At 46.0% G+C, this 1153433-nt stretch overlaps 1 protein-coding gene across 2 annotated transcripts; it reads right to left on the minus strand.

Annotated features, from left to right (window-relative positions):
• Positions 1–113217: 113217 nt before the first annotated feature.
• On the minus strand, positions 113218–905167 carry KIF26B (kinesin family member 26B). 2 transcript variants are annotated; one of them, XM_078648800.1, is made up of 15 exons: positions 904830–905167; positions 901437–901868; positions 711850–712386; positions 628196–628362; positions 457930–458113; positions 284310–284516; positions 272261–272354; positions 258599–258861; positions 250744–250927; positions 245894–246053; positions 180336–180498; positions 166875–170268; positions 120233–120435; positions 118868–119018; positions 113218–114593 (listed from the first exon to the last, which is right to left on the minus strand). In XM_078648800.1, the coding sequence occupies exons 1-15, from the start codon at positions 904890–904892 to the stop codon at positions 114445–114447; spliced, it is 6351 nt and encodes a 2116-aa protein (XP_078504926.1). In that variant the 5' UTR covers positions 904893–905167; the 3' UTR covers positions 113218–114444. The 2 variants fall into 2 exon arrangements, with proteins under 2 accessions (XP_078504926.1, XP_078504927.1); XM_078648801.1 differs by lacking the exons at positions 901437–901868; positions 904830–905167 and adding an exon at positions 747151–747183.
• Between the last annotated feature and the right edge of the window lie 248266 nt (positions 905168–1153433).

A 1153433-nucleotide genomic window follows, 5' to 3' on the forward strand; every position in this document is an offset into this window, starting at 1 on the left:
TAATAAGGCCACCATCCCCAAACCGCTTAAGTGGTACAATAATGACTGCAGGCGTGCTAGAACCGCACTAGGCACTGCTATTAGGAGGGGGGATTTAGATGCTGTCCGTCTAGCCAGACAAGAGTACAAAAAGTGCATATCTAAGGCCAAGAAGCAGTGGGATGAGCTTCATTGGCAGGACCTAAAGGAGGCAAGCGATAGCAAGGATTTTAGGCTCTTTTGGAACATTGTCAAGTGGGGGAGAGGGGGCCAGTCTGACCCGCCCGAAAACCATGTTACACAGGAAGGATGGGTAAATCACTTTAAGCCACAATATGCAAGTAATCCTTCAGATAATGCGATGGATGATTTTAGGTTTGTTTTACACAAACATGAACCTTTTAATAGTAATAATGCCTTAGTGGCTCTTAACGCAGTGGCAAGTGGTAGAGCGCCGGGACCAGATGGGGTCCCAGCGGATGTTTTTCTCCACGACAAAGTACGCTGGGGCAAGTACATTATATTATTGGCTAACGCCGTGGCCCGGGGTGCTCCGGTCCCGGTATCGTGGAAGGGAGCTATGATAATCCCAGTTTATAAGAAGGGTGACAAAATGCAGCCAGCAAATTACAGGCCTATCACCCTTATTGACACTATTCAAAAGGTAATCGGGAGGATGATCTTGAACAAGCTGCTTGATTGGGTCGAGGAAAATAATGTATTGTCCCTATTCCAAGCGGGATTCCGTAAACTCACAAGTACAACCGACCAGGTATTCCGCTTTACCTTACTTCATTGGAAGACTGTGGCACTGGGCAAGGGCTGCCTTTGTCGATTTACGTGATGCTTTCGACCTTGTCCCCCGATCTCAACAATGGACAGTTTAAAAAAAATTAGGTCTATCTGATGATATTTTAACTCTGGTTATGAGGCTGCATGCCGCCAATTTCGCCAAGATACAGTGGGGCGGACAGGGAAGAGTAACCCCTGACTTCCCGGTGGAGCGTGGTGTGCGCCAAGGCTGCTCAATGGCCCCCACGCTTTTTACATTGTATATCAACTGAGTAGTTTCCCGCATGTCATCAGTAAATACAGATGCTCCCACTTTAGCTGGCGTAAAGATCCCGATTTTAATGTTTGCTGATGACACGCTGATTTGATCTAAAACCCCAAGTGGCCTGCAGCATGCCTTAGCAATTTTTGAGGAGTTCTGCTCTGACCATGGTTTGGAAGTTAACGTGGCAAAAACCAAACTCTTGGCTTTTAATCCGCATTGTAGTTTTAGCGGGAAATTTTATATGAATGGGCAATCACTGGAAATGGTTAAGTCTTTTACTTACCTAGGGATCCACATAGCAAAAGACACTAAATGGGACCAACACATTGATATAGCTGCGCTTAGACACCAGCAATACGCGGGGGCTCTAAACTTGGAGCACAAAAAATCATTAACAAAGCTGATAAAGTCTGTACTCCAAGTCTATGAAGCCAAAGCTCTCAGTTTATGGCGCAGAGCTATGGGGGTTTGAGGAACTGAGGCCACTAATACTTTCTGAAAACAAATTCTTTCGCAGCATCACTGGCCTTCCCCAGAGCACACCGTTACAGCCACTTAGATATGATCTTGGTAGGAAGGCCATCGCGGATGTAGCAAAGCTCCGACCTATTCTAAACTGGCGTCGGCTTTGGACTACACCCGAGCTCTCCCATTTTGCTGAAGGGTTCATGGATGTTGTAAAATCAGATGTCTTCCACAAGATGAGGTGGCTAAGGGAACTTAGACATTGTCTGGTGGACCTGGGAATGAAAATGCTGTGGGAAAATCCTACGTCAGAATCTTTTCCATCCAAATGTGCCCTGAAGGAGATCTATTGGGAGCGGGTTGCATTCCGCATTTGGAGTGGTTCTGGTTCATCCACTATGGCTGGGAGATTTCTTGAGGCAAAGCTTATCCCCAGGTTTGAACCATATTGGGATACCATCACTAAACCTGGGGATAGGAAGCTCTACTTCCAGCTCAGAGTAGGATCCTTGCCCCTCAAGTCACTAGCTGGTAGGTGGGCAGGGGCAAGTAGTAGTAACATCTGTCCTTCCTGTGGGTCTGGCAAGGAAACCATTGCTCATTTTCTCTTTGTCTGTCCCGTTTATGCAATCCCAAGACGTGTGTGGTTAACCCCGATGTACAAGTTACTGGGTACAAACAGTAGTACTGAAGCACTAAGACTTATATGTACTAGTACTTTACCAGTCATCTCATTATCAACTGCTAAATACTTGGGATGGGCGTGGGTGCTTAGACACAAATCTTAGGCAGTGATTATCGAACATGTGTCTGTTTTGTTTTTAGGAAAAATTACTCAGCATGATTATGTAATAAGTAAATCTGCCACAATAGCTTTTTTCCATACAGCCTTTGAGATGAATTTTATTTTTTTAATAGTTTTTAATTGTTTTATGAGGATCACGTATATGTATATAATTGATAAACTTTCATTGTGCACATATTTGTAATACTGCGGAATGTCTATTTATGCTTTTATGAGTACATCTCGAATAAAGCTAATTTGAATTGAACTGGTATTAGTGGGTATTTTTGGGGGGATTGGTTAGGGCTCTCGGGAATGTGTTCTCAGCCACCCAAAGGATGGCCAGATTTGTGTTACCCAATATTTCGGCCCCTTACAGGGCAATGACTGTAACGACGTGGAGAAGCATGGCTCAATGGTTAGAGTGGCAGACCCTGATGCAGAGGTCTGGCCCGGGACCAGGGTTCAATTCCTGACTCGGCGGCTCTAGGACTCAATCTCCCCGGACCTGATAATTCTCGCCTCGGTGCCTAGTCTAATCATGGGTCCCACTCTGTGACTCTGGGCAATAGCTTGCTTAATCTCCACAACGGCCCCAGCAGCACTTGGATGCCTGGCTTCACCTTGGGGGTGCCCAGGAGTGGACATTTTACATGGAAAAGCCAGGAAGGGTTCCACAGCGGTATGAGTGCAGCGCCGGGACGCCCCGTCGCGTGGGCAGCCGTTCGCTTTACAAATACAACACATTTACATTTACATGACATCAGCCTTGACAATATAGACCTTAAGTGTATGTGAAATGCACTTGTTGCGGGAAGCCTTATAGTACCTTAGGATAGCAGCCGAGTGGTTAGTTAGGTTCAAGCTGCTCTTCTGAACCTGGGGCAGCCATGACACAGACTTACTTATATACAGGCTACCCCCGAGCGTTATTAAACTTTGGAAAGAATTGTGGGTACTGATAGCCATAAACTTTGTTTTGGAGTGATTTATTATGAGTCCCTGTTCAACACAGATGCTTCAAACTTATTCACCAAACAATGAAGGCCCCTGGGGGTCATCAAGACCAAAATGGTGAAGTCGGTGAAAAAGTAAAAGGGGAGTCTTGCAGCCACCCAAAAAAGAGGTATAGTTTAAGTCATCCTCCACGTAAGATACCACACCATTTAAATGTAGGGAGAAAAGTGAGGGGGGGAGGGCGTGCCCTTGCAAAACCGCTTTGGATGTTTATCTGTTCGGTCAGTTTCCCACCCCGACCCCCTCTCACTTGTACATACATATCCAAATGGAGGCGAACAAAAACATCCAGAAGATCGATCGGGACCCCACTGTTCCTTAGGACCACCCTCAATTTGCCTTGGGGCACAAAGTCAAATGCAGACCTTAGGGCTACAAAGAGCAGGTATAAGTGTGCCTTCTGAATAACTACTGTTTTCCAGTGATTTAAAAAGAACCTGAAGACCTGGTCAAATGTGCTAATCCCTCATCTAAACCCTGCCTGCAGGGAAGGGAGGGTCTCATGGTCATTAATCCAGGATTCAACCTTCCCCAGAATTTGCCTCCCAAAGACCTTTTAGGCAACATCTATAATGCTAATTGACCTGTAGTTTAAGGGGGAAGACCATCTGCCCTTTTTGAAAATGGGCACAATTTCTGCGGTCTTCCAACTAGCAGGAATACTTACCCCGCCCTTATTTTGTGTTTAAATCTGTTTTATTGTTTTTCAAAGTGAGTGTAGCATGAACATTCCTTCTACAGCTTTAGCAATATCAGCATGTATTACTTATGGTAGTTCGAGGCACACAATAACATCCTTTGTCAGCTTTTTACATATCATCTTTGAATGCAATAATACAAATCTGGTTTGGATGTATTAATTATAATTGATGAACAATAATTTCCCCCCTCCAGTATGTAATTTAATAGTTTGATAAAATACCAAGTTCAGCCCTCGATGGTGGCAAGAAAAGATCACCAGGGACGCCGTCAGGTCCAACATTCTTGCCCACTGCAATAGCTTTTCTCGCACTAACTAATTCCTTCAACTCTATTGTAGTTGACACAGTGAGGGGGGACCTGTCCCATTCAACTGTACAGTACCAGCCATAGCAGATGCCTGTGGTAGTATATAAAGGTTTGAAAAGTGAGCGTGCCACACCTCGGGTGTAACAGAATCGGCCAAGGGACTCTGGGCCCTCAGGCCTCCATTGACCACCAGCTTCCAAAATGTCCTGGTGTCTTTGACTGCAACTGCTTCATAGATATTTTCCCATACGGCAGACTCCTAGTCTGAGCGAGCTCTGGCTTGGGTCAATTCAGACTAATTTGTTTTAGTTCGCATCAGTGAGGTATCACCAATAATAAGCGCCTGGTGAAGCTCGTTCTTTTTGTGATTATAGGCCTTATAATACCAGGTTCGTTCGGTTTTGGGGGGGACCCTAGTAGCCTTACTATAGTGCCTGAAACACTCTGCCAAGGATTCAAACAAATTCTCATTTATCTTGGCAGTTTTGGTATCCCAATGCTGGCTCTTAATCTGAGATAGATTTAGAGTGTCTAACTCTAGGGTGGCATCTCTCAGGGCCAAATTCATTTGGTCTCTAATGAACATATTCTGGACTAGGTGATCCCACTTAAACTTGTGCACATCATTAGAGGGCACCAGATTTAAGCTTAGGTATGTAGGAACATTGGCCAGATGGTGGAATTGGCCTTTTAGGGAGCAGTTGATGGCATCGTGGTCGCTATCATCCCTGTTCAGTATCCGAAAATCAACCAGTTGCTCCATAGCTGAAGAGGGATTATAACATAATCAACTCTACTTGTGCGAACCCGGGTGATTAAAGGTGTGGAAGGCCTGAGGATCTGAGATTGTGCGGCCATTACATCCCCTCAAGCCACATAATAGGGAGAAGTAGAGAAGCTGGTATGCAGCATCAGCCCAACGCTTCGCTATTGGAGTGTTAAGTGTGGGAATCCCCCAATCCTCATCTTCTTCGTTGGCAGGGGAGGAACTTTCCAGATTCCAGGGCTCAACTATGGTATTAAAATCACCTGCAATATAGCGTCATGGGAATCGTAAGCCACCCTATGTGAACTAAGGTCCCTTATCACCAAGGTATCCCCTCCTCCCCCGGCCACTCGATTATAAACATTGTATAAACAGTAAAAGCGAGCATTGTCCCTGGTAATACATATGCCCAAGATGTTGTGTGAAATAAAAGGCAATAGGCTTATTTTAACACTAAGGGTTACTTTGGCCCAAATGAGAAGGCTACTGGAAGGGGGATCCTTTCCTGTGCCACAAACTGGTATATGGTATGCTACATAGCCCGATCTTGGAGCCGATCAAGGGTCCAAGTTCCTGTAGAATACACATATTAAATTGGTCAATGAAGGTCTCATAAGTTGGGTCACCCAACTTAGCCTTGATTCCAGCTATATTAAAAGAAAAGATATCAATGTTTGGGGAAGTACAAAGGTAGGGGTTGCTGATCACATTCACAGATGAAGGTTCACAGTTTAAGGGCGTGATTCTGGATCAGGTTGGAGGTCCCTTCTACTAGCTGGGGATATCATAATTGCACCATCCAGTCAATCTATCATAGATGTCCCCATAAGCTTATCTTGGTTACCATGGTTTTCCTTACTTTGGGTTTGTAGACCACAGGGGGATGGGGGGGTAAGTTTGAACCTGGTCACCTTGCCAACATGAAGAATGTCAGAGCAAATAACCGAGTTGCAATCCTACATAGATCCCATCCGAAATATACATTTATTTATGAGGGGCTCAATGTCTTTGTGCGTTGACTTGAGTATATTTTTCCCATCAAGGCCATCTTCGCTAGATTGGAATTACCCCTATCTTAACCCACCTATTGGTCGGAGGCATGATGGGCCCTCCCATTTTGTCTTTTATGGGGGGGAACAATCAAGTGTGGGGTGTTCGTTAGGATCAAAGGGATAGGCCTGGGGTGGAGGGGCATGGGGCTAAGGGGTGGTAGAGCAGGGGCATGCCCTGTCTCCTGGCGCCGATGGGTACAGGACGGGCCTGGGCTTTGCCCGCATGCGTCCACCGGCGTGGAACAGCGACGTGCTTTAAATGGGCTAACTGGTTGCAGTTGCGGTTAGAGGGTAGGATTATGGGACTTGTGGTACTCTCCAGCTGTACTCCCCGGCAGCACATCCCTCGCAGCAGTGTAAGTGACCAGGGGTGCCGACACAGTTGTCTCCTAGGCTGTGGATCAAGTGTAACTCTGAAACCGAAGGCACGCCAGCAGCAGGATGGTCCCAAATCAGTTCTGCACAGCCCCATTGTCAAAATGCTCTCCAACCACCTTCCACCCTGGACATGGTCGGCGATGTAGTGAAGTGAAGGGCTGAAGTAACTAATTTTCTGGACTGGCAATGAGACAGGGTCACCCCTAGACTTGCTCGGGTGTAAGAAGTGTTTTCTCTGTTCAGTAAAAAAAAAGAGTGTGCATTTGAACAGGATGCTTGGTGTTTCCCCTTTGCAGAGTTCTCTACTATGAAGAATTCACATATGAAAAATAGTAGCCTTTGGGCAAATTTACGTGACAATCCTAGAAGTAAGTAAGGTCAGCTGAAGATCTAAATCGCCAACCGTACTTTTACTTTTTAGTTTCAGGCCAGAGCTAAATTCCAAAATCCAATGCTCAAAATCTGTTTTTCAAACAAAACACTAGTCACTTATATCAGTTATGCTCTATATGACTAAGTGATCATTTTAGCGATTGACAATTACATACTGCATGTGTCTTAACGCTGCTACTCACCCCAAGTAGCCATAAGTGTTTCTTAACTGATAAGAACAGTTTGTAGTCGTCAGCTACAAAAAATACAGAATAACAAAACTAATCAGCCGAATTGTTATGTGTAGATACTTTTTTTGAAACCGCAATCTGCTTCAGAATTCCAGAAAATGAGTTACATGGACTCTTGTTAAGTGAGCATAAAATGCCCTTAGTAAGTGCTATCACTGATAGAGTGTGTTTTCACAGAGTGCTTAGAATAACTTGCTGTGGATGTAATAAAATATGTCTCATGCTGTCCGTGCTTGTTCCTTTGGGTTTGTTAATGTCCAGGTCTCACCCTTCATAGCTTACCGTGGGGGCTGGATGACAGGGGCCACCTCAAGGCTGTCCTTCAGAGTGTCTTGACTTGACTAAATCAAGTAAGGCTTCCTCAGTGGTATAGACTGTGCCTAGCTGATCATAGTTTAATAGCTCAGCATATTCGCCTAGAATGGGATCACTTTCTCTTACAAATTGAGCTGCCCAAGTCAAAGCATTCCCAGTTAGGTTACTTATTATAAATATATCCTTAGATGTATGTATTTACAACATCACTGAGAATTCCAGTTCCTGCATAAGCTCCTGTTTGCAGAGGGATGAAAATGTACCCTCGTTTCGTATTCAGAGATATGTCGGGGCAGATTTACAAGCCCCATGCGTCACATTTACGCCGCCATTGCGTCACTTCTGTGACGCAGCGGCGGCTTAAACCATGCACCACGTTACGCCTTATTTACAATGTGACGCATCTAGGGAGATGCGTCATGTTGTAAAGCCCTGCGCCACATGAAACCTGTGTTAGGTTTCATGTGAGCGTTCAGGCGCAAGGTGGGCGTTCCGTCGCAGCAACGCCTCATACAAGTGACACCGTGAAATCGACAAGATTTTACTGAGTCAAATTTACGTCCATGCTATGTCAAACCCTGAGCCTGCTTGAAGCAGGCGTAAGGAGTGATGCAGCATGTTAGGCATAGGGCACCCCTAAGCATTGCTGGAGCCGCGCCACGCTTGCGACACGACTACAGCAATGCGTCGCCCTTACACCACAGGATGCAACATGCATCGCCCTATCCTTGCGTGGTGCACCGCATTGTAAAGGCGACGCATTTGTGGTGGCGCAGGAAGGGAATTGCGTGTCGCATCTTTTCTGGCGCATCCCTGCTGATTTGCAGAGATGTGCCAGAACTCGTAAATCGTTTTTACTCAACAAGGCACATAGAATGCCATTGAAACTTGTCCAAAATGTTATATTTCTTTTTTTTCTTTTATACCTCCAACTAACGTGAAAAGAGAACCAAAACCCAGCACTTCAGTAAAGATAGAAACTTGAAAAGGACGATAACTAACTTTGAATTCTTAACCTTAATAGTTCTTGACACTTTGCATTTGGTGGTTGATACATTTGCTAAGCATGAATGTGAATGAGAATAACTGTCTTCTCGCAGTTTGCTTTTAACTTCCTTGATGTTTTCATCTTGAGGTCATAGGTCAAATTATTTGCTAGATCCCAATCGTCAAGGCAAAACTAGGCAGGTAACAGCATAACCATACAGGTAACAGCATAAAGCAGGGGGACGCCTGACTTCCCATGGGGTCAGTTGCAGCCCCTATGTTTCCTTGGCTGCATTACTTGCACACGCACTGGTGGTCTCTTCTATGCTAAACATCCACCATCTTCAAACAAAGTTTCCGCTGTTGTGGCTGCAGGCTATTTTTAAAATGGCCTCCCTTCCTCCAGCCCCTGCTACTTGTAGGGGGCCTAAAGAGCGTGTCATCTGCTAAGGTAAACAAAATGGAGGGGCTGAGTGAAGGATGGTGGGTCCCTTTGTGAGCATTGTAGAAGATCTGTTTGTGACTTCTAACAAAAATAAGGGCTCCTTGTTAAATTGCTGGCTAGACATGTTTTGCACTTTGCTTCATGCCTCACCTGATGTGACTTAAATAACCTTGATACTGCCTGTTCGCTTCCCATATTTGTTTTCGCTTTTGCATCTTGGTGCATTTTGAAAGCACTTCCTACTGCCACAGCCTCTGATGTGCAGTGATACATTTAGGGTCATTTTGTTCGGATTTCCCAGAAAGGCCCTACACAGCTTCCGAGCAAAGTGTTGTGTCATTTTCATGCTGCACACTCAGGTGAGGGTTTTGACAGCACTGGCGCCCGCTCGTTAACAATGTACGTGATGTAGGCTTTGGATCCACTCCTCTCAACCAGACTTTCTTTAACCCCTGTGCTGCTCTTTTCCCCACACTGTGCTAAGCCTTTTTTTTGGCTATTTGTGGTAGTCTGTACTTAGACCTCCAAAACATTTTGTCCACATAAGGAATTCATAGCAAATGTTCAACCTTTTCCCCAACATCCTGGGGATTCCAAGGTAACCAAGGTTTGTGGGTTCTCCTAAAAAAGACAGAGAAAATAGCCAAATCTAGAGAGTTTTTGGGGAAAGATAGGCAAAAAGTGCTCTGGATAAAAGTGAATGTTTTGTTACTAAAAATGGCATCATCTTCCCAGCTTTTTGGAACTTGCAGAACCAAATCAAAAGACCTACTTTTCTTCCACAGTTTTGCAATTTTTCAAAGCGTTAGCCTATTGATTCTATATTTGGGGCTTTCAAAATACTTCCAGTTTGTAGTGGAAAACAGTGTGAAACCCATGGGTGATCCAGGAAAGCTATATATTTCTGAAAAGCAGTCAAAATTCTGAATTCTGCAAGGGGGCATGCATATAGACCCCTCAATGATTTCCCAAAGAAACTAAGAGTTGAAATAAAGAAATATTGAAAATGAGAAGGAAATAACAGCCATTGTGACAATGTTTTCATGTGTAACTTTTGTCATAATGGCCAACTAACAAAAGCAATGTACCATTTCGTTTGCTAGACCATTTTGATTGTGGGGAAATGTAGGGTTTGTAGGTTCTCCAAGAACCCGAGTTAACCAGAGCCAACAACTGAGCTGCACCGTACATCATTGTGTACTGAGTATAGACCAATTCATAAGGTGTAATATGTAGAGTGAAAAATGGGTACCAAGGAAAACTGAGGGGCATAATCTCAAGAACGTGTGATAACCATCGCAAAAGTAACTTAACGCAACTTCCAACATCGCAGTGTATCGCAGGAAAATTACGCAGTGTTAACCAAGCATTCTCAACACGGCGGTACCATGCGATAGTCTCCAGATAACGCGTCAACTGACCGCGTTAAAATTAACGCCACGCCGCAAAAATGCGAAAAATGAATACAAAAAAAGCTGCGATGAGGCCAATCACCATACTAAAATCAGCGAAAACCAGCTACAGGCCTGCAATTCACACGTGTCATGCGGGAAAAATCACCATAAAAGTAGAAAAAACTGACAAACAACAGCGAAGCACAATGGATGTTGCCGGGGCAAGTACAGAGGAGAACCAGAACCCCACAAGCCCCCCCTGAGGACCTGCCTGGCACCTCGGGGTCAGGGAAGGCCAAGGAGCAGAAGAGTAGGAAGAAGTACTTCAGTCTGCAGGAAAACAAGATCCTGATAAAGGAGGTGATCGAACACCTTCAACAACTGTTTGTCACCTCCACTGTGTCATTGGCAACCAAAAATGGACTATGGCAGTCCATCGTGGACAAGGTGAATGCAGTGGGAGTGCTGAATAGGACAATGGAAGAGGTCAAGAGGCGCTGGAATGATGTCAAGCACAAAACCCAGATGAAACTCGCTAACAACCGCAAGGCAGCAATGCAGACTGGAGGTGGGAGTTCAGCACCACAAGAGGAGCTGGACGATATGGAGGAAATGGTGTCCACAGTCATCAGTGGGGAGACTGTGACTGGAGTCGGGGGACCGGAAACTGCTCAACATGACTAGACACAACAGCAACAGGGTGAGTAACGACCTGGAGACTGGGGGACTGGGGGGACATGGCCACAATGGCACACATGCACAATTGAGATGAGAACATCTGCGGACAAACCATGCCCCAGACCCCAACTCCCACCAAGAGACCAATGTACCCAAGTATGCAACATCTCAGCACTGTATAAGCACAGAAGGCAAAGGCACATCGCAGAAAAGGGATAAGGGGCAGCAAAACAGAGCAGCGGGTGCCACACCCCCGAAATGCATTATACACACATAACATGCAGAGCACAGCAACACTGACAACAATATGGCACTAACTGCAACATATCCACAACAGAACACAGCACACAACTGGTGCCGACTGGGTGTAGACACTGGCCAATCACAAGTGGCATTGCAGGGAAATGTGAGATGACAATGTACAAGTACAAACACACACACGTCTGTTGTCGAAATGTCCACTGTCCCAATTTATTTATAAATTGGCAGCTCCTCCCAAACAGCCACGATGTACACAGTCATGCAATCTGTATGTAAGCATGTACAATGTGACAACACACATGTGAACACATTGTTAAACTGCATCTCCCCTTCACATTGCAGGGGGACAATCAACACCTCCTGCAGAGCAGCCCGAACCTCTCTTCTCTGACGACGAAGAGGACTACCACAGCTTCGACTCTGACGCCTTCCAACAGCTCATGGAGAGCCTCCGCAGCACACCTCCAGGAGCAGGGTAGCCCAGCTGCTATAAGGAGACCCCACCCCCTGCACAGACCACACAGCAGGCAGCACCCACCATCACTGCTGCCTCCCAGGACCCCCACGAAGAACACATGGCCTTCCAACACCGTGTGTTGGGATGCCAGGAGCAACTGGCCGAACAGGTGCTGGTGGGCTTCGACTGCATGGCGGACAAACTAGATGCCATACGTGGGTGTCTAAGTCCCATCAGGGACCACTCACAGCCCCTAACGGACACCCAGAGTCTGCTCCATGCTCTCCAATGAACCATGGCTGACATCGCCAGAGTCGTGACTGAGATAAGAACGACTGACTAGTCAGAGTGGCTCCAGCGAGCTCGTCCGGGAGGTGTGAAACATGCGGACGCTCATGGAGACCATGGAGCGGGCCACTGCGGAAAAAGAGACTGCCACAGCTGCACACCAGCGAGTGATAGCTGGGTTACTCAATGACCTAAAAACCATCCTCATGGCATTGCTGCCACAAGGCCACTTCCGGCTCCTGAGGTTTCACTGCCACACAGTACTGGAGAAAGGCCAGCACCACCCACACGTGGAACAGCAGAGGACGAAGAGGCGGGTGAAAGCGCCATTGTGGTAAGAAGGACGCACTAGCATTCATCTCCGCCATCTGGCCGATTTCAGCTTGGTTCTGCCCTCTGCATCATCACCTTCCACTGTCCCCTGATGCACTCTGCGACACTCACCTTAAACCTCGCAATGGACTGCCATATTCTGTTTAATCGACAATGACACAGACTGTGGACTGAACTCTTCCTCTTCCTTTGGACTTGTCATTCCCTGAAGGAATCTGGCTGGCCCTCCATGGGCCAACATTGTAAAGGGGGGTTTGCATGGCCCTGTACTGCTCCAGATGCAACACTCCGCTGAATGTGTATTAAACATTCCAAATCACACAGATGTGTTGTGTCTATGGTCTTTCATGTGTGGTAGTATTGATGAATGTAGGGTCAGTGAATTCCCCCTACGTCCATGTGGCTGATGTTGTTGGACTTGGGTCACAGGGTGACACATTGCCAAATGTTGTCCGGGTGGCGCCGACGCAACAACAGCGACACATGCATTTGTTACTTCCTTGTCCAGCCCCGTACGGAACCACGCCCAGAGCCCTGGGGTCATTGTTCAAACCCTTACGCTGGGCTGGCATACGCCAAACCAGCCCACTACGCTTGCGCTCCATGTGCCAAGACTTCCCTGTAGTGATCTGCTGATCACAGGTCTAGTTGTCAGCATGCCACAGCCACTCCCTCATGGCTGGTATACATATATATGTTGTATGCTGTAGTGGACGGAAGCAAATGTGAAATTTGTGCATCATTATGTCTGTTGTTCTGTAAACTGCTGCATGTGTTGATCAGTAGCTATATGAGTAACTATATGGGTTATTGATTGGTTGCCCAAGTATTTGTATGGGAGACTGAGTGTGTGTGTGGGTGGCTGGGAATTGTATGACTCTGTGCATAGATGTGTGAGCAGTTGATTCACTAGATGTATGGGTTCAAAAGTGCATGTGGAAACAGCTGTATGGGCGGTTGACTGTGTGCATGAGTGTATTGGTGAGTGAATGGATATCTCAGTGCTACATGTCAAAGTAAGTACATATGTAAAACACAGTACATGTGAGAGTTGACATATATAAATAACTGTGCATAAGAGCCAGTGAATGTGTGAGTGGCTGTATGGATCATTGTGAACTTGTATCAGGGATTGTATAAGAGAGTAAATATGTGTTAGTATATGTTTGAATAAGTAAGGTGTGTATAACTGTATAGTTGAGGAAATGGAGGTGTGATTGATTCTTTGCATGACTGACTAGGTGTGTGAGTAACTCCATGGATGAGTGACAGTCTGTGAGTGTCTGTTTACACTGAGTGTATCTAAGGTTATATTAGAGTCTGAAGAGGTTCATCGTATTATCACATGAATGATGTCATCAGTGATGTGATCAGTAATGTCAAATGAGATGTCATCAGTGATGTCACCCGTGATGTCATTTGAGATGTCATCAGTGATGTCATCAGTGATGTCATTTGAGATGTCATCAGTGATGTCATCAGTGATGTCATTTGAGATGTCATCAGTGATGTCATCAGTGATGTCACTGACCATGTCATGAATGATGTAATATGTGACATGATCAGCAGTGGATTGCGGGTGCGCGATATATAGTTAGTGCAACTAACTATATATGCGAATTTCAATGGTTTTGTGTGAGTAAAATAAGGTTTTGTAAATGCTAATTCCTAACTATATATGGTCTATAACCTATGGTTTTTTCAGTGAATATATATATATATATATATATATATATATATATATATATATATATATATATATATATATATTATTTTTCATAAAAACAGAAGGTCTAGGCCAATGCCAGACCTAAAAATGAGAAACCACTCTCAATGTTCATGAATAGATAGAAGCTAAGTGAGCACGCAAGCCAGGAAAGGAAGAACTGATATGGATCCCATCAAATTGTGACTTGAAGAACATGGTACGTTGTAGAACTTTCTTTCAGGTACTACCCTGCGTTTCATTTGACAGCTGTTTTAATGTGAGGCCAATGCCCTGCCTCTATGAGTGAAAAGTCATTTTTTATGTACACTGTAATTTCATGTCTTTAAAACCTAATGAGAAATATAAATCTGCGTTCGTTGCCAGTGTCAGTAAATCTCTTCTTGGCTGTGTAGTTAATGAGCAAAGCTTCCTTTTACTGTTTTACTGTTTCAACGACCCGTATATATTGCTGATAATAACAACCTGGTATTAAATGGCTCGCCTTACTGTACTCTAAATACACGCATCAACTAAATGGATTCACATGACAATGTTTTTTTATTATTATTAGTTATTCATACAGCACCTCTCGAACCCGAAAGAGAAGTCAAAGCGCTTGATATGACATTAAGTTAAGACACAAATAAAACACCAAACTGTAAGATTTAGAGCTGGGGAAAATAAAATAAATGGACCTGTGAGGAGAGAGAACATCAACATTATTTGAGTGTGAGGTAAGAAAGAGACTGCAAGGAGTGATGACAGTTTGGGCCTCATTTATGAGGCCGTGCGTCACTTTTACACCGCCGGTGCGTCACTTTTTGTGACGCACCAGCAGCGTAAAAAATGTGCCTTGTTGCACCATATTTACAAAGTGACGCATCACTTTGTAAACCCCTGCGCTACATTATACCTGCGCGAGGTATAATGTATGCAGGGGGCGTTCTGACGCAAGAAAGGGTCATAGAAGTGGCGCAGTGAAATCTATAAGATTTCACTGCGCCACTTCTAGGACACAAATACGTCAATTTCTTACGCCTGCCTCACAGCATGCCTTCCACACATGTGAAAGGACACATTGCTGGAGTTGCGTCACTTTTGTGACACACTCCAGCAATGCGTCACTTTTGCGCCTACAGATACGTCAGAAATACTGACGTATCTGTAACTCCTTGCACCATGAAGAGTCATACTGTAAATATGACGCATCATTTGTGTCGCAAGGAGAGCGCAGTGAAAAGTGACGCATCGCTGTTTTCACGCAGCGGTGCGTCACTTTTCATAAATGAGGCCCTTTATTTTTAATGTGCCCGTGTGCCACGTGCTGAAGGGGCATCTCTGGACCCAAGACTAGGGAACGAACCGGAGAGAACTGCGATCATGAAAAGAGCAGCTGGGTTTCCACGATTATGTCTGCCCTGCTAGAACGCTTGCAGATGTGCGGGTATGTCCTAATGATATGATCTATCAGCCAATGAGAGCATCACAGCTCCCGGAAAAAAATACCCAATCATCATGGGTATCTTCAGTCGATACAATGACTAGGTCAAGTGCTTTGTATCAGTTAGGTGGTGTGTATTTTTTTTACTGCACCTAGTCTAGGGTTGCTGACTGCTTTACCATTTATAAATAAAGACAACATCTCTAAGTGAAATTAAATTATTACTCTGAAATGTACCCAGTTCCTTCAATGGCAATTTAAAGTGATTCCAGCCGTGTAAACCTTTAATTAGCATTACCGTGGGGAACGTTGCCCAAAGTCCCTGAGAGACACAAAGCAGTCACTCGTGTCCTCAGGAAAGCTTCAATGAATATGCATGAGAAGCATTTGCATACACCTGGGAGTACACTTTCACCAGATGAAAATAACTGTGTGGCTAGGGAAGACACAGTGAAAGTCAAGTACACGTCACTCAGACTACATTGAGGAAACCTATCAGGCAGCGTTGACCAGAGCAGGCAACCTCTGGGGCCAGTCAGTGAGATATGCAATACAGTAAATGCTTGGCGTCCGTAGTGATAGGCGCTCAATAAATTGTGGGCCTAATTTATGAAAAGTGGCTCATCGGCGGAGAAAAACATTGATGCTTTTCATTGCGCCATCCTTGTGAAACCATGGATGCACCGTATTTCCATTACGGAGCTCCATGCCGTAAGAATTGAACAGATGAATAGGCCACGTTATTATGCATGAGTTTACAACGAATGCCATTACAACGCGGTCATTATAACACAGCGTTGTTACATCGCATACCATTACAATGATTTGCTGTAGAGGGGGGCGCTGGATTTTGGAATAGTATAATTTACTATTCCAACTCCAGTCTGTGCAACAGTAGAGAAGGTGTTGGATTTAAGCCCTTGGACGCGGGCGCGATTCTGCGCCTGTGCGGCACATTCCGATCGCGGGTGCGGTCATGACGGCCGGGAGCCATCATCAGCACACGAGCACTGTGTGCCATGACGGCTCCCGGCCGTCATCAGCATGGAAGGAGTTAAAATCCAACATCTTCTGCCCCTTAAAGCAAGTTGCTGTCCCAACTTGCGTTGTAATGGCATGTGATGTAACAACGCGGTCGTTGTAATGATCACGTTGTAATGGCATTTGATGTGTAAACATCGTTGTAAACCATGTTTGCCTGAACAGATAAGTTAGGAATCCTGACGTATCTGGTTGCGCAGTAATGACGCATTGCTGGAGTGTGTCGGAAAACTGATGCAACTCCAGAAATATGTTATTACATATGGGTGAGTCCCATGTGAAAGGCCCTGCGTCACTCCTTGCACCTGCTTGATGTAGACGTAAGGATTGTGACGCCGTCAAGTCGTAGGAGTGGCGCAGTGAAATCTCATCGATTTCACTGTGCCACTTCTACAAGCCTTTTTTACGAGGGAACGCCCACCCTGCATACATACCTGACCCAAGTATAATGTAGCGAAGGCTTGACAGAGTGACGCATCTGCCTAAATGCATCACTTTGTATATAGGATGCACTGTGTACGCCACCACACCATCACAAAAAAGTGGCGCAACGACGGCGCAAGCCCTCATAAATAAGGCCCTTCGTCCTCAGCAGAAATGTGGGGTCACTTAAGTGTCCTTGGATCTCTGGGTAGATGTAGGGGAGTACTCTAAGTCGTAACTAAAGAGAGAGTGTGTGGGTTGTGTCTAGGTACAGTGTGGCACAGTTATCAAAACAACAATAAATAATATATCTCTGTCCAACTGTGGTTGTCTTACACATCTTGAACAAATTTGCACTGCAAACAGTTCAAATGAAGGAAAAACACAACCTCAATACTAAATACAATACATCAATGCAACATCCCAGGATGCTTGTTTCTGGTTCAGGGAAGACCTGGCTTGGCAGTTCGGGCTGGACTGTTCTCATGAGGCACAGGGTCATGACTGGTTTGCATACAGCTGGGTCTGAAATGAGGTAGCGAAGTGAGCTAAAGAATGATGATGGATTTAACCCAGATCTATGAATGGGGGTGAGTGTATGAAAAGTTTCAGCTCTCCGTCCATCATATCCTTATGTTTGCTTTGTTCGCTCTAAGTTGGCAGGGTATGCCCAGATATGGGTCCCTTGTTCACTTTGCCACTGGATTCAAGATAGCTTGGCTGATGAGGGGTGTTAGCCCAAAACTGGTCCTAGGATGCTTGTTTGCGGTTCAGGGAGAACAGGCTTGGCAATTCGGGTTGGACTGTTCCCATGAGGTACAGGGTCAAGACTGATTTGCATATAGCTGGGTCTGAACTGGGGTGGCGAAGTGAGCTAAAGTATTGATGGGAGTTTTAACATTCACTTACTCTAGTTCGAGGTCAATGACCAGTTGAGTATCACCTACATACAAGAGTATTTCATAGCCGAAGGGTTTGACTAACTAAGCCAGGGGAGAGACAAAGATATTAAAAAGGGTGGAGATAGAGCAGATCCCTGAGGCACTCCCCTTCCTAATGCCTGAGTCTTGGATTGAAAAGGCCTAAGCGTAATTTCTTGGGTGCTGTCCTTAAGAAAGTCATTCCATTGATTCATTATGATACTGCTTCATCGTTACAATCGGTTTCTTAAACAAATGGTAGCAGGTTTGTTTCTTCAGATAGCAAGTGTTTCGGTCTCTGTAGGATTATTATGTCCCTAGCGCTATTTTAAGGGTAGCAGGGTAACGTTTCATATATATGTGTGCCATCAGAAGTTTACACCTCTTTATGCCCCCCTTATTGTTGTATATTACCAGGCAGACGTTTTAAATATTCAAAATGCATTTTTTTAGGTTGACTTTCGTAATGTGGTCTGTGACAAACCCTGGGGCATATTCACAAGAAAATGGCACAATGCCTGCCTCCAGACGAACATGCTGTGTTTCCCCTAGCGCTGGTCCTAAAAAAGCTGCCTGGCGCCAGCGCAGGCACTGTATCGCCATGTTGCAAGGGTGCTTGCGCTGCAGGGACAATTGTTTATGTGCAGGAAGAGACACCTTACTGCAGACAAACAATCAATAATGGCGATTTGCACCTTCTATCTGTGCCGCAGAAAGCAATGTCCTTATTGCGCCATTCTAACGCCTGGTATTCCATGGCGTTCGTTTTGATGCTTCCTCAACCTTGTAAATCTGGGGCAGTGTCAAAAAGCAATGGGTGTTGCGGTGGAATGCCCACAGCAACACCCATTGCATGCCCCTTTGCCACAGAGGACTGGGGCGGAAAGGGGCATATTTACAAAGGTGGTGTTAAGCTACACAAAGTGGCTTAGCACCACCTTGTTAATATGAAAAATGGTTCTGCGCCAGCGGAGCATCAAAAAAAGTGACGCTCAGGTGGTGCTGAAGGTTTGTAAATATGCCCCTCTGTGTCTTAGAAGAGCAGATCACAGCTCTTCTGTGGTCTGTTATAGCGTTACACAGGTTTATAAAAGGGGCTAGAAATGTCACAAAAAGGGCTTATGTCCAGAGCATAAAGGGCAGCAGCCCGAGATCAAATGGGGCTCTGAACAGACCATAACCTTTAGTGGATACAACTAGCTCAGTAACCAACCTGGTGCTGGAGTGCTGCATATGGCAACGACAACAAGCAACAAAGGAAATGATAAAACTAGAAAGCGTTGGTGTAGAGAGGAGCTTGCTCACAAAATTGAATTACGCTGTCAGATCGTCACTTGCAGCAACGTGGGGTGTGAGGAGCTCAGTGGATATCTGCGAACATGTGATATCCTAAGGGTCGAACCTTCAGCAACTCACCTGCATCTCGTGGTGAGGGGTAACATAGACCAAGGCTGTCATGTGCATTGCAGGCTCAAGGGCCTCACAGGAGACAAAGTTAGGTCGGACCACCACAGGACCACTGCATCCACCACCACAGGACCACTGCATGACCGCCGCAGGATCCAGGATCCTGCGGCGGTCATGCAGTGGTCAGGAGCAGGAATATGCTGACAGTGCCACTGCACACCGCCGAGCATATTCTGGGTTGCCTGTCCATCGCCCTTTTCATGGCAGTTAGCCCACCATCGAAAGGTTGGCAGGGAGGCAACTAAGGGGCCCTTAACAAGGCACCTTTGCCGCTCCTGGGTCTGGGGGTGCATGAAGGGGGCACATGTTGTGCCCCCATGGAATTGCACCTCTGTTCCTGCACAGTGTGGCATGCACAACTCACTGTGTAGGAATGTACAGCAGGTGCTGTCACGACAGTAACTGCAGGTTAGGCTCTTCCATGAGCCTAACAGCCCACTTCCGTGAGACCGCCGCAGCACTGCCTGCCATGAATTACAGTCGTAATCCGGCGGGCGGACCACAGCTTTGGTGGTGGTCCTCCTGCAGACTGCTCAGTGACGGCGCCCCAGAAGGACCAGCAAATTCGTAATAAGGCCCTCAGTCATGTTTCTTTGCTCCGGGATGTGTTTGGGGCTGAAGTAAAACAAGTCTACCTGTAAGGTCTGCAAAGCCTTCATTTTACAACTCATACCAATAATTGACATTGTTTGTGCCAGAGATGGTTGCGCATTACGTTAGTGTACATTAAAAGTATAAAATAAATAAACCTAAAGGAGTTCCTATGGGCCCCAGTCTCTGGACTTCAGATTACAAAGGGAAGGGAGCAGGCAACTCCTATGGGTGCAGAGCTATCCGATAACACCCTGTTTTGGGCAACGGTAAACTCTGCCTTCCTAAAGGAGGATAATATACCCGAATTAACATCTAATGTTTCTAGTGAGGGCTGGGTTACCCATTTTTCTCAGATTTTTGGTTCTGTCAACTGTGATGCTAGCAGCATTTATGACTGGCCTGTCATTTCATTGGACATTACTGTTCAAGAGGTTGAATCTGGCATTGGAGCTAGTAAGGGGGGCAAGGCCCAGGGACCCGATGGGGTGCCGATCGATGTATATAAAGCCACCCCAAAGATATGGAACCCTGTGTTGACCAAAGTGTTTAATGCCGCTGTGTGTGCAGAGGCACCAAATACTTGGGGGGAATCCATCATAATCCCAATATTTAAAAAGGGCAGTCGGGCAGATGCAAAGAATTATCGCCCAATCTCTCTTCTTGACTCGTCAGTAAAGATCATGAGCCGAGTCATGTTGGTTAGATTAGAAGAGTGGGTTGAGCAAGAAGGCATCCTGGCAGACAGCCAGTATGGATTTAGGAAGGGTCGGGGTACACTTGACCAGTGTATTAACCTTGAACTACTGATTAGTAAATATACTGAAGCAAAGGAGGGTTCATTATATCTTTGCTTCGCGGATCTAAGTAGTGCATTCGATAGGGTGGACCATTCTATACTATGGCCAACATTGTTACAGCTTGGAGCGCCGGAGGGTATAATCTTTTTTCTTGCCAGGTTATACGGAAAGCTAGAAACCTGTGTGCGCTACGGCACTAAAGGTGAATGCACCCCTAAATTCAGTGTTAAGTGAGTGGTAAGGCAGGGGTGTGTACTAGCCCCCTTCTTTTTATACTGTTTATTAATGAAATAGATACTATTTTAAAAACCGTAAATGCAGATGCACCCAAGATCAAAGGTGTTTCTGTCCCAGTGTTATTGTATGCTGATGACGCTGTGTCTGATGGACAGATTTTCTACCTTTATTAGGGATAGGAAACTGTCCATTAACAAGGGGAAAACGCATACCATGGTCTATGGGCACAGAAATAGAGCCTCCAAGGCCTTTTTTATTGAGGGTAATAAGGTGCAAGATGTAGGTAAATTCTGCTATCTTGGTATAACTTTCTCAAAGGACAGGAAGTGGACTAACGAATTCATGAATATTAGTAATAAAATGGCTAAAAATGCACATGGTGTTTTTAGATTTGCGGCAAAAGTCGGGGATAGACGTACTAAGGACATGCTCCATATCTATCAAGCTAGATGTATCACTATTGCTATGTATTGAGCAGGAGTATGGGGACATATTTATGATCATAAGCTACAGGTGGAGGAAAATACATTCCTAAAAAAGCTTTTATGTCTACCGACCTCTGCTCCCACTGAGTTGATACACCGGGAACTGGATATTAACTATCTAGCTGATGTCTTATGCCTGAGGCCACTTATGATTTGGCGGTCAATTTGGCTACAGGATGAGAAGTTGTTTAATAGAACAGCTATTGAGGATTGTTTATCTTTGGATAAATATCGCAATATCCCTTGGTTAAGATATGTAGCTGATTGTTTCTTAGAAATATTTAATCTAAATGTACTGACTGACCCAGGTGCCGTTTCTATGATCCCAAAAGCCGAGCTGACAGCAACTTTTATGGCGCATCAGGCTGGGAAACGGGGGTCAACAAATGTATTCCTGTCCACAGTCATGTTCTTTAGTAAATGTAAAATCAATAAAGGTTTTCACAGATATTTAAGTTTGGTGACAAGACCATCCCATAAGTTTGTGCTAACAAGACTGAGGTTTGGAGTAGCACACCATTTAGTGGCCCAGCCGAGTATTAAGAAACATCCAACAGGGCCGTGCCAGTGTGACGGCATCACCAAACAAAGCACCTTGCACTTTTTATTGATCTGCAAATTGTATATGAATTTTAGGATAGCTTACCTGAAGCCCCTGTTTGTTAAACATGGTGTATGTACAGTGAACCAGGCTATGAGTCTATTATTCAATTTGGAAACTGCTGATATCTGTTTTTTTACTGCTACATTTTTAAATCAGTCTATTAGGGCACCTAAAAGTATGTTATTTTAAGAATCATGTGTTTTAATTCTTGATTGTAATCATGTTTTATCAGTTTTTATCATTTGTTGTTGTGCTTTTATGGTCATCTTGTATGTACCGAATAAAGCTTCATGAATTGAAATTGGGTGTCCCTAGGCACCCTCAAATACTGCCTCCAGCCAGGATGGGTCCATGGTTGCTAAGAGGGGCAACCCAGAGAGGACGCAAGGTGAGGACACAAAGAGACACCTCCATTCTTAGTGCTCACCCAAAGCGAGAGCAATTTGGGGGGGTGCCTAGAGATGAAGGGAACCTCAAACTGTATTCCAAAATGCATACATCACAGTGCAAACTTCACCAGCAAAGGAAAATTTGTCAGAGTGCCGGCTGGACAGGTTGTTTGCACTGATTTTTGTGATCATGCTCATTTCTGTCTAGGTAGCCCCTTTTTAAGATACACATGGGGCCAGATTTACAAGCCCCTTGTGCCACTTTTGCGTCACTTTTAACATGGCAAAAGTGACGCAAAAGTGGCGCAAGGGCCATGTAAATCTGCCCCATGGTATTTATATGGATACAAGTGACAAATATAGAATGCACACTGATAACTGTCATTATTTTTTGCAACGTAACGGTCACGTTTGCTCAAATATATTCACAATATTTAGATTGAATCGAATTCTCTGTTTCGTATAATTGTTTTTGATATGTGAACATGATTTCGTGGAAGCTGATAACTCCATTTCTCATTTATTGTTATCAATTTTGAAAGGGAACGTTTTTCACAGAATGGAAATAAGTAGAAGGGTGTCTGGCCTTATTTTTGCTGATTGTTTATTCTGTAAGATTCAACAATGACTATATAACTGTGTATAAGTGAACACAGAGAGTGAAGAGCTAGAGACGAACTTTGTGCTAGAAAATTGAGACGCGACCAGCTATTCAGAATCACTTCACCCCCTTCTTCTGGAGGCTAAAGGGAGGCACATTTAGGCTTCACTTCCCAGGCTTATCAGCCAGCCTTCTAGCAAATACTCGAGTAGCAAAATATGCTGTTATAGTGAATAGTAGCTTCAGTTTTCGAACCATTTATATAGATGTGAACCATCTTTGAAACTCGAAGTAGGCTTTCCTTTTAGTGTTGAGTGTAGTTCAGTAAGCCAAAGCTATGAGGATGGGATTGATATAAAGGTAAACAGACAATATGTTACACTATTTTCTGTTGTTCGTAATTGCATTTATATATAGCGCTTACTATCCCTGAGGAGGAGTTGAAGTGCTTTTCGGCGAGTAGCATGCTACTCCAGAACTCAAAGGATTCATGGTGGATTAGTATGGGGAAATATAAGTTGTTAATTTGAGTGGGGGACATGTGAGTCTGTTAGTTTGATTGAATGGGATAAATGAGGTATAGTGATGGGAAGAGTCTAGATAGTGTTATTTGGGAGCTCATATTAGATGAGGTTTGGGATGTGTCAAGGAGGGATAGAGGAGGGAAGAGTCTAGAAAGGGTTATTAGCGAGATCATAGTAGTAAAATAAGGTTTGAGATTAGACAAAGGAGGGATAGAGGAGAGAAGAGTCAAGAAAGGTTTTTAAGGAGATCATGGTAGTAGAATGAGATTTGGGATGAGTCAGAGAGTGGTGGTAAAGGATACATTGAGTGAGGTATAGTATGAGACATAGAGTAGTGCGTTGGAGGGAGTTGAAGGATTCTTTCTTTCTTTCTTTCTTTGGAGCAAAGCAATAAAATATATGGATGCATAATAATTACATAGAAAGGGTACATGTTTAAAGGAAAATGATAAAGAGATATAAAATTGTATTGCGCATAGTTCCATATGTGCAAGAATAGATAGTTAGAAATTCATACTTGCAGGTGTTGCTGTACATAAAAGCTAAGTTATTTGTGCGTTTTTTAATATATATATTGTTTTTTTAAAGTTTTTATTTTATCGTTCAATAGTGAAGCACTTATAGTTACAATTGTTAAGAGTTAGAAATTCATACTTTCAGGTATTGCTGTACATAAAAGCTAAGTTATTTGTGCGTTTTTAATATATATATATATATATATTGTTTGTTTTCAAGTTTTTATTTTATCGTTCAATAGGGAAGCACTTATAGTTACAATTGTTAAGATCATATTTATGTATTGTGGTAGTTAAATAAATAAACATAAACCCATAAGCATCTAATCAAATAACTTATACGAAAACTATGCAGTGACCTGTATGCATGCTAAGAATAATTTAATGTATATATATATATATATATATATATATATATATATATATATTTATCTATATTAAACTATGAGTAATATATACATTTGTTAAGCAGACCTAAAGAATATCTATATATTTTTAAAACATAAGTAGTATACATCTTGTAGAAAGAAATGCACATATCTAAATGCATGACTTACAATCAAACTATACATATTTATTTACATGCATAGGCAGTTGCAGTATATTGGTGTTTGAGTGTGGTGGTAATGTAGGAAAGAGCCTGCTTCTGAGCAGTCTACTGCAGATAATATAGTTATCTGTGGCTCTTATGTTTGAGGGTAATGAATTCTATAGTTTGGTTGCTTGAAAAGATAAAGATATAACACCCATAGGTTTTTTTCCTTGTATGCTGGGGTTTTGAATCAAAGTGCCAATCTTGAGTTAAGGTTCCTTTGTTGTATGTATGTGGCGATTTTATTTCTGAGAAAGAGTGGCCCTGTACCATGTACTGCTTTGGGGGTGCTACAAAGTAGGTGCAGAGTAGGCACCTGGACACCTAGCTTGCCACTTGGCTGGGGCCTCCAGTTTCTGCTTGTTGCAGACTGCCCGGGTTTCCCATGGAGGTTTCCCCACTGGGTTTTCCCACTCACCATTCTTCCCACCAAGGGACCCCACCCACCTGAGGACCTACTTAATGCAAGCTGCAGCACGCCTGCACCACTGGTGCATTGAAGGGACGCCAAAGACAAGCCCGTCTGTGCCCGTCAGTGCCTTGACCACGCCCAGCACTACGTCCATGGCCCTCCAGCCCACTGAAGACACACCATCGCCGAGCTCTATACCCTCAACCCCAGACATCACAACAACACTGCCACCGTGTGGGTCCGTTTTTGTTTTCTTTAATAGTGGGCGCGTGTATGCTCTTTTTAAGTCTTGTGGCAGCAGAGGTAATTAGAAGACTGTTCTTGAAGATTTGTGGTGGACAAGGGTCAGAAGGGCAGCCGGCTGGCCTGTTTGCTTTGACCAGATCCATACATTTTCTTTGTGCTACTTGGATGAAGCAATGTAGAGGCTGGGATAGCCTACTCTTGAAAGGGATTGTTGGAAATGGGTTGGTGCTGGTGGTTTTCCTTTGTTTTAAATAGGAGTCCAACATATCTGCTTTGGTTGTGTAATGATTTGTTAGTAAAATTTTGAGTCATGGGATGAGTTCATTTAGGGGCATATTTACAAGAAACTGGCAGAGCGCAAGTTAGCTCCAAAACTGCTAACGCCTCGCTCCGTCACTTTAGCAACACAGGGATGCACCGTATTTACAATAATACGGCACTTCCCTGCGTTTCTCGATGTGCTGGCACCAAATTCAGCTGCCTAGGTCCAACGCAGGCACCCTTGCACTATAGTGCACCTTCCTGCACATAAACAATCATTAATGGCAATTTGCTGTTTGTATGTATGCTGCACAATGCAGCACATATAGAAAGAGCAATAACGGGGAGAAATAAAGCATTTCTCCTCATTTCGCCATGTTAAGACCAGGTTTTTCCTGGTGTTAATCTTGGCGCTGCCTCCTATTTACGCCACCCTTGTAAATAGAGGGCAGCGTCAAAATCAATGGGTGTTGAGGCAGAATGCACACCGCAACACCCATTGCCACCCTTTTCCCGCTATGTCTAGCGTGAAAGGGGGCTTATTTACAAGGCAGCATTAAGCCACGCTAAGTGGCTTAACGCCACCTTGTAAATAAGGCAAAGCCCCTACCGCCACTGCAATGTCGCAAAAAGTGACGTTCCTGTGGTGATAGGGGCTTGTAAATATGCCCCTTATTTTGACGAAGTTCTGTGAGAATTTGATAAAATTCTTTATTTTAAATTTTCTCTGAATAATACCTTTTTGTTTTAGCTGTTTTGAGTGTATATTTGGCTAAGTTTGTGTCGTGGACGTTTGTCTTGATGACTATTTTTTTTTTGAGCCAGGTGCATTGCAGCTTTGAAATGTGTTATTTTGTCTTTTTCCGTTATGCATTCCCCCAAGGTGCTTGGTTTCTTTTGTCCCCTTTTGTTGTTCTTAGTGGTATTAGGTTATCAAAAGCTTCCTGGAGCCACTCATAAAATGTTTAAATTGAATGTATTGTGTCTAGTTCTGTGTTGGAGGTTAGTTGTGTTTTTTATTTTTTTTATTTCAGTAATTTTTTATTGAAAAAAGAGGTTTATATATATATATATATACAAAGTGTTCTAAATTGAGTTTGTTCTATTGTCAATAAGTGGATGCATGCAGCTAGGCTTTAGAGTGAGTTAGTAAATGTTTTATGTGTTTTTCAAGTCAATATACGTTAGTAGTGTTTTTTACCTGCACCTAATACTTAAAACTGAAGCAGCAAACCCTTCTTACTATTTGCACAATTTTTAGCAGCCCTTGCAATAATTGCTCATTGTTGAATGCCGGAATTATTAAATAGGAAAGCATCCAATCAGATGCTACTCGGGGGGCTCATTGCTAATAACGGGAAGGCATCGGTGCTCAGGGGCATTTTTCCAGAACAGTTTGACTACCTGGCCATATTCAGTGCTAGTCCTTCACCTACGTTTTACACAATCAGGCGCCATTTTGGGGTGGTAGTCTAGTCTTCCACCCAGGCCTCAACACTTAACGAGGGCCGCAGCACGGACAAGCTAGCTAGGCTTGAGAGTGAGTTAGTAAATGTTTTATGTGTTTTTTAAGTGGATATGTAGCGATAATGTTTTTTACTGGAACCTAATACTTAAAACTGAACCTGTGAGCCCATCTTGTTATTTACACAATTTTTAGCTGCTCTTGTGATAATTGCACATTGTTGTACATAGAAATTGTTACATAGGTAAGCACCCAATCAAATGTTGCTCAGAGGTCTCACTTCTAATAACTGCGATAACTTTGGTGCTGAGGGGCATTTTGGGGGGGTAGTTTAACTACCTGGCTGTGCTCAGTGCAAATCAGTCACCCGCGTTTAAACAAACAGACGCTATTTTGGGGTGCCAGACTAGTCTTCCGCCGTGGCCTCAGTATAAAATTAGGCCGGACATGCAGTGGATGCGTGCAGCGGGAGCACCTCTGGCACGCCAAAGGCAAGCCCGTCTGCATCCATCTGCATCGGACTACAACAGAACCAGGAGGGAGAGGGTCATAGGGAAAATTTTAAAGACCAGCCCAGGTTCACATCACCAAATATTAACTTGTAAACAACACAACAAACCGGGGGTCTAGAAGCTAGAACTCTGGCAAGAAAGCTGCATTTTACAAAAGTAAAGTGGTACCTAAGTTACAGAGCAGCCAAGAAGAGAAGAACTTGCAACAGGAAAGGAACGTTATGGTGATATGTGATAAAATCCAGCCCAGTTTGTCTGGATAGCCATCAACTTATCGTTGTGATCAGTATTATCATTAGGTTAGCCAGTTATTGAGATGGTATGTCTCTTGATCATAGAGACCACCATTCCATAAGTAGTGGGATGGATCCTGCCTCACAATCACTTTGGAAAACACAATGAGCAACTGAGTAGTTGATCGCCAAAGACAATGAGGTGCAGTGCAAAACACAGAAATAAGTGGTGAATTAAAATAGGGTGATGTGGCAAAAAATAAAGAACATTTTATTAAGGTGTAGTAACAACCCCTAGTTTAAAAACAGAACAGTGCAAAAAAGGCAGTTTAAACAAATAGCTGCCAAAAAAGGGCCAACATGTTTCAGCCAATCGGGCTTATAGTCCCAAGGCTTTCTTCAGGGCCTCTGCTCTCTAATATTGCTACTGCATATACAAGTGATAATCATGCACGGTGAGAATAAAGTGCTGATCAAAAATTGAGAAAGTATATGTAAGGTTGGAATAAATACAACCTGTAGTCTACAGATCCTCCGCACCAAGGAATGCAGATGGCATCTACAATAAATTAAATCAAAAAACATAAACGTTCATGTCCTTGTTGGGTTCACAGAATGAGATATATATAAATATTAGAAACTTTAAAGTGCTCACCCAGCTTGACCGGGGACTGGCCCCAACCTCACCTGGACCGTGCTCAGGATTATACGAGGCCCCGCTCTGTGGAAGGTAAGAAGGAAGAGGAAACTAGAGGGTTAAGAAAAGGAGTGCTGCACATCACCCCGTCTCTCCATTCTCTCAATACACTATGTCCCTCCACACTAACTCTTCCTCCACAGAGGGCAGTAGCTGGTGAATTCTCAAACACCCAGAAAGGCATAGCAAAAACACTCGATGCTTAAATGTCTAAATACAGTCATCATCTTTAAATAGAACAGCCCCTCTCATGGTGTATATAAATGAGGGTTTGTATAGCCATGCATTATAAGTGTCACATTGCAGCTATATCTTACTCATCTTATAAATTCTTACATTGGCTTGGTAAACTCCTGCCACCATGGAAAATTACTTGAATGCTAAGTCTCCTCTCAGCCAAACGGACAAACTAAGCCCCCACTCGACATGCATTGACTTAACCAACAAGCATTGGCATAGCCAATAGGTCTCGCTTGTGGGACCTTATAAGTATTTTGTTTTGCAGCACAATATCCTTGTAACTAAATACTTATAAGGTCCTACAAGCGAGACCTATTGGCTATGCCAATGCTTGTTTTTGTTAGTGGTTAAACTGAGAGAAGTGCACTTTTTCGAGGCAAGGCGAAGCTGAGACGAGGAAGTGCTGTCTGGGCGGCTCAAGTTTTGTCAACAGAAATGTTTGAGACAAAATCGTGTGCCATCAATGCCCTTTTTAAATCCATGACCATTGAATAAAATGCACTGACGGATTTACTGAATAATGTACTTGCATAATATTACAAACTGTTTATAGTGGGAGCGGTGGAACTTTGGTTCTTTCTAAAGGCACTCGGCATAACTTCTACCTCAGTCAAGAGGCAATAAGTAATGTCAGGATAAACCTGCACTTCTTTATCTGCGCACCGTTAAATTATGCAAATGAGAATGTAAAGAGTGCGTTGATAACCTGGGGAAATATAGGAGTCGATGTGATCAATGTGCTTTTAGTTGTACTAAATGTCATGTTAGTTAGTTTGTCGTGCCGGCAGAAAACAGACATGCGATGTTTGCAAACAGCAAATGGTGGGGGTCTGAAGGAGGAGGGGGTGCGAGGGATGGGGGAAGCTGGCTGGGGAGAGAATGCAGAGCGCACGCTGGGTGAAGCCCTTTGATGTGCTGTGAGCGGCCGGGAATGAATGATTAGGGGAGGAGAAGCGGGAAAGTGAAAGTACGGCCGGCCTGCGGCCGGCCATGAATAATTAGGGGAGGAGAATCCCTGGCCGTGAATGCGCGTGCATGTTGCTCACGTGGTTCACATGAACGGCAAGAAAACGCCATGAAAACGCCAGCAAAAAGCTGGTGGTTTCATGATGTTTTCACCGCTTGAATTCTCGCTCCGCTCGATGCGCATGCGCGCATCGATAGGTCGCGAGACCTAAAAATGCTCTCACATACTCAGAAGCAAAACAAGTTGTAAAGCGCCCAACTGTGCGTCGTTGCCTCGAAGACTAATCTGAGTCTAGGGGGAGGCACCGATAGGGATCGGAGGCTTGTTTAAGTAGGACGCTTACCTTGCTACCACGCCCACTGCATAAATATGCAAGGTACTCAGTGTTTCTTACTTGTAAATAGGTCTAGTTGAAAACCCAGCAATGTTGCGGCCTCGGTTATTAGAACTTGCAACGCGGAGCTGCTCGTTACACACTAGCGCGGTTGCTCCAGCAGTCTAGGACTGCAACATTACGTCATCAAGATGGCGCCAGTAGTTTGTTTTGTTCCGATCACGTGTGTAGTGTGTTTGAATAGAATAGTGTGAAGCTTTAATCATATGTGAGCCTGTCCATAATGGACAAATTAATTAGACACCTTCTCTATGCTTGTGACTTATAACATAAATTCCAACTATCTGCACACTATCATATTGGCTGCTGCATGTGCGTAATTACCACCCAAAAACTATGCTGGTCGGTTTATTAGCGATCGTCGTCAGTGAGCCTAACCACCGTGAGCGTCTGGATTGACCACTATCTTGATACTTATAACAGAGGCTCTAACCCGCTCTGCACTGCTGTGTTTGCTACTGCATCCGTGGATCCCGGACTAAATAGAGCCAGTGGTATGATGCTCTGATAGCGATGTATGAAACAGCAAGTTAAGAGGTATTAAGGGTCATATTTCTTACGTACATCTATCCTACATGTGTCTATAAATAGTATATACATGTGGCGATATTGAAATACAGTTTGCCACCGTATGCATAAAATAATGAACTACAAAAAGACGTCATACTGATGACGCCTGTAGTTCTAATTCAGGAATACTGTTAAAAAATGATTAATTGGAAATCTAACCGCCGGTGCATAGAAATGCCACAATCGTTCCATTATTGTATAATATCATGAGATGGAACTGATTGACGTGCACTAAGTATGTAATAGCCAGATATCAAGAAAAGGGCTAGTATGGACAGAAAAAATGTCTCTAGGTACAGTGGCATAGACGGTCCTAGAATAAATAGACCAACAGGTCATCTCGTCACTAAAATGCCATATGTCTTGCAGTGTACTATGGTGTAAGGTATACTGTATGTATCACGCATTACACTAAAATAGTGTGCAGACAGCCATGATCCCATAAGGTAACCACCTTGAATTTACAGTGCATGTGTATCTTGTGGTAGATGTTGCCCCCGCAGTGACTGGGTAGTGCATAGACCTCCATTGAGTCAACTAGATCAAGACACTGACATTTTAAAGAAGACCACGGTATCTAAAGATTTTACCATGGTAGATCGTCGCTGAGTCCAAGGGTATCGGTGCGAAGCTTAAATATCCATTTTTGTTCTTTGATAAACAGATACCTCGAAATGTTGCTTATGTGTGGCGGTATCAATGGTTTTTCCAATACTGTCCACTGGAAATCCTCCTCGTCGTGCTGTTTGTCTACAAAATGTTTCTTCAGACTAGTCATAGGTTTTTTTGCATCGAAACGAGCTCTTATGTTCGAGCATCCTGATGCGCACTTTGCGTGTCGTCATTCCCACATATCTGGTTGAACAGGGGCAGGTCAGGAGATAAATCAAATTGTCGCTGTTGCAGTTCGAAAAGTGGACTTGTTCCCAAGGGCGGTAAGTGCCTATGTCCACAGTGGTGGAGTGTTTCGTTTGCGGACATATTGAACGGTTTCCGCAAGGTTGATGTCCCACTATGGCTGGAAGGTCCCACAGGGTACCTATCATTCTCTCAGGCGCCTCTTTCGAACGCGTATGTACCAGCCTGTCACGTATACTACTTGCCCTCTTAAACGCAAAGAGGGGTTGAGCAGTCTTCTCACTACAATGATTGAGGACCCGCCAATGACGGCGAACTATCTTTTGGATATTGTTGGCTTTTGTACTGAAGGTACTCACAAATGTCAGCCGGTCCAATGGAGGTTTGGGTACAGGGGGCTCCAATAGGACCTCACGATGATTGTTTTTGGCTCGCTTCAGATTGTGGATAATGTCTTGCAGACAGCTGTTTGGACAAGCCCTTCGCATGGTTCAGAAAAGCCACTTCAGTCGAATAATTTCTCCGCAAGCGGAGAAATTGACCCTAAGGCAGGTTATCTCTGAGGGCCTTCGGATGTTGGATCTCATACTGTAATAATGAGTTCCTTGCCATTGGTTTGCGGTAAAGCTCACTCTGCAAACCTGCTGAAGTGGCATAGATGGATAAGTCAAGGAACGACAATCTTTCCTTATTAATCTCTACGGTAAAGTTGAGATATTAATTTCTGGTATTGAGCCATTGATGAAATGCCAGGATAGACTCATAGTTGCCTCGCCATACCACTAACACGTCATCAATGTATCGTTTCCACCAACGGATGGACGTGAAGAAAGGATTAGTGGGAGTGAGCACATGTTGTTCGAATCGATGTACATAGAGATTCGCCAAGCTCGGCGCGAAAACACTGCCCATACTGGCTGCAGATATCCATCTGCATCCAGCCAGGTGCCAGGTCTCCTGCCCTTTTCGGCAAAGATAGGAAAAGTTACTCCTCAGATGCTATGAAACTCCTCAACCGTTCAGCTAATGAAGCCTGCCATCACTCCTTGGTCCCTTCTAATTTACCAAGTGAGTTTCCGACCTGAAATTTTACTTTGAGTACTGCTGAATCAAAGGCGCTAGATATGCCATTCATATCTTAAAGTACTGGTGACCAGATTGAGCAAGGTAAGCCAGGATATCTGTAGCACATGTTACTAATCAACTGTTGGTGACTTTCAAAACACACATCAGAATGATTTATCTTTTTAAATGGCAATCAGCCAGAAGCCCTTTTCCTGACGGAAATATGGTTTAAAGACGATTGCTTGCCAGACATAGCAGTAGCACTTCCACCCAGCTACTCAATTTCCACGGAGCGACTGGGTTGATAAGACTGGGGACGTGGTCACTATAATTGTTTTTAAAAGACCTTGTGGCATATTATCAAGGGATTTATCTCCACTTTTTTGGCTTTATAAGCAAAGAAAGCGGAGATAAAATTATCTCCCTATTACCTAGCTGTCGCTAACACCAGTTAGCGACAGCTAGTAGGAGATTGCGACCATCTTGGGCCCCGCTTTGCATGTCAGAGAAATTTATCACTAATGACATGCAAAGTGGGCGTGCCAAGATGTTAGTGACTGGAAACAGTCGCTAACATCGCTATCTCCTATTACCAACTTTTGGAGATATTCGCGCTAAGCGTGAATATCTCCAAAAGCTAACACCTGCCCTGAGCAGTTCTTAGCCATGTTATCCAATGGGAGGTGGATAACATGGCTAAGAGCATTTGCTCGGTAATGCATGAATATTGCTGACTTTTCAGCGATATTCATGCATTTCGGCCAGTTTTTATCGCTTAGGTGATAAACCTTGATAATATCAAGGCTCCTAAGCGATAAAAATCGTCGCTACACGGCGATAAAATTATAGCCGCTAAGCCAACATAGCGATAATTATAGCTAGTTGTTGGTAATATGCCCCCTTGATTGTAAGTTTGCCCCAGTTATAACCTGAGACTGTGAAAGTCTTTAATTTTCGATTAAACTCTCACACACGTATGCATTCTCAGGGCTACTTGTCTATCACCTGCCAGGGTCTGCCTTTGAGTTCGTTGAGGCCATGCCAGACATTCTAGCCTCATACAGGGGTATATTTACAAGAACTGGCGCTCCGCTGTTTTGCTGCAGGGGAGCGCAAAACATTTTAGCGCCGCGGTACGACAGTTTCTAGCTCCATGTTATCATCGTATTTACAATACGGCGCTCCATGGCATTAGGAAGAGGATGGCATCTGAAAAACTGACTGTGATCATTTACCTGAAAGCAGCTACGGAGCAGCCAGGAGTGAGCACAGCACAGGACAACAACCCCACTACCCCACTACCAGCCAGGATGACCAGCCAGAGTCCCAGTGGAAGAGGGGGAGAAAGTGCAAGTTCAGTCAGGAAGAGAATGAGATCTTGATCGCGGAGGTGACGGACTACCAACACCAGTTCTTCGTCAGCTCCAAAGTGTCATTGGGGAGGGAAAAGACAATAAGGCAGACCACTGTAAACAGGTGAACAGCGTAGCTGAAGTCAAGAGGACAGTAAATGTAAATGTAAATTGATACTTGTATAGCGCACTACTCACCCGTAAGGGTCTCAAGGCGCTTGTACGAATACTGCTGTGGAACCCATCCTGGCTTTCCCTGTGAGGTGTCCACTCCTGGGCACCCCCAAGGTGGAGGCCAGGCATCCTTAGAGTTGTGGGGGCCGTTGTGTGGAGATTAAGCAAGCTATTGCCCAGAGTTGCAGAGTGGGACTCCATGATTGGAATAGGCACCGAGGCGAGAATTATCAGTTCCGTGGAATTTTTAGCCCAAGACCCACCGAGGCGGGGAATTGAACCCTGGTCCCGGGCTAGACCTCTGCATCAGGGTCTGCCGCTCTAACCATTGAGCCACACTTCTCCAGTGACGGACTGTAAGAAGTGCTGGTATGGTGGCAAGTGCAAAACGAAAGAGAAACTGGTAACAATTCTACAGGCAGCATTGCAGACTGGAGGTGGTACTCCAGCGCCCCAGGAGGAGCTGGATCCTTGGAGGAGCAGGTGCAGCACACATAGAAAAAAGAAAAAACTACAAGAAATAAACATAGTTCTTCTTGTTTCGCCTCACCTGGGGAAGAGTAGCAGTTTTGGTGCATTCCCAAGCCTACCACTTATGGTAAATCTGGGAATGCGGCAAAATCGATGAGTGTTGCGTTGGAAAACCCACGCAACACCCATGGAATGCCTCCCTGGGGCCAAGTAACGCAACACAGCGATTTGCACTGCGTTACGTTACTCTGGACTTATCAAGCCACTCGGGGCCACGTAAGGTGGCCTTGCATGGCTTGATAAATCACACTTAGGGGTAGCAGTGCGCATGCACCCCATTGCAAAGTGCAAAAGTGACACAACCATTGGATAAATATGGCCCTGAGGACTTTGTCACTATGCCAACACAACACAAAAAGCCATTTGGTCTGCAACCACCCTCCAACCTGTTGAGCACTACTTGAGTGAGATGTCTTTCACGTAGCAATAAATTCTATAAAATATCACACGGATAATTAGTGAAATCCAAACCCTCTTTCATATTGGAAAGGCCTAACCAAGAAAACTAGGAAACAATGGATATATTTTAAAAATGTGTTTTAAAATGAAAATCTTATGCGAGTACACAGAATATGTGTAGTAACTATTATTAAACAAAATAGTAACTACAAAATTTATTGATTTTTAAAACTGCTTTTTTCTTCTACCCGTGACGGTTTACATTTCTCTCCTGGTTTTCCCTTATACTGTGCAAAGGCCTCTAAAAGGCCCCTGAACCCGCGCCCCCTCCCTTCTTTACGAGCTAAAAAATACCAAATACACCCCAGAGACTGCTTAATCTGCTTTGCGGTTAAAATTATGTTTAGATAGTTTATTTAGCACTAATTTTTGGCTAGAAAAAATGACTTATTTAAGTGCACGAAAAGCAAGATTTTTAGTGGCTTTAGAATTGGGCTTTACCTGCAGGGTTGAACAGGAACTACAAAGTGTGGATTGAGCTTATCTGTATCCAAGGAGATTCTGACTTCAGGAGCACCTCCCCGCCCAACTGCACACCAGTCCGTGCTTTACTGATTGGCCCTTAAGCTTCCAACCAGGCGTAAGCCCTCCCCTCACACCTGCACAGGCCCTTAAGTTTGTGGTGGTAACCCCAAGATAGAGACCTCACTTTTGTTGCCACCGTTTCTCTGAGCACTAAACAGCCCAGTGAGCAAAGACAAAGAAGGTGGCAAGAACACAGACTCTGTTTCTGTGCAATTTGTACTTTTAAACCTGAAGTTTCTTCTACCCGTGACTGTTATAATTCCTCTCCTGGTTTTCCCCTATACTCTGCTAGAGCCTCTAGAAGGTCATCCACACCCCACCTCCTTCATTACAAGCTAAAAAAGGCAAAATACACCCCAGACACTAACCAGTGTGCTTTTAAGAGACTATTTAATCTGCTTTGTGGTTAAAATTGTGTTTAGAAAAGTATGTAGCACTCGTTTTTGGCTAGAAAAAGTGACTTGTTGAAGTTCTTGTGGTTTTAGATAAAGGCTTTATCTGCATGGTTGACCAGGAACTACGAAGTGTGGATCGAGCCTGTCTGTATCCAAGGAGATTCTGGCTTCAGGAGCACCTCCCTGCTCCCCTGCTCACCAGCCTGTGCTTAAGTTCACCTGCCCCTTATATAACTTCTTACTGGTTGTGCATCTGTGCTCTGACTGGCTCCTATGGCCAGGGTTTCTGTGGGACTTTAGGCTTAGAGTTAGAGCTCTGATTAGCCGATAGGGCGAGGGTTCTGGTTGCTTCCTAGGGCTAGTGTTTCCATTGGACCTAGGGTTTAGGGTTTGGCCTTTCATTGGTTGCTAGGGCTAGGGTTAGGGCTGTGATTGGTTGAATGGGCCAGGTTTCTCGTTGCTCCGAGGGATTAGGGCTAGGGTTCTGAGTGGTTTGGGTTAGGGCCAGGTTTCCCATTGGCCAAAAGGTCATAGCCTAGGGGTATTAAACCTTTGTGCTCAGGGCATCTCAGCCTTGGTGTTAAGGCTTACCGCTGAGAGGACAAGGTCTGTTTGGGCCTGTTCGAGCAGGGTTGGGCCTAGGGCCAGAAATGTTGCCCTCATTACCATTTACCAGCCACCACCATAACCCATCCACAGCCACAAACATATTAACACACTCCCAGCAAATGCACACTACTGGTTTACAATAAACAAACCCTACCTACACTTTCACCAGCCACTACAACACCCCACAAAGCACATATATACACCCTTCTACCCCAACTGCCACGCAATGGCACCTTCACTTCCACACAACCCGCCACCCTGTCCATACCACTATCAAATCTACACATCACCAATACAACACAAACCCAATTTATATTAACCTTAATCCCTACAAACACATACATCCTGTGCATACAAAACACCCGTTCTACCCTCTACTTACTCCTAACAGAATCCCTTTCCATCAACTCCAATCCAATACTCAATGCTCTCTCACCTCAACCACCAACACCCTCCTCTTCTTTTTACCCAAAACACACAAACAATCCTTACACTCCACTCCACCACACATATTACCTCTTCCTGCTATCAAATCTAGGAATACTTTACTCACAACAAAGACTCAGTGGACTCCCGCGGGATAGCACATAAATTCTTCAAAGTTCCAATTAGGAGCAAATATATGAGTTTTAACACATAGATCAAGGAAAACTCAAGTGGAGATATAACTCAACTAACCTAACCTAGCTTAACTAAAAAAAAGATCCAAAAATTGATAGTCGGATCACAGATGGAGTCAGGTACAATGACATAAGGAGACGGAGATGGGGGACCTGGAGGAAGCTCAAAGTAGATTTGGCAAAATGACTAAAGTACCTACTCAAAAACACAACATCAGATATAAGTTAGGACGCTTCATAGAATGACTAGTGAACAGTGAGGTTGGTGACAAGACTATAATGGCTATAAGGGCCCACTCTAGAAAGACACCGGAAGACTAAATAATAGATTTAGAGAATTTACACATTTACACAGGCTTCTACCATGGGTTGCCAGTGCCTCACACACAGGGGATAGATAGAACCCAAAAGAATTTACAATAAAATGACTGAGGCTTTCACCAATTCCCACACCTATCAATATTGCCTATAACTGTCAAGTTGTTCATATATCCTTCTCAGTGCACGAGTTAAGGGGAATCAGCCACCACAATCCCCTACTATAAGAAAACACAAGGTTGTACCACAAATGTGAATTCTAAACATCACCTCAGCTTTCTTCTTAATTATTCTTATACCCAAATGGGTGATTCTAAAGTCCACATATGGTGCACAATTTTTTATACCGGTTGAGAGGAAACAGGTGCAGGATGTTCCGATGTGGCTTTTAACAAAACCTTTAGTGATCATTCACTTTGTGGTACAATTTTCTGTAGCCAGCGAGTTTCATTCAGCTAGAACTTCTTAAGGGCTTAATCCGCTTTGCAAGGATTCTCTGTTTGATCCTTTTTCTTATAGAAGAGGTTGTTCAGTCAAATACTTCAATGGCATAGATAATCCACTGTTTCATATTAACCTGTTTGTTTATGAAAGGGACTTCACGCTTCTGGACCCCAAAGTTGTTCGGCAAATCATAGGGGAATACATCAGGAATTTCAGGGAACCTCCTTCCCATGATGCTTCCAGGCTGCATGTGACATTCCTCAAGTGTGGGGGGGGGGGATGGGGGACGCGGAATGCAATGAAAAAACCACCAGAGTCAAGACGGGCAAGCAAGTATCAAATGACTGGAATGTCTCTAGGGGTTCGAGACAGGGATGTCAACTCCCTGTTGACATTTGCTCTAGTGATCGAACCTAGGGCACAAGTAATTTGACATAGGCATGCAGAAGATGGGATTCCACGACAGAACGTTAGGCATGTTCTATCATTATATGCTGATGATATATTACATACTATGATTGTTACAAAGTTGAAATATCTAATTTAATGGGGTGGATAGCTATAATTAAAATGATAGTACTACCATGCATCCTTTATGTGGTACAACACATTCTGATGCCCATCCTTGAGACATGCTTTCGCAGGTTAGATGCCCTAGGGAGGATGTCATACTGGGATGGAGACAAGATTAGGGCATCACTAGAAACACTCAGACTTCCATGAGAAAGCAGAGCAATGCAGGTACCGGACTTCAGAGCCTTATACAAAGCAGCCCAACTTCAATTCGTACTGTTCTGGTTTAACCCCAACAGTGATAACCAGAGAACCAACTTGATACAGGCACTTGTGGACCAAGAGCTTTGACCTCTCTACTACTCTGACAAGGAAAACCCGAAGGTCTCTCCTGACATAAGAAGAATATGAGATTTACAATACAGAAAACTGTAGTACACTTGGGGGCAGATTTACGAGCCCCTTGCGACACTTTTACGCCGCCGTTGCGTCACTTTGTGACGCAGCAGCAGCGTAAACAATGCGCCATGTTGCGACTTATTTACAACGTGACGCATCTAGGCAGTTGCGCCACGTTGTAAAGCCCTGCGCCACATGAAACCTGCGTCAGGTTTCATGAGGGCGTTCTGTCGCAGGGTGGGCGTTACCTCGTAGGAAAGCCCCGTAAAACTGACGCAGTGAAATCTACAAGATTTCACTGAGTCAGTGTTACGACGCTGCTGCGTCAAATCCTTACGCCTGCTTGAAGCAGGTGTAAGGAGGGACGCACCACGTAATGTATGGGTGGCCCCCGTCGCATTGTAGGAGTTATGTCACGGTAGCGAGGCGACTCCAGCAATGCGCCGCCCGTACGCCACAAGATGCTTCACGCATCTGCCCCTCCTTGCACCATGGTGCGCCGCATTGTAAATGCGGCGCATCTGTGGTGGCGCAAGGAGGGAATTGCGTGACACATCAGTTCTGGCGCATCCCTGCTGATTTGCAGAGATGCGCCAGAACTTGTAAATATGCCTCTTGGAGAATTATATGTACATGTGTTCCTCCTGGGCTTTGTGGACTTCTGCACAAAATGGGGCATCAGTAACACCCATTTCCTCCCACAAGCTTGAATTTCCTCAGTGACTTGGGAAAGCTGGCCGGACTTTCCACAAGAGCCAGAAACACACACAATGAACCAGACACGAAACCTTAAGGGGAAGGGGTAAGAATTGATCTAGAGACCTTACCAAACATGCCTCTCATCAGAGAGCAAGAGGCTGATTGGTTAGAAGGATGCATGGAACACAGAAAATGGGGCCTGATTCACAGAACTAACTTAAGACAAAATCCTAAACTTACTACCATTTTGGTATTCACAGAAGGCACTTACTCCTTTTGTTATTCACAGAAGGCACTTACTCATTTTAGTATTCACAGAAGTTAGGAGTCCTAACTTTAGGACTCTTAAATGCCTTCTGTAAATACCGAAAGTCTTAAAGTTAGGATTTTTCTCAATTTAGTAGTAGTAAAGTTAGGACTCCTAACTTTAGGACTCCTAAATGCCTTTTGTGAATGCCAAAAGTCTTAAAATTAGGATTTTTCTCAATTTAGTAGTAGTAAAGTTAGGACTCCTAACTTTTGGACTCCTAAATGCCTTCTGTGAATACCGAAAGTCTTAAAATGTGGGTTTTTCTCAGTTTAGTAGTAGTAAAGTTAGGACCCCTTACTTTAGAACTCCTAAATGCCTGCTGTGAATACCGAAAGTCTTAAAATTAGAATTTTTCTCAATTTAGTAGTAGTAAAGTTAGGACTCCTAACTTTTGGACTCCTAAATGCCTTCTGTGAATACGGAAAGTCTTAACATTTGGGTTTTTCTCAGTTTAGTAGTAGTCAAGTTAGGACTCCTTACTTTAGAACTCCTAAATGCCTGCTGTGAATACCGAAAGTCTTAAAATTAGGATTTTTCTCAATTTAGTAGTAGTAACGTTAGGACTCCTAACTTTTGTGAATACCGAAATGAGTAAGTGCCTTCTGTGAATACGAAAATGGTAGTAAGTTTAGGATTTTGTCTTAAGTTAGTTCTGTGAATCGGGCCCATGGTGATTAAATAGTGGAATCAACATGGCATAGGATGCTAATAAACAAACAAAGGTCACTTGGAATGGTAAATTTAAACTGATGAACTATAAATGTGTGCACAGAACGTATATAATACCTCAGTTGATGCATAAGCTCGACATGGAGAACAACAGCAACTACCCTAAAACCACAATACACACGGGTACGTACATACACATGTGGGAATGTAGGGGAATTCAGAATTTGTGTCAGGAAGTAGTATGTAGACTAAAGCACCTAGCAATTATCCAAATACAGCCCCAACTATTGAACTCTTTCCCATAATAAGTCAACATGGGCAGTATCGGAGGGGGTTGAGCAGCATTTCATTACTTTGGAAGAGCAGAAAGGCACCTGAAAATAAAATGTGGGAAGCAGACATGATTGGATGAACGCGGAATGGAGAGTGATGAAGAGATTACAATACCAGAGCTGACTGAACTGGAATGCCATGATGAACCTGATCAAGAAGATCAAACAAATGCTGAAAGACTTTGTGTACATTTCACCTTTGTACATGAAACAAAATGTGATTTGATATGAATAAAGGATCGCGGGTGGGTGGCTGAGAATGCCGAGACAACGTGTAATGAGAAGGCATGGTATTGGGTTGCACAGGAAGGGGAATTAAGTAATGCTTGTTATTCTGTACTAGTTAAATGAAAAGCAATAAAAACATATTTTTTTAAAATACATATTACTTTTTCAATTTAAAATAAAAGCAGCTTTATTGTTTTAGCAAATTTATTAAAATAATTTCAAATAATTATAAACTTAAAACTTAGGTTTTTTTAATATACAATAAACTAATATGATTTTTATACTTTAGATGGGCCATTTTTTGTTTGATAAATCTTTAAATAAAGAAGTTACCTTCTGTAAAGCTCTTTCTGGTGTATACTCTATCTAACCACAGATTCCTCACCTTCGAATTTTCCCTAGGCACCAGACTAGATCTAGAGATTGTTCTTAATTGTGGTGCATGCGCTGCTAGGTGGTGCCATGCATCCTTGCTTTGGCTCCATGACACCCCAGAGGTTACATGGTGGAGCCTCATGTAAGCTCCACCTCTGCGCCCAGATGTCAGTTCCTTCAATTTTCCCTTTCCATGCCAACAAATGCAGATCGTGCACAATTGGTGGCATTAGTGTGCACAGAATTATCTTGGGACAATTTTAGATACTGAAGGTAATGACATTGTTTTTCTAATGAATATTTCTAATTGCAGATTCCTCAATTTAGAATAGATAACAAAACAGTACCGCCGCCAGATGGAGGGTCTGTGCTGTGGTCTCAGAGCAAAAAATCTTGCAGAACCAAGTAGGTGAAGTGTCCTGCTCACCGTACTAGTTTATTGAGAGAGTAGTGCTTTGTGAATGTATGAACTGACTTCCACATCGCAGCCTGGCAGATATCAAGGACAGATATGCATTGTGCCAATGCAGTGTTAGTCTTCTTAGCCCTTGGGTATTGGGCTCTCAGACCTTCAGATGCTTGCTTCTTAGCTAGTAAATAGAAGATCTTGATGCAGAGGACAATCCACTTTGGCAATGGCCTTTTTTGCAGTTTTCGCTTTCTATGCTCCAGAAAACCCCACAAAAAGTTAATCGTCCCCTCAAGGATCCTTGATCTATGTAAAAGCTTAAAACCCTTTTGGGAGCCAAATATTGGGGCTTCCCCTTCTCTTTTGAGGGATGAGAAGGAGGAAAGATTGCTGGTAGAATGATGGATTACCCAACTTGAAAGGACTTTTGGTAAGAAATTTGCATGAGTCCTCAGCATTAATTTGTTTGAAAAAAGGTACTGTGGGACGGTTACATTGAAAGAGCCTGTAGTTTGCTCATGTGATGAGCTGACTCAATCGCAGTGAGATAGACAGCCTTCAAGGCCAGAAGACTCACAAACAGCTATACATTGGTCAGAAGGCCTACACATGACAAATGTCATGGCTGAATTAAGGTCCCACGGTGGCATGACAAACTGCTTGGGGAAGGAACATGTGTCAAGCAAAACAGCCTTTACAACTCGGGCTCAGCCACGCGTGCCGTTTCAACGCAATCGCAACCATGCTTGCTTTATCCACACATATTCCTTAACCACACATATTAGTGGTTAAGGCAATGTGCAGTCTAGATGTCCAGAAGGGCAGTGAAACGAACAGGAAGCGTCAGGACAGAAGGTTCGATGCAGACAGGTAAGAGGGTCTGGGTCTTGGTCGTGGGGGAGTAGTTTTTGGGGGGGGTTGGTTTTAGGGCTCAGAGGTCAGGGTAGTTTTTAGGACTTAGGGTTGGAGTGGGCTAGGGTTCCCCGAGTTTAGGGCTCAGGGCCCGTTTCAGTATCATGCATATAGCAGTGGGCTAAGGTTCCCAGCGGCAGATTTACAAGCCCCTTGCGCCACTTTTGCGTCACTTTTCCCATGTTAAAAATGACGCAAGGGGCTTGTAAATCTGCCCCCAAGAGTTTAGGGCTCAGGGTCCGATTCAGTTTCGTGCATATAGAAGTGGCCTAATGGTCCCAGAGTTTGGGGCTCAGGGTCTGTTTCAGTTTCATATATATAATAGTTGGTGAGGTTTTATGTGTTTTTGAATAATGGCTGAATTTTACTTGTTTTTGAATGGGCATGGGTGGGGTGTCATCGGGTCAAAAGTTGTAAACGTTCGATCAGGAGGGGACTTTTGTCCCTCCAAGTTTGAAGATCGATGCAGTGGAAGGGGTCAAAACAGAATTGTTTGTGAGGTGCTGGTGTCAAACAAACACAAGTGGCTTCTGTACATTATCTTACTTAATACTCCAGCAGAGGAACATACTTAGCACAAAAGGTTGATTCCCTATATCTGGAAGAAATAGATTTGGGCGCCAAAACCAATATACAGTGACACAATGGACCCGAAGGCAAACACTGTATTAAGATCATACTCCACTCAGCTGGTTACTTCACTGGGTTGTCCATTCTGTGATATTTTGTTTAAAGTTTACCTCAACATTTTCAGAGAACCCCCAGCAGCCTCTACTGTCAGGACATGGCCTGTTGGTACACGGGTGGTGCACATAAACAATGTTCAATACTGGGTGGCTCACAAGAGATTGCATGGCTGTAGAGATTTGGGCCCCTCTCTAGCAGAAAGAGCTCTGGAAGATCTTCATGAGGAACCTGGCAGATAAATGGCAGAGAACCCCAGACGTACCTGAAAGTGATCTGGCAAGTAGACTGGGAACACAGGATGCAAATGCCCCACACCCACCCCAAGTACATTTCCAACAATTCTACAGTGTTACTGTAGATAACCTTCTGTCCCTTTTGCTGACCGTCTTCTAGAAGTGAGTGGTGTGAAGTTTTGCCCAGTGTGGGATCTTCCTTTGGTACAAAACAGGGGGGCATATTATCAAGGGGGTTTATCTCTGCTTTTTTGGCTTTAAAAGCCAAGAAAGCGGAGATAAAATTATCTCCCTATTACCTAGCTGTCGCTAACACCAGTTAGCGATAGCTAGTAGGAGATAGGGACCATCTTGGGCCCCGCTTTGCATGTCAGTGATATTTATCACTAATGACATGCAAAGTTGGCGTGCCAAGATGTTAGCGACTGGAAACAGTTGCTAACATCGCTATCTCCTATTACCAACTTTTGGAGATATTCGCGCTAAGCGCGAATATCTCCAAAAGCTAACACCTGATATATAATGTATAACACTTTGTATCAATCCAAACAACCCTTATTGATGATTGGTTGTAAGTCAACCTTATAGACCAGCTATCCTAGTAGCATGGATACGAGCAGTCTAAGGCTAAGACTCTAGAGGGCGTGTTAAGCCAGCTGTTTTACCATCACATTACCCCTTGAACACCAAGTGAAAGGACACCACACAAGTTGTTATGAAAATAAACAGATATTTATTTATAACAGGACTACCCTGAACTCTTTATGAGTCAGGGAGCTAAGCACATAACAAAACTCTTAAGAAAATACTTTAAGTCGCACAATTTACACAAATGCCCGAGGGGCACGAAAAACCATATACACAAGAAGTGGAATGCGAAGTTGCTAGCAGGTAAGTAATACTTTTCTAGACTGTAGAAACGCCTGGCCTACAATGCTGAACCCTTGGATTAGAAGCAGGAGGCCTAGGGACGCCGTGTGCAGAGTGGAAACTCTCACGCGTAATGTGGGAACAAGTCTATGGATACTAGCAATCACAAAGTTACTGTTCTCGGGCGAACCCGACTAGGTGGGTCGAAAACAAGAGCGGATCCGAACACTTAGGGTGTTGGACTATGCTGGAGCACCAGAGTACTCAGTTTACCTAGCCCAGGGGCTGCGGCTGCATAGGGTTCAAGTTGCGTCGGAAACCCTCGTTGAAGAACCAGGAGCCTGAAGAAAGAAGTTGCTGGCAGGCAGCCAGTGAAGAAGTTCGTGGTGATCCAAGCCTGGATCAGGGAAGAAGAGGACCTGAAAGCAGAGGGGACCAAGTTCTGAATCACTAGCCAGTGATTTAGGTGGGCACCAGGATGGCACCGGACTAAGTCACCTCGACCAGGTGAGTGGGCGCTGCTGGGCTCTGCAGTCTCTCGGACCAGGAGGCGTTGTCGGTGACCAGAATGGAGGTGCGAGCTGTCCCACGAAGGTATCTGCTTCTGACGTCGCTGGACCCAGGATTGGGGCAACAAGTCTTGGCAAATGCAAGCCCACGCAGTGGACTTAAAATGGAGTCTGGAGTGGACCAGGAGGGTCCAGGGTGCTCCTCTTTTGGAGGGGAGCAAGGGCTAGTCTGGAGCAACCAGACCAGCGGTGGTTGTCGTCGTGAAGCGTCGTAAGAGGGCCACTAGCCAACGGGCAAGTGACCTGGACAACGCGGTGAGCAGCAAAAAGCAGAAGGGCCCCACGCAGATCTCGTGGATGCAAGGGGGCTGAACTTCGGTGCTGGAGCTGCTCAGGGTCGGGGCTTCTCTTACCCCAAAGCACTCAGTCGAGGGTCACTCGGTGGTCGTGCTGGACAAGCGTTGTGCAGTCTTCAAAGATGGCCGGGCCCTCGAGGTCTCGTCACACCCACGGATCACAGCTGGGCTGATGATGCAGGTTGAGGTCAGAGGTGCCAGGGAAGCCGGTTCTCGTCTTGCTGGGCAGTCTTGATCCGGAGGAGAGACTTACAGCAGACCGCGATGCTTGGTTGGTGCCTGCTGCTGCAGGGTGACTACTCCTTAGTCACAAGGGAGAAATCTTAGGAAGAGTCTTGAGTTCCTCTCGTAGAAAGTCGGTTCAGGATTCAAAGATTGATCTAATTTGGAAGGGGGCCTGCTCCTACCTTTATCCTGCAAAAGGGGCTGGCACGCGACTAAGTCCTGCCCTATGGGTGGGACTAGGAGGGGGGTGGTTACACCCCTCTCCTTTGGCGGGCTTTCCCCAGATCAGGGGCTGGAGTGCCCCTGGAACTGGTTTAAGCCGGCCTATGCACAGTGAGCACCGGGGTGCCACTTGCAGTCACCTTCCTCTAAAGCCCTGCCTACCTAGGATACACAAAATCCTGTCTGGGACGGTGCTGGCACCGCCCCTGGCAGGAAACCCTTTGTCCTTGCCTCCTGTGCTGGGAGGACTCCCAGCAGCAGGAGGGCAGACTTGTGTCTCGGTGGCAGCATCCATCTTGTGGAGCTGAGGCTATGTCTGACTTTAACCGGGGTTACAGGTTACATACATGTCGTGTCCCTCTAGAAGGGTGGAATGCTAACCCTGTCGCCAGAATTGGCAAGGGGTTAGTATTCCAATTCGTATGACACCTTACTCGTCATGTTTTGATAAAGCGATACCAGAGTTGGCATATAACCGCGAGGATTATAATGCACTTAAGAGTATATGGTATGCGTTATCATGGAACAGCTATTAGGACTTGGTTCCGCAAGCTGCAAATGGGCTCAGCTCATGCCAGAGCACCATCTCATATGATTCCAAGCACTCTGCCTTCAGGATTGTTAAGGCCTGCCATAGGAGTGACTGATAGGAATACATGTGTCCATTTTAGGGTTAGATATAGGTATACTATATCTAAAGCAAAGGGTGATTACACCACCTTGCCCCAGCTCTCGTGCAGCCAGTTGTGTCAGATTTGGATGGCCAGCCAGGGGTGGCATAATACATGCTGCAGCCCCTGGTAGGCCCTGGGTACACCTATGCCCTGGGTACCTAAGGTACACTGTACAGGGACTGATAAGGTGACTCAGTATCCAATTAGATATGTACCTAAGGTACATGGAATCCATTTTACAGAGAGAGCAGTAGGCCTGGGGCCCTGAATAGCAGGGTCCCAGGTCAACTAAGTCAGAAAACCAGCAAAACACCAGGCAAAAAGTTGGGGGCAACCATAGTCAGGGATCTACCTTCCTACATAACCCCCCCCCCCAAACGAAAGGAGATAAGGCTATCCTTGACAGGTAAGCCTATATTGCCTAAGTGGCCATATAAGGAAGTACCAGCACTGGCATGGTTACCCCCTATGTCATGGTCCACTAAGCAATCCCTCACCCTAAGGGTATCGGAGGGACTCCACCATAGGGAATCTCTACCTGTGGTGTGTTTTGGCAAAGTAAAAGGCTGGTGCTGAAATGGAGTACTGAAGTGAGGCTCCACTAATTTTGGGCTCAGCTTCCTCCAATCATTTTCCACCATAGAGGCCTTTCTGTCCAAGACTGAGTTGTTTTAAGCTCTCAGGGTCAACCTCTGGCTACCTACAGCTGGAGGTTGGGTCCCTCTGTTTGGCTTACTGGAGGGACAGGTCAGGTTTGGGGCCCTTAGGTCCCAGGTTTGGCTGTGCCCAACAGTGTCCATCTGTGGGAGGTCCCTAACTAAATTTAAGGGGGATCCCTCAGGAGTTGGTTTTATTTTCACTTGGCTAGGACTACTAGCTTCAGTGCCCTTAATCTGCTGATAGGGGGTTTCTTTTGGACAGGGGGCCCTTTGGGGTCCAACACTGGCCTCCCTGACCTCTACAGCCCTGGGCTGACTGAGGCAGGGTAGAGAGGGGCAGGTTACCTGCTCCAGACTGGGTCCCACCTTGGAAGGGTCCACTGACATCAGGGGCTCTGCCAGGCTAGGCCTGACTACCTCTGGGGCAGTTCCTTCACAAGGGGTCAGATCAGTTCCCTGAGGAGGCTGATCCTTTCCCAGAGTCTGGTGGGAGGGAGATTTCTCTTCCTCCTCAATGCTCTCTGTCTGAGTGGAGTGATCCATAGTTTCAGGCTTCACAACACTATTATCTGCCTGAGTTTGAGCTGTGGCCATCACAACTCTACCAACCTTTTCAGGAAGGGACGCAGTTTGGTATGGGCTGTGACCATCACAGCCCTGCTAACCTTTTCTGGGAAGGAAGCTGTCTGAGATTGGGCTGTGACTGGCACAGCCCTCCTGACCTGTTCAGGGAGGACATCTAGGACTGGGGCTGTGGCTATCACTGCCCCACTAACCTTACCATGGAGGTTCGCCATTTTAAAATGGGTTTCTTGCTCTACCTCAGCCCAGGCTGAGAGCTCTAAATCATTCCCCAGTAGGCAATCTACAGGCAAGTTTGGTGACACTGCCACTCTCTTGTGGCCAGTGACACCTCCCCAGCTGAGATTTACCACTGCCATGGGATGATTTCTCTGTACTCCATCAATATTGGTCACCTGGTATGTGGCACCAGGTAAAAGTTGCCTTGAGGGGACTAGACTCTCAGTCACCATGGTGATGCTAGCCCCTGTGTCTCTATAGGCCTCAACTTTTATACCATTGATGAGGGGCTCCTGTCTGTACTTGCTCAAAGTGTTGGGACAAGTAGTGAAGTTGGCAAACCCCATGCCATTTTCACAGACAAGAGTATCTAAGTCAGGGGACCTGGTTAGGCCAGAGTCCCCAGGAACTCCCAAAGTAAATGCACCCAAATTCTTGGGGGCACTCCCACCACCTGGGGGATTATTACTAGTAGTAACAGGAGGTTTGGGAATGTTACTTGGGGCAACTGCTGTCAGTTTTCAAATGACCCACCTGTTTACAGGGATAACAATAAATGTAAATTGATATGTAAATTGATACTTGTATAGCGCACTACTCACCCGCAAGGGTCTCAAGGCGCTTGTATGAATACCGCTGTGGAACCCATCCTGGCTTTCCCTGTGAGGTGTCCACTCCTGGGCACCCCCAAGGTGGAGCCAGGCATCCTTAGCATTGTGGGGGCCGTTGTGGAGATTAAGCAAGCTATTGCCCAGAGTTGCAGAGTGGAACCCATGATTAGACTAGGCACCGAGGCGAGAATTATCAGGTCCGTGGAATTCTGAGCTCAAGACCCGCCGAGGCGGGAATTGAACCCTGGTCCCGGGCCAGACCTCTGCATCAGGGTCTGCCGCTCTAACCATTGAGCCACACTTCTCACACTTCTGGGCATTGGAAGGATTCTGGGACCCACCCCCCTCAGAGGATTTTTGGGGCCCTGATGTGGTTTGATCTGCAGATTTATTCCCACCCTTCTCTTGAGGCTTGGTTGATTCCTTTTCCTGGTCACCACCTTGGTTCTTAGGCCTAATCCTGGTTCTGACCCATTTGTCTGCCCTCTTTCCCAATTCTTGTGGAGAGGTCAGATCAGAGTCTACCAGGTGCTGGTGTAATAACTGGTTCTGACAATTATTTAAGACTTGCTCTCTCATAATAAGATTATACAATCCTGTGAAGTCAGTAACCTTGCTACCCAGTAGCCAGCCTTCCAAAGCCTTAGTGGCACAATCAACAAAGTCAGCCCAATCCTGATAGAGTTTTCTGGGTATCCCTGAACAGCAACCTGTACTGCTCAGTGGTTAAGCCAAACCCATCAACCAGTGTATTTTTCAGGACTTGGTAATTATTAGCATCCTCAACTCTAGTAGTGAGGAGCTTATCTCTACCTTTGCCATCAAAGGAGAGACACAGTATAGCTGCCCACTGACTCTGGGGAATGCACTGCACAGTGCAGGCCCTCTCCAAAGCAGCCATCCATTTCTGGATGTCATCCCCTTGTTTAAAGGGGGGCACTATCTTAGTCAGGTGTTTAGTATCTAAACTCCTTTCCTTATCTCTTGGGAGATTGCTGCCACCAGTGGGAACTGTCCCACTCATCTGCTGTTCTCTAGCAAAGGCAAGCTTTTCTTTGGCCAGGGCAAGTTCTTCCCTTTCAATCCTCAGATTAGCCTGCTTCATCCTTGCTTCATGCTCTCTTCTCTGAGGGGAAGTCAATCTCCTCTGGGGAGAAATCCTTCTCCTCTGAGAAGAGGCATTAGAGTGCAGAGATACACTGGAGTCCCTAGAAGGAGATCTACCTCTTCTAACTCCAAGGTTAGGCCTCATTAGGGTCAGTACTGGGGGTCCCCCAGATCCTTGCCCAAGTAGGTCTAAGTTGGCCCTAGTGAGTCTGCTGACTAACTCAGGACCCTTGTTTGCCTCACCCTCAGAGAGTTCCTCTAGATCCTCCTCCTCAACTCTGTCTTCAGTGTCAAGGAGGTCTGGATCTCCAATGGTACCCTCTAGGGCTGGCATATTCCCATCTAACTGAGAAATTTTTCTCGCATCATATGTCTCTAAGAGACCTATCAGAAAGGGAATGGTGGGGTTAGACCCCTGTTTCAGTTTCCTGGAGGTACACACTTGTCTCATCTCCTGAAAACTGAGAGCTGCATATCTTGATTTGACCTGTGGAGGGTCACTAGCCACAAGGGGAGTCTCAGTAGACTCTCCATGGGTAGACATGCTTTTCTAGTGAGGTGTAAGTGGTGCACTTACCTACACTATATGTTTACCTACTGATCCCTTGCTAGAGTTGTAGTTTAGGGTGTGCTAGGCCCTAGGAGCTACAACAGCTGGTTCAGTAGAACTCAGAGTATTCTAAGCTAAGTTATATGTACCTTAGTACTTATGTGATCTTTCAAATGATATTCTTAGGATATGTGTGGTAAAACAACAGCAAGCTCAAATCCCACCACTGCCACCAATGTGAGAAGTTGGCCTCTTATATAATGGTCACTATTCTAGTGAACACTTTGTATCAATCCAAACAACCCTTATTGATGATTGGTTGTAAGTCAACCTTATAGACCAGCTATCCTAGTAGCATGGATACGAGCAGTCTAAGGCTAAGACTCTAGAGGGCGTGTTAAGCCAGCTGTTTTACCATCACATTACCCCTTGAACACCAAGTGAAAGGACACCACACAAGTTGTTATGAAAATAAACAGATATGTATTTATAACAGGACTACCCTGAACTCTTTATGAGTCAGGGAGCTAAGCACATAACAAAACTCTTAAGAAAATACTTTAAGTCGCACAATTTACACAAATGCCCGAGGGGCACGAAAAACCATATACACAAGAAGTGGAATGCGAAGTTGCTATCAGGTAAGTAATACTTTTCTAGACTGTAGAAACGCTAGGCCTGCAATGCTGAACCCTTGGTTTAGAAGCAGGTGGAAACTCTCACGCGTAATGCGGGAACAAGTCTATGGATACTAGCAATCACAAAGTTACTGTTCTCGGGCGAACCCGACTAGGTGGGTCGAAAACAAGAGTGGATCCGAACACTTAGGGTGTTGGACTATGCTGGAGCACCGGAGTACTCAGTTTACCTAGCCCAGGGGCTGCGGCTGCATAGGGTTCAAGTTGCGTCGGAAACCCTCGTTGAAGAACCAGGAGCCTGAAGAAAGAAGTTGCTGGCAGGCGGCCAGTGAAGAAGTTCGTGGTGATCCAAGCCTGGATCAGGGAAGAAGAGGACCTGAAAGCAGAGGGGACCAAGTTCTGAATCACTAGCCAGTGATTTAGGTGGGCACCAGGGTGGCACCGGGCGAAGTCACCTCGACCAGGTGAGTGGGCGCTGCTGGGCTCTGCAGTCTCTCGGACCAGGAGGCGTTGTCGGCGACCAGGATGGAGGTGCGAGCTGTCCCACGAAGGTATCTGCTTCTGACGTCGCTGGACCCAGGATTGGGGCAACAAGTCTTGGCAAATGCAAGCCCACGCGGTGGACTTAAAATGGAGTCTGGAGTGGACCAGGAGGGTCCAGGGTGCTCCTCTTTTGGAGGGGAGCAAGGGCTAGTCTGGAGCAACCAGACCAGCGGTGGTTGTCGTCGTGAAGCGTCGTAAGAGGGCCACTAGCCAACGGGCAAGTGACCTGGACAACGCGGTGAGCAGCAAAAAGCAGAAGGGCCCCACGCAGATCTCGTGGATGCAAGGGGGCTGAACTTCGGTGCTGGAGCTGCTCAGGGTCGGGGCTTCTCTTACCCCAAAGCACTCAGTCGAGGGTCACTCGGTGGTCGTGCTGGACAAGCGTCGTGCAGTCTTCAAAGATGGCCGGGCCCTCGAGGTCTCGTCACACCCACGGATCACAGCTGGGCTGATGATGCAGGTTGAGGTCAGAGGTGCCAGGGAAGCCGGTTCTCGTCGTGCTGGGCAGTCTTGATCCGGAGGAGAGACTTACAGCAGACCGCGATGCTTGGTTGGTGCCTGCTGCTGCAGGGTGACTACTCCTTAGTCACAAGGGAGAAATCTTAGGAAGAGTCTTGAGTTCCTCTCGTAGAAAGTCAGTTCAGGATTCAAAGATTGATCTAATTTGGAAGGGGGCCTGCTCCTACCTTTATCCTGCAAAAGGGGGCTGGCACGCGACTAAGTCCTGCCCTATGGGTGGGACTAGGAGGGGGGTGGTTACACCCCTCTCCTTTGGCGGGCTTTCCCCAGATCAGGGGCTGGAGTGCCCCTGGAACTGGTTCAAGCCGGCCTATGCACAGTGAGCACCGGGGTGCCACTTGCAGTCACCTTCCTCTAAAGCCCTGCCTACCTAGGATACACAAAATCCTGTCTGGGACGGTGCTGGCACCGCCCCTGGCAGGAAACCCTTTGTCCTTGCCTCCTGTGCTGGGAGGACTCCCAGCAGCAGGAGGGCAGACTTGTGTCTCGGTGGCAGCATCCATCTTGTGGAGCTGAGGCTATGTCTGACTTTAACCGGGGTTACAGGTTACATACATGTCGTGTCCCTCTAGAAGGGTGGAATGCTAACCCCGTCGCCAGAATTGGCGAGGGGTTAGTATTCCAATTCGTATGACACCTTACTCGACATGTTTTGATAAAGCGATACCAGAGTTGGCATATAACCGCGAGGATTATAATGCACTTAAGAGTATATGGTATGCGTTATCATGGAACAGCTATTAGGACTTGGTTCCGCAAGCTGAAAACGGGCTCAGCTCATGCCAGAGCACCATCTCACATGATTCCAAGCACTCTGCCTTCAGGATTGTTAAGGCCTGCCATAGGAGTGACTGATAGGAATACATGTGTCCATTTTAGGGTTAGATATAGGTATACTATATCTAAAGCAAAGGGTGATTACACCACCTTGCCCCAGCTGTCGTGCAGCCAGTTGTGTCAGATTTGGATGGCCAGCCAGGGGTGGCATAATACATGTTGCAGCCCCTGGTAGGCCCTGGGTACACCTATGCCCTGGGTACCTAAGGTACACTGTACAGGGACTGATAAGGTGACTCAGTATCCAATTAGATATGTACCTAAGGTACATGGAATCCATTTTACAGAGAGAGCAGTAGGCCTGGGGCCCTGAATAGCAGGGTCCCAGGTAAACTAAGTCAGAAAACCAGCAAAACACCAGGCAAAAAGTTGGGGGCAACCATAGTCAGGGATCTACCTTCCTACACTGCCCCTGAGCAGTTCTTAGTCATGTTATCCAATGGTAGGTGGATAACATGGCTAAGAGCATTAGCTCGGTAATGCATGAATATCGCTGACTTTTCAGCGATATTCATGCATTTCGGTCGATTTTTATCGCTTAGGAGATAAACCTTGATAATAGCAAGGTTCCTAAGCGATAAATATCGCCGCATCTCGGTGATAAAAATATCGCCGCTAAACCAACATAGCGATAATTATCGCTAGTTGTTGGTAATATGCCCCAAGTTTCTCTCTGAGCTATGCTGTGGATTGATGGGGGAAATAATGAAAGACCTTAAGAGTTTTTTCTGAAAGCAGCAGCAAAGGTGAAGATGGAGGACAGGAGGTGCTGTCAGTGCACAATTTATATAGAGCTAGGTGGGCTGCTGGCTTCAGGCTGCAGTTAGTACAGAGGTAGGCAGACATCTGTAACCCAGGGTACTTCACCAGGTCAGACATATCTGGCAAGAGATATATTGCTGCAAGCCTACAAGAGAAGTCTGCAACCTACTCTTCCGCCAGAAGACCCCCTAATTACTGAGCATGACCATCTGGCATTAGATGTGTCCTGGCTCTAGACCGATTGACAGGGGAAACTGCTAATCTCAGGGAGCAGGACAGAGGGACCAATTAAAGTGTGCCAAGTATACCCTTGAGCTTCTTATTAACGACCCACCCCGTAAGACATGGATTCCTTGGCGTGCCTCATCTAACATCGACTTTATGCACAATAGTAAATAACGTTGATTTGATTAATGCCCAGAGCAGTCTAAAGTCTCCGATCCCTCAAAGATGAACTGCTCTTCCATTCGCAGTCGCAACATTGATTTATCTTGATGCCCCACTCCCGCTGGTGTTGCATGAGCCCCTTTCAGATAGCTGAGGGGACAGCTCTTGAGTTTAGGTTCGCAATCAGTTCCCGCACATTTTGCCTTCTAAAGCGCTCAGTGTCCCCAATAGCGTTAATGCTCTTTGCGCCATGTTCTGATGATGACCCTCTAGTAATTTGTGGGTGGAAATACAGTTGGTTGTTCCAACCTACACAACATATGGAACGTTTAGAAATTATTTGGCTGCTAAATGACTCTGAAAATATTTGTCAAAACATTTTTTGTCTGGTGCTGGTTGCTTCTTCTTGATACACATATGGATGTAACCCCACACCTCTCCCCTTTTACCCAGTGCTGCGAGATCACCTTTTGCACTGAACAATTGCTTCACATGTTTATTTATTTATTTTTTAACTTTTTATTGTATTTTAATACCAACCAAAGACCGGTACATACAAAATAAAATCACTGTAAGAAGTACCCCTTCCAGAACATACATGCATTATCTTAGCGTTGTTCACACCGTGGTGGGATGAGGCTCACATTGAGCAATACTCATTATACATTTCACCAGGTAGTAATAAGAGACCAAGGTATACATAAAATACAAATAGGTCACAACAGAAAGCGGTGGATGTAGAGATCAAAAGCACCACCTTCAAGGGGGAGAAGCCAGCACCTCCGCCGCCAAGTGGGCCATCAGCGTTCGCCTTTCTCACCGGAGTTTCACCGTCGGGGAGATGCAGATGTCCCCTCTGTATCTATTCCATTTCCCCCACTTCCGGTCCTATTTCTTGGGGCAACCTTGTCCTTTGAATACTGACTTTTCAGCCACCGTGGTGGTATCTATGTCTCTCGCCCAGTAGACCAGGCACGGGACCGTCGCCACCCCCCAGTGTCGTGCAATATTCCGCTTCGCTATAATGAAACCCATAGAGGCCCATGTCTGTTCAGCCTGTGTGAGATCGGACGCCCCCCAAATATTGAGTAAGCATAGTTGGGGAGATAGCTCCAGGGATTTGCCGCCCGCCCTCTCAAGTTGACGAGCGATTGTCACCCAGTAGTCCTGGATGTGTGGGCAATCTCATAAGATGTGAAAAAAGGTACCCCCCTGATTACAATGTCGGAGACAAAGTGGATCAGGGCGTCTGCCTAGCATGAACAGGAGTTTGGCATTAAAATATGCTTGGTGGAGGATCTTAAGTTGGAGAAATCGCATGCGCATGGGAAAGGCTATTTCTCGGGGTGAAGCTAGAGCATCCTGCCACATGTCATCCTCCATCTCTCGCAAATCTCTCTCCCACCCCTGTCGCAATTTCAGCATCGGGTCGGGCGGTAATTGACCAGCTTTTTGTAGGTGAGCGAGATGGCCTTACGGTCCATGGGATCCAACAACAGGCAGTCCTCCAGAGGGGACGAGTTGGGGAGAGGACAATCCCTGGGCAGGGCGGAGGACACTGCGTGATGGATTTGCAAGTACCTGAATGTCTCTGATGGAGCCAGTTGAGATTTAGCTTGGAGCTCCGGAAACAATGCTAGCCTCCCCTGGACCCAGATATCTCTAACCGTGGAGATTCCGATTAAATCCCACTTGTCAAACCCTGGACAGGCACTGAGATGACCTAGGATATCTGGCTCCCATAGGGGGGGTCGCCCGCGCCATCCTAATTTTCTGGTAACTTCATGCCAGATCTCGACGTCCTTCTCTCGGAGTGCCTTCTTTACTTCCCTGAAGCTTCGTCGTTGCAGTTGCACCTTGAGGGTGAAGTCCGGAAAAAAGGTGATGCAACTGTTCTGGAATAACACTGGCGGGGCAGGGCGGGCACATTGCAGGATGACATCCCAGTCGTGGAAGTAAAAGATTCGTGCAAGCAGCGGCCGTGGGGTGCTCCAGGTCTTAGTTGGCCACCAGGCACTCGGTGCGCCCGCTCCACCAAAAAGAAGTTGGAGAGCCCACGTGATTTGAGGTGGTTAGTGATCAAGTCTTCCACGAAGATGTCCACAGACGGCCCATCCACGCGTTCCGGCACCCCGATTATGCAGACGTTGTTGCGCCTGGAGCGCCCTTCGTAGTCGTCCAGCTGTGCCTCCAGCTTTGCAACATGTGTTTGCAGGTCCTCCACCTTCCTTTGCAGCTCGGACATATCTTCCACCAGGGAGGTCGCCTTGATTTCAACATCTTTTAATCGGGTGTTCATGGTGCGCGTATCCTCCCTGATGAGAGAAACCTCAGTGGAGACCGTGTCAATCCGCAACTCCAAGGACGTGCGGACAGTAGTAATGGCATCAAGAATGACCTGCAATGTCGGGTCCGTCTTCTTACCTCCAGTCTCAGGTTTGTCGGAAGCGACGGACCCTCCTTTAGAGCTCGAGCCGGGACCCCCGTCCCATGTGAATTTCATCAGTTTGGCCTAGAGAGCTTCTTTTGAGCTGCGACCCCCCCCCGCCATGTTGGATGCAGGTCTCTGCTACCGTACTCCCTTATGGTGGACGCGAAAACCAACACGTATTGGCTAGGAATGGAGTTGCCGGTACCCTCTATTCGCACCACATATTCTGCGAGGGACCAGGGCGTTGTCGCTAATGCCACATCACAATGACCTTCCAGCCCTAGAGCGTGCTCGGGCCAACGTCAGGCCGCCCAAGGTGTGTACTGCGGCAGTGCGATAGTGTAAGGGGACAAAAAGGTCCACACTACAGGAGTCAATCAGCGGTGCAGCAGTAATGGCAGCCAGCTGCGTGGGCCACAGCACGGTTTCACCAGGCAGGTTCGGGGGTCAGCACAGCCCCACAACTCAAGCTCCAGTCACGCAATATGACTCAAGCCCAAGAGAGTCATCCAACTCCAGCCACAGTGTTGTAATGCCCTCACCTCTTGTCTCGGGTCAGGTCTCCCGGAGACTCTACCACTCAGGGGCATGTGTGACCACGTGGGCGCCGTGGCCACTCTTAGCGCCGCACACCAAGCCTCGGCTTCAGGCCAGGCAGACAGTGGTCCGGTCGAAGTTTTTCATGGCCACAGTGGCGGCACAGTCCAGGTTCACAGCGAGGGTGCCAATTGCTTATATCTCCGTTATGGCGTCAGCAGTTCCGACTCCGCAATGTCCCAGTTACACGGGGCTGCATGAGGTCCCTCAGGAGTGTAGAGAGCCACCCGGACTCTCTACAACAATGTTTCAATGCTCACACGCATCCACACACCCCTCGGGCAGGCGCATCCCTAGGGCATAAATAAACGGGCTAAAGACCGCAGGTGGTCTTCTAGCCGAGAGCTAATTATCCGTCTCGTGTGGTCATTGCCACAGCCCTGCTGCGACCAAGACTGCCTAGGCCCCGCCGCGCTACATTGGCGATGAGGCCGGTCGCATCCCCCGTGTGCCCGCTCACCTCGTCATCTGGGAGTGCGCGGTGCCCACCCGTGACTGCCCTGCTCCTTGGCTGCCTTGTAGCGTCTGCGGAGCCCACCAGCACCACCTCTGGAGGCCGACGTCTGCTGCCTGGGGGCCGCGGTGCCCCGCGACCTCTGCCACTGCCTCCTCAGCCTGCAATTTACCCGCTCCGGCCTGCGCCCGCCCACGCGCCTCCCTGTCCATCAGGAGCACGTTCAGTTTGCGGCGCTGGGGTCGGCCTGGGGCGGCAGAGGTGAGTCCTGCTGCACGTGTGCCCTGCTGGCCTCGCTGCTGTTGGGTACTTGCTGCCTGCCCTGCGAGGGACCGCCTGGAAGTGTGCCTGCCCGCACCTCCCCCATTGAGCGCCTAATACAGAGGGCCTCCCGGTGACCCTGCCGCCTGCCTTATCTCTGCTGGCTGAGGCCCCGCGCGTAGACTGCCCCCTGTGCTGCCTGCCTCCCGTGTCCCAGCACCTAGACCTCAGGGTGAAGCCTGGATGTTGTGGAAAAGTAAATTTTGTCATGTTCTGTGTCTCTACGTGTCATCCATCATATGTTATGTGTGCATGACCAATATGCATATGCATTCCCCATGTCCGATTAATGACGTAATTATAGTTGTGTCCACCTCTGGTATGTTAGTTTCCAGTTCTCGTGAATACTACGAATACCAGGCCTATGTAAAGCTACGTTGCCACGTTTCTCAGTGTGCACGTTATTTCATTATAAAGTCCCCGTTTCTAGGCCTCAAAAGGGCCTGGACATCAGATTCAGCTCCTGTCTCCTGAAGCCTCGCTAAGGAGCGATGCAGCCCCCACCTGTATCCTCGACCTTTCACTTACTTCCTGCCTCGCAGTGCCCGGTGCAGCTTGGCTCTGCCTCTGAGTCTGCCAAAAGTATGTTATAGTTCCAGTTATCAGTTCAGTCCTCCTTCTCTGCATTCCTAAGCTACTGAACTGCATCAATAGTTTCCGTCATTGTCTAGCCTTCAGGGCTCCATGTTAGAGAATACTGCATTTAATGGTCATTTAATATTCTTCATCACGCACTACATGTAGAATAAATGCATGGTCCAGTCTTAGAATCAAGTTAGCTTTTCCCCTCATGACTTCTGGTTTATATCAACATGTTCCCTAAACATCAGATACTAGATAGGGTTTAGGTACATGTCGCTCCGACCCTCCAGACTTTAGTCTCTGCTCCTAGCACAGAGTTCATAGCCCCCAGCTTCTCCTCGTAACACGTCATTGCCAGTTTGCGCGCACCATCAGGTTAGAGGTCCCGGCTCCTTAGGTAGCCCCCTCCAATGTTTCCGCCCATTCATGACATATTCTGTTACGTCTGCACCACATGTCTATGTATACGCCCAGTTACACCTACTTTTACTGTTATCTTTCGCGACTGCTACGCGTCACGCCTTCTGCTCCACCCACTGCTACGCCTACTGCAATGTAATGCTATGTGTTTGCGTTATGTATATAAGTTCATGCATTGTTATTAGAAGTTAGCGCGCTCATCCCAGATCTAGCCCCGGCAGCTGCCGGGCCCCTGTCTATGCAGGTTATCCTGTTCCTGTCCTTATGCTGTAATAAACCTGCAAAACTCCTACTACCTCGAATCTTGACTCTTATTTATTGAGCTATCTGTTATGATATTTGTCTAGTCAAAAATAGGGTATTATTTATTTATTTACCACATAATGGCGCCCGAACAGGGACTTGCCCTTTCCCCACGCGTCGGTGAAGCCACGCCGACCCCCTGACCCTCTGCAGCCGTGACGGAACCATACCGGCCACGTGCAGATATTTCTGCTTCAAGTATCCCTCAGGCCCACGGAGGAGACGGAGGAGGCGGTCCAGCATCCAAACGAGACGGTGGAGGAACGCGGCGAGTCCCGACCAGAGCCCAAGCCAAGAGTCCAAGGTCCGAGGTATCCGGAGGCCCACCCGTAACTGAAGTCCGAAGTTCGTCGTCCGTCGTCGTAGCAGTCCAGTCCAGTCCGAAGCTTCCGTTCTTGCTGCCCGGTGAGTACCATTACTGGGGTAGTATCTAGACAGGGTCAATCTAAATTGACTCTGGTCCGTGGGTAGGTGGTACCCAGGCCCACAAACGAAGTGTTCACCTAGGTGGATACGGGTCTTGATGCGTCCCTTTATGGGACCGGTATGTTCCGTACTGTTTCAGCAGTGCATCCAGTAACTCTAGTCTGTTCCGTTCTCGAGAAATTCTTGTGTTTCTGTTCTCAGTATTCCAGGTAATATTCTGTCCGAACTGTAATGTTATGATGTTGTTCAATGTATTTCCAATGTCGTGGTATGCCTGAATTGTTCTCCCAATTGTTATTGTTCCTCGTCTATTGTATTGTGTTCCGATTCAAGTTTACAATGTCTCTCTTTTCAAGATTACGTCAGTTAAAAACTAGAAAGGGTTTGTTAGAAGAAGCAGTTCCTGTCCCGCCTAGGGACAGTCCAGGTCACTTTATGTATCAGAAACATGGCATAAGCGCCATATTATATCTAGATTTATGGGTAGATTATACCAAACAGTTAGAAGAAAAGTATAGATGGCCCGTATCGGGTACATGGGATGCCGAATGCATCATGCGAGTAGAAGAAGCATTATGGAAGAAGAAAGCCAGACAGTCACAGAAAGATGCCATCGAGTTATGGCGCAAAGAAGCCCATAAAAGAACCGAAAAAGAAATCAGAAAGTCAGAACTAAGTAGAGAATCCCAAGAACGAGCCCAAGAAAGAGAATTAATCGAGATAGGTGAACGAGTTAGAACTGAGCAATCAGACAGACAGAGGCATGCCCTTATTAAGGGTATGTATCCTCTTCTTGCCGAGGGCTTGCCAAAAGCAACCCCAGAGGCATCCAGTAATTTCCCGCCACCATTAGTTCCGACCAAGCTACGTCACAAACCGACCGCAGCTGATATTTTTATTTCGTCCTATCTGGACGACACAGTCCCCGAATATGCAAATCCTGTTCACGCTCCGCCAGTCCCTGTAAATCAGGTAATTCCTGCTCCTCCAGACACCGGGGTGCCCTTAACAGCCCCCCCGGGTCAGCCCGCCATACAAGTCCAGCCCACGTTACAATTACCGACCCTGCCAGGACGAAAAGCATCAGTTGATGATTCTAGTTTAGGGGCCGCAGGGGGAGGTCTTCCTCAAACCCCGCCGCCATACAAGCGTTTATCAGCACTCGAATTACATGCTCAAGCATCACAGCGTACTCCTAAAAGTAATAAGTCTGTTGCAGAAATCAGGCAAACCCTTGGCGAATGTGTCTATGACCCAGTTCCAGGCGAATTTAATATGGTTTTATATTCCGTACGCGTAAGGAGGGTGACCGAGTATCTAGTCACCTTGCCGAATATGAAAGAAGATCTAGACAGAATATATCGTTTCATCCGTACAGGGGATGATCCAGAAAGTATTAGTGATGCCATGTCTCAAAGGAAAGCCGAGATTCAGCGCATGATATTAAAGTTCTTAATTAATTGTCTAATAAGAGAACAAGATTACCCGTCTAAAGATCAGGCCGAAATGAAACTCCTGACAAAGTGGAGTGATAATATAGCCGAAGGAAAGCACAATACCATTGGTGCCATGGAAAGTATATACAAGAAAATCCGTAGAGAGATAATAAAGATACACGAACAGCGTAAAGCAGCACAAGTAAGCGAGAAAGAAAGTACCTCTGATCCTGAAGAGGAAGACGACGAGAATACCGCCAGAATAGCGTACGTAGGAAAACCCAGATTTCCAGATCGCCATTTACGTCTAGAACACAAGTCTATTTTCCATCATTCAGCACCAGAACAAGGTTCTCTAGAACAAGTATTTCAAGCTACCGATCACATTCTGAAATCACGAATCGGTTACAGTGAATTAAGTACTATGCATGAACAGGAACTAGCCCGATCAGCAGTCCGATGGATTACTGATTCTACCACTTTTCCAGACGAAATAGTGGCACAAATGTTTCTGAAATTGCCCCCAGCCGAGCAGCGACTGGTGGGTATGTATATGATTCAGCACCTCATTACTCTGTATGAGGGTCAACACTCTGATCCAGGTCCGTTACATGATATCCTGAACGAGTTACTCCAGTACAGATGGAGAGGTCTAGGTACCGATTTAATTAGTGTCATTCTAGAACAACGTCACAAATATAGAACGTTCTTGAACCCGCATTTTGTTCATGTCTCACCCCCAGAAAGTAAATCATTCTACATAGACAGACAGAATCCGTTACGAGAAGTCCACCCAGTTAAAGGAACGGGTGGCGAAATGCAACGAGTGTTTGTATACACTCCAATCACAAAGATGGAACTCCTTGAAATGAAGAAATTAATTCCCTGTCATGACAAAGATCCAGCAGGGTTCCATCGAGAATTAAAAGACATGCTCCGTATGGGAGAATACACTTACCCAGATATCATTAAAATGTTAAAAGTTCTGCTACCCGCAGGGGTGTATGAAAAGCTAAAGGAAAAAGAATGGGAGGTGGGAGAGAAAAAGATCGATTGGACAGCTCTAGAAGCTGAAGACAAGGCACGAGTACCAGGTACCGGTCTTGGAGATAAATGTAAAGAATTACCAGAATTATTGATTCAAGTTTTACCCAGATTATTGACAACCAGAAAAGAAGACTGGGATGCAATCTCAGCCTGTAAACAGAAGCAAGATGAAGATATTAGTGATTTTTATTCTAGATTTGAAAAATGTTTCAGTATCAACAGTGGTCTCAAGACAAGTAGTGAGTCATACCCTCACCTTTTCGTTACTAAATTAGTCGAGAATTCAAGCCCACAAATTAAAAATCGAGTTCTGAAAGTCGAAAGCACCTGGCAAGCTAATACTCCGTCCCAGATGCTCCAGATGCTCCAGTACCACCAGAATAGAATCAGGGAAGAGCAAGAACACGAAAGAAAACGTATGAAAGACACGAAAATGAAAGTACTAGTTGCACAATCTGTTCCTCAAGACAGTCAGAAGAGGGGTCCGAATCAAGCCAGTCATCCTGCAGCTCCCGTTAAAGGGAACTGCAATTACTGTAAACAGCCAGGTCATTTTATAAACGAGTGTGCAGTTCTGAAACACAACATAGCTACTGGTAAGACTAAAGAAAGACCACGTCCGCCTAGACAAGAACAAGTTTCACAGACTCCTCAGTCACAGAATGCACCACAGACAGTTACAGTACCGCAGCCTATTGCTGCAACACAGCACGTTACATCGCAGATGTACCAGTATGCACAGTCTGAGTATCCAGAGTATCAGCCATATTCATGAAACAGCCTAGAGAGGGAGGTAGGCTTGCCTCTCATCGAGATACCTGTAGATCAAGAAGGTCCCTATGTTCACAGTCAAGTATTAGGGAAAGACAGAAAGTTTTTGATTGATACAGGGGCAAGTAGGACCACAATTAGTCATGCCGAAGTTCCAGGGGCTCCGCTCTCAGGCTCAAGAAATGTTTCCCTTGGATTTTCAGGAAAACCCATTATAAATGAAATATCAAAGCCAGTTACTTTAGAAGTAGGCCCATTGTCCCGCACTACTGATCTGTTACTTACTAAGTCATGTCCAGAAAATCTATTAGGCATTAAAACACTGAAAGAGTTAGGTGCCGTTATATGCTGTTCCCCAGAGGGGATACGTCTGTTCCTACGTGACTTCAAGGGTCACTATGTATTACGAGATTTTGATCCGAGACTGTCTAAAGTTCCGCAGCATCTATGGGCGCAAGGTCCAACTGATGTAGGTTACATGCAAATCACACCCCATCGTGTGACTCTCAAACCAGGTGTAGTGTTACCACGAATCAGACAGTACAGATTGCCACCCGAGGCTGTAGCAGCCTTGTCCAGAATTATTGACGAGCTCATCGCTCAAGGAGTAGTTGTAGAAACTGACTCCAATGTATGTAATTCTCCGATCATTCCAGTCATGAAACGTACTGATCCAAATGCACCCCCAGTATATCGATTAGTGATTGATTTACGAGAGCTTAATAAATGTATTATTCCGCAGTACCCAGTTGTCCCAGACATCTCTTCCCTATTGACAGCTATTGATTCCGAAGCTACGTTCTTTACTGTCATAGACCTCAAGAACGCATTTTTTAGTGTTCCTATTCATCCAGACAGCCAGTTTCTTTTCGGATTTTGTTTAAATGGAAGGAGCTATATGTTCACACGCGCTCCTCAAGGTTTTACAGAAAGCCCTAGTATTTACAGTCAAGCACTTAAGAGACAACTAGATAATATTCACATGCCAACTGACACTGCCCTGCTCCAGTATGTCGATGATCTACTGATCACAGCCCGTTCTGAACGTGATTGCGAGCGAGCATCCCTTACAGTTTTGTATTTTCTAGCCGAGATGGGGCACAAGGTGTCCCCTTCGAAGCTTCAATTCTGTGTCCAGCAAGTGGTATACTTAGGACACTTGCTGTCCAAGAGGGGTAGGCAGTTGACACCAGACCGTATCCAGTTAATAGCGAGTCTTCCCCAGCCCAGAACCCAGAAGGAGGTACGTGCCTTTATCGGCCTCACTTCTTATTGTAGACAATGGATTCCCCAGTATGCATTTCTAGCCAAACCACTGATACAGTTAACGACACAGGAGGCAGCCGTATCGACTGTTCTCCCTTGGACATCTGAACATACACTTAGTTTCAACGAGTTAAAGAAAGCCCTATGTCAAGCTCCAGTTCTAGCTACACCGAACTACAGTAAGCCTTTTACACTTTTCGTTACTGAACGTGAAGGCACAGCATTATCTGTTCTCACACAAGATCAAGCAGGACAATACAAGCCCTGTGCTTATTTTTCGAGCACATTAGATCCAGTCGCCCAGGCGTTGCCTGCGTGCCTCAAGTCAGTTGCAGCCACAGCCCTAGCTATCAGACAAAGTGATTCCATAGTTTTAGGACACTCCCTGACAGTACAAGTTCCACATTCCGTGGAAGTTCTTCTAAACCGAACACAAACTCAGCACTTGACAATTGCACGTTTAACAGGTTATGAATTGACACTGTTCCAGCCACACATAGATATTAGACGCTGCAACAATCTGAATCCTGCTACACTGTTACCATCAGTTAGTTCAAATCCTGCCACACACGACTGTGTGGAAGTAGTTAACATTACGACAAAGCCAAGACAAGACCTGACAGACATTCCGTTACCAGATCCTGACCTGACAATTTATGTGGATGGTTCATGTATGAGAACTAGTACAGGAGATTTAGTTGCCGCGTATGCAGTAACTACTGACACTGAAGTTATTGAAACACACCGTATTGATACCCTGTCCGCTCAAGCAGCAGAGCTAGTTGCTCTGACACAAGCCTGTATACACGCCAAGAACCTGAAAGTCAATGTTTACACAGATTCACGTTACGCATTTGGAGTTGTACACGACTTCGGAGTGCTCTGGCAGGAGAGAGGTTTCATGACTTCTCATGGAACCAAGATTCAGCATGGTCTCCTTATTCAAGCTCTGTTAGATGCCATACATTTACCGACATCCATTGCTATCATGAAATGTAAAGCACATACGAAAGTTACTGACATTATTTCCCAAGGTAACGATCTAGCAGATCGCACAGCCAAGCTTACAGCACAGACTCTAAACATTCCAGTTAACCTGACACACACTCCAGATCCGACTACATGTATGACAGTTAAGGACCCTACTCAAGATGTCATAGATATCCAGTTACATGCTACTCCCGATGAAATCAAGAAATGGTCTGAACAAGGAGGGGTCCAGACAGATCAAGGATGGTTAACGAAGGGTAGAGCCGCATGGTTTCTCCCCGACTCTATGGTTCAAGTCATTATTAATACCGCACATAGTCCAGCACATTTAGGAGAAAAAGCTATGTTAGACAGTATCCAGAACATTTGGTTCAACAAGCATTTACGAGCTGCAGCCAAGCAGAAAGTCCGTACCTGTATGATATGTTGTCAGTTTAATCCAGGTAAAAGTGTCCCGGTGGAACAAGGTGGTTTCCAGCCCCCTGACCACCCTTTTGAGGTCCTCCAGATGGATTATATTCAGATGGAACGATGTCGAGGTTTCAAGTATGTCCTTGTAGTTGTATGCGCTTTGTCCAGATGGACAGAAGCATATCCAGTCCCAGATTACACAGCCGCGACCACTGCCAAACAGTTGGTTCGTGAGTTTTTCCCTAGATATGGACTCCCTAGAGTCGTATATTCTGATAACGGTCAGCCATTCTCATCCGAACTCATGAAGCACGTTTCCCTGTTGTTAGGGTACCAGTGGAAGTTCCATTGTGTACGCCATCCTGAAGCAGCCGGTCTCGTTGAGAGACATAATCAGACCCTGAAAATTCGAATTGCAAAAATATGTAAAGACAAGGGTGTGGACTGGCTAGTAGCTCTGCCAGTTGCTTTGTTTTATATGCGCATGGTCGCACATTCCAGATCAGGTCTGTCCCCGTATGAGGTCGTATTCGGCCGCCCCCCTAACATGTGGGGTACTCCTAGACCCCGAAGTATTACTGATGTTTCATGTAATATGCTGACAGATTACCTAGCTTCCTTGATGTCTGCCCTCAACTCATGTCGTTCACAGGTTGCTGCCGCATTTCCAGACAATACCGAGGTGGCACCGCATGAAATTGTTCCAGGTTCCATGGTGATGGTCCGAAACTTTGACAGATCAAGTCCGCTGGAGCCTCGATGGAAAGAGCCCCGTCAGGTCCTCCTCACCACCCGTACAGCCGTGAAATTGGAAGGCCGAAAAGGATGGATACACCTTTCTCACGTTAAACTTTTTAAAGGACTGAAACCCACCTTAAAGATTCCCAGGATTCGAAGGACTGCCAGAATATTGTTTTCAAGGACTGTCCCGCAAAAGACATTGCTACAACCCCTCCCCTGTTAGAGAAAACTCCGCAGCAGGAGTATAAGCAAAAGTTAAGGTCTAGTAAATTAAGTCAGTCAGTTTGATTGTATAAGTCCTCCCCTAGGTGAAACGGTTAGACTGTTTCTGACATGTATAAAATAGACCCCCATAGTGAGAGAGTTAGTCAAAACTCAATTCAATGTATCGTTTTTCTAAGTTTCATATTATTCATCAGCATAATGATTTCCTGCACCAGTTACGCATTTTTCCTGTATTTTCCAGTTCCTCATGTAAATAAGTCTGCTAATGTTACAGAAGAGCACACGTTTAGTGATCTGCCTCCTCACGAATATTCATACCGCCTCGCTATGCGTAATAACTCATTTATCCGCATGTTACATTATTCACACCAGACCAGCAATGCCACTAATTGTTGGGTGTGTGGTCGACTTCCCCCTTTCCAGACACCGAAGGGAGTTCTGCCACTTTTTCCTTATCCGTTCTCACATAATGGTTCGTGTGGAGCATGGTCCACGTTAACGTCATCCTCAACAGATATGTCTTTTCTTAACAGCACATGTTTCCCAGACAAACAAGGTTTCCCCCACAGAACAGGTTTAGATCTAGAAAATGAAGTGTATAATTTAGGTAATTATTCGTCGAATTTCATGGTCCTGAATGTTCAGTCTGATACTACTCCAGACTCACCTGCTATTTCAGTACTACCAGTCAAAGGCGAATTATGTGTCCGAAATAAGGGTTCCGTACATGTAGGACATAGTGAATGTACTACTATTGTCAAGTATAGTGACAGTGGGAAATCTATTTTTAAAGCTTCACGTCATTCTTATTTTATTTGTGGTCAAACCGCATATGTTCGTCTGCCCCTCGATTGGGAGGGAACCTGTTACATTGCTTTCCTACTGCCACCAGTTTTTCTAGCCCCACCTGACTACCATAGGAATTCCTTCCTAGTACATACTAGACACAAGAGAAATCTCCCGATTATCGATTATACTGAAACTGCTGCAGAGCAATTCATTGATATTGATAAAGGTGTTTTAGGTACAGTTGTAAACAGTAAGCTAATTCGTAGGTTAACAAGAACCCTTGAAGCAGTAGTAGATGAGACTGCCTCCGCTCTAGGTAACTTAACCGAAGAGCAATCCTTTATGAGAATTGTTGTGCTCCAGAATCGTCTCGTCCTTGACGTCATACTGGCCGATAGGGGCGGGGCCTGTAGACTCATCGGATCTAGTTGTTGCATTTTCATTCCAAATAACGCGCCGTCTGTTTATTCAGCTATAACCAGACTCCATAAAATTGCCCATCTGTTACACCAAGATCCAGGCACCTGGACATGGTCCGGTTGGTTCTGGAATATAATTTCCGCATGGGGATGGAAAGTCCTGTCCTTTCTAGGTATTGCAGTAGCGATCATATTTAGCTGCTGCCTCTGTATACAATGTGGCCCTGCGATTTGCGGCATTTGTGCTACCTCTTGTATTCCTAGTCCCAAGCCCCGTTCTAAATCTCGTTCCAAGACAATTCGAGATGAACAAATGGTACTGTATGAAATGATAGATGGTATCATGAATATTGATGTTTCCTGATGGAAACGTAGTGACAAGGAGGGAATGTGGAAAAGTAAATTTTGTCATGTTCTGTGTCTCTACGTGTCATCCATCATATGTTATGTGTGCATGACCAATATGCATATGCATTCCCCATGTCCGATTAATGACGTAATTATAGTTGTGTCCACCTCTGGTATGTTAGTTTCCAGTTCTCGTGAATACTACGAATACCAGGCCTATGTAAAGCTACGTTGCCACGTTTCTCAGTGTGCACGTTATTTCATTATAAAGTCCCCGTTTCTAGGCCTCAAAAGGGCCTGGACATCAGATTCAGCTCCTGTCTCCTGAAGCCTCGCTAAGGAGCGATGCAGCCCCCACCTGTATCCTCGACCTTTCACTTACTTCCTGCCTCGCAGTGCCCGGTGCAGCTTGGCTCTGCCTCTGAGTCTGCCAAAAGTATGTTATAGTTCCAGTTATCAGTTCAGTCCTCCTTCTCTGCATTCCTAAGCTACTGAACTGCATCAATAGTTTCCGTCATTGTCTAGCCTTCAGGGCTCCATGTTAGAGAATACTGCATTTAATGGTCATTTAATATTCTTCATCACGCACTACATGTAGAATAAATGCATGGTCCAGTCTTAGAATCAAGTTAGCTTTTCCCCTCATGACTTCTGGTTTATATCAACATGTTCCCTAAACATCAGATACTAGATAGGGTTTAGGTACATGTCGCTCCGACCCTCCAGACTTTAGTCTCTGCTCCTAGCACAGAGTTCATAGCCCCCAGCTTCTCCTCGTAACACGTCATTGCCAGTTTGCGCGCACCATCAGGTTAGAGGTCCCGGCTCCTTAGGTAGCCCCCTCCAATGTTTCCGCCCATTCATGACATATTCTGTTACGTCTGCACCACATGTCTATGTATACGCCCAGTTACACCTACTTTTACTGTTATCTTTCGCGACTGCTACGCGTCACGCCTTCTGCTCCACCCACTGCTACGCCTACTGCAATGTAATGCTATGTGTTTGCGTTATGTATATAAGTTCATGCATTGTTATTAGAAGTTAGCGCGCTCATCCCAGATCTAGCCCCGGCAGCTGCCGGGCCCCTGTCTATGCAGGTTATCCTGTTCCTGTCCTTATGCTGTAATAAACCTGCAAAACTCCTACTACCTCGAATCTTGACTCTTATTTATTGAGCTATCTGTTATGATATTTGTCTAGTCAAAAATAGGGTATTATTTATTTATTTACCACAATGTGGAGTGCCTCAGGGTGGTAAGCAAGGGTGAAGAAGGAGGAGGGCACTAAGAAAAGAAAATTTAAAGAAGGAAAAGGACAAAGCATTGGCAGCTGAAGATAGAAGGAAGCAGACAAGCATTGGCAGCTGCAAGCCAGAGTAAAGGGGGAGAGTGTGCAGTTTTTCTTCTTCTATGCCAAGGGATAGCAACCTGAATCCACGGGGTCACGCCGCTCGGGCTCATTCTGTGGGGGTGAAGAGACGTGCCACCGGGCACCTGAACCAGGGCAACTCACGCCCAGCGTGCTCACGCTCATCAGACTACGTGGAGCCGCCTCAAGAGCTACAGCGCCCCCACCTGCCTGTACACAGAGTCACTGCGCAGCCGGCCGCGCCCACGCATGTGCTGAAGCGCAAACCACTGAGCCGCACGTCAACACGCAAGCCGCGCCCTCGCTCTAACACACACATGCCCAATCACAATGAGCAACAACACCACACCAGCGGCAGGGGCTGCCGCCCAGCAGGACAGAGGGTGCAACCCAGCGGTCGCTGCCAATCCTCCGCCACCAGTGCACACCCACATGGCAGTCGCACCACTACCCCCCTTCAGTGAGACCGCGGACCCCGCAACGGCTGCGTCGAGATGGAAAGCCTGGGTCGGACGGCTCAACAACTACTTCAAGAGGACCCGCGAAACCGATGGGACTGTCAAGCAGTCACGCCTAATCTAATACGGTGGGGCAGAGATCTATGATCTGTCCGAGACGCTCCCCAATACTGGAACCGATGATGACTACGAGGCGGCGGTCGCCGCGCTCAACAGACACTTCGACCCACAGCTCAATCGAGAAGTTCAAGTTCAAGAGGGCGTGACAAACCGAGACGAATCCATGGATATGATCTATGCGCGACTACACCGGCTGGCCAGCACGTGCCCCTTCACGGACCAGAGGGAGGAAATCCGGGACCAGATCATCCTAGGATGCCGCTCAAAACTCCTGCGGAAGCTAATCCTCCGGCAACCTGGAATCTCGCTGGACGAGATTCTGATCCTAGCCCGCTCCCACGAACTGTCGGACGCCAAGGCAGAGGAGATGGAAGCCGCCCTGCACACCCCAGTCGCCGCATCACCGATGCCCAGGCACCCGCCAATCAAGGAGGAAAAGGTGGAGGCCATCCAGAGACGGCTCCCGACGCCTCGTCAGGCGCCTAGACCGCTACCAGGTGGACCATGTGGATACTGTGGCGAGGATCACCCTGCGACGGCCATCTGTGGGCCGAAAGGAAAAACATGCTCTCACTGTGGAAGGCTCAACCACTACGCCAGAGTGTCCCGAGGTGGGAAGTTCCGATCAACAGTGTCAAGGCCCAGAAGCATGTCCCAGCGCGTTCGCCAAATCTCCCTGGATGACCCACCGCCGGTGCTAGGAGCGACGCACCATGTATGAAGATGAGGACGACGACGAAGTGTTCGTGGTGTCATACGTCAGCCGGACGGGGATTCGTCGAAGGCCACCTCCCTTGTGCTCCGTCTCCATCGAAAGCATTGACGTAAGAGCCCTCATCGACACTGGGGCCTCCGTCAATGTGATGGACGCTGACCAATATGATCGCCTATCACCACGACCTCCTCTCGCATCATCCAAGGCACGGATCTACACGTATGGAGGGACGGACCCGCTTCCTTTTCCGGGCGTCATTCAGACCACGGTCGCATGTGGGAGCTACTCCACCAAAGCGAAATTCCACATCACGGAGGGTAAGAAGGGGACCCTGCTCAGCTGCCACATAGCCGAAGACCTCGGGCCTGTCTTCTTCGCCAATCAAGTTCATGAGTCCCATGCGGAGGCTATGTTAAAGGAGTTTCCGCCGCTCTTCGAAGGCCTGGGGAAACTCAAAGGCAAGAGTTTCAAGCTCCACATTGACCCTTCCGTGCGACCAGTGGCCCTCCGGCATCGTCGGGTGCCCTTCAACTTATGCCCGCAAGTAGAGGAGGAGCTAAGGAAGCTCGAAGAGCTAGGGGTGATCGAGAAGGTGTCGGGGCCTACCCCATGGGTGTCCCCGCTGGTCGTGGCACCCAAACACAAGCAACCAGTAGCCATTCGACTCTGTGTCGATATGAGACTACCGAATACAGCTGTGAAGAGGGAATGCCACATCACCCCCACAATGGATGACATTGTGGCTGACTTAAATGGAGCAAAGTGGTTCTCCAAACTAGACCTCAACCCCAGCTACCATCAGCTGGAACTGGAGCCGGAGAGCCGGTACATTACCACTTTTTCAATACATGTGGTCCTACGCAGGTACAAGAGACTCAGCTTAGGAGTGTCCTCAGCTGCCGATGTCTTCCAAAATGCCATCCGAGAAGCACTGTCTAGGCTGCAGGGAGTGATCAACCTTAGCGATGATATCCTCGTGTACTCGCTCCCTCTTCGGGGCGTCATTCAGACCACGGTCGCATGTGGGAGCTACTCCACCGAAGCAAAATTCCACATCACGGAGGGTAAGAAGGGGACCTTGCTCAGCTGCCACACAGCCAGAGACCTCGGGCTTGTCTTCTTCGCCAATCAAGTTCATGAGTCCCATGCGGAGGCTATGGTAAAGGAGTTTCCGACGCTCATCGAAGGCCTGGGGAAGCTCCAAGGCAAGAGGTTCAAGCTCCACATTGACCCTTCCATGCGACCAGTGGCCCTCCGGCACCGTCGGGTGCCCTTCAACTTACGCCCGCAAGTAGAGGAGGAGCTAAGGAAGCTCGAAGAGCTAGGAGTGATCGAGAACGTGTCGGGGCCTACCCCATGGGTGTCCCCGCTGGTCGTGGCACCCAAACCCAAGCAACCAGGAGCCATTCGACTCTGTGTGAGACTACCGAATACAGCTGTGAAGAGGGAACGCCACATCACCCCCACAATGAATGACATCGTGGCTGACTTAAATGGAGCAAAGTGGTTCTCCAAACTAGACCTCAATGCCGGCTACCATCAGCTGGAACTGGAGCCAGAAAGCCGGTACATTACCACTTTTTCAACACATGTGGTCCTACGCCGGTACAAGAGACTCAGCTTCGGAGTGTCCTCAGCCGCCGAAGTCTTCCAAAATGCCATCCGAGAAGCACTGTCTGGGTGATCAACCTTAGCGATGATATCCTCGTGTACTCCACCACGCTCGAGGAACATCACTCGCACCTCAGGGCCGCGCAGAAGAGGCTAGTGGATTGCGGGCTAACTCTGCACAAATTTAAGTGCTCGTTCTATCAGGAGAGCATTGACTTCTTTGGCTACACGTTCATCCGTGAGGGACTCCTGGTGGATCCGAAGAAAGCAGAAGCCATCCGAGCGACTAGTACCCCTCGCAACCCCACTGAGGTGAGGAGCTTTCTCGGCATGGCCACATACTGTGGACGGTTTATTCCCAATCTAGCAGCAATATCCGAGCCACTGCATGCGCTCACGTGTCAAGACCACAAGTGGGAATGGACGCTGGCGGCCAACAAGGCTTTCCAAGACATCAAGGTAGGACTGCTGGACAAGACCGTGATGGCCTACTTCCATCCACATCGCAGAACGGAGCTGGTCGTCGATGCCAGCCCTGTGGGCCTTGGTGCGGTTCTTCTCCAAGAACATGGCCCGGAAGTGTGGAAGCCAGTTGCCTACGCCAGCAAAGCACTCACCGACACCGTGATCAGATACGCCCAAATCTAGTAGGAGGCGTTGGCGATCAAGTGGGCGTGCCAGCATTTTCACTTGTATCTATGCGGCCAAGAATTCAGTGTCGTGACCGACCACAAGCCGTTACTCCCACTGTTTGCTGGCTCATCTCAATGAGTGCCCCCAAGGATCGAACAATGGGCCGTGCAGCTGCAAGGATACAACTTGAAGGTGATCTTCCACCCAGAGGCGCACAATACTGCCAATTACCTGTCTCGACACCCGGAATCGCTGACACCCGTCGACCAGTCCGCGGACGTGTAGAACCGGCTTTTTGGAGACCCCTCCCCGACTAGGAGAGTCAAAGCCACAAACCTGCCAGAGTGTCAGTGTTGCCATCTATGCCAACAACGCGATCTCTCCAGACAGACTGTACCTCCCTCATTGGAAAACCCTTATTTAACAGAACACCAGGTAAAGAGTCTCTGTAAGATACTAGCGTGATCAGATCGCATAATAGTGCTGGGCCCAGTATGTCCCCTGTTCAACCTTATGGCGAAGGTCAGACAGACCTAGGGGTGGATCTAAATCTACAAAATCCTCCCACATTCAGATCAGTATGTCACACATTTCACAAAAAATATCAATCTGTTGGATGCGTGTCCACTGATTCATCGTCATCCAAATGTCCTGAGCGATGTACATAGTGTTATTTTCCATCCACCTACGTGCTTGTTGACTCATAGCGAGTTGTTCCTGTGTATTACCTATCAGTCTGCGCAAAGTGCGTCGTCTGGGAGTGGGTGGTCTATGCGAAGTTACATAAGGGATATAATCACGGACCACTGACCAAGCATTCGCTAGTAGCCCGGCACTGGGGGAAGGTGTCAGACGACTGTCAACAAGGAATGTGTTAGTTGCAACGGGAGTTGAAGGCATATTAAGTTGGGCAGGCACGGGACCAGTGGAAGGTGCAACAAGGGGAAGGGAAGGGTGTACTTGCATTGGTACAGTGGCCTGAATAGTCGGGGCGTTGGGAACAAGTAGCTGAGGAATCAGACAAACCAGGGCATGGGCAGGGGCAACAACTGGAGCAGTAGCGGGAGCCAATTGTGCGGGATCAGGGGCCGGATACATGGCGGAGGTATAGGGTGGAGGGGTGCTCAACATAGAGGACATGAGAGGGTCATCCTCCTTGTCCCGGGCCTTTTCGGGAACTTCCTTTGTAATGTAACATCCATCTATCTGCATTCAATATAATCTGTCATGTATTACTATATCCTCTTCTATTCTCTGATTACCGTGATTCTGGGCTTTCGGAATCACACTCATACGTATTATTGGTGTGTATCACTTACAACGCAACTTTTACGTCGTAATGCTGTTACAACGCAGCTATTACAACGCAGGATCCATTACATCAGATGCCATTACAACGCATACCACTACATCGTAAGTATTGGTAAGTATATAATTTTTTTTAATTTTATTTAATATTATATAATTGATTTAATTATTATTAATTATAAATAAAAATAAATACAAATATTTATTTATGTTTTTAAATATTATAAATTAAATGTATTAATTTAAGTAATTTTTTAAATAAGTATGAGTATAGGAGTATATGTTTTGGTGTACTGAGGTATATGTTTTGGGGTGTTTGGGTATTTTTAGGTTTTAGGGCAGGGTTTGGGTTTTGGGGTACAGGGGTGTTTTTAGGTTTCAGGGTAGGGTTTGGGTTTTGGGGTACAGGGGTGTTTTTAGGTTTCAGGGCAGGGTTTGGGTTTTGGGTACAGGGGTGTTTTTAGGTTTCAGGGTAGGGTTTGGGTTTTGGGGTACAGGGGTGTTTTTAGGTTTCAGGGTAGGGTTTGGGTTATGGGGTACAGGGGTGTTTTTAGGTTTCAGGGTAGGGTTTGGGTTTTGGGGTACAGGGGTGTTTTTAGGTTTCAGGGCAGGGTTTGGGTTTTGGGGTACAGGGGTGTTTTTAGGTTTCAGGGCAGGGTTTGGGTTTTGGGGTACAGGGGTGTTTTTAGGTTTCAGGGCAGGGTTTGGGTTTTGGGGTACAGGGGTGTTTTTAGGTTTCAGGGCAGGGTTTGGGTTTTGGGGTACAGGGGTGTTTTTATTTTAATTACATTTCTTAATATAATTAAATTAAATACATTATTTTAAATAATTTAATTTAATTACAATTTAAAAAATATTTAAATTAAATTAATTTCATTATATTAATTAAATAAAATTAATTACAATTTTTATTCTAATTAATTTAAATAAATAGATTTAAATTTATTAAATAAAATTAATTAATATTTTAAAATGTATTTTAATTAAATTAATTAAATTAAATTAATTAAATTAACTTCATTACATTTTTAAAAAAAAGGTATACTTACCTATACTTACGATGTAATGCCATGCGTTGTAATAGCATCTGCTATGTAATGCCATGCGTTGTAATGGCATCCGATGTAATGGATCCTGCGTTGTAAAAATTCCGATGTAACGGAATGCGTTGTTATAAACCGCGTTGTAGTGACACCAATCCGTATTATTTTACCTTTGTTCTTTTTGAGTTTGATTTCTTTCTGTTTGGACTCCTTGCGACAAACCCGAAAGGAATCAAACATCGCAGGTCTAGCTTTTCTTTGAAACTAGCAAAACATAATTGGGCAGACGCCATCTTTAGCATAAACTTCATGATTAGGGATCCCCAAAGGAGGAACCGGACAAGATTCCTCCAATGCGGAGTCCTGTGTACAATAACAACAACACCAATTCCAAAACTTACTAAATCAAAGCATCTCTAGACGTGTATCCTGGTTCCAAACATCAAAGGGTGAAATCTATCGTTTACAGCATATAACTGTACTTACCCTTTGGTTTTCGGCTTTTGCAAAAGTCGAACAATACCAAAAACAAAGATACAAATCACCAAAGAAGTGGGCCACTCCCACTCTTACCTGACCATTAATCTTCCATCACACGGCAGGTGTCACAAAGGTCCCGATCTCCCCAAACTAGGAACCAGAACTGGGGCGTCAGTCGGGGCCACAGTCGGGTAGCCCACTGGAGGGAGGAATCACGCAATCGGAGACCTCGGGACCACAAAGACAATTTTCAGCCAGTGTAGTGGCGTGCCTCCCTTAGTGTTCGATCACGGACTCCTCACGACCACCAGGCTCGATGACGACCACCGAAGACGCCCAACGTTGGGCGCCAAATTGTAGAACCGGCTTTTTGGAGACCCCTCTCCAATTAGGAGAGTCAAAGCCAGAGGTGCAGGGGACACCTAGAATCTACGGGTTCTCCTCGCTTAAATCATACATTACCATAGAGACCAGGACAACCAGCCATGGAGGGAAGTAAGTTATTTATTAGCTCGAGCTAAGGACAGGGTCCCAGAATGGTACAAAGACAATTCTACGGAAACTGCTGCTTTACTCCGCAGCCTACACATATTTATAGCACTAGCCACACCCATTTGCACAGTACAAGTGTCTTATTCAGATACGTTCCTCATCTGACAAGTTCTTTGTCAGTCTTGTGTGGTGCAATCGTAGCCAGGGGACATCTGTCTCTGATTAGGGGCATGTCCCAGGACCATGACGCTCGAAGAAATCGGACAAGCCACCCAAGAAGACCCCACTCTCTCCCGAGTGCGAGGAGCCTTGGAAAACAACGGCTGGGCCCGATTCATGGACGGTGCCCGCATCCTCCGGCCGGAGGTCAGCCATGCACGTCAACAACTGTGACATGTTCGGAGCGAACTTAGTGTGCAGGAAGGAGGAGTCATCCTGAGGGGACATCTCATCGTGGTCCCTGAAAGCCTACAGAGGAGGATCCTCACGTTGGCCCATGTTGGTCACCAAGGAATGGCTAAGACCAAGGCAAGGTTGAGGGACAAGGTTTGTGTTGGACAGGCCTCGTAGCAGGGCCATCCCCCCTCCGCACAACGGGGCCCGGACCCGGCTCTCCCTGAATCCCCAGCAAGAACCACCCCGGCAACCCCCCGAGGCAACCCACAACCCGTCCATAACGGGACTCCAGCTCCTGAACCCTCCCGTACCGGCTGGCCCTGGTCCCCATCAGCACCATGGCCCCGGCCCAGCCGCCATCTTTGGACACTACAGCACGAGGCCGCGTGGCCTCAACTCGACCCTAACCCTGGGCCTGGCCAGGCCCCGACATCGAGGCACCAACCTCCACACAGGAGGTAAAGAGACCACTTGGCAGATCAATGGAAGAAGGAGTCGTCAACGGCTCTCCTCCGCCAGGTGTCGATCACCCCCGGCCTCCCTGGGCGCTGGCCCCACCCCCCTGCTGGGTGTCTGGACTCCCTCATTCCGGACCTCCCGACCTCCAGGCGCGAGGGTCCGGACATCAAAGGGGACCAGACCTATAACTGGGGCAGCTCCAGACCAGGAAGGCAGTTGTATCCTGGAGTCGAGAGACACCGAGAAGAACTCATCCTTGACGGACTGCTGGCGCTGCCGCAGCCCTGCCCTGTGAACCCTTCGTCTTGGCCTGCTGGCGCTGCCGCGGCCCACCCTCGTGAAACCATCATCTTGGCCTGCTGGCGCTGCCGCGGCCCTCTGCAACGTGAACTACCACCTTGGCCTGCTGGCGCTGCCGTGGCCCTCTGCAACGTGAACTACCACCTTGGCCTGCTGGCGCTGCCGCGGCCCTCTGCAACGTGAACTACCACCTTGGCCTGCTGGCGCTGCCGCGGCCCTCTGCAACGTGAACCATCGCCTTGGCCTGCTGGCGCTGCCGCGGCCCTCTGCCACTTGAACCATCGCCTTGGCCTGCTGGCGCTGCCGCGGCCCCCTTCGCTGTAGACCTTCGTCGTAGCCGGCTGGCGCTACCGCGGCCCGACCTTGCAGACTCCTAAGCTCGAGGATTGTGAGCTTCTCGCTTGCCACCCCCTGTACCGATCCGGTACCAAGACTGTCCCGCTACCCCTTTCCCTACAGAGACTAGAATTGAGGGGACCTTCGAGTCCTGAATCCCCTGTATCGCTGATAACCTTGCCTTACAAACCCTATATAAAGAGTGTTGATCTCATCCTTGTGTGGTGTCTATCTGTGGGGGGGAAGTGACTTGTCTGTACGATCGCTGGAGACGGCCCTCCTCGGAGGCCTCTCCCCCAGTACTCGGCCGACCCTCCGGGTCCCCGTCTAACATTGGTGGCCAGCGGCGCGATCCGAACCTACGCATAATCGTACAGAGGGTCACTCGCCCCACGACACACAACCACCATGACAACAAAAGAGAGCGGAACAACGGAAAAATTCCAGATGGAAAAGTTGGAAGAATACAACCACAGAGAACTGAAACAATTTTGCATAGAACTAGGCATTTCAACCACAGGACTAAGCACAAAAGAGGACTTCAAACGAGCCCTGGAATCTCGGAAGGAGACGGGTACGACCGTACCCCAAACACGAAACCCCGAGACACCCGAAACAAGCCCCACGCCGACGGAAGAAAGAAGATCGGGTCTCTCCCCGGAGGAGGTCCGGGAACAAGAAAAAAGCAGGCTCCATGAATTAGAACTGGCACGACTTCGCTTAGATGGAGAGCTCAAATTGGCGGAACAAAAAATAACGTTGGAACACTTACGGCTCCGAGAGGAGCGAGAGGAGAAACAAAGGCAGAGAGAGCTAGAAGAGAAGAAGCTAGCCTACGAACATGAGCGCAACCTCAAAGAACTAGAGCTTCGGAAGCAGAACAAGGAGCTCGGGACCCCCGAGCGCACGAACACTCCTGCCACTACAGACCCCAAGGTCCACATCCCCAAGGATGTCATCAGAGAGTACTACAAGAACGATGATATCCAGCAGTGGTTTAAAGCCTACGAGGTAGCCATGACCTCCCACCGGATTCCCAGGAGCGACTGGGGAGCCGGGTTATGGGGGAGGTTTGTCAACGAAGGGCGAGACGCCCTGCTGCAACTCCCGGACCATCTGATGACATCCTACGACCACATGAAGGCCGCCCTCCTTACCCGATACGGACTCACACCCGAGATGTACCGCCAGCGGTTCCGCGACTGCAAACGGATCCCGGGTACCACTTGGGTGGAGTACGTGAACTTCTTTAGCCGGGCCTTCGAGGGGTGGATCAAGGGCAGCAAAGTAACCACCTACGAGCAACTCTTTGACCTTATTGTGTGGGAGCACCTTTCTAACAACTGCTTCATCGAACTCAGGCAGCACCTCCTGGACAGTAAACTAACGGAACCTCGGCAACTCGCCGCCGAAGCTGACCGATGGGAAAGCACCCGAGTTGGCCGAAACGGGCCCAGCGAACCGAACAGAACTGCCCAAGGGCCCCATCGCCCCCGTGGGGGAGGAGGAGGCCAGGGTCGGGGTAGAGACACTGGCCCGGTGACTCCCGCAAGCAACCCCCCGCCCCCGGCCAGCAGGGGAAACCCCCCGATGCGACCAGGCTTCCGAGCCAACATTACTTGCCACCGGTGCCAGCGACCCGGCCACTACGCCAATGATCCCAACTGTCCAAAGAACCCAAACACTATACCCCGCCAGGTCGCTGCTGCCGCCCTGGGGGAAGAGCAAACCCCAGAAGACCAAGAGGAGTACGAGACCGACCAGCCTGAGTGGGAACCGGCCGCCATGTCCCTGGTTTGCTTAGCGGAACGAGACCTGATCCCTCGGGCCCCCCTTCCCGCCAACACGCAGAAGTACAGCCAGTGGGTCAACATTAATGGCCGCCGGGCGGAAGCTCTCCGCGACACCGGGGCCAGTGTGACCGCAGTCCGCTGTCATCTGGTGGCCCCGGACCAGATCTTGCCGAACATTCTTTGCCCTGTCCGGTCGGCCGACAACTCAGAAAGCCTATGTCAAATGGCCTACGTCCCCTTCGAATGGGGAGGAGTATCCGGGATGCTGAAAGTGACTGTCCGCGATGATGCCCCTGTGGATTGCCTCCTGGGGAACGATCTCGAAAGTTCTCCCTGGGCAGCAGTCGAACGGAGAGAGCACCTGGGGATGCTGGGCCTCCCCGAATGGGTCTGCGTCACGACCCGGTCCATGACCACCCGGGCCGTCCCCAGTCCAGAGGAACCCGAGTGGCCGGAGCCTCCTCCCGCGATTGTCCCAGAGGAGGCCACCCCCGAAGCAAGTCCCCCAGCCCAAACCGAAGAAGGACTCGGTCGGCTCCAGGACCTCCCCGATCTGGCCCAGTGGCGTCACGAGGGGGGTCCTACCCAGGAACAATTCCGGCAAGAACAAAGAACCTGTCCCTCCCTCGAGGGACTCCGGCAGCAAGCCCTTGCCCAGAGCGCAGGGGACACCTCGGGGGCCCACTGGATCTACTGGGACAACGACCTGCTCTACAGCGGGCAAAGGATTGCAGAACTAGGGGCCAGTCGGGTGCTGGTGGTGCCCCTTCGCTTCAGAGATTTCCTCCTGAACTTAGCCCACGATGTCCCCCTTGCCAGACACCTGGGACAGGACAAAACGTACGACCGCCTGGTGACCCACTTTTACTGGCCCCAAATGCGAAAGGATGTCACCAACCACTGCAGGGCCTGCCCCACCTGCCAGGCCAGCGGAAAAAGTGGCCGAAAAACCAAAGCACCCTTACAGCCTTTTCCCGTCGTCACCACCCCGTTCGAACGGGTGGGAATAGACATTGTGGGGCCCCTGGACCCCCGAACCGCCCAAGGACACCGGTTCATCCTGGTCCTGGTGGACCACGCCACCCGCTATCCCGAGGCCATCCCTCTTCGAACCGTGACGGCACCCGTGGTAGGCCGAGCCCTGATGGGGATCTTCTCCCGGGTGGGTTTCCCCCGGGAGGTCGTCAGCGACAGGGGCACGAACTTCATCTCAAAATACATGAAGTCTCTCTGGCAACAGTGCGGGGTCACCTACAAATTCACGACCCCCTATCACCCGCAAGGAAATGGATTGGTCGAGCGGTTTAACCGCACACTCAAAGGAATGATCATGGGCCTAGAAGAACCCCTCCGTCGCCAGTGGGACGTGCTACTCCCGTGCCTCCTGTTTGCCTATCGAGAAGTCCCTCAAAAATCCCTAGGCTTCAGCCCATTTGAACTCCTGTACGGACACCCCGTCCGGGGTCCCCTCAGCCTAGTCAAAGAAGGTTGGGAGAGGCCCCCCCAGAAAGCTCCCCCTGATATATACAAGTATCTCCTGGCCCTTCGCAACCAGACCCGGCGATTCAGGGAGATCGCCAAAGCAAACCTTGAAGCCAGTCAGGAGGACATGAAGAAATGGTATGATCAGCACGCCTCCTCCATTGAGTTCGAACCGGGACAGCAGGTCTGGGTGATGTCCCCGGTTGAACCCTGTGCCCTACAGGACAAATGGTCCGGGCCCTTCAAGGTGATCGAACGCAAGGGGCCCGTCACCTATTTAATCGACATGGAAACCGCACGGAACCCCCTACGGGTCCTCCACGCCAACAGACTCAAACCCCATTTTGTACGCTCAGAACTCAGCCTCCTGATGGCTACCGATAATGGGACGGAAGAAGACTCCGAGCCCCTTCCTGACCTGCTGAGGACCCTCGAGCAGGATGGCTCAGACTCTCCGAGGCCTTGTCCCCGGAGCAACGCCAAGACTGTCAAGCTCTCCTGACACGGTTCGCATCCTTGTTCTCTCTCACCCCCGGGGTCACCCCCTGGTGCCTTCACGATGTGGACACCGGGGACAGCCCCCCTATTCGACACAGGGCGTACCGCGTACCAGATCGGGTGCGCGCCTGCATCCAGGCCGAGGTATCCAAGATGCTGGCCATGGGAGTGATCGAACCCTCTGACAGCCCCTGGGCCAGCCCAGTCGTCCTGGTCCCCAAGGCTGCCGCCCCGGGCGTTGCCCCTGAGCTCCGGTTCTGTGTGGACTACCGGGGACTGAATGCCGTTACCAGGACCGACGCTCACCCTATCCCCCGGGCAGATGAGCTAATTGACCGTATGGGGGCCGCCCGCTACCTGAGCATCTTCGATTTAACAGCGGGCTACTGGCAAATCGGCCTCACCCCCAGGGCCCAAGAACGATCCGCCTTCTCTACCCCGAACAGTCACTACCACTTCAAGGTGATGCCATTCGGCATGAAAAACGCTCCGGCAACATTTCAACGACTCGTGAACCAGGTACTGGCGGGCCTCGAAGAATTCAGCGCCGCCTACCTGGACGACATCGCTGTGTACAGTCACCACTGGACCGACCACCTCCGCCACCTGCGGGAAGTTCTACACGCCCTCCGGCAGGCCGGGCTCACCATCAAGGCCAGCAAATGTCAGGTTGGCCAAGGGTCCGTGACCTACCTAGGACACCAAGTGGGAAGCGGGCTGGTGGCCCCCCTCCAGCTCAAGATCGCTGCCATCCAGGCCTGGCAGCCCCCTACGACCCAAACCGAGGTCCGGGCCTTCCTGGGACTCACCGGGTACTACCGGCGGTTTGTGAAGGACTATGGCAGCATCGTGGGGCCCCTCACGGAGCTCACATCCAAGAAGAACCCCAAAACAGTCAACTGGACTCCGGACTGCCAATCGGCCTTCGAGAAGCTGAAGGCCGCTATGTGCACGGCCCCCGTGCTCCAGGCTCCCGACTACGGCCGTGAATTCATTGTACAGACGGACGCCTCCGATCAGGGCGTGGGGGCCGTCCTCTCCCAACTCAACACCGAGGGAGTCGATCAGCCAGTGGCATTCATCAGCCGACGCCTGCTGGCCCGGGAACAGCGCTGGAGCACCATCGAGAGGGAGGCCTTCGCCGTAGTCTGGGCCCTCAAGAAGCTCCGGCCCTACCTCTTCGGCACCCACTTTCGGGTGCAGACAGACCACCGACCCCTGCAATGGCTGATGCAGATGCGGGGGGAAAATCCGAAACTGTTGCGCTGGTCCATCTCCCTGCAGGGGATGGACTTCACTGTGGAGCATCGTCCAGGCCAAGACCACGCCAACGCAGACGGCCTGTCACGCTTTTTCCGCCTCGGCGAGGAGAGTCCCCAAGAGGATGGCTGACTCTCCCTGCCTTCAGCTGGGGGGGACGCATGTTGGACAGGCCTCGTAGCTGGGCCATCCCCCCTCCGCACAACGGGGCCCGGACCCGGCTCTCCCTGAATCCCCAGCAAGAACCACCCCGGCAACCCCCCGAGGCAACCCACAACCCGTCCATAACGGGACTCCAGCTCCTGAACCCTCCCATACCGGCTGGCCCTGGTCCCCATCAGCACCATGGCCCCGGCCCAGCCGCCATCTTTGGACACTACAGCATGAGGCCGCGTGGCCTCAACTCGACCCTAACCCTGGGCCTGGCCAGGCCCAGACATCGAGGCACCAACCTCCACACAGGAGGTAAAGAGACCACTTGGCAGATCAATGGAAGAAGGAGTCGTCAACGGCTCTCCTCCGCCAGGTGTCGATCACCCCCGGCCTCCCTGGGCGCTGGCCCCACCCCCCTGCTGGGTGTCTGGACTCCCTCATTCCGGACCTCCCGACCTCCAGGCGCGAGGGTCCGGACATCAAAGGGGACCAGACCTATAACTGGGGCAGCTCCAGACCAGGAAGGCAGTTGTATCCTGGAGTCGAGAGACACCGAGAATAACTCATCCTTGACGGACTGCTGGCGCTGCCGCAGCCCTGCCCTGTGAACCCTTCGTCTTGGCCTGCTGGCGCTGCCGCGGCCCACCCTCGTGAAACCATCATCTTGGCCTGCTGGCGCTGCCGCGGCCCTCTGCAACGTGAACTACCACCTTGGCCTGCTGGCGCTGCCGCGGCCCTCTGCAATGTGAACTACCACCTTGGCCTGCTGGCGCTGCCGCGGCCCTCGGCAACGTGAACTACCACCTTGGCCTGCTGGCGCTGCCGCGGCCCTCTGCAACGTGAACCATCGCCTTGGCCTGCTGGCGCTGCCGCGGCCCTCTGCCACTTGAACCATCGCCTTGGCCTGCTGGCGCTGCCGCGGCCCCCTTCATTGTAGACCTTCGTCCTAGCCGGCTGGCGCTACCGCGGCCCGACCTTGCAGACTCCTAAGCTCGAGGATTGTGAGCTTCTCGCTTGCCACCCCCTGTACCGATCCGGTACCAAGACTGTCCCGCTACCCCTTTCCCTACAGAGACTAGAATTGAGGGGACCTTCGAGTCCTGAATCCCCTGTATCGCTGATAACCTTGCCTTACAAACCCTATATAAAGAGTGTTGATCTCATCCTTGTGTGGTGTCTATCTGTGGGGGGGGAAGTGACTTGTCTGTACGATCGCTGGAGACGGCCCTCCTCGGAGGCCTCTCCCCCAGTACTCGGCCGACCCTCCGGGTCCCCGTCTAACAGTTTGGTTCCCGGCCATGGACTCCATTGATTGATTGATTGAATGATTGTTTCTAAAGCGCTAGAATCGACTCCCGAAGGAGTATCTCTGCGCTGTAGACCACTGGGGAACCCATCCTGGCTTTCCCTGTGAGATGGTCCCTACTGGGTATCTCCAAGGTGAAACCAGGCATCCCCGGCGTATGTGGGGGGCCGTTGTGGAGATGAGGCAAGCTAATGCTCAGAGTTGCCGACTGTGATCCCTAGTTAGAGTAGGCACCGAGGCGAGAATTATCGAGTCCGTTGACCCTGGTCCAAGACCCTGCCGCGTCGGGAATTGAACCGTGGTCCCGGGCCGTCCTCTGCTCCCGGGTCTGCCGCCTCTAACCAGTGAGCCACACCACTCCATGGTAGAGTAGTGGTATGACAGTGCCATGCCTGCACGATCACCGGGGAAGACTCAGCGCCGGCACCGGTGATCACAGAAGAACCGTGCAGGACTCCGTGGACACATCTCAGTGTAGACTTTGGGAGCTTCCCAGACGGTCGTCACATGCTGGTCATGGTTGACTCATTCTCGAAGTTTCCCATCGTCGAAGTCATCGTGTCAACAGCCTTCCCCCCAGGTGAAGAAAGTCCTGGATCGAGCCTTCACAATGATGGGGCTGCCGGAAGAAGTCAAGTCTGACAACAGACCCCCCCTTCCAGGGGCGGGAGTTCCAGGAGTACCTTGGAAACCTAGCGGTGCGCCACAGGAAGATCACCCCGCTATGGCCCCAAGCAAATGGGGAAGTAGAAAGACTGATGAGGACAATTAACCATGCATTACGCATTGCAGAGGATAACGGGGAAGATCCTGAAGCAGCCCTCGACCAATTCTTAGGTGCGTACCGTCAGACTCCTCATAGCACCACTAAGTGTGCTCGCATCTCCTGTTCAAGCGAGCCCCGCAAGACAGTATCCCGTCTGACCCGATGTGGGGGCCCGTGGAGCGGGATGATGCAGCCATCCAGTCGACGAGAGAGACAACGAACTGGAAGGCGAGTGAGGCCCGAAGAGCTCAGGAACCACAGCTCCGAGTAGGAGACCGGGTGGTGATCAAAGACCGACACCCCGGGTGGAAGTTCCGGACACCCTACGAGCCTGAGGTGTAGGTCGTTGTAAGTGTCCAAGGGACCATGATAACCACTCAAAAAGGACAACAATCCGTCACGAGGAATGTGTCCAGTTTCAAGAAGACAACGGAGGCAGAAGTCGACCCCAAGGTCTCTAGGTATCCGGACTCTTTGACGAATTTATCTTCCCCCGTATTGCCAAATGTGAGGAACGCCTTGCCAGAGTTGCCGAGACAAGCCAGTCAAGGAAGTGATGGTGATGCCCGTTTGACCGGCCAGAATGCCGCAGCTGAGTCGGATGAGGGAACCCCGGCTGGGGCTGTGACATCTCCCTGTGTCCGGAGCCAGAAGTATGGTCTCCGGCCCAATCCGGTGCCGAGTCGACTTTGTATATACCTCACCCTGAACTGAGAGGACTTGATAGTCTTGAACCAGAACCAAAAGAAAGGAGGGATGTAGAGAGCCACCCGGACTCTCTACAACAATTTTTCAATGCTCACACGCATCCACACACCCCTCGGGGCGGGCGCGTCCCGAGGGCATAAATAAACGGGCTAAAGACTGCACGTGGTCTTCTAGCCAAGAGCTAATTACCCGCCTCGTGTGGTCATTGCCACAGCGCTGCTGCGCCCTAGACTGCCTAGGCCCCACCGCACTACAAGGAGACCCCGGGATCAGACTGAAAGCCGACTAACCCGGCACTACCCTGGCCCCGCCCGATTACGTAATTGTAAAGCGGCGAACCGCATCCTGACTCTGGGCTGCTGGTGTGAATACAGGCCAACTCTCCCTGTTGGTCTAGTACCAGTGCATTGTCCTGGTAACTAGAGGCTAAATAACGTTAAGGCAATTACTGTATGTCCTGATGATGGTCCCCATGATTTAATAGGGGGACCGAAACGCCGTCGACCTGTCTGGCACCTTATACAAAACTTGAATTCTATGTAATGTAATGGTGCCTTGTTTGACACTTCTGTATATTTGGATTTGAAACAGAAAACGTTTGTTTGCCTTGAAAAGCCCTTTTATGTTCTTAAATCTACCTTCTGTATCTGATCCGTTAGTGTTGGGCACAGGCTTGTGTACCACACTGGTGTATTGTGGAAGGTACTCTCTATGTATGGATTCATTGTGTATCGAGTAAACTTGAAAGACCTCTGTCCGGCTGGACATGTCGCTCCTAATATAGATTTGTTTCTGTCTATATTTATTGGTTTGTGTATTCCCGAATGCATGGGACCACTGTTGCTCTAAAAAGTATGTTCCCCGAGGTCCCTTGCTGACTGAATTGGGGTCCCTTGTTGTTGCTAATACAAGGAGATCAAGAGCGCAGCCCAATGCTGCGACACACTCCCAGCCAGCACGGGGCAGGGCACCCACCTTACTCCACTCGCTCCTCAGCCACGGCCTTCGGAGCTGAGGCCACCGTCGGCGCCTACGCCAATATTGCAAGGCTGCACTCACAGGTATCTCAGGTCTTCAGCCCACTGCAGCACCGGGGCTCCGGCGGCGCACACGCCTCCCAGCAAGAATCGCGGTGAGCAGCAACCGCAATCTGGGACCTCCCGCTCGTCGCAGTGGGTTGTCTCCACACAGAATCTGGCAAGTCTGCTACAATCTGGGGACAAATGAACGGATATTTGGATGGAGCTTCACATATTTTTTATATGTTGATATGTATGAAATTACTGTATGAATTCATAATATAGCATGGCCATTTAGATTACATCCTGTCTGAAAGTATGTTTTTATTTCCTACATATAATCTGTAAGTAATTAATTTTAACCAGCGGTTGAATGAACAATCAATCAATCAATCACACACCCATGGGGATTTCAAGGTGCGGGGGCAGCAGATCTGTTTAGCCGTAGAGGCAAGTCTTCAGAGCCATCCGGAAGGAGTTCAGGGAGGGGCGCGTTTGATGTTGATCGGGGGCTCATCTGCTATGTTCGCTTTGTGGGAGAAGGCTCCTTAAGTATGTTTGACCCATTACAAATGTATCTAAACTATCATTTTCACAAAACGCTGTTTCAGTACATTTAACAGCCCAGGTTTATAGAGGTCTACACGGTAACGCCTATTGGTCTTGCTCTCTACTCTGAGCTTACGTCAGGGAGCACCTCCCTTCCCTCTGATGTGTCATCACAATGTCTGGTGGTTTACTGGAAGAGGTGTGGCGCCGCGGCCAGGGCGACTGACGCTGGAAGCTGGGGACCACGGTTCGATCCCCGGCTACGGCGGCAGGTCAGCCCAGCACCATGTGACTCTGGGCAATAGCTCGCTTAATCTTCCCGACGGCCCCCCAGCGCCTAGAGACCCTTACGGGTGATTGTGCGCTTTACAAATGTGGACTTTACTTTACTTTACTTTTACCTGAGGTGGATCAATGCTAACCCGCCATATTGTTGAAACCCCTCATCATGGATTGGGACCAGCTATGGTTTGAGCCCTATACCATGACTGAAGAAGTGCACTGTTGTGTATGGAGAGACCTTAACGGTTCCTACAACCTATGTCTAGATATTGAAGGGGTGGGGTCATAACTCCTGGCCAGCTCACGGCCATACACTGGCTCTAGTCTAAACACTAGTATGGCATGGTTCCCCTGGTCCCCATCCTGCCCAGGAGCAGACCAGCTTAAAAGAGTGTTTCACTGCTCAAGGTTGATGGCTGAGAACCTGGTAAAACCTCCTTACCCATGCTTTGTCCTACATTCCACGTAGGAGTTAACAGGAAATTAGGCCTTTAGCCTACAGCCAACCTGACCTCATGGTAGCCTTTCCTGAGAAGGTGGGCCTTAATCGCAGACATGGCAGGAGCAGGCACCAGCTGACCCCTTTCATCTACCCTGGCAGGAGAAAGGTGTGCATGGAGACAGGGGACTGAACAGTCCTAGAGCTTTATTTATTTTGCCAGAAAGTATACTCTGACACAAACGTGGTGAATATCCCATCAGCTCTATTACAAGTGCCATAACTATAATGTACTTGTAGTGCGGCAGACGGGATATTCGCCACATTGGTGACAGAGCATCTAGTCCGCCAAACTTTAGATAAAACCTTTTGGGGCATTTTTATGACAATAGTAACTTGAATGGTTTTCCAATCGTGAGTTTTATTCACAGCCCCTTATTGCCCATGACTTTTTCTCCCTCCACTCTTTTAAGGATGTGCATCAGCTGGAGAGTTTTGTCTATGTGGGAAGATTGACCTATATACTTCAAACCTCAAAGGCTCAAAATATATTTCTGCTCTTTCTAAGAACTAAAAGTATGCTTATGTAATTAATAAGTTGAAAATGAGAACGGGGAATAAGACCAAAAACTTCTTTCGCTACCAGGATTTTAGGACTTCAAAACCTATGTCACTCACTTTTTTTTTTATTACACCAGAAATGTATGTAGCTCAATGTAGAAAGTGTTCAAACTCCATTTGTACCTGTCAAGACTAATTTTTCATTTTCAATATTACTCTTCCCCTTCATGGAGGAAAAATACCAAACATGCTATTATTTTGTCTAACTTTCTTTTATTTAATCAATTGCTTACTTTTCAGTCCACACTTGTACACATATTACACAAATCAGGGGTACCCCACTGGCTAAAACATGTTTAGTGTTATTTCAACTGTCCAGAAGGGACAGGAGAGAGGGAGAAATAAGGGAAATCAGAAGGATAAGACGGAAAAACAGGGCCCACTGGAGGGGTGTGATGGAGGGAAAGAGACAAATGGGAAGAGACGTTTCAAGTGAGAAAAGAGAAGAAAAAATGGAATAGAAAGATGGATGGGAGATGCAGAGAGAGGTAAATGTGTGCTTGGGAGTGGGAGATTGAGCTGGACAAGCGGGGGGAGCTGAGAGAAGAAGGGGTAGCTGTAAATAGGAATGGGGCAGGCAGGAGAGAGGTGAAAAGCAAGAGAGGGTAGGACAAAAGGATGAGGGAAGGGGCGTAAATCGAAGAGGGAAGAGAGACAGATAAAAGAAGAAGGGAGACATGGGAAGGGGGAAGAGACATAAAATGGGGGGATTCGTAGAGAGGGGTGTTAGAAAAAGGGAGTAAAAAGAGAAAATATAAAAGGATAACCCTTTTAGGGAGAAACAGTTTAGTTTTCAGCCATTCTAGATGTGGGTCCAAGTGGGGGGGTGTTTATTTGTTCTGGCTAATCCCCTTTGCAGAATGCAGCACACACAGAAAGAGGAAACATGAGGAGAAATAAACATATTTCTCCTCTTTACTCCTCACCTGAGGAGGCGTGTCTTTTTGGCAAATTCCCAGGTTTACCAGGTTTGGTAAATCAGGGCATGCGTCAAAAGCCATGGGATTTGCATGGGAACACCCACAGTAACGCCCATGGAATGCCTCCCTTGCGCAGAGTAAGGCCCTGCAGCAATTTACACTGTGTTGCCTTGCTCCTGTTTATGAAGCCATTCACACCCATGCAATATGGCTTTGCATGGCTACATAAATCTGACTTAGGAGCTTGCATCACCAATGTACCACTTTGTGTGGAGTAAATGTGATACAAGCCTCACATAAATATGCTCCTCAGTGTCTTATCCACATCGACGCTGATGACGAGCTCAGCTCGTCATGAGGTACACCTCTCATACGCTCATGACGAGCTCGTCATGAACCGCAGGATTCTGCAATCTTCAGCGCACAGCGGGAAAATGCGCAGCATCGATGCGGTTAAAGGGCGCCAGCCCACTCGAGGGAGAGTTGCTACAGGCACGGAACAGGGAACAGTAGAATCAGCAGGGGCATGTGGCTCGCCCCCAAATCGCATAATGCTACTAGTTCGATATACAGCCTTATAACAAGGAGCATAACTTACACATATTTTTAGAATTTCTCTATTGTTTCCTATTAAACAATATATGCCACTTTACATATATTACAGCCTTCCCATTTCCAAATGCAGAAAACAATTTGCTTTACACTTTATTATTTATGGTCTTTGGCATTGTATGTATCAATTTATGTCCTTATCACAAATAGGTGACCCTGACCATCTTGAGCTAGGGTATTATTTCAAAGAGTTCAACTGATTTCATTAACTCCTACGAGGCTTAATATAATAGCTTCTTTCAAATTACATAGATTTAATAAATTATATCTCTATCTCAGACATATTGAAACACATCATTTTGTGTGAAAAGTCAGTATACCTGAAGATACTGAAGAGTTCTTGGACTTCATGTTAGGTTTCACTGTAGCACCTGTATTGATAAATTCATTATTCAAACCACATTGTGTATTTATAAGATTATAATACTTGTGAGCCTGCAATACGTGTAAAAAAAGGTCTCTAATCTTCTTATTGCAGATGGCTTGTGCCAGCTCTAATCGCCTGTAGTAATAAAATTACAAAGCTCCTCAACTCTAACAAGTTATTACAATTGAGTTGTGATGTCAGAATGCCTCCTGCCAGCAGTCAAAGTGAAAGACAGGACATAAATATAGCTACAGATTAAACAATTAAATTGAAAACTGTTTTTTGGAATTACTCATTTCTTCTTCTAAAAAGAGCAGGGATCAGCAAAAAGGAACTATTTATGGCAACATGTTTAGCTTTAGGGCATTAGAGAAAAAATAGAATTGCTGCAAGTTCTGCATTCTGAGCTACAAGATTCTTATACCTGACTTATGTTAAATTAATATCTCTTTTGCAACAAATTACTTGAATGCTTTTTGATGTGCTGAATTTAATTGTGCACTAAAGTTTCTGCTTTTATTCTTCGTGACTACAGTCATACTTTCTCTTTTATAGGAGCATGCCAAACACTAAGGGGCAGATTTACAAGCCCCTTGCGCCCCTGTTACGCCGCCGTTGCGTCACTTTTGTGACGCAGCGGCAGCGCAAAAGAAGCATCATGGTGCAGGGTACTTACAACGTGACGCATCTGGGAGATGCGTCACGTTGTAAAGCGCTGCACCAGAAGGAGGCGTTCCTGCGCAGGGGGGGGGGGGGCGGTTCCGGCGCTGGAACGCCTCATAAAAGTGGCTGAGTGAAATCTACAAGATTTCACTCAGTCACTTTGGAGCCCATGCTGCGTCAAAACCCTGCGCCTGCTTGAAGCAACTCCAGCAATGTGCCGCTTTTACGGCATGTGCCGTTTTTGCCCATTGGTGCGCCGCATTGTAAATGTGGCGCACCAATGGTGGTGGAGGCATGGCGTACAATAAGTGGCGCATCCCTGCTGATATGCAGGGATGCGCCACTTATTGTAAATCTGCCCCCCAGGATCTCAAGTTTTCCGCAATAGGGTGAAGTATTTATCGCCATTGATCAATATCTTCAATTCTGAGTTTTCAACAACACCTACGAAGCATGCCCACAGTTTCGCATGTTCTGACTTATTTCCGGACCTTTTCCTTTGATAAGTTTAGGCAGGTTTAACCTGGGAATTATCAAGGGAAAATTCTGTGAGTGTCATAATTATCACACAGCTCATGATTCTGATCCCTCTATAAACACGAGTTTGCACAGGGATTAGAATTTAGCCCTGAACTTGTAATGTGGGCCCAAGAATTCAAGCGGTTTGTAAGATTGGTGATGGTGTGACCAAGTACTAAAATACTGCTTGCCATACAGTAAAACAATATAGGAAATACTTCAGACTTTCATGACTTTAAAAAAGACCTCTTCCTTCTGCTTCCTTCCGCTATATGGTGATGTTACTTCTCTATATTTGGATTATCCTTATTATGTACGGCAAGAGATACATTATCCCATATATCTAGTCCCTCCGGCAACCTTCCACAACCACTCTCCAAAAAGGTAAAGAAGGTGCACTCTAAGAAAAATCAGTATCCGAAGTTGCTTTTTTGTATAGATTCTTCTTTATTTTGGATTTCTTTCAAACATCGAAGTTTGCAAACCGAAGGCTGGCACTAATTGTAAACGGGTTCCCAATCTTCCTGCGTGAAACACAAGATCACCCCAGGAACCACAGGCTGACTTACGCTATCCTTATTTATGAGAACGCACTTCCGGCCTACACAGCGTAATATGTGGAACTATGTGGCAGTCCGAATTTCACTGCTTTGAAGTCCCAAGTTTATTGTCTATTGCCCTGACGAAGTTCCAAAAGGCAAAGAGTGGAACGAAACGCGTTGGCTGTGCCTTTGATGTTTGAAAGAAATCCAAAATAAAGAAGAATCTATACAAAAAAGCAACTTCGGATACTGATTTTTCTTAGAGTGCACCTTCTTTTTCTGTTTCAATATTCTTGTAAATTACGCATCCTACGGCAGCGGATGTTAGAAGTGTTTGCACCACCATTAATTGGGAAACAAATGAATTGTTGTGCATGACCAGGTCTGCTGCTTTGGTCCTTTTGTCTAACTCTCCAAAAAGGTGCATGCCATTTAATGTTGTAAGGGGCTTATTTACAAGCCCCTCGCGACACTTTTGCACTGCCGTTGCGTCACTTTTTGTGACGCAGCCGTGGCGTAAACAATGCGCCAGGTTGCGGTCTACTTACAACGTGAAGCATCTAGGCAGATGCGTCCCCTGCGCCACATTATACCTGCATCAGCTATAATGTATGCAGGGTGGGTGTACCACCACAAGAAAGCCTTGTAGAAGTGACGCAGTGAAATCTACAAGATTTCACTGTGCCACTTCTAGGACGCCACTGCATCAAAACCTTATGCCTGCTTGGAACAGGCATTATGAGTAACACAGTGTACTAGGTTTAGGCCTCCCCAAGCATTGCTGGAGTTGTTTCAGGCTTACAACACAACTCCAGCAATGTGTGATTTTTGCACCGACAGATGCATCAGGAATCTCAACGCATCTGTCAATCCTTACGACATGGTGCGCCGTTTTGTAAAAGAAACTGACGCATCTCTGCTCTAACGCAGAGATGTGTTAGTTACTTGTAAATAAGCCCCTAAGTTTTAGCAGTTCGATCTCTGAGAGTAAAGGAAGAGGTCAATGTTTTCTGAAGGTCTCTTGGCCACTGTATTATTGCTTAAAAGGCCTGTTTTATTTCAAATCATTTTTATTATAGTTTAGACTTGGTTGATTGTGCTTTACCAAAAGAGTTTTCAAGCCAATTAACCCACAGTTAATTAGCTGGGAAAAGACACACAGTTAAAGAAAGGAGACAAGAGGTCTGATGTGTGATTGTCAGTTGTCTTGTCCTGGTAGATATTAAAATCTCCTAATGCTACAACAGATTTATGTGCTAAGGTAAAAGCACTAAGGGGCATATTTACGAGCAAGAGTGACACAAATTCAAAATGAGAGTGATGAAGCCACGCAAGGACACCTTACGTAGCCATGAGTAGCTTCACAAATCTCGAGTAATGCAAAGCAGTGCAAATGGCTGCGTTGCATTACGCTGCATCCGGGAGGCGTTTCCATGGGCGTTGCGTGGGTATTTTAGCATTTGAGACCAAACCCCAAACCATCTCTTGTGAGGAAGCATTAACAGCACAACCACATTTATCAGTGCAGAGTGATGGACCCAGTCAAGCAAGGGTTCCCAATGTAGGTGCATGGGAGCTGGGCCAATGCCAGATTATATTACATTATATTACTTGCATGTCCATTTATTTTGTGTAGGTACCCTGAAATCCTGGCATGGATATCGCCCTCCTGGGCCTACATTGGATAACCCCTTTGGTAGGCTTTTGGTTAAGATTTGCATATAGCAGTATCCCCGGCCCTTGAGCAATGTAAAAAAATGAAAGTATCCCCTTCCAGCAAGACCTGGAGATTAGTATTGTAAGCAATGATTAATTAAATGAGGAAACCCCGTGCCTTTACTGAATTATTTTTAAAGTGTTCAATTCTGTAGTGAAAGGAAAAATAGATTTTCTCAGGAATCTCAATTATTTTCTGCAGTTTTATCAGGGGCGACTGGTGATCATGGGCAAAAGGGGTGTTGCCCTGACACCCTCAGGGAAGAGGCAAGAACTGGGGAAAAAACACAGAGCAGCTGAAAAGAAATTACGGCTCTGAGGTTGTGTGCTGAATCTCCTGAGTGAACTCTAGTGAACTATGAAGATGTCCTACTGCCAAGCGCCAGCCGGGGCGAGGTTTTCTTCCACCCACAGGCACAAGCTACAGCAGTGACATCACATGAGAGGGAGTACTGAATTAGAATGGCATGGATCCGGTTGCTTTTAGGGTGCATGAACAGTGACCCTGGGAGGAGTTACAATACTCCATGCACATAAATGGCTGGAGGTGGGGGCAGGCCGATAACGACAAGGAGGGAGTGGGTGGCAACAATTTGTTGATTATCACAGAGGGGCAGGCTGTAGGAGAGGTGCAGGGGGCTGCTCTCCTGGCAGTAACACATGTTTAGCACTGCATTTGGTTTCACTTTGGAAAAAACATTATGGAGCAGAGCACAAAGAGTGCTCCTTATCTCCACCATAAAGGCCCAAGAGAAGGAAGGAACCAGCTGCAGATAACAATTGCACTAGTGGACTAAAGGGTAAGTGTGCAATTAAGCCTCTGCATCAGGGGCATCGTCACCCACCCCACTCCCATCCTTAGCAGCTACAGAAGAAGTGGGGTTCTTGATGGGCCTCTTCTATATGCAACTTGGTAGACTAAGGCTCATAATGAACTTGGGAAAGTGAGCAAGTGAAAGGATGGATGGATGGGTGAAGGATGGATATAAGAATGGAAGAGTGAAAGGGAGAGAGGCTGTATGAGTGAAAGGGTGGATGGATGGATGGATGGAAGTGTGAATAGATGGACAAGTGAAAGGATGGATCAATGGATGATGAGAGAAAGGATGGAAGAATGAGTGAAAGAATGGATGGATGAGTGGAAGTGTAAAAGGATGGATGAGTTTATGAATGGATGGGGTGAAAATATGGATAGATGAGCGAAAGGATGGATGAGTGAAAGAATGTATGTAAAGATGGATGAGTAAATCAATGGATAGATAAGTGAAAGGCAGGGTATATTGATGTATGGATGAAAGAATGGATGGATGAGTGAAAAGGTAAATTGATGGCTGGATGGATGAAGATAGATAGATGGGTGAGTGAAAGGGTAAATGGAGGATGTATGAGTGGATGATGATGGAACAATGGATTAATGGATTGATGGGATGATGGGACGATGGGTGGATGGATGTGATGGCTGAGTGAAAGGGTGAATAGATGGATGAGCCATAGGGAGTGTGATAGATGGATGGAGGAAAAGGATGGATAGAGGGAGCGAAAGGGTGGTTGGATAAGCAAAAGGATTGATGGATGATTGGATGGATAAATGAAAGGGGGTGAATAAGTCAAAGGATGGATGATTGAGTGAATGGACTGGTTTGATGGGTGTTCCTGGACCAGTGGCAGCTCTCCATTATGGGCTTGACAGCTACACTATACCCTCCCTGTTTTGTGGGCCATTGTTTTTGTATCAGGAGTGAATAATAATTCACTCTTGGTACAATAAACATAAAAGGCAGACCCGCTTCAGGTCCAGCAACAAAATGAGGCAGCTAGTGACATGGTTTGATTGCTGACACGGGAAACAACCTTTACAATGCAGTCATTACATCGCACTACATTAACAACATAGTCATTACATCGCAACATACTTTACAACGCATGTCACTACAACGCATCCATTACATTACATGTCACTACAACGCATGTCACTACAATGCATCCATTACATTACATGTCACTACAATGCATACCATTACAGCGTATAGTACCCCTACACTATCCAACACTTACCCTACTGTTGCACCCCCTGGAGTTAGAATAGTAATTTTTACCCCTACACTATCCAACACTTACCCTACTGTTGCACCCCCTGGAGTTAGAATAGTACTTTTTACCCCTACACTATCCAACACTTACCCTACTGTTGCACCCCCTGGAGTTAGAATAGTCATTTTTACCCCTACACTATCCAAAACTTAACTTAAATGCAATGTAATGGTATGCGTTGTAATGGTATGGGTTGTAAAGGTATAATGTGATGTAATGGAATACGCTGTAAAAGTAGTTTTAAAAAATTTGTTGTAGTGGTATGCGATGTAAATGTATGCGGTGTAAAGGGTGTTGTGATGTAATAACTGCGTTGTAAAGGCATGTGTTGGAAATGTATGCGTTGTAATGTATTACATTCTGCTGACACAGTTGCATGAAGATGCCTGTGTCGTTCCAGCACTGTGAGCATGTCTGTGGGACTATATGTGTGAGTTAATGTGAAAGAGAGAAAGAGTCAGCGAAGGAGTAAGTTAGGGTGAGTAAGAATGAGTGACAGTAAGGCCGAATATGTGCGACAATGAATGTGAGCAAGTGAGGGAGAATGACAGTACGTGTAACTGTGTGTGAGGCAGAGTAAGACTGAGTAATTCAGAGTGAGTGAGAATGAGTAAGACTTAGTGAGACAAAGTAGAATGAGTGAGACTGTGTGAATTAGCGAGATTGAGTGAGTCAAAGTGAGACAGTAAGCTTAGGTGGTTATTTACAAGAGGCCTGCGCCGCAGAAGCATCACTTTTTTAGACGCTCATGTAGCGCAGGCCTCTCAATCATATCTATGAGGTGACGAAAAGCCATCCTCCATGGCATTGCATGGCCTCATATATATAGAGTAAGACAAGGCAGCGCAAAGAGCTGCATGCCTTACTCTGTGTCAAGTAGGCGTTCCATGGGCATTGCGGTTGGTGTTCCCACGCAACACTCATGGATTTTGGCACTGCCCCAGATTTAAAAAGTCACATAAACCTGGGGCAGAGACAAAACTTTATGCCTCCCCAGATCAGGCGTAACGAGGAGAAATGTTTTCATTTCTCCTAGTTTTTCCTCTTTCCATGTGGGCAGCATTCGGCAGCACACATAGAAAAGGGACAATGCCTCCATGGATTTTGTTTGTGCAGAAATGTGTCCCTTCCTGGTCAAAACCACTCCTGCCAACAACGCAGAGCAAGGGTGCCAGTGTGGGCACTAGGCACCAAATTGTGCACTGCCCTGGCTGAATTAACAGTAATGCACCGTATATTGTAGATATGGTGCATTTCAGCACTTTCCGTTTGGCATACGGCAGTGGCGCAAAGAGACTTGTAGTGCTGCCCTAAGCCAAATCTTTGTAAATGAGGCCCGTAGTGCAACAAAGTATGAGAGAACTCTTCAAGAAGAAGCTCATTGGAATTCGAACCAAGGATTACGCCCTATCACTTTTAAAGGTCACCTGCGCAAACTCGACCCAGTATTGGAGCGCATTTCATAAGTACCAGTCACATTACACAAGGTCACTATTCATTGTTTATAGGGATGGGGGAGATTTGCCCAGAATCACAGGATATTCGTCCAACACCAAGAATCTAGGCTGATTCCTGAGTTCCACAATCTGCAACTCTGGGCATTATGCCACATCCCCCTTGCAAAGTTCTCCAGCTGAGGAGGGCAGATGTGGGTGTTAGTTGTAAAACTGGGGGTGTTGCTCTGAAGTCACCTTGGGCTAGATGTAGGTAATTCGTATTTACCGATTCATAAATACCGAATTTTACCGATTCGGTATTTATGAATCGGTAAATATGAAGGTAGGAGATGTAGGTAATTTCAAAAATAGAAATACCGATTCGTTAAAATTCGGTATTTACCGATTCGGTAAATACCGAATCGGTATTTCCTATTGATTCCTATGGGCTGTGAAGCATAGGAATCAATGGGAAATACCGATTCGGTAATTACCGAATCGGTAAATACCGATTCCTGCAAGGGTGCAGGGGGTGTCACTTTAACACCCTCTAGCACCCCAAATACAGGCATGTGTGCCATGTGGCACACAGACATGCCCTAAGGGCATGTCTGTCTGTCACATGGCATAGGTGTGCATGCACAAATGTGCATGCACACCTGGATTCGGTATTTTACCACCCAATTGGATTGGGTGGTAAAATACCGAATCTGTAAGGCCTTTGGGACTCAGAAGAGTCCCACCTACATCAGGAAGTTACCGATTCGGTAAAAATACCGATTCGGTATTTTACCGATTCGGTAAATTTACCGAATCGGTAAAATAGGGCCCCTACATCACAAATACCATTTACCGGTCGGTAACGGCCGATATCGGCCGTTGCCGGTCAGTAAATGGCCACCTACATCTGGCCCCTTGTCTCTTCTTTAGAGAGCATTGTGCACCGGTTGAGTAGGTGACTGCTAATAGAAAGGTCTGCAATCTCTGCCTACAACACAATGAAATGAAATGAAATTAAAATTGGTATTTGTAAAGCGCAAACTGCCACTCCGAAAGGAGCATCCTGGCGCTGGTATGGAGCTGAGCGGCTGCTTAGGAATTCTTAGATGAGAGAGAGGCAAAGTTCATTCGGGGCTCCAAAAATCCAGGTCTTTAGTTCTTTCCTATATTGTGTTTCAGATTTATACGTTCTCAAATGCGGTGGCAGTAGATTCCAGGCCCTGGTGCCTAGGGCTGTTAGTGTTTTTCCTCCCCTAGTTTTGCATCTGAAACTGGGAAGCTTGAGTAGGTTGGCTGATGATGACCTGAGGGTTCTGGTTGTACTGTACTGTTGAATCTTGATGTGAGGTAATGTGGCCCCAGTTTGAGTGAGGCTCTGAAGGTGATAAGGAGAATCTTAAAGAGTATTCTCTTGTGTAGTGGGAGCCAGTGAAGAGTTTTCAGAGCTGTAGAAGCGGAGTATCTTCGTGGAAGTTTTAAAACCAGCTGCGCTGCTGCATGTTGGTCTAATTGGAGTCTTTTTAATGTTTGTTTGTTGGCTCCTGCCAGGAGACTGTTGCAGTAGTCTAGCCGAGCCAATATAAAGGTGACCCCTACTGATTTCCTTACGCAAATGGGAGTAAGTCAAAGAATTTTTTCAAAGATTTTATGAGGCTTAACCCCTTTACCGAGGTGTAGAATCCGCTGCAGTGCGGAGGTTTCCGTGCACGGGCGGGGCCGCGTCGGCCAACGGACGTGCGCTACCCTCCGAACGACGGCCGTTGGCCGACACCAGCACGCAAAGGGGTTAAACAGGTCCCTGCAACCTTTATTGCATGTGGTTTAAAACTGAGGGCGGAGTCAAACTGCACTCCTAAGTTTCTTGCCACCGTAACCATATCAGGGGGGTTGACGAATCCTCTGGCCACCACTCATCTGGCGAGAAAGAGACTTCTTTACCTTTTGGTAATATCTCTGTTTTTTCAGTGTTATTCGGCCTTGCACTTGAGGTGGTTGTCCTTCATCCACTGGAGGACCTTGGTGAAGCATCTTTTAAAGTTGAGTTTGGCCTCCTTAGAGTTATGATCTAGAGATAGGATCATTTGGGTATCGTCTTCGTAGGACGTGACTTTGATTCCAAATGATGTTACTAGTGAGATGAGTGGAGTCATGTAGACATTAAACGCTAGGGGGCTTAACGAAGAGCACTGTGGTACACCTGTTGTGATGGTGCGTTCCACCGATAAGAAGGTTCAGAGGGACACAGCTTGCCTGCGCATGAAAAGAAAGGATCTTAGCCATTCCAGGGCAGTGTGTGAGATACTGCATGATTTGAGCCTGGTAAGGAGGATGCTGTGTGATATGGTATCAAATGCGGCCGATAGGTAGAGTAGGATCAGCAATGCCTTCCTACTACTGTCAGCAATTCATTTTAAGGGAGTCTGTGCTTTCCAGGAGTGCAGACTCGGTGGAATCTTGTTAGCTCTTTATGCACAAATCTTTCAGAAATGTTTCCTAGTAGGGGAAGGAGTGATATGGGGAGTAGATTGGACCGATGGATCAACATTGGGCTTCTTTTTCAGGGGTTTCACTATTGCTAACTTCCAATCTTCTGGCACAGTCCCTGAATTTAAAGAGGAGTTGACAATCTGGTTTATAATTGGGTTGACTGCATCAATAATCTGGTGAAGAATTGAAGGGGGACAGGCATCTAAGGGAGATCCAGATTTGCATGTTATGATAGCTTCGTGAGTTTGGTCCAGTGACACTGGTTCGAATGAGCAGATATTATTTGGTGGTGTCGTATTCGTGCTCTGAATTGGCATGCGTCGGGGATCTAGTGTCTGTGGTAAAGTCTTTTTGAATGTTCATGATCTATTCTTCAAAGAAGCATGAGATTTGGTTGCATAGCCTTTGTGACGGGGGAAGTTCTTTTTGTAGAGCTTTAGGATTAGTGAAAGACATTACGACCGAAAAGATAATTTTTTGGTCTAGTTTGGCCTCCTGTATTTTGCTCGAGTAGTAATCTTTTTTGGCTAACTTAATCTGTTTGTGGTAAAGCATTCTGCTTATTTTAAATGCTTGCTTCTCTTTGGCTTTATAACATTTTCTCCATTTATGCTCTTGTTGGTTACATTGGTTATGTGCTGTTTTGAGCGTAGGTGCTTTCTTTCTATTTATGTTGGATCTATGTTGTGGGATAAGTTTGTTGCTAATTGCAGTCATCCAATTGTGAAAGAGGCGTGAGTCTGCAGCAGTGTTCCCCGTGAGAGTAGGTATCAGCGCCTGAGCGGTGGTGGCCAACTTAGGATGGCGTGCTAGTTGTGCCCAGTTTTGTCTGGTCTGGTGCACCTTTGCTTCTTTATCGAGGTGATTTGTCATAGGAATACTGAGTGTGAGGGGGACTAGGTTGTGGGGTGGGTGGGTCTACCGAGAGGAGGGTGAAGTTAGAGCAGACCCAATCCAGTGTGTGACCAGCTTGGTGTGTGGGAGTGTCCGCCATCTGGGTCAGTCCTAGTATTTCTATTATTTGGAGGAAGGTGCCTACTCCTGCTCCTTCTTGTCCTCTAGGTGCAAATTAAAATCTCCTAATAGGGTGAAGTTGGCATATCTCAGAAGGAAATGACTTGGGGTGTCTCCTAGTGATTCATTAAAAATGGCACTGTGACCCGGTGGGCGGTAAACTAAGGCTCCTGAAAATTACACGGAGGCCTTTAGTGAGATGCAGAAACTAAGACTTTCTGCTCCCTTGAGTGTATCTAATTCAAAGGTAGTGCAGTGTAGAGTGTTCCGAAGTATAATGAGCAGACCCCCTCCTCTGGTGTCCCCTTTGTCTTTCTTATGGATCATATAGAGAGGAGGTAGAGCTACTGCTATATCCGGGTTGCACCACTCTTTCAGCCAGGTCTCAGTGATAAATAGGAAGTCTAACTGTTGCTTCGTTATAAGATCTCTAATGTCTTGGCAGTGTTTGCTCAGTGAGTGTGGGTTAATTAGTCCCCCTTTTAGTTGGGCCGTGTTGATGGGTACGCTTGATTTGGGATTTCCAATTTACAGTGGAGGCATGAACGAGCCCCTTGTAACTTCTCGGGTGCTATCAAGCTCTTACACAGACCCCTAGTATTAAGCATTTGTAATGCAGCTGAGGAGTATTCAATATTTGGGCCATTTTGGGCAGCTTTTGCTGCCCTTGTCGTGGACATGGCACGGATGGGCGCAGACGGGCTTGCCTTTGGCACGACCTCTGCACGTCCGGTCCAGCATATGATTACGTAGCTGGCCGGGCCCGAGGGAATGCTGTGTTCCAGTTTCTCCACCGGAAGTCAGGCAGATCAGGTCTGAAGGAGTGTCCGCTTCCCCCAGTGAAATGGCGTTAGCCGCGTCGGACCGGAGAAGCGGAGACAGAGTTTGAAATGAAATGCCAGCCAGAAAACAGCAGCAAGGTAAATGTGCAAAATGCGCTTATATAAAAACTATTTTAAAAGTAAGATGTGCAAAGTGCTCGAGTAAAATTGTAAAAAAGCATTATGTTGTGTCCCAATAGCAGAAAGTAAGGCTAAAAACAAAACTGAATATCGTAGCAGAGCTCAATTGTTTGGTGCTCGGTGAGCGCTCGTCTCACCTCCAAGTTCCGCCACGGAATGTGTGAGGGTCCTAATAGTGGTACAAGAAAGGCAGAAGCGCACTCAGCCAACAACAGTGGATGCCAGGTGAGTGAGTGCTTTATGCAATGAGCGCTCCTCATTGACAGGCCGATGCAACATTTCTCAGATGCTTCTAAGCGCTGCATCAGCAGGGACTCTGGTCATCCAGGGAGCTCAAGTTTGCCCCAGGGAGGGAACGGCCTTCCTGTGCTGAGATTTAATTGTTACAGACGCACCGTGCAACTCTATTCTGGTTGCACACCACAGAGTTTTGAAGCTTGTTCTGCAGCAAGGCAGCCCCAAAATCTAGGCTTTCACCGGCCCCAGGTGGCTCAAGGAAACAGCAGAGAAGGTAGAGTGCTGGAGCACGCGAGGGCAGAGTGTGATGGGGGCAGGTGGGCGAGAGCGCTCCTCGTTGATGCAACATGCGTCAGATGCTTCTAAGCATTGCGTCAGCGGGTATTCTGGCATTGAAAGGGGTGGGGTGTAGTTTGAAAATGTCAAGGAGCGCAGGAGGAGGGTGGGAGTGGTTTGAAAAGGCAACGAAGAGTGGGAGGGAGGTGGAGGTTGAAAACACAAAGGAGAATAAGAGGGTGGTTGAAAACACAAAAGAGAGCGGGAGGAGGGTGGGTGAAAATACAATGCAGAGCGGGAGAGGGGCATTCAAATCACAACAGAGAGTGGGGGAAAAGAAGAGGGACTGCTGGCAAAAGCACTCACAAATGTAAATAAAAAAAGAGTACCTGCAGGAGCCTGTGGCCAGTGGAAGGACACTGGCCACAGGAAGCAGTACTTGGTCCAAGCCCTACGGCATGGACGAAGATGCAGAGGCCCTGGAGGAAGACGGAGGCAAGGAGAAAGCACTGACCAATAGGAAGCAAGCAAATGAAACCCACATGGGAGACAGCCAATGGGTGAGTATAGAGAAGTAGGTGCCACGTGGGAGCCAGTAAATGGTAAGTAAAGGTAAGTAATGGGCGGGCTCTAAGCCCCTTTTCAGTCTTTTTTTAGGTTTCGCCTGGCATCCGCTGCGCAGCAGCGTTCGCGCAGGCGAAATCTTTTGAAAAGCAATATGGGGCTTTGTCCCGCCTCTCTCTTCCATTGGCTCGCTCCATAAATTGAGGCTAGCCATTGGAAGAGATGGTTGTCAATCACTCTTTCCCCCTTCACGACGCGATTCGGGGGCGTTTCCGTGTCTTTTTTTAAGTTCCGCCCCTTTTTTCGTCACGGCATTCGGTGGGCGTTTTTAGGGATTGATTTCACGTCTTAGAGGTAAGACATTTTGACTCTGCTTTTAATGTGTGTGTTTAATAATTATTTTTTTATTAACTTCACTTTTTATGCTTATCCCGTGTCCTGTTGTGCATGGCTGTCGTGGCTAGTAGCGGGCCGCTGGGGACGCTGGGGCCTGGGGGTCAATAGCCGAGTCTCTGCCTGCGGGCCCGCAGAGGGCTGTACCGGCTGGGGACTGCGGGGCGGGCCCTGGCCTATCGCGAAGATAGCGGCTGGCATCACTCACTCTGCTCGCTCCCCCCTCCCTCCCCTTTTCAGGGGGACGGGGGTACTGGCTGACTTAGTTAATGCAAAGAATGGGTCGATTTAGTCAAGCAGGCGTGTACCCCCCTCCCCCCCGCCCCGCTGGTCTCAGCAGCGGCAGATCGGTTAGTAATGGAATGCTGATGGCTGCAGAGGCGGGTATGGTAGTAGACGGCACGCCGGCGCCCGGGTGGGCTACAATTCGCATTGTATTTCTAGGGGGTAAGAGCATATGGTGTACGCTGTTTGTTAACCCCCACAACCGCCTCCCTCACTGCCGCCATTGGAGGACAAGTCCGGAGTGCGGTCCAGCGTTACAGCCATGGGCACGAAAGGGGCGCGGGCTGGGACAGGGGGCGCTCGAGCAGCATGCTCGCCCGGTGCCCGGAGTGTGGAGGTTTGCTTACTGCGCCCTACGGAAGCCCCAGGTCGTCCCCTGTGTCGACCGCCCATCCTGACCACGTTTAGAGCCTTTGCGTGACAGCACAGCTGTCCGCCGCACCTCCCCAATCCCCCCACTCGTAAACCTAATGGCCCTCAGCAAGCATTGCCCTGTGAGAGACCTTGCAGAATCGGTCGCGGGAGCACATGGTTAGCTCGGTGAGGTGCCGCAGGTGAGAGCAGACCACTAGTGCCTAAGGGGCGGGGCTACATGTGTGGAGGTCTCCGGCTGCTACGATAGGAAATCCATGCCCGATGTCAGGCATTCCCGTTATATTTCAGCTGTATCTCAAGCCGGGGACAGTTGGCCACGTCAGGTTACGGCGGGGATCATTTGCACTTGCACGTGGTCTCCAGGGGTGAGGCGAGAGCCGTGGCGGCAGTGGGGCGGTAGAATGGTTTCTGCCTGCCTTAGTTTTGCGTCCCTGTCCGTCTCTTCGTTGTTCCCAATTAGTGCAAAGCGAACTTAAGCAACTTTGGCGCCAGGGCAAAGTCAGGCATGCCCCGGGTCACAGCGCAATCGTACCTGAGTGAGGCTGGGTCTACAGAAGGACAGAACTGGCACTTGGTACTGGTGCGCAAGATGAGGTAAAGGGCAACTGTCTCCATACAAAAGACGAGTAGAGAAGTGCACAGTGTTGGCAGCCGTGCCCGGCTGCGCGGCAGGGGGGCCCCTGGGGCTCGATCATTTCCTGACATACTTACAGGTGGAATACAAAAGGAGGTGTGCGCTTCGTTGGCACGGCTGCTTGGCATTTAGGGGCTCCGAGCTCGAGCCCCGCGTGACTGAGCCGCTCCTTTTGCCATCCAGTGCACTTCAATTGTGTGTGGGCACATGCGGCGCTGAACGGGGCCTGGCCGACCTGTGGCCTGGTCCGTGCGAGCTTCGCGCCAACCCCCCCCAATGTGAGAGAGGTGGGGGTCTCGGGCCGACTGTCGCAACTGGTCTTGGGTCCGATGCACGTGGTCGCGTCCCCAGGGTGGCGTTAGGATGTCGCCTACCCCTCCGTGCCTGGGTTGGATACTCCGACGGGCACGCACTACATTACTGTCGGTCGTGGTCATTGGCATCCTTTGCAGGCGCGCCCTTGGCTGCCTTGAGTAGTTTGGCGGGCTCCCAGTCTCCACATGGGAGATGGGCATGCATGCCGACACGGTCCACTTTCTGGGATGGTGGGGGGCGGTATAGCACGTGGCTCCTGCCACCTCCGCGCATTCCCCCCCTGCTGCCGCCGATGTCGTTACCTTTCAGGGAGCATAGCGCCAGTCTCCGGCAGCAGTACACACGAAAAGCCTCCTCATAGGCTCAGCCTCACCAGCCATACGGGTGCACTGAGCAGTGGCCTGGGAGTTTTAGAAGTGCGACTTGGGTCGAGAAAGTGTTTTGATAAGGGCAACGGGAAGGGCTCTCTCGTAATTTTGATTGCATGCGGGGTTGTCACCCGCTAGCATGAGAATGTTATGCTTTTGAATGATTCTAACACACGTTGCCAGGACTGCCAGGCCAGGAACCGTGAAATAATAGGTAAGGGAGTTACGAAAGTAACGACCTTTAGTAAACGTGCTCATAACAGCTGTACATATGCTCAAAGCGGTTCCGTAATACACACATGTTCATATAGGTGCCCTGATTTACCTGATTTAGCCTGCCCCTTATTTAGGAGAATGTTCTAGGCTCCTACAAACAATGCCAATAGCTCTAACTTTTACAAAGGCGAAACCGTTGCATTGTAAATGCTTGTTTTATTTGCAAGAGATTTTGCAGGCACAACACAAGCACTGTGCAGGCGAAACCTAAAAATTAAACTTCAACTGGTGAGTGTTGCTCCAGTGGTGTCAGCCTCCTGAAGCAAAACTTCTTACAACCAGTTCTACCTAGGACAAAAAAAGTCAAGGTACAATAATCATGTAAATGTTATAGACTTGCTGTTGCTTTAAACATTTTCACATTAACCGAGTTCTATGCTCAATTATTCCTTTTAGTGTGGAAGAGAAGCATGTAACTTACAGAAGGGGAACATATCTATTTTTTTCTCATTTACATGTGTGATTCTGTTTATGAGATTACTTTCATATAACGATCAAGCTGCCAAAAGTGGCTGTTTCAGTATGTTAATAAAAGATAAGATAAACACAGTTCTCATATACGATAACAGACTTGTTTTTGGTAAGTTTGAGATATAAATGATGGATGCAAGACTGAACAATGCATGGCTTTACCACACAAATATTTACCACACAGTCTATACAACGCAATACGTTTACCAGGCACTACCTTTACCACGCAAGTCTTTACCACGCATATGCCTTTACAACGAAATGGTATGTATATATCAGGTAAGTGCAACACACACATATATATATATATATAAATATATATAATATATATATATATATATATATATATATATATATATATATATATATATAAATAAATATATATATATATATATATATATATATATATATATATATATTCCTTTATAAACCCCAACCCCTAAACTCACCCGACCCTAAAAAAAATACCACCCAATACTCAAACCTAGACCCTAAAAAACACCCTTACCAGTGAATACCCTTAACCAACCATTAACCCTAAAAACACCCTTACTATCCAATACCCCTACCCACCCCGGCCTAAACCCTAAAAACACTCTTACCACCTAGTACCCTTAGCCACCCCAAACCTTAAAAACATCTTTACTACCCAATATCCTTTCTCACCCCAAAACCCTAAAAACATCCTTACCACCCAATATGTCTACCCAGCCCTAAACCCTAAAAACACCCTTACCACCCAATATCTTTACCCATCCCTAACCCCTAAAAACACCCTTACCCCAATACACTTAACTAGCCCTAAACCCTAAAACCACCCTTACCACCCAAATCCCTTACCCACCCCAAATGCTAAAATTGCCCTTATCATCCTATACCCTTACCCACCCTAAAACCAAAAAACACCATTACCACCTGATACCCATAACCACCTGTGAACCCTTAAAATGCCCTTACCACCCAATACCCTCACCCACCCTAAACCCTAAAAACGCCCTTACCCTAATCCCTAATATAAATTAAAGGCATATGCGTGGTAAAGAGCGGAGTGGTAAAGGCAAAGTGTGGTAAAGGCATTGCATGGTAGAGGATTCATGGTAACGGCACTGCATGGTAAATGACACGCTGCAAAGGTTAGTTTCCATAAATAATAACAATAAAAATGTGTATTTCCTTGTGGCAATTTTCTTCATTCATTAACTTGTGTGTCAAAAATGCCTGACAGGTATGGTCAAGGGCATGGGGTAGCTCTCTAAATACCTTGCTGGTTTACTCCTTTGTGTTGTGTGTGAACTTGTGCCAGTATGGGGGCAGTGACTGTGGGTATGTGGGCACTTTCACCCATGGCACCAAGATGTCTTACGATCGGGCTTGCCGGAGAACCTCAGTAAAACCTGCTGTCCAACCAGCGCTAGCAACCATAGACAGATGACACACATTGACGGCTTAGAGTTAAATCCAGTAATATTGAGTTCAGTACAACTGAACTCAATTTTACTGGGTGTAACTCAAAGCAGTCAATGTCTTTCATCTGTCAATCAATCAATCAATCACGGCATTTGTATAGCGCGCTACTCACCTGGAAGGGTCTCAAGGCGCTGGGGGAGAGGGGTACGTTACTGCTCGAACAGCCAGGTCTTGAGCTGCTTCCTGAAGGAGAGATGGTCTGGGGTCAGCCGAAGGTGGATGGGGAGGGAGTTCCAAGTCTTGGCTGCCAGGTAGGAGAAGGATCTTCCTCCGGCGGTGGCTCTGCGGATGCGTGGAGGGAAATGTGTGTTCAGGGTCAGAGAAGGAGAGAATTGCTAGCGTTGGTTGGAGAGCAGGTTAAACTAAAGGACTCCTGGCTGCTTCCTCTTGAATCGCCATGTTGTAACTACTCATGCTTTAGCTTAGCTAGGTGCACAATGAACATTTTGGTGCTCTTTTAAAGGTATATTACGTCTCACCCCAGGTACAAGTTGTTTGAAGGCGACCAGAAGCCTGAACTGATAACATAATCACAATAGTCAACAGAATAAGAGGATGGGCTATCCTTGCAAAGGCATCTTTCTGTTGCTCTCCTGAAAGTAAAACACCATTGGGCTACTTTGAGGAAACACTCTTGAAAAAAGAGAAGCATTTAAAAATATTAAAATAAGTGAGGGCAGGTATTTATAGAGTCTTGTTTGTTTTTTCGACCAAAAAGTGTGATTCCAAGCCACCTCGTGTTTATGGTGAGTATACAATAAATGGGGGAAGCATACACAGTAAAATGCTGGGGAAAAAAGTGTTCCTGAAAGTATCGTTCCACTCGACCCACCATCCTCTTACCACAGAAATTCACCAAAAAGGAAAGTAACGTCAGAAACCGTGAGTGTGCACAATTTCAGAGCCTACTTTATAAGGGCAGTGATTCCAAGCAAAACCTCAAAATAATCGCAAAATTGAATTATCAAACCAATATTTAAATTGGGCTATTATATCCACCATTTTCAGGTAAGGGTTCTCTTTGTTAACATTTCAAGGTAGCCTCCCAAAAGCTCAATCGCTTAGATACAATGCAAGGATGTCACTTGATGGTAGTAAAAGTTGGCATTAGAAGTTTTTGGCTCACTCTTTAGCATCACTAGCACTGTCCTTGCAATCCCTTGACTTGGGAGGCCATGAAAGTAGAAAAACTAAATTCGGTGGTGTCAGAAACGTGTTTACTTTCTGTAGTTTTCACTCCTGTAACTCTTCAGGGGCAAATCAGACGTGGTGTGGTGCTAGGGGTGGGGCAATGGGCCAACACTGTAATGAATCTGAGGTGTAATGTCAACTTTGCTACTTTTCAAAGGCCCTGATTATGCATGGCGTCACTATTTTCCGACCACTGCGTAAATGGTTATTTATGCAGGGGTCATATTTACAAGTTGGCTGATTTTTAATGTCCCCATTAATCACTGAGGGCTAGATGTAGGTAATTTCTATTTACCGATTCCTAAATACCAAATTTGACTGATTCGGTATTTAAGAATCGGTAAATAGAATGTAGGTAAAAAAATCGGTAAATGTTACAGATTCGGTAATATTTGTTTTTACTTATTCGGGGGCATATTTATGAGTTCTGGCACATCTCTGCAAATCAGCAGGGATGCGCCAGAACAAATGCGTCACGCAAAACTACCCTTGCGTCACGGCGTATGCGCCGCAATTACAATGCGGCGCGCCGTGGCGCAAGGGTAGGCAGATGCATGACGCATCTCGGACGTAAGGGCGGCGCATCGCTGGAGTCGCGTCGCAAGCGCAACGCGACTCCAGCAATGCTCGGGTGTGCCCTATCCTTAACGTGCTGCATCAATCCTTACGCCTGCTTCAAGCAAGTGCCTGCGTGAAATCTTGTAGATTTCACACAGGCACTTTTGCGAGGCGCACCTGCCCCGGAACGCCCACCCTGCGCCGGAACGCCCACATGTGGCGCAGGGTTTTACAATGTGACGCATCTGCCTAGATGCGTCAAGTTGTAAATGGGTCGCAGGGATGCGCCACGTTTACGCCGCCATTGCGTGACGCAACGGCGGCGTAAACATGGCGCAAGTGCCTTGTAAATCTGTCTCTCGGTATTTACCGAATCGGTAATAAGGAATACCTTCCCATTCATTCCTATGGGCCTAGAGGCCCATAGGAATGAATGGGAAGCCATTCACTATTACCGATTCGGTAAATACTGAATCGGTAATAGGGGTAGCATATTCAAGGATGGCAGGGTCACACATTGACACCCTGTTGCACCCCTGAATCGTTCATGTGTGCGCATGTGGTGCACATACATGCCCTAAGGGCATGTATGTCTGCCACATGGCACTTTTAAAAAAGCACAAAATTGCTTTTTTAAAGGTATTCGTTATTTACCACCAACTTGTAGTTGGTGGTAAATAACGAATCCTTAAACCACTCCCTTGAGTGCTCCCTACATAGGATTTACAAATTCGGTAATTTACCGATTCCTTAAATTAAGGAATCGGTATTTTACCGATTCCTTAAAATAAAATATCGGTAAATTACCGAATCCTTAAATCCTGCCTCCTACATCGCAAAGGGCTAAATACCAGTCAGTAACAGGAAATTTACAGATTTTCGACCGTTACCGACCGGTATTAGCTCACCTACATCTAGCCCTTAGTGTGCTAAATACTTCTTGGTTAAATTTCGGCAGGTCAAACCTGACAGAAATTGACTGGGGAAAAGTGTATGCAATTTTTGGTGCAGAAAGCACTAAAATCCACTTGTTATTCCCTAAAATATCATGATAAGTGTTATTAATTTGCATCCAATAAATAACAAAACTGCAGTATTGCTATTTATGGTGTGCGATAAATACCATATCTTAGATTTTATAGTAGGATCCTCCCCTACAGGTACCACCTGTGACATGCTTCATCACTGGATCCTCACCCACTACACCTAGTTTGAGTGGGAGGGCTCGATGCAGTTTGTAAGCAGAGCTTTTGACTAAGAATAATGGATATTACGTGTGAATTAAAATCGCCTTCCGAATCCTAACTCCGTTTTACTTTGAGGTCCTTCGGCAACTTGCTAAAAACAGAAAGATGTTCTTGGGTATAATGACCCATAACATCAGTGGGTCAATATGTTTCAGACTTCTGACTGCCACTCAGGGTAAGCAGGGTTTCTTCAGGACCAAAGTATATCTTTAATCACTACAGTTCATACTTGGCAGTACCAACTCCTTCACAGTTTTATTAAACATACAAAATGAAGCATGCACGCAACATACAGACCATCATGGGCCTCCTCCCTTTTCACCTACTTGGTTCCCTGCACGCCTTGAATGTACATGAGAGCCAAGTGGATGAGAAGGGAGGACAATGTCCCTTGATGAATGCGTGACTACAGGGATCACCCGCCCCATCGCCTTACGAAGCCTACCTAATATATGCTACATAGACTATGAAGAGAAAAAAGGTCCATGATTGTCTATATGTTGAGCATATGCTTCGTTTTGGATGTTTAATAACACTGTGAAGGAGTTGGTCCTGCTAACAATGAACTGGAGGGATTATACATAGGCTTTGGTCCTGAAGAAAGCCTGCTGACTCTGAGTGGTGAGAGAGCGCCATGTTATTTTGAAATCTGTAGGGGTGCACTATAGTCCCAAGTAGTCAGCATCCGCATATTTAGAGGACCTACTAATGTAGAATGGACATGTAACGTTAGGCTGAGAAACAGCATGATATATGTGTTTATTAATCAGAGAGTAATGGGGCTTTAATCGAAATGCAGTGTTGCCTAATGCAGAAATGTAACCACATGAGAAATGTCATATTACTAATGAAATGCTTTGAAATATATGTTAAATACTGAATGAATTAATACAGGCTTTTAAAATGGAAGCTAGTGCTCACATTGAAAGTAGAATTAACGTGCTATAATAGTAGAATGCAATGTTGTGCTGTGTTAGAAATGCATTTCAAAGGTGCAGAGGCCTGAGACCTGCTGAAGCCGTAGAGGCCTAACTATATTTCCTTTTTGTTAGCCTTAGTCGAGAAGCAATGATTTTCTCCTTGGGGAAAGCTGTCCTCAGTAAATATGAAAATGTAACTTCGAATGGTTGCAGAGATGTTCCCATGTATTTCGGCCTGCAAGTGCAAGGCCACAAGGCTTGTTAGGTAGAAGAGTCCATTGTTTAGGAGTTAGGATAGTTGGCGTGGATGGAGGAAAAGCTGCCAAGGAATTTGGGAGTGCAACATTTAGCGAGAAGGTGTCTGGGACCCAAGGACACACCAACGAATGCAGGATGGAAAGGTGCCATGCTGGAAAACTTCGAAGATCTTCACCTGCCAGAGGGGCGTACCTCTGGGTGTGTCGACTGATTTTGGGATATTGTATTAAGGACAGCACCCGAGGGTGGAGAGCAGATTTGAGAGGGGATTTACAGAGCAGGATGTAGTAAGCTGTAGAGAGAGTGTCTTGGGAACTTAGGTAGAGTGAGGTGTAGAAGGAGCATCTTAGAACGAGCTCAATGGTAGATTATCTGCTTAGCCAAAAGTGAAGGTACTTCTTTGGAAGTCTTCACTGCTGACACCTTACTCTTGTCTGATGGGAATGTTATGTAGGGATGCCACTTTAGGGTAGTGTAGGGAAAGACTAACCACGTCCTTTCCTTTATGTAAATGCAGTCCAAACCTTAAGCTGGGACTGTTCTTGGTTGCTTGATGTTGCTCGAATTAACTTTGCTTTTTATCCTGAGTCGTTTAAGGATCTTGCATAGGATTATGTTTGTATTAGTGGCAGTTTATTTTTGAACCTTTTATTGAGATGTTTGTATGTTCAACTATTTTTGGCTTTGTAATAAATCTTATAAAATGTTCAGTGGTAGTCAGTGGTCCTTGGAGTTCATTTGGATTTATTTGGAAGTGGTTTAAAGTTATCAATGCAAGATCTTTCTTTATACTTCTAGAACAGGGAAAAGGTTCAGTCGACCGGGTTTGGAATTCTAGAGATGGGTAAGAAAATCTAGATTAACATCCCAGCTTCCCCAGTGGCATACAGAAGGGTGAAACATGTTGACCCACTGATGTTACGGGTTCTTATACCCAAGAACAGCTTTCTGTTTTAAACGTGGCTGAAGGACAGCTAAGTAAAATGGAGTTAGGATATGGAAGGCAATTTCAATTCACACTTAATATCCCTCATTCTTAGTGAAGAGTTCCGCTTATAGACAGCGCCGCACCCACCCACTCACATTAGGTGTGGTGGGTGAGGATTAAGTGATGAAGCATGCTACAGGTGGGACTGTGGGGGAGGATTCTAGTATTATATTTAAGGTATGTCAGGATACCATTAATTTACCTGGATGCGGATACTACTATTATCTTAATATACGTTAGGACCCCACAATCGATCTTTCGGAATAGAGGGATCAGGACAGAAACGTTTTTTCCTCCTTTTAGTAGTTATTTGTCTAAATTTGGGAGGCTGAGGGTTCTCTTTCACAGCTTCTCACTCCCCTGAAATGTCATATTTTGCAATAAATAACACCTTCACTCTGACCAACTAAGAATTTGGGCCATGATATTAATAAAGACAACATTTCAGAAAAACGCCTGTCATGCAAAACACAGACACAATAAACAATGACAAACACTATTTATTTACAGCAGGCTCCTGTGGGGCTAGGTGATGTGTAATCTGCAATGGGTGACAAGATGAAATGACAAAATGACTGTACAATGCCTGGTGCAAATACCATGATCAGTGTGGTATAAACATGTCACAACCACCCTCCCCACATTCCTTCAGAATGAATAAACTGTACTGTGATTGGTTGCCATAACACTGAACTGAGCAATAGTTTATTACTATTGCAAAAATAATATCCAGATTGCTCTGGGACATTTGCTACAGTCACAATACCACCGTTTTGTTTCTATTTATTTTTATTTCATATGGTTGATGGTTTTGAGTTCGTTTGGCAGGTGAGATGCTACATGCATGGTTGTGACATAGTCGCGCACACAAGCTTTTGGCAGTTACTGCATTCACAGCAGGAAAAAACATGGCTCCCGCGTCAGGCACCGTCCTCTCACAGATACACAAAGGAGAGCGAACAATTCCGTCACGTGGATATAAACGTATACGTCAGAAAATAAGCCGCAGTACCAACGTCAGAACCAAAGTTTTTTCTTGAATGGACTTACTCTGTTCACAATAAAAGACAGTTAATATTTATATGTGCACCGATTAGGAAATATTTCTACAAACACAAGTTACTTATAAACAGCAAGTCAGAATAAAACACCAAGAAAAACAGGCTGTAAATACATTTAAAAAAAATCTGCGACCTTGAATTTCTTTCATGGTTCTTTTCTCAGCTAGCACCATCTGTACACAAGAAAGTACGGACATAAATGTTTGGAGAATAAAGATTTGCAAGGCACTTAAAACGTCTTTCTGTGTATCATTAGTTTTTTTTGACGTGTCAGTACAATCCAATGTCCAACCCTCGCGCCTCCATCCCTTCCTCGTGCCATGCCGGGTTGGCGGGAGGAAGTCTCTTTTTTTTTTGCAACTGTCCATATTTACAAACATATCCTTTAAAAATTCCTCAAAGTGCTCTTCAGTTTCGATGGAGAACCTCTTCATGTCCACACATTCTCTCGCTCTCACAATATATAATATATTCCTCTATTTAATGCTGTCCCTCGATAAATTAAAAGAAAAGCGTCCTCTCGTTCTCTCTCTCGCGCGCGCGTGCAGTCCAGAGTCACTTAACACCAGCCTTCGTCCTCGTTCCATTGTCTTTGGGTGTCTGTCACAAGGGAGGGTTTGGGTTGCGTCTTCGGGAGCTGAGCTGGGTTCACCGACGCCTGGAAGTGATGTCGAAGCACGTGATCATCATGAGGTGAGCCTTGCAGAAGTTGACGCGGTTCTCCAGGCGCTCCGTTGCACACTCCAGAGCCTCCAGGTACTCCAGGGAGTCTGTCTCATACACCTGCTCCAGGTCAACTAGATTGGAAGAGAAAAAATAGAACATAAGCCATGTCGCTCATACAACATAAAAGTGTACGCAAAGTCACCAAAAATCCACCAACAACAATGAAGCTAGTAGAAACTTTTTGGTTTCAGAATACTGCTCCAGGGATGGGGGCAGTCATAAATCCATACATCTATTTAGGATGAAGTTGCTGATCCCTGACTGAGGATTTCACTCTGTACCTAATTTGGGCACCTGGTTGCAGGTGGTGGGTACTGGCACTCATTACGTCTCGCCTAGGCAGCACGCATGCGCTGCTCTAGGAGGGCCTTTAGCCATCGGTCTTCACTTTTCAAGCACTCGCACTAGTGCTTGACAGCAGCGCGCCCAGCTTTATTACAACCATATGGCCGCAGCTCGCTCCCGCAAGGTGCATGCCACTACGAGTGCGAGTGCTTGAAAAGTGAAGACAGTGAAGACCGGTTGCTTACGTCGTGAAGCACTTCCACCCGTCACTGCCTCTCTTCCATCGCTGCTTTTTAAGGTTTATTAAACCAGCGCGACAGCTGCACTTGCTAAGCTGAATAGTGAACAATGGCAGCCGTACGTTTTTCTTTTCTTCAGCGCTTGTTTGTTTCTAATATTCGCCCTCTTTCTGCTCTTCCATGTGCCCCCTTTGAGATCCTCCTCTCCTTCCGCATTCTGCCAGCCCCCCTACCCAATAGTCGTCCACCACCACGTCCACCCTCACCACCACCACCACGTCCACCACTACCACATCCACCACCACCACGTCCACCACCACCACGTCCACCACCAGCTCGTCGACCACGACAGCCACCACCACTACATCAGCAACCACCACCACCACCACCACGTCCACCATCACCACGTCCACCACCACCACCACACCACGTCCACCACCACCATGTCCACCACCACCACGTCCACCACCGCCACGACGTCCACCACCACATCCACCATGTCTACCACCACGTCAACCACCACTACGTCCACCACCACCACATCCACCACCACCACGTCCACCACCACCACCACATCCACCAGCACCACATCCACCAGCACCACGTCCACCACCACCTCGTCGACCACGTCCACCACCACCACATCAACCACCACATCCACCACCACCACGTCCACCACCACCACGTCCATAACCACATCCACCAGCACCAAGTTCACCACCACCACGTCCACCACCACGTCCACCACCACCACCACGTCCACCACCACCACCACGTCCACCACCACCATGTCCACCACCACCACCACATCCACCACCACCACCACATCCACCACCACCACGTCCACCACCACCACATCCACCACCACATCCACCACCACCACCACATCCACCACCACCACGTCCACCACAACCACCACGTCCACCACAACCACCACGTCCACCACCATGCCCACCACCACCACCACATCCAACCCCACCCCGTCCACCACCACCATGTCCACCACCACCATGTCCACCACCACCACGTCCACCACCACCACCACGTCCACCGCCACCACCCGTCACGGGTAAAGTGTCACTGGAGGGCAGGGGTAATAGGAGTGTCAACCCTGGCTGTACATGGGACATTTAAGGATGCACATTGGAGGCGGGAATAGGGGCCAGACCCAAGATACATTTTGAAGAGGCGCAATGTCACAGGGGCGCCCTGTAAAAGCACACGGAGCATCTCTGCCTCACAGTGGCATACCTGCACGAGCCACTCACTCAAAACAAGCATTGGCATAGCCAATAGGTCTCGCCTTTGGGACCTTATAAGTATTTAGCCATGCAACACTTGATGTTGTTGCACCAAGGATATTGTGCTGGATAACTAAACACTTATAAGGTCCCAAAGACGAAACCTATTGGCTATGCCAATGCTTGTTTTTAGGTCTGGCTTGGCAGTGCAGCTGTGAAGGACCTACTGTTAACAATTATTTTTCATATGCATGGAGTGGGCTTTGTCTAAACCCTACAGGGGTATTAACTTCTCATCTCATGCTATTGGCTGTTTTATGTATTTTTGCGCCTCCTTGGCATGCTTGCAGACTGGGACTTATTTTTCATAATTAGACTTTAATCCAAGGAAGCGAGAGAAAGGCAGAAAAGACAATGGAGAAGGAAGAGAAAAACAGAGATAGGAGAGAGTAGGGATGAAAAAGAACCTGCAAGAGTGAGATGAAGAAATAGGAAGTGTAGGTTGGCGGAAGAAAGGGTATGAGTTGGAATCAAAACCAAGCAGCATTGGTTAACCCCAGGCATTCTGTAGCATTGGAGTAGGCTCCTAAGAACAAGGCTTTTCTTATCACAAATTAAGCACCAAATTCTTCTCTGATTTCAAAGTGCCTTCTAACTAATCGCCTTTCCCAGACAGTAGAAAACCTCATCTATTTAGTCTGCATTTCTCGAATGGTTTATTTAAGTGATTGGCAGATCTCTTTCGGTACGTTTCAGGCTCTGTGTTGTTTTTCTAATGACCTGTGCAATGAATAACTATTAACTGTATTCATTGTTTTAATGTCTCATTTGTACAGCACCACTTTACCTCTCTTCTTGCACATTTTGAAATACAAAAAGCACAATGGCACAGATTTCGGACATAATTCATAGTCATTGCTCACTCACATTCAAATGCTACACATGTAGGCAAAAAGTTAAGTCTGCTTATTATCATATCGCGTAGACGAACTTATGTGAAATCGGCTGACTTTGGTGCCGCTTCGGATCATCTGGTTCTCGTACTAGAATTAAAAGCAATGTCACAAATTGTATCTTGGGTGTAAAAGCAATCTCAGGACCGAGGCGTAGGAAGAATTTAGCATTGGAACTAAAAATTGCTATTAGTCTTAATAAGCCACTTTTCCAGAGCAGGTATAGGCCATGTTATATAGAAGTGGACGAGATGATGTGCTCCATCATTGGGTTGGTGGTACACATGTGGAGTTGTATGTGCTGTGAGTCATAAAAGACGAGCCAGAAGGTGGTGAGTTTAAAATCCTTGAGTATTAAAAGGATATTCAGAAAACAGGAAATCATGTCTCAATCACATCTGAATTAAGTCGCCAATGTTTGACAGTTCTACAGAAAAAAAATCTTAATACCCAGGTCATCCTTCAGTAACCCCTCACAGCACGTTAAAAAGGTAACACATGACACGGTTAAATAAGAATGAGTTGTAAGACAGTAACCTTAGGGTCAACTGGCTTAAATTTCGAGCTATGAGCGTCCCCTACCATATGGCAAAGTCGGTTCTGGATACAAGTTTCTTTTCTTATGGAAGAGTGAAAGGAACCAGATTATAACGGGAATGCGTTACAATGGCACCCAGGTGGTTTATTCCTTTTGGGCCAACCACAGTCCACAGTATCTGTTCAAAGCCTTGGATGCTCTGCTTCAATGCCTCCATGTAGTACTCTATCACAATAAAATCCTGCTGTGATGAGAAGCAGGAGCTTACTTCCAGCTCTTGGCAGTAAATAAAGTACTTCTTTGATCATTCTTCACTGGCTACCTATGAAGAAGAGGATTAACTTTAAAGCTCTCTGTATCGCATTTAGTGCCGTTCATTGGGCCTGCCCCGCTGATCTTAAATGCTGTTTTTTTCCTGGTACACCCCTGAAAGGACAGCTTCGATCCTCCTCAGCTAACCTGGTCAAAGTCCCAAAGCACCAGCTCGAGAGGTGGGGTGGCAGGAGTTTTGTCTGTGCCACCTTCAAACTTTGGAATGCCCTGCGTTCTCACCTGAAATCTGCCTCTGATCTGTTAGTTTTTAGGAAAGCACAAAAAACCTGGCTTTTCATTCAGGAAGACTGTGTAGTCTCAAACTACTGCCCTTTCCTTTCTTTATACTACCTAAATGGAGCATTACTTTACTTAGTGTGGGTAGCGCCTAGACACCCCCGGACATTCGTTCGTGTTCTACAAATATAAATCGAATAAAATCCTTCTAGTTAAATGACCGAATATAATGTTGACTGTGAAGAAGAACCGGAACATTGCTTCTTCTGCGAGTGTCACCACAGGGTAATCAGAACACAGCATTTTGATCAGGAATGCTATGACCGACTTCAATGTGTTGTCATTTAACAGTTACAAATCAACAACAACGAGAATATTTTATAAAATGAGGATTTTACTCAGTGTCTCACCTGTCGGGTCAAAGCAGTTTCCAAACTTTATACCAAAGACTTGTATTATTCAAAAGAACCCCCCAAGATACCTCGGCTGTGTGACTAGGGAGGACCTTCATCAAGGCAACCACTTGAAGAAATCACTTACATTCACTGAGCCACTTTTCTGGATCCAACATCAGGTACTGCTTGGTCACCTCCAGCTCTTTCATTAGCCACTCATACTTGGCCCGGACCTCCGCGATTCTCTGTTGACGATGCTCCAGAATTTTCAGTTTGGCACTGAAGCATACCACTTCCTAAAAACAACAGCATGGAAAAAGATAGAAGCATTAAAATGGTAGGGCACTACCACCTGCCTCCAAGTCTCTAATGCCCAGGGAAAGGTTTGTGTATAAATTCATCAAGATCTGATTTCTTAACTATGTATAGCCTCAAAAATTAGGATTTTTTTCTTTGCTTAGTGTAGAACCATATGGAGCAAAAATTATTCAGGGTATAAAAATTTTCATGGGGTTATACCATAGTGTCGTTTCTTAGGAATCAACCCATCGACTCCCATTTAGTAGTTAACAACACTGGAAATGTTTACAACATGTTTATAGCATTTTGCTTCAGGGCAACATAGACATGTCACATCCTTGCTGAACTACGCCAGGCCAAACTAAGGGGCATTCAATTCAAATTAGAGGGACATCTGTTCAGGTTGAAATGGTTTATCATTTCCTAGAAATAAAAGAAATCGGAATGTATTATGAGTCACCCGCAACACTTCACTTCAATGAATCACTTAAACTACATCTAGTTGCCATGGAGCCATACAGTAAATTACTCTCACAAATCGATGGAAACCTTTTTCTCTTTAAATTCAGCATTCTCATCAATATGTTCGCATCTCCTGACTTCTCCGAAAGGATTTCCCTTTGTTGGCTTGGGAGAGAGTCTATCTCTCACTTCAGATCTTTCAAGGATGCTTTGTCTTCTATGCCCTGCAACAAACTAAGCTGTGCTCTGCCATTTTGAGTTGCCTCAGGCACTTCTTGCAAGGAGATGGTCACCTGACAGATTCACATAGTCAGGAAAAGTTGCAGTAGGATACATTCGTTCTTCATTCTATCTCGCAAACAACAGCATCATGCTTGTACCCAGTCCATCTACTACATCCTCCCATTTCGTCACAGGGCCACAATCTACGCTAACTGTCCTAAGTCTGCCAAAATCGACTGATTCAATCATCTGTGTGGCAACCATTGCTAGTGCCAGCCAACAGAGACGCCTTTACATAACTACTGAAGAAATGTGAGGAATCCCACAATGTATAAATGCATCCACCCATCACTTGGCTTTTTTGTGGAATGAAGCAAATAAGAAGCCAGCTTCTCCATATCAAGAAGCCACTTCACCATATCAAGTACAGGCCAGTGTGCGAGCTTACAAACGTTCAGTGTTTCAAACAAAGTCATCTAGCTCCTGAAGACGGAGAATGGTATGTGAAGACGTATTGGAGTCTCACCTTGCAGTCCCCCAAGCGTCGCCTCTGAAGCCGCTCCACATCATCAATCTCATACACCTTGATCTCAAAGGGCTCGCCCATCCCTCGCTGTGTGTTTCGCAGAGGGCCGTCCACCCAGCGGACTCCAGGGCTATTGGCAGGTTTCCTCACGGGGGATGTGGCGTCAAGGGACAGTGCTGGAATAAGCCTTCGTCTCTGGGAACCTGTGCAACAGATGGATTTGTTAGCTTGGTCAGTCTGATTGGCCCAGCTCCACCAGTTCCCAAACCTATTCCTTAATATCCCTGATGTAGCCATCTGTATGACCTACTATTTTACTACATGGTTTTCTGCAGTAAAACTCCTCCCCCCATTTTGTTTCAAAGAACATGGAGAAAAATATTAAAGGACAGTAAACCTGTTTTTATTGTGTTTTTATTTATAACTTCATTCCTTCTTTGGTTGATTGGTTCTAAAAGCTGAAATCGTTTATGGCAGTAAACAAATGGTTGCTCTAATCCAGAAGGCAATGCTCAAGTAACAAGGCAAACCAATCCCTTCACTTCCACAAATACATAGCTACAATTTCTGTACTTATTATTAGGAAATAAAACTTTGCCGATCCAGCCATCTGGATAATTTGCATCAGGGACATAAAGGGATGCAGGGCACAGGGAATGGACATAAGGTGTAAAACAGGGTCAATCTCAGACCACATGACTTTTCAGACAATGGATGGACTATACAAGGAACGTGCCAACACTTCTTGGTCAAAACAAAAGAATACTTTTATAAGAGTACCTACTAGTCTAAAAAATGGAGTAGGGTGGAAAACAGCCCTTGCTGGTGTTTCTGTGAGCATTTTAGTACAATACAGGTAGTACACAGAGATGTAGTGTAAAGAAGAAAGAGTAAGGAAGCCTGAAATAGTGCCCAACTTTGAGAGCAACTGCATACACAAGATAATGATGAGGAAGTTTATACTGGAATCACACAAGTGGAACGTCGGAGGATGTAGGAGGCAGTGGCCAGTGGGCCATGGGTCCAATGATTGAGCAGGAGGCCAAGGTACCCTTAGGTATATAAATATCTTTTCTGGGTTCTTGGTTATTCAAACAATCGGACCACATCATGGGGTCATCATAATAATGTGGGTGGGCAGCTTAGCAGTGGCGTAAAGAAACTTGAGGTGGTCCCCCTGCAAAGTAAATGCAGTGGGGCCCACGCTATGGACACAGTCCAGAGCTCTCAGGCCAGGGACATGTCAGTGCCGATGTGGGCCTCCAGAGCCCCCGCCGCACCGCAGGGATTTTGTTATGCCGCTATAGTTTAGGCCATTCAGATTAGCATATTTCTGAGGTATAAACCGACGCCCTTCAAGATTTGCTGTGGAGGAGTAATAAAGTCCCCCACTTTGTCAGACGGAACTTGAAGTTTTTGAATATTTCAAGAGCCTGCAAGACCAATGGAAATATATTTGATAAATTGTGATGTTATACCAATAGTTTAACCTCATTATTAATTTTTTTTTTAAACCTGGGAGAACACCAGCACTTCCAAAAGAAATATCCTCCTGCAGAAGGCTGGATTCCCTTTCACTTTCTGTGTAAAACGGGCTGTTGTAAAAATGTTTTTCTTCCAGCCAAGCCAGTCCTACACACGAGAGGGCAGTTTATTAGGTCTAGCTACGCCACTGGGCTCCACCCATCTAACGCCTACCCAACACAAAGTAACAGGAAGCAGCGCTACATGCTGCCTTGCGCTACTTTGTATTTACTAAACCACGCAAAGTGGCTTTGACTGGCTTCATAAATACCAAAAGGGATTTTGCGTCAGGGCTGAACCACAAAAGTGACACAAACCTGACACAAAATCATAAGAAACCTGGGCTGAAGTATCTTATTATAGTTTTGATGTTTCTTTCTGTCATCATAAAGCCAAGATGGTGCAGTCACAATAGAAAACCACACCAGGGGCCTCATTTATGAGAAGTGACGCATCGCTGCGTGAAAGCAGCGATGCGTCACTTTTCATTTCGCCCTCCTTGCGACACCAATGATGTGTCATATTTACAGTATGACGCATCATGGCGCAAGGAGTTATAGATACGTCAGTATTTCTGACGTATCTGTATGGAGCAAAAGTGACGCATTGCTGGAGTGTGTTACAAAAGTGACGCAACTCCAGTAATGTGTTCTTTCACATGGGGCAAGACCCATGTGAAGAGGCCTGCGTCAGTCTTACGCCTTCTGTGAGGCAGGTGTAAGAAATTGACGCATTTGTGTCCTAGAAGTGGCGCAGTGAAATCTTATAGATTTCACTGCGTCATTTCCATGACCCTTTCTTGCGTCAAAACGCCCCCCCCCCCCCGGCGCAGGTATAATGTGGCGCAGGGGTTTACAAAGTAATCTTCCTAGATGCGTCACTTTGTAAATATGGCGCAACAAGGTGCATTTTTTACGCCATTGGTGCGTCACAAAAAGTGACGCACTGGTGGCGTAAATGTTACGCACAGCCTCATAAATGAGGCCCCAGGTCTGCCTATCCCGAACACTTTCCAAAGTCATGGCTTAGAATAGATTGCGTCACACAATACGCTCAACACCTCCCCTCCACAAAATGGCTGCTCCCAGCATTCCCCATTATGAAGGTCATTCTCCTTGCTCTCTCCAAGAGCACATGGAGCGAGGGCGGCTGGCACTGGGTAAACACATTTAATTCGATGCATTCTTATTTCTCCTTCAATCGTGTTATAGAACATTATTTACGTTAGTTGACATCACTCCCTCCTCGCCTTTTGCACTTGCATGGAGGGGGGGAAAAAACGAAATTACTCCAACATGTTTGAAGTGAAGCTGAATGGGACCTAATCTACTTTAAATGCGCATTGATTAATGCGCTCCCTATTAGCCGGAATAAAAAAGCGGGTGCCTCGCGCTGACACGCGCCTTCCGACTGTATTCATTCCTTTTGGGCTCTGCGGTTTATCTGATTCCTCTGTAAATGGCGCAGGTTAGGAAGACAAATTTGAAACAGCATTGCACGGGAAAATGTAATAGGGGACTCTGCTGCTTGTTCACCCACGATAACACAGCTCGGGGATTTAATTGCAATTCTAGCCAGGGAGGAGCGGGAGGAGCGAAAGGGGCGAGGGGTAGGTGGATGGGGAGCAAGAAATAAACATTTGTGTGCAGGCGCCAGGCGGCTGGCAGGCCATAAATCTCAGCGTGTAATTAATAAAGTGGGAATTAATTAAAAAAATGTTGCCCGAGCTCTTCATGCACCGCTGCAACCTCTTCCTGCCTGCACTTGTTAGGTCTCGTAAACACACAGCTTTAGCTGTTTTCCGAGAGCTTATGTCATCACACAACACACAGCACATTCAGCAGCACCTGCAGCTTGTCTGCTTTCTTTCTGTGCAGCAAGGTGCAGGTGAGGGAGGGGCTTATTAGATTCAGCTGGACCCATAACAAAGGCCATCAGGCCTCCTTTTGATGGAGTATCCAGGGTGGAGAGGGGTAGGGGGAGGGCATGTTCTCCAGGCAGGCTGTAATGCAGCCTGCATGGAGAACGGAACCGGAGAGTGCGCATGACTGTTTTGGGCGGCCGGCGAGGGCCGGCCGAACAGTCACTGCGCACAGGAGTGTCTACCACTCCTCCCCTGCAGTGCTGCAGCTCCGCCCTGCCCCCTCACGCATTGCCACAGTGGAGTAAAAATTAAAATGATACTAACATTCTGTTATCATGATTTAATTTTTTCCTTTCTTTGCTGCTCCTAGCAGTGGGGCGATGCTCCTCTACCTGAGCGGAGGAGCCGCCACTGAAAGCTGATCACCTTCAAAGGTATTTGATTGAGAGCCATGCTTTTGGCTTTGTTCAGTCCCTGTATATGAGAGATATGCATGCACTGTATGAATGTCAGATGTGTTGGCCTGTCCCAGTATTTACACAAATATAAATGTATCTCCCACCTCCCATTCGTCTGTTACTCTCAGTGAGCTACCCACTCCTTCACATTTTTTTGAAAAATGTGGGCCGCTTGCTGCAGAATTTGTGCATTCCACACACTTTTATTTATTACTTTACATTACTGTTGAAACTTTGGTTAGCCATGTGGGAACATCAATTTAAAAACAAAACAAATGGCTACTGTGCATCACAGCACGTGTGTGCATGTCTCCCAACATATACGTGTGCATACACCCATGACATGTATGACCACATGTTGCGACACATGCACATCAATGAAAGCCATTTTGGAATGCTTTTCTCACCATTCCAAAGTCAGCGCTCACACAGCATGGTATTGTGTGTGCACTAGTGCATGTGCTGCTTGTTTGTGTGTGCACCAATACAAGCAAACATTGGCAAAGGAAAAGGGTTGGCGTTCACCTTTTAAAAGTGAGACCTACTGGCCTTGCCAATGCTTATTGAAGCATATTTTCAGCAACCCAAGTGGTTCAGAATAAAGACAGTTTAAGGGGCCGGTCAAGGGTGCGTTCAATGTGAAGGACTCAAAGGGGCATATTATTAAGGACATGCGATAAATTATCGCCGCTTTTATCGGCAGGAAACTGCCGATAAAGCGGCGATAATGGCCTTGATAATATGCTCTATGAATTCCAATCGAAGCCCATGTTAGATGTGAACACATTTAACATGGGCTTCGATTGGAATTCATAGAGCATATTATCAAGGCCATTATCGCCGCTTTATCGGCAGTTTCCTGCCGATAAAAGCGGCGATAATGTATCGCCTGTCCTTGATAATATGCCCCAAAATCCCTAAAGAAAGCAAACTTTCCCCAGCATAAACCAAGAGAATCAGTTGTGAACAAGCAGCCAATAAGCAATTTCAATCAGTGGGGTAGAAAGGGCGACAAGGGCTCAGTGGCAAACAGGGAAAATGCGCCCCGACCCAGTGGCTTGATGGTAAAAGATATTCATAATTGGGGTGCAAAGGGCTGCGCACAAATCCGTTGCTGTTGCCACCAATGATACCTATACCTCTGCTGCAACCAGGTTACGATGAATTAAAGGCATAGACCAGCCAGGCCCAGTTGAATGCTTTACTGCTGGCTTTGCATAGGGTTCACAGCTTCAGAATGTCACTTATTGTTAAAGCATGATGTCGACAAAAACCTATCTCCGCTCCCAGCCACCAGGTTTCAATACCTAAAATGGTGGCTGGGGAAACGCGGCAGCCTCCTTTACAGTTGGGCTATGAAATCGGCAATTGGGCTGCCTTTGGGCTATTCCCAGGCAGCCCAAACGGCAAAATGGCCGCGCCCGTGTCAGCCTCCCTCCCCCTCCCAAAACTGCCCGGGGGGCAGACCTCGCGGCTCGGCTGCCCCCCCTAGTCCCCCTTGTTGTTGGGGGAGGTACTTTGCCAAAACAGACCCACGCTGTCCATGAATGCAGATTCATTAAAATGCCAGAGGTATTGCAAGAGATTTCATTGCTAAGAAAAAGTCCTGCACCTGTGTCCTGTCCTGGAAGATTAGGAAACTTCAGTCAGGCTTCAGTCTGTCAAGCCTTACTCTTGTTCCCCTGTTCAGTTGCCAGCTCCTCTCCCCAGTAAACCGTCCAGCTCTCCTTTCTTCCAGGGTAGGTCACCGAGCAGGGCTTCCTCCAGGATAGGAGGCATGCTCCAACCTTGGGAGGAAATCAGCTACAATGAGTCCTGTCAGATGTTCATCTGTGTGGGGGTGCAGCAGAAGCAAACACCCACAGAACTAGAACACGCCAACTCAGGGTGGACAGTATGAATTTCAAAATAGCAGGAAACCAGGGGCCATATGTATCAACATACCCTTTTGCGATTCCTTAATAGCGATTTTTAAGGAATCGCTATTTAGAAATCGCAAAATGGTATGTATGAAGAAATTCGCTATTTTTTAGCGATTCCTTAAAATTCCTTAATTGCGATGAGCAAATTGCTAATCGCAATTAAGGAAACATTTCCCATTCATTTCTATGGGCCAGGAGGCCCATAGGAATGAATGGGAAATTATTCTCAATTTGCGATTCGCAATTTGCTAATCGCAAATTGAGAATAATTTCAAGGGTGCAGGGGTGTCTCAAGAACGCCCTGCTGCACCCCTGAAAATGACATGTGTGCGCATATGGCGCACATACATGCCCTAAGGGCATGTATGAGCGTCACATGGCACCATTGGATTTTCAAAAAAATGCTTTTTTAAAAGAATTCGCAACTTACCACCAACTAGAAGTTGATGGTAATTTGCGATTCCTTAAGGGCATTTTGGATTTTTTTTTCCTTGATACATTGCATTTAAGAAATCGCAAAATTTGCGATTCCTTAAATGCAATCGCAAAATAAGGAATGGCAAATTTTGCGATTCCTTATTTTGCACCCAAATTGTTTGATACATACCATTTTGCGAAAATGGGTTCGCAAACGCCGAAATTCTGCGAATTTCGGCGTTTGCGAACCCATTTGGCCTTGATACATATGGCCCCAGGTCTCACCATAAGATGTGCCGTTGTCAAAGTCCATCTCTCTGCTTACCCAGAGCTGGATCGATCTTCATGTGCATCTTCTGTAAATGCATGTTTGGAGTAAGCTCCAACAGGACACACGAATGCATAGTCTGGAGGAGTGGTGTAGATTTCCCGAGTGGGGTCTCTGTACTTTCCAGACAGTTCATATTGCAGTAAGAATGAGGTGCAGCACACATGTCCACAGGCGGTGAAATTGAGAAGTGATGGGCCAGAAAGTCCAAGCACTGATAGGTCGTTGGTGGGCAAGTATGCAGGTAGAGCTGCCAAATGGCCAAAAGTGTTTGGTCATTCCTTTGTTTGCCAGCATGTCTGTGGATGCATGTTGATTCCCCACAAGCTCCTAACTGGTGTACAGAACACTAAAAAGAAATGTGACATCGACAAGATGCCGTGGTGGAGAACCATCATTAGCTGTGATTTTGGGGCAAACACCATCTGTGCCGCACACAAACACATCCCATGCTATAGACATGCACCTTATTCTGGCGTACCAAACACATGCAGAGGGCACTAAAGTAAGAACTTGGTTATAGGCAAACTGAGCAGTGGAGTGGTGTGGCTCACTGGTTAGAGGCGGCAGACCCAGAAGCAGAGGTCGTCCCGGGACCAGGGTTCGATTCCCGTCGCGGCAGGGTCTTGGGCCATGGTCAGCGGACTCGATAATTCTCGCCTTGGTGCCTACTCTAACCATGGGTCCCACTCAGCAACTCTGGGCAATAGCTTGCTTAATCTCTACTTACGCCCCCATCAGCGCCGGGGATGCTTGTCTTCACCTTGGAGATGCCCAGGAGGGACCATCTCACAGGGAAAGCCAGGATGGGTTCCCCAGCGGTATACAGCACCGGGACGCCCCTTTGCTGGGGCAGCTGTGCGCTTTACAAGTATACGACATTTAACATTTAACATCTTTCACAGAGAGGGTGGATGAACACCTCTGCTGAAGACACACGTAAAATGGATTGCAATGTGCCCCTCATTACAATCTCAGATGCCACCAACTGTCCCTACCTCCCACAGTCTGATGAAGTGGGAGTAGCCATCCTCAATTATGCCTGGGCGTATGTTTTGGGGCTGTGCTCTGCTACTGGAACAGAAATAAAAATGCACCTTCTGATAACTTGCTGGCAGTCGCAAGAAAAACATAGGGCATGCAAGAAAACCTCAACGGGGTGCATGGCACAGCTCACACTGACATGCAGGGACTTTATTTCCTGCGGTGATAGATGGGCTGAATCCATAAGGACAGGCCCAGGTTGTTCCGGAGGATGGAATACAGCGTCTTAAGGGTCCTTTCTCCATACTTCTTTGTCTGAATCTCTTCTGGTTGATTAGCGTGGCTCGTCTTCTAATGCCATTGATCACAAAAAACTGTTGAAATAGAACACTGAACAGACACAGAAGTATAACAACTACTACACCTTCAGAAGGTGTATCTTAAAATAAGACTGATGGCCCCTGCTTGATATGAATGTCAAACCATTCTTCTATTATGTTTTTTATCAGTAGGCTTTGCATTCCACTTGCTTCCTCTCGCACTCTTTCAGCATGGGTGGGGGATGGGGTGAATAAAGTCGGCTTTTATGATACAGGACAGGTTGATGTAACCAATAGAAAGCTTTGCTTTGATTGGTAAGCCAGCGAATGGAGGTTGCTGAGGCAGCAAAATGCATCCCATCATCTCCAAAGAGGGCAAGCGGCTGCATTCTTTCGGCTGGTTCCCTACAGGAGCAGTGAGCACATGTACATCAAGTCCAATAGTGTTCAACTGGCTTGTATATGTTTTTAAGAAGATTTTATATACCGCTATTCTGCCCTTTGACAATAAACAAAAAAAACACAAGACAATCGTGAAAACAGTCTTAGTTCTGTTCTGTCTTCAAACCACCCATGAGTGTACAGCTAGATGACCTCTGATGGTATTTGGAAATTAAGCGCCCGCTCCCTTTTTATTCACATTGGCTGCATGAAATGGCCTGCCTTTGACCTCGGAAAATCAATGTTGCGGTTTTAATGACCATAAGAAATGCCTACTTTCCCGCCACATAAGATATGCTTTGGAGTCAATGGTCGCATGATAAAAGGGGTCGATGGTGCAGAAAGATTTATCTCCCGCCATTATTCTGAGCATTACCTCACACAGATGATCGCACTATACGTGGTCCATCACTAGCCTCATTTGGTTACTCAGATCACACGACAGCCGCGTGACAAGGCAGACAGTAGCGGCTTCTACAACTCTGAATGTTTCGGACTCTGTTGCACCGCTGTCCCTACTCTTAAAAGCCACTCTATTTTCAATTGCAGACCACACTTAAGTTGGTAATTCTCTTTTCTCCATACATTCTTTAATTCCATACAATTAATTGATTGAAGATTTCAAATGTTCACTGTTCTAATTCAATAAAGAAAGCTTCCAGTTCAATTGAATTAACATTAACCCGCTTCTATTGTGTTTTGTGGCACATGGTAAGATTCTAGGCCCTAGGGAATGTAGTACTCAGTGGATGGGGCGGGATAATGTCGCATAGTTTGTGAAAATTCTGGAGCACGTCACGTCACGCTGGATCCAGATTAAAATGCAATGGATCCTACTTTGGCTCATTTATCGGGGAGATGCAGGGTACTTAGATTATAAAATAATTTGCCCACAATCGGGTGGTCTTTCGATTTTCTAACAAACGCCCTCTGAGTCATGTCACTTTTTACCTTAGAACAATAGGAAGATGTACAATTTTTATTTGCCAAGGTGCCTCTCTCTTTAGAACTTGATTTCAGTAAATATAAGACAAGAATCATATTTCATACGATGTAGCCTAACGGCTAGATCGGTCAACCTCGAAGCTGGAGAACCGGGTTTGAGCCTCGGCAGGAAAGCTCGACATCCTGTGATTCTGGGCAAATTACTAGGGGTGGGCGGAATTTGCGTAAACTCGTTACGCAAATCTCCGCGAAACGGTACAAAATCCCACGAACACGCGGAATTGCTTGTTCGCAATGCTTTTTTCCTGTTTGCAATTGCTGTTTGCGTGCTCGGGGGGGGAAATATCTCGCGAACACGGATTTTGAGAACGTGAACAAGCAAAGAATTTCGCCAAGCCGCGGAACGCAGAATTTTGGGCAATTTTGCGTTCTCCGCGGATCACGGAATTACCCAAATTCTGCAAATTCCACGAACGGAATTTACCGCCCAGGCCTACAAATAACTTAATCTCCCCATGCCTAACACAAAATTAACTTGTCTGTACCTTCGGGTCTATTTCGCCTTTATAAACTCCCAAAAAAATATATATGTTGGTCTGCTGAGAAAGAATATGTGGTTTTGAGGTTTATAAAAGATGAGAGAGCAACATTTGGAGAAACCTAAATGAAGAGAAAAGTTAATAAGAGAAAGGTATAAAGACAAACATCAGAGAGGCACATTTGGTCTTTAAAATTAATATTTTATGATGTAGTTACTGTCTAAAAGACATTCAGAAAAATAAATAATAGAAGCATATTCTAAGGTAACCTTTCAAAACCCAATATAAGATTTCACTTCGGACCTATTTTAAAATAGCTACACTCATGTTTGTTTACAACAGTATGCTAAGGTGACAAATAAGTATGCACCGGCCATGAAATGCCATGGTCCTTGGTTACTGGTCCGAAGATGGACGGAGCTGGACTTTAGTAATAATAATAATTCCTATTTGTAAAGCTCGACCATATCACCCCCCTTACGGGTTTTTAAGGGGCTGGCGGCCGTCGGGGAAATTAAGTGTGCTATTGTGCAGTCACATGATGCTTGCTGAGCTGCCGCCAGGGATCGAACTGTGAACCTCATGCTCCAGAGGCAGCAGCTCTGGCCGCTGCGCCAGACCTCTATTAACAGGCATAGACTGCTTTGGTGGGCTTTAAGCCTATTAGACCAATCCACCTGTAAAGTAGAATGTCCTAATAAGCAAATTGCAGGGGGTCACGTGTCCCAAACAGCCCACCGCTTTCGAAAGGTCCCCGCCCTTCCATGCCGCCTCTTGAGTCAATCAGTGACAATTACTACGGGGGCTACGCATGCACAGTTCCAGCAGCAAGTGCTATTCACAGGCAGCAGGAAGCATGGGCAGGCCAAGGACACTGCTCTTGCCTCCACGGTAGAGCGTGGGTTGCCATCGTCCGTGGTAACAGGGGCAGCCTTAGGCATGTGCAAGCTGTGCACCTGCACATGGCCACCAAACCCCAGGCGCCACCGCGCCAATATATTTCCTTAATATAACAATCCTCTGAGGATGGATACATATTTGCGTGGCGGCCCCTGGCAGGGATTTGGCGGCCTCCGGCTCTGTTCCACTTCCAAACACCCTGACCCCCCCCCTCTTCACTGGCCTCCGTGCCTGCGTTCCTCCTGGTTCATGATTGGCTTCTTTTTTTCCCTACCCACTGCTGGCCCGCTGGTACCTTCCTGAGCTCCAGGGGGCTCCGCCGCACCCGGACCCCTCTTCAGGGGCCCCCTACCTACGCTCCCTGCCCAGAGCTGCAATGAGCCTACAGCCGCCCCTGGTGGCAAGGCAAGTATTTTGGCCCCTAACCCATGAACTGTTAGAACTTCCGGAGTCCTTTATTGAGACCCTTACCCCCAAGCTTTGTTTCTTTTGAAATGTTGCGCCCCTAAGAATTGTGGGACCGGGGGGGGGAAGGAACAGCCCCTGTGGCCTTGCCCATGCTACGCCACTGCCTCTAACTCTGCTCTACTCTTGCAGCTTCACATGACAGAGGGAGAAGCAGGGGCTGCAGAGCTTTACATCTCTCAGCACTCAAATCTCCCACTATCACTGTGTTGCTGCGGAAGCCACCGGAGGGAGGACGGGGCAAGCTTCCTATCTATTCTCATGCCTACAATCTCTGCCTTTCACCCCATTAAAGGGAGATGCAAAAGACAAAGTAGGGCCCTATCTGATTTAAGTATACGATTTTAACTCCTTGGCATAGGTTCTGCAAGGCAAAGATAACTCATCACCATAGTATGTGCCACCATCAAGAGGCAAGGGTGTTTTCTTAAATTATGCTTGTCCTTAAATATGACGCTCCTGAAAAATTCTATCATGGAATCACAATAGCTATTTGAGGGGCATATTACCAACAACTAGCGATAATTATCGCTATGTTGGTTTAGCGGCGATATTTTTATCGCCGAGCTGCGGTGATTTTTATCGCTTAGGAACCTTGCTATTATCAAGGTTTATCTCCTAAGCGATAAAAATCGGCCGAAATGCATGAATATCGCTGAAAAGTCAGCGATATTCATGCATTACCGAGCTAATGCTCTTAGCCATGTTATCCACCTACCATTGGATAACATGGCTAAGAACTGCTCAGGGGCAGGTGTTAGCTTTTGGAGATATTCGCGCTTAGCGCGAATATCTCCAAAAGTTGGTAATAGGAGATAGCGATGTTAGCGACTGTTTCCAGTCGCTAACATCTTGGCACGCCCACTTTGCATGTCATTAGTGATATATTTCACTGACATGCAAAGCGGGGCCCAAGATGGTCGCTATCTCCTACTAGCTGTCGCTAACTGGTGTTAGCGACAGCTAGGTAATAGGGAGATCATTTTATCTCCGCTTTTTTGGCTTTTAAAGCCAAAAAAGCGAAGATAAACCCCCTTAATAATATGCCCCTGAGTTTTTCATTTGTTAGCCACAGTTGATGAATTCTGCTCCCCATACTTTGTAAAGGTTAAATAAAAAATACTGCAGCGTGATGACATTTCATTTATGATCAAAAGCTGTACTTGGACCAGAGACGCGCAAGTTAATGAAATACATATCTGTCACGTAGCAAAGTGACTTTGACGGGACCCTCGTGCAAGCATTTTTAGGTCAGTAATAATTTATTAAAAATGGAAATGATGATACTCCAATTTCCAAATCGCAAATTGCTATTTTATGACGGCGTGCTTGCAGACATGCAGTTGGGAAACGAGGTGACTGCAGGTTTAATTTTCATGCAAATTTGTATTGCTTCATCTCGTGCTAACAAGCTCAATGTCATGAATATTTAAGAGGTGGCCCATTGGATGGGGACATTCATCTCCAATGTTGGTAATGAAGGGTACTGGAATTAGTTATTTGTTCAGCCGACTCAGACTAACAGCCTGATTCATCATTCTCCCGTTTTGCGAGCCCCTAATAGCGATTCATAACGAATCGCTATTAAGGACTTGCAAAACGGGATTCATGTAGAAATTGCATAAAGAAATGCGATTCCTACACATTCCTTATTTGCGATTAGCAAATTGCTAATCGCAAATAAGGAATACTCCCCATTCATTCCTATGGGCCAAAAGGCCCATAGGAATGAATGGGGAGTATTCCTTATTTGCGATTAGCAATTTGCTAATCGCAAATTAGATAGCGATTTAAAGGGTGCCAGGGGTGTCCAACGGACACCCTGTAGCACCCCTCAAATGCAAATTGAAACAGGTGTTGCGCACACACATGTCCAAAGGACGTGTGTGTGCAACATGCAACTTAGACAAATGCTTTTAAAAGCATTTTCCTAAGTTTTCGCTATTTACCACGAGGTTTGACCTCGCGGTAAATAGCGGGCCGAAATTGCGAATTCGCAATTTTTAAATGGATGATGAATTGCATTTAAGGAATCTCAAATAGAGATTCCTTAAATGTAATTCCTCGCAAAATAGCGAAATCGCTATTACCGATTTTTGCATTTGGGATGATGAATCCCAAATGCAAAAATAGTGCTCGCAAAGGGCCAGATTCTCAGAATCTGGCCCTTTGCGAGCTGATTTCGGCTTGATGAATCAGGCTGTAAGAGCCGAAAAGGAATTCCTATTTACATGCTGACACCAGCACCTTTATGTGGGGCCCCTAATTCTAAATATATATATATTCACTGAAAAAACCATAGGTTATAGACCATATATAGTTAGGAATTAGCATTTACAAAACCTTGAAAATTCACTGAAAAAACCATAGGTTATAGACCATATATAGTTAGGAATTAGCATTTAAAAAACCTTATTTTACTCACACAAAACCATTGAAATTCCATATATAGTTAGTTGCACTAACTATATATCGCGCACCTGCAATCCACTGCTGATGATGTCACATATTACATCATTCATGACATGGTCAGTGACATCACTGATGACATCACTGATGACATCTCAAATGACATCACTGATGACATCACTGATGACATCTCATTTGACATCAATGACCACATCACTGATGATATCATTCATGTGACAATACAATGCATCTCCTCACATTTTAATATAACCTCTGTTTCACCCAGTGTTAAATACAGAATATAATTTTTGAAACCATTGACACACCAATACTAGTTACTACATACGCACTCACTGATTCCTACGTCTACACACACCTTCACTCATTCACCCATACTATCATTCATACATACAATCACTCATCTTTACAACACTATCATATGCACTCATACACCTATACAGACACTCACAGTCTGCCACTCATCCATGGAGTTACTCACACACCTAGTCAGTCCTGTAAAGAATCAATGACACTTCCATTTTCTTGTCTATACAGTTAAACATAGAGCACCTTACATTTTCAAACATATACTAACACATACTTACCTTGTTATACAATCATTGATACAAGTACACATTGATCTGCACAGAGTCACACACCTCCCAGCCAGCCACACACACACTCAGTCTCCCATACAAATACTTGGACAATCAATCAGTAACCCATATAGTTAATCATATAGCTACTGATCAAAACATGCAGCAGTTTACAGAACAACAGACATAATGATGCACAAATTAAGACACTTTAGTCACTAACCCATGCACTCAGTGAGACACATTTAATCACTCACTCATGCATTCAGTCATGCACCTACTAAATCCTTTGTCCAGACACTTATACTTCCACTCATTCTTCAATATGTAAGACACATTTTAACTTTACAGAAACATACAGTCACTGGATGTTGTCATCAGTGATGTCATCAGTGATGTCATTTGAGATGTCATCAGTGATGTCATCAGTGATGTCACTGACCATGTCATGAATGATGTAATATGTGACATCATCAGCAGTGGATTGCAGGTGCGCGATATATAGTTAGTGCAACTAACTATATATGGAATTTCAATGGTTTTGTGTGAGTAAAATAAGGTTTTTTAAATGCTAATTCCTAACTATATATGGTCTATAACCTATGGTTTTTTCAGTGAATTTTCAAGGTTTTGTAAATGCTAATTCCTAACTATATATGGTCTATAACCTATGGTTTTTTCAGTGAATTTCAATGGTTTTTTAATAGCAAATATCATAAGCTGTCGAATGTCAAGTACGTGGTAAGTGAAAACATTTTCGTGTTTATGCACACTGATCTGCTTTGAATGGTGCCCCCCCCCCTCATTTCTATTAGGAGTACTCTCTCTTTGCAGATAGTGAAAGGTAGTTAACGCAGGTCTTTGCCCCCATTGTAATCCGTCGTGCCTGCTTCTCTCTCCATTTGATTCATTGTTATCCAAGTATTTACTGTTTTAGAATTAGTTCTCTTTGGTTCATTCTCTATTTACAAACAAACACAGAGTCGCAATACTCTGTTTAGTCTTTGCAGATAACGAAAAATCGTGTAAAAAAAAAGAAAAGGAATCGAGCAAAATCAGTAGGCCACTAATGGGATCTCTTTTTGACCTCGCTAAAATAGAAACATTAGGAACAACCCCTCATGACAAATACAAAACTAGTGAGATGAACTGAACTCCACACAATGATGGCTGCAAAACAGCTCTGCTCCGCCACCCACCCCGCCCAAAATAACGATAAAGAACGGCTGCCATGATTGGTTGCGGAATGACCACGACGGAGCTACGAAATGGTGCTGCTCTCATGCTAACCCCAGCTTCAGTCTGAAACATCCAGAAACACTGTAGACTACCAATTCGATCAGTTCCGGTAGCGCCCCAATGTAACCCGGTAGAGAAGAACTAGCCCTCCCCTCTTTGACTGATGGTTCTTGTTGCCTGTCCCTTCTGTTGTCATTTAACAGAACTATTTAGCCTGCTGAAAGGGGTTGTGTTCCGACCGCTGGTTGGTGGAGACATTTTGACTATATTCTGTACCTGCGTTGTCGCGTAATGCGTCATATGACGCGCCGCGTTAGCGCATCCGGAAGTCATCCGGGGCGCGCAGCGCGTAACGTAAGCATAACAAGTCATGTGACTTGTTAATAAAACTTTTCATTGGTTCATTTTACTTTTCTTATTGTAATGATGAAAGGCTTGATCATATGACCTAAAAATTACGCTTTTCATTACTTCCGAACATTATTTTTTCTTAAATATATGTTATAATGTTCCAGGCTAATGTACTTTCCCGGAAATTTTACAACTGTCCTGCAAGTAAAATATATTCTTTTTTCGAGAAAAAGAGCGTTTCTTCGTCCCATGACGGAGCCGTTGAGCAAAAGAGGGTCGACCTGCTGTCTTAGTCGCCGATACGCCTGAATATGAGATTCTTATCGATCACTTTATGTTGCAGGAATAGAAAACACAACAGCCCTTGACCATTTATCTTTACTGCGTTCCTTCGTATTATACCTTTTACCCTTCATGTAATTGGTCTGCTTTATTTCACTTGCCTTTTAATGATTCTAAAACAGTGACTATTATTAAAAACTTTACCAATGTATATACTACTACCATGTTTTCTTTTAAAAACCTTTATTGTGAAAATTTCATTATACAAATACGAGCCTATAACCACGTGGGCCGGCCACGGAGCAAACTGTAATCGTATATGATAAATAGACATTTACACTGTAGAGGAACGTAACGGGCGGGCCATTAGGTTGCAAGAACTAAGGTGTCTAACAGTTACGGAATCGGTGGACGTACATTTTATAATTAAAATACGACAGGGCCAGTTACAATAAAATTATCTAGATATACATTTGCGGGCAAGTACCATGGGTGACGTTAATTCGAACTTTCAACAGTACAGTAATCAATAACACATCAGAACTTAATATCAATAGGGATGTCGAAATATTCAATCAATTCTCGTCCCCGCCCGCCATGTGCTTCAAAACTGCATACGTATCTCGTGATTTCAAGGTTCTGCAACCAGTACACAACAAGGAGTTACGAGTCCCATTTATTCTGGCGCCATTTTGGGCGAGGACGGGCAGGTCCAGGATATAGTCAAAATGTCTCTACCAACCATCGACTATGATGATGTTCATATGCTGTATTTATTAGAGTAACACTCAGATGTCCACATGAAATAAATTTGCCACAATCTAAACATGTCATTTTAATCTTTCCAAAGTTCTTCTAAATATTTGGGACCGTTTCCCTTGCCTCTGAAGCTCTCAGTGCCACTTCTTTGATGAATGTACTAGCAGGTCAGGGGTTCTCCTCCAAATCTCTCTTTTATGCAGCACTATAATTAATTGTTGCCACCTCTCCATATGACGATGCATGGTATAGTTACCACAACTATATTTTTTTTCGGTTCCTCTAGAGAGTTCATCGTGGCAGATGAAGCGTGTAACGTACCGGGCATTTACCTTTTTTTGCATGTACAGGAAAGGAAAAAAAAATCGAGCGTCCGAGTTCTAAGGTGTCCCAGGGCCATTTTAGTGGACCAGGCCCAAATCCAAAGAACAGGCCGCCATTTTGAGAGTCCTGTTGCAGCCGCCTGTCGCTGTAGCATCAAGAGCAGCCGAAACTCAGCTGAATGGCAACTGAAACGGTAAAGGGGCGCCCCACTACAGCAGACGAGCCAGGCCCAAATCCAAAGAACTGCTATCTCACAGGCTAATGGGGCGACCCACGCCGAGTTTCAGCATTGTAGGATGACCACACAAGTACAGCAACTTGCTAGACATCACCTCGGTGCCATCCGGATCTCGGCGCCCCACTGCAGATGAAGTGCCTCTCAACTATGAAACCACCACGGTGACATCCGGATCTTGGCGCGTTGTGCTGCCTTCGGCCTATTCGCACATCGGTCCGCTACTGACGCCATCTCACAGGCTAATGGGGTGACCCACGCCGAGTTTCAGCATTGTAGGATGACCACACCAACTTGCTAGACATCACCTCAGTGCCATCCGAATCTTGGCATCTCAACGCCTAGTGGTATCTTCCATACAAAAAATATTGTTACGCTGCCTTTGGCCCCATTCGCACACCAGTCCGCAACTTAGACATCACCTCGGTGCCATCCGGATCTTGGCATCTCAGCGCCTTGTGGTGTCAGTCAGAAAATATTGTTGTGCTGCCTTCGGCCTATTCGCACATCGGTCCGCTACTGACGCCATCTCACAGGCCAACGGGGCGCCCCACGCCGACTTTCAGCATTGTAGGATGGCCACACCAGTACCACAACTTGCAAGACACCACCTCGGTGCCATCCGGATCTTGGCATCTCAGCGCCTTGTGGTCTCTTCTACACCGGAAATATAGTAGAAAATATTGTTGCGCTGCCTTTGGCCCCATTCACACATCAGTCCGCTACTGACACCATCTCACAGGCCAACGGGGCGCCCCACGCCGACTTTCAACATTGTAGGATGGCCACAGAAGTGCGACAACTTACTAGACACCACCTCGGTGCCATCCGGATCTTGGCGCGTTGTGCTGCCTTCGGCCTATTCGCACATCGGTCCGCTACTGACGCAAACTCACAGGCCAACGGGGCGCCCCACGCCGACTTTCAGCATTGTAGGATGGCCACACCAGTGCGGCAACTTCCTACACACCACCTCGGTGCCATCCGGATCTTCGCGCGTAGTGAAGCTGCAGCAGCTGCAAATAAGCTTCAGACAGTGTTACAACCGCTGCTCAGAACTCTCAACTATGACACCACCTCGATGCCATCCGGATCTTGGCGCGTTGTATTGCCTTCGGCCTATTCGCACATCGGTCCGCTACTGACACCGCCTCACGTGCCAACGTATTTTCTCCGCATTTTATACCCTATGCCGCATAACAGGTCATGTGACTTGTTTATAAAACTTTTCATTGGTTCATTTTACTTTTGGTTTCCTAATGATGGAAGGCTTGATCATATGACCTAAAAACAACACTTTTCATTGGATGAAAACTTTTTTTTCCCCCCAAACTATGAAAGCCCCACCTTGTTTCTGGATGTTTCAGACTGAAGCTGGCGTCACCATGAGAGCACCACCATCTCGTAGCTCCGTCGTGGTCATTCCGCGAGCAATCATGGCAGCCGCTCCCCACCAGAAGCCTGCAGGAGTCGGGGCCCCCAAAACTTTTGATGAATTCTCAAGGCGGAGGGGACGCTTTCGAGAATGGGGTCCAAGACCTAGCAGACAAGCGTCCGATTTCCAAGGTGTCCCAGGGCCATTTCAGTGGACCAGGCCCAAAAAGGAAACAGCCTGCCGCCATTTTGAGAGTCCTGTGACAGCCGCCTATCGCTGCACCGCAAGAGTGGGCGCAACTCAGCTGAATGGCGGATTTTGACACAGTGGACCAAAAGCGGACGGAATGGCAACTGAAACGGTAAAGGGGCGCCCCACTACAACAGACGAGACTCCACCTGGAGAGGCCCGTTCACGCCGCCTCCCCCGGGGCGCTCCACGCCGTTATTCGGAGCAGCATTGTAGGATACCAAAACCAGTGCGGCAACTTACTGGACATCACCTTGGTGCCATCGTTCTGCTGCCTTGGAACTATTCGCACAACAGTTTGCTACTGATGACCCACCCCCCGCGACGCCCCACGCCGTTATTTGCTGGGTGGCAACTTACTAGACATCACTTTTGTGTCATCTAGATTTCGGCGCGTTCTGCTGCCTTGGAACTATTCGCACAACAGTTTGCTACTGATCACCCACCCCCCGCGACGCCCCACGCCGGAAATCTGGACGTTGTGCTGCGTTGGGACTATTCGCACAGCCGACCGCTACTTCGTTGTTTTTCTCTAAAAATGTTTATATGTTATTACTATTTTTGTTTTCTTGTATATATTTATAAATTATTAAAGTTTTATAATCTTACTACTTTGTCGGAGTGCTATATATTTTTAATGTGACACATAATTGTAAAAACTTTGATGTACAAAGAGTCATCCCTGGAATCTTCCGCTTCACGCTCGGTCCCCTCCCCAATCACAATACAGGATGGTTTTCAGATAATAGCAACGCTTCTGCTGTGACGGATCTCATCGAGTGTGGGCCTTGATCTACTATAACTCCTTTGAAGACGGGTGATTCTTTACAGCTGTGGCCATAAACTACATCTGCAGGGCTAGCTGATAGCCTAGGACCAGCCTGGACAATCGGACACAGAGGAAAAGGAGTGTCAGAGGGTGCGGTAGTGAATAGGGCGAAAGGGAGGTGTCGGGCGGGCACAGGGTGTGATTCTCAGGGAAGAACAGCGCAGATGGGGGGAGGTTTATTACCCATGCATAAAACAGAGAGCGGGGGTGACCACTGCCTGGGGGAGATGCTTGCGAGGGTGGGGAGCCATGGTAAGGATCGACAGCGTTCACAGAGTGGATCTGGTCAAGGCATCTAAAATGGCTGCCGTGCACGACAAAAGTGTGGCATTTGAAAAAAGACAAGATGGCGCAGACAATGTTTTTCAACACTTCCTGATTTCCTTCGAATCGAACGTTAACAGACGTTGGGGCATATTACCAAAGTTAAGCGATATTTATCCCTAACGATGCATTGCAAAGATTTTTTTACCGTCAGAAATTATCGCAGATAAACCTTGCTATTATCAAGGTTTATCGCAAATACGATAAAAAACGAGCGCAATGCATTAATGTCGCTGAAAACTCCGCGATATTCATGCATTACCGAGCTAATGCTCTTAGCCATGTTATCCACCTCCCATTGGATAACATGGCTAAGAACTGCTCAGGGCAGCTGTTACTTTTTGGAGATATTCGCGCTTATCTCGAATATTTCCAAAAGTTGATAATAGGAGATAGCGATGTTAGCGACTGTTTCCAGTCGCTAACATCTTGGCATGCCCACTTTGCATGTCATTAGTGATAAATATCACTCACATGCAAAGTGGGACCCAAGATGGTCGCTATCTCCTACTAGCCGTCGCTAACTGGTGTTAGCAACAGCTAGGTAATACACATATAATTTTATCTCCGCGAAGCGGAGCGCTGTTACAGATATATATCTTGTTTTTGAACGTTAATTTCTCAAAATGCACTGAAGCACATATATTGAGACATAGCAAAGGCACATCGGGCTACCAGTCCCTAATATTTTACCAAGTTTCGTGCAAATCCATTCAGCCGTTCGATTATTATTATTATTTTTTTTTTTTGCCCCGCGGGGCCCTTTTAAAACCTCCACATCAAACCTAGGGGGTCAGCGAGGATCTACTATGCCCCCTTATGGTCATCAGCCGTTCGATTATTATTATTATTTTTTTTTTTGCCCCGCGGGGCCCTTTTAAAACCTCCACATCAAGCCTAGGGGGTCAGCGAGGATCTACTATGCCCCCTTATGGTCATTTGCCCCTTCGCTTTGGCCTCCTCTTGTCTCTCGATCCTACCGAGAGACAAGATGGCGGCCGCTACGTACTGTTTGGAATGTTTACAGACACCGGAGAGCCAATCAGCTTCGCTTCGCAAAGCTCCGTAACGCGAAAAGTACGCGAAGCGGTGCGCTGTTACAGATATATATCTTTTTTTGAACGTTAATTTCTCAAAATCCACTGAAGCACATATATTGAGACCTAGCAAAGGCACATCGGGCTACCAGTCCCTACAATTTTGCCAAGTTTCGTGCAAATCCATTCAGCCGTTCGATTATTATTATTATTATTTTTTTTTGCCCCGCGGGGCCCTTTTAAAACCTCCACATCAAACCTAGGGGGTCAGCGAGGATCTACTATGCCCCCTTATAGTTATTTCCCCCTTTGTTTTGACCTCCTCTTGTCTCTCGATCCTACCGAGAGACAAGATGGCGGCCGCTACGGACTGTTTGGAATGTTGACAGACGCCGGAGAACCAATCAGCTTCGCTTCACAAAGCTCCGTTGCGCGAAAAGTACGCGTCCTGGGACGCTGCCCGGTCCGCTGTTACAGATATATATCTTTTTTTAAACGTTAATTTCTCAAAATCCACTGGAGCACATATATTGAGACCTACAAAAGGCACATCGGGCTACCAGTCCCTACAATTTTGCCAAGTTTCGTGCAAATCCATTCAGCCGTTCGGGCTAAAAGTGAGGCCAACCGCCCTATGGAAAACTCAATGTTAAAAACACGTTTTGGGACCCCCCTTTTTTCTCGACCCCCCCTGGACGAAACCCCCCCCAATTTTCAGGGGCTGCTCAGAAACAAAATGTGCCATTTTCCTGAAAATTTCAGCCAATTCCGTCCACAAACGCCAAAGTTATTAGACATAGAATTTTCAAAAATCCCATAGAGAAAAAATCCTAACTATATATACCTACTGGCGACCGCCAGTAGGTAATATATATATATATATTTTTTTTTTTTAAATAAAAAAATAAATCAATGTGCCGGCCGTTTAAAGATGTCAATAAAACGTTGCAAAGTTAACGTCAGGTAAACCTCACGGCAAAAAAACGATGGATTTAGGCCCAGATCCTTGTACTGGGGTGAATGTATGACATTGTTCTACATTCTGTCCATCAACTGTGTTTTTTGCAAACCTCACAGCTACAAAACAAAATTCTACAAATCAAAATTCAGATTCTTCCCCACTTTTTTTTTCAGTGTGTACATCTAAACAAGCATTGGCATAGCCAACAGGTCTTGTCTTTGGGACCTTATAAGTGTTTAAGCATGCAGCACATTATCTTGGGTGCATCTACTGTTACTTCACGTGAGTGCAGTGTAAGCCCACAGAGTGAATACGACATGCGCTGCCTAGTCTCTACCTATAAAAAATGACTGTGGGTGGAAAGGGACCAGTGTGGCCCACAATCTACTGCACGCAGTGAAGTGACGGAGGAAGAGGTGATCGGGAGTATCCCCGACAGTAGCACCTGCATTGTAGCAGCCGCAGGGAAGGTGGCAGAAGGTCGACATCTTTATCCACACAACCAATGTACAACAAATAAATACATTTATTACATGTCAATCAAACTGATGGTTTGCCCCTCCTGGCAGCCCAGGTGTACCTCGGCTTTTCTACTCCCCGCGCCTGTCACCCTCACTTTAGACTGTTAGTGACACCTCTGCGCCAGTTCGCGACAGAAGGGGGCTGTTACATCACTTCCCCTAAGTGCTCCTCGATATGGTTGCCTTCTACAGTATATGTGAGGACGCCGAAGCTGAGAAACAAAGTTAGACACTTGCAACCATCGATACAGAGGTAGGACTATTAAATTCAAAATGCTGTAGCTTGGAAACTGATATCAGAGTTTTACAATGGTCGCGCATTCTGTTCTTTCCAAGGAGAGTTGTGTCACTGACATTCTAAACTTTTAAAAACCATTATTTACTTTTTATATTTCTTTCAAATATATTTCTGAAAGTTCCTAAAACACTATAAGTAATTAAGTTACTCATAATACTAAGCTATAAATGATTTTCTTTTAGTGGCGTGCAATGAAGTGCTTTTTGCATTTAAGTTGTGTTACGACACACAACTACTGTAATTCCCATTAAAATAACTACAAGATGGCTGCCCAGCATGTGTTATTTTGCACAGTCCATCTGCCGTGTTTAGGGTGCAGAAGCGATGCCATCTTGGACAAGCTCCTCCTCTTCTTCGGGAAGCAGAGGAGAAAAATAAGGGGACGGGAGCCCAAAGTGCTGCAGTAGTTTGTGAGGAGTAGTGCGGAGGGGGGAGCCTCCCAAAATAGCCCCTTGCTGAAACATGAAGCATGGCATCTGTGAAGCGGGCACTGCGCTGATCAAGATAAACAGACAAACACTTGTGTGAACTGCTATTTCCAATTTAAAAAAATTGTTCTAGGGCAGTACCTAAAATCCTAAAAAGTGGAAGCATACAAGTCCTGGGGGTGTGCTCCATGGGAGGGAACAAATAAGGAAAAGGAAGGACAAATGGGAACAAATACCGAATTGGAAGCAAGGATTTTTAAAGGGCACTAAAACAAACAAATGAAAAGGAGTGGACTGGCTGTTAGCCCACAGAGGGAATACAGCATGTCTAGAAGAGACAGCGCATTTGCTTCCTAGACTCGATCTAAAAAAATGGAAACATGGGTTTATTTTTCCCCTGCCCTGCTTATCCTTTAAAATGCCATTTTATTCCAAGAAGTATGAACCCCCATGATTACATCAGAGACAAGAAGCTTCTTGCATTACAATTCACCCTACTTCCACATAATGTAATCAGGGATATTCCTCACTCCTAAGGGACATTACTTCAGGATGGTCTCATTTGTCTAAAGGCTTGAAAGGTTTGTTTGTTTCTTCTACTCAAGATCAAATTAAATAATAATGAAAGCAATGGTTAAGCAACTGATCTGACGTAGACTTCCATTATTTTGGCTTTATCAACGCTTGTTTAGTTTTGTCATGGTTTCTGTAATATTTCATTTTTGGAGGAGCTGAGAAGCCCGTGCAAAAATAAGTAGAAATCATGGCAGCAAGATACAAAAAAATGTATGATCTCAAAAAGCACAAATTGCTTTAGATGTGCCTATCATTGAAGGAAACTACTTTATGTGAGGATGTGTTCCTTGTAAAAGACTGCCATCACTTACAGTGAATTTTGCCAATGGCTGAAGTGGGCTAACCCACTGATCCATGCTCTGTGCTGTAGTGGGCTGACAACAACAAACACATGGAAGAGGAGAGTTGGATGAAAGCTTCTCTAAGTATTTCGGGGCATATTACCAACAAGTAGCGATATTTATCGCTAAATAGGCTTAGCGACGATTTTTTTATCGCTGCCTATCGCTGGATATGTTAGCGGAGAAAACATGCTATTAGCAACGTTTTTCTCCATTGTGCTAAAATATCCAGCGATAGCGGCGAAATGCGAGAATATCGCTGGGAATACAGCGATATTCATGCATTAGCGACGAAATGCTCTTAGCCATGTTATCCACCTCCCATTGGATAACATGGCTAAGAACTGGTCTGGGCAGGTGTAAGTATTTGGAAATATTGCAAATATTTCCAACGCTATGCCTGCCTTGCTAATAGCGATAGCGACGTTAGCGACTGCTTTCAGTCGCTAACTGGTTGGGTACGCCCACTTTTCATGTCATTAGCGATAAACATCGCTGACATGCAAAGCGGGCCCCAAACCGCTCGCTATCGCCTAAAAGCTGTCGCTAACATCAGTTAGCGACAGCTTGCTAATAGGGCGATAGAATTTTCACCGCTAAATCGGCGATAATTGCCTATCGCCCCCCCCTTGGTAACATGCCCCTTCATTTTATTAAAATTAAAGGGTCTTGGCTACCTCCAGACTGTTTTTACCCGCATACAGTGGAAGAGAGACCCTTCGGTCTATAATATAGGCAAGAAAATCTGAATGTGGAATGCCTAAAATAATCTTATAATAAGGCCTCTAGATCATGATAATATCTAGATAGATACTATCAATCTCCATGATCAGGAACACTAAACCTGGGCCTCCTCTAATCTTTTTTCGAAGAGCTGTTACAATGCATTGATTCAAGTCTTGCTTACTATGAACTATTAAACCTCCCCATCTCTTTCTCAACATCTCACCTGGAGTTTTCTAAGTTTCCTGCATTTGCTTACCAACCTATTGCCATGTTTCACGAATAATCAAAATCTGAAGTCCTTCAGCACCTGATTGCGAGGTTTCCACTAAACAAAGAGACAAATAAAATGATATATCCATATATTTGTAGGTAGCCCCTTCCTTTCTAATTACCAACAGAGTGAAGGTAGTCCTTCGGTTGGTTCGTTTGGTCCAATATCTGCCTGCAGATGCTGCATTCAGTAAGACATACAGCAGTAGTTGTGAGTGCTGATTTGTATAGTCAAAAGTATTGTCCTTTATTTAACAATACCTGATTTCATTTGTAAAACAAACCTCGTATTTGTAATTAGTAATAGGCCCCAATCGGGTAAGAAAAGAAAGGGAAGGGGGGGGGGGTGCTCAGGGCAGTGCAAAGTCGTAAAGAAATAGATACAATCAAAAAGGAGTGCATTTACTACAATACTACATAGATTTCGAAATGACTCTAAATAAAGCCGAAATGGTTAAGGCATCATTTGAAAACAGTCAATCTAAGAACATTCTACGGCTACATACATAGTTGAAAAAATAATGAGTTGGGTTCGAGCAAAAGCACACTGCAGCGACCACGAATAACCGGACATTTTTCCAACGAGGTCGGCATCCCGGAAAATGACTTATGGGAAGCAACGAGGCGGCTAGCAATCTGACGTCGGAGGACGCAGCAGCCGACTAACCCTCGCCCCTTCAAAACTTAGAGATCGAGCTTGCGAAATACAAGAACACATTTATAGTGGCGCAACTAAATAACGATTCATACATGGCCTGGAGCCTCGTTATTCCGCCAAGTTGATTCTCAATTTAAAAACTACGCTACCCAACCACTTCAGAATTAATACCCCCTGGGTAAAGGCTCACAGCGCTTTACTTCCTGTATGTAATATTCAAATGCCCCACTACCCCCCTACAACTGTCCTGATGAAGACCCCGTTATAGGATTAAAAGTAACCTACGGCTAGGGGTAGAAACGTCGACGCCTTCTTCTTTTTTGGACCTCCGGCACATGCCCATGATTTTATCAACTATGTATGTAGCCGTAGAATGTTCTTAGATTGACTGTTTTCAAATGATGCCTTAACCATTTCGGCTTTATTTAGAGTCAGTTCGAAATCTATGTAGTATTGTAGTAAATGCACTCCTTTTTGATTGTATCTATTTCTTTACGACTTTGTACTGCCCTGAGCACCCCCCCTTCCCTTTCTTTTCTTACCCGATTGGGGCCTATTACTAATTACAAATACGAGGTTTGTTTTACAAATGAAATCAGGTATTGTTAAATAAAGGACAATACTTTTGAATAAGTAATTTGGATTCAAGTTTTTTTAGTTTAATTGTCCTCCTTAGTGTGTGTCGTACACAACACTCTCTCCTTGCGGGGACCCCCCTTCTAGTATACCATATAGCGCCCAGGTCCCCGCGACTGCATGGGTTCAACCCCCCTTTTTGTACCGATTTGTATAGTCAGGCGAGTTTTCTGGACTTAATGATGCTAATTATTAGTAGAAAATCTTTGTTGGAATTGATCAGCAGAAATTCCCAGCCTCAGAGGGAGATGCCGTACACAGGAAACTGCAAGTGGCATGTCTTTTCTCACAATAGCACCTGACGCGTGGAAATGTTTCAGTTCGATGTGATCTTGCCTTGCAATGATCCTAAGTGAATCTTCTTTACGCCGATGACCTGGTTCTTTTTAGCCTTACTTGGGTTGGGCTCCAAAGGCTTTTGGACAGGCTACACAGTTACACATCTAAGAACCAACTTGAGGTAAACTTAAAGAAAACCCAAGTTGTGTCCTTTGGAAGGAAACGCAATGGAGGCGGCGCATGGTCATATAATAATAATAATTTAACAACAGGACGCTCATACAAATATTTAGGGGTCTACTTTGACTCCAGGGGTAATTTCCTCAAACAGCGTGATCCTAAGTGCACCTTTTTGGTGGCTGTGAAGTTCCCAGTGTAGCAATGCACCAGTCACCGATAAAGGAAGCTTTCCAGAGATGACTAAACCCTTCTATAGCATAGTACCACCACGGAGCAGATGTGTGCACAGCTGTTATGTCAGAACCTGGTGCTTGGAGAGTGTACCTGTCAATTTGCAATATCTACAATCATGTCCTTCACAACCTATTGCCAATGAAACCCTAAGATCAATGTCCTGTAAAGGATGTTGTGGGCTATAGGCAAGATATATTTTGAGGCCCCTGTATGGAATAGAGTTGAATTTTATTAAAATACATAATTTCTGCTAATTCAAGCCTGCCTGATGCCAAATAATAGAAGAAATATAATGAACTGTAACAGGTTTGCAAAAAACTGTTAAAATACATCTTGTCTGGGTCACTGGGAGAGAGTCGGATATAGCCCCAAGTAAGGTGGGAGGGAGGTTTAGGTCGAAAGATCGAATAGACACAGGTAAAATACAGAGGAAGTTCTCTTTCCCAAGGGCCTCTTGGACGTTGGGGGCCATATGCAATTGCGCACGTCTTAGAAAACATCTCTGCCTGTTATATATGATGACAGCAACCTGCAGCTAATAGGTTGCTCTCCTAATGACTAAATTCAAGAACAGTATGGCCAGTTCACCACTGGCCAGACTGACAAATGTTTTCAGGAATTACCGAGGCACCATTGAGAGTCAAGAACTTTCATTATAAATGAGGAGGTATCATCATGTCTGGCCTTTGCAACTGGGATGTCAGGAGATACTTTCCTACTCAGTGCTGGATACTGAATCCAACAAGAGATAATGTCTTCATAATTTTCAGACTAAGGAAGGGCTTTTTAAAGCTTTCAGTGATGTGGTGTTGCGAGGGGTATTTAGTTGAAGTGAGCTTAAACCGGAAACGGGCACACAAGGTCTGTATTTCATGTTATTATCTTATAGAAGCAGGTAATGACAACAAATGCATCTTGAAGGGTTGTCTAAAAGAGTAGAAGCACAATTTTAGCCACCCAGAACCCTCAACCCATAGCTGTTCACTAGAGTTGTGCCCAGAGATAACATGAATCACTGCCCACTCTGTGGCTTTAGTGATCTGGAACTGCCACTTCAAGTCAAGGCCTAGCTGTGTTTGCAGTACCAGAGAGGGTGACACCAAATAAAACGCAGGGGCTCACTGAGGCAGGTCGCATTTCGTTTGAGCCCGGGAACTCAGGCAACATGTATTTGTAGCCTGACGCCACACTTAACATCAAGGTGCGTGGATGTATGTTCGGGTCAAGTCATTATATCCCTCCCCAACGAGGATAATAAACAACATAAACAAAATGTCCTCCTCACCAAACCACAATTGAGGTTACCGAGCATAGCCACACAGTCTTTGTGACGGCTCTGGGTTCGACCAAAGATAGTGCTGACAATAGCCAGGCCAGAGGGCATGCTTAGTCTGATCCTTGGACATTCCTCGCCCTCTTCCACTGCTGGATTAGGTGAATTGCCTGTTTGTTATTCAGCATAGTTACATGGCTGTCTCCATTTCTTGAAGAAAAGCACATTCAATGTTACGACTTCATTTTTAGGTCTCGCTAGACGAAAGCAAAAGCGAAGCTTTTGCTGTCTATGCGAGACAACTAATGTAATCACTTTTAGGGGAATGTGGACAGCAGACTGTCACGAGCTTCTCCTGCCGGAGATTTGACCTCGTGAGCGCGCACGCCCAGCCCGGCGCCGTGCACGTCCCCTGCCACAGACACACACATGCACACGCAGGCAGGAAGGCCCACACACATAGACACGCGCGCGCACAGCGCCCCCCCCCCCACCGCCGCCGCCGCATACATAGAAGCGCCCCCGGCCGCCGCATACATGAGGCCTCACGCCCCTCCTCTCTATTCGGGACTCACCGGGTCGGCTGGCGCTCGGCGGCGGGCCGGTCTCTCCTTCTCCAGCGGGGGCTCCCTCTTGTGCACGGCCCCCCCCGCCATGGCTGGCACGGCATCTCCGGTCTCCCTCACAACTCGGGAGACCGGAGGACAACAGGCAAAGCTTCCGCAAGGCAGTCGGAGCGGACCCACCTCTTCCCTGCCCCGCCCAAACCAGGCGGTGGGCCGGACATCTGCTTCCGGTGTTTTCCTCCGGGCTGCGGCGGTGATTGTTTTTTTTAATTCGTGCCCGCCGTTTTTTTTTATTCGTGCCCGCCGCTTCCCCAACACAGGCGCAATTGAGAAGAGCCCCCTCCTCTATTAACGTAAGTATTGGTTCTTCCTCGGCCACGCGCACTAGGTCCTGGGACTTGCACAGAAGCAGCCTTCGCTGTGTACCTCGTCCTCGAGCTTACATAACCTAGTTGTAGGTTTGGGAGCGAGGGTTGGCATGTTTAATGTGGAGGATCAAGTAAGGGGATTGAGTGCATGTGTGTGGAGGAGACAGGACGATACAGTAGCAGAGTGTGGTCTGTACATGTGCAAGTTGTGAAAGGGTGTTTATAGGTGGGACAGCGGGTGTTAAAGGGATTAACTGAGGTGATTACTCTGTGTGCAAGAGTGATGCACACGTGGTGTGGGTATGCATGTCTGTATGTTTGTGGTAGTTTAAATAGCACTACTCCTCAAACGATGGGCATAATTTGCATAAAGTGTTTGTAGTTTAGGAAAAGCATTTTTTGTTATTGCCGAAAGGTATATTAAATGTTTTGAGAGAGATCTTTGCATTGCAGTCTAAACATTTTGTTGAAACAGTGTTTTAAAGTGCCCACTGCACTCTTTTGGAACTCAAGACGAAGAGCGAGATGGAGCAGAGATGCTAAATTCTCTGGTAACTAACCACAAACAAGCATTTGCAATGCAATAGGTCTCGCATTTGCGAGAGTTTAAGCTATTGACATTGTAAATGACAATGCCTTTCATTTATGTTTTAAAGACCAACACGTAAATAAAAGGCATTGCCATTTACAATGCCAATAGCTCAAACTCTCACAACTGCGAGACCTATTGCATTGCAAATGCTTGTTTGTCTGAGTCGTGATCATTGTGCCCTTCTTCTCAGTCGCAGTCCTTAACACACATTCAAAAAGTATCTTACATTTTCCAACCTAGCAGCATTTTCTAACTGGCATCATGTCAGTATTCCAATTTGTCTGGTTCTCCTTGCTCAACTGGCCACCTCATGGTTTTCCTTGCTCAACTGGCCAACTCATGGTTTTCTATCCAACTCTGTTGGTTGGGAATAGAGTCGGGGGAGCTGGGTACCAATGTGGTGGCACTGGTATGGTGTCAATTAGTGGGTTGCTGAAAGTCCGGGTTACCAGAGCATTGCGAGTTATACAGATTGGCGCGTTGGGATATATTCGCAGAACTTAATGAATTGATCAGTTCACTTCCCCATTTGCCTGTAGCCCCGTGGGAGTTAACTTCCTGTGGTGTATACCAAGGTAATGCAGTTTATTGTCCATTTTGCCAGCCCAAAAGTACCGAAGATCTTTTATATCTTTGTGTGTACATTTTCAATGCTGTTGTGGGCACAACTTACACAACGGGAAATTCTGTGCATGCATCTGTTTTAAACAGCAAGTCAGGAGTATCCCAAAGCCTATGGTGATTTACTGCCAGGGCTCTGTGCACCACCCTTTGGTGATGGTGGAGGCAAGGCATTCTGGGGCTTCTGCAGCTTGTCACCATCAGCACTCTCCCACCACCTGGCCAAGCAGGGAGTCCATGCCCAGGAATCAGACTTTTTCTCTGAGCGTGGCTTTGGTTTTCAATGTCCCTTTGTGCACTTAATGCTCCAGCTTGTCAGTTCGCTGAAAGGCAAGAGTGGGTTGGTGTTGCAGTCCACTTGGTGCACCAGGCAGGATTGCACTCTTGCCCCAAGGTACACTGGAAGTTGGACTGGTTGAGGGGCAAAAGTTTCTGAGTCCGCTTGTAACTGTCCCGGCAACCAGATTGCCCTGCTTCAAAATCTGAAGGGCATTAAGTCTTATTATCCCTTCAGGAAAGCCCTGAATACTGCTTTGTTTGAGTAATCTGCTTATGGGTGAAGGAATATATGTGCAGATAATATCTAGTGCCAGGGCAACCATTCGGGCAGCATTTTCTGCTCTGTAAGATAATGCAACGTAACATAACATAACTCATTGTTTGCTGCAAGGTACAAACTACCACCACTCGGTAGGCGGTTAACACCTGGCGACGGCTGTGGGGGGTGGTGGAGGTGAGACAATTTCCCCTTGTACTCATCGGATATTCAGTAGTGATGTCTAGGTGGAGGCCTTACACCCTTTATGTAGCTCACTAAAACAGGAGAACTGCCTGCAATGGCACTGTGTGGACTGAACATTCACTATGTCCAAATCCACAGCGGCCCTTTTCAGGTGAGGACTTCGAAGAGTCTCACCACTCACGTGCGCTGGATGGGATTCCTGCATGTAGGACAAGCTTTGTCCTTGTAGTGTTTTTTTTAATAGGCTGTGGGATGTCCTCTTGGCTGGATGGGGCATGGCAAGTAGGCCATCCAATTGCCACAGACAAGACCGCACTGCTTACGTGCTGTCAACTGCAAGCGCCACTACAAGCAGGAACAGGTTGATGCTGGTCCTAGGGGGCCAGGCGGGGCTATCTCCATGTTGATGTGGGGTTTACAACACAGGCGCATAGCAACACCAGAACGAGTATGCCCAGGTGTGGGCAAGCTTTTTCTGTGGGCGACAATGGGTGGTCAACACCTTCCTCGTCCCCAGCATGGTGAATGTCTAGGAGACACCAAATAAACTTAGGCATTCACTTTACAGGTCACACATCATCTAAGACCATGGGCTGATGGCACCTTCTTTGTAGCCTGATGCTGTGCCCGGCATCGTAGTGAGTGGATAAATGTCCAGTGTCACGCCTGAGCAAGGTGGCACACCTCAGTGTTGCTAATCATCTTGGGCACAGCAGCAGTTCTCGTTCAGTAAACACCACCTCACTCACATTGCGGCCTATGGATGTACTTGGTAAATGCAGGAAGTGGAAGAGGCGTCTTCTTATCTCTTAATACCAGGACCTGAAGTCTGCACCAAAGTATATTGATGGTCACAAATGGAGTTTTGCCAGAAATGGCAAACAATTTAGTGTACTTCAATTTCGCAAGCTGACAAATCCTAGCATGCGCTGTTTTGACAAGTAAGATGAATAGGAACATACATTTGATGGGCAAATAAATTGCTTCTCATTTCTATCCATTATTTTGTATTTCTACTTAGTTTACTTAGTGAATTACCTGTTGTCGATCATTTGAGCATGTTCTTATGTCTGCCCTCTGCTTGTGAGGCCAAGAACAGAAACATGATTGCTTTGGAGCATGGTGGGGGGGGCTTGAACATACAGGAAAGGTCCCATGGTTAGAACCCTCCAGCCTCTAATGATCAGGGATTGCCTAGATCAGTGATTCTTATCCTGTGTCCAAAAACCCCAGGGGTCAGCGAGGCCTACTCATGGGGTCCGACTGTTTTACAAAATTAAATAATATCAAAGTTAATCAATTAAAATTGATAAAGTAATCAATTTTTTTTTCAATTTCAAGGCTTTATTCGATTATTAAAAACAATCACAAAAGCATACAATAATAAAACACAGGCTACAGACATTTCAGTAGAAAAAAACAGCTCATCAATAATGGGATTAAAAGGATTAAAACACCAGACTTTTCCTAAGTGAAACAGCTTTGAGTAAGAAAGTAGCAGTAAAAAAACAGATATCCATGGTATCAAGTGCAAATAACAGTTTCAATGCTTGGGCTGTAGTATACACAGAATATTTCTTAAAAACAGGTCTGAGATAGTAACGACGAAGGTGCATATAAAGAGGGCAAATAAGCATAAAGTGCAAAGTGCTTTGCCTAGTTATGCCATCACAGGGGCAGGGGGATTGGCTATGAATTTTCATCTCTGGAAAAGCCACTAGATTATGTACAATACCAAGTCTCAGCCTCGTGAGAACAAACTGATGCGATTGCTTGGTAATAGTTTTAAGGTACATAGGCATGCCCCTGTCTTCCAACATATTAGAATAATAAAATACATGAGTTGACATGAGGCTGCATTTAGCCCTGCGTAATTTAGATTTGGTCCCTATAAAGACATGTTTGAGTTCCTTTTTTGGTACAGTAACGGCACTATGGGGGTCATTAACAATATCAAGGTTAAAGATTTCACTAAAGGAAGATGAAACATAATTTAGCCAGGGAATCTTCGGGGCGTTGTCCAAATGAAGACAATCTAAAATAATCCGCCTGGTAAAATCAGTCTCATCTTTAACCCAGATTGACCTCCAGACCATTAAAGGTCTCATACCCATTAGGTCTGTAAGATGGTTCATGCCCACCTCGCTGTGGCACAGTTCATTAGATGCCGAGGAGGGTAGACAAAGGAGTCTTTTGAGGAACCGATTCTCAGTGACTTGCAGTTCCCTGTGGTTACAATAGCCCCATATACCAGAACCATATAGAGCAATGGATACACATCTATGCCTATAGATATTTAACATGTCTGGTATGCGGCGACTACCTAGCTTAGATGCAAAGCGGAATACTCCAGAGGAGCTTTTGCCCATCCTAGCATTCACGTTTAAAATCTCAGGTGCCCAAGTCCCTCTGTTATTGAATGTTACTCCAAGGTAACAAAATCTGTCCACCACCTCAATTTTGTGATTATTAAAATGAAATGGCTTGGAAAGTTTCATCCGTTTGCCACAGGCCATAATGTAAGTCTTGGAGTTGTTAATTTTCAGTTTTCTCCCCTTGATGAAGTCATAAAAATAATTCATTAAATTTTGGAGCCCGTTTGGAGTACGCAAGAGTAGAACCGTATCGTCGGCATATAGCAGGACAGGCACAGGGTAACCACCAACCTGCGGAGAGTCAGCCTGTACCCTCTTCGATTCGGACTCCATAGAATTTATAAAAAGGGAAAAAAGCAGAGGGGCCAACACACAGCCTTGTCTTATGCCTGAGTTAACCCTAATTTTCCCAGTGCATTCACCTGCCTGGCCATAACGGATCTGAGCCGATAAGTTATTGTAGAGTCTGGCCAGGAAGTAAATAATTGCTGGGGGGGCTCCCATATCCAATAAAGTGGACCATAACAAAGTATGGTCCACTAAATCAAAGGCACTCGAGAGATCGGCGAAACAGAGAAATAAAGAGCCCTGTTTCGCTTTCGTGTACTTTCCAATGAGGAGGTCGAGATTGATACACTGCTCTGTTGTCCCAAGGCCTTTGCGGAAGCCATATTGGGACTCGGCCAGAATTTTATTTTCCTCCGCCCAGTCCTCCAAACGCATCAGGAGAACCCTACTCATAATTTTAAGGGAAGAATCCAGAAGGGAGATAGGGCGGTAGTTCTTGGCCTCTCCTCTATCTCCCTTCTTGTGGATGGGTAGAATTATGGATTCACTCCAAGTAGGTGGTGCACTCTCCATGACTGAGGCATTAAACACCTGTGTTAGGAGTGGACTCCAAAGTGTTGGGTTGGATTTATACAGGTCAACCGGGACCCCATCAGGTCCCGGTGCCTTTCCCCCTTTACTCTGTCTAATAGCAATTTCCACTTCTTGTAATGTAATTTCCAATGATAACTTCATTTCGAACATGGGGGGGGGGGAAACTGGCGCAATCCTCCCTATTCGGGTTAAAAATTCCAGAAAAGTGTGCAACCCAGTACGCTTCACTAACCTGAGCTGACAATATAGGGAAGTCTTCTTTTACAAGAAAGGGGCTATTAACCGTGGTCCAGAAGAGCCAACTATCATGCAATATAGCTTCTTTATTAAGAGCATCCCAAGCATGTTCCCTTAGCTCTTGTTTTCTGCGTATAAGATGAGTTTTGTATGACAGTCTAAGGGATATAATAGCCTCCCTGTCTCTGGGTTGTTTAGTGAGTGCCTGCTTGAGTTCCCGGAGAGATTTAGTGCGCATACTATCAAACCAACCAACATTTTCCTTCTTAATTTGGCCTTTGGTAATGGTAAGACATCTTTTTATAATTATGCCTAACTCCACAAAATCGACTATAATGCACTCAAGGGATGCCTCTGGATCCAAACATTTATATATTGCAGCAAACCCTGCTTCTATGATTTTAAGCTGCAGCTTCTCGGAGTTACCCATACACCACTTAATACGGATACCATTCTGCCTACAGGGGGTTACATCTTCAATCATCAAGCGTTGAGTGTTAACTGGTAGCCCCCAGACAGAGATCGACATGGTAATAGCATTATGATCGCTACTTCCAAGGTCGGCAACAATGGGAACCGTACAAAAAGGGACAAAATGTGTAGAAACCAATAAATGATCGATAACAGAGGCCGAATTCAATCCTACAAAGGTTGGGACAGAGTTACCATCAGCATCTGCAGCCGGAGGGTGAATCATAAGGTCCATATTTAACATAAGGGAATTAAGAGAATCACCATAGGGTGAGTGAATAAAATGTGCCCGGTTTTCCCCATTATCCCCATCATATCCACAAATTCTGGTAAATGAATGGGGACAGGTACGAATATTAAAATCCCCTCCCCAGATGATATCAAAGGATTTATGAATGCCCTTGCGAATGTTACTCACGGCTAAACCCAACTCCTCCACCACAGTAGTATTAGAAGCATCAAACAAATTGTTGTAGTGGTTAATCAACATAGTCACATGGCCATTTACATGTTCCAGAATTAAAATTTGTGAATGATGACCCACAGACTGGTGTAATTTCATACAAACAGGGAGATTCACAGAAAGTAAAATTACTAGCCCCCCCTTTAGCCCTGCCCATATTGGACCTTTGTGCCGGGTTGTTATATGACACAAATCCATCGAGGTTGATATCAGTGGTTGCCCAAGTCTCTTGTAGACATAAAACATCAAAATCAGAAAGGATTTCGCTCCAGCCCAAGGACGACATTTGCCGGCTCCAGCCTGCAACATTCCAACTGACAGATTTAAAACCAGGGAAACAGGGGGAAGGTTCAGTGGTCTCGGGTACATTGGAGATTGGGGGCTTGACAACTGGGGGAACCATCGTAGCAGGAGGATGGGCGGGGACAGGTGAATTAGCTCCCTGAGAGTGTATGTGCACCAGTGTAGAGATGGAGGGTGTTACGACTACTAGACATTGGCCCATGTCTGCAACTAAATTATTATCGAGGGTTTCTATTCCCTGGGAGGGTGAGTACACCGGGACAGCAGTAGGGGGCATTACAGGAGGGGGAATGAAGGAAGAACTGGTACCCGATGTTACAACTAGACCATTACCAGTAATGAGGGGGGTGAGAACTAGGGCTGGAGGCAGTCAGTCAACACCATCCAGCCCGTTAAGACAGTTGAATCGGTTATAATCACAGAAGGAGGACCCCGGGGGCCGAAAAACCGGTCTTGCTTCATACCCACGAAATGTACCCCTCCGTTCAACCCTCGTCCAATTACCTAGGGCTTGGTCATTGTACATGTGGGTAGGGGGGGGAAAAGAAAGACACTGGCAAAGTCTGAATGGTGGAATCGGGAGATCTATTAAACCCAGCACATATGTGTCGAACTGTCCTAGGGTCTCGAAAGCTCACCATAATACAGTCCCCAATTATAGATTTCCTGGTTTTACCCAGCCATGGTACTCTTCTCACCATGATAATTTCATTAATAAAATGGGCCGGGAGGGGTTTATTTCAGTTCAGCCATTTAATGACTTTACTTTTAAGTGAGTGAAAATTCTCACTTTCGCCCACCTCGAGAGGGGGGACCCCAGCCATAACTACCATGAGATGATTGGCCTCAGGGGGCAGGTCGGGTCTGCGTGGTCTAAGGGCAGGCTTTTCAGGGGGTGGGGGAGCTATATAGTCATTAGATATAGCCCCATTGGAAGCGGTCGCAGGGTGGACCGGTCCTACTGGTTGCAAAGGTGGAATAATAGGTTTGCTATTTTGTATCGGGGCTGGGTTGACCATAAGAGGTTGCGGAGGGGGGGCAGCAGTAATCACTACGGGGGGTCCTAAGTTAGTTGGAAGGATTTGAGAGTTAGGAGGAGGATTAGAGGGAGAGTTAGACTCGGAGTGTCTACCTAAAATAATAGCCGAGATTTTCATACTACTTATGGCAGTCTCCAAGATGGTGAGTCTAATCTCCACTTTCTTTATGCTCTCACTGATGGGCAGGAGCAATGACCTAAATAAAAATTCCAGGTTCCCTATAGAAGTAACGGGGGTAATACATTCGGTGGTGTATCCCCAGGAGCATTGTCATGGTCTGCGATGTTGGTACCCCTGGCAGATGGAGCTTCTGGCACCTCCACTATTGCCCTATCAGGGATGGGAGGGGGCTTTGAAGCTTTCCCGAAATCGGAGTGGGGGATTTTGGTTTTACCCTGCCCTCCCCTCAACTTCCTTCTTCTCTTATTTGGAGGTGGGCCATGCATCTCTACCACTACAACTTGCTTCGGCTTCGTATTCCTTGGCTTTACTGCAGTGGGGATCTGGGTAGTTAGATCAACAGCCGTACAACTGAGACTGGGTAGGGGGGAGGCACTTGGATCCTGGTCAGGAGGAAAACGGGGGTCGGGAATACAATCCCGCAATAAAAGAGGGACGCCATCCTGAGATAATAGGTCCTCACTAATATTTGGTGAGCCACCCTCCTGGGCGACAGGATGAAGAGTGGTGTCGGTAAGGGGCCTATTTTTCATGTTCTCAATAGAGCGACGACGCTCAACCCTACGCTCAGCCAGGGAGGTTTCCTTATCCCCATCACCCGGTGCCCTAGAAAAATAATTGTCCAAAGTCCCATTTCTGGCTCCCGCCACCTTCCCAGTGATTCCCTCCACAGCCGGCGATGCCATGTCCTTCACCTGTATCAAGGTCCACAGATCCAGTACAAAGCAGGCGAAAGTGAGTAGGCCCAGCCCAGCCTACACTGGCCTATGAGGGCCTCAGAGGGCCCGCCCTTTGCCCGGGCTTAGCCCGGCGCCCGCGCGCGTCCCGCGTTACCTTCCGTGTATTTATTCTCAGTGATTCAGATGTTATCCTGGGAGTAGGAGGCGGGGTCAGGGGGGAAGAGTCACACAGGTGCGGCCGATGACAGAGCCGCAGGCTTCCTGGGACTCGCAGTCCCGCTCTCCCACGCCGTCCAGTCAAGTCAATAGGGATCCCAGCAACACCAGGCACAGAACAACAGAGTCCTTCCAACAAGAGTCCTTCACGCTGCTTTGAGCGGCTCCCGCGAAGCGGGGGCCGCGAGGAGTGGATTTGAACTCCTGGGAGGAGGCGGGGTCAGGGGGGAAGAGTCACACAGGTGCGGCCGATGACAGAGCCGCAGGCTTCCTGGGACTCGCAGTCCCGCTCTCCCACGCCGTCCAGTCAAGTCAATAGGGATCCCAGCAACACCAGGCACAGAACAACAGAGTCCTTCCAACAAGAGTCCTTCACGCTGCTTCGAGCGGCTCCCGCGAAGCGGGGGCCGCGAGGAGTGGATTTGAACTCCTGGGAGGAGGCGGGGTCAGGGGGGAAGAGTCACACAGGTGCGGCCGATGACAGAGCCGCAGGCTTCCTGGGACTCGCAGTCCCGCTCTCCCACGCCGTCCAGTCAAGTCAATAGGGATCCCAGCAACACCAGGCACAGAACAACAGAGTCCTTCCAACAAGAGTCCTTCACGCTGCTTCGAGCGGCACCCGCTTAATCAATTTAAGAAGCAACATTGAACATTTGAAATCGTTTTCTATATTTGATTGAGAATGAAATAAAATATTTCAATATTTGAGCAATTGCCTCGGCCAATAATGATTCAGTGAGGGTCCACAGAAGGCAAAAGGTCAAGAACCACTGGACTGGATTCTTTGACACCACATGCGGCCAGGATGCAGAGCTCTGTAAGCAGCAATTGACATGATACCAGTTAGAAACAAAAAGAAATGTGAGTTATGCCGATACGGATTTTTTTTTTTTTTTTTTACTTGTACTGGTTTATTTAATATTTATTGCAGTAAGAGAAGTGGTTATTATCGTTGATGTCATTGAGTAGAAATTGACAGACAGAAAAGGTATGTATAACGCCAGACATTCGCATGGTATGTTAGCAGTGGCCATCACTTTGCCCAGGAACACAGAATAAGTCGCACTGCTTTAGGGAAGCATGACTACTGATGACTTTGTGTATAGTGAATCAAAATCTACAAGGACTGCAAAACACAGATTTTACTGCAGCTCAATACAGTGGTTCTATTTTAACAATCTTTGACCGGTGACAAGTTGAGCCAGCCGTGCTGGCAATATTTTATTTTGTGACTGTAACATGTGACCATAGACTCTATTGAACCATCATCAACTACCTAAATAAATCTATACAAAAACGTGCCCTGGGTTAGATCCAATAGACAAATACACTGCAGGTTTAGAAGCGGTATTTCCCCATTCATGGACTGATTAATGTATACACTGAATGTCAAGATTGTATTTCCACCTTGCAGGGACAATGTGAGAGCAAGAGCAATATCAAAATGAAACATAACATTTTCCTGCTTCTTTCAGCCATTCGTTCTTCTTTTCACATTATTTGGGTTCTTACTTTCTTCTTCCCAATCTTGTTCTACTTACGAAACTATCCAGCAATGAATGGCTTCTATAACAAGCACGCGCCTGGAATCGGTATCTCTAGACCGGCTGTGTGACAATCGTGATGCATTCAGTCCCCTGGACAGTTCAATTTCTTTGCACAGGAAATGGCCTTGTACCTCAGTGTTCCGCCTAGATCTGTAATACTACCACGGGCCAAGGCGGAGGGGCATTCAGAGCCTTACAATGTGTAATTGGATTCCTCTGAGAAAGAGAACTGGGACTTCAGAAATTGGTGGAACTGCTGCCTTACTGCTCACTCTTTCTACATCGACAGCAATCTGGACTAGCCATGAGAAATGCGAAGTCTGTGTCATTTCGTAGACCTCATCTCAAACATATTTATAGACAGACCAAATATTTCCATTTCTGTATTGATTTTTTACAGTCTCTTTAAGTCAATTTAAATATCTGTGGTGTGCTGTTTCAGAGGATTTTCATCAATGATACATCATGGCACTGCTACTACTTGGCGTGCACTCCATCTGTGTCTCAGATCAGTACCAAGTAGCTCTGCTAACCACACTCCACTGTTAAGTTTCTTCCTACACCTTAATGTTACTCAAGGTGATCAAGTTTAGAATTTTAGGTCCTGGAAAAGGACTGTATTCTCTAGATCAAGAAACCTACTTAAAGTTGCCACTCATGTTCATCAAGGAAGTCATTGGGTTCCCCACCAGAGGGGCCGAGTGCCTCTCTGGTGTGCTACGATGCCCGTGTACAGGGGAGCGGGTTTTTTGTGATTAATGTGAATGTGAGTGAAAAAGTGGTTTTAAAAATGCCTCAGTTTTATCCCAAAAAGTTGTATTTGTGGGAAAACCTGGCAAAGATAAAAGCAAGTGTAGCAGATGTTTCCAAACTAGTTAAATTTACCAGAGACATCCTAGTCTATAATAAAGAAGTGTACGGTCAACATGTTTCTGCCTCCTATTGCTGCTGCCGAGGAATTCTTCAGGACCAGAACACCACAGCAGTATGCGCACGCCAAGGCGCACCCTAACCAGTCGTGTGACAACACCGAATTAACTCACGGTTATGACTGTATCTTTAGAGTTTCTGAAGGACAAGTGGATCTGAAAAAGACAAAACAAGTCAACACATCCCACGAAAACGTGAATCCTTTGAGTGCTTGAATTCGTCTTCAGGTAATAGTGGTACTAAAGCTCATGCCAAAGCTGAGTGCCCTTCATCATGCAGTCGTAGGCTAATCGCTAGTAGATTGTGAGTAAATGTAAGTGAATAAATAACCTCTGATATTTTTGTGTAGAACCAAATGATCCGGTGAATTACCAGGCAGTCTTTAACACCATAAAACTCTTACCAAAAGTATGTGTTTTTACCAAAAACATGCGTTTTGCGACATACCAACTGGGAAATTGCCGGTAAATATGTGAATTACAATGGAGTTAACATGACTAAGAATTACGGGGGTATGAGCAGATATAAGGCTCCTATTTACAACCGTGTTTCAAAGTATTCCTTTTTTTGCTCCATATACTAAGTCTGCCTTCTTTGTACGGGTATTAGGAGCCGGAAACAGGAGGCAGGAGACCTAGACACTTAAAGAGGGACACAGGACACAAGTCTCCTTTGCAAATATAAATAAGTATTTTGCTGGGAGGAGCTGCTAATTAGTCTTCCTGTAGTCCTGCTGTTAGGTAGATGGAGGGGCGAAAGGTGAGACTGCAATAAGTTGCCAAAGAGAAAGGGACCCTTTTAGGTGAATCCAGACTTTTATCTGTTCCCTGATTACTGCTCATTGTGGGCATTGATCTCCAGGTGCAGAAAACGTACCTCTCTTTGTGCCACTGTTGTGGATATTTTAGACTATAGACTGCCCGCTGTGAGCACAATCACTCTACACAAAGTCTGAGTCTAGAATGCAACCTGAAAAGGACACTTGAAAGAAAGAACACCCCAAACCAGTTCTGAAAGTGCAGAGAGAAGACCCACATTCCTTCTCTGCTTTGACTGCACAAATGTGGAAGCCACTGTTCCACTTGTTCCAGGCTCTCCTTGGCCAAGGAAGGAAGTGCTCTGCAGAGTACTGCGGTGCAACCAATGCTGGTGTGTGCATGACAGCCAGCGTCATAGAGGTGAAGGGACATCATTTGAAGTCTTACCTCGGGGGTAACTGCTGTTCCTCTGACCTGAAGCGTCTAGACTTAAACTTGCCTGCTGAGAAAAGGAAGGGCCAGCTAAACCTGGAGGAGGTATAACTGCCCAGAGGCAGCCAAAAGCAGGTATGCATGGGTCTGCTAGAACAGAAATTCTGAGAAGCGCAATCTATTTGCGCTGTGAAGCATAAAGCACAGTCTCTCCCTACACATGGTTCCAGGTGGGAACTACGACATGAGATGTGACTGAGCGGATGGTGCTGCTGCATAGAAGAATCTGTGTCCCAGCAGACGGTGCTGCTGCATTGCAGAATTAGTGCCTGACCGTACTGTGCCACTGCGTCAAAGAAGTGTGTCTAAGAAGACTGTGCCACGGCACTGAGAAACTGTACCCGAGTCAGATTACACCACACCAGAGACTGTACCCGAGGCTGACCCTGCTCTGTGACCTCGGATCCTCTGCCATCTAATCCTGTATCTCGCCCGAGTTTGACAGGCAGAGGGCTGTGTCATCACTGGAGCCAGGGCCGGACTGGCCGTTGCGGGCACCCGGCGTTTCCCCGGGGGCTGCCAGGGTGAGGGCCAGTTGTGGGCCCCTGGAGGCCGTTTTTGTTACAAGGGGCTGCAATATCGGCCCCCTGTAACAAAATCGGCCCTAGCAAACAGCTCGGCCGCAACGGCACCCCATCCTTCGGGGGCCGGCCGAGCAGTTTGCCAGGGCCGGTTTCGGTTCCCTGTCCGGCCCTGACTGAAGCCACACACTCTTGAAAGGACTACCGGTGTGTATTTTATTTGAAAAGTTTTATAAAGCGCGAACAAGACCCAGACGGGTATCAGAGCACTGGACAATGTGGAAAATTAACGTTGAGGAGAAGAAACAATAAAAGTACAATACAAAAAGGCAACATAAGAGGAACCTGAGATATAAAATGAAATGTGGGTGCTAGGGGGAGACGAGGTAGCAAGTGATCAAACAGGTAAAAGCCCTACTAGATGGGGCCCTGCAGTTTTAGCAGCACACTACATCCAAAGAACGACAAAATACATTTCAGATCCAATGTAAAAATTATTGTCAAGTACATATTTCAAAACACAAAGAGAAAATGATTGTCAAGCATAAATTTCAACACACAAAGTAAAAATGATTGTCAAGCACTAGAGGGAAGTGTCTATCACATGACAAAGAAGCTATTGCTGCTGAAGTTCTTCCAAAAGTAGCTATTTGACCTGTTTCTTGAATAAAGCAGTTGAGGGGTTGGCTCTGATCGCCGTCGGTAGGGTATTCCAGATTTTTGGAGCCAGCCCTGAGAAGGTGCGATTGTAAGTTCTTTTTTTGTTGAATTTAGGTGGTTTCAGAAGTAGAATATTGGAGCTTCTTATGTTTCGACTGGAAGCAGAGAGCTCGGGTTTCTTTGCAAGGTTAACAGGGCTAATGAAGTGTATAGCTTTATGTGTCAGACAAGCTATCTTGAGGCGGATCCTTGCTTCAATGGAAAGCCAGATAAGTGGAATTAAGTCAGGTGTAATATGATCATGCTTTCTGGAGCCTGTAATTAGTATGGCAGAGGCATTCAGAGTAGCTCTTAGCGGAGCTAACCTAGATTTAGGGAGCCCAGCTAGGGTCACCAAGCCATATTCTACTTGCAGGATAACTAGGGATTGGACTGCTGACTGGATGTCCTCGTGTGGTAGGAAAGGTTTGATTTTCCTAAGAGTGTTGAGTTGATGATTGGCACTCTTAATGGTGGCACTGATGTGTCCTTGCATGTTTAGAAATGTGTCCAGGGTGTCACCTAAAGAACAAGCGGAGTCCACCATATGTGGGGTGTAGTTGAGTGCAGATATTGTTTTGATCTAGTTTTGTGTTGGGGTCTCAGTTGGGAATGCATCCTTAGGTCTGCGATGCCTATTCAGGGAGTCCGCTGCTGTTTATAAAATTAAATAACATTAGCAGATTCATTAAATATATATCTATATATATGTAAAAAAGCAACATTTTAAGTTTTAGAACATTCTGTAAATGTGAAGATACTTGAAATTGGAAACTAAAAATTAAATTGGTATCATTATCTTGATTTATGGGAGTGCTGCAAATACAGCAAATCTGGTATGGACTATTTGTGGCCTTAATTGAACCAGCAATTGTATGTGCTGACACAGAGCATGCCTTATAAGAAAAAAAAGAGAATGATGCGATGGAGTCTAGCATATTGTTTTGTATTTTAGCCATAAAACTAGATTTTGCAAAGCTTTAACTTTTCCATTCGGAGAGACAAAATGTGGGTTTTAGCTTATTTTTTTGCTTTTGAATTAAACAATTTCGATAATGTGTGCATCTGCTTTGATATATACACATTTTTGTGCAGAGTTTTAAGATTCAAATCATTGAAATTGGTTATGCAGCGTTTCCCAGTTTCCAGTTGTGATTCATTGGGGTCTAGAGAAATCAAAAGGTTAAGAACCACTGCAATAGGTCACTTCCTGATGCTCTAGTTGAAGTGAAACAACTCCCTTGTCTTGAGAACTGTAACACAGGGACTGGTGAAATAACTGAGCTCACAAGCTATTCAAAGGATAAACCACTGAGAGTCAAGTGTTGGAAGGGGTTTGCATGGCCCAGTTTTATAGAGCCACAGTAGGACAGACAACCCTGGGTAATAATAGGCAAACAATCCCTGCCCTAGGACTAAGGTTACGGGGTATTTCACTCTCATTTGTAATAGTAGCATTTGCATCTTGTGTGAGATTGTGTGAGTTCAACAGCAGTACACTGGCAAAAGTTATGGATGCATACATCTCCATAGCACGCACATTTCAATTGTTTTTAGGCTATGGAGTTTTATCTAGGTATCCTTTAAACTGAATAAAATACTTTATCAGAATTGTTGTGTTTTTTTAGAAATATTTTGCAACGTGAATAAACAACCATAACTGCCATCAACCAAATATTTCCAATTTTCTTTCTTTACTTGTATTTATGATCCACATGGGACCTCTGCAGGGTGGCCCGCAGAGTTTGGACCAACACCCACACCAACAGACCACGTACGCAACGTCAGTATCATCCTAAACAGACCATGAAACAACAAGTTAACACAATCGCCTCCACCTGCTTCCACGCACACTGTCAATGCACTGTCAATCCTAGGGGAGAGGAGTTGGCCTAACGGCTAGGGCGCTCGACCTGGGGATCTGGGTTCGAGTCTCGGTAACGACGCCAAAACCTCCTGTGATTCTGGGCAAATCACTTAATCTCCCCGTGCCTAAAATGAAAGTAACTGGAAACGTAAAAAAATGTAACGTAACTGGAAAATATGTAAAGCGCTCTGATACCTGATTCGGTTCGGGTCTAGTTCGCGCTATATAAAACTCTGCAAAAAAAAAATGCACCTCATAATCTTCAGATGGAGCCCAACCAACACCAGAAAGACCGCCACTCAAGCCCTCATCAACAGGCACTTCAACTACAGCACCATCCCCTACACCTCTATTCAGCTCCTCAGAAGACTCCAGACCATACAGAACGCTTCAGCAAGACTCACCCTGGACCTCCCCAAACGAACCCACATAGCCCCCCCACCTGAGAAGCCTATACTGGCTCTCCATTTGGAAAAGATGCCAGTTCAAGATCCTCACGCACGCCTACAAAGCCCTCCACAACCTAGGAACTGCCTACTTCAACCATCGAATGAACTTCCACCAACCCACTAGACACCTATGCTCCTGTTCATTCGCCCTCGCACACAACCCCCACATCTGATGCACCCACAGTGGCGGTCGCTCCTTCTCTTATATCACAGCCGAGACCTGGAAGGACCTCCCCCTCCATCTCTGTATGGCACCCTTGCTGTCAGACTTCAGAAAGAGACTCGAGACCTAGCTCTTCAAGGGAACAACAAGGCCCAGATACCCCTAGGGGTGACAGAGTTGTGCTTTACAAATGCTGATTGATTGATTGATGATCTAAGGATTTCTCTTGAAACCCCATTGTCAACATTATGTCGACCTCCACTATGATTTGTTTGCCCACATGTTCACCAACTCTTGTTTCCCAATTCCTAGAAGCCTTCCTGCTGTTGCTTCTGCAAGAAAAACTTCTTATCAACTTATTTTTTAAAACGCACATAAAAACATCTGTATCAACTTCTAAATCAGCGGGTATGGTTCAGTTGTTGCCATGAATGTAAAGAAGAGTGAGGAGTAAGTGGTCTCTCTCTACTCCACCTATGTTCTAGTTTCAGTTACATGTTTGGTCTAAATCATCGACAAATATCAGAAATCTTCAATATCAAGCTTTAGAAGTACAGAATATGTCTCCAGCGGACTTGAGATTCTTACTTGAGACCCTACATAACTTACAGTGCACCACAGAACCCCCACCCCCATGTATGTATACATTAGGAATAGGTATAATGTGAACCTCACAGAAGAGGAGCACTGTACATGGTTGAAAGCAAAGATACAGTCAACGAGTGATTGGAGGGCTAGCTGTAGTCTGAATGGGGAAGTAGACTGCTAGTCCATTTTTTATCCTTTTTTTACTCCCATGAGTATGTTTTTTAAAAATATAATAGTAATAATTATATTAATAAGTAATTTGCTTTTGCTAATAAGAGTCCACACTATGTACTACTTCAACAGTGTATGATTGGGAATTTTAAAATAGGCTGATACGGGCTGCATTTAACCAGTATGACAGAATAATTACAGCAATTGAGTGTGCAGTAGCATACCTGTATTGGACCGCTTCTTTGGGGTTTTGAGACTTCGGCACCTGCTACTGAGGGAACTGCTGTTTTCACTCATCGAGTCTTGTGCCGAAGAAGCACTCCCTGTTGCTTCACTGTCTCTCATCATGCTCTCATAGCCACTGCTTCCTCCACTGTGGTAGAAGAGAGCTGTTTTCCCCATGGCAGGTGGAAGTTCCCCACTTAAAACACTGCTATTGTCACTTCCATGTCCACTGCTACATCGGTGAGGTTTCCGGGGAGGGGTAATTTTGCTGTACGGTGAAGGCAGAGTATGAACAATTGGCTTCTCATCTCCGTGAATGGTGGCACGATCCTCTTTCTCGCCATTTCCTCGTACATGCAAACCCCGGGCAGATGTATTTCCTTGAAGCAATTCTGAAATACGTCCATTGACTGCTCGAAGAGGGAGTTTAGAAGCAATCCCAGAGCCCTTGTTTCTACTGAGAGACTGTGTTGAATAGGACATATTCTTTCCATTGGGAGGCAAGCTTGAGCTTCTTCCTACAGACTGCGGCAGTGATTTGGTAGAAAAACTGAGTGTTTTGGTGGTGGACGCTGAAAGACTACGAGCTTTAGGGCTCGCTAGTAGGAGCTTGCTCACTGCTGATATCTTTGATGGGCTGCCCTTCGGCGTAGTCCCCGCAGACTGGGAAAGGCCAGAGTGGGTTGGTGAGGACATTGCACTGCGGTTCAGGCTCCTCCCGGCTCTTGGCATGGTGCTATCTTTGTTAGGGCTCATTCTGGAAGTCACAGAAGACAGGCTTTCTGCTCTCTCCAAGGACAAACATTCATAGTGACTCCCTGTCGACCTTCCCAGCGAATTTGTTCTGCTTGCTAGTTGCTCGAGTTTGGCACTGAATAACTTGCTGCTGCTATTGCTTCTGGTGTCCATGCTTAAACCCTTCAGCTTACAGTTGAGTTCATCCGGAAAACTGGCTAGAGAAGACAAAGGATGGTGCGAAGGGCTTCCACCAAAAGCACTGTGTTGAGGACTAGCCCTGTTTCTTTGATCCAAACTGGACTTTCTCACGGGAGGCAGAGGTGGAGTTCCTTTTGGCCGTGCAAGAACGCAGTGTTTAGGTGAAGCAAATTTCCTCTCGAGGGAAGCTCTTGATGCCTGAGAATCAGCAAAATGGTATGCACCAGTGTTCTCACAGTTGAGAGGGCTATCATCCAGTTCTTCCTGTTCTGTGACTTTATGCATCACCCGTGGAAGGCTGCTGGTTCTGAAACAATCACTCGAATGGCTGGAGCTTCGACTGACAGAATCTGGTGAGACCATTTCACACCCATCAATGATCCTTTTCAGGTTATCTGAGATGGGAGAGAGAGATCCCTCACCACTGCTGCTGCTGAATCTGTCAGGCAGGCTCTTGCTGTCCATTTCAGCTTTGGGCAAACCACATGCAACGTCAGCCCTTGGACCATCGTTACAGTTACGGCTATCTTTTTTCGCATCATCATTCCTTTTCAACCAAGGATCATCAAATGTAATTTCCTTATGACTGTTTGACTCTACATTTGTCACTTTCCTTTGCATGTTGATTGCTAATGAATTCTCGTTAATCTCATCGGCATTATAAGGTCTCACAGCTATACAGGGGAAAACAGTTATATTGGTTTTCATAGGCAGAAAGCCTTCACAGCTAGCAAGGCCTGATGTGTTAGAGATTGTAACTGTGGTTTTGCCAAGGGCTGATATTTTGCAGCCCTTGTTGGGAGCAGGTTCACTTAAAGTATCTTCATCAGTTTCTGACAGAATGAATAATTCATCAGTGACTGGTTTCTGCTTGTCATTTGTGCGCATCACATTGGCATGCTGTAGGTTGCTAGTAAACTCAGATATTCCCGGATCTGCCATTGCTTCACCGTGGCCGTAACAAGTTTGCGCAATGAAACTGTGACATGACTGTTCTCCATCACTTCCAGTGCTCATTTCACTAAGCCAGGAACTTATAGATGACCGCCTACTTCCAGTATCCTGGCCTTTGTCATCTTGCCCTGAATTTGGCAGTGGCAAAAACTGTGTGATGCTGACCTCAGAGACAGGAGCAGCATTGGAATAGCACTCAAGATCTTCACTGATACTGCTGATGATACTCACTGGCCTAGATCCAGATGCCAGAGCTTGAACAGAGCAGTCACTGTTAAAGCTGATAATGCTGGTGGGGCGTCCGTTCTCAAGAACACCACTAATGGTCAATTCTTCAACTAGGGTAAACACCAATTCGTCTTCTCCGTTGAGTTCTAGGGGCTGCTGTACAGTAACCATGGTCGTGCTTAAAACCTCTTTCTTGGAGTTGGAGAAAATACTTGGCTTCTGCTCACTGAAACTGTCTGAGAAGTCTTCGCTGGTGGAGGAGAGGGACCTTCTCATAATTTGAGGGCTCATGCCTACTGGAGGTGTACGAATTTCTGCTTGGAACAGTGGGTCCCCTGACATTATGCCAAGATCCTTATTCGAAGATGCTGGTGGAGGTGGAGGATTTGGCAAGACCCCTTTCTGGGTATAGACCTTACATCTCTGGGAAGGTGAGCTTGGTGGCTTGTAGTCTGAAGTCTTGGAGAGGCTAGCGATTCCTAGCCTTGGTGATCCCATTGCTCTTGGCTTTCCTTCTACAAAGCCACAGGTGTTCAAACTTTCCCTGCTGCCCTGCAGACTTGTACTGTGGACCAGCTTAGGGGAGCCTTGCTGAGCGCTGCAGCTGCCTGTCACACTTCGGGGAGAGGGAGGAGTGGACATGTTACTCAAGGATCCTGAAGGGATAGGAGACTGATTCCTCAGCATTTTGTTACCATTTGCATTAATATGGTCCCTGGTGTCCACATCACTATGCTGACACTCCATAATGCTTTCAGTCTTACTCGACTCTGATATGAGCTTTGGTTCCGACACTTGGCTTGACATGGGACATTTGGCAGTCTGATCTGTAATAAATTGAGCAGGCAGTTCTTCGAAGGGAAATTTGCTGACTTCCTCGCTACCATCAATGCAGTCCAACCTCTCCTGCAACTCGGCAAAAGTGTTACACTTCAGACAATCCTTTTCAGGCTTGTTGGCTGCAGGCTCACTCAACTCCTCCATCTTTACATCGTTCTTTGTTTTCTGAAGCATAGGAACAATGGGGACAAACTCTGGGGGACCTTCATTATCCGTGAGCTCTTTGTCAGACAACGCTGTACCATTGGGACCAACGTAAATCACAGTGTCACAGGACTGTTCACTGCTCGAAGAGTAATCTGGATCACTCGATAGGTTCAGAAGTGGGAAGTCTGGATCCACCACATTTCTTGAATGGAATGGCCTCAGCTGTGTCGGCCGTCGCATCCTTCCTTCTTCGCATGAGCTTTCCCCGCCAGACGAGCTGGAGGTATACTGTGGACGAATGCAAAAAAGGTGATTCTATAACTCTTCAAACAAACAAACAGTAACTGCAGATTAAGCTAGACACTTTCTGATGAAAATAATCATCACTTAACTAAATAGAAATATCAAACAGGCATTTAGATCAAAATGAGCAGATAAAAAACACAAACGAATGCATCAAACAATTGTAAATAATATACTTTTTAAACCAAAAGATCTCTTCAATTCTATATTAAGATACTCTCCCAAATTCAAAATTAGGTTAAATTCAACAATCAGTAAAATATCAAGAGTGACATATCCCTGTCTCCACTGTAAATAATCACCACTTAACTAAATAGACATATCAAACAGGCATTTAGATCAAAATGAGCAGATAAAAAAAACACAAACTAATGCATCAAACAATTGTAAATAATATACGTTTTAAACCAAAAGATCTCTTCAATTCTATATTAAGGTACTCTCCAAAATTCAAAATTAGGTTAAATTCAACAATCAGTAAAATATCAAGAGTGACACATCCCTGTCTTCGCTGAACTGAGTGGTGCAGCTAGGAGCGTAACGCAGCCCTCTACAGACCCTGTGGTGCTTGGGGGCCCCCAACCCTCCAGGGGGCCCTCTATTCAACCGAAGATCAATGAATATCTATAGGATAAAGGAAACAGAGGGGCTCCTTATCCCATTCTGCAGGGTGGCCCCATCATTATGTGTTACGCTACTGAACGCTTCATTAGCGTAACTTCACATACAGAGTCTGTGATTGATCCCATAGTACCGCGAGGGCAAGCAGCAGGACGAAGGAGCCACACATTGACCTCTGACTTCTACATGGTATCAACCATACGTGAACGGTGCTCTATGTAGCTTACATTGTAAAGCATAGGAGGAATTGAAGACTCACTAGTCTGCGGCTGAATGAGTATAGCAAGGCATAGAAAACTAGAGAACCTTCACACGCGGACAGTTTGCCATGTCACCATCTTCAAGCTTTTACCCCTTTTTTTAGTGTCGCCAGCAATTATGTAATTAATGATGTCATTTGTAATCAGAGATCTTGCAAGGTGGTCCTTGAAGCTCTTCCAAAACTGCGACAAGACAGTCGCAAAATAAAAATGTACCGATCTCACAGGTCTGTCAGGAGGTGGACCATAATTGGGTGTCTTAAATAGCCCATGATCATGAAAGAATACCCAACTTCAGGGCAGTGGCGGCCACCACCCACCTAAAGTGGTAGGGCGGGCGAGAGTGGAGAGGGCAGTAGGTTGGGGGGGGGAGAAATAAAATGTAAGAATAAAAAAATGTAAAAAGACTTACCTGCTGCCCTCTGATGCCTGCATTGCTGTTCCTCTCTGCAGCCGATGACCAGAGGAGGATGGGAACCCAGGGCACAGGCTCCGCACCCAATCCTGGCGCTGCTCTCATAAGAGAGCAGCGCCAGGATTGGTCTGAGTGGCCTTGTTTGCAGCTCAGATAGTGCATTGGAGTCTGTGCTGTTTCTCCAGCCCAGCTGGGTAACACAGCCAGGTTGGAGAAACGTAAGTGCACGTGTGTTTGGCTGACCTTGGACGGCCGGCCAACACACATGCGCACTTATGAGTGCACTTTACTCCTCCCCGACATGCCCAGCCCTGCCCCGCCCTATACTTTTTGTATTGGGGGGCTGAGACAGGGCTGGACTGGCCGTAGTGAGCACAGGGAGGAACCGAGAGGTGGGGTCCGGTGTTGTGCCCGTGGGGGGCGCTTTTCTTACTGGGGGCCAGTTTTGCAGCTGTGCTGCAATATCGGCCCCTGTAAACAAGCATTGGAAATGCAATAGGTCTCGCATCATTAGAGTTAGTGCTTTTAGAATTGTTTATGGGTTTTTTTTAAAAATCTTTAGCATTTTTGTTTCCTGCAGCCAATGCTAAAGAATTACAAATAAAAAAAGCCATAAACATTTCTAAAAGCTCTAACTCAAATGCTGCGAGACCTATTGCACTGTCGGCTGGGGTTTTTTGATGGTGCTGTGCTGGGAGAGAGAGTGGGGAGGGGTTGGAGAAGGGAGGGGGCGAGACCTAAAAAGGCTTTTATAACCAGAAACGTGGATATAGCAGCATGCGTCCTCACCCAGAGTGGTTGGGAAGGGAAGTGCGAGTCTTAGCTCCTGACATACCTTATATTGGAGTGCTGCACAGTTACCACGAGGTGGCACTGTTTGCAGTGTTTGGGGGTGGAAGCTTTAAAAACTCCCCACCTGAAATGTGTAGTCATTCGAATTCATCAGAAGTTATAATCGTTACTGTTTAAAAAGCCTAATGCACGTCTGCCTTGCATGACTGTGACTACCTTCGCAAATAAGAGACCCCAAGAGATGCGTATGGTGCCAGACAAGAATCTCCTGCATTTAAAGTCCGAGAGTAAAGCGAAAGGCAGAACAGCTGCGAGGGGGTGGGGGTGGTGGAGGAGACTCGGGCAGCGACTGGGTTTTAAATAAACTCCCCAGTAGCTAGTGGTAAACTCTTTACGAGGCTTTTAGTTGCATCTAGGGGAGTCTTGGACTTACTGTCTTTTATATTTGTTACCATTTTTATTTGCTAGAATTCGAAGCATCCTAATAGGGCTTAACCTAAGACCGGATGTTCCCTCACATGCATTAATTTAGGTTGCATAGAGCAGTGCGTGCACTTTGCTTGACCCATTGAAGTGCCTGGCTAAATGCTCACGGGAGCTGTGTGCTGATGCACGCGATGAAAAACCAAAGCATGCACTTGCTTGATCCAAAACGCTGATGATGTCCCTGTGACAGTGCCACTTTGGCTGAATGCACACGTACTAGAGTTTCTCCTTTACCTGATGGGTAGAGACTAGTTAGTAACGAGACGCACGGAAAACGCGGTGTTCAAGGTACAACATTCACTCATGATCTTCTCTGTCATAATAAACCAGTGACTGCGCGTAAAGCGTGTCCTTGTAGTTCTGATCCAGAGTGGAGCTTTCACACGGAGTAGTTCGTTGTCGGTACAGAGATCACACTGTGTTTTTTGTCTTGCACCCCTGTCTGCCTGTTGTTGGTTGGTTTGGTACTCATAAGGAAAAGCAAAAACCCGCAGATTGCGTACCGGCTTCTTAGTTTGTGGTTACTTTGTGTGTTCAGAGTCGCCTCGACAGATCTTTAAACAAATATCCGCTAATGAAAAGCAGAATCCACGCGCTGCAGCTCATGACAAGACCTCAAAATAAGCGCATTAATGCTGCTTTATTATTAGCCTTGTATAACACAATAGCCCGAGTCACGGCAAATATTGGCAGAGCAGTGCTTCAACCCCATAAATGTACAATGTAGAAGGCAGGGTAAATACATTAATTTCAGTTTGTAAACCCGTGTGGGTGTCTCGTAAAGAGCTCGTTTTTTTCTGCTTTTGTAAACGCTCCTATGCGAGTAGGAGGAGGAGGGGGGAGGAGAGTAGGAGGAGGGGGGAGGAGAGTAGGGGAGGCACGGCCTAGCGGCCGTGCAACCAAGAAGTGAGGGGGCGGAGCTGGGGGAGGCTGTGAGAGAGAGAGTGGGGAGGAGAGTAGGAGGAGGAGGGGGGGGGAGGAGAGAAGGAGGAGGAGGGGGGCCAAAAGAGACAAGACGGAGGGAAGGCAGAGAAGGGGAGGGGGGAGGAGACGCACGGAAAACGCGGTGTTCAAGGTACAACATTCACTCATGATCTTCTCTGTCATAATAAACCAGTGACTGCGCGTAAACCGTGTCCTTGTAGTTGTGATCCAGAGTAGAGCTTTCACACAGAGTAGTTCGTTGTCGGTACAGAGATCACACTGTGTTTGTTGTCTTGCACCCCTGTCTGCGTATCCTCGCTGGCATGAACTAGCAAAGCGATAAATTGTTTTACCTGCAGGTGCGTATTGAACAGCTGTTTCTATTTAGCGGAGCAGAAATGGGTTGGAAGTTCAAAGCTCTCCGTACTGGATAGAGAAGAGTTAAATTGCCTGTAATCTAGGAACTAGGAAAAATGTGAGAGGTAGTGTTGGGCAGTGTTACAGGCTTCACTTTCATAGGCGTACAAAAGATGAAACCTCGTTTACCTTAAAGCGCACGTGAAACAGACTTCTACTTTTCACGGAGCAGGGAATGATTAATCAAGGTAAAAACTGTGACTCTCCGGGTCGCAATAAAAAGGAGTCAGATTACCGGATGTCTAAAAAATAAAGACAAGAAATGATGTTGAGCAGTGCTACAAGCTCATACATCAAAATGTTACAGGTTAGTGTAGAAAGGAAAGTGAACAATGAAGGAGACACGGCCGGCCGGCCGTGAATAATTAGGGAATGAGCACGCTGAAAAGCTTGTGGGAGGGGGGCTGGGCTACCTTTGATGTGGCAGGCGGCTGGGGGCATGTCACGGCCGGCCGGCCGTGAATAATTAGGGAATGAGCACGCTGATAAGCTTGTGGGAGGGGGGCTGGGCTACCTTTGATGTGGCAGGCGGCTGGGGGCATGTGCACGCGCTTTTAAGCTCAATGCGCATGCGCATTGAGCTTGAATTTCACGGGCACTGCAAGGAATCGCCACGATTCCTTGCAAGTTAGTTAAAGACTGTTTAAGCCCCAATAGTCTCGCAAGCTCGATGCGCATGCGCATCGACAGGCGAGACCTAAAAAGGCAGGAGCAGTGATGTTTGCTAGTACCCCCTACGCCCCGCTTCCAGGGCCGGTGGAGCAGCAATCTGCCAGGGCTGGTTGCTGTTCCCAGCCCGTCCCTGGGCTTAAACAGCATAAATAGAATTATAATAACATTGCATTATTATCATTTTATTTATTGTCTGCTGGCACGGGCTGTGGGGCAACACTCCTCCGCCATTACGGGGGAGCAGCCCCTGCCTCAGGGATAAAAGGAGGGCGGCAAGGACTCACTCACAGTTTAAGATCCGATATTGGATGTAAAATGTAATGCAGCTATGCAATAGAAATGCTAGGGTTTCATTTTTTCGATAAAGACATCGGGGCAGATTTATGAGTTCTGGCGCATCTCTGCAAATCAGCAGGGATGCGCCAGAACTGATGCGTCACGCAATTCCCTCCTGCGGCACCACAGATGCGCCGCATTTAGAAATGCGGCGCACCATGGTGCAAGGAAGGGCAGATGCGTGACGTATCTTGTGGTGTACGGGCGGCGCATTGCTGGAGTAGCGTTGCAAGTGCAACGCAACTCCTGCAATGTACAGAGGCCACCCATACATAACGTGGTGCGTCACTCCTTACGCCTGCTTCAAGCAGGCGTAAGGATTTGACCCAGCAGCGTCGTAAAACTGACTGCGTCAGTTTTACGGGGCTTTCCTACAAGGGAACGCCCATCCTGCGACAGAACGCCCACATGAAACCTGACGCAGGTTTCATGTGGCGCAGGGCTTTACAACGTGACGCATCTGCCTAGATGCGTCACGTTGTAAATAGGTCGCAGGGATGCGCCACGTTTCCGCGCCGTTGCGCGACGCAACGGCGGCGTAAACGTGGCGCAAGTCCGACATAAATCTGCCCCATGATCTCCGAGCGTGTATATAAGCAGGTAGAGTTTACATCAAAGAAGTAAAGTCACGTGGCATTTCGATTCCCATGCTTCACAAGTTTAATAGGGGACACCACAGCCTCGACAAGGTGGTAAACAGATGACCAGGAAGAAGATGCTGCTTGGTGCCTTGCCGCTTTGCAGCCGAGAATAGAGAGAGGTGGAAAATGTTCACATGGCTGTCTTGACTCTCAGCTAGGCCCAGATTAAATGTTCATTATGCTGGCATAGACTTTCATGATTTCTGCCATTTCACCTTACACGGTTTGTGTGAATTGCCCTAAATTTACACCATTATGTCATGTCACAATATTTCCTGTCTGTTCGGGGGGATATCCTATCAAGCAGGAACACGGGATCAAGGAGAAGGGACATGCGAGCGATGGCTTTCTGCGTGATTTAGTGCTATTTTTTAGAGCAAAATGCTTCCTTGCATGAACGCATTTCGTGCTAAAAATAGTGCAATAAAAAGGGCTAAATACTGGTTTTGCTATTCACGTAATTTTGCATAATTTTCTATAAATGTTGCGTTTTTAAGCTGGGAAATTAAGCAAATTTCACACACTCCTTCTCACAGCCAGCAAGCAACACATGGCTTGGGAAACAATTACACAACAAGCATTGGAAATGCAATAGGTCTCGCAGTAGTAAAGTTTGAGCTATAGGTGTTATTTTTTTATTTCTTTTTTATTTATGTGTTGTTTTTTCTAAATAGCTAAATTAATAGCTTTCTTCTTTACAAAGCCAATAGTTATAATTTTTGTAAATGTGACACCTCTAGCATTTGTAAAGCAACATGTTTTGTATTAACGGGACTTATATGTGACTTATATGTATTGATATAAAAAAAATCAATGGCTTAAAAAAAACAATTAATAATTAATACGTAAATAAAATGGATTTTATTTTATATTGCCAATAGCTTAAAGTTTATTAAATATATTTAGTGAAGATGCTGTGGTTGCGCTGAGTGAGGGTGAGTGAGGGTGAGGGTGAGTGAGGGTGAGGGTGAGGGAGGGGTTGAGGGTGAGTGAGGGTGAGGGGTTGAGGGTGAGTGAGGGTGGGTGAGGGGTTGAGGGTGAGTGAGGGTGAGTGAGGGTGAGTGAGGGTGAGTGAGGGTGAGTGAGGGTGAGTGAGGGTGAGGGTGAGTGAGGGTGAGGGGTTGAGGGTGAGTGAGGGTGAGGGTTGGTGAGGGTGAGGCTTTAATTGATGGAGCCCTTTGAAACCTTGTGATGACATAGATCTATGCTACTTGAGAGGCACTGTAAGGGTGTCAGCTGCTGAGCTGTGGAGTGCGTGATTGTAATGGACACGTATAAAAATGTTTGCACGAGTTACAGTCTGATGGTGTATTACAAAAAATCTATAATTTGAAAGCGCTTTTTTCTTAAACCTATTTTTTTTTTACACATTTTGTGACAGCCTACCGTATTCTGGTATAATGTGAGTTTAAAACAACTTCATTTTCACAATGCTTTCTGTCACATTCTGGGCCCTCAAAACACTAAAAATACACAAGTCATTCTTCCCCACAATTGCCTAAGAGGTACGTCCAAAGGAATGAGTGGTGTCAACAGAGATGCATTTATTTGTAACGAGCTGTAGTGTAAGTTCACATGCAGCTTGCAAAATGCATTATTTTTAAGGCATGGCGATCAGACTTTGAAAACCAAACACCGAGACATTGCTGAAACACAGAAGCAAGACCACAAGTTTGCATCAATTGAGGGCCACAGAACACCAATGTAGAAAACAAACATAAGGAGTAAATAAATGCAAACTTTTACACATCAGATCTTCTCAGTTAATTATTTTCCGTAGAGGGCTTCTAACTCATTCTGCACTGGAGCGCATGACAAATCACCTTTGTTCACTCGTTTGTCTACTTGCTAAATGTACTGGCTAGAATGATGTTGAAACCCGGGACAGTCCCTACACATTCGGGTCACCCGGATACCCTGTGGTGTGGATCCTAATTAAGGAAATGCACTGCAGTACATGCTAAACAGGTAGATTTCTGTATTATTTGCGCTTGCTTGCCAAGAAATAAAGTTGGGACGGTGTCATGATGTGTGTACATTCTGTCAAGAGGTGGGGCTGATAGAAGTATATCTCATTTCAACAGCGCAACTACCATAAATTAAAGATAAGAGCTTTATTTCACGATTTTTGCCGTGGGAAATTGTTTATTCAACTCGTCGGTGACACACCACAGCGCCCACTCGTTTGTTTACTTCTTTGCAGCCCTCGCACGCATCTGCGCTCTAGAACCACATGACCGGGCTTGGTAAGAGGCCAGAAAGGCAGACAAAATACACAATTCGCTCACTGATCCAGCGGCCACGTTAAAGTCAGGCAGGAAATTACATGTCCCATCCTTCAACAAAGGAAACAAGCATTTGCACCGGAGGCCAGTACTTACCAGCATAGTCCTAGGTCTGTACCGCATTGATGCTGGCTGCGGGTCGGCGGCTCTTTTGCCGAGGATGATCTTCAGAGCTGGGAAGAGAGCAGTGGGCTAACTCGGGAGGGGGCGGAGCGGGTAAAATAAACAAACGAGACGGAGGGAAGAGAGGGGAGGGGGGAGGAGAAATGCGACACGGCGGGAAGGGGAGGGGGCGGAGCGGGTTAAATTAAACAAACGAGACTGAGGGAAGAGAGGGGAGGGGGGAGGAGAAATGCGACACGGCGGGAAGGGGAGGGGGCGGAGCGGGTTAAATTAAACAAACAAGACGGACGGAGGAGAGGGGAGGGGGGAGGAGAAATGGTACACAGCGGGAAGGGGAGGGGGCGGAGCGGGTAAAACAAGACGGACGTGCACGCGCTTTTAAGCTCAATGCGCATGCGCATTGAGCTTAAAAGTCACGGGCACTGCAAGGAATCGCCACGATTCCTTGCAGTGGATCAAGAGTGGATAAGCCCCCATAGTCTCGCTTGCTCGATGCGCATGCGCATCGACAGGCGAGACCTAAAAACTCCTGGGGCTGGATAAGATAAGTTTTTGCAACCAATTGAACGCTCTAGGGGCATTGGGTATTACAAAATGAGTCACAGATGTTTGTCTGGGCCCCTTCGGTACTACTGATTGCCAGGGTATGTAATTTGTAGCCGCAGGCTATTGAAAGGTTGTCCTCACGCCTTCATCAGGTGCCAATAATCGTGCAACAGGTCCCAAAAATGAAACAACAAACATTTGCGATTTCAGCCTGCAGTTTTCGAATACTACCATATTGGAAATATTTCTTCTGAGTGGATGCAACACTCCAATAAAGATACCCTTGCAATCTCTGCCTGGTTAAAGCAGACTTGTACTGCCAGGCATGATGAGAATTGAAAGTGTAAGTTTTCTTTATCTTGTACTGACGGGCTACCATATAACGCAACATAACATAAGCGAACATAAAATATAACAAAACATAGCATAATATGTATTTGAAAGCACATTCACCCAGAAGGGTAGCTTGGCGCTGAATAACAGATGTTTTATTGTTACCCAACTCAATGGTACTCATTTTATCGACCTCATAAGGATGAAAGGCTGAGCAGATCAGTGGCATTTGAAACTGTGACCATGATGTCAAACACAAGCCACCAGACCCGGCTATCATATATGCCTTTGTATCAATAGGCAACCCTCTAGTTACACCTTTATGATTTCCTATTGGCTGAGAGGGTCAAATAGAGGGAATCTGGAATACCAAGAGCTAATAAAAACATTGGGGCAGATTTACAATAAATGGCGCATCCCTGCATATCAGCAGGGATGCGTCACTTATTGTGCGCCATGCCTCTGCCACCATTGATGCGCCGCATTTACAATTGCGGCGCACCAATGGGCAGAAACGGCACAGATGCGTGACGCATCTGTGCCGAAAAAGCAGCGCATTACTGGAGTTGCATCTGAAGCGCGACGCAGCTCCAGCAAGGCTCTGGGGGGCCCTATCTTGTTAACGCTGCGTCAATGCTTACGCCTGCTTGAAGCAGGCACAGGGTTTTAACGCAGCATTGGGCCCCAAAGTGACTTAGTGAAATCTTGTAGATTTCACTCAGCCACTTTTAGGAGGCGTTCCTGCACCGGAACGCCCATCCCTGCGCAGGAACGCCTCCTTCTGGCGCAGGGCTTTACAACGTGACGCATCTCCCAGATGCGTCACGTTGTAAGTACCCCACACCATGGCGCTTCTTTTGCGCCGCCGCTGTGTCACAAAAGTGACGCAACAGAGGCATAAAAGGGGCTTGTAAATCTGCCCCATAGTGACCACAAAACTTTACCTTTCGTTATTGGAATAGAACTGCGTTGCCCACCAGCTGGGCAGAGGGAGGAACAGGTGATTTTCTAGGTTTTCGCTCTTTTCAAATCTGAAAGATCTTATCCCACTTATGAAGTAAGCACTTTTAAATCTTACACACTTCATACAAATACTGATCATACATTTTGTTAACTATTTCTTGTACGTACCAAAATATCTTCAAAAGACCCCTCGCTCTCTGCGATCCCACTGTCTACACTCTTCAGTGCCCTGTCCTACCTTTGTTTTCTTTTTCTTCATCCTCAGGACCCTGGACGCAATCTGGATGGTGGACAGCGTCTCCGCGTAGCTGCCCGCGGCTGCCGAGATGTGTGCGATCATGGTGGTGCGGCAATTCATATTCCCCAGGGACTCCCGGAGCAACATGGTGAGCTTGCTGTCCCTGCAAAACAAAATGAATTAGCGCTGCATTAGGGAGCCATGTTTCACTCGGCCTGTCATGACGTGACTCCAGGTCTCGCGGGGCCTGCGTTCTTTAATGGAATACTAATGGCGGCCAGGCTGTAGGTCCGCGTTGTGTTGTGTCTGTAGATAAGCGGGCTGAAAGATGGGGCAGCTGCAGAAAAAACTTATTTCCAATTCACCACCACTGCTGCTCCTTTTAGAAAATTATCTTCCGGCTGAAAAGGCCAGACTGAGCGCAGCATCTGAAGAGTGCTGGCTCTGGCGTGCGTAATGCTAACCACCTATGACAAGTAACATGGAGCAAGATGCATTTTAGGCGCTGTGCATTGGCTTAATAGCACCTAATATGACACTCTTGGCCACCAGTCTATCTAATGGACTCGTAATGCACTTTTAGATCTAATTGCGCGTGCCATGTTTGCTCATTTGTGATCGGCCTCGTGATAGGCATCTCATAACAATAGTAGTCAGAGTCAACCATACTAGAGTTAGAACCTCAGCCCTGTGTCTGTACAGACGCTACAACAGTGGGTCTCCAACCTTTTGGTTAAGAGGAGCTACTTATGTTCAACAAAACTCATCATGAGCTACTAATATTATTAGTGTTGTCATTTATTTACAAAGTTTTATATAGCGCTAGCTAGACCTGGGGGTATCAGAGCGCTTTACATACACAAAGGAAAAGAAGAAGTTGCACTACATCGTAGGACATGAGGAAGCATAAAATATATAAGCAAAGACATCACACTTAAATATACATTGAAGGAGAGAAAAACGCAGGTGGTTGAAACAGTCAGATGACCCCCATCCTGGAAAAGTCAGAGTGAGAGGGGAGGCCATTAGTTTATTGATGCCTAGGTTGGTTGACTAGGTCAGAGAAGTACTGGTTGAGGAGCAGGAGTTTCAGGTCCTTTTTGAAGCAAGGGAAGGAGGGGTTGCATCTGAGGTCAGTAACCACATAAGACAAGATTACATTAAAGGACAACTTACGCAAGACTACCAGCCGCCATCACCTCGGTTCAATGGGAAGGGTTGCCAGAAGAAATGTATAAAAGGCTGTCAATTTGTAATGCTTCTACGTCAGTAATACATGCCAGTAACATCTGCAGTTCCCCCGGCACAAAAGTATGAATCTTAGTAATAATTTTCCCCACATGACTTATCACTCAAAAATCTGCTTTGAGTATATTTTCGAAATTCAGCAATTTTTCTCCTAACATCACCTAATGGGTTAGTTCCAAAAAGACACACATTTTCGTCTTGGAATGCAGAGTTTTGTCATAAATATATTAATTCAACCACACAAAAGATTCCAGTTTAATAGGTTTGGATGCACACAGGAGAGCTACTTACAGGAAGCTGGAGATCTATCAGCAGCACACAAGCTATTCGTTGGAGGAGCCTATACTACAGCCTCGAAGAGATTTCACGTAAGCATGGGACTCCGTAGCATAAGAGATGGGAAAGGTCAGTGAAGAGGCACTTACGACAATGGCTCACTCCAGTAGTTGTAGCTACTGGCCGAGGCAGCATGCTGACAACATTCCAGACAATGTAGATTATTCTAAACTGGAGATATTTTATATATATATATTATATATATATATATATATATATATAAAATATACATTTTGCCGCTGTTCAGATAAAGCGGGTCAAAGCATTGCTTATGGGAAGAGACCAGTACCAGGTAACCTCAAAACAAACAAAACACCTTTCAGATGATCCTCATACAGTTATCTGGGAGTTGGTGCTAACTACTCGGCTCCCAACGGGCTGAGTACTGTGGCCTGCCAGATGTAGGCATCAGATAGGAGTAGACAATGGTAGCATTTGAACCCCCTGGCAGTGCCCTAAAGGGAATTTATTACATTGGAATTTTGGAAGCTCCATTGAAGACAATTGAGTTGTGGTGGGCAATGTGGCTGATGGAGAACTTAACTAGCATTCCAATATTTGCCTTATTGTTTCATTATGTTTTATTGAGACAATCTCGCTCAGGGCCGGCTTTAGGGCAGTGCGACCGGTGCTGCTGCACTGGACACTGATTTGTGGAGGGGCGCTAAACCCAGGGGGAGGGCTGTGTTTAGCAATAACTTATGTTTGGAGAGATGAAGAGCATTTTAGCCCATGGTAGTGAGAGAATCTGAGGAGGCAGTCATGGGGTGTGAGGGGGCGCCAAAAATGATTGTCGCACCGGGCGCCACCAGCGCTACAGCCGTCCCTGATTCCGCGGGTCAGTGGGTGGCATGTTCTAATGGCTTTATAGTCCCCTGCCTTGCTTTAGCCAGGTCATTAAGGGCTCTCTCCTCGCTATTATTGGCCCTCACCTCAGGCGCGGTTCGTCCATTGGGGCGTGGGGGCGTAGCCCCCCTGCCCGACGCCGCCCGCAGCTCCCTCATGACAATCATGTCAATGAATCAACATGACGTCAGACCGCCGGGCGGGCGTCATGTTGATTCATTGACATGTTTTTACGGACGACAACTCAAGTACGCATGCGTGGGGACGGAGGGTGAATTTTTACCCGTGCCCACGCATGCGCAATTGTGTTTTGGCGGCGTTGCGCATGCCCATCAGGAGCCGTAATGGGCGTGCTGCGGGCGAGAGGGTACCTGTGCCCCTGGCGCCAGGATTGGCCAGGGGCGCTGTGAGCCTGTGACGTGTGCGGGACCGGCAGCAAGGTAAGAGTGTGTGTTTTTCGGTGTTCCAGTAAACTAGCTTGCACAAATGACTTGAGATAGTTCAGTGTGTTAATGATGTATGGATGCAGGATGGGTGGGTGGATGCATGAATGAATGATGTATGGATGCAGGGTGGGTGGATGGATGGGTGGATGCATGAATGATGTATGGATGTATGCATGGATGCATGCATGATGGGTGGATGCATGATGGATGGATGGGTGGATGGATGGATGGGTGGGTGCATGAATGAATGACGTATGGATGCAGGATGGGTGGGTGGATGTATGGGTGGATGTATGAATGATGTATGGATGCATGCATGATGGGTGGATGCATGATGGATGGATGGGTGGATCGATGGATGGGTGGGTGCATGAATGAATGATGTATGGATGCAGGATGGGTGGGTGGATGTATGGGTGGATGTATGAATGATGTATGGATGCATGCATGCATGATGGGTGGATGCATGATGGATGGGTGGATGCATGAATGAATGAAGTATGGATGCAGGGTGGGTGGGTGGAAGAATGGGTGGATGCATGAATGATGTATGGATGGATGCATGGATGGATGCATGAATGATGGATGCATGATGGATGGGTGGATGGATGGATTGGTGGGTGCATGAATGAATGATGTATGGATGCAGGATGGGTGGATGGATGGATGCATGCATGAATGATGTATGGATGGATGCAAGGTGGTTCGGGCTGCGCTCGATCGCTGCGGTGCAATATGCAAATTAGTTTACGCCCCTCCACTTTCAAATGTCACCAGCCGCCCCTGCCTCACCTGCTCCTTGGATCTACAGGTAGGGTAGAGAGCCTTTGATGACAAGGCAGCAGACGATAATGCTATATACAAGCATTTACATCACTTTTTACGCTTCCTCCTGCAGAGTACAACTGGCACGTCATATAAAGCTCCCTTCTGGTGTAAGGGATGCAACAGTATCCTTTACGCAGCTGTTTAGCGGTTTCAAAATCAAATTTGACATCCAGTGTGCATACATCCCCAGAAGCCCTTTGTGAGTTTATGGGCGCAGAGTAATTACATATGGCAACGAAGTCAAACAATCATATCAGAGAGCCTTACGCTGCAATTACTAGCTCTTGAAATATATTAACTGGATAATGTTGATCTGCCATGGATATACATCGGCCATTAAAGTCATTTGGGGGCTCTATATCAGGCTTTCATTAATTATGTTTATCAACATCTTTCCAGCAATTTGGAGTCTTAAGGCTACACTTAAAGTTGTTGTGCGTTATCTGAAATGCTGTCCCATTTATCAGGGCACCTCTGATGCATTTATTTGCCTGGCACCATTAATTAGTCACAGCGAGTAACGGGCACCGCTCTTATCTCTATCACCGCGGCATGAATAGTCCGTGACAGATTAATGGCGGCCGAGGAGGAGACGGGCATGTGGGAGCGTTTGCAGAGAGACTGCGGCGCTGGAGGGTTGCACAGGGCTGAGGAATGAATGAGCACGGACTTTATCGCCGGTGCTGCGCGTGCCAATCGAAACTGTGCAACGCTCTGTGGGGCATATTACCAAGCAATAGCGATAATTATCGCTATGCATGGTTAGCGGCTATAATTATATTGCCGCGCTCCGACTATTTTTACCGCTGAAATACCTTCATATTATCAAGGTTTATCTCAAAAGCGGTAAAAATCGGCCGAAATGCATGAATATCGCTGAAAAATCAGCGATATTCATGCATTACTGAGCAAATGCTCTTAGCCATGTTATCAACCTACCATTGGATAACATGGCTAAAAACTGCTCTGGGCAGGCGTTAGCTTTTGGAGATAATCGCGCTTAGCGCGATTATTTCCAAAAGTAGGTAATAGGTGATAGCGATGTTAGCGACTGTTTCCAGTCGCTAACATCTTGGCACGCCCACTTTGCATGTCATTAGCGATAAATATCGCTGACATGCAAAGTGGGCCCCAATATGATCGCTATCTCCTACTAGCTGTCGCTAACTGGTGTTAGCGACAGCTAGGAAATAGGGCGATAGGCGATAAAATTATCGCCGCTTTAGCGGGAAAAATTCCCGCTAAAGCGGCGATAAGGCCCTTGGTAATATGCCCCAGTGATGCCAGCCAGCTGAGCAGCTCCTGGGACGAACTTCACACCAAAAACACACTGGCACGCACTAAATGTGCACTGGCTTGTGCACATACAAGTACGTACAAATATGCCTTCCTCGTGAAAGTAAATGTGGTCCAATAGCGCACGTTTAAAGCAATTGTACTAATAAAAGCAGTCACACATGTATTACTACTGTGCAAAGGTAACATTCCATATTGTTACCACAGTACAGCGAACTGACATAAGAAAAACAATGTCTCCTGCCTCGCAGATTGAGTGCTACATTGACAATACAGAGAGAACAATTCTGTTAACTGTCACAAGGAAGTCCTGTGTATGTATGCATGTATATATATATATATAATTATTATGTTTTTACGGAGTTTTATATAGCGCAAACTTGACCCGTATCGGGTATCAGAGCGCCTTACATTGCACCAGTTGCGTTACATGAGGACACATTCATTTTTTGTTAAGCACGGGGAGATTAAGTGATTTGCCCAGAATCACAGGATGTTTAGCGTCATTGCCAAGACTCGAACCTGGTTCATTTCTACAGCCGCATACTGCCTAATCCTTGTCGGCTGCCACTCACACGAAATAATATTAAATAAAAGAAAACGTGTACATTTGCATAGCTGGGATAGCATTACAACGCATGCGATGTAACAACTTGCGTAGTAAAGGCTACGCGTTGTTACATCGCATGCATTGTAACGCTTGCGAAGTAATGGTATGCGGTGTAATTGCCGCGTACTAATGGCTGTTCATCGGTAGGGCCAACACTTCTCAGTAGGGCTAATATAATTTTCAAGGACACTGTCTCCACCGAATCACACACTATCCATGTACAGTACCAATACCTTGCATTGGAGTGGCCATTCTTTTTTTGGGCAATTCCAACACTTTCCATCAGGCCTGTTATATATTTATAAGTCTGTACCAGCACTTATCAGCAGGGATGCCGTAATGTTATTGGACAAAACCAATAGCCAAGTCTAGTAGCACAGTAGACTATTTTATCTGGTGCAGGCATCTGTGTTTGGCCGCATGATGACAGCTTTGAATTCAGACATTCAGCATTACTTCCTCCAAGTCTAGGAAACAGTTTCACTGTGCAAACTGAACTTGAGAATGAGGCATTTGCATAGCTTTAGCGCTTTGCAATTAAATCCAGTTTTTAGTTCAAGTAAAACGTGCAGTGTTTGTTAGATGAAACAGTTGACATTGATGTTGGTGAGGATGGCTGTTAAAGGACTGTGCTGTTATGCTGGGACCCTAGTTCTGTTTGGACTGAAGTCCATATCCACTTGCCCATGATGTTCCAATGTCAATGTGCACGTGCCCCTTTACTCAAATTCCTTCTTGTGCCAGTGTCTGAATGGCAGTGTCCCAATGCCACTGTCTCAGTCACAGTGTCCGCAAATGTTGCTGCGTCTATTTCCCCATGTCTTTGTGATTGTGCCAGAATTTACATATCAGTGTAAAATTTGCAGGGTCACTGTGCTGTGCCATAAGTTCATGTCGCTGTCCACAGTCTCAGAGCCCCGTTATAAAATCGGCGACTCCATGTAAATGTCAATGTTTCCATATCAGTACCTTTTCACTTTAGGTGTTATAGATCAAAGAACCAAGAATTTTTTAACACCATCTCATCCTAAAAGTCCATCTATTTACGCAATGCCAAAGATTCACAAAGACCTCATGAATCCGCCAATCCGCCCCATAGTGTCTACACGTGGAAGTTTTCATGAATCTGTGGGCCAGTACCTGGATCGCAAGTTACAACCTACTGTTCAATCTTTGACAAGCCACATTAAGGATACCACCGACTTTTTAGGCAAATTACAAGCTTTGGAAATACACCCTGATGAAAAGTTATGGTTGTGCACAGCGGACGTTAGTGCACTTTACACTTCTATCCCACACTCAGGAGGCATAGAGGCCATAGAACAAGCAATTTTGAATTTGGATTTAGATGAAAACGAAAAAATCTTTTTGATGGAATTAATGACTTTCACCCTTTATCACAGTTATTTTAAACATCAAAATGACTGGTATTTGCAACTCGTGGGCACCAGCATGGGCAATTGCGCAGCTCCAGTCTACGCCAACATTTACATGGGAGATTTCGAGCAAGCAAACATCTGGTCCAAGCCAGAATGGACTGACAATCTAATAATGTACGTACGATACATTGATGATCTGTTTATCCTTTGGAAAAACACCAGAGAAAATTTAGAAACAGCTCTCCAAACCTTAAATCACGTCAACGACAGAATCAAATTCACATGGAACATTCAAGCTCAGACTATCACGCTCTTGGATGTCCAAATAACACTCAAAGACAACCAGTTAACTACAGATATCTTCAGGAAACCCACAGACCGCAATAATACTCTCCACTACACCAGTTTTCATCCTCCATCCTTGAAAAACCACTTACCTAGGTCTCAATTACTTAGAGTCAAACGTATCACCTCAGACCCCAACATTACTGAAACTCGCATCAATGAAATGACCGAAAGATTCCTTACGAGAGGATATCCTAACAAAATTTTGGAATCCGCCAAAGAATATGTACAACCGATGAATCGTCAAGAGATTCTCACCAAATCTAGACAAAAACCCAAGATGGACCGTATGGTCGTATTTGCGAAATTCTCTAATGTCAGTACTATTTACAAGAACATTGTACTCAAACATTGGCCACTTTTACAACTAGAGCCTGACTTTAATGACATCTTCAAATCTCCACCATTGTTTGCTTACACCAGGGGGAGGAATTTAGGAGAAATTCTCAAACAATCCAAAAAACCGGTACATCAATACCGCGGCACGAGACCATGCAACAATTGCAATAATTGCAACAATGTTATATCAGTCACTGATATAACACATCCCATGAAAGGACACAAAATCCATCTACAAGTAACGGCTACATGTGACACCAGTAATTGTATTTACCTCTTAAAATGCCCGTGTGGAAAAACTTATGTAGGTAAAACCGAGAGAAAAATGAAAATTCGCCTAAATGAACATAAGTCTAACATCCGCACTGCCAATGAGAAGTCTACAGTAGCCACCCATTTCAATGAAATGAAACATACCATTTCTCAGCTGAAATATACCATTTTGGAAACTGTCGACAGAATTGAGGGAAGAGACAATAACAAACATCTACTTCAAAGGGAAAACTATTGGCTTTACAGATTACAGTCCATGAAACCTTTTGGTCTCAATGAACGAATTGAATTTTCGTGCTATCTTTAAAGATGATTTACTGACACACCCCCCGTGGGTTGACTAGTTCTGCACATTCTCCTTGTTGTCTTTTTTCAACTGCCTGTATACTTGTATATATATTTGTATATTTACTTTTATGTTTATTTAGGACCTACACTGTTTTGGCACTGTTTACATTTCACATTTCACAATTTCATTTTTACCCGTTTTTTTCTAATTCACCTCACCCATCCGTCCGCTTTCATTTAATTCATTTTATTTTATTTGATTCTTATTTTTTCCACCCAATTCACATCGTCATGCCCTCACGAGTCTTTTGTCTAACTCTATGTTCATCACGTGACCGCCCGAACAGTGTTTTTTAAACACTTCCGCGTTTACCGCGGTAACACACTACGGAGTATCTTAACCGTCGTGTATTCAACCCACCGCCACCGGTAAGCTCAACGAGCATTTTCTGCACAATTTTAATCGGGCGCTTTGAATGGGACAACACGAACGTTTTATTATTCGTCTTCTCACGCTTGTTTGTTATCCTTGGGACATGACTATTTATCCACAAAACTCACTCGGTCTTTCCGTTTTCTGATTAGCGCTCACCCTTAGCTTCTTTAGTTTCAAGAAATGGCACGTTTCGTTTTTCGTTTTATTTCATTTTCAAACTCCACTAATCACAACTTCAGCACCTTCCTACTGCATCACTTACCCATCTGAATTTTTATAGCTGGTTTATTACTTAGCATTAGCGTTTTTTCAGATATTTTATCTATTCACTATGCACATTAGCTTATACAGGCTTTGTATGTCGTTCTTTTTTAGGCGCTCCCCGATGAAGGACTATTGTCCGAAATGCATTGGAGCAATATGTGGGATAATATGTAAAAACAAGAATGGAATATATTTTCATTACGATCATGTGAATTAACATTATCGAAATTGAACACCTTGGAATAAAATAAGCTGTTTCAACCACGAACACCATGATGTTTCTTTGAAAGGTGAAGGCAAGAATCGCCCCATAGTGTGCCCTAAGGGATGCCATCAGTTTTCTGATCGCACTTCATTTCTTCATTAATTTAATCGTTCACAGGGCAGAGGACGACACCTGGGAGCACCTACCTGAATAGATGAACTTTTCAGACATTGTTTACCTTGATCTGTGCACGGGTCAAAAAAACATTACAAAAAAAAACATTACAATCCATATCAGTACCGCCATATCAGTGCCTTCATGTCCATGTCCATTTGTGGAGAAGCGTGGCTCAATGGTTAGAGCGGCAGACCCTGATGCAGAGGTCTGGCCCAGGACCAGGGTTCAATTCCCGCCTCGGCGGCTCTTGGACTCAATCTCCCCGGACCTGATAATTCTCGCCTCGGTGCCTGGTCTAATCATGGGTCCCACTCTGTGAATCTGGGCAATAGCTTGCTTAATCTCCACAATGGCCCCAGCAGCGCTTGGATGCATGGCTTCACCTTGGGGGTGCCAAGGAGTGGACATTTCACAGGGAAAAGCCAGGAAGGGTTCCACAGCAGTATGAGTGCAGCGCTGAGACGCCCCATCGCGTGGGCAGCCGTGCACTTTACAAATACAACACATTTACATTTTACATGTCACCCATCAGAACCTTAGTGTCTATATCCCACTCTCAAAGTCAGTATCCCAATGTCATGTCCCAGCGCGTTATGCCCTTGTCACTCTTTCTTTGTCAGTGTAGCATTCTCAAAGTCCCATTGTCAAGATCCCCTTGTCAGTCTTCCTACATCAGCATTCCTGTATAGCTTTCCCCAGGTTAGTGTTACCTTGTTAGTAGTGTTCCCATGTCGGTGTCTCAAGGTCATTACATCACTGTTACAAGTATCAGTGTTAGAGTCTCTAAGTCAGTATTGCTGTGTCAGTACAGTAATGTATTTGCCTGTTCTTCCTTGCCCCTCTCATGCATGAGAGCAGCTTCAGGATTGGCTTCAGCGCCCTCGTTTGAACTCCCAGGGAGACTGGTAGCCTGCGCTTGCTGTCTCCAACCCTGCAAAGCAGCTCAGGTTGCATACCGCTTCAGTGCGCATGTTGATTTGGCCAGCCTGGGCCGGCCAGCCAAACTGGCACGGGCCGTCCTAGCAGTGCATACCACTCCCCGTCCGTGCCTGTCACCCCTGACCACGCCCCCAAGACTCATCCGGGAAACAGAATAAAACGATAATAAACCCGGGTTTATTACTGTTTTATTCAGGTTGCATACCGCTTCAGTGCGCATGTTGATTTGGCCAGCCTGGGCCAGCCGGCCAAACTGGCACGGGCCGTCCTAGCAGTGCATACCACTCCCCGTACGTGCCTGTCACCCCTGACCACGCCCCCAAGACTCATCCGGGAAACAGAATAAAACAATAATAAACCCGGGTTTATTATCGTTTTAATTTTAGATATTTTTTACGCTGCTGGCGGGGGGGGGGGTGATGCTCCTCCGCCATAGCAGAAGAGCCGCCCTGCCTTTGTAATCGTTCCATGTTGTGTCCTTGGATGACGTGAACACCTGTCAGTGTCCCTGTGTGAGTGGATGCGAATTCATATGTGTAATCCAGGCTCTCCATGTCAGTGTCCATGTGTCAGTGTCATTGCTTCCGTATCCCGTTACAGTGAAAGTGTTGAATCGTCATTTGTTGATGCCTGTGTTTCAGTGTCCCTTTCTGAGTGTCACAGTCAATGCCCAAGGCCAGAGTCCAGACCCCAGTGTCCTTGCCTTCCTGTCAAAATATCAATATGCCATTGTCAGTGACCCTTGTCAGCGGTCCACAGAGATTCAGATACTCAGAGCTGACATGCTGTTTGCTTATATAGAGCCCGTATAAACCGAATGCCACTTCTGATGTATTGAAGGGGAGGTGGGAGGCATGCCCTGGTGGGAACTTGGAAGGGCCCTTAAGTGTTTGAAAGGAAGGGAAAGCACGTGGTGCCACAAATGGCAGATTAGGAATGAGGGATTTGTTAGAAAGCAAAAAATATGGGAAATGTTTCATCTTTGTTTAAAGAAGGGATAGATTCACTTGGAAAAACTAATGGTTGGACAAGTATGCTCATACATTTAACTGATGGCCTAAACCCTGGAACTCGTTCCCTCTGGAAATCCGGTCCTGTACCGACACTATGCAGTTCAGGAGACTCCTTAAGACATGGTTGTTTCGGCTAGCTTATAACCTTGGATGATCATCAGTCGCAGTCTGCTTGGTCCGCTCTCAGTGTTTATCTGTTTTCTGGTCAGCGCCATGAAGCCACCCGGTGTAAGTGCGCTTAACAAATAACCATTAACATTAACATTAACATATGGATACATCACTCTTTACAGCCTTTCTTTTCTTTACCTTGTTCAGTCTCATTTTTGTTCAGTAGAAACAACAGGTTTTCTGCTTTGGAAAGGACCTTTAGTACAGTTCAGGACCTGGGCTTTAACTTAAATGTTTTAATTAAAAATATTTTTTAACGAGATTACATTTTCATTTAATATCAGGGTCATGCATCCTATCTGCTGTGCCTGTTGCCAAGACAGTTTAGCGTGGGCAAAAAAGCAACAGCCCCTTGTGGCTACATTCTGCTTCAATAGCAAGTCCAGCAGCAATCAAAACATGCACAGGCAAAGCCAACAGGTTGCACCTTTGGGACGTATAGGTTTTGCCAGTAGTTCTAGCCATGTTACACAGCATCACACGCCAACAAAATGGCGCAACCACTTTGTTTTAAACTTTGTTTGCCTATACGAGTTGAATCGATTAAAACAAAGTAAACCAGCTGGCGAAGGGAAGCAACACAAACGGCCAGGAAAGCAAAACAGAGGTGCAGGCAAGCAGCACGTAAGGGCGGGGAAGCAACATAGTGGGCCTGGGAAGCAATACAGAGGGCATAGTCGGGGGCATCAACATGGAGGTTGTGGGGGGGCTAGAAAAACAGAGGGCGCAAGTGGGCCGGTAGAGCAAATGGAGGAGAGGGTGCAAAGTGGAACTGGGGGAGAGCACCACATGAGCGAATAAGCATCAAGGGGGTCGGCGGATACACACACAAGGGCAGGGAGAAGCACATGGCCAGGGCAACAGCAACATGAGTGCAGCAGAAGGGAAAGTGCACACGAGAGAGACTGCTGGAAAAGACAGGCGCTTTATTCAAGTGCTTAAACAAAAATGCAGAAGTGTAGCCTGCATGCGCTAATATATGTGAAGCTTTCTAATGACAGTGACACCAACAATTGTAAACAGTGGCTGGGCTCTAAGCCAGTGACGACCACTACTTAATGGGGGTTGTGGGGAGGGTAAATGAAAACGGAGGGCCCGATTCACAGAACTAACTTAAGACAAAATCCTAAACTTACTACCATTTTGGTATTCACAGAAGGCACTTACTCATTTCGGTATTCACAGAAGTTAGGAGTCCAAACTTTAGGACTCCTAAATGCCTTCTGTGAATACCTAAAGTCTTAAAGTTAGGATTTTTCTCAGTTTAGGAGTAGTAAAGTTAGGACTCCTAACTTTAGGACTCCTAAACTGAGAAAAATCCTAACTTTAAGACTTTCGGTATTCACAGAAGGCATTTAGGAGTTCTAAAGTTAGGAGTACTAACTTTACTACTTCTAAACTGAGAAAAATCGTAACTTTAAGACTTTCGGTATTCACAGAAAGCATTTAGGAGTCCTAAAGTTAGGACTCCTAACTTCTGTGAATACCGAAATGAGTAAGTGCCTTCTGTGAATACCAAAATAGTTGTAAGTTTAGGATTTTGCCTTAAGTTAGTTTTGTGAATCGGGCCCATATTTAAAAAAAAAAAAAACACTTTCCTGCTGGCCGGCCGCTGCCTCTCGGTCCTCTTAGGCTCCTCGGTTGACAGCAAGAACCAGGAAGCACACAGGCTCCCACACTCCCAAAGCCAATCACAACGCTGCTTTACAGCAGTGTTGTGATTGGTCTGAGCACGGTGGTTTGGCGCTCAGAGAGGGACTGGGGGGCTGTGCATGTTCTCCACCCAGCCTGTTCAATACAGCAGGTGGAGAATATGCAAAGTGCGCATGGCGGTTTGGCTATCCCAAGACAGCCGGCCAAACGTCATGCGCACTTACAGTGTGCTCAACAATCCTCTCCATGGCCCCTGCTCTGGCCAGTCCAGCCCTGCCAGCACCTAAGTAGGAACGGAAAACTAAAATGATAATAACACTGGTTATTATCATTTTAGACTTTCTTTTTAAACTGCTCGCAGATCAGTGGGGCGACGCTCCTCTGCTTTTAGGGAGGAGCCGCCGCTGCTCTAAACCCACTGTAAGTTAACAAAGTGTCTTGCAAGTGACAGCGTTTGTGCTGTCTCAGGCGAGATCTAAAAAGGCATTCTTCCTCCTACCTTACATCATCATTATGTGCTGATGTTCTTTTTTTTGTTGTTATAAAGGGTATGGTTCATGAAACATGTTTAGACATTAATAGTTGAAGGCATGGATTTATTAACATTTAACAGGGCAAAAAGCAGCCATCCAGAATCTATGTTTAGTTGTCAAGTGTGTCTATTCGAAAATGGCACACTGTATAATCTTTTCCATCATACATGCCTTTAGGACACCTTCATTTAGGGATTTTTGCTGTCTTAACAACCTTTTTTGAGGCCATGTGCTGTAACATGGTGCCTGCCCTCTTGAGGGCACTCATGGTGGAACGACTTGTCCGTTAAGGCAGAGGAGTGTCCCCCACTGCTCTCTGAGCAGTGCAAAAAGGAAAAATAAAATGTTATTAACATAATGTTATTATCATTTTATTTTGCAGTGCTGACGGACAGCAGCATTCATCAGCAGGGAGGACGTGTAGTGAGCACCATAAGTGTGCATGACACTTTGGAATGCAGTCTAAGGATGGGCAAACTGTCATGCACACTTAGCATTTCTCCAACCAGCTGTGCTGCACAGCAGGGTGGAGAACAGTCCAAGGCTCCCAGGCACAGTCTGAGCGACAAACCAGGCCGCTCAGACCAATCACGACACTGCTGTCATGGTAATACCAGCATGACAGCAGCGTCATGTTTGGCTTAGGGGAGTTTGGGAGCCTGTGTGCTGTTGGGAGTCAGGAACAGGAGAGGACAGAGGAGAAGCGGCGTCCGTACACAGGTAGGTGATCTTTTATTTTTAGTTTTCAACCCTGCCCGCACACCTGCAGCTTCACCACTGCCGGTTGCCAGCAGCCACCACTCGTGGAACCATGAGACATCTGCCAATAAATAATAATGCCTTACTCAGGGCACAAGTCCTAAAAAAAGAAGTGGGGGGACACTGTCACCGGAAGGGACGTCACGACAGGAAGTGACATCAAGAAAGGTGGCTTGCACCATCAGGCTCATTGCCTCCCCTCGCTCACCCCTTAGATGCGATTGCATCTGAGAAGCCAGCGCGTGAGCAGTGTGTTGTCAGCTCCGATCTCGTCCCAGAGAGGCCAAAGAGTGAAGTACAGCTGTTTGGCAGGGGGGACCCGGTAAAATAAGTGGGGGGACGCCGTCCACCCGCGTGGTACACCGACCCGAGCCCTGGCCTTACTGTTGTCTGGCTTTCACTGCCCTGACCTGGATATAGCATTGGTAGGACAGCCAGGGTTAGACACACTGGGTGTTTTTTTTCTTGATGATCCCATTTTTGGCACACGTGCACTGCCGAGTGAAAGCACGCCAAGTATTGATTGGCTCTCCCTTCATGAACTCGACAGACAAGATGTCCGTCGCCCAATTGTCTTTGCTGGATAGGTGGTGTCAGTCTTGCAGAGGACTGTGAAAAAGGGGCCACAGGGGTTAACGAGGCTAAAGGAGGCAAGAGAAAGGAAAAAGTCATCACGGAAAGGCGCGAGGTCAAAGGTCCAGCAATAAACAAGCATGAGTGATTTCAAGGGCTCCTTTAAAAGGCAAGGCTTGGAGATAAAACACACGCAAGTGACCAGATGACTAATTAACATTATCTGGAAGAAAACACATTAGTAAACCTGATGAAGGTGTGCAAGCATTTGTTGCATGGTAACACGCGTTGAGATTAAAGGCTTTTTTATTATTTATCTTTTTACTGTTGACAACAACTTAATCACCCAGCTTAGTGTTTTCGATTGGAAGAAAGGTTTGATTCGTATTGACCGCTCAGTTTTATTTTTTCTGTTCTATATAATGCAAGGACGTCGCCTTGAGGCCACTTCTCAGCACACAAGAACATTTACCTGCCAATACATTTCAAACGGTTGACAAGGTGATTACAGGAGGAAAAATAACACACCACAGCAAGACTAGGAATGCTATTAAAATCTTATAGGTTCATTATAATTTATAACTCGGCTCTCGTGGCAGGTGCAATGAGGATTCTGCTGCACTTTGTCAAATGTTCTGCAGTTATTACGGAAAGTAAATCACTGGTGAGTCCACCACTTCACTTTTTCTGGGATTAGCACCACTAGGCGTTTCTCTCATTATGTTATATAAACATTTGCCTGGGTATTGACCAAGATGAAATATTACGCACAGGGTCAAGTGCATGCCATCTGTGGTTCCAGGCTGAAGCTAAAGAAAACAAGCACATGAAATCCATCCGGCAGTACCCCGTCCGGACCTGGACATATTGTTTATTAGAACACTGGAATGTTGAGCGCTCCATTGCAGACAATGGAGAGCTCAGGGCTTCTAAAGGCTGGTAGAAGCCTGGAGCTCCAACATTCCAATGTTTGTTCACAGCTGTTGATGTGAACAAAAGGCCTCACGGAGCCCGGAGCCCGAGGGAATTTCAGTCCCCTCGGGCTCTGTTAGGCCTTTTGTTTACAAATTAGAACATTCTGCACACTAGGGGCGGAATATTCTCATAGCCTTAGAGCCCTCTGTAGCAGGCTCAACAGGCCTTTGAAGGTCCGCTCCCTTGTTAAAGGTCCTCGCCTTCGGTTTGGGCCTTTAAGGGCCGGTAGAGCCAACTATGGCTGGCGCTAAGCCCAGAACTAAAAACTGCAAGCTACACCTTTTCTTGCTTGGCATAAAAACAATGGCGCAGTCTACCAAATAAATCTGAAACACATCTGTTCTTCCAGTTCAATGTAAAAAAAAAAAACACAAGTGCAGCGTTTAGTGCCACTCTGGTGATGACTGCAGGGGAGGGTCCTTTCACTAACTGTGAACTGCTGAGTTGCAAGAATGCCAAAGAGTGGCAATTGGTCAGCCATGTAAACAAGCACTGGTAAAGGCATTAAGTCTTGCCTTTACAACTTTTGGCTTTGCCAATGCATTTCAAGTGTGTTTTTTGCTGATGCTGTGTAGCATCGGCATAAATATTTTTGGGGAATAAAGCGTGATGACTTGTACGCACATATGAATCATCATTCATGTGCGCATGGCATCCTGGCGCTATGGTGGTGCAGCCTGATGACAGGTGCACCTTCGTTATAATGCAGCCATCAGCTTTATTTAATTTACTGTTCCAAGATGTCAGACATTATTCGTGCAATGGTAAATAAAAAAAGTAATTTAAATATGCACAAAGGTACATTTTAAACAAGCACTGGGAAAAGCAATGGGGTTCTCCTTTATAGTGCAAGCACCAAGCTGTTGCTTTCGTCAATGTTGGTAAAGTATTGCTTTAAAAAAGAAAAAGTAAAAAATAAAAATACTGAGGGAAAATCAAACCCATCTAACAGTATCTCAAAACTGTACAATGAATTTAATAGTTTCAGTCTTTATAAATGTGTGGTTTATTTTTCAAATACTTTTCACTTAGGGAACTGAGCAGAATTTTAAAAGAATTAGTAGGTGTCAGAATTTAAGGAAAATGCTAGTCTGCAAAGGCCTATGTATGGGTCTCCTGGAAAAGTGTCATTGTAAATACACATTCTGCCTCAAACACTAGCTGAGTTGAGTGCAGCACATGGCCCTTCCACGGCGGCCGTAAAAGCCTTTATGTGACTTTCATGAAAAATGTGGAATGCAGGAGATAAAACAAAAACAGCTCTTAAAAGTCTGCTTTTTAGCCATAACCCAGGAAAACATTACTGCTGCTGTGGTTTTACAGACAACCTGGGAAAGCAAGGGAGGAACATAGTGCAGAAGTGCAGGAGGGAAGGGGTTGGGGAGGATGCCACTCAGGCAATCAAAGTGATTGTAAAGAGAATATGCTTCACTGGAGGGACAAACATAAGTAGAGGAAGTCAGGCCATCAAATAAGATGCAAGCAAATGGGAGTGACCATAAAACCAACCAACTGTAAGCAAAGAGAGCCTGTAAGTTCACAGCAGGTTTTCCCAGACAGCTTGCGCTTCTATTGAACATAAAAAAAATGTAAAAAATAAAATAAATAAATTTGTTTTTTCGAAAGACTGCAACAAGAATGGTAGATGAGCAGTTGTGGGAGAGTGCAGTGTGGGGGGGGGCAATGGGGAGAAGGTGGGGTGTTGTCGGGGAAGCAACGGACAAGTTAGGGGAGAAATTGAGATCAAAATGGAGCATACAGGTTATTTTTAGGGTACACAGTACATGAGTGAGAGAATCAAGAAACCATATGCACTATGAACATTGAGAGAAAAAGAAAAAAAAGTTGTTTCCCTTTTATGAGCAGTGGAAGGATACAAGTCATCCAATCAAAAGTAGGGTGGAGAACATTGATCCTCAAAGTACGCCCGGGGGTCGCATGCAGCCCTTTTGGCCTTTACATGCAGTGGTCTGGTCAACAGGAGCACTGGGCTGCTGTTTACTTGACTCAGCACTAACAATAAAAAAAGTTGCTTTATATAAACAGACAAGCATTTCTGGTTAATTGGTGTTAAAGAAAGGATGTAACTAGGAAGTCCTGCACAGTTTTACTTTAGAAACACCATCATTTCTAAACACATTTTGCAGCAAAAGTGTATAAATATGAGTCTCTTCAAAATTCAAAAAGTGCATTTAATTAGCATGCAGACCCTTTCATCTTAGTACAAGTAGTTATATCAGTTCATTTAGAAGTATTAATTTAAAAGTGAAAGGTTTCGAACATGAATTTAGAAACATTATTTCTTCCCCTGACCCTGACAACAATCTCACTAGTGAACTAAAGAGGTAAGTCAGTTGTAATGTGCACTCTTTGGGTGGCCTGGGTTCCTATTGCACGTGAACAGTATAGTTTATTAAATCGAACACAGGAGAAGGTTTTGTACAGTACACACCCCGTAGCCATGTATTTCGAGGTCCTCTTCTTTGTGATAAAGAAGAAAAAGGACGGGAAGTGAAATAAAATAATTGTCTAGGATCACACAATTTAGTAAAGTGTGGTAGCTGGGAATAATCCCAGGTTTTCTGTTTTCACATTCTTCATTTCGGCCACTAGATGTATATGCTTCACTTCCCCTACACCCATCTTTCTGCAAATACCCCCAAACCCCTCACCTGACCGCTACCCTGCAGGCATCAATGAGGCCCCCGGGCGCATCACACACCAAGCTATTGGGCCCCTGGGAAAACGTTTGTGAGTACACATGGTACAGAAGCTATGCAGACAGACTCAAGATGAAGAAAAGCCATTGAATAAGGAGCAAACAAATTAGACTTACAAGAAAGCAATGGGTTGGCAAAAGCCCACAGTAAGTTTTGAGACTGTGCACAATAGGTCTTTTTGACAACAGACAACAAAAAGAAGCCTGTTGGTGAGAACTAAAAAGTACAGATCATAGGCTCCTTGCTTGGCCATTTTGATTTGTTGCGGTATAGATCATGCTTTATTGTGGATTGGTTGCACACACACTCTAGATGTCAATCAGTGGGTGGGGGACTACAAAAGTAACTTAACTTCAGTTTCGTTTTTAGAGTCTTGCATAGTTCTCCAATGTGTCAATATTATATTGCCTTTGCCTGTAGGCCATCTTGAACTATTCATTGGAAAAACAACGCACAGTCCCTCGTTTAAAGCTGTCAGAACAGTGACAGTAGCTACAAAAACATCAGTTCTTCTTCTACTTCTAGAGGTCATGTAGCCCTGAAACATATACATACTGAAGCACTGCATATATCTTCTAAGTGTGAGGGATACTATTGTGCTCCGTAGAATAAAGTGAACAGTGAAGCGCTCAATTACTCATAAGACAACCTGTGTTGCAGGAAAGTATCATGGCTAGGGTAGGGCATTTACACCGATAGTGGAAATCTTCCTGCTTTATTTAAATTATGTGTTTGTAGTAGCGTATAACATTTCTTTTTTGAGTTGGAAATTTTTTATTAACATTTTCAAATGAAGTTACAAAGGTAACAATGATGTATAATGAAATAGTAATAAAGGAAAAGGGGCATAAATGAGAAGAGAAAAAGCATAAAATTGTACAAATAGCGGGAAGCAAAAATACCATGTATTCCAAAATCCTGAATGTAATGGTGATAAGAACCAGAAAAGAGGTTAATAAAGAAAAAGAGGAGAAAATAAGAAGAAGAAAAAAGGGGGGGGGGGGGGGGAAATCCCAGAGCAACAAAACAGATATGAAGAGAAGTGACGTCCATAAATGATAAAGAGAATCAGGAAGAAGTAGGGACAGATTCATCGGCCACAGTGGACTCCAAGAAAGGAGACCATACCTGAAGAAAAATGGAAGCCTGATCAAGTAGGTTATAAATTATACGTTCATGAGCGTGTAACATTTCGATCAGAAATGTTGTACAGTAGCACACATTGTCAAGCCGGTACATAGTACAGTGAACTGATTGGGTGGAACTACAAAAGCCGGTGTGACTAAGTGAGATGTGTTTAAAAAGCAAAGGCAACAGACACATAAATTCAATATGACAACGATAAGCATGCGCCCTATTTCCTGATCAATCATGCAGTCGATTACCTCATCCATTCACAATATTACTCATGTCTCATGACCATGTTAGTAAGTCAATTTACATACATTTTAACCTCATATAGGGTCAGTTCTGAAGTGAGTCAGAAATAGGCGTCGGGAAGGACAGAAAGATTTTATCGACTTCCAGCAGGTGATAAGGAGATAGTCATAGCTTGACAGACTCCATCCACATGCTCTGCTCATCCTGATATATAAATCAATGAACAAACACCTGTACATACTCAGTATTTATCTCGTGTAGATATTTTACGAGAAAATCCAAAGGACACAGATATACAGAAGAATACTTTTTATGCCGGTAGTTTATCAGCGAAATAAAGTTATGCGATTGATCGATTGATATACAGATCTATAGGATACAGATGCATGTTTTTATCACATGGACTAGATTTACAGAGGCAACAGGTTTCCTCTGTCTGTAAGGCTGAACGCCAGCCAGGCCCACCCATTCCTGCATTTCTGAACAACATTCAGGACCCCACGAAAAGCACATTCGAATCCCAATTTTAGCTGTTACATTTCTTTATGGGACAATGGTCTTCAAACAGTGGATAGGGCCTTCCCTCTGATGTGTGCAACGTGGTCTCAAGGAAGAGACAAGGCTATGGCAAAAAAGAGAACCGAAACCTTTTATGTAATTAAATATTGTCTCTGAAAACCAGCGTCGGAGTATGTAGGTACTCCGACTTAATGGTTATCTGCATGAACAAGTCTAGGGAGAAACAAACTTGAAGACAACTTTAATGCGTGAATCCGCAGTCTTTTTTAGAATACCCTTAGAATTCAATCTTTCCTCCTTCCTTACCAACAATGTACATGCCTTTGAAGTCCGTCGACTTGCCTGAATTTATTTTTGATATTTCTGTCTAATGTGGTATATAATTCGTTTGTGCTCAGTTTATTGCATCTTCACTCATACAGGTCCCAGCCACTCTGTCCTCTCGTACCTCAGACTTCAGTGGTGAGCGTGATCTACAAAGGAATACAGGCAGTGCTTTAAATGGGCAGGTACCATCAGGTACCCCGTACCTGCACTTCTTTAATTTGCAAGGCACTGCTACAAAGCTTTTGATGGGAGATCACTGGCAAACAGGTAGTCTGGGTTAAGGCGTACATGCACTTCTCTATTTCCACTTCAAGCACTGAACATAGGTGGCCTTAAAAGATGTCTGACTCTAGCATTTCTCTTTCGAGTACTCCACTTGTGCCACATATCTATACACAAATTCAACATCCACAGAAGATATCCGAAAAGCACTTGAGTCAAAGACGCTCTTCCCAAGAACCACCGATGTATTGGTGGCAGGAGACCCATCAAGCTGAGTGATGGAGCAAAAAGGCTTGATTTCATTTAGAAAACCTAATCCCGCTCTGTACTTGTCGCGGCTGGCAGCTTCAACTAAATATATTAATAAATGTGCAGCATCCAATGACTGATTAATCCCATATGAATTGACCATATCAGTGTTCCACCACAGTGGAGCTCGGCTGGCACGCGGCCAAGTGGCAGAGGCTCGTTGCAGCAGATAAGGAGGAGTGCGTTGCACTAGAGCAGCACCTGACACCGCACGTCTTTTTAGCTGTTTCAACAAACAAGCAGATACACAACCAGGCCTTCAACATGGAACTCACTAACATATATTGTTTGCCCGCTAAAACAGTTTCACCACTGCAAGGGGTGCTATATTGCGAAATATAAGCACTTTTTTACGCTGGGTGGAGTGGGTGATTGAAGAATAATGGGCAGTGCTTGCAGCTGCCCTGTGTGGCTTCCTGAGATTAATCTACTGTCGTCCCCTCATGGAGAATGCTCATCAGACACTGAGATTGCTTCCCCCGGCCTAGCTACAGCAGCCTCGGTTTCCACCGTCAGAGATTCGTTTTGTTCTTGAGAGGACGATTACGGTGTTCACTGCACTGCTGTGAAAGCACAGCCAGAGGAACAATAAGCTGAAAACATTGTTAAATCACGAAAAAGGTGAAGTCAGCAAGGGTTGTACAAGGATTTATGCCACTCTTGGCAAAGACTGAGCTGCATAGCTCACCAAGGAATGAGAACACATGTGTTGCTTGTAAGGTCAGTTTGGTGCCCAACCCCCCAATGCATAAAGATTCCATGCAACTGGGAAATACCATTTCCAGTTCTAGGCTTTCAATTAACAAATCAATGTATCCTGGGAGACGTAGTGTAGTTGTGTTCAGGAAAAGTAGAGTAGCAATGAATTGGTGCAATTTAGTCACTCTAGTCCTAAGCAGAGGCCTAGTCTTGCAATGCATTAGTACTGCATTAAGTTAGATCGGGCACAGTCTCAAGGAAATCAACTCAAAATCAACAGTGTCAATTCTGTTATTAGATGCAGAACAAAGAGAATGAAAGTAGGTAAAGGCACATTTTCAACATAAGAAAATGTCTGTGCTATTACCAAAAATTCCGAGATCCACAGAATTACAAGTACCTTGCTATTCATTTTTAGGTCACGGCCTACCACGCAGTGCAGCTGTCTGGTTCGCTAAACACACCTTGGGGACATTCAGAAAGTTGACCTAGGAATGCATTCCGCCAATTGCTTACCATTGGCATTGTGGCTCACATTTTCTGGCTTTCTATTCACTTGCTTTATTTCCTTTACGCTGTCCAGGTCAAGTTCGTCCCGCACATTGCCCAAACCTTGTTTACTGTAATCTTCCACAAACTCGCTTTCTGTAAACTCCTTGTTCTTAGCTTGTCACATTTGCTGTGTATTCGAAGACAGTAGTCAAATGACAGACTGTGTCTTTCAGGGAGCTTGGTGCTTATTTTTCTTTGACTTCAAAGTCAGAGGATTCACGTGACAATCATGCTGGCTAGTAGGGGTATGCTTCAGGAATTCTGCTCTGCACTGCACTGTACGCAACTATACTCTACTCTATACCACTCTACTCTACGCCACTGCACTCTATGTCACTTTACTCTGGACCACTGCACTCTACACCAAGGCCACTTCGCCACTCTACTATACACCACTGCACTCTATGACACTCTACTCTGCAGCACTGCGCTCTATGCAACTGAACTCTCTGCCACTGGGGGGGCGCTAGGTGGCGCCGGACCAAGATGGCCGCACTGCTGTGAGGCTCTTGCCCAGTCGAGCCACATTGCCATCCTTCACGCCATCCTGACCAGCTCTAGCTTCTCCTGCTCACCGGAATCTTGACCCCCTCACCGCGGGGACTGCTCCGGTGCCCGCAGCTTCCGTGCCGGGCTCCCGGAGCCGGTTCTACCCGGCTTGGAAAGTGACAGCGGCCCCTTGCACTCAGCCGACCCCTCGCCTACACGGGATACTTCAGCTGCGGCAGCCCGGGGCTTCGCGGCCTAGACGGGCTGGCCCCTCCCCCCTTCCTGTGCGTGGCCAGTTTCGCCTGCCTGCTGCTGACTGAGCGCCCGTCTACTGCCTTGGCGCTGGAGGTGCGCACGTTCATTACCCGGGTGGTGTGCCAGGTCCCTGCTGGATCCCCGTGCCTCCCGACGGACTGCTGCCTGCAATTGGAGCCACAAGCGAGGTATGGGGGGAAAATAGCTGTCTGTCCCTGCCTGCCCTGCGGGGTGAGACGTGACGCGCTCTGCGGAGCCGCTTACCTGAGGCGGCGACCTCTCGGCTGCTGAGCCTGTCCCCTGAGATCCTCCTCTGCGCGGCGTGGGACCCTCTTGATCAGCCTGCTCCCTGGTGTGCCGGTACTGGCTCTGCGGGCTTGCCTTCCTCACCCGCCATCTTCCCGCCTATCCATCCGAGCGCAGCCATCTTGGGCGAGCTTGTTTCTGGCGCGGGATCTTCACCCCTGAAGTACTGCTGTGCCTCTAGGGACCTGCTTCCCATCACCTGCGCTGGTCCTCGCAGTCCACTGGCGGCAATCTCCTTCACTCCCTCAGCTCCTGCTGTGCATCCACGTCGCCAACTGTGCCGGTTCTGGGGGGCTCAGCTCAGCCACATCTGCAACCCCTCTCCTTGTCTCCTCTCCTCGGAGGGCTGGCGGCCATTTCTGCTGCTGCGTCCCGGACGCCACTACGGACCATGGGTCGCAACGATACTAGGCAATCGAAAATCCCGTTTGAATCGAAAAAGACTCCCAAAGTGACGCCGGAGGGGGAGGGGAGCCCCTCTACATCGGCCCCCCCAGAGGAGGACTGGAAAACGCTCCTGCTGGGTATGAGGCAAAGCCTCTCATCCATTGACTCCAAGATTGATACCATCAATGCACGTATGGACAGCGTAGTTACGAAACTGGAACTCCATGATACCCGGCTGCAGGAGGCTGAGGAAAGGATCTCAGGATTGGAGGACAATGCCACTTCCTCGCATCGCCAACTCACGCACATGGACAAATTGCTCAAACTGATAGCGGACAAGAACGAGGACTTAGAAGCGAGATCGCGCCGGAACAACGTCCGAATTTTGGGTCTTGCGGAGTCCACCAACACAGGGAAGATGGAGTTATTTGTTGAAAACCTCGTCACAGAACTGTTTGGTAAGGAATCCTTCTCCCCTCATCTTATAGTAGAGCGTGCCCATCGCTCCCTGGCTGCCCCCCCTCCCCCGGGCCTCCCTCCCCGGCCCATAATAGCGCGTTTTCTCAACTACAGAGACCGGGATGCGGTCCTACGCCGGGCAAGGGAAATGAAATCTGTGCCTTATGAGAACACAACGCTCTCCTTCTTCCCGGATTTTACTCCTACTGTCCAGGAAGCCAGGCGCAAGTTTGCGGGGGTGAAAAAGAAACTGCAGTCCCAGGACATTTCTTACGCCATGCTGTACCCGGCGAAACTAAAAGTCTTCCATCAGGGTAAACACCACTTCTGGTAATATTTAGCTGTACACGGCTATACTTGGCAGCATGGGTGACGTGAGGCAACCGAACCCGATGGAGCAATTTTGCCTCATGACATGGAATGTTCGGGGGCTCAACGACACGCGCAAGAAGAGGCAAATCTTAGGCTACCTAGATCGTCACGGGGTATCCATCGCCATGCTTCAGGAAACGCATTTACGGCCAGACGGCTCCCCTATGTTTGCATCTAGGTGGGCCTCCTGTAGGGTTTTCTCCTCTTACTCTAACTATGCCAGAGGGGTTACTATCCTGGTTAGACGGGGGATTCGCTTCATACCTGCTGGCACCGAGTCGGACTCGGGTGGGCGATACTGCATGGTGTGGGGGATGCTTTACTCACATACAATCCTTCTTGCCTGTTATTACGGCCCTAACACAGATGATACCTCCTCGCTCCTTACCTTGTGGGGTAGAATTCAAACCCTAGGTATTAACCATGTCATATTAGGGGGGGACTTCAACACATCCTTGATGCCGAGCCTCGACAGGTCCCACCCCCAGGCTCTGCACTACATCCATTCCCAACGCACACTATCCGATCTTGTCCGGGACCATCACTATATAGACGCCTGGAGGCACCTCCACCCCACTCTCACTCAGGGTACCCACCACTCGGCGATACACTCTACATGGGCTCGTCTTGACTATGTGTTCCTCTCGGCTGGCCTTCTGCCTTGGCTAGCGGATGCGCTTCACCTGGCCAAGACTTTCTCTGACCACTCGCCAGTACTCCTTACCATGCGCATACCAGTCACTGTCTCCCCCTATCTGAGCTGGCGCCTTAATCCCGCCCATCTTACCGACTCTGCGTTCAGGATGGAATTAGAACAGGACATTCTCGACTTCTTCGAACGCAACGCGGAGTCTGTTGCGTCTTTCACTACCGTGTGGGAGGCCTTCAAGGTCACGATCAGGGGCTGGTGTATTGCGAAGGGTGGGGGCGTCCTCAAATCGCTTAGGGGTGACTTGCGTAAATTGGAAGCTGAACTCCAGTTACTCGAACGGGACATGGCTAGAGACCCACGTGATCCCCTAGCCAAAGCCCTTCTCCGAGACAAACTTAATGAATACGCCGAAGCGGCCGAAAAAGAATGCAAATTCCTAGGTAAGCCATACACGGCCCGTCTCTATGGAGAAGGTGACAGGCCCGGTAGGGCATTGGCCTCTGCGGTCAAACCTATTAAGTACCATAACTATATCTCGTCCCTCCTGGACGAACAGCAGACCCCTCAATGCGACCTAACGGAGCAAATGCGAATTCTCACGCAGCATTACTCTGCACTCTACACTTCACACCGGCAGTCTACCCTCGACTTGAAGTCATATCTTGAAGACACGGCAGTCGCGTGGCTTGGCCCCTCCCAGCAAAAGTTTCTCCATCACGAGCTCGAACTAGACGAAATCAAGGACGCCATCATGTCTATGAAATCTGGCAAATCGCCTGGTTCGGACGGGCTTCCAATAGACTTCTATAAGGCTTACATTCACGTACTTGCCCCTATTCTGAAGCGAGTCTACTACTCCGCCCTGGAAGAGGGCGAGTTGCCTCTCACTATGCGGGAAGCCCTCATAGCTTCCTTGTTGAAACCTGGGAAGCCACCAGAGCTCTGCGATTCCTACAGGCCTCTGTCGCTGCTCAATACGGACGTGAAAATTCTGGCTAAAGTGCTTGCGACACGCCTGAATTTACTGATGGAACGCCTGGTTCTACCGGACCAGGCCGGTTTCGTCCCCAACAGGGCGACATCCCATAATTTACGCACCCTGCAAGCGGTACTACAGGACATTAACCCTAGGTGTGAGGCGGCTGCTGTCTTCTTAGACGCAACGAAAGCTTTTGATTCCCTTGAGTGGGACTACCTGCTTGCCCTTCTGGAACGTATGGGGATACCTTTCTCCTTCCTGGGTTGGGTTAGGCTGCTTTATTCCAGACCCCAGGCCTCTGTGTTGTTGAATGGCTCTCGCTCTGCCCCATTTGTGATCCACAGGGGCACCAGACAGGGCTGCCCGCTCTCTCCGGTCCTTTTCGCGATTGCCATTGAACCACTAGCGGCCAAACTCCGGCAGCATCATAATCACCGTTCCCTGATCTATCCGGACCGGCAGTTGCTGATCGCCTTGTATGCTGACGATATGACCCTCTACATCGACAGACCAAGGGAGAACCTTAACCCTCTACTGCGAGAGAGAACTAGGTTTGGTGCCATATCAGGGATTCAGATCAATTGGTCTAAATCGGCCCTCTTTCCTCTGACGGACAAAACCGTCCCCTTCCCGCTGGATTACCCCCTAATGTGGGAGGCCGACGAAATAAAGTACCTGGGCATTGTTGTGACCAGGGATCGGGATGCCCTTATCAGAGCCAATTATGGCACTGCAATTGACAAGATAACTGACACCATCACTAGGTGGATTCACCTCCCTCTTTCGATGGCGGGACGCATCTCCCTTATAAAGATGGTCATTCTCCCCAAGCTTCTTTACCTCTTCACCAACATCCCATATTCTCCGGGAGCCAGCTTCTTTCGGGTGCTGAATTCCCAGCTGACCCGCCTAATTTGGGGTGGAAAGCAGGCTCGACTCGGTCTCAGGACACTGATGTTGCCATTCAACCAGGGCGGGTTTGATGTCCCGAATTTCCAACTCTACTACGATTGCGCCCAGGGGCACTTCGCCACCTACTGGCTACACCCCCCTCCCTTCATGGCTCACCTCGCAGTGGAAGACGGCTATATGAGGCCGGCTAAACCGTCGGGGTACCTCTACACTCCCGCCCGCGCTTGCGAGCGAGACCCTACCACGGTTGACTGTACTGTACGAGCCTGGAACCGTATTGCGGCCCGGATGGAGGTCGAATTCCTGTACTCGCCGAGCATGCTCTTAGCGCACAATCCCAGATTGAGCGTTGCATGCGAAGAAATTGGCCGTCAGCTTCTGAAGAAATACGCGATGCACACCTGGGGAGACCTGTATCTCGAGGGCCAATTTCGCACCTCGTCCCAACTGTTTGGAGACACAGCCCCCTCGGTTATGGACTCCTTCCTGTACACCCGCTTACGCCAGAATGTCCGGGCGGCCACACCCAATTTTCCTACAGAGCCGGACACGGTGTCCCCGTTACATGCTCTCCTACAGCCCGATCCCCCGAAACACGTGGTTTCTATGCTCTATAACTGCTCCCGGGCCCCCCCATCCCCCCCGACGCTCAGAGCGCGAAGAGACTGGGACAGAGACCTCGGAGAGCCACTGTCGGATGAGATGTGGGAAGAAAGCTGCTCGCACACTTCCGCGGTCACGGGCAACGCACGACTCAGACTAGCGCATTATAAATTTCTGCACCGACTCTACCATACCCCTGCAAATCTCTTTCGCTTTGGGTTACGCGACAACGATAGATGCCTGCGCTGTGGCTCCGAGGGAGCGGATTTTTTCCACCTGTCCTGGCTATGCCCTGCTGTAGCTTCGTATTGGACAGAAATATTTAAGGCACTATGTGACATGGCGGGAATTGACGACACGCCTTGCCCTAGGATCGCTTTACTAGGTCTCCTACCCCCATTAGTCAAGACACACCGTAAGTTCCTGGCATTGAGTTTTCTGCTGGCCAAACGACAAGTAGCATGTCGTTGGGGCAGGGGCCGAGCACCCAAATTTAAGACATGGCTTTCCACGATGACAACATGGCAGGAACACCTGCACGCATATGCTGATCTGCTCCCCCCGAAGTCGCGCCCTAAGGACCTATGGGCCCCTCTGACCTCGTATCTCCTTTCACTCCCAGAGGCGGACGACCCCCGAGTGGCTGGTGGCGACCCTGTTGACTAGGTGTACCCCCATCCCACGACCAGCCTTCCCCCCGCTGCCATGGCCTCTCCTTTCTCCTCCTCCCTCCTTCGCACCCCAGGGCACTGTCCTCGTCCACGCAAGTTGCTGAGCGTCTCACATGGGGTAAACTGACATCAAGGAACTGTACGCACACGTGCAGGACTCTACTTCAGCAGTAACACCCAGCCCCTCCCTGCCTCCCCATTCCCCACAACGCTGCCGCGCGGTAGTTAATTCCTCTCACAGCTGTAGCCATACCACACTACCCGCGTCGCGGGCGAAGCCACCTTGAGCATGACCTGTATATCCTTTGCCTGGCTCGGCTTGCTCCCTCCCCCCCCCCCCCTCCCTCTTACTCCGTCTTGCCGGCGGACCTACACCTCGATGCCCTTGCACCCTTCGAACTGTTTAGAGCATCACAGTTGGGACTGTTCTAATTTGTTAAAAGTTTGAATGCTTTACCTGCAAAATGAAAGCTCATACCATATTACTGTATTTGTGCATGGCCGTCTTATCAGCTTGTTGTACCACTGAGACATAGTTTGAATACTCCTCCCAGGGTGGCCGGCCCGCCGGGTTGGAGGAGACTTGCTGTGGTTATAATCTGCCTTGTTTCATCATTTCTGTCTCCACAACCCATTCGCCTCTGTGTCAACTTGCATATGTAATGCTGCCGGCCTGCAGGAGACAGGTTGTAGGCAATTGGCTGTGTACAATCTCCTGTTCACCAATAAAGGTTTTAAAAAAAAAAAAAAAAAAAACTCTCTGCCACTGAACCGTATGCAACTCTACTCTGCCCCACTCTACTCTGCACCACTCTATGCCGCTCTTCTGCACTCTACCCCAATGCACTCTATGCCACTCTAATCTACTGTGCACCACTGCACTCTACTTCACTCTATGCTTTTCTACTCCACTCTAAACCCCTCTACTCGACGCCAGTGCACTTTAGCCCACTCTACTATGCACCACTGCACTCTTTGCCATTGTACTCTACACCGCTACATGCAACTCCACTCTGCAACCCCGCACTCTACGCCACAACTCTATACCACTCCACTCTACCCTCCACTCTACACCATTTCACCCTACTCTATGCCCTGTACTTTAAGCCACTCTACTCCACTCTGCACCACTCACTCTACATTACTGGAATCAATGCTGTGCCACTCCACTCTACACCATTACTGTATACCACTGCACTCTACCCTGCACCACTATACCCTGCACCATTCCACTTCACCCTACTCTGAAACAATCTGCTCCATGCCACTGCACTCTATGCCACTCTGCACCTCTCCACTCTATGCCACTGCACTCTACGCTGCACCACTCTATGCCATTACACTCTACACTATGTCACTCTACTCTAAACCACTGCACTATGCAAATTCACTCTGCCCCACTTTACCCAAAACCAATGCACCCTACGCCACTCTACCTATGTCAACTACTTTGCACTTCTGCACTTTACGTCACTGTACTCTACAACATGCTACTCTATGCTACTGCACGCTACCTCTCTGAATGCTACGTCACTCTGCACCATTGTTCTCTCCATCACAGCACTCTACGCCACTCTATTCTACTCTACACCACTGATCTTGGCACCACTTTTCTCTAAGCCAATACTCTCTACACAACTCTGCTCTGTACCACTCTATTCTGCACCAGTCTACAACACTGAATTCAATGACACAGCACCCTACAACACTACTCTGCGTGACTGCACTCTACACCACTGCAATCTACGCCACTCTACTGCACTCTACGCCTCTACACCACTCTATTCTATGCCAATGCACTCTACTCTGCATCACTCCACTCTTATTTATTTATTTATTTAGTGTTTTATAGAGCGCAAACCAAGCCCGTGAGGGTAACAGAGCGCTTTACAGTAGTATCAGGTGGGATACAGAACAAAGGGGGAGGAGAGCCCAGGGATATGCCAATGCACTCTACCCTGCACCACTCCACTCTCTGCCACTTCACTCTACGTCAGTCTACTGTGCAAGACTGCTCTTTCTGCCACTCTACTATGCATCGCTCCACTCTATGCCACTGTACTCGGTCAATCCACCCTAGCCAACGCTGCACCATTGCACTCTATGACATTCTACTCTATGACACTGCACTCTACGACAGTTCACTCTTCTCTGAAACAATCTACTCGATGCTACTGCAGTCTGCACCACTCTATTCCACTCTGTAGCAATTCACTCTATGCCACTCTACACTACGCCACGCAAATTTATACTGATGCCTCTAAGCCACTGCATTCTACACCAATGCTCTCTGCACCACTTTACTCAAAACCAATACACTCTATGCCAATGCACTCTATACCAATCTACTCTGCACCACTGTATGCCACTATACACTGAGACACTGCACTCTACACCATTCCACTGTCACTTTGCCTTGCACCGTTCAAAACCACTGCACTCTACAACACTCTACCCTGCAGCACTACACTCCCTGCCACTCTAATCTGAGCTACTTTACTCTATGCCACTACACTCCACTCTGCGCCACTCTATGCCACTCTATTGCACTCCACACCATGCTAATCTACTGTTCACCTCTGCACTGAATGACACTGTAGTCTACACCACTCCACTCTGCACCACTCCACTCCATACCACTTCACTCTGCAAAACTGCACTCTACGCCACTACTTTATACCACTCCACTCTACCCTGCACCACTCCACTCTACACCACTTTACTCTACTCTGAAACAATCTACTCTACGCCACTGCACTCTACTCCAATTTACACCCCTGCCACCATTGCTAAGCCACTCTACTCTACACCACTCTACTCTCTGCCGACCCTGTACCACTATACTGTACCCTCTACTCTCTCTCCTCTGAAATAATCTACTCTATGCACCAGTGGTGGCTGGTATTATGGCAGAGTGGCAGGGAAGGGAGGACGACGAAAAAAAAACAACAACAAAAAAACACTTACCTGCCGCATCGCCGAATCAGGGGATTTGTGCTGCTGCACTGCACAGGCTCCCAGGCTCCACTGGGGCCAATCCTGATGCTGCTCTCATGTTTGGAAGCAGCGTCAGGATTGGCCTGAGCGCTATGAATTTGCACTCCCAGAGACTGGGATGCTCTGCTTTGCTGTCTCCAACCCAGCAACGCGGCTGGGTTGGAGACAGCTTCAGTGCATGTGTCGGTTTGGCCATTCTGAGGCAGAAGGCCAAACTCACAAGAGCACCGACAGCAGTGCTGCCCATGACTCCCCCTCCAGCCTGTCATCATCTGCCCCGCCCCCAAGACTCGTTCTGGCTAAAAATAAAACGAGGTGGGAGGGGGTTGACGGTCCTTCACCATAGTGGAAGAGCCGCAGCTGCTCTGCACTGTACACCACCCTACTCAATTGAACGCCATCCAACTGTACTCTAAACCACTGCACTCTATGCCAAAGCACTCTACATCACTTTACTCAAAACCAATGCACCCTACACCACTGCACCTACACCAACTACTTTGCACCACTGCACTTTACGCCACTATACTCTACAACATTCTACTCTTTGGCAATGCAGTCTATGCCACTGCACACTACGTCACTCTACACCATTGCACTCTATTCTACTCAGCATCACTGTACTCTAAATCACTGCTCTCGGCACCACTCTACTCTGTACCACTATATGACCCTGTACTACCCAGCACTCTGACACTCAGACACTCTAATCTGCATAACTGCACTCTATGCCACCGCACTCTACTCTACGTCACTCTACTGCACTCTACACCACTACACGCCACTTCACTCTATGCCACTGCATTCTATCCTGCACTACTCCACTCTCTGCCACTTCAATCTACTTCACTCTGCGCCACTCCACTCTACACCATTGCAATCTATTCTACAGTGCTCTGCTCTAAGCCACTGCACTCTACGCTACTCTGCATCACTGCACTCTAAGCAAATGCACTCTACACCACTTTACTCAAAACCAATGCACTCTATGCCAATCTACTGTGCACCACTGTACTTTATGCCATTTCACTCTCGGCCACACTACTGCACCCCACTCTATGATGCTCTTCTCCATTAAACTATGCTCAACTGACACTTAACTCCATTCTATGCCACTCTACTCTACAGCAGTCTACTCCACTCAACTGTATAACATTCAAACACTACTCTACGCCACTCCATGCCACTTTACTCTATGACAAAGTCATACGTCACTATGCTCTACAACACTATATGCAACACCCTCTATGCCACTCCACTCTGCTTTACATCACTCCATGACACTCTATGCCACTCAACTCTACGACCCTCTGCTCAACTCGGACACTGTGCTAAGCTCTACGCCACTCAACTCTATGCCCTTCTATGCTACGACACTCCACTCCCTTCACGGCACTTCGCAACACTTTAAGTTACTCTATGACACTCCTGTCCACGCCACTCATCTCTACTGTACACCACTCCACAACACTCCACTCCACTCTATTCCAGTTTACAGCCAGTCAAATTTGCTTTATTCGAGATAAAACTCATAAAAGTATAGTACATGGTTAAAAAAGAACAGATTTGTTCGATGTTAAAATATATTTACAAACTCCAATACTTATCATTTCATTTTGTTAATACAATTTAAAAAGAATGTTTTTTTACTAAAAATAGTCAGAAAAAAGCATTTTGACAGCAATACTTATAAAATACATCAATAAATCAATCAAAATACACATAATCGCGGGATGATTCCAGCAGGTACCCAAATTACGTAATCTAGGCATTCCGGTTAGCTGTGCAAATGGGAGCTAGGGAGCAAAAATAAAGTTTTTCACAGTAGAAATTTCTTTCTAATGGACCAAGACCACCCCAGAAATTTAGCAACCGCCACAGAGATGACCGGCAAAGTGCTAGTGCAAATTAATCTTAGAGCCACCTTACTATCCCTCGTGCCTAGCGATTTACACATCGTTCTTAGCCAAACACGTCCTGAAAAGATGGACTCCAGCCTACAAACCTGGACACAAGAGGCTCTTATGCTTAAAGGCGAACATTCAAAAACACACATCTGGGCCTCCTCGTGCTCCAGATAGTGGGTCACCTGACACTCATCATTCGGATTTTTTATTGACCAAAGCTGAATGGGAATACAACGTACCCTATGTAGCAGGTTAAACAGAAGAAAACATAACGCCGGTGAACCCATGTGAGATATAGACTTACCTCAACAGCTTTACACCTGTAACACAATTTTGGTCTCAATAATTTGAAGCACCAGGGCCACTAAAAAGGTTCACAAACAGAATAGAGCAACGATCATCTTCTGTTTGATGTTGGTGCCAGGTGAAGCAGTTATAAATGTCAGTGGTAGGGAGGAGGAGCTACGACAGCAAGCAAGATGGCCGCATAGTCTCCCGGCTCCGCTGACCTCCGTCTTGCGCTTCAAGATCCTGTCACTTATCCCGATTTCCTGTCCCGGATCTGCGTGTGTGAACTAATCCGCACTCCGATGGTGTGATCCCGGGGTTTTTCTGACATTGTGGAGCTGAGTAACGTCGAGGACCGATTTGTGGCCTAACCCAGTCTGGAAGCCTGGGTCTCGAGTGCTGGCTTAGCCGGGTCTGAGTTGAACAACAGCGGACTGTTGAGGGCGGCAGGGTCCGGTCTCTGGAACTTTCGGAAATTTTTGGATTGCTTTGCTATCATCTGCAGCCTGGTGTTGTGTTGGAGGTGAGGAGACGAGTGACGCACGGTGCGGTGTCGCTGTGGTCCCTGACCAGGAGGCCCGGCACTTGCATCGCCGGCGCACCTTGGGTTGGAGTCTCGTCGCGTACTAATGCATACTGACGGTTGGTCCCTCACCGCACAGTCCTGCTCCTACTGATCTCACCCCGGAGAAGGCGCCTCTCCGTGGGGACCATTATGCCTGAGGAAATATGGAACCAGGCGGAGCAGGCCCAAAGGGGCCCGTCATTGCGGGAGGTGCTGGCGGCCCTAGAGGCACTTCAGGCGACTGTGGCAGCTCAGACCTGCGGCCTCTTGTCGGCGGCAGATGGACTTAAAGGACTGAGACCGGATCCTGACTCGATGCCCGAGACCCGGCAGCCAGCTTGCCTCTTGATCGACGCCCCAGTCGCGCAATTAGACCCAGTGCTGGAAGCTGTGCCTGCCCCTACAGAAGTGGATCTCCTTGAATGGGCTGTGATCGGTGACTTAACTAATTTTTTGGAATCCCCGGTTTTGCAACTGTCGGAACATTCAACTGCTGTCCCTATCCTGGAACCTTTTAATTGGTACTGTGCACTGTTTTGGATTGTGTCGAACCCCCTCCCCAGTCGAGACATCAAGATGGCGGATGTGATTAGGCCTGGCTTCGTAGACGGGGAGGGACATCGTCGATACCAGCTGCTTACTTTGGGATCTACTGTTCTTCTTCCATCTACTGAACTATGTTCCGACCACTTCTATGTATCTTTTGACATTTTGATGATGGGGCTTTATTCGTCTGAGGGGCTCGGCAAATTCGATCGACGGGGCCAAGGCTGAGACTGTTGTTTGGGTTGTTCATTGTGGTCTTATCGGTAACGGGACTGCTTCATTAGCTTAACGGAGTCCGGGGCAGGGCTGGTGGTTCCCCCCGGGATGTTTTCTCAGTTTGGACTATTCAGATGTGACAGTTTGGGGGGGGCCCCTTTGTTAGGGCGGGGGGGGGAGAGACCGGGAGCACGTAGAAGATAGCCCTCCTCCATTTCCCCTCTTTGGGTGGGGTTTAATTTCTCTCTGTCTTTCTCTGGGTCTTTCTATATTTCGGGTCTCAGTTCTTGGGCGACGGGCACGCTGCTGGGGGGTAGGCCATAGTCATCTGCAGGGGTGCAGGGTGGGGGGTTGGGGGATGGGTGTTTTGTTTTCGTTTTATTTCTATGGCCTTTTTTTCTTCTTATCTTTCTTTGCTCTTTTCTTTTCTTCCTTTCCGGGTCAGTGTAATGGGTTCAATTATATGGCCATCTCTGCTGTTTCATATGTGCCTCAATTCCCGCGATGTTTCAGTGCTACTGGGCGGGCATTCAGCTGGCGTGAACTGTATTTGTACGCTCGCTTACCATTAATAATATGTTTTAACGCCGCTGACTTACACGAAGATGATTTAACTGTGGACATATGCTATTTCGCCCCCCCCCCATTTTTTTGCAACTTGAGATATTGTATGGCACCTGATCCTTCTATCTTATGTTATAAAATGGAACCTTTTTATCCTGTTACCAACTTGATATGTTTACAACCAGTACGTATATTGGACGTTGCGAATCTGCTCCCCGGGATGCTGAGTCTGGGTTTTGATTGTTTTATTGTGCTGCAACTGCTTAGCGGCCGGCCCTGGGGGTTGTAGGCCCGTGTTTGTATCTGGTTGAAATGTCAAATAAAGGTTTTCCCAAAAAAAAATAATAATAAATAAATAAATGTCAGTGGTAGATCTGTGGAGGTGTCACTAAAGTAGTGCAGTGTGGCCACAGAAGGCCTACAGAAGGTTTATTGCAAGAAAGTGTGTCATTAAGGGGCAGGGCTTCCACCTGAACCTAAACTTCAAGATGGATTCTCTGATCACATGGCCCTCACGAGTTTTATAGGGCCAGGTGACATCAAGGGGTGCAAGAAGCATCACTTGGTCAACAAGGCCAGGGGCCTCATTTATGAAAAGTGACGCATCGCTGCGTGAAAACAACGATGCGTCACTTTTCACTGCGCTCTCCTTGCGAGACCAATGATGCGTCATATTTACACTATGACGCATCATGGCGCAAGGAGTTACAGATACATCAGTATTTCTGACGTATCTGTAAGCGCAAAAGTCACGCATTATAGGAATGTGTCACAAAAGTGACGCAACTCCAGCAATGCGTCCTTTCACATGGGGAAAGCCCCATGTGAAAGTGCTTGTGTCAGTCTTACGCCTGCTGTGAGGCAGGCGCAAGATTTTGACGCAACAGTGTCCTAAAAGTGACGCAGTGAAATCTCATAGATTTCACTGCGTCACTATTACGAGGCTTTTTGCGGGAGAACGCCCCCTCTGCATACATTATACCTGACGCAGGTATAATGTAGCGCAGGGGTTTACAAAGTGACGCATCTGCTCAGATGCGTCACTTTGTAAATAGTGCGCAACAGGAGGCATGTTTTACGCCGCCGATGCGTCACAAAAAGTGACGCATCGGAAGCGCAAAACTGACGCAAGGCCTCATAAATGAGGCCCCATGTGCTTAAGTGATAAAGAGAAGGGAAAGAATTGATACCCATCATCTCAGATATTTAACTAGTAAAAAAAGCCCAAGAATTGTATCACATCCGTGCGCAACTACATTACAGATAATTCATCTAATTCTGTTTTCACCTAGGAGTAATCTAACAAACAAACCCACCGCCTGAAATAAATTGAAATGTAGTGCAAAAGCGTCTAATCTCCACAAAGGGAAAGAAATAACCTCCTCACTTTAGAGCCAACACAGTGTTTGGAATAAGGGGCAAGCAAGATTGACCGCCGAAGTACTAATCAATTTTTCATTTTGTTGAAAGTATAACAATAATAATTTATAACGCGCATAAATAGTACCACAATCTTAGCAGGATTTGAACAAATCTCATAAATATACGGTAAAAAAGATATATATATATATAAAACAATATTACTACTAAAATAACTCCCAGCCCAACACATAAATCAAAGGCATATTATAAAACCCAACAAATACAGATATTCCCATAGTGACCACACTCATAGTTCATTCATACAGACAGTATAGACCAAACGCTTAACAAGACTGGTCCACGAATGTAGACCACAAGACAATAACACATATACAATCAGAAAGAACAAGCATTGGAAATGCAATAGGTCTCGCATTAGGAAAGTTTGAGCGATTGTTATTGTAAATGACACTTTTTTATTTATGTGTTGGTTTTTAAAATAGCAAAATTAATAGCTTTGTCAGTTACAATGTCAATAGTTTTAACTTTTGCAAATGTGACACCTATAGCATTTGTAATGCAATGTGTGTTGTATTTACGTGACTTAGATGTATTGATATTACAAATCACAATGGCTTTTATTTTTGTAAATGATTAATACTTAATTAAAAGTTATTTTAATTTATAATGGCAATACCTTAAACGTTTGTAAATAAGTTTTGTGAAGATTATGTTCAGTGTATTTTATTGTGACGAAAATCCAAGCACATTTCATTTGCACCTACACACACACAGAGCCACACACACACACACACACACATATAGATGTGGTGGATCTGGGGGATATGGTGGTGGTGGATGTGTTGGTGGATGTGGTGGTGGATGCGGTGGTGGATGCGGTGGTGGTCATGGATGTGGTGTTGGTGGATGCAGTGGTGGTGGATGCGGTGGTGTTGGAAGTGTTGGTGGATGTGTTTGTGGATGTGTGGTGGATGTGGTGGTGGTGGGTGTGGTGGATGTGGTGGTGGTGGGTGTGGTGAAAGTGGTGGTGGTGTATGTGGTGGTGGATGTGGTGGTGGATGTGGTGGTGTATGTGGTGGTGGATGTGGTGGTGGATGTGGTGGTGGATGTGGTGGTGGATGTGGTGGTGGATGTGGTGGTGGATGTGGTGGTGGATGTGGTGGTGGTGGATGTGGTGGTGGTGGATGTGGTGGTGGTGGATGTGGTGGTGGTGGATGCGGTGGTGGTGGGTGTGGTGGTGGTGGGTGTGGTGGTGGTGGATGTGGATGTGGTGGTGGTGGATGCGGTGGATGTGGATGTGGTGGATGTGGTGGTGGTGCATGCGGTGGATGTGGTGGTGGATGTGGTGGTGGTGGTGGATGTGGTGGTGGATGTGGTGGTGGTGGTGGATGTGGTGGTGGATGTGGATGTGGTGGTGGATGTGGTGGTGGATGTGGTGGTGGTGGATGCGGTGGTGGTGGTGGTGGATGGGGTGGTGGATGTAGTGGTGGTGGGTGTGGTGGATCTGGTGGCGGTGGATGTGGCTGTGGCAGTGTATGTGGCAGTGGTTGTGGTGGTGCATGTGGAGGTGGATTTGGAGTTGATGGTGGATGTGGTGGTGGTGGATGTGGTGGTGGTGGATGTGGTGGTGGATGTGGTGGTGGTGGTGGATGGGGTGGTGGATGTAGTGGTGGTGGGTGTGGTGGATGTGGTGGTGGTGGGTGTGGTGGATGTGGCGGTGGATGTGGCGGTGGATGTGGCGGTGAATGTGATGGGGGATGTGGTGGTGGATGTGGTGGTGCATGTGGAGGTGGATTGGGAGTTGATGGTGGATGTGGTGGTGGTGGATGTTTAATGAGCAATTGCACAGCTGTGTTCCATTTACTCATGTGAAGTTGCACATCAGTTAAAGTTAGCACGTGGAAACGATTATTAGCAGGACTTAAAAAGAACTGGGTACTGTTGTAGTGCAGGCCAGCCAGCCAGAAAGAAATGACTGAACGAAAAGGACCCCATTTCCTATTTCCCCTTGTGACCTCATATTTATTAGGATTATTACTGTTCGTGATAACCTTTGAGAGTTTGTGAGCACTGTGCCTTTAGTGCATATGCGAAATTGAGACCCACTACTCCAAATCGAAAATGCGGTTCTTGTAGATTTGTTAAGCTGCTCGCATTAAATACAGCATTTGGATTGTGACTATAATTATACAAAATGAGATAATTCAGTCCGTGTTTTAATAGTCATTTGTTGGCCCATCAATTGGAGGTGGGAAGGTGAAATAGATCAGTTAGCCTAAAAAAAATTGATTATTACTGTTCGCGATAACCTTTGAGAGTTTGTGAGCACTGTGCCTTTAGTGCATATGCGAAATTGAGACCCACTACTCCAATTCGAAAATGCGGTTCTTGTAGATTTGTTAAGCTGCTCGCATTAAATCCAGCATTTGGATTGTGACTATAATTATACAAAATGAGATAATTCAGTCCGTGTTTTAATAGTCATTTGTTGGCCCATCAATTGGAGGTGGGAGGGTGAAATAGATCAGTTAGCCTAAAAAAAATTCCTACGTTTTAATTTTTATCATGCTCCTGCGGAAATTGTGCGTAAAACAATGAAAGTTACAAGTTTATCATTATTTATCACGTGAACTATATCAGCCATGCGTCAGCGCCATTATACATTATAAGCAAGCTCTTTTCAGATGTGACTTTGAAATGACATTTAGGTAAGAGATTGAACTCCACACGTCACACGTGCTGGAGCCTGGTGTAATATGCCGGTTAAGGTAATTGTTCAGGCAGGAAGGTTTGAGTGTTAGTAAGTACGCTTCATTTGTAGCTTAAAAGAAGGCAGCAGTCACGTGTGTGGGAAGGGTGGGGTGCTGAGCAGAGTGCCTGTTGAAGAAACTGAATTTCCTTCAAGGAGACCCTCTCATGCGTGTCGCGCTCACTGTCAAATAATCGACAGCCCCAAGCCAAGTAAAATAAGTCAAACTTCAAGTAAAGCATATGTTTGGTGACTTCCCATTCCCCCTTTCATGAATTGCAGACTTGCCACCGCGAAAGTGATGAGTAAATAATTTGGGCATAATTGTGTTTTATAAAATATGGTAGTTTTAAATAAGTTACAGGAACATGTCAATTGGTTGGTACTAAAATAAATCGACGAGCTGGTGGAGCCTGAATTTCGTGTTGTATGCTGGAGGGGGAGGTGTGCTGGGAGAGAGAGTGGGGAGGGGGCGGAGCGGGAGGAGCGTCGTGGGGGGAGTAAGTACGCTTCATTTGTAGCTTAAAAGAAGGCAGCAGTCACGTGTGGGGGAAGGGTGGGGTGCTGAGCAAAGTGCCTGTTGAAGAAACTGAATTTCCTTCAAGGAGACCCTTTCATGCGTGTCGCGCTCACTGTCAAATAATCGACAGCCCCAAGCTAAGTAAAATAAGTCAAACTTCAAGTAAAGCATATGTTTGGTGACTTCCCATTCCCCCTTTCATGAATTGCAGACTTGCCACCGCGAAAGTGATGAGTAAATAATTTGGGCGTAATTGTGTTTTATAAAATATGGTAGTTTTAAATAAGTTACAGGAACATGTCAATTGGTTGGTACTAAAATAAATCGACGAGCTGGCGGAGCCTGAATTCCGTGTTGTATGCTGGAGGGGGAGGTGTGCTGGGAGAGAGAGTGGGGAGGGGGCGGAGCGGGAGGAGCGTCGTGAGGGGAGAGAGAGTGGGGAGAGGGCGGAGCAGGAAGAGCTGCTCTAGGCAGGCTGGGGAACAGATGCTGCTGGGGAAGTGATGAGGGGAGGTGCCCTGAAGAAATGCGACACGGCAGGCAGGGGAGGGCGGGCGGAGCAGAGTGCCTTTTGAAGAAACTGAATTTCCTTCAAGGAGACCCTTTCATGCGTGTCGCGCTCACTGTCAAATAATCGTCAGCCCCAAGCTAAGTAAAATAATTCAAACTTCAAGTAAAGCATATGTTTGGCGACTTTTCAATTGGTTGGTACTAAAATAAATCGACGAGCTGGCGGAGCCTGAATTTCGTGTTGTATGCTGGAGGGGGAGGTGTGCTGGGAGAGAGAGTGGGGAGAGGGCGGAGCGGGAGGAGCGTCTTGAGGGGAGTAAGTACGCTTCATTTGTAGCTTAAAAGAAGGCAGCAGTCACGTGTGGGGGAAGGGTGGTGTGCTGAGCAGAGTGCCTGTTGAAGAAACTGAATTTCCTTCAAGGAGACCCTTTCATGCGTGTCGCGCTCACTGTCAAATAATCGACAGCCCCAAGCTAAGTAAAATAAGTCAAACTTCAAGTAAAGCATATGTTTGGTGACTTCCCATTCCCCCTTTCATGAATTGCAGACTTGCCACCGTGAAAATGATGAGTAAATAATTTGGGCGTAATTGTGTTTTATAAAATATGGTAGTTTTAAATAAGTTACAGGAACATGTCAATTGGTTTGTACTAAAATAAATCGACGAGCTGGCGGAGCCTGAATTGCAAATGCAAAAAACAGGGCAAAAACAATGAAAAGGGAGGAGAGAAGGAAAGGTGACAGAGAACTGCTGGAGGAGCAAAGAGGAGAAAAGAAATGCGACACGGCGGGCAGGGGAGGGGGCGGAGCGGGTAAAAAAAATAAGGGGAGGGGGGAGGAGAAATGCGACACGGCGGGGAGGGGGCGGAGCGGGGAGAGGGTGTGAAAGCAGCAGGGGCCTGGAGTGCGGCTGAGGGAACTGATGTGCACGCGCTTTTAAGCTCAATGCGCATGCGCATTGAGCTTAAAAGTCACGGGCACTGCAAGGAATCGCCACGATTCCTTGCAAGTTAGTTAAAGAGTGGTTAAGCCCCAATAGTCTCGCAAGCTCGATGCGCATGCGCATCGACAGGCGAGACCTAAAAATGAGAAATAACGAACATAAACTTGGTACAAAGCTATGAAAATGTCAATACAAGTAAAATCCTAATTCCCTAAGATTTTTTAAATACATTTTTTTTTAATATTCCAAAAAATACCTGCATTTCGTAGAGGAGTAGCACCAGTCGTGAAAGAAGGAGTGAAACTGCTTCTCACTAACTGATTATTTTGTAATGCTTTTATTTTATTAATAGGAAATGCAAGGCCTCAGGGGGGATTCCTTCTATATAATAGCAGAATCAATTATTTTTTTATGACATGTCCACAAGGCATTGCGTCAGATTGCTCCTTTTCACCTTCAAAACCTCTTCATCAATGTAACACCACTGCTACCTTCAGATCCGGCGCTGATATGCTGGTGTCCCCACCCTGTCTCAAGAAACACTGCTACAATGGTCTCAAGGAGATTTCAACTTGCATCTTCCCAGTTGGCAGCTATGTCAACATCTACTCGCTTGAAAATGGCTCAAAATCCACTTACCGCAACAATCGTTCTCTGTAGGGACTCCCTCTGCTTCACCGTTCACATTGTTTCATTCCACATAAACCAACACCCTTAGACCATGACACATCCCAAGCCAACATTACACATACTATGGAACATGGGCATTTTATAATCAAGCTCAGCAAATGGTATGATATCAGCACATGTAGACAACCAGGGGAAGACCCTTGGAAGTTTATTTCTACTCGTCCCTCTTTGTCCACACAATGTCCCACAGACCTTTTTCTTAATTATCCGTGAGCCTGGGAACAAGAAACTCGATTTGAAAGTTAGCAGCGATCAGATTGTGGTGACCCCTGCATTTATTCTGCCTCCTATTCAAGATCACAATAAATGAAGAAAAACACAACTGTAGAAGTGCATGCAATCTAAGCTCAGAGAATGAAAGAAAAATAATACAACCTGGAACATCACCCCTAGCTTTCCTTTTATATGTTGTTCAAAAATAGTGTTTCTGCTTTTTGTAATCTGATTTCATGAGTACATGGGTAACATGGGGCCCAGGCGTGGCTTGTTTCACTGATTTCTTGTAAATAACAAGCAGTGGCAAAGCCTACTGGACTGGCTTTCATATGTGAAAGTATATACAACTGTGTTGTTATATTAGAGTCGAATATTGACTTCGTCATTCATTGTTTATCAGGTACATGGAGAGCTCCAATATACAAAATGCAAGTCCTGACTAAAGCGTTAGCCCACTCAAAAATAAAACAAACAAGCATCTGCAAAGCCAATAAGTCGGACTCCATTCGGGGTCCTGAATAACACATTTTTAAAATGTCTGTTCTACCAAACAAAATCAAACAAAGAACTTCTACAACACTAATTGTATACAACGCATCTGAGATGAAGACGTTTATGTGTGATGGCTCAGAGTACTTTTGAGATGGTGAAATAGTCCCTCATGCGTTGCAATGGAAACACTCAAAAGGAGATGAAACGATACACTAATAATTCAATAATGCGCGGCAAGTGAGAAATACTCCTCCAACAAGCGCCAAAGCTCAGTCAATGTAAATTGCAAGGAATTGGTAAAAGTAGGTCATGAATATATCTGCACTGTCAAGCCAGACCTTAAAAGGTGTTTTTTTTCTACGTACAATGCATGCATGGGACAAATAACTGAATGTGTGATGATATTGTGTACTTCTGTAAGGTAAAATCGTGCCTCACACATTGCAATCCTGGCAACTATGGGGGTGGAATGATACACCAAACATCTAACAACATAAGGGGGAGAGAGAGAAATACTCCTCTAAGCAAAGCCAAAACCCACTCCACGTACATTTGAAGGAATTGCTGTCAAGCTAGACCTAAAGGGGATTGCGTCCTACTTACAATACAAGTATGGCGTAAATAACCCAATGGGTGATGATTCAGTGTACTTCTGCGATGTAAAATAGTCCCTCATGCATTGTAAAATAGTCCCTCATGCATTGCAATCCAAGCACTCCACTGAGGTGAAATGATACGCCAAGCACCCAATATCATGATCTGCTTCAGTAACAATAGGTCAGACATTGTACTTTTAAGCCAGGCCTAAGAAGCATTCGGGCTAACCACTGTGTTGTCAGTATTTTGGTGGTCTTTAGCATTGGCATAATGATGCACACTTACACTACATCCACAAGATTAAATTTGTGAGATATAAACAGGCTTCAACGGCACGCACTGAGAAAATAAGGCAAGGTTAAATTGGTTAATCCACCGTGTTACGCCACGGGCGACTGTACCATCTTACCATCACTATCGGGCAAATACTGTGCTTTAAAGCAGGATAGCATTATCTAGGCTGGGACTGCAAATGGAGCCCAGTAATGCAGGTCAGACTGCTGTTTGAAGAAGTCTTCATCAGCAAGCTAAATTAAATATTGTCCATTTGCAGAGAGCAAGCATTGCTGGCAGGGGACTCTGTTAACGCTCAAATGAGCTAGAACCACTTGAGATGCAGGTGAAAATTTACCGCTGTGCACACTAATCCCAGATTTGACACCGCTCCACATCACATTTTGATGACTTGAGCAGTAATTGAAATGTAAAAGCCCTACTAATAATTACTGGTGTCACCATCAAGGCTTATGTGACAGTGGCTGACTCGCTTGAGCATTTTCAAAACCTCCAACTTGCAAAGGGTCAAACTCCTACCCTTGTCCATGTTTTAAGACGTGAGCTAACTGTGCAGCACTCATACTGGAAAGATTTCATAGAGCCAAGATACCTGGCAGGCAGGGCTCGAGTTGTGGTACCAGGCGGGTGGACGGCATCCCCCCACTTATTTTACCGGGTGGACGCCGTCCCCCCTGCCAAACAGCTGGACTTCACTCTGGCATCTCTGGGACGAGGAGCTCGGAGCTCACAGCACACTGCTCACGGTCTGACTTCTCAGATGCAATCGCATCTAAGGGGTGAGCGAGGGGAGGCAATGAGCCCGATGGTGCAAGCCACCTTTTGTGACGTCACTTCCTGTTGTGACGCCACTTCCGGTGACAGATTCCCCCCACTTCTTTTTTTTTTTAGGACTTGTGACCTGCTGGCAGGTGAACGTCGCGCTTTATCATGTGTCCGTAACATAACATAACATTACAGACAGAGGCCTAGCTAACACACTAGTGCAGCAGGTGTAGTGATAGGAAGGCCGAGAGATGGGAGGGGGCAAAAGCAACACAATTAATACTGTGTTGTTTTAGAACACAATCTGTGACAAAGTGGGCCATTAATCATGCTTACGCGAGGGCCCTCGGTTTCCTTGCTACGCACCTGTACCGACATTATTCAGGTATATCTTTTTCATCCTGCGTCACCTCTTTTGGGGGCAGATTTACAAGCCCCTTGCGCCTCATTTACGCCGCCGTTGCGTCACTTTTGTGACGCAGCAGCGGTGCAAATCCTGCTCCATGCTGCAGGGGTACTTACAACGTGACACATCTGGGAGATGCGTCACGTTGTAATGCCCTGCGCCACATGTAGGCGTTCCTGTGCAGGGGGGGCGTTCCGGCGCAGGAGCGCCTCCTAAAAGTGGCTGAGTGAAATCTACAAGATTTCACTCAGTCACTTTTAGGCCCATGCAGCGTCAAAACCCTGCGCCTGCTTGAAGCAGCATTAACTAGATAGGGCCCCCAGAGCATTGCTGGAGCTGCGTCGCGCTTGCGACGCAACTCCAGCAATGCGTCACTTTTACGGCACAGATGCGTCACGCATCTGTGCCGTTTTTGCACCATGGTGCACAGCATTGTAAATGCGGCGCATCCATGATGGCGGAGCTGTGGCGCACAATAACTGGCGCATCCCTGCTGATTTGAAGGGATGCGCCAGTTATTGTAAATATGCCCCTCTGTACGCACGTGCATGCGTCACTGTTTAGTGTACGCTCAACCGGTCTTGGACAATGCATCACCTTCCTGCGCCAGCACGTTGCGCTGTGCCAGGATTCCACAGAGCGGCGGTTGGCTCAGAGCGAGACTGCCTAAAACCCTGGTAATGCAGAATCTAAAGCTTTAAGTGAAGCTTGCAGCGTAGCTAAGTCTTCGGCAAAATGAGCAATTTACAAATCCTGCTACTTTTCCGAGCACAGCATTTCAGCCTTCTCACGTTCATTAACATGCATTAAAAAATGATTACTTTGGAAAGAGCATTACTGTGAATTATCGCCATGGGCGTTGCCTAGCAACCGGGGACATTTTTTTTCCCGTGGAGCTCTGTGAGCTGATAGCTTTGGTCTCTGGGCATGCGGGTGTGTCTGCAGGGCTGAAACATGGCCTGAGAGGCAATATCAGCTTGAGCGTTTGGTTCTCTGTGGAGAGAACAATGTGTGGGATGCCAGGTGAGCTGCAACCACAAACCATGACACTAGAATGGCAAGTGGTTGCAAGATTATACTACTGAATGTCGACCTCTGGAATAGCGTGGTACAACGTACAAGTGATTCGGCAGACAACATTTTGAAAGGTAAGTGAATATTGGGAATTAGAGATTTACTATGGCTACCTCCACCTGCATTTATCTTTAAGATATATGTACTGAGTATGTACATATATGCGGAGTTAGGTATAGAAAATCTACACTTACTTGGGTGTCAATATTTTCCCGAATATTTTGTCCTCGATATTGTGGCCCATCAATATTCTGGGGCGATCGGCCCGCGCAGATAAGAGCGGTGGGGCAGGGTGGGAAGGGAGTGTGTTGGCAGACGACGAGGGAAAATTCAATTAAAAAAAAGAAAAACACTTACCTTGCATTCTTGTGCGAGACACCAGAGAAGGAAGAGCCCAATCAAAAATAAAATTAATTGCTAAAGGCAATGCTCCTTCACTACACTGGCTGGGAATGTCTGCAAAGATGTAGAGAGACCAACGGCATCCTTGCCAACTTAGTAAACCACTGATCTGTTCTCGGGGCACTATGGCAAGTCATGGATGCTCTCAAACCCCATGTGGTAGGCAATATCACCTTCTTTGAGACACCACTGAAATACTATGAGCACAGAGGGACACAGAAAATATCTGTGAGGCATATAAAGCATCTCACATTCCCCTTGCCTAAGCGGTCATCAGTTGAATACACCTGGCCATCAAAAATTGACAAAGATGCCCCTTTGTTTACCCACCTACACTACTCCAGTTACTCAGAGAGCTATACCTCTCCCAACCCGTAACTAAACCTATTGCAACATTTACTTAGGCTAGCTCTGTTAAGTTTGTGTTGCAAGTATATATTGTAGAGAAAAAAGATGGAGAAAACCGAGGATGTGACACCTCTCACACGTAAACACAGAGTCAAAGCAGAACCTTAAATGACAGAGACTCGACTGGCATGAGGCATGCTCATCTCCTCTGAATAGAATGCTGACTAATACCAATGTTCGTTGTCATCCCTAACAAGGACCTCCGTTTTTCATAAATTGAATTTTAGACAACTGCAGCTCAGCTCATCCATTGCTATTCTTCACGTGAGAATCTGGTGCAGTCAGGTTACTCCCGGACGCGAGGATGATCTGGGTGTCTCCGGCATGCATGTAAAAGACAGTACCATGGGCATTCATGAATGTGGATTATGGACACAGGCAAACATTAAACAAGAATTTGCAATGCGATAGGTCTCGTATTCCCACGATTTTGAGCTATCGGCATTGTAAATGACAATGCCTTCTATTTATGTTTTGGGTTTTAAAAAATAAATACAAGGCATTGTTATTTACATTACTAATAGCTGGAAAACTGCATATTCTAAGCTCTACTGCACAACACACGCTCTGCTGCCCTCGGCTCTGCAGTAAAGCTGGAAACCACTACCCTTCCCATAGCCATGAACAATCTAACATCAAAAGTGCACGGCTCAACATCTGCATTACACCTGAACAGCCCAATAACCCAGGCAGCTGGCTCGACACGCCTGTTCCCATGCATGGGCAGGAATGACACATATCTGTTCAAATGTACGGATCCCAGTGTGGTTACTTTTAGAAATATGAGTTTAAATACTAGGGATCGTGAGAACATCTCTGGGGTCGAGTATGCTTCGCCAGACGCCCCTAGTCCAATGCATGGCGCATGTTACAGACGGGTTGGTGCGAGTGATGCTCGGTTAGGCACTCTTCCCTTAATGCTTGTGGCAATCTAACCAGTAAAACCTGGCTTAAATGCAGAAAACATGTGAACATGACAGTTTGAAGGGTGAGTGACAGCAAACAGCACTGCTCCGACGCTGTGAGCATTTTCCCGGGGCGATAAGAGGAATGCATTCCTCTTGATGGGATTTATAGGGTAGATAGTTGCAACCCATTGCACAAGTCAAGTTATCCGAGTTACTGCTTGAAACCGGCCTGGCTTCCTGGAAAAAGAAAGCTTACCATAGTCGCCTATGCGTGCAACCAAACCCCTGCCTTGTGGATGCAACTGTCAGTGCTAAGAAGCCCAAGCAAGCAGCAGCTGGACTGCTGGTATTCAAAACATACGGGCAAACAAAGCGGCCCTATGGCTGGAAAGAGACGCGGAGGTAGGCATTCTTCCAAGCTAGGAATGTGGCGCTGCATGGCAGCCTCAGCATAGGATGTTACCAGCACATGCATGCCGTCTTCAAAGCCAATAACGCAGCTGCTGCACGCTTCCTACAGTTCACCATGTTATCAGGACATGCATGTGGACTTCTGGAATGAACGTTAACCCCCAGTGCATGTGCCCCTCCAGGCAGGACGTACCCCACATATGAGGCGCTGTCAGAAAACAAACCCACCACTATTGATGCTTCGTTAAAATAACGCTCTGGCTATGAAATGCCCTGCTGAATGTGGAACTCACTCGTTGGTAGAAGCCGCCGTCTCCTCGCTCATTTCCCACCCGGCCGAAAACCCATCGTGGGGCACAGAAAAATAATGCGAAAAAACAGCAGGCCAAGCCCTTGTGGGGGGAAACAGCAATCCCAATTCACAGGCTGCACGGCGGTCAGCGGTCGGCGGCAGGGCCCCTCCCGCACTCTCGGCCGGCACCCCCTGCGTCGCATCTCTCTAAGCACTGGGGAGGAAATACGCTTGAAGCAGAGATCCCGACAGAGCAGGGAGAGGCCCAAACACCAAGCCGAACACACTGAGCTGGAGCAGGAGGAGGGACAGAGCAGGCAGACTAGCCAGGCTGAGGGTACGCGTCACCACTTGAGCGGGGAGGGAGGGAGAGAGACCGAGAGAGAGGAAGATGGGAGGGGGAGAGGAAAGGGGAAGCGGGCGGAGGGGATGTGGGGCTGGTGGAGGAAAGAGCGCAACGAGAGGAGGAGACTGAGAGAAAGGAAAGGCGGAAGGAAGGAAACAGAGGAAGGATGACAAGAGGGGATGCTGAGATTACTAATGGTAGGAAAATCAGCATCAGGACAACGGAGGAAGAGAACAGGAGCAGTGGAAAGGAAAGAGAGAGGAGAGTGTGACATAAGAAAGGGAGTAGACATGAGAAGAGACAGGATGTAAAGGACCGTGAAAGGAAAAGGGACCAGAAGGAAAGATGATAATGAACAAACGCAATCGCTCGAGGCCACGCTAATTAGAAACAGATGACCCCCATAAAGATAAGACATTGCTTCATGACAGCCGTGGAGGAGACGACCCAGTCCAGATGGGCCGGACGAAAGGGCAAAAAGGCAGTGGCCAAAAAGCATCATTTTCAATAGGAAGCCAGCGTTTAGCATAAACGCTGACGCGACCCAATGAAAATGATGGGCGGGGCTTCAAGTCCCCTTCTGAAATCCCTCTCTCACAATATCTCTCGCCGAGCGAGCAGCGCATGTGCTGCAACGCTAGGCGAGACCTAAAAAGGTGGGTGACAAAATGTAGGCCTTTAAGATACCATGGTAATCTGAATATGCTTAGATGAAAATACAGAACTGAGATCTCTTGAGTTTAATTGATTACGAACAAATTGGTCCAATATAGTGCTAGCTCTGAAATAAGAGACTCGTCCAGGCACTCGATCAGAATGGCATGGTCAACAGCATCAAAATAAGTTTAAAGATCACACAAAGCCATATAACTGTTACAAAGAGTGATTCAGTGTCTCTATACAGTCTGAAATCATATTTATACTGGTCACGGAATTCACTAGACACTCAGAATTAACTTCAGAAGTTGATGGGCAATCATTTTTCCCAGAACTTTAGAAACCCCAAGCAGTAATGAAACTGGCAGATAGTCTGAATACTCTCCTAAATGTTTTCTATGTCTGGCGATGAACAAGACCTATTGGTTTTACTGATTCACATTTTCTTCCACCCACTACAGTATACAGCATGAGGCAATGGATCAGCTCACATCAGCCATGGGTATTTTTACTGTGAGTGATGGCATTCTGCCTAATCACAAGGCGCATGTCCCACACAAAGTCGTTCCATTAAGTATCAGGGGCTATTAAGGCAGTGTGGAGTTTTTGTGATCACAAAAATGTTTGATTTGACCAATGTTATTTAGATTTATGAGAGCTCAGCAGCTTCCCAACAATGCGGTCTTGACATGCAATTGACCCAGTCAACAGTGACCACTTGACCAGATCCCAAAGATATGTGGAGATGACTGAAATGATAATACCAGGGCGCTGGGTACTCTCAGATGAACGAACCTCTCCAACAATGGCGCTGTTCCTCTACAGTGGACACTGTGGAGAAAAGTTGTACTACATACTCATTCCAACATTTTTGTCATTGCTGAAGTAGACATTTTTAAGTACTCATGAATTAGGTCATAAAGACAGATTTCTCATGGGCAAGTGTAAGATAAAAGGGGCTCAAATCTTAAATACATTCAATACCAATATTGGAACTGGAAAATATCTAAACCATGAAGAAGCGGCGTGCGACTAGCTGGGAAACACATGTTGGGCAGCTGCACAAATCAAGAAAAGAAGTCCGAAATTATCTAAAATGACATTAAGGGAACAAGGAAATAATTAAAAGTGCGCAGTAGAACTTTTTGGTGCCATTCTGAGGTTCTTCTATGTGAAAAGCCCTATTCCATGGACTATTCCCCACAGCTCTAGGTAAATATTTCATTTGATGCTGTTTGTAAAAGTTTACATCTACTTTTCATGTCAATGTTATACTTTGAGCACGCTTACACAGGGTTCCCATTTCGGTCCACAGTACGGATACAAATAACTAAAGTGAGTCCGTGTGTTAACACATCAAATGTGGAGTAAAGACAAATGAAACCGACTACGGCAGGCGAAAGGCTCAGGGGGGATCTGGAAGATTGGACACTGATGGTCCAGTGAGTAACGGACCCTACAGACAGCAGACCACCATGAAAGACTAGTAAATAGCAACGTTTTTGGGCGAGGCTCACTCAAGGTATAAAGAGAAAGATACCTACAATGGAAGAACGACATGTTAAAGAGAAAAAAAGAGAGTATGGGGTACGCCATAGATGAGAGAGCATACGACCAGAAACTAGCAAGGGTGAATACAGCTGTAGATGCAAATAAAGTGGAGAGATCAAGAGAGTAAAAGGACTGGGCTGGGAAGGCAAAAGTGCCAAAGTGAACAGGAGTGCTGAGACATGCATGGGGTCCCCATGTAACTCATCTTGTTATTGTGACGTTCTGTGCTTTTAAGAGGTGAGTTTTTGATTCCATACTAAATTGGAAGAGCGTTTGGGTGGCTCTAATAGACTCGGGGACATTCTTCCAGACCCCACGTGCATAAATGGAAACGGGGCCAGCTCTAGGGCGGTGAGACCGCACCGGTGCTGACTTTGGGTGCGGGCGTCATGTTTGCAAGTACATTATGGGTTGAAAAGCACCTGGTGCCGCGTTCCTGGCCTCCAACAATTTTCAGGCAACAATAAAAATGTCAAGATAATTCCGGTGATTAATGTTCTTCCTAGAGCGAGATCAAAGGTTCCTCTTGTGGAAGTTTTGACTCATCGTAAGGTCAATATGCCTTAATATGCCTGCCGCAAAGAATGTGTGCCTTGCAGATCACAAAGTGCATATAATTTAAATAGTTCAGTGGGTTACTGCTTTAGTCTGAAAGATCCTTTTGTTACTTGCAACGTATAAATTAAAATCCTAACATAGAACAGTGAGCTATTAACTGTCATCAAACAGTTGCATGCAAACTACAAGGTATAGATTGGAGCTTTATGATTTTTTCCCCAGTCTTTCATTATCCTAATGTTGGGAAAAGGGTTCATTTGGCTATAAATAAATTCTTATTATTAAAGAGAACCCCAACCATGGTGTTACATTTTAAATTCTGAGTTTGTACCAGTATGGATGACATGTGACTCCTACACCGTGTAGTGTCTTATCGAACATTTCGTATACATTGATTTACACACCTTTGATTGATTGTCTCTACATAGTGTGTGTGATGTAAAGTGCTCTGATACCCTACACTGGTATAAGTGGCGCTATAAAACTAATTGAATGCATCTGAGAGAGTGGTTATGGAGACTTGAGGGACACTGTTAAAGGGTGGTAGTGAGGGAATTCATGGTGGAGGTGGTCACTGGGGGCACCAACAAACATTGTCGCACCGGGCGCCACCAGCGCTAAAGTCAGCCCTGGATGGAAATTGCCTTCTGCCTTTTCTCATAAAAACATTTTCGAAGTCTTCCTGCCTCAGAACAAACCTGCCATCTGAAATACAACATCGGAAGTTCCACAAGGGGTGGTTCTGTACTGCATGTAATACTGTCTGGTTATGAGTAATGCTATTGAGTGCCAAATTTGAAATATGAGTTGAATAATAATAAAAAATAAAGCACACACCACAATTTAAGGACCAAGGATTCCATTTGTTGAAATAGTCAGTATTTTAAACCTTTATCAAGCGCAGACATTATTTTGCCTGTAGCATGTTGACATGCATGTGTAATAAGTCTGTAGCTTTACTAGCAGTTGACATTTGGGCCTTACTGGAAGACACACTAGGCATTCTGATTACACGTGTGACGTACCTTCAAGAAATGCCACAATATCATTAGGCTAATTCCCCGTTTCAACAATTATTGTGATACGTCTAAACAATACCGACTCTGGCAGACATGACACACTTACTTCCCGCTAATAGCCATGCAGATATAGCTTAAGTGACAGCTGCATTCAGAGAAGTGACACTGCGTCATGCGGTGATGCAGGCGCCACGCGACAATTCATCTCACTCCATCTCAGCATAAGAGGGGCCATCTGCGCCTCACAGCGAGGAGTGAATAGCATTTGAGTAACTGGCTTTCACTTGCACGGTGGCGGCAAGGCCGGCAGCCTATCTCCTCATCCGCACGGCGGCCATACCATTGATCGAACGTCGAGGCCATATGGAAACATGTGTCAAATATCTACGTGCGCTACCTGAGGGGGTGTCTTCTGGTGGACATCCACCTGTGTACCTGCTGGATGTCATCTGTCGCGCGGCTACGCTCATTGGGAATTTAGAATGGCCACTGGAACTATGCTACGTGGTTGATTAACTCTTTCGATGCTGATGACGGACCCGCTCCGTCATCAGCTGCGGTGGCGGTGTGCTGATGACGGAGCGGTTCCATCATGGCCCGCTCGCCGCGCCTGCGCAGCGCAGATTCCGCGCCTGCGCTGGGCGTTCCATTGAGCGGGCGGGGCCATGACGGAACCGCTCCGTCATGAGCACAGCCCAACCGTGGCTGGTGACGGAGCGGTACCGTCACCAGCATGCGCCCGCCGCGCCCCCTTAGCGCTGCGGCGGAATACCCGCCGCAGCGATGTGGTTAAGAAATGCAGCAAAATAAGGCAAATTATGCGGCGTAATGAAGCACATTTTATGATAGTATTACTTATTTTGTCATTTTTACATACGGCAACATTGTATGGGCAAAGATTTCTCTTTATTAGCACCCAAACACAGAAACAAGCAACTGAAAAATGACCGGTTAACATTTAACATGTGTTGCCACGTTTTTAGTAATTTTTGATCCGTTTCGGCTAGAACCATTATTTTTTTTGTTAAAATCTGTAGATTATGCAGCAGATGTGCCAAATCCACAATTATGTGGCATAAACTGTGGCTGCAGAATTGGACAATTCCAGTGGCCCTTTATATTAGGAGTGAAAGCACCGCACCCCACTATCAAGAGAGAAGCGCTGTGCTGAGAACCTAGCAATGCAAACTTTAGAAATCGGATTTCCAACATTGGTACAGGATTTCCAATCCATGCCAGATTTTCAGGGTACCCACTTTATTCGTAAATTAGTTCCATTTAAATTCACGGTATATAAAATTTTCTTCAGCAGCTATCCTGATTTGTCAGTTTTTTTAGCATGTATTCAGCCCTCCTGCACTTACAGTGGAAACCCCTGCATTCAATGTTTTGCTTTCTTAGCCTACATCTTGACTGCTAGCTAGTTGGTGCTTTTAATAAACGCCCTCATCGAATAATTGATCCACAGGGCCACAAAACATGACTTTATTATTCACCAATGTCTTTCCCTCACCCCCAACCAAGGGCTCAGAGCTAAGTGCAATAATAATGCCAAATCAGGTTTAGCTATTTATTTTGCTGAAGTATTTTTCTGATACCAGGGGAGGCAACCTTTAACACTGTACCGGGCGTGGAGCCACAATAACAAAACACAAGTTTAGAGAGAATGAACATGTCTTCTTAATAAACACTGCCCTTCATAAATTCCTGACACCAGACTTCATAGTCAGCAATGGCTTGGACTTTCTCCATCACCTCTTGTTGTATGGCATACTGCACTTCCGACTCATTGGCCCAGCACAGTCCTGACAACAAATCACACACCTGCCCACCCTCGAGATTCAAATATTTTGCTCGGACGTGATATAACAAATAATATATGCATTTATAGACTGCAAACGTATATCCAATCGTCTCCTGGCGCTATCAGAAAGACAGAGTGCAAGCGCAGTGAAAGGAATGGGTTAGGTGGAAAACAGAAAAGTTTACAGCTGTTTCTAGAACAGGCAGTGAGAAGAAATTTTTTTAAAGCAGAAGGCAAATTGATCCTTTAAGGGCGAGACAGAGGCAGCTCCTTCACTATGGGAGAAGAGCGTTGCCCGACTGCTTTTAAGCAGGGCACTGTAAAGGAAACATAAAATGATAACTTTATTATCATTTTATGTTTCCTTTGCAGGCGGGTGGCCTGGGCTGCTCTGCTCTTGGAGCAGAGCAGAGGAGGAGTGGTTTGCCCTGAGAGGTAGGGGCCGTTCAAACCAGTCATGCGCACTTTCCCCGTTCTCCGTGCATGCCGAATCACAGCCTGCATGGAGAACATGCCCAGGCCCCCAGTTCCTGATTGAGCATCGAACAAGGTCGCTCTAAACCAATCACAACGCTGCATTGCAGAGTTTTGATTGGTTAGGGGAGCCTGGCTGTTTCCTGTTCCTCTGTCCTACGAGGAGAGCAGTAGCAGAGATGCTTGACCCGGCGCGGCAAGTTAAGTGTGTATTTTATTATGTATTTTTTTACCTTGTGTACCGTTTCCCCCCTCGTCGCACCCCAACCACGCACCTGCCCCGCCATCCGCGAACCATGCTGGCTGCCAATGGGGTGAGGTAAGGCAGAGCAAAGGCTTCCTACTCAAAGTAGGTTTCTTTACATGCAAAACTGTTACCAGGAAGAAAGAGGTTGAACAAAGAGACCGGAAGGGAATATATTTGGTCAATTTGGGCTTTAAAAAAAAAATCAGGGGAGGAGCCATTGAGGTATTTGTGAATAAGACATATGTTATTAAATTTCACTTTTTTGTGAATGGTTGGCCAGTGAAGTTTAGCCAGAGTCGGAGAGGCAATGGAGAAGCGTGGGGTAGTAGTTATAAACCTGGTGGTCACATTTTGGATATTCTGTAGTTGATGTAATTGTTTGCCAAGGATGGCTAAATAGAGAGCATTACAGTAATTGAACCTCAATCCAATAACGATGATCATCACAGATGTCTTCTCATCAGGGGAAAGAAGGAAGATAGGCTTCAACCTCCATGGATAAAAATAGCAAGCGGGGACAACAGCCAAGATTTCAGCGCCAATTTTAAGGTGGAGTCAAATTTGATGGCTAATCCTTTGATGCTGGCTTTGGATTGGGGCAGGGTCCTCCAAGGTCGGTCCTTGACGGCCGGATCCATGCCAGATTTTTAAGATAACTACATTTATCTAAATGGGGATTTGCTTAAAATCTGGAATGGATCCGGCACTCCAGGACAGACTTTGACGAACCTTTAGTTGGTGGAAAGTGCCAAGAATGGGTAGCCAAAGTGAAGCGGACAACATTAAACGATCACCACCTGCCACTAAAATCTCAGTTATATTCCTGTTTATCGTAAGCCAATTTGAGTCTATTAATTATTAATGGCACATCAGCAGTCAATCCTGGACTTGTGTTGGACAGAAAGACAATTAAACCAGAAGAATGGTTGTGAATCATCCGCATAGATATCAAACCACAGCTGGTGAAGGATGTTGATGACTAATGCTAAATGGGTAAGGTGAAAATATAGAACTTTTGGGAAGTCCAGTGCTTAAGAGGGATGGTGGAGGTATAAAAGATATCAGCCAGCCTAGTACACCTGCCTTTAAGCTGAGACGCTTTTCTTCCTCTCAGACTTCACTTTTCCTGCCTAGAACAGGGAGTCTAACATTGGCCCAGAACCAAGCAAGATAGTTCAGATTTCCAGATGTTACAATTAACAGTGTCTGGCAAGGGCATGAGTTATAGTTACCTTAGGGCACACGTTATAGCTACTTGAGATAACGAGAACTATGAATGCTGAATTTCTATGGTTTTGTGTGTGTCAAATCTGTGCCTAACTATAACGTTCCTGTAACCTTTGGTGTTTTCCTTGAATTTCTTATGTTAAAAAAATATATATTTCTTAACTATAACGTCCCTGTAACCTATTTTTTTTCCCAGTGAATTTCTGTTTTTTCAATGCTATTTCCTAACTATAATGTCCCTGCAACCTGGGTGTGTGAGTGGGTGGTGGGAGTGTGTGTGTGCGTGACTGCCTGTGTGGGTCTGTGAGTGGATGTGGGAGTGGATGTGTGAGGGGGTGTGTGGGTGGTTTTGAGGGTCTACGAGTGGCTGTATGGGTGTGTGAGTGGGAATGTGTGAGTGGTAGTGTGTGTGAGTGGGTGTGTGAAAGCTGTGTGGGTCTATAAGTGGGTGGGTGAGTGGTTTTGAGGGTCTGTGAGTGGGTATGCGAGTGGCTGCATGAGTGGGTATGTGAGTGGTTGTGTGAGTGGTTGTGTGAGTGAGTGTGCGAGTAGGTGTGTGGACCTATGAGTGAGGGTATGTTTTATAAAGAAATTGGGGTCTGGATCCACAAATGCACCCAAATCTGGGAGGATCAGCCGATCCTCGCGTGGTAAAAAAAGAAGTTGGGGGACAATTTCTTGCCCATGAGAAGTCCCTCACAGATTCCTCCATTAGTCCGAATGGGTCAGGGTACCTCTACCGTGAAGCCTTCTATCGCTTTTGTAACTTTATTTTCTCCGCTGGGAAACACGTTCCAATTAACAAATTTGCGTGAGCAACTTTCTTCTCAGGTTGCGGCCATGGCATTGCTGTGAACACGTGAATTCGAGAATCCAAGGAAGATCCGAGAAGGGTCCGCATCCCTAGACATTCAAATCTGGAATTCAGTTAATATCTCGAAAACTACTGAGCGGATTTACAGCAAATCACAAAAGGTTGTTTTCGGGACCAAGATCTACATTTCTACCAAATTTGGTGTAATTCCATTCGGCGGTTCGGGCTGTAGTCGTGTCTAAATCGCTATGGAAATAAACATGAGAAAGGCACTTTTTATAAAACACAGGTCCAGTATGGTTCAGTATTACCAGGAGGGGGGGGTGGGGGGGGGGGGGGGGGGTTGGTGACATCATACACCATGAGACCAAAGGTGATAAGGCAATATAGGACCATATTATAATGACACATTTCATGTATTTTATATATTACATGTTTCTTTCTGGGAAGATAGGTTTAAGAAACTATGTTCTTCAAAGTACAGCTAGCAATCGGTTTTAATTGGAATAAGAATGTAAGGCTTTGTTTACCTTTCTTGAATACGTTGTTAATAAAAACAATGGGCAATGGTGAGACACAATGGATTTCGGCGATTGTGTGGCTGCAGCATTTACAGCAGCGCTATGGGTTTACAGCATTTGCTAAATAATTTGCAAATTTCACCAAAATGTTCTTTCTATTTTAAATGTATAAAAATAATACTAATGGAGAGTGTACAGAATAATTTGTACAGTTTGCTCATAAGCTAGATAACCATGCCAGCGCTTAATTTGAGCTGGTGGTTTGCGGTGCTCGGCACTGAATTTTCAACACCGTCACTTATGGGAGTCTCACACATGGTGGCACTGTATGTTTAATTTAAGGATGAGCACAAGAACAGTTTTTTATTAATTCTATTTACATTAAAATGAATAATATCTGGCGCCCAAGCCATTGCTATGGCTTGAGGGGCCTGAGTTAGTCTGAACTGGCACATTTGTAGGAGTGTGATGGTTAGTAGTTGTGTTGGCACTGTGATTAGCTGCACTGGCAGGGGCAGTGGATGGTGCATGCTACAGTGGCACTCTGTCTAGGACCCTGGCACTTATTTTTTGTTTACAAATTAAGCACTGCCCATGCCACATAGTTTGTTCCTTCATACTGCACAATCCCTGTAATACTGACAATGTTAAAGCTCTGCAGAGTGGTTTTTGGGGGAGGGGGGTTGTCCTTATGGTGATGAAATCCATATTTCACAGCCACTCTTGAAATATTTCCCACATTTTTCGGTTCCCTGTGAAATATGTTTTTCATACCGCTACATTTCAACGTACAAAATGATGCTGAAAGGAAAAATGATGGATTTAGGCCCAGATCTCTGTCCTGGGGGTGAATCTTTGACATTGTTCAGCATTCCATCCATCAATTTTCCTTTTTACTAAAGGAACTAGCATCCCCTTTGAATCTCTCAGCAGCGACCTTAATTAGGAGCAGCGGCAGCCGGCACCGGTGAACGCAGTGGGCGGGGCAGGCGTGAGGCAGGGTGTGGTGGGGGGGGTCCGCAGACGATGGAATAGGTATAATTAAATAAATAAATAATACCTATTCTGATGTCCATCGGCTACCCCCCCCCCCCCACCCCCCCACCCCCCGCCCGCCTCACCGTGCTTACCTGAGCCGGCCTCTGCTGATTAGGAGTGAAAATGGCTTTGTGGATCTGGCATGCAGTATTTGTCCACAATCCCTCTCCTCCTACAAGGAATGGGTGATGCAGCCTGCAGCGCGCCCAATTGCATGCATTTATGTCCCACAAGACGCGCGAAGCGATGCTGAACAGCAATACTAGCATCTCCTTGGATGTCCTGGTAGCGGCCTGAAGTGTAGCATCAGCAACCGTCAGAGCTGTCACATATGATAAATGAAGGTCAATGTTTGCAACGTACAATATCGTACAAAAATCAGAAATTAATCCCATGGTGGAATCAGAGTGAACATAAAAGGGTTGCACACACTACCAGAATGCATACGACTGTAACGTGGCGTTATAGAAAAATATAAGCAACATTTTTTGCAGATGCATTTAAAAACCCTTTTTGATGGAGCATGAAGGTAGCCACCAATGACATTTAGTATTTCATCAGCATTCAGCTCACGCAGTAGCCTAGGCACTGAAAACAATACTGGGCACCTGACTATATTGCAGGCACATTCACTGGTGTTTACTGTCCAGGCAAACCTCCGCTGCCATTGTGTGGTAATTAGCAGGTGCACAATTTACACCCAAATCAAAGCTACACCCTTCATTATGGCGATTTACACACAAGTTGTACACATTATCTCTCAGTCCAGTGGTGCGTAATCTGGAACTGCATACAAATTGCAGGGGACAAACACAGCCGCGCTCAGTAGTAGGAGTTCCTGCAGGGCGGTGACGTGGGGAGGGGGAGGGGCAGGGTGGGGGTAGTAATGTATGGATTACGGAGTTTAACAGGTAAGTAAACATATAAATAAATAAAATGAATTTAATTGCGTGCACTGCATCCCCAAGTGCGATGCAGTGCGCGCAACAAAATTCGTTTTATTATTTATATGTTTACTTACCTGTTAAACTCCGTAATCCATACATTACTACCCCCCACCCTGCCCCTCCCCCCCCACCACATCACCGCCCTGCAGGAACTCCTACTACCGACCACAGCTGGACAAACAACTGTCCGGTGCTATTTACATCTATCCTATAATTTCTTTTTGTGTGCAAACAGCAGTTTACACCGGAAAATGGCTTAGCCCTGTAGTCATAATTAGGTGGTCGTTGCGCCAACTAACTTTACACTTAAGGATGGCCTGCAAATTTTTGAGATGTCACTATAATTCATCTAATGATGATGCCTTACAGAGATACAAGGGACTAGGGCTAAGTGGAACCTCCACCCTCAAGGTCGGGCGGGTCACTCCATCGCCGCCTGTGATGGGCCCATATTCAGCAGCGGCCGCTGCAGGTAAGAGTGGTCGGGCCGGGTGGGGGTATTTCGAGAGACGACCACGAGGGGAAAATCAAACAAATAATTAATTTCCCCTCGTGGTCGTCTCTTGAAATCCCCCCCCCCACCACTCTTACCTGCAGGGGACGCGGCTGCCCATATCATGTCCTTGTTTATACCATATGATTAGAAACTTCTTTAGATCCATGTAGTGTCTCATTTACTAATCCTCAAGATTCATTGGGGGGTCAGCTGGGCTGCCAGCCAACCCCTTTTTATCCAGACCACGCGGGTGAGGGAAAATGGCTGTATTGAGTAAGGTCTTGCTGTATTTAAATAATATAAACACATCAAACTCGAACCGTGGTTGTGAGGCAAAATGATAAATCAATGCACTCTGCACATTGCTAACAGCCAGCTAGTAACATACAAACTACAACAAGGCCAATGTATTTTTATCTATGAACAGTAAGATGGCGAAGGCCTGTTTCCTGTGAAATGCATTACCATCTACGGTACAGTGAATATTGATGATCAACCATGTCTACTACAACTGTCCACATAGTTGACATGAAGTTCACACCACCCAATTCGATTTGTTTCCTTCACAGAAGAAATAAGTGATTATGAGTGAATCATACAGCGCTGCGGGGTGTATAGACACTGAAAATGACGATCCTCATCTGTTCTGTTGCGAGTATTTATACGGCACAGTCCTACCAGGGCCGGACTGGAAACCAAAACCAGCCCTGGCAAAGTGCTGGGGGGGGTGGCGGGGCGGGGGGGGGCGGGGGAATGAGGGGTGGTGAAGGTTGGGGGTGCGACCGAGCTCTTTGCTGGGGCCGGTTTTCGGTCGATTTTGTTACAGGGCCGATTTTTCAGCCCTGTAACAAAAACGGCCCCCTCTCTTGCGGCGCACCGGGGTATTGCCCGGTGCCCGCAACGGCCAGTCCAGCCCTGATTCCTACCATCTGTATGGGTACATAACACTTTTGGAATTTGATGCCTTTTTCCCATTCTGAGGTACACATTGACTGGAATCAAAGTCGATGATGAATATTTATATGGGGAGGGAGGTTAGGTTGTTTATGTGAGGGTAGAATAGATTAATATATTTTTTTGTGATGTATTATGCTTTATAGTGCCTGACTGGATCTAGTTAAGTATCTGCCTAAAGTACTATGTGAAGGAAACATTGCCAAATGACATCGCCATTTGCTTTTGTTTTGCCAGGGGGTACAGTTGTCCGAAGAAGCCCAACAGGTTCCTTCATTAAATACATATAGGAATGTACTAATAATGGTCTCAAGCGCAGAAACAAACATTGTCAAAGTACAAATCCTGATAATTTTTTTTACTAATGTTCACCATGTTTTGTGTATGGGGAAAACTACACTGCTGGCAATTTTGCCTTGCCTGTGCTGTTGGAGTAGAGTAAGGCTTGTATTGCTAATGTATGTGCTTTGTGTGTGGTTGAAGCTGGCATTTGCTGTTCTCTGCTTTACCTGTACAGTGAATGTATACATCGTACGTATGATTGATGGTTGTATTTTCTTTATACCAAATGCTGATCTGACAGGGGTGAGGGCAGTTTCCGTTGCTCCTACCAGTGTTGAACCTTTACTGTGTGTCTGAATCTACTGTCATCTAAAGCAGAATGAAATAATTTGTGTTTTCTCCTTCTGTAATCTCATTTTAGGTTAAGTAATTCATCTTCTGTAATCTGGTTCAGGATACATTTTATGGTGTAATCCTTTTCTGTCATCTAATGCCGAGTAAAGCAGTGACGGTAATCTTCTTGCAATACAGAAAACGGTTGAATGATTACAGTAATTGTAAATGTATTTATTTCATTATTTGTCTGTGGCAGAAGCATTCCGACAGGAAACCAGTATGAAAAGAGCACATAAAATAGAAGCACTATGGGGTCGATTCCGATCCGGTAAAATAATCCGGCGTACGAATCGTATCCGGAGCCGTTTCCGTACGACTCGTACAGACGCCGTACGACCGGACGATTCCGATCCCGATCGGCCGACCCGTACGCGATTTGTACGGTACACGTCGATTCGTACGGAAAAGCGCACGATCACCTACACACCGTACGGCGCGTACCCCCCATGATCGCAGGGGTACGCGGCATACCCCTCTGGTCATGCGGGGTACGTGCCGTACACCCAGCGTACATGGGGTACGTGCCGTACACCCACTGTACATGGGGTACGGTGCGTACCCCATGTACGCTGGGTGTACGGCACGTACCCCGCATGACCAGAGGGGTACACCGCGTACCCCTGCGATCATGGGGGGTACGTGCCGTACCCGGGGGGGGCGTTCTGTACCTGTTTCGGCGCGAACTCTGCGTTTACGACTGTTTTCGGCTCCCGTAGGAAAAGGGTCGTACGGCACGTACCCGACACGAATCGTACTTGCTGGGTCGTAAAAACGTGCCGCGATGTCGCGTACAGCGGGTTCCGAGTGAGATTCGTATGGAGATTTGAGTCGTACGGAGTCCTGTACGACTCGTACGGAGTTCGGCACCTAGTACGGATCGTACTTCATCGTACGTACGGGACGTCTACGGATACGATTCGTACGGGGAAAAAACTCTCCGTACGACCATTCGGAGCGCATTTTACCGGATCGGAATCGACACCTATGTGTTGGTTCATGTATGTGGGATAAAGTACCCCCTGCTGTACATTATAAGGATATTACAAGTCACTGACGAGTTCCATGACCATATAGAGCAGTGATAATCAAAGCACAGCCCGTGGGCCGCTCGCAGCCCTATTGACCTTTACATGTGGCCCCCCCAGTCAACAGCACGGCTGCTGCTTACTTAATGACACTAATCACAAAAAAATGCTAAACGGGTAAGCAATTATTTGCAGGCTCACTGAAATTATGAAATAATTACGGTTGTGTCCTGCGCCACTTAACTTTAGGAACACCTTTATATTTAAAGACACCTTGCAACAAATGTGTAAAAATAGGATTATTTTTTACGTGATAGTTTTCAAACGAGAATTCAGAAACATTTGTGCTTCGCCACCCCACCCTGACAACAATGCCAATAGTGAACTAAGAGGCAAGGCAGTTGTCATGTGCACCCTCTGGGTAGCCTAGGTTGCTAATATATGTGGACAACATTATAAGCAAACACAGGAGAAGGTTTTGTACAGCGTATATTCTGAACTCATGTATTTCGAGGTCCTCTAAATGTCACAAGGAAGAAAAATGAAGCAAAGTGAAAAAACAAATTGCCTAGGATCACTCAGTTTGGTCAAGAGGAAAGCTAAGATTGATCCCAGGTTTTCTGGTTTCACATTGTGAAATTCAGCCACTAGATGTACATGCTTTACTTCCCCTATGACCACCTTACACAATTCTTGACCCACCCAGACACCCTACTGCCACCCTGCTTGCACCAGTGCGGCCCTGGTCACACCACAGACCACACTTTGTGCCCCTGGGCAAATGTTTGCGAGTACCAATGATATAGAGGAACAAAGCTGAAGGCCGAGTTGAGTTCCTTTATAAGGTTATGGAGCACCAAGGAGTTTAGCAGGAGATGTGCGAGTCAAGGATCAGAGTTTATTGGGCTAATGAAAAGGCAGATAAATAGTAGTTGGAGGAGGACTGCTGGAGAGTGTTTTAAATTATTTCTAAAAAAAAACCTCTTAGAAGAGAAATAAGAGACAAAGGGCCCCATAAGGATGGCGGGCAGATCGCCCCCAACGGGCTGGCGGTAGCCACCGCCAGCCCGGCGGGGGCGATCCGCCCGCCATCTGTGCAAAAATGACCCCCGCCATATTATAATGGCTGGGGGGGTGCACGGCAGACGGAAAGACCGTCCGCGGCGAACGGAAAGACCGACCGCCGCTTTTCTGCCCGGTCGACACGTCGACCGGGCGGAAAAGGGTTCTATATTGTGGCACTGCCAGCCATATTAGAATGTGGGTTTACAGATGCCTTGGCATGCGGAGTCTGCTTTGGGGGCCCGTTGCTGGCCCCAGGGACTCCGGGGGGAAGAGGGTGCACATGGGGAATAGCTATGGTAGCCCCCTGCAGTTCCATTCACAACATTGCAGGCACCGCACGGTCCCTGCCATGTTGTGCATGGAAGTGCACAACATGCCTCCCTGGCATTGTGGCGGACGGTGCTGAGTGCACTGCCCGCCACAATGTTAGGGATGCAGTGGCGGACACATCCTAATGGCACACACTGGACCCCCGCCCTCTTGGCGGGTGGTTCCTTTTTATGACGGGATGGTGGGCGGACAAAGTCCGCCCGCCATCCTAATGTGACCCAAAGACTTCTGCAGAGGGGGGTTGATTAGCAGGTGTGTAAGGAGAGGAAAAAAGAGTAAAGTGCAGGCAAGTTGGTGTTGGTTGGAGTACAGGGAATTGATTATCTTTTGATAGTAAGAGGATTTGGCAGTAGGAAGTGTAGAGGCTAGTGTACTCTCTTATTTGTAGTATTCAATGACTTCAATGGAAGATGTTTGAATCCACTTGCCAACAAGGGCATACATTTTCCTTACAAAGGTTTATATAATCAAACACATGGGAATGCGAACAGTGTAATCTCCCTTAACATAATGCACAGTAGTGTAATCAAAGCAATTCCTTTCTTTAACACAGTAGAGGAAGGTAATTGGCATAATCAATTTCCAAAATCTAATGCAGCATACACTAATGATCATAATCACCTTTTGTGAAATGAAGCATGGAAAAGGAGAGATATGCAATACAATGTAAACTATAATCCACTAAAGAATACAGACCTGAGTAATTTGCTTATGTAACATAGTAAGTTATTAAGCAATCTGAGTAGTCTCCCATAATCTATTACAGAATAAAATTTATTGCATACTAAAGTAGTTAGAACATGCTCTGCCTCTAATGTAATGCAGGCTATAGGCAGGCAGAGTAAAAAAGATAAGTCTGCTCCTTCCAATTATTTCCCTGTTCCATGCTTATTGCGATGTGTTGCTTTCCGTCACTTACTTGTATGGGATGTGCTTGCTGCCATTCACAAGGGCGAGAATGACATTGCCCAACGCAGACAGCGAGAGGCAAAGACCTGAACCACCGTCCCGGCTCTTGCTCAGCACCTTCACACAGCTTCCCAAGTCAATGAGGTGGAGGCGGCTGCGGCCTCCGGACACTGCATAGGAGGCAAAGGGATAGAGCACATCAGATTACACATCATCTGTGAATGATTTACCTGTATGAAAGATATCCTTGATGAAGCAAAATAACTAAATCCTGCTATTGTGTACAAAGGAGGCCATCGTTAGAAAACACGTTTGAAGTTTTAAGCTTTATAAATTAATTACAAATTGTAAAGTTTGGAAACACACACGTTGTAAAAGTATTTACTTGATATCTGTTGCCAGAGCAAACATACTAAATTTCAAAAGGCAGTGGTGGAGCGCAAATCTGTCTGTCCTTTACAAGTCACAACTATATCATAACTTCATAACAGATACATGACATGAATGTGCATTTGTCACTTGATTCTTCTATGGTCTAATTATATTAAAATAAGTGTTGCAGTTGACAATATTATTAAAGTGCATTTATTGTAGGATTAGTGAATGTATTCAATCTATGTGTTTAACGGAATTTCATGAGAAATTAATAAACCATGCATACTTAGTAGAAATGTACTTATTGTAAAGATGAAATTTGACTTTCAAAATGTGTGCTTTAATACACTAAATAACATTTGCTGTTTAAATAAATGGATAAGAACCATCCTCATATATGTAGAATGTGATTAAGCTAGAAATGATAAAAATCTTATGTAATGTTTGCAATAATATTTCATATACTGGATGTAAATGTCATTTTTAGCCATACTTACACATGATTACTTGAAGGATTTACTGTATGCTTTATGTAATGTGAAACTAATATACTAGTCATTCATATTTGTTGGTGTTTAAATGTGCACATGCATATTAAATGGGCACACTTGCTAATATTTTACGTTAACAATTTAGGCCGATAATTCTTCCTGCTGCATTAATGCTGGTTTTCATTTTCTGCTTACATGACATTTCTTACAGGTATTCACACGCATTTTAAGTTGTAGAATCGATACATTGCTGTACTAGTGAATGAGAAAGAGCCTGCGAAGAAGACCTTGATGAAAGAACTAGGGAACCAGTATTGACTGAAAGTCTCATTCAGTAATGTTTCAACCTGGTATGTACTTGAGAAGAGGATGTCGTTCCCATGTCTGGGACATTTGGAAATTGTTGCAGTCTACAACGTGAAAATTGGAGAAAGACAATAGACCCCTGATGATACTTGCAACGGGGGGGTTGCCTTGAAGATTATTGTGTGTTATCATTTAGTGTTCACACCAGTAGAAATGCAGATTCTTTCCCGAACCTTCGAGACCCTTTCAGAGACCTTCCCCTGAATGCTTAGATTATTTCCCCTGGACTTTGGGAGGGTTAGATCTCTATGCTTTCCTTTATTCTTTGCTGAGTGTGGCTTAGGCCAACACTTATTCACCTGACCCAAGAAGACTCTTGACTGAGCTTCTGAAATACTGACACCTTTCCTACTTATTTTCCCTTGCCTTGTTCTTATTTCCTTTAAGGATATGCCTGAATTCTGAGATTCTTTAGATTTTTAGAACCATTCCTTTTGCTGGAACTCTACATTAGGTGATTTGGATTTATCCATGTATGGACAACAAAACTTGCAACCCTTCTTTCAGCATCAAATACTCCTTTTGATATTTTGTATTGCTGTCACTGAATTGCTTGTTTGCCTAATATTAGTTCGCCTCAATTTCCTCTATAGGTTGGGCCTGCCTGTTGCTATTTTGAACTTTTATAGCATGGATTTAGGAGTTGTGTATCTTAATTTGATATGGAATGTAATAAACCTTGCCTTAGCTACCTATTCCTGGTCCTCATTGTGTAGTCAAATGGGTTGAACTGTTAATTGATATTGATTGATGAAACACTAACTTTCCCAACCCCTTAGTGGAGATAAGAAAGGTTCATTGGACGAAGATATACGGTAAGAGTGGGCCCAGAAAACGCTGGAGCAGCAGAATTAATTAACCTACCCAGTGCTGTCAATTTGCATTAATTTTCTAATTTGGCATCAAATCACACAACGCCTTTGTGTGCTAGTTGTCTGTGTTTCTATCTATGGTTGCTAGTGCTGTTTTGCACCACCAAAACCAAAAATACCAACAAAAATAAACAATCACTATTCATGGTACTGCTATGTAAACAAAATACAAACTTCGATTTTTGGTGGCCAGAAATAGCACTTATGCTGCAAAAAGAAACGCTGCAAAATGGAGCTGGTGCTGTTAAAAAATACAGCATACCAGAGAGGTGCAGTATTTTGATCTGCTCTGTTTTTTGCAGTGGTTAGCCTTGTTTAGTCGATGCAGTTAATGAATGAACAATAGCTTTTACAGTCACAAAACAGAAGAATGAGGCAAAAAGATAAGACACAAAATGACCCAAAACTACAAATATGTAATATTGTGCTAAAATGCATCTCAGGGCTATGAAGTGTACCACTTAATAGTTGTTCTGTCAGGGTGTGCTTTGCATGCTTTGGTTAAGTAAAAAGTATTTTTTTAAAGCACATCGAATTAACACAGCAGTGAATGTTTTGGGAACGAAGCACTTATATTAGTTAAAGGGCAACCACAACTTTTTCACTATTTGCAACAGTAATGACAGGCTTTCGAAAGGTTTAGTCTCAGCCGTGCATTGGACGGCCCCCAGACGTCTGACGTCACGGTGGGCATGTGCGTCGGACGGCTGGGGGCCGCCCGATTTGCGCACGCGTAGAATTCACCCGCACAGCGGGGAAATGTGTGCCGATTCGAAGCGGTTAGTAGATGAAAGATTTGGACACGTCATCCAGATGTTCCTTTCATCAGTACCACTGTCACAGTGTGAACATCATTAGGCCCAAAAGCCAGCCCTCTGCTCATTACCTTGTCTGTTCCAGTATGCCCACTCCTCCATAAAATGGATCAATGTACCAGTGCATGTAGCTGGCCCATAACAACATGTTTCGCCTTATAGAAAATGTGTCCTCCTAACAAAAGCACACAACCTGCTACTGAATATCAAAAATGCTATTAAGAATGCGTAGAATATAGCAATTTAAAGACCTAGGGGCAGATTTACAATAACTGGCGCATCCCCAGGGATGTGCCAGTTATTGTGCGCCGCAGCTCCGCCACCCATGGTGCGCCGCATTTACAATGCGGTGCACCATGGGGCAAAAACGGCACAGATGTGTGACGCATCTGTGCCGTAAAGGCGGCGCATTGCCGGAGTTGCGTCGCAAGCGTGACGCAGCTCCAGCTATGCTCGGGGTGCTCTATTCTTCCAATGCTGCGTCAAGCCTTACGCCTGCTTCAAGCAGGCGCAGGGTTTTGACGCAGCATTGGCCTAAAAGTGACTCAGTGAAATCTTGTAGATTTCACTCATCCACTTTTAGAAGGCGTTCCTGCGCAGGAACGCCCCCTGCGCCGGAACGCCTCCTTATGGCGCAGGGCTTTACAACGTGATGCATCTCCCAGATGCGTCACGTTGTAAATACCCCACACCATGGCGCATCTTTTGCGCCACCGCTGCATCACAAAAGTGACGCAACGGCGGCGTAAAAGAGGCGCAAGGGGCTTGTAAATCTGCCCCCAAGAATACAGTTTACATAGTCCGAAGGTAAGATCAATGCACAATTTTCAAATTCTCATGCTCTCAGAACCAGTATCTCATGATTCACTTTAGACTTAGGAGTCCTCCCTGTAAAAGATGTTCTCAAGCATCACAACAAGGACATCTACAGTGAAATTCTATAGTTCTCTTAACTATGGGTACCTTTTTTAATCAAGCATGTCCATTGCAAATTAGCATTTTTCTCATCCCTTGCGCACAATATTGTACCCAATGCCACAATATCCTGAGCTCTATGCAGTTTCTTACAAGTGCATAAAGCTCTGGATACATGTTCCTTAAGGTTTCACTGAGACAACCGTATCATGACATGGACACTGAACCTTGGCAGTCAGGTCCACCAAGGGTTTCCCAAAAAGTCATAACTCACTCAATTTGAGTGATTTGCCTACATATGAGCAAGTTATGTTTTACTAATTCAAAACCATCTCTGTCAGAATCTAATCTAAGTATGTGCAGTCTACACATTATGTAGACACCCACAGAAAAGATTTGGAGTTCAAAAAGATAGCTAGCTTACGATTATTTTTGTAATTACAGTCATTATTTAACCTACTTAAGCGTAGAACTAGAAAATTAAAAATATTTCCTTTCTGTTCCCTTCTACTTTTTTTCCCCAATTAAACATTTAACAATTTGTAAACAAGTATAAAGCACTTCGTCGTCAAAAATGTTTTGTGGATTGGGTCCAGTGTAGCAGACTCTGGCTGACATTTAGTGACCGTGTCATGTCAAGTCAAATAAGTGCCGCTCGTTGAGATAAAATTTGTAAAGCGCTACTTTGCCCGTAGGCGTCAAGGCGCTGGATAAGTTAGAGTGGATGCCATATAATCGGATGAGCACATTTAAGCACAAAAATACACCACATTAACTATTTCAGAAATTCTGTTTGCTATCAACTGAATTTATCTTTGGTTGGTGAAATTGTTATAACCTGCTTTCCTCCCTAGATTTTCATGGCAGCTGAAGGCTTTCAGTTCACATTCCCCAAGTCATATTCCATACTGTAGCTGTGCACCCTATAACTGAGTTTCCTCATAGGTAATTAAAGTATTCTTCCAATTTGACTGTGAGCCATTCAGCTACGTCTTGAATGAAGGCTGTAGAAAGTGAGGTACTCACTGCCACCTTTCCCGCTCTTCTCCATCCGGTACTGGTAAATGTGGAGTGTGAACAGCATGTGCGAGTTCCGATGGTCCTCCTCATCACAGTCCCGCTGACTGCCCTTGCGCGAGGCGATGGCGGCATCCAAAAAGAACGCAGCTTTCTCTGCTGTGGGGGCACGGAGTTCACTCTGGTTTTGAAGCTGAAGGAGGGAAGCACACAAGTGACAGGACCAGTTATACGTTAGAAATTAGGAGAAATGTGTCTTTTAAACCACGATTCAAAGAACATTGAGGTAGATTACGGGGAGAAGGAATCCTCAGTCAAGTATAATGTGGTGAACATCAAACTAATGAGCGGCAACTCACACACCTCAGTCATGATAGAGTGGTGTTCCTTAAAACAGCCTTTTCTATGTTTTTCTAGTATTATATGACGGCCTACAATGGATAAATGCAGTTAACATAACTGTATGCAGGGGAGTTAAAATATGTATATTATGAAATCATTCAGCACCTGAAAGAAGAGAGCTGACAGGAAAAAAGCTAAGAAATAGAGAAAGCTCAAAGGGTTGTTCAAAAGAAAAATGTATGTATATTACAGGATATTTGGGACTACATACCACTTTATATAATGTAAACGAGTCACACATGACAACTGATTTGAGCCTGAATCCTGTAGAGGCTTTTAATAACTGTGAATCTAGTCAACACTAAAATACCCACATTGAAGACCCAATACCTGTGATCCAGCACAGCAAATTCAATCTAACACAACAAAAGATAAATATTGCTGCATTAAAAAAATCAATGAGAATACAATGAAAAAAAGATCCTCAACACCACTTCCATAACAACCATAAATAATTTGTCTACTACATAATTAAATAACAAAATTAAAATATAAGTAGGTGATAAAGAATATAGCATACTTTACTATGCAGACCATAAAATGATTTTCCTTGCAAAACCCTTTCTGTTGAGACCTAAACTATTACAACAAATTAGAGTTCAACTAAAAGCTGGGATTGAAATAACTGAATGGATATCGTAAAGTGCTTCTCTCAAGAGGAGCTTCACAAAAATGTTTCCAAAGGAGAACTTACATAGAAAAGCAACTGCGTAACCAATTTAGAGCTAAAAATGAAATCGTTGACATTGTAACAAGGTATATGTGCACATTTGTTCCCAAAGTAAGAAACTATGTCTAATGATGGCAACATCTAAATATATGATTATGGGATCAAACACATTTGCTAAAAAATATATTATTGGACCCATAGTCCCTTGCCTCATCCTAAATTCATACCCTAAAAAACCCACTCCTAAAATATTTCTGGGAGGAAGAAAAGGGACAAATTGTATTCCTTAGGTAAGATCACAAAGGATCTGGATTTCCTGACCTTAATAAATATCAAAGTATAGAGGATATCAGTTAGTTCAAACAAGTAATGAAAGACAACTATGTACAAAATAAAAAAAGAACATTGGCACAATGATTTTGGTAATCTACAGTCAATCATTAATCAAATCACTATCCTTGTGTGTGCTATTATCACAAATAGAATGTGAAAATTCAACAGTAAAAAGGCAACTGATCTTCTTTATTGAAAATTACACTTTATTTTAAATGATGAAATAGTATGACAGACAAAATGTGTACACAGAGAACGTTTAAAGAAGAGGGCCTATGAAACCTAAAGAAAACGTATTTTCATTTTTCAAAGCCAGACATAGTGTGCTAAAGGAAAAAGTAATCATACGAAAATGTATGAACACATTGAAGAGGGGAGCATAATACCTATATAGAAATTTAAAGCAGTTGGCAATAGATTTAGAAACAAAAAAAATCAAAGAGCGAAACCCAGTGTAAGATTCACACGGAAAATCATTGATTTCTGCCTGAAAAACATGGAAACACTAAGGTCCATAGACGAAAATGGTGTAGAAGAGTTTATCCATACAATTATAGAATACTGCTTACACATTTCAATGACAGCAAACAGGAGACACATGAAGTAACCTTTGTATAAATTAGGTGCTTATAAATTAGGAAATCATACAATGTAAATGGAAACGCAGACTCAACTTAACAATTGGCTAAAACATGTACCATTCAAGTCAAATTCAAAACCAACTAAAAGATTTTCAACAAAGATGGAAAGCTGCCAATACAAACAGCAGCATTCTCAAACATCTGCGTCATACCATCATTCAAAGACTCCAAATCACAAGATATTCATAAAAATCCAAGACTTTGAAACTTCTCACTGACAATACTATCACTTTATCTTTAAAATGATATCACTGGCACACATTACAGACAGGAGATTCATTGGCAAAGTCAATAGCTCTCGCATTTGAGAGCTATTGGTTCTGCCAATGTCTTTTTTAGTCATGCCTTGCAGCATCAAAGCAGATGTTGTGCAGCATGACAGAAAGATAAAAAACAGGAATGGAAAAAGTAAGCATGATGATACGGCTGCTGGAGCCTGTCATTTTGTATGCGAATGCATGCGTTAAACATGTATGTGTGTGCCTCTAAAATGATGCAACTTGGAGAGGCTAAATAAGAAAGAGAATAATTGGTAGATAGAGAAGCTTAGATACAGTTTGAACACTTGGACTCATTCTATGCAATTGTTTTTAATCTCATCTGTGCCATTACAGAATAGTACTAACCGTGCTCAAAATTGCTATTGATCACGTCCCAAGAGGCACCTAATTGATGAAGACCAGCTGAGACAAGGAGTTTTTGAGCTTGCTTCGGGACGCACTGTCCTCTTTAAAATACAACTTGCTTGTTTAGAATAATTTTGTGCCATGATATGCTATCATGGACTATACTCGTTTTTAAAGACCACCGGAGCGGATTAAGCATATAATAAGGGAGTTGGCCTGTAACAATCTGTATAGCACAAGGAAGAATGACGATAAAGTTATTACAACAATCCTTCCTTTTCAGAGTAAAATGGTCACAGAGAAACATAAAGACACTGGAATGTTGATGAATAAGGCCTTTTTCAGTCATTAATTCCCACGCCAAGCTTTTGCCCTACAAAGAGTGCCCAACATTCCAATGTTCTAGATTTGGAGGTGTATCTCAGATGGGTGAGGTAGGTCTGAGTTACTTTAATGTTTCTAAGACATTAATAACTGGAGGATTGCAAAATATTAGTAATAATAGAGCGCTGGAGGCCACTAAAGTCAAGCCTACCCTCAGGCCAAATATATAGTCTGTATTCCTTATTCCACAGACTATGATCACACCCATCTATACCACACCAACACTCACAAAACAAATTTACATCTGCTAAACAGTTATTTCATCATTCTACCCAGTAAACATTCCTCTCCAAGAGATTCATAGTGCATGAACTCTGTTTGGTACACTGTCAGCTCACCAAAATGGGCTAGCTAACCCAATGTGCAAACAAGAAAAGCATTGGTGTTTCTAAATAGAGATAAATGAATAAATAACTACACAATTATCTCTTATTCCAACAACACACATTTATCATCTGGTCACGAGTCACACTGACCATTGTTCAAGCTTAGTGCAAATGGTGTAAACAAAAGAGCACACAAAGCTTCCCAGCTATTCTAAGCTCAAAGGATCTGATTAAGATTGTACTTCTGGCACAAAGACAATAACACATTTTAGCCCCCTTAACTAAGCACATTGTATCACTAAACGATTACCCAATACTAAAGTCCAGCGAGCCAAGCAATAGAAGGTCGGAAAAGTGTGAGGTATTGTCAAAACCATTTCTGAATTCTGCACCGATTCTTCACCCATGTGAAAAAGTTTACACCAGTTTTGAAAGTCGTTATTGGTGCTCAGTCAGCCTACATCCTCTCATTCTATCCAGTCCTTCTAAAATCTCACCTATCATGTTTGCAACCCATTCACAAAAGAGCAGCAAGTGGTTGGTGGAATCTAACCCAGTGATGTCATCCCACATAGTCTGAGGATGTGTGACTACCTACTGGTAACTTCTCTTGCACCCCTCAATGCCTTATCAATGTATTATCAATTATCAATTTATTATCTGTAAATGCATTTCTGAAAATTCCACAGTCTACACTTATCACATGAAGAACACTGTCCATTAGGCTACCCTTTAACGTCACATAGTAAAACGCATGTTGTATATCCCAGGCCACTCACCAACGGTAGCAATTGTACAAGACGCAACTGAAAGACCCATCACTGGTCCTCTATCAGACCTGACTTGTGGAAGACCCAGTCATAGCGCACAAACATCAATCAACCCGAATGACAAAACCAACAGCCGGGAAGGAGCCCGAAGGTCTATTTGACAGTTTTATGTTAAGGGGATATCTCAGAAACTACAAGTCCCACTCTTACCGAGTACAACCACCATATGTATGGGTCAGGACTACCACTCAGTCAAACCAGGCTGAATCTCAAAAGTGGTGAGGAAAGCTAGAAATTGAATTCTAGATTTAAGTGTGCTCAGATATCTACTGTGTACAGGGAAGTTCTTGACTCCTCCTCTAACTTCTTTGGCTGATGTGATGAGTCATTCTTGAGGAATTGGATTGGGTACATTTTTGAAGGGTTTAAAAGAATTTAGAAGGGATATTTCGAAGGAGGGGCACTGAGTTTTAAGTCGTCCTAAAGTTTTTATAAAATGTAAATTTTCCTTTTTATCCTTTTAGCGATTTTGAGACTTCTGTAAAAATAGGGTGTATTGTATGTTGTGTTTTTAACTTTTTAACAAATATTGAATTTTATCTATCTAAGATGTAGTAGAATTTTGTCTGTTCGTACTTTTTTGATCCGTATTGTGTGTGTTCTGTACTGTTTAAAAGACTATGGTCTAAATAAACAAGTTTCTTTCTCTCTCTCTCAGATGAGTCATTCTTGACATAGCACACCATTTCTCCACATTTTACAAACAATACGCTTTCCAGATTTCATCCATAAATCTGTGCTTATTATATATTTAGTGTTATTTAAATAAGACTTTGGGGGTTTTTCCTCATTTCACCTTTGCTTCGACATGCAAATTGGCTCACACTTCTAAGAATATGAAAATCTTGAGTGTTCTGCCTACACTCACTGTCTTTATCAGCTGGTCCTTCCTAATGGAATTACAACATCTTTTATATAAGACATCAAGATATTCAGCTAAGCGCTAATTTCTACTGATGGTTAAGGGGGTTTATGTATTCTTTCTAGTAGGAGCGTTTTTTCTGTAGGAATCTGATCTCTCACTGCTTATTGTGCACTATTTATTTATAAAGTTTTATATAGCGCGAACTTGATCACTCCAGTTGCCTGTTTAGCAATATGTGCTGATATCACTCTAAACACCTATTGCATTGGGAACCTTGTACATACTATTATGCATCCTCTAAATGTTATTTTTCAAGGTTGTAAGACGTGATGATTCAAGAAAAAGAATATAAATAAAATGATAAACATGTGGCGCAAAGCATCTGAATATGTATAAGCCACTTCACTTCCAAAGGCGTTACACCAGCTATCCAGTTAGAAAAAAAGGTTCAATTATGATTTTCAATTAAACAGCCACAAAAATCGTATCTCTTACTGTCACAACATCTGGTGACATTATCAATCTGCATGACCTTATAAAATTAACGCGTTAATGATCTCCCCAGACATCTCCCCAGACATCTCCCCGATCCTACTGCTGTCTAATTAATCAGGGTTAAAATCTAGCTTAGGGGACAGTGTTTCACAGTTCAAATATATTTTACTTAAATATGTTTTCCACAGGAAATCACAAGAGCTAACCTTGTTAATCAATACCACCTGATGACTGGAAAATAACTAAGAATTTCAGAAACTTGAGACTGCGATATAAGAGCACCTGCAGTGGTCTTGTATTGTACTGATATGTACATACAATTCCATTATTGTATACATTCACTGATGCTTTTCTCCACCTTAGTTACACCCAAATTTGAAGATGTGAGAACATTAGGGATCTCATCAGCAGAGCCGGCCTCTTCGATTGAACTATTTTTAGGCATTGATTGCGCAGATAAGGTTACCCGTCACATGTCTGTAGCATAGTGCCAAGATTGACTTAAAGAGCTGAGACTGTGGGAGCCTAAGAAACCCAAAGAGGCCTCCTTCCTGAGAATTGTAGTGAAAAAAGTGACTGCATAAAGAGCAGATTTTTCGATTTGTGTCATGAATGTGAATCCCACAGATGCCTTCATCAACTTGTCCATGTAGTACCTGCGGATACTGACTCAGAAGCAAAGCAGAGCTGAAACCCATGGACACTTCTCGTGACACAGAACTATCTTATGTAGCGAGAGACATTATATAGCTATAACTCCTCTGTGTCTAAGTAACTGGCGGACTTAGTTTCTTACCAGACACTAATGAAATGTGTCCGTTGTTGCAATGATCCCAAACGTTTGGTGGCAAGATAGTCACCTGAAAAACTATCTGTTGGTCCCGTCAAGGCAAGATGTGACACTCTAAACCCTTTCCGATGTCTCCAATCTCCCTCATTTTTAAATTAAATAATTAAATCTTTTCTTCAATTGGAGTAGAGACAAGTTTTTTTTTGTTTTTTTTAGATCGGACAAAGTGCAAGCCCCATCAGGGTTGTTGCCAAATTCTAACATTAGTGGGTCCTGAAGTTTATCGAGTGAAATTCTTGGTGGACTTGGGAAATGTGGGTCGGTTCATATATAAGACATAGAGAGTTGTCAGTTTAGGAGAACAGAAGATTGGTGAGAGTTTGATAAAGCCAACATCACACTGATTTTGACTTGCAGACTGTAAACTAAGCAGGATCATTTAGAAAGTATCATCAAGATGTCAAAAGCAATAATTTTGCATATTGAAGTCAAAGTACGAACATTTTCTTGGTGAACAAGGTGTAATATTTTATGATTGATGTTAGTGAAAATTATTTATTTTTAATAAAGACAGGAGATGGTTAACTGTATATTAGAATCAAAACCCTCAAAGATAAGCTGAAGAAAAATACTTCGTCATTTACATCATCATTTGAAAATAAGGGGCAGATTTACAAGCCCCTTGCGCCTCATTACGCTGCCGTTGCGTCACTTTTGTGACGCAGCAGCAGCACAAATCCTGCTCCATGGTGCGGGGATACTTACAACGTGACGCATCTGAGAGATGCGTCACGTTGTAATGCCCTGTGCCACATGTAGGCGTTCCTGTGCAAGGGGGGCGTTCTGGCACAGGAACGCCTCCTAAAAGTGGCTGAGTGAAATCTACAAGATTTCACTCAGTCACTTTTAGGCCCATGCTGCGTCAAAACCCTGCACCTGCCTGGAGGTAAGAATTGACACAGCATTAACTAGATAGGGCCCCCAGAGCATTGCTGAAGCTGCGTCGCGCTTGCGATGCAACTCCAGCAATGCGTCACTTTTTACAGCACAGATGCGTCACGCATCTGTGCCGTTTTTGCACCATGGTGCGCCGCATTGTAAATGCGGCGCATTCATGATGGCGGAGCTGTGGCGCACAATAACTGGCGCATCCCTGCTGATTTGCAGGGATGCGCCAGTTATTGTAAATATGCCCCTTAGTATTCATCACAACTCCAATTCCAGCGCTCCAAAATGATACGGTTAAATTTAAAATGGCTACTTATACTGACTGTGAGGAGTATCACATTCAGGGCCAAAAGAAAACGAACAAACCTACAATCATTTTTTCTTCCATTGTGCCTTTCCACTGCCATCTGTGTCAAACAACATACACATATTAACTACACTTGAGCAATAACTCTTTAAACAGATCAAAAAAGGAACCATCAAACTATGGAAATGCAAAACATGTAGAAAGTAGATTCAGTGAGAAAACATTATTAGGAAGTCTCTTAACATACCTGCATTCCACAGATGGGGTCCTCGCAAAGGTAGACCCCGGGAGATTGGCCGTCCTGCAGACTGCCTGTAGCGACCTCAGACAACAAATCCCTCAGGTTTTCTTCTTTCCCCCACACCTCAACCGCTGAGACGCGTACGGAGAAGCGGGCCCCCGTCTTCTCTTTCCGCTCATTGATCAACTTGAAGAGCCACGAGATCGCACAGGGGATGATGCCAAGGTTCTGCATAGTGTCGTCTCGTCCAATCATAGTGTAGGATTTTCCTGCGTTGGAGAGGAGAGCAGGCATGTGAGAAGTTTCCCTTTTACTGTGGGACCTTTTCCAACACAAAACACAGTTGTTTTTATTAATCATGGAAAGTAGTCAAAATAAGGGAAATTGAGAAGAAAGTATCAAATTTGGCCCATCATTTCTTAATTTTCAAGCATTCCCAATTCATGACTCAACTTTCCAGGTTCTCCATCTATCAATAATTTAATTAGGACCAAGTAAAAAGAGGCAGTGTTGAATGTGGACAGGGGAACCTGTGCTGCTCTTTAAAGGCCACCTTCCTCTTCTCAACTAACAGCATCCTGATGTTACATTTTAGCATCCCAAAAATATTTCCATCTAATATTAAGTGAACTGAGGCTTCAAATACTCGGTAGGGAGTGGAGACGCTTGTATAGAAATCAAACAAATCTCACAAAGCAGGGAATCCAAGCTCATATGAAGCATTTGTGAAATAGAGGCTGATCAACAAAGGCACAGCACGGTTGTTGTTATAGAGGTAGGTTCTTACAAAGTATGCTCTTTTTATTAAAAACAATGTTCTATGTTATAATTCTATGCATGCTTTGGATCTTTGTGATATTCCGCAGGTGGCTTTTGGTAGCTTGCAGGGTGTAGCAGGGCCGATTTTTAAGTACCTACTTAAAAAACACAGTCCTGCTGTCATCATTGTTTTCTATGTTGATTAGTGCAAGAGCACATAGTGAAGATATACATCAAAAGAAGACTTTATTGTCACTGTGGAGAGTTTTCTCATTCATCACTTGCAGTCTGGAGGGTGGAGAACGTTTGTGCAATCACACATAGGGCATTTGCTGAGGAGGTTTAGAAAGTAGAATTACAAGGTGATGAGAGGTAAAAGGAGGTATTGAGGTATATGGTTGGTAAATGTAAAGCTAAAAAATAGTGGAGAGAATTCAGGCGTTATTGTTGTGTAAAGCATAAGTTAGGCATCGATGGTAATTTATTTAGAGGCACTACGCAAGCTTCCCCCAGCAAAGTACAGTGGGTAGTTGATAGAATTGGTTCATGTTTGCCATTTAGGCATTGCCAAAACTAAGGGAAGGCTCAGAATAGGCTTCTGGTGGCCAGGTTTGAATAGTGATAAAAAATATAACTGGTAAAGAGATTGTGTGGAGTGACAGAGAAGCAACAAGATGTTTCTGACAAAAAATCCTCCAATGGTTTAGTGTAAACTGCTTTCAGGACCAAGGGAGGAGGTTTCATTGGACTTTGTGTGTCCATTAGCTAGTGAGTTGGTATCTCCATGTATCATTGAAGCTTTGTGATTGGCTTAGGGGAGCCTGGGTGCTTCCTGGTTCCGGGACATCGGAGAAGCGGAGGGGAGATGCGGCCGGCAGAAGAGGTAAGTCGTATTTCATCTATTTTTGTATTTTGTCTCCTCTCCCGCCTCTCCACCACCACACCCTGCTAGCCGCTACTGGATCCTATCACTTGAGTTGAGGATTAGCATTTACTATGTGCTGGTGGTAATCAATAGGAAGATGATATGGCTAGCAGTTATTTCATGTGGCCTAACAAATCCCTACCCATAGATCCTTGCAAGGTACTGATGAGAACACCAGTGGCATGTGCATTAATGAGAACTTCTCCCTAAACTAGCTTGTTCATCTGTGAGAGGTCCTGACTGGAGGCAGTGTGTTCAGTCTTTCAACCCAAGCACTCTGTTCTCTCTTCTCCGCTCAGTCCTAAAAAGGGATACAGCTTTGTTAGACCTGTCAGCCCTTTGGGTGGTCCCTCCTATTTATTTATTTATTTTTGTCCCCTTTTTGCCCCTCAATCCTTTCATTTTTATGTCCACTGGGAATTTTAGGTGTTGACCTGGGGGGGGGGGGGGTTAGGTACTCCTTGACCCCATGGTTCCTCATAGGCCTAGAAATCCCTCCTTTTCTGAGGGAAAGCTTAGTTACCTAAAATGGTGGCCAATAACTGCCATAACGGTCACTTCAGGAAAGGGACCCATAGGTTAACAAGGGGATACTCTAGAACCTTCTAGCTGGTTCTGGTAGCCTGAGGTCAGCCTATATAAGGTTCAGAACCGGGGCGGCCATTTTAGAAGTAGCCTCAGAAAACTGACCGGAGGGCAGTCTGTTGCGCTTGGGGAAGGGTGATCCTGTCTGCGTTGATGGTTCTAAGGGACTGCTGCCAGTGCAGTGAATCTGCCTCCCTACCTGTAGAACTGGCCCGCTAGCTAAGCTCCTTCAGGAACTGCCCCAGGAGACACTTCACTAATGGATGGAGTCCATGATATCTGTCCCTGAGCAGTAGGGGTGGGTCTGGCCAGGGAGAACTGTCTGGTGACAATTGATGAGAAGAGGCTGAGAAGACCCCCCCCCCGGCCCCTTTATCTAGCCAAACCTAGACTGATAGGGTTTTTATAAGGTTATAAACCCGTCCACCTGCCCAGAATCACGGGTGCGGGGAAGCGCTGGGAGGCCACCCTGTCGCTGAAGCCTGAGAACACCTCCGTGGGGGTCCTGCTGAGGGGAGTAGATAGTGCCTGTGACAGCGGGCGAGGGCATTCTCCTGAGGCCCTGAAACACCCGCCTGGCGTGAGGGAGGATTGGGAACCTAGCGATCTCCGCGCCGAAGAGAATCTCGCTGTGTCAGCGTTGCCGAGGGTAGCGTTCCTGTAACTGCGCAGGACAAGCGGAGGCAAGGTCTCTCTCTCTCTCGGAGTGGGCGGTCCTAGAGGCAGTGTTCCCCTCGCTGTGCAGGTCCCGTGAGGAGAGGGCTTGGCTTCGCCGAGAAGACGCCGTACAACAACGGAACCGCGTCTTGTGAACCGAGGAAGTTCCCCAGCCTCAACCGAAGCACCAAGGTGATAACTGGGGCGGCTCACTTCTGTGAGGAGCCAGTGTGAGGGCTGGTATTTCTGCTGGGAGTCTGGCGGCAAGAACGGAGACTCCCTGCGGCTGTAAGAGAACAAAGAACAATCCTCCGAATCACAAGTAAGCTGGGAATTGGGGCTCTTGCGGGACACAAACGTGGTGAGACTATTAACGAGTGGAGTGTCGATCCCTGGTGAAGAGGTAACGGGTGCCAAGGGTTCATTATTAATAAAAGGAACCATATTTCAGAGGCAAGAGACTGGCTAAGCATACAACAGCTGTTTAACCCTGGAAACAAGGAACAGCAGCCAGGGAAGTGTGGGTAAACTGCTCAAGTGACAGAGTACTGGACTGGCTGTGAATGATACATGTTCTGTTCCACAGGGATTAACTGAGGCTGATTTCGATTGTATTATTGCCTGTACCCATTCTACTGAAAGGAACGTGTGAGAAAATTGTAAGGCTGGGTAGAGGCACCAACCTGTTTCACTAGAAAGGGGGTGACTAAAGAGTATTGTGGAAATTACAAGGTGTCTTCCTAGGAACCCTAGTTCTAAATGAGAGTTACTGGGGTTCTTAACCTGAAGGAGGAAATGTAACCTCAAATGAAATGTAATGTCAAGTTTTCCTATTATTGATGCAAAGAGTCTGATGGTGGAATATTTAATGTGATTAGTGACGAAACTGACAGAAGAAAATAAGTGGAAGTATACAGAATTTATTTATAAAAGTGAACCGTATTTTCCTAAAATTGGTGTAGCGTTGTTTTTGAATGGATGGACGCTGAGTTATTACAGGGTGTGATGCGAGCTTTACACTTTGGCCTTTTGGTTTGACCTGCCTATACTGCGCCAGGCTACCCTATGTGATCTGGAGACTCCAGGTCCAACAAGCTTCCTTTGTAGTGTCTTTACTGTTTTTCATTGGTCACTGTATTGCTGACTAAAATACATTTATGTGAAAAATGTTAAACAGCCTTCACAGTTCAGTTTGGTATTTTCTGTATGAAGTCTTTGATCCTATTTTCATATTGAAAAGAGAGCAAATGTCTGATAAAACGTATTTCTGCACCACCAAACTAGCATCAAACTAGCTCATCCCAGCTTCACATTAGCTCTGGAGGCACCGGGCATTCCTCTAACTTTTTTTATTATTTGGATTTGATTTCACTCATAAGGCATGTAAATGGGCTATTTGAAGCAAGAGATTCTGGATTCCAATGAAGAAATTGAACTAAGTCAACCAAAGCTCCCAGAAGAGCCCTGTTAGAGCGTTTCATATCTGGCTTAATTTCAAAGAAAGAAACAGACACGACTTTGACTCTCGCCCACAGTATTTTAGGTCAGACACACTGCTGGAAGTTATAACAGGAAAAGCTTGTGGTTTCAAAGGCAATTCCAAGCATTCTGACAACATGGGCTCTGTTTTCAAGAGAATATCACTTGTTGTGGGCCTGGAAAAACATGCTATAGAAAAAGAGACCCCCACATCTGATGTGGGTCAGGGCAGTCCAAGACTTAAGGCTGCAACTGTGCAAACGCCAGCGGAGTTCCCCAAAGAGCTGTTTGATGTCAAATATCTGCCCATCGGGATGAATTGTGCATTGTATGGGGCACCAACTTTGCAACCCGAGCTGAAATTGCCCATCATGCAATATCAAGCGAGGAAGGAATAAGGAAAATGGTCTACGTGATGGGCTCATCCGCTTGGCCCTCCACCTTTTAAGACTATTAAAAATGATGCTACCAGGCCAGAAAGGAAAATACCCATCTACTCTGAGTAAATACAAGTTAACTCAAAAGATTGCAAACCTGGAAGTGACATTTCTAGATTTGGCAATTTCTACCTTCTGGGAACTCTTTCTGCGCTTCCTTGTTGTTTTGCTTCCTTAAGATGTTTCAAGGAGAATGTAGAGGCAGCTACTTCCAGTCATTTTTGCTCTGATTCTCTACCTTCTGTCTTCTTCATTAAAGATAGGGACTTCTGCTTGTTCCTTCCAATTGACTGTCCTTGTTCGATCTCCCCCTGGCTACTCACAAGATGAAATGACTGCCCCTTATCTTACCCGTCCACTTTGCTGCCCTGTTTTCTCTACCCACGCCAACTCTTCATTTTAGCCCCTACATGTCACTCCTGGGTATCACTTTACTTCCTTTTTCCTTACTTGTTATCCCTTTCCACCCGGCTACCTTTCGGTGAGTGTGCATGAGGTAGAGTACTCAAAACAAAGATCTGGCTCTGCTATTTATCACTTGTGGGTCTTTATCAATAGGTTCCTATTATTATAATCTTATATAGGGGCAGTGGTGGCTCCTCCATTTGAGCGGAGGAGCAGCGCCCCACTTAATTGCCCCAGAAATTCCCCAGAGACGAAAAATAAAATGGTAATGAAGTTAATTCATTACCATTTTATTTCCCATCAATCCGTCCTGAACCAAATCAGGATGGGGACAGTGGCGGTCTTGCCGAGGAAGTGCTGCGGGGAGGGGGAGGGGTAGGTGGGGGGGTATTAGAGTCTGATATACGACGGACAGGAGTAAGGTAAGGAAATAAATAAATAAACAATTTACCTTGCGTGCGCTGCATCACTAACTCGGCGCTGCAGCGCGCGCAAGGTAAATTGGTTTATTTATTTATTTACTTACCTTACTCTTGTCCATCGTATATCAGACTTATAACCAGTTTGCCTTTACGCTCATGGGTTTATTGTTAAAAGTGACTCAATCCCCAAATTAAAAAATAAAAAGTTGTTGAACCATGTCAACAGAACTCTTCAGATGGCTTCTCCAGAAAAGGTTTAATGAGGATAACAGTTGACATTTAACGATACAACTGTTACCTCAAAGAGGGTGCCCTCGTTTGTAATGGGTTAAAGGATGGTTCTACAAAGTCGGTCCAGGAGGGCCAGATTTTTAAGATAACTACATTTATCTAAATTGGGGAAATGCTAAAAATCTGGCATTGATCGGGCCCTCCGGGACCAACTTTAGAGAACCCTAGGTTAAAGTAATGCAGATTGTACAGAGTGAGTACAATACAAAAAAAACATTACTCACGTGTTTTCCATTAACATTTTACATAACCACAGCTTACTAGCTTATCATACTTTTTGTGGTAATGTGGATTGCTGCCTTGCATGTGAAAACATGTTATGCAGTGGGTTAACATCATCAATTGTCCCCAAAATATTATTAGTCTTGAAGGTCATGTACAAACTAGATATCCATCTAGATTGTGTGTCCTCACAAATAAAGGATAAAGTTATCATAACAAGGAAACACCCATAAATGCAGTCATGTGAAAAAGTTGATCAATGTGCATGGCAACTTTATGGCACCAAAGGGCCAGCGAACCAGTAAGTTAAAAATGATGCCTGCTAATAGATTACTTTGTGTACATAATACTTGTAGGGCTATACTTTAATAAGGTCAATACTATCTTCTGCCAGATCCTCTTCAAGCAGAACTAAGGCCCGAAGAGGGAACTGTTGACGCTGGCTCAGCCCCCACAATGACTCTGTCTGTGGTCACATTATAAGGGAAGGATGATTAACTAGCATAAACACCTACCTAACAACAGATTTTAATTCCAGACTGTATTAGAAAACGTCTTTTTTTGCAAACCCACCCCCATTTTATTTAGACTGATGCTGCTTTTTTCACTCTGTGCACTGGGACTCTGTTGACCAGGCCCCAGTGTATGTGCTCTGGCCCCTAAAACATGTCAAATTTGGCAGTACTCCCAATTAGCATGTTTAAATTACCTTTAAGTCCCAAGTCCTACTATATTGTACCAAGTGTACCCAGGGCCCTTAAGTAAAATGCCATTAGTGGACTGCAGCACATATTGTGCCACCACTAAAGTGTTAATGCAAAACATGACTGCAGACCTGCCACTAGTAGCTTGACTGTGCAGTTTTTATTTACGATTTCGACCTGTTAAAATAACCTTTTCTGACAGGGCTAAACCGTTAGTTTAAATATTAATAAGGCATCCCTAAGGTTGCTTTAAGTGCAAATAAGGCAATGTGCATGGTATTAAAATAAAACATGTCCTTACAGTGAAAAAGACTAAAAGCCATTTTCACTGTAGCATGGTTAGCTGTTCCATAGGGAAGTCTTGGGAGGTAACGTTACAATTAAATATTGTTATCTCTGCCTAGGAACCAGGTAACAAGTTAGTGCGTGAACTTCTTAAAATACATATTAAAAATCCAATTCATTGGTAAAGTCAGATTTGTAACAAACATTTTACAAAATGTACTTTTAAAAGCTACCTGTAGTCGGCCTAGAGACTCTAGAAGCCCGTTTGCATGAGCTTCCAGCTGTCACCCATGAGCTGAATAGTTTGTTGATTAGGTGTTATAAGTCCCTCAGAGCTGAGATAAACAGTTTGAATGTGGGGAGGTGCCCTGTTCTTCTGACAAGATGACCATCTGGGCAACGCCCAGGAACTTAATTATCTTCAAAGGGGTCTGCCCTATCACAGGCAGATGTAGCTCACACCTGGGCCTGCCCCTCTGCTGTACTTCTAGCTAGCAAGGCACCAATCCCAGAGGAGTGGAACTGCCCTAGAACTGGTTTTGAGTGACCAAGGAGAGGGTTTTTTTCAATTCCCTGGCCACATCTCTAGGGGGGCATAGAGGTGCTGCACAAGGGAAGAACGGTTCTGTCATCTTGATTTTAGGAAGAGAGGGGAACTGTGAGATTGTTAGCACTAGATTACACAGGAAGTGGTGCAAAAGTGGGTAAAGTTATTCCTGGGAACTTTCTGCCTATTGCTCAGGGTGTGGCCAGGAGTCACCCCAAGGACAGGCTGCTGCCAGGGATAACTGTGGCACCCCTGGGCACCTTCTTCAGAACATGACTGGACCTGTAGAAGACAGGATAAGGACTCCACCTTCCCTTGTGAACAGTGAGGAGTGGACTAAGTGCTGGACCTGCTTCCATTCGTATCCAGGACTAAGAAGTGGAGCACAAGTGTCAGTCGACTTACCTTGTTTTAAGCTATAAGGTCACAAAAGCTGCAAGAATACTACTTTCCTAAAAGAGCCCAGCTGACCAGTTTCAACTAGATCTGTCTTGGACCGTGCTGGCAGCCTCTGTTGGAAAGAATCCTGACACCCAAATGCTGTTCCTGATGTCTTTAAATGCTCTACACACACATTTTTAGGTCTCGCCTGTCGATGCGCATGCGCATCGAGCTTGCGAGACTATGGGGGCTTATCCACTCTTTATCCAACTTGCAAGGAATCGTGGCGATTCCTTGCAGTGCCCGTGACTTTTAAGCTCAATGCGCATGTGCATTGAGCTTAAAAGCGCGTGCACAGCCGCCCGCATTCCTCCGACACCTTTGAAGTGAAGCTTAGCTTCACTTCAAAGGCCCGGCTTCTTCACACCCACATGCCGCTCTGCCCCGCTCCGCCCCCTCCCCTGAGTCATCCTGCCTGCCCAGACTTCTCCTCCCCCCTACTTACATCCCGCTTTCACTTGTTAACTTTACCGCTGTCCGGGTGGTTCCATGTTATTTCTTTAACTACCTGCTCGTGACTGCCCGTCCTCGTGCTGGCACTGTGCTTTCCTCTGTGAACTTTAGGACTTCTCCATATAACTGTGGCATTCCAGAAATTCGTCATTGGAACGCAACGTGCAACGCATTGACCCGACGTTGCTCTTTGATTGCGCACCTAGAAACCTTGACGCGCAAACCAGCTTCATTCTCCTTGGCTGACACACCCAGCAGCCTTTACAGACGGACAACAGCGTGTACAACAGCTTTGTGCCAATACTAACGTGCACACCAGCTTTGTGTCCATTTTATGTACACAGCAGCTCCATGCTCTATCGCTCACGCGCACAGCGACGCTGTGTGCACTTTAATGCTCATTCGCTGGCACGCACAGCACATTTGTGCAAGTATTTGCATGTCTACCCTGCAATCCTTTCGCTGATACGCACAGCTTGATTTTAAAATTGTGTGTATAAGTTACAGTTCACTCGCTGATGCACACAGCAACTCCGCGGCGCTGACGCGCACAGTTGGATTTTAAATTGCGTGCCTACTTTACAGTTTACTCACTGATGCGCACAGCAGCTCCATGCTTTCTTGCAGACTCGCACAGCAGTGCCCAGTGCAGACTTTTACGTTCTTTCGCTGACACGCAGAGCACTTTTGTACAAGTATTTGGTCGTCTACCCTGCAATCTTTTCGCTGATACGCACATCTTGATTTTAAAACTGCGTGTCTAGTTTACAGTTCACTCGCTGATGCGCACAGCAACTCTGCTGACGCGTTTAGCTGGATTTTAAATTGCGTGCCTACAGTACAATCGCACAACACTTTAGTACAAGTATTGCGTGTCTACTCTGCAATCTTTTCGCTGATGCGCACAGCAACTCTGAGTGCAGTCTCTTTCAATCGCTGACACACACAGCACGTTCCCATCTAATTGTGTGTATACAGTACAACATATTATATCCTATGTCTTCATTAACAATATAGTGTATCTGTACTGAATATATATCCAGCATTTCAGACTGCATTTCAGAGCTTTTAGAAATGTTTATGGCTTTTTTTTTTTGAAATTCTTTAGCATTGGCTACAGGAAACAAAAATGCTAAAGATTTACAAAAAAAACCCATAAACAATTCTAAAAGCACTAACTCTAATGCTGCGAGACCTATTGCATTTTCAATGCTTGTTCTAAATGGTGCCATAGCTACCAGGAGTTGAGCCCATAAATTACTCAAATCTTTACTAGACCTAACAAGAATAGTGCCATTAATACTTGTGGTAGACTACCATCCAGCCCAACTAATAATCCACTTTCTGACATAGATCATTTCTTTTGTTAGCTAACAATTCACTCTACTAGGACAGAAAAGGTATATCTCAGGACACAAGGTCTACGCTATCCTCATTTCACCCGCTTTCTCCAAGCTGACGCTAAGTTAAACTTGGCAGGCACATCACAGAGTGTCGAGCCTTGTTAAATTCTCCCAGTGCAGAAAATGAAAGTATTATTCTTATGCTATTCTTTAAACAAAGTCATGACAGAAAAATCAAGGCCCCTAAGCAGAGATACATCTGTATGCAGGAAAGTGCCAAGTGCAAATGCTTTGAAGAGCGAGACTAAACGAGGCAATTTTCTTGTAAAGCAAGAGATGATGAGTGGCCTCATTACCATGCATAACAAATCTACAAAAGGAGAGTCGCTTTGGTAAACATTTTCATGGGCGTGCGGATTTTAAGAAAAAAACAACTGCCGTATCCTGGTGCAGAAGCCAACCCCCTTTTAGAACACTATTGAGTTGTTCTGTTGCAACCCGACGTGTGATATTAAGACAAAGTCTTGAGTCCCCAAGATACTTTTTGGGTGTCCACATTGAGTGCTGGCTGGCAGCTGCTTGTGTTGCACGCTCGCAAACATGGGAGAGCAAGGCATCGCATTACACCTGATGCAGTTTCCATACTAGCTTTATACAAGGTGATGATGGTCTCTTATGATGGTTAGCAGAGTCTAAATTAAGCTTCCCAAAACTGTTCTGCATGCCAGATTAATGCAATCATATACCGCAGTCCGACTGCAACAGACTAGGCAACTGTCACAATAAATGTCCAGCTTAATTCTATGCATCCTCTTAAGAGCTTCAAGTTCTTTATTGACAACACAGTGCATAAGTCATGTTTGTTGTAAAATAAGACTAGGAAATGGGCTTCTCAAGTTAGCCATCAAGGCTATGGCACACTGACCCAATTCACAAAGCGGCATAACACGTATCTTTTCTAGGAACAATTCATCATCTTTGTTCAAACCATCAGTTCCTCCAATCTCTGGACTCAACTGTAAGAGAACTCCAGTCCCATTGTTCACTATCCTAAACTATCCGTTTCCCCTTCTTCTACAATGCACCAATGCTTGCCAACTTTCCTCATGCTATAAAATGTAAAGACATGCTTATACATACAATCATGCCGCAACTGAGCAGGGTGGTAAGCATAGAAAAATATCAGACATAGTTGATGTCCAACATGGACCCCCACGCAGCTGCAATTTGGGTTACAAACTGGGCCACCATTCTTACAACAGCATAACAGTCTCTATCGTTTATTACAAGTTTCTTGCAACATCATTGTTAACTGAGTCATCCATGGCCAAGTTGCCTGTGACCACACACCTTTAGTACTGGCCCCTAACTTTGTTCCAAAACGAGGAGTTCGTACTTCTATTAAACAACACTTAAACATTATTGGCATTCTCCAACTTTCTGTAACTACTTGACTACTAGTATGTACTGGTGAATTGGTCGGCCTATTAACTTCTCACAGACTGCTTCTGATAAAAGTCTAACATGTTTCTGCATATACTACACAAAATAAAAAACATACATCCCCTTTACCAAAACCTTGAAAACATTTCACGGGCAATGCTAGCCACCGTCACCAGCCACTGTGAAAACTTTTTGGATGATTTCCCTGATCTTTCTACCATCCATATTGGTTTGCTTTTCAAAGGTTTCTAAATTATCCCTCTTCATTCTAATAAGTGTCTGTTGTGCTTACGCCGTGTGTGATATCTTTTTGAGGTGGTTAACTCTATCTTTGAGGACTCAGTGGATTAACAGTGGGTCAAGACGTAGTACCCAATTATTTATAGTCACCATTAGAGACCTCAGCATCTTTTATTAAGGAATCCCCGCCTACTCATACGACATTTGTCAAGCAATCAATCACGATGCAGTTTATTTTGGGACAGCCATTAATACCATTACCACAATTAACTGCTTAACCGCAGCGGCATTTCCGCCGCGGTGTGGCGGTTTAAAGGAGTGGGCAGGGCCCGTCAGCCAACGGACGTGCGCAGCACTACGGAGGTAGTGCTCGCGACGGCCGTTGGCCGACGAACGCACGGAAGGGGTTAATAGATAGATTTTTACACATTTTCCAACACGAAATGAAAAAGAAAATACACTAGTAGGTAAAATCCATAAAGCCATAAAATCCAGAAATATTGGTTGAGATATTTGCTGACACTTTCAAGTTCAATAAAAAGTTATATTTCTGATCACAACAGTCAAGGTAAACGGAGATAATGAATGAGATGTCAACAGACATATACACTTCAGGTAAGCATTGCTAAATAGTTTTTTTCTAATTTCTCACCCACACGGGGGCTTCCTCAAATTCTGAATTTCAGGGATTTGGATTTGAACCAAACACTTCCTAACCAGTCTGAAATTGAACTCTTATTCTAGGATAATCCTGCACACAAAAAGCCTGTATAATCCTGTAATGCTGCAGTTTGATTTTCCAACAAGGAGCACACATGTTACATCTTCCAATGTATTCTTAATTTTATTTGGCTTTAGCCTGCTATCCCTTATATCCAAAAATGGTTCCTTTTCTGATTAGATGCCAAGGCGGTAATTGCAAAACGGTTAAAAAAATCATGCCTGGGACATTCCACGTTTATGATAAATAGTGATGTTCTGATTTTAGGCACATTTCGAAATATTCATGTATTTGTGGGTTCTGTTATGCTCTTTCTCAGTTTCTTTAAAAATGACATAGATTTAATTCCCTACCCACCATCTTTGGTTTAGTGGCTTTCGCTTGAAAAAAAAACATTTGGTCATCGTAAATTATGCACGTTAAGCACACTATTGCACCTGAGAGTATATGGAAGCTCATCATTTTTGCCGTCTTTTATGGATGTATTAACTTGCTTTTTTGTGCCCCGAAAATAAATAAAATATTAAGGGGCAGATTTATGAAGGCCTTGCGCCGCCGGTGCGTCACTTTATTTGACGCAACGGCGGCGCAAACAATGCGCCCTATTTACAACGTGACGCATCTAGGAGATGCGTCACGTTGTAAAGCCCTGCGCCATCAGGAGGCGTTCCGGCGCAGGGTGGGCGTTCCGGGGCAGGTGCGCCTCGCAAAAGTGGCTGAGTGAAATCTATAAGATTTCACTCAGCCACTTTCAGGACAATGCTGCGTCAAAAGCCTGCGCCTGCTTGAAGCAGGCGTAGGTCTTGACGCAGCATTGTGGAGATGGGGCACCCCCGAGCCTTGCTGGAGCTGCGTCGCGCTTGCGACACAGCTCCAGCACTGCGCCACCTTTTCGGCACAGATGCGTCACGCATCTGTGCCGTTTTTGCCCCATTGTGCGCCGCATTGTAAATGCGGCGCACTATGGGTGGCGGAGCAGCGGCGCAGGATGACTGGCGCATCCCTGGGGATGCGCCAGTCATCATAAATCTGCCCCTAAGTCTTTGGATTCCATTATATGATGTCAGTTAATATATAAAGGCCTGTATTCAGTTGTATTTGCCTCTATAATGCACATGTTGGTTTATGCATTTTATAGTAATAAATAAATATTTCAGTAAGGTACTAACCACCAAATATAATTTGCAAGTAAAATACGAGGGCCGAGCCCCCAAGGGTGTTTGAGGTTGCATCTGCATCCATGATACATAGTGTAGATGTTTTTAATACCTTTAAGCCATGCATCAATGAAATCTAAAAGTATACTCACCGAGCTTGGCATGGCCGAAACAAAACACGCAGCCGTCCGCACCATTGACCACAGACTGGATGACTTCGGCCACTGTCCCCGCGCACACTTCCGCCTGTGGCAATGAGAGGAGAGAATGAGCGATGTAACTGCAGCGCAAGAGCCTCTTCAACCCTGCCCGATCATGCCCTAAGGGAGGACAATGACCCAAGACACCCTTTTACATTGACATGGAGGGTGTGGGAACTTTTCCAAGAGTCCTAGACCTATCAGGAGGTTGCTTAGCTCAAATTGGGACAAGAAGATAGGGTGACCAGAATTTTAAAGCCCAAAACCGGGACATTTGTCAAAAATAGAAGAAGGACTACAATTTTACTTCAAGTGATGAGAGTGCTCCTCAGCAGACAATTACAGAACAGGTAGTTAGAACATACATAAAATGCAATTTTTAAGCCCAGTAGATTGCCTGTTAATTAAATTGCTTTCTTGGAACAACTGCTAACCATCCCTGCTTTGTAAAACATAAAAAACACCTCCCACTGTTTTCAGTCGACCCTTTTTAAAAACGGGAAAAAACGGGGACATGAGCTAAATTTCTTGAAATTTGCTGGGACAGCTGCTTAAAAACAGGGACGGCCTGGTCACCCTACAAGAAGAGCCATTCACCACTGTTCTTCTGTGGCTTGATCTTACTACTGACCCCAAAACTGAGAACCAAGTACATCCCTTTAGCACTTGAGCCTCATTAAAGCAAAAAAGAGCAGTACAAGGCTTACCCAGGGAGACGGTGAGAGGTTAGACACATAACTCAATAAAACCTCTGTACTTTGTAAAAGAAAAGTACTTTATTTCTAACACACCGAGGAAGCATGCTAAAATAATAAAGTTAACCTTAGAGGGCATTACAAGTGACGGACCGATTGTACCTAGTAACTATGGTAATCTGCAGCATAGTCTAAACCAGTGCTTCCTAAACTTTTTAGAACCACAACCCACTTTTTTTGTACGATAAACTTTTAGGACCCACCTAGCTTTCGTGGACATGAGGCAGGTGATTTTTTTATGTAACTAAAGCATAATGTGGTAGTGCATTGTTACTTGCAAACAGCATATTTTCCATTTGAATGGTCACTAAATGTGCAAAGTTTTATAGGTAAAGCTATGATGCACACAAATGATAATGTGTGTAATTTGGGTACCAGTGAAATGTTATTATTTTTGCATTACCAAGGAAAGTGTCTGATTTGTACTGATCTTCATAAAATCTTTGTTAGGGCAGGTAGGACGGGCATGGCGGGCATGGACGACCCGCGCGTTCGGGAGGCCATCCGCTTGTTGGGGGAGGTGAGGCCGCCGGGGCGCGCTGCCAGTGGCGCTGGTGTTGGCGTGCGAGCCCCCGCGGTCGTGGCCGAAGTTTGCACAGAGAGGGGGGAGGCAGGGCAAGAAGGCGGATGACGGCGGGCGGCGGGGCTGGGCAAAAGTGGTGCCGGGAGGGCGGAGGAAGGTGGGGTGCAGGGAAGCGGCCTGCTCTGGAGTTTGTGGGGGGGTGGAGGGGGGGGGCAGGAGGAGGGGAAGGCGGTTGGGGGCATTGGGAACTGGAACAACGTGCCGGGGCAGGGTGGGGACCCAGAGGTGGTGCCAGCAAGGATCCAGGAACAGGGAGGGGTGGGGGCAGAGAGCGGGGGATGGGAGGGTGGTGCAGGGTCGCCCCTCCTGATAGAAGAATCGGACGCCGAGGGGGAGGAGGGCAAGTGGGGCGAGGAGAGCGGGCTGGACTGGGGGGCACCCTCGGGGGGGAGGGGAGTGTGGTGGGGCCGAGCAGATCTCCGTCGCCTAGGGGGGCACGCGTGGAAGTGGGGATGGGGGTGGGGAGGGGCCCTCTATCGGGGGCAGAGGGGGTGCCTGGTACGCAGGTGTAGGCTACGGAGGCTTGTCGGGGGGGCTGAGGCAGGGGGCCGGAGCGAGGAGGCGAGGGGGTGCGGGCATGTGGGGGTGGGGGGATCGGCATGGGGCGGGGAAGGGGAGTGGGATTGGGGGGCGGGGGTGGCATGGAGCTCGGGGGAGGGTGGGGGGAGCGGCCCGCGCGGAGGGGGAGCATTCTGCAGGGTGGGGCCGGGGCGTGCAGAGGCGGTGGGGGGCGGGTGGCGTTTTTTTTGGGGGGGGGGGGGTTTCCCCGGCATGCGGGACTCCACCTTCTTTCTCTTGGCAGGAGCAGCTGCCTAGGCGCTCGGGAGAGCAGCATGCGGCTCCGCTCCACCGATGGGATGGGCCGACTCAGCTTTGTACGGGCGGTCGTGCTCCACCGAGGGACCGGTCGCGGGAGCATGTTGAGCGGCGGGGCGGTAGGTACCCGCCAGCCCCACCCCGAAGGGTCGAGACGGCCGCCGGGGGACGGGGTTGGAGTTTGGATAACATGGATCAGGCGGCGGTGTCGCATGTGGGGAATGGGCGGAGAGAGAGTGTGGATTTGAGTGACTTGATGAGGACTTGTCGGGAGAAGGCGGGGCTGAGCCGGCTGGAGTCCCTAGGGGGCGGCCGGGACGTGAGGTGGGGGAAAGGGCTAGGTGAGGCTGAGCAGGACGGGGAGTCTGAGGAGGAGGGGGAGCTGCGGGAGGGGGAGGGGGGACGAGTAATGTTGTTGGAAGTATTTTGCAAGTGCGCCTCCCGGCAGGAAGCGCCGAGAGTGACGGCCCCCCTGGCTCCACTGGTTAGGCGGCGGGATCCAGTGCGGACACCGGCCTTGACGCCAGGTAAGGATGGGGGCAGAGCGTGGAGCGGTTTGGGCAAGCCTCGTGGCGCGCACATGTCGGTGGGTACTGATGCCTGGGGGGAGGACATGGTGCGGCTGGTTAAAGGACGGTACGTGACGGACACAGGGGTGGGCCCGGACGGGGCAGGGACGGCGGACAACTGGGGGTCGGGGAGCGCCGGGGTGGATGGTGTCGGGGATGCCGCGGTGGGGGGTGTGAAGGCGGGGAGAAGGCTGGTGGGGTCCCCGAGGCGAAGGAGAGTTGTAACGTGCCTTTGCGTAAGCTCCCCTACATGGGGGTGACGAAGCCGCTGGGGGACCATCTGTCGTTGGCAACCAAAGAAAAGATCTGGAACGGGGAGTATGTGGAGATCCTGAAGCTCCTTCATAGGGAGCTGACGGTGAAGGAGGGGTCGAATGTGGAGGAGCAAGAGTTGGCCAGGCGTCCCAAGGTGCCCCTGACAATTGATAACTGGTCGGCGGCGTTCTTAATATACGCTAGCGTATATTGTGAGAAATATCCGGACAGGTCCGTGGCTTTATTCAAATACATGGACGTGGTCAGGCGGGTGCAGGTTACCTACGGAGGGAATGCTTGGTCTCATTATGATGAGGAATTCCGGCCACGGATGGCGTCGGACCCAGAGGCGAAGTGGGGCGAGCTGGATTCGGACCTGTACCAGCAGACGATGGGTGGGGCGAAGTTTGGCCGCACCATCTATACGGCCAGCGGTTTGCCACTTGTGCCGACCCCCTTTTCAGCCCTTCCCACCCGTGGGGGGGTGGGGCAGGGAGAGAACGCCGCTCAGAACACCGTCGGGGCTTGCTGGGACTTTAATAAGGGCGCGTGCGGCAGACAGGTGTGCCGTTTCAGACATGAATGTTCCAAGTGCGAAAGGAGACATCCGGTGTTGCGCTGCTGGGGGGTTGGAGGGGGTCCCCAGGGGCAGCAGCCCGCAGCGGCTGGGGCTCCGGCCTGGGGGAGGGGGGGGAAGGGGGCAGGATCCATGGGAAAAGGCTCATACACCGGTTAGGTTGGATCGGATGGAGCCTTTGTTGGCGGCCTATCCGCGGATGGAGGATGCGGCCATATTGCGACGGGGTTTCCGGGAGGGTTTTCGGTTGGGTTACGAGGGGCCGCGGATCGCTCGGTGGGCAGACAACTTGAAGTCTGTCAATGCACACAGAGGGGTCGTGCGGGACAAGTTGTTCAAGGAGGTGAAGGAAGGCCGGATGGTGGGCCCATTCCCGGAGCCGCCACTGCCAGACTTGATCATTTCCCCGATTGGGGTGGTGCCCAAGAAGGAGCCGGGGCAGTTTCGCTTGATACAGCATTTGTCCTGGCGGGAGTGGGCGTCGGTGAACGATTATATCTCAGTGGAGCTTACGTCCGTGTCGTACTCGTCCGTGGATGTGTTGCGGAAGATCGTGGCGGCGGTTGGTCCTGGCGCCCTCATGGAAAAATGCGACATCAAGTTGGCATTCCGGCTGCTTCCGGTACATCCGGTGGATCACCAGTTGTTGGGGATTCAGTTTGACGGGGGCATTTTTGTGGACAAAGCGCTCCCCATGGGATGCTCAACATCCTGTGCGTTGTTTGAGAGGTTCAGTTCCTTCTTGCAGTGGGCTTTTTCCTGGCGCACAGGCTCAGAGACGGTGAACCATTATCTGGACGACTTCTTCCTGGTGGGGAGGCCGGGTTCGATGGACTGCCAGCAGCAGCTGGATGGTTTTACGGACCTCATGGGTTACTTGGGGGTTTCCCTAGCGCCAGAGAAGACGCATGGTCCCTGTACGGTGCTGTCATTTCTTGGTATAGAGCTCGACTCGGCGGCCATGGAAGCACGCCTGCAGGAGGACAATCGGGCGGCAATGTTGGCATTGGTCAGAAAAGTGGAAGGTGACCGTGCGGGAGGTGCAGGTTTTGTTGTGGCACTTGAATTTAGCGTGCCGCGTGGTGCGAGCGGGGCGTACGTTTTGCCGGCGGCTAGGTCTGGCGTTGTCTGGTTTGACGATGCCGCATCATCATTTGCGTTTATCGGCAGGGACGAAGGAGGATTTGCGCATGCGGCAGGCGTTTTTGTGGTGCTTCAATGGGGTGACCATGGCTCCACCGGAGGATTGGGAGTGGGACATCACGCTGTCGTCGGATGCGGCAGGAGTGGGCGGTTTCGGGCTTTATTGGGCAGGGAAATGGTGCGCTGAGCAGTGGCCACCGCACTGGCAAGCTGGTGGGCGAAGTATTGCCTTTCTCGAGTTGTTCCCGTTGGTGGTGGCCGTTACGGTTTGGGCGCAGGAGTTGGCTCATAAGCGGGTGTTGTTTCGGGTAGACAACAAGTCTGTGGTGCAGGTGGTTAAAAGGCAGTCGGCCAGGTACACGCAGGTGTTGAAATTGATGCACGTTTTCGTGCTGCGTTGCTTGGAACATGACATATTGTTTCAAGCCCGACACTTGCCGGGGGTGGACAATGACATTGCGGATGCTTTGTCTCGTTCACAGTGGCAGAGGTTCCATGGGCTAGCCACGGAGGTAGACGAACACAGGACGCCGGTGCCAGCGGTGCTTTGGTCGGTGGGAGACGCCGGGTCGTTCAACTGGTGAGGTCGTCGGTGGCGGCATCCACTTGGAAGGCCTATGAGCAGGCATGGCAGGAATTTCGGCGATTGGGAGCGGTAAGACAAGGGGACCGGTGGCGGCGGGAGGAACAAGTGGTACAGTTCATGTTGAGTTTGATGGACAAGGGGCTCTCAAGGGTGACGATTGCGCGGAAGTTGTTGGAGGTGGCGTTCATGGGGAAGTTGTGGTGGGGTTATTCGCCGTAGGCGGGGGCGCGTCTCCTGGAAGGCTGGGCAAGGGAGAAGGGGGCGCGGGTGAGTCAGCGGAGGCCGATTACGGAGGATCTGCTGCGGTCCTTATTACAGACGTTACCGTTGATTTGCCGGGATTGGGGGGAGACTGCCTTGTTTTCCACACTTATGTCGTGTATGTTTTTTGAAGCGTTTAGAGTGTCGGAGTTGGTTGGTTTGAAGGGGGGACCGGGGGTTTTGTGGGAGGATGTGGACGTCCGAGAGCAGGAGGTGGCAGTGCGCCTGCGGCGTTCGAAGACGGACCAGCATGGGGAGGGTACGTGAGTGGTGTTGGGGCCGGGGGGGTCCACGGCGGTGTGCCCGGCGGTGTGGGGGAGGCGTTTGGCGGTGGGGCGGAGGGGATTGACTGCGGAGGTATTTGGACGGGGGGCACGGCAGAGTGACCGCGGCTCAGGTGTTGTGGGTCCTGCGGCACGCCCTATAGTGTATGGGTGAGGACCCGAAGGCTTTCGGGACGCATTCGTTTCGAATTGGGGCGGCGACGGAGGCGGCACGGCGAGGCTGGGGAAAGGAGGACATCAAGCGGTTGGGGTGCTGGAAGTCAGATTGCTACAGGACTTATGTCAGGATGCGGGGGTAGGAGTGGAGTAATAATAGGACATCATTTCCCGCCCTCTTACATGTGTGTCTTTCCGGGTGCTGTGGCGGGGCCAGCTGCGGCGGCGTTGGACATTTACATAGTGGGACATTCTTTTGTAAAGAGAGCAGAGAGGGCGGAGTGGGACAAACACCGGAGCCTCAATTTGGAGCTGGACGAGCAGTTGTTTCATTGTCACTGGCTGGGGAAAGGGGGCATGCGCTGGCATGAGTTGGTGCCGGTGTTGAATAATGTGGTGCGAAGGGGGTTTTGTGCGGATGTGGTGGTCATACACTTGGGTGAGAATGACCAGGTCCAGTGCAAAGGTTTGGCCTTGGTCAAGCAAATGAAGAGGAACTTGTTGAAAATAAAGAGTAAATGGGCGGGGTGTAATGTGATTTGGTCCGAGTTTGTTCCCAGGAGGTTTTGGAGGGGGCGGAGACGCCAGCGGCCATAGATAGAACGAGGAGGAAAATTAACAGGGAGATGAAAGTTTTTTGTGAAAAGGAGGGCTTGGGTAGAAAGGAGAACACAGAGTTACGGTATGGGGCGGTGTACTTTTTCAGGGAAGATGGTGTGCATCTGTCTCGGTATGGGATGGAGCTGTATATTGTTCAACTGAAGGAGGCCCTGATTCAGGCTATTGGGGTGTTCAGGTATCCGAGGGTGTAGGCGTCCTATGGGGGAGTCGAAAGCCGTTAGTACGCCTTTCGAGTGGCTTTTCTTCCTAGTCTATGGGGGTACATGGTAAGCGGCCTGGGGTGTTTTGAAAGGTGGGGGGGATTTCATATGACAAGTCATTTTAGTTAGGTAGTAAGGCATGGTGCAGTTGGTCATTTGTGGTTATGTTGTTCTTTGGGGGAACCATTTTAGGGGTGGGGGTGGGGGGCTGTTAGGCAGTTCATATTTAGTGAGGTTTAGTTTTGTACGGCGCAGGCCAAGGGTTTGTGTTTGTAAGGTGCACCTGCTTCCAATAAACCGGCCTTTGTCACACCATAATTTTGTGTCTGTGTTCGGTGCTGTCTCCGCCCGCTCTCCCGATGGGCCCCAATGGGGCTTTGTGGGGGAGCGGCCGACCAGCAGGAGGCCTGCTGCCCCCGGGGTATTTTGGGGCCCCGAGAGGTGGGGGTGGGGGGGTAGAGGCAGCGCCGGAGGTGGACGGGTTGCCTTGTTGGGCTGGCTGCTGGTTTGGGCTCTTTTTGGGCGGCACTTGGGCTGGCTTGTGCTGGGGGAGCTAAAAAGCGGCCATTTCATGTCACCGGCCATCATTTGGTGGCGGTGACACAGCAGCCGGGCAGGGGTCTGTGGCCGAGCCTTTTTTCCTGCCCACCCCCCTTGTTTTCTGGGGTTTTGGTTGCGTTGGGCGGGTCGTTGGTCCAAGGTTTGGTCAGGGGGGTTTTGTCTGGTGGGAGCGGGTGTTGGAAGGGTCGTTGTTGGGAGCCGGTGCACCAGGGGGGTTTTCTTGTAAGGTTTTTTGTGTCGCTGGAGCAGGTGCTGGTGTGCGTGTATGACGGAGGGCGTTTCTTCCTAGTCTATGGGGGTACATGGTAAGAGGCTTGGGGTGTTTTGAAAGGGGGGAGGATTCATATGATAAGTCATTTAAGTTAGGTAGTGAGGCATATTGCAGTTGGTCATTTATGGTTATGTTTTTCTTTGGGGGGAACCATTTTAGGGGGGGGGGCTGTTAGGCATTTCATATTTAGTGAGGTTTAGTTTTGTACGGCGCAGGCCAAGGGTTTGTGTTTGTAAGGTGCACCTGCTTCCAATAAACCGGCCTTTGTCACACCATAATTTTGTGTCTGTGTTCGGTGCTGTCTCCGCCCGCTCTCCCGATGGGCCCCAATGGGGCTTTGTGGGGGAGCGGCCGTCCAGCAGGAGGCCTGCTGCCCCGGGGTATTTTGGGGCCCCGAGAGGTGGGGGTGGGGGGGTAGAGGCAGCGCCGGAGGTGGACGGGTTGCCTTGTTGGGCTGGCTGCTGGTTTGGGCTCTTTTTGGGCGGCACTTGGGCTGGCTTGTGCTGGGGGAGCTAAAAAGCGGCCATTTCGTGTCACCGGCCATCATTTGGTGGCGGTGACACAGCAGCCGGGCAGGGGTCTGTGGCCGAGCCTTTTTTCCTGCCCACCCCCCTTGTTTTCTGGGGTTTTGGTTGCGTTGGGCGGGTCGTTGGTCCAAGGTTTGGTCAGGGGGGTTTTGTCTGGTGGGAGCGGGTGTTGGAAGGGTCGTTGTTGGGAGCCGGTGCACCAGGGGGGTTTTCTTGTAAGGTTTTTTGTGTCGCTGGAGCAGGTGCTGGTGTGCGTGTATGACGGAGGGCGTTTCTTCCTAGTCTATGGGGGTACATGGTAAGAGGCCTGGGGTGTTTTGAAAGGGGGGGAGGATTCATATGATAAGTCATTTAAGTTAGGTAGTGAGGCATATTGCAGTTGGTCATTTATGGTTATGGTTTTCTTTGGGGGGAACCATTTTAGGGGTGGGGGGCTGTTAGGCATTTCATATTTAGTGAGGTTTAGGTTTGTACGGCGCAGGCCAAGGGTTTGTGTTTGTAAGGTGCACCTGCTTCCAATAAAGCGGCCCTTGTCACACCATAATTTTATGTCCGTGGTCGGTGCTGTCTCCCCCCCTCTCCCGATGGGCCCCAATGAGTATCATTTCCACAGCACCCTAGCCGTTAACCAGAGGCTGAAGATATTTACGAAAAGTAGCATGTGGGAAGATATCTAGTCTAATAGATGTAGTGCCAAACTGGGATATGGGTTCTAATTATGGCTTCAGCACTTGACAGACATCTGCAACTCTGGGTAAATCACCTAATTTCTCTGTTTCTAAAATTACATACACAAACACATAGCATACATATTAGTATGAAAGCCGTCCGTTGACCGTAATGAAGTGTATAATTACTATTCTAACTCCACGAGCACTATGATAGTAGGGTAGATTATAAAGCGCACCAAGGCAAACCTAACTGCGCTTTTACTTTTTTTATACACTCGCTCATAAGTACCTAAACACACTACAGGGATGGGTCCTCACAACGCACCGGTCCTCACAAAGATAGTGTTTGTCTGATTCTGACAAGGTTTACCCCCACAATGAGGACTGAGCCGGTCTCCAAAGCATGGGTTACACAAGCCCCCCCATACACACACAGAAATAAATGAGGCCCAATAACATAAGCTATTTAGAGCAATGGTACTAATAAACATGAATGCAAGTCAGGGGCGTAACACAGGCCCCTGCAGCCCCCGCAGTGCGGGGGGCCCCGTCAGCACCGCACTTATGCTGGGGGGCTCTAGATTGAGCCCGGAGGGGGCCCCTTCACGTACCCTGCAGGGGGGCCCCCTCACAGTTCGTTATGCCACTGATGCAATATTTAACACTCCAGTGCAACAGTCAAATTCCAGTTTATTACCACAGTACAGCAAATGTGACATGTTTACAAAACACTTTTTACTGCCTCACAGATTGCATGCAACAATTGTAAGCCCTTGCATTGTGGTTGTTATTTAATACAAACAAAAACACATGGAAATATATTGTGGTGTAAACCAAATGCAGCTGGGCTATTTATTACACTGTTGAGCGAAGGGCTAGGCCTATGATGGGTCATGAACCCTCCCCAAACTCAACAGGGGTAATTAATACCATATTACTTTGCATATATATATATATATATATATATATATATATATATATATATTGTATTACTCATACATACATCTATAACCAGGGACACTGGAATTAAGTGATTATGTGGGTGTGTGTTTAATGGATTTGCTACATAATCCATCATCTTCTGAAAAGTCTACGACTTTAAGAAAAAAGAAATGTGCTTCTAGCTTAAACAGGTCAAACATTACTAGAAACGTGGCAACGTGCATTTGTGCAACGGTGGAAGGCCCTTCACAAATGTTAACTGGTCATCTTTCAGTTGCTTATTTCTGTATTTGGTAGTGAAAGTGGTGCCAATGATGTGAAATCTTTTCCCAGACAGTAGTACAATTTGTAGAAATTACAAAATAATGAAGTAATACTACCCAAAAATGTGCCATACTATGCCACATCATTTGTCTTTTCTTGCCACATAATTTAGTGAACCCAGCAGCATAATTTGGTACACCCCTTCCGCATAATTGCAGTGGCCCTGTCGGTAATGTTGTAATGGAACTATATATGCACGTGTAATTCACGCATGTAAAATCACCAATTATATGGTATCCTAACTTTCAATCCCCTCCCAATTAATGGACAGCAGTTCGGTCTGGACTACATACATATCCATACAGACACGTTTCTTGGTAATTTTCAGGAACGCATTTTCCAAACCACCGCCCATTCATCCATTTTTCAAATGACCCCCTTGGTTCTAGGGGCAAACAATATTATTTCATACAGCTATTAGCCTGCCTCGGCTGTGTCTTACGTGCAATATTGGGTAATATTCGATGACACTGCATCCATCATGTGTTATGCGATATGCACCCCCACCTCGGTGGAGCAAGGCGTCATTATCGTTCCAAATGGCCTATTGTTTCCAGTATAAACACCCTTCACATGTCGCATAAATGATCACACAATTCAATGACATGCCGTGAAATATTGCTACAATTAGCTCCTTTTGGAGAGCTTATTAGTGCATAGGCAGAAACATATTATTTCATAGCGTCACTGAAAAAAAAGGTCACGGCGCCTGGATGAATAAATAAATATTCCTCTGGTGGTAGGGATAGAAATCTGGTTCTAATTTGTTCCGAAAATGTCGTCTATCCCTGGCAGCGATTAAGAAGTATTTTTTTTTTTTTTTAAAGAAACTCTTTCTTTTTCCCTAGATTTGATCAGGTAAACCGGGTTCCCGAGGTGTCTGGATTGCAGGGCCCTTCACGAGGGTCCTGGAGACAGGCCTTCTCATTGTGAACCCCCACGGGGGGTCCTAGAGACAGGCCTTTTCATAGGGAACCCCTCGCTTTGCTTATTTGTGGCACATTCCGGATGGTTTCAAAACAAACCGCGCCACAAGGCCGCAGAAATGGCGCCCGGCTCCCCGGGGACGGGAGCGCGCACAGCGCAGCCACTGTGGGGCCTTTTTACCTGCCATGAATTCCATCACTGATGCAGCCAACGGGAGATGGAAGCAGCCGTGGTTTACACAACCCCGTCCGGCTTCGTGCAACCATCTCACAGCGCTGCATCGAGATTTATGGCCGCATAAAATATTAAGATGCCTATTTAATTCCAAGGATAGCAAACAGACGTAGCTCGTTGTAATGAGCACTGATTTAATGGAGGTGTTATAGCTGGCAACTATATTTTATGCAAGTCGACATGCCAGCACGGGCTTACTAATGATAGGGTATTTGGAAGTGGGGGTTTGGGGGCTACTTAAACTTTCCAAAAGACACAGGTGTTGATAATGACTACATATTCTATTGAACTAAGCAATAATTCAAGGAATGGGGGTATGGTGCCTAAGGATTTAGGAGATAATCAGAGTTGTAGCTTCAGGGGGACACCCTCTGGGCCCTTCTAACCTTCCCAGTGTCTCCAAGTTTAGGATTACCCAGTCTGCAAACTACAGACCTGATAATTCCATTGATGCATTACATTTACACATGCAAAAAGGTACACCCTTTAGATATTCGTATGTAGAAATTGTTTTGGATGTGGGTACTACTTGGAAACTGGGGCAGCTGCAAGTGTACATGAGGACTACTGGAATTCTTTGTGACATCACATAAAAATGGAATTTGCCCCAATTTAAGAGCAACCATATGGTAGTAAATTTCTGAAATTTTAGAAGTCAAGTCCATAGTGCCCCCTTTTTCACAAATGATTCTAGCTTTTTCAGCCTTTCGATAAAACATTGAGTAACATGTAACCTACCTGAGAGGCATCCTGTGGGAAGACTGCATCGAAGGCAAACATCTTTGGCGGTACTTGGCTGCTCCTTTTCGGGAAGGCATTCTGGCCCGTGCAGGACAATGGGTCGTACAGAGTGATCTGTTTCTTTCGTGGATCCACCTTCAAGAAGGCGCTGGACTCTGATGATTCTCTGCCGAGGGCGGAGCAGATGCGCACCATCACCTTCACCTATGGGAAACACAGAAGAGAGATGTTCGTAATGGCAAACTACACTGAAATACTTCAGAGCTCTGAATGAATGGTTCTTGCTGGCACAGATAATGTGAGAAGAAATGCTAGATTGCTATAAGGAGACAATGGTTTGGAAAATGGGCAGCATTCTTCTTTGGACTCATTCCCTCGATGAAGAAACTGCTCATGTGCAGCAGATAAGGACCACCTGATACACTTCCTTCTACACCAGTTGTAACACTAACTTCAAAGTGTGCAGCTCTGCCTTTTCATCGGCACTCGTTAATCTTTTACAATTGTCATATGTGTTTTTTTACCATTCAACTTTTTTTTAAGGTTTAGTCATGAGCAGTACATGACCAAAGGTATAGTATCCCAGATCCTTCAATACAAGTTATGTACATAAACAAATAGTCATCAAACATTGACTACACATTCCACCTTCCCCAACCCACTATGTGGGTTTTAAGTAGATCATGAACTCTCCCTTTGGTTACATCAAGTACATCTCAATGATGTCGCTTTAGATTGAATTGGCATAGGCACATTCCCTAATCAGATAATTGCCACATCCCATCTTATTTACAGGCATAAATGCCCCAATCCTATTCTTATTCCACATTCACTAATTTTCCAGGTAACTCCACCACAAAAAATGTCAACTAACTCCTTCTAACCACAAGCACCTCACTGCTTCTCGACTCAGAAGTCGTCCTCAGATTCAAAAGGAAGCACCCTAGATCTGAACTGCTCCGTTTCTTCATCTCCTCAAATCGGAAACTTTTAGACTAGTTTCATCACCTTAACATCCCCTACTTTATCTTTCATTTCACTAAACTACACAATTGCTAAACCTACCACCCAAAAATCATAAATAACTTATTTCAAAATTCCATTTTGGAACATTTACAGCTCTCCCTTTCCTATGACAACCACATTTTACATTAGTTAGCTTCTCTGTATACATTGCAACAGATATCAAAGTTATTTCTCACAAAGGCATCAAACCCAGGTTCTCCTCTCCATAGTACTCCTTTGTGCTCAATCTTGGAAAAAAAATGCTTATGCAAATTTGTGGAACTGTGGCATAAATCACACTCCCATCAGACCTCACCTTACTTATATGAACTTGTACCGCCTATAAACAAGCAAGGCTGACTATAAACATCACATTCCCAAAACAAGAATCATCATCGCTCCCCCTACCACCCTCCATTTGTAATTCAGCCAAGTGATCCACTGATACCGACAACCTCTCCATCAATATAATCAACAATATCAGACACAGCACGACTAAACCAGTGCTTCTTCCACTCACAAAGCTAAGCTTAAGAAACTCTTGTCTGGCAAGGTTTCACCTCTTGCACTATGGATGAGTTCTGCAACATGATTTCCTTTCTCAATTTCACCTCTTGTGATGAGGATAGTACATATTCCTCGATTAATAAAACGCACCAAAAGTAACTGACCCAGCACCACATTCTCAATACGTCCCTCTACCCTGGTAGTTCTCCCACCTTTCTCAAAGCCCGCTACTTTCTTCCTTTCAAAGCAAGGGGCTTGGACCCATAACAACCATCCACTTCCTGCCCCATCAACATCCAACACCTCTTCTGCAAAATCCTTGAAAAAGCTGTAGCACTTCAACCACAAGTCTAAACTAAATGCCATAATCTTCTAAACAAAAAGCCAAATTGAAGGCTGGCTGTATGCCATGAAATTGGAGTATTTATGAAAAAACAGGTGCTGGCCATACAGAAAGTACTCTCCTTCTTTGGAGTGACAAATAAAGATTTATTTCAAAATTTGTCTGGTATTATTTATTTTATACCCTTTTACTTTTTGTTTTTTAGATTCAACAATTCATCTGCACGAAAAAGACATACCAAAATACATTTAACATACACTTATTCAAAAACACATGTACAAAAAAACATTACATATAAAAAGCAGAACATCTATCTGAATTTCATATATACATTAACACAAATATTTGTGCATCAACATCATTATTCATTATTGCACTATCTTTCCTTAGAAAGAAGAATCTTTATACTGAAATAGGGAAAAAATCAGATGGAGAAAACAATAGATGTACAAAATAATGCAAGTATGTCTGAGGGAATAAATCAAAACATCAGTCCCACAAAAAGCAAGTTATTTTAGCAGTTGTTAGATACTTGTCTACATTTGGCCGACGCATTTCAAACTCGCTATTTTACTTTGCGTGTTCTCGTCAGGGCGTAATGACTCTATCCTGCAGGGGTTATGCAAAATATGAATAAAAAGGAAGAATGACGTCAGTTCCTATTTTGTGTTTGATAGCCTCATATAATAGCTCGAACTGGTAAATGCATACCTTATACAAATCGTCACCGGTGGATGGGGTTCAATATTTACTACGAAGGTCCCCGTCGTAGTATCTGATAGAAGGGGGAAGCATAGAGTTGGTTCAATTGTTTGTTCCAATAGTGAGCCTGATGCCTAATACCAAACAAGCACACTCCTCGCTCCTACCTTATTCGATTGATCCTGTCTCTCTTCAAAAAAAGTGTTTAATGTTCACCCTTTGTCCGTGAGGGCCCCCGTGTTTCCACTGGTGCCTGCCCAAAAAGAAAGGTTGATAACTAACCCTTACTATATCAGTTGGCGGCTGTTATAGTAGCCCATAACTGTTAAACGGTACCTGTGCCTCTGGTTTAGTGGCGTGGGGTGGGGTCCGCTGAATATTTGTTTACGCGGTCCGCCTCGCTCGCGTTGAGCCTCCCGGTTTAAAGCACGGGTCCACTAGGTGTTTCCAATCTGTTTGTGGAGGAAATGACAAGCGTTCAGTTAAATACTGCTTGTCGGCGTTGCTCAGAGAGAGCTCACGATTTTTCGGAGCAGAAAGAAAACCTACCCGGTCTTCTCTGTTCAGTCTGCAGACATCGCTTGCAGTGGCAATCCATCAATGCGCCATGTTTGGTGGGGGCGTGGATATTTCAATGTCACATGCTTCTCGGGATTCTGGGACATGTAGTCTACTCATGGTGTCGTGGATGCAAGTCAATCTGACTTTAAATTTAAAACAGGGTATCTATAACCTGGAGATTTCCGACATGGAATTCAGCCCAGTTTGAAGGCTGTTGAATCGCAGTATTAGATAGGCTTCTTTTCTGAGTAAGACATCATACACATCCTGGACTGTTTTCGTGTGCCCTATTGTGTACAGGACCGTCCATTTAAAGTCAATCTCTGAATGACCCTGTTCTATAAAATGTTGAACCATGGGTGCAGACACAACTTTATTTTTGATCCGTGATCGATGTTGTGTAATGCGAGTGTTAATCTGTTGGTTTGTTTTACCAATATACAGTTTATCACAACTACATGTAATTGCGTAAACCACATTCTTGGTTTTACAATTGCTGAAGCTTTCGTTTCTCCATCTTATCTCTCGGTGAATGAATTCACTGTCCTCAATCGTTGATTCGCACGATACACAATTTCCACATCTGTGGTGGCCTCTTATCTGTTTCATGCCCCATATCGAAAGCAGATCATGTTTAGGTTTTTCCATCATTACATCTGCCCGAACCATATGTTGACCTATGCTCTGGTTTTTTTTAAAAGCAAAAATTGGTCTTGGGAATGGACATTCCAATTCTTCTAGTAAGTGCCAGTTTTTAAGTATGGTTTGTCGCACCTGGTGGGCATGGGGACCAAACGTAGTCACAGAGACAAGTTTGTCTAGCTCATGTTTCTCTTTGCGTTCGAGGAGACACTCACGTGGTGTGTATCGTGCCCTCTTGCGTGCGTGTTTCAATAATTTAGTAGGGTATCCCCTATTGGCCATTTCATCGCAAAACCTCTGTGCGTGTCGATCATAATCTTCTATCTCTGAGCAGTTTCTTCGAATACGAAGAAGCTGCCCATAAGGTAGATTAGTTCGCAAATTTCTAGGATGGGCACTCCAATGGTGAAGGATGGTGTTTCTATCTGTCTTCTTTCTGAAGAGAGAGGATTTTAAACAACCATCAGCACAGCTTATTTCAACATCAAGAAATGTCATTTTTGGAGGGCTTCCTACGGTCTCTTGCACACTGCATGACCCCACCAAACTCAAAAACTACCGCCCCATCTCGCTTCTTCCATTCCCAGCCAAAGTCATCGAGAAAGCTGTCAACAACCAGCTCGCCACCTTCCTCGAAACCAACAAATCCCTCGACTCCTCACAGTCCGGCTTCCAAGCCAAACACAGCACTGAGACCGCACTTATCGCAGCAACAGACGACATTCGAACTCTACTGGACAACGGAGACACAGTCGCCCTCATCCTCCTCGACCTCTCCGCCGCCTTCGACACAGTCTGTCATAGCACCCTTCTACAGCGCCTCAGTAACATCGGAATCCAAGGAAAAGCACTGGAATGGATCACCTCGTTCCTCACCGGAAGAACCCAGAGAGTCCGCCTCCCACCATTCAAGTCAGGGGCCTCTGAAGTCATCTGCGGCGTGCCACAAGGATCATCACTCAGCCCCACCCTCTTCAACGTATACATGAGCCCCCTCGCGGCCATCGCTCGCCAACACAATCTCAACATCATCTCCTACGCCGACGACACTCAACTGATCCTCTCACTCACCAAAGACCCTAACACCGCCAAAACCAACCTACATGAAGGAATGAAAGAAGTAGCCAAGTGGATGAAGCACAGCCGTCTGAAACTGAACTCAGACAAAACAGAAGTCCTCATCTTAGGCACCTCCCCCTCCGCCTGGGATGACTCTTGGTGGCCAGCTGCCCTAGGAAAAGCACCCACCCCAACCGACCACGCACGGAACCTGGGCGTCATCCTGGACTCCTCACTCTCGATGACCAGACAAGTCAACGCCGTTTCATCATCTTGCTTCAACATTCTTCGCATGCTCAAAAAAACATTTCGCTGGATCCCCACCGAAACTAGAAAAACGGTCACCCACGCACTGGTCACGAGCCGCCTAGACTACGGAAACACCCTATACGCCGGTACCACCGCAAAACTCCAGAAAAAACTCCAACGCATCCAGAACGCTTCAGCCAGGCTCATACTAGACATCCCGCGCAAAGAACACATCTCTGGTCACCTGAAAAACCTCCACTGGCTCCCCGTAAATAAGAGGATTACTTTCCGCCTCCTTACCCACGCACACAAAGCACTTTACGAACTTGGACCCGAATGCCTCAACACACGACTGTCCTTCTACACCCCCTCCCGTCAGCTACGATCCTCCAACCAAGCCCTTGCCACTGTACCTCGCATCAACAAAACCACCATGGGAGGTAGATCCTTCTCCTACCTGGCAGCTAAAACTTGGAACTCTCTTCCCACTCACCTCCGCCTTACTCAGAACCACCTAGCATTCAGAAAGCAACTTAAAACTTGGATATTCGACAAGTAATTCCCCACCCTTCCTCAAGCGCCTTGAGACCCTATGGGTATGTAGCGCGCTATATAAATCTCTTGACTTGACTTGACTTGCATGAAGTCCCTCCAGTGTATCATTGTCCTTTCCTCCTCTCCTTCATAGCTTGCATTACTAAGGAGATTGAGACCAGTTGGTACTATATGAAACTGGTTGATAAAACCACACAATATATCCTTCTGCCAACTTCAATTTAGACCCCAGCAGTATGCCACAATAAAAGGGGAAATGCCATGCTACACACATTTCCAATTCCAAACTTAACCCCGTAACGCTGCCCTTCATAAAGCCACCCAATTAATGAGTGGTGACAGAAAATGTGACCGCCTCAATCCGGTCCTCAAAGATCTGTACTGGCTTCACCTACCAGAATGAATAAAATTCAAAACGTACTGCGCCACAAAACCTCCAAACGGAACCACCTTGCTTTTGGAATCTCTATCTCAGGACGCCATAGATCTATATACAGTCTGGATTCTGCCTTTCTTCAAGTCCAGAACGCCTGGAAGGATACTACTCACATTCAGACGTCCTCTTTGGAGTGTATAATGATTAACCCCATGTGATAACGAGACTCTCTGCAATCCTCATCCAATTCCAGAAGGTCCCAAAGATGATCCTGTTCCACCGATACCTCTTCAAGATTCCAAAGGACTCCTGTGTCGGATCTCTACACTAGACTACGTGACCTCCCTTCATATACCTGTGTAACCTATGTTTTTCTCTTTTATGTGCCCAGTGCTCTCCTGCATTACACTATTAGTTTGCAAAATTCTTCTAGGGATCTTGCAAATGTTCCATGAAGGCAGGTCCAAAAAAAGCTCAAATAAAATGGAGTTCCCATTAAAACCTAATTGCCACCAAGGTCATTATATTCATTGCATATTATATGCTTTGGATTTAAATAGCACCATTGGGAGACATCACACAGTCTTAAAATAACCCGCGTGAAAATGGTGTTTTGTGAAGTGTCGCGCACGTCATGACTCCGAAAATATGTACATACGTGCACAATTTTAGAGTGTGAACCATAATATTTCTTCACATATTCTTAAATTAACCCTGCATGATTAATTTGCCAATAAACTCCTAGAAAGTAAATGCAGTTTTCAATGGCAGTGCCTCGCCGTTCACTGGACACATGCAAGCAAATGCTGCGTTATACCAAAGCTAGGGAAAATGAAAGAAATATAATAAATTCTGTCTCCCTAACATCTTATTATTTTTTTAATCAGCTGGTTGTCAATGAATTCTTCCTCCTAAAGGGGCTTGTATATAGTTGCACACATACAAATAATTTAAATGTGGTGAAACAGTCCATAAATAAGCTGTTCTTCAATTGCAAAAAGGCACCTACAGCTAAGGCCACTTATTGGTAATTTAAAATCAACTTGAAAAGAATTGGAGGAAGCTCTTAGCCAGAATCAGTTTTTGTCTCTTACATGAGATGGCAGCTGTACTGGCAACTGTGCCACAATCATCACGAAACATGGACAAAGCAACAGGTTTTGCTTTTGCATAGAGTATTGACAGAGAGGAACAAAACATATAGGGATACATGCACACCAACATGTACATGCAGACATAGCAAAACAGTAGCACGCCTACATGTACACACAAACCAACACCTATACAAACACATATGCAGACAAAGCAAAAAGGAACAGGTATCCAGGCACATCACACACAGGAACACCTACATGCACACAGGTATGAATGGCTGGATGAAGTGATGGTTAAAAAAACATATATAATTTGTCTTTATAAATGTAAATGTAGTGTACTTGTATAGCGCACGAATCGACCCCAGCTGGGGTAACTCGGCACTTGTACGAATACCGCTGTGGAACCCTTCATGGCTTTTCCCTGTGAAGTGCCCACTCCTGGGCACCCCCAAGGTGAAGCCAGGCATCCTAGCGTTGTTAGGGCCGGTGTGGAGATTAAGCAAGCTATTGCCCAGAGGTGCAGAGTGGGACTCATGATTAGAATAGGCACCGAGGCGAGAATTATCAGGTCTGAGGAAATTGAGCCCAAGATCCGCCGAGGCAGGAATTGAACCCTGGTCCCGGGCTAGACCTCTGCATCAGGGTCTGCCGCTCTAACCATTGTGCCACACTTCTCCACAATGATGACAATTTGAATTGATTTGTTTAGCTGCTTCCAACGTATTTAAAACGTCTCCTATATTTGCAATGTGTACATATTGTGGTGCAACAATGATAATGAAATACAGTAAAGTGTTTTCTGTTTCTTCATGCCTACATTATGAACATAAATGTTGTGTTTCCTGAAGAACTGTAAGTATGTCTCCAGCAAGATCTCTGGCAGCAAAATATACACCAAAGTAAAGTGTGCGGTGTAGCAGCCAGAAGAAATAAATGAATTTGTTATCAGAAAAAACAGGCCACCCAAGAAGAATGGAAACACTTCTGCAGAGATAGCAGCCGACAGCACTGACTGACCAAGACATGGCTGAAGTCAGGGCATTCATTTCTTAACCTGCAGCATCATTGGAAACAGCAGAATTCATTTTAAATGGTCATAGTAAACCATTATGGTATGCATGAGACTTACATTCTATACATACACCCAATGAAAATGTTTTCAAAGTGCACACTAATCCCTTAGTCCACTTTCTTTTAGCATTAAGACACCATTGATTAAGAGAACCCAAAAAAGGAACTTACTAACCCCATGTGGCACCACCTCACACATTTGGCAGCAAATGATCTGTTTCAAGGAAGCTGCTGCTTCTGGCACAAGCACAACCAGTGCTGGCAGTAAGAATGGACGCTGAAGACATTTATGTGGGTGTTCTGTGTTTGCAAGAGAGCTGGAAGACTACTATTTAATCGCATGCATTTACAGTTGGGACTGTTATTGAGCAGCCAGTGGTCTCAAGTCTATAACTCTTGTGAAAGAGAATGTTTTTAAAATATTTCCAACATTTGGCATTACTTATTGACTGTGTCATACACTACTACTTATCAGCGGCGGCTCCTCTGCTATGGCGGAGGAGTGTCTCCCCCCCACTGACTGCAGAGGCAAATTTAAAATTAAATTATCTAAATGCAGATCATTTTATTTTTCGTCCGGTGGCAGAGCCTTGGGGGCGGGGCCACAGCACTGCAGCAGGGGGAGGAGGATTGGTGGGCCCTGCTGTCAGTGCGCATGTCGGTTTGGCCAGACGTCTTAGGACAGCCAAACCATCATGCGCACTGGCATCTCTCCAACTCAACTATGATGCTGGGTGGAGAGACCAGCAGCAACAGGCTCCCAGCTCCTGATAGAGTGCAAAATCAGTGCGCTTCGCCCAATCCCTACGCTGCTCTCATGGTGAGCGCAGTGTCGGGATTGGCTGCAGGAGAAGCTGGGAGCGTCAGCCTGAGCCCAGAGGAAGAGAAGACCGGCAAGCAGAGCAGCAAACAAGAGACCCACAGGTACGTTTTTTAAAAATTATTTTGTTTCAGCCTCTCCTCCACGCTACCCCCTGCGCTGCCCCCATAAATTTCCCTGACAACAGCCGCTATTGCTACTTAGAGGCATATTTGACCTGCACCATTCTGTAAAAGACAGGGTGATACCATATATGACAGGAATAGCCTTTATTCCAGTAGAACCTGGGCATTCAGTATATACTCCAAATAATGGTTAACCCGGAATTCATTTATTCAAACTTGGTAGATAGACAAAGAAATATATTCTAAGCGTACACGATGCAAATACATTTCTTTGTCTATCTACAAAGTTTGTATAAATGAATCCTAGGACAACCATTGTTTTGAGTATATATGTAGAAGACAGGGTGTGCAGCATGGTTCAATGTGAAAAGCAGATTTCAAACATAGGTTTTGGAGTCAGTTTTAAAAATATATAAGTGCCCAAAATCTTAACCTACACAAATATTTACCCTATGGGATTTTCATTCTGAACTGAAATATTAAACCAAGCCAAACTAACTTCTAGCATAATTTACAACTGGGATCATTCTAAGTCCAATCCCAGGATATATGGGGCTAAGAGCTCATAGTGGGTTTAAGTGCTTGTTGACGTTTTCGTATTGGGACAGTTACGCAGGAGGAGGGTTTAATTCAGTGTTCTAGAGCCTACTTTTTTGTGATATTTTTGCAGTATTTACTTTCATCTGCTACTAGTGGGACGTCTTCATCCATCAATAAATGGCAGGTTTCAGGATGGCGAGCAACCCATAACTATGCTTAAATTAACCCCTTGCGTGCTGATGACGGCTCCCGTCCGTCATGCGTCACAGTGCTCGTGTGCTGATGACGGCCGGGAGCCGTCATGACCACGCCCGCAATCGGAATGTCCAGCACAGGAGCGGAATTCCGGCAGCGATCAAGGGGTTAAAAGACTTTCCAGAAATTGTGCTTAAAGGACTGAGAAGATGAGCAGACAAGTGATCTGTTTCCTCCTCATTAGGCCTCAAAATTGGGCCAGATGACTCGCCTAATACCTCTTTCTTAGCCTGCACCAGGCATAAGGTGACGAATCTGACTTCTCAGAAAAAGTGGTTTCCACTTTCTACACAGTCTGTGCCTTGCTACTCTTGGGTTTTGTTTCCAAGTGCCTCTAATGCAAGGAAGTATGATCACAGGGTGGCACTTTGACCCTCTAAAAGTCCAACTCTTTCATTCAGTATCCCTCTGTAGATTGAAGGATGTAGTACTAGAGGTTTACGCGTCAGCGTGAGTGAAGCACTATGGACGTCCATTCACCAACGTACCACAGGTAGTGGAAGAGACATTGTGCACCCTCTGACTCCAAATGGTACTACAGGGTCATGGGGTAAACCCAGTGGCGGCTCCTTCGCTAAGGCAGAGGAACGTCGCCCCACTGCTTTTCACAGTAAAATAACTTGATGTTATTATCATTTTATTTGTTCCTTCTGCTAAATCTCTTGGTGGGGCGGATGGATCTGCTCTGCTCTCAGAGCAGGGAGGTGGAGTGGTGGGAACACTGAGCGCGCAATGACTGATTGGCTGGCTCTCTTGGGCCCGCCAAACAGCCATGCATACTTTGCATGTTCTCCACCCAGGCTGCATTACAGCCTGGGTGGAGAACCTGTCCATGCTCCCATTCCCTGACTGAGCGCCGAACTACGGCGCTCAGACCAATCACAACGCTGCATTATAGTGTTGTGATTGGCTATGGTGAGCCTGGGTGCATCCTGCTTCCTGTTTGCACAGAAGAAGCCAGGTAGAGGAAGGAGGAGAGGTGGCGGCTGGCCAGCCAGCCAGCTGGCTGGTACCTACTTTCTTTTTTTAACCCCCCACTCCCTTCTCGCTGCCCCACTGTGCTTCCCGGACACAGTTGCCACTGGTTAAACCCCTTAAACCAATCTTGTCCACTGAGTCTTCTAAGTGCTGCTAATGTACTAGGTGAAGGGCAATGAATGAAAACTACAGAAATTAAACTGTGCCCTTAAGGCTTATTTATTTTCTGCTCCAGACACTGCCTTGAAGGTCTTCGAGACTAGGGGTACTCCTTGATACCTCCAACTAATGTCCTTAGCAAGAACATATGCCATAGTTCCGTGACAACGATATCTAAGAGAGTCCTACAAAACTGGCTACCTGCGTCATCGGTTGTGAGTCCTCCTTTCTAGACAGTCACCCAAATATAGGACACACACCAACATGATACCGACAAGACTCCCAGACCACAGTGGACTATCAAGAACCTTCTATCACCCTACTACCCCAGGTAACACTGTCCTCATTACCCTGGAGACTTGACAGTGCACACCAAGCTGGTGATTCTGACATGGTAAACTAAGTTTAAAACCTTTGCATTTTGGCAGCTGACTGATATCTGTTACACTAGACTGGGTAACCCCCTCATTCTACAACATACTAAAAAATAAAAGGTTTTTTGCAGTTTTATATAACACATACTCTACCTGAGGGCATTGGAGCACTTTACATAAATTCCAGATGATGTTACACAAGGTCAGATTCCTTTTGTTTTGGCAAGAGGAGATCAAGTGATTTGCCCAGAAAAATAGGATGTTGAGCCAATGCCGGGACATGAAGCTAGTTCTCCAGTTCAAAAGTTGGCAGCTCTGGCCATTGGGCCACATACCCTCCCCTTATTAGCACATACACCAACATTATGTGCCTGCTCTAAATTACAGTAACTTTTATTACCCACTATGCATTTAAAATATCTTATAGCCATTACCATAACACTTAAGCTGAACGTAGGTGTACAACAAGTAGACTGAGAGATTCCGAAATTAACATTCACAGGCTCATGATCTGCGGAAATGTACGCTACCAGATGGAACGTAGGTCTCTTTAAAATAAGCCAACATAATATGTCTCTGAGATGCTGAGTGTACGGTTGAGAGACACATTAGTGTTCCAGGAGAGGGATAGTGGGTGACCAATGCTATAGCAGGGAGAGGAGTTGGCCTAACGGCTAGGGCGGTCGACCTCGAATCTGGGGAACTGGGTTCGAGTCTTGGCAATGACGCTGAACATCCTGTGATTCTGGGCAAATCACTTAATCTCCCCTTGCCAAACAAAAATGAATGTGTGTCCTCATGTAACGTAACTTGTGCTATGTAAAGTGCTCTGATACCCGATTCGGGTCAAGTTCGCACTATATAAAACTCTGCAAAAAAAACACCCATCGGTTGCTTGAAAGAAAGTGTCTGTGGATTTCCTCTACTCAGCCAAGACCCCAAAATACTGACACAACCACTGTTCTGCCTCGCTCCTGGAGTTAGGAACCACGTATAAGGATTTCAATTATTAGCAAGCAACAAGACTGGTTTCAAAAACTGTAAACTCTGTGTAAAAAGAGCTGAAAAGGATTTATACCAGCTCCTAAATTCATAGACAAAATGGCCGATCTCTGGTAAAACACAACAGTGACTTATTTATCTCCCACTGAATTATTATGCTCGGGAGAAAAGCACAGACTCCTTGGAATGACGGACATATCCCAAATTGTTTACTAAATTGCCATTTATAATGACTTCCTCTGAAAACCGAGCACTCTCAGTCCCAAACTCTAACGGGAGAGATAAAATGGCGGCAGAAATGATTGGATCTGTCTGTGCACTTAAAGCCAAACTGAATTTATTGAAGCTGCAAATGAAGAATTGATTCTTCAATCACCTCCCTCGGTGGGAGAAGGCAGGGAAAGAAAATGTGGTTCATGATAAAGATGTCCACTGGACGATTTTAACACACTTCAGAAAGATGCTGAAAAATGTTTTGCCAATTTCAATTTCGTTTAATCTGTGGTCAGTTTCATAGCAAGACTTCTGATTTAGGCGCATTAATGAAACTGCAACTGAAATCCCAATTTCCCTTTCATGATTTATAATCCTCTGGACAAGCAACGATTTTAACCTCGTCAGTACTGGTGTGCAATTACAGTTTTGGATTGATGACCTGCAATATAGTATTCTATAGCTCGTAACTCGAGTTGAGAACCCTGCAAACGAGCAAAGAATTACACATACTTTTTCTTGCCCTATTCACATGGGCCCTCATTACAAGTCACCACGTAATTCATGAACGGCGCAGATTTGTTTACTTCCACCAGGAGATTTCTGCTGCTTTCAGTAGAAAGTGAAAGTCCTGTAAAAAGCGGATACGAATGGGGAAATCTGGCCCAGAATTACCAACTCCCCCCAGTAATTCCTCAGTTGTTATTGGACTTGCCGTCTTACTAATAATGGGCTGGATTATCCCCACCTCCAGAGTTACCCGTGCTCCTAGTATTCGTGGTTCTGGGGGTAGAGAAATGCCAGCTAATTTTTTTGGCCGCTCATGACTGCCACTGGATTCAAGCAAGCCGGGCTGAAGACGGCTGAAATGCCATAAACCGGTCCTCGGAAGCTTGTTTCTGGTCCAGGGAAGGCATGGCTTGGCAGTTCGGGCTGGAATGTTCCCATGAGGCACAGAGTCAGACTGATTTGCATATGGCCATGTGTGAACTGGGGTGGCAGAGTGGGCTAAAGAACGGTGATGGATTAAACCCAGATCTGTTGACTGGGTGTGAGTGTTTGATTGGTTCAGATGCTCCGTCCATCACCACCCCCTTTTGCACCACGGTACATCTTAGGCACAGCTTCATCTATAATAAAATAATCTTTTATAATAATATTTCCTATTTGTAAAGCGCAAATATATCACCCCCTTGAGGGTTTCATGGCTGTCGGGGAATTGAGTGAGCTATTGCCCAGAGTCACATGATGCTGAGCTGAGCTGCCACCAGGGATCGAACAGTGAGCCCCGTGCTGCGGAACATGCTGCTCTGCGCACTGTGCCACACCTCTCCGACCATCTACTTATACTGAAAGTGAATAATAAACACAGTGATCTGACAAAACATTTTGAGCTAGAGGTTAATCTTAAAGTGCAAGCGACTGTGTTGCTGTTAAGATTTTTTCCAACCCAGATCTAAGATTTTATTTATGAACTTCAGTAGTGGGTCCGTGCTGACTATGAAGCTCCTTCGCCATCTTCATCACCTTTACCTAATTCAGTTTTGCAACCAGATTCCCGCTTCTTCACATTTAGGCCTTAATTACGAGTCAGACTCGCGGAGGCGTAGCGGTGGAAGTCTCCTTACAGCCTGATTACGAGTCAGGTGGGAGGACCACCACAGCCCCACTGCAGCTGCCAAGGAACTGACTTTCCTTACGGTGTTGCACCGATGTAGAGGCATCAATAAGATTGGCAGGCCCGCTGCGGTCCCGCTAAGCATAATACGTGTTTCCTCTCTGCCAAGGGTTATATGGAGGTTCTTACTCCATGTAAACCCTAGCGGAGAGGAAACATAGTGGCCTCTATAGGGCCCCCTTGTGCTACTGAGCTCTGTGGATGCACACTGTGGTCATGCACACCAGTTCCTGAACGGCATTGACTTTTCAATCCATTCTGTTCAGGAACTGTTTTTAGCATTCCCATTGCGGTGCCTGGTTTTAAAGGCACCGCCGTGGGAATGCCAAAAAAAAGCCTGTTAGATAAGAGTTACACTTGCAATCTGGCGAGCGGCCTCACCACAGGTTTGGCGGTGCAGCGGTGGGCAGTCTGAGCACCGCACCGCCAAACTCATAATCGGGCCTTAAGTGGTTCCTGTAATGTTCATCACAAGAATTTTTTAAATATATAAATGATAATGAAGTGTACACACCGTGACCCCGCAGAGCAAAGTTACAAAATGGCTGTAAAACTGGACCACCCCACTCATAAATCTATAAATACTATCCTGTTTTCCTTAAGAGTTGGAGATCCCAGAACAACGCAGTAACTAATAAAATAAAAAGTAATCCAAGTCAAAATAGCCATGAAAAAGCCACAAGAACTATATTAGATTTACATTGTTTCCCTACACTCTATTTCCGAACACAAGTTGATGAACGTAGACGATTAACTCCACCCAAGCAAATACACTCTCGTGGGTGATTTCTCCTGTGCAATCTAGACCCAACAGCAGAAGCTAAACCTTTATTTTCCTTAACTCGACAAGGTTGTTGCCTTGTGAAAAATGTACCCAATTATGGCATATAAGACCTGGAGCTCCTATGTGCAAACTAACACATGTGGCAAAGACATTGCCGAGTGTCAGATCAACAAACAAGCATTCTTCTGGTCTGCACCCAGGATCTGAATTCATCCCCAAAACAGATGCATCAGGTTCCACCCTGCATTCTTATTTGGAAGGAGAAGACTCACCTCTAGAAAGAACCCCTCATGGGCAGTGGCGTCCGGCACAGGTAAGGACGGTGAGGCAGGGAGGGGGGAATCAACAGACAACAGGATAGGAAAATTAAATAAAACCACTTACATTGTGCTTGCTGCATCTCCGAGTTCGGTGGTTTTATTTACTTTTTTATTTAATTTTACCTATCCTGTCATCTGTCGACTTCAAAGCCCCCGCCCCTACCTCTGTTGGCTGCCACTGCTCATGGGTAAGTAACGCCAGCTACTCCACCTCTCTCATGGATGCTACATGCAGGAGGACCACACTACCTATTCCCCTCTTGTATCCTATTCCTTGCCTTACTGTGCTTTCCTGCATTGCAATTAGGTTTGTGCATAAAGCTACAAAAACATACATACTCCTCTCCCCTTCGGCAAAGAACTTTAGTATCCTTCGTGTGTCTTCCAGCAATTTTGTAATTAACTAATATGCCTCCTTGTGTAACTCGAACAAATAATAATTTTTTTAAAATGTGTTTCCGACGTAGAACTTCACACTACTGCTGTTGGCTATCTCTAAGCACTTTAAATTAGAGGCGTTGCTGTTAACCAATTTATTAATACTCAATTCATGGTCCTGTCGTGGGGCTGAGCCTTGCATTCACACAGTGTTAAGTTGACATGAGCTTATTAGAGGTTCAAACGTCATTTTTCCTTTCTGCTACCTTTTGCACACAGCACACATTATAATAAATGTTTAGAGTTTAGCAGAGTGTTTTGCTTCACACGAGAATAACATGTTTTCCTATATTAGCAGCCTTGCTTGGTAAGCTTATTCTACACAGTTTGTGCTGAGGCCTTCAAGGTTATTTCAACACAGTGGTTGTTGTTCGGACTGATCAGTGCACGTTCTAGACATAACATATATGCAGCTGTGGCCACCTCTGAGATTGGCGCGTTTAATAATGCACTGCGTAGGCATGATCACACACACTTGGAAAACATTTGCATGCTGAGAGCTGGTGTAGAATCTGATGTGATCCATTTCTGCTAGTACCAGAGGTACGGGGCTGCCTTTGTAATCCTAAGAGACCTTCTGTAGATATAAAACAACCTACTAGCAAGGGAGGGTGAAATATAGGTATATTTTAAACCTGTTTCCATTTAGCATTATAACATGCTTTCTCCCTTTGTATTTTATGGAATAGTAACTATGCTGATAATCTTATTGCTTATAATATGTCTGCTTGTATTAGCTAAGATACTGCGCATGAGAACACGGCAAAATAAATAAATATTTCAAACTTGCACGTGTCTTCTTTTACTCCCTGTTTTGGATTGGTATGATAGTATAACGAAAGAGTGTTCATGTGTTCCACCTTGCCTGAGGTAATCTAAGTTCCATGTTCTGGGTTGTCTAATCATTGGTGTTATGGAAGAGCCAATGAGGCACAGATGTTAGTCTGGTAGGGGATGTTGGGTACTAAGGTGAGTTTTGGCACACCCTAATTCACTGAGGTTCCAAATCTCTATGCACAGTTCTGTGTAGGAGCAGAATCCCTGCTATAGTCCTTAAAAGGATTAACGCCTATTATGGCCTTCCAGGATTCAAACCAGAGAACTGTTGTCATAGAACAAGTCAGTAGTGAATGGTTATTTCACTGAGCCATCTTCCTAGCTGTGTCTCAGTCTTCTAAATTGCATTTTTTTTGCTCAACGCTATCCTGTTTGGTATTCTCATAATTTTAGAAAAAGTATCCTGAAATTTGAAATACTCGCAAGATGGAAACCTTATAGAATGTGTCCACTCATTGTAACAAACATTGGCAAAGCCAGTAGTTCTGGCTTCAATGTTTAGTTCTGAAATGCTAAAAATGCCTGCAGCAGCAGAACAGAGCAAAAATAAATGCTTCCTTTCTGCATGCAATGCATCTATGAGATTAATAAATGAATATGTTATGACTCACTGTACTTCTGAGACATAAAATAGTCCCTCATGCCTTACACTCTATACGCAGGGGCGGCCTTAGGCATGTGCAAGCTGTGCACCTGCACAGGGCCACCAAACCCCAGGGGCCACCACACCAATATATATCCTTAATATAATTATCCTCTGAGGATGAATACATATTTGTGTGGCGGCTCCTGGCAGGGATTTGGCGTCCTCCGGCTCTGTTCCACTTCCAAACTCCCTGACCCCCCACTCTTCACTGGCCTCCGCGCTCCGCCCCGCCCCCCTCCTCTGGGGCCCCTTACCTACGCTCCCTGCCCAGGGCCGCCATGAGCCTAGAGCCGCCCCTGCTATACGAGGTGGAGTAATACTTACCCTAACAGACAACAGTATGAGGTACGAACGTAATATTCTTCTGGGCGGAGCAATAGTCTATTTTATGTATGCTTTAGGGAATTGGTAAAAATAGGTATAGCAGAGTGTTCTGCTGTCAATACAGACCTCAAAATATCTGTTTGCTCAGAAGAGTCACAACCTGCTTCCTACCAGTGTCTGTCTTATGTGATGGACAGTCATTCGAGTCTGTAATCTGTGTTCTAAGCATTTTATGTGCAATGCATTTAGCAAATGTGTTAAGCTTTGGGTTGCAGCGATGCTTCACCACACTTCGCTCTTCCCTTTATCTGCCTGTCCCTCTGCTCAGATGTAGTACACCTTCAATCCCGGTGTGAGCAGTTGGTCTCAGTCTCTTGTGCAGGGGACTCATTCCAAGTCCAGGAAAGAATCCATCTATTATCCACAATTCAGTTCTGTAGCACTCCTAGGAACGCATCCTTTCCAAACCCTGGGAAAAACGTTTCAAGAATCTCCCGACAGAATTCCTTAGGGCCAAAATAGTCACTCATCCAAAATGGTCACTCATCCGGGCAGGGCCGGACTGGGAACCAAAACCGGCCCTGGCAAACTGCTCCGCTGGTACCCCCTGGGGTGAGGGGGGGTGAAGCCGAGCAGTTTGCGAGAGCCCATTTCAGCCGTTTTTGTCACCGGGGGCCGATATTTCTGACCCCCTGTAACAAAAACGGCCCCCAGGGGCCCAAAACAGGCCCCGACCCTAGCGGCCCACCGGGGAAATGCCCGGTGTCAGCTACAGCCAGTATGGCCCTGCATCCGGGTGGCAAAGGCTCTTACTGGGCTTCAGAAGACTTGGACAGTTCACCGTCTTGTGAACCACAAAGTGCAACAGAGGAAAAATGAGTCTTGGTCCTGCTAATTATCAACAATTCTACATGACAAAACTGTAAACCTAAGTGTATGACAGAATGTAACTATTTTTACTCAAGCCATAATTCACAAAGCAATTCCTGTTAGAATTAAACCCACTTACGCATGGGGAGAGCTCTGAAACTGGTGTGGAGTTCTCTGCTCCCATGAATCCCACTCAAGGGGTAAGAATAAGGCTGTTCCAAGGCGGCTTGATCCTTGGCTGTTTGAGAGCACCATCAAATAACTACTTTAGCTGGTAATCACAAACTCTTCTCATTCCCCTTTTTTGACTGGAAAGGTGTGGATTTTTACTCCAGTACTGTGCTAGCGTAAATCCCATTACAGCGTAGGTGGGGTACTGAATAACCTACCAGATTTGGAAAGGGTGGTGAACTCCGCACAGCGGGAATTGGATCCCGATTGGAATGTCACATGACTTTCCTTAGAATCCACATGGAAATCTGTGACTGGTACAGCTTTCCATGTGGATTTGAGAAAATTCTAGAAAGTAATAAATCTTCACTAAAACATAGATGTAAATTTTTTTCAGATACACTGCCTGGCAGGAAAAGGTGTTACATTTCTCCTAACTTACAATAAAGAAAGTAAAGCACATACAGGACTACATTTATGTATAATAAAATAAAGAAGGCAGCTTACTACTAAAACTCGACAAAGCTTATACTGGGTACATTTGCTATTAAAGAGATAAAAGCATGCAAGGGTCTTTAATGCCGTCAAGCAAGCCTGCGAGGGACTACATGGTTGTAAAACGTTGAACTGAATGAAATGTTAGCAGTTCATGAGCAGACGACCTCCGTCGGAAAGGAAATGGCCACAGGCTGAAAGTGAAGCTAAGCGCAGCTGCCATTTTGTTAAATGTGCTCTCACTTTTTATAATGCTCGGATACATTTGCGGGTACGAATCTGTCATCCTATATATCTTTCATTTTCGAGGTTAAATGGCGTCAGGCGAGAAGGGGCAGCAGTCCAGTGGCGTATCAAAACCATAGCAGTCAGTTGCCTACAGTGGTAGAACACCGTAGAAGTCCCGTATTATTTTTCTTCATTTTCGTATTTCATTCATAGTCAAACAGACATACGCAACAACATGGAGAACATGTACATGGGGAATATTGAGTAGCTAAACTCGGTTGCTCGTACACAGACATAAAGGGGGTGCCGTCTTTGCAGTAATTAGCATTGGCAAAGCCAATAGGTCTCTTCTTTGGGACCAATTGGCTTTGCCATTGCCTTTTGGGGACAAGTAATTAATAAAAAGCACACAAAAAAAGATGACACAGCTTCATTACCTCATAAGCACGCGCATGCGTGATGATGTTCAGGTTCCTAAAAAATTACGCTGGTGTTATATTTTTTACCAATCCCTATTGGATTGGTAAATAAAAAAATTAAAAAATAAGGAGATTGACGGCACTTTTTTTTAAGTTGGATTCGGCAGAAATTTGCTACCTAGTTCTCGCCAAAAATTAAACAATAAATTGAAAAAAATAAGATTGGGGCAACAGAGGAGTGGCAGTAGAACAGCAGAGAGTGGGCAGGGAAGTGGGAAAGCAGCCCAAGTGGGAAGGCAACATGGCTGGCATGGGAGAAGCTGACAAGTGAAAAAGCATCATGAGTGCGGGTGAACCAACCAATGGTAAGCAAGGGGTGGCGGTAGACCCCTGTATGTTCTTGGTGAGCCCACAAAAGATCTTTTGCAACCAGACAGCCGGCGCTGTCTGGTCTTCCAGGCTCAACCTAATTAAAGGGCAGCATGCTATAAACATTCTATAAAATGGTCACTTGATGCAGTTTATTGATAGCTAAGAAAGTCTAAGTGACCTCGGGCGTCTCCCACTTTGGCCAGCATGAATCCATCTACTTACTGCAATTTCAGTTTCCACACAGAAGATGTTTCTTAAGCTGCTATGGTTCATTATAATAACTTATGGCAGTTACATCGATAGGATAGGGAATTTCTGTTTGTCTCAGCCCAACAGGACCATGAATCCATTTAGGTTATTGTTGTAGCTGATTTCTTCTACCTTCACAAGAAGTGTGGTGATATATCTTCGGAACGCCAACATGGCACCCTGTAAACAATATATTTAAATGAAATCTAGAAGTGTACTCATAGATAGCCCTAAAACCCATTCTCATTTAGGGAATAGAAATTTCTTTTTTCCTTGCAAAATCCCAATGCTGGTAAGAGATGACGGTGATTGCAGCATCTGAGATTTCTGTGCTACCTGAGACTGTTGCAAGAGTTTGTTACCTGTGACAAATGTAGATATAATGCATAGGCACAAGAATAGGAGAAATGCCATGTGCTATTAAAAAAGAGCACAAGGATGCAACTATTCTGTGGGACAAACAGTCCTAGTTGCATTACATCTTTGGCTGCTAGTAGGGTGGCCATCTCACTCCATATCATTACAGACACTGTCTCTAGTCCAGAGCTTTTCGTCTATAAATCAGTGATTTCACATTTGTTAATCTTAATATTTCAGTGAAAGCAAAAGACTAAGGGGCAGATTTACAAGCCCCTTGCGCCTCTTTTGCGCCGCCGTTGCATCACTTTTGTGACGCAGTGGCGGCGCAAAAGATGCGCCATGGTGCGGGGTATTAACAACGTGACGCATCTGGGAGATGCGTCACGTTGTAAACCCTGCGTCATAAGGAGGCGTTCCTGCGCAGGGGTGGGCGTTCCTGCGCAGGAATGCCTCCTAAAAGTGGCTGAGTGAAAACTACAAGATTTCACTCAGTCACTTTTAGGCCAATGCTGCGGCAAAACCCTGCGCCTGCTTGAAGCAGGCGTAAGGATTGACGCAGCATTAACAAGATAGGGCCCCCCAGAGCATTGCTGGAGCTGTGTCGCGCTTGCGATGAAACTCCAGCAATGCGTCACTTTTACGGCACAGATGCGTGACGCATCTGTGCCGTTTTTGCCCCATGGTGTGCCGCATTGTAAATGCAGCGCATCCATGGTGGCGGAGGCATGGCGCACAATAAGTGGCGCATCCCTGCTGATATGCAAGGATGCGCCACTTATTGTAAATATGCCCCTATACACCCAGGCTCGTTATGCTATAACACGCAAGACGACAACTGGAACCAGTGTCTGTAATGATCCGGAGAGCAGTGGTCACCCGAGCTGGCAGAGGCCATGCAAACAGCATGAGGCAAGAAGTAGCTTCAAAAGTGTTGGATATAATTTTGTTTTGGCACAAACAAGATCTTTATGAGAGGTAACACCTTGTTAACAAAGTTTCACTAGACCAACTCGTTTGTTGACACCATATTTTTATTGCCACAGTGTCGCTTTTATGGACAATAACCAAGATCATACAAAATGGTCACATTAAAAGGATGCCATTTTTGATTGATCTGATTTTTCTAAGTAGCATCACAGATTAAATTAGACGGCACATTTGCCATTATTTATTCAATTGTATTCACTTTTAGAGCATAGTAAATGAGGTCCTTACTGTGCACCAGGATACACCAATCTTTGTTGGAGCTCTTTAATGATTCCCTCACTATCACCCTCCAACAGTGCCTCTCATCTCTCCATAACCCCCTCTCACATTTATTTTGTTTGTTTTATTGCACCTCTCATAACAGTGCAGGGTGTCGGAGCACGTTACATCACACACACATACAGAGACAATGAATCATACAAATGTAAATCAGTCTATAGAAAATGTTTCATAACACAAAGATGACTAAAAGATGTAGGATTCAAATGCCATCCATACTGGTAGGTACTTATTTAGGAGTGCTAGGTGTAAAGAAGCACAAACTCAGGATTCAGAACGCACTACAGTGGTTAGGGTTGACTTTACTATAAAGAATTCATTTCTACCCTAAACTTTTTTAGCACCATCAGGACAGGGGGGACTTCTCCATTAGAGCAGAGGAGCGTTGTAAAATAAGCCCCATAACTGATAAATAAAATGGTAATAATGTTTATTTATTATGATTGTATTTTTCAGCAACGCGTCCCTAACCAAGTGTCAAGAAGGGGCGGGGCCATTGCTGAAGAGTGGCAGCTGCAGGGAGCTGGGCGTTAAAGTTTAAAATGTGCATGTCTTTTTGGCTGTCCGTCTTACGATGGCCAGCCAGACATGTTCATTTTAAATTTCTCTAACCGAGCTGTCTTGGACAGCTGGGTTAGAGAAAGTACAGGACTCCAGTGCTCTAGAGAGCGCTAAGTGAGGCAGCTCTCTCCAATCCTGGCGCTTGTCTCATGCTGTGAGAGCAGTGCCAGGATTGGGTAATGCAGTTTCCTTGGTCTGGAGCTTCAAGAAGACAACGGAGGTAGGAGGACGTTGCACCCCAAGCAAGGAAAGTAAGTCTATTTTATTTACCATCCTTGGTGCATGCCAGCCGCCACTGCATCAGAATTTTGAAAGACTAGGAAAAAACATAACTTTCTAACCTGCGCCATGCAGCTTGCATGCAGCTCTTTGATGGCAGTTTAAAGCTCAGTGTGTAACTTCTTGAACTGCACTGCGCAGTCCTGCCACGCCCAACGCATCAGGGGTTAGAATAAGGCATTTCAGTGTGGTGCTCTGCATCACTGCACTCAATTGCATTGTCATGCCCAACTGATAAATGGCTGTGGCAGCTGGCAGCAAGTTGCCTGTGGCCTGCACGTGCTGCTCCCGCGTGCTTGGGGCACTTGCAGTTGAGCTATGCCATGGGCTGCTGGCAGGTTCACTGCTCTGCAACAATGTATCTCATGATGAGATTCCCCCTGCGGCGTCACACGGCTGAGTCAGACAGCTTGCTGCCTGACTTCATGAGGTAGTGCTCAGGTGGGTGTTAGTCTGACCGCCCGTGGCGCTGCAGGGGGACATCACGTCATGTCCTGCTCTGGGGAATTACGTTGTGAGCAGCTGGCTACTGGTTTGTGGGCGGTGCCAGCTGCAATCATGGTTTTTCATCTCGCATTGCTCTTGCTCGCGCCGGCCCTCGCTGTAATCTAATATGGCCACCGCCCATGGCTAAAATTCAATGAATTTTGCTAAGGGGGGTCCGAGTCAAGTGGACGGTAGTGTGAACAAGTTACAAATAAGTAGACCAGCTGGGCAGACAGCAGTAGCTGAAAACCACAGCACATGCGGTCTCGTCCTCAGATAGCAGTATCTCCCTGAGAGTGAGTGTACAGCTGTCAGCTCCTCTGCCACAAGACCTGCTGTGCTGTGCTTACACAATGTGACATAACTGAACAATCTATCCAGCTTTCCCATCCCACACGTTGTTTTTAGCGTGTCTGATTGGCCAACTAATAAAAGGTTTTTTGGACACACTTCAGACATTTTTAACCAACACATTTTAATCACTACACTTGCACTTGTCACCTAATCAATCAATCCTGCTCCGCAGTAATTGTGGCATTGAAGCACACCGGAGAGGCACTCGGCCTTTCCTGGTGGGGCCCAATAATGAAGCATGTCACCAACTAGGTTGGTGAGTGAGGGCTTTCAAAAGAATCAAGTAAGATTCTTCAGGCCCGCTCTTCGTGTAAGAAGGCACACTCTTTTGTTGTTTTCATTTCAAAGAGGAGGTAGCCACCGTTTATTATGTCTGGCTGGAGGCATACTCTGGATGGAGGCTCTGATCAGCAATGCTTGGTGCACCTTCCGTGGACTCGAGCATTGTGAGGGGAAAAATATAAGGTGGACAAGAAAAGGTTGAACTGAGAGATGATTCCACAGTTTCACGAGCAAAGTGAGGACTTCCGTATCTGTATATGGTCAAACGTTATTGCCTACCTAGTAGACTTTGCTACCACACTGCAGATCTTAATTTTTTTCCCCGGTTTAATATAGTGCGAACATATTTGTACCGAGGGTGATGTGGGGGAGGCACAAAAAAAGAATAATAAATTGACTTCCCTTTGCAGTTTGACCTCCTACTCCATCAGGAGTCTTCAGGAAGCTCCTGACACAGGAAACTGCACTACCCAAACCTGGTGCTGCTCTCACAGTATGCGGGTAGCACCATGATTAAATAGAGAAGGCTCTCTTAGCACTCCCAAGAGCACTGGAGGCATGCACTTTCTCTAACCCAGCTGTCTAAGACAGCTAGGTTAGAGAACTTTAAAATGTGCATGTCTCGCTGGCCGTCCCAAGACGTCTGGCCAAAGAGACATGCATATTTTAAGGCTTACAGCTCCCTGCTGCTGCCACTCTGCAGCACTGGCCCATGCCATCCGGACACTTAGTTTGGGACGGGCTGCTGAAAAATAAAATGGTATTCGTTTTCAGCTCTGGGGCTTGTGGGGGACGCTCCTCCGCTCAAATGGAGAAGCCGCCCCTGCAGTAGGTTAATACTGCATGTAGGTGGCTCCTGGAAAGATAATTTACTAAGGGTTTTACGTGTGCACGACACAGGTCTTTCCATTTTTCAAAGGCTAGCGAAATGACTATTATACTATACAAGAGCACTGTTAAACTTTAATTTGCTTCAGATGATAAATTACATTCATATGCATTGTTGTCTGTGACCTAAGTCTCAACAATCATGATTCCTAGGTTAAGTACCAAGCTATATTTGCATAACATGTCATAAGTGTGAGATACAGCGTTATACACAACATTAAGTACATTGTTGTGTGATCTTTCTGATTTTAAAGAAAGTTGAAAAAGACAACTGAAGAGGTGGAAACAGTGAAAACGTGTAGGGGGTAAGGCCGGTTCCTCTACATTTCTGTTGGAGGTGTGATACAGTGTTCTGCGCGCAATCTTTGCTGGCACAGCCAGTAGCTACACATGCCAATAAGGTTGGCACCTTCATTGCGCTTCCCTTCCACAGCTAGTAATTATCTGGGGAAGTAATCTACTTGACGTGAATATCACTGAAAATAATAGTAATTTAGTACTTATCCAGCTTATCGAAACGCTGCAGAGCCAGCCACACACACATTCGCATAGCCAGGTGTGGTAAACGCTTATCCAGCTAATGCCAGGGTCTTTGTTAACCACATTTCAAAGCAATTTCCTTGAAGGTCCAACCGCATCATATAAATACCCTCCACAATTTATTTTTGAAAGGGTAAGTGTGAAAATGATTGGTTTGTGAAGTGTTTAATCAATTTCAGAAATATACCTTGTCAACTGTTACATGGTGCCACGTGTCAAAATATACATGAAAGAAAAACAGTATAAAATACAAGTAACATTTCACACAATTAACAAAGTACCAGAAGTAATCTGTTATACAGAAGAAAGCCTGGATTCTCTGGACTATCTATGACCAGGGGAAAATGTTCCTTCATCTGGTTAGATTCTTTTGTTTTCTCGACAATCTGTTTCAAATAATTTCGGTTAGTTTGGTTTCAGTCTAGTGTTTTTAGGTCGAGCCTGGTCAGTGCATTTAGAGCTTCTCTGCAAAACATGCTGTATTCAGTCTTGGGCTTTCAACACACCCAGCACTTTTGTTTGGTTGTTTGGCCTGCCTTTCACAGTTCTTTTACTGTGGTTGGTCAGTAGTGTACATCTGTCCTGGGTGCTTAGTTCCCTCCCAGCAGACATGACTGATTGTATTTTTTTTGGGCCATCTAGGGACCAGCGGTGGTATTGCAGCGTGCTTTTCTTCATCCAGAAGGGACATCTAGTGGCAAAGGTTCTCCCTTTCAGCTTTCAGAAGGGACCTCTAGCAGTGGATTGGTGCCATTGCGGCCTCTTTATAGGGACATCTTCGTACACTGAGCACGCTTCTGTCCATTATGTTAAGCAATAGCACATCTGAAGTGCGCCTCCCGATCTGTGGGTGTGTGCAAAAGTTATGGATAACATGCTGCATAGCTAAACACTTACAAGGTCTTAAAGGCAAACACACAGACAAAATACATTATCATTTAGAATGCCAATAGTTATAATTCTCCCAAATGCAAGACCTATTGCATTTCACATGCTTGCTTTTGCTGTGGCTAGGATGAAAGATTCCCTATGGGAACTGACATGATGTTCGGATATTTTGGGGCACCAAACGTAGCTATTCCCTTTTTTGAAGGATCTGCATGGACCTCTTCCATAGGGTCAATGTAAGTGGATAGGGTCGGAAAGGGCTGGGGGGTTGTGCAGTTTCATCAAATGGTACAGAAAATGGGTTGTGAAGAAGAGCATCGGATAAAGCTCCCATATCACCAATGAGACTAACATTCAGATAGCTGGCTCTGAGCGGATTATTTCTGTCCAGACTTTTAGGGATTTACAGAAACCGCAGCGGGTCAGCAGAGGCTAATTTTCAGTTAGCATGTGCTCTTCCACGAATTTTCTTTTCTTTGTTACTTTGTAATTTGTGTTTGACATTTATTTTGTTTCTCTTTCCATTGAAAATCATTTTAGTTAAAAAAAAAAAAACATAAACCCCCTTAGGCTTACATGGAGAGGCCCGATTCCTTGGGGGTCTTGCCTTGGCTACCTTCATTAACGTCACATTTTAGATCGCTCTGTCTATAGTCTGTATTGTGACATGACACACCTAGACCAACCCCTTAAAATGTCTAACAATAATAATTCCTTTTAGGGACACCAACTGTGCCTTGCCATGATTTATATCGAGTCAGTATGAATTCTGGAAGTACTTGAGCTCTTCAAGAAGACATTCCATGTTGAGTTTATTGCTCTGTACACTTAATTGTCAAATTTTTATCAAATCTCAATATCAAATTGAATTTTGAAGACATAGCTCCCACTACTTTGAAATGTGATCTTCTACGGAAAGTATTATCAATAGGAATGTTCTATGAGCTCAGGTCCAGTCTAAAGCCATTTGGTTCCTGAGTGCCCACCCCGTACACCCATGTCCACAGATATGATGACCACAGCAGAAGACAGAATCATTGTACACCAAAGTTGAGTTGTATAATTAGTTTTTTTCTGCAAATAATCATGTAGTGAGAGGTTAATCCATTGGAAGTGCAATCAAATTTGTTTCCAAAGTCAGAGAACTGTGGCTTGGGGGAAATTGTGTGGGATCACAGGTCAGAATCCGTTGACCTTTAAAATCAGTGAGACCATGATTCAACCAAGGCCTCTCTGCAATGAAGATTACTGGAGATGCTTTCCACACCTGTGAAAAACAGACCATAGATTTGCACACAACATGTACAGCAATGGTTTGTTAACTTTTATATCCACATGACTACAGTGCTAGAAAGCAAGTTAGGGAAGCATTTGAAACTGAACATCAACAATCACGAGTGATGTCCAAGATGATATAATGGTTGTATGATGTTACAAAGCATGCTTTTACCCTGCATGCCGTTACAACGTAATTTTTTACCACGACTTGCTGTCGGGGTTGCGCTGGATGTTAGAATAGTATAATGTACTATTCCAACTTCAGTCTGTGCAACAGTAGGGAAGGTGTTGGAGTTAAATCCAACACCTTATACACCCTACAGACAGCCTTTTTCGTTGTAATGGCATGCGGGGTAAAAGCATGCAGTGTAACTGTTGTTTCCCTGACATAATATACCACTAGTCTTATGAAATGAGAAAGTTTTACTCTGGCGTTTGTTTACTGCGGAGAAATAAAACAAGAGATACCGCACTACAAGAAGGGAAGCAGAATGGTAGTAAGATTAACTACAATCTAGGTTGGTTGATCACGATTTTTTGCAACAACTGAACAGTGGAACTTCAAGAACCTCAGATTCAGATAACGCATCTGGATACTCACCCTTTCCTCCTTCCGAGGTGGGGAACCTGCATATCATACATTGGGTAATAGTGACATCTGTTATTAACATTTCTCTCGGAAACTATAATGTTTTTTGCAACATTAAAAAAATGATATTTTTTACATGTGTGCATTCATCCCCATACATTTTCACATTTTTAGTTTACGTCACACAATGAAAGTCTTCTGGGATTTTGTTTGTCTCTCTGGCTTGCTATTATACAACATAATCATAAGTTGATGCTGATTTTGATATTATTTAGCTGGGGCGGCTCCTCCGTTTGAGCGAAGGAGCGTCGCCCCACTGCTTTCCCGCAGTGCAAGAAGCGGAAACATAAAATGTTATTTTAAATATCATTAAATTTTTTATGCTTCTCACACTGCGAGAAAGCAGAAGTGTATGCCTGGTTGGTTGGGTCGAGGAGGCGTGGCTTGCCCAATGCTGTGGGCCATGACTGTTTGGTCGGCCTCTGGGGCCGACCAAACCAGTCATCCGCATTCTGGATTTTCTCTATGTAGGCTGCATGCAGCCTACATGGAGAAAATGGCCTCCCCATAGGCGCCCGACTGGGTGCGGTCCTCACCAATCAAAAAGCTTCCATTGCAGCGCTGTGATTGGCTTAGGGGATGGGAGGGAGGCTTCCTTCTTCCTGTTTCTGCGCGCGACGCCCGCGAGACCCCTAACCTGCAAGTCATGCCGGCTGCGACTGTTATTTTGGGAAACCCCTACTTGGTTTCATTTCTATAACTCTGTTTATTTGGTTTGATTTTATTTTGCTGGTTATTTATACTGCTCTAAATCTCAATGAAACTTACCCCACTAACCCAAACAACTATTAGCATGAGTCATTGGGATTTTTCAGAGCGGAGATAAAAGATGCTATTTTGCATCAGAAGTCAAATATAGCCCCAGGTCCCAACCTTGTACTTATAGTTCTTTAGAAGGCCGCTCTCTCCCTATGGGTCCCAAGTCTTATTAAAGTCTTCAGTGCAGTACTGAGATCTGGTACCACCCCCAGGTCATGGCACACAGCAACAATAGCCCCAAAATTTAAGAAAGGCTTTAGAACGGATCTATCTAATTACCGCCCAATGTCAATATCAGATAGTGTAGGTGAGATCTATGGGAGAATCCTTGCCAACCACCTTCAAGAGTGGGTTGGCTCCGGGGGGAACTAGATGATATAACCAAGCTAGTTTTAACATGGGCACTGGAACATTTGATTAAGCCATGCGCTTATATTCTGTTTGTATCCAAGTACTTTTAAAGTCAGCTTTTGACTCTGTAGCTAGAGACATTGTGGCTGGTGCTGCATCAGCAGGAATCACACCAGTATTAGCTAACATCTATACTAAGTCTACCCAAAGGTACAATAGCTCAGTACATTTAACCATACCACATACGGCGAAAGGTATGTCCTGTGCCACAAGTACATACAACACAGGCTCTCAATCACACATAAACATATATCCCATTCATTCACGCACATCCACACATCCACACAGACCATGCACTCACTGACGCACATGGCAGCCCTATCATAGTATCCCTTTTCACAGTATTTTGTCCAGACCATAGTATCGGGCTCCATGGACATTCGATTTAAAGTCATTGAAGTTGGGCAAGGGGGTGTCTGGTACCACTGCGCAAGTTACTTGGCCTTCAGTAGCTCACAAAGATTTTCTCTGAGCACAAGCAGTTCTCATTACAGGAAAGGTTGGAGACCCCTGCATTAACCACTTCATGTTAAATTGCACACATGCAACGGGTCCTTGTAGGAAGTGACTTACTCCTTTATTCAGTTCCTACAATGTACTGAATGAGTTAGATGCCCTAGATGTGTGCCATAGGACGGATCACTCAGTCATTCCATGTACATTTAAAGTAGATCTTTACTGGGAAGTTGAATAGCAAAGAGAAATCTGGACTATTTTAGCCCGTCACTATCTTAGCTGAGTGTGTATTAACCTTGTGTTTTAGTCTTGCAAGGTTTTATCCTGCCATGCTACCTGAGAGTGGGTAGACCTGGGATTTTGTTTTATTCTGTTTTAAGGGACTGATGACTGAAACAATTGTATTGAACCTGTTGCTGGTTTTATGCATTTGTTGTACATATTTTTGAGATTTTATTGTGATGGGTCAAATTGTTAAATCATAATCTGAGAACGATGCAATAAAAAAATATATAAAAACATGCACTGTCCTTATTTTCAACCCATTGGGCTTGTATAGAAGATAAATAACATTAAATTTGTATACGCGTTACAGGCATCCGCTTTTAGTACCATCATAATGATTACATCTCTTCCTCCAACATCACTAGCCATCAATAGTTGTCACAACTGTTTTTACAGAGTTTTTAAAGATGTGTTCCAGACCCCGAATAGTAATGGAATGCCATATAATTTTCAAGCAAATGTAAAACAGATTTACAACATTGAAGAACAGTGACATTACTAAAATATATAAACAAACAGAAATTCAGGAACATATGGAAATATTTATGAAAAGGGATGTCTCAAGGCTTTTTTTCGTAAATAATTGTAGATTTTCAACTTACCAAAGATCATAGGGCAATTCATTCCACATTGAGAGGGCCGATCAGCTTTATATCTGAAGCAGGTTTATATTATTAAATGAACAATGGCACGAAACCCTGGCTCTGAGTGAGTCATGTTCACGAGACAAGCAATCTTTTTGTAAAATAATAAGCAAATATAGAGGTGTGCTGCAATAAAAATAGTCAACTCTTAAACAATTGGGTTTCCCAAATGCAGGCAATTTAGAATCTCTATAAGTGTGAGCTGTTCACACCGACATGCATTGTCATGTCTCTTTATGAAACACAGATTTCAGTATGTCATGGGTGAATTTTGTACGGCCAGTCGTGCATTTATTCAGTCTAGCTCTAAAATCGCTAATGTATCGGATAACTTTGTGAAAGAGGAACTCAACTATGGAAAGAAGAAAATGTTGACATGGTGGTATGGCCACGGGTGACAACTAAGCTCAACCCAGTGAATTACCTGAGCAGGCTAGCATGAGACTAGTGACTGATTGCAAGCGGCAAGCCATTTATTCACTTCTCAATGATCAGTTATTTTCAGAAATTGACACGTGGTCGATCTTGCTGGAACTCAATATGGGGTATTCGCTAGACATTCAAAATTGAAAAGAAAGCTGCATACCATTACTTGGTACCCTGTGCCATGCAGCAAGCACTCACTTGCCTTCATATTAAGGTTAAATGGTATGGGAGCCATTTTAAGCATTGTTAAACCATTTGCATACCTGAATGATCGAAATGCTGACCCTTTGGTCGCTGTACCTCGTTGAATGGATTTGATGGAAATAATATGGCGAAGGCTCCTACCCGTAAATATCAAAAACATCCCTGAATGAGCTTTCTACTCTTTCCTCGGTCATTTGATGTCCTTCTCTACCACTTTAATTACTTAGCATCATAAAGAGCTTACCATATACCAACCATTATCACCCAAGAACTCTTAGTGCAACTTCATATGAAGCGTACCAAGCGTAAGAAAAACTTTGATGATGTATGAGGAGTACCAGACCTAAGAAAAACTTTTATGGCGTATTCTTATGGATACAACATGCTATGGTTTTAAACCCCATTCATTAGAGGTAACTCGAAGAGTGGACCAGTGGTGCATCTGAGTCCATCCAGTGCTTCAAAGAGAAACTTAAAAGTGCATTAACTCACTATTCAAAAGTATCAGTGTGCTACTGAGAAGTGGCAGTACTCTTCCATTAAAAGTTCCGAACCTCCCATTCAAATGAAAGAAAATCAGGTAGTTGTAAACTATCCATTTAAACCACTGCATGTGTCTTGTTCAAAATGATGCACACCCATTCTGAAAGACTCCCAAGGTTTTAAATCGACCCCTTTCTCAGCAGCCTCTGTCAAACTATGAGTATTCATGCACATCCTCGGTTGTATCTCAGTTGCCCTAGTAATATTCAGTACACAAGCATATACAATCTGTCATGTTCTGAGATCTGTCAAATATCAACAGTGGTCACCATTTTATTTGTGTAGAGTTATCGAAGTCCTCTGTTATGTACTAAAAGTTGACATTTTAGTTATTTAAGCAGATATTTGAAAGAGGCAGGTTGCAATTGGCTGGCCAACATGGGGCAGACCTCCACCTACAGGAAACTCCTAACAACGAACAGAGCCGTAAACAATGATGCCTTTCGCTCTATACCTTTCTGCTTTCTACACTCAGGAGCAAGGTTTAGGTCATGACTGCTCACCACTGACTGCATAACGACAATCAGACATGAGACTGCGTACCAAATGAATCGTAGCGACTGGCGACCAGGAAGGAAGACGCATCAATCAGAAAGACCCGCTATGAATGCCTGCCATACAAAATTGAAACAAATAGCCCTTTGTGCGCAGCATTACAAGTGCTATGAAACACATTCCTTTAAAGCATCAGTAAAGGCCGTTGCTAAATGACTGGAAAATATTTTTTGGCTTAGCATTGCAATACAAAATGTCAAAGGCCTAAAAAGGGAAAAGGGACATTTCAACATGATCTGAAATTGAGACAAGAAACTTCCAATGTTACTTTTGGCTGTTCAGCTGGATTATGATACAAGGCTCGGCGGCCGAGCAAAAGCGAAACAGTGACATACGTACACGGATACACTTTCCAAAGTCCATCCCTTGGCTACAAAACTATGAAATTACCACAAAACCCTGAATTATATTATTTTTAATGCAATTATAGGCGAGCTGAGAGGTCCTTTGGGTCACATCAACTAATCAAATATGCATAGTCCACATATACATGACTATGTTAATGTCAACAAGTGGCAAGATGGCCAAATGTCAAACTAAGAAGAAAAATTGCTGTTACCAAAAAACAAGACTAGATTAGAAATAAATTCATACAGCTTATTTTATCACAGAAAAGACCCACTGGGTTAGCCAAACCAAAGAAACTCCTCATTGCTGGCACCACTCGTACCTTGAGAAGCACCAACACCCTCCTCCTAATCCCACCTCTGCATAAAAAGAAAGCCACACACTTGCGATCCTTCTCTGGCAGTGACCCTACTATCTGGAATGCCCTCCCAACAAAACCTGCGCTGTAACCCCTCCTATTACAGTTTCAAAAAAGACCTCAGAACCCACCTCCTCAATTGCTGTTGGGGATCCTAACCTGCGCCTTACTCCTGTGCCTTACTCCGGATCTCTTATCACCATACTCTTATTTGTTCCGTATTGTCTGCCCTTCTTCTTGTACACCATTCTACCTAACTACTGGAATTGTATTACTTGAAGTGTTTTGCGCCAGCTCATGTTTACCTATCTTGATTTTTATAATCTTATGTTGTTCTTATTTTGTATATTCTCACATTGTCGTTTTCCTTACCTCTTATATGCTTTTATACCATGTTTGCCTTATACTATCCTAATTATGTAAAGCGCTCTGATACCTCTGGGTCTAGCCAGCGCTATATAAAACTTTTAAAATAAAATAAATAAAATTAAAATAAACCGGAGGGGATACCTGCTTTTCTCTTGAAAAGCTTGACACAAAGTGACTACCTTTAAGTAGCATAAATATTATTGAGCAAGTAACGTACTAATTCTAAAGTGTTATTCATTTGGATAAAATCCAATCAACTGACTGTTCAAAAGTAGCGGCCCAAAAATGCAGTCCTGGGGAATGCAGCAGCCAAGTATTCTCACTGGTCACACACATATATTTAAATGGGCGAGACTGTTCTACAAAGGGCTGTAAATAGGATATCGAGGCTGGCGCATTTTAACATTGCTGTTACATACAGGTCAGTCCAAAGGAAGACTATAAATAGATGATGCCAGTGTTGAACAGAGCACCACAATACTTTCAAGCTTTGCATTACCTTCAGATGTTCAACTGTTGGTATGTCTTAAAACAAACTTTCCTGATTAAGGTGGCAGTAGACAAAGCTCTAACTTTGACCCAAAGAAATTCGCCGGTAGTGCAGATCCTACATTTGGATCAAACTTCTGACTTTTATAGTGTTCGCATTGGGTCGCAAGAGAACACTTGGAAAATGATGTACATTTGGAAAATTATGACTGTGGTAGATTTCTTTAAATATTTTAATGCGTAACATTTTATTCATAAACTTTAGCAGATTTTTCTAATCTGAAAGGCTGCTCCCACTGCTAAATTTGTAAACCCACACATTAAACTATTCTGACATATTTCATCAATCAGAAATGCACCAGTACATTTCCTACAACAATCAGTTACTCAGGATTAAGAATCTGGGTGCTCAAAGTGGACCGGGTTTCCTTGTAAACAAGAAACTTACTTCGCTTTCTCTGCCACTACAGCTGAATGCGAGCCCTTTGATGACTATTTGGGTGTACTATCATTGTTTGCTCCTAAGAGCCACTTTGTGCAGATGCAACTTGTGAAAAAGCATGCGAAGCCAAAATGCTCACATCTGAATTTTTACCCAGCTAATAGATTTATTGAATTTCATCCACATGCGACCCCTGTCTGCCCTTGCTGTCCCACGCTCTCGGCTTGATCTTGCCAAGTTATTTATCAATTCTTGAAACAAGCCAGAGAAAGAATATACAACAATGTATGGGAGAAGGCCCCAAAGTCTAAGCTAGGCTGTCTTTTAAAAGCATTTTGATCGGATTCAATAACCTCGCAATGCACTTAGTAAAAAGAGTCATTTCAGTGCACAACAGTAACAGGGGCGGCCTTAGGCATGTGCAAGCTGTGCACCTGCACAGGGCCGCCAAACCTCAGGGGCCGCCACGCCAATATATATCCTTAATATAATAATCCTCTGAGGATAGATACATATTTGCGTGGCAGCCCCTGGCAGGGATTTGGCGGCCTCCGGCTCTGTTCCACCTTCCTGAGCTCCGGGGGGCTCCACCCCGCCTGGACCCCCTCTTCCGGGCCCCCTACCTACGCTCCCTGCCCAGGGCCGCCATGAGCCAAGAGCCGCCCCTGCACGTAAAGTAAAGATATGGAGAAAGGAAGATAAATGGGCTGAATGAAGCGACTATCTAGTTCAACCTAGTGGCCATATATATGGAAGCATTGTTGGGTAAAGACTGGTATCTTATGTGAGAAACTGGCCCAATCATTAAGCTAGATATAGTTCCAAGTGAGTTTTTTTTATGGATGCATCATCGTTGACTATATATAATATGTGGTTCTTTACATTTTACCAGACATGCTACCTCAGACTATAAAAGAATAAAGACGAGATCAAAGAAATTATATCTGAATTTTAAATAAAGTACGTAATATTCAAATAAAATATATTCATCATGACTCAGTCAGGCGTAAGGCTCCAATTAGGTTTGTGGCCGCCAAGAAAATATCATTCCAATTTGAATTAACCCTTGATGATATGCAAAACCAAAATCGGCTTCCGCTTTGAGTCAGTGAAGGGCAAGTTGGGCAGCAATCGGGTTACAGGATAACCACTTGTGCCTTATAAAGCCATTTTGTTCTGCGGGATTTCTTGCCTATTTGATACACTCTTTTACGGCTCACTTAGGTATGTTCTTACTGCTCCCAGTCACACCGACAACTCCATTTAAGGGAGTTCCATTTATTCTAGTCTCAGGCATGACCATGTCTGCCATTACTCATAGTCTAGGTTACGCTATCGACATAAGGTAGAGCTTTGCTGAGGTAATTCCCCTTGGCCATATGCTTCTTACTGAATCCATGAAGCCACAGCTGTAATCGGCATACACGGTACTGCACCCTGAGGCACGCACAGTGTGCTGTGTGTCTAAATAAAAGACTCTACACAAATGAGGATGATTTCCATTAGGAAAAGATAGAGAGATTAAGTGATTGCATATTCATTCAAGCAATTAAAAGGACAATATTGTTGCATTTGTTTTAAGATATGATTAAGTTAATTAAAGAAATATTAAGGCCCAGAATGATTGTTGAAGAATCTCTCCAAAAACAACCGTATAATTGTCTTCGCATCACTGAAAAAATACTAGGATGGGTTCAGAGTGGACTTATAGCTAACACACATTGACAAATCAAATAGGGCTCGCCTATGTAAGGATATTGGCTTTGCCAATGTGCTTTACTGTCAGAGTGGAGTAGAGTGTTATGGAGTGGAGTAGAGTGTTATAGAGTGGAGTATCATGGAGTGGAGCACTGTGGACTGCTATAGAGTGGATTTCAGTGGCCTAAAGTGAAGTGGCATAGAGTGTCATAGATTGGAGTGGTGTAGAGTCTGTGCTTTAAATGGACCGGTATTGTCCGGTACTGAGGACCGGCACTTTGTTATTTTGGGAGGGAGAGTACCGGCACTTCTCAAGAGAAATGCTATACTTTTAATTGGAGAGTACCGGCACTTCTCAGAAACAAGCAGGTACTTTGCTACAGAGTACCTGCACTTCTATTTTTCCATTTCAAGCACTGTGCAGAGTGGAGTGGAGCGTTACAGAGAAGAATGTCCTAGAGTGTCGTAGAGCGGAGTATCATAGAGCAGAGTAGAGAGGCACAGACTAGAGTGGAGTGGTGTAGAGTGGAGTGGTGTAGAGTGGCCTAGCGCAGAGTAGAGTGGCAAAGAGTGGAGTAGCATAGAAGGAAGGGGTGTAGCTTTTAACCTAGCTTTAATGGACACGAGGCGGGCGATGTTTTAATATAACTGCAGCATCGTGTGGTTGCCCATTGTACTTTGCATTTTCCATTGAAATGGGTATTACATTTGTACAAAGCGATACAAAAGGGGATGATGGACGGAGCGTTTGAATAAATCAAACACTCACCCCCAGTCAACTGATCTGGGTTTAATCCATCACCATTCTTTAGTTCACTCAGCCACCCCAGTTCAGACATGGCTATATGCAAATCAGTCTGACCCTGTGCCTCGTGGGAACAGTCCAGCCCGAACTGCCAAGCCATGTCTTCCCTGGACCAGAAACAAGCATCCTAGGACCGGTTTTGGATTCATAATCCTCATCAGCCAGGCTATCTTGAATCCAGTGGCCAAGTGAACAAGGGACTCACGTCTGAGCATACCCTGCCACACTTAGGGCGAACAAAGCGATACAAAAGGGGATGATGGACGGAGCGTTTGAACAAATCAAACACTCACCCCCAGTCAACTGATCTGGGTTTAATCCATCACCATTCTTTAGTTCACTCAGCCACCCCAGTTCAGACATGGCTATATGCAAATCAGTCTGACCCTGTGCCTCGTGGGAACAGTCCAGCCCGAACTGCCAAGCCATGTCTTCCCTGGACCAGAAGCAAGCATCCTAGGACCGGTTTCGGATTCATAATCCTCATCAGCCAGGCTATCTTGAATCCAGTGGCCAAGTGAACAAGGGACTCACGTCTGAGCATACCCTGCCACACTTAGGGCGAACAAAGCGATACAAAAGGGGATGATGGACGGAGCGTTTGAACAAATCAAACACTCCCCCCAGTCAACTGATCTGGGTTTAATCATCACCATTCTTTAGTTCACTCAGCCACCCCAGTTCAGACATGGCTATATGCAAATCAGTCTGACCCTGTGCCTCGTGGGAACAGTCCAGCCCGAACTGCCAAGCCATGTCTTCCCTGGACCAGAAACAAGCATCCTAGGACCGGTTTCGGATTCATAATCCTCATCAGCCAGGCTATCTTGAATCCAGTGGCCAAGTGAACAAGGGGTTCACGTCTGAGCATACCCTGCCACACTTAGGGCGAACAAAGCGATACAAAAGGGGATGATAGACGGAGCGTTTGAACAAATCAAACACTCACCCCAAGTCAACTGATCTGGGTTTAATCCATCACCATTCTTTAGTTCACTCAGCCACCCCAGTTCAGACATGGCTATATGCAAATCAGTCTGACCCTGTGCCTCGTGGGAACAGTCCAGCCCGAACTGCCAAGCCATGTCTTCCCTGGACCAGAAACAAGCATCCTAGGACCGGTTTCGGATTCATAATCCTCATCAGCCAGGCTATCTTGAATCCAGTGGCCAAGTGAACAAGGGACTCACGTCTGAGCATACCCTGCCACACTTAGGGCGAACAAAGCGATACAAAAGGGGATGATGGACGGAGCGTTTGAACAAATCAAACACTCACCCCCAGTCAACTGATCTGGGTTTAATCCATCACCATTCTTTAGTTCACTCAGCCACCCCAGTTCAGACATGGCTATATGCAAATCAGTCTGACCCTGTGCCTCGTGGGAACAGTCCAGCCCGAACTGCCAAGCCATGTCTTCCCTGGACCAGAAACAAGCATCCTAGGACCGGTTTCGGATTCATAGTCCTCATCAGCCAGGCTATCTTGAATCCAGTGGCCAAGTGAACAAGGGACTCACGTCTGAGCATACCCTGCCACACTTAGGGCGAACAAAGCGATACAAAAGGGGATGATGGACGGAGCGTTTGAACAAATCAAACACTCACCCCCAGTCAACTGATCTGGGTTTAATCCATCACCATTCTTTAGTTCACACAGCCACCCCAGTTCAGACATGGCTATATGCAAATCAGTCTGACCCTGTGCCTCGTGGGAACAGTCCAGCCCGAACTGCCAAGTTAATCCGAAACCGGTCCCAGGATGCTTGTTTCCGGTCCATGGAAGACATGGCTTGGCAGTTCGGGCTGTACTGTTCCCATGAGGCACAGGGTCAGACTGATTTGCATATAGCCATGTCTGAAATGGGGTGGCTGAGTGGGCTAAAGAATGGTGATGGATTAAACCCAGATCAGTTGACTGGGGGTGAGTGTTTGATTTGCTCAAACGCTCCGTCCATCATCCCCTTTTGTATCGCTTTGTTTGCCCTAAGTGTGGCAGGGTATGCTCAGACGTGAGTCCCTTGCTCACTTGGCCACTGGATTCAAGATAGCCTGGCTGATGAGGATTATGAATCCGAAACCGGTCCCAGGATGCTTGTTTCCGGTCCATGGAAGACATGGCTTGGCAGTTCGGGCTGTACTGTTCCCATGAGGCACAGGGTCAGACTGATTTGCATATAGCCATGTCTGAAATGGGGTGGCTGAGTGGGCTAAAGAATGGTGATGGATTAAACCCAGATCAGTTGACTGGGGGTGAGTGTTTGATTTGCTCAAACGCTCCGTCCATCATCCCCTTTTGTATTGCTTTGTTTGCCCTAAGTGTGGCAGGGTATGCTCAGACGTGAGTCCCTTGCTCACTTGGCCACTGGATTCAAGATAGCCTGGCTGATGAGGATTATGAATCCGAAACCGGTCCCAGGATGCTTGTTTCCGGTCCATGGAAGACATGGCTTGGCAGTTCGGGCTGTACTGTTCCCATGAGGCACAGGGTCAGACTGATTTGCATATAGCCATGTCTGAAATGGGGTGGCTGAGTGGGCTAAAGAATGGTGATGGATTAAACCCAGATCAGTTGACTGGGGGTGAGTGTTTGATTTGCTCAAACGCTCCGTCCATCATCCCCTTTTGTATCGCTTTGTTTGCCCTAAGTGTGGCAGGGTATGCTCAGACATGAGTCCCTTGCTCACTTGGCCACTGGATTCAAGATAGCCTGGCTGATGAGGATTATGAATCCGAAACCGGTCCCAGGATGCTTGTTTCCGGTCCATGGAAGACATGGCTTGGCAGTTCGGGCTGTACTGTTCCCATGAGGCACAGGGTCAGACTGATTTGCATATAGCCATGTCTGAAATGGGGTGGCTGAGTGGGCTAAAGAATGGTGATGTATTAAACCCAGATCAGTTGACTGGGGGTGAGTGTTTGATTTGCTCAAACGCTCCGTCCATCATCCCCTTTTGTATCGCTTTGTTTGCCCTAAGTGTGGCAGGGTATGCTCAGACGTGAGTCCCTTGCTCACTTGGCCACTGGATTCAAGATAGCCTGGCTGATGAGGATTATGAATCCGAAACCGGTCCCAGGATGCTTGTTTCCGGTCCATGGAAGACATGGCTTGGCAGTTCGGGCTGTACTGTTCCCATGAGGCACAGGGTCAGACTGATTTGCATATAGCCATGTCTGAAATGGGGTGGCTGAGTGGGCTAAAGAATGGTGATGGATTAAACCCAGATCAGTTGACTGGGGGTGAGTGTTTGATTTGCTCAAACGCTCCGTCCATCATCCCCTTTTGTATCGCTTTGTTTGCCCTAAGTGTGGCAGGGTATGCTCAGACGTGAGTCCCTTACTCACTTGGCCACTGGATTCAAGATAGCCTGGCTGATGAGGATTATGAATCCGAAACCGGTCCCAGGATGCTTGTTTCCGGTCCATGGAAGACATGGCTTGGCAGTTCGGGCTGTACTGTTCCCATGAGGCACAGGGTCAGACTGATTTGCATATAGCCATGTCTGAAATGGGGTGGCTGAGTGGGCTAAAGAATGGTGATGGATTAAACCCAGATCAGTTGACTGGGGGTGAGTGTTTGATTTGCTCAAACGCTCCGTCCATCATCCCCTTTTGTATCGCTTTATTACATTTGTACAAACACACAGTTTTACTGATAAAACTTTATTGCACGCAAATGATAAAAATTGGGTTTCAGTGAATATTTATCATTTTTGCATCACCAAGTAAACTGTCTTGATTAACATCTTTATTTCATCACACTTCAGAATTTAAAAAAAGTGTGCTTCACTTTTTTTTGTTTTGATTTCATAACTGCTGAATGTGCACAGTTGCGTTAAGGTACAGGTATTTACATTGTGTTATGTGTTACAAATAATGACATCCTACAGCGTTTCCTTGCAACACTCCCAGTACGCAGCAAGATTGTCTCATAATTCACTCTACTCTTCTTTCTCTGACTAAAGTGAGAGGGCTTTGCAAATACCCATCCCTGTGTTAAAATATAAGCAGTAGTTTGTCAGTAGATGTAGCGGACATTTGACCTCTGACTTTGAATCGCAGCATATTTGACAAGATAAATACAGCATTTAAATGCCTGTTTATTCAAAAATAGGTTCCTGACCCACCGGTGGGTGGTCACGCACAGTTTAAGAAACACTGGTCTAAGGAGTAAATCCAGCCCAGACAGGGAACACCAACATTCAAAACAGATCAGACATTAACTCAATCCTTTTCCTGAATCATCTACCTTCAACTGGAGCTTCTTACAGCCACTTTAACGGTAGTGTCCTCGTTAGTGGTTACCAGGAGACATTTGCAAACTATCCTGCATCAGCAGTACCTTGAGAAACAACGTTCTCAGACTCAAAGATACTGTTTCACCCCAGTCCTGCGTATTCCTCCCCTATGCCCTTTCCCCACATTTCACAAGGAATTTAAAATTGCTTTATTGTTAGACGTTTGATCTCATTTTCAACTTGTATATTTGCCCTACATAAGAATCATTTGTGGTTCTAGCATTTTTCTCTGCAAAACACTTTCATGCCTACTTGCATAGTTTGTGCTCTAGAAAACCTAAAACAAAAAAAAAAAGAATAAATATCTAGGGCATAACCCGCCTAGCACAGACCATTTTCAAAACAACCGAATGCACATGGGTTCCATGACATGAACTAATCAGGCACTGATTTTTAGGTCTCGCCTGTCGATGCGCATGCGCATCGAGCAAGGCGAGAGTATTGCGAGTTATCCACTCTTTATCCACACTGCAAGGAATCGTGGCGATTCCTTGCAGTGCCCGTGACTTTTAAGGTCAATGCGCATGCGCATTAAGCTTATGCGCATGCGCATTGACCTTAAAAGTCACGGGCGCGTGCATGTCCGTCTTTGTTTACCGTGTCGCATTTCTCCTCCCCCCTCCCCTCTCTTCCCTTCGGCTTGTTTGTTGATTTGACCCGCTCCGCCCCCTCCCCTTCCCACCGTGTCGCATTTCTCCTCCCCCCGCCCCTCTCTTCCCTCCGGCTTCGTTTTTTTTTTTGTTTATTTTACCCGCTGTGTCTCCGATCCTTTCGCTTGTTTATTTGAATGAGCGTTTCCCTGGCTTAGAGCGGCACCCAATTCATGGGTGCCTTACTTTAATGTATACAGATGCTTGCTCTCCTCCCTTTGTGAGTGTTTCTCTGGCTCAGGCAAGCATGCTGCTGGCTTTCACGTTCCTGTAGCTGTACCCTTTACATCCGTGTTCCTAACCTTACTGCTTCAGACTATTAAGCCACCTTCACACCACCAGCCCCCTTTAGCAGCCCACGCATGCTCCTCCGCACAGAGGTTCCAATCACAGTAACTGCATGCCACAGCTTCTTCGTAACTAACGTCCTCCTGTGCCGTGAACCTCAGAGAACGAACAAGAAAGAGGTTACTGGAGGTTCTTTCAGTGGGTACACACTCTCCCTGAAATCTCAGCTGAGGGGCACCGACAGCGAAACTGGTTAATGCAATCTAGTATCGCATTTCTCCTCCCCTCTCTTCCCTTCGGCTTGTTTGTTGATTTGACCCGCTCCGCCCCCTCCCCTTCCCACCGTGTCGCATTTCTCCTCCCCCCTCCCCTCTCTTCCCTCCGGCTTCGTTTTTTTTGTTGTTTATTTTACCCGCCGTGTCTCCGATCCTTTCGCTTGTTTATTTGAATGAGCGTTTCCCTGGCTTAGAGCGGCACCCAATTCATGGGTGCCTTACTTTAATGTATACAGATGCTTGCTCTCCTCCCTTTGTGAGTGTTTCTCTGGCTCAGGCAAGCATGCTGCTGGCTTTCACGTTCCTGTAGCTGTACCCTTTACATCCGTGTTCCTAACCTTACTGCTTCAGACTATTAAGCCACCTTCACACCACCAGCCCCCTTTAGCAGCCCACGCATGCTCCTCCGCACAGAGGTTCCAATCACAGTAACTGCATGCCACAGCTTCTTCGTAACTAACGTCCTCCTGTGCCGTGAACCTCAGAGAACGAACAAGAAAGAGGTTACTGGAGGTTCTTTCAGTGGGTACACACTCTCCCTGAAATCTCAGCTGAGGGGCACCGACAGCGAAACTGGTTAATGCAATCTAGTAGCACAATTAGGGGAGTGATGATCATTTTTATGTGTTGATACATTTTAATTATTCAATGAAAGTTTTACTGCATTTTTTTTTTTGTTGGGTAGCTTCATCATTAACAATGGCGGCGCGTGCCTTTATTCATCTTTAATAATGGCGGTAGCATGCCTTTCTTTTGTTCTGCGCGGCTCGCCCATCTCTTTATTTACTTTGCTGTCATTCAGAAGCTGTCAGTGGTGGCCGCTGTTCAACAGCCTGTTGCGTTTTTGCGGTCACAGGAAACAAAGTTCCAAAACGTTCCTGGGGCCGTAATCGAAAAATGTCATGTCAGCATTAGGAATAGGCGTGGCAGAAAGCAGCATAGCTTTTTCACACCGCCTACAATGTCTCCAGCCTTATATCTGCTTTATTCGCTACAATCAGCAAGTCATGAATATTTGTTGGGCGAAGCGACATTTAACGCTTTGCAGTGAGTTATAGTGCGTGTGCATTTACACATGGGGAAGGGGGTTGTTAAGCGCCTGCTGCACAAAACATTGCTCTAGGAGCGCTGCGCAGCAGACAATGGAAATCCGATGGAAGTAGATAAGCACTAATCACTGGTTACATTCTCAATGGCTCCCAATGCTGATAAATAATGTTTAATATTTGTTATCAGACGCCACAGTGGAGCCGCTGCAGTTCTGTGTTCATTTCCACACAGAAAGCCGGCCCTCTTCTTTCTCTCACTAGCTCGCCTCCAACCCTCATCTCCCAATGTAATTTCATGTAATTCTTTTAGTGAACGACTTTATTACAATGATGCCAAATCCACGATAAGAAGACAAGCAGGTTTATTGCAGCACAGCTAAGGCGTCCGCCCAGGTTGATCTCCAGATGCAACTGGAGATAACTGAGTGGAATATACAGTTACAGGCACTCCATTAAGAATGTAGAACGCCATGTGAAAATACACAGAGCGCACAACAACCAGGCCTCATCAGCTGTACCTCAAAACAACCAGGACTCATCACCCCTCTCTCACAACAACCAGGCCTCATCACCCCTCTCTCACAACACTCACTCTCACTCACCCTCAACCCCTCACCCTCACTCACCCTCAACCCCTCACCCTCACTCACCCTCACCCTCACTCACCCTCACCCTCACTCACCCTCAACCCCTCACCCTCACTCATTCACCCTCACTCACCCTCAACCCCTCCCCCTCGACCCCTCCCCCTCAACCCCTCACCCTCACCCTCACTCACCCTCACTCACCCTCAACCCCTCACCCTCAAACCCTCACTCACCCTCAACCCCTCACCCTCAACCCCTCACTCACCCTCACTCTCACTCATCCTCACTCACCCTCAACCCCTCACCCTCAACCCCTCACTCACCCTCACTCTCACTCACCCTCACTCAGCCTCAACTACTCCCCCTCACTCACCCAAAACCCCTCACCCTCACTCACCCTCAACCCCTCACCCTCAAACCCTCACTCACCCTCAACCCCTCACCCTCACTCACCCTCAACCCCTCACCCTCACTCACTCACCCTCAACCCCTCACCCCCTCACTCACCCTCACTCTCACTCACCCTCACTCAGCCTCAACTACTCCCCCTCACTCACCCAAAACCCCTCACCCTCACTCACCCTCACCCTCAACACCTCACTCACCCTCACCCTCACCCACCCTCACCCTCACTCACCCTCAACACCTCACCCTCAACCTCAACCCCTCACCCTCACTCACCCTCACTCCCCCTCACTCACCCTCACTCACCCTCACTCACCCTCACTCTCACTCACCCTCAACCCCTCACCCTCACTCACCCTCACTCACCCTCACACAGTGCAATAGTTCTCAGACCATTTCAGTTAGAGCTTTTAGAAATGTTTATGGCTTTTTTTATTTGTAATACTTTAGCATTGGCTACAGGAAACAAAAATGCTAAACATTGACAAAAAAACCCCATAAACAATTCTAAAAGCACTAACTCTAATGGTGCGAGACCTATTGCATTTCCAATGCTTGTTACTTTCTTGAATTCAAGGTATTTTTCAAATTCCCAAAGAGTAAGGAGGATTTATAAACTGTGTGACATTATTCCTCCCTTCCAGTCTAATTATTTCTAATTAAAGGGTTTAGGAGATAACACTCACTAATCAGAAGGTGATCAGGATCTGCTGGAAAGATGACATCTTAGAGGTTTTTGGCACAGTTGCATCTAAACCACTGAATGGCCAACTCGATAAGATGTTACTTGCATGTCAAAACAACGCACTCCAGGGGCACCTAACATCATGTAATATTTCAGTGCTAATTATTTGATAGCATAGACTGTCTGCAGTGAGTTCAACAGATATTCAGGAAATTGGCAGTAGTGTACCTGTCTCCACAACCTCCTTTTCACTAAATCCCTGAAGGGAGGTCAGCCAGCACATTCCGCGGTATGTAGGAAAAATTGGTCCACACAATACACTATACTTTTACACAATTAAAAAGATTACTGACAGATAAATTATGGCATTTCGCAACAAATATAAATATGTTTCATCTAACATCATTGAACTGTATGAATTAATAAATGAACATATTAGATAGGATCCTTATTTGATACATATCTAACTGTGCCAGGTTAAGATCCAGTGATGTTTTTAGTTGAAACTGATTGATACACAAACTTCAGAATGGGTCTAAACGTTCTATTTTCTGAAGGTTGTTTAGGGGAAATAGACAGCAAATTGAAGACACACCTCTTTAAGGAACATTATTTCACAAACCAATAACCACCTTCCTCTCCGAGCACTTATTGATGGCCGAAACGCGTCATACAACAAGTTTGGAATAATAAATTAATGAAAAAGCTCTATATTTTAGAGTCCGTGCCCACTTCTGTGCAAGGAGTTGCATTTAGAATTGTTGAACAAACATACATACATACATACATACATGCATACATACTTCCTAGGTTTGGGCTGTTGTTCTGAACTTTGGATAGGTTTTATTGTGAACTACACTTTATATATGAAAAGAATAAACCAGGTTCCCATGCAATGCTAGTTTTCGTGACGTGAGTAGCTTCAATAGGAATCAGTTGGAGGACACTGGGCCTAGTTCTTTTGAAACCGGCATCTTTTAGTCAGTCATACTGAACAACCTACATTAATGCTCCCAGCTTGCTCCGATTGTCTTGAAAAGGCAGTTGCATTGGCTCTCGCGCAAGCAACAAAAGGCCCTTCTCAACTCTTAGACAAATACCTGACCTCACTACAATTCTAAGACACTTCTAGGGTAAGGGATTGGTCAAGTTAGTGGAATGAGCATCTGTGCAATTGACTGCTTAAATATTAAATATTGGAGAACATTAGATGACTAAATAAAGTTACACAAGGCTTTAAAAAAAAAAGCAACAGAAAAAGAAAAAAAGTAAGTAGTATGAAGCAACTGTATTCACCTTGCCTGGAAAGCAAGATCTAAAATTCTAAAGGCTTGTGCAGCACCCGCAGCAGTGATACTGCAAGACTCAAGACCAAGAAGTGCAAGCTGTACAAACACCACTAAACTACACAAAAAAACGGTATAAGATAATGAAAAAAAGGCAAGATTGAATCTGTATTCCGCAATGTCTGACTTAAACGGTCTTAAGGTGGATGACAGAAAAAATACTTGAGGGAAAATAGAAATCTTAGATAATGTACTTCAGATAAAAAACACTCCTATTTCAAAGCTCTAAAGCGGGTACCATGAGCGAAAATAAAAGTCATTTCAAGGCCTGTAGTAAAAAAATCGTCCCACGGGAATCTAGAATGTACGGCTTTTAGTACCAATAATTGTCATAATGATATGTGATTGTGAGGCTTCTGCTGAAAGCGGTCTGCGGCATTCAGAGAAGTGTATTATTTGTGCCTGCGTTTTTTATTCTCATTCTAATGTGCTATTTATTTCTTTTAAAAAAATCAACTACAAGTAACTTGCAATTCAGTTACCTGAAACGCTCTATTATCTCCTCTGCAAGCGTCTTTTATTCCAGGGGCCTCATTTATGAAAAGTGACGCATCGCTGCGTGAAAACAGCGATGCGGCACTTTTCACTGCGCCCTCCTTGCGAGACCAATGATGCGTCCTATGTACACTATGACGCATCATGGCGCAAGGAGTTACAGATACGTCAGTATTTCTGACGTATCTGTAAGCGCAAAAGTCACGCATTGCTGGAATGTGTCACAAAAGTGACGCAACTCCAGTAATGCGTCCTTTCACATGGGGAAAGCCCCATGTGAAAGGGCTTGCGTCAGTCTTACGCCTGCTCTGAGGCAGGCGCAAGATTTTGACGCAACAGCGTCCTAAAAGTGACGCAGTGAAATCTCATAGATTTCACTGCGTCCCTATTACGAGGCTTTTTGCGGGGGAACGCAGGTATAATGTAGCGCAGGGGTTTACAAAGTGACGCATCTGCTTAGATGCGTCACTTTGTAAATAGTGCGCAACAGGAGGCATGTTTTACGCCGCCGATGCGTCACAAAAAGTGACGCATCGGTAGCGCAAAACTTACGCAAGGCCTGATAAATGAGGCCCCACGAGTGAAGGTGTGTTTTTAAACAAAGGAACTGCTTCAGCAAGCCTGGCTGTTGAGTAGCTGGAGGTGCCCGCGACCGCTGTGTTTTCAATGCAATTACGGGCAATTATGCCATGATAATGGAATGCTGCCCTCAACCGAAATTGATTGGTGCATTTTAGTCGGACAATATGCATTAGGGATGGACATGAGCACAGTAGCTTCCTTACAGCTTAAAACTTTAAAATCGGAAGATCTGGGATGTGTGTTGGGGAGGGGAGATGAATATTTCAATAAGAAGGGTATTTGGCAAGCGGTGAGAACAGGTGAGGTGTAGCTTGTGTCCAGCAATTCCAAAGCTGTGAGTAGAGAGGTGACCCGCTCTTGAAGGGAAGACGAGATGACCAAAGGTAATCCTACCAATTTGTAGAAATAACACTGAAGGGGACGCCCATTTGCAGCAACCTTGCCGATCCCTCTGACAGAGAGCCAGGCTAGTGTGCGGGAGAAGCGCAGCGGACTGGGAGAGTAACCGAGAGCAGAAACCACACTTCCCAGGGTCCTTTGCGGTGAATCGTCGCCCACCTACCAGCATCAGCAGGGCAGGGTGTTGTCGGGACTCTGGATGCTTTTCTTACAAGGGCTGAATCTGTCCTAATTCACGAGATTGAATTAACTGAAAGGAGGCTATCCCTGTATCCCCAGAGTACACTTATACGTGATGCCCCTCCCACCACTTTACCCTCTTCCAGCGTGGTGGAAATTGAAGAAGTTTCACTCCCTGTAATTGGTCTTGACGTTACGGCCCCAGCCCCAGTGGTTGCGGCAGTACCGATAATTAGTGATACAACACATAGGTCCCCCGTTACAACAAGGGGTCAGAAGGCTAAGTCTGCACAGGGTCACTCCCTTGCGCCACCATCAAAGAAAAGGATAGGACAGAGTAGCTCCAAACCAGACCAATCAGCGCTGAAATCCACGTTAAAACTCGCAGGTCGTAATTCCTGCCAACCCAATAGTGAGCACACCCAAGACAACATACTAGTGCCGAATGAGGGAGCTATCGTGGAAATCTCTTAACAATTTAATGCACGGAGATTTTACATGTAAGCTGGAATCAATTTTATCTACTGTTCTGGACACTGTAATTCTAAAACTTAACCACATTGAAGCAAGGCTAGTTAACCTTGAACAACTCATATTGACTCCTTGGCAATTGCCAACTGAGAACCATGGGGGGAGCGTGGGTTCCTTATCTGGTAATCAGCCACGGTGTAGTGGTCATGGTAATATGCCCGCAGTAGGTTCTGGTAACCTAGAGAACGGAAGAGTATCTTCCACTCCGTCCACGGGTGGTGTATCGCAGAGTCAGGTCATAGCCTCACAACAACCATCTGGTAGCAATATGAGCAGGGATAATTATTCTCAAATGGGGAGAGGCTTGCCTCCAATCACGGCGAGAAGAAAGTCCCCTGCTCGTGAGGTTGCCCGGAGCTCAGCCACCAATCTACATTTACCCCCAACGTAACACCTTACATGTGTGGTGCTAGCAAATGTCCCCATGTTGCTGGTTGGTAACAATGAGCACTGGTCAACATTGCGGAACAAATCTCTCCACTTTCTTAGTGCTAGGACCGGGATCAACATCAACCTCCTATACTCAGAATATAAAATGGCACGCAGAATTGGTTAGGTGGGCCAGTCTAGGAAGTCACTAAAAGGGGATTGTATTGTTTTATCCTTCAGGACCACAGACTTTGCCCACCTAATACTGGACAGGGCGGGCAACGCACCAGTTAGACTAGATGAGTCGGTTATATTACCCGTGGGGTATTTTTACCCGCCATCTCTCTGTTGTCCATTTATTCATCCATGGCATATGTCTAGGGAGCTGGAGCACACTCATGGAGGCCAGCCAACGTATACAGTCCCAATTAGAAATTGTTATGACATTTTTAACTTGCTGGACGATATTGACTGACCACAAAATGAGAGGAATCATTGTAGCCCTACTGAGGGACAAAAAAGAGAGTGGATAGATAGGGTGTGGGTGAGAACACAAGTAAATAGACCCTGCATTTTGTTAGAGGAGCCAAAACTTAAACCCCCAATGAAACGCAAAGCGGCTGAAGTCCTGGGTAAGGGCAATGGGTTTCTCCCTGGGAACGAGAATATACTTAGATCAGATCAGCCTCAAGGGGTTCAGACTTCTTTACAAGCATGGCCTACTAGCGGCCGAATCAAGGCAGCAGAGAAGATGTGAAGCTGACAGTCCCACAGTTATAGGGGCAGCCGCATCTCCGTCACTAACAAAATCACTGACTGTAGTCTTGTATCATGGAACATAGCAGGATTACAAGCCAAGTTTAGTAATCCTCTGTGGTTAGAATACATTTTAAAACATGAAATTATTTGTCTTCAGGAAGCATGGTTGAAGGACCCCATTCATATGAATGGCTACAGAACATTTAACACCCAAGCGATAGGGGGTCTGCACGGCAGAGCCAAAGGTGGGCTCTGTATATACGTTTCTAACAAGTTAAACTTTGTCAAAATCGAATCTAAGCTGGAGTCCCCCCATTATCAAGTAATAACGTTGTATTTAACTGCTTCTCATTCTATGACTCTGGGTAATTTCTATAATAATATTCCACCTGACAGCGTCTTTAGGGTGGTTGATTCATTGTATAAAGAATTAAGAATTACGTGTAATGCAAAGGGCCCCGAGAATATGCTCATTATGTGTGGGAATTTTAATTGTGCCTGTGCCCCTATGAGGATGACAGGATATGTGGTTTTAACGCGGAAGAAGGCACACACGGTACTCATTTTTGTCATTCTAGTGCAGGGGAACTTTTTAATGAACTGGTGTTCAACCTAGACCTAGGTTTTGCCAACGACCAATGCACTAGACCTATTCGGATTCCGCAGACCTTTAATGGCAGAGGCGCGCTCAACAATAGATTATATTTTGGTGTCAACCATGTGCGCCTCTAGACTACTCACCTTTTTAGTAGACACAAATTCAGTGAGAGATCATTATCCTTTATGTATTACGGTCAAACTCCCCATGAGTAGTCCGATAAGTGTCAAACAGGTGGTAGATGATGCCTTAGCTAACTTAAAACTTGACAAAGTTAATGGGCAACCCTTCTATGGAACATGATGGACCCTGAGATGGTCAATAAGTTACTAATCACAAGGTGCAGATCTGCCTTTTACGGGAAACAACCTTTACAACGCAACTTTTACAACGCACTACCATTACAACGAAATTTTTACAACGCAAAAACCATTACAACGCATGTATTTACAACGCATGTTTTTACAACGCAGGTACCTTTACAACGCATACCATTACAACGTAAGTATTGGTAAGTATATAATTATATTTAAAATGTTATATGTTTGGGTTTTTTTTAGGGGTATTTTTATAATTATATTTAAAATGTTATATGTTTGGTTTTTTTTTATAAGGGTATTTTTAGGGTTCAGGGTCAGTTTGGGGTTTTTGGGTAAAGGGGTATTTTTAAGGGTTCAGGGTCAGTTTTCAGTTTTTGGGTAAAGGGGTATTTTTAGGGTTCAGGGTCAGTTTTCAGTTTTTGGGTAAAGGGGTATTTTTAGGGTTCAGGGTCAGTTTTTAGTTTTTGGGTAAAGGGGTATTTTTAAGGGTTCAGGTTCAGTTTTCAGGTAAAGGGGTATTTTTAGGGTTCAGGGTCTGTTGTCAGTTTTTGGGTAAAGGGGTATTTTTAGGGTTCAGGGTCAGTTTTGGGTTTTTGGGTAAAGGGGTATTTTTAGGGTTCAGGGTCAGTTTTGGGTTTTTGGGTAAAGGGGTATTTTTAGGGTTCAGGGTCAGTTTTCAGTTTTTGGGTAAAGGGGTATTTTTAGGGTTCATGGTCAGTTTTGGGTTTTTGGGTATTTTTAGGGTTCAGGGTCAGTTTTGGGTTTTTGGGTAAAGGGGTATTTTTAGGGTTCAGGATCAGTTTTGGGTTTTTGGGGTACAGGAGTATTTTTTAGAGATCAGGGTCAATTTTGGGTTTTTGGGGTACAGGGATACAGGGTAAAAATAAAATAAAATTAAATTAAATTTAAATTAAATAATTAAATATATCAAATTTAAATTAAATCAATGAAATGAAATTAAATTAAATGAAATTAAATTAAATTAAATGAAATATTATTAAATTTAATTAATTTAAATTAAAAAAATTAATATATACTAAATTAAATTAAATTATATATTTTATTAATATAAATAAATATAAATAATTTAAATTAAATGAAATGAAATTAAATTAAATTACATTAAATTAAATTAAATATTTTTAATTTTAATTAATATATATTAAAAAAAATAATATATACTAAATTAAATTAAATAATATATTTAATTAATATAATTAAATATAAATAATTTAAATTACATGAAATTAAATTAAATTAAATTACATTAAATTAAATTAAATAATATTAATTTAAATTAATTTGAATTAAAAAAAATATTATATACTTAGCAATACTTACGTTGTAATGGTATGCGTTGTAAAGGTACCTGCGTTGTAAAAACATGCATTGTAAATACATGCGTTGTAATGGTTTTTGCGTTGTAAAAATTTTGTTGTAACGGTATACGTTGTAAAAGTATGCGTTGTAACGTCATACATCCGCCTTTTACACCTGCCTGAATGAACTAGCCTCCCCTGAGAGCATTCTATCCTCTTTACAAGACGTAGCAGTTGCGGTTAGGAATGTAATATTCAAACAAGGGGGTAAAAAGCAAGTCCCCCAGAGGTCGTTTGACTCAATGTGCACTCGTGCACATTCTCACCTGAAACAGGAGCTCCACAACATCCCAATGAATATCATTAAAATCAGAGAAACCATAAGGAATTACAAATCAGTGCTTTTAGAGAGGAAGAATGCCCTCAGGAAAGAAGCCTGGGAGCTGCTGACCTCAGCCGTACAAATGAAAGATAGCACCGCTTTCTGGAAGGCTGTAAAAACACCTTTCCTGACCCCGGCGGGGGGCCCTACCGTTGAAGTAGCGAACACAGAGGGTCAATGGATCAAACATTTACTTAAGATATATAACGGTCCCTGTTCCACTAACACTCATGATACTGATAGCATAGGCCCCTCTTGTCAGCCATTGGACCTCTGCTTTAGTATTAGCGAAGTAAGTAGGGCACTCTAGTTATACGCAGGTGGGAAACTTCTGGTCCCGATGGGATACCTGTGGACTTGTACAAGTCCAACGTTACCTTATGGGTCCCTATCATTACACAAATAATCAACGCTAGCTGTAAGGCTGCTTTCCCATTAACCTGGGTGGAATCCACCATTGTCCCCATATTTAAGAAGGGAGACCGTCAGGATCCGACCTGCTACAGGCCCATTTCCCTATTGGACCCCATGGCCAAGGTTGTAGGATGCATCGTTTTGGAACGCCTGCAGCTCTGGGCAGAGGAAAACCTAATCCTATCTGACATCCAATATGGTTTCCGTGAAGGACTAGGGACTGTGGAGCAGAGTCTAAACCTAGCGATCCTCATGGGAAAGTATGTCAGGGCCAAAAAGGGAAACTTGTACCTAGTTTTCGTTGATCTCATGGCAGCCTTTGACTGCGTGAGGCACTCAAAGCTTTGGGAAATTCTGGAATCACTTGGGGTCGACAAAAATATTATCCATTTTATCCGCCGCCTTTACAACGGAGCGAAATCACGTGTGTGATTTGGCCTAGGAGGTGAGTGTACTACCTCTTTTCCCATTGGAAGGGGGGTTAGGCAAGACGGTGTCCTAGCCCCCTTCCTTTTTAATCTATACTACTATTATAAAGCAAGAACTTTGAACCTTTGAGGCAGGTAAACTCGGGAACCACAGCGCCAATCCACACACCCGATACATCATTGTAATCGTCAGGGTGTGCAGATGGACATAGGCTATATAAACTATAAAAATATACGTTATTTAAAAAATTTACCTTAAAAAAAAAAAGTAGTCCCTTCGAAGTAGCGCCGGCCGCGACCTGCGTGGGGACGTCAGGAGCGCGGGGAGGAGCGGCGTCCAGGAGCGGCGGACATGGCGCGGGGAGGAGCGGTAACGAGCGGCGGAAAGGCGGTGAGGACCGGCGGAGAGCCGGGAGGAGCAGTGAACGGAGGAGCACGGGGGAGGAGCGGCGGCTGAGGTAAGGCACCGGGGGACCCACGGACAATGTCGGGGCAGGCGGGGGTCGGGGCAGGCGGGGGACGGGGCGGGCGGGGGCCCGGGCTGCTGGACAATGTCGAGGCGGGTGGGGGTCGGGGAAGCCTGATTGCTTCCGGACAAGGTCGGGACGGGCTGCTAGTCTTTATATCAATAGGTAGGACAGGCCCTCCTTAAAGATGTCCAAGATTTCCCCCAAGTAGGTAATCGCCCCATCCCAGCATTACTCTACGCGGTGATGCTGTAATCATGTCCCGTACCCAGATTGGCCAACAAAAGATCCTAAATATTTTTTTTAACTTCATGAAGGAGCTGGATTTTAGGATTAACATCTCTAAAACTTTTGTAATGAGATGTGGACGTGGGACTAAGAAATGCAGGGATATTTTTGTGGAGGGAAAACCGATAGCCTCAACTAATAGTTTCTCTTATCTAGGCATTTTGTTTAGTCACAATGACACCTGGGCCCAAGCTGTTGTAGCACAAAAGCTGGCTTTAATTAGAACAACAACTGCTTTAGCCAGCTTCATGAAAAAATTGGGACGTAAACCACCTTTAGAACTTTTAGAAATGTATATAGCAAAATGTGTTGCAACTGTTATCTATGGGGCCGGGATCTCTATGGTTTTGTTACCACAAACTCAATACAATTAGTGAAGAATTCTTTTATCAAATATATTTTGTCAGCATCCTCTAATACCTCCACCTATGTCTGCCACACCGAGTTGGGTCTTTCATACATATCAGACCACATACAAATGGAACCAATTCTTCTTTGGCAGAGGATTTGGTTAAGGGACAACTTTCAGTCTGCAGCCATACATAGCTTTTGTGCCAGCTAGCTTTGATAGGTTCTTACTATTCAGATTCAGATTGGGGACAATACATAGACTTGTTTCCTTCCCCAAGATGAATGACTGGGCAAGTAAGTTGCACTTATGCCCATGTGATTACCTGTCGTCTCAATCATCTATGCACCTGGTCCTATTTTGTAAATTTTATACGGAGGCAAGAAAGTTTTAGATAATCCCGATTTTACAGAACTGGGGCCTGAGACAATGTCGCCCTGTTTTTTTGTATTTTTTTTTTTAAGCTCCAGCTTTTAGAAAATGAACATGTTGCCTGGAGGTTATCCATGTTTTTATAAAAAACTCTCCACTATAGAAAGAGCATTTTTATTTAGTGGAGGAGGCCCTTGCAAACACTCTCTTGATACATTTTTATCTGTTTTAATTTGTGTAAATATTCATGTAATGTATTTTAATATGGAATTATTACATATGTAAATTACTTCTTAAATTCACAGATGACAATCTTTGTTCTATTTTTTTTTGTCACACGTGCTTTTTATGATTGTTATACCACAATCGAAATAAAGCTTTGTTCTGATTCACAAAACCATTATAATCGAATTCTATTTATTAACCTGAAACTGGGCCACAGTTGCTCTAATTCAATTTAAAGCTAATATTGGCAAAGCCAACAGGCATTGTCTATGCTTGTTTTGCATTGTCATGTTGTTTGCAAAGGTTTATTGTTTGGGAGGCTGCCTGACTGGTCCTTGTATATAAATTTTAAAAAATTGGTTTTAAGCAAAGGATTTTTTCCGTCAAAAACCACACATTGTCAAGGTTAGTACATGGCACTTCAAGGAACTTCTTCGTGTGTGGATGTTCTCCTTGTAAAAGGGCATAATCTTGTCAAGTTAAGATAGCCAATGACTGAAGTGGGCTGCCCCACTGCCCCATGCTATATGCTGTAGTGGGCAGACGAAAACTGTAAGTGACACAATAACACGTCGTGGATGAAGACGGCTGGCTGAAAGACCCCAAATATATTATGCACATCATTTTAGTTAAATCAAAAGATCTTGGCTAATGGTTGTTGTGGATGTCTATTGTCACTAAAATTAATGCATTTTGTCTCTACCTTTGTCAGGAAAAGTTCAACTTGTCCCCTTTTTTATCCCCTGTCACACTACCATGTTTTCAGCACCCCTGTGCACACAGTGATTTTAAATTGGCCCGCTCCCTCTTCTACCTCTCAATCCCTGCTTATTTATTTTTACTAAATAATACTATTGTTCCCTGCTCAAGATCCTTCCACCTACTACCCCCTACAAAACCCACCTTCTTGCCTCTTCTATCCTATTGTTTCTATCCCCAACTCTTTTACACCTTCTCTTTCGAACTCAAGCCTCTAAGCCCCAATGTGACCTTTTCCAGTTTGTTGTAGTAGATAAACTAAATGGAAATACGTCCTCTGAAAAAAAAAATGTGTGGCATATTTTGTAATTATTTGTATTTACATATCACACAATCTACTATTAGGGTGTCATAATTAGATTAAGGAATTATCGTTTTTTTTTAAAACGACAGCAGTGTGATTCATTGTGGGCTTTTGCCATTTTGTCAATTAAGAAACTATTGAAAAAACTTGATTTTTTGTCAAGGTTAAGGTTAGGCAGTCTAGTAGCCTAAGGCACGATTTCAAGTTGTTTTTTTCCCACCAAATTAATATATCCCTGCTCTTGATGCTGGCAGGCATGATCAAGTACATTTAGACTCTGCTTCTCATGCATCCTATAAGCAGTGCCAACCACTCTTCAATTGAACCAGCGTACCCCCAATACAAGGCATCGTTATTTCATGCCACTTCTGAGCAAATGTATCGATGTGATGCCAAGGAGCTCTAGTGAGTGGTGCTCTCGTCCTTGTATCTAAGACTGGAGAAGCCCAAAAGAACATTGATCATTTTAGAATTTCATCTTTTAGGCTGATTATGTCAAGATATCAGTATTAAAAGTGACACACCATGGAATGGATACATCAGTAAAAGGAAGAGCTCTACTATACTTGCCTTTCCAGTGGAGCAAAAATCCATCAATCTCACCCCCGCAGATTTATGATAACTCTCATTTTTGAAGTAAAACAGGACTGCTTGGGGGTAATTTGCACAAGTTGAAATAAATGTCAACAAACATTTAAAAAGTGAGATGTATACACTTAAGAAGAAAAACTCAAACTAAAAAGTACATTTTCAATATGACTGGAAGAGATTATCCAAGGTCTGGCTGATTCAGTTCCTTATCTCTGGTACCACATTCTAAGATGAGCGGCCAACCACACGTGCCTGTATATAATATTTTTAGTTTAGACAAGCACACTCCCTCTGTGGATGAAGTTGCTGGCTTCCTCGTGGACTAATCAAGACTGTAAATATAGAGGGCCCGTGACGTGCAAACCTTAACCAGCCTTTAGGAAAAGCTTGAAAGCAACACAGGATATTACAGGTAACCAGTACAAATCAACCAAGATGGCAGTATAAAGTTGAAGAAAGAGTCTCAATTTAGTTTTAGCCTTCTGTACTAGTCCAAGTCTCCTAGGGAGATACAAAGGTCACTTCGCAATGCATCAGCATGATGATGTCAACCAAATATTCAAGACTAGTGGTCTGATTTAGATCTTGGCAGACGGGTTACTTCGTCACAATGGTGACGGATATCCGGTCTGCCAAAATATAAATTCCATTATATCCTATGGTATTTATATTTCGGCAGATGGGATATCCATCACGGTTGTGATGGAGTAACCCGTCTGCCGAGTTCTTAATCAGACCCTAGGTGTGGACAAGAATGGTTGCAAACCAGCCCCCCAAATTGTCCTCTGATATAAACACTCAGTTTGGCCACTACTGCTATATGACCCTTCTTTAGGATTGCTTTTTTGCAACCATGAGCGAGAGAGAATGAGACATACAGAGGGAGAGAGAAAGAGAGAGAGAGAAAGAGAAAGTCAACCAACACAGCTACATTTTCAAAATGTAACAGAATGAACATTTAATTACTAGCTCAATAGAAAATTTGCTGTAGACAGCAAAACAAACCGCAAAGCTTACTACAAATGTGAACTCAGTGGGGCACTTCCCCCAAAAGACAGCACATGAACACTATGAATGAAGGATGATGGAACAGAAACTCTAGTGGCCATGATATGCAGCAGAGTTATACCTGCACAGCTTGCAAGCTGTTGGTGTTATTGCCTTCTCCATCTTGGACAGCAAGTCTAGGTTGCAGACTCACTTCTCTAATTACTGGCTGAACGAGGAGAGACAGCTGTTGCTTTGGGCACTCAGCTTGTCACTCTATGGTACTCCCCTCATCAATCACATACCCGCCTTCTGTTGGACCTGTGAGTCACGCATGGCTTGGGGAGCCGCGGAGGGGGCGCGCGTTGGGAGGGGAGGCGTGGAGACCGGAGGTATTGAGCTGTACAAGCACTCCATCAATATGGTGGTGGTCCCTGGCCGCAAAACAGCCTTACCAGAGGTTAATGAAGAGTAGGCTTCGTAATTTCTCACTGTTACAGCTGTAAATAATGGATGGAGACACATTTTCTCTATGATAGCTATAAAGTAATATTACGCTACATCATCTTCGGGCTGTGCGCCCATGCCGTCGGCCTTGTTTGTGAAATTAATATTTGCTTTCCCGTGATGGATGTAGATCGAAAAGGTACTTACAATGCAGCCTCTTTCTCCCAGGGATATAGAATTCTTTACTAAGCGCGCTACCATGGGCTTTAAGAGAGCATTAAGAGCATGATAGCCTTTTTCATAACTCCCTGAGAGCAATATCACTGGTAGATGATTAATACTGCAGCGTGTGTCAGCTTAAATATGCTGCCCATCACAGGGATATTAGAAGGAGGATGTAAATACTCTCATATCAAAAAAGAAAACACTCCTAGAAATAAAAGTCAGACACTGCATGCATAACACATTGACTTACAATTATGCAGGATGCTTGTTTTGCATAAGAGGGCCACTTTATGGCACTTGAGTTTATACATGTATAGTGCCTATATTACATATTAGGGATTTGGAAGGTTTTCAATCTCATATGTGTGTGGTTTTTATATTTGGGGTTAATGCCAATACTTATACATTTTCCCCATATTTACCAGGAATTGCAACAATTTTGATACTCAATTTGGATAACTGAGAATCATAAAAAGTACATATAGACAAACACATATAAATATTTAGTATATTCATTGATGAGTCGTCTAAAAAAGCATATATGCAAACATAAACAGACATCAACACACATGCATATATTGGGTTCATGAGCAATGATCGTAATCCCTCAGTCGTACCTGAAGGGCACGGCCGGACTGGGAACCAAAACCGGCCCTGGCAAACTGATCGGCTGGCCCCCCATGGGGGAGAGGGGGAGTGCAGCCGAGCTGTTTTCTAGGGCCGGTTTCGGCCGATTTTGTTACAGGGGACCAATAATGCCGCCCCCTGGTAACAAAAACGGCCAAAAATGGCCCCCACCCTGGCGGCCCACCGGGGAAAAGCCTGGTGCCCGCTACGGCCAATCCGGCCCTGCTGAAGGGTGTCTGTAGAGATGGTAGTGTCTGGCAGACACCTGTGATTGAAGATGCAATGCAGTTGATACCAGTAGATAAGCCAGGAAGTACTGGCAGAATTTCAAGTATGAGGCCGTTGGCTTGGGCAAAAGGGAGTATAGGCTACACTTTATAGTGCAAATAGCACAATACACATTCTATAACTGCACCACAAATATACACCCAGAACCAGCGGCGTCACTAGGGGGGTGCGGGGGTGTGGACCGCACCGGGTGACACCATCACATGGGGTGACACCCCGTGGTCCGTGTCGACAATAATCTTGGCCGGTGGCCGGGTAAGTTTCGACAGACAGTAATATTATTTTGCATTTTGGTGTCTTGGTGTCACGTGACACCAAAATGCAAAATAATATTATTGTCTGTCGAACCTTACCCTTAAGAATATTGTCTAATTAGCCTACGACGTTGGTGTCTGGACGTCGATGACGTTAGAAACGTCACTTACGTGACTCTCTCTCTCCCGCCCCTTCCTTTCTGAGTCTATTTGCATTATAAATCTCCGTCTCTCAATGTTCCCTGTCTCTCTCTCTCTTTCTAACCACACTCTCTCTTTCTCTGTCTCTCTCTTTATTATTGTTCTCTTCCTTTGTGTCTCAGACTCTCTCTCTCTCTCTCTAGCGCTCTCTCCCCCTCTCTCTCCAGGCTCTCTCTTTCTCCTCTCTCTCTCTCTCAGTTGAGAGCAAAACGAAGTCTGTGTTCAGCAAGAATTCAATTCCCCGTGGATTTCCAGAAGCTATGGGTAAATATTTCTCTTCCAAACAGCTTTAAAATGATGTGAAAATATATACTGTCTGTGTGCGTCTTGTTCAAACAAGCATTGGCAGGGCCAATCGATCCTACGTCTATGTAAAAGTAAGTGAGACTGAGACCGATTGCAATTGCTAATGGTTGTTTGAGCAATGCCATTTTCCACTGCGTTTTTCCTGCTAGAAATTATATTTCTTAGACGCATAACGCTGGAAATAATATCTATTTGTAGCTCCCTAATTATAGCTTTCAAATATTCATATGTATGCATCAGACTCACTACACGTAGCTAAAATGGGGTGAGTGCAACTACAGAAAGAATTAAATGGATGGCTCCCTTGGATGACTATCTATCTACCTGTTACCAGAGTTGAGAGTATCAAGCAGATCTGGCTGGTCTTTCATCTTTCCTAGGATGATAAATAAAGACCATGGGCGAATGGAGTTTTAAAATTAAGGGCTGTGAAGAATGAATTGTGAATGTCTTTTATTACTCTGAAATAAGCAATATTGTGTTGATGAAAGCGAGTGAACGGGTGAAAGACACAGTGGATCTTTTTGGTTGCAATGCTTTTTCACAGGTGAACTGCAGTGAGCTGAAGCCCCCGGCACTCTGGTGTAACACACACCTGGGGTCCGTCATCATTTTATTTTTAAAGCATCAAAAATACTGATATCGCCAGTCTCCGTCTTTATGTCATGACATAACGGAGAGGATGTGGCTTTGGGCCGGGACCCAAGGTCAAGGCCAGCAGAGCAGACCCTGCGCAGAACTTAGAACACCAAAGAAAGCTACAGGTCACACCGTCAGAATGGTTTTGGTTAAATGGTGTGAGCCTCGCCCCACCCCACCTCCGCAAGATTTATGTTGGGTTGACTCTGCACTAAGTTACCGGTTTCTAAAAGTGGCTTCGCTTAGCGGAAAGTTCCACTCAAGTGAGGGGTAACCGCAGCCACCCTCTCGCTAATGTGTGCATCACTCATACCCTGGTGTGTGCACATGGACGATACGAGGCTTGTTGATGCAATGAGGGATGCAAGCACTCCCTATTATGTGCACACTGTAATGAGGCTACCAAGGCATTGATGTCGACATAGAGGACATAGGCGCCTTGATGTGCACTTAGCCTCACGAGGAAAGGGCATAGACTCTTTGATGTACATATACCCTGGTGAGGAGGGGGCAACAAGCTTCTTAAAGGGCATCTGTCACCAAGGTCAGGCCATATGATGTTCATATCGAGGGAAGCAGTAATGTTTCTGCGCACTGATGTTATGTTGCTTGCAGAGTGCACACTGAGAGCACCATGGAGGCACTGTTCTAGGCACACGTCTGTGATGTAAGGAAGAGGAAACCTCCTCTGGCACGCCAAGCCCCCTGGTGACCCAGCCAAGGGGGGTCCTGCCATAATGGTGCCCTGCCGGCCACGAAGTGCCCAAGGGAGAGGGTGACCAGGTCAGCGGTAGGTGGGGCCAGTCAGGATGGCGACCAGGCCCAGGATGTTTCCCCTTACTCCATGCCATTTGAACAGGGGTTCACAATGTATGTGCACATTCAGCAGGAGCACGAGTCCAATTGATCCCATGAGTGAAAAATAAAGACTACATTTCCCAGAATGCTTTCTGTTATTAACGTTCACAGTTGGTGGCGTTTTGTCCTGATGACATGGAGTCAAGTTGAAATACTAGCTGGGTGCAGGTCAGGCTATGACCTCCCAAGAGGCTGACCAGCTTGGGGGGATGAAGGGGGGTGCTTGGTCTAGAGGGCTCTGGTGGATTGTTCGGGTCAGGCAGAGCCTGCCGATGGTCGCCCAGAAAGCTGGGTGACCGGGTCCGAGGGACTTTGGCCATGCCCTGCCCAGAGATGAGCTGAGTAGTCAGGACAGAAGGTCGTTTGACCAGGCCGACTGACCAGGACAGAGGGTCCCCTGGCCATGTCATTCTCAGAGGGCTGAGGAGGTGACGACAAGACGGCTCAAGAGCGCACGTGACCAGGTGCACTGGGGCGACGTATCAGCGGCCAGGAGGTTCTGTGACCAGCTTTGAGGTACACTGCCCGTGAGTCATGACCTGAAGCCAGTTTCAAGGGCCCTGGCAATTTAGGAGATGAGGCAATGTTTAATTTGTACAGGTGGTTACAGATTGTAGTCCTCACTTTTTGGGGTGCAGACTTATTTTGATCATAAGTTATACATCCATTCTAAAGCGCACTGAAGCCAAGGGCCTCCAACTGCTAAACACTCCACGGCCTCAGAAATCTTACCCGACTCGACACCAAGAAAGAGGAGGATGGATTCCGCCCCTAAGATCCATGCGATGAGGGCAAGAGGTTTCATTTCAGGAAAACCAAAGGAAAAAGAAGTCCCTGCAGGCTGAACCCTGGCTAACCGACCCGGGGAAGTGAACCAGGGTTTTGCAGCGCCAGGTGCACGCTTGTCTTCCTCTGCAGCCTGCAGCTGGTAAGTGGCACCCCCATTCTTCCGTTCGCTGTATGCCCTTTGGGGATTACAACCTATGCTCTTTGTGTCTGAGCGTGCTATACACCCAGTAAACTGCTTTGGCCTGTAGTTGCTCTATTGTGTGCAAGTGTAACGTACTGCCCACTGACTGTTGCACGTGGGTGTCATGTTTCCATAAGTTACTGTGCGCATCTTTCTGAGTCCGTGCAGACGTATCATGTTATACCCGTCAACAGTGTAGCCCTGAACGAGTAAGTAGGTTTCTTGTGCTGCCAGTAAACCTGTGTCTAACTGGGCAAGGGTAGACTGGTGCCATGCGTCGTGCGTGTGTCATGTACTGTGCAGGACCTGTGTGTAGCTGCACATGACACGCGGGTGCCGGGTGCACTTTAGTCCCTGTGTAAAGCCGTGTAAGGGTATCTGGGGGCATCATGGATTCATGGGGTAAATCGTGAGGGGGTGACACCATGAGTTACCCGCACTGGGTGACACCAACCCTAGTGACGCCACTGCCCAGAACAAATATCAGAGAACCGGCATCAACCACACGATTATTCCACAAAATGGATGGCATGGAAATTAGGGATAGGCTTCACTGACGTAACTTGCTGAATCGTAATTACATGGAATTACTGCAACATTTTACGAGGTTCTGCATAATTACACACGAGTAATTTGGCATTTGGCAATATTTTGTTAGCACAAATTGCCCAATCACATCCAAATTGGACCAGGTGTATGTATTTTGCTCTACGAAATGGTGCTAAATGCAAAAAAACACGAATAGCAGCATGATCTTTCTCCAATTTACTCCTGGCATTTAGTATTATTTTCTTAGTGCAAAATGCATCCTCGTGTCCAAAGTGGACGTTAGGAGGCATTTTGCGCTAAGAAAATAGTGTTAAATGCAAAAAAATGAACAGCAGCTAAATTAGTTATTTTTATACTTATTTGACCCCAAATTACTCTTAATTCTTAATTAAGCGAGTGGGCATAATCGCGTAATTCTTGGTAATTCCGTGTCAAAGGGTAAAGTGGAATTACCACAATTAATCCGATTACTTCTCTGTATTTAAAATTACTCTCAGGCCTAATATAAATCAAAATATGAAGCAGTCAGTCCATTTCGGATTCTCATCTTTTGATGTGATGTGTACGTTTAATAGTTTGCACCCTTATAAAATGTGTAACCCCACTTGGCTTTTCTGTGCGTGTTTCAATTCATATAAACCGGTTTTGCTCATCTGCCTCTAATCTGCTCAGCTCCAGGGGTCTTCAAGCTCTGCCTGGGACGTCTCTCAAAAACCATCATTGCAGTATCATACCTCCAATCACTCTTAATGCACCGATAGTTAGCCCATATAGCATCCTAAGAAATACTACTATTAATTAGAAAGACTACTATTAATTAGCGTGTGAATGCCTTTTATTGTAGTACTATACTTCTATTTGTTTATAATGCACCGATCGTTAGCTCATATAGCACCCTAAGAAATGGCCTATTTTTAGATTATTATCAACTAGTGAATGTATGCCTTTTATTGCAGTATTATTCCTCTATTTGTTTTTAATGCACAGATCATTAGATCATATTGCACCCTATGCATGACTTATCTGATTTTACTGATTGCTTCTTTTGATTTGTTTGTTTGACGATGTTTTATCTCTGAACTATGATCCCTCATGTACTCCTTCCATGTAAAGCGCTCTGATATCCGCAAGGATCTTGTCCGCGCTATATAAAACTTTCAAAATAAATAAAATAAATAAATTATTGAAAAAGCTACCAGTCTTTTTCCGGATCGCGATCCGTAAGTCTGTCTTTTCAAAAGTTCTCTTTGTCTGTTCATCTAGCTCGGTATCAGGGAAGCTGGTGTTCAAAGAAACCAAACAAAAGTGGCGGCTAGCTTAAATAAAAAAATGAAGCGTGAAGGCGCACGACTCACCATAAATTCAGAAGTGGGAGCACGACCGGTGTATCACTTATTTTTGCTGTGCGCGAGCAGGACAAGGAAGGATTCCTTCCTGCTTATGTAACACAACCCAAACCAATCCTGGAGCTGCTCTCATGCTGTGAAAGCAGCACCAGGATTAGTGGGGGCAGGCTCACCCAGTGCTCATTTTGAGACTGGGGGTCTTTGCCAGCAATGGTTTGCTGGGACTACAGAGCGCATGTCGTGCTGACTGTCGCAATACAGCCAGCCAATCCGACATGCGCACTGCATTTGCAAGATTCAGCCTAGCCCTCACTTCAGGCTGTACACAGTGCGAGCCGGTGCAGTGGCAAATAAATAAAATAGCATTGAAATGCCATTTTTTTGTTTATTTGTGTTTGCCTGCTGTGCTCTATGCTTTTTGCTATTGGCCTTTTGTTTTATCATTCTGTCTCAGATGGCGTGCTTACATTGCATTGCATGAAGAATTATTTTACATTTCAAAAGTACACCAAATCATCATGTAACTTTCTTTAACCCATAGAGGCATTCTACATAAAAGATAATTGCTATAAAACATTTTTTTTGCTGTAGCATGTTCTGTATGTGTTTTAAATAAGGCTCAATTACAAGCCAGCCCTGTTTTAACTGTGAATGCTTGTTTAGGGTGGGACTTCCCTAGGATAATGATGGAGCAGCCCCAGGATAAATTAAACTGGTTTCATCAGAATCGTGAGCTGGGTGAAGGTTAAACATCAACCCACAATTTGCAAGATGTCCCACAAGCTACTTTGCAGTGTCCTAATCCCTCAAGGCTATCCGGGCAGAGATCCTTCTCCATTTGGGGGCTTTTCGAAAAGCACACAGGAGCCCACTCAAAACAAATATTGCTAGGGAGTGTGCAACAATTGCCTATACAGAAATGTTTTTTATATTTTTTCCTACTAGGAAGGAGTTTAGCAGTTTTATCAAGGAGACACAACTGCAAATAATAGGAACTTTGTATGGGGCATCTGAGACCAGCAGGAGAGCATGGGAGGACTCTGTAGCCTGTCTGAGTGCAGTAACCAAGATGAATCAAAGTGAGTTATGTTATGAACTGCTCTTGCTGAAGTGAGGCTGGATTGACTGCAGATCTGTCTAACCCACGGAGTTAAGGAGAAAGTGACAACTTGCACATACTGAAAAGAATATTTCAAATGTATACCTCAAAATACAATATCAAGGATATCAGTGCACCAAACTGAAGAGGTTTTCAACACAAATGTTGGTCAGTGTTAACATCTTAAACAACATACAAGTGGTATCACCTTTAGTACCCGAAACCTTGCAGTTCAGTTCCTCTCGCTAGGTCTGAAAACATGAAGTGAGGTGCTGCTACTGCCACTGTAGATGTCCTAGAAATCATGGGCACACATTATTCAACAGAAAATAGGAAGTGACATCTGTTTTAGATAGAATATGTATAGTGCGAAACTGCCTCTAACACTAAATTGTAGCAAGTACCATCCATTTTAAAGCGGTTACGGGTGGATTTGTCTGTCTGGATAACACTTTGTGTGGCAGTAGATTGCCGATGTGGGAAGAGTTGGGTGCAATGTATGAGGTAGGGGCACATGATCTGGTCATGTTGCAGTGATCCTGGTGCTGCTTGTATGCATGCCACATAGAAAAGCTTTAATCCAAAAATAAACAGGTTTTCAACTTTGTTTTGGCCACTTATGGAAGAGCTTCCACAAGAAACATGTTGATTTGATGTAACGAAACATCAACACAAACTGAATTCATCTAGTTGTGTGCATATTTTAAAACAGGATATTAATTATGAATTTCAGTGGTATTTCTCGGTTAATGAATTTAGTTAAAGGATTTAGGTGCCTCCAGGATATAGCCCTGAAAATGTTGGGTGTTGTGATAAGTCGCGACTGGAAGCCATGACCACCTGAAAGTACTACATGAAGATGGTGAAGTTGGTTGGTCATAAACCAGTGCAATTCCTGCCCACTTGTGTATGTTTAGGTTTGAAATGCAGATGCACCCTAATTTATTTTCAAACTGTAAAATATTTTCCACGTGCTGCCATCTCTTCCCCAACCCACATAGAAAGTCGAGGGCTTTTCAGTGTTTGTCACATCCAACGGGCAGACCTAGGCATTTTTTGGCATCAAAGTTCTGTATACAAATTGGATATGGAAAAAGATAAGAATGTTGATGAAAAATCGTAAAGTTGTGCCATTGTGGGTTTTTGCAAACATTCTCAGTGGTTTCCATCTACCTGTACCCATCTACCTGTTCTCCCTAAAAACCCTAAATGTACAACTGCGGAAGATCCGCTCTAATTGTGGATTTTGGAAGGGGGTCATAGATTTAATATGCAGGTTGGAATGTGTGACGTTAATCATGATCTGCCGTTTGCACTTGTAAATGACACTTTTACACTTCTAATCCGAATTTCTGGGCACTAAATGTTTTTTATAAATCACACCAAAAATAAACAGGCTTTAATACGCCATCTCTTCAAGAGACAAGGTCTGAATGCTGAAAACCTTTATGATTACTACACCATTTAAGAATTTGCTCACATTTTTGGCTGCCTTGGTAAGTTTGTTTTTCTCATTACAGCTCAGTAGACACAACCAGGAGAGGAGATTAACAGGTTGGCAACAGGTCAGTTTTCCATCAGCTTCCTGTTTTTTATATTCTTCCCCTGTCGTGTAATCCACAATGGTAGATTCTGATCTAATCCTTTTGAGAACAGGTCGGTCGTATGTGAAGTCAGCGGTCAGGTAGGTATCTTCTCTTTGAAGCCCATGACATGATTTCAGGATGTTCCAGCTAGGACTCAGGTCTGCCCCTTCAGGCACTATGCAGGCGATGTTGAGATGCAAATCACGATTTTCAGCATTAGAGAAGCAAATTTAATTCAAATGTATACATCTGTTTTCGAGCAGTCAGCAAACCGACTTAATTTAAATAAGTGGACAAAATGTACAATGTACCACAACGGAAGTGCGAGCTTCCGGAGAGGTAGTATAGGTTCTCAAACGAAAGGCATCACATTCATTTCAATTTGGTCCCTGTCGAGCACCGTAGTGAAAGCATTGTGCTGAATGATAGATGGCTAACTGTAGTCGACACAACAAAATGGATAGGTTAGTTGAAGTGTTCACATTTTGGAAAGTGGTTAGTGATGACCAGCATGTTCAAGCAATTTATTCCAGACCCTCTACAAAGCACTTTCAAATATTTTAGGAGTCCAAAATTAGCAGGTAGACAGGTAGCTTCCCCGCTGAAGTGTTTCTCACGGGTTGAAACAGCCGGCTTCCCAGAGGCAGTGCATTTTAGTTCACATGGCGTGCACGGCATACACTGACCAGTATTATTCGAGATATGTACAGAGCTGAGTGCAAATGGAGGTCACTTACGGTTTCCTCCAGTGCTTCAAATGGGCCGGTGCTATCAAGTACTCAGGACATGCAGTCTTTAATTTGGAAGGAATAGTACCGGCACTTCTCATCACTCTGGGACAAGGAGTACCTGTACTTCAGTATTTCCATTTCAAGCATTGGTTTACTCTCACACAGCCACAAAACAGGTGCCAATACCGTTTTTGTGCTAATTCCTTATTTTTTGAGGTGATGTACAACTCTAACCTAAAACCTGGAGAAGACCTGGCACAAATGTTTCTTCACGCCAGGGCGTTTTTGTTCCTGTGTTTTGCATTCCTGGACCCTATACAGACGGAACAATACTCACATCTGCTGTCCTTAACGAATGCAGAATTTCTGGTGCTAAAATAGTTGCAAATACCGTTCTAACCCTTCTTTCCATTACTGCAAGAGTCCAAATGATCCCGTATATGTTCCTTCTTCTCACACTGTCGGAGGAAGTGAAAAGGATGATTTACTTTTAAGAAACTTTATCCAAGCGTTATCCGATTTCTGATGCATGGAATATTTTCAGGTATCTCTTTTCACAAACTTTATTTGTTTTGTTGAACTCTATCCTCAAAGACAAATCTATTTTGACTGGAGTCTGTAAGCTGCAAAGATATGAAGGCAAAACAATTAAATCTCGCATTATGAGTGGCCTCTAAATTCTGATAAGTCTATAACAGCGGGTTCTTGCCCTATTGTAATTACGAGATCCGCGGAAACACTGCAGCGGATATCTCTAGGTGAAAATGAAACAACGCTGGGGGAATCAGACCCAGAATTCCCAACTTCAGGGTTCCATCTCTAATTCCCAGTAATTCGGCCCCCTCAGAGTGATTGTTACCCCTGGTATCAATAGCTAAGGAGGTGTGGAATTACGTCTACCTATCATTGCACACATAATGGGGATCGAAGTGTGCTAAACACAACTCTAAGGTAGGCAGGTCACAATATCAAATTTCAGCAGAGCCAACTCGGGCTTGCAAAGTCCTAAGAAAGCTGAAATCCATGAGGGTCTTAGGTGATGAAAAGTAGGGGCTGTCTTTCTGCTGCTACAAGGGAAGCGTTTAATGAGTGGTCTCTCTTCATTTTCTCAATGACAAACATCACGGGGACTTCATAAACAAACAATTGCAATGCAATGGGACTCGCATTTAGGGTAGTGATTATGGACAATGGGGAGCAGCACGGACAACGTGAGTGCAAAGGCACGGTAGGCATGACGACAACAGGAGGGACGGCGGGGGGGTATTTGAAGGCATGGCCAACGGGAGGGGGTAGAAGGCACAAACAACGGGAGGGAGTAAAGAAGGCACCAAAGCACGTCGTGCCTGCAGTAGGACAGCCGCCATTGTCAATAAAGTAAATAGTGCTCACCTACTAGATAAAGCATGCTGTGTTAGGAGTGAAGTAAACGGTCCAGTCCTCATGGAAGGCAACAAATGGAGACAGGGCAGTACCAAGGCGGTACTAACAAGCCTCATAATGAATCGGAAGCCAGCGTTTACCAAGGACATTGACACCAGCCAATTACAAATATGGGCGGCGAGTGGGCGAGGCTTCCACAGCACTTCCACAATATACCCTACTACAGCATGCCTCGCAGAGCGAGCAGCGCATTCATGAAGCAACTCTAGGCTCAACCTAAAAAGGACAAAGGTGAGGTTCTTCACCCAGGTATGCGATGCAACGTCACATGGCCAATGACCATGTCTAATTTTTACCCAACTATGAACAAGGAGCCTAAATATACCTCATAGAAGAACATAAATAAAGCCAGACCATGAGGAAGATGGGCAGAGAGACTGGTACGTGAAAAAAACACAGACATACCAGTTCAGAGTTGAGCTAATTTTCCAACCATGTCAATGATGTCTTGTTAGATTTCATGAATGCGCAAGTCTGCTGTGTGGCAAGGAATCTACAAGACAACCCAGCATGACAGAAAAAACAGGTCAATTACAGACACTCCTCATCAGGGCTCCTGACATCCTTGAGTGAGTATATTCACAATGGCCGCAACTACTGCAATTATGCGCTAAGGAAAAGAACGCGACATTTAAAAAGTGTCAGTTCACCCGGACTGAAGCGACCACTTGACGTGAAACTGCTTCATTAAAAACAGTTTGAAAGCAGGAACGTTCTGTACCGCTTTCTTCCCCAATTAGTTTGAAGGGGAGCATTAATGAATAGAACAAATTGAGGGACCAGGAGCTATCGCCTGGCAAATCATTAATCATAAGTTCTTATTACTCTATGTGCTGCTCTAAAGGGATGCGGAAGAAGTTCTGAGGCTGAAATGTGTGGGCTGTGGGCACAGATGCCCCCCACCGCCATACTCAAGGTGTACGGCAATTGTGATGTGTCTACTTTCCGCCAATATGCAAGTGCAGCGAGACTGCTACACATGAAGAAGCTTGTGTTTGCGCATGATGACGCTCGGCACAGGGCATGAATAAGTGATGGGGACATTTGACTAAGTGGATTTACATAATTTAAACAAGAGCGACAAAAGGTGGCAAATGCAACTCAACATGGATGAGCACACTGAAGCAAGCTCCTAATCAGACGTACTGGCACACTCTGCCAAATAGGAAAGCATTATCCACAGTGTGCCCAGGAGACCCAGGGGGAAGTGGAGCAGGAAGAGAGTGACTTAGAAATGGACAGTGTCTGAGAGGCACTTGAGCAGGGCACAGACAGATGAGAACAAGACTCACTACCATGGGATTTCATCTTACAAATAATAAAGGGAGCCCGGCCGGCCCACAGATGTACCAGACGTCTAAATAACTGGCTTAAGTACAGACCGACAGATTCAACATGCATAAAAACATATGTATAGCCCTAAGAGGTGATATTCACCTAAAAATATATGACTTTAGTCTTAGACTTTAGGTGGTGGCAGGATTCCTCTGTGAAGGCGACAATCGCTCGCCTGATAAATATTGTCTCCAGTGAGCATATGTTTATTCTTGTAATATCTGCCAACCCCGCCCCAATGTCGTACTTTAATTTCAGTTTTAACCACTGTTAAATTTACTTTTCTTAAACACGCAAAATAACTACGAAGAAACACTACTTCAATGCCACATGGCAGTTACCTATAAAAAATTCTGATGGCATAATGTTGGTTTTGGTACTATCGGCAATTAATGAGGGATTTGTTTCACCTCGTGATATTGTGCCAGGTTCGTGGAAAAAACTACATTTCAATCTTTTTCCAGTAAACATTTAGGTTGCTTAATTATGTGACTCCACCCACGAGTTGACTATTTTGCCATCTCCAAAAAAGGGCATCCCACAAATAAATTCACAAATATTTTTCTCAGAATAATATTTTGAAAAGTTAAAAATAAAACTAACCTAAAATTGTCATTTATGAAAAGAAACTATCAGTTTCTCCTCCATTCTTCAATGTGGTGCTAGTATGCTTTCCAAAAACGATTAAACTCCCAACTATTTTTCATTGTTATTTGTAAGAGTTCAATTGGTCAAGTAACCCAAAGTCTTTTGACAAAACTGAGCAGTCAAATTAATGGTACTTTGAACATCCTATTAAGGGATCTTCACCCGAGCTGCAGTTAAGTTGAGAAGAATTCAGTGAAAATATTTTCAGTCAGTCGAGTAGAATTTTTTAGATTTAATTGACTAATTTAATATATGTGTAACCACTACATTTGGTAACACCTATGTCTTCCTTCACTTTAATTACACATATTCATGTTAAATTTTTCAGTTTTACATTGCGTTCGTCAGTTTGGAATACCTGCCAGGGAAAACAGATTTGATAAATTATATTGATCACCGAATATAATAACAGGAGCAAATTTATCAAATAAAGGAGTCAAATGAAATATTTCTTACCTTTTATAATCGATCATAGTTGCTCTAACTAGAGTTTAATGCTGGTCAAATACTTGCTTGAATGGGGCAGGATCTTAGAATTGTGTGTTTTTCAAACACCTATCGCGCATAATCAACGCTATTGAGTTCAAGTTCCTTGAGTTCTTCAAGTATGAAAAAACCTGAACTCCTAGATCTTATCCTACTTCCTGGGTAGTGGAAAGACAGGGTTCTTGGTACAACAGGAAGAAATTTAGGTGGATGGAGCATGGATTTAGATAGGAGAGGTTTACTTGAGAACAACTGCTGCAGAAATGCTTCTTCTAGTCCTTTGAGCATTTCATTTGTTCTTATATATGTTGCTGAAAATTATCATCGAACAGAAAGCCAGCTATGGGAGGGAGTGCTGCACACAGAAAGGGTTATAGCTACCAGAATAGGTATGTGGGCCATTCTGGTGCTGACTTTCGAATCTAAATTAAAGTAATAATGTCTAAAGAAAGCCTGAACAGATTTCCTCTTAATCGCTTTTCACATTTCGGCAAAGTAAGTGTGTATACATCTTTTGAAGTGACTGCACTCCCTTATGCAAAATAGTCTATGACCATGCTTTGATGACGTGAATTCTTGGTCACATAATGCAGTTTAATGTAGAAGACTAACAATCTTCAGGTTCATCAGTCTGAGATTGTCTTCAGCCGAGAATTTTAACCACAAGGTGAAAATTAGTCTTGTCTGCCAAATGACTGGTTTGCGTATAGCATTGGTGTAAGAGTTCTCTTTGTTCCAAGTGTAGATTGTTTGCTCTGCAGGACCAAGGTACTAAGGAAGGAGCCCGTGGGTATAGCATGGATACCATGGATATCAGCAGAAAACATTGACCCGATGGCTTGCATGTTTAAAGAACCAAACCCTATCTAGGAAAGCATCAACGTGTTCATCAACCAAGAACCACGATTTTATTTTACCAAGTCTTCTGGTGGAATAGCTAAAATAAATATATGCACTTGCAACGTGTTTAGTACCAAACCAATCTCACACATGTCTGACAAATCAAAACTAAAATACCGCCAAGCTTGGTAAGAAAAACACTTAACACCCAAGGCACATGTGGGGCACCAAAAAATAAGGAATTTTTTATTCAATGCATATAGAGACTGATGGAGAGCACATTTTATAAAACATTTCCTAATGTTGCCTTTTATTATAGGAAAGTATTACATTGAGGAGAATTCTTATGTCTTGGTATGGAAGATGACCATTTAGCATGTCACTTGAGTGAGGACATTTACATATTAACCAAATATCACAGATCCTCACTGGTATTCCAAGACTATAGCAAACACTTATAAGAGCAATCGCTGCAGGAAGCAGGCGGAGAATTTCCCTTTTATCTATGTCAGGATGGCAGGCCTGTTGGTCAGGATGTCAGGCCTGTTGGTCAGTGTAATGAGAGGGACCTGAAAGATTTTAAGATGATCTGTGTACCAGATCTTCCTGGCCAGTGCTGGAATTGCAAATACCATGCCCTGAATATTTAGATGTGTTATCTGTTTTTCGTATAGCACATTTGCCAATTTTGACACATACTGGCAGTTTGAAGATTTACTGTTGATGTCGTCTGAAACTATTCAGTTTTTTAAATTATACATCACTTTGAAACCTGAGTGTATTTCTTCCTCAAGAAGAGAAAATAATATGTATTTATATTACAATCGGGTCCAATACAATGTTCATTCGATAGCCATAATGTCAAGAGTCTTAGAACCAGATGCTGGTACCAGATGGTTGTTCAGTGTTGAGGGCTTATAGTACATTGCCAAGTAGGCCAAACAAGCAGTCTGCAGAGTGCAGCAATCATTCATAGCTGCTTCGAAACCACTGACTTCACTGTCCTTTTTTTGTTTCTATTTCGTTTTCAAAACCAACACATACATGTTCCCTCCTGCATCTAAGCTTAGGTACTTTGGGGCAGATTTACAATAACTGGCGCAGCCTCCATGGATGCGCGCATTTATAATGCGGCGCACCATGGCTCAAAAACGGCACAGATGCGTCATGCATCTGTGCCGTAAAAGTGGCGCATTGCTGGAGTTGCGTCGCAAGCGCGACGCAGCTCCAGCAATGCTCTGGGGGGCCCTATTCTGCCAATGCTACGTCAAGCCTTACGCCTGCTTCAAGCAGGAGAAGGGTTTTGACCCAGCATTGGCCTAAAAGTGACTGAGTGAATCACTCAACCACTTTTAGGAGGCGTTCCTGCGCAGGAACGCCCCCCCTGTGCCGGAACGCCTCCTTATGGCGCAGGGCTTTACAACATGACGCATCTCCCAGATGCGTCACATTGTAAATACCCCAACCCATGGCGCAGGATTTGCGCCGCCGCTGCTTCACAAAAGTGACACAACGGCGGCGAAAAATCATCGCAACGGGCTTGTAAATATGCCCCTTTATATTTATCAGTGCAGCTGTTTGCTGCGTGGATCTACTATGCATTGCACAAAGACGCTGGAAGAAGGTACCTCCACATTTTGCTCTGCACAAAAAGCCTTCCGCCAACGTACGACGTGGTTGGGTGTAATCATAAATCGAGGCTTCACGGAGAGATTACACAAACCATGAGGGCTCTCCTCGGAGAAGCTCAAGCAAACCGTTCCACTTACAGCTGCAGGGAACAATCGCTCTGACATGCACAGGGAAATGAATGCCAGGGTCTCGCGCTGCGTTACTTCCTGGGCTATTACCAGGCATTCATAGCTCATCTTCAGAAAAAGATGGACTTTAAAAAGAGCCATTTCACATCAATTGCGCTTCTTCTGCATTCGTTTTTTCAGTACTACTTGATGTGATGTGTGGGGCATGCCAAAAAACCTATGCTTTCTATGATTAATAACAAAGATAGATAGATAGATAGATAGATAGATAGATAGATAGATAGATAGATAGATAGATAGATAGATAGATAGATAGACAGACTGAAGGCGATAGATAGATAGAGTGAGGGCGTTAGAGTGAGGGCGATAGGTAGAGAGATAGCGTGAGTGCAATAGATAGATAGATAGATAGATCTGTCAACTATATTCACATTTTTGCTATAGAAGGTAAATTATATCTGGAAATCTAAGAAAGCGGGGGAAACTACAGGGAGGATATATATTAAAATGTTCAACCTAAAGCCCAAAAATTTTATCTAAGTCCATTAAATGACATCCTGCGAATTTATATATTTATTTACAACATGTCCGAATGTTTAGGAAGCAAACTAACTGGAATGTGTAACACCTCTGTTCCTTTATATGCACAACTACTCCCGCTCTACGTTGTGCATCCTGAGGTCAATGTCTGTGTTGCCCTCAAAAACTTGTCAGCATTGCTGTGTCATGATGCTGGGGTCTCGGCTGCCTCCCACACCTCGACTTTACCAACCTTAGTAGCACACAAGTTCTTGTCACATTCAGTATTAGTGGGTAAGAAGAGAGCCTCCTCTGAGTTGGGTAAGGGCTTTCATGCACAGACTAGGCATGGGCAGAGTTCTGCTAGGCGGAACTTCGAATGCCAAAAAACTCTGCTGTGCTCCGCGGAGTTCTACTAGTGGCGGTGTGAGGTAAGTCATGCTGCTCACGCTGATTTTTAGTGCCGGGTGTTTGTCCCACGCCATAAAGTCAGAGCGAACAGCACCATGTACAGCGCAAGAAGGCGCTGTTTCTTTCTGCCACTCAAGTGGATGTTCTACTCTAGCGGCAGCTTTCTCAGCGCGAGGCGCAGGTTTCTCAACGCGAGCAGTAGCGGCATGCAGTGACTGCCCGCATTGAGAAATCTTGCTGGGAGGTGGTGTAGTGTATGATTTTCCTCGCTCACACCGGCCAACTTAACTTTGGCGAGCCATGCGAGAAGAAAAACTCCACTCTGTGCCACTACGCAGAGTTTCTAGGAACTCCGCGCTCCATGTGGAGAAAGAAAATCTCTGCGAGCAGAGTGGAATTTTAAGCCCTGGCCCAGCACAGACTCACCAAGTACTGCTCTAGTGCTTAAGTTGTAAAGTAAGAAGTGTTGGTCTCCAAAGCTCTGCTCAAAAGCCAGCTGCAGCGTAGTAAATGTCTGTGTAGTCTACAGTCCACCTGATGCCTCTTTAATCCAGAACAAGACCCGTCCTGCCCCTTTATCTCATTATTACAAGTTCCTCTTTCTCCCTTTGTAATGGCTGTTCCGTCTTACTCTTCCTCCGTCTTTACACTTTGCGTGTTTTCCCCTCTCTTGCTATTGGGACAAGTCTGATGATCAAAAATTCGCACTGGTCCCCAAAAATTATGCAGGGGGCCCCTACTTGCAACAACCGGCTCAAATTAAGCACGGAGATGTTCACTACTAGACCCCGCTTATGAGTCAACTTAACTGCAATTACAGGAAATCAGTCCCTCACCAGTACTGTTGCTGGCACGTGTCCAAAGTGTCTCCTACAGAACACCTTTTAGCTCCAGTCATCCCTTCTTCTAGTATGATGTTTCTGCACATGTGCTCTCTCTGCCTAGAAATGAAATTCAGGTAATGCTAGAAAATCTATGGGATGTTTCCATCACTCTTTAGTGACGTCTAATGGTTCGTATCACTGTCAAACCCTCTTGGTTTCGAGGTCTCTCGTGTTTTTTGGCAGTGGCGGGAGGGAGATGGCTTTTACATATCGTGTCTACATGAACCACCAGAAAACAGAGGCGCTAAACCAGGCTCCTAGGGAGCAGGAGGGACCCTACTCAGACTGATGTGGTGGCCTTGGCGCGCCATCATCACCTTTTGCTGGGGGCCCCATCGTCTTGCGTTACACCACTGCCAGAAAGAGTAAGGCTTTGCAAACAGTTGATCAGCAGGTACTGCTGCTGCCTTCAAGCAATCTGCTTACAAACACCTTTCAATATAAGTTAGCAAGAGGGCCATGTAATGAGGCAACTTTCATACCTACCAAGTGACCCCATGTCATGACTGACACCTTCACCATTCCTGCTTTATCACTAACAATACTTTGCATTCTTAAACTTTATGTCGTTTTGCTTCTAGCATTTGAAGTAGGTGTTGAAAAATCCAAGCATGCACGGTGCTGTTGGCTAAAAGCCTGGAGTGAGTAGTTGCCAAACAAGATATGCATCCACAGAGCATCCATGGGCCACTAAAAACCCACAAAGTAAAGGCAGACATTAATCATGACAGTTCATTCGGTGAAGCAAAATATGCAGATATATAACTGTGGGTAGACTTTTAAATTAATGTGTCGTAGACTAAGGTTCACATGCATCAACAATGCCATTTGCGATTCCTTATTAGCGAAAAATAAGGAATCGCTAATAAGGAATAGCAAAAGGCTATGCATGAAGAAATCGCAAAAAAAATTGTGATTTCTTAATATTCCTTAATTGCGACTCCCAAATTACGAGTCGCAATTAAGGAATACCTCCCCATTCATTCCTATGGGCCTAGAGGCCTATAGGAATGAATGGGAAGACATTCTCAATTTGCGAATCGCAAATTGAGAATGCAATTTCAAGGGTGCAGGGGTGTCCAAAGGACACCCTGTTGCACCCCTGAAATTGATATGTGCACATATGTTGTGCACACACGTCCTTAGGGCATGTGTGTGCGCAACATGAAACTTTGAAAAATGCACAAAAGTGAATTTTTCAAAGTTTTTGCAAATTACCATGAAGTTCAACTTCATGGTAATTTGCTACTCCTATTAGCGAAATCGCATTTTTTTTTACTTCGATGCATTGCTTTTAAGGAATATCAATTTGGGATTCCTTAAATGCAATCGCAATTTAAGGAATCTCAATTTAGAGATTCCTTAAATTGCGATTTTTGCATTTGGGATGATGCATCCCAAATGCAAAAATACCGGTTGCAAAGGGGCAGATTCTGAGAATCTGCCCGTTTGCGACCGGTTTTTAGCTTGATGCATCTGGGCTTAAGAGTGCTTAACTAGCGCCAGTGTTTTCCAGTGCTCGGGACTGGCATTTATTTGTAAACACTGGCAAACATTAATGATAATCCACTACATGGTGGCGCTGTGTGCGCATTAAGCAATGCTCATTAGTAGAGCATTTAACTGGTTAATATATCTTTTAAAAGAATGTTAAAACTGGGACTTAAACCTGAAGTTTAGAGTAACATTTGGGTTGTGCCATCTGCAATGGACCCCTGTTAAATACTTTGGGCCTTGGCATTTAATTTTTTAGAAATACGGGACTGTAGACTATGGTCCAAGCACACCCGTAGAAGCACAGATAAAGCAAATGGGTGATCTGTTCTACCAGCTTAACTGCCTGCCTTAGAATAAAAAAAACAGGATATTTATCTTGCCACACTGACAAAATATTCTGCAGTTCCTGGGCATCTCACTACTTCCAGGTGCCAAAAATTCTTAAAATGTATGAAAGTAACAACTGTACAGAGTGCTGTCTAGTTCTCCCCCAGTTACCGGTTCCCCTGCATCATCACATCCTGGTTTCTGTCATGTGTTGTCTCCTGGCCTGTCCACCCCATTCTAATCCAACAACATGCTCCAGCCACAATAAAAATGTAACTTGTAGTGTGCCCCACTGCTCCTGGGCGTTAAATCAATTACTTAAAATACATCAGAATTTTTGTGTACAGTTCATTGGTCTATGACACACTAATCAGTCAATGTGTTTGTGACGTCAAGCTCACCTGTGCCTAATTAAAAGTAGTTTTTTTCACAATTCACAAAGCAGGAGCCTTGCAGCAAGGTCCTCTGTCAAGTGTTCGCACAGGAGACGGCAGAGTGACTGATTCCAGCAGGTTTCTCGGAAACAGTTAATGATTTTTGTCGAAGCAATCAGTCAGGAGGCGATGCGCGTGGCTCGATGGATCATCTGACAAGGCATCTGACAGTCCTGCGACTGACGCAAGTGCGTAATGTGCTGCAGGTCACCTCCCCCGCCAGGAAAACACGACCTTTACACCACCTGGTATTTGTACGTCACAAAACGAGGTAGGTGTCGATAGCGAATCGAAATATTAAAAGGGCTTGCTACCAGTGCACGCCAGATACTGAATTTTCTGTCACTGCGCTCAAAACAGGTGCCACTCTTGATTCATTGACCTCGAATGGATAGAAGGTGGAGTAAAACTTGGTCAGAAATGAATCTGTAAGCCGTATGTTACACTCACACACATGGGGTGCTCACACTATTGACCTTCTTACAGGATCCTACAGAAGTGTGACAAGTGCTTAATTTGAAACAAAATAGGTGCCAGGGCCCTCGTCGGGAAGTCACTGCAGCTTGCACCACCATTGTCCCTGTCAGCACTGCCAATGACAGTACCAAGACAACTGCTAACCATCACACTCCTACCAGTGTGACATTTCAGATTATTACGGGCCCCCAAAAGTATAAGAATGGCTTGGGGGGGGGGGGGGGGGGGGGGGCAGGTATTCATCATATTTGATGTATATTGAATCAATAAACAAGTGTTGTTGTACTCGTCTCTCAATTGGACAAACACCACAACCATATGGCAGACTATCTTAAGTGCCGGTGTTGACAATTAAGTGCAGGTGCTGAGCACCGAAAACCTCCAGCTCAAATTAAGCACTGAGTGGACTTCTCATGCACTGTCGTCCTCAGGCAAACAGCACAGCTGCAGAGAGGAAGGCATATATTCAAAGAATGAATAACTCTAAAAATATTGCCAATGCCCATTGGGATCAACCTTATCCTTCTGTACTGTAATACCAACAGGTAAGACGTATTCCGAGAGGAGCGCAGTACGCACATGCTTCTGTTTGTCTTTGCAAAATTACACAGTTCATAAATTGAAGTGTACCAACAATCATTTCTCCTAGTCTTAATAATGTAAAGAGGCTGTTTCCAACCAATCACCCTGAGAAAAACACAGGTCTGCAACAACTAAGGACATAAGAGCCAAGAAGCCACGTAAATGGAGAGCGCTGCAGTATACATATATCAAGAAACCTAACATATTGTAGACCGCAAGACTGTGCTTTAGCCTTAGAGCCCGCTGTAGCGGGCTCTACCGGCCATTAAAGGCCTGTTCCAGCGTTAAAGGCCCAAGCCAAGGGGAGCGGGCCTTTAATGGCCATTAAAGAGCCCGCTACAGAGGGCTCTAAGTCTATTAGAACATTGAATCCCTAGAGGGCAGAATGTTCTAGTTTGTAAAGCAAAGGCCTCACGGAGCCTGAGGGTGTTAAAATCCCCTTGGGCTCCGTGAGGCCTTTGTTCACAACTGTTGCTGTGAACAAGCATTGGAATGTTGATGCTCCAGGCTTCTACCAGCCATTAGAAGCCGGAGCGCTCCATTGTCTTCAATGGAGTGCTCAGCATTCCAATGTTCTAATAATGTTTAGAGTCACCAATATTTTGGGCCTGGGGATGCTTGGGAGAATTTAAGGATTGGATTTGGGGCAGATAAATGGGAGCATATTAATAACACTGGAGTCTTGTGTTCCCTACAGCAACAGAAACTTCTCATACTGCCCACAGCGGTGCGCCCTGCCGGCTCAAGCAAGATGGCAGACAAGACTACATGGCCATTTAACCTTGACGTCTCCTTGAAGGCTGCCATCAGCCATGCCACTGACCTGCTAATGTTAATTGAAACATAGTAGGGCAACAGGTATCAGAGAAACTTGCTACTGCAAGAAAAAGGGGGGCAACATTCCAACAAAAGGACTCATTACGCTATAGGGTGACCTGCCAGGTAAGTGGTGGCACAGTATATTGCAAGGGAAGAAATACAGTTTGAAAGGATTTTGACTCACGTTTCACCATTTTGGATCAAGGCCAGGGCTTTAAGTGGGCTGGGTTTTACGGATGCTGAGCACTAGCAGTATTTTAATGGGGGGCCTCGAAACGGGTCTCTCTTGGGCTCTGTTATGAGCCCTGGCACTTTTTTCCAGACTGCAGTCTGTACAGTCCGTAAAAAAATGGACCGCCTGTGTCAGGGCACAAAACAGAGCCCGATAGAGACCAGTTTTGAGACAGCAGGCACATGGATGTGCGCGTGCTCACACTGCTCACTTCTCAGGAGTGGAGAAGTTACGGCATGAGGTCATGCCAGGTAAGCATTGTAGGGGAAGAGAAATCCTTTAAACAGAGTCCTTTTCTCTCTGGATTTCCTTTCTCTTTTTGAAACTCTGGAGCAGCAACATTGTCAAGGTGTCACCAGGGTTTTAAGTGGAAGCTTTTTCAATATTATATACAAGCCATACTTGCTGCTTTTTATCTCATGCAACTAACAACCATTGACAAAGTCAATAGTACTGACATGTTGTAGGTATGATGTAACTTGTATCATCCAATAATCAGACGGGAAAGGATCACTTGTCCTGCACAACCTTAGGTTTCTTGCAGGAGCGGGGGGTGCGTCCCAAATAAAAGACCCTCATGCACGTGATGGGTAGGGTGGAGTTGGAGCGGTGTATCTTGATTCTCCGCTTTTTTATTCACGTGTGTGCATAATCATAAGGTCGATCAAGTTATACAACCTCCACCAGGAGGTGTAGACCCAAGGTTGAAGCAGTAGTGAGCCAGTGACGAGGGAGTATTAAAAAGCCCGGATAGCCAGAATAGGAATTTTAATGAATCTGGGTTCGGGTCTGGTAAACTCTGGTATAGTGCATCATGGAGTACTTGTTAGGGGTAGTCGATGCACTCAGGGTATCGTTAAAAACTTTGCGTGAAGGAAAAAAGGGGGGGATTAGGTCGACATGTTTCTGCCTTCTACGCCTTAGTAGGACTTACAGGCATTCATCAGGACCGTTATGTGAGATAACGTGGAGGTAAAGGGATATGGTCAGAGTGCTCAAAAAATGAAGTGATAAGAAAAAAGGTATATTGACCTGTCTCTTGTTTCAGAAGAGGTCGCAATGTACCTGTAGGAGAAAGAGTATATACACACACGTTTTCAACATATAGGGGAGAGGGTACATGGGGAGACACCAGACAGAAAACTGTATCTCAAGTCTATCATTGACAGACTATGGCAACAACTAAAAAATGGCAATACTTCATATATGGCTACTATCAATGGCAATGTCAACTCTCTCTTCATCTCTCCATACTCTGAAAGAGGGTCAATGCATGCTGCGAAGGGAATAAAACATGCAAATTAGTTCAAAGTTATTGCCTGTGCAATTTATCAAATTGTGAAACGTACTTCAGGTAATAAGAAAAACCGTGTTGTGCTGTCATCGTGAGATCTTACACACATTCAGTTAAACATGTAATTCTACTTTTATCCGATATATCAAAGAAACATGTGCAGTACCGTGCCTCAACACTCGTGTTCTTTTCAGGGCGTGCTGTTTGTATCTAACATGCTCAATCTCGAGTGTTGGTATATTTACCTCGCGCATGAAAATACCGCGCTCCAGTCGGGTTAAGAGGCTTGTGGGGGACTGAACAAAGGGGAAAGAGAGTTAATTTAAACGCGCTTAGCAGCAATGGTTGTGGGACTATCCGATTAGTAGTCGCGCTACCTATTTCGTCCTGCCCTGGCGTCTTCTGCGAGCGCACTGCCTTCTTTCACCCGGAAACAGAACCTTCTGTTTCCTGTGTGGTAATGGCCATAGGCGTCAAATCTGATTGGTTATCCTACGTGTCACTATGGTTACCTGTGGTGACGCTAACGTTGCGGTCTAAGTTGTTCGTGTTCATTGTTGTTTTTAACAAGACTGCTTGTTTTTTCCAAAAGTGACTAGCCGAATACATTCATGTAGTCGCAGCAATGGTTCCGTTACATATATACACTGGTTTTCTTGGAACCTTGAGGCACATCTCTGTTTGTGTCCCGAATTGGGTAGAGACAAAAACTTCAGTGCGAAGCCGGCTAAAGCGGGAACAGTTTGTTTGCATCAGTCAAAGATGGCTCTATTAGCACAATATAGTGATCTTAGTTAGTGTCCCATATAGAGTAGAGAATTGGGACTTCATTGTGAGTCAGCAACGTAAAGACATTATTTCTTTATAAACCATCGATGGTGGAACAAGGGAGACATAGTTGAACCCAGGTCGGATGAGGTTTTTTTTCGATGTGTGGATAACTTTTTATTCACATAGGTTATCGACTGATCTCTAAAGTTTGTGCTCATCTGGTTCGTTTCAATAACGACAGGTACATTCTTTATTGTCTATTGAGACTCAGCCAGGGGATATTGTCATTCAGCTCACAGTCAGTCCCCAATCTATGTACCCACCTCTGTTCTTTTTCAAAAAGGATTTTTGCAGCGTTCCTGTCTTTGTTAAGTAAAGTTTCTAGGATGACCCAGTTGAGATCTTGAGTTGTGTGGGCCTTCTCAAGAAAATGGTTGGCCATTTTTGTGGTGCTCTTTTTGCATTTCACGTTGCTTTTATGTTCGCAAAGTCTCTGCTTGGCTTTTCTACATGTCATGCCTATGTATCTGAGGTTACATGGGCAAGTGATCATGTATATCACGTGAGTGGTATTGCAGTTGGTATGATGGCGTATAGTCCATTTGAAATCTGGTAGTAATTGGAGTTCTTTTGTGGGTCTTGTCAAACTGCAAACCGAGCATGAACCACACGGGTAATGTCCTGTTACTTGCGGATTACCTCATGGGTCAACTAATCCTCTTGTGGGTTTTGGTGGAGGTCTGGTATGAACAAGGATGTCTCTCAGATTTCGGCTCCTTTTATTTGCAAACCTCGGCTTTGGCCATGAAAGGTTCCCTGATGTTAGAATGCGCCAGTTCTTATTAATGATCTTCTTGACACTGTTTGTCACAGGGCTGTATGTGGTTACACAGGTGACTTCCTCCGAGGGAGGTTTCGGTATGGTCTCAAGGAGTGCTTCCCTATTTTGATTTCTGGCACTTTTTTTGCATTTATTGATCACTCTTTGTGGGTAATCTCGGGCTTCTAGTTTTGTGCACAGGTCATCAGCTTGTGATTTGTATTCAGTGATATTACTACAGTTGCGTTTTAGCCTGAGGAATTGGCTGTATGGCAAGTTCTCCTTCAGAGGGCGGGGATGAAAGCTCTTGAAAGAGAGTAAGCTGTTTTTTGCAGTTGTCTTGAAGAACGTGCGGGTCTGGAGCGTGCCTTCTGCCGCATAGATTGTTAAATCCAGAAAGTCAATGCTTTCCCGGTTCGTGCAATAAGTGAATTTTAGGCAGTCATCTCTCTGGTTAAGCCAGTTGTGAAACTCCCTTAGGCTTGTTTCGTCCCCTTGCCAGATGACGAAAATATCGTCTATATACCGTTTCCAGAACAGTATATGGCGATGGTAAGGGTTGTTGTTCTCCTTTAGGATGTGTTGGTCTTCAAAGGTACTGACATAAAGTCCCGCCACGCTTGGGGCAAAGGTACTGCCTATTGATGTCCCGTGGCATTGTAGGTACAGGTCGTCTTTGTATTGGAAAAAATGTTCCATAAGTGCCAGCCGGCAACATTCCAGAACGAAATGTCTGGGCGTTTTGTAATCCCAGGTTGAGTTGAAGAGTATGCTCTCAAGGGTATCCATCGTTTTGTTTTGTGGGAGGCTAGTATATAAGCTCTCTACATCAAATCCGGCCAAGAGCATGGTGTCGGGAGAGTATTCAACGTCTTGTAACTTGGTTAATAAGTCTCTTGTGTCCCGTAAATACGTGGGTGTCTTTTGGACCAGAGGTCTAAGGTATTGGTCTGCAAACTGCGACAAGGGTTCTAAAAGGGAACCTATACCCGACACGATCGGGCGTCCAGGAGGTGGTACTCGTCCTTTATGTGTTTTCGGTAGAGAGTAGAAGTAGGGAGTGCGAGGTGTGTGGGTCCTGAGATAGTCCCCTTCTTTCTTTGAGATCCAGTCGTTAGTCTCTGCCTCTTCTATCATCATTGCGATGGTTCTCTGTAATCTTGGTGTTGGATCTGTGGTCAGAACTTTATAGAATTTCTCATCCTGGAGGAGGTCCAAACATTGTTGGTCATAGCCTTCAGTTGTAAGGAGAACCACTCCTCCGCCTTTATCGGCCGGTTTGATGACTATATTATGATCTTCTTTCAGGGCATTTAGAGCTGCCTGTTCCTTTCTTGAGAGATTTTGGAAGGGCTTAGGAGGTTCATCTGCTAACCCTTCTAGGGCTTTGAAGATGGCCTGCTCGAAGGTCAATATCTCAATTGGGATTTGAGAATTCAGAGGACAAAATGATGACTTGTTCCTCAAGGTAGTATCTCCCTCCCTGTTGGGGATTTGGTCTCCTTTGAAAAAGGCTTTTAACTTCAATTTTCGGCAGAACTCTGCAACTTCACATTTGGTTTTAAATAGATCTAGCTTCGGAGTCGGGACATACCCAAGTCCTTTGTTGAGTACAAGTACTTCATCCTGGGTTAAAACCTTCTCAGTGAGATTCACGATGAGGGATTCGTGGTTGTACCGGTTTTGGCTTTGGTTACACTCCTCGTTTGCACTTGCCTGGATTGGTCGGACCAAGTTACTCCTCTTCTCCGGGTTCTTTGGGGAGCTGGGCCATTCCCTAAAAAAGGCATATGCTGTTGGAAATTTTGGCCTGTCTGTATTGGTATCTGATGGTTCATCATTTGGGGGCCTTGGAAGTAAGGATTCATCCACCCCTGGAAGTGAGGGTTGAAAGGTTGAAAAGGCATCCCTTGTGAATTCGTTTGGAAGAATGGGGGCCGCCACGAGTTTCGTCCTCGACGGTTTCCTCTCCTATTCTGGAAATATGTTTTATTAGGATTGTTGTGTTGGTCCGATCCTTGATCAGAGCCCGCGCTAGAAGCACCGCTGTGTGATCCATAATTAGAGGCACTGTCGTCGGTATTGTAATCCTTACTACTGTAGGGATGTATTTTTTCTAAAGAGAACTTTTTGAGTTCTTTTGCTAATTTTTGTAGTTTGGTTTGCGTTAGATACTCGTGGGTATTGCTCATTTCTTTATTGATCTCTTCTAATCTGTTCTTGTATATGGTGATGTTTACAGTGTTGTTCAGTTTTGTTTCCAAGATTTCGATTTTCACTGTGAGCTCTTCTGTTAGTCTTGTGGCTGTTTTAATAATTAGGACTAAGTAGTCCCTGGTACACTTCCATGAGATGGCGGACCAATCTTTTCTGAATGGAAGGTCCTTCAGAAAAATCCTCGGGGCGTTGGTGACCCAGAGTCCTCTGGGTGCTGCATTTACTCTAAGGTATTCCGTCATTATTATGCCGTGGACGGCTGTTCTTACTTGTTCTTTCTTTATTTCTGTAAGCTCATCCCACTCCGTAGAGCTGGAGAGAGTCTGAGTGAGGTCACTGTTCATAAATAGAGCCGGTCTGGAAAGTATTGCGTCGATTTCTTCGATGGAATAACTTAATCCCAGGTTTTCAGCCATCATGAGAACTTCAAGGCGGTGTTCTGATCAAGGAGATTTTGGTCAGAGCTTTTGGTCAAGGCTCCCACAGCTATGCGCTGCTCATCATCTTTTCATCAAAAAGAGGGAGGTAGAAAGCTGATCCAATCAGTTTCCAGAGTATATTCAATAATCAGACGGGAAAGGATCACTTGTCCTGCACAACCTTAGGTTTCTTGCAGGAGCGGGGGGTGCGTCCCAAATAAAAGACCCTCATGCACGTGATGGGTAGGGTGGAGTTGGAGCGGTGTATCTTGATTCTCCGCTTTTTTATTCACGTGTGTGCATAATCATAAGGTCGATCAAGTTATGCAACCTCCACCAGGAGGTGTAGACCCAAGGTTGAAGCAGTAGTGAGCCAGTGACGAGGGAGTATTAAAAAGCCCGGATAGCCAGAATAGGAATTTTAATGAATCTGGGTTCGGGTCTGGTAAACTCTGGTATAGTGCATCATGGAGTACTTGTTAGGGGTAGTCGATGCACTCAGGGTATCGTTAAAAACTTTGCGTGAAGGAAAAAAGGGGGGGATTAGGTCGACATGTTTCTGCCTTCTACGCCTTAGTAGGACTTACAGGCATTCATCAGGACCGTTATGTGAGATAACGTGGAGGTAAAGGGATATGGTCAGAGTGCTCAAAAAATGAAGTGATAAGAAAAAAGGTATATTGACCTGTCTCTTGTTTCAGAAGAGGTCGCAATGTACCTGTAGGAGAAAGAGTATATACACACACGTTTTCAACATATAGGGGAGAGGGTACATGGGGAGACACCAGACAGAAAACTGTATCTCAAGTCTATCATTGACAGACTATGGCAACAACTAAAAAATGGCAATACTTCATATATGGCTACTATCAATGGCAATGTCAACTCTCTCTTCATCTCTCCATACTCTGAAAGAGGGTCAATGCATGCTGCGAAGGGAATAAAACATGCAAATTGGTTCAAAGTTATTGCCTGTGCAATTTATCAGCTTGTGAAACGTACTTCAGGTAATAAGAAAAACCGTGTTGTGCTGTCATCGTGAGATCTTACACACATTCAGTTAAACATGTAATTCTACTTTTATCCGATATATCAAAGAAACATGTGCAGTACCGTGCCTCAACACTCGTGTTCTTTTCAGGGCGTGCTGTTTGTATCTAACATGCTCAATCTCGCGTGTTGGTATATTTACCTCGCGCATGAAAATACCGCGCTCCAGTCGGGTTAAGAGGCTTGTGGGGGACTGAACAAAGGGGAAAGAGAGTTAATTTAAACGCGCTTAGCAGCAATACTTGCGGTTGTGGGACTATCCGATTAGTAGTCGCGCTACCTATTTCGTCCTGCCCTGGCGTCTTCTGCGAGCGCACTGCCTTCTTTCACCCGGAAACAGAACCTTCTGTTTCCTGTGTGGTAATGACCATAGGCGTCAAATCTGATTGGTTATCCTACGTGTCACTATGGTTACCTGTGGTGACGCTAACGTTGCGGTCTAAGTTGTTCGTGTTCATTGTTGTTTTTAACAAGACTGCTTGTTTTTTCCAAAAGTGACTAGCCGAGTACATTCATGTAGTCGCAGCAATGGTTCCGTTACATATATACACTGGTTTTCTTGGAACCTTGAGGCACGATGTAGTGATCTCTGTTTGTGTCCCGAATTGGGTAGAGACAAAAACTTCAGTGCGAAGCCGGCTAAAGCGGGAACAGTTTGTTTGCATCAGTCAAAGACGGCTCTATTAGCACAATATAGTGATCTTAGTTAGTGTCCCATATAGAGTAGAGAATTGGGACTTCATTGTGAGTCAGCAACGTAAAGACATTATTTCTTTATAAACCATCGATGGTGGAACAAGGGAGACATAGTTGAACCCAGGTCGAATGAGGTTTTTTTTCGATGTGTGGATAACTTTTTATTCACATAGGTTATCGACTGATCTCTAAAGTTTGTGCTCATCTGGTTCGTTTCAATAACGACAGGTACATTCTTTATTGTCTATTGAGACTCAGCCAGGGGATATTGTCATTCAGCTCACAGTCAGTCCCCAATCTATGTACCCACCTCTGTTCTTTTTCAAAAAGGATTTTTGCAGCGTTCCTGTCTTTGTTAAGTAAAGTTTCTAGGATGACCCAGTTGAGATCTTGAGTTGTGTGGGCCTTCTCAAGAAAATGGTTGGCCATTTTTGTGGTGCTCTTTTTGCATTTCACGTTGCTTTTATGTTCGCAAAGTCTCTGCTTGGCTTTTCTACATGTCATGCCTATGTATCTGAGGTTACATGGGCAAGTGATCATGTATATCACGTGAGTGGTATTGCAGTTGGTATGATGGCGTATAGTCCATTTGAAATCTGGTAGTAATTGGAGTTCTTTTGTGGGTCTTGTCAAACTGCAAACCGAGCATGAACCACACGGGTAATGTCCTGTTACTTGCGGATTACCCCATGGGTCAACTAATCCTCTTGTGGGTTTTGGTGGAGGTCTGGTATGAACAAGGATGTCTCTCAGATTTCGGCTCCTTTTATTTGCAAACCTCGGCTTTGGCCATGAAAGGTTCCCTGATGTTAGAATGCGCCAGTTCTTATTAATGATCTTCTTGACACTGTTTGTCACAGGGCTGTATGTGGTTACACAGGTGACTTCCTCCGAGGGAGGTTTCGGTATGGTCTCAAGGAGTGCTTCCCTATTTTGATTTCTGGCACGTTTTTTGCATTTATTGATCACTCTTTGTGGGTAATCTCGGGCTTCTAGTTTTGTGCACAGGTCATCAGCTTGTGATTTGTATTCAGTGATATTACTGCAGTTGCGTTTTAGCCTGAGGAATTGGCTGTATGGCAAGTTCTCCTTCAGAGGGCGGGGATGAAAGCTCTTGAAAGAGAGTAAGCTGTTTTTTGCAGTTGTCTTGAAGAACGTGCGGGTCTGGAGCGTGCCTTCTGGCGCATAGATTGTTAAATCCAGAAAGTCAATGCTTTCCCGGTTCGTGCAATAAGTGAATTTTAGGCAGTCATCTCTCTGGTTAAGCCAGTTGTGAAACTCCCTTAGGCTTGTTTCGTCCCCTTGCCAGATGACGAAAATATCGTCTATATACCGTTTCCAGAACAGTATATGGCGATGGTAAGGGTTGTTGTTCTCCTTTAGGATGTGTTGGTCTTCAAAGGTACTGACATAAAGTCCCGCCACGCTTGGGGCAAAGGTACTGCCTATTGATGTCCCGTGGCATTGTAGGTACAGGTCGTCTTTGTATTGGAAAAAATGTTCCATAAGTGCCAGCCGGCAACATTCCAGAACGAAATGTCTGGGCGTTTTGTAATCCCAGGTTGAGTTGAAGAGTATGCTCTCAAGGGTATCCATCGTTTTGTTTTGTGGGAGGCTAGTATATAAGCTCTCTACATCAAATCCGGCCAAGAGCATGGTGTCGGGAGAGTATTCAACGTCTTGTAACTTGGTTAATAAGTCTCTTGTGTCCCGTAAATACGTGGGTGTCTTTTGGACCAGAGGTCTAAGGTATTGGTCTGCAAACTGCGACAAGGGTTCTAAAAGGGAACCTATACCCGACACGATCGGGCGTCCAGGAGGTGGTACTCGTCCTTTATGTGTTTTCGGTAGAGAGTAGAAGTAGGGAGTGCGAGGTGTGTGGGTCCTGAGATAGTCCCCTTCTTTCTTTGAGATCCAGTCGTTAGTCTCTGCCTCTTCTATCATCATTGCGATGGTTCTCTGTAATCTTGGTGTTGGATCTGTGGTCAGAACTTTATAGAATTTCTCATCCTGGAGGAGGTCCAAACATTGTTGGTCATAGCCTTCAGTTGTAAGGAGAACCACTCCTCCGCCTTTATCGGCCGGTTTGATGACTATATTATGATCTTCTTTCAGGGCATTTAGAGCTGCCTGTTCCTTTCTTGAGAGATTTTGGAAGGGCTTAGGAGGTTCATCTGCTAACCCTTCTAGGGCTTTGAAGATGGCCTGCTCGAAGGTCAATATCTCAATTGGGATTTGAGAATTCAGAGGACAAAATGATGACTTGTTCCTCAAGGTAGTATCTCCCTCCCTGTTGGGGATTTGGTCTCCTTTGAAAAAGGCTTTTAACTTCAATTTTCGGCAGAACTCTGCAACTTCACATTTGGTTTTAAATAGATCTAGCTTCGGAGTCGGGACATACCCAAGTCCTTTGTTGAGTACAAGTACTTCATCCTGGGTTAAAACCTTCTCAGTGAGATTCACGATGAGGGATTCGTGGTTGTACCGGTTTTGGCTTTGGTTACACTCCTCGTTTGCACTTGCCTGGATTGGTCGGACCAAGTTACTCCTCTTCTCCGGGTTCTTTGGGGAGCTGGGCCATTCCCTAAAAAAGGCATATGCTGTTGGAAATTTTGGCCTGTCTGTATTGGTATCTGATGGTTCATCATTTGGGGGCCTTGGAAGTAAGGATTCATCCACCCCTGGAAGTGAGGGTTGAAAGGTTGAAAAGGCATCTCTTGTGAATTCGTTTGGAAGAATGGGGGCCGCCACGAGTTTCGTCCTCGACGGTTTCCTCTCCTATTCTGGAAATATGTTTTATTAGGATTGTTGTGTTGGTCCGATCCTTGATCAGAGCCCGCGCTAGAAGCACCGCTGTGTGATCCATAATTAGAGGCATTGTCGTCGGTATTGTAATCCTTACTACTGTAGGGATGTATTTTTTCTAAAGAGAACTTTTTGAGTTCTTTTGCTAATTTTTGTAGTTTGGTTTGCGTTAGATACTCGTGGGTATTGCTCATTTCTTTATTGATCTCTTCTAATCTGTTCTTGTATATGGTGATGTTTACAGTGTTGTTCAGTTTTGTTTCCAAGATTTCGATTTTCACTGTGAGCTCTTCTGTTAGTCTTGTGGCTGTTTTAATAATTAGGACTAAGTAGTCCCTGGTACACTTCCATGAGATGGCGGACCAATCTTTTCTGAATGGAAGGTCCTTCAGAAAAATCCTCGGGGCGTTGGTGACCCAGAGTCCTCTGGGTGCTGCATTTACTCTAAGGTATTCCGTCATTATTATGCCGTGGACGGCTGTTCTTACTTGTTCTTTCTTTATTTCTGTAAGCTCATCCCACTCCGTAGAGCTGGAGAGAGTCTGAGTGAGGTCACTGTTCATAAATAGAGCCGGTCTGGAAAGTATTGCGTCGATTTCTTCGATGGAATAACTTAATCCCAGGTTTTCAGCCATCATGAGAACTTCAAGGCGGTGTTCTGATCAAGGAGATTTTGGTCAGAGCTTTTGGTCAAGGCTCCCACAGCTATGCGCTGCTCATCATCTTTTCATCAAAAAGAGGGAGGTAGAAAGCTGATCCAATCAGTTTCCAGAGTATATTCAATAATCTGACGGGAAAGGATCACTTGTCCTGCACAACCTTAGGTTTCTTGCAGGAGCGGGGGGTGCGTCCCAAATAAAAGACCCTCATGCACGTGATGGGTAGGGTGGAGTTGGAGCGGTGTATCTTGATTCTCCGCTTTTTTATTCACGTGTGTGCATAATCATAAGGTCGATCAAGTTATGCAACCTCCACCAGGAGGTGTAGACCCAAGGTTGAAGCAGTAGTGAGCCAGTGACGAGGGAGTATTAAAAAGCCCGGATAGCCAGAATAGGAATTTTAATGAATCTGGGTTCGGGTCTGGTAAACTCTGGTATAGTGCATCATGGAGTACTTGTTAGGGGTAGTCGATGCACTCAGGGTATCGTTAAAAACTTTGCGTGAAGGAAAAAAGGGGGGGATTAGGTCGACATGTTTCTGCCTTCTACGCCTTAGTAGGACTTACAGGCATTCATCAGGACCGTTATGTGAGATAACGTGGAGGTAAAGGGATATGGTCAGAGTGCTCAAAAAATAAAGTGATAAGAAAAAAGGTATATTGACCTGTCTCTTGTTTCAAAAGAGGTCGCAATGTACCTGTAGGAGAAAGAATATATACACACACGTTTTCAACATATAGGGGAGAGGGTACATGGGGAGACACCAGACAGAAAACTGTATCTCAAGTCTATCATTGACAGACTATGGCAACAACTAAAAAATGGCAATACTTCATATATGGCTACTATCAATGGCAATGTCAACTCTCTCTTCATCTCTCCATACTCTGAAAGAGGGTCAATGCATGCTGCGAAGGGAATAAAACATGCAAATTGGTTCAAAGTTATTGCCTGTGCAATTTATCAGCTTTTGAAACGTACTTCAGGTAATAAGAAAAACCGTGTTGTGCTGTCATCGTGAGATCTTACACACATTCAGTTAAACATGTAATTCTACTTTTATCCGATATATCAAAGAAACATGTGCAGTACCGTGCCTCAACACTCGTGTTCTTTTCAGGGCGTGCTGTTTGTATCTAACATGCTCAATCTCGCGTGTTGGTATATTTACCTCGCGCATGAAAATACCGCGCTCCAGTCGGGTTAAGAGGCTTGTGGGGGACTGAACAAATGGGAAAGAGAGTTAATTTAAACGCGCTTAGCAGCAATACTTGCGGTTGTGGGACTATCCGATTAGTAGTCGCGCTACCTATTTCGTCCTGCCCTGGCGTCTTCTGCGAGCGCACTGCCTTCTTTCACCCGGAAACAGAACCTTCTGTTTCCTGTGTGGTAATGACCATAGGCGTCAAATCTGATTGGTTATCCTACGTGTCACTATGGTTACCTGTGGTGACGCTAACGTTGCGGTCTAAGTTGTTCGTGTTCATTGTTGTTTTTAACAAGACTGCTTGTTTTTTCCAAAAGTGACTAGCCGAGTACATTCATGTAGTCGCAGCAATGGTTCCGTTACATATATACACTGGTTTTCTTGGAACCTTGAGGCACGATGTAGTGATCTCTGTTTGTGTCCCGAATTGGGTAGAGACAAAAACTTCAGTGCGAAGCCGGCTAAAGCGGGAACAGTTTGTTTGCATCAGTCAAAGATGGCTCTATTAGCACAATATAGTGATCTTAGTTAGTGTCCCATATAGAGTAGAGAATTGGGACTTCATTGTGAGTCAGCAACGTAAAGACATTATTTCTTTATAAACCATCGATGGTGGAACAAGGGAGACATAGTTGAACCCAGGTCGAATGAGGTTTTTTTCGATGTGTGGATAACTTTTTATTCACATAGGTTATCGACTGATCTCTAAAGTTTGTGCTCATCTGGTTCGTTTCAATAACGACAGGTACATTCTTTATTGTCTATTGAGACTCAGCCAGGGGATATTGTCATTCAGCTCACAGTCAGTCCCCAATCTATGTACCCACCTCTGTTCTTTTTCAAAAAGGATTTTTGCAGCGTTCCTGTCTTTGTTAAGTAAAGTTTCTAGGATGACCCAGTTGAGATCTTGAGTTGTGTGGGCCTTCTCAAGAAAATGGTTGGCCATTTTTGTGGTGCTCTTTTTGCATTTCACGTTGCTTTTATGTTCGCAAAGTCTCTGCTTGGCTTTTCTACATGTCATGCCTATGTATCTGAGGTTACATGGGCAAGTGATCATGTATATCACGTGAGTGGTATTGCAGTTGGTATGATGGCGTATAGTCCATTTGAAATCTGGTAGTAATTGGAGTTCTTTTGTGGGTCTTGTCAAACTGCAAACCGAGCATGAACCACACGGGTAATGTCCTGTTACTTGCGGATTACCCCATGGGTCAACTAATCGTCTTGTGGGTTTTGGTGGAGGTCTGGTATGAACAAGGATGTCTCTCAGATTTCGGCTCCTTTTATTTGCAAACCTCGGCTTTGGCCATGGAAGGTTCCCTGATGTTAGAATGCGCCAGTTCTTATTAATGATCTTCTTGACACTGTTTGTCACAGGGCTGTATGTGGTTACACAGGTGACTTCCTCCGAGGGAGGTTTCGGTATGGTCTCAAGGAGTGCTTCCCTATTTTGATTTCTGGCACGTTTTTTGCATTTATTGATCACTCTTTGTGGGTAATCTCGGGCTTCTAGTTTTGTGCACAGGTCATCAGCTTGTGATTTGTATTCAGTGATATTACTGCAGTTGCGTTTTAGCCTGAGGAATTGGCTGTATGGCAAGTTCTCCTTCAGAGGGCGGGGATGAAAGCTCTTGAAAGAGAGTAAGCTGTTTTTTGCAGTTGTCTTGAAGAACGTGCGGGTCTGGAGCGTGCCTTCTGCCGCATAGATTGTTAAATCCAGAAAGTCAATGCTTTCCCGGTTCGTGCAATAAGTGAATTTTAGGCAGTCATCTCTCTGGTTAAGCCAGTTGTGAAACTCCCTTAGGCTTGTTTCGTCCCCTTGCCAGATGACGAAAATATCGTCTATATACCGTTTCCAGAACAGTATATGGCGATGGTAAGGGTTGTTGTTCTCCTTTAGGATGTGTTGGTCTTCAAAGGTACTGACATAAAGTCCCACCACGCTTGGGGCAAAGGTACTGCCCATTGATGTCCCGTGGCATTATAGGTACAGGTCGTCATTATATTGGAAAAAAAATTCCATAAGTGCCAGCCGGCAACATTCCAGAACGAAATGTCTGGGCGTTTTGTAATCCCAGGTTGAGTTGAAGAGTATGCTCTCAAGGGTATCCATCGTTTTGTTTTGTGGGAGGCTAGTATATAAGCTCTCTACATCAAATCCGGCCAAGAGCATGGTGTCGGGAGAGTATTCAACGTCTTGTAACTTGGTTAATAAGTCTCTTGTGTCCCGTAAATACGTGGGTGTCTTTTGGACCAGAGGTCTAAGGTATTGGTCTGCAAACTGCGACAAGGGTTCTAAAAGGGAACCTATACCCGACACGATCGGGCGTCCAGGAGGTGGTACTCGTCCTTTATGTGTTTTCGGTAGAGAGTAGAAGTAGAAGTTACTTGTATCATATCTGGATGCAATGACAGAAACAGCACAATACAAGTCGGGCGGCACACTATGCTAACCACAGATTTTTAGCTTACATGTTTTAAGCCATGCCCTTAATTACATTGGCCACGCCCCTTTGAGCGACCCCCCAGTTTTTTCACCCCACTTAAAGCCCTGGTCAAGGCCTAAACTGTCCTTGCACTTTAACGGATGGAAAACTACTGCCAGATTTAAAAAAGATAGAGTGCAAGAAACAGACCAAAGCAACGCTCATTCAAGCCACTCTCAGAATGTGACAAAAACAAGATCTCCTGCAATATAGTCGTCGTTGGGTGGGCAGAATGACAGCCAAGACCAAGTCCAGTGATAAAGAGGGACTGCAATATTGACCTAAGCCGACCAACAATCAGTGCAGCATTGGGTAACACCGCTACTAATAAAATATTTAGTGGAGAGCGTTTTATTATGAAGGATTTAACCCCCAGATTCATCATGCTCCTCTTTTGCGAGTCCTTAATAGCAATTATTAAGGAATCGCTATTAAAGACTCGCAAAACGGGATGCATGTAGAAATCGCAAAATTCATAGCGATTTCTACATCTTCCTTATATGCGATTCGCTAATTGCTAATCGCAAATAAGGAATGACTCCCCAGTCATTCCTATGGGCCAAAGGCCTATAGGAATGAATGGGGAGTCAATCCTTATTTGCGGTTAGCAATTAGCGATTCGCAAATAAGGAAGCGATTTCAAGGGTGTCAGGGTGTCCAAAGGACACCCTGTAGCACCCCTGAAATGGTGATTTACACTGGTGTTGTGCACACACATGTCCAAAGGACATGTGTGTGTGTAACATCCAACTTAGAAAAATGCACTAAAGTGCATTTTTCTATGTTTTCGCTATTTACCACGAAGTCAGACTTCGCGGTAAATAGCGGCCAAAAATTGCGATTTCGCAATTCTAAAATGGTTCATGAATTGCATTTAAGGAATCTCAAATAGAGATTCCTTAAATGCAATTCTTCGCAATTTAGCGATTTCAAAATTTGCGATTTTTGCATTTGGGATGATGAATCCCAAATGCAAAAAAAGCGCTCGCAAAGCCCTTTGCGAGGCGATTTTTCCTTCATGAATCTGGCTGTAAGCCTCAAGAAAACCCCCTTTAATTTGTCGAAAAGGTCTGGGCCAGTGAGAGTTAACTATCCACACCTCGGATGAGAAGAAAATAAATAACTCCTATATATGCCAACAAAAGCAACCTGTCCTTTTCCAGCAAGGTCATGAAAGGAGAGACGAGCCACTCCGGCGGTGGCTATTCATTACGGTCCGAGGCTGCGGAGTAATTCTTCCCAATAACCTTTCATAAATGGCACCTGATCAATAATGGAAAGCTCGCCGTTTGCGAATAAAAGAAAATCCCGACTGGCAAGCCTTGTGTGTGGGGAAATGTCAAAGGCATTCATCAGAGGTCCCAGTCGGCAGAAAGCAAGATGTCGGACATCCTGCAGCCTCTCGCGCCACGGAGCTCCCGGCATCCTCCGCGGTTTCCGACGGATCCCAAAAGTGGACAACCTTCCGCGCAGACGAGGAGGTACAAAGGGGCACCTGTGGGGCTTCTTTTTAGGGCTGCGAGATTTCTAGCCATAATGGTTCTTTGTTCCTTCAGAACACATTTCATCTTGCTTTCCAGGTGGGCTATAAAACCTCCTTCTGTGCAGCAAATACTGGAGGCATTCACGGAAGCCAATTTGAGCAGTCTACTGCTGCGTGGATTTGGAAAAGTGACAGCAAATGTACGGGCTACTTGTTTCACGTGATTGCCGCAATTAAAGAGAAGTATCCACGGCTTCCCTCTTTCAAGGACGTGACTTACTAGTTGCCGGGAGTGGCATTCGCTATCTTAGGCTTGTTTACCTCTGGCACTGTTAAGGAGTTTAACATTTTCTAGAGAAAAATGTTTTCTCCAATTTGATCATAGTTTGTGATTTGGGGTGGAGTTGGTACTTGAATGTGAATTTGTGCAACTAGTGCAATTTCTTTTACAGGTGCAAATTCTGACTCTGCTTAAATCATAATTCGGGGCTACCTTATACATTAATAACTGAAGTAATGTATTCTTGTATTCACCGCTTTAAACTGATGTTTTAAAGAGGAAAATATACGAGCATTTGCTAGCCTACCCACATGTCCTTTTGCACTAGTTCTAACTTAAAAATACCATCCATGTTGTTAAAATACTTGCCTGGTGGCAATCCCACACACTAGCCTTGCTACCCTAAATGCCCAGGGTGATGAACATGAAAGCAATGTGTACCTTTTCTGTACATCATGTGGCAAATCGAATGCTACCAACCAGCTAAGGGTCAGAATAGGGGTCAACTGTGTGGTGTCATCAGAGGTCAGAATGTGTGTTATATCACTCCCAGTACTCCAGTGCTTAATTTGAGCGGGTGGTTTCCGATGCTCAGCAGCGGCACTTAATCATCAACACCTGTGTTTTTTATGAGCACCTATTAAGGACACATTAATGTATGGTAGGGCACGGTGCGATTAAGTGATTTGCCCAGAATCGCAGGATGTTGAACCAACTCCAAGACTCTAACCTGGTTCCTCAGCTCCGAAGTTGGCAGCTGTGGTCATTATGCCACATCCTCTCCCCACTTTCATAGTTAGTAGTTGGTTCTGTTTTAGGCAGCGCTAAAAGGAGAAATGGGCAGGTGCAAGCTGCCTCCTGATGAGAGCCCCAAGACTTATTATTTTACAAATTAACCACGGAGTACCCCTGCCCCCCCAGTTTTGACGGTTTATGTCCTAAGAATAAATGAACAATGCTATGCAGGATTCTAAAGCCTCGAATACAAGCAAGGGTCAGTTGAAAAAGAATCAAGTGCCTGGTAAATGCCTGGAGCTCAGATGTTCATACATAACAGAGGAAGTATATAGGTGAGGCAAAGGGTGCAAGGATGTAGAATGGCCCACCTCTCAAGCATACAGTGTTTAAGTTAGCGGGTAGGCACTGAGATTTGCAGAAAAATGAGGCGATAAACTCATGCTAAGAGTCAGTGGATTCACTGTAGTGTAGCGGCATCAGGGCTTTAAGGTGGTGGGTCTCACCAGTGCTGAGCACCGGCAGTTTTTTAAAGGGGCCTCAAAACAGGTCTCTATTGGGCTCTGTTTGGGCCCTGACACAGGCAGACTGCAGTGAGAGCAGGCACATGGATGTGCGCTGCTCACTTCTCACTAGTGGAAGTTAGGGCATGACGTCATGTCATGCCCGGTGAGCGTTGTAGGGGGAAGGGAAATACTTTAAAGAGTAATTTTCTCTCTGGATTTCCCTTCTCTTTTTGAAACGCAGGAGCAGCAACATTGTCGTTGTGTCACCAGAGCTGTAAGTGGAAGCTTTTTCAATATTATATATAACAAGCCATAGTTGCTGATTATGTATCTTATGCAACTAACAACCATTGACAAAGCCAACAGTCCGGACTTGTTGTAGGTATGATTTTACTTGTTGTGTCATATCTGGATGCAATGACAGAAACAGCAAAATACAAGTCGGGCAGAACACAATGCTAAGCACAGATTTTAGCTTACATGTTTTAAGCCACGCCCATAATTACATTAGCCACACCCCTTAATGAGACCCCACGGTTTTTTCGTCCCACTTAAAGCCCTGAGTGGCATCAAGGTAGAGATGGAGGCAAGTGGCAGCAAAGAGGGTGTGTGGAAGGGCAGAATAAATAAGCTGTGAACTGAGATGATGGCGGAAGACATGGTGGCTCCGAAGGCTGGGATAATACCGGAGTGAATGGTATAAGAGGGTGGATGATGATTTGCTGAGTGCAGGGTAGGGACAAGGTGTAGGACAAGGTGTATGTGGAATGCTGTGGGGCATTGATTAAGTGAATGTGGCAGTGAAGGTTGCTCGGTGCATGTGCAAGAGGGCAAGACTGAGAAGACTACGTGTTTGTGACTGGAGGCGGGATGAGGAATTTGGGAATGTGGACGGAAGCAAGCGCAAGGTGCGAATATTTAATCCAGAATTCAGTGGGTGGGACCTGCATGCATGTACTGTGAGGCAGAAAAGGTGCCAGGTGTATAGACATGGAGGCAGGATTGGTGACTAAGTGTACAGGCCAGAAGTTAGGTTTAATGGATGCGTGAATGGGGCAAGAGCCAAAGGTGAGGGCTGGGAGTACAGGACTGGACATTAAGTACAGTGATTTAACTACTCATAAAAAGTTCTACAGTGCTCAATAGGCCTCTTCTTGGCTAGTCTGATTGGCATGTAGTAAAGGTAAAGTAAGGCTGGGTCATCTGGCATCCATGGGGTAAGGTGAATCTAACTGCTGTATTATGAAATTTGCTGCTTAATTGATTATACAGTTTACCCACACGACACTCTGATTAATTACTACCTCACACATCCCCAAGCCACATTTTTTTCGAATTGGCCATCATTCAACAAGCAAACAGACAACTACCATAAACACAGGTTTCGTGGAAATCAGAAATACTGATGCTGAGCTGTATGCGCACGTACACACACACACACCCTCACTCTCTTTATCTCCAACACTGTTACGCATTTATGGCACTAAGACCTCAGTACACTAAATACACAAACTTCTGTTGAGTGAGCACTAGGGCGCATTCCTGTGTCATATATTGAAGCACACGACAGATGCATTCATAATTCCATTTTCCACAGCTTACTAACTGCTATTTAACCCAAAAAATTACAGACACTGTTTTTATTCCCCAAGATCATTTACCAGAGGCACTACCAGCCGCACTAATTGCTGAGGAAAGAAAAATAAATTCTCCTTGTCCCTGGGTGCCGGAGAGTCATGCGGTTGCCATGGTTACGGTTGAAAAATGGTACATGCTATATAGCCCAACAGATATTCCTCTTCTGACGTGGCTTTTCATTTTACACGAAGACACGGAATAGGCGCAATGAAAATCCGAGGAAGAGTTGCAAACTTGAAGTCTCTGGAAATTCATATTAAAATGCTTTTGGTTGGGGATGGTGGGGACGAAACACAGTGCCTGCTACTGGACGAGACGTTTGGCTGTTAAAACAATGTGTGGCAATCCAGGGCTACCCAAGCTCTAATTAGTTAGCATGTTCCTATTTTCTCACGTGAAGATCACATAAGACAAACATGACTTAATAATAGTACCCATCACGTGCATAACACACCACAAGCGAATTAGCTCTCTCAGGCGTTTCCACCGAGTAACTGGCAGCTCTCCAACTGCCTGTAAGTAGCTCTCCTGTGCGTAGTCTAACCTTCTAAATTAGAAACTTTTGAGTAGTTGAAATAATATAGATTTACCAACATTGAAAACCGTGCATTCAAGACGAAATGTGAACTTTCAGAACTCCTAAGCTGATCTTTGGGAAAAAAAATGGTTGAACTTTCAAAATATACAAAAAGCTGATAATTGAGTGATCAATCATGCGGCATTCAGGAGACCTAGTAATAATATTATTGCTAGGGCACTGCAACTATGGCAGTTATGTACGGCCTACGTAGTAGCATTCCACATTGACTAGGTATTTTTATATTGCTGCTGGCATCCATGCCTGTTGAACTGAGGTGATTACTGCTCGTAATCTTGGACATGGTGCCCAATCATATACTCTTGTCTGATGTGGCCATTATTAAACACTAAAAATAACAGTAGCTCAAGATGATTTTCAATGAACGGTAGTAGCTCTCATATCGGAAAAGGTTGGTGGCCCCTGCTCTAGGTGTAACTAACATTTACTGATATTCATTTTGGTGGTAATTATTTTCTCATCCTCAGGAGGATAAAAAAACTGAGGGGCATATTTACAAGGGGATAGCGCTACCAGAACGTTTCTTTTAGTGACGTTCTGGTGGCAATATCCCCTTCTATTTATTTACAAAGCAGCGTTAAGCCACTTAACATGGCTTAATACTGCCTTGTAAATAAGGTCCCTTTTCATGCTTTACGTAGCGTGAAAGAGGCATGCAATGGGTGTTGCAGTGAGCATTCCACCGCAAACCCCATTGTTTTTTGACACTGCCTCATATTTACAAGGCTGGGGCTGCCCCAAAATCTAAGACCAGGAAATGCCTGGTCTTAGACTGGCGATACGCGGAGAAATTAATCATGTTTCCTCGATCGCCCATGCAGCGCAGGCACCCTAGAAGCATGGCACAAGGATGTCTGCGCTGGCACTAGGCAGCTTTATTAGCGCTAGTGCTAGAGGAAACAACAGTGGTGTGCCGTATTTTGTAAATACGGCGCATTCCGGTGTTTTTAAAATTTTGGAGCGTTGCCTTTACCAATTTTTGTGTAGTACAGTGCTTTGACATTTTGTTGTAAATATCCCCCTGGGTTTGCGATGTTGGACCTTGTAAGTTATGCAGCAGGTGCATTTAGCACTGCACCTACTTTACATGCATAAGTAAGTTAGCTCAATTTGTAAATGCATCTGCTGCAGAGATTATGAGCCAAGTCTTAACGCCTTAAAGCTAGGACTTTGTAGGGCTCACTCAGTCATTCAACCTTCTGAAGATGATAACATATGTGAAAAATAGTTGGGGAAGTAGCATAAAGCTACGAAGCGCCAAGATTGTTGTAAAAAGTGCTTTCTCCAAAAAGCGAGTTTCTCTTATTGAGTTGACAAGATCAGGTAACAATGCACAGTTTACTCAAGCTAACTATTCTCAGTCCCATCTTTTCTCTTTCCTTCCATTCCGACTTTACTCATCACACAATTGAGGCTAGCCAGTGGTTGGAGGTTGCTGTCATGCTAAATGTGTGAACAACTCATCCCATTTTAGTAAAAGCCCAAAAAGCGCTAAACAAAATCGTTCACAAGAGCGAAATCCACTTTTATAATGTGCGTTAGTGAATTGCAGATCAACCGGGGGCGGCTCCTCCGCTAAGGCGGAAGAACGTCGCCCCACTGCTCTCAGAGCAGGAGAAAGGAAAAATGAAATGATATTAACCTTGTTATTATCATTTTATTTTTCACTACGGGGCTGGGTTATGGCGGGGCTGGTGGCACAGGGAGAGGAGTTGTTTCCACACTCCAAGTGCGCATGACTTCTTGGCCAGCCAGTCATGAGCACTTTGCATGTTCCCCACCAGGCTGTAATGCACAGCCTTGTGAGGAACATGAACAGGTTCCCTGGCCCCGTCTGAGCACTGAACCACAGCGCTCAGGCCAATCACAACGCTGCATTGCAGCGTTGTGATTGTCTCAGGGGAGGGAGCCTGGGTGCTTCCTGTTTCCGCAACCAAAACTGAGGAGAGACGGCGGCCGGCTAAAGGCAAGCGTTCTTTAAAAAAAAAAAATTGTCCCCTCTGCTACAGCTGTTCCTTGCCAGCCGCCACTGAGATCAACGTACCAGGAAACCATCTGATTATGTAGTAATATTAGGGCATCTATCAACAATTAATTTGGCAATATGTACATAATAACTTAATAAATAAATATAAATCACACACGCATAGATACCATGGAAATAGTTCTACAAATGTGCTTTACTTTCCTACAGCCCGGTAACACTAGGGGTCTGATTCACAATGGTAAACGTACACTTTTGTGTACGTTTATAATAATTTACTGTTCACAAAGGTATTTTACTAGTAGTATCTTTATGACTGCGGAGTCTAAGTACATAAAAAGATAGGACAGTCCTATCTTTTTACGTGCTGAGACTCTGCAGACTATTTGGGAAGAACACTGAGTTCAAGATCAAATCTGACAATTGGCCCGTGCTATGAGGGATATTTTCCTCAAGTCTGATTTTCTGCAATCAGTACCAAGGGCGCTGAGGCTTGTAGTTTTCCTTGCACCAAAATATGCACTGGTCCACTAACCCCAGCATGCTTAGCGCTGTGAGCATTAACTGAAGAAAAGGGACTTGTTGAAAGTCACTCTTGTGAGACAGAGCTAGTTGGTAGTGTTTCTGGATACACTATGTTACCATATACTTTAAATCATCATTAGAAACAAGACAGATATTGTAAATTGCAACTGGAGGTAGGACTGTTAGGGGAGGGTATGCTGTGTCATTTCCAACACATCATGCTGGAGTACAGAATGTAAATGAGCAATAAAATGCCTTTAAAGTTTGTTTTTATTTTGTCACATTTGCTGTGCCTTCAAAGACAGAGGTAACATTTCAGGCCATGTCTTCTTCCAAATTTCTGCTTTCTCTTTTAATATGTAGATTGGTGTTTACTTTTTCTTAATGACTGCAACATTAGAGTTTTATGTAAAGAAAACTATTTGACAATCTTGATGGGTATGGGCAGTGTCAAAGGAAAGGCTGCAAGGTATTTGATTTTTCTTTACAACCACATTTAAATGCCTGTAAATGAACTGCACAAATATTTTAAAATATATCAAAACTTAGGAAAGCACAAATGAAGCAGATTTTTTGTGATTCTGAAGTGTGATGGAAAGAAATATTTTCACAGGATCAATCTAAATCAAGATAATTTATGTGGTGATGTGCACATGATAAATATCTGCTGAAACCTGATTTCCAAATATTGTTTATGCACTCTATAGTTCATCAGTATAACTGTATTTCAATGTAAATTTTGTGGCCATTTCAATGGAAAATGTGTTGACTGTAAATGACAGCGCACTACCACACTACTCTTTAGTAATACATTCCCAACAGTTTTCTTAAAAAATGCAACACTGGCTATATACCACCACAGCCTCTCCACTCTTTCTTTGTCTATGGTCCTGGCACATTTGCTATACACCACCCTGCCAAGTTTCCCGAGTCCATATATGACTAGCTGCTCCAGTCCATGGTTTTTCTTTGCATTCTAGGACCTGTAAGCTGTTTTTCACTGTTATAAAACCTGGACTGGACTAGCTATCCACGCATGGCCCTGTGAAGATTGGCAGCTACGTATACTTATTAGTTTGTGTGACACTTGGGTTTTTTCATTCCCTATGACTAAAGTGATGTAATTGACGGCAGCACCCGCACTATGAAAATTGTTCCAGTGCCACTATCTGGCACTGCCAGACTGAATTGCGTTTTCTGTACTGCACCTCCTAATTTTGAATACATGTCTCTAACTGTACAGCCTTACTGACAAATCATGGGGAATGAGAGACAGGCTACTGTACAGAAAGCGGTTCATTTGCGACACCACATAATTCACATTTTCCTTCCTTTATGTCAACAAAGAATCTACAACGCAGGGTAGAGAGACAGCAGGGAGGTGCTGGCGCCCAGGCTGGAAAAGGAAGCTGACAGGATTCATAACATTTAAAAAGTGTCAATTTCGGCTCTTCGGCCTGCCAGAGGGAAAGAAACACTTAAAGTAAGAAGAGGCTACAGGGACCTGGGAGGGCTGGAATACATCAGAAGACTATGATGTGCACCGTCAGGAGGAACCTAACATTAGCCTAGCCCAGTGTTTCCCAAAGTGAGGTCCGTGGACCCCCAGGTGTCCGTGACACATTCCCGGGTGGTCTTCAGGCAGCAGTTTTAAAAGCACTGCAAAGTTCCTTGTAGAATTAGCAGTTTTCGAGCAACAATAAAAGTGTCAAGGTAACACCAGTGATTAATGTACCTGCTGGAGAGAGATGAGAGTTTTGTCCAGTGGCAGGTTTGACTGATCTAATGTAGCATAGAGGGTTAATATTCCTGCTGTGAAGAACATGTACCATGCATTTTAAAATACAGCATTTTATGTGCATATGTCGGTGGGTTACTGCTTTTGTCATAGATATTCTTGTGTTACTCTGCAGCTCATGAGAGACAATCATAATCTAGCACAGTGACCTATAAACTGTCATCAAAGAGCTGCTTACACACTGCATGGTACAAGTAAGTAACTTATGTTTGTTCCCAGTCTTTCATTATCCTGATGCTGCTAAAGGGGTTTATTTGGGTGGAAATATATTTTTATTGGTAAAGTCAATGCTAACCACTGTGTTATGTTCGGAATCATGAATTTGTCCTTTTCCTGGCCAAGCACTCTTTAAAAATGCCTACCAGTATGAATGACGTGAATCCTACACCTTGTAGTCCCCTTTGCCTTATGTAACATTTTCTCAACACTGATTTGCACGTATGATTCATTGTCTCTGTGTGTGATGTAAAGTGCTCTGGCATTCTATGATTGTATGAGAGATGCTATAAAACAAATGAAATACATGTGACAGGTGCTATGGAGAAATGAGAGGCACTGTTGAAGAGTGATAGTAGGGGAATCATGGAAGAACCCCAACAAAGATTGTCGTATCCTGGTGCATAGTAAGGTCATCATTTACTATTCTTTAAAAGCTAATACAATTCAATATATAATGATAAATGTGTTGTAGAATGCACCATTGTATCCTAAATTTTCTTGAGTGGAGAGCCTCCCAAAAAGCCCCTTTTGTAATGGCCAGGCTCTCTCACTGCACCTGGTGTGCACTGTATGGGGACTGGTCTGAAAACATTTGCCAGGGCTACTTTAGGTTTCCACTCTGGCCTTGGCAGGAGCAGGAGCCTTGTACTGCAAAATAAAACTAACCATTTAAAAGTTAATCACGGAGATGCAGCACCAACCTTTCCAAAAAATGTTTCCGATTTTTGCAAATTCTTTCAATATAAAATACTAAAATTCTTAGTAATTCAAGTGTTTGTTTTGTGTGCACATGTGTGTTTATTTTTTCCGAATTACTGTTTTAATGTTTGAAATTTAAATCATATAAATTGCTGGGGGTCCCCGGCTTCCAGTGGTGAGTCAATGGGGGTCCTCAGGAGTCAAAAGTTTGTGAACCACTGGCCTAGCTCAAGCTACGAGCTCGCAAAGACTGTCGAGGAGAACACGGTGAGTAGCCTCACGCATATTTAACCAACTGCATATTCTTCGCCCTGCAGCCCACAAGGCACTGGCAAGAGGCCTCACTTAGGGTGACCAACTGGCATGGGTGCAAATTCAGGATGAGGAGTGTAAAAATTCAGGACACAGGGTCAAAATTCAGGACAAAAGGTAAGTTTTACAGACCATCAGAAGAGGTTGCACATTATTATGTAAGTAACTAGACAACCATTTAAGCACTAGTCAAAATAAGTTTATATCAGGTTGAACCAATCGTGTACTTCACGGTTTTTCAGTATGCACGCAGCTTTGATCAACTGTGCAGGTCTTTTTGTGATATTTCATATGATAATAATCTATATATATGATTACCGCACTGGGTTGTCCAGTCTGATATTTTGTTTACAATTCATGGTCCTGAGCAGGCATGTTTGGTGAGAGAAATGGTCGGGAAGATCTGCTCGGATATTCATTGTGAGATGTAAAGTGGCAAACATAAGATGCAGCTAATCCAGATCCAAATATATTCAACCATTTGCAAACCTATCCATCATGTATTCTTCCATCCATCATTTCACTCATCCATCCCTCCATCCACCCTTTTACTCATCCATCCATTATCCACCCATTCATCCACTCTTCCACCCATCCACTCATCCATCCATTTACCCTTTCACCCATCCAGCCACCCTTTCACTTACTCATCCATCCACCCAGTCACTCATCCTTCCACACACTCACCCTTTCAGTCATCCACACATCATCCTCACTTTCTCTCCATCCACCCATTCACTCATCCATCCACTCTTAAAACCCATCCATCCATTCTCTCATCCATCTAGCCATTTGCCCTCTCACCCATCCAGCCATCCTTTCACTTTCTCCTCCATCCACCCAGTCACTCATCCTTCCACCTATTCATCCTTTCAGTCATCCATCCACCCTTTCTCTCTCCATCAACCCTTTCACTTAGATATTCCATCCTCCCAACTATCCATCTACTCATCCACTCATGAATCTATCCATTGACCCTATCACTCATCCATCCATCTTTTCTCTCATCCATCTACCCTTTTGCCCATGTGCCCTCCCTTTCACACTCATCCATCCTTAAGTCCACCCTTTCACACATCTGTTCATCCATTCACCCTTTCACTTATCAATTAATCAATCCATACATCATTCCACTCATCTATACACCCATTCTCTCTCATCATCCATCCATCCATTCACACTTTCATTCATCCATTCACCCTTTCACTGATCCATCCAGTGATCCCTTCACTTACTCTCTCACCCACCTTTTCACATTAATTGTGAGCTGAGCCTTTGTCCGCAGAGTTGCAGACAGAAGAGACTCATCAGGAACTCACCCCTCGCTGTAGTTCCTAAAGCAAAGGGAGGGATTCAAGATGCCCCTGCACATAGTCAATCTGAAACCTTGGAAGTCATGAGTCATGCATGATGCACAGTGCCAGGCCCTGAGGTGACTTTGACATGGTGTTGTTTCCAGGACTTTAAGTGGGATGACAAAACTGAGGGGTCTCTCCAAAGGGAGTGTTCGATGTAATTAAGGGCGTAGCTTAAAACACCTAAGCTACAAATCTGTGCTTAGCATAGTGTGCCGCCCGACTGGTATTTTGCTGCTTCTGTCATTGCGTTCAGATATATAATACAGCAAGTAATGTTACACCTACAACAAGCCAGAACTATAGGTTTTGTCAATGGTTGTTAGTTGCATAAAATATAAAAGCTGCAACCATGACTTCCTTGAATGTAATATTGAAAATGCATCAGTTCTAAAATGATGACACTGATAAAGAACTATAAAGCTTTTTTTTTTACTTCTTTCACCGCCTTATTTTGATTAACTGGATTCTCTCGAGGCAGCAAGGGTGTTATTGTGCATTTCTTCCTTCTGACAGGATGCCCGAGGCAGTAGGAGGCCACCACATGCTTTAAAGCCCAGACTGACCCATTGTCATTCTGTATGTGGCAATCAGCCGCATACAGAATGACAATGGATGGGGTGGGGCTGCTCTTGTGCTCAGAGGAGTGCGAAGTGGCCCCATCAGGGAGTTGAGGCTTCTGGCAGCGGAACAGTGCTGTTCCCCAAAGGCCATAATTACGGAAAAAAGGCGTCCGTAAAAGGGATCATCACGGACAACGGACGTGAGGTCCCAATTACGGACAGTCCGTGAAATTTACAAACGGTTGGTAACCTTAGCCTCACTCCCGCCATGTTTACGTGACGCACCCCTGTATCTCGGTGGTGGTGGGGGGTCCAGGCCTACAGCAGAAGAGTAACAAGATATGGGCCATCTGTGTGTTTCTTTTTACCCAACCTACTGTAGCGGGACGTAAATGGTCACTTCTACAGAGGGCGTAATGTGAAAAAATGTGTCATAGCTGTCGCAAAGACCGCTTTCTCATAGATCACCTGCAAGTTTTTGGCAGTTATACTTCGAATTCTGCACAAGGGGTGGTGGGTGCACACAGGATTCCAAAGGGTCGAGCCTGAATACTATAAAAGTAAAGGAAAACAATAAAAGCAGTAGAGGATCTTGAACACCCCCGAATAACAGCGAAAAACATGTGAAAATGGCAGAGTGGTTGGGTGTGGATAGAATAACCTGTTGTGGAGGGGAGTACGGTAAAATGGCATCACAGGGTGCATTGTGTGGATGATCCCCCTTGTCATCATTGCTAGAAGCGTCTCACGGATACAACAAGAGACCTCTCTAGTCTACAGTCTACAGAGGAAGCAGAAACATGCCTCCATGCTCGTATGTAGGGAAGCCCCTTCTTTCCTGCTTGCGTGCAACACTGGCACTCTAGTGCATGAAGCCATGCACACAGATTGTCTGCCTCGCTTTACGGATAATCCACAGCGGTGATTTTCTCCAAAGTGTTACTCCTTAGCTATGCGCCTCAGGCTGGCTCACAAGTAAAGAAATAACTAAATTCTCTTGGAACCAATGAAATTACCTCTATTCATTGAATAGAATCAACTATATATATCTCATGCATTCAGACTTCCACACAGCTCAAATGGAACACTAAAGATTAGAACCCAAAAACCAATTGTGATATACACAAGGATAAGGAGCTTTTACTCAATATTAAAAAAAGACATGTATTCAAATATTTTGCTTCAATAAGATACCGTTTAAAAACATAACATTTATACAAATAAATAAAACGTAAATCAAAAGATATAAAAACAATCAAAGAGAGACAGACACAAAGTGAACAAATCAAATCATCATATTAAAGTTACTCCATATTCACAAACATCAGTCTAAACACTCATGGTAATCTTAGACATCAAAAAGGTTTATTGGATGTAACGTATTACACAAAAAGAGCGTCAACGCGTTTCGGTGGTGTGAACTTACTGATGTACCACCTTCATCAGGACTTGGAACAATACTCGTCTCTCACATAGATGATATACAATTCATAAACCTTATGCGTATGTCACTGAAGATAAGAGATTCCTTCAGAATAACTGTGCAGTCGTATCGGATGCTTTCGAACCACTAATAATGAAAGATATCGTAATAAGTGGGGATCACCCAGGACCTTCGTGACGGACTTAATATTGCACCGTGTATACTCTGTTCAGAGCTATACTTTTTCACTGTAGATAAAAACCTCAAGAGATATCACATTAATGAATCCCTGTAAATGAGGGATGATCAGTGTAGAATCAAAACCTGATAAGATATTCTTTCGTGTGCTTCACCGTATGGAATGCCATGTAAAAAAAACTCCCACACTTTAGCGTAGAAAGTGAAAGGATTTGCACAGGTCCCATCCTATTGTCACGGCTTCTCTCTGCCTTCAGGTCTGTTTGCGGTATCAACAAGTAATGCTACCACCTGACAAGGTCAAGGGTACCACTGTTTATTTTGTATCTATATACCCAGTTTCCTCCTATTTTTATTTAGTACTATGTGCAATGAGCGGGATAAGGAAGATTCAGTATGGTAACATATGCAAGAGGCTGGATTGACCGAGAGATGGCGCATATTATGCACACCAGAACAGCAGTGTCGATTGAAGTTTTGTGGTAACCCAGTGTTTACCGTCTGTAGCTTCAGAGTTAAGATGTATTTTAATGTGAGCAGGCACTGGTGCTTTTACTGGCTTATGACGTCCTTATGGGTAAAAAACATAAAAATAACGCTTTCTTTCGGATTTGACCCGGAAATCTAATTTAATAATAGTTCAACACGGAATATGCACATCAAGTGCTTAATTATTCGACCCACCTGCCAGACTTTGTTGTGTTCAGGTGGTCCTCGCATCTCCAAAAACCAGGTCTTCTCCAGTTACTTAGAGGAAAGGGCGAGGTGCACAAAGGGGACTCCCTAAAATGATGTAATTTTGTAACTATAATAAGTTAGTGTTGAGTGAATTTAATTCATCTCAGATTGAACTACAACAGTATGAGTAGAATCGACTCATAAGCAGCATAACATGAGTTGCACATCATTAACTACTCATAAAATGCAAGTAATCATCCATGACATACAATTAGCTTCTTGAAGAAAATTGGCTTGCCTAGTGAGAGCTTCACATTGTGCTGTGTTAACCCCTTCGACGCTCATGACGAGCTGAGCTCGTCATGAGTTACGCCTCTCGTACGCTCATGACGAGCTCAGCTCGTCATGAACCGCGGGTTTTAGAAAAACGCAGCGCAGGGCGGTAAAACGCTTAGCGCGCATGCGGTTAAAGTCCTTGACTCAGTGCCCTGCTATCTTAGTGATGCCATTGAGTAACTTCAACTATAGCCCTAAGCAGAAAGGAAAACAGTGATACATTGTCATTTTCGAGAAATGCAAAAACTTACTTTGCTCAGACTTTCCAAAGCTATTCTTTCTGTTAGCACAAAAGCTGTAGGAGCGTGGGGACCATTTTGGTATGGGGTTTGTGTTAGAAGCTCCATCTCAACACAACCATGCGATTTTCCAGGGTGCAAGCATAAGTTGGGTATAACAAAGAAAACAATGAATGGAGCCACAACCACATCCCCCAACACCTCCGCGACCTCCATTGGCTCCCCGTCGAAAGAAAGATAACTTTCAAGCTGCTCACGCACACATACAAGTCCCTCCACAACATCGCACCTCAATAACCGCCTCTCCTTCCACGCACCCAAGAGAAACCTACGATCAGCCGACCTCTCCCTAGCCACCATCCCACGCTTCTACAGGAACAGAGTGGACAGAAGGTCCTTCTCCTATCTTGCAGCCAAGACATGGAACATGTTGCAGATACACAAGACATGGAACGAGCTCCACCTCCGGCGAAGCCCGACACTGGATCAATTCAATAAAAACCTCAAGACCTGGCGGCTTTTCGAATGACCCCCAATGGAGCAGGTCACCCCCCCCCTCCCCCAGCGCCTTAAGACCCTAACAGGTGAGTAGCACGCTTTACAAAACACTGATTGGTTGAATCAGGAATTTACCTAGGAAATGGCTCAGAGAAACTGTGGGTTCAATTACCTCGCACTTGGCTAGATTTACTGAAGTAATTGAGTTGGAAGCCCAAACAAACCTGATTGCTACAGACCTAGGAAAGACTCCATAGGTTAAAAAAACAGGGCCTCATTTATGAAAAGTGACGCATCGCTGCGTGAAAACAGCGATGCGTCACTTTTCACTGCGCCCTTCTTGAGACACCAATGATGCGTCATATTTAATGTATGACGCATCATGTCGCAAGGAGTTACAAACTTGTTTTGCCGCTCCTCTGCTTTCTGCTCTTCGGCAGTCCCTGGGACAGCATCAGAGATTCCCCACCGAATCCCCACGCTCTCATGCTATAATACCAAGCATGAGAGCACTGTGGGGATTGGCCTGAGCAGGCTGGTTTAACACTCGCTCAGTCACAGGGAGTCTGTGCTGTTTCTTCAACCCCGCTCTGCAATACAGCTGGGTTGGAGAAACCCAACTGTACCTGCCTGTTTGGCCAGCTGGCCAAACCAACATGCGCACTTAGAGGGGCACATCACTCCACCCCATCTGCCATATCCCGACTCGCTCCTCCCTACATACGCTGGCTCAGCCAGCAACAGAAAAATAAAACAACGATAAAATATATGTTTATTGTGCAGCTGCTGCCTCTGAGCCAGTAGGGCGATGCTCCTCCGCCACTGCGGAGGAGCAGCAGATGACTCTACTAGGATAATGCAATCAGGTGTGCAATAGATAAAGTGCAAATTGTGCCAAGAAGGAGTATTTGCAGATGACCGATTTCCATTTTCTGTGGTTTACGTACCTTTATAACAAAACACAACGTCAATCGAGACTGTGTATTAAAGTATCCTTGTATCCACTAATCAAGTGCTGCTGCACACCTGCCAACTTCTACAAAAATTTCACAGAGTGTGAGGAGAAGGCGTGGCCTTTGTGGGAGTATTTCTATATTGCCCCCAACTCTTCAACTTAAAATAAAAGAAAGCGAAAACGTCTACGCCTGGGGACGTATCTCACAGTATAATGGGGGTACAACGCAACTTTTACAACACAGTACCTTTACCATGCAACTTTTACAATGAAAGTCGTTACCACGACTTGCCCTGGGGTGCGCTCTAGGATAGGGAATAGTTAATTTACTATCCAAAACCTTCCCTACTATCCACGGGGTCTGGAGTTGGAATAGTAAATTAAACTATTCACTATCCAGCACCCCCCAACGCAAGTCGTTGTAACGACTTGCGTTGTAAAAGTTGCGTCGTAAAGGCATGCGTTGTAAAAGCATGCGTGGTAATGACATACATCCTATAATGGGCATAGTCACAGGGCTTCTAAGCACTAGCTAAAAACCCACACTGTGAAGGGGTTTCCAACTCATATTTTGTGCCACTGTGTGACATCAGCTCTTTGCAGTGTGAAGAGGGAAACATCATGTGTCACACGTTGGCACCATCTGAGTTGGCACATCGTCTACTATGGAAGCAACCAAGTCAGTTTCCTCGCAGAGGGCATTTTCATGAGGCCACATAAATGTACTGACGTTACCACATACAAACTAATACCAAAATACAAGGTTTTTTCAGGTTATCACCGCAACTCTCCAACTTCGAGTACATTCTGTAAATGAAAGAGTTAAAGCCTGCACATTTTGATGAAAAAAATCTCACTACAAACGAATTGGCTTTGTAATGTCCATCTAGGAAGTAAAGCTTTATGGGAGATGCAGCCAAACCACTGTAAAAATAGCACAAGCATAATACAAAGTTGTCTTTCGGAAAAGGCTAATCCAAACACTTGAAAAGCGTGTATTTTAACAGCAGGAAACAACCACAATCACTGGCTTAGAAAGAAAAATAAGGGGATGTTTTGCCTTAATTAGGTACAGGCCGCTTAACTGTGGTTGTGGCCATGTTGATATCGCTAGTTTCGCCAACCGTGGCGGCTTGCTTGCTTGTTATGCGAGCGACTGTGCAAACGTCTGCTCTTGCCACTGAATGGAAAACTGGATGAGGTGATGCCAGCAGCAACTAATGATCCTGTCCTCAGCATGGTTAGCTACATTGTTGTTCTCCATGTGATGCCCACCATCAGTAATCTACTCTGCAAGGATCTGGCCAATGACTGGCACTAATAAATTGGCATGGCAACAAAAATATGGGCAGTCACCCGGAAGCTGTCATTCACTGGCTTCATGTTATTTTCTTAAGTAGGCGCACGCCATCTTCAGGAACCAATATTTGGGAACAAAAGAGTACAGATCGGGGCATGCAGTTAATACTCCTGTGCACCACTGCAGTACTCCAAGCTATGTAGTTGGCGGCTTGCTACGTCAACAACACGTCCATATCCTCTCACCAATCTACATAGCATTCAGAAGACGTGAATTTAAATGTACTGCACCCGCAATCTTTTAGCCACGTTGTACACCAGCGTGGCTGCTGTTCAGCATGGCTAAATGTTAGCGGCATAAAGGACAGTGGAGTGGAGTATCGCGGAGTGTCGTAGAGTGGAGTGTTATAGTATCGTATTGTAATTGCATTTATATAGCGCTTACTACCCCTGATGAGGAGTTAAAGTGCATTTTCAGCGAGTAGCACGCTACTCCGGATCCCATAAAGGATTAGTGGTGAATTAGTATAGTGCAATATGAAAGGATTTTGAGTAGAGTGGAGTGGAGTGACAGTGTCGTGTAGTGGCATGGAGGAGAGTGAAGTGGCATAGACGGTGTTGCATAGAGTGGAGTAGAGTGTTTTAGAGTGGCGTATAGCCTAGTAGATTGCCGTAGAGTAGAGTGGAGTGGCATGGAGTAGTGGAGTAGAGGGAGTTACACAGAGCATCATATAGTGGAGAGATGTTGTAGAGTGGAGCAGAGTGTTGTGGAGTGGCGTGGAGTAGAGTGTCATTGTGGGGTGTAGTTTAATGGAGTAAAGAATCTTAGAGTGGAGTATCGTGAAGTGTAGTGTTAAAGAGTGGAGTGTTGTGGGGTCGAGTATAGTAGCTAAGAGTGAAATGGTGTAAAATGCAGCTTTGTCAAGTAGATTGGCAAGGAATGCAGTGACATAGAGGGCCCTGCTTTTGAGTAAAGCGGTGTAGAGTGCAATGGCGTAAAATGCAGTAACAGAGTAGACTGTCGTAGAGCGCAGTGGTGTAGAGTGGAGTGTAGAGGGGCACAGCGTAGACTGCAGTGGCATAGAGTGCAATGGCTGTAGATTGGCGTGACGTAAGGTAGAGTGGGAGTAGAGTGCAGTGGCACAGTGTAGATTGTTTTAATGTGAAATGGCATAGAGTGGAGTGGTGCAGGGTAGAGTGGTGTGGTGCAGGGTAGAGTGCAGAGGTGTAGAATGGCATAGGGTATAGTGGCGTACAGTTTATCTGCGTAGAGTGGCATAGAGTTGAGTGGTGCAGAGTAGAGTGCAGTGGCATAAAATGCAGTGGTGCACAGTAGAGTGGGGTAGAGTTCAGTGTCGGAGAGTGCAGTCTTGCAGAGTAGAGTGCTGTAGAGTGCACTGGTGTAGAGTGTTGTAGAGTGGTGCAGAGAACAGTGCTGCAGAGTAGAACAGAGTGGGGTAGATTGCAGTGACGTGTAGCGTAATGGTGTAGAGTGGCATAGAATGCATTGGCGTAGGGAAGAGTGGTGCAGAGTGGCATAGAGTGGTGCAGCATAGATTACAGTGGTGACGAGTGCATTTGCATAGAGTAGAGTGGCGCAGAGTGGAGTTGATTGGTGTAGCATGCAGTGGCATAGAGTGCAGTGGCGTAGATTGTTTCAGAGCAGAGTGATGAGGCACAGAGTGGAATGGTGCAGGATAGAGTGCAATGGCATAGAGTAGTGGCAACGAGTGCACTGTCATAAGGTGATGTGGTACAGAGCAGAGTGCACTGACGTAGAGTTCAGTGGTATAGAGTGCAGTGTTGCAGAGTAGAGTGGCAGAGTAGTGTAGAGTAAAGGAGAGAGATGTAGAATGCAGTGGTGAAAGGAGTAGTGGCGTAGAGTGCATTGGCGCAAAGTGCAGGAGAGTGGCGTAGAATGGCGCAGAGTAAAGTGCAGCGGCGCAGAGTAGAGTGAGGTAGATTTCAGTGGGGGAGAATGCAGTGTTGCAGAGTAGTGTTGTAAAGTGGTGAACAGTACAGTGACTTAGAGTGCATTGGTGCATACAGTAGAGTGGTGCCGAGTAAAGTGTCAGAGTGCGTCCTGCAGATTAGAAAAGAGTGTCAGAGTGCTGTGACAGAGTATTATGGTGTAGAGTGCAGTGACGTAGAATGCTGCAGAGTAGAGCAGTGGTGCAGAATAGATTGGTGTAGAGTACATTGGTTTTGAGTACAGAGCCATCGAGTGCAATGCTTAGAGTAGAGTGCAGTTGAGTCAAGTTGTTTAGAACAGAGTAGAGTGGCACCGAATTAAGTGGTGCAGTGCTGACTGCAGTGTTGTAGATTGTAGTGGCGTTTTAGAGTAGTGTAAAGTAGCGCAGAGTGCATTGATGCCCAGTAGAGTGGAGTGGAGTGGTGCAGTGTAGAGTAAACAGAGGATGACTACCCCCATTTTATGTAGCGCTATTATCTCTCCATGGTCTCGAAGAGAGTCCTTATACATGGCACACTAAGCTCTGCTCATGATCTGCTTACAAACCTAAAAGGTCTTGCCTCATACTCTCCATTTCACCCACCGACAACTCTAGAGCAATATGTGAAGGGACCCCTAGGACTCCCCTGGTGATATAAAAGAGCTTCACTGGGCTTGTAATAAACAACCCTTGCACCAAGATGGCTCTTTTATTTTATTTTCTTACTTACAATAGATGTGCAGATTCCCAGTGCACTAGCCCTTTCCACCACTGATTCCAACTACTCGCCACAAGTTTAGAATAGAAAAGAACTACTCGTGGGTTCCCGACTTTGAGATGGTTGAGGGAGGGGTTCCAAGATATGGGGCCAGTGAAAGGATGGCGACAAAGGCTCAGCATTTTCCATTGTAGGAATCTCGGTCTTGGCTCAGTTCCTTCAGAAGAAAACTCTCCTTGGTGTATTGGAGCAGATGGTCCAAGTACAGGGTGACGGTTCTAGTATTTTCTGATCTGTAACCTACATGGAGTTCCAGAAGCTTCACCAAGGGAGCACTGAGATGGGCAGGAGAGGGAGGGATAATCCTCGTGTAATGCCCCGGGACACCATGCATGCGGAAGACTCAATTGACCCAATCCTCATTTTTGGCTAGGATTTGGACGAAAAAGATTGAACTGAAGAAAGAGCAGAAACAATTTTGTCAATCAATTTCACAGAGAGAGGGAGAGAGAATGGGGAGAAGGAGAGAAGGGGAGAGAATGTGGAGGAAAAGACATAATGGATTATAAAATAGAGGAAGACTCAATTGACTCGATCCTCATTTTTGGCTAGGATTTGGACGAAAAAGATTGAACTGAAGAAAACACGAACAAATATGTCAATCAATTTCGCAGAGAGAGAGAGAATGGAGAGAAGGGGAGAGAATGTGGAGGAAAAGACATAATGGGTTATAAAATAGAGGAGGAGTGAGCAAGTAGAAGAGCAAACAAGTGGAGGTGAGAGGAGACAGTGGAGTCAGGAAATGAATGAAAGATGAGCAGAGAGCGGAGAAGGAGTAGAGATTGAAAGTGGGAGGGATAGAAAGTGCGAGAAACAAAAAAGGGCAGCAGATGAAGAGTAGATGATGGAGAAATAACAGAACAGGAGAGAGTGGGGGAATGGGAGAAAATGGAGAAGGAGAGACACTGGAGGAGGATAAAGAGCAAGGGAGGGTAAACGGTGATGGAGGAGAAAGAATGGAAAAAAGGGGAAGAAAGAATAGGGAAAGAGTGTGGAAAAGAGAGAAGGAATGTAGGACGTGGAAAAAGAGTAGAAGCGGGGACAGAAAGAGGAGTGGAGGGCAAGAGATTGCGAAGAAAGGGGAAACAGAGTGGAGTCTGCACGTTGAGAACAGAGTAGAGGGCACGAGAGTAGAGGAGGGAGAAAGAAGTTAAGCTAGAGAAGGAATTATTGAAGAGAGCCAGCTCCATTGCCTGTGTTAAGCACATGTCTCTGTGTCAAATTGCCTAATTTTCATCTTTCAGCTAAAAGGAGCACTGGGGGAATTTCAGTCAAAGGCCCCAATGACAGAGTCGGCCGCCTCTGTCAATCTGAACTCACTCTCTCTCTCCAGAAAATGTCATTAAATGCTGCGATTGATGACTTCAAGCGGGTCCCTGCTTTTCATCTAAATCCCATCTCCCTTCAAGCCTGTGAAAAACATTTCAAACAGAATAATTATGTGAGAGTAGGGTCCGGGAGGGGCAGAATCTGAGGGCGGGGGAGACACGGAAAGGCATTCAGCTGGGGGTCAAAGTTCAGCCGTTGCTTAGCGGTTTATACTGAAGAAGCTAATGAGATCAGGAAAGTAGGCGGCTCATAAAACACTGCCCTTGGATCAGGCTGAACCCCCAGAAACATGTACTTGAGCATAAAGAAGAAATGAATGCAAAAAAAGGCAAGGACTCTAACGTGTTTTTAAACCTTTAGTTCCCTGTTATTCACCCAGAAATAAAATACATTTCATTTTAAACAATGAACAATCGCTTTTTAAAGTTAACGTTTAAAAAAAGAACAAGGGCTCGCCTATGTTAGAGCAATTGGCTTGGTCAGTGTGTCTTAGCAATGCTGTACACCTGTGTGGCTGCTGTTCAGCATAGCTAAAGCTTAGTGGAGTGGAGGGCAGTGTAGTGGGGTAGATTAGCGGGGAGTGGGTTGGAGTGGAGGAAGTGGGGTGGATTTGGGTAGAATAGACTGGAGTGGAATAGACTTGGATGGAGTGGGGTAGATTGGGTTGGTGTGGTGTAGATTTGGGTGGAGTGGGGTAGATTGTAGTGGGGTAGATTGGAATGGGGTAGAATGGAATGGGGTAGATTATGATGGACTGATGTGGACTGAGGTAGGTTGGGGTGGAGTGGGGTAGATTGTAGTGGGGTAGAATGGAATGGGGTAGATTATGATAGACTGATGTGGACTGAGGTAGGTTGGGGTGGAGTGGGGTAGATTTGAGTGCAATGGGGTAGATTGGAGTCGATTGGGATAGACTTGAGTGGGGCAAATTGGAGTGGGGTAGATTGGGGTGGACTGGAGTGAGGAGGGTTGGGGTGGGGTGGATTGGGACAGAATGGGGCAGACTGGGATAGATTGTGATAGATTGAGGTGGAGTGGGATACATTGGAGTGGACTAGGGTCGTGTGGAGTGCAGTGAGGTGGGGTAGATTGGGGTGCAGTGGGGTAGATTGAAGCAGAGTGGAATGAGGTTGAGTAGAGTAGGGTGGATATTGGAGTGGGACAGATTGGAGTAGAGTGGGGTAGATTGGAGAGAAGTGGATTGGAGTTGGGTAGATTGTGGTACATTGGAGAGGGGTATATTGAGGTACAATGGAGTGGGGTAGAGCAGAGTAGAGATTGGAGTGCAGTGGGGTAGTTTGGGTGAGGGACATTGGAGGTAGTTAAACTGGAGTGGGGTAGATTGGAGTGGAGTGTGGTAGATTGGAGTGGGGTAGATTGGGGTGGAATGGGGTGGATTGTAGCAAAGTGGGTTAGACTGGAGTGGGATAGATTGAGATGGAATGGGGTATATTGGGGTAGAGTGTAGTGGGGTAGATTAGGGCAGGTTTGGAGTGGGGTATATTGGGAAATATTGGAGTGGAGAGTGGAACTGAATAGATTGGAGTGGGGTAGATTGGAGTGGTGTGGGGGAGATTGGAGTGAAGCAGGTAGAGTGCAGTGGAGATTGGAGCTGAGTGGGGTAGACTGCTGTGGAGTGGGTGGATTAGGGTAGATTGAGCCGGAGAGGGGTAGACTGGAGGGGGTAGATTGGGGCGGATTAGGGTAGACTGAGGTGGAGTGGGGTAAATTGGAGTGTGGTAGATTGGCGTGGAATGGGGTAGACTGGTTGGATTGAAGTGGAGTATATTGGGGTAGTTTGGTAAATATTGAAAGGGAGAGTTAAATGGGGTAGATTGGAGTGTGATAGATTGGAGTGGTGTGGGGTAAATTGGAGTGCGTTATATTGGACTGGAGTAGAATGGGATAGATTGGAGTAAACAGGAGTGGAGTGAGTTAGATTGGGGTAGATTGGAGTGCAGTGAGGTAGAACGGAGTAAAGTGGGATAGATTTGATTAGAGTGGAGTAGATTGGAGTGCAGTGCTGTAGACTGGAGTGGGATGGAGTAGATTAGAGTGTATTGGGGTAGAGAGGAGCACAGTGAGGTAGACTGGAGTCAGGTAGGTTGGAATGATGTGGAGTGGAGTAGAGTGGAGTGGGTTGATTGGGGTAGACTGGAGTGGAGTTGGGTATATTGGAGTGGAGTGTGGTAGACTGGGGTGGAGTGGAAACTGGAATGGTGTGGGGTGGGTTGAAGTGTAGCGGTGTAGATTGGAGATTATTGGATTGGGGAGATTGGAGTTGAGTACATTGGAGTGGAGTGGAGTACATTGGGATGGAGCGGGGTAGACTGGGATGGAGCAGGGTAGACTGGAGTGAAGTGGGGTAGATTGGAGTGGAGTAGATTGGAGTGGAGTGTGGTAGATTGGGGTAGACTGGAGTGGATGGGAGTGGCATAGGGTTGATTGGGGTAGATTGAGATGGAGTGGGGTAGATTGGAGTGGGATATATTGGGGAATATTGGAGTGGATTAGAGTGGAGTGGGTAGATTGGGGTAGAGTGCAGTGGAATGGGGTAGACTGGGGTGGGGTAGATTGGGGAAGATAGGACTGGAGTAGAGCGGGATAGATTGGGGTATATTGGAGTGGGATAGGTTGGGGTGGAATGGGGTAGATTGGAGTGGAGTGGGAGAGAATTGAGTGGAATGGGGTAGATTGTTGTGAAGTGGAGTAGATTGGGTTTGATTGGAGTGGAATGGGGTAGTTTGTAGTGGAGTGTATTGACGTAGATTGGAGTGGGGTGGGGTGGAATGTAGTAGATTGGAGTGGAGTAGAGTGGAGTGGGGTAGACTGGAATGGAGTGCGGTAGACTGGAATGAAGTAGGGTAGATTGGAGTGGATTGGGGTAGAGTTGAGTGGAATGGCTAGATTGGAGTGGAGTGGGGTAGATTGTGGTAGGGAGTGGAGTGATGTGGATTGGAGTTTGGTAGATTGGGGTAGAGTGAAGTGGGGTAAAGTGGAGTTAGGTAGATTGGAGTGGAGGGTAGCTGTGGCCATCTCTTGCACCCAAGTGCTTATGAATATAAAGCGCCTGAAAGCGCTTTTGGTGTAACACATATGAGAATGAGGACTTCGGCACAGGTGTTAAGGAGAAATGGGGTAGTTGCTGCGCTGCACAAATCTGAAGCACTTTAAACAGACACATACTTTGCATGTGCAGTGAAGAGGCGAAATACCTAGGAGACTGAGGACACAGGTTTGAAGGAGAAATGGATTAACTGCAGCACTCTCCAAAATTAACGCACTTTAAAAAGTATGCTGTGTACATATGTGTGGTTATGTTTATATTTCATGTATAAGTAATTTTAATGGTTGTATAGCGCTCTGATATCCGTCAGGATCTTGTTCGCGCTCTATAAAACTTTCAAAATAAATAAATAAATAAAAAGAAACATCCTTTGGGTTTGAAAAGGCACAGATGTGTCCAAAATGTTTATGTTGCTTAGTGGCAGCCCTGAAGCGTGTGACTGGGCTGCTTGTTTGGAAAGACTATAGGAGTCCAGTTTCAGACTAGTGTACGCTTTAGACACATACTTTGTATGCACAGAGAGGAGGCACAGCCTACAAACACATGCAATAATAAAGACTGCTTTAACAGACTATGCCATTTGTTTCGTGCTGTAAAAGGAAGCACCGAATTCCAAAACAAATTTAAGTAACAACAAACAAACCTGTAGGACGGAAGTTAAAAACAAAACAAGTCCCCTGGATCACTGTGCAAGAAGCGTAAGGACGGGAAAAGACACTAATCAAACTAAATCAGTTAATATTTGGGCCATTCTCTGGAGAAATAAAAGGAAGTGAGGTGAGGCATATGGTGGCCAATTAGGAGGTAGCTAAAGAGAATAACAATCAAGCTAGAAAATGGTAAGTAATGCGTTGGCTCCAAACCCTTTACTGTATACAATTACCCTTGCAGCAACAGCGCATGCCCACTGTTAGGCAAGACCTAAAAAGGACACTCCTGTTTCAAAACAGGAAAACACAACACAAAATGAAATAGCAAAACGTACATATCTGATGAAAACAAAAATATTTATGTGAAGGTGCCCAGGAGGTAAAGAGCATTTATTAGGTTTCGCCTGCACAGCGGTTGCGCTGTGCTTGAAAGATCTAAGGTTTTTAATATAAACTTAAAAGGGACTTACATCCCGCCTCATCTCTTTCCTGGCTCCTTATTGGTTCCTGTGAGTTGAACTTACCTTTCCTCCATTTCTATTGGCTGTAGCATATTTTCCTGCATTTACCAAGTCTTGCTCCTCGTCTGCTTCTCCTACCAGTTTCCTACTGTGGAAATACTGTTAACATCCGCTTTGGTGGCACTATATTTTCTACAAGTTTTGCCTTTTGCTCCTGCAGCATATTTTTATATCAATTTATCACCCGGAGAGAGGGGTAAAAGGAATGGGCTCACTGCATAGTCCTATTAGTTACCAACACCTCACTTGCCTCCACACTGACCCATGACTAACATTCAAGATACATGGAGAAGATACTTACCAGGGAACTTTACTTCAAAAAGTGTGTCTCCGTCAGATAGCTCTCTTGGCTCCAATCTGATCCGTCTCTAAAACAAGCATTGTTAAAGTCAATATGTCTCACCTTTAAAAGGAGATTACCGAGTTATTGGCTTTTCCAATCCTTGTAGCTATTCTCATTGGCAAAAATAAAAAAATCTAAAATAGCCCTAGGTGCATCAGGACGCATGTGCACGCATGAGTGGCAACCCTGGAATGTTTTTTTCTTTATGAGAAAAATTATCAACAAATGCCACAGGTGCTTCATAATGCATGGGCAGGCATCTTGAAAAAAATAAAAGCATACCAAGATGACTGTTGATGCATGCACATATGTGCACGTGTCATTATACACTAGCAGTGATTTTAGCAGTTTTCGTTAAAGTTTAATTTACTTTTCCAAGACAGTCGGGCACGGCAGCCCATAATGAAAATGGCGACCAGCTAGTAGTAGACTGAACCTCCCAGGCCCCCTCAAAAACATTTTTCCAAAATCTTAAAGGGGTGAAAAGGTGGGACAGGTGAAAAACAGGGAGCAATGTTCAAGTGGGGCAGTGAGTCGCTCTGTAGTAGTGTGCAGCCTGGGCCCTCGCAAAAACAATGAAACTGTTAAAAAATAATTTGGGGAAAAAAATTAAGGGGCCGATTAGGATGGCGGTGAATCCGCATCGTCCGGGCCAGCGGAAGCTACCGCTGGCCTGGAGGATGCAGATTCACCGCCACGGCCACAGAAAACACCCACCGCCAGATTAGGATGGCGGTGGGATTGCGGTGGGACCAGCGGCGGACGGCAGGTCCGTCCACCGCTGATCCGCGGTGTGTGTAGGGCTATTTGGTGACGGTGTCTGCGAGACACCGTCAGCCAAATTTGGATGTGTGGTGTAACATGCTTTTCCACGGCGGCTTTTCTGCCGTGGAAAAGCATGTGGTCTTTGGTGTTTGGGGGCCCGTTGCGGGCCTCCAGCGTGTCGGGGGTGGGGGGTGCACATGGGGGGTACCTATGGTACCCCCCACCATTTACATGCACAAAGCGGCAGGCACCACGTGGTGCCTGCCGCTTTGTGCATGTAAATTAATACATGCATTTTTAATCTTGCGGCGGGTGCTGCTTCAAGCAGCACCCGCTGCAAGGTTAAAGATACAGGATGTGACCGCCAGGGTGGCGGTCACATCCTAATTGCACCGGAGGAACCGCCGCTGCCCCTACGGACGGTCCCTCCACCTCGAGGGTGGCTGACGGACGCAGGTCCGTCCGCCATCCTAATAGGCCCCTTAGTGTGGAAATTGGGGTTGGCGAGCAGATGGGGAACAGTGAGTTAAGCCACACTCCCCCTTAGAGGGCTAAAATCAAATGAAAAAATAGTACCGTGATAGCAGTAGTGGAAAGATATAACTCAACCAGTCCAAATGATGGTGAAGAACCTATGCTCCAGGGCAAAACAAAAACAAGAATAGGGAGAATAGCCATCTAATCAGGAGCAAAGAACTGAGATGACAAAACCATCCAACCATGAGCAAGGGTCTGACCTAAAGCCTCCTCTGTATTATTTTGTTGTAGATAAAAGGCAGGGCCACTGGATTTATGAGATTCTGCGGCCATGGCATTGTCCGCACATTTAAGGATCTGCCGTAGTATCCATCATTTGCTACATTAGCTACAGATTTTAATCAATAACAATTATTTTTAGCTCAAACGGATCAAAATTTGCTAAATATGTGGCAACATTCAGTTGCTTATTACTGAATTTGGTTGTTAAACATGTACTTGTGAGGTGAAATCTTGGCCCAGACAGTGTTACCATGAATAAAAATGAGAACATAATTAATACTATCACAAAATGTGCCACATTATGCCATGTAATTTGCCTTTTCTTGCCACATAATTTAGCCAACCCTGCCCCATAATCTGGTCTTGGTCCTCCTCTGCCGCATACTTTCAGTGGTTCTGATAATAGGTTTTTGACCACAGCCAGCTAGTGATATATGAAAGCAAAACTAAAAAAAGAACCTGCTAGGCAATATCACAGAAAAGAAAGAAGAGATGAAGGGTTTCTTCTTAATGCGTCTGGTAAAAGGATCTGTGTGTGGCCTACATCAAGTCTGAACTGCCAGATATACCGGAAGTCAGCTGGCTAAATAATAAATATTGTTGTGTGGCTTTCACTGACATCCACTATTGTGAAGAACAATAGTTACTTACCTGTAATCTGTGGTTCTCCAGTATTGGTGTCTTTCATAGATTCACATGCCTGAATCATTCCCCGTCGTCGGAGTAGGAGTCCCACGGTATATAAAAAAGCAGTAGTAAGCCATTTGTACATAGCAAATAACAGTTACAATAAACCAGGAAGTGAAGTAGCCTCAGCTACCAATGAAAAAACTTCCACATTAGTGACCATCCAAGTCATTATGTTAGACCAAACTGCAGCCAATCAGGCCACAGCTCCCACCTAGGTATTCTCCCCAGAGACCCAGGCTGTCAGATTTTTGTAGCACTGGAGTGTACCACAGTATATACAGCTATATCATAACAGTCTGGGTGAGACTCTGAGGGGAGGTGGGTGGGTGCATGTGAATCTATGAAAGACACCAATACTGGAGAACCACAGATTACAGGTAAGTAACTATTGTTCTTCTCCAGTATTTGGGGTGTCTTTCATAGATTCACATGCCTGAATCCGAGTAGTTAGCAGTAATACAATATCTCGCTCTTATACGCCAAAACATAGTTATCATGCATAAACAGAAAGCAATGCAACATCATAAGAAAGCGTAAAGAGTGGAAAAGGAGGTGGGAGAGAACACCAGAGGCTCACCTTACTGAAACAGATTTCGCAGGACTGCTCTCCCCACCGAGGCATCGGTGTCGCTTGAAGAATCCAGACAGTAATGCCTCGTGAATGTGTGCCTGCTGGACCATGTTGCTGCTCTGCAAATATGCGGGAGAGGCACACCAGCAAATAACGCAGTTGAAGAGGAGACTGCTCTTGTAGAATGGGCTCTAGGTAAGGTCTGTAAGGGTTTACCTGCTTGTTGATGGCATAACCCTGTGGTTCCCAAACTGTGCGCCGCGGCGCCCTGGTGCGCCGTTATCAGGAGCCAGGGGCGCCGCGGGCACGATGTGGGAAAGGAGAAGTGTGAAAGTCACACTAAGAATGTGTCACTTTCGCCCCCCCTCGCCTCCAAGATTAATAGGTTGCTCTGCCCCTAGTGTCTGCCTTTCTGAAGCAGAGCATCACGGCGGCGGGGGAGGGTGGGGGGTGCACAAACAGCACGCACAGGACTCTGCTACAGACATAGCTGTGAGGCCCGCCTGCCAATGAAGATCCAGGCACTTCTTCCTCAAAGGCAAAAGATGATGCCCCTAATCCCGCATTTTGGCGCCTGGCAGTTCTAACCATTAAAAAGGCAATCATCTCTTTCAGCTGCTGATGAGCTGTGAAAGAGATGCTGGTCAGTGGCAGAAAGGAAGGTGTTGCAGCACAGGAGGGGGTCATGCTCCTTGTGGAGTCACAAGCACCTTTGGTTATTTAGATGCAAATCGCATTGAAAGAGTAAATTAAACTAATTTTTTCATTTTTGTCCCCTTAATTTTTATATAGAGCAAACCCAACCCAAACATATTGGAGTGCTTTACATGAGCACTAATGACATTTCATAAGGAGTGAGTGCAGGGTCAGGGGCCTGGTGGAGAGCGGTGGGTGGGTGCAGTGTCAGGGGCCTGGTGGAGAGCGTTGGGTCTGTGCAGAGTGGGGGTCCTGGTGGAGAGCGTTGGGTGGGTGGGTGGGTGCAGGGCCTGGTGGAGAGCGGTGGGTGGGTGCAGGGTGGGGGGTCTGGTGGAGAGCGTTTGGTGGGTGCAGGGTCAGGGGCCTGGTGGAGAGCATTGGCTGGGTGGGTGCGGGGTCAGGGGCCTGGTGGAGAGCTTTGGGTGGGTGGGTGCAGGGTGGGGGGCCTGGTGGAGAGCGTAGGGTGGGTGCAGGGTCAGGGGCCTGGTGGAGAGCGTTGGGTGGGTGGGTGCAGGGTGGGGGGTCTGGTGGAGAGCGTTTGCACCCACCAAACGCTCTCCACCAGACCCCCCACCCTGCACCCAGCCACCCAACGCTCTCCACCAGGCCACCCACCCACCCACCCAACGCTCTCCACCAGGCCCCTGACCCCGCACCCACCCACCCACCCAACGCTCTCCACCAGGCCCCTGACCCTGCACCCACCAGGGTCAGGGGCCTGGTGGAGAGCATTGGTTGGGTGCGGGGTCAGGGGCCTGGTGCGGAGCGTTGGGTGGGTGGGTGCAGGGTGGGGGGCCTGGTGGAGAGCATTGGGTGCGTGCAGGGTGAGAGGCCTGGTGGTGAGCGTTGGGTGGGCACCTTATGCCTTGATGCAGCCGCACTCTGCCAGCTTCTGTCTTTGCCTCACTCCTCGTTGGGGGGTCGTCACTCGTGACTCCTGCATGTTGGAGTGTGTGAGGGGAGAAGGGTGCCAGGCAGAGGGGAGAAGGGTGCCAGGCAGAGGGGAGAAGGGTGCCAGGCAGAGGGGAGAAGGGTGCCAGGCAGAGGGGAGAAGGGTGCCAGGCAGAGGGGAGAAGGGTGCTAGGCAGAGGGGAGAAGGGTGCTAGGCAGAGGGGAGAAGGGTGCTAGGCAGAGGGGAGAAGGGTGCAAGGTAGAAAAGGGTGCAAGGCTGAGGTGAAGTAGGGTACAAGGGGAAGGGTGCAAGGTGGAGGGGGAAAGAGTGCAAGGGGGATGGTGATGAAGTTAATAATTTGCCCCCCCCCCCGAAAAAAATTCTGCGGATACCCATGATCAGAGCCCACCTCACGTAAACTTCTTGTAACGCCACAGAGCTCCTTGAGCCTTTCTCTAGCCTGGTTACTGTTAGTGGGAGTGCTTTATACTACTCTATGTATTCATTGAGATGTACTTTATAAGATCTTTGTGATTGCAAATAAAGTTTTATGACAGTGATGGCTACTCTCTGAATCCTTCATCATGTCTAGGCTTGATTCTTCATGTAGACCAGTGGTTCCCAAAGGGTGCGCCGCGGCACCCCGGTGCGCGGGTAAAAAAATGGTGGGGAGCCACGGCCAACTGCCAATTAGGTCAAGGGAGCCACGGGTCAAAAAAGTTTGGGAACCACTGGCATAACCCTATCGTGGATGAGACCCACCTGGCGATAGTCTGTTTTGAAACAGCACAGCCTTGTCTTGGTCTGCCATATGCCACAAATAGCTGATCCGTCTTCCTAATGGCAGCTGTTCTTGAAAGATAAAATTTAAGGCATCTCTTAATGTCTAATGTGTGTAAAGTCCGCTCATCTGGTGACTGCGGATTGGGAAAAAATGTCTTAAGTATCACAGGCTCATTGAGATGAAAATCCGATGGTACTTTGGGCATGTACTTCGGGTTGGTGCGTAGTATCACAGAGTCAGGTGTGAATTGCAAGAATGGTGGCTTAATGGTGAATGCTTGCAAGTCACTCACTCGTCTGGCTGATGTTAGTGCCAGCAGTAATGCAACCTTCCAAGTGATGAACTTGAGATCGACCTTATGAATAGGCTCAAAGGGATGGCGAAGAAGCTGTGCTAGGACTATATTTAAATGCCAAGATGGAGGTGGCCGGCGTACAGGTGGAAACATACGAAATAAGCCTTTAAAGAATTGTTGTATTATCCTTGAGGAGTATAGAGAAGTCTTACCGTCCTGACGGTATCGTGATATGGCGGCTAAGAACACTTTAAGTGTTGAGTGCGCCAAACCTGATTTAGCGAGCTGCAAAAAGAAGGGCAATATCGCTTCTGGCTTCGCCGTCATTGGATGTAAATTCATAGTTTGGCACCCAACACAGAAACGTTTCCATTTTAGTTTGTAAGTTTTGTTTGTGGAAGGCGCCCTAGCATTGGCCAGGACTTCCTGACAGTCTTGTGGAATGTTCAAGTGCGCAAACTCGTGGTGTTGAGGAGCCAAGCCGATAATTTCAGAGATTGAGGGTCTGGATGAAACACCTTGCCTTCTTGGATTGTTAGAAGGTGTGGAATTCGGGGCAGTTGAATTGGCTCGCATTCTGATAGAAGGAGAAGCTGCGTGAACCAATATTGTTGTGGCCACCGTGGAGCAATCAGGATAATTCGACACGGTTGCTTTCTCATTTTCTTGATGACTTTGGGTATTAGCGGAATTGGCGGGAAGGCGTAGGCAAAGATCCGTTCCCAATTGAGTGAAAGAGCGTCCCCGCAAGAGTCCCTGTGGGGAATCCAGCTCGCAAAGTGAGTACATTTCTTGTTCTGATAAGTTGCAAACAGGTCCAGATCGGGGAGACCCCACCTCTGGAAGATCCGATCCAGCGCCGGCTGATGCAGTTCCCATTCGTGAGTGCTGTTCTTGGATCTGCTCAGCGAATCTGCCAGTACATTGGCTACTCCCGGAACATGCACCGCTGACAAGTTGATGTCGTGATCCAGAGCCCAAGTCCAGATCTCTTGAGCCTGTTGAGACAACCGGGCTGATCTTGTGCCCCCCTGCTTGTTCAGGTAATGCATGCTTGTTGTGTTGTCTGTTCGAATCAACACTGTGGAGCCTTGTAGGATTGCCAGAAAGGATTTCAGGGCGAGGAAAATGGCTCGTAACTCCAGCAGATTGATGTGCCATTTCTTCTGTTGAGCGTCCCATTTGCCGCTGATCGTCATCCCTTGAAGGTGAGCGCCCCAACCTTCTAGGGAGGCATCCGTGGTCAAGATGAACCTTGGGACTTCTGCGAGGAAGGCACAGCCGATTTGTAGGTTGCGTGCCTGACTCCACCACAGGATTGTGTCCTTCATTCGAGGCGTCAGTGTAATGAGATCCTCGAAGGACCCCGATATCTGCACCCATTGGTGACTGAGTTCCTCTTGTAATGGTCTCATCCTTAGACGACAGTTTGGAGTGAGAGGTATGCACGAAGAGATCATCCCTAGGAAAGATTTGAATCTCCGAACAGAAACGTACTCTTTTCTGAGGAGTGTGGTTGCCATCGTTCTGATCTTTTTCTGCCTTTCGTTCGAAATGAAGACCTGGGCGAGCTTGGAATCCAGCGTTGCTCCTAAGAAGGACTTTCTTTGAGATGGAATTAGATCTGACTTCTCGAAGTTCACTGAAAACCCCAGGCTTTGAAACAGGCACAGGCATTTTTGGACATGGTCGCTTGCTGTGGCGTAGGAATTGGCCTTGATAAGGCAATCGTCCAGATAAGGGTATATTTGAATTCCCTGCAATCGTAGGTGCGCCGCTACGGGTGCTAGCATTTTCGTGAATACCCTCGGGGCTGAACGTAGTCCAAAGGGAAGCACCTTGAATTGGAAATCCCTGCCAGCCACTCTGAACCTTAGGAACTTCCTGTGTCTGGGGAAGATAGGGACGTGGAAGTAGGCATCCTGAAGGTCGAGTGTTGCCAAGTGGTCCCCTTCTGCCAAAAACTGTAGGATCTCCTGGAGTGTTAACATTCTGAACGTCAATTTTTTGATGAATTTGTTTAGGGCACGCAAATCGAGGATTGGGCGCCATTCCCCTGATTTTTTGCGTATCAAGAAAAAACGAGAGTAGAAACCTGTCCCTCTCTGGTGTCGAGGTACTCTCTCGATTGCCCCTTTTCGAATCATGGAATTGATTTGGATGAAGAGCTCCTTGAGATGTGCTGGGGGCGGCCCTTTTGGAGGAGAATTTGGAGGGGTGTTTACAAATTCTAAAATGTGTCCCTTGGATACCACATCCAGCACCCATTTGTCTGTAGTAATCTTGGACCATTTTGAGTAATGTTGGGATATTCTTCCTCCAATTCGTTTTTGGCGGGGATACTTTGGCGGCAGGAAGTGAACTTCACTTCTTGTTGGTGTTATCTCTTCCGCGATATGTTGGTTTTCCTCGGGGCTGTGTGTAAGAGTTACGTCTTTAGCCATAAGGCTGTTGCTTATATGGCTGGTACCTCTGTGTGTTTTGAGAAGTGGTGTAGTTGCGCTGTTGGTAATATCCTCCCCTATTGGAGAAATTTCCCCTTCCTCTTGCGCCACGAAAGGAAGATTTACGAAACTGCAGAGTGCCCAAAGATCGTGCAGTTTCAGTATCCTTTTTGATGGCCTGCAAAGCCTCATCCACGTGCGAGCCGAATAGGAACTCGCCATCATAAGGCATATTTAAGACCTTGGACTGTACTTCATGTCTAAAGGATGTAGATTTCAACCATCCCTCTCTCCGAAGGACTGCGGCTCCTGCCAATTGTCTGAAGCCTGTAGCTGCTACATCCACTGCGGCGTCAATGATCTCTGACGATGCACACTCCCCTTCTTGTAAAATTTTGATCGCCTCAGACCGGTCCGGTTCAGGCAGTTTCTTAATATAAGGCGAAATGTCAGACCACATTTGCCTATCGTATCGGCCAAGAATCGCCATAGAATTAGCAACCCTTACTGTGGTGGCTGCAATCGTGGAAACTTTTTTGCCAATGGTATCGAGTCGTCTTCCGTCTCGGTCTGTAGGCGTGGAGATTTGAGATGATGGGTTTTTCGCCCTTTTTTGAGCTGCTTGTGCAATGACTGAGTCTGTCTTGGCCTGTCCAATCAGGCAAGCCGGTGAAGAAGCAGGCGCTCTGTATTTTTTATCCACTCGTGGCAAAACTGGAGGTAAAGAGTTTGGAGTGGCCATGATCTTCAGACCTTCTTTCCAAATAAACTCTATGATCGGTATCGACCAGCTCTGTCTTTGGGAGAGATTCTTGAAATCATACAGGAAACAATCATCCTCTTTTGTCTCCATGGTAATGAGAAATCGTTTGGTAGCGTTATCCATAATCCTATGGAAATTTGCAATATCCACCGGTGGTGATTCAGCCTTCGGCTGTTCATCTGGAGCAGGGGAGTCAGCCTGATAATCCTCATACTCCGACGAATCCGAGTCATCCAATTCTCCTTCTTCATGAGCCTCCTCTTCAGAGTTGTCATCCACCGGTTGAGTAGATGGTACCGGCATGGATGGGGCATGTACCGATTCTTCCATGTTAGGAGGGACTGAATGCGGAGTTCCTCTAGGCGGGGGGGAAGTGATGTGCGATTCGCCCGATTCCGAGGGCGGAAATCGTTGATAATAATCATCCAACATGGACATCAAATTTCTAAATAATTCCATGGGCATTTGTGTCCCTGACGGGGGTGCAGGATCCAACCCTGTGTGTTGCGTCACCTGCTCCTCTTCCTCTTGTTCCTTAACGTGTATGAGCAAGTCAGATGGACTCGTAGCTGCCGGAAATAAGTCTCCACCAGAGTCCTCGTCGGAATCCAAAAGCCTGTCTGGCATCGTGAGTGGTGACATACATGCAGACTGTGATGGGCGTTGTAAAATCGCCGCAGTGGTGGCTGGAGAAGGCAACGATATGGGGTTGCTCTTTGCAGACCATACTTGAAGATCTGTGCAAGTTGACAGTTTTGGTGTCATTGGATTCCCTTGGGCCACCGAGAAGTCCTGTGGCATTGACTTTGCTGTGAGGGACGAACTCGCCGTCGTCGACGACTGTGGCTGGAGAGGTCTCGTCGACGATCCATTTTTTGATGTCGACGACGTCGTCGTCGTCGTCGACGGAACACCTTTCGTCGTCGACGGAACATTTTTCTTCGTCGACGGGGCCGTCGACGGGGTCGTCGACGGGGCCGTCGACGGCGTTATCTTCTTCGTCGACGAGGCCGTCGTCGACGACTTCGTCGACGGGGCCGTCGACGGTGTCTTCTTCGTCGACGGTTGGATCGTCGACGGAGTCTTCCTCGTCGACGATGAGTCCGTCGACGGGTGCTTCGGCGACGGTGAAGCCGTCGACGGCAAGGCTTTCTTCGTCGACGGTAGTGTCGTCGTCGACGGGAAGGGATTTTTCGACGCTGAGGAGGGCTTTGTCGACGGAGGCTCGTCGACGGTAGGTGAAACTTTCTTCGTCGATGAGATGGGACGAATTTGAACATGCACATAAGTAGGTGAGGACACCGAGGACACCACTAAAGAGGGTTTTGGTGAGGAATAGGTCACAGTAGAAGTCACTGTAGTGGCAGTCTGACAGGAAACCGGCAGAGAAGCTGCTGCCTTGGTTGTAGGCCTCTGAGGTGACAATAAAGGGACAGTCTTTTTAATGACAGGCTGTTTGACAGATTTTTGACAGGCTTTCTTCACTTTAGAAGTTGAAGGTTCCTCAGCAGCGTGCTGGGCTTGTTTCGCCACCTTAGCCTTAGGGGTAGTTACTGTACCCTCAGCTATTCTCTTCCTAGATCCCATAGAAGACATAGAGGCCAAACTTCCTACCTCAGAGAGTGGCAAGTCCTTGTCCTTATTCCGTTGTATCCATAGTAGGAGGCGACCCTCTCTGTCCCTGAGGGTTTTTGTTGGAAAAGTGCGACAAATCTTGCATTCCTTAGCCTGATGGTCTGGATACAAGCAGTAAATGCAGAGAGAATGAGGGTCTTCCTTGAAGAGCCTCGCCTTGCCACAAGAGTCACAAGCCCTGAAAAGGGACTTATTATTATTATTATTATTATTGGGACATTTATTGAGCGCTGCGCTTACGCACACCGGCGTGTCCACGCGCTGAAAGTGGGAGAAGGCAGATGACAGGGAGCACAAAAACAGCACGGGCCATTATTTGCTATAAAGATAGGTTTTTAATTTTTTCCGGAATCTGGCCTCATCAAGTTCCAGACGCAGGTCCGTTGGCAATTTGTTCCAGTTAGTTGCCGCCAAGTGTCTAAAAGACCTGCCTCCCATGCGGGCCTTCTTAATTCTTGGGGTCCTCAGTAGGCCACCCCCTGTTGATCTAAGCGCCCGAGTTGGTATGTACGCTTTGATCAAATTCGTCAGGGGGGCGGGTGCCCTGCCATTCAAAATACGATGACAGGTACAGAGGGCTTTATACTCCACTCTTCTCCTTACGGGAAGCCAGTGTAGCTGCTGGAGGGCCGCCTTAGAAGGCGCCCTTTTAGGCAGTCTGAGTATCAGACGTGCTGCCGCATTCTGGAGCACTTGCAGCCGGGCCATGCTTTTTTCTGGCGCCCCCAGGTACAACAGGTTCCCGTAGTCCGCCCTAGCTGTTACCAGGGCATGAACCAGGGTTTGACGTGCTTCCAGCGGGAGTAAGTCCAGGACCTTTCTCAGCCGCTTCAGAATCCCGAAACAGACTCCCACCACCCGATTAATCTGGGGGCCAAAAGTGAGCCCTACGTCAAACCACACCCCCAAATTGCGCGCCTCTAGGCACGGGGTAGGGGTGGGGCCAAGGCAGGAGGGCCACCAGGCCGGCGACCAGGCAGACTGGGCTCTCCCTACCACCAGCACCTCTGTCTTGCTGCCGTTAAGCTTCAAGCAATTGTTGGCCATCCATTCGGCAAGATCTTTCATACACGAACGGAAGCCATCGGCAGCAAGACAGGGGGCCTGCGACAGGGAGATCACCAGCTGCGTGTCGTCGGCATAGGAGACTAGTTGGAGGCCATGACTCTCCACGATCGATGCAACAGGCGCGACGTACAAATTGAAGAGGGTAGGGCTCAAGGACGAGCCCTGCGGCACGCCTTGGCCCAAAGGCACCCCCCTAGAATAGCAGTCTCCCTGCCTGACTTGAAAACTTCTCTCATTGAGGAAGTCTTGGATCCATCTCAGCGCGGTGCCAGAGATGCCACCTCTGTTCAGACACTGTAGCAAGATGTTGTGTGCTACAGTGTCGAACGCCGCGCTGAGGTCCAGCAAGATCAGAGCCATAGTTTGGCCTGCATCCACGCCCTCTCTCAGATGTTCCGTCGCCATGAGGAGGGCGGACTCGGTGGAATGACGTGGCCTGAAACCAAACTGCGTCGCATGGAGCAGTCCCCTTTCCTCTACGTGCTTCATAATTTGGGTATTAACCACCTTTTCCGCCACTTTTGACAGAAAAGGCAGGAGGGAGATGGGCCTCAGATTTTCTAGTACCTCGAAGCCTAAATGGGGTTTCTTCCTGAGCGGGAGCACCACCGCCTGTTTCCATCCGACCGGCAGCTTCCCTGACCCGAAAGATACGTCGAGGATATGCCTTATATAAGGCTCCAAGACTACCAGACTATCTGCCAAACGTTTTGGCGACACCGGATCCCACGGGGACCCTGTTTTTACAGAGCGGCACACCACTAATAGTTCCTCAGGAGGAGGGGTGCAATAGCGTATAATATGCCCTGCTGTCTCTATGTGTCCCATTACTTCCTCTAGGTCCAGCCCTATAGGCCGAATAGGGAAGGTTGAATAAATCTTCTCTACTTTGGCGGAGAAGTAGTCTGCAATTCGGTCACAAGACTCCGTAGAGCAGCTCTCCGGCTCTGTAGATGCATTCACCGACGTCAGGGATTTATAGATGCAAAAAAGTTCCTTGGCAGAGTTTTCCGCCCCCTGAATTTGTTCAGCAAAGTAGGCTGCCTTAGACTTTTTTATCAGCCTATGGTGAATGCGCCTTTTTTCCAGAAATAGCTCCCTGGCCTGGTTGTCATAAGACAACCTCCAGACTTTTTCTGCCCGCCTACAGTCTGCCTTTGTCAGTCTCAGCTCAGCACTGAACCAAGGAGCTGAGCGATCTTTCCGAGCGCCTGTAGTAGTAGCGCGGCAGAGGGGGGCTGTCTGGTCAAGCGCTGCCGTAATGCGCTGATTCAGATTGAGGACAGCTGTTTCTATGTCCTCGCCCCCTGGCAAACCATCCCTCGTTAAGGCTTGGTTAAAAGCTGCCACCGTGAATTTGGCCCACTTCCTCCTAAGATAGTTAGAGGGTACCTGGCTGGTTTGATTGGAGTTTCTACTCTGTATGGAGAATGCCACCAGGAAGTGGTCGGTCCAGGGAACGGGTTCAACACCTGACACTTCCACACCTTCCCAATTAGCATAGACCGGGTCCAGAAGGTGTCCCAGACGATGCGTAGGCGACTTAAGTTTCAGGTCCAGTTGCAGGGCAAGCATGTCCCGACCGAAATCCTCAACCCCTGTAGCCTCAGGGCAGTTGAGGTGCAGGTTAAGATCTCCTAAAAGGAGAAATTTATCCCTGCGCAGGGTCGCCTCCATGAGGCTTTCTAACAGGCTCTCCCTAAACTTGGTGCAGGCCCCAGGGGGCCGATATACCAAGCAGCCATTGAGAGTCGTGGCCCCATTAATTTTAATCGAGAAGAGACCCGCCTCACTCTCCATGATCGGCGTGCGTTCTAAGCAGCAACCCAAAGTGTCCTTAAAAATAATCGCAATCCCCCCTCCCACCCCCTCAGGCCTATCCTGCCTGACCCAGGAGTAATTCTCCGGTGTGGCTTCAATGATGTCAGAGTCGGAAAACTGATCTAACCACGTTTCAGTTAGAAACAGTAGGTCAAGTCTTTTTTCCGTAATCAGCTCGAACACATCGAGCCTGTGTTTACGTAGCGACCTTACGTTCAGGAGACCGCAGGACAATGCCTGCTCCGTGGTAACCAGCGGCATAGTAGTTGTCATACGGAAGCTACAGTGAGGGCATACCCTGTCGCTGCTCACCATCCCGTGCATACAAGAGGAGGCAGTGTGGGGGCGGAAACCAAGAAGTTGTTCCCTAGTCCAGTAGATCTTACGGCCAGGGGTGGTAGCCCTAGCCCGCGACCGGCCGCGGACGGGCGCAGACGGGCTCGACTTTGGCGACACTTCGGCGCGCCTTCGACGCGCCCGCTGCGCACGTCCGCTGCGCTCCCGGTATGACATCCTCCTTTTAAACCCTCAGCCCGTCTGTCTCACCGCGACTAGACCGCTAACCGGTCACTCGCAGGCGGAAACGGAAGTGCCTGTCTCTCACCTCCACGCCCTCCGCTCAACGGTGCTAGCCACCCTGTCGGACCGAGGCGTGAAGGAAGGGAGACAAGACAGGCACCCCAAAGCTTCTGGTGAGTCAGGGAGTCCGGGGGGGTACTAGAAGCCTAAGTCCGCTAAAGATTTGGCTTTAACTAAAGCTGAGACACTACTCGTGGTGCATCCAATCACCGTGCAAAAATAAAGATTTTTTAAAAGTGAAGATATGCTGTGCGGCACAGTCTATAAAAGCGCTACGTGAGCACGATTAAAACACAGTACACAATATCAGCGCGCAAAGCAGCTGCGAGCCCTGCCACTGCTCACTCACCGCCACTCGTCCCACGTTCCTGGATGCCTTTTAAACCCTCAGCCCGTCTGTCTCACCGCGACTAGACCGCTAACCGGTCACTCGCAGGCGGAAACGGAAGTGCCTGTCTCTCACCTCCACGCCCTCCGCTCAACGGTGCTAGCCACCCTGTCGGACCGAGGCGTGAAGGAAGGGAGACAAGACAGGCACCCCAAAGCTTCTGGTGAGTCAGGGAGTCCGGGGGGGTACTAGAAGCCTAAGTCCGCTAAAGATTTGGCTTTAACTAAAGCTGAGACACTACTCGTGGTGCATCCAATCACCGTGCAAAAATAAAGATTTTTTAAAAGTGAAGATATGCTGTGCGGCACAGTCTATAAAAGCGCTACGTGAGCACGATTAAAACACAGTACACAATATCAGCGCGCAAAGCAGCTGCGAGCCCTGCCACTGCTCACTCACCGCCACTTAGATGTGGACATGTTGGAAAGAAGAAACTTTCAAACTTTCAAAGTAGAAGAATAAACTGAGCAGAGCTCAGAGAGACTCCCTATCACACGACGTGCTGTAAAAAATCTGACAGCCTGGGTCTCTGGGGAGAATACCTAGGTGGGAGCTGTGGCCTGATTGGCTGCAGTTTGGTCTAACATAATGACTTGGATGGTCACTAATGTGGAAGTTTTTTCATTGGTAGCTGAGGCTACTTCACTTCCTGGTTTATTGTAACTGTTATTTGCTATGTACAAATGGCTTACTACTGCTTTTTTATATACCGTGGGACTCCTACTCCGACGACGGGGAATGATTCAGGCATGTGAATCTATGAAAGACACCCCAAATACTGGAGAACAACAGATTCTAAATCTGGTTATTCACTACTTTGATGTACAAACTGAAAAAAACAAAATGTGTTTCCTGCTATTATGTCATAAAGGAAATTCAGGCTGCTTTGAAAAGGCCCTCAAAGAGAGGAGTGGTGGCTCTCTGCTCTTATGGAGAGCAGGCACCACAGCTTTTGGCGATGAGGGGAGAGGAAAGCACAGAGGGTGGGAACCCCTGGTGGCAAGAGACCAGATATTATTTGTATTTATTTGAGCATGGGTTGGAGTGGATCTAAGTTTCTGAACGGATTCCTAGATATCGCCGCCCTTCCTCCGGGATGTGGGCTGAATGGCTGTGTGCAATACTGTTCACAACTGACGACCAGAGATAAGCGGAGATAGGCTGGATTGTCCATATGATTGTACTTTTCTGATTCTGCAATAAAAATTGTTTAAAAAAAAATGGGTTGGAGTGGATTTAAGAGAGGATTGTGTGGGTGGGAGGCAGGACACTAGGTTTTATTTTTAACATTTGAGTCCGGAGGGTTGGTAAAGGCAGAGGGTTTTTAGGGTAAGTGGTTGGTTACTAACTATTAAAAAAAATATTTGCGGGTAATGCTCAGGGCGGTGTGGCAGACAGAAGGATGACATTTTTCTTTGTTGGCGAGGCTTGATGGCCAGAAGGTGGAGGGGTGAGTGGTCCGACACCAGTAGCAACATTGGGCCAGGGGCTGACATAGCTTAGGCCAGCCATATTTTGTATGACTCCCATGACTCCTCTACTGCACAGCTGTTGACAGTAGGGGGAACATCATTTGGATGGAACAGAAAAGTGTAGATGGTTAACAGCGAATAACATGGCTATTTTTCACCTTGGGGTCCAGAATGGCATCATATTCTGTTGTCTACTTGATGTCACTCAAAACACCTCTGTGAAAAATATCCCCATTATTCTTTGCTACCCATCTATAATTCTATATGTTATAAATATAGCTATAAGCACATGGACAAATGTGTATGATTCTGTTTAAAGGAGGATGGCAATCCAGACCAGGACTGTTAATTCAAGCTAGTATACACTTGGCTCACAAAGAGTCACGTGGAGTATATCTGAAATAGGTTAAGATTAATATTTTATCAACCCTGAATAAAAGCTTCAAATATTTCATTACAGATAGCACTGCTGTGCTTTTCTTGATAAGCTCTTTAAGCCCAGAGCAGCATGGTTTTTACAGTGACTCAACACACACTCTCCATCGCAATGACACTCCAGCAGCCCAGCTGTTGTAAGCTCTTTCACATGTTACGAGCGGTTGCCAGTAAGTAGTTATAGTTAGGACCTAACTTACAGAGGAAGAGCGTTTTTTTGTTTGGCTAATAATTTTGGCGCTGTTTGACGAATCTTTAAAACTAGTCTGCCCGTCACTTCAGCTGCTGTCTGGAGAGTTTGGGGGTGATCCATCAAGCAGGGGCTAAGAAAAACGTTTTTTTCCTTACAATTTCAAATAGGGATTTTAGACACGACTACAGCCCGAACCGATGGAATAGAATTACACCAAATTTGGCAGACAGTTAGATCATGGACCAGAAAAAATGCTTTTGTCATTTGGTGTAATTCTGTTCAAAGGTTTTGGAGTTATTAAAGTAAAAAGATTTATATATATCTAGAGACGCAGATCCATCGTGGATCCACCACAGCGGATTCCCTGGAGTCACGCGTCAACAGCAATGCTGTGATTGGCTGGCTGACACCTGAGAGAAAAGTTACACCCGCGATTTTGTGCATTGGGACTCTGTTTCTGGCTGGGGGTGGGGTATGAAATTTACATAATAGAAATTGTCCAAAAAATTATATTTCAGTGCACGAGGTTCCATGAATCTACCATGGTACTCAGCGTGACCCTTTGTGCTCTGCAGCAGATCCACAGATCCAGACCCCAATTAAAAAAACACATACACCCACTCACAGACCCACACCTACTCACACACTCACTCGTGCACCCACTCACAAACCCACAAAACCACTCACACACCCAGAGATACACACAGCCACTCACCCATCCACTCACACACCAATACAGTCACTCACAGACCCACATAACCACACACCCTCTCACAGACTCACTCACTCACCCACACAGCTACTCAGGCACCTGCTCACACACCCACTCAAACACCCCTACAGCCACTGACACACCCACTCACACACCCATAAAACCACTCACAGATCCACACAGCCACTCACACACTCTACACACCCACTCAAACACACACACATATCACTCACACAACCACTCACACACCCATACAGCCACTCACAGACCCACATAACCAAGCACACAGCCACTCACACGCCTACTGACACACCCACACAGCCACTCATACCCACTTTCACACCCAGCCATTCACACACCTATACAGCCACTCACACACCCACACTATCACTCACGCAGCCACTCACACACCCACACACAGATAGTAATACACTTTTAGAAATTGCAATAGCATATGTTTGTATTAAATGTGTTGTAGTTTTAGTATTGAGCTTTTGCTTTTGGTTGGGGACATATCTGCGGATCCATAAAGGTAATACAAATAAAACAAAGACTTGGTGCATTGCATTGACAGAAAGACTAAATAAGTTACCTTACCGTAATTTTTTATTTGTATTTTTAAAATGTGTGAATAAAATGTATTTATAAACTTGTGAAAATGTGTATTAATAAGTTTAACTTATGTGTCAAGTTGGAGTACAATTTATATTTAAAAACTGTGAAATTCACTAAAATCCCAAAGGTTACATGGACTTTATAGTTAGCAAATAACATTAAAAGACCATCTAAATTCACTGGAAAAAAAACAAAGGTTACAGGGATGTTATAATTAGGTTTAAAACCATAGAAATTCAGCAGTTATAATTACCTGAGCTAACTATAACCTATGACTCCCCCCCAATGCTTTGCTTATGGCCTCACATATTACATCACTCTTGACATGGTCAGTGGCATCACTAATGAGATCTCAAATGACATCACTGATGACATCTATCAGCAAAGTAAACTTCAATGTAATTCATACAATGCCATTTAAATGTTTTTAAAGTAAGAAAAGGAGACAGGTGAGAGACTTACAGTAGAGAGCGCCCAGTAACTTATTAACTACTACACTCACGTATCACCCAAGAGAGAGTTCTCAGCGGATGATCCTGTCTCTTCTAAACCACTACTCTAAACACTAATGACCAAAGTCAGACATCTAACCATACAGTGTAGTCTATCGCAAACCACAACACCATTTGTCAACCTGTATTGACATTGATAGCATCTCTCATTCTACTGCACATGGATTCGGTTTGAAACTTCAAGTCAGTGATGGTTGCCGGGGTTTAGCTTGTTGCTTTGCTACTATTCAGAGTTCTTAAAAGAACATACTGTATAGTATCTTTTTTTTGAATAAACGGTTTTCCTGCTCGGCTTTTGACAGCAAGGGGCCTTTTGTTCTAACACCAATGTCTGAGTTAGTGCAATAGGTTCCACTGGAGAATTTAACAAATATGCAGTTGCGTCAACAATTTGATCGCACAATAACTAGGACGGTGGGTACTGGTCATGCCTCATAGCACTCTGAGAAATGGCAAGTATATCTGACACCTAGAAAGTGGAGGTTGGTGAGCCAACATACTAACAGAAAGAGCAGAACCGAGCCAAGGGTCTGGCTCAGATCTTACAGCTTGTGCACGAGCAGAGTCCTGAAAATATCTGCTATGTAAATCATACAACAAACAACGTAAAATATGATAAAGTCTCTTCAAAATTAAAAAAAAGTGTATTCCTTTAACATATTTGAAAGTGCTTTTATACATGATAATGAAGAAAAAAGAGTTTGGGTGAAATAAACAATTTATCGAAGATAACATAATTTTAGCAGGGAGGAGAGCTGTGATTTGTCCAGGTTTTCTAATTTCACTTTGTACAAATCGGCCCATAAATGGGTATCTATTTGTCTTTGTTTTTAGCTCTCAGTGCATTTTTTTGGAGTTTTGAAAATATAGTGCAAACTCGACCAGAATGTTACTGGTGCGCTTTACATGAGAACCAGTTCCATAACGCGAGGTCACATGCATGGTTTATAGGTACGGGATTGATTAAGTGATTTGCCAGAATCACAGGATGTTGAGCCAATGGCGAAACTCGAACCTGGGGGCATATTACCAAGATTAAGCGATATTTATCGCTTCACACAGTTAGCGGCAATATTATTATCGCCGTGCTCCGCCGATTTTTAATCGCAGATAAACCTTGCTATTATCAAGGTTTATCTCAAAAGCGATAAAAATCGGCCATAATGCATGAATATGGCTGAAAAGTCTGCGATATTCATGCATTACCGAGCTAATGCTCTTAGCCATGTTATCCACCTACCATTGGATAACATGGCTAAGAACTGCTCTGGGCAGGCGTTAGCTTTTGGAGATATTCGCGCTTAGCGCGAATATTTCCAAAAGTACGCCTTTGTAGGTAATAGGAGATAGCGATGTTAGCGACTGTTTACAGTCGCTAACATCTTGGCACGCCCACTTTGCATGTCATTAGCGATGAATATCGCTGACATGCAAAGTGGGCCCCAAGATGATCGCTGTCAACTGGTGTTAGCGACAGCTAGGTAATAGGGCGATAAAATTATCGCCGCTTTAGCGGGAAAAATTCCTGCTAAAGCGGCGATAAGGCCCTTGGTAATATGCCCCCTGGTTCCCCAGTTCCCCAGTCGTCAGCTTTGACGGTAATGACTCTTCAACATGGGTAGAGGGAGGCAGGCAGAAGCCACATGAAAAAGCTCAGCTCGTTATGGGCTTGAGGTTCTACCTGGACCTCGAGCTGAGGCAGAGCCAGGCTTCAGGCTCGAGCTTTCTGTGGCTTGGCCACCTCGACCTCTACTCATTAGAAGTAATGGTGGGTTACTTATTGACATCCAACATAAGGGCTGAGGTCTCCATGGAGGCAATGCCAAGGTTTACCCCATAGATCAGAAAATGGCGACTTGTCATGACCTTAGTTTGACCTTATGTGCAAGCAAAAAAAACAGAGGAGTTTGCCCTAAAAAATGTAATGAAAATATTTACTATGTCCTAGTGACATTTTTCAAAGTGACACACATCCACTTGTGAACAGTGAACAGAGCATTCGGCGAAGTTTTTTCCCTGGGCTGTCCAATGCCCCAGCGGTTCTCATCAGTGAGGCAAATTTTAAAAAAAGTAAAAATTAAAAATGTTAAAGAGCTATTCTGTAGAGCATGGCGGTATCTGCACTGAATTTAGGCAGCAATACAATATTTACACTTTCGCAAGAAGGAATGGACTTTTCAATGTCTTAGGTATATGGCTTATTAGCATGTTGAGCAGAGAACCTTACATAATTCAGAGGTATATAAGATGTCAGACCCAGAAAGGACATTTGCTGTGGGGAGGGTGTTGATTCTGAATTCGCCCTCACCACAAAGTTAACAATATTGGGGGTAACATTAACCTCAGGTGTGCAGAATTTATAGGGATTCTGCTTGAACCCTAAGAATCCTCAAAGCAATTAGGAATTACCGGAGGGAAGCTGTAATTCTGGGTCTGAATGAATAGGTATTTCTTTAGTTACTCCTAGAGATTTTGGCTACGTTCAGCAATCAAAATCTCCAGATAAACCATTAGAGAACCGCTGCAACTTTATAGACCTCATGATTCCTTATGGTGCTGGCAAAAAGGGTTACTGGCCCCATCGGGAATAACAAACCACTCGTAATGAGGGCCGAAATCCTATAATTTCCCATTTGAGCAGAAAATCTGGATTTCAGTTTGTTTTGTGGATTAAATAAGGCGCTTTGCCTCTCTGGCCCAAATGACGCAAACGCATAATGACACACAGAAAAAATGTATACTCCCAAAGTCAAGGCTGCCTACGGAAATCTAAAATTCATATGCCTATTTTGGAGTGAAAAAAGTCAGTGTACTAACATGTGAATGATTTCATCAAAGGTACCGTTTTTGTGCCAGCACCACCCCAGGCTGGGGGCGGAGGTGAAATGATTTCCATTTGACGTCAGCCACAAAAAGTGCCTTCGAACATGACTGGAGGGGCTGGCCCCGCGGTTGCCCGGTCAGCCCCAGCTTTGTTCTCACAGACAACAAGGGCCAGCCATAGAAATTGAAGCATATGCCGCAAGATTATCACATACTAACAGCTGACCAACCTCGACAGCGCCACGCACAGCAAAACGCAGACAAGCTCTATTCAGCCGAGGCTCACAACAACATTGTTAGTGTACGCCAGCCTCCCGGAGCTTACCAACTTCGCCCTTCTCCACAGCGGTTTCCCGGGGCTGAGCATTGTGGGCAATTTGCTACACTTGTCATCGCTGGTGGATAAAAACCTTTCCCCAAAGGAGACCGTGCCAAGGAAAGTCTCGGCTGCAGAGGGCAACGGGCGCATCGTGTCTTAATCAAGCCAACACAAAGGCGGGAGGTCAGCCATGCTTGTCTGCCTGGCGCGCGATTAGCCTGCCTGACTGCAGACACCACAGGTCTGGGCCACAGGTCCTAATAAGCACCTCGTTTCTCACTGGCAAATTAGGTTTCTCTTTGTCTGTCAAGGGCATATAGAGATGAACGTCTGCCCAGACAGGCTTGCAGATGACAGCAGAATCAGTGTAAACGCGCTGCAGATATCCCCTCAGCCCCACCGTGACCAAAGACGACGAGCCGGGCCTTTGGATCTGCAAGAACACAAAAGCACATGGCAAGCTGGTCACTGCAAAGCCCCTCTAATACCCTCTTTGAGTCCCCCGCTGTCTCTGTTCGACTCCATTCACCCTCCACCAGCCGCTGGCATGTCGGCTGCTCAGTCCTGTCATTGGGCCACCTGCCCCTTCCCTCGTCTTCTCAGATCCAGCTATCTCCCACAGACACAGAAGCTTGCCTCCCACCAGAACATCCAAGTGCACGCTGCCTCCCATTGCGCCGCCGCAAAACGACAGCATGCTTTGATGACAGCAAGCAGGCGCGACTCAACAAAGGTATGGGAACCAACAATCTCAGTCATGGAGAGTGCTGATAACAAGACACTCTCTTCCCCATACATTGTCACCCTGGTGTCACGCATGCAGTGTACATCAGAGAGAACTGTTGGTGGTGTGGGAAGGACATACCTTAGATTAGCAAATTACGAAGGATATTCATTCTGTGCGAGAAAACGAAACAGGATGGATGGCGACATAATATATCAATGACACATGGAGACAATCATTTCTTCACAGATAGGATATGGCCAAGTAAAGAGAGTAACACAAAAACAGAGAGAGAGAGAGAAAGAGGAGTTGAATAGGTGCTTGGTGGATCCCTGCTACTGTCTGAATGTACACTGCTTAGCCCGTAGCAATATATAAAAATAAATAAAGCAGCTGTGGTTATTACACATATCAAAAATTGGCCTACACAGGCCAATGAGTACCTCCTTACTCCTAGCTTATACACGGTTAAGCAACCTGAATTTTAGTACCAAGCTTGCTCCCCATCAAGGGTAAAAATCAGTATCTACACAAAACCGTCCTGGTGACATTACTGGGGGGGGGGCGGGATATGTTGGGCATCTTCCAAAAATTGACAGATGTCCCATCCACCCTATTTAGAGTGTATACACCCCCTACACTCAAAATAACCCCCAAATGGTCATAGTTCTGGAAAAACTGTTTGCATCTCACAACTAATATGTGTGGCTGTGGTTTCTAGCATCCTCAGCTTGTGTGACAACATAAATTGTAAGGTTAAAGGCACGAAATCAAAACTTTATTATTTAGTCTTGAGGATTTAGAATTGCTCTAGTCTTGATCTTGTACTTCAGCTCTTCCAATAGGTTGTGCTAGCTTGATTTTTCCAGGAGACTGAGAACACATCTGCCCATCACTAAGTCCTGTTAGTTACACAGGGCTGTCTAAAGGTAAAATGGGGCCTGTAGTGTCGTGTGATCACGTGCAGTAGGATTCTTTCGATCCGAGGCGGACTCCTTACAAAGTTACGTAATCAATTGGGAGATATTTGGGTGTTTCTGGGTTTGGTGAATAAAGTCTATAACGCAGTGCGTTCCATTAACCGTTGCATGCTGAAGAATAAAGATGTGTATTACAGAGCTCCGTGTGTGGCGTAGTCATTAGTGTGCGACAGATCTAGGGTGGATGCTACAGGGCCTACTTCAGAGCAATGCTTAGGGTTGTCTAAATATATCTTGGGCACATTCCAATAACAGATAAAAAGACATAATATTATAACAAATGAAACAAGCAAAAGACAGGACAAACAAACCATTACTAGCACGGTGTGACCGCCGGGAGTGTGGAATTAAGCATTATGTAAAGTCTCCTTGCCTAGCTGAAGCTCTGTCGCTCATCGGGAACAGGCCCCCTAGAGAGTTGGGATCCCCTTTCGAATGCCAGGAATTAAATGCTCCGACGCTGCCACTGGCACCATGCTGGCAAGGCTCAGGTTGTACTACTGGATATTAACACCAACAATAATGAGATGGAATAATATTGAGGGACAACACATGGAAAGGTAAATACTTCCTATACAAGTATAGATTTACTATTCCCAACTTCCCATCTATGTTCCTTGAAGATATATATACCACGTATATACATATAGGTTGAGTTCGTTATAGAAGATCCACACTTGCTTACCGGTCAATATTTTATTTTGATATTCCGTCCCTCTGATATTGAGCGTTTCATATTCAGGGTGCACACCGTGTCTCCATTGACTCACTGCCCTCAGTTCAGACTTTTAACCATCAACATCCAAGAGTAACTTTTTTCAAGAGACTGTCATTACATTTGACAACAGAATATAAACAGATTTAATAGAGGTGGGCGAGCCAACAAATTTACAGAGAGAGCCGGAGCCCAACCAAGGGTCTGGCTCGTATCTTAGAGCAAGTCCAGCCCTGAAAATGTTTGCTATGTAATCACGCAACAAACATCGCATAAAAGGTGATAAAGCTGCTTCAAAACAAAAAAAAGTATATTCAACAAGCAAAGTTTTGACATTAATACTTCAATTTATTGCACTGCAAAGTACTTATTAAAGTGTTAGTATTTAAACATAAACCATTAGTGCAATAAAAGACAAGGCAATTGTAATGAAAACCCTGTATGTGGCAAAGATTATAATAGAAAAACATTTTAGTCTATTAAATCAAGCACAATAGGTTTTTGTGCAACTGGTATTCTGCACTCACATATTTGAGAGTGTTTTCATACACGATAATGAAGAAAAAAAGTTTTGGTGAAATAAATTATTTGCCTAAGATCATACAATTTAAACAGGGAAGCCGCAATTTATCCAGTTTTTCTGGTTTTAATTTCTACAAATCAACCAGGAAATGGGTATCTATTTGTCGTTCTTTATGTCAAGGCTTTGTTTTTATCTCTTTATGCTTATTTTTGCAGTTTGTATATTATGTGAACTCGACCCAAAACACAAACTGGTGGCCTTTACATGGGCACCAGTTACATTACACAGGTCATATTAATTGCTTATAGGCAAGGGAAGATTAAGTGATTTGTCCAGAATCACAGTATTTTGAGGCAAAGCAAAGACTTGAACCTGGGTCCCCAGTTCCAAAGTCTGTAGCACTGGCCATAATGCCACATCCTGGGTGGAGGGAGACAGGCAGAAGCCACATGACAGCTAGGCTCGTTATGGGCTTGTGGACCCAACAGGACCTCGAGCTGAGCCAGAGACAGGCTTGGGCGGTCTCAACCTTTTAGTGGCTTGCCCACCTCTAAGATTTAATTCCAAAGTGTATGTGCTCATTTTAACCACTTCGGCGCTCGTGACAAGGTCAGCTCGTCATGGGCGTTACCTGCGCTACGCGGATGACGAGCTGACCTTGTCACGTAACCCGCGATTTTTAAAATCGCAGCGCGCAGCGGGAAAACCGCTAGCTCGCATGCGGTTAAGATGCAGTGCCAGCTCATCTCAACAATAGCAGCTAGAGGCAGTAGATGAAGGTATCCATTAACATGGACGCCTCAGACTTTGGAAGGCCACATGATTACAACGTTTTCTGCTCTTTCTATGCTTTGAACAAGAGGTGCCTTGAGCAACACTCAATAGAGGTTCACCCCTGGCACAGTCTTCCTCTTGAGCACGATACAGGACCACATCAGCTTCACTTCAGTGTAAAGGTTAGAACATTAAATATTGTTAAAAAAACGCACAAACCATTCCCTCACTAGCACTTTGATACCCCTGATGATCTTGCATCAGATGTAGACCCCATTTCCTTTCTTTGTACACCTCATCTCCATATACATGCATCCCATGTGCATGCACAGCTCATTCTCACCTTAATGTGGGAGCAAGGGAAACATCTTTTTACTGTGCCTGAACAGTGAAGCCAATTTGGACAGTAAAATGTGCATGAAGAAGACTTTTTTTTTTTTTAAATGACATGTTCAAGCACTTGAACATATTGTATTACATGGATGTCTTAAGGGACTTCGGTTCAGCCTGTATCAGCCAGGGCTCGAGTTGGGGTACCACACGGGTGGACGGCGTCCCCCCACTTATTTTACCGGGAGCTCGATTACTGGAGCAAATGGAGCCGCACATTCACTCTTTGGCCTCTCTGGGGCGAGATCGGAGATCATTCAGAACGCTGCTCACGCACTGGCTTCTCTGATGCAATCGCATCTAAGGGGTGAGCGAGGGGAGGCAATGAGTCTGATGGTGCAAGCCACCTTTCGTGACGTCACTTCCTGTCGGGAAGTCAGCGTCCCCCCACTTCTTTTTTTTAGGACTTCTGCCCTGGTATCAGCCATTGGATTCTTTGTCTCCAGAACCTTTAGTAATTGGTTTGAGAAATATTCAAAAACACATTTTGGATCAGCCCACAGAAGTGTTTTAGTTTTGTCATCTTTCTGCTGGCTGTCTGCGTGTACCCTTCAGCTTCCACTGGAACGCATGAGGACTATTCTACACTTGAAATGTAATCTTTCATCACTCATTTAGTTCTTTTTCTCGTTTATGTACTGTGTACACAAATCAATCCATTTTTAAAAATGTTAATTGTTTTGCACTGCGGCAGAGATTTGTTTTTGCTTTTGTCTAGAGGTGGGAGAGCCACTGAAAGCTCGAGCTAGACTTTAGCATGAAGCCTGGTTCTGGCTTAGCGCGAGATCCTGTTGGAACCTCGAGCCCATGATGACCCGAGCTTTTATGTGGCTTCTGCCTTCCCCCCTCTACCTAGGATGTGGAGTTACAACCAGAGCGGTTGACTATGGAACACAGAAACCAGGTTCAAGTCTCTGCGTCAACTCAATATCATGTGATTTGGGGCAAATCATTTAATCTCCACATGCCCATAAACAATGCATGTGCCCTTGTGTATTGTAAAGCGCTCCAAAACCTTTGGGTCCAGATTGCGCTACATGTTCAAAACTGAAGAAGAATGCACTAAGAGGTAAAAACAAAGCCTTAACATAAGGAAAGAAAAATAGATACCCATTTACAGGCAGATTTGTACACCAGAAAACCTGCATGAATCGCAACTTCCCTGCTTAAATTGTGTGACCTTAATCGAAAAATCTGTTTCACCAAAACTCTTCTTTCTTTATTTTTACCACTTTCGAATATGTGAGTTCAGACTACCAGTTGTACAAAACTATCACTTTTAATAAGTACTTTTAATGCGCCCTATTAACCCCATAGCTGCGACGGTAATTCCGCCGCAGCGCTAGGGGGCAGGGGGGGCCGCGCGGCCCTCCCATGCTCATGACGGAACCGTTCCGTCACGAGCCTCGGGCGCGCTGTGCTTGTGACGGAGCGGTTCCGTCACGGCCCCGCCCGCTCAATAGAACGCGCAGGCGCGGCGGCTGGGCCGTGACGGAACCGCTCCGTCACCAGCACAGCGCATCCGAGGCTGGTGACGGAGTGGTTCCGTCACCAGCATGGAACGAGTTAATCTCAAGCCTCCACATGATAAAGGAAAGAAATTTTTTTTTTACTTTGAAGAGACTATCATATTTACGTGGTTAGTTGTATGATTTACAGAACACATATTTTCAGGGCTAGGGTTGTGCACGAGCTCTAAGATCCGAGCCAGATCCTTGGCTCGGCTCTAGCTCTCCCTGTTAATTTATTGGCTCGCCCACCTCTAATTTTGTCCGCCCTTGAGCGCGACCTTGAAACTCGTTGGTTTTGCCAATGCTTGTTGAACAGGAAAGGAAGACAGAGGCCCCCATCCAGGGCACAAGTCCTAAAAAAAGAAGTGGGGGGGGCTGACGTCACGACAGGAAGTGACGTCAGGAAAGGTGGCTTGCACCATCAAACTAATTGCCTCCCCTCGCTCACCCCTTAGCAAATGGAGCCACACATTCACTCTTTGGCCTCTCTGGGGTGAGTTCCTTGGCCTCTCTGGGGTGAGATCTCACCCCAGAGAGGCCAAAGAGTGAAAGTGTGGCTCCATTTGCTCCAGTTATCAAGCTCCCAGTAAAATAAGTGGGGGGGGGGGGGCGTCCACCCGCGTGGTACCCCGACTCGAGCCCTGCGCCCTATCGCAGAGTCCGACCGAAATAAATCAGGAAAGAGAACTTCGTATGAATCACGCCTTTTCAGTTCACCCTTGCAGTCTCCCCGCGAGCTTATCCGACAAATCTCTGTGAGGAAATATTAATGACCTGCCGCGTGCAATTGTCTGCGCAGATCTGTTTATTCCCCTGACCTAATCTCGCGCCGGCCGTTGGAGACAATAGCTGCTGACGGTGCCTTCCAGCGGGGGCTGTGCAGATTAATCACTGCCGTGCGGTTATTACCTTTAACACGGGCTGCCAGCGGGTCCATTCATCTTCCACTCGGCGCTAACACATATGTTTCAGTTCAGGCTTAACAATTACACTTACTTAATTAGGACAGGGTGGAGGGGGTGTGGACTCGTGCCAACATGTAGCTTTGATCATGTATGCACACGCTACGCGATTACAAGTTAGGCGAAGCTGTGAAATGTCAACTGAGCGCCTGGCAGGGAAAACCAAGCCAAAGCCGGTCTTGGGGGCTGCGACATTCCCTCCCCCGTGACTCTCGCGCTCTCACTCAGTGCTCGATTTCTTGGTTTTCTATGCTCTAGCCAGTGGTCGAGGTGGGCGGGATCTTAGGGGTTCGACTTTCCCATATTTTTTTATTAAAGCAAAATAGTTCCCCTACTTTTTGGGAAAAGACAACCGTCCTGGAACTGTTTATTAAGACAAATGTAATGCTTCACCTGAAGAGTAGGGGGAATTGGCTTTAATTGATGGAGTCACTTAAAACTTCCTAATAACACATTTAGGGGCATATTTACGTCTTCTGGTGCATCTCTGCAAATCAGCAGGGAGGCGCCAGAACAGATGCGTCACGTAATCCCCCCCTTGCGCCACCATAGATGCGTTGCATTTACAATGCGGCGCACCATGGTGCAAGGAGGGGCAGATGCGTGACGCATTTTGAGGCGCACGGGCGGCGCATTGCTGGAGTCGCGTCGCAAGAGCGACGCAACTCCTGCAATGCACAGGGGCTGCCCTTACTCAACATGGTGCCTCACTCCTTACACCTGCTTCAAGCAGGCGTAAGGATTTGACGCAGCAGCGTCGTAAAACTGACTCCGTGAAATCTTGTAGATTTCACTGCGTCAGTTTTACGGGGCTTTCCTGCGAGGGAACGCCCACCCTGTGACAGAACGCCCACATGAAACCTGACGCAGGTTTCATGTGGCGCAGGGCTTTCCAACGTGACGCATCTGCCTAGATGAGTCACGTTGTAAATAAGTCGCAACGTGGCGCATGGTTTACGCCGCCGCTGCACCACAAAAGTGACGCAACGGCGGCTTAAAAGTGTCGCAATGGGCTTGTAAATCTGCCCCTTATTCTTTTTGAGAAGTAGTGCAAGGGGAGAGGATGTGGCCCAACAGCTAGAGCGGTCAACCTGGGATCTGGGGAGCCAAGTTTGAGTCTCGGATCTTCCCATGCCTGACCAAAATGAATTTGTCAGTCTGTAACCCAACTGGTTCTCATGTAAAGCGCTCCGATACCTTCAGGTCAAGTTTGCGCTATATAAAACTCCCACAAAAAAGGGGGCTCTAGCAGCTGAGCTTTAAAGTGTGTGCTTTTAACCGCATGCGCACTAGCGGTTTTCCCGCTGTGCGCTGCGTTTTTAAAAAAGCCGCGTTACATGACGAGCTTACCTCGTCATCAGCGTACGAGCGCCGTCATCAGCATCGAAGGGATTAATGGACAGTTCTAAATATTGCACTACATATAGGCTGGGTATTACTAAAATCTATGTTTTGTAAGCCCATTTTTAAGCTTAAAACATTTATGCGTATTTTTTAGCAACCTATTTAATACTCTGTGCGATGTACTTTTAAAGTAATGATTTACATATTCACAGTGCTTTCTGTCATAGACTGGGACCTCGAACCACTAACATACACAATTCATTTTATATGTAGTTACCTGAAGGTGAAAGACTGAAAAAAGTTACAGAATTTTGTTTTTTTTTAGCCATGCCTTTGACCCCCACCCCCACTCAACCCGCCCCTAATGCATGCAGCAGTACACTTCCCATACTTGATGCATTTCGACCACTGGTTGTATCATATTTATTACTTCACTTTGGCATATATCGCCAACTATTCTTCTGGGAGTAGATTTACTCTTCTAAACTCCTTCTCCAAAACGTTTTTGGAAAACTGTGCAAAGATTAATGTGGGTATTGTACTGTATTGCAGCATGTATATAGTGCTCACTAACCCTATGTGGGGTGCTGAAGCTCTTGCCTACATGGGTATAGCTCTACACCGCGCAGGATGTGTAATTGGAAGGATGTTGTCTTTGTTTTGATCCTATGTGGGAAGTATTTCCATGCCACAGGTGATCACCACCGAAGTGTGGTGATCGTGTTTTACGGGGCGTAGCGCTTATCAATGTGATGAATGAAGAAATGTGAGACAGGCGTACAGATTATGGATTTCAGTAGGCTGGCAGCTTTGAGCAGCTGTGCAGGGCCCTTTATGGTATTTCTTATATTGATAGTCCACTGAGCTGGATACTACGCTGGGTGGTCTATTCTTAGGTATCTTGTTTAAACCTTTCGCTGCGGCGGCTATTCCGCCGCAGTGCTAAGGGGCGGGGGGGCCGCGCGGTGCTCCGACGCTGGTGACGGAACGGCTCCGTCACAGCCCTCGGGTGAGCTGTGCTTGTGACGGAATGGTTCCGTCACGGTCCCGCCGCTCAATAGAACGCGCAGCGCAGGCGCGGCGAGCGGGCCGTGACGGAACCGTTCCGTCACCAGCACAGCCCACCCGAGGGGCGTGACGGAACGGTTCCGTCACCAGCGTGGGAGGGGTTAATGTAGGTTGGTTGAGGAAAACAGAGTAATGAAGGGCCTTGTCAGGCAGGTAAGTGTGGGTAATCAAGGCTCTGTACAACCAGCATTAGTGCCTTGAGACCCATGTCTTAGGTACTGTTAGGGTAGATCCTCCCTACAGATTCCTTGCTTAACATGCGGTCAGTTTGTCCTTCTTACCGGACTTAAGCCAGACTTGGGCTGCAAGTACTGGGTCTACTTTGGGAGCTAACCCTGTCTTCTCCTGCAGCGAGGCCTGATGTCTGGCATCCCACAGCTTGCTGAGCAGAACTGCCCTCACTTGTTGGGGGGTGTCTTTACTCTGTAGCATCAGATTATCTTTTAGTCTTGTTGCTACGCTCTTTCTGTGATTTTCAGTACTACAATTGTGCCATATCCAATGTGAATGAGTGAGTGGTAAAAGGGTCTTAAATGCAGGAGCTACTGAATGGTGTTTCAGAGCTGGGAGGGTCTTTTATTGCTTCCAGGTGGCTGGTCCTTTCAAATGTGGCCAATCACAAGGGGCTACCTTTGACACCTTCTTTGCTGGTTGGCCTCGATCTCCCTTTGCACCTCCACTTCCAGCATCTTTTTGGTGCAAATATTCCCACATTTAAGATCCTTTCTTCACCCGTTTGGCATTTCGCGGCTAACGCCCTTTTTTCAGGAGATATTTTGTGCTCATGGCCATCCACTGAGTTTTGACCTTGGCCCCTCGATGCCCTTGCACGGGAATTTCCCCTGGAATGAAACTGAAATTATGGGAGTTTGAAGGGACACCGGATTCCACTGATATAACGCTGCCCAGCTGACCTGAAGCTTCATGAAGGGGTACTCTTGCCCAAAGATCTCTTAAATTGTAACACTGCCTAGGTGTATCTTGTCATCACAGTCTTCACCAACCTCGGAAGCATGAAAACCCGGGACTGTCTTGTCAATATTCAAACTTGTGGCCTTCAGGCCATTGATGTCAGCAGCAAGTGTTTTAACTCACTGGCCCATCTTACTGGAAATTACAGATATTTTTGATTGGGTGATCCACAAACAGATGTTTTGCCTTGTTACCACACACAGTGCTCCCAAATAAAACAAACCTGTTTGTAGCCACATGCTGATTTGGTCTGAAACCCGACAGAAAGCAGAGAATACGTGAAATCATCTTCTGCTCCAAACATGCATTTCTACATGGTCACTTATTACCTGTGCTGACCAGTAAGTGACAAAAAGATTTGTGTACCTCAGTGAATTATTGAAAACATGGCTGCAAAGCTCCCTCAGTCACATTCATCACTTCAGTGGTATGCGAGATGCCCACAAAATAACACTTTAGCTGAAGGCCTTTCCGTCACAAATTGTGTTTAAATACATTAGGTACATTAATAAGCTTATTTGAGACTCGGTGTGTTATTCTAGGAGCTCCAGAATTCTGGAAGGTAATACAGCACACAGTAAATCCCAATACCGCCTGTACACTATTTACCGGGTGCGGTTATTACATTCCCATTTCGAGTTTTGCAACTCAGACGGGGAATAATGTGGTAAAGGTCCATCCTTTCCCACAGGGAAAACTGCAAAACTCTAGACGGCCATTTTTCCCCCCAACATATATTCCACCAAATTTTACCTGGTGAAATTTGTGAAGAGAAAAGTGCAATTCATAGATCAAAAGAAATAGTTGAGCAAGGATCCAACAAGCCTGCAAAGTGCATGTCAGAAGCCAAAGTAAGAAACTAGTAGCAGGGATCCGAAGAGAACAACCCCCGGTCACCAAACATAAGCAAATGACAGCCAAAAACACTGAACCTGGGTGTCAAGTGTTTAAGGATACTGTGTGCCAGGGATAATGTTGAACGTTTTGTTTATTTCCTAAAACAGAAAAGCTAAAGTTGAGAGGGAGTTAGACTGACTCATCTTAACAGTGGCGTTACCATAACATCTTAAAAGTCAGGAAATTCATGAGGTGAAGTGTGTCCTACATAGACCTTGTGTCCCAACCAAAAGCATAATATTTCCACCTTAACTCCCAATCTTATTGATGCTTGAGAAAGCTTGAAATAGCTATGTTTGAGAGACTACTGTGAGTAAATGCAGTGGCGTAGCTAGACCCCCACAACGCTAAGGATGCCTGGCCTCCACCTTGGGGGTGCCCAGGAGTGGACACCTCACAGGGAAAGCCAGGATGGGTTCCACAGCGGTATTCATACAAGCACCTTGAGACCCTTGCGGGTGAGTAGTGCGCTATACAAGTATCAATTTACATTACATTACATTACATGACCTTACCTTTGGCCGCCCCGCGGCAGCCCACATGGGTGATTCCCGCGCATCTGCCGCCCCGTGACGGCTGCAGGTACTAGAGGGAGGCCGCCAAACCCAACACTTATGTCGCCCGGGGCGGACCGCCCCCTCCTTGCTACGCCACTGAGTAAATGGTTGCATGATGGTGTGACTTGGGTCTTGGGATCCTACTGCACAGCATTGGTAATCACTGGCTGTTTTGGGTGCATGATGATCTGTGTGTTGGTATGTAATGGTGGGTGGTTGATGGTAAATGTGTGCGTTCCACTCCCGATAGGGTGTAAGTACACCTGTACATTCAGAATATTTGCACAAACTACATATAAAGAACCATCCATAAATTGGAGGCATTTACATGTGTGATCTCAAAAACATGACTTGGAGGCAACCAGTTATATTTTATTGTGTGATGTTATACCTTCAACGCATACATGTGGACAGCAGTTCTGGACCACAAAGGAAACAAAGATTATTCTCTCAATGCTAGACCCGCTTTCCATAGTGTTTAATGCAAACTCCCCATTGTAACACACAGGCACATTGGATTGCATTGTGATTGCATTTGTATAGCGCTTACTACCACCGCAGAGGCTTTACGCCAGGCAACACGCTGCTCCAGAGCCCCAAGTTAGTGGTCAGTACACTACAATTGTCGGTTTGAGGTACATGTCCTGCACACTGCTGTCCCTTTGCTTTTCTTCTTCTGTTCCTCTAAATTATTGAAGACTTGTGATCTTAAGGAGCCCTCGCCATCACTTTAACTCGCTGAATCTTTCATGAATCCCTGATCCCAGACAGAATCACATCACGTAGCAGCTCTCTCGACAATATATGGCGATCGCCTTTGTGTGGCATCAACACGAGCCGTGGATCTCGTCCAAGAAAAGCACCTCTAAGCGAAGGCGCAAAATTAATTTAGAAGGGATATTTCATGCAGGAGCCAACCTCCACTCTGCTGAGAAGCACAACAACCCCTATCATTCAGCTTTTGAAACCTACCCTGTAGACCATTTTAAGGCCTGATTTTAGCAAAGACCTAGTGATTTTGCTAAAATTATATGTGTAATATTATTACTTATAGGGGCTTTCAGCCAGCCCTATTCATCCACTGGTCTGTTATTGTATATTTCTTATTTTAGTTCCACCCACTACGCCATGGGCCACGAGTCAGCTCGCTTCAGGCACTGCCTAGTTTCACTGGGAGTGATACATACTGCCCTTTCACAAGGAGCACATCCACATACAAAGTAATTCGCTTAAGTGCCAGGGACTGCTGTGGGCAAAAAATATTTTTGTTTTTAGACAATTGTTTTTAGATTGATGCAGGTCCGGCTGCTTCCCCAACAATAACGATTTGCAAAAACCATGACAGAACAAAACAGGCATTGACAAAGCTGAAAGGGTAGCAGCCAATGTCAGACCTATGGGCATTGCCAATGCTTGTTTAAAGTGAAAACTGTAAAAGACTCACAGACACAGTTCTAGGAAAGGGATGGGTGGGCTATACAGCAAGACCGAAGCCTCTGAAAAGATTGGAGGCTCTCTTCGAACAGGGAAGATGGAACATGGGCCAGCATAAATTTACATGTGGTTACATCTCAATGTTGTACCAGAGTGAAACCCAGGTAACCCATTTCCTCAACCAGATTAGCTACACAGTGGTATTTTCTCTTTTTCAGTCTAGATTTGTTCGGGCGATCGACCTATGAAGGATGAATGGCTGAGTGGACCCAAATAATTCTAACTTTTGACCATGAGGTTAAGAACAAATCCCAGCAACAGATGTATTGGTCCCCTGAGCCACCAGACCTGATTGTCCCATGCTTTATACTCTCCCCTAGATCACAGCGAGAGAGTAACAGGGCAGAATTGGGGCCCGATTAGGAGTTTGGTGGTGTGGGAGAGCATACTCAGGCCACTGTGACATACTTATTTATCTATAGAAACTCAAACCAAGATGAAATGGTGCTTTTCATTCTGGTTGATAAACCCATATTGAGCTGGAATAGCATGCCACATTCTCCGGTAGTAGGACCCTCACAGTGTCTATGATACGGGGAACTTTCAAGCAATGGTGGCGGGTTACATGGATCGCTGGGCTGGTCTTGTCTCTCCAGCCTTACTCGATAAGCACCACAGCCAGTGGAAGATCTGATAGAAGCACTGTGTCTGTGATTTGTTATTGAGCTTGTGCTCGCTGCATCATCCGCGTGTTGTCTTCCAATGTTAGAAGCAGTAGGTGTTAAAAAATGTTAATGCAATATTTTCTACAGACATGGCTTTACACAGCAGCAGTCAAGCCATGGGCAGATTTTTCATTCGTCAGGCACAGTCCAATAATAGTTGGTGCCCTTAACTTTAATTTGGAGTCACCAATAGATGGCGCCATGAAGTTTCAGCCTTACCGTGCCTTATGGAAGCCTTGGCTCTACCTATTGCTGTAGAGGTTTTAATTCTTTTCCTAGCATTTCATCAATCCGTTTTACTGTAATAAAAACCCCTCAGTCATTCCGAGATCAGCTCTAGAGTTGTCAATTAAAATGTTACACTGCCAATCAGAGAGATTTAATTGGGTTGGAGTATCATGAGTCAATGCAGTAGATCAAAATAGAACACACTGTTTCCTTGATCTTATCCTCTGCCCACCCTCTTCCTAGGGTCCTACCAATCAGACTGGAGATTGGTACTTCTACTTTTATTATGTCCAAATGGCAATTGAAGACAAGCCTTCTCAAGCGGCCACTTAGCAGGGTGTAGTGCCCAACAAAAAAAAACCCTAAGAAACGCCCAAATATTAGGTGAATGACACTTATGGTGAGCAACCACCACTCTCATCTGCATGTCAACAAGTACAAGGTCATACAAATTGACAAATCCAGCTCTCAATGCCAAAAGAAGCAATGATGTGACCATGCAGACCCGAATGTCCTAAATGAATAGTGTAAATAATGGGACAAACTCTCATCGCCATTGCCTTCAATGGAGCACTCAACATTCCAATGTTCTACCAAAAAGTAGAACCCTATGAAAAGTATGAGGAAAAACAGATTTTCATGAGGAGAATCTGCATATTTTCAGGGTATCCATGTGTTGGAGTGCACCTTCTGTCCTAATCCAGTTGTACATGCCATCGGCTCCAAAACTTTCTCACCCTGATTTCGAGCATTCCAAGATCGTTTGGAGCCAGGGAGGGTTTGTGAGCTGTCACATCAAAGTCAGTACTTGTTCACTCTAGATTGGTTTTTAATAATTAATAGATGCCACTGATAAGGCGTTTAGTGGGCGTGGCAGAAGGTTTTGCCAAAAGCGTTTGTGGGCTGTAACATCAAAGTCAGTAGAGTATGCATGATTGTAGGTGTTGTTAATTCTACCAGTCTTTTAATATTTAACAGAGGGGCGCGTTATCGCCTTCAATTGGTGTGGCCGAAGATGTGTCAGAAGCCTTCATCTTCTGAGTGGGTTATTTGGCTAGCCCTGAGCTTGGCAAATACTGTGTGGGTGTATTAACTGAAGTTAAGAGCGGCGTTGGGGAGACAAAATACCCATCTACTGGCCCATCTTAGCTGTGTTGGGTGGGTGCAAGGAGATGTGTTATGCTATGTAAAAATCAGCACGTGGGCACCAATGCTGTAAAGTGGCAAAGGTTTTTGTTTTTTTTAAACTACAGATAGCCGTTATTTTTATTTGTTTGCATTTTTATAAAAGGCAGACTAGACCATAAGGGGTTGGAGCGCTTCATATGAGCACAAGCTACCTTACACTAGATCATTCATGTTTTTTGAGGCACAGAGAGAGGAAGTGACGTGCGTAGAATCAAAGGGTGTTGACCTAGGGCCTCATTTATGAAAAGTGACGCATCGCTGCGTGGAAACAGCGATGCGTCACTTTTCAATGCGCTCTCCCTGCGACATGATTGATGCGTCAAATTTATAATATGACGCATCATGTTGCAAGGAGTTACAGATACGTCAGTATTTCTGACGTATCTGTAGGCGCAAAAGTGACGCATTGCTGGAGTGTGTCACAAAAGTGACGCAACTCCAGCAATGCTTCCTTTCACATGGGGCAAGCCCCATGTGAAAGGGCCTGCGTCAGTCTTACGCTTGCTGTGAGGCAGGCGCAAGATTTTGACGCAACAGCGTCCTAAAAGTGATGCAGTGAAATCTCATAGATTTCACTGCGTCACTATTACGAGGCTTTTTGCGGGTTAACGCCCCCTCTGCATACATTATACCTGACGCAGGTATAATGTAGCGCAGGGGTTTACAAAGTGACGCATCTGCTTAGATGCGTCACTTTGTAAATAGTGCGCATTAGGAGGCATGTTTTACGCCGCCGATGCGTCACAAAAAGTGACGCATCGGAAGCGCAAAACTCACACAAGGGCTCATAAATGAGGCCCCTGATGCCTAGATTCGAACCTGCGTCCCCAGTTCCAAAGTGGACATCTCTGGCCGTAATGCCATATCCTGGGTTTGCCCAGGAGGGTCTGCGTGCAGCACAGGAATGGCTTTGTTTAGAAGTAATCACTGTTCAATATTGCAGTTTTCTCTTTTCACTTACTTTTGTGCCAGGTGGAAGATTGTATGCCCCAGTAATCTAGCTGCACAGAATGAACAATAAATCTCGCAACAAGCTTCAGATATTGCATTTATTCAATTAAAGCACAAGAAAGCCAGACTCCTAGGCCCAGAAGAACAGTTCAATGCGAAGCTGCAGCCGGCCTTCAAAGCAGAGGATGTGTCTGGGTGCCATATTGTAAGCTTTGATGTACAGGAAGACAATGACATGATTTGTATTATGGAAACGCCTGTTCCCATCACAATGGGACACCCTCAAAGAGAGAGATATTTGACCTCAAGGTAGCAGATAATTTAAAAACAACAGTGGGGCGCCTCTGTGACTACTTACCATCTTCAGACCTGGCAACTTTGAAAACAATTTTACTATTTGAGAGAGGGTGGGGCTTTGAAGGGGCGGGGCTTTGAACCTATCACCAACTGGCCAACACTGGAAGGGGCAGCCCTTACAGACAAGCGCTATCCAGGTTGACTATCTTGCCCTTCACAAAATTACAAGTAACAAAGGCTCCTGAGGCTGTCACTGACATCCTAGCAGGATTACAAAAAACCCCAATGGGTGTTGGCTGTCCCGACCCTTCAGGCAGAAACTGGAAACCCGCTCTCTGTAGGGGTTTCTTTTTTTTTTTAATCTCAATTCTTTATTGATTTTTTAAGAAAGAAAAAGGACACATATTAAACTACAAGAAGGGATTTCTAGCTTTCCTTGTGCACAGTGTATGATATTGGTTCTTCATCCGGAGAGCGTGTGATGAGAGCCGAAAAGGTGGGACCCAACGTGGTACTGTGTGAGTTATCATGAGTACACCTTCCATATCTTCTTTGCCAACAGAATAAAAAAAATGCGAGATTGCCCGCTTACCTCCAGCTCAGTCAATTTTTGGGCCAGTTTAGATAGCGATGATTGCTTTAAGACTCACTAAAGTCAAGGTGGTGAGAAGGGAAGGTTACTATCTAGCGTGACGGAAAACCTTCCACGGCTGTAGTCCATAAACCGTAAATTCTCTTTCACAACACTCTCTTTCATGTCTGCCCCATCTTCACTAAATTCATATATGGGAGTGGCAACTGTCCTGGCCCCAACTTAATTATTCACAGGATTCTGTGGTAGCTGAGCAAGGAGTTGCTTTTCTGCTGGGATAGTGTCCAGGCAGCCCAACGGTTGTGATATTTTGGGGGTTTCTGATGGACGAGGAAGGTGGAGCTCGTATGAGACGCAAAGGTCTGCTGCAACTGCCACCTCAGTGCGGACGGCGATTCAGAACATTTGTGGCAGGCATCAGGCTTGCCTTCTCAGGTAGGACTGCCAGAGATGTATGGAAAAGGCAATCGCAAAAGGCATACGCAAAGTGGGCAATTGCACAGGGCTGAGAAAGTGACATTTCTCTCCATCTCACTTCGGCCTGTTTCTGTGTCTCAACCTTTTGTACTGAATTTTATGTTACTTGGCATCAGGGGATTTGAGACACTGGCGTAGCAAGGTCAGGTGGTGCCCGGTGCGGAAAGTTTCTTGTCACCCCGGCTTGACAAAATGGCCAAAAATATGTGTTTAAAACCCATATTTTAGCCATTTTGTCACCCCCCTCAGTGATGACACCAGGGGCGGCATGCACCCACCGCACCCCCCTTCCTACGCCACTGATTTGAGATAGAGCAAAATGGGTAATAAAGTTCAAAGTTGTTCCGAACAGGGGCCACCAAAATATTTCGTGCCCAGGGCCCCCAAAATTGTTACGCTGACAATGGTGGCTGCAGCGGGCAGAGACAGCGTGTCTGTGGCCTGGGCCACTCAGTGGCAGCCCACGATTCCCTCTTCCTAAGACTTCCAAGAACACTATGTGAACATTCGATTATTAGGGATTACTTCTACTGTAGGGTCTCCCTATTCACCCTACTTCTATGACTTGCAGACGTGCTATCAGGGTGGGACTGGCGGTAGCGGGCACCGGGCAATCCCCCGGTGCGCCGCATGGGTGGAGGCAAGTTGGGGCCCCCTGGGGGCCGTTTTTCTTACAGGTCTGTTTTTGCAGCATAGCTGCAAAATCGGCCGAAAACCGGAGCGCCAAAGAGATCGGCGGCACCCCCCGGCCTAGCACTTTGCCAGGGCCAGTTTTGGTTCCCAGTCCAGCCCTGCGTGCTATACTAGAAGGTAGTACGTAATATCAAGGACTCAACAGGGATATGACACAATGTACCAGGAGACTAGGTTATATGAGACAAATCAGTACCGGAGATGATATTACACGTGGCTCATTATTGACAGTACATGCCCAGTGCTGTCCGCTACTTAAGAAGTAAATCGGGGAGCATCAGAGACTTGCATGCTTATGAATTGTCACCCACAGGAATGCTTAGAAGGTAGGGGGCTAACTAGTGTTGATATAAGACATATTCACCATCTGCAATAGCTGGGAGACCAGCCTTCTGAAAAATCAGAAGTGGATAGGGATGCAAAGAATTACCACCCATATGGCCCTGTTTGCTGCACATGTTTGTAATAAGAGAAGTCAGCACATTTCCAGGAAGAGGCATTGCATCTTTTTTCTGCTTCATATGTAGCTCAGCTTGTGCTCTGTTTCACTTTTCTGAACACTAAATCTTCTACAAGGATGACAACATGGCTTTAAAATGTCTAACTCTAGCCAGAATGAAGTTGTCTTGAAAAGTGTTCATTTCTCTTATTACCTTAGAAGGCCATATTGAAAACTATTTACAACAAGGGGTGGTGAGGGACAGAGTCTCTGAATTAAGCAGAATACTCTCACCCAGTCAAGAGATCAGGGCTAGATCCAACACCGTTTTTTAGCTCACTGCACCATCCCAGTTTCAGAACCTGGCTGTATGCAAATTAGTCTGTTCCTGTCCCAGTGCATGATGGGAACAGGGCAGACCAAACTACAAAAGCCAATTCTTACACTGGGAAGGAAACCAGCTTCCGGGGACCGGTTTCTGGCATTACAGCCGTCTTCGGCCCGGCTTGCTTGAATCCTGATGGTGCAATGAGCAAGGGACTCATGTCTGAGTATACCCTTCCACGCTTAGGGTGGACACAATTATTTACAACAAGGGGTGGTGAGGGACAGAGTCTCTGAATTAAGCAGAATACTCTCACCCAGTCAAGAGATCAGGGCTAGATCCAACACCGTTTTTTAGCTCACTGCACCATCCCAGTTTCAGAACCTGGCTGTATGCAAATTAGTCTGTTCCTGTCCCAGTGCATGATGGGAACAGGGCAGACCAAACTACAAAAGCCAATTCTTACACTGGGAAGGAAACAAGCTTCCAGGGACCGGTTTCTGGCATTACAGCCGTCTTCGGCCCGGCTTGCTTGAATCCTGATGGTGCAATGAGCAAGGGACTCATGTCTGAGTATACCCTTCCACGCTTAGGGTGGACAAAATTATTTACAACAAGGGGTGGTGAGGAACAGAGTCTCTGAATTAAGCAGAATACTCTCACCCAGTCAAGAGATCAGGGCTAGATCCAACACCGTTTTTTAGCTCACTGCACCATCCCAGTTTCAGAACCTGGCTGTATGCAAATTAGTCTGTTCCTGTCCCAGTGCATGATGGGAACAGGGCAGACCAAACTACAAAAGCCAATTCTTACACTGGGAAGGAAACAAGCTTCCGGGGACCGGTTTCTGGCATTACAGCCGTCTTCGGCCCGGCTTGCTTGAATCCTGATGGTGCAATGAGCAAGGGACTCATGTCTGAGTATACCCTTCCACGCTTAGGGTGGACAAAATTATTTACAACAAGGGGTGGTGAGGGACAGAGTCTCTGAATTAAGCAGAATACTCTCACCCAGTCAAGAGATCAGGGCTAGATCCAACACCGTTTTTTAGCTCACTGCACCATCCCAGTTTCAGAACCTGGCTGTATGCAAATTAGTCTGTTCCTGTCCCAGTGCATGATGGGAACAGGGCAGACCAAACTACAAAAGCCAATTCTTACACTGGGAAGGAAACAAGCTTCCGGGGACCGGTTTCCTGCATTACAGATGGTGGAATGAGCTAAAAAACGGTGTTGGATCTAGCCCTGATCTTTTGACTGGGTGAGAGTACTCTGCTTAATTCAGAGACTCTGTCCATCACCACCCCTTGTTGTAAATAATTTTGTCCACCCTAAGCGTGGAAGGGTATACTCAGATGTGAGTCCCTTGCTCATTGCACCATCAGGATTCAAGCAAGCGGGCCGAAGACGGCTGTAATGCCAGAAACCGGTCCCCGGAAGCTTGTTTCCTTCCCAGTGTAAGAATTGGCTTTTGTAGTCTGGTCTGCCCTGTTCCCATGATGCACTGGGCCAGGGACAGACTAATTTGCATACAGCCAGGTTCTGAAACTGGGATGGTGCAATGAGCTAAAAAACGGTGTTGGATCTAGCCCTGATCTTTTGACTGGGTGAGAGTACTCTGCTTAATTCAGAGACTCTGTCCATCACCACCCCTTGTTGTAAATAATTTTGTCCACTCTAAGCGTGGAAAGGTATACTCAGATGTGAGTCCCTTGCTCATTGCACCATCAGGATTCAAGCAAGCCGGGCCGAAGACGGCTGTAATGCCAGAAACCGGTCCCCGGAAGCTTGTTTCCTTCCCAGTGTAAGAATTGGCTTTTGTAGTCTGGTCTGCCCTGTTCCCATGATGCACTGGGCCAGGGACAGACTCATTTGCATACAGCCAGGTTCTGAAACTGGGATGGTGCAATGAGCTAAAAAACGGTGTTGGATCTAGCCCTGATCTTTTGACTGGGTGAGAGTACTCTGCTTAATTCAGAGACTCTGTCCATCACCACCCCTTGTTGTAAATCATATTGAAAACTAGGCTGAGTGTATTCTGCAAAGGTGCTAGGAAGTGGAGGTGGGTGGGCCAATGGAAGAGACTGATCCATGTCTCTGGCTGGGCAAGAGGTCCTCTCGGACCCTGGAGCTGAAAATGGCGCGAGCTGTGGCATCGCCATCCTCAGTGCTGGCCAGCACTGTGCAATCTGATTCTCTATGCAGAGCGGGATATTTTGAAGAGCCCGATAGTCTATCTGTACCTGCCCGTCCACCCTCAGGGGTCAATTTAAAATGCAAAAGTTTGTATGGTGCAAGCTCTGCAGCTGAGCAGTGCCCGTCACTCATGATGTGCAATGGTATTTGATCTCCTACCCCTTTTCTTTTGCTAATAAATGTAATTGTCTTTGCTAAGCCTCTCCTACAGTCGGCCTCTTTGTTAATTTCGGTTCCTTTCCTTCACTTTACTTAACATTGTAATTTTATTCAGAAAGCCTTCTGGTGTCAACTTGATTCAAAATGTAATTGCAGACTAAGCATTAACCTTTGAAGTAACTTTTTAAAAGTATCTCTTTGCCGTCTAGTGGATGGAATTGCACAATGCAAAACTAGTAAACTTGTGATCAATTCTGGCTTCCTCCATTTAAAAACAGGGTTGATCATCAGCAAACACTTTATTCCCCAGGGCTGCTTTTTACACCATCATCGCATTTCAGAGCACCTTGAAATACATCACTTCTGGATGTCCTCCCTTGAGCATGGTTTAATAGACGATAATACTGTTATGTTATGTTAAATACATTTATATCGCGCTCAGCTACTCCGTAGAGTGTCCCAGCGCTTGCAAAGGTACAGGCAGACAGAACCAAATACTGCTAGAACAAGAAGGTTTTAAGATGTTTTTTGAACAACAGGATCCTGAATTCTCCGAAGCGCCCAGGGAAGGGCATTCCAGGCAACACTAGCTTTCCTAACAAGCGAGCAGCCTCCCAGCCTATGGCACCTAAATCTGGGGGTCTGCATCAGGAGTTCAGAGGAGGATCTCAACTGTCTAGGAAGGGAATAGAAAACAAATCTATCCTGCAGATACCTCGAGTCATTACCATCATTACCATACAGGGCCCTATGGGCAATAGGCAGCACCTTGAATTGAATTCGCGACTCCACAGGAAGCCAGTGCAGGGAGCGCAAATGCGAGCGCACACTGCACCCTTTTGATAGGCCCAGCAGAAGTCTGGCAGCCGCATTTTGAACAACCTGCAGTTTACGTAACAGGTACCCCGGGAGGCCCACATACAGAGCATTCGCATAATCCAGGCGCGATAGAATTAAAGCATGCACCACTGTTTCCTTGGCAGGACCAGGGAGAAAGGAAAGGAACTTTCTCAGGACCTTCAAGGTGCCAAAGCAGGCCCCAACGAGCTTATTAATTTGTGTCACGAAGTTTAGATTTTCCGAGAACCAGATCCCTAAATTTTTCGCGATATTGTTCTCTGCACTTGGCAAAGGAAAGCCCGGAGGCCACAGCTTGGCTCTGAAGTCAGCCGGGAAGGTACCGTACAACAGAACTCGGACTTCCCCTCGTTGCACTCCAGCTGCTCTAAGAGCATAATCCACATATACTGGGCACATGGTACCCGACTTGTATCTTGGATTAACTAATGGCATCATCATTAGGATGGAGGATCTTGGAGGTTTCTAGGTTCATATTTGCAAAATATCACTTTTAATAAATTACACTCAATGCAGTGATGTGATCTCATGTTCTAAAGTGGCACGCTCCCACGTCCTGAAGAAATATACACTTTATATTAATATGTAGTCTTAATCCCATGTAACCATGACCTTTGTTGCACGTTTTGCAGGTCCACTATTTTGATGGCTCGGCTCGTGCTCAGTCTCTTAAAGCCAAGCCATGGCCCAGGGCGCGGCTCTCCCTGTAATCTTGCTGGCTCGCCCACCTCAACTAGGAAGTTATAGTATGTTTTCTGCTATTCAAAATGTGAAAATTGTCCATGTCGGACCATGTCTACAAAAATCTTAACCAGTCAAAAAAGCATAGCACACAGCTGACTTTAGAATTTTAGTTATCACCCACCTATATTTCCCTTTTTTTAAAAAAAATTAAATAAATTGCATGGTATTTTGACACTTTTTCAGTAATCCGATGGGGACCATTATTCAGACTAAAAAAGAAAATATGAAACTTTTATCGATTTTAATGAATACAATTGGCTTGTCGAAAACAATGATTTGTACAATGTGCCATACTAGAAAACTCTGTTACGTCAGATGGTATAGAATATTCACTGATTGGAGAAGGGACATTCTCTACGTACACTAAACCATCAGGTGTCAGACAGGCTGCTTCAATGTTATGATGCAGGGGCAATAGGGCCATTCACGTATCTGCATGCTTTAGGGACGATTGAATGTGTCACTCATGTATGCCTCATATAACCAAGAATTCTAGTAGTGGCCGGTATCGGAGGAGAGGGGCGGGCAGGGCGGGAAACGACAACAACAAAAACAGGGGGAAAAAAAAACTTGCCTGCAGCCCGCCGCATCGCTGGTCTACTACTCCTCTCATGGCTCCATTGCAGGCACAGGTTCCCAGCCTCCCCTGCGGCCAATCCTGAAGCTGCTCTCGTGCAAGAGAGCAGTTTCAGGATTGGCCTGAGCGCCGAGAATTTGCGCTCCCGGGGAGACTGGGAGCCTGTGCTTTGCAGTCTTCAACCCAGCATCACAGCTGGGTTGGAGAGAGCTTCAGTGCGCATGACGGTTTGGCCGACCTGAGACGGCCGACCAAACCATCATGCACGCTGATAGCAGTGCCCACCACTTCCTGTCGGTGCCTGTCACCCTAGCCCCACCCCAAGTCTCGGTCTGGAAACAAAATAAAATAATACAATGATAATAAACCAGGGTTTATCATCATTTTCTTTTTTTTAACGCTGCTGGTGGGGGGCGGAGGGGGGACAGTCGCCGCTGAGGAATCCCCTCATACAAGGAATCATGGGATATCAGCGACACCATTTGTTGCCCCTGTGCCTCGCTGTCTTCCTCCTGTATACTATTGCCTTAACTCGTTAAGGCAACTATTTTATACTTTTTGAAAACATACAAAAAGTCTAGATCGTTGCAAAAGCAAGTCTTGTGACAAGATTTGGGAAAAAGCGAGACAAGGACAGCTAAGAAAGAAAACTACAGTGGCAGTCTTAAGTTGGATTTTTTCAATGCCGTCTGTTTGACTATATATTAAAGAAAATCGTTTTGAGTTTCAAACTGGCGACAATCTGCTTATATAAAATGGGACGTGCAATGATGGCATATGGGGTGCCGCTTGAAAGAAGATACATTTTTGAAGGCATGAGAATATATATCAGGACTCTAGGGAATCAGCTTTCATTTGGTGATTCCTAACACAATAAATGTTCTGGAGGAGTTTGAACAAAATAAAAAACATATGCATTAAATCTTGAGAATATGAATATTACAAGACAATGTAAGCTCAGTACGCTTGGCAGAGATCCAACCAACAAAAATCTCGCCACACTACGCTGCATTTTTATTCAACAACCAGCTATCCAGTTTCAAGAGATCCCCTGTTAGACACAGCCGCCCACCTGGCTTTCATTGTGCGGTAACTAACAACTAAACAACGTAACGTGTTGACAGGGGCCAGATTTTTGATCTACCTTGATCAACAGGGATCCAGTAAAAAATATGTTGTAGTTCTTTTTGGAAAAATCTTCTAATACTAATCTTGTGACTTTCCAGGATTTTGGTAGACTAATCTTAGAATAACGACCCGGAAGCTGAGGATTGCTTGGGGACCTGAATGCTGTGGTGTTAGCTTATAGTGCCTGCTAAGCTTCTCACTGTAGGTTCTCTGCAGTATATCAATGCGTAGGGAAAGGCTTGCCAAAAAGTAATCACACACTAAAATCCCAGTGCGATTGAATCATCTATGGTATACATCAACCTAACTCTTGGCAGAGCTCAATTCCTGAGGGCTTAATCACATCAGAAACAGGTCTACATGATCCAGGTTTCTAAAACCCTCGCCTTATGGCAACACATTTATGCTTTCCATTTCCATTTTCAGTTGCATAAAACAAACCTTTAAATAATAAGCATGCTTTATATGAGATTTGGAGAGAAGTTAGTATAGCAAAGTTTTTAGTAGGCATCTATTTTGGGTAGTTTCTGGCACGCTGCATGCAATTGCTAGGTGAATGCTTTACAACATGCTACAACTATGATGGTGGAGATGAAGTAGGTATAAATAGGGAGGTCTCAGAAGGATTGTAGAGTTGGATCAGTATGCCTGGGGGCCAAGGACTGCGGCCAAGTGCTGTCAGATTATAAGGGGCCTCAGCTATTCCTTGAAGGTGGGGGTAATCTTTATGGCTTTGATAGTGGCTAGTAAGGAGTTTAAGAGATTAGGGCCAGGGACACTGGTTTGTCTTTTTCTGTCTTTGGATTCATTGGCTGTTGAAATTACAAGAAAATAGTCTTTGATCGGGTCCGAGCACCCTCGGGTGGCCTGTACCACTGAATGCAACAACTGAGATACATGTGGCTGCTGAACAGTATCATAAAGTATTTGTCTGAATCAACTGGAAGACAATTTAGACATTTAATGGCTAGAAAAATGTAGCCCCAGGCCTTCACTTTGAAAATTAACCTGGCCACCCCATTTTGGATGGCCTTTATTGTCAGAAACCCCAATGTAAATCCAGTATAGAGGGAATTGATACAGAATACCGGTGGGGCCAGATGATCACTCCTAATGACTGATGCTATGTGTTTGGCAGAGAGGCAATGGTGATGTTCTGGGTGAGGCACAGGTGAAAGTTGTAGATCTTGAGACCTAGTTGATTTCTCTAGTGACCCTATTAGACTTACTACTTAACTTGGATAATTTTAGTATAATGAGTGCTGGTTGTGGTGCCCAAAAGCTTCCCAATCCACTGCCTTAAATACACTAACATACTAGAGGCAGCACAGGACTTGGATGTGCCATGTTTTACTATACCAATGCACTTTTAATTCATTAACTTGGATAATTTTAGTATAATGAGTGCTGGTCCTGGTGCCCAAAAGCTTCCACAGGTCTCCCAATCCACTGCCTTAAATACACTAACATACTAGAGGCAGCACAGGACTTGGATGTGCCATGTTTTACTATACCAATGCACTTTTAATTCATAGGACTCAGTGACTGCTTTCATCAAGGAACTCGCAGCCAAAGTAAGGTGAAAATATTAAAGAATGTTGGGGGAGAAGGGGGCTGTTTCCACTTCATCACTACAGGATGGATTACTTTCTTTAGCATACAGGAAAGCCCTCAGGAGTGTTTCTGGCTTCAGCAGAATACATCACATCTTTTTTTCTTGTAATGCCGGCATTGGCTACCGTCTCTACAAGAGCCGCGGCAGAACATCCGTAACTCGTGAATTGCACACTAAAAGATGAATGAAATGTGCATATGTAAACCACAGATGCATGGACACAGGTTGTAAAGGACTCCATGGTATGTCTTTTCAACTGGTCAACACAACCTCTGGCAATCAAGAAGACACAAATGCATGCTGAACAACCCAGGAATCGCCTTGAGCACCACCTGCCTCCACCTCCTTCCCAGTAACCAAGATAACTTGATGCTCTCCTCCACTGTGCCAAGTCCTACACCTACCTGCATTGTGACTACCTCCCTTGCATTGTTCTGCTTACTTGCATGTTCAACTGCAGCCACAAGCATTTGCAACACAACTGTGGCATGCCTCTGAACTTCACGCATGGCACACAACGATTCAGACATAGACCACACTGTAAAACCTCACTCCGACAACCATGTGTAATGCATAGAGTAGCTTCACAATCAGCTGCTCAGCCTGCTAAGGGGCCATGAAGCCCTATACAAATGCTATTAATTGTCTTATCAAACTACACTTCCCACTCTGACATTGGTCCAAGGTTCAGCAGTCCTACTAAAGTCTACTTACAAGAGGGCCAGTAAACTGGGCATGCATCATTCATGAAGCCAGGTGAGAACTGTGACCTTTTGAACTCACTCATTCTTTTGCCATTCATGGACCTTTGCTCCCAGTCCAGCATTTGCACAAGATGCTTTGTGTCCAGCATTTAAGCAAAAAAACTGGAAATTCCGGGAGATTCAATGTTTCAGGGAGGTAACTACATGGTGATACAAAGCTCTTTTTTAAAAAAAAGGGCATTTTCTTGACTCAAAGGGGCTACATCTGTACATTTTTAACCTCAGCCTCTGCATCACAGATGTCATCATGCTGCAGATGGATGACTTTCTTCAATTCCATAGGTGGAAGCAGGCCAGAGTTGACAGGTCAGGTCTTTAATTTAGCATTATTATAATTTTCCAAAATAATTCACCAGTTTCCTGCTGTGAACATCCAAATTGTTCAATTTAAGTCAACGGAAAGCTCAGATGTCTATGCAATGAGGTCTTCTTTAAAACTTTGCCGGTGTGATACTTATGTTATTCTTATATACCTCCACAAGGCGACATACCACTCTACGTCTCTGACAAGTGAGGAAGAATGTAAGCAGAAAACCTATAACAATGAAGTACCTCCCGGTGCTAGTCCTCTTTTTATGCTGCTTGCAGCCAATTTAGGAACTCTGTTCATCATCTCAGCCTCATACTGCTAAGTGTCTTATGGCCTTTCAGGTTCTTGAGGTATACATGAGATATGATGTCATTTATGTACCTGTACTTCTTTACCTCTCTTGTGTTGGCAGAACTCACAGTCTTTATTACACATGATGATTAAATCAACAATGCAGCCCCTTCATGAGTAGAATGTAAATGCAACTCAGAGTGTACACACAATACTCAAATGAGCTTAAAAAAACCACTTTTTTCCAAACTTTACCAGACATGCTAATAGACCCGGCTCAGACGGGAGACTCCCGATTTGTATAAGCCATACATTGTTTTATTTTACCTGTCTCTCGTCTGGAATTGTTTCTGCTTCAGTAGAAGTCCATTGGGAAAATTCATTCCCCTGATTTTTTTCGCAAAATCTCCAGCTTTCCTGTTCTAAAATGTTGGCATGTATGCTATAAGGCAGAGGTATGGTAGCAGGGAGCATGGTATGTGTCTCAGCAAAAGAAAAAGAAGAACAGTATAGGATGTGAATGCACAACCAGCTGTCAGCCAGCTTTTGCACGGCTGGATTTAGGAAAAGCACATTGTCAGGTTGAATGATTCCTACTTTGTGCCTGCCACTGAGCGATACTATTGGCGTGTGATGGCTAGGACTGACAGACAGGACTCCCAATCAGATGCATTTGTGTGGGTGACTTGAAATTAGAAGTACCAGCAAAGCCAATAGTTGTGGATTCCATTTTAGATCCTTGGTATTTTTTCCAAAAGCCTGCTGAAGTGAAAAAGCAAAACAAAAAAAGGATTGCTTTCTGTATACAAAGTTCTAGGAGCTATAGAATATAATATATAAGGGTTCAGTGCCCTTGGAGATGTAAAATAGTCCATCTTGCTTTGCAATGTAAGCACCCCATAGGAGAAAGAATGATATACAAAACATCCAATAGCATAAAGGGAGTGGGTGAAAATCCTGTGGAGTGGTATTGCCTACAAATTACGCTATTACGCCACATCACATAATTATGTGCTCTTTGCGACAACATTTTACTGTGAGTTCTCAGGAACTAAATGAAAAGCCAGCATGCGAACAGCTGTTTCTCACAACACTTGTGCCATTTGCTCAGTTTTTTTATCTGAAATGTGTCCTCATATCAAATATAGTTCTAAATAACAGATCAGCATTTTGCTTAATGAACTGTAATTCAGCTAAACTTATCTGAATTTGGCCCACCTCTGATTCTCAGAACAGTGGCTCAGACAAAGGGCCTGAATAGGACTTTGGCGGTCTAGGAGCGGGCCGCCAGACCAGCGGCCCGCTCCCAGACCGCCAAAGCTGACCGCCATCTGCCTGCCAGATTACAAGTTTCCTTGTTGTCTGGCGGGCGGCGCAGCAGTTCCATTACGGTGCCAATTGAAGAGGCAGTCCATTTTGTACAGCAAAGGTGGTGAATGCAGATGGGGGCACAGCATGTGTACCCCTGCATGCATCCCCATGCTCAGGGGCAACAGGTGGCCCAAATAACACGGGCCCTTTAGGGCCCCTTTTGTTTCGCCACCACCAGCCTTTTCTTGGTGGGCTCACCACCATGAAAAGGCTGGCGGTGGGGAAACTCATAATATGCTTGGGGGTGCCTCAACAGCACCGCCAAGCATATTGCTTCCCCAGACCGCCACAAGAACGCCAGGGTTCGGGGATCCCTGGCAGTTGCGACGGTCCCAAAATGATCTGACCCCCATAGTCCTCATACCGCGGTCAGACCGTTGATGCGGCAGTCCATGACCGCCACCACACCTTCATCATGGGTTTGGCGGTCCAATGGAACACTGAACTCTTAATCAGGCCCTATATAGTTACGAATCACCACCCATTGTTTCCGGTTGATGAGAAGAGGTCTTCACCTTTTTAACGCTTTGAATCCAGTTTTCTTATTGAGGAATGTATTTATAGAAGTTATGTGTCAGAACATACACAGAAACATAGCCTGACAAATATAACTCACAAAAATATTGTGCCACTGGGTGTAGATTTGCTCTTATTAACGCCAATGGGGCGACATTTTTGCAGATGATATTTAGGTCACTATTTATGACAGAGGATATTTCCACCCCACTGTTTTGGTACACACATCCATAGAAGTAACTAATACTCCACAGCACTTGAAGAACATGACATGCACAACCAGAGTTTCCTGTCCCCCATCTGCTCTCTCAAGTAATTAATCTTAGGAGTTTACAATGGCAGTCTACCTGCAAAGTGTAAGCCAAAAAAGTTGGAGTATAGAAAAAGTGCTATTTAGGTCCAATGGATTTTGAGGAATACGAAAACCATTTTTTTCTAGAATTCTTGACACCAATAGAGAAGAATCTCGTCAAGTGATCTATATTTGTGAGGATTTCTTGGATTCTGGTAGGTCTTGATGTGCCATTTTAATCGTGTCACAACAATACTTTGTAAGGTCTTGCATCTTAGGAGTGGATTTAGATTCCTAGAACGTAAGGTCATTGAAGCTTTGTTATTTATTGTTCTATTGAAAAGCAAACTGATTACATAATATGCAACCTTCTACTTCACAATTGACAATGGTTTAAAACAGGGTTCTCAAAAGTCGGTCCTGGAGGGAGGGATCCAAGCCAGATCTTTAGCATATCCCCATTTAGATAAATGTTATCTTAATAATCTGGGATGGAGCCGGCCCTCCAGGATCTATTTTGGAGAACCCCGGTTTAAAAGTACAAAACAGCTCAAAGGATAGTTTATGGAATGAACATAAAATAGAAAAAAGGTTCACCATGATATCTATGGTTACGGAAATTGTACAAAATTGCATCCAAACAATCATTGGTCCTCCTTCATCATATTCTAGGGAGAACGACATCTGCAACTAATTCCACATTATCACACAGCTGAGAGGGGCTAATTCAGTAAGAGGTTCCCAGTAAGGTAGGTTGCACCCTACTAAATCAAATGCTGACAGAATGGGCTTATGAAGAAACACCTACCTTGCCTAGCCCAGGAGTGTCTTTCACTTTGTTGACCGCCCTCAGGAGACATGGCGGGGCAGGCGGTGGGGATGTTTGAAGGGTTCCACAGAAGCTGGTTGAGAAGAGAGGTGGATCAGAAGTCAGCGAAGGAGAAGGTCGATGCTTTTTCTTTTTGGAAGACAAGTTCAGCTTCTGGGCAGCTCTGAGGGGGAGAACAAAAGGCAAGAGGTTACAATCTGCAGCAATAAGCCATTCCTTGCTACCTTATGATTATCTGGCAGTACAAAAAGCTGGAAAAAACAGATCTAACTTCCGTACAACTCAAATCACTTGGCCAATTGTAATTGGAAGACAAACCTAACTTTAGGGCTTAGCACAAAACTAAGCACAATCATAAAAGAAAAACCCCATGTTACCAATCAAGAGAACTGTTCAGTAAAGTAAGGATTTACTTCAAACTGTTGCTCCTGTTTTAGAGGTAGAAGGCACTAAACGGTACCTGGACACAAATACAATATACTTAAAACAATAATCACTAATGCCCTGCTTTCAGGTTTTGTGTTAAAGTACAAAATAACTCCTGGTGTGAACAGGGCTTCAAAAATGGATTAATAAACAAACTGTATATATATTATTTATATATAACGTAAGAAAAATAAACCCATGGCCATCTCCTTCGCTAAATGATCCTGCCTCTGTCCAGTCTAGCAGGATGTAAAGCATATTCTTGAAAGATGAGAGGATTTAAAAAAAGATTTTTTACAAAATATATTTTTTAAAATCTGCAAAGTGATTACACAGCCCATCCTGCTGCATGCATTTAAAGCAGAGGAAAGGCTAGAGAGGTGCATGGTCCCTATACTAATTCACCACTATTCTTCTTCAAGATAACAACATCAAAGCTTATCACATACAGAAAACATAGGGAGAAACTATCCTGGGCCGTTTTAAGTTTTCTGATCTCCAAATTACCTCCATGATACGATAGGCAAAAAAAGTGTGAAAAAAACAATCTACTAACTTACACCAGTAAATAATCCATAGGTGTGCTTGACGCAGTTGAATGAAATGAAGGTCAACCACCCACTTTTCATCTCCAATACTTCTAATAAAAACATTATAATGAAGCAGCTGCGCCACTCTAAACGTAAGTCTTACGGCCCTGATTGTGGGGAAATCGCAAAATCAAAATTCAAATAAATTAAAGCAATGTATCTATCATACAAGAGTATAATATCGCTAATATAGCTAAAGGCATATCCAACATCCATGGTCACCAATTAGTGGCCACCAGGGGTAGGAGCTGCTACACCACTACTGGAAACCTGTGTCAGTATCATTGTAATGATTAGCTTCAGCCTATTTATTCAATATTTCCCTCTGATCTTTACAAACTTGTTAAAAATGTGCAAATGACAGTAATTAAAATTAAGACTCCATGTTTTCCGTTTTTGCTGACTTTTACAGATGAATACAGATAGAACCCCATTTACCTCCTGTCTGTATTTATTTTTAAATGTGGATAAAAACTGAAATTGGTTGTTTTTGATTGATTCTAAATGCGGTCAACCATGACTGCAAGGACAATAGCTATGCAGATTAAACAGGCAAAGGGGGTTAAAAAAACAGGAATTTAAGTAAAAAGCCTTAAACAGCAGTTTAAGTCTAAAAATTGCATGTTTTCTTATAAGTGCATATTTTATCATCTGAGTGTGTTTAAATCATTGAAACCTGCCAGAAGTTCCGGCACAAGTGTACATTAACTGGTTCAATAAATGTAGAAATATACACATTTCAGCCTCATTTTTTCACAAAACGTAAAATAAATATGGATAAATACAGATGAAATTAGCAAAAAATGAACACTCGGATACAGTATGTTGCAAATGGACTTATAATACAATAGTAATGCAATAATAGCAAACTAGAAACACCCTTGTTAAGTAAAAACAAGAATTTTAGACCAGGTTATCCATTTTTACCAAGAAATGGCATTCCCGTGATGTCATAAAAGGGTTAAAGGATATATGGTTTGGATTGAGCTCCATCTGACTTTAGGATGAATCGAAATCACAGCCAACAACTCCACATTTTACAACTGCATGGTGTGAACTGCTGTCTTTTAATGCATACTTCTATAGCTCCTCCTACAGGGAATAGGCCTACCATACATAAATAATCTGCCACCACCAATTGACAGTGAGGGAGTCTTTTTTGCAGGAGGGATTACTGCGCTGCATAAATGAAGCATGCTGTACTGCACTATTGCCACAGTCGGTTGATGTGTGCAGAAGCTTCTGAGGGGTATTTCTTGCTAATGGCAACGAAAGTCAATGTGTACACAATTTCTAATTGCTGCAAATCCCAAAGCACAACCCACAATGCAGAGAACAGGAACTGCCTGTCTCAGCCTCTTAAAACTCTTAATAGATGGCAATCTGTTATTTCATTCCCTCAGCACTTGCACAGCCTGGGGGATTGCTGATTGGTTGCAGCAGATCACCTGCCCAGACGCTACGCAAGCTGCAGTGATTTTGCAAAACGTACGTTCGGGGCCGGACTGGCCATAGTGGGCACCGGGCAATCCCCCGGTGCGCTGCACAGGTGGGGGCCGGTTTTGGGCCCCTGGGGGCCGATTTTGTTACAGGGCCGTTTTTGAGGCATAGCTGCAAAAATGGCCCGTACCAAAATCGGCTGAAAACCGGCCCCGGCAAAGAGCTCGGCGGCACCCCCAACACCCCCGAGTGGGGGTGGGGGCCAGCCGAGCACTTTGCCAGGCCGGTTGTGGTTCCCAGTCCGGCCCTGCGTACGTCTTTCTCCTGCCACCCATTGGAGGAGACCTTGCCTTCACTTCTCAGCGGCGGCAATGCCATGTGGCGCAGGGCCTGCTCTAGGGCGGTGCGGCTGGTGCAACCGCTCTGGACGCTGACTTCCGGTGGTGAGACGTTTTAAAAGCACCTGCTGCCGCATTCCTGGACTCCGGCAACATTAAGGCAACAAGAAAGGTGTCAAGATGACTCTGGTGATTAATGTTCTTCCTGGAGAGAGAAGCGGAGTCTAATGGAAGTTTTGACTCGTGGGTGTAAAGGGAGAATAGGCCTGCTGCAAAGAATGAGTACCATGCTAATCACAAAGGGGATAACATGTAAATAGGTCAGTGGGTTACTGCTTTTGACAAAGATCCTTTTGTTACTTACAGTTTATACGTGAAAATCCTATTATAGAACATGGAGCTATCAACCGTCAATGCATGAAAACTGCAAGGTATAGATAGATTAGAGTGTTATAATTTATCCTAATATAATCTTATTATTAAAGACAACCCCCAATCATGGTGTTAAGTTTTAAATTCTAAGTTTGTGATTCTCCAGATCTAGCACTCAAACTATACTGCCTACCAGTATGGATGACACGTGAGTGACTCCAACACCTTATTGTCTTATGTAGCATTTCCTGACTTACGCATGTATGATTGATTGTCTCTGTGTAGAGTGTGTGTGATGTAAAGTGCTCTGACACCCTACACTGGTATGAGTGGTGCTATAAAACTAATCAAATGCACCTGAGAGAGAGAGGTCATGGAGACTTGAGCAACACTGTTCAGGGCCGGACTGGCCATAGCGGGCACCGGGCAATCCCCCGGTGCGCCGCATGGGTGGGGGCCGGTTTTGGTCTCCCTAGGGGCTGTTTTTTGTTACGGGGTCGGTTTTGAAGCAAAATCGGCCCTGTACCAAAATCGGCCGAAAACCGGCCCTGGCAAAGAGCTCGGCGACACCTCCAACCCCTCCGAGTGGGAGGGGTGAGGTGCTGGCCGAGCAATTTGCCAGGGCCGGTTTTGGTTCCCAGTCCGGCCCTGACACTGTTAAGGTTGGTAGTGAGGGAATCTGTGGTGGGGGTGGTCACTGGGGAGGCACCAACAAACACTGTTGCACAGGGCCCCACCAGCTCCAACGCTGGCCCTGATGTAGCGTACTCTGCAGGCGCAGTCGGAAGTTCAGTGTGGTTCCCATAATAGTCACTCTGATCCTGTGAAGTTTTTTTGCACCGCTGACCTTCAGTCAAGAAATGTTGTGTAGACCTCTCTCAAGAGCGGAAGAGGACGCATTATGCTCTCGCTGCGAGGGCCGGGCCTGCTAATCCCGCTAATCCGCTGTCGAGACGGGAACAGTACTGGCATGGCTCCGCTGTACAAAATGTGGAAGTTATTAATTAGAGAGTTTTTTTTACAGACGGACAGGGCATAAACACATTGTACAAGGGGAAGTACAAAGTGGAGCACTGGGAAAATTGTTATCCTAATAATTTAAATGACCTAAAAACTAGAATTCGCTTGTGGGGAATTTGAAACATGCTCAACCTATTTCCTTAGTTTCCAAATAAATATGCTGTTAATTGTGTGGTGAGGTTTAAGTAGAAAATTCAGTAAATATAGCTAAAATACAGGACTTAATTATAAGCAAATTACCAATGTAGAACTGTCACTTGATTCCTTCATTCTGCAAGTGGGCCCATTCGTTGTCCATTTCCGCCCTTTAGCATGGTCAAGTGGAGAGCCTGGACCAACAGGCTGGTAAAAAAAAACATTGGCCAGTCCGCCAACAGACATACACATCAGACATCTAAGTAAACGCCACACTGAAACTTTCAGGTCACTGGTGAATGAGTAAATCTCACTGTTCTTTATAATATCTTGCAGAACCTCAAAGCTTCGGTGCAGAGATGATATGTGATCTTCTAGATTTGCCTCTCTGTGTAACCTCAGTGCTGCTCAATATAACTGGCATCAGCCCAAGCAAAATCTCACCCTCAAGAGGTAGAAATAATAGATGACCTCTGCTGGTACTTGCCAGAAAGTTATCAACCAAAAGTAACAAGCAGTGAAAAGCCAATAGGTGCTTGTTTAGGGTTTTATCACATGCAGTGCTTCCATGTTGGAGCAAGGCATTCAAAATGGAGCCAGCAAGAGTGGAGCGAGAGAGAGGGCTATTATTGCAAAATAGTTCCCCATGCAGTTCAGTGGAAGCAGTGGACGCAGAAGGATACCGAGATGAATATCCCAATGGGCTGAGACAAGAGTGATTGACAAAGTCACTTTCAAATGGTAGAAAGAGGCTGGTGGAGGAAAGTCAATGGGTAAAAGCAGAGAACTCAAGGTAAACTCTATGTATACTTTCAGCAACAGGTCTGTTTGAAAGCTGTTCTATCAAAACCCAGACCTAAATGTACTGTCTTTCTTCTGGTTGTTTGGGATGTGGAGGGTGAATAACATCTTTTGGAAAAGGAGAGGTCTTGTAAGTAAATTTGGAAGAGACCGAGATATACCTCCTACCACTCTTCTCTAAATCAGGCCCTGTGTCCTCCCAAGAAACCTGCTCTTAAGAAAGCTTTCTCACTCTCTGTCACCTAATTTTATGATAATCATGGTAAAATAACTTTTGTTACTGGTCTTGGGAAATAGATCTCTCTCTCTATTTATCTTAAGGTGACCACCACCACCAAAATTCCCCACACGCTTGATAAAACTGAGGATCCCCAAGACCACGGATGATGCAAACTGATGACGTAACATTTGTAAGATTGTAAAACAATGCCCATGAAGCTCTTGGTTGCTTAACACACCCGGACAATCATTTCCCAGTACTGTGAATGAATGTCCTTTCCAAGGCAGCACAATCTCAATGAGTATGTTCAAACCATCCATAACCGAGAGCTGTTATTTTCAATACGGCGCTTATTTTTTATATTAAGATATTGCGGCAAAGGAAATCGTGACCGATATTCCTCAAAAGTGAAAAATTTGTAAAAAAGTTGTGGATGCACTTTTCTAAACTTTTTCTCCCCTGCAAGGAGGTGTTATCATTTCTTCTGCCCAGTCATCATCACTCAATCAGGTTTGGCCTCCAGTGCCTAACGGATGATGAAAAGCAATCAAGCCAACGGTGATAAATCCGGCACATACAGTGTAAACTGCGTGGGAGTAAATCCTTCCACCATTTATTTGAGAGGACGAAGGTGAAACAATTTCCTGTTGGACACGAGATTAACCGACAGCCTGCTTTGCTGCTTATGTATGATATTGATCGGTTCAAGGTTTATCTCATCAACTGTTCAGTGGTTCATTCGCTTGTTCCCTTCCAGGATCTGGAGAGACCTTTACCTGCCGTCCCTCAGAGGGAGAGAAAAGGTTTCTCAGTTCACCGTAATTGCACATTTAATGACATATGCGACCCTGTTGCAGAGTCCAGGCAGCAAATTTCCAGTGTTGATTTTCCTTCAGAGAAGACTAGGGTGTTAAAAGTCTACTTGAACCAAAGCTTAGGCCCAAACTAGGTCTGTATAGACCACATAAAGGCAGAAGAGAGGCTTCTTTAAAGTTACCAAACTGCCCCATTTTTTAGTAGCAGATAGCACGGGGAACAGCCTTTACCAGGTGGGTTTGTACCACGTTGTACCATTACCATGCATTTTTTTCCCACACATGTTTTATAACGCATAACTTTTATAGGCTTCCCCTTTCTCACCTTCCAAGAAAGCACAGCACTCACAGGAGGAGGGTATAAATCTTTATTACCCTCAGAGAACCAGACGCGTTTCGGCTACTGCCTTAGTCTTTGGTACAATAGCGCGCCATTTTTTTAAACTTTAAATACCCCTCACGTGCATGTCATGGAGATAGACAAGGGACAAAACCATGGTCGCCATCTTATAATGGTTTGTTTGACATTTTCAACATATCGGTTTTGCCCTGGATGGACCTTCCCATTTACCATATGCCATATATACATTATATACATTATATACGATAAATTGTATATTCACACCATCACTCCACATTAGTTGATGCTGTACATTCATTACGCCCTGGATGGGCTTTTTACGTTTGTCAAACATTTATTCACATTGCGCCCTGAATGGGCTTTTGTCCCTTCCATCTATTAACTCCTTCCCCAAAATACCATTGTTCTCATTTTAAATAATCACCCACTGTGTGCTACTCTCTCCTTCTATTTACAAAACTTCAAATATCAACAGGTACTGTAATCAATATCAAACTTTCTCACAGAGCAGGGGGCCCCCTACCCTAGATGTACTGTCATCTCTTCATGGCTATTCAACCCTCCAGGCACCTTTGTTCCAATGTCTATTATATATCGGGATTCCAGCCTCCTCAATTTCTTTAGCCTATCCCCACCTCTGTGAATAAATGTTTGACAAACGTAAAAAGCCCATCCAGGGCGTAATGAATGTACAGCATCAACTAATGTGGAGTGATGGTGTGAATATACAATTTATCGTATATAATGTATATAATGTATATATGGCATATGGTAAATGGGAAGGTCCATCCAGGGCAAAACCGATATGTTGAAAATGTCAAACAAACCATTATAAGATGGCGACCATGGTTTTGTCCCTTGTCTATCTCCATGACATGCACGTGAGGGGTATTTAAAGTTTAAAAAAATGGCGCGCTATTGTACCAAAGACTAAGGCAGTAGCCGAAACGCGTCTGGTTCTCTGAGGGTAATAAAGATTTATACCCTCCTCCTGTGAGTGCTGTGCTTTCTTGGAAGGTGAGAAAGGGGAAGCCTGGATTATAGCGGGGTGTTGTCACCCGCACACAAGCACCCGTGGCAAGAGTGCACGACCTGGCAACAGTGGGAAGCGAGGATATATATATATATATATATATATATATATATATATATATATATATATATATATATATGTTTCCACAAAGCTCCTAGCTTTCGAAGATGCACTCCACAAGGTAAGTTTTAACAAAACCTGTTTATTCCATGAAGCAGCGTTATGAGACCCAGTTCAATAGTCACCCCGACGAGTTTCAGTGCTCCAAGCACCTTAGTCATGGGGTTTGGCATGTAGGTGAAACAAAAACGGACTTCCTCATTTTAATACCCCTCTAGCACTCGCTTTCCAGTAAGCGGTATGCTGGGAAAGGTAGTCCCAATTCTGACTCCTCGGTGAGGTTCGTTTCACAAACAAAGTTAAACAACCCAGTATTTCATTATTCTGCAACCCTCCAGTGGGCTCCAGGTCTCACTCTGCCACTCCCAATCCATGGTACCTTGTGCTGCAGAGGGGCCGTAGAAGAGTTCTCATCCCCGCAGACCCAGTCCAGTTACAATGGCGGTGCACGCCTTCCACGGCCGGTGGCGCCGTGTATTTACATGTTCCCACAAAGCTCCTAGCTTTCGAAGATGCACTCCACAAGGTAAGTTTTAACAAAACCTGTTTATTCCATGAAGCAGCGTTATGAGACCCAGTTCAATAGTCACCCTGACGCGTTTCAGTGCTCCAAGCACCTTAATCATGGGGTTTGGTATGTAGGTGAAACAAAAACGGACTTCCTCATTTTAATACCCCTCTAGCACTCGCTTTCCAGTAAGCGGTATGCTGGGAAAGGTAGTCCCAATTCTGACTCCTCGGTGAGGTTCGTTTCACAAACAAAGTTAAACAACCCAGTATTTCATTATTCTGCAACCCTCCAGTGGGCTCCAGGTCTCACTCTGCCACTCCCAATCCATGGTACCTTGTGCTGCAGAGGGGCCGTAGAAGAGTTCTCATCCCCGCAGACCCAGTCCAGTTACAATGGCGGTGCACGCCTTCCACGGCCGGTGGCGCCGTGTATTTACATGTTCCCACAAAGCTCCTAGCTTTCGAAGATGCACTCCACAAGGTAAGTTTTAACAAAACCTGTTTATTCCATGTAGCAGCGTTATGAGACCCAGTTCAATAGTCACCCTGACGCGTTTCAGTGCTCCAAGCACCTTAATCATGGGGTTTGGTATGTAGGTGAAACAAAAACGGACTTCCTCATTTTAATACCCCTCTAGCACTCGCTTTCCAGTAAGCGGTATGCTGGGAAAGGTAGTCCCAATTCTGACTCCTCGGTGAGGTTCGTTTCACAAACAAAGTTAAACAACCCAGTATTTCATTATTCTGCAACCCTCCAGTGGGCTCCAGGTCTCATTTTGCCACTCCCAATCCATGGTACCTTGTGCTGCAGAGGGGCCGTAGAAGATGCACTCCACAAGGTAAGTACCATGGATTGGGAGTGGCAAAATGAGACCTGGAGCCCACTGGAGGGTTGCAGAATAATGAAATACTGGGTTGTTTAACTTTGTTTGTGAAACGAACCTCACCGAGGAGTCAGAATTGGGACTACCTTTCCCAGCATACCGCTTACTGGAAAGCGAGTGCTAGAGGGGTATTAAAATGAGGAAGTCCGTTTTTGTTTCACCTACATACCAAACCCCATGATTAAGGTGCTTGGAGCACTGAAACGCGTCAGGGTGACTATTGAACTGGGTCTCATAATGCTGCTTCATGGAATAAACAGGTTTTGTTAAAACTTACCTTGTGGAGTGCATCTTCGAAAGCTAGGAGCTTCGTGGGAACATATATATAAATATATATATATATATATATATATATATATATATATATATATAACGAAAACGCCATTCACCATATCTCTTCTCCAGAAGGAATAACGAGAGTAAGCCCAAATTTTCGTGCAATTTTCTCCGGTGATTTATTTATTCATTCAATTACACCAGCCATCCGCCATATATATAAATATATATATATAATGCATGGTAAAGGCATACATTGTAAGAGCATATGCGATCTAAAACAATGCGGGGTAAAAAATGTGTTGTAAAGGCATGCAGACTTATTTCACAGCGTTGTTCCATCATACAACCACTGAGCACAAAACTTCGCTTTAAAGTTGCCGTGGGACAGGGTTGGACAGCCATTTTATTCCACTGGCCATTTCCCCAATTGGTCGGAGCCCTTGGAGGACGGTTTTTAAAGCCCAAGGTCAATCCTGGTGCCTCTGTCACTTCCCCCAGCTCCCAGAGCTCAAGTGCAGAAGGCACAGGGAGGCTTACAGAGAAAGAGGGGAAGGAAGAGGTAAGGTATAGAGAAAGTGAGTGATCATAGAGAGAGTGTGAAAGGGTGGGTTGAAGGAGGGATTGCAGGAGGAGACAAAGGGAGCTGGTCTGCTTTCAGCATTTCTGGCAGGGCTGCTTTTGGCTACCTAGTCTGGTGTTGTAAGAGGATCAATTAGGAAATAGGAAACTAGATTAACAGGAACTCAAAAATACAATAAATTATTACGTATAATTCTTGTGATGTTAATTGGAAAGGTAAGCTAAAACAGGGATAAGGGAAACAAAAATGTAATTGACAAGATGTAATCAAAATATAGAAAAATGACAAATTATCAAAAATTGGGCAATGTAAATGGTCCAGAGGAAAGAAGCCATTGTGTTAGAACCGGGGGTCTCTGGTTGGCAAAGGTAAGTACCTTGGCCCAAGTAGGGACCCCTAGCTCCGGTCAGGGCAACGGAATAACCCTCTGAGATAACCCCTGCTCACCCTCTAGGTAGCATGGCGCGAGCAGTCTAGGCTAAACTCGGAGACAATGTGGATAACATTTGCACTTAACACAACAATAATCCCCAATCCACCACAAACTGAGACCACACAGGTAAGTATATTTTTATAAAAATATATAACTTTATCTAGTTTCAGCATGTAAATGAAGCAGTTGCATGATAATCACTTCTTTAGAACCGATAGCATTTCTAGTTTCAAGGTTGCACGTTAAACACTTCATCTAGAACAAGGTTGCACTTAATTCTTAGTCGGTCTTGTAAATAGGCAGTTCTTAGCATAAAAATAAGAATAGTCTCTAGTCTCTTAAATCAGCACTTAAAAATATATGGCCACTGATTTATATGCACTTCGCTCTCAAAACGAACCAATGATCATGCCAAGGTTTTATAACCTCCACAGGACTCGGCCCCTAGCGCCAGGGACCCTTCGCGCCTCTAGCGCGTCTCACCGCAATGCTGTTGGGAGGGGGGATTCCCCTCCAGGCGCACCTCGCAGCGAGCGCTCACTAGCGCTCCAGCCCGGCCGGTCTCAGGACGCTCCACCGCCCGCTCTCGGTTCTCCAGGGAGCAGCGGGGAGCAGAGACGGCAGGCCGGGGGCTGGAGCACTCTTTCAGGTCCCTCGGCGAGGTCAGGTCAGTCTTCCCCGGGCCCGGCGGTGATCGCGGTGAATTCTCGGCTCCTCCAGTCGAGCGGGCCAATCCAGACGCGGCAGGACGGGCGAGCCTCCACAGCACCCGGGAGTCAGCCTATGGCAGTGCGGCTCCCGGGTCAAGCCTGCGATGACGCTCCTCGCCCTAGCCAATCACCACACGGCAACAGTGATGACGCTGCGCCGCACGGGCCAATCCCGTCGCGGCGTTTGGTGAGGGGGCCCGGCTCTCTCGGCCAATCGGAGAGCAGCGGGCTCGCTTTCGGTCGCGTTGGTACCAGCAAGGTACGGGGCCCTTCGTCGGGGGTTTACTGACCCCGGGTCGCGGTGGTGAAGCTGCACACAGGTTGTTTTAGTGCGCTCTGCTCGGGGAAGGCTCACAAACCTTCAGTCTGCACCTAACACGTGTCGATGCACACGGCGACCTCACAGCACGGCACAGCAGCCGGTTGGGCAGACAATGCACAGCGCAGCACCCTCCAGCCAGACAGAGGGCCGACGGTCAGGCAAACAGCAGGGCTTCACGATCTCTTCAGCCCACAGCAGCTTCAGGGGACACAGTAGATTCTTGTGGTCCTTGGGCAACCTTTATGTTCCTGGGTCGCAGACAGGGAGCCAGCTCTTCTCAGGCCCTTGGAGATTCAAGCTGTAGGCACAGCACACAGCAAAGTCTCAGCAGTTTCAAGCAGGCAGGGACACAGCCCACAGCAAAGTCCCTTTCCCCTCCTCAGCTTCCAGTGATACAGCAGAACAGGTCAGCCCTTAGAGCACACAGCAAGGCAATCTTCCTTTAGTTCTCTCGCCGTCCTCCTTCCAGCAGAGGGTCCGTCTTGATTGTAGAGTTTCAGAATCTAACTTTCTGCAGACAGGGGTCCTTTCCTTATACCCCCAATGTCTTTGAAGTTCTTGGTGCATGGAGGCCCTGGGTCCAGTCTAAACCAGTTCTGGGGGTTGCGGAGCACTGAGGTGTCTCTGGCTTTCTTCTTCCTGTCAGCTTCAGGGCCAGGGGGGTCAGTTGACCACCAGGAGAGAGCGAATGTGGGGGAGGTAGGCAGGCACAGCCCAGCACTTATCTGGCATTCCTTCCTCCCTCCTCCCAAGCAGGCAGATGTGCCCTTTCATCCCCGGGATGGCTCCGACCCTCTCCTCTGGGGCTCTGCAGCCCCTTACTGTCACCTCCAGACCAGGCAGACATTCCACAAACCCAGGCACACAGAAAAAGGTTTAGACAAGAGAACAGCCACTTTCTAAAAGTGCTATTCTCCAACACAGGATTTAAAAACACCCTTCACTAAAAGATGTGTCATTAAATTCTGAGTCCAGGGGTATCTTTCACTTATGTCCCATCTTGTTCCTATGGGGAGATAGGCTGGTATCACATGGGCCCAGCCCCCCTCCATGTTACGCTATGGAGCAAGATAGCCTTACAGCAGTGAGCACACAAAATGGCTGTAGCCCACTACCAGAGCATAGTACCTGCACTAGCACATGCTCTACCTTATCCATACACTGCACCCTGCCCAGGGGGGTACCTTGAGCCTTCCATAGGGGTGACTGATGTGCACAGACAGGGAAGGATTGGGCCTAGCCAGTGGGGACACTGGCCAGGCTGACATGGCAGTCACTGACTGCACACAGGCCCTGCGCTGGCAGGCCTGAGTCACCTTTTAAAAGCTACTCGTGTGGGTGGCGCAATCTGCGCTGCAGGCCCACTAGTAGCATTTGACATCACCAGCCCTGGCACACACAGTGCCCTCTACTAGGGACTTCGTGGTGATACAAATATGCCAATTAGGTATACTCAATCAATATCACAATTTACAGAAGGAGCACTTACACTCTGACACTGATCAGCAGTGGCAGAGTGTCCAAAACATCTAAATCAGCAAAAACGAAATCCAGTACAGCATCAAAACACATGAGTCAGAGGCAAAAAGATGGGGGAAGAACCACGCCAAAAGGTGTCAGGTCTAACACATTGAAAACCCCAAACTTAATAGCAACTTGATTTTTTAAAATTAGGGCGACATGGGAACATGACTTGGGCCCGCCTTCTCTCAAAGAATGGTACTACTGCTGCACGCAGACTAAACTGGTCACCCCTAATCATCAGCATAAATTCCTCCATTTCAAATTTCTACGTAGAGCGTACACCACTTCTAATAGGTTGTCCAAGATCGACCCCACCAATACTACCAATGCCCTAAATCGAGCGCTCCAGAGGCAGACTTCTCCTATTTGAAATGGACGTGCCCACATGTAAGCACATTCTGGAGTGGGGTGTTTGAACGCCTTTACCTTATGAGGCAGACGGAGATTGTGCCAGACCCCTGTTGGTACTCATGGGCTATGTATCAGATATTTTGAAGAGTGCTCGCAGATTTACTGCCATAGCTTTGCTGTGAGCTAAAAGAGAAATTGCATTGCGCTGGAGCAGTTGTGCTCGTCCTACAGTGGATGCTTGGCTAACTGGTATAATCTACTGCAACACGATGAGCGAAGTCTATGCAACGCTGCAGCCCCCTCTGTCAGGTCGAAGGACATCTGGCAACCTCTTCGGGACTACCTGGTATCTCTTGAGTCAGTTGGTCAGAGCGGAGTCACAGTACAGGTCTCCCTGAATGCTTTACGCATTATGGGCCCTAGTGCTCTTCCCCATATATTAGGCTCCCATTGCACTATTTTTTACAGCCGGCGGCCTACCACCCTGAAGGTCTCGATTCACGCATCGAGCCAGTAATTGAATTTGTATATGCCCCTTCCATACGACTATGTTGTAATGATAACTGCTTTGCAATGTTCCACTCTGAGGGTTTTTATGTAAGCACTCTACTTGTTCTAGAAAAAGACAAATAAAGGTACAAAAAAATAGCAACTTCATTTGTTTCAGTCAATGGTTTCAAATTTCTGAAAGTCTCAAAATGGACTTGGGCTCAGGCAGTCTTAATTCTGTGTCCCAAGTGCTATGAATAATAGGCTCTCCCTCTCAGAAGGATCTAGCCAGACAAGATGGTTGCCTCCTGCTGCACTTGATCCAGAGGTACTTAGCGCCATCTAGAGTTTGGTGGGCCAGCTGCCAAATGGTTGGGTAGGCAGAGGTAGCACCACTACCGCCCCAGCTCCAGGGAGCTTGCTATAGGTAGAGTTGACAGCCGGATCACCAGCCTTTCTTTTGCCACAGGGGTTCGCACCTACCCCCACAGCAAAATAAAGAGTTGTGGTATGTCCGCCATCAAAGATAAAAAAAATTCCTTCTAGAAAGATATGAAGACAGAACCGTCTCACCCCAACCCAAAGCAGGAGCGTGGATGTCTATTCTCAAAGGCAAATGTCCCTGACGTGTTGAGAGTTCCATTACGCACATCGAGATCATTTTTGCGATTGTCCTATCCAGGGCATCTTTGGTGTACATTATATTGACCGTATAAAAAAAAAAGACCTAAATGCTGCTCAATGATCCACCCTAAATAGGAAGGTCGTTATGACTGCCCTATATAGGGTGACTTTCTTAACTCGCTAGTTATTGTCCTGCTAAAAGTGCTTTTACATTGCTTTCAACAGTAGTGCCTCCGCTAGCAGGAAAATCATGACTCCAAAATGAGACTGGAGATGGGTGACATTGGCCAATAGGTTAGCTACCAAATATTGTCAGCTGTGCTATAACCACCCATGTCAAAAGGAGACCCAGCCTCTAGATGGGCTGGCATATGTAGCGTCAAAAGAGCCTACAATGCTGCAACACTGTCAATTCCCCCTTGCTTATTACTTTCTGGGGCTTGCAAACTCTGGACTGACTTGGTTAGAGTGTATTCTTGGAGTGAGGGAGAAGCAAGTGGCACAACCACTTTGCTTAGACTAACTGATGATACACAACTGCAGGTTGTTCATTGTAGGTCATTGTTTAAATCGTAACCCTAAAGAACCAAGTAATATGAATTCAGGATTGAGCCCTGCTGGTGACCGACCATCTCAAATGCTGAATGTAGCATCTCCAAACAGATCCTGTTGATTTAAATTTTGATCATGTTTACACCACAGCTGATCTTGGTTGTTCTGACAGTGCCAACTTCGTTTCTCGAAAGTTCCTCTCCCAATCAATAAGGACCACACTTATGGAGGATTCCTTGGTTGATACCCACTGGTTCCTGACAGAAGTAGATTTGACTATTTCTTGAACAACCAAAGATGCTGGAGACCCTCTGATTTAAAGGACACTTCCTTAGACTCATTCACAACAATGGCAGCTGCCAAGCTTCCATTCTCAGGAATTGGTCACTCAACGTGACTCACATTTTGGCTCTCAGCATCCAGGCTTCAACCCCTTTTCCTGTCCCAGTAATCTCAGCAGAACTGTATTGTATTGTATTGTATTACATACTTATATAGCGCAAACTGTCACCCTACGGGTATCCTGGCGCTGTAACCTAGACAGATGGATTCAACAGAAACGGGCCTGATTGTTAGCGGGGGGCATTGCTCTCATTCCTGGGAAATAGCCAGGTATCAAACTTTTTCTAAAACATAGCAAAGAGTTGGCTTGTCTGGTGCTCTGAGGTAGCTCATTTCAGAGGTGTGATGCTACTGTGCCAAAGGCCCTGCCTCCCATCCTAGATTTATTAAATCTGGTAGTTGTTACCAGATTTGCACTGGAAGAGCGAAGATGTCTAGTAGGCTTGTACCAGGTATATCTCTCTTGCATGGATAGAGGGCCCGTATTGTGCACTGCTCCATATACAATGCATAGAGATGTAAAGCTAACTCTGTCCCTAATTGGCAGCCAGTGAAGATCTCTCAGAGCCATTGTGGTAGAGGAGCTACGTTGCCTGTTAAGTACCAGCTTTGCTGCTTTAGACTGGACTCTTTGCAACCCTTGCAAGATGTATTGTGGAGCACCAAAATACAAGGAGTTGCAATAGTCCAGTCTACACAGAATGATGCTCCTCACCACCAGGGGTCTAGTATCATTAGGCAGAAGTGGAAGAATCTGCCTATGACATCATTTGAATATTTCCATCAACCAAGACACCCAGGTTACGTACTGTTTTGACTGGGACCAGGGGATCATCCCCCGGGGTGAGTCTAAACTCGCACGGTAAGAGCTGTGTCATTTTAGCAACAGAAACAAATACCACCTCCGTTTTACCCCCATTGAACTGCAAAGAGTTTACTTTAAGCCAGCAGGAAACCTGACACATGCATTCCTGGAAAGTGTCCATGGACACCGCATGCTTCCCTTCCAGGGAAAACACCAATTGAGTGTCGTCGGCATAGTTGACCAAATCAATCCTATATGATTTTATTATGGGAATCAGGGGGCATAGGTATATATTGAAGAAAATGGGGTTTATTGACAAATCCTGTGGCACTCTATGACATACCGGAGACTTGGAAGAGGCAAACAGTATCATGGTTACAACCTGGTGTCTTTCTGACTAGTATGATTGCAGCCATTTCAGGGCACGACTTTTCACACCCAGTCTCTCTACTCTTCCTATCAGCACTGCATGGCTTACCGTGTCGAATGCAGCCGACATATCCAGTAACACTAGCACTGATGAGTTACCATTGTCGGCTCGCATTCGCAGATTGTCCAACACAGTTGCCAGAGCAGTTTCTGTCCCATGACCTGGGCGGCAACCAAACTAATCCCGGTCCAGTAGATGGTTGTCTTCAAGATAACTCGACAGAGACTTGCTGACAGCCTTTTCCAGAATTTTTATAGGATAAGGCAGGAGAGATATAGGCCTAAAATTAGCTGGGTTTGTTGGATCCCGAGAGGGTTTCTTGAGCAGGGGGTTACCACTGCCTGCTTCCATACCTCTGGGACCACGCCTTCCTCCAGGGATTGACAGCATATCCGTTGCATCCATGGGAATACTTCTGGTCCATACTCATTCCAGATCCTATGGTGGAGGGGATCTAGGGGGGACCCAGAAGATACACTTTGAGCGAGACTATTAAAGAGCTCTTCAGAGAGAGGTTGAAAGCACTCAATTGATGTTTCTGCCCAAAGTTCCTCAGCTAATATCTGGGGTAAAGCATCCTGGCTGCTAGTATTACCTAGATAAAAACCCCCAACAATTTTAGCGATCTTTGCATCAAAGAAAGTGGCGATTTTGTTGCATAGTTTCTGTGATGCAACCACTTTGTTGCCCGTACAAGCGGAACTGGAAAGATCTCTTATGATATTGAATTAGCATTAGATTCCCCAGAATCCATGTACATGACATTGTACATGAAGAAGGGTCTGCACCTTCCAAAAAGTGTTGTACTCTACTGTGAGCGAACAGCCGACCCTCCTCCAAGGTGCTGCTGGGTATCTTCAATGTCCCATCAGAAGGAAGAGAAAAAGAAGCGGGAAGATGAAGGAAAAGGTAGCATGGGAATGAGAGATAATTACAGATTCTAGCATAGCTTATTGGGGACTAGAAAGATTCTCTCAACTGGTGAGAACAGAGGTGGCAATAAAACAGTCACGCAAAATAGGCTTGTAGTAATTTGCAATTAAATCAGTCAAGAGACAAGCACACTAAGGAGAAAAGATAAAGCATCCTGTGGTGCAGGCAAGCAATCATTTCTGTAACCCATTGTAAACTAAATAAAATCAGACAAAGCATCCCAAAGTGCTTAATTTATCCCTGCATGATAATATGTTTCTAAAAGCGGTGGTTAAGTGCCGTGACCGCAACACTAAGCTACTCACTTTGGTACAATGGCAATATTTTATGCCTATTTCTTGTTGTGCTTGTTGTGGTTCTTTGCAGCATCAACAACCACATGTATAAGAGGAGAAAAGATGCTGCTCTTTGTCAGGAAGGAGAAGAAGGACCAGGTCCAGATTGTGGGGGAATGGGGATTCATGGGTAACAAACAGGCCTATGGCTATGATAACACAGCTTTCAAGTGGCGGGAAGGGCATGTTTGCACTTTGTGGCATTGCTGTAGCCATCATATGGGTGTGTTCAGGTGGAGTTGAGTGGAGTTGACAAATGGTGCTGCTGGATATTTTCAATGTCCCATCAGAAGGAAGGCGCAATAATCTTCGCAAAAGACCTCGCTGTAAATGTACTGTAAGGAGAAGAGAGAGCATGAAGGGGGGAGTATGCATGAAAGTGAGCTAGGAGAACATGAGGGAGGTACAGTAGGGCACAATGTGAGGGAGAGAGAGAATAATGAGAGAGAATAGAGAAACAGGGAGAGAAAAAGAAGCGGGAAGATGAAGGAAAAGGTAGCATGGAAATGAGAGATAATTACAGATTCTAGCATAGTTTATGGTGGACTAGAAAGATTTAAGGTTTTTCACAGTGTGGTCTCTTTATGGTCCAGCCCTCGAGGCTCAAAACTCTATGCACAGGAACTTGTATAAGGTGATGCATAGAGGGTTCCAACTTAGGCGGCCCACAAAGGATACCAAGGGAGATTAATATCAGGTGTCCCATTATCGCACATCTCTAAATGATGCCCCATGTCATGAATTAAGACGCCAGCATAACACGTTTGATCTTCAACTGCATGGTAAAAGCCTATATTGAAAACATGGAGCGCTGTGATCCATTTGATATAGAAATAACAATGCGTACCGGTTCACAATTTCAAATTAAAATCCAAAATCCTGCCGGCTTCATTATTTTTTCATAAATTGACGCCTGCTGCGTTGATAACAAGCAGTTCCGCTGATTTAAGTAACACAATTCTTATTTTAATCTATGGGAAAAGCTAACAAACCACATTAAGTGCCCACCTGACTATACCACAGGGGATAGCAATAGTGATCTTAAACCACCGATAGAAACCACCCATATAACACACCTTACAGATTCTCTCAACTGGTGAGAACAGGGGTGGCAATAAAATAGTCACGCAAAATAGGCTCGTAGTAATTTGCAATTAAATCAGTCAAGAGACAATCACATTAAGGAGAAAAAATAAAGCAGAATTTACCCTGTGGTGCAGGCAAGCAATCATTTCTGTAACGCATTACAAACTAAATAAAATCAGACAAAGCATCCCAAATTGCTTAATTTATCCCTGCATGATGAGGTGTTTCTAAAAGCGGTGGTTAAGTGCCGTAACCACAACACTTAGCTACACACTTTGGTACAATGGCAATACCTTATGCTTATTTCTTGTTGTGCTTGTTGTGGTTCTTTGCAGCATCAACAACCACAGGTATAAGAGGAGAAAAGATGCTGCTCTTTGTCAGGAAGGAGAAGGACCAGGTCCAGATTGTGGGGGAATGGGGATTCATGGGTAACAAACAGGCCTATGGCTATGATAACACAGCTTTCAAGTGGCGGGCGGGGCATGTTTGCACTTTGTGGCTTTGCTGTAGCCATCATGTGGGTGTGTTCAGGTGGAGTTGGCAAAAAAATCTTCCATATGTGAGAAGAAAAATTGTTTTGAAGATTTTAATAATAATGAGGACACGTCTAGCACAGCAGAGCTTTCCAGCGGCCATGGGAGAAGAAAGCTGTGACAACAATGGGCACAGTGGTCATAAGCAAATGCATGCCGGTCCTCAAAGACAGCCATGGAGATAGCCGAAGAGCGGGAAGACTCTCAAACAAAAGAGAGCTCTACTCCTTGAAAGCAAACATGAGTGCAGTCCCGGGTAGGTGTTATGGGTGGCAGCGATTGGTTGGTGGCTTGTAGTATATAAAGTTTGAAACCCAGGAAGGATTCCAGTACTTGTCGGTGGATATAAGTGGAATATAGGTCTGTTGCCGGGATCCTAGCTCAGGTCAGGCAGGCGCCAATCCAAATTGGAGGGCGGCAGGAGGGTGGGGGATAAGGGCGGAAATAATAAGAAATAAGAAAAAACGTACCTGCCGTTGATGCTGACGGCCGCCTCGGTGCTCCTCTCCAGCTCTGCTCCCAGAATTCCATGGGCCCCAGCACAGGCTCCCCACCCAATCCAGACGCTGCTCTTATGGTACACCTAGATACACCCAGCATGAGAGAAGCGCCTGGATTGGCCTGATTGGGCTGGTCTGACGCTCACTCAAGCACAGGGAGCCTGTGGCTTTTTTCCAACCCGGCAGTGCAACACAGCTGGGTTGGAGAAATATAAGTGTGCATGTCTGTTTGGCCGGCCTAAGACAGCCAGCCAAACTGGCATGCACACTTATAAGTGCCCACCACACCTCCTACCTGCCATTGCCTGGCCCAGCCCAAGACGCCATTGCTCAGGTAGTGATAATAAAATTGTTTTATTATCATTTTATTGTTCATCAACGCTCCTCAGCTATTACGGAGGAGCCGCGCCTGGATAGTACATGGGCAACCCTGTTCCAGGCCGGAGGAGCCATGAAATAGATTAAAAGAAGTACATACCAAAAGGGGACAGTTCAAGGTTGTCCTCAGTGTGAGCTCCTCCATGGTACCTGTTATATATGTGCAGTCTCTTTATGTCCATACTCTTATCTGCTCCCCTACTCCCTCACAATTTTGTGTTATATAATCCTTACTTCCACCTTCTTCCCCCATCACACCTTTTCAATCTAACCTCACACAAAGCCCTCTCCTCTTTCCTCCATTCTTCTGCCTCCTTCATCAACTCTTTACCCTCACAACCAGCAACCTTTTTCACCTCAATCTCAGGAAACAGCCACAGGGTAGTGAAACGTCTCATGGCCAAGAATTCCATTAGAATAGCCTTCATTCCTACAATCCAAAAGACATTAATCTGCACAACTAAGACAGTAAATACAGACTAACACAGGATTAGCGGAACACACTTTGGGCAAATCCCTCACCTAGCACCTAACAGCTTGCGCACCAAAGCTAGGCTTAAGATAGTATGACCAGACCACCTCTTTCCGCACCCCAGCTTTGGATTTCAAGCCTTTGGGGAAAAGCCCATTTTTAGCAGACAATTTAATGACTTGCCAAGAGGGCAAGGCACCAGCAAATGTTTGAACTAGACGCAAATGTATAACATAAGAAAGAGTTAAAGACTAGTGTTTCCTAAATGACACAAGTGAACACCCTATGTGAATTTTCCTGAATTTTCCTGGTTCAATGTTCCTGTTCTAGAAGGTATCTTTGATTTGTGTAATTATTCCAAGGAGTACCACAGTTGGGGAACAGGACAATATCCATAACATGATAGCTAGGATCACAGCAGCTAATAAATGTAAGTCATCTACCATATTAATGAACAGATAGCTCAGTTAGTTAAGAACTGGCTGCTGAGGTCAATGTATAACCTTTAAGTCACAACAGGATGGCCTCAAGCCAGACATTATCCTTCTGATGCCATTAAAGGATCACTTTAAGTTGTTGATAGCATGACCACACAGCAAAATTGTAGTAGTAAACAGTAAGATATAACTATTCTTATGTAGCATGCACATTGATTAGTGGCAAATTGTTTGAAAGCGCTATTTGGTAAGGAACACCAACACCCAACAACTTTGCAACCGAGCCAAATCTCAATATTTAAGGATGGCAGGTGAAATCAAATCAGTGGACTACACTAGACAGAGTACTTTATGGCTGCATGGCTGTCATCAAGAGGCCGCCTTCTATCATACTATATGGGATTGTCCACTCCTAAGCTACATATGGGATGGGGCAATGACACACATGCAGGATGCAACTGGGAAACAGATAACACTCACACCACCGCTGGGCTTAATATTTGGGAAGCTACTGATCTCCCAGAAGGAGAACAGAAATTTGCCATGCTAGGCTGCATGTTAGTCAAGAGAGTGATCGCAATGAAATGGGGGGCAGCGGAAAGACCACGACTAGGATTTGGGCGGCTGAAATAGATAAACGAAGGATTGTTGAAAATGAAGGGTATAAATCTAGAGGATGCCCTAAGAAATGGGATAAAAAGTGGGGCGGGTGGAATGCGCACAGAGGTGACTTATGTATATCCCCAGCTGTCGAAATGGACATGGCAAGGCTAAGTAGACATCTTTCCAGATTGCTGAACTGGAATTGGCATTGGATTTGTAGAGCGCGTAGCTACCCGTGGGCGTCCCAGCGCTGAACTCGTGAAGTTACGTCTGGAACAGAGTGACCTTGGGGAACAGCCAGGTCTTCAATAGCCTGCGGAATTTTAGTAGATTGGTCTCCCTACAGATGTTGAGGGGGAGGGAATTCCAGAGCTTAGAGGCATTGTATGAGAATAGGCGTCCTCCTGACTGTGCTTTCTTGATTCTGGGGACGCTTGCCAGGAAGAGGAGGTCGGATCTTAGCTTCCTGTTTGCTTTATGTGGTTTGATCAGGGATCTCAAGATTGGGGGGCCCTTGTCTTGCAGAATTTTATGCGTGATGCAGAGGGATTTAAAATTGATTCTTTCATGGATTGGGAGCCAGTGTAACGAGCTTAGGGCAGGCTTAGCAGAGCATCAGTTTTTAGTGCCTCTTAGCAGCCTAGCTGCCGAGTTCTGGGCAAGTTGAAGTTTGTTGATGACCGATTTCGGAGCGCCAAGGTAAAGGGCGTTTCCGTAATCTAGTCTGGACATGATAAGGCCCTGAATGAGGAGTTTTCTGGAATGGGGGGGTAAAAGGGGGAGGATTTTGCGTGTAGTGCGTAGGAGACCGAAGCAGGTTCCTGCGGTTTTCCTCGCTTGAACTGATTGAATATACACTGTTTTGCCATGGCTACACAATGTAACATGCTCAAAGATATGCATACTGATGTTTTGTGAGTCTTTGCAGTTTGAACTCAATATAAAAATTAAATAAAAATCAGTGGACTACAAAGGAAGAGAAAATGAAGTCTAAAAGATGCAAGGAACTGGCTACCAGAGACAGCACTTCCATATGGTGAGGTAAGGCTGTAGAGTGCACATGGGAACTTTTTCCAAGACTCCTAAGGCAGCCAGGAGTTACTGGGCCTGTGTCAACCTTAATCATTTACCACCGGCGTCTTGCTGCTTAATCCTACTATTTGACCCAAAACTGCACACCATGCAAACCTCTTTCTCACCAGACCCTAAGGGCATTTAAGTCAAATAGCCAAAGGTTTACTTGGGGAAGCAGTGTGCAAAATCAGAGACTCAGTGCTCAAGTATCTGACAACAATTAATAAATCAAAGTCCAACCAAGACTTAGTTTCAAACAAAAGAACATCAATATAAAAAAATGAAGTCACTGTTCCTTCCTGGCACAGCTCAGTCCAGTGTAACTACCAACTGCAGTTGTAAGTTGATGGGTGCCTCTGACTTCGAGGAGCTCACTCCTACTAAGCACTTTGGGTTTCTTCAGCACGACTCCGCGACACACGGCACTTCACAGAACAGCATCCACTGCTGGTGAACTCCGGTCATCTGGGCTTTACCCTTTGTCGTTAGAACTACAGGTCCTCTCCAAGCTGCAGTGGCCACCACAGTCCATCAACTTTTAGGCCCCTTTTGCTGTCCTGCCTACAAGGGCATCTCCAAAGCTCCTTCTTAGCAGTTGGAACGCTAAACAGATGATTCTTCAGCAGGCTGTAATTCCCCAGGTTCTGGTCCCGGCCTTGGCAAGGATAGCTGGAGATGAGGATCACAGGCCAGGAGTACAGAGAGTTCATCCATCACCACTAGCTTAGGACCCTAGGTGCCAGTTGAGAAATCCTGGCACACTGGCTGGGAATGTCGGTCCCATATTTATACTGAAGCTGCACATAGTAGTTGAGTATTTCAATGGGTAGCTCTGAGACAGGCTCTGGCCAGTTCTGCCAATTGTACATTCCATTCAGACTCACCTAGTCAAAGTCTATGTCACAAGGTTTGAGAAGGATGGTGGAGTGGCTTAGTGGAGCTGGGATGATCCTTTCAGGAGAAACCCCCAACAAGGCAGCTGGTCTACTTAACTACCCGTTAACCTCTGGGAAGCTGCACTTCTAGAGAGCAAGAGACCATGAAAAGGTTGGAGGAAACTCCATAGTTTCAGATGGGCCATGTGTCTTCTTCTCTTGACACTCCTCAGTCTGGCGTAACAAAATATCCATTCATGGTCCTCGGTGAAGCACTGCAATTCACGTCTGATGTATGAGCTCTACCTCCAACATTCTATTTTAGATACCACTTAAATGCAGCAAAAACAAAATGGACCCCAGTGTGGCTATGGACATCTGTGTCACACTTGCTCCATAATTGTATCTAATGGGCAAAGGACCCTGATGCACGGTACTGGCAGACATATTTAGAAACACAAGAGGATTTGATAGGCTATTCGCTCTAGCAGGTAGCAGATAAAAAAGCCTGCCCTGCTCCAAGAATTCCATCCTCTAGAACTCAGTGAGCCGACAGCAGTCAAATTCATCCAAAGGAGGGTGCTCACGGTGTGCTAAACCAACCAATGAGCCCTGCTGTGAGTCTCAGTATGTGCCCCAAAATACCACCCATGCACACAAATGATCTTCCCGTGTGTTGAGGCGTGAGTCAAAAAAGCTAGATCTCTGTATGACGAATACTAGACAGGGGAGCCTGCTCTCTAGAGTCATGCAAAGGAACGTTCTCTGTCCCAACAGTGCCACTTAGAGGCTACACTAAATTACTGCAAAAGGCTGACAGGCCTACATATGTCCCATTTCAGTGTATGGGGAGCTATTCCGCTGGGAAAGCTGAAAATCCTAGGGTAGTTCTTCCTGGTATGTTCTGTTTTAAAGATGCGTCACTTTTATTAAGAGTAACAGAGGCAGTTAAAGCCACCAAAGATGCTCAGACAAGGTGGTGGCTTCCCAGACAGATCATTTCAGTCGGCCGGTCTGTACTTCATGAACTCAGCTCCTGCTACAGGAAAATGGGACATAAAGAGTGATGCCACTCTGGGTCAACAGTGTGTCATTCATGAGCAGTCCATTGCATTATGAGCATAATGACATCAGGGTACTGAAAATAAAGACAACCCGGACTAATCCATTTTCTCTAAGAGGAAACCAGAGGCTAATTCACTCATTCTGAGTGGAAAGCAGAGGTCTGGCCTGGAAGCTTAACAGCAAGAACATCCATCGGAAAATGCATGCGACTCACACTGGGATTTTATTAGCGGCGCAGTGCCCTGCAAGGACAATTGGTTGTTTTCTTCTTTTGAAACAAAAGAGATAGAGAGACTATATGAGTAGCTGCCTGGCTCTAGCATAGCGATACCAAAGGGGATGATGGACGGAGCGTTTGAGCAAATCAAACACTCACCCCCAGTCAACTGATCTGGGTTTAATCCATCACCATTCTTTAGCTCACTCCACCACCCCAGTTCAGACATGGGCATATGCAAATCAGTCTGACCCTGTGCCTCATGGGAACAGTCCAGCCCGAACTAATAAGCCATGTCTTCCCTGGACCGGAAACAAGCATCCTGGGACCGGTTTCGGATTCATAATCCTCATCAGCCAGGCTATCTTGAATCCAGTGGCCAAGTGAGCAAGGGACCCACGTCTGGGCATACCCTGCCAACTTAGGGCAAACAAAGAGATACCAAAGGGGATGATGGACGGAGCGTTTGAGCAAATCAAACACTCACCCCCAGTCAACTGATCTGGGTTGAATCCATCACCATTCTTTAGCTCACTCCACCACCCCAGTTCAGACATGGCCATATGCAAATCAGTCTGACCCTGTGCCTCATGGGAACAGTCCAGCCTGAACTGCCGAGCCATGTCTTCCCTGGACCAGAAACAAGCATCCTAGGACCGGTTTCGGATTCATAATCCTCATCAGCCAGACTTGAATCCAGTGACAGAGTGAGCAAGGGACCCGCGTCTGAGCATACCCTGCCAACTTAGGGCGAACAAAGCGATACCAAAGGGGATGATGAATGGAGCGTTTGAGCAAATCAAACACTCGCCCCCAGTCAACTGATCTGGGTTGAATCCATCACCATTCTTTAGCTCACTCCACCACCCTAGTTCAGACATGGCCATATGCAATTCAGTCTGACCCTGTGCCTCATGGGAACAGTCCAGCCGAACTGCCAAGCCATGTCTTCCCTGGACCGAAAGAAGCATCCTGGGACCGGTTTCGGATTCATAATCCTCATCAGCCAGGCTATCTTGAATCCAGTGGTAGAGTGAGCAAGATGCGTCACTTTTATTAAGGGTAACAGGTAGTTAAAGCCACCAAAGATGCTCAGACAAGGTGGTGGCTTCCTAGACAGATCATTTCAGTCGGCCGGTCTGTACTTCATGAACTCAGCTCCTGCTACAGGCCGCCACTCTGGGTCAACAGTGTGTCATCGATGAGCAGTCCATTGCATTATGAGCATAATGACATCAGGGTACTGAAAATAAAGACAACCTGGACTAATCCATTTTCTCTAAGAGGAAAACAGAGGCTAATTCACTCATTCTGAGTGGAAAGCAGAGGTCTGGCCTGGAAGCCTCACAGCAAGAACATCCATCGGAAAATGCATGCGACTCACACTGGGACTTTATTAGCGGCGCAGTGCCCTGCAAGGACAAATGGTTGTTTTCTTCTATAGAAACAAAAGCGATAGAGAGACTGTATTAGTAGCTGCCTGGCTCTAACCTAGGACAGCAGAACATTTAGCTATACTAACCATAAATGCAGGCATTTTACATCAGCCAGCAGCTCCTATAGTTTATACAGAAATTCTGCATCACACGAGTCGCCCTTTTCAGGGACAAACTTTAGGACTTCCCCAGGCCAATATTTTACTCCGATAGAATTTCAAAAAGAAGGCGGATACTAAACGCCTGACAATCAGCCAGTTACCATTAAAGAGACCCAAGCGCAAACAGAAAACGAAGAAAATCAAAGACAGTGCTACTTATTTAATGCCCTGTCAGCCGCAATGGCATTGCACTATTAGACGAAGATGGGACAACTAACAAGCATTTATAAGCAAAGGCAAAAAAAATATTTTGAATATAAGGTGCAAACAGCGGCCACTTTATCGATTCTAATACCACTGAATGAATTTTTAAATAGTTCCTAATTATCATTGCTTTCACTTTGTTACTTCTACTTCCATACTGATATGTATAGCATTCTCTTTTTGTACTGATCGATTGATGATTTTTAAATTGTATTTATCTGTATTTTGTTGTTTTTAAAATCTATTCATCTGTACTTTTATGATCTTATATTATAAGTATTGAATAAAGTAATTGACTGAATCACTTACCTAGAAGCATGAGCCATCACATTAATCCCAAATTATGGTTAGATAATCGTATATCATAACCATCTCTTCATGTCACTCAGCGGAATGCCCCTCTCAAACCTCTCCTGAAAATGTGGCACCATCTCCGCGAGGGAAGCGAGCTGTACCGGCAAAGCATAATTCTCATGGAGATCTGAAAAGCCTTGATTTCAGAGGATTTCTGAATTTCCCAACAGAAGACCAAATTAGGGGTATCGAGACATTCTCGAGGCCCGACACACTGTCCATTTATGAACTGTGGCCCAAGCGTGTACCCGTAGTTGACTCCCTATGGAAAGAAACTCTTGCTGCATGACTGCTGCCAAGGCGGACAGCTTCTCAGAGGGAATGGGATTGGCTCCTGTCCCGTCTGCGATCTCGCAGCCAATAAGACTAATGAAGAGCGAGAGAGAGAGAGAGAGAGAGAGAGGGAGGCCGAAAGAAGCCCTTGCTGGAATGGCCATTAAACTACAGTAGCTCACAAGTTCTCATTACAACAACTGTTGCAATAAGTGGTTAATTAGTGTCGGCATTTCCAGGCACTCACAGAGGCACTCATTTTATGGGAACCTGGACTTATTTTTCATCAGACTTTCACCCAAAGCAAAAGAAAGAAAAAGGCGGGAAAGGAAGAAGAATCTGAAAAGATAGGTAAACGATGACAAAGGGAGGAAGTAGGGGTGTAACAAGCACTGGCAAATCCAATAGGTCTCCTCTATGCAGGGCTTTAAGTGAGCCGGGTCATGCTGCTGCTCAGCACCGGCAGTTCTAAAAAGCAGGTGCTGAAACTGGTCTCTATCAGGCTTTCCATTTTTGCCCTCACCCTCAGGATGAAAAAAAAACTTAACTCTGCAGCAGTTCCACCTTTGGTGCCTTTGATGTAACTTTAAAGAGACTCATTATAGTTTGAGCACAGTCTCATCGTTTCAGAACTGAAGCATTTTCAATATTCTATACAACGAAGCCATAGTTGTTGCTCATTTATCTTGTGCGATAAACAACAATTGATAATAGTCCTGGCTTGTTGTAGGTGTAATGTTACGCGTTGTGTTATATATCTGGATGCAATAACAGAAGCAGCAAAATACTAGTCGGGTGGCACACTATGCGAATCAAAGATTTTTGGCTCAGGTGTTTTTAATCCACGACCTTAATTAGATGGACCACGCCCCTTTGAGAGACCCCTTCAGTTTTTTCATCCCACTTAAACCTCTGCATCCATGAAACAAAAGCTATTGGCTTTATCAATGTTTAGCCATGTTGTTATAGCAGCGCAGCTGCCACGCAACGCAACATGGCTGAAAGTTAAAAAAAAAAATAGCAAAATGGGATGGTCAGAACTGGCCGCATCATATTTTATTTCTTCTTGCTGGCAGGTGGGAGGGCGGGATGGGAGACAACATGGGGGACGGGGGGAGAGGCAACACCGCAGCGGGAGGATGCAACACAGAAATGCAGTGCGTGGAGAAAAAAAGCACTATGACGCAGATGCATCGCAGCACTTTTATTGTTATGGCAAGCATGTGGGTGCAAGCAACAACATGGGGAAGTTTGCTCTAGTATTTCTTTGATGCAGCTTTGTGCAGCGCTCAGCATTCTCACGCACGCAGTCTCGTGGGCATTGGTCTTGGGATAAGACAAAGTGGGGACGAAAACAATACAGCTAACTGCATTGGCGACTGGCCTACTACTGGGCTGGCAACAATAGGTACAGTATGCCCATGAACCCAAGTTACCTTATTGCCAATCTGTCACTGGCAGCCGATGCTGCTGAGTCTAAGGAGGGCCGGGCAATCCTCTCTTGACAGCACAGGAACAGGGAGGAGGATTGGAAGGCACTTGTAAGTGCACATGTAAGTTTGGCCAGCTGTCTTAGGCTGGCCAAACAGATATGTGCACTTACATTTCTCCAAACCAGCTGTATTGTACAGCTGAGTGGAGAAATGGCATAGGGTCCCAGTCCCTTAGTGAGCACTTAACCAGGCCGCTTAAACCAATCATGGTGCTGCTCTCACAGCATGAAAGCAGAGTCTAGATTGGGTGGGGAGCCTAGGAAACTGTTCAGGTCCAGGGACTGCTGGAAGAGAGTAGCACTGAGGCAGCCGGGAGCAGGAGTGGCAGCGGGAGTGGCAGGTAAGTGCTTTTAAAAAAATTATTTGCCCCCGCACTACCCCACCATTTTATTTTGGTAGCAGCCGCTGCTGGCCAATCTTTTTTCTAATATTGGGAGGTATCACGGAGGGAGAGCATACAGCATAGAGCGTGTGTTGAAGAAAACCACTATGACGCGTCCAGCAATGTCCACGGCACAGCACTTTTTTATTAAGGAAAGTGGGTAGGGGCAAGCATAATGGGTGGGGAACAAAAGCACGTAGGTATTTATTTAGAAGTTTTCTATAGCGCTAACAAGACCCGAAGGTAGCAGAGCGCTTTACAGTAAAAGGAATGAAAAGGTGAACAACAAGACACGTAACAAGTAAAGGCGATCAACGAAAGACAATTTGGGAGGAGGAAAAGTTCGTACAGTAAGACTTCTTGGTAATAGGATACAGAGATACCACATAGTTCTGGGGATGCTTGCTGATCCTAGTTACCCACGACCTAGGGAACGGATAAGGAACAAGGATTTGTAGCTGAGAGTGGCCCGAGAGGATGGGGGGAGAGAAGCATATGAAGGAGATGGCCTGGAAACACATGCACTCATATGGAGTGCTTCAACGAAAAGAAAAAAGTAGCACCTAAAACACAAGCAGTGGAAGGACACAAGTACTTGGACTATTTTTCAGGGGAGGGACAAACATAAAAAGAAGAAGTTACGACTGCATGCCCGGACATACAAGAAGTAAGCAAACAAGAGTGATAAAGAAGCCAACTAATGGTTACCAATTGGTGCTTTCTAAGCTCACTAGAAGCTAGCAAGACCTAAACAGAACCTACAAGAGTGAGCTAAAGAAACAGGAAGTATAAGGTGGTGGAATAAAGATGCATGGGAGGAATAAAAATATCAAGGGAGACTACCTGGGTATTCAGCAAGTCTGGCATCCACAGAGGCGGAGATGGGCTTCTAAGAAACACATTGGGGCCCGCACTTACACAGCTAACAGGTTAGGCACTGGTTGTAATGTAACTATAATCATTAAACAGTACACACCAAAGAACATATTGTCATCAACTTCTCAAACTAACAAAATATGGAAAATGTACAAGTCCTTCACCTGTGCGCTACTTTCCTCGATAGGCTCCAAAGGACAGAGTCCAGTCAAGTAAGTGATGTTGATGACCATTGTCAATGGTGATACAATTTGTGATGTCATTCGTGATATGACAGATGATATCCCAAATAAGCACTGGTGATGTTTAATGTTATATTCCCCAGTAATGGCCACATTTCTTGACCCTTCTACTTTCAAGTGAAAGCCATAACCTAATCTGATGATTTCTCAAACCATCTGAATGTATTTTGTTGGAAATATGGTGGGTGATTCTTAAAATCTTTTTGTACACCTGAATTCCATTTAGGAGAGCAAAAAAACTATGTGAAGAAAAATCCCATTCCTGAGTTACAGAACCAGAATGGTTGAATTTTAAACTGACAAATTAATTGTATGCATGAAAATTCTCCCATTTTTGTGGAATTTCCGCATTTGCATTTCTAGAAGGTATGTGTGCAGGCGTTCGTTCACGCATGGGTATACCAATCAAAGGCGAGGGACGTGAAGATATTCTTTGGGTTAGCACTTTTTTTTCTTTATTTATTTTTATTCAAGAAAACATTCGCCAAAACAGTTACAGGTTTAGCATAGGTTGAGTCATTTGCAGTTTATACATCAGTGTTTGTTTAGCTAACCCCACGTGACATTATGTAGTGAAGAAGAGAGAAAGGCAGACAGAAAAGGGCAGGAAAGTACTTTGAAGGTAGTTTCTTCCCCAGGAAATGCTATCAAGAATCAGAGTAAATATGTTTCCTGGCTACAAATAAGAAAGGGACTTTGGGGTGCAGGTGAAGGATTTCTCCATACAGGAAAAAGATTCACCCAAGAAAGAAAAATATACTGACACAGGCGGCTGAACCTGGATATCTGCGATAGTCACAGATTGACAGGTAGTATAGTCCTAGAATTATTTGTGAATTTCTAAAAAGTTGGAAATGTGCCACAAACGTAGGAGTACCCCTAAAGGGGCCAGTTTGTAACATTAGTGCCACCTCAACATATTTTCGTTCAATGTATTCATATGGCACTTGATCAATATGTGTATATCATAAATGTACACTATGTACTGAAGAAGTCTGTGTACGTAAACCCAAATGCATGTAAGTACACATGAGCTGCGTGCGAATAAAGCCCTCGGAATCTGCAATCTATTTCCAAGGCGGCAAGTAATTGGAGATACAGATGTCTGACGTTCAGCCGCAGGACAGTCATGCTATACTTAAACCATTTCCATCCCTTGGCCCGACTCCACACGCTTTCCAAAATCTGAAATCACTTACAACCCATCGCCCCTCTCTATATGCGCTGCTGCGACAGTCCTCCTTGCTGTAGTGTAGGGTTCAATTATATGAGGGAAGGGAAGTCTGGCCTGCAACCACTAGATTTGCTGTAGGTGGTTTTTTTACTGTGTGTAGTGTCCTGCGGCGCAGGGTAGCGTTCCAGCCTACCCGCGCCTGCGAGGGCACGTTAGCGCGGGCGTGTGTCGTCACGCGCCCGCTATAAGAATAAAGGGGCGTGGCCGGCAAAGTCAGTCGGAACCACGATCACAGCAAATACCGGCTCCTGGGGCCTCATTTATGAGGCCTTGCGTGAGTTTTGCGCTTCCGATGCGTCACTTTTTGTGATGCATCGGCGGCGTAAAACTTGCCTCCTGATGCACACTATTTACAAAGTGACGCATCTAAGCAGATGCGTCACTTTGTAAACCCCTGAGCTACATTATACCTGCGTCAGGTATAATGTATGCAGAGGGGGCGTTCACCCGCAAAAAGCCTCGTAATAGTGACGCAGTGAAATCTATGAGATTTGACTGCGTCACTTTTAGGACGCTGTTGCGTCAAAATCTTGCGCCTGCCTCACAGCAGGCGTAAGACTGACGCAAGCCCTTTCCCATGGGGCTTTCCCCATGTGAAAGGAAGCTTTGCTGGAGTTGCGTCACTTTTGTGACACACTCCAGCAATGCGTCACTTTTGCGCCTACAGATACATCAGAAATACTAACTCCTTGCGACATGATGCGTCATATTATAAATATGACGCATCAATCATGTCGCAGGGAGAGCGCAGTGAAAAGTGACGCATCGCTGTTTTCACGCAGCGATGCGTCACTTTTCATAAATGAGGCCCCTGGTCTTCATTAGTCTCGCGGCGCCGCTATAATTAGCGCCAGCGCTATTTGAGGTACTACGCTGTGATCTGGTATGCATGCTTTCTGTGTGTGCATTCTAAGCAACATTCGTTTTCAGCTGCTCAACTGAGTACACTTTTTTTATCAAAAAGAGATAGCAAATAAGTTTCTTTTCTTGCTCCTGTTAGCGCCTCGAGGAGCGCATCATGTACCCAGAGCTTTTCCCTCTACTTTACCCAACAGCTTTTAACTGTCTGGTTGTGCAAGACCATTAATGGGCCACACCATGAACTTACAGTGGAGTTTAGAGCCTGCCAACTGCTTCCATTGGTTGCCATTAACGTCACTGCTATTTCCTTGCTTTTTATTCAATGGATTTCCTTCTTCTTCTTGTGTTTGTCCCTCCCTTGCAGCATAGCTTCTTTACCCACCTTTTTCATTGGCTCACTTGTATCCTTCCACTGCTCACATTTAGGGACTACTTTTTCTTTTGCTTAAGCACTCCTTGGGGATGCATGTGTAACCCTCATGTGCTGCTTCCTCCCCAACGAGGGTTCTGTGTTGCTCCATCCCCCACACTTGTTTTTTCGCTCTTTGCTCTCTACTTTTGAGTGTGCTTTATATACTCCTCGCACCACCAATCAGAGTTTCTTCCTTCTCCCTCTTCCCTTGCTTCCTCCTCCATGGCTTTATTTTAATACATTCTTTCAACGCTGGCCGTTGCTTCCCCAAATATCACTCCTTTGCTTGCTCTTCATTGCTTCCCTCCTACCCATCCTGTGTTGCTCCCTAAATCCTTGCAATAACGTTAAAAAAATATATGCTGGGGAGCACGGGAGCTACCGTTTGCAGCCAAACCACTCTGCTTTTAAAAAAGTTCTTGTTTTCTTATTTACCGATCCATTAGTATATGCCATCTTGGTTTGATAAAGAAAGGAAAAAATAAAACGGCACCCTGGCCAATCAGTGGCAACGCACGAGTGGTGATGAATACATTCACATATGTCGTCACACAAGCGGGCACCTGCTAAATAACACACCACAAGCACCGTCATGATGCATACACGCTAAAAGCGCGTCAAGACACATTTTTTGGAGGATGCTGTACAGCATATTGGGGCACACCTGTAGGTGGGGGGGGGGAAAGCACTGAAACAGACACCAACTTAGTGTGTTAAAGGCCGCTTTATTTGGAATCAGGTGCACCTACGCAATCAAACCCCACCTGGCCTGTGCCGAACAAAACTAGTACTCTCTAAATAGTAACCGCCTAACAGCCCCCCTCCACCCCCACCCCTAATTGTATCCCCAACATTGCAACAAAGTATCCACATCCGCTCAGCAACCTACCCCCAACTTCAAATGACCTTAGTGACCTTCCTGACCTCCGCTCCCCAACTGCCCCTACAGCCCCAGGCCTCCTGTGAATCCCCCCTTTTCTCCTAGGGAAACGCCACCCCTCTTGGCACCTGTTCCAGCGCCAACCACTCTTGTACCCTAACTCAGGTGCACCCTCAACCAACAAAAGCCCCTCGCAACCCCCCAGAGGCCCACCCTGGCCAAATCCACCCCACGGGCACAGGGAGGGGGGAGGGACAACAATTCACGGCGTACACCCCCGGCTGCCGTGTCACTGCACCTGAAATGGTGCCTAACACTACAAAATGGCCGTATATATCCTCAGCCAGCCCAAAAACCGCACAAGGAGCCCAACCAGCCCAAGGAGCCCAAGCTACGGGTGCCTGTCTGGGACACCTATCCCCCCCCTACTGCCCCAAACATCCCCGGGTGTGCAAGCCTCCCTTTGGTCGGCTGCCCCCCCAAATCCCCCTTGGGGCACACCTGTAGGTGGGGGGGGAAAGCACTGAAACAGACACCAACTTAGTGTGTTAAAGGCCGCTTTATTTGGAATCAGGTGCACCTACGCAATCAAACCCCACCTGGCCTGTGCCGAACAAAACTAGTACTCTCTAAATAGTAACCGCCTAACAGCCCCCCTCCACCCCCACCCCTAATTGTATCCCCAACATTGCAACAAAGTATCCACATCCGCTCAGCAACCTACCCCCAACTTCAAATGACCTTAGTGACCTTCCTGACCTCCGCTCCCCAACTGCCCCTACAGCCCCAGGCCTCCTGTGAATCCCCCCTTTTCTCCTAGGGAAACGCCACTCGGAAGTCGTTTACGCCTTCCGACCCCCCCTTAGGACTCCTGCCTCCTAGGATACCTGAGTACCCCCAGCGCTCTATCCAGTGCCTCCTTCAACTGCACTACGTACAGTTCCATGCCATATCTAGAAAGGTGTACCCCATCCTCCCTGAAAAAATACACCGCTCCATATCGCAAGTCCGGATGAACCATTCTCCCCACCCCTTCCTTATCACAGAAATCCCCCATCACCCGATTAATCTTCCGCCGGGCCCTGTCTATCGCACCCGGGCGCTCAGCACCCCTCCACACCCGCCTGGGGATCAATTCGGACCAGATCACATGGCACCCCGCCCAACGCTGCTTGATCTCCCTCAGGTCCCTCATCATCTGTTTTACCACCGCCAGCCCTTTGCACTGCACCAAGTCATTCTCCCCTAAATGAATCACTACCACATCCGGACACACTCCTGCTCTCACCACCGTATTCAACATAGGCAACAACTCGTGCCACCGCATACCCCCCCTTGCCCCTCCAGTGACACCTATACAGTCCAGTATCCAATCCCAAATTCAATGCACGATGCTTGTCCCACTCCGCCTGCTCAGCCTGCTTGACAAACGAGTGGCCCACCAAATATACATTCAAAACTGCCACCTCCGACCCCGCCACAGCACCTGCAAAGAAACACATATCAGGCTTCGAAATCACAAAGACGTCACCCCTTCTACCTCCCGCAGCCGCACGTACGTCCGGTAACAATCCGACTTCCACCGTCCCAGCCTCTGTATCTCCTCCTTCCCCCAACCCTTACGCGCCGCCTCCGTCGCCGCCCCGATCCTGAAGGAGTGGGTCCCAAAAGCCAAGGGGTCCTCGCCCAAGCCCCGCAGGGCGCGCCGCAAAACCCACAAAGCCTGCGCCGCCGTCACCCTGCCCCCACTACTCCTGCCAAAAACCTGCCCCGCCTCCTGGCTCCGGATCTCCATCAGCCGCCTACCCCACGCCGCGGGACAAGCCCCTTCCTGCACCCCCGGGCCCAAGACCACCCATGTCCCCACCCCCCTCTGATCAGTTTTGGAATGCCGCAGCCGCACCGCCACTTCCCGCGCGCGCAGGTCCACGTCTTCCCACCCCACTCCTGGCGCCCCCTTCGTCCCCAACAATTCAGATACTCGAAAAGCACCATAAAAAAGCCAAGACATTAACGTGGAAAAACGCACCACCTCGCCCTCATCCCTGCACACCTCCGGCAGCGCGCCAATGAGTTTTACCAACAACGCCACCGTGACCGGACGCCGCAAGCGGACCGCCGCGCCCCTTTCCCTCGACCAACCCTCTAGCAGCCGGGCCCCCAGCTCCCCCGCCGACGGAACGTAGCCCCACCACAGCTTACCCATGAACGCAACAGCTGACAACTTGCCCGCGATGGTGACCCGCGACAAACCCTTCTCCATGAGCCCCAACATGTAACGCACCACCTGCTCCTCGCGCTGCCACCGGTCCCCACGCCTTACCGCGCCAGACCGCAAGAATTCCTCCCAGGATTGCTCGTAAGATCTCCACGTTGACGCTGCTACGGATCTCTTCACCAGCTGGAAGACCCGGGCTCTCCCACCGACCACATCTCTCCCGGCACCGGCGTCCTGACCTCCTCCGCCGCCGTGGCTAGCCCATGGAACCTCTCCCACTGCGAACGAGACAAAGCATCCGCAATGTCATTGTCCACACCCGGTACGTGCCGTGCCTGAAAGAGGATGTCATTCTCCAAGCAACGCAAAACAAACACCCTCATCAACTTCAGCACTTGCGGGTCTCTGGCCGACTGCCTATTCACCACCTGCACGACCGCCATGTTGTCCACACGAAACAACACACGCTTGTGAGCCAGCTCCCCGGCCCACACCGTGACCGCCACCACCAACGGGAACAATTCCAAAAACGCAATGCTCCGGCCGCCAGCCTGCCAGTGTGCCGACCACTGCTCCGCGCACCACCGACCATCCCAGTAAAGGCCGAAACCGCCAACACCCGCCGCGTCCGAGTACATGGTAACGTCCCACTCCCAATTCTCCGCCGGCGCCATGGGCACTCCGTTGAAACGCTCCAAAAACGCCTGCCACATGCGCAGGTCCTCTTTCACTCCCGCCGACAATCTCACGTGGTGGTGAGGCAAAGCCAACCCGGACAACGCCAGTCCCAACCGCCTGCAAAAAGTCCGACCCGCCCGCACCACGCGGCAAGCAAAGTTCAAGTGCCCCAACAACACCTGCACCTCCCGCACCACCACCTTCTTGCATGCCAGCATGTCGGCCACCAGCCCTAACATAGCCGCTTTCTTATCGTCCGGTAGGCGTGCTTCCATGGCGACCGAGTCGAGCTCGATACCGAGAAAGGACAACACCGTACTGGGACCGTATGTTTTCTCTGGCGCCAGGGGAACACCAAAGTCCTCCATCAACCCGGCCAAACCGTCCAGCTGCCGCTGGCAGTCCGTCGCGTCGGGTCGCCCCACCAGGAAAAAGTCATCCAGGTAGTGCGTCACTGACTCCGAGCCTGTGCGCCTGGAAAAAACCCACTGCAGGAACGAACTGAAACGCTCAAAGAGCGAGTACGAGATGGAACAACCCATCGGCAGTGCCTTGTCCACAAAAATGCACCCTTCAAATTGAATCCCCAGCAGCTGGTGATCCGCCGGATGGACCGGGAGAAGCCGAAAGGCCGACTTGATGTCGCATTTAGCCATCAAAGCGCCCTTCCCCGCCGCCGTGACGAGCCTCCGCGCCACGTCCACCGACGAGTAAGTCACCGACGCCAAGTCCGCCGAGATGTACGCGTTCACCGTCTCCCCCTCCGGCCAAGACAGATGTTGTATCAGCCGGAACTGCCCTTCCTCCTTCTTGGGCACCACCCCAATGGGGGAGATGATCAAGTCAGGCATCGGCGGCTCCGTGAACGGGCCCGCCATCCTCCCTTCTTTGACCTCCTTGAACAACTTCTCCCGCACGATACCCTTGTGTGCATTCACCGACTTCAGATTGTCCGCCCAGCGGGCAATCCGAGGGCCCTCATAGCCCAGGCGGAACCCCTCCCGAAAACCCAGACGCAGAACCTCAGCATCCTCCGCCCGCGGATACGCCGCCAACCAGGGTTCCATCTTTTCCAGCCTAACCGGAGTACGAGCCTTTGCCCAAAGCTCCTGCTCCCCCCCCTCGCCCCCCACCCCGCTGCCCCCCTCCCTGGGGACCTCCGTGCCCCTGCTGGTGGCCCGGCTGTCCAACGAGCCCCCAGCACCGCTGCGCCGGGTGCCGCTTTCCGCAATTCGAGCACTCATGCCTAAAACGGCAAGTTGCCCGCCCGCACGACCCCTTATTGAAATCCCAACAGGCCCCCAGCGCGGCCTGCCCGGTGGACTCACCCCGCCTCATCCCCCGGGTGGGGCGCGCGGCAAAGGGGGGGGGATCCCACTGGCAACCCACTGGCCGTGTAAATGGTGTGGCCGAATTTGGCCCCGCCCATCGTCTGCTGGTACAAGTCCGCGTCTAGCTCCCCCCACAATGCTTCCGGATCCGCCGCCATGCGCGCCCGAAACTCCTCGTCATAGTGCGACCATGCGAACCCGCCGTACGTCACCTGGGCCCTCCGCACCACATCCATGTATTTCATGAGCGCCACGGATCGGTCGGGAAACTTCTCGCAGTACACACTTGCGTAGATAAGGAAAGCCGCCGACCAATTGTCCAGTGTCAACGGCACCTTCGGACGCCTGGCCAACTCCTGCTCCTCCTCCTTCGACCCCTCCTTAGACGTCAACTCCCGGTGGAGAAGCTTGAGGATGTCGACGTACTCCCCCTTCCAAATTTTCTCCTTCGTAGCCAACGACAGGTGCGCTCCCAGTGGCTTCGTAATGCCCATGTATGGCAACTTACGCACCGGCACCACGCAACTTTCCTTCCCGCTCGCCGCCTCCTTCCCGGCGACCGCACCCGTCCCCTCTCGCGCGCCGGCGACCGCGCCCGGCCCCTCTTGCGCGCCGGCGACCGCGCCCGGCCCCTCTCGCGCGCCGGCGACCGTGTCCGACCCTTCTCGCGCGCCGGCCACCCCATCCGCCGCGCCATCCGAGCCCACTCCGGTGTCCCGCACGTACCGTCCCCGCACCAGCCTCCAACCCTCCGCCCCCTCCCCCCCAGTCCCCACTGAAACCTGCACACATCGCCGCTTACCACTCTCCGCCCCGTCTCCCGTCTTACCTGGCGTCAAGGTCGGCGTCCGAACCGGATCCCGCCACCTAACCAGTTGAGCTGAGGGGGCCGACACTCTCGGTGCTTCCTGCCTCGCCGGCACCTGTAAAATACTGGCAACAACATTACTCTCCCCCCTGTCCTCCCTGATCTCCCCTTCCTCCGCGGACTCCTCCTCCGCCACTTCAACACAGTCCCGACCCCCCCATGGGGGGTCCAAACTGCTCAAGCCCGCTCTCTCCCGACACACTCTCATCAATTCACCCAAATCCACACTTCCACGCCGGTCCACTCCACTAACGCCTGGTTCAGTAATTTGTGCATCCACAACCACTCCCCCGCCCCCGGCGGCCGTAACAACCCTTCGGGGGGTGGCCGGCGGGGCTGACCCCCGCCGCCATCCACCACGCTCCATTGACAGGTCCCTCGGTGGAGCGCGGCCGCCCGCACTAGACAGAGCCGGCCCATCCTCTCGGTGGAGTAGAGCCGCATGCTGCTCACCCGAGCGCCTCGCAAGCAGCTCCTGCCAAGGGAAAAAAGTGGAGTCCAGCATACCGGGGTGAACAAACCCGCCATCCCCTCCCCACTCACCCCACCCACTCTCCCACCCCAGCGGCGCCCCCCGTCCCCACCCCGCCGAGTGACCGCCGCGACGCGAGGGAACCCCTCCGCTCCCCAAGCCCCACCCACCCACACTGCCCCAGCCCCCGGGGCCACCCCACCCGCCGGACCCCCAACTAGGCCCCGCACCCCCTCCATGCCCACCGTCCCAGCCCCCCGCCGGGCCCCACACCCCCCCCACATCCCCCCCCTCCATCTCCCCCATACCACCCAACATCTCTCGGCCCCCCCCACCCCCCACACGCCCCCGCCCTTCCCGCTCTCCATGCCCCCCCTCCCCATGGCCCCCCACCCCCCCCCCTCCCCTGCCCTGGGGACGACACTCTCACCCGGCCCCCCACGCCCCCACCCCCCTCCGACCCCGACGAGCTCCAATCCAACTCTGGGTCCGCCCCCCCACCCATCTCCTCCACCTCAGTTTCCTCCACCACCTCAGGGGACCCCGCCCCCCCCCACTCCCTCACCCCCTCCCCCCCCTCCATGCACTTCCTGGTTCAACCCCCCCCCCAGCACTCTCCACCCCCGACCCCCCCGCCCCCTCAGCACCCGACCCCGCCGGTACTGCAGACACCCCATCCCCCCCTCGGCCTCCCACCCCTTCGTCACCGTCAATGGCCGCCCGCACCCCCTCCCCCCCCACCGCCACCGGAGCCTGTCCTCCGCCACCCTCCACGAAATCCAGGGCCTTCTTCTGTACCCCCCGCTGGCCAGCCTTCTTACCCCCGCCTTTTCCCCTCGCCTTCCGCGGCACCGCCGCACCACGCTGCTTCGCGGCCTTCGCGCCGCCGCCCCCGGCCCCGCCCCCCCTCTGTTCTACCAGAGCCGGCCGCGGTCGCGACCGCGGCGGCTCGCAGGCCCACACGGCCGCCGCGGCGCCGTTGGCAGCGCGCCGCGGCGGCGGCCTCACCTGAAAGTCCGGCCTCAGCACATCAAGCCGGCCCGCCTCCCCCAACAGCCGCAACGCCTCCGCAACTCTGGGGTCCCGCTCCGCCATCTTCAACCACCGCCTCACGCTATAAATCGAGCACACCGACGCTCCACCGCACCAGCTCACGCCGCCTGACACCACGTGACCCAGGGACAACAATTCACGGCGTACACCCCCGGCTGCCGTGTCACTGCACCTGAAATGGTGCCTAACACTACAAAATGGCCGTATATATCCTCAGCCAGCCCAAAAACCGCCCAAGGAGCCCAACCAGCCCAAGGAGCCCAAGCTACGGGTGCCTGTCTGGGACACCTATCCCCCCCCCCCCCCTACTGCCCCAAACATCCCCGGGTGTGCAAGCCTCCCTTTGGTCGGCTGCCCCCCCAAATCCCCCTTCAAAAAGCAGTTTGCTTTTTTACCAATACTATAAAGCATCACCAAGAAACATTGTCCAAAACCAATAAATTCCACACGCGAGACTGATTGGCTTTGGCAATGTTTACAGTTGTTATTTCAAAGGCAGAGTGTTAGTGGTGGTCTATTTTCTGTTGTGTGTTAGGCTGAATGACCAGTGTTGAGAAATCAAAAATATTTATTTCCTAACTTCCAAGCAGAACCCTACTTGCCCCACAAGACTGTTACATGATTATTCAGAAAAATGTTCAAACACATTCAGAATTAATTAAAGCATCTACCAATGCAAAGCTGCACATACAAACAGTCTACAGGCATCAGCACGTGTTTAGGCTTAAACAGTTTAAATAAAGCCTTCATCAGGATGAATGAGTGTTAGAAAATAAGACTCCTTAATCTACATAGATTAGTGAATCAAGAGGCCTCGGAGAAGTTCTAGCGGAAGTCACCTTTGTTAACCCCTTCGACGCTGATGACGAGCTGGGCTCGTCATGAGGTAGCCTCCTGCTACGCTGATGACGAGCCCAGCTCGTCACGTAACATGCGCTTTCGCATATCTCAGCGTGCGAGCGGAATTCCGCCCGCACGCATGCGGTTAAATAGCGGACTGCTAGCTTAGGTGAATATAGTGTAATACTGTGTACAGCCCCTTATAACTCTCAGGACGCTGATTTTTGTGACCTAGCAAATCCTGATTGGGAGGAGTTGACACTTCAGTCTCATATTTTTTTGAGTTCAATGGTTTCCCAGTGCTGAAGTGTGTTTTTAACACTTGTAGTATCTGGAAGGAGTGTGAGAGGTGCATCAGCGTGACCCTGGGCACGACAGGGCAGAATTTGTGTAGGGAAAACTTGGACCCAGGAATCTGGGCATAACTCATATGTGGTCAAGAGAAATCGCTGATTCCAGAGTTATAACTAAATGGTGTCTATGATTATCACCTTTCTCTAGGAGCAGATAGTGGCGGACTATCCGGTTCACTTTGGAACGTGTTTCACGATAGTCTTCTCTTGCTAGAGGATAAATTGCGATGATCAAACTACGCTTTTTGGTTTGACAAAGTAATTTTGTCTGTCAACGGTTATTTCAATGTGTTATTGTATGTGATGATATTGCATGGATTGCCTTCACATTTTTCACTTGTATAGGTCCTGAAGAAAGCCAGTTCAATATGCAGCCTGGCTAAAACATGTCAACCATAGTGGACGAGGAAGACCATAGCACTCTTCAAGCACATCTGCCGCTCTGTTTTTAATACTGCCAAAGGCCCATCAATAAAGTAACCCCCTAAGGGTAGTGGGACCCCAGGACAGTCTTTTAATCTACACACACACATCACCACTGCACACTCAATTACCAATACCCGCTCCGCTGTAAACAGGCATCGTAGCACATCTGGGGCACCCTCGGAGCCACCGGGTGGGGCCCGATGATGAAGCATGCCACCAACTAGGTTGGTGGATGATGGCTTTCATTAGAAACAGATGTTTCCTCTATCAGGGAAACACACATATTGCTTTTATTCAGAGGCTAGTTCTTTTTGAGTATCCATAATGTACAAAAGAACCCATAGTAACAGTACTCATAAACAATGCCCCTTATAGCTTCCTCATAGACACAGGGGCAACAAGGTCATACCTAAGGGAAGGGATAGTCGAATTATAAGAAGACTATGGCCACACAAGAATTTTCAGGTACAATGAAAAGGATTACATTTACAAAACCCCACCCAAGAGTTTGACCTAGGAGGTAGCCATGTGGTGGGGCAGCAGTTATATTATCCCTTGTCCCAACTAATCTATTGGGATGCGATTTAATGGCCAAGATAAACCGGACCATTCAGTTCTCTGACAACGGGACTATGACCTGAGCCACTCCTCTGGTTTCAACCCAAAGACTCCTATCATCAAACCCCCCACCCCGATAGGTGCAACAGTGAAGGTGTCACTGGCCAATCATACTGCCTTCACTAAGGCAGTCTTAACAAAAAAGAGCATGCAGAAATTATTGGGCCTTTACAATTACATTTGGCAGTGGGTACAGCACACTCATCGCCCCCTTACTCAAGGCTAGGAAAAGCACAGAAAACCTTCATGGCTCACGAAATGCAGGAGGGAAAAAGATTCAAGACTGTGCCACATACACACCCGATGGGATCAGGCAGGGGAGGACTCCATTCCAGACAGTGAGGCACTGTTCCTGTTGGTGGGTTCCCTGTGATAGATCAGGAAACAGGGTTAAGATTAGGGGTCACCAATGGCCGCAATCATGCAGATGACACCAGGTACAATGGAGGATCCATCGCAAAACGTTAGGGGGTACCAAACAGGCAGTCCAAGAGTACAACCAAGTTATGGTACTGGAGGCCAGGAGGGCTGGTCGCAACCAGACCCTAGAGAGTGCTACTATTGCTACAGGCAGGATCACCTGGTAGTGAGGTGCTGCATAAAGGCATACCATGAGCAGCAGATACAGCAGAAGTTAGTGAACCACGGCCAGGCGCCACAAACCGCCATGTACGCCCCTCCTCAGTATCAAGCAGAGGGTAAACAGGATGTACCCTGCTTTCAGCTGCACGGAGGTCCGCCGGTCGCCTCTCAAATGCAGCAGGGATCCAGCAATTGGGCAAGCATGTGGCAGCAGCAGTCACAGACAAGGAACCCTGCGCAACAGGGACCGGGGCCACAACCCCAGCAGGAAGGGATGACAGTGTGGGGAAGGAGCGCCTTCTCGCACTCACAAAAACAAAATCAACAGTAAAGTAGGCTCCTCCATAGACGAAGACAGGCAATAATAATAATTTCAACTGCCTAAACCGCAGCCATATAGCCCCGATAGCAAAGACAAACAGCATCCCCCCTTTTCAGAACAGAAGAAGCTAAAGACTGTATTCAGGGGTCCATAAGTTTGACTTATTTCCAGGAACTGTGGGTTATTGTGGGCCGTGTTGATCAGATATGCACACCTAGTCCAGGTATCAACGATGAATTTGTGGGAACACAGAATATCCCCGCTTGCCCAAAGCGCCCACAGAAAACTAGGCCCCACTCCACTTTGCTGACTGATTTTCCAGGGAGGGGTTGGCTGGCGACCCCCTCCCTGGGGCGGGACAGTCTGAGGAGGGGGTAGTTAAGGAGAAAAAAAAGAACTAAATATATGTATCGATGTACAAAATACACAATCTACGATATAGTATTTGATTGCACTGTTGTTAATGCAAAGTCATATCAGGAACAAACTTGGAAGATCCCAAAAAATGTATTTATTTTATGACTTTAAGATGAATTGGTGGAAAAATGTCTTCCTTGCACAAGTTAACATTGTGGTTCTGGGCGCCATTTTGTCAATCCATGTCCTGGTTGCATTGGTGAGTCTGCATTGTACAGATGTTGTCAAAGGCCCTGCAATGGAATAGCATGTTGAAAATTCTTTAACATTACCTGTTATTTATTTAGTGGTCTGAAATCAAAAATTGTTCTTTCTTTTAAAAACAAGTTTATTGCTATCTTCATCAACAGCGTGACAGTAATTGAAACCATCATGTTTGGTCTGTTGGTCAGTGGGTGGCTAGGCATGAAATCTCTCATGCTGCAGTGATGTCAGCACAGCACACAGGAACATTATTGAATGGCAATTTAACCAGGAAAACATAGCTCTCTGAACTGAAACAATGTGCCGTATCGGCGCTACACACCATCTCAGACAAAGCAAAACTACATAGGCCAGTAAGAATTTTGTATTTGTATATTTCCAGGGGAAATGGCCTTTACAACACAGGCAGAGCCATGGGTGCCATTTCCCCGCAAGCTCAACCATGCATATGCGTGGTGAAGGCAGTGCCCAATCTTGATGCTGGGATGGGCGGGCCCAGGAACAGGAAGGATCGGGAGAGGACGCAGTGAATTAAGTGGGTATGGGACAGTGTTTTGGAGGGGTTTGGGTAGTTTTTAGGGGTCAGGACGGGTCTAGATTGTTTTTAGGGCTAAGGGGGGTAGGGGTAGTGTTTAGGCCTTGGGGGGGACGGTAGTGTTTAACCACTTCGGCGCTGATGACGAGCTCAGCTCGTCATGAGTTGCGCCGCTCGCACGCTGATGACGAGCTGAGCTCGTCATGTAACGCGCGTTTTTAAAAAACGCCGCGTACAGCGGGAAAAGCCGCCGCGCGCATGCGGTTAAGGCTCTGGGGGGTTGGGGTAGTGTTTAGGGTTGGGGTAGTGTTAAGGGCTCAGGGGGGTTGGGTAGTGTTTAGGGCTCAAGGGGGAGTCAGGGTAGTGTTTAGGGCTTGGTTAGTGTTTAGGGCTCAGTGGTCGGGGTAGTGTTTAGGGCTCAGGGTGGGGTTGGGGAAGTGTTTAGGGCTTGGGGAGCAGGGAAGTTTTTAGGGCTCGGGTTCAGGTCATTTTTAGGGCTCAGGGCAGGGGGTTGGGGTGTGATCACTTTACCAGTCATGCCCCACGAAATTGTGTGGTAAAGACATACATGGTAAAGGCATGCGTTGTTTAGACCCATTCGTTGATGGGGCGCTTAGTAGAGGCATACGTGGTTTAGCCATTCGTGCCTCTGTCATACAAACTATTTCCAGGGTTAATAAACTGCTGCAACATAAATGTTGATATGTATTCACCCCTCTCGTTTCTGCAACATTTGTGTGTGTGCGTCTTATAAAGACATTTTGAAGACCAGGTATCTTAGCGATTTATAACATAATCAGCTGACCCTAGGAGCAGTGGTGGAGAACGAAAGAACTCAAGGTCTCCACCATGAGCTAGAGAGTATCCGCCCATTCCCTAAAAGGCACCAGGGATCAGGGCCAGACTGGGAACCAAAGTCGGCCCTTGCAAAGAGCTCGGTCGGCCCTTGGGTGGGTGGGGGGGGGGGGATAGAGAGGGTACTGATAGTGGAAAGCTTTGTGCCGCTTTTGTTGCTGGTGGCCGATATATGCTGCAAAACCGGCCAGCTGTAACAAAAACTTCCCCCCAGGGGTCTAAAACCGACCCTCACCCTGGTGGCCCACCGGTGAAACGCCCTGTGTCCGCTACAGCCAGTCCGGCCCTGGCGACAATCATTCTTAAATATTTAAAGTGTTTTTTACTTTTGTGTGTGAAAGCAACATTCTGAATGACAACTGGAGTAAGAGGTGAAACAGGTGGAGACGACAAGCCTTCAGGCCCTCTGCATCTTGAAATGTGCCTCTAACGGGTGGCCACAGCACCTGCCGTACTGCTGCAGCGGGGCTACCCTTCCTGGAGCGTTGAAGCCACTTCTCAATGGCTGTAGTCATCTGTCTCCATTGATTCATTTGGTGAGTTGTCGACAGCAGATCATCTTCAGCGGCAGTCACCGGGGTTGTAAACGATGGCAGTGAACCTGGATTGAGATGAATTGGGTACCATAGAGATGGATTTCACTGATAGGAACACCTGCGATAATGTGAAACAAAGGCTGACCTGTTCACGAATGTCTCTATCAAGAACAGTTGTACGTTTAAGGCTAAAGTTATCTATATGGTAGTTAACGCTTCAAAGCCTCAGGGGTAGTAAGCGTTATACAAGTGCAATTACAATACAGGTGTAGTTATAACGACATTTGCGTTGTTATTTTCATATACTTCAACTTTACTTATGAAAACATTTGTAGATTGAATGTTATTTGGATGGATAGATAGCGGAGTCAAGTGTCCCATCCTAAGCATTGTTGATGATTTGAACAGCAAAACAATACACAAAAAAACTGAAAAAACCTACAGACAAATACACATTTAATTTATTTCACAAACATATAAATAAAAAAATCGAAATTTTTATTTTAATATGAAGGTTGGAGCTTTTCTAAATTAAATTGAGACCACTCGTCATCCATAGTATATTCTGTTTAATGCACTCGCACTGCTCCCAAAAATCAATCTGAGGATATTAATTTTAAAAAATTGTGTTCAATTTCAAATTCCTTCCCATTTACAGTACATTTTAAAAATGTCTATTGTACAGTTAGCTTCTTTATTCATATACACTTTATTAATCCGTTAATGTTTTTTCATTTTCTAAGTAGTCGCGCGCTTCCTGAGGAGGCTTTGCAGTCCGCCAGGGGTCCCCGAACCCCAGGTTGGAACCACTGGATAGACAGACAGACAGACCGATAGATAGATAGATAGATAGATAGATAGATAGATAGATAGATAGATAGATAGATAGATAGATAGATAGATAGATAGATAGATAGATAGATAAGATTGGCAGACAGACAGACCGAGAGATAATGGGCAACTGCGTAATTTGGTCTAATATTGCCATCAAGGTGTTCTGGAGGCATCAGAAACCACAAGACAAAAGGCCTAGTGGGTTCGTCTATCACCAAAACCCCGAGATGGCAATATAGGGCCACATTATACATGGTACACATTGTGTACTTTTAAAATTACATGCTTATTATCGGTTTTCCTTATCCAGGTGTTAACTTCAATTCCTCAGGAAGTTGGTCACCCAATATCCTAAACAGACAATGGAGGCTTAGCCAGTCTGTGAATGCACTTTTTAATTTACCCGGGCTTGTGGGGTGCAAATCGATCTTACCATTGCTTGTGATCTGTAAGACTCAGTGCCTCCCAGTGGCCCTTTACCGGGCAGGGGTGTGGGGCCATGCACATTGTCTGACCCTACAGAGAGAGAAGTACCGATTGTGTAGACGGTTACTTTCGGTTCTCCCTCTTTGTCCCACTAAATGTGCCAAGAGGAACAAGGGCTGCCCTATTTAGAGTATTTCACAAAATGGGCTCCTATCTCTTTATGGAAGTCAATCTGGCTAAATTCAGAGTCCTCTCTAAATTTATCCGCAATCATTGACTGTTTATCGAGTGATAACCGCCTGCTTTTATTAGGCACTGTCCGCACCTTTTCGGGAATCCATCATCCATTTGTACAGAAAATAAAAAACCTGTGAAACTGTTATTTTGGTAAAGAGGACTCCTTACGAAAGAATGTGTACAACTATCAAAGCCTACTGTTAAGCCCTATGACTCGCTTAAGTCTTCTCCTAAGTAAACAGCCTTTACCACGACAGCCGAACCACGTGCTGCAGTTACAATGAATATGTCGTTACCATGTATTCTTTTACCATGCGTGTCGTGACAACGACATGTCTCAGGGAAAGCGGTGTTGGACTTTACAGTCCAACGCTTTCCTTAAAGTTGTGCAGACTGAAGTTGGAATAGTAAATTATAGCGCTTTCCCTAACGCATGTCATTGTATCAATATGCATGGTAAAGCAATGCGTTGTTCTGACGTACAACCCTTTTCCTGGCCATTATACATGGTTATTTTGGGTCAGTCAGCTTGATAAAGTGGTTTTCTTCTAAGTGGCACTGACAATAGGCACTTACTGGAACTAGAATATATAGGCTTTGTTTACCTACTAGAACCACCTGTCACTGAAACAATAGCAATACAGAGGATCTGTGGTTTTAGTTGATTCTGTGGCAGTAGCTCTCACCACAAAATTATGGATTACCTGTATTTCACACGTTATTTGCAAGATAAGAAGATTACATCAAAAAGGTTGCTATTGGCTCAAATGGATAAAAATAATAAAGAAAGAGAATGTGCTCCATAATTTGCATTTGTGTTGTATAATTTAAATAACATTTTTGCATAGTTTCATCCTCCACGCCACATAAGCCTAGTAGCCCTGATAGTGTTAATGCTCTGCAGAGTGGATTGGGGGTTGTTAATATGATGATACAATCTGTATTTCAAGGCAATTGTGAAATATTTCCCTGTATAGCACAGTTTCTTGTGAGTTATGCATTTTATACCACTGAATTTTGTGCAATAGAAGCATCAAAACCCGCGATATGTTTTTTATGACGCAAATGTTATATCTCTTACTATCAAGACTAAAAAGCATCATTTATATTATCCACTAAAATGAGACATTAGAAGCAATATCTGGTGCAGAGTAGGAGGAGACGCTTTGGACCTCAGCAAATACGTCAGAGTGCCAATAGAGCAAGAGTTCACAGTTAGTGGAGTGCTTTACATAAAGCAGGGCTTTGCATCAGACATGCTATTTTTTTTTATAGTAAGTTCCACTGAAGTACAAGGCAAGGAAGGGTTGGAAATACAAGCACCAGATTACTGAGTCAAGGGTGGCCTTGACTGGTGTTTAGCAAAGACTTGCCAGCTTCATAACACTGTCAAACAATTCTGCCAAATATATCTCCAGTTATGGGAGGCTCAGGGTTTGTCTTGTTTGAACACTGATCTTGGTCTGGTCAATGCAAACATCAGCCTGAAGCTGGGTATGTCAAGCCATATACAGTATATGTATAGTGCGCTATTGGCACGGAATGCCGCTGTGAAGTAATGGAACTAACACAGACTATTATGGCTTCACCTCAAACCATGTAATCAACTTCTAAATCGATGGACACCTGGAATTGTAAAAAAAAAAAAAAAAAAAAAGCGTATGGATGGTGAGACTAACAGTCACAAAACAAGACACCTTTAGCAGATCTACCTTTTTTTCTGTTATATTGCCCACAAACTATGACATTCGAGGAGGAGCCAACAGAATGAAATAAAATGAAAATAAAAGTCTGATCTAACAAATACATAGTTCGGAAATGAATCAACGTGGATTGGCAAAGCCAACAAGTATGGGTTTATTGACGGATGCAGCATTAACATATTAGAGAGACACACAGGAAGGAGCCAACAGGAGTAGACAGAGATGGCTCGAGGTGGCTCTACGTGTAAAGTTTCAATGCGAGCACTCAAGTGGAGGCAGAAGGTTACACTCAAAAAGCCAACTGTATTAAGCGAGACGTGAATACTCAAAGGACTGAGCCAAGATGTGATTTGCAAAAATCAAGCCAACAGGTTCACTCTATTTTTATCTGGCAAAAGTTTACTCCATTTTTTTATTGAACTTCGTCACTTAGGTGTAAAAACCTAACTAAGTAAATGTACATACCAAAAAAATGTATTTTTATGTATTTTTTGTTAGATTGATTGTCAGGCCCTGGAGAAGCAAAAATTACTTATGAAAGTACGAAAAATGCATTGGTCTTCTTTATAATAGATTTGGGCACCACACGTTGAAGAGCCTTTACTTATGTAAATCGACTTACATTTAAGTAATATATAAACAATGGCAAACTTATAAAGCTGAAATTGATGATCAAGTTACAATATTGTTTGGAATAGGTCGGCCTGATAGCAGTACTGTCAAACACCATACCTAAAACAATTGGGTGGTTTGTTCACTCCCAGGTGATGGAGGTTAGTCTTTGATATAGACAGGCACAGTGGTCTAACATACAGTCTTGGTAGAAGGATTGCACACACAAACACATACACACACAGATTTTACGACTTACGTGACTCATCGAACCTTATGTCATTGTGCAAGGGCAGTCTCTAAAACACAGTGGAAGTTTTAATGTGTGGAACAATTGCAATGTGAATAAAATTACCTCAAAGACAAAAGACAAACAATTAAAATAAAATAAAATATGGATGTGTGTTAGGCGCCTTGATGCCTTCGGGCTTAGTTGCGCATTATAAGATTCTGTTCATTTCATTTCATTTCATTTCAAGTATATGGAGCTCACGTGGAAAAAAGACAGAGATGGTAAGCTTTTGCACTTCATAAATGACACTTCCCCCATCAGAATTATGGACATGCACAACATCAGAATTATGCAGAATTCAAAGGTATTCCCAGCGCATAACATGTTGGCAGTGTTTGTGAGTGATGACCACATTCGTTTAAATCTACCTGATAGAGAAGTCTTTGAACGGCCCCATCTCAGCACAGACTTTTTGTGGAGCCCAAAAAAAGTTATCAAAATTAAATAGTTTGTGGCTTTTATAAAGGTTGTTCTAACATTGTTAGCGACTCTTTTCACATTAACCCCTCCGCTGAACGTTCCGCGCTGGTGCGGAACGTTCTATTGCGCGGGCGGGGCCGGAACGTTCAGCAGACGTGCACAGCACTACCGAGGTAGCGAACGCGACGTCCGCTGAACGTGGCCAGCACTGCAGGGGTTAATAGGCTTCGAAGAGCATTGTGTGTAACAAATATAACAAGAAATCCCGAACAAAAAACAACCATAAATACAAAACTACTCACCAGCCACTCACCCCATTGTTTTCACGTGGAGAACAAAACGGGGGAAACATGTACTAATTCATATTTCGCCTTTCTCCTACCCATAAACTTGTGGTTAGTCTGCCTGTGGGCAATTTGCAGTTATAAGGTGTGAGGTAACAGCAGCATGCCTGGAAATCTTCCATTTACAAAGATTTCCAGGGGTGACTGCGGCCATTGTTTTAATGCCCACAAAATTAATAAATCTCCAAAGCTCTTAAAATGACTCCCACAACTTGTTAACGTGGTTACTTGTCTCACATCAGATACTAATGTCTATCCTATACAACATAAAACAATAAAAAGAAGCCAGTAAAAAAAATCAGATTATAGGAAAGGGTAGGATATATATAATTAACATTCTATGAATGGAGGACCTTTGGTGGTTTTAATCTATATAGGTTTCTCGCCGTCTATATTGTTTCACTTGGCTGTTAAATTGCATATTTTTTTAACACAACTAACAATATACAATCAAACCAAGTTCCGGTTGCTTGCATGATTCATAAACCACAATCTTTGAGAAATGTCTGTTCCACAGACATAATTGCAAGATAATATGCAAACCCTGCTTAATAAGGAAGGCCAAAATGTAATTTAGATGTGTACTTGATCATTGTTCTAAAATGAAGCAGCTGAAGAGAAATAACCTCAAAACACAAGGATTTGAGTGGTGTCTTCAGCCACCCATACAACCTTGTGTATTTTTCCCCCGGGGCTTTCCTGGGGCCTGGCGCCCAGCGTAGATTTGCATGAAACGTGTGTGAGCTCCGTACCATTCTCTCCCATCCCCAGGCTTGATATGTTCCATGGTAGCTGCCTATGTCCTTTCCTCCACCATGCCCTGTTTAGTTTCCATGGTCCTCAATGCACCCCCTCCTCCACCCCTTACCACTTACCGGTGTCTCACTTAAATCCCTACAATTGCTACCAGCATACAGTGCGCATGTTTTGGCAGGATGGATGGATGGGACACCGTAAGAGTTAGAATGACGGAGCACAGTCAAGCTGGTTCCCCAGGCCTTACCACCAAAGAACCTGGAGTACCCCGATCAGCTGCCCAGTGGAGAGGAGTAGGGTGTCTGACATTCCCTTCATCTTTCTTTGGGTCAGTGGATGGGAAGCAGTAGGCTACGCGTGACAGGTAAACACAGAGGAGAAGACCTGTCTGGTGAGGCCTACCACATACCAACCAGCCTTTACCCCAAGACAGAGCTCGCGAAGGTAGCTTATTACAACACATGTGGCAAAATATCTATCATGCGCCTGGCCTATCCGCACTAGGATGTTAAATGCTAACAAAGTATAGATTTGATATATACTGTAAACCAATTCATATTTATTTTAATACAGGTGTACTTTAGTATTGTCATCAAATTGTTCTTATCATTGTAAATAATATTTTATTGTCTTTTATTACATGAATTGTACATTTTTATCAAATATGCTTTTTTTAGAATGTATGTACTTTTATGATATGACAATATCGAATAAAGTATTACAACAACAACACATGTCCCAGAGTAGGGCATGCTGTTACCACCTCAAGAGAAATGCCATGTTTGAAGAAGCCTTGACTAGACTCTGGTGACCCCTTACCCTCATCACCCTTTCACCGCTGCTTACGCTTCCGAAGTGCTTGAAAAATCACCTTTACCCTCAGTTTTGGGACTTCTTGACTACTTATACCAAAATACATCAGACCTTCACATGACACATCACAATACCCAACACATGACCGCACACACTCACAGCACTCAAATGCCATCTGTCTACACACACTCACACACACGGAAGCTTGCATTACTACTGTGTGGGTAAGAAAGTGCAATGCGGGTGCTTGTGCCATGACTGCTGCTCCATTGAAACTGGGCAGAGCTATAACACCAGCAACCTGTTGTCATGGAGAAGTATCTTGCTACAGCTGCATTTACCATCCTTGTCATTCTATGCTTTCACCTGATTCATCATTTTTTTTTCTTCAATTATGTACTCATAAGTAGATGGCGGATGTATGATGACATGTCTAATCAATACTACTGCTGTACTATTCTACTTTCCTGTATCCTATTGAAAGAAATGCAATAAAATATATTCAAACAAAAAAATGACTGCTGCTCCAAATGTGTGAGTGAAACTTGCATTGCTACTGCAGTCATGTTCGCCAAGAAGCCTGCCCTACCACTGTCCATGGTAGGAGGGTATGTGTGTGTGTGGCAGAGTTGTGGATGTATAGTATGTGCTTCCAGCCCTTTTGTATTTTTGGGAGGTAAGGAAGAGCTTTGTGCAGAAGATGCATGCATGCAGAGCAGTGGTTGAAACAGAAATCTAAAAAATGCAGGTACTCGACATCAAAGAGGACCTGTTTGCTACTGAGAAGTGCCATGCCATCTCATTAAAAGCACCCTTTCTCGGATGTGCTGGTACTCTCTCTTTCTAATGCAGGCCCTCAGTAGCCGTGAGTACCTGCCCATTTGAAGCACTGATGAAGGGGGTAAAAAAATGGGAGCATGTGATTTTTCAGTGTTACCACAAAGCAACAAAACTATTGACACCACCATCTGCAACTGTAGAGCGCATGTGTCCGCCGTGTTTGCAGGACTCTGCCATTAATAACGTCACGCACAGTATCTAGTCACATACTATTGAGGGAATATGTCATGGCAAAGGCGGCACGAGGGCAGCCGCAGACAGACTTCACTTTATGGCTGTGTAGAGTTTCAAAATAAAATACCTCGCTGGGCTTGAATATAGCACAGGGTCGAATTCCCAGGCAGCAGAGGGTATGAAAATATCCCAGAAGCATGAACTAGAGCACAGGCAAAGTACTCCCAGTGTTACATCAGTCCCCAGAATAGCAGACAGCTTCGCATACACTGTTTTAAGCACATCAGAATTTGGCAGCACTTTTAGAACAGGCAATCACACACTGTAGATGTCCACTTTTCAGACATGCAGCTTTTTAAAGAGAACCATATTTTGGAATCATGCTATTTGTATGATCCTTAAGTTTAGGAACATTTTTTGTATACATCTACAACATGCTCTTTTTTCAGAGATAAACCACATTTTGCCAAATTTTAACTGATTAGCATCTGGATCAAAATCAACAAAACTTACATTTCAGTTTTTGTAGGGCGGAATCTGGTTAAGTCCACTTTGTAATTAAGTAATATAGCTCAAATAGTGAATGTGACCCGTACAAAGATCTGTGGGTAACCTGTGAGCAGTGTTTGGATTCTGCCCTTCATGATTGATTTTCATAACAAGGACTTTGCAGAAGGACCTGTCAGCTCTGCCAAAGGGTTATCAAAATATTTTAAAGCATACACTGGTGTGATCTTGTTCAAATTGCTTTCTTCACCCGTTTCCGCTTTATTGAATGCTCAAAATAGGAGTGCTTGGAAGCAGGAACCCCCCTGGTACTAAACACTACATGAAGACATCTAAAGATTTATCTTATGGACGAAGATGAACACACGTTGACTTAATATTAAAGTATGTTCTTCAATATTTCTCTGCAGTTACTAATCAGTTATCGAGAATGACCGTCCTAAATCACCCATAATTAATTTACAATGAGAGTTGCAAGTAGTGAGTTGAGTAATACTCATTTAATCAGTATTTAGAGTATTTCTAAGACCCCACAATGAAGCCAGAGATGGGATCTGACGGACAAGTTGATTAAGTGAGCTGCGCCATATTCTTATTATCGCACAATTTGATGAACCTGAGGAACTGATATTATATTCCAAGTCTCCTAGTTTTACAGCTTAAATTGTGGCCACTTAGAAAGATATCCTGTGAAATGTGCTTTTTAGGTCAAGCCTGGGCAGCATATGTGCTGCGAGGCATGCTGTATTGAAGTAGGGACTTGAAGTTCCGCCCACATTTTTCATTGTCCACTGTAAACTGTGGCTGTTCATTGGTCAAAGGGCTTAGTAGTCCCTCCTTATTACCACCTTGTCTCATTTTGTAACCTCCCATGGCGACACCCCTTGTTACGTGTGTTTTGCTCGGTAGGCTTTAATTACAGCCTCCGAGCACTATTTTCTCAAACAGCAGGACACGCTTTCTCCTAACACTTTTTTTTTATTTTTATAGCACGCATTTGCAATGCAATAGGTCTTGCATTTACGAGAGTTTGAGCTATTGGCATTGTAAATGAACAGTTCAAATCCATTACAAATATTGCAAACAATCAGAGACAAAGGCAGCGGCTTCAGAACACTGTTGTTGTGTTTTGGTGCAGCGTAGCAGTGGCTGCTCAAGCACAAAGCTTCACCCACTCTCCAGGCCCCATCCCTGCAAGCGTGCCTTCTTGGGTGCTCAGGCAGTGAGGGCTTACAAGCCCCGCCTCGTCTCCAGGCCCTACCATATCCAATGCCACGCTCCCTCACTCACACTGTGAAGACTTTTCCAAAGTTGGAAGATCGTTGCTCACCCATATGCTCGCTCACTCATGTGTTCATTCACTTACTCACTCAGCCAGTCACTTTCCGTAATCCATATTCTCTCAATCACACACACCTCATTCACTCACTCACCTGCCTATCTGCACTCGCTTAGTCCCTCCTTACTCAGAGGATAGAACCATAATGCACACAAATTACATTATATATATGTGTACAGGCACTTGTCTAGACCATTATGGGTGAATATACAATCAATATGGAACGTTGAACCTGTCTTTTTGCACTTATTGGTAAACGACTTGCTGTGGTCTGTACCGGCTCTGTATTCCCTCCTTGGAACTGGAGGGTCAAGACATATATATAGATATATATATATATAGCCTTACATATATTGCATATGGTTTTGGGTATATATTCCATGTTTAACAGAGGGAGTATTTTAACCTGGAACATGTGCTTTTGAATTCTGGCTCATGAGTGTAGCTAGAAATGAACTTTTGTAAAAGTGGACTAATTAATGCCTGACCTCTCTGGGTCATGTCTGCAACACATTACTGTGTCCTTCTCCACTGTTTGTCCAGAGTACAAAGAGACCAAGTACTTCTCGTGCCTACAGAAGTCATAGGGTGAGGCTGATAGCCCAGCAAAATACCTCAAGTATTTCAGCACCACTGCTAGAGATGTGATGTTATGTGCATTTGTGTCGTGCTCACTACGACTTGTGGTTCTGGGCTGCCCATTTACTGACATCAACATGGACTATTGACATTGCATTTGGACATGTTTCATTTCGTTGAGCAGTGAACTAGATTTATTTATTTGTGAGTTTTAAATAGCGCGGACATGACCGAAGGTATCAGAGCACTTTACTAAGTAAGCACAACAGTAATAACATGAGGTATATAGAAAGTACATCGAAATGAATATAGTAATGGTAAAAATGCGAACGTGGGATATAGAACAAAATAGCAGCATGTACCAGGGTTAGATAAAGCGTCAATAAAAAATACACAGCAACAATTGTATAAAAGAAGTGTCTATAAGACAATAGGAATACATTAACGCAGAAAGTTCTTGAAATTGAATTGAAGTTAAATCTATATTGTAATAGATCACAGTGTGAAGTTACAGGCTAAATCAATGAATGGATCTGTGTGGAGTATGAGTGACCTTGTCTAAGGACATTGACATTTGTTTCATTGTACTGGAGTCTACAGTTGAGTTTGTCACTTTACAATGTTGTAGCCTTTCACCATAACCCCCCAAAAATCTAGAAAAATGTACATATTCTGGCTCATCTCTCTGCCTTTTGTGGCAAAAAGTTATGCCAAACAAAAGTACCCCAAAACAAAAAAAACACACACCTTGGGTGACACTGCCGATGCAAGTTGTATTACCCAGTAGCGTAGCAAGGATGAAACGGACCTTGGTGCAAGCATGGAAATTGGTCCTTTTGCCTGCAGTTGGGGGTGGTAAAATACAGAAATAATCAGGGTTTAATAGGCCCCTTGGGGTCCTAGGCCCCAGTGCCACTGCATACCTGCCAACTTGCAGAACAATCGCAGTGTGAGGAGGGGGCGGGGCCTTGAAGGGAGCTAGGCCTCATGCTGAGAAGTAGCTATGAACCACTTTTGAACCCCATCCAACCCCAAGCCCCCTCCTCCCATAAAGGACCCCCTTAATGGGCGTCGGCAGTTCAAAGGCTCTCAAAAACGAGGTGGAAAACCACTATTTACAGTGGTTTTCAGCTTGTTTATCCTGCCACCGTATGATATCGGCTCCTCAACGTGTAACCGGGTGATGGGCGTGTGACGGTGTGATGGGAGCGGATAGGCTCGTGTGTCACACTGTGGCACCGTGTGAGTTGGCAGGTAAGCAACTGCACCTGCTACACCAATGGCAGTGAATCCCCTTGTACCAACAATTCACCCACCCCACGGAGCAGGCACATGTTGACATGGTGCTGACTGTTACTTAGTCAAAATACCGATGGATTAAACCAAGATCTGTGACTAGGGGGTGAATGTTTTGCCATTGTGCCACATTCCGTCCATCATCTTGTGTGTTTTGCTGTTCAACCTATGTGGGAAGGGTATGCCCAGACGTAGGTCCCTTGCTCACTAAGCCACTGGAGTCAAGCTATCCTGGCTGAAGACGGCTGATAGCCAGAAACCGGTCCTAGGATGCTTGATTCCGGTCCAGGGAAGACATGGCTTGGCAGTTCGGGCTGGACTGTTCCCATGAGGCACAGGGTCAAGACTGATTTGCATATGGCCATGTCTGAACTGGGGTGGCTTGGTGAGCAAAATAACGATGGATTAAACCCAGATCTGTGACTGGGGGTGAATGTTTTGCCATTGTGCAACATTCCGTCCATCATCTTGTGTGTCTGACTGTTACTTTGCACACACCGCCAGGGAAATTACAGTGAATGGGGGTGGTGAGAGAAACTACGACAACACAGCAAATGCGGACTTCTTTTATTTTAAGTGACATGAAAGCATAAAAAGTGGTTGGTGCGGAGGACTCCGTGCCGAATGTAATCTATAGCCAAGTAATTTACAACACATGTGGGAATTCTGACACGAAAACGTTAAAAGCAGTAATGTTGCTTGTCCTTTCCCTTTACACACCACAAAATGACGCCCTTCACAGTGTGCTTGGTTAGGTACCTAAACGTCGCCATGTTTTTTTCCCTTTCCTTTCCGACTGATCACACTGGTGCGGGCACCTCTAACTGAAGCACGCGGTGATGATCTCTGCTGAAGCCGAGGCTGCCTGCCTGTGAAGCCAGCCCTGGGAGCCCCAATCCCTGGGGGGCGGTGGGGGTTTCAATGTCAAAGTCAGTCACGGGTGACGAGCAGATTGTAAAGTGCTGGCTGGTAAAATGCTCGCATCGCTGCCGCCGGGAAAGAGAGTGGCACGTGGCCAGATTTCAGTCCGTCAGAAAATTACATGGGGGAGATCTGACATTGCTTTTCGTCGGCCGTGAGTAATTCGTACTGGCCTGAATTTTTATTTGATTTTTTTTACGAATTTAGTTTTGAATTCCTGGTTTTTAAATGAAGTGCAAAAAAAGCACCAAAAAAAAAAAGCAAATAGGAATTGGTGTGTTGACCTCACTTGACATGGGATAATGTGAGGTCTATATCAAATGTTATTGGGGAATCTACTTGGGTTCCCATAAGTCCGCGTGTCTTAAAGCATAGAACATGGATACTCTAGGATTTTTCTTTCCTTCATGTGAACATTTCAACTTGTTCCTGCATTCTGCCAATTGGTTCTTACTAGAAATAGATAGTTGATCTGGTGACCTTGTAAGTGAATTGCTTCCCTCACAGCACAGCTCTGCCTGCTAGCTGTTGCCCCTTGACCCTTCCAGGTCCTGTGTTCATCCAGCGCCTGATCCCTGGTGGTCCAGTGGGGAGCATCTCTGCTCTACTGGTGCTCTCTGCCCCCTGTTTTTCTGCTTTCTGTATATTTGCTCCTCTGCTCTTTTTTCACCTTCCTTTTTATCTATCTTTTGTTTTTCTTATCTATGATTGCTTTGTTTCACTTTCTCCTATTTCTCCTCTTTTGCATCCTACTCAACACCCGCGCCCTCAAAAGACATGCCTTAGAGATCTGGGACGTGATTGACTCCATCTCGCCCGACATCACCTTCTTTATGGAAACCTGGATGAATCCCACCTCAGCCATCGTAATCGCCATCCCCGACGGCTACAAAATCATCTACATGGACCGTGTTAACCGACCAGAAGATGACACTGCCATTGTACAGAAAAACACCCTCCGCCTCACAACCAGTTCCAACGGCCACTCACCCGTCATGGAGCCCCTCCATTTACAGATCCAGACCAACCCGAATGCCACCCTCTGTGGCACCCTCATTTACAGACCTCCATGACCGCGCCTCCTTCCGAGAAGCCACGGCTGACTTAATCGCTCACCGCGCTCAACGGACTACATCCTCCTCGGCGACCTCAATTTCCACTTGAACACCTCGACGACACCTCATCCCAACTGGAGAGCTTCACCACCATCCGACTCAAATAACTGGTCACAACGCCAGCCCACTCAGCAGGACACATAGTCAACTACATCTTCTCCGCAAGCAACAACATCTCCATCAGCCACACCTCCAAGCTACACTGGACCAACCACTAAGGCGTCCACTTCTTTAGCAAACCCACTGTACACCACCACGCCCACTACGCTGTTCCCAGAAGCTGGTAAGAAGATCATCAAAGACCAGTTCACCACTTCCCTCAGCAAAACCCCACCACCGACATCCACGGACGTCAACACCTCAGCACGCAGCCTCCACCGCTGGATCTCCAAATGCTCCAACGCATTGGCTCCCCTCAGGAAACCCTCAGGCAAGCAGCACTCCAAGAAAGCCAGCTGGTTCTCCCCCACACTCCAAGAGTCCAGGCGTGCCTGTAGACAGCTCAAGAAAAGATAAAGGAGTAGCAAGATCATGGCAGACCACACAGCTTTCAAATCCGCCATCACCGCACACCACCACCCCATCAGAACAACAAAGAAAGCAGCTATCGAGGAACGCATCAATGCCAACGCATACAACACCAAAGGACTCTTTGCTATGGTCAAAGAACTCACCAAACCCAACACAGAAACAGCAGATATTCCCCCTCTCAAGACCTCTGAAACAACCTCACCACCTTCTTCCACCGCAAGATCAAGGAGATCTACAACAGTTTTCCAACCCAAGACCCACCCACCCACCCCACCCTCAACCACCACACCCAATGGCTCCAGACCCCAGCAGACCTTGCCCAACTGGACCACCCTCACCTTTGACGACACTCACAGAATCATGAAGAGCATCCACTCCAGTACCCACTTGGATCCTTGCCCTCACCACATCTTCAACAGAGATGTCCCCTCCATCGCACCCATACTCTGCCACACCATCAACTGCTACATCATGTCTGCCACCTTCCTGGAAGACTGGAAGCATGCAGAGATCAACTCCCTTCTGAAGAAACCCTCTGCCGATCCAACGGACCTCAAGAACTACAGACCCATCTCTCTGCTCCCCTTCCCAGCCAAAGTAATTGAGAAAGCCATCAACCCCCAACTCTCCAAGTTCATCTAAACGAACCACATCCTGGACCTCTCCCACTCCAGAAGCAACCACAGCGACCGCTCTCCTCACCGCTACAAATAATTTCTGCACCCTCCTCTACTGAAGCGCAACAGCCGCCTTCAACACTGTCTCCGACCACACCCTCTGTGCAAGACTCCACGACACCGGCATCTGCAACATGGCCCTAGAATGGGCCCATTCCTTCCTCACTGGCCAAACAGAGAGTCAGACTTCCACCGTTCAACTCAGAACCCATAGAGATCAGCTGCGTAATGCCTCAGGGATCCTCACTGAACCCCACCCTCTTCAACATCTACTTGGCCCTGCTTGCAGCCGCCATCAGAAGTCACAGACTCAACATAGTCTCCTACACCGATGACACCCAACTGATTCTCTGTCTCAAAGATGAACCCAGAGTCGCAAGAGCAACTTCCACAATGGGATGAAGGCAGTCGCAACTTGGATGAAGGACAGCTGCCTCAAGCTCAACTCAGACAAGATGGCGTCCTCCTCCTGGGCTCCACCCCGTCTGCCTGGGACGACTCCTGGTGCCCTGCATCACTCAGAACACCCTCACACACGCAGACCTCGCACAAACTCCTCACTCTCAATGAACCTCCAAATGAATGCAGTTTCATCCTCCTGCTTTTCCATGCTCCACCTTCTTCGGAAGATCTTCAAGTGGATCCCCACAGAGTCCAGAAAAACAGTCACCCATGCGCTCGTCAGCAGCAGACTCGACTACGGCAAAGCAATCTAAGCCGGCACCACCCAGGAACTCCAGAACAAACTGCAGAACAACCAGAACGCCTCCACCAAACTCATCCTGAACATACCATGCCACAACCATATCACCGGCCACCTGAGAGACCTTCACTGGCTACCTATCATCAAAAGAATTACCTTCAAGCTCCTCACACATGCCTACAAAGTCCTTCACAACACCGGACCTGGTTACCTCAAACACCGCCTCTCCTATGCTCCCACTAGACAGTCACCCATATGCTCGTCAGCAGCAGACTCGACTACGGCAAAGCACTCTAAGCCGGCACCACCCAGGAACTCCAGAACAAACTGCAGAACAACCAGAACGCCTCCACCAAACTCATCCTGAACATACCATGCCACAGCCACATCACCGGCCACCTGAGAGACCTTCACTGGATACCTATCATCTAAAGAATTACCTTCAAGCTCTTTACACATGCCTACAAAGTCCTTCACAATGCCGGACCTGGTTACCTCAAACACCGCCTCTCCTACACTCCCACTAGACATTGCTGCTTCGCCCAACTGGCCCTGGCCACCATCCCACTGATCCGCAAGACCATGGCTGGAGGAAGATCCTTCTCCTACCTCGCTACGAAGACCTGGAACTTCCTGCCTCTGCAACTCAGGCAATCACCATCACTGCCACAATTCAGGAAGGACCACAGGACCTAGCTCTCCAACTGAACCGCAGATCCACCCCACCCCCTACTCAGCGCCTTGAACCCCTCTTAGGTGAGTAGTCGTGCTTTATAAGAAACCTGTTTGATTGATAAAAAAATGCTCAAGTGGCATGCCCATTATCTACACCATGATGCTGTTCTGTTTATCCCTCCTCTTCAACCTTTCCACATCTATTCGCATATTCCCTCTGCTCCTATGACAGTACATTTCTTCCAACCCTAACTCATTGGTCCTCCATCAGCGGTTGGGCTAACAGTTGTTGGCATTTCCAGGAAAGCTTTACCAGTTCAGGGCCATTATATTTCTGAGGGGCATTCAAAATACCAGCATGATATTTTAAGTTACACTTTATGGTATATTGCGTCTAAAATACATCACTCTTCTGACCCAAGCACTATATCTGGGTGCATCAAACTACCTGCTAGGGTTGGCGGTAATCTCTGCTCCACCAGCAGTGTTCACTGAGCTTTGCTGCTCCGCTTGGAGAGTGGAGTCCGGCAAAAAAACCTTACCAACTGCTGCGTGGCGAAGTTTACCGGCACCCACCCCTAGAACCAACTGCCAGTCATGGTGCGCACTTTCCCGTGTATGTATTGGTAGGGGGTGAGGCTCAGCCAGGTAGACTCGGAAGCTGAGGAGGTGAATTTTTCTGTGACTTCCCTGTGCATAATGCATTCAGCAGCAACATGCAGTCCAGCTAGACCTCACCTTCTGAGCCCTGTGTGGCATGTGCCTTGTCGTGTGAGCTCCTATCTTTGCTGGGCCGCGGTACCCACAATGCACCGAGTGCTGTAGGAAGCTCTGAGGTGCTGATGGCGCAGCCACATATCTGAGAGCAGTTGCAGGAGTACAAGGAGTAACAACTGAGAGACCCTGGAGCAAAAGTGAGGACACGTCTGAAAGAGAGAGGCGGGCCAGGTCCCAAGGCAGAGGGGAGCCTGGGATGAGATCAATTTATACAGAGCAGCGAGACACTGTGCACGTACTGGACACAAAGAATATAGAGGAGATTTGGGCATTCCAGGGCAGAGCCAGGGTCCCTGGGGCCAGTGATGTCAAAGGGAGATGTCTCTCGCCCGATGTCACTCACAGAGCCCGAAAGGGAGAGGCTGAGGAGCAGCCTCCATAAACACGTGTTGATCACTTACTGCTCCTGCTTAGTGGCGGCACACCCTTGACCCAGGAGACCTAAACCCAGACCCACTCACTAGAAAAGCAGGGAGACTTGTATAACCTGACAGCAGCACTGGACTTACAGGGGGCCCGGCATGCATAGCTTGAAGTCAGCGGTACACACACTTCCACGAATGGATGTACGTCGTTACAACGCATGCTTTTACAACGCATGCCTTTACGACGCAAGTTTTACAACGCAAGTCGTTACAACGACTTGCGTTGGGGGGCGCTGGATAGTGAACAGTTTAATTTACTATTCCAACTTCTGTCCCCGTTGATAGTAGGGAAGGTGTTGGATAGTAAATTAAAACTATTCCCTATCCTAGAGCGCCCCCCAGCGCAAGTCGTTGTAAAAGTTGCGTTGTAATGGTTGCGTCGTAAAGGTACTTCGTTGTAAAAGTTGGGTTGTAAACGCTGTTCCCCACCCGAAGGGACACCCAGGGTCGGTGGCACGGGCGACAAGGGCCGAGGGGTGCCCAGGTGTGCCAGCTTCGCAAGACTCATGGCAAGGTAAGGGGTCAGGATGGGGCAAGCGCCAGCAGAAGAGGCAGGGGTGGTATAGGACTCCAGTGAATAAAGGGGTGACACAAGGGAGGTAGTTGCCCTGTGGTCCTTCCAAGAACATCTCACTGAACCAGCATATGCCCGTGCATTACTGACGCTTGGAAACAGTAAAAGTGTGTTATAAATTGCAATTTAAAACATAACATAATAATTACGGGTGGGCGGCACTCCGTGGAATCTCGCGGAGTTTTTATGTAACTCCATAAAATTCCATGGAGTAAAACTCTGCGAGTTCCGCCCACCCCTACTGTACTTGCATCTGTACAGTATTTCAGGGAGTCAATTTATTCTCCAACAGTATTCTAACAGACTATTGTTCTCCTTTTGATTAATTTCAATCAAATATTTTCCTGAGACAGTTTTGCAGAAAGGAATTATTCTCTAGCATGCCATGTTTAGATGTCACCATTGTCTAACATCATTCTAGAAAGCAAATGTCGATACCCTGGTTAGAAGACTGGTATTAACATTTTTTGTACGGTATGTCAGAGGAGGGGCGTTACTCTCTTGGTAAAACAGTAATGAGGAGTATTATCCAACGGCACAGTATTTCTTAGAGACCATTGATCACTTGGAGACTATGGGGCATATTTACGTCTTCTGGCGCATCTCTGCAAATCAGCAGGGATGCGCCAGAACAGATGCGTCACGTAATCCCCCCCCCTTGTGCCACCACAGATATGTCGCATTTACAATGCAGCACACCATGGTGCAAGGAGGGGCAGATGCGTGACGCATCTTGAGGCGCACGAGCGGCGCATTGCTGGAGTCGCAAGAGCGATGCAACTCCTGCAATGCACAGGGGCTGCCCATACTCAACATGGCGACTCACTCCTTACGCCTGCTTCAAGCAGGCGTAAGGATTTGACGCAGCAGCGTCGTAAAACTGACTCAGTGAAATCTTGTAGATTTCACTGCGTCAGTTTTATGGGGCTTTCCTGCGAGGGAACGCCCACCCTGCGACAGAACGCCCACATGAAACCTGACGCAGGTTTCATGTGGCGCAGGGCTTTCCAACTTGATGCATCTGCCTAGATGTGTCACGTTGTAAATAAGTCGCAACGTGGCGCATGGTTTACACCACCGCTGCATCACAAAAGTGACACAACGGCGGCGTAAAAGTGTCGCAAGGGTCTTGTAAATCTGCCCCTTACTCTATACTACAATACTTGCTATTTTTACAATGTTTACAAATGTATAACAGACTATTCCGTAAACCCACCTTAAATGTACAGATCACGGGCATTGAGTAATGCTGTCATGATGTTGATTTCGAAACCACCTACCACACCTCAAACAGTCCAAGTTTCTGACTACTTCACTAGAACTTTATGATAGGAAGGAAAGCATTACACATTCTTGCAAACAACACCCTACAATGGGTGCAGACTTTATCAATGTCAGGCTGATGAGATTTTACTGGAATTTGAATCCATGAAACTTTTGTTTTAGGACTTACAGGCTCACGACTGCTGCTTTGTAAATTCCATATACACATAGCAGTCTGTCCAAAATGCACTACTCGCCATATCTCCCCATTATGATGATGACCATAACCTCATAATTTCCTTACGAGTCAAATTCTCCCATAATGTCTATTTCTGCACGCAATGCCTGAAAACATAGCATACCGTCATCCCACCTTTGACATACAGTGGTAAGCTGGTGGGACAGACATTTTTGCGCCAAATGCTTCATTACATTTCAGCATTTTGCAGGAAATTTATCCGAACCACTGTGGAAACCACATGTTTCGAAAAAGTACCAGCTGCTCCCGCAGCGAGTCAAATTGCCGCAGTCTTGGAGAAAGTGCAACGTAATCATTCTGAAGATATTAATGTCGCTGACGGCGATTAATAAGAAGTAGGGAAGCGTATGCTGCAGCTGAGATTTTGTTGGGTTCTCCAGATGTACACATGACCTAGCAGAACCTTTGCATTAAAACACCGTAGTCAAGTAAAATAACAGCCACGTAGACTGGGGTTGTAGCATGTGGCTGTATTCCTGAAGCAACCACAAGAAATTCCACCCGCAAGTCCACTTTACTTTATAATGAGATTCATAGTTTCTCATTTCCATCTTTATAAGGATAGTCCAAGTGAAAATTCCATATGACGGCTACGCTAATGACTTCTATACATGTATGTATGAACATATGTGGTATTTGTATAGCATAAACCTAGGAAATGGTAGCGGTACAAGATCAATCGCAAGTATGCAGATGAGTGATAGGCGAGGTAGCTGGTTTAGATAGTTTCTAATGGAATCGATTGTAGTATATGGGTCTTTGGACATTGAACTTTATGTCTCTACTTGACAATCAAGGGGAGCTGTTCAGGGTACACAAATACAAGCTGGAAATATTCAACAGCAATACCCAGTTCGAGGATGCAACTGGAATTGAGAGGAATTTTGTTCATGACAGCGCATTATATGCCCAAAAACCATATCCTTTTAAAAGTATCAACACTTGGAGTCGCGCGAGCGCGTCGACCAAGATGGCCGCCGCCACAGGAGCTCCGTGAGTTCACAGGATTAATTAGCCTCATAACGACGATTTTTCAGTCAGGATATTTTATTTTTTCGCAGCGCTGCCTATCTATACCTATTTACTACCTTGTGACTGCTTTTTGGGCGATTTTACTGTGGGGAAGTGCTTCAGCTGGCTTCTTGGTTCCTCTCCCCTGCCTCTGCTTCAGCTTCTGCCGGTTTGCTCTGCATAAGGGGCGGAGTAATTACAAAGAGAGGGCCTGGCTTGGGCCTAGCCACACCCACGACCTAGTTTAGCTGCTGCACCAGCCCTTCTCAAGAGCTTTTTGGGAATTTCATGCCCTTTTTCCCTCACATTTATCAAATTTTGAGGTGTATTTTCTTATTGTGTATTTACTTGACGCAAAAGGTTATTTTTTCACCTCAAAAATGGAAAATAAAAATGTGGCTGCTCCTAAAAGGAAAAAACAGATATCGCCTACTCCTTCCAAATCTAATGTTATTGATTCTTCTGAACAGTCACTTACTCTAATTTTGGAGGAAATTCAAGCGCTGCGCATGAATACTGATACAATTGCGACTGAAGTGAAAAATATTCGTAAAGATATGGCTTCTACGTCCATGAAAGTCTCTGATAATGCTATCAAAATTCAGGACAATAAAACTAAATTGGATTCTTTTACTCCCTTAGTGAGTCAAATAGTACCACTGCGTACTCACTTGCTGGAATTGGAAAACCGTAATAGACAATACAACCTTCGTATTTTCAACCTGCTTGAGGAGATTGAGGGATCGGATTGTCGCTTATATTTAGAATCTTTACTACCTGGCCTCCTGAACATCAAATTCCCCGAAAAATTTGAAGTGGATAAGGCTCACAGAATCCCTTCGCATAGAAATCCTCGCCATACTAAGCCCCGGCAAATGATTTTTAAGGTTCTGCGACACCATCACTTGGTCCTTATCAGGAAAGCAGCAAGAGACATTCCTTCACTCTTAGTAAATGGTTGTAAAATCTTCATTCGTCAAGATTTTGCTAAAGAAACTGTTGCTATTCGCAAGGAATTTTCCTCTTTCTGTCCACAATTGAGAAGCCTTGGTTTTAAGTATGGTCTATTTGATCCTTCTACGATGAGAGTTTGGAAAGACTCCTTTTCTAAATCTTTTCACCGTCCTGAAGATCTACGTCTCTTTCTGGAACAGCAAGCCTCATCATCAATGGACACTCATGATCCGGTTACTTGAATGCTCATAATCTGATTTATCCTGGCATTTGAATATTTCTCTCTTCACGGGCTCCAACGGTTTTTCTGGCCATGCTTGCGGAACGGGTGTGCGTCTCTGTATTCTTCTTTGTGTCTTTGTTTCTTGTTTGTCAATTTTCATCCCTTTTGTGTTTCTTCCTTTTGTGTCTTTCCTTTTCTTACTCTGTACTTAGAGTCGCTCTTTTCCATGGCTATTTTTTCATTTCCTCTTCTTCTGATTCATTCTTCTATCCTCTTCCTCCTAACTCCTAATGGCTAATACTCATAATGTTAAAATTGTTTCACTTAACGTTAAAGGTTTAAGGCATCCAGTTAAACGTACTAAAATCTTGGACTACCTGGGTATGTGCAAAGCTGATATTTGTTTTATCCAAGAAACACATGTTGATGACAAAATTTTACACTATATGAAGAAAAAGTGGGTAGATAGTATTGTTTCCTCTCCTGCGCTTGACAAGAAAAATGGTGTTGCTATTTTCTTTGCAAAGAGGTTGCACTGCCAGATTCTTAGTAAGTTCACGGATGCGGAAGGTAGATATGTAGTGGTTAAAGTTAAGATTTATGATTCTACGTTCTTTTTGCTTAATATTTATGGTCCTACGGCTGACGATCCTTCTTTTTGGTCTACGTTAACATCTGAAGTTCTGAAGTTGGGACAAGTTCCTTTAATTGTTGGGGGGGATTTTAATGTGATTATTGATCCGTTACTTGATAGGCTTTCCACTACAAAATTCCGACCTCCTAAAGTTTTTTATGCCTTTAGATCTTTCCTTCATACAACCAAGCTCGCTGATATTTGGAGGCTACATTTTCCTACTGATAAATGGTTTTCCTTTTTCTCTAATCCTCATAATTCTCACTCCAGGATTGATTATTTTTTGCTTTCGCCCTCCCTAATTCAATCAGCCACCAAGCCTACTATAGGTAACATTGATATTTCAGACCATGCCTTAATTTCTTTTGTCTTAAATATTTCCTCAACTTTTGCCAAGCAAAGTCGTTGGCGTATGAACACGAATATAGTACTTAATGATAAACATAAGTCTAAACTTTTACAAGCTATTCAAGACTATTTTTTATTCAACCCTGAGGGATCAACTTCCCTTGTGAATAGATGGGATGCCTTTAAGGCTTTCATTAGGGGCACCACTATTTCTATTATGGCCCATGAGAATAAACAATTTAACGCTAATATTAAACATTTGGAAAAACAAATTGCTAAATATGAACGATTATTTATTTCCTCTAGTGACCCTCAATTTAAATTTAAATTACAAAAGCTTCGTTATGAATTCAATGCTACACTTAGTACTAGAGCAGGAATCCAACTTAAGAAATCTAACGCTAAGTTTCGCTTTAATTCCAATAGATCAGGAAAACGTCTTGCAAATTATTTACGAATCAAGAAGGATAAAACTCAAATAACTTCAATTCATGGTCCTCAAGGTCAAGTTGCTACTTCCCATAATGATATTGTCCAGGAATTTTTACGTTTCTATTCTAACCTATATAGTAAACCAACCCCCTGTAATGATTCTCTAATTGATTCCTTTTTAACTAATTGTAATTTACCTCAAGTTTCTCCCTCAGACAGAATAGGCCTAGACTCTCCAATTACTTGTGATGAGATTTTACTTGCTATTAAGTCACTTCCCAAGAATAAATCCCCAGGCCCAGATGGTATTCCAGCTGAGTTTTATAAAGAGTTTCAATCTCACCTTTTGCCTTATTTAAGTGCACTTTTTCCCCATTTTGGTTCCTCTGGCACTATTTCGGGCTCCTTTACAGAAGCTCTAATCATTGTTCTGCCCAAACCTGATAAAGACCCTACCCAGGTTGCTAATTATCGTCCCATTTCCCTAATTAATCAGGATTGTAAACTTTATGCTAAAATCCTTGCCACTAGATTAGCTCCCATCCTTCACTCAATCATTCATCCAGATCAATCTGGTTTTATGAAAAATAGGTACTCGGCTAACAACACTAGGGCGCTATTACACGTTATTGAACAGAGTCCACATCTTGCTTCCCCTGCGGGAGTGATGGCTTTAGATGCGGAAAAAGCTTTTGACAAAATTCATTGGCAATTTTTATTTAAAACCTTATTATCTTTTAATTTTGGTACCCATTTTATTCGTATGGTTTCTGCTTTATATTTTGCCCCTACTGCTCGTTTGTTTATTAATGGACACATTTCCACTCAATTTTCCCTCTTTAGAGGTACTAGGCAGGGGTGCCCCCTTTCCCCACTGTTATTTTTACTAGGAATTGAACCTTTTCTTAATTATATCCGACTCTGTGATAATATTCAGGGTATTGCGATAAATGATGTCACTCTTAAAACTTTAGCCTATGCAGATGATGTTTTGTTGTTTATTAGTAATCCTATTTCCTCTGTTCCCTCATTATTAGACATTATTGACAAATATTCGATGGTTTCTGGTTATAAGTTGAATGTAAGTAAAACAGAATTTTTTCCTTTGAATGCTTTTTGTACCCCGGATATGTTACCAAGCACCGATATAATTTGGCAGAGCAGTAAACTGAAATACTTAGTTATCCTATTTGCCTCCTCGTTGCCAGCCACATTAAAACTTAATAGTGATTTTATACTTGATTATATCAAAGACAAATCATCCAAATGGTCGCCCCTTTATCTCACTTGGTGGGGTAGAATGGAGGCTATAAAAATGAATATTGCACCAAAACTCTTCTACTCATTAGCCATGATTCCCACTCAATTTCCTCTCAAATTTTATAAAGATATTGATAAACTGATCAAAATTTTTGTGGTCCAACAAGGTACCTCGTATTGCTTACAAGAAATTGAAATTTTCTAAATCCCAGGCTGGTTTTTCCCTTCCAGACTTTTACCTCTACCATAAAGCTTTTATTTTGAAACAAAGCTCTTTATGGTTCACAAACTCACATGTGGTGAAGCCTCCAATTTGGTTTGATATTGAATCTTCAATTGTTCGTCCCTTTTCACTCCCCTCTTTGATGTCAATGTCTTCTGTATCTAAGGTTGTTCATCTATCATCTATAATCAAATCCTCTAGGTTAATAATTAATGATTTGGATTCTAACTTTGATTTACCCTTGCTCTCTACAGTCCACTTGTCTTTATGGCATAGTGCTTTACTTAAGCTAAACAGAAACATTAATTTTTAGTCCTCATGGATTTCAAAGGGAATTTTTTATCTTAAGGATGTATTTTGTGGAAACACCTTTATTCCTTTTGACCAACTACAGTTGAAATTTGATATCCCAGCTTTGGATTTCTCAAAATACCAATCTTTATGTAATTCAATTTTGGACTCTTTTCCCAATGGTATTCCCACTTCCACCACTAACGACCTATTAATTTACCTTACGGCTGTTACGTCCTCCCCCAAAGCTGTCTCTGTTTTTTATAAAAAATTCACCTCCTCCCAGGGCTCAAATGTTGGTGCAATATCATCTTTTTGGAATAATGAACTTTCTCTCTCCCTATCAGAAGACGTATGGTCCTCCATATGGCTGAGTAGTATCTCGGGATGGCTTCCGGTGTCTCTTTATCAAACTAATGCTTATGTTTTATTTAATGCCTTATGGACTCCATCTCGACTATACCATGCGAAATTGTTAACATCTGATGTCTGTTGGCATTGCAATTCGAGTTCTGGGGTACTTCGTCATATGTTATTTCAATGCCCAGTTATTATGAAATTTTGGTTAGAAGTCTGGAATATCATTTTGAAAATTTTGCCTTTGCAAGATGATATTTCTTATGCTATGCTAATATGTAAATCTGTTGCCCTTTCCCATCCTCTTAATGAGTCATAAACTAAATTATTTAATTTTTTAATCACAGCTGCTTTAAAATCCATTACTTTTTGTTGGAAAGATGCTTCTTCTCTTTCAGTGCATGCTTGGTGGTCATGGATTATCTTTACAAGAAAAGGTGCTCAGCTGTCTCTCAAAGGTGTTATTCACAATTCGCAGTCATTCCAATCTTTTTGGTCTCCTATTGACTCTTATGTTCTGCAATGATATGATTAAGTCTCTTCTTATGTATTTTGATGATTAATTTCCCCTACTTCGCCATCCTTTTTTTTTTGTGTGTTTTCAATATGATTGTGACTCTAAATTGTTTTATTTTATGATACTAAGATATGTACATCCCCCCGCCATCCCCTCCCTTTTCCCTCCTTCCTATTCATTTTTGGCTTACTATATTTGATGCTAATATTTTCACTATTTACGCATGTATGATTTATTCTTTTGTGTTGTATTTGTCTATTTCTTCTGTTTACAAAACAATTTAATAAAATCATTTTGAACTTAAAAAAAAAAGTATCAACACTCAATATGATGGGCGGGCCTCAGCAGTCACTAAAGACGTAGACAGAATTGAAAGACTAGCTTTACACTATACAAAGACATTGATTTCTGAAGAAAGAACAGGGACACTATTAATGTCCATGTTTGGGGGAAGTAACTATATCAGCACAAACAAGTCTAAGATGGACACATAGAGCTACAGTGTTTCAGGTAGCAGTGTGCAATGGGTCTCTTACAGGAGAACCACAGATTACAAGTAAGGACTTCCTCATTGCCTAGTGACACAGGGTAGCAAACGAGTGCCATTTTGACTACAGAGATTTTCTGTTTGTCTATGTTCTTTCATAAAATGTATTTCAGATCAAAATTAGTTAATGTTTGTAACTTGACTACATGTAACCTTGAGAACCTACAACTTGGTATGAACATTTTTACGAAAAATGGGGACTGGTACTGTAAGCAACAAAGGGGCACATGCATCATTTCAAATTGCATTCGCAAATGGTGCGATTCGCAAAAATCGGCCGTTTGCCGATGCAATTTGAATATTTGGGATGCATTATAATTTTTGTTATTTTCGCAATTTAAGAAATCTCAAGATTGCGATTTCTTAAATTGCGATTGCATTTAAGGAATCTCAAATTGTGATTCCTTAAATGCAATGCATGAAACTTAGAGGTTGAACCTCATGGTAATTTGCGAAAAACTTTGACAAATGCACTTTTGTGCATTTTTCAAAGTGTCATGTTGAGCACACACATGCCCTTAGGGCATGTGTGTGCACAACATATGTGCAAAGATTGATTTCAGGGGTGCAACAGGGTGTCCTTTGGACACCCCTGCACCCTTGAAACGCATTCTCAATTTGCGATTCGCTAATTGCTAATCACAAATTGAGAATGTCTTCCCATTCATTCCTATGGGCCTCTAGGCCCATAGGAATGAATGGGGAGCTATTCCTTAATTGCAATTCGCAATTTGCGAGTCGCAATGAAGGAATTGTAAGAAATCGCAATTTATTTAGCAATTTCTTCATGCATTGCCATTTGCGGTACCTTATTAGCGATTCATTATTTTTCGCAAATAAGGAATCGCAAATGGCAATGTTGATGCATGTGGGCCTATATGTTTCTATCATTTTCCTTATGCAGTTTCAGCAAATGAAAAAAGCTACACGGAATTTCAGTGAATAAGGGGGATGTATACATCTTGATATGCTTTTAATGCTTTGCACGAACTCAATATATTATTCACAGCAAGCAGGCAGTAATAAAATTTGAGCACAAGAACGAATACAATCAAGTAAGCAGTGAACTCTTTTTTTAGAGCATAAGGAGCACACAGAGGTTAAAAAAAAGCCCTAGGTAACCATGAATATACCAGCATGGCACATCTCCTGATCACAAATACATTGCCTATCCTTTGTACAGGGTGAAGGCAGTACAGTGTGGCTGAGGTCATATACTAGTATATGTCATGTCTGTTACTTGGGAACGATTAACCTGGCTCTATGCATCATATACTGAATATATAGCATAAGGGTTGGTACGCCTCTTAACACTATAGTATGTTAGCTACTCCAACTCCTCCCGTCTTATTGTTGCTGCTCTTGTCTTTTCCTCCTTCCTTATTAATGTGTCTGTTGTTCCACTCTGTTCATCCTCCCTTGTTATCAGTATAATTATGCTCGTTCTCCCTTCCCTCAAACAGATGGTATGGCTCTTTCTTCTCTCATACCAAAATGATGTCTCCCTCTTGCTTTTACTGCTCTGACATGTTTGCCTCTGACTCCCTGCCACCCCCTCAAATTATGGTTCCTGCTCTCACACATTGATGGCCTGGACTCTCCTCCTTAACTCCTGATACAAAGTTAGGGAACCCACAATTGAGAATGGAATGTGGTGAGAACCATAAAGTATCGACGTGAAAGGTGTTCAATTGTAAAATGTTCCAAGTGGATGAGCAAGTCTCACTTTCCCAGATCCCTACAAGGAGACATAGCCAAAATACATAAGACATATTTTTGAGTCGCCGACAGAGGTGCAAGATCAGTGACTAGTATTTGGCAGCTTTGGGGTCAAAGAGCTAACCCTCAGAAGACGAGCCAAGGAGAGTGGTAAGAAGGTTAACATACTGCTGTACCCCTGCACTGCAGCTCATCTGCTGCCTGACTCCCAGAAGTAGGATTGCCTCTGGTACATGTCTGACCTTGTTGCTGTACTCAAACCGTTCGTCTCTCTTTCACTCGAACACCTCTTCAATTACCCTTCATTTCTTAAATAATCCTCTGTAAATCTGCACTCTACCAATTTAGATTAGATTTGCCAATCAGAAGATATTATACCACCCCACATTTCAGGACCACTTATACCAGCGTTCATCAAAAGGAGAGGGTATACATTAAAAATGTTACGTCTTTCACATGTAAATTGCAGTTTGTTTCCAGCTCCAACCCTCACATGATATACACTCTGATGCTTTCATTAGCACCCTTTCAACTTTGAAATCCGCTGGACGACCCTAGATGATTTAAATCCAACCAGAGGATATGAAAAGTTCTTGGTTTTAGAAGTTTAAAGTGTCATTGTGCCAGTACCCTTTCCTTACCAGAGTCCCATCCTCTCATCTCTCTCCCCCAACCTGTGTCACCACAATAAGGTGGTCACTTGTGTCACACATTCTGGATCAATAAATTGGGAGCAGACTTAGTCATTTTGTGTCAATTTGCTGTTTTTACAACGGCCTCAAATTTCATGGTTGGAACACACCAGAACTCCTATAACATTTGAATGCCTTACAAAAGCCAGGCATCCCTTAACACTAATGTTTTTTTGCCCATTGGTTCTTTTCGGCTGGTGGGAATTGGTTTACTAAAGTGACAGACGAAAGAGTCCTCTGGCGTCCATGGTGGGCATCTTTCCAGTGTAAGGGAACCAATCACAATGGATGGATAGAATGTCTCCTGGAACATGTAGCAAACTTCAATAACATTGGTTCATGCTTACCAGTACTTAATAAAAAAGAAAAGACCTTCACATAACACGTCAATGTGCTTCTATAGGGTTCAAGCTTTCTGTCAATCACGCCTCAGATTAAAGTAGGGGTGCCTGCGCATGCCTGCATACGATTGATTGAAGTGAGCACATAGATGAGATCATATAGGTGAGATCACACGAGGAGTCCTCTGTCCCAGACTCAATGCCCACCGTGCCATGCACAGCCACTGAGCAGGCACCATTCTGTCCAGATTAGGGCATGGCATGATTCATCGCTGATGCTGGCATTCATTATTGCATCTTGAAAGAACTTTACCACCAGGTCTGGGTGACTCGGATGTAACCATTTTTAAAGGTTGGAAATTGACAGCATGCATTCTTGCTTTAAATTATTGCTCTGGGTATGTGGCTATTAGATGCTGAGATTTAGGATGAGGACCGGGATTCTTTTTCAAAAACATAAAGCCTGTGCTGATTTGTATTGTGAGATTATGGGTATTGACTTATAGTCTAGTAACAAAAATGTCACTTCCTCCACGAAAAATGAACCTGTATCAGAAGTAGACTGTAGATGTGTATTAAAATCGTTTTTCACAAACCAGATATTCTATGGGATGAGTAGAACAACACAAACTCAACGTAAAATGCCCTAGATACACACAGATTTCTCATTAAAAAGTAAGTCGCATTTACCTCCTTTACCTCAGTCAGTAGTATCACATTAAAAGGAAATACATCAGAATGCAAGAGGAGTTGTGCAATGACACTACAGTCTGCACTACACTCTTACCCTGTTGCAACAAGCCTTTTGGTGACTGACCTTCACCAACTTCAACCAGGCTTCCTAAAGTGCTGCAGAACTAACCCAACCTCACAGACAACTAGACAAGGCTCAAACACATTAACATGGAAACAGTGTTCCGAAGCCTCCGGTCACAAGTAGTACATTCGCCCAATGGAGGGTAAGTGCTTTAGAAATGCACATAACATATCATCCACCTGTTCAACTGGCCCATTTTAAAAACTCAGGGACATATTACCAAGGGCCTTATCGCCGCTTTAGCGGGAATTTTTCCCGCTGAAGCGGCGATAATTGTATCGCCCTATTACCTAGCTGTCGCTAACACCAGTTAGCGACAGCTAGTAGGAGATTGCGGGCATTTAGGTGCCCACTTTGCATGTCAGCGATAATTATCGCAAATGACATGCAAAGTGGGCGTGCCAAGATCTCCTATTACCAACTTTTGGAAATAATCGCGCTAAGCGCGATTATCTCCAAAAGCTAACGCCTGCCCAGTGCAGTTCTTAGCCATGTTATCCAATGGTAGGTGTATAACATGGCTAAGAGCATTTGCTCGGTAATGCATGAATATCGCTGACTTTACAGCGATATTCATGCATTTCGGCCGATTTTTATCGCTTAGGAGATAAACCTTGATAATAGCAAGGCTCCTAAGTGATAAAAATCGGCGGAGCTCGGCGATAGTAATATTGCCGCTAAATCAACATAGCGATAATCATCGCTAGTTGTTGGTAATATGCCCCTCAGTGTTTGGGAAACTGCTGCTTCTAAAAACCACTCTGCCTTGATTTCAGGAATCGGATATGCACTTAGGAGTTCCAGACTTGTAACTAAAGCCTACTCAATTTGAGATGGAAATGGAAGACCGAAGCAGTCGAGAAATTCAGAGAAAGCTGCATTTATACTGTAACTCAAAGGACTGCAGGATAAGGCGCCGGTAGGGGCAAGGAATTAGTAAAGCTGTAGTAAAATAAAAATACAACTGTTAAACATTTGCCTTCCATTTTTAGTCGTCTTATGGCAAGATGGAATTCTCCCCATCACCATCAGTTTTTTAACATTTGTCCTCAAACATCTAATTTAGGGTTAGAAAACCTAGAGAAAGTAAGGGTCATCGCGTCACAAACAGCTTTGGAGATGCAGACAAGTTGTCAGAATTGGCTAATGCCCCCTCTGCCCTATTTATAATGTAACCTGCGAAAACACGCTAAATAGGATGGACAGGAAATGTAGTAAGTATACTTGTAAAGCGCACTGTTACTCCATCTCGGAGTGTCCTGGCGCTGTATACCACTGGGGAACCCGTCCTGGCTTTCCCTGTGAGATGGTCCCTCCTGGGCACCTCCAAGGTGAAACCAGGCATCCCCGGCGCTGATGAGGCTGTTGTGGAGATTAAGCAAGCTATTGCCCAGAGTTGCAGAGTGGGACCCATGGTTATCGTAGGCACCTCGGCGAGAATTATCGAGTCCGCGGACATTAACCCAAGACCCTGCCGCGTCGGGAATTGAACCCTGGTCCCGGGCCGATTTCTGCTTCAGGGTCTGCCGCTTCTAACCAGTGAGCCACACTTCTTCACAGTGTTTGTTGGTTCGTCTGCATCCACTAAACTCTAAATGGGTCCCTATCTTTGCTGCTATTGTATTGTATTTTTACTGCAACATATATATTCAACTTATTGGATTACGTTACGAGATGGCTATGATCCGTAGGAGGAAAGCCTGGGCAGGAATCATGGTATCCTGAGTATATGCAGCCAGGAGTCAACCCTTACAACACTGTACAGCATTGGCTGGCTGTGCCACTGGATTCAAGCTAGCCTGGTTGATGAGGAGCGATATCCTGAAACCGGTCCCAGGATGCTTGTTTCTGGTCCAGGGAGGACCTGACCTAGCAGGCCGGGCAGGACTGTTTCCATGAGGAACAGGGTCGAGAGTGATTTGCATATGACTGGGTCCAAACGGGGGTGGCATAGTGAGCAAAAGTATGATGGAATAAACCCAGATCTCTTGACTGGGGGTGAGTGGTTGAAAAGTTTCAGCACACCATCCATCATCTTGTTGTGTTTGCTGTATAATAAACAACTGCATTGCTAAAAAGTTCAGTTTTTCAGCCCGGGTTCTCGGTGACTGTGGAATAGTGTCTCTTGCTTTCCAATGACTAGAATGTCTAACTGTCCAGAACGTGTTGGTCCCACTCATCTTCTTTTCCCAAACATAGCGCCCCCTACTGTTCCAGCAACAAAGAAACTGATTGAGGGTTTTTCTGGAAGAGTACAGTCCAGAGTGTGCAGTCCGTCAGGGTGGTGAGGACATTACCTCAATCACCCTGATGAGCTACCGCACACCAAATTTAAAGATGCACAGTGGCCATCTCTGTACACTGAAGCGAACCGCCATCATGGCAGTTCCCTTGAATGTAATAACAGTTTGATCGACGGCTGCCGTCAGTTTTGACAGCGAGCCACCAAACCTTTCATTTTGTTTGTTTTTCAAAAACAAACTCCCAAAGCAGTTGTTTGTTTTTGAAAGATAAAAACAAATTAACCCCCTCCCTCCCACACACACCCTGGCAGTTTTCACCCAGGTTGTGGGGGTCAGACAGGCAAAAACAGACATGACACCAGCTACCAGTGGGCGTTGTATTACCGTTCCTCCAACAGCCGCTACTCGTTTGGGCCGTCGGACAAAGTATTCCATCGATAAAGCCAACAGGATATTCTTCTACGAAATACTTAAATGAGGCTGGTGGACTGAGGGCTTGTTGCATTTCTGATGAAATGCCCTGTCCATCAAACTCTAAATCAGGCCCCAAGTATTTTGAAAAGGAGCTTCGATTGCCACAACAATGCTCACCTTTACTTCCATAAATAATGCGTGTCACGGCAACTGGAGAAAAGCATCAAGCTCAGATAGATGTGTACAGGTGGCTTCGTTTACTACCTTCTTTGCAAAAGGTTTCTGAAAATTGTTTGACCAAAATGATGTTTTATTCAGCCTTCAGATAGAAATACCTCATCTTCACTTTCCCACCCCGTCTCTCTGCCCCACTAAAAAAATTTAAAAACAGAAATGACACACATACTGCAGATATTGTCATCTAGAGCATCCACTGTGAAGATGGGATCATAAAAGGCACTATCTGCATAGAGCACGCAGTGGCATTAATATGATTTTGGACATCACTGTTAAAACAGATTCCATTCAGCCTCCAGATGTCTGCTGGTCACTTGCATACAGTGGCACGCGCCAACCAGACGTGACGCAGCTCTTGCTGCAGGAGACAGACCAGCACATGACGGTCTCCAGTTTTGACATTCGAGCACACATTTGTTCTGAGGGTGGTGAATGAGAGAGAGAGAGGGCGCTGAGCGAGAGAGAGAGCAAGAGAGAGGCAGTGAGGGAGAGGCAGAGGAAGGAAGAATGCTGCACTTAACTTCCTTCAATTTAGATTAAAAGCGCCGCAAGATTCAAAGAGCTAGCAGACTGATAGGGCAGACCGCATCATTAACGTGTTTAAAGAAAATGTCCTGAAATATAGAAAGCAGGGGGCGGAATTCCTGAGGGCTGAGCCAGAGCTGAAACTGAGAGGAAATTAAGGCTGATCCCTGCACAAGTGACCCAGCAAATGATGCTTGGCTTAGGGCCAAAGGGACCCAGGCGAGGGAGTTTGAAATAAAAGGGCATGATCTACTGAAAACCATGTAGACTTCAGGAAACGTTTTAAACTAACCCAGTTTTAAGTCCAACACATTTAAGGCCCCTAGTCACTAAGCACCATATAAACACAAAGTCCAAACTTTCCTGAGGAAAACCTTTAACACACAATTCACGTCTCAGAAGAGAATACCTAATAAACATTCCGGGGCATATTATCAAGGGATTTATCTCCGATTTTTTGGCTTTGAAAGCCAAGAAAGCGGAGCTAAAATTATCTCCCTATTACCTAGCTGTCGCTAATACCAGTTAGCAACAGCTAGTAGGAGATAGCGACCATCTTGGGCCCCGCTTTGCATGTCAGAGAAATTTATCACTAATGACATGCAAAGTGGGCGTGCGAAGATGTTAGCGACTGGAAACAGTCGCTAACATTGCTATCTCCTATTACCAACTTTTGGAGATATTCGCGCTAAGCGCGAATATCTCCAAAAGCTAACACCTGCCCTGAGCAGTTCTTAGCCATGTTATCCAATGGGGTGTGGATAACATGGCTAAGAGCATTCGCTCGGTAATGCATGAATATCGCTGACTTCACAGCGATATTCATGCATTTCGGCCGATTTTTATCGTTTCTGAGATAAACCTTGCTAATAGCAAGGTTTATCTGCGATAAAAATCGTCGAAGCTCGGCGGTAAATTTTTATCGCTAACCAAACAATAGCGATAATTATCGCTATTGCTTGCTAACCAAGCAATAGCGATAATTATCGCTATTGCTTGGTAATATGCCCCCAAATTTCTAACGGCTTGAAGGTGGTTTTGGATCGAAGAGCCAATACATGGTGATAATTACAATGAAGGCAGCCCTTGTGCAACTATCCCTAACACCGCAACTAACCCTGCCATAGAGTGACTATGCCATCACGTAAACTGACATTTGTGGCTGGTATATGTGCGGCTGGTCGCACTTTCTGGGAGCGGCCATTTAGATGTTTCCACATGTATCACCTAAATGAAACATGCACATCTAAAGTATGTGAAGTCACCATGGTAAGAGTCGCAGCCGTGCATCTGAGGTGGACTATGCCGTCAGCCCACTGACTGTGTACATAAGACAGCATCTCAGACCCAGGACTTCTACGCTCTGAAGGAAGGGCAGCCCCTCTGCCTCAGAGTACTTAGAAGACACTGAGAAGCATGAGGGAATAGCTGCACTGTGGCATTTATTATGCTTCAAGTAATTGGTGTGTGGAAAAGTAAATTTTGCCATGTTCTGTGTCCCTACGCCTCATCCATCATATGTTATGTGTGCATGACCAATATGCATATGTTATTCCCCATGTCCGATTAATGACGCAATTACAGTTGTGTCCACCTCTAGTATGCTATTTTCCAGTCCTCGTGAATACTACGAATATCAGGCCTATGTAAAGTAATGTTGCCACGTTTCCCAGTGTGCACGTTATTCCATTATAAAGTCCCCGTTTCCAGGCCTCAAAAGGGCCCGGACATCAGATTCAGCTCCTGTCTCCTGAAAGCCTCGCAGAGGAGCGATACAGCCCCCACCTGTATCCTCGACCCTTCACTTACTTCCTGCCTCGCAGTGCCCGGTGCAGCTTGGCTCTGCCTCTGAGTCTGCCAAAAGTATGTTATAGTTCCAGCTATCAGTTCAGTCCTCCTTCTGCATTCCTAAGCTACTGAACTGCATCATAGTTTCCGTCATTGTCTAGCCTACTCGGCTCCACGTTAGAGAAATACTGTATTTAATGGTCATTTAGTATTCTTCATCACGCACTACATGTAGAATAATGCATGGTCCAGTCTTAGAATCAAGTTAGCTTCTCCCCTCATGACTTCTAGTTTATATCAACATGTTCCCTAAACATCAGATACCAGATAGGGTTTAGGTACATGTCGCTCCGACCCTCCAGACTCTAGTCTCTGCTCCTAGCACAGAGTTCGTAGCCCCCAGCTTCTCCTAGTAACACGTCATTGCTAGTTTTCGCGCACCATTAGGTTAGAGGTCCCGGCTCCTTAGGTAGCCCCCTCCTATGTTTCCGCCCATTCATGACATATTCTGTTACGTTTGCATCACATGTCTATGTATACTCCCAGTTACACCTCTTTTCACTGTTATCTTTCGCGACTGCTACGCGTCACGCCTTCTGCTCCACCCACTGCTACGCCTACTGCAATGTAATACTATGTGTTCGCGCTATGTATATATGCCTGTGTTTTGTTATTGAATGTTAGCGCGCTCATCCCTACCTAGCCCCAGCAGCTGCTGGGCCTCTTTTCCCCTGTTGGGCCCCAGTTGTCCTGCTGGGCCCTGTCATTCTGTTCCTATGCAGGTTGTCCTGATCCTGTCCTTATGCTGTAATAAACCTGCAGAAACTCCTACTACCTCGAATCTTGACTCTTATTTATTGAGCTATCTGTTATGCTATAAGTCTAGTCAAAAATAGGGTATTATTTATTTATTTACCACATAATGGCGCCCGAATAGGGACTTGCCCTTTCCCCACGCGTCGGTGAAGCCACGCCGACCCCCTGACCCTCTGCAGTCGTGACGGAACTCTTCTGCGCAGTGGCAGATATTTCTGCTCAAGTATCCCTCAGGCCCACGGAGGAGACGGAGGAGGCGGTCCAGCATCCGAACGAGACGGTGGAGGAACGCGGCGAGTCCCGACCAGAGCCCAAGCCGAGAGTCCAAGGTCCGAGGTATCCGGAGGTCCACCTGTAACTGAAGTCCGAAGTCCGAAGTTCGTCGTCCGTCGTCCAGTCCAGTCCGAGGCCTTCCGTTCCGTGCTGCCCGGTGAGTACCATTGCTGGGGTAGTATCTAGACAGGACCAATTTAAATTGACTCCTGGTCCGTGGGTTGGTGGTGCCCAGACTCACAAACGAAGTGTTCACCTAGGTGGATACGGGTCCTGATGCGTCCCTTTATGGGACCGGTATGTTCTGTACTGTTACAGCAGTGCATCCAGTAACTCTAGTCTGTTCCGTTCTCAAGAAAATCTGTTCTATTTCTGTTCTCAGTATTCCAGGTAATATTCTGTTCGAACTGTTATTTATAATGTTCTTCATGTAATTTACTGTTGTGGTATGAGTGCGATGTGATTTCGTGTTTTTATTGTGTATTGTATTGTGTCCAGATTACAGTTCAGTCATGCCGCTCTTTTCCAAGTTACGTCAGATAAAAACTAGAAAGGGTCTGTTAGAGGAAGCAGTTCCTGTCCCGCCTAGGGACAGTCCAGGTCATTTTATGTATCAGAAACATGGCATAAGCGCCATATTGTATCTAGATTTATGGGTAGAGTATACCAAACAGTTAGAAGAAAAGTATAGATGGCCCGTATCGGGTACATGGGATGCCGAATGTATCATGCGAGTAGAAGAAGCATTATGGAAAAAGAAAGCCAGACAGTCACAGAAAGATGCCATCGAGTTATGGCGTAAGGAAGCTCATAGAAGAACGGAAAAGGAAGTCAGAAAGTCAGAATTAAGTAGAGAATCCCAAGAACGAGCCCAAGAAAGAGAATTAATCGAGATAGGTGAACAAGTCAAAGCCGAACAGTCAGACAGACAGAGGCATGCCCTTATTAAGGGTATGTATCCTCTCCTTGCCGAAGGTTTGCCAAAAGCGACCCCAGAGGCATCCAGTAATTTCCCGCCGCCATTAGTTCCGACCAAGCTACGTCACAAACAGACCGCAGCTGATATTTTTATTTCGTCCTATCTGGACGACACAGTCCCCGAATATGCAAATCCTGTTCGCGCTCCGCCAGTCCCTGTAAATCAGGCACTTCCTGCTCCTCCAGACACCGGAGTACCTGTTACGGTACCCCCGGTCCAGTCCGCTATACAAGTCCAGCCCACGTTACCGACCCTGCCAGGACGAAGAATGTCAGTCGACGATTCCAGTTTAGGGGCCGCGGGAGGAGGTCTTCCTCAAACCCCGCCGTCACACAAGCGTTTATCGGCACTCGAATTACATGCTCAAGCATCACAGCGTACTCCTAAAAGTAATAAGTCCGTCACAGAAATCAGGCAAGCCCTTAACGAATGTGTCTATGATCCAGTTCCAGGCGAATATACTATGGTTTTATATTCCTTACGTGTAAGGAGAGTGACCGAGTATCTAGTCACCTTACCGAATATGAAAGAAGATCTAGACAGAATATATCGTTTCATCCGTACAGGGGAGGATCCAGAAAGTATTGGCGAGATTATGTCTCAAAGGAAAGCCGAGATTCAGCTCATGATATTAAAGTTCTTGATCAATTGCCTAATAAGAGAACAAGATTACCCGTCTAAAGATCCCGCCGAAATGAGAATCCTGACAAGGTGGAGTGATAATATAGCCGAGGGTAAGCACAAGACCGTCAGTGCCATGGAGAGTATGTACAAGAAAATTCGTAAAGAAATAATAAGGTTACACGACCAGCGTAAAGCAGCACAAGTAAGTGAGAAAGAAAGTATCTCTGATCCTGAAGAGGAAGAGAACGAGAATCCCGCCAGAATAGCGTATGTAGGAAAATCTAGATTTCCAGATCGCCATTTACGTCTAGAACCCAAGTCTATTTTTCATCTAGCACCAGAACAAGGTTCTCTAGAACAAGTATTTCAAGCTACCGACCACATTCTGAAATCACGAGTCGGTTACAGTGAATTAAGTACCATGCATGAACAAGAACTAGCCCGATCAGCAGTCCGATGGATTACTGATTCTACCACTTTTCCAGACGAAATAGTGGCAAAAATGTTTCTGAAATTGCCCCCAGCCGAGCAACGACTGGTGGGTATGTATATGATCCAGTACCTCATCACTCTGTATGAGGGTCAACATTCTGATCCAGGTCCGTTGCACGATATCCTGAACGAGTTACTCCAGTATAGATGGAGAGGTCTAGGTACCGATTTAATTAGTGTCATTCTAGAACAGCGCCACAAATATAGAACGTTTTTGAACCCGCATTTCGTTCATGTCTCACCCCCAGAAAATAAGCCATTCTACATAGACAGACAGAATCCGTTACGAGAAGTCCACCCAGTCCAAGGGGCGGGTGGCGTAATGCAACGAGTGTTTGTATACACTCCAATTTCAAAGATGGAACTTCTTGAAATGAAGAAATTAATTCCCTGTCATGACAAAGATCCAGCAGGGTTCCATAGAGAATTAAAAGACATGCTCCGTATGGGAGAATACACTTACCCAGACATTATTAAAATGTTAAAGGTCCTGTTACCCGCAGGGGTGTATGAAAAGTTAAAGGAAAAAGAATGGGAGGTGGGAGAGAAAAAGATCGATTGGGCAGCTCTAGAAGCTGAAGACAAGGCACGAGTACCAGGTACCGGTCTTGGAGATAAATGTAAAGAATTACCAGAATTATTGATTCAAGTTTTACCCAGATTATTGACAACGAGAAAAGAAGACTGGGATGCAATCTCAGCCTGTAAACAGAAACAAGATGAAGATATTAGTGATTTTTATTCTAGGTTTGAAAAATGTCTCAGTATTAACAGTGGTCTCAAGACAAGTAGTGAGTCATACCCTCATCTTTTCGTTACTAAATTAGTCGAGAATTCAAGTCCGCAAATTAAAAATCGAGTTTTGAAAGTCGAAAGCACCTGGCAAGCAAATACTCCGTCCCAGATGCTCCAGATGCTTCAGTACCACCAGAATAGAATCAGAGAAGAGCAAGAACACGAGAGAAAACGTATGAAAGACACGAAAATGAAAGTGCTAGTTGCACAATCTGTTCCTCAAGACAGTCAGAAGAGGGGTCCGAATCAAGCCAGTCATCCTGCAGCTCCCGTTAAAGGGAACTGCAATTATTGTAAACAGCCAGGTCATTTCATAAACGAGTGTGCAGTTCTGAAACATAATATAGCTACTGGTAAGACTAAAGAAAGACCACGTCCGCCTAGACAAGAGCAAGTTTCACAGATTCCTCAGTCACAGAATGCACAACAGACAGTTTCCGCACCGCAGCCTATAGCTGCAACACAGCACGTTACATCGCAGATGTATCAGTATGCACAGTCCGAGTATCCAGAGTACCAGCCATATTCATGAAACAGCCTAGAGAGGGAGGTAGGCTTGCCTCTCATCGAGATACCTGTAGATCAAGAAGGTCCCTATGTTCACAGTCAAGTATTAGGGAAAGACAGAAAGTTTTCGATCGATACAGGGGCAAGTAGGACCACAATTAGTCATGCCGAAGTTCCAGGGGCTCCGCTCTCAGGCTCAAGAAATGTTTCCCTTGGATTTTCAGGAAAACCAATAGTTAATGAAATATCAAAGCCAGTCACTCTAGAAGTAGGTCCATTGTCCCGTACTACTGATCTGTTACTTACTAAGTCATGTCCAGAAAATCTATTAGGCATTAAGACACTGAAAGAATTAGGTGCAGTTATTTGCTGTTCCCCAGAGGGAATACGTCTGTTCCTACGTGACTTTAAGGGTCACTATGTATTACGAGATTTTGATTCAAGATTGTCTAATGTTCCACAGCATTTATGGGCGCAAGGTCCAACTGATGTAGGTTACATGCAAATCACACCCCATCGTGTGACTCTCAAGCCAGGTGTAGTGTTACCCCGAATCAGACAGTACAGATTGCCACCCGAGGCTGTAGCAGCCTTATCCAAAATTATTGACGAGCTCATGGCTCAAGGAGTAGTTGTAGAAACTGACTCCAATGTATGTAATTCTCCGATCATTCCAGTCATGAAACGTACTGATCCAAATGCACCCCCAGTATATCGATTAGTGATTGATTTACGAGAGCTTAACAAATGTATTATTCCTCGGTACCCAGTTGTCCCAGATATTTCTTCCCTGTTAACAGCCATTGATTCCGAAGCCACGTTTTTCACTGTCATAGACCTCAAGAATGCATTTTTCAGTGTTCCAATTCATCCAGACAGCCAGTTTCTTTTCGGATTTTGTTTAAATGGAAGGAGCTATATGTTTACACGCGCTCCTCAAGGTTTCACAGAAAGCCCTAGTATTTACAGTCAAGCACTTAAGAGACAACTAGACAACATTCACATGCCAACTGACACTGCCCTGCTCCAGTATGTCGATGATCTACTGATCACAGCCCGTTCTGAACGTGACTGCGAGCGAGCATCCCTTACAGTTCTGTATTTCCTTGCCGAGATGGGGCACAAGGTGTCACCTTCGAAGCTTCAATTCTGTGTTCAGCAAGTGGTATACTTAGGACACTTGCTGTCCAAGAGGGGTAGGCAGTTGACACCAGACCGCATCCAGTTAATAGCGAGTCTTCCCCAGCCCAGAACCCAGAAGGAGGTACGTGCCTTTATCGGCCTTACTTCTTATTGTAGACAATGGATTCCCCAGTATGCATTTCTAGCCAAGCCACTGATACAGTTAACGACACAGGAGGCAGCCGTATCGACTGTCCTCCCTTGGACATCTGAACATACACTTAGTTTCAACGAGTTAAAGAAAGCCCTATGTCAAGCTCCAGTTCTAGCTACACCGAACTACAGTAAGCCTTTTACACTTTTCGTTACTGAACGGGAAGGTACAGCATTATCTGTTCTCACACAAGATCAAGCAGGTCAATACAAGCCCTGTGCTTATTTTTCGAGCACACTAGATCCAGTCGCCCAGGCGTTGCCTGCGTGCCTCAAGTCAGTTGCAGCCACAGCACTAGCTATCAGACAAAGTGATTCCATAGTTTTAGGACATTCCCTGATTGTACAAGTCCCACATTCAGTAGAAGTTCTTTTAAACCGAACACAAACTCAGCACTTGACAATTGCACGTTTAACAGGTTATGAATTGACACTGTTCCAGCCACACATAGAAATTAGACGCTGCAACGTTCTGAATCCTGCTACACTGTTACCATCAGTTAATTCAAATCCAGACCCACATGATTGTGTGGAAGTAGTTAACATTACGACGAAGCCAAGACAAGACCTGACAGACATTCCGTTACCAGATCCTGACCTGACACTTTATGTGGATGGTTCATGTATGAGAACTAGTACAGGAGAACTAGTCGCCGCGTATGCAGTGACTACTGACACTGAAGTTATTGAAACACACCGTATTGACACCCTGTCCGCTCAAGCAGCAGAGCTAGTCGCTCTGACACAAGCCTGTATACATGCCAAGAACCTGAAAGTTAATGTTTACACAGATTCACGTTACGCATTCGGAGTTGTACACGACTTCGGAGTACTCTGGCAGGAGAGAGGTTTCATGACTTCTCATGGAACCAAGATTCAGCATGGTCTCCTTATTCAAGCCCTGTTAGATGCCATACATTTACCGACATCTATTGCTATCATGAAATGCAAAGCACATACGAAAGTTACAGACATTATTTCCCAAGGTAATGATCTAGCAGACCGCACAGCCAAGCTTACAGCACAGACTCCAGACATTCCAGTTAATCAGACACATACTCCAGATCCGATTACATGCATGACAGTTAAGGACCCTACACAAGATGTCATAGATATCCAGTTACATGCTACTCCCTCTGAAATCAAGAAATGGTCCGAACAAGGAGGGGTCCAGACAGATCAAGGATGGTTAACGAAGGGTAGAGCCACATGGTTTCTCCCCGACTCTATGGTTCAAGTCATTATCAATACCGCACATAGTCCAGCACATTTAGGAGAAAAAGCTATGTTAGACAGTATCCAGAACATTTGGTTCAACAAGCATTTACGAGCTGCAGCCAAGCAGAAAGTCCGTACCTGTATGATATGTTGTCAGTTTAACCCAGGTAAAAGTGTCCCGGTGGAACAAGGTGGTTTCCAGCCCCCTGACCACCCTTTTGAGGTCCTCCAGATGGATTATATTCAGATGGAGCGATGTCGAGGTTTCAAGTATGTCCTTGTAGTAGTATGCGCTTTGTCCAGGTGGACAGAAGCATATCCAGTCCCAGATTACACAGCCGCGACCACTGCCAAGCAGTTGGTTCGTGAATTTTTCCCTAGATATGGACTCCCTAGAGTCGTATATTCTGATAACGGTCAGCCATTCTCATCCGAACTAATGAAACACGTTTCCCTTTTGTTAGGGTACCGGTGGAAGTTCCATTGTGTACGCCATCCTGAAGCAGCCGGTCTCGTAGAGAGACATAATCAGACTCTGAAAATCCGTATTGCAAAAGTCTGTAAAGACAAAGGTGTGGACTGGTTAATAGCTCTGCCAGTCGCTTTATTCTATATGCGCATGGTCGCACATTCCAGATCAGGTTTGTCCCCGTATGAGGTCGTATTCGGCCGCCCCCCTAACATGTGGGGTACTCCTAGACCCCGAAGTATTACCGATGTTTCATGTAATATGCTGACAGATTACCTAGCTTCCTTGATGTCTGCCCTCAACTCATGTCGTTCACAGGTTGCCGCCGCATTTCCAGACAATACTGAGGTGGCACCGCACGAGATCGTTCCAGGCTCCCTTGTGATGGTCCGAAATTTTGACAGATCAAGTCCGCTGGAACCACGTTGGAAGGAGCCACATCAGGTCCTCTTGACCACCCGAACTGCCGTCAAGTTGGAAGGCAGGAAGGGGTGGGTCCATCTTTCTCATGTAAAACTTTTCAATGGATTGAAATCAGTCTCCAAGAACATTTCCAAGGATTCCCAAGATTCGAAGGATTGCCAGAACATTGTTTTAAAGGACTGTCCCGCACAAGACATTATTACAACCCCTCCCTTGTTAGAGAAAACTACGCAGCAGGAGTATAAGCTCAAATTAAGGTCTAGTAAAATAAGTCAGTCAGTTTGATTGTATAAGTCCTCCCCTAGGTGAAACGGTTAGATTGTTTCTGACATGTATAAAATAGACCCCCATAGTGAGAGAGTCAGTCAAAGTTCAATCAGATGTATCGTTTTTCTGAGTTTCGTATTATTCATCAGCATAATGATTTCCTGCACTAGTTACGCACTTTTCCTGTGTTTTCCAGTTCCTCATGTAAATATGTCTACTAATGCTACAGTAGAGCACACGTTTAGTGATCTGCCTCCTCACGAATATTCTTACCGCCTTGCTATGCGTAACAACACATTTATCCGTATGTTACATTATTCACACCAGACCAGCAATGCCACAAATTGTTGGGTGTGTGGTCGACTCCCCCCTTTCCAGACACCGAAGGGAGTTCTGCCACTTTTTCCTTATCCATTCTCACACAATGGTTCGTGTGGAGCATGGTCCACGTTAACGTCATCCTCAACAGATATGTCTTTTCTTAACAGTACATGTTTTCCAGACAAGCAAGGTCTCCCCCACAGAACAGGTTTAGATCTAGAAAACGAAGTATATAATTTAGGTAATTATTCGTCGAATTTCATGGTCCTGAATGTTCAGTCTGATACTACTCCAGACTTACCTGCTATTTCAGTACTACCAGTCAAAGGCGAATTATGTGTCCGTAGTTATGGTTCTGTACATGTAGGACATAGTGAATGTACTACTGTTATTCAGTATAGTGACAGTGGGACATCTGTTTTCAAAGCTTCACGTCATTCTTATTTCATTTGTGGTCAAACCGCATATGTTCGTTTGCCCCTCGATTGGGAGGGAACCTGTTACGTTGCCTTCCTACTGCCACCTGTTTTCCTAGCCCCATCTGATTATCACAGAAACACACATCTAGTACACATTAGACATAGAAGGGAGTCCCCAATTGTCGATTATACTGAAACTACACTAGAACAGTATACAGATTTCAATAAAGGTTTCTTCTTCTTTGTAGGACCTGTCCAGAATAGTAAACTGATCCGTAGGTTAACAAGAACCCTTGAAGCTGTAGTTAATGAGACTGCCTCTGCTCTAGGTAACCTAACCGAAGAACAATCTGCTATGAGATTTGTCGTTTTGCAAAATCGTCTCGTCCTTGACGTCATACTGGCCGATAGGGGCGGGGCCTGTAGAGTCATCGGATCTAGTTGCTGCATTTTCATTCCAAATAACGCGCCGTCTGTTTATTCAGCTATAACCAGACTTCATAAAATTGCCCATCTGTTACATCAAGACCCAGGCACCTGGACATGGTCAGGTTGGTTCTGGAATATAATTTCCGCCTGGGGATGGAAAGTCCTGTCCTTTTTAGGTATTGCAGTAGCGATCATATTTAGCTGCTGCCTCTGTATACAATGTGGCCCTGCGATTTGCAGCATGTGTGCTACCTCTTGTATTCCTAGTCCCAAGCCCCGTTCTAAATCCCGTTCCAAGACAATTCGAGACGAGCAAATGGTACTGTATGAAATGATAGATGGTATCATGAAAATTGATGTTTCCTGATGGAAACGTAGTGACAAGGAGGGAATGTGGAAAAGTAAATTTTGCCATGTTCTGTGTCCCTACGCCTCATCCATCATATGTTATGTGTGCATGACCAATATGCATATGTTATTCCCCATGTCCGATTAATGACGCAATTACAGTTGTGTCCACCTCTAGTATGCTATTTTCCAGTCCTCGTGAATACTACGAATATCAGGCCTATGTAAAGTAATGTTGCCACGTTTCCCAGTGTGCACGTTATTCCATTATAAAGTCCCCGTTTCCAGGCCTCAAAAGGGCCCGGACATCAGATTCAGCTCCTGTCTCCTGAAAGCCTCGCAGAGGAGCGATACAGCCCCCACCTGTATCCTCGACCCTTCACTTACTTCCTGCCTCGCAGTGCCCGGTGCAGCTTGGCTCTGCCTCTGAGTCTGCCAAAAGTATGTTATAGTTCCAGCTATCAGTTCAGTCCTCCTTCTGCATTCCTAAGCTACTGAACTGCATCATAGTTTCCGTCATTGTCTAGCCTACTCGGCTCCACGTTAGAGAAATACTGTATTTAATGGTCATTTAGTATTCTTCATCACGCACTACATGTAGAATAATGCATGGTCCAGTCTTAGAATCAAGTTAGCTTCTCCCCTCATGACTTCTAGTTTATATCAACATGTTCCCTAAACATCAGATACCAGATAGGGTTTAGGTACATGTCGCTCCGACCCTCCAGACTCTAGTCTCTGCTCCTAGCACAGAGTTCGTAGCCCCCAGCTTCTCCTAGTAACACGTCATTGCTAGTTTTCGCGCACCATTAGGTTAGAGGTCCCGGCTCCTTAGGTAGCCCCCTCCTATGTTTCCGCCCATTCATGACATATTCTGTTACGTTTGCATCACATGTCTATGTATACTCCCAGTTACACCTCTTTTCACTGTTATCTTTCGCGACTGCTACGCGTCACGCCTTCTGCTCCACCCACTGCTACGCCTACTGCAATGTAATACTATGTGTTCGCGCTATGTATATATGCCTGTGTTTTGTTATTGAATGTTAGCGCGCTCATCCCTACCTAGCCCCAGCAGCTGCTGGGCCTCTTTTCCCCTGTTGGGCCCCAGTTGTCCTGCTGGGCCCTGTCATTCTGTTCCTATGCAGGTTGTCCTGATCCTGTCCTTATGCTGTAATAAACCTGCAGAAACTCCTACTACCTCGAATCTTGACTCTTATTTATTGAGCTATCTGTTATGCTATAAGTCTAGTCAAAAATAGGGTATTATTTATTTATTTACCACAGGTGAACACTGCTCTGTACAAAAAATGCATAACAGACCATCAGACAAGAAATGATTCTCTATGCCCTCCCTTATTAAGCAGATTTCAGGAACGAATTCCCTATTTCCTGGTTCCTTTTCACTCTTCATCGCATAGCCTCTGGCGGTACTACCCCTCTGGTCATTACCGCAATATCTGTGCACAAACTGCTCTTCTAAACTGTACAGCATTGCCGCACACATATATGCTGTATACAACAGGGTGTCATTTTTAGAACATGGAACATAGTCAAAGATTTACTGAGTATTAAGATAGCATCATGGCAATCCCCTGACATATTTAATAGGCCCGACGGAAGTTTCTGGGATGCCAGGGTAATCTTGTATCATTCCTGAAACAACACCATTACAGCACATTGCATAATTACTTTGTTCATGGCAACATTTTATCACAGGAGGAATGTGGATGACTAGAAGGTGAGTGCCTGGTATTTTTGTGGCACCTGTGTTTGTGCACTGTTTTTAAAGCACACAATTGTGTTCTCATATCCAAAATGGACACAAGGACACATTTTGTGCTAAAATACAGCACCAAATGGCAGTTTTGCATATTTGTGTGTAACCTTTATGAAATGTTGCATAACTATGCAAACGCAAATTACTCTTATTTGGCGTACCCTTAATTTGTAAGTGACTGATGCTTGTGTATTACTGGCATGGAGCCAATTCAATATTTTGGCATTTACTGTTTTTGCTCTGTACAGGCTCAACTTTGATTCAAAAGCCAGGTTTAAAGTGGGTTCAGAAGCTACAGTGTGAATAAAATTGGTTGGCTAAAGGTCTACATCATTCGATGCATACATTTTTCTAAAGAGTACACTATAAAAACATTTTTTTGTCAAATCGCGATTTTTAAGTACAGGAAGAATTTTGAGCTGGACGCCCGAGACAGCGCCCTTTGATTACTAATCTATTTTTATTAAGGTCTCTTTTTTCACCCTGAATGAATAGCATGGGGCGTTCCCATTCCGCCCAAAATCAGATGATAAACAGCTATCTGAGCAGTGGAAGCAGCTGGGTTTGTCATGCAGATCAGAACTCTAGTCCCATGAACGCATCCCTGTATTGCTTGCTATGCAGGTTCCCTGCTGTGCCTTGATGCATTCATGTTTTAATTGACATTTGCATCTGTTCCGGTGGATGACTGTATTTCTTCATATAGACCAGGTGTGCAAAGTTAGCAATGAAGGGCAATGCCGCGGACTCTTCCTGTCCATGCTGATGTCGACAGATCTATCAATGCGCAAGCTAGAGTCGGAACTGCCCCAACCAACTTCCATCTTGAGATGGCGATTTCTTAGTTTAAACATCCTCAGGGGATAAAAGGGAAGCAAGATGAAGGAAGAGGACAGGTAGGATAGTGCTAATGGTGGGTTACTGGCTCAAATCACTTCCAGGATTTGGAAAAAGGTTCTGTGAGTCTACCACGGGCATGATACGAAGGATGCTGAATGTAGGGTCAATGTAAAGAGGGAAGACTTAAAAGCACACATCAGTGAAACAAGGGACCCGTCATACCTCGCTACATTCGGCAAAGTGTCATCTCAGCAGTTCATTCACTCATTGCTAATTGGTGCATGGAAATGCCTTTAATTAAGTAGCATGGTCACTTGGCACCAATATAAGAAATGGGACGCACCACCAAGTAAAAAACAGAAGTGATATCTCAACCGTACTTTACTGTTAATCCTTCTTCTTTTGTTTAATCAAGAGCTGCATAATCCAATGCTGTGCTGCCACTGCCAATGGGTGCACAGTAACTGATTTAACAACAGTAGCATTGACAGTAGGCGTCAATGCAAGAAGTGGAAGAACCACCAAGTAAGAAACAGAAGTGACAGTTCAAACATACTTCAACTATTAATATTTCCTCATTTGGTCCACCGCCAAATGATGCACGGTAACAGATCTACCTTTAGGCGCATTGCCACTAGCCACCAGTGTAGGAATGGAAAAAGCCACCCCTTAAGAGACAGAAGAAGTGACAGCTCAACCGTACTTCTACTGTTACTACTTCCTCATGTGTACTAGGCAGACATGCTCAATTCAAGGCTGTGGCACCATTGCCATTGGATGCATGGTATTGGGCTTACTGACAGTAGCATTGCCACTTGGCACCAATGAAAGAAAGAGCTGGTGATACTCAGTACATGCTAAAAAACCAGGAGCAGCTCCTCCGCTTTAGCTAAGGAAGGTGGCCCCACCTGCCAGCAGCTGAAAAAATGAAAAATAAAACAATAATAAACTCTTGTTTACTATTGTTTTATTTTTCTATCAGAGCTGATGCTTGGGGGTGGGGGGCAAGGGAGGTGACAGACTGGAGGGAGAGAGTTGGGCACTGCCTTTACTGCGCATGGGTTTGGCAGGCCAAACCCACATGCGCAGTGAAGGGTATGCGACGTTTACGACGCAACCATTACAACGCCGTTCCATTACGACGCAGTCATAACAACGAAAGTTGTTACAACGAATTGTGCTGGGGGGCGCTCAAGGATACTAAATCATTTAATTTACTATCCCAACACCTTCCCTACTATCCACGGGGACTGGTGTTGGAATAGTAAATTAAAATGTTTTAATTTGCGCCCCCCAACGCAAGTCGTTGTAACGACTTGCGTTGTTACAACCGCGTTGTAATGGAACGCGTTGTAAAAGTGTGCGTCGTAATGATGTACATCCGCAGTGAAGCTCTCTCCAACCCCAGCTGCGTTGCCGGGTTGGAGAGAGCAAGCACGGGCTCCCAGTCTGTGTGGCCAATCCTGACACTGCTTTCAGCAGCATGAAAGCAGTGTCAAGATTGGTCACAGTTCACTCTAGGAGCCTGTGTATGGAGGAGCGCAATATGGCGAGCAGGTAAGTGTCCTTTTTTTTGTCAACCCCGTCCCTGTTTCCCACCTCACACCGCCCCTGCTAGCAGCTCCATTACGCTTCTACAGTGAATAGTGTTTCATATATATGTGTGTAGCCACCAAGGTGCCTGGCTCAAAGCCGTGCACCCATTGCTGATGGTATGCAAAGACTTGCCCACCCCCACTTCCCACATACTACGTAGTGCGGTGGTTTTCTAATAATATTGACACTTTTGGAGCATAGATTACACAGTTGCATCACAGTGCCATTCTTCCTGCTGAATGAAGGAATATTTGGGGAGAACGTTCTCGCTACTTGGCAGGGAGCGTGACAATCCAAGTGGATTAAAATGGCCTCCACGACTATGCACTGTGCTCGCTGCCAGGCAACATTTGGACATGAGGTGTAAACTCAAAGCTCTGCTCCACTAGGCCAAAGCAACCATGGGCTCCCCCTTTCATCCAACACCTGAATAACGAACAAGATAACCAAAACGCCAATCTATTCCTGCTGCCCGTGGTAATAATAACCCGTAGAAGGCAAATGTTTACATCTGGGAACAATCTATTTAATATAATGCAGCTGCAACCCAAAAGGTGTAAGCAAAGATTTCTTAGACCAAAGGAAATAAACCATTGTATCTGTAGAGCCTACCCATATAGACAGCAATGTGTCACAAGATTGCCCCTAGTGGTAGGTAGTACAGGACATCATCATAATAGTAACATTGTGAGAGGCCAGCCACAAATCTTAGGTCTCCAGGTACACGGATGTAGCCATTCGGAGACATCATGACGTTAGACTGCAGATTATACAATGAATGCCTAGAAGCAGGGCAGTGCATGCCCCCCCCAGCTCATGAAGATATCATCCTTCTATTCCTCACTCTGAAGTTTCATGAGGACCACAAGTCTATCCAGAAAGGAGATTGGCGGTGATACATCACCCACACAAATCACATGCTAAGTCCCTAAGACCCTCCAATAATGTCCTCGGGGAAGCCTTTTTAGATCCTTTAGAGGATGGGTAACACGTATTAACATGCAGCACTGTACTATCCTTTATGAAGGAAAGTGGCATCCTTTCTGCGTATCGCCTCAAACTAATTAATGAGGTGGTTTTGTTGCCAGCAGCCCATGTAAGGCATCATGGGAGCCACAGAAAGGATGGAGAAAGAGCATATCTTTAGAGCATTTGTGAGCAGTACTTATGCCTCTATGCATTGTCAATCAATGGGTATGCATCAAATTTAGCACTCAGCAATACCGAGGCTAAGCATTGCCTTGCTGTGTTTCAATTCATCAAGGACACTAGATATTATATCAGCTGTAAGATTAAGCAGAAATCCAACTGGCTTCGTCAGACTGATACTCGTCCAACACATCGAGCCTTATGTTGGGTCGATTCTCAAGGCTGTTTAAGCAGGGAGTTACTTGCTGATGATCATTCGCAAATAATCATGGTGCGTCATGGATGGCAGAGGCAGTGCCAGGTTGGAAGCAATGAATATGGTAATTCCGACAGATCTACGCTAATCCACACATCCATCATCATAGCTACTCTTTTCACCTACACTTCTGCAAAGTCTAACAACGCAAATTTCCAATTTTAGCACCACAAGCATACATACCCACACTGACCAAATCAAGAAATGACTCCTTCTCCAAAGGTTGCAGGCTAAAATTCTGGAAAATAATTGCCGTGATCATGCTTCCAGTAGTAATTTTCACCCCTTGCAAATCTTGCTGATTGTGTGTGCTTCTATAGTGCACAACATATGTCTGCTCCAAACATCATCCCTGTGCCCTACCCTAGAACTGCCTACAACTGTACCACATCCTTTCTCCTTATCACCACAAACCACAGTGGCCACTGCACTATAGCCAGGTGTACTGGAAAGGGGGCGAGTCAACAAGCACTCTCTTCCTTCCCATCCTTGGCTGCTCCTTGCAGTGCTGGTGGTGACCCGTTGCAGTACACTTGTCTGTTCAGGCTGTGTGACGACCACCCACTCTGTTTTTGAGCACGGTCCTCGCAAGTGGTCCACAGCCTCTCCCACTGCTGTCCTGAAGTTTGCAAAGAAAACAGATGGGACTTTGATTTCGAACGTATCATCATTAAACATAGGAGCAAAGTTCCTCTTACTTTTGGAAGGTGAACAGCTGTTTCTTGCCAACCACATGTTGTGGATAACACAACTTAGGTTACAGGGAAGTTCTGTAAAGGCAGCCATTCAGACCTAAATCACAGTCACACTTTTCATCATTGGATTCTGCAAATATATAGATTTTGGGAATAATCCATAAGGATGGGTGGTTTCGCTGGTTTTTGGCGGGATCTGGTCATCTGCTAGGTACACTATATTTTGCCACATATCCCCCATCATTTCCCAACTCTTTTTTTTCTCACAGTATGCTCGGTTTCTCTTAAGCTGAGCTGGAGGATGCCGCCGTACTCAGATACTGTGGGTGGTGCTTACGCTGGCTACAGTCCTTCTGATGACAATGTTGACACTTTGTGACAGAGACAATAGTGCTCTCAGTAGCCTTCCACTGAAATAGATTATTTCTGCTTGTCAATTGTAGTACACCTCCACCCTATATCTGTAGTATTTGCTTTCTCAATGGCCATTATTAGCTTTCATCTGCTGCTCTGACAATTGAGTTTCAGGCTCAGCCTTGGGCCTTTTGCTTGTTTGGAGAGTGGTAAAGAACTCAAATACGGTGACACCACCCACATGAGGGAATAATGACAGGCGCATTACTCACACATTGAATGATATGGTTTACTCAATTACTGGATCTTACTCTCGTAATGCCACAGTCTAGAGAACATAAACAGCTTGTCTAATAATTTCAACAGCATCCTTTACCAAGGTGACCCCTACATTCTGGAGCTCAGAACATGCTCACACAAACAAAATACTGACACAAATACCTATTTAATTCATGCAAAGAAATATTCACTCTACCCACAACAGTCACGTATACACATGGACAAACACATATATGATTGGCACAGGCCTGCCCCGACACACACCTACACCCACGCGTACACTCACGCGACCACACAGGATGCATTCAATGTCCTTTCGAAAACGAATTGCATCAGATCATTTCCTTCTTTTCCCAGTCGGATCAGATCTAATTAAACAATGTTGGTAAGGAAGCTGTTCTACCTAATTCTGTTCAGCATCATTTATCCAGGGCAGCCTGCGCTTACCTAACCGGCCAATGACCCGTGACGACGAATCTGTGCAATTTATGAGCTACGCGCAAGAAAAGAGAGAAAAATGGATCTGATTTTAATGAGGAGATTCGGTTAATGAGTACACGTCCTTCCAGCAGATTATGTGAGCAGGCAAATGATTATCCTTTTGCACCTTGTTAAAAAGAATATTGTGTGCCAGGAGAGTTTAGAGTGGAGCTCTGTGCGGCTCAGCATGAAGAGGTGTTGTGACCAAAGCAGTAGCCAGAAAAGTAACATACCCCCACTTTGAACCCTATCCCAGTGACACTGAGTGAGTGAGACAAGTGACTTGAATACATGAGGAAATTCTGCAAACACGGTGGCCAAATACCACATTTTACACCTACATTTTCAAGGAAATTGCTCCTTTATCCATCCAACCATCCTTCACTCTGTTCTTTTTCCTTCATGCACTCTTCCTTCCCCCACCAGCCACTACCATCCATCTCGCCATCCTTCCTTCGCACTGTCCACCCCTCCATCCATTCATCCTTACTTCTCTTTATCAATCAATCATCTCTGTTTCTCTCATCCAACCATCAATCTTAGTCATCTCGTCCATCATCCTGACTTGACCTCATCCGTTTTCCCATCATTCCATCTTTCTCTGAATCAATTCACCCATTCAGCCTCCTCTCACCTACCCATCCAACCCTTCATCCTTCCGTCCACCTCTATCCGTCAATTCATCCATCCACCAATCCATCCACCCTTCTCTCCATTCATCCATCTCTTCATCCATTTCGTGCTCACTTGTTTCATTTGTACCTCCCCCACAGCTCCATCATGTTTTTCCCGCCAGTGTCTCTAATCTATATCAAAGTAAAGACAAACGCAAGAATACGTGTTCAGACAAAATTCTGAGCAACGCAAACTCAATAATTCTCTGATCTCTAATATCGTTGCTCAGGAAGTACAGCTGTCCACAGCACTACGGCTAAATTTGCCAACGGTAACAGAAATAGGTCTTAAGCTTAGTCAATTAAAATCGGAAACTAAAGCAAAGTTTATTTTAAAAAAACAGTACTAATTTACATAAATATAAGGTCGAACAATACGAGGGCGGAGATAAAATAGGAAAAATCCTGGCGTATAAAGTGGCTGAGGACAGAGCTTGTACTTTGTTTACTAACATTCGGGGCTCCGACAATAAACTATACGATCAGCCTCATGATATTTTGGAACAATTTGCGGACTTTTGTAGGACTCTATATACCCCAGAATCTTTCCCGAATGAAACTACAATACAGAAATATCTAGATGATCTTCCTTTGATTACACTCGATACCTTAGAAACAGATAAATTGTCCGAACAAATTACAGAGCAAGAACTACGTCAAGCCATTGCTGCTTTACCAGTCGGAAAAGCCGCAGGGGAAGACAGCATTCCCCTGGAGATTTGTAAGGTCTGTTTGGAGGAACTAATGCCCATACTATTACAGGTTATACAATCTATTGGGGCGACGGGAAAGGCTCCCAAATCATGGAATAAAGCCAAAATTATATTTTTTCTTAAAAAGGGTAAACCAAAAGAAGAGAGGGGATCATATAGACCTATATCTTTGATCAACACAGATGCAAAAATATTTGCTAAAATCCTAGCCTCTAAGCTGGCTCCTCTCATGCCCAAAATAGTCAATCCGCAGCAACACGGGTTTGTAGCCGGTAGGGACACTACCACTCACGTGAATACGGCTATAACCGCGTTTGACGTGGCTGAGATAGAGACCACCCCACTCGGTATGATACTGTTGGATGCTGAGAAGGCTTTCGACCGAGTGGGGTGGGACTATCTTTGGCGCGTCATGACTAAAATGGGGTTTAATGGCTATTTCCTGAATGGGATACAGGCACTATATGACAACCCTTTAGCCTGTACTAGTTATGGGGGACAGACCTCTACGGACTTTGCGATATCTAGGGGTACTCGCCAAGGCTGCCCCCTATCACCTTTACTATTTGCCCTTTCACTCGAACCATTCCTACATTCTCTCCAGATACAATCCGAAATTATTCCCTTCAAAACTAATGAACAGCTCCTGAAAATTACGGCAAACGCCGACGACATTGCCATCTACACATCTGACATAATTAAAGCATTACATTGTGATGTATTCCTATAGGTTCTGTATCGATCCCCCTATTCCTAACCCTATTCTGGTTAACAAGTTAACTAGCAGCCATCCCATGAGGCAGAAAACCCCCATGATGCAGGAACCGTTATCTGATTAAGCCACACTACGGCACAGGAACGTGTTATCTGATTAGGTCATAACGCTTGCCATCTAATTAGACAAGCGATATTCCTCCAGCCCCTGATAAGGCATACGGAGTTCTCAAAACAAATCAAACCTATGACAGACCTGGGAAAAACCCTGCGGCCATTGTTTTGATTTCACAGAGAACTTCAGCAAAAGAATGTGCTAACGACCAGGTCGTATGACATCCTTATTGACGTATCTATGTCCATCCTTACGTCAATCTCGGCACCTTAAAGGTATAAATATTACCGATATTGCCCTATGCAAACACACGCGGTGGTGACGAGATCGGAGCAGCCAGACTTGCCGAAGCCTAGAGCAGAGCAGACCCCGCTGGCGCAGCCCCGCCTTCCTGACGCGCTGAGAACGAGAAGCTGCCTTTTCTCCTGCCGAGAAATCCAGCTCCAGCGCTTCCGGGTAGCCCTCGCAGGCAGCCTGGAATATCGAGACCAGAGACGAGAGATACCATCCCTCATTCATCCTAGATTCCAGGTACAGAACTGAATAACCCCTTGCAGAGAATTCTCTAGTTAGTCACTTGGCAAAACAAACTTAACTTAAACTGTAACTTTCTATTCCCGCCCACGTATTAGGCTTAGGTCAGGTACACGGGGTAGGCGTAGTTAGAAACACCAGTTGAGTACGATTAGTCAAATGTATATGTGTATGTATTCATTTTATTCATTTTAAACCATCATATGGCTTAGAAACCATATCAATGTTTTTACAGTATTATTTTATACTTCTGCTTTTAATGTATGCACTTTACTTAACCATAAGTATTGCAATAATATCGATCCATTTCTCTTGTATGAGAAAAGAGACTGATCAATAAATAACATCTTTTATTGAACACGCCCGTCTCTTCCTTTTCTCTACAATCTGGTGAGACTAAGAATGCACGTACTGACTGAGTAAAATAAATTGCCTTTTGTTCACACGACTCTAGAGATACACTCTTGATTAGGGGAGAGCAAAGTTGTCATGTTCTATGGTTGTCAGAAACAAAATCCCTTCTTGTCTATCCAGGGAGGTTCAACTCCTCCTTGCCTATTCGAGAAAGTTTCTAGTGAACTCTGAGCTAGCTGGCAAACCCAAAACTTTAAGTCTAATATCGACAGTAGTAGACCTAGTTAACGTCTGGTCTAGGCCTGTACTATTGAAGGTATTATTCCAATGCGCAGAGCCTATTGGGATAATAGGAACTACACTACATGGCGCCCAACGCGTTTGGAAGGGCGATAAAACTAACGTAAGACATTTAGAGTAACTCAGTCGTGCTTTTTCACTCAGACCCCTTTTTCCCATAATACTCCAAAGACGTCTGGAGTGGGTGAAAGGTAATATCCGCCAAACCTCGCAGGAGGAAACTCCTATGTATGGTTCTTGGTTTAGTCAACGTTGAAGGATACACTGTTCCAAAATATTGTGCATCTAATCTTTGTTTCCATAAGAACCTGATCTGCAAACAAACAAAAGTAATAACCTTCCTGTCGGTAAAATGGTAGACAGTGATGAAGAAAGAGAGGCAGTTAGATTAGCAGCTGAAATAGTAGCAGCTGATAATACTATGCAAGAAACAGACCCGGATATAATACTCATCCCGGTCATCAAAAGGAGATCTATAACCTTAAAACTTATAGAAAATGGACTGACACCTAGAGGTGGCACAGTCATATTCGTAATTGAGGCACACGAATATCGGCAGACAGAGGTATACTATTCATGGATACATTTTCCAGCAGCAAATGCTGTAACAAAGTACTTCCACTATTACAAAACAGAGGAACCTCCTAATGAGTACACTCCTTTCGAGGAGGTGGAAGTACCACTTAAATTTCAAGAGCACCTGCTCTTATTTAATGGCGCCCTAAAACACAATAATCACATCACCAGGCTCGGTCCCTTAGGTAGACCAGGAGCAACGTGGCCGGTCCTAGCCGGATACACACCACATCCAGACATCTAAAGAATGCCTGCACCAGAGCTTTTAACACAGCTAAAACAATTAATAAAAGTACATAGACAATTAGTCCAATATGTGATGCGGACTTCAATAATTCAACCAGCAATTAAAATTCCACAGCTGACCCCTCACCAGGGGAACACAAATAAAATTACACCACAGAACATACAATCCTGCCTAGGTAAAGTACCAGCTAAACGGGAACAAATACCATTCTGGTTAGCACAAAATATCACCCAAATAGAGGCGGTGTTTCCAGACACCACCCCGTTAGAAAAACACAGGATTCTGACTATCTGTCTTCCAATGGGAATCGCACCACACGTGGAGGACTGTGACACTTGGGGTACAGTCTTTGCTTCCATCTACACAAAAACGCACGGTGTTCCATCCATTTCGGTAATACCAGATGTGCTAAAACAAACTCAAGACGAATACGGTCCAGAACCCGCTTTAACTCTTGGTATGAAATTACTAAAAGACTTCAAGCAGGTCTCGGCTATATTATTAGCCAACATAAAGGGAGAAGCAGCAAACGTGGCGATCCGCAGACCAACCAGCTGAAATTGCCAGAATTATAGAAAAATCCTATGAGGAACTAGGTAGAGATAGTTTAGGTGGAATACCAGTAAAACCACAACTGATTGAAAGTCCTGAAAAAATATTTTTTAATAATAATTCAACATCACAAAAAAAGAGCTGGGATGGAAACAAACAATCCAATCCTAAAGAAAAGAAATTCCAGTCCAGAGGAAGGTCTCCTAGGCGGAGAGAAAAATCTCCGAACCAAAGACACAGGTCACCCCAAAGTGACCCCTCTGGGAAAAGATATAACCTTAGAAATAGGGATAATATAAAGAAGCCTGATAGATATCAAGACATTGATACACGTCCCTCTCAATCTTTTCAGACTTCCTCGCAGAAATCGGAAAGAAGAGGACGATCAGAACAAAGAGAAGAGCACGCCAAGTCCAAAGACAAGGAACCTGCTCATCTAAAAAAGAAATTACAATTTCCAAAAAAGAAGGTAGCCAGTATTAAAGTAGTTAATGCCGAGAATACTGAGGACACAACTGAAAAACGGAGAATGGGCTCAGACAATTTATTTATTTATTTAAACACTTATAAAGCGCAACGACGGCCCGTGGGCATCTCGGCGCTGAAAAACGGAGAATGGGCTCAGACAATGCTAGACAGCGCAGCAGAAGTGAGCATAACTCGCAAAGTCCTTATGAATCATCTGGAGACAGTGGACACGAATGAATATCTTCAAGTGGAAACTGCAGACACCAGAGTTAGCAAACCTCACAAAATATATGAAATAACTTTACGTATAGAAGGGGACTTCACAGCCAATCCTATACCGGGTGGGGTAGCATGGGACAACACTGACTACGAAATTTATGGTCCGGTTGAAATCCTGAAATATCCACACCAAATTAAGATCTCGTTGAGTGACTTTGCAAAACCAAGCTCATTTGCTGATGATTGGGACTTTGAAAGTATAAATAATATGATGTCTGACTTAGTGATGTCTGCTAAATTTACCAAACATGATTATTTGCAGGGTTCGACAAATTATGATAGTATGTACTGTTATAACCACTATGGTAACCATTTTCTACATAGATCTGCACAACCTAGAAATGTTTTAAATTATAATCAATGGGAACATTGTGCAACCCCTCCAAAAGGAAGCTCAAGAACCTTTTATGACAAATATTCATACTTTTCAGGTTTTAACACAAGTAATGCTTCCGTAGCTAGAAAAAAGCGTACAGTGAAGTATATTGACGGTGAAACAGTGCTGGCGGTGAAAACGTCATCAAAAGGCGACTGCTCAGCGCTACCGATCAACTATCCACTCAATTATACATAATCGATGCAAACTCCGTCCCTTTTGCTCGAATCCCTGGAGTGGGGGATAGAGTGATTCCAAACATGGACAGGAGAAACTTGTTAATTGCAGACGCACATATGGGTGAGGGTCTCAGACACCTCAAACTAAAAGATTCTCTGGAAGAATTACAATCAAGGTACTGGTGGCCAGGCATGAGCCTGCATCATACCATGTTTGTAAAGAACTGCCCAAACTGTAACAGAAATCGCAGTGGTGAGAGAAACGGTGTAATACCGTGTCGTTTCACTCCAGAAAGAATCAACAGTAAAAAGCAAAGCGTCCGATTAACATATACAGGCTAGTTTCCACTTATAATGTAGATCCCCAGCACTCGGCTGACGTCTGGACTGTTATACAGAGATTTGCGAGTCTAAATGGCATATACGCTAGGAGCATGCTACGTTTGACCGATGTTTTCACTTTAGCTTTTAAGCCTGAGGGGAAACATGGCCAAATGAGCATAGCATAGCGGGACTCTTCTCACTTCCTTCCTGAGGGATACGGGATGGTGTAAAGAAAAAACCAAGGCATAAAGCTATCTATAACAGAAAGGATATTAGGTTCGGGAGCTGGGTGGGTCAAACATCTAATAAGTGTCCAACGTAGTCTAAATAACTTGCCAAGAAATTCTCTGAAGGGATTCAGTCCGTACGAATTATTATTTGGAACTAGGATGTTAGTCTTAGACCTCGACAGTCAGACTTCAGTGGTGAAGGGAAAAAGCTTTGATATCAAAGATCGTTTGGCTATTTTGCAGGACTTAAATGAAACCAGAAAAGACCTGAGCAACATAAAGTTGAAACAGCAGCCAACAACCACTGAAGAACCACCACCTGTCCCAGCAAGACCTGTCTGGATTCCAAAAGTCGGGGATCTAGTCAGAGAAAAGATCGCGGTAAAGAAGGAATTTGGGCCTTCTTACAGAAAAGCAGTTCCTGTCTTGTCTATCAACGGGACAAGATCAGTTGTACTACCGCCGCTTGCTGGTAAAAAGGAGAACCGAGTTGTATCCATCGACCTGGTAAAACCACAATCATGTGGCCGATAACAAATAGTAGGCCAAGTGGACTCCCGATAAGTAGTAGAACACCAAGATTTGCTACAAACACAGAGGTTCAATCTAAGAGGCTAATCACATTCGAAACGCCTACAGAACTACAACAAGGACTATGCAACAATGCAATGGAACTTAGACCTCTGAAAACCCAAATAAAAAACATTTAGCAGAGACACACCAATCTATAATGAAGTAACAAACGACTATGCAAGAAACAGTAATCCTGAAGCAATTGGAACAATTGACAGAACTGCATCCGGCTACTTCATAAACTTCGATGATTCCTCTGAAGGCTTCACTGAATCAAAAACACAGCCATCAACAAAAACCTTTAAAGATAAAGTTAAAGTACTTTTGAAACAACTGAAAGAAACATATCTGATTTCTCCATGGATTGAATTTTGGGTGGGTTTTGGTGCATTTATCCTCATACTTTGGCTCATCATGGTACTAACTTTGGGACGCTTCATTGAGGGAAAATATGCTAAAATGGACACAGCAAGTCAGAAAATCAACTTGATCCTCAAACCACACACATCTTCACACGTCGAGAAAAGAGAACTTTCTTCAGTCAACTTCACAGCCAATCCTATACCGGGTGGGGTAGCATGGGACAACACTGACTACGAAATTTATGGTCCGGTTGAAATCCTGAAATATCCACACCAAATTAAGATCTCGTTGAGTGACTTTGCAAAACCAAGCTCATTTGCTGATGATTGGGACTTTGAAAGTATAAATAATATGATGTCTGACTTAGTGATGTCTGCTAAATTTACCAAACATGATTATTTGCAGGGTTCGACAAATTATGATAGTATGTACTGTTATAACCACTATGGTAACCATTTTCTACATAGATCTGCACAACCTAGAAATGTTTTAAATTATAATCAATGGGAACATTGTGCAACCCCTCCAAAAGGAAGCTCAAGAACCTTTTATGACAAATATTCATACTTTTCAGGTTTTAACACAAGTAATGCTGAAACATTTTATTTCAAATTGTCAAATAAGACAGGGACAAAGACCATGATAACAAACACGAAATTGATATATTCAGACTCATTCTTTGAACAAATGAATACTTTTGGTTTTGATTATTGGGACAAAAATGTTGAAGTAAAGAGTGTTTGGGGTACAAAAGAATGGCAAGTACAGGGTATAGAATCTTTGTTTAGAGCCTGCATGATCCCAGAACAAATTATATTTTTAAATGACACTGTTCAACAAACTACCTGTCTTGGCTTAGCCAAAATCAAAGACTTAAATAAACCGTCTATTCCAAAACCAACAATGAACAGCAATAGCTCTACAGATGAAGAGATAGACGTAAATTATGTATTAAACCAAAACAGAACACATCCTGATTGGAAAAAGTGGCTGATCTGGCCCACAGATACTAATAACTGTCAAGATAGATTCCTGAACAAAACACAGGGGTTCAAAATGACCAGGCCAGACCCTAGATATTCCCAAAGACAACACCCAGGGATAATAACCACCTACAGTGTGGGCAAATTATGCCTTCAGTGGCTACAAACCTCCACACTGGCAGAAATTAAGCAACACCTAACTTTACTTACTGATGGTGCTGACTTGCGTGATTTCATTATGGGACCACGCAAACAGCGTCAAAAGCGTTTCATAGCAGCCTCTGTATATGCAGCATACAACGAGGCCTGGAAGGTTACTCAAATTGAGACAGCAGAAAGTATACGGGAAATTGACCGTATTAATTTGGAAAAATCACTTTCTGTAGTGGACAATGGGTTAATGACTCTGTCCTCCAGAATTTTTTCTCTGGACAGCATTGTGTCTTCAGCAATCGACATAATATCGCAAGACTTACTGTTGTTACAACACGGTCAGTCCCAATTGCGTTCTATTGTACAGCTTGGCTGGACGTTACAAAATCTGCGTTCAGGCTATGTGCCTTGGCGTTTAATCAACACAACGTCACTATTCAATATCTTTAACCTTACTGATAAACAAATCAGTATGGCACAAAAGGGTGCTGATTATACAATCCTGATCATTGAGAAACTCGAGAGATTACCAGTGACAATGTCAGAACGACCGGTCAGTGAATGGATAATACATGGGATAATTAATATTCCAATATCAACCTTCAGGTTTCAATACTGCCAAAAATATATACAGGCTGGTATGTACGAAAAATTGGGAAAAGGGTACATTAAAACAACATGGAACTTGCCCTATTCACATGCATGTGTCAGTAATAAAGGACAGAAAGTGTTTCTTAGTGGCAATAATTGTGCGATGTCACTAAGCGGTACACTTCTGTGTAATGGAATTAGTTTGCATGGAGCCTGTGAAGGGAACTCAAATAACCTTTCATGTCACCAGCTAGGCACACCTGCTACAGAGATAGAACCATTCTTTCAAAGACTCTATAATGGGAGTTACATTCTAATTGTGGACCGCAGATGCTGTAGTCTTATGCCCGGGACTCCTTATCTCGTAACTACGACTGCGAAGGTCAAGTGCTGTGGACACTTATTGTTCCCCAGCTCCCTTCCAGACAGGGAGGCAAGGGCATGGCCCAACTTGAAAATTACTTCTATTCGAATAGATACTTTAAGCAGAATGAAAACAGTGCTTCTTCAGACGCCGACAAGGCTCACGTCATCAAAAGAAACGTATGATCTCCTAGTCGCAAGGACGACTGCAGAGATTCATTCATTGTTATCAACTAATTCCCCCATACATTTCGCAGAAATCCTGAATGAAATCTTAAATATTTCTGATACCAGTGGAGTCTCAAAAGTATTTAAGACAGTATTTTCGATGGCATTAACACCATTCAAAGCCATACTGGGTATTTTTCCAGATTTCGTCCATTCGATTTTTGGCGGACTTCCCCTCATTTTGGGACTAATTGCAGGAATCCTATTCCTAGTCCTTATATTTCGTTATGGCAAACCATGTCACAGACAAAACACCTGCGACAAGGGAAGAAACAATCCTAGCCATTGGATACCGGGACCGGATATCAAAAATCCTGGGACTATCCAGGCTTAGAGACCTGAACATGACTTGGTTTCTTTCATTTCGACCAATGTGGCATCGATGTGTTTTACCTGTATTAAGGTGCTTCCTATGCGGAGAAGAATGCGTGTTAGACACCTGTCTGACGCTACAATCGGATGCGCCAATGGATGCAGAAACATTGTTGAGTCAAATAAAGGCTCATGCTTTGTGCTGCCCTCAACGGCTACCAATCCTGATGACGGCATTCGTGGAAGCTTCACCACTACGATTAAGGGGTAGTGAAGTTCAAGATGAAAGCAGCATTGATCAGGTACGACCTTCTGTCAGCAATACTAATCAAAATGTCAATGGAGACAATCATGCTCATGCGCACGAATGCATGGTAACACCTTTTTCCGAGTTAGTGGAACTCTCCCAGGAAGCTGTTGACAACTTTTTCGAGAGTCTAAATGATATGATGTTCTCACCAAAGCAGAAATAGAGACTTTTGAGCAAGCTCGTACACGGCGTTCCCTGAATTTGGCCTTCAATTAGAAAAGCAAAATACCATGAACAATTTTCCCTCCAGTTCACGGACAGCAATTTTTTCAGCAGCCCCAAAATATTTTTGCATATTTTTCGGGACACTATCTTCTGCTTAAAGTAAGAACTAGTCTTAGAGAACTAAAATTTCTAATTTTAGATAGTTTATAGACATTAGCTGCCCGCTGGTATGTTCATAATTATTTTATTCTGTGATGGAATGGTCTCGAACCTTTTTTCTGTATTAAGAGCCATTTCATGTGTAAATTCTCATATACAAATTAGTGATAATGTATAGATATGCGTGATTACTTTAGCATTATTCTGCAGCTTGAGTGCATATATTACATATGACTGTTTTTCCGTATATTTGATAATTTCAAAATGCATTTATGTAATTTGGGGTGGTAAGGTATACACGATACTCTACAGTATGTTTTACTATGCATAGATTCGTAAATATGTCCATAGTTAGCGTGGAGTGGGTGTGATGTATTCCTATAGGTTCTGTATCGATCCCCCTATTCCTAACCCTATTCTGGTTAACAAGTTAACTAGCAGCCATCCCATGAGGCAGAAAACCCCCATGATGCAGGAACCGTTATCTGATTAAGCCACACTACGGCACAGGAACGTGTTATCTGATTAGGTCATAACGCTTGCCATCTAATTAGACAAGCGATATTCCTCCAGCCCCTGATAAGGCATACGGAGTTCTCAAAACAAATCAAACCTATGACAGACCTGGGAAAAACCATGCGGCCATTGTTTTGATTTCACAGAGAACTTCAGCAAAAGAATGTGCTAACGACCAGGTCGTATGACATCCTTATTGACGTATCTATGTCCATCCTTACGTCAATCTCGGCACCTTAAAGGTATAAATATTACCGATATTGCCCTATGCAAACACACGCGGTGGTGACGAGATCGGAGCAGCCAGACTTGCCGAAGCGCAGAGCAGAGCAGACCCCGCTGGCCCAGCCCCGTCTTCCTGACGCGCTGAGAACGAGAAGCTGCCTTTTCTCCTGCCGAGAAATCCAGCTCCAGCGCTTCCGGGTAGCCCTCGCAGGCAGCCTGGAATATCGAGACCAGAGACGAGAGATACCATCCCTCATTCATCCTAGATTCCAGGTACAGAACTGAATAACCCCTTCCAGAGAATTCTCTAGTTAGTCACTTGGCAAAACAAACTTATCTTAAACTGTAACTTTCTATTCCCGCCCACGTATTAGGCTTAGGTCAGGTACACGGGGTAGGCGTATCTAGAAACACCAGTTGAGTACGATTAGTCAAATGTATATGTGTATGTATTCATTTTATTCATTTTAAACCATCATATGGCTTAGAAACCATATCAATGTTTTTACAGTATTATTTTATACTTCTGCTTTTAATGTATGCACTTTACTTAACCATAAGTATTGCAATAATATCGATCCATTTCTCTTGTATGAGAAAAGAGACTGATCAATAAATAACATCTTTTATTGAACACGCCCGTCTCTTCCTTTTCTCTACAATCTGGTGAGACTAAGAATGCACGTACTGACTGAGTAAAATAAATTGCCTTTTGTTCACACGACTCTAGAGATACACTCTTGATTAGGGGAGAGCAAAGTTGTCATGTTCTATGGTTGTCAGAAACTAAATCCCTCCTTGCCTATCCAGGGAGGTTCAACTCCTCCTTGCCTATTCGAGAAAGTTTCTAGTGAACTCTGAGCTAGCTGGCAAACCCAAAACTTTAAGTCTAATATCGACAGTAGTAGACCTAGTTAACGTCTGGTCTAGGCCTATACTATTGAAGGTATTATTCCAATGCGCAGAGCCTATTGGGATAATAGGAACTACACTACAACATGGTATTAACTTAGAGGCTCAAAAATTTGGTAAAGTATCAGGCTATAGACTCAACATAAACAAAACACAAATTATAGCTAATTATACACCAGTGGTCAACGTTCCTGAGATATGCAAGACCACTACATACTTAGGCGTCAAAATCACATCCAAAATACGAGAAATAAATAATCTTAATTACAACAAATTAATCAAATCTACTATTTTCCTGTTAAAAAAATGGCATAGACTACCTCTGAACTTAATTTGTAGAATTAATCTTATCAAAATGAAGATATTACCCAAATTCCTTTATCTCTTCCGCTCCATCCCATTAGTACTAAATAATTCCTTTTTTAAACGGCTAGACGGAATATTCAGCAGCTTTATATGGGGGTATATAAAATCCAGAAGATCACTGAAGCTCCTCAAAAACAGTACAGACAAGGGCGGTTTAAATGTTCCTGATTTTAAGTTATATTTTTGGTCTTCATTCATTAGGCGCCTTCGATCTTTGTTACATAATGAGGATACCTTTTTCTTTCACTCCCTCATGTTAAAATCTGAATCAAGTTTGTTTCCATTGCGAGCCAATGACCCCAATTACTTCAAGAGGGTGAAATTTAAGACCACCAAAGATATTGTTAGGATATGGGCTAACATTATGGCTCATTGCAAAACTTCTTTTTACCATTCGAAATTGCAGCTATGGGGTAACCCAGGTCTTCCGGGTATTTTCAACGACGGAATGGCTTTTAGATGGTCCGCTTACGGTATCAACACTCTGGGAGACCTATACGGCGCAGAAGGGTTTTTAGATTACCACATCCTTCAAACTCTCTATAACATAACGGAAACTATGAGATTTAAATATGTACAAATACATGATTTCTTAATAAGAAAGAAACAACTACAAAATATCTTAGACTGTGATATTTGGAATTGTCTATATTCTACTAAAAATAAATCAGTGATAAGTGAAGCTTACAAATGCTTCTGCGCCGCTAAAATTGATGATTGCACAAAATTAGCTGAAAAATGGAGTAATAAGACCGGCTTAAATATAACCTCTAAGCAAATTACACGCTCTTTTTCTAATATTAACAATGCTGTACGGTCATCTAGGCTAAGATTACAACAGTTTCGCACAACTTGTATGTTGTACTACACACCGGAAAAGATATCCAAGTGGTCCTGCAATAACATCCAAGGGGATCGTACCAAATGCCCCAAATGCTCTGTCAACGCAGCGGATTTAGGACATATGTTGTTTTCTTGCCCAATCCTAAAAGATTTCTGGGGAGACTTACTTAAAATTTTGGAAATCAAAAAAATTGTTTTACCCATTCTTACTGTATCATCTGTACTACTTGACATATACCCTGCTTTCATCCCCAATCAGCTTTGATAACGATTCTCATATCCTGTGCTAAACTTGTGTTGGCTAGAGCATGGATATGTCCTAAACCTCCCAATATTTGGGAATGGTGGTCATTAATCAATGAAATCCATTCTATGGAGCAAGGATTAGCCAAACGTAGAGGTGCTCGCTCACTACAAAAATTTGAGGAAATTTGGGGAAACTTTATTGATGGTATTGCGCCCAATCATGAATAGAAAGTTATTTTGTTGGACTAAAAAACTATTATTGTTTTTTGTTTTTTTTTCTGCTCCCGCATTCTTATATATTACTTTTTTTTCTCTCTTGTCTTATGTATGTATGAAATGAATTACTTCTTATCGCGCTCCAAGTGGAAAATGGAACTAGCTCCTGTTAGGGAGCGGGCTACATACATTTTGTAAATAATTATTTCTTATTATATGTACAATGATTTGTCTTCTCCATCATTTTGTTAATAAAAAATTCCCTAAAAAAACAAAAACAAAGTAAAGACAAACATTTTAGAGTTTTTTTTGTCAGGCACACATCCCTGTGGAACCCACTCCCCAGACAAGATGCTTAACCTGGGGGGTCATGACACCCCTAGCTGTGAGACACGTTCTTACCCTCTGTCAACACGCCTCTGGGGCTCACCTCAGCTGGTGATTGTTTGCAGCACTATATCAATTTAGTTATCTGATTCCAAACTACAGACAACTGGGTTTCTTTTGCTTCCATTCTGCATCACTACTGCCCACCCCCACGTCTCACTACAGCTACCGTCATCAAATTCCTTCACATGTGTCAGATGAATTGGCTTGAAGAGGACATAGAAAACTGAGGGAGTTACAGATTGCTTTCCTCTATTTTGCTGTCAGTGATTTTGTTTTAAATTAGGAATAGGAGCTCAAAGTTTCTGTTATGACCTCAATTCCTGTGCTAGGGAATGCTAAGGTTGCAGCATTTTAACATTTCTTAGTCCTGATCCCACTTCATACCTCTTTCATCCAACGCCCTGCATTTTCTGTTTCTTTACTTCTTTCTTGCAGGTTCCCTTTCAGCCCTGATGTTTCCCTTTGTCCTGTCTCTTTCCTACCTTGCTCTGTTGTGCTCTGATTCAAGGTTTTATGAACAAACATAAGTCCAGGTGACCAAGACGGAGTGCTAGTGCCCACCACCTGAAGGCCACCGGCACATACAAAACACTGGCCACTGCCCCGCAGCACCTCAAAACTTTCAAAACCAACTCTTGAGGGAATTCCAGGCAATCCTAGTTGGTTGTTACAAGCAGAAAGTAGCAGGCCCGAGCACACTGTGGTGGTTCTTCTCTTTTAGGGAGCACAACACCAACATATGCTGAAAGATGTCATTTCTACCACTCTCTAGGTGACCAAGGCCCCTGCTAGTCCCACTGGTGACACAGGGCTACTTTATGCTCATCCTACATAACCACAGGCACAAAGACTCGCGGTCACACAAGACCAGGTCCTTGATCTCAAACATCCACACCAAAGTAGGTTATACATGCATTGGTCATATTATGCATCATTCACCAACTATCAATAACAATCATACCTTCATGAACCGCACTCGTTCAAAACAACGTGGCTACGTACTAACAACATGCATACATTATCATGGCCACATCATTCTCGAACATCGACACACTCCTCACTAGAGCGGTTGTAGGCATTTCACTCAATGAAATCCTTCTTAGCCCTAATTCATCAGTTTAAATCAGTAGCCCAGATCCTTACCTGAACTGGGCCACTTAGCTTAGTTCTCACCTCTTGTCTTCAACACTCTTTTGGACCACTGCTCACGTGAATCCACTCTTATAGAGTCATTTTCTGTTTTTTTTTAGCCCATTGCTGATGTGTGGCCTGTTTAAATCAGGCTGTGATCACTCAGTGCCTTCCTAGCCCCCAATGCCACAAGTTAGGAATGTTGGAATATATTGGCCACCAACTTGACTTTGGACCAGTAACTTTCCAATGTAGGGAAGTTAGGATTCGTCCAACTTGGACAATTAAAAAAGTACTCATGCTCCAGAAGTTCCTCCATCGACTGCAGGCGGTCCTGACTTTAGAGCATTATGGAGTGAATTACATCAGCAGTTCTTATCTTGGTCTACCAAACAATCTAATGCTTCAGCCACTATCATTACTCTGTGTTATGAGCCGTAAGTGTTCTAATCCTTCCTCTCGCACTCTACACTTGCCCACTCAGAGGGAGTAGCTTGGTCAGTAAGATTGAGGGGGTGTGAGCATAAGATTTTCCAACCATCACGCTGGCATATAATGTTAAAATACATTATAGGTAAAGAATGTTGCATGACAGTGGCTTAAGAGCCAGTGGAAAGGGAGAGGGATATGGATTAACAGGAGTACTAAATGAAAGAAACAGTATTTTGTCAATATTTTGTGTGTTTTTGTCAGAGTGTGTATGCAAAAATCACAGGTGAAATCCGACAGGCACCTCACCATACTCGACTGAAAGCACCTGTACCCAACTATTCATCTGAAAATACATTTATTGGGGGAGATGGAATACCCCAAACACCCCCCCCTGAAGCTATGTCCCTGGTCACACTGCTATCCATCCAGCAGATAATCCACTTTCAAGGGATATGCATGGTGCACCCGGGCACTGAAATAAAAGTCCCATTATTTCATCGGAATACCTTCCAAGTAGGACTTAATTTGTGAAATAATGAGGGCTGGGGCCCAAAGAGCTACTCAGAAGCTTGTGGCCGGTGCTACTAAACGCTCCAAATACCAAGGCTGCTAGTCCTTAATCCACCTCAGCCCTCTTTAATCTCCCAACAGACACTCCCAGACCCTTTTTAGGTTTTGCCTCGCCAAAAAGATGCGCTCTGCGCATCTTTTTCGCGCAGGCGAAAACCTGATGAGAATTGTAGTGTGCTTTGGGTCGGCCCTCCTCATTCATTGGCTGGCTCCGTAAATGGAGCCTTGCCATTGGACGAGGGGCCTGTCCGTCAATGCCGGACCAGACACGGGGGCGTTCCCGACATTCTTTGGCTTTTGCCGACGTCACGCGACGCCGGGAACGCCCCCGATTCTGTTCCGGCATTGCCGGCACCTCCCTTGCTCCCCCTCCCGCTTGTTTTGGTGCCCGTCTTCTGCTCCGGCCGTCGTCAGCTCTCTCCTCCCCCTTTCCCGCCCCCTCCCGCTTCTCTCTGATGCCCGCCTTCCGGTGAGACACTGTGATGAATGCCACTGAAAGCCCTGGATGGACTGGGCTGGGTCCGGGTCAGTCTGCTCGGTAGTGGGCTGACTAAAGCGTGAACGCTTGAAAACAGCTTGAAACATTGAAAGAACATATTTGAACCAGCCTTTGACAATAAATTATGACGTAATGCAGCTAACACAAATGTAACGTGTGAAACTGCAGACTGTTATGTTCAGCCAGAGTGGAGCTTCAGAGTGGAGCTTCAGAGTGCAGAGTGGAGCTTCAGAGTGGAGCTTCAGAGTGCAGAGTGGAGCTTCAGAGTGGAGCTTCAGAGTGCAGAGTGGAGCTTCAGAGTGGAGCTTCAGAGTGCAGAGTGGAGCTTCAGAGTGCAGAGTGGAGCTTCAGAGTGCAGAGTGGAGCTTCAGAGTGCAGAGTGGAGCTTCAGAGTGGAGCTTCAGAGTGGAGCTTCAGAGTGGAGCTTCAGAGTGCAGAGTGGAGCTTCAGAGTGGAGCTTCAGAGTGGAGCTTCAGAGTGCAGAGTGGAGCTTCAGAGTGGAGCTTCAGAGTGCAGAGTGGAGCTTCAGAGTGCAGAGTGGAGCTTCAGAGTGCAGAGTGGAGCTTCAGAGTGCAGAGTGGAGCTTCAGAGTGGAGCTTCAGAGTGCAGAGTGGAGCTTCAGAGTGGAGCTTCAGAGTGCAGAGTGGAGCTTCAGAGTGCAGAGTGGAGCTTCAGAGTGCAGAGTGGAGCTTCAGAGTGCAGAGTGGAGCTTCAGAGTGGAGCTTCAGAGTGCAGAGTGGAGCTTCAGAGTGGAGCTTCAGAGTGCAGAGTGGAGCTTCAGAGTGGAGCTTCAGAGTGCAGAGTGGAGCTTCAGAGTGCAGAGTGGAGCTTCAGAGTGCAGAGTGGAGCTTCAGAGTGCAGCTTCAGAGTGCAGAGTGGAGCTTCAGAGTGGAGCTTCAGAGTGCAGAGTGGAGCTTCAGAGTGGAGCTTCAGAGTGCAGAGTGGAGCTTCAGAGTGGAGCTTCAGAGTGCAGAGTGGAGCTTCAGAGTGGAGCTTCAGAGTGGAGCTTCAGAGTGGAGCTTCAGAGTGCAGAGTGGAGCTTCAGAGTGGAGCTGCAGAGTGGAGCTTCAGAGTGGAGCTTCAGAGTGCAGAGTGGAGCTTCAGAGTGGAGCTTCAGAGTGCAGAGTGGAGCTTCAGAGTGCAGAGTGGAGCTTCAGAGTGCAGAGTGGAGCTTCAGAGTGCAGAGTGGAGCTTCAGAGTGCAGAGTGGAGCTTCAGAGTGGAGCTTCAGAGTGGAGCTTCAGAGTGGAGCTTCAGAGTGCAGAGTGGAGCTGCAGATTCAGAGTGGAGCTGCAGATTCAGAGTGGAGCTGCAGATTCAGAGTGGAGCTGCAGAGTGGAGCTGCAGAGTGGAGCTGCAGAGTGGCGCTTCAGAGTGGAGCTTCAGAGTGGAGCTTCAGAGTGGAGCTTCAGAGTGGAGCTTCAGAGTGGAGCTTCAGAGTGGAGCTTCAGAGTGGAGCTTCAGAGTGCAGAGTGGAGCTTCAGAGTGGAGCTTCAGAGTGCAGAGTGGAGCTTCAGAGTGGAGCTTCAGAGTGCAGAGTGGAGCTTCAGAGTGGAGCTTCAGAGTGCAGAGTGGAGCTTCAGAGTGGAGCTTCAGAGTGCAGAGTGGAGCTTCAGAGTGCAGAGTGGAGCTTCAGAGTGCAGAGTGGAGCTTCAGAGTGCAGAGTGGAGCTTCAGAGTGCAGCTTCAGAGTGCAGAGTGGAGCTTCAGAGTGCAGCTTCAGAGTGGAGCTTCAGAGTGGAGCTTCAGAGTGGAGCTTCAGAGTGGAGCTTCAGAGTGGAGCTTCAGAGTGCAGAGTGGAGCTTCAGAGTGGAGCTTCAGAGTGCAGAGTGGAGCTTCAGAGTGGAGCTTCAGAGTGCAGAGTGGAGCTTCAGAGTGCAGAGTGGAGCTTCAGAGTGCAGAGTGGAGCTTCAGAGTGGAGCTTCAGAGTGCAGAGTGGAGCTTCAGAGTGGAGCTTCAGAGTGCAGAGTGGAGCTTCAGAGTGGAGCTTCAGAGTGGAGCTTCAGAGTGCAGAGTGGAGCTTCAGAGTGCAGAGTGGAGCTTCAGAGTGGAGCTTCAGAGTGCAGAGTGGAGCTTCAGAGTGCAGAGTGGAGCTTCAGAGTGGAGCTTCAGAGTGCAGAGTGGAGCTTCAGAGTGGAGCTTCAGAGTGCAGAGTGGAGCTTCAGAGTGGAGCTTCAGAGTGCAGAGTGGAGCTTCAGAGTGGAGCTTCAGAGTGGAGCTTCAGAGTGGAGCTTCAGAGTGGCGCTTCAGAGTGGAGCTTCAGAGTGGAGCTTCAGAGTGGAGCTTCAGAGTGTCAAGAGCAATGCCAATAGCTCTAACTTTAACAAAGGCAAAACCATTGCATTGTAAATGCTTGTTCTCACTCTTGCCAGTTCCTGCTGTCGCTCTTTTTGGTTGTTTTCCAGTCTTTCTCTTCCTCCTCCTTTCCGGTTTGTCCCTCTCTTGCTTCCGGGAGATGTCTGATTAGGAGAAATAAATGCTGGTCCCCAAAAAAGAGTGCTGGTGGCCCCCACCAGCAACCAACAACTCAAATTAAGCACTGCTTCCAAGTGTTATGTCCAATTAGTCAGTCGGAAGCCACACATTCCATATCTTTTTTTCGGGGACATGTAATTGCTGCCAATAAATACATCTGAGAGGAAAAATGAAACCTCGCCTCAAGTGCAGAAAAAACATCAATGTATTTATTTTCCTCAAGTGAGAGTCCTCGGAAAAAAACTCCAAAATGTATGTTCTTATTTCCAGCATGAGTCCACTGATCATGACAATCATCGCACCAAGTTTCCCCTATGTTGTGGTAGCTGCACTTTGTGAAGACAATCACTTAGCCTCGTCTTTTTTTAAGAAAATAACTACACAATATAAAGTTGCATAAATAAACAAAGCAGTGATTACGGTGTGAAATACACAAATACAGCTAATCTATGAGTATATGGCCTCTTTCAATGGGCGACCCTATTAAGAAAGCCAACAAAGTTTTGTTAAACTTCCAGGTGACCATCGTGGAAAGTGCCAGGACTCCCGGATACCAAAGCAGATGTGATATTCTTAACCCGGATAAAGCTTTCTGCCTGTAACCCTTGTTTCACAGCATGTTGTACATTCTCAAGTTGTGCATAATCGTAATTCAGTCATGTCTTTTGGACTCCTAACACTACAATTTTGTTTTGGGAAAGTCTGGGCTTGAAACTGACACCCCGTTTTGCCACAGGCTTCACTTCAGATTTAATTTTTCCAATTCCACCATTAGGTTAGGATGCAAAATTGATGATGTTTGATTGGAAGACGAAACAATTCAATGATCTGTATCCCAGCCAGATTTAAAACTGAACGATGTAACAATGAGGCATAGAAAGTATGGCAGCTCACCATCAAGGCTGGCAATGTGCCTGATCAAATGGCGCTTAGCTGCCTGGCTGGAGCAAATTGGAGCAGAACTAGGATGTCCATACACTTGTGAGTCCCCACCCTCCTCCCATCAATCCGCACCCAGATACTCAACATTTTCTGCATTAAGATCTTTCAAGATGTAATCGAACATATCATTTACTTACCACAGACATTGTGGTACATAAATGGTTTGATGCACAACCTAGCAGATTTAATCATTTGTACCCAGCCTTTAGATTCCTACAACAACATACCTAATGAATTTTACATTTATATACGACATCTATATTGTCCCTACACAACACAATGTGGCCCATCTAATTTCGACTAACCATCGCTTATATCAGTTTCTAAGAAAATGAGGTGTTTTGGTCTGTGAGCTCACCCTGAGGAGTCCATCCATTTGCAGAGTCCTAATGCCAAGATGCCCCACATTGCCCAAATGGGTGCCCTTTATGAACATGGCAAATACCCTATTGCAGCAGTTTGTGATCTCTTGACCCGACTAACAAGACCAATAATAGAGAATATGCAGCTTTCACAGGCACAAACACAATATCCATGTGCACTAGAAGTCCAGCCACTTATCTTCCCAGAAAAGGCCACACTTCAAAGGCACACCCTGCCAACCAAGCACAAGCAGCAGTGTAACTGTGTATCCATCCACCCACCCAAAGATAAAGGTACCCCAACACAACTATCTCACTCCTAACTCCCTGCCGTGCTTCATGATTAAATACAGCCAGTTGAACAAGACTGGAGAGCCCCACGCACAACACGCCAACACTTCGCCCATTGTCAACTCTATGAGCCACGCTCTACCACCCTTACACAGCAGAGCTGAATCGTACTAGACCATGCCATATCACTTAGAAGCCTCATAAGGAGTAAGAAGGGCTATGCAAATTCTACAATTTATACAGCAAGAGGAATCGGATGTTTGGAGAGAACTGTTAACATTCTAACAGGGGTTGTATGGTAGATGCATGCATGGTTAAACCACGCGTGCCTCTACCACGCATCCCAAACCACAAATGCGTTTTAACCAGGCATTCCTTTACCCGGATGCCTTTACCATGCAATTTAGTGGTATTGGCATGATTGATCAAGGGGAAAGTGTGGCTAAGGTCGCCACTACCCCAACCCCCATGACCGCCTCCTACCCTACGTTGTTCCTAAAACCCTGCACCTTTACTAACACTACCCCGCCCCATACCCCGCGCTGACTCTACCCATTCCCCTGCCCTACAGCCTAAAACCCTGCTCCATTACCTACACCACCACTCACCCTCTGTGCTGTCCCTTGAACTACTCCAATCCCTTCCAATGCCCTGAAACCGACTTCGACCCCCCAGCCCTACAAACTACCAAGACTAACCATTCCCCTCCCACTGCCCTAAGGCCTAAAACCCTGCTCTTTTACTTACCCTACCCTGACCACCCCTAACCTGTGCGCTGTCCCTTAAACTACACAAACCCCTGCCCCTGCCCTGAAACCTACACCCACCCCTGCCAGCCCACTCACCTCACTGCAGCGTCTTCCAGCTTCACCATCTTTTGTCTAGCCAGTAGCTAGACCGCGCACTGCCTTAACTACGCAAATACGTGGTTTTTGCATATGCGTAGTTAAGGTAAGCACGGTAGCGCTTGCGTAGTTGGAACATGCGTAGTTAAGACCGCGGAGTTATGACTGTTCCCCTCTATCAGGCATCAAAGCATTGCAAATTGAACAGGGTTAAACAATCAAGCAACTGCAGCAGTTTATACTACTACCTCGGCCTGGGAAGGATTTGTTCCCCCGGTCTTTGCCTGCCACCATGTTGCTTTTTGTTTGGTTGTTTAACCCTTTAAGTGCTGCGCACGTTCAGCGGACGTCGCGTGCACTACCTCGGTAGTGCTGCGCACATCCGCTGAACGTTGCGGCCCCGCCCGCGCAATAGAACGTTCCGCACCAGCGCGGAACGTTCAGCGCAGTGGAGGGGTTAACACTGGCCCTGCCCCAGAAGGCAAATGGAGACCCCCTTAGTGAGTGATTCCCTGGCAGAAGCACGGTGGATACCAGGGGCGGATCCTCCGTTAAGGCAGAGCAGCATTGCCCCACTGTTCTCAGCAGTGAGAAAAGAAATAAAACATGTTATTATAATTTTATATTTCCTTGCTGAGCCAAGTCCAGGGCGTAGCCAGTCATCCTTGTTGACAGCAGCAGTGGTGACACTGCTGCAAATGCGCATGTTGTTTTGTCCAAACTGAAATGCACATTTAGATCTCTCCACCCAAGCTGTGTTGCACTGTCGGGTGGAGACAGGCACAGGCTCCCAGGGCATGACTGAGCGTCAAACGAGGCCACCTAGTTAAATCCTGGTGCTACTCTTATGGTGTGTAGTACTAGCATGACAGCAGCGTCTGGATTGGTGTAGGAAGTCTGGGAGACTGCCGGGAGTCGAGAGGAGCAGAAGAGGTCTTTTTCTCCCTGCATTGTCCCCCCACCCCCTTTTTTTTCCACGGCAGCCGCTACTGCTGGTTAGTGGTGCAATTTATTTGAAAGTTCAATTAACGTCTTTACTTTTCCATAGAGAGATCTCCACTGCGGAGGGAGGCAGAGACCTCTGTCTGCATGCGAAATGTCACAAGTCGTTATTTAATACACATGTAAATTAAGATCCACCCCCTGAATTCAGGCTCTGGGGACATGTAAGTCTACACTTTTGAGTAACTTTACATTTGCAAATGGTGAATAGCCAAAAGTGGTAAAGTTACTTAACCCCTTTAGTGCTGCCGTCGGCCGTTGGACGTTGCGAGCACTACCACCGTAGTGCTGTGCACGTCCAACGGCCGACGCGGCCCCACCCGTTTCTTAGAACGTTCAGCACTGGCGCTGAACGTTCGGTGCATGAAACGGGTTAAAGAACGTTCGGCGCATGAAACGGGTTAAAGAACGTTCGGCGCATGAAACGGGTTAAAAAACGTAACAGTAAACCTACAAATGTATTTTTACTCATGTGCAAGTTCACCTCTGTGAGCAGGCTCCAATAGTTTTTAACTAATATACTTTGAGAGCATCCTGCCTAAATTGGAACTGTGCCAGGTCTGCTTTAAATGAACTGAAACTGAGCTGAAGCCAAGGGGCGGATGGATACCTACTTTTTGTACACAGGGGCTTCAAAGTTTTTTTTCTCAGTTAGGAATGAGCAACGCGTGTTTTTAAAACCCTCGGTGGATTGCATTAAGTTCAGTGTCGCTTGTTTATGTTTTTCCTGCCTGTTAATAAAGCAGGCCCTGTGATATGGCCACCGCATACTGTGCGCCCTCACATCCCTCATGCCCAGACTCGCCCTGAGCCGCGTCCATATTTGAGCCAATTATCTTCACTTTAGACTGCAGGTGCTGCCTGCTCGAGGATGACACAAAAGAACACATTCACTGCAGAAAAAAACACATTAAGGATAGTTCGTATTGTCCCTGAGCGGATAAAACATTTCCAGGCTGGCGTTGGTTAGATAAACAGTTATCTGGGGGGTGATAATGGGTACATTTTTTAAACTCCAGTCGGATCTCAATTTCTGTGGATGTGGGGCGAGCTGGATTGGCTGCTGGGAAGTGTGCGTCCGAGTCTGGGTCAGTGCTCGAGGAAGATTACACGAAATGAGTTTAAAATGGCCACACGGCGCTCCTTTGGAGCAAAGATTACAGGATGCGACGGGTTGCCGGTGGCTGGCGCGATGGATGGCTCGTGAATACCAATAACTCGAGGCCTGAGTCGGTGCTTTGCTGACAACCTGTAAAGCAGAAACCGACACAGGCCGCGCGCCATATTTAACCAGTTCCTGTCAGTGCGCCACCGACAGACAGTGTGGCCAGGGCTTGTCTCTCAAAGGGGCGTGGCCAATGTGATTAAGGGCGTGGCTTACACACTTTAAGCTCAAAATCTGTGCTTAGCATAGTGTGCCACCGAACTTGTATTTTGCGGTTTCTGTCATTGCACCCAGATATATGATACAAGTAACATCATACCTACAACAAGTCAGGACTGTTGGCTTTGTATATGGTTGTTAGTTGCATAAGATAAATAAGCAGCAACTATGGCTTGTATATAATAGTGAAAAAGCTTCCACTTAAAGCCCTGGTGGCACCACGACAATGTTCCTGCTCCTGAGTTTCAAAAAGAGAAGGGAAATCCAGTGAGAAATTGACTCTCTTTAACCCCTTCGCTGTGGCGGCAATTCCGCCGCAGCGCTGGAGGGGAGGGGGGGGCCGCGCAGCGCTCACATGCTCGTGACAGAACCGTTCCGTCACGAGCCTCGGGTGGGCTGTGCTTGTGATGGAGCGGTTCCGTCACGGCCCCGCCCGCTCAATAGAACGCGCCGCGCAGGCGCGCCGAGCGCGCCGTGACGGAACCGCTCCGTCACCAGCACAGCCCACCCGAGGCTCGTGACGGAGCGGTTCCGTCACGAGCATGGGAGGGGTTAAAGGATTTCCCTTCCTCTACAACGCTCACCTGGCATGACGTCATGCCGTAACCTCTCCACTAGTGAGAAATGAGCACGAACACATCATGTACCTGCTGTCACTGCAGTCCTGAAAAAAATGGACCGCCTGTGCCAGGGCACAAAACAGAGCCCAGTAGGGACCCGTTTCAAGGCCCCCTTTAAAAAGCTGCGGGTGCTCAGCACTGGTGAGACCCAGCCCATTTAAAGCCCTGAGTGTCACGACAGAACGCAAATAGGTCGCTCACATCAAGGCCTGGTTTTACAAAAACCACGCCTCTTGTGGAGTCTCAAGCGAATGTACACAGTAGAAACCCGTGCTGTAATTAAGTGCTGCGCATCCCAGTAGGTTTGTGCCACCCGGAAATGGACATATTTCAATGCATCCCCGGAAAGCAGACACCAGGCATCCAAATATTTGAGGATAGAATACATTTCTGTCCCAGCTCCAGTACTTCGAATAGTTGGGGAATGTGCGTTTTCAGGTATCCTTGTCATAGTGTTGGCAAAAGCCGGAAACTGAAACTACAGGCATGTTAGTGCGCATGCGTACAATGCATCTGCATGCTCAGTACATGTGGTCGGGCTTTTGAAGACAAGCCGCTTAAAGGGTGGAGTTGGAGGGTGGAGTTGGAGTTGGAGGGTGAAGTTGGAGGGTGGAGTTGGAGGGTGGGAGAATGTCAGTAAAATACCATCAGGCGGGTGCTTCCAAGTATCCACACACACAGCAGGCGAGCTCCCTCTTTCGCTGGAGTGACCAGTCCTTACATGTCTACGCTATCCAGCCGCGCCCCACACCCCTCAGTCTACGCCAGGCGACAATATTAATTCGCTTGTACTACTGTGGATTGGAAACCCTTCGACCTGCTACATCAGAGTACGCCCAGCTCGATCGTTCAAACACCCCCTTCGGAACACGCCAACTCCTCAGATCTGCAGTGCGTCCGTCACAGTTGTGCCTCAGAGAAGCCTCGCGCTGCATTTTAATTGCACCAAATACACAGCAACAAACAGCCACATTAAGTTTATAAATGGCTTCAGAAATTGCCTAATTTCTAGGAGAGGAAGAGTGCTCAAATGGCAAACTCTCATTCTGCCTGGGGCTCCAAGAATATTCTGCAGGGTGATTTAATGCACGAGGAGGGGAGGGGAGTGGGTTCAAGGCACGCAGGATGCATGCGCACAGCAGGCGCGCGATCTCGTTAGTTTCTCGGCCGTGATCAACACTTTTCTTATCAGGTTGTTAAATAAACAAGCTGATAAGAAATGTCTTCACAAACCAGACGATGTTGTCCGTAGGGGCTGTCTGAAAAGCGGACAGGGTGACACCCAAAACCCCTCTTTTCCAATGGGAAGCCAGCGTTTACCATGAACGCTGACGCTACCCAATGAAAAAGAGGGGCGTGGCTTACAGGACCCATTTTAGAACAAAATCTCTCGCAGGTCGTGGCCAGAGCCCACGCCTCTTACAAGACCTAAAAAGAGTCCTGTCCCAAGCAATGGTATCTTAGTAAGTTATTCATGACGCAAGCCACCCCCGCTCCTTGGTGGGTTCTCAGCACTCCACCACTTCCTCAGGATTTATGATTAGAGATGTGGGAGGCATGTGGATAATTTATGCCCTGTGGTGGCGAATGCATACCTTGACTGTGGGATGTAATCGTGGGTCAAGTATTGATGTGTGTGGCTTTGGATCTTTTTTGCTCTCCTGGGTGGGCCCTCTATCTGGGCAACAAACTGGGTCCCTCTTTCCCTCCATGGTTGGTGGATATCGTGTAATTGTTTCTATTGATTCACCTTCCCACAACGAGTGAGACGTCCTCAATCGTCTTCTCTCCTCAAAGCCGGCTTGCAAGTCAACCCTGGCCTGCTCTCATGCCGTTAACCAGCATGGTGAGATCCACTACATTCCTCTTATACCCATCTCACACGATCTAACCAGATTTGGGGGTGGGGGTGTTCTTTGCTGATCATGGCACTTTTGCTGTCTGATAAGCATGAGGTCTCACGATTTGCTTCTCTACCATCCCTTAATGGCCCCTGGACTTCTGAGTGCCTCGGTTTGCCTCATCATTTAAGGCCCCTCGTTTGCCGTAGAATACCATAAGGCGCTTTATATCATACATAAGAGTCCCCTGCTCTTCTCCACCCTTCGCTCATCAAACAGGGGAATTGATGACAGTGTGCTGAGTGTGTAGCATGCACGTCGGTTGTGGTGCCTCTATAGCTCACGAAGTTCTAAGATGGAAATCTATTCAAGTTTTCTTGCAGAAATATCAAACCATATGACTGTCCGCTAAAAAGTGAAGACCTGTTTTTACTTACCAGGTCATAGTTTTCTTTAAGTATTATATTGTGTGCTTTTGGTGATAGGTGCTGACCATCATTTGGTGGTGATGTGTGTGTGTATACTTGTAAAGCGCACTGCCGCCCCATCTCGGGGCATCCTGGTGCTGTATACCGCTGTGGAACCCATCCTGGCTTTCCCTGTGAGATGCCCCCTCCAGGGCACCCCCAAGGTGAAGCCAGGCATCCCAGCACTGTTGGAGCCGTTGAGGAGATTAAGCAAGCTATTGCCCAGAGTTGCAGAGTGGGACCCATGATTAGAGTAGGCACCGAGGCGAGAATTATCGAGTCCGCTGACATTGAGCCCAAGACCCTGCCGTGTCGGGAATTGAACCCTGGTCCCGGGCCTGACCTCTGCCGCAGGGTCTGCCGCTTCTAACCAGTGAGCCACACTTCTCCTGGTGCAGCCAGCACCAAGAAACCCATAAGTCATTGTGCACGCTCTAAGAACAAAAATAAATAAATGTCCTTGCTATATGCTTATCTTTTATGATCTGCTTGTGTAAGATCGAATAAAGATTATTGACTGACTGACTGTATAAATGTCCATTACACAGATATATATGGTATTCATCCAAGATCCATGCCCAAATAATGCAACATTAGTTTGCAGCAACCATGCTAATTGTAATGACAAACTATTTTTAGGGCAAATAAATAATTTGACAATAAAAAAAAAACACCAAAGGGATTATGCAGAGAAAAAAATCAATACCTAAGTTTCTTAAAATGCAGCCCTCAGAGTATGTAGTTTTCTCTGGTGACTTTTCCACTTCAGATTCAAGGTACCCTCAGGATACAAGCATGCAAAAGTACAAACAGTGAGCCACATTTCTACATCACTGACAGGATCACAGAAAAAGAGTTTTCCACATTGAAATTGTGCATTTGGGTTTTCTGCTGGTAGTATCGATGGGGTAGAGTGAGGCATGCAGGTAATCATGAGGAGCTGGGTCTAGGATCATCGTTGTGACCGTTCCGCTAAGGGCTCTAGAATGACCAACAACTAACAAATAAGCAAATAAGTCTCCACTGAAACTCATTGAAGGTTTATTTTGTCATTTCTATTCATGTTGGATGTTCTGAAAACGAGTCTGGGTATTACTATTCCGTGGGTGGGTAATCCCAGCTCAAAAGGGAAGATTTACGTCATCAGGGACGGTGAGAGGATTTTCAGTACCCCAAGCAAGACTCTATTTCGTCTCTGGATCTTACCCCATCCAGAATCAAAAGACACATTTTCGGGCCTATTGTTTTAAATTGGAGCCACAATAGATGTGGCACTAAGACTGCTGCCCTCCCCTACATAGAGACTATCAATAAAAGTGAACTGGCACGTGGCAAACGTAAATGCTCCCAGCAAGCATGTTTTTGAACCACATGGCGACTTTCCACGATTTCAAAGACCCTCATAAAGCGAAGAATGCGTTAACCTCTAAAGTGGGTCCAGACAACTAGTAAATATGAATTTTAATGGAACTGTTCAGTGATGTAAAGGGACTGGTTTACAACACTTCGGTGCTGAAACTTTTGATCCCAACAAATATTTGCCCAAGTGTATAATTTGAGTTGAAGTTATAAAACGGAATGCGGTGTACTTTGGCATGCGGAACCGCCTCGCGCGAGGCGGGAAGCTGCTGCATGCACCAGGCCCTGGATGTCAATAAGTCTGGAATTTGCTGCGAGTGTTTATTATTAACAGACTACGGGTTTCTAAAAGATGGTTCTGCTGTATCCCCTTGCTGAGGATAGTCTCTACACTACAGCAGCAGCAAACAAGGGACTGTTAATCAAACCCGCAACAAAACGGGTTCCTGGAACGCGGCTCTCAAAATGCGGAATTTTTCTACAACAAGCCCACCTATATACCCAATAGCTCAGGAACCAAAATGTAAACTTGTTAAAAACTACCACACATCCTGTTAGGCTCAAGAACCCTACTGTGTATTGGTCACACTTATAGAAAATAGCACTGTAATGTCTACAGGAAAGTTAGTCAATCGCAGAGCTCGATGTTGTTGATTGGGTGTTGATCTTCTGGTTGGAGACATTACTTCCCTATAACTGTGCAGCTACACCATCCCTTCTTGAGAGTTGATCAGAAGCTCGGGTTGTAGCAATCTGTTGTGCCAGTCCTCACACCATTTACAGCTGTGGTAGTTGCAGTGCCAGAGCGAATAGTGGTCGACTACTGAGCTTTCTGCAATGCCTAAAGATGCTTGGATTTAGAGGCGTTGTTTTCGATTGTCTCTCCCAGAAGCCTGGGTTGATATCTTGGACACAACCAATGCAGGCATAAAGTGTCAAACAACAAGAAAAGGCCAGAAAACGCTTTTTGTTAGCAGATGTTAACCACTCAAGAAGCAAAATGGCTGTTTTGACTGGAACCTTAAAAACTCTTGCCCACTCCTGGTCCTTCCAAAAATGGTAGCACATTGCTTTAAACCAGTTCGCAGAATTCATGAAATTGGGGGAATGTTTCTAGTAGATTATTTGCAGTTTGGAATCTATTGAATATTGCTAACATTTCAACAATTTGCGGTAGCAAGTCACATGATTGTTATGTCCTGAATTACAGGTGGGTAGTCAACACGCGTTTCATCCTCTCCTTTGGGACTTTCTCAAGGCTGCAAGGATGGAGAACATAGTTTTTATGAGATGTTGTCAGCCCGAGACATTTAAAAAGTGAAGGATATTCGTGTGGAAGTTAAAGATTTCAATGTCAGTGCTAGAAGTGATGATAATTATCAACATAGCGTGAATTCAATGCATGTACAATATTTTTCTTTAAGTTGTAAGTTGACACTTCTCTCCCGAAACTATCAGTAGTATTCATGATGGATCTTTAGACGAGTAGGTTCAGTATCTGACAAAATCTCCTAAAACAAATTTTCTCAATCTTCAGTCCGCACAAGGGAAGGAGACAAGCAACCAAATGAATGGACATAATGCAGCCTGCTGCAGGATTTCATCGGTAGAAAAGCATCATGTTGATGAGCACTATACACTCTGCATCAGAATATCATCTGGGGTCTACGCTGCAGTGGGTCTCTAAGAGGGGTCCTGGTACAGCTGAAGCACCATCTGTACATTTTCTGCGCCACCCTTGTGCCCCACCACCAGTGACAGCCAGAGTCAGCAAACACAGACACTGCTCTCTCAGCCTGGGTACAGCAATTTTCCTGTTTACATCCCACATTTTACGTACTCTTGCATTCCCGAAGAGTATTTGCTTTTTCCAGGTTGGGGTGTTTCGGTCATTTTTTACATGCAACATATTACTCATGTATAGTGTGTACTGTGAAAAGATCCTCTATGTATCAGGTTGTGGGTGGGTGTTTTTGGCAGTCATGACTGAGTACTGTGTTGTCAAGGCCAAAGGCAGTGCACATTTCTTCCATTACACGTCAGTGGGTTATAAAGGGGTTCGGAATACATGCTCATCCAAACCTTGGCCACTCTGCAGAACACAAAGAGAAATGGTGAAGTGTAAAAATTGTAATTATATATGTGAAAGTGTGTGAAGAAGGTATACAGCTGTCAAAATACTAACAAGATGAAAGCTTGAGAAAATGCAGTGCCTACAGGCGTGTGTGTGGGGGGGTTAGTGAAGTGAAAGAGATACAAGGCAGTGGGTGCAGGGGATATTGAAAAGAAAGTGCTGAAGAGGAAAGAGATGAGGTGTGAAACATGCAGATTGAGTGTTTCAGAAAGCTAATTGGAGGAAAGGAGCATAAATGTCTCACAAAGAGACTGCAGAAGAAAAAGTACTGTTAAGAGGAGAACAGGAGTGAATGAGACAATCCTAAGATCTTGCCCCATTCATAGACCACAATAATGGTTATTTCAAAGTCCGCCTTAAAAGTTTTAATGACTCTGTACCACTGGCTAGTTATCTCCATAGTAAATGCCTTTTTTGTTGCCTATAACTTTGGCACCGTTTGACAAATCTTCACAAAAATTTCCAAAAAAAGTGTTTTTTTTGCCTACTTTGAGCTTGGAAAGATTCATTGTGATCTGTCAAGAGAGGGCAGAGAAAAAAGGGGGGTTCAAAAATACAAAATCCCCAAGCATTTTCCATAGACTTTTCTAGACAACACTACCACAAAAACCGATTAACCCCTTCGATGCTTGTGACGGAACCGTTCCGTCATCAGTCACGGCTGAGCTGTGCTGATGACGGAACGGTTCCGTCACGACCGCACCCTGTTGTGGAATGTCCAGCACAGGGGCGGAATCGGCGCCGCACGGAAGCGGTTAACTGAATTACAACAACTTTGGCAGGAAACTGGATCTTGGTCCAGAAAGCATGCTTTTTGTTATTAGGGCGTACATACTTTCAGTTGTTTATGAGATATTAATGTTTAAAAATATTAATGTATCTGGAAGGTTGGGTTTGGGGGACTCTTGCGAGAGTCCCTCAAACCCAATTTTAAAATTTGTGTTCCGAATGGCCCAGGGAGCTTTTTTCCCCTTGGGCTAAATTACTCCCGCGGGAGCGAGCACTCTAAGTTCCTGACAGAAGCATGAGAAAAATGTTGCTAGCAGCCATACAGGACTGGGGAACTTAGTCCCCTGTCCTGAAGTTAAAAAAAACAAAATATAACAGAAGGGTGCAGGGTAGGGATCTTATGGGGGGCCAAATTAACAGAAATTGTGGGTTTTCCCCGCGATTCCAAGTGATCGTGAGAAAAAAATCGGGCCAGCATTGTTTCAATTAAAATATATGGGGAGTAGTCTTGAGTAGGGTCCCCTTCCCCAAGCCCATTTTGGACCCCAGGGATCCCATCCCCTGAGGCCAAATGTATTAAGAGGAGGGGGTGTGTGGTCCCCCTCTTTGAGGCTTGTTAGGCTCCGGGGAGCCGTGGGGCTCCTCCCCTTTTTAAGCACATTATGCCCTGTGTGATAGGGTCCCAAGGTCTAATAAACCTCAGAGACTGGGGCAGTGTGGTTCCCCTCCCCTCTTTCATAAAATACTGCCCTGGGGAATAGGGTCCCTGGTGCCTAATATTGCTTGTGGAAGGGGGCAGCGTAGCCCCAGTGCTTAATTTGAGCCTGCGATTTCTGGTGCTCGGCACAGGCACTTAATTGTCAACACCAGCACTTATGGAGGCGCTGATTGTCTAATTTAGAGATGAAAGCAACATTAGTTTCTTAATTCAGTATACATTAAAAATTACTAATACCTGCCGCCCAAGCCATTCTTATACCTTTGGGAGCCTGGAATAGCCTCAACTGTCACACTTGTAGGATCATGAAGGTTAGTAGTTATGTTGGTCTTGTCATTGGCAGCGGTGGCAAGGGCAATGGATGGTGCAAGCTGCAGTAGCCTCCCGATGAGGGCCATGGGCCTTTTTTTTTTTTTTTTTTACAAATATCAGCACTGCATGGCCCCCCTCCACCTTTTTATCCAATTCAGCTTCAGGGGCATAATAAGCCTCAGGGATAGAGGTCATGTGCCCCCTCCCCTCCTTTTTATTGGAATTTGGCCCTGGGAATGGGCTCCCTGAGGCTCAAGACGGCTCGGAGGGGGGGGGGGGAGGGGGCATGCAGCGGTGAAGCAAACCATGTGGATGGGCAATATATATCTAGCTTTTTGTGCTCTGGGGGACAATCCAGAAGCGGTAAAGAAGCTATCTATGATAATGGCCATTAAATTTCTGCAACAGTATAACTGGAGGTATGATAATTAAATGCGCTCAGGGGACGGGAAATACGAGGAACGGATTGAATCTTGGGCCCAGTGATGTGTCCAAACCAGGCTTACTTTCAGCTGGTCCTTGAGACCCGAAAAGGGCCGAACGCTGCAAGGAAAAATCACAACAAACAAACTTTTCAGGTCGTAAAAATGTATACTCAGCAACCCACAGGTTTCGTCAGGGACCAGTGTCACCAGCACAGGTTTGTCCAACACTGGTCCAGTCTGGGCCATACTAGATTTTTAGGATCTCCTCATGAGATAAATGTGTATTCAAAATGAAAAATCAGAGGATGTTCTGAAATATACCACCCCAGGAATAGTAAGCGCTATATAAATGCAATGTTATTGCTTGACCCGCATGGCCTTGTGTACGGTAAGACACACCTACATTTGTTATACTCCGGGCCACTGGAACTATGTGATTCTGTGACCGCGGTGTTTTCTGCACAAGTATGGATTTGCTATATTGTTGATAATCTGCTGTATAATCTGCAGAATTTAAGAAAAAAAATGTTTCCAGCTCAAACGGATCAATAAAAAAAAACAATGAAATGGGCTGCCGCAAAGCGGAAGGCCCTTTGTACAAGTTGACTAGTCACCTTTCAGTTGATTATTGCAGGTGCAATCTTTGCCCAGAGTGTTACCATTAATAAAAAAGATACAATAACAAAATAATTCTGTAATAATATCACAAGATTGGCCTCATGGTGCGTGCATACTATCAGTTTTCTGGCCGCACAATATAGTCAACCCTCCCGCATGTTAGGTCATCCCCTGCCGCATAATTCCAGTGGCCCTGGTCATACTTCACCAGGATCACTCCGCCCCTCTCATGCACTGTCGCCTTGGTTACAGGTTGAAATCTCACAGCAGAAGGGCAAGTTTCCAGTCTCCAAAGGTCTCTCGGATCGCCGTCTAGGCGGGTAAGAGTTAAACGCATTTGCGCCAAGGCAAATCTGAAACTGTTCCTAGCTGGTGGAAACATGTTTGGTAAATCAGGGTGGAACGGCTCCAGACACCTTCTCAGGCAACAACAAACAGAAGGAAAAAAAGCCCACTGTAATTTGTCTGCATGCGTCGCTTTCCGCACTCCAGCGCCGTCTTTTTATTTCTCTACTCATGCAGTGCACAAATAATTGGCTGTTTGGTAACAAAGGCACGCAGGAAGCGTTTGGCTCCGAGAGCGGTAATTAGCTTTTGCTGTTGTTTGTCGGTGGCTTGCGCGCAAAGTGGATTCGGTCCATTTTGGAGCAAGGCCCACGCCGCCCCTTGAAAGGCGAGGATTAACGTCTTTTCCAGGCCTCTCTAATGGAGCGGAGGGTTTTTAATAACTGAGGCTGCACACCCGGGTCTGAGGGGGCTGGCGAGAGCAGCCCTTTAAAAATCCGCCATCTTGAATTTTACGAAGCAGTCTGTCTGGTTTTCAGTCACTGGGCTTCCGAAAATGGTAACGAATCCTTTTAAAAAAACAGAAAATGCACACCTCCTGGCTTAGCATATTCTGTGAAAATGTAGGGCGACGTCATCTTTTCTAAGCGACCAGACTGAGGCGTGCAAAATTAATATTTTCTGGTAGTCGGTCTTTACCTCCTCTCAACGTTCCACCCTTCACCTGCCATTCAAAACAATAACTCAACCTATATGACAGTCTAGTCACGTGACAGGGTTATTTACCTTAGAACGCATAACCTCTCTGTGGTTCAAATGTTCTGCAATAAAGAAACCATTGGCAGAAATGTTCACATTTTTGTATCCAGCAAAACAGCAATTGTCTCAAAGGTGGCTTTGTACCGACTGAATTGTAGAAAATTTCTTTTGGAGTACCAAGCTTGGAAAGACAGCAGGCAAGCAAGCCCAACTTCTTTGGTAAGTTTAGCAAGTCACATAGACTCTGATAAACATGACACCAGAAGTTATGTGGCATGGGTGCCAGAGCATCAATGCATTCATAAGTGTCCCTGCACAAGTGGAACATTACTGAGGGATTTGGGAAACATATACTGGGAGGAACTTGGGGGCATATTACCAATGATTAGCGATATTTATCGCTAACGAGGCTTAGCAACTCAATTTTTAACGCTAAGCATTGCCGGAAATTATCGCAGAGATAACTTGCTATTAGCAAGGTTTATCTCAGAAGTGATAAAAATCCTCGCGCCTACTGCCAAATGAGAGATTATCGCTGGAAAACCAACGATAATCTCTCGAAGTTTGGCGTTAGCTTTATGATAGGGGCTCACAAACTTAGCCATGATATCCACCTTCCATAGGATATTGGCTAAGTCAGGAAAATACCAGGTGTAAAAAAAGCAGCGCAAACCGCTGTTAGCGCTGCTTTTTTTTTATCACTAACAGGGTTAGCGAAATCCTTGATAATAGGAGAAATGTCGCTTAACAACATTTCTCCTATTATTTTTCTCTGGAACGCCCCCTTTGCATCTCATTAGAGATGCAAGGGGAAGGGTAGAGAAAAAGGGTGCTAACATGCAAATTTGCGTGTTAGCACCCTGTTGCTGATAGGGAGATAATTTTATCTCCGCTTTCTTGGCTTTTAAAGCCAAAAAAGCGGAGATAAATCCCTTGATAAAATGCCCCTTGGAGTGGAAACTGGTACTCCGCGTAGTTAAATGAAGAGTTCTGTATTAAGGACGTGAAAACCTTTGGGACCTACGTGATGTGGGATGAGGATTTTGAGGCCATTGTGACGCCTCCAGGGCTGTTTTAGACAATTGCATCAAAGTGAAAGTATAGCCCTGCTTACAAGTTGAGGCGTTATTTATCACATATTATAAATAACACTACCACGGGGTACGTTATTTATCATATGCAATAAATAACACCTATCACGAGTTTGTGAGTAATAACATACAGGTTTTGGTGTTTAATGCACCGAAATCAGCATGATACTGTAAATCCCATACAATTTCCTAGTTGTATTTAGGTAGGTTTATCCTACCGATGTTTAACGAAAGCTGAGGTATTTAACGCATCCGATACAGCCAAACTCGTAATTCCGACCCGTGCGTAAACAGAAATTACTGGCCCACTCGTAATCAGTGCTTTAGTGTGTGGCTGATGAGAGGAATGATAGCGTGCATAAAGAGCTGCATAGCCAAAGTATAGGAAAGTTTGCATGTGTTAATAACGTAGATATACCAGTTATTGCCTCAGTTAGAGGCAACATGTCAGAGTAGACTGCAATGTCTGCAGAACAATAAAAACAGAGGAGAACAAAAGTAGGGGGTGGGGGGGGGGGTCTTCAAACCGTAAAGCTCCAGGCCCCCATAAAAGCATTTCACAAAAAAAGTGCACACTGGCCATAAGTGCAGCAACAGGCATAAGACAAAGACATTCCCATTCCTCAAGAGCATGAACTTTGTAAATGAGGTAAATATGTTTCCGTGCAAGGACACACCTGAAACCATGGTGACAAAATGTGGCCGCGAGCGAGGATATTTTGTAGCACCATTATGAAGTACAAAGGAGTGGTGCTGAAGGCATCGCACTGCATCCCAAATCCAATGTAGTTGGTAAAAAACTACCACATTTAAAAAATACAAAGGCAAGATAGAAGTGGTTAAATGCTGAAATGAGGCTACCGTATACTACAGTGCACGGAAGTGGGTAGAGGAGCCGGAACGGTTCATATCAATGGTCACTGAGGTGTTCTTTGAGGTGGGAGCATTTACCATCTGTCTCAGTTGTAGAAGGAATGTTGTTTTTGATCCTCGGGGCCAAGAGATTGAAGGATCAGCTCCAAATTTGGTCTTTGTTGCACTTCTTGGTTTTGTATATTGCCTTTTGGTGTTCATTGGCATGACAAAATAGGATCTACAAACAGTATGTGCATTGCAATGCCAAATAAAAGGCAAACATGAAGGAAATGTTTAAATTATTAAATTTTTCTTATAATTTAAAAAGCATTGTATCATTATTTTGTAAGATAATATGGAAACCAGGTACAGAAGAAGCAAATAAGGGCGCACAGCAATACGTTTACAGGAAGTAGAGTCAACAAGTGTAATATACCGTCCATGCTACCATAACACAAGGAGTACTCTCCTTGCTGGATTTTATCGCATGATACGGGCTTCTATTACCCTTGACATCTGATTGGATTCTTGAAATACTGTGCCATTCATACCTGATATTCATTATGTGGATGAATATTCACTCATCTACAGACCAGCCCTGAAGAAGTCAAGGTGTTACTGACCTAGTGACGAAACACATGTTGGCTGACAAGTTCTATGCTGATTATACTATTTGCCTTTCATTAAAAAAGTTATATTGGATTGTTTCTACTTTGGAATACGAATTGACAGTAATATTCACCATTAGCCCGGTGTGAAGATTTGGATGACATTTCCTGGGCTCGAACTGAGAAATTGGATTAACGTGGACTACTACCTCAAGAGTACTGTATTTATGACTGTTTTTCAAACACCTGAGTGCTCGGATTTGTTTGTTGACATTGTATTATTAGTTTTAAAATTTTCCTACAAGAAAATATTGCCACTGAATCTGGAGCAGTGTAATTTTGGCTCCACCTTTATACGTCACAAATACTTAACATAAACGTGTACTTAGTACACGTTTTCCAGTGTGGCCTAACGACAATAATGCAATGTACTTCACTGGACATCATTATTGAAGTGCATTCACTGTAGAACAGAGAATTAATATACACGGTGTGCCTTACTATAAGATATTTACTGTTTAGATGATTGCATAGAAACCATCCTCACAATATAAGAAAGAGTTCACTTTAGAAAAGACAATGGATTTATGAAATGTGCACTAATATTTCACCTTTGCATTTGAATATAGTTCATTGTCAAATTTAACAATGTATAGTCAAAGTTATCATATCTTAATGAACTGTAACTGAATCTTATGTACTGGCAGTTTTACATTCATTTGTGTTTGAAAGTGCAAACGCGTATTAAATGTGCACCGTTGATTTAATACTCTGAAGTTGTCCTGACTAGGCCTGGTTCCCATTCTGCATAAAATACAGATTTTCCATTTCTGCTTGCATTACTTTTTCTTTTCAGGTGTGTTCACATAGATTGTTACTTTGAGAATAGATACAACACTATACTAGTGATAGAGAGCAAGCCTAAGAAGAAGACCTTGACTATGAACTTGGCAAGCCAGAGCGTTAACTGAAGAGTCATATTCAGCGATGTTGCAGCCTGGCTTAGGTGCCCAAGGACGAAATCATTCCAATGTTGAGGTTGGGTCATTTTGTAAATGGTGCAGCTTACAACGTGAGAATGGAAAAAAAGACAATAGAATCCCTGATGATATGAAAAGAGGGGTGTTACCTGAGAGATTCTCTACACTGCCTGGGAGGACCCCCACTTTCCTTTGGACTTTGAGATGTTTAGATGTCTATGCTTATTCCCTTTGATTCTTGCTGAGTGTGGCTTAGGCTAACACTTATTCCTGTGACCCAAGAAGACTCTTTACCAAGCTTCAGAGATTCTGACACTTTCCCTTATTTCCTTTACTTCCCGAACTTTCTAGTTATTTCCTATTTTTCTGCATTTCCCTGAATTTTGAGATCCCTTAGACTATTGAATCATCCTCTTAGTTTGGACTTTAACTCGGGCGATTCTAAATTTTACTCAAGTATAGAAGAGAGAACAAGAAACTCTTCTCTGAGCACTAAATTATGTTATTGATCTTTTGTGTTGCTGTGACTGAACTTCTTGTTTGTCTCATACTGGTACGCCCAATCTTCTTTAGAATGTTGGGTTTACCGGTTCTTCTGTATCTTTATAGCATGGAGCTAAGATTTGTGTACCTTAACTTGACTGCTAGCTTGTAAGAAACATTCTTAACTGTACTCACGGATTCCTAATCCTTATTGTGTAGCAAATGGGTTACACTGTTAACTGAAATTGATTGATGTAATGTTAACTGCAATCACCTGTCAGGCGGGAAAAGAAGAGTCATTGGATGACAAATGGGAAGAGGGTTGGCCAGAGCGCTGGAGCAACTCTCTTACCTGCTTTTTAGCTAAGCGAGTGTATACCTCTGTAGGAAGCTGGCTCAGTATATAGTGTACTAAACTGGAGTACACTGTGCAGAGAGTCCAGTGGGTCCCCAATTGGTTTACAGAGGCTAAAGTAGATAATACTAACACTCTCTTTTGTGGTAGTGTGGGCGAGCAGTTAGGCTTATCAGATGGTAGTGCTAAGCATTTGTTGTACTCACAGAGGCAATAAATGAGACACACACTTAAAGAATAAATCTGAGACCAATTTAGAAAAAAAGAACACTTCTTTTTATATATATTTTGTACTCAAGAACTTCGTTTAATTAATTTGTTTTTAATTGAAATATTCACAGGTAAGTATAAAGTTCAAACCTGTGCGCTTTTACGCACAATTCAATCCTATGGGAGGAAAAGCCAAAGATGCATAAAGGGAGGTACAGTCGGTTTCAGGGGTTCACCTTCTGGGATCAGAATAGTGGTGGGCCAAAGTTCAAAGTACTACCAGTAGTTCTTCGGGAACCGCCCAGGTTCTAACAGGAGCAGGGAGCTGGTGAGGCTGGTAGCTGGGGCGTTACAGAGAAGGGGGGCACCTGGTAAGAGGCTGTACATGGGGGACTTGCAGGCAAGTCAGAGGGCTCCCAAACAGGGGCTGAGGTCGCAAGGTGCATGGAGGCACAGCCTGTTGGTCGGGACCCGGGCGAGGTGGCTCGGGTGCAGAGTGGTGAGGTTGGCTGAGCAGGGAGCGCAAAGATGCACCTCGCAGTCAAGGACAAACAGCTGGCAGGGGTCTCAGTGATGCGGACATCCCTCATCGGCTGATTGGTCTTGGTGCAAGGAGAATCCGGACTGGAATCTCGCTGTTGGTGTTTGGTGCAGGGCATTTGGTACCATGGAGGTTAGTGTTACACGGCTCCAGTGGGTCATGCTGTCTTCACACTCGGTGGGGAGGCAGAGCTGACCTTTCAGAGCACGAGTACTTTCTCTAGGTCATCTGTGGCATCTGCCGGGCCGGGAAGCTGCTAGGTGGTAGATCGGAATCTGCTTGTCCGTGCCTATGGACTGCAGGGGAGTGGCTCCTCTACTCCAAGGGAGACTGTCAGTGTTTTTTGAAGTGCTGGCAGGCTACCCAAGGCTTTGGTAGTTTTCCAGCTTGCAGGACGAGTCACTCTGTCATGAGTATCGATAGAGGACTGAGGATGGCAGGGTTTACGGAAAAGTCCAAAGTTCTGCTGTAGTTCTCGCCAGGCAGTGACTTTTCTTCTTCCTTCTTCTGTTGGTCCGTCTAATCTCAGTTCTTCGGTTCAGAGGTGCCACCTATATAAGCAATTTAGGGGCGTTTACGGGGAGTGACCGGTAGCAACCAATGGGCTATCTACCTTTAGTGGGTCTACACCGTCTATGTGACCACTTCCTGTGAGAAGTGGTCATAACTCTGACCCTAGAAGGCTAATGCAGTCAAAAACAACATGGAGGAATCTGAAAAGTGAGGTCCATGTCAGCTGGTCCACGCTAGGTGTGGAGCTGGCTGATATGGGTACACCTTCTAATCTTACTAATTTTCCTGCCTGTCTTGCCACCAAACCTGACCTCTGAGAGCGAAGGCTCTCACCCCAGGAAGTCAGAAATGTGTCTATGGTGGTTGGCAGGTCGAGACTAGTCAGTCAACACACTAGTAGTTGATAGGTTCCCTATGGGTGAATTTATTAATAAATACAGCATTGCCATCAGTGTGGGTTTACTAAGACAATGTGTTTGTTACCAAACACCTTGGGGTACACTGAAGGCATCATGTAGCTGGTGAACTCGTAATGACAAGTGTCCATCCCATGTACTTGTTATGGCTTCCCTGTGCTCTGGTAATATCTAAGTGTGAGTTTCGATATTACCGGGACATATCCACTCTAGTAGATATGCCCCCACTTGGGTGTAGTGCACCCTGCCTTAGGGCGGAAGGCCTGCCGTAGGGGTGCTTTACCTATGCCACATGTAGTGCTGGTAGGCATGGCCCTCTTCAGATTTCTCTGCAGTATGAGATTTTTTTCAAGGGGGTGTGTTAAGTTTCTGGGTGTCTAATGGCTTTCCATTTCCTTGAAGAGCGTTTGTTGCTGGTTATCATTCTTCAAAGTGTTGTTGTTCATACGTGTGTGGATCTTGAAGATTGTGGTCGCTCCAGCTTACGGGCGAGTTGTTTACCTGCTGAATGAGTTGGCCCAGAAACGATTTATTGTAGGTTGAAGGCTTCAAGGCTGGTTGTGATAGCTATGATTGTGGTTAGATTCTTCTAGTCAAACCACATGTAGAAGTCCTTTAGAATGTATAGGTGTGGGTGGTCCAGATGGGTGTTGGTTAATGTATCAAATAGGACTTCTTTAAAGTTGGCATTGCTGCATTGTGGTCTATACATTAAGAGGAAGGAATAGGTAACAGTTGGAGTGGTGTGACATGGTATCATGGAGGATTCACAGCTTTCCATGGTGAGATTTTCAATGATTTTCATTTGTAGCTTTTTTTAATGGATGACAGCTAGGCCTCCTCCAATTTTGCCAATACAATTTTTGTTAATGATGTGAAAATCAGCAGGGATGGCTTCATTGGCATGCATCTGTTAAGTTATTGTATTCTTCTGTTGAACTGAAGTAAGTTTCACATGGAATCTGAACTGGACAGCAATTGTGTTTGCTCATTTCTGGGATGCATAGAGCCACATGTATCAATTTCCCAAAAGCACTAGAATGTAGCTTAAACTCAGGCTCAATTTCTGGGATGAAGGGAAAAACTGGCTCTGGCCTAAGCAGGTAGTGCTCCTGGATATAAACAGAGCAAGTGTCAGATATACAGCTAATACAATAGCTTGATTTTATAGTGTATAAATATGCATTGTTGATACCTGTGGTGATTTTATTATGGTGCATATGTTTTATGTTGTTGTATATCTTTGATGGCCATGTGGCCGAAATAAAGATTAAATAAATAAAAATAAATAAATAAGGAGCAATATGCAATATACTCCAATTATAAGAAGTGCCAGGAGTAATAAAGAGAAAGCACCAGAGTATTGGGTCGAGGGAATATTAGCCCTCTATATGGAATGTTGTATTCAACTGAGCCAATCAAATGCTTAGAATGCTGACACTTACTGATTTTATATGTATGCACTGTAGCTACAGTCATCAATGTTGGGATCTACTTGATACAGTGGTGTCTTGTGTTCTTCCCAGGGGCCTTAAGTAATGGACAAACCAAGCCCGGAGCTATATATGGTGCTGGAGCTCGGTTAGAACAATTTTACATCCTCAGATGCCACGCTTCCCTCGCTGCACTCTAGGCTCTGAGACATGTGACTAGTTTTCCAGTGTGAACTACGATTAGGGAGACTTGTGTTAAAAGCCTAGTGCTTCCTTTCATTCCGGGGCTACTGCCACACTCGTAGGTTCCCAGAATGCAGTGCAGCCATGAATAAGTGCCAGGGCCGGACCGGGAACGCACACCGGCCCTGCCAATTGGGACAGACTAGCCGTGTGGAGGGGGGGGGGGGCATCCTGGTGGGAAACACTGCTGCTGCTTTTGGTACACAGGGCTGATATTGCAGCACTGCTGTAAAACCGCCCCCCGTACCAAAAAAGGGCCCCCACCAGTCCAAAACCGGCACCCACCCTTCCGGCCCCTGGGAAAACGCCCGGTGCCCGTTACGGCCAGTCCGGCCTTGATAAGTGCTGATGTCACAGCCACACTGTTTATGGCTAAACAAGAGCACCATATTTGGAAAGGGACAGTGGCAAAGACAGGGACACTGTATTTGGGCAGGTTACAGACGACTGTGTAATTGACAGGGACTAACCTCAGCGGGAGGGTGTAGTCTATGACTACCCGATGAACGCAAGAAGTGTCCTTGGGCTCTCACATAAGTGGCCCCTCAAAGGAGGGCTCAATGTACATCCACGCAGAACTTCTCTGCCCATGTAAATGCTTCAGTAATATGGAGCAGTCACATGGTCATAGAGATCACCTCATTTACATGAAGCCAAACCTGCATGCAAACGAGGGAATGCCCTCTTTTGAAGTGGCGCCGACTGCAAAAGCAGGCACACATTTGATACTCTCACTAATGCCAAACTGTATGCAATGGGGGTGCAGTTTCATTATGGTGGCCCCTGTACTCAGACTGATTGAAACATGGGAGTTGCAAAGTGGCTTCCAGAAGTGGGTGCAGCAACTGTTATCCCTAGTCAATTTTAAACAGTGGCGGCTGTCGGGGAAGCGGGGTGAGGCGAAGGAGGAACAAAACATTTTTTTTAAAAAACACTTACCTCCTCAAAGCCGCCTCCATCTCTCCTCGTTGTTGCTTCCTGATGGGTCTCGGTCCTAGAAGCACACATGCTCCCCTAAGCCAATCACAACGCTGCAATTCAGCGTTGTGATTGGTCTGAGCACTGTGGTTCGGCGCTGACGGGTACAGGGAGCCCGTGCATGTTCCCCATCAGGATGTGTATTACAGCCTGGTGGGGAACATGCAAAGTGCTCAAGAGTGTTTTGCTAGGCCAGGATGGCCGGCCAACCCGTCATGCACACTTAAGAGTGTGCATGAACCACTCCTCCCAGGCTCTGACACCAGCCCCGCCCACCCAAACCCAGCCCGCCGCGAAGAAAAATAAAATGATAATAACAGTTATTATCATTTTATTTTAATTTTTCCTGCTCTGAGAGCAGTGGGGCGACGCTCCTCCGCCTTAGCGGAGAACCCGCCCCCTAATTTTAAACAGCATATCACCCAAAAAAACAAGAAAAGAACTGAAGGCAGACATCAGACATTTCTGTAAGATAGCAGGCCACATAAAATCAGTTTTTTGTGGCTGTCCCGAAGGTAACAACCAGTTTTTGCAGTGCGTGCAGTAGGCAACACATTTTTCGGTCCTACAGATTTCGCTTTGAAATGGGAAGCGAGCTGAGGGTTTCCTAGTCGCTTATCAGCTCCAATTCAAAGAGCAAATAAAAAAAAAGCAACAACAGAGGAAAGCCTGGCTGCAATTAACCTGCAGTGGCCTCCCATGTGCAAATGTTTCTGAAATGCAAAAAAAAAAAAATCAGCCCCAGGTTTTGGAAAAAAATTACATTTCGTTATAAATTAGGGAATAAATATGTTTTGAAATGCAGCTGGGAGAGATATGCGAATAACCTCAATCCTATTAAACAAAGAGTTGGCACGAAAGAAAAGAAATACACGAATCTGCCCTGGGAGGCGATCTGTTTCCATTTAAAATACTGTCTGGGAGGCAGACGGTTCGGAGTTCACCAGTAATGTTATTTATTTTGTTTTTCCTTTTCGTATTTCTGCCCTCTGAGTGGAGAAATAATTGTGAGATGTGAGAGTGGGACCTGCTCCCTAGAATTACAATCAAACAGGGCACAATGAACCCTGTACTCAGCACACAAAGTGTATTTATTTAATAGCTTTTGAAATAGCACTACTAAACCCGAAGGGCTGCAGAGTGTTTTACAATGAAAATTCTTGGAAATACATATATTGTATACAGAAGAACAACTAGAATTGTGGGCAGCATCCTAATAAATTAATCCTTCATTTACACTTACCCTCACACTATGCTAGCCACTAAAATAGCATAGACATTGTTCAATACTTTGCAAAAACTATAAAAAAAATAAGTTACACGTACATATCTGTAGACTAATTTGAAGTTGTCATACATTACCGGTTCAATAACGATCTCCGCTAATGATGCTTATTTATGCTGAATGGGTGTTACTCTGGATTGCATTCTATGCCAAAATCCCAAAAGTCTAGAAATCAGATAATTTTTTAATGAACCTTCATAACCTACTTTTTCATCGGTGATAACTGGCATATTTTTTATAAGCCTTTTGGGCATTTACACCAGTCTGATCTCACTTTAATCAGGCCTATTTCAACTTCATGGAGTAGCAAGTCATTCAAAAGAGTACGGGGATATGGGCAGAGGCTGGAAATCCACATGCATAAGAACAGATACTGTAGTCAGTCGCGGCTGGCATCTATGGGGAGTGATGGGGCGAGCAAACGGGTGGTGGGTAAAAAACAAACAAACAAAAAAATCACTTACCTTAAACACGGCCTCCTTCGCAAAGTATGTCATCCTACTCATGCCGCTGCAGTCCCATGTGGACTCCAGCTAACTGCCTTAACCAATCCTGGTGCTGCTCTCATCAGCATGAGAGCAGCGCCAGGATTGGTGGGAGCGGCCTCTCTCGCCGCTCCCGAGGACACTGGAGCCCTGCACTTACGGTAACCCAGCTGGGTTAGAGCTTTCAAAGGGTGCATGTTTGGCTGGCTGTCGCAACACGGCCGGCCAAAGAGACATGCGCACTTTGAAAAGTGCCCACGCAGCCCACCCTCCTCCCTGCTGCCATCCCTGTGCAAGCCCCGCCCTGTCCTGACCCTTTTTTCGGGTCTAGGGGAATAAACTAACTTTCTTAACATTCTATTTTTCATCTCTGGGGCTTTTGGGGGCAATTTATGTGGCGGCGCAACGCTTCTCTGCTATAACGGAGGTGCCGCCCCTGATTGTAGTTCTGTGCTTAGCGCTGTGCCGCAGTGTGCTGTGCATCGTGCCCATACGCATTTCATTGTGCATTGCCCAGTTAGTAGCGCCAGTGCCAAGGTATTTCGCTCCCTAAGCAGTGACATTTTCCCACCTCTCTGCTATCAATGACGCTATATTTTATACTCCCATATGCAATAAAGATCTCCCTATCAGTTGGCAATCTCAATAACTGTCTTATTGCACTACCGGTCCAACCACTTAACACAACTCTTAAGCTGTTGACATGATGAGCTCATTAAAGCCTTTTGCGGGAAATCTTATAAAACAAAATGCGGTGCAAAACAGAGGACACAATCCCAATAATTGTGAACCCATCACTGTTGGGACTTTTCATGATCACCAAGCTGCTTGGGGCACTCCAACCAGAAAACGGACAACCTCGTTTAATTAGCTGCGACAGCTACTTTTTAAAGACTACCTGGGCGAGAAACAGAGAAGGCGCGCACACACACACAAAGGTGCACCATCAGCAAAGGGGATACAACCACACGTGTCCTGCTGACTCAATCAAACAAGGGTGCTTTGGGTCCAATTGAAAATCATACTGTGCGATTGTGGATAGCTCAGGTCCCTCAGCAATCGATTGACTCTGGAACAATGGCCCATACAGCTTTGCTACTTGCCGCGTCAGCAAGGTTTCTGCAGTATATTGATTGAGCGAGCGGGAGGATGTTTCGAAGGGATATACACTAATCTAGACACATGCAATGGCAGAAGGGGTCTTTTGCAATACACGTTCATATAAGAATCTTTGTATAGTCTCATGAAAACGATCACTTTCATAGTGAAGCGTACAATCAATGCAAACAAGAATTTGTACACCCTGTTGTATTCTGGGAGCAGCATTCTGGCCAATGCAAAAATGGCAATGCACTGACATCAAAGTAGCAAGAGATGGAAAAAACATAACCCCCCAAGTCAGGAAAGATGGATGGAGAAGATAGCCGGAACTACTCAAGAGGACATCTGGCCAATGGCAGTAGAAAGGTCCAATAGACAACGGCTTGCATAGCACGCAAAGCAAAGCTGCAAATATAATTGGCCATAATGAATTGTATGGCCATTGCCATTCTTAAACAAAAGGCTATGGAAGGATGGAGGACTTGTTTTGGGTAGCACTGGAAGAAACAGGAGACGAGGGCCATAAGCTGGCCCAATTGAGGTGGTATGGCCTACCACTAAGGCGACCCAGAGTGAGGTCCCACATCGAGGACCTTGCAGGATAGTGCACAGGGCTTGTCAATAAGTTCTAGAGCACTAGATTACATTTTGCTAACACCTATCCCTGAGATTTCAAGTTTAAGCCGCAATAGGCTCGCAAGCTCGATGCGCATGCGCATCGACAGGCGAGACCTAAAAACTGGTTTCATGTGTGATGGGAGAACTTGCGGGCACATGCATCAAAGATAATTGTATTCGTAAACGGTGCGAATCGCAATTTTCGGCCGTTTGCGAATGCAATTATCAAAATTGGAATGCATCATGTTTTTCGCAATTTTAGGAATCGCAATCATGTTGCGATTTCTACAATTGCGATTGCATTTAAGAAATCGCAATTTCAGATTTCTTAAATGCAATGCATGATCATTTTTAAATTGCGAATAATCAATTTGGAAGCGGTAAATTAGCATGAGGTTGGACCTCATGCTAATTTACCGAAAACATTCAAACATGCACAAAAATGCATTTTCGAAAGTTGCATTTTACACACACACATGTCCTTGGGACATGTGTGTGTGTAAATTGCTGTTAAGTTTAATTTCAGGGGTGCAGGGAGGGGTTCTTTGGCCCCCCCTGCACCCTTGAAATTGCATTTTCAAAATGCGATTCGCAAATTCAAAATCGCAATTTGTAAATGCCTTCCCATTGATTCCTATGGGCCTCTTGGCCCATAGGAATCAATGGGAAGGGTTTTCCTTAATTGCGATTCGCAAATTGTGAATCGCAATTAAGGAAAAATATCGATTCGGTAAAACAATTGCGAATTATTCATGCATTGCCGTTTGCGAATCCTTAATTGCGATTCCTTAATTTTCGCAATTAAGGATTCGCAAACGGCAACATTGATGCATGTGGCCGTAAGAGGATAATATACGATCACAAGGACACGGATCCTGCAGTCCTCACCTCACTTCACGAGGATGAAAATATTTGTGATTTTCATGTTTTTGTGGTGAAGACAGGTGTAAGGAAAACATTTGGAAATATGAATTTTTTTATGGGGGATGTTTTTAGAACACAAATATCATATTCATGCTGCATAGTGCTGCTATTATTGTAAAACAGTATTTCATTTACATGCATTAAATAATAAATAAGTGCAAAAACATCAAACAAAAGTTTTGAGGAAAGGAAGGGAGTGAAAACGACAACATAGATAGAGCGATCTAAAGGAACCTGTTTACCTTCTCTTCCTGCAGCTGCATTTATGAATCCTGAGACCAGGGGTAACAAGGACAGGGCCTGGGGTTTCAATTGGGAAGCTGGGGGTAACATTTGGTAATCTAATTGACGTCCATGCCTGTGTTTCTGCTGAAAGGTATTCACAAGGACCACTGCTTCACCAAGTGCTCTGGTCTAAGGCAAGGCAAACATCGCTGGCTTCGGTTAACTAACCAGAGGCATTAGGTCAGTGGTTAATTTTTAAACAAAAACAAGTGCCGGGGCTCTCGTCAGGAGGCAGCTAGCACCAGCCCATTTCTCCTGTTAGCGCCATCTAAAACTGAACTAACTACTAGCCATGAAAGTGGGGAGAGGATGTGGCAATGGCCGGAGATGCCGACTTCGGAGCTGGGGAACCAGGTTCGAGCCTCGGCTTTGGCTCAACATCCTGTGATTCTGGTCAAATCAATAAATCTCCCTGTAAATGAAAGTGTCCTTAACTGGTGCTCATGAAAAGCACCAGTGGTGGTGATTGAGTGTGGGTACTGAGCTCCAGAAACCACCAGCTCAAATTAAGCACTGCATTAGGTGCAAGTACTGAGCAGTTTGAAACTAAATACCTACAGTGTGCTGTATGTAAAAGCACCACAGCAAATGCAAGAAGATGTTAATGTGCAGAATCAAAGAGCGGTACCAATGAGGACCAGAAAACGGTGTCCACAGAACTCACTTGAATGGATGCGACATGGCTCCCTCCTTCACGAGTGGAAAAGATGAAACTCCAGCGCAGGAACTGGAGGGCCGTAGCCGAGATTGTGGAAGTATGAAGGGAACCTCAAGCACTGAAATAGTTATTCCCCCATTTTAGCTCATTACATGTCTTCAGCTCACTGCAGTAACAAATGGATGGCATAGCTCTTGGAATGGTCCATTTTGAAGCCATTTGCACACAGTGACTGGCGAGGGGCAGCATCTTCCACTCTGCCCCACTCTGGGACTATTCATCGCCCTCCTCTTGCCTGGGGGTCTTCATTTCTGTTTCAAGTGAATGCAGTGAAGTAGATTTGGGCAACTACAATTTTAATTCATCACTAGAGTTCCCACTTCATTATCACTACCAAAGAGGTTCAGGATCAACTTTTAGCATTGCAGCTATTTTCTAATTATATGCAAAGACTCACAAAAGTAAAAAAATTGTTTTCTCTTTCTGCTTATTATGCCATACACAGGTCCACTGAAATTATGCAGTGCCGCAGTCACAGCATTTCCAGCATAATGATGGATTTCACACAAAGTCCACCATCTGCTGCATGATTTGCAGATTTCAGCAAAAAGGGCAGGAGGAAAGAGAAAGTCCAATCCACACAGGAAGGTTTGCTTGGGTTCAATTCTAAAACAGATTGGATAGCAGTGCCGCGAGCCAATACTTAAAAAAAAAAAACTTTAATAAAAACATATATGTATATATATATATATTTATTTATTTTAAAGTGTCAATCTGGATTCCTAGGACTTCAGAGTGTACACCCTGTGGGATGGTGCTTCATAAAGTCATAGATCTCTTGGGAAATTTTAAATCCCACTGTTGTACATCTGATGGTACGTGCTTCGACGTGGTATCATCATAAAGTATAAGTCACTAGGAATAATTTTAATACTTTAGCATAGACTTTGCTGCACTCGTGGGCAAATCCAGAGTCCTGCTAGTCCATGGGGATAGATGGAAGGGTACATTTTATCCCACAACCTGGTAAATTTACCAAAATAATCAGATGACAAAATAACATGGATAGTAGAACTACCTTAAGAAGTGCATAAAGTTGTTTTATTGGATATTTATTTTTGCTACCTAGGCCTTCCCTCGCAGATGCAAACAGTCATCACATTGTCTTCTGCACAAGTGCATGGTCGCCATATGCCAATACGTAGCTTCCATGATTAGGGAATCTGGTTCGCATTAATTCCTTCCACTAATTTGAATCAATCTAATGAGTTTTCATAAATAACAACCGCCAGTCCGCTTCCACTTGAGGAAACCACATGGCTACATACCCATTTCTTCACCGCCAACAGGCAAACAACATAATCGTCTGTGCGAGTCGCTAGGTTTCACTCTGCGTTGGGATCTTCCAGTGTGGTCCTACCGAACTTCTCCTTCAAGGCCAGCTGGATCCTAAAGACACCAATTTCAAGATGCATGGCGATGAATTAAACATGAACCTTAATGACTAGCCGCAGCCCATTCTGTAGGCAGGAAATGAGATGCGCGAGGCTGCGTCAGAAGAAGGCACTTCATCTAACGGAGACATGTGGCAGGTGATGATTTATGGAAAGCACTTTCAGAGGACACTTTAATCCGGGTGCAGCAAGGCAGCAGTAGACGGCCCAGGGATGTCGCATATATACAGATGAGAGCCATTTGAGTCTGGCTGAGAACCGCCTATTGACTGAGCATGATGACGGCAAAAAATTGAGGAACCAACGAGTCAAATGGTTTCTGAGATTCCCGCGACCTTGTGAATCATCCAGTGTTAGAGCATGAAATGGAATGTTTGGGATGTGCAGGCCAATCAACTTACTTAGAAAGCAGGTACTAACTGACAAAGGTCTGCTTGAGATGGACTAATGCTTCACTACCCAGTCAGTATATGACTCTGACAACATTTCTACTGCCGCTTAGCTCTTCTTAAGATGATCAGTATGATCATCAACCGACACTACACATACATTAGAAGAAAAATGTAAGCGAATGTGAGGCCTTCATAAACAAACCTCAGAAGGGTTTTCCGAACACTCTGCTCCTTCTTTTTTATATAGATTAATGCTCTATTGCGTATAAGCAATAATATACTTGCAACTCACCCTTTAAGTGAGCTCGGCTTTGGCCAGGGATGCATAAGTTGGATGGAGTATAATTAAGTTATAACGCCACTTTAAATGTTCATTATTGCTAAATTATTGACAGCATTTCTAGTAATTAACATTTGTTATTGAACCTAACCTGACTGACGGGCCAGAGTGACCAGAAGATCACATAAGGATGGTAAGGGACAACAACTAGTGTTAATGACTCGCGCCAATGTCAGCAATTATAATGGTACATGAATGGGACATCTACGACATCTTAGTCTCTTGTCCGTTTCTAAAATCATTTGTCTTTTGTGACAGCTACATCTGAAGGTTGGCCCTAGTAATTGCGACTTTATCTCATGCGATCTCCCTGTCAACATTCGAATGACAGTAAATATGCTAGCTCTCACCAATTATGCATATTTGGTTCATTTAGTTGTTTTTGTTATTTAGGAAGCACCAGGTGTGTTAAAGTGCTCATCAAATCTCAGCAAAGGTAATGTAAGAACTACCAGAAACCATGAGTGTACCTGTATGTTTTTTATTCTCACTAAGCGCTGTCTCTTGTCCTTGCTACTGTCAAATTCAGGGATGACTTTGCCACCTCTGGCTCCCATATCTTTAAGGAGTCCATTTTCCTAGAGCATTCCAACACACTCATATTGATGGATTCCCCTTTTCCCAGGATTTTGGGTCAGCAGGTAAGGTGGTTCGAGATCAGGCAGATTTGTTGGTAATGTACGCCAGGGCAGGCAACTCTGTGGGTCAGGCGGATCAGGTCAGGCAACTCTGTGGGTCAGGCGGATCAGGTCAGGCATCGTGAATGGCACAAAGGTGAGAATGAGAGGGTTTTTTCCAGTGGCAAACCAACTTTTCTGACTGGCACCACCTTCCTTAGCTCTGCCCCTTGCTGCCCCCTGCCCCTAGAATCCGAAGAGTGAAGGAGGAGGGACACAATTTCAAACTTCCTTCTGTGTGAAAGATGAGATTAGGTCTCTTATGCCCTTCTATCTTTAAACCTCGTCTCTCCTAAGGAATTACCCGAGTGACCCGGAAGTAATGCTGATACATCTTCAGATTAACCCAGAATGGCTTGCTGACAAGGGGGTTAGGAACATGGTTGTCAGCCACTTAGAAAGCATCAAACAGAGACGTGGCAGGGATAGCCAGGAGGGGAAGAGTGTGTCTGTTTGCACCAGGCAGTTCCTAAATTGAGATAGTAAAGCACAATTCATATGAAACGTCATTTCTATTCTACAGAACTAAATAACTAAACTCATTAGTGTTACAGCGCTCACCATAAAAGGCCCAGCTATTTGAATCCCTACACTCCTATTTACAAGGTTTGTGTAGTAACTGTTCAGTCTGAAAAAAATATTGTTTTTCTCCATTTTAGTTATTTCACAATTTAGAGGTGACAATTAGTTACTCAGTTTTGGATTCATGTTTGAGTAATTATTGCCTGTGTTTTTCGTAATATCACTTGTTTTCCAGGGAGTTTGCGCTCAAACCTACAGGTTCCAGCTGTAGACATGGGTGCAGGCTCACTGCCAAGTTAGGAGTAGCTTGAGTTACTCTGCTTTAGGGATGTCCAACCTAGGACAAGGAAAGCTGGATCTAAGCCAGATGTTGAGGATAACCATTCGCTACCTAAATGGTGTTCACTTAGATTCATTGTATATAAATGTATCTTATGTCGATAAACTGATGCTCTGGCATGGATTTGCGATTATATGATAAACTGGTCAACTCTACTGCATGTTGCTCTTCAGTGTATGTTCTTTGCTCCTGACCTAAGACTGTTTTTGTCACCTAAGATAAATAAAAACGTGTGTTGGAGGGTCTTAGGGTAGTTTTTTTAGACCAACTTTACTCAAAACCCCAATACAGAACTTGTAACAAAAAAACAAGAGAAAGTCAGTCTGTTGATATGACAGATTGATCTGATAGACTCCAAGTAAACTCACCAGATATATTCTGTTCGAGGACTGGATCGAGGTACCGACGGACAGGTAAGAGGCCCCTATTTGAATGCTGATTGTCGATTGCTGTTCTGTCTGCCTAAAGAGGACCCAGGCTATACAAACCGTGTGGTTTAGCTTTGGGGTTAAGACCTAAGAGAATGATTAATATTGAAATGAATTCTATTTAAATTCCTATGTATAATAGGTCTCAATCTCATGAAAGGCAAGACGTGAGATGCACTTATGTTCCCTGCTACATAAATAAACGCTGCTGGGGAATAGACAGAGTATGAACACACTCATATTCAGCAATGAACAGATAGATCATTGAATCTTATTACTACATTGTGCCAATTGCCAGCCATATGATCAGCCGTGGTGTAGAGCGCCATGTTTTAATCCTGTTGTTTTAGGTTTCTTATTATTTTTTTCGAATTTATGAGGACTAAACATTGAATAAAAGGAGGATGAGATATTCACCTTCTATATTTGTTTTGTTCACGAATAGAGCAGGACCTCCATCGCCGAGCAGTTGCCGGTTGAGGTGAGGCATACTCCCACAAAAAGCTGGAGGAGTACTAATACCATGTATAAACATTCATATAGATGCCGAAAAGTTACAATTATGAACTGGTATAGTCGATTATAAATCTATAAATCCACTTGTCTTGATTTGTTTGAATCTGTAAACTCCTCGTTGTCATCTCACCCGATTTAGTTTTGCCCTGGCACTTACAACAGTCTTTTGTGTTTCAGGAAAGAAGGAAACGGTCTCACCTACACACACATGAGAATAATGTCGGGTAGGGTGGCAATACACCACTGATTTATTTTCCTATCTTGTGTAAATCACTGTGTACATCTTCACATTTGATTGCTTTCCTTGCAGTAGCATTTTTTCAACTTATCCTAGGTCCTGAAGAAAGCCGGGCAAAGTTGCCTTACGGCTGAAACATGTCGACCTCACTACTCGCCAGGAGATAGTAAATTTGTTTTACACTATCAGGCGATCGATTTTTATCCCATGTCATGCGGACAATACTCAATAAACTTTATTTTTTGTCCCCATAGTCATTTTTAACTTCACTTATATCTCACGAGCACTGCACTCCATCAACTGTATCCTGCCTGCATTAATCGCTTTGGCTTAGAACAGCGAGAGTATTTGGCCGAGCACAGACCTACGTAAGCCGCAATGCGGCATTGGGTTATGCCTGACCTTTTCTCTTAGTCTTTCATATGATGATGCTCCGCCAAGAGGGTGGGCTGATGGAGACTTTTCTCTAGCCAAGCATTGGGCGGGTTGAATATATCTGGTGAGAGTTTACTTGGAGTCTATCAGATCAATCTGTCATATCAACAGACTGACTCTCTTGTTTTTTTATTACATGTTTTTGTCACCTGTCATAACGCCCTGACCTATAGCAGAGATTAAGTGCCTCTTTATTTGCGAAAGTGCTTTAGGGGTAACAAGCTACCTAGGGATCAGCTCCAACCATGACTACTTCTTGCACCTTCCACCTCTGAAGTTGATTGCCTGTTGGCCAGTCCCTAGAAGAAACATGAAAAATCGGTGGAAATTCTGCAACACCATTCCCCTTTGTGATCCTAACCAACCTCGGTGTGGTTACTCTTCTTTTTTTTTTTTTTAGTTTATAAGGCGCGCAGCTACTCAAGAAGGGTTTCCCGGCGCAAGGACGGAGCATACAACGGTGCGGAACCTTACGTAGATGTTATTGATCAAACAGCCAGGTTTTTACATTTTTTCGGAAACGAGAATAGTTGTCTTCTTTCCGAATGAAGATAGGAAGAGTGTTCCAGATGGATGGGCCTAAATAGGAGAACGATCTCCCTCCTACTCTAGAGAGTTTAAACATAGGTACACAAAAGTTTGCCGCGGTTTCCTTGAGAGCAGCGCAATGTCACTAACGACTCCCTCCGGCTTAGGAAGCACCTCATTGTGCACAGTAGTGCAAACAAGGAGAAGAAGGTCATTGGATTAAGCCACTACAAGCTCTATGGAGCCCCCTTGAGGATGGAATCTGGCATTTCAATGCAAAATTTCATTTATTAAGTCTGTGTATGTCGTCCGGCTGCCAGCATTGCCAAGACATATGCATGCATGGCTCATGCATTTGTGTAATTGTGGCTGTTTTTCACAATGTTGCGTATCATCAGCAAAATGCATTGGTAAAGAAAAATGATTAAAAAGGTGAGACCCACTGTCTATCGCAATGCTTGTTTTATAATGGTTTTAAAGCCTGGTGAAAGTTTTTAAGCATTCATAGTCAAAAGGAATCTTACATGCATGAATACATGAAAATTTACCTAAGAACACACAACTAAATCATGTGAAAAAGCTTGGCCTTAAACAACACCAGTTTCTACCATCTAAATGAGAGGTGAGAACTGAGGGTTCATTGGATCTTAAATTACAATTGTAGCAAACAGCAAGCAAATCATGGGAGGGAGATGTACAAAGGTACAAGCAAAACAGGCCACTCCGCAAACTCTGAGAATGATAATCATTTGAATAAATGCTGGGCTTGCCCTTTCTGCAAGGTCATCCCCAACCTTTTACCTTTGCCCTGCACTTTTTTCTGACCCTTGTTTTTGCTGGCCTTATGACTGTGCACTTTCCCACTGCTAACCAGTGCTAAACGGCTTGTTCTCGCTCCTCTAAACATGGTAATATTGGCTTATTTAATGTACTTATACGTCCCTAGTAAAGTGGTACTACACATACCCAGGGCTTGTAAATGTAATGCTACTAGTGGGCCTGCAGCACTGATTGTGCCACCCACTTAAGTATCCCTTTAAACATGTCTCAGGCATGCCATTGCAGACCTGTGTGTGCAGTTTTAAACTGCCATGTCGAGCTGGCAAAATAAACCTTTTTAAAACATATAAGTCACCCATAGGGTAGGTTCTGGACAGTCCAGAGGGCAGGGTGCAATGTATTTGAAAGTGGGACATGTTTTTTTAAGTTTTACATGTCCTGGTAGTGAACAACTCTTAAATTCGGTTTTCACCACTGCAAAGCAGATCTCTACCATAGGATAATATTGGAGTTGCCTTACTACATTTTAGAAGTGTCATTTCCAAATGGGAATGTTAATGTTAATTGCATTTGTAGAGCGTAACTGTTACCCGAAGGTGTCCTGATAACCAGTCCATGTTTGGTGTTTCTGGAATCACAATTTAAAATCCTCACTTAGGGTGAAGTCACATTTTAAATTGCAATTCTGAAAATGCTACTTTTAGAAAGCTATACAGAAAAGGGGGTGGTGATGAACAGAGTGTCTGAATTAAGCAGACCACTCTTACCCAGTCCAAAGATCAGGGCTTGATCCATCACCGTTATTTATCTCACTGCCCCATCCCAGCTCAGAACCTGGCTATATGCAAATTAGTCTGTCCCTGGCCCAGTGCATCATGGGAACAGGGCAAACCAAACTACAAAGCCAATTCTTCACCAGAAAGGAGACAAGCTACCGGGGACCGGTTTCTGGCATTTCAGCCTCTTCGGCCCGGCTTGCTTGAATCCTGATGGAGCAGTGAGAAAGGGACTCATGTCTGAGTATACCCTGCGACACCTATAGTGGCCAAAAACGATACAGAAAAGGGGGTGGTGATGAACAGAGTGTCTGAATTAAGCAGACCACTCTTACCCAGTCCAAAGATCAGGGCTTGATCCATCACCGTTATTTATCTCACTGCCCCATCCCAGCTCAGAACCTGGCTATATGCAAATTAGTCTGTCCCTGGCCCAGTGCATCATGGGAACAGGGCAAACCAAACTACAAAGCCAATTCTTCACCAGAAAGGAGACAAGCTACCGGGGACCGGTTTCTGGCATTTCAGCCTCTTCGGCCCGGCTTGCTTGAATCCTGATGGAGCAGTGAGAAAGGGACTCATGTCTGAGTATACCCTGCCACACCTATAGTGGCCAAAAACGATACAGAAAAGGGGGTGGTGATGAACAGAGTGTCTGAATTAAGCAGACCACTCTTACCCAGTCCAAAGATCAGGGCTTGATCCATCACCGTTATTTATCTCACTGCCCCATCCCAGCTCAGAACCTGGCTATATGCAAATTAGTCTGTCCCTGGCCCAGTGCATCATGGGAACAGGGCAAACCAAACTACAAAGCCAATTCTTCACCAGAAAGGAGACAAGCTACCGGGGACCGGTTTCTGGCATTTCAGCCTCTTCGGCCCGGCTTGCTTGAATCCTGATGGAGCAGTGAGAAAGGGACTCATGTCTGAGTATACCCTGCTACACCTATAGTGGCCAAAAACGATACAGAAAAGGGGGTGGTGATGAACAGAGTGTCTGAATTAAGCAGACCACTCTTACCCAGTCCAAAGATCAGGGCTTGATCCATCACCGTTATTTATCTCACTGCCCCATCCCAGCTCAGAACCTGGCTATATGCAAATTAGTCTGTCCCTGGCCCAGTGCATCATGGGAACAGGGCAAACCAAACTACAAAGCCAATTCTTCACCAGAAAGGAGACAAGCTACCGGGGTTCTGAAACTGGGATGGTGCAATGAGCTAAAAAACGGTGTTGGATCTAGCCCTGATCTCTTGACTGGGTGAGAGTACTCTGCTTAATTCAGAGACTCTGTCCATCACCACCCCTTGTTGTAAATAATTTTGTCCACCCCAAGCGTGGAAGGGTATACTCAGATGTGAGTCCCTTCCTCATTGCACCATCAGGATTCAAGCAAGCCGGGCCGAAGACGGCTGAAATGCCAGAAACCGGTCCCCGGAAGCTTGTTTCCTTCCCAGTGTAAGAAGTGGCTTTTGTAGTCTGGTCTGCCCTGTTCCCATGATGCACTGGGCCAGGGACAGACTAATTTGCATACAGCCAGGTTCTGAAACTGGGATGGTGCAATGAGCTAAAAAACGGTGTTGGATCTAGCCCTGATCTCTTGACTGGGTGAGAGTACTCTGCTTAATTCAGAGACTCTGTCCATCACCACCCCTTGTTGTAAATAATTTTGTCCACCCTAAGCGTGGAAGGGTATACTCAGATGTGAGTCCCTTGCTCATTGCACCATCAGGATTCAAGCAAGCCGGGCCGAAGACGGCTGAAATGCCAGAAACCGGTCCCCGGAAGCTTGTTTCCTTCCCAGTGTAAGAATTGGCTTTTGTAGTCTGGTCTGCCCTGTTCCCATGATGCACTGGGCCAGGGACAGACTAATTTGCATACAGCCAGGTTCTGAAACTGGGATGGTGCAATGAGCTAAAAAACGGTGTTGGATCTAGCCCTGATCTCTTGACTGGGTGAGAGTACTCTGCTTATCAGAGACTCTGTCCATCACCACCCCTTGTTGTAAATAATTTTGTCCACCCTAAGCGTGGAAGGGTATACTCAGATGTGAGTCCCTTGCTCATTGCACCATCAGGATTCAAGCAAGCCGGGCCGAAGACGGCTGAAATGCCAGAAACCGGTCCCCGGAAGCTTGTTTCCTTCCCAGTGTAAGAATTGGCTTTTGTAGTCTGGTCTGCCCTGTTCCCATGATGCACTGGGCCAGGGACAGACTAATTTGCATACAGCCAGGTTCTGAAACTGGGATGGTGCAATGAGCTAAAAAACGGTGTTGGATCTAGCCCTGATCTCTTGACTGGGTGAGAGTACTCTGCTTAATTCAGAGACTCTGTCCATCACCACCCCTTGTTGTAAATAATTTTGTCCACCCTAAGCGTGGAAGGGTATACTCAGATGTGAGTCCCTTGCTCATTGCACCATCAGGATTCAAGCAAGCCGGGCCGAAGACGGCTGAAATGCCAGAAACCGGTCCCCGGAAGCTTGTTTCCTTCCCAGTGTAAGAATTGGCTTTTGTAGTCTGGTCTGCCCTGTTCCCATGATGCACTGGGCCAGGGACAGACTAATTTGCATACAGCCAGGTTCTGAAACTGGGATGGTGCAATGAGCTAAAAAACGGTGTTGGATCTAGCCCTGATCTCTTGACTGGGTGAGAGTACTCTGCTTAATTCAGAGACTCTGTCCATCACCACCCCTTGTTGTAAATAATTTTGTCCACCCTAAGCGTGGAAGGGTATACTCAGATGTGAGTCCCTTGCTCATTGCACCATCAGGATTCAAGCAAGCCGGGCCGAAGACGGCTGAAATGCCAGAAACCGGTCCCCGGAAGCTTGTTTCCTTCCCAGTGTAAGAATTGGCTTTTGTAGTCTGGTCTGCCCTGTTCCCATGATGCACTGGGCCAGGGACAGACTAATTTGCATACAGCCAGGTTCTGAAACTGGGATGGTGCAATGAGCTAAAAAACGGTGCTGGATCTAGCCCTGATCTCTTGACTGGGTGAGAGTACTCTGCTTAATTCAGAGACTCTGTCCATCACCACCCCTTGTTGTAAATAATTTTGTCCACCCTAAGCGTGGAAGGGTATACTCAGATGTGAGTCCCTTGCTCATTGCACCATCAGGATTCAAGCAAGCCGGGCCGAAGACGGCTGAAATGCCAGAAACCGGTCCCCGGAAGCTTGTTTCCTTCCCAGTGTAAGAATTGGCTTTTGTAGTCTGGTCTGCCCTGTTCCCATGATGCACTGGGCCAGGGACAGACTAATTTGCATACAGCCAGGTTCTGAAACTGGGATGGTGCAATGAGCTAAAAAACGGTATTGGATCTAGCCCTGATCTCTTGACTGGGTGAGAGTACTCTGCTTAATTCAGAGACTCTGTCCATCACCACCCCTTGTTGTAAATACTTTTAGAAAGCTAGCATTTTTTTTGCTTTAGGCATTTAGGGCCAGATGTAGGTAGCCAAATACCGGTCGGTAACGGCCGAATTCGGCCGTTACCGACCGGTATTTGGCTACCGAGATGTAGGGGGACTGAAACGGGACAAATCGGTAATTTTACCGATTCGGTAAATATACCGGTCGGTAAATTTACCGACCGGTATATTTACCGAATCTGTAAAATTGATATGTAGGTGGGACTCTTCTGAGTCCCACAAGGCCTACAAAATCGGTATTTTACCATCAAATTGTATTTGATGTTAAAATACCGATTCAGGTGTGCATGCACATGTGTGCATGCACACCTGTGCCATATGACAGGCAGACCTGCCCTTAGGGCAGGTATGCCTGCCATATGGCCCCCGAACCTTTTTTGGGGGTGCTAGAGGGTGTCAAAGTGACACCCCCTGCACCCTTGTCAAAATCGGTATTTACCGAATCGGTAAATACCGACCGGTAATGCCCCATTCATTCCTATGGGCTTCAAAGCCCATAGGAATGAATGGAGCATTACCGGTCGGTATTTACCGATTCGCTAAATACAGATATTTACCGAATCGGTAAAATACACATCTGGATGGACCTACATGTCCACCCTTCATATTTACCGATTCTTAATTACCGAATCGGTAAAATTCAGTAATTAAGAATCTGTAAATATTTTTTAACTACATCTGGGCCTTGATGCCTACAGACTGTCTCTGGTCACATGACTGGGTGTAGCTGATAGGTGTGCTTTGTGAATTCCTCCTAGACAGCCACACACAATGATGAGCTTAGGTGTGACTAGGTGGGCCATCACTGGCAGGGTGGGTGGGAGGAGCTGGACCTAGCCCCACTTACACTTGAATAGGCTGTGTCCTGTCTCCACCCAAAGGGCAGCTACTCTATCTCTCATCCTATATATCTATCAATATATCCTCTACAACCACTGTCTCACTTATCCCAAACCCCGTACCACTACTATGATTGCCAAAATAACCCTTTCTAGACCCTCTCCTACTCTCCCCCTCCTTGTACACTACTTATCTCTCATCCTATACATCTATCAATATATCCTCTACATCTACTGCCTCACTTATCCCAAACCCCATACCACTACTATGAATGGCAAAATAACCCTTTCTAGACTCTCTCCTACTCTACCCCTCCTTGTATCATATGACACCTCTTTTACTATACCGATCCCCTAAAACAAACCTTTCTAAACTCTTTCCTCTGAGTCCTACACTCCAAAACTCCTTTTTACTCATCCAAAAACCTCTTCCTATTGCTAAGACCTAAAAAAAAAAGAAATCTTTCACTCTTTTATCCCTCCACTATCCTTTTCAATCGAAATTAACAGACTACCATGTTCACTTCTCAAATTCCATATTAAACTATACTAATATACTACCCAAATAACTGAATAACATATCCACTACTCAAATTACTTCATATTTTTTTTACTATACTAATTTTCAACAGTAATCCTTTATGGGTTCCGGAGTGGCGTGCTACTCACCAGAAAAGCAATTCAACACCCATCAGGGGTAACAAGTGCTATATGAATGCAAATCTCTCTTCCCCTTTTATCCCTCCGCTATCCTTCTCACACCAAGTAACTGACTAATATCCACCATTGAAATTAGTTAATATTTCACCATATTAATTCACCACTAATCCTTTGTAGGCTTCCTGAATAGCGTGTGTCAACAAGCACTTTATAAATACAAACCTTTGTCCTCCTCTATCCTTCTGGTATCATTCCAAATCCAAATAACTGACTATCCTATCCACCACTTAAAATGTGCTTGCATGTTTCACTATACTAATTCAACACTAATCCTCTATGGGTCCCGGAGTAGCGTGCTACTCGCCGAAAAAGCGCTTTGAAGCCTCATCAGGGGTAGTAAGCGCTATATAAATGCAATTACAATACAATACAGTACCCACTTTAGTTAGGGTGGAGCCAGGGCCAGGAAGGTAGGGCATCTGTACATATCAAATGCATGCCTATAGAAGCTTCTCCCCACTTCAAAGGAATAACTGTGTATAAATACTGGACCTCAGACACCAACTCTTTAGTACACTGTGGCTACTCTGCTAAGAAGATGGACTGTTGTGCTGCTAGAAGGACTGCCACCCTGCTGGACTGCTGCTCTAATGGAACTGTTGCCCTGCTGTGCTAACCTATTGCCCTCTTGCCTGGCAAAGAAAAACGACCTGCAACTTCATCTTGAATCCAGTACCCCAGAGTGACTCCAAATGCTAGTCTGATGGCTCCAAATCTGAGCCTCAGGGACATAAAAGGCTCCCCTACCAGCTCCTGGACCCAGCTCTAGCAAGTTTCTGACCCCCAGGTGGTGTCTCCCAGGTCCTGAACCCTTGGTGTGGCTCTTCGTGACAGCGAACGGACCTGTTCACACAAGACCATGCTGCTCAAAGGCATAGCAGCATTGCCACCGCACGGTGCGCCGCCGACCGACCCAAAGTTCCAGCCCACCAGTACGCGATGCACAGCTTGCTCTTCACACCACAATGACAACCAGCCACGAAGCTCTCCTTGCTCTCTGCGACCCACTCCAACCACAATGGGAATATTGGCACAAAACTTGAGAAGGTAAAACCTCAGGAGGACTAATCTGAGACTGTATCTAAACTACGCTCCATCGCGGTCAACCTGACTTTATGACTTTGAACCGGTCCAGCGGGACTAGATAGCCAAGGTTGGCCCTTCCTGCTTTTAGACGCTACTTTACACCTCATTCTTTAAAAATACGTAACTCTGGTTCAACTGATTGGATTTTTGTCATTTTGGTCTTGATTCATTTATTAAATTAAGCTCTATTTTTCTAACCTGATGTGGGATCCTTTTGTGTGATATTTTCACTGTTTTACTGTTTAAAATGTTGCACAAATACTTTACACATTGCCTCTACGTTAAGCCTGACTACTCTTTTCCAAGCTACCAGAGGGATGAGCACAGGTTGATTTGGGGTTTAGTTGTGCCTTACCCTGACAAGGATTGTGGTTGCTGCTAGACCAGGGCTCACACCCGAGTCTACCAGTAACCCAATTTCTCACAATAAAGTTGGTCTTGACGTTTGGCTTTGCCAATTAGTTTTGCTTATGCTCCATAAAATTAAAAAAAATAACAAAAATAGATATTGTTGAGCCCCAAAAAAATCCCCACAGGGCAAGGATCCTCAAAAAACAAACCACAGGGCAAGGATGGATACGCCTGCATGGATCACCATGCATGCTCACATAGGCCTCAAGCTATTATGGTAAGCCCATCATAAGAATATATGCATATGTTACAAACTTTCTAATGTTTTTCTTACACGTTGTTAACATCAAGAAGTTTGAAATATTTTTTAAAGCCTTAAATGAAACTGCAAAAATGTGTTTTTTGTACAGGGAATAAAGCTGTGGAAAACGTACTTGTTTGAGGCAAAAAGTTCCCAACAAAACGTTTTGCCCAGGAAAACTTTCCAACAAAGCACATTTCACAACTTTGCTACGTGCATAATGTATACATGTCCAGTTCCGCCACTAAAAACAAAATGTCTCCCTCGCTCGTTAATCAGTTGCGGACGGCATGCCTCGTGAATAGGGGGGGCAGGCGCGGGGGAAAAGTGGTCATGGGGGGAGGTGGGTCACGGGTCATAATAAAAATAAAATAAAAACGTACCTTTAGGCAGGGTCCTGCGTCTTCTCTGCTCCTGCTCTCCTGCATCTGACAGGAACAGGAAGTAGGCAGCCAGGCTCCCCCCCCTAAGCCAATCACAATGCTGCAATGCAGCTTTGTGATTGGTATGAGGTCGTGACACGGCACTCAGCCAGGGGCTGAAGGGGTGCGCATGTTCTCCATTCAGTCTGTAATACAGCCTGCATGGAGAAGGGGGAAGTATGCATGACTGGTGTGGGTGGCCCGAGAGGGTTGACCAAACAGTCAATGCGCATTCAGGAGTGGGCAAACCACTCCTCCCCTGCCCTGCTCTATAAACAGAGCAGCCCTGCCCACCCGCAATGCAGCACGAAGCATAAAAGGATAATAACTTAAGGTTATTACCATTTTATTTTTTTGCTTCTCGCGCTGTGAGAAAGCAGTTGGGGAGACGCTCCTCTGCCATAGCGGAGGAGACGCCACTGCTGTTAATCGTTCTGCAGCTCAAACATAGAGAAAGGTTAACAACATGAGGCATAAAATAACGGCTTAACTTTGTGATTAAAAAACAGGACAGTGTCACCCTAAAATGTATAACATTTATAATTCAATGTTGCGGCCCTGAAAAAAGGAGACCCTCTGGAAAAAAGATCCATATGCCCCCCAGCTTCTGATGAACTTTAATATCATACCAACATGTCATATGGAAATTTCAAAACAAAGTGGACCTCTAATACAATATAGGGAAGGACCTTATTATTAAAATCAATAAAATACTTTGAAATAAAAAAAATATAAAATATATATATATATATATATTATATATATATATACGCTGAGCTCCAGCGTTGCTGGAGTGGTCACTGACATAACACAAGGGGATACAAGTCTAACTTCAGACTCATTAAAATAAGCAGATATCCCTCTTTAAATGTTTCCTGATTGAACCTTTAAAGAGTGAGCACAAATGCCCCCCAGAGGTCAACAAGCTCCGCCTTTACTTCGGAAGGGTGACCTGTGGAATAACTTCCCTTGTTAGGAGCCCATCTCAGAGTTGCAATAAATGCAGGCCTGGTGACAGGTGGTCGCGCGGTGGTTAATAAGGTCTCGTGCTGGGTGACGGGGCTCCTGCTGGGTGACGGGGCTCGTGCCGGGGCTTGCGCGCGGTGCCTGCCGGCCTCGCACTCAACTGTGCACTTGTGGGGAGGCTCGACTAGGCCGCAGTGATTAGTGTGAAACAAGCGCAGCTCCTACAATCCAGGGGCCTCATTTATGAATAGTGACGCATCGCTGCGTGAAAACAGCAATGAGTCACTTTTCATTGCGCCCTTATTGCGACACCAATGATGCGTCATATTTACAGTATGACGCACCATGTCGCAAGGAGTTACAGATTTATCAGTATTTCTGACGTATCTGTAGCCGCAAAAGTGACGCATTGCTGGAGTGTGTCACAAAAGTGACACAACTCCAGCAATGTGTCCTTTCACATGGGGCAAGCCCTATGTGAAAGGGCTTGCGTCAGTCTTACGCCTGCTGTGAGGCAGGCGTAAGATTTTGACGCATTTGAGTCCGAGAAGTGGCGCAGTGAAATCTCATAGATTTCACTGCGTCACTACCATGACCCTTTCTTGCGTCAATACGCCCCCCTTGCATACATTATACCTGGAGCAGGTATAATGTGGCGCAGGGGTTTACAAAGTGATGCATCTACCTAGATGCGCCACTTTGTAAATATGGCGCAACAAGGTGCATTTTCTACGCCACTGGTGCGTCACAAAAAGTGACGCACCGGCGGCGTAAAAGTGACGCACAGCCTCATAAATGAGGCCCCAGGTGTGTAGGAAATACTGGGGCTTTCGATGCTGAATTTACTAGCTAGCCTGCGCTCACCGGGCAGTAGAGCCACACAGTACGCGTTGCTATCTCCCCCGCCCCCTTCCCCTAGGCCTTCAGGCCAAAGAGACTATAAATCAGGCCTTTCCTTGTGCTGAACACCATGAGAAACAGGAAGCAGGCAGGGAAGTAAATCAAAGTCACATTGTCTACAATGTGGTGCACGCTGGCAAGTGGCAACCACGTGATGTCTGAGCTGGGTCTGTGTAGTCTGAGGCGGCCAGGACTCGAGTTCCTCGAGACAGAAACGCCAGGCACAGCACTGTAACTTCTATCAACATATGTCTGCATGCCTGAACACGACAATCCCTTTGCCCCCTGCAGGTCAGTGTGTATGTCCTGACAGAGGAGCATGGACCTCACAGTGTGTGGCCTATTGTGCGAGGACCCACATATTTTAAGAGAGGTATTGATATGAGACAAAACAATCCACTGGGCCAAACACAAAAGTCATCCAATCATGAGCCTGGCACAATTCTAATCAACCATAGAGGTTGGATTTTTCATATTTCAAACTTCCAGTTATCATAAAGATGAAATCAGACGGCCCTGTTCCTACTCATGACATCACTGGAAATCGCATCCTATCACATTGGACATACTTTAGAGGAAATGACAGGGTGGCTTTTGAACAAGGTCACTCCATAAGAAATAAAAGAAATAGCTTACACACAACCGTTGCTTTGATTACTGGCAGTGTCAAGTGACCAATTAAACACACCCATGCCACTTCTGAGGCGGGTGATGAAGCCACTGAATTTCCAAATGCATGGAATGAGCAACACATTTAATAATGACCTTCCTAAAATGGATTATATGCAAATTTTGCCCATATAGATTTCTTTTGAATACCCTGAATAAAACACAGGATTTTATTTACATATACATTGAAACTATCCTCATGTTTTTCATCCTATGAATTTGTTAAGCTATGCAACTCTAACTGTGGCGCGATGCAAAATAACCGAAAATACGTACAAAATTCGTTGAGGGGCCTCAATATTTTTAATGAGTCTGGCCACCTCCCCGATATACAAGGACCCTGGTCAAGAATAAATTCCCAGAATGGTTGGGGTCCTCTAAACTGCAGGCGGTGTACAGGCCTAATATTACATACCTGCATTTTAGGTCGAGCCTGGGCAGCGCATGTCCTGCTCTGCGAGGCATGCTGTATTTGAGTAGTGACTTGAAGCTCCGCCCACGCTCCACCAATATTTTGCATTGGCTTGTGAAATTGTCCTTTGTAAAATCTGGCTTCTGATTGGTTAATAGGCGTGTTAGTCCCTCCTTAATACTTGCTTGTCTTCATATGTAACCTCCCATGAGGACTGGCCCTTTTACTTCTGTTGTTACATGGTATGTCTTACTTAGTCAGTATTTTTTATGCCGGGGCACCTCAAGGTATAGAGGCTCGCTCCTCCGGTAGCTTGATGGCACACGTTCACCCAGAATCGGGTGGCGGGAGCCGCGGAATAGAGTGAAGTCCGTCGGCTGCCAGGGTACCGGTTCAGTCGGTCTGGATAACCACTTCCTGGCGTGGTTATCCAGACCGACTTAACCGGTACCCTGGCAGCCGACGGACTTCACTCTATTCCGCGGCTCCCGCCACCCGATTCTGGGTGAACGTGTGCCATCAAGCTACCGGAGGAGCGAGCCTCTATACCTTGAGGTGCCCCGGCATTTAGAGGCTTAAATCACCCTAAGGCTTTTCATTGTAACTGTCCTGATGATGGTCCCTGAGATTTAGTAGGGGTCCGAAACGCCGTCGACTTTAAAATGCACTGGAACCTAATTGTGATTACTACTTAATGTCAAGTGCATGAATGTAATACTCTGGACAATTGTACTGTTGATAGAGTAATGTGTTTTCGCCTTACAAAGCCCTTCTTTGCTGTCTACATCAACCCCTTGTACCTGCTCTGTTAGTACTGGACACAGGCTTGTGGTCCACACGGGTTGATTGTTGGAAGGTATCTTTATGTGATTTGAATACATAAATTCTGAGTAAAATCTCTGAAAGACCACTGTCCGGCTGGACATGCCTTTCTAAAAATATAGATTGACTCTGTCTATATTTTATTCGTGTGTTGAAATTCCTCAATGTTGGGGACCGATGTTGTTGTGTAAAAAGTATGTTCCCCATGGTCCCTGCTGACTCATTTTGGGGTCCCTTGTTGTTGTTAAATTACTTAGTCAGTAAGCACTATTTTCTTTAATGAGTTTCTCCTACTGCAGGCACGACATGCTCTACTGCAATATGCAGCGTGCCAAGCGTGCTTTCGGTTTCTAAGCAGCCCGGGACTATGGCGGCCGCTTCTTTGAAATAAAATAGGTCTCGCATTTACAAGAGTTTCGGCTATTTGCAATGTAAATGACAGTGCCTTTTATTTATGTGTTAATTACCAAAACATATAAATAAAAGGCATTGTCATTTACAATGCCAATAGCTGAAACTCTCGCAAATGCTACACCTATTGCATTGCAAATGCTTGTTATTTGGTGTTGCGCAACGGGCAAACTGTAGCCTCTTGCCCAATCGTGTGTGGCTTTCGCTTCCTTTACTGCGGAAAATATGTACCAAGAAAGACTAAGAATGCTACTGTCCGAATTTGAGACTGCAAAAAAAACAACACAAAGTACAACTTTCTCATTATGCCTACACACACACTTTCAACAAAATTTAGATGTTTCCTAGCTCCGCAGACATATGCAGCATGCTGAGGAGAGACTACCACATGGTGTTTCCAGATGTCTCAATCACAGATGCTAAGCAGCCGGTGAGCCAGAAGAAAAAGAACAAAATGCTAAGCTGAATTATGACGAGCAAGAGGCTGAGCGGCTCTTCCTGGGAGGTTAGATGTATTGTGTGGTTGGAGCTGGCAGGGGCGGCTCTAGGCTCATGGCGGCCCTGGGCAGGGAGCGTAGGTAGGGGGCCCCGGAAGAGGGGGTCCGGGCGGGGCGGAGCACGGAGGCCAGTGAAGAGGGGGGGTCAGGGTGTTTGGAAGTGGAACAGAGCTGGAGGCCGCCAAATCCCTGCCAGGGGCCGCCACGCAAATATGTATCCATCCTCAGAGGATTATTATATTAAGGATATATATTGGTTTGGTGGCCCTGTGCAGGTGCACAGCTTGCACATGCCTAAGACCGCTCCTGGAGCTGGAGTATAATATGAGCTTTAAATTACTGCCCGGGGTAGCTGGAACTGAAGTGTCATGTGAGCCTTAGATCACTCTGACTGGGTGGTTGGGATGTGCTTCCAGGATCAGCTTTAGATCACTGTGAAATGATGATTGGATGTGTAGCATAAAGTCAGTTCTTGATTTCTGTGCATGGGTGGTTGGACGGGCATTTTACATGAGCATTAGATCACTGTGTATGGGTGGTTAGAAGAACAAAGTGAGTTTCTGATTTCTGTGCTTGAGTGGTTGGATGTGGAGTTTCGCATGACCTTTAGATCACTGTGCAAAGGTGGTTTGATGTGTAGTATGAAGTGAGTTTTTCGTTTCTGTGCCAGGGTGGTTGGACCTTTACATCACTGTGGATGGGTGTGGGTGATGGAATGTTGAGGATAACACGCTTTAGATCACCGTACAACGATGGTTCGATGTCTATTGTTTAACAAGCTGTAGAACACTGCACATGAGTGTCTGGGTGCCTAATGTAATATGAGTATTCGTTCAGTTCACATGTGCAAGGTAATGTGAGTTGTTGGCCTACTAACTGAAAAAAACATGCATTGGCATGGCCAATGAGTCTGGCTTGAAAATGAAACTGCCTGTTCTGATTGGTTGAGGCACACAATAAGTCATAATACATCCACAGTAATACATACAAACTTAAAAACATACAAAACAAACTAGAAAAAAGAAAACATGAAGCAAACTAAACATAGTGGGTATATACTTGCAGTAACATGTAAAATTAGACGAAGCAGGAGATGACCATCTTGCAATGGTGGTGTACACAATGCATAGTTGTTTTAAAGCTCCAACATGGAATCCATATTTAGAACCAATGTGTGGGCCGTTAAAAAAATAAAAAACACTAAAATATGCCAGTTACTGTTTAGTGAACCAACTACAGCTAACGCCCCCACCATGCACCGCTTATGGCCTCATATTATACCACTCATCAGATGTTAAATGTCCTGTAATGGCTGCCACAAAATACTGTTCATGGTGTGGCCAGCCCATTAGGAATGACTAATCTCCTTTATATTGGTCAATTAGAGCACATCTGGCCACCTACAGTCCAGTCTTCATCTGGTCTGATTTGGCACAAAGACCTCCATGTATACATAGACAAGGGCACAATCTCTTCTTGAGGCCTAAGCCCACCACCACTCAGCCATTCCCTCTACTTCTAGCCAGCAGCATTAATTGTTCTTAAATACAAGGATGGCTGAGCCATGGTCAGGGAATGGCACTGTGGTAGCCAGAAGTCAGTGTGGCAGTACGGTCCTTCCACATGTGGCTAGATTGAAATGCTGTTAGTTACTAAAGAGTGTAGCAGATTTTTTCTTTTTTTGCTTCAATTGACACTTGTGTGCTCGAATAAAAAACACGGAATTGTAATCTCTAAAATACACTGCTTTTTTTCCAAAAACCAAGTTAGGGTATACTGCATTGACCAGAACGACTTGCTCAGTATGCCGCTATAACCCTACCCAATAGAAAAACAGTAAAGAACGGTCAAGCTCTTGAGTCTCACTGCAAATTCAATCTGTGTCCACTACACTGCACCCTAGAGCCATGTTGGAAAGCTGTGAACTTGGACATCGATTGCCCTTCTGTGATGGTGCACAATGGGAAATCATGGGGCTCTTGTGAAGCTTTGCGCTTCTGGCTGTCTTCCAGAAATCGATGAACAAGCATCTCTTTATGGCTTGAGGAAGCCTGCTTTATGGAATTTCCCATAGGACCCAAAGATATGCTGGAAGCTCAAAGAGAGCAAAAGCACCACAGAAGAACCATCAATAACTCTTTTATATCAAACTTGTACCAAAACCAGTCAATAAGGTTTAACTCGAGTGAGGACAAACACGAACCACCGTCGTAAATGTTTCACGTAGATAAACGACAAATCAAAAATACTAGCTCATTTCCTTCTTCTCACCCAACCAAAAGTTCACAAATTCAGAATGTGGAAATTCTGGATCTAAAACACATTTCCTTCTTTTCCTCGCACAACCAACAGTTCACAAATTCAGAATGTGGAAATTCTGGATCTAAAACACATTTCCTTCTTTTCCTCGCACAACCAACAGTTCACAAATTCAGAATGTGGAAATTCTGGATCTAAAACACATTTCCTTCTTTTCCTCGCACAACCAACAGTTCACAAATTCAGAATGTGGAAATTCTGGATCTAAAACACATTTCCTTCTTTTCCTCGCACAACCAACAGTTCACAAATTCAGAATGTGGAAATTCTGGATTTAAAACACATTTCCTTCTTTTCCTCGCACAACCAACAGTTCACAAATTCAGAATGTGGAAATTCTGGATCTAAAACACATTTCCTTCTTTTCCTCGCACAATCAACAGTTCACAAATTCAGAATGTGGAAATGATGGATCTAAAATCAACTCCAAATGCATTACACCGGCAGACTAATGATAAACGTAGGCAAATGCTATTAAATCATTGCTGAAGTTGAAATGAAGGTGACTAAATGCCAAAGGCCAAATTTCGTGCAGATTCGTCAAAAGGTGCCCAAGTTATTAACAATCTAAAAAATGCATTTTCAATAGAACAGAAAGAGCGGCTGAACCACAATTACAGAGTCGCTACTATGATTCTGTAATCATGTATTAACGTATATAGATATCATCATATATATATATATTTTTTTTATGCATGTGTGTGCGTACATATTTTTTTCACTTTCATTTCTAGCACTTCCATGTACTTTGGCTTATTTATTGACTGTTTCAATCATATATGCTTGCAGTAAACATTGAGATCACCAAACCACCTGTATATTCAGAAATAATGCTACACATTCAAAAGTACAACTGTACAAGTGTTTTTTCTAAAGTTTAGAGTTCTGATTGTGTGACCAGACTCCAGCTCCCACACTTTACTTTCTTTCCACATAAACCAAACAGGTTGCAAAATATGTTAGTACTTAGAAACAGGTGAAACCTCAGTGTCTAGAATTAAGTACAGTACATACAAGCTAGGCATTTACATTTTTGTATGATTTAGGAACATTTTATATAAGCTTACTGCATCAGTACCATAAACTATGGAAACGTAGACCCATAGGAGTCTATTCCAATGGCTTGGTTTAGGGCCCTTTAGAGTCTGAGCAAGAGGCATGCTCACATTTACACATGAAGCCCTCTGAAGTGTCAGGTACAAAAGGTGCAGGTTTAAATGTCTCTCTAAAGACAGTGCTTTGCTTTGTTGATAAATATTGGAAGTCTTTTATAGGGTTTTGCCAAAATTCATTAGTACAGAGGCTAATCTGGGCTACTAGCTATGTCACTGTGTCCGTCATTCGGCATGTACTTGACAAGGCATTTGTGTTGTGCTATGAGAATAATTGTCACCAAATTCTATCTCCCTCTTCATATCATGTCATCAATTCAAGATTGACACAGAATCATTCTGACAATTTGGAAGCCAGTTAATAGGGTTGAAAGTAATCTGAGATTAAATCGAAAACTAGTTGTCAAATAGCTGGTAAACCTTGAACAAGTTTAGTTTAGAGTCGATGCTTTGCCTGCTTGATGCTTTTAATACATTTAACAATATTTTTAGATTTTCAGGAAAAGCTACACTGATTCTCACAGATTCGGGTCTTTGTATTATGTTGAGTTCTCTTTTGTTGACCCACAACTCCTATTCAAGACAAGACATATCAGCGGCTCAAATATATGTTGATACTAGTTCTTGCCAATCATAGATGGCCATGCAGATTTTAAGATATGAAACACACTTTATGGAAGAAAGTTAATCACTTTTGTAGCTCAAAATGATCATAGACGATGCTCGCAAGAGTAGTGTACCGCATCTCATTGGTGGCATTAAGTGGACAATTCTGCTTGAACTGAGGCAACAATACAGCATATATAGTACCTGGCGAAGAAAGAGGCCGCCACTGAGGTGCCGGTAGAGGCTTCGCTAGCGACATAGGTGCTCTGGGAGGCAGGGAAGCTGTACAAGGAGGGCTTGTCTGCATTGTAGCGATTCAGCGCAGCCTCCGTCAACCCCTCCCGGCCAGTCTCGGTCATCAGCTGAGAGATCTGCAATTGAAAAAGAGGTGATATGGCTCATTAGACAGACTGAAGCCCTGGGATTCAATCCTAACCACCACCACAACCTAACTCGTTAGGTCAGCCATTTTGTTTCATTGTTTGTACGGCGCACTACACATTATCCAACTTCATCATGTAAAATATAATTTGTAGGCTCTGAGAAATTGTACAGCTGACTGAGACAAGAAGTAATTTACTCTAATGGAATAAACAAAATAATATAACTTAGTGTTTTATGTGGTGGGCTTTGGCTTCTACATGGACAGAACTAGAAGCCATTTTACTGAAAATGTAGACTGATCCGTATTCACTTTACACAGATTGCCCATGGGGAACAGCAAAAGTGGTGGGGGATGGCCATTTTAAAGGACAGCACTGTTCGAGTGTACACAGCAGCTTCAAAGACTACCCCCTCAATATTTTCTTTATCTCATACTACCTTTACTTTCTATGGTGTAACATCTGTGTGAGCCCACCCAGTGTAATTCCTTATGGTTCCCAGGCATCCAAAATAAGTTAACCAACTGGCTCTTGGTCATTAGGGACACAGTCTCCAGGCCTGAGGTTTTTACCAACAGATCACTGATTCAAGTGTGTTAGCAGGGGCGGCTTTAGGCATGTGCAAGCTGTGCACCTACACAGGGCCGCCAAACCCCCTGGGGCGCCACGCCAATATATAATATATCCTTAATATAATAATCCTCTGAGGATGGATACATATTTGCGTGGCGGCCCCTGGCAGGGATTTGACGGCCTTTGGCTCTGTTCCACTTCCAAACACCCTGGCGCCCCCCTCTTCACTGGCCTCCGCGCCTGCATTCCTCCGGGGGCCCCCTACCAATGCTTCCTGCCCAGGGCCGCCATGAGCCTAGAGCCGCCCCTGGTGTTAGTCAAGTTATTTCAATGGAAGCAATTAAGACTACAACACCCAGAATGCTTTAGGATACAACCCAGACATTCAGGACTAAAAACAGTATCTATAGTTACCTGAAGGTAAGGTTAGTGGTCACCCTAATTCAAAATGTAGATGCAGGAAGCTGGTCAAACAGTCTTGTAGTAGTGGAAGATGTAGAACCTTTAGAAAAGTAAAAGGGCATTTGTCTCCTTATTTGTTGTCTAGCAAGTTCCTTCAAGTCTTTAATGTTTGTGTCACCCCTTCTTAGTCTTCCAATAGGAGACAATAGCCCCGGGGTATATTTGAAAATTGCCTACAGGGTCCGCCATGTTTTTCAATCCAAACATTCTTTGTGATGTTGTGTGTAGAGCATAAACACTGTTGAGAAGACTCACCCCAGTGGGTTCCATAAAAGGTGCATGTAGGGGGCATGGTCAAACTTCCCCTACCCTGGCTCTGATTAGCGGCAGGCAATTTCAGTCTCAGAAACACTGTGACAAGTGCAAGTAGTATTACTGGCCTTGTACTGCCTCTTCGGTGGCACAGAGAAAATAATGAAGACCCACCCAATAGAGAGAAACAATACTTTTCTTCTGTTCTAAAATGCTGATTTTTATCCACAACACTCAAACAATTTTAGGAAAACAATATGTTGGTCCTGACCACATAATAATATATTTAAATATATGTATCTGATAACGACCAGGTGACTTTATCATGAGCCTGTAATATTGATACATATTGTTTATTGAGAGTGAAAAAAATCTCTGGTTCATTTTATTAAACTAAGGTGACTCCGGGAATAGTCAAATGCTTCCAAGCCCCAACTTATGCCGTGAGCTTCTTTTATTTCGGATGAGGGTGCAAACTAACTGAGATGCACGAGGTCATGAACAACACCCAACAACGTAAGAACTTTTTCAACATGTCTACCTCGGAGAAACTAGCACTGTCTACCTTAGCAAATGACAGATCCCTTACCATCAAGCCCGCTGACAAGGGCGGTGCCATAGTGCTACAAGACACCAACATCTACCATGAAGAATGTCTGAGACAACTGCACGACACCAGAGCCTATCGCCGTCTTAATGAAGATCCCACTCTAAGAATCTCGAACGACATCAAGAGTCTAGTAGAAGAAGGATCGTCGGAAGGCTGGATCACTCCTCAAGAAGCAAGGTATCTAATTACAGCGCATCCAGTGATTCCATATTTCTACTGCCTTCCAAAAATACACAAGGCCCAGAGACCGCCTCCTGGACGGCCCATTATTTCTGGTATAGGTTCGTTACTCGAGCCTTTATCTACTTTCGTAGATTTCTTTTTGAAACCTATAGTTAAGGAGACACCGACATACCTACAAGACACAGGGGATGTGCTAAGATTATTAGCAGATGCAGAGTTCAACGTTGAGACAGACCTGTTGGTCAGCTTCGACGTTGAGTCGTTGTACATCTCAATCCCACAACAAGAAACTTTGGATTGCATCAGAATTCTCTTAGAGGCCAGACAAATGGACACGATTACACCAGTAGCCTTCATAATGGAGTGCGCAAGGCTCGCAATGATGGAAAAAAATTTCCAGTACCAAAATGAGCTCTATCTCCAGGTCTCAGGGACCTCAATGGGGAGTGTCTTCGCACCCAGCCTAGCAAATCTGTACATGCACCAATTTGAATAAGATCATGTATTGAACCACAGTAACCCGTTTATCCATCAGGTGGTACTGTGGAAAAGATACATTGATGACATTTTGGTGATCTGGAGAGGGTCATTCACCGAGGTGTCGTCTTTCCATACATGGCTGAACTCAAGGAATCAGTTTCTCAAGTTCACTATGGAGAGTAGCAAAGAAAAACTTGCGTACCTCGACCTCCAGATTTTTCCAGCAGAGGGAGGCCTACATAGTGAACTCTTCAAGAAACCTATGGCACGAAACTCGCTACTATCATTCCAGAGTTTCCATCCGCAATCATTGCGTGAGAATCTGCCTGTAGGCCAATTTCTCAGGGTGCGACGGAATTGTTCCTCCAACAGTTTATACAATCACCATGCTGAAGAACTGTCATCCAATCTGAGAGATCGGCACTATCCAAACCATCTTGTACGCCGAGCATGCAAGAGAGCTTTCAATAACAACCGGGAGGCACTCCTACAACATAAGAGGTCAGACGCTACCAGAGACCGGATGACTATGGTGCAAACCTTTACCACATCCTCAAATGCTGTAAAGAAGACCATACTGAAACATTGGAAGATCTTAAATACAGGGGCAGGTGCATTACCTCGTCCACTGTTCGCATTTAGGAGAGGACCATCCATTCGGGACAGTTTGGTTCATACCAGACCACGGAGCGATATGAAACAAATCACGAACACCCTCTGGAACACCAACCCAGTACAAGGCCATTACCCCTGTGGCAATTGTGCGGCTTGTCCACAGACACGCAAGACCCTAACGATTGACATTGGCACCAATAGACCTTGGAGGCTAACAAGACATACGAACTGTAACTCAGAGAAACTGATTTATTTGATCACCTGTCCCTGCAAGAAGCAGTATGTGGGCCACACAACGAGAATGATCAAGTCTCGCATCAGCGAACATAAAAGCACGATCCGTTGCAGGAAACAATCTACAGGCCTTACAAATCACTTCTTAGAAGCAAAACACAAAGCAGAGGACCTAACATGGGTGGTACTGGAACAGCCTTACATCCCGCCACACATCGCTGATGTCTCGCATTTTCTCTTTGTCAAGGAGCAACGGTGGATTTTTAAATTGAAGTCTGACAGTAATGGGCTTAATGACAACATTCCGTGGCTCTCGATCTGAGTGCAACACCTGCCATCTGGTACTCCTATGTCACTATAATTTAATTTCTTTTGATCCTATACCTGTATAAATTGAGGCCTCTATACTGTTCTTTGTAATTAGAATTTTTTCGAAGTTTTTCTGATTGACTTACAGGGCGCTTCACATTTACAGGTAGACACCATTGAACATCGAGGGCTACAAACTCTGACCTTTGTGCTCTTATCAGCACCTGTATCATCACGATAGTCAACATGATACAGCGGACTACCGATTACAAGTCACAAATGGTCTTTTCTGAGTATACTGATGTGCCCAGTTCTGTATCCATTGAATTGCACCGGGTTCTCGTTGTTATGGGTCTGAATCGGCTTTAATCCACATTGTCAAAACTAACTGTCACTGGGGGATATTCAGTCTGGACTCAGGAAGGTTTGATTAATAATCCATCCTTCTTTGAATTATACAGCACTCGCCTTGGTAGGTTATTGAACCTAATTCTCTTAAGCCATCAAGAGCAGTTAGTTGCCCACAAGGTTCGTTTTCGGCCGGCGCTCGTCGCCGAATTCAGCTAACTAGACAAAGGATTTCCCGTAGACCTTCCGTATGTAGTGGCTTATACAGCTTCTCGCGCTGCGGCGTTCTGCGCACGCGCGAGCAACCACACCTGGTGATTGGGCATGCGCGACTCACGGAGGTGAGTTGATACCAACGCGCATGCGCGTCGGATGACCCCTCAGCATCTGCGCATGCGATGCCCCTAGTGTCACACCAGCGCGCATGCGTCGCCGCACCGCTGGGAGGACCAGCTGAGCTCAATCATGTACTTAGTACGAGTATATAATCGCGTCCCGCCTGCCCGTCGGTGCCTCCCCTTCGGCTCGAGATCCCGCCAGAGGTACCGACGGACAGGTAAGAGAGGACTGGAGGGTCTGCACAGTATTGTGGTTACATAGCTAGATTGCTGGCCCCACAATTGTTGTTTTGACTGTAGGGATATATATAGAACGAGGGGAAACTCTCACGTTTATCACCAGCAATACCATACAGCTGGTGCATGTAAAGGAGACCTGTGCTATTCAAACATTACGTAGCACTAACCTAAGATATGCTAAAGGGGGTTGTAGATGTTAGTCGTTGAATGCCTCCATCTAGTTCATCGTGGGGGGGACCACTTTGGACAGATCAGAAAATAACTGGGTTCTTTAAACAGTACATAGATTTAAATCCAGTGACAGGTATCTAATAGAGGAACTGTCTTTACTTACATGTTTAGAGCGGTGCCTTAATCCTCCGAGCAGTTGCCGGGTGAGGTGAGGCTTGCTTCCCACGCATCGATGGGTAAGTGATATACTAAGTTCTTGAAACAATATACAGATTATCTGTTGGCGACGTAATTTAGCGCACTTTTCAAGTGGCCATCACAAAGCAGTGATGTGCCTGTCTGAGTCTAGTTTAACTAACACTGGTTCTGCACAAGAATAGCACTTCTCATTAAGTACACACTTAAGTTGTAAATCTATGTTTATTCCTTAATAAGCATCACGTGTTTGCATTGTCTACATGTTTTTTTTTTTTCTTTCTTTTTTTTCTTTCTTTGTATTTATTACAGGGAAGACCACTTGCATCTATTGAGCAAATTAAGAAGATGTGGTAGGATGGTCCTGAATGACCACTCTTATTCTACTTCGATAATGGTCTGTTAGTTTTTCTAATTATTATTTCATCATTCTAGCACGATTGATAGTGTAATTGCAGTAGCATATAAGAGCTTGGCCCTGATGAATGCCGGTGAACTTTCACAATACGGCAGAAACATGTTGGCCCGATTTTTTGATTTCCACCAAGCAATTTAGACAGTGATTTTGTCACACTGTCACTTCACTATTTTTTAATCTGACGTCTAGGCAAACACTAATAAAGGTCCTTGTTTGCTTTGACAGCCATTTTATACACATCACTTGAATTAATTTTTGCACTGCACATATCAGCTTCACCATCTGTATGAACAACTGCGGTGACCAGACCATGGCCAAGTGATGCGATGCCAAAATACATCTGGGCGTTCGCACACAGACCGAGGTTTGGGTGTCCTACATGATGAGGCTCCGCCATCTGGGTGGGCTGATAGGACTCAAAACAGCAATTGTTGATAGCTAATCTGATTTCTGATTATTGACTCAATCCCTTCTGTGCAATTTGTCCAGTGTTGGTTTAAGTATCTCAGCGTCACTCGACCTACAGGCTCTTTGTTCTTTATGTAGTTACACTCGGGGTATTTACCTGTTTGGTCGTTAAACATTCCCTCGGACCCTCCCCTACGAGTTGTTGTTATATGGTGCAAACTAACTACCATAATCGATCAATCAGGTGCCGACATATTGACAAAATGCGGCAAACAGTTGCGTAGATCTAATGATTTAGCACTTGCTTGCTTCTTTGTCCAATATGGAAGGTAACACTGACAAAATGCCTGAAAACCATGATCTTAAAGGACTGGTTACACATTGTTTAATATAGCCTTAGAGCCCGCCGTAGCGCACTCTACCGGCCATTAACCCCTTGCAGGCATCGGAAGGCCCCCGGCCATCCGACATCACAGTGGGCGTGTGCGGAGGACGGCCGGGGCGCCGTCCAAACCCCGCCCACTCATTATTTCCCCAGCACCGTGGCAGAGTATGCGTCGCGGTTAAGGGGTTAAAAGCTCTGCTGCAGCGTTAAAGGCCGGATCCGAAGGCGGGTGCCTTTAACAAGGCAGTGGGCCTTTTAGGCCGATAGAGCCCGCTACAGAGGACTCGAAGGCTATTTGAACATTCCGCCCCTAGAGGGCAGAATGTTCTAATTTGTAAACTAAGGCCTTATGGGGCATGAGGGGATTTAACCTGTTCGGTGCCGGGGGCCGTCCGACATCACAGTGGGCGTGTGCGGAGTACGGCCTGGGGCCGTCCGAAACACACCCACTCATTAAATCACCCACACCACAGCGGAATTCGCGCTGCGGTCAACAGGTTAAATCCCCTCAGGCTCCATGAGGCCTTTTGTACACAGCAACAGCTGTGAGCAAACATTGTAATGTTGGAGCTCCGGGCTTCTACCGGCCATTAGAAGCCGGAGCACTCCATTGCTTTCAATAGAGCTCCCAACATTCCAATGTTCTAATTAGCCTTTGATTAGCTACAGGACTCAGAGTCTAATGAGGTTGATATTGCTGTTGGCTTATTTCAGTCATTGTAAGACGCTTCATATTTTTTAATTGTTCTTTTTCTAAATGGGGTTTTTCTAATTAAATTGCACACTTTTTATGTAGCTTTGCTGTTTTATATTAAAGACATAACTGTTTCAGCATGAAATTGGGACATGGGTAATTTCTGGGAATTATGGACAGAAAAGTCTTAATAAATGAATAAAACTAAATATTAGTAAGGGATTAGAAGGTGGTCGAAGTGATAGAAAAAAGGCAGCTGACTTAGCCCTTCTGTCTCAGAGCCCCAGTGTCACCAGGTCCTGGCGGTCTTTTGCCCCCCCCCCAGCTACATTGGATGCAGCAGCAGGTCTTGAGCGACTCCCCCTACCCTTCCTTCACTTATGTTGTCCTGATTTTGTTGTGCCCTATGTCCCCGGTTGGGTTTGAACTGCACTACACCTGAATCATTTCAATGCTACCTGGTGGCGTGATTTGCCAGCACTGCTCTGTCCTTCCTGGGATATTGTTAGCCGCCAGGCTTCTTGTACCCTGTTAAAACTACAACTACCAGAATGCAATGAGAAGGGTGCTGGGTTGTGTGCTACCCCATGCTGCTTTGGGCTAAGGTCATGTGACCAAGAGGGTTCTTAAGTGTTCAGATCCCGTTTTCAAGTGCTTGGCTTTCATTGTGAAAGAACCTTGCCCGTTCACCCGTCTGGATTTAATTCACATTTGAACCTGCATTAGTGTTCCCTTGTCATCCTGGATCTAAGTGCCCAAGTGAAGCTGAACCACTGGAGGTTATAATTTTTTGTTTATTTCGGGCCACCAGCATTTTGCTACTTGCAGCGCGTGGCTGCGCTGCAATCTTCCTCTGGGATTTGAATTCCGTGCCTGAACGCGCTCTATTCCCCCTCCTTCCCCGCTATTACAGCGTGACGACGCGCTGTGTTTTGTCTTTCCTTTTTGTGTAGGAACACGCAAGCGCTGGGGCGCACGGTGTTCTTAGTCTTTTTTGAAGAACTTCCTTTAGTTGTTGAAGTCGGCTTCAGTGTAAGCGCGAGGTTGCGCAAACTCTTACTTTTGCCTCTCAAGCTATTAACAAGTCTCGAGAACACCTTTTTGTTTTAATTAATTTTGAGTCTCCTTGCTGTAGTGCGGCGGGGCCTGGGGTGTAGCTAGGATGCAGCAGTGCTAGAATGGCGGCACGACACAGTTGGTTTTACTTTCGTGGCCGGAAGACCCCGAGCGGTCTCCGGCCGTTTATTTATCCCCTCGGGGTGAGCCCGCCCCAAGGAGTGTGGGGATGCGTGTAAGTAGCAACATTGTCTGAGAGAGCCCGGATGGCTCTCTTCATCCCTCCTTTCTTTTGGTTCTAGACCATCAGGTGGTCAGTTCATGGGGACTTATATACAAAGTCCTTCAGTTGTTGACTCAGCAGGATTCGGCCGGAGACTATACTTCTGGCTCCAGGAACCGCGAGCTGTCGAGGCACTGGACGGGATACCCCTGGCCGACTCGATGCCAGTGTTTGGACATGTTGACCGGGTACTATCAGCACAGCCTTGGCTGACTTGCCTGGGTGTCTCCGGTGGGGTGTTCCTCCCGCTGCGTGAAGCAGGAGGAGAGAAGTTCGGAAGTGAGTCCGGGTAGCAGATGCTTCTTGGTCCGCCTCAGCTGTCTTCTTGAAGCTGGACACATTCCTCGTGATGGATTGTAATCCCTTTTGAGCAGTGACCATGGTCCCTTGAACACTTACAACGATCAATACTTCTGGCTCGTAGGGTGTCCGGAACTTCCACCCGGGGTGTCGGTCTTTGATCACCACCCGGTCTCCCAATCTTAGCTGAGGTTCTTGGGCCCTTCGGGCTTCACTGGCCTTCCGATTCATTGTCTCCCTTCTTGCTTGGACGGCTGCATCATCCCGCTCCAAGGGCACTCACGTCGGGTCTGACGGGATACGGTCTTGTGGGGCTCACTTGAACGGGAGATGAGCCGGAGCACACTTGGTGGTGCTATGAGGGGTCTGTCGGTAAGCACTGAGGAACTGGTCAAGAGCTGTTTCGGGGTCTTCACCATTCTCCACTGCGATGCGCAATGCGCGGTTGATTGTCCTCAATAGATGTTCCACTTCCCCATTCGCTTGGGGCCATAGCAGGGTGAGCTTCCTATGGCGAACCACTAGACTTTCGAGGTACTTCTGGAACGCTCGCCCCTGGAAAGGGGTCCATTGTCGGACTTGACCTCTTCCGGTAGTCCCAACATTGCAAAGGTTCTGTCCAGGACTCTCTTCACATGGGGAAAAGCTGTTGACGACACCACTTCAACGATGGGGAATTTCGAGAATTAGTCAACCATGACTAGCATGTGACGTCCATCTGGGAAACTCCCAAAATCCACGTTGAGATGCGCCCACGGAGTCTTGCTTGGTTCTTCCGTGATCACAGGTGCTGGCCCCCCTCCAGTGATCGTGCAGGCATGGCACTGCCTTACCACCTCCTCTACCATGGAGTCCATCACCGGGAACCAGACCTTGTCCCGTAAGCTGGCTTTGGTCTTCGCCATTCCTTGATGGCCAACGTGTGCCAGCGCAAGGATCCTTTTTTGAAGACACTCCGGAACCACAATAAGGGGTCCATTCAGGACGACTCCTTCTTCCGCCACACTTAGTTCGCTCCGAACTTGCCACAGTTGTTGGCGGGCATGGCTGACCTCCAGCCGGAGGACGCGTGTGCCGTCCATGAAGTGGGCCCATCCATTGTTCTCCACAGCTCCTCGGACTCGGGAAAGAGTGGGGTCTTCTTGAGTGGCTCGGCCAATTTCTTCAAGTGTCATGGCCTTGGGACACGCTCCTTGCGACACCATGTTGACAAACGCTTCGGTGCTGCAGGCATCCGCCGACGGGTCGGATGGCATCGTGGACTCCGGATGACGAGACAGATAGGCAGGGTTGTGGGCCCCTGGGCGGAAGACTACTTTTTTAGTTGTAGTCTTGCAGCTGCACCGCCCATCGTTCGATCCTTGGGGGTGCTAGCCGGGATGAGCCAGCAAACTGCGGGAGCAGCGGTTTGTGGTCAGTCACGACATGGAACTCCTGGCCGCACAGATACAGGTGGAAGTGCTGGCACGCCCATTTGATAGCCAACGCCTCCCTCTCGATTTGGGCGTATCTGGTCTCAGTGTCGGTGAGAGCGTTGCTGGCATAGGCGACTGGCTTCCACACCTCTGGGCCGGTGTTCTTGAAGGAAGACCGCACCTAGGCTCATGGGCCTGGCATCGACGACCAGTTCCGTTCGTCGTCTTGGGTGGAAGTAGGCCATCATGGTCTTGTCCAGCAATCCCGCTTTGATGTCCTGTAATGCTTTGTTGGCCGCCAGCGTCCACTCCCACTTGTGATCGTGGCGCATACGGACACGCAGTGGCTCAGACATGGCTGCAAGATTGGGGATGAACCGTCCATAGTACGTGGCCATGCCGAGGAAGCTCCTCACTACGGTGGGGTTTCGAGGCGTGCTTGCCTATCGGATGGCTTCGGCTTTCTTCGGATCCACTAGGAGTCCTTCTCAGGTGAACGTGTACCCAAAGAAATCGACGCTCTCTTGATAAAATGAGCATTTGGATTTGTGCAGAGTTAGCCCACAGTCTGCCAATCTTTTCAGAGTGGCTCGGAGGTGCGAGTGGTGTTCCTATAGCGTGGTGGAGAGCACGAGGATATCATTGCTGAGGTTGATCACCCCTTGCAGCCCCGGCAATGCTTCCCGGATGGTATTTTGGAAGCCTTCGGCGGCTGACGACACTCCAAAGCTGAGCCTCTTGTACCTACGTAGGCCAACGTGCATCGAGAAGGTGGAAATATACCGGCTCTCGGGCTCCAGTTCCAGCTGATGGTAGCCGGCGTTCAGGTCTAGTTTGGAGAACCACTTGGCCCCATTTAGGTCCGCCACAATATCGTCCATTGTGGGGGTGATGTGACGTTCTCTCTTCTTGGCAGTCTCATGTCGACACAGAGTCGAATGGCTCCTGATTACTTGGGTTTGGGTGCCACGACCAGCGGGGACACCCACGGAGTATCACCAGAGACCTTCTTGATTACATCTAGCTCTTCAAGCTTTCTCAGCTCCTCCTCCACTTGTGGGCGTAGGTTGAAGGGCACCCGATGGTGCCTGAGCGCCACGGGCCATACCGAAGGGTCAATGTTGAGCTTGAACCTCTTGCCTTTGAGTTCCCCCAAGTCCTTTGAAGAGAGCCAGAAACTCCTTCAACATCGCTTCCGCATGGGATTCATGGATCTGGTTGGCGAAGAAGACAAGTCCTAGGTCTTCGACCGTGTGGCAGCTGAGTAAAGTTTCCTTTTTTACCCTCGGTGATGTGGAACCTCGCCTCGGTGGAGTAACTTCTGCTTGCGACGGTGGTCTGAATGACACCACGGAGAGGAAACGGGTCCGTCCCTCCATACGTGTAGATTCGTGCAGTGGACGGTGCAAGAGGAGGTTGCGGTGACAGGCGGTCGTACTGGTTGGAGTCCATCATATTGACAGATGCCCAAGTGTCGATGAGTGCTTGTACGGCAGTGCCTTCGATGGAGACTAAGCACATGGGAGGTGGTCTTCGACAAGTCCCTGTCCTGCTTACGTATGACACCACAAACACTTCTTCGTTGTCCTCGTCCTCATACATGGGGCGTTGTTCCTGTGGTTGGTCATCCGGCACTGACGGTGGGTCGTCAAGGGAGATTTGGCGAACACGTTGGGACATGCTTCTGGGCCTCGATGATGTTGGTTGGAATCACCCACCGCGGCACACTCTGGCGTAATGGTTTAGCCTTCCGCAGCGAGAGCAAGTTTTCCCTTTCACCCCGCAGACTGCCTTCGCGGGGTGATCCTCGCCACAGTATCCACACGGTCCACCTGATGGATGTCAAGGCGCCTGGCGAGGCGTCGTGGGGCATCTCTGGATTGCATCCACCTTCTCCTCCTTGATTGGCGGGTGCCTGGGGGCCTGTGATGCGGCGACCGGCGTATGTAGGGCGGCTTCCATCTCTTCTGCCCTGACGTCTGACAGATCGTGGGAGCAGGCTAGGACCAGGATCTTGTCCAGCAAGATTCCAGGTTGCCGGAGGATCCGCTTCCGCAGGAGCTTTGAGCGGCAGCCTAGGATGATCTGATTACGGATTTCATCCCGCTGGTCTGTGAAGGGGAACGTGCTAGTCAGCCGGCATAGCCGCACATAGAACATATTGACGGATTCGGCATCGGTCTGCCACGCTCTCTTGAACTTGAACTTCTCAAAATCATGGTTGAGCTGTGGGTCAAAGTGTCTATTGAGCGCGGCAACCGCCCCCTCGTAGTCATCTTGATTTCCGGTGTTGGGGAGCGTCTCAACCAGATCATAGATCTCCGCGCCCCCTAGTAGATGAGGAGTGACCGTTTCACGGTGACGTCCGTTTCCCTTGTCCCCTTGAAGTAGTGGTTGAGTCGTCCGACCCAGGCATTCCATCTTGGCGCGGCAGTAGCGGGGTCCGAGGCTTCACTGAAGGGGGGTAGCGGTGCAACTGCAGTGTGGGTATGCACCGGTGGTGGTGGATTGGCACCAACGACTGTATTGCGCCCTCCATCTTGCTGGGTGGCAGCACCTGTCGCCGGTGGATTGCTTATTGCGGCCGAGCGACGGTGCGTGAGCGCAAGGTCGCAGCTTGCGTGCGGACGTGTAGCTCCTGGGCGTGTGCTTCAGCACGTGGTCCTGTGTTGCAGACCGTGCAGCAGCTCTGTGTGCATGCAGGTTGGGGGGCGCAGTTAGCCCTCTTGCGCAGCTTTGCAGGGGAGAGAAAGTGTCACTGTGGCCGGCCTGTGTGTGCTTTTCTCTTGCCGTGTGGTTTTCTCCCCAGTATACTCAGTTCTCCACCCCTGTCCAGCCTGATTCAGAGGTGCAGCCCTTTCTGTGGTCCCTGGATGCCTAACTTTGTGTATCTTCCTTTTCTCTTTTTTTTTTTTTGAGAGAGATGGTCTCCACACGCAAGGAGTAACAGAGCCCCTCTCTTTGAGATCAGGGCTTGGGGCAGACAGTCACTCGAGCCTCAGCAGAAGCGCGCTGTTCCAAGTGCAGGCAGCGGAGGGGGCAGCCCAATCCAGGGCTTCGCTGCTCCAATGCAGGCCGACGGGCCCGGACGCGGCACTGAGGCACAGGAGGAGCACGGGATCAGACGCGGCTCCGAGAGCGGCTCCGTGTGGGAGGGGCAGCCCGGACACGGCGGGGGGCCCCCTAGCACTCGCGCACTTACCCGCGAGACGCCGGCCACATCAAAGCGCTCCCGTTGGGCAGGGAGACGCGTGGGCGGGAGCAGGCCAGGTCGTCGTCGAGGCGGGTAGGCGCTTCGAAGATCGAGGCTGTGAGCGATGGGGCCTCACGGAGCAACAGGTGTCTGATAGACCGGAGCGGCACGGCTGTGCTCCGCACGCTCCCAACGGGAAACAGCGAGGTAGGCCAAAAGCATGCGAGGGGTGCAACAGGCCTCGTCCCCAATGTAGTGCAGCAGGGCCTGGGGTGTAGCTAGGCCGCAGCAGCGCTAGAATGGAGGCACAACACAGTTGGTTTTACTTTTGTGACCGAAAGACCCCGAGTGGTTTCAAGCCGTTTATTTATCCCCTCGGAGCGAGCCTGCCCCAAGGGGTGTGTGGATGCGTGTAAGTGCCAACACTGTCTGAGAGAGCCCGGATGGCTCTCTACACTTGCAGTCAGTGACAAGGCTGATACTTTGCTCCCATTTGCCTCCGTGTACTCAGACCGTTCTGCTATGGCGGTCCAGGTTGCTAATAGGTCAAGTTCCCTCGCGTTGCTTTTCAAAACGCGTTAGCAGAGAAATGCGCTCGCTCTCATGAACTTCTGCCTCTGTGCTTTTCATGCCACAATCCGGGGGATTTTCACTCTTGGCAGTCATGTGCCTTTGAATCATCCAGTGTAATGGCGAACTTGGCTGTTGGAGGACTGTTCATTGGAAACCATTTACTTTATTACCTTTGTCACTTGTTTTTTTTTTTTAACATTGTATTTTGCCCTTTTCTTAAGAAGAAAGTTACTCTCACCTGTGTTTAATTCGTACCTCCTTGTCATTTCCTTCTGCAGGATTCCAGTGTCTAATTGGGTTAGTTATCCTTCCTGCTGGTCACGATCGAAGATTCCCTGCTGATCCTACTTCGTCTCTTCGCTCCTTGGGGGTACTAGTGTCTCCTTAGTGTGCCTCGTCTGTCACAGGGGGGAAACATCCTTTACAACGCAACTTTTACCACGCAGTGCTTTTACATCGCAACTTTTACAACGCAAACCATTACAACGCATTACGCTGGGGGGCGCTCTAGGATAGGGAATAGATTTAATTTACTATCCAACACCTTCCCTAGTGTCCACGGGGACTGGAGTTGGAATAGTAAATTAAACTATTCACTATCCAGCACCCCAAAGCGCTATGCGTTGTAACAGCATGCGTTGTAAAAACTGCGATGTAAAAGCATGCGATGTAAAAGCATGCGTTGTAATGTCATACTTCCGTCATAGGGTGACAGTATCCCTGGGGAGAGGAAAGGCTCGCTCTTGAGGAACTGGTGCTTCTGCCTTGGGACCTAGCCTCCATGCGACAGATATTGCCTCACGGTTTGATGTACTCACCATACCTTACTCTCCGTTCTTCCTGTTGCTACTAGTTACTGTGCACCATACTACTGGCAATCACTTTTTCTTTCTTCTTCCACCTGCTACATGAGCGCTGCTCTGACTGTATGCTTTATCAATAACGTGCAAAACGTTAATAAAAACGATTTAAACAAGTGATAGGAAAAAAGGCGCAGTGGTTTGTGTTTGTAGCCTGAAGCCTGAGATCTTAATATAGGTCCACAGAACACATTATTTACAACACTTGAAAGCAAAAATGCTTAAACGAATGCTGTATGAAACAAGTGTTGTATTATAAGTTATTAATACATGACCACGGATATATTCTTACTCATCTGCAAATATTTCTCGGCCCAACATGGAAATCTGTATTTTAAGAGAAAGACATAAACTTCAGTAAATGTTGGCAATTCGTGAATTGTGACACCACTTTGCGATTCAAAGGGAAATTGGTCCAACGGGGGGGGGACAGCTTCTCCTTTGCAAATGAGTTACCACCTAGTTTTAAGTTTTGCAATTTGCCAGGCATGAGGCATACATATTAAATCTATTGTGTATAATCTAAGTCCTGTTGTTTTAAGTGACCTAAGCATCTTTGCAATTTTAGCCCAATAAACGTCTCTTTGATGTGTGGTTTCTCTGTACTTTGTCATATTGTTCTAAACAAAATCAACCCACAAAGCGGCATCTATGTGTTGAAGTGCAGTGATTCTGTTTGACATAAAACACTGGAAGCAATTACTTGAAAACCTTTGTAAACCTATGCAGACAGATTAAATTGCATTGGCCTATAATTTGTCATTGTAAATGCACGTGCCAGTTATTCAGTTCTCCCATTCATCATTAGCACAATAAAAAGCTATACATCATTAATAAAAGGGATATAAATCACCCAGGATCAAATAACACAAGTGGTGTCCTTTTATTTACAAGGGAGAATGTGACACTCGTACAAATTAAAAAGCTGTTCCTCTTTTAAGACCTCTGCCAGTCGCCCTGATTGTCTTCGTCAGTGGCACAGAAAGCGCCAACAAAAGGGATGGGCTTGTGAAAGGCCAGATAAGACTCTGTGGAAGGCTTGCAAACAAGTGATAGAGAAAAGACGCCAAAGGAGTTGCACTGGCTATTATGTATTCTTAAAGTGTACTAAAGCACTCCTGTGTTCAGCAGGCGTCTTCGGAGCACTTTACAACAAGCATTTTCGATGCCGTAGGTCTCGCATTTGCAAGCGTTTAAGCTATTGGCCTTGTAAATGACGATGCCTTTTATTTATGTGTTTTTTGAAGCAACACGTATACAAAAGGCATTGTCATTTTTAATTCCAATTGCTCAAACTCTCGCAAATGCGAGACCTCTCTAATGGTGACCGCGCCCCTTTCTTTAGACACTGCTCGCCGGATGCAGGTTACAGCATAAGGTGTGCTTTCACAAAGTGGAAAAAAAAAAGAATTCCAAAGATTCTGTAGTGCGGCCGCTAAAGTGAAAGCGGCCTGCACTGTTAAATAAATAAATCAGGGCAGCCGCAAAAGTGAAAGCGGCCCGTGCTGTAAATGAAATAGTTAAGTACACACGAATGCTAAACTGAAAGCGGCCCACGCTGTAAGTTGAATAATTAAATAAGTGTCGCTGCTATAGTTTTTTTGTTGTTTTTTTTTGGCAGAGTTTTATATAGCGCGAACTAGAACCGAACCGAATCAGTTATCAGAGCGCTTTACATAGCACCAGTTACGTTACATGAGGACACATTTTTTTTTATTTTAATTTTTTTTCATTTTAGGCAGGGGGAGATTAAGTGATTTGCCCAGAATCACAGGGGGGTTTTGGCGTCGTTACCGAGACCCGAACCCAGATTCCCAGGTCCGAGGTCGAGCGCCTTAGCCGTTAGGCCAACCCCTCTCCCCAGTTAAAGCAGACCGTGCTATAATTTAAAAACAAATAATATACAGGCAGACGGCCTGCTGCGATGTCGTGGGTGGAATAGGGGAAGATCATTTAAGAAAATAGTGTTCACCAACTTGTAAAGCAGACCGTGCAACAACACAAGTAAAAAAATCCAGTTGTTAAGGAAAGTTACAAAGGCAGACAAGGCTGTATCAGGGTGGGACAACTAGGCCTATTCACAAATGAAAAGCAACGATTTTGCAAGGACAGTAACAGGAGGCAATTGAAAAGATGGGCGGGAAACGGGTGGAACTTCTATGCCGTACCTCAATACAGCATGCCTCGCAGAGCAGCACAAGCGCCGCCCAGGCTCGACCTAAAAAGGAGTACAAAAGAGGGGAGCTAAAAGGAGCACTGCTGGGTGGTTGAGTCTACAAGGCATAGTAACTAGAGCAAATATCCTAATTGGAATCCTCTGCTGAATGATTGAAGTCTGCAAATCAGAAAACTGTTGTCATTTGCCTACATTCTAGGTATAGTTTGAACTAAGGACAAGAGTCAGACAAAACATTTGGCCTATCTGTCTGCTTTAGGGGCGAGATTGGGACGACGGGTGATCATAGATTTTGCCACACTGACCAGGGTCTGCTGCGTACTCTGGAAAGTGCCCCTCATAACAAGGATCCACATGCTCGACATCATATAGGGCCAGATGTACGAAAAGGAAGGTCGCAAAGAGCCGGTGCAAATTGCACACCAACGTTTTGCAACCTAACTTTTATTTGGCAATTTTACCTTTATACTAATAGGCAGGGTTTTAAGTGGGATGAAAAAACTGGGGGGAGGGATCTCTCGAAGGGGCGTGGCCAGTGTAATTAAGAGTGTGGCTTAAAAACACATAAGCTAAAAATGTGTGCTTAGCATAGTGTGCCACTCGACTGGTATACTGGTGATGAGAAATCAGCAATAGCATTCTTTTAAACAGTAATTTATTGTCTGTACCCACCCCACCATCTCCCAACATCTGCCTCGCTAAGGGCTCAATGCACTTCTAAATCCCACTGAGCTGTATTGATTTGTTGCATTTTTCCAGTTTCAACAGAACTACAAAGCCTTCCTTTGTTAAAACTGCGGGTGGGCAAAGTTTTGATCTTTCGCCTAGTCCACCTTTGTAAAGATTTTAATAATGCATTGAGAGCTATGTGAATGTTGCCAAGGTTAAAAAAAAAAGCAGCTGACAAAAAAACTGCCAAATGTAGGATTTATCGCAGGGATAAAAAAAACACAACAGGACGTACTTTTAGGAGAAGATGTTATATTTCAGAAAGAGGGTTGCCAGGAAAGTTCTCCCACAATCACATTTTTTGAATTGTATACTTTGCTCAGCTTTAGTGCTGATATTATAATTTCACATAAAATAAAAAAATAAATCTCGGTGGGTGGAAACTGACTGTGCAGCATAAGAGGTGAATATGTGTCACAAGGACCTCTATGCAACAGCTGTTTTCTTAACCCACTGGATTGTACCTTGATTTGTTATTTCTTGAAGGGTATTTCCTGTTCTTACACTAGTGATGGACAGACCAGCTCTGATAACCTTTTATGAAGACCTGCACCAGGTAGAACTCAATCAGAGATAACATCACTACTCCAGGCCATGAGTTGTCCAAATAAACCTGGCCCACCACTCTTTAATGAGACAAACTTAGCCCCCGCTGCATGTTGGCTACTTTTCAGTCTCGCCAGGGTGGAATCAATAAGGCGAAGCACCGGCACGCACATTTAATAATAAACAGAAGAAGCAGTGGGAACAATGCCAGCCTTTCAAATGAAATAAGCCTCAACCCAATTTTTAAAGCTGGGAAATGTAATAAAGAAGTAGGCATCAGATTTAAAAAGTATTGCGATCAGAATTCGGTTTTAGGTACGGCCATGGTAACTCAGCTACTGTACGTTGTTGGCACCGTTCTTGTTGCATAGTTCATATATCCCAGAATGCTCCTTTGCACAAGTGTTACTTACCCTCAAGGCTGATTTTTTCCTTTAAAGTTAGGTAACAGGGTGAGGTGCTAACCATCAAATAAGTGTCCTCCAAGAATGCTTCACTGGTAGTAAGAAAGGGAAAGGCTATTACCTTAGGCATGTTCAAAACTACTTAAAGATGTTATACAAAAAAGAAAAGTGATCACTTCAGCTGCCACTTTGTGTAGAAGTCCCAATACAATTACACAAGGGCAAAATCCTAAAATACATATAAAAAACTTTTAAAATGCACAGGTATATAAAAGAAAATGCAGTGATCATACTGTTGACCTACACCTCTTATAAAACATCCTGCCCTTCAGTTTTATCCCTCTTTCTCTACAGCAATGTTCACATCATGAATCTGGAATTTATTGTGAAGTACATTTAATGAGGTTACACTTTTAGTGAGATCAGGAAAACCGCAGGGATAACGGGGTGACGAAGACCCTGCTGTGAGTAATCCGCTGACCTGTGTTGTATTTGTAAAAAATAGGCCAGCAAGGGATTTTGTTTCAGAGTTATGAATTTAAGCCAACATGGGACATAAATGAATCAGTTACCCACACTAGTATCGATAGGTGGCTAGGTTTGAATTATTATTAAAACAATGTTATTACCACACTAATAACACAAATAAGTACACAAACCAGGGTTGTAGTCAAAAAATTATTATTTTCTTTATAGTGAATAAAAGGGTACTAAAAAATGCATTTTGGGATAAACGAGGAGCGGACTAAATACTCCTACTATCAATCTCCAAACATAAGTCAAAACTGCTAAACAATATTGGTATACTGATTTCAAACCAACAAAATAAGTGAAAATCAATATAATGAATCAAAATCAAGCAGAATTAGACTTTATAGTCGACGTTTCGGTCTTTTAGATGTGACTTCATAGGACCATCATCAGGACTTCTTTGTTGTGCATTTGGGACGATGACCCTACAGAAAGATGCAGAATACACCGCCTAGCGGTCAGTGATGCTGATCGGAATCTTGTCGATGAGACCAGTAGAGTCCAGGCCTTCAAAAACTGAATATGGTCACTTGAGGAGATATTGTTTACGCTCCAACTGTGAACTGCAAATTCGAGTTCAGACGGTGCATTTTAATTTTGACACGATTTAAAGAGTTTTTACGAAGCGACACGGATTGCACAAACAGCGTCAGGACGACAGCGGTTTTTTAAGCAGCGGCACTGCCTTAGGTGTGCAAGATCAGGATTTTCTTTTTTTCTGCTCCTAGGCATGAATTCCAGACACTTTAAAACACTGATTTCAACCCTTAATCATTCTTAAATATTCGGGTTAATCATCAACAGGCAATTAGTTGTTTCAAATGTTTTCCCGAGTGCCAAATACACACTTCAAGCTGACCCTACAGGGCCAGGCATTATTATAGCCTTATAGCCCGCCGTAGCGGGCTATACCAGCTAATAAAGGCCAGCTGAATCGGTAAAGGCCCGAGCCGAAGGCGAGGGACTTTAACGAAACAGCGGGACTTTAATAGCCGTATAGCCCTGCTACGAAGGGCTATAAGGCTATTAGAACATTCTGCCACTAGAGGGCAGAATGTTCTAACAAATTAAACAAAGGGTTCTCGAAGCTCGAGGGGATATAAATCCCCTCGAACTTCGAGAAGCCTTTGTAAAACTTTGGAATGTTGCTCTGCGGGCCTTTACCGGCACGTAGAAGCAGGGAGCACTCCATTGTCTGCAATGGAGCTCCCAACATTCCAATGTTCTAATACAGCACTACAATCCCTTGCAATTATTTTAAGGACATCGGCTGGGTTTTAGTTCTCACTCGCAGCCATCTTGTAAAAATATACTAACATACTGCAGTTTATAATTAGCCGAGAACCATAATATGGAAGGGTCTGACACAGAAGTACTGATTCTCATGAAGGTGTAGAGCTCCCCTTCGGATCATGCACAATTCAAGGCATGAAAAATTAGGCGTGTAGGCTGGTTTCATAATACATTCTTACGATAAGGTGACATGTCCCCTAGTCCAGGGTTCTCCAAAGTCGGTCCTGGAGGGCCGGATCCATGCCAGATTTTTAGCATATCCCCATTTAGATAAATGTAGTCATCTTAAAAATCTGGCATGGACACGGCTTTGTAGGACCGACTTTGGAGAACCCTGACCTAGTCTATGCCTACTCCTCAGTGACGAAGGGGAGATAAAGGAGTGGTGAACTTGTTCTTACTGATTCATTTAGAGAGTTTCACTAATGTGAAATAATTGTATTTATATAGTGCTTACAACCCCCTGACTAGGCGCTGAAATTATTGTTCTACATTAGGACCATTACTGCAGATTTAGAGGAATGTGGTAATTAACCCCTTGGCTGCGGTGCGTTTTCACCTGCTGTGCGGGGGGGAAGGGGGGCAACGCGCGGCCCCGCTGTGCTTGTGACGAGCTCGGCTCGTCATGAGGCACAGTGGAGCTGCACTCGTGACGAGCTCCGCTCGTCACGATCACACCTGTTTTGGAACGTTCAGCACAGCGGGGAAATTATCCCCGCGTGTGAACGTTCCAATGGTCATGACGACGAGTGCAGCTCAACCGTGCCTCATTACAAAGAGCCAGTCTAAAAAGACTAGTTATTTATTTGTAATCAGTCTTGTTTATGCCAATTTCAGTTGCCATTCGGTTACTACCAAGACAAGCTCCCTTCTCCAAACTCCAACAGTTTTGGCTCAGCAAGAGGAGGGGGTCCTGCAAGAGATGGACTCCTGCAAAGGAACCGGCATATGCAAATTTGTGAGCCTGTCAGATATAGACCTCTCACCCTCTGATACCTGCAAGGCCTTGCAGTGAAAAACTATACAAAGTCTGCAGGCATGAGGTATCTTCAGCATGTCCTTGATTTTCGCAGTGTCACCACTCATGCTCTTGTTACCAAACATGTACCTCTTCTCTCTGCCTTCCACCATGAGGAATCTGAAACTACCCCATCACATTAGCCCTCACGCTGGACATGCCTCTCTTAGCTACCACTAGGATAAGATTGGCAGTGGAGGAGAGAAGTTCAAGGCACACTTTGGAACTGGTCTTATCATGTTGTGGCATGCTGTGGCTATGGGGTACTCTTATCATACCTAGACATGGGTCTCTTGCTCGCCGCGCCACTGGATCCAAGCTAGCCTGGCTGATGAGAGGTGATACCCCGAAACCGGTCCCAGGATGCTTGTTTCCGGTCCAGGGAGGACCTGGCCTGACAGCTAGAAATGGCAACGGCGTGTTCCACATCCACAATCAAGACGATTCGTGCAATGGTCTAGACATTTTGTGCCACTGGGTTGGGTACACTGCAAAGTCCTAGGTATAGTATTGCAAAAGCAATGATAGGAGTTCCAACATCACAAAATAAAATGATGGACGGAGCGCTGAAACTTTTCAAACACTCACCCACAGTCACAGATCTGGGTTTAATCTATTGTTATTTTGCTTGCCACATCATCCCAGTTTGGACCCAGCTACATGCAAATCAGTCTTAACTCTGCTCCCCATGGAAACAGTCCAGCCTGAGCTGTCAGGCCAGGTCCTCCCTGCACCGGAAACAAGCATCCTGGGACTGGTTTTGGGGTATCACCTCTCGTCAGCCAGGCTAGCTTGGATCCAGTGGTGCAGCGAGCAAGAGACCCATGTCTAGGCATGATAAGAGTACCCCATAGCAAGAGTACACAAAAGATCCTTGCACCAGTGTCTAAATATCTGGCCAATGATATGGGCATGCTTATGGCAATGCTTAATTAGCACTGCTGTCATGATCTCTGCCCACCGGCAATGGCCAATATTTGCTGTGGCCATAAACTGTGCTCCAGGGAGCAACAATGTGGGCAAAGACTGGCAATAATATGGGGAAGCTGTGAAAATTAAGTAGCTATGTTTTGGCATTGGTTCAAGCTCTCTGCTGTAATATTCTGGGCCCTCAGAGGGAATAAAACAAGCACACAATGCATAAGAGCACGTCAAGGAAAACAGACCGAGTGACACAGAGTATAAAATAACATCAAATAGATGCAAATAGAAACATATAGACTAGTAGACTGAAAAAAAATATTTACTTATTTGAAAAAATACTCTCGTAGAATACATACTCTAATCAGACTAACCTTTCAGGCAATTTAAACGTGCACTAAAGAAAGAGTTTTAATGGCACTTTCACAGTGCTGCTCTGTTGCCATAAAAACACCTGTTATTCGGCTACGTTTGTTTCTCTAAATAAACTCTTTGGCTCATTCTATAAACAGGTGGACGAATGATCAGCAAAAGACCGTTCAGCCTTTGCTCTGATATATACATCATTTTGTGTGTGTTTCACTATTTTCAGACGCTATGAGCCTGAATGTATCACACCCTGTATCTTTTCAAGATAAACACAAAAAATTCAAGAATCATTTGCAAAGCTAATAAGGGGGATTTTATGGATGTAATCTAATTCTTCGGGTATTTCAATGCAGGGACTCAATAAGGGGTGGAATGATACACCAAACAGACAACAGCATGAACTGAAAGAGAATAGTGAGTGGAGCTCACTCTCAGTAGACAACTGTGCTGCCGGCATTCACAGCCGGCCCACATTAGATTTTTCTTCATATCTAAAATCTGTTTTTTTAAAATACACATGTACACTGAGATGGCGTGCGTCCCTGGCACTCAAAACTCTGGACAAGGCCACCCTAGCCTGCAGCAACCCTGTAACTGCAGGAACCTCACCTTCAATCTGTACGGGTGAGACAAAGAGAGAGATTGGGCAGGTTAGCTAGACCTATTTCATACATGCATCTCTAATGTCTCCTGACCTTCTTGTCCTCCAGAGATGTCCATTGTGAACATTCCTTCCTTTCACTTCTAAGGGGAAACTGGGGAGGAGAGAGGGAGAGAGGGAGGGAGAGGGAGAGAGAGAGAGGGAGAGGGAGAGGGAGAGGGAGAGGGAGAGAGAGAGAGAGAGAGAGACGGAGAGAGAGAGGGGGGAGGGAGAGAGAGAGAGGGGAGGGACAGAGAGAGAGAGGAGAGGGAAAGAGAGAGAGGGGAGAGAGAAGAGAGCGAGAGGGGAGAGAGAGGGGGGAGGGAGAGAGGGAGGGAGAGAGAGGGGGAGAGAGAGAGGGAGGGAGAGAGAGGGGGATAGAGAGAGGGAGGGAGAGAGAGAGGGGGAGAGAGAGAGAGGGAGAGAGAGGGGGGAGAGAGAGAGGGGGAGAGAGAGGGAGGGAGATAGGGGGAGAGAGAGAGAGAGGGAGGGAGAGAGAGAGGGGTATTTAGAGAGAGAGGAAGGGAGGGAGAGAGAGGGGGAGGGAGAGAGATAGGGGAGGGAGAGAGAGAGAGGGGGAGAGAGAAGGGGGAGAGAGAGAGAAGAGAGAGAGAAGAGAGAGAGAAGAGAGAGAGAGGGAGGGGAGGGATAGAGGGAGGGGGGGAGAGAGAGAGAGGGGAGAGAGAGGGGGAGGGAGAGGGGGGAGGGAGTGTTGTGTTGTGCGCGAGTCAGCACGAGTACATACTTGATGCAAGGTTTCCCTCGTGCATTCATCAAGTGGACTCGCGCCGACTCGTGCTATTGTTTATATTCAATTTGGTCTCGAGTGATATTATTATTCAATTGTACATCACTCGAGACCATTCTCAGTTAGCGGTTTTTGTACTGTATGCTCTAACTGTATTGTAAGCAGTTACTGATGATCGACTCAGAGATCGGAGCTGCATACAGGGAGTGCTTCATTTATAAGAATAAACTTAATTCTACATCTTCAAATTGTTGGTATTTACTCAACAAACTTGGCGACGAGGATGGGATATGTATGCTCTAACTGTATTGTAAGCAGTTACTGATGATCGACTCAGAGATCGGAGCTGCATACAGGGAGTGCTTCATTTATAAGAATAAACTTAATTCTACATCTTCAAATTGTTGGTATTTACTCAACAGGGAGGGAGAGAGAGAGGGGGAGAGAGAGGGAGGGAGAGAGGGGAGAGAGAGAGAGAGAGAGGGGAGAGAGAGAGGGTGGGAGAGAGCGAGAGGGGGAGGGAGAGGGGGAGAGAGAGGGAGGGAGAGAGGGGAGAGAGAGAGAGGGGAGGGAGAGAGAGAGGGGAGGGAGAGAGAGGGTGGGAGGGAGAGAGAGGGTGGGAGGGAGAGAGAGGGTGGGAGGGAGAGGGGAGGATGGAGAGGGGAGAGAGAGAGAGGGGAGGGAGAGAGAGAGGGGGAGGGAGAGAGAGAGGGGGGGGTGGGAGGGTGGGAGGGAGAGAGAGAGAGGAGGGAGAGAGAGAGGAGGGAGAGAGGGGGGAGAGAGAGAGAGAGGGGGGAGAGAGAGAGAGAGGGAGGGAGGGAGAGAGAGGGGAGGGAGAGAGAGAGAGGAGAGCGAGAGAGAAAGGGGGAGAGAAACGAGAGAGAGAGTGGAGAGAGAGAGAGGAGAGAGAGAGGAGAGAGGGGGGGGAGAGAGCGAGAGAGAGGGGAGAGAGACGAGAGAGAAGGGGGAGAGAGAGAGAGAGAGAGAGAGAGAGAGAGAGAGAGAGAGAGAGAGAGAGAGAGAGAGAGAGAGGAGAGAGAGAGAGGGGGGAGAGAGAACACCCTAAAGTAGCGCAGAGGGTTAATATGCCTGCTGCACATAAAATATTTGTAGTTAAAGTGGATAGCTGAGTGGATTAGTACAGCCAGCCTTTACCAGTACTTTATAAGAAATGAAATGTATGCGGGAGAGGGGCTATGGAGAAATCAGGGGTCCTTTTGCTGGGTGGTAGTCAGGGAATCTGAGGAGGATGTCATGGTGGAAGGGGCTAAAAAAGACTGTTGCATCGGGCACCACCAGTGCTAAAGCCGGCCCGGTTTACAATGTTACACATCAGCTTTTGTCCTATGCAGGAATGTCTCATGGGTCAGTGCATTCCACCTTTTCCATCTCAAAGCAACAGTGAATCTTCGATTTGGAAGAAAAAAATGAAATTATGCAAACCCTAAACCAACTAGTCCTGTAGTTCACATGAATGCTTTATCGTGTTTTTAATGTGAATATATACTCCAGTTAACAATTTTTTTTAAAGCCCCTTACAGCATTTTACCTTAAAATAAACATATTTGTCAGTAGCATTCACTCAAAGGTGACTGAGCGCTCCAACCTAGCCAACACTATTTTCCTCAGGTGACATCTGATGCCTCTGTAAATAATCTATAAAACGAGACCCAGTGAGCTTTCAAAGATAAACAGTAAATATACAAACAAATCCCATCAGTGGTTTATTGAAGAAAAATAGATGTCATAAGTTAGTGTTGGAAATCTTGATAGCTTGTTGGTAAGATACTCTAACTACCACCCTCAGACCACATTGTAGTGGTCGCTGGCTGGTGTAAGGCACCCTGAGATGGCTCAGTACAGTCAGCAGCTGCAGAGTAAAAAAAAAAAACTAGTTTCAGGGATTCAGACAAATAGCATTTTGACGTTGGAGCACCGAAATTCCACCTCATAAAACGTCTATTTTAGATCCTTTTCTTGTGGTTTGGTGCCACCTTGCAATAGTGCCGGAGGTAAGGAGCATTATCTTGCCTTAAGCAAGCAGTGACCCTGTGACCAAGAGGAGTAGGCAGAAAAGCTGTCCTGAAAAGACACATAGTTGGTCTTGGCACACAGAGGCCCTGGCGGACATTTTGCCACCTCAGTTCTCCTGTCTGGACCTTTTTTTCTTCTTTTTTGAGTTTTTTATAGCGCAAACTAGCCAAAGGTATCGGAGCGCTTTACATGAGCACCAGTTGCGTTACAGGTGGACACATTTATTTTTGCTAGGCACAGGGAGATAATGTGATTTACCCAGAATCACAGGATGGTGAGCTTCACTGCTGAGACGGGAACCCAGTTCCCCAGCTTCAAGGCCGACCGCCCTAGCCATTAGGTTACATCCTCGCCCCTGTGCAGAAAAGTAGCTGCAGGCGGTGAGAGGGTGGTGTTGGTGGGGATGAATAGTCAGTCATCAATGGCACACCTCACAAGTGAGTGAGTGGTGATGAGAATTTCGATTAAGCCCTTGGTACATACTCCTTTACGCAGGTGAAGGTGTGTATGCTGTCTTTTCAGTTGGTACAAAAGGGGGTGGTGATGGACGGAGCATCTAAACCAATCAAACACTCACACCCAGTCAAAAGATCTGGGTTTAATCCATCACCGTTCTTTAGCCCACTCTGCCACCCCAGTTCAGACATGGCCATATGCAAATCAGTCTGACCCTGTGCCTCATGGGAACAGTCCAGCCCGAACTGCCAAGCCATGCCTTCCCTGGACCGGATACAAGCTTCCGAGGACCGGTTTCTGGCATTTCAGCCGTCTTCAGCCCGGCTTGCTTGAATCCAGTGGCAAAGTGTACCCCCCTTTTGTACCGTCTTTTCAGTTGGACGCAAAAATAGTCGCTACTTTCTCCACCATTCTTCCTGTTGCTGCTGGCAGTGGGAAATGTGCTGAGGGGATTCAGAGTCACATGTGGGAACAGATACAAGGGGATCCCTTAGAGGACAGTCAGTAATAGTACCCAGGACTCTTGAGACAGATATTCAGATTAGGAGGAGCCTAGTGAGTCAGGAACTTATAAAAACCCATAAATGGTGGCACTCATTCTGCAGTGGAACCCGCATGCTTAGGGTGCTTGCACAAATACTGGCCAATTACTTGAGGCAAATATGCGGTTGATTTCTGGATACTTTGATAAATCAGACCCGGCTCACTGAGAAATGAACGTGCACTAATATTGATTCTTCGGGAGACACAGTGCTTCATTTGAGCTGGTAGTTTCCAGTGCTCGACACTGGCACTTAATTATCAAAACTCGCAATTATGAGAGCTGCCACATGAGGGCACTGTTTGTGCAATAAAAAGATGAGCAGAACAGCAGTTGTTTATTAATTCAATATATATTAAAAACAACTAATATTATTATTATTATTATATTTATTTTTGTAGAGCGCACAGCTACCCTGAGGTTTCCCGGCGCTAAGGACCTATGAGCGAAAATACAGTAGGGGACAAAGGGATTATGGGAAGATTATTGGTTAAACAACCATGTTTTTAAGTTCTTACGGAATTGGAGGTAGCATTTGTCCGTGCGGAGCTGAATTGGGAGAGAATTCCAAAGAGAAGGGGCCAGGTATGAGAAGGAGCGTCCGCCCAGTCTTGCTCGGTTAATCCTGGGTATCTGAAACTTATGTTGGTTTGAGGAGCGTAAGGTTCTTGGGGGGCAATATTGACGAACAAGGGTGCTCAGATAGGATGGTGCTCTGCCTGCCTTAATTCTGTGCATGAAACACAAAGCCTTAAATTTTGTGCGGCTTTCGATTCGAAGCCAGTGAAGACTCCGTAGACCAGAAGAAGTTGGAGATTTTTTGGGTAGTTTGCAGAGCAGCCTAACCGCTTCGTTTTGCACTGTTTAAAGTTTCCTTGTGACTTCTTTGCAGGCTCCCAGATACAAGATGTTGCCGTAGTCCATTACCAGTCCATTACGTAGTCCATTACCAATACCAGTCACCCAAGCCATTCTTATAGCTTTGACGGCCTCAAACAGTCTGAAATGTCATATTTGTAGCAGTGTGATGGCTAGTAGTTGTGTAGGTACTGCCATTGGCAGAGGTGGCAGTGGCAATGGGTGGTGCAAGCTGAGGTGGCCTCCTGGAGAGGGCCCTGGCATTTAGCTTTTTACAAGTATAGTTAAGGGGTTCGCATCTTGGTACAGGCCCAAACACAGGGAGCACAAGGGAAAAAAAGCTAGGGTTATTCATATCCTGGGCACAGCCTCTGGGGATTACGTGGTCTTCAGGCACAAACTGGGGCATCACCTAGAATATGGAACTGTGGTTCACGTGGAGAGCTGGTTTAGCTCTTGCGAGCAGGGCTGCTCAGGGCATCAATGACCTGGGAAGTATTTTTGACCACTAACCAGTCAAGACAGGAGCCATTGTGACTGAAGCAGCCAATTGCTGATTCTGAATGACAATATGAAACATTGTGCAATGCTGTTTTATGAGGCAGGTACCTGTGAAGTGGAGATTCAGATCTGAAAAGTGGTAGAGATGGCATAATCTGCCCTAAATTCAGTGCTTAATCTGAGCAGGTGGTTGGAGGATGGGGCCCACTGGCACTCATTTTTGGGGATTGAAACTTGATTTTCATCAACAGACCACAATTAGAGAGAGATAAAAGGGGGACAAGGGGTAAGACAAAGAAAGAAAACAGTGACAATATGAGAAAGCAGGGATAAAAAATAACCTACTAGATTGAGATAAAGTGGCAGAAAATGTAGGGTGGTGGATGAAAGAGGCATGAGGGGAATTCAAGACTAGACACCCTTGGTATTCATCACCCTCGACATTTGGAAGCACTGTCCCAGGGCTTCTGGCATAAACTTTAAACCACCGGCACTTATTCTTTTGGAAATTAAGCACTGGATAAACCATGGGTACTCGCAAACATTTTCCCAAGGGCCACAAAGTAAGGTCTGTGGTGTGCCCGAGGGCCGCATTGATGTCAACACGGTTGCAGTGGGCATTTTACTGTGCTGTATCGGAGTCACAATCCCTTTACCGCACCTTGTGGTAAGCCTTCTCTGCTTGCTATCACTACCTTGGGAAAGTCAAGTATGAAAAGGAAGTAACTTAATTATTAAATTGGAATGAAATAGAATTGCTCAATCTGAAACCATAAAACCTGGGATTAATCATGGCTTCTCCACATGACCAAACTGTGTGATCCTAGGCGATTGTCTAATTTCACTTTGCCTCTTTTCTCTTCATTTTGACATATAAGAGCACTTTGAAACACATGTGGGCAAGATATATGCAGGATAAAACATTCTCTTGTGTTAGATTTATTAAACTATAATGTTGTCCATCTATAATAACAACCCAGGCTATGCAGAGGGTTCATTGTGATAACTGACAAGACAAGCCTCTTAGTTCAGTACTGGCATTATTGCCAGGTTGTGATGGAGGCATGACTGTTTCTATATTCATTCTGAAAACATCTCAAAGAACAGATATAATCTGAAGTACTAATGTGAAATGCATGTTAATGAAATACACTTTAAAAAAAAAAGATTTGAAGAGGCTTTATTTTTACACGTTTGTTGAAAGATGTCTTAATAATGAATGTGTTCCTAAAGTTAAATGATGTAGGACACCTTATTTGCCTCTTTTATTTCAGTTATTGTAAATAAACACTTGCCCATGGAATTAGCATCTTTATGAACATTAGTGCTCTCAGCAGCCCACCGCAGTCTTCAGCTGAGGGCCGCATGTGAAGGTCAGGAGGGCTGCATGCGGCCCCTGGGCTGTACTTTGAGTATGACTGGCTTACACTGACTAGCCATTGGACTATGGGTGGAGTAAAGGAAGACTGTCAGCTTCCTCTGAAAGGAACTAAGGGCCAGATGTAGGTGGCCAGATACCGGTCGGTAACAGCCGAATTCGGCCGTTACCGACCTTTTTTTTTAGTTTTAGTTGTGGGAGGCCTAAAAATTACCGATTCTGTAAATTTACCGAATCGGTAAATTTACCGATTCTGTAAATTACCGAATCTGTAAATTTACAGAATCGGTAATGTGGGATGTAGGTGGCACTGAAAACAGCGCCACAGGCCCTTAAGAATTTGTTATTTACCATCAAATACTATTTGATGGTAAATAACGAATTCCTTTGTACATGCACATCTGTGCATGTACACATGTCCCATGTGACACACATACATGCCCTTAGGGCATGTATGTGTGCCACATGGCACACAAGCCTGAATCAGGGGTGCAACAGGGTGTCAAAGTGACACCCTGTCCCCCTTATCAATTCGGTAATTTTACCAAATCGGTATTTACCGATTCGGTAATTGCCATTGGTTCTCATGGGCCTCAAGGCCCATAGGAATCAATGGCAATTACCGAATCGGTAAATACCGATTCGGTAATTACAGAATGTTACAGATTCGTTAAATAATTAGGTAAAAATACCTACATAGCATTTACCGATTTGTAAATACCGAATCGGTAAAATTCGGTATTTACGAATCGGTAAATACTAATTACCTACATCGGGCCCTAGCTGTGGAAAAACCTCATGACTGCTGTCAGTCAGGCAAGTGCCTGGCGAGTTGGACAGGGCTCAGCCCTCTGGCAGTCAGGATATCCACCCGGTGTGGAAGAACAGAAAATGAGACGCAAACTGCCAACCTGGAAGCCATATCACTCATCAACACAAAGAGGCAACCAGCATAGTAAAGAGAACATTTATATCTACATGCACTGATGCTGTCAGTGAAGGCTCTTTCTGGGCCTTTGTACTGCTCCGCTTTCTTTTTTCTATGAGCATCACAGCTGTGCTAGGAAGAAAAGAGCACACTCCTACCGGAAAGAGAAGCCGCTAATCCCTACAATGGAGGCGATGCCTGTGCAGGAACTGCTGTAGATATTAGGGTGTCCATTTTCCACGGCCTTTTCATGAAGGTCCCACCGCCTTGAAAAGGCTGTCAGAAAGGGACTTTGGGTGCAGCTAAGTGGCCAAGAGGGCACATGTGGTGCCACCCCAAGCATTCATGCACCGTGTGCCAGGCACTGAAGAGTGCCTGGCACACAGTTCCTGGGTGTTTAAAAAATGCATTTTTCTACCGTAGCTTGTGCTGCGGCCCTTTTCCAGGCCACAGTAGAAAAAAGCATTTTACCACTGCTTGCACACCAGTCGTATCGTGATAAGGCGGTTGGAGCGGCGACTCTTTGTTGGACGGTCACCTGCCCGCAGCAATGGCGGTTGGACGCTTGTCCAACCGCCATCGAAGTGAGGCCCATAGCCTCTAAATTCAGATTCTAACATAAGTTGTTTGTTCCTACGTAAGGAACACCGCAACGGTGAGTGACCACCAGCTCACCTTCACACAAACGATCGTAAGAACCATCACCCATGCAGTGGGAATCAATCTTGACACCCAACCAATAGGATTACAAATTCAACTAAATCCCCAAACGAGGCATTTTAACTTTTAAAACTGTAGGTATACCAACACTATCCCTAACATTTTGGTCATGAGATAATGTTTGAATGTTTGCACTGGGATGTGATCACATATCTTGAGCTCCCCTCAGAAACAAAAGGGAACCAGCAAACCGATAGAGCGCGTAAGAAAGAGGACACCAGTGTACAATTGAGAAATTCAAAAGACAAAAGAGGAACCTCTCTGTCTTTACCAGATTTACCACAAACTCAGAGACAATATGGATGCACTAATCATAGAATAAGTACAAAAGTACTCAGGCCAGTTCCACCTGCATAGTTTGGAGGTACAGCCCATTCTGTGCTACACGTGGCGAGCATTGTCCACTCACCTTTACCCTACACTCAGGCACCCCTTATAAGGCCTGAACATCCCTATATGGCCATTCCGGTTGGGGTCCAAATTACTGGCAGAGGATACTGCCCAGGGGGTTACTCAGTAGGAGGGTGGGCAGTGCTGCATAGGCACAGATATTGCTTCTGAAATTGAAGCAGACTTGGGAATAATTGTGTGTGGGTGAATTGAAAAACGAATTAGGTTGCAGGCATAGATTTTGAGGACTCATTTTGAGTGCAAGCAGAAATGAGGGCCCCTTACTGGTCCAAACATCAAACAATGATTAGGGGCACAGATGCTGGGCATTACTAAGGGCATAGAGAGAGGTCTGCTAGGATGGCTGAACAGAAACAGGAGTTCTTTGGGGGTGTGGGCCTACAAGAATCATAAACACAGGAAAGTCGGTTTGGGACAGGCTTATTGGAAAACCAGCTTTAGCAATGGTGCAGGGGCAGAGACTGATACTGGAGTCACTTGCGGTGCAAATCCTGACACCAGGCACTAATTAGGGCGCGTTACATCGCATGTAGTGTGAACGTGACCCCCCCCTCCACGGAGACCACTTTGTGCACTGATGCATATACTACGAACAAGCACTGCAAACCACTTAAGGCACTTGATATGTGCAATCGTTTTTTGTAAATGAACCTAACCAATGTAATGGACATAGAAAGGTGTCGACTCAAATAAACAAGAAGAAAGTCTCGCCACTAACAACGTGCCGCCGGCTCTCACAATTAGCTTTGTTCTGGTGGCGTCACTCAGGGCCCAGAGACACGCCAAAGTTATTTTAGTTGCTTCCACATCACAAACACAATCTGTAAGCCATTGACCTCTGACATCGGCTTTGACAGCGGGGCTGCTGGTAGCTACCAGAGGGTGTCGGCATGACGGCTGCCTACAAAAGACACTAATGACCCAGAAAGGCCGCCCGGTCCCAGACTGCTGGGAAAGCGGGTAGCAGCAGTCTAAAACAAGACTGCAGCCGCCGTCCTCCAAGCTGCAGACCCCCGCTACCCTCCGTCTAAAAAGACACTGTTGAGTGGTGAAGAATAACAACACAGTTATGACCCTTCTTTATTCCTTCAAGAATACGGCGGCCATTTTGAACATCCCGGACATGTAGAGACAAATGCTAATATGTCACATAACGGTGGTGAGGAAGGTTATTTATTTATTTAGGACAATATAAAATGTTCAAAAGAAGCAGAAGTCTCAAACGGACGACTAGTCTCCAATGTGTCTGCTAATTCAATCATCCAAATGTTTTCTCGTTGTAAGTCAGTGCGTTGTAATAATTAAAACAACAATTATTTTTAATGTCTTTCCCAGCACTGCTCCACACACAATTCTTTGCATCGTGAATTTAGGGGGAATCACGCCTTTGACTTCTCAGACTCTGCAAGTGTGTTTGTGAGAGGGTGCAGGAGTGAGTCCACAAGTGATTGGGTGAGTAAGAGGATTAGTGTGAGAATGGATTTTTCAGTGTAAGTGGATACGTCCTCTGTGCATGTGTATCAAGAAGTGAGTGAATTTAGTTGGTGAAGGGGCTGGTGAATAACATTGGGGCAGATTTACAAGATAGTGACACATCTGTAGAGATGCGTCACTTTCCCTGCACCACCCTGAGAAACCCGTGCGCCACCATGGTTGCGCCGTATTTACAATATGCAAAAAGAACAACTGATGGACAGAATACAGAACAATGTCCGGTCCAGGGAAGACATGGCTTGGCAGTTCGGGCTGGACTGTTCTCATGAGGCACAGGGTCAAGACTGATTTGCATATAGCTGTGTCTGAACTGGGGTCGGGAAGTGAGCTAAAGAACAATGATGGATTCAACCCAGATCTGTGACTGGGGATGAGTGTCTGAAACGTTTCAGCACACCGTTCATCATCTCCTTGTGTTTACCGTATTTACAATATGGCGCACTATGGCGCAAGGATTGACAGATGCGTCAGAAATTCTGACGCATCTGTTGGCGCAAAAGTCACGCATTGCTGGAGTCATGTTGCAAACCCGGCGCAACTCCAGCAATGCATTTTGAGGCCTATTCCCACTGCACAGTGTCACTCCTTACACTTGCTTGAAGCAGGCGTAAGGTTTTGACGCAGTGGCATCCAAGAAGTGACGAAGTGAAATCTTGCAGATTTCACTGCATCTCTTTTACGAGGCTTTTCTGCATGGGTACGCCCACCCTGCATGCATTATACCTGACCCAGGTATAATGTGACGCAGGGCGTTATAACGTGATGCATCTCCCTAGGTGAGTCACGTTGTAAATTAGCTGCATTTTTTACGTTGCCGCTGCGTCACAAAAGCGGCGCAAAAGTGCTGCAAGGGGTTTGTAAATCTGCCCCCAAGTCTGTTTGCGATATGTAACCAAGCGAGTGGAGGAGCTCATTCTCACGTGGAGCAGGTCTGGTTACCTCTAGGAAGTTTAGGGGGGGATTCAAGCATTCATTCGGAAAAAGGATGATCGGATGAGTAATAGTGGTGCCCCTTTCACCAACTTCGCCTGATGTTACTGTGACAATTAGGTATGGGATGACCTGATTTAAAGGTAGGAATGACCAGGGTTGAGAATAAGCATCAGAAGTGGCCCTTCCTTGTGAGTTGTAGGGTTCCTCACCCTGTATCTGAATGAGTACTGAGTCGGAGTTTACAGCATACTCAGTTTACACAGCACAAATCCATGATGCAGATTGCCACACAAACTTCTCCTTACAAACTGGTTAGCGCTAAAACAACCAAGGCTGCTAGGCCTAATGCAGACTGACCTCAGGAGGTATTACATTTATTTCTCCTCTAATTTAAGAAATATTCTATTTTTGCTAGCCCCAATTCCCCAACTTGCTTTTGCTGAGGTTAACTTTATGGTCCCCTCTTTCCCTGGCTGTCGAAATAATATTCCACGAGCAAGCCGCAAAGAATTGGACACTGGTACTTGGAGAAGACATTTATCATTTATTTATTTTTATTTATAAAGTTTTATAAAGCGCATCAGAGTGGAATGTGCGCATACAACAGTCAGAAATCAAGGCACAGGCGCAGTATTTATAATTAGAAAGAATCTATTTCATTTATTTATTTAACCTAGTATCTCTGGGACTGGCCCTGTGAATTCTAGAGAATATCTGTAGCAGGCAGCTGTCTCTATGGCATTTCTCTTGGAGAGCTTCAGGACTTAAACTCTGATCAAGCGTCAAGACATGAGGCACAAAAGAGAGTGGCCCAAGGAGGAGGAAGGCCCCAAAAGGCCTAGTGTGAACCTATCACATATAGGCGCATAGACACAGCTACGTACAGATTCGTACTGTCATAATAGCAAAATAGACAGACAAGAATAAAGATGTTTGTGTATCTGCTCACATAAAAGCAATGTAGATGAGGGGGAGCAGGCTGATCCTCATGCCACCTGACACAATGGAAGTAAGGTAAGTCTCCTTTTCACCCCATCTACTAAATGCCCCAACTCTCACCCTTGCATGTGCATGGTTTCAGTCTGGCTAGGGTCTGAACTATGCCCCCCAACAAGGCTCACCAACTGGAAGTCATCCACATTTTGGAGCCTTCGGGAGCATGACAAGCCCAAGGCAGGTAGCACTGTTCAAACTTTTGGCTTATTTGGCCTAGCAGCATTAGTTTAAATCTGTGGCTTTAAATATTGTGGGCCTCATTTATGAGGCTGTGCGTCACTTTTACGCGGCCAGTGCGTCACTTTTTGTGACGCATCGGCGGCGTAAAACATGCCTCCTGTTGCGCACTATTTACAAAGTGACGCATCTAAGCAGATGCGTCACTTTGTAAACCCCTGCGCTACATTATACCTGCGTCAGGTATAATGTATGCAGAGGGGGCGTTCCCCCGCAAAAAGCCTCGTAATAGTGATGCAGTGAAATCTATGAGATTTCACTGCGTCACTTTTAGGACGCTGTTGCGTCAAAATCTTGCGCCTGCCTCACAGCAGGCGTAAGACTGACGCAAGCCCTTTCACATGGGGCTTTCCCCATGTGAAAGGACGCATTGCTGGTGTTGCGTCACTTTTGTGACACACTCCAGCAATGCGTCACTTTTGCGCTTACAGATACGTCAGAAATACAGACGTATCTGCAAGTCCTTGCGCAATGATGCGTCATATTGTAAATATGACGCATCATTGGGGTCGCAAGGAGGTCGCAATGAAAAGTGACACATCGCTGTTTTCTCGCAGCGATGAGTCACTTTTCATAAATGAGGCCCGGTGCATTTTTGGCTCAGGTTGCCAAGCTTGTTTCCTCTTTCATTTCTTTCCTCATTCATTAGGTGTATTTGTACAGCAGTAGGCACTATCTCTCCTTTAAAAGGTGCATGGTTGCTGCTCACGCCATCAATTCCAAATCTCATCCTTTTGGTCTCAGCTACCAGGTAGCGCTAGAAAACATGTTGCTGTCTCCCTTGTGCTGTTCTCTAAGTAAACACCCCTGCCCCCATGTTCTGTGTTGCTCTCTCATTCATTTGCTTTCCTCCTACAAGTCCTGCTACCTCCAGGCTCTGAATGACTCTCTCCCCCTGTGTTTCCCTTCACCTCTTACCCCCATGCTCCATGTTGCTCTCTTTCTCATGTGCTTCACCCATGCAACCTCCCCCTCTCGGTGATGCGTATTGCTCTTTCGTCCATTTTATCCCAGAAAACACCTCCCATACTTCATCTTCCCCTCTCCTTCGTGTGCTTTCTCGCATGCAACCCCTCACCCCGCCACTCATATTGCTTTGGCAAAGCCAATAAGTCCAGTAAAGTGAGCCATACTGGCTTTGCCAATGCTTGTTCTTATTAGACAGCCTCTCTGCTTTACCCATGTTGCAATACTGATTGCTCTGCCTTCTTGGAGTGCCCTCTTTTCTTTGGTGTACACTCACACACACAGCTCCTCACTGCCCCTCTGCCTAGGTCTGTGTTGTGTAGCTACCTATATGTTTTTGTCCTAACTGTAATAAACATGCCTATCCCTCACTTGTCCTCCTTTATCGCACTGCTTGTCGCTGTGCTCCAGGACGTGTTAAGAGCACCTCTCCCGTCACTGTCGGGTGACAGCAAAATGCTTCCCACAAAGGATCACAACAAATACAACACTCTGCCAATATACATTAGAAATGACTGTATCCTACCGCCCAAGCCATTCTTCTAGCTTTGGTTCCCTTTAACAGTCTGAATTGTCCCACTTGTAGGAGTGTGATGGTTAGTACTTGTGTGTTTTCTATCACTGGCCCAAGGGCAGGGGAAATGTGTGCAGCAAGCTGCAGTGGACTCTTGACGAGCGCTCTGGCACTTTTTTTAAACAAATTAAGCACTGCTAAACAGTCTTGTATTTGTTGTTTAAGAACTGGAGTAATAACAATGAGTGGAAACCACAGAGAGTAATTGATCTCTTGGAGCCATGTTTACTTTATTTTCCTCCTACTGGCTCTACCTGTGAAACCAGGAGTACCAAGGTCAGTGTCTTAGTACCAAAAAGCAAAGGGTGCACTAGTTGCTAACCCTGGTTACTCCTAAATAACACCCATGGTCCATGTCCATCGACCACACACCCGTTCCACTACACCGTCTAGCAAGGGCATCAGATGGTTAACAGAAAAAGCAGGTGAAGAAAGGGTTTCTTTCTTTTAAATATTTCACACCTATTTTAGAAAGTTAAAGAAATCTAAACCCAACCCATTTTCTTTACATCTCCTAGGTGTTCTGCAGTTCGATACACCTTTCTCTGTCTCCTGCCAAAGGGTGTTTTACCACCTGGAGGAGGGATGTTATCACATCTGAACTGTGGCAGGAGAAATGATGAAGTTTGGGAAAATGTATCATCTTGAAACCTTGCGCATAAAATGACACGCCATCTTATGACACCTTCGAAAGAAAATGGGAGCAAGCATAGAAGGGAATCATGGTTAAAGATCATGGTTGGCAAGTGGCAGCGTAAAAGCGAATGACTATTAAAGATTACGATTGGCTAAGAAGTGTAAGACATCATAAAACAATACCCATGATGAGGAAGAGCCTTAAAAGACCTGTGGATTACAACCTGGAAACGATTTCCTTGGGCCAAATACGGGGCCATTTGTCAACGCCTAGCATTAAACTGGATTACAACTGCCATGAGGCCTCTACTGGGACATGATTAGCACTTTCAGCTAAGAAGAGCAATGTGAGCATGCATCGAGAGCACCTAACCTCACCTAATATGGAAATTCATCCCTAAGAACGAGTTACAGCACTCACCAATCACTCTGTACCATACATCATCCATGGTTAAACCTTATGTAATCCTTGAATGACACTCAATTTCACCCTTGGGACCAACAAACGTACAGAAATTCTTATCCACTACCATGGTCTCGACCACTATTACTTCTTAGAACGGTTACCGCTATGCTGGTATGTGCCACGTTCCTGCCTCACTCGTATGTAAGTGGCAATGGATCCACAGACACTCGCCAATATCTCTTTCTCCAAATTTTGATCCACTTCGCTTTGCTGATTTAAAACCGGTGTGCACCTCTTTTCATTTATCAATTCATTTCGATTTCATATAACATATAAGAAACTGATCCAGTACCCTGCAAACTGCTTTGTCAAAGCCCGTGACGGTCTTTTCGGTTAACTGTGTCCCAGATGTGTTAAGTCAGCATCTCCGGGACCACCTCCTCCCTCTTTTTCCTCCTATCAAAATCATGTTCAGAAATTAAAAACAAGAGTAGAGCCAGAGAACAACAATACGGAACCTTGGAAACCCACCAGAGGTTCCCCTCCTGGACTGAGGCTTGTTATTCATATCCATTGCTTTACTTCAGCTTTGAAGTTGGGTCCCCGACTGAGGTTCAAAGTGTAAGGAAAGTTGAAAGAAGAACAAAAGGTTGAAGGTTTTAAAAACAATTGGATCAGAAAAAGTGCATTCATTGCCTTACAGTATTCATTCTACTATTTTCACTTTCATGTATCTAGGAGTGGCAAACACACTGAGGCGCTGGGCCCAAGAGCAGGCAATGTGAACATGGAACCCATTGATAACGCTGGTGTGCCAATGAAGTAGCTGAAAAACCTATTTTTTTGGAAATGCATTGGGTTCAGAGGCTTCCCCAAATTTGTAGAGGCTTCTTCACATGGATCAGTAGTCTAAATGAAGTTTCCTCAGTTACCCCTCGTATGCACCACACCTAGTTTTTTTTAATTTTTTATCAAGAACTCTCAACAGAGCTCCACAACTTTGTGTCCAATGTGATAAATGTACACTTCAAGTTCAGAAAATGTAGGAGTCAAGTGACTTTCCCATTAACATCCTGCAATTGGCATATGAAAGTAATTTTTTGATGACTGAAAAATATTTGGTGCGCCTTTTGGAAAAAATTTTATGTTTTGCTGGTTCCACACAAACCACAATGTAATCAAAAGCTTGGGTTTCTAGGAGATAACTCTTCTTTCGAGGTATTTTACGAATGTGAGTTTTGTTGACATTTGTACCCCTCTGCTTACTTTCCCTCCCCATGTAGGCTGTTAAGTAGAGTCCATGTTTTCCTTTGTCACTCACTGCTGCCCTGAGGACCTGTATGTTGTAGCAGGAGACGGGGAGAGTCAAGGCGTGAACAGCTCTTTCACAACAACCCCATGGTGGACAGAGGAGAACGTCTAGTCACAAAGTATCCACATTACATGTGCTTCTAGAGTACATATAAGTAGGGGTAGTGAGTCTGGTACATACTCAATTTTCCGATACCATCAGTACCACCATTGTCTTCAAGGAAACAAGTTTCATATTCTTTAATTTCCCGTTTATAGAATTGAAAGCTGATGGCCATCAGCAATAGGGCTTATATGTGCATCAGTCTAAAAATAATTCAGTACTAACTAGGTTCCAGGCAGAGAAGATAATATAGAGCGTTGTTGTACTGGTTAAATCAGCAGCGGTTTCTTCACTTGGGTGGGGAAGCGTTGCCCCACCCGCATGCTGTGTGCTGCGCAGAAAAAAAATGGCAATGAAAAGATTTCATTGACCTTTTATTATTTACCGTGGTGCGCGCTGTAGCAGCGAGCCTGCCCCGAGCCCAGAGACATACGTGGTGTTTCATCCACTGGTGATTGGCAGCAGAGGACAGGAGGAGTGGCAGGTTGGATACTCCATAGTGCGCTTATCATTTCGGACGGCTGCCTTACGCCGTCCAAAGTGACATGCGCACTTTGAAGCTCTTCACCTCACTGTCTTAGATAGCTGGGTGGAGACCAAGCACAGGCCTAACGGGCCTGAAGGAGCGTCCAGACAGGATGCTCCATCCAATCCTGGTGCTGCCGAGCAGCACCGTGATTGGTTAAGCAAGTCGGCTGGACCTTGTTATATGTATATTTTGTGAGTAGTGTATGTTTTGTGTTCCCGGCAGCGGTTTGCCCGCCTCACCACTCCTGATAGCTGGCAGCATCCACTGGTTCAATCAAATCTACAAATCTCTGAAACTTCATTTGTGCAATAACAGATTTCTTTTTTTCAGTGAAAACAGTTCTACTGGCGAGTACAGCGCTCCGTCATTTGTGACTGGTTTAAAAAAAAAACTAGACTGATCCAAGAAACTGACATTTTAATATCGAACGCCCACACCTGCTCTGGAGCAATTGCACACATTATAGCGTAAGTGGTTGAATGGCGGTGCTTCGACTCGCTTTCTCTTTTAGGCGCTGATGACCATGGAACACTGTGGCACTTTGAACAGAAAGTACTCACTGCAGAATACACAACGTTACCAACACACACACAAGGGTTGAGAAACACGTACACGTAGGCTGGAGAATATACACAGTGGGGGTGAAATGTGCTTGCTGGGCTGTGCAGATGCGTAATGGGGATGGATGTAAAGACACCAGGCAAAATCTAAAAGTTGGTTGCTAGGATATGGAGAGGCAAAGATGGGAAATCACTGGGGGAGGGAAATTGGGGAGAGGACATCTGCACACCTGGACTATGAAACACACACAGGGAGGCAGGAAATGATCATACTGGGGATAGGCACCATGTAAGGTGGGACAAAAAGGCCTACAAAATGGGATAGCAGAAAACTCTGGGACATGGAAATGCATGTTGGGACTAAGAAATATGCACACTGAGGCTGCGAAACAGGCACACTAAGACTGGGAAACGTACATACTTGCAGAAGGAGACTTTGAGACAAAGAGGCACTTGGGCAGGAAAGTGCAGGGACAGAAAGGCACTGCAAAGGGAAGAGGCGTACACCTGGACATGGAGACATGCACAGTGGGCCATGAGGACGCAAAATGGTACAGGCAAACGCACAATGAGAGAGGGAAACACAGACATGGGACAGGGAACTGAAAACCAAGAAATGTGTGCACTAAGACAGGGAGGTATTAGTCCCAAGCTATACAGGATGACATAAGGACAGAGACACAGGGACATGCAGACACCGAGAAGGAGACACCAGATACAGACGACATTGACATGCATGCCACACTGGTTAAGTGAAAGGAGAAAAGATTTCAAAGCATAGGAGGAGGGACTTAAGCCCTGAGCCATCCCTCAAAACCACTCCCCCACTGCACCCAAATGGTGCAACCAGCAATGTGGAAATCTACAACAGCCCCAACCTACAGATGCCAATCTGCAAACAGACGCCAAGCAACACCAAGAAAACAAGGAACTAGAGAATGCTGCACTATACAATCAATTTGGAGTTATATGAACACCCTGTAGATTCATTGGCAATGGCCTTGAATTGGCAACAGCAGAACCTCTGCAGGGGTACTCTCTTAAAACGAGGGAGTCTGGCCTGATTTACTTCTAGTTACATCTGGCACAGCTTGAAGGCGACTCTTTTCTGCGAACCGGCAAAACTGCTCTTCCAGGAACGAAGATACTCCAAGTTCTAGCTATCGAGCGCCAAATGCAGCAAATACAAAACAAACGGAATTATCTTGCATGGCTGGAATTAATTTAGCAGTACTACATTGTTTTAATACTGGAGCACACATATTCCCTTTAACAGACTTTATAAGCCAGACACTTACAATGCATAAGGACAGAAATTCGCAGGATCTGAAAGTGTTTAATCTGAAGACAGTGTTGGTTCTCGGGGTATCTGACCAGTGTATAAATATAGTCGAACATGCACTATACGCCACGCTTATCACACAACCCACATGCAGCGTGGAAGATCTGTGCATTGGGTCCCACCATGGTGTGTTGTCAATGAGCTCTCCATGACTTGACCCCGCTACAGTCTATGGGCCCTCAGGGCAGCCTTGAGTGACAAAGGAAAACATGGGCTCTGCTTAGCAGACCATATGGCCAGGGAATGTAAGCAAAGAGGGGCCAATGTAAACAAAACTTACATTCGTCAAACACCTCGAAAGAGGCGCTGCCATGTTAGAAAGTTGAGATTACAATCACTTGTGGTGTATGTACAACTGGGAAAACATACCTGTATGTTTTTAAAAAAAATCACAGCATATCTTTCAAGCGTTAAAAAGTCCTTCGCTTGCAAACTTTTCAGAGATCAAGGACTACATTATGAAAATGTTAGCACTTCAGGCATGAATGCTTAAGTCCCCTATAGAATTTCATTCATTCATTCATAAATCTTTATTTCGGCACATTTGAGCCATAAAAGATACATAAAAACAACGATACATAGCACATTTGTAAATAGAAGAGTAAGTAGATTTACATACAGTTGGATGGGGTAGGGAAATAAATACAATAAAACCCATAATTTAATTAAGAAGGCAATATTGTAAAAACATATACATTATAAAATCGATATCAACAGTTCCAATAATTAATTTTATCAGGGGAATTCAGAATTGTGCAACCAATAGATTTAATCAGTGTGGCAGACTTATATACACTAGGGAAGGGCACGGCGGTGTAAGATTCAGGATTTCTTTTTTTTTCTTCAGAAAGTCACAACATTCATTCTGAACAAACAATGTAAACGTATAAATTAATTATCCAGTGTAGTTTAAAGTATCGAGGTCAATAGCCAAGATCTTTTGATTTAAAAAAATTACATGTATAATATACTTATTTATAGGGGCTTTTAACCTGCTAGCATCCATTGCTGTTCTTTTGTGTCATTCACATTACTTCCTTTCAGTACAGCATACAGCATAGGGCAATGGGGCAGCCCTCTTCTGCCCTTCAGTGTCTGGGTTTGCCGTGGAAATGTGGATTTTATGAGAGTACAAATAATAGTTTTGTTTCACACCAAATTCTTTTAGCAGATCTGGCCTGGAGATGAGCAGCCTTGTGAATTCATAAAAAGATCATCCTGCCAGGATCCGGTATTTCTGACAGGATTCTGCTGGGGAAAGATCAAACTGGAGGGTCTCCTATGGAGCAGATGGGATACGGGACGGGATATGGCGCAGGAGTTCTTATAGTGCCTTCATTCAAAATGTATTCAGAACAAAAATAGGCACTGACAAACTCAAAGGCCAGCAGCCAACACCACAGCCATTGGCTTTGCCTGTGATTGTTGACTGAATGCAAAGAATTCCAAAGATGCCAGGATAGAGGCACCATGCATTTCGATGACTAGGAAAATTCTCAGCCCTTTTTACCTAAGTACTGTCCCATACCCTGCCCTTTATCTATCCCCTTTCCTGGGACCCAAAAAAGAAATGTGACCTTTGTACATTGCAAGGGAGGAGACCAGTGGAAGAGCTACATCGGTGGCCTCATATCAAAAGAAGTGAATTTAAAGCAGGGAGTGCAGTGGTATACAGCTGGTCAGGACTTGGGGATGGGAAGATCTTGTTATGGCTTGCATCATATGTGCGAGTGTGGGGGCTGTAACCTGCCACTCTTCCCAATGCATTTCCAATGTTCTTAAATTTTGTTGTGAGATTGCAGTTTCATGACACAGCTGAAATTTATATTCTAGATGCAAACATTTAGGACAACTTAACTATGACACATATGCCAAGAACTGGTTGAAGTACTTCTGTCAGTTGTCTTGAGGTCAAGAAACACCTGCTTGTGATGTGGCATGACATTTGGCATCAACATATGCAAGGTGTACTCTTGTGTTGGGAAGGTTCTTCTACTCTGATACTTGAGATCGCGGAGTGGACGGCCACCCAACACGGTCAGCAGAGGAAATACAATTGAGAACATACTAGAAAAAAAAAACTACCAGCACAATAAAGGAACCTGCAGAACTAACCACGGCTGCTACCATAATACAATCACAAGTCTTCCTCCATCTTAGCGCTAAGCACAGTGTCGCACAACATAACTGCACCTCGGTAGTCGGCAAACACGACATGGAAACACTTCACACATAGGCTCAAAACGAAGACAATGAACAGAAATTTGTGATTTAGCGACCTGGAAACCGCTTGGGTTTTGATAAATTTGATTCCGATCACGCAGTGATAAATTGTGTCGGTTACGTTTTCTGGGTCTCAGTTGGATCCGAAATGTACAATTAAAATAGGAGAAGGGAATCTGTGTTGTCTTGTGTCAAAGCGAAGACAACACACCTCACAACACACACACACACACACAGTGTAGCATGCTACCTATGTGGGTAAACACCACTACTCCTCATACAGTAGTAAGTGCTATACAAATGCTATAATACAATACAAACACTACGTACAAGAAGGCAAACATAGAAGCGCTTTCGGTGAGTCCTCTTCATCCATTGGTGTATTAAACTGTCATTCACATTTTCCTTCCTCCAACCACAGCATACAGTGGGTTGTTCTTCAGCTATTGGCTTTCTCTTGTGCTGTGAGTGATGGGATTTTATTCCTGATCATATGAGCATATTTGCCTAAAAACTACTGGATTTAAGGGCCTAGGATGGTTGGCCAATCACTCTTTTCTTTTTTATTTACTATGTTTTTTCCCTTTAAACTTTTCCCTTCTATAACATATACTTGAAAAAAAAAGGCATACTTGCCAATTCCAAACCGCTTGGCATTGACAATGCTTTTTTTTAAATTCCATATGCCTCCTACTGCACAGACTGCCTGATGTTTAGTATGCCTGATAGTTTACATTCGCATCATCTAACTGCTCGCACAAATTACATAGGAAAACAAGCATTTACAATGCAATGGTTTCGCCTTTGGAAAAGTTAGAGCTATTGGCATTGTAAATGACAAATTTTGTATTTATGTGTTGGTTTTGAAAACAGATAAATAAATGGCATTGTCATTTACATTGCCATTAGCTTAATCTCTTGCAACCTATTGTACCCTACGGACGAGCTCAGCAGACAGCAATTACTACCACACACACACACCCAGAGCCACACACACACACACACCCACCCAGAGCCACACACACCCACTCAGAATATTAATATTTGGCTTTTAAGGACTAAAAAGAATGTATTTACCATAACCAGGATTCCGATTTATGTACAAGGTAATGTGAGAATCTGTATTACTTGATCGAAAATCAGGTTCTGAAATGACCAAAGGGGTAAATATTCATACTAATATTCTCCTAGATTATTAGATTACAAGCTTCATATCTATTACCATCAAGACCTGTCAGGGGCGTAGCTAGAGCTTGTGGCGCCCGGGGCTATCCCTCAGGTTGCCGCCCCTTGGAAGAGGGGAGGGTGCTGGGGAAAAAGGACGGTGAGCACAATTAGGAGACAAAATAACAGGCCCCGCCATTGTGTGCCAGCCATCTTATTATTAAAGAACAACAGACCAGGAAGCAGTGTTGCAGCCTTGATTGGATGACTGGTGTTATTGTGACACTGGTAACCTTTCCATGAGTCAGTCCTGTTTTATAGGCACACGGAGTTCACTAACTAGGGTGTAAGGTGAAGCGATTTTGGAATGAGCTACAATATTACTGTGCCCTTTAAGATATAAAGGGAGGGTGACAGGGAACGACTTGCACAAATCTAGCTCATAAAAGCCCACCACTGAGATCCAGATTGTGTCAATATTTCCACCCTTCCTCGTGAATAGAAAAGTTGCCTGCATAGGAGGGATTATGGGTATATTACTTCTCTCCCCCCTCTGTGGTAAAGTGGACGATGCCTAACTAAGGGATTTTAAAGTAGTGGTTCATAGCTGCCAAGGTTTCAGATTGCTTTGTGTGACATTTTCATAATTTCAGCGTAATTATGAGTGACATTTCAAAAACTAGGTGTGACACTTTTTCCGCAAATCAAAACCATGGAATTAGAACGAGGGAAACATAAATATCAGACATTACACCCATAGGGGTCACAACCCGGACACAGACTGTACTTTATTTCAAAAAGACACAATGAGCAGTTTAATAAAAAATCAATTTGCGGATTATAGCAGGGTTCGCAGCCCCGCTCATTATTTATTATTTACCCGAGGCTGAAAATACATGTTATTGCTATTCTAAGCCATTACCATACGACACAGTAAGGCATCGGAGGGAGGGGGGTGGGGCAGGGCAAGCCTCAGGAAGAGAGGCTGACTGAAGTACACATAGCCTAGTTCAGAGCCCGACTGTAAGCTGTATTCTCAAAAAAAATACACTTTTTGAGAGAGTGAGCAGTTATATTCATAAATAGTTGCACGCCCGTCAGCCCTGGCCATGGTTTACTGGTATGTCACCGCCTCTACCTAAGAGTACTTGCACCAGTGCGTGTCATGCAGGCTGTCTAAAAACACACATATGGCACAGAAGTCTTAATTTTAAAACATACCGGCACTCTCTCTCTCTGGTACATACTTCATTCTGATGACCAATGGCTTCGTGTGGCAGCTGAGCCCAACTCCAGCACTTCTCCTCCGGGGCTCCATGCGTCTCCGGGCGGGACTTCCGTCAGCTGGAGGAACACAACTCCGCTCCTGCCGTCTCTTCCCCCGGGGCTCCCTCAGCACACGGGAGCCCCGCACCATCCAGCACTTCTCCTCCGGGGCTCCATGCGTCTCCGGGCGGGGGCGGGACTTCCGGACTTCTCTCCCACGCACCATGCCAACGGTGCTTCACCCTAACCCCCGTTTCCCCTCCCTTGCCCCACAGGACTCTGCTGACTTGCCTGACGCCGCGGCACCTGAGCCCTTCGAAGCATTCTTGAAGGGAGAGGACACGGACGGCGGGAGTGGGCGGGAGGGGACACGGACGGCGGGAGGGGGCGGGAGGGGGCAATCGGATATGAAATTATAAGCGTACCTTAACAAGCTAAGTGAAACGCAATAATGTAGTTTGCATTGACCGTGGATTGGACTCTGTTGTAGGAAATGGCCCTTTCTCCCGCGTGACTGCTGGCCCACATAATGCCTCGACTTCTGAGCGGTGACGGGTGGCGTTGTCTTGGATTGCTAGATGCGATCATCTGGGATGAACCCCCTACTGTTACATTAAAAAAATCCTATTAGAGCTTCCCTGCTGAGGTGTCAGGCTTTGTTGTGCTGGACGTTCTTAATCTTAGTGAGACGTGCTTCCTATCGAACGAAAAGCAGACTAAGACAGCTGGAGAGGACATTCAGTGACCCCTAGATAAAGAGCAGCCCTGGCGAGGAGTGTTTCTCTGTCCTACTAAACGCATAAAGTGCGACTACTGTCCGAATGCACTTATAGCAACACTGAGTGTATATTGCCCCAGTAAACGAATAGCTCAGCTGTCTGCCAAGAAGCCCTGGGTCTATGCACCTGAAAGCACAGTAACACTGCTGCCCCTCTGTCCTATGTCTTAAAACCCCTGATTAGACGTGTTGTTGCTCTCAACTAGTGAGTGTATAGGCAGCCATACGGAGAAGTATGTACACTGTTGTACATTACGGCTGCTGAGAAGTGTCGGTTTACTTCTGTCCCACCAAACATATGGCAGCTCAGGCGAGACTTCCTTGAACTGCCCCACCAAGCACATGGCACCCTTCGTTAGAAGTGCTGGGTCTACTTTATTATATGTATAGCAGGGCAGCTGAGAAGTGCTTGATTTACTACTTTGAACGTACATCAGCAGACCCCGCTAAGAACTGCTAGGGCTGGCATATCAGGTGTATAGCAGGGCACCCGAGAAGTGCCTGCACTTCCACTTCAAACATACTATAGCTGGATCTGCGGCGTAGCGGGGCGGGTTAGAAGTGCCTTTATTAATACTTTAAACCCACAGCGCACTCCCCCATTAATGATGAAAACTCAAACGATACCACTGAGGACAACAATGACAGTGTTCAATTCAGCAAGCTACACATCATCAATCGAGTGATAATGCACATGACCTTTGGCCACATGCTGGATACACTGCTATCTATCAAGTCACCCACATTTGGTTGGGTATTTGGGATGCAAAAGCCAGTGTTAAAAGTCCATACACGGATGGACTTTGCTCGCCTGTAAATCATTACGGGGGTATGACTGGGTCGTTCTAGAAATGTTCAATAACAGTGCATATAATGGGAAAAGGCCATATCCTGTGTACAGTACCTACGGTGCTTGACTGTATTAGTGGTGCCCTTGTATGTAACGAGCACAGGGTATGTACAGTTAGAAGCCACGACAAGTATGCTCTACTCTGAGCTGATGGCACAAGCCACTCCCAAGGGAGTCACTCTAGTCACTAGTGATGTAATTTGACGTCGTGTAACTGTCCTCAGTGACCATTCCAGTGGCGATGGTTATGGTGGTGTACTGTACCATACTGGCAAACCATAGTGATGTTTCAACGTTTCAGGGTCCATACTGGCAAACCATAGTGATGTTTCAACGTTTCAGGGTCCACACACAACATACTACGTACTGCCACGATTCTTGACAGTTCAGAGAGAGACTGTCGCAAATCCACGAGTTTGACTGACAGTTCTTTTGCTCGCTCCCATGAACAGTAGCATCAGAGGAGCTACTGGCAGACGGTGCATTTTAATACCAGATTGCTAGAAATGGTTAAATGTGGTCGATACCGGCAGTGGCAATAGTATGTAAGGCCTGGTCGACTTTCACGCCCTCGGCCTAACGTATGACATCAGTGTGGCTCTAAGATGGACTTGATCAAACATCCGACATGTTAAGGATTGAGGAGAGGTCGCACACAGATAGATAGATATCCTTCATAAACCGCGGACTGGCGCTCGGCTCAGAGGGTGCAATGGTCTTCTCCAGGCGGGCCCGCTCTCTGAAGCAAACCACAGCCCGTCTCGGTGGCAGAGACCGCAGACTCGAGCGCCGCGAGTCACTCCTCGTCTGCCGCACGAACACTTCTTCCTGGCTTGTACACTTGGTATGCAGAAAGCGAGGCGCAGATAAGGCGAATCTCTTCCCTGTGTCAGCGATCCTGCCTTTATTGTCATGACAACGCACTTTCAGTCTGACGGTGAGAAAAGGGGCGGCCACCTCCCCCGGCGGCGCACGGCCCGACCATGGCATGCTCCCTGGCCCCGGGGAGGGCAGCCCGCAGGAATGCCAGGCACGCAGGGGTCAGCCCCCCGCCTTTGAAGCCTCACGCAGCCACTGTCAGGAGCCTTCTGCCGGGCAATCTCACATTAACGGAGGCCGCGGGCGGGGCTTGGGAACCTGCCCGACGCGAAAGGGAGTCTCCGGCAACTGACGGCGGGAGGGGGCGGGAGGGGGCGGGAAACGTGCACAGGACAGCGAGGGGGGGGGGGGGGCGGAAAGGCACACGGAGGGGGCGGGACGGACGGCGGGAGGGGGCGGGAGAGGACACGGAGGGGGCGGGAATGGACTGCCGGGCAATCTCACATTAACGGAGGCCGCGGGCGGGGCTTGGGAACCTGCCCGACGCGAAAGGGAGTCTCCGGCAACGGACGGCGGGAGGGGGCGGGAGGGGGCGGGAAACGTGCACAGGGCAGCGAGGGGGGGGGGGGCGGAAAGGCACACGGAGGGGGCGGACGGACGGCGGGAGGGGGCGGGAATGGACAGCGCATCTGAATTCACTTTCAGTGAAAGGGGAGGGAACGGGGAAAAACGTAACTCCGCCCTGGGAAAAAATCTCGGGAACGCCCCCGAATCTGGTCCGGCCTTGACGGACAGATCCGGCACCCAATGGCTAGCCTCCATTTATGGAGCTAGCCAATGAGAGCCGGGGGACGTTCCCGAAGTGCTTAGTGTAGACATAGGATTTCACCTGCGCTGAAAGTCTGCGCAGAGCGCAGCCTTTCGGCAGGCGAAACCCAAAAAGCACACCTTCATCAGAGTATTTAATGCTGAACTGGATTTTAAAATGAACTGGCGTTTCCAGCGATGGATAGCAGGCCTCCTAGAAGGTTCGCCACAACGCACAAGACAAGCAGAAATCTATTTCTGCCCTTTTGACCCGCAGCAAAGTGCCATTTATTGACTGCTTAATATCTATCATGTTTATTTTCAGGTCGGGAGTGTAACTTTTCAAGGGAGGCCCGCAGAAATCCAGTTAATTGGCCCAGTCAGGCATGACAAGGGATGTAGCCATAGAGAGATGAAGGTGATTTGCTGCACCTCTCCTTACTGACGCGCGCGCGCTCTCTCTCTCTCCTCAGGGACGCTGCCTGGGCTGGCGTGAAGGGGAGAGGTTATGGCCTAACGGCCAGAGCTGCCGACTTCAGCTGGAGCACCAGGTTCTACCCTCGACTCAGCTTCCTGTGATTTTGGGCCAATCACTTCATCTCCCCGCGCCTACCAAAAAAAATGAACGTAACTGGTGCTCCTGTAAAGCGCTCCAATACCTTCGGGTCACGTCCGCGCTACAAAAACAACACACAAAAAACTTTCGGGAATGCCTTAAGCATTTTTTCGTTTTTCACCCAATTGTGCGCCGTGTGACACTTAGCATCTTCTAAACGGGTAGTGTGTCATGGGCTAAGACCACGGAAGGAAATGGCAACCCGGGCGGCTGCTTGATTTGGAAAATAAAGCAATAAGGGGCCCCCCGGTGCCACTGCACCTGCTGCACCAAAGCTAGCCCCTGGCTCAGGATTGAGTAGTCCGAAGAGGAAGTACCGTAAACATGGACTCTACATGAGTGACAGCAATGCCGCTAAAAGCCCAAGCACTGGTACATTTACTGGGCGTTATGTGAAATGCTGTACCTGGGAGCAAGAGAAGAAAGTTAATTAAAAAAAACACATCTTGAGGAAAAGAGTGAATGGACCACACGTGACTAATACAGGGGTGGGGCGCGGGTCGTGTAGAGGTCGAAAAAAAACATGCAATGCTGGCAAACATAAAAATAAACAAAACGTGTTAGTGGTTGTTAGGTAATAGAGTCGTGGAATTGATTTTACCTAGGGGGCGTAGGTAACAAAGTATGTTCTGAAGTGGAGGGGGGCGTAAGTTTTGCACGTTTTGAACTAAATTAGAGGGCGACTAGGTATGTTGTAATATGAAGGAGGGTTAACAAAATGTATTTTTTTTTAAAGAAAAGAGAGTAGGACCCAGATATACATATGATGTAATAGACGGGTCCGACAGCAGGTATGAGTTCTCGTGAACGGAGTAATGACATTGGGTAGGGTTTGAGCTGAAACAAGCATTGCACGTGTATTTGTTTAAAATGCCACAACTAGACACCATATGTATTTTAAAATGGACGCTGAGGAGTTCCAACGCGTAAATTCTGGAGTCATGCGGAAATGGCTACATGGTCAATCAATCAATCATTTATTTGTAGAGCGCACCAATCACCCATGAGGGTCTCAAGCCGCTGAGCGGGGGTGGGGGGTGCAGCTACTGCTCGAACAGCCAGGTCTTGAGAAGTCTCCTGAAGGTCAGCAGGTCCTGGGTCTGTCGCCGCTTTGTGGGGAGGGTGTTCCATGTCTTGGCAGCGAGGTAGGAGAAGGAGCTGCCGCCGGTGGAGGTCCTGTGGATGCGTGGAACGGTGGCGAGGGCAAGGTCGGCGGAGCGAAGCTGGCGGTTCGGGGTGTAGAAGGTGAGACGCTTGTAGAGGTATGCTGGTCCGGCGTTGTGTATTGCTTTGTGGGTGTGGGTGTCCAGCTTGAAGATGATCCTCTTCTTGACTGGGAGCCAGTGCAGGTCTGGCTGTGTGGGCGCGTGTGTACACTGAACAACATCCTGCATACGACAGAGCAGTGAATGCACCTGCTGGTATCTCAGGATGTGCTTCAGGCCAGCCCAACCTTGGGGCTCGCCCTACAGGCCACCATGAAGATGGCCTTTAAAGCCTCTCTGAGCTTCTAGGCTCCAGGCTGCACTGATGCACTTCAATGACCATGGTCATGCTACACTGCCCGGCCCCCTCCATCCTCATCCTGATGCTCTCTTGCGCGCTCATCATCCACCACCTCATAGGTAACGTCCTCGTTGGCTCTTTGCCATTGTGCATGCATACATTATTTATGCATGTGTAGGGGTAAAGAGATTTCCCAAATTTCTACTGGTGGATACAACCATGATGTGCAGTTGAAGGAACCCCCCTCTGAGAGGTGTTGCATTAGGCTTCATATTCCCAGGGCCACTGCAATAACAGCAGGCGTAGGCCAATTACACAGCACGGTTCACTAAATAATGTGAGGGAAAAGGCAAATGATGTGTCATAATGTAACTCATTTTGTGATAGTATTACTTCATTATTTTTTACATTTTTACACATGCTTGGGCTAAGATTTCACCTTAGTAGCACCAGTTTAATGGTCAAATACAGCAATAATCAACCAAAGATGATGATCAGGCAATCCTTGCGAAGGGCCTTCCACTGCTCATTAAAGCGTGTCACTGTATTTTAGTAACTTTTGTTCCATTCGAGCTAGAAACTAATTTATTTGCTAAAATCAGCAAATTATGGATTACGTGGCAAATGTGGCGTGATCACTCATCCTACGAGACATCAGGAAATGCCCCTGACAAGGACCCCGGGGGCAGGGCCGGACTGGGAACCAAAACCGGCCCTGGCAAAGTGCTCGGCCGGCCCCCCCACCCCCCAGAGGGGATGGGGGTGCGACCGCGTTTTTTTCCAGGGCCGGTTTTCGGCCGATTTTGTAACAAAACTGGCCCCCAGGGGCCCAAAACCGGCCCCCACCATTGCGGCGCACCGGGGGATTGCCCGGTGCCCGCAACGGCTAGTCCGGGCCTGCCCGGGGGCATATGAAGAACGCAGGCAAGCGTTCTACTGGTTTCACAAGACAGACCCCTGGAGGCCTCCATCACCGTTAATAGGCCAGATGAACCAGCGTATGGTGTACGCGCTCAGGAGAACATGGAGCAAGCGGCACCAAGAGAGGAAGACGCAGAAGGAAGGAGTCACCCGGAGGACAACACCAGGAGGAAGGAATCGGAGGAACCACACGGAGATCTCTAAACAGCCCAGAGCGCAGTGGGGGATGCATGTATGTGTGACGCCACCACCATAGGAACGACCTAGAAAGGGGGTTATAGCAGTGACCCACTAGGGGCAGTGTCCCTCGGTTTCCTCATGGAACGAAGACCATATGGTGTGGTGTGGTGCTCCAAGACCTTCTCCTAAGCCTGATTACTAAGGCCTCTCTCCGGTTTCAGTTGTCCCTGAAGATGAGTCCAGAGGCCCAGTGGAATCAGACCAAACAACAGGAACAACAGGGGAAGACCTTGCAGAAGATCCCCCAGCAGACCCTCATCACGCCCATACCCTCAGGGCCTGTACCTGGCTTCAAAACACTATATATGAACCTAATGCATTTATATATAATTCTATACTAGTCTGAGTCATCTTCCATGTGGAAATTCTAAAATTATGTGGAAAATGCAGAGGCAGTATAATCGCATAGTTCTATTGGTCCTGTATTTCCCACATTGCAGAAGGGGCAAATTCTGCACCTTCAACTGTGCAAATTCAGTGATTCCCTAATGCGCATCCACATATATTTTCTGTTTTCCTTAAAATTACACTTTTTTTCATTCTCTCAGTCATACATATGAGCCGCTCCACTAATATTACAAAAGTGAGTCTTCCAGCATTTGCAGGCAAGTGTCAAAGAGCAGCCTGTAGATTACTGGGCTACCTTTTTCACTTTTAAGCTGCTGAAATATAGATAGCAAGAACCGAGAGTAAAAAAAAACCAACTTGACCTCATTTTTGATTTTTAACTCATTTTGAGCATGAATTTACTAAAGTGTAGTAGTGTAATCTTACAAGCAATGTTTTATTGATTCACGAATTGATTTTATTGATTGTATATCTTTGATGATCTATAGATCGAAAATAAAGATTGAAATGAAATGGAAACCCTGGCAGGTGTAAGGGATCCCCACAATTTTGCAGCAGCAAAATCCTTTGAGATTAGTTGCTTTTTTTTTTTTACAAACATTCTGTCGCCCGCCAGCTGTGGCAGCCAAATTTCAGGAGGCCCGCCGAGGCTATCCATTTTTCAACAAAATGCAAAAGAGGAGCATAAAAAAAAACTGGGGAAAAAAAGACCCGGATGCTGCTGTTTTCTATCCGTTTAGCATCACGGGACATGCCCCACGGGTTAGCAAAGCAATTTGCAGAGGATTAGGGAAGCTTAGCCTGTGCAGAAAACATTTCTGGTGAGAAAAGGCAGAGCAGATTTGCAAAAATGAAAATTTACCCTGGAATGCAAGGTGTCTGAAGATGCTAAAGGAATGCACTTCCGGATGGAAGAATGTGAGCTTGTTTCCATACCCTCATGCAGACCCATTCTTCAAAGCATGCCCCGCGTGTTTGCTTTTCATTATGGGGTCCAAGATTGTAGCATGATTAACCCCTTAAGTGTTTAGCTCTCACAAATGCATTAAGACAGAGATTCGCCACAAGATGGCCGACCTTCCCTTACAGTGGTTGTGCTCCACACATTATTCCCAACCATTAATGAGCAGTATGTTTTTTATCTTTTTCCCCATTGATTGTTGAGCTTGGCGGGGGCTATTCACGTGCACCTAGAAGCAGCCACTCACAAGAATATAACTGAATTACGATAACATGCAGTACAATGTAGCCAGTGACGTGGTAGTGGATAGGTTGCTTTGAGGGCCAGCACGATTGGCATGGTTTGTAAAAAATACCCGGTTAATGCCAGGGAGAGTGGGTCCCACTACTTTATTTTCCTTCTCCGTGACACCTCACTACAAATGCTACCAGAGATTTTCTTTATTAGTTTTAAAAAAGCACTGAACATGTTGGCTTGATCCACTTCACAGTGCTGAAATGTTGATTGTAGAGTGTGTAAGTAGGTGCAATCTCCCTGATAAGGACAAAGAGACCGCTGATTTTCCTAGCAGTGTCATTAGTATCAGTGTTTGAAGGGTGGAGGTTGTCGGGTATTGTTGAGAGTCAGAGGAGGTTGGCCCTCGATAAGGAGATGTTCTCGTGCAGTCCTGTTGGTGACCCAATTCTTACTTGAAGAGAGTAGAAGTAACTGCCCCCTCAAACTACTGAAGATAGATCATGGCTGCTAACTTGGGGCCCGATTAGGATCGCGGTGAATCCGCATCCTCCGGGCCGGTGGAAGCCACCGCCGGCCCGGAGGATGCGGATTCACCGCGGCGGACACAGAAAAGACCCCCCGCCAGATTAGGATGGCTGGGGGGTAATTTTTCCGTCCGACGCTTTTCCGCCGCGGTCGCCTTCCGAGAAGTCTTTGAAAGCTGGGTTTCTGATTTTGAAATGGATTCTCTGCTCCACTCAGAGGCAGTGGAGCACTTTCAATAACCGTAAGATGTGGCCTGTCTGTCCGCTCTTGCAGGGTTTGTCAGCTGCAGTCTGGAGACCCTTTAACCTGGGTTCCTGTTGGCTGGCCCTGCATTTCCACTTGTTTGTTTGAGAGGGTCAATGAGATACACTCACTAGGTTCTCTCTGGTGCTTTGTTCTGGAGAACTGTCTTGCAGTAGCCATACTTCCAAAAGAACAATTTGATAGTCAATGCCCCACTGAGGAAATCTGTCAAAAGATCTCTGGTGTTCTCTGAGAGATGGCTGTTACAAAATGGATATAGATTTGCTGATCCCTCTGCTGAAAGTCATTTGTGAGTAAATATAATAAGAAGGTCTCTAGACCCTGCAATATAGAGCAAATGGTTGAGCATCCCTTTCACATCCCTGGGCAAAAAGAATGTTCAGCCGGGTAGCCAGACAGCAGGTTTAGCAGGTAGTCTGAATAATAGATTGTGACTATCTTGAGTCCTCTTAGCCGTCCTCAATTGAAATCTTCACCTACGAAGGCTTCTCCAGTTGATTTGTTGATTATCAGAGGTGAGATGGGAGCTACCAGAAGCCCTAGGAAATATGGTCATCCCAGCCCCGTATCACACTGGGTAAGTGTAGCGAGTGAGTCAGACCATCTCCCGGAGAATTTGGGAGAAGGCAAATGATATACGGATCAACCGAAAGGCTGGGGAACCCTAGATGCTGTGTGCTAGGCTTGACTAAAAGTGAATCATGCTCCCAGAGCGCATTTGATACCATGAGATAAAGAAAGTATATGACTCCAGATGCGTCAAGAGATGATTTCATCGCAAATTTGTTTTATTTCACTTCTCACAAATCTGCATCTCATGTGTGTGGACACCTGCATGCCAAAGTCTGGTGAAAGGCAGGACTGTGGGTACCCCAAGTTTGATCCAATTCAAGAAGAAAATTGCTTGCAGAATCTTACTCTGGGCAACAATGTGACAAACATGACATGATAACACCATACATGAATGGCAGCTATTATATGAAGTCCAATGTGAGGTGATGTGTACAGGCTGCACAACGTTGACCATGCTCACAAGGTAGTGTCATTAGTTCAAGAAATTCACAGGGCGAGCAAAAGTGATATCTCAACAGCATTTACTGTTTATTGATTTTATTTTAAGTACATTGTGTTGAAACTCTAGACTGCAACATGTACACACAATGGACAAGCAACCAGCTGCTTAAACAAGCAAATGCAAGTCTGGAGTATACATTATAAAGATCAATAACAGGAATGCTAAAATCAACAAGCACTGGCAAATGTAAACAAATCTCACCTTTGGGACCTATTGGCTTTACCAATGTTTTTATCGAAGCTGTACAGCTTCCCTGATGCTGTGCAGTACAGCTGAAGAAGAGTAATAAAGAAAGTGTTTATGGTGGCTATCTCCGTCATTTCGTAGGCTACACGTGTGCGCCTACAAAATGTCGGGCGCTTTTTTTTCTCCATTTTATTTACAGTCAAGTAAATTCTGTAAATAAAAAGAAACAAAAACTTATAAAGGTGGGGTTTTTTGTAAAAGCCGGTGAGAAGAAGCAAAGCGGAGTACACGGGTGGGGAAGCAACACACAGGGCATGGGCAGGTGGAAAACTAACAGGTGAGGGAGAAAACAACGTAAAGCATGGAGGTGGAGAAAAAAAACGGTAAGAGAGACCGCAATGTGGTGTTCGAGGGAAGAAGCATGTGGACGTAAAAGCAATGTGGCAGAGAATTCATTACAGGCTACTGCTTCACAAAGAAAAAAGTAGTTCCCTAAAAGTGAGCAGTGGAAAGATGGACAACAAATGCACTCTTGTGGAGCGCTTAAGACAAAAGAAAAGTAGTTCCCTAAAAGTGAGCATTGGAAAGATGGACAACAAATGCACTCTTGTGGCGTGTTTAAGACAAAAGAAAGAAGTAGTTCCCTAAAAGTGAGCAGTGGAAAGATGGACAACAAATGCACTCTTGTGGCGTGTTTAAGACAAAAGAAAGAAGTAGTTCCCTAAAAGTGAGCAGTGGAAAGATGGACAACAAATGCACTCTTGTGGCGTGTTTAAGACAAAAGAAAGAAGTAGTTCCCTAAAAGTGAGCAGTGGAAAGATGGACAACAAAGGCACTCTTGTGGCGTGTTTAAGACAAAAGAAAGAAGTAGTTCCCTAAAAGTGAGCAGTGGAAAGATGGACAACAAATGCACTCTTGTGGCGTGTTTAAGACAAAAGAAAGAAGTAGTTCCCTAAAAGTGAGCAGTGGAAAGATGGACAACAAATGCACTCTTGTGGCGTGTTTAAGACAAAAGAAAGAAGTAGTTCCCTAAAAGTGAGCAGTGGAAAGATGGACAACAAAGGCACTCTTGTGGCGTGTTTAAGACAAAAGAAAGAAGTAGTTCCCTAAAAGTGAGCAGTGGAAAGATGGACAACAAATGCACTCTTGTGGCGTGTTTAAGACAAAAGAAAGAAGTAGTTCCCTAAAAGTGAGCAGTGGAAAGATGGACAACAAAGGCACTCTTGTGGCGTGTTTAAGACAAAAGAAAGAAGTAGTTCCCTAAAAGTGAGCAGTGGAAAGATGGACAACAAAGGCACTCTTGTGGCGTGTTTAAGACAAAAGAAAGAAGTAGTTCCCTAAAAGTGAGCAGTGGAAAGATGGACAACAAATGCACTCTTGTGGCGTGTTTAAGACAAAAGAAAGAAGTAGTTCCCTAAAAGTGAGCAGTGGAAAGATGGACAACAAATGCACTCTTGTGGAGAGCTTAAGACAAAAGAAAGAAGTAGTTCCCTAAAAGTGAGCATTGGAAAGATGGACAACAAATGAACTCTTGTGGAGTGCTTAAGACAAAAGAAAAAAGTAGTTCCCTAAAAGTGAGCAGTGGAAAGATGGACAACAAATGCACTCTTGTGGAGTGCTTAAGACAAAAGAAAAAAGTAGTTCCCTAAAAGTGAGCAGTGGAAAAATCTAATAAATTGGAAATGCTCAACAGGAGGGAGAGACAAAAAATGGACAAGCAGACCATTGGATAAAAAGCAGGCAAATAAGAGCAACGGTAAAGCCAAGCAATGCAAAGCAATAGGCGGGCTGCAAGCCCCTCTATGTTCTTGGGAAGCCCACAATATGCCGTCCGCAGCTAGACACCTGCACTGTCTGGTAGGTTTGACCTAAAAAGGATGCAAATCAACCCAAAGAGTTGCAAGCTGCACTACAGAAGGCCTATCTGCTATTCAGAGCAATCCATAAATGATGTCCCTGCACAATGCAATTGGGGAAGGAGGTCTGTACCATCCCAACAGCAGGGAGTGGGGGACACGCTGTACAGGGTCTCTGACACAGCTCAATTCTTTGCAAATGTGTTTGTGACAGAAGGAGATTGTTTGTCAGTGGGAGGATGGCATGCAATCGAGGTGCCAAGAAATCAGGGGGCCCCAGGGAGGAAGCACAGGGAGAGGCTTGGTGACTTGAGGTGGGAAGGTGGACAGCAGTGCAAGCTCTCATTAGCAAGTGTGGACACAGCTGTGAATGAGTTGTTGCACTGTCAACAGAGATGGGAACAGAGGCCAAAACAGGAAGGAAGTTTGCACATGTGGAACAGGGATTATACAAACAATTAAAACGGACCCATAGGAGAGAACTGGCAATAAATGAAGTCCTGTTGTAAGAGAGAGCAGTTTACTATCAGGAGCAGGAAGGGGCCCCCCTCTGTTTGTGGAGGTACAGATTAAAGACCCCCAGCTCACCTGAATAACCCAGTGTGGGCACCACCGCTGCAGTCAGTCTGCAGGTAATCGCAAAAGAGGGTCAATATTGTTGGGATGATGACGCACAACAAAATCACCGTGGACATTACAACAGCCCATGCATTCTTTACTTGAAAAGGCATTTTAAATTGTAATTTAATTGTTTTTAGTTTTACATAGCGCAAGGGAATCAGAGTACTTTACATTAGAACCAGATTACAACACAAGTTCAGGTTTATTTTAAGGCAAGGGGAGATTAGGTGATCTGCCCAGAAGCACAGGATGTTGAGCGGACGCTGGGACTCGAACCTGGTTCCCCAGTTTCAAAGGCGGCAGTTCGGGCCATATCCTGGCATTCTATGAAAGAGCAATTCTGAAAACTCACAAAGATGTCTAGCAGGCCAGGTGATCCTTCGGCTCTCAGGGCATGAGGCAGCCAACAATACCTCTCTGGATGGCCGTCTGTCAAGTTTAAAGCCGTCCAGGCCTCCACACCGGGCAAGGCTCTGAAATCAGGGAGGCTGCTAAAGCCTGGCCGCTCCCAGTGCCGCCAGGCATCGTGGCTTCGGAGAAGGCCCCTGCGATGAGAGGCTCTTCAATACAATGGCCTGCCTGCAGAGGCCTAGCGCCTGGAAACCCTCTGGGAGTCTGTTTTATCTCAAGTGCCCCCGCGCGGACTTGGACACCTTGAAAATCTCAGAAGATTAAGTGTCTGACCACACAAGAAAAGGGTTAAAAAAAAAGGGTAAAAAAAAAAAGGCAGAATATTCAAAATGTTCGATTCGTTCAAAAAAAAATTGCATGCGTGTGTAGGCTGATAAAAAAAGGCATCACAAATCACGGTCTAGAAGACATTCAGAGATAAGGGATGCTGGTTCTAAGTCACAAGAGTTTTACACAAATATGTGGGGGCTTCAGAGCACTAAACAGGCAATACCAGTTCAAAAATCCACGTTGTGACTCAAAGAATCATCATACATTATTTGCACTTAAGATGCAGTGAATGGAAGAGGTTTCTCGACAGGTAGAAAAAATAAATAAATGTGCAAATGCACATTACTAAATGAGCCAAGTTGTTGAAATGTGTACATCCACTTCAGTTGTGTCACTCTTCTGTGAACAGGGAAGATTGTGTCCCTGAAAGTGTGTGATCCCCGTCATTAGGCAAATGTGAGGCCAGCCCTTGAAATGGTGATTCACTAAACAGACTAAATTAAATGAAATGAAATAATATGAAACTGAGACTTATAGAGCGTACTAATACCCTGAGGCGTCTAGGCGCTGGACTCGAAGCAAACAGGTAACCATCTAAATTGGTAAGCAGTGACGAAAGGAAGCTACTGATTGAAAATCCAAGTTTTAAGGCTTTTCTGAATGCAACCGATTTGTTATTCGTTCAGGTGAAAGGGGAAGGGAGTTCCAGAGTCGTGATGTTCTGCCTACAAAGTTCCTTACACCCATTGAGACTTTTTAAATTCAGGGACTACCAGATTGTGTGCCACAGCCGAGCGGAGTGATCTCTTTGCGGGATGGATCAGCGAAAGCTTTGCCTGTAGTAGGCGGGGCCACTACCGTGCAGTGCCCGAAAGGCAACATAAAGGGCCTTAAAATCTATGTGCTTCTTACCAGGAAGCTAAAGGACTTGGAAGAGCGCAGAGGAAACAGATTTGCGTTTGGAAATACCCAAAAGAAATCGAGTGGTCTCGTTTTGTAAAATCTGAATTTTATTGAGGCATTTTTTCTAGAAATTGATGAATAGGCCATTACAATAGTCTATTCTTGAGAGAATAAGAGCTGATCTCACAGTTTTCTCTAAGTCCATTAAGATGAAGGGAAACATTTTCCTTGGAAGTTTGATTGTAAAAAAGGAGGCTGAGGTAAGCGAATTAACGTGACCCTCAAATGATAAGTTATTGTCAAAAACCACCCCAAGATTTTTGAGCTTTGTGACTGGGGCAGGGAGTGTTCTGAATTCCGGAGGCCACCAAGTAGGGTCCAAAGGGAGGTGTTCCTGCCAAAAAGCAAGACCTCAGTTTTACGGGAATGGATCATCAAACAATTATGGGCCATCCATTTTTCCAACCTGAAGCAAACAATTGTGGAAGAGCGTAGCGATGTCTACCGAGTCACTGGCTACTAACCAGACAACTTGGGTGTCATCAGCATAGGAAATGGCAGAGAACCTGAATGATCTAAACAGTTTGGCCAGTGGAGCAACACTCATTTTGAAAAGAGTAGACCTCAGGGAGGAGCCCTGGGGCACACCACAAGCTAGAGTACAAAAAAGGGGGGAGTTAAAAGCTTCAAGAGCAAATTTGTTTCCAGTCAGTGAGAAAGGATTTAAGGAGGGCATGTGCTTGATTCTTGATGCCCATGGAGAGAAGAAGGCCAAGGATATCATGGTTCAGTGTCAAATCCTGCTGAGAGGACTAAAATAATCAGGGCAGCATTACATCCTGTGTCAATGGTCTGTCGAATTTGCTCTGAAGCTGTAATCAGAGCAAGTTCTGTGCTGTGATGGCATCTGAAGCCAAACTGGGAAGTGTCATGATGACCCTGTTCCTCAATGAAAGGTGTCAGTTGAGAATTAATAGCTTTCTCAATGATTTTTGCGCGAAGTGGGAGGCGGGATGTAGGACGTTAGTTTCATCCAAACTTGGGCTTCTTAAGCAGAGGAAGAATAGAAACCAACTTCCAGTTTGTTGGGAAATATCCAGTACTAAGCACCTCCTTGAAGATGTTCGTAAGATGCACAGAAATAATTTCAGCTGCAAGAGGTCTAGTTTTAGGAGGACAAGGGTCCAGGGGGAGCCAGATTTTGTTTGGGTGGGTAAGGTCAATACTTGTGATGGGGAGAGTGTGGAGAAGGTGGACAGAGTAAACGGTTCCTTGCCCGAAATGGGCTGAGGGCAGAAATTATCCATGGATTCTGCAGTAGGCCTTCATGGTATAGGAGAGGCGCAGCCTCGCCAGTCAGCTAGGGGAACATCCCCAGCAGTAGCCTGAGTGGGTCCGTGGCTTGTTGAAAAAAGACTGAAAACTGCATTTACCTTATCCTGACGGAAGGAGGCTAAAGAGTTGCAGAAGTCAAGACTAATGTTGTTATTTTTGCTTTCAGGAAGCGTACTTAGGGGCCGATTAGGATGGCGGACGGACTTGCGTCCGTCCGCCACCCCTGAGTAGGAGGGACCGTCCGCATGGGCAGCGGCGGTCCCTCCATGGCAATTAGGATGTGACCGCCAAGGTGGCGGTCACATCCTCTATTTTTAACATTGCGGCGGGTGCAGCTTCAAGCTGCACCCGCCGCAATGTTAAAAATGCATGTGTTGCATTTACATGCACAAAGCGGCAGGCACCGCACGGTGCCTGCTGCTTTGTGTGCGCAAATGCAGGGGGGTACCATAGGTACCCCCCATGTGCACCCCCCACCCCCCATTCACCCAGGGGGCCCGCAACGGGCCCCCAAAGTGAATGTCCGTATGCTTTTCCATGGCGGAAAAGCCGCCGTGGAAAAGCATATTTACACCAACATCATAATATGGCGGACGGTGTCTCATAGACACCGCCTGCCATGTTATAGCTTTTCCGCCGCGGTCGGAAGCCGACCGCGGCGGAAAAGCGGCGGACGGAATTCCAGACCCACCAGCCATCCTAATTTGGCGGTGGGTCTTTGGAGTCTCCGCCGCGGTTTTTCCGCATCCTCCAGGCCGGCGGACACTTCCGCCGGCCCGGAGGATGCGGAAAAACCGCCATCCTAATCGGCCCCTTAGTTTTTTAACTGTGGAAAAAGTTAGTTTGTAGAATTTTTGGAGGATTCTATCTTAATAATGTGATAGCCCGCTTTCTCCTTATGAATCAAGTTTAGATTGCTAAGGAAATCTTTTATAACTTTTTTCAGTAGGGTCATACTTGAGCCTCCATTTTTCCTTTCTAGCCTGCGACTGGCCTGTGTCTATTAAAAACGCTCTGCACTCTTAGGTGCACAAAAACAGTTTTTAAAATCCCCGGTTTTATGGAATCACGATTTGTCGATTTTGTACTATAAATTTCACTTACTGTTACAAAATGTCTGCTGGAATGACAGACTTTCTTTAATGTTAAATGTAGGGGTATGGCTGAGAAAAGTGAAGTTAGGACACTATTTGGGCCTGGGAGGTGGCCATGCAAAATTGTAACACCCAAAAAGTCTGAGCTTAGGGAGTATTCACAGACATTCTGCAGGACACCCTGGAAAAAGAAACAAGGACCTTTCCTGTGTGGAAAAGGTCATGGGTCACCCCATTTTTTATGTGCGAGTAGAAAAACACCACTTGGAGCAATATTTTCAAGAAAGGGAAAATTAAAAAAAGCTAAATTTGCTAATACACAATTCTAATACATTTACTCCCAATGTTGCCTGCCCTGTCTACAAGCCTTGTCATCAAGTATGGTTACAGCGGGGTTATGAATGAAAATCCAGGATGTGAACAGATTTCTGTACGTACCCCTAGGCATTTTTGTGAATTCCCTAAATGTCAGCTGGTTACACAGATTATAGAAGGAAACCTGCTAAGTGAAGATTTCAGATTTTCATAAATGTGTCTGTGTGTGGGCCCTATATGTTTAACTTTCTTTTTGTAGTTTCCAGCGAATGCAGAACCTTGTGTTATGCGGCAAAGGAAGGCAAACCAGGAACTGGATCAATCAATTCTTTCCTTGAAGTGCAGATAAAGTGCTGAATGCCACACTCGCGTGCTACTGGGGTCACTAAAGTAGGCTTTGTGAAAAGGGATTGGGGAACATGCACTCATAGTTCTGACAGGATGGGAGCCATTATTTGTTAACGGGCCACTAGGATAAAAAAATAATCCAATTGGAGTGGTCTAGTATTTCTTCTAATAGGGTAACGATCTGATTGGATAAGCAATCAGGTTCACAGAGATAGGACTGAGAAGCTAGGCATGATCTCATGTTCTAGGCAATATGGTCCTGTGAGGCAGACACTGCTGGAGAGATTCTTACAGAATTTTGAAGATTCTCGCCCTCTGCCTGCAAAGTGATATTACTTGGGAGGCAAATTACCTACCACATTGAAGTCACAATAGGCAGCTCAAGGCTACCTGAGAGTGCCAGAATAGAATAAATTGCCATGCTATAAGGGGAAAGTGCATACCGAAGTGGCAAAATGTAATTGTACCTGTAGTAGTGGAGAAGTGTGGCAAGTGTGAAAGGTAAAATAAAATGATAATAACATTGCCTTCTTATTATTTTATTTTCCCGTTTTGAGCTGGTCACAAGGCAGTGGGACAACACTCATCTGCCTTGTGTGCTTCATTCAGTTCGCCAGGGGTTTCAAAGCTCGTATGGAGAAGTGTGGCTCAATGGTTAGAGCGGCAGACCCTGATGCAGAGGTCTAGCCCGGGGCCAGGGTTCAATTCCCCGCCTCGGCGGGTCTTGGGCTCAAAATTCCACGGACCTGATCATTCTCGCCTCGGTGCCTATTCCAATCATGGAGTCCCACTCTACAACTCTGGGCAATAGCTTGCTTAATCTCCACAACGGCCCCCACAACGCTAAGGATGCCTGGCCTCCACCTTGGGGGTGCCCAGGAGTGGATACCTCACAGGGAAAGCCAGGATGGGTTCCACAGCGGTATTCGTACAAGCGCCTTGAGACCCTTGCGGGTGAGTAGTGCGCTATACAAGTATCAATTTACATTTTAGTTATGATAATCCCTGCACCCGAACCAACTGGAGTCCATAGTGTGGAGGATAAGCGCACGCGTGGAGGCTGCATGTGCTAGAAAGAGCAGAGGGACAGTTTGGTATGCACTGTTTGTTACTGCATAGCATGCTCAGGATAAGAAGCAGGTATGCACACAGGCAAAGGCATACTAGAAACAAGGAGGGATGCCAGGATTCATGGAAAAGATGTGGGAATGAGGCAACAGGCCACATGGACACCGTATTCTGAAAGAAAAGCAGGTGTCCTGGTGCAGCATCAAACCACTGTCCAGTAGCCGCTTCATCTAAATAAAACAAAATGACCTGGAACTTGAACAATTATTAGCTCTTCACAGTTCAGTCTTTATACCTTTCATTTAGGAGCATGATTTGTATGATGTATTTAGAGTAGATAAACAGACTTGTAAAAACTTCATTATGCATCCAGTTACTTTAAAAGCACAAGCATTAAAAAACTGAAACATAAATCAATCAAACTTTTCTCACAAGACCAATAAATTAGTCAAAATAATCCAAATACTAATACCTAAATCCCAATGCGCAAATTGAAATTTCTAATTATTCTTATTGTCTTTTTTTAATATCAATAATTAGGGCTGTGCCCCACAATGACATAACCTTTCACCTTTGACTGATGTCAAATTTGCATTCTTCTAGAATGTGTTCAAATCATTCCATTCAGTATGGAAGAAGCAACAGAGTCGCAGATCGATGGAAACATCCATCTATCCCCCAGATGCATCAGGAACCCATTTTGCTATTCCTTAATAGCGAAAAATAACGATTCGCTATTAAGGAATAGCAAAATACAATGCATGAAGAAATCACTAAAAAAATAGCGATTTCTTAAAATTCCTTGATTGCGACTCGCAAATTGCAAGTCGTAATTAAGGAATACCTCCCCATTCATTCCTATGGGCCTAGAGGCCCATAGGAATGAATGGGAAGACATTCTCAATTTGCGCATCGCAATTAGCGAATCACAAATTGAGAATGCGATTTCAAGGGTGCAGGGGTGTCCAAAGGACACCCTGTTGCACCACTGAAATTGATCTGTGCACATATGTTGCGCACACACATGCCCTTAGGGCATGTGGGTGCGCAACATGAAACTTTGAAAAATGCACTTTAGTGCATTTTTCAAAGTTTTTGCAAATTACCATGAAGTTCAACTTCATGGTAATTTGCGAGCCCTATTAGCGAAATCGCTATTTTTTAAACTTTAATGCATTGCATTTAAGGAATCTCACTTTGAGATTCCTTAAATGCAAGTAATCGCATATTTGCGATTTCTTAATTTGTGAGTTTTGCATTTGGGATGATGCATCCCAAATGCAAAAATACCGGTCGCAAAGGGGCAGATTCTGAGAATCTGCCCCTTTGCGAGCGGATTCTAGCTTGATGCATCTGGGCCTATGCTCCTTAACTTGAAATAGTATCAACAGTCAACCTCTTGTTCCAAAGTGGCCAGCGAAGAGCCAGAAGGAACACATGCTCAAGAACCATATCTATCGGGAACTATCTATTGAACACTATTATCTAAAAACCCGGTAGAGTACAGCTTCTAGGGTGAAACCCAAGCAGAGCTAATACCAAGTTCTAATCACAGATTTACCAAAAGGCTATTCAATCAGTTTCTGAATAATCACCACCAGGCCCTGGCATCCAACTTGTTCAGTAACTGGGTGGGCTTCAGAAGCCATATTACGGATCCAGGCGTAAACATGAAGTTATTTTAGCCTCACAGTATGTCACAAAGTGGGCAACAATAAATCATCAAACTAGTTTGAAATTATACAGCATTTTTTAAATATCAAAATTATAGACTTGCACAGGTTGAACCCATTTGTTCTAAAATGCCCCCATGGCAAACTAAATAATAGAAATTAAAATTGTTCTCTCAGAGTAGAGCGGTTGTGGATTATACACAATTACTTATAAACACACGTTAGTCTTAGATAGATCTAAAGTATTATTACTTACATTTATTGTTCTTATCTGTATATGCAAGATGATACTTTCTGATGAATATCCAAAACATTGACTCTGTTGTTCAACGAAACACCAGATCACCCTTGTTCTTGGCTCAATATTCATGGACGAGATGTATAAAAGGTAATTAGAACATTGGAATGCTGAGAGCTACATTGAAGACCATGGAGTGGCTCTGGGCTTATAAAGGCTGGCATAAGCCTTCTGCTCCAACATTCCAATGTTTGTCTGTCTGTTTCTCCCTTTTTAGTTCAGGACATTCTACCCTTAGTGGATGGAATGTTCTAATAGCCTTATAGCCCTTCTTCCTTGGGCTATACCTGTTGTTAAAGGTCCTCCCTCTGGTTAGAGGCCCCTGGCCGCGGCTCACGCCTACAACTCTGGTTCAGGACATTTAACAACCGGTATAGCTCTTGGCAGCGGGCTATAATCGATCTTGCTTGCAGGGAATTAGTTGTATGCGGAGTCGTTATCGTTTTTTGCCACACGATGCTCTAATTCACTTTCTTATGGCCAGAGAATTTTATGAACTTGTTGAGCATAATCAGCGACATACAGAGGCGCAACTAGAGTCAAATTTCGGGGGGCTAAGAAAAAATTTCGGGGGGGGGGGCTGAATCTTTAGGCAATCAGCAGAGCCGAGCTACAGGGGCTCTTAGAAGGGGTGAAACAACAACAAAGCCCCATTAACATGCACAAGGTCTTTTAAAGACCTGTGAAGGGCTCGGGTGCGGCTGTGAGCGGGCCAGGGAAGTGTCTCATCCGGGCTGCCACACACGACGGGGGGGGCGGAAGCCCTTTGAGGCCAATGGGTGTTGCGCGCCTGGCGACATACCACGCAATCATTCTTGGAACAAATATAATGGCTTCATGATGCACACCACTCACAGCAACAAGTGGACTCTTAAGGCCCTTGGATTTCCGTTCTCAAAAGTCACAGGGCTCTCATATTCACAGCACAGGCCCCCTCCATTGCCTAACTGCTTTTGTGAGATGTCCACTGTGCCTCACATTTAACCATCAGCCCGTGTGCAGGGGGCTAAGCGGAGTCAAAGCACCATGCATAATGTGCCATGTGAGACGAAATCACGCCAGGCCATTAAAATGTGTATAATTAGCAGAGAGTTTCTAGTTTCGGCTGTAATTCATAATTTGAGGTCCGGATAGATCTGGACTAATAGTTCGCCAAGTCAGATGCAATTAACTAATTTACAGTGATACAGGCCCTTACTGATCCTTTCACAAGACAGGCAGTCAGCTGGGACCTTTTGATCCCGCCGGAGTTACCCACGGTCTCATTAACAACCGGCTGATGTAAAGCGGCGGGTGGTCAACTTCAAGACAAGGGGGATTTGTTCTGATATCAGTCAAGCAGCGCATGCGGAAGTATTTCATATTTGACAGCGTTGCCGTCTTTGCACAGACCAATTAATCGAGCGCCGAGCCTGGCTCTGATTAAGTATGATACGGTTGTGTGGCGCTTTGCTCTATCTCCTCTGGTGGTAGCGCTCAATATTAACCTTTTCCATGCATCGGACGGCCGCCGGACGGCCGACGTCACGGTGGGTGTGTGCGGAGGACGGCCAGCCAAACTGCGCATGCGTCATTTTTTTTCCACACGCCGCAGCGAAGCGGTTAAGAAAGCACCGGCAGTTCTAAAAAGAATGTGCTGAGACGGGTCGCTATCAGGCTCTCCATTTTTGTCCTCCCCCCTCAGGGTGAAAAAAAGATCTCAACTCTGCAGCAGTACCACCCTTCACTGCCTTTGAGGTAACTTCAAAGAGCCTCGCTATAGTACTTTCACAATCTCATCATTTCAGAACAGAAGTATTTTAAATAGTATATATGACAAAGCCATAGTTGTTGCTTAATTATCTTATGCCACTAACAACCATTGACAAAACCAATATTCTTGGCTTGTTGTAGGTGTAATGATACTTGTATTATATATCTGGATGCACTGACAGAAGCAGCAAAATACCAGTCGCTGGCGCACTATGCTAAGCACAGATTACATTGACCACGCCACTTTGAAAGACCTCCCCCAAGTTTTTTCATCCCACCTAAAGCCCTGAAGTACACATTGAAACAAATGATGCTATCACACAAGCTTTTGCATGTTGCCAAATAAATATATGCAAGGCACTTCAGATGCGGGTGATGGCAGAAGAAAAACTCCCATGATGTGCAGTCTACAGCTATTAATTGTTTACTGCGGCCGTTATTTCGGCGCAGTGCTGGGCGTTCTACATAGTGGGCGGGGCCGCGTCGGCCGTTGAACGTTCGCAGCACCAGCCAGGTAGTGCTCCGAACGTTCAGCGGCCGACGGCAGCATTAATGGGGTTAAAAAGGTATCTGACTTTAGCGGGAACAATTGTATCCAAAGGCATTGAGCCACAAATATTGATGTTTCATTGCAATGAAATACAAAAAGTGATTCAGGAAAGCTCTCATATTTCAAAGTGAGGGGAGAAGGTTACGTTTTACTCCCTCAATCAAAAACAAACATTGGCAAAACAAATAGTTCTGTTCTTGGCCACCACTTTTTGTATTTGTCAGTACTTGTCCTGGTTTGCCACAGTTTTTGCAAAACGTCATTGTTGAGGAAACTGCTTGGCCCTCATCCATCTAAAAAAACCTTGGCTGAACCCATAAATGTTTTGGGTCTCAAAAAACACACATTGCTATAGTTGTCCATGACACTGCTTTGTGTAAAGATATGCTCCATATGAAACGGCAAAGTGCAGTCCCTCACAGTGAAGTTAGCCAATGGCTGAAGAGGGCCGACCCACTTCCCCATGCTTTATGCTATGGTGGGCAGGAAGACAAATACGAATGGCACAATAACAAACCAATAAAGGAAGAGAGGTCTCTTAACCCCTTGCGTGCTTGTGACAGAACCGTTCCACCACAAGCCTCGGGTGGGCTGTGCTGGTGACGGAACGGTTCCGTCACGGCCTGCTCGCCGCGCCTGCGCGGCTCGAATTCCACGCCTGCGCTGAGGGTTCTATTGGGCGGGCGGGGCCGTGACGGAACCGTTCCGTCACAAGCACAGCCCACCTGAGGCTCGTGACGGAGCGGTTCTGTCAATAGCACGGGAGCTCCGCGCAGCCCTCCCCTCTCCCTTAGCACTGTGGCGGAATAGCCGCCGCAGCTAAGGGGTTAAAGGCCCTATCAGTAAGTATATTATACATCAAATTGTAATAAAATCAAAAGGTCTTGGCTATTGCCAGACCTAAAAATATGAAAAGAATGGAATTAAAAATAAAGATACCCTGAGGATAAAACATAATACAAGGGCAAAGCCAGGTTGGGAAATGCATTTAAATACTCTTAACCAAGTGCAATGGCACAACTGGCCCGGCGGTATGTCAGAAGACTGAACTGTGAGTTTCATTTACTCACTTGAACAAAATGGCGGATCCTTCCAGGTGATTTTAGCAAGTTTCACAATCAACATAGATTATGGGGCGGTTTGCACAGTGTACAGGGAGTAAAATGTCATACCGTTTATTTGCATAGCTCATAAGGTCACTTAAAGGCGCTAAGGGTGGTAGAAGAAGGGATGGAAAAGAGACACCTGTTTCGAGGACAAGAGGGAGCAAAACAAAAGGAATGACGAGGGAGCTTTGTGGAGGAATTGGTCTTTTCCCTGAGCACTGGTACAACAACCGACAGAATACTAATGAAACGTGAGGAGCGGGTCATCAGTTTCTGACCGGCACTGTCGGGAGAGACAATGTGGTGGACCCCAAGGAGAGTGACATGCCAGGAGGGGCCACGGGACTAGGAGGGCTGCGTTCCCATCTCTCTCAGTCTCCACAGCGTCTTCTGTCGTACCTCTCATGCAGCTTTTCCCTGACCAACACTTATACTTGTGTGCCGTAAGTGAAAATGGGGTTGCAGGACGGAGAACTGTGGGACTCTTCCTGTGCCCCAGGTGTTCGGGCTCAACACACACATCAGGGTTAGAGGAGGAGTCCTCCAAACAGGGCCGAAAGCTCAAGCCCTAGCACTCGTCTAGCCTCTGGCGACCCGGACAGGGTTTTCAATGTTCACACCCTCTTAGGCTTCCTGGAAGACTACCTAAGTCAGGTCCCTATGTTTTTAGCCTGATCAGTGCAGACGACCATGTTTAGGGTACGTTTGGGAACTTGGACCTTTTGGGAGGGCCAAGGGCAGAAAATCCTTTCAGTTTCACTCCAGTTTTCTGGGGTACATACAAAGATTTACAGGACATGGGAAATATAACAAGAATAACTTTAACACAGTTAAAGTCTAGCTTTGTGGCACAGCACCATATATATTGCAAAATACTGCATTGGCGTTTTGATCAGGCAAGTCTCGTCAAAATGGGTTACCAAGGTGAGTAACTTGAAGTGGAACATAAATTATACGTTTGTATGTTGTCTTGTGTAAAACAGTCCATTTGGTTCTTAAGATGACTCCGAACCATTATAGGGAAATCCGCCCATAGAAGGACTTAACCGCTAGGCTCACTTGTAATCCGCAATTTAAGTCAGAGGAGCTGGCAACATTCTAATAGTCCCACAACTCTCTAGTTCTTTTTGACGGGTTACATTTGTTTCCTTAACAGATCGCCATTCCCAGGATTATACTGTAGCATAATCCATGGGTAACAGCAATCAGTGTATAGGAGAAAATTTCAAATGTCCATATTACAGACGAGCTGTGACATCTCTAGCCACCTGTAATAAAGAAATGGCATAACTGCTCAGCTGTAATAAGTTCTTACAAATGAGTTCTGACGTCACAATTCCTGCTGCCAGGGCAAGCAGCCATGGTGAAAGGCAGGTCATAGAGCATAATTACAGCTGCAGTTTAATAAGGACAAACCAGAACTGGCTTCTCCTTCTTCAGATATGCATTTCTAAAAAAAAAAAAGATCTGCAGAAGCTAAATATGTTTAATTTCCCAGTAAGGAGTCTGCTTTTATTCTTCATGCCTGCAATGAATATAATAGAGCAAGACTCCTTGGGGCATATTTACAATAAGTGGCGCATCCCTGCATATCAGCAGGGATGCGCCACTTATTGTGCGCCATGCCTCCGCCACCATGGATGCGCCCGCATTTACAATGCGGCGCAACATGGGGCAAAAACGGCACAGATGCGTCACGCATCTGTGCCGTAAAAGTGGCGCATTGCTGGAGTTGCGTCGCAAGCGCGACGAAGCTCCAGCAATGCTCTGGGGGGCCCTATCTTGCTAATGTTGCGTCAATCCTTACGCCTGCTTCAAGCAGGCGCAGGGTTTTGATGCAGTATGGGCCCCAAAGTGACTGAGTGAAATCTTGTAGATTTCACTCAGCCACTTTTAGGAGGCGTTCCTGCGCCGGAACACCACCCCCCCCGCGCAGGAACATCTCCTTCTGGCGCAGGGCTTTACAACGTGACGCATCTCCCAGATGAGTCACGTTGTAATTACCCCGCACCATGGCGCATCTTTTGCACCGCCGTTGCTTCACAAAAGGGGCTTGTAAATCTGCCCCCGAGGATTTAAGAGACCAAAGATCTAAGTGTCAGAGATATAAGGACTCCACGAGCGTCCCGAGTTCCAGAGCAAGTCATGCAAAGACATGTTTCACTGTCGCCATCAGACTTGCGTCAAATAGTGTACCAAGTTGTTGTGGTGAAGGGTCATGGGAATTCGGGAGACTAGAACAACAAAGTCAGCGTTTGGAGCAGTCACCCATTTCTGATGAGTCACCTAGACTGGGAAACAGACCTTCACGTCTGACGGATGTCTACAGGAGGAGCCACTGAGTCTAGCTGCTTCACGCTGCCTGGTTCGGTAGGCATTGGCCTGACAACCTGGAAATTTAAGACAACTGCAGACCACAAGCAATCCATGTACAGACCCTTATGTACAGTCTGGGGACATGAGTCTGAAATCATGCAGTCGAGATGTGTCGGTATATAACAACAATTGGTTTTGTAGGGAAATACATACTTTCTTTCAGGTTGAAATATGTATACACTGATAAACTACGAAATGCCAATAAATGGTGTGACACATAAAATTACTACTAGATGAAACAATAAATCACAACTGACACAAACGCTGTATATTGCCGTGAATATTAACCTTCATATATCGTGGGGAAACACAAAAATCATATATCAAAGGGTGAAAACGTATACAGGGCCGGACTGGGCATAGTGGGCACCAGGCATTTCCCCGGTAGGCCGCTAGGGTGGGGGCCGGTTTTGTGCCGTTTTTGTTACCGAGGGTCAGCAATATCGGCCCCCGGTAACAAAATCGCCCGAAACCGGCCCTCGCAAACTGCTCGGCAGCACTCCCCCCTCTCCCGGAGGGGGGGGGGGGGGGGGGGGGGAGGGGGGGTTCAGCTGAGTAGTTTGCCAGGGCTGGTTTCTGTTCCCAGTCCGGCCCTGAACGTATATGATATGAGTAGGTGTTCCATACAAATGTCTCACATATCTACAGCCAGGATTCAAGGATATATGTTGGGACATTCCAGAGAGTTAGAAATGGACGCCCAATCGAGTTACTTTGTGTTTTCTGTTTAATGTCAAGTGTCTTGTACATTGGATTTCGTTTCATGTGATGCACACTCTGTATGGCACTTATTTATGTTATTATTTACATTGTATAATAGTCCTATGTCTTTGATTTAAGAGTTTTGTGGGGGGGGCGGAGCTAGCCGGCGTTGATGGCGGACGTCTAGGTGCGGAGCTCCTCTCCATTGCCCTTAAAGATCCTGCTAAACATCCTTTTTTCTACTGAGTCGGACGGCGCCTGCGGGAGGTCTCAATCCCTGAAGCTTCGCGGCGGATGCGGTGGAGTCTCCGGGTGAGGAATAATACCCAGAATCGGAGATTTGAGCCGGCGCTGCATTGCGGCGGACTGGGCCGCAGTCCCCGGACTCGCCTGTGGAGCTGCCCGGTCGACGTCACTGTACGTGCGGCTTGCCGTGCGGGGGTTGCCCCGGACCTGTTGGACCTTTCTCGCCGCGGCGGGGGCTGCGGGCTGGAACCGTACCCGGAGCCCAGAGGAGGTTGGACCTGCTGCGGTGCAGGGCGGGCTTGAGGATAAGTCCGCTCGTGCAACCTATTCATTGAAGGTGACTTGGTTTGGGCCTAGCTCGGGGGATTCACGGAGCTGAAGGCCCCCTGCTCTTCCCCCCGGACGACTCACTGAGGAAGATACGCTGTTTATGGGATCTGCCCCACACTTGTGGCTGGACTCTTAACGCACAACGTAGTCCCTGTGCTTCAGTCGTGGGCGCTGGTTGGCCTGTGTGGGGCTGCCTTGGCAATTGTACTGCCTGCCCACACCTCTACTATCGGCCATCATGACGCCCAGGGTCGGCTAGGGCCCAGACATCAGAGAACTGCAGTAACTCGGGCTGCTGAGCGGACTGGAGGTTAGGCCCGGGGGCTGGGGTTTGACCGTGGGCATTGACTGATATTGAAGTTCTGCCCCTCCGCGCCATCTTGCCACGCAGTGACGGGTTCTTTGCCTGTACGTCGGCGCGACTGTCGCGGTTGTGTGCGCAGAACTGCTGAATCCAGCGGGTGCGGGCGGCAGCCAAATTGGGCTACACTGGCGCACTGCACCCTATTGCTTCAAGACTTGTGATCACGCCTGTTTAGGGGTCAGGAAGATTACTGTGCTCATGGCTGCCGCGGGTGGGGCCCTTTGAACCTGCGCTGGAATTCCAGACTGCCCCCCTGACCAGCGTGGTCGTGCGGTAAACGGAGTCGCACCTCGAGAACCATTACACCACGGCCTTACAACATACCTGTCATAGAACTGAGGGGTGTTGCGGAGTGGAACGTGTGCTGATCTACGGAAGTGACTGGATGAGAGCTAGCTAGTCGAGACGCCCTCTTCAGGTTTGTCTTTGTTCAGGCGTGGTGAGACAGTGGTGGTTTCTTCCTCTGGACGCTCCGCCTATTCGACAGGGGCAAAGGAGACAAGACCCAGACCAAGCTGGCCTTCGACCAACGGCGGACTAAGGAGCCTGAGGCCCAGGCCCCTGCAGCATCATCACAGGGTGGCACTCCGGAGAGCTCACTATGTGCGGATATCAGAGAAATGTTGGTGTCCATGGAGAAAGGCCTACAGGACAGCATGGCCTCAATTGGCTCCACAATCGATGCCCTCACCTACCGTATGGAGCGTATGTCCGAGCGTGTGGACAAACACGCGGAGCGTCTCGACATGTCAGAGAGGCGACTCACGGAAGTGGAGGAAGCCCAAACGGAGTGGGATAAGGACCGTAAGCAGTTTGGCAGACTACTACAGGTAATCCAAGACAGGTCGGAGGACTTGGAAGCACGCTCGAGGAGTTCGAACATTCGCATCACTGGAGTTTTGGAGACGACGTAAACGGGAAAGATGGAGCTATTTGTAGAGAAACTCCTCATCACTCTCCTGGGAGACCACGTCTTTTCACCGATGTTTATTGTCGAAAGAGCACACCGCACGCTGGGTCCTCAGCCTCGCCCTGGGGCACCCCCACGTCCAATAATAGCTAAACTATTGAACTACAGGGATAGGGACTCGGCGTTGCGTGTGGCTCGGGACAAAAGGAAACTGCAATACGAAGGAATGGACATCTCCTTATATCCGGATTTTACCGCGAAAGTCCAAGAGGAAAGACAACGCTTTGCCCCATACAAGAAGCAGCTCCGTGATCTAGGTCTGGACTACGCGATGATGTACCCGGCGAAGCTGCGGATTAATAGACAAGGTCACTCACATTTCTTCACGGACCCCAGGGAACTCCAGAAATCCTTAAAGGTGTGGGCTAAGGAACGGAAGAAAAGCCCAAGAGAGCGCGAGGGTGAACAGGAAGAGGCCGCCCACTTGGATGAGCAGGACGAATAATGCTGCGTCTATTCAGACTTTTCCACCGCCAGTTGGTTGTGATTGAAAGTGGGGGAGGATATTAGGTCCTCTACCGCATGGTGCCCTGTGAACTGTTCAGCATTGCCTATGGACCCAGGGGGCACCTTCACGGAGACTATGCCGCCATGACTGGGTGAGATCATTTCATTATAGTTGTGTTTCTCGCTAGACTAGATGTGCTGATTGTTTGTATGTAAACATTGCTGCAGGGTGCACACTATTGCCAGTACTGGGCGTACATTTACCGCGCTGAGAGGGGAATAGAGATGATGCGGAGGAGGCCGACTGAGGACCACTGTAGTATAGATATTGACTCATGTAGATAGATATTGGAAGGGTAATGTTGCAGGAGCAGTTTTGCAACGTACAATGTTTAAGCATAGCTACCTGTTTTTTCTGGTAACATCTGACCCTGTGCTGTTTACTCTCATGGCCCCCAGAGGGGCTGATGTTGGGACTGTTCAGGGGAGTTGCAGGGGGAGGGAGAGGGGGGGGGGGAGTAAAACGGGGCTGTCTGGCCAGGTTGGGGGTGGTCAGCTGTGGGTGGGGGGGGAGCGGGTTCAGGGGAGTGTTTTGGTGGGGAGGAGTTGCAGGTTATGCCAAGCGAGAAGTTGCCCGATTTTACCTTTAGCAGACTGAGGACGATAAATGTGGATCCGCAATGCATGGTGAAGGGGGATGGGAGAACGCTGCTTGCTTACTATCACATCTCTCTGTTGGGATGACAGATACTAGTGGGAGAACCATAGTTGGCGACTCTGAATTGCTGAGAGCATTGACATGGAATGTGAGAGGGCTTAATGATTATCGTAAGCTCAGGAAGGTGCTGAATTTTCTATACAGACACCACAATGACCTCGCCTTGATTCAAGAAACCCATCTCCCGCTCAACAGTAGGATGCTATCAGCTAAGGGGCTTGGGGGCAATAGTGTAGCGGCGGGGTTCACTACACACTCCAGGGGGGTAGTCACATGGGTCAATCCTAGATCTCAATTAAAACTGACACCGATTAAAGTAGATCCGGAAGGCCGCTACATAATTGCCAGGTGTGTTGGCAAAGGACACGATCTTATAGTAATTAATGTCTACGGGCCCAACTATGACAACCCTGAGTTTTATGATACATTAGCAGCGCAATGCAGATACCATGTTTGCTCCAGAATGCTATGGGGGGGTGATTTCAGTTTTGTATTCAATCCGGACCTAGATAGATCAAAGGGACCGGCTCGTCGACCGGCTGCTGCGGCGCTACACATGCAGGCAGAACTGATCAAACTCGACCTTGTTGATGTCTGGAGACATAAGCACCCCACACAGGGCGGTTACACACATTACTCGGCCTTTCATGATGTGCACACAAAAATAGACTACTGGCTAGCATCACAGGCGCTGCTGGGTGGTATTAAGGGATGCGCGATACTGCCGCGTACTCTTTCGGATCACTGCCCCTTGCTTTTGGTACTCGCGGTCCCGGTGAAGAGAATCCCCCCCTTCATATGGCGATTTCCTCCTTATTCACTGATGGATGAGGTGTTCAGGGGAGAATTGGCAGCGGACATAGATAGTTTCTTTGAGACGAATTTGGGGTCAGTTGATAGCTTCCAGACAATATGGGACACATTTAAGGTATACATCAGAGGGATGGCAATGGCCAAACACTCCAGTGTGCTTAGGTCTATAAGGCAAAGACTGAAACACCTTGAGGCCCAGCTGTCGGATCTGGAGGAGCGGCAGCAGCGTGACCCTGATACTGACACTGCAGCACAACTCAAGACACTACTTACTGACTATAACGAGGAGGCAGACAGGGAGGTGCAGCACATGGGCAAGTATGCTGTGGCACGCACATACGGGGAGGGGGAGAGACCCAGTTCACTGTTGGTGAGAATGATGCGTAAAGACAGACAACCGCTATTACTTGACAAACTGATTTTGACTGCAGGGGAGGTAATCACTGACGACTCGGAGATCCTCAAAGAGTTTAAAGGCTACTACGCTGATCTCTATAGGTCCAGATCCACACAAGTAGAGGGAGAAATAGACGACTACCTCAGTTACATTAAAATGCCCTTCTTGGCCAACTCACAAAGGGAATTTTTGATGACGCCCATACCAAAGGAAGAGATCTTAGAGGCGCTGGAGGGGATGAGAACTGGCACTGCCCCAGGGACAGATGGGCTGACAGTGGGCTTTTATAAAGCTTTCAAAGACAAACTGGTCGCGCATCTGATACCACTGTTCGATGACATCTGTGAGGAGGGCAGCATGCCTGTCTCAATGAGGGAGGCCCTGCTTGTTACTATATTAAAGCCTGGGAAACCTCCTAATGCCTGTAGTTCCTATAGACCGCTCTCCCTGATGAATGTAGTCGCCAAATTGTACGCTAAGGTTCTAGCTACTCGCCTGGCATTACTTGTGCCAGAGCTTGTCGCACTGGAGCAGGCTGGATTCATTCCAGACAGGAACCTCACGTACAATATTCGCACGGTGCTCGGGACCATGCAACATGTGCGTCAAGAAAACAAAGCGTTAGCGATTTTTCTAGACATGGAGAAGGCCTTCGACTCTGTGGAGTGGCCATTCATGGTACGGGTCCTTCGTAAGCTGGGACTGGGTGAACCCTTTCTTCAAATGCTGGGAGCACTGTATTACAAACTCACAGCGAGGCTGAGGATTGGGGATAGTGTTACAGATCCCTTTGAAATAAGCAGGGGAACTAGACAGGGCTGTCCCCTCTCACCCCTCCTATATGTGCTGGTTGCGGAGCCACTGGCATGTGTGATCAGGGAATATCATAGTCTGGAGGGTGTAAGCTTCCCAACTTACAAAATTGGTATCTCACGTATGCTGACGACACCCTGCTATATGTTCGCGACCCGGAAGTGAACCGCTCGTCTGTGCTAAGAGAAGTGGTCAGATTCGGGGCGCTTTCAGGACTGAAGGTGAACTGGACCAAATCGGTTGCATTCCCATTGACGCCTGTCACCCAACAGTTTGACATGGAATACCCGTTGCAGTGGACTACGGACTCTGTCAGATACTTGGGGATACGACTTCACACAGATCCAGACGTACTTGTGAGGGAGAACTACGGGGTTGCATACACGAAATTAGTGGAGGATGTGGACATGTGGTGTAAGCTCCCATTATCATTAATGGGCAGAATAGCTTTCATGAAGATGATGATCTTACAGAGATTTATGTTTTTGTTTAATAACATCCCCGTGGTTTTATCCAAGGCCTTTTTCAAACAATTGACACAGGTCCTCATCAAGCTTGCCTGGGGGGGCAAACAACCCAGAGTCCAGTGGAGGGTTCTGACGCTTCCCTATGAAATGGGGGGATTGAGCGCCCCGGACCTGGAAAGATACTACAGGGTAGCCCAGGCGGCTCACCTACACACGTGGATACACGGACACCCAGATATCCCACACGTTATTCTTGAGCGTCTTTTCGCGCACCCTTCTCCTTTACCGGCCACTGTCTGTTACCCGGTTGATCGCGGAATCGGTAAGCTGGACTCGATCAAGGCTACGAATCACGCCTGGCATGCGTTGGTACGGGCACAGAACTGTGAACTACTGTACTCCCCACTAATGCAGATAGACTGGGCGGTATGGCTTGCCCCACTGCAGGAGAAGGGTGTTACGAAAGCGTTGCAGGAACTGGGCATCACAAAGATGGAGGACCTATTCAAAGATGGAGCAGTAAAGACCTGGGAGCAGGTCCATTCGTTGCAGGCAGAGGCCTCGCTTTTGCGGCGCTTTCAGTTTTACAGGGTCCGAAGTGCGTTGATTGACCTCTTGGGCCCAGACCTGACAGAGCCGCCCGAAGTCCCAGAGCTCACTTATGTGATCAAAACGGTGCTGTCCCGCAAACTGGTTACTAATCTTAATAAACTGGGAGCCCGACAAACAGTACCAATACTCCAAGGCTAGGACAGAATGGCAGCGGGATTTGCAAACACACATTGACGACGAGATGTGGAAGTATTGTTGCACCAGCACTAGGAAACTGTCCCTAAATGGTAGGCACCGACTGGTGCATTTCAAATACTTACAACGTGTCTGCTATACTCCACAGAGACTGCATAGATACAGACTTAGGCAGTCAACGGAGTGTGAACGCTGCCATGCACTGGTTGCAGACTTCATGCATATGGCATGGAGCTGTCCTGGTATTGCTAAATTTTGGATGGAGGTCTTCTCGGAACTGAGCCTGATATTAGACACAGAGATCCCGACAAGCGCAGCACTGGCGCTGCTGGGATATTCTAAAACACTTCCAGTGGCACAACGGCGCTTGGTTGATATGGCATTGCTAATTGCCAGGCGGCTGGTCGCTGTTTGCTGGATGAGGGGACCGTTACCAACCAAGAGGAGATGGGCCAGGGATATGTTATACTGCTGCACCCAATCGGAAATATACAGTGAATTACTCCCACCTACGAGCCGTCCCATGAATTTCTGGGGTCTATATCAGACGTATCTAAGCGCAGGAGATGAGAAGGAGGCAGAACAGAGTGTGGTAATAGACACCCTGGATGCACTTGAGGAGCACGCTGAGCTTGAACACCAGGGGTCTCCACTGGACGGAGGGGGTGCACTGAGTTAGGGGAGATCAGGAGAGGAATTGCACGAACCTACGGGGTGAAGGGGGGTATAGGAAGCCACCCAAAACAAGCATTGCTGATAAGGGACTTAAACAGGGGGCAGTTCTGAGCGGCGCAGTACTAAAGTTGCTGGCGACCAGACTTCGGAAGAGGTGCGAGCCCTCTCATAGTAAGCATGAGGAGAAGCCGTTTGACAGTCTAATTACAGGTATTAAATCGGGGGGGGGCAACTGCTGGCGCGTTTAGGGTGGGGGGTAGTTGGGGTAGGTTTAAAGGATCTTAGTTTTATATGGAGCCTACTCATGGTTTACAGCTCACGGGGTTTGGCACGCTCATGGTTCATCTGTAGAAGAATGCATAGATGTGGGGTACATTAGATAAGTAGAATGCATTGGAACAGACGATTTATGCGTAAACCCTAGCATTACCTTCTAACTGAATGCCGCCGGGCCCCCGGGATCCCGGCTGATTGGCTGTGTAAGAGGTGATCATCTATGCTAACACACTGCCTATAACTTGCTGCCGGCCCCAGGGTTGTAGGCTGCATGCTGTGTAAAATGCTTTGCAAGAGAATAAAGGTCTTACAATTAAAAAATAAATAAAAAGAGTTTTGTGTTTCCACACAATATATGAATGTTAATATACCGTGGGAAAATACAGCGTTTGTGTCAGTTGTGGTTTATTATTTCATCTATTATTAATTTTATATGTGTCACACTATTTATTGTCATTTCCTAGCTTTTCAGGATATAAATATTAAAATTTGAAAGAAAATATTATATTTCCCTACAGAACCAATTGTTGCTATATACTATTAATTCCCCAGGTTCTGCGGGATACTGGGACACCCCATTGGTATTAATGGCCGGGATGTGTCAGACACGTCTTTAGCACTTTGGGATGAGGAGCGGTTGGGTAAAAGGTATTGTACATATACAGTTCGGTCTGCATAAAAAAAAAGTGAGGTAACCAGACCTCAAAATCTGCATGAATATGTATAGGCCGGGACTGAAATTTAGGCAGGCCCTTCCGATGTAGAATATTGTGAATTTGACATAGCACATTAGTAGAGCAAAATGTGCTCACTTAACTGAGGCCAAGGTTTGTTCACTCCAATCCCAGTGTCCTGATTAAAAAAATCATTACTGCTTGTATTTGCTCGTTTCCCAATCTGAATTCCCTGGGTGAAATACGTCTGATCCATAGAATTATAGCCAATCTTGTAAACTTGGTGGGCAGGTACCTCCCGTTACCAGGGATTCCAGGGGCCCTTTTATTGAGACAATCTGCATCTTCTAACCATGCCTCTTCATGCTAAGGTATATTTTTTTATATAATACTGCCATCAATGGTTGCTGTTCACATGCAGAGCTATACTTTACTGGAACCATTTTTTAGTGGAGTTAAATGGTACTGGACCAGCAATGATAAACTGGAGCAGAGTGTACTTGCAACACACTAGAAGATCTTTCTGATCCCATTCCAGGCACTCAGCCTACACTGAGGAATGAGAAAGAGTTATAGATCACTATCATATCAGGCAGGGGGTAATTCATTTTTCTAGAACAGTGGTACACCAATCTCCCTGGACCAAATACATCCCAGATTTTCAGGATATTCACTCAATGCGCAAATTTGCATGGAATTCATCTGTGTCTAATTTAGGTAGCCATTGGTTTTCTGAAAGCCTTGCCTAGCCTGGGTCAGGTGATTCTGGGTGTAAATGCGACACCGCTGTTCTAAACTCATGTACTGGAATGTATGAGAGAGGAAAGATAAGTTGCTCCTCTGTGGCAGGGGCTTGCATGTTAGATGGTTAAATGGAGCTAAATTTACTTTAGTGTGCAGAGATCGGGTTTATGAAAGCATATTTTCTGATGTGAGGAAATAATTGCACATTTGCAAAGTGAAGGTGGTGTTATTTTATGTGAAGACTGCCCATCACATGTCAGGATGATCAGCCGGGCAATATGGATTCCCCGCTGATATGGTCATTATCTAAATGACGTTATTAGCCAGACACTTGTGGCCCATTAGAAGTTGGGGGGATTCTGGCACGATGCTGCAGGCATCAACAGCTCTGAAGGGGAGCGGAGGCAGAAATTCTCCAGATTTTGAGAAATAACTAGAGGAAATTAGTGTTTCTACACCCATTACTGTTCATTTTTCCACCTGAATTTTCTGGGTGAAGTACGCCGGACCCATAGAATTATCGCCAATATTATAAACTTGATGAGCAGGTACCTCCCGTGACCAGGGATTCCAGGGGCACACCGAATGTGACATTCTGCATCTTCTAACCACGCTCTTCATGCGAAGGTATATTTTTTCATACATTACTGCCAAACGGGAAACGGCCGTTACAACGAAGCCGTTTCCACGAAATCGTTAACCACGCATGCAGTACAACGCATGCGTGGTTACCACGAAAGCCTTTACCACGCATACCTTTACTACGAGGTTTGTAGTAAAGGTATATATGGTAAAGGAAAAAAGTAAAAAAAAGGGGGGCTTGGGGGGGTCTCCCCCCCCCCCAAAAAAAAAACTCAACTGAAGTCACGTCGTTTAAGAGAAATCGGAAAAAACCTTCCGTTTTCTCTTAACGACGTATGACGTCACCACGCCACCAATCGAGGAAAATGTTATGAGTGGTAAACGAATTCCGTTGTAACGCATGCGTGGTAAAGGCATGCGTTGCAACGGAATTTGTTGTAACGTCATACATTCCTGCCAAACCCACCAGCAATAGTTGCTGTTCACGTGCAGGGCTATACTGTACTGGAGCCATTTTAAGTGGAAGTAAATGGTACTGGACCATTAACGTTAAACTGGAGCGGAGTATACTTGCAACACACTACCTCATGCAGAAAATTAATAAATCACTGATTCTTTGTCTACACCCAAGATGGCTGCCGCTCTGGCTCAAGTATATCCTTGTACGTACTCATCAGTATGGAATCAACATTTCCACTAAGGTTGAAGAGTTAAGAAATACCCAGGTTTAACGCAATGGTGTCAGTGTTGCAATTACCTCAATATGTGGGGTACAAGAAGTGAATCAGTTGTCGTTGGTAACTAAACAGTTTAATACGAAAATATGAAAGCCCCGCCCCCAAAAAAAGAAAACAGTGCACTTACTTGGTAGGGGTACAGGGTGACCCCATTAGTTCTCGACAAGGACCACGTTCCATCCAGATACTGATGGGCCTGAATGGCTACAGAGTTCAGGATGTTTCCATTGCTGGGGCTAGTGGCCATCTGCACGCTGACCTTTGTCTGGTGGACTGGGGAGCTGTTTTTCTTCTCTTGCCCATTGGCCACTCCCAGACTGTTGGGCTTCGTGCTGTGCTTGTTGGCTACAAAGCCCGTATACGTAGATGTAGTGTAGGGAGTGGGCATGTACACCCAGTCCCTGGGCTGTAGGCTGGTCATGTGCCGGGCGCCCACCAATGTGGGCATATTGGAGATGGCTGGAGGCGAGCCCGGTGAGCCGGGGTCATAGTGGTCCACGTTGGCCGCCTGCTCGAGGGTAAGCACCATGTGGATGGCCTCCTGCTTGAGCTGGTTCAGGTGTGTGGCACAAACGTCGCAGCGGTTGTCCCTCTCGTTCCATGCCTTCCTGGTGGTATTGGGCACCTGAAGTTTGTCGTGAATCACGGTCGAAAAGGCAGGGTCCTGATGGAAGAAAAATGGAAAAACAGAGAGCTTTATTGAAAACGTTCGACAAAAAATAGGAAATGTTATATTTAAAGATTTCAAAAACATAGCACAATTTAAAAACATGCACAAAATATTTCTAAATGGAAATATGTTCATGTGTTAAACCTCAGTCGTTAACACAACCTGTACAAAAAGAAATATTACATTTTGATTAGACAGAATATAAACGCATGGGATGAAAACATTGTTACACAAATTAGGAACAAAACCTAAACATAATATGAATGCAAACTGTTATGAATCAATGGCGCAAAAAATGTATCTGTCCAATTCTTTCATGGGCACACATTTTACTACATTAAAAACATGGCTGTGTATGAATTTATCCCTGCCATCACCGGCAAACCAGCCACTTGACATAAAACAGGCAACGAGAAAAGACTAATAGCAGTGGCAGCCCCTCCGCTAAGGCGGAGAAGCGTAGTCCCACTACTATTTCAGCAGTGCAAAAAATAAAAATAAAATGATTATAAACGGGCGTTATTATAATTTTATTTTCCTATGCGGGACTCGGAGCCAAGTCAGGGCAGGGCTGGGCTGGGTTCTTTGACCAGAGCAGAGGGAGGAGTGGTTTGCACTCCTCTAAGTGCGCATAACAGTTGGGCCAGACAAACAGTCATGCACACTTAGCAAGTTCTCCACGGAGCTGTGTTGTACAGCCCCGTGGAGAACATGCCCAGGCTCTGCCTGAGCAGCCAAGCAGGCCTCTCAGATCATTCACGATGCTGATCATGCAGCGTTGTGATTGGCTGGGAGAGTACAGGCGCCTGGGTGCTTCCAGTGCTTTCCATCAGATGAAGAGGACGGAGGCGAGGCGTGCGGCGGCGAAGGTACGTTTATTATTATTATTTTTTTTATCCATTGCCACCCTCCTGCCTCATCCCTCCCGTACCAACGCAGCCGCCACTGCTCTCTTTCAGGCTTGCGTTCCTGCTGCAATAAATTAAGAGAGCTGAAGCAGCAGCATAGCTGGGTTGCCAGCAAATGGGGCAACATTTTTAAAGAAAATATTGCGCCAGTGGACCGTTTGCTCAGGAAGTGCTAACGATCTACAGGTTAGGGGCACAATAATTTCTTTTCAAACCTTGCGCCCCCTAAGAATTTTGCACCTGGGACAACCAACTCTGTCGACCCCCACACTAGGCCACTGAGCTGAGAAAAGTGACAGTGGCAGTGGCCCTGGCCTTTTAAACCCAGCCTCCAGTCCGGTGGTATGAAGCCTCCACTGCCCTGAACTTCTTGTTTCTCTCTCTCTCTCTCTCTCTCTCTGTGTCTCTCTCTTTTGCAGGCTCTTTTTCATTCCAACTTTTTCTCTCTCTCGCTCTATTTTCCCACCATTCTCTTGCACTGGAACAATGTGCGATTATGGAAACTAAGCCCTGGTGCCCCAAAATGAGCGCCAGTGCCCCCCCACCTGCACAAACTAAGAACTGGTAACAGCTGGTAAACCAGCCTTAAACCCTGACTGCCCAGGAGAAGGGCTGTATTAATAAAATGTTACCAACCTATCAATATGACACTCTTCAGCATTACAGACGTGCTGATGGGAAACACTACGTGCAATGCATCACCTGGAGCACGTCAGTGCCCCTCACACCCAAAACCCAATGATGTGACACCAGTCACACACAATAAATATATATTCCACCAACCATTCATGTAAGCCAGGTTTCTGAAACTGCATAGCACTTTGCGTCCACATCAGCAGTATATCAATGCTTAATACAATACATTAACCTGTATTTTACAGCGGCGGCTCCTCCGCAATGGCGGAGGAGCATCGCCTCACTGGCTCAGAGCCAGCAGTTGAATATTAAAATGATCTTTTATTATTGTTTGACTTTTCATCTGCTGGCTGAGCCAGTATGTGCAAGGCAGGGCCGGGCCGGGCCATGGGAGGGGGAAGGAGTAGTGGTAGGTGCACTTTTAAGTGCGCATGTCAGTCTGGCCAGCCGTCTTAGGTCGGCCAAACTGACATGCGCACTTAGGTTTCTCCAACCCAGCTGTATTGCAGAGTTGGGTTGGAGAAACATCACAGACTTCCTGTGCCTGGGAGAGTTAATCGTGCCCACTCAGCTCAATCCCCACTCTCCCCTCATGCTTGAGAGCAGCACAGGGATTGGATGGGGAAATTGTGATGCTGTCCCAGGGACTGCTGGGACCAGGAACTGGAAGCAGAGGAATGCGCGGCAGCCAGCAGCATCAGGTACGTTTTTAACTTTTTTTTTATTAATAAACCCCCGCAGCACGCCCCCCACACCCCTTCCAACAGCCTAACCACTCCTTATCTTTGTCGGCCGCCACTGGTATTCTAACTTTTCCCCCCACAGCAAACCTGTGCAGGCTGCAGGAGAAGTGAGAAGATGTGTTTCAGGTGTTAAATGTCCCACTCTCTTTCCTGTCATTAGTACTTTGTGTGGGTGGTGCAGGTGGTGGACACCAGCTCTCATTTTGAGGGACCTGTACTTATTTTTCATTTTCAGACTTTGACCCAGAGGAGAGAAGGCAAGATAAAAGAATGAAGAGGAAGATTGGAAGACTGTGCCGAAGGGAGAAAGTAGGGATGGGAGAGAAACCAGCAGGAGAAAGACAGACAAGAAGTGTAGGGTGGCAGAAGGAAGAGACATGAGATGGAATCAAGACTAAGCAACCTTGGCATTCGGCAAGCCCACCATTTAGCAGCATCTTCTGTAGACTCCTGACAAAAAACTGCAGGCCTAATACTTATTAAGCACTTTAGCTCTCTGCTGAGGTCAATAGCCGTTGTTAAAGGTCCAAGGCCTGTAGCATAGCGAGGGTGAGGGCTTTTAACCGCATGCGCGCTAGCGTTTTTCCCGCTGCGCGCTGCGTTTTTAAATTTACCGCGTTACATGACGAGCTCAGCTCGTCATCAGCGCACGGCACGTTACGCTCATGACGAGCTGAGCTCGTCATCAGCCCCGAAGGGGTTAAGAACCGCTATGGCGTGAGACAGAAGGCTTTAGAGATATTACCAGTGGCAGTTTCTTTATCAGGGCGGGGAGCATCGCCCCCTGCTCGCTGTGAGCTGCGCGGTGTTAAAAATAAAATGGCAATGAATGATTTCATTGCCATTTTATTTTTAATCAAGGCGCACAGCAGCCCCCAGCCGGCCTCCAAAGCCAGGAGGGCATATCTTAAATGTTCTCTTCTGTCGGCTGACAGCAAGAGAACTGGAGTAATTGAGGCCATGCACTTCAAAGTGCATGTCACTTTGGCCAGTGGTCTTGCACCTGCCAAAGTGACATGCGCATTTTGAAGCTCTCGACTCAGCTGCCTTTGGTGGTGACCAAGCACAGGCCTCAGGAGCCTGAGGCCTGTGCTTGGTCAGGGGCCTGAGGGAGCATTAGGCCAACCTGGTCTATCCAATCAAGGCGCTGCTCTCATGCAGCACAAGAGCAGCGTCTTGATTGGTTGAGGGGGTTCTTCATTCCACAAGCTTCGGGAGGACAGCGAGGAGGAGGTTGCAAAGCCTGCGGTAAGTACAATTCATTTGTATTTAATTAATATGATGTGTAATACTTTACTGTTTGTTTTATTTTGGAGGGAGTGGTTGCTTTTTTGGGGGCTATTGAGGGAGTTTTTTTTTTTTTTTCTATAGGCTTTTGTAGGGAGGGAAAATATGTTAGTGTTTTTTGGCAATGGTGAGGCACTTTGCTTACTCACCACTTTCAAAGGTCACCAGCCGCTCCTGGAGAATACAACATTCCATGCACTGGAGGTAGAATGTTATAAATGAAAGAAAGAGAAACAGAAAATCATTCACTAAAGCGACCCAGGACCAATATGAATGATATAGACCCCGTGATACATTCCAGTGTCTTCAGTGGAGCTCTCAACATTCCAGCGCGCTCATGCACTTATGTACACACAAAAAGGGCTGCTTATCAGAATATGGAAACCCCCAAAGCGACCGCCAGCTGATCAGGGAAGGCGTTCAGTGCCTGGTCTCCTCATCACCTGCCAGCAGGAGCAGCTGTGCTTCTAGGTAGTAATTTACGGCTTCCTTTCTTTCAAAACTAGAGAGCGAACAACAATAACACCGAAGCGTCGCCTTTGCGTCTTCGTGGGTGCGGGTGCCTACGTGTAAACTCTGGGACAGTTTCATGTAATTATGTCTGTGTGTGCATGTCTGTGGTTAGGGTGAGAGGAAGCTGTACTTATGGGAGACTTTGGAGGAAGGGGATTTCACTGCTGTTCATAATTAAACTTTCAAGGACATTTCTTCTGCCAAAAGCACCACTTTTTAGAACAAGCTGTATTTGAATTACTACAGATATCTGTAGCATGCACTACTTTTATCCTCGTGCTTTGCTAAAAGAGTCACAGAGCACCACCAGTCAAACTGTCCCCTCCCCCTCCCCCAAGAGCGCAATGAGTGACAGCTCAGCAGCCAATGCTGCATTTAGGAGCATGAAACTTAAATGTGAGGAGGGATTCCTCTGTATGTAAGAGTAGCAGGCATCTGATGGGAATCATTGGTCCCTCAAATGTACTTGTCATACTATTGGCTGTGGAGATCGCCCCAGCACTGAGAGTGGCACTCTTCAGCTCTTGCAAGCTTGATGACAAATGCTGGTAAGAAGCACCACTTCTGCTTTTGTTACAGGGGGCCGATATTGCAGCACTGCTACAAAACCGGCCCCCACCCCTCCGGCCCACCAGGGATACGCCCTGTGCCCGCTACGGCCAGTCCGGCCCAGTCTGTGTGGATCAAACTGCTCGAGCCTTGTTATCCCACTCCTTAATCCAATTTAGCTGTTTGTCCCACCTTTGAATTGGCTCTTCCCTGGGTGACCAGATAACTCTGTCACCAGGGCACAACTTTTCCAGTTCTGGGTTTTTATTTAACATAACAGTGCATTCTGGTTGTTGTAGTCTTAGGTCAGTTTAATTAAACTAACACACATGGTAATAATGATATGTAAAATGAAGGTCCAGAAATGGAAAAGTAGTATCCAGGTGACATAAAGCCATCTGGTCACCCTGCTCTTGCCTTTAGGCAAAGAGATGAGAGTACTGCAGGCCTAGAGATGGGGTTAGTGTGTTGTAATGTTGTGGGAGAGACAGAGCAGAGCTCCCGAAAACGTTACGAAGGCTCTATCATTAGCAAGTGCTATATGTGGTAGCTTGCAGCAGGGGCGGCTCTAGGCTCATGGCGGCCCTGGGCGGGGAGCGTAGGTAGGGGGCCCCGGAAGAGGGGTCCGGGCGGGGTGGAGCGCGGAGGCCAGTGAAGAGGGGGGGGGGGGTCAGGGTGTTTGGAAGTGGAACACAGCCGGAGGCCGCCAAATCCCTGCCAGGGGCAGCCGCGTAAATATGTATCCATCCTCAGAGGATTATTATATTAAGGCTATATATTGGCGTGCGTGGTGACCCCTGGGGTTTGGTGACCCTGTGCAGGTGCACAGCTTGCACATGCCTAAGGCCGCCCCTGCTTGCAGCAACATCCCGGGATCAGACTGGTGTAACCTCACTCCATGAGACATCCCAGCTCGGCCTCGTTCAGATGGTCTTGTGTTCCTTGAACTCTGCTTTACACAAGCTGATGGATAGAATGCAGAACAAATTAAAACATTCACCCCCCCAGTCAAGAGATCCGGTTAAATCATTATTTTGCTCACCATGCCACCCCAGTTTAGACCTGGCCATACGCAAATCAGTCTTGACCCTGTGCCTCATGGGAACAGTTCAGCCCAAACTGTTAAACAAGGTCCTCCCTGGACTGGAAACAAGCATCCTAGGACCGGTTTAAAAAGAGGGCACTTTTTTTAGCACTCAATGGCATCCAGAGGAGAAACCCTAGTTTTAAAATTAACATGGAATGCACTCAGTATTTACTGAGGTCAAACCCCTTCAAAGAGGTTGCTCTTCAGAGAACCAGTGGTAAATGTTACCAGTGGTTCCAACCAAGACAGGGTAGTAAATGTGTAAAATCTTTTAAACATGGATGGAGTAAGTGAAGGTGCAAAGACAGAGTTAGTTTACACAAAGACCTGTACATTTCCTGCTGTTCACAATATCCCTATACATTTGTTCTGTAAATCTACGCAAACTGCATATTTCCAAAAGCTGTTCTCCTCCCTTCCTCCTACATAGTCTATGGCTGCGGATAATCTGCAGGAGTACGTGTAAGTGCGACAGGAATGCGAATTTGCATGTTTTCTTTTTCTCCTCATATGGAAAGCATTTTTTCCATGTAGACAAAATCAATTCTCTACACACCCTGATAGTATGGGAGCCTTGGTCACTTTCCCATCCAATTTGTACATTTACCTTAACCTATCTCAGAGCTAAAGTTGCATTCAGACAGTGGGCAAAGTCATGGGTTATGTTTGTAAATACGCACAAAGTTGGGACTGTGTCGACTTTTACTACGGTCCCAATGTCACCCCAAGGAAACATGCAGCTTACCACCCCTTTGCCATAATTTCTACTAACTGGGATTCTGCCAACTTTGTGAATTTTCAGCAGTTGGGTGCATAGCTGCCAGGTGGCCTCATATCAAGTACAATGCCAGCTAAGCCTGATTATGCATTCTGGGACTTGCAGTTCGTACTTTCACTGTTACAAGAATGGGCATAAAAATCCCAGTATTTAAAGGGGTATTGGCTAAGCAGGATACTGGGACATCTTGATCAGTAGTCCGTACGACACCAGCTACATCTCACTGATGGGTCCCAGAAACACAGGTAACCTGGCCTGGCAGTTTAGATTGACCTGTGCCTACGACAGAGAGACCAAGGCTTGCTTGCATAGGATTTGTCTCTGTTTGTAGTGGTAATTAGGGCTGGATTGTGGCTCAATATGATTAGTAGTAGCTGAGGTTGATTCATGTATTCCACAGACACCACTTATTTGTTCTCCTCAGTGTAGGCTAAATAAATCCAGAGCTGAACGAAAGTATCACCCATGACTTGGGGGTACTAGGTAGGTAAAGCTGACAAGCATTTGCAATGTAATAGGTCTCGCATTTGCGAGAGTTTAAGCTATTGGCATTGTAAATGACAATGCCTTTCATTTATCTGTTTTGATAATTAACACATGAATAAAAAGCATTGTCATTTACAAGCTAATCGCTCAAACTCAAATTCGAGACCTATTTCACTTCAAAGACGCGGCCACCATTGTTCCGGGCTGCTTTGAAAGTGCAAGGACACATGGATAGCAGAATGTTTCAGGAAAGCATGTTGTGCCTGCAGTAGGAGAAACTCATCAAAGAAAATAGTGCTTACTGACTAAATAAGACATACCGTTTAACAACAGAAGTAAAAGGGCCTGTCCTCAGAGAGGTTACAATTGAAGACAAGACGGTACTAAGGAGGGACTAAAAAGCCTATTAACCAATCAAAAGCCAGCATTTACAAAGGACAATGACACAAGCCAATGACAAATATGGGCGGAGTTTCAAGTCCATACTCGAATACAGCATGCCTCGCAGAGCAGCGAGTGCGTTGCCCAGGCTCAACCTAAAAAAACACAGCCATGGCTGCATCATAGCACTTTTTACACTTATTTCTAGCCCCACTGCAAAGATTTCACACCGTTGTACAGCACAACTACAAAACATAGCCAAAACCAATAACTCTCACAGGCCACACCTATTGGCTTTGCCAATACTTGTGAAGTATACATATGCTTTCACTGAGGATTTTCCACACACTACAATTTCCCGGCAGAGGTAAAAACTTTGCAACATTTTGTATTTAATCTTTTTTTGTGTTCTACACAAGCAAGCGTGGGGCTGTCAAACAGAGCTGATATCCTGAGCCGTACGCACATTTTGCGGACATAGGCGAGCCAGCTATTCGAAGGTCCTTGTCACATGACAATCAGCCTTTAATAACTAGATAATTTGGGCTAGCTTTCTGATTGAGCTTTACCGAAAGCCACAAAATGATTGGGCCCAATTTGATCCGTCCCTCAATATAATGAAGCCCCAGATCTTTGCAGTCTACGAAACGGGGTGATGAGGGAGGTACAGAGAGGAGTCGCCTGCAAAGCGATCAGCCTTAGTCTGAATAGCTGTACTGTTGCTAAAACCCAGATTCCTGCCCAGTAAGTGGCAGTGGCGATGCACTGAGCCTTTGGAAATCTATAGAACAGGGGCGATAGAGTTACCACCGGATGGCCTAGATAGATTAAAGAGAGCCCTCACTGATCTAGAAAGCTTCAAACTGCAATTTAAAATGTTATAAGACCACACCCTGAAGAACCAATTGTGAACCCCTGGTAAGAAAAACTGCTGGTCCTTTCTAACCCATTATTGCCAAAAGCTGAAGTCGTGAAGCACAGTCCATAATATAAGATTTGGAATAATTGGTGGCCATGTCCAGTTCAGCCAAAAACTGAGAAAAAGAGGTACCGAGGTGGTGTAGCGCCTTGGGCCATATCTTCGGCATCTAGCAGTGCAAGTAGAGGGGCACCATCTATCCAATGGACGTCCAGGCTGGTGCTGCAGAGTAGGGCGTAGCTTACTGATCTATGAAATAAATAGTATAGGGGAAGAGATACATCTCATCTGAACACCCCGTACAATAGTGATCAGGTCTTAAAGTTCCTCACTGGCACCAAATCTGACCCTTGTGTCATATTCTCGTGCAAAGCAGATAAAAAAACTCACAAGTGCCCCATCCAGCCCAGGCTCACATAGGATCGCCCATATTTTGATCAATCAACTCAATAAAATGCTGTTGACAAATCCATAAATGTGGGCAGCGCTTTGCAATGATGTATTTGCATATAATGAAATTAATGTTTATGCACTGTTCCACGGTACCCTGCCGCACCCCAATCCGTATTGGCTTGAGTTAAGTATATTATTTTCGCTGGCCCTATCGCACATTGTAAAAAACTCGGCCAATAATTTTTAAGGAGGTCCCAAGGTACCAATAAGGGAGACTGGCCAGTGCATCTAAAATCAGAACGATAGGCCTTTTAAAAATGGAAGCCATGATCGATGTTGGACAAGTTCCTGCCAATAGCTTATTGTCTACGGTATTAGTCATTGGTCATTAACGGCACCCGCAGATCTAGAAGATCGTAGAAGATCAACGGGCAACCTATCAGGACCGGGAGCTCTACCTGCGGGGTTCTTCTGTATTGCTACTGTTCCTTCGCTTAAGGTAAAGACTAGTGTCCTTTACGAATTGTGAAAAAAGGTAGTTCCATTAAAGCATGGTCGGAGGAAGTGGGGCAGTAAAATCCTGAAAGTAAGTCACCCACTCACCGCATGAGCTATGACCACTGATCAAAGAAATGGGTTTGTCACTAACCCTGGTTTCGTTAACCACAGCCCAAAACACCATGTGGCTCCTAGGGGTAGCTGCTAAAGCTGCTAAAGCCAATGTATCCCAATTCTCGATTTTTATCTAGTTTTTCCTCCTGTTTAGAGCAAGCTTATACAAACAGTGGGGCAATAACACTTCCTACGGGTCCCGAGTATGGAGTGCAGGGTCCCATTGTAATCGCCTGTTTGCTAAAGGAAATTTATAGATGGCCGTATAAACCTTCAAAAGATTCAATGATGTCCTTTCTCCATCCAACGTAGACAAGACCACTTAACAAGCCGTACACTTGCACAAATCCTCTCCTCTGCACAAGTGCACATGTCCTGTCCCCCTTCGGCCAAGAAACTGCCAACAATAGATCTCGCCAAGGCGGGAAGCGCATGCGCTGCGTCGCTAGGTGAGACCTAAAAATCACGAGTCTGCAGCTAAATAGTTCAGACAATTTCCACCAGAAATTCTACTTTTTCCAGTTTCTTTGCCATATTTAAGTCTCTAAAAAGCAATGGAACCCTAAACATTTGCAATGGTGCAGAAAGCAGGCAAACTAGATGGGCCCTGAAGGCTTTTTCTGACAATATCCATATTAAGATTTTACATTACCCGCTTAAGACTATGTACAATTTGTTACCTAGTGTCCTCTCCTCAAACAGGGTCTTGGTTTAAATCACTACCGTGTTACCCATGTGATAGCATTTCGACCCAATCTACTTTGCACTTTATGCTCTTTTGTACACCGTATCGCACTTTTAGAGCCCATTATTTATATTGTTTTTTATGGGCCATGAATTTTAGATCACATAAGGAAGGGTTGCAGTATATTCAGTGCCTAAACTCCCCTGCTTTATGCCATGCGGTTTCACATTTTATTGTCTCTGCTTTAAAATTAAGGACGCTGTGTGCTAATTGATCATGGCAGAGTTTCACTTTTTGCACAAATTAGTTTTATTTTAAAATGACACATTTCCTTTTTAAAGGTATAAGAATAGTTTATGCTACAATTGAAATTTTTTGGATCACGTAACCATGTTTCTCTGTATCTGTCTGCTGTGGCCTTTTTTGGGAGGCAATTGTTCAGTAATGACTTTAAGTTTTAATTTTGTATTGATGATTAATTTTTTGTAGGTTGTATGCATATTTTTACATGTGCTTTTATGGTCATTAATTTGACCGAATAAAGAATTTTGATTAATTGTCAATTGGCAATAATCGCTAGAAAACAAGTTGGCTTCTATCAACATAACCAGTTTAGTAATAAGTATATTTTATAGCACTCTGTTTTTAGATATTTTAATATTCGACTCCAAATTCAGGAACAATAAAGAAAATGAGCCACAAATATATGGCAGGTCGCCTTTCAGGTAATATCACTTGCGCAACAAAATACAGAACAATCAATACATTTTGAAATGTTATGTTTTCCGTAAAGTGGAACCTCATGTGTTTATTGAAGAAACTGTTATAATGCGTTTTTAGTTATTATGCATCGCCTGGGCACAATTGTGCTTAAGACATAATGAAGAATTGCATGCAATAAGTATAGGACAATACATCTTGAGTCATTGCTGCTTCTGGACTAAAAACTGACTTCTGTGCCAGAATGCTAAGAAAATACTGTAGGAATTCAGCGTGACGCAAACGCACCAATTCACAGAGAAATGAACAATTCTGAAATACAAAATACAAATTGGCCACTACCTGCGAAACATAATGGGCCAGCACTGTGAAAAGGTGGTGACCTTGCCCAGGAGCAAACACTATTTGCATTGTGACAATTTTGTTTGCAGTTGACCAATCACAATCTGACTCTCAAACAGAGATTTTGAATCGGGCTGCCCTATTAGTAAATGGAAGATCTAGAGGACAACACCATCACCGCTAGGAGTATTGGGGATATAGGCCATGCATTGATGAATAGGGTGTGGCTTCCAAGTCCTCACATCTATTGTCAGGTATGGTGAGGCTTGTAGGCATTAGCAAGCAAAGCAGCTGTTGTATCCCACCTGTCCGGAAGAATTCGGAAATGGTACGTCTGCTTCGAGATGGCTCACTGATACAAAGGACACAACAAAAGTCACTGAATGACTCAAATGGTGAACCACTGATTGACTGCCAATTAGAAACATTGGGTGACTATCATTGGGAACTTCTAGACAACTGCCATAAAGGACCTTTGGGTGATTGTCACTTATGAGAATTGAATGACTGTCACTGACAGACAACTAGACAACTGTCTCTGAGGCCACTAGATGACTAGTAGAATGGATCACTTAATGACTGCCAGCTGGGACCACAAAACAGCTCAAGGAGGACCACAGACTGACAGTCATAATGAACCACGGTCACAGAGAACAAGTGGACAACTGCCAAGGAGGACCACGGAATGTCTCACTGAGGCCAACTGAGTCACCGTCACTGAAGACTACTAAACAACTGTCAACACGGACCACTGATTGGCTCGCTGAAGCCCACTGACACACTGCTACCAAGACCATAAACCACTGCCTCTGAAGTCCCCTGAACTTCCTTCACTAAGAACCACTAGACCACTTACAATTAGGTCAACTGAACAACTTTCATTGAGTACCACAAAACTGCAGACGCCCACTGAACCACAGCTACAGAGTACCACTGAACCTCTATCACTAAAGATCGATGAACAAATGCCAACGACAATCCCCGAATTACTTCCTGAGGGCCATTAAATCACTGCCACTTAATCCCCCCGGGTCGCTGTTAGTGAGGACCACTGAACCACTGTCAGTGAGGACCACTGAGCCATTGTCAGTGAGGACCACTTAGCCACTGTCATTGAGGACCAATGAATGTCTCACTGAGGGCCACTCTGCCACCGTTAATGAACAACTGCCAACGAGGACCAGGAAACCAATGAACAAATGCCAATGACAGCCACTGAAAGGCTCACTGAGGCCTACTGAACCACTGTCACTGAGGCTCACTGAACCACTGTCACTGAGGACCACTGAGCCACTGTCACTGAAGACCACGGAACCACTGTCACTGAGGACCACTGAACCACTATGACTGAGGACCACTGAACCACTATGACTGAGGACCACTGAACCACTATCACTGAGGACCACTGAACAACTATGACTGAGGACCACTGAACCGCTGTAACTGAGGACCACTGAACCGTTGTCACTGAGGCCCACTGAACCACTGTCAGCAAGGCCCACTGAACCGCTGTCACTGAGGCCCACTGAACCACTGTCAACAAGGCCCACTGAACCACTGTCAACAAGGCCCACTGAACCACTGTCAACAAGGCCCACTGAACCACTGTCACTGAGGACCACTGAAACGCTGTCACTGAGGACCACTGAACCGCTGTCACTGAGGACCACTGAACGGTTGTCATAGAGGACCACTGAACCACTGTCACTGAGGACCACTGAACCGCTGTCACTGAGGACCACTGAACCGCTGTCACTGAGGACCACTGAACGGTTGTCAAAGAGGACCACTGAACGGTTGTCAAAGAGGACAGCTGAACCGCTGTCATTGAGGACCACTGAACCGCTGTCACTGAGGACCACTGAACCGCTGTCACTGAGGACCACTGAACCGCTGTCACTGAGGACCACTGAACGGTTGTCAAAGAGGACCACTGAACGGTTGTCAAAGAGGACAGCTGAACCGCTGTCACTGAGGACCACTGAACCGCTGTCACTGAGAACCACTGAACAGCTGTCACTGAGGACCACTGAATCGCCAGCACATTATCTTACCTGTGCAACCACACCTTTCTCAGAGAAGCATCCCAGGGTCCCTCCACCCCACCCCCCAACCAGCAGGTAATGAAACCTCTGTTTGCATCCGAGTTTTAATACTGAACGCACCCTCGCTGTCCTGTCACAAGCACAAGTGCCGCTATTTGACTCACAGGGTCTATACTAAACAAAATAGTCACAATAAATGTCATCCTTACCATCTCACGCCCCTAAATGTTGTGTTACTTAAGACTTGGTGAAGCCTTGATAGCAGTGGGCTCTGCAAGCACACTTCAACCAGTCTTAATAGTTTAGCCTATATAACTTTGAATTCTGAGACGTGTAGTCCCCTCTTTCACCAGTATATGCATGTATTTAAAAAAGAAAAAAACAACATAAGAACAGGCGTTTCCGTAGAAGCCACATTGGACTTTAGGTGTGACACTGGTAATCGGGTCAGTGGCAACTATTTCCAAGAAGAGATTCACTCCCAAACCCTGTGCCAACCAAGCTGCAAATGGTCTGCAGCACTGTGGGCATACTTATTTACAGGGCACACGTCCTAAAAAAAGAAGTGGGGGGCTAACATAGTTAATCAGTATGCAAGTGGCAAACACAGCACATGACATCGCGGCGCGTGAGGCGCCGGACATCCCAGCGCGTGACATCACAGGAAGTGAGGTTCACAAGTAGTGACATCAGATCTTAAGCCCTCACATATATGTTTAGCAGGTGTATCATGACTACATTTGACCACATTTTGAGTATACTTGCAAACCCTCCTGATTTGGGCAGAAGATTCACACTTTTGTACGCTACACACAAAACAATGTTGCCTTTAGTCAGTGTAAAGCTTGGCTTAGCCATAGTGCTTTATAAGAAAAAATAGTGATATTTAAAATATTACAACGCCTTCTCAGGGGTATATATAAATGCTATTTATTTAGTGCAAATAGTGGGAAAGATCAATACATCTGAAGTTCTTACAGTACATGCACATCTCCTACACAGAGCCTGAACAAAGTGAAAAGGTGCCTCTCTTAAGTATGTGTGAAGTGCTAACAAGATGTGAGCCTTTGTTTCCCCTCTGCTGCATTTGCTTCGAGGTGTGAGGCTCCGGACTGCTGCCGGCCAGGAGACTAACAAAAGGAGGCTTGATGACCCCTTAGATTCTGCCTTTGTTACTCCAAACTGGAATGGCATAGTGAAAAAAAGATGGATTTAGGCCCAGATCTCTGTACTGGGGTGAATGTAGGACATTGTTCTGCATTCTGTCCATAAATTGTTCTTTTTCCATTTGTCACCCCGAGTGGGACGGGTATGCCCAGACGTGGGTCCTGTGCTCTCCATGCCACTGGAGTCAAGCTATCCTGGCTGATGAGGGCTGAAAGCCCGAAACCGGTCCTAGGATGCTTGTTTCCAGTTCAGGGAGGACCGGGCCTGGCAGTTCGAGCTGGACTGTTCCCATTGGGCACAGGGTGAAGACTGATTTGCATATGGCTGGGTCCAAATTCGAATGGCAAAGTGAGCAAAAAAAATGATGGATTTAGGCCCAGATCTCTGTACTGGGGTGAATGTATGACATTGTTCTGCATTCTGTCCATAAATTGTTCTTTTTGCATTTGTTATGGCCCCAGTCGGTGTCAGAAATAAGAGAGCCCCATACCGTCCTGCCTGCACATTGTTGCGGATCAAAAGCAGATAACGTGCAGGCACTGCTGAAAGTGTCCCAGAGTATGAAAATTACACCGGGACGAATTCAGCATCTTTTTAAGTGGGGCCCAACTTCCTGGCAGGGTGGACGGTGTCCATCCTGTGAAAATAAGTGGGTGGACACCGTCCACCCGCGAGTACCCCGACTCTTGCACTGATTATTTATGTTTAAATACAAGAGGAATTTCGGTCAAAATTCATACTAAATAGACGAGAGGTAGCCTTGTAATGAGCTCTTGGCTGGCAGCAGCTACCAGAAGGAGGGGGCGTTGTTTAAGAGTAAGGGGTAACCTTAGCTTGGCACTCCAGCCCTCTCCGTCCCAATGTCTGCTGCTGACAGGCCTGCAGGGCCGGGGCTCTCCTCGCGTGTGTGTGGTCTGACAAGGGATTGATTACAAATCCCTCCTTACCCTATGACTGCAGTGACAACAGAGATAAGGAAAGCGTCCCGCACAGCCATAACCATACCGACCTTTGAGTGCGGGGAGTCAGTCAGTCAGTCAGTCAGTCAGTCAGTCTCTCTCTCTCTCAGGTGAGGGAATCCTCAGGAGGCGGACTGACAATGCAGCTGTGAGGGGTCAGGTCTCTAATCTGAAACTGACTGAGCCCCCCTCCCCCGCACCTCACTCCGCCGCCTGACAGATTATCAAAGGAGTTGGGGGGGAACTACTGCTCAGAGAATGAACTGTGAGCAGAGCACCCCAGTCCTGCAGCTGAGCCAGACTTACAGCCCTTAAAGAAATTGATATTATAAATCACTTGCTACCAGTGTTGCCGTTTGGTACCGCTGTAAATAACAGGTACTATTATCTGACTAAATGGTGCTTCTTGTCAACCTTCTGAGGATGAAAGGCGAAGATAGCCCTACAACTCAAAACCGGTGACTTGTATATACATACCTTAAGTTCAATATCCTGGCATGCACACAACCCCCAGGAGTTAAAGTTGGTATTCATTAGTGTGCATGATGATCGAGCGCTCTAAACTCTGGATTCTGCACCAGGTAACAAAGGTAAATTTACACATGAGTAAATCTACACGAGTAATAAGTTCACTAAAAACACTTTTGAGTAGTTTTACTACTTTTGGCTATTCACCTTTTATAAGTATAAAGTTACTCAGAAATGTGGGCTTACATGTCTCAGAAACAGGCGGTGAGGCCAATACTACAAGTGTAAAGTTACTACAGCAAAAAAGAAGCAGTAGTAAACAGCACCACACATGGCCAACCACTGATACTGCAACACCCACCATAGACAGTAATGGAGGCAGAGACTTAATATAGAACACCATAGGAAATACATTTATAATAAATTAATTTATTTTGATTTGTTAAATGTTACGTATATACATTAATTTAAAGATCAAAACATTTAATATAACTAAAATATTATTTTGTGGTAACATTTTAATAACATTTGTAAAAAAATGAAGTAATTTATTTGTAATCACTTTTAATTATTAATGCATGATAAAAAAAAATATTTTTTTACTTTAGGTGGTATTTTTTTTTAATTATTAAAGCTTCAGAAAAATAATGTTAATTTAATTTAAAAAATCATTTTGAATTTAAGTTAAGCTATTAATATTTTAATATTTTTATTTACTATTGTGTTACTACCATTTTAAATCTATTGCAGTACTCCTATATGTAATACAAAATGCAGTTTGCAGTCACCGGTGATCAAGATCATTTTAGTAGCTGTGCCGTTAACGACTGTTTGGGTTGCAGCATAGTTTATGCTGCCACAAATTCTCATTGCATCAACTGGCCCCAAGCCATGAAGCTGATGTTCCAGCCAACAGTGCCAAGCATGCTGGAACATGCATAATGTAACATTTCCATTTTGAGGTACATAGTCGCCAAGTGGCCCCATGCCAAATGCCACGCTGTGAGTTAGCGCTAGCTTTCAGCCAACAGCTCTTTGCCTCCTTAGATTTTTGAACCCATGTGTACAATGCTAAAAGTGAAATTATGAATGAAATGTGCCCTTGGCAGTAAAAGCGAGAATGGGCTAAAAGTGTCGGACATGACATGGAGCTACTTTGTAACTATGAATAATGACCATTTTTTTACAATGTACAAATTTGCAGTGGGTGTCCAATGTTGGTCCACGAGGGCTGGGTAGTTATTGACAAGGCATACATTTACATGGTGACTCTAAATGTCAACATTTACACAGTGGTGATATTATCCTGAAAATGTGGCATTTGTTCAGCCTTTGGGGCTGCCTGACACTCCTTTAACACAACTGGTGCATTGATCAATGTTTCTCTGAATTCATGCCTCCGCTGGGGAGAGAGAGCATCACTGAAAGACTGCTGCTCTATCTTTTACTACAAGTGTGCGTGGTCTACCCTTATAATGGGAGCAGAGGGTGTTAGGGACCCTTTGCACGTGGTACAATTTGTGACTTCACTTCCCTTCAGGGTTCCTTGGTGGATCACATAGCGCCCTTGGGCGTACCTTTTATGTGGTGGATTTAGTTCCTCTTTTCCCATGCACCTGTGCCAATAATATGCAGTTCCACTGAAATTATGTGATTCTGCAGCCATTTTTCGCATAATTATAGACTTCCTGCATTTGCCACATAATCCATCATCAGCTGCATAATCTGCAGAACTAAACAACAACAAAAAGTTTCTAGCTCGAATGGTTTGAATGCTACTAAATGTTTGATAACGTGTGTCTGCACAGCCAAGGTCACCAAAGTTGACTAGTCAGTCAGATTAGCTTTATTCGATTTTAGTTTAAAAATCATAAAAGCAGCAACAGTACATAAATAAATACCTTAACAATTCATTACGCGGTTAATATCAATTATTAAAACAGGATTAAATAGGTGTGACGGGTCAACTAATCAATGTAAAACATTTCATTTCTTTATCAAGTAGGACATCTCTTGAAACAAAAAGGGTCATGCATACAGTGCCACAAAATAGCTTAAAGTTCAGGGGGAAAACATCAAGCAAACCTATGTCAACAGTTTGCTTGCTAGGTACATAATACCGTGTCAATTGGACTAAAACTCGTGTGTTGCCTCTTTATAAATGGTTCTCCCAAAATTCAATTTTTAAACAGAGGTTCGAATCTATTAGAGGCTAGAGGGTTAGTGGCACAAGGTGCACAGGATCGCTTTCTCCAGGAGTTGTATTTCTTTGTCATTACTCTTGGTAATGGAGTGTGTAGGAAGCTCGGGTAGAAATCATGCAAGTCCCAAACGCCGATGGAGCCATCTCCTTCTTTGGGCTGGCAAAATCGTAAGTAGGGGACGATGTTCCTATTCTTAAATTTAATTAGCACCAAGTCCCCCGATATGTTTTCGGCAGCATACCTAGCCACCCCACCCTCCTGACGCTCAGGATTCCACCAGATGGCAAAGGTCTATTGTTCTGTAACCAAAAAATAACCTTATTTAGCAGGTCCTGATGAGTTTCGTGTTTCCCCTGGCTGAGTGCAGGGACCCCAGAGAGGACAGTCACATATGGGGTGGCTTCGGGAGGTAAATTAATACGTGGCGTTCTTTCTAGAGCGGCTCTGGCCACTTTGTGAGTTATTAGCGCAGGTTTTAATGTTACTTTAGAGCCAGTTGAGGTAGGTGTATTAAGAGGCGGTAATTGAGTTTGGGTATTCTTACATGTAATGGGCTTAGGCTTTTCAGGGTTGATGGGAGGATTAGGGCAAATAGGTGTTGCTATTTTATTGGTTGGTGGAGAATCCCTTTTAAGTATTTTTTCAATGCTGGTCAGCCTGTCCCCCAGGTCATGAATTTTTATAACCAGAGGTGATATGGCAGATATTAACAGTTGCTCGAACTGAGCCAGTAAAGTCATTTGAAGGGGCGATACAGGATCATCTATTCTATCCACAGCCTTATCCACCATTGATGTGATTGGGTTAGAGGGGGGAGATGTAAGGCAGGTGCACAATTTTTGAATTTTAGATTGGTTCTCGTTAACATTTTCCCCATCATGCTTCCTTTTAGGAATGGAACCCCAGGGCAGTGCATTTCCTTGAGTTTGATCTTTATTTGAGGCTAGAGGTACGTCCCGCGGAGTACCATTTAAATTGTCAAAGTCACTGCCCATAGTAGGGGGGGCTGATGAATCCGGGACATATTTAGTGCCACACAGGGCATTGAGCTCCTCCCAGATGGACATGACTAGTAAGCAAAATCCAATAAAGCAACAAAAGCTGTACAGTAGAAGTCAGATAGTAAGAAGCATCTCAATACCTTCTCCTTGGAATAAGTCAGGTGGGGTGGCCCGTCCCGTCCTCTTATGTCCTCTGAGGGCCGTAGAGGGCCCACCCTTTGCCCGGGCTTAGCCCCGGGCACTCCCGCGTGCGTCTCGCGTGGCAAGAGACGTTCCTCGCTTATCAGGCGCCTCCGGGCGCAAAGGTGGCGTCAGGGACGCGACTCGGCCGCCGGGGCACCTGGGGGTTGTGGTTCAGTCTCCCCGGTGGCAGTAGGCGTTGTGCGATTCAGCCGTTCCCCTCACGGCGCTCCCCTGGACAGAACTGCATCGGCCGTTGCCCTCACGGCGGGTAAGTGAGCAAATCAGATGTCCCCCTGAGCGCTCGGCGCTCCTCGCTTATCAGGCGCCTCCGGGCACGAAGGTGGCGTCAGGGACGCGACTCGGCCGCCGGGGCACCTGGGGGTTGTGGTTCAGTCTCCCCGGTGGCAGTAGGCGTTGTGCGATTCAGCCGTTCCCCTCACGGCGCTCCCCTGGACAGAACTACATCGGCCGTTGCCCTCACGGCGGGTAAGTGAGCAAATCAGATGTCCACTAGTCATCGTTGAGTTTCTTATTGCTATATTTCATTGTTTAACAGGTACGAATGAGATGAAATCTTTGCCTAGACAGTGTTATCATGAGTAACAAGCATTGGCAAAGCCATTAGGTCTTGCCTATGCAAGAACTATTGGCTTTGGCAATGAGTTTTACCCATGCTGTACACCAGTGTGGCTGCTGTTCAGCATATCTAAACATTAGTGGTGTGGAGTGTCATAGAGTGGAGTAGGGGGAGTAGAGTGTTATACAGTCTATTTGTTGGAGTAAAGTGTCGTAGAGTGGAGTGGGGGAGTAGACTGTCTGAGTGGAATAGGGGAGAGTAGAGTTCAGTGGCAGAGAGTGCCATAGAGTGCAGTATCATAGAGTGGGGTGGAGTGGAATAGGCTGGAGTTGATTGAGGTGGTGGGGTGGATAGGTTTGGTGGTACAGTGGGGTACACTGGAGTGGGGTAGACCAGGTGGATTTAGTGGAGTGGGCTGGGCTGGAGTAGAGTGGGGTGGATTGGAGTATTGTGAGGTGGATTTTAGTGGGGTGAATTGGATTATAGTGGAGTGGGGGTTGAGTGGATTGAAGTGAAGTGGGTTGGATTGGCATGGGGTGGATTGGAATGGAGTGGCTTGGATGGGGGTGAGTGGATTTGATTGGTGTGGTATGGAGTTCAATAGATTGTAGTGGGGTGTGTGGATTGGAGTGGGGTGGATTCGGTTGTGGTAGATTGTATTGGATTGGGGTGGATTGGAGTTGGATAGATTATACTGTAATTTGAAGGAATGGATTGGAGTGGGGTGGGTTGGGTTGGGTAGGAGTGGGGTGGATTGGAGTGGGGTGTGGTGCGTTGGACTGTAATTAAATTGGTTGCTTGGAATGGGGTGGGGTGGATTGGATTGGAGTGGGTGGAGTCGGGTGGATTAGACTGCAGTGGGGGAGGATTGCGTTGGTGCAGGGGTGAATTAGAGTGGGATGGATTATGGTGGATTGGATTGAAGTGGGGTAGATTGGGGTGGGGTGGAATGAAATGAGGTTAAGTGGGTTGTATTGGATTGTATTGGGCTTGATTGGGCTAGATTGGAGTGGGGTGGTTTGGGGAGTGGGTGGATTGGAGTGGGTTGGATTGGATTGGAGTGGGTTGGATTGGATTGGTGTGGGATAGATTTGGATTGGTGTGGTGTGGATTGGAGTAGGGTGGATTGGATTGAGGTAAGTGGCTTGGATTGGAGTGGGGTGGAGTGGATTGGGCTGGATTGGATTGGGCTAGATTGGAGTGGGATGGATTGTGAAGGGGTGGATTTGAGTGGAGGGTTAGATTGGGCGGGCTGGATTGGATTGGTGTGGGTTGGATTAGATTGGTGTGGGGTAGATTGGATTGGTGTGGGTAGATTAGATTGGTGTGGGTAGATTAGATTGGTGTGGGTAGATTAGATTGGTGTGAGTAGATTAGATCGGTGTGGGATACATTGGATTGGTGTGGGGTTGATTGGATTAGTGTCCAGTTGATTGGATTGGGGAAGGGTGGATTGGATTTGGGTGGATTGGTGTGGGGTGGGGTGGATTGCAATGGAGTGGGGGATTTGATTTGTGTGGGGAGGATTGGATTGGTGTGGGGAGGATTGGATTGGTGTGGGGAGGATTGGATTGGTGTGGGGAGGATTGAATTGGTGTCGGGAGGATTGGATTGGTGTGGGGAGGATTGGATTGGTGTGGGGAGGATTGAATTGATGTGGGGTGGATTGTATTGAATAGGGTGGATTGGATGGAGTATGGTGGATTGGTTAGGGGTAGGGTGGATTGGGCTGAGGTAGATTGGAGTGGGGAGGATTGGACTGGATTGAGGTGGACTGGTGTGGGGTGGTTTAGATTGGGAGGATTGAAGCAGGTGGATTGGGATGGAGGGAATTGGATTGGGGTGAGCGATTTGGACTGGAGTGGGGTGGGGTGGGGTGGAGTGGGTTGATTAGAGCGGGTGGATTGTGGGATGATTGGCTTGGGGTGGATTGGTTTGAGTGATCTGGATTGGTTTGAGTGGGGTGGATTGGTGTGGGGTGAAGTGGGGTGAATAGGTGTGGATTGGAGTGGGGCGGATTGGATTGGTGTGGTGTGAATTAGAGGGGGTGGACTGATGTCTCCTGCACTATTATGTGTTAAAGCATAATTTCAGAAATTACACAATGTCACTTTGCAATATTTAGAACAAGATAATTCTCGTGTTTTCAGAACAGCGCTCACAAGGAAAAACAAAACAAAACATGAGTGCAGAGTGAGAAAAGATTTGTCAAAATAAAAGAAATGTAACTATAGAAAATAAAACTTTGACATTTTGTTTGTCCGGCTGGGCACGTTTTTGCAAGTCATACATGCCTTCTGTTTGCATGCACTAGAAGTTAAAAAGAACAAAATAGTTCCTCGAACACGTCGGGAGCAGTTGACGGTCACTGTTTAACTCCTTAACTGCACTGAACGTTCCGCACTAGTGCGGAACGTTCTATTGCACGGGCGGGGCCGCGACAGCCAACAGCCGTGCGCAGCACTCCAAAGGTAGTGCAAGCGACGGCCGTTGGCCGTCGGCAGCAGCGATGAGGTTAAGTTTAAACAATCAGTGCTTGGTCCCAGCTCCACAGAAAGAAACATAAATGATGCTTGGCCTTCAGTGACCAACTACAAGGCTATAAAGATGAGTGTCACGCAAGTCAACAAAGGATTAGCAATTGGCAGGCTCCAAACCTGTTTTGTTAACAAGAGTGTCTCGCAAGCGAGATACATGCGCTAGCGCATGCTATCACAGGCTCAACCCTAAACATGACAAAATAATGAAGTAATACTTTCACAAAATATGCCGCATTGCGCGGCATAATTTCCTTTTTCTTGCCGCATAATTTAATCAACTCTTCCACATAATTTGGTCCTCTCCTGCAGCACAATTCCAGTGGCCCTCGTCTCAAGCAAAGGCAATCCTTACTTTCCTGGGGCCACACCGCCATGCAAATAAGAGAACATCCACATTCAGCACAAGTTGGGGAGAGAGGTTGGCCTAACGGCTAAGGCGCTCGACCTCGGACCTGGGGATCTGGGTTCGAGTCTCGGTAACGACGCCAAAAACCCCCTGTGATTCTGGGCAAATCACTTAATCTTCCCGTGCCTAAAAAATGAAAGTGTGTCCTCATGTAACGTAACTGGTGCTATGTAAAGCGCTCTGATAACTGATTCGGTTCTAGTTCGCGCTATATAAAACTCCGAGAAAAAAAAGTGCTAAATGAGCACTGCATAATAGGTGGTATAGGGAAGGGCATGCACGTGTCTACTGCCCCTTCTGGAACACTGAGGGGCAGATTGCGCCTGTTTTACGCCGCCGTTGCGTCAGACGCAGCGCTGGTGCAAAAGATGTGCCATGCGTCACGTTGTAAAGCCCTGTGCCAGAAGGAGGCGTTCCATCGCAGGGGGGGCGTTCCGGCGCAGGAACGCCTCCCAAAAGTGACTGAGTGAAATCTACAAGATTTCACTCCGTCACTTTTGGTCCCATGCTGCGTCAAAACCCTGCGCCTGCTTGAAGCAGGCATAAGGATTGAAGCAGCATTGTGGAGATAGAGCCCCCAAGTCTTGCTGGAGCTGCGTCGCGCTTGCGACGCAACTCCAGCAATGCGCCGCTTGTCCCGCATCTGTGCCGTTTTTGCCCCATGGTGCGCCGCATTGTAAAAGCGGGGCATCCAGGGTGGCGGAGCTGCGGCGCATCCCTGCCGATATGCAGGGATGCGCCAGTAATTGTAAATCTGCCCCTACGTTACCCCATGAGTGCAACGACACAAACCCAGGTCTTCAAATTATATTCTTATGTCTTCTGCTCGCTTTCTTCCTGAATTCCTTTACAGCAGGCAAAGGCTGCAGCCGAAACCGGCACCCTCCGATTTAAATGTCATTAAAGCACAGCAGCTGTCAGCAACTCTAGCTCATTAACTTCCCCGACTATGGCGAGGCGCTTTCCCGGTTTACCATATTTAATGCACACGAGAATACCCAGCCTATCCCCCGATACTTCGCGAGTGGCGCTTTCTGCACGCGCACCGCATGGTGAGGATGTAAGTGCGATAAATACTTAATGCGCTCATGAGTGATGCGTCATTACTGTGCCTGGGTCTAAAATGAAAACAATATAATGCAATGAATAATATATTAAAACAATCACAAGAAAGAAGGCCTCGCATAGAGCGGAATACTGCGCCAGCTAATAAACATTAGCGCGTCTAGAATATGTCAAGCTGTTGTTAATTTTATTTAAACTGGGACAGCAAGGTATTTTGCTCACATTCACCAAGAAAAAACATTTTTTTACTTTGCTTGCGATGTTTCCGATCGTCTTTTTATGACGCCAAACTGCCCTGCGGATAATGCTTTCTACAATATACGGCACGTACATTTATTCACACTGTACTCTGGGACGGCTGGTCTGATGATTAATGGAACGCCAAGCAGCAGGCATGCGTAGACCCAGAGGGCCAGTGGGGAGCGCGGCTGCAATTGCTTGCTCCATCACACACTGCACGGGAGTCACTGTGGGAGACGAGCGGCGTCAGCGCCCCCCTCCCCCTCCTTCTCTGCCCCTACCCTGGAGAGCTCTGCCCCTCTAGAAACAAGTATATGCAAAGCAATAGGTCTCGCATTAGGAAAATAGTAAATTATTAGTAAAGTCTGAGCTATTGGTGTTGTAAATAACACATTTTTTATTTATGTGTTGGTTTTAAAAATAGCGAAATTAATAGCTTTGTCATTTACAATGCCAATAGTTATAACTTTCGCAAATGTGACAACTGTAGCATTTGTAATGCAATATGTGTTGTATTTACGTGACTTAGATGTATTGATATTACAAATAACAATGGCTTTTCATTTTTTAAAATAATTAATACTTAAATAAAAGTTATTGTAATTTATAATGGGAATAGCTTAAACTTTTGTAAATAACTGTTGTGAATATTATGTTCAGTGTATTTTATCGTGACGAAAATCCAAGAACAGAAGTGATATATTAACATCTTTTTGAGACATTTGTAATAAAGCTTGAAACATTGATAGAACATATTTGAACCAGTTGTTGTTGAATTGTTGGACAGATTGATGCTGTGGTAGCGCATAGTGATGCTGTGGTGCCCTTGAGTGATGCTGTGGTGCCCCTGAGTGATGCTGCGGTGGTGCTGAGTGATGCTGTGGTGGTGTGATAGATAAAGTGAGTGCGATAGATAGAGTGAGTGCGATAGATAGAGTGAGTGCGATAGATAGATAGAGGGCGGGCGATAGATAGAGGGCGGGCGATAGATAGAGGGCGGGCGATAGATAGAGGGAGGGCGATAGATAGAGGGAGGGCGATAGAGGGAGGGCGATAGATAGAGGGCGGGCGATAGATAGAGGGCGGGCGATAGATAGAGGGCGGGCGATAGATAGAGGGCGGGCGATAGATAGAGGGCGGGCGATAGATAGATATAGTGAGGGCGATAGATAGATAGACAGATAGAGTGAGGGCGATAGATAGATATAGTGAGGGCGATAGATAGATAGACAGATAGAGTGAGGGCGATCGATAGAGGGAGGGCGATAGATATAGTGAGGGCGATAGATAGATAGACAGATAGAGTGAGGGCGATAGATAGATATAGTGAGGGCGATAGATAGATAGACAGATAGAGTGAGGGCGATCGATAGAGTGAGGGCGATAGATAGAGGGAGGGCGATAGATAGAGTGAGGGCAATAGATAGATAGACAGATAGAGGGAGGGCGATAGATAGAGGGAGGGCGATAGATAGAGGGAGGGCGATAGATAGATATAGTGAGGGCGATAGATAGATAGACAGATCGAGTGAGGGCGATAGATAGATCTAGTGAGGGCGATAGATAGATAGACAGAGTGAGGGCGATCGATAGAGTGAGGGCGATAGAGTGAGGGCGATAGATAGAGGGAGGGCGATAGATAGAGTGAGGGCAATAGATAGATAGACAGATAGAGTGAGGGCGATCGATAGAGTGAGGGCGATAGATAGACAGATAGAGTGAGGGCGATAGAGAGAGGGAGGGCGATAGACAGAGTGAGGGCGATAGATAGATAGAGAGAGGGTAATAGATAGATAGAGGGTGATAGATAGATAGATAGATAGATAGATAGATAGATAGATAGATAGATAGATAGATAGATAGATAGATAGAGATAGATAGATAGATAGAGGGTGATAGATTCAGGGCGATAGATAGAGTGAGGGCGGTAGATAGAGTGAGGGCGGTAGATAGAGTGAGGGCGATAGAGGGAGGGCGATAGATAGAGGGCGGGCGATAGAGGGAGGGCGATAGATAGAGGGCGGGCGATAGATAGAGGGCGGGCGATAGATAGAGGGCGGGCGATAGATAGAGGGCGGGCGATAGATAGAGGGCGGGCGATAGATAGAGGGCGGGCGATAGATAGAGGGCGGGCGATAGATAGAGGGCGGGCGATAGATAGAGGGAGGGCGATAGATAGAGGGAGGGCGATAGATAGAGGGAGGGCGATAGATAGATAGAGGGCGATAGATAGATAGAGGGCGATAGATAGATAGAGGGCGGGCGATAGATAGAGGGAGGGCGATAGATAGAGGGAGGGCGATAGATAGAGGGAGGGCGATAGATAGAGGGAGGGCGATAGATAGAGGGAGGGCGATAGATAGAGTTGGGGCGATAGATAGAGTGAGGGCGGTAGATAGAGTGAGGGCGGTAGATAGAGTGAGGGCGGTAGATAGAGTGAGGGCGATAGATAGAGTGAGGGCGATAGATAGAGTGAGGGCGATAGATAGATAGATAGATAGATAGATAGATAGATAGATAGATAGACAGACAGATAGAGGGTGATAGAGTGAGGGCGATAGATAGAGTGAGGGCGATAGATAGAGTGAGGGCGGTAGATAGAGTGAGGGCGGTAGATAGAGTGAGGGCGGTAGATAGAGTGAGGGCGGTAGATAGAGTGAGGGCGGTAGATAAAGTGAGGGCGGTAGATAGAGTGAGGGCGGTAGATAGAGTGAGGGCGGTAGATAGAGTGAGGGCGGTAGATAGAGTGAGGGCGGTAGATAGAGTGAGGGCGGTAGATAGAGTGAGGGCGATAGATAGAGTGAGGGCGATAGATAGAGTGAGGGCGATAGATAGATAGATAGATAGATAGATAGATAGACAGACAGATAGAGGGTGATAGAGTGAGGGCGATAGATAGAGTGAGGGCGATAGATAGAGTGAGGGCGGTAGATAGAGTGAGGGCGGTAGATAGAGTGAGGGCGGTAGATAGAGTGAGGGCGGTAGATAGAGTGAGGGCGGTAGATAAAGTGAGGGCGGTAGATAAAGTGAGGGCGGTAGATAGAGTGAGGGCGGTAGATAGAGTGAGGGCGGTAGATAGAGTGAGGGCGGTAGATAGAGTGAGGGCGGTAGATAGAGTGAGGGCAATAGATAGAGTGAGGGCAATAGATAGAGTGAGGGCAATAGATAGAGTGAGGGCAATAGATAGAGGGCGATATATAGATCAGATAGTTGCATTCAGTAGAGTGTAATTATGTGGCGTGTAATTATGTGGCACTGAGTGGTATTTGGAGTGTATGTTGCGTTGAGCGTAGTGTAAATATGTAGCATATAATTATGTGGCACAGAGGTATTTGGAGTGTATGTTGCACTGAATGTTGTATTCAGTAGAGTGTAATTGTGTGGCTTGTAATTATGTACTGAGAAAAAGGGGTCCCAGCGTGAGAGTGACAAAATAAAAGCAATTCATTTTTTTTACAAAGACACTGAATGCGTCCACACTGTTTTATTCACAATGGGACTGGGTATATTGAATATACTCAACATTGATTACATATCATGATCGGTTGTACAGTGCCCCAGGGGGGGAGAAGGAAGTGATCTGGTGAGGATGGTGTGATGGAAGAGAATTAGTCACAGTAAAATCAGCCAATTAACAAAACTGCATTGGTGAATTAATTTATATATACCAAACATAAGACCGTTGGTTCGATGCAAAAATCAGAAAGTATCATACTCCACAGAATACAATAAATGTAAAGATATTGGCGTGAAGTTGACGACCACACAGGTTATTGTCAACGTTTCAACCCTCGAAAGTTTGCAGGGATTACTGGTGCCCTTGCTGTGGGGTCTTCATCAGGACAAGGTTCGTGGCAGGCAACCTGTATATAAAATAAAGGAGATTTGTATTAATTGACCATGGGATATACCTCTCTTTTTTTAGTTCAACTAAAAAAAAGAGGTATATCCCATGGTCAATTAATACAAATTGTATTCTGTGGAGTATGATACTTTCTGATTTTTGCATCGAACCAACGGTCTTATGTTTGGTATATAGAAATTAATTCACCAATGCAGTTTTGTTAATTGGCTGATTTTACTGTCAATAATTCCCTTCCATCACACCATCCTCACCAGATCACTTCCTTCTCCCCCCCGGGTCACTGTACAACCGATCATGATATGTAATCAATGTTGAGTATATTCAATATACCCAGTCCCATTGTGAATAAAACAGTGTGGACGCATTCAGTGTCTTTGTAAAAAAATGTTGAATTGCTTTTATTTTGTCACTCTCATGCTGGGACCCCTTTTTCTCAGTACCTATATAACCCAGGTCCCAGTGACTATGTTTGGGTAAACCCCCTTATATATACGCTTGTAATTATGTGGCACTGAGCGGTATTGTTTGGAGTGTATGTTGCATTGAGTGCAGTGTAATGATGTAGCATATAATTATGTGGCACTGAGTGGTATTGTGTGGAGTGTGTGTTGCATTCAGTAGAGTGTAATTATGTGGCGTGTAATTATGTGGCACTGAGTGGTATTTGGAGTGTATGTTGCATTGAGTGCAGTGTAATTATGTGGCGTGTAACTATGTGGCACTGAGTGGTATTTGGAGTGTATGTTGCATTGAGAGCAGTGTAATTATGTGGCGTGTAACTATGTGGCACTGAGTGGTATTTGGAGTGTATGTTGCATTGTGTGCAGTGTAATTATGTGGCGTGTAATTATGTGGCACTGAGTGTTATTTGGAGTGTATGTTGCATTGAGGGTGCAGAGTGTGTGAGGGTGCAGAGTGTGTGAAGGTGCAGAGTGTGTGGCCTAATGTAGTGTGTGGGCACAGTATGTGTGGCCTAAAGTAGTGTGTGTGCGCAGTGTGCGTGGCCTAAAGTAGTGTGTGGGTGCAGTGTGTGCGTGGTCTAAAGTAGTGTGTGGGCACAGCGTGCGTGGCCTAAAGTAGTGTGTGGGTGCAGTGTGTGTGGCCTAAAGTAGTGTGTGGGCGCAGTGTGTGTGGTCTAAAGTAGTGTGTGAGCGCAGTGTGTGTGGCCTAAAGTAGTTTGTGGGTGCAGTGTGTGTGGCCTAAAGTAGTGTGTGGGCACAGTGTACTAAAGTAGTGTGTCGCCTCATTTGTCAGCAGCGAGCGCAGATGCTCATCGAGGGTGGTGGCTGAGACCTAAAATAAAATAGGGAAAGCGTCTCCATTGACATCGATGTTTTACTTACAGATTGTATTTCCAGCCTAACATCATTTTTTTTTAAACGTCGTTATGTCACTCCCATACATGAGTGCAAAAAGCGAGCCCCAGCGCCTTGACAACTGTAGGTGGAATGGGCGCTACACAAACATCTGATAACATAGCAGCCAGGTCGTAGCCTGAGTTCAAGCTACAAACAGCAGAAAAGAGAGGATGATGAAGAGATGAAAGAGAGCTAGAGACTGCCCGAACAGAGAGTCTGCGGGGAGGGGCTTGGAGGAGAGAGGTTGAGCAAGAAAGGGGGAAAGAAGAGTAAAGAATCATTGAGAAAGCAAGGGGGGGTGAGGCACGGAGAAGGACTTATAGGAGGACAGAGATTAAGAAATGATGGGACAATAGACTAGAGAGGCGGGGGTGGAGCATCCCCACTCCCCAGAGAGTTGGCAGGACAAAGTCGGGAGATAACGGGTTGGGCGCAAGGCGGAGAGCTAGAGAGACAACAGCGAGATAAAGAGAGGAAGAGAAACTGGGACCGATAGCGGGCGAGATACGGGGCTTCTGCAGAGGAATAGCAACGAGGGACTTGAGCAGAGAGTGACAGACAGACGCGTACAGAGCAACCCAGGGAGGGACAGTGCAGAGAGATAACAATGGACTTCGCGGATTTTCAATGAGGCCGGGGGAGCGAGAGGGCAAAAACAGATATCAAGAGAGAGGCGAAAAGGAATGAGAGAGATGGGTCTTGGCAGTGAGAACAAAATGCAAGAGAGACAGCTAGAGAGGGAGAGAGAGGAGGACAGCTGGAGCGATGGAGAGAGAAAAGAGCGGCAAAGAAGGGCAACAGCGAGAGAGAGGCGGTAAAAGAGACCAGGCAAGGTGCAATACATCGCGCAGACAGGAGATGTGCACGCGTACGGAGTGCACATCTCCTGTCCGCGCGTGCCACCTCCTGTCTCACTTCGGGACAGAAAGCGGCAGCAATACTCTCGCAAGCAAAGTAGCGCTTGCGCTGTTTTCGCACGCGAGACCTCAAAATTAACAAAATGAGTAAGTATCTCATGGAACATTGTTCTCATGTAAAGTGCTCCGATACCTTTGGCCCAAGCTCATGCTATTTAAAAATGCAAAAAGAAAAGAAAATGCTAATCATACAATAAACATAATTTAAAAACATCACAAAGACCCTTTGAAATGAAAAATAAATCTTCAACCCTTGTGATTTAGTATAAATGCATTCGATTTTTTCACTGCACCGTGTGACATTTATTAGCCAGGCTTTGTTATTGCCTGGCTTACCCACTTTTACTTTTAACGTTAGAAGTCAAAGTCATACAGTTGTTTATTATCAGATAATACAATCCATAAACATTAGTATTGGATTCCAAGTCCCAGCATGCTGATTGCTGCTAGCTAAAAAGCAAATGCCAGGTTTGGCTGAGGGCGTCACTCCTGGCATGGGGCCAGTTGGTTGCTTTGTATACCTAAGAAAAATCAGCAGAAAAAGGTTCAAAATCAGAGATATTAAGGCTCCCCCGTGCTGCTATTCCTTATTTATGCCTTTTTCTTTTCATTCTGGGACTTGTAGTCATGGAAAAGATTGCTATTTGACAGTGGTGTTGGTGTTTGTGTTTCCATGCACATTCTCAGTCATTTGCAGTCTTGAAAGACAAGGCAGAGATCTTTAGTAACACAATCTATTTGCTTGTGGAGAAAAAAGTGCAAAGGGTTCTAGTTTAAAAAAATAGTTGATGTCATGTCAGGTGGGCACTGATGTAGAGTCGCCAGGAGCTAAGGGGAAGTGCACAAGTAGCTCTTGTGAACTGCATCTGCCAATGCCAATAGTTATCACCCACCTCTCAGCTTTGTGCATTTCTCTGTGATCCCCTCCACCTTTCATATTTTAAGCATAAGAATGTGCAGGTCATTGGAAGTATCTGCAATCTTAAAATAACTCAATTTGGTTGAGTGCAATTTTCGAGTTTTACTCCTATTAAATAAAATCCTATTATAAAGTATAACAAAAATGTGGCTGAAAAAAAATTGTCGCCTACAAATAATTCAGGTGAGGTATTCCAAATATCTTGAGTAACTTGTTTGTCTTAAAGTAACCTCACTCTGGTCTAATCCCCTCCTCACATGCAAACCAGATACCTCAGCTGACTCACTGCCCTCAAACAATCAGTCAGTCAGTCAGTGCGACCTCACCACAGCGATATTTATCTGTTCACAAGGTGTCTGACAAGGATAGGACCATTGCTCAGTTTATGTTCTAATGAAACACTTACTCTCTTTCCAAGGAACAAAGGTTTTGGCAATATGTAAGAATTCAGATTTAAAGGATGGGTTGGCTGAATGTCTATGCTGTGGGGTAATTTTTAGAGTGGAATGGTTGGCTTTTTGTTCTAGCTGCACTGGCAAGAGGAACATTAAACCAATAGTAGCCACTACTTTGTCCTGATGAAGGTCTTAAGACATAATGCTTTGAGGCCGAAACAGTTGTCATAAGCAGCACCTAGTGTAGACTCCAGGAGTGCCTCTTTGATGGGTTATCATTTGAATTACATTACATTAAAATCACCTTCTATATCTACTCAGCACTGTAACATAGATTCACTGCCCTGCACATGTAAGTAAATTACACCCAAGCACTCCTTTTAATTCACCCTGCATTGAATTGAATCTGATCAACATGGTATGTAAGAAAAACATTCTCATAAATGTTCAAAATTCATAAGCATCAGTTTGATCGTACAGATTATTTTCAGAGCTCACAATTTGATAGGAGGGTTATAAGGAGTGCTTTAAATGGACAGGTACTGTCTGATACTGAGTACCCGCACTTCTTTAATGTAAAAAGGCGAGTACCTGCGCTACTCAGCACAGATGCAATACAATTAATGGGAGAGTGCCGGCACTTCTCAGGGGCAAATAAGTATCCCAAAGAGTGCACTTCTATATTTCCATTTAAAGCACTGGCTAGAAGCACCTGTACAAATCCACAAGTGCAACACATCCTTATTATAAGATGTCTTTACTCACCTGCCCCCCTTTCTGCCTGGACACAGGTTGACTTTGAGTGTTTAAGGTGAGAATCATGGGATAACGAAGGGTGGCGTTCATTTTGTAGGCCCTTCAAAACCCATTCCTTTTCTCACCGGAAGCATATTCTTATTTTCTCTTCCTATGGGACCTGCCTGTGTCGACAGGAAGGTAAACACCCCATAGAGGTGCGCACTGCCAGAGTGCAGCGCCATGAATCCAGGGCTGGACTGTGAATCCAAAACTAGTCCTGGCATGAATGTTCAAACCAGCCCCGCTCTCTCTCCATCCATTCATACATCCTTCCTTTCTCCGTCTCTCCTATTTTTATGATAACTTTGTCTCTACCTTCCCCTCCCTCCCTCTTTAAGCCTACCTGTGCCTGCTGCAGCTAGTCTTGAGGGAAAGGGATAGAAGCATGGAGAGCGGCCCTGGGCTTTCAAAAATGGCCTGCAACCCACTGGTGAAATGCCCAGAGGAACAAAAGGCCTGTCCGGCCCTGCAGGAATCCCTCAGCACTGGCATGTCTTACAAGCGATGTGCCCGGGGGAAGGGTGCCGAGTTGGCAATGCTAGAACCCGTTTGGAGGAAAGAAGTCAGTAGGAAGTGGTCCAACCCACAGCCAGCCTGGGAGAGCCGGAGGCTGCAAGCCACACCTACCTAGAGTGCTTTACAATGTGTAGCTGACGAATGCACTAATTAAAGACACGGAGTCGGGCCTTTGATATGGGTTCCCCTTCAGTCACGTGTGCCTTCCTTTCCATTTCAGAGCTTCAACTGGAAATTACTTCGAGGAGCCCCAAGGCTTTATAATTAGCCTAGTGAAACCTTAATGAGTTGTAAATGTATTACCAGTCTACCAGGCCAAGGGAAAGTGGCACAGGACCCAGATACAGACAAGGCCCAGGGAGGGAGTAGCATTTGTGTTAGGCAGTGGCGGCTGGCAACTATGGTGAGTGGAGAGGCGGGCAAATGGGCGGTGTCTGGGTGGGTACATAAAATAAATACATTATTAAAATAAAGTAAAAAAATAAAAACATTACTTACCGTGCTTGCTGCGTCTTCCTCAATCATTGGGGGGAGCAGAACTATCAGTGCTCACAAGAGCAGTGAAAGCTTTTGCTTTCTCTAGCCCAGCTGTCTGGGTTAGAGAGGTTTAAAGTGCACGCGTGGATGGCGGTCGCAAGACGTCCAGCCAAAGAGACATGCGCACTTTAAACTTGTTCACAGGCAGCTCACTGCCCCTCCCTGACGCCATTCAGCAGGTCCTGCCCCACCGCGTCCTGGGCTGACACTCGGTTAGGGATGGGTTGACGAAAAGTAAAATGACAAAGAGTTTCTGTGGCGGGTGATTGTTTGCATTCCGTCCATTATCTGTTCTTTTTGCATTTGTTACTATCATTGGTGACATGGCAGGGGTAATGTGTGGCGCACGTTGCAGTGGCCTCCCGACGAGAGCCCTGTCACTTATGTTTTTTGCAGTTTGCATAAAGCTCTTTGATGACAGTAAATAGCTCACTATTCTATATTACGATTTTAAGTTATAAACTGCAAATAACAAAAGGATCTCTCAGACAAAAGCAATAACACACTTAACTATTTACATTATATGCACTTTGTGATCTGCATGGTACACATGCTTTGCAGCAGGCATATTAACCCTCTGCACTACCTTACGATGAGTCAAACTTCTAAAACCTCTCTCCAGCAGGACCATTAGTAACCAAAGTTATCTTGACATTTTTACTGTTGCCTACAAATTGCTACAGGCAAGGTATGTGACAGCAGGTGTTTTTAAAACCATGATATACTTTCAAACACAGTGCCCCCATGCGGTGGCACCGGTAGCACCTCCCGACAGCCGGCTCTGGTTGCACCTTTCAAAGGAAACTCTCCTAACATAACAGCCTTCCTAGGTGGCAATCATTTTGCCAGTGGGGTAGAGAATGATTTCAGACTAGCCTAACCTGTCTGTACACAATCTAGCACACTCAGAGTAACAAAACTATGTAGATTTATCCAGTTTAGGTGAAAAAAGTAACATTTTCTCTTAGTTAAAATTAAACTGTCTGCTACCTTGACAGGCTGTGCTCACAACACATTCATAACTCCAACAATATACCGGTAAAAAGCCAAAGGGTTCTCCTTCCCACAGGAGAGAAAGAAACTTCCTAAATGTAATGCCATTTTAATCCATAACCTTAGTAACTACAATAGTCATTATGGGAAAGTTATGGTGAGCTGCTATACTCAGATTTATTCTTCCCTAAGAAAGTTTTAGAGCAACAAATATTAACACGGTTGCATTCAACCCTGAATATATGTGAATTCTGGGACAACCGCATAATGTGCTCAAGGTATGAAAACAAAGACATGATGTTCTTTCAGAACATCCAGTATTATTCAAATCTATAACCCTCAACAGGCGCACAAATCCACTGAGCTGTTGCATCCTCAAATGCAGATTTGTGCCGTTGAACTCTTTTAGATCAGATTACGGTAGTCGGGTATGAAGATAATGAAACAGGGACTTGAGACAATTATTAAATGTGAAAAGCTGATGCGTGGCTAGTGCCTAACATGCATTAGCAAGGCCATGTGAAGGTTAAAAATTACATGTCTTGTTGAGTAAACGGATATATTACCTTGTGATGCTTTAGCATCTTGTCTGCGTGAGGCGCCACATAGCAGTTTTACGAACCTGTTCTGAGAAATTTATTGAAGAGAGATTTGGAATTGCTTTACACAATTGTGCCATTAAGATCAGATAGACTTCACTCCATACTGGAAGCGCACAGAGTCCACTGCATACATTTCTTTGTATGGTTGACAATAACATCCATGAGCAAACAGCCGGAGCAAATACATTTATTGGATTAGATGTTTATATCTTCCACTGGTGGTAATAGGTTCAGCGCTGGGATACCCCCTGGGTGACTACGCGCTTTAGAAATCTTTAAATAAATAAAAATATCATCAATTATTGATGACTATCTCATGAAAAAAGCTATCATGGACAACATTTTACAGCAGTGTTCACGTGATGCAAAGGCTGGGATTCCACCAATATCTCTGATAGGTTTTAATAAACATGTTCTGCACCATTCACATCTATCTGTGGGGTACATCTAGACATGATCAAACCGGTGTAATCATTTTGGTGCCTACTTTTAAATGCCATTACTGTTTCTGATGGCTCAGCTGTTCTACTAGTAATTGAAACAAATAGATGATATTTTCAGCACTGGGTGCATGTAAATTAGTTGAATATTCTTCAGACTTCCAAGCCAGCAACTGGAAGAAAGGAGAGTCAATACACACTCGCGCGGACAAAAACACGTTAGTCACCCGTGATATTGTATTGGTCTGCATTGTTGCTTTGTAGAACGCCGGTTAGCCCTGTTGAGGCCTCAAAGGGCATTTGAGTAGTCGAGTAAGAGGTTACTGTTTCAGGGGTCGCCCGTCTTTTCAGCAACATGAGCTACTTCTGTTCTATGAAAATTATCCTAAGGTACTATTATTATTATTAGTGTTGAAGAATGACCACATCAGACAAGATTATATTGATGCCCACTCTATGGACGATTACCAGTTGTGATCACCCCAATGCATCAGGCACGGTTGCCAGCAGTAAAGTAAAAAAAAGGCTTTGTCAATATGGAATAGCTTCACATAGGTAATACATTACATACATAGCTGCAATGCTTGTAGCACCAAGGTAACAAAAATAGTAATGTCTCCCCAGCACCACGTGATTTATCACTGAACTATTCGCTTTAACATTGTGGAAATTCCACAATTTTTCTCAAAACATTATCTTATGAGTTCTGAAAATACACACATTTCCATCAAAAGGACACACTTTTTCAATTTTCATATAACTATTTTTATTTGACCATACAAAATCATCTAAATTAGTGGGCTGAGCTACATACAGCAGAAATACTTAAAAGTAGATGGAGAGCTACCAGTAGCTCACATGCTACTTGTTGGATATGCGTACTCTGTTTGATATGCTTGGTGTGCAAAGGGTGGTTCGTAGAGTCTCTATATGCGAATTATTTGGGTTTCGTTCATGATGTTCAGAGGAGTGCGTCAAACTTGTTGAAAAATTGTAACTGCTCCTAAGCTTTGCCACTTGCACTTTATACCTTAGTATAATCCGCTTTGTCACAATTAACACCACCTTCCGGGTTCAGGTAATTAAATAATTATTAATGCTTTTTTACAGCGCTGTAAACACCAATCATTACTAACCCCCACTCAATAGCACTCACTTTATGAATGGACAGTTGATTCAGCCCTTTGGAATTCAAAGTATTTCCTGCAGACATTTCTCAGATGTCCTCAGTAGGTACATTAACTCCCACGGGTATCTTACTGCCTCTGGTGGTAGAATGCTGTTGGTGAAATACTTCATCCAAAGCTGGATAGGCCCACAAAGAAACCATTTATCTACTATACAAATGTAGAAAACATGTATTTTTAGGATAGGGCCATGAAGTGTTTTCAATATTGTAATACATGTTGGGGGGTTAAGAGGGGGGGGTTCCAAATAATTTCTTTCTACAGCCAGGACCTATTTTATAATAATGATATCATATCATCCCCTGCAGCTGATCCCCAGTGGAATCAGGTTGTTAGATACTACAACAAACACATTCATTTTTAAAAGTTTTTTTTAGCTTTTACATATTACTTTTTATTTCACAGTATATTTGAAAATGCTTTCATCTAAATTCAGTGCAAGATTTGCTCACAGTTTTTAGGCCTTTCACAGCATAGGCCGTTTGTCCGTAAATGCAGAGAGAATGAGCTTTCGGTCAACCCCCTTCAGCTTGTTTGAGTCAACCGCTTTCAGCCATTGTTTGTTAGAATAGTCTTTCATATTTTGGATCAACCTCCGGGTTAATCTGACCATTAGGGCCTGAGGTATTTTCTCAGTGTTCTGCACACATGAGGCAACATTTAAGACTGGATAGGTAGCAATAATCCAACCCTCAAATGACACAGCTGGTGTACTGAAACAAGATGCAATTTGGGGCTAGTTAAACATTTTTGCCAGGGCTGGAATTGGTTCCCAGTTTGGCTCTGATAAACAGACAGCGTTTTGTAGCCGTTTACATTTTGCAGTGAGGAATGGAAAAGTGGTTCTTATTGTGGTTGCTGATGAGTGTCATCAGGGCTTCACTTTGCAAAGTAACAGGAATGATGGGACACGTTTTCGCGAGAAAGGTGTTTTAAAATGCAGAAATACTGTGCAACAAGGTATCAACACTGCAGTGAGGTTTGACAGGGCCAGAGAAATAAAAAAAATTGAAGGACTGAAATGTAGCTCTGAGTAATTACCAGTGACTGAGTTTAATTCGAGCATTCTGTCAACCATTTTTTTGTTTACGTCAGCGCGACGCCCTAAGCGCCATGGGTATGCCCAGACGTGGGTCCCTTGCGGACTCTGCCACTGGAACAGAGCTGCAGATGACTGAAGAGCCCCATCTAGGGTGAAACCAAGTCTTGTGTTGCTTGTGTTCTGGTTTGGATGATGTGGCGTGGCGGTTCGGGCTAGATAGTCCCTGCTGGAGGAGGACCAAGGCCGATTTGCATATGGCTGAGTCTAATCTGAGGTGGGTGGGTGATTAGAATACAATGAACCGGAATGCGGACCAAAGTAATTATCAGGGCGGAGATTAATTCAAGCGATCCAACTATCACTTTTTTGTTTGCTTCCGTGCGACACCCTTTGTGCGACGGGTCTGCCCAGACGCAAGTCCTGAGCACACTGTGCCAATGGAACCAAGCTGGGTCCGACTAAGAGCCAATTGGGGCTCACCCAGTATTGGGTTGCTTGTATTGTGGGTGCGAATTGACTTGGCTTAGCCGTTCGAGCTGGGCTGTTTCTATGGAGCAAGACCAAGGCTTACGTGCATATGACTGGGTCTGAGGTGGCAAGTAGGACAAACAAATGATGGACTGGGATGTGGCCAAAGTAATTCATAGTGGCTAAAAATAATTCAAGCATCTCTTCCGTCACTTGCTTGTTTACTTCAATAAACGACACTCAGCAGCTGCCTTGTGCAAAATGTACGCCATCCATTGCTGTTCACAAGCATCGATTAGATTGATGGGAGAGAGATACACCCAAGATGGCCGCCAGCTTATTGCACTTACAGTTCTATTCCGCACAGGCAGGCTCAGAGGTCATACCGAAATTGGATTTCTCCTTCAATGGAAAGGTTTGTCATCTATCTAAAAGTCGCCTCATTCTCACATTCACCCGTTAACCCATTCACACAACTACACACACAAACTTGCCAATCAATGAAGGATCATTATCAACTATAAATCACAATGAGCCAATTGGCTTCAACAATGCTAGCTTGATTTGGAATCTCCTTCCACAGGGAGCGTTTGTCACACACATTTAAAAGAGTATATTCATCATATTGTAATTGTAATTGCATTTATATAGCGCTTACTACCCCTGACGAGGCGTCGGAGCGCTTTTTCGGCGAGTAGCACGCTACTACGGGACCCATAGAGGATTAGTGTTGAATTAGTATAGTGAAACATGCAAGTACATTTTAAGCAGTGGATAGGTTAATTAGTTATTTGGATTTGGAATGATAGCAAAAGGATAGAGGAGGACAAAGGTTTGTATTTGTAACATCATCAAGTCCACTATTAGTTCAAAAGATAGTCCCACCAGGTCACTTCATCATTGGCACATGCTTCTGCAAAGAAAGATGAGGCATCCTCTCCACTTAAAAAAAGACACTAAGTGGCATAAACTCGCCTGCGGATATAACTTACATGCTCCCCTTGCACTTGAGAATTGAGGGCAGGACTGCTGCCGTGCCACCGCTGCTAAGCAGCTTGCCAGCAATGGGCATTAGAGACCATGGTGCCCTTTAGTTAGCAGTATGTTAACCTTAATTAGACATGCCGCTATAAGAGTCCAGTTAGAAGTGCTTTGCGCCATAGGAGGGTTTCTCTCTCTTAAACGAGTCAATTCCGAGGAGAGCCTGACGGCACATTAGCAGGTACCTAAAGCCAACTGCATATTTGCCAGGGTGTACACCTTAGGTAATCAGCTCATGTACAACTGGAACCAATCTGCAGTCTTGGCTTGAATATTTATTAGGCTAGCAAGCTAGTTTCTGGACTCTATATGCAACCTAAGCTGAAACAGCTGAACAAAAAGGCTTCAATCAACTTGGGCTGTAGGAGGCCATGCTCTCCGCATCAAAGACTAATGGTGCAAGCGTGTCCCTGAGGCGTCACGTGACCTGTATTCATACTTGGCCAGACTTTCTATGGAAACAGCTATCCAATGCATATGAGGCCCCTCAAGTAATTGCAGCAATGTGGTTGAGTGCGACTTTTCGGTGCAGGCGGGTCTTCTCCTGTGATGGCATCAGAATGGTGTAATGCAGCTGTGAAGAGCATATGGATCTTCTCATGTGATGGTAATGTTGGGTGGGCGGGCGAGTGCAGCGATCCAGTGTGTGTGAGTGTTTTCATGTGATGGCACAGGTGTAGCGGACTGCAACTATCCAGTGTCTGCGGGTCTTTTCATGTGATGGCAGTGGTGTAGTTGAGTGCAACTATCCAGTACGCGTGGGTCTTCTCATATGATGACATCAGAATAATGGAGTGTGGCTACCAAGAGCGTGCTTATCTTCTCATGTGATTGCATCAGAATAATGGAGTGTGGCTACCAAGAGCGTGCTTATCTTCTCATGTGATTGCATCAGAATAATGGAGTGTGGCTACCAAGATCGTGCTTATCTTCTCGTGATTTCTTTTTTTAATTATAAAGTTTTAAATAATGAAGTGTGGCTACCAAGAGTGAGCAGATCTTCTCATGTGATGGCTACCAAGAATAATGGAGTGTGGCTACCAAGAGCGTGCTTATCTTCTCATGTGATGGCATCAGAATAATGGAGTGTGGCTACTAAGATCGTGCTTATCTTCTCGTGATTTTTTTTTTATTTATAAAGTTTTATATAGCACGAACTTGACCCAAGAGGGTATCAGAGTGCTTTACATTTAGAATCGTTGCATTACAAGTTACATCAGATACAAGAGCATAGTAAGGTACAGTACACATAAACAATGTTACAATAATTCAAAGGAGGGAGGGGAGGAAGGAGTAATAGCAGGGAGACGAGGAGGAACAATGCCCAATGTCCGGCTGAGTAGATGACGGTCAAGGGGGAAACCAGGGCCAATCTCCTCATTAGCTGTCAAGCAGCTCCACCGGTCATCAGCCATGTTGCTCAGGTCTCAGCGTTCAGGAAAAAACTGTTTTTTGTCATTTGATTTGCGAAGGTTACATAGCGCTATCTAGACCCGGAGGTATCAGAGCGCAAAACCAAGGGAACGTTGTATTAGAAGGTACATCAGCAGGATTATGAAGCGCTGGTTTTACCCGTAGGTATCAGAGCGCTATAACAGAGGAACATTGAGTTAAAAATTACATCAGTTACAATAGCGCAGTAAGGTACAATAAACAACGAGGTTGAGAGAATTTATAGGAAAGGAGGGGAGGAAGGAGCCATAGCAGGCAGACGAGGAAGAACTGTGACCAATGTCCGGCTGGGTAGGTGATGGTCGAAGGGGAAACCAGGGCCAATCTCCTCATTAGCTGTCAAGCAGCTCCACCGGGCATCAGCCATGTTGCACAAGTCTCAGCGTTCGGGGGAAAACAGTTTAGAATAGATACATAGGCTACGAGGATAGGGGTAAACGAAAAAGGTGGGGGGGGCGTAGAAACAAGCCAGAGAGGGAGCTGGGGCTACCATATAGGCCGATGCAAAATGAAGGAAAAACCAGCTTTCCTGTAGTTGTGTTCATTCTTCCCTCTGGTGTCGGCAGGTGGAATTGACTCAGTCTACCACTTGCAGCTCACTCACTTTTCCTGATCATGTGCCCGATCTTCTCATGTGATGGCATCAGAATAATGGAGTGCGGCTACCAAGAGTGTGCGGATCTTCTCATGTGATGGCTCAGATGTGGGGAGAATACAGCAAACCAGGCCTTGTGGGTCTTTTATTGTGATGGTAGCGGTGTGGCTGAGTGTAACTATCGGCTGCATGTGGGTCTTGTGAGGACAGCGAGTAGTGGAGTAAAGCTATTCTGTACATGGAGTCTTCTCATGTGATGGCAGCGGTCTGGTTCACTCCCCTGTACCTTCAGTTGGTTCAAATCTCCGCCTGCCCATACAGCTTATGCTTAACTGCATTTTCTTACAAACAGTGGGCAAATCACCAGTATTACCAACATTAGAATCTGGAAATACTTCCACGGTAGTAGGGCATAGATGACAGGAATAAACACCCTTCCTAATGTCAGGCAGCGTCATAGAGTATTCTGTATTGAAAGGAACAGAACCACAGGTCCTTTTACCGCCCTATGACCATCAGGCATGCCATTGCCGTCTCTGCCTTTTTTATGAACTTTCCAGTCCATCTGTTGACCCTGTACCTTCTAAAGTGTTATCAAAGGGTAACACATAACACCAGCAGGTATAGAATATTTTAAGTGAGCACATACTTGCTTATTGCCAGCAGTTTTGTGAGGATTGGCTTGACAGAACAGCTATCTGCATGTTACTATATGCACAGAATGAGATTTGTGTCTGCCCTCTTCACCCATTGGCTTGTTTGGGTCAGCCCAGTTCAGCCCATGGCCGGCCTGGCCAGCCGGGCACGTGGGCAATCCGTTGGGAGGCTGGAGCCCCAGAAGGCCGGTTTTGACACTTGGAGGCTGGTTTCGGCCTCCAGGAGTGGTGGTGCACGTTACCCGATTCCGGCGGCAACTTGTAAGCGCGCATTAGCACGTCTGCACATAGGGGCTGAATTTATAATTTTTGTCAGGGCTGTTTTAAGTTCCCAGCTTCAGCCATTGCATTTTTTTAAAATTCTTAACACTTGTGTCTCCGCTTCTTGATGTTTGGCAATAAGTCAGTAAGGGGCATACGTGTTATGTTGCCTAGTTTTCTAGCCCTAAGGCTGAAACACGAAAACCTATCCGGATTCGGGCAAATGCAATAAAGCAAAGCAACTTCTCATAATGAAATGTCTACCTCGTGGTGCCAAGGAGCCTTCAGGGCTTGATGTCAGGCTGGGCACAGAGCCAGCATGCCTTCTGATGTGCAGCCGAACATTAAGTGCCACTAGAAATTGACACCTCCTGTCTCAATGACATCACCGGACCCTAGGAATAGTATTAAGTGCGTGATTGGTACCTTCGGCAAGGAATGCTAGGCATGAAACCCTACTCCTAAACGTTGTATTTATGCAAGGAATGGGGCTGGCCTCGCCCACAAAAAGTTTAAATGCATGCTCAGTAGCTATTTATTCACAGCAAGATGTGCATCACTTTGAGTCTGGAACAACTTGGGCACACAAAGTTGGGCACCTTTATTAAATAAACACTCAAGGACTACGTGATGGCTCGGTGAACATGTATGAAAATGACACCACTACATATGAAGCTTTTTATGTGTATTTGAGCAGTGACGTAGCTAGACTTATTGCCGCTTGGGCGGTCCCCGAGGTTACCGCCCAGGGCAGGTAAGAGCGGGGAAAGTTTGCGGTGGGCAGGTGGTCGACTGACTACTTTTTTCCAGGGGGAGGAGGTAGTCGACAGACGACTTGCTCACCACCGCCGTCCCCAAAAAGAGTTACGCCCCTGGCAGACTGCCCACCCCCCAGCTACGCAACCGTACTTGAGCATTGGCTTCAACACATCCCCAGATTAGATAGTCAGTCTCAAATAATGCTCAACTAGTAAGACAACAGTAACCTCATCACTGCGCCACGAATTCCGCTGCAGTGCTGAGATTCCAATCACGGGCGTGGTCATGACGGCTCCCGGCCGTCATCAGCACACGACCACCGTGACTCATGACGGCCGGGAGCCGTCATGAGCATGGAAGAGGTTATCTCCTTCCACGCTGATGACGAGCTCAGCTCGTCATGAGGTACACCTCTCGTACGCTCATGACGAGCTGAGCTCGTCATGAACCGCGGGATTCCGCGATTCTAGCGCACAGCGGGAAAACGCGCAGCGCGCATGCGGTTAAGATCACTTGACCCTGCATTGGATCAGAGAAGATCTCTCTCTCTCACGACTTGAGCCTTCATTAGATTATAGGAGATTACTTCTGTCTACTTTATTTCACATTGGATTAACAAAAGAGATTCTAATTACTGTGCCCAGCATTACATTACAGGCAAGTGTGTCAAAACTTTACTATCTTATTGATTACATGAAATTACTTAACTCTGCATTAGGTTATGGAGGCATTTACACCCAACCTAGTTAACAATATCATGCATCGGATTATGAGACATTACTCATAAAATAAACTGTACTACATACATCATACAAGGAGATTACTCTGCTTACTGTACAAATGTCTGGGTCACAGAATGTTGTTTCGATTACTTTACTCCATATCAGATCGCTCTTGTTACATTACACCGCCCTGGAATAAGGAAGGGGACTACTGTTGTGGTAGGAGATGACGGGGGTGTCAAGGAGACGTACCACCTTTAGACTACAGTGATGTCACCGCAAACCATACCATTAAGACCCAAAAACAGGGGTAATATGCTCAACCACCCCTCACAGATAGGCTGGCCCTACGTCACAGCACAAAACGTTACACTTGTCATTGATACGCTTCTGTATAAAAGAGCCGAAGAAATATAACAAGAAATATGACAATCTCAGTACCCTTAGAACAATTACTGCTCCTTACACAAAAAATGAAAAACTGGTAGCCTTTTTGCACTCTGAAAGAATGGTGCACTTTTCAAAAATGGGTAATTGTTGGTAAGGAAAGTGGCCATTTCAAGATGGCTATTAGTTCAGAAAAGTGAAGAGCCCAATCTGCATTCAAGATATTGGCGTGCCATGTTGGGAATCATATGTAACACAGGAAAGTAGATTCTTTGAACGTAGTATAAAGGTTAAAGCATCTACCATTGGCATCCTCCATGCTTACTTCATGCAGTACCACTTTGGTCGTTTTGGACTTTTTGTTCTCTAGGGCAAAACAGCAGCAGTAGTATTAAAGAGGAAAACCTCTATGCAGAATGTAAAAACACTACAGTAAATCGACCACTTGTATGGAAACGCCTTTTTACACAACTAATCATAAGACATTACCTAGAAAATGAAATCCTCAAAAATCGTGGTATGATGGATCCGCAAAGGCCCTTTCGGAAATTTGCTTTGGATATGGCCGCTAGCATATTAGATGCTGTAACGTTGGGGAATACAACTGGCTTAACTTGTAATGCACGATAGGGCAGTGAAAGAGTGGGATGAAAGTTTGTCAGGAGGCTCATGGCTTGCGGCCCCAGGGGCAGATTTACAAGCCCCTTGCGCCGCTTTTACGCCGCCGTTGCGTCACTTTTGTGACGCAGCGGCAGCGCAAAAGATGCGCCATGGTGCGGGGTATTTACAACGTGACACATCTCACAGATGTGTCACGTTGTAAAGCCCTGCGCCAGAAGAGGCGTACCATCGCAGGGGGAGGCGTCCCGGCGCAGGAACGCCCCCCAAAAGTGGCTGAGTGAAATCTACAAGATTTCACTCAGTCACTTTTGGGCCCATGCTGCGTCGAAACCCTGCGCCTGCTTGAAGCAGGCGTAAGGATTGACGCAGCATTGTGCACATAGGGCCCCCTGATCATTGCTGGAGCTGCGTCGTTCTTGCGACGCAACTCCAGCAATGCGCCGCTTTTACGGCACAGATGCGTGACGCATCTGTGCCATTTTTTCCCCATGGTGCGTCGCATTGTAAATGGGGCGCATCAAGGGTGGCGGAGCTGCGGCGCACAATTACTGGCGCATCCCTGCCGATATGCAGGGATGCGCCATTAATTGTAAATCTGCCCCATAGTGTTTAGCAGTTTGCTCTTGCTGGGATAATTGGAGCAGGGGCAATGTTTTGATGGTGGGCCCTTCGTATGTGTGCATTGCGTCTGCACTGATCCCCGTGTCTTCCTGGATGGATTTTGCGGTTATATTCAAGACCGGAGGGTTTCAATAAATGAAAAGACATTACAGCGCATTCAATCCTGTGTGCTAGATCACTCCTACGATTCCTTGTCCCCTGATATTGCAGGCAGTGTCTCTCCTGTAGATGTAAGAGCTGAGCTTGCCTTTCCTCAGCCAATAGGGAATTTATTCACCTCAAGGTGGTTTGTTCTACTTTCCATGAAGAGCTAACACTCCTCTCCAAGCACCTAAGTGATGTCATCTTGCATCTTTGTGCTGATGCAGACAAGATTGGGCCATGATGCCTTTTTCATATTGGATTGTGCCTTTTCAAATGTGCAATTTCTTGATCTAGCTTGCTCCTTTTTTGTGCCGATTTCAGGGAGACCTAACATTGATCCACGCCTGGCTTCAGCGCTGGTGGTGCCTGGTCCGAGAGTGTTTGTTGGCGCCCCCCAATGATCTCCTTTCCCACTAATTCGACCGCTGCCACCCTTTAACAGAGCCCCTCAAGTTCCCATAACCACTCTCTTTCACATGCATTTCTTTTGTTTTATAGCACTACTTATACCAGTGCTAGGTGTCTAGCTATTTGCAGAAGAGGTATACCTTCTATAAACCATCGCGGCATCTGCGTTCCTCGGATCAGTTGCTTATGCAGAAAACCCGGTTCAATCGTCAGAGGCTAGGTGGTAATTCTTTCACCCGCAAAGCTGGTTTGGCCTGGAATCGGTTACCTCTGGCGCTGAGGAGTGTCCCTGACCCACTGCTTTTTAAAAAACAACTAAAAACGCTGCTCTTTTAAAGACTGATTCGGAGTGTGGATTATTTGGACTTTCGTAAGTTAGCGCCAGGACACTTTTAGTAGCCGTGCGCTGTACAAATGAAATATAACATAACATATAACATAACATAACAGAGCACTTTACATCAAACACAGATTGCACAGAGATAACGAGTCATATGTGTAGATCAGTGTATATGAAATGTTACATAAGACAGAGGACTACAAGGTGTAGGAGTCACGTCATCCATATTGGTAGGCAGTATAGTTTGAGTGCTTGGTCTGGAGAAGCACAAACTCAACTTTAACGCCATGGTTTGAGGTACTCTTTACTAATAAGAATTGATTTCTATCCAAATTAACCCATTTTGTAACATTAGGTAATGAAAGACGGGGGCAAAAATCATAACGCTCTAACTTATCCCTTGCAGTTTGCATGCTGCTGTTTCACATGGCCCAGATGCATCAAGCATTTTTGTAGTCGCAAACGGTGCGATTCCTTAAAATCGTCCGTTTGCGAATGCAAAAGTGCTTTTTGGGATGCATGAAGCAATTTTAGAATTCGTAACATGTTTGCGAGTTCTAAAATTGCGGGTGCTTTTAAGAAGTCGCAGATGTGCGATTTCTTAAAAGCAATGCATCATTAAAACTGTAAATTCGCAATTAGGGTTTCAAATTTACCGAGTGGTTGAACCACTCGGTAAATTTGGAAAAAGTGTTTAAAATGCTGAAAATGTTTTTTTTTCAACATTCATGTTTCAAACACACATGTCCTTAGGACATGTGTGTGTGAAACATGATGCGAAAAATACATTTCAGGGGTGCATGGGGGGGTCCTTTGGACCCCCCCCTGCACCCATGAAATTTTCAAAGTGCCACTCGCAATTTGCTAATGCCTTCCCATTGACTCCTATGGGCCTTTTGGCCTATAGGAATCAATGGGAATTGCGAAAATTAACTTAAGAATTCGGTATTCATTTGGGATTCCACTGTTCTCTATTAGGATTTTAACTTATAAATTGCAAGCAACAAAAGGATCTATCTGACTAAAGCAGTAACTCTGAACTATTTACATTATATACACTTCTGTTATCTTTATGGTACAAGTGCTTTGCAGGAGGCATATTAACCCTCTGTACTACTTTATGAGGAGTCAAAACTTCCACTAGACAAATCTCTGCTCTCTCTCCAGGAAGAACATTAATCACCAGAGTTATCTTGACATTTTTATTGTTGCCTTTAAATTGCTGGAGGCAAGGAACCTGCAGCAGGTGCTTTAAAATCCATAATATATTTGAAAACATGATGAAGTCAGTGCCGGGTGCAGTAGCACTGATCGCACCACCCTGTATTTGTCTATTGTTTTCGTCCATATTCTGGAAGCACATATCAGTTCTACTCTTTTGATCCAATAATTTCTTGTTTTACTACTACCTGCATGATGGTTTTCCTCCCTTCTCTAGATCATCAAGGTGTGCTCTTGGGCGCTTCTGCTCATTTATCTGCGTCTTAGTGCCATAATCTGCAAAATTGAAGCCTACTTGGAATCAAGCTTACTTCATAGTTAAGCACCATGTGAAAAAAACGGAAAAGTACATTACAATACTACATTATTGGGCTGCACTGGCCAAAAATGCTGTGTTCAGGATAAACAAATGCTATGGAACTGTGTATCCTGGTACGCCTAGCTTGCTTGGAACACCTCAGGTAGTATTTCCATGTTTTCTACATTTTGGCACACTGATACTTTAGTGCCATTAATCAGAAACGTTTACAATGGCATTACAAGAAAAATTATCCAGGGCATAAGTAGCTAAAACATGTATATCCTTGCTTTATCAACAGAGTGCTTCTTTTCTGCAGTGCCTCCTCCATTTGAGCAGAGAAGCATCAACCCCCAAGCCCCAGAGTTGACAAAAATAATATGGTAATAAAGTGTATTTATTACCCTTTTATTTTTCAGCAGCCCCTCCCGAACTAATTGTCAGGACAGGGTGGGGGCAGTGCTGCCAAGTGGGAGCAGCAAGGAGCTCGGCACTTTAAAATGCGCATGTCTCTTTGGCCAGCAGCCGTCTTGGGACGACCAAGACTGCTCTAACACAGTTATCTGGCTTAGAGAAAGCACAGACCTCCAATGCTTTTAGGAATGCTGAGAGAGCCTGCTCTATACCCTCTTCCATGCTGGTGACGGAACTGCTCCGTCACCAGCCTCGGTCGCGCTGTGCTGGTGACGGAGGGGTTCTGTCACGGCCTGCTCGGCGCGCCTGCGCAGCACGTTTTATTGAGTGGGCGGGGCCGTGACGGAACCGCTCCGTCACAAGCACAGCGCGCCCGAGGCTCGTGACGGAGCGGTTCCGTCACGAGCATGGGAGCGCCGCGCGGCCCCCTCCCCCCTAGCGCTGCGGCGGAATTGCCGCCGCAGCGAAGGTGTTAAAATCCTGGTGCTGTTCTCATGCAGTGAGAGCAGCGCCAGGATTTGGCAGTGCAGTTTCCTGCGTCCGGAGCTTCCAGAAGACACCCAAGGTAGGAGGAGGTCGCAGTGCAAGTTTGGAAGGTCCGTCTATCGTACTTATTTATTGTTTTGGTACCCCAACCTCACCACTCTCAGTACATACCAGTCGCCACTGCTTCTCTGTGTGTTTGCAAGATGGATTGTCCATTCAGCGTGTATGTGGCACTATGATTGTCCACAGGCAGACAGATGCTCCTCCATTTTGGAGCAGGAGCCATTTCATCTCCAAGACGAGGGATACAGCACTGGTCCCCATTGTAGGTCTGTGTCTCCAGCATGGGAGGGTCCTGGGATGGACAGAGCCGTATATGCTTTTGTGGTTGTTGTAAATACAGGTGCTTGCTGGGCCTGATGCTGGTCTCAAGCTGTGCAGAGGTCGTTGGCAATGAAACACAACGCCTGTCACCACTTCCCTGGGTGGGGAGGAGGGAGTATAGAAGCCCATTTGGTAGTGAGATGGAGTGTCATAAAGCTAGGGAAAATATGTTCTCTTTCCAAAGGACATCACAATTGATTGTGCCAATGTTTGTTTTTAGCTAGCCTGTGTGACTACAAAAGGTATCCAAACGTATGCAAATGCGTGAACCCCACTACACTGAGGCATGTTTCCTGTGCATAACACGCAACAAAAAGCCCAGGCCGATTCCTTGCCCCGCTTATTTTGTATTCTTTTATTTTGTTCATTCTTATATAGTGCAAACTCGATCCGAAGGTATTTATTGGAGCGCTTTACGTGAGCACCAGATGCATTGCACAAGGACACATTCATTTTTTGGTAGGCACGGGGAGATTAAGGGGCATATTTACAATATCTGGCGCATCCCTGCAAATCAGCAGGGATGCGCCAGTTATTGTGCGCCACAGCTCCGCCATCATGGATGCGCCGCATTTACAATGCGGCGCACCATGGTGCAAAAATTGCACAAATGCGTGACGCATCTGTGCCGTAAAAGTGACGCATTGCTGGAGTTGCGTCGCAAGCTCCAGCAATGCTCTGGGGGCCCTATCTAGTTAATGCTGCATCAATCCTTACGCCTGCTTCAGGCAGGCGCAGGGTTTTGACGCAGCATGGGCCTAAAAGTGACTAGGTGAAATCTTGTAGATTTCACTCAGCCACTTTTAGGAGGCGTTCCTGCGCCAGAACGCCCCCCCCTGCACAGGAATGCCTACATGTGGCGCAGGGCATTACAACGTGACACATCTCCCAGATGCGTCACGTTGTAAGTACCCCCGCACCATGGAGCAGGATTTGCGCCGCCGCTGCGTCACAAAAGTGACGCAACGGTGGCGTAAATGAGGCGCAAGGGGCTTGTAAATCTCCCCCTAAGTGACTTGCCCAGAATCACAGGATGTTGAGCGGACGCCAGGCTCGAACCTGGTTCCCCAACTCCAAAGTCGGCAGTTCCGGCCGTTATGCCACATCGTCGAGAGAGGTCGAGAGAGATCGAGAGTGAGCCCTGCTGAAAGGGAGAAGGCGCTGCACGTACGAAGTGTCACTATGTAGGCACACACTTCTGAGGGACCGGGGGAGCTACGCCACAGTGCCACCCAGCGCTCTTTCACCCCCTGCGCGGGCATCACCGGTGCCACCTCACGGCCGGCCCCAGGGCCCCCGCCGCTGCCCTTTGATGTTCCCCACTGAGCTGGAAATGTAAAGCATCTGCAGCGCACTTTGATGGTGTGTAATTATAGCACCAATGTGTAACCTGCGGGTCAGAGGTCAGCGCGCTCGCACGCTGGCCTGCTTTGTGCTGGAGGGAGCGCGGATTGTAAACGGGAAGAAAAGCCCTGCAGGGCCGGGCAGTAAAACAAGCAACAGAGGATGTGTGACTCGTAAACCTCACCGCGTGCTCCAAGGGTGAGGGCGGGCATCGTCCAGGCATGAAGCTGCAGTCACTGTTAAACCCCATGCCGTGGCTGTGCGTAAGATCCACGCCAGGAGCCCAGCCATGCCCAGCCTCCGGGTACAGGCAGCCCACCTCAGGCTGTGGGGTTTTATTTTTATTTTAGCCCACGGTCCCTTTGCCAACTCCCCATGGCACAGTTTGGTATGATGGCAGCCATATTAGCAGAGCAGGGCAGTATGTCTCATAAAAAACAGAATCAATCTACACACACACCTTACACCGAGTTCCATTGGCTCTTAAACAGAAACTTTGGAACTGGAAAACAAAATTCGAGTCTTGGAATCTACTCACTCAGCAGCCTGTGATTCAAGGAAAATTACTTAATCTACCGGTGCCTGAAATAAAAAACAAAACAAGGACACTGTTAATGTAACTGGTGCTCCTGTAAAGCTCCCCAATTCCTTAGTGTCGAACGGCAAAAGAGCAAAATGGCGCGTCATACTCATTTTTCGATGCTAAAGATGAAACGCTCAAGCCTGTGACTTCTGAGTTACAGTTAAATGTATTTAGGAGGAAGTGGCTCTGCCCACAAAAGCTGTATGTCGTTTATACAGCACACACATGGTCTGCTGTTGTACGTGTCATAGATTTCTGGAAAAGGACTTCTGTCTGTAAGATTTGGGTAGGATGGGCCAGGAATGGTGAGGGTCGGTGCCGGGCTGGTGAGCCTTAGATTTCATGATAATCGCACTAAGCAAGCACCAAACATCCTTTGATTCTGAGCAAATCACTTAATCTCCCCGTGCCTAACAAAAATGAATGTGTGTCCTCATGTAACGTAACTGATACCCGATTCGGTTCGGGTCAAGTTCGCGGTATATAAAACTCTGAAAAAAATAAAATAAAAATCAGCAAAGCTATTAATGCTTACTGCATGTGCAGCATCAGCAAAACAAGAGAAAAAATGTGCAGTGGCGTGAACGCGCACATGAAAGCATACACGTCATGACGCTGCTGGAAGATGTGGGAGCTGTGTCCTTCCCAGGGCCGGACTGGCAGTAGCAGGCACCGGCCATTTCCCTAGTGGGCCACTGGGTGGGGACCGGTTTCAGACTCCTAGGGGGCCAGTTTTTGTAACCGGGGAGAGGGGGGGGGGGGGGTGCTGCAATATCAGCCCCCAGCAACAAAAGCGGTACAAAGCTTTTCGCTAGCAAGCCATAAGAGGGAGCATTACAATCTCCTCTACGTCTTTGTACCACCTGCCATGACGGCTTTATCCTTGACTTTCCCGGATGATACCTCCCGGCCCCCTGGGCTTCCCACCCGGGAGCTGAGACTACCTACTCTCTTGTATAATAACTCTACCTGTTTTTATCCCAAGTCTATCCAGAACCTGAGACTGTCTGTTTTTCCTACATAATGTACAAAACCCTTGTTTCCCTTTGATATCTTCCCCCCCTATGCCCTTTGTATACCACCCCCTCAATCATGTAAAGCGCTCTGATACCCTCACGGGTCTGGTTCACGTTCTATAAAACCTTAAAATATATAAATAAATAAATAAATAGGTACAAGGGGAGGAGGGAGCAACAACAAAGGGGTGGGTCCCTTTATCTCTTCGTGCCTAAAAAATGAAAGTGTTCTTGTGTGATGTAACTGATGCTTATGTGAAGCGCTCCAATACCTTTGGATCAAGTTTGCGTTACATAAACTGCAAAACAACAAACAAAACCAAAGGAGCACGGGAGAGATGAGGGGTAGGAGGGGGAGAGCTGCAACAACGGACAGCGGGGCTGGGGAGCAACATGGGGGAGGTACAAGGGAGAAAGGAGGGCGGGAGGAAGACTGCAGACATGCATTCTTCGAGAGTGCAAGTCCAAAAGTTTTTTAAAAAAGAACCTGCATGAGTGCAGCCGCCAGTGGAAGGACACTGGCCGCAGACAGGAAGCTGGACAAGATCCATACTCCATGGCAGGGGCCAACCCTGGATGTGCCTAGAGAAAGCACTGACCAATCAGAAGCAAGGAAACAAGAGTGTCGTGGAAGTCAACCATTGGTAGGAAATGGGAGGGCTCTAAGCCTATTTTTAAGCTTTCTTGTTTTGTTAAGAATAGACTTTGCTGACAGCGCGAAACCTTAAAAACAGAACTTGAGGAGGAAACAGGAAATAACATCACAATGAGATCTTGTCAAGTCATACTGTCTCCATGTTTGTTTAATTGCTCTATTTCTGTGGGACGGTGTCTGTGCGAGTATAAGTGAGAGGGAGTGAGTGGGAAGAGGTCAGAAGGGTTAATATAAAGGAAAACTTTTAAGGTTCAAAGGAACAAGATTTTTGTATTTCCAATGCTTATGTTTAGAGGTGGGTGAGCCAGCAAAACATGGCAAGCCGACCAGGGCCGGACTGGCTGTAGCGAGCACCGGGCTTTTTCCCGGTGGGCTGCCAGGGTGGGGGCCACGCTCCCGCTGATGTCCAGTAAAAATTGCTTCGGAGCCTCGACAATCCCTACCCACAATTCCTTGGCCACATTATGATTTCCCAGTTGGAGTCACTAGGTGATCCCACAATCCACCAGCATACGAAATGAGAGCGTTGAATTTCTAGTCTGCTCATAGCTTCCATCAAGGCTTAATGGGAGCAAGCCTCGTCGCCATGCACCTGATCCACAGCTTTCATAGACAAACGAGACACCAGCAGGCTCAGAGACTTCTGTGGGGGATGACAGAACATCTCTAAAGAGGCACCTGGAAAATGCTAATCACGACCTCACGTTCCTATTGAGGGACCAGATTGGATACATATTTCCATTGCCCCTTCTCTGGAGAGATACAAATCTCAGCGGCCCACCTTTGAGAGACATGCTTAATCCTAAAGCTGCAGTACAGTTCAAAATGTAGGTTTTCTAACAGGTGGTCTGGTTAGATACAAACCATTCAAGAGGAGAGAAGTGTGAACCTTGCTAGAAACTGCACCATCAACTTCAAATAACAAGCATTTACAATGCAACGGTCTCGCCTTAGCAAAAGTTAGCGCTTTTGGCATTGTAAATGACAAATGTTTTATTTATGTGTTGGTTTTGGAAACAGATAAATTAATGGCATTGTCATGAGCAGTAGAGAGTGAGTAGTAGAGAGTGAGTAGTAGAGAGAGTAGTAGAGAGTAATAGTGAGTAGTAGAGAGAGTAGTAGTGAGTAGTAGAGAGTGAGTAGAGAGTAGTAAGTGAGTAGTAGAGTGTGTAGTAGAGAGTAGTGAGTGTGTAGTAGAGAGTAGTGAGTGTGTAGTAGAGAGTAGTGAGTGTGTAGTAGAGACTAGTGAGTGTGTAGTAGAGAGTGTGTAGTAGAGAGTGTGTAGTAGAGAGTGTGTAGTAGAGAGTGTGTAGTAGAGAGTGAGCAGTAGAGACTAGTGAGTGTGTAGTAGAGTGGTGAGTGTGTAGTAGAGTGGTCAGTGTGTAGTAGAGTGTGTAGTAGAGTGTGTAGGAGAATGTGTAGTAGGGAGTGTAGTAGAGTGTGTAGTAGAGAGTGTGTAGTAGAGAGTAGTGAGTGTGTAGTAGAGAGTGTGTAATACAGAATGTGAAGTAGAGAGATTGAAGTAGAGAGATTGAAGTAGAGAGATTGAAGTAGAGAGATTGAGGTAGAGAGATTGAATTAGAGAGATTGAGGTAGAGAGATTGAAGTAGAGAGTGTGGAGTAGAGAGTGTGGAGTAGAGAGTGGAGAGTCTGTAGTAGAGTGTAGTAGAAAGTAGTGAGTGTGTAGTAGAGTAGTAGAGAATGTGTAGTAGAGTAGTAGAGAGTAGTAGAGGGTGTGTAGTAGAGTGTGTAGTAGAGCGTGTGTGTAGCAGAGTGTGTAGTAGAGTGTAGTAGAGTGTGTAGTGTAGAGTGTGTAGTAGAGAGTGTGTAGTAGAGAGTGTGTAATGTAGAGTGTGTAATGTAGAGTGTGTAATGTAGAGTGTGTAGTAGAGTGTGTAGTAGAGTGTGTAGTAGAGTGTGTAGTAGAGTGTGTAGTAGAGTGTGTAGTAGAGAGTGTAGTAAGTAGTGACTGTAGTAGATAGTGTGTAGTAGAGAGTGTCTAGTACAGAGTGTGTCGAAGAGAGTAGTGGCTGTAGTAGTGAGTGTGTAGTGAGTGTGTAGTAGAGTGTGTAGTAGAGAGTAGTGACTGTAGTAGAGAGTGTGTAGTAGTGTGTAGTAGAGAGTAGTGACTGTAGTAGAGTGTGTAGTACAGTGTGTAGTAGAGAGTAGTGACTGTAGTAGATAGTGTGTAGTAGAGAGTGTCTAGTATAGAGTGTGTCGAAGAGAGTAGTGGCTGTAGTAGTGAGTGTGTAGTGAGTGTGTAGTAGAGAGTAGTGACTGTAGTAGAGAGTGGGTAGTAGTGTGTAGTAGAGAGTAGTGACTGTAGTAGAGTGTGTAGTACAGTGTGTAGTAGAGAGTAGCGACTGTAGTAGAGAGTGTGTAGTAGAGTGTGTAGTAGAGAGTGTGTAGTAGAGTGTGTAGTAGAGAGTAGAGTGCGTAGCAGAGAGTAGTGACTGTAGTAGAGAGTGTGTAGTAGAGTGTGTAGTAGAGAGTGTGTAGTAGAGTGTAGTAGAGAGTAGAGTGCGTAGCAGAGAGTAGTGACTGTAGTAGAGAGTGTGTAGCAGAATGTGTAGTAGAGAGTAGTGACTGTAGTAGGGAGTGTGTAGTAGAGAGTAGTGACTGTAGTAGAGAGTGTGTAGTAGAGAGTGTGTAGTAGAGAGTGTGCAGTGATTTGAGTTTTACATCAAATTAAAAACGGGAACGGAACAAACTCATCCTATACATTATTGTGGTAGGTGCCCACGCATATAGGGTTAAATGATGCGTTAGATGCCACAGGTCCCACCAACACGCTTCCTTTATGATAGGAGAATGCCCAACATCGCGGAGATTTGCTCTCTGCTCTTCCCGGATATTTGTATTTTCAAATGTATAATGTTATCCTGCTAAACGAAGACGATGCTCAAACTATAAAAGAAGAGGGTTTCACAGATATGTTAGTCCTTCCGGGCAAACGAAATGACCCAAAGAAAGATCAAGTGACAGTTTAGAGCTCCAAGTGAGTCTTAATAAAATCAGTGTCTGGAACGCATAGCATCAAAAAACGAGCGGGGCATCAAACTGCAGTGTCATTCAATCAAAGCTTCAAGGCTTCTGAGCGCTAGCCGAGAATTATTTTTTGTGAAGCACTAATCACTGTGGAAGGTGCCCCTGCTATCCCAGATGTGAGAAGTCAGTCTGATATGAAAATAAGCAGTATTTGGAATGAATGTATTTGGCAGGGGGAAGGTGGGGCGGCGCAAGACCGTACTGACGAGTGAACAGGAGCCATTTTGTACCGAGTGATTCTGCCTGTGTGCATGTAGACAAACCAGGCAGCAGCATGAGCATGTGATTCGGTAAAATAACAAGCATTTACAATGCAATGGTTTTGCCTTTGTTAAAGTTAGAGCTATTGGCATTGCTCTTGACACTCTGAAGCTCCACTCTGCATTCTGAAGCTCCACTCTGCACTCTGAAGCTCCACTCTGCACTCTGAAGCTCCACTCTGAAGCTCCACTCTGAAGCTCCACTCTGAAGCTCCACTCTGAAGCTCCACTCTGAAGCTCCACTCTGAAGCTCCACTCTGAAGCTCCACTCTGAAGCTCCACTCTGCACTCTGAAGCTCCACTCTGAATCTGAACTCTGAAGCTCCACTCTGAATCTGCACTCTGAAGCTCCACTCTGCACTCTGAAGCTCCACTCTGAATCTGAACTCTGAAGCTCCACTCTGAATCTGCACTCTGCACTCTGAATTTGCACTCTGAATCTCCACTCTGCACTCTGAAGCTCCACTCTGCACTCTGAAGCTCCACTCTGAATCTCCACTCTGCAGCTCCACTCTGAATCTCCACTCTGCACTCTGAAGCTCCACTCTGAATCTCCACTCTGCACTCTGAAGCTCCACTCTGCACTCTGAAGCTCCACTCTGCACTCTGAATCTCAACTCTGAAGCTCCACTCTCCACTCTGAATCTCCACTCTGAAGCTCCACTCTCCACTCTGAATCTCCACTCTGAAGCTCCACTCTCCACTCTGAATCTCCACTCTGAAGCTCCACTCTCCACTCTGAATCTCCACTCTGAATCTCCACTCTCCACTCTGAAGCTCCACTCTGAAGCTCCACTCTGAAGCTCCACTCCACTCTGAAGCTCCACTCTGAAGCTCCACTCTGAAGCTCCACTCCACTCTGAAGCTCCACTCTGAAGCTCCACTCTGAAGCTCCACTCCACTCTGAAGCTCCACTCCGAATCTGCACTCTGAATCTGCACTCTGCACTCCGAAGCTCCACTCTGAAGCTCCACTCTGAAGCTCCACTCTGAAGCTCCACTCTGAAGCTCCACTCTGAAGCTCCACTCTGCACTCTGAAGCTCCACTCTGAAGCTCCACTCTGCACTCTGAAGCTCCACTCTGAAGCTCCACTCTGCACTCTGAAGCTCCACTCTGAAGCTCCACTCCACTCTGAAGCTCCACTCTGAAGCTCCACTCTGAATCTGCACTCTGAAGCTCCACTCTGAAGCTCCACTCTGAAGCTCCACTCTGAAGCTCCACTCTGAAGCTCCACTCTGAAGCTCCACTCTGAAGCTCCACTCTTAAGCTCCACTCTGAAGCTCCACTCTGAAGCTCCACTCTGAAGCTCCACTCTGCACTCTGAAGCTCCGCTCTGAAGCTCCACTCCGAATCTGCACTCTGAATCTGCACTCTGAATCTGCACTCTGAATCTGCACTCTGAATCTGCACTCTGAATCTGCACTCTGAATCTGCACTCTGAATCTCCACTCTGAAGCTCCACTCTGAATCTCCACTCTGAAGCTCCACTCTGAAGCTCCACTCTGAAGCTCCACTCTGAAGCTCCACTCTGAAGCTCCACTCTGCACTCTGAAGCTCCACTCTGAATCTGAACTCTGAAGCTCCACTCTGAATCTGCACTCTGCACTCTGAATTTGCACTCTGAATCTCCACTCTGCACTCTGAATCTCCACTCTGCACTCTGAAGCTCCACTCTGCACTCTGAAGCTCCACTCTGAATCTCCACTCTGCAGCTCCACTCTGAATCTCCACTCTGCACTCTGAAGCTCCACTCTGAATCTCCACTCTGCACTCTGAAGCTCCACTCTGCACTCTGAAGCTCCACTCTGCACTCTGAATCTCAACTCTGAAGCTCCACTCTCCACTCTGAAGCTCCACTCTCCACTCTGAATCTCCACTCTGAAGCTCCACTCTCCACTCTGAATCTCCACTCTGAAGCTCCACTCTCCACTCTGAATCTCCACTCTGAATCTCCACTCTCCACTCTGAAGCTCCACTCTGAAGCTCCACTCTGAAGCTCCACTCCACTCTGAAGCTCCACTCTGAAGCTCCACTCTGAAGCTCCGCTCCACTCTGAAGCTCCACTCCGAATCTGCACTCTGAATCTGCACTCTGCACTCCGAAGCTCCACTCTGAAGCTCCACTCTGAAGCTCCACTCTGAAGCTCCACTCTGAAGCTCCACTCTGAAGCTCCACTCTGAAGCTCCACTCTGAAGCTCCACTCTGCACTCTGAAGCTCCACTCTGCACTCTGAAGCTCCACTCTGAAGCTCCACTCTGAAGCTCCACTCTGAAGCTCCACTCTGAAGCTCCACTCTGCACTCTGAAGCTCCACTCTGCACTCTGAAGCTCCACTCTGAAGCTCCACTCTGAAGCTCCACTCTGAAGCTCCACTCTGAAGCTCCACTCTGAAGCTCCACTCTGCACTCTGAAGCTCCACTCTGAAGCTCCACTCTGCACTCTGAAGCTCCACTCTGAAGCTCCACTCTGCACTCTGAAGCTCCACTCTGAAGCTCAGCTCCACTCCGAAGCTCCACTCCGAATCTGCACTCTGAATCTCCACTCTGAAGCTCCACTCTGAATCTCCACTCTGAAGCTCCACTCTGAAGCTCCACTCTGAAGCTCCACTCTGAAGCTCCACTCTGAAGCTCCACTCTGAAGCTCCACTCTGAAGCTCCACTCTGAAGCTCCACTCTGAAGCTCCACTCTGAAGCTCCACTCTGAAGCTCCACTCTGCACTCTGAAGCTCCACTCTGAATCTGAACTCTGAAGCTCCACTCTGAATCTGCACTCTGCACTCTGAATTTGCACTCTGAATCTCCACTCTGCACTCTGAATCTCCACTCTGCACTCTGAAGCTCCACTCTGCACTCTGAAGCTCCACTCTGAATCTCCACTCTGCAGCTCCACTCTGAATCTCCACTCTGCACTCTGAAGCTCCACTCTGAATCTCCACTCTGCACTCTGAAGCTCCACTCTGCACTCTGAAGCTCCACTCTGCACTCTGAATCTCAACTCTGAAGCTCCACTCTCCACTCTGAATCTCCACTCTGAAGCTCCACTCTCCACTCTGAATCTCCACTCTGAAGCTCCACTCTCCACTCTGAATCTCCACTCTGAATCTCCACTCTCCACTCTGAAGCTCCACTCTGAAGCTCCACTCTGAAGCTCCACTCCACTCTGAAGCTCCACTCTGAAGCTCCACTCTGAAGCTCCACTCCACTCTGAAGCTCCACTCCGAATCTGCACTCTGAATCTGCACTCTGCACTCTGAATCTGCACTCTGAAGCTCCACTCTGAAGCTCCACTCTGAAGCTCCACTCTGAAGCTCCACTCTGAAGCTCCACTCTGAAGCTCCACTCTGAAGCTCCACTCTGAAGCTCCACTCTGAAGCTCCACTCTGCACTCTGAAGCTCCACTCTGAAGCTCCACTCTGCACTCTGAAGCTCCACTCTGAAGCTCCACTCTGCACTCTGAAGCTCCACTCTGAAGCTCCACTCCACTCTGAAGCTCCACTCTGAAGCTCCACTCTGAAGCTCCACTCTGAAGCTCCACTCTGAAGCTCCACTCTGAAGCTCCACTCTGAAGCTCCACTCTGAAGCTCCACTCTGAAGCTCCACTCTGCACTCTGAAGCTCCACTCTGCACTCTGAAGCTCCACTCTGAAGCTCCACTCTGAAGCTCCACTCTGAAGCTCCACTCTGAAGCTCCACTCTGAAGCTCCACTCTGAAGCTCCACTCTGAAGCTCCACTCTGAAGCTCCACTCTGAAGCTCCACTCTGAAGCTCCACTCTGAAGCTCCACTCTGAAGCTCCACTCTGAAGCTCCACTCTGAAGCTCCACTCTGAATCTCCACTCTGCACTCTGAAGCTCCACTCTGAATCTCCACTCTGCACTCTGAAGCTCCACTCTGCACTCTGAATCTCAACTCTGAAGCTCCACTCTCCACTCTGAATCTCCACTCTGAAGCTCCACTCTCCACTCTGAATCTCCACTCTGAAGCTCCACTCTCCACTCTGAATCTCCACTCTGAATCTCCACTCTCCACTCTGAAGCTCCACTCTGAAGCTCCACTCTGAAGCTCCACTCCACTCTGAAGCTCCACTCTGAAGCTCCACTCTGAAGCTCCACTCCACTCTGAAGCTCCACTCTGAAGCTCCACTCTGAAGCTCCACTCCACTCTGAAGCTCCACTCTGAAGCTCCACTCCACTCTGAAGCTCCACTCTGAAGCTCCACTCTGAAGCTCCACTCCACTCTGAAGCTCCACTCTGAAGCTCCACTCTGAAGCTCCACTCTGAAGCTCCACTCTGAAGCTCCACTCTGCACTCTGAAGCTCCACTCTGAAGCTCCACTCTGCACTCTGAAGCTCCACTCTGAAGCTCCACTCTGCACTCTGAAGCTCCACTCTGAAGCTCCACTCTGCACTCTGAAGCTCCACTCTGAAGCTCAGCTCCACTCCGAAGCTCCACTCTGAATCTGCACTCTGAATCTGCACTCTGAATCTGCACTCTGAATCTGCACTCTGAATCTGCACTCTGAATCTGCACTCTGAATCTGCACTCTGAATCTGCACTCTGAAGCTCCACTCTGAAGCTCCACTCTGAAGCTCCACTCTGAAGCTCCACTCTGAAGCTCCACTCTGAAGCTCCACTCTGAAGCTCCACTCTGAAGCTCCACTCTGCACTCTGAAGCTCCACTCTGAATCTGAACTCTGAAGCTCCACTCTGAATCTGCACTCTGCACTCTGAATTTGCACTCTGAATCTCCACTCTGCACTCTGAATCTCCACTCTGCACTCTGAAGCTCCACTCTGCACTCTGAAGCTCCACTCTGAATCTCCACTCTGCAGCTCCACTCTGAATCTCCACTCTGCACTCTGAAGCTCCACTCTGAATCTCCACTCTGCACTCTGAAGCTCCACTCTGCACTCTGAAGCTCCACTCTGCACTCTGAATCTCAACTCTGAAGCTCCACTCTCCACTCTGAATCTCCACTCTGAAGCTCCACTCTCCACTCTGAATCTCCACTCTGAAGCTCCACTCTCCACTCTGAATCTCCACTCTGAATCTCCACTCTCCACTCTGAAGCTCCACTCTGAAGCTCCACTCCACTCTGAAGCTCCACTCTGAAGCTCCACTCTGAAGCTCCACTCTGAAGCTCCACTCCACTCTGAAGCTCCACTCCGAATCTGCACTCTGAATCTGCACTCTGCACTCCGAAGCTCCACTCTGAATCTGCACTCTGCACTCCGAAGCTCCACTCTGAAGCTCCACTCTGAAGCTCCACTCTGAAGCTCCACTCTGAAGCTCCACTCTGAAGCTCCACTCTGCACTCTGAAGCTCCACTCTGCACTCTGAAGCTCCACTCTGAAGCTCCACTCTGAAGCTCCACTCTGCACTCTGAAGCTCCACTCTGCACTCTGAAGCTCCACTCTGCACTCTGAAGCTCCACTCTGAAGCTCCACTCTGAAGCTCCACTCTGAAGCTCCACTCTGAAGCTCCACTCTGAAGCTCCACTCTGAAGCTCCACTCTGAAGCTCCACTCTGAAGCTCCACTCTGCACTCTGAAGCTCCACTCTGAAGCTCCACTCTGAAGCTCCACTCTGAAGCTCCACTCTGAAGCTCCACTCTGAAGCTCCACTCTGCACTCTGAAGCTCCACTCTGAAGCTCCACTCTGCACTCTGAAGCTCCACTCTGAAGCTCCACTCTGCACTCTGAAGCTCCACTCTGAAGCTCCACTCTGCACTCTGAAGCTCCACTCTGAAGCTCAGCTCCACTCCGAAGCTCCACTCCGAATCTGCACTCTGAAGCTCCACTCTGAATCTGCACTCTGAAGCTCCACTCTGAAGCTCCACTCTGAAGCTCCACTCTGAAGCTCCACTCTGAAGCTCCACTCTGAAGCTCCACTCTGAAGCTCCACTCTGAAGCTCCACTCTGAAGCTCCACTCTGAAGCTCCACTCTGAAGCTCCACTCTGCACTCTGAAGCTCCACTCTGAATCTGAACTCTGAAGCTCCACTCTGAATCTGCACTCTGCACTCTGAATTTGCACTCTGAATCTCCACTCTGCACTCTGAATCTCCACTCTGCACTCTGAAGCTCCACTCTGCACTCTGAAGCTCCACTCTGAATCTCCACTCTGCAGCTCCACTCTGAATCTCCACTCTGCACTCTGAAGCTCCACTCTGAATCTCCACTCTGCACTCTGAAGCTCCACTCTGCACTCTGAAGCTCCACTCTGCACTCTGAATCTCAACTCTGAAGCTCCACTCTCCACTCTGAATCTCCACTCTGAAGCTCCACTCTCCACTCTGAATCTCCACTCTGAAGCTCCACTCTCCACTCTGAATCTCCACTCTGAAGCTCCACTCCACTCTGAATCTCCACTCTGAAGCTCCACTCCACTCTGAAGCTCCACTCTGAAGCTCCACTCTGAAGCTCCACTCTGAAGCTCCACTCTGAAGCTCCACTCTGAAGCTCCACTCTGAAGCTCCACTCTGCACTCTGAAGCTCCACTCTGCACTCTGAAGCTCCGCTCTGAAGCTCCACTCTGAAGCTCCACTCTGAAGCTCCACTCTGAAGCTCCACTCTGAAGCTCCACTCTGAAGCTCCACTCTGAAGCTCCACTCTGAAGCTCCACTCTGAAGCTCCACTCTGCACTCTGAAGCTCCACTCTGCAGCTCCACTCTGCACTCTGAAGCTCCACTCTGAAGCTCCACTCTGCACTCTGAAGCTCCACTCTGAAGCTCAGCTCCACTCCGAATCTGCACTCCGAATCTGCACTCTGAATCTGCACTCTGAATCTGCACTCTGAAGCTCCACTCTGAAGCTCCACTCTGAAGCTCCACTCTGAAGCTCCACTCTGAAGCTCCACTCTGAAGCTCCACTCTGAAGCTCCACTCTGAAGCTCCACTCTGAAGCTCCACTCTGAAGCTCCACTCTGAAGCTCCACTCTGAAGCTCCACTCTGAAGCTCCACTCTCCACTCTGAATCTCCACTCTGAATCTCCACTCTCCACTCTGAAGCTCCACTCTGAAGCTCCACTCTGAAGCTCCACTCCACTCTGAAGCTCCACTCCGAATCTGCACTCTGCACTCCGAAGCTCCACTCTGAAGCTCCACTCTGAAGCTCCACTCTGAAGCTCCACTCTGAAGCTCCACTCTGAATCTCCACTCTGAAGCTCCACTCTCCACTCTGAATCTCCACTCTGAATCTCCACTCTCCACTCTGAAGCTCCACTCTGAAGCTCCACTCTGAAGCTCCACTCCACTCTGAAGCTCCACTCCGAATCTGCACTCTGCACTCCGAAGCTCCACTCTGAAGCTCCACTCTGAAGCTCCACTCTGAAGCTCCACTCTGAAGCTCCACTCTGAAGCTCCACTCTGAAGCTCCACTCTGAAGCTCCACTCCGAAGCTCCACTCTGAAGCTCCACTCTGAAGCTCCACTCTGAAGCTCCACTCTGAAGCTCCACTCTGAAGCTCCACTCTGAAGCTCCACTCTGAAGCTCCACTCTGCACTCTGAAGCTCCACTCTGAAGCTCCACTCTCCACTCTGAAGCTCCACTCTGAAGCTCCACTCTGAAGCTCCACTCCACTCTGAAGCTCCACTCCGAATCTGCACTCTGCACTCCGAAGCTCCACTCTGAAGCTCCACTCTGAAGCTCCACTCTGAAGCTCCACTCTGAAGCTCCACTCCACTCTGAAGCTCCACTCTGAAGCTCCACTCTGAAGCTCCACTCTGAAGCTCCACTCTGAAGCTCCACTCTGAATCTCCACTCTGAAGCTCCACTCTGAATCTCCACTCTGAAGCTCCACTCTCCACTCTGAATCTCCACTCTGAATCTCCACTCTCCACTCTGAAGCTCCACTCTGAAGCTCCACTCTGAAGCTCCACTCCACTCTGAAGCTCCACTCCGAATCTGCACTCTGCACTCCGAAGCTCCACTCTGAAGCTCCACTCTGAAGCTCCACTCTGAAGCTCCACTCTGAAGCTCCACTCTGAAGCTCCACTCTGAAGCTCCACTCTGAAGCTCCACTCTGAAGCTCCACTCTGAAGCTCCACTCTGAAGCTCCACTCCGAAGCTCCACTCCGAAGCTCCACTCTGAAGCTCCACTCTGCACTCTGAAGCTCCACTCTGCACTCTGAAGCTCCACTCTGAAGCTCCACTCTGCACTCTGAAGCTCCACTCTGAAGCTCCACTCTGAAGCTCCACTCTGAAGCTCCACTCTGAAGCTCCACTCTGAAGCTCCACTCTGAAGCTCCACTCTGAAGCTCCACTCTGAAGCTCCACTCTGCACTCTGAAGCTCCACTCTGAAGCTCCACTCTGAAGCTCCACTCCACTCTGAAGCTCCACTCTGAAGCTCCACTCCACTCTGAAGCTCCACTCCGAATCTGCACTCTGCACTCCGAAGCTCCACTCTGAAGCTCCACTCTGAAGCTCCACTCTGAAGCTCCACTCTGAAGCTCCACTCTGAATCTCCACTCTGAAGCTCCACTCTCCACTCTGAATCTCCACTCTGAATCTCCACTCTCCACTCTGAAGCTCCACTCTGAAGCTCCACTCTGAAGCTCCACTCCACTCTGAAGCTCCACTCCGAATCTGCACTCTGCACTCCGAAGCTCCACTCTGAAGCTCCACTCTGAAGCTCCACTCTGAAGCTCCACTCCACTCTGAAGCTCCACTCTCCACTCTGAATCTCCACTCTGAATCTCCACTCTCCACTCTGAAGCTCCACTCTGAAGCTCCACTCTGAAGCTCCACTCTGAAGCTCCACTCCACTCTGAAGCTCCACTCCGAATCTGCACTCTGAATCTGCACTCTGCACTCCGAAGCTCCACTCTGAAGCTCCACTCTGAAGCTCCACTCCGAAGCTCCACTCTGCACTCTGAAGCTCCACTCTGAAGCTCCACTCTGCAGCTCCACTCTGCACTCTGAAGCTCCACTCTGAAGCTCCACTCTGCACTCTGAAGCTCCACTCTGAAGCTCAGCTCCACTCCGAAGCTCCACTCCGAATCTGCACTCCGAATCTGCACTCTGAATCTCCACTCTGCACTCTGAATCTCCACTCTGCACTCTGAAGCTCCACTCTGCACTCTGAAGCTCCACTCTGAATCTCCACTCTGCAGCTCCACTCTGAATCTCCACTCTGAAGCTCCACTCTGAAACTCCACTCTGCACTCTGAAGCTCCACTCTGAATCTCCACTCTGCAGCTCCACTCTGAATCTCCACTCTGCACTCTGAAGCTCCACTCTGAATCTCCACTCTGAAGCTCCACTCTGAAGCTCCACTCTGCACTCTGAAGCTCCACTCTGAATCTCCACTCTGCAGCTCCACTCTGAATCTCCACTCTGCACTCTGAAGCTCCACTCTGAATCTCCACTCTGAAGCTCCACTCCGAAGCTCCACTCTGCACTCTGAAGCTCCACTCTGAAGCTCCACTCTGCAGCTCCACTCTGCACTCTGAAGCTCCACTCTGAAGCTCCACTCTCCACTCTGAATCTCCACTCTGAATCTCCACTCTGCAGCTCCACTCTGAATCTCCACTCTGCACTCTGAAGCTCCACTCTGAATCTCCACTCTGAAGCTCCACTCCGAAGCTCCACTCTGCACTCTGAAGCTCCACTCTGAAGCTCCACTCTGCAGCTCCACTCTGCACTCTGAAGCTCCACTCTGAAGCTCCACTCTCCACTCTGAATCTCCACTCTGAATCTCCACTCTCCACTCTGAAGCTCCACTCTGAAGCTCCACTCTGAAGCTCCACTCCACTCTGAAGCTCCACTCTGAAGCTCCACTCTGAAGCTCCACTCTGAAGCTCCACTCTGAAGCTCCACTCTGAAGCTCCACTCTGAAGCTCCACTCTGCACTCTGAAGCTCCACTCTGAAGCTCCACTCTGCACTCTGAAGCTCCACTCTGAAGCTCCACTCTGCACTCTGAAGCTCCACTCTGAAGCTCCACTCTGCACTCTGAAGCTCCACTCTGAAGCTCCACTCTGAAGCTCCACTCTGAAGCTCCACTCTGAAGCTCCACTCTGCACTCTGAAGCTCCACTCTGAAGCTCCACTCTGCACTCTGAAGCTCCACTCTGAAGCTCCACTCTGCACTCTGAAGCTCCACTCTGAAGCTCCACTCTGAAGCTCCACTCTGAAGCTCCACTCTGAAGCTCCACTCTGAAGCTCCACTCTGAAGCTCCACTCTGCACTCTGAAGCTCCACTCTGAAGCTCCACTCTGCACTCTGAAGCTCCACTCTGAAGCTCCACTCTGAAGCTCCACTCTGAAGCTCCACTCTGAAGCTCCACTCTGAAGCTCCACTCTGCACTCTGAAGCTCCACTCTGCACTCTGAAGCTCCACTCTGCACTCTGAAGCTCCACTCTGAAGCTCCACTCTGCACTCTGAAGCTCCACTCTGCACTCTGAAGCTCCACTCCACTCTGAAGCTCCACTCCGAATCTGCACTCTGCACTCCGAAGCTCCACTCTGAAGCTCCACTCTGAAGCTCCACTCTGAAGCTCCACTCTGAAGCTCCACTCTGAAGCTCCACTCCGAAGCTCCACTCTGAAGCTCCACTCTGAATCTGCACTCCGAAGCTCCACTCTGAAGCTCCACTCCGAAGCTCCACTCCGAAGCTCCACTCTGAAGCTCCACTCTGAAGCTCCACTCTGCAGCTCCACTCTGCAGCTCCACTCTGCAGCTCCACTCTGAAGCTCCACTCCGAAGCTCCACTCCGAAGCTCCACTCTGAAGCTCCACTCTGCACTCTGAAGCTCCACTCTGCACTCTGAAGCTCCACTCTGAAGCTCCACTCTGCACTCTGAAGCTCCACTCTGAAGCTCCACTCTGAAGCTCCACTCTGAAGCTCCACTCTGAAGCTCCACTCTGAAGCTCCACTCTGCACTCTGAAGCTCCACTCTGAAGCTCCACTCTGAAGCTCCACTCCACTCTGAAGCTCCACTCTGAAGCTCCACTCCACTCTGAAGCTCCACTCCGAATCTGCACTCTGCACTCCGAAGCTCCACTCTGAAGCTCCACTCTGAAGCTCCACTCTGAAGCTCCACTCTGAAGCTCCACTCTGAAGCTCCACTCTGAAGCTCCACTCTCCACTCTGAATCTCCACTCTGAATCTCCACTCTCCACTCTGAAGCTCCACTCTGAAGCTCCACTCTGAAGCTCCACTCCACTCTGAAGCTCCACTCCGAATCTGCACTCTGCACTCCGAAGCTCCACTCTGAAGCTCCACTCTGAAGCTCCACTCTGAAGCTCCACTCCACTCTGAAGCTCCACTCTCCACTCTGAATCTCCACTCTGAATCTCCACTCTCCACTCTGAAGCTCCACTCTGAAGCTCCACTCTGAAGCTCCACTCCACTCTGAAGCTCCACTCCGAATCTGCACTCTGAATCTGCACTCTGCACTCCGAAGCTCCACTCTGAAGCTCCACTCTGAAGCTCCACTCCGAAGCTCCACTCTGCACTCTGAAGCTCCACTCTGAAGCTCCACTCTGCACTCTGAAGCTCCACTCTGAAGCTCAGCTCCACTCCGAAGCTCCACTCCGAATCTGCACTCCGAATCTGCACTCTGAATCTCCACTCTGCACTCTGAATCTCCACTCTGCACTCTGAAGCTCCACTCTGCACTCTGAAGCTCCACTCTGAATCTCCACTCTGCAGCTCCACTCTGAATCTCCACTCTGAAGCTCCACTCTGAAGCTCCACTCTGCACTCTGAAGCTCCACTCTGAATCTCCACTCTGCAGCTCCACTCTGAATCTCCACTCTGCACTCTGAAGCTCCACTCTGAATCTCCACTCTGAAGCTCCACTCTGAAGCTCCACTCTGCACTCTGAAGCTCCACTCTGAATCTCCACTCTGCAGCTCCACTCTGAATCTCCACTCTGCACTCTGCAGCTCCACTCTGAATCTCCACTCTGCACTCTGAAGCTCCACTCTGAATCTCCACTCTGAAGCTCCACTCCGAAGCTCCACTCTGCACTCTGAAGCTCCACTCTGAAGCTCCACTCTGAAGCTCCACTCTCCACTCTGAATCTCCACTCTGAATCTCCACTCTGCACTCTGAAGCTCCACTCTGAATCTCCACTCTGCAGCTCCACTCTGAATCTCCACTCTGCACTCTGAAGCTCCACTCTGAATCTCCACTCTGAAGCTCCACTCCGAAGCTCCACTCTGCACTCTGAAGCTCCACTCTGAAGCTCCACTCCGAAGCTCCACTCTGCACTCTGAAGCTCCACTCTGAAGCTCCACTCTGCAGCTCCACTCTGCACTCTGAAGCTCCACTCTGCACTCTGAAGCTCCACTCTGCACTCTGAAGCTCCACTCTGAAGCTCCACTCTGAAGCTCCACTCTGAAGCTCCACTCTGAAGCTCCACTCTGAAGCTCCACTCTGAAGCTCCACTCTGAAGCTCCACTCTGAAGCTCCACTCTGAAGCTCCACTCTGAAGCTCCACTCTGAAGCTCCACTCTGAAGCTCCACTCTGAAGCTCCACTCTGAAGCTCCACTCTGAAGCTCCACTCTGAAGCTCCACTCTGCACTCTGAAGCTCCACTCTGAAGCTCCACTCTGAAGCTCCACTCTGAAGCTCCACTCTGAAGCTCCACTCTGAAGCTCCACTCTGAAGCTCCACTCTGAAGCTCCACTCTGAAGCTCCACTCTGAAGCTCCACTCTGAAGCTCCACTCTGCACTCTGAAGCTCCACTCTGAAGCTCCACTCTGAAGCTCCACTCTGAAGCTCCACTCTCCACTCTGAATCTCCACTCTGAATCTCCACTCTCCACTCTGAAGCTCCACTCCGAATCTGCACTCTGCACTCCGAAGCTCCACTCTGAAGCTCCACTCTGAAGCTCCACTCTGAAGCTCCACTCTGAAGCTCCACTCTGAAGCTCCACTCTGAAGCTCCACTCTGAAGCTCCACTCTGAAGCTCCACTCTGAAGCTCCACTCTGCACTCTGAAGCTCCACTCTGAAGCTCCACTCTGCACTCTGAAGCTCCACTCTGAAGCTCCACTCTGCACTCTGAAGCTCCACTCTGAAGCTCCACTCTGCACTCTGAAGCTCCACTCTGAAGCTCCACTCTGCACTCTGAAGCTCCACTCTGAAGCTCCACTCTGCACTCTGAAGCTCCACTCTGAAGCTCCACTCTGAAGCTCCACTCTGAAGCTCCACTCTGAAGCTCCACTCTGAAGCTCCACTCTGCACTCTGAAGCTCCACTCTGAAGCTCCACTCTGCACTCTGAAGCTCCACTCTGAAGCTCCACTCTGAAGCTCCACTCTGAAGCTCCACTCTGAAGCTCCACTCTGAAGCTCCACTCTGCACTCTGAAGCTCCACTCTGCACTCTGAAGCTCCACTCTGCACTCTGAAGCTCCACTCTGCACTCTGAAGCTCCACTCTGAAGCTCCACTCTGAAGCTCCACTCTGAAGCTCCACTCTGAAGCTCCACTCTGAAGCTCCACTCTGAAGCTCCACTCTGAAGCTCCACTCTGCACTCTGAAGCTCCACTCTGAAGCTCCACTCTGCACTCTGAAGCTCCACTCTGAAGCTCCACTCTGAAGCTCCACTCTGAAGCTCCACTCTGAAGCTCCACTCTGAAGCTCCACTCTGAAGCTCCACTCTGAAGCTCCACTCTGAAGCTCCACTCTGAAGCTCCACTCTGAAGCTCCACTCTGAAGCTCCACTCTGAAGCTCCACTCTGAAGCTCCACTCTGAAGCTCCACTCTGAAGCTCCACTCTGAAGCTCCACTCTGAAGCTCCACTCTGAAGCTCCACTCTGAAGCTCCACTCTGAAGCTCCACTCTGAAGCTCCACTCTGCACTCTGAAGCTCCACTCTGAAGCTCCACTCTGAAGCTCCACTCTGAAGCTCCACTCTGAAGCTCCACTCTGAAGCTCCACTCTGAAGCTCCACTCTGAAGCTCCACTCTGAAGCTCCACTCTGAAGCTCCACTCTGCACTCTGAAGCTCCACTCGGAAGCTCCACTCTGAAGCTCCACTCGGAAGCTCCACTCGGAAGCTCCACTCGGAAGCTCCACTCGGAAGCTCCACTCGGAAGCTCCACTCGGAAGGGGCAAAGATCGGAGCATCACGGAACTAAAACAAATATAAACAAGGCAGTGAGTGCAGCACCGCCTTAGCAGTGGGATAGCAGCCTTGATAACATCGGAGCAGCCCCTGCGCCCGGCCTCAAAACAATAAAGGCAACTCTAGAATGCAGATTTACCTGTATCCCGCAAGTGATGTACGCAGATGGGAAAGAAACAAATAGCAACCTTGGAGAGCTGGCGGGGCAGGCAAACACAGCATCGGGAGACGCAATATAAATAAAATAACAGCTAGTATCAAATTATACAAAAGCCCAACGTAACGAATTGCTCAAAAAAGTCAAACATCATGTGTACATGAAGACGCAATATAAATTTTAAAAAAAAAACAGCCACCAACAGATTAAAGAAAAGCCCCTCCATAGCGGATCGGTAAATAAACTCCAAACGCATCTGTTTATGCAGCATCACACAACCCACATGCCCGTAATATTAAACAAACAAGTGATAGCCGCAAACCTTATCATTTAAATTAGTTAAAAAGCCGTTGTCCGAGCACCCGTGAATTGCCTGAGAGCTGGGGTACAAGCCTTCGCCAATGCAGAACGGGCACAGAGAGGCAGCCTGCTGTGGCGGAGCGCAAAATGATGCCCCCCCTGCAGAATGCGAAGAGGCCCCGAGGCTCTTGAGTATAAAGCATGCCTCGCAGATATGTAATGAGCTTGGGCTGAATAGGATCCCCCCGAAAGGCTGCAGGGTTTCTGCATGTTAGCCCCTAAAGAGCGGTAACATTATTAAAGCCGGTTTATGAGGTAATGGACAAAGTAAATGACTTCAACTAAAAAGGGTGTAAAAAAGGGCCGTGTCTTGATTTCGAGTGCTCGATCGGTTTATGAATTATGTGATGACTCGGTTCAGATATGGGGTCCAGGATCAGTACATATCCAAACGCCTTACGCTATCGGCTTGGATAGAAAGTATTGTAACCAAACTCGAGGGGACTTCAGAAGTACAGTGCCATAAAATTCAGCCATCAATGTTTAAAACTAAATAAAAAGGTAGCGTCCCAAAAAAATAAATAAATAAATACCGCCTTCGGGTAAAGTCCGCGCTATATAAAAATGCATAAATAACTAACTAAATACATACCGCAAATCACTGCCGTCACTCTGCCGGCCTGCGACCAGGAAGTCAGGCAGGCCGGCGCGTCAACAGGAAACAGGAAGTAGGAGGGCGGGAGCCTACCCCGCCTCCCACGGAAGAGCCGCGATTGGACGGAGCCGCCGTGTTTGGAGCACCGGAGCAGGCAGGAGCCTACCCTGCGCCCCGGTGCAGAAGGAGGTAAGAAGAGTCCTGCTGCCGGGCCCTGCAGCTGAGGAGAGCCGCCGCACGAAGGAAGCCGGTGAGTGCGTTGCTGAGCGGGGAAGGGGGAGGCGGGGGGCGCGGGGAAGGGGGAGGCGGGGGGCGCGGGGAAGGGGGGGGCGCGGGGAAAGCATGTGCGGGCGGGCGGCCTTTGTATGTATGTGTGCGTGCGTGTGACTGTGGGGGAGGGGGGTGTGTGTGTGTGAGCGAGTGTCTGTGTGCCTGTATGTGTGTGCCTGCGTGTGCATGCGCTCGCCTGTGTGTGCGTGCGTGCGTGCATGCAGAGGGGTGGGGGCTGCCTGCCTGCGTCTGTAAAAGCAAGGGCTGTGAGTTACTCTGCGCATGCGCGGGGGCAAGCCTGTTCATTCCAAGCCAGCCTCAGCCAGCCTCGGGAAAAACGAAAGTAATAAAAAAGCGAAACTGACACTGCCACTGCAGACAATGCTGCGCGCTCCCGAGGTGAAATCCGGCACTGAAAACGCTCGTAACACTTTGGTGTCCACTCTCCTAAAAACGGATCACATTAGTTGTCGAGCTGACAGCATTCATGCTTCGCATGAATGCTAACGTCAGCTCGACCTAAAAAATTGATTGTACTGATTGTTAATCCAATTAATCAATGGAAGAAAACTCTTCAATTCTCATTACATCTATCATGTTGTTAAATGAAAGCCAAAAAATGGAGAGCACAAGTAGTGTCCTGAAAAGTTAAAGTAAGGATACCCTTCCGGGTGAATTGTGCCGTATACACATAACATAACGGCAGCCCTGGCTCAGTGCTTAATTCGAGCTGGTGGTTTCCGGTGCTCAGCACCAGCAGTTAATCATCATCACCGTTGCTTAAGCAACAGTTAAGTACACATTCATTTTTGGTAGGCACCGGAGATGAATTCATTCGCCGAGAACCACAAGTTGTAGCAAACACCGAGACTCCAGGTTCCGCAGCTCCGAAAGTCGGCAGCTCTGGCCATTACACCACACCCGCTCCCCACCTGTAGTATTTAATGATTTCTGTCTTAGGCGGCGCAAACAGGAGAAATGGGCTGGTAGAAGGTGCCTCCTGACAAGACCCCCGGCACATCGTTTTTTGAAAATTAACCATTGCCCTAGATGTCTACAAGGCACGGCTGGACATCTCCAATTTTGAAGTAGGAGCTCTGTTTTACGCTGCAGGAAGTCAGACCTTTCAGAAACGCATGAGAGTTGGACTTGTAGCACCACTGTTCATCTTGGACTTGTGGCCCTTGTATTACTGTTTGCCCAAATGGATTCTCAAGAGATTTCTCGGCCCGCCCTTCACGTCCCGAAAAAGCCACGCACAATTAATAGCTTATGCTTTAGAAAGGAAAGGCTGTGGCTCCAACTTTATAGTAAATGTGTGAAGCTTGGAACAGTGATAATAACCCAGCAGTCACCCAATAAATCAACTTTCAAAAAACACTATATACAATTTTTATATGAGAGCCTCAACAATAAGTGTACATTGATTCTCCCCAACTCAGGCTCTTTACCAGGGCTGGTTTTGGTTTCCAGTCCGGCCCTGGCAACTGCCCAGCGTTAAGATGGCACTGATCAACATTCCCATTGGCCTAACACCCAGGGTTGCCACCGTTCCCAGTGAAAAATAGTAACCATCTTTTCACGTTTTAGGATTCTGCAAGGGCCCGGACATGATTCTTAGATAGAACTTTATATGAAATGGTCTGTATTCATTTTAACAAGGCCTTTCTGTCTTTGTTTAGTTTACTCGTCAGCCAGTGGTCAATAAGGCAGCTGGTGAACACATTTTCAGGTGTTTTCATCTTACGGTTTACTGTTTTAAGTATGCACTGATAAAAGGGGAAAAATACCGGCTTTGAGTGATTTTCCTGATTTTTGAACCGGCATGGTCATTAAAATGACAGCCCTGCTGGTATAAAACTGGGCAGTTGGCAAACTACTAACACCACAAGACATCAATAAATGCTACAGTTACTGCTATCTCATCCAAGGCCAGAGTCTAACTTTTGAGTATCAGACACCAGTCTTTTCGCCTTGCTAGAACTTAATATACATCTTGTACATAACGCTCCAATCGCTTTAAGAACTCAGGGGCATATTACCAAGCAATAGCGATGATTATCGCTATGCATGGTTAGCGGCTAAAATTATATCGCCGCGCTCCGACGATTTTTACCGCTGAGATACCTTGATATTATCAAGGTTTATCTCAAAAGCGGTAAAAATCAGCCGAAATGCGTGAATATCGCTGAAAAATCAGCAATATTCATGCATTACTGAGCTAATGCTCTTAGCCATGTTATCCACCTACCATTGGATAACATGGCTGAGAACTGCTCTGGGCAGGCGTTAGCTTTTGGAGACAATCGCGCTTAGCGTGATTATTTCCAAAAGTAGGTAATAGGAGATAGCGATGTTAGCGACTGTTTCCAGTCGCTAATATGTTGGCACGCCCACTTTGCATGTCATTAGTGATAAATATCGCTGACATGCAAAGTGGGCCCCAAGATGATCGCTGTCAACTAGTGTTAGCGACAGCTAGGTAATAGGGCGATAAAATTATCGCCGCTTTAGCGGGAAAAAATCCCGCTAAAGCGGCGATAAGGCCCTTGGTAATATGCCCCTCAGTCTTGAGAGTGAATGTCTTATTCAGTTCCTTTTCTCTTTGGGGCTCTGCCTGACCGACTCTCGCACTGTCTTATCCCATCGTGGCATTCAACATGGCCCTCCCATTTAATGCGCACCCATGCAACTGAGTCCTTGCACATCTGTCTCAACACCACCGTACTCTCTTGTAAGGTCAATAATTTGAACAATAGTCACAAGACTCTACGCAGAGTGACTGACCGCATATTTTATCAGCGACACGCAGTCTAAAATCATATCAGTCGTGTAGCCAAGGTGGAGTTTCCGAAAGACACAAGAGGCTTGAGTTTTGCAATTAGTCAACAACAAATATTTGTTGTGCTCCATAGTAAAACGATATGTTTCACAAATCTAGCAGGTTCAGACTTGTTATTAGAGATAAAATCTTTTGGTCGTTTCATAAATCCACCAGGAATAATAGACTTAAGGTAGGCTTTTTAAGCTTAAACCAAAGACTCTTGTTAACCATTGACCCTATTGCCCTCGGACCAATGATGGCCTCTACTTGTATGCAGTGTAATAGAGCAGGATTGCTCTACTATGCCTGCTTCTCACTCTCTTATGCCATGCTTAAGATTCTGCTAAGGTGAAATTGTGGTTGGCAACTCCAGAGGAACCATGGTGCGAGCATAGAGTCAGGTTCCATCTGCTTGGCATCAAAGATACAGGTCAGTTGCTAGAATTTCCCTGAGGCTATAGTTTGAGGCTTAATTGTCTGAGGATGATGTACGGCAATGAGAGCAATATTTACAGAACTGTAGGGGGTGAAATTAATAGTTTAAGAAGATTATTTCAAGGAAAGCGTGGAGCTCCAATACATAAGAGGAACAACGTAAGAGACTTCAGAAAGTAAGTAGGGTGTTTTTTAAGCAGAAATAATGATTATAGGCACTTTTGAATAAAGAAATTAAGTATATATTTCTGTAACAATTTTTAAACATGATAGTCCTTCATTGTGAACTGAAGCCTTATCCGTGGTGCTAAAGCAACCTCAATTTAGATTTCTAACTACATAAAAGAGAATTAAGCTTGGATAACCGAGGTCACCTTATCTAACTCTCACTCTTAAATTATTCACTAACCTAATTTCCTCTTATAGAGATTATTATTGTTAGTCTAAAAAAAAAAACACGACGACACTTTTTCCTTTTCCTGTGACTCGAAAGTTCATGTTCTCTACTTTCCTTCATGCCCGCCTCTAAATTTGTTTCAGGTCTATGAGCCCAGATTCATCAGCAGGGAGTGGGCTCCTAGCTATTCTTCCAGACACCATTAGACATTATGCAGTCTACAGCCAAACATTATAAGATGGAGAGCATGTTATACCAGAAACCAATTAACATATTGTATTGTAATTGCATTTATATAGCCCTTACTACCCCTGACGAGGCGTCAAAGCGCTTTTTCGGCGAGTAGCACGCTACTCTAGAACCCATAAAGGATTACTGGTGAATTAGTACAGTAAAATATGTAATTAATTTGACAGATGGATATGTTAGTCTGTTATTTTGATTGAGAAGGATAGTGGAGGGATAGAAGAGGAAAAAGGTTTGCATTTATATAGTGCTTGATATTCCTGATGAGGTGTTGAAGTGTTTTTAGGCGAGTAGTAAGCTACTTCAGAACCAAAAAATATCACAACAGGGTTTCATGGACACATATCCAGCATATGTTAACAATATCACATGAGCAACACTTTCTGGCTGGGAAATGGGTTAATTGGATACTGCTGATGACAATTTATATGCACCTCTGTCTGTGTTTCAGTATGGTAGGTGGATAATGGGCACACAGCACATTGTCATTATCAATCCGTATTACATTTTCTTTGGCTTTCCCATACAGTTCTTAGAAGTTTTTGTAGTTGTGCACAACTCTATGTCAGAAACAGCTACATACTGGCCAAGCACCTTCTTTATTATTTTTTCAGGCCAATATAGTTGCCCTTTACTCCTGCTTGTGTTCCTTGCTTGGCCAATGGTATGAAAATATAAAAATGTATACAAAGGTATATGGCTGGGTCCAAACTGAGGTGGCATGGTGTGCAAAATAACGACGGATTGGGAGGCAGCCTAGAGTGATTACCAGTGGCTGAGATTAATTCAAGCATTCCATCCCTCAATGTTTTTTATCCTTATGCTTTGCATACTTATTGTGCTTTGTATACTTATTATGGAGAGAAATTCCATGTGCACACTCTCTGGCTGAATATGATGTAACAAAAAACTATCTTGCACAGCTCCTAAAGGGCAGCCCCCCTTCTTTGACAGCGCTCAGCCTGGTGACACAATTACATTGCCAACTATCAGTTCCAAGGAAGATTCGAGAAGCTCAAATGAATTCTAAAAGATTGACAGGGCTGATATTTCCACTAAGGTTTTTTTTTTAACTAAATGTGTATTTTTTTTCACGAATGCAGCATAAAATAAGTCAAGCTGTCTTAATGTTCAGGGATATACTGTTCCACTGTGTGTGACCTGCTGCCTCTCTACTTATTGCCAACAAAGCTAATGAGGACAGCAGTTCCTCTAACTGGCTGGGATTGCAAAATGATATTCTATTAAAATTCTAGTTATAGGAAGAAACTGCTTCTAAATGCCAGCGAGCTCATTACAGCGTGATGTATAACAGTAAGCAAGGGCACAGGAGGTGGAAGGTAAATCAAATGAGGGTTGGCAGTCATTGTGTTGTAGCAAATTCTATTTTCTAGACTAATTCCTTTCTTCTCATGAGGACTGGATGGAACATTTCACTGTGAAACAGAAGTAGCGCATCAGGTATACTGATTGATGCCTTAATAATGGCATAGGCAGCTACCCTGCAAGAATGCATTGGTAAGCCCAGCAAGGAGCAGTGGTTCATAAGGATTGGATAAAGTCGTGTGCGACATATAGGCAGTGCTTAATTTGTAAATAAATACGTGCCAGGGCTCTCGTTAGGAGACCACTGCTACTTGCGCCACACATTGCCCCTGCCATGCTGCCAGAGATAGTAACAACACAACTACTAACCACCACACTCCTACAAGTGGGACAATTCAGACTATTCCATGCCCCAAAGCTAGAAGAATGGCTTGGGAGGCAGGCAAGTCATTTTGAATGCATATTGAATTAATAATGGACTGTTGTGTTCATCCGCGACAGCGCCACCTGGTGGCAGACTGTCACAAGCGCTGGTGTTAACAATTAAGTGCTAGTGCAGAGCACCAGAAAACACCTGCTCAAAATAAGCACTGCAGATAAGACTCGCTGGGAGCGCACAGAATTGAGATACGCATGATCAATAACTTTGCCACCAATCGCTAACGAGTTCTAAATATCTGAGGTGGGGGTGAGTAGGGGAGAATAGGACCACACAGCTGCTATTTTTCAATAATGTACGGCTGCACGTGAGCAGTGGCGTAACGAACCTTGAGGGGCCCCCCTGCAGGGTACGTGAAGGGGCCCCTTCCAGGCTCAATCTAGAGCCCCCCAGCAGAAGTGCGGTGCTGACGGGGCCCCCTGGAGGGTGAGGGCCCCCCGAACCGCGGGGGCTGCAGGGGCCTGTGTTACGCCCCTAAATGTGAGGCTGTCGCAGCTTCCGTTCGTGAGGGGTACTCTACAGACGGCGCTACCAGATTCCATCTGCACCAACCTCCACTCTGTTTGGGCCCCACCCTGCATGACCAGGTTTCCTTCTTCCCGAGCACCTGGCTGGTGAACAAGCGCATCCCAGCAAAGCGTAGTGAGACAAAGGGCGACACTCTTTTCCACAACATACATGCGCGTTAACTGGTACTCAGATCCAGAAATGCCTGACCTGCGGATGAGAGAACACCATTCTCTGTGAATATTGGGGCTTATTTACAAGCCCCTTGCGCCACTTTTGCGTCATTTTTGCCATGTTTAAAAGTGACGCAAAAGTGGCGCAAGTGGCTTGTAAATCTGCCCCATTGTGTTTAGGCTAGTGGGGGGGGGGGGGGGGGAGGTAAACATTATAAACGCCACAGATATGTACAGTGAAATTGGAAGAAGGAATAAACTTCAAAGTTTAACTAGTTAAAAAAAACATATTGTAGCACCAGACGCCACGTGAGGTCTCGCCTAGTGTGCCATTAAAATTGTTTCTGCACATCCCCGCGACTGCGCCCGAGAACTGGCGGCGGACATGTTTGCTTGTGTGCTTGTACCGACTGCACGAAGAAAAAGAAAAAATCAGAAACATCAGGCCCGTGAGCAAATACTTCGGAACAAAGCTCTCGCCTGCTGTAACCCCAGCCTTCGCTGCTGCTAAGCCCGCACTTTGTTTGTTTTGGCAGCCATCACGCTCTTCCCACCTCCGCCCCTCGTTATGACATTAGCTCACAAAACATTATGGGATAACAGTGGGTCACGTTTCCGTGAGCCTGCGAGTCACCCCAGGAGGTTTAAATTCGTGCCCTTTAATTCCAGAGCTTCACGGCGTGTAAATGTGACGGAGATTTACAAAGCGGGCCTTTAGTGAGCTCAGCAGACCACAGAAGACCCCAGACCCGTTTACAATGGGGGCGTCTTTTACCACTGCTCAACGTCATGGAGCTGGATTTTATCATGCTTTGTGACCCTAGAGCACTGGTTCCCAAACTTTTAGAACCACGACCCACTTTTTAGAACGACAAACTTTCCCCGCCCACCTAGCCAGTAGTGGCTGCTACGGGCAGTAGTGGTGGGGCAGAGAAGGGAGGCGGTTATAATTATTATTATTTTTTTTAAATGTACCTGTTGGCCGCTGCTGCTCCCCCATACTCTTCTTCCATCAACGCAGGAAGCACCCAGGCTTCCAGACTGCCCTAGCCAATCACGATGCTGCTGATAGCAGCGTCGTGATTGGTCTGAGCGCAGCCGCGGACCATGCAGGTAACAGCGGTGGGGCCATGTGAGGGGAGATTCCGACAGACGATGCAGAGGGAAAATTAATTATTTATTTGATTTTCCCTCTGCATCGTCCCTCGGAATCCCCCTTACACAGCCCCACCGCTGTTACCTGCACGGACCACAGCTGTCTGAGCGCCATGGTTCGGCGCTCAGATGGGGACGGCGCTCAGATGGGGACTGGGAGCCTGGGCATGTTTTCCACCCAGGCTGTGCAACACAGGTGGAGAACATGGCAATTGTGCATGACGGTTTCGCTGCCCAAACCCTCATGCGCACAAGAGAGTGCCCACCACTCCTCTCCCTGCTTTGTGGCCACACCTCTACAGAGTACTAAAAAATAAAATAATAATAACAGGCTGTTATCATCATTTTTTTTTTTCTGTGGGCCAACGCTCCTCCGCCTTAGCGGAGGAGCCGCCGCTGCACCTAGCTTTAGTGGGCTTGAGGCCGGTGAGTTTTTTATGTGGTGTGGTACCATACTGTCATTTACTGGCAGCACGCTTTCCATTGAAAGGGCCACTAAATACAGCACCAACATACAGCTTTACTGATAAAACTATAGTGCGCACAAATGATAATGTGTTGAATTCGGTTTTGGTGAATATTTATCATTTGTGTACAACCAAGTAAAGTGTCTCGATTTGTTTTGATGAAATTTAAATCTTTGTTTTCATCACACTTCAGAATTACGAAAAAATTGGCTTAATTTTTTTCTTTCCTTTCTGCTGAAAGTGGACAGTATATTTGCAGGTGTCTACATTTTATTGTGTGTTACGAAAATGACATCTTTGAGCTTTTCCTTTCAAACACATGTACGCTAAAGAACATGCACATGCAAGTTATGGGTGTGAGCAATTGGGGCAAGAGGCAGTGGAGGGGATGGGGTAGGAGGGGTGGGGGTAAGGATAGGACCTGGTGAATTGTTTAAATTCGAGAAGGGCCAAAGATCAGACACACTTTGCCTTCCTTGACCCACAAACGCCACCCGCCAATTAAGCCTCACAAAAAGATGTATTTCTTTCACCACCAAAGCATCTCAATTTTGTACCTCAGATATGGGCTTTAGGCTCTTGGTGTCAAGAGGTAAGGGATGGGTGTCAGCTTCTGTGGCTGTTTCTAGTTCTTTGCTGAGGACTCCTTATTATTGACCATGAGGAGGCAGGAGATAGACTAGCATCGGAGGACCAAGTGCCTGTCCTCATGCTTAGGGACATCTCTCAGAAGGTTGTCAGGTTGCCCCGACAATGGTGGCTCTAGTATGGCTCTCATGTCAGCATTAGAGCTGGCCTTGCTCCGCCATTGGGAAGCTGTATATTCCCTTAATTTTTTAGGGGATATTTGTTTGAACAAGGTGATGGAGTATGTGGTACGGATTTAATCTATTGAGTGACCAACCAAGAGTCGACTAAATATCTCAAAATGATGTTCAAAGCCAGGAATATGAATCTTTAGTTTGCACAGTAAATTTTATGCACACGTTGTGTTATTTATGATGAAAAAAGCAGTATTCTATTACTGTAATAAAGATGACCTACGATGTATTGTCAAACCCCCCCAAAAATATTTTGGCCCCTGTTATTGTGTGGTTCTAGCTCGGAGTTCCTCCCCGCTCATCGATCCCATTCGTATGTGTCGCCTTGTGTGCTCTGCAGAGATGCCAAGGATTGGATGAACATTTAGTAAGGCACCATCAGAAACTCACATTGTCTTCAGTCTCAACACCAGAGCTCTACATTATGCCCCATTATGAACCTCTAGCCACACCAGTCAGCTAAATGTACAAAGGGCTAACTTGTTTCATGAAATCAAAACTATAGAAAGGGATCTGGGGAAAGAAATATTCATAGGAAAGGGGGGCACAAACAACATTCAACAATAAGTAAAACTTGCAGAATGTAACAGGGACTGCATCATTGGCTTTGATTATTAAGTATTCTTGCACACACTGTTAAGAAAGAAATCATTGTTTTTGCTTGTAACATTAAGGATATGAATTCAGATAAGTCCCGGTAGAGACCCACCTCAATGCCTGTTTTTAATTACAGCTGAACCTGAGCACTGGTAGGACCCACCACAATTAAAGACAGGCGCACTTGCCAAGATCTGGAAGCACCTGGGAGGAAGAAAACCATGGTTATCCCTCCTAAATGATCAGTTTTGGGATGCAAGAAAGAAAGAAGTAAAAAATGCGGGGACAGCTCAAATGTACTGATGCTCCTTGTGGATACACATTACATTTCTGTCTGCATCCCCACTCTCAAAAGATCACTCTTTCCACCTCTTTCTCCAAAATATTAAAGATTAAGGTAAAATACCTACAAATCTTAGCAAAATCTCAATGCCTATTTGCAACCTCTAAAATAGAATTACAGGTACACATCATTCATTCAAGCACAGTTAAAGTCAAAATACCTGAATGAGGAGTGTTTTCACAAAGAGGAAAGTATGCCCTTTACACTCCTACAAAAGCATCCTTAACATGAAGAGATTCCTACCACTGCTTGTGCAGTGGTCTGCGGTTTTGAAGAAGGCTTTGCTCTCTGCCTCTTCCATCTGTCGAGGCGCAAACGTGATCACAGACTGAAGCGAACCACAATAGGGTAACTTTGATAGCGTACCCCCTGGCCACGAAAGGTGAGGCAAGCACCCCGTCCTTCGCTGTCTTTATTCCGTCTTGGTGCAGAAGTTCATATATCTCATCTTCTCAAAAATGGCTCCAGGAGAAGATGCCAATGCTTAATCCCAAAATTGTGAAGCTTTTTAGTTAAAAAAAAAAGTTATGACTCATTTCCTCTGCGATCTGAGAACCGTAAGAGGTTTTACAATATGCTGCCTACAGGGGAGGCTTAAGAGCAACTGTATTAGCTACAATCCAGACACTGCTCCATTGATTCAAATCACTATAAAAGTGTTTTTTTCTAATAAACAAGTGCTGCGTCTGTTTTGTGCTATGAGCTGAACCATTGTGAAAACGTATATTAATGGTGTACGTTTTCTTAATTAGCCAAATCGGCCATTTTATTGTCATAGGTGTGATTTCACCACAAGTCTTGGCCCACTGCATTCTGCAGTGTGGCTTATGGCCACCACTCATCGAACAAAACACACATTTGTTTTCATAAAAACAGAGGTCGGTAGAGAAATACCGATTTGTGGCTTGCTCTAGAAACTCGGCCTACAGTTCACAGTAGCACCAATGTTTTCAGCAATCAACGAGCCGTCAGAATTTATGGAAATGCCATTTAGAGGTTGCATGACTTCCTGTGCTGCGGGGAGAGCTCCCAGGCCGGGATAAAGCTGCCCTGTGCCAAGACCCTGCATCTCTCAGGTGCTGAAGAGGTCAGCAAAGGCAGGGGAAACGGCAAAACCTCCCAGTCCCTCCTTGTTATGGTGATGAACAACCTCCTGCCTACCAGAGCCTTATAGCTCTTGACAGACAAACAGAACAGAACCTGGGCAAGCCACAATTGCAAGAGAGTGGCTAGGTAGGGCTGTCCCCAATAAACAACAAAAGAGTGAAGCCGAATTGTGAAGGGCTAACAACAGGAGTCACTCATGTTCATTAGAAGAGCCCTCACTCATCAACCTGGTTGGTGACATGCTTCATCATTGGGCTACCACCGCGATTCTGCGCCTGTGCGGCCGTTTTAATGAGTGGGCGGGTTCATGACGGCCCCCAGCCGTCATCAGCACACGCCCACTGTGATGCATGACGGCTGGGGGCCGTCATCAGCATGGAAGGGGTTAAATGGTGGAATAGTAAGCTAAGATTAAAACGTGTAATGTGTAGCGGAGGCACCAGTAAAGACAATTTTATCTTTTCTGCACTATCACTTGCACTTGTCACAAAAACAAAAAAATACCGCTCCGCTGTAGTTGGGCGTTGTAGCACACCGGAGAGGCACTCAGCCTCTCTGGTGGGAGCCCAATGATGAAGCATGTCACCAACTAGGTTGGTGAGTGAGGACTCTTCTAATGAACATGAGCGACTCCTGTTGTTAGCCCTTCACAATTCGGCTTCACTCTTTTGTTGTTTATTGAGTATTCCCTAGGGGACCCAGAGTGGTTGCTATATTTTCCCTTTCTCTCTTGTTGTTTAAGTATAGGTAGGGCTGTCACCAACTCACGGCTGTTTGACTGCATTTGTTGCTTATTTATCTTATGCAACTAACAACCATTGACATAGCCAATAGTTCTGGCTTGTTGTAGGTGTATTGTTGCTTGTTGTATTATTTATCTGGATGCAATGACAGAAGCAGCCAAATAGCAGTCAGGAGGCACACTATGTTAAGCACAGATTTTTAGCTTGCATGTTCTTAAGCCACGCCCTTAATTACATCGGCCACGCCCCAAATCTTTCATCACACTTAAAGCCCCGGACCTACCTGCCTTGCTTTAGAAAGCCTCAAGCATTATGGGACTGGTAGTCAAGGGTTGTTTTCATTAGACCAATTGGGCGAGTACATTTGATAACGACTTGTGACAGAAAAGCCCAGGCCTGGAAAAATAGTGTAGGGATGGCAGGGATGGCACAGACCTGGTGGCAATCCTACTAGAAAGCACACTAGGCAGCGACAGGATTGGATGGTTTCAGCATTATGGAGAGTGTACTGTGGGCCATCACATAGTGTAGAGATTTTGTGGTTGTCTTATGAAATTAGTTCAGTTTTAAAAGAGTGCCATGAATCAGAGTGGACCTGGAATGCACAAGAACAGATTTAGGAGGTCATATAAAGTTGAGCGGGCGACCAATCAGGTTTCTCGCAAGTTGCCTCGCTTCATACCCCAAACAGGGAAATCTAGTGATGGTCGCCCCACCTTATACAGGGTGGGTCAACCATCATGACCAGGCAGCCCAGTGGCAGAAAGGTTGCCAGATCAAATGTTCATTTTCACTCCACCAGCTGAGACTCTGTCGGCGAAAACACTTCAACCACCTCTGAATGAGACAGAAGAACCTCAAGTTTGTCAGGATTGTTGAAGTGCCAGTTTATAGCGGTTCACCTGTCCGCTGAACTCTAAACAAGTCCGAGAATCTCTGGCGAACTTCCTCCAGAACGAGCAGCCAAGTTCTAGAGGCAACACCACTGAACAGATAGTGAAAAATTCAACAAAGTCTGGAATAGTGCTACCAAATTTGTTCCCCAGGAATCTAAATAAAGAAGTGCAAATCTTTATACCTGTATAGGACAGTGTCAGGGGCGGCAAAATAGAAACAGTTAAAAACCTATAGTCTGCAGTGAATGAAGCATCAATCTTCTAGGTGATGTGTGCTTCTAGAACAAGGAGCCATGAAGAAAAACGCAGATTTTAGTTCAAAAGTTTAAAACGCAAAAGTCACGCAGAGGAGTTATTCACAGTAGGGGTTACATATATATATGGATCCAACTTCAGCAGGGGCAGTAGTTGGGAGAGGGGGGTTTGGAAAAGTAATTCGGAAAGGCTACGAGAATGAGTGGAAACAGCTGAATTTGAGTTGAGGTAGGTGGGGCGGTGGTGGTACCGGTGCGTCATTTGGTCCACAGCAGGAGTAGAAAGTTTCCCAAACATGAAACCGAGAACATCGAATAGAATTCCAATCCTTCCTTTGGGTAACAGTTTTGGTGCATTCTGATAGTCAGCAACCAGCACATGCTGTTTAAACATCCTAATTAGTCAAAGGGGCAGTTAATGAGCGTGGTCCAAACATTGACAGATGACTAAACCCATACATGAAACTCTTTTCTGTGTCTGTTTTGGCATTTTGTGGCTAGGGTCTCCCATTGTGACACAATCTTCAACTTGGAGGGTGGGAAAGTGTCACAATGGCAAGAGGAACAGAACTACCAGTCTACTCTGTCAAGCCCTTTCGGCCCACACTCTTTAATATCCATAAGAGATAAGCACCTCTACGGTACAATACATGCATAATCGACCATCTATATCCTACTGCTAGAAGTATAATGCGATGCACCTGTATATCTTTTTGCATGAAACTAAAATATTTTCAATTATCGAACAAGGCGCAGCCAGCCAATGACAAAAGAATTTAGACATGATTCTGATAAAGACTCTATGGCCTGTCAAGTGGCAGTGTCACTTATCTCTTCAGGATAGTGTTTCATGCACTTCTTTGAGAGGAACAACAACAGAGCCCATCTCTCTTTGACACATCAGCCCCATGTAGGGTGTTCAGGTTTCTGTGGTATACTACACTTTTCTATACAGGATGTACTTTTTACACAAAAGGACCAATTGTTAGCAGGATCGAGAGTAGGGGAGGGACAGAATTGTGTCTGTTGAAGTCCCTTCTTTCAGGAGGGCGAATGTCAAGTTATGAAATAAAGTGTTTGTGGCAATGACAAATGGCATGAAACTGAATATACACTTCCAAACCCAAGTACTGGCAGCATACTGCACGACTAAAGGAAGAACAATAGTAGACAACAACACTCAATGGAACAAATGCCGACTACTGTGTGAAATACAATACTTGGAAAGCTTAACTATTGCCAAGGGAGTGTAGTGAAAAGTGGCAAGTATGCTAACACAGACTTAGGGATCAAATTACAAACCTGTTAGTTTGTTTATTCCATTTACAACGCATAAGCAGATGCGATGACTTAACCCAACTCTTTCCCCCATTTATACTTCATGCAGTCACCTTTATGTCATTTAACACTTTCCATCTCTGAAATGTCTACATTTTTCAAAAGTAATGTTCAAAATAAACCTTCCTTAAACTTTTTCCGTCACCTTTTCACTTTCCTTGGAAGACCGATATTTGACTTCCCTTTCGGACAGGATGGAGTCAGATGAGATAATGGGATGTCAACCATTTAAAGGACCTTCAGTGCAGGATCTCTTTCCTGTCAGCCTAGATCTGCTAAATATGAAGGTAGAGAGGTTGGTGGACGCGGCAGAGGCCTCAGATGTTGGCATCTTGAGTTCCCCACTTCTTTGTGAAGGAGAAGATTTGAAAGAGATTGTGTCTTGGTCCTTAGGTTGCAATTGTCTGGGGAAGATTCTTCCAACAGTGTTGGTGTGGTCAAGTAGAAAACTTCCTAGCCGAGTTCCAAGAGGCTGAACTGAGCGATACCAGCAAGAACTCTTTAGTTTTGTGAATGGCAATCTGGAGGAAAGGAATTACATTTTGGGAGAAATAGAGTTTGGTTCTTCGGAACCTTAACACTGACACACACCAAACAGGCAGGAGCTTCCAGAGGTCAGATGCGACTCTGTGGCCTCAGGATTTGAAGCAGTAATCCAGTAATCTGGTACCTGCCGGGCTGACAGTGGTCTGTGCAAGAAAATGCACATCGCGTCAGAGGTTGGGGCAGGCCTGAACTTTTTCTCCAACAACTGACATTTGTATATGAGTTCTTTTTATCTCAATCAGACATCATCCTAGCATTATGTTTATTCCCCAGGTGTGTTCTGAATCTCTCTTATAACTTGTATTGTGTAAGGATCATGGCAATTTTCCTATTATGCTCTTCAAACCTGAAGTGATAAATCACTTATTGAGAAAAGGGCCCCACACTGTCACCGGTGCACTCTCAGATGTGCACTCTATCACCAGGCACCACATTCTCACTCTCTGCTGCCCGCTCCATCAATGAGCCCTGCACTTTCACTACTGGGCTCTCTGCTTCATGCTCCGATCATGTGCCTCACAGTACCACAACTGGAATCTCCTTTGCACACTTTATCACTGTGCCCCACACTATCCTTACTGGACTCTCTCCAATGGCCTAGTCATGCATGAAATAAGAGTATATCTTAAATTGTTGTCATTTTTTTCACGGGTCCAAAAACATACGCTCTATTAGTTTCAATTAGTCCTCTGTGGGTGGAACTGTCCCATATACTCATCTCGGACTCATTGTACATAGTCTATGGCATAAGGATTATAGCAGTATTTTAGAGGGAAAAACCGGATTCCTGCCAGTGGCTTTATGCCAGGTGTGACACATTCAGTCAGTATTTCTTTGCTTACCAGTAGCTCAGAGGCTGTTAGGCCATGTGACCCCACATCTTTAGGCCGAAGAATGGAAAGATGAGAGAGGTTCAAAGGGGGCAAAGGGCATACCTGAAAATGTGCTTGTTTTACCTCATGGGGAGGATCAGCGTGCATTCAGTTGTAGCCACAGCTTCCTCCTGGGGCACCTTATTACAGGGTTAAATCCCCTTGATAAAGTGCTGAAGGGTGAATACAATGTGTATTATTTCAGGTAAAGGTACATTTTGTCAAGAATCAACCCAAGTAAAGGAATCGTTGCACGCTTTCCTTTGGTGTTCTATAGCCACAATAATGATTTACAATACAATTCTATAAAACGAAAAAGAAATTAAATAGCGCTCTTAAAAAAAGACAACTTTATTATTACTGTAACATGGCACAAATGCGGTCAAAGTTGACAAGTCCTATATAATAGTAAATACTGGTAAGTTCCTGACCAGAGTGTTTAAATCGCAGTTGCTAAAGTCTGCAAGAGAGACCCCAAGGGTGTCCTGCAAGGGCAAAAGAGTTGACCCTGCATAGCTTCTATAGCAGAGACCGTGGGATCTATTCTTATGCAGGGCCAGCTCCTGGCTGGGCCAGTCTTATGTCCGAATGGTTTAGCAAAAATATCGCCTGGCACAAATATAGTGTCATAAAAATAAAAATCTACAAAATATCATACGATAGGGTTTAGATTTATTATCACTTTGGGGGGATAATTTTGTAGACAATATTTAGGACAGCATATTTCAGGTAAAATTTAATGACCGTGCCCATTGGTCTTCAAACAGCAGAGAAGCAGATATTCGAAGATTGGCAGCCCCGGGCTCGGTTGTTCGCTCTCCCGCGCTGCTGCTGCAGGCGTCCCCCGGATTCGAAACCCTGTAGGGACGGGCTGCGGCCGGGCCTTCCCGGCACTGCAGTAAAAAAACGTGCACGCTCCGGTGCGCGAGAGGTACATGTGTCTTAAAGCCTCGCACTTCCCTCCAGGAAGTCTCGTTTAACTTCATAACGTTCTCCAGGCTCCGAGAGCTCCGCCAGTGAATAATTCACGAGTTGTCATTTCTCATTCGACCATAAATTGCGGACTGCTCTGCGGGGAAGTCTCGCCTCGCGCGCCGCCTCCTCCTCCTCCACCCGCAATCAGCACAGCTGAGAGAAGGCAGTCGCGCGCCGGTGCTGCGCCAACGTCAGCGCGTTAACGCGCGCATCCCTCAGTAGTCCCCACAACAGGATGCAACATTACTGTATTGCATTTGCTGAGGTGTGTGGTGGTCGGATAGCATGTAACTCCGTAGGACTGCCATGCATGAAAGAGTGTCATGTAACCTGTGGCGGCTCCTCCACTGCTTTTGAGCAATGCAAATTAAAGGAAATATAAAAAGATAGTAACTTTGATTGAGTTATTAGAATTTTATGTTTCCTTTGCTTGGGGCTGCTCTGCTCTGGGAGCAGGGGAGGAGAGGTTTGCACACGCCACCTAAGTGCGCAATGACTGTTCGGGCCTCTCGGGGCCGCCCAAACCAGTCATGCACACTTTCCCCGTTCTCCACGCAAGCTGCATTACAGGCTGCATGGAGAACATGCCCAGGCCCCCATTCCGTGACAGAGAGTCCAACCAGGATGCTCAGACCAATCACAAGACTGATTGGTCAGGGAGCCTGGGTGCTTACCAATCGCAACACTGCATTGCAGCGTTGTGCTTGGTCAGTGGGGCTTGCTTCCTATTCCTCGAGTTCCACGAGGAGAGCAGGAGCAGAGACGCAGGAACGGCAGGAAGGTACATTAATTTTTCCCCCAGTTTTTTTTACTATGAGCACTATGAACATCAGCCAATGAGGGAAGGCAGAAGTTCCAATCCTCATGGGACCTCCAAGGCTCCCCGTCAGAGAACTGCTGTTAAGGTAAGTTTTACGCTGTTGTTGTCGTTTGGTGGGTGGGTGTGTGAGTGCATTTATGAATGTACATTTATTTGTTAGTAAGTCTTACGGATGGGTGCATGTGCGTTTGTGAATGAATGGGTGTGAATGAGATGTATGTGTGTATGTTCTCTTGTCCCATCCCTTGCAAAATTACTGACTTTCCACTGCGCAGCAACACATGATGCTGCATTTTCATTAACTTTTGAATCATTTTTTCTTGTTAAAATCCACAGATCATGCAGAAGATGGTTGATTATGTGGCAAATACGGCAAATCCATAACTATGCAAAAAAAAAACAATGTAGCTGCATAATCGCATAATTCCAGCGGCCCTTGTAATAACATACACAGAGTGGGATTTGAGTCTGCCCCTTTCACCAAATGGCTGCTTTCAACCAGCCTCTTTCAGCCATTGGTTTGAGACTCTGTCAATTGTGTCTTGGCTCAGTCCAGCAGATTATACATTTTTTTTTTTAAATTGAAGTTTACTGGTCAAAAATAAAATATCAAGAGTACACAAAAGACTCCCTTAGGCACCAGCAGCTTTTAAGAGGCAACTCAAATAAACTGGAATGCCACCCCAAAGTAGATTAATAAAGGTGTGAAAACCCACAGAGCTGCAACTATATCCAATACAAAGTATTTGCAATTTGCAAATGGAACTTCCACAAGGCATTCCACACAGGTCACATGGCCTCAATGACTAGGTGAGACTTATGTAAAGCATGTGTATTGAGATATAGGAACACACACAGAAGAGCAAGGTGAACTGTAGAAAGCTAGTAAGGGTTGTAACCCAACATCTCTTTTTTTAAAGGGCTGCCCCACTTTAATATCCGAATATTATAGCACAGCCTCCGTTTGACCTTCGATTTTCTCCTATTTGGATACACAACAAAAATGCGTGCAATAATGTTTTTGTGACGTTATGTTAGAGGCATTTGTGTAGTATACATTCTGCAATAGTGTGGCTTCCCAAGGCTAAAGGAGTCTGCCAATCTTGAAATGTTGTTTTTGAGGATTCCATCGCAGACCAAATCTGATTTGGCTTGGGTAGCTTTAGCATTGGTGTCCTTGTGGTTATGCTATTGTTTCCTATACGTAAGTCTCAGTCGTTGATATGTCGATAAGTTAGAGTGTTTGATGGGCATGCTTAGAGAGCTTTTGAAAAAAAATAGCACTTATGGAAAAATCAAGGATGGAGATTTGTGTGGCATTATTATTCGATAAATCCTGGGTGATGACGTGTGTTGGCATTACTGTTCAATAACTCATGGGTAGGACATGTGCGCTGGCATGACTGTTGACATATCGTAGGTAGTAATGCATGTTGGCATTACCATTGGGAAATGCTGGATGGTGGTGTGGTGGCATTACAGTTCAATAAAGCCTGGGTTATGTTCATTGTATTACTGTCGATAAATCCTGGGTGATGTGTGGTGGCACTACGGTCAATAAATCCTGAGTGAGGTGGGTTGGCATTAATGTCGATACATTTTGGGTGGTGATATGCGGTACCATTACGGTCAATAAATCCTAAGTGAGGTGGGTTGGCATTAATGTCGATACATTTTGGGTGGTGATGTGCGGTAACATTACGGTCAATAAATCCTGAATGAGGTGGGTTGGCATTAATGTCGATACATTCTGGGTGGTGATGTGTGGTACCATTACGGTCAATAAATCCTGAATGATGTTGGTTGGCATTACTGTAGTTAAATTCTGGGTGGTGGGTGTGTGATGGCTTTACTGCTGAAACCAGAGCAGTTCTCTTAACGTTCACATGTGATTCGAAGAAAGTGTTTGTATGTTTGTATGTTTCCATAGATATTCATGGTTTGTTCGTGGCCACCCATCGATTACCATAGTCGAGAGGCATGTTATAACCGTGTGTTTTGTCAAGTGTTAAAACTGACCATAGCCTTGTTCACAGCATAGCCAATATGGAGTACAGTCTTTCCTGAAATTGACTTTAACCCCCAAGAAATGTTGTGCCAAAACCCAGAGAACACTGCCAAGTGGAAATTGTAGTGAGGATTCTTAAGTGGCTCAGGCATGCACAACAGTAATTACAATCATTTAAAACAACATCAAAAGAGTTGCAAAACATTGAACGTTAAAGCCCATTTTCCCCCTAAACGTTATATCAATACTTTATCTAAATTTGGTGTGACTCAAGATACAAGACTTAATTTGTGAAATGCTTGTGGTACAAAAACTATTATAAGACATGGAGAGGGTCTCTTTTTAACCAAAGGGAATAGAGTGCCCAAATACCATGTGGTAAAACAGAAAGGTTTCCCTTTAGGATCATTTAGCTAAAGAATCAGTCACGCCACACCAATTAAATTTAAGTGTGATTGCACTAGTGATACAATGCAAAAGGTGATAAATATTACATATGTCCTAAGGAAGGTGGTTTTAGAGACCTAACACCACCGAAATGCGTCGACGCCTTAGTTTATGTTATATTCGGAAAGGCCAACAGTGTTAAGGTGATAGGGAATCAAATCTCTTGCTTTCTGTTGTCCTAATTGTATCTGAAATAATAATTTTTAAGACAAAGTTTATTGTCCGTATGTCTCTTGTAGTTTTATGAAAAAGTTTGTTTTTTAATTTGATGTTGTATAAAATTCTTTATTGGAACAATCCTTTTAATGAATTTGTGTATTAGGGATTACAGCTGGTTTTTTATGAGGAATAAATATTGTGATACTTTTTAACATAGCTGTTACTTTCTTTGTAAGTGTTTTTGTGTTGCATTGTTTCTGGAACGGTGAATTGTCGCGCATGTAAGTTGATTGGTGTGGCGTGACTGATTCTCTAGATAAACGGTACAAAAACTATTTACATAAAATTTACACCTAAAGTGTATTCAGAAGACTAACAAAGACATCCTTGCATGCAGGGCAAATGTAATTCAAATGTGGATTCTTTTTTGGGTTGATAACACTCGTGATTTGTTTGATTGGTAAATTAAATCTGTTCTGCTCAATGGTACTCTTATGTTGAATGGAATAACTGATTGCTATCTGATTGCTAAAAGGAAAAAATATGGGGCATAAGCTTGACTTGCATACAAAAGAGCAATTTGGCACAATAACAATATTTTGATTTGTGTTGTTAAATTGAAACTCCTCAATGCAGTTAAAAGTATGCCATTCACGAGCCTACATTCCTCGCCTGCCTCCGGATTCCATCTATGAACCTAAATTCCTTCAATGCATTCATGTTTCATCCATGAACCTGTATTTCTTCCATGCATTTACATTCCAGCAATCCAATTGCATTCAGTCTTTGGGGCCACATTACAGCTATGAAAGCACATTACTTCCAAGTACCTGCATTCCACCCATGAACTGCATTTTTTAGGGGAAGTGGGGGGGGGTGGTTATATAGCGCGAACTAGACCCGAAGGTATCACAGCGCTTTACATGAGCACCAGTTATGTTACAGATGGACACATTCATTTTTGTTAGGCACAGGGAAATTAAGTGATTTGCACAGAATCACAGTATGTTGAGCATCCCTGCAGAGGCTCAAACCCAGTTCCCCATGTTTGAGGTCGACTGCTCTAGCCGCTAAGCCACATCCTCTCCTTCAACTAACCTGCATTCCTGCCAAGCAACCACATTCCATCCATAAGTCTTTATTCCCCCTGCACACCCACATTCCATTAATGGATCTACATTGCATCCATGAATCAGAACAAAATCCATACATCCTGCATTCCTTGAACAATGGCACAGTGATCCTTTTGGATCGTATCACTGCGATCATTCAATCAGGTTTTGTATAGCGCTGCTACTCACCCGTGAGGGTCTCAAGGTGCTGAGAGGGGGTGGGTGGGGGGGGGCTGCTGATCTGTCTGGGCGCTGGGGTTCAATCGAAGAGCCAGGTCTTGAGATCTTTCCTGATCAACAACATTGACTATCCCCTGCTTACACAGCGCCTAGTAATCTATTCCACTCGGAGCCCCACTCTCGTTAAATAAAATCATTCCTTGTAGTGAGACTCAAATAGTCCAGGTCGATCTTTCTGCTATGTGCTTAAACAGGTCTATTGGGGCTCCCTTCATGGGTGATCATTATTGCCTTTCCTAATTAACTCATATCTGCTTCTCCTAGTTTGTCTGCTACATGAGTTTAATTACTCATTAACTAAGTGCAAAGGTCACTCCCTGAGGACCCAGTGAGCATACCTTCCAACATTTTGAACGCGGTAAGAGGGATATTTTGAAAAATAAATTGGGGGAATTGAATTTCCCTTTTGACTTAGATTGAAGAGGAGGAGATTTTAGGCAGGGAACCTAAAAGAAATCCATTTTGGGTTTAAAAAATTGTGAGTGTCCAGCATGAATCGTGTCTGCTGGCACGTATGCTGGTAAACACCCCGTATAGAGACCCCTAAAGCACCTCAAGAGGGAATGTCCAAGACATCAGCACCACGGTGCTCAATAGGTGCATAACTGCTACTATTTTTTGTGGATTTGGGCACTTGGAGCACTCCCTGAATATAGGTGATTTTAAAAGATCTGTTTATGGGCTACTACAGATATTCATAAATTACCAAAAATTGGCAAATCTATCCAAATCCCTTGAGCTAGCCAACGTAGCTCGATGTACACTTTCTTTTTACTTAGACCCAAATGGTCTTCATTTATGAAACAACGTTTCTATTTTACACTGTTCCCCACACCTAAATGCACTGTATAGTTTCCACATTGGGACTGTCCGCATCACATGCAGTGAGATTCCTTGGCAGGCAGGGGTTTAGCACCGCACATACCTCTATTCCCCACCACTTACCGTGGGGGAGACGTTGGTTGTTCCAGGGCAGCAGCCCAACCCAGCTCTTGAGGTCACTGCCTCGATGTAGTGAGGCGGTGGGGAGCTTTAAATGCAGGGTACCGCCTGGCCACCTCCTCTTTTGCAGTTTTTCAAACTGAACCCTCCCTGCCACTTACCGTTAATGTCTTATTTTTGGGTTGAGCAATGTTGTGTATAAGTTTTGGTGTTTTGTATTGCAGGTGGAATTACAGGGCAATCCAGAGGACTTTGGTGCAGAAAGCAACCCCAGGAAGGAGCACAAACTGACAGGAACCCAGGTTGAAAGTGAAGTAAAGTTAATTCCAAGGAAAGTTTTAAGCCTGAGCAACTTGCCTAGAAACATTCCATCCTGCATGTGAGCAGGGGCGGCTCCTCCGCTATGGCGGAGCAGCGTCGCCCCACTGCTTTGCAGCAGTGTAAATAAAGGAAAAATAAAATCATAACTCAATGTTATCATTTTATTTATTACTGCTGCAAGCTTGGCGGGGTGGGGCTGCTCTGCTCACGGAGCAGGGGAGGAGTGGTGGGCACTATCTAAAGTGCGCATGTTTAGCCAACCATCTTGGGCTGGCAAAACAGCCATGCGCACTTTGCATGTTCTCCACACAAGCTGCATTACCGCAGAGACGCAGCGATAAGGAGTGTTTTTTTTGTATACCCCTGCGCCCTCTGCCCCACCACAGCCACCCCTGCATGTGAGTTCTGATTCATGGACTACGGTCCCAAATTCGGAATAAACCCCAAAAGGTATAGCACTAGATGCAGTGTAATCGATGGTGTTTTGTAGCTAAGCAGGGAGGCCGACAGCATAGGTCTTATCATCGCTGCCCGCCCTTGGAACACCCGTAAGTTAACTTATCACCTTGACTAACAATTCTGCATCATGTTTTTCTCCCTCACAAACAAGCGTGGCCACAATCATTTGCTTGTGTTTTGATCCCCTTCGCATGCATCTGTTCGACCTGGCCCGCGTGTGTGTGCTATGCCATGGGACAATGGCACTATGATACCAAACTCAGGGGTCCTGAGTCAATATCAAGTAGCACCGATGCTGCAGGCTTCTTTGATGCTATGGGACCGTTTAATATGTTTAACTCTCAAACATACGCTTTTAATGGGGGGGCCTCAGACGTGCTGCTCATAGGTAGCGTCGCGGACTGCAGGTGGAGGATGGAAAGGCACCAACCGCCGATTCCATCCAGATAATTGCCATTGATTTCTCTGTTGATTCTGAGTCAGTATCAGACTTTGCTATTTACACAATTTCTTGGGGTGAGTTCAAAGAGATAATTAGCTTTGAAGTTGTGCCAGCCTTAACAGTAAAGATAACAAACAGCAAATTCACTCACATGTGTTTGTTCTACCAGGTGTACTATTATTGAGGTGAAGAATTTGTTACAAAACCATAATTTCTATTTATTATTTATGTATTTGTTTTAAACTGAAATGCTCCACATAGGTTGCCTTAAAAACAGTACATATGAATGTTTGCGGCACATGGGAACAAACACATGGGCATGGGGAGGAAAGGGAAGAGCTGCTGCTCTAGTGCAAGGATTTAAAAGCCCTCAGAAAGCTGACATTTTGCTATGCAGGCGTGCCCAGTCTCGCGCACATCACAACCATCAAGACTCCCTTTGTTGGAATCTGGTGCCCTCTTGTGGCTATCAGTGTTGGTGCCCTAAGGCAGCTTCCTGCCTTGACTTTACAGTAGCAATAGCACTCATCCAGGGGGCACTACAAGGCAGGTACATAGTGTGCAGGTTAACTCCCGCTATCCTCACTTTTACTGAACTGGAAGTGGCGATGGAGGAAGGGCTCCTTGGAAGTTGTAGTTAGGTTAATTATTGGAAATGAGGAGGGCTAGGCTGGGTGTGTTTAGCTTACAAATGAACAGGAGCACCAGATGTTCATGAGTGAAGACTGTGAAGTTCCAGAGTGAGACGTCATTTCTTTACATTGTGCCTTATTTAGCTGCATAGAGTGTGAGAATAGCCGCAGTCATGCGCGCGTGTACATGCCATTGTTAGGAACAGTCGGTCTCACAGAGAGGCATTTGATATGGTTTGGTCCACTCAGTAGAGCATGTATTCTGGGAGGTCCATCTAGGAGTGACTAAAGCCCCAACTCCTGGTACCACAATTACGTAATCAGGTAAAAAACTATAGGAGTCAAGACAGGAGCAACAGAACCGTAGCTCCTGGAAAGGCTGTTAAGCAGCGAGTGAGTAAAAGACATAGGGCCACCCAGGAGCGACAGAGGTCCAAGCACTGTCCAGTTAGTAAACGATATGGAGTCAACCAGGGCCGACAGTGGCCCAAGCGCTGTCAAGCAGCTAGTAAGTAAACTACATGAAGTAAACTAGAAGCTAGAGAGGCCAACCTCAGGAAGCACTCTTCAGCAGCTGGAGAGAAACTGCATCAAGTCAACCAAGGAGAAACAAAGTCGCAAACGCTGAAAAGACTGGTAATTAGTGGGCTACATGCCATGATGCAACCACTTGGAGGGATGGCGAAGAAGGCCAGAACACACTGTTACACAGTGGGCTACACGCCATCTGGTGTTCACCGAGGCGCAAGAGAGGTACAACCCTGGACACACTGTTAAGCAGTAGATTATATGTCATATGGTGTCCACCAAGAATCAACAGTGGAACGACCCCGGGACACTATGTTAAACACATGGCTATATGCAGTGGAGTCCCCATCTAGAAGCGACAGGGGAGAAATCCAGGTACGCTCTGACCATTCATCGATATGAGAGTATAAGAATCTTATATAGGTTAATTCATCAACATAGATTGCGTTATTATAAAATGCATTTTTCGGCACCGCCTAAATCTGTAAAGGGGTACTAACCAAATTAATCTGATTGAATAAAATGTGAATGACAAATTTTGTTAAAACATCTCACATATCAGAAATGAATGGGTGAGAATACCCGTTAAATATATTGAAGTGATTAAATGTTATTACTGTTCTTAATAGCATTTTTTTATAACTAAAATTTATTGTCAGTATTCGGTTTTTAACAAAAATTGTGTATAAAATGCTACTTTTTGTTTTTAATGTAACTGCTTTAATGGTTTTTTTATCTGCCAAAAACCGAATAAAGAATCACTTGAACACTTGATTGCGTTACTGTGATCATTTTATAGTGTCCAGTGATTTTCTTTTAAAACTGTAAATAAACAAACAATTCTTCTCAGTGCTAGGCTGACCGCAAATCTCCATTTTCGCAATAAACTCCCTAGACGCATTGTAGCAGATTTAACTATTAGCAAGAACAATGCCAGGAGCAGAAATAGTAATACTGTAAGATATAATTTGAAAACAAACACCAGAAACGTTTTTTGCGTATTTCAGTATTTTCCAACACAGAGTGGGGGAATGACAGAGGAAACAGCGATTGCGGTGACAGATGAATGGAAACAAGCTTTGACAAAGGCAATTTGTTTGCAATGTGTATAGCGAAAAGGTTTTCTAAGGCTTCAATAAAGAACGAATAGCCCTATCACAGAATGGGTAGCCACGGCGAAACCCCATGTCACGCACAACGGATACAGAAGAGACGGCAGCAGTGCAAGCTTCACTAGCATAAGAACTAAAGAGAACAACTGCAACAGTGCGCTTTGGTGGGAGCATGGATCCTGTTCCATCATGAGTTAAAGTTTTGAATTGAGCCAACAGGTGACATGGAAAAATAGGTGCAGGGTCGGATTGGTATGGCAGGCACTCGGGCAATGGGCCAGTATCAGAGTTGCAGCTGTGGGCTGCTTTTTTGGTCAGCGTGGTGGTCGGTTTACGCTGGGTCTGTGCTGTTGATATACCTCCAGTGGGAGCTTGAGCGGCCTTTACGGATGCATATGGGCCTCTATTACCTCCCTTATACCAACGGGGCGGAGGTGTCTGTCCCAGTCTTTCGCTGGGATGGCCAGTTAATTGAGCAGGGGCAGGGGGCCTGAGCAGAAGTGGACTCGCTGATATTCAGGTGTGGTTCACCATTGTGAACTAATCCATGCACAAAGAGTTCTGGCAACATTTGCTTTTTTTTTAAAATCTCAGTGAAGTTAAGAAAACATGCCTCTTTTAGAGATCCCCCCACTCCTTCTTTTAATGATACTTAAAATCACTGAATCAGTGTTTTGCGAAAAGGCGCAATCCGCAAATGTGGTTTGCTTTTTTTTTATTTTTTTGAGTGCCCGGGCCGATTTTTGATCCCACTCCAACCCTGAAGAGGTGCATGCTGTGCAGGGTGGCATGAAGTGTAGGTTTTGGTGTAGCGCACAAGGAAACAGGAGAGGTTTGGGGACCTGGAGGAGCAGGCGAAATAGGAGTTGCCCGGCACAAGGGAACTGGCATTAACAAGCCAGCGGGAATGGAGGACAGTGGTAGCACAGTTCAATAATGTGGGTGCAGATTGGATTCCATTTTAATAAACCACCTTCATTGCAACTGGTCTTTGGGAGGAAGCGCACCACATCAGCAGCCGGCAATGGCGAGTGTGTGGTTTGTGGGCTCTGAGCAGTCAGTCCACAACTGAGGTTAAATATGAAGACACAAGAGAAGCACAGGTTGGGTTTTAACTCAGCTGCCAAGAACTGTTGGGCACGAGTCTAGACCATTTACTTGCTAAGTGGGATGCTCTAAATCACGACCGACCCTTTTTTTATTTTAGGAAGGGTGTGGATATGCGTGGAGATTATATTATGTTTGTGGCATCTGTGTAGCGCATTACAAGGCAGGGGTAATACCATGACCTAATTTTTGATTACCCACTGTAATTTCTGTTGTTCTCAGTAAAGCGCTCTGCTACCCTGTGCCCAGGCCTTGATGAGCTTTATCAAGACCCTAAATAAATAAAGCATCACTGTAGGAAGTGCAAGTTACTTTGCATATGTTTTTTTTATTAGAGACCAGATTATAAGTCAATGTGTCATGATAAATTTGGGTATAGCTATCCAGGGGTAGGTTTTGCTGTGTATCCTTTTGCCACCTACCCAACAGCTAAATAAGACTAACACGGTAGGAGCGGCGTTTGCTTGGGGGGCCGTCCAGGATGGGTAGCGAGGTTTGGCGGTGTGGCATGGGCAGTTGACGGTGTGGCATGGGCAGTTGGCGGTGTAGCATGGGCAGTTGGCGGTGTGGCATGGGCAGTTGGCGGTGTGGCATGGGCAGTTGACAGTGTGGCATGGGCAGTTGACGGTGTGGCATGGGCAGTTGACGGTGTGGCATGGGCAGTTGACAGTGTGGCATGGGCAGTTGACGGTGCGGCATGGGCAGTTGGCGGTGTGGCATGGGCAGTTGACAGTGTGGCATGGGCAGTTGACGGTGTGGCATGGGCAGTTGACGGTGTGGCATGGGCAGTTGGTCTAAGTTCAGAAAACGCCAGAGGCAGGTTAGCATTAAAAAAAGCAACTTGAAATCAATACTTTAAAAAAAAAAATTCTTCGTGCAGGTATAGTCTCGCCAACATTTTAGAATAAGCCCTAGGTCTACAACAACAACACAACATCAGCAAAACAAGCTTTGCATTATGAAGAGAGTGGAAGGGTGGAAGGGGGTGGAAGCGGGGTGGGCGGCGCTAGTACTCCGCCCTGGGCTGGGTCCAGGCGGTTTATGAAGCCGGCCGGGGAGTCTGTCGCTTGTCCACCTCACAATGCGGCTCACACCAGGGTCATTCGTCTGCTTGAAACACTTCATAGGAAGCCAGTCTCACAAGAGGCGCTGGAGGGGCGCCCTGCCGGGCTGATTACTCGCCACACAAAGGCCTACAAACAAGCCAGCACAATAAACTACCATACCGTAAACCTGTCTCGTCTCTTTTCCGCGCCACACACTTACCCCCGAGTCAGACCGGCACCCTCGTGTCTGGCAGGGATTTTTTTTTTACCCTGCGCAAATGAAGCACGAGTGGATTTAATGTTTTTTCCCTTTTTGACTTCTAAAACATAATTTCTGATTTGAAAACACATAATATAATAGATTTGCAGGTGCCCAGTTGCAACACGCTTGCGGTAATGTGTCTCAATTGGAATGGTTTATGCGACAAAGAGAAGAGTGTGGGACGGACCCATTCCTTCTGTAGTATTTATTAGTTCGCATGTAAAGTCAGTTCGTTTCGATGGTAAAGGGCCGGTAAGGTCCTAAGTGACAGCTGGCTCTCTACTGGTGTTCATAAAAACGATTTCCAGCCGCCATCTTGGTTAAGAATGACCTAGAAGCAAATTGTTAACTATGGAAACCAAAAGACCAGGGGGCAGATTTATGTTGTCGGACACATCTCTGCAAATCAACAGAGATGCGCCAGGAAAGATACGGCAGGCAAGTTTATCCTTGCGCCACCCAGATGCGCCGCATTTACAATGCGGCGCACCATGGCGCAGGAATAAACAGATGCGTGTCGCATCTAGGGAGTGAAGTTGGCGCAGTGCTGAGGTTGTGTTGCGTGCAGTACGCAACTCCAGCACTTTTCCAACTTGCCCTATCTATTAACGTGGTGCGTCAAGCCTTACGCCTGCTTCAAGCAGGCGCAGGGTTTTGACGCATCAGCGTTAGAAAAATGACTCAGTGAAATCTTGTAGATTTCACTGAGTCACTTTCCAGGGGCGTTCCTGCGACGGAACGCCCCCCCCTTCGTGGAAACGGCCACATGAAACCTGACGCAGGTTTCATGTGGCGCAGGGCTTCACAACGTGACGCATCTCTAAGATGCGAGACTTTGTAAATACCCCGCACCATGGCGCAAAAGTGACACATCGGCGGCGTAAAAGAGGCGCAAGGGGCTTATAAATCTGCCCCCTGGTTTAAACTCCTGGCTTCTCCACTTGGTAAACTTGTTAGATCTTGGGCAAATCACTTAATCTCTCCACACCTTCATTAAAATTGGGGCCCTCTGTTGCAGCCTTAACCCTAGCATTGAGAGCTATAGAAAAGAGGCAGACATTCGGAACCCCAAAACCAATTAAAAGTAGGTCCTGCTGCACCCCGGTCTTTGTGTATGCTGTGATGTCATTTGGTGACTTTAGGTTCTCTTGCTCTGTTTTCACCCACCTAACCACTCCTCAGTCCTGCCCATCAGGTCACTGTGATATATTAAAGGACCTGCTTTGAACAGGTTTTCTCCCAATGCCTTTGATAAAGCTATTTCATCTTTTCTTGAAGGGATATACACTGCCTTTGGGGTGGACTCTCTGGAGTAGGTCAATTTCTATTTACATATCTCACAACGTTTAGAAGCTGCAATAAACTCATTTTACATTTAGCTCTGGACCAAGTCTAACTCCACTCATGAATGGACTGGAACAGGGAAAAGGCAGATCCCTAAACTTCAGAATGGACTGTATATTATAGTTGAACCCACCAACTGGGGGACAGAGGGTGGCTGCAAAAGGTATCATTAAATGGTAGCCTATAATACTTGGGCCTCATCTTTCTGCATCACACAGCATCAGTTTAGTGGTGGCTGGATAACAAAAACCGAGTAATTCCATGAGATAAACGAAATGTGGCCGAGCACGAGATGCTTAACCCAGCAGTGCTAATTTGTATTTTTTTAATTTTTATTCCAGATCCTTACTTTCTTCCTTCCTCTGATCACCTCACCCAGGCACTTAACACTCTGAGAGATAAACTGTTCTTCTGATTCCGCTGCACAAGACCCTGGAACTTTCTCAGTCTTGTGATGCAGATTCCACCCTCGCTTACTATCACCAGAAACTCTACCTCCAGTTTGTCTTGGTCATGCTTCCTCTACCAATCACACTTCTCCTTTGACCTACCTGTGGGTAGAGTCTTTGTTGCAATATGAACTTAATAAAAATATCAGTAAGAATGAGACCTGTTTAACAATAATAATATATTGATATTAACCCATTGGCTGCGCCGCCCGTTTTGCGGAAGTGCGGCACTTCCGCAAAACGGGTGGAGCCGTGTCGGCCATTGGCCGACGGCAGCTCTAGCGAGGTAGTTCTGCCGTCGGCCAATGGCCGACGGCAGCATGGTTAGGGTTAATACAGTGCATCCTACCACACTCGTCAATTTCTAAGAGCTATAAAAAACAAGTTAATGGTACTTGAGCGTCAACTCCCTGAGCCATCTTTGTGGCAGCCCCACCTACAGCAGGGCCGACAAACATGGCGGGTAGATACTCTGCAACGGGCTTGTGGAGAGAAGGCTTCAGGCTCCCTGTATCTACCAATATACAATCACTGGGCTGTTCCAGATGCACTGCTGCTGAGCAGATGCCTTTATTTACTTTCCTGCAGGCTCACAATAACACCATACGCACAGGGCAGGCTATCCTCAGTAGCAGAAGGGACATGTTGCTGAACTGCCAAAGACGACAGGAGGAAGTCTCCTTGTAATACCTTTAATCCAGCTTCAATCTCATCGTGTCACCATCCCATCAGTACAGGGGCGCAACTAAATCCGAACTTCGGGGGGAGGAGGGCGGGCTCGAGCACTGGTGATAGCCCTTACGACAGTCTTTTTTGGCGCTCTCCTCCCCAGTATCCTCCTTCTCCATGAATTCTCTCATTACCACTCTCCAACAGTGCACCTCATCTCTCCAAAGCCTCTCTCTGACGTACATTTAATTTTTTTATAGTGCTTTTTTTAAAGCCCTTTTAGCCAATGGGTGTTGCGTGCTTGCATCAGTATGGGGCGGCATTCATTTCAAACGTTTGTGTCACAATAAAATATACGGAGGTCCAGAACTGTAAACAGTGGCAATTAGGTCAAATTATACTAAGAATAAATGGCTAAGAAATACAAAACAATATCCATCCTGGGATCCTCTTTGTACTCCTTTAATTGGCAATGGGTGCTCACAGATGACCGATTTACAAAATTCCAAAGCAAACATTCGGAAATTTAATAAAGTGGGTTTACACCTAGAATCAGAGGGATTTTGGTATTTCCTCAAATTCTCAAAGAATTATAGGAGTACTCTCGGAAAGCTGCGACTTATGAAGACACCCAGGTATACTCAAATGCATATGAAAAAGTACACTGTATGTTAAAGCATTTAGAAGCATCTGTTAAAAGTGTGTTTGCAAATTTTAGTTCGTGTCTAGCAGGCAGCTTTTAGCTATCTATAAGTGTTGTCATGTAGGCCCCAATTACACCGGTGTTGGTAAAGTGAGAGCCTTGCGCATAACCCTGTTTGACCAGTGATTTGGATTCCGAGTACTTCATGAAACAATGCTACCGTCTCCCTGCACTCTTCACTTGGTAAATTTTGACGTGTCATATTAAACTAAATTTACCAGGGCAAATGTTCCAGAAAGTACAATTTCCACACGTAAATGCTTATTACCTTGAGGAAATTCAGAATATGGAGGTATTTATCATACCCGGTAAATACTGAACCCTGGAGTGTTGGTATGTACTGGGTGTAGTGAATACCTCACCCTTTCCCTGCCCACCTGTAATCAGGGCCTTAGTATGAAAACACTGAGAGGCGCCCATATTTTCTGGGGGGTAAAACTTTCCGGGTGGAGGAAAAAATGAATAATAATAAAGGCAATGCTTAATTTGAGCCAGTAATTTCCGGTGCTCGGCTCCGGCATTTAATTGTCAACACCGGCACTTCAGACAGTCGGCCACAAGGTGGCGATGTCTGGCTAATCTGGAGATGAGCAAAACAACAGTTAATTATTAATTCAATATACATTTAAAATGACTATTGCCCACGACCACTGCATCCACGGCTGGGGCATCGGGACTGATCTGAACGTTGTGCTGGGCGGCCTTCTGGCCCGAACCCTGTTGCTTTGCCTGGCTGCTGACGTCTTGTGGTGGACTTGGAGTTCTACTGCCCCCCCCTTTTGCGAATGCTTACCTCCCCGAATTTTTTGCTCCCCCTGTGTGGGGATTTGTGGTGCTATGTCGCCTGTTTTTCCTTTCCTCTTTCTTCTCCTCTTGCTCTATTTCCCTTCCCCCTTTCCGATTCACTTGCATATTACAAAATAAAAATTTGAAGAAAAAAAATTAAAAAAAAAAAAAAATGACTATTGCCTGCTGTCCAATCCTTTCTTATACCTTGGAGGGGGGGTGGGGGGGGATGAAATAGTCCGACTTGTCAAGTTTGCAGGAGTGTGAAGGTTAGTAGTTGTGTTGTTACTGTCATTGGCAGAACAGCATGGGCAATGTGTGGTGCAAGCTGCAGTGGCTTCCTGACAGAAAGCCCTGGCACTTTTTTTTTTTTTTACAAATTTAGCACTGATTAAGGTGCATTTATACATTAAATCTGAACTTCGACCAGTTTACAGTTTAGCATGCCTATTGTTTGACATGGCTGGAAATTCACAATTCTCGCGCACACGCGCCGCAAAGGAGAGTCAGCATTCCAGAAGAACTCCAAGCACTAGCCCGGCAACCCGCATCAAAAGGTTCCTCTCCCAGTGTAAGATCTTACCACATCCGGGGTCACACAGCTCCAGGAATCCAGCACGAGGTGACTCACGCTCTGAGGAGCTGACATGTCTCCCGGATCTCTTCACTCACTCTTCTCAGCACCCTAGGACTCTTTACCGTAATTATCCTTAAATGTCTGAGGTTTGCTGACTTCATTGTTACTGCAAATACCATAATGCTCAGACAAGCCATCAGCTGACATCATGCAAAATATCAAACAAACACAAATATGCACAGGCTTGGGAACGCGTTGAATGGGACATTGTGTTAAGGTGTAAAGTTCTGATCCAAGCAAAATAAAGCATTGGCGGGCTAAAATGAACCTCCCTACGAAGGATGGATATTGACTTGGATGCTAAGGCTATTTTAGATCTTCCATGTAATTTCCATTGAAATCAATGGAAACTCCATGACGAGTTACCCTTGTCATTAGCATTCAAGTGGTTAAGGCAACATAAAGCATTATATAAGAAACCAACATGGCATCTACACAAGGTCCTATGCAATGGCTTGGCTTACTGAAGAGGTTTGTGTGAAACCTGCAAGTTTCAGGATTGAATTAGTCACTTTGAGAAAGCAAAGTCATGTGTTGCGAATACAAAAATGTGAGTTTGCGCTAGTCAAACGAGCCATTTGTGTACTAGCGAATTGTACAAATTGCACTGTGAATCTGGCCATTGCGGTTGCCGCTTTTTGGTTGGTCGGTTGGTTGCCGCTGGTTGGTAAAATCAGTGTTCTAAACCTACCCCCACCACCACAAAGAGTGTAATCTTGCTGCATGAGTGGACATGGATTGTGTTAAAAGATCCAGGATTGTAACATTGCACTTGAACAGGTCCACTTATTCCACAGCTTGAAGTGACAGATGAAAAGCCTCTTTGTGTCGGCCTATATTAATGTTCAAGGAGCAAGAGGACCATGTCTATAGCTTGCAATTGACTCTTAGACATAGAAGCCTAGGCTACCCACTCCCTTGCCCCCCTCCACCCAACCGGCTACCCTAACCGCTCCGCAAGAAGAACATGGCGAGACACAAGGGTGGCACTGGGCATGTGGTCTCTGACAGTGCCTTGACCCTCTATACTTTACCCTTTATTCTCTCCCCAAACATCGCCATACTGGAGTGGTCCGACTTTCCTCGCTCCTGCGTTTCCACCCAGATCGAGTGGGTGAAGCCGCTGTTCACTAGTGTGTTATCAGAGCCGCATTCACAAGACGCACTCCGGCGTGGGAGGGTTTCTGGGAGAATGTCAGCAAAATGTTAGTTATTCACCTCTTACCCAATTCTCTGTTGTAGATTTTATCAGTAAGAAACCACCCCCTGCACTGAGCCTATCTGCGTCCTCGGAAGGATGGTAGCAGTTTGAGATGTCTAGTGGCCAAGAAGCCTCGTTTTAATTGGAGGTGGCCATTTTATGTGATCCACTAATCCAACAGTTTGAATAAAAAAGATCTTCAGAAAGTCTAAAACAGCAAAACCGCGTTGGACTTATTAAAGTCTAGGCATTCATTTTGCTTTAATAAACGTCTCAGAAATAATACTGGTAAAACAGATGTTTTGGTGGCCAATTTAATCCTAGCACTCACTGCTGGCCTCATCGCTAAATACTTTGGAGCCAATTCATAAAGCTTTTACCAGGTATAAGTCACACTTATAAATGAAAAAGTAAGAATGCAACCATCTGCACATTATACATGATTCACACAAGTAAATCCTGGGATTTTTCCTAACCTTGAACCCATAGTTTTAGTAAAATAGTGAAGTCTAAATGTACTCGAGTATAGTACACCTAAGCATGCACCTCAAGACATGCCTAAAGGCATGCACAATCTTTTCTGCAAGGCATACAGTAGATGTGCAGATCAATACGTTTGTGAGTGACCTTCTTATCTTTCGTGTTTCTACAACCCCAGACGTCCTAATAAAACCACACACTCTGAGTACACCCTACACTCGAGTTTCTGTTGACCTCCCACACGGTCTTGGAAAAGGACAGTGAAGTTGAATTGCAATCTGTGTCACCAATATAGGGAAACGTTCACGCTACAAAAAACACAGGGCCATATTACCAAGATGTGCGTTAAAAAACGCACATCGCACATTTCCCTATCGCAGGATTTTATCGCTGTGCTAGCGCGTCATTATCAACGCGCAACACGTAGGCGATATTGAATCCGGCGATAGGGAACATTAGCGCGTGAAAACAAGCGTTGTTGTCACGCGCTAATGTGTGCCTTGATAATATGGGGGGGTGGATTCAGCTTTATGAACCACACCCCCATGTTATCAATGCCTAACGCCTGGTCAGAGCAGGTGTTGGAAGACCTGCGATAAACGAGTTTATCACAGGTCTCCCTCTCCCAACGCCTGCCTTGGTAATAGGGTGTTACCACCTCCAACCACATTTTACATGTGGTTGGACGTGGTAACGCCAACTTTGCATGTCATTACCGATGTTTCTCGATAACATGCAAAGCGGGCTTGAGGCAGGCGTTAGCATGCCCTTGTTAATAGGGCGCTAGAAGTATCGCCGCTTCTTCAGCACAATTCGCCGAAAAAGCGGCGATACTTCACCTTGGTAATATGGCCCACAATTTCCAGTGGGGATAATCTGGGCCTTGGCATCATTTCTGAAGCAAGTTTAAAAATCCCCTAAAAATGGACACCATTGGCAAAATATTGCATCTCTGCTTCTGGGCAGTCCCCGCTTTATCGACAGATTAAAAACATCACTTCTACAGTTACATACGGGGGTTACGGATTGCTTCAGAATCTTAGTCTGCACCTTGTAAAACATACTGCAACAATCTAGCAGAACACCGACTGAGGTTTTGTTACTGGTGTTATTATTTTAAGTCTGGCTATGACATGCCTCAGACAGGTGACAGGCAGAATAGAATACCCAATTATGCGAGTGAGGAAAACCAGGCCAACAACATGTCTGCAAGTGCAGTCAGTCCAATAGCTCTAAGCTACTCTATTGTTTGAGCGGTTAAGATGAAGATCTTTGGTGGATGGATCGATGGATCGATAGATAGATAGATAGATAGATAGGATAGATCTGTATTGCAGACCAAAAAATGAATACAAAACTCCTAAGGATTGGAGCATATGCTGTTCCTCAACAGTAATGAAACTGTGCCACAATGAGCATTTTTAGAGATTCTCTCATACAAGTTAGACTGCTCAACTTCAGCTAACGCTCACCAGAGTTGGGACTTTAGCGAGTCTACTCAGTTCAGCAATAAATGAGCTTGACCATCTACTACAAATAATTTATGTACTCAATCAGAGCTCAACTATAGCTACATAAACAAGTTCATGTATAGGAACAACATCTACAAACTTACACAGCTCAAAGGTAGAAACAGAGGTTCAGTTGATCGTTGATCTAATAAAAGTTCTGAGCTGTGGGCTCAATTACTTTAGCAGTAAAGTGGGACTCATAATGGTGGCTATGTTGCTGTTTATAAATATTGTGTGAGTGCTTGTTTACACTTTACTCACAGTGAACTGTGAAAACTGGACAGCTGAGAGAAAGGGTAAATCAGTTTCAGACTAACATGCACAGGCCACACAGTTTTACAACACCCTGTTGACTATTTGCTTCAGACGTAGTTTCTTCTTCTTCTACTCATGCAGTCCTATAGAATAATGGCAATATGCTAAACTGGAAACCTCATTTTAAGTGGCATCTAATTTGGCAGGCATTTCCATCCACCTCAATGACGCGCAACACACATCACAGGAATGTGAAATTATGAGAAACTCATGCCATCAATCCCTGACAAAAGGACTCTTGCCTAGGTAAAAAGATCATTAATAGCCATTTTTGAGCTGTAAATTGAGAAATCAAATATTAAAATAGTACACTTTAAAACGTGAGCTCCATATTTATGAAGTAGACAGCAGGTCCACTGCTTGTTATTGTGCTCAATGTTCCCACCACACTCTTGCCTGCTTCTATTTTTTTTTTAAATGTTTTATTTTTTCCGGCACACACATAACACAGAATACAAATAAACTTAATACCAATAATAAACCAAGGTTACTCTCAAGAAAAACAACTTAGTACTAAGCATAACATTCGGCACAAAAAGGAAGAGAAGAGATAGAGTCAAAGAAAAACCATTGTTCCAATAAATAATACATCACACTACATTTACATTGGACCTTTCCTTCCATCGAAGTACCGGTTCCCAAATTTTCCTCCCCCACCTTTTTATCCTTTTACCTTTTTTCCCAAATATACCCTTTTCAAGATTAAACGTCCCCAGTAATAAGGCAATCCACTGCTGTAGTCCCGGGGGTAGGGGGTCCAACCAGACTCTAGCAATCAGCAGCCTAAGAACTGCCATTGCTACAAATATAAATTCGCTGTGGACACCTTCGCCGCCCCTGACTCCTAGCATAATTACTGTTGGTGTTAAAGTCACGTTTAAGGCGAGTGTATGGGCCATAAAATCCTCAATACCCTTTAATAAAGGCCTTAGCTTGGGGCAGAGCGCAAAAATGTGGATACTATCTGCAGCCAAAGCATTACAACGCCAGCAGGTAATCCCTGAGGTTGCCCCCCACCGTGCTATGCGATCTGGCGTATGGTAAAGTTGAAACAGCGTTTTTAAATGTTGCGATTGTAGAGGGGCAGAGTAGAAGGCTGAGCAACCCATCTCCAAGGACTTCTGAAAAGCCTCACACGATATCCCTAATTTCCCAGCCCATTTATTACCAAATCTTTCAGTGTCGTCCTTCTTCGATTCAGCCAGCTGAGCATAGAAATATCGGATGGAGCACACCCCACTTTGCTCTATTGCCTCCATAATGTTATTTGTCTTAAATCCGCTTGCCCCTCCTTTCTTCTTTGAAAAAAAACTCCTAATCTGCAGATACTTAAAGAAACTATATCTTGCTAAATTAAATTTAGCCAACAAATCAGAAAATAAAAGTATATTTCCGTCTGGATCTAGCATATCTCCTATTTTCCTAATGCCTTTTCTGTCCCAATCTGCCATAATTGCATCAGAAAAAATTACAGGGGGTAGGGACTTATTCCTATACAATCTGGTATACCTATTAAATCTCCCTAAACCACAGTTTTTTGCAACAGCAGACCATACATTATACGCTGCGGCAACTGTCTTGAAACGTGTACGTTTATAGTATGATGAATCTGTACATTTTAAAAAAGCATTTACTGTATCTTCGCCCAAAACAATTGAATAAATCATAGTTGAAACAGCATTAACCTTCAAATCCCCTTCATTTGCACCAATTAAGCCTTGAATATATTGCAACACCGATGCCCAATAGTAGAACCTAAAATCAGGAACCCCCCAACCTCCCCTATCCCTTGGCAAAGTCATAAACTTGTATGCCCGTCTTGTCTTCCCATACGACCAAATAAATTTGTTAAGAATCGACTCCAACTTATTAAACCAAATTGACTCGAACAAAAGAGGGATTGTACGAAAAAAGTAAAGAAATTTAGGAAGTATAAGCATTTTAATAATGTTAGTGCGTCCCACTAACGTAAGCCTAAGATTATTAATCCTCATTAAGTCCGAGCTAACTTTCCTCAATAAGGGCGAGATGTTACGTTCAACTACTGTACCTAAATTAGAAGAAATTTCAACCCCAAGGTATACCGCTGACGATGTCACCCGTGGATCGTTACATTGAGCTGCTATATTTTTAATAATCTGTGTTTTGGCACTGTTAAGCTTATAGCCAGAAATATTCCCAAAATTTAGGGCCTCTTGTTCTATCAGACCTATTGCCATTTCAGGATCAGGAGTAATTATTGCGACGTCGTCTGCGTATGCCAGCACTTTGACTGCCGTCTCATTTATACATATGGGGGGAATACTGGGATTGAGAACGAGATTGCGTAAGTACGGATCCATGTACAGTGCAAATAAAAGAGGAGAACTAGGACAGCCCTGTCTTGTTCCTCTTCTAATCTGCACTGCCGCTGTTAGCTCCCGATTGATTTTAATTCTAGCCGTTGGATCCCTATAAAGAACCTGGATTGCTTTGATAAAGTTAACGCCAAACCCAAAAGTTCTCATTAACTCCCACAGAAATTCCCAAGCGACCCTGTCGAAAGCCTTCTCGGCGTCTAAAAATAAAGCCGCGACAGGGCCGCCAGAAACCTCCATGGCATCGAAACAGGTGAACACTGTCCTAACATGTTCTGTAGTCCCTTTCCCCGGGATGAAACCATGTTGAACTGGGGTAACTAGTTTCCCTATGACGGAGGACAACCTTGTGGCCAAAATTTTCGAATAGAGCTTCACGTCAGCATTCATTAAAGCAATAGGTCTATATGACCCAGGAATCGTTGCGGGTTTTCCTTTTTTCAAGATAACTATGATTTCAGTCTCGCCCCAAGATTTTGGTACTGAAATTTCTCTCTGGGCTTGTATGAGCGTATCCAGAAGCTCTACTCTAAGAACTGATATAAAAGTCTTGTAAAATTCGATCGGTAACAGATCAGGACCTGCAGCCTTTGAAGATGGGAGATCTGAAAGAGCTAATGACAGTTCTTCTGATGTTATAGGGGCATCGAGGATGGTTTTCTCCTCTAATTCTAGTTTTTTAAGTTGAATGTTTCCTAAATAGTCCCTAATTTTATCCATATCTACCTCAGACTCCCTATCATATAATCCAGAGTAGTACTTCCGGAATTCATTCCTTATTCCTGCGGAATCGGAGATCAAGTTGCCCGAGTCATCAGCAATGTTTTTAATATCCCCTGCATTAACTTTTTGCCTGGTCCTAACAGCAAGAATATGGCCGACCCGCTCACTAAATTCACAAGCCTGCTCCCTTTTTGTTAAATAACTAACTGCTGTCTTATTAGTGATTCTTCCCGCTATTTCTGCCTTTAAGACCATAATCTCCAATAGTTGTTGATCCACTGAAAGACACCCCCTAATTAACCTACTTAACTCAGCCTCAGCGTTTAGAAGGGAATTAACTTGTTGATCAAACATTTCTCTTTCTTTTTTCCGGCTGTATGTTGAAAAGCTAATTGACTCTCCTCTGACTCCTGCTTTGAAGGCATCCCAGACATAGCCACTACTTGTGCTCCCCACGTTATTAAGCCAAAACTCGCTAATCCATTTTTCCATGTGCTTACAGTAACCCTCGTCTAGAAGCAAAGCACGCTCAAATGTCCATCTATATATTTTCCTGCCTATCCCATTTAAACTAAGTGACAGTAACAGAGGATTGTGGTCGGAAACTAGACGAGGTAGCTTCTTAATCTGCGTGTTAGAAATCAATACATTAGATACTAAAAAATAGTCCAACCTTACTGTAATATTGTGTGGAGCGGAAAAAAATGTGTCACCGTCTAACTGCGGGTGCAGGTTGGCCCAAACATCTGAAAGCGCATTATGCGAGGCCATATCAACTATCGCCCTGTGCACTCTTTTCTTCCTCCCTGTATAGGAATGGCTTAGTTGCAGCTCAGTATTTGCTGGTCGACTGATATTAAAATCCCCACAACAAACAATTGGCTCCACCCAGGTTGAAAGTTCATGATCCAGAAATTGAAATATATCAGGGTCGTCGCACGTTGAGCCATAGACTGAGACCAGAGTGAACCTAGTACCTCTGAAGTCTATTTCTATAATCGCCCACCTACCCCAAGTATCTTCTTTGCTCCTAAGTACTGTACAGTCTGCTCCTCTCCCCAGAATCGCTACCCCACGAGTTTTGGAGGCTTGTTTAGTGTATGCTAAGACTTTAAAGCCAAGCTGTTCTAGCAAGAAACCCTTTCCTCCCTCCACATGAGTTTCCTGTAAACAAATCAGATCAGGAAACATTGATTTACAAAATGCCGAGACACGCAGTCTTTTTTGGAGTTCATTAAGGCCACAGACATTAAATGACAGAATTCGACAAGACATCAGAAAACATCAAAGATCAACACCAGCTCACAAATCCTACTCTTAACCAATCCCAACACTTCCTTTTTCCCCCATTTAAACAAAACTTGCCTCTGACTCAGCCTACGTTTCATTGTGCATGATGTGTGCCATTTTCTCCCCCCCTCTGCCCTCCCACCTCCCTGAACCCCCCCGCAGTGCCCCACCCCCCTCCCCCCCTACAGGCAAATAGGTCACGGATGACTTATATGTGAACGCCAGGGAAGCAGCAGCCGCCACTCCTCCCCACTGCCAACCAGCATACCAAACATATCAAACTTAAATCCATTATTGGTTCTCCTTATATCCCAGAACTTCCACCATATAATCCTTCGCCTTAATCTCTGAAAGAAAAAATTTAAACTGGCCCTTGGTCACAATTTTCAATTTTGCAGGATATAGCAAGTAAGCTTCAGAGCCCAGAGCTTGAATCTGTGGTATCAGTTGCCTCAGCCTCCATCTGCGTTCAACAGTGGCATGGCAAAAGTCCGGTCTCGCAAAAAACGTGACATTATTATGGGTACGTCTTGCCTCAGGCTTCGCTTTGTCCATTATCAGCTGCCTAAGGAGGAAATTACCTACAAAAATTAGCAGGGCCCTTGGTCGCCCGCTCTGTGCTCCGGCCTGAGGCTGACCCCTTTTAATAAACAACGGGAAGCGGTGGGCTCTTTGAATTTCGATTTCCCACTGCCAGCTAGATAACTCCGGAAAAGCCCCCTTTAACAAGTTCACCACAAACAACCTGGGGTCCTCCCCTTCAAGACCTTCCTCCACACCTAACAGTCTGATGTTATTACGACGCTGTCTGTTTTCAAAATCTTCTAACTTCCAATTGACGTCCACTGCCACCTTCTGATGCTCCTCCTTATATGATCTCAGGTCCCGCAGGTCGTCCTCCACTTTACTGGTCCTTTCCTCCACTTGCACAACTCTCTCAACCATCTCGTCTTGCCTTTTGCTTATATTTCTAAGCTTATTCTGTATCTTCCTTGATTCCTGTCTCGCCCTCCTGCTCTCTCCTCTAGCCTCAGTTTGCATTAATTTCAGGGTGTTAAAGAGAAGATCGAGCGTGACTGGAGGCTGAGAGGGTTGAGCAGAGCCATATTCCCCAGTCAATGTTGCTGGACTGTCTTGCTCCAGAAACGAAAAAGTAGTGGTGGAATAGTCCCAAGCTAACTTTTTGGTAGGATCAGTAGTACTACTTGCAGTGGAAGGTTTCCTTTTAGATAGGCGTTTTCTCTGTGAAGTTTTCCTAGCTGGGGAGCTACTGACCGAGTCAATACCCGTGGATTCATCAGAGCTTAGACCCACTGATGACTGTGACTGTGTATCTTCGTCGACAGAGTAAAATCTCTCCACAGAAGCTGAGCCATTAGTGATGCCGATTTCCACTGAGGTAGAGGATTCACCTCCTGATTTGATCCCCCCGTCTGTGGCTAAATCCATGGTTTCTGCCCAAGTTAGGGGGTTAACCAGCAAGGTTCCCGCGTCAGCAGTAGCAGCGGCCTCCATTTCTGCATCCAACTTCTGCCCGGGTAACTCAGCCCCCAACCCCACCTGCCTTGGTACCAGCTCAGAGGGGCTTTGATTTCCAGCCGGTGATTCCCACCACACTCTTGCCTGCTTCTAATCAAGTTTCTAATAGCACCAGTCAACGCATGGATGAGGCCTTCAAACAATACTAGATCCGAGAGTCCACATAAAGGCTAATATGTGGTGGTGACTCGTGGGATTCTCTTGGACCCATGTGAATCCCATAGAACAGCTGCCAACAAATCTCACAATAGTTTTTCCAATCTCCACTGCGGGACCCTATATTGTGAAACAAATGCATCTCTTTGAACGATTTCCTGAGCCACAAACCTTGAAACCCGGGCAGTACAACGGATTTTCCAATATGGTGGCAATTCCAATTTCATTGGGTAAATGAGGCCCGATTCTTGTGCAGTGAATGTCAAAGTGCAAAACCATTAAAAAACAAGCATTAGAAATGCAATCGGGCTCGGATTTATTCGAGTTTGAGCTAATGGCATTATAAATGCCAATGTATTGTTGCTATGTGTGTGTTGTCTTCTGTAAAGTGACTGGTGCTCTTATAATCACTGCCCTTGGGCCGAGCTACATAAAACCACAGTAAAAAAGCATTTGCAATGCAATAGGTCTCGTTTTAACGCAAATTTAAGCTATAGGCCTTGTAAATGACAAAGCCTTTTATTTATGTTCTAAAAAACACAACGCAAAAATAAAGGGCATTATCATTTACAATGCTAATAGTTCAGACTCGCGTAATTGCGAGACCTATTGCATTTCCAATGCTTGTTCTTTATTTTATTAAGAGCCCAAAAGATGCAAAACAGGGACACGTCTGCTCTTAGCATTCAACCTGAAACATCCCGTCTTGCTAAATATGTTGTCCATGTGAGGAATTATTGTGCAATTTTATATCTACCCCTTTCCTTCCGAGTAATCTTCAGAACTCGGCCTGTATTCAAAGCCTATGTCAACATCTTTACTGCTTGAGCAATGATGAAAAAGACGAACAGATTATCACTGTAGCGCTCTGGACCCGTTTCACAACTAACGGCATGTCTGAAGTCAAGAATGTTACCATTTGTGTGGAGCCACGATCGGAACATGTAACTTAGTTCCCCTTGAAATCCGAAACTGAATGTACCGGGATAGGTAAAATGACACGTTCAACTTGTGGCTAAAAGCCCGTGCCATGCCATCGCGCATTGAAGCCATGGCACGCTTTTAAAACACACACAAGTGCTAAAAAAAAATAATGATCCTTGATGCCAGTATCACCAGTGCAAGCACCATGTAGCTGCCACACACAGCTCTGATGATGCACCTCAGCACGGGGCTCACAGCTGTTATTATTCACACAGCTCTGATGATGCACCTCAGGCACGGGCTCACAGCTGCTGTTATTCACACAGCTCGGATGATGCACCTCACGCACGGCTCACAGCTGTTATTATTCACACAGCTCTGATGATGCACCGCACGCACGGGGCTGACGCTGTTATTATTCACACAGCTCTGATGATGCACCTCACGCACGGGGCTGACGCAGTTATTATTCACACAGCTTTGATGATGCACCTCACGCACGGGGCTGACGCAGTTATTATTCACACAGCTCTGATGATGCACCTCGTTCCCACCAGGAGGATGGGTTTCACCCATCCCCCACTGAACTAATCGTGGATGCTAAATAGTACAGATAGAAGTTAGCCATCCCTAGGCCCCATTCATACAAATCATGCTGACAGATGTATAAGGCTAAACATGTTCTGAAATCATGCCACAAAAGGAAAATGGCCATGGAATAGCAAAATGATTAAACCACTGTAAGCATCAGATACACAAGTTGAAGGAGAGAAATAAAATGCCTCACTGGAGAGGAAAAGGGTGGGTGCCTAGTGTGCAATGGTTACTGAACATTATATCTGTGTTACTGACAAACTGCACAACCCTTCTTCCAGCCAATCGAGTCTCCAAAAATGTACGTAAAGTACACAACTTTAGAGGTTTTTTCAAAGCACTTTAGAAACATCTGCTCTAAAATTGTCCTGACTTGTTAATATTCTAAGCAATAGCGCATACTGCTGGGATAATTTATTACGTCACAACTTCATAAAGAGTAGTTCAATAAAAAGCGTGCAGCAGCAATCCAAATTAAAACAAATTTACAAACCTAGTCGGTCAGGCAAGTCCTATTGGCTTTATAAATGCTTGTTCAGTAATTTCTTATTGCTGAAATTTGGCAAGAAATCTATTTCATCACTAATCCCACCACACTAAGGTGTTCAATACAGATATTAGAGTGGCTGGTGGGGCGTGCAAAGCAATATGCTCGTTTTAAGTAGAATTTTAAAATAATTTCCAATGTCACTAAGGCCGGGATGCTGCAAGGAAGGTAGCAGAGGCTTCTACTGGCCCTCCCTTGGCACTCTACCCTACCCTCACTCCGGCTTGTTTGCTTCAGGTCAGTCCCCAAATAATTTGGATTTTATTGCTTGATTAATTTAAATGATTGAACATAAATAAACTAATAAAAGCATTCTTAAAAGAACATTTGTCGAATTTTTAAATGTTCTCTTATGGCTCCTATACTAAACCGTGGCTATTCGTGCAATAAAAGTGAAGTTGTACAGAGCAAGTGTTGGGAAGTATGACTCTACTCTGCTTCTTTATGGGTCCTCGATGACCTGAAAGTGCAGGGCACAAGCTCCTTTGCCTTATGGCAGGCACAAAAGGGATTGTTAGTCGCCTTGCTCATTTCTGACAGAGCCAACTTAATAAACTTGAGAAATCGAGGTCGGAGGTGCCATGCAAGCCAGCTTCTTCTGCTGAATTACAAGTTCGAATGTTTAGGCCTTTGAATACAAGTTTCAGCTAAAAAAGTGCTTCCTAATGGTAGCTTGTCCAGAAGCCTATAATACAGCACATCTACTGCAATCACTTTGCACACTTCACATATACATCAGAGAACACAGCACTAGAAATAACAGTCTTCAAAACACTGAAAATTATATAGCTGCAAAACAGCTACTGTTACATGTTTCGAGCACAGGCCAAGGAGGTGTTTATCTCCCCGCATAACCACTCATGCTTTGGCCAAATATTTGGTCAAAAACTGCACCATCATTATTTGTCTGTGCCTTCTAGAGAAAACATGGTCGAGATAGCTCCAAAATGTGAAGAACTGTAATGTCAATCATGACAGAACTCACGATGGTCTGTCAATGGCATAAGCGCTTTGTAGCCCGACTCACTACATTGAAAGTTAGAGTTTCCTTCAAAGTATTGGAAGGATTCACGCAAACCTCCGTTGACCTGGCTAACCCCTCCCAACAAATAAATGCCACTCTAATGTCCTAAACCACTCCATAAACTCCAATTTACTTGCAACTACACCAGGAGAAGGTGGCAGCCCAGCTCAGGAAAGCCTAACCAGCACCAGTCCACAAGTTCAAGAAGTACTGTGCTGTCCTCAAATAATTCAGGACCCACCTCTTCCTAGAACTACTTTCGCCCTCAGGCAGCTAGACACCCATTCAGCGAGTCACCATATCCACAGACAACACAGCACGTTCATTACACATACTCAATTCTATAAACATAAATAAAGGATATCAAAAATTAGAGCCAGATGGCTTAAGTAGGTGGATTCTAGGGCAAATTGTATGTTTTAAATGTCTTTAAGATATTGCAGAGTAAAACACGCATGCCAAGCTTCCATAATGATTGACAATTACAATGTGTATGTGAAAAGATCTACGCCCCAAGATAAAATATAATTGTATTCAGTATCAGATGTCTGTATCAAACTCAGACATCCATATCAAACCCCAGGGTCGGATTGGCAGAGTGGCCTGAGGCAAATGCCAGCTGGTCGGCTGTTTTTATTTTGCTTTTTTTAGCTGCAAATAAACTCCCAACATTTGCCTTGGTTGGTGGCACACAGCCCGAAAGGCTGCTGCAGGTGAAGAGCAGATGCCAGACCTCAGCATGACCCAGTACAGACCCTGGGTGCTCACTGTCATGTGCAGTAGGACAATGGACCAAACTGAGCCGGCACAGCATGTGGTGCGTCTCCCCCCATCCTGAGTCACTGAGCGGGACAATGAGGCCTCAGCGAGTGGCGAGGCTGTTTTTGAGCATCACAGCTAGCACTAGTGTAAGTGGAGATGAAGAAAAAGAGGGTTTGTGCGTGCAAAGAGACAGATTACAAATGGTGGCCATTTAAGAGGCTCTACTTTTGTCTCCAGCAGCAGACACATGAGCCTGAGGTGTTTGCTGCCATCTTGTCACCTTCAAAACTGCGAGGGGCCCCCGTTTTTAATTGAGAGAAAATATTTTTAAAAAAATAAGGCTAGCTATAAAACTGAGAAAAAAAAACTTTTGTGACAACTCAAAACAATCGTTTTTTTACAACAATACTGTGAAACACATTCATCCCTTGACAAAATGACAAAGGAAAGAGAGTAACAAAATGAAATGAGAGACAAAAAGAAAAGTGAGATATGCCAGGTGAAGAAGAATAGCAAAAAGAAGGGATTAAGATAGAGGAATAACTCCCCCGATACGAATGAAGCAACATTTTATGACAACTAATTATCCACAAGTGTGGCCCAGTTCTTCAATGGGTGCCCAGGCCTAATTTTGATCGTATTCCAACCATGTCAAACCCTTCCTTTTTAGATAGCGTTCTCCAAATCATTCTGGCACTGAAGAGAAATATCCGAATATGCCCGAACTCGTTTTTCTAGAATGGTCAAAAATGTATTTTGAGCTATGCATAACTGTTTTCACATTAAGATTTACGATAATCAACCGTCAGCCCTCTGTAATCCGTTTTCTTATAATTGTGTGCAACGGGTAAACTAATGTAAATGTCACTTCCTGTTTACAAAAACAAATAAATACTATAATTTCAAGATTTATGAATAAAGGTAACAATTTTTCTAAAACGTTTAAACGGTTAATGTTTTTTTACCACTGGAACCTCAGTTCACGCTGGAATGCTTAGCAACTCGTCTATTAGAGAGTCATAGAAGAAAGAAAAGAAGGGCACGTCTAGACAATAAATTGAAAGTGAGGCCGGGCCCACCAAAGTGACGATCATTTTAATTGTCAGTCATCTTTGACAGGAGAGAAGAACGTTATTTTTTTAATCGACGATGAGACGAGAGAACTTTATTTTGAATGAGACAAACGGTGAGAGAGACTTGGCCCTCTGAAATAAGACGTCATTCTGCATGTGGACAGTGGAAAGCACCATTCAATTGCATATCAAATGTTATCACATTTACAGCCGAATTTGCTGATTGAGTTTGTCTTTTTTCCAAGTATAAAACTTATATACACTCGTTAATAAGGTCCGCTTTTTTCCCTCTAAATCTTACAAAACGAGGGTACACATTTGAACATCGTTGCCTAGTTCAGAAAAGTAACCTTACGATGCAAATGTTAGAGTTTTAAGGGCGATGGGGATTTTCTTAAATACGCGAGCATGGTGCTTTTCCCTGTTGTTGCAGGGGTGTAAACAAAGCTTACAAGAAAGCCCTAAAGTGCAGGGGAGTTTACCTTGTGACTGGCCGGCCTGGCCCTCCGCGCTCCTCCTCAGTGGCGAGCTTTCTCTCTCTTTTCCGCCGTGCCTCGCTCGCACCGAGCAGGCGCGAGACCTAACAAGTACATGCAGCAGGGGGCGGAGAGCAGGGGGTCGGAGCGGGAAGAGCTGCTGGCGTGGGAGGGTGATTGATGGGCGGGGCAGCGCTGGGGAAGCCTGGCAAAAGAAAACAAGGAAGCTGCGCGCTGAGCGCTGCAGAATTGTGAACGCGCCCGGCCATCTGAATTCACTAACGGAGGCACCCTGACAGCTCCTAATTATAATTTATGTACTTCTTTGCGCGAGCACGCACGAAATATGCCCAAAATGGCGGAACAAAACTACATTTACCCTATCACTTCAAGCCTATTAAAACGAAAACACAGGGAAGACGAATCACTGACCAGATGACAGAAAACGCTAAGGAATGTCTGGAATTTCTCTCTCCAAGGCCCTAGGAGATACTTCTTCTTTTTTTTCTCCTTTAACATTAGTTCTCGAAACTCCTCCCAGTTTCACTGGGAAGGAGTCCGAGCCCTAAAAAAGAAGTCAAATGTATTATCTTCTAGCTATTAGTCATCCTTTATCAAGGCTGCGGATTCACTAAAGAAGCTATTATCAAATATTCACTCCTCAACTGTATGCCCATAGAGCAAGGACCACAAACACAAGTCAGGACCCAGAGACTTGGAAATATTCAGCACATCACAGTCCTAAAATGGGTGCTCACAAAAGTCCCCTCTGGCATCAGCAGGATTTAAAAATCTTTCAAACGTTGATGAAACACAGAGGATATGGGTGGACAGCTTTCGTGTATGGGATTACGGGAACACATGAGTCAGGGAGGACAAACTTTGGTTCTGTGGAAGCAGACATAAAAAATATTTGATTTCTATATCTCGGGTATGCAGTGCTAAATTTGCACACTTCAGAGAGAGAGAGACACAGAGAGATCCGAGCTGGTCATGTCCTGATCTCCAGCATCCTCTGATTGTTGGAGGCAAAAACAAGACCATCAACAGAGTCTCTCTGGAAGCAAGGATTGGTGAGCTCAATACAAGATATTACCTATCCAAGGAGTGACCCAAGCTCTCGCTCATACCGACAAAACGCCAACATAGATACCGCTTGAAGCAATAGATGGCCAGTATTACAATGCACACTTGCTGCCGATCAGCAACATGTTCTTCTGGGAAGGCTCAAAATAAGGATCTGCTTTTATGTCTTTGTGCCAGGAGTCTTTAATTCGGCGGGCAGATGGTGGAATGATTTTTTACACCACGCTGTCACGTTTCCAGCTCTGAAAGAAATATAAATAAGATGAAACAGCCACCTATAGGAGTTGTTCATCTTCGCTCCTCATTTGGCATGCTGCCACTCGCAAGCGGTGACAGCCGCCGGGACGTGATGTGTCACTTTCTTTTCCAACCAAACGCACAAGACGGAAACCCATTTTCGCGCCATCTGTACTTCGCTGCCTTTGCTTGCCCTAATTAAATCTCTTATTCAATAATAAATATTATGGTGGGTGGTGGACGAGTGCCTTGTTGTACAAAGTCAAATTTCCACTAGGAAGTGGGCCAGGCAGATCACAACATTAAGCTGTTTCGGTTAATTAGTCATGGTGTAAAGAAAGTATGAAGCAGCATACTCATCTATGAAGGGATACGAAACATTAACCCTCTCTGACAAAATATCTTATTCAAAACGTTATTTGGGTTATCTCTCATCCCATGTGCGGTTTCTCACCATCACCTCATTAGTGGAAACTGATCCTGCCCATTCCCCAGTAGGTGAGAGTGGATTCTCCCATCCCAGTATTCCATACCTTCTGTTTTTATGAGGCCCAACTTTGTCCCCACGAGCCAATCACCAGTCTGTGTGGCACAGCTACTTTGCTTCAAGACCGCTATCTGCTGACCGGCTCCTTGACCAGTCTTCAGATAGAAGACCTCTGAAAGAGTGCACCCCTCTTAGATGGGGGAGTGAGATATAGTTGAGGGTTCAAGTGGTTCCCTATCCCCCCCACTCTTGCAAAACTACGGTCACCTCTAAGCCCGTGGCCATGAGGACTCGGAGCATGCGGGCAACCAGTGCCTGTATTCTTGCCTGTAGACCACTTCCGGCATCGCTGGGGCATATAGAGCACAGAGGATGGAAATATATTTCGAGAATAGCGACATCACCGCCAGGCCACGATTGCAGGAAGATGAGGCTAGTAACCCTAACCCCAAAACTCTTGATGAGCCCGAACCTCTATCTGATGCCACAAGTGGACATTCCAAACCTCCCAACTCCCGTAAACAAGCAAGCTTGGGTTTGGATAGAAACAAAACATGAGAGAGAGAGAAAGGGAGAGAGAGAATAAAAAGAAAGAGAGAAAAAGAATGATAGAGTGTGTGTGTGTATATATATATATATATATATATATATATATATATATATATATATATATATATATATATATATACACACACACATATATAAATGTAAACTCTCTTTTTTGGCCTACTCATGGTGTATCTAATATGGTATGCCATTTGACTAGTTTAGGAGTGTTTAACTGTTCTTCATGTTTAAGAAATTGTTTGTAAAAAAAATTTACGGAGGTTTCTAATGATGGATGTTTATTAACTGATTATATTGTATTTTTAGTAAATGTGATCAGTGTTTAAAGCAGCATGCGAGTTAGTAGTAATTTCATTGACTTGTCTGAGTTGAAGGGGGGCAGGATCAAAACAGGTCATCTCCTCAGCCAGTGAGACTTTGCTGAGAGATGTATGGGAACCGCCACTCAGAAAAGCAGAGGGGGATGGCAGGTACTATGCCCAGATTCTTTAGGAAGGAAGCGCACAGAGTATTTGTGGCGGTTTTGGACAAACAATATTTTCAAACTATTAGGGGCAACTTCTTGATAGGACGCTGCTCCTACACTTAATGCATGGCCACTGGAATGTTGAAATTTTGAAGCCGCGGCATGTTCAACATAATTATGGATTTCCCCCATTTGCTACATAATCCGTCATCTGCCGCATAGTCTGCAGATTTAAGCAAATAAAAATGTATTTCTCGCTCAAATAGATCAGAGGTTACTAAACACACAGCAACATGTGTTGCCACACAGTGGAAGGCCCTTCACAAAGGTTGACCGATCACCTTTCTGTTGTTTATTTCCATATTTGAGTGTCAAAGTAATACTAATTAGGTCAAACCTTGCCCAGATATGGGGAACATCCTTTACAACGCAACTTTTACCACGCAGTGCCTTTACGACGCAACTTTTACAACGCAAACCATTACAACGCATTGCGCTGGGGGGCGCTCTAGGATAGGGAATACATTTAATTTACTATCCAACACCTTCCCTAGTGTCCACAGGGACTGGAGTTGGAATAGTAAATTAAACTATTCACTATCCAGCACCCCAAAGCGCTATGCGTTGTAAAGGTTTTCGTTGTAAAAAACGCGTTGTAAAGGCATGTGTGGTAAAAGCATGCGTTGTAATGTCATACATCCCCCAGATATTGTTCACCTGTCAAAATGACATACTAATGTGCCGCATTACACCTCTCATATATGCCTTTTCTTGTTCCGTGTCTTAGTCAATTCTGCCACATAATTTGGTTCTCCCCTGCCTCATAATTGCAGTGACCCTAATTCTGGAGCACTCTCACTGCACTTGGGAGAGTCTCTATAATTGAGCGGTTACATCTCTCATTCACATTGTGAGAACAGATCTCTCACACTGCGACAGAACAATGCTTAATGCTCCTGAAAATAGATAATTCCCTCAAACCTCCCTGAAAGAGACCAAAATTGAAAATCCTATTTGTATTCTTGGGTAAACACACTTTGCACTGTCGAAGATGAAACTCCTACCTCAGATCAACTGTGGACTCTCCGAGCTGTCTGAAAGCCTCGATCAGGTACTCAACCAATACGTATTTAATGGAAACACTCAAACCAAAGCGTAGAGCACCTGCAAAACCTGGGGTTAGGACTCACCAAGTGAATAAGATAGCTCAGCGGACTAAAACATAAACTGCAGAAACCTATGTGAAACCGGTCGGTCACGGGTTTGAGTCACAATAAAACAAACTCATAAAAGCAAACTCAGGATTGCTCCAGCTGCAACTGACAAAGTAAGAATTTTACAGTTCTATAAAACTGGTAAGACCTGGCACCACTGCACGTTACCAACCACAGTGATAAGGCTTCGCCTAGTTTGAGTATATCGTTCTGCAGGGCAAATTGCCCTCTACCGAATTTAACAATGCCCCCTAATAGCCGGCTTTTTAAATAATAATAATTGCATTAACGTCTCCCTGGGGCTGCAGATCACCTCGCCATCCTGAGCTTGGCGCCGCAAACGTAATTAAAGGGCACACAGTACCACTATGGAGCAGAAGGATGGGCGCGTGGGCAGCATGGCCTCCAAGGGCGCGTGGGCAGCATGGCCTCCAAGGGCGCGCGAGGCCGAGGCCGCAAAGCGCGCGAGGCCCCCTTGAGCAAGGCCGCGCTCCCAGGGAGTGCGCATTTATACCATTCCACAGAGATTTGAATAGGTTACAGTGTTTCTTTGATCTGGAATAAAGAGAAGAAATGCTTGTGTTTTACCCCCTGCATTTTTCTGCTCGGAAACCCTGAGGTACAAGGTTTTCTCAACGCATCTGCCCTCAGAAAGACCGGTAGGTAGCTCAATGGGTTTAGTTCCTACTGCAGTTTATGTTCGGATAGTTGCACCTTGAGTGATGACGTAGGGAGTATTTCTCTGTGTATTGTGAAATGGTAAGCTCGACTTTTTCTCCAGCTTAGACTTTCCTCTTACATTATGATTGGGAGAGGGTGAACATCAGCCTTGTGACTCTATGCATATGCCCATCTTTAGAGAAACAGGGCACAGGCAGTGCTCGCCTGTCACTCCCACCCTAGCCGGTGCTGTGTTTCGCAGGCAGGCTTATACCAACAAGATCTGCAGCAAGCGAGCATCCCCTGGGAGTCCCTTGGAAACATTGGCTTTTGGTCACATTCATACTGTACTCAACACTTGGTGCATATCGTAGCACGGGACACTGATTTCTGCAGTTATGGCTTCAATGCACCCGTCATGCAACATGGTTGGTTAGTAAACTTATGGAGAAAGAACTATGACCTAAGTAAATGTGGCCACTCTTAAAACACTAGCAGCAAATCTGTCCAAAGACTGTTTATGTATATGATCTTGTATTGCTCGATTGGCCATTGGGTATCGGCTCATTCGGTATCCCTATTCGGTCCTATGATGAGAGGCGTTTTCCTCTTCCGCTGCTGGGCGGGATATGCATAATGGTGCGCTTTCTCTCTAGTCCCATTGTTCGGCCCTTCACATAATATTGGCAAAGATTTAACCGGGATTTGTTGATTAATGGCTGGTGGAGAGAGTAAAGAGGAGCTGAGTGGGAGTGAGACAGAGAAAGAGAGATAGAAAGGAATAAACAGAATGAAAGAGAAAAACTAACAAAAGCACTGTACCCTTGATCATTCGGTTGTGGAAGGATCATGCCAAATTCAAAAAGCTATTAAAACATGGCTCATTAATGTTTCTCCATAATTCTCTGGTGATCTTTCATGCAAACCTACTGTGCCTAGCACCGAGATACTCCTCTGGGAGGGAGTCGTGTGAGATAACAAGTTTGAATAGCATAACAGAACATCCTTCTAATCACCCCAAATAAGGCAGCAAGGCTAAGGCAGTCAGGACCTTTTACTATCCACCCACATGCAAAAAGGTGAATAGGTGTGTGTCATGGTGTTAAAAGAAGATAAAAGGAAATGATAGGACCTTCTCACATTCGGCCCTCCTGCAAAGATTGATTACATTGTGATCTGATCATCTGTAATAAAAAAAACAAGCATTGGAAATGCAATAGGTCTCGCACCATTAGAGTTAGTGCTTTTAGAATTGTTTATGGGTTTTTTTTGTAAATGTTTAGCATTTTTGTTTCCTGTAGCCAATGCTAAAGAATTACAAATAAAAAAAGCCATAAATATTTCTTAAAGCTGTAACTGAAATGGTCTGAGACCTATTGCACTGTGTGAGGGTGAGGGGTTGAGGGTGGGTGAGGGTGAGGGTGGGTGAGGGAGGGTGAGGGGTTGAGGGTGAGTGAGGGTGAGTGAGGGTGAGGGGTTGAGGGTGAGTGAGAGTGAGGGTGAGTGAGGGTGAGTGAGGGTGAGTGAGGGGTTGAGGGTGAGTGAGTGAGGGTGAGTGAGGGTGAGGGTGAGGGTGAGTGAGGGTGAGGGGTTGAGGTTGAGGGTGAGGTGTTGAGGGTGAGTGAGGGTGAGGGTGAGTGAGGTGTTGAGGGTGAGTGAGTGTGAGGGTGATTTAGGGTGAGGGGTTGAGGGTGAGTGAGAGTAGTTGAGGCTGAGTGAGGGTGAGTGAGAGTGAGGGTGAGTGAGGGGTTGAGGGTGAAGGTTTGAGGGTGAGGGTGAGGGGTTGAGGGTGAGTGGGGGTGAGGGGTTGAGGGAGGGTGAGTGTGGGTGAGTGTGGGTGAGTGAGGGTGAGTGAGGGTGAGGAGTTGAGGGTGAGTGAGGGTGAGGGTGAGTGAGTGTGAGGGGTTGAGGGTGAGTGAGGGTGAGTGAGGGTGAGGCTGAGGTGTTGAGGGTGAGTGAGGGTGAGTGAGGGTGAGTGAGAGGTTGAGGGCGAAGGGTTGAGGGTGTGAGGGTGAGGGGTTGAGGGTGAGTGAGGGTGGAGGGTGAGGGGGTGAGGGTGAGGGGGTGAGGGGGTGAGGGGGTGAGGGGTGAGGGTGAGGGGGTGAGGGGGTGAGGGGTGAGGGTGAGGGGTGAGGGGGTGAGGGGGTGGGGTGAGAGTGAGGGGGTGAGGGTTAGGGGGTGAGGGTTAGGGGGTGAGGGTTAGGGGGTGTGAGCGTTAGGGGTGTGAGGGTGAGTGTGAGTGAGGGGGTGTGAGGCTTCGGGTGTGTGACGTTGCTTGAGTGTGTGTGAGGGTGAGTGAGGGTGTGAGAAATAATAATAATAATAATAATAATAATAATAATAATAATAATAATAATAATAATAATATGTATTGCTATGGAGGGCACATTTGGAGATGCTTTCTGTTTACAGAGTGTCCTTTGCAGATAAGAAATGCACCAAACAGAAAAAAAATACAATGTATGTGTATATCTGATATTTTGGAAGGAGGGCAGCTAAGTGCCTTGCATTTTAGTACAGGTGTGATTTGAATTGCCAAGCTCTTTCAAGACAATTGGACATTATTGCAATCCGAGAAGCCAACCACACCCTTCAAGTGCAAACACTTGTTCTGCCTCCAGGAATTTCCAAAGACTGCTGAATAACCATTTCATATTTTAGTTAATGGCGGGGGCAGTGGGAAGTGTTTTCATATATTGTCCGAAATCACATTCTCACCCCCCCCCCCCCCTCAGTCCCAGCTAAATAAAAAAAAGGTAACAAAGTAACGATCCCATGTATGTTTCTGTTCTTAAAATATTAAAAAAACAACCTGGCCATATTAAAATGTTGCACTAAAAGCGTCGAAAAGCATTGGTGTGAGACCCATTTGTGCCTCGAAGCCTCGAAAAGTTGTAAGATAGGCGCTTGGGCTCCTCTGTAGGATGGAAGAGAGAATATGTGTCTAGGGTCCTCTTTTAAATTTAACATTTAACCCCTGATGTGCTTTTGAGAAGCTTTACCGCGTGTTATGTCATAGGTCACGTGTAGAGCGCCTGCGCCGCCTCAATGCGCTGCTGTACAAAAAACACTTCAAAGAGAGGGGCAGGCATGCTTCCCAATGAGGCTGCCAGCTTACCCTGGATGCTATAAACAAAGAGGGCGTTCGATTAAACCGCTGCTCCAGCACGATTAATCTACATTTTTTCAGCGCCATTAAATCTGATTTTCCAGCACTAATCGTGAAACCCCTGATACAGTGGAGGCGGATTTAATAAAAAACAAGTAAAAAAAATCAGGAAACCACACTAGAGGATTAAGAAGTTCTTCACAAAATATATATTTTATTGTATGTGGCTGGAGAAAAATGTAAATAATTAAAGGGTATGGTCTTTTGAGTAAAATTATGCAAGTACAAATGCTACAGGACAGTTTCCTCTGCTCCCGGCTCCCTTTCTAGTGTCGCCTTTATCGCTCAAACTCATTTGGCGCTGCGTAGGCATTTGAATTTGGTGAAACCCGCATTTACCAAAAATAATATGCATTTGCTTATGCATACGATAAGTAAGGATCGTGTGTAATCGCCTATCCTTTAATTATTAATAATGACCTGGCGATAATAAAGTGTCACAATAAAAGTGGTGAAAAGCATTACTGTGAGACCCTTTGTGCCTCGAAACGTTATTCGATAGGCGCTGGAATGCCTATGCTTACTTGGCAAAACAAAAACAAAACAAAGATGGAAAAGGGGCTTATATTTAAAAACACGTTATCAATTGCGTTCTGATATAATACAGGGAGCGATTTGATTAAGCACAGGGTGGCTTGGTGTGATAAATAGAATATCAATTCTGGATGTCATTTCACAATTGGAACACACGTATATTACTGAAATGAGCCTAGTCGCAATGCACGTGTCATAAGTCTATGTACTGAAATATTTTCCAAGTACTAATTCAAGAGCTTATTTTATTGCATGAGCTTAAAATAGTATAGAGTGCATTGCATGCGTGTTACTTCAATGAGACGGCCAAACAAAATGTGTACATGCTATAATGCCTCTTATAACACACTTTACCTTCACCCCTTCCATTCAACTGTGAAAAGTCTCTTCCGCGTTTTCCACAGGAAATGACGCACCTCCCTATCTTCAAATGATCCCTACGAACAATTGTCACGCTCTCCCACTAAAGCACTCCCATTTGTATGCAAGTTAAATATTTATTATATAAGAAATCTCATTTTCTATGGCTGTTCAAACGTAAAGCGCACTAACAACCATTAGATGGGCGGAGAAGCACAAGATACAATAAAGAAATCATAAGCATGAGCGTGAAAAAAAAGCGAAAGAGAAAGCAGGGTAACCTGACCCAGGAGGGGGGAGGAGGGAGGAGAAATGCGTCTCGGCCGGAGCAGGGGGCGGAGCAGGGAGAGAGGGCTTTGAAATGTACTTCACACGGCCGGCCGGTCGTGAAACTGAAAGCATGGCCGGCCGGCCGTGAAAGCCTTTGATGCCGCAGGGGGTGGAGCGGCACCAGCTGGGAGAGTAGGCAAGGCAGGCGGCTGGGGGCATGTGCACGCGCTTTTAAGCTCAATGCGCATGCGCATTGAGCTTAAATTTCTCGTGCACTGCAAGGAATCGCCACGATTCCTTGCAAGTTGGATAAAGAGTGGATAAGCCACCATAGTCTCGCTTGCTCGATGCGCATGCGCATCGACAGGCGAGACCTAAAAATCAACCCATCGCCATTCCCCATTGTCCCTATGCAGCCTTCCTGTGATAGGGCATTCCTTCACAGAGCGTGTAAACACTTCATTAAAATTTGGCTTTGGGTGGCTAAACCATGAAATCCCTAAAATTGCCACCTCCGAAGAGACCTCACCATTAACTGCCGGACTGTCTCCGACCTGACTGCCTACAGTGGGTGGTGGCTATGTCGGTGAAAGAGTCAAATATTAAAGAACGAGGAGCATTAGGAAACAGACACTTGGGGACAGGCATATAAAGAGTAAGACTCATGAGGGTAAACTCTCTCACATGCGGTCAGTGTGGCCGTGACAGTGGATTAGACAGCTGACCTAAGCCAGCCAGAAGACTCAAATCAATAAAGTCAAGTCACTGCTGCGAATAGACTTCGGCCAAGGTTTGCTCTGTCTGACTGGACCCCTACTACCAGTCCGGGGAGTGCACACCTTCTGGGCGCCTTCTCTCCACCATTGCTTCCTTGCACCGTCTCTCACTATTAGGGCCTGTCCATTGTTAATCCCATGTGCCGCTTCTATCAGTACATGTTCAATGTGTGCGAGGTAAGTGTGGGGTTAGGGAGTGTGTGTGTTGCACTGTTATCTGTGCTGCACATGCTCACTCACAGAGTACTGAGGAAAGCTTCCAGTGCTGATACTCCTATAATGTGTGAGTGTTGCTTGTATCTGTTGTGCCTGAGACAGTGTACCCGTCAAAACCCAACCCTCAGGGCACAATTCTTTCCTCCACTCTCCCATCAGCCTCCACCAGCCCCAGTGCTTTAACAGCTGAATACCTGCAGCAGACAAGTTTTCCCATACCCACCCATCCCTTCTTTATGTAGTGTAACAAAATACTTGTTAACTAGAGAAGTGTTTGGAGAAGTGTGGCTCAATGGTTAGAGCAGGCAGACCTTGATGCAGAGCTCTGGCCAGGGACCAGGGTTCGATTCCCGCCTCAGCGGGTCTCCGGCTCATTAATTCCCCTGACTGGATATTCTCGCCTCAGTGCCTGTTCTGATCATGGGTCCCACGCTGCAACTCTGGGCAATAGCTTGCTTAGTCTCCATAACGGCCCCAAAAGCGCTGGGATGCCTGGCTGCACCTGGGGGGTGCCCAGGAGTGGACATTTCCCAGGAAAGCCAGGAAGGGTTCCTAAGCGGTATACGGACAGCGCCGGGACACCTCCGGTGGAGGTAGCTGTGCGCTTTACAAATTCCGACATTTACATTTACATTTACTAGCCAGCGCGATGTTGGTATTTTTATGTCTCGTCGTGGAAGTTGTGTGGTGCAAAAGACCTATTGTGGCCCTACCAAACACTTACATTAGTTCACTTGTCACTCGTTTGCTTGCTTCTTATTCTATTGCTTGCCTTCCTCGGTTTCTCCCTCCCCTGGGGCATAGCCTCTTTACCATCCTTTAGATTGTCTGACTTGTATCCTTCCACTGCTCATTATTAGGGAACTACTTTTTACTTTCCCTTCTCCATAAGCGTGCACTTGTTTTGAAGCCCTTCCCCATCTCTACTACTTCCCTGCTCACATCCCAGCCCCCCCCCTCTGTTACTCCCACCCCAATCAGTCCACAGCTTACCTCTCCCCTAACCTGCTCTGCTAATATTTTTGCTTTTTTCACCTCATGTGCTCCCAATTCCTCTGTTGCTCCTGCTCCCCAATGCCCACAAAGGAGAGATAGAAGCTCATCCAGGCTGTGGGTGGGGTGGGCATCCTTGGTTTCCTCACGCACAGCACTGTACGTTTATTTTAGTACCCACCCGGCTACAGCTGGTGTTATCTTGCACTTCATCGGATATCTCTGCTGCCAATTCACATGCCCTTGAGGTCTAGAGCAGTAGATGTAGAGACAGGGCCAATGAGTTACTGCAGCGTCCAGGACCTTCTTTCCGTGCCACACTGCACACCTGACAGTGCTGTGTGTGCCACAGCTGCTCTTCTGGCTACTGTTCCTAGTTTGCTCGGTTACCAGATTCTGTAACAGCACAAGAGCCTGTCCTGTCCTCCATTGAGTACAGCTCCTCTCCAGACTGGTTCACGCCACATCCACCATTTGGATGGGTTTTGACCTGGCCACTGTCAAGCTCGGTGAAGTCGTCCGGACTTGTTAAGGATTGTGTTTACTTCCTGAAAACTATCTACAATTGTGCTCCATATGCATAAAGCGCATCTTTCACCTGGGATGCCAAATACTTGGTTTGCATTATCCGCATTCCATTCTCCTTTGCCATCCTCCAGTTCCTGGAGTATGAGCCTTCCAGCAGCCTGAGGCTCTGAAAAGATTATAGTGACTCATTCAAAATACTTTATTTCAGCCACCAGGACCATAATAGTACAATTCATCACCCTATACGACACACATCACAGAATTACAAAAAAACGACTATTGCCTAAAAACATAAAAGCACACATATATACATGCAATTATAAAAATGAGACAATGGAATTGAAACCAAAATCTTGATCAAATATTTGAATCATAATAACGTGTATTTGTAAAGCGCACGGTCACCCGTTGGCATCTTGGCGCTGAATAACAGATGTTTATTGTTACCCAACTCAATGGTACTCATTTTATCGACCTCAGATGGATGAAAGGCTGAGTGGACCTGCTGGGATTTGAACCTGTGACCATGAGGTCGAACACAGGCCCCTACAGTGGATACATTAGTCCACTGAGCCACCAGACCCGGCTGGTAAGGATGTGGGACTTGAAACAAGGAAGCCATGCAAAGCTTTTCTGCAAAGCACCCACATAGCGATAGGAATAACCATTGCTGTGCAAGAATCTGATCTGAGAATGTGGAGGGCTTCCTGATGGTTCTGTACACCTACTGACCTACAAATCGGTACCAGCCAATTATGCCGAGGGGTACAATAGCCAGGGCAGGGAAGAAGACATGAGAAACACTTCCCTTCTGGTGGTCACAAATGGGACAAGAGGTGCCTTGTACGCCCTTCCAACCTGAAGTAAACGTTCTGAGCAGTAAAGTGCCTGCGCAAAACCGAAAATAGTGTTTTGTCCCAAAATAACTCCCGCCCCGAAGTGACTTGATATCCATATAATCAGCCTTCATGACATCCTTTAAACTGTCAATGTATGGGGACAGTTCGGGAGTGGTTCACAGGCGCCTCCAGTACAACAAGGGCCGCAGACAAATTTTGGCCATGGTCCTAGTGACACCTAGGTCACAAAATAATGGATAGAATGGAGTACTAATTGGGAGAGATGTCAAGTTCCTTAAAAATGTATTCTCAGATTTTATAAGGTCATCGTGTTTTGAAACCCCCCCACAACTCATCCCGGTACAAATCTGACCCCACTGTCGAGCTCAGTGAAGTTGTCCGGACTTGTTACGGAATGTGTTTACTTCCTGAAAACTATCTACAATTGTGCTCCATATGCATAAAGCGCATCTTTCACCGGGGATGGCAAATACTTGGTTTGCATTAATCCGCATTCCATTCTCCTTTGCCATCCTCCAATTCCTGGAGTATGAGCCTTCCAGCAGCCTGAGGCTCTGAAAGGCTTATAGTGGCTCTTGAAAGATGCAGACCATGCTCTGCCGGGCATCATTGTTATACTTGTCGTTTACAGTGCTTCAGACCTCCTAGGCGATAGCAACAACCTCGATATATAATGAATGAAATCCTTATACAGTACAGCTCTGCAAGTCCAATCACCTCAGTACGTATTATCATGAGCTTACTAGACAGCGCATGTGCGGTCTCTTTCGAGGCATATACTGGCTTTCTACGAACAGAGAGGGGCTTGGAGCCCACCATTGGCCAATTGGCCATTAGCTGCCTGTAGGCAAAAGCCTATTGTGGACCACTATGCTTTAAGTGATTACCTGATCTAAGTGGGTAACAAGAATGATTTTGTTCTTAATAGTTAGAATTGGTAAGACAAATGGTACATATTTGACCATAACTATGTGCACTCTGGAGAGAGGCCAAGGATTGGATGAGCATGTAATCTTAACATTGCTATGGCCCACGGACTCCCACTGGCTACTGCCTTAGCTCAAGAGCTTTCAAATGTGCCCCATAATGAACACCCTCCTGGACCCAAAACTCGCCTGGACAACTAAATACTGCTCATCTAACATATAGCATTAAAAAAAGCATTGGAAATCCAATAACTCAACCCCTTAGAGCCCAGACATCGTGACTTTGACAACTCTTATTGAAGTAATTTCCAATTACAATACTGAATTGCACTAAATCAGAAAGAGTTTTAAAATGGTAACAAATTCAAAGTCTTTACTTCTGTGAAAAAAATCGAATTAAAATACAGCAACATATTGCTAAAGCTATTGGCAAAGCGAATAGCTGACAAAGGTGAGACCTAATGGCTCTGCCAATGCTTATTTTAATTCATTAGCACTTCCTGTGAGCATTCTGTTTTTTTGGTATAACTAGTAGAAAGGACTCTACAAGTAAACAACTGATGAAGACACAGAAATTCGTAGTTACATTCCGGAACTTTCAAAAAAGTACGCTTCTTCAAACTCCTAGAAATAAATATATCCTGCATGGAAACACCCTGCTGCTCGTGCGCCTGCTGTCCACTTCTCTGTATCAGGAGAAACAATACCAGCTGACAAACACGGGCTCGGGTTGCCCTAAGCCAGTTTTGAATTGTAGCGACGGAGTGACAAGCCGTCAAAACACAAAGACAAACAAAGGACAAAGCGCTCTCTTGCTCTGGGCCGCCATCACCCTGCGGGCTCCAGAGTCGGACGATGACGCATGAGGGCAATTTGAAGGCGGGAGCGGCGGCTCTGCACAAAATGGACACCGACCAATATTTATCATCTGGCTTTCTGAGACGGTTTTAGTAGAAGGCACAGTGCTGACAACAACCTCACCATCAAAATAAGTGCAGGCGCATTGCATTTTAACTCAAGGGTCAGCTATACCTTCACTGGGCGTCGAACGCCCAGAGTAACTATTCTTGAATGCACGTCACGCCTCTTTTTCTGTCACCTTACACTTCTTGCCAGTGTATTTACTTTTTTTAAAGCTTATTCTGCATCCCTTTTTCACCGTTTTCCTACATTTCCATTCCTTAGAAAAAATGTCTGCCACTGCAACCCCATGAAAAATTAAGCACAGCAGTTGCAGCCAACGAAGCAGGACAGTTGTCATGCTTGAATGTGGGCCTCGCCGTGGCGGCTCCTTCGCTAAGGCGGAGGAGCATCGCCCCACTGCTATGTCAGCAGTGCAAAAAAAAAAAATATATATAATAAAATGATAATAACAGGACGTTATTATCATTTTATTTTTCTATGCGGGATTCGGAGCCAGGTCGGGTGGGATTCTATGACCAGGTGCAGAGTGAGTGGTGGTTTGCATTCCTCTAAGTGCGAATGATGTTTTGAAAGGCCTTTGGCCGGCCAAACCGTCACACAAACTTAGCATGTTCTCCACGAGGCTGTGTTGCACAGCCCCATGGAGAACTTTCCTAGGCTCCCAGCCACTGCCCGAGTGGCCAAACAAGCCTCTCAGACCAATCACGACATTGATTGGCTGAGAAAGTACGGGAGCCTGGGTGAATCTAGCTGGGTCTAAAGTGAGATGGCATGGTGTGCATGCGTGAAACCAAATGCAGAACTAGGTAACAAAACACCACCAAGAATGAACACCCCAGCCCTCTGCACAAAACTAGCCCCTCTCACCTTGCCCCCTCCAGCTAGAGCTACCACCAAGTGCTTGTGGACAACGGGTAAGACAAGAAACGTCTTGAGCCCATGCAGCCCCCAGCCAGAAGACGGTCATGCTGCCAAAGAGGGAAACAAGGAATGCAGGAAATAAGCAGAGTGCTCAGTGAGCGCCTGAAAGGAAGACAAAGAAAAGAGAAATGAAAAAATTATTGTATCCCCGTCGGGGTACTGGTGGCGTTCCTTTCTGGCTGAGTGGCGAGTGGGATACAGAGACTCGCTTGCCACTCTGCAACCCCTTTTATGGATGGGGCCTGGTGCGAATCAAAAGGCGCGACCCAGGAAGTGCTCAAACCGCTTCCGCATGGGGAGGGCCACGCACCAAAAGACCCACTCATCGCTCACCATGTTGGTTGGTGGTGGTGGCAATGTCACACACCGCCGCCGCACACCTCCAGGCTGGCCCCGGCTAGACCGCCATATGAGCGGATCCCCCGACTTGGGGGAGCCTTTGGCAAGATGTCATCTGGCACCTACATTGGTGCCCTGGGTTCAAGTGCAGTGAGGGGCCTAAAGGAAAGCTCTGAAGTCTTGCCTGATCCTTAACTGGAGAAGGAGGAGTGCATGAGCTGCAGACTATGCTGCAAGAAGAGCCTGTTGCTACTGTGATGTTGTGGAGATCTGGCTCTTACGGGTAAACACAGAATCCCCTCACCGATTATGCCGGGTCCATCAATATTGGGTGGGCCATCTTCCATGAAGTACTTTCCTTTACAATCTAATAGGGTTCACAGACCAGATAATTTAATTTCAATATGCAGGGTGCAAGATCTTTTTTTCTGTGCACACAGCACAGCTTTTGTGCGCGGAGGTCGCTGTACACCAGCGTAACATAGCACAGTTGCGCAGTCTGCTTCTGTTGGTACACAGTGGCTGAAAATATCACTTCACACTGTAAAACCAAACTACGTCGTTCACAGTAATCACCTATGTGAACTTAAAATTAAACAGCATAGCCATACACAAATTACTTTGGTAGTCACTAGTGAAAAAAACAGAGGCATCCGCAAAATGTCATAAAAAACTGTATGACTGACACCCTTCACAAACAGCAGCTAAAGGAGGCGGACCCAAAGCAACCAATGATTGAAAGGGGCTGAGTTATAGCCCCTCTCTGTACATTTGCTCTCAACAAAATAAAACATTTTTGCTGCACTAGACCTAAAAAAAGGTAGCAGATGCAATACATCAGGTTTCCTTCAAACGCAGGATGCAATTAACAGCATACCATTTAGAGTAGGAGGCAACAAAGAAATTCAGTGTTCAAAGGCTTACAATGCTATTCTGCAAGTAGTAATTAACGAGCATGTGTGTACCTATGCAAATCTCTTCCGTGCATGTATGTGCATGTTTAATAAAAGCTTCACGTCCCAGAATGCCTTTCTTTGTTTTGCATATTTAATGTGTCTTCCTAACCGTATTCACGAGGAGTTGGTAAGCCTCTAAGAGAACCGATGTGCTTTTTGACTGCAGTCTTCTAATCTTGGCTTCAGAGGCCCGTCTTGTAAGGTTGATACCAAACTTCCTGATCAAGTCCATGCTAGCAAGACCCTCATTTATTTGGAGAGATTTACGCAGCATCGTAAGTATGATTGGCATCTACCGAGGCTAGGCAGTGGTTGGACTATTCTGGCATTCTCTTGACTTAATGATAATGCATCTGATATGTGTGGAGTGAGTGTGAGGAAACAAGAGACGACACGCAGCCATATATATCCACACTGAGGTCTGCGAAGAGGGGGACATCCCGACTTCATGTTATACATGTTATTATCAAAAAGGATTACTAGGGGTGGGAGTACGAGGAGAAGGATTCAAGGAGAAATAAGTTTAGTAGGAAGGCAGACAAACACTTTACTTATTTCAGCTCAATTCCTCACAACTTGTCAATAACTCTGCTTTCAACACTTTGAATGTACTGATTTACTTCGAATACGCTTGAAGCAAAATCCTTGGCTCGTCTTCTTTTCTCCTTTCTAATCTCAGAGTCCTGGGTTGCTTGTATTTCGGTTCAGGGAGGACCTGGCTTGGCAGTTCAGGCTGGACTGTTCCTGGAGCAGGGTCGAGACTGATTTGCATGTAGCTGGATCCAAACTGAGGTGACATGGTATGCAAAAGAATGATGGCCCCAGTAATTACCAGTGGCTGAGATTAATTCAACATTAACATCCATCACATTTTTGTACACTTTAGTGTGTCGCCCTAAGTGGGACAGGTATGCCCAGACGTGGGTCCCCATGCACCCTGTGTCACTGGAACCAAGCTGTACCAGGCTGATGAGCCCATAACTAATGCGATACTGGTCCTGGGTTGCTTATGGTCCTGTTCAGGGAGGACCTGGCTTGGCAGTTCGGGTTAGACTGTTCCAATTGGCACAGGGTCAAGACTGATTTGCATATAGCTGGGTCTAAAGTGAGGTGAAATGGTGTGCAAAATAAGGATGGATTGAAATGTAGCCTGAGCAATTACCAGAGGCTGAGATTAATTCATCTATCACTTTTTTGTATACTTCAATCTCAGAGTTTAGTCATTCTTAGCAATCAGAATTGTGGCACAGCAATACACCATGTTTAACAGAATACTGGGATAGGATGTGGTCAGAGCTGCCAACTTTGAAACTCGGTAACCACGTTTGAGTCTCGCCATCGGCTCACCATACTGTGATTTTGGGCAAATCACTTAATCCCCCATGCCTATTATGTGACCTACTGTAATTTAACTAATGTTTATGTAAAGTGCTCCAATACCTACTGATCGTGTTTGTGCTTTATAAAACTACACACAAAAAAACACCAATAAGGACTCTTTACAAATCACATACATAAATTAAATCATAGCCAAGCACTTGAGCCTCAATTACCCTGAATCAACCAGCTGCATCTACCCTAAAGGATGTACTCAGTGTGTCAAATGGCACACTTTTGGGAGGGGGGGGGGGTGCATATCAGACTAATGTGCAAAAACAGCAGCAAAATTATTATACATCCCCAAATTCTTAATGTGGCTCCCTTTGGGGGGGGGGTTGCATATCAGTCTAATGTGCAAAAACAGCAGCAAAATAATTGTACATCCCCAATTCTTAATGTGGCTTCTGCTCCCCGCTTCTTTTTAATGTGGTCACTGTAATTTTTATTATTATTTCTCGCTTTTATAAAACGCAACTCAACTGAATAGATGGGCGTGTAATGGACAACCCAACACTAGGCGGGGTTGTTAGTTCTTTACATATAATGTCAAGTAACTACTGAATGAATAGAGGGGGTGGTATGCACACCGTTACTTTTCACTGTTAGTCCTTTATATTCCAACGTTCATCAGAAGGTTGCGTGTGTTTACCCGGCATGTGCATTGCCCTGTGGTACACTGTAAGTAAACGAAGCTGTGGAGAGTGCGATTACCACTTTTCAAATTCTAGAGGTGGCCATCCGGACCTCTTCAAGAACCTGCTCAAAACGCATGGTACGTTCAAGGCAGCGTTTTTTTTAATTCAAACCCAATGCATTTCGGGCTTACACAAGCCCTTCGTCAGGGAAAACTGCAATTTAAGAATTTTAGAGAAAACGCACCGTTACTACATTATCCTTTTGTAACATTTAAAAATTCGACTTATAACCATTATTACATTTGTAAAACCATGCAAACACAAAACCCCTTTCCCATGTGCGTGTTGCTTTCAAACAAATCAAAATAAATAAAACTTGATCCCCTAAGGCCCCTAAAGTGCACCATAGTAAATATATAATCACCTTCCGCCCCTAACCTGTCCTTCAAGAGGTCCGGATGGGCACATCTAGAATTTGAGAAGCAGTCAAAATGCATGACACCATACATGTGGATTAGACAAGAAAAGTACAAAGATATTTGAATACAACGTGGAGTAAACATGGATTTAAAAGGAGAAAATGTAAGTGAAATTATAAGCAGGATCATGCATCCATTTTCGCAGTGCGACTGGGAGTGGAGCATAATCGTGCTCCCCACAGCATCAAGTAACTAATGAAGTCATAAAGTAAAAAAGATATTGACAACACATTAAAACAGTCTCAAATGGAGCATAGGGGAAGAGATTAGTGAATAAAGAACACAGCAGACTGATGTCACTGGAGAGTGAGAGGGGAAAAAAAGGACAACGGCGAGGTTAGGCGTAAAGGGGAAGCCAATAAAGGAGGGATTAAGACAAATCAATACAACCTCCAGTGGCTGAAGTAGAAAGAAGCTAAGAGTTGGGTGAACATGCATAGTAGGGGTAAAGTGGGATACAATGAGTTAGTGACATAAGGACAGGAGGGTGGGATCAATGAAGTCAAGGATAAGAAATGGTTTATAGGGAAGACTGAGATATAGAGCGTAATGTGAAGCAGAACAGCGAATGGAAACACTCAAGAGTAAGAGGCCTCGTGTGGAAAGGAGCTAAGGGTAAACAACAAAGCGACATGAACGATGGAAAGGGTAGAGGTAGGATAGGATGCGAAAAGAGGCAAAGATGACAGGTGAGGAGTCACGTCTGTGGGGCCATTGAACGATATCGGTTTTAAACTAAAGAGTCAAAATTCTTTGGGGCAGATTTACAAGCCCCTTGCGCCTTATTTACGCCGTCGTTGCGTCTCTTTTGTGACGCAGCGGCGGCGCAAATCCTGCGCCATGGTGCGGGGTACTTACAACGTGACGCATCTGGGAGATGCATCACGTTGTAAAGCCCTGCGCCACATGTAGGCGTTCCTGGGCGGGGGGAGGGCGTTCCGGCGCAGGAACGCCTCCTAAAAGTGGCTGAGTGAGATCTACAAGATTTCACTCAGTCACTTTTAGGCCCATGCTGCGTCAAAACCCTATGCCTGCCTGAAGCAGACGTAAGGATTGACGCAGCATTAACTAGATAGGGCCCCCAGAGCATTGCTGGAGATGTGTTGCGCTTGCGAGGCAACTCCAGCAATGAGCCACTTTTACAGCACAGATGCGTCATGCATCTGTGCCGTTTTTGCCCCATGGTGCGCCGCATTGTAAATGTGGCGCATCCATGATGGCGGAGCTGTGGCGCACAATAACTGGCGCATCCCTGCTGATATGCAGGGATGCGCCAGTTATTGTAAATATGCCCCTATATTTCTAACAAATACATTTTCACAGAAATGTATTTCTAGGAACCACAGTATTTTGATTTTGGAACTAAAGAGGTAGGAGGAGTAAAGAAGAGCAGGTTAGTGAAGGTGGAGAAGAGTGATGTGGATATTAAACAAGCACCTTTGCAGTCATGTGAGTTTCTGGAGGAGATCATAAGAGCATATCAGACCTACTGACAGTGAGTTCCTGAGGACATAGAGGTACACTGGAGAAGGACTGTGTGGCAGCTTTGCAGGAGTTTATTTTGGGGATTCCAGACTAATCATATTGATACTTCCAAGCTCTGTACACCACCAAAGACTGTACAGAGGGGCTATTGGGTAGCGTGGATGTAACTTGTGAATGGCCTCGCAGGTGATACACACCAATCAAAATTTCAATCTGGCTTCTAGAGAAATTCAATTAAGAGCTTTTGATACCAGTGATATGTTGTCAAATCTTTTTATTCCACATCTCATCCTAGCCGCAGAATTTAGAATGGCTTTCACAGTTATTAATGATGAGCATGGCACTCCTGCAAGAGTGGAGTTGCCATATTGCAAGTGGGATAGAATAATAGCCTAAACAGTGATGCAGAAGTCCCTAGGATTAAGTGTGATTTAACTTAGGGAGTGTAGAGATTTTTTTTTAGTAATGCCAGTAATTTGGGAGCCCGTGGGCAAACGGGCATCATTCCTCAAACTCAGTGATTTAACCTCAGTTGCTGGTGAGGGTGAGAAACCATCAAGGCTGAGCTGAGATCGGCAATGTTGGGACGCCTGAAGTGCTCTTAATTTGTTCTACGGGAAAGGATGCAGGAGCATGCATTTGTGGATGGGTTTGATGGTTGGCCAGGCCAAACTGAGGAAGATGTTTGGATATTCTGGAGTGTGTTTCAGTTGTATATTTTGAGACGTGGAATATGGAATGAATACAAAAATATCTGGAGAGATATATGTAAATCCAGTATTTGTAAAGCCCAATTGGGTGTCCCGGCGCTGGGGGCCATGAGGAAGATTAAGCGAGCTATTGCCCAGAGTCGCATGGTGCTGGGCTGACCTGCAGCCGGAGCCAGGGATTGAACCGTGACCCCCAGCGTCCAGTGTCAGTCGCCCTGGCCGCGGCGCCACACCTCTTCCAGATATAGGAGTTATGTAGAACAGAAAGAACAGAAATGCATTATACATATGACATCCAACATTCTTCCTATAAATGACTGGCCTTTAACTATTACAAGCACGTTCTGCTAGAAGAATGCATGTAAAATGGCTACTCGCCACTAATAACTTATCGTAGGAAACCAGTGATGTCACCCTACGCCACCTCAAGACATGTTCGCTCATATGGTGAGCAAGGGCTCTGTCTCTTCCCCTAGCTCCGTTGCATGCAAGTTCAGGAAAGAGTCTCTACTATTTGAATGCTCAACAGAGAACGCTGCCTTTCTCCATGTCACATATATTTTCAGTGCATAATTCACAAAAATAGTCAAAATATGCCTAAAAAAAAAAAAAAAGACTTCTGGATGGTCACGACCATCTCACAGCAATTATTTTATTTTGTATACGAAAATTGGCGCAAAATCCAAGAAAAAGCCAATCTTGCTCAATCACAAGTCCATCTAAATGACTTCTATTGTCCATGGAAGGGGAGCCACGTTAGTGCTTAAAGTGAAATAAAAGCCTCTCGAGAGGTTTCTCCGTCTGATCAATACTAGGAGAATAAAGCCAATCTCAGGCCTAAATCAGTTTGGAAGAAGCTGAAAGAAGCCAGCGGAATTCCATGGCGCGGATCGATATCCAGTCTTTGGGAAGCGATGTGCGCAGCATAATCACATTCGCTTGAAACTCAAAAGCTACATGGTAGTTGTGAGAAAACACTACAAGCAGTTAAAATAGTTTTTGCAGACACTAAAATACCCCTTTCCTGCAGAGATCGATTTGTGGCACTGCAGTCTACTTCCATTGATGGTGCTCTGCTGTCTTTTATTCCCATATAAAAGTCCCTGCCCATGATGTTTTCTTTCTAAATCGACAATATTCTAATTTCTTCAGGTCCACTTAAACCTTGAAGGCATAGAAATTCAAGGTTGACACAGAGAGAGTCAGTCTTGGGGCTCCGCCCTCACTTGGGGCTGGAGTAAGCCTCTCAGTAGTTCGGTGGATTCAGCACTTGCTGCAGAGTACTACTTTTAACCTGTAGGTCTAAGGTTCAAACACATCTAACACCAGTGGTTATAACGCTAAGTTACACCACAATGAGAAGTTCCAAACAGCTTGAAGAGCATCTGTGATTGCCTGCTCCCTATATACTGGATGGCAACGCACTCTACGCCGGGATCAACAAAAACCTCACCCGCAAACTCGAGAATGTCCAGAACGCCTCCGCCAAACTCGTCCTCAACCTACCCCACCACTGCCACATCACCGAACACCTGCGGACACTACATTGGCTCCCCATCAAAAAGAGAATCACCTATAAGCTTCTCATCCATGCCCACAAAGCCCTCCACAACACCAGACCGGCCTACCTCAACCACCACCTCTCGTTCCAAGCCCCCCAGAGATCCCTCCACTCAGCCCAGCTTTCCCTAGCCACGGTGCCACGCATCAAGAAAACCAGAACAGGAGGACGGTCCTTCTCCTTCCTCGCAGCCAAGGCATGGAACACCCTCCCCCTCCATCTCTGGCCAAGTTCAAGAAGGACCTCAAGACCTGGCTCTTCGACGAACCCTAATGAACACCCTGGAGCTACGCTCCCGCCCCTCAGCGCCTTGAGACCCTACGGGGGAGTAGTTGCGCTTCACCAACCCTTGATTGATTGATTGGGAACTTCTTGCAAAAACTGTGCATGCCCCATGGCACCTCCTGATGTGTATGTTCTTGGGTTAAGCACATTTATAAAGAGATGCAAAGGGCGGGGCAAGTTGTGTTGCGAGTAAATTGTCACAGCTGATGTCATTTCCTGCTGTGCAATACAGCAGATGCATTTCTCCAATTTCTGTACACTTTATGGTATAGTCGTCACGTGGTATTTAAAATAAATCTTCTGATCTTACACACACTAAAATAACATACTAAGAAAGAAATGGAAAAATAAAACATATGTTTTTGTTTCCGGACTGGGGTATTCTAGGCTGCCAGGAAACCAGCGATATTTCGCCTGTTTGATGGGGTTATCGTTCCACTGTTGTTTTGCAATATATTAAAACCGAGAACAAACTGGGAAGTTACATTTTAACATTCAAAGAACTAGGGTAAAATGGCTGCTTAAGGAGATTGATTGTTTGCACTGGACTGAGTAGGCCCAAGCACACGGAGACTATGCTTTTATGCATGTTTTTATCCCCTTCTCAATATCCTGAGGGGGCTGGGCACAGCAATAAAATGGCACAACTCTTTTCTTTATTTTTATTGCAAAGTGGATACCGACAGATCTCTTTGCACGCACAGAAGGTGTGCTTATTGAGCGATAAGGCCGCACTTGAAAACCTGCTTCTCTGCTCCAAACGCCCACAGGCGATGTTTAGCTTGTTCAATTTCAGATGGTGTAAGGGCCATGGAAGTGAAGCCTAAATTATAGCTCACTTTCAAATGTTATCCTTTCTGGCCTCCGGGTGTGGAAAAGTCTTAAATGGTCTCGCCGTCATCCCAGATCCCACTGCCAACCAGATCTTGTCATCCGTGCAGGGCCGCTGCATGGTTTTAAACCTCGGCTGCTAAGACCCAAGCCCCGGGCTTTCAAAACATTACATACAATTGGAAAAACGTTTTATATCCTGCCCTGACCTGGTTGTTAAAATAGGCCCAACAGGTGTGCACAACGGAGACCAGGTGGCAGCTCACAAGCAACAAAGAGAGAGACCCATGCATGAGCACAACCAACCAATCAAATGCACCGTTCTTTACTTCCACAAGAGGAGCCAATTGCACGTCTTTGTTTACAAATGTCTTAAGTCATGCTCACACTTTGGAGCACAGAGCCACTCTTGACCAATCCAAACAGCTCCATAAGCTTCACTGGACCCATCATTTTGTCTGCTAGACCATTACCTTTGGCTCAAAAGATCTCATCTCCTACTCTGTTGGACTCTCATGACCAAATATATCAATGTTTAGACATTAGCCATGCTTTCCTCCGCTGGCGTAGCCTGTTTCTGGAAGCTATCAAACCGCCTAATAAGCGGTGGATGGCACACACCAAGCAATGGTTTGTGTAACACAGAATGTCATTACTTTGCGAGAACAAGACATGGACCATTCGCTACCGGTTATAATTCTGGAAAATACATACTTGGTACTCGTGTGTCAGAGCGTTCCAAGGAATTATGCATTGAGAGCTCGGAGGTGGAACCCTTGAAATGTAAGGTTCTCAAAGAACAATTTCACAGAAGGGCAGATACATTAGGTTTAGCAATAGCACCAGTAACAAGATAAAATAATTAGCTATACAGTGTTACCATGCGTAAAAATGACAAAATAATGATGGAATGCTATTACAAAATGTGTTGCATTCGGTTCTATAATTTGTCTTTTCTTGCCCCATAATTTAGTCAACGCTGCCGTATAATTTGGTCCACCCCTGCCACATAATCCCAGCGGCCCTGGGCATAGTGAAACTTTCAGATGTTGAGGGCCGGCGTATTAATGAAAGCGTGGTGGAAAGCTCAGCTGGATGAGGAACCACTTATTAAGCCAGTCCTACTGTAGGACCAAAAACACAGAACCCACCCAAGCCTTACCTAAAGGACAAACAACAGGAGGTGAAAATATAACAAGGAGAAAATCTTGCCTATTGCTTTAAATTCTACAAAACAAAGAAAAGCAAGACCTCAAACAAGACCTTCTCTTGCTTAGACACCAGACGGTGGACCCACAAACCTGGAACAATGAGACTCAACCAAACCGCCTAGCCTTCAGAAAAAAAACAGAAGACTCTCCTGCTCCATCAATACCTACCAGAGTAAAATTATGTCTACCTCTCAGCCCTCTCCACCCCTTGTACAGTCTATCTCTGAATTTGCAGCTGGAGCTCCAACCTTCCCATGTACACGCGCTCTGTTGCCCCATGAGTTCTTTACCGAAGTGACTGCACAATTGTTGTCTCTATGCCGCTTATCACGTATTACGTGAATGTGTTCTAATAAACTTGTGTTAAGCTGCATGTAAACTGATCCACTGTCCCTGTGGTTAGGTGTGCCCTCTACAAGTACCAAATAAATAAATAAGACACTATCAACCTAGGTTTTTAAACTTTGAATGAGACTGCAAATGCAATCTCTGTAGGAAGCCTACTACACGAAGTAATTGTTCTTTCCTTCGAGCACTAGATGATGGCAGCATCTTCTTTCCATTGCTACTGGACACAGACCATGCTAACATAATTACATGTACTGTTCATCATAATATGTACTATGTACACGATTATTCAATGTAAGCAAACCCATTCTCAGCCTGTTTTCTCCAGAAGCAGGCAGGATCAAGGAAAACCTGACCCCTGATCGAAGAACCACAAGAGAACAATTTAGCCATCACCATGTCGATTTCATTAGAAAACAACTACAAAAAAAACGGCACGGAAACATTTATAAATAAAACAGCACCAGCTATGAACTGCAACACCAGTTCGCTGTTAATGGCTTCTTGCCATCTTCCTACCAGTGCTAATGGTGATCACTGATCCATTTACTGGTCGCTGCTGCTGGCAAAAGACGGAAAAGCAAATGGCACCGTAGTGAGCGAACATATTCAAAGTATTCATTATTTATTGTATTGTGCTGAGCAGGAACAAATGCTTTAACCTTAGCACTGCAGGGCAATAACAGAGCACCACTAGTCATACAGATTCACTAGCCATGTAGGCTGCTCTACAATCCTCGCTCACGTCCACATTGAGAACAGACTAGTAGGTTCAATAGAGCACAAACTATAAATTTGGTTACTCCTCGGTTGAAGGTTCAATACCTGGCAAATTCAGTTCTACCCATCATCCTTTGGAGCAGTGTCAAACAATCACATGAAAATACTCAGTAAGTCACTTGTTATTGATGATCACCTCTTCTGATTACCAAATAAATAGAAGCGGGATCGACAATATTCAGACAGGACCTGCAGCGCAAATATTTTTGCTTTTAGCAAATGTTTTTTAGACTGTTGAGGGCCATCAGCTTCCACAACAATAAACTTTTATAAAAAACATGAGTAAGCAAAACAGCCATTGACAAATCCAAAAGGCTGGTGGTGAACGCCAGTCCTATTGATTTTGCCATTGCTTTTGTAGTGTTTAGCTACCTCCTGTTTATCTTCTTCCACTGTATCTTTCTTCGCAATATGGTTCATGCTCAATTGTCTAGATTTGCAGAACAGGACTCCTACACAGACCAGAATTCAAGGTTTCATTTTAATCAAGCTTGTCTGTCATTTATTGATCAGTTGTGCCCCATTTCACCCAATTCCACCTGAGCCACAGCAACCAGGCCATGTCCCATATGCATGGCAAGCACTGAGCTATGCAAAACATATGCACATAGACGACCTCTTATGTATCCCAAGAAATACAGTAGTATTGGCACTCTGTTCATCCGCAAAGCTCTGGACCCTGAGACAAGTGCACTCTACATATAGATGATTGTTCTACTGAATCCTGACACCAACAATATCTGGGCAAACTAATATGGAGAGCAGAATATAGAGAAACTAAATATCGAAAGCTAAGTGCATATAGGGAAGTATAGATTTACTATTCCTAACTCCACGTCTACGTTGCTTGAAGATACAAGCACCGCATAGGTATATATATGTATATACTGAGTTAGGTTTAGAAAATTCAGACTTACTTGTTGATATTTTACTTTCGATAGTCTGTGCTCGATATTCTGTTGCATCAATATTGATAATTCGATATTAAAGGGGCACACCTCTATAGGCCATGCCTTAGTGGTAGAAGTGGGACAACTTCAAAAATATGTTCTGAGGCTCTGATGACTTTAAAATCTATATGTGGAGGTAAAACTGACCAGAAGCAAAACAAAGGTATTTTGAAAAGGAAAGAAATGACAAAAAAATAGTTAAAAAAAACATTAAAGAAAAGCAGGCACAGTAACAAATGTACACATTGCAATTGTTCTCCTCAGCTGCATTGTCAGCCACCTAAAGTGGTCAATTATAGTTGAGACTTTACTCACACAGAGGAGCAGGGAGGATGGGAGGGAAAATCACTTGCATAGGAAGCATGTCTGCAATCCTGGCCATTCATCACTGTCAGGGCTTCAAAAAGGTTTGCAGCAACTCCACAGCTCCAGGGCTTCCCTGACTGTATGTGTGGCTTGCATCTATTCCATACCCCATCCACCTCAAAAGGGACCTTTATCTCTGGAAAGGGCACTCGGGCCAGTTAAATTACAAAGCTCTGACTAAGGGGGGAGAGGGTTTGAATAAAGGATGACACACAGTCTGAGAGAGCATGAGGGGATGAAAGCAGCAAATCAACCTCGGACTGTCTGGAGAGAGACTGACATTGAGAGAAAATGACAGCGATGTCAAATCTCGCTCCCTAGCAAGTATAAGAAAAGAACTGGGTCGTGTGAATCCCTACGGGGCAAACCTTAACCGCCGACCTTGGCGCCAACTAAAACAAGCACTGGCAAACAGGTGCATTTTTTTTCTTCTAATTTTCGTTACATGCATATGACAAAAAAATATAAAGAAGAAAAAAAACATGGTGCTGCTTAAATGTACTGGTAGTATACTTGCAATGAAAATGTTTTAAAAAAAATAACCATCGTATATAATTTTGTTAGAATGGCATAGATGCTTCCGAGCAGATGGGTGTACTTAGAACTGGTGTATAAACTTTTTTTATTAAGATTTAATGCACATCACTGGAAAATATGATTCTTAGTGGCACACAAAAATAATTACTGTAACCTGAATAAACAGTTTAAAACATACAGAGATTGTTAAAATAAAAGCATAGGCACACTACAGTTTTGGCCCACTAGCCCTGGCACGGAGGTGCACTTCTTTTTAGGCAGATGTGCATATGTGACGAGGCAAAATGTTGTCACTCAAGTCAAGAGAGTCTATGGCTGAAGTAATCTGATGCATTACCCAATACTATAGGCTGTAGTGGGCAGAAGTAAACTGTGAATGACAGCTGAACTGCTCAATGAATGAAGAGAACTAATCCAAAGCCCCATTTAATATATATGTAAGAATTTTTATTTGTGATATTTGTAAAGCATAAGCTGGTGATTCAAAGAAAGCTTTTTCTATGTGCAGCATAAAAAACGGCATGGGATCAGAAAACGAGGGGCACCACAGTCAGGACAGGAAACCTTTTCTAGGCTACTTGTAGGACTTGGCCCTTTTCCAGAAATGTTTTGCTTTTTATTCCTTTAATTTAGGGTGCCCCCTATTGTAACAAAAGTGAATAAGCCGTGTGTAGTGGAGAAAGCCCTGTGTAATGTCAAACTAATGTTAAGGTGCAGGTGCTTTCTTCCCCTAACATGGCTGCCACTGACCCCTGCTACTGCAGCGCGGTCTTTGTGGGCGCATTCTAGTAGCCAGGAGCTGGCTAGAACCCTCAAACAATGTATCAATGCTAGCCTGCCAGCCTGCCCATAGCCAGAATGGTGGAACCTCCTGGAACCTTCTGGAACAGGTGAGGTGACACCAACTGCCACTGCCAACTGTCAACTGGCACTATATAAGGAAAGGGAGGGAAACTTTCCTGTCAGACTGAGGGAACACTGACCTGGGGGAGAACCTACGCAGGAGTTTTAGGCAGTGGGGCCTAGTCAGGGTCCTATGATACTGGGAGTGACAGGGCTTAGGTGTTGCCTTCCAAGTGTTGAGGAATCCTGAACTCACCCCCTGATCTAGCCGGCGGGAGGGGTACCCAAAGTCCACATGAGGTGACCGGCTGAGGAGATTTGATACCAGCCATCAACTCAACCCCCCTTTAAGAAACCAAGAAACTGGTATTTACAAAAAGTAAAGTAAAAAGTCCACATTTGTAAAGCGCACAATCACCAGTAAGGGTCTCTAGGCGCTGGGGGCCGTCGGGAAGATTAAGCGAGCTATTGCCCAGAGTCACATGGTGCTGGGCTAACCTGCCGCCGGAGCCGGGGATCGAACCGTGGTCCCCAGATTCCAGCGTCAGTCGCCCTGGCCGCGGCGCCACACCTCTGGCGCAAGAAACCTGAAGCGCCAAGAAGAAACCTAACTGCTACAGGATTACTGGGGATCCACCTGGTATTGGCGTTGTATTGCTCCCTGCGCTCCCTGGCGCCACCTGGGACCCCCTTTTGCTGGTTTGCCACTGTCGTGTGGCCTGTCCTGTTAGTTCTGCTGACCTGCCTCCAATTTAAATAAACTGTCTGCTGGCTAAGCGCTCTCATTCCCTAGCGCTAGTCCCCTGAACTGCCTAATTTACCTCAGCTGACAGAACTGCTGTGTGTGCCCCACATCGCGGTTCACTAGCGCTGTGTACTGGGAAGCGCTGTAACCTGCATAGCCTGCCGTGGCCCCTGAAGCGCTGTCAACCCCAGTACTGCTGTGTCAGAAGAGCGCTGTGGTTTCCCCTCAAGCGCTGGACCTCTGACCCCTGATGCGAGCCTGAGCGCCGCGAGCGCTGACATTATTACCTCAGAAGCGCTATTGCTGAAATTGCCCCTCAAGCGCTTATCTAAAGAGCCCCTGTGAGAAGCACTGAGCCTGCTGATGCTGCCCGAGTGCGCTGTGATCCTTGAGGCTATAGTGGCCCTGAAGCGCTAGAACCCTGCAGCGCTATATCTGCTTGAAGTGCTACAACCTGACTGAACTGCTGATGTGTCCTGGGGCGCTGTATTTCCAGAGCGCTACTGCCTGGGCTGCTTCTGCGCCCGTGTGGCGCTAGCTAAAGTGCTGACATCCCTCACAGCGCTGGTCAAACGGAGCGCCGTGCCCCAGATCGCGCTGTGACCCCGGAGCCCTGATTGAGGTACTCACCGCGCCTACTTCTGCCCCATCGGCAGCCCTCGGTGCCAGGAGAGGGCCGCCGCCGCATCACTGAGGGGTGAGATCACCGTCGCAGCCCAGGGGTTTTCAGAGCCTGGTGTCTGCCGCTTTCATCAACCCGCCCCGGCGGCCCCCGGTTCCAGGAGAGGGCCGCCGCTGCGATCCTCAGGGCCGTGCGAGGCCTGAAGCTTCATCACCCCTGTCACGTGACGGGGGACGCAGGCCGCTCCCCCGTCATTGCTGCCTAGCTGCTGGCTGTGCTGCTTCGGGCGCGCCTCCCGTCGGCCGCCCGTGAACGGTTCTGGGCCCCGTGAGGTTCGGGAGGCCCAGGAACCAGAAGATACTCCGCTGAAGGGCTCTGTGGAGAGTCGGAGCCCTCCCTCCACCCTGGAATCCGCCGCAAGAGCTGTAAGGGCTGAAGGACAACGTAACCCTGGGGGGGGGGGGGGGGGAGAAGGGCGGAAGGCACAAGGAAGCACCGAGTCGCCCCTCCCCTGGGGGAAAGGTTGTTGCTGGGCCCGTTGGCCCCATACAAGGCCTAGAATTGGGCCAGGCCCGAAAAAACAGACTTGGTGCCTAGAGTAATGGTTACCACCGCTGAATAGGCCAGCTTAATGCCCTGTCCATTCCAGATTAAGGAAAGGTGATTATTTTACCACAGGTAATGTTCACTGTTGCTTGAAGCCTGGCTTATTTTGGGATTATTGAAATGTTGAGCACTGAGTAAGGAACTGTTACCCTTACCCGCTGAAATGTCATCCCTGGCTAAGGAAGTGGTTACTTCTGCCCATTGAATGGTTTACCCTCATTCGAGGCACTGTTTATTCCTGTGTTTTGGAAATGTTATTGCTGAGAAATGCAGTGTTTGTGCTCCTAATGAAATGCATAAGGAGTTAAGGCTGTAGTAACTTTGGAATTGCCTTAAGGAAATACGCATATTACAGTAGGCCTGTTTATTACTGCTTTGAGGGAATGCTCTGCATAGGTCCAATGAAATGTCCACCCTCGCTTGGTGCGTTGATCAGTGCCCAATTAAATGTGCAGGGCTGAGCCATGAAATGGTTGTTCTCACTTGTGAACATGGTTATTCCTGCTGGAATGTGCTTCCATTATTAAGGAGATGTTTACCCTCATATTGGGCTGTTTTAGAGGTCCCGAGACCCACAGTTTAAAGGCCTCAAGTCATAAAAGGCTAACCCCAGATGAGAGGCTGTAATAGAATGCCTACATGACCAGGATGAAGAGTATTAGCGAGGGCTAGGCCCAAACCCGGGGATTTTCTAAATTTCGCCTAGTGTCCTGCTCAGCCTAGGCCTTATGCCGGGGTATCTGTTATTAAATGTTTACTTCTGCTCAGAGAAGTGGTTACCTCCTGGATGAAATGTTGATGCATAACTAATGAAAAGTTCTACTTCTGCTGTTGAACTGCTTAAAGCCTACAGTTATTTGGTTGTCTCCTTAATGTATTTCTTACAGGTGCTGACAAGGAGCAAGGCTGAGGTCAGGCCTGTGGTTATCTATACTTAATATTATCTAATATTCAATATTTATCTGATATTTAATATTTATTCCTCTGAGTATTTATTACAAAGTGTTGAAACATATGTATTCTGAAGGAAAACTAGTAAGTAATTGATACTGTAATTTTTGATTACCCTGACTCTGCTCTATATAAAAGTTATCTAATTTTTATACAAACTAACTGGAGTGGCGTCACTCATTGCGTGCCCATTTTACTGTCTCAGTGGATGCGTGTGCTGTATGGTCGATTTACACATAAGCTTTCGGATGCCTACCTGCTCGTGCCAAGCTACCCTCGGGGAACTGGTGACCCCAGTTCCAACACTACTGGACAAGTACAAGTACACATCTAAGTCAAACTGGCTTGTTAGAGGCAGAAGCAGCACAGGCAATGTCTCTCGTTTAAAACACACATTGTGTTGGATTTATGTATAAAATTCAAGAGCCTTCAAGAAGAAGTGAATGACATACAAATTAGCTGCTATACCAATGGGAGACGTAAGCATTGGATTAGATGCAAACTTCATGGTATGCATTAAAATCCCATGCCTGCGATGGCAAATGTTTGTGAATACTTCCACAATGTATTTTGTGGGTTCTCGCTGACTTCCCAATGGCCTTCCTGTTCTTCTCCCAAGAATAGCCATCCTCCCACCATTAAATCCAAAAGTCAGCACTGCTAAAATTCTGCATGATCGGAAATGTGTGTGGTTCTGGATGCTCACACTGCACCACCTGTTACAGAGGGGTAAAGCTTGACAGTGACTGGCATCGAAAGAGACTTTGGAACTTCATTTTACTGTACAAAGTCCATGTAGTCAAAGACGATCCCTGCTTTGCCATTGGAAATTCAAATCACAATAGGCTTAATTGCAGTTACCACGAACTTTCCTGACAATCATACGGTTCTGGGAAGTCCTGAATTGTTGCAGGGACACCAAGGCCCAGGTTGCTCGTAACAGGATTAACAATGGTTTCTAACAGAAGGTCAGGGGGAGGCAAACTAATACTAGGTTTCTATGATCTTCAAGAAAAATCTGGTTGTGTAGCTGCTTACCCTCAAAGCTTACCCTGCCTGGAACCACAATTCCACATCAATAAACTTACAAAACGGAAGAGGCAGGTGACTTTGGCTGTTTGTCAACGAGCTAATCAAACAACATGACAAACCACTATAGCATCTGTGACCTGCACTGCAATGGCTTCTTTTTCATATACTTTACGTATGTCACAGTAACAATTAAGAGTAACATAAAAAAATATTATAATAGTAAGTGGGATCATTTGTAATGCATACACTGTGATGTAAATTGAGTCTTGGCACTTACTGGTTGAATTAATATTTATGTATCATACTCTATAAATATAATAGTATGTAGCAAGTGACACTAAAATAAATAAGTAGCATATTTATGAAGCTTTCACGCATCGCAGTGCTCATCATGCCACCTTGCTGCGCTAAGTGAAAGGGCAGGAATTTAACATATTACGACGCATTCCAGTCCTTTCCTTGCACTGGCGCACTTCTGGCTGCCCAGTGCCAATGCAGGCACCCTTGGGGTGCCAGCGTTGTAAGCATGATTGTTTTTTTTATGCAGGAAGGGGCACCTTCCTGCAGAAAATCAATCCCCGGAGACATTTTCCTCTTTTTTATGTGAAGAGGAAGTAACAAGGAGAGATAACGATAATTATTATTATTATTAAGCGTTCTTATATAGCGCTCGATTACCTGTAGGCATCTCGGCGCTTGCCTTGGGAACCCATCCTGGTTTTTCCCTGTGAGATACCCGTACTGGGCATCCCCAAGGTGAAAGCCAGGCATCCCGCCGCAGGGGGGCCGTAGTGGAGATTAAGCAAGCTAATGCCCAGAGCTGCAGAGTGTGAAACTGTGACTCGAGTAGGCACCGAAACGAGAATTATCGAGTCCGTGGATATTTGGGCTCAAGACCCTGCCGCGTCGGGATGTGAACCCTGGTCCCGGGTCTGACCTCTGCTTCAGGGTCTGCCGCCTCTAACCAGTGAGCCACACTTCTCCTCGTAACACCTTCCCTGTGGAGTTGTAGCATTTTGATGCATTCCCAGATTTGCCAGTGTTCGTAAATATGGAAATGTGCCAAAGTCTATGTGTGGATGCGTGGGAACACCCACATTCCACCCATGGAATGCCTTCCCGGGGCAGAGTAACACGCTATGTTGCTCTGGACTTATCAGGCCACTCTGGGGCGTGCCTTGCTAAATCTGACTTCGGTTTTGCGTCGCCCTTGCACGCTCTTACACGATGCAAAGGCAACGCAAAACTTCCATATATATGCCCCTAAGTGTTATTAAACTCAAGACTCATTAAATCAATCTTGGAAGAGGAAAAAATATTTTGCCCAGTCCAAATTTGAAACTGTTTTGCACTACTTTTGAGGCTATGCTATCGTTGTCAACTCTATGGAAATGGGCATACAAGAGGAAACTAATCAGATAGATTTCTCCTGTGGGTTATCCATACATGTCAAATGACCCGCCGATTTTTTTTTAGCCAAAAATTGCTTTTTTTTGGGCTGTCTCCCACCTTAAGTTACCTCTGCCCCAGTCTTTATCAATAGCGAAAATCCATTTTCTCCTATTTTGCTATTCCAAAATGTTGACAAGTATGGTTATCCCAGCCATGTTGGACCACTTCACCAATGCTGTTATAAGTGGTCACGTCACGTGGCCACCACATTATAACCAGAGGGGCGCGTGAGCTAAAGACACTGGTAAAGATAGCTGGGGAATGCGACACAATGCAAAAAAAGCCAATGGCAAAATGTCCACCTATCGATCAATGCAAACTACATGTTTTATTTTACCGGATCCAATCGACGACCGAGGAATAAAAAATTTGGTAGAAGCCGAATAAAGTGAAACCAACCGTTAACAGCTATAGGATCCCGCCCGAGAACAAAAGGCACGTGCACGACGCTCGCTTGACGTCACAGCGCTGGTTTCTGCACTGACGCACCGCGCGCGGGGAGAACGCAGGAACCTTGTTAGCAGCATTTAAAAGGGCACCTTTGTGTTCCGTTTACTGCCCAGCTTCCGGCAAAACGTGCCAATAAAATCCAAGCGTGACGGCCCTCGCGCCAGTCCTGCGCTGCCAGCCTGCAGGGGCAGGGGAAAGGCGCACTCGCCTCAATGCCTTTTTAATTGCATGTCCCACTTTATTAGCCGCCCTGACCTCCAATAAAAGCTTTCTACGGGCGGGGAGAGTGCCCGAAACTCGAGACAGAGAGACTGGCGCGGTAGCCACTTGTGCGGTTTCCTCAGGGTATGAGGCGGGAAACATTTGGGCATTTATGGTAAGGAATGAGTCTTGAAATTCTGGTAACAGTTAATGCCGACTGAAAGGCCTTACTGTTTGCGGTTTTATGTGCGGGGTAAATGTTATTCTGGGCATTTGCCGCATAGTGTCACGATTTTAAATCAACATGGTGAGTGCGGATTCATCAGGTGAGCAAGAAAAAGTAGTCATAGCGGGAGGTGACAAAAAAATCTTTAAAGGTGCTATAATAACCAGATAAATAAACAGCATGATAACCGAAAATGATATCAAACAATTTGATCACTTTAAAATTCCCATAGAGGCAGCTGTCTGTTGGCTTCTCTAAGGTAGACATTTTTTTGTTAATTTGAACACATCTTATTTCTTTCATACATACTAGAGGCAGCCAAAAAGCAAGCAGTATGGCATTTAAGATTAAAAAAGAAATGCAAACGAGTCCCTTCGCTTCAGACGCCCTGGGAAAGGGTGAACCATCAGAGACCGCATATACAATGTCCACCCCACAATGGCTTCTTGGAGAAAAAAACCTTTTCTGTGACCATTTTCAAACAGTCTCTCTGGTTTGGTGGATACACAACATAGGTTTTATTCTATCCTCTAGTGTAGAGCCCAAAAGATATATCCTTCCTGACCCCCTGCACATCAGACAACCCACTGCAGTCATTTGCTGAAGAATGCCTGCATAAAAGTGGCGGGCACGACTATTCCCCACTTAAAAGTATGCATGCGCAAATTCTACCAGTGCCTGGTTTAAGGGGTAAAATATAACTGCAGGACCCTGTATGGATAATCACAATAATTACTTTTCTCCAGTAGACATTCTCGCAAAAAAACAGAATGTGGTGGAGAATTGGGCCGGTGCGCCCGCCTTTTTTGCCCATTTCTATGCTCACTCTTCTCATAGGGCCGGACTGGCCCTTCTGCCACTCTGGGATTTCCTCTGCAAGTTGCAGTTTAGGACTCAAAACTGATGGGATGCTACGACCCAACCAGGACTTAAGGCACTATTCTGCGGTGAGGGTCTGGATTTAACATTTTTCTCATTGCTTAATTTGTATTCAAGTAGAGTCCAGTCTTCTGGGGTAAAGTGTGACTTGTTTACAAGAGATAAAGAGTGTGAAAGAAGTGGGATAGGTGAACTAAATATTTAATCACCATGCATAAAGCTGGGTACCATTTTGATTTCTCCAGGTTCACACCGTCCATGTTATATCCGTGGTTAGTGACCCTTAGGCTGAGAAGGTTTGTTATTGGGCCGCCTCTAATATACAAACACCTCCAACAAAGTAGAGGACGGGGTTGGCAAACCATTCAGTGCAGGAGAAAACATCTGTTGCTCTCAGGAACACAGCCATGAAGAGACTGGAGATACTTTTCTTGACTGTGGCATCCAAAAGAATATGAAGGCAACTCCATTATCCACAAGACTAAGGCAGCATGTAACTAGGCCAAAATACAGTGTTTTGTTCTACAAGATGAGACATATGCAAGCATATCATACCTCACACGCACATATATAGTGGTGCAGCTGCCCCACATACTAATAAAAGATCACTTCTTGTAAATCACTCAGTATGAGGCACGGCCAATTTGTGGATATTCTGAGAGTGGCAACATCTGTGGCAAAATATTATATTATTTTAATTCAAATTTATTTTTCTGTAATTTTGTGACAAGTTTTGCTGTTCCTAGAGGTATATGTGATCTTTAAGTTAAGCCTCTTAAAGTGGTTGGAAGCTTTTTAGTCATGGGCGCCTCACAACACAAAGCTTCTTTCATTGCTAGTAGTTTGCACACCTGCAAAAATAATTCCAAAGCATTCCAGCCTTTCATTTTGTGATCTCACTAAAACAAATGGGACATCATCTATTGTATCAGTGCCAACAAACATACTTAAAGCAGCGGTCAGGTAATGGGCCTCAGTTTCCGGGACAGTCACTCTGGCACCGGTCTAACCCCTCAAGCAGGCATCAACAAAGTAACAAAGACAACTGCCAACAGGAAGAAGGAAGTGGACATTCTTAAAGGTACAGGTGCACGTTTGTTTAACATAGGATTAAGAGCAAGACCCTACCAATGTGATATTCCGTTTCACTTTCACAGAGAGAAAGTGACATGAAGCTCTTTCCATTTGGCACAACTGTATGTCAGAATATCGACTACTGAAATAGCATGTTTAACACCTCATATACATACCCTCAGGATGTATATAGAATCATGGTTCACATATGCGTAGTTAAGAATAGTTTAATCTTGTGAATAGTTTCATTGGTCATATTTGTTGCTAGAATAATTTTATAGCACAAGATGTAAAACTCGATATTGCGGTTCTACATCATCTGGCTCATCATCAGTTTCTTAACACTATTACAGCTGAATCCTGTACGTAATGGTGCTGGCACATTCCGTTTGTGAAGTGTGGACTTCAGCAGCTTTGAAAAGGTAAACGTTTCTAATGAGGCCAGGGCACAGGTAGAGAAACCGATGTTTGAAGCTAAATCAGGCTCCTCTCTGGATCCCTGTCGCCATTTTATATTTTCCTGCTTAAGTCATTATTTGACTCAAATTTTGTATTCCTCCCTGTCAAATACGGAGTATTCGGACCTGTGGATGCAAGCTACAACCCTCTCCCTAGCTAAAATAGCAGGATTAGATGCCTCAACATGTAGTTGACTCCTTCCTAGAAATCAATAATCTTTTGCACCCCTCTCAGACAGGATTCAGAGCCTCGAATAGAACAGAATGTACTCTTCTAGCCATCCTGGACGACATAAGTTTAGAAGTAGATCAGGGCAAAGCTGTTGCCCTGATGCTAATTGATCTTTCTGCAGCATTTGACACGGTCTCGCATTGTCAACTGATAAATAAGCTACATGAGGCAGGGCTTCATTCTTCTGCTCTATGCTGGTTTGGGTCATTCCTGAACAAAAGGACCCAGGCTGTTCAGCTGAACACAGTCAGATCCTCTCCCCACAGTTCCAAATGCGGGGTACCGCAAGGTTCTGTTTTATGAGCCCTACTGTATTTAACGTGTTTGTCGCACCCATTGCTAAACTGGTTCGCAAGTGGGGATTCAGATATGCTCATATGCTGACGACACGCAATAATCATCTCTATATGGGAGAAACAGAATCGTTTTAGATGCCTCCTTGAGATTACTAGCTGAATCAGAGTAGACTGTTTACAACTAAATGCGGAAAAACCTGAAATTGTATTAATTTGGAGGTGCCCACATGGTTTGGACTCATCTTGCTGGCCGGCGTCTTTGGGACCCGTATCTATGCCAAAAGAAGTTGCTCAAAATCTGGGTGTACTTACTGATGAGTCCCTGACCATGAAGAAGCAAATCATTGCCACATGTGGCAAATGATAAGGCCTGCTTTAACTTCTTTAAAAAACTCTTCTACTGGATCCCAGTAAATTGCCTCAGGGCCATAGTCCAAGCTCTTATAATCAGTAGATTGGACCATAGTAATTCTCTTTACATGGGGATGGCAGATTAACTCCACACACGCTTACAGCCGATTCAAAACATTGTGCCAAACCATATATGCAATAAAGACACATACAATTCTGCCTTTCCTGCCTAAAATCCATAATTGGCTATCCTTCTGAAAAAGAGCTACATATAAACTCCTTTGTCACGCGAAAAGGGCTCTACACAACTCTGGCCCCGTGATTCTCCGTGCCAAAAAGTAGTTTTATACACGCTCAATGAATCTGAGAACCACTAACTTGGCCAAATCCATAGGGATAAAAAAGTTTGAGCCAGATGCCGATCTTTTACCCATCTTGTAGTAGCCCAATGGAATCTGTTACCCCCTGGACCTCCACCGCACAGATGATTACCTTAGCTTCAGAAAGAAGCCTAAAACGTGGCTTTTTCACAATTAACTGCTCTTACCCCTTTGGTCTCTCTCCCCCATTAAATCAGCAATATGATATGCGGCATCTTTAGCGCCGCAATATCCCCCTGGGGATGACTGATTGCGCTTTATAAATACGGCATGATAAATAAATAAAAGGTCCTTAACTTCCAAAGAACTACGTTAGCACATATCAACCTTATAAGAGAAGGCAGGCCAGATTAGAAAAGAATGGGCATCTTTTATTGTCCAGAAAGGTATACTACCAGGAAGAAAAAGACAGCTTAGAAGGAATAGACCTGTATATGTAACACATTAGGTGTATTTGTTGAGTGTGTATTCCAGTCGAGTGACCTATATTCACTACTGACAGATAGTGAATGCCTATTGTTACTCAACTCAATAGTACTCATTTTATGGATCTGGGAAGAGTGAAAGGAAGATTCGATCCACTGGGATTTAAACCTGTTATTACAGGGGTCAGGACACTCCTAAATTGGATGCATTAGTCCACAGGACCACCAGACCCTGTTTCACAGGCCTAAAGAGTCTCTCCATCGCCAACATTTGTTTCCAGATAAAATGGTGGAACTGCTGCCATTTTGATCAATGGCTGTGGACCAAGTTACCAAAGTGCACCCATTGGTCGCAGTGGTAAATAACAAGACTTCTGGTAGGCGTGAAATACATTGGTAACCAGTCAAAAAGGCTCATGCGGGGCACAGAACAGTAATTTTGCAAGGGGAGTGCGGACGTCTGCGATGTTAAAGCAGGGAAGGCGAAGGTGAGACAGAATGGGAATAGCAGACATTACGTGCTGCATTAGCAGCCTGGTGGTCCTCACCTCCTCTTTTCATCTGTGGATCTTCGAACAACACATGAAAAGCAATGAGTAGCATTCATGTGGAAGTAGGGGCATCTAGATGGGTGCATCTAGAGCATTGATACTCAAAGTACGGGCTGGGTCCGCTTGCGGCCCTCTTGACCTTTACATGTGGCCCCCAGGTGAACAAACGCAGGAGCTGCTATTTCCTTGCTGAACACTAACATTCAGAAAATAATGTTAAACTGGCAAGCATTTATTTGAAGGGTAAATGAAGTTATGAAGTAACTACTGTAGTGTCCTGCATCACTTAACGTTAGTTAACCTGCAAATAAATGCTTGCCCGTTTATTTAACATTTTTTTAGACCTCCTTACACATCTACCCAGAGCCCCTTCCGCCACCATGCTGGCATTAGTGCTGCCCTCGGTCACACCACAAACCGTACTTTGTGGCCGCCAGGAAAATGTTTGAGAGTACCCATGATCTAGAGCCCTTCCAGCTTGCTTGACTTCCACCATTTTGTATTGGTCTGGCCTTTGGGGCAGCCTGGTACTGCCAGATAGAACAGCCTGAAAGGGCCAGTGTGTGGGGGTCGTTTTCTTTGGTCCCGAGGACCATGTAGGGAGCAAGAAAACTATCTCACTCTCTGTCCTTTTCAAGATGGCCCACCTCGCAGTGCCAAACTGCCCGAAAGGCTAGTTCAAAATGGCCACTGCGTCTATCCACGGGTCTCAATACTGCACCACAAGGGCTGCCCCAAGAGACTGATTACTACGTCTAGAGAGCTTGTGAAAACTAATCAACAAGAAAACATGGCCTGCTATCAACTTGAAAGCGTTTTCAGTCCTGCGTTACCAAAACAGTGTGAGCCGGCCCTGGTAACGGGGAAGGGAGTATAAACAAGCAGGCTGGAGGTTAAACAAGCAAACATGATAGCCCTGTAGGAATCCGATTCGAGTGCTGTTCGGAAGCTTGTCAACAAATGCTGACAGACCCACCATGCCCTGGCCGCCTTACAAGGCGCCTGTTGACACAGCCACACAGCGCTCTTGAAAGCTCGCCCCTGTCACGTGACGGGAGGCAGCTAGGCACGTCTTGTGTTGGGACTCTGGACACAGCCCGAAACAAAAGAAGGCAGTTCTTCCGGTGCCTACCCATACTTACATTTTTTAGTCAGAAATAGCAACTCTACCAAAAACCGGCTTACATTCGGTGACCAGATGCACATTGGCTCAAAACAAGACGGATCCAGCACTGGTTTAAGAAGTGGCTGGGCAATTAAAAAAAATATATACATTTTCGGAATTTAAACTGTCAGATGTACCCTGCTGGATCAATGCCAGAAATCTAGGATAACCTCTATATACACAAGTTACATTTAGATAGATTAATTCTACTTAAATGTATCTCATGTACAGCAGGGGCGTAGCTTCCCTTGGTGCATCAGATGCAGTGGCACTCGGGCACAGAGGCCATTTGGGACCCACTGAGCCCTGATTATTGCTGTATTTTATAATTCTATCAGTACTCAGGAGTGTAAGTAGAAAAATCCCAAAGTGTAGGTTTCTATTCAGTACATCACTTACATTCAATTCACATCTAATAGTTTTCACTTCATTCATTCACCTTAAACATTTCACAAACCCTATCGCTATATATACCTAAAGGACCACTGAGTTCGATTAACATGTAATTTATTGGTTTCAGATTATTTAAAATTTCAACAATAAAACCTACAGTACAGCTCAAAATAGTGACAGATAAAATTAATTCGAAATATTGATTATCACAAATTAACACATAAATACATTAAAAATTCATGAAGAGAGTATTGATTGTATTTAATTTTCCCTCTACGTCGTTGTTCTGTGTAGACGTCTCTCCGAGCCCAGTGGTGAAAATGACTTTGTAGTGATAATCCCATTAAGACATAACTTCCAGGGAGGTTTACAGTTAGAAATGAGGACAATTGTACTTTGCCAAGCTAAAAAATGGTGGAATATGCTCCTTCTCCAGCAACCTGAGAGACACAAATCACTCTCAACACCCTTCTGGATGACTGCGGATATGGCACCCAATACTAAAGAGATGAAGTCTCTGGTACTATCTGACTGCAGTCAGCCATCACAAGCGAGAGGTCAATCCCTATCAGAGGCATGGGTTGCTGGTATGAGCCATCAATGCAGACTAGCATTCCAGAGCCTGGCTGGAATGCTGCAACTCAAAGCACTAGACATCCGGTCTAGTGCTTACTAGCTCACTGTGACAGGCATAGAAAAGGCACTTCACCAGGATACCTGGAGACTATGCTATCGCTTCTGTGGGTTGCCACTTAAACCAAGTGGCAACCTGGGAAGCGATAAGGACAGTACCCCATGATTCCCATGGACAATAGAATAATCACAAGAGCAGGAAAACTAAAGAGATGGTTAGCAGTAGGCAGGCCTGCATGGTTCATCCTGCAGCCCTCCCTCTTTCTTTTATTTAAGGAATGTATTAAACATATAACCTCAAAGAGCAAACCCTTTGTTCAATCATATATTCTAAGTAACCCAGTAACTATCTACATAGAAATAAAGAAATAAGTCGTATTAGACTTGTCCACAATAAAGTAAGCACCCATGAAACTATACATAAAAACATATAAATCAAAACAGAAACAGTAGGATAGACAATGGGGCACATAACAAAACTACAAAAAAAAGAGCAAATCAGTTATAATTTATTTAATACCTACAACACATCCTCATATTTCCTAAAATTCATCCTTCTCCGACCGTTGATATTTGGAAAGCTACATTTTCTAGTTGATCTGTCTCCATTTCTACGCGGATACGAGAGGACAAGTTCTACGAACCTGGATCAATGAGGCATCATATCTAGTGTAGAGCGCACCACAGCCATATTGACTCTAGCATCACTCCCAAGGTTTTAGCCAGTTGTTTCAAAATGGACGCCCAGCAATGCAGGAAGGGCTGCATTCCTAGTAAAGTAATTTGCTGTGTGAAGTTTGTAGTAGGCCATGAGCCAAACTGACCATCTAGAACTAAATCAGGATTGTGATGCCTTCCTGACTCCTTACCCAAAGGCAGTTGCAGCGCGCTTGGGTCTTTCTTTCTACAATGCATGCCTTGAAGGGTAGGGAATTCAATGAATAGCCTTCCAACGTAGGAGCGGAAATGCTTCCAGTATTTAAAAGGCACAGGTTAGGCACAGGAAGAACCAAAAGAAGCTCAAAGATATTAAACCAACAGCCTCACTCTGAGTGTCACTATAAACTTGAAATTGGGCGCAACTGCAGTTTGCAGATTCTGTAGTGCTTACATAGTGCTTCCTCCAGTGGGGTTTGCTCACGCAAAGTCCACCAACGACCATTTGCAATAATCGCTGCGGCCTAGAAAAAGTGCAATGTGGTACACTGGGCGGTAATAGCAATAAGTTACGCTAGTCCTGCTTGTTATTCCCCGTCTTAATGGGAAATTCGGAATCAGGCACAAGAAGCAGGTAATAGTTTTAAGATGCAGTAGCCATACTTCCCCTTGGTGATTTTGCGCCCATTAAAACCTGTGGCGCTTGGAAAGCAGGATTTCCAGAAATGGCAGCGGTGGGCTATAAGTACAAAGGAAATTGTATAGAGAACATCAGGAAGGCAACGCCTATCTAACTGCGATCTCTGTCAATCAAGCACGTTTGAAGAACAGCCATGGACATAGTCTTCTCTTTAAATAAATATTGGAATGAATTATGCTGCGTCAAAAATATCTTATGAATTGGGAGGCAGGAATGTGCTCACAAGCCATTCACACTTTCACAGATATTACACCTGATGCTCAGCTGAATAATGCATATCAGCAAAATATATTACCCTGAAAATCTAGAAGTCTAATCTGCAATACAGTGTTAACAAGCATTGGCAAAAATAATAGGTTTGGCAACCCTGCAATTGTTATGACTGTTTCCAAATATATTGAGTAAGATTAACAGCGTGGTAGTAATATGAAGTAATATTTCTGCAGCATAAAGGTTTAGGTTTACAAAAAAGAAGGCAGACACAGATCCGCAATATGCTGTTGCTCACAGTGAAGACAGCCAATGGCTGGAATGGGCTGACCCATTGCCCAGCGTTGTACGCTATGGTGAGCGGGTGCAAAATGTGAATGACACTTGAACGGGCCAGTGGATGAAAACGGCTGAATCTCTACCCTCTAGGTCTTTTCTAGCAAGATGTCTAGCAGGGAAGTCCACATAGCTAGCATACATTTTTATCAGGTATTAAGCTAGCGCACAACCCCATTTTTCTGATGGAGGTGTTTTTGCAGGGACAAGGTATCGCAATTGTTCTATAACGCGACCCGTGATGCAATGTAAATAACAGCGGGTGCCTCACAAACTAAAATGGAGTCAAACGCTCCATATGCTGTGAAAGGAATGCCCCAAGGCCCTCTAAAATCGCATCTTTAATGCAGTAATCCAGTCTGCATTACAATGAGGCCGGACAAAATGATTAGGTGCTGGAAATGTTTGCACAGTGAATCAAGTCACCGTTCTGGCTGGCCCTTCTTGTTCACAAATTAAAGGCCTGTGCGGAAATGAAATCCCATTATTCTGCCTTTCGCTAAGCTGCGAGCGAAGGTTCATTATATGCCTGTCTCTGCTGGGAAGGGCGCCGGCAGCATCAAGCTGAGAGGAACATATGTCACATGGTGGATGGCGCACTGTTCGTTATGTAGTGACCAGATTTTTACACTCAAACATCGGGATCCCACAGACATAGTAATAGGACTAAATGTTTACACATCATATATATATATATATATATATATATATATATATATATATATATATATATATACACACACACACACACACACACACACAAATATGACATGTTGCAACGCATGTGTTTACAATGCATGCCATTACAACGCGGTCATTACAATGACCGCGTTGTTAGGATGCATACCATTACAATGTAAGTCATTACAACGACTTGCTGTAGGGAGGGCGCTGGAGTTTGGAATAGTATAATTTACTAGTCCAACTCCAGTCTGTGCAACAGTAGGAAAGGTGTTGGACTTTAAATCCAACACCTCCTGCCCCCTACAGCAAGTAGTTGTAACGACTTGCGCTGTAATGCAATGTAACAACAAAGTCGTTTTAATGACCGCGTTGTAATGGCATGCATTATATTGACTTCGTTCTAACCGATGTTTACCCACACACACATATAATGCATATATATATATATATATATATATATATATAGTTATACACACACAAAACAATACAATGCATTTATAGAGTGCACAGCCAGGGGCGTAACACAGGCCCCTGCAGCCCCCGCGGTGCGGGGGGCCCTCGCCCTCCAGGGGGGCCCGTCTGCACCGCACTTCTGCTGGGGAGCTCTAGATTGAGTCCGTAGGAAGCCCCTTCACGTACCATGCAGGGGGGGCCCCCTCAAAGTTCGTTACGCCACTGTGCACAGTTACCTAAAAAGGTGTCCCGGCGCTAGCGGATGAGAGAGACCACAGAGTTTGGGAGCTACGACCAGCATCAGGAGGGGATAATTCAGGAGTCAAAAAGAAGTGTTTTAGCCTTTTTCCTGAAGACTATTTCAGATGGACAGCTTCATAAGGCCACAAGCAAGGCGTTCCACAGTTTGGTTGTCAGATAGACAAAGGAATGACCACTCTTCTAGATTTAAAAATACGCGGGTTTGAAACAACTTAAAACTATTAGAGTGAATGGGTCACATTTGGGAAGAGAGTTTGAACCAATGAATATAGATATAGATATATATACACACCCTCGCCCCATTGCTGTCAAGAACTCCAGGATCAGGTTGCTGATGAACCCGGCCCTGGCTTGTGGGCTCTGCCGCCCTCATTCACCCTTCATTAAATGCCGTGCTGCTTGAATGAGGCAAGGCAGTACAGCAGGTGACTCTGTTAACCGGTTCGGCGTTGATGACGAGCTCAGCTCGTCATCAGTTGCGCCGCTCGCACGCTGATGACGAGCTCAGCTCGTCATGTAACGCGGCTTTCGCGAAAAAAGCCGCCGCACGCATGCGGTTAAAGTTAAGTTAGGGGAGAGGATGTGGTCTCACGGCTACAGCTGCTGACTTTCGAGCTAGGAAACCAAGGTTCAAGCCTCGAGGTCGACTGCACATCCTGTGATTCTGGACAAATCACTTAATCTCCCTGCGCCTACCAAAAAAATGAAAGTGTCCTTGTGTAATGTAACTGGTGCTCATGTAAAGCGCTCCAATGCCTTCGGGCCGAGTTCCCGCTATATAAATCTGCAAAAGCAGGTCTGGCTTTAGGTGGATAAGGCCCTCGTGGATCATCAACATTACACCTAAGCCGCTCCATAGAAGTGTAAACCACATCATTTTTTAAGATGTGGTAGGATTGGTAACATGACTCTTGGTTGAGAAGGCAGCATAAAGCAACGGAGGAAGCAGGGATGGGACTCCACACCCTAAAACGATTTTGCATGTTTAAACTGAACTGTCACCGGCCAATGTCAAGTGTGCAATGTAACCGCGACCACTGGCGTTACAAGAAATTATGAGGCAAGACCAAATCACGTGGCAGAAAAAGACCAAATTATGCAGCACAGGGAAGTCAAATTATACTGCCTGTATTAAGTAATTAAAGTCAAGTTATAAACAACATTCAAGTCAAATTACACTGCCTGTATTAAGTAATTAAAGTCAAGTTATAAACAACATTCTGTGGTGTTATCAACCTCTTTCGACATCTTCACACGCATTGAAGCAATTCGGATTCCAATTTTATGGGAACTATACAGGTTTGTTAGGAAAGTCAACCCTGCAGATTTTGTTCAAAATCGTATTCACCACCAACTACGAATTTAATTTTGTGTTGAAGCATGGGAACATAATTTAATTAACACCGCTCTTTCCACCTTACAGAGTAAAATAGTTTTGTAAAAACAAAAATACACAATGTAGAACTTAGCAGAAATCAAGAGTACGTGTACACTTATAAGAAAAGGAGCTCTTTTTGTAAGCTGTTCTCCACAAAGTTTTGGGCTTTACTTTAGGTTTACATAGCAGGAACTTTGAAGGCATGGGCACCTGTTTTCCATAATAAATAGCCCTCTGCAACATAATTATTGTGCTTTGCTAAATGAATGCTTAGCTTTAAAGCCGTGTCTCTGATAAAACCATGAATTTGCACGAACAGTGAAACATACGTTTTTATAATTACATTTCAGTACAAAGGGGAATCCATTTCCTCCTGCAGGCAAAAGCCTTCCTGCCATTCCTAAATTAGTGACATTAACACCATCTGGGCCAAATTTTCACCTTTTTAATGGAGTAAAACAGCAATCTTTGGCTGAAAGGTGAACCTCTAACTTTTACCGAGTGTCTGGCAGTCTTGCACCACATGTGCTGTATTTTAGTAGCCGTTGGGCCGCTTGGTCTAGAAACTGTTTATTTTGTTAAAATCTACAAATTATCTGGTAAATGGGGGATTATAGGACATTCCATATTTACCTGGAAATAGCTGTGCCTGAGTATTCATGCAATTTCAATACTGCGCATAACACAAGGACAAACAGTGTTTTTCTGGTCAGAAGCAAAGGGCAATGGTGGTACTTCACTGCTCGATACAACCTTTTGGACACGAGATTTAGAGCGTTGAGGGCCAGTCTGGCCATAGCGGGCATCAGGCGTTTTCCCAGGAGGCTGGAAGAGTAGGGGACGATTTTACAGCTTTGAGGGCTGTTTTAGTTACTGGGGTCGGTTTTGCAGCGGTGCTGCTAAATCGGCCCCCAGTAACAAAAGCAGCTGTGGGGCAGGCAGGTCCGTCAAAATGTCCTGGGCTGCTTGGGGTTCCCAGTCGGGCCCTGCTGATCGATGCACTTAATTTTGACTGCTCTTCAAATTTATTTGGAAAATCCCAGAGTTCCTTTCTTGGTTTGATCATTGACCAGTATACTTTTCTATTCTATTCTGATTTGTAGACTGCATGGCCGCCCCAGTGGGGTTTACCAGCGCTAAGTAAGCAGCAGATGACATGTTAAATTACTAGAATAGCCAGGTTTTGAGTAGCTTTTGTAGCTTCACAAATGAGGCATAGAGGTGTAACTTGAGGGGGAAGAGCATTCCATAAAGTGGGGTCTAAGAAGGCAAAATACCTCCATCTTTGCCTTGACAGCTTTAGTCGTGGTATCACTGCGAGATTCAGACGGTCTGATCGAAGAGCGCGATTAGAAACGTGCGGTTGAACCACTCACCTTAGATAGGTAGGACCACAACTGCGCATGGCCTTGTGCATATAGAACAACGTTTTAAACGGAATACTCTTGTGGATAGGGAGCCAGTAGAGAGTGCATAAATGAGAGGAAATAAGGACACATTTAGGAACAGGATATAGAATGCAGGCATTTTGCACAATCGGAAGCCTATTCACCTAAATGGAGCACATTTTCATTGCCAATCTAGAGGTAATCAAGGACTGCACAATAGTTCTTTGAATAGAGGAGGGAATAAGCCAAATAATTTTCCTCATTTGAATAAGCCAAAGCAGTAGACTGCCACCTTCTTTATTTGGTGGTCCATGGTGAGCTTAGAGTCCGGCCAAATGGCCAGGTTTGTAATCACGGTGCCAGTAGAGGGAAGGGACTCCAGTTCATCCGCACACCATTGTGGACCCCAAAGTTGAGGCCGATTACCTACTACTAAGAACGCAGGCTTATTTCCATTCAATTTGAGACAATACTTCATCTATCCAGCGACCGACAAGGCGAAGGCTAAGATTAGGTAGACTTGTGCCATCTTGACACAATGATCTGTGTATAATCAGCATATGAAAATAGAGTTAAGCTGTGAACCTCTACAATGCTGTCCAGAGGCTGGACATAGATATTGTCTAGTGTAGGGCTCAAGGATGAACCCTGCGACACCCCAGAAGGCAGCTGAAAAACAGAGGACTTGTAAGGCTTTGCGATGACAATAAATGATTGATTTTGCAGAAAGAAGCCAAACCATGATATCGCCGAGCCCTTGATACCCATATCTGCTAGCCTCTGGAGACACCATATTAAGCACCACGCTCAAATTCAAAAGGATCAGCACAGAGGCTCCACGCAGTCCAGCCACTGCCTAGCAGTGTGGTTTCAGTACTGAAGCCCTGGCGGAATCCACACTGCGAGGTATGCAATAGATCGGGGTCCTCCAGAAGTGCTGGCGATTGATGATCAATGGTTTTCTAGGATCTGTGCACAAATGGGCAACAGCGAAAAAGGGCAATAGTTTGCCCAGTCTGTAGCATTCAGATTATTATAATCATTTTTTTCCAAACAGGGGGACCTCCATAGCAGGTGTCCATGCTAAAGGATTCATTCCCTCAGATATCGAGGAATTGAGTAGGTGGAGCTGGTGAGGAGTGATTGTAGAGTAAAAAAAAGCAAGGTTGCCCATATGGGGAAAGGTGGCTAAGATGGAGTAAGTGGAAACAATAGTTCAAAGACTTTATTGCTTGATTAATAAAAACCTTTGCAATCAATCAAACAAATATAAAACAAACAACCTGATGCCTGACAAATGAAAAAACAGCCTCATAATAAAATCATGTAAAGTGTCTATGTGTCAACATAGAAAACAGCATAACAAATATATCTGCACATAAAAGAGACATTATCATTTCATATTATAACAAGGCCCAGGTGCAGTGCGGTCTACAAAGTGCTAATGTGCCTGCGTGACAAGCATAATCTAAAATTTAAAAAGCCAGATAAAACTAACAACAGATTCCCAGTAATTTTTTATAAAAATTAAAATATCTTCTTCCTACATAGTGAGATCGCAGTCATAAATTACATTGACCTCTTTCGCCACTTTCCTATTGTTTCGCATATGCGAAAATGCGGACATGAATGTAAGCAGCCTGACATTTAAAACTATGTTTAGCAGATTGAGGGCTCCTATAAAGTTCTTCCTGCAAGACCATACATTTAGGAGGTTAAAGTGTTGGCGTAACAAACGTCTGCGAGGTTCTATCAATGCGAGGCACAGGCATAAAACACATAAAAAAAGATCATCGTCGGGTTCGCCACTTCAATTGGTGGTCCAGTGTTGGCAAAACCATAAAAGCATGCCAGAAATCTATTTTTTACGTACCTATGGAAATTCGCCAATAGATGAGCTGTTTACCCGAGATATATGTTGATAATACCATCCAAACTGAGATCTCTGCGATAGAAGTTCTCAGTCGGCTTGTCTACTCAGAGCCCTAGTATTTATGTTCACTTCTTTTTTGTAAATCATTTAGGCCTACCTTCATTGCCCATATCTCCCAGCATCTAAGTCAGTTATACACGAGTCCATGTATCGAGCGCGAGCAAATTTGCCACTGGCAGATCTTAATTAGTTCCATATTATACTGTCATGGGTGCCCGACACTGCCGATCTAATCCTAGGATACAGATTGATAAATTGGCTTTGACTAGCTATGATTTGCTGGAGAAGGCCGATCTCCAGTCGAACCTGTGCGGGAGACTGCGACTTTAGAAAGTGGAGAGCGTGCTTATAAGTTTTAATTATCAGAGCATCTAACAATCTAGCATCATATCCGAGCATAATATCACTTCCATAAGTAGGAACAGATAAAACTTTACCTGCATTACTTGTAGGATTGGATCCATAATATGGCCCCACAGTTTCTTTCCAAGGGTTTAATGGGTAGCCTGGAGGCAAAGTGCCTTATTTTTAATGAATCCCTTTTGCTTATTAAAGGAAATCCTTTAGTTTCACCAGACTCTGAGATACTTTCTCAATGCTCGCTCCATACTTTCTCAATGCTCGCTCCTTCAATATGCCATGAGCCTGGTTTATTCATTCTTCTCCCAAAATGATAATTTTAGTCTTTTCTCGATTCACCTCCAGCTTATTTCGTTTTGTATATTCAAAGAGGGCACTCATAAGTCTCTGTAGACCCACCCATGTGCGACTTAACAGCACCAAGTCATCCGCATAAAGTAGGTTAGACTGGCATTTATTTTCACATTTTGGCAAGTGTAAATTAACTGTGTCGAGCTCCCCTGTAAGATCAGAGATGAGCAGATTAAAGAGCAGGGGAGCCAAGACACATCTTTGCTTAAGGCCTTCTGTAGTCAAAATCTTCCTTGAGAGAAACGTGCCATCTCCTATTTTGAGAACACATTAGCTCTGTCGCTTGTAGAAGACTTGGCGGAGCGCCACAGGTTCTCAACTTCCCCCAGAGGTGCTTTCTTGAAATTCTATCAAATGCCGCCCTGAAATCGACAAAACATATATACAAAGGTGAGTGCGTCTGGGCTGAATGGATCAATAACATGGAGATGGCCAACAGCTGGTATAAGCAGCCGTGATTCATACAGATTCCTTGTTGATTCAGAGGGATAATCCTCTGCTCACTGGCCCAGGTTTTGAGGTCAGTTAGCAGCAAGTTTGCGAAGTATTTAGCTTCAGCATCAATCAGTGCAATCAGTTGATAATGGTTAGGATTTTGTCGTGCCCACCTTTAAAAATTTGCTGTTTCAAGGAATCCCTCCAAGACTCAGGAATTTCTTGTGTCTGTAAAATATGTCTATAAGGTACGTTGAGCCTGTCAGCTCAGAGCTTAAGGTCTTTTTTAAATAGTGCCTGGGGTAGTCCATGTGGGCCTGGTGCACAATCAGCGATTGATTTTATGATTATTTTCTGAATATCTTCGCTAGAGAAGGTGAATAGGCCAATAGGAACCTGGCTCAGCACCAAAACCAATGGAGCAGAGAAGGAGGTATGAATGTCTAATCTTTTAAAGAAAAAAGTTGGCTAGTCCATGGAAATTTAGCGGCAAAAGAGAAGCCTTGACAATTTGGAAATGATCTTTGGAAGAATTTTGAGTGCTAGCAATCTTGTCAGCATTGTGGGTTCCTGAGCGGCCAGACATGCCCTATGAAACTGTTTGGTAGTAGCTTTAAGCTTGTCCTTGTCCTCCTGAGAATAATGCTTCTACCAGACGCGCTCTAAGTGTTTGCAATTTTTCTTCAAAACTAACAGAAACATTAAACTGTGGGTCGGGGGTACAAGTAAATTGTTTAGACCCAGATTTAAGCGGTAATACAACATCCAGAGACAACGTGTCCAAAGCTCTAATGGAGTCGTCCACAGTGCAGACCGAGTGAGGGCCTTTCTCCTGCAGGTGAGAGCAAACAACTCCATGTTTACATGGCTGTGGCTAGTGGCTGTGGCTTGAGACCCAGACTTTGAGCCAACATCACTTTCATTCTGAGCTCCGAATACACAAACTATCCATGTGGACATTGGATTCCAGGCACCTTCAATTGACTGATTGGTTGGTCCTTTAGGCAGAGTCAGTGGCTCAGGGAAGTCGGCGCACTACCTGTAATCTTGGGTTGATATATAATTTCAACTGTGGCACGTTAATCCGCTGCTCGACCACTAATGGATACGCTGCTAATCCACCTTTTCAGCCACCATTTTAAATTTGCACGTGCAAAAGAAAAGTAACTTTACTTGCTTAGATCTTACGGTCACCATCAGTGGCTCAAAGAAGTTAATACACTGCCTGTAATCTTGTGCTATAATACCCAGGAGAAGAGGCAAGCTCACGCTTTGCTTTGATTCTCCTCTTGCCGCCAGCAGCAGTTATCCAAGTGATCATTTTCTAACATCATCACCATGATGTGATCTTGGCCAATAAGCCAGTGCTAAAAATCATACTCCCATAAATTACTTACATTTGTAAAAAGAATAAAAACACTGTCCAAATTTCGTTTGCTTATCAAGTTCGGTGGAAAGACTAATCTGTGTGTAAACATTATTTCTGATTTATAAGGGAGTTAATTATATCCCAATTCCATTCGTACATGTTTATTGAGGTGTTCATAGTATCCATGCTACAGGTCACTAAGCACTCAATGTCCCTGGATGTACCTTTCTTCTGTAAATAATCGGGATCCTTCTAGGCTTAAGGCTCTAAATCCTGCTTAATTTCTTAGACGTGTGCCCGGCGAATCACATTCAGCTACTTAAATTCCTGCTTTTTGATAGAAACTAATACATTTTTAAAAACCTGGCACAATCTATGCTTCAGTCTTGCAAAAGAACAGTTATTTGGAGACTTCTTCTCAGAGTTTTACATTCCCTAAACAAGGATGCAATGTTTAGAGAATTCTTGAAAGATCTGGTAATGGTATAGTTAATTCATTAAAACATTAGCGCTTGCGATGCGCTCTCCCCAGCTGGGGAGCAGGTCACAGGGATGCCCCACCAACACCAAAGAGATCACAGCTGCACCTGGGGTGGATTTTCCACACGAGGTTGCCAGTGATGTCATTTCCTGCCAAGCACAGTATCATGCTAGAAGTATGAGAGCTCTAATAGGGGTCTCAGCCAGGATAATAATAATAATAATCCACATTTGTAAAGCTCGAACAATCACCCATTAGGGTCTCCACACACAGGGGGCCGTCGGGAAGATTAAGCAAGCTATTACCCAGAGTCACATGGTGCTGGGCAGACCCCTGCCGCCAGTGCCGGGGATCGAACTGTGATCCCCAGATTCCAGCGTCAGTCACCCTGGCTGCTGCGCCACACCTCTCCCTGTTGGTAGGAACTGCAAATCCAGCGGGGAACATCCTTTACAACGCGGATGTTACCCCGCACTACAGTTACGACGCGTCTTTTACAACGCAAGTCGTAACCACGACTTGCGCTGGAGGGCGCTCAAGGACAAGGAATAGTAGATTTACTATTCCAACACCTTCCCTACTGTACGTAGGCTGGTATTGGAATAGTAAATTTAACTATTCTAAGTCCAGCACCCCTACAACGCAAGTCGTGGTAACGACTTGCGTTGTAAAAAACGTGTTGTAACGGTACGCGTGGTAATACCACGCGTCGTACATCCAAATCCAGCCCAGGGTTAGTGAGGGAGGTCACTTTCACGTAGCTACCACCAAGAACAACTGGACCCACCAACAATCAATGGAGGCAGCAAAACTGTACTAGGACATGAGCGGTTATAAAGCTCTGGTCCACATCATGCTCATTGGACGGGTTGCTCACACTAACATTGCAGTAGTGTTCATCCATGAGGCAAGTCCTCTGTTTACCAGGTTCCGACTGACCTATAGGGCAATTTGTCAGTGCCTGGAGGGCTGTGCTGGTAATTCATTGGGTGGGCCATTTTTTGGGCTGTTTGTGCGCCAGTTTTTTTTATCTGGTGGGGCGTTTTTTTTTTTACTATTGATTGCTTGATATTACCACAAACAGTGGCTGCAGCAAGCACAAACACATGTAGTCTCCCCTACTTGGGAAAACATATATTTACAACTTAAAAACTGCCCATACCTGCAAATGGTGGGAGTGCTTTTTTAGCTATCAGATTCAGTAATGGGAGACATTTGTATTTTGTTGGCCGGGCCTATTTTCTACATCTGACCCAACCCTGCTGTTTAATTCATAATTTTTCGACAGGTGCTCATGGCAGCAAAATACATCTAAAGCATGATTAAAGGAGATGCCGCGTATTGAGCAATTCCGGTTCATAAACTTTCTTTGGAAGTTGAGAAATCAATGGCAGATAAAACGTGCCAGACAAGGTTATTGCACCCGCTCCAGTGCCTCTTTAGGGCACCTGAGCCTCTAGATGGCCTCTAGCTTCACTTGTACTTTCTCAGTGTCATTTCTTCCCTACATCTGACAAAATGTTGTAAGATTCATTGTCTAATTATGAAAATTATTAATTTTGCCAGAAGGCTATTACATAGGCTATACATTTGTTACCTCTTTCATGACAAAAATGTGCCCTAATGCAGCTCCCAATAGCCCCTCCTTGTCTCGTTGTACAGCTACCTATCTCTTAGTAGGACGTTGAGTTGTAGGGGTAGCCGTCTTATGGCTGAAGTAGTTTTGTGCTTTCTTCCCCCCTTGCGGAAGAAGGGCAACACATTGTAATATACAAGGTGAGCAGGGCTGGCTTCAAAGCTAGTGGTGCCTGGTGCAACAATCTTTTTTATTGTTCCTCCTTGGATTCCCTTACTACCACCGGGAAAAAAGAGCCCTCATCTCTCCATAGCCCCTCTCTCACAAATGTTCCATTTGTTTTAAAGCGCTAGGTAAAGGCTGACTTTATTAATCCAACCAGCTATCCACATAAAATACAATTTTGTTTTTTGCAGCCGGCATTTTAACCCTCTGAGCTACTTTATGGCAAGTCAAAACCGCCACTGGACAAAACTTCTCTCTCTCTAGCATGAACATTAATCATGAGTTATCTTGACATTTTCATTGCTGTCTGAAAGCTGGACACTCAAGGCACTCTGCAGCCGGTGTTTTTAAATCGTACATTATTGCTAAACACAGTGCCCCCCTCCAGGTCAGCGCCCAGCGTGGCTGCACCAGTCGCACCACCCTAAAGCTGGTCCTGACTGTGAGGCCCATACACACATGTGCCAGAAATGTAAAATGCCATACTCCTCAACAGTTGACACTTTATTCTGTTGAGATATTTACGTTCTAATTGAGTATGCTGGGAAAGGAGGGCGGCTCAAAAGAGACGTTCATCAGGATGACAGGGAAACATATAGTTATGACAATCACTAAACACTGCCCCTCCACCCCCCTCCCCCCGCCTCCAGGCCCCAAGTCAAAGCCCTACAACCACCTCCAAGGCTACCATAAATCCTCTTTTTTCACAACTCTGGCAACTATATCAAATTGTTGTTTTCATCCGACAAAGAGCATTCAACTTCCATTTCTCCCACACTCAATGCTTCTACCTTTCAAAAATAAGAAATGTCTCTGTTTTGTTATTCTTTGATTCAAACATTAGTCCCACCCCAATCATTTTAGCCAGGGACTTCCGGTTTCAGTATTAATGCAGATGAGTGCGCTAACCTTTCTCTCTTGGCCGATGTCATTATTTATTTACCACCCTTGGCAAAAGGACATTTTGACAACACCCCAATGGCCAGGTATGCAAATTTGCTTCTTGCAGGGGCAATCTTCAGGCCTTAGCTTTTCTTTTTCCTTGAACTAATCCTGGTGCATTTATTCTGTGCCAGCCTCTGAGAAGTCAGGTTGAGTGTCCTCCCCGCTCCTCTGGATTCCTGCTATCCACTGTCCTAGTCCCAGTGCAACACTTCAGTCAAAATGGACTTCATCAGTGAAGCCTCTTAAATGTCGCCTGCCCTCTTCGCCATTTCTCCTTTTCATCACAATACTGGATTCCAGCCCCCTCTGAGAAATCCGGTACCCTTTACATCACCAGAGGGCCTGGTTATCACGGTGCTATCCAAAATAATGTTCTTGTTACCAGCGCTCACATGCTACAGCATCTGGTTGCTGGACATGCTAGGTAAAAGGGGTGTTGACTAACTCTGACACAGACTTTTGTATCTAAACCCCCTCTTTATAGGCTGCATGCGCATATTTACCCTGTAGTAGTTTTTCCTGTGCAAAAAGAACAATTGATAGGCAGAATGCAGAACAATGTCATACATTCACCTCAGTACAGAGATCTGGGCCTAAAGCCATCGTTTTTTTGCTCACCATGCCATTCCAGTTTGGACTCAGTCATATGCAAAACAGTCTTGACCCTGCGCCCAATGGGAACAGTCCAGCTCAAACTGCCAGGCCAGGTACTCCCTGGACTGGAACCAAGCATCCTAGGACCGGTGTCAGGCTTTCAGCCATGGGTCCTGTGCTCACTACACCACTGGATTCAAGCTGGCCTGACTGATGAAGGGTGATGCCCTGAAACCGGTCCCAGGATGCTTGTTTACGGTCCAGGGAGGAGCTGGCTTGGCAGTCCAGGCTCGACTGTTCCCACAAGGAACAGAGTCAAGACTGATTTGCACGTGGCTGGGTCCAAACTGGGCTGGTGTGGTGAGCAAAAGAATGATGTATTTAACCCAGATCTTTGTGACTGGGGGTGAATGTTTGCATTGTCCAGCATTCCGTCCCTCAATTGTTTCTTTTGCGTAGTTTTTCTGTGGTCAATGGGGGCCGAAAGAGACAACGCTATCACATTGCACGAGATATCACTTCAAGTGGGCAGATTTACTATGGGGAGGGATGGACCTTCCAGAAAACATACACATCCAATTATGTGAAAAAGGTTGCTTTAATGAGACAGATGCATAAGTCGGGTAAACATTCCCTTGGCACTTGCCATACACACTAAAAATCCCAGGCATCACTAAACATTTCATAACCTGTCCATTCTCCTCACACAACCCTAAACAATCCCTTAAATATTCCCCTGTACAACGACACACTTACCTCACTGGAAATGCATCCACCCGTAACATCCCAGCGTGCAGTCAGATATTGCTATCCAACTCTTGGCTTTCGGGTCACCTGCGCCCACTCTGCTCATTGTGATGACCAACATAACCCAATCACCAGTCAATTCCTGCAAATTTCTTTTTGAGACCACCTGCCTGTAACCTGTTGCATCTACCCCATCAGCAACAGTGTGCAGTCCTATGAAAAGGAACAAGCATTGGCAAAGCCAATAGATCTTGCCTGTACAAGAGAGCTACTAGCTTTGCCAAGGTCTTTTACCATTTTGTACAGCAGCGTGGCTATGCAGCATGGCTAAAAGTACAGTTAAAAACAAGCAACATGATGCTGCCAGCGTTAGTGCCATATCATACAACTTTTTTTTCAGGCAGGACAGGCAAGGAAGGACAGGAGGGTGAGGGTACAAGCAAGCAATGACAACGGAGGCGTGGCAGCATGGGAGGCAGCAACACCGAGAAGAGGTGGATGTGAGGGGAATAAGCAAGACAGAAGGGGCAGGTAAGAGGAGAAGAAGAAATAGTACCTCAATCACGGCGCAAGCAGCAGAAGGACACAAATCAAGAGGAAGCAATGTGTACTTGGTCCATGCTCCACAAAAAGAAACGGAAGTGACACCTGGCCCGCACTAGCCAATTTGGAGGCAGCAAAGAAAAGTGATAACAAAGCCAATGAACGGTAAACAATGGGCAGGCTCCCAGCCCTTTACTGTACCCTCTTCAGTGACAGCGCTGCGCTGTCGGCAAGCAAGACCTAATAAAACAAAGGAGGGGTCAATAACAGCTGCTAACCCTTTCAATCCCAACAAATGCCACCCATCCCTGGCCACTAGCAAACTGTCCACCTGTCCTACTGGACTCTACCACCCACTCAAAGTTCGGGGACTAGGGCTCATTTTTCACCAACACCTCCAAGCCCCTATTCGCCCACTCGCCCAGGACACAGTAGTAAGCACCACCTGATGTCAGGTGGAGGATTCTGGGAGTGAGGCAGCGTAGCCAAGGGAGGCGTTACAAGAGCTGCCCACAGCGCGCCATGCGTGTGTAGGCGCAGAACTGCATTTTCAAGTCAAAGGGGATGGCCTTTTTCTTTGTAGCAATTATTACTGGAATTCTAAGCGCTCATATTTGGCAGGTAAGGAGGGAACCAAGGCACCAACAGATAAATTGGATGGCCCAGGATCACACAACAGTGCTGGAAACGAGGTCAAATCTCCTTGACTGGCTCCACAGTTGGCTAATTGGCAAGTAGCCCAAATGGTCTCCCACACGTTTGCCACCAACCCCACTGCACACAGGTCCAGGGGGGGCACTGATGCACACGCTGCACCATGCCCAGCCCTCTGTTCCGGATGAGCAGAGCCCGCGGTGCCACACACTCACAGACAGACCAGGCGATGCAGAGATAGGCAGGCACGCTCTATCAACCGATTAGGGTTTCAATCCGTCTGGGGTTTATTCTAATTGCTCGTGGCTGGCATTCCTGGAGTGTAGTCAGTCGGACAGCCAGAGGTGCACAGGGAGGGTATGTCTCAGCAAACACAGAGCCCAGCAGAGCGGTGCCAGTTCACGAGAGGCGCCCTGGACTCTGCAGAACCGTTTTGCATCTGTGCGAGGGTGTGCGCCTGTGTGTCTGTGCTTCTGTCTGTGGGTGTCACGGCCTGTCTAGGTACACATCCCAGTGGGTGTTTTAAACAGGCCAGTGGGGGTCTTTGGATGTCTGTGGGCAACCGTGTGGTGAAACTTAAATTGCGCATCTTTCTGCTTGAGTGACAAACAATAAAGTGAACGGAGAGATGCTTGAAGGAATTTAATTTTAAGCCTCATTCCAATCCATCGTTTTTCTCTCCCTGTGCCACTCTTGACAGAGGCCGGCCACATGCAAATCGGCCTTGGGCCTGTGTCTATGAGTGTCTTTGGGGAACTCTGTGTTGTGTGTCTTTACGTGGGTTGAGAAGCAAAGGGAGTGGGAGTGTACGTCTGTGGATGTGAGGCTGCGCGAGTCTGTGCAGCTGCATGCGTCGTGCGCAACCATGCACCTGGTCCTTTAGAGTGGATGTGGTATTGTGTCTTTGTGCTTGCGTGCGTGGCCGTGCGAGCACGTGTGTGTGTGGGTTCTGTATCTGTGTTCCTGTGTGCACTGGGCGGGCAGGTCTGTGTCTTTGATGACACGGTGTGCTGCCTCAAGCATTTCTATCCTTTCCCTTTGTTGTCTCAATGATTATACTAACGCGTGCGCGCGCCCCGTGGAGGTGGTGGATGCAGCACAGTGGCGCAGCAAGGGAGGGGCACGAGTCGTCCCCCCCTTCCCAACATGTGGTAACCCCCCCCCCCCCACCCCCCCCACCCCAAGCTGATGCTGCGCTGCTGACGCAGCATCAGCACCAACGGGCTGTGGGGCCCTCTCCATGACAGCCTCAAAGCCCCCTCCCCAGCAGCAGAGCACACAGCACTCTCCACTGACAAGAGTCGTGGCTCCCCTCCCCCGCAGGCAGAGCACCTTCTTCACACGGTGAGATATTGCGGCCTTTTAATGACTGACCGCCCCTCCCCAGAGGCGCACACGGGGAGCACCGTGGACACCTTTCAAACGACATCACATCTGGGTTTTTTCTCAGCACAGGAGGCCAGGCTTTCAGTGAAACTACGTAATGCACACAGAGCGCTCCGAAGCCAGGCAGTCTCAAGAGGCAGACACGCAGCGGCCACACGTTAGCCCGAAGAAGTGGAGGCACGAGAAAGCCTGGAGAAACGGCCAGGCGCGGCCACTCAGCGCCCAGAGAACAGCCGTTCGCATCTCAGAGCCAGCCAGCAAGCACAAATGACTCGGCTACCTGCCTGTAATCTTCATCACTCAAGTGAGCACAAGTAGCTATTAAATAGCAACAAAAAATATCCATTCAGCGCACAGAAGCAACGATTCAAAAGCATAAAAGCAGCAATTCGCCAGCCCGATTCAGCTATTCGGTTCTCATACACAGCCATTGTTGGCTACAGGTTAGCTGAAGCCAGCAGGATTCCAATCTGAGTGGGGGTTCCCCAGAACTCAGTGGCTTTACCCGTGGGGTACCATGGATAGACAGGCTTGTGCAACACACCACTGTGAAGTGAACCACCTTTATGCATCCCTTGAGTTTGGAGTAGGTGGTGTGATGAGGAGAAGAGGGGTGTTTCCGGTTTCTTCTTGAACCCCAAAGAGCATATTTACAATAACTGGAGCATCCCTGCAAATCAGCAGGGATGCGCCAGTTATTGTGCGCCACAGCTCCGCCATCATGGATGCGGCGCATTTACAATGCGGTGCACCATGGTGCAAAAACGGCACAGATGCGTGACGCATCTGTGCCGTCACGCATCTGTGCCGTCACGCATCTGTGCCGTAAAAGTGACGCATTGCTGGAGTTGCGTCGTGAAGCGTGACGCAGCTCCAGCAATGCTCTGGGGGCCCTATCTAGTTAATGCTGCGTCAATGATTACGCCTGCTTCAGGCAAGCGCAGGGTTTTGACGCAGCATGGGCCTAAAAGTGACTGAGTGAAATCTTGTAGATTTGACTCAGACACTTTTAGGAGGCGTTCCTGCGCCGGAACGCCTCCCCCCCCCCTGCACAGGAACGCCTACATGTGGCGCAGGTCATTACAAGGTGACGCATCTCCCAGATGCGTCCTGTTGTAAGTACCCCGCAGGATTTGCGCCTCCGAGGCGTAATGAGGCGCAAGGGGCTTGTAAATCTGCCCCTAAATATTTGGCAGCTGTTGGGCGCACCTTCCATAGCCTAGGCAACCAAACAACGAAGTGTGACTTGTGTCTAGACTTCGCTCCGTTAAAATAACTGAAATGTAAGTTAGGTGGCAGGGCCATCTCTTTTCTCTCAGCTGCAGTCTGGATCTGTCCACCTCTGGATCTTAAGACACACAGAAAACTATTGGTGCTTTCACCAAAAAGTGTAAAACCCCTCTATTCTAATGTTTTTATTCCTCTAGCACCAGGCTCTTGGGTCGCAGCTGTACTTAAGAAAAAAAGTAATAAAAGTACAATTAAATCACTCAGGGGAAAGGAATTGGTGGACTCAAATTTGGGTTAACTTTTTGAGAAAATATGAAATTCAAAAAGGTGGCACTAAGGAAAATGTGGAAACACGTGCCGCAGCTACGCACATAGGGTGGGTCTGTCCAAAAATAGGCCTTTAAGACACGTAAAGTGGTGGAGGTCAGTTCTGTCCTACACGCCCTTACATGAGCATGAACTTCTCCACAGTGCAAATACCATTACTTACCAGGTAACTAAGTTGTAGAGTATTTGGCAAACACAACAAGATGATGGACAGAGTGCTGAAACTTTTCATCCACTCACCCCCAGTCAAAAGATCTGGGTTTAATCCATCGTTATTTTGCTCACTATGCCACCAAAGTTCACACACAACAATATGCAAATCAGTATTGACCCTGCTCTTCATGGGAACAGTCCAGCCTGAATTGCCAACCCACGACCTCCCTGGACCAGACACAAGCATCCTGGGACCGTTTTTGGGGCATCACCCCTCATCAGCCAGGCTAGCTTGAATCCAGTGGCACAGCGAGCAGGGAACCCACGTCTGGGCATACCCTTGGATTGAGTGCTGAATTTACCAAGCACTCATATCCCTGATGAGGCACTTTGGCGGACAGGTAACATGGTACTGCATTGGTTGTGCTTGATTGGAAGTGTGAGGGTTTGCGGTGTGGCCTGCATAGCAAGTGTTTGTTTGTCATGCGCACTGGGCAGAGTTTTACTCTCATCGTGCTCTATATCGTTGCAGTAATGGTTCCACTGGCAAATGGCTAATGTTTACCAATATCACTGCACCTGGTATACAGGTTGGGTAACTTGCACAAGGATTATTTATTTATTATGGCATTTTATACAGCAGGGCGCATGTCCTTGTCTACAGCAGAATGGTTTACAACAAAGACAGGAGATAAAAGAATAAAATTGGGAGAATGTGTGTGCTTGTCAGCATACTTTATCCATGAGCTGGAGGATGGAAATGAAGGACATCAAAATATATATACAATCGCAATGGAGCGCACACCACTATCATCAGTTGTACAAGTACCGACTTGCACCCACTGGGGTGAACCACTCAAGAACTCCATGTACCAGAGTCCCTAGGGGCGATCCGGAGGAGGGGCTAGCGGTGAGCGCTCCATTGCGATTGCTTCTATCATAATATATATAGTGACCATCAATCACATCAATACTCTTTCTGGAAGGTAATATTGCGGTGGTACAATATACTAAAAGGCGGAAGGGTGCCTCTTGATGTTATAGTGTTATTTAACGGCATTTGTACATCTGTCAAACCAGCGGTGTAGCTAGACCTTTTGCTGACGTGGCGATAACTGCTTTTGCCACCCGGCTGCTGCGACCGCCGGTACGAGGTGGGGTGGGGAAGAGTGCTGGCGATTCTTGCATTTGTCGCCTGCGACAGCCACAGGTAAGGGGGAGGCTGCCACCCCCACAACTCATGCTACCGGGTTGTACCGCCCCCCCCCCCCCACCCCCTCCCCTTCTACGCCACTGTGTCAAACATGTCAATAAATCTTGGCTACTGTTATGTATTGGGCACCTTGTCCCACTCTGCACCACAGCACACCTTTAACTAAGTGTCAGTCACAGACTTGGAAAAGCAGATCAGTTGTTTCATAGCGCTGATAAGACTTCCAATGTATGCAGCAAGGTAGCTTGCATTTCAAAGTGGGGCAAATATCTAATGAAAGCCTGAAGCGGGGGGGGCGTCCTAGGAACCCTATACCTATCGCCCAGAAGCACCCTCAGGAGCACACTGACTGTGCTTCACCCCTTCGTCAGGCACAGTCAGTGCACCTTCAAACTGCGTCTTTGCCTCTGTGTCCACTTCTGTAATACAACTCAAGCCGAAGGGCAAAGTGCTTTCTCAAATTTATGGGGCCATGGCAATGAGAGAACGCCCCCTTGTGATTGTGCCTTTGCTAAATGTGCACCGGTGCAATCTGTATTATACAAGGAGTTGCACAAGCATATGCTGCCCTTTCTATAATAGCAAAGTGCCACAGAGAAGCAAGAAGCAGGCGCACAAGCCTGTTGCAGCTCAGGCACTTTTTAGATATATGGCCCATGGTCTGTCTATGCAAGCATTAGATCATGATGAGGGAATGCTCACCATTTTGCTGAGTGCACTACTCACATTCTGAGAGGAACTGTCAGTGGTTGTTGTTCAAGACATTGTGGGGGGGGGGAGAGGGTGGGTGTAGATTCACAGTGCCAACTATGAAAAGATTTGTTTGAAGTTTTTTGTTTCTTAAATGTTGGTATTTCTAGATTCAGTTTATCTTGGCTCCTAGAATTTCTGGTTAATCCCATAATTTTCAATTTCTATGTAAGGCATAAGTGTGGGTTAAGATGCTGAGCCTTATGTGTGAGTCATGCTGTTCCAAGAATGCATCTTCGGTTTGTTGGGATACATGTCAGACATCTTAGAGCTAGTAAGATTTGATTGGTCTTTTCCAGTTATATTCAAGCCCAGCAACTCAGTGCTCAATATGTAAACGAATACGTTTTGTCAGAAACGCATGACTGAAACTAACAGATGTTGGGGGTGCTGAACGCAAAGGCTGAGTAGTCTTGATTCCACCTCATGAGTCTTTAATCCAAAAAATACATTTTTCTGCCTTTTTGTCTCACTATTGCAGGTTGTTGCTTTCTCCATTTTTCATGGTTTTCCCATCTTTGTCTACCTCCTTCTTTCTCCGTTGAGTGTTTTTCTCACTCTTGCTCTGTGTAAAAACCCAATGAGGAAAAATAAGTACTGGTCCCCAAAAAGAAGTGGCGATGGGCCTCACCTGCAGCAACCACTGGCTCAAATTAAGCACTGCTGCAACGTTGTTCAAGGCCACTTAAGGGGTTCAAGGCTAGCGCTGGTGATGCCTGCAAGTAGAATAATTGAGTAGTCAAGTCGGAGAGCTAATGCTTGTAGAAATGTGTTGAGGGCCTGTAGCTGGACTAGGAACTTTACGTTGCAAAGGGTACGTAGTTGCCAATGAGTATTCTTGGTTAAGTATTTTAAGTGGTTCTGCATACAGATTAAGCCTAGCAATTCTGCTTGATTTACAATAGCGGACCTTGAGGGTTTTACTCCAAAACCAAGTATTGAGCGAGGGTGCCATTGTTATTAGGAGTGAAGAGCATGAAGTCTGTTTTGTCCTGATTTAGTTTTAAAAATGGTTGCAGAGCCAAGCTTGAGTCTTCTCAAGGCCCAATTTAATTGCCTTCATCTTTTTTAAAGCTTATTTTTAGATAGAGTGCCATCAGTATATTGCCAGACATTCAGCCTGGTATATCTTAACTTAGAAGTCCCAGGCAAGGGTTGGAGAGTGTTATGGTGTTGTGGCTTTCACATGGCCTGAGCTTCATGTGGTTCCTTCAGAGTGGTTAAGGAAATCCGATCATTTTCCTTGGCACAGATGCTCATCAGCCCTTACCTCAGGAAACTCCATTGGCTACCAGTCGCAAAGAGATGCCGGTTCAAGCTGCTCACACACACACCTCCAAAGCACGACACAATGAAGGACCGGCGTGCCTCAACAAACGAGTGAAACTTTCACCAACCCACCAGGGAGCTTCGTTCCGAATCCCTCTCCCTAGCATCCTTCGAGCAAACAACGCAGGCCGCTCCTTCTCCCACCTGACGGCGAAGACCTGAAACACCCTCCCCCTGCACCTCAGAGCCTTACCATCGCTCTAGCAGTTCAGGAAGGACCTCAAGACATGGGTGTCCAACCAATATGTACAGGCAGCATGTTCCACCAGCATGATTCCACACCACCTAGAAACCCTCACGGGTGAAGCAGTTGCGCTTTAGAAATCCCGAGTGATTAATGCCACTGAGTGATCAATGCCAGGATGTGAGAAAACCATACGCAGCTTCTAGGCACTACTGATGCATCCCAGGGCTGGGAAACATCCTTTACAACGCAACTTTTACCACGCAGTGCCTTTACAACGCAACTTTTACAACGCAAACCATTACAACGCATTGCGCTGGGGGGCGCTCTAGGATAGGGAATAGATTTAATTTACTATCCAACACCTTCCCTACTATCCACGGGGACTGGAGTTGGAATAGTAAATTAAACTATTCACTATCCAGCGCCCCAAAGCACTATGCGTTGTAAAGGTATTCGTTGTAAATACCGCGTTGTAAAGGCATGCGTGGTAAAAGTATGCGTTGTAACGTCATACATCCCCCAGGGCTCCATAGGGAAGCTTCCCTCTCCGGCTTAGGACTTCTTCACACATAGACAGAATGAGGAATACAAATCAGACAGCACAGTTTCCCATACACCAACGCGCTGTGGAAGAGGGGGCCGCCCTTGAACTATGTGGGCAGGATGTGCCCCGCCCCCCCCCCCTCCCCCTTCTTCAACAACACAGCCTGGCTGCCAGGCGTAGCCAGGGCATCAAACGAGAAATCATCTACAAAGAGACTCGAATATGCAGGCCACCTGCGGGTCACAGTTTCTGTACATCAGGCGGAAGGAAGCCTGTTCCCCACATGCTGTCTGACTGCGAGAGGCGTATCTGTTTACTTTCATCTCATGAGATCTGATTTTAAGAGGCGTAACTGTTTACTTTCATCTTATGCCTAGTAGGTTTCGCAACACATTGTTACCAAATGTGTTATTATAAATCATCAGCATTGTTATCACGATTGCATATTAAGCATTCATATATTATTACTGTCCTCAGCAGCCTTTTCTCACATCATTTTGATCGTTGATATTACTATACTTACTAGTACCATAACAATTCCTGTCAGCATTATCAATATTTTCATTTGGTACATTATTATTACGTGTCTGAATGGCTAGACTGTTGACTTTGGAAGCAGGGTTCCTGGATATTAATAACTGGCTCAACAAGGAGTGCGCTTCCGGCCAGTTTGTAACTACGTAGTTTAAATACGTGAGGAAAACAATGTCTGTTCCAATTACCTGTACCCAACAGCAGCCCTATCATACCATAATCCTTTCTCAAGAAGCTCATCAAAAAATGCCATGTTCATATACCTCCACCCCTTCATATAGACCTAGGGTAAAAAGAGTTCGCTCTGGAGGTTGGTATTTTTTTTGGGAGGTTTTATATAGCGCGAACTAAACCTGAAGGTATTAAAGCGCCTTACATGAGTACCAGTTACACAAGGACACATTCATTCTTAGGTAGGCACAGGGAGATTGTGATTTACCCAGAATCACAGGATGTTGTTGGGTCGCCGATGAGGTTCGAACCCGGCTGCCCAGCTCCAAGGTCGGCAGCTCTGCCCTTTAGGCCACAGTTATCTAAGGCCAAGTTTATAGAATGCCTTGCCCCGGTTGCTTCCTCAGGTGCAATCTGAAGAGCTTTTTAGGAGGAAACTAAAAAACGGATTTTCCAGGCAGGAGGTCTGAGTTTATAGTTAAGTGTAGTGGCGGAGTCCTGCTTTCAGCGCCGAGACGCCTTATGTGCGGTAGCTATGCGCTTTACAAAACATATTATTAGATGTAATTAGCTAAAGTAGCTAGCTCCATTCATGAGCGATCTGACGTCTTGTCCCGCGGTAAGTCGTACTCCACGGACACCGCTAGAGGGCGCAGCTGCGCTCGAGAGATGCGGCCGGGACACCAAGTGCCACATCGAGGGCGGAAAACCCTTCCGATCACCGCTGTCGCAGGTCTGCAAACCCCACGGCACATTTGCCCTAATTCACACGGGATCAAGCTATTCGGCAAGTGGAGAAGCCAGAAGATAAAACAATGGGCTCCTAAGTTGCAAATTAAATAGAGGGGGGTGTGGCCTAACGGTCAGAGCTGCCGACCTTGGACATCGGGAACCAGGCTCGAGTCCGGGCCGCGGCTCAGCATCCTGTGATTCTGCGTAAATCACCGAGTGGCTAAAAACACATTATGTGTAAGGTAATCTTTCACATTAAAGCGTTCTTATACCCCTAGGCCAAGTTCGTGCTACGTAAAACTGCAAACAATAAAAGGTAAACACTTGTACAACATGTCTTAGCAACAATTCCGCACTAATGCTTATTGCCAGTCACGCCCACATTCCTGTCAGTAAATTGCAGGCATCTCGCAGTTCCTTTTCCTTCTCACCCACAGTCCCCCGCCCCCTTAATTTGTCCCAGGGCGGCCAACTACGAGTGTCTATTTAACCAGCGACTTCGCAAACACGTCCCCGTCCCCTGCGGCGCAAAGCACCTCCACACTACACAGTCGTAAACTTGCATAAAACCGGATCACGGATGCAGGTGATCCGTTGTTATAACCTTTGACCCGTCGGTATTTAGTCGTAATCCCCAAAAGGGTCAAGCTCGTGACCAACTGGTGGCTGCTTAGCGGGCAGAGTGATGGGAGCTCGTTTTAATTGGCAGACAGCAATAGTCCTACATTTGGCGTCTGTGTGCGTGGGGGAGAAGACAACATTTTCTCCAGCGAGACCAAGGTCTCGCAGCATTTGCAGTCGAGGCTTTTCAGACATTTTAGGTCCCCAAAAAATCCAGCTATATCTGTCATGAGGTCACAGACTGATTACATTGGGATTTCCAAATGTGGTGATTTATGTATTCTTAACTACTAGGATCAACTTGTTTCTTTTAGGTTATCTACTACTACTAGTCTCTCCAGTCAAAGTTTGTGCCTAGATTACCACTACTACACACACCTCTCTCCCCTGCTTTGCCTTCATTTTTCCTCACAGAATTGTAACTGCTAATGAGAGCGCTAACCCTGGCACCTCACGTTATTGCTGGTACCTATGTTTGTTGGAATCGTATACTCCAATAACAAGGCTAGGCATGGAAGTTATTTAGGCTTCCAAAAAAGGGTCCTACTTTCAAAATGTTAGGCAGAGTTCATTGAAGGCTCCCCTGATGGGAGTGCCTCCTTCCCTGTCGACTGAGGAGCCTTGGGGGGAGGGACAGTAAGTGGGCCTTAAAGTCTGTCTGTCCAATCTATGCCTGATCGGCGATACATGGGAGGCTTCCGTTCTCAGTCCTCGAACAAGGTATCCAGCGTGAGCTGTGTGTTCTGCAGCTTTAAAATGCCTGTTTCTATTAATGAGAAATGTCGAAGGTTTGTGCATTGACGTATGATATTTATTGGATAATTTCTGCCTTATAGAGGTTATAGCATAAAACAATTGATCATTTTATAATGGTGAGAATAAAACAAAATTACCAGAATAATGTTCCTTTAGTGGAAATATTAAAGACAGCAGGCTCAACAAACTGTCACACACAGAAAGGTGATAGTAAAAAAGAAAGAAAAAAAAAAGAGCGGCGTATCACAGAGCTGTACAAGGAGCGAGAGCGCCATCTGTCGGGCACGGGAGTGCAGTGCATCCGCGCATGGCGCTCGAATACTTAAAGGGCTCGGAGAAAGAAGCAGACAGACACCCAGAGGTACTGCTGGGTGAGGTATACGGGACAACTGACTGAATACCGCCCCCCAGCTACGCGCGGGGAGTTCTGACCACATAAGAACATTCAAAGGCAAGGCTTTTCACATAACAGATATACTTAAGTTACCATCACATGTAACCTGAACACACACGCCAAGACATACTCTAATTGCATACTGCCCCGCATAAATCAAACAGTTTTAATGTTTAAGACTTGATTTTTCAGCCAATGCACGTTAACTATGAGAATATATCCCACCTTCCCTGCACCCTCCTTGTGTTACAAACCTTATCCTCTGATATTTAAAGCAATCTTGGTTGTGATAAAAGATCACAGGCCTACAGTTCACCGGAATATCTTGAGATATAACAAGCACTGTGTAGAATGTTAGTGACAGTAGTGATTGGCCTTCGTCCATCTCATACGCTCAAGCCACAGGAGAGAGAAATAAACATTGTAAAAGCCAATAGGTCTCGCATTTTGGAGATAGCCCATGAGAGCGAGACAAAAAGCACATGGACTCTCACTGAGACCATAACCAAAAAGAAAAAAAATAGTTCCATAAACGTGAGCAGTGGAAGAGTACAAGTCAGCCAATCAGAAGGATGGCAAAGAGGCTATGGCACTATGCAAGAACAAACAGAATAAGAAGTCCGCCATCAAATCAGAAACAAGCAAATGAGAGTGACAGCAAACCCAACCAATAGAAAGCAATGGGCGGGCTGTAAGGCCACTGTAAGTTCACAAAAGGTTATTTGCAAACACACAGTTTGTGCCGCCTGGTAGACGAAACCTCAACACGGTAAAGGACAATAATTAGAAACACTGACTGACTCCAATATCAGTATTTGCACAAAGCACATTACTCTGCTTGAAACAGTTACTCCTCTGCCAACTGCCACTTCTTTCTTGAACAGTTATTCCTCTATCAACTGCCACTTCTTTCTTGAACAGTTATTCCTCTATCAACAGCCACTTCTTTCTTGAACAGTTATTCCTCTATCAACTGCCACTTCTTTCTTGAACAGTTATTCCTCTATCAACTGCCACTTCTGAACAGTTATTCCTGTATCAACTGCCACTTCTTTCTTGAACAGTCATTCCTCTATCAACTGCCACTTCTTTCTTGAACAGTTATTCCTCTATCAACTGCCACTTCTTTCTTGAACAGTTATTCCTCTATCAACTGCCACTTCTTTCTTGAACAGTCATTCCTCTATCAACTGCCACTTCTTTCTTGAACAGTCATTCCTCTATCAACTGCCACTTCTTTCTTGAACAGTTATTCCTCTATCAACTGCCACTTCTTTCTTGAACAGTTATTCCTCTATCAACAGCCACTTCTTTCTTGAACAGTTATTCCTCTATCAACTGCCACTTCTTCCTTGAACAGGTATTCCTCTATCAACTGCCACTTCTTTCTTGAACAGTTATTCCTCTATCAACTGCCACTTCTTTCTTGAACAGTTATTCCTCTATCAACTGACACTTCTTAAATTGAGCCAAGTTCTGAGATTCACAAACAGTCCAATACCAGCAGTTACAAACTGCATTCTGGAGGATTTGATTAGCTGCCCCACTGCCAGGCCTCCAATGCTTGCACTAGTGTTGAATAATCAAATCATTTATGAACAAAACATCTGATGGTTGCAACATTCAACATGGCTGCTTAGCAACACGGAGTAAAGCGCAACTCGCTGTGGTCTTACCTTGCTGGAGAATGGACCTGGGATGAGTAACTTCAGGGCCTGCCTTTTCAGTTCCACCAACCGGGCATTGCAGTTCTCACACCAGACTCCCCCGCGATCAGAACCAGGGGAGGACCCCCCGCCACTGCCGGAGCCTGGAGACCCTGTGCCGAAGCCCGGCGAGCCCCCCAGGGAGCCTGGAGAGCTGGTGCCAATCCCGCCAGCAGGTGACGCGGGCCTTGGAGGAGAACCACCAAAAGATCCAGGGGAGGAAGTGCCTGAGCCTGGGGAGGGAGTGCCCGAGGAACCACCAATTGGGGGAGGCACCACCGACGATCCGGCTCCTTCCGGGGCAGGCCGCCCCCCAGCCCGCGACTCCTCATAGGCCTTCCGGTACCAGCTCTCTGGGGAGAAGGGGGCTGTAGATTTGGTTGGAGAGCAGGCTTCATTTACCTACAGGAAGGGAGGAGAGAAAAGGTACAATGAGGAAATGCTCCATACGCAGAAAGCTAGGCTCGAAATGAGGGGGGACGCATGGGAACTGCATCCCAGGAGCGAAAATGCAAGCGTGAGAGTAAATCACACCTGTGCTACCCTGATGCCGCTCCCTCATCTCTGTTCCCAGTCAAAACTGTATCATCAATTATAGGGAATAATTCATATTTCTCTTTAAAACAGCACAAATTATAGATATTTTTTCTGAGAATGTGGGACTGCAGCCCCCCCCCCCCTTCTCCCCACACACCTGATTGCTCAGTACTTCAACACACACCCAATGGATTGGGAAGCATAACAAAGACCCTGATTCTGTAGACAGAATGTGCATTATTCAAGGTTATATTGTGCCTCAGAGACAATGGTGTATATGGAGGTTTGAACTAAACTTGCAACGAGAAAACGGGGCTTTACCACGGGGGGGGGGGGGGGTGGGGGGGGAGGGGGGCAAGAAGGTACTGCTCCGAAATGTTGCCAATAAAATGGTGGGTAACAACATTTTGACTAAAATTTCATTTTTTGGTAAAGGTTAATAGTGTTTCCGAGAGGGGAAATTGTTTATTCATATCTTTTAAAATTTAAATATCAGAAGGGTTGGACAAAACAGAAATATTTCACCAATAGACTGTTACACAGCAAGAAAAAAATACTAACTGGTGGTGCCAGTAGACGGGCACAAGCCTTCCACAGCCATGTATGTGTGCACGGGTCCCTTAATTTTTGAAACACCTTGGTTAAATGCCTGGATGTTTTTATTTTCTATATCTGAATGGCACTCGACTTAGGCACTACACAGCTGCGATGCACTTTCATTACAAGGGAACTGATTTCACATGGAGACAAGGGTTCACACAATGTGGCATAAACGGGGGATTTAAACTGAGGTCCGATGCCAAAATGATCTCGACCATCAAAAATGACGTCATTTCCATCACACTCCCATTCGGTGCAGAGGGCAGGCGAACAGTCTGCGGCTGCGCCCTCCGGAGGGCGGGGCGAGCGCCTGGAAGTAAGAAGGTGGGCTGGGAGGAGGTCGGGAGCGAGTGATCCTCGAAATGTTTCTCTTATTGTCTCATCTTCGCCCCGAGCACAGGTACTGCTTGTCGTCTACGCTGGCTTCTATTCGACGTGTATTCCTTCGGTTTAAGTGGCACTTCGACCTCATTCAATAAAACATTCATCCTGAAAACTAGAATACTCGTGTAATCGTGGTGCTTTCTGAATGGCCAATGGCTGTATGAAGCAGTGAACGGTGAGCACAAAGACTGTTGGAAACAAAAACTGCACCATGCAGCTGTTCGCTTGTTGTAGCGCTTAAAATACGTCCATCCGCTTTATAACAGCCCTCAACGTCATTGCATGTTCGAGACTGAAGCTCATTGACAAAAATACGTGTTGCCCAGGATAACAAAATGCATTCGGTCAAGTGTGGAAGCTGTGATTAGAGCCCGTGTCTCAAGGATTCAGAGTCCACGCCTCATCTCTAGAATATTACTGTCTCGCGATGTTGGTCCCTCGCCCACTTTAAACAATGCCACATCCCGAGCCAGCACCCCCTCGTCCCCCGAAAGCGTTCATTGGTCCAATTCATGCCGAGGCGTCCTCTCATCGGGTCACCAGCCATTCTTACAGTGTGATACTGGGCATACCTGGGCGGTGCCACTCAATGTGTAGGGCTGACCTGTCTGTCGTTTCTAGGGGCACGTTACCCCTGGACTTGGCACAGCCACCTCTACGTTTAAAAGATGAACATCTACTGGTTGGGGGATACGGTTCTTTCATGTAGCGCGCTCTACAAACTGAATAATCACTAGGCGCTTTACGCAGCTGCCATTGTGTGTTCTGATAATAATTAACATGGCACATGGAGGGTGGTATGAGGGCACCTCACAGGAAAGGGGTAGCTGTAACTGATAGAGACGTGTTTTAATGGGGCGAATGTGTACCCTTGGGAGTGCGATCAGGCAATCCAAGGGAGAGGGGACGAGAAACGAGCCACATTCCGATGCAGGCAAGCATCGCTGTTATTGTCCTGCCAAGCAGCTGCCTTACCCTGCTGCACATGTTCCTTGGGAGAGAGCGCTTAGAGCCGTTTCGCGTGCAACGGGGACACACCCCGACCCCACAATTACAGGTAAACGCGAGACAAACATCCCCCCTCACTCTGCAGGCGTGGAGAAAGCCAGCACGGGGACAGCGTGAGACAATGCCACCTTGGCAGAAAGACTGAATACCCTTGAAACGGAGGCGCGCAGGGTGGGCGCAGGTAGCGGTGGCTAACAATGGGGCGGGGGCTGGGGTAAACGTGGGGTGCACTGGCCAGCTTGTTAATATCTCATTTCACGTGTAAATGCACAGAGACGCATTTAATACCCACAGAATGCAGCATATGCAAGAGCGATCGAGCCATCGCCATAGGAAGGGATGGACAGACAGGCAGACACAATATGCTAGATAATAGAAGGGTAGATAGAAATATCCATGGAACAATATTTAGATATAGATGCGTGCTGATATATTAATAGATATACGGAGATATGGGTATGACACTTTAAAGGACATATGGGCATGATATATTAATAGATAAAAGGACATATGGGTATGATACATTAAAGGACATATGGGTATGATATATTAGTAGATAAAAGGACATATGGGTATGATACATTAAAGGACATATGGGCATGATATATTAATAGATAAAAGGACATATGGGTATGATACATTAAAGGACATATGGGCATGATATATTAATAGATAAAAGGAGACAGACAGATGCACAGACAGGTTGTTTCCATGTAGCACTGCATCGGCCCTCGGTTTCTCTCATCAAGACCCCGCCCGGTGCCCAGGGCTGCAGTGGCCAGTGTCCCCTGCAGAGGAGGCACAGGTAGGTAGGGTGCATGCACAGACACGTACCCCATATTTCCTGCCCCTGGTCGTCACCGCGTTCCGCTCTTTATTCCCAGCCACAGAATTCATGGTGATGCTTCCTCACATCCGCGGTCCCCCCAAAAAATCTCAAGCAAAGAGTGTCCGCTCCGGAGAGCCGGGTGCGTGCGGCGGCGGCGGTGCGCACAGGTGGGGCTCACATTCTCCCAGGGGTGCCCCTCCGGAGCCGTCACAGCGCCCCCTGCCGGAGAGCCCGCGGCCGCTCGCACACGCCCCCCATGGGAGAGGAGGTCCGGAGAGGGCTGCGCGCCGCTGCCAGGCTCCCTCCGCTCCCCTGCAGCCGGGATTGGAAGTGAGTGAGGACTGGAGCGGCGGCGGGTCCTCCCCGCCCACCGCGCTCCTCTCACGCCCACCGCGCTCTCTCTCACGCCCGGGGAGGAGCCTGCGCCGCGGCAGCCACTGCCAGCAGAGCGCGGGAGGGCCCCGGCCCCGGCGGCTATTAAAGGGAGTGCTGCCCCCCAGCCTGACAGTGACCGCCCTGCAGCGGGGACCCGCTGCCTGGAACCCACGGACAGGTGGGGATTCCCAGGGTACCTGCCCCAGGGCATTGGGCAGGGTGCCAGTCGCGAAGCACTCTCTATTATCTGGAGGAAGACCTTCCATTATAGAAAAATCTATTCTCCATGACTATGGAAGTGCCTTCCCAGTGTGTTCCTCTGGTTTGAGTGTCTGTCATTTATTGCAGCATTATCCTTCTACCTGTGTTTGGTAGCCTTCCCAGTGTGTTCCTCTGGTTTGAGTGTCTGCCATTTATTGCAGCATTATCCTTCTACCTGTGTTTGGTACTCTTTTGTAACATGCACGCGTCACTTTTCTCTTGCAACCTCTTGTAACACACTGTTTGCTACCTCTTACATTTTGTTTGCTTTAGATGCTTGCACAAGTGCCACCATTGCCTATGTAACGTTTGTTCTTGTGCCTGAGTGTCTGCCATTTATTGCAGTAGTATACCTCTACTTGTACTTTGTACGCGTTTGTAACTTGCACTCATGCCACTTTTCCTCCTGTAATGTACCGTTTGCTACCTCTTGTATTTTGTTTGCTCGCAATTGTCACTTTTGCCTCATGTAACTTAACGTTTGCTTTTGTAATTTGTTCTCATGTAATTTTCTCCTCATGTATCATTACTGTTCTATTGTAAGGCGCTCTGACACCTTCGGGTAATGCCCGCGCTATATAAAAACGCACTAAATAAATAAAGCAAGGAGGGTGGGAGCCGTGGTGCAACTGAGGAAAATGACTCCTTTCACTCTTGTTAAGGCTAGTAAAATATAGCAATTATCAGGGTTCATGGGCCCCTCAGGATCCCGGTGCCACTTCACCTGCTGCACCAGCGGTAGCTGCACTCCTGCGCCGATCACCCATGGATATCCTTCGTACTACAGGGCATTTCTCAGGGGCCAAAAACACCACCCCAATCGCCCAGTAGGCGCTGGGGATAGGGGGTACTGCACGCGTGGTGTTTTTTGTAGATCATGCTTACTCACGTTGCTGACTTGGCATGGCATAGGTTGTACCTATTGAGTACAGGGATACCGCATACCTGCCAACTTGCAGAACAATCTCACCGTGTGAGGAGGGGGCAAGCCTCGTACCGGAAAGTACCCGCAAGGCCCTGCCCCCAAGCCCTCCCCCCCAACAAAAAAAGCTGGCCGAGGCTGGTGCCGATGTCCTGGGCAACGGCGTAACGCAAGTCCCCGCAGCCCCTGCGGTGCGGGGGCCCCCAAGCTGCAGGGTGCCCCCTCAGCACAGTACTCTGGCCTGAGAGCTCCAGATTAAATCCTGAGCAGGGGCCCCCACATGTACCTTGCAGGGAGGGTCCCCTCAAGTTTTGCTACGCACATGGTCCTGGGGTGTTTTAACCCCCTCAATGGACGTCGGCAGTTCAAAGCCTCAGAAAACAAGCTGGAAACCACTATTTACAGTGGTTTTCAACTTGTTTTCCCTATCACCGTGTGATATCGGCTTCTCACCGGGAGACCGTGTGATGGGAGCCGATATCGTGTGTCACACAGTGACAATGTGTGAGTTGGCAGGTATGATACTGACTGCAGGACATGGCTGAAGGACATAGCCAATGCTCGGTTCCCGTAGGGCACAGCTGCAGGACATGCTCGGCAGCTTTATTTGGAGTACTGGGCAAATGGTTTGGCAAAAAAAAGGTGCTGTATGCCGTGCCTAATGCTGTGCCAAACGAGGGCTGGTGGCAAGAATACTGTGCCCAGGGCTTAGTCGGAGGCCACACTGGTTACTCAGTGTCAGATGGACACTGCAGCGGAGCACCTACAAAGGATACTGGTCACAGGGCATGGCATTGGCTATGCCATTTTCTAAATTCCTGCCAGGCACAGCTGTCGGTCATGGCCAGCAAACACTAAGGTTAGAGCAGGGGCGGCTGGCACGGCTCACAGGTGGGGGGCGGGCGCAAGGGGGAGGTCAGCCAGGTTCCACATCTTCACTCCTGCTCACCTGTGTCCGACTCCAGGTCGGAACAGGAAGTAGGCAGCCAGGCTTCCACCCCTAAGCCAATCCTAACGCTCCAATGGAGCATTGGGATTGGTCTGAGCGCAGTGGGCTGGAGCGGTGGGCATGTTCTCTATGCAGGCTGCAATGCAGCCTGCATGGAGAAGAGGACAGTTTGCATGAAGGGTTTGGACGGCCCTATCGAAACCGTTCATGCACACTTTCCTCAACAAGTCCGTGGAAGCAGTGTGCTGCTCTTCAGTCTTGAAACGGACTGCATTTCACTTTTAAAGCAAAACGCAGTCCTTTTCAGGACTGCAGAGCGGCAGACTGCTTCCACGGACTTGTTGCCTGGATTAATTTTCAACTCTTCTGGTTTGGTCCAGCTTTTTCAATTAGCCACATTCTAGGACTTACTGCCTGGACTTCTAACACGACTGGATTGTCCCACCCTTCCCATTTAGCCACAGGTTTCCGGGCCTTGATTTATTTATGCTGCTCTAACCTGGAATGATCCCAGTCCTTACGGCAACCCAAAGGGATTGACTGTGATTCACATGTTTCCCTTGGATGGTTCACTTTGTCTTGTTTCTCCACATCTTTCCTGACATCGGCAGATCCAATTGGCTGCCCCCACACTGCGCAGGATGCCTCCTTGCATTTGGGGCTGTCCCCTGTCCTGATGAAGACCCGCCGCGACAAGTCATTTATACACAGTTGGTGTCGAAACATCTAAACTCAACCGTGGTTCTGCTTTAAATATCTCTGGTTCCCATTGTTGAGCAATTTAGCCTTGACCAGAGTAGTTTCTCTAATCATTGTTCTGAGCTTTCATGAAATTGTATAATCTTGCATATAGCTTCATACTTGTATATATGTACCTTATCACCAGCACTGAGCACTTATGTCACTTTGAAACACGTGTCACTATTTGATTGTGTTTTACTTGGACAGCCTGACCATATGATATTGTCTGATGAAATGTTGTAAATTCAATTACAAAATGTTTTGCAAGCATTTTTGAGTTTTCCATTCTTGCCAGGGAGTTCTGATACTTGCGTTTGCATTGTCTTTGCGCACGCTAATTTAGTTTACAGGAATCTGAGTAAATATAAGTCTCCATATTTTCAATGATTTGTGCTTACCTACACAGCGATTGACGCTCCCCGACAGAGCCATTGTAGTTTACTACATACTTTTCATTGGCTTGTGTCATTGTCCATAGTAAATGCTGGCTTCTGATTCGTTAATAGGCTTGTTAGTCCCTCCTTAGTACCCCCTTGTCTTCATTTGTAACCTCCCATGAGGACTGGCCCTTTTACTTCTGTTGTTACACGGTATGTCTTATTTAGTCTGTAAGCACTCTTTTCTTTAATGAGTTTCTCCTACTGCAGGCAAGACATGCTTCGCGCCATGCACACTTTTATTTTTCGAGCAGCCCAGGACAATAACGGGAGCTTATTTGAAATGAAATAGGTCTCGAATGTACAAGAGATTGAGATATTGGCATTCTAAATGACAAATCCTTTTATATATGTGTTAATTATCAAAACAGTAAAATAAAAGGCATTGTCATTTACAACGCCAGTAGCTTAAACTGTCGCAAATGCGTGACCTATTGCATTACAAATGCTTGTTATATATATTATTTTTGCATGTTTACATTATAAAATGCAACACTTGTTAAAAATTATCCAAAGTTCCTTAGAGAAGGATGAGCATATTCTCTATACTGGTTGTTCTTAAAAATCTATGCTGGTTGTAGCAATTAGCCAGGCCTGGACAGAGAAAGGAACAACCTTAAATGGGGTACAAGAGAGAAACCAGGATGGCTACCTGCTGGTCATTGTATCACTGCAACAAGTAGTGCACAAAGCAGTGTTTTCATTGGGTAATTCTTTTTTGTTTCTAACCTATAATACTCAATATCAGAGTTATGTTGCTATTGACATATTCAGGCTTAGTTTTACAGCAGAATAAGGTTTCAGAATATTTACTGCCAAATTGCTCTAGTTTGAAGATCTAGGACATGATGACAGACCTAGACATGGAGAATGCAGGTGTACTGCTTCTGCAAAGATACCATTCTGTTGAGAAAGTACTTAAGGCATATGTTAAAGCAAATTATACACATCTTACAGTGCACTTTGAGAAACTAATCCTAGAGATGTTTGCTTTAGGCAGCAGAAGTATGTCTCTGGTTAGACATAAATTATATATTCAGGCTCCACATAGCTGAGTCTTCGCATATGTCAAGAATCTGACACCCGACTAATCCTTCAGGTGATAGTGCTACATCACCAAAGGACAAGCACCACAGCCCCTCTTTTCTGCTCAATTGCTTCAAAAATTGACAAAGCCCCACATTTAGTGCCTGAGGCCATATACTAAATATATTGAAAACCTATACATGCAAAATAGGAGATAAATTGCTACTTACAAAGGGCAATGAAACCACATTAGGCATCCTAGCACAGAAACGACGAACAACATCAGAAAAGATAAGAAGATAATAAAGGATATGAATTTTAACAGCTTTCCTAACCACAGAATGGCCTTCCATCAACTGATAGCAGGAGGGAAGAGACAAAATAAAGGGATTGCTTAAACTTTAACGCAAACACATAAGCAGTATGGGTCCTGTTTTATATGATTCGCCTTTGACAAATCAGAGCACTTTATAATGGACCGTTCTATAAACTGGCAACTAGTGCAGCTTAAAGCAAGGCTTGGATGAATTTCCTGAAATTCATGGCAGGTCATGCTGCCATTTTCTGAATGCCTTGAAGCTGACTCAGGAAGGCCAAACATAGGCATTGGTCAGTGAGGCATGAGCCAGACAAGGTGGTTGGAAATACCATCATTGTAATTGTTGGACCTATCATCCTTAGAGGGGTCTTCTCCCAAACCTTTTGCCTGCTTACCTCCTCTTTTTGATGTATCTTTTTGTTGACCGTAGTACTCTGAGCACTTTACCACTGCTAATCAATGCTAAAGTGCATGTGCTTCTCCCCTAAACATGGTGACATTTTGCCTTGAAGCTGACTCAGGAAGGCCAACATAGCAAAATTGGAATAGGTCAATGAGGCATGAGCAAGACAAGGTGGTTGGAAATACCATAATTGTAATTGTTGGACCTATCATCCTTAGGGGGGGGTCTTCTCCCAAACTTTTTTCTTGCTTACCTCCTCTTTTTGATTTATCTTTTTGTTGACCTTAGGATTCTGAGCACTTTACCACTGCTAATCAATGCTAAAGTGCATGTGCTTCTCCCCTAATCATGGTGAAATTGGTATATACATGATTGTCATATTTACTTTGCTGTAATCTAAATGTTACTAGTGGGCCAACAGCACTGCTTGTGCCACCCACACAAGTAGCCTTTCAATCCTGGCTCAGGCCTGCCATTCCAGGGCCTGTGTGTGCAGTTTACTGCCACTTCGCCATGGCACTTAATACACTTCCCAAGCCTTAAACTCCCCTTTTATTACACATAAGTCACCCCTAGGTTAGGCCCTAGGTAGCTCTAAGGGCAGGGTGCTGTGTAAATATAAGGTAGGACAATTACTTATAAGATTTACATGTCCTGGTAGTGACAAACAGCTAAATTTGTTTTTCACTACCGTGAGGCCTACTCCTCTCATGGGTTAGCATTGGGAATTCCTTGATACACTTTTAAGCTATAATTCCTGATTAGAAAGGAGTATCTGCCTCATGTCTCATATCTTTGGAATTGTAATGAGAAATCCTCTTTAGTGGTGAGGATGGATTTAACATTATTATTTTAGAAATGCCACTTTTAGAAAGGGCAGACTAATGAGTGTGAGAGTGCACTCCTTTTCTTGAAATTGAAACCAATTCTTGAAATCTCCAATAGTATGTGTGTGCAATCAGTGAGCTGTGGATCGCCTCCACCACAGCAATTGTAACAATGATCAGACCAGGGCACTTGTCTAGCGCACCTGGCTGTTGCACTGCGAAAAGTGGGATTAGTCCCTCAAAGGTGACCAGTTCATCCCAGTGCTCTTCTTATAATCCACTGATACCTTTCATTCAAACTATTCTTTATTTCCTAATTTATCCTTGTTCAGCTCAATTCATCACTGCAGAGACAGTAAGATTCCATCTGCACATTTTATTAAACTTTTCATCCACCAGTTGTATGCCGGTTTAGGCTTTGTACAATGGCTCGTTTTCTACAGATGCATCCATAGTGAAGTAGGCACAACATTCTCAGACCCAATGCATTTCGAGCCTTCATGGCTCTTCGTCAGGGGTTTCTACAATAAGATGGAAAAAACAACTCCACAGACCAATGCGTAAAGCAAAATAATGTCACATTTTTGAATGCCAAAACCGTGAAAATGCAATAAAATATGTAGTCTCAATCCGTGACCCTCCTGTGTCAAAGCAAACCCCAATTCTAAATATCGTGCCTCACTTATCACCCCGCTAAAACGAACCCCCGTGAATACTGGTCACCCATTTCCACCACACTGACCAACATCCCCACAACAAAAACCTCCCATCAATACATCCCACTTTACTCGAAGTTTCGCCCTCCCTATTGTGCTCACTTTCTCCCTCCTTTAAGCAAACCATTACCTCTTAAAAGTCGCCATTATCGGCCGCTCGTGCTGTCCTCCAACGATATCCTCGTTCCTAAAAGTCCGCCCCTTCAATCTGCCGTTCGGGCTTTAAATATCCAAAACCTGTGACGGATTTCTGCCGATGGTCTACTCCTGATAATCACCCTCTCCTGCGCAAAACTTCAACTCCCATAATACTCAAAACCAACCCACCCTGCACAAACAGCAGTCCTACCCGTGTGTCCACACTACCCCTAATAATATACCCATCAACTCTCAACTGACAAGTTAAACAATACAAATAATATGATACAACTAATGTCGTTTACCATATGTGAAATACTACGCTGCAACTTAAAAATAACGTGCAATAGAAGGAACGTAAAAAACAAAAACGTGTTGTTGGACCTGGCCCTTTTTGGCAGGTTCACCCCAAACCTTTTTTGCTTTTTCCTAGCCTGTTTCTGGAACCTGGTGTTGGTGGTTTTAGGCCTTTAGGCACTTTTTCACTGTGGTACAGTGTAAAGTGCGTGAGCTCTCTGTGTATGTGTGGTGAGTGACCTGCCCTCCCACAGGAATGCATGGGGAATATGTGTGACCATGGTAGTTCCTGATGTGTGGGGAGTGCATGGTCGAGTTTGGTATGTGCGAACTCGTGAGATTAAATGCTGCGTAATGATGTATGTGGCATGAATGTGTCTAGTGTGGAAGTGCCACTTCTAGACATGGGTGTGCATGTGTAGTAAGTCTGCTGGCACGTGATTGGCTGGCGCCTGGCTCCAGGAGTGTGCCTGGGCCTGCTTGTGGATTGACTGTCTGGTTTGAGGGTGACAGGGGCTGGGGAGCCCCCAGGAGGTTGTCTGAGTCAGCCCTTGGTTGAATGACTGCATCTGCAACTAGACTTGTGGGATGAGATAGCACCTGGGAGTGAATAGGGCTGTGCCTGCCTGCCACAATGCTGGCTCCACCTCCTGCTCGGCGGCTGTCGCCTCTGCCCCTCACACTGAAGGGAGTTCCCCATAACCAGTTGTAGCTGGTTCTTACACTGCCTACACCCTGCTAGACAAAGGGGTTTTTGTGTATAAAAAGGGTGCTGTGACACTCTGAAAATGTTCTTGTTTTTGGACTTGAAACAACCAGGGGCGTGCTGCTGCTGGGGCCCAGGGGAAAGGTTTGCCTCCCTGGGCCCTGCCCAGCGCCTGGATGCTGGAGGACTCTTCTTTGCAGGGAGCTGTTTTGCTCCACTTTTACTCCCCCAGGACTGCTGGGACCTTTTTGATTGCTAGTAGTTGCTGCCCAGGACCTTGTCCTTGAAGGCTGAGCTGCCTGGGACCCTTTTTAGGTTTCGACCTGGCGAGAGCACGCAGTGCTCCGCCCAGGCGAAAACTTTTGTCAACAGTATGGATGTTCGTCCCGCCTCTGTTTCCCATTGGCTAGCTCCATAAATGGACGCTAGCCATTGGCAAACAGAGGCGTCCGTCATCCTGCGAGGCGACTCGTGGGCATTTCTGAGACTTTTACTCATCCGGCCCCTTTTGTCACGTCAGTGCGGCGGTGGGAGGGGTTTATTTTTTCGGACGTCGAGGTTTTATTTGGTCATTCCGCCACCGGAGGAAGTCAAGGTGAGTACCTTTCTTGCCGTTCCCTCCCCCCTCCCGCTGTCCGTGTGCCTGCCCGCCCCCTCCCGCTGTCCGTGTGCCTGCCCGCCCCCTCCCGCTGTCCGTGTGCCTGCCCGCCCCCCTCCCGCTGTCCGTGTGCCTGCCCGCCCCCCTCCCGCTGTCCGTGTGCCTGCCCGCAGACCTGTTGAAAAACAGAGACATCCAGTCCAATCCGTCTCGGATGTGCTCCTTCGATATAGAATCTATTCCTCTTATGATCCAAACAAATGCCTTATTCACAGTTTTCTTAAGATGTGAAAGCCCCCCTCCCACTGTCCGTGTGCCTGCCCGCCCCCCTCCCGCTGTCCGTGTGCCTGCCCGCCCCTCTCCCGCTGTCCGTGTGCCTGCCCGCCCTTCACTAAACACAGGATATATATGGTGTAGTGTTTACAGGTTGTGTGACTTGCTAAATTAAGCTTGATACGTGCATGGCCTATGGTTGAGACCTCCTTCTTTGCCATGCTTTTCAGAAATACCACCAGCCATGACTGTCGTGTGTTGGAGGCCTCTGAGAGGCTCCTGTGTGACGTTCAACTGACGCCACCCCTCCTCTGTCAAGCCTTTTATTTCTTACTACGTCAGCGCTACCAACCAGCTCAGTTTATAAACAAACAACGTAAAACCATTCCTGCTCTGGCACTCACCCTGGCGTCAATGCGCTCTGACTCCACCGGGCCTTTAAGATACTGCTGACATGTAACGACTTTGCTATAGGCTGCCCTAGCAGACATGCTAGTGTCGGACCTTGCCATGTGACTGACTCCACACCAGCCCTACCAGACCACTCAGAGGTAACTATCCGACAAGGGACTCTCTCTGGAGGCACTCCCCGGGCGCAGACTGCCTCGGCTCTATGAATAAGTTCAAGGACTCCAGTCTGACAAGTGACTGACTAAGCCCCAGCCCTGCCAAGCCGTTCAAAACAGCAGCCTGACTCTCCCCCAACCTTAAAAGCCTTTCACAGGTAGACACGTCCTCATTTCATATGAAACCAGCCTACCTTTGCCAACTGGGCTTGGGGATGCTAATAGTGCAAGTCACATCTGAATGTTTTGTCTATCTGCCAATATCTGTTCCTTTTTATTCCATAAATTAGTATTGTGAGGTGACCGTTCAGTCATTGACTAATGCAGGAGGTGAGAGCTCAGAGTACCCGATGCAAGGACAGGAGGCTGCATGGGGGAAGGTGTTGCTTTACACGCTGTTTAGGCCTCGGTATACAAGGGGCGCACCGTGCTGGTTGGCACAGAGCTTTGGGTTGGGTAACGTCAGAAGGAGATGCAACAGGTGGCAGCCTTCACCAGCCTGGCCCAAGCGGGCTCTCTCCAGTTTCCCCAGAAACCCCCGCGGCGCCGCCCCCCCCCCCCGACCTGCTTGGCATGGAGTGTCCCGTTACCACATGAAGCGGTGAGGTATGGCCCTGGGTGTGCGGTGATTAGGGGCAAGGGAGCCTCAAGTGTGGCGAGAGGGTTTCATCCAGCTGCCTTCCTGGATTAAACATTACCAAAGCAGGTCTTGTTACCACAAGGCTCTGGCAGACCCCAGAAGCGTGTGTTAAGGGGAGGGGTGGATATGTGATCCGGTGGACCGCCAGGTGGATACAGAGCCGGGGTGCCAGCTATCTGGGATTAGTGAGCTGTGTAAATCAAAGCCAAAACCACGGCCTCCACAGCTGCAACCTTCATTCTGCACCCCCTTTTTTATTTATTTTTATTTTTTGCAGCGAACTCGGGAGCACAACTAGACTAACTTTGGGGAGGGGCTAAAACTTCAAGCAGTGGGGCTTACTCCTGTAGTGTGACAACCTAGAATACGGGGAGGGGGGGTGGTATTCTTCTGGACTACTTGTGGCAGGAAAACATTTTAAAGCACGCTGGGTATGAACAATTACCTTTAACATAACAGTGTTTAATACCGTTTTTAGGGATTTTAGGAGTTTCAATGGATTGTAGCACATTGAATGGCAAATGTTCTAATTGTGTTACATAATTGGACATTAGACATAGAACGATGTAGAATGGCAGGTTCTACTATATACATCAATCTATGACAAATTATGCATTCCAAACATACTGGGCCAATTGCCTCAACCTATTAGGACTTAAAAAGAGTATCCCCAAAGGAAGCTTTAGAGAAGTGGTAGAAAATAGTGCCCTTTTGAGTTACTGTGCTGTTATTCTTGCATTTTCCTGCCCTCAATACTTTTAGGACTTTTTAGGATGTTAGAATAATAAACCCCTCTCTTGATGTCTAGTACGAAATGCCTCATGTCCGTGAGCCCGTTCACCCGCCCCCCTTCCACTGTCCGTGGCTCAGTCCTACCCCAATGAAAAGGTAGCAAATGCGTCCACTTCGCATTGAAGTGGGAAGCAGGGAAGAAAGGGAGTTGTTTGACTTGGTGTCTGTTGTGGCAGCTGCTGGCTACCATCAGCCCCGCAGAGCTGCAGTTGCAAGCGTGAGACCCGTTGACGAAGGGGCACTGGGCCTCTCTTCCGGTGGTCCTCGCTTGGTACAGTGATGGTGCTCACAAGACGCTCAGACGCAATAGCATCTTTCTGCATGGCTGGTCTCCCTGCCTCGCCGAGCAGTGCCTAGATTCCGTTTGGCACGGCTGATTAGCTGACCACCACCCAATACGAAGGGGCTCCTGCAAATAGTATCCAATAGCGCACGGTTCAGGAAGGGTGCGCATCAGAGCAGCCGAGCACACCAGCAGGGGCTTATTTACGCCAGGACCCGTGGGCATGAGGGGTCAACTTCACCTCCATTAGTGACAATGTTTTATTACAAATGTATGTGAGGGGGCCCATTTTCTTCCTTAAACTAGTGCCCATGAAGCTCTTTCTACATCACTGCCCACACACCCTTGTTGACAGTCTGCCAGCCCTTCTTTCCATTTCATGGATTGCCATTTCCGGAAGCCCCACCGTCCATGATGCCTCCATCAAGCCAGGGGCCCAGGTAGAACAGTGACCCTGCAGACAGAGGCTCCAGGTTCAAGTGCCACCTGACCACATGGCCCAGTCTCAATCCGTGTACACAGACCACCAGGATCGGACTGGCCCGATTGGCTGGTCTGACAGATCAGTATAAGGGCCGTTTTTTTTTTGAAGTTTGTAGGCCTATTTATGGCGTGATGGGTAAATGTTTAGCGATGATCCCCTGCTATTACAACACACATTGGCCGCAGACAACACAGATGCATGCATGGAGCCTCCCATACTTTTTTAAAGAACAGCCCAACGTTGCTTTCCTTCAATTTGTGATTTTGTGTACACACTTCTTATATTCTTTCCATGAGACAGTCGAAAGCATCTAAAGTGATTTTCAGTCCGTAGAATAGACTGCATTTTTTTTGTAATGTCCAGGTTAGCACTGTTGTGGTTCTGCTACAGTATTTTGTAAAAAGAGGTTGTACATTTTGTATATTGCCTATTCCTTCTGCATTTTCATTTGTTATACTTTTTATGTTTCGCCTGGCGTGTGTGTGGGGGGCTCTGGGTGTGTGGCTCTGGGTGGGTGTGTGTGGCTCTGGGTGTGTGTGTGTGGGGCTCTGGGTAGGTGTGTGTGTGTGGGGGGGCTCTGGGTGTGTGTGTGTGTGTGTGGGGCTCTGGGTGGGTGGGTGTGTGTGGGGCTCTGGGTGGGTGTGTGTGGGGCTGTGGGTGGGTGTGTGGGTCTCTGGGGGTGTGTGGGTCTCTGGGGGTGTGTGGGTCTCTGGGTGTGTGTGTGTGTGTGTGTGTGTGTGTGTGTGTGTGTGTGTGTGTGTGTGTGTGTGTGTGTGTGTGTGTGTGTGTGTGTGTGTGTGTGTGTGTGTGTGTGTGTGTGTGTGTGTGTGTGTGTGTGTGTGTGTGTGTGTGTGTGTGTGTGTGTGTGTGTGTGTGTGTGTGTGTGTGTGTGTGTGTGTGTGTGTGTGTGTGTGTGTGTGTGTGTGTGTGTGTGTGTGTGTGTTAGAGCGCGTGTGTGTGTGTGTTAGAGCGCGTGTGTGTGATAGAGCGCGTGTGTGTGATAGAGCGCGTGTGTGTGATAGAGCGCGTGTGTGTGATAGAGCGCGCGAGGTCACCCAGCCAATGATTTCGCCGTTTCCGGCTTCAGGGCCCATATACTTTCAATTCACACTATTCATTGACCAGGCGACTTCACGGGCTGCTACCAATTGTGTGCGTGTTCTCTATTGTTATGACTCAGTGTACCCGACTTACCATCCACCGACACGGGTACCTATGACTTCAATGGATCAGGGGCCTAGCTGTAAAAGGAAAGGCAGCAAATGCAATTTCAAATGACATTCAATATTGTTTAAATGACCACGGACAACTGGAAGTTTTAAAATGTTTATCTAGAGTTCGTTATTTTCATTCATGAGATATACAAGAATAAGGCATTCAATAACTAGGATAATGTAAATGATATAACTATAGAGAAATAAGGACAGGGTAATCATCGAAATACTGTTATGAAATGCAAATGGAAAAATACTATATAATCTCAGAAATGTTTAAGCATGGACAGACTATGCATGGGTAACTATAGGAGGGCCTATAAAGAGTAACACGCTAAACTTAAAGTGAAGGGACCTTTAAACAGTCTAGGTAAGGAGGTTCTAGACCATATCAGAAAATGACAAACTGCAATGCAAAATATAATTTCTTCAAGGTAGGATGACATGAGAACATATCAAGAAAATTATGCAAATGACTTTACGTTTCAATAGTTTGCGGCAAAAGCATGGAAAAATCAACATGTGCAAGATGTCTTTTACTAAAGCAAAAGACTGAAATATAGAAAGGTGCAAGTTTTAAGGAACTTAGAGCAGTATTTACCTAGACTGGTGTGGAAACCAAACCCTGGCCACGGGTCAGTTAAGTACAGGAAACCCTCAAGGAAGGATACCCCTCAAAGGACAGCAGGTGCAGAATGGACACCCCGGACAGGACAGGATACCCTCAGATTAGGAATCAGGACAGGACCTCAGGACAGGACAGCAAACCCTCAGGACAGGACCGCTCAGGACAGGACCACACCCGCAGTTTGGAAGCAACGCCTGCGCTCCACCCTCTCTGCAGCTATCGATCAAGACCCCGATTGGGTCAACGAACTCCCAGCAAAGTGCTTTGCCAGCACTTTAAGGTTCAGTAAAACCTTAGTCTATGGTCAATTTCGGACAGAGTGCTCCGCAGCTCTCTGTATCTTCAGTCACCTATTGAGTATGATGGGTCAGTGACAGGTCAGCTAAACCAGACAAGTCGGACAATTCCCTAGGTGAACCCAGGGTAGATATACTCTTTGGGACGGTGTACCACCCCCCAATGTTGCAAAGTGTCAGAATCCCTCAATTTGGATTGGTCCTAAGGTAGGATTTGGGTAACACACCAATCAGAATACAAGATTTGTATGCCTACTTTACATATTTGGGTACCGCCTAGCAAGATTGGGGTTCCCATGAGAAACTGTGCAGTAATACGAGTGACAATTAACATTGTAACACATGAGGAGCAACAATTCTCCGTTCTCGTAGCGCAGAGGTGGCTTTCCCAGGCGCATCTTGACTGTGGCTGCCAGTTGGCTGAGTTCCACTGTCCAAAGTTGCCACCTTTCAGTATTCTCTGGGCATGCGCAGAAGAGACCGTCAATATGGCTCCCAATCAGTTTGGACCCCCATTCCCCGCGGTACATGAAAAGTAAGCGAGAACAAATTAATACACAGAAATAACGTTATGAAATCACATCACAGGGTTGTACTTTCAACTTATCATCATAACATATACTTATGCAGTCTAAATGTTAACTACATGGAAACAGGCACAAGAGCAGTGGCACGAGCAGTACCACATGATGGGCACAGCTATGTATTACGCATGCGCATAAATTTCCCTCCACTTCTGCAGACGCGTCAGGACACGTGAGTGTGGCTGACGCATGCGCAGTAACTAAATACAAGCGACGGCCATTTTACAGACACGGATTAAGTAGTTAGGAATACACATAGGCAAGCTTCTTAACCCTTATTCAAACTTAATATAAACGTTAGTAAGACGTACACTTATTACCTTGTTACACATAAACGAGGTTCATGACTTCGGCAAGGTCGCAAATATGCGAAGCTTTGCTTCATCAATCCCCTCTTTGATGATATTTACTATCATCACAAAATAAATGGAACCAGATGCCAACTTTCTTTCACACTTTATACAATTCTATCTCTTCCAGCAAGCGTTCCAACTTTTCTCTTTCAGTTTTGGTAGGGTGAGAAGTCTTCACCTTTTTGTATATCTGATCATTCACTTCCTCCAATTCAATCTCATCCATACTTCGTTTCACCCCTCTTGCATTCACTTCATGCTTTCCGGTGCGCTTGCGGCATTTGCAGCAGACAAATATGAAAAATAGGATGAGACCTATAATTCCAATTGGCATCAGTACTTTGAGCAATAAGCCTTTACCTATACTAGCGAACCAATGACCTACATTTGAGAGACCATCTACCAGTCTCTTCCAGGCACTATCAACCTCGAGTGGTCTGAGTTCCTTTGCCAAATTAGTAATATTTTTCACATATCTTTTGATCTGTACACTTTTATCCGGAATATAAGTGCAACAATGTTGCGCCTTCACCATCCGGCAGACTCCGCCCTCTTTTGCCAATAAGGTATCAAGAGCAAGTCGATTCTGCAAAACCATTGATCTGATCGCAACCATTTCGGTGTTGACCAGCAGAAATCCATGAGCTGTCTCAGTAGACAATACATCCACTATAGTAGACAATTTGCAAATTCTGTGAGTGTTCAGAACCACTCCCACTCCAGGTATCAGTGCACTGAAAATACTACCCATTATTTCACCTATGCTTTCTCTTTTACTACGCACTAAGCCATTAGTATTTTCACTGCTTCCAGCACCTCCATTCACATGGTATATTTTCGGGAAGACAATGCCAAAATAGCAACTTCCATACCAGTGATCCGGCAATTTGAAATAAGCCTTGTCCCCACAAATATAATAAATTCCAGGAAACACAGGCTCTGACCCATTTTTGAAACCCCAACCTCCAATTACCTTGTAATTATGTTCGCATTCACTGGAACCAATGAAAATGTTATTATAATAGCTAGTCTTCTCGCGGTGAAGACATAGCTTGCCTTTCTTTTCAAAATCCAGCAACAGAGCAGGACCCGCCCCACCAGTTGAGGTGCCTTCCATGTTCTCTGCCCACTTTGGCTTTTTCTGACTTTCGTCATTAGCCTTCTTTTGTATTTTAATTCTCCTTTTCTCTGCCATGTTTAGGAACATCTTTTCCTGCTCATGCAAAGAACAAGTCAAGTTATCTCTGTGTGCGTCCGCTATGTCAATGTTACCTATAGTCAGGAAATAATCTCCCATGTATCGTATTGCGTCACTTTTGGTATGTACAGGATTCATGTTCCCACGTATAGGAAGCTCAGAAAAGATCACGTCATTGTTAGAGTAATAGTACTGTAACGGTCCTCTTTTGTAAAATAAACTAGCTAAAATGCTACAGGAAATTCCGTATGTCAGTGGCAAGTGATGGTATGTCACGCCTTCAGCTACAGAAGTAGGTAGCTTCATGCAGACATAGCAATCTTCAATTTCCATAGTCTCTACATAGTGTATTAACAAGTTTGCGAAAACATTTAAGCGTGTCCTGTTTTTGATTCTATGATAATGTAGTTCCTCATCTGATGCTTCTAAGTCTTGTTTTGTTTGTCTCAGTGCTCTTTCATGTCTAGCTACACTCTGTGTTGTCAGCTCTTCACTGTCAGTATTTACAATTTCGGTAGGGACAATGTTAGTATCTTTACTCACAGCAAAGGGTATAAAGATTGTTAGTCCTATCCAGAGTAATATCAGGACCACTACACTACAGACACATACCTTGCAGCAAGTTTTGCAACAGCTGCGACTAGGTCTACCACTCACGTTTGAATCAGACATTTTGGCTCAGAAGAAGTTTCTCGACCCCTCTTTGTGACTTTACACGAGTATCTTACTTTGTGCAAATTCACGGTGGCTCTTCTTCCTCTTCGTCAGAGTACTCAGGGACGGGCTCTCCGTCGCTTACGTCAGTGATATCGAGATCTTCAAGCTCTTCTAACACAAGTGTCCATTCAGGTGACTTGTACTTTTTGTTTTGTCTCTTTATCCGATCACTCCTTCTTTTGGAAGAGTCTTCTGGTTGTTCTGCTATACGAGCACTTCTCCTTTCTTCTGCACGTTTTTCTTCTACTGTTTTTATTCTCAATCTCAATTTCTTTATGTATTTAGGCTCAAGATGCTTTCTTTTCTTAAGTCTTTTGGTTGGTACTTGGACTTCGTTTCCTTCTCTTGCCCTCTTATTCTCATTAGCTTGTGGCAATTCTGTTTCAGTTTCTTCTTCTTCTATCTGACTAATTCCAGGGCTAGCATCTGTTTCTTCTGCCTGGGTACTAATCTGGCCTTGTTCAGGTAATTTGTGTGTTTGCTCTTCAAGTGTCTCTGACTCTGTTTCCTGAACACGTTCTTCTAATTCTATCTGATCCTGTTCAAGCACTTCGATCTCTGGACTTTCTTCTGCTCGAACTATTACACTATGTCTAGTCTGTCCCTTCCCGATATCAGGTGTCAGTGGAGGAGTATCAATCACTTGTTCTGTATTCCTCTCTTGTTCAGGATCCTTCACTTGTTCAGTATCGGGCACTTGTTCAGTATCAATCACGTGCTCTGTACCTGTCTGACCTTCTCCTTCCTCAGTTTTGATGTGAATCTCAACAGTCTGAGGTTCTTCGCCTGTGCCTTGCTTTTCCTCTCTAGTCCACTCCCTACCTTCCCAAAGTCGTTCACTTGTTCGGATGGGGTCTTCGGTGAGATCAATCAAGGGAATCCCCTCTTCTGGCCATATGCTTGGCAGCTCGTCTTCAGCTACTTCTGGCTCAGCTTCTTGGACCCCTTCAGCAGGCTGGACTCTTGGTAGTTCGTCATCAACTATCCTTGGGCCAACGTCTGCCGATTCTGCAGCTTGACTGGTACTGGGCTGTACGCTGTCAGCTACTTCTGGTCTGGCTCCTGCAGAGTCCTCTGCTGGACGTCCTTCTGCTTCAGGCACTTCGTCTGGTGGTACCTTCTGGGTGTGGCTGGCGTGTATCCAACGCGGAACCCCAGCACACTTGACTGCTGTGGTAGTAACCAGAATCACCTGACGTTTTTCTCCCCACCTTGGCTCCAGGCAGCTCTTCCGAGTATGCTTCTTTATCTTCACCCAGTCCCCTGGGACCAGTTTGTGGAGAGGAGTCGTTGGATTGAGGATGGCGTCTTCTCCGATCTGGCGAGAGATAGAACGCACTTGGTCACCCAATCTCTTGCAGTATTCAAGTACCAAATCATCAGTAATACTCAACAGTTTGCTTCCTGGTACCCATGCTTGTCTCATTATTCTTCCCATAATTATTTCATGGGGACTTAGGCCTGTTTTGCGATCAGGAATACTTCTGAGTCCCATCAGGACCAAGGGCAGGGCCTTCACCCAGTTCAATTTAGTTGCATCACACAGTTTTGCTAGTCTGTTTTTGATAGTTCCATTTATTTGTTCCACCACTCCAGAAGCCTCTGGACGGTAGGCACAGTGTAGCTTTTGTGCAATTCCAAAGGCCTTACAGAGTTCATCGATGACGTCATTATGAAAATGTGAGCCTTGATCTGATTCAATAGTGACTGGCACCCCGAATCTAGGTATCAGTTCTTTTAATAAACACTTAGCTACAGTTTTTGCGTCATTTTTGGGAGTAGGGAAAGCTTCCACCCATTTTGAAAATAAACAGACCATGACAAGGACATATCGTTTCCCTTCACAATGGGGCATGGTGATGAAATCAACCTGTATCCTTACAAAGGGACCCCCGGACCTCCCAATTTTCCCCAGTTCCACTACAGTCTTCTTCCCTGGGTTCATCTTTTGACATGACAGGCACCTCTGGCAGAGGGACTCTGCTACTTTCCTGAACTTTTTACTGTACCAAGTCTGTTGGAACACTAGAATCATGGCGTCCCTACCAATGTGTGATCCTTCATGTATCAACCTCGCCATTGCGCTAAGTAGGTGTCTAGGCAACACAGGCATACCAGTTGGACCTATAATGACACCATCCACACGTCTTGGTCTACATCCATCTTCCTTCCACTTCTCTCTTTCTTGCCAAGGTGCCGCCTGCTGCCACTCTTTCACCTCATCCCATGTAGGCACTTCCTCAAACACCTGAAGTTGGCAGCTGGTTCCTGGCCCCCCTCGTTTTGGATTTACGATATACCGATCTCTTGCGCACCATTGGGCCACTCGATCAGCATAATCGTTTCCCAGTGATACCTTGTCCATGCTCTTCTTATGAGCAGCACATTTTACCACTGCCAGTTCCTTTGGTAACTGGATTGCCTCTAAAAGGTCTTGAATAACTTTTCCATTTCGAATAGGGGTACCCGATGAAGTCAGGAACTCCCTCTGCAGCCACAACTGGCCAAAGTCATGCACAACCCCATAACAGTACTGACTGTCAGTATACACTGTTATGCGTATGTTCTTCCCAATTTGGCAAGCTTTTATCATAGCAATCAATTCGGCTACTTGTGCAGACTTGATGTGATATAGATAACCTGCTTCCTCAATTTTCTCTAGGGACACTACTGCATAGGCAGCACTCAGGCCTCCTTGTTCATGCCTTAGACATGAACCATCTACAAATAATTCTTTGTCATGCTCAGGCAACGGCGTTTCTTTTATGTCTGGGCGTGGCTTGGTATTGAATTCTGTTAGGTCAATACAATCGTGTTCATCATCCACCCCCCCTTCCATATCCTTTGGGTCGGGGAGTAAGGTGGCTGGGTTCAGAATACTGCACCTGACAATGTTTACATTTGCAGCACCCACAAGAATCCTCTCATATTTAGTCAGCCGACTAGGGGTGAGATACTGTGTTTTTGTTCTGGTCAACAAAATTACCACTCCATGCGGAACATACACAGTTACCGGATGTCCCATGACAATTGACTCACTCTGTTCTAAACTGGCACAGGTAGCAGCTACTGCTTTCAGACAACCTGGTAATCCAGCAGCCACTGGATCTAAGGTGGCAGAGAAATATGCCACAGGCCTTCTCGTCGTGCCATGGTCTTGAGTTAGGACTGACAATGCGCAATTATCGCGAGTGTCACAGAATAGGGCAAACTCTTTGGAATAGTCTGGCATCCCCAATGCAGGGGCTGTACACAGACAATTTCGCAGCTTGGTGAAGGCTGTTAAGCTTTCATCATCCCATTCTACAATCTTGGGTGTCCCTCTCTTGGTCATTTTTATCAAGGGCCTGGCTAGGACTGCAAATCCCAGAATCCACTGCCTGCAGTATCCTATCACACCCAGGAACATTCTGATCTCTTTTTGAGTACGGGGTAACTGCATCTTTTGAATTATCCTCACTCTTTCCGATGTCACTTTTCTGACACCTTTTTCTATCTGGTGCCCCAGATATTTCACTGAATTTGCACAAAACTGTAACTTGTCAGGGGACACTTTATGTCCCTTTTCACACAGATGATTCAGTAGGGCAATGGTGTCAATCACACAATTCTTATGACTTTTAGACGCCACCAAGAGGTCGTCTATGTATTGCACTAAGACAGAGTTCCTAGGTAAGACCAAAGTTTCCAAACATTTTTTCAAGATCTGATTAAAGATAGAGGGGCTCTCTGTATACCCTTGAGGGACCCGGTTCCAGCAATACACGTGACCTTCGAAGGCAAATGAGAAAAGAAATTTGCTATCTGGATGCAAAGGAATGGAAAAGAATGCATGACACAAGTCTATCACTGTGAACCACTCAGCATCCCAGGGAATCTGATACAGAATCACTGCTGGGTTCGGGACAATAGGGCAACAGGGAACTACTATTTTGTTGACTTTTCGTAGATCCTGTACTACTCTGTACTTGCCACTAGGCTTTTTAATGCCCATAATCGGAGAGTTACATGGGCTACTCATCACCTCCTGTATGATGTTTCCTTCTAACAATTTCTTTATTTCCACAGCAACACCAGCTTTCACTTCTGCATTCATCCTGTAGGGTTTAGTATTGGGGTATACTGCATTGTCCTTTATTGCTATCTGTATGGGGTCCACATTTTTCATCAACCCTACATCTTTCCCAGTAAAGTCCCACACCTCTGGCTTCACGGCTTCTTGTAGTTCTTGGGGTAAATCCTGCATGGTCATTCGTTTAATTTCCGAGTCAGGGCGGACTAACATTAATTTATAAATGCCGTCTTCATCTGGGGTCTGAATTTCAACACCCTTTGGTGTGCAAAAGATGGTACAGTTCATTTTGCACAGCAAGTCACGTCCCAGTAAGTTTACTGGACTGGTGTCGCAAACGACAAATCTATGCATTTCCTTAAAGTTTCCAATTGAGATCTCCATGGGCTTGGTAACAGGAGTACTAATCAATTGATTAGATACACCCACTACTTGGATGGCTTCTCCCGAGAGGGGTAGGTTTGGAACGTCCACTGTTCTCACAGTAGAACGGGTAGCGCCAGTGTCCAACAGAAAGGTGACATCGTTTCCGTCAACCTTTCCTTCAATGTATGGTCCGGACTGGTCTACCGGCAAGGAGGCGCCAAGTACGCACTCCTCGTCCTCCCCTCTCAGGCCCCGTCAGTACTGGTCCTCACAAAGGAAGGTATCATTTAGAAGATACTGCGAAGTTGCTGCATTTCTGTTCTCATTGCTTTCCCAGACTTCTATCTGATCTCCCTCTGCCTGTTTTCCCCTGTATACTTGCTTTGGTGCTCGGGGCACCTGAACTGTTTTTACCTGTGGTTGAGTCTTTCTTGGTCTCTCTTTCTGCGTCTGTGGAGTTAAATCAGGAGTTTTGGGGTTATCTTCGGGCAAGTAAGGACACTCGTTACGCCAGTGTCCAATTTCGCCGCACTGATGGCAGGGAAATTTCTTCATAGCCTCCTCCCTGCTCATTTTGGGCCGGGGCTTGCCTCCTCCCCCTCCCCCAGGGCCTTCATTCTTAGCATTTTTGACCATGTTACTCAACTGCTTTTCCTGCTGCTCTGCGAGCTTCACCTGAGCCCACATCACCTTTTCCTTGAGAGCCTTTTTCTTTTCTGCCATCTCGTCCTCGCAGTACTTTGCGTACCGCAGGACCTCATCTACCTTTTTGGAGTGCCAACATATTTTGTTATCTTTTATCCACTGACAAATTTCAGGTCTTAAACCATTTACGAACCTGTAAATGAAGTGCGTCATGTCCTTCATCTCGATGTTATCTATACCACTGTATGTTTTAAACACCTGCAACAGCCTTTCATAATAGGAGTGCACTGTCTCGTCTCTTTCTTGCGTTGTTCTATCTATCCTGGTCCAATCAGTTTCCTTTGCTGGGACCTTTAGTTTCAGATGCTGAATTACTTGCTCATATTTTCTCATCACTTCTTTCGATGGTTCCCCGGTTTTTTCATCTCTCGGGTATTCCTCACTAGGCCAGGCTATGGCTATTTTACACTCGGTCCATAGATCGACCGGGACCACAATGTCGAAAAACCCATCCAGGTCTTTCCACAGGCATTTCTGCACCTTTACAAACCTTTCCACTTGCCGGTACCATTCAACTGGCTTCTCCCGCAGTTTCGGGAAATCGTTAGTAAAGGACACAATATCCTGTCTGGACCACGGAACGTGCACATACCTCCCACCGGGTACTTCGCGCATGGGGCATAAAGTTTCAGGCTTGTCTACTTCTCTCAGAGGGAACTCAGGGGTAGCTTGTCTGGAGCGGGCCTCCTCTTTCTTATGTGCCCACCTCGTTTTCCATTTTTCCACGTCTCCCCATTTTTGCAAAACTGCAAGCAACTCTTTAATCTGCGACTTTCTTCCTGATACATTCAAATTCTCTAAGTCTTTGTCTGAGAACTCAGCTCGGTATGGTTTCTGCAAGGGCTTTGATCTGGATATATCTATTCCCATACTAGCTGCGGTGTCTGTCAGTTTTTCGTGGAGCACCCTAGTACTCCTAGTAAGACTTTTACACATAAACAGCAACTCTTCTTCAGAATAGGTGTTCAGTCTGTCTAGCCCCACATTTCCTGCCATCAATTCCTCTATTTCTACTCTCAGTTTGTAGAGGTCTAAAGGTTTCGTTTGCGGAGCCTGTTTTTCTAATTCCCGACTCCAATTTTCAATTTCTTCCGGCGTTACCAAAGAGACACTCCTAGTCCCTGTTGCTGATTCTAATTTAATTTCTTTCGCATCAAAAGGATTATGCCTCTTCTGCACTCCCTTCCCTGCTTGTTTGTTTGGTAAGTCCAAGAACACAACTTCAGACTCGCACTCACTGGACTGATCGTCTATCAATAGGGGCTCTTGCCTCGGCGGGGCCATTATCGGGTTCATAACTGGAGGGTTCAGACCTCCTTGATTATTCCCGTACAACGGAACCACTGGTCCGATTGTTACCGGAATAGTCAAAGCTTCAGGACTGGTATTTAACTGGGAAATTTTCTGAATTATTTCTGACCTCTGTTTAGCTATGGCCTCTTGCTCCCTTTCATCTAACACTCTTCCTAATGTTCGGTCAGGTATCATCTGTGGGGTCAGTTGAGGCGTAAAACTCGGGGCCGTAGGATGCGTCTCACTTGGACCCCCACCATAATTTGGTTTCGGGAACAAAGTTCCTGTGCCAAATGACCTACGCTCTTCCCCATATGGAGGCTGCAAAAAGGGTACTCCTGAACCTACTGGTTTTTATTCGTTTTCATAAAGAGGTCTGGGGTAAAAGAGCTTTTCACGGGAATATTTTTCCTCCTGGTTCACGGGCATACTGGGATATATATTTCGTACCTCTGGGGGCTCGGGCTTCTCAAAATAGGGCAATACCTGCCTCCCTTCCCCCCTACATAGGGATCTGTCCTCCTCCTTAATAGATGGACGCTGGTGGTTCTCTCCTGCACTGGAAGTTCGGGCTCCCTCATTATAAGGGGGCGGACTTCTCGTAAAAATGTCATCTAAAAATTCATCGTCTGACTCCCCAGGAGCTCCCCAATGCTTACTCTTTTCTGTCCTTTTCTCTCCCCCAGAAGGGTTACCTGCTGGCATCATGGGAAACAGACCTTCAACAATCATGCTCTGCCTCCACTGTTTCATCCTCTTATCCCTGGTCTCTTGTTTCAGCCTGGGGTACCATTTAGTCAGACCTTTGTCCATTCGGGGTTTCTCTCTTTCAAAAGCCTCAATCTCCCATTCCTCTAATGCCTCATACTGCGTTAGTCTCGGTCTGGGATGTAATTCATTCATGCGGGTTCTCAAATTGAATAAAATTCTACCATTAAAAGTACTGTCTAACGGAAAAGCCAATACTCCGTCATCTTTTGTGTACTTCACCCAATTCTCCAACCACACCCAGGTGTTGTACCCTCGGTCAAACATCATGAATGAGGCAGGAGTATTCGGTGGCGGGACAACAACGCCTTCCCTAGATTTAATCGGTTTGTCCGTTTTGAAATAATTCTTTACCCTACTTACAAGGGACATCTTCGTCTTTCCTCCGTACATAATATCGTATCTATTGGCTTTCCACTGATCCCTTTCAAACCCTTGGTTTCTCGGATCGGGTCTAGTCTCTGGACAATACGAGTGCCACATACGATTTCTACGCTTAACTTTGTTTACAAAGCTACTTCCAATCAGAACGCGCCTTGCAATTGCGTGCAACCAATGAGGTGCACGCGTTCAAATAATTTCGGCCAATGGGTGCGCGGCCCCTTCGTGAGACAGTTCTCACTCCTCGGCGCTTCACCCCTCCTTTACAATTCCAGCCCCGCTACCCGCCCGCTGTTTCTACCAATCCCAGCGCGGCACGGAGTGACGTCAGAGACGCTTCGCGACTGACTCCCTCCCTTCACAAGGTAACAGAAACTTTCTTTCCTTTTAAAGTGCTCAGTGCTTGGTTATTTTACGACAAATACACATTCGCCACAGTGCTCAAGTGTCTAGACAGGATAGCTTAGTTTTACTGCAAGTAAACTACTTCCATTTACTTTTCACGCGCTGCGGGCAGATCTCTTCCGCCTACCCTTCACTCTAGCATCGGTGAACCTGTTATTCCCCTAAACTCATCCACTTCTTTCCGGGATATATTCCGAGTTTAAGGTTTCCCAGCGGACCCCTCCGCTTTCACCCTAGCTCCGAGGAACCTGCTACCTTTCCGATGTGACCCTTACTAGGTTACGCCACTATGGGAATTTTGCCAATGAACCTCGTTACTGACATTTATTCACTCATGTATTCAGAAAAACCCTAGTTAGTGCTTCCCGGTTATCCTAACCTGCACCTAACTTTCCTTAAGCCTGTGACCTCAGGACAATGGATTCTATTCACCACTTGCCATTTCAATTCCCCGGGGAGTTCGGACAACAAGAAACAATACGGTTTACAAATGCATGGATTAATACATATAACAATATAAGAACAAGAATAATAACAATACAACAATTCATGAATTTCAGCAGCGTATTCACAAGAGAGTGATCAGTCCCCTCGGAACAGCCGCTCTTATAGCAGCATTAATGTACTAGCAGCTTCCGACTCAACTAGTCTAACTAGTTCTACCTAACCTTTAGCTAGTCCCTAACCATCCTCTGATCTACCAGAAAACTGATAGAGCGCGCGAGGTCACCCAGCCAATGATTTCGCCGTTTCCGGCTTCAGGGCCCATATACTTTCAATTCACACTATTCATTGACCAGGCGACTTCACGGGCTGCTACCAATTGTGTGCGTGTTCCCTATTGTTATGACTCAGTGTACCCGACTTACCATCCACCGACACGGGTACCTATGACTTCAATGGATCAGGAGCCTAGCTGTAAAAGGAAAGGCAGCAAATGCAATTTCAAATGACATTCAATATTGTTTAAATGACCACGGACAACTGGAAGTTTTAAAATGTTTATCTAGAGTTCGTTATTTTCATTCATGAGATATACAAGAATAAGGCATTCAATAACTAGGATAATGTAAATGATATAACTATAGAGAAATAAGGACAGGGTAATCATCGAAATACTGTTATGAAATGCAAATGGAAAAATACTATATAATCTCCGAAATGTTTAAGCATGGACAGACTATGCATGGGTAACTATAGGAGGGCCTATAAAGAGTAACACGCTAAACTTAAAGTGAAGGGACCTTTAAACAGTCTAGGTAAGGAGGTTCTAGACCATATCAGAAAATGACAAACTGCAATGCAAAATATAATTTCTACAAGGTAGGATGACATGAGAACATATCAAGAAAATTATGCAAATGACTTTACGTTTCAATAGTTTGCGGCAAAAGCATGGAAAAATCAACATGTGCAAGATGTCTTTTATTAAAGCAAAAGACTGAAATATAGAAAGGTGCAAGTTTTAAGGAACTTAGAGCAGTATTTACCTAGACTGGTGTGGAAACCAAACCCTGGCCACGGGTCAGTTAAGTACAGGAAACCCTCGAGGAAGGATACCCCTCAAAGGACAGCAGGTGCAGAATGGACACCCCGGACAGGACAGGATACCCTCAGATTAGGAATCAGGACAGGACCTCAGGACAGGACAGCAAACCCTCAGGACAGGACCGCTCAGGACAGGACCGCACCCGCAGTTTGGAAGCAACGCCTGCGCTCCACCCTCTCTGCAGCTATCGATCAAGACCCCGATTGGGTCAACGAACTCCCAGCAAAGTGCTTCGCCAGCACTTTAAGGTTCAGTAAAACCTTAGTCTATGGTCCATTTCGGACAGAGTGCTCCGCAGCTCTCTGTATCTTCAGTCACCTATTGAGTATGATGGGTCAGTGACAGGTCAGCTAAACCAGACAAGTCGGACAATTCCCTAGGTGAACCCAGGGTAGATATACTCTTTGGGACGGTGTACCACCCCCCAATGTTGCAAAGTGTCAGAATCCCTCAATTTGGATTGGTCCTAAGGTAGGATTTGGGTAACACACCAATCAGAATACAAGATTTGTATGCCTACTTTACATATTTGGGTACCGCCTAGCAAGATTGGGGTTCCCATGAGAAACTGTGCAGTAATACGAGTGACAATTAACATTGTAACACATGAGGAGCAACAATTCTCCGTTCTCGTAGCGCAGAGGTGGCTTTCCCAGGCGCATCTTGACTGTGGCTGCCAGTTGGCTGAGTTCCACTGTCCAAAGTTGCCACCTTTCAGTATTCTCTGGGCATGCGCAGAAGAGACCGTCAATATGGCTCCCAATCAGTTTGGACCCCCATTCCCCGCGGTACATGAAAAGTAAGCGAGAACAAATTAATACACAGAAATAACGTTATGAAATCACATCACAGGGTTGTACTTTCAACTTATCATCATAACATATACTTATGCAGTCTAAATGTTAACTACATGGAAACAGGCACAAGAGCAGTGGCACGAGCAGTACCACATGATGGGCACAGCTATGTATTACGCATGCGCATAAATTTCCCTCCACTTCTGCAGACGCGTCAGGACACGTGAGTGTGGCTGACGCATGCGCAGTAACTAAATACAAGCGACGGCCATTTTACAGACACGGATTAAGTAGTTAGGAATACACATAGGCAAGCTTCTTAACCCTTATTCAAACTTAATATAAACGTTAGTAAGACGTACACTTATTACCTTGTTACACATAAACGAGGTTCATGACTTCGGCAAGGTCGCAAATATGCGAAGCTTTGCTTCATCATGTGTGGGGCTCTGGGTGGGTGTGTGTGTGTGTGGGGCTCTGGGTGGGTGTGTGTGGGAGGGCTCTGGGTGGGTGTGTGTGTGGCTCTAGGTGTGTGTGTGGTAGTAGTAATTGCTGTCTGCTGAGCTCATCCATAGGGTACAATAGGTCTCACATTGCGAGAGATTAAGCTAATGGCAATGTAAATGACAAAACCAACACATAAATACAAATGTTGTCATTTACAATGAAAATAGCTCTAACTTTTCCAAAGGCGAAACCATTGCATTGTAAATGCTTGTTTTATGCAGGGGTCATCCCTGAGGACTTGTGGGGCTGTCCGTGCCCCCAGCGCGGTGTGAGCGCTTTATTGGGGCTCTGCAGCGTGGAGCTGCTCCCTGTCCTGCCCTTTGTGCCTCGCAGGTGCCCACCCTGCATTTAGCCCGAGTTTCGATATATTTAATTATTTTTCTTGATGGGTGCCACCCCACTTATTTAATTGCCTAACGGGTGCTCACCCCGTTTCTACTTTTATTTTTGCAACCGAGGGTGCCCACCCCTCGCTGTGCCCCGTTGAATCACTGTCGCAGCCCTCGCGCCGCAGAAATTGGAAGTCAGGCAGCTTTTGGCCGGACTGGGGCGGGGCCTGCAATCCGGCAGGAAGTCCCGCCCGCCGCCGGCCGGAGAGAGAAGCAGCTGGCCGTGGAATGGCCGCCCGGGGCGCTGTGAGGGAGCCCCGGAGGAAAAGTTGATCTGGAGCCTTGCAGCTACACTCTGAAGGGTCGGTCCCGCAGCGGAGAGGAGACACACCGCGACCCATGTAAGAGCCGGTGAGTGCCTGCGTGATGCGAGGGGGGTGTCAGGGCACATTGCCGGTGCCCGCCCCCCCCCCGGTGGTGCAAGCTTCCTTTTGGAGGGGCGCTGAGAGGCCCCGGCGAGGCCTCAGTGTTTGGAGCCCCCGAGGCTCCGGAGGCATATTTATTTTGAGAGCCCGAGGGGCTCAGGGCGCCACAATCGTTTTGAGAGCCCATGAGGCTCGGGGGCATCTTGTGGTTTGAGTCCCCAGAGGGGGGACTCCACCGATGGCCGCATTTCTTTAGGGCCCCGACGCTCCAACCCCGGGGGCATTCCCTGGTATGCGAGGCTCTGAGGGGCATTTCTTTGTTTCAGAGCGGCCCCAATGGCAGCGGGCCGCTCCAGCCTATGGGGGCATCATGATTTCAGAGCCCTGAGAGGCTCCCTGCCCACATGATTGTTTTAGAGCCCAGAGAGGCTCCCTGCACCCATTGTTGTTTTGCGAGCCCAGAGAGGCTCTTGGGGGCAATGTTATTTGTAGAGCCTGTGGGCTCCAACGATGGGCATGTTTGGTGTCAGAGCCTGTGTGGCTCCAGCAGTGGGCGCAGTTCTGTTCTAGGGTCAGTGAGGACCCTGTCGCAGTTTTGATTCCCAGCTGCCCAGCAATTAGTGGGCAGCTGCACCGTTTAGGCGCTTGGGATTGTCCTCAGCTGCCCAGCAATTTGTGGGCAGCTGCCACGTTTAGGCCCCTGACTTTTGGACACAGGGTGTCCTAGCCCCAACAAGGCCAGTTGGCCTAGGGACTGCCACAAGTGGTGGCTTATGTAGTTTTGCGCAATTGTGTGGTTTTTCCTGCACCTCTGAATGTTTTTAGGCATCATGTGTTTTTCCTTGTTCTTGCACCTCTGAATGTTTTAGGCATCATGTGTTTTCCTTTTCCCTACACCTCTGAATGTTGTGATGCATCATGTGTAATGTGTTCTTGCTGACGCCCCTAAATGTGAGTTATGCTTAGGGGGAGAGTCTAATGTGTTTAGACTAGTGAGAGATTGCCTACTGTAGTTTTTACTGGTTAGGCCCAAATGTGAGTTATGCGTAATGTGCTGTCCCATTATGCCTGTGACACCTCTGAATGTATTTTATGCATTATGTGTCTTTCCTACACCTCTGAATGTTTTAGGCATCATGCGTTTTCCTTTCCTGCACCTCTGAATGTGTTTTTGATGCATCATGTGCCTTGTTCTCACACCGCTGAATGTATGTTTATGCATCATGTGTTTTCCTTCCTTACACCTCTGAATGTTGTGATGCATCATGTGTAATGTGTTCTTACCTATAATTGTTCTTTTGTGCTACACTTATTCTAAGTTCTACAAAGTGCTATTTCTAACAGTATTACTAGTTCTAAAAGTGCTGATTCTGACAGTGGCCCATGTGGCCCTGTCTTGTACAAAATCCCTTGTGAATATTGGCCGTGCCAGTTGGCACAATGTACATGTGTGATTTCTATCTGATGTGTTTTGACAATACAGAAGTTATTTTTATATAACCTTGTGTGGAGTTCCTTTTGTGGTGTGCCTAGGATGTTGTTGCTGTTGTGTGCTGGCGCAAATGCTTTACACATTGCCTCCGGGATAAGCCTGTCTGCTCGTGCCAAGCTACCAAGGGGGTGAGCAGGGGTTATCTTGGCGTGTGACTCCCTTGCCCTGACTAGAATGGTGGTTTCTGCCTGGCTTTGGCGTCAGCCTTAGCCTACCAGAAATAGCCAGTTCTAACACGTGTTCACTGAAAAAAATGTGTTCACTGAAAGAAAGAAAGAAAATTAGCATTAATCATTTGAAATTGTTCATGCGTTGTTCGGTGCTGGTAAAATTCCACTCCATATTTCAGCTGTTTCCGAAGTGATGAAAAATCCTTTGTGGTATTCCTATTACTTTATCCATCAGTTCATCATCAGGGTGCAGACTCATTGAGGCGATATAATGCAAAAGCCAGACTAACGAGTGTGAGAGTGCACTCCTTTACTTGAAATTGAAACCAATTCTTGAAATCTCCAATAGTATGTGCGTGCAATCAGCGAGCTGTGGATCGCCTCCACCACAGCAATTGTAACAATGATCAGACCAGGGCACTTGTCAAGCGCACCTCGCTGTTGCACTGCGAAAAGTAGGATTAGTCCCTCAAACGTAACCAGTTCATCCCAGTGCTCTTCTTATAATCCACTGATACCTTTCATTCAAACTATTCTTTATTTCCTAATTTATCCTTGTTCAGCTCAATTCATCACTGCGGAGACAGTAAGATTCCATCTGCACATTTTATTACACTTTTCATCCACCAGTTGTGTGCCGGTTTAGACTTTGTACAATGGCTCGTTTTCTACAGATGCATCCATAGTGAAGTAGGCACAACATTCTCAGACCCAATGCATTCGAGCCTTCACGGCTCTTTGTCAGGGGTTTCTACAATAAGATGGAAAAAACAACTCAACAGAGACCAATGCGTAAAGCAAAATAATGTCACATTTTTGAATGCCAAAACGTGAAAATGCAATAAAATATGCAGTGTCAATCCGTGACCCTCCTGTGTCAAAGCAAACCTCAATTCTAAATATCGTGCCTCACTTATCACCCCGCTAAAACGAACCCCCGTGAATACTGGTCACCCATTTCCACCACACTGACCAACATCCCCACAACAAAAACCTCTCATCAATACATCCCAATTTACTCGAAGTTTCGCCCTCCCTATTTTGCTCACTTTCTCCCTCCTTTAAGCAAACCATTACCTCTTAAAGTCGCCATTATCGGCCCCTCGTGCTGTCCACCAACGATATCCTCATTCCTAAAAGTCTGCCCATTCAATCTGCCGTTCGGCCTTTAAATATCCAAAACCTGTGACGGATTTCTGCCGATGGTCTACTCCTGATAATCACCATCTCCCGCGCAAAACTCCAACTCCCATAATGCTCAAAACCAACCCACCCTGCACAAACAGCAGTCCTACCCGTGTGTCCCCACTACCCCATATAATATACCCATCAACTCTCAACTGACAAGTTAAACAATACAAATAATATGATACAACTAATGTCGTTTACCATGTGTGAAATACTACGCTGCAACTTAAAAATAACGTGCAAGAGAAGGAACGTAAAAAACAAAAACATGTTCACTGAAAAAAACGTGTTCACTGAAAGAAAGAACATTAGCATTAATCATTTGAAAAATTAGCATTAATCATTTGAAATTGTTCATGCGTTGTTCGGTGCTGGTAAAATTCCACTCCATATTTCATCTGTCTCCGAAGTGATGAAAAATCCTTTGTGGTATTCCTATTACTTTATCCATCAGTTCATCATCAGGGTGCAGACTCATTGAGGCGATAAAATGCAAAAGCCAGACTAACGAGTGTGAGAGTGCACTCCTTTTCTTGAAATTGAAACCAATTCTTGAAATCTCCAATAGTATGTGCGTGCAATCAGCGAGCAGTGGATCGCCTCCACCACAGCAACTGTAACAATGATCAGACCAGGGCACTTGTCTAGCGCACCTCGCTGTTGCACTGCGAAAAGTAGGATTAGTCCCTCAAACGTAACCAGTTCATCCTAGTGCTCTTCTTATAATCCACTGATACCTTTCATTCAAACTATTCTTTATTTCCTAATTTATCCTTGTTCAGCTCAATTCATCACTGCGGAGACAGTAAGATTCCATCTGCACATTTTATTAAACTTTTCATCCACCAGTTCTATGCCGGTTTAGGCTTTGTACTATGGCTCGTTTTCTACAGATGCATCCATAGTAAAGTAGGCACAACATTCTCAGACCCAATGCATTTCGAGCCTTCATGGCTCTTCGTCAGTGGTTTCTACAATAAGATGGAACAAGCATTGAAAATGCAATAGGTCTCGCAATAGAAGAGTTTAACTTTTTTCGTTTTGCAAATGGATGAGTGGCGTTGCGTGGATGAGTGGCGTTGCGTGGATGAGTGGCGTTGCGTGGATGAGTGGCGTTGCGTGGATGAGTGGCGTTGCGTGTGTGAGTGGCGTTGCGTGTGTGAGTGGCGTTGCGTGTGTGAGTGGCGTTGCGTGTGTGAGTGGCGTTGCGTGTGTGAGTGGCGTTGCGTGTGTGAGTGGCGTTGCGTGTGTGAGTGCCGTTGCGTGTGTGAGTGGCGTTGCGTCGATGAGTGGCGTTGCGTGTGTGAGTGGCGTTGCGTGTGTGAGTGGCATTGCGTGTGTGAGTGGCGTTGCGTGTGTGAGTGGCGTTGCGTGTGTGAGTGGCGTTGCGTGTGTGAGTGGCGTTGCGTGTGTGAGTGGCGTTGCGTGTGTGAGTGGCGTTGCGTGTGTGAGTGGCGTTGCGTGTGTGAGTGGCGTTGCATGTGTGAGTGGCGTTGCGTGGATGAGTGGCGTTGCGTGGATGAGTGGCGTTGCGTGGATGAGTGGCGTTGCGTGGATGAGTGGCGTTGCGTGTGTGAGTGGCGTTGCGTGTGTGAGTGGCATTGCGTGGATGAGTGGCATTGCGTGTGTGAGTGGCGTTGCGTGTGTGAGTGGCGTTGCGTGTGTGAGTGGTGTTGCGTGTGTGAGTGGCGTTGCGTGTGTGAGTGGCGTTGCGTGTGTGAGTGGCGTTGCGTGGATGAGTGGGGTTGCGTGGATGAGTGGGGATGAGTTGCGTGTGTGAGTGGCGTTGCGTGTGTGAGTGGCGTTGCGTGTGTGAGTGGCGTTGCGTGTGTGAGTGGCATTGGGTGTGTGACTGTGCTGCCTGTGGCGAGTGCAAACTACAATCAATTGGCACAGAATAAAATAATATTTTTAAAACATGATTTTATTATGCCAAATCACCTATCCACAGCAATGTGGCCGTGCAACAAAATCTGCAATGCAGAAACTGTGATGGATGAATCACAGCTGCAGACTGGGGTTTGAACAGAGCGCCAAGACGGCAAGGAATTGGTGATCCCGCTGTATAAATATATAACAACATAATATAACACTACAGCAAACACTACACGAAACCATGGAAGGTGTCTGTCAAATCCAGGCATTTCTAGCACAAAAGTGAAGTGTATAAAAAGAGTGTGAAGATTTCCTTTGTACCCCTAACAACTCGCTGCTGATTTGTGAAATATCTTTTGGGGGAGAAAAAAAAACTGACGTTAAGTCGTCATTGACCTAAATCAGCAATGTCATGAATTAGACGAAGTGGCTTGATTGAAGAGATTACATTAAAATGCTTAACTTCCCTCAAATTGTCATCTTGTTATTTGTTTTCCAAGACAAGTCTTTCTATGAATGATGTGATGAATGATGTGACGCAACTGTGAATTGAACTGGCACTAGGGAGTTATTGCCTGATGACAGGACCCTTTGTTAGGTGTTGTGTATACTTCCCAGCAAGCGGGAGGGCCGCCCCGACCCGTTCGTAAAAGCGCTTTATAATGTAAACATATTTACTGCTCCTGAGGCGCCAGCGCATTTGACAAACAGAAGTTCTGGGCGTCTTTAATGTGAATTTGGACCCGGTCCACCGGGGCGGGGAGGCGGGGGGAGGGATGTTAGTAGCAGCTGAACTTTCAAAAATGCAAAACGTGTCTTTCTGCGTATGGCATGCGCCTGGAAACGGGCGTCGCGGCGTGTATTTAGGCGCAGGGGTCGTGTCAGTGTCCTGAGAGGGGCTGAAATGAACTGGGCTATCTATGTCCACATTGGGAGACCACGGAGCCGGATGGTCCCTAATCCCGCCTTCAGCGCCTAGAGGCTGGCCTAAAATAACAACAAGCGCTATACAACCACCAAAATAATGATTTAAAAAAAAAAAAAAAGCTAACCTCTGGAAGTCTGTGCCATGGCAGGCGAGGGTCCCTGTGAATTATTTTCATGCTGCAAAACAGGCCTACTATTCTGGTGACAGGATGACGCAATGTCCCCCGGACAGGCACGGGTTGCACAAGTGCGCGTGCAGCGGAAGTTGTGTTGTTTCTGTGGTTGTGCAGGGATCCTCTGCCCGCGAGGTTACCAGGAAGGACGTATTTATTCATTCACATTTTTGGAAAGGAAGTGCTGCGCCCCAGGGGGTGTGAGTGGAGGTCACAAACGCCACGGGTTGTTCGACCACAGGCTACAAAAGTTTTTTTTCTTTCTCTAAATAGCGTTTGCTTCCAAAGTGTATTTTTGCTTTATTGAACTGTAAAAGCCAAACTATTTGAATTTAAAAAAGAACTGTAAATACCACGTTAATATTACCTGCCTGTGTGCCTCACATCTATCTCAGAAGGATGGATGAAAGGCGGAGCAGGCCCTACTGATGGTACACATCTGTGACCAGCAAGTTTAACGCAAGTCTTAATAAATGTTGCATCAATCAATCCTATTAAACTTGGAAGCTCTTTGCTTTATGATGACGTCACCGCGAGGCTTTTCAGACTTGCTTATGGCTGATTCCCACATTTTAAGTTTTACTGAAAAGCAGAATGTGTTTACGAGTCCGGACCACAAGATGGTTAAATAATGGACAACAAATGAAGCCACAACAGTTAAATCAGCAAAACTACTAGAACATGTAAATGAAGGGTTTCCAACTTTAAATGCATTACTTTGCTTTTACAGTATGAATAAAATATGTTTTCACGTTTTTTGAATATTTTCACATGCAACGAACGAGTGTGAAAGCGGGATGTAATTAGGGGGGAGGAGAAGTCTGGGCAGGCAGGATGACTCAGGGGAGGGGGCTGAGCGGGGCAGAGCGGCATGTGGGTGTGAAGAAGCCGGGCCTTTGAAGTGAAGCTAAGCTTCACTTCAAAGGTGTCGGAGGAATGCGGGCGGCTGTGCACGCGCTTTTAAGCTCAATGCACATGCGCATTGAGCTTAAAAGTCACGGGCACTGCAAGGAATCGCCACGATTCCTTGCAGTGTGGATAAAGAGTGGATAACTCGCAATACTCTCGCCTTGCTCGATGCGCATGCGCATCGACAGGCGAGACCTAAAAACAACTCAACAGACCAATGCGTAAAGCAAAATAATGTCACATTTTTGCATGCCAAAACCGTGAAAATGCAATAAAATATGTAGTCTCAATCCATGACCCTCCTGTGTCAAAGCAAACCCCAATTCTAACTATCGTGCCTCACTTATCATCCCGCTAAAACAAACCCCTGTGAATACTGGTCACCCATTTCCACCACACTGACCAACATCCCCACAACAAAAACCTCCCATCAATACATCCCACTTTACTCGAAGTTTCGCCCTCCCTATTTTGCTCAATTTCTCCCTCCTTTAAGCAAACCATTACCTCTTAAAAGTCACCATTATTGTCCCCTCATGCTGTCCTCCAACTATATCCTCATTCCTAATAGTCCGCCCATTCAATCTGCCGTTCGGGCTTTAAATATCCAAAACCTGTGACGGATTTCTGCCGATGGTCTACTCCTGATAATCACCCCCTCCCGCGCAAAACTCCAACTCCCATAATGCTCAAAACCAACCCCCCTGCACAAACAGCAGTCCTACCCGTGTGTCCCCACTACCCCTAATAATATACCCATCAATTTAACTGACAAGTTAAACAATACAAATAATATGATACAACTAATTTACCATATGCGAAATACTACGCTGCAACTTAAAAATAACGTGCAATAGAAGGAACGTAAAAAACTAAAACGTGTTCACTGAAAAAAACGTGTTCACTGAAAGAAAGAAAGAAAATTAGCATTAATCATTTGAAATTGTTCATGCGTTGTTCGGTGCTGGTAAAATTCCACTCCATATTTCAGCTGTCTCCGAAGTGATGAAAAATCCTTTGTGGTATTCCTATTACTTTATCCATCAGTTCATCATCAGGGTGCAGACTCATTGAGGCGATATAATGCAAAAGCCAGAATAACGAGTGTGAGAGTGCACTCCTTTTCTTGAAATTGAAACCAATTCTTGAAATGTCCAATAGTATGTGCGTGCAATCAGCGAGCTGTGGATCGCCTCCACCACAGCAACTGTAACAATGATCAGACCAGGGCACTTGTCAAGCGCACCTCGCTGTTGCACTGCGAAAAGTGGGATTAGTCCCTCAATCCCCGTGAAGGCTCGAAATGCATTGGGTCTGAGAATGTTGTGCCTACTTCACTATGGATGCATCTGTAGAAAACGAGCCATTGCACAAAGCCTAAACCGGCATACAACTGGTGGATGAAAAGTTTAATAAAATGTGCAGATGGAATCTTACTGTCTCCGCAGTGATGAATTGAGCTGAACAAGGATAAATTAGGAAATAAAGAATAGTTTGAATGAAAGGTATCAGTGGATTATAAGAAGAGCACTAGGATGAACTGGTTACGTTTGAGGGACTAATCCTACTTTTCGCAGTGCAACAGCGAGGTGCGCTAGACAAGTGCCCTGGTCTGATCATTGTTACAGTTGCTGTGGTGGAGGCGATCCACTGCTCGCTGATTGCACGCACATACTATTGGAGATTTCAAGAATTGGTTTCAATTTCAAGAAAAGGAGTGCACTCTCACACTCGTTAGTCTGGCTTTTGCATTATATTGCCTCAATGAGTCTGCACCCTGATGATGAACTGATGGATAAAGTAATATTAATACCACAAAGGATTTTTCATCACTTCGGAGACAGCTGAAATATGGAGTGGAATTTTACCAGCACCGAACAACGCATGAACCATTTCAAATGATTATTGCTAATTTTCTTTCTTTCTTTCAGTGAACACGTTTTTTCAGTGAACACGTTTTTGTTTTTTACGTTCCTTCTATTGCACGTTATTTTTAAGTTGCAGCGTAGTATTTCACATATGGTAAACAACATTAGTTGTGTCATTTTATTTGTATTGTTTAACTTGTCAGTTGAGAGTTGATGGGTATATTATTAGGGGTAGTGGGGACACACGGGTAGGGCTGCTGTTTGTGCAGGGTGGGTTGGTTTTGAGCATTATGGGAGTTGGAGTTTTGCGCGGGAGGGGGTGATTATCAGGAGTAGACCATCGGCAGAAATCCGTCACAGGTTTTGGATATTTAAAGCTCGAACGGCAGATTGAATGGGCGGATTTTTAGGAATGAGGATATCGTTGGAGGACAGCACGAGCGGTCGATAATGGCGACTTTTAAGAGGTAATGGTTTGCTTAAAGGTGGGAGAAAGTGAGCAAAATAGGGAGGGTGAAACTTCGAGTAAAGTGGGATGTATTGATGGGACGTTTTTGTTGTGGGGATGTTGGTCAGTGTGGTGGAAATGGGTGACCAGTATTCACGGGGGTTTGCTTTAGCGGGATGATAAGTGAGGCACGATAGTTAGAATTGGGGTGTGCTTTGACACAGGAGGGTCACGGATTGAGACTACATATTTTATTGCATTTTCACGGTTTTGGCATTAAAAAATGTGACATTATTTTGCTTTACGCATTGGTCTGTTGAGTTGTTTTTTCCATCTTATTGTAGAAACCCCTGACGAAGAGCCGTGAAGGCTCGAAATGCATTGGGTCTGAGAATGTTGTGCCTACTTCACTATGGATGCATCTGTAGAAAACGAGCCATTGTACAAAGCCTAAACAGGCATACAATTGGTGGATGAAAAGTTTAATAAAATGTGCAGATGGAATCTTACTGTCTCCGCAGTGATGAATTGAGCTGAACAAGGATAAATTAGGAAATAAAGAATAGTTTGAATGAAAGGTATCATTGGATTATGAGAAGACCACTGGGGTGAACTTGTTACGTTTGAGGGACTAATCCCACTTTTCGCAGTGCAACAGCGAAGTGCGCTAGACAAGTGCCCTGGTCTGATCACTTTTAGAAAGGGGACATTTCTCTGTCCTTAATTTAGCTCTGTGTGCCTGAATTCTGTCTCCAATACACATCTGGGGTGGGTGGCAGCTACACTTTGTACATTCCCTTTAGACAGCCACAAACACAGGAAGAGTGGGTGTGACAGAGACCTCATTTGCATTCATCTGCATTCTGAAAGTTCTTCCTGGGTAGGAAGAGAGGGAGGAAGCTGACACTTACACCCGAATAGGCCGTGTCCTGTTCCCCATACAAAGGGCTGATTACCCCAGCAGATAGCCTGGCAGACAGTACCGGGATGAAAGGGGACCTGTGCACTTCAAGGGCCTGCTTTGTTGTCACCACCACTTTAAAGGCACATTTGGGTATAAATACTGGGGCTCCGACCCCACCATACAGTACACTATTGGACCTGTGAAGAACTCCCCCAGGAGTAATGACTGCTACGGTACAAGAATTGTCACTCTGCTTGACTGCTTCTCTGGAAGAACTGCTTTTCTGCTTTGCTGGGCTGCCCTGATGTCTGCTGATCTCTACCCTGCTGAGGACAAGGGCTGGATCCCTCTCACTTGAATCCATAGTGACTCCAATGGCTTGCTGGCTTGCCCTCTGTTCTGAAGTCTCAAGGCCATCAAAGACTTCCTTCAACTCTCCAACAGCACCTGGACTCCGTCATTTGTGAGTCCTGTCCTGTCTGCTGGCGCCAATTCAGTCCTGGGCCCTTGAAAGGTAATTTCTGCTGTCCAGAACCATAAAAATCGATACAGTGATGACTTCATGCCAATCGGAACTAACACATTGCCGTTCAATGCCAACGCATGCGAGCCAATCAACGACATCGCCTCGACAAATTGCGTGGCTCAATAACGATAGATATGGGTCTAAGACAACCCAGTGGCTCCACCGTAAAGGTGCTCGGCGCAGAAGCTTTCATCGTCTGTGCATATCCGGACCGGTGCAGCGAGTCTTCAACATCAAACCTTGCTCCACCAAGGTTCTTTTTCAGCGGGACCCCGGTGAGTCCTGTAGCCGGCCTGCCCTCCATCGTGGTCGGCCTGAACTTTGGACTTACCCCAGTTCAACGCGCCCTCAAATAATACCTAACCGCTATTTGACTCTAAGCACTAGATTTTGATTTACTCTTTAAAAGTTCATAACTCTGGTTCTACATATTGAATTTTTGTCTTGTTATACTCATAACATTATTCTGTATTTTTCTAAACCTGCACAGAGTTTTTTTGTGGTGGTTTCATTGTGTTACTGTGCATGCGTGTTGCACAAATATTTTACACATTGCCTCCTTAGATAAACCTGAATCTCTGTTCCAAGCTACCAGAGAGTGAGCACAGGATATCTTTTAGTGTGTATCTAGCTTACCCTGGCTAGAATTGTGGTCCCTACTTGGACAGGGGCATACCTCTAACAAGTTGAGACCCAATTTCTAACAGTACTCTTCTGTGACGTCATTTGTTACAGCCAGAGGGGAAGTCTCTGTGCCTAAATCAGATGTAAAACGTACCCAGCTAACATATAGTAACTGGTGCTCTTCAAGATGCCTAGTTAGTCGTAATCCACAATTTCTAACCATTTTCCGTGACTGCTAGCAAAAGAAAGATGAACCCAGAGTTAGCTATGCCATGTGGTCCAAGGTTGACATATTCAAAAATGAATATGATGATCCTTTTCTTTCATCCACTAGTGAAAGTGCCAGATGAAGGTGTTCGTGATGAAGGTAAAAGCAGGTGTAACAAACGAAGATGTACATTTTAAAGTCCTGACCTGGCATATATCATATAGGCTATGAAGTAACAGCAGGTAGAAAAATGGGCAAACTAGCAGGGCTTGGCGACCCCAAACTGAGACTGTTATATTGTAAGCTATGTGCTTTTTTTTAGATCACACCATGATAGGAGTACAAAGGCAGATTTAGAGAGTATGGTCATGGTTCTCAGTTATGTAGAATTCGGGTGATAATTAGTGCATATACGGTAATTGATGCTACCCTGTTGTGGGGTATTTAATGGGTAACATAATTAATTTCTGAACTCCCCACCTCAGATGGTGGTTCCCACACTGATTACTGCATGTTTTCCATTTATGTGTTAACATTTTATCCTGATAGATTCCTCGCCTATGGTGAAATCTATCATGAGAGAATTGTGTAATGTCATAATTGATTCACAAGAATTCTTCTCGGTGTGTAAACATCTATTTGTACATGGACTGGAATTTAAAACACAACTTTGAATAAGGTTCTAAATGTAGTCCATACATCTCTAGAAGGGAGGGGTCGTTTATGTCAATCTAGATTTGCCTAGCTGTGTATTGCCATTAGTATTGCCACAAAGTGCTGAAGGGTTTGAGTATGTTGTATTGTATAGTAGTTGTGTTTGTCCGGTGCTTCATACTCTTAATGAGGTGCCAAATGGCCCTTGCAGAAGGCCAGTACACTAATCCGTGGAGTGCCACAGATGGAACAGTGCTTGTTTGTCATGCAGCCTACATGAGCAGTTTTTTGATGTCCTGGTCCAGGATCAGAGTTATGCTCTTAACACGTTTTGTTCAGGTGTGGCCCGTGCAGGTAAGAGTGGGGGGGGAGTGGAGTGGGGGGAGGAGAGGGGAGTCGACAGACGACGAGGTAAACTTAAATAAAAAAAAAAATTAACGTATACCTTGCGCTTGCCGCAAGGTAAGTGCTTTTTTGTTTTTAAAATGTACGTTTACCTCGTCGTCATCTGTCGATTCACCCCCACCACCACCCTGCCCCACCGCTCTTACCAGCACGGGCGGTCTGGTCTATGTTTGAAGTGTATCAGTGTGTAAATATGGCTGAAACTGATGGAAACTATGATAAACAAGTGTGCAGCTATGCTTTGACATAGGGGTGTAGGACATATGTGCAAGGACAGACATGGCCTCACAAGCCAATAACAACTATCTATAGAGAGGTCTGTGTATTTAATGTTCGACTTAAATAGAATACAGGGCTAAGAAAGGGCACAGAGATGACAGGAGATACCCTTGAGTGGTGCAAACCCGGGTAGTTATGAGGCCCAATAGTTCATTCAATCAACCCCACAACAGCTTGTGTGGACAGAAAAAGCCATATGAACTTCACAGGACTACAGCACCCACAATACACTTTGCTTAAGGCAACAATCATCTGGGATCAGGAAACTGGACAGGCTTGTAAGGGTTGGGGCATTAACTAGAAGCATTGCTAAAGCCTGATGACAGACTATCTCATTTTGATTTTCAGTTTTCTTTTAAATAGTTGTTGGACCTGGCCCTCTTGGCAGGGTCATCCCTAAACTTTTTGCCTTCCTCCAATACTCTCTCTGACCTGTTTTTGTTGGTTTAATGACTCTGGGCACTTTACCACTGCTGACCAGTGCTAAAGTGCATATGCTCTCCCTATGAAAAGTGTACATGTGATTGATGTCCATGATTGGTTCATTGGATTTACTGTTAGTCCCCAGTAAAGTGCACCAGGAGTGCCAGGGCTTGTAAATGCCAATACTGCTAGTGGGCCTGCAGCGCTGGTTGCGCCACCCACAGAAGCAGCCTTAAAATGTGTCTAGGATCTGCCATTGCAGAACCTGCGTGCAGTCTGGTACTGTCATGCTGGCTGGGCAAGTGCACACACTTGCCAGCCCCTAAACCTTCCCTTAACTTCATATTAGTCACCCCTATGGTAGGCCTGAGGGCAGGGTGCATTGTAAGTGTAAGGTAGGACATGCTCTGATGAGTGTGGCATGTCCTAATAGTGAATTACTGCCAAATTCGTTTTTCACTATCGTAAGGCTACCAGTTCCCTTTAGGCCAGATGGGCTGCTGGAATTATTACACTCTATAATCCCAGCAGGCTCAGGGAACATGGTAGAAATTAATGTTTAGTATGCCTGAACTCAGAATAATAAAATACTTCTTTTAGTAAAGTTTATTTTAATATCCTGTGTTTGCAAATGCTACTTTTAGAAAGCTAGCATTTGCTTGTCTAACCATTTCAGCCCGCCTCTGCTTTGTGTGTATCTGACTGTCTGAGTTGTGTGAGTGACAGGGCTGGGAGTTGACAGGTGGTGAATAGCAGGATGACCCCTAAGTGGGAGGTGGGAGTTTCCCCTGAATGATGCATCAGGCTGTGCTCTGCCTCCACAATGCTGGCTCCGCCCTCCTGGGGAGCGACTGATGACTCAGCCTGCACCTGGCCCAGGAAGGACCGAAGCTTGTCAACAAAGTGCTCCAGGCTGCCCCTGTCCTCACAATGCCGGCTCCGCCCCCCTGGGGAGCGGCTGATGTGCCTGCCCTCACACTGAATGCAGAAGCAGAAGTACCCACCACAAGTGCTCAGGGACTGAGAGCAGTTATGCAAAGGCCCCCCTGGCCTGTGAGAACAAAAGAAACTGGGTATAAAAGTAGGAGCCCTGCTCCTTGTAAATTAGATCCTGTTTGCGCTACAGAAGAAACTCTGCCCGAAGAGAAGGACCTGGAAGGACTACAAGGAGGAGTGCTGTCTCTGGCCTGTGTCTGGTGCCTTGCTGCAGAAGGAGAGGAAAAGAAGAGACTACAAGAGACTTTTGCTTTTATTGAACTTTGTGCCAAACTCTGCTAAAGATCTCCAAGGGCTTGCTGTTGAACTTGCCCCCTGACCAGCGCCCCAGGAACAGTGGGCGCTACCCCCCTGAAGAAAGCTGCTGCTGGCGTGTGCTGTGTGTCCCTACAGCGCCGAGTGGAGGAGAGTTGAGAGCGCTGTGCCCTCCGCCACGCTCTCTGCCAATTCGTGCAGCCGTGTCCCTCCCCCGACCACCGTGACTGTGGCCTGATCGTGTGCCAGCTGCAAAGTGAAGACCAGCCCCACGCTGGTCCGAGCGCCGTGACTGTTCCGCGCTGAGCCGCGCTCACAGAGGAAAGGGAGGACCTGTCCGGTCCGAGCATCGCCGCCTGTTTGCCCCCCGAAGCACAGGCCGCCCCGCAAAGACAGGCACTGCCAAGATTGTGCCCCTCGTAACTTGGGTGCTGAGACCCCTTGTCCCCGCAGCTGAGAAGTGACTCGCTGCCGGGCCCCGCCTGATCTGTGCACCGCGCCTCGTGGAGTGCGCCCCCCCTCAGCCCCGCCTGCTGCAGCTTCCCCCTTCAGCGACCGAAGCGAACCTTGCCGGGAGAATCCTGCCCCGTGAACGCACCGCCATCCCGGGTGCCCTGTGACCTGCTGCTGCGATCCTCAGGCCGCCGCGCCCCCCAAGGAAGACAACGCGACGTGGGACAGCTCCCCTTGCAGCCGTCCGCTTCAACCAAGACCAGGAGCAGAAAGGTACTGTGCGCTGTGCCCCATCATTGTGTGCTTGGTAGGGAGAGAATCCAGACCGCACCGCTCACGCAAGAGGCGTGGGGCGGGAGGAGACGCTCGGGCCGAAGCCGGGCCGAGCCCCCAAGAGCGCCGCAGCGCGGCACAGCGCTAACCCAGGGCAGGAGGCCCCAAAACCCCTTTCCTGTGGGAACTTTGCCTTTTTGTCGTGATTACAAGAACTACCTAACGAAACAAGCTGAATAGAACTGTGACATTATTGAAAGTAACTGGAACCTTACATTTTCAAAGTAACCAAGACTGTATTTACAAACCTGCTTCTAAAAAGTATATAAAGAGAATATATTTTTTAATACAATACAGTTTGGTGTCATTGTGTGGTGGGTTGGTTGTGATGGTATAATATTGCAAATGTTTAACCCTATGTGCCCCAGAGATTAGCCTAGACTGCTTGCGCCACACTACCTAGAGGGTAAGCAGAGGTTGTTCTTGAAGGTAACCCTCAGCCCTGACGTGGAAGAGAGAGGCCCTGCTTGTCGCCAGTGCTGCACTGCGCCAACCAGAGACTCCCCCTTCCTACAATAGTGCCTTATGTTATTGGCTTCAAAGCATTTAGAAAATAACACAAAGCAATGTTTCTGCCAGATATACACATGGGCTCTCTCAAGGATTAGATATGTGCTATTCAAGCCTCAATACAGTATAATATTACTGCCTCTCTCTATTACATTCTAATAGAATCTTTAATTCTCTGCCTTTTGTTTAAGTCAAAGTGTGGTGAAGTACCCTTCTGTGTATTTTTAGATTTGGTGAGATGTGATAACTGGCCCTATTATCCTTGTTGATTAATGCCAGGTGCTTTAAGTAGCCCACAATGGACACAATTACAAGTTGGAAAGTGCAAATTGTGCACCAGTAATTACCAGTATTGTGGGGTAGCAACCCCCCAGTACTGTGCAATTACTAGTTAAACCCCACAGAATGGGGAACTACTGTACACTGAATAACTGTATGCCCCATGGTATTTTCCTTTCTATGATGTCAGCAGGTGGTAAAAGTGTACAGTGGGTTGTGGTAAAAGTATGCAGGGGGATGTTGTGAGAGTAGGGGGGCAGCGGGCTAAAGGAAGGAGTGAAGAATAAGGCCGGCATTGAAGAGCATGTAATTCTGCACCATGTTTTGTCTGAGGTTTGAGCAGGTGTCACAAAGGGTCCAGACTACAATGCAGCCTTTGCCCAAATGTTTTTACCTTCTGGATTTTCCAGTCGGAAAAATGGCATTTCTTGTTCCTGCACTTAGTAAATCCGGGTGCAAGGTTAGATGTCCTGTACATCGAACCTGGGCTTCTATTGGAATTCTATAACGCATATCAGCAAGCCCATTATCTCCGTTTTAGGGGCAGTTTCCTGCTGCTAAAACGGCGATCATTTTAACGAGGTTCTTCCTAATATGCCCCATTGTACCTATTTTAAACTGGAATTCTGCTCCATACAGTACCGAGTCTGGCCCATGTCTTTTATGGGCACCTTGCATATGGGCTGATTGGACAGAGAAAGAGCAGGCAAGAAAAACAAACAAAAATTCTCTTCCTGTAAATGGCTTTTGGAGGACCTCAGTGGTTGAAGTGTGCAGGCTCTATTAGAAACCACATTCCAAACCTTTTACATTTTACAGTAAGATTTCCCATACTTTTTGTTAAAAAAAAACAACTGTTCCAGAACCGACAGTGCGGATGTTTGGGTGCCTCTAGTTGAAAGGAAAGGAGAGGGGTATCCTATGCTGTCGAGCAAAGAGACAGGAAATAGTAAAATAGGGAAAAAAACTTCTGGCCAGGATGCCTTCTACCTGAAAAAAAAGGACATGTTTGCAATTAGTTAATCAGCAAATCTAAAGGCTGCTTGGGAGCCAGCATATGGCTTTAATTGATGGAGTCATTTAAGGCTTTATGTCGACTAAAATGTATTCTTTTTGAAAGGTAATGTAAGGATTTTTCAGCAGAGCTCTGGAGAATGTTCATCACATAAAAGAACACATTTCTAACCGTTTACTTTAAATTAATTTCTTTTTCATTCAAGATTTGAGTGTTATATTTTATATGTAGTTACCAGAAGGAGAAAAGCCAACAACATTGTTGCAGAATATTTTGTTCTAATCTAGTCACTTCTTTGGCCTGTCATGATTGCTTGAGACATTTTAAGGCATGGGCAAAGTGGGCACTACGGTCGCTGATAGAGCTAGCTCTGTTCTGCAGAGTCTTGCCCTGTAGACCGTCTATCATTTTTTAACAGATTGTTTTAAATACCTTTTTCTTTTATATTATTTTTAATGTGAGTGATGTATGGAAGTCTATTACGGACATTTTGCTCAGAAATGTTTGTTTTTCAATACCATATAACATCCATAAAAATAGTTTATTTTAGATCAAAACAAGACCACAGATATGAGAAATGGGAGGAGCTCACAAAGATTATTTGCGATAATATTAGTGAGCTGCTGTTAAATTATAATATTGACAACACGTCACTATCCCAGACTATTAGATGTAAATACATTTAGAATTTGGACCAGTGTCATGTGGACTGTCAATGACCTGGCCAAAGAGAAAGAGCTGAAATTGGATCATAAATTCAAAGCTGTTCCTAACAGCGGTCCACAAAATATGTTTTGCCCAGGGCCCCCCAAATCCATAAGATGTTCCTGACCATTGCACTCAAGATCGCAGTTCCAATGCTGTTAAGCACTTTTGCCTAAGGCTATGAGGCTGTCATTGAAGCCCCATCTCTAGCACAGTTCAACACACATTAGGTAAAAAACTGTGTGTGTCTTGGAAGCTGCAGAACTGCAACAAGATGGGGTGGGGGTGGTTAGAGGAAGGGTGAAGGGAGAAGCTCTTTTAGCTCAATGGGCATTGCTTGCCTATAAAAATAAAGACATTAACAGTCAAATATTTTTTAGAAGACCAGTGTGGTTGGCTACTAAGATCCCAAACTAACATATGTAATAAAATAGATATAAATTCCAAAGTTCAAGGGATAATTCAAAACCTAAAAGAAACACTGACATTTCACAGCATGGTAAGCTACTAAAACAAAACACTCTCCAAAGCACTCCTGGCTGCTCATAGACATCACCACAACTAACATGACAGAAACCATTTCCAATGAGTTCATCGGTAATCTCACTGAACAGACACACCTTTTTTTACTTTTGACTTCTAGTTACTTGGGGAATAAATACATCCCTGATTTGCTGTGTCATGCATAAAAGAATACTTTGTGACATTGCTGTCTTTGTGTCTCCATAATATAGCCTTACAGCCACCATAGCTGACTCTACGGGCCATGAAACGCCTGATCCAGCGTTCAGCGAGAGCCTTTAACACGGGAGTGGGCCTTTAATGGCTGGTAGAGCCCGCTACTTAGGGCTCTAAGGGTTTAGAACATTCCACCCCTAGAGGGCAGAATGTTCTAATTTGTAAAACAAAGGCTTCCTGAAGCCCGAGGGGGTTAAAATCCCCTCTGGCTCCTTGAGGCCTTTTGTTCAATCACCTACATTGGAATGTTGGAGCTCCAGGCTACTACTGGCCATTAGAAGTCTGGAGCACTCCATTGTGTTCAATGGAGGTCTCAACATTCCAATGTTCTAATACCTTTGAGGACATCTACTTGTTGACAGTGACACTGCAATTCTCAATATAATATTATTTTTATCTGTGGTCCTGTAGATTTTAGTCGTCCATGCTCGGTCTGTGGGGTAATCCATTAGCAGTCCGTGTCAATGGCACCACCATTTGTTTACATGTACTCTCCTAATTATCTCTAGGGATCGTCCAATGAGAGCAGATTGTCATGAATCTATTAGGCAAAAAAGGCCTCCTATCAATGGACTCCTGTAAAAAAAAAACACAGTATTCATATGAAGGACTCACAAAACAACAAGTATAATGTGTGCGGATAACCCTTATCCTTATATTATCTACTATATTATTAAAGTTAACAAGAGTCACAAAGGTGCATTCTTCATGTATCTTTATCAACATTTGCAAATGCCCAGACTGCATCAATGAAAGCAAAACACTTTCTTCAGGACAAAGAAGTTCCACTGGAATACCCTAAGACAGTGCTTTCCAAACATTTTAGAACCACAATCCATTTTTTAGAAGAGTAAACTTTCTCAACCCACCTATCTTTAATGGACATGGAGATTTTTTCAATTTAACTAAATTATTGTGTGGTAGCGCAGTCCCATTTATAGACTACACATTTTCCATTGAAATGGCCACTATCTTTGCACAGACATGCAGTTTCACTGATAAAACTAATAGCACATAAATGATAATGTATGGGAATCGGGTTTCAGTGAGTATTATCTTGAGTGCATCACTAAGTAAAGTGCCTTGATTTGTTTTGATTCTATCAGATCTCTTTTTCTAGCACACGTCAGGATTACAACAATGTGCATTAATTTTACTTTCCCAACTGCTGAGTGCATACAGTTCATTTATAGGTGTTTACATTTTGTTGTGTGTTACAAAAAAAGACATCCTAAACACTTTCCTTTTCCAGTCCCTGTTGTCAGCAAAATTGTCACCTCATTCACTTTTCTTTATCTGACTTCAATATGAGAGGTGTTTGTAAACACCAATCCCATGTTAAAAGTAAACATAAGAACGAATTTGTCAGAAAACATACCCTGACATTTGACCTCTGACTTTGATGCCAGCAAATGTGACAAGTACAATATTGAGAGGTATTTTTATTCCTTGATTGGACTTCTGAGACCCTCCAGTGGTCCAAGGCCCACTGTTTGGGACGAGCTATTATCCCATCAGTTTCAAAATTGATTGGCATGCAAATGATATATAAAAATGGTAAACTGATCCACAGCAACTTCATACATGGATTCTGATCACTGTGTCAATGCTCTATTTTGTGGTGACATAGGAGGTATTTCTCAAACCAAAAAGTCTCAATTTCTTGATCAAGTCCTTGTTGGGTTTATAGTGTATTCAAATGGCGACCCCTCAATGTTGTTCACACTGAAGAATGCACTGTACGTTCATAGGTTCAGTTTGGATGCTGAAACACAGTAACTAGTAAAGTGAAGTTTTATATTTGTTGTATTTTCATATTGTGTTTTTTATGGTTATTTTAACCGAAATAAAAGCTGTTTGAATTGAATTTACTATTAAAAATAATACAAAGGTTCAATCTGGTCTCATTTTGAAAAAAACATGCAATAATATGTGGATACACATACAGAAATGAAAATCAAGCATTAAAGTATTTTAGATCAACCGACCAAACAACTGAATTATTCAATACATTTATTTTACACATACCAATGATGTTTGAAGCCTGAAGTGTTCTGAACAGTGATCAATCACATTGTGCGACAAACGTGAAAAAAGTGACATGTATACATAAAAAGACAAGTCACTCAAATCCCAGAATTTGGGGGTCAGCGATTCTATATGTCAGGACTGGAGAACAGTGAAGAGCACTATATTGTCTGGGGAACAGGTTGACTTAAAAAAATGTATAACCAACTTTAATGAAAGTTTTGCGGCACATCACAGCAAGACATAGTACGATATTTGGTGCCTTCATGGACTTGTCATCCGCATTTGACTGTGTGAACAGGGTGAAGCTGTGGCAGTCCATGAGGGCAATGGGGGTGGAAAACAGTACAGTTAATTTTCTCGAGGATCTGCATTTGACAACTAAAGCTAATGTTAGGTTCTCGCAGGACCTGCGGGTCACCAGGGACTTTGAAATCAAGAGGTGGGTTCGGCAAGGATGCATTTTAGCGCCTTATTTATTTATTTAACTTTCATATCAACGAACTAGATAATGTATTAAGGGAAACTGGAGTGGATTACCCCTATGTAGGTCGGCGTGGCATCCCCGTGCTGCTTTATGCGGACAACGCCGTCCTCATTTCTAGGACTTAAATGAGCCTGCAATCTCTTTTATCCACGTTCTCGAGTTTTATGTTAGCTTGGGACCTGGCAATTAACAACTCCAAGTCCTATGTTATGAAAGTGGGGCACCAATCGAAAAAGAGCTTTAATATTAGTGTTGGGTCCGCCAAGATTCCCTGCTAAAATGTTTTTAGGTCGAGCCTAACCCATTCTGCAGGAATGGATAGAGGAAAATTTTAGGGTTGCATCAGGAAAGCTAAACCAGCCGGTGGATTTCCACAAGTGCATGTGATCGTGAACGCGCATCCGCCTGCTGGTTTAGCTTTCCTCATGCAACTCTAACTGTCACTTCAAAGGGATCCGCTCCGCCCCCTGCTGCACGCGCTTTCCATCCAGCGCGGCATTACGCCCGCTTTTCAAAGCCAGCATTCTTCCCTGCAGCGACCATCTGGCTCGCCTCTCTACTCCTCCCTACTGGCGCCTGCGCATCTTCATTTATTACCTCTCAGTAAACAAGCTTCAAAGGGGCTGCAATCATCATTCACACCTCCCGTGCTTAGCAGGCAGAACGGTGCCCATTTGCCTTGCATACCACGCTCCTTCTGGCCAGCGACCACAAAGCTGAAGCCATTAATCCAACAGTCTAACAAGGTCCTGCGTTTCGTTAGAATGGTGCAAATATCTGCGCACAATTGAAAAGAGCATTATCTGACCTGGAAATCTCTGAAATATGGAGGGATGCTGATGGGGCACAGAGCGTAGAAGTGCCAAGACGCTCTAAGATGGTAAACTGATGTTAATGTGGGGATCATATTTGACACATGAGGATGTTCCACCTGTGCCTACGTCATGTGAGTAACTCCAAAGATGTTAACTGCCCGTGAACGCAATATGCGTCCAACTCCTTTCACAGAGTGCCTCGGTGAGCTGCTCTCACACGGGCGACTCCAGCCTCTACAATGTTTCATTTTACTAACGAAGTCTTTTTTGGGGTGCGTTTGCACTTTTGTTTAGCGCAACCACGACCCAAAGAGATAGCAGCGCTTTACATGGGCACCAGTTACATTACACAATATGCGTCCAGCTCCTTCCACAGAGTGCCTCGGTGAGTTGCTCTCACACGGGCGACTCCAGCCTCTACAATGTTTCATTTTACTACCGAAGTCTTTTTTGGGGTGCGTTTTCACTTTTGTGTAGCGCAACCACGACCCGAAGTGATAGCAGCGCTTTACACGGGCACCAGTTACATTACACATGGACAAACCCTTCTCTTTTTAGGTCTCGCCTAGACGAAAGCAAAGCGAAGCTTTGCTGTCTAGGGCGAGACGACTTATGTTGTTACTTCTGGGGGAATGAGGACAGCAATCTTCCACGCGCTTTTTCTTCGAGATTGTACCTCGTGAGCGCGCACGTCGTCACTCACGCATGCGCACAAAGAAAGCCATACACACACTGCATATACACACACGCACCCCCCCTTAAACAGACACACGTGCACACAGACAGACACAAACACACTCAAACAGACACACACACACGCGTACACCCCACCCCCACTCACCCCTCCTCTCACTCAACACACTCACCTGTTCTGGCGGTGCTCGGCGGCGGATCTGCATCTCGGGCGGCGGTAACGCTTTGCGGGGCTCTCTCACCACATGAGAGCCCCGTCTTCCCCATGCACCCGCCCGCTCTTCACCCGGTCCCCCATCTCGGGACCGGGACTCAATGCGGAGCCTTCGTGGCTCCTCGGGCAGCTCTCTCTCCCTCTCGCCGCGATGGGGCGGGACTTCCGGTTGGGGCCGCGCTGTGATTGGCCGGCTTCCCAACTGCTTCCGGGTCGTCGCAGGCAGCGCGGCGGCCCGGCGGGTATTTGTTTTATTTATTTGACACCTGATTCAATCTTGAAAGTGAGGCCCGGCTGAGACTGTACCTCCTCCTCCTGTGCTTACACATGATGCCTGCTGCTTGTGTGATGGAGGGGAGGAACGCGTGTGTTTGTGCATAATCAAGGGAGGTATGTCAATTAAGTTGACAAAAATGCATTCAGTTTAAATGAGATTGAAGTAATTTTTAATATTGCTAAAACATACATTTTCTGGAACTTTACTGAAATACTTTAACTTGGATCAACATTGATGCGTTTATTATTCCTTGCGTAGCAGTGTCTTACAAGTTTGTTTCCAGTTTCACATTTCATTTAAATTATGATCTGACCCTGTACATTTTTGCAATTGTTCTGGTATGTGGGATTGGCTTATTTGTGTTGGCTCCGCAGGGACTTATTGTGTCCGACATTTGTCTAACGTTATCCATGCTTGTGAGTGCTGATATGCTTCAAATCCAATTAACAGACAGTCTCAGAAGTTAATGTGATAACCGTACACTTGCAAGGCCTTCTTTAATGGTGTTAGTAGAAATGGTACACCGTGATCAGACAAATACTTTGAAGGCAGAGTTATGACTTCCGTGTTTTTTTGGGCTGCACGGAAATGTCACGTGTTTGTTGTGCTCTGAAGCACGTTTCTTTTTACGAATGCACCGTTAGTGGTAATAATCAGTTACTTGCGTCTCTGTGGGAAAGATTGCAGGTACTAATAACATGCGTCAGGGAATTCCTAAAATGAGGAATGCACTACAGTGCAAGGCGTGTGTCCGTTTTATCTGGTCTTGGTTGGTTTTAAATTCTCTTTCTGAGGCTCTACCAGCCCCCTTTGTAACTCTAATCTTGCAATTAGTCACGAACTAAAGTAAACAAGCAAGCATTGGGGATTTAAAAACCCTCCGTTTGGCTTAGCCGTGCGTAGCGCTGGGCGGGATTCCGCGAAGGCTATACCCTCCCTCCTACCCCATTTACAGGTTACAAGAGGTTGGTTTGCAAAGCCTCGAATGCAAGAACTTCCTAGCCTACGCTACGGTGAATCCGTTTCTAGACAATAGCAGTGTTGTATGTAGGCTGCATTAGTTTACAAACATCTTAAGTATACAAAAGCATGTCATGTATAATCTGTATGCAGTTGTTGTCTATCGCCAATGTTTTTTCCCCCTAACCATTTTAATGTAACATTACTTTGCGTTGTGTGTAGGGGATTGGACGTCCTGAATTTCCAGAGGACTGCCCGACGCTTATTTTGCATTCAAATACATGTCCCGGTTTTTGGGACAAATGTCAATTCATCATGCAGAGCGTAATTGAAATGAAACTCTCTCTGCTCTTCTTTCCACAAGCGCGTTGGAAGTCTGAAACAATTTAAGCATTTTAGTTTATTTCAGGCAGCGCATGAGGAGATGGGTACATGGTGCAGACAGAGTGGGGAGAAGGACAGGGGGGCTCAGGGTAGAGGTCCTGTCATAGCTAATGTCATGGAATCATGTAAACGTAGTCTTATGAATATAAATATGCGTGTATGTATATATGTATATACGTGTGTGTGTATGTATATGTATATATATATATATATATCCACTGCAGAAATTGGTGTGAGTTCACCATCACTGCAGATATATAGGTGTGAGATTACTATTACTGCAGATATATAGGTGTGAGATTACTATTACTGCAGATATATAGGTGTGAGATCATCATCACTGCAGATATAGGTGTGAGATCACTATCACTGCAGATATATAGAATACCTACGTGTTCGGTATACGAGAGTTTAAGCTATTGGCATTGTAAATGACGCCTTTTATTTATGTTTTGAAAACAAAAATAAAAGGCATTGTCATTTACAATGTCAATAGCTCAAACTGCTGTAAATGCGAGACCTATTGCATTGCAAATGCTTGTTTTATTATAGTATATGCAAATGATCAACAGGCTTGGTGTCAGTGTAACTAATGAGTGATCTATATCACGCATATGAACAACTAAAGGCCTACGTATGAGTTGACAGGGCAAATATGCAAAGATTGCCGATTGTAATTGCACAGCTGCACCGAGAAATGAGGGGTTTCAGTCTCCAGATCGGTAATAACCATGTCCACCTGTTGTTGTCGGTTCCCTTGCCACGAGCTTACACCTGATTTCAGGGACATCTCTGCTACCATTTACCACATGCTTTGACTCTTTGAGCTAATGGTAACAGGGTTTAGGGGGGGTTGGAGGAGGGGGCAACGTGAGTCACAGGTTGGTCCATCAATGTACCTTGACTTAGACCCATGTGGCTCCTTGGCTTCACTCGTTCCTCTGATGTGGACAATTTCTGGGTCATCAATGCTTTCTTCGAGTACGAGGTCCTTGCGCTCTTCGAGAATGCACGTGTTTTCCGGCTGTCTCCCTCATGTGCTTATCTGCCCCTTTGTCTCCGTAATGCTCTGTTTTGCTGTGTGCTTCTTACCCCGTCTCCATGCTGCCCTGTCTCGCTGTGTGCTTCTATGCACACCAACCCTCCAGTTTTATGTTGCTCTGTCTCACTGTGTGCTTCTCTGTGTCCCATGTTGTTTCTGTCCCTTGTCTTTCGTCCCCTGCCTCTGTGTTGCTCTATCTCGCAGCTGCGTTCCTTCCGTGTTCTTTTGTCTTGCCTTGCACTTCTTTGTTCCATGTCATTTTCGACCCCCATGTGGCTTCAGCTCTCATCACCATCCCCCCTATTGCTTCCTCACCTGACCCAGCCTCCCATTTTGCTTCCGCTCTTCTCCTTGGTTTACTTTTTTCCTTTTTAGTAACAAAACAAAAAAAAACACTGGAATAATTTTGTAGGCACGTGTGCGTGCCTTTAAAATGACACTGCCATTCGTATCATATTTTTTTTACAAATTCTTTAGCCATGCTACACAGCACCATGCATGCTGTGCAGCATGGCTAAAACCCAGTAGCAAAACTAATAGTTCCCAAAGACAAGACTGGTTGGCTTTGCCATGGTTGTAACAAGTCAGACCAACACATAATTACACGCCACACAATTACACTCTACTGAATACAACATACACTCCACATAATTATATGCTACATAATTCCACTGCGCTCAACGCAACATACACTCCAAATACCACTCAGCACCACATAATTATACTTCACATAATTACACTGCACTCAATGCAACATACACTCCAAATACCACTCTGTGCCACATAATTACACGCCACATAATTACACTCTACTGAATGCAACACACACTCCACATAATTATATGCTACATAATTCCACTGCGCTCGACGCAACATACACTCCAAATACCACTCAGCACCACATAATTATACTTCACATAATTACACTGCACTCAATGCAACATACACTCCAAATACCACTCTGTGCCACATAATTACATGCCACATAATTACACTCTACTGAATGCAACACACACTCCACACAATACCACTCAGTGCCACAATTATATGCTACATAATTACACTGCACTCAATGCATCATACACTCCAAACAATACCACTCAGTGCCACATAATTGCACGCCACACAATTACACTCTACTGAATACAACATACACTCCACATAATTATATGCTACATAATTACACTGCGCTCAACGCAACATACACTCCAAATACCACTCAGTGCCACATATTTACACGCCACATAATTACACTGCACTCAATGCAACATACACTCCAAATACCACTCTGTGCCACATTACACGCCACATAATTACACTGCACTCAATGCAACATACACTCCAAATACCTATCAGTGCCACATAATTACACACCACATAATTACACTGCACTCAACGCAACATACACTCCAAATACCACTGTGTCACATAATTACATGCCACATAATTACACTGCACTCAATGCAACATACACTCCAAATACCACTCAGTGCCACATAATTACACGCCACATAATTACACTGCACTCAATGCAACATACACTCCAAATACCACTCAGTGCCACATAATTACACACCACATAATTACATTGCACTCAATGCAAAATACACTCCAAATACCACTCAGTGCCACACAATTAAATGCCACATAATTACACTCTACTGTATGCAACACACTCCACACAATACCACTCAGTGCCACATAATTATGCTTCATAACTACACTGCACTCAATGCAACATACACTCCAAACAATACCACTCAGTGCCACATAATTACATGCCACATATTTAGACTCTACTGAATACAACATACACTCCAGACAATACCACTCAGTGTCACATAATTATATGCTAAATAATTACAATGCGCGCAATGCAACATACACTCCAAATACCATCAGTGCCACATAATTACACGCCACATAATTACACTGCACTCAATGCAACATACACTCCAAATACCACTCAGTGCCACATAATTACACGCCACATAATTACACTGCACTCAATGCAACATACACTCCAATTACCACTCAGTGCCACATAATTACACTGCACTCAATGCAACATACACTCCAAATACCACTCAGTGCTACATAATTACACGCCACATAATTACACTCTACTGAATGCAACACACTCCACACAATACCACTCATTGCCACATAATTATGCTACATAATTACACTGCAGTCAATGCAACATACACGCCAAACAATACCACTCAGTACCACATAATTACATGCCACATATTTACACTATACTGAATACAACATACACTCCAGACAATACCACTCACTGCCACATAATTATATGCTACATACTTACACTACACTCAACGCAACATACACTCCAAATACCACTCAGTGCCACATAATTACACGCCACATTATTACATTGCACTCAATGCAACATACACTCCAAATACCACTCAGTGCCACATAATTACACTCCACATAATTACACTGCACTCAATGCAACATACACTCCAAATACCACTCAGTGCCACATAATTACACGCCACATAATTACACTGCACTCAATGCAACATACACTCCAAATATCACTCAGTGCCACATAATTACACCCTCACTCTATCTGTCTATCGCCATCACTCTCTCTCTCTATCTACCTATCTATCTATCTATCTATCTGTCGCCCTCACTCTATCTGTCGCCCTCACTCTATCTGTCGCCCTCACTCTATCTGTCGCCCTCACTCTATCTGTCGCCCTCACTCTATCTGTCGCCCTCACTCTATCTGTCGCCCGCTATCTATTTATCGCCCTCACTCTATTTATCGCCCTCACTCTATCTATCGCCCTCACTCTATCTATCTATCGGCCTCACTCTATCGCCCTCACTCCTTCTAGCGCGCTCACTCTATCTATCGCCCTCACTCTATCTATCGCCCTCACTCTTATCTATCTATCACTCTCACTCTATCTATCTATCGGCCTCACTCTATCTGTCGCCTCACTCTATCTGTCGCCCTCACTTTATCTATCACCCTCACTCTATCTATCGCCCTCACTCTATCTATCGCCCTCACTCTATCTATCGCCCTCACTCTATCTATCGCCCTCACTCTATCTATCGCCCTCACTCTATCTGTCGCCTCACTCTCCCTATCTATCTCCCTCCCTCTATCTATCAACCTCACTCTATCTATCTACCGCCCTCACTCTATCTATCGCCCTCACGGATGTATGACATTACAACGCATGCTTTTACAACGCATGCCATTACGACGCAGGTTTTACAACGCAAGTCGTTACAACGACTTGCGTTGGGGGCGCTGGATAGTGAATAGTTTAATTTACTATTCCAACTCCAGTCCCCGTGGATAGTAGGGAAGGTGTTGGATAGGAATTAAACTATTCCCTATCCTAGAGCGACCTCCAGCGCAATTCGTTGTAATGAATTGCGTTGTAAAAGTTGCGTCGTAATGGTAGTGTGTTGTAAAAGTTGCGTTGTAAAGGATGTTTCCCGCCCTCACTCTATCTATCTGTCTATCTATCTATCGCCCTCACTCTGTCTATCGCACTCACACTATCTATTGCCATCAATCTATCTATCACCCTCACTCTGTCTATCGCCCTCACTCTATCTATCGATCTATCGCCCTCACTCTGTCTATATATCACCTTCACTCTGTCTATCTATCGCCCTCCCTCCCTCCATCTATCTATCGCCCTCCCTCTATCTATCGCCCTCACTCTATCTATCGCACTCAATCTATCTATCTATCGCATCACCACAGCATCATTTAGCACCACCGCAGCATCACTCAGGGACACCACAACATCACTATGCGCTACCACAGCATCACTGAACGCCACAGCATCACTCCGCGCCACCACTGCATCAATCTGTGCAACCATTCAACAATAACTGGTTCAAATATGTTCTCTCAATGTTTCAAGCTTTATTACAAATGTCATAAAAAGATGTTAATATTTCACTTCTGTTCTTGGATTTTCGTCACAATAAAATACACTGACCATAATCTTCACCAAAGTAATTTACAAAAGTTTAGGCTATTGCCATTATAAATTACAATAACTTTTATTTAAGTATTCATTATTAAAAAAATTAAAAGCCAATGTTATTAGTAATATCAATACATCTAAGCCATGTAAATACAACACATATTGCATTACAAATGCTATAGGTGTCACATTTGCGAAAGTTAAAACTATTGGCAATGTAAATGAAAAAGCTATTAATTTCGCTATTTTCAAAACCAACACATAAATATAAAATTTGTCATTTACAATACCAATAGCTCAAATGTTCCTAATGCGAGACCTATTGCATTGCAAATGCTTATTTCATATCTAGGGGTGTTGCTTGACGACCAACTCAAGTGTGGCCCCCTAATCGAGAGAAAAACAAGCATTTACAATGCAATGGTTTCGCCTTTGGAAAAGTTAGAGCTATTGGCATTGTAAATGACAACATTTGTATTTATGTGTTGGTTTTGAAAGCAGATAAATACATGGCATTGTCATTTACATTGCCGTTAGCTTAATCTCTGCAGTCACTCTGCACTCCCTAGCACTCCCTAGCCCTCCCTAGTCACTCTGCACTCCCTAGTCACTCTGCACTCCCTAGCCCTCCCTAGTCACTCTGCACTCCCTAGCCCTCCCTAGTCACTCTGCACTCCCTAGCCCTCCCTAGTCACTCTGCACTCCCTAGTCACTCTGCACTCCCTTGCACTCCCTCGCACTTTGCACTCCCTTGCACTCCCTCGCACTCCCTTGCAGTCCCTTGCACTCCCTCGCACTCTGCACTCCCTCGCACTCTGCACTCCCTCGCACTCTGCACTCCCTCGCACTCTGCACTCCCTAGTCACTCTGCACTCCCTAGTCACTCTGCACTGCCTAGTCACTCTGCACTGCCTAGTCACTCTGCACTGCCTAGTCACTCTGCACTCCCTAGTCACTCTGCACTCCCTAGTCACTCTGCACTCCCTAGTCACTCTGCACTCCCTAGTCACTCTGCACTCCCTAGTCACTCCCTCGCACTCTGCACTCCCTAGCACTCTGCAGTCACTCTGCAGTCCCTAGCACTCTGCAGTCACTCTGCAGTCCCTAGCACTCTGCAGTCACTCTGCACTCCCTAGCACTCTGCACTCCCTAGCACTCTGCAGTCACTCTGCACTCCCTAGCACTCTGCAGTCACTCTGCACTCCCTATCACTCTGCAGTCACTCTGCACTCCCTAGCACTCTGCACTCCCTAGCACTCTGCAGTCACTCTGCACTCCCTAGCACTCTGCAGTCACTCTGCACTCCCTAGCACTCTGCAGTCACTCTGCACTCCCTAGCACTCTGCAGTCACTCTGCACTCCCTAGCACTCTGCAGTCACTCTGCACTCCCTAGCACTCTGCACTCCCTAGCACTCTGCAGTTACTCTTATAATATGTTATCTGTTCTCAGGCCCCCAGTGGATTGAACCCTCTGTTTCCTTATGTTTTTCCGAACAATATCAGACAACACTTCTACCTGAATTCGTAAATATATTACCTACTGGCGGTCGCCAGTAGGTATATATAGTTAGGATTTTTTCTCTATGGGTTTTTTGAAAATTCTATGTCTAATAACTTTGGCGTTTGTGGACGGAATTGGCTGAAATTTTCAGGAAAATGGCACATTTTGTTTCTGAGCAGCCCTTGAAAATTTGGGGGGGGTTCGTCCAGTGGGGGCCGAGAAAAAAGGGAGGTCCCAAAACGTGTTTTTAACATTGAGTTTTCCATAGGGCGGTTGGCCTCACTTTTAGCCCGAACGGCTGAATGGATTTGCACGAAACTTGGCAAAATTGTAGGGACTGGTAGCCCGATGTGCCTTTTGTAGGTCTCAATATATGTGCTCCAGTGGATTTTGAGAAATTAACGTTTAAAAAAAGATATATATCTGTAACAGCGGACCGGGCAGCGGCCCAGGACGCGTACTTTTCGCGCAACGGAGCTTTGTGAAGCGAAGCTGATTGGTTCTCTGGCGTCTGTCAACATTCCAAACAGTCCGTAGCGGCCGCCATCTTGTCTCTCGGTAGGATCGAGAGACAAGAGGAGGCCAAAGCGAAGGGGCAAATGACCATAAGGGGGAATAGTAGATCCTCGCTGACCCCCTAAGTTTGATGTGGAGGTTTTAAAAGGGCCCCGCGGGGCAAAAAAAATAAATAATAATAATAATCGAACGGCTGAATGGATTTGCACGAAACTTGGCAAAATTGTAGGGACTGGTAGCCCGATGTGCCTTTGCTAGGTCTCAATATATGTGCTTCAGTGGATTTTGAGAAATTAACGTTCAAAAAAAGATATATATCTGTAACAGCGCACCGCTTCGCGTACTTTTCGCGTTACGGAGCTTTGCGAAGCGAAGCTGATTGGCTCTCCGGTGTCTGTAAACATTCCAAACAGTACGTAGCGGCCGCCATCTTGTCTCTCGGTAGGATCGAGAGACAAGAGGAGGCCAAAGCGAAGGGGCAAATGACCATAAGGGGGCATAGTAGATCCTCGCTGACCCCCTAGGTTTGATGTGGAGGTTTTAAAAGGGCCCCGCGGGGCAAAAAAAAAAATAAATAATAATAATCGAACGGCTGAATGGATTTGCATGAAACTTGATAAAATATTAGGGACTGGTAGCCCGATGTGCCTTTGCTATGTCTCAATATATGTGCTTCAGTGCATTTTGAGAAATTAACGTTCAAAAACAAGATATATATCTGTAACAGCGCTCCGCTTCGCGGAGATAAAATTATATCTGTATTACCTAGCTGTTGCTAACACCAGTTAGCGACGGCTAGTAGGAGATAGCGACCATCTTGGGTCCCACTTTGCATGTGAGTGATATTTATCACTAATGACATGCAAAGTGGGCATGCCAAGATGTTAGCGACTGGAAACAGTCGCTAACATCGCTATCTCCTATTATCAACTTTTGGAAATATTCGAGATAAGCGCGAATATCTCCAAAAAGTAACAGCTGCCCTGAGCAGTTCTTAGCCATGTTATCCAATGGGAGGTGGATAACATGGCTAAGAGCATTAGCTCGGTAATGCATGAATATCGCTGAGTTTTCAGCGATATTAATGGATTGCGGTCGTTTTTTATCGTATTTGCGATAAACCTTGATAATAGCAAGGTTTATCTGCGATAATTTCTGACGGTAAAAAAATCTTTGCAATGCATCGTTAGGGATAAATATCGCTTAACTTTGGTAATATGCCCCAACGTCTGTTAACGTTCGATTCGAAGGAAATCAGGAATTGTTGAAAAACATTGTGTGCGCCATCTTGTCTTTTTTCAAATGCCACACTTTTGTCGTGCACGGCAGCCATTTTAGATGCCTTGACCAGACCCACTCTGTGCACGCTGTCGATCCTTAGCATGGCTCCCCACCCTCGCAAGCATCTCACCCAGGCAGTGGTCACCCCCGCTCTCTGTCTTATGCATGGGTAATAAACCTCCCCCCATCTGCGCTGCTCTTCCCTGAGAATCACACCCTGTGCCCGCCCGACACCTCCCTTTCGCCCTATTCACTACCGCACCCTCTGACACTCCTTTTCCTCTGTGTCCGATTGTCCAGGCCGGTCCTAGGCTATCAGCTAGCCCTGCAGATGTAGTTTATGGCCACAGCTGTAAAGAATCACCCCTCTTCAAAGGAGTTATAGTAGATCAAGGCCCACACTCGATGAGATCCGTCACAGCAGAAGCGTTGCTATTATCTGAAAACCATCCTGTATTGTGATTGGGGAGGGGACCGAGCGTGAAGCGGAAGACTCCAGGGATGACTCTTTGTACATCAAAGTTTTTACAATTATGTGTCACATTAAAAATATATAGCACTCCGACAAAGTAGTAAGATTATAAAACTTTAATAATTTATAAATATATACAAGAAAACAAAAATAGTAATAACATATAAACATTTTTAGGGAAAAACAACGAAGTAGCGGTCGGCTGTGCGAATAGTCCCAACGCAGCACAACGTCCAGATTTCCGGCGTGGGGCGTCGCGGGGGGTGGGTCATCAGTAGCAAACTGTTGTGCGAATAGTTCCAAGGCAGCAGAACGCGCCGAAATCTAGATGACACGAAAGTGATGTCTAGTAAGTTGCCACCCAGCAAATAACGGCGTGGGGCGTCGCGGGGGGTGGGTCATCAGTAGCAAACTGTTGTGCGAATAGTTCCAAGGCAGCAGAACGATGGCACCAAGGTGATGTCCAGTAAGTTGCCGCACTGGTTTTGGTATCCTACAATGCTGCTCCGAATAACGGCGTGGGGCGCCCCGGGGGAGGCGGCGTGAACGGGCCTCTAAAGGTGGAGTCTCATCTGTTTTAGTGGGGCGCCCCTTTACTGTTTCAGTTGCCATTCCGTCCGCTTTTGGTCCACTGTGTCAAAATCCGCCATTCAGCTGAGTTGCGCCCATTCTTGCGGTGCAGCGATAGGCGGCTGACACAGGACTCTCAAAATGGCGGCAGGCTCTTTCCTTTTTGGGCGTGGTCCACTGAAATGGCCCTGGGACACCTTGGAAATCGGACGCTTGTCTGCTAGGTCTTGGACCCCATTCTCGAAAGCGTCCCCTCCGCCTTGAGAATTCATCAAAAGTTTTGGGGGCCCCGACTCCTGCAGGCTTCTGGTGGGGAGCGGCTGCCATGATTGCTCGCGGAATGACCACGACGGAGCTACGAGATGGTGGTGCTCTCATGCTGACGCCAGTTTAGTCTGAAACATCCAGAAACAAGGTGGGGCTTTCATCGTTTGGGGGAAAAAAAAAGTTTTCATCCAATGAAAAGTGTTGTTTTTAGGTCATATGATCAAGCCTTCCATCATTAGGAAACCAAAAGTAAAATGAACCAATGAAAAGTTTTATAAACAAGTCACATGACCTGGTATGCGGCATAGGGTATAAAATGTGGAGAAAATACGTTGGCACGTGAGGCGGCGTCAGTAGCGGACCGATGTGCGAATAGGCCGAAGGCAATACAACGCGCCAAGATCCGGATGGCACCGAGGTGGTGTCCAGCAAGTTGCAGCACTGGTGTGGCCATCCTACAATGCTGAAAGTCGGCGTGGGGCGCCCCGTTGGCCTGTGAGTTTGCGTCAGTAGCGGACCGATGTGCGAATAGGCCGAAGGCAGCACAACGCGCCAAGATCCGGATGGCACCGAGGTGGTGTCTAGTAAGTTGTCGCACTTCTGTGGCCATCCTACAATGTTGAAAGTCGGCGTGGGGCGCCCCGTTGGCCTGTGAGATGGCGTCAGTAGCGGACCGATGTGCGAATGGGGCCAAAGGCAGCGCAACAATATTTTCTGACTGACACCACAAGGCGCTGAGATGCCAAGATCCGGATGGCACCGAGGTGATGTCTAAGTTGCGGACTGATGTGCGAATGGGGCCAAAGGCAGCGTAACAATATTTTTTGTATGGAAGATACCACTAGGCGTTGAGATGCCAAGATTCGGATGGCACTGAGGTGATGTCTAGCAAGTTGCTGTACTGGTGTGGTCATCCTGCAATGCTGAAACTCGGCGTGGGTCGCCCCATTAGCCTGTGAGATGGCGTCAGTAGCGGACCGATGTGCGAATAGGCCGAAGGCAGCACAACGCGCCAAGATCCGGATGTCACCGTGGTGGTTTCATAGTTGAGAGGCACTTCATCTGCAGTGGGGCGCCGAGATCCGGATGGCACCGAGGTGATGTCTAGCAAGTTGCTGTACTGGTGTGGTCATCCTACAATGCTGAAACTCGGCGTGGGTCGCCCCATTAGCCTGTGAGATGGCGTCAGTAGCGGACCGATGTGCGAATAGGCCGAAGGCAGCACAACGCGCCAAGATCCGGATGTCACCGTGGTGGTTTCATAGTTGAGAGGCACTTCATCTGCAGTGGGGCGCCGAGATCCGGATGGCACCGAGGTGATGTCTAGCAAGTTGCTGTACTGGTGTGGCCATCCTACAATGCTGAAAGTCGGCGTGGGGCGCCCCATTAGCCTGTGAGATGGCGTCAGTAGCGGACCGATGTGCGAATGGGGCCAAAGGCAGCGCAACAATATTTTCTGAAGAGAAGACACCAAAAGGTGCTGACATTCCAAGATCCGGATGGCACCGAGGTGGTGTCTAGCAAGCTATGCAGTTGAGTTGTGTGCGCACTTGCGGCGAATAGGTCGAAGGCAGCATAACAATGTTTTCTGAATAGGAGACACCACAAGGCGTTGAGATTCGGTTACCACCGAGGTGATGTCTAGCAAGTTGCCGCACTGGTGTGGCCATCCTACAATACTGCTCCGAATAACGGCGTGGGGTGCCCGAAGGGGGGGGGAGCCGGCGTGAATGGGCCTTCCTAGGTGGAGGCTCGTCTGCTGTAGTGGGGCGCCCCTTTACCGTTTCAGTTGCCATTCAGCTGAGTTTCGGCTGCTCTTGATGCTACAGCGACAGGCGGCTGCAAGAGGACTCTCAAAATGGCGGCCTGTTCTTTGGATTTGGGCCTGGTCCACTAAAATGGCCCTGGGACACCTTAGAACTCGGACGCTCGATTTTTTTTTCCTTTCCTGTACATGCAAAAAAAGGTAAATGCCCGGTACGTTACACGCTTCATCTGCCACGATGAACTCTCCAGAGGAACCGAAAAAAAATATAGTTGTGGTAACTATACCATGCATCGTCATATGGAGAGGTGGCACCAATTAATTATAGTGCTGCATAAAAGAGAGATTTGGAGGAGAACCCCTGACCTGCTAGTACATTCATCAAAGAAGTGGCACTGAGAGCTTCAGAGGCAAGGGAAACGGTCCCAAATATTTAGAAGAACTTTGGAAAGATTAAAATGACATGTTTAGATTGTGGCAAATTAATTTCATGTGGACAGATGAGTGTTACTCTAATAAATACAGCATATGAACATCATCATAGTCGATGGTTGGTAGAGACATTTTGACTATATCCTGGACCTGCCCGTCCTCGCCCAAAATGGCGCCGGAATAAATGGGACTCGTAACTCCTTGTTGTGTACTGGTTGCAGAACCTTGAAATCACGAGATACGTATGCAGTTTTGAAGCACATGGCGGGCGGGGACGAGAATTGATTGAATATTTCGACATCCCTATTGATATTAAGTTCTGATGTGTTATTGATTACTGTACTGTTGAAAGTTCGAATTAACGTCACCCATGGTACTTGCCCGCAAATGTATATCTAGATAATTTTATTGTAACTGGCCCTGTCGTATTTTAATTATAAAATGTACGTCCACCGATTCCGTACCTGTTAGACACCTTAGTTCTTGCAACCTAATGGCCCGCCCGTTACGTTCCTCTACAGTGTAAATGTCTATTCATCATATACGATTACAGTTTGCTCTGTGGCAGGCCCACGTGGTTATAGGCTCGTATTTGTATAATGAAATTTTCACAATAAAGGTTTTTAAAAGAAAACATGGTAGTAGTATATACATTGGTAAAGTTTTTAATAATAGTGACTGTTTTAGAATCATTAAAAGGCAAGTGAAATAAAGCAGACCAATTACATGAAGGGTAAAAGGTATAATACGAAGGAACGCAGTAAAGATAAATGGTCAAGGGCTGTTGTGTTTTCTATTCCTGCAACATAAAGTGATCGATAAGAATCTCATATTCAGGCGTATCGGCGACTAAGACAGCAGGTCGACCCTCTTTTGCTCAACGGCTCCGTCATGGGACGAAGAAACGCTCTTTTTCTCGAAAAAAGAATATATTTTACTTGCAGGACAGTTGTAAAATTTCCGGGAAAGTACATTAGCCTGGAACATTATAACATATATTTAAGAAAAAATAATGTTCGGAAGTAATGAAAAGCGTAATTTTTAGGTCATATGACCAAGCCTTTCATCATTACAATAAGAAAAGTAAAATGAACCAATGAAAAGTTTTATTAACAAGTCACATGACTTGTTATGCTTACGTTACGCGCTGCGCGCCCCGGATGACTTCCGGATGCGCTAACGCGGCGCGTCATATGACGCATTACGCGACAACGCAGGTACAGAATATAGTCAAAATGTCTCCACCAACCAGCGGTCGGAACACAACCCCTTTCAGCAGGCTAAATAGTTCTGTTAAATGACAACAGAAGGGACAGGCAACAAGAACCATCAGTCAAAGAGGGGAGGGCTAGTTCTTCTCTACCGGGTTACATTGGGGCGCTACCGGAACTGATCGAATTGGTAGTCTACAGTGTTTCTGGATGTTTCAGACTGAAGCTGGGGTTAGCATGAGAGCAGCACCATTTCGTAGCTCCGTCGTGGTCATTCCGCAACCAATCATGGCAGCCGTTCTTTATCGTTATTTTGGGCGGGGTGGGTGGCGGAGCCGAGCTGTTTTGCAGCCATCATTGTGTGGAGTTCAGTTCATCTCACTAGTTTTGTATTTGTCATGAGGGGTTGTTCCTAATGTTTCTATTTTAGCGAGGTCAAAAAGAGATCCCATTAGTGGCCTACTGATTTTGCTCGATTCCTTTTCTTTTTTTTTACACGATTTTTCGTTATCTGCAAAGACTAAACAGAGTATTGCGACTCTGTGTTTGTTTGTAAATAGAGAATGAACCACAGAGAACTAATTCTAAAACAGTAAATACTTGGATAACAATCAATCAAATGGAGAGAGAAGCAGGCACGATGGATTACAATGGGGGCAAAGGCCTGCGTTAACTACCTTTCACTATCTGCAAAGAGAGAGTACTCCTAATAGAAATGAGGGGGGGGGGCACCATTCAAAGCAGATCAGTGTGCATAAACACGAAAATGTTTTCACTTACCACGTACTTGACATTCGACAGCTTATGATATTTGCTATTAAAAAACCATTGAAATTCACTGAAAAAACCATAGGTTATAGACCATATATAGTTAGGAATTAGCATTTACAAAACCTTGAAAATTCACTGAAAAAAACATAGGTTATAGACCATATATAGTTAGGAATTAGCATTTAAAAAACCTTATTTTACTCACACAAAACCATTGAAATTCCATATATAGTTAGTTGCACTAACTATATATCGCGCACCCGCAATCCACTGCTGATCATGTCACATATTACATCATTCATGACATGGTCAGTGACATCACTGATGACATCACTGATGACATCTCAAATGACATCACTGATGACATCACTGATGACATCTCATTTGACATCATTCTTGTGCTAATACGATAAACCTCTTCAGACTCTAATATAACCTTAGATACACTCAGTGTATACAGACACTCACACACTGCCACTCATCCATGGAGTTACTCACACACCCAGTCAGTCATGCAAAGAAACAATCTCACCTCCATTTCTTCAACTATACAGTTAAACACACCTTACTTATTGAAACATATACTAACACATATTTACTCTCTTATACAATCCCTGATACAAGTTCACAATGATCGATACAACTACTCACTCATTCAGTGGCTCTCATGCACAGTTATTTATATATGCCAACTCTCACATGTACTGTGTTTTACATATGTACTTACTATGACATGTAGCATTGAGATATCCATTCACTCATCAATACACTCATGCACACAGTCAACTGCCCATGTAGCTGTTTCCACATGCACTCTTGAACTCATACACCTAGTGAATAAACTGCTCACACATCTATGCATAGAGTCACACACCTTCCAGCCACCCCTACACAAACTCAATCTCCCATAGAAATACTTGGGCAACCAATTAATAACACATATAGCCTCTCGTATAGCTAATGATCAACACATGCAGCAGTTTACAGAACAACAGACATAATGATGCACAAATTAAGACAGTTTAGTCACTAACCCATGCATTCAGTGAGACACATTTAATCACTCACTCATACAGTCAGTCACGCACCTACTAAATCCTTCATCCAGACACTTATACATCCACTCATTCTTCAATATGTAAAACATATTTAAACTTTACAAAAACACACAGACACTAGATGATGTCATCAGTGATGTCATTTGAGATGTCATCAGTGATGTCATTTGAGATGTCATCAGTGATGTCATCAGTGATGTCACTGACCATGTCATGAATGATGTAATATGTGACATGATCAGCAGTGGATTGCGGGTGCGCGATATATAGTTAGTGCAACTAACTATATATGGAATTTCAATGGTTTTGTGTGAGTAAAATAAGGTTTTTTAAATGCTAATTCCTAACTATATATGGTCTATAACCTATGGTTTTTTCAGTGAATATATATATATATGTAATGTATTTATTGACTGCAACCACGTCAAGGCTTCTTGGCGTGACACAAACAAAAACATAATCACTGAGTATTTGCATGAGCCTTACTAGGAAGTCCTATCTCGAACAGTACGCAACTTACTTTCCTTTGGGTTTAACAAAAAGCGATAAATCGTAAAAAAGGTTTTAAGCAACACATTTGGTTAGGTGCAAAAGAAAGTGTCAAGTACGTCACTGTTTAGTTTGCCTCTAATGCCTTGAATATTAAATTTGTAATGTACAACAGTACACTTGTTTTAAAATGTGAAGTCCCATTGGACCCGACAGTTTTATACAGTCTGTGCAGAAAACCAGGTAGATCTGGTCAAATAGCCAGGCGTCACCTTTAGGGCTCCAGAGAGTCATACTCAAATTTTTTCACAGCTGATTCTGATTTCGCAAATGCCCCACACATTTATACCATACCAGCTATGTCGTTGAACTGACCCTCACATGAATCCAGGTTTTAATTCAACCTATTAAATGTAATATGTGGGTGTGATCGCAATGAGGTGAGTGCGCTGAAACCTTGGAAAATGAGAAAGATGTCAGAGGACGAATGGTGCCCCTGAGAACAGTGAGCCTCTAGGTTGGTTTAAAAATATGGGTAGAAGATTGCTACATCCCTGAGGAACGCTCCAGAGTTATTACTATGGTCTTTGTTATGGACCTGTGTGGCCCCATCTGGTATTGTCGATCTCTTGTTACTGCCCGCGCTTGCTTTGGGAGGATTGTTGACTTTTTCTCGGACTGTTCGGGGCTGACTAAGGCCTGTGTACGACCCCTTTTCTGTGAACTTGGTGCCGTGGTGGGACATTGTTTGCACTGGAGACCTCGGGTGGCTGGGATGACTGTACACTAATGCCCACGTTCCTTCCTAGTGGGCTTATGCTTTTTGGGGGTGGGGGGTGAGTAAGGGGCTGGAGCTACGGCCCTCCTCCGTTATTTCCTACTTTTGGGGTTCTTCTTGGGGCGACAGGCATGCCTATGGGGGGGGGGGGGGGGCCGTGGCCTTCCGCTGGTATGCAGGGTGGGGGGATGGGATGTGTTTTATGTTCTTTTGTGTTTCTATGGCCCTCTTTCTTTCTTTCTTATCGCGTTTCTATTCTTCCTTTTTCTATCTTCCTTATAGTTGGAGTTGGGGGTTTGGGTTCCTTGGGAGGATCATTGTTTGTGTCCCTTTACGCTACGAAATCCTGTTAACATTGCTTGCCTCATGAGTGGGTCTCTGTGGTTCGGTAGATTTGTCCTCGGACTTATGTTTCCTATTGCTCTCCCATTGGTACGTTTAATTGAAGGCTTATATCCTGTCATGTGAATAGCTCTGTACATGATATCGTGATATTGCTTTTCGTTTGATCCTTCAACTTTATTATAAATTGGACTCCTCTCGCATCCTGTACCACTGTGGACAATTTTGGTCGCTTATCCTGATTTAATGATGCCAGTTTGGCTTGAGAGCGCAGTGTAACTATCCTTTAATGCATGATATTTTGACATCTGATGTTATTGTATGGTGGCCTTTTGGCCTTTTTTGCTTGCACGCGATGTATTCTTGAGGTTTCCTAATAAAAATTAAAAAAAAAAAAAAAATATGGGTAGAAGATACTATGTATTCAGAGTAAGAAATGGAGCCAGAGAATCGGCCAGCCGGCCAATAGAGAGAGGTGTTCTTCTGACCTTGTGGTCTCCACACTTGGTTTTTAATCTTGGATCTCTCCGATTACAGAATAGAGCTTAAATACGCAGGCAGCTTTCCAATAGAAAATGTAAACAATAAGGTGTCAAATATATCAAAAGTTGAAAGTGAGACTGGAGATAAAAGATGTCAGATAAGAAGTTGCTATTTTGGCCAATTTCCTTGGATTCTAACAAAACGTCTTACAATGACACTTAAGACCATGGCTGAACTCCTATTTCCTGTAGGAATAGGCTTACACCATCAGACAAGCCCATCAGCCTGTGATCGTACATATTCCAATAGATCGGCTAAATTTCCCAAGATAAACGAAAATCTGGGCAAAAGGCAAACTCCTCAAACGTGGCCGCCGGTCCGTTGAGCGCAGTACAGAGTGGGAGTCAAAACAATAAACATTTAAAGTGTTGTTCTACAATTCATGTGAATCATTAGTGTGGATTTTCTTGAGAATTTTAGTGTGAACTTCTCACCAGAGACTACAGATGTCTAGCTGTCTGTGAACTCGACTAATGTATCCAAATGGATGTGTGCATTGTTTTGTTTTTTTGAAGACCTTTATTTGCATCATTAGGATAAACCTGTGCGGGCCTACAACCAATCTGGCCGGCCACAAGTCAAAAACGATCATAAAATTCAAAATAAGCGACACTAGGCCAGTTGGCAGGCAAGCAAACATAATTAAACAATGCTATAAATGGGATAATCGGCATTAACGGCCCAATATCAGGATCAATGAGGTCCATTTTATGATAAGGGGAGAAGGCTCATGACTGACTCACAAACAAGGGATAACCCAGAAACAGGAATACACCCATGCTGAAACGAAAGGAGGGGGGGGGGTTTGGGGGGGGAGGAGGATGTAAGGGCACGAGTCGATCGCAGCACAAAACAAACGTAAATATAGTGGAGAAGCATACAAGTGCTACCAAGATCTCATATCCCCCACCCAATAACACGTTAACAGAGGCAGGGGGAACGGATAAACTGTACGAACCGAACCCACTTCTAACAATACGAGCCTGGGAAAAAGGGGGAGGGGGGGGGGAAAGGAGGGGGAAGGGATAGGGAAAGGGAAGGGGGGGAAAATAGGGGGGGAAACAAAGGGGAAGAAACCAAAAAGGGGGGACAGAAAGGGGGAGGAAAGGAAGGAGAAAGAACAAAAGCACAGAGGCACTTTGTTTCACCTGGATTGAAGCGGCATTTCCTGGACTCCACTTCACAACTCGCCGCACCCGCTCCGCGGGTGCCGCTTCGCCTCGCTAGGCGCTGGGGCAATTGTTGACGGACTGAGAGCAGGGCACCGGGTGAGTGAGGACAGGGGGGCTGCGAGCGTGCAGGGGACTCCAGTACCCAGGAGTCCCTGCAAGACCATCTTTGACCTTCCGGTCCGCTCTCCCTGCTGCCCCGCCCCCCGCCCCTCTGTGGTCTTAAAAAATCCCCTCACCTCTTCTCCTGTGGGACGCGAACTAAAGCACAGAGGCACTTTGTTTCACCTGGATTGAAGCGGCATTTCCTGGACTCCACTTCACAACTCGCCGCACCCGCTCCGCGGGTGCCGCTTCGCCTCGCTAGGCGCTGGGGCAATTGTTGACGGACTGAGAGCAGGGCACCGGGTGAGTGAGGACAGCGGGGCTGCGAGCGTGCAGGGGACTCCAGTACCCAGGAGTCCCTGCAAGACCATCTTCGACCTTCCGGTCCGCTCTCCCTGCTGCCCCGCCCCCCGCCTCACACGGCCTCCTACATATTGTCACACCACTCCCGCAGCGCGGGACGCAGCTCGGGCGAAGACCGGGCAAAGAGCGGGCCGTTTGAGGCCGTTCGAGGACTAAGAGGGCCGGGCTGGGCCACCCCCCCTTGTTGGTGCATTATACAGTTTTATTGTTTTGTATTTATTGTTATTTATATATCCTGTATAATGTGCTCACGGGATAGTCGGAGTAAAACCCTTATGGCTGCGAGCAATTCCAACAGAACCCTGGATGATTTCCTAATCAAAACCAATTTGGCCATTGACGAGGAAATTAGTAAAATGCAGCACAGGGTTTCCTTGGATCTTGAAGCCGCAAGAAGGTTATCTGAGCACTTAGCCACAACAAAAAAATCCTCCCTGGGGAATATTGCTTCTGCCCGTACCCCCGAGCATACAGTAGGTCCTCGGCCTTTGTTAATAACGGCAGCTATCCATCCTGCCCCTTCTTCTACTACCACTTCAATATCTCCCCCTAACCCCCAATCCATTTCAGTGCAACAAAATAAGGATCCTGTCCCACTAACTTGTGTGACAGGCTCCCCCTTTTCTTCCAAAATTAATCCATCCACGAGATCATGCAGTGCCAAGAAAGCAGCAATCTATAAAAAGAAATGCCTTGCTAGGTCTATACATGCACGGAAAAAAGCTAGAATTGCCAGATCACAGTTTTTCAACAGTAGAAGGGCTCTGGGTTCTCTTGGGTTGAAAGACGATAGTTCTAAAATTAATCCCAGCATTTTGGGCGGGGAAGTCGCTCTTGGCTCGCATAGCCCGGTGGACGACAATATCTTGATCGCCTCCCCAGGGACGAACATAGCGAATCATCAGGAGGGTCGGCTGAGTGGACCTGTAAACGATAGGGGGGGTGACGAAGAATTCCTTAAAATAGTTTGGGGCACGTTAAAGCAATTACTTACCCCCTTGGAACTAAGGCTTTCTCGTATAGAGAACAATTTGTTAGAAATGGACAGGACTATAGTCACCCTGGCCAGCCTGAGCTTAAAGGAAATGGAAGCTAAGCTTCCACGTGAAACCGAACCAACCCTTCAGTCTATGGCACCAGAACCCATATTACCACCCCCACAAATACCTCAAAACATCCCTGCGACCCTACCAACACCCAAACCCATACCAAAGCCCCGCACCACTGTTGTAAACCATACTGCACTCACCCCTAGCTCTGTTGCACCAAAATCCCTTTCCTCGCAAAATCCAGCTTACAGGCAGAACCCCAACTCACGAGCTGTATCACACCACGCCAAAAGGCCAGAACTTGCGAACAATCCACAACGGCAGGCTAGTCGTCCCAATTTTCGTGGAGGGTTTATTGACCTTCCACCGGAAGCTGGGCCTTATGCTATTATATTAGCTGGTGTCCCAGAATTGGACCTGCATTCCCAGGAGAACCATCATTCCTTGAAAAACAAAGTCATTCATTGGCTTAATTCAAACAAACAGCTTCCCGTCCACCAAAGAAGCAGTGTATTAATGGTACGGAGAGTGCCTTGGATAGGCCCCACACACAAGTCCCTAGCCGGTGACTGTGTTGTGGTATCTTTTGCAGACCCCCACACAGCTCAGCATCTCTGTGCATGGCCATCTTACGAAGCTAATTCCACAATAGTTGTGAGACCTCTTACTTTTTTCTATCCTCCAAGACACCAACCCGCGAAGGAGGGTTTATGGTCAATTGTCCAGAATGCCAGACGGTCAACTCACAGGTTTGACGGTCATAGCCAGCATAACTGGTGGCAGGGGGCACCCACTTCCAACATGTTTGGCTGCCTGGAGGAGGTTGATTGACTTGGGAGGTCTGGTGATATATTGCCTATTATGGACTCTCCTCACTCACGGGGTATTGTCTTATCTACTACTTTAACATCACCTTGTAATGGCTTAATTCCCCCTAAAAATCTAGGTCCAATCTCAGATCCTACTAATATCTTAGTTAACACTGGGCCAGAGGAAATGGGCCGGGCACAGACACCCCATGCCAATGGCAGGGATAATCCACTAAGAGTGGCCTCCTGGAACATTGCAGGGTTACGGGGACGCTTGGACAACGACGACTGGGTCAATTTTATCGACTCGTATGATATCGTTGTTTTCCAGGAAACATGGTCAACAGTCCCCTTACATAGGCTGGGTTATCTTAACTTTTCAAAACCTGCTATCCAGAGTCCCAAGGGTAGGGCCTCTGGTGGCCTTACCATTTGGATTAAAAACAATCTGGGCTTTCATGGTAAGGAAATCCTGGTAGAGAGTGCTGACCTCTTATGTATTATCTTGAGCAAAGCCAACACCACGGATCTCCTCTTAGTTGATGTCTATGCCCGTGGCTGTCAGGGTGGGAGAAAACAAACTGTCCTGAATGACCTCGATCGACTCTTCAAGAACTCTAAAGCCGATCAGACTGTCATTGTAGCGGGTGACATGAATACATCTTTTGAGCCCATACTTACCTTGGCAGAGGATGTGGGTTCTGAGGAGGATACAGCCTGGAACATTCCCCCGCTAACCATCACCAAGGGAGTTAGGGGCACTGAGGCAGCTTTACATTGGTTGGGTCTCTGTCTGGAATGGGGTCTTCGGGCTGTTAATGGGCGCACTCGCTCCGACAGCTTAGGGACTAAAACCTTTGAAAATGGTCTGAGCTCTAGCCGTATCGACTATATACTGATTAATATCGAATCTTGGTCTATTGTACGAGATATGGTGGTAGAGTCCCGACCAGAGAGTGATCATAACCCTCTTTCCCTTGAGATTTTGGTCCCCGGCTTGGGTGCTCCAGTTATGGGAACTAATTGCTTAACGTCTGATGTAGTTCTATGCGACAACAGACGGCGAGTAAAATGGTCCAGGGTTTTAGTTGACCCAGCGCTTATTTCTAAGATTGAGGAGAAGGTTCTGAGTGTGTGGAGTAGGATGCCACCATTATCCCCCTCTGGTGACGTTGATTCTATAATCACCAATCTCCACGAGGAGTGTTTTCTGGGCCTTAAAAACCTCCTTACCAAACCCTCAAAGCCTGTTATTGCTAAGGTGCACAAAAAATGGTACAACAAGAGTTGCAGAGACGCTCACAGCAACTTAATAGCTGCTGTTAAGGCCCGGAATATAGAAGATATTAGGACAGCTAGGCAGCGCTACAAGCATACCCTTTGGGCAGCCAAGCGGGACCGGGATGATTCTCACTGGCTCGATCTCCTCAGAGCCTGTGAATCCTCTAACCTAACTGAATTTTGGCTGATTGTCAGGCGGGGAAGGGACTCAGTTGCCCAAACTCCCGACAATCATGTCTCAGCTCAGTCTTGGGTGGAATTCTTTTCGGCACAATTTCATGACCCAAGTGTAGCTCAGGACCGAACGACAGCAATTACACCACTGTGTACCCTACTACAAATAGGAGACAGACTCACATTCCTAGAATCTGATACTGTACATGCCCTTGAGTCTGTACAGTCTGGTAAAGCTCCTGGCCTAGATGCTATTCCTGCAGACCTTTTCAAGCTTAACCCTGACCTATGGGTTCCCTACATTACATTACTGGCTAACAAGATAGCTGCAGGGGCTGAGATCCCCAAATCTTGGAAGGGGGCGGAAATTTTGCCAGTATATAAAAAAGGTGACCGCTCCATCCAAAATAATTATCGGCCCATTAGTCTGATCGATTCGATCCAGAAAATAGTGTCAAGGATGATTTTAGTAAGAATTCTGGGTTGGATCGAATCAAACAACATACTTTCCCCTATGCAGGCAGGGTTTAGGTTTGGTACCAGCACTATTGATCAGGTCTTCCGGTTTTCACTGCTCTTTTGGAAGGTGTTTTTTTTGGGTGGCGGAGTGCTATACGCCGCATTTGTCGACCTTAAGTCGGCCTTTGATTTAGTCCCAAGGAAGAAGCTATGGGAGGCCCTTAGATTAATGGGCCTTCCTTTAGAGCTATTGAGCTTAGTCCAGCGTCTGCATGAGGATAATTATGCTCAGGTAAGGTGGGGGAGCCAGGGGCAGGTGACCAAAAGCTTCCCTGTACAACGTGGGGCGCGCCAAGGCTGCGTCCTGGTCCCCACCCTGTTCCTTCTGTTTATTAATCAGGTGGCCCAATATTTTAATAATACACAGTCCGATGCACACACTCTGGGCGGTCTTAAGTACCCCATGTTAATCTTCGCAGACGATACCCTTCTCCTTTCAAAAACAAGAGGTGGGCTTCAGGTAGCCCTGAACAGATTCTCAGAGTTTTGTAAATCAAATGACTTGCAAATAAATGTCGATAAAACCAAATTTATGGTTTTTGGCAAGAAAACCCCCCCCAATTGCTCTGTCTCCTTAAACGGTGTTCTAATTGAGCAGGTCAAGGTCATGACATACCTAGGTGTGACTCTTGATCACCAACTCAATTGGAACCCCCAATTGGAGACGTCAAAACTTAAATTTAACCGGCTGGCTGGATGTCTGGTTCAAGAACAAAAGAACTCCCTAGCAAAGCGTATCACTCCAGCCCTAAAGATCTACGAGGCTAAGGTAATGTATATGTAATGTATGTATACTTGTAAAGCGCACTGTTACCTCGTTACGTGGTGTCCTGGCGCTGTATACCGCTGGGGAACCCGTCCTGGCTTTCCCTGTGAGAGGGCCCCCCAAGGTGAAGCCAGGCATCCCCGGCGTTGCTGGGGCCGTTGTGGAGATTAAGCAAGCTATTGCCCAGAGTTGCAGAGTGGGACCCATGGTTAGCTTAGGCACCTAAGCGAGAATTATCGAGTCCGCGGACATTGACCCAAGACCCTGCCGCGTCGGGAATTGAACCCTGGTCCCGGGCCGACCTCTGCTTCAGGGTCTGCCGCTTCTAACCAGTGAGCCACACTTCTCCACTGGTTATTTCTGCAACCCTATATGGAGCTGAACTCTGGGGCCACAAGGATCTATCATGCTTGGCCGCTGCGCAGAATAGGTTCCTACGGAACCTGGTAGGTCTTCCGCAGTCTGCACCTATAAAACCTTTGTTATTAGATCTCGGCTGTAGACCTATCAACGAGATGGCGCAGTATCGCTTAGTGGCACTATGGCGTCGTCTCTGGACCACCCCAGAGCTTAATCTTTTCTCTCGTGAATTAGACGAGGTAAAATCACTGTGGGGTGCGCAAAAAATACCTTGGCTTAGGGAAGTCAAAAACATCCTGCACATGATGGGCCTTCCAGAGCTATGGTCCAACCCAGGGGGGTCAATCTTTCCATCAAAACCTGAGTTTAAGGCGCTCTTTTGGGCCTGGAAAAAATCTATTTTAGTAACCCAATCCCTGGATGCAAATTTAACTGGATTATTTCTATTGCATAAGGTTATTCCTTCCCTTGAGCAGTACTGGGATTTGATTTCCAAGGTGTTAGATCGCAAACTATACCATCAGTTCCGCACTGGCACCTTGCCTGTCAATTCCTTTACTGCAAAGTGGGACACGAAGATAGGAAATAAATGCTTCTGGTGTCCTGACCAGGAAGAATGTGTTGGCCACCTTTTCTTCGGTTGTCCTGTTTACCGATCGCCAAGAAGCAAATGGCTAAAACCCATATGTTCATCCCTGAATTGTAGTGGTCACCGAGATGCACTCACAAAACTACAAGTAATTAGATCAGAAACAGTGGTGGTTTGTGTTGCAAAATTTTTGGGATGAGCCTGGCTGATTCGAACTAAGAGACTGAGTACACCCTTGCATTGATTGTTTTACCCAGACGTATTTTTTTTTGTTTTTTGTATCATGTTCTAGAGTTTAATGTGTTTATTAGCAGTATTAATTTATGTGCATGCTGTATTGTACTTTATTTGTACCAGGGAATAACCAGTGGATTTTTATATTGTGAATGGTTGTATATTGTCTTTTATGAATTTTTTATTCGAAATAAAGACCAAATGAACTGAACTGAAAGAACAAAACAAAGAAATATAAAAGGAAAAACACAATCGTGCAAGATGGGCGCCACCCCGGGCCAGGCAACCCGCGGCTAATAGTACAGAAGAGAGTGGAGAGCTGGCGAAAAGAAGGGCATGGCAGTAGCGACGAAGCATCGAAACCGATAAAAGTGGCATAGCAACAGACCCCAACCCACTCATGCCTGAGAAGCGAGGACAGAAGCGGCACCGCTATAAAGGAATAGAAAGGGCCATAGAACCAAAAGAAAACATCTGAAAGACCCCACCCACCCGTCCCACCCCGCACCCCTGCAGAAGGCTATGGCCTACCCTCCAAACAGCGTGCCTGTCGCCCTAATCCGAAACCCGAAATATAGTGAAAAAAGAAAGTAGAGGAAGAAGACAAAAAGAGAAGGAGAAGAAATACAATACAAAAATAAATGTGAGGGAGGAGCCAGAGGATATGAGCAAACACATTCGGCCGCGACCCTCTCCCGACCAACGAACGAATAAGCATCAAGTCAATACTACATCTTCACATACAGCAAAAATCACAGGGAGGGGGAGGAGGAAGAGATTGCAACGATTCACCGTATCAGGGGGTACATACATCAGTGCAACGGGCAGGTAAACCAGCAAACTATCATGTCGTACAACTCACCCCCAACCCCTCCTGACCACGAAACCAACCCAATAAAGGAGAATGAGGAGTGGACCACCCAGCACAAAATAATCGTAATATTGTCCAGAGTCACGGCAGTGATATAAATCAGGGAGAGCCTTCGTACGGAGGGAATACAAAAAGTCAATAAAGCAAGTCAATTGTAGTAGCAACGACAGGGCAAGCAAAGGCGAGCCGGAGTCCAGATGCGCAATTCGACAATTCAAAGGTACCCCTCCAGAACAAAAGTTCGAATCCAACGAAGCGGGATCAAACAGCGGCCCACCATAAGTCCCAGGTACCCGGGAAGGAGTAGATCTCCGCGGCGTATGGAAGACCTCGAAATCCAGGCGGTGAGGAGGCAGAGGGTCAAAAGTCACCGGCCCATCAGTCGGCCGAAGAATAACAACAGCAACTCCTGGCACAGCCGAAGGGGGCGAAGCAATGGCGGCATCAAGACGATGGGGGTGCATGGAAGAGCGGCGGCCCAAAATGGCGGCGAGCCGCATGGAGTCGGCAGAGGCACCGGGGGCCAAGACAGCGTACAATGACATCAAGGCATCCAGGACATCTCCGGGCGTGGGCGCTCGAGGACACACCCAGGCCTCCGCACAATCCGGCCGGTAAGGAGCGCCGATGCAGAGCGGAGCATCCCCCACGTTGTCGGTAGCCATCTTGTGAGTTTCGCCGCCCCACACTCCACCGTGGGCCCCCAAACAGTTCCCAAATGGAGGACTTTACAGACCTCCGGAGGCTCCCAACAACGGCCTCACCGGCACAGGATGGGCGAGCGCCCGATGGGGGGGGGGGGGGGGGCCCTCCGAACAGTGGCAGGCCCCACAGGCGAGAGCCAGTCGCGGGGTCCAGGGCCGCCGGACAGGACAAAGGCGAAGGGACCCCTTCACACGGTCAGCCCCCAACACATCTCGTCCCCCTCCAGCCGCACGGCCCAGCCGTCGGGGCCGGTTCAGGATCTCCGGGGCACACGCATAATGGTTCCCACCAGTGGCTCACTTTCGCGGCCGGAGCCGGCAATCTCTTCTCCGCCGGTCGGGTCCCGCAGGCGAGGTCCTGGTCTCGGGTGCCCAGAGGCCCCAATCTCACCGAGGGCACAGCTGCGGACCCACAGCACACAGGAACCTCCGGACCAGACGGTGAGTAAGAGTGGATCTTTAAATTTCAAATTCTGTAATGAAGTATCGTAGCAGTGCAGGATATATTGCAGGATAGTCGAGGTCAGCCGGAGGGCCGACGGAGCCGAGCTAAAAGGCGGCCATTCCGTCCTCGAGCTAGGCTCCTCCGATGTGTGCAGTGTTAAATCGGATTTGGTACAATAATAAGCGGTTTGTTGTTAAGCTTTTGAAGACAAATAAAACAAGCACGGGCACATGGACAGCGGGGAAAGTACATGAGAAATTGTGAAACACGTGGCTTGTTAAAGATAATATTGATATTTCCCTTAATGTATGTAAAAAATTAATTTCATTTTACACAAAATAAACCCAGAGATCTCAGAAAATTGTTTCCGATGTAACCAAGAGGGGGAGGACATGGACCCATATAATCTGGGCTGTCCATGTATTCGATCATTTCGTAATGAGATAGATTTAAACTGTCTTTGCATTTTAGAATTACCCCAATCCATAGACACTCAGACTGCAATTTTAGGTTATTTGTTGGATATAAAAATGAACCTTTTGCTAAGAAAAAGGATATCCATTCTTGTATTGATTGCAAGATCAATCTTTTGGCAAAACGCTGGAACGTGTGAAGATATGTAATGTAATAATTATGGCTTAGTATTTAATTTATTGGCCATGGGGTATTTATGCTATCTATTATAAATGTTTCTAAGATTCTATGGCCTTCTTGCCGAAATAAATGTATGTTATATGTCTTTCTTTTAACTCTTCCAACAAATACATATATATTTTTTAAAGGGAATGCGACAGCCATGGAATAACAGACCAAGAGGGTTTACACTGACAGCAAAAAAGTGCCTGTAGACAACACCTTAAAATGATGACAAAAAAAATTGGCAAAATCCATATATTTTCTCTTCCGAACAAAAACTAAAAACAGCAAAAACGAAAAGCATTCCATTCTATAGTTGTCTAATTTATTCCTAAACGATTACTTGAACAAACGGGCACAAAAATGCCTCGTTAAAAAAAATAAAAAACACAGAATAGTGTAACAGCTTCTGGCCTTCTCCAAATCTCAAGACAAAAACGAATGATAACAATATATTTCACTGAAAACGGGGCTCTGATCCGATCCTGCCCAGAACAATGAACCGGCATGAAAGGCCCTCACACGTGCACAGAAAATACACCACTCCGCCTGAAGACAAAGAGCCCATCGTTTCTAATGCCAATACACCCTATAAAGCCTGGTACTGACCTGGGAGCCAGTCAATCCAATCCAGCTTCACTGATCTTGTCAACTGCTCCAAGATCCTAGAACTGCGGGATCAGTAACATTCCCTGGCACTGCACGGCCTACAATCAGTGCGGTCTTCGATGCACCACCGATATGATCGGGGTGCAACGAGGACTGATCGCAGCCCTACCACATCAGGAAGAATTGTATTGAGTTTTGTTCTCCCGGTCGGAGTGGACAACCTGCAGGTAACGCGCAGGATCGTCAGTCAAGCCGGTCCCCGCCCCTCGGCCCACCCCCAAACGGATCTCCAGGCCTCCCGCTTTGTTCGTTCCCCTGGGGGTTAAGTCGGAGCTCCCGCGCAGAGCAGGCAGTGGCTGCCGTGCTTTTTCCAGCGGTTTCGCGCGCTACCTCCTGCTCCAAGCTCCGCCAGCGCTCGGGGGGGGGGGGGGGGGCGGGCAGCAGCGGTTTGGTGGCTTTGCTCGCCCGAAAGCTAACAATTGGTTAAGGACAATAAATATCCGCCCCGTAAAGATGACCACTTCGCCCTGGAAGTGACCAGAGGAAGTGAAGTTAGAGTCGCTCAGGAAGTGTCATTAATACGGTGCCCACGTGATCGACGTCCTTAGCAACTAACTAGGCATACGTCTGTCATGTGACCATGTGAGGCTGCGCTGTTAATGTTAGTAATACAAATAATCTAAAACGTGATGAGGTAAGCAACAAGACTGGTCTTTAAATATGTAATCAGAGCACATGCGTGTATTTGGTTGGGTGATTTGATGCGAGGGGCACTGAGAAAGCGGTGCATTTAGTGATTATAGAAGCGACATAAAGGCATCTTTGCATGGTTTAGCTGAGAACGTGAACACATTCCCCCCGATGCGTTAACGTGAGTTCAAGTCACAGACTCGGGCACATTTTGTTTTTCCAAAAAAAGTATCAAACAAACTAACTTTTTCTATTCGTGCAACGGCCCGATTCCGCCCTGCATTACCGGGGCAATGCTCCATCTTCTTACCTGCGTAGGTACATCCAGTACATTCTGCCCATGATTGTGATGACTCTTTCAGGTGGTCTTATCTGGCCCATGAGTTATTGTAAATGGAAAATCAAGATAAAGGGATTGAGGGTGAGGAAGGGCTGTGGGAACTGGAAAGTCAATTCCTCATGTTGAATAGTAAGTTTAAAAACAAGTCAGGTCCCGGGCCGGCAGCCAATCACAGCGCGGCCCGGGGAATGACGTCACGGGGGTGTCCCGGGCCGGCAGCCAATGACAGCGCGGCCCGGGACAAAGGGGCGGGGCTTAAAAAAGTACCAGAAACGCCCCCGAATCGCGTTTTCGCGAGAAAGCGTGATTGACAGCCTCTGTCTCCCAATGGCTAGCCTCCATTTATGGAGCTAGCCAATGGGAGACAGAGGCGGAACCAAAGTCCATATGTAGGATCATGAGGTTTCGCCGTGGGCGGAGCAACTGCTACGCAGTTGCAACTCCCAGGGGGAAACCTAAAAAGGGGACTTGGTTTGTGCAAATGCTGCAATTTTTTATTTCGCCTCTAAAGTAGGGAAGAAACCTACAGGAGCTATGTTGCAAGTCTACCAAGCTAAAATCTTGGCCATAGCTTGCTACGGCAGTGAAATTTGGGGATACACTGCCATAGATTCCCTGCAGATAGTGGAAAATGACTTCCTAAAACGATTACTATGTGTCCCGGGTGGAACATCTAATTTAGCAGTTCACAAGGAACTAGGGGTCCCCTATTTAAGTGATACTCTTGCTCTGATTTTTTGGCTTAAATGTTGGTTGAATAAAGACCTAACTCTCAAACATCTAATATTAAGGGAGTGTATGTCACTTGATACCTAGGCCCGTATCCCCTGGCTTAAGTACATCAAAAAATGCTTTGTAGGGATAGGGCGGGGTAATCTATTTTCCAATCCGGATGCCATTGTCAAGAAGGATGTGGAACTCGTTAAAGCTGCCTTCTTGACTTTTAGGAGAGCAGACAGGTAAGTTAAGGAGGTCCCGAACCTAGGGTTCGGATGTACCTAATGCTTAAAACAACCCCGATGACGGAACCCTATCTCTTCGGGTCTCTGTCATCACATGAGAAGTCTCTGCTAACAAGGTTCCGGATGAACCTCTTTCACTTTCTGCTAGCTAGACCTAGGGGTTTTTGTAGTGGTCAAGTGTCAGCTCCCTGCGGCTGAGACGGTCTGTCTCCGCAGGACTTGCTGCACTTCATGTTTTTATGTAATTTCTATGAAATACCCCGTAAGCACTTCCTGGTCCCCATTTTAAAAAGAATGAATTTTAAACAGGCTCGACCGGCCCTTCTGTATCTCCAACTCTTGAAAGAAGATTGTGTTTTTCATATAGTAGGGTTTTTTAAAGCTTTTTTGAAATCGAGGTCTTGTATGGATGTGTAATGTTGGTACAATTAGGGATGTTTATTATTTCAGCTGATTTATTTGCGGCATCGAAAAATTTGGATGAAATCGTGTATTAATTCCTTTTTAACTGTTTTTAACACTTGTATTCGTGTAACTTTTATGGTTTTTACAATCAAAACCAAATAAAGTTTATTTGACCTGGTGTATAAGTAGGGCACAATAATGAACTCTGACTTCAACAGCATATAGCATTTTTATAATTTTGACAACCCATAATGGCCACACCATTTCTCCATATTTGTTTATGTAACATATTTACAACAATATGTTGCATTAAGCACCTTCATCCGTGCCCAATGTTGCTACCAACATTGCCAGCTGAGAACGTTTTTTTTTGTGTTTAAGGGTCCCTTGGCTCAGGGCATGACCGTTTACAAGTGCCTTCGAGTTTTCTTTTTTTCTTTTAATAATTGCAATCTGATTTCGATTCGCAGGACACTGAAGCATTTTTACATTACCCTAAGGGCTACTCCGAAATTTACATCTCGGTATGTAAACAGAACAATGCAATTAGCGAATCAGAAAACTGAAAATTAGTTTATTTTTTAAAGAACGGCATTTCCACCCTATTAGTGTATTCACCTATTCCCACACGGAGCCCGTTAAGGGATGTACTTAACCTGCCCCCAGATTTCGGGGCAGATTTACAAGCCCCTTGCGCTGCCGTGCGTCACTTTTTGTGACACACTAGCAATGCATTTTTCTGCTCCATATTTACAAGGACAGTAAAAGCCACCCTGCATGGCTTTTCCTGTCCTTGTAAATATGGCCCCTTTACACGCAGCACTTTGCGTGAAAGGGGCGTCCCATGGGTGTTCTTGTGGGTGTTCCCACATAACACCCATGGAACAAAACACATTTTCAGATTTACAAGAAATCGTAAATCTGGTAAAGCGTCTGAATGCTACGCCTCCCCAGGGAGGCGTAGGTAGGCGCAACGAGGAGAAAAGTATTCATTTCTCCTCGTTGTTTTCCTCTTTCTATGCGTGCTGCATTCCGCAGAACGCATAGAGCGAGGAAATAACCTCTAATGATTGTTTATGTGCAGGGGGGCATGGCTTGAGCGCCGATGGGAGAGGCGGCGTGAGCCGATAGCTCCGTGCCCGATCCCAAAATCATCCTGTTAAAAACTCCTGAAACCAGCTGTGTTCGCCGTGGAGGGTGTCGGAAACTCAGGGTGTGAAAACCCGACCGACATTGAGACACCTGAATGCCCGAGAGCGATCCAGGCACAGATTTTACTGTGGGTGGAGTCCGGAGAGGAAAAGCAAGATGGGGCTTGGGCCGCAGGTGAGGAGGAGCTGGGCGAGCGGTGCTACGGGCACACGAGACAAGTGTGCGTGCCGCAGGCTCTAACACCCGGAGCATGCACCCAGCCTTCCAGGCAGACTGAACGGCGGTGCAGGCCAGCGAAGCGCCCTGATTGCCGAATTGTCCGAAGAGCTCCGGAGCGGACCTAGGCACAAGATGGCAGCCAGGGCCCAGTGAGATTCCGGCCCGTGAACTCGAGAGTGAGCAGTCTGGAGATCTGCCGACGGTGCAGAAGACCCGGTGCAGCAGTGAGAGGCACCTGGCTGTCGGCGGGGTCATTGAGTGCTGAAGTTGCCGGGAGTACCGAGTGGCGGCCCTGAGCAACACGGCGAGTGTGGAGCTGATTGTGAGGCGACTGTGACATCCGGCGGCACTGCGTGACGCCATAAGGACGCACAAGCGCTCACGGTTCCACCGGCTGGCAGGAGAGGTGCTTCTCTGAAGGCAGCGTCCAGTTACAGTCCCCGGTAAGTGTGGTGGAGCGGGCCTGCACCCGGTACTGCGGAGGTGGGGCGGGGGGCAGGTCTGCACCGTCACATGAACGGGGGCAGGGGCGCGCGACCAGTGGTGCCGGGTCAGATCTACAGGCCCCAGTTGGGAGAGGTGCAGGGTGCTGAGAAATAACGGACCAGGCCAGGAACACACCCCAGAAGAGAGGGAAGGGCACAATCGGGATTTGCGGACACCGCTGGAGGCGAACGGAGGTCTGCAGAGGGGCAACTGACAACACTGAGATACACAGGGGCCCGCAGTGACCTAGCGCAGAGAAATCAATTTCCTGGGGCTACACTGTATGCGCCGCGATAGAGGACACAAACTGACCAACGATCTACCTGGGAGTACATTGGGACGAAAGCGGCAGCACGAGCAGACCGGGCAAGAGGAATGGCCCTGGCTTTGTGGGCTGCATAGGGGGCTCCAAACTTCCCCAAGACTAGCGGAGGGGCTCCTATACTGTCGTCAAAGGATGACTGCTGAGGGTTCCTTAATATGTCACGCTTGAGGTGGTGCGGGCTGCTGCAAGACAGGTAGATACGGAAACTGGCTCCAGCCGAAACCTCAATACCCTACTACGAGAGGAGGGGATCCAATACTCCCTGATCTTCCCGGCGAAACTGAGAGTAATGCTGGACGGCACAACACAGTTCTTCCAGTCGCCTGAGGATGCATGGACGTGGCTTGAAACATATAGAGCGGGCACGGATCGCCAGGCACAGGAACATGCCGCACCGCCTAAACCCTATCGGATGCGTAAATCCCAACGTCTCCGGAAACGGAATAAAAATCTACAGAAACAACAGCTGGCTCAAATAGCGCTGGACAGACAAGGAGCCCTGGCAGCAACGGCGGAAATAACAGGTACGCAGAAAACGGCATCAGTAGTGGGGACGGACTCGGATGAAGATAGAAGGAGATCGGAGGCGGAGTTCTCGGAAACAGACAGCAATAGGGGACCTGCGGTTACGCCAAGTACGGCGGACGGAATGTTGGACGAATAGTATATCCAGGGAGCCTTGGGGGGCTGAATGGTCGTCATGAACAGCTAACTAATGTTGTTGCGCCTGGAGGCGCCTGGGCACACATACTTACAGAATGGTATTCTCTGGGATCCACGGCGGGAGGGCTTGGGCGAGCGCTGCTCCCTGTTAGGCCGAGTTACCCTTCCATTGCCCTTAAGGCCACCTGTGGTGACTACCGCAGAATAGTGTTGTGTGTATTGTTGTAAAGTTTGGATGGGGACTGATAGCTTATTATTGGGTCCTGTTCTGGGGGGGTGGGCTGAGGGGGTTGTGTGTGATGTTTGTGTATGGGGGTTTGATGGTGGTGTGGGCGATCACGTTCTATCCTGGTAGGGAGGGTAAAGCAGCTGCAATGGGGACGTTACCTGATTTGAAATGCATCACATGGAATGTGAGAGGCTTGCACACAATGACTAGGCGCCACAAAGTTCATGCCTATTTAATAAGGAGAGGAATCCACATAGCTCTGTTACAGGAGACACATCTTACTAGAGCGGAGGGCCAAGCGCTGCAGCGTAGGTGGAGGGGTCAGGTATTCAGCACAGCGTATTCTGCGTTCGCTAGGGGAGTGCTCGTATGGGTGAAGGCGGGTGTCCCTTTTCAGGCCACGAGACAAGTGTTGGACCCGGAGGGCAGGTATGCTGCGGTAGAGGGTAGACTATATGGCAGGGACATCGTGTTATGTAGCATATATGCCCCTAATATCGACCAGGCTCGTTTCTTGGCCGACCTATCAGGCGTACTGGCGTCCTACCTGGCTGGCCCTGCTGTGGTGGGAGGAGATTTTAATACCATCGCATATGTAGAAATGGACAGATCGCATCCTCCTCTAGCTGCCGCCCCGGTTCGGAAACTGGCTAAAACGAGATCTGACTGGCAGGACAGGTGGGGGTGTAGTGTAGTTCCTATTATCCCAATAGGCTCTGCGCATTGGAATAATACCTTCAATAGTAAAGGCCTAGACCAGACGTTAACTAGGTCTACTACTGACGATATTAGACTTAAAGTTTTGGGTTTGCCAGCTAGCTCAGAGTTCACTAGAAACTTTCTCGAATGTTCAGGAAGGAATTAACTTCCCTGATTAGACAAGAAGGGATTTCGTTTCTGACAACCATAGAACATGACAACTTTGCTCTCCCCTAATCAAGAGTGTATCTCGAGAGTCGTGTGAACAAAAGGCAATTTATTTTACTCAGTCAGTACGTGCATTCTTAGTCTCATCAGAATGTAGAGAAAAGGAAGAGACGGGCGTGTTCAATAAAAAGGTGTTATTTATTGATCAGTCTCTTTTCTCATACAAGAGAAATGGATCGATATTATTGCAATACTTATAGTTAAGTAAAGTGCATACATTAAAAGCAGAAGTATAAAATAATACTGTAAAAACATTGATATGGTTTCTAAGCCATAAGATGTTTTAAAATGAATAAAATATATTATATACACATATACATTTGACTAAACGTACTCAACTGGTGTTTCTAAATACGCCTACCCCGTGTACCTGACGTAAGCCTAATACGTGGGCGGGAATAGAAAGTTACAGTTTAAGTTAAGTTTGTTTTTGCCAAGTGAATAACTAAAGAATTCTCTGCGAGGGGTTATTCAGTTCTGTACCTGGAATTAAGGATGAATGAGGGATGGTATCTCTCTCTCTGGTCTCGATATTCCAGGCTGCCTGCGAGGGCTACCCGGAAGCGCCGGTGCTGGATTTCTCGGCAGGAGAAAGCAGCGCGTCTCGTTCTCAGCGCGTCAGAAAGGCGGGGCTGCGCCAGCGGGGTCTGCTCTGCTCTGGGCTTCGGCAAGTATGGCTGCTCCGTCTCGTCACCACCGCGTGTGTTTGCATAGGGCAATATCGGTAATATTTATACCTTTAAGGTGCCGAGATTGACGTAAGGATGGACATAGATACGTCAATAAGGATGTCATACGACTTGCTCGTTAGCACATTCTTTTGCTGAAGTTCTCGGTGAAATCAAAACAATGGCCGCAGGGTTTTGCCCAGGTTGTCATAGGTTTGATTTGTTATGAGAACTCCGTATGCCTTATCAGGGGCTGGAGGAATATCGCTTGTCTAATTAGATCGCAAGCGTTATGACCTAATCAGATAACACGTTCCTGTGCCGTAGTGTGACTGCGTCAGATAACGGTATCTGCATCATGGGGGTTTTCTGCCTCATGGGCTGACTGCTAGTTAACTTGTTGGTTTGTTTAACCAGAATAGGGTCAGGAATAGGGGGATCGATTCAGAACCTATAGGAATACATCACACCCACTCCACGCTAACTATGGACATATTTACTAATCTATGCATAGTAAAACATACTATAGAGTATAGTGTATACCTTACCACCCCAAAATACATAAATGCATTTTGAAATTTTTCAAATATACGGAAGAATTGCAATCATATGTATTGTATGCACTCAAGCTGTAGAATAATGCCAAAGTAATCACGCATTTGTATACATTATTGCTATTTGGTATATGAGAATTTACACATGAAATGGCTCTTAATACAGAAAAAAAGTTCGAGACCATTCCATCACACAATAAAATATTTATGAACATATCAGCGGGCAGCTAATGTCTATAAGCTATCTAAAATTTAGAAATCTTAGTTCTCTAAGAATAGTTCTTACTTTAAGCAGAAGATAGTGTCCCGAAAAATATGCAAAAATATTTTGGGGCTGCTGAAAAATTGCTGTCTGTGAACTGGAGGTAAAATTGTTCATGTGACTTTATTTTAAAAGTTGAAGGCCGAATTCAGGGAACGCCGTGTGCGAGCTTGCTCAAAAGTCTCTATTTCTGCTCTGGTGAGAACATCATATCATTTAGGCTTTCGAAAAAACTGTCAACAGCTTCCTGGGAAAGTTCCACTAACTCGGAAAAAGGTGTAACCATGCATTCGTGCGCATGATTGTCTCCATTGACATTCTGATTCGCATTGCTGACAGAAGGTCGTACCTGTTCGATGCTGCTTTCATCTTGAACTTCACTACCCCTCAATCGTAGTGGTGAAGCTTCCACGAATGCCGTCATCAGGATTGGTAGCCTTTGAGGGCAGCACAAAGCGTGAACCTTGATCGGGCTCAACAATGTTTCTGCATCCATTGGCGCATCCGATTGTAGCGTCAGACAGGTGTCTAACACGCATTCTTCTCCGCATAGCAGACACCTTAATACAGGTAAAACACATCTTTGCCACATTGGTCGAAATGATAGAAACCAAGTCATGTTCAGGTCTCTAAGCCGGGAGAGTCCCAGGATTTTGGATATCCGGTCCCGGTATCCAATGGCTAGGATTGTTTCTTCCCTTGTCGGAAGAGTTTTGTCTGTGACATGGGTTGCCATAACGAAAAATAAGGACTAAGAATAGGATTCCTGCAATTAGTCCCAAGATCAGGGGAAGTCCGCCAAAAATCGAATGGACGAAATCTGGAAAAATACCCAATATGGCTTTGAATGGTGTTAATGCCATCGAAAATACTGTCTTAAATACCTTTGAGACCCCATTGGTATCAGAAATATTTAAGATTTCATTCAGGATTTCTGCGAAATGTATGGGGGAATTAGTTGATAACAATGAATGTATCTCTGCAGTCGTCCTTGCGACTTGTAGATCATACGTTTCTTTTGATGACGTGAGCCTTGTAGGCGTCTGAAGAAGCACTGTTTTCATTCTGCTTAAAGTATCTATTCGAATAGAAGTAATTTTCAAATTGGGCCATGCCCTTGCCTCCCTGTCTGGAAAGGAGCTGGGGAACAATGAGCGTCCACAGCACTTGACCTTCGCAGTCGTAGTTACGAGATAAGGTGTCCCGGGCATAAGACTACAACATCTGCGATCTACAATTAGAATGTAACTCCCATTATAGAGTCTTTGAAAGAATGGTTCTATCTCTGTTGCAGGTGCGCCTTGCTGGTGACATGAAAGGTTGTATGAATTCCCTTCACAGGCTCCATGCAAACTAATTCCGTTACACAGAAGCGTGCCGCTTAGTGACATCGCACAATTATTGCCACTAAGAAACACTTTCTGTCCTTTATTACTGACACATGCATGTGAATAGGGCAGGTTCCATGTTGTTTTGATGTACCCCTTTCCCAATTTCTCGTACATGCCAGCCTGTATATATTTTTGGCAGTATTGAAACCTGAAGGTTGAGATTGGAATATTTATTATCCCATGTATTATCCATTCACTGACAGGTCGTTCTGACATTGTCACTGGTAATCTTTCGAGTTTTTCAATGCTCAAGATTGTATAATCAGCACCCTTTTGTGCCATACTGATTTGTCTATCAGTAAGGTTAAAGATTTGGAATAGTGACGTTGTGTTGATTAAACGCCAAGGCACATAGCCTGAACGTAGATTTCGTAACGTCCAGCCAAGCTGTACAATAGAACGCAATTGAGACTGACCGTGTTGTAATAACAGTAAGTCTTGCGATAATATGTCGATTGCTGAAGACACAATGCTGTTCAAAGAAAAAATTCTGGAGGACAGAGTCATTAACCCATTGTCCACTACAGAAAGTGATTTTTCCAAATGAATACGGTCAATTTCCCGTATTCTCTCTGCTGTTTCAATTTGAGTAACCTTCCAGGCCTCATTGTATGCTGCGTATACAGAGGCTGCTATGAAACGTTTTTGACGCTGTTTGCGCGGTCCCATAATGAAATCACGCAAGTCAGCACCATCAGTAAGTAAAGTTAGGTGTTGCTTAATTTCTGTCAGTGTGGAAGTTTGTAGCCATTGAAGGCATAATTTGCCCACACTGTAGGTGGTTATTATCCCTGGGTGATGTCTTTGAGGATATCTAGGGTCTGGCCTGGTCATTTTGAACCCCTGTGTTTTGTTCAGGAATCTGTCTTGACAGTTATTAGTATCTGTGGGCCAGATCAACCACTGTTTCCAATCTGGATGTGTTCTGTTTTGGTTTAATACATAATTTACGTCTATCTCTTCATCTATAGAGCTATTGCTGTACATTGTTGGTTTTGGAATAGACTGTTTATTTAAGTCTTTAATTTTGGCTAGGCCAAGACAGGTAGTTTGTTGAACAGTGTCATTTAAAAATATCATTTGTTCTGGGATCATGCAGGCTCTAAACAAAGATTCTATACCCTGTACTTGCCATTCTTTTGTACCCCAAACACTTTTCAATTCAACATTTTTGTCCCAATAATCAAAACCAAAGGTATTCATTTTTTCAAAGAATGAGTCTGAATATATCAATTTTGTGTTTGTTATCATGGTCTTAGTTCCTGTCTTGTTTGACAATTTGAAATAAAATGCTTCAGCATTACTTGTGTTAAAACCTGAAAAGTATGAATATTTGTCATAGAAGGTTCTTGAGCTTCCTTTTGGAGGGGTTGCACAATGTTCCCATTGATTATAATTTAAAACATTTCTTGGTTGTGCAGATCTATGTAAAAAATGGTTACCATAGTGGTTATAACAGTACATACTATCATAATTTGTAGAACCCTGCAAATAATCATGTTTGGTAAATTTAGCAGACATTACTAAGTCAGACATCATATTATTAATGCTTTCGAAGTCCCAATCATCAGCAAATGAGTTTGGTTTTGCAAAGTCACTCAATGAGATCTTAATTTGGTGTGGATATTTCAGGATTTCGACCGGACCATAAATTTCATAGTCAGTGTTGTCCCAGGCTACCCCACCCGGTATCGGATTGGCTGTGAAGTTGACTGAAGAAAGTTCTCTTTTCTCGACGTGTGATGATGTGTGTGGTTTGAGGATCAAGTTGATTTTCTGACTTGCTGTGTCCATTTTAGCATATTTTCCCTCAATGAAGCGTCCCAAAGTAAGTACCATGATGAGCCAAAGTATGAGGATAAATGCACCAAAACCCACCCAAAATTCGATCCATGGAGAAATCAGATATGTTTCTTTCAGTTGTTTCAAAAGTTCTTTAGCTTTATCTTTAAAGGTTTTTGATGATGTCTGTGTCTTTGATTCACTGAAGCCTTCAGAGGAATCATCGAAGTTTATGAAGTAGCCGGATGCAGTTCTGTCAATTGTTCCAATCGCTTCAGGATTAATGTTTCTTGCATTATCATTTGGTACTTCATTGTAGATTGGTGTGTCTCTGCTAAAAGTTTTTATTTGGGTTTTCAGAGGTCTGAGTTCTATTGCATTGTTGCATAGTCCTTGTTGTTCTTCTGTAGGCGTTTCGAATGTGATGAGCCTCTTCGTTAGGACCTCTGTACTGGTAGCAAACCTTGGTGTTCGGCTACTTATTGGGAGTCCACTTGGCCTACTGTTTGTTATCGGCCACATGATTGTGGTTTTACCAGGTCGATGGATACAACTCGGTTCTCCTTTTTACCAGCAAGTGGCGGTAGTACAACTGATCTTGTCCCGTTGATAGACAAGACAGGAACTGCTTTTCTGTAAGAAGGCCCAAATTCCTTCTTTACCGCGATCTTTTCCCTGACTAGATCCCCGACTTTTGGAATCCAGACAGGTCTTGCTGGGACAGGTGGTGGTTCTTCAGTGGTTGTTGGCTGTTGTTTCAACTTTATGTTGCTCAGGTCTTTTCTTGTTTTGTTTAAGTCCTGCAAAATAGCCAAACGGTCTTTGATATCAAAGCTTTTTTCTTTCACCACTGAAGTCTGACTATCAATGTCAGAGATCAACATCCTAGTTCCAAATAATAATTCGTACGCACTGAATCCCTTCAGAGAATTTCTTGGCAAGTTATTTAGACTACGTTGGACACTTATTAGATGTTTGACCCACCCAGCTCCCGAACCTAATATCCTTTCCGTTATAGATTGCTTTATGCCTTGGTTTTTTCTTTACACCATCCCGTATCCCTCAGGAAGGAAGTGAGAAGATTCCCGCTGTGCTATGCTCATTTGGCCATGTTTCCCATCAGGCTGGAGGGCTAGAGTGAAAACAATGGTCAAACGTAGCATGCTCTTAGCGTATATGCCATTTAGACTCGCAAATCTTTGTATAACAGTCCAGACGTCAGCCGAGTGCTGGTGATCTACATTATAAGTGGAAACTAGCCTGTATATGTTAATCGCAAGCCTTCCTTTTTACTCTTGATTTTTTCTGGAGTAAAACGACGAGGTATTAAACTGTTTCTCTCCCCACTGCGATCTCTGTTGCAGTTTGGGCAGTTTTCTACAAACATGGTGTGACGCAGGCTCATGCCTGGCCACCAGTACTGTGATTGTAATTCTTCCAGAGAATCTTTTAGTTTGAGGTGTCTAAGACCCTCACCCATATGTGCGTCTGCGATTAACAAGTTTCTCCTGTCCATGTTTGGAATCACTCTATCCCCCACTCCAGGGATTCGAGCAAAAGGGACGGAGTTTGCATCGATTATGTATGTATAATTGAGTGGATAGTTGATCGGTAGCGCTGAGCAGTCGCCTTTTGATGACGTTTTCACCGCCAGCACTGTTTCACCGTCAATGTATTTTAATGTACGCTTTTTTCGAACTACGGGAGCCGATTTAGTGGCTGCCGCTGTGGCTGTCTCAGCCAATGAATTCCCTGCAACGTGAACGCCATCACGCTGATGACTCAGTGAGTGTGTCACGTGAGTCTTTGGTAGCTCTTTTTTTAAAAGAGCTATTTGTTCCCAGAGCAGTTTCTGCTTTATTGGTGCATCTGTGTCATCTTTGTAACCGTTCTGAATCCATGTCTGCAAATCCTTATTATATGATTTGACGCAGTAATATGAATCTGACACTATAAGTGTCGGGAATTCGCGATCCGCATTATCTAGCGCCATTTTCAATGCTAGTATTTCAGTTTGTTGTTCTGAATTAGTTTCTACTGAGTGTGTTTTTGTTAATAGAGGTTTTAGTTTACCTCCGCGCCACACTTCTTTTGTAATCCCACATGTGGGGTTGTATGCCTGTTCTCCCCAAACGGGGGGTTGAGCATGTCCGTCTGTATAAATTACACAGGCGTAATGTCGTAAAGGCAGAATGTCGATTGGCAGAGGGAATATTCTTTCATATTCTAAATTTTCCATTTCTTCTAGTTCTGGATCAAAGTAATAGTATACTTTGTCCGTTGTGATTGAATTCACCCATTGTATCCATTCCGGATTCAATGTTGTTGTTGGTAAATTACACGGTGTTGTTAGTGCCTCAAAGGCTGATTCTGCTGTTCTGACTGTGATATGTCTACCGTCAGCTTGATCTTTTTCTCTAGCTATTGCGGTTTGAACTGCATGAACAATTTTTTCTTTGTTGCTGAATTTCTGTTCAGCTTCTGTGTACAAGTGTGATTTGAATGCAATTGGTACCTTTTCTCCCTCATTAGAGGTCAGGTATGTGAATCCGCATCTCCCTGGGATGACTCGAATCACAAGATTGCGTGTGTTATCACGTGTTTCTAATTTTGTTTTAATTAGCATGTCTGTTTGTAAGGATCTCAAAATTTCTGTGTGTATTTGAGTCCAATTGGATCTTTTAAAATCTGGTTTTATCAGATCATAAAGGGGTTTGACCCTTTCTGCGTAATTTGCAATGTATGTTCTTCCGAAATTTAGGAAGCCTAGAATCGACTGTAGGTTTTTTAGTGTTCTAGGTGCTTGGATTACGGCACATTTCTCTAGGAAATTGTCAGCCAGGCTTTTGCCTTCACTTGATAATTCATATCCTAAGAAAAGGACTGTCAGATGGGCAATTCTGGATTTTTTAAAGTTGAATTTGTAACCCTCTGCTGCGAACCCAAGTATTATGGTGTTTAGTCTTTTCAAGTGAGTCTCCAAGTCATCATCTGTTAAGTAAATGTCGTCGACATAAGATAATGCTTCATCATCATATATTTGTAGTAATTCTGTTACTCTCGCTGAGAATACTCCCGGGCTGTTCTTGTACCCCTGGGCTAACCGACAGAATTGTTTTTGAGTGCCATTTATTGAGAACGCAGACAAATATCTGCTCTCTGGTGCTATGTTTTGACAAAAGAATCCATTAGAGATGTCTAATGTTGTTTTGTATTTTTTGCGCACTATGTTATTCATTAGTGCAGCACTATGCGAATTTTGCACTGCAAAAGTTTTGCAACATGTGTTAAGGTGTCAGTAATCCAAAACTAGACGATATGAATTGTCTGGTTTGGAGACCGGAAACAAAGGGTTGTTCATTTGTGAGGTGCAAGTTTCAATCACCCCCTGGTATTCTAGCTGATCTAGTATTTCTTTTACCTGTTTTTTAGCTTCTTGCTTAATTGGGTACTGCCTTTGTGCAGTAGGTTGTGATTTTAACTGGATTTTGTGAGGAGGAGAGTCCTCATCCCATCCCACGTGATTTTTATATAAAGCAGGAGCTAGAGCCACTGCCCACTTTCTAGCAAGTGTGTATTTTTTATGAATTGGGATATGATTTGAGAAGGCAGGCATAATTACTTCTTCGCCATGAGGGCAATCCCTGACAAACTCTGGTGGCCAGTCTTTTTCAGCTAGAAGGATATCATAGCCCTTGGAGAGATTATCCCAAAATAGTCCCCTTATTTTTCTAGTCTTATCCCCCTCTATACGTAATGTTATTTCGTATATTTTGTGAGGTTTGCTAACTCTGGTGTCTGCAGTTTCCACTTGAAGATATTCATTCGTGTCCACTGTCTCCAGATGATTCATAAGGACTTTGCGAGCTATGCTCACTTCTGCTGCGCTGTCTAGCATTGTCTGAGCCCATTCCCCGTTTTTAAGTTGTGTCCTCAGAATTCTCGGCATTGTTAACTATTTTAATGCTGGCTACCTTCTTCTTTGGAAATTGTAATTTCTTTTTTAGCTGAGCAGGTTCCTTGTCTTTGGACTTGGCGTGCTCTTCTCTTTGTTCTGATCGTCCTCTTCTTTCCGATTTCTGCGAGGAAGTCTGAAAAGATTGAGAGGGACGTGTATCAATATCTTGATATCTATCAGGCTTTTTTATATTATCCCTATTTCTAAGGTTATATCTTTTCCCAGAGGGGTCACTCTGGGGTGACCTGTGTCTTTGGTTCGGAGATTTCTCTCTTCGCCTAGGAGACCTTCCTCTGGACTGGAATTTCATTTCTTTGGGATTGGATTGTTTGTTTCCATCCCAGCTCTTTTTCTGTGATGTTGAATTTTTATTAAAAAATATTTTTTCAGGACTTTCAATTAGTTGTGGTTTTACTGGTATTCCACCTAAACTATCTCTACCTAGTTCCTCATAGGATTTTTCTATGATTCTGGCAATTTTAGCTGGTTGGTCTGCTATATCTGTTTCCTTTAACCTCTGGCGGATCGCCACGTTTGCTGCTTCTCCCTTTATGTTGGCTAATAATATAGCCGAGACCTGCTTGAAGTCTTTTAGTAATTTCATACCAAGAGTTAAAGCGGGTTCTGGACCGTATTCATCTTGAATTTGTTTTAGCACATCTGGTATTACCGAAATGGATGGAACACCGTGCGTTTTTGTGTAGATGGAAGCAAAGACTGTACCCCAAGTGTCACAGTCCTCAATGTGTGGTGCGATTCCCATTGGAAGACAGATAGTCAGAATCGTGTGCTTTTCTAGCGGGGTGGTGTCTGGAAACACCGCCTCTATTTGGGTGATTTTCTGCGCTAGCCAGAATGGTATTTGTTCCCGTTTAGCCGGTACTTTACCTAGGCAGGACTGGATGTTCTGTGGTGTAATTTTATTTGTGTTCCCCTGGTGAGGGGTCAGCTGTGGGAGTTTAATCGCTGGCTGAATTGTTGAAGTCCGCATCACATACTGGACAAATTGTCTATGTATTTTTATTAATTGTTTTAGCTGTGTTAACAGGTTAGCTGCAGACATCCCGTCGATGTCTGGATGTGGTGTGTATCCGGCTAGGACCGGCCACGTTGCTCCTGGTCTACCTAAAGGACCGAGCCTGGTGATGTGATTATTATGTTTTAGGGCGCCATCAAATAAGAGCAAATGCTCTTGAAATTTGAGTGGTACTTCCACCTCCTCGAAAGGAGTGTACGTTTCAGGAGGTTCCTCTATTTTGTAATAGTGGAAGTACTTTGTTACAGGATTTGCTGCTGGAAAATTTATCCATGAATAGTATACCTCTGTCTGCCGATATTCGTGTGCCTCTATTACGAATATGACTGTACCACCTCTAGGCATCAGTCCATTTTCTATAAGTTTTATGGTTATAGATTTCCTTTTAATGACCGGGATGAGTATTATATCCGGGTCAGCTTCCTGCATGGTAGCATCAGCTGCTGCGAGTTCAGTTGCTAATCTAACTGCCTCTCTTTCTTCATCACTGTCTACCATTTTACCGACAGGATGGTTATTTTGTTTGTTTGCAGATCAGGTTTCTTATGGAAACAAAGATTAGATGCACAATATTTTGGAACAGTGTATCCTTCAACGTTGACTATACCAAGAACCATACATAGGAGTTCCCTCCTGCGAGGTCTGGCGGATATAACCTTTTACCCACTCCAGACGTCTTTGGAGTATTATGGGAGAAAAGGGGTCTGAGTGAGAAAGCACGACTGAGTTACTTTAAATGTATTACGTTAGTTTTATCGCCCTTTCCAAACGCGTTGGGCGCCATGTAGTGTAGTTCCTATTATCCCAATAGGCTCTGCGCATTGGAATAATACCTTCAATAGTAAAGGCCTAGACCAGACGTTAACTAGGTCTACTACTGACGATATTAGACTTAAAGTTTTGGGTTTGCCAGCTAGCTCAGAGTTCACTAGAAACTTTCTCGAATGTTCAGGAAGGAATTAACTTCCCTGATTAGACAAGAAGGGATTTAGTTTCTGACAACCATAGAACATGACAACTTTGCTCTCCCCTAATCAAGAGTGTATCTCGAGAGTCGTGTGAACAAAAGGCAATTTATTTTACTCAGTCAGTACGTGCATTCTTAGTCTCATCAGAATGTAGAGAAAAGGAAGAGACGGGCGTGTTCAATAAAAAGGTGTTATTTATTGATCAGTCTCTTTTCTCATACAAGAGAAATGTATCGATATTATTGCAATACTTACAGTTTAGTAAAGTGCATACATTAAAAGCAGAAGTATAAAATAATACTGTAAAAACATTGATATGGTTTCTAAGCCATAAGATGTTTTAAAATGAATAAAATATATTATATACACATATACATTTGACTAAACGTACTCAACTGGTGTTTCTAAATACGCCTACCCCGTGTACCTGACCTAAGCCTAATACGTGGGCGGGAATAGAAAGTTACAGTTTAAGTTAAGTTTGTTTTTGCCAAGTGAATAACTAAAGAATTCTCTGCGAGGGGTTATTCAGTTCTGTACCTGGAATTAAGGATGAATGAGGGATGGTATCTCTCTCTCTGGTCTCGATATTCCAGGCTGCCTGCGAGGGCTACCCGGAAGCGCCGGTGCTGGATTTCTCGGCAGGAGAAAGCAGCGCGTCTCGTTCTCAGCGCATCAGAAAGGCGGGGCTGCGCCAGCGGGGTCTGCTCTGCTCTGGGCTTCGGCAAGTATGGCTGCTCCGTCTCGTCACCACCGCGTGTGTTTGCATAGGGCAATATCGGTAATATTTATACCTTTAAGGTGCCGAGATTGACGTAAGGATGGACATAGATACGTCAATAAGGATGTCATACGACTTGCTCGTTAGCACATTCTTTTGCTGAAGTTCTCGGTGAAATCAAAACAATGGCCGCAGGGTTTTGCCCAGGTTGTCATAGGTTTGATTTGTTATGAGAACTCCGTATGCCTTATCAGGGGCTGGAGGAATATCGCTTGTCTAATTAGATCGCAAGCGTTATGACCTAATCAGATAACACGTTCCTGTGCCGTAGTGTGACTGCGTCAGATAACGGTATCTGCATCATGGGGGTTTTCTGCCTCATGGGCTGACTGCTAGTTAACTTGTTGGTTTGTTTAACCAGAATAGGGTCAGGAATAGGGGGATCGATTCAGAACCTATAGGAATACATCACAGGGGCTGATTGACGTATGGCGGGCGCAGCATCCTCGAGATAGGGACTATTCTTTCTTTTCTTCCATACACGAGCTTCATGTCAGAATTGATGCAATCCTTTGTTCCCATTCGATTGCTCATGTGGCGGTACATACTGAGTACCTTTCCAGAACTATCTCTGATCACAACCCGTTGCTGATGTCGATCAACTGGAAACGAGTGCGGTCCGCAATCCCGACGTGGCGATTGCGCCCTGAAACTTTAGAGGACCAGGTCTTTCGAACTGAGGTGGGAGAGGGTATTGACCGCTATTTTCAGGAGAACCAGGGTACGGCGTCCACGAGGGCGGTTGAGTGGGACGCCTTTAACGTAGTCGTTAGAAGGCTCTGTATTAGTAAATATTCCGGAACTAGGAAGACAGTGTTAGAAGATGTGGCGAAAGCGGAGGAGGGTATGTAAAAGGATTGAGAGAGACCCCTTAACACACCAGGGGAATAGGGTACTTATAAACAGTGAAACAAAACAGTTTCCCTTGGTAGAGCTACTGAGAAAATACGCCCAAATACTGGTCTTGGACACAAAGCTTAATTAAGCATAAACATAAACAAAAACGGAGGAGGCACTGAGGGGCCTGGAGCAGCGAAGGCCGGAACAGCCGGCGCTTCAGGCGCAGCTGCTTGAGGCGAAGGAACTGCTTGCAGCTGAAGTCGAACGGTTGCGCTGCTTTGACCACAAGGGTTACATGGCGAACGTTCATGCAGGGGGGGGATAAAATTGGCACACTGTTGGCCAAATTAGCTGACCCGGTGCCGAGGAGTGGCCCGATCATGCGGATAGAATCGGACTCTGGCCTATTGGTTCACTCGCAAGCGCTGGTGCTGTCGCGGTTCCTTACCTATTATGAATCCCTATATTGCAGTAAATTGGAGGCGACGGAGGCAGACATAGAGGAATATCTGGAGGGAATCCCACTACCACGGCTGGATGCAGATCAGGCTAAATTATTAGGGCAGGATATCACTCTAGCTGAGGTACGCGGTGCAGTTAAACACATGGCCCTGAACAAGACACCAGCGCCTGATGGGCTACCCATTGAATTTTATGCCCAGTATATTGATGCCCTCTCTCCCCGCTTATTAGAGGTCTATCAGGAAGCGGGGAAGGAAGGTCAACTGCCAAGTTCCATGCGTGAGGCATTGAATATTCAGACCCTCCAGGATTTCGTGATTTCGCGGTTTGCCGCGAAATCAGCACTTTTGTAAAAATGCCGCGATTTTTACAAAAGTGCCCGCGAAATCGGCACTTTTGTAGAAATCGCGCTGCATTTTTACAAAAGCTGCTATATCCTGGGGGATCTGTTTAGTGGAAGATGACAGTCAGGTATACACATGGGTATTTAGTAGCAGTGCAAAGGTGAGGAGAGAGACAGCAGTGCTAGCAAACCATGCTAGTAGGCAGATCCAGAAAATCCCTTTCTGGGAATGTAAAGAACCTTGGGATAATGCCCATGAAACTACTAAGAAGAATTCAACTCTTTTTTTTAAACTGATACACATACCAGGCTACTATCGCTCACACCATTACTGGCTCCAGAATCAACTATTGAAACATATTCTCTTGAAAGGAAACCCAAAAGAAGATCATTATGAAACTTGTAACCTTTCAAATGACAGCCACCAGAGTAGTTGTATGCCTGCCTCGATAGGCCATACAAAAACTGCGGCAACCAACTCGGGTGTTAGGGGTGACAAGGGAGACAACAGCACTGGGCGCTGGGGACATCAGCCATGGAGGGAGGGACAAAAGTACAAGAAGTGGGTGAAAGGACACTAGTGTGAGGTGGGAGCACCCTTGATACAGGTAAGATAACAGTACGCTGGAGCAGGATGCGGGGATAACCAGAGGACACCTGGGTTAGGACAACAGAACAACTGTGGCATGCGAGAGTTTTCCTGGGGTGGAGTGACCATACTTAAAGGACGTACGAGACAACACTCAGAGAAAGTAACAGCGCAGACAGAGCAGGGCACACTCAGATATGTGGAGGGGGAAGATGAATCATACACGGGAGGTCACACATTTAGGAGTGAGGGTGCAGGGTACTGGAGAAAAACGAAGGGCCGAGAGCCAAAAAGTCACCACCACTTAAAGATACTGTCTCGACAAGCGTGGTGAGGAACGGGATCAGCCTGCACGAGGTACCTTGCAAACAGGTTACTTCGCCTACCAGAGGGAGCCGTACATGGTATGCGCCTGCGATGGCCTACCACGCCTGATTATTCCACAGACCACAGGAACACAGCTCAAAACCAGGAAGGGGAGCGGTCGCTTGGCTCATACTCTGCAAGTGTTCTGTTAGGACATGCAGTAGTTCTGCATTGCAACTGAGGCACACATGTCCAAAACTACAAACTTGAAAAAGAAAACATTTCCACATATGTTTCGTTCTTCTGCGCTCAGAGAATGTGTAACCTCCTGATAAAGCACTTCTTTATAAAAATGCGCATCTCCTGGCTCCAACATTAAAATAGATGCCTTATTTTCTTAAAAGCGTAACACATGAAATAAGAATACCGTGCTCTGCAGCCCCGAGGTTCAGCCGGCAGTTGTACAAAATCGGATGAATTTAATTCTCCTTATTTAATGCGACCCAATATATTTGCATCCTAGACGCTAGCAATTACAGGCCGGAATTTTCTGCAGGAGGCGCATTGAGAGATATGTTAACTGTACTGTTAAGGGCTTATCATTATTTACCCTTTTGGCATTCTGCTAATCTCCGATCTATGCCCTGCTTGACAGCTACTCACTCTCCACGCTATTGAGCCCTTTCTTCGATTCTTGCATCTCTAAACAATGCGGGCTGGCCCGAGGCATTTCCGAGCACTCCATGTCAGCTCCGGCCACAACTATGCTATTTCACACCCTGTCCGGCTCCGGGGGGAGGGGGCTTGGGACCCAGCGCCCCGCTCTTAACACAAGACGTAATGTCTCCTATTTTTTTTTTCTTTTCTTACTGCACAGCCATTCATCCTTGCATATTGAGGGATTCACAGCCAAGTCACTCGCCATCCCTGCAGCATGCGCTTAAACCCCACTTAGATATCTGCCTCACCTTGCCTCTACTGCTGTCTTGCCCCGCTGGCGCTACGAGCCTCTTCCTCCTCCCTCGCTGTCTGGGGGGGCTGTGTGTCATGACCGCGTCTCTTGACCCTGCTTCGCTGGTCCCCTCAACCTTGGCCTTCGATTTCCGGCGGGGGTTCTCTGGTCAGGGGTCACTCCGTACTTCCTCCGTCTTTGTCTCCCGGATGCTGCGATGCCCACTCTTGATGCCAGACTTTGGTTGCGAGCCCGATTCCATTGTTCGCCGGCCTGGAGGAGTGCTCTTAGGTGCCTTCGCCCCGGGAGACAACGCCTTCATTACTTCGTGTAGGTTGGTTTTGGCGGTGTGGGGGTCCTTGGCGAGGGAGAGGATCCGCTGGGTGTCATCGACGTAGGAGATGATGTTGAGGTTGTAAAGTCGGGCGACGTGGGCGAGTGGTGCCATGTAGATGTTAAACAGCGTAGGGCTGTGGAATGAGCCCTAGGGTTTGCCGCAGATGATCTTGGTGGCTTCGGAGCGGAAGGCGGACGTTCTGTGTTCTGCTGGAGAGGAAGTCTTGCTTTTCGAGGGAAACAAAGTGTCTACATTGTAAATAAACCAAATATACATAGCTTCATGTTGTTAAATAACTAAAAAAACGAAGATATCTGTGTTTGTTGTAGGAAAATAGGCCAAATAAAATGCCACAAAATTGCTGCTAAATTTCCATATTTGTGCCGCTAAATTTCCATTTTTGTGCCGCTAAATTTGCTAATCCATGCCGCTATATCCTGGGGGGGTCTGTCTATTCCCCTACTGAAACCTGGACGGGCGGACATGGATGTGGCCTCTTATCGACCATTATCCATGTTAACGGTGGACTACAAAATTTTGAGCCGGATATTGGCGACCCGACTCCTGCAGCACATGACCTCGCTGGTACATACAGACCAAGCGGGTTTTATACCGTCTAGGTGCACGGCTCTGAATATACGTCGCTTCCTACGAGTTATTGCAGAGGGCCATGATGACATGTGCTCACCAGCGGTCCTCTCTGTGGACATAGAGAAGGCGTTCGACAGCCTGGAATGGGCTTTCCTACATAAAGTCCTGGGCCGATTCAGACTGGGCGACCAGTTTGTGCAGTGGATGAGAGTGTTGTACTCCTCGGCCACAGCCAGGGTACGACTGGGAGAGGTGATTTCTGACCAGTATCCAATCATGAGGGGAACGAGGCAGGGCTGCTCGTTGTCACCGCTGCTATTCGCATTGGCGATAGAACCTCTTGCGGTCCAGGCACGATCGTGGCTGATTTACCGGGGGCTGCTGCTCCGGGATGTGCCACACTATATATCATTGTACGCAGATGATTTGCTTCTCTTCCCGAGGGATGCAGAGGAAGGTCTGCGTGGAGCGACCTCTTTGCTGTCACGATTTGGAACGGTTTCGGGACTCAAAGTGAACTGGAACAAGACATGCATTTTTCCGACCCGACGGGGTCTGAATCCGCCAGCGTCACTTGGTGAGATCGCCTGGGAACCGACTTGCCTCACCTATCTGGGGGTTCGGATCTATCATGACAACATAGATCTGTTGGAGGGGAATGTAGGGCGCTGTATCAGGGCCCTGAAGGGCTGCATGGAGTTCTGGTCGACACTCCCCCTATCGGTGATGGGCAGAATAGCTTTGCTTAAGATGGTAGCACTCCCCAGGCTGCTTTACTATTTCCGTACTTTGCCGATCTGGATCCCACCGCGAGTATTTACAGAACTGCGATCACTGACTGTCGGCTTTCTATGGGGCAGCGGCAGAAGGAGAGTAGAGCTGACGACTCTGATGAGACCCAGGCTCGATGGCGGATTGGCTGTACCCGACTTTGAGCTCTACTATTTAGCGGCACAGCTGCAGGTCCTAACGCAAAGTATAGCGCAAGAATTCCGGGGCCCTGAGTATGGGCGAGGACAGGGGATACAGCGCCACGTCCTGGCTTACATAGTCCTACAACAGAAGCTTGATCTGAGGGATCTGACTGGGGAGGAGCGGACCCTGAGGCTTTGCTGGAATAGAACCCAGCGTAAGGCGGGGGTTCCCCATCCGTATGCACCGGAGATTCCGCTGGGGATGCTGACGGCGCTTCGGCATGGGGGGGACTGGACTCCGCTAGCGAACTGGGAACAACTAGGTATCCAAATGGTGGGGGACTTATACTTGAATGGGGAACTGCTCCCCTTTCCGGCATTACGAGACATGTATGGACTCCCTTAGGATGACTTCCTGATTCACGCAGCAGTCATGACTGCGATTCAAAAGCACTGGAGGGATGGGCGATCGGAACCTGTAACCACGTTGGCTTGCCAATATGTCGTGATGGCAGCGGGGACCGTTAAGGCAGTCACGTGCCTCCAGTCTCAGATGCTGCATGAAGGCTTACGCCCATTGGCGGGCCTCAAAGCAAAATGGGAAGCGGGCTTGGGTCGTCCGATCCCGGATACTACGTGGGAACGCATTCTTAAGAGGGCATGGAAGGGAAGCAGGAATGCTCGGCTCCAGCAGATTCAGTTTTTCATTCTACATCGGGCCTATTTGACGACAGATAAGATCCGGAAATACTTCCGGGTCCGATACGTGGCGTGCCCCAGATGTCTGGAGGAGGATGTCGAACTGGAGCATATGCTGTGGATGTGCCCACGCGTGGGGGGTTACTGGGCAGAAATAGGGGACCTTTTGAGTGCAGTCACAGATAGACACCTAGAGTACGATATGGCCACTTGTTTGTTGCACTGGTTCCCGCACACGGCAAAAACTAAAGTAACCAGCAAATTTATTGATTTGGGTCTCTTGTTGGCCAAACGAGAAATAACTTGGCATTGGAAGGCGAAGGAGGGGCCTTCGAGCAAGCGCTGGCGCAAGGAATTCTGTAAGTGGGCGAATTGTGAGAGTGTTGTGAGGCTCAGACAAGCTACACATGCGGGTAATGAGAAGGCTTTGGAGGTGGCAAGAGCGTGGGAGGCTCTGGTTCAGGCTCTGAGGGACTCTCTGGTGGAAGGGGAAGAGGAATAAGCGATGCACGTCCATGTGATTGACAAACAAGGAACAATGCTGTGCAAGCTCACTGGACAATTGATACCACAAAGGGGTATGAGACTCTGAACGTGCCCACGCCACCGAGTATGTAGGGGGGGAGGGTGGTGAGGGGTGAGTTTGGAATTAATATGGGGCATATTTGACAGAAATGGAGAATGTGGTACATGTTTCTTTTGATTGTATGATGACCGTATAAAATTCAATAAAATATGTTTTCAAAAACAAAATGATTGTTTATGTGCAGGAAGGAAACCCTTCTTGCACATAAACAATCATCCCCGTGATGCAGGTATCCTTGCACTATGGTGCAAGGGTGCCTGCGCCGGTGCATGGCAGCAGTTTGTGCGCCAGCACAGGGGGAAGCACAGAGATGCAACATATTGTTGTAAATATGTTGCATCCCTGTGCTTCAAAACTAACGCAGCACGGCGCAGCAAAATGACTTGCTGCACCGCGCGGCGTTAGTTTTTTGTAGAAAGTGACGTGGAAACCACATTTCAAGTTCAAATTCAAATCGCTTTATGGAGAACACTTTCGATACATTAAAACGTTGTCGTTTTTTTGAGGTGGAGTAGGCTTTTGAAAAACTGATTCACCCCAAAGCAATAAAGTGCACTTCTTTGTCTCGCTCCCTGCCAAGTACCTTGTTGTTCTATTCATCAGCTTTTGTGCCATTGATGCTCAGAGATCTCATTTGAGATTCTGAATGTAACATGCAGCTTTTAGGACTAACTTTATAATGTTCCTTCTTTCGTAACCATAGGGAGTGGTACGAATTTGGCTCAAAGTAACATTCCCGTTGAGAACCCCTAAATATGGAAATTCACACTATGACCAAATTTGCACAACACCAAGGCCAGTGCAGATTTAAAGTTTCTTGACAGATCAAGGCCATAAAAAACAAGTTAAATCATCACTTGTAAGATTCACTACCCCAAAAAGCTGAGCAAAAACACAAGAACAGCAGGAAGAGTCTCTATACTTTGTATTGGGGTGATCGATAACTGTAATAATGGATCACCTTAGAGGGATGCCCTCCGCCTCAGAATTGCTTTACTAAGGATTCCCTGGAATAGCTATTCGAGGGAAATCTAACTGCGCTGATGTGCATAGAATGTAGGGGCCTGATTCACAAAGGTAACTTACACTTTTGAGTACGTTTACACTTTTGAGTACGTTTACAACTTTTTGGTATTCACAAGCTGCACTTATTTACCAACTTAGACTTTTGCAGTAACTTAGACTTTTGTTGTAAGTCCAGCACTTCACATCTTACCACTGGTACTGCAACACTCTCTCATAGAAAATAATGGAGGTAGGGACTTACTACAAATGTGTTAATTACTACATAAGTGCAGTTTATGAATAGCTTTCTGTTAAGCTTTGTAGTATTACTGTAGCACTTCAAAGCGTACAACAAAGTACAGTTTGTGAATCAGGCCCTCTTCCTATAATTCCTTTTAATGACTGGCCTGAGCCTAAAAGAACTGGAGGCAAAGAAAAGCAATTGGAAAGCACTTATATTGAGGGAAAAAATACCAGTTTCTTTACAATGTGGGTTGATCAGGCATGTAACAAATTGGTAGTGATTGCAAATATTATTACTGAAGGCACACTGGAGTCAGAAGGCCAGCATTTCTGTCTCTCCAAAGTAAAACCAATAGAATTTGGATCAGCTGAATTGGACTATTCTAGTCTTGCCTTGGTTGCAGATGTGCATTCAATATATGAGAGAATGCAACACATTTTAACTCTACAAGACATGACTAGTGTACAGCTTAGCTGCACCCCCCCCCCCCCAAGTATGCCTGTTACATTTAATACCATTCCTAAAGGGTAAGACAAGTAGTCTTGTGAAAATGGCATTACTGCTCGCCAAAAGGAGAGTTGTCCTGGTATGGGACAGCAAACTCCACCCGGACGCCGAGCTATGGTTGAAGGATATGGTATATTGCCGAGACACCTTGACGTTATATGCTGAGGAACTCCCGACCACATCCAGACCTAAAGACATTCGGGAACCCCCAGTTGCAATACTTGCGTGCGAGAGAGCACACCCCCCGAACTGCTTCTCCTTCATCGGACTGTTGCAATGTATTTTCTTGATATATTCACTAGCAGGTCTCGCCGGAAAGGCAATCATCACTGTATAAATACAGCCACGGGTTGCTTAGATGTTAATTTGTATGTTGACTGTGACTGCATCTCTGCTGCTTTACATCATACATATCATGTGAATGATCGACAATAAAAATGTAATAAAAAAAAAGGATGCAACACATTTTAACTGCTGTAAGATCAATTTCAATAGCAGTTACAAGCAACAAGAAATCATGGAGGAGAGAGACCCCCTTCTTCCCACAGTTTCAGAATAATGTGGTACCTACTTAACTCTGTTCTGAAATGTCCATGTGGTACCTAGATTTACCTTCAGAGGCTATTGGTAACTTGACATTGGAGGTCCATACAACCCCATCCCTGACAACAAAAGCACAAATCACCAAGGCCTTGTGAGCAACAAGATTTCAGCAGAGAAGCGAGTGGTGAAGAGGGTACAAAATGCCTCGCTGAGAGAAAGCGGTGTAAAAACCAGGCATCACATCACCGTTCCCCAAGGAAATTATAGGATTACCAAGCATAGACTGGGTAGGGGCTTGAGGTGCTGGAAGACGGGACAATGGCATCCTAGAGCAAGAAGACCGCCAATCACTGCGGGGTGGGATCTTTGTAGTGCCGGAGTCACTTGTGGGTCAACTGGCGTAGACCATATTTAACATCTCCAACATTTTGCCGGACAACAACTTGTGTTATATTTTCTCTCTGCTCCAGTATAGTTCATCCACTTGGCCTCGCATCTCTACACTCTTCTTAATTTCTCCTTTCCAGTTTCCTTGTGCTTGTGGCTTATATGTTTGCCTGCCATTTGGTATTTACTGATGTTCAAGTTCTCCCTGCTCTTTGGCATTTTGGCTTTGAGCACTGTTATCCTGGAAGATGCCTGGCCTCATCATTGCTCCACTTATCTTGGAGCAGAGAGCAGGGTAAGAATCTTTGCTGACCTTGACAGGCGTTATAGAGATTCTGCTGCCAGCCTGTGTTTTAACACTATGATACTTACCATTCCTATGCAGAATGTACACCACCTCCGGCATGCAGTTCTGAAATCTAACTTCATCCGGTCTTGACTTTTAAAAGCAGAATCTCAACCGGAAGCACTCCTATCTTTCTCTTCCTCTTCCCCATGTCCTCTTTCTTTCCCAGCTGTGGTGGGTGAGTGATCATCACCTCTAGGGATACTCGGGGAAGGTTGGAATTCTCAGCGCACTCACGTCTCCACCCAAAGCATGACAATAAGTAGTCCAGCGAATGACTTGAATGTGGTGGACAAGATGCCCATGACCCCACCTAGATCAACGTCAATAAAAGGAGCAGGACAACTGGATGGTGTCAAGGAGAGAAGGTAGGGTTTGGAAATGAGTGACTGGCAAAAAATGAAAGAAAGCGACTGAAGGCAGAAAAAAGCTCCAAGGTATTTGTCCCAGTCGTAGGACATTGCATTCGAGGCCAACGTTTTGTATCTGGAACCTGAAGCGGAGCTGGCGTTCACAGGGCAGGAACAGAGCAGAAGCTTCAAATCCAACAGCTGGAGCAAGCCAGGGGAGTTGCAATGTACTAACACCAATCATGCTGCTGGAAGAACCACCAAATTAGCAGAGGCTACACTCAGAAGAGGAACCACCTGACAGAAAGAGGCTGGTCTCAGGAATGGACATACTGTCATAATTGGGGTTCATTGGAACCCTTACACCCCTGAACCCCAGTACCATTAAACAGGCTGCTCTAATGGTGGATGCATTTCTAGACATAACCATTATGGCACAAGTGAAATTAAATGAAAAATTACATTTATATAGCGCGTAACTACCCGGAGGCCTCGCAGCGCTTTAATTGATTGCTGGTGGTGGGCTAAGGGTAGATTAACACGCTTTTGTGAACAGGTGAGTCTTTAAAGCCTTTCGGAAGGACATACGATCATTGCTCTCTCGAAGGGAGAGGGGGAGGGAGTTCCACAATTTAGTTGCCGTATGGGAAAAAGAGCGACCACCCCACCGGGCCTTGGAGACTTTGGTAGTGGTAGCTAGATGTAAGGAACCGGAACGCAGAGCTCTGGCTGGGACATAAGGCGCAGCTATGGGGTGTAGAAATGCCGGGCCGGAGCGGTGAAAAGACTTGAACACAACACACATAGCCTTAAACTGCACTCTGGCCACTACTGGGAGCCAATGAAGTTCCCTCAGGGCTTTCTTGGCTGACTGCCAGCGGGGAATATTATATAGTAGCCGAGCAGCACAGTTTTGTGTGACTTGGAGCCTGTGGGTCACTCCTGCCGGTGCTCCTAAATAGAGGGCATTCCCGTAATCCAGGCGAGAGAGGATCAGGGCCTGAACCAGGATCCTCCTAGCCTGAAATGGGAGCAGAGGTAGCACCTTGCGAAGCATCTTCATCAGCCCAATGCATGTGGAGGCGGTTTTGGTGGCCTGGACTGAAAAGTCAAGCGCTTTATCCAACCAAACTCCCAAGCTCTTTATTTGGGATTTGGGAGGAGGAGGCGTGCCAAGACATGGGGGCCAGATGGAGGTCAAGGAGGACGGAGAGGGGTTGCACAACAACATGATGTCAGTTTTCTCTCCGTTCAGCTTAAGATAGGAGGATTGCATCCACCTAGCCACCGCCTCTAGACAGGGACCTAAGGTGGAAGATGATCCCTCCGGGTGGTCAAGAGAGACCACCAATTGGGTATCGTCGGCGTAGGTGACAATACGCACACCAAAGGGTTGGACTATCCCTTCCAGAGGTTCCATGTAAGCATTAAAAAGAGTGGGGCTCAGGGAGGAGCCCTGAGGCACCCCACAACTAAGTGGATGCTTGGGGGAAACTGCTTCACCCTCGAAGACCTGAAAGAACTGATCATCAAGGAAGGAGGCTAGCCATTCCAGGGCCGCGCCCGACACGCCCAGGCCACACAATCGTTGTAATAATGTGGCATGGTTGACCGTGTCGAACGCGGCACTGAGATCCAGTAGTATAATGGCGGCCTTTCCTCCACGGTCAAGCACCGCTCTGGCTTCTTCTGTCACTGCCAGAAGAGCAGTCTCGGTTCCGAGCTGAGGACGGAACCCCGTCTGAGATGCCCGAAGCAGACTATTGGATTCTAGATAGTCCACTAAGATGGTATTTACGTGCCTCTCCAGCAGTTTACTCATCCAGGGCAGCAATGAGATGGGACGATAATTGGCCAAGTTGTTCTGGTCCAATGTAGGCTTTTTCAGTAAAGCTTTCCCCATCGCACACTTCCATGAAGATGGCACAGATTTAGAAGTGATGGAGGCGTTGAGGACATCCAGGACCACTGGACAAATGACATCAATGGCTTTCATGAGAGTCCGAGGGGGTGCTTGATCATTAGGCGAACCGGAGGTGGTTTTACGGATCAACATATCTAATGTGGAAAGATCAAGGAGAGGAAACTTGTCGAGCACACAGGGAACAAAATGATCGGAGGCTATAGGAGTGGAAACAGCACTACCCCTGGAAAAAGAAGAGTAAATGGTCTGGATTTTCTGGGAGAAAAAAGTGGCCAGGTCGTTACAGCGAGATTGGGCGCCATCTAATGATGGCCGCTCATGGGGTGGGGAAATTAAAGATTTGACTATTTGAAAAATTTCCTTCGGGGCATTAGCAGCCAGCTTAATTTTTGAATCGTAAAAATGAGATTGTGCAGATATCATTTCCTTTTTATAGCGCTTTATGGCAGCTCTATACTCAACCTTCCTGTGTTGAAGGTGGTGCTGCCTCCAGGCTCTCTCCAGTTTACGACAGGCCTGCTTCATTGTTCTAAGGGCAGGCGTATACCATGGGGCCACTTTGGGTCGTGTTATTGAATTTAAAGGGTTCCTGGGGAGAACTTGGTCCAAGGAGCTGGAGATCCAGTTGTCAAAATTCTGTGTAGCAATGTTAGGATCCTTTGCCCTCTGGGGAGGATGATTGGTGAGCGCCTGCTCCCATTCAGAGAGCGGAAGCGAAGACCATTTCCTTCCCAAGTGTTTTTTAAAGCTTTGAGAGATAGAGGGGGGATTGGTGGACCAGGTAAAAGGAATTAAAAAATGATCTGTCCACGGTAGTGGGATAGGGGTATCAACCATTAGACTGTCCAAATTGCTATAGATGTGATCCAAAAGGTGCCCCTTGATGTGAGTTGCCTGAAAACCCTTTTGGCGTAAGTCAATAGCTTGAAGATTGGAACAAAAACTAGTGGCTGATGTGTCGCAAGGATCATCTAGGTGCAGGTTAAAATCGCCCAGCAAGGTAAAATTTGCCGCGGTGAGCAAAGCATTGGCGACAGTGTCAGTCATATTGGCGACAAAATTATTAAGGGCGCCAGGTGGTCGATAAGCTAAGATGCCAGAGAATGTGGTGGTAGGAGAAAGTTCTAAGGTAAAATAAAGGCTCTCACAGGGTGATGAAGAAGATGGAGTAATGCAGCATTTATAGCCATCTCTATAAATGATGGCCAGTCCACCACCTCTGCCTGACTGGCGATCTAAATGTTTAAGAGTATAGCCTTGTGGAATGGCCCCCACAATGGTCGGATCACATCCCAACTGAAGCCATGTTTCAGTCAGGAAGAGAGCCTCAGGATTGAGCTCTTCTATTAACATAGATAATTCAGTATGATGCTTTGGTAGGGACCGACAGTTGAGGAGCAACATCTTCCATTTTTGTGGGGGAGGCAATTTTTCAATGTGTAGAGGAGACAAGTGAAGTCGGAGGGCAATGGTTCTCGCACCAAAATAGGCTGTAGAACTCTACATGAGTGTGGTTTTGTCATCATAACTGCAGACAGACATTTCATGGACTTTCCTCTCTAACTCTCCTTTAGTTTCTGCGGGGGACTGAAAAATGACAATTGATACAATGTGTATCTGTAGGGTTCTTGGATGGTTCTAGACACACATCACCAACTTAACCACCTCAGCATAGCGCGCTTTCAGATTATAGCTTTTTAACAATTGGGAGTGAAAATTGAGCTCTAAAATGCACAATTTGACCCAATTTTTTCAAAATGTTATTGTGGAGGGAGCTCTTTCCCCTGAACACATTTTGAGGGAGGCAGGCTTGTTTACCTTGCTCACTCACTGCAATCAGCTTTGGGCTCTGTCAATGCAGGCGGTTGGCAGTGGCAATAGAAGTGGGCAGCACCAGTGGTAGAAGTGGGAAGTGCCAGTGTGCGAGTATGCAGCGACCTCCTAAGAAACAATTTAGGCACCTGTATTTTTATATGAATTAAACACTCCTACACACTTATCTGCAATGCTTGGCTGTTTGTATGGCCAGGGATAAATCTATTGTATTGTTGTGGAAGGACCTTCACTCCATCCCAGAGAAAATCCCCAGACATGGTACCATCACTTTGTCAAGGACACTGGTGATGTCTTCAGACTGAAGGGTAGGACCACAAACGGTTATTGTCCGCCTAGAAAAGTTAACCAGATGCATACTTTGCCCGGTAACGATGATGTATCAGGCTCTAGTCGTACTTTTCCTAAAGATCGATATTTGTCAGGGCGTCTAATTGCTCAAGAAACAGGGGAGTTTTCTTCAGTAATTCTATATTTGATTCTCACGCATTGACAGAGTTCCAACCTCCTGATGCGGCATGATTCACGAATATTATTGAGAAAAGTCGACAAAGTCTCAGGTACTGACTCTGGAGATCATTTGGGCAACAAATCTCATCCAAGATCATCCCCGAAACTCATCCAAGGTCATCCTCGAAATGGGAGGATTGTATGTGACTTCTAACAATGAATCTGCAAACAATTGTTCCAACACATCCTTCCGAGAATTGCACATCCCAAACTAGGTAGAAAGGCTGGCTTCTGTCAGAGATGCCGCCTCAAGTCCAGATATTCCCGTCTTGAAGATGACTAGTCCCAATACCTTCAGGAACAAACGAGTGAGCCAAGGAAGTCAACACTTGACGCAACCTGTTGGCCCCAAAAGGGAAGGGGAAGTGGACGAGAAAGAGAAAACAAACAAACACAGGATCTCTTCGTGAGAAGTCTGTCTGTGTTTCTCCTGAAGTATTCTGGGCTTTCTCCAATCAACTGCGATTCCTCGAAATGCTGAAACAGTATTAATAACCCAACTCAGATCAGCGTAATTCTATACAGTTCTACTATTTTACATGAGTTCCAGAAACTGTGATGTACATACCAACATTAAGAAAAGCCCATTCCAATACTTAAATCAGTGCAAGGTTTTGGTGCTTCTTACAATATAATGACACCTTGAAAAATAAACACACCTTAAGTCAGAATTGTGTTTTCATGAGGATGGCGCAGAACTAACTAATCAACTTGTTAGTCAACGAAAACCAAAACTTTAAGCATGCCAAGGGCTTCTCTTACCTTACATTCAAATGCACTGCTCTTTTAAGGGGGTTCTGTGAAAATAAAATAAACAAGAGAATACAAGCCCCAAAAGATACGCTTTACAGTAATTGCGAATAAATTCTAAAGGGTTCAAGTCCAGCAGTTAAAAGTCACTGCTTCTTAGTTATGCACTTTTGAATACAATACTGAAATCTGAATACATTCAATATGTTCTTGAATCAAAGTCCTTCTGCTTTACAAGTCTCTGAAATAACCTTCTGCATCAAGAAAATATTGTTTTTGCCAAGGTTTGTTCGGTTGGTTTAGGAAGAGTCTACAGGTCACCGAAAGCTCAAATTAAATAGTCTTACTTCTTTTTCAGCTCGCCGGAAGCTCGATGAACTGGGGCCAGGAAGGAAGGGACGGGTCCGACCTGAAATGCGTTCCGATGCTGCAAACCGCAAGTCGGAACACACGAAGAAGACGGAGTTCAGGGGTTTCTTCCGATGGCCCAAGCGAAGGGAATCCTGCAGCTGCTGGCCTCGTCGAAGGGAGGTAAGGTAATAGGGAGTGAAGGAAACCAAGCGGGGGCTGGGTGCTGGAAGCTGGGTTCAGACGCGAGGGTCCTGGAGCTCTGATGCGACGTCTTGCTGAGAAGAGAAGCGTCTGTCTGGTCTCCGGCAGCCTTTTTATAGGCTTTTGGGTTTTACATGGCACGTGTAATTACAGTCAGTTGGAGCGCACACGCTCCACGTGAAGTTCAGGAATATTCTGTGCAGTTCCATAGTGCTTAGACATCAAGCCTTGCTAAAACCAAATATGATCAAAACAACAGTGCAATGAACAGACTTAACTCAACAAGCATTGCTAAGCCCAAGTGTAACTGATGCTATGTTCATGTTTTCATGACAGTTCCCCCCCCCCAAAGGTCTTCTCAAGGGTCGTGGTTTGTCAGGATACAAGGCATGAAAAGCGCGAATCAAACGAGGAGCATGCACATTATTTTCTGGTTCCCAGGATCTTTCAGATTTATCATAACCTTTCTAATCAATTAAGTAAAACAAACGCCCTCTAACACGCTTTGAGTCCAGAATTTTCTTGACTTCATACTCAATATGATCCCCTACTATGATTGGGGGAGGTGGTGCATCAGGACGAGTGTCTGGGTGTACCGGTTTTAAAAGGGATACATGGAATACTGGATGGATCTTGTAATCCTGGGGAAGATCTAATTTTACTGAGACTGGATTTAATATTTTCTTAATGGAAAATGGACCAATGAATCGGGGTTTGAGCTTCCTAGGTCCTTCAATCTGTATATTCTTGGTTGATAACCAAACCTGATCTCCAGGCTGGTAAACTGGTGCTGGTGTCCTATGTTGATCAGCAAAAAACTTCATCTTAAGTTTCTGCTTTAACAGTGTTTGCTTTACAGTTTCTTGAAATGTTCGTAAACTGGCTAGTCTATCTGAAACTGCTGGCAGATCGGTTCCTTTGTCTGGAAATATTATTGGCAAGGTTCTGGGATGTTGGCCAGTGAGGAAGTAAAACGGGGAACAACCTAGAGCTGAGTGTACAGTGTTGTTATATGTGAATTCAGCTAAAGGTAGAGCTTCTATCCACTCTGAAGATAAAGTAGTGGTCAAACAACGCAAACTCTGTTCTAAGTATTGGTTAACTTTTTCGGTTTGACCATCAGTTTGAGGGTGAAAGGTTGATGATAACGCTAAGTCAATTCCTAACTGGTCACTTAATTCTTTCCAAAATTTAGACAGGAATTGTGGCCCCCTATCACTAATAATTTTTTGCGGCAAACCGTGTAATTTAACAACATTAGCTAAAAACACGTTACTGAATTCGACTGCTGAAGGGAGTTTTGGTAAGGGAATGAAATGCCCCATCTTGGATAGCAGATCTACTACTACCAAAATCGTAGTCATTCCAGATGATTTCGGTAAATCAGTTATGAAGTCTAAACTGATGGTATGCCAGGGTGTTGGAGGAATTTCCATTGGTTGCAATAAACCCATAGGGAGAGAGTGAGAAGACTTTTGCCGAGCACATACAGGGCAGGTTTGAATATATCGATGTATGTCAGATTTCATGTCTTTCCACCAAAAATGCCTTTGACATAATTCGACAGTTTTGTTTATTCCTGGATGAGCAACCATAGCTAAATCATGGTTCCATTTTATGACTTGTTCCCTCAAATCTCCTTTAGGGATGTAAATTTTACCTTTAAGATAAAATAAACCATCAGATATAGAAGTCTCTTTTTGTGCTAACCAGTCCTGTTGATTTAAAGTCTGAACCTGATTCCTGAGCATGGATAAAAAATCCACTTGTGAAATTTCTGCACAGATCTTTTCTACAGGAATAATACTCTGTTGTTCATTTTTAGACTCTTTGTTTTTATCGCAAACCAATCGTGAAAGGGTATCAGACAATAATTGTTTGACTCCTGGTCGATAAGTGATAATGAAGTCAAACTCGCTAAAAAATTGTAGCCACCGCATCTGTCGTGGTGTGAACGCCTTTACAGTAGAATAAAACTGTAAATTCTTATGGTCAGAAAATATTGTTATTGTATGCTTGGCTCCCAGGAGATGATGCCTCCATTCAAGAAAGACTGCCTTAATGGCCAGAAGTTCACGCTCTGCAATAGTGTAGTTCTGTTCTGCTGGCAGCAATTTCCTGGAGTAAAAGGCCAAAGGATGAAAATTTCCTGAATTTAAATCTTTTTGTAACAGAACTCCTCCTATTGCTGTTTGTGAAGCATCTGCATCAACAAAAAATGGTCTGTCAGGGTCTGGATGTTTTAAAATAGGAGCAGAAGTGAATGCTTTTTTCAGGGTATTAAAAGCTAATTCTGCTTCCGCGTTCCACTGAAATTTCTTTCCTTTCTGCAACAAGCTAGTAATTGGTACTACAATGTCTGAGAATTTAGAGATGAATCTCCTATAAAAGTTTGCAAACCCTAAAATTCTTTGTACCTCTTTGACGGAGGTTGGAGCAGGCCAATCTAGGATTGCTTTAACCTTTTTTGGATCCATTACGATGCCTTCGGGAGACAGCCAGTAACCAAGAAACTCAACTTTGGGAGTGTTAAAAACACATTTTTCGAGTTTGGCAAATAAGGAGTTATCTCGCAGTTTTTGTAGAACTGATCTCACATGTTCCACATGTTCCTCAGGAGTTTTAGAAAAAATCAGGATATCATCGATATATACAATGACACAGATGTCCAAGAGGTCATGTAGTACCTCATTAATAAAGTATTGAAATGCTGCTGGAGCATTACAAAGGCCAAATGGCATCACTGTATACTCAAAAAGCCCGAATTTTGTGCGAAAGGCAGTTTTCCACTCGTCACCTTCTTTTACACGGATCAAGTGGTTTGCCCCGCGAAGATCTAGTTTAGTGTAGATAGTTGACCCTTTTACCTGATTTAACAGTACTGGTATCAATGGTAGTGGATATCGGTTTTTAATAGTGGCCTTATTGACTGCACGATAGTCAATGCAGGCCCTCAAGTCTCCTGTCTTTTTTGCTACAAAAAATAATGGAGACGAGACTGGGGAGGTGAAATGTCGAATAAAGCCTAGATCCAAAAGTTCATCAAGATATGTTCGTAAATACTGATTTTCAGGTTCTGTAAGTGCGTATATTCGACTGCAGGGTAGGACCGCTCCCGGAATTAAATCTATTCTGCAGTCATAAATCCTGTGAGGAGGTAACTTAGTTGCCTTTACTGGATCAAAAACATCAGAAAAGTCCTGAAATTCTGATGGAAGTTCTACCGGGCCAGGATGAGTGACAGCACAGGTAAGTGGTTGATCTGGATCCCTATGTTCTTGATAACAATGTGTTTTACAGTGTGAAGAATCTAACGTTACAGTACGTTTTACCCAGTCAATCTTGGGATTGTGGAGCTCTAGCCATGGAATGCCTAAAATTACCCCAAAAGCTGGTGTGTCGATGAGATCAAAAACAGTTAGTTCTGTATGCCCGTTATCAGACACTAGAAGCAAAGGTGGTGTATGGAACCTGATCAGACCAGACGAAAGTGCTGAACCGTCAACAGCCCGCACAGGCTCAGGTTCTTTCTTAGGAATTTGAGTCAGGTTTAGTTTTCTTGCAAATCCTAAGTCAAAAAAGTTCCCAGTAGCCCCAGAGTCGATTAGTACAGGAATACTGTGTTTTTGTTGGTTAGCTAGAATTAAGATTACCCTTATGGTGAAATGTCGAGGTACATGATTAGAAATACTGGTTAAATATTGTGAGATCTCCAAACCTTTCTTTCTCGAGGAATCGACCTCTTCTTCCCTCGAGACACTTAGTTTTCCGATTCCTGAGGGGGACTTTGAAGAGTGGCCAGGAGTTTCTTCTGCACTGGTCTAACCGGGCACTCTTTGGCAAAATGACCAGCCTTTCCACAATACAGGCATAGGTTGGCTTTTCTTCTTCTATCTTTTTCATCTTGTGTTAAAGGCCCTTTAATACCTCCTATCTGCATTGGTTCTACTTGAGCATTTCTATCCTCACTATTTTTCTTTTCAATTTTAAAATGTAAAGTTCTGAAATCCGATTTGGGTCTTTCAGTTCTTCTTTCACCTAGCCTATGGTCCAACTTGACCACAAGGTCTTGGAATTCAGTGAAGTCGGTAGGTAAGTTTACAATATGAGCCAAAGAATCTTTCAGCTCCTCCCTAAGGCCACGATAAAACAATGAAATTCTTTTGTCTTCTGGCCATTGTGTTTCTGCTAATAAACGATTAAAGTTGGTCACGTAAGAAATCAAGTCTCGTGAGCCTTGGCGTAAGTTTAAAAGCTCGTTATCAGATGCTTGCAGAAAGACATGTTTTGCAAACAGACTAGACATTGCTGTCTTAAATTGAGTTAAATTATGCAATAACGGATCATTTCTATCGACTAAAGGCATGGCCCAATTTGCCGCCACTCCTCCTAAATAAGAAATAATAAAGGCTACCTTAGAGGTGTCTGAAGTGAAAATGAGGGGTTTGCATAAAAAATGTAACTGACACTGACTCATGAAAGTGTTAAAATGTGCACTGTCTCCGGTAAAACGTTCTGGATTAGCTAAAGGCACAGGTTGTGGTGATACTACTGTAATTTGGGCAGGCTGGTTTTGACCGAAACTTGGGACTTGAGCTTGGTTTTGAAATGGGTGCCCGAATTTAGGTGGCGACAAGACTGGTTTTTTAGGTTCCCCTTTATCTCTCCAAGATGTAAACCCATCTCTAGTACTATCTAGTTCCTCTCTGGTTTGATCTAATTCCTGCCTAAGGGATTGATTTTCTAACCGTAGTTCTTGAACCTCATCATTCATTTTACGCACTAACTCTGCCAACTGAGTTACATTCATGTTTTCCATGGGACTAGTCAGCTTCAAGAGGAATGAGGGTTTTTGGCTTCGCTTTCTGTCAGAGATGCCGCCTCAAGTCCAGATATTCCCGTCTTGAAGATGACTAGTCCCAATACCTTCAGGAACCAACGAGTGAGCCAAGGAAGTCAACACTTGACGCAACCTGTTGGCCCCAAAAGGGAAGGGGAAGTGGACGAGAAAGAGAAAACAAACAAACACAGGATCTCTTCGTGAGAAGTCTGTCTGTGTTTCTCCTGAAGTATTCTGGGCTTTCTCCAATCAACTGCGATTCCTCGAAATGCTGAAACAGTATTAATAACCAACTCAGATCAGCGTAATTCTATACAGTTCTACTATTTTACATGAGTTCCAGAAACTGTGATGTACACACCAACATTAAGAAAAGCCCATTCCAATACTTCAATCAGTGCAAGGTTTTGGTGCTTCTTACAATATAATGACACCTTGAAAAATAAACACACCTTAAGTCAGAATTGTGTTTTCATGAGGATGGCGCAGAACTAACTAATCAACTTGTTAGTCAACGAAAACCAAAACTTTAAGCATGCCAAGGGCTTCTCTTACCTTACATTCAAATGCACTGCTCTTTTAAGGGGGTTCTGTGAAAATAAAATAAACAAGAGAATACAAGCCCCAAAAGATACGCTTTACAGTAATTGCGAATAAATTCTAAAGGGTTCAAGTCCAGCAGTTAAAAGTCACTGCTTCTTAGTTATGCACTTTTGAATACAATACTGAAATCTGAATACATTCAATATGTTCTTGAATCAAAGTCCTTCTGCTTTACAAGTCTCTGAAATAACCTTCTGCATCAAGAAAATATTGTTTTTGCCAAGGTTTGTTCGGTTGGTTTAGGAAGAGTCTACAGGTCACCGAAAGCTCAAATTAAATAGTCTTACTTCTTTTTCAGCTCGCCGGAAGCTCGATGAACTGGGGCCAGGAAGGAAGGGACGGGTCCGACCTGAAATGCGTTCCGATGCTGCAAACCGGAAGTCGGAACACACGAAGAAGACGGAGTTCAGGGGTTTCTTCCGATGGCCCAAGCGAAGGGAATCCTGCAGCTGCTGGCCTCGTCGAAGGGAGGTAAGGTAATAGGGAGTGAAGGAAACCAAGCGGGGGCTGGGTGCTGGAAGCTGGGTTCAGACGCGAGGGTCCTGGAGCTCTGATGCGACGTCTTGCTGAGAAGCGAAGCGTCTTTCCGGGCTCCGGCAGCCTTTTTATAGGCTTTTGGGTTTTACATGGCACGTGTAATTACAGTCAGTTGGAGCGCACACGCTCCACGTGAAGTTCAGGAATATTCTGTGCAGTTCCATAGTGCTTAGACATCAAGCCTTGCTAAAACCAAATATGATCAAAACAACAGTGCAATGAACAGACTTAACTCAACAAGCATTGCTAAGCCCAAGTGTAACTGATGCTATGTTCATGTTTTCATGACAGGCTCCTGCTTCCAGTCGGCCAGCCCCATGCATCCTTCACGGCACCTTTCAAAACTGGGGTTCACTTTTAATTGTGTTTTTTAGGCTTTCTGTCTCCAGAGGAATGGAGAGGCCTTTCACCACATGGTGATGTCTTAGCAGGACAATAAGCCCCTCCTCCCACTCCCAGCCGGCTACAGCTTCCGTAGAGGTGAGGGCATCCGGAGCATGAATTAACCCTGGCAGAACCACTTAGGTGAGAGATAACAGAACATGTCCTTGCCTGTGGGACTGGGCATCCCAGATTTGCCAGGACAGTCCCTGTTTCTCACCAACTGTCTAGAACATGGGTACTCACAAACTTTCTCTCCGGGGCCAAATTTACAGTGTGGTTTATGTCCCAGGGCCGCACCGGTGGGGGTGGAGTCAGTGGGGGAGAGGGCGGGGCTAGAGCAACAAAAATAAACTGTGACCATAAGGTTGATCACAGGTCCCTGCAGCAGACACCTTCGTCCACTGAGCCACCAGACCTGGCATACACACATATCTTTATCTCTCGTTCTTTCTCTGTCTCCCTCGCTCTCTGTCTCTCTGTCTCCATCTGTTTCACTCACTCTGACTGTCTCACCCCCTCTCTCCCTCTGTCTCACTCCCTCTGAATGTCTCACTCTCTCTCTCTGTCTCCCTCTCCATCTCTGTCTCCCTCTCCATCTCTGTCTCCCTCTCCCTCTGTTTCCCTCTCCCTCACTCTGTTTCCCTCTCCCCTCCTTCCCTCTGTCTCCCTCTCTCCTTCACTCTCCCTCCTTCCCTTTCCCTCCTTCCCTCTGTCTCCCTCTCTCTCCATCCCTCTCCCTCACTCTGAGGTCTCCCTCACTCACTCTGGCTCCCTCACTCACTCTGTCGGGATCCCTCACTCTGGAGGGCTCCCTCACTCTCCCTCACTCTCCCTCACTCTCCTTCCCTCTCCCTCCCTCACTCTCCTTCCCTTTCCCTCCCTCACTCTTCTTCCCTCACTCTCCTTCCCTCACTCTCTCTCCCTCGCTCTCTCTCCCTCACTCTCTCTCCCTCACTCTCTCTTCCTCACTCTCCTTCCCTCACCCTCACCCTCACTCTCCCTCAACCCCACTCTCCCTCAACCTCACTCTCCCTCACCCTCACTCTCCTTCCCTCTTCCTCACTCTCCTTCCCTCTCCCTCCTTCCCTCACTCTCCTTCCATCACTCTCCTTCCCTCACTCTCCTTCCCTCTCCATCCTCCCTCTCCTTCCCTCTCCCTCCCTCACTCTTCCTCCCTCACTCTTCCTCCCTCACTCTCCTTCCCTCACTCTCCTTCCCTCACTCTCCTTCCCTCACACTCCTTCCCTCACTCTCTCTCCCTCACTCTCTTTCCCTCACTCTCCCTCACTCTCCTTCCCGCACTCTCCCTCAACCTCACTCTCCTTCCCTCTCCCTCCCTCACTCTCCCTCACCCTCACTCTCCCTCACCCTCACTCTCCCTCACCCTCACTCTCCCTCACTGTCACTCTCCTTCCCTCACTCTCCCTCACTCTCCTTCCCTCACTCTCCCTCACCCTCACTCTCCCTCCCTCACCCTCTCTCCCTCACCCTCACTCTTCCTCACCCTCACTCTCCCTCACCCTCCTTCCCTCACTCTCCTTCCCTCACTCTCACTCTCCCTCCCTCACTCTCACTCTCCCTCACCCTCACTCTCCCTCACTCTCCTTCCCTCAGTCTGCCTCACTCTCCTTCCCTCACCCTCACTCTCCTTCCCTCACTCTCCCTCCCTGTCTCTCTCCCTCCCTTTCTCTACCTCCCTCTGTCATCTCACCCTGCCTGTGAGTGCCCCCGGGCTGAGACAGCTTCAGGACACACACACACACAGCCGCACCCGTCTTTAAAGACCATTCGCATGTTAATGAGGCTTTGTTCACCTCTTAGCCCCCTACAGCTCCACTCTGACTATGGCGGGAATCGCCCGCCCCCACAGAGCAGCAGAGTCTTTGAGTTGCGCTGCCGCAGGGGTGTTTGCTAACACTCTGTAAAAAAACACGGGTTCATGTCTGCAGGGTCCGCGGGCCGCCAGGGAAGGCTTGCCGGGCCGCTGATGGCCCGCGGGCCGTACTATGAGTACCCCTGGTCTAGAAAGATTTCCTCAAATTTGGCTCATGTCCCAGTTTTCGGAGAGGGTTGACTAAAAAACAATGGAATGCACGATTGTATGTATTTTAAAGCAGGACTAGTTGTCAGCTGTTAACAGAAAGCAATGTAATTAACAGATATGACACTGGTTTAATAAATTGCATTGTATTTATTTCCTTAGTGTCTTGTTGTGTGTGTTTTTATGTTGAACAGCGCTGTCATTGTGCCCTTCGGTTAATGTAAAGTTGTAGTCCATCTTCTATTTTTGCAAAAAGTCACAGTTTTTAGATTTCATAATCTGGTCACCCTAACCCCTGCCTCAATAATATATATTAGCCCACTGTGACTCTGGAAATCAAATCCCAGAATTGCTATTATGCTTTTAAAATTAATGCTTCCTAATGTGTAAACTGCATATTATCAGGGGAAGGGAGGGAGGGATAGGGCATGCAACCGAAGAACGTCAGAAAAGAACAAGTAAGAAACAGGAAAGAAAAAAAAGAAACCAATTAACCACAGACAGAGTGCAACTTACAGAAAGGAGAGAGAGAGATGTGGAGAAAGTGGGAGAGAGGGTGAAGTGTGATAAAGAGACCCAGGGTAAGAGAAAGGGGTGAAAGAAAAAGGAGGTAGAGAAGGGGAAGGGTTGCCATCCATGGAGAGAGAAGGGGTAATTGCTCTATGGAAGGAGAAAGAAAGTTGAAAAAAAGATAAGGAGAGATTAAGTTAAAAGGAAGTAGGAAAAGGGGAGAAATGATAAAAGTGCATCAGAAGAGAGGGGGAGCTATAACAAGAGACAAGGGGGGAGATGGAATGGGGAGGAAAAGAGACAGTCAAAAACAGATCAAAACTACTTAGTGGGGGGGGGAGCTGGCCGCGTGAGCACAGGGCTCCCGAGACCTTTGCCACCACCGCATCTATCCTGAATTTTATCCTGATTACGACGACGGGTTATTGAAGACGCAACCCAGCTGATATAATAGCTGCTTTCAGAAATCGAATTGGACTCCGGGAACCTCAACTACGACACTTTGAACTTTTGTGGCCTGCTCCATGGAGCTGCCCGGGGCTCGAGTCATTATGGTGCCCAGGCAGTAGTTGAACAACATTGGCCTGCGGGGCTCTGCCCACAACCTTGGAGTTAACTTTCGGTTTTGTGTTTGGTTCCCTGGCCTCCTCTCATCTCAGGACCGCTCTGGTAGCCCGGGGTATAGCCGGACCCCGCAACCCCACCGTGGACCAACTACTGCGTGTTGGTGGTTGCGGTGATATCCTGCTGAAATTCGCTTTTGGAGATCCCGGTGGGTGAATTGTGTGGAGCCATTTTTACCAGGTCTCAAAGGCCCCTCCGGGGCGCAACATCTACCATGACGGGCAAACCCAATAGCGAGAAACGAAAGACCAAGACCATTCCCCAAGGGGGCACTATTCAATCGAATGTTATGGACCGCTATACCCATCCTAAAGGATCCCCCGGTGGTGTGAGTAGGTCGCTGGAAGTGGCAGGTGTAGCTCAGCTGCGCCAGACGATTTGACTCTACAGGATGTCATGGGCGCAATTGCTAGTATGAAGGCCTCCATTGGCCAGCAATATGAGGCTCTCGCCCTTAAGCTCGACACTGTGGCAATCGACGTCAACCTGATCAGGGTGGACTTATCAAAGACAGACGAAAAGGTCAAATCCTTAGATATCAGGACCTCCAGTCTTACGACTGATGTGTCCGATTTACAGACTGAGGTTCGCAACCTACGATCCTCCAATGATCTCTTTGCTCGTCGGCTGGAGGATTTTGAAAGTCGGGCCAGACGCAATAATGTACGCATTATTGGGGTTCCTGAAAAATCGGAAGAACCATCTGCGGATCTCCTTGTCGAGGACCTCATCCTAAATCACCTCGCCCCCAAGGGCCTGAGCAACTTCTTTGTGGTGGAACGTGCACATAGAGTGCCGGGTGGGAAGCCGAAGCAGGGTGCCCCTCCACGGCCTATCAGTACAAACAAAGTGGTCCCAGTTTGTAGAGAACAACTAAACACAATAAATAAACAGAGAAATAGAAATAGATGCACAGATGATTATAACAGCATTGTTTTTTAATCACAATGTGTTTCATATAACAATTATTCATTCATTAAATATACAAAAAATCACTTTACAATGTGCCCCTATGAGAGTGAGAAGGGAAGGGTAGTGATGGGATGGTGAAAGAATAAGATCTTTAAAGAAGGTCAGCAAGACCACAATATAACCAAATTATTATATAAAGAGTTAAATCATCTCCTACTTAAAAACATCATGCCTCGATGGAAAACAATACTAATAAATGATAATAGAGACTGAACATAGAAGGAAGTGTCGACGTTTCGACCCAGTTGGAATGCAGGCGTGGATAAACCTTGCTAGAGGGTCTTCATCAGGACAAGGGTGGTGGAAGGTGGGGCAATAGATCTGCATAAAAGTTCAATATTAAAATAATTAGTTCATGGGTCACATAAGATCCCAGACAATTTAAATAAAAACTTATCGAGAGGAACTACTCCTGAGTAGGGAAGGGGAGGGGAGGAATACATCAGAGGTGTAATGAGTACACTCTCTAACCATAGATACTGGACCGACAATCATAGAATCATAAAGTCTGAGTCTGGTGTTAATGGGTAGGTGGTACTCTTATGATAATAAATTGGAAGAGACCATCGCAAAAAAACAGCAAATGGGGATCTAATCAATTACCGACCGGTGTATACGGCGGTACTCTGAATCCCATTGGAGATGGTGGGTTCATGAATCAATAGAAGTATTCCCAAGGAAGACTAGAAAGTATCAGATGACAGGAAAAACCAAGGTGGAAATGGTCTTTTAGTTATAATAAGTTACTCAATTATTAATTTCTAATATCAAAGGCAACCTAGGTCATCCTGTCAAGGCAGGGGCACTAATTATACAAATTAGGCTATTGAAAGTATATAACATACCTGCCTATGGCAGAAGGCGAAGGAGATCTTCCAAAAAGTCGTAAGAAAATTATAAAAAGGAACTGTCCTCAAGGCTTCAAATCTGGCAGAAATTCAGACAGTAATCTACAAAGATAGAGAGACAAAAAAGTTCTAGTATTCCGAAGTGGTGATTCAATGCAATTGTGCTACCACTTCATGTTCCACACACGACATACCTACTTATGGAAAAGTCGTGGAACAGTCTCGCTAAGTTGTCTTTCAAAGGTGGTCGTCAACACGCACAAGGGGCAAAATCTATAAAGATAGGGGAATGTCATATTCAAGCGCTTTCGCTCCCCCTACAAGTTGCTGACTGATCAAATTAAAATAGTAGTGTTCATACTTAGCAGAAAAGCGATGTCGTCGCCGCCCCTGGGATACCGCTTCTGGTCGCGGAGCAGCTTTCAAGCCGCTAGGAAGATACTGACAAGGCTCTAAACAGATAGAGAAATGTACACATTCTGTTGTTCTACAGCGGTAATGTATAAATTAACGCTGCCATTGTATATTCCGCATATGACATACCTGCTCGTGGCAAAAGCCGTGGCTCGTTCTAGCTGGGTTATGTTCCCAAATAAGGCGGTCGTCTTCACGCCCGCGAGCCAAAATCTGTAAAGGTTGTCAGATGTTGAATTGAAACTACATATATATGCCCTTGAGCAAACAGTTAGATAATTTTATTAAACCATAATGGTAATGTCAACATACCGAAGGGAAAGGGGTTATCGCCGACCCTGAGGTAGTAGTAATAAGCGTGGAACCAATTTCCAAAATGCCCGTGGAGTTAGCTTCCTGATCCGGAATCTGTGAAAAACACAGAAAAACCAGTCAGCAAATAGATATATAACCTTTCCTGCTCGAGGCGCGTGGAATCATAGAAATGCCATGGGAAAGTCACATACCGTGAAAGTCAACGCGCGAAGTTCCGTCAAGCAGCCGACGTCTCTAGTCATAGACAATGTTACTCAGGAAATGCTTTCCTTATGAAGTTCCGATCACATGATCGATAAAACGATTGTTATAGAAATGGGACTGGTGTAAACATCCATTGGCAACTTCAAGATGGAGTTCCAAAATATATTCGCAAAAGGACTCGTGTGGGAACCCATTGGCAACTTTCAAAAGGGATTTTGCAAACAATTATTCTCATAGGGAATTTAAAGGTATTTATCCAAAAAACAAAAAATAAGTCACAAGAACCTCTGCTAAATAAATGCACATTTAGTATATCCTAGTGCATCCAAGCCTGAAAGATGTCGATGTATATAGTTCCGATCACATGACCCATAATATACAAAGTTATAGAAAGGGGACTGACGTTAAGGTCCCTTAACACCTTCCAAACAAAGTTTGAGGAAGGGTTTTTTTTTTTTTTGTTGAATTCACAAAGGTACAGAAGCAATTATTGTTTAGCTACACATATTGTGTTAGTGAATCATTCAACAATATTTTGTTTTAAACATAAAGTCCCTTCACACAACTTATAGAAATATAACAAGGAATTAATAGCCAATACTGCAAAAAAACTTTTTGATACAGAGAAAACAAAAATGAAAATGAAATGGCAATTTCCACTAATACCATTCAAAAATTTGCCATATTAACAAATATAGCAGTGTACCTAGCAAACATGATGGTAAAGACCGCTACCACAACATTTTCAGAAAAATAGCAATTGTATGGCAGGTGTAGCGGTGTACCTATCAAACATGATGGTAAAGACCGGCATTACAGACATTATCAGTCAGGTTAAATGGCCATTACATGGCATGACCACTATTGACTTTCACAGATTGGCCATCTGGGCAAAAGTGCTGTCAATTTCATTGAGTCCTGTTTTAACTGAATCAAATAAATGCATCCACTTGGCTTCACGGGTATTCAAAACATTGGAAATGCTGCCACCCCTAGCACCTAGCGTGATCTTTTCAAGTATGACCCACCTGAGGCTCTCTGGTGTATGTTGTTTAATTCTGAAGTGATCCACTAAAGGGGCTCCCACTACCTCACAGCGAATTCTGCTAGTATGCTGTAGGATCCTAGCCTTAGCCCTTTGCTGAGTTTGACCGATGTAAATTAGATCACACTCACATAGAATTGCATAAATTACATTCTGGGTATTACAATTGGTGAGGGATTTTAATGGAATCTTATGTTCTTTGTACTCAAAAACCTTTGTCTGGATTGTATTCTCACAGGCTTTGCATTTGGTGCACCTATGGTGCCCTATAGCCGGTGGAAGATTCCACAACGATAGGACAGTTGCAGGTACAGGTGAAGGGAGAAATGATCTTACCACATGATCCCTAATATTCTTACCTCTTTTAAAAGCATGTAGAGGCAAAGTTGGATATCCAATATCATCGGATATTAGTGGCCAATATTTATTGATAATCTTTTTTATCTTGTTACTTTCTGTTGTAAAAGTGGTAACACAGACCAATCGATTTTCTTGTACCTCATTCCGTTGTTTTGGTTGTAACAAGCACTCCCTCGGATTGTACCATGCTCGTTTCTTGGCCCTCTTTACCAGACGTCGGGGGTAGCCTCTCTGTATAAGTCTGTTCATCAGATCCTCAGCCTGCTTCATATAGTGTGATCTATCGGAGCAATTTCTGCGGATTCGCAAGAATTGTCCAATGGGCAGGTTGTCCCGAAGGGACCTAGGATGGTGACTACCATATTGGAGGAGTGAATTCCGTTCTGTGGATTTGCGGAATAGAGTCGTTTTCAAACTGCCGTTATCATCATAGATCGTGAGATCCAGAAAATCAACACTAGAAGGGTCGGATTTGAATGTGAACTTAATATCAGCCGACTGCAGGTCCAACCAGACCTGGAAGGCAGAAAGTTCGATGTTAGTTCCCTTCCAAATTATTAAAATGTCGTCTATATAGCGGACCCAAACTCTGAGATGGTGTTTGTATGGGTTCCGCTCATTAAGGATGATATCTGCTTCAAGAGACGCCATATATAGAATGGCCAAATCAGGAGCAAAGGTGGCTCCCATCGCCACTCCTTTGGTTTGCAAATAGAAGTGATCCTGGAACATGAAAAAGTTGTGCATCATTGCCAACCTTAGTAGTCCTATAATAAACTCTGTTGGTACAGGTACTGGGGCAGTCCTCTGGTCCAGGTACCGTGTCATGATGGTTAGGGCTTCTTCTTGAGGAATGCTTGTGTATAACGACGTTATATCACAAGTGACCAGTATTTCTTTCTCCACATCATAAGGTAGACCATCTACAATACTTATAGTGTGCATGGTGTCCCGGAGATAGGTTGGTGTCATCTCTGCTAAGGGTTTTAAGAAAAAGTCAATATATCGACCTACAGGTTCCAGCATAGACCCACATCCCGACACAATGGGTCTTCCCGGGGGCTCATTCAAGTTCTTATGTATCTTCGGCAAAGTATAAATGGTCGGTAGTCTAGGGGTCTGCTGGTTTAAGTAGTTGAATTCCAACTCCGTGAGGAATCCTTCTTCGAGGCCAATCCTAGTCAGATTCAAGATGTCAGAGGCGAGGGATAGTGATGGATCAGTATTGAGTCTTCTGTAGCTAATGCCATCATTCAGCTGTTTGAAAATTTCCTTCTTATAATTTTCAATATCCTGGACGGCGATGGCGCCCCCTTGTCTGCTGGTTTGATAATTATTTCTCTGTTGTTCCCAAGGGATTGAAGAGCCTTCTTCTCATTCCTATTGATATTGAAGGGATGATATTTCCGTTGATCCAAAATCTGGTTGACATCACGTAGAACCACTGCCTCATATGCCAGAATTTTATGTGACATACTATTGGCAGGAGGTACAAAAGTAGACGGAGTCCGTAAACCAGTGTGTGATTTACATTGGTAAGGTGGTTTATTTTTGAAAAAATATTTAAGTCGGACTTTTCTGAAAAATTTACAGAGTTCAGACCTGGTGGTGAATTGGTCAGGAATATTAGTTGGCACATATGAAAGTCCCTTGCCCAGCACATTCAGCTCGTCATCTGATAGTTGGTAATTTGAGATGTTGACCACTGGATTGGACATGTTTACCATCGATATACCTTGCGGCGGGTGGAAATCTCCCCGTGCTGGTCTGTCTGGAAATGTACCTGTTTCTGAGCTTTGCCACGTCCGCCTTCCCAATTCTGGTTCCCGGATTGGCGGCCTCGTTGGTAACCTCTTGACCAGTTGTTGCCTCGGTTCCTGGGTGGCTGCCATTGACCCTGACCCTCTTCTAAAAAAGGTTGCTGGCGAGGTTGGTAGCTGTAGTCCTGGCCACTGTTTGATTGACCGGCTGAGGATTGGTCAAAGTCCCCGTCAGAGCCCTAGGAGGAATCGGAGAATGTTTTGTAATTCCGTCTACCTCGTTGTTGACCCGCACCCCTGTTGGTAAAACGGCCCTGGGTGTCCTGATTGTAATAGTCCTCTTGCAAATACGGGTATGTTTTTTTCTTGTCGTAGAGTCTTAAATCACGGGCCAGTTTCTCTAGCTTTTTATTTTGTGTTGTTAATTCAAAGTCCTTAAGTGTAGCCTCAAGAGTGGTTAGGGCTTCTTTAGCGTTCGTCAGGGCCTTGTCACCAATGATTTCTGCTCTAAGTGCAGCGATTTCTTTCGAGATGGACTGTACCTGTTCACCTGCAGTCTCAACCCCCAGCACCATCCAGTGCCGGGAGCAGTTGTTGGCCATGTAGCTAAAGCCTTCTTTGAACTTGGGTACTTCGACAAAGATAGCCGGTTCGATCTTAATTTGAAGGCCTACTGGTATGATATTTTCTTGTAGGTAGCGAGTGAACAGATGGCCATGCCACCTCGTTCTAATAAGCTTCTTTTCTAGCCTTTCTAGACGGGCTACCTTGTCCTTTAAGGTGAAATCGATTGTCGGTATACTGGAAGAGAGGAAGGTATTAGCTGGATCTCCGATCAGTTGTGCGATGTATTCCTCAGAGTATGAGAGTAGTTCCCTCTCGACCATATTAAAAATAGAGAATTAATCTCACAAAATGAACCTCACAGGTATTACCTGTACAGGAAGTGTTGCATAAACACGGGTCAACCCAAGAAGTCACTGGGACCTGGGCAATATATCAGTACAAACAAAGTGGTCCCAGTTTGTAGAGAACAACTAAACACAATAAATAAACAGAGAAATACAAATAGATGCACAGATGATTATAACAGCATTGTTTTTTAATCACAATGTGTTTCATATAACAATTATTCATTCATTAAATATACAATAAATCACTTTACAATGTGCCCCTATGAGAGTGAGAAGGGAAGGGTAGTGATGGGATGGTGAAAGAATAAGATCTTTAAAGAAGGTCAGCAAGACCACAATATAACCAAATTATTATATAAAGAGTTAAATCATCTCCTACTTAAAAACATCATGCCTCGATGGAAAACAATACTAATAAATGATAATAGAGACTGAACATAGAAGGAAGTGTCGACGTTTCGACCCAGTTGGAATGCAGGCGTGGATAAACCTTGCTAGAGGGTCTTCATCAGGACAAGGGTGGTGGAAGGTGGGGCAATAGATCTGCATAAAAGTTCAATATTAAAATAATTAGTTCATGGGTCACATAAGATCCCAGACAATTTAAATAAAAACTTATCGAGAGGAACTACTCCTGAGTAGGGAAGGGGAGGGGAGGAATACATCAGAGGTGTAATGAGTACACTCTCTAACCATAGATACTGGACCGACAATCATAGAATCATAAAGTCTGAGTCTGGTGTTAATGGGTAGGTGGTACTCTTATGATAATAAATTGGAAGAGACCATCGCAAAAAAACAGCAAATGGGGATCTAATCAATTACCGACCGGTGTATACGGCGGTACTCTGAATCCCATTGGAGATGGTGGGTTCATGAATCAATAGAAGTATTCCCAAGGAACACTAGAACCAAACCCTTCCTCAAACTTTGTTTGGAAGGTGTTAAGGGACCTTAACGTCAGTCCCCTTTCTATAACTTTGTATATTATGGGTCATGTGATCGGAACTATATACATCGACATCTTTCAGGCTTGGATGCACTAGGATATACTAAATGTGCATTTATTTAGCAGAGGTTCTTGTGATTTATTTTTTGTTCCCTATGAGAATAATTGTTTGCAAAATCCCTTTTGAAAGTTGCCAATGGGTTCCCACACGAGTCCTTTTGCGAATATAATATTTTGGAACTCCATCTTGAAGTTGCCAATGGATGTTTACACCAGTCCCATTTCTATAACAATCGTTTTACCGATCATGTGATCGGAACTTCATAAGGAAAGCATTTCCTGAGTAACATTGTCTATGACTAGAGACGTCGGCTGCTTGACGGAACTTCGCGCGTTGACTTTCACGGTATGTGACTTTCCCTTGGCATTTCTATGATTCCACGCGCTTCGAGCAGGAAAGGTTATATATCTATTTGCTGACTGGTTTTTCTGTGTTTTTCACAGATTCCGGATCAGGAAGCTAACTCCACGGGCATTTTGGAAATTGGTTCCACGCTTATTACTACTACCTCAGGGTCGGCGATAACCCCTTTCCCTTCGGTATGTTGACATTACCATTATGGTTTAATAAAATTATCTAACCGTTTGCTCAAGGGCATATATATGTAGTTTCAATTCAACATCTGACAACCTTTACAGATTTTGGCTCGCGGGCGTGAAGACGACCGCCTTATTTGGGAACATAACCCAGCTAGAACGAGCCACGGCTTTTGCCATGAGCAGGTATGTCATATGCGGAATATACAATGGCAGCGTTAATTTATACATTACCGCTGTAGAACAACAGAATGTGTACATTTCTCTATCTGTTTAGAGCCTTGTCAGTATCTTCCTAGCGGCTTGAAAGCTGCTCCACGACCAGAAGCGGTATCCCAGGGGCGGCGACGACATCGCCTTTCTGCTAAGTATGAACACTACTATTTTAATTTGATCAGTCAGCAACTTGTAGGGGGAGCGAAAGCGCTTGAATATGACATTCCCCTATCTTTATAGATTTTGCCCCTTGTGCGTGTTGACGACCACCTTTGAAAGACAACTTAGCGAGACTGTTCCACGACTTTTCCATAAGTAGGTATGTCGTGTGTGGAACATGAAGTGGTAGCACAATTGCATTCAATCACCACTTCGGAATACTAGAACTTTTTTGTCTCTCTATCTTTGTAGATTACTGTCTGAATTTCTGCCAGATTTGAAGCCTTGAGGACAGTTCCTTTTTATAATTTTCTTACGACTTTTTGGAAGATCTCCTTCGCCTTCTGCCATAGGCAGGTATGTTATATACTTTCAATAGCCTAATTTGTATAATTAGTGCCCCTGCCTTGACAGGATGACCTAGGTTGCCTTTGATATTAGAACTTAATAATTGAGTAACTTATTATAACTAAAAGACCATTTCCACCTTGGTTTTTGCTGTCATCTGATACTTTCTAGTGTTCCTTGGGAATACTTCTATTGATTCATGAACCCACCATCTCCAATGGGATTCAGAGTACCGCCGTATACACCGGTCGGTAATTGATTAGATCCCCATTTGCTGTTTTTTTGCGATGGTCTCTTCCAATTTATTATCATAAGAGTACCACCTACCCATTAACACCAGACTCAGACTTTATGATTCTATGATTGTCGGTCCAGTATCTATGGTTAGAGAGTGTACTCATTACACCTCTGATGTATTCCTCCCCTCCCCTTCCCTACTCAGGAGTAGTTCCTCTCGATAAGTTTTTATTTAAATTGTCTGGGATCTTATGTGACCCATGAACTAATTATTTTAATATTGAACTTTTATGCAGATCTATTGCCCCACCTTCCACCACCCTTGTCCTGATGAAGACCCTCTAGCAAGGTTTATCCACGCCTGCATTCCAACTGGGTCGAAACGTCGACACTTCCTTCTATGTTCAGTCTCTATTATCATTTATTAGTATTGTTTTCCATCGAGGCATGATGTTTTTAAGTAGGAGATGATTTAACTCTTTATATAATAATTTGGTTATATTGTGGTCTTGCTGACCTTCTTTAAAGATCTTATTCTTTCACCATCCCATCACTACCCTTCCCTTCTCACTCTCATAGGGGCACATTGTAAAGTGATTTATTGTATATTTAATGAATGAATAATTGTTATATGAAACACATTGTGATTAAAAAACAATGCTGTTATAATCATCTGTGCATCTATTTCTATTTCTCTGTTTATTTATTGTGTTTAGTTGTTCTCTACAAACTGGGACCACTTTGTTTGTACTGCTATATTGCCCAGGTCCCAGTGACTTCTTGGGTTGACCCGTGTTTCTGCAACACCTCCACGGCCTATCATCGCCAGAATTTTCAACTTCAGAGATAGAGACGCTATCCTGCAGGCATCTCGGGTGGGCGGCCCCACGAAGTTTGAAAACACAACGGTGAGCTTCTACCCAGACTTCACCCAGTTCGTTCAGAAGCAAAGGATGGAGTTTCAGGGGGTGAAGCGACGACTGAGGGACATGGGTATGAAATATGCGATGCTTTTCCCAACTCGGCTCCGTGTTGAATACGAGGATCGGACGTTTTTCTTTGATCGCCCTGGGAATGTGAGTGACTGGCTTGATACACTGCCTACGCAGCGTGATCGCACGGAACAATATGGAGGGGCCAAAGGTGGCCCTGTGGAGCAGGAATGAGAAGTGGTTTCTGGTTTCCGGACTTTGAGTATAACTTGCAGCTGTGGTTCGGTGACTTTTTACATTTGCGTTATTATGGTGGGATACCCGGGGGTGACGGGGGGAGTGGGACTCTTTCCTCCTCCGGTTTTCTTTTTGTAGACTACTTTAATGTTAGGGCGACAGGCACACTGCAAGTTGGGGTGGCTTTTGAGTCTAACGCAGGGGTGCAGGGTGGGGGGAGTTGTATTGGGTACTTGTTGGGGGGTGGGGGATGTGGTTTGGGTGTGTTTCATGTTTTCTCAAGGCAACGTATTGTTCTTTTTCTGGATCTGGATTTTGTGTTCGCTATGGGGTGGGTTCTGGTTTCACTTTTGGGATGGGGTAGGGGGTTGAAGTTACTGTGTTGGAATGTTAACGGGTTGTGGGAAAGGATAAAACGTGGGGTAGTGTTGCAGCTACTGAGACGCCTCTTCCCTGATATAGTGTTACTGCAAGAGACACATCTGATTGGGAACACATGCCATGCTATGAATCGACGGGGATATCGTCTTGTTGCACACTACGGATTCACTACTGGTTCTAGGGGGGTGGGTATCCTAGTTAGGAGCTCCCTCCCCCTGGAGGTAGATGACATCATTCTCGACGACAGGGGGCGTTATGCTGCTCTAACTGGTAGGTGGGAGGGGAAGATTGTCTCATTGCTTTCTGTATATGTCCCACCTGGTCTGCAAACCACGACTTTCGCTAATTTGGGGAGAGTAGTTCTGGGACTTCCAGAAAGCATTCTGGTGATGGGTGGAGATTTTAATTCTGTCGTCTCTGGTAGGGAAGACCGCTACCCCCCCCAGGGACCTCACGAGATCACAATCTTGGCTGAGTGGCTTTCTGGAGATGCTGGGACTGGTAGATTGTTGGAGGCTGCTGCATCTGGGACAGGTGCAATACACCTTCCACTCTGGTGCTCACGGTAGTCTTTCTAGACTCGACTATGTCTTTATGCCAGCGGCACAGGCCTTGTCAGTTAGGGAAGTTAGACACCTGGCTCGGGGTATTTTCGATCACTCCCCATTGTGGCTTTTGATGGACACGAGGTCGGGGGCTGAAGGTCAAGTGGCCCAGATTAATCCGTGGTATTTCCGTAACCCCAAAACCCGGGCAGAGTTGTTCAAGTCTCTGGATCAGTATTTTACTGAGAATGTGGGATCTGTCTCTTCTGTTACACTGTGGGAGGCTTTCAAGACGGTCATCCGTGGACAGGCGCTATCATTAATTGCTGGTGCCAAGAAAAGCAAAAATGAAGCGGTGGTCCGCCTCGAGAACGAAATAGCTGAGCTGGAAGGGGATTTGGAGTTGGGTATCACACATGATCGGGTTCATGTCCTCAGTCTCAAACAGCTTGATTATAGGGCGTTGGTAACAGACGCTGCTAGAATTAGGAGTAGAGAGCAGCAGGGACGGCTGTATGATGTGGGAGACAAGGCTGGGAAATTGATTGCTTGGTTAGACAGAAAGGAGAGGGCGAGTCGTGTGGTTCCTGAGATAGAGGGAACAGATGGAGTGCGAGTGACTGACCCTGTTGAGATTGTTGAATGTTTTGCTGAACATTTTCGTAAAGTGTATGCCCCAGTTTCTGATAGACCAGAGGGAGATTCACATCAGCTGTTACGAGACATTGCATTGCCTTGCTTGTCGGATTCAGACAGGGACCTAATGGACGCAGCACTTTCGGTTGACGAGGTGGCTCTCGCTATTCGTTCCGTCCGTTCGGGAAAAGCTATGGGCCCTAATGGTCTCCCCATTGAGCTTTACCAGCTGCGTCCTGACAAAATGGCGCCGTATCTTCGTGATATTTTTTTGGAATCGCGAGACATCGGCTCCCTCCCCCGTGATCAGCGACTTGCGACCATTGTGGTGAGTCATAAGGAAGGGAAGCCGCGGGATCGCTGTGCCTCCTATAGGCCTATTTCGCTGCTAAATGCGGAGCCCAAGATCCTCGCAAAGTTGCTTGCTAACCGCTTGATAAAAGTAATCAGCGACCTGATCCATCCGGATCAATCTGGTTTCATTCCACATCGTAACACAGCATTGAACCTGCGGTGCTTGCATGGCGTTCTCGCGAGAGCAGCGTCACTGCGTGAACCGGCCATCTTGGCTTCCTTAGATGCTACGATGGCCTTTGATACTGTGGAATGGCCGTATCTTTGGGCTGCCCTTGCAAAGTTTGGTTTTGGTCCTCGTTTCATTGGCTGGGTGAAACTCTTGTATACGGAACCGTTGGCTCAGATTGTGGTGAATGGTCGAGTTTCTGAGTCATTTGTTCTTGGGAGGGGCACTCGGCAGGGATGTCCGTTGTCCCCGCTTCTTTTTGCCCTCGCCTTGGAACCTCTTGCGGCCTGGCTGCGGTGGGAGCCATCGATGAAGGGTATTCAGTGGACCCCAGACTTTGAGGATCGAATATCACTCTATGCAGATGACATCTTGTTATATCTCACGTCGCCTCGGAAGTCGCTGATTGTACTGTTTGATGTACTGAACTCGTTCGGGAGGAACTCCGGCCTTGTGATTAATTGGACCAAGTACTGTGTCTACGTACTCTCCAGTGACGCTCCCTCTGTGCCGCGCGGTTGCCCCATGCAGGTGACGCAGATGGGATTTAAGTATTTGGGGGTCTTTATTACATTAGACCCCGGGGTCCGTTATGATCGTAATCTGCTTCCCCCGCTCCAACGGTTAAAATCTGACGTTGTGGCCTGGCTCAAACTGCCATTGTCCCCCCTCGGGCGTGCAGCTCTTTTTAAAATGATGTCCTTAGCGTGGTTTTTATACGCGCTTCAGAACACGTTTGATGTCATTCCGGCGAGCTATTTTCGGGAGGTGGAGAGTCTGCAGAGGTGGTTGATATGGGATGGGCGATCGCCCTCGCCAAACTGACGCTTCCTTGGTATGACGGCGGTATTGCACTTCTGGATATCAGGCGATACTATTGGGCCTCTTAGCTGGGGGCGATTAAACATGCAATGTACGGTCCTGCGTTAAATCCTGCGTTTGCGATGGATAAGTGGCTGCTACCGGGTGGTGATTATAACAGGGCGCTCTATTCCAGATCTGCTGGACGGATACTTTCAGGACCCACTAAGATAGCTGTGTGAGTGTGGCAATGTGCGAATGCGGCAATGGGATGGAGGGATCGACTGACCCGGGCGACTCCGCTATATGCGTCTGACAGACTGGGCAGCTTGTGGCAGACGAAAGGTTTTGAGAAGTGGGATATGATCGGTATTTGCAGGGTGAGTGATCTCTGGGCCAAGGGTAGGATTAAGACCACCTTTGAGGAGTTGAAGGTAGAATACGAGCTGAGTGACAAGGTGTTCTTCCGTTATTTACAGATTCGCCACGCGTTAAGTTCGGTTTTTCCTGAAGGCACTGTTATCCCGGAATCATCTCCACTCGAAGATCGGGTGCTTGACGGACATGTTCCCGGCAGCACTATTTCTTTGATATATAAGAAATTGATTAACGATCAAGTTGACCTGTTGGCGCACCTCAGAGAGGTCTGGACCAGTGACGGTCTAGAGCTGGATGACGAGGACTGGCAGTCGGCGATATCCTCACCTAAGGAGGTCGCGATTCCGGCCCGTCTCCGACTTGTACAGCTTAAGATCCTGCATCGGATTTATGTGACCGGCCCTCGCCTGATTCGTATGGGTTATTCTGTGGATGGGTTGTGTAAGCGTGGATCTGGTCTAATTGGTACTTTCCTCCACATAATTTGGGAGTGTCTGGAAGTGGCGGTGTTTTGGAATCGAGTGCATGCTGTGATGGCGGAGGTCACGGGTGTGGCGCTGTTGCCTGAAGCCAGTTGTTGTTTGTTGAATGTTTGGGAACCGACTGATTATGATGTGGCGCAGACTCAGTGGGCGAACCTTGGGAATATGGTCGCCAAGAGAGATATTGCGCAGTTGTGGGGTTCCCAGAGACCGCCCACGGTCTTGGCATGGAAGGAGAACATGGACTGGTGTAAGTTTAGAGAGAAGACGGTGTATGTGGCTCGCGGCAGACCTAAGAAGTGGAGTAAAATCTGGGGTCAATGGAACTCCTACCGGGGTGATATATGTACACCTCCCCTCGCTGATATTCTGAATGTTCCCCTTTCCCCCTAACCCGACATTCCTAGTGTTGTTTAAGCTTCAATGTGTTATGACTCTGCTTTCCCCTCTGCCCCCCCTTCGCATTGATGATTTGTATTAAATTGTACTGCACTTTCCTTCCTCCCTGAACGCATATCCAGCTGTATTGCTTTTTATTGCCTTGTTTGTTTATGTTTCATTAATAATAAAAAGAGTTACAAAAAAAAAAGTACTTAGTGGGGGGTGGGAATGGGCCTAGAGTTTGGTGTGTGTGTGTATATGTCTGTATGAACGTAGAGGTGGGCGAACTAGGCGGGAGCCAGATGCATGGCTGTGGGTCAACACAAGGTCCACTTGGACCCTTGAGCCCTAATAAAACAAGCGTTTATATGGCTTCTGCCTGCCACCCATGCGCTAAACGTATGGACCAAGAATTAAAGACAAAGCACTGTAGCAACCTCTGATGTAAAACAGGAGAGGGAGCGAAGCCCATCTAGTGGCTGATTTGCACAATATGAAACCAAATCACCTGGGATTAATCCTAGCTTCCCTACTTGTCCAAATTGTGTGATTCCAGGCAAATCTTTTATTTTATTCCCACAAACAGCTAGGCTGGGATGATATCATAACACAAATGACTCTTCTCTGGGAAGCCCAAAGACTGGGTAGGCCTAGCAGCAGTAAGGGTTTCAAAGAAAGGGACCTAATAGGAATCTCAAGAGTGGGAGATCTCTGGTGTAAGGGAGACGTCATCACATTTCCCCAGCTCCAAGACACGTAGGAGCTGGCCCCTATCTAAATTTTCTGCTACACTCACATCAATCATGCTTTTAAGGCGGCCATCCCCTCTGGTACTGTGCTCCCAGAGGCCTCCCTGTTGGAGGATAGGCTCCTCACAGAATATATGTACAAGAAAGACATTTCCTTTACTTATCGAAAAATTATTAACAACCAACCAGACCCTACGCAAACCCTTAGAGAAAAATGGCAAGCAGATATAGGGAAACTGGATGAGATGGATTGGCAGGAGGCACTGGCGTCCCCGTGGGGGTGGTGATACCTTCCAAGTTGAAGCTAGTGGAGTTAAACTTATTCACCTTACACAAATTAGTATACGAGGCTGACGATGCATAGGATGGGAAGGGCCACTGACACCTCTTGTCTCAGACAGTGCGGGGGTCGGCACTTTCCTTCCTACACTGTGGGAGTGCCCGAAGATTGTGACGTACTGGGAATCAATTATGCACACCATCTCCCAGGTTAGCAGGGTTACGGTAACACCAGAGCCCAAGAGGTGTATCCTTAATATCTGGGAGCCTACAGATCTTAACCACATAGCACAAGACTGGGTGACACTAAGTATGATGTTTGCAAAAAGCAATAACGCAAAACACTGGGGAACACATGCAGCTCCCACGCATCGGGAATGGTACAAGATATGGATGGAGCAATAGTGGCAGAAAAGGCAGTATATATGCACAGGGGGTGCCCGAAGAAGTGGTAGCGGGTGTGGTGAAAATCGAACAAATTTAGAGGAAATATTTGTGCACCATCTCCGGAATTATTAGAAATTGACATTTGTGACTGAAACATGAGTGGTTGTTACCCGCCATGATGCAAATTCACTGTAATAGATTTTATGTATTTTCAAGAGGATCAGTCTGTGTTGAGAAGTATGTCATTATCAATATTAACCAGTGAGCAATTTGTTGTACATTTAACCATATGCATAATCATTTCTTTTTTTATCTTTTATTATATTAAGCTTCCTTTATCTTCATTATTGCATATGAAAGTGCCTTCAAATATGTAAGTTCAGAATGGACACTGTAGAAAAACCTCTTGTGTTTGACTATAATGTTGCTGAGTTGCTCCTTGTATAATATGAATTTAAACCAAGACAACTGACTGGCCTCTTGGTTCACTAATAGCATTGTAGCCAGGGCCTGGGGGCTGGAATGTTTAACTTCATGCTTAAAAATGATCACTTTTGATAAATATCCCTCTATGCATTGATATAATTTGATGTACTAAGGTGTAATGCTTCAGCACGATAAAAAAATCCCGTTTTTAGGTCTCGCGTCTAGCGAAAGACCTATTGTTGCCGACTTGCCGGGAATGTTGGACAGGGGATGGGCACGCGCTTTCCCTCGGCGATTTCACCTCGTGGGCGCGCACGCCCAGCCCGGCGCCGCGCACATCTCCTGTTCAACACTCACCGCAAGTCAGCTTCTCGCAATTAAGCGCGCATACACAGCCACACTCATGCATGCACACACACACACACACACACATGCACACACACGTGCACACACATGCACACACAAACGCAGGCACAATCGCACGCGAACACACACAGCCACATTCACGCATGCACACACACATGCAAGCATACACACACACACACACACCCACCCCCCCTACAACTAAGCCCCACCCGCCCCACTCACCGGGCTACAGGCTCCGTCACGCGGGGCTTCCCTCTCTTGCATCGGCGGCCTCTGCTCCTCCTACGTGCCTACAGCGTTTCGCAGCCTCCCCTGGGGCAGGACTTCCGCCTTCTGCCCTTCTCGTCCAGTCACTTTGTGGGCGCAGGCTTCCCGCAGAAGGCGGAAGTCCCGCCCCAGGGGAGGCTGTGAAACGCTGTAGGAGGCATACGAGTGCTGCTGGGGAGTTTCACTCAGAAGAGCATGTTATGGGCCACCACCACAGTGAAACTTGAAACAAGGACTCTCGCCTTTCTGTGGCCTCCCCTTTATGACTGCCCGCTTTCATTTCCCACCTGCTGAAACGGGGTGCTCTGTCCTCACCCCACTGCACACGATCTGTATCAGTGCAGCAGATGTCACTTCTTAATTCACTGTACTTATCCCCTTCTCCCTCCAGTGTTTTGACGGCTAAAACACAGAGGATTACATGCCACCAGTCACCGGACAGCTAGCAAATGACTGCCAGGCCTGGAGCATCTGTTTCCCTGACAGATCGACAGCGGTTTGCTGCACGTTAGAGGCAGTACAAAAGGGGTTGGCGATGGACGGAGCATCTGAACCAATCAAACACTCACACCCAGTCAACAGATCTGGGTTTAATCCATCACCGTTCTTTAGCCCACTCTGCCACCCCAGTTCAGACATGGCCATATGCAAATCAGTCTGACCCTGTGCCTCATGGGAACAGTCCAGCCCGAACTGCCAAGCCATGCCTTCCCTGGACCGGAAACAAGCTTCCGAGGAACGGTTTCTGGCATTTCAGCCATCTTCAGCCCGGCTTGCTTGAATCCAGTGGCAAAGTGAGCAAGGGACTCACGTCTGAGCATACCCTGCCAATTTATGGCAAACAAAGCGGTACAAAAGGGGGTGTTGATAAACGGAGCATCTGCACCAATCAAACACTCACACCCAGTCAACAGATCTTGGTTTAATCCATCACCGTTCTTTAGCCCACTCTGCCACCCCAGTTCAGACATGGCAAATCAGTCTGACCCTGTGCCTCATGGGAACAGTCCAGCCCGAACTGCCAAGCCATGCCTTCCCTGGACCGGAAACAAGCTTCCGAGGACCGGTTTCTGGCATTTCAGCCGTCTTCAGCCCGGCTTGCTTGAATCCAGTGGCAAAGTGAGCAAGGGACTCACGTCTGAGCATACCCTGCCAACTTATGGCAAACAAAGCGGTACAAAAGGGGGTGTTGATGGACGGAGCATCTGAACCAATCAAACACTCACACCCAGTCAACAGATCTGGGTTTAATCCATCACCGTTCTTTAGCCCACTCTGCCACCCCAAGTTCAGACATGGCCATATGCAAATCAGTCTGACCCTGTGCCTCATGGGAACAGTCCAGCCCGAACTGCCAAGCCATGCCTTCCCTGGACCGGAAACAAGCTTCCGAGGACGGGTTTCCGGCATTTCAGCCGTCTTCAGCCCGGCTTGCTTGAATCCAGTGGCAAAGGGAGCAAGGGACTCACGTCTGAGCATACCCTGTCAACTTATGGCAAACAAAGCGGAACAAAAGGTGGTGGCAATGGACGGAGCATCTGAACCAATCAAACACTCACACCCAGTCAACAGATCTGGGTTTAATCCATCACCGTTCTTTAGCCCACTCTGCCACCCCAGTTCAGACATGGCCATATGCAAATCAGTCTGACCCTGTGCCTCATGGGAACAGTCCAGCCCGAACTGCCAAGCCATGCCTTCCCTGGACCGGAAACAAGCTTCCGAGGACCGGTTTCTGGCATTTCAGCCGTCTTCAGCCCGGCTTGCTTGAATCCAGTGGCAAAGTGAGCAAGGGACTCACGTCTGAGCATACCCTGCCAACTTATGGCAAACAAAGCGGTACAAAAGGGGGTGTTGATGGACGGAGCATCTGCACCAATCAAACACTCACACCCAGTCAACAGATCTTGGTTTAATCCATCACCGTTCTTTAGCCCACTCTGCCACCCCAGTTCAGACATGGCAAATCAGTCTGACCCTGTGCCTCATGGGAACAGTCCAGCCCGAACTGCCAAGCCATCCCTTCCCTAGACAGGAAACAAGCTTCCGAGGACCGGTTTCTGGCATTGCAGCCGTCTTCAGCCCGGCTTGCTTGAATCCAGTGGCAAAGTGAGCAAGGGACTCACGTCTGAGCATACCCTGCCAACTTATGGCAAACAAGGGGGTGGCGATGGATGGAGCATCTGAACCAATCAAACACTCACACCCAGTCAACAGATCTGGGTTTAATCCATCACCGTTCTTTAGCCCACTCTGCCACCCCAGTTCAGACATGGCCATATGGAAATCAGTCTGACCCTGTGCCTCATGGGAACAGTCCAGCCCGAACTGCCAAGCCATGCCTTCCCTGGACCGGAAACAAGCTTCCGAGGACCGGTTTCTGGCATTTCAGCCGTCTTCTGTCATTTCAGTCGTCTTCAGCCAGTGCTTTAATCCAGTGGCAAAGTGAGCAAGGGACTCAAGTCTGAGCATACCCTGTCAACTTATGGCAAACAAAGCGGTACAAAAGGGGGTGGCGATGGACGGAGCATCTGAACCAATCAAACACTCACACCCAGTCAACAGATCTAGGTTTTATCCATCACCGTTCTTTAGCCCACTCTGCTACCCCAGTTCAGACATGGCCATATGCAAATCAGTCTGACCCTGTGCCTAATGGTAACAGTCCAGCCCGAACTACCAAGCCATGCCTTCCCTGGACCGGAAACAAGCTTCCGAGGACCGGTTTCTGGCATTTCAGCTGTCTTCAGCCCGGCTTGCTTGAATCCAGTGGCAAAGTGAGCAAGGGACTCACGTCTGAGCATACCCTGCCAACTTATGGCAAACAAAGCGGAACAAAAGGTGGTGGCAATGGACGGAGCATCTGAACCAATCAAACACTCACACCCAGTCAACAGATCTGGGTTTAATCCATCACCGTTCTTTAGCCCACTCTGCCACCCCAGTTCAGACATGGCCATATGCAAATCAGTCTGACCCTGTGCCTCATGGGAACAGTCCAGCCCGAACTGCCAAGCCATGCCTTCCCTGGATGGCAAACAAGCTTCTGAGGACTGGTTTTTGGCATTTCAGCCGTCTTCAGCCCAGCTTGCTTGAATCCAGTGGCAAAGTGAGCAAGGGACTCAAGTCTGAGCATACCCTGTCAACTTATGGCAAACAAAGCGGAACAAAAGGTGGTGGCAATGGACGGAGCATCTGAACCAATCAAACACTCACACCCAGTCAACAGATCTGGGTTTAATCCATCACCGTTCTTTAGCCCACTCTGCCACCCCAGTTCAGACATGGCCATATGCAAATCAGTCTGACCCTGTGCCTCATGGGAACAGTCCAGCCCGAACTGCCAAGCCATGCCTTCCCTGGATGGGAAACAAGCTTCTGAGGACTGTTTTTTGGCATTTCAGCCGCCTTCAGCCCAGCTTGCTTGAATCCAGTGGCAAAGTGAGCAAGGGACTCACGTCTGAGCATACCCTGCCAACTTATGGCAAACAAAGCAGTACAAAAGGGGGTGGCGATGGACGGAGCATCTCAACCAATCAAACACTCACACCCAGTCAACAGATCTGGGTTTAATCCATCACCGTTCTTTAGCCCACTCTGCCACCCCAGTTCAGACATGGCCATATGCAAATCAGTCTGACCCTGTGCCTCATGGGAACAGTCCAGCCTGAACTGCCAAGCCATGCCTTCCCTGGACCGGAAACAAGCTTCCGAGAACCGGTTTCTGGCATTTCAGCCGGCTTGCTTGAATCCAGTGGCAAAGTGAGCAAGGGACTCACATCTGAGCATACCCTGCCAACTTATGGCAAACAAAGCGGTACAAAAGGGGGTGGCGATGGACGGAGCATCTGAACCAATCAAACACTCACACCCAGTCAACATATCTGGGTTTAATCCATCACCGTTCTTTAGCCCACTCTGCCACCCCTGTTCAGACATGGCCATATGCAAATCAGTCTGACCCTGTGCCTCATGGGAACAGTCCAGCCCGAACTGCCAAGCCATGCCTTCCCTGGACCGGAAACAAGCTTCCGAGGACCGGTTTCTGGCATTTCAGCCGTCTTCAGCCCGGCTTGCTTGAATCCAGTGGCAAAGTGAGCAAGGAACTCACGTCTGAGCATACACTGCCAACTTATGGCAAACAAAGCGGTACAAAAGGGGGTGGCGATGGACGGAGCATCTGAACCAATCAAACACTCACACCCAGTCAACAGATCTGGGGTTAATCCATCACCGTTCTTTAGCCCACTCTGCCACCCCAGTTCAGACATGGTCATATGCAAATCAGTCTGACCCTGTGTCTCATGGGAACAGTCCAGCCCGAACTGCCAAGCCATGCATTCCCTGGACTGGAAACAAGCTTCCGAGGACCGGTTTCTGGCATTGCAGCCGTCTTCAGCCCGGCTTGCTTGAATCCAGTGGCAAAGTGAGCAAGGGACTCACGTCTGAGCATACCCTGCCAACTTATGGCAAACAAGGGGGTGGCGATGGATGGAGCATCTGAACCAATCAAACACTCACACCCAGTCAACAGATCTGGGTTTAATCCATCACCGTTCTTTAGCCCACTCTGCCACCCCAGTTCAGACATGGCCATATGGAAATCAGTCTGACCCTGTGCCTCATGGGAACAGTCCAGCCCGAACTGCCAAGCCATGCCTTCCCTGGACCGGAAACAAGCTTCCGAGGACCAGTTTCTGGCATTTCAGCCGTCTTCTGTCATTTCAGCCGTCTTCAGCCAGTGCTTGAATCCAGTGGCAAAGTGAGCAAGGGACTCAAGTCTGAGCATACCCTGTCAACTTATGGCAAACAAAGCGGTACAAAAGGGGGTGGCGATGGACGGAGCATCTGAACTAATCAAACACTCACACCCAGTCAACAGATCTGGGTTTAATCCATCACCGTTCTTTAGCCCACTCTGCTACCCCAGTTCAGACATGGCCATATGCAAATCAGTCTGACCCTGTGCCTAATGGTAACAGTCCAGCCCGAACTACCAAGCCATGCCTTCCCTGGACCGGAAACAAGCTTCCGAGGACCGGTTTCTGGCATTTCAGCCGTCTTCAGCCCGGCTTGCTTGAATCCAGTGGCAAAGTGAGCAAGGAACTCACGTCTGAGCATACACTGCCAACTTATGGCAAACAAAGCGGTACAAAAGGGGGTGGCGATGGACGGAGCATCTGAACCAATCAAACACTCACACCCAGTCAACAGATCTGGGTTTAATCCATCACCGTTCTTTAGCCCACTCTGCCACCCCAGTTCAGACATGGTCATATGCGAATCAGTCTGACCCTGTGTCTCATGGGAACAGTCCAGCCCGAACTGCCAAGCCATGCATTCCCTGGACTGGAAACAAGCTTCCGAGGGCCGGTTTCTGGCATTGCAGCCGTCTTCAGCCCGGCTTGCTTGAATCCAGTGGCAAAGTGAGCAAGGGACTCACGTCTGAGCATACCCTGCCAACTTATGGCAAACAAGGGGGTGGCGATGGATGGAGCATCTGAACCAATCAAACACTCACACCCAGTCAACAGATCTGGGTTTAATCCATCACCGTTCTTTAGCCCACTCTGCCACCCCAGTTCAGACATGGCCATATGGAAATCAGTCTGACCCTGTGCCTCATGGGAACAGTCCAGCCCGAACTGCCAAGCCATGCCTTCCCTGGACCGGAAACAAGCTTCCGAGGACCGGTTTCTGGCATTTCAGCCGTCTTCTGTCATTTCAGCCGTCTTCAGCCAGTGCTTGAATCCAGTGGCAAAGTGAGCAAGGGACTCAAGTCTGAGCATACCCTGTCAACTTATGGCAAACAAAGCGGTACAAAAGGGGGTGGCGATGGACGGAGCATCTGAACCAATCAAACACTCACACCCAGTCAACAGATCTGGGTTTAATCCATCACCGTTCTTTAGCCCACTCTGCTACCCCAGTTCAGACATGGCCATATGCAAATCAGTCTGACCCTGTGCCTAATGGTAACAGTCCAGCCCGAACTACCAAGCCATGCCTTCCCTGGACCGGAAACAAGCTTCCGAGGACCGGTTTCTGGCATTTCAGCTGTCTTCAGCCCGGCTTGCTTGAATCCAGTGGCAAAGTGAGCAAGGGACTCACGTCTGAGAATACCCTGCCAACTTATGGCAAACAAAGCGGAACAAAAGGTGGTGGCAATGGACGGAGCATCTGAACCAATCAAACACTCACACCCAGTCAACAGATCTGGGTTTAATCCATCACCGTTCTTTAGCCTACTCTGCCACCCCAGTTCAGACATGGCCATATGCAAATCAGTCTGACCCTGTGCCTCATGGGAACAGTCCAGCCCGAACTGCCAAGCCATGCCTTCCCTGGATGGGAAACAAGCTTCTGAGGACTGGTTTTTGGCATTTCAGCCGTCTTCAGCCCAGCTTGCTTGAATCCAGTGGCAAAGTGAGCAAGGGACTCAAGTCTGAGCATACCCTGTCAACTTACGGCAAACAAAGCGGAACAAAAGGTGGTGGCAATGGACAGAGCATCTGAACCAATCAAACACTCACACCCAGTCAACAGATCTGGGTTTAATCCATCACCGTTCTTTAGCCCACTCTGCCACCCCAGTTCAGACATGGCCATATGCAAATCAGTCTGACCCTGTGCCTCATGGGAACAGTCCAGCCCGAACTGCCAAGCCATGCCTTCCCTGGATGGGAAACAAGCTTCCGAGGACCGGATTCTGGCATTGCAGACGTCTTCAGCCTGGCTTGCTTGAATCCAGTGGCAAAGTGAGCAAGGGACTCACGTCTGAGCATACCCTGCCAACTTATGGCAAACAAGGGGGTGGCGATGGATGGAGCATCTGAACCAATCAAACACTCACACCCAGTCAACAGATCTGGGTTTAATCCATCACCGTTCTTTAGCCCACTCTGCCACCCCAGTTCAGACATGGCCATATGGAAATCAGTCTGACCCTGTGCCTCATGGGAACAGTCCAGCCCGAACTGCCAAGCCATGCCTTCCCTGGACCGGAAACAAGCTTCCGAGGACTGGTTTCTGGCATTTCAGCCGTCTTCTGTCATTTCAGCCGTCTTCAGCCAGTGCTTGAATCCTGTGGCAAAGTGAGCAAGGGACTCAAGTCTGAGCATACCCTGTCAACTTATGGCAAACAAAGCGGTACAAAAGGGGGTGGCGATGGACGGAGCATCTGAACCAATCAAACACTCACACCCAGTCAACAGATCTGGGTTTAATCCATCACCGTTCTTTAGCCCACTCTGCCACCCCAGTTCAGACATGGCCATATGCAAATCAGTCTGACCCTGTGCCTCATGGGAACAGTCCAGCCCGAACTGCCAAGCCATGCCTTCCCTGGATGGGAAACAAGCTTCCGAGGACCGGTTTCTGGCATTGCAGACGTCTTCAGCCCGGCTTGCTTGAATCCAGTGGCAAAGTGAGCAAGGGACTCACGTCTGAGCATACCCTGCCAACTTATGGCAAACAAGGGGGTGGCGATGGATGGAGCATCTGAACCAATCAAACACTCACACCCAGTCAACAGATCTGGGTTTAATCCATCACCGTTCTTTAGCCCACTCTGCCACCCCAGTTCAGACATGGCCATATGGAAATCAGTCTGACCCTGTGCCTCATGGGAACAGTCCAGCCCGAACTGCCAAGCCATGCCTTCCCTGGACCGGAAACAAGCTTCCGAGGACTGGTTTCTGGCATTTCAGCCGTCTTCTGTCATTTCAGCCGTCTTCAGCCAGTGCTTGAATCCAGTGGCAAAGTGAGCAAGGGACTCAAGTCTGAGCATACCCTGTCAACTTATGGCAAACAAAGCGGTACAAAAGGGGGTGGCGATGGACGGAGCATCTGAACCAATCAAACACTCACACCCAGTCAACAGATCTGGGTTTAATCCATCACCGTTCTTTAGCCCACTCTGCCACCCCAGTTCAGACATGGCCATATGCAAATCAGTCTGACCCTGTGCCTCATGGGAACCGTCCAGCCCGAACTGCCAAGCCATGCCTTCCCTGGATGGGAAACAAGCTTCCGAGGACCGGTTTCTGGCATTGCAGCCGTCTTCAGCCCGGCTTGCTTGAATCCAGTGGCAAAGTGAGCAAGGGTCTCACGTCTGAGCATACCCTGCCAACTTATGGCAAACAAGGGGGTGGCGATGGATGGAGCATCTGAACCAATCAAACACTCACACCCAGTCAACAGATCTGGGTTTAATCCATCACCGTTCTTTAGCCCACTCTGCCACCCCAGTTCAGACATGGCCATATGGAAATCAGTCTGACCCTGTGCCTCATGGGAACAGTCCAGCCCGAACTACCAAGCCATGCCTTCCCTGGACCGGAAACAAGCTTCTGAGGACCGGTTTCTGGCATTTCAGCTGTCTTCAGCCCGGCTTGCTTGAATCCAGTGGCAAAGTGAGCAAGGGACTCACGTCTGAGCATACCCTGCCAACTTATGGCAAACAAAGCGGAACAAAAGGTGGTGGCAATGGACGGAGCATCTGAACCAATCAAACACTCCCACCCAGTCAACAGATCTGGGTTTAATCCATCACCGTTCTTTAGCCCACTCTGCCACCCCAGTTCAGACATGGCCATATGCAAATCAGTCTGACCCTGTGCCTCATGGGAACAGTCCAGCCCGAACTGCCAAGCCATGCCTTCCCTGGATGGGAAACAAGCTTCTGAGGACTGGTTTTTGGCATTTCAGCCGTCTTCAGCCCAGCTTGCTTGAATCCAGTGGCAAAGTGAGCAAGGGACTCACGTCTGAGCATACCCTGCCAACTTATGGCAAACAAAGCAGTACAAAAGGGGGTGGCGATGGACGGAGCATCTCAACCAATCAAACACTCACACCCAGTCAACAGATCTGGGTTTAATCCATCACCGTTCTTTAGCCCACTCTGCCACCCCTGTTCAGACATGGCCATATGCAAATCAGTCTGACCCTGTGCCTCATGGGAACAGTCCAGCCCGAACTGCCAAGCCATGCCTTCCCTGGACCGGAAACAAGCTTCCGAGGACCGGTTTCTGGCATTTCAGCCGTCTTCAGCCCGGCTTGCTTGAATCCAGTGGCAAAGTGAGCAAGGAACTCACGTCTGAGCATACACTGCCAACTTATGGCAAACAAAGCGGTACAAAAGGGGGTGGCGATGGACGGAGCATCTGAACCAATCAAACACTCACACCCAGTCAACAGATCTGGGTTTATTCCATCACCGTTCTTTAGCCCACTCTGCCACCCCAGTTCAGACATGGTCATATGCAAATCAGTCTGACCCTGTGTCTCATGGGAACAGTCCAGCCCGAACTGCCAAGCCATGCATTCCCTGGACTGGAAACAAGCTTCAGAGGACCGGTTTCTGGCATTGCAGCCGTCTTCAGCCCGGCTTGCTTGAATCCAGTGGCAAAGTGAGCAAGGGACTCACGTCTGAGCATACCCTGCCAACTTATGGCAAACAAGGGGGTGGCGATGGATGGAGCATCTGAACCAATCAAACACTCACACCCAGTCAACAGATCTGGGTTTAATCCATCACCGTTTTTTAGCCCACTCTGCCACCCCAGTTCAGACATGGCCATATGGAAATCAGTCTGACCTTGTGCCTCATGGGAACAGTCCAGCCCGAACTGCCAAGCCATGCCTTCCCTGGACCGGAAACAAGCTTCCGAGGACCGGTTTCTGGCATTTCAGCCGTCTTCTGTCATTTCAGCCGTCTTCTGCCAGTGCTTGAATCCAGTGGCAAAGTGAGCAAGGAACTCACGTATGAGCATACACTGCCAACTTATGGCAAACAAAGCGGTACAAAAGGGGGTGGCGATGGACGGAGCATCTGAACCAATCAAACACTCACACCCAGTCAACAGATCTGGGTTTAATCCATCACCGTTCTTTAGCCCACTCTGCCACCCCAGTTCAGACATGGTCATATGCAAATCAGTCTGGCCCTGTGTCTCATGGGAACAGTCCAGTCCGAACTGCCAAGCCATGCCTTCCCTGGACCGGAAACAAGCTTCCGAGGACCGGTTTCTGTCATTTCAGCCGTCTTCTGTCATTTCAGCCGTCTTCAGCCAGTGCTTGAATCCAGTGGCAAAGTGAGCAAGGGACTCAAGTCTGAGCATACCCTGTCAACTTATGGCAAACAAAGCGGTACAAAAGGGGGTGGCGATGGACGGAGCATCTGAACCAATCAAACACTCACACCCAGTCAACAGATCTGGGTTTAATCCATCACCGTTCTTTAGCCCACTCTGCTACCCCAGTTCAGACATGGCCATATGCAAATCAGTCTGACCCTGTGCCTAATGGTAACAGTCCAGCCCGAACTACCAAGCCATGCCTTCCCTGGACCGGAAACAAGCTTCCGAGGACCGGTTTCTGGCATTTCAGCTGTCTTCAGCCCGGCTTGCTTGAATCCAGTGGCAAAGTGAGCAAGGGACTCACGTCTGAGCATACCCTGCCAACTTATGGCAAACAAAGCGGAACAAAAGGTGGTGGCAATGGACGGAGCATCTGAACCAATCAAACACTCACACCCAGTCAACAGATCTGGGTTTAATCCATCACCGTTCTTTAGCCCACTCTGCCACCCCAGTTCAGACATGGCCATATGCAAATCAGTCTGACCCTGTGCCTCATGGGAACAGTCCAGCCCGAACTGCCAAGCCATGCCTTCCCTGGATGGGAAACAAGCTTCTGAGGACTGGTTTTTGGCATTTCAGCCGTCTTCAACCCAGCTTGCTTGAATCCAGTGGCAAAGTGAGCAAGGGACTCAAGTCTGAGCATACCCTGTCAACTTATGGCAAACAAAGCGGAACAAAAGGTGGTGGCAATGGACGGAGCATCTGAACCAATCAAACACTCACACCCAGTCAACAGATCTGGGTTTAATCCATCACCGTTCTTTAGCCCACTCTGCCACCCCAGTTCAGACATGGCCATATGCAAATCAGTCTGACCCTGTGCCTCATGGGAACAGTCCAGCCCGAACTGCCAAGCCATGCCTTCCCTGGATGGGAAACAAGCTTCTGAGGCCTTTTTTTTGGCATTACAGCCGTCTTCAGCCCAGCTTGCTTGAATCCAGTGGCAAAGTGAGCAAGGGACTCACGTCTGAGTATACCCTGTCAACTTATGGCAAACAAAGCTGTACAAAAGGGGGTGGCGATTGACGGAGCATCTGAACCAATCAAACACTCACACCCAGTCAACAGATCTGGGTTTAATCCATCACCGTTCTTTAGCCCACTCTGCTACCCCAGTTCAGACATGGCCATATGCAAATCAGTCTGACCCTGTGCCTAATGGTAACAGTCCAGCCCGAACTACCAAGCCATGCCTTCCCTGGACCGGAAACAAGCTTCCGAGGACCGGTTTCTGGCATTTCAGCCGTCTTCAGCCCGGCTTGCTTGAATCCAGTGGCAAAGTGAGCAAGGAACTCACGTATGAGCATACACTGCCAACTTATGGCAAACAAAGCGGTACAAAAGGGGGTGGCGATGGACGGAGCATCTGAACCAATCAAACACTCACACCCAGTCAACAGATCTGGGTTTAATCCATCACCGTTCTTTAGCCCACTCTGCCACCCCATTTCAGACATGGTCATATGCAAATCAGTCTGACCCTGTGTCTCATGGGAACAGTCCAGCCCGAACTGCCAAGCCATGCATTCCCTGGACTGGAAACAAGCTTCCGAGGACCGGTGTCTGGCATTGCAGCCGTCTTCAGCCCGGCTTGCTTGAATCCAGTGGCAAAGTGAGCAAGGGACTCACGTCTGAGCATACCCTGCCAACTTATGGCAAACAAGGGGGTGGCGATGGATGGAGCATCTGAACCAATCAAACACTCACACCCAGTCAACAGATCTGGGTTTAATCCATCACCGTTCTTTAGCCCACTCTGCCACCCCAGTTCAGACATGGCCATATGGAAATCAGTCTGACCCTGTGCCTCATGGCAACAGTCCAGCCCGAACTGCCAAGCCATGCCTTCCCTGGACCGGAAACAAGCTTCCGAGGACCGGTTTTTGGCATTTCAGCCGTCTTCAGCCCAGCTTGCTTGAATCCAGTGGCAAAGTGAGCAAGGGACTCAAGTCTGAGCATACCCTGTCAACTTATGGCAAACAAAGCGGTACAAAAGGGGGTGGCGATGGACGGAGCATCTGAACCAATCAAACACTCACACCCAGTCAACAGATCTGGGTTTAATCCATCACCGTTCTTTAGCCCACTCTGCTACCCCAGTTCAGACATGGCCATATGCAAATCAGTCTGACCCTGTGCCTAATGGTAACAGTCCAGCCCGAACTACCAAGCCATGCCTTCCCTGGACCGGAAACAAGCTTCCGAGGACCGGTTTCTGGCATTTCAGCTGTCTTCAGCCCGGCTTGCTTGAATCCAGTGGCAAAGTGAGCAAGGGACTCACGTCTGAGCATACCCTGCCAACTTATGGCAAACAAAGCGGAACAAAAGGTGGTGGCAATGGACGGAGCATCTGAACCAATCAAACACTCACACCCAGTCAACAGATCTGGGTTTAATCCATCACCGTTCTTTAGCCCACTCTGCCACCCCAGTTCAGACATGGCCATATGCAAATCAGTCTGACCCTGTGCCTCATGGGAACAGTCCAGCCCGAACTGCCAAGCCATGCCTTCCCTGGATGGGAAACAAGCTTCTGAGGACTGGTTTTTGGCATTTCAGCCGTCTTCAGCCCAGCTTGCTTGAATCCAGTGGCAAAGTGAGCAAGGGACTCAAGTCTGAGCATACCCTGTCAACTTATGGCAAACAAAGCGGAACAAAAGGTGGTGGCAATGGACGGAGCATCTGAACCAATCAAACACTCACACCCAGTCAACAGATCTGGGTTTAATCCATCACCGTTCTTTAGCCCACTCTGCCACCCCAGTTCAGACATGGCCATATGCAAATCAGTCTGACCCTGTGCCTCATGGGAACAGTCCAGCCCGAACTGCCAAGCCATGCCTTCCCTGGATGGGAAACAAGCTTCTGAGGACTGGTTTTTGGCATTACAGCCGTCTTCAGCCCAGCTTGCTTGAATCCAGTGGCAAAGTGAGCAAGGGACTCACGTCTGAGCATACCCTGTCAACTTATGGCAAACAAAGCGGTACAAAAGGGGGTGGCGATGGACGGAGCATCTGAACCAATCAAACACTCACACCCAGTCAACAGATCTGGGTTTAATCCATCACCGTTCTTTAGCCCACTCTGCTACCCCAGTTCAGACATGGCCATATGCAAATCAGTCTGACCCTGTGCCTAATGGTAACAGTCCAGCCCGAACTACCAAGCCATGCCTTCCCTGGACCGGAAACAAGCTTCCGAGGACCGGTTTCTGGCATTTCAGCCGTCTTCAGCCTGGCTTGCTTGAATCCAGTGGCAAAGTGAGCAAGGAACTCACGAATGAGCATACACTGCCAACTTATGGCAAACAAAGCGGTACAAAAGGGGGTGGCGATGGACGGAGCATCTGAACCAATCAAACACTCACACCCAGTCAACAGATCTGGGTTTAATCCATCACCGTTCTTTAGCCCACTCTGCCACCCCAGTTCAGACATGGTCATATGCAAATCAGTCTGACCCTGTGTCTCATGGGAACAGTCCAGCCCGAACTGCCAAGCCATGCATTCCCTGGACTGGAAACAAGCTTCCGAGGACCGGTGTCTGGCATTGCAGCCGTCTTCAGCCCGGCTTGCTTGAATCCAGTGGCAAAGTGAGCAAGGGACTCACGTCTGAGCATACCCTGCCAACTTATGGCAAACAAGGGGGTGGCGATGGATGGAGCATCTGAACTAATCAAACACTCACACCCAGTCAACAGATCTGGGTTTAATCCATCACCGTTCTTTAGCCCACTCTGCTACCCCAGTTCAGACATGGCCATATGCAAATCAGTCTGACCCTGTGCCTAATGGTAACAGTCCAGCCCGAACTACCAAGCCATGCCTTCCCTGGACCGGAAACAAGCTTCCGAGGACCGGTTTCTGGCATTTCAGCCGTCTTCAGCCCGGCTTGCTTGAATCCAGTGGCAAAGTGAGCAAGGAACTCACGTCTGAGCATACACTGCCAACTTATGGCAAACAAAGCGGTACAAAAGGGGGTGGCGATGGACGGAGCATCTGAACCAATCAAACACTCACACCCAGTCAACAGATCTGGGTTTAATCCATCACCGTTCTTTAGCCCACTCTGCCACCCCAGTTCAGACATGGTCATATGCGAATCAGTCTGACCCTGTCTCTCATGGGAACAGTCCAGCCCGAACTGCCAAGCCATGCATTCCCTGGACTGGAAACAAGCTTCCGAGGACCGGTTTCTGGCATTGCAGCCGTCTTCAGCCCGGCTTGCTTGAATCCAGTGGCAAAGTGAGCAAGGGACTCACGTCTGAGCATACCCTGCCAACTTATGGCAAACAAGGGGGTGGCGATGGATGGAGCATCTGAACCAATCAAACACTCACACCCAGTCAACAGATCTGGGTTTAATCCATCACCGTTCTTTAGCCCACTCTGCCACCCCAGTTCAGACATGGCCATATGGAAATCAGTCTGACCCTGTGCCTCATGGGAACAGTCCAGCCCGAACTGCCAAGCCATGCCTTCCCTGGACCGGAAACAAGCTTCCGAGGACCGGTTTCTGGCATTTCAGCCGTCTTCTGTCATTTCAGCCGTCTTCAGCCAGTGCTTGAATCCAGTGGCAAAGTGAGCAAGGGACTCAAGTCTGAGCATACCCTGTCAACTTATGGCAAACAAAGCGGTACAAAAGGGGGTGGCGATGGACGGAGCATCTGAACCAATCAAACACTCACACCCAGTCAACAGATCTGGGTTTAATCCATCACCGTTCTTTAGCCCACTCTGCTACCCCAGTTCAGACATGGCCATATGCAAATCAGTCTGACCCTGTGCCTAATGGTAACAGTCCAGCCCGAACTACCAAGCCATGCCTTCCCTGGACCGGAAACAAGCTTCCGAGGACCGGTTTCTGGCATTTCAGCTGTCTTCAGCCCGGCTTGCTTGAATCCAGTGGCAAAGTGAGCAAGGGACTCACGTCTGAGAATACCCTGCCAACTTATGGCAAACAAAGCGGAACAAAAGGTGGTGGCAATGGACGGAGCATCTGAACCAATCAAACACTCACACCCAGTCAACAGATCTGGGTTTAATCCATCACCGTTCTTTAGCCTACTCTGCCACCCCAGTTCAGACATGGCCATATGCAAATCAGTCTGACCCTGTGCCTCATGGGAACAGTCCAGCCCGAACTGCCAAGCCATGCCTTCCCTGGATGGGAAACAAGCTTCTGAGGACTGGTTTTTGGCATTTCAGCCGTCTTCAGCCCAGCTTGCTTGAATCCAGTGGCAAAGTGAGCAAGGGACTCAAGTCTGAGCATACCCTGTCAACTTACGGCAAACAAAGCGGAACAAAAGGTGGTGGCAATGGACAGAGCATCTGAACCAATCAAACACTCACACCCAGTCAACAGATCTGGGTTTAATCCATCACCGTTCTTTAGCCCACTCTGCCACCCCAGTTCAGACATGGCCATATGCAAATCAGTCTGACCCTGTGCCTCATGGGAACAGTCCAGCCCGAACTGCCAAGCCATGCCTTCCCTGGATGGGAAACAAGCTTCCGAGGACCGGATTCTGGCATTGCAGACGTCTTCAGCCTGGCTTGCTTGAATCCAGTGGCAAAGTGAGCAAGGGACTCACGTCTGAGCATACCCTGCCAACTTATGGCAAACAAGGGGGTGGCGATGGATGGAGCATCTGAACCAATCAAACACTCACACCCAGTCAACAGATCTGGGTTTAATCCATCACCGTTCTTTAGCCCACTCTGCCACCCCAGTTCAGACATGGCCATATGGAAATCAGTCTGACCCTGTGCCTCATGGGAACAGTCCAGCCCGAACTGCCAAGCCATGCCTTCCCTGGACCGGAAACAAGCTTCCGAGGACTGGTTTCTGGCATTTCAGCCGTCTTCTGTCATTTCAGCCGTCTTCAGCCAGTGCTTGAATCCTGTGGCAAAGTGAGCAAGGGACTCAAGTCTGAGCATACCCTGTCAACTTATGGCAAACAAAGCGGTACAAAAGGGGGTGGCGATGGACGGAGCATCTGAACCAATCAAACACTCACACCCAGTCAACAGATCTGGGTTTAATCCATCACCGTTCTTTAGCCCACTCTGCCACCCCAGTTCAGACATGGCCATATGCAAATCAGTCTGACCCTGTGCCTCATGGGAACAGTCCAGCCCGAACTGCCAAGCCATGCCTTCCCTGGATGGGAAACAAGCTTCCGAGGACCGGTTTCTGGCATTGCAGACGTCTTCAGCCCGGCTTGCTTGAATCCAGTGGCAAAGTGAGCAAGGGACTCACGTCTGAGCATACCCTGCCAACTTATGGCAAACAAGGGGGTGGCGATGGATGGAGCATCTGAACCAATCAAACACTCACACCCAGTCAACAGATCTGGGTTTAATCCATCACCGTTCTTTAGCCCACTCTGCCACCCCAGTTCAGACATGGCCATATGGAAATCAGTCTGACCCTGTGCCTCATGGGAACAGTCCAGCCCGAACTGCCAAGCCATGCCTTCCCTGGACCGGAAACAAGCTTCCGAGGACTGGTTTCTGGCATTTCAGCCGTCTTCTGTCATTTCAGCCGTCTTCAGCCAGTGCTTGAATCCAGTGGCAAAGTGAGCAAGGGACTCAAGTCTGAGCATACCCTGTCAACTTATGGCAAACAAAGCGGTACAAAAGGGGGTGGCGATGGACGGAGCATCTGAACCAATCAAACACTCACACCCAGTCAACAGATCTGGGTTTAATCCATCACCGTTCTTTAGCCCACTCTGCCACCCCAGTTCAGACATGGCCATATGCAAATCAGTCTGACCCTGTGCCTCATGGGAACCGTCCAGCCCGAACTGCCAAGCCATGCCTTCCCTGGATGGGAAACAAGCTTCCGAGGACCGGTTTCTGGCATTGCAGCCGTCTTCAGCCCGGCTTGCTTGAATCCAGTGGCAAAGTGAGCAAGGGTCTCACGTCTGAGCATACCCTGCCAACTTATGGCAAACAAGGGGGTGGCGATGGATGGAGCATCTGAACCAATCAAACACTCACACCCAGTCAACAGATCTGGGTTTAATCCATCACCGTTCTTTAGCCCACTCTGCCACCCCAGTTCAGACATGGCCATATGGAAATCAGTCTGACCCTGTGCCTCATGGGAACAGTCCAGCCCGAACTACCAAGCCATGCCTTCCCTGGACCGGAAACAAGCTTCTGAGGACCGGTTTCTGGCATTTCAGCTGTCTTCAGCCCGGCTTGCTTGAATCCAGTGGCAAAGTGAGCAAGGGACTCACGTCTGAGCATACCCGGCCAACTTATGGCAAACAAAGCGGAACAAAAGGTGGTGGCAATGGACGGAGCATCTGAACCAATCAAACACTCCCACCCAGTCAACAGATCTGGGTTTAATCCATCACCGTTCTTTAGCCCACTCTGCCACCCCAGTTCAGACATGGCCATATGCAAATCAGTCTGACCCTGTGCCTCATGGGAACAGTCCAGCCCGAACTGCCAAGCCATGCCTTCCCTGGATGGGAAACAAGCTTCTGAGGACTGGTTTTTGGCATTTCAGCCGTCTTCAGCCCAGCTTGCTTGAATCCAGTGGCAAAGTGAGCAAGGGACTCACGTCTGAGCATACCCTGCCAACTTATGGCAAACAAAGCAGTACAAAAGGGGGTGGCGATGGACGGAGCATCTCAACCAATCAAACACTCACACCCAGTCAACAGATCTGGGTTTAATCCATCACCGTTCTTTAGCCCACTCTGCCACCCCAGTTCAGACATGGCCATATGCAAATCAGTCTGACCCTGTGCCTCATGGGAACAGTCCAGCCTGAACTGCCAAGCCATGCCTTCCCTGGACCGGAAACAAGCTTCCGAGGACCGGTTTCTGGCATTTCAGCCGTCTTCAGCCCGGCTTGCTTGAATCCAGTGGCAAAGTGAGCAAGGGACTCACATCTGAGCATACCCTGCCAACTTATGGCAAACAAAGCAGTACAAAAGGGAGTGGCGATGGACGGAGCATCTGAACCAATCAAACACTCACACCCAGTCAACAGATCTGGGTTTAATCCATCACCGTTCTTTAGCCCACTCTGCCACCCCTGTTCAGACATGGCCATATGCAAATCAGTCTGACCCTGTGCCTCATGGGAACAGTCCAGCCCGAACTGCCAAGCCATGCCTTCCCTGGACCGGAAACAAGCTTCCGAGGACCGGTTTCTGGCATTTCAGCCGTCTTCAGCCCGGCTTGCTTGAATCCAGTGGCAAAGTGAGCAAGGAACTCACGTCTGAGCATACACTGCCAACTTATGGCAAACAAAGCGGTACAAAAGGGGGTGGCGATGGACGGAGCATCTGAACCAATCAAACACTCACACCCAGTCAACAGATCTGGGTTTATTCCATCACCGTTCTTTAGCCCACTCTGCCACCCCAGTTCAGACATGGTCATATGCAAATCAGTCTGACCCTGTGTCTCATGGGAACAGTCCAGCCCGAACTGCCAAGCCATGCATTCCCTGGACTGGAAACAAGCTTCAGAGGACCGGTTTCTGGCATTGCAGCCGTCTTCAGCCCGGCTTGCTTGAATCCAGTGGCAAAGTGAGCAAGGGACTCACGTCTGAGCATACCCTGCCAACTTATGGCAAACAAGGGGGTGGCGATGGATGGAGCATCTGATCCAATCAAACACTCACACCCAGTCAACAGATCTGGGTTTAATCCATCACCGTTCTTTAGCCCACTCTGCCACCCCAGTTCAGACATGGCCATATGGAAATCAGTCTGACCTTGTGCCTCATGGGAACAGTCCAGCCCGAACTGCCAAGCCATGCCTTCCCTGGACCGGAAACAAGCTTCCGAGGACCGGTTTCTGGCATTTCAGCCGTCTTCTGTCATTTCAGCCGTCTTCTGCCAGTGCTTGAATCCAGTGGCAAAGTGAGCAAGGAACTCACGTATGAGCATACACTGCCAACTTATGGCAAACAAAGCGGTACAAAAGGGGGTGGCGATGGACGGAGCATCTGAACCAATCAAACACTCACACCCAGTCAACAGATCTGGGTTTAATCCATCACCGTTCTTTAGCCCACTCTGCCACCCCAGTTCAGACATGGTCATATGCAAATCAGTCTGGCCCTGTGTCTCATGGGAACAGTCCAGTCCGAACTGCCAAGCCATGCCTTCCCTGGACCGGAAACAAGCTTCCGAGGACCGGTTTCTGTCATTTCAGCCGTCTTCTGTCATTTCAGCCGTCTTCAGCCAGTGCTTGAATCCAGTGGCAAAGTGAGCAAGGGACTCACGTATGAGCATACACTGCCAACTTATGGCAAACAAAGCGGTACAAAAGGGGGTGGCGATGGACGGAGCATCTGAACCAATCAAACACTCACACCCAGTCAACAGATCTGGGTTTAATCCATCACCGTTCTTTAGCCCACTCTGCCACCCCATTTCAGACATGGTCATATGCAAATCAGTCTGACCCTGTGTCTCATGGGAACAGTCCAGCCCGAACTGCCAAGCCATGCATTCCCTGGACTGGAAACAAGCTTCCGAGGACCGGTGTCTGGCATTGCAGCCGTCTTCAGCCCGGCTTGCTTGAATCCAGTGGCAAAGTGAGCAAGGGACTCACGTCTGAGCATACCCTGCCAACTTATGGCAAACAAGGGGGTGGCGATGGATGGAGCATCTGAACCAATCAAACACTCACACCCAGTCAACAGATCTGGGTTTAATCCATCACCGTTCTTTAGCCCACTCTGCCACCCCAGTTCAGACATGGCCATATGGAAATCAGTCTGACCCTGTGCCTCATGGCAACAGTCCAGCCCGAACTGCCAAGCCATGCCTTCCCTGGACCGGAAACAAGCTTCCGAGGACCGGTTTTTGGCATTTCAGCCGTCTTCAGCCCAGCTTGCTTGAATCCAGTGGCAAAGTGAGCAAGGGACTCAAGTCTGAGCATACCCTGTCAACTTATGGCAAACAAAGCGGTACAAAAGGGGGTGGCGATGGACGGAGCATCTGAACCAATCAAACACTCACACCCAGTCAACAGATCTGGGTTTAATCCATCACCGTTCTTTAGCCCACTCTGCTACCCCAGTTCAGACATGGCCATATGCAAATCAGTCTGACCCTGTGCCTAATGGTAACAGTCCAGCCCGAACTACCAAGCCATGCCTTCCCTGGACCGGAAACAAGCTTCCGAGGACCGGTTTCTGGCATTTCAGCTGTCTTCAGCCCGGCTTGCTTGAATCCAGTGGCAAAGTGAGCAAGGGACTCACGTCTGAGCATACCCTGCCAACTTATGGCAAACAAAGCGGAACAAAAGGTGGTGGCAATGGACGGAGCATCTGAACCAATCAAACACTCACACCCAGTCAACAGATCTGGGTTTAATCCATCACCGTTCTTTAGCCCACTCTGCCACCCCAGTTCAGACATGGCCATATGCAAATCAGTCTGACCCTGTGCCTCATGGGAACAGTCCAGCCCGAACTGCCAAGCCATGCCTTCCCTGGATGGGAAACAAGCTTCTGAGGACTGGTTTTTGGCATTTCAGCCGTCTTCAGCCCAGCTTGCTTGAATCCAGTGGCAAAGTGAGCAAGGGACTCAAGTCTGAGCATACCCTGTCAACTTATGGCAAACAAAGCGGAACAAAAGGTGGTGGCAATGGACGGAGCATCTGAACCAATCAAACACTCACACCCAGTCAACAGATCTGGGTTTAATCCATCACCGTTCTTTAGCCCACTCTGCCACCCCAGTTCAGACATGGCCATATGCAAATCAGTCTGACCCTGTGCCTCATGGGAACAGTCCAGCCCGAACTGCCAAGCCATGCCTTCCCTGGATGGGAAACAAGCTTCTGAGGACTGGTTTTTGGCATTACAGCCGTCTTCAGCCCAGCTTGCTTGAATCCAGTGGCAAAGTGAGCAAGGGACTCACGTCTGAGCATACCCTGTCAACTTATGGCAAACAAAGCGGTACAAAAGGGGGTGGCGATGGACGGAGCATCTGAACCAATCAAACACTCACACCCAGTCAACAGATCTGGGTTTAATCCATCACCGTTCTTTAGCCCACTCTGCTACCCCAGTTCAGACATGGCCATATGCAAATCAGTCTGACCCTGTGCCTAATGGTAACAGTCCAGCCCGAACTACCAAGCCATGCCTTCCCTGGACCGGAAACAAGCTTCCGAGGACCGGTTTCTGGCATTTCAGCCGTCTTCAGCCTGGCTTGCTTGAATCCAGTGGCAAAGTGAGCAAGGAACTCACGTATGAGCATACACTGCCAACTTATGGCAAACAAAGCGGTACAAAAGGGGGTGGCGATGGACGGAGCATCTGAACCAATCAAACACTCACACCCAGTCAACAGATCTGGGTTTAATCCATCACCGTTCTTTAGCCCACTCTGCCACCCCAGTTCAGACATGGTCATATGCAAATCAGTCTGACCCTGTGTCTCATGGGAACAGTCCAGCCCGAACTGCCAAGCCATGCATTCCCTGGACTGGAAACAAGCTTCCGAGGACCGGTGTCTGGCATTGCAGCCGTCTTCAGCCCGGCTTGCTTGAATCCAGTGGCAAAGTGAGCAAGGGACTCACGTCTGAGCATACCCTGCCAACTTATGGCAAACAAGGGGGTGGCGATGGATGGAGCATCTGAACCAATCAAACACTCACACCCAGTCAACAGATCTGGGTTTAATCCATCACCGTTCTTTAGCCCACTCTGCCACCCCAGTTCAGACATGGCCATATGGAAATCAGTCTGACCCTGTGCCTCATGGGAACAGTCCAGCCCGAACTGCCAAGCCATGCCTTCCCTGGACCGGAAACAAGCTTCCGAGGACTGGTTTCTGGCATTTCAGCCGTCTTCTGTCATTTCAGCCGTCTTCAGCCAGTGCTTGAATCCAGTGGCAAAGTGAGCAAGGGACTCAAGTCTGAGCATACCCTGTCAACTTATGGCAAACAAAGCGGTACAAAAGGGGGTGGCGATGGACGGAGCATCTGAACCAATCAAACACTCACACCCAGTCAACAGATCTGGGTTTAATCCATCACCGTTCTTTAGCCCACTCTGCCACCCCAGTTCAGACATGGCCATATGCAAATCAGTCTGACCCTGTGCCTCATGGGAACCGTCCAGCCCGAACTGCCAAGCCATGCCTTCCCTGGATGGGAAACAAGCTTCCGAGGACCGGTTTCTGGCATTGCAGCCGTCTTCAGCCCGGCTTGCTTGAATCCAGTGGCAAAGTGAGCAAGGGTCTCACGTCTGAGCATACCCTGCCAACTTATGGCAAACAAGGGGGTGGCGATGGATGGAGCATCTGAACCAATCAAACACTCACACCCAGTCAACAGATCTGGGTTTAATCCATCACCGTTCTTTAGCCCACTCTGCCACCCCAGTTCAGACATGGCCATATGGAAATCAGTCTGACCCTGTGCCTCATGGGAACAGTCCAGCCCGAACTACCAAGCCATGCCTTCCCTGGACCGGAAACAAGCTTCTGAGGACCGGTTTCTGGCATTTCAGCTGTCTTCAGCCCGGCTTGCTTGAATCCAGTGGCAAAGTGAGCAAGGGACTCACGTCTGAGCATACCCTGCCAACTTATGGCAAACAAAGCGGAACAAAAGGTGGTGGCAATGGACGGAGCATCTGAACCAATCAAACACTCCCACCCAGTCAACAGATCTGGGTTTAATCCATCACCGTTCTTTAGCCCACTCTGCCACCCCAGTTCAGACATGGCCATATGCAAATCAGTCTGACCCTGTGCCTCATGGGAACAGTCCAGCCCGAACTGCCAAGCCATGCCTTCCCTGGATGGGAAACAAGCTTCTGAGGACTGGTTTTTGGCATTTCAGCCGTCTTCAGCCCAGCTTGCTTGAATCCAGTGGCAAAGTGAGCAAGGGACTCACGTCTGAGCATACCCTGCCAACTTATGGCAAACAAAGCAGTACAAAAGGGGGTGGCGATGGACGGAGCATCTCAACCAATCAAACACTCACACCCAGTCAACAGATCTGGGTTTAATCCATCACCGTTCTTTAGCCCACTCTGCCACCCCAGTTCAGACATGGCCATATGCAAATCAGTCTGACCCTGTGCCTCATGGGAACAGTCCAGCCTGAACTGCCAAGCCATGCCTTCCCTGGACCGGAAACAAGCTTCCGAGGACCGGTTTCTGGCATTTCAGCCGTCTTCAGCCCGGCTTGCTTGAATCCAGTGGCAAAGTGAGCAAGGGACTCACATCTGAGCATACCCTGCCAACTTATGGCAAACAAAGCAGTACAAAAGGGAGTGGCGATGGACGGAGCATCTGAACCAATCAAACACTCACACCCAGTCAACAGATCTGGGTTTAATCCATCACCGTTCTTTAGCCCACTCTGCCACCCCTGTTCAGACATGGCCATATGCAAATCAGTCTGACCCTGTGCCTCATGGGAACAGTCCAGCCCGAACTGCCAAGCCATGCCTTCCCTGGACCGGAAACAAGCTTCCGAGGACCGGTTTCTGGCATTTCAGCCGTCTTCAGCCCGGCTTGCTTGAATCCAGTGGCAAAGTGAGCAAGGAACTCACGTCTGAGCATACACTGCCAACTTATGGCAAACAAAGCGGTACAAAAGGGGGTGGCGATGGACGGAGCATCTGAACCAATCAAACACTCACACCCAGTCAACAGATCTGGGTTTATTCCATCACCGTTCTTTAGCCCACTCTGCCACCCCAGTTCAGACATGGTCATATGCAAATCAGTCTGACCCTGTGTCTCATGGGAACAGTCCAGCCCGAACTGCCAAGCCATGCATTCCCTGGACTGGAAACAAGCTTCAGAGGACCGGTTTCTGGCATTGCAGCCGTCTTCAGCCCGGCTTGCTTGAATCCAGTGGCAAAGTGAGCAAGGGACTCACGTCTGAGCATACCCTGCCAACTTATGGCAAACAAGGGGGTGGCGATGGATGGAGCATCTGATCCAATCAAACACTCACACCCAGTCAACAGATCTGGGTTTAATCCATCACCGTTCTTTAGCCCACTCTGCCACCCCAGTTCAGACATGGCCATATGGAAATCAGTCTGACCTTGTGCCTCATGGGAACAGTCCAGCCCGAACTGCCAAGCCATGCCTTCCCTGGACCGGAAACAAGCTTCCGAGGACCGGTTTCTGGCATTTCAGCCGTCTTCTGTCATTTCAGCCGTCTTCTGCCAGTGCTTGAATCCAGTGGCAAAGTGAGCAAGGAACTCACGTATGAGCATACACTGCCAACTTATGGCAAACAAAGCGGTACAAAAGGGGGTGGCGATGGACGGAGCATCTGAACCAATCAAACACTCACACCCAGTCAACAGATCTGGGTTTAATCCATCACCGTTCTTTAGCCCACTCTGCCACCCCAGTTCAGACATGGTCATATGCAAATCAGTCTGGCCCTGTGTCTCATGGGAACAGTCCAGTCCGAACTGCCAAGCCATGCCTTCCCTGGACCGGAAACAAGCTTCCGAGGACCGGTTTCTGTCATTTCAGCCGTCTTCTGTCATTTCAGCCGTCTTCAGCCAGTGCTTGAATCCAGTGGCAAAGTGAGCAAGGGACTCAAGTCTGAGCATACCCTGTCAACTTATGGCAAACAAAGCGGTACAAAAGGGGGTGGCGATGGACGGAGCATCTGAACCAATCAAACACTCACACCCAGTCAACAGATCTGGGTTTAATCCATCACCGTTCTTTAGCCCACTCTGCTACCCCAGTTCAGACATGGCCATATGCAAATCAGTCTGACCCTGTGCCTAATGGTAACAGTCCAGCCCGAACTACCAAGCCATGCCTTCCCTGGACCGGAAACAAGCTTCCGAGGACCGGTTTCTGGCATTTCAGCTGTCTTCAGCCCGGCTTGCTTGAATCCAGTGGCAAAGTGAGCAAGGGACTCACGTCTGAGCATACCCTGCCAACTTATGGCAAACAAAGCGGAACAAAAGGTGGTGGCAATGGACGGAGCATCTGAACCAATCAAACACTCACACCCAGTCAACAGATCTGGGTTTAATCCATCACCGTTCTTTAGCCCACTCTGCCACCCCAGTTCAGACATGGCCATATGCAAATCAGTCTGACCCTGTGCCTCATGGGAACAGTCCAGCCCGAACTGCCAAGCCATGCCTTCCCTGGATGGGAAACAAGCTTCTGAGGACTGGTTTTTGGCATTTCAGCCGTCTTCAACCCAGCTTGCTTGAATCCAGTGGCAAAGTGAGCAAGGGACTCAAGTCTGAGCATACCCTGTCAACTTATGGCAAACAAAGCGGAACAAAAGGTGGTGGCAATGGACGGAGCATCTGAACCAATCAAACACTCACACCCAGTCAACAGATCTGGGTTTAATCCATCACCGTTCTTTAGCCCACTCTGCCACCCCAGTTCAGACATGGCCATATGCAAATCAGTCTGACCCTGTGCCTCATGGGAACAGTCCAGCCCGAACTGCCAAGCCATGCCTTCCCTGGATGGGAAACAAGCTTCTGAGGCCTTTTTTTTGGCATTACAGCCGTCTTCAGCCCAGCTTGCTTGAATCCAGTGGCAAAGTGAGCAAGGGACTCACGTCTGAGTATACCCTGTCAACTTATGGCAAACAAAGCTGTACAAAAGGGGGTGGCGATTGACGGAGCATCTGAACCAATCAAACACTCACACCCAGTCAACAGATCTGGGTTTAATCCATCACCGTTCTTTAGCCCACTCTGCTACCCCAGTTCAGACATGGCCATATGCAAATCAGTCTGACCCTGTGCCTAATGGTAACAGTCCAGCCCGAACTACCAAGCCATGCCTTCCCTGGACCGGAAACAAGCTTCCGAGGACCGGTTTCTGGCATTTCAGCCGTCTTCAGCCCGGCTTGCTTGAATCCAGTGGCAAAGTGAGCAAGGAACTCACGTATGAGCATACACTGCCAACTTATGGCAAACAAAGCGGTACAAAAGGGGGTGGCGATGGACGGAGCATCTGAACCAATCAAACACTCACACCCAGTCAACAGATCTGGGTTTAATCCATCACCGTTCTTTAGCCCACTCTGCCACCCCATTTCAGACATGGTCATATGCAAATCAGTCTGACCCTGTGTCTCATGGGAACAGTCCAGCCCGAACTGCCAAGCCATGCATTCCCTGGACTGGAAACAAGCTTCCGAGGACCGGTGTCTGGCATTGCAGCCGTCTTCAGCCCGGCTTGCTTGAATCCAGTGGCAAAGTGAGCAAGGGACTCACGTCTGAGCATACCCTGCCAACTTATGGCAAACAAGGGGGTGGCGATGGATGGAGCATCTGAACCAATCAAACACTCACACCCAGTCAACAGATCTGGGTTTAATCCATCACCGTTCTTTAGCCCACTCTGCCACCCCAGTTCAGACATGGCCATATGGAAATCAGTCTGACCCTGTGCCTCATGGCAACAGTCCAGCCCGAACTGCCAAGCCATGCCTTCCCTGGACCGGAAACAAGCTTCCGAGGACCGGTTTTTGGCATTTCAGCCGTCTTCAGCCCAGCTTGCTTGAATCCAGTGGCAAAGTGAGCAAGGGACTCAAGTCTGAGCATACCCTGTCAACTTATGGCAAACAAAGCGGTACAAAAGGGGGTGGCGATGGACGGAGCATCTGAACCAATCAAACACTCACACCCAGTCAACAGATCTGGGTTTAATCCATCACCGTTCTTTAGCCCACTCTGCTACCCCAGTTCAGACATGGCCATATGCAAATCAGTCTGACCCTGTGCCTAATGGTAACAGTCCAGCCCGAACTACCAAGCCATGCCTTCCCTGGACCGGAAACAAGCTTCCGAGGACCGGTTTCTGGCATTTCAGCTGTCTTCAGCCCGGCTTGCTTGAATCCAGTGGCAAAGTGAGCAAGGGACTCACGTCTGAGCATACCCTGCCAACTTATGGCAAACAAAGCGGAACAAAAGGTGGTGGCAATGGACGGAGCATCTGAACCAATCAAACACTCACACCCAGTCAACAGATCTGGGTTTAATCCATCACCGTTCTTTAGCCCACTCTGCCACCCCAGTTCAGACATGGCCATATGCAAATCAGTCTGACCCTGTGCCTCATGGGAACAGTCCAGCCCGAACTGCCAAGCCATGCCTTCCCTGGATGGGAAACAAGCTTCTGAGGACTGGTTTTTGGCATTTCAGCCGTCTTCAGCCCAGCTTGCTTGAATCCAGTGGCAAAGTGAGCAAGGGACTCAAGTCTGAGCATACCCTGTCAACTTATGGCAAACAAAGCGGAACAAAAGGTGGTGGCAATGGACGGAGCATCTGAACCAATCAAACACTCACACCCAGTCAACAGATCTGGGTTTAATCCATCACCGTTCTTTAGCCCACTCTGCCACCCCAGTTCAGACATGGCCATATGCAAATCAGTCTGACCCTGTGCCTCATGGGAACAGTCCAGCCCGAACTGCCAAGCCATGCCTTCCCTGGATGGGAAACAAGCTTCTGAGGACTGGTTTTTGGCATTACAGCCGTCTTCAGCCCAGCTTGCTTGAATCCAGTGGCAAAGTGAGCAAGGGACTCACGTCTGAGCATACCCTGTCAACTTATGGCAAACAAAGCGGTACAAAAGGGGGTGGCGATGGACGGAGCATCTGAACCAATCAAACACTCACACCCAGTCAACAGATCTGGGTTTAATCCATCACCGTTCTTTAGCCCACTCTGCTACCCCAGTTCAGACATGGCCATATGCAAATCAGTCTGACCCTGTGCCTAATGGTAACAGTCCAGCCCGAACTACCAAGCCATGCCTTCCCTGGACCGGAAACAAGCTTCCGAGGACCGGTTTCTGGCATTTCAGCCGTCTTCAGCCTGGCTTGCTTGAATCCAGTGGCAAAGTGAGCAAGGAACTCACGTATGAGCATACACTGCCAACTTATGGCAAACAAAGCGGTACAAAAGGGGGTGGCGATGGACGGAGCATCTGAACCAATCAAACACTCACACCCAGTCAACAGATCTGGGTTTAATCCATCACCGTTCTTTAGCCCACTCTGCCACCCCAGTTCAGACATGGTCATATGCAAATCAGTCTGACCCTGTGTCTCATGGGAACAGTCCAGCCCGAACTGCCAAGCCATGCATTCCCTGGACTGGAAACAAGCTTCCGAGGACCGGTGTCTGGCATTGCAGCCGTCTTCAGCCCGGCTTGCTTGAATCCAGTGGCAAAGTGAGCAAGGGACTCACGTCTGAGCATACCCTGCCAACTTATGGCAAACAAGGGGGTGGCGATGGATGGAGCATCTGAACCAATCAAACACTCACACCCAGTCAACAGATCTGGGTTTAATCCATCACCGTTCTTTAGCCCACTCTGCCACCCCAGTTCAGACATGGCCATATGGAAATCAGTCTGACCCTGTGCCTCATGGGAACAGTCCAGCCCGAACTGCCAAGCCATGCCTTCCCTGGACCGGAAACAAGCTTCCGAGGACCGGTTTCTGGCATTTCAGCCGTCTTCTGTCATTTCAGCCGTCTTCAGCCAGTGCTTGAATCCAGTGGCAAAGTGAGCAAGGGACTCAAGTCTGAGCATACCCTGTCAACTTATGGCAAACAAAGCGGTACAAAAGGGGGTGGCGATGGACGGAGCATCTGAACCAATCAAACACTCACACCCAGTCAACAGATCTGGGTTTAATCCATCACCGTTCTTTAGCCCACTCTGCTACCCCAGTTCAGACATGGCCATATGCAAATCAGTCTGACCCTGTGCCTAATGGTAACAGTCCAGCCCGAACTACCAAGCCATGCCTTCCCTGGACCGGAAACAAGCTTCCGAGGACCGGTTTCTGGCATTTCAGCTGTCTTCAGCCCGGCTTGCTTGAATCCAGTGGCAAAGTGAGCAAGGGACTCACGTCTGAGCATACCCTGCCAACTTATGGCAAACAAAGCGGAACAAAAGGTGGTGGCAATGGACGGAGCATCTGAACCAATCAAACACTCACACCCAGTCAACAGATCTGGGTTTAATCCATCACCGTTCTTTAGCCCACTCTGCCACCCCAGTTCAGACATGGCCATATGCAAATCAGTCTGACCCTGTGCCTCATGGGAACAGTCCAGCCCGAACTGCCAAGCCATGCCTTCCCTGGATGGGAAACAAGCTTCTGAGGACTGGTTTTTGGCATTTCAGCCGTCTTCAGCCCAGCTTGCTTGAATCCAGTGGCAAAGTGAGCAAGGGACTCAAGTCTGAGCATACCCTGTCAACTTATGGCAAACAAAGCGGTACAAAAGGGGGTGGCGATGGACGGAGCATCTGAACCAATCAAACACTCACACCCAGTCAACAGATCTGGGTTTATTCCATCACCGTTCTTTAGCCCACTCTGCCACCCCAGTTCAGACATGGTCATATGCAAATCAGTCTGACCCTGTGTCTCATGGGAACAGTCCAGCCCGAACTGCCAAGCCATGCATTCCCTGGACTGGAAACAAGCTTCAGAGGACCGGTTTCTGGCATTGCAGCCGTCTTCAGCCCGGCTTGCTTGAATCCAGTGGCAAAGTGAGCAAGGGACTCACGTCTGAGCATACCCTGCCAACTTATGGCAAACAAGGGGGTGGCGATGGATGGAGCATCTGATCCAATCAAACACTCACACCCAGTCAACAGATCTGGGTTTAATCCATCACCGTTCTTTAGCCCACTCTGCCACCCCAGTTCAGACATGGCCATATGGAAATCAGTCTGACCTTGTGCCTCATGGGAACAGTCCAGCCCGAACTGCCAAGCCATGCCTTCCCTGGACCGGAAACAAGCTTCCGAGGACCGGTTTCTGGCATTTCAGCCGTCTTCTGTCATTTCAGCCGTCTTCTGCCAGTGCTTGAATCCAGTGGCAAAGTGAGCAAGGAACTCACGTATGAGCATACACTGCCAACTTATGGCAAACAAAGCGGTACAAAAGGGGGTGGCGATGGACGGAGCATCTGAACCAATCAAACACTCACACCCAGTCAACAGATCTGGGTTTAATCCATCACCGTTCTTTAGCCCACTCTGCCACCCCAGTTCAGACATGGTCATATGCAAATCAGTCTGGCCCTGTGTCTCATGGGAACAGTCCAGTCCGAACTGCCAAGCCATGCCTTCCCTGGACCGGAAACAAGCTTCCGAGGACCGGTTTCTGTCATTTCAGCCGTCTTCTGTCATTTCAGCCGTCTTCAGCCAGTGCTTGAATCCAGTGGCAAAGTGAGCAAGGGACTCACGTATGAGCATACACTGCCAACTTATGGCAAACAAAGCGGTACAAAAGGGGGTGGCGATGGACGGAGCATCTGAACCAATCAAACACTCACACCCAGTCAACAGATCTGGGTTTAATCCATCACCGTTCTTTAGCCCACTCTGCCACCCCATTTCAGACATGGTCATATGCAAATCAGTCTGACCCTGTGTCTCATGGGAACAGTCCAGCCCGAACTGCCAAGCCATGCATTCCCTGGACTGGAAACAAGCTTCCGAGGACCGGTGTCTGGCATTGCAGCCGTCTTCAGCCCGGCTTGCTTGAATCCAGTGGCAAAGTGAGAAAGGGACTCACGTCTGAGCATACCCTGCCAACTTATGGCAAACAAGGGGGTGGCGATGGATGGAGCATCTGAACCAATCAAACACTCACACCCAGTCAACAGATCTGGGTTTAATCCATCACCGTTCTTTAGCCCACTCTGCCACCCCAGTTCAGACATGGCCATATGGAAATCAGTCTGACCCTGTGCCTCATGGCAACAGTCCAGCCCGAACTGCCAAGCCATGCCTTCCCTGGACCGGAAACAAGCTTCCGAGGACCGGTTTTTGGCATTTCAGCCGTCTTCAGCCCAGCTTGCTTGAATCCAGTGGCAAAGTGAGCAAGGGACTCAAGTCTGAGCATACCCTGTCAACTTATGGCAAACAAAGCGGTACAAAAGGGGGTGGCGATGGACGGAGCATCTGAACCAATCAAACACTCACACCCAGTCAACAGATCTGGGTTTAATCCATCACCGTTCTTTAGCCCACTCTGCTACCCCAGTTCAGACATGGCCATATGCAAATCAGTCTGACCCTGTGCCTAATGGTAACAGTCCAGCCCGAACTACCAAGCCATGCCTTCCCTGGACCGGAAACAAGCTTCCGAGGACCGGTTTCTGGCATTTCAGCTGTCTTCAGCCCGGCTTGCTTGAATCCAGTGGCAAAGTGAGCAAGGGACTCACGTCTGAGCATACCCTGCCAACTTATGGCAAACAAAGCGGAACAAAAGGTGGTGGCAATGGACGGAGCATCTGAACCAATCAAACACTCACACCCAGTCAACAGATCTGGGTTTAATCCATCACCGTTCTTTAGCCCACTCTGCCACCCCAGTTCAGACATGGCCATATGCAAATCAGTCTGACCCTGTGCCTCATGGGAACAGTCCAGCCCGAACTGCCAAGCCATGCCTTCCCTGGATGGGAAACAAGCTTCTGAGGACTGGTTTTTGGCATTTCAGCCGTCTTCAGCCCAGCTTGCTTGAATCCAGTGGCAAAGTGAGCAAGGGACTCAAGTCTGAGCATACCCTGTCAACTTATGGCAAACAAAGCGGAACAAAAGGTGGTGGCAATGGACGGAGCATCTGAACCAATCAAACACTCACACCCAGTCAACAGATCTGGGTTTAATCCATCACCGTTCTTTAGCCCACTCTGCCACCCCAGTTCAGACATGGCCATATGCAAATCAGTCTGACCCTGTGCCTCATGGGAACAGTCCAGCCCGAACTGCCAAGCCATGCCTTCCCTGGATGGGAAACAAGCTTCTGAGGACTGGTTTTTGGCATTACAGCCGTCTTCAGCCCAGCTTGCTTGAATCCAGTGGCAAAGTGAGCAAGGGACTCACGTCTGAGCATACCCTGTCAACTTATGGCAAACAAAGCGGTACAAAAGGGGGTGGCGATGGACGGAGCATCTGAACCAATCAAACACTCACACCCAGTCAACAGATCTGGGTTTAATCCATCACCGTTCTTTAGCCCACTCTGCTACCCCAGTTCAGACATGGCCATATGCAAATCAGTCTGACCCTGTGCCTAATGGTAACAGTCCAGCCCGAACTACCAAGCCATGCCTTCCCTGGACCGGAAACAAGCTTCCGAGGACCGGTTTCTGGCATTTCAGCCGTCTTCAGCCTGGCTTGCTTGAATCCAGTGGCAAAGTGAGCAAGGAACTCACGTATGAGCATACACTGCCAACTTATGGCAAACAAAGCGGTACAAAAGGGGGTGGCGATGGACGGAGCATCTGAACCAATCAAACACTCACACCCAGTCAACAGATCTGGGTTTAATCCATCACCGTTCTTTAGCCCACTCTGCCACCCCAGTTCAGACATGGTCATATGCAAATCAGTCTGACCCTGTGTCTCATGGGAACAGTCCAGCCCGAACTGCCAAGCCATGCATTCCCTGGACTGGAAACAAGCTTCCGAGGACCGGTGTCTGGCATTGCAGCCGTCTTCAGCCCGGCTTGCTTGAATCCAGTGGCAAAGTGAGCAAGGGACTCACGTCTGAGCATACCCTGCCAACTTATGGCAAACAAGGGGGTGGCGATGGATGGAGCATCTGAACCAATCAAACACTCACACCCAGTCAACAGATCTGGGTTTAATCCATCACCGTTCTTTAGCCCACTCTGCCACCCCAGTTCAGACATGGCCATATGGAAATCAGTCTGACCCTGTGCCTCATGGGAACAGTCCAGCCCGAACTGCCAAGCCATGCCTTCCCTGGACCGGAAACAAGCTTCCGAGGACTGGTTTCTGGCATTTCAGCCGTCTTCTGTCATTTCAGCCGTCTTCAGCCAGTGCTTGAATCCAGTGGCAAAGTGAGCAAGGGACTCAAGTCTGAGCATACCCTGTCAACTTATGGCAAACAAAGCGGTACAAAAGGGGGTGGCGATGGACGGAGCATCTGAACCAATCAAACACTCACACCCAGTCAACAGATCTGGGTTTAATCCATCACCGTTCTTTAGCCCACTCTGCCACCCCAGTTCAGACATGGCCATATGCAAATCAGTCTGACCCTGTGCCTCATGGGAACCGTCCAGCCCGAACTGCCAAGCCATGCCTTCCCTGGATGGGAAACAAGCTTCCGAGGACCGGTTTCTGGCATTGCAGCCGTCTTCAGCCCGGCTTGCTTGAATCCAGTGGCAAAGTGAGCAAGGGTCTCACGTCTGAGCATACCCTGCCAACTTATGGCAAACAAGGGGGTGGCGATGGATGGAGCATCTGAACCAATCAAACACTCACACCCAGTCAACAGATCTGGGTTTAATCCATCACCGTTCTTTAGCCCACTCTGCCACCCCAGTTCAGACATGGCCATATGGAAATCAGTCTGACCCTGTGCCTCATGGGAACAGTCCAGCCCGAACTACCAAGCCATGCCTTCCCTGGACCGGAAACAAGCTTCTGAGGACCGGTTTCTGGCATTTCAGCTGTCTTCAGCCCGGCTTGCTTGAATCCAGTGGCAAAGTGAGCAAGGGACTCACGTCTGAGCATACCCTGCCAACTTATGGCAAACAAAGCGGAACAAAAGGTGGTGGCAATGGACGGAGCATCTGAACCAATCAAACACTCCCACCCAGTCAACAGATCTGGGTTTAATCCATCACCGTTCTTTAGCCCACTCTGCCACCCCAGTTCAGACATGGCCATATGCAAATCAGTCTGACCCTGTGCCTCATGGGAACAGTCCAGCCCGAACTGCCAAGCCATGCCTTCCCTGGATGGGAAACAAGCTTCTGAGGACTGGTTTTTGGCATTTCAGCCGTCTTCAGCCCAGCTTGCTTGAATCCAGTGGCAAAGTGAGCAAGGGACTCACGTCTGAGCATACCCTGCCAACTTATGGCAAACAAAGCAGTACAAAAGGGGGTGGCGATGGACGGAGCATCTCAACCAATCAAACACTCACACCCAGTCAACAGATCTGGGTTTAATCCATCACCGTTCTTTAGCCCACTCTGCCACCCCAGTTCAGACATGGCCATATGCAAATCAGTCTGACCCTGTGCCTCATGGGAACAGTCCAGCCTGAACTGCCAAGCCATGCCTTCCCTGGACCGGAAACAAGCTTCCGAGGACCGGTTTCTGGCATTTCAGCCGTCTTCAGCCCGGCTTGCTTGAATCCAGTGGCAAAGTGAGCAAGGGACTCACATCTGAGCATACCCTGCCAACTTATGGCAAACAAAGCAGTACAAAAGGGAGTGGCGATGGACGGAGCATCTGAACCAATCAAACACTCACACCCAGTCAACAGATCTGGGTTTAATCCATCACCGTTCTTTAGCCCACTCTGCCACCCCTGTTCAGACATGGCCATATGCAAATCAGTCTGACCCTGTGCCTCATGGGAACAGTCCAGCCCGAACTGCCAAGCCATGCCTTCCCTGGACCGGAAACAAGCTTCCGAGGACCGGTTTCTGGCATTTCAGCCGTCTTCAGCCCGGCTTGCTTGAATCCAGTGGCAAAGTGAGCAAGGAACTCACGTCTGAGCATACACTGCCAACTTATGGCAAACAAAGCGGTACAAAAGGGGGTGGCGATGGACGGAGCATCTGAACCAATCAAACACTCACACCCAGTCAACAGATCTGGGTTTATTCCATCACCGTTCTTTAGCCCACTCTGCCACCCCAGTTCAGACATGGTCATATGCAAATCAGTCTGACCCTGTGTCTCATGGGAACAGTCCAGCCCGAACTGCCAAGCCATGCATTCCCTGGACTGGAAACAAGCTTCAGAGGACCGGTTTCTGGCATTGCAGCCGTCTTCAGCCCGGCTTGCTTGAATCCAGTGGCAAAGTGAGCAAGGGACTCACGTCTGAGCATACCCTGCCAACTTATGGCAAACAAGGGGGTGGCGATGGATGGAGCATCTGATCCAATCAAACACTCACACCCAGTCAACAGATCTGGGTTTAATCCATCACCGTTCTTTAGCCCACTCTGCCACCCCAGTTCAGACATGGCCATATGGAAATCAGTCTGACCTTGTGCCTCATGGGAACAGTCCAGCCCGAACTGCCAAGCCATGCCTTCCCTGGACCGGAAACAAGCTTCCGAGGACCGGTTTCTGGCATTTCAGCCGTCTTCTGTCATTTCAGCCGTCTTCTGCCAGTGCTTGAATCCAGTGGCAAAGTGAGCAAGGAACTCACGTATGAGCATACACTGCCAACTTATGGCAAACAAAGCGGTACAAAAGGGGGTGGCGATGGACGGAGCATCTGAACCAATCAAACACTCACACCCAGTCAACAGATCTGGGTTTAATCCATCACCGTTCTTTAGCCCACTCTGCCACCCCAGTTCAGACATGGTCATATGCAAATCAGTCTGGCCCTGTGTCTCATGGGAACAGTCCAGTCCGAACTGCCAAGCCATGCCTTCCCTGGACCGGAAACAAGCTTCCGAGGACCGGTTTCTGTCATTTCAGCCGTCTTCTGTCATTTCAGCCGTCTTCAGCCAGTGCTTGAATCCAGTGGCAAAGTGAGCAAGGGACTCAAGTCTGAGCATACCCTGTCAACTTATGGCAAACAAAGCGGTACAAAAGGGGGTGGCGATGGACGGAGCATCTGAACCAATCAAACACTCACACCCAGTCAACAGATCTGGGTTTAATCCATCACCGTTCTTTAGCCCACTCTGCTACCCCAGTTCAGACATGGCCATATGCAAATCAGTCTGACCCTGTGCCTAATGGTAACAGTCCAGCCCGAACTACCAAGCCATGCCTTCCCTGGACCGGAAACAAGCTTCCGAGGACCGGTTTCTGGCATTTCAGCTGTCTTCAGCCCGGCTTGCTTGAATCCAGTGGCAAAGTGAGCAAGGGACTCACGTCTGAGCATACCCTGCCAACTTATGGCAAACAAAGCGGAACAAAAGGTGGTGGCAATGGACGGAGCATCTGAACCAATCAAACACTCACACCCAGTCAACAGATCTGGGTTTAATCCATCACCGTTCTTTAGCCCACTCTGCCACCCCAGTTCAGACATGGCCATATGCAAATCAGTCTGACCCTGTGCCTCATGGGAACAGTCCAGCCCGAACTGCCAAGCCATGCCTTCCCTGGATGGGAAACAAGCTTCTGAGGACTGGTTTTTGGCATTTCAGCCGTCTTCAACCCAGCTTGCTTGAATCCAGTGGCAAAGTGAGCAAGGGACTCAAGTCTGAGCATACCCTGTCAACTTATGGCAAACAAAGCGGAACAAAAGGTGGTGGCAATGGACGGAGCATCTGAACCAATCAAACACTCACACCCAGTCAACAGATCTGGGTTTAATCCATCACCGTTCTTTAGCCCACTCTGCCACCCCAGTTCAGACATGGCCATATGCAAATCAGTCTGACCCTGTGCCTCATGGGAACAGTCCAGCCCGAACTGCCAAGCCATGCCTTCCCTGGATGGGAAACAAGCTTCTGAGGCCTTTTTTTTGGCATTACAGCCGTCTTCAGCCCAGCTTGCTTGAATCCAGTGGCAAAGTGAGCAAGGGACTCACGTCTGAGTATACCCTGTCAACTTATGGCAAACAAAGCTGTACAAAAGGGGGTGGCGATTGACGGAGCATCTGAACCAATCAAACACTCACACCCAGTCAACAGATCTGGGTTTAATCCATCACCGTTCTTTAGCCCACTCTGCTACCCCAGTTCAGACATGGCCATATGCAAATCAGTCTGACCCTGTGCCTAATGGTAACAGTCCAGCCCGAACTACCAAGCCATGCCTTCCCTGGACCGGAAACAAGCTTCCGAGGACCGGTTTCTGGCATTTCAGCCGTCTTCAGCCCGGCTTGCTTGAATCCAGTGGCAAAGTGAGCAAGGAACTCACGTATGAGCATACACTGCCAACTTATGGCAAACAAAGCGGTACAAAAGGGGGTGGCGATGGACGGAGCATCTGAACCAATCAAACACTCACACCCAGTCAACAGATCTGGGTTTAATCCATCACCGTTCTTTAGCCCACTCTGCCACCCCATTTCAGACATGGTCATATGCAAATCAGTCTGACCCTGTGTCTCATGGGAACAGTCCAGCCCGAACTGCCAAGCCATGCATTCCCTGGACTGGAAACAAGCTTCCGAGGACCGGTGTCTGGCATTGCAGCCGTCTTCAGCCCGGCTTGCTTGAATCCAGTGGCAAAGTGAGCAAGGGACTCACGTCTGAGCATACCCTGCCAACTTATGGCAAACAAGGGGGTGGCGATGGATGGAGCATCTGAACCAATCAAACACTCACACCCAGTCAACAGATCTGGGTTTAATCCATCACCGTTCTTTAGCCCACTCTGCCACCCCAGTTCAGACATGGCCATATGGAAATCAGTCTGACCCTGTGCCTCATGGCAACAGTCCAGCCCGAACTGCCAAGCCATGCCTTCCCTGGACCGGAAACAAGCTTCCGAGGACCGGTTTTTGGCATTTCAGCCGTCTTCAGCCCAGCTTGCTTGAATCCAGTGGCAAAGTGAGCAAGGGACTCAAGTCTGAGCATACCCTGTCAACTTATGGCAAACAAAGCGGTACAAAAGGGGGTGGCGATGGACGGAGCATCTGAACCAATCAAACACTCACACCCAGTCAACAGATCTGGGTTTAATCCATCACCGTTCTTTAGCCCACTCTGCTACCCCAGTTCAGACATGGCCATATGCAAATCAGTCTGACCCTGTGCCTAATGGTAACAGTCCAGCCCGAACTACCAAGCCATGCCTTCCCTGGACCGGAAACAAGCTTCCGAGGACCGGTTTCTGGCATTTCAGCTGTCTTCAGCCCGGCTTGCTTGAATCCAGTGGCAAAGTGAGCAAGGGACTCACGTCTGAGCATACCCTGCCAACTTATGGCAAACAAAGCGGAACAAAAGGTGGTGGCAATGGACGGAGCATCTGAACCAATCAAACACTCACACCCAGTCAACAGATCTGGGTTTAATCCATCACCGTTCTTTAGCCCACTCTGCCACCCCAGTTCAGACATGGCCATATGCAAATCAGTCTGACCCTGTGCCTCATGGGAACAGTCCAGCCCGAACTGCCAAGCCATGCCTTCCCTGGATGGGAAACAAGCTTCTGAGGACTGGTTTTTGGCATTTCAGCCGTCTTCAGCCCAGCTTGCTTGAATCCAGTGGCAAAGTGAGCAAGGGACTCAAGTCTGAGCATACCCTGTCAACTTATGGCAAACAAAGCGGAACAAAAGGTGGTGGCAATGGACGGAGCATCTGAACCAATCAAACACTCACACCCAGTCAACAGATCTGGGTTTAATCCATCACCGTTCTTTAGCCCACTCTGCCACCCCAGTTCAGACATGGCCATATGCAAATCAGTCTGACCCTGTGCCTCATGGGAACAGTCCAGCCCGAACTGCCAAGCCATGCCTTCCCTGGATGGGAAACAAGCTTCTGAGGACTGGTTTTTGGCATTACAGCCGTCTTCAGCCCAGCTTGCTTGAATCCAGTGGCAAAGTGAGCAAGGGACTCACGTCTGAGCATACCCTGTCAACTTATGGCAAACAAAGCGGTACAAAAGGGGGTGGCGATGGACGGAGCATCTGAACCAATCAAACACTCACACCCAGTCAACAGATCTGGGTTTAATCCATCACCGTTCTTTAGCCCACTCTGCTACCCCAGTTCAGACATGGCCATATGCAAATCAGTCTGACCCTGTGCCTAATGGTAACAGTCCAGCCCGAACTACCAAGCCATGCCTTCCCTGGACCGGAAACAAGCTTCCGAGGACCGGTTTCTGGCATTTCAGCCGTCTTCAGCCTGGCTTGCTTGAATCCAGTGGCAAAGTGAGCAAGGAACTCACGTATGAGCATACACTGCCAACTTATGGCAAACAAAGCGGTACAAAAGGGGGTGGCGATGGACGGAGCATCTGAACCAATCAAACACTCACACCCAGTCAACAGATCTGGGTTTAATCCATCACCGTTCTTTAGCCCACTCTGCCACCCCAGTTCAGACATGGTCATATGCAAATCAGTCTGACCCTGTGTCTCATGGGAACAGTCCAGCCCGAACTGCCAAGCCATGCATTCCCTGGACTGGAAACAAGCTTCCGAGGACCGGTGTCTGGCATTGCAGCCGTCTTCAGCCCGGCTTGCTTGAATCCAGTGGCAAAGTGAGCAAGGGACTCACGTCTGAGCATACCCTGCCAACTTATGGCAAACAAGGGGGTGGCGATGGATGGAGCATCTGAACCAATCAAACACTCACACCCAGTCAACAGATCTGGGTTTAATCCATCACCGTTCTTTAGCCCACTCTGCCACCCCAGTTCAGACATGGCCATATGGAAATCAGTCTGACCCTGTGCCTCATGGGAACAGTCCAGCCCGAACTGCCAAGCCATGCCTTCCCTGGACCGGAAACAAGCTTCCGAGGACCGGTTTCTGGCATTTCAGCCGTCTTCTGTCATTTCAGCCGTCTTCAGCCAGTGCTTGAATCCAGTGGCAAAGTGAGCAAGGGACTCAAGTCTGAGCATACCCTGTCAACTTATGGCAAACAAAGCGGTACAAAAGGGGGTGGCGATGGACGGAGCATCTGAACCAATCAAACACTCACACCCAGTCAACAGATCTGGGTTTAATCCATCACCGTTCTTTAGCCCACTCTGCTACCCCAGTTCAGACATGGCCATATGCAAATCAGTCTGACCCTGTGCCTAATGGTAACAGTCCAGCCCGAACTACCAAGCCATGCCTTCCCTGGACCGGAAACAAGCTTCCGAGGACCGGTTTCTGGCATTTCAGCTGTCTTCAGCCCGGCTTGCTTGAATCCAGTGGCAAAGTGAGCAAGGGACTCACGTCTGAGCATACCCTGCCAACTTATGGCAAACAAAGCGGAACAAAAGGTGGTGGCAATGGACGGAGCATCTGAACCAATCAAACACTCACACCCAGTCAACAGATCTGGGTTTAATCCATCACCGTTCTTTAGCCCACTCTGCCACCCCAGTTCAGACATGGCCATATGCAAATCAGTCTGACCCTGTGCCTCATGGGAACAGTCCAGCCCGAACTGCCAAGCCATGCCTTCCCTGGATGGGAAACAAGCTTCTGAGGACTGGTTTTTGGCATTTCAGCCGTCTTCAGCCCAGCTTGCTTGAATCCAGTGGCAAAGTGAGCAAGGGACTCAAGTCTGAGCATACCCTGTCAACTTATGGCAAACAAAGCGGAACAAAAGGTGGTGGCAATGGACGGAGCATCTGAACCAATCAAACACTCACACCCAGTCAACAGATCTGGGTTTAATCCATCACCGTTCTTTAGCCCACTCTGCCACCCCAGTTCAGACATGGCCATATGCAAATCAGTCTGACCCTGTGCCTCATGGGAACAGTCCAGCCCGAACTGCCAAGCCATGCCTTCCCTGGATGGGAAACAAGCTTCTGAGGACTGGTTTTTGGCATTACAGCCGTCTTCAGCCCAGCTTGCTTGAATCCAGTGGCAAAGTGAGCAAGGGACTCACGTCTGAGCATACCCTGTCAACTTATGGCAAACAAAGCGGTACAAAAGGGGGTGGTGATGGACGGAGCATCTGAACCAATCAAACACTCACACCCAGTCAACAGATCTGGGTTTAATCCATCACCGTTCTTTAGCCCACTCTGCTACCCCAGTTCAGACATGGCCATATGCAAATCAGTCTGACCCTGTGCCTAATGGTAACAGTCCAGCCCGAACTACCAAGCCATGCCTTCCCTGGACCGGAAACAAGCTTCCGAGGACCGGTTTCTGGCATTTCAGCCGTCTTCAGCCCGGCTTGCTTGAATCCAGTGGCAAAGTGAGCAAGGAACTCACGTATGAGCATACACTGCCAACTTATGGCAAACAAAGCGGTACAAAAGTGGGTGGCGATGGACGGAGCATCTGAACCAATCAAACACTCACACCCAGTCAACAGATCTGGGTTTAATCCATCACCGTTCTTTAGCCCACTCTGCCACCCCAGTTCAGACATGGTCATATGCAAATCAGTCTGACCCTGTGTCTCATGGGAACAGTCCAGCCCGAACTGCCAAGCCATGCATTCCCTGGACTGGAAACAAGCTTCCGAGGACCGGTGTCTGGCATTGCAGCCGTCTTCAGCCCGGCTTGCTTGAATCCAGTGGCAAAGTGAGCAAGGGACTCACGTCTGAGCATACCCTGCCAACTTATGGCAAACAAGGGGGTGGCGATGGATGGAGCATCTGAACCAATCAAACACTCACACCCAGTCAACAGATCTGGGTTTAATCCATCACCGTTCTTTAGCCCACTCTGCCACCCCAGTTCAGACATGTGTGAGTACAAAAAGGGGTTGGCCCTTACGAACTCCAGACCTGGGTCAGTGAATCATTACAAAAATGGGGTTGGTCAGAGTTGAAAAATTTCAATTGGGCTTACAGAAAGCCAATTATTTAAATGTCCAATGTTCACACAATCAACAACTTCATTTTACATTAAACTTAAGAAGATTCAATTTAGACAATTCAATTCAAAATCTTTTTTGGCATTTATTTACGCAAAGTTCCAATCAAATTGCAGCCAAAGGTTCATATAACGATAAAGTAAACATGTAATTGTAAATTCATTACATTCGAACATTCAAAGCAGTGCTCTCAGTGAAAGGGAAAGGGGTGAGTGAAGTGAGTGGGACACGGTAAAGGTGTGGTGACATTTTTGTGGCATCATTTCGCAATTAAGAAGCCTTTACACCTAAATCAATCGGCAAAGGTTCCAAACAATCATCACACATAGAGAGCGAGATACAATCTCTTATTTCAGTCCTATGGTGTGAGGTAAGCAAAGCGTAGTTCTACGTTTCGACCCCTGGATTACGCTAAAGGGTTGCTTTCAGCCTCATGTTGGGGTCTTCATCAGGAAAGAGGGGGGAGAGCCTAGGGGGCAAGATAGACACATGTATCAGTGATTGTGTGTTTAATTAATTAAGAAGTGAGTATACGAGACAAGGGATGTGGTATTTACCTACATCGTTAGACGGTAGACGCCTGTGCCGTCTGTAACGGGGCCATGGTACAGCTCCCAAAGTTTATCTGAAACATTAATGAATTAAAGATCGGCGTCAAGGTGCTAGTTAATACCAACTGCCAGAGGGTGAATGGTCGATAGGAACCGGACTTACTTATACGTTGTACTGTTCAAGAAGAACGCTGTGGGCACATCCCTCAATCACGGGGACCTCAAGTGCTCCTTAGCTGCAGTGATAAAAAGGTAGCGCATTGAAATATGCCGGACAAGGGCATGGATTGGCAAACAAAGTTTGTGAGAAGAACTAATTATATGGTCAGGCAGGAAGGGTTGTAATCTCACCTTGGGACGGGACCGCAATAGCTTGATTCCCGCTCCAGCTGCACGCTGCATCCGAGTGAAGACTCGCGGTGCAGCCGCTGGGTGCCGGTAAAGCGAAAGAAGGGGCTCGTCACAGGCGGCCAATCAGCGCGGAGGTAGGGCGGAACTGTTCTGAAAGATCAAGGGAGCGTCTACTCTGGAATACCTTCGAGCGGAGGATTGCAAGGGGGGTTCTGTAAAGACCTGGATCGGTTGTCACAGTAAAGAGTCTCAAAGCAACCCCGTGATGTTTCAGTGAATTGCAATCGTTTTTGCAGCAAATAGAATTAATCGAGCAGTCAAAATAGCACACATGAAGTTGTAATGTACAAAAACGATTATCGCATGCCATTTCGGAATGTTGACAGAACGAGTTTTGATCATTAACATATAAACCTACATTGCGGTTAAGGAGTACGTTAGAAAGTGCAATTACAAAAATTGTATCTTTTTAAAATCGCAAGCGTCACAAAATCAGAACACATTCAAGTATGAATAATTATGGCACAGTAAGAGGTCAGTGGTGAGTTGAGTGTGCGCTACATAACATAATTAACAGTGTACCTTATAGAATAGCAAGTCACCAGAATCAGAACACATTCTAGTATGAATAGTTATGGCACATGGTGGTCAATTTAATGTGGGCTACACAACAGAATTAAGTAGTCATTCATGGCTATATCCAGGTAATGTATGCGAGGTTGTAGCAAAGGACCTTAAGCAATTTAAAAAGCCATAGATTGTTGTAGGATATAAGTAAAAAACATAAGTAACCACTATTCAGCTAATGCACTAGAGAGTGAATTTATGTGGAGGAGGAATTCAAGAGTCTATGATGTCCCAGAGTGTTCATTCTGGACATAAACTAGCCATCTGAGAGAAGTTCGCCTCGAGTTCATTCAGCCCTCTCCTTATAGTTTGGAATTTCTGCATCCACTTGCATTCTCTGGTGTTGAGGATGGAGGTTAGGTTGCCTCCCCGTGGTCCCAGGCAGACTTTCTCTATCACTAGCCAGCGTAGAGATTCAGGTGTATGATTCCTTTCTTTAAAATGTTCCACCAATGGGGCCCCGGTTGTGGAGCAACGGATTCTGCTGCAGTGCTGAAAAATACGGTTCTTAACCTTTTGTATAGTTTGACCTATGTACATGAGGTCACAGGGGCACAGAATTGCGTAGATCACTCCACTGGTGTTGCAATTGGTCAGCGACTTGAGATTGATAGTAAAGTTGTTGTATTGAATTTGTTTGGTCTCCCAGCACATGGGACATGCTTTACAGGAGGTGCATTTGAAGTGTCCAACAATTTCCGGTAGATTCCATAGGCTCTGGATCGTGGGTGCCTGTGGAGTTTCAAGCAAGGATCGTACCACCATGTCTCTGACGTTTCTCGCTTTTTTGAAGGCGTGCATAGGAGGTTCCGGCACCTCAAGGATGTCTGCCACCAAGCCCCAATGTTTGTTGACACTTTTTCTTATAGTGTTACTCTGGGTGCAGAATGTTGTTACACATATCATGCGTTCAAGTGACGGTGTTCGTTTCTTGGTTTCAAGTAGGGTTGAACGATCCTGGAACCAGGCTCTCTTGCGGGATCGCTTCACGAGGCGTTTGGGGTAGCCTCTATCAATCAGACGGTTGATGAGTTCATCCGATTCCTTAAAGAAGTCTTCTTTTTGTGAGCAATTCCTTCGAAGGCGCAAAAACTGCCCAAAGGGTAGGTTGTCTCTCAGTCCCCTCGTGTGGTGGCTGGAGTAGCGTAGGAGAGAATTTCTCTCTGATGGTTTGCGGAAGAGAGTGGTGTATAGGTATCCGTCTTTCTCCTTGATGCTTATATCAAGGAAGTCAATCGACTCTCTATCCATATGCATCGTGAATTTGATGTCTAAGGATTGCTTGTTGAGCCAAGTTAAGAACGCTTGGAGGATGTCTTCATCTCCGGACCATACCATTATGACATCGTCGATGTAACGGTGCCAAGCTGTTATCATCTCCCTGTGTGGATTGTCTGGTGTGAGGATGCAGTCTTGCTCAAACTCAGACATATAGAGAATAGCTAGGTCCGGTGCAAAGGCAGCGCCCATGGCTACTCCTTTACTCTGTATGTAATAGGTGTTTTGGAAGATAAAAAAGTTTTTTGTCATGGCAATTTCAAGTAATTCGATCAGGAACTCTGTAGGGACTGGTGTAGGTTGTTCCCGTCTATTGAGTATTCTCCTCATGCAGTCCAGGGCCGGTCTCTGTGGGATGCTGGTATACAGCGAGACGATGTCCATGGTCACAAGAATCTGGTTCTGTTTGCTGAATGGTTTGTGGTCGAAAAGGTTGATGACTTGCATGGTGTCTCTTAAATAAGTCGGGGTTGCTTCCGCTAAGGGCTTTAAGAAAACATCAACGTACTTACAAAGTGGTTCAATCAGTGAGCCACATCCTGATATGATGGGTCGTCCAGGTGGCTTGTCGAGGTTCTTGTGTACCTTAGGTAGTACGTATATAGTAGGAGTCCTAGGGTGATCCACATTGAGGTACTGGAACTCTTTCTTCGAAAGGAATCCCATTTCTAATGCTTGTGTTGTGATAGTCACAATGTCTTTCCGTACTTCCCTGGTAGGGTCCCTTGCCACCGGTCTATAGCTGACCCCGTCAGTGAGTTGGGATTGGATCTCAGTTTTGTAGTCGTCCACATCAAGTATAACTATGGAGCCCCCCTTATCCGCCGGCTTGATTACCACAGATTTATTTGCTTTCAATGATTGGAGGGCACTCCTCTCACCCCCACTGATGTTCTGTTTTACGTATTATTTTTTATTGATGGCTTTGAAGACATCTCTCATGACCACACTTTCATAAGTTAGTATCTCATGGGCGACTGAAGCCATTGAGGGCATAAAAGTGGACGGTGGTCGCAGATTGGTGAAGGCAGTCATAGCTGGAGTTGGTTTGTTTTTGAAAAAGAATTTCAGCCTCAGTTTCCGGAAGAACCTGGTCAGTTCAGTTTGTATGTTGAATTTATTTGGATAGGAAGTCGGTACAAAGGAAAGACCTTTGCACAGTATCTTTCTTTCATCTTCAGTGAGTGTGTATTTAGACAAGTTTATGATGGGATCACTTCTCTCAGGTGCCCTGGTTACCACCTGTACGTCTTCCTCCTCGTGCTCCTTTCCCCGTGGTCTTCTTGCTGGAAACGTACTTGCTTGGGGGTGTTGCCCTGTGGTCTCCCGCTGTCCCAATTCTGCTGTTGGTTGCCTCGATTGGGGCGGTTGTTCCATGACCCTCGGCCTCTTCCTCTGGGTGGTCTCCACTGGCTGCCCTCTAAAAAAGGGGATTGGTGTTCCTGTGGGTATTCCTGTGGTTGATACCATTGTTCCTGTTGTTGGTAATTTGCACTGGATGTGCTCTGGTCGTTCTCGCTGTCACCACTGTAGGAGGAATCCGAAAAGTTGGTATATCTTCTTGAACCCCTGTATCCTCCCCTTCCTCTGTTGGAAAACCGGCCAAGATTGTCTTGCCTATAGTAGTCTGGTTGCAAATAAGGATAGGTCTTTTTCCTGTCAAAATACTTAATATCCTTGGCCAATTTGTCTAGTTTCTTTGTCTGGGTCTCAACATCAAAGTCTTTTAAGGTCTTTTTTAGTCTCTCTAATGTTTCTTTAGCGTCAGAGAAAGCCGAGTGGTTGGCAATCTCCGCCTTTAAGTCGTCAATTTCTTTCGTCAGTTGTTCCACTTGGTCTTTCGCCGTCTCGACACCCAGCACCATCCAGTGCCGGGAGCAATTGTTAGCCACGAAACTGAATCCCTTCTTAAATTTTGGGTTATCCACGAAGATGGCTGGTTCGTTCCGGACCTGTAGTCCGGTGGGTATGATGTTTGCTCTGAGATAACCTGTTAGCAAGTGACCATGTAGCTTGGTTCTAACTAGTTTCTTCTCTAGGCGTTCAAGTCTTGTGATCTTCTCATTGAGGGAATGGTCCACACTGCGAGTATCACTGGTTAGAAAAGCAGTTCCCGTTTCACCCCCGATTAGAGTCTTAATGTAGTCTTCAGTATAAGAAAGGGTCTCAAGTTCCATATTGATGAAGCCCTAGCTATACAAAAAATGAATTAATCAAAATTATTTCAAAAGAACGAAAACCCTCGCAAGAAGCCTCTTGCTCAGAGAGTGTGAGTACAAAAGGGGTTGGCCCTTACGAACTCCAGACCTGGGTCAGTGAATCATTACAAAAATGGGGTTGGTCAGAGTTGAAAAATTTCAATTGGGCTTACAGAAAGCCAATTATTTAAATGTCCAATGTTCACACAATCAACAACTTCATTTTACATTAAACTTAAGAAGATTCAATTTAGACAATTCAATTCAAAATCTTTTTTGGCATTTATTTACGCAAAGTTCCAATTAAATTGCAGCCAAAGGTTCATATAACGATAAAGTAAACATGTAATTGTAAATTCATTACATTCGAACATTCAAAGCAGTGCTCTCAGTGAAAGGGAAAGGGGTGAGTGAAGTGAGTGGGACACGGTAAAGGTGTGGTGACATTTTTGTGGCATCATTTCGCAATTAAGAAGCCTTTACACCTAAATCAATCGGCAAAGGTTCCAAACAATCATCACACATAGAGAGCGAGATACAATCTCTTATTTCAGTCCTATGGTGTGAGGTAAGCAAAGCGTAGTTCTACGTTTCGACCCCTGGATTACGCTAAAGGGTTGCTTTCAGCCTCATGTTGGGGTCTTCATCAGGAAAGAGGGGGGAGAGCCTAGGGGGCAAGATAGTCATAAACAGAAGGAATCCACAGGGTGGAAAGTGGTTGCTACCACAATGGTGGGGAGCAACCTGGGTTGTTAGAATACCCCTCACACACCAACAGGCCCCTTGGTGTCATGCTTCATCATCGGGGTCTTCGCAAAACCTCTACGGAATGCGGCGTGCTACGACTTCACGACTACGCAGGAGCACTTTTAGGTGAACTATGTGTTTGGTGTGTGTGGGTAAAACAATGTGAGTGGTGAGGTGAAGGTGAAAAATTAAAAAATACCTGGCACGTGAGTACTGAAAAATTTATTAAGACTCCGGCTGGTATTATTAAAAAGAGTGCTGTGATGGTTGTGGTCTACTAATTAGGGAAACCCAACCATGTCAGTGCGTCGACATGTTTCGGAGTTTGAAGAACTCCTTCTTCAGGACGAGGATATGCACTACTTATCCCCACCTTACTCACATGTGTGTAGATATAAAAGTGTGCTCTACAAAAAAGATATGGTGAAAATGTACCTATCTATGTTTAAAATAAGGTCCGTTGCGCCCAATTGGCGATTCAAGACACCTGAAAACAGAAAAGTCAAATCAAAAAACAAGAAATTACATGTATTTTTACTTTTTGCTGTGTGAAATACACAAGGGGTAACAAGGAACAAAAGTGAAGATCCAGGAACCCTGAAAAAGGAAATAACGAAAAAACGAATAACACTATAAACAAGACACACAATCTGGCATAATATCTGGAGGGACCACTGAGGGAAAAAGGTCCTCATCTAGATGTATTGCTTACTTATGGAATGAGGTTTACATGGCCTCATGAGCCACAGCGTGTAGGAGGGGTCCGTTCTACCAGGTGAGGCAACCTACGAGGTATTGAAGGAAAAGGATCAAAATGATGTGAACCCTCGTTTTTGTTGAAAATAGTACACACCACATCCATGCATTCATTCACACTCACGGTTACTATCAGGGCTTCCTGACTTCCTCCCTCTTCACGCGGCTCCGACGAGTGAATTCAGAGTTACAGGGAGGGTTATTTATAGTCTGAAAAGACTCAATTGGCCGCTGATTGAAAACGGAACCTGCCCATGTAAGTATAATGCTAGTGCGCTCTTTGTCGCATCTGCGCGCATCCCGGATGTGTTCCAGCTTGATCACGCATGCGCGCCTGAGTGGTGGTGGCCGGCCGCGCATGCGCGGTAGTGTATCCTCGTTGCCCGCCTTATGGGCATGCGCAGAGGAAAGACACCTGTTTAGCATGCGCAGAGTGAAAGACGCTCCCGTCATGGTACAAATGGGGATGATATCAGCGATAACTACAGGACTAGAAGTGCTGAAAGGGTTTAGAAAAGGTGGTCACAGCGGATCCTGATCTTGGGGGACTAGTAGGAAACGACTACTGTCATTACACAGATCAAATATTGTTGCTACAGTGATTAATGGGAATTAATGGGAAACCTAAATGATTGGGGTGTTAACATGAGTTAAAGAGAAACTACATATATACATGTACCGAGGAAAAACCCTATGCATATACATAAAGGGAAGCATGTAACAGATAGTGGACACTTCGGCTACATAGGCTCTGATCTCAAAGCCACCCATTCGAGTTGTTGGTACAGCTGATCCCTGAAAATCAAATTTGTGCAGCACGGTCACCTAAGTAGTGAGTTAAGAATCACCCAAGTAGATACCGCGTGGCCGATAGTGGGCATATAAGGACAGATCTCATGGGTTTTTTTTAGTGTACTTGGCTCCGTGGAATGGAGTCGTTCAACCCTGTTACGTCTGAGCCCAGACGAAACACCCATCTCTGTTCTTTCTCAAATAAGCCCCTTTCTGATGGTAACTGCTCAATAACAGTCCAGTGTATGTCGTTCACACAGTGCTGTGCTTCAAGAAAATGAGATGCCATTTTTGTTGTCTGTTTTTTGCACCTTACATTGCTCTTGTGTTCGTTAATTCTCGTTTTCACAGCACGTGTGGTCATTCCCACATACTCCTTGCCACAAGGGCACGTGATGAGATACACCACGTTGCGGCTATTGCAATTTGTTACTGCTCGTTGTTCCCATTTTTCGCCATTCCTGAATTGTAAAGTCAGACTTTTCGTGGTCAAATGGCAGTTGTTACAGTTCCCACATGGATAATGCCCGTGTAGTCCCTTCAGCCTTGTCTGGTGTGCTACATCGGTTTTAGGTCTAGTATGGACCAGAATGTCCTTGAGGTTTCTCCCCCTCCTGTGGGCAAAGATGGGTTTTTCCAAATCCAGATTTACACTAGTCAGGATGCGCCAATGTTTGTTTATTAGTTTGGATACCTGGTTTGACACAGGATTGTAGGTCGTGACACAGACTGGTCTGCCTGATTCCTCTTTTGGTGGGTTGTCATCCAGTAGAGCATCACGATTATTGTTCCTAGCTCGTTTCATTGCTCTGGTTATGATCTTGTCTGGGTATTTTCTCTCCTGTAATTTCTTACTCAGGTCCAGAGCCTGGATTTTATACTTCCCCACATCGCTGCAATTTCGCCGTAGGCGAAGGAACTGCCCATATGGTAGGTTCTCCCTCAGGTGACGCGGATGAAAGCTATCGAACCTGAGGAGGCAGTTTCTTGCCGTTGGTTTGAAGTGCGTCTCAGTTTTCAGGAGGCCAGCTTCATGATATATATTCAGGTCTAGGAAAACCATAGATTCATTGGACATTTGATGAGTGAATTTTAAAAACTCATTCTGGGTATTGATCCATCCCATGAAATCCATGACTGACTCGTTATCACCTTCCCACACAACCAACACGTCATCAATATAACGTTTCCAGGATAGGATTTTACTCCTGAACGGGTTGTCTTGGTGCAGAATTTTGGTGGTCTCTAGATGGTGTACGTAGAGACCAGCCAGACTAGGAGCAAAGGTGCTCCCCATGCTGGTCCCATGGCGTTGTAAATAGAGGGTACCCTCATACTCAAAGAAGTTTCGGGTTAAGGCCAATGCGATGCACTCCATTACCACGCCTCTTGGGGTGTGGTAAAGCCATTGTTTACTATACAAAACTTCCTCGATGATGTTGAGGGTTTCATCGTGTGGGAGACTGGTGTACAAGCTCTCCACATCGAGGCTCAGTAAGATCTGGGAGGAAGGGTCAAAAGGATGATCTTTCAGTAATTGGAGTATGGCTTTGGTATCCTTGAGATATGTATCGGTGGCCTGTACCAATGGTCTCAAGAAGGCGTCTGCGAACCTGGAGAGGGGTTCCAATATTGATGAAATACCAGACACGATGGGGCGACCAGGAGGGTTTTCAAGATTTTTATGAACTTTGGGTATCGTATAAAAATACGGTATTCGTGGATTTTTTTGTGTCAAGAAAAGGGCCTCTTTTTTCGTTAGCCAATCATGGCTTAGAGCTTCCTCAGTCATTGCGCCCACCCTGATTCGTATGGACTCTGTTGGGTCCTCTTCCAGAACTTGATAGTTCCTTCTATCTTCGAGGAGTCTCCTGCATTCTAGATCATACGCCGTTGCTGTCTGTATCACAACGGCCCCGCCCTTGTCCGCGGGTTTTATAATGATCAGTTTGTTTTGTGATAATTCTCTCACAGCCTGGTTCTCTACTCTGCTCATGTTCTGAAAGACCCTGGAGTCTGTTTCCATTTTGCCTAGCTCTGACATGACAGCTTTCTCAAAAGCTAAGACTTCAACTGGAAGTTGGTTGTCCTGTGGGGTGAATGAAGATTTTGGTTTTAAACCCGTGTCGGATATTTCGACTCTGGGTGCTTGATTGTGAAAAAAGGCCTTCAGTTTGATGGTCCTAATAAAATCCTGGACCTCCTTATGTAAAAGGAAAATGTCAGGCTTATTCGTAGGTACGTAGCCTAGGCCTTTATTCAATACTTCTTCTTGTATTTCAGTTAGTGGCCACGGGGATATGTTTATGACTAAGTTCCTCTCTTGCTGGTGGAGGCTTGACCCGCTGTCATGCTCCTGGTGTGCATTCTGGGGTCTGATTCTGTCACTGGTTGCCAAGTGACATTGTTCCCTCGTTTGTTCCGTCCCCTGTTGGAACCTGGGCCCCATGATAAAAAAGGTTGAGGATTTTGTTGTTGAACGATTGGTTGATCTTCCCCCCACTGTGGGTACATCGGGCCCATTGGTGGTGGGCCATACTGATATTGTGGAAATTGGAAAGGACCCTGAAAAGGGTTGAACATGGGTGGTCCTTGGAAACCTCGCCATCCTCTTTGGCGTGGATACTGGTTTCTCTGTTGTCGATATCCGCCCCTTTGTTGTCTCTTGTTCCTAAAACCCCCAGAGTTGTTACTGGAAGCACTCCCATCTGAGTTGATGCTGTCAGCATCACTAGTGTTGCCACTAGCCACATAATCCGCTTTAGTGTAGGGGTAAGCCCACTCTGCTGTAAAGCGGTCCTTATCCTTTTTAAATTTGTTAAATTTACTCTGCTTTAAAGTGGCTTCGAACTCTGACATTTGTTTGTTGAGTTCCTCCAGACCCTTCTTTAAATCAGCTGGTTGGATATAGCTTTTTAGCTGGACTTCCAATCTCTGTATCTCGATCTTTAGTTCTTGGGATTTTTTACTCGCCGTCTGAACTATCAGTACCAGCCAGTCTCTCGTACAGTGCCAGGAGATTAACGACCATGCTTTTTTGAAGGCCAAATCATCTTGGAATATGAAAGGTTCATTTTTCACTAGTAAGCCCTGAGGGGCTAGTTTGTTCCTCAAATACTCCCTCATAAGTAGACCATGTAGGGCAGCTCTTATCTGTACCTTCCGCACATTTGTTAGTTCATCCCAATCTCCTACTGTGGGGGCAGGGTTGTCAGTGCTCAGACCCTCAAAGGGATTATCCTGCGCCAAAAGTCTATCGATCTCATCCTCCGTAAATGTTAGCCCGTGTTCATCCTCCATGATGGTTGTAAAGGATGTTCAAGATAGTGTTGGATGTAAAGTGTGTCGTTCAAAAAATTGTGTTATTCGTTAAGGGAGGGGCTCCCACAGCTGTGCGCTGTCATAAATAATTCTTAACAAAAGAGGGAGAGGGAGAGGAAGATGTGGATTCTGTCTCCCCTAGTAATTGTCATAAACAGAAGGAATCCACAGGGTGGAAAGTGGTTGCTACCACAATGGTGGGGAGCAACCTGGGTTGTTAGAATACCCCTCACACACCAACAGGCCCCTTGGTGTCATGCTTCATCATCGGGGTCTTCGCAAAACCTCTACGGAATGCGGCGTGCTACGACTTCACTACTACGCAGGAGCACTTTTAGGTGAACTATGTGTTTGGTGTGTGTGGGTAAAACAATGTGAGTGGTGAGGTGAAGGTGAAAAATTAAAAAATACCTGGCACGTGAGTACTGAAAAATTTATTAAGACTCCGGCTGGTATTATTAAAAAGAGTGCTGTGATGGTTGTGGTCTACTAATTAGGGAAACCCAACCATGTCAGTGCGTCGACATGTTTCGGAGTTTGAAGAACTCCTTCTTCAGGACGAGGATATGCACTACTTATCCCCACCTTACTCACATGTGTGTAGATATAAAAGTGTGCTCTACAAAAAAGATATGGTGAAAATGTACCTATCTATGTTTAAAATAAGGTCCGTTGCGCCCAATTGGCGATTCAAGACACCTGAAAACAGAAAAGTCAAATCAAAAAACAAGAAATTACATGTATTTTTACTTTTTGCTGTGTGAAATACACAAGGGGTAACAAGGAACAAAAGTGAAGATCCAGGAACCCTGAAAAAGGAAATAACGAAAAAACGAATAACACTATAAACAAGACACACAATCTGGCATAATATCTGGAGGGACCACTGAGGGAAAAAGGTCCTCATCTAGATGTATTGCTTACTTATGGAATGAGGTTTACATGGCCTCATGAGCCACAGCGTGTAGGAGGGGTCCGTTCTACCAGGTGAGGCAACCTACGAGGTATTGAAGGAAAAGGATCAAAATGATGTGAACCCTCGTTTTTGTTGAAAATAGTACACACCACATCCATGCATTCATTCACACTCACGGTTACTATCAGGGCTTCCTGACTTCCTCCCTCTTCACGCGGCTCCGACGAGTGAATTCAGAGTTACAGGGAGGGTTATTTATAGTCTGAAAAGACTCAATTGGCCGCTGATTGAAAACGGAACCTGCCCATGTAAGTATAATGCTAGTGCGCTCTTTGTCGCATCTGCGCGCATCCCGGATGTGTTCCAGCTTGATCACGCATGCGCGCCTGAGTGGTGGTGGCCGGCCGCGCATGCGCGGTAGTGTATCCTCGTTGCCCGCCTTATGGGCATGCGCAGAGGAAAGACACCTGTTTAGCATGCGCAGAGTGAAAGACGCTCCCGTCATGGTACAAATGGGGATGATATCAGCGATAACTACAGGACTAGAAGTGCTGAAAGGGTTTAGAAAAGGTGGTCACAGCGGATCCTGATCTTGGGGGACTAGTAGGAAACGACTACTGTCATTACACAGATCAAATATTGTTGCTACAGTGATTAATGGGAATTAATGGGAAACCTAAATGATTGGGGTGTTAACATGAGTTAAAGAGAAACTACATATATACATGTACCGAGGAAAAACCCTATGCATATACATAAAGGGAAGCATGTAACAGATAGTGGACACTTCGGCTACATAGGCTCTGATCTCAAAGCCACCCATTCGAGTTGTTGGTACAGCTGATCCCTGAAAATCAAATTTGTGCAGCACGGTCACCTAAGTAGTGAGTTAAGAATCACCCAAGTAGATACCGCGTGGCCGATAGTGGGCATATAAGGACAGATCTCATGGTTTTTTTTTAGTGTACTTGGCTCCATGGAATGGAGTCGTTCAACCCTGTTACGTCTGAGCCCAGACGAAACACCCATCTCTGTTCTTTCTCAAATAAGCCCCTTTCTGATGGTAACTGCTCAATAACAGTCCAGTGTATGTCGTTCACACAGTGCTGTGCTTCAAGAAAATGAGATGCCATTTTTGTTGTCTGTTTTTTGCACCTTACATTGCTCTTGTGTTCGTTAATTCTCGTTTTCACAGCACGTGTGGTCATTCCCACATACTCCTTGCCACAAGGGCACGTGATGAGATACACCACGTTGCGGCTATTGCAATTTGTTACTGCTCGTTGTTCCCATTTTTCGCCATTCCTGAATTGTAAAGTCAGACTTTTCGTGGTCAAATGGCAGTTGTTACAGTTCCCACATGGATAATGCCCGTGTAGTCCCTTCAGCCTTGTCTGGTGTGCTACATCGGTTTTAGGTCTAGTATGGACCAGAATGTCCTTGAGGTTTCTCCCCCTCCTGTGGGCAAAGATGGGTTTTTCCAAATCCAGATTTACACTAGTCAGGATGCGCCAATGTTTGTTTATTAGTTTGGATACCTGGTTTGACACAGGATTGTAGGTCGTGACACAGACTGGTCTGCCTGATTCCTCTTTTGGTGGGTTGTCATCCAGTAGAGCATCACGATTATTGTTCCTAGCTCGTTTCATTGCTCTGGTTATGATCTTGTCTGGGTATTTTCTCTCCTGTAATTTCTTACTCAGGTCCAGAGCCTGGATTTTATACTTCCCCACATCGCTGCAATTTCGCCGTAGGCGAAGGAACTGCCCATATGGTAGGTTCTCCCTCAGGTGACGCGGATGAAAGCTATCGAGCCTGAGGAGGCAGTTTCTTGCCGTTGGTTTGAAGTGCGTCTCAGTTTTCAGGAGGCCAGCTTCATGATATATATTCAGGTCTAGGAAAACCATAGATTCATTGGACATTTGATGAGTGAATTTTAAAAACTCATTCTGGGTATTGATCCATCCCATGAAATCCATGACTGACTCGTTATCACCTTCCCACACAACCAACACGTCATCAATATAACGTTTCCAGGATAGGATTTTACTCCTGAACGGGTTGTCTTGGTGCAGAATTTTGGTGGTCTCTAGATGGTGTACGTAGAGACCAGCCAGACTAGGAGCAAAGGTGCTCCCCATGCTGGTCCCATGGCGTTGTAAATAGAGGGTACCCTCATACTCAAAGAAGTTTCGGGTTAAGGCCAATGCGATGCACTCCATTACCACGCCTCTTGGGGTGTGGTAAAGCCATTGTTTACTATACAAAACTTCCTCGATGATGTTGAGGGTTTCATCGTGTGGGAGACTGGTGTACAAGCTCTCCACATCGAGGCTCAGTAAGATCTGGGAGGAAGGGTCAAAAGGATGATCTTTCAGTAATTGGAGTATGGCTTTGGTATCCTTGAGATATGTATCGGTGGCCTGTACCAATGGTCTCAAGAAGGCGTCTGCGAACCTGGAGAGGGGTTCCAATATTGATGAAATACCAGACACGATGGGGCGACCAGGAGGGTTTTCAAGATTTTTCTTGACACAAAAAAATCCACGAATACCGTATTTTTATACGATACCCAAAGTTCATAAAAATCTTGAAAACCCTCCTGGTCGCCCCATCGTGTCTGGTATTTCATCAATATTGGAACCCCTCTCCAGGTTCGCAGACGCCTTCTTGAGACCATTGGTACAGGCCACCGATACATATCTCAAGGATACCAAAGCCATACTCCAATTACTGAAAGATCATCCTTTTGACCCTTCCTCCCAGATCTTACTGAGCCTCGATGTGGAGAGCTTGTACACCAGTCTCCCACACGATGAAACCCTCAACATCATCGAGGAAGTTTTGTATAGTAAACAATGGCTTTACCACACCCCAAGAGGCGTGGTAATGGAGTGCATCGCATTGGCCTTAACCCGAAACTTCTTTGAGTATGAGGGTACCCTCTATTTACAACGCCATGGGACCAGCATGGGGAGCACCTTTGCTCCTAGTCTGGCTGGTCTCTACGTACACCATCTAGAGACCACCAAAATTCTGCACCAAGACAACCCGTTCAGGAGTAAAATCCTATCCTGGAAACGTTATATTGATGACGTGTTGGTTGTGTGGGAAGGTGATAACGAGTCAGTCATGGATTTCATGGGATGGATCAATACCCAGAATGAGTTTTTAAAATTCACTCATCAAATGTCCAATGAATCTATGGTTTTCCTAGACCTGAATATATATCATGAAGCTGGCCTCCTGAAAACTGAGACGCACTTCAAACCAACGGCAAGAAACTGCCTCCTCAGGTTCGATAGCTTTCATCCGCGTCACCTGAGGGAGAACCTACCATATGGGCAGTTCCTTCGCCTACGGCGAAATTGCAGCGATGTGGGGAAGTATAAAATCCAGGCTCTGGACCTGAGTAAGAAATTACAGGAGAGAAAATACCCAGACAAGATCATAACCAGAGCAATGAAACGAGCTAGGAACAATAATCGTGATGCTCTACTGGATGACAACCCACCAAAAGAGGAATCAGGCAGACCAGTCTGTGTCACGACCTACAATCCTGTGTCAAACCAGGTATCCAAACTAATAAACAAACATTGGCGCATCCTGACTAGTGTAAATCTGGATTTGGAAAAACCCATCTTTGCCCACAGGAGGGGGAGAAACCTCAAGGACATTCTGGTCCATACTAGACCTAAAACCGATGTAGCACACCAGACAAGGCTGAAGGGACTACACGGGCATTATCCATGTGGGAACTGTAACAACTGCCATTTGACCACGAAAAGTCTGACTTTACAATTCAGGAATGGCGAAAAATGGGAACAACGAGCAGTAACAAATTGCAATAGCCGCAACGTGGTGTATCTCATCACGTGCCCTTGTGGCAAGGAGTATGTGGGAATGACCACACGTGCTGTGAAAACGAGAATTAACGAACACAAGAGCAATGTAAGGTGCAAAAAACAGACAACAAAAATGGCATCTCATTTTCTTGAAGCACAGCACTGTGTGAACGACATACACTGGACTGTTATTGAGCAGTTACCATCAGAAAGGGGCTTATTTGAGAAAGAACAGAGATGGGTGTTTCGTCTGGGCTCAGACGTAACAGGGTTGAACGACTCCATTCCATGGAGCCAAGTACACTAAAAAAAACCCATGAGATCTGTCCTTATATGCCCACTATCGGCCACGCGGTATCTACTTGGGTGATTCTTAACTCACTACTTAGGTGACCGTGCTGCACAAATTTGATTTTCAGGGATCAGCTGTACCAACAACTCGAATGGGTGGCTTTGAGATCAGAGCCTATGTAGCCGAAGTGTCCACTATCTGTTACATGCTTCCCTTTATGTATATGCATAGGGTTTTTCCTCGGTACATGTATATATGTAGTTTCTCTTTAACTCATGTTAACACCCCAATCATTTAGGTTTCCCATTAATTCCCATTAATCACTGTAGCAACAATATTTGATCTGTGTAATGACAGTAGTCGTTTCCTACTAGTCCCCCAAGATCAGGATCCGCTGTGACCACCTTTTCTAAACCCTTTCAGCACTTCTAGTCCTGTAGTTATCGCTGATATCATCCCCATTTGTACCATGACGGGAGCGTCTTTCACTCTGCGCATGCTAAACAGGTGTCTTTCCTCTGCGCATGCCCATAAGGCGGGCAACGAGGATACACTACCGCGCATGCGCGGCCGGCCACCACCACTCAGGCGCGCATGCGTGATCAAGCTGGAACACATCCGGGATGCGCGCAGATGCGACAAAGAGCGCACTAGCATTATACTTACATGGGCAGGTTCCGTTTTCAATCAGCGGCCAATTGAGTCTTTTCAGACTATAAATAACCCTCCCTGTAACTCTGAATTCACTCGTCGGAGCCGCGTGAAGAGGGAGGAAGTCAGGAAGCCCTGATAGTAACCGTGAGTGTGAATGAATGCATGGATGTGGTGTGTACTATTTTCAACAAAAACGAGGGTTCACATCATTTTGATCCTTTTCCTTCAATACCTCGTAGGTTGCCTCACCTGGTAGAACGGACCCCTCCTACACGCTGTGGCTCATGAGGCCATGTAAACCTCATTCCATAAGTAAGCAATACATCTAGATGAGGACCTTTTTCCCTCAGTGGTCCCTCCAGATATTATGCCAGATTGTGTGTCTTGTTTATAGTGTTATTCGTTTTTTCGTTATTTCCTTTTTCAGGGTTCCTGGATCTTCACTTTTGTTCCTTGTTACCCCTTGTGTATTTCACACAGCAAAAAGTAAAAATACATGTAATTTCTTGTTTTTTGATTTGACTTTTCTGTTTTCAGGTGTCTTGAATCGCCAATTGGGCGCAACGGACCTTATTTTAAACATAGATAGGTACATTTTCACCATATCTTTTTTGTAGAGCACACTTTTATATCTACACACATGTGAGTAAGGTGGGGATAAGTAGTGCATATCCTCGTCCTGAAGAAGGAGTTCTTCAAACTCCGAAACATGTCGACGCACTGACATGGTTGGGTTTCCCTAATTAGTAGACCACAACCATCACAGCACTCTTTTTAATAATACCAGCCGGAGTCTTAATAAGTTTTTCAGTACTCACGTGCCAGGTATTTTTTAATTTTTCACCTTCACCTCACCACTCACATTGTTTTACCCACACACACCAAACACATAGTTCACCTAAAAGTGCTCCTGCGTAGTCGTGAAGTCGTAGCACGCCGCATTCCGTAGAGGTTTTGCGAAGACCCCGATGATGAAGCATGACACCAAGGGGCCTGTTGGTGTGTGAGGGGTATTCTAACAACCCAGGTTGCTCCCCACCATTGTGGTAGCAACCACTTTCCACCCTGTGGATTCCTTCTGTTTATGACAATTACTAGGGGAGACAGAATCCACATCTTCCTCTCCCTCTCCCTCTTTTGTTAAGAATTAGGGGGCAAGATAGACACATGTATCAGTGATTGTGTGTTTAATTAATTAAGAAGTGAGTATACGAGACAAGGGATGTGGTATTTACCTACATCGTTAGACGGTAGACGCCTGTGCCGTCTGTAACGGGGCCATGGTACAGCTCCCAAAGTTTATCTGAAACATTAATGAATTAAAGATCGGCGTCAAGGTGCTAGTTAATACCAACTGCCAGAGGGTGAATGGTCGATAGGAACCGGACTTACTTATACGTTGTACTGTTCAAGAAGAACGCTGTGGGCACGTCCCTCAATCACGGGGACCTCAAGTGCTCCTTAGCTGCAGTGATAAAAAGGTAGCGCATTGAAATATGCCGGACAAGGGCATGGATTGGCAAACCAAGTTTGTGAGAAGAACTAATTATATGGTCAGGCAGGAAGGGTTGTAATCTCACCTTGGGACGGGACAGCAATAGCTTGATTCCCGCTCCAGCTGCGCGCTGCATCCGAGTGAAGACTCGCGGTGCAGCCGCTGGGTGCCGGTAAAGCGAAAGAAGGGGCTCGTCACAGGCGGCCAATCAGCGCGGAGGTAGGGCGGAACTGTTCTGAAAGATCAAGGGAGCGTCTACTCTGGAATACCTTCGAGCGGAGGATTGCAAGGGGGGTTCTGTAAAGACCTGGATCGGTTGTCACAGTAAAGAGTCTCAAAGCAACCCCGTGATGTTTCAGTGAATTGCAATCGTTTTTGCAGCAAATAGAATTAATCGAGCAGTCAAAATAGCACACATGAAGTTGTAATGTACAAAAACGATTATCGCATGCCATTTCGGAATGTTGACAGAACGAGTTTTGATCATTAACATATAAACCTACATTGCGGTTAAGGAGTACGTTAGAAAGTGCAATTACAAAAATTGTATCTTTTTAAAATCGCAAGCGTCACAAAATCAGAACACATTCAAGTATGAATAATTATGGCACAGTAAGAGGTCAGTGGTGAGTTGAGTGTGCGCTACATAACATAATTAACAGTGTACCTTATAGAATAGCAAGTCACCAGAATCAGAACACATTCTAGTATGAATAGTTATGGCACATGGTGGTCAATTTAATGTGGGCTACACAACAGAATTAAGTAGTCATTCATGGCTATATCCAGGTAATGTATGTGAGGTTGTAGCAAAGGACCTTAAGCAATTTAAAAAGCCATAGATTGTTGTAGGATATAAGTAAAAAACATAAGTAACCACTATTCAGCTAATGCACTAGAGAGTGAATTTATGTGGAGGAGGAATTCAAGAGTCTATGATGTCCCAGAGTGTTCATTCTGGACATAAACTAGCCATCTGAGAGAAGTTCGCCTCGAGTTCATTCAGCCCTCTCCTTATAGTTTGGAATTTCTGCATCCACTTGCATTCTCTGGTGTTGAGGATGGAGGTTAGGTTGCCTCCCCGTGGTCCCAGGCAGACTTTCTCTATCACTAGCCAGCGTAGAGATTCAGGTGTATGATTCCTTTCTTTAAAATGTTCCACCAATGGGGCCCCGGTTGTGGAGCAACGGATTCTGCTGCAGTGCTGAAAAATACGGTTCTTAACCTTTTGTATAGTTTGACCTATGTACATGAGGTCACAGGGGCACAGAATTGCGTAGATCACTCCACTGGTGTTGCAATTGGTCAGCGACTTGAGATTGATAGTAAAGTTGTTGTATTGAATTTGTTTGGTCTCCCAGCACATGGGACATGCTTTACAGGAGGTGCATTTGAAGTGTCCAACAATTTCCGGTAGATTCCATAGGCTCTGGATCGTGGGTGCCTGTGGAGTTTCAAGCAAGGATCGTACCACCATGTCTCTGACGTTTCTCGCTTTTTTGAAGGCGTGCATAGGAGGTTCCGGCACCTCAAGGATGTCTGCCACCAAGCCCCAATGTTTGTTGACACTTTTTCTTATAGTGTTACTCTGGGTGCAGAATGTTGTTACACATATCATGCGTTCAAGTGACGGTGTTCGTTTCTTGGTTTCAAGTAGGGTTGAACGATCCTGGAACCAGGCTCTCTTGCGGGATCGCTTCACGAGGCGTTTGGGGTAGCCTCTATCAATCAGACGGTTGATGAGTTCATCTGATTCCTTAAAGAAGTCTTCTTTTTGTGAGCAATTCCTTCGAAGGCGCAAAAACTGCCCAAAGGGTAGGTTGTCTCTCAGTCCCCTCGTGTGGTGGCTGGAGTAGCGTAGGAGAGAATTTCTCTCTGATGGTTTGCGGAAGAGAGTGGTGTATAGGTATCCGTCTTTCTCCTTGATGCTTATATCAAGGAAGTCAATCGACTCTCTATCCATATGCATCGTGAATTTGATGTCTAAGGATTGGTTGTTGAGCCAAGTTAAGAACGCTTGGAGGATGTCTTCATCGCCGGACCATACCATTATGACATCGTCGATGTAACGGTGCCAAGCTGTTATCATCTCCCTGTGTGGATTGTCTGGTGTGAGGATGCAGTCTTGCTCAAACTCAGACATATAGAGAATAGCTAGGTCCGGTGCAAAGGCAGCGCCCATGGCTACTCCTTTACTCTGTATGTAATAGGTGTTTTGGAAGATAAAAAAGTTTTTTGTCATGGCAATTTCAAGTAATTCGATCAGGAACTCTGTAGGGACTGGTGTAGGTTGTTCCCGTCTATTGAGTATTCTCCTCATGCAGTCCAGGGCCGGTCTCTGTGGGATGCTGGTATACAGCGAGACGATGTCCATGGTCACAAGAATCTGGTTCTGTTTGCTGAATGGTTTGTGGTCGAAAAGGTTGATGACTTGCATGGTGTTGCAAGTCTGAGCATACCCTGTCAACTTATGGCAAACAAAGCGGTACAAAAGGGGGTGGCGATGGACGGAGCATCTGAACCAATCAAACACTCACACCCAGTCAACAGATCTGGGTTTAATCCATCACCGTTCTTTAGCCCACTCTGCTACCCCAGTTCAGACATGGCCATATGCAAATCAGTCTGACCCTGTGCCTAATGGTAACAGTCCAGCCCGAACTACCAAGCCATGCCTTCCCTGGACCGGAAACAAGCTTCCGAGGACCGGTTTCTGGCATTTCCGCTGTCTTCAGCCCAGCTTGCTTGAATCCAGTGGCAAAGTGAGCAAGGGACTCAAGTCTGAGCATACCCTGTCAACTTATGGCAAACAAAGCGGAACAAAAGGTGGTGGCAATGGACGGAGCATCTGAACCAATCAAACACTCACACCCAGTCAACAGATCTGGGTTTAATCCATCACCGTTCTTTAGCCCACTCTGCCACCCCAGTTCAGACATGGCCATATGCAAATCAGTCTGACCCTGTGCCTCATGGGAACAGTCCAGCCCGAACTGCCAAGCCATGCCTTCCCTGGATGGGAAACAAGCTTCTGAGGACTGGTTTTTGGCATTACAGCCGTCTTCAGCCCAGCTTGCTTGAATCCAGTGGCAAAGTGAGCAAGGGACTCACGTCTGAGCATACCCTGCCAACTTATGGCAAACAAAGCAGTACAAAAGGGGGTGGCGATGGACGGAGCATCTCAACCAATCAAACACTCACACCCAGTCAACAGATCTGGGTTTAATCCATCACCGTTCTTTAGCCCACTCTGCCACCCCAGTTCAGACATGGTCATATGCAAATCAGTCTGACCCTGTGTCTCATGGGAACAGTCCAGCCCGAACTGCCAAGCCATGCATTCCCTGGACTGGAAACAAGCTTCCGAGGACCGGTTTCTGGCATTGCAGCCGTCTTCAGCCCGGCTTGCTTGAATCCAGTGGCAAAGTGAGCAAGGGACTCACGTCTGAGCATACCCTGCCAACTTATGGCAAACAAGGGGGTGGCGATGGATGGAGCATCTGAACCAATCAAACACTCACACCCAGTCAACAGATCTGGGTTTAATCCATCACCGTTCTTTAGCCCACTCTGCCACCCCAGTTCAGACATGGCCATATGGAAATCAGTCTGACCCTGTGCCTCATGGGAACAGTCCAGCCCGAACTGCCAAGCCATGCCTTCCCTGGACCGGAAACAAGTTTCCGACGACCGGTTTCTGGCATTTCAGCCATCTTCTGTCATTTCAGCCGTCTTCAGCCAGTGCTTGAATCCAGTGGCAAAGTGAGCAAGGGACTCAAGTCTGAGCATACCCTGTCAACTTATGGCAAACAAAGCGGTACAAAAGGGGGTGGCGATGGACGGAGCATCTGAACCAATCAAACACTCACACCCAGTCAACAGATCTGGGTTTAATCCATCACCGTTCTTTAGCCCACTCTGCCACCCCAGTTCAGACATGGCCATATGCAAATCAGTCTGACCCTGTGCCTCATGGGAACAGTCCAGCCCGAACTGCCAAGCCATGCCTTCCCTGGATGGGAAACAAGCTTCCGAGGACCGGTTTCTGGCATTGCAGACGTCTTCAGCCCGGCTTGCTTGAATCCAGTGGCAAAGTGAGCAAGGGACTCACGTCTGAGCATACCCTGCCAACTTATGGCAAACAAGGGGGTGGCGATGGATGGAGCATCTGAACCAATCAAACACTCACACCCAGTCAACAGATCTGGATTTAATCCATCACCGTTCTTTAGCCCACTCTGCCACCCCAGTTCAGACATGGCCATATGGAAATCAGTCTGACCCTGTGCCTCATGGGAACAGTCCAGCCCGAACTGCCAAGCCATGCCTTCCCTGGACCGGAAACAAGCTTCCGAGGACTGGTTTCTGGCATTTCAGCCGTCTTCTGTCATTTCAGCCGTCTTCAGCCAGTGCTTGAATCCAGTGGCAAAGTGAGCAAGGGACTCAAGTCTGAGCATACCCTGTCAACTTATGGCAAACAAAGCGGTACAAAAGGGGGTGGCGATGGACGGAGCATCTGAACCAATCAAACACTCACACCCAGTCAACAGATCTGGGTTTAATCCATCACCGTTCTTTAGCCCACTCTGCCACCCCAGTTCAGACATGGCCATATGCAAATCAGTCTGACCCTGTGCCTCATGGGAACAGTCCAGCCCGAACTGCCAAGCCATGCCTTCCCTGGATGGGAAACAAGCTTCCGAGGACCGGTTTCTGGCATTGCAGCCGTCTTCAGCCCGGCTTGCTTGAATCCAGTGGCAAAGTGAGCAAGGGTCTCACGTCTGAGCATACCCTGCCAACTTATGGCAAACAAGGGGGTGGCGATGGATGGAGCATCTGAACCAATCAAACACTCACACCCAGTCAACAGATCTGGGTTTAATCCATCACCGTTCTTTAGCCCACTCTGCCACCCCAGTTCAGACATGGCCATATGGAAATCAGTCTGACCCTGTGCCTCATGGGAACAGTCCAGCCCGAACTACCAAGCCATGCCTTCCCTGGACCGGAAACAAGCTTCCGAGGACCGGTTTCTGGCATTTCAGCTGTCTTCAGCCCGGCTTGCTTGAATCCAGTGGCAAAGTGAGCAAGGGACTCACGTCTGAGCATACCCTGCCAACTTATGGCAAACAAAGCGGAACAAAAGGTGGTGGCAATGGACGGAGCATCTGAACCAATCAAACACTCACACCCAGTCAACAGATCTGGGTTTAATCCATCACCGTTCTTTAGCCCACTCTGCCACCCCAGTTCAGACATGGCCATATGCAAATCAGTCTGACCCTGTGCCTCATGGGAACAGTCCAGCCCGAACTGCCAAGCCATGCCTTCCCTGGATGGGAAACAAGCTTCTGAGGACTGGTTTTTGGCATTTCAGCCGTCTTCAGCCCAGCTTGCTTGAATCCAGTGGCAAAGTGAGCAAGGGACTCAAGTCTGAGCATACCCTGTCAACTTATGGCAAACAAAGCGGAACAAAAGGTGGTGGCAATGGACGGAGCATCTGAACCAATCAAACACTCACACCCAATCAACAGATCTGGGTTTAATCCATCACCGTTCTTTAGCCCACTCTGCCACCCCAGTTCAGACATGGCCATATGCAAATCAGTCTGACCCTGTGCCTCATGGGAACAGTCCAGCCCGAACTGCCAAGCCATGCCTTCCCTGGATGGGAAACAAGCTTCTGAGGACTGGTTTTTGGCATTTCAGCCGTCTTCAGCCCAGCTTGCTTGAATCCAGTGGCAAAGTGAGCAAGGGACTCACGTCTGAGCATACCCTGCCAACTTATGGCAAACAAAGCAGTACAAAAGGGGGTGGCGATGGACGGAGCATCTCAACCAATCAAACACTCACACCCAGTCAACAGATCTGGGTTTAATCCATCACCGTTCTTTAGCCCACTCTGCCACCCCAGTTCAGACATGGCCATATGCAAATCAGTCTGACCCTGTGCCTCATGGGAACAGTCCAGCCTGAACTGCCAAGCCATGCCTTCCCTGGACCGGAAACAAGCTTCCGAGAACCGGTTTCTGGCATTTCAGCCGGCTTGCTTGAATCCAGTGGCAAAGTGAGCAAGGGACTCACATCTGAGCATACCCTGCCAACTTATGGCAAACAAAGCGGTACAAAAGGGAGTGGCGATGGACGGAGCATCTGAACCAATCAAACACTCACACCCAGTCAACAGATCTGGGTTTAATCCATCACCGTTCTTTAGCCCACTCTGCCACCCCTGTTCAGACATGGCCATATGCAAATCAGTCTGACCCTGTGCCTCATGGGAACAGTCCAGCCCGAACTGCCAAGCCATGCCTTCCCTGGACCGGAAACAAGCTTCCGAGGACCGGTTTCTGGCATTTCAGCCGTCTTCAGCCCGGCTTGCTTGAATCCAGTGGCAAAGTGAGCAAGGAACTCACGTCTGAGCATACACTGCCAACTTATGGCAAACAAAGCGGTACAAAAGGGGGTGGCGATGGACGGAGCATCTGAACCAATCAAACACTCACACCCAGTCAACAGATCTGGGTTTATTCCATCACCGTTCCTTAGCCCACTCTGCCACCCCAGTTCAGACATGGTCATATGCAAATCAGTCTGACCCTGTGTCTCATGGGAACAGTCCAGCCCGAACTGCCAAGCCATGCATTCCCTGGACTGGAAACAAGCTTCAGAGGACCGGTTTCTGGCATTGCAGCCGTCTTCAGCCCGGCTTGCTTGAATCCAGTGGCAAAGTGAGCAAGGGACTCACATCTGAGCATACCCTGCCAACTTATGGCAAACAAGGGGGTGGCGATGGATGGAGCATCTGAACCAATCAAACACTCACACCCAGTCAACAGATCTGGGTTTAATCCATCACCGTTCTTTAGCCCACTCTGCCACCCCAGTTCAGACATGGCCATATGGAAATCAGTCTGACCCTGTGCCTCATGGGAACAGTCCAGCCCGAACTGCCAAGCCATGCCTTCCCTGGACCGGAAACAAGCTTCCGAGGACCGGTTTCTGGCATTTCAGCCGTCTTCTGTCATTTCAGCCGTCTTCAGCCAGTGCTTGAATCCAGTGGCAAAGTGAGCAAGGGACTCAAGTCTGAGCATACCTTGTCAACTTATGGCAAACAAAGCGGTACAAAAGGGGGTGGCGATGGACGGAGCATCTGAACCAATCAAACACTCACACCCAGTCAACAGATCTGGGTTTAATCCATCACCGTTCTTTAGCCCACTCTGCTACCCCAGTTCAGACATGGCCATATGCAAATCAGTCTGACCCTGTGCCTAATGGTAACAGTCCAGCCCGAACTACCAAGCCATGCCTTCCCTGGACCGGAAACAAGCTTCCGAGGACCGGTTTCTGGCATTTCAGCCGTCTTCAGCCCGGCTTGCTTGAATCCAGTGGCAAAGTGAGCAAGGAACTCACGTATGAGCATACACTGCCAACTTATGGCAAACAAAGCGGTACAAAAGGGGGTGGCGATGGACGGAGCATCTGAACCAATCAAACACTCACACCCAGTCAACAAATCTGGGTTTAATCCATCACCGTTCTTTAGCCCACTCTGCCACCCCAGTTCAGACATGGTCATATGCAAATCAGTCTGACCCTGTGTCTCATGGGAACAGTCCAGCCCGAACTGCCAAGCCATGCATTCCCTGGACTGGAAACAAGCTTCCGAGGACCGGTGTCTGGCATTGCAGCCGTCTTCAGCCCGGCTTGCTTGAATCCAGTGGCAAAGTGAGCAAGGGACTCACGTCTGAGCATACCCTGCCAACTTATGGCAAACAAGGGGGTGGCGATGGATGGAGCATCTGAACCAATCAAACACTCACACCCAGTCAACAGATCTGGGTTTAATCCATCACCGTTCTTTAGCCCACTCTGCCACCCCAGTTCAGACATGGCCATATGGAAATCAGTCTGACCCTGTGCCTCATGGGAACAGTCCAGCCCGAACTGCCAAGCCATGCCTTCCCTGGACCGGAAACAAGCTTCCGAGGACCGGTTTCTGGCATTTCAGCCGTCTTCTGTCATTTCAGCCGTCTTCAGCCAGTGCTTGAATCCAGTGGCAAAGTGAGCAAGGGACTCAAGTCTGAGCATACCCTGTCAACTTATGGCAAACAAAGCGGTACAAAAGGGGGTGGCGATGGACGGAGCATCTGAACCAATCAAACACTCACACCCAGTCAACAGATCTGGGTTTAATCCATCACCGTTCTTTAGCCCACTCTGCTACCCCAGTTCAGACATGGCCATATGCAAATCAGTCTGACCCTGTGCCTAATGGTAACAGTCCAGCCCGAACTACCAAGCCATGCCTTCCCTGGACCGGAAACAAGCTTCCGAGGACCGGTTTCTGGCATTTCAGCTGTCTTCAGCCCGGCTTGCTTGAATCCAGTGGCAAAGTGAGCAAGGGACTCACATCTGAGCATACCCTGCCAACTTATGGCAAACAAAGCGGAACAAAAGGTGGTGGCAATGGACGGAGCATCTGAACCAATCAAACACTCACACCCAGTCAACAGATCTGGGTTTAATCCATCACCGTTCTTTAGCCCACTCTGCCACCCCAGTTCAGACATGGCCATATGCAAATCAGTCTGACCCTGTGCCTCATGGGAACAGTCCAGCCCGAACTGCCAAGCCATGCCTTCCCTGGATGGGAAACAAGCTTCTGAGGACTGGTTTTTGGCATTTTAGCCGTCTTCAACCCAGCTTGCTTGAATCCAGTGGCAAAGTGAGCAAGGGACTCAAGTCTGAGCATACCCTGTCAACTTATGGCAAACAAAGCGGAACAAAAGGTGGTGGCAATGGACGGAGCATCTGAACCAATCAAACACTCACACCCAGTCAACAGATCTGGGTTTAATCCATCACCGTTCTTTAGCCCACTCTGCCACCCCAGTTCAGACATGGCCATATGCAAATCAGTCTGACCCTGTGCCTCATGGGAACAGTCCAGCCCGAACTGCCAAGCCATGCCTTCCCTGGATGGGAAACAAGCTTCTGAGGCCTTTTTTTTGGCATTACAGCCGTCTTCAGCCCAGCTTGCTTGAATCCAGTGGCAAAGTGAGCAAGGGACTCACGTCTGAGCATACCCTGTCAACTTATGGCAAACAAAGCGGTACAAAAGGGGGTGGCGATGGACGGAGCATCTGAACCAATCAAACACTCACACCCAGTCAACAGATCTGGGTTTAATCCATCACCGTTCTTTAGCCCACTCTGCTACCCCAGTTCAGACATGGCCATATGCAAATCAGTCTGACCCTGTGCCTAATGGTAACAGTCCAGCCCGAACTACCAAGCCATGCCTTCCCTGGACCGGAAACAAGCTTCCGAGGACCTGTTTCTGGCATTTCAGCCGTCTTCAGCCCGGCTTGCTTGAATCCAGTGGCAAAGTGAGCAAGGAACTCACGTATGAGCATACACTGCCAACTTATGGCAAACAAAGCGGTACAAAAGGGGGTGGCGATGGACGGAGCATCTGAACCAATCAAACACTCACACCCAGTCAACAGATCTGGGTTTAATCCATCACCGTTCTTTAGCCCACTCTGCCACCCCATTTCAGACATGGTCATATGCAAATCAGTCTGACCCTGTGTCTCATGGGAACAGTCCAGCCCGAACTGCCAAGCCATGCATTCCCAGGACTGGAAACAAGCTTCCGAGGACCGGTGTCTGGCATTGCAGCCGTCTTCAGCCCGGCTTGCTTGAATCCAGTGGCAAAGTGAGCAAGGGACTCACGTCTGAGCATACCCTGCCAACTTATGGCAAACAAGGGGGTGGCGATGGATGGAGCATCTGAACCAATCAAACACTCACACCCAGTCCACAGATCTGGGTTTAATCCATCACCGTTCTTTAGCCCACTCTGCCACCCCAGTTCAGACATGGCCATATGGAAATCAGTCTGACCCTGTGCCTCATGGGAACAGTCCAGCCCGAACTGCCAAGCCATGCCTTCCCTGGACCGGAAACAAGCTTCCGAGGACCGGTTTCTGTCATTTCAGCCGTCTTCTGTCATTTCAGCCGTCTTCAGCCAGTGCTTGGATCCAGTGGCAAAGTGAGCAAGGGACTCAAGTCTGAGCATACCCTGTCAACTTATGGCAAACAAAGCGGTACAAAAGGGGGTGGCGATGGACGGAGCATCTGAACCAATCAAACACTCACACCCAGTCAACAGATCTGGGTTTAATCCATCACCGTTCTTTAGCCCACTCTGCTACCCCAGTTCAGACATGGCCATATGCAAATCAGTCTGACCCTGTGCCTAATGGTAACAGTCCAGCCCGAACTACCAAGCCATGCCTTCCCTGGACCGGAAACAAGCTTCCGAGGACCGGTTTCTGGCATTTCAGCTGTCTTCAGCCCGGCTTGCTTGAATCCAGTGGCAAAGTGAGCAAGGGACTCACGTCTGAGCATACCCTGCCAACTTATGGCAAACAAAGCGGAACAAAAGGTGGTGGCAATGGACGGAGCATCTGAACCAATCAAACACTCACACCCAGTCAACAGATCTGGGTTTAATCCATCACCGTTCTTTAGCCCACTCTGCCACCCCAGTTCAGACATGGCCATATGCAAATCAGTCTGACCCTGTGCCTCATGGGAACAGTCCAGCCCGAACTGCCAAGCCATGCCTTCCCTGGATGGGAAACAAGCTTCTGAGGACTGGTTTTTGGCATTTCAGCCGTCTTCAGCCCAGCTTGCTTGAATCCAGTGGCAAAGTGAGCAAGGGACTCAAGTCTGAGCATACCCTGTCAACTTATGGCAAACAAAGCGGAACAAAAGGTGGTGGCAATGGACGGAGCATCTGAACCAATCAAACACTCACACCCAGTCAACAGATCTGGGTTTAATCCATCACCGTTCTTTAGCCCACTCTGCCACCCCAGTTCAGACATGGCCATATGCAAATCAGTCTGACCCTGTGCCTCATGGGAACAGTCCAGCCCGAACTGCCAAGCCATGCCTTCCCTGGATGGGAAACAAGCTTCTGAGGACTGGTTTTTGGCATTACAGCCGTCTTCAGCCCAGCTTGCTTGAATCCAGTGGCAAAGTGAGCAAGGGACTCACGTCTGAGCATACCCTGTCAACTTATGGCAAACAAAGCGGTACAAAAGGGGGTGGCGATGGACGGAGCATCTGAACCAATCAAACACTCACACCCAGTCAACAGATCTGGGTTTAATCCATCACCGTTCTTTAGCCCACTCTGCTACCCCAGTTCAGACATGGCCATATGCAAATCAGTCTGACCCTGTGCCTAATGGTAACAGTCCAGCCCGAACTACCAAGCCATGCCTTCCCTGGACCGGAAACAAGCTTCCGAGGACCGGTTTCTGGCATTTCAGCCGTCTTCAGCCCGGCTTGCTTGAATCCAGTGGCAAAGTGAGCAAGGAACTCACGTATGAGCATACACTGCCAACTTATGGCAAACAAAGCGGTACAAAAGGGGGTGGCGATAGACGGAGCTTCTGAACCAATCAAACACTCACACCCAGTCAACAGATCTGGGTTTAATCCATCACCGTTCTTTAGCCCACTCTGCCACCCCAGTTCAGGCATGGTCATATGCATATCAGTCTGACCCTGTGTCTCATGGGAACAGTCCAGCCCGAACTGCCAAGCCATGCATTCCCTGGACTGGAAACAAGCTTCCGAGGACCGGTGTCTGGCATTGCAGCCGTCTTCAGCCCGGCTTGCTTGAATCCAGTGGCAAAGTGAGCAAGGGACTCACGTCTGAGCATACCCTGCCAACTTATGGCAAACAAGGGGGTGGCGATGGATGGAGCATCTGAACCAATCAAACACTCACACCCAGTCAACAGATCTGGGTTTAATCCATCACCGTTCTTTAGCCCACTCTGCCACCCCAGTTCAGACATGGCCATATGCAAATCAGTCTGACCCTGTGCCTCATGGGAACAGTCCAGCCCGAACTGCCAAGCCATGCCTTCCCTGGATGGGAAAGAAGCTTCTGAGGACTGGTTTTTGGCATTTCAGCCGTCTTCAGCCCAGCTTGCTTGAATCCAGTGGCAAAGTGAGCAAGCGACTCAAGTCTGAGCATACACTGTCAACTTATGGCAAACAAAGCGGAACAAAAGGTGGTGGCAATGGACGGAGCATCTGAACCAATCAAACACTCACACCCAGTCAACAGATCTGGGTTTAATCCATCACCGTTCTTTAGCCCACTCTGCCACCCCAGTTCAGACATGGCCATATGCAAATCAGTCTGACCCTGTGCCTCATGGGAACAGTCCAGCCCGAACTGCCAAGCCATGCCTTCCCTGGATGGGAAACAAGCTTCTGAGGACTGGTTTTTGGCATTACAGCCGTCTTCAGCCCAGCTTGCTTGAATCCAGTGGCAAAGTGAGCAAGGGACTCAAGTCTGAGCATACCCTGCCAACTTATGGCAAACAAAGCAGTACAAAAGGGGGTGGCGATGGACGGAGCATCTCAACCAATCAAACACTCACACCCAGTCAACAGATCTGGGTTTAATCCATCACCGTTCTTTAGCCCACTCTGCCACCACAGTTCAGACATGGTCATATGCAAATCAGTCTGACCCTGTGTCTCATGGGAACAGTCCAGCCCGAACTGCCAAGCCATGCATTCCCTGGACTGGAAACAAGCTTCCGAGGACCGGTTTCTGGCATTGCAGCCGTCTTCAGCCCGGCTTGCTTGAATCCAGTGGCAAAGTGAGCAAGGGACTCACGTCTGAGCATACCCTGCCAACTTATGGCAAACAAGGGGGTGGCGATGGATGGAGCATCTGAACCAATCAAACACTCACACCCAGTCAACAGATCTGGGTTTAATCCATCACCGTTCTTTAGCCCACTCTGCCACCCCAGTTCAGACATGGCCATATGGAAATCAGTCTGACCCTGTGCCTCATGGGAACAGTCCAGCCCGAACTGCCAAGCCATGCCTTCCCTGGACCGGAAACAAGCTTCCGAGGACCGGTTTCTGGCATTTCAGCCATCTTCTGTCATTTCAGCCGTCTTCAGCCAGTGCTTGAATCCAGTGGCAAAGTGAGCAAGGGACTCAAGTCTGAGCATACCCTGTCAACTTATGGCAAACAAAGCGGTACAAAAGGGGGTGGCGATGGACGGAGCATCTGAACCAATCAAACACTCACACCCAGTCAACAGATCTGGGTTTAATCCATCACCGTTCTTTAGCCCACTCTGCTACCCCAGTTCAGACATGGCCATATGCAAATCAGTCTGACCCTGTGCCTAATGGTAACAGTCCAGCCCGAACTACCAAGCCATGCCTTCCCTGGACCGGAAACAAGCTTCCGAGGACCGGTTTCTGGCATTTCAGCTGTCTTCAGCCCGGCTTGCTTGAATCCAGTGGCAAAGTGAGCAAGGGACTCACGTCTGAGCATACCCTGCCAACTTATGGCAAACAAAGCGGAACAAAAGGTGGTGGCAATGGACGGAGCATCTGAACCAATCAAACACTCACACCCAGTCAACAGATCTGGGTTTAATCCATCACCGTTCTTTAGCCCACTCTGCCACCCCAGTTCAGACATGGCCATATGCAAATCAGTCTGACCCTGTGCCTCATGGGAACAGTCCAGCCCGAACTGCCAAGCCATGCCTTCCCTGGATGGGAAACAAGCTTCTGAGGACTGGTTTTTGGCATTTCAGCCGTCTTCAGCCCAGCTTGCTTGAATCCAGTGGCAAAGTGAGCAAGGGACTCAAGTCTGAGCATACCCTGTCAACTTATGGCAAACAAAGCGGAACAAAAGGTGGTGGCAATGGACGGAGCATCTGAACCAATCAAACACTCACACCCAGTCAACAGATCTGGGTTTAATCCATCACCGTTCTTTAGCCCACTCTGCCACCCCAGTTCAGACATGGCCATATGCAAATCAGTCTGACCCTGTGCCTCATGGGAACAGTCCAGCCCGAACTGCCAAGCCATACCTTCCCTGGATGGGAAACAAGCTTCCGAGGACCGGTTTCTGGCATTGCAGCCGTCTTCAGCCCGGCTTGCTTGAATCCAGAGGCAAAGTGAGCAAGGGACTCACGTCTCAGCATACCCTGCCAACTTATGGCAAACAAGGGGGTGGCGATGGATGGAGCATCTGAACCAATCAAAACTCACACCCAGTCAACAGATCTGGGTTTAATCCATCACCGTTCTTTAGCCCACTCTGCCACCCCAGTTCAGACATGGCCATATGGAAATCAGTCTGACCCTGTGCCTCATGGGAACAGTCCAGCCCGAACTGCCAAGCCATGCCTTCCCTGGACCGGAAACAAGCTTCCGAGTACCGGTTTCTGGCATTTCAGCCGTCTTCTGTCATTTCAGCCGTCTTCAGCCAGTGCTTGAATCCAGTGGCAAAGTGAGCAAGGGACTCAAGTCTGAGCATACCCTGTCAACTTATGGCAAACAAAGCGGTACAAAAGGGGGTGGCGATGGACGGAGCATCTGAACCAATCAAACACTCACACCCAGTCAACAGATCTGGGTTTAATCCATCACCGTTCTTTTGCCCACTCTGCCATCCCAGTTCAGACATGGCCATATGCAAATCAGTCTGACCCTGTGCCTCATGGGAACAGTCCAGCCCGAACTGCCAAGCCATGCCTTCCCTGGATGGGAAACAAGCTTCCGAGGACCGGTTTCTGGCATTGCAGCCGTCTTCAGCCCGGCTTGCTTGAATCCAGTGGCAAAGTGAGCAAGGGACTCACGTCTGAGCATACCCTGCCAACTTATGGCAAACAAGGGGGTGGCGATGGATGGAGCATCTGAACCAATCAAACACTCACACCCAGTCAACAGATCTGGGTTTAATCCATCACCGTTCTTTAGCCCACTCTGCCACCCCAGTTCAGACATGGCCATTTGGAAATCAGTCTGACCCTGTGCCTCATGGGAACAGTCCAGCCCGAACTGCCAAGCCATGCCTTCCCTGGACCGGAAACAAGCTTCCGAGGACCGGTTTCTGGCATTTCAGCCGTCTTCTGTCATTTCAGCCGTCTTCAGCCAGTGCTTGAATCCAGTGGCAAAGTGAGCAAGGGACTCAAGTCTGAGCATACCCTGTCAACTTATGGCAAACAAAGCGGTACAAAAGGGGGTGGCGATGGACGGAGCATCTGAACCAATCAAACACTCACACCCAGTCAACAGATCTGGGTTTAATCCATCACCGTTCTTTAGCCCACTCTGCTACCCCAGTTCAGACATGGCCATATGCAAATCAGTCTGACCCTGTGCCTAATGGTAACAGTCCAGCCCGAACTACCAAGCCACGCCTTCCCTGGACCGGAAACAAGCTTCCGAGGACCGGTTTCTGGCATTTCAGCTGTCTTCAGCCCGGCTTACTTGAATCCAGTGGCAAAGTGAGCAAGGGACTCACGTCTGAGCATACCCTGTCAACTTATGGCAAACAAAGCGGAACAAAAGGTGGTGGCAATGGACGGAGCATCTGAACCAATCAAACACTCACACCCAGTCAACAGATCTGGGTTTAATCCATCACCGTTCTTTAGCCCACTCTGCCACCCCAGTTCAGACATGGCCATATGCAAATCAGTCTGACCCTGTGCCTCATGGGAACAGTCCAGCCCGAACTGCCAAGCCATGCCTTCCCTGGATGGGAAACAAGCTTCTGAGGACTGGTTGTTGGCATTACAGCCGTCTTCAGCCCAGCTTGCTTGAATCCAGTGGCAAAGTGAGCAAGGGACTCACGTCTGAGCATACCCTGCCAACTTATGGCAAACAAAGCCGAACAAAAGGTGGTGGCAATGGACGGAGCATCTGAACCAATCAAACACTCACACCCAGTCAACAGATCTGGGTTTAATCCATCACCGTTCTTTAGCCCACTCTGCCACCCCAGTTCAGACATGGCCATATGCAAATCAGTCTGACCCTGTGCCTCATGGGAACAGTCCAGCCCGAACTGCCAAGCCATGCCTTCCCTGGATGGGAAACAAGCTTCTGAGGACTGGTTTTTGGCATTACAGCCGTCTTCAGCCCAGCTTGCTTGAATCCAGTGGCAAAGTGAGCAAGGGACTCACGTCTGAGCATACCCTGCCAACTTATGGCAAACAAAGCAGTACAAAAGGGGGTGGCGATGGACGGAGCATCTCAACCAATCAAACACTCACACCCAGTCAACAGATCTGGGTTTAATCCATCACCGTTCTTTAGCCCACTCTGCCACCACAGTTCAGACATGGTCATATGCAAATCAGTCTGACCCTGTGTCTCATGGGAACAGTCCAGCCCGAACTGCCAAGCCATGCATTCCCTGGACTGGAAACAAGCTTCCGAGGACCGGTTTCTGGCATTGCAGCCGTCTTCAGCCCGGCTTGCTTGAATCCAGTGGCAAAGTGAGCAAGGGACTCACGTCTGAGCATACCCTGCCAACTTATGGCAAACAAGGGGGTGGCGATGGATGGAGCATCTGAACCAATCAAACACTCACACCCAGTCAACAGATCTGGGTTTAATCCATCACCGTTCTTTAGCCCACTCTGCCACCCCAGTTCAGACATGGCCATATGGAAATCAGTCTGACCCTGTGCCTCATGGGAACAGTCCAGCCCGAACTGCCAAGCCATGCCTTCCCTGGACCGGAAACAAGCTTCCGAGGACCGGTTTCTGGCATTTCAGCCATCTTCTGTCATTTCAGCCGTCTTCAGCCAGTGCTTGAATCCAGTGGCAAAGTGAGCAAGGGACTCAAGTCTGAGCATACCCTGTCAACTTATGGCAAACAAAGCTGTACAAAAGGGGGTGGCGATGGACGGAGCATCTGAACCAATCAAACACTCACACCCAGTCAACAGATCTGGGTTTAATCCATCACCGTTCTTTAGCCCACTCTGCTACCCCAGTTCAGACATGGCCATATGCAAATCAGTCTGACCCTGTGCCTAATGGTAACAGTCCAGCCCGAACTACCAAGCCATGCCTTCCCTGGACCGGAAACAAGCTTCCGAGGACCGGTTTCTGGCATTTCAGCTGTCTTCAGCCCGGCTTGCTTGAATCCAGTGGCAAAGTGAGCAAGGGACTCACGTCTGAGCATACCCTGCCAACTTATGGCAAACAAAGCGGAACAAAAGGTGGTGGCAATGGACGGAGCATCTGAACCAATCAAACACTCACACCCAGTCAACAGATCTGGGTTTAATCCATCACCGTTCTTTAGCCCACTCTGCCACCCCAGTTCAGACATGGCCATATGCAAATCAGTCTGACCCTGTGCCTCATGGGAACAGTCCAGCCCGAACTGCCAAGCCATGCCTTCCCTGGATGGGAAACAAGCTTCTGAGGACTGGTTTTTGGCATTTCAGCCGTCTTCAGCCCAGCTTGCTTGAATCCAGTGGCAAAGTGAGCAAGGGACTCAAGTCTGAGCATACCCTGTCAACTTATGGCAAACAAAGCGGAACAAAAGGTGGTGGCAATGGACGGAGCATCTGAACCAATCAAACACTCACACCCAGTCAACAGATCTGGGTTTAATCCATCACCGTTCTTTAGCCCACTCTGCCACCCCAGTTCAGACATGGCCATATGCAAATCAGTCTGACCCTGTGCCTCATGGGAACAGTCCAGCCCGAACTGCCAAGCCATGCCTTCCCTGGATGGGAAACAAGCTTCCGAGGACCGGTTTCTGGCATTGCAGCCGTCTTCAGCCCGGCTTGCTTGAATCCAGAGGCAAAGTGAGCAAGGGACTCACGTCTGAGCATACCCTGCCAACTTATGGCAAACAAGGGGGTGGCGATGGATGGAGCATCTGAACCAATCAAAACTCACACCCAGTCAACAGATCTGGGTTTAATCCATCACCGTTCTTTAGCCCACTCTGCCACCCCAGTTCAGACATGGCCATATGGAAATCAGTCTGACCCTGTGCCTCATGGGAACAGTCCAGCCCGAACTGCCAAGCCATGCCTTCCCTGGACCGGAAACAAGCTTCCGAGTACCGGTTTCTGGCATTTCAGCCGTCTTCTGTCATTTCAGCCGTCTTCAGCCAGTGCTTGAATCCAGTGGCAAAGTGAGCAAGGGACTCAAGTCTGAGCATACCCTGTCAACTTATGGCAAACAAAGCGGTACAAAAGGGGGTGGCGATGGACGGAGCATCTGAACCAATCAAACACTCACACCCAGTCAACAGATCTGGGTTTAATCCATCACCGTTCTTTAGCCCACTCTGCCATCCCAGTTCAGACATGGCCATATGCAAATCAGTCTGACCCTGTGCCTCATGGGAACAGTCCAGCCCGAACTGCCAAGCCATGCCTTCCCTGGATGGGAAACAAGCTTCCGAGGACCGGTTTCTGACATTGCAGCCGTCTTCAGCCCGGCTTGCTTGAATCCAGTGGCAAAGTGAGCAAGGGACTCACGTCTGAGCATACCCTGCCAACTTATGGCAAACAAGGGGGTGGCGATGGATGGAGCATCTGAACCAATCAAACACTCACACCCAGTCAACAGATCTGGGTTTAATCCATCACCGTTCTTTAGCCCACTCTGCCACCCCAGTTCAGACATGGCCATATGGAAATCAGTCTGACCCTGTGCCTCATGGGAACAGTCCAGCCCGAACTGCCAAGCCATGCCTTCCCTGGACCGGAAACAAGCTTCCGAGGACCGGTTTCTGGCATTTCAGCCGTCTTCTGTCATTTCAGCCGTCTTCAGCCAGTGCTTGAATCCAGTGGCAAAGTGAGCAAGGGACTCAAGTCTGAGCATACCCTGTCAACTTATGGCAAACAAAGCGGTACAAAAGGGGGTGGCGATGGACGGAGCATCTGAACCAATCAAACACTCACACCCAGTCAACAGATCTGGGTTTAATCCATCACCGTTCTTTAGCCCACTCTGCTACCCCAGTTCAGACATGGCCATATGCAAATCAGTCTGACCCTGTGCCTAATGGTAACAGTCCAGCCCGAACTACCAAGCCACGCCTTCCCTGGACCGGAAACAAGCTTCCGAGGACCGGTTTCTGGCATTTCAGCTGTCTTCAGCCCGGCTTACTTGAATCCAGTGGCAAAGTGAGCAAGGGACTCACGTCTGAGCATACCCTGTCAACTTATGGCAAACAAAGCGGAACAAAAGGTGGTGGCAATGGACGGAGCATCTGAACCAATCAAACACTCACACCCAGTCAACAGATCTGGGTTTAATCCATCACCGTTCTTTAGCCCACTCTGCCACCCCAGTTCAGACATGGCCATATGCAAATCAGTCTGACCCTGTGCCTCATGGGAACAGTCCAGCCCGAACTGCCAAGCCATGCCTTCCCTGGATGGGAAACAAGCTTCTGAGGACTGGTTGTTGGCATTACAGCCGTCTTCAGCCCAGCTTGCTTGAATCCAGTGGCAAAGTGAGCAAGGGACTCACGTCTGAGCATACCCTGCCAACTTATGGCAAACAAAGCCGAACAAAAGGTGGTGGCAATGGACGGAGCATCTGAACCAATCAAACACTCACACCCAGTCAACAGATCTGGGTTTAATCCATCACCGTTCTTTAGCCCACTCTGCCACCCCAGTTCAGACATGGTCATATGCAAATCAGTCTGACCCTGTGTCTCATGGGAACAGTCCAGTCCGAACTGCCAAGCCATGCATTCCCTGGACTGGAAACAAGCTTCCGAGGACCGGTTTCTGGCATTGCAGCCGTCTTCAGCCCGGCTTGCTTGAATCCAGTGGCAAAGTGAGCAAGGGACTCACGTCTGAGCATACCCTGCCAACTTATGGCAAACAAGGGGGTGGCGATGGATGGAGCATCTGAACCAATCAAACACTCACACCCAGTCAACAGATCTGGGTTTAATCCATCACCGTTCTTTAGCCCACTCTGCCACCCCAGTTCAGACATGGCCATATAGAAATCAGTCTGACCCTGTGCCTCATGGGAACAGTCCAGCCCGAACTGCCAAGCCATGCCTTCCCTGGACCGGAAACAAGCTTCCGAGGACCGGTTTCTGGCATTTCAGCCATCTTCTGTCATTTCAGCCGTCTTCAGCCAGTGCTTGAATCCAGTGGCAAAGTGAGCAAGGGACTCAAGTCTGAGCATACCCTGTCAACTTATGGCAAACAAAGCGGTACTAAAGGGGGTGGCGATGGACGGAGCATCTGAACCAATCAAACACTCACACCCAGTCAACAGATCTGGGTTTAATCCATCACCGTTCTTTAGCCCACTCTGCTACCCCAGTTCAGACATGGCCATATGCAAATCAGTCTGACCCTGTGCCTAATGGTAACAGTTCAGCCCGAACTACCGAGCCATGCCTTCCCTGGACCGGAAACAAGCTTCCGAGGACCGGTTTCTGGCATTGCAGCCGTCTTCAGCCCGGCTTGCTTGAATCCAGTGGCAAAGTGAGCAAGGGACTCACGTCTGAGCATACCCTGCCAACTTATGGCAAACAAGGGGGTGGCGATGGATGGAGCATCTGAACCAATCAAACACTCACACCCAGTCAACAGATCTGGGTTTAATCCATCACCGTTCTTTAGCCCACTCTGCCACCCCAGTTCAGACATGGCCATATGGAAATCAGTCTGACCCTGTGCCTCATGGGAACAGTCCAGCCCGAACTGCCAAGCCATGCCTTCCCTGGACCGGAAACAAGCTTCCGAGGACCGTTTTCTGGCATTTCAGCCGTCTTCTGTCATTTCAGCCGTCTTCAGCCAGTGCTTGAATCCAGTGGCAAAGTGAGCAAGGGATTCAAGTCTGAGCATACCCTGTCAACTTATGGCAAACAAAGCGGTACAAAAGGGGGTGGCGATGAACGGAGCATCTGAACCAATCAAACACTCACACCCAGTCAACAGATCTGGGTTTAATCCATCACCGTTCTTTAGCCCACTCTGCTACCCCAGTTCAGACATGGCCATATGCAAATCAGTCTGACCCTGTGCCTAATGGTAACAGTCCAGCCCGAACTACCAAGCCATGCCTTCCCTGGACCGGAAACAAGCTTCCGAGGACCGGTTTCTGGCATTTCAGCTGTCTTCAGCCCGGCTTGCTTGAATCCAGTGGCAAAGTGAGCAAGGGACTCACGTCTGAGCATACCCTGCCAACTTATGGCAAACAAAGCCGAACAAAAGGTGGTGGCAATGGACGGAGCATCTGAACCAATCAAACACTCACACCCAGTCAACAGATCTGGGTTTAATCCATCACCGTTCTTTAGCCCACTCTGCCACCCCAGTTCAGACATGGCCATATGCAAATCAGTCTGACCCTGTGCCTCATGGGAACAGTCCAGCCCGAACTGCCAAGCCATGCCTTCCCTGGATGGGAAACAAGCTTCTGAGGACTGGTTTTTGGCATTTCAGCCGTCTTCAGCCCAGCTTGCTTGAATCCAGTGGCAAAGTGAGCAAGGGACTCAAGTCTGAGCATACCCTGTCAACTTATGGCAAACAAAGCGGAACAAAAGGTGGTGGCAATGGACGGAGCATCTGAACCAATCAAACACTCACACCCAGTCAACAGATCTGGGTTTAATCCATCACCGTTCTTTAGCCCACTCTGCCACCCCAGTTCAGACATGGCCATATGCAAATCAGTCTGACCCTGTGCCTCATGGGAACAGTCCAGCCCGAACTGCCAAGCCATGCCTTCCCTGGATGGGAAACAAGCTTCTGAGGACTGGTTTTTGGCATTTCAGCCGTCTTCAGCCCAGCTTGCTTGAATCCAGTGGCAAAGTGAGCAAGGGACTCACGTCTGAGCATACCCTGCCAACTTATGGCAAACAAAGCAGTACAAAAGGGGGTGGCGATGGACGGAGCATCTCAACCAATCAAACACTCACACCCAGTCAACAGATCTGGGTTTAATCCATCACCGTTCTTTAGCCCACTCTGCCACCCCAGTTCAGACATGGCCATATGCAAATCAGTCTGACCCTGTGCCTCATGGGAACAGTCCAGCCTGAACTGCCAAGCCATGCCTTCCCTGGACCGGAAACAAGCTTCCGAGAACCGGTTTCTGGCATTTCAGCCGGCTTGCTTGAATCCAGTGGCAAAGTGAGCAAGGGACTCACATCTGAGCATACCCTGCCAACTTATGGCAAACAAAGCGGTACAAAAGGGGGTGGCGATGGACGGAGCATCTGAACCAATCAAACACTCACACCCAGTCAACAGATCTGGGTTTAATCCATCACCGTTCTTTAGCCCACTCTGCCACCCCTGTTCAGACATGGCCATATGCAAATCAGTCTGACCCTGTGCCTCATGGGAACAGTCCAGCCCGAACTGCCAAGCCATGCCTTCCCAGGAACGGAAACAAGCTTCCGAGGACCGGTTTCTGGCATTTCAGCCGTCTTCAGCCCGGCTTGCTTGAATCCAGTGGCAAAGTGAGCAAGGAACTCACGTCTGAGCATACACTGCCAACTTATGGCAAACAAAGCGGTACAAAAGGGGGTGGCGATGGACGGAGCATCTGAACCAATCAAACACTCACACCCAGTCAACAGATCTGGGTTTAATCCATCACCGTTCTTTAGCCCACTCTGCCACCCCAGTTCAGACATGGTCATATGCAAATCAGTCTGACCCTGTGTCTCATGGGAACAGTCCAGCCCGAACTGCCAAGCCATGCATTCCCTGGACTGGAAACAAGCTTCCGAGGACCGGTTTCTGGCATTGCAGCCGTCTTCAGCCCGGCTTGCTTGAATCCAGTGGCAAAGTGAGCAAGGGACTCACGTCTGAGCATACCCTGCCAACTTATGGCAAACAAGGGGGTGGCGATGGATGGAGCATCTGAACCAATCAAACACTCACACCCAGTCAACAGATCTGGGTTTAATCCATCACCATTCTTTAGCCCACTCTGCCACCCCAGTTCAGACATGGCCATATGGAAATCAGTCTGACCCTGTGCCTCATGGGAACAGTCCAGCCCGAACTGCCAAGCCATGCCTTCCCTGGACCGGAAACAAGCTTCAGAGGACCGGTTTCTGGCATTTCAGCCGTCTTCTGTCATTTCAGCCGTCTTCAGCCAGTGCTTGAATCCAGTGGCAAAGTGAGCAAGGGACTCAAGTCTGAGCATACCCTGTCAACTTATGGCAAACAAAGCGGTACAAAAGGGGGTGGCGATGGACGGAGCATCTGAACCAATCAAACACTCACACCCAGTCAACAGATCTGGGTTTAATCCATCACCGTTCTTTAGCCCACTCTGCTACCCCAGTTCAGACATGGCCATATGCAAATCAGTCTGACCCTGTGCCTAATGGTAACAGTCCAGCCCGAACTACCAAGCCATGCCTTCCCTGGACCGGAAACAAGCTTCCGAGGACCGGTTTCTGGCATTTCAGCCGTCTTCAGCCCGGCTTGCTTGAATCCAGTGGCAAAGTGAGCAAGGAACTCACGTATGAGCATACACTGCCAACTTATGGCAAACAAAGCGGTACAAAAGGGGGTGGCGATGGACGGAGCATCTGAACCAATCAAACACTCACACCCAGTCAACAGATCTGGGTTTAATCCATCACCGTTCTTTAGCCCACTCTGCCACCCCAGTTCAGACATGGTCATATGCAAATCAGTCTGACCCTGTGTCTCATGGGAACAGTCCAGCCCGAACTGCCAAGCCATGCATTCCCTGGACTGGAAACAAGCTTCCGAGGACCGGTGTCTGGCATTGCAGCCGTCTTCAGCCCGGCTTGCTTGAATCCAGTGGCAAAGTGAGCAAGGGACTCACGTCTGAGCATACCCTGCCAACTTATGGCAAACAAGGGGGTGGCGATGGATGGAGCATCTGAACCAATCAAACACTCACACCCAGTCAACAGATCTGGGTTTAATCCATCACCGTTCTTTAGCCCACTCTGCCACCCCAGTTCAGACATGGCCATATGGAAATCAGTCTGACCCTGTGCCTCATGGGAACAGTCCAGCCCGAACTGCCAAGCCATGCCTTCCCTGGACCGGAAACAAGCTTCCGAGGACCGGTTTCTGGCATTTCAGCCGTCTTCTGTCATTTCAGCCGTCTTCAGCCAGTGCTTGAATCCAGTGGCAAAGTGAGCAAGGGACTCAAGTCTGAGCATACCCTGTCAATTTATGGCAAACAAAGCGGTACAAAAGGGGGTGGCGATGGACGGAGCATCTGAACCAATCAAACACTCACACCCAGTCAACAGATCTGGGTTTAATCCATCACCGTTCTTTAGCCCACTCTGCTACCCCAGTTCAGACATGGCCATATGCAAATCAGTCTGACCCTGTGCCTAATGGTAACAGTCCAGCCCGAACTACCAAGCCATGCCTTCCCTGGACCGGAAACAAGCTTCCGAGGACCGGTTTCTGGCATTTCAGCTGTCTTCAGCCCGGCTTGCTTGAATCCAGTGGCAAAGTGAGCAAGGGACTCACGTCTGAGCATACCCTGCCAACTTATGGCAAACAAAGCGGAACAAAAGGTGGTGGCAATGGACGGAGCATCTGAACCAATCAAACACTCACACCCAGTCAACAGATCTGGATTCAATCCATCACCGTTCTTTAGCCCACTCTGCCACCCCAGTTCAGACATGGCCATATGCAAATCAGTCTGACCCTGTGCCTCATGGGAACAGTCCAGCCCGAACTGCCAAGCCATGCCTTCCCTGGATGGGAAACAAGCTTCTGAGGACTGGTTTTTGGCATTTCAGCCGTCTTCAGCCCAGCTTGCTTGAATCCAGTGGCAAAGTGAGCAAGGGACTCAAGTCTGAGCATACCCTGTCAACTTATGGCAAACAAAGCGGAACAACAGGTGGTGGCAATGGACGGAGCATCTGAACCAATCAAACACTCACACCCAGTCAACAGATCTGGGTTTAATCCATCACCGTTCTTTAGCCCACTCTGCCACCCCAGTTCAGACATGGCCATATGCAAATCAGTCTGACCCTGTGCCTCATGGGAACAGTCCAGCCCGAACTGCCAAGCCATGCCTTCCCTGGATGGGAAACAAGCTTCTGAGGACTGGTTTTTGGCATTACAGCCGTCTTCAGCCCAGCTTGCTTGAATCCAGTGGCAAAGTGAGCAAGGGACTCACGTCTGAGCATACCCTGCCAACTTATGGCAAAACAAGCAGTACAAAAGGGGGTGGCGATGGACGGAGCATCTCAACAAATCAAACACTCACACCCAGTCAACAGATCTGGGTTTAATCCATCACCGTTCTTTAGCCCACTCTGCCACCCCAGTTCAGACATGGCCATATGCAAATCAGTCTGACCCTGTGCCTCATGGGAACAGTCCAGCCTGAACTGCCAAGCCATGCCTTCCCTGGACCGGAAACAAGCTTCCGAGAACCGGTTTCTGGCATTTCAGCCGGCTTGCTTGAATCCAGTGGCAAAGTGAGCAAGGGACTCACATCTGAGCATACCCTGCCAACTTATGGCAAACAAAGCGGTACAAAAGGGGGTGGCGATGGACGGAGCATCTGAACCAATCAAACACTCACACCCAGTCAACAGATCTGGGTTTAATCCATCACCGTTCTTTAGCCCACTCTGCCACCCCTGTTCAGACATGGCCATATGCAAATCAGTCTGACCCTGTGCCTCATGGGAACAGTCCAGCCCGAACTGCCAAGCCAAGCCTTCCCTGGACCGGAAACAAGCTTCCGAGGACCGGTTTCTGGCATTTCAGCCGTCTTCAGCCCGGCTTGCTTGAATCCAGTGGCAAAGTGAGCAAGGGACTCACGTCTGAGCATACCCTGCCAACTTATGGCAAACAAAGCAGTACAAAAGGGGGTGGCGATGGACGGAGCATCTCAACCAATCAAACACTCACACCCAGTCAACAGATCTGGGTTTAATCCATCACCGATCTTTAGCCCACTCTGCCACCCCAGTTCAGACATGGCCATATGCAAATCAGTCTGACCCTGTGCCTCATGGGAACAGTCCAGCCCGAACTGCCAAGCCAAGCCTTCCCTGGACCGGAAACAAGCTTCCGAGGACCGGTTTCTGGCATTTCAGCCGTCTTCAGCCCGGCTTGCTTGAATCCAGTGGCAAAGTGAGCAAGGAACTCACGTCTGAGCATACACTGCCAACTTATGGCAAACAAAGCGGTACAAAAGGGGGTGGCAATGGACGGAGCATCTGAACCAATCAAACACTCACACCCAGTCAACAGATCTGGGTTTAATCCATCACCGTTCTTTAGCCCACTCTGCCACCCCAGTTCAGACATGGTCATATGCAAATCAGTCTGACCCTGTGTCTCATGGGAACAGTCCAGCCCGAACTGCCAAGCCATGCATTCCCTGGACTGGAAACAAGCTTCCGAGGACCGGTTTCTGGCATTGCAGCCGTCTTCAGCCCGGCTTGCTTGAATCCAGTGGCAAAGTGAGAAAGGGACTCACGTCTGAGCATACCCTGCCAACTTATGGCAAACAAGGGGGTGGCGATGGATGGAGCATCTGAACCAATCAAACACTCACACCCAGTCAACAGATCTGGGTTTAATCCATCACCGTTCTTTAGCCCACTCTGCCACCCCAGTTCAGACATGGCCATATGGAAATCAGTCTGAACCTGTGCCTCATGGGAACAGTCCAGCCCGAACTGCCAAGCCATGCCTTCCCGGACCGGAAACAAGCTTCCGAGGACCGGTTTCTGGCATTTCAGCCGTCTTCTGTCATTTCAGCCGTCTTCAGCCAGTGCTTGAATCCAGTGGCAAAGTGAGCAAGGGACTCACGTCTGAGCATACCCTGTCAACTTATGGCAAACAAAGCGGTACAAAAGGGGGTGGCGATGGACGGAGCATCTGAACCAATCAAACACTCACACCCAGTCAACAGATCTGGGTTTAATCCATCACCGTTCTTTAGCCCACTCTGCTACCCCAGTTCAGACATGGCCATATGCAAATCAGTCTGACCCTGTGCCTAATGGTAACAGTCCAGCCCGAACTACCAAGCCATGCCTTCCCTGGACCGGAAACAAGCTTCCGAGGACCGGTTTCTGGCATTTCAGCTGTCTTCAGCCCGGCTTGCTTGAATCCAGTGGCAAAGTGAGCAAGGGACTCACGTCTGAGCATACCCTGCCAACTTATGGCAAACAAAGCGGTACAAAAGGGGGTTGCGATGGACGGAGCATCTGAACCAATCAAACACTCACACCCAGTCAACAGATCTGGGTTTAATCCATCACCGTTCTTTATCCCACTCTGCCACCCCAGTTCAGACATGGCCATATGCAAATCAGTCTGACCCTGTGCCTCATGGGAACAGTCCAGCCCGAACTGCCAAGCTACGCCGTCCCTGGACCGGAAACAAGCTTCCGAGGACCGGTTTCTGGCATTTCAGCCGTCTTCAGCCCGGCTTGCTTGAATCCAGTGGCAAAGTGAGCAAGGGACTCACGTATGAGCATACCCTGCCAACTTATGGCAAACAAAGCGGTACAAAAGGGGGTTCCTAGGAAGCTTGTTTCCGGTCCAGGGAAGGCATGGCTTGGCAGTTCGGGCTGGACTGTTCCCATGAGGCACAGGGTCAGACTGATTTGCATATGGCCATGTCTGAACTGGGGTGGCAGAGTGGGCTAAAGAACGGTGACGGATTAAACCCAGATCTGTTGACTGGATGTGAGTGTTTGATTGGTTCAGATGCTCCGTCCATCACCAACCCCTTTTGTACCGCTTTCTCGCCATAAGTTGGCAGGATATGCTCAGACGTGAGTCCCTTGCTCACTTTGCCACTGGATTCAAGCAAGCCTGGCTGAAGACGGCTGGAATGCCAGAAACCGGTGCTAGGAAGCTTGTTTCCGGTCCAAGGAAGGCATGGCTTGGCAGTTCGGGCTGGACTGTTCCCATGAGGCACAGAGTCAGACTGATTTGCATATGGCCATGTCTGACCTGGGGTGGCAGAGTGGGCTAAAGAACGGTGATGGATTAAACCCAGATCTGTTGACTGGGTGTGAGTGTTTGATTGGTTCAGATGCTCCGTCCTTCACCACCCCCTTTTGTACTGCACGTTAGAGGCAAGCAGTGTTAAATGGAATGGGTGTGCGGATGTGGGGTGCAGTGTGCGGATCCTAAACCAGAGGACACGCCGCCTCCCTATACTGATATGTGCATTCCTTTACAGTTTTACTACCATTTGGGACGACCTGTACAGCGCTGAGGTACTTATTGGCTGAGTCAATACTTTATTTATACTGTTTGACAGTGTTCTGTATTGTGCAGCGGTGAGTCATATTGTAGTTGGCGGCGAAGTTAACCTGGACTAGATCTTGGTTAGAGATGTATTCTGTTAGCGACCTGCTTGACCATGTTAAGGACCTGGGCGGAGCATTACGTACTTAGATGTGTGTACAGAATGGTATTAGTTTTGGCTTCATACTGCTGGGGTTTACAGTTGCCCTTTGGCTGTGACGTTTCAAGGTAACTTTGCGCTATATGTGACTTTGATGCAATACTATGATTACTATGTGCTTGTGGATGTGGTAACTGTAAGTTAACATTTTCTGGTTTCTTGATATTTAGATTGGTGGGAGGAGTTGAATAGGTTGTTTAGATGCCAAATACTCATCATCTAATTGACTGAGCTTTGTGTGCCCATAAGGGTGCCAGCTGCTACGTCTTCACTGTTGGTAAAGTGTGTATTTGGCATTTAACTCGATCTGCATCAATGTGCTGCTGAAGCGACAGATGCTTAGCTAACTCAGTGACTTGGAACCTCGTGAGTGTTGTGATGCTAGAGTTTGTTTAATGCGCACTGTTAGTGGGACATCATGTAATGCTCCAGGGAGCTGTATATGAATGAGATTCGACTGAGGCTGTTCTTGTGTCTTGCTGCTTCCATACTTAACTGTCTTTCACCCTCCAGATATTCTCGTGTCACTTTTTAAGAGTGGCTTTGAGCCAAGAACTTTTGATTTTACTAAAATAATGTATATAACATACTTATCGGGGATTTGAGACAGCCTTTTATATCCTATGATCTGTTGTGTCATTCTCGTATTTTCTCTCGTATTTTCCCACGGGGTGTGTGAGGCCCCTTGCTCCTAAAAGAAGAACTCCCCTTGATTCACCACATTACAAGACTTAGATACCCACATAGGAACTACACACTCCTTGTTCTCATAGCTGTAGCAGTGTGTGTGCTGGACCTTACAATACGCCCTAGTCTCTCCACCCTTGTTTACTTAATAAGGACTTGCTACAACCTCCCATTCTGTGACTGAGGCCTGCCGTGAAACTGTCGGCAGTCTTGTGATTATGTCACCACCTGAGCAGTCTTCATGCAGATTTTCTAATTCCTGGTCACATTATTAGTTGCCTGGTTCTTTCCTGTGTGTAACTTTGCACTGTACATTTTATGTTGAAAATGTAGTGCCAGAACGTTCATCTGTTCTTCCAACTAGTCTGTGTTTTTTCTCCATTTTATTCCCTGCAATCACCCTACCTTCTGTTCATTTGCTTTATTGCACTCGTTTGTTCCATGCTTCGGCCCTCTTTATTTTTCTGACTGCCTTTTGTTCCATCCTTCTATTCAGGACTCTCTAGGTGGTGGCAGACCTCAGACTGAACGCTAGGGCTAAGTGGATGAACAGAGGTCCTATCTGTATGGAGGTGTTAGTGCATAGTGGGGTGAGGCAAGGTTGGTTTTGAGAAGCAAAGTCAGTATATTGGCTCTGCCAGTCAGCCCTTGCCAGTGGCATCTTTTGTGATCGGCAGATCAAACTTGAAAATCTTGCAGCTCATCCTTTCAACCTTCAGTGGCCAGACACTTGTGTCCCATTCAATTGGGCAAAAGTCGATCAACAATGAACATACACTCTACACAATACCACTCAGTGTCACATAATTATATGCTACATAATTACACTGCACTCAATGCAACATACACTCCAAATACCACTCAGTGCTACATAGTTACACGCCACATAATTACACTCTATCTATCTATCGCATCACCACAGCATCACTCAGCACCACCACAGCATCACTCAGGGGCACCACAACATCACTATGCGCTACCACAGCATCACTGAACGCCAGATCATCACTCGTCGCAACCACAACAGCACTCAGCGCCACCACAGCATAAATCTGTGCAACCATTCAACAACAGCTGGTTCAAATATGTTCTCTCAATGTTTCAAGCTTTATTACAAATGTCACAAAAAGACGTTAATATTTAACTTCTGTTCTTGGATTTTCGTCACAATAAAATACACTGAACATAATCTTCGTAAAAGTTATTTACAAAAGTTTAAGCTATTGCCATTATAAATTACAATAACTTTTATTTGTGTTAATTATTAAAAAATGAAAAGTCATTTTATTTGTAGTATCAATACATTTAAGTCACGTAAATACAACACATATTGCATTACAAATGCTATCGGTGTCACATTTGCGAAAGTTAAAACTATTGGCATTGTAAATGACAACGCTATTTATTTCGCTATTTTCAAAACCAACACATAAATAGAAAAATTGTAATTTACAATACCAATGGCTCAAACTTTCCTAATGCGAGACCTATTGCATTGCAAATGCTTGTTTTAATATTGAAGAGGCTTTATCATATTTTTACAGATCTGTTGCATGATTTACATGCCAGATTCTCTCATGACTCGGCTCGTGGACAGGCCCTTACAACCTAACCCTTTGCTCCGCTCTCCTGTTAATTTGTAGGTTAGCCCACCTCTATGTGGATTTGAGAATGTGAATCAGAATATGTACGGGCGTTTGAGTGTGTTGTCTGGATGCAACAGGACTCATCTGTAACCAACAAGTTTAAAACATGTTGTAAAAATTATGACATTTTGGCGGGAGCTGACATCTCATTCACTGCCTTTCTAGCACAGGACTGGAGATAATGTAATGGGCAATATCTATCTCTATCATAAGGGATTGCTGAGACTCATGAGTAGTGAAAAAAGATACCAAACTTTTTGGAAAACTATAGGCAATGTGACTTTGCATAGCATAGATTACTTACCTGCCTGTAATACATTTAGCTTTAAGCACATTTTTTGGTTACATTATGTTGAAAGTTGAATTGTTTTGCCACCATTTCTGCAACATTTTGTTGGTACTGGTGCATCCCAGCACACCTGGAGATAGTAGGATTTTTCTGGAAGACCTCTATATTATTGCAATATTGTAATAGGGCCCTTTCAGAGCCTCTGGATTTTTAGCCAATGTATGTCATAGGTGTGCTGAACAATACACCGTTTGGCTCTGATTTTTTTTCAAAATGTTTACAGGAGTAAACACTGTCCAAACCATTTGAAGGTCAGGTTCACTCCCTTTGCTGGCTCTCTTCAGTCTATTTGGAAGAACATATTTATGCCTCGCCACTTTCAAAGTTCACTGGCCAGCACTGTTTTCACTAGGTTCTACAATAAAGGGAGTTTCAAAGGTTTGTATAGCAATACCTCCCTCTTGCTAAAACGCAAAGCAGTGTGACTATCGGGAGTAATGTGCAGGATGGCTGGGCTGCAGTGCTCGCTTGGTAACAGCCAGTTCTACTGGAATGATGTGATTCTGCGGCCGCTGCTGTATTTGCATGATTCAGGATGTTGCATTTGCCACATAATCCATCATCTGCTGCTTAATCTGCATATTTTAGCAGAAAAAAAATAGATCTTGTTTCTAGCTCAAACAGATGAAAAATTACAAAAAAGTTGGCAATATGTGTTCACGCAGGATGGAAAACTCTTTTCAAAGATTAAACTGGTCATCTTTCATTTGCTTTTTTTTTTTTTACATATTTGGTTGTTAAATTGGTACAAATGAGGTGATATTGTTGCCCAGACAGTATTGGCATGTGTAAAAATGACAAAATAACAAAGTAATTAATGCTATTAAAAAAAAGCTTCATTATGCTGCATATTTGACTTTTTCTTGCTGCGCGGTTCAGTCAAACCTGCAGCATAATTTGGTGCTCCGCTGCCGCATAATTCCAGGGGCCCTGGTAACAGGAAATTAAAGAAACTGAAACATATAATAAGTCCAAACAAATGGCACACAGCACAAGTGCACAAAGGAAAACCCTACATTTAAAATAATTGTTTTCAGGTGTATTTTGTTCATTTGAATCAGTTCAACCGAAGCAGGACTATACCTCCCAGAATACATTAGGTTTTTTAAGACAATCCTAAAATGGAGCACTGCCTCTAATATAAACGCCACCACACAACACATGTCGTTGTCAGCTATGTTCACTGAGCACTGGCTGTGTAGCCAAAAGAGCTTTATGTGATGGCATTTTCAAGCATGTATTATAATGATAACATCAATACTACAAGACCCAGGATGCAGAGTTCTATTGCTTAACCACTTGGCTGCTAAGGGTTTTCCCCTCCTGCGCTGAGCTTTGATGTTTCCCATTATACATGACGAGTTGACCTTGTCATGAGCACAGCTCCAGCGTGCCTCATGACGAGTTCACCTTGTCATTAGCATGCAAGTGGTTTTAACACCCTGGGGCAGATTTACAAGCCCATTGCGCCTCTTTTACGCTGCTGTTGCGCCATGCTGCGGTGTATTTACGACGTGACGCATCTGGGAGATGCGTCACATAGTAAAGCCCTGTGCCAGAAGTAGGCGTTCCTGCGCGTGGGGGCGTTTCGGCGCAGGACCGCCTTCCAAAAGTGGCTGAGTGAAATCTACAAGATTTCACTCAGTCACTTTTGAGCCCATGCTGCGTCAAACCCTGTGCCTGCTTGAAGCAGGCGTAAGGATTGACGCTGCATTGCAAAAATAGGGCCCCCCAGAGCATTGCTGGAGCTGCGTCGCGCTTGTGACGCAACTCCAGCAATGCGCAGCCTTTACGGCACAGATGCGTCACGCATCTGTGCCGTTTTAAATGCGGCGCATCCATGGTGGCGGAGCTGCGGCGCACAATAACTGGCGCATCCCTGCTGATATGCAGGGATGTGCCAGTTATTGTAAATCTGCCCCCCTGACCCCAGCAGCCGGAACCCCTTCACTTTACTTCTGGACTGTAATTCAGACAGTTTGCAAATTGAGATAAGAACTTTGAGCACCGGACTCTGAAAATAGTCCTTACACCCAGCCGCGGCCGGTAGTGGGAGTACCGGCCGACCGAACGACGATCCACCACCACCAGCAACAGGTTGCTCGAAGAAGCTGGAACAAGATCACAGCCGACCAGCTCGCCGCTTCCCTGAGCCAGCACCCTCCCGCCAGCTCAGCGAACCCCAGCCAGGCCGCCGACAACCTCACGAAGTGGATCAGCAACTGCACGGACGAACTCGCCCCACTGAGGACCCCGCCCAACAGACCCGGCAGCAAGAAGGCCCCATGGTTCACCGACGAACTCATGAGCTCCAAGAAGAACTGCCGAGCCCTAGCGAAAGCTTGGAGAAGGGAACCAACCCCGGACAACATGACCACCCTCAAGCTTGCCACCCGGAAGCACCACCAACTGATCCGCGCCACCAAGAAAACTGCATTCAAGGACCGGCTGGACAACAACGCACACAACTGCAAGGAACTCTTCAACATCGTGAAAGAGCTCTCCAACCCCAACGCCGGAAACAACGACATCACCCCTTCGCAAGACCTCTGCAACTCCCTCGCCTCCTACTTCCACAACTAGATCGCGGACATACACAACAGCTTCAGCACTCAACCGACGCACGCCACGACTGAACCACCGCCCCCCACCACCACCCTCCGCGCCTGGACCCCGATCAGCACCGAAGACACCATCCGCACGATGAACTCCATCCACTCCGGATCTCCGACAGACCCCTGCCCTCACCACGTCTTCAACAAGGCCGACACTGTCATCGCACCCCACCTGCGGGACATCATCAACACCTCCTTCAGCACCGCCACCTTCCCGGAGAGCTGGAAGCACGCCGAACTCAGCGCCCTACTCAAGGAACCTACAGCGGACCCCACCGAACTCAAGAATTACCGCCCCATCTCGCTCCTCCCGTTTCCAGCCAAAGTCATCGAGAAGAACGTCAACAAACAGCTGGCTGCCTTCCTCGAGACGAACGGATCCCTCGACCCCTCACAGTCTGGCTTCCGAGCCAACGACAGCACCGAGACCGCCCTCATCGCTGCCACCGATGACATCCGAACCCTGATGGACAACGGAGAAACAGCAGCCCTCATCCTCCTAGACCTCTCCGCGGCATTCGACACTGTCTGCCACCGCACCCTAGTGCAGCGCCTCAGCAACATTGGAATCCATGAGAAGGCGCTGGAATGGATCATCTCCTTCCTCGACGGAAGAACACAGAGAGTCCGCCTACCACCGTACAAGTCAGAGGCCACCGGAGTCATCTGCGGCGTCCCTCAAGGATCCTCGCTGAGCCCCGCCCTCTTCAACGTCTACATGAGCCCCCTCGCGGCCATCGCACGCCAACACAACCTCAACATCATCTCCTACGCTGACGACACACAGCTGATTCTCTCCCTCACCAACGACCCCGCCACCGCCAGAGCCAACCTTCACGAAGGGATGAAAGGCGTAGCCGAGTGGATGACAACCAGCCGCCTGAAACTGAACTCAGACAAGACGGAAGTCCTCATCCTGGGCTCCTCGTCTCCGCCTGGGACGACTCCTGGTGGCCCCCCGCCCTGGGCACCGCACCCAAACCGACGGACCACGCACGCAACCTGGGCTTCATCCTGGACTCCTCCCTCTCCATGACCAGACAAGTCAACGCCGTCTCCGCATCCTGTTTTCACATCCTGCGCATGCTACGGAAGATCTTCCGGTGGATCCCCACTGAGATCAGGAAGACGGTCACCCAGGCCCTCGTTACCAGCCGACTGGACTACGGCAACGCCCTCTACGCCGGAACCACCGCCAAGCTCCAGAAGAGACTCCAGCGGATCCAGAACGCCTCAGCCAGACTCATCCTCGACATCCCCCGTCGCAGCCACATCTCCGGACATCTAAGAGACCTGCACTGGCTCCCCGTCAACAAGAGAATCACCTTCAGTCTCCTCACCCACGCACACAAAGCCCTACACGACCAAGGCCCGAGCTACATCAACAACCGCCTCAACTTCTACGCTCCCAAACGCCACCTCCGATCGACCAACCACGCCCTCGCCGCCGTCCGCCGCATCCGAAGAGCGACAACAGGAGGAAGGTCCTTCTCCTACCTGGCCGCCAAGACCTGGAACTCCCTCCCGTCCGACCTGCGCCTGACCCAAGACCACCTCTCCTTCAGGAAGAAGCTCAAGACCTGGCTGTTCGAGCAGTAGCAGCACCCCCCCCCCCAAGCGCCTTGAGACCCTCCGGGTAAGTAGTGCGCTCTATAAATGTCTTTGATTGATTGATTGATTGATTGTATGGAATATGGACCTTAACAGGTATTTTATTGTGCGCACTGCATTACAAAATGCGATGGATGCAGTGCGCGCAACGAAATTCGTTTCATTTATTTTTATGTTTACTTACCTGTTAAGGTCCGTATTCCAAACATTACTACCCCCCACCCTGCCCCTCCCCACGTCACCGCCCGGCTGGTACTCCCACTATCGGCCGCGGCTGCTTACACCCAATAGGTTGGCCAGTGCGTTATGAGCCTTGGTACAAGGAAGGAAATGGCCCCTCGGCTGATGTTGGAATTATAAAACACAGCAATAATCAGGGCTCCGTGGGCCTGTCAGGTATTTGGACCCCGGTTCCACTGCACCTGTTTCACCAACGGAAGCCTCGCCCTTGACTGCACCACCGTCTTTCTGCTAAACACCCTCCTTTGATATCTCGTTACAAATGCACGCGTCATGGCACACGCGTGTGCATGTGCTGGTGTGACCTTGCTTCGTTTCCGAATTAGCAAGCAGAGAACGAGGTGTATAAATCTTGTCAACACAAAAAAGGCTTCTCGGCACATCCTGGGGCGGCGGAAATAGAAATGCCTCCAGCGCAGGCAGGCAGTGATTGATCGTGGGCGTGACAGGCCTCTGCGTGCAGAGAGCCCGCCCCCTGCCGCGGACGGGATAGCTCACTGTGCATAGGTCGAAGCCTGTCTCAGCACCACATATATTCAGCTGTCTGTTAGTCGAATTCAGCTCCGACTGTTTTTCTCCTACAGAATGCAGGCGAGCCTGTCTCTCGGTGGGTACGACAGCTGTTCCTTCCTCTTTGGGAAGTCAGTGTCAAGACCGTCTATCTGTAGGGTCGCAGTTGACTTACTGAGTGCACGAGAGAGCGACCAGTGAACCTGTAGGGTCTGTAGGCACCTGTCTCTCGCGGTTGATGGCTCTGATTGTCAGTGTGGATAGATGGAACTGTCTCTATGGGCTAAAAGGTCAAGGTAGCTTATTTGTACAGTGCGATGCTGTCTTTGGGCGCCCAGCTATCTAATAATGTACAGGCTGGGATTGTCCCTTTAGGTTTAAAGCCCTGATTATGAGTATAGGTGAAGGGGGGGGGGGGTGATCGTTATTTATTGGGTGCAATAAAGAAAACCTATAACGAGTTTCTGGGGAATAATATGCGGATTACGCTGTTTAACATACCAAAATCTACATGATTTGGTATACACTGTATGATTTCCCCAATTTTCTGCAGTTTTGGCCTGCTAAAATTTAGCGAAGTTTGATGTATTTAACTAGGGTGACCACATCTTGAGAACCAAAAACTGGGACATTTTGCAAAAACAGAAGGACTCCAATTTAACATCAATAGTGCTGCGCAAAATAACCACTCAAGATAGGAACACAAAAGAAGCCCTAAGAAAATAAATACAATGTAATTCCTAAAACCAGCCTCCTACCTGTTAATTAAATTGCTTCCTTTTAACAGCTGCTAAGTAGCACAGCTTTAGAACACTCAATAAGTGCCTTGTTTCAGCCAACCCCCTGTAAAAACCGGGACATTAGCCAAGATCGCCAAATTTTGACGGGACAGCTGGTGAAAACCCAGGACTGTCCGGGCAAATCCGGGAAGCCTGGTCACCCTATATTTAACACATCCCCAATAGTTATCGGTTGTGTTAAATAACATTCAACTCGTAATTTGGTTTATGCACGGGTCAGAAAAAAACATGACCGACTCATAATCAGGCCATTTGTAACTAGACCTGGGCATGCAGAATTGTGATTGTGTCAGCAGGGTCAGGTCTCTGCCCTAGGCTCATTCTCTGTCATGGAGCATGCAAGGCTATGGCTCTTTCCCTGCACCTGAATTGCTATGTGACTCTCTCTTGATGGATGTATGGAGTTGGGTAAACATCCTTTACAACGCACCTGTTACAACGAAGTACCTTTACGACGCAACCATTACAACGCAACTTTTACAACGACTTGCGCTGGGGGGCGCTCTAGGATAGGGAATAGTTTCCAACACCTTCCCTACTATCCACGGGGACTGGAGTTGGAATAGTAAATTAAACTATTCACTATCCAGCGCCCCCCGACGCAAGTCGTTGTAACGACTTGCGTTGTAAAACTTGCATCGTAAAGGCATGCGTTGTAATAGCATGCGTTGTAATGTCATACATCCATGGAGTTGTCGTGTCCAGAGCCCCCCACAGATACACGGGAGATAGGTGAGGATCAAAACTTCTTTATTTCTTTGTTGTGCTGAGCTGCCCACTATCGCGTCTGTCCACATTACCTCGTCCCTCTGCACTTCCCCTCCCCCACCCTTGACCGGATGTGGTGTCCGGTTCCCTTGGGGTCCCCACGGTCCACTGCAGGGTCCTAGTGCCCTGCCCCAGGTCACTACATCTCCCCCTTTAGTCGTAAAGAAATGACGAGAAAAGTGAAACACAGAGATGTGTAGATAGATAATAGATGCAGGTCTGCCAGGGCACAGGTTGGTGTGCTTCCATCATTACATTACTTCTATTAGTCTTTTTGGCCGTCTGCATGTTCTTCTCGGGCCGGCCTCCGTCTGTTGCTCTTTTGCTGGTCCCTCGCCATTGTCTGTTTCTTTCCTGTTGTGCTCCTGCTTTTCTTGTTCTGCTGTTTCCTTGTCTTGGTCTTCCTTTTTCTTCTCCTTCGGTTCTTTGAAGTGTGAGTTGTTTCGTGTTATCCTCTGGTGTTCTGACTCTGCCGTGATCATTGGGCCCTTCACTTTTGTTACGGTTAGCTGGTCTTTGGAGAAAATGCTGTCAGATTTCCCCACTACCACCATGTCTCCTTCCTTGAGGTCTGATGAGATGGCGTGCTGCTTGGCGTCTGCATATCTTTTCATTTTCTCTTTCGCCTCTCTGTCTTTTTCTGTAATGTTGCTGTGGTATGGTGACATACAGCCTGATTCATCATTCTCCCGTTTTGCGAGCCCCTAATAGCGATTCATAACGAATCGCTATTAAGGACTTGCAAAACGGGATTCATGTAGGAATTGCAATAAATATTGCGATTCCTACATGTTCCTTATTTGCGAGTAGCAAATTGCTAATCGCAAATAAGGAATAACTCCCCATTCATTCCTATGGGCCAAAAGGCCCATAGGAATGAATGGGGAGTATTCCTTATTTGCGATTAGCAATTAGCTAATCGCAAATAAGATAGCGATTTAAAGGGTGCCAGGGGTGTCCAAAGGACACCCTGTAGCACCCCTTAAATGCAAATTGAAACAGGTGTTGCGCACACACATGTCCAAAGGACATGTGTGTATGCAACATGCAACTTAGAAAAATGCTTTTAAAAGCATTTTCCTAAGTTTTCGCTATTTACCACGAGGTTTGACCTCGCGGTAAATAGCGGGCCGAAATTGCGAATTCGCAATTTTTAAATGCATGATGAATTGCATTTAAGGAATCTCAAATAGAGATTCCTTAAATGTAATTCCTCGCAAAATAGCGAAATCGCTATTACCGATTTTTGCATTTGGGATGATGAATCCCAAACGCAAAAATAGCGCTCGCAAAGGGCCAGATTCTCAGAATCTGGCCCTTTGCGAGCCGATTTCGGCTTGATGAATCAGGCTGATAGTTGCTTCTATTTGCAGTAGCCTCGTCCTACTCGTTCTTCCCAGTACTAGTTCTGCTGGGCACCTTCCTGTGGAGTTGTGGGGCGTGTTTCTGTAGTCACGTATTACCTAGCACAGAGCTTGGCCAAGTGCTATCTGCGCCAGCTTCGCCCTTTGAACTGCCTTTTTGATGTTCCCCATGAACCTCTCCACCATTCCATTCGCTTGAGGCCACAGCGGCGTTATCTTCCTGTGGTTTATCCCTTGATAGGCCATGAATCTGCGGAAATATTCTCCTGAGAATGGAGGACCATTGTCTGTTTTTAGCGTTTCTGGCGAGCTCCAGGTTGTCCTGTCACTTGACATAGGTGGCATGTCGTTATGGTGTCTTCCACCATGCGGTCTAGGCCAGGGAACCATACTTTCTCTCTTAGCAGTTTCTTCGTTGCTACTATGCCTAGGTGCGACTCATGAGCCAGATTGACCAGTTGCCTCCTGAGTGAACTTGGTATCACTATCCTTGTCCCTATCATCATTATTCCTGTGTCTGTCTCTGACAGTTCTTCATGTATCTTCTTTAGAGCTAGCACTTCTTCCTTGCATACCCCTGTTCCCCAGGTGCAGTTATTGTTGATGTGTCTCCATCTCTGCCTTCTTGTTGTCTCCATGACCACTTGCAACATGGCCTCTTCCTTAGTCTCCCTGGCTAGCTCCGCTAGTGTTATCGGTGCTGGGGTGTTTTGCTTTAGTAAAAAGTTGAGGTACTCTTTTCTGACATCGATGTCGTCTCTTGTGCCTGCGGTAATGGGTGTCTCGACATGTAGTCTGCCCAATTGTGTTCCTTCCCTGGCTTGTGCGCAATCGTGAAGTCGTAGTCCATCAGCCTTATGCCCCAGCGTTCAATCCTGGGTGGCATTTTGGCTGACGGGCTGCCATAGATCGTCACCTTGTGGTCAGTTATGATGGTGAATGACTTCCTGTAGATGAACATGTGATAGTGTTCACATGCCCATACCACTGCTAGGCTCTCTTTTTCTGGTTGCGAGTATGCTTTTTCAATGTCTGTCAAGCTTTTGCTTGCATACGCTACCATTTTTCTTTGTGAATCTCTCCCTGGCAGATGCTGCGCTAGTATTGCCCCTAGCCCTACCGGGCTGGCATCGACAGTCAGTTCAGTGCAGAGCAGGGGGTCAAAGTACGCTAGATGTTCCACAGTCACCACTGCTAGTCTTATTTCTTCGAATGCCTTGTTGCATTCCTGAGACCAGATGAACTTCTGTCGTTGTTTGGTCAGTTCTCTTAGTGGTGTGCTCACTGTGGCAAAATTCTGTATGTATCCAGCACAGTAGCTTGCAAGGCCTAGAAATTATCTTACTTCTGCTACATCAGTCAGGGGATTTGTGTTCTTCAGTGTTTCAACTTTGCTGGGATCTAGCCTCATCCCATGTTTGGAGAAAATGTGTCCGAAGAACACCAGTTCCCCTCTCCCCAGCTCGCATTTGTCTCCATTCAATGTTAGGCCCGCTTGCTCCAGTTGCGTGCATACTTGACGCAGCGCTGTCTCATGTTCTTTCTCTGTTTTTCCAAATACCAAAATGTCATCACTATAATTTAGGCTGTTCCGTACTGGTCTTATTACCGGTCTTATTGTCTCCTGGAATATCTCCGCTGCCGATGAGATTCCAAAGCTCAGTCGCTTGCATCCAAACAGACCCAGGTGTGTGGAGAATGTCGTGATCTACCTGGACTGGTGATCCAGTTCTAATTGATGGTACCCTTTGCACAAGTCCAGCTTCGAGAATCGTCAGGCCCCAGTGAGACAGCTGATCATGTCATTTAGGTGTGGCCCCGGGTGATGTTCCCTTGTGATTGTATTTGGGATCCTCATGTCTACGCAGATCCGTATTTTGGAGGTGTTCTTCTTTGGAACTGCCACAATCGGAGACACCCAAGGCGTTGGCCCTTCAGCAGGTTAAATTATGTCTTGTGCCAGTAAGCTAGTTATTTCTTCTTCAACTTGTGATTGTAGGTGGATTGGTACTCTTCTATGATGTTGAGCCACCGGCTTGATTGCTTCATTGATATGTGCTGTTTTCCTTTCAGCTTGCCAAGGCCTTTTAGTGTAGCTTGGTATTCTTGTAGGATGTTCTTCGTTTCTGACATGTGGTATGTCATTGCTAGTAGCCCCATCACTTGCGCCGTCACGTTGCTTAGAAGGCATGGTGTTGGGATGTCACCCTTGAGCACGTGTATTTCTTCTTGGTAGGACCTGCCTTTGTATGTTAAAGTCTCCGTAAATTTTCCCATATTCTCTACTGGGCTTTAGGAAACCCCACATGAACACATCCACGGTCGATGGTGATAGCTGTGGTTTCACTCTCATCTGCTGGTACTCTGACATGCACATGATGTTGCATGTGACTCCACTCTCAAGCACGAACTTAGCTTGGTGGCTCCCTAATCCGATATCCACAGTTGCTGTTTTCTTTATTTGCTGCTTCTCCACGAGATGAACATGCTCTGCCCTTTTTGCTTCTTTGGGCGCGTCTGACATTAGATATATAGTCTTGCCTCCCTCACGGGTGCTGCCGTTTCTTCTGACTCGTCGGAGAAGCTGCGATTAGCCATTTCCATGTGTCGTGAGTACCTGTTGCTGGTCATCCGTGGTGTCATTGTTCTGCCTCTCTCACTTCTGAATTGTCTGGTCATGCATGTGCTTGAAAAGTGATTGTCCCTGTTGCACTTCCTGCACTTCTGGCCCAATGCTGGGCAGGTACCGACGTGTGGAAATTCGAGGCCACATCTGTAGCATATTTGTTCGCTCTTCTTTGGTGGGACCGGCGCCTGGTATTCTTTTTCTTTTTTAATTCCCAGTGACTCGATGTGCTAACGCCACTCTCTTCTCTTTTCCCATCTCCATCTGCTTGGCATGCTCTGTGGCCGGTGCTTCCGTGCGAGCCATTGTCAATATCTTTTCCAGCGTCGTTGGTTCCTTTAGAATGCGTGCTCGGAAATTTACTGATTGACACCCTTCGATAATACGCAATCTTATTGCTTGCTCATTGTCAAATTTGTCAAACTCGCAGTATGTGACCAGTTTTCTCAGTCTCGTTGCGAAATCGTCTAGGCACTCTTCCCCTTGCTGGCATGCAGCGTTAAATGTGTATCTCTCAAAATCAACGTTTCGTTGAGGGTCAAATTTTTGTGTGAAACACTGTATCACTCCCTTGTAATCCGCTGTTTGAACAGTGGGGAATGTTAAAAGCAGATCTTCTATCTCATCCCCTGCGAGATTCAGAAGCAGGTGTAGTTGTTTGCTGTCCGGGACGTCCGTGGCGCTCATGTAGCGCTCACATTTTCTGATCCACCTTTCCCACCTGATTCCTGCTTGCGGCCCGATAGCCTAAATGGTAGAGGCCTGCGGAATACTGCTTGGGTGCTCTGCTTCTCATCATTGTCGCTCATTTTCCTTCTTTGGCACTCTCCTACCCTTTTTCTGTCTTTAATTCTTTGTTTGTCCCTTTGTTTTCACTGCGTCCTGCTTTATTTTCACTGTTTTCCTCCTCTTTTTGTGTCTTTTTACTCTCTTTCTGTGTTTCCCTATCTGTTTCAATGGCTGCCTGACTTCAAAATGGTCGCTGCGCTGTTCTTTGCTCCTATTGGCTTAGTTTGCGTGACTTCAAAATGGCCGCCGTAGTCTCGCAAGGTTTCTTGGTCTCTCTCGCTAATATGGCCGCCGCTTGTTTCTTGCTCCTGATTGGCCCAATCTGCCTGACTTCAAAATGGCCGCCGTAGTCTCACGAAAGTTCGTTTGAACTACGCGCATTTTTGTCCTTTAATTCTCTTCAGACCCTCTCTGATGCTTTCCGGCTCCTCGCCGGCAGATTCCTAATTTTTCTTCTTGCATGCAGCCTCAGCGCTCTTACCGTTCAGTGGCCGGGGTGGGCTCCCGCGTCGCTGCTTCTTTGGCTGCTCGATTCGGACCAGGGTGGGCTCCTGGCTCCCTTTCTTCTTCTGCACCGTCGCGCTGATCGCCGCGATGTTTCTCCTGTTGGCCAGTGGACCAGGGTGGGCTCCTGGTTCGTCGCGCTGTTTTCCAGGGAACGGCAATCTGATCCACTTCAGCTCTTCTTTGTGGGTGGTGGACGATCCCACCTTCGTTCGCCAGTTGTCGTTTCCAGAGCCCCCCACAGATACACGGGAGACAGGTGAGGATCAAAGCTTATTTATTTCTTTGTTGTGCTGAGCTGCCCACTATAGCGTCTGTCCATGTTCCCTCGCCCCACTGCACTGTCCCCTCCCACACCCTTGACCGGATGTGGTGACCAATTCCCTTGGGGTCCCCACGGTCCACTGCAGTGTCCTAGTGCCCTGCCCCAGGTAACTACATCAGTTAGACTGTCTCTTTTTACAGTAAGGACCATATGGTTGTCTCTCATACGGCAGTGCAATGGCAGCCTTTCTGTGTGCAGAGCTGTGCCAGTTTGTCATTGTGCAGGACCGTTGCCTCTGTGTGCATGCACAGGGCTACGGACCTATATGCACTTTCTATCCCATTTTGTCTTGGGCTGAAACTGTCTCAGCATGTAGCGGTGTAAGCAGAGGTGGAACTGCATTTAAAAAGTATGGGAACTCAGGCTTGCCAACTTGTGAATTTTTCTCACTGTGTGAGGAGGGGGCATGGCCATGAAGGGGCGGTGCTTAGTGCCGAGCACAGCCTGAGACACTTATAAATCTACTTCTCCACCTCCCACAACGCCTCCCTCACACACCTACCAAAAACCAAAATTAAAGCTTTTGAGGCAGCTGCCCATGTCTTGGGGAGGTTACACACTCTCGCAATGGACATCGGCTGAGCTATATCTCCAACCAATCAGCTGGAAAGCTGCTCCCTGCAGGGGTTACCAGCTAATTGTGTGCCCACCCTGTGACTTCTGCTCTTCACAGGGTGACCGTGTGAAAGGAGTCGATATTGTGTGACACACGGTGGCACAGTGTGAGTTGGAAGTCTGGGAACTGCAACCCTTAGTGCAGTGGAGGCAGGGTCAATGAGAGTTGAGCAAGGTCAAACTCGTGGCTAAAAAAACAACATATTTGGTAACTGTTGTGTTGTCTTTGAATTTAAAATAGTTCACACACTTTTAAATGATAAATAAAAAGTAAGCAGTGGAAAACGCAATTTGTTACGGTATCAAACCTCTATTGGTTAATGTGTTCACTGCAGATGTCTGTACGTGTAACCAGGGACCTACAGAGTTGAATTATGATGGGTGCAGTGTGGAATAGTGATTTGTGTATTTTAAGTGTTATGAGGTCCCAGCCTAGGACAGGAAGGACTATGAATATGTAAGTCATTGTTATAATCTTGCACTAAACTACTGAAAACGATTTGTTTATGATGAAAGTGCTTTCAAAACCGTGATTATAATAATATACAATCAAACTGTAACTAGTACAAACATTTTTTTAGGTGTCCATTGGAAAGCATATACTCCAGATCGTGGCTAGAAACCCCTTTACATTACCTCTCAAAAATAATAAATATTTGTCTTCATGCATCAATTAAAGCCAAGTCGGGGGGGATTGGATAGAGAAAAATAAAATGTAGAAGCTTAGTCTGCCTTGCTTTCCAGGGACCTCCCTCAGGCTCTTGTCTAAGGTCTCAATAATCAGAAAGGAAAAACAGAGTTCAGTCGATTAGTTCTTTCCCAAACTTAAAAACATCAAGTATCTAGTGATTTGCATCACAAATATATCTACATGTAGCCTTACCCAATGTTTCCTTAATCCCCCCTGACAAACAATGTCTTCACACTTTGCTAGGCTCGGGTTTCTACAGAACAAGAACCCTAAAGGGATAAAAGGGAGGGTAATTTTTCATGAAAAAAATGCAGATGTAAAATCCCTTTCAGTTCACTCCTTCCCGCTCATATTGTATTATACCATAAAATGAGTTTTTGAGCAAGGAGCCCTTTCCATAAACCACAGAGTAATCAATTACCTCAAGAGAGCGTTAGATAATTAAGTTAATTCAAAAGTTCATATTACTCGAGCGTAACTCTGTAGTCTTCAAAAAGAATCCCTCTCTGACAGTTTTTGCCTGCAGAGAGAGAGAGAGAGAGAGAGAGAGAGAGAGGGGGGGAGGTGTGTGTGTGTGTGTGTGTAGGTGTGTGTGTGTGTGTGTGTGTGTGTGTGTGTGTGTGTGTGTGTGTGTGTGTGTGTGTGTGTATATATATATATATTCACTGAAAAAACCATAGGTTATAGACCATATATAGTTAGGAATTAGCATTTAAAAAACCTTATTTTACTCACACAAAACCATTGAAATTCCATATATAGTTAGTTGCACTAACTATATATCGCGCACCCGTAATCCACTGCTGATGATGTCACATATTACATCATTCATGACATGGTCAGTGACATCACTGATGACATCACTGATGACATCTCAAATGACATCACTGATGACAACATCCAGTGATTATGTGTTTCTGTAAAGTTTAAATATGTTTTACATATTGAAGAATGAGTGGATGTATAAGTGTCTCAATGAAGGTTTTAGTAGGTGCGTGATTGACTGTATGAGTGAGTGATTAAATGCGTCTTACTAAATGCACGGGTTAGTGACTAAACTGTCTGAAAGTGTGCATCAGCATGTCTGTTGTTGTGCAAGCTGCTGCATGTGTTGATCAGTAGCTATATAAGTAGCTATATGGGTTATTGATTGGTTGCACAAGTATTTGTATGGGAGACTGAGTGTGTGTATGACTGGCTGGGAGGTGTGTGACTCTGTGCAGATCAATGTGTACTTGTATCAGTGATTCTATAAGAGAGTAAGTATGTGTTAGTATATGTTTTAAAATGTAAGGTACTCTATGTTTAACTGTGTAGATTAGAAAATGGAACTGTGATTGATTCTTTACAGGACTGACTAGGTGTGTGAGTAACTCCATGGATGAGTGACAGAGTGTGAGTGTCTGTATAGGTGTATGAGTGCATATGATAGTGTTGTAAAGATGAGTGATTGTATGTATGAATGATTGTATGGGTGAATGAGTGAATGTGTGTGTAGACGTAGGAATCAGTGAGTGGGTATGTAGTAACTAGTATTGGTGTGTCAATGGTTTCAAAAATTATACTCTGTATTTAACACTGGGTGTAACAGAGGTTATATTAAAGTGTGAGGAGATGCATTGTATTGTCACATTAATGATATCATCATTGATGTGACCATTGATGTCAAATGAGATATCATCAGTGATGTCATTTGAGATGTCATCAGTGATGTCATCAGTGATGTCACTGACCATGTCATGAATGATGTAATATGTGACATCATCAGCAGTGGATTACGGGTGCGCGATATATAGTTAGTGCAACTAACTATATATGGAATTTCAATGGTTTTGTGTGAGTAAAATAAGGTTTTTTAAATGCTAATTCCTAACTATATATGGTCTATAACCTATGGTTTTTTCAGTGAATTTTCAAGGTTTTGTAAATGCTAATTCCTAACTATATATGGTCTATAACCTATGGTTTTTTCAGTGAATTTCATTGGTTTTTTAACAGCTAATATCTGTAGCTGTAAAATGTATTCTTCTTTAAATCCAAAAATATATTTTATATGTTTATGAATAATTTTTTTTTTTAAATATTTTTTTTTCTTCGTTCCCGCTTCGCGAATCGGGAAGCTTCCCGTTAGCTGACCTTGATGCCGCGAAATAGACCGCGAGCCGGTAAACGTTTCTTTACCGCAACTGCCGCGTTAGAAAACAACATCGTGACGCCTCCCGTCCGCATGACGTTTCGCGTTGTCGCGTGATACGTCATATGACGTGCTACGTTAGCGAACTCGTACGCTTACCGAGTCGCAAAGCACAGGTTTCTGGAAGCAAACCGGGAGGCCCTGCAAAGCGCGTAACGTAAACACAGCAGGTCATGTGACTTGGTAATAACACTTTTCATTGGTTCATTTCACTTTCGGTTTCCTAATGATGTAAGACTAGGTCATATGATCTAAAATGAACACTTTTCATTGGTTGAGAACTATTTTTTTTCCCAAATGGTGAAAATCCCTCCTTCTTTCCTCACTCTGACTTTCATCATTGTGAGAGAAAGACCCTTTGTTACCAGTGAGCAATGGCTTCTTTACTAGCTTCAGCTGGTGCTTCCCCACCACCTCCACCACATCCAAGGAAGAGTGGACCACCTGCTAAAGTTATAATTCAGCAAGAAGAGGAAGAAGAGGAACAGGACGACCTAGATAATCTCCCTATTATGGCCAGAAGATCTGTTGTACCGGAAGTAACGGGACCAGAGGGCAGGGAGATGGTGCCAAATATACAAACGAGATTTCGTGAAGTAAAACAAGTCTGCGTACATTGCAGTGGAATCATTTGCTACGCAGAAAGTAGCATCACTCTGATCAACAGAGCTATTAACAATCATGCTCATGTTTGTCCGAAACTCACCAAACAATAAATTCTTTTTTTTGTTTTCTTCCTCCTGTTGAGCCCTTTACAATGAATCGTTTTCGTTGCCCCCTCCGAAAAAAAACCAAAAAAAATATAAAACTGTTCAGAAAAATTCAAAAAAAGTAAAAAAAATGTTCAGAAAAATAATTAAAAAAATATAAAACAACAAAAACAATTTAAAAAAAAGTTCTTTTCAGAACTACCTCCCCGTTATAAAAAAATTGGTACAATATTTGCAACTGTGCCAACCTCTATTTCTCTTAGTTCGCTTCCCAGTTCGCTCCCCGGTACGCGAACCGGAAGCGAACCAAAAAAATTTTTTTATAAAAAAGAACAGTAAGTATAAGGGAAGGAAACAGACAGTTATGTTAAAAGAAAGACAGCTATAGGGGAGTAAACTAGAGATACTATTACCCGTAATCCACTGCTGATGATGTCACATATTACATCATTCATGACATGCTCAGTGACATCATCAGCAGAGGATTGCGGGTAACAGTATCCCTAGTTTATTCCCTATAGCTGTGTTTCTTTTAACATAACTGTCTGTTTCCTTCCCTTATACTTACTGTTCTTTTAAAAAAACATTTTTTAGATCTGTCAGAAACAGTGAAAGTAATGAAATATAAAAGACTACGTAGAATATGAGCACTGTATGCAACAACTTTGACACTGACAGAAGCCTCACCTTCTCCATGCCTCCTACACAGTTCTACATGTACATCATAAATGCAAACAGAACAGAATTAATTATACATGTTAAATGGTTTATTTTTGCTGTTCTCAGAATGTATCAAATTTCACTAAAACAGTGACTTGAAGGTATTCATCATATAACAGCGGGGGAAAAAAAACACAATCAAAATGATTGTGTTTAAAAAACCCATACATTACAAATCAGAATTCAGAACTCCTTAAAGTTAACTTACTTTCCATGACGGCCAAGGATGTCCTATGAACAGCTTACACTCTGTTGTGCTGTTATTACTTTCAACCCGCCACTTTCTGAAAGAAAACCTCCATCGTTTTCAAAAACATGTTACATACAATAAATGACTTCTCGCTCCCTACCACACGATTCCACAAGGCCAAATCGTGTCAGAGCCATGTATAACTCTTGGATTTCTTGTAAGCCAATCCCGTCTTTTCGCATTTCCGCAACTTTCAGAATTAAAATGTTGAAGATCATTTACACAATCCTGGACTAGTAATATCTTCCCCTTCTTGCTCAATCATGTTCTACATTTCCTATCACACTGATACTGCTTACTATGAAGCAGACTTACACTACCTTTATGACTAGTACAATTATTTAATTCTCTACATCACTTTTAATCACAAAGCAATGTAAAACAGTAGACAGCATTGCAGACTTACATTCCCTCTACTCCATGTTTTGATTCGCTGCTTCAATTAGCTTATAAAAAGAAATAGTTTTTCTGAACTCATTCAAATTGCAGTTATTTTTCCATGACGTCCAGTCTTATGGTTAGAAGTTATGTCTCTGTACTACACTTATCCTCAAGGCCAAATAGTGTAGGAGCCATAAGAACTTCTTGA

This window comes from Lissotriton helveticus, chromosome 6 (assembly GCF_964261635.1).
Source record: "Lissotriton helveticus chromosome 6, aLisHel1.1, whole genome shotgun sequence".
Classification (NCBI taxonomy): Eukaryota; Metazoa; Chordata; class Amphibia; order Caudata; family Salamandridae; genus Lissotriton; species Lissotriton helveticus.

What these genes read in the sequence shown, in the direction of transcription:
- KIF26B (XM_078648800.1), bottom strand. Translation starts at nt 904,892, where the DNA reads ATGAATTCTGTGGCTGGGAATAAAGAGCGGAACGCGGTGACGACCAGG. An exon ending in CCAGGGGCAGGAAATATGGG is followed by an intron (nt 901,869 to 904,829) that starts GTACGTGTCTGT and finishes CCCTTCCTGTAG; the next exon opens with GTAAATGAAGCCTGCTCTCC. An exon ending in AGAAAAGTGGCTCAGTGAAT is followed by an intron (nt 114,594 to 118,867) that starts GTAAGTGATTTC and finishes CTTCCAATCTAG; the next exon opens with TTGACCTGGAGCAGGTGTAT.